Consider the following 1048303-nt stretch of genomic DNA (forward strand, 5'->3'; position numbering starts at 1 on the left):
ATGACAACGGGGAAAACTCTGTAAATCGACACAAATCATCTCTTCCCGCGCCCCGCCCCTTGGGTCCCGGATGTCTGTGTCTCTTCAACTTTCTATACTCTCTGGACAGTCATAATAAGACTGGAAAAATCTCAACTCGGCAAACCTTTGATGATTTTCCAAAAAAAAAATTAAATAGAGGGTAAAGCCCAATTACAGAATATAACCACTGAACTTCAAATGAAAATATGATCCAATTACGGGGTCGAGTAAAACTGGAACAGCCGGTAGTATTAAACCTACCGTCGGTCCAATGCAAACGATTTTTCCGGCAAACCGGCAAATCGGCAAATTTTGCCGGAATCGAATTTTCAGGCAAATTGGCAAATTGGCAAATTGCCGGAATTGAAGTTTCAGGCAAAATGGCAAATCGAAAAACCGGCAATTTATGGATTTGCCAAAAAACGGCAACAGCCGAAAATTTTAAGCAAATTGTGGTTTTTCCGCCAAATCAGCAAATTGTCGAAACCGCAATTTGCCAATCTGTCGAATTTGTCGGAAAAACGGCAATAGCCGAAAATTTTCGGCAAATTGTAGTTTTGCACATTTTTGTTTGGAAATTTCAGAATTTCAATTTTAATCGGCAAAATTGTACGCATCCTATAAATGTTCCTACATCTATTTTAAAAAGCAAGAAAATTCTATTAAAATATCAAAAAAAAACGGGGGAAAAAATTTCAAAAAGGCACATTTTTAAGTGTTTCCGTCTCATAAAAAAACTCTCTAAACACTTTCGGCAAATTGATATCCGGCAAATCGGCAATGTGCCAAAAATGAAATTTTCCGGCAAAACGGCAAACCGGCAAAATTGAATTAAAATTATTTTTGGGAATTTCAGAATTTCAGTTTTAAGTGTTTCGGTGTTATAAAAATTTCCTCTGAACTCTTACGGCAAATTGATGTTCGGAAAACGGCAAACCGGCAAGTTGCCGGAATTGAAATTTTCCGGCAAATCGGCAAACTGGCCCTCCATTACCATAATATATATGTCATACATTATGTGTTCGCCCCCGAATTTATTTCCAGACGAGCTGCTCTGAACTTTAAAATGTTGGAATTTGGCACGTACATAAGATGATGAGACTTGTTAGCTTGTGAGTGTACGTTTTTTTCTGAATATTTTTAAAAGGTGGTGTGGTCTAATTTTTCAAATAGCTTTATTATACTTAAAATTGTCTGAAAACACCGAATTTCATAATGAAACTTTTTGAAACTTCTAAAAAAAGTTATGACGACTCAAAAAAAATGGCCTAAAATTAGTTAAAATTTGAAATTCGACTTTTCGGAGGCTGGAAACTAACTTTTTTGAAATTGCCGTCAAATTTTGGGTATATCAGTTTTTATAAATTAGACTACACGGCCTCGTAGCTTTTTTATCAAATGATCAAACAAGAATATGTTTCACAATCAAATTCTAAATAATTAATGCGCAGTTTGTCATATAAGCAGCCTACGCAAGCCCGGAGATTTTTGGTCTTTCCAATAAAATTTGGGGTGTCTAAAAGTTCCTGGTCATAGTTTGTGATTTTTCTCGTTTCACATAATTTTTTGGATATGTTTTGGAATTCTTGTTTTCAGATTTGTTTTTTTCCTTTTTTTGTCACTGGAGTTTTCACAAAAAAATTTGCCAATAAAATTTCAAAATAACTACAAAAGTAAGGATTCTTCAATTAGAAAAAACCCATTACTCAATAATTTTGATCATTTTTTTCATTTTTTTTTTATATCTGAAAAGTAGGCTCCCATGCAGGCGCCAAGACGATGAGGCAGGTTGAAGACCGGTATCAGGCCCTGAAACCGCGCCTGCCTCCCATGGAACCCTGCTGAAAAATGACAGAAAAGTAGATTAGGGGCCATGTCGTAGCTTCTTGATCACTTTGTAACTTTTTCTCCAGATTCTGCACCTTTTCTTCAAATTCTTCAAGATCACCTGTCTCTGGAGATATTCAGAAATTCAATTTTTGCTCCATAACTTTCAGAGTAAACTAATTTATTGTGCTCTAGAATCAGTGATTTGAGATTTACGCCGAAATTTTTTTTTGCGAAAAATTGAGTTACACTTTAATCCTTTTTATGGAGTTTTTGTGATATTTATTTCTGACACACTGCATAATATATATTTCCTATCCTCGACATAGAACACAGTAGTTTCACTGTGTTCTGCCTAATTAACCTAACCTAATTATAGTCATACTTTTGGTATTTACTCTACATAAGTAGTAGGAAGCTGAAATGGCAAACAAAATGTATAACATTATTTGATTGACTTGAAAATATCTTATTTTGGTATGCCGTAAAAATTCCAAAAATTTTTTAGCTTCAGAATCTTTTTTTCAGTATTCTTATATTGTAGGAAATGTTTTAAAACGTACATTGGTGAAATGGTTTAGTGTTAGCACATGAAAACGAAATTTCCAGAAAAAGGCTTATATCTCGGGCAATATTGCATTTTCATTTAGGCTTGATCTACGTAGATCTACAAAAAATGCGGGAGAAGAGATGCAGAGTTCTCAACTGATTTCGCATGGTTAAGAACGTGCTGACGTCACAGTTTTTAGTACAAAAAATTCCCGCATTTTTTTGTAGATCAAACCGTGATGAGACAGCCTAGCACTGCGTGAAGTTCATTTAAAGAATCGAGCCCGTAAATCGACACCAGCGCTACAGTAGTCACTTAAAAGATTACTGTTGTTTTCGCTACGAGATATTTTGCGCATCAAGAATGTTTTCCGAATTCAGTCTTCCCGTAACACTGCTTAATATTGCAAACCCCCGTTTACCCTACCTGAATCAACCTCAAATTTTTTTTTCCAGAAATGTCCAAAATTCTAGATGACGTGGCGGCAGTTTACTATCCGATATACTTCACAAGTTGCTCAATTCTCCACATTCTATTATTCTACCTAATATTTAATAAAACTTCGAAAGTTTTGAGAACGATGAGATATTTCTTGTATCCGTCGAACTTTTTCAACTACGTTTTAGCGGCGTTCACCTTTTTCCTGCAGTTTAGGTTAGAAAATCGGTTTTCGTGTCAAGACCCAACACGTGGTGTCAGAAAAGTCCCATTTCGGTTTGATCTACGTAGATCTACAAAAAATGCGGCAGCCTTCTCAACTGATTTCGCATGGCTAAGAACGTGCTGACGTCACATTTTTCTGGGCGAAAAATTCCCGCATTTTTTGTAGATCAACACGTGACCCAATAAACTTACAGGACAGTCCATAACACCCGTTCTCTGGCGATAATGTGTCAGGGTCCGTGTAAATATTTTGGAGCCGTTTGGTGTTTTAATGGGTATATTTTTATACTGGTAATAATCTGACTTTCGTTTGGATAAACTGAAATTATCGATTTTTGCAGTCTGTGGCAACTGCCGGCGGAGTACTAAACATTCATACTTTGTACTATAGGATGATTACTATAAAATATCATGATAATATGAAATTTCGAATTTTCATCTTCGGACTCTGGTATTTGTTCCCTATTGCGATTATTGTAAGTGTTCGGTTCTGACTTCCCTCATATTTTGAAACGGAAGAGTTTGCCAAACTAGGCCATTTTGGCTCGGCCATATCTAGGGTAGATTTACGGCGCGTTGCGTGTCGCGTCGCGGCTCGATTTTAGTTGTAAAACTAAATGTGTTTGTCCGTGTGGAGTACACGACTTTCCCTCGCATTGCCCGACAGGCGATTGTCAATGGAGCGCGAAAAATGCAACGAGGAAGCCCAGAACCCCGTGTTTTTCAATACTAAAGTTTCACGGGGTTCTGGCCTTCCTCATTGCATGTTTCGCGCTCCATTGACAATCGCCTGTCGGACAACGCGTGGGAAAGTCGTGTACTCCACGCGGACAAATCCAATTAGTCTACTAATCGAGCCGCGACGCGACACGCAACGCGCCGTAAATCTACCCCAGATATGGCCGAGCCAAAATGGCCTAGTTCGGCAGACTTTTCCATTTCCAATTTATGAGGAAGCCAGAAATCCGTGCTCAATTTTCACGGAATCTTCCAGGTCCTCTCCTACATTCCCCCAATCGACCTGGACTCTGTGTACCTCGAGACATTACAAGCTCACCCGGACTATAATTTTGAGCCCTATAGAAAATTCGGCGGATTTGCGAATTCTCACAGTATTTTCATGACGCTCGTCACTTTTACACTGGTTCTGCTGACCATTGTCGCGCCGACGCTTGGCTATTCTTGGAGACGGCAAACGCTAAAAGTTTTGGACCGGAATATAAATTCGCTTTCCGCACAAAGTGTGACACAGTTCAGAGCACTGGTCCATGTAGGTTTTTTTTTGAAGAATTGCACGGATTTCTGGCTTCCCTCATGAATTGATATGGAAGAGTTTGCCGAACTAGGCCATTTTGTCACGGCCATATCTGGGGTAGATTTACGGCGCGTTGCGTGTCGCGTCGCGGCTCGATTGTGAAACTAATTGTCATTGTCCGTGTGGAGTACACGACTTTCCCAAACGTTGTCCCGCAGGCGATTGTCAATGGAGTGCGAAAAAATCAATAAGAAAGACCAGAAGCCCGTGTGATTGCGCGTAAAATTGGGTGCATCCTGGTGCATCACATTTGACGCGCAAATTTTTCGTTATCGTTTCAGGGCCTCGGACTGCAAATTATGCTCCCGCTGTTTTGTTATGTTCCTGTTGGGTTTTTCTACATTTTCAATAAATATGTTGGTGAGTATGAATAGTGCCAGACTGTCCCTATAACGGTTTGATCTACAAAAAATGCGGGAATTTTTGGCCCAAAAAATGTGACGTCGGCACGTTCTTATCCATGCGAAATCAGTCTCCCCCTTTTATGTAGATCTACGTAGATCAAGCCGAAACGAGACACTCTGGCACCATGTGTGAATTATCAAAATTTGACATGGAAATTCAAATGCGCCCTACTGCACAGACGGTGTTTCCCGCAAACCCGCGGAATAAAAATATAAATAATTTGAATTTTTCCTCTTTTTTTAAAACTAAACTTTCAATAACTAGTAAATAATTCAGGAACTCAAATTCTCATCTCCCAATACACTGTATGCTTTATGATAACTTTACCAGCCCTATTCGACCCGATTCTACAAATTTATTTTATAGTCCCATATCGCAGAGCCGCCAAGCGAATTCTGACCTGCTCAAGGTCGGAGAGAATTGAGAATAATGAAAGTGAGTTGAATTTTGGAAATAGTTATTATTATTATTATTATGAGACCACAAAAAAATTCCAGATTCACTTCGTCGAAACACGGTGACATTGTGGAATGGGAGAAAGACTTCTAGTCCTAACCAAATGCAAAATTTGACCTGATCTTGATAATATTAATTTAATTTTAACTGATTTTATTGATTTTCCTTTCCCAAAATCATGAAAAACTGCCCAATATCCGAAAACCTCATTCGAAAATCCTCCATTTTTGCTTACCGCTAAACAACACGCGGTGCGGCATATCGGAGCATCGTTCCTTCAATTTATTTTTTCTCCAATATTTCACAACTTTTTCATCGTAATTTGGTATTTTTCGAATGAATTTTCGTTGTTTTCTGCTAAAAATCAATAAATACAAATATTAATTTAATTTTTCAGTTCAAAAATGCCGAAAAATCAAGAAGATTCCGAGGAGAAGGGCGAAAAAGACGAGCAAACTGCGAAATTTCTTCACAAACTCGCGGAAAACGGAAAAGATCGCGGACTGCCCGACTGTGTTGTTGCTCAATACGAGAAAAATGCTTGGGAAGCTGTGAGAAATTGATTTATTGATTTTTTCCCTTAAAAAAAAGCGAAATTTCCAGACAAACAGTGACGAAAAGTACAAAAGTTGTGAGAAATGCGGAATGCCGCCACCGCCGCCAATTGATGGCGCAAAGTAAGCTTTTAAGGTAAAATATTTATTAAAAATACATTTTTTTACAGGAATTCTGTTGTCGAGGAGGTATGCAAAAACTGCGAGACGATCAACGAAAAGCCCATCGGAATTGAGTCGCAGATTCTCGAAAAGCGGCGAAATGAAGAGATTTTGAAGAGAAAAGAGGAGAGAAAGTATATATAATTCTTTAATTTTAAAATAAAAATATTTAATATTCAAAATTCAGATCTTTGAAGCGAAGTGCCGAGGAATCTGTGACGAATTCGGCGCCAGAGAAAATCCAGAAAAAGGTTCATGTCAAAATAATGCCTAGAAAATGTAAGACTGGTGGTTTTTTCAATTTAAAATATCACGGGGCTCTGGCCTTCCTCATTGAATTTCACGCGCTCCATTGACAATCGCCCGCCGGACAACACGTTGGTAAGTCGTGTACTCCACACGGACAAATGTATTTAGTTTTACAACTAAAATTGAGCCGCGACGCGATACGCAACACGCCGTAAATCTATCCCAGATATGGCCGAGCCAAAATGGCCTAGTTCGGCAAACTCTTCCATTTCAATTTATGAGGGAAGCCAGAAATCCGTGAAAATCTAAAAAATAAAAATTTCAGGCGCCCCACAAATCCTCCGGCGATCGCTCGTTCCACCGCCAATCCTCACACCGAAGTCGGCAAAGAAGAAGCTGAAGCTCGCCGAAAACAAGGAGCCCGATTTCTTGAAGGCGCTTCTCAACGTCACCGGCAACCCTGTTTAAATATGTTAATATATTTGCTTTACAACTCCTTTTTACCCTATCTTTTTGTTATTTTTCTATCCAAGTTTTTTCCTTCACACTATTTCCCTCTCTCTCCCCCATGAATCACGGGTTCCCACACACACGTGGTGCCAGGTCGTCCCATCACGGTTTGATCTACAAAAAATGCGGGAATTTTTTTTGTGACGTCAGCACACTCTTAACCATGCGAAATCAGTTTTCCGCAATTCTTGGAGATCAAACCGAATAGGGACTTTCTGAGACCATATGCACACACCTATTTCGCGTTATGTGTCATCACTGCTTCCCCCCACACCCGCCGTTCCATTTTATCTGTTCTGTTGCTATTCATCTCTCTGATGATGATATGAAAATTCTAGTTTTATTCGAATTATAGCTGAGAAGACACTGTTGCAATTGTGCTAGAATTTTGAGCAATATTTAGGCCAAGTAAATTCGAAATAAGCTGCTTGGCCTTTCGCTGATAAGGCTTGATGAAGTGAAGCATGCAAATCGGGTCAACTACCGCCGAGAATGTGTTCAGCGGGAAGATCAAATATTCGGTGATGGCGGTGCCGATTCCTGAAAAAATTGAAAAATGTGAATTTTGCAACGGAAAAAAACGGCGCCGCACAGAAAAATGGGTGGAGCCTAGTTTCGCAACACTGCCGGACAGTTTTTAAGCTTACAATTAGGGTTAGGCTGAGGACCAGGCTTAGGCCTAGGCTTATGTCTAGGTTGGGCTTAGGCTTAGGCCCAGGCTTAGGCCTAGGCTTATGTCTAGGCTTGTCTTAGGCTTAGGCATAGGCTTAGTCTTTGGATTAGACGTAGGCCGAGGCTTAGGCTTAGGCTTGAGCTTAAGGATAGGCTTAGGCTTGAGCTTAAGTTTAAGCGTAGGCTTTGGCTTAGGCGTAGGCTCAGGCTCAGGCTCAGGCTAAGGCGACGAAAAAAAGAAAAAAACTGTGCGACACAGTTGCAAAATTATGCTCCGCCTCTTTTTGTGTGACGCTGCTTTTTTTGTTGCAAAATTCACAGAAAAATTACCAAAAAGTTGCTGTACGAGATAAAATGTATAAGGAACCACGTAGAAAAACAACGGAAGACACGTTTGCCACGTCAGACACTGCACAAAATGTCGAGTTTGCAGTTGAGTTCTGGCGGATAAAGCCGATTGTTGACTATTGATTTCTCGGACGATTTTTCTTTAAAAAAATTCAAAATTCTTATTATTCAGGCGCAGATTTGAGTTAAAATGTCGGTACTCTCGGGTCTCGCCACGATAAAATTGTGGCAACTGCAGAAAGGTGTGCGCCTTTAAAGACTACTGTAATTTCAAAATTTTATTGTTGCGGACTTTTTATCGATTTCATTGTATTTTTCGCGCTCCATTGACAATCGCCAGCCGGACAACGCGTGAGAAAGTCGTGTACTCCACACGGACAAATACATTTAGTTTTACAACGAAACTCGAGCCGCGACGCGACACGCAACGCGCCGTAAATCTACCCCAGATATGGCCGAGCTAAAATGGCCTAGTTCGGCAAACTCTTCCATTTCAATTCATTTAGCAGAAAATTGTCGTATCGAGACCAGACACCGTATTTTTTGCATAAAAATCGCCAAATTCCGCTTAAATTCACAAACCGTCTCCAAATAATCGCCACCAGCGGCGGAAAATACGCGTGAGCTGCGATGATTCCCGTCGCAGTTGAGCAAAGAATGTTTGTGACGTCAGAGAAGCCGGATAGCGTGTAGTTTTGCAAGTCAATTGTCGGGTAGAACGTTGTCACCAGGGCTTTGATGTACCCGAAGTTGGTGGGGCCGAGGAATGAGAAAATCTGAAAAGAACTGGAAAACTAGGCCAGAGGGTGTTGTGTCGATTTACGAGCAATTTTGAGGACGCGGAAAAATACGATTTTCGAAATCGCGTTGCAAGCGCGCTCCACGGCCAACTTAGTGTCTCGGTAGGTACTTGGCGGTGAAACCGTAAATTCAAATAATGCTTTCAATCAGTTTCGCAACATTCTCGGTTCTGCCGCCTAATACCTAACGAGACCCAATGTTTTGGGGCGGAACGCTTTCAATTGTCCGTGGAGCGCGCTTGCACCGTACTTTCAAAGTTTCTACGCCTCTTGTCATTATTCTTTCTTGGTTTTTCATACAGCAGAACAACCTCAAACATCAAAAAAAAAACACCGGAAAAATAAATTGCAAGTTTGAAATTTATTAACTTGTGGGTATGGTAACTAAGCATTTTCAATCGTGGTAGGACCCTAGCCTACGATTTTTCGTAAAAGCATAACTTTTTCGCACGAAAAACAGAAATATTCTGTCAAAACATCAAAGTCGAGTGTAGTTTTTTTTTCTTCAATGAGCATTGACCAGTTTTGGAAAATTAGGAAACATTGCAATTTTCAGCTTTATTTCGGAGATCAGGTGAATTATTTATTTATTTTTTTTCAGGTGATTCTAAATGCTCAGCTAACCTAAAAACTAACCAGAACAACAGCGCTAAAAAAGTAGACAACAAAACAATTGCCAATGAACTTTTGTGTCGAGAGCCTTCTGACAGAAGACATCAAACGTCGGCGGTAATACATCATATGGAGGAGGGAGGCCACCACGAGGCAACCTGATGTCTAAAATTTGATTAATATGAGATCAAAAGTCTATGTGGCCGTGGCCGTTGGTCAAAGCAAAAACTGGGCCACGTTTCACAGTCCTAATCATTAAAAAAATCAGAAATATTTAAAATCTAGACCTTTTTCTGCGGCCACCAAAACGGGTTCATAGCATTTTTCACGCTCCATCGATAATCTAGTTTTATGTTAAAAATCCAGCCGAGCCGCGACGCGACACGCAACGCACCATAAGTCGATCCAAGGCCTAAGCATGAGCCTAAGCCAAAGCCTAAGCCTGACCCTAATCCAGGGCCTAAGCCAAAACACACATAAAATATATTTCTGAAACTTACGTTCAACAGATTATACGTGGCCAGGCAAGCCTGCGGGCCTACAATTGAACAAGGCCCGAAAGATAAAAGTGCGATGGAGAATTGGATCGGGACAATTCTGAAAAAGTTTTTTGGGTCTTACCGCAAAAAATGTTTTATTACTGTACCTAACTTGCGTCAAAAATGCCGACGAGCACATGATAACTTGCGATAGTGACGTAGCCATCATTAATTTCCGCATATCTTGTAAACTCGGCGGGCTATGGAACACGATGAGGTAGAGCACAAAAAGTTGCGCGGTTCCGGAAAATATAAAGTAAAATGCGTAGTAAACAGTGAATATCGTGTCGAGACCCATTTTTAGAATTTTTTGGGGCAACGACTGAAGTCACAGATCAGAGGGACTGAACCGTGTGAAAATAAGAAAAAAAGTGAACTTGAAGCAAGTTTTTGGAAATGTCTGGGTCAGAAATGACTAGTAAGACCACGTGATGATGCATATATCAGAATGTCGTGGTCACGGTGCATCGGACCGTGAAACTGTCGTTGAAAGAACTCTTGAAACATCAATGAAACTGAGTTTATTTTAAATTATTTTTGAAAGATCAAATAAATTGTACAAAAGAAAATCTACATATGCGACTGTCGTCTGAAGTTGGAGATGGTCATACTGTCGTAATTTCCGGTGACCTGCGCACTTGAGTTGTGTTTTCTGCCTGAAACGGGGTATTTGTAAAGTTTTTGGAAACATCTTATCAGTAGGAGGCAATGAAAATTCCCGCCCTCCGTGACAGAACCCGCGAAGCGTCGGTCGCAGTAGAAGGCAAGTAGCCGGCGCCCACTGTCCCCCAGTGTGCCCGCAGTTGCCCGCTGCTCACCGACCAATACTCTAGTTGGATTCCCATTCTCTCAAATTCCAATCAAACTCACAGAAAACCGCATTTCGAAAGTCTCGAATCATCAGCAACGCGATCAGTGCGTCAATGGCCGGATAAAAGCTAATCCAAGCTCCGGGAGCATTCGCAAAGTAGCCCAAATGCACGTTGAAGAACGGAAGAAGAAACAATAGTCCAACTGGCGCGAACAATATCACAAATGGCACCAGTGATTGTATGATAAGAGTGAATAGAAGCTGACGGTGAAGATCCCGGGTCGCAGCACTCATTAGGGTATTCGTCTGGACGGTCTTGTAGGTTTTGAACGCGAAAAGTACGATGGATGTGATGGATGTGCCCATGATCGAGTAGAGGATCAATATGGAGAAACATTGCAGCCAGTGAATTACCAGAACACCACACTTGTCATAGTACTGAAAATGACAATTTGTTTAGTACAAACTTTGGAATGTCTAATTTTTCGGCACAACGTTCTAGTGATTTTTTGTTTTTTTTTAAAGGATTGTGCCATTTTCGTAATTTTTCCAAGAAGTTTTATTATAATATATTTTCACGATTTTTATGTTTTTTTTTCTTTTTTCTAATTTTCTGGAATTGTTTAATCCTTTCCCCCAAGCCTAATTCCCAACTTACATAATAAACTGCCGACAATTGAGCAACGGCATAACTGTCCTCATCATAATAAAATTTCAGACTTTCCCTGAAACCAGATTCCATTAAATCTCAAGAATTCAGGAGACATGCCTCACCTCAAATACTCTGAATTAAATGGTGTTGGCTGTTCGCAAATCTCCACAGTCACAAGCCAAGTTGTTCCGAGAACGGCTGCCGGGATGAAAAAGTAGAGGAGACGGGCTCCAGTATAGTTTCGGACTATGTGGGGCCTGAAAATTTCTTGAGAAATTTTTAGGGCGAAATATTGGTGGCGGGGCCTACCTACAAACCGCCATGTAGCGGTAGCAAAAGTGTGTGGAGAGGAGAAGCACGCACACTCCGAAACTGGAACAGTAGAATGCTGAAAATGGATAGGAATAGGCGAGATAAGTAGGCTAGGCATAGGCAGGCACTCACCTGTAATATGAAATCCCAAAACTTTCTCATAGCGTAGAAAACTATCCATATAGACTATCAAGGCGGTTCCCTCGATATGCATTACCTGAAAATTCAACAAAATTTTTATCAAAATTTCGCGCTTACCGGTTGAGTCAGCACCTCTACAATCCCGTAGATCATTGAAAAAACGGTGAAAGTCGCCATCAAATACTTGTAGGAGCCAATTTTCAGGGAAGCCTTCGAGAAAATTAGCAAGAATAGGTAGATGCTGAGCACCTCGGTCAACGCGCACCCGGTGTACTGTAGGTAGCGGAGGGCACTTGGCATGGGCATTTTTACCTGAAACTTGTCTAAAAATATTTGGAAACTACTAGGTTAATCAAAAAAAAAAACATTTCTAGAATAAATAATTGGCTTTTGACGTTTTGCCGAACAAATGAGAGAGAGAGGGGAGTTGAGTATGAAATTAATTTTCCATCTGCAAATTGTGTAGTGGCCTGGGTCAGTTCAGAAACTCAAATGTGTGATATTTTTCAGACATCTTTTGTTTTTCAAAAACCCATGACGAATGTTGTTTTTTATAATTAAATACGGAACATCTGATTAAACATTTTTTTGGCGGAAGTTAATTTTTTAGAGAAAACGAAAAGAAATTGAAATTGTTGGAATCAAGATTTTTTGATTTAAATTTTTTTTTTCATTGTTTTCAAAAATGGTAAAAATGGACAAATTGATTTTCGGCACATTTTCGGCAAACTACAAGAAGTTTTCCTAAAATGGTAAGTTCTGGCAAATCGGCAAATCGTCAATTTTTTGCCAATTCCGTCAATTGGCAAATTGACGAAAAAAGGCCCACGAGATGTCGGTCGCTTTATTTTGTACCGAGGTAATTAATTCAGACAAAATACAACAATTATACACAATTATCAAAAATTTGAAATATAATATAATTTTAGACAAACCAGTGAAATTCGCAATTGTCAAAAAAAAGTTCTCACAATCAGTTTTTTCCAGAAGTCTTTGTTAAGGCCTATGGCCTATGGTTTCTCAGAAATATTAGATTTTTATTAGTAAAAGGTCCATTCAGTAGAATAATTATTTTTCCTACTTTTAAAGGTGGTGTAGTTGATTTTTTTATTTCTTTATCAGACTCGAAATTGTCTGAAAACTCCGAATTTCATAATGAAAGTTCTTGAAAACTTCTCAAAAAAAATTAAGGCGGGTCAAAAAATGACCTAAAATTAGGTAAAGTTTGAAATTTGATTTGTCAGCGGCTGGAAACTAATTTTTTTTGAAATTGCCGTCTGATTTTGGGTATTCTAGTTAATTATCTTGCATTTTCAACTCGATTCAGGTTCATTTAAGGCAGATGCACAACCAGAAGTTACCAAATTTTCACAAATCTAGTCGTCCATCGACCTTACATTCATCGACCTTGTTAAATGTACCCAAATCTAGTTGAAAACGCAAGATAATTAACTGGTATACCCAAAATTAGACGGTGATTTTTTCTCAAAAAAAAAAAAAATTTACGGTTACCGCAAAATCATGGTGCTGCTACAGGCTGTCCCATCACGGTTTGATCTACAAAAAATGCGGGGATTTTTCGTCCTGAAAAATGTGACGTCAGCACGTCCTTAACTCTTCGAAATCAGTTGAGAACTCTGCGTTTCTTCTCCCGCATTTTTTGTAGATCTACGTAGATCAAGCCGAAATGAGACACTCTGACACTACGTGCAAGACAATACCAGGCGTGGGCCCCCGTTCGACAATTCAATTTTCTATAACCCTACCACATTGATCTTTATGATATACATATCTTTTTTTGCTCAAACATCAGGCTCACTATTATAATGACATCGGAACACCAAAACTCGGTTGCTCTTGTTTTTGCAGACAGTGTTTGGAGATTAATTGGAAGGTTGAAGAAGTCTGTTGACGTTTTTAATTACAGGCAAAGCGTGGCAAAAGACAACACGAACATCCAGGGAACATTGAACATTGGAATTTGAAATTTTTGAATAATAATATATTGTTTTTTGGGGACATTGAAGCTGCGCTTTTTAGAGAAACAGTAGGCATTGGCAGGGACCCCTGCATGGAAGGCTTTGTTAAAATTGAAAAAAAACCGTGAAATTAAATAATTTTTGATTGGCAATGTTAATTTTCGGGCTTTTATATCTTTGAATTTCAGTGTTCTAAAGATCATGCACATTTTTAGTTAGAATGGCAGGTGGAACTGCGACACGCATTTGTTCAAACTTTTACGGAAAGTTGAAAATTCATGTGAACAAACATGCAAATTGTATTTCAGAACCGTGAAGTTTGGGTTCCAAAAAAGGTAGACGCGAAAAGCTAGGCATGAAAGGTAGACACCTGCCTCCAATCTTCCCGCCTTACGCCGGCCTCTCGCCTGATTCCTGCACTATGACGAAAAGTCAAAGGCTTGGTGTTTACACAACATAGTGCGACAAGTGGTTTTTTTGCCGTAGCCGACATATTTCGGGTTCCGCGCCGCACTATACATGAGGTGGGGCTCGAGGCGCGGCAGGCGTTTCTGCGCCTGCCTGGAAACCCTTTTAATAAAGTAGGAGGCTGAAGTTCATATGATGCATGCTTTATTGTGACTTAAAACTATTTCAGAACCACCTACCTCATGCCTGCCAGCCTGCCTGTTTGCCTGCTCGCCTGCTCGCCTACCTTCTTTCTTTGGTAGGTACAAAACTAGTTTTTTTTCAATTTTATCAGTTTTTTTGTGTGCAGTTCTGCAGTAGGCAGGCTTAGGCCGCCTTATCGGCTTAGTGTAAAAATACCGGCAAATTAAAAAATTGACAATTGCCAGTTTTGAAATAAAAAAGATAAATTCAGCAGTTGCCGCAATTGCCGATTTTTGGATAATTTCAATTTTAGATTTTTTCCAAAAAAAAGTCATTTTCAGAATGTTGTAAGTTCATTTTAGAAGAGCAGGTGTAAACTTTTGTAGTTTATAAAATTTCAAATTTTTAAATGGAAAGGTCAACATTTTGCCAAAAATCGTGTCTACACCCATAAATGTATAGAAATTGAATTATTATATTTTCGGCAATTATTTTTAACGTTACTCGGCAATTCCGGCAGTTGCCGGTTTCAGCTTTTAGGCAATTGGAACTTTCAGTGACTGCCGTTTTTTTTTAATTTTCGGTAATCAGATAATTCGGCTATTTCTGATTTTTGAAGTCTTCGGCAAACAACAAGTCCGGCAATTTCAGATTTATGGAATCTCCGGCAAATGACAAATCCGGTAATTGCCCAAATTGCCAGCTTTAATTTCAGCCAACTTAACATATTTCGCACTGAAAATTGAGCCCATCAATTGAGGAGCTCTGTCAAATTCTCGAATACCCCTAGTTGTATAATTTTCCAACTATGTACATTGTTCCTGAGCTTGCTCTTTACCCAAAATGAGCAAAAACTTGTGCACTCAAAAGTACCTCAACCACCCTTATAATTAATTATAGACACCGATAACATTTCCGTCAATCACTTTCTGATCGTCGTCATAGTAAAGTGGGTGTATGTTTTTGCATTGAGACGCATAATTTTGGATCCGAATTGTAGTATATATATGTGAAAGCGAAAACATTTTGCTTTTTATTTTTTGTATTGCACAAAAGTGGTTTTACGAAGAGTGTTAAAATATGTTTTTTTTTCGTTGAATTTTTTTTGATACCGTTATGTGAAAAAAATGTGTTCTTTGTATTAAAACCTCCGTTCTCTGGTCCGATTTAAACAGGAAATCTGATTTCCAATAACCAGAACTCTGATATTTTTGGCTTAGAAACCAAAAGTCACCAGGCTAAAAACCTAATATAAAGCTGACCTTCGTCAGCCAAGTAAACAAAAAATAATACCTGATTCAATTTTTTTTATTGCTATAGGTCTCTAGATTATTGACCAGAACAATTACTGGGCTTTTCAAAAATAACCAACTAATCTCGTCAATTTCAGTTTCCAAAAAAAGTTCCAAAATGTGCATACCACTGGAATTCCAAATCATCCAGGTTATTGGATTCATTTTATCGGAAGTTTTTCATTTTACCTTGCTTTTCTTGATACACACAAGAGCCACTCGGCATTTCGGATCCTACAAGCTTTTGATGGCTTCGTTTTCGATTTTCTCAATTTTGTATGCACTTGTGGAGGTTTTGACACAACCGGTAGGCAAACTTTTACTTTTTACTAAAACGAAAAAAGTTAGGCAGGGATTCAGGCTAGGTAGGCATAATGTAGGCACGCAGATAGACATGCGAAAACATGTTTTTGCAGGTAGGTCTGAGGTAGGTAGGTACGTAGGCAGGCATATAAGTAGGTACATAGGTAGGCACTCTGACATGCACGTTGACATGTCCGAGGTAGGCATGTAGGCAGAGGAAAAGTTGGCACAGGTAGGAATGCATAGGGTAGACAGGAGGTAGGCATACAGCAGGCACAAAGGCAAGCATAAAATAGGCACAAAGGCAGACATAGCGTGGGCATGTAGGTAGGCATAAAGTAGGCACAAAGGCAGACATTAAATGGGCGCGTAGGTAGGCACTCTGACAGGCAAATAGGCAAGCATAAAGTAGACACAAAGGCTGACTCAAAATAGGCACAAAGGCTGACTCAAAGCAGGCACATAGGCAGGCATAAAGCGGAGACATAGGTAGGCATGTATAGGATAGACTTGTAGGTAGGCATAAATTACACACATAGGTTTACACTCAGGCAGGCAATCAGGCATACATAAAGTAGGCACAAACGCAGACATAGAGTGGAGCCGTAGGTAGGCACTCTGATAGACAAGTAGGCAGGCAGACGACAAGTAGGCAGGCAGACCAAAAATTCAGCCAATCAACTCGAACTTCCAGATAATGCACATATCAGGGACTGGCCTCATGCTTTATGTTGGAACCACTTTTTTACCAATTTCCAAGGAATTTGGTCATTTTATCGCCGCATTTTACTGCTCTACATTCGGGATTTGCGTACTATTTTTGTCGGCTCACTTTTTCTACAGATATTCGGCGGTTTGCAGGTGACTATTAAAGTTTTTACGATTTCAAAGCACTTTTACATAGCATTTTCAGTCCTCGCCTTCTCCGACACTTGCACGGGCCAAAAGTGCTGCGACTTTTGATGCCGGTATTTTTCCTGGGCGCCCTGATGTTTCTGAATGTTACCTGGTTTGGAGAGCCTACAGAATTTAAAATGCACTATATGAGGTAATGTTTGGAAATTGTACTAACTAGTACATTAAATAATTTTTTTTTTAGGGAGAGTTTGAAGCGAGAGTATGGCGATGATAGTTTTGAAGTTGGGCAGATTTCTTCAGTTTTCTATGTAAGTGAAAATTCTAAAAATTGAATGGTTGACCGTAGTCAGGCAGAAGGCAGGTAGGTAAAAAAGTAGGCACATAGGTAGACACGCAGGCAGGCAGGTTCATAAGTCTACGTGAGGTAGGCACGTTGAGAGATTGTAATCAGGTACGGATTTAGACAGGCAGGTAGGTGCATGTGTAGGTAGGCAAAAATGAGTTGGGCAGGTAAATAGGCATACAGTAGGCTAATAGGTATGCAGGATTGATGTAGAAATGTTGATAGGCAGGCATGAGTGTAGGCCTGATGTAGGAAGGCACTCATGTATCAGGTGGAAAGTATAGCAGGCATGAAATAGACACAAACGTAGGCACGTAACCAGGCATAAAATGTGTGAGTAGGTAGGCATGTAAGTGGTTACGTAGGTAGGGAGGCGTCAGGTAGGCACGATGCAGGCACGGTAGTGGTCAAAAAGTAGGTACGTAGGTAGGCATGTAAGTAAATACGGAGAAGGTACATATGTAGGTACGTAGATAAGTACGTATATAGGTAGATAGGTGCGTTGGTTAGTACGTAGGTAGGTAGGTAGGCAGGCAGGTAGGTAGGTAGGTAGGTAGGTAGGCAGGCAGGTAGGTAGATAGTTAGGTAGGTAGGTAGGTAGGTAGGTAGGTAGGTAGGTAGGTAGGTAGGTAGGTAGGTAGGTAGGTAGGTAGGTAGGTAGGTAGGTAGGTAGGCAGGTAGGTAGGTAGGTAGGTACGTAGGTAGGTGGGTAGGTACGTAAGTAGGTACGTTGGTAGGTACATAGCTAGGCAGGCATGAGGTAGGCTTACAAATAGTCAAAGGTAGGTAAGTAGGTAGGCACATATGTAGGCAGGCGTGTCTTCATGAAGTTTATGAGAACCTATGTACCTACATTCCTGCCTACATACGTACCTGATTAGAATTCACAAACGTGTTATGAATCTGCCTGCCTACCTGTCTGCCTGCGTGCCTACTTCGCACCTACCTACACCCTTTCTGCCGACCTAAAAAATTAATTTAAAAATTAACTTATAGTAGCCATTGTTTCAGATCTACAACTCCACCGGCTCACTAGAATTTTTCTGGAAAGATTGCCTAGGAATGGCCGTCGTTTATATTATTCTCTCCATATCAATTTCCACAATAATCTACTTTTCCCTGAACATATTCCGAACTGTGTATCGCCACACAAAACATCGAAAAAGCAAAAAGAACTGGGAAATTCATCGGCAGCTATTCCAGACGCTCATCATTCAAACCTTGATTCCAATGTGCATTTTATTTATTCCAACTGGGTTCTTGCTAACTTTGCCATTTTTCGATGTGAAATATGTGGGCCGCGTTACAAATGCTCCGGGAGTTGGTGCAAGTTTATACCCGGCTCTGGACGCGTTGACTGCTATTTTGATGATCAGAGAGTTTCGTACCGCTTTTAAATGTTAGTGCAGCACCCGACATTTGACGGGCTCCGCGGAACTCGGAAAATGTCGAAAATTTTTTCAGGTCGCTCGCAGGCTCCGATTATGAAAATATCTTCAATTCGAGACACCATGTTCACCAATTTTCATAGTTGATCCACATAATTTTTATTTTAGTAATAGTGTTTTTGCAATAAAAATTTAATTTTTAAACTTACTGCAGCAAGCTCTTTTGTTTTTTTTTTTGAGCTTAGCATTTTCAGAGTTTTCGAAAAATATCTGAATCATTTTTTTCAAGCTTAAAATCTGTATTTCTATTAAACATTAAAAATTTTTGAATCGAATTTCAGATTTTTTAAAAAATTAACTAACAGTAAGTTACCAAAAAAATTGCCAAAATTACCCGCATTGCAATATTCTGACCAATCAGCAACGTTGGCCACGCCCTCTGGCCATCACTGATTGGTTAGTTTTTTCAACCTGAAACTATTAACTACCCCTGTTGGGATTTTCAGAAAAAAAACACATTTTCCAGGTAATTTCCACTCCAGGTAATTTCCACTCTAACAGGTGGACGGCAAGTGCCGTTTCGCAAATGTTTTTGCCGGCAAATTGACATGACTTACCGGTTTGCGGATTTGCCGGAAATGTTTAATTCCGGCAATTTGCCGATTTGTAGTTTGCCGAACATCAATTTGCCGGAAGCTTTTAAAGAGATTTTTCGTAAGGCGGTTCCTTTTTGAAAATTTTCCCGTTGTCTTTGCCGTTTGCCGAAAACTTTAAAGTTGGGCAAGTGCCAAATTTGCCGAGTTTGCTAAAAATTTTCAATTTCGGCAAGTGGCGAATTTGCCCGAAAAATTGTTTGCCGCCCACGCCTGATACATAATATGTATATTGTATGTTTTCCTATAATAACAATGAGTACTAGGAATAACTCAATGTGAAAATATTCGCATTGGGATTTCTTCTTACCCCATTTCAGTTAAGCTTCTTTTGGTTCTCTGAACATGTGTCAATTTTTAGACATCGTGCTTTGATCTGTCGAAAATCGTTTTGATCATTCGTGTTCTACGTCTGTCTTTTGATTCTTTGCACCCTATACTTAATTTCGTCTCGAAAATTTTGAAAGAAAAAAAAACACAACTTTTCAGTCTAATGTCCTCTTTCGTCGCTTCTCTGTTTTATGTGCTCACACATTCTCTCACGCTATGGCCTGAAGCGTATGAATGTCCCGAAAATTTGAACAAGCCTGGGACAAGTTGGCCCATATATGGGACATATTTGATTGTGTCAGGCGTCATTTTTATAGTGAGTTTCATCAGTTTTTGATGACTTGAAGGGTGTTAAAAATAATTTTTATAAAGTTTGAGTAACAGGACCACGTGGTGCCAGGCTGTCTCATCTCGGTTTGATCTACAAAAAATGCGAGAATTTTATGCCCAAAAATGTGACGTCAGTAAACACGTCGTCAGTAAACTTAACCATGCAAAATCAGTTGAGAACTCTGCGTCTCTTCTCCCGCATTTTTTGTAGATCTACGTAGATCACGCTGAAATGAAACATTCTGACACCGAACCGGTTTCCCAGTTTAGTGTTAAATTTCTTACCACATCATATTGCAATTTTCAGCAATTTTTTTACAATTTACTGCCAAACTTTTGACAAACTTTTGCAACTTTTCATTGTGCTTTAGAGAATCTTTGGAAACTTATCGGCAAATTCTTGCAAGTTTTAGTCAAACTTTAAAGCACTTTGGCAACTTTTTGACCAAATTTTTCAATGCACAATTGTTTGCAAAATTTTGTAAGTTATAGTCAAACTTTTGCAAATGTTAGCAAACTTTTCCAATTTTTCTAAAAACTTTTGTCAACTTTTTGGCAAACTTCTAGGGAAACATTTTCAAAAATAATTTTGTTTCAGACACTATATATTCCCTGCTTTATTGCAATAGTCCGAACAAAAACTCGAATTCCTGCCTACCAACTAATGCTTATCCTAGGGATTCTCGACTTAATTTCCTTATGCATCAATTCTTTGGTAACCGGATATCTTGCTATAAACGGAATAACTTTTTGTCAGTATCCACTATTCATGTTTATTATCGGAGCAATCGCGAAATCCACGTGGATGACAATCTGCTTGGCTTGCATCCTACTTGCCATCGAACGTTGTGTTGAGGTCAATTCGGGGTTCCCATTAGCATTTATTTTTGGGAAACGGACGTTCAGAGCTGTGATGACTGCATTGATGATTTACTGGGTCTATACTTTACTATTCAATGCACCGCCAGTGTATATACCAGAATACGCGTATTACTCGTTTGACCCAATGATTGGGAAGGATGTAGGTTTAGATTGAAATTTTTCAAATTATCTGAAAAAATTTGCAGCCAGCGCTATATGTCAATGTGCTGCACAATATAAACAACCCAATTGTAGCAATTTCAACCACGTTTCTATATTTCTACTTGTGTTATTACTTAATTTTCAAGTACGGGTATTCTACATCAATGTGGTTGTACAAGTCTAAACGGCAGGTAAGTTGAGATAAAGGCTTAGATCTTTAGTCTCTGTTCTAAGCTATAATAGACAGACTGGTATTTAAACTTTTAGTTGAGTTGAGTTACTCCCCACAGAGAAGCCTCTGATTATAGTCAGAAAATCGTAGATCCAACAAAAAAAAAGTATGAGCACATTATTTTTTGGTATTTAAATTGAACAACTGTCAATTGAAAAAAACTATTTTTGTAGAATAATTTCAGCATGTCTAAACTTTTTTAAAAACTTTCCAGGCCCATTAACTAAGATGCCTGAGTCTCAGCACAAGCCTAAGCCTAATCCTAAGCCTGGAATGACCCGAAATTATCTAGTACCTGCTGACAAGAAATTTTGTTTCAGATTATTCTGCAAGGAGTTATCATTTGCTTTTTCCACGCCGGCACTGCTATTATCTACGAGTTTGTGCAATTTTTCTACACTCCTCAATGGCTCATCCTGGCTGGGCAAATATTTTGGCAATGGAGCAGTGGGAGCCTCAGCATAGTATACTTGTCTTTAAACCGATCCATTAGAAATTCGGTTATCAAAATGATAATTCCAAAGAAAACCAGAATTAGTTGGGGCATACATATTGGAGCCGATGAGCATGTGGCTCTGGAGCAAGCTACAGCTGTGAATAGTGTGGCTGTGAAATTTGATAACTTTTTTCAAAAATAAAGTATAATTTGATGGAGTTTGTGCATTTTTCATTGTTGTATCGACAGTTACAAACCACTATGGTTTGTGCGTTGACCAAAAAATCTGAATTTTTATCAGTAAAACCTTGTGACTTGTGCATACCCGCACTAGATAAATGTCTGAAAACTGGGTAGAATTTCTGTTCGTTCGAAAAATGTCTCTCTACGTGGCAGCTGATGGTATTCTGGAGACACATGTCACATGGCAAGACATCGAAGAAGCCATGCAAGCCTCCTTGGGCACTAAAGCTAAATTTGGAGCCAATAAGTCTCTGAGGAATATAAGCGATTTGAAAGTGAGTTACTCCAATTTTAATAAAAATCAAGAACAAAATTTCTCAGGGCTTTCAATCGAAAATCGCATTGATAGAGCCTGATTGGGTCGGAGCAGAGAAAAACCAGAATCTTCCTAGCAAGTTTGCAGTAAAGGTAAGCTGTCGGACTACGGCCTAGGCCTCCGCCTAGGCCTAAGGTTAATCCTAAGCTAAAGTCTAGGCTTAAGCCTAAGTCTAAGATTACGCCTAAACCTACACATGTTTGCAGATATCAACTCAACTGGCTTTTGCTGTATTTTCGAAAATTACAAAATTTGATGGCGGAAATGGTTTCGGCGAGGAAAAGCTCAAATTTCTGGGCAAATTCATTAGAGAGGGCCATAACCGGGAAGTCGAGGCCTACAAGCTCCTGGAAAAGCTTAACCATCCAGATATTCCCCATACCAAGGTACAAGATTTGCAGTCAGATGATTTTCAAAAAAAAATTCTAGGCTTATTACCTCAAGCCATTCAAAGACAAATTTGATCTCAAGGGTTTTATGATTTTGGACTTTGTCCCAAATGTTCACCCTATGCCGATGTACGAGTCAATCCCAGCAGATGACCTGATTTCCCTGGTCCGTGGAGTTGCCACGTTTGCAGGTCACGGAGAATCGCTGACCGCCGAGCAAAGAAGTTTCGCAAGAGGCTCGGATATCTTCGAATTAATGTTTGAAGAAATGTACCCCGACGAGCAGCTGGAGCGAGTCTGTGGCGTAATTCAAGCCACATTTGGAGCCAAAAACCCTGCTGTTGTAGAGGAATGCATTAAGCTGTTCTGGATCTACAAAAATTCCATCAAGAGCTACTCCAAAGTTTCGGAGCTTTTAGGCTTCAAGCTGGTGCTAAATCATGGGGACCTGTGGCAATCAAACATGCTCCATTGTCTTGATGAGCATGGAAATCTGGTCTTGAAAGCGATTATCGACTGGCAAGGAGTGTCGATGTTGCCACCAGGATTGGATCTAGCGAGGCTTTTAATGGGATGCCTAACGGCTTATGAGAGACGAGAGCGGGGAGCCGAGTTATTGATGCTTTACCATCAGACATTCACTGGAATTGTTGGGGAAGAGCTGTTCAGTTTGGAAGAGGTTGGTGATGTTTAAACCAGGGGTGGGCTTTGAACGATATTTTCCGGCAAATCGGCAATTCGGCAAATTGCCGGAATCAAAAATTTATGGCAAATCGGCAAACCGGCAAATTTCCTATTTGCGGAATTTCTCGGAAAAACGGCAAATTGTGGTTTTTTCTTTTTTATATATTTTTTTGGAAATTTCAGAATTTTAATTTTAATCGGCAGAAGAATGTTCCTACACACGTAGTATCAAAATGTCTCATTTCGGCTTGATCTACGTAGATCTACAAAAAATGCGGGAGTTGAGACGGGCAGAGTTTTTAACCGATTTCGCATGGTTAATAACGTGCTGACGTCAAATTTTTTCGGCAAAAGAATTTAAACTATTTTAAATTTGCGCCCGCCACCTCACAAGTTACACGTTCTACCTTCGTGCGAACTATAAGGATGCCGATTTTCAATTTCCAGCTCCAAGACTCTTACAATCTCTACTATCCAATTATGACACTGACACTTGTACCAATGGTGTCTTCCTTGTTCGAAAATTCAGAAATGTCTGAAGTAGAAAAAACTCAGGCTCGGCTGAAAACGGAGGGAAAACTCTTCGCATTGCTGGAGGATTTGGTCAAGGTTCATGAGCAGAACGTGAAGAAGTTTCCGGATTTTTTGAAATATTGATAAAAGTATTTTCTAATAAATTCCTTGGGTTTGGGAGCTATTTTGGAAAATTGTGTTTTTTTTTCGAAAAAAATTGTGACAATTTCCGTTGGTTGAAAAAAGCTACTGATCTTATTTTCAAAAAATTTTAATTTCGATAAAAATTTAAAAATGTTTGCCAACCTCTATACACCCTAAAAACAATGAATATTTTTCAAAAATCAACATTTCAAGCCAGTTCACGAGCCTCCGAAGTTGTGAAAAAAAATGCACTGAAAAAATTTAGATCGGTTTTTTTGCTCCTAATTGTCAGGATAGTATTGAAAATTTATAATTCATTGCTCATGCACTGGAAAATAATTTTCAGATAAAAAATATCAAAAACATGGAAATATGTACTATAGAAAATGACCCGAAAAAATAATTTTTAACCGTTATTTTTTAATTCGAATCGCTGTCAGCCTTCACTTTAAAATCCGTAGATCCCCCGAAAATGATATCAGCCCATGACTGAATTATTGTCGTACAGTACCTAAAAAAAACTTGACAATTTGTATTAAATATTCCACCCTTAACTCACCTAATTCTATCTTCATTGGGCGTTTTTACCGCGCTCAGTTTCAGTGGATGCATTGCAACCATGTCCCTACTGTAAAGCGTGTCCCAAATATTTCTGTCATTGTCCCACAAATAACTGGAGTTTCCAGACAGGGATCTGGAAATTTTTTTTGAGATTTATGATAATGTGGGTCGGATGCACCATGTCTAGTCTAGACTTTGACAGCTCAATTGCCATTTGTTCTAATAAGAAATTAGCAACTGTTAACATAGTTGTTATTTATTTTTCTATCGATTTTAAGTGTTTATGTTTAAAAAAAATTTCAAACCAGATTGAGATGCAATCTTTCAAATGAGGGTAACAGTAAATATATATGTAGTTTTAAAAAAGTATTACTTACGTTTGAAAATTCACAGACTTGAGAAACTTGTTAACTGCAATCTCCAGAAATAGATTGTTCTCGTAGAATATTCTCATGAGGCTCGCGTAATATTCACTTTCAGATGTTGGGATGTAGAAGCTTCAAGTTAGATTTTTAAAAATTTATTCTCAGAGCTCCGGAAACGACTTACAAATCAGAAACACTTCTTCCAAAACCCGATGTCATTTCATTATTCACAGTCCAATTATTCATTAGATACCCATTTGCAGTCAATCCACTTTTGAACCTTGCCCATGTTTCAGCAATTTTTGGGTCAGTACTGCCATTGACGAAATTTACAATTTTTTGAGCGGCGCTCAGTCCTGCAATCAAAAGTTTTGAGTTTCGGACTATAAAGGTGCATCTGTGTATTTTTCTCAACCAAAATAATATATGTTTCAGAAAAATTGTAGAAAAAGTGTTTCCTTTTTCTTTGTGGTTTAAAAAAAAAAGAAATATTTTTTGTAGATTTTTTTTTTGAATTTTTCGAAAAAAAAAATTTCTTAAATTTGATTTGTCAAATTTTCAGAAACTTTCTCATGGATTTTTATCAAAAAATTTGAATTTCCGGGCAATCATTTTTATCAAAAAATATTGCGTTTTATCAAAAAATATTGAGTATAAAATTCTTCTGAGCAACATTTAATTTTCGCCAAACTGTTTTCTCATAGTCAGATAATCCCCGTCAAATGTTTTTTTCACAGATAGTTTGAATACCCACCAAAAAAAAATTCAAAAAGAAACTGAATTTCCCGGCATATTTTTTAAAAGAAAATTTGAATTTCCTACCAAAATTCGTCTTTTCAAAAAAATTAAAATTTCTCGTCAAAATTATTGTCTCTAAAAAATTGAATTTCCCGCAAAAATTGTGTTTTTTTTCATTTTGAGAAAATTGAATTCCCCGCCAAAATTGTTTTCTCAGATAATTCGAATTTCCCGCCAAAACTTTTTCATTAATAGTACATAACCGCGTGGTGTCAGATTGTCTCATTTCGTCTTGATCTACGTAGATCTTTAAAAAAATGCGGGAGAAGAGACGCAAAGTTCTTAACTGATTTCGTATGGTTAAGAACGTGCTGACGTCACATAATTTTGGGCAAAAAATTCCCGCAATTTTTGTAGATCAAACCGTGATCGGACAGCCTGGCACCACTTGCATACCGTACATTTCAGTGTTAATTTTAGAGATTGAGCGAATTTTTTTGAATTTGGAAAATTTCCAAGTGCTGTGTGTGGTCCTGGACACACAAGATGTCTTATCTAGAGTTTGATCTTGGCAGCCTCTTTGGCGGTATAGTGTGATCTATATTCTGCCCGCTGGATCTTTTGTCCTCCCCCTTTCCTATGCAAGAGGCGAATGATAGTCATATACCTAAAAACACCTACCAAATTCCGGAGACCTCCACCATCCCACACTGTCCTCATAAGTGACCCCAGTTAAATGGTGTACTCGCGAATAATCGATACGTTGCCAAATATTGAACACCGTGTCGTCAGACATCAAAAAGTACCCTTCCACATCATTCAGTCCTAATTCTTTGGCAAGAGTCGCACAGTGATATGCAAAGTATCCATTTTTGATTTCAGCCGGATTCATATGAATGTAATTGATTGGGGTAATTGTTGATGTGAAATTAATATCGTCAGAAAACTCGTCAGGGTACCATGAACCGCAAAAGATTACTGTAGCAAAATATGGTTGGTAGAGCCTTTGAATAAGACCCATGTCATATTTCCAGGGGTAATTATTGACGACTATCAGCACCTGGAAATTAACAGAAATGATTTTTAAAAAATTCACGGGGTCTTTCTCGGTTTTTCTTTTCTCGGTTTTCCTCATACTTTGAAATGAAAGAGTTTGCCGAACTAGGCCATTTTGGCTTGGCCATATGTGAAATTGTATATGAACTGTACCCACACTATTACTTTGTTTCTGCAAAATATAAGATTCTTCATGTAAAATTTTTAGTTGTTTAGGAGAAGGAAAGTTAGCTGTTATATCTGAATCGAAAAAAAAAATTATAAAATTTTCATTGAAAAATTTTAAATACTTGAGGTTCCAGTTTCATTGCACCAATTGAGGATGTCACCGAAGTAATTCAGCTTCTGATCGGATTTTTTATAAATCTGAAAAAAAATTTCGATAAGCCTTAGGCTTGTAATAACTTGAAGCGCATTCTCAGTATACCGGATAAGGCTTCCTCGCCTGCCTCGCGCCTCACGCTGCGCCTCATAAAACCCGAAAATCGTCGGCCGCGGCTAAAGAACCACCTTTCGCACTATCTGGTGTAAATACCAAGCCTTTGTTGTCTCGCCATAGTGCAGAAATGAGGTGAGAAGCAGGCATCATGCAGGCAGGCGTCAGGTCCTGAAACCGCGCCTGCCTCTTATGGAAGCCCTAATACCGGGTATGGCTATAAAAAATGTATAGAATTTTTCTAAATTTTTAAAGGTTTTTTTTTCAATTTTGCGAAAAAAATGGCCGAATTATACTTGAGTACCTTGCGATATTAAAAGAAACTTTAAAAAATTTACTTAATATTTAAAATTTTATATACTTTCAGGTCGTGGGCGAGACAAAAAAGTTGATGCAATTTCAGATTTAAGAAAAAAATTTGTTTTTTTTTTAATTTTGATCCAAAAAATTTCAAATTTTTTGGAGAGGTCCCGTCATGAAATTTTGTCGTTTTGGACCAACTTTAAAGACGCACGATGTTTTCTGAGTGGGTCTTGCCTCGATTTCAGTCACAGTAGGACTCCTAACTATAGTGAAAAACCAGACCCGTATAGTGTCTGCTGCTCTACCTACACAATCTTAAATTTACCTCTGAAATATTTTTATTCGGATCTACAAGTTCGAATTCCAAATGCATCCGTCTACAGTTGACCTCTCTAGTGCTTTCATTCATTGATGGTGCATAGGGATCAATGTAGTCCTCTCCGAGTAGACTTGGATATTCAAATCTACAAACTACAAGTTTCAGAAAAAATATCTGAAATTTATCTAGCAAACCCCATTGCAGTCAAATCATTCAAAAACATTTCCATCAAGCTCGCATCTTGTTTTCCCAATAGCTTTACTTTTACCAAATCATTAACCAGTTCGATCATACAACTTTGGGTGGAATTTCCAGTCGAGCAATTCCAGCTATGCAAGAACTCAATCATCTTCCCGGAATCTTCATAAACCTGTTTTTCATCTTTGAAATCTTTTAAATAATTATGTGCATTTCTAAATTGTACGGCGTTAGTTGGCACAAATGATACAGTAAGTCCGGATAAATGAAGTATCTTCTGAGAAATGAAGCTCCTCCAGATATCGGTGGTTCTGAAATATCATATCAATCTGGAACTGCATTCCAAGGTATGCACAAGAATGCCTACTTGCCTGCCTTGCGCCTATACAGGCTAAAAATAGGCAGTAGGCAGGCTTGTAGGCAGAAGCAAACCTGAACGAAACTGTAGTTGGCAGAAACAATGTATGAAATGCGGATTTGTGGAACATTGTATTCTGCGAGTTCCATGGAGAATACGTGCCAACTGATAGAGTTATAGGAGGCGCAAATTTGTTGAAACTGATGTCCAAGCCGTTACTTGAATCAGCATGCAGCAATCTGAAATAGAACCGTGAGGTGTCGGTTGCAAATGTTTCAAAAAAAGTACCTATAGATGGCGTCTACGTCCGGGTCGTGATGTACCAGTCCCTGTTGCACAGCTGCTCGTTTCATTTTATAGCATAAAACTTGACTTTCATTTCCATTGGTGTGCTTCTGAAATATTAGAGGTTGCCGTAGTTAAATTGTTTTGCCGGTTTTTTGAAACATTTGTCCAACTGGAAATTCTAGACATTAAAGAAAACCCGCCAGGTGCCAGGCGCTAAAGCTTACTTCAAAGTGCTCCAGCGGGAACCCTCTTGGCCACATTTGCTCCATCCCAAAAATCCGATATGGGTTGAAAAGGCGTTGCCTGAAAATTTCTGGATAATATTGAAGACATAAAAATAAAAATTCGGTGTACCGTATTTCTGTAGAAGTTCCATTTTACGGTCGAAACTGTACCCCGGAAGTTGTGTCTTGAAAATTGAATTGGTTCAGTCCTAATCTTAAAATATTTTACTTCTAGAGAAATTTTTAGAGAAATTGGTGCCAGGCTGTCCCACGACGGGTTGATCTACAAAAAGTGCGGGAATTTTTTGACAAGAAAATTGTGACGTCAGCACGCTAATATCTCGCATATCTCGTAGATCAAACTGATATGGGAACTTTGGCAACTTATCATAGGGCTTATTATCATCATCGGTGTCGTAAATCCATTCAGCTCCTTGAGATATCGCGTACAGGTAGCCAATATTTTTTCGAGTGTACGATTTATAAGGTAGTGAAAAGGCTAGGGAGAATGCTGAAAATTTAATAATGTTGTAATCAGGGGCGTGCGGCAATTGTAGTTCGGCAAGTCGGCAATTTGCCAATTTGCCAGAAATTTTGGTTTTCGCCAAATTGCCGATTTGCAGCTTGCCGAACATCAATTTGCCGGAAGTTTTTAGAGATTTTTGAAATTACAAATTTTGTCGATTAGCACTGAAATTCTGAAATTTCATTTTAAAAAAGTGCAAAACCACAATTTGTCAAAAATTTTTGGCAATTTCATTTTTTCCGGCAAATACGGCAAATCAACAGTTTGCCAATTTGCCGGAAATTTCAATTCCGGCAATTTGCCGATTTGCCGGAAATTTCAATTCCGGCAGTTTGCCGATTTGCCGATTTGCCGATTTGCCGGACACATTGTTTGCCGCCCACCCCTGGTTGCAATGGTTAATTAGTAAGGCAACTAACGTAATTGCTTTTGATATTCCACTGACAAAAAATGTACATTCTCCAGATTCCAATCTAGTGGGGTTTTCGTATCTGCAACCACTACCAAATTCCAATCCACAAATGATGCAAGTCTCTGGAAAGAAGCTTGTAATAATTTCAGGTGAGGCATGTGAGGTAGGTAGGCAGGCGACAGCGGGCCTGAAAGACCTACCTTAACATCATCAGTTGGCAAACTAATGCTCGTCACTACAATCCATTTATTTCCAGCTTTAACTTCAGACACTGGACTTATTGCAAAGTGTGAGCTGAAAAAAAATTACACAAGTTTAAACAAAATATATGTGAGCAAACACTTCTAACCTAAATCCCTCTTTAAATGTGAAATTTTCAGGATAATAACTTGAATACAAGTGAGATAAACAGGTGACCATAAAAACCGCAACTAGTAGAAATTTTAAGCTATGAATTTTAGATTTTGGAAATTTGGGAAACATTCTGACCAAACAGGTGTTTTCCAAAAAGGTATGTTCATCAAATTTTGTTCAATTCCGTAAAACATGATGTTATCTTGCTTTTTTTCTTGGAACAAAAAGTCTTGGAACAAGCATGCCCTCTTCAAGATCGGTAGATTACGGAACATTTCGATACACTGTATCTTGGATTCTAGGAAGAATTAATTGGAAGTTTTGGGATTTCATGAATTTTGAGGTGTGAACGACGGTGGGCTACAAGCAATTTTTTCCGGCAAATCGGCAAACCGGAATATTGCCGATTTGCCGGAAAAAAGGCAGTTGCCGAAAATTTTCGGCAAATTTTGGTTTTGCAATTTTTTTTGAAATTTTCAATTTTAATCGGCAAAATTGCACGCATCCTATGAATGTTCCTACATTTCTTTTGAAAAATAAGCAAATTCTATGAAAATATCTAAACAAAACGAACGGGGAAAAAAAATTCAAAAAGGCACAGTTTTCATTGTTTCCGTCTCATAAAAAATCGCTCTATCCACTTTGGCAAATTGATGTTTGGGAAACGGCAAATCGACAATTTGCTGATAATGAAAATTTTCGGCAAATCCGCAAACCGGCAAACTGCCAATTCGCCAAATTTGCCGACAAAAACTTGCCGAACGGCAATTGCCGTCCACCCCTGGTTGATCCCATGATTTTTTTTTTCAATTTTTACTGGCTGGAGATTTCCCGAAATTGGTATTTTCATTTGGTCAGTTACACGCCCAAGTTGTTCAAATTTTTAAAATAATCCAATTTAATAGTTTCAAGTGAATGCCCCCTACAATCTCGATTTTAGATTTTCCAAAATACGGTGTATCGAAATGTTCCGTTATCTATGCCGATCTTGAAAATACAAGCTTTGTCTCCAAAATTTTGTTCCGAAGAAGTGCGAGATAACGTCAGAAATACTTTGCGAAATTAAGCAAAACTTGATGAATAACCTTTTTTTGCGAATTTCCAAAATCTTAAATTCATAGCTTAAAATCTCTTACGTTTTTGACACCATAACTGTGTGTCAGGCAAATCGGCAAATCGACCAACTGCCGAAATTGAAATTTCCGGAAAATCGGCAAATCGGCAAATTTATGATTTGCCAAATTTGCCGGTAAATCGACAAATCGACAAATTGCCGGAAGAAATTCTCGGCAAATAGGCAAATCGACATTTCCGGGACTGAAAATTAATGCCGAGACTAAACATTTTCGGCAAACCAGCAATTTGTCGAATTTTCCAAAAATTTTCAGCAATTTGTGGTTTTGCACTTTTTTTTTTTGGAAATTTCAGAAATTCAATTTTAATCGGCAAAATTGGACGAATCCTATGAATGTTCTTCTCTATTTCTATTTTGAAAAGTAAGCAAAGTAAATCGGCAAATTACCGAAATGATATTTTCCAATTGACAATTTGCCGATTGGACAAATTTCTCGAAACGAAAAACTTCCCGAACATAAATTCGGGTTACAGTAAGTTGAACGCTTATTTCTAAATTTTGAATTTGTGACCTCTAGATTATTACCGGTCACCACTACCGACTGAGCTATCCCTACTTCGTTTTCCCATTGTGCTTGCGAAAAGTAAAATATTGTTTTCCTTCAATCTTTGATCATTTTAGTTTTGTCGAAACACGCGTGTTTTTTTCTCTAAATCTCTGTATGTTTACGCGTATCTAATCTATGTTGATGACAATTCAAATTGGAAGAAATGTATAGGTCATTAGACCTAAACGATAAGAGCTCGTACGATGGCCGTGCCACAACTTTACTACTTCAATCTTCGAGGTAAGATATATTGAAAATTTGAATTTTTGGAAAGCTCAATATTTTTCAGGATTCGGAGAATACATCCGTCTTCTTTTCCTCGACAATGGCATCCAATTCGAAGACATTCGATTTGATTACGAGGGGAAGGAATGGCAAGAGTTCAAAAAAGGAATGCTTCTCGGGCAGTTGCCATGTTTGAAGGTGGACAGGCAGGAAATTGTGCAGACCGGAGCAATTATGCGTCATTTGGGAAGAGTTCATGGTGAGGAGATTTTTTTTGAAAGTTTTCTGAAAGACCGATAAAACGCTGGCTGCAAAAAAGTTTACTATCAGAGTTCTTTGGAGGAAATTTGAATTTTCTGAAAAAAAAAATGCTTTAAATTTTTTGTGAAAATATTTTCTGGGAAATTCAAAGGAAATTCACTTTTTTTTCAGAAAAAAATTTGGCGAGAAATTTCAATTTTTCGAAAAAATATTTAATGGGAAAACTAACATTTCTCGAAAAATGTGGTGAGAAATCCAAATTTTTACAACAGGAAACATTTTTTACTGGAAATTAAACATTACATTTTTCTATAAAAAATACTTGGCGGGAAATTCACGTGGTGTCAAGCTGTTTCAGGTTTGATCTACAAAAAATGCGGCAATTTTTCTCCCAGAAAAATATGACGTCAGCACACCCTTAACCATGCGAAATCTGTTGAAAAATCTACGTCTCTTCTCCCGCATTTGTCGAAGATCAAACCAAAATGGGACATTTTGACACCACGTGCGAAATTCACATTTTTTCAAAGAGCAATTTGGTTGGAAACTCAATTTTTCGAGAAAATTTTTGGTTCTGAAATTAAATTTATTAAAGAAAAACAATTCCGACAAGAAATTTAGATTTTAAAGCATAAAGCTTGGCGAGAAATTCAAATTTTCTCAGAAAACAATTTTGGCCGGAAATTAGATTTTTTCTGGATAAACTATTTCGGCGGGAAATTCAAACTTTCCGAAACAAAAAATTATTATGTATTATGATGTCACCGATTCATTTTAAAACATGTGCAATTATTATAAGTATTTCAGGCCTGAACGGATCCAACGAGCAAGAGGCGACCTTCCTCGACATGTTTTTCGAAGGAGTCCGCGATGTTCGTTGGAAATACGTCCGCTCTTCGAGGAGTTGGATGTCTATCACGTTCTGGATGCAAAAATCCTGGACAGATTTCCAGCTCTGAAGTCGTTCTGGGAGAGAATGTGGAAGAGACCAAATTTGAACGCGTACCTAGAGAAGAGAAAGGCCGACAAGGTCCGGATCAACGGAAGTGACAAAGGAATGAACTGATTGCTTCAAAATTTTGCTTTAGAATTGTATCGTAATTTTTTTCGAATCTATGTTGAGAAATATAATATATATAAACTATCTTAAAGAATTCAACTCATCCTTCCCTTTTTTCCTTTTTTTACCAGCGCTGGGCGGAAACCGGAAACCAGCAACCAGGTTGCCGGTTGCCGAAAAGTTGCCGAAATTTGGGCAACCAAAAGTCGCGGATCAGTTTATTGAAAAAAGTATAAACTTGCAAATTCATCCAAAAATCAAATTAAGCTCAAACATTTGCTCACTGCTGGTCGTTACTGGTTTCATTAACTGAAGCGGGTACAACTTCATTTGCACAACAGAATCCTCCAAAAAACGCTGAAAATAATCCTCTTTTTCTGAAAAAAATACATGCAGTATTACCAAAAAGTGCATTTCTATACTCATCCACAAGAAAAATAATTGGAATTGAATCCACCACTGCGAACATTGAAAAAAGTATCGATAATGGAAGACTAGCCCATGGGATATTAAGCTTGAACAGTGGACTTGCCCCGATGAATACAGTGGGGAGAAACAGAAAAATAGTTGGAATAATTACCTGAAATTGTGTGAGATTGCGTGAGGAGCCTGTGAGGAGTTTGAATTATTACCTGTGCGACAAGAGCTTTGTAAAGTTGCAATTGGAGCCGCTTTGAGTATTCATTTTTTCCATGTTCTGTCAGATTCTTGACTTTTCCATAAGTCTTGGTTCCGCAAAAGGCGATAATGAGAATAGGAAATGCCTAAAAACCGTTGTCTACAGAAAGTGATATACAGTCCTGGCCAAAAATATATCCAATTTTCGATAAATTTACAAATTTTTCAAACGAGCACAACTTAAAAACTGGGCATGCTATCGAAAAAAGTTCAACTAATGAAGTATTGTCCATAATTACGTCTACTTGTATTCAATTGTTTAAATTGTTTACCAGTGCCATGACAAGAAATACAGCGGCCGACATCTCGTGAGCCCGTTTTTGACAACTTTTACTGATTCGGCCGTATCTAGAAAACTAATTTTTTCCTGGAAATGTTTTTGAAGTAAAATCATTTTCATACTACTTGTCATCATTTGTGTATATTACCTTTGTTCTAAAAATCCATAAAAAAAGTTATGAGAGATTAATATTGAATAGTGTACAACCACACATGGATCATTTCTCGCAAGTGATGAATTTTTTCCCTAAATCTTCATATCGTGTTTGAATATAGCTTAATTGTGATTAATTATCAAAAAATGATTGGTGCAGTGCCAAGTGAGCGTTTGCACTTCCATAACTTTTTTGCTGGATTTTTCAGAACAAAGTGAGTAAGCACAAATGATAACAAGTAGTATGCAGACTATTTTACTTCTAAAACATTTCCAGAAAAAAAAATTAGTTTTCGAGATACGGGCGAATCAGTAAAAGTTGTCAAAAACGGGCTCACGAGATGTCGGCCGCTGTATTTCTTGTCATGACACTGGTAAACAATTTAAACAGTTGAATACAAGTAGACGTAATTATGGACAATACTTCATTAGTTGAACTTTTTTTGATAGCATGCCCAGTTTTTAAGTTGTGTTTGTTTGAAAAATTTGTAAATTTATCGAAAATTGGATCTATTTTGGCCGGCACTGTATACTAAAGAAATATGTTACCATTGATATCGTAATTGCCAAATTTGCCATAATATCTTTTACTGTCAATCCCTGATTTTCAACGGTGGGCAACCAATACGGAAATGTACAATACAATATGCGATTAATATTCAAATCATACAAAGTTTCCAAACTCACTCTAAGGTAGCAAGTATTACGCTATACGTACATATTTTCAAATTAACTTACTTCAAACCGTCTGAAATTTCCTGACGAGAACCTATAGTATAAAACATTAGCCCTAATATGGCTCCACCAATAATGGACAGGAGAATCCAGAAAATAAGACGCCACCCTGAAAAGTATCGGAGGCGGCCTTCTCTGAAAAATATTGATTTACCATTCTTACACCCTAAAGTACTCCAAATCCGAATATTTATTAGAGCGCGCTTGCTACGCGTTTCTGCATCCGCCGTGTTTTGCCTTTCCACTGAAAATTGAAGATTTACCAAATTTTAAGCTTTAATAAATTTTTTCTGCATTTTACGAACAAACCTTTTGTTAAACAGTGAAAATCGTATTTAAAATGACTAAAATTAACTTTTTTCGTCCACTGGTTGAGAAATGGTTTGAAATTTAAAAAAAATCAACAGGATTTTTCTTATTTTCTAAATATTTTCCTATTGAAAATCGTTTTTAACACATTTTTGACTATAACTAGGATCGCAAATGTTTAGGGTCATTAATGTTTAAAACCCGATGTTTAATTGAAAAATATTTAGAAAATTAGAAAAATCCTGTTGATTTTTTTTTAACCTTTTCTCAACCAGTGGACGAAAAAATTTCATTTTAGTAATTTTAAATTCGATTTTCATTGTTTAACAAAAGGCTTGATCGTAAATGCAGAAAAAATTATTAAAGCTCAAAATTTGATAAATCTGAAAAATCTGCAATTTTCAGTGGAACGGCAAAACACCGCGGATGCAGAAACGCGAAACGTAGCAAGCGCGCTCTAATAATTATTCGATTTTGAGGAGAGCGTGCCCTAGTTTATTTGTTGATTTTCCTAGAATTTTCTATCAAAAGTAGAAGTGATGTTAATTGTATATGAAGCTTGAAAAATTGACTAATGATACAGTACCTTTGAACGGCAAAATAGCGATATATGAAGTTGATTGCTATAGCGTAAATACTTGTTCCAAAAAATGCCACTCCGGAAACTGAAAAAAATGATTAAAAAATCAAAATTGCTTCTTTTTAAATTTCAATTTAAAAGACAGTTCTCTCACCAACAGTGAACTTCAAGACATCTGGATGATTCTCTAGCATATTACTCTTCAAATCCACAAGAATAACTACAGTTGAGTCGTCATTAAACATGTACTGAAAGTAATCATTCAAAAAAAAAACGCTTCAACACTGACAACTTACGGGTGCTGCAACAAAATGAAATGCTGCATATGCAATTGACAAGCCTGAGCAGTATATCAGCAAATACTTGTAGCTTCCCATTTTCCGCGGTGAACTTGTAACTACAAGGGTAATCAGAATGAAATTTACCACAACAGACAGTACTGCGGCAATTGGCTGAGTTATTGATTTTATTAAGGAAAACGTTCTCATTTCCAAATGTGAAATTTAACCGGAGAAAGCCACGGAGCAAGTTATTTGGAGAAAGTGTTTCTGGAAGTTAGAAGTTATTTGAAATTTAAAAAAATAAAGAAAGCCGATTTGTTTCATATATATATAGAGTTTATAATTATAGTTTGCAATTTAGAAGAATGATTCATTTTATACTTCCTTGTTCCTTGTAATTGCAGTTTGTATATGATTCTCGTTTGATGTGTCGCAGGTGCTAAACTGCGTGTCTGGTTCTTCAAATTACACCTGCGACTGACCAAACGCAAATCATCTGTGTGATATCGACTTATAATATGCAGGGTGGTTTATCCGAAAATTTGGAGTATTAGAGCTTTGCGAGCCCAGAGGACAGGGAAACGTATTTTGTGCCAAGTATGACGATTTGGTCGAAAGAGCCCATCTGTGCATTGACCAGGAAACGGGCGGCGGCGAGGGCTCCAAAACAGGCTTCGCCCAGTTCCGACTCCTCTGAAGCGACTTCTTCAATTGTCTATAACAATGACACTGGACCACTCGAATTTATCGAAAGTACTTGATGGCCGAGATTTTTTGGTTGTGGAAGAGTTTTCTAGAACTGGTGACATAGAAATCTTTCATTTTTTCAATCAAAACTAATTTTTGATGAGTGATTTTAGATGCAAAACTAATAGAGGCGCCTTACTAATAGAGGATATACGGTATCCTATCCTATTTTCTCTATAATAGCGCTGCAAAAATAATGTTCCAATGCACCAATTAAAAACTAGTACTCAGTGTCCCCATTCAGGTTGTGTTTGTCAAAGTAAAATATTGTTTTCCCTCAATCTTTGATCGGTCTAGTTTCGTCGAAACACGCGTGTTTTTTTCTCTAAATCTCTTCATGCTTACCCATGTCTAATCTATGTTGATGACAATTCAAATTGGTATAAAAGTAGAGGCCATTAGACCTAAACGATAAGAGCTCGTACGATGGCCGTGCCACAACTTTACTACTTCACTATTCGAGGTAAGAAATTTTAAAGTTTTGCATTTTTGGAAAGCTCAATATTTTTCAGGATTCGGAGAATACATCCGTCTTCTGTTCCTCGACAATGGTATCAAATTCGAAGACATTCGGTTCGACTACGAGGGGAATGAATGGCAAGAGTTTAAAAAAGGAATGCTCCTTGGTCAGTTGCCATGCTTGAAGGTGGACGGGCAAGAGATTGTGCAGACTGGAGCAATTATGCGTCATTTGGGAAGAGTTCATGGTAAGGAGATTTGGCGGGAAATTCGAATTTTTTCAGGAAAGATTGTTGGCGGGATATTCAAATTTTCTCTGATAATATTTTGGGGGAAATTTCAATTTTTTCGGAAAACATTTAGTGGGAAATTCAAATTTTCACAACAGGAAGTATTTTTGGCGGGAAGTTAGAAAAATTTTCAGGTCAAATTTTTGAGGGAAATTCAATTATTCTGAGAAAAATATTTGGCGAAAATTTCAATTTTTTTCAGAAAACATTTCAAATTTTATAAGGATCAATTTTGGCGGGAAATTCAATATTTACGGAAAAAAAACAATTTAGCGGGATATTCAAATTTTTAGTACAAACAATTTCTGGCGGGGAACTCAAATTTTATGCAAAAAATTAGGCTAGAAATTCAACTTATCTCATAGTCAGAAAAAAAATAATTTTGCGGGAAATTCAAATTTTCTGAGATAAACATTTGGCAAAAATTTTATGTTTTTTAGAAAAAAAATTCCAGTTTATCGGGAAAACATTTGGCGAAAAATTTCAATTCTTTCAGAAAAAATACAATTTTGGCGGGATTATCTCTGAAAAATTTTAGCGCGGAATCCAAATATTTGAGGAAGATTTTCTTCAGTCAATTCAAATGTTCTGAAAAAAACTTTAAGCGGAAAAATACATTTTTCTTTAATTTTTTTTTTTCGTAATTTCAATTTTTCCAAAAAAAAAAAACTTTGCGACAAGAAATTCAAATTTTTGAGAAAGATTTTGGCGGGAACTTCAAATAATCTCATTGAAAACATTGGCGAGAAATTTTAGTTGATTCAGAAAATAATTTTGGTCGGAAATTACAATTTTCTGATAAAAATTTGGGCGGGAAATTAAAATTTTTCTATTTATATCATATATATATCAGGTTGTCCCATAAGTTTTTGTACTATTTTTTTTTTGAAAAAAATTTATTTCTCTCAAGCGACAAGTAGTACTATTCACACAAGTATTCACCATTAGTGTCCACCACTTGTTGCCATTTACTAGGTAACATCATGATGCCACGGGAGAAGAAATCCGGCGAACGCGATGAGAAGAAAGTGGAGAGTTCAGTTTTGAGATGCTCTTCGTCGTCGAATTGCTTGTCGCGCATGTAGTCACTGAGAGACAAGAACAAATGGTAGTCGGTTGGTGCAAGATCTGGAGAATATGGTGGATGCGGTAAAACAGTCCAACCAAGATCTTGCAGCTTCTGGAAAGTCTTCTTGGCGACATGAGGCCTAGCATTATCGTGAAGAAAATATAGTTTTTCATATTTTCCGTTGGTCTTTTCTGCAACTCGGTCCAATTGGGCACAATAGTAATCAGCAGTGATAGTTTTATTAGTTGGCAACAATTCCCAGTGCACGGGTCCTTGAACACCCCACCAGACACAGATCATAATCTTTTTTGGGTGAAGATCAGGCTTTGGCGTCGGTATTCCTTTCTCACCGATCGGAAGCCATTGACGTTTTCTGGAATGGTTAACATAGAGCACCCACTTCTCATCTCCAGTAACCAGATTGTTCAGCCAATCGAACTTTCGACGAAAAGTTAGAAGTTGAGTACAAACGTTGACCCGAGTGAGCTTCTGTGATGCCGAAAGTTCATGAGGCACCCAAATTCCAAGTTTTGAAGTAAAACCAAGGCGACCCAAGTGACGTGCAATTGTGCTATGACAACACTCAAGCTTCTCTTCCATTTCACGAAGACTAAGACGAGGCTCTTCCTCCACCAGCTTCACTAGGTCTTCTTCATTTAACTCTACCGGTCGCCCAGAACGTTCTATTTCTTCGAGACTGAAGTCGCCGTTCTTGAACTTTTGAAACCAACTCTTTGCTGTATTATAAGAGAGTGCTCCCTCACCCATCGCACCGCATATGTTTCGTTCCGCTTCCATTGCTGAATGACCAAGACGAAATTCATAAAGAAGAAGCAATCTAACGTCTCGACGTTCAAGTTTGATGATTGTCATCGTGGCAAAGTAGAAATGGATGAAATGAATTTTTTCTGAAAGGGGAAGACCCGACCTTGACACGACCTACGATGAAAAAATTTTTAAACTTTCTAGAAGTTTTGGAAAAATATTTGAAAAAAAGTACAAAAACTTATGGGACAACCTGATATATATAGTGTATTATGACGTCACAGATCTATTTTATGTAATTAAAAATTTCAGGCTTGAACGGATCCAACGAGCAAGAGGCAACCTTCCTCGACATGTTCTTCGAGGGAGTCCGCGATGTTCGTATGAAATACGTCCGTTACATTTACTACGACGAGGGAACCCGCGAGGATTGTGTCAACAAAACCATCCCGGAGGCTCTAGTGAAGTTGGAAGAGCTTTTCAAAGCTCATTCCGGAGACTTCATCATTGGAAACAAGATTAGTTATGCGGACTATATTCTCTTCGAGGAGTTGGACGTCTACCACGTTTTGGATGCGAATATCCTAGACAAATTCCCAACTCTGAAGTCGTTCTGGGAAAGAATGTGGAAGAGACCGAATTTGAACGCGTATCTCGAAAAGAGAAAGGCCGACAAAGTCTGGATCAACGCGATTGAGAAGGGAATGAACTGATTGCTTTAAAAATGCAAATGTTTTTTTTTTCGAATCTATGTTGACAAATAAATGGATATTATTTTAAAAAGCAACTTACGGGAGTAGCTTTTGTGAATTTTTTGCCCTATATATGAGAAAAAAATCTTCAAAAATTTATGGCGTTTTTCAAAAACTTTTATGCTTTTTTTTTCAATTTTCCAGACAATTAGAAAGGGCCAAGCTCTGGATATATTTTTATTTTTGTTTCTCAGTTTGGAGTTTTTGTCGTAGAGGCTCAAAATTAATGCAGTTCGAAAATTTATTTTTGAGAAGGCATTTTAATTTGCTCACCTGAATTAACAGTTTTTTGCAAAAAATTTTTTTTGGAATTTTGGTAGAATTCTTATCGGGTGCGGTAGATAATTTTTTTTAATACTATGGGTACGTTTCTGGGTCTAGAAATTCGATTTTGGCAACGCTACAGTCATATGCCTGTAAAAAATGAATTGGAAACCAAAACCCCTCTAGCGCGGCCAAAATCGAATATCTAGACCCAGAAACGTACCCATAATAATTAAAAAAAAATTATCTACCGCACCCGATAAGAATTCTACCAAAATTCCAAAATTTTTCTAGTTACCGAATCCGAAATCTAGTTAGTACCTGTTGAAATTGAATTCAAAGTAAAAACCCCTCTAGCGAGGCTGAAATTTAATTTCCAGGTCCAAAAACGTACCCATAATATTTAAAAAATTGCCTATTCAACGGCATATCAATTCTGCCAAAATTCCTAATTTTTTTCACCACTATTTTTTCCACAGGCACATACCCATTAAAATTGAATTCGAAATAAAAACCCCTCTAGCGCAGCAAAATCCTTGACTGAAGACTAAAGACTTGTTAACTAGATTTTTGTTCCGGTTTTAAAACAAAAAAGGAAGTGTCTTTTCACACCGGGCTCGACAAAATATGTTTAGCCGTGCTCAATAATTCAGAATGTATGTGGGTAGGACGAACTTTTCTGTCTCTTTTGGGATAGCGAAGTGTCGTTATTTTTGTTTCAAAAAGTTCTCAGAAACATTTTATTTCCGATTTTTTGAACCTTGTTTCAATCTAATTTGAGTGATTACATCACCAAAACTTAATAATGATGATCACAAAACGAATGATAAAAATCACATTTCTTATCAATGACACAATGAAGGCAAAGACTGTGCTCTCCTACGCCACATTCAGTTTCATAGCGCTGCTTTTGTTTTGCTATAAAACTAATAAAGTAAGTTTAAAATACAAATTTCAACATTTTCAAGTTTTTTTTTTCAGACAACTTATATCAAAAATCCTAAATTCAAAATTTTGGAAGCTTCAACGCCTGCGCTTCCAATTGATAAAGAATGCGAATGTATCTCAAGTTGGACTGGGAAATCTTATGATTTTTGTTATAGAAATCCAAAGGTTTTAAATAATGGAATTTTACATTTAAAAATTTAAAAATTAAAAAAAAGGATTTCAGAATGCTACACTTGTTGGAAAACGGTTCAATTGCACTTGGTTGAGCACTTTGGAGGATTTAAGTGAGTTTCCATGGCTCAGCGGAACTGTAGAAATACTGTAGGATTACGGTAGGATTACTGTAGGAATACTTTAGGATTACTGTAGTAATACTGTAGGACTACTGTAGAAATACTGTAGGACAACTATAAGACTACTGTAGGACTACTGTATAAGACTATAGCGATACTGTAGACCTACTGTAGTTGTTTTGTAGAATTACTGTAGAGGTACTTTAGTGATACTGTAGGATAGCTGTGAGGGTACTATAGGGCTACTGTAGAAATACTAATGTAATATTGTAGGATTACTGTAGAAGTAGTAGGATCTGTAGTAGGATCACTGTAGGATTACTCTACGAATACTGTAGGACTGTACGACTACTGCAAGATTACTGTATGACTACTATATAAGACTATAGTGATACTGTAGACCTACTGTAGGTGTTTGAGTGATACCGTGGGATAACTGAGAGAGTACTATAGGACTATTGTAGGAGTACTGTAGAAGTACCATAGTGATACTGTAGGATAACTGTGAGAATACTATAAGACCACTGTTGGAGCACGTTAGGACCAGAGCTGGGACTTTTTTGGTTATTTTTTGATATTTTGACAAAAAAATAATTTGTTTTAGTTTTTTTAGACCAAAAAAGATCAAGAAAATTTTCACCTTTTTACCGTTTTTTTTTAAATAAATTCAAACATTTGCAATTTTATGTTTTTTGGTCCAAAAATAGTTTTTGGTCCCAGCCCTGGTTCGGACTACTGTATAAGTACTATAGTGATACTGTAGACAGAATATAGGTGTTAGATTACTGTAGAGGTACTGTATTGATACTGTAGGACTTCTGTAGCCCAACTTTCAAGCTGTCTAATTGGACTCACAATACGTCGGCCGCTAATTTTCTTTGTTAAAATTGATGTGGTAATCTCAACTTCAGAACTTGTCGGACTACATGAACAGAGCCTGGTTGACCTGTACGAGTATGAAAAGAACGATTCAGATGTTATTTTTGTATCTGCAACTTCAAGAGACCATCTGGCGAACTTCAATTCGATGGTGAGTCACCCGTAAGGTGTCGGCCGCTGACACAGAATCTCTTTTCAGTATGCTATTGTAAAACACCACTGGCCACGGCAAAAGCTGATTTTATACTCCTTGGATTTAACTGACAAAGATATACTTGACATTGAGAAAGAACCAAATGTTAAAGTTCGAAAATTCGATTACTCCAAGTACCCGAAATATGTAAAGAATTTGATGGAGTACCGGTTCAAGGCACTAATTTTGGCGGTGAGTTTAGGTACGCAAAATTGTAAAAAATGGTATTATTTAAGGAAGCTATTCGAGATTTTCAAAATGTTTGGTGGATTGATGCACATACAAAATGGTTCCACCCAAAGCCATTGGATACCATTTATGAAAATTTGGCTGAATGTGTGAATGATGCTGCTTGTGAGAAGGTTTGTGGAGTTTAAGTACGAGATATTAGAACCTAGATATAAAACACTTTGAGCTCAAGAACTCATCAACCAATACGCAATATGAGGGGCGTCGCCAACATCGCTGATTGGTCGGCACATCTTTTTGCGCGCTAGTTCGATAGATCATATATACAAAACTATACAATTTCAACTTTCCAGAAATCCTCAATCCAGATGTTCATTAATTCGACACACAGTAACTACGCCGTCCTTAACAGAGGTATGAAACAAAAATTCGTATTCAGATTTTATAATTGGCTTTTTCAGGACTTTTGGACTATTTTCCAACTTTTGATATAGATGATTTGAAGTCCAATGAAAAAAGCCTACAATTATCTGCAATGCTGGTTTATTTAGCGAGAACTCAGTTTACGTTAGATATTCTGAAATGGTAGGCTTTTAATTGAGGCTGTATATACATTAATCTATCCAAAATCCTACAGTAGTTGTACAGTACCCTTAGGAAAGTCCTACTGTATTGTTTCTACAGTAATCCTACAATAGTTTTACAGTAGTCCTACAGGCATCCTACAGTAACTTACAGTAACCCTGGGTATAACTATAATACTTCTACGGTAGCTCTCACTCACATTACTCTCACTGTACCACAATATTTCTTTTACAGTTGTCCTACAGTAGTCCAACAGTAGTCCCACAGTAATCCTAATATACTGTCACAGTACTCTTACAGTTGTCCTAGAGTTAGTCTACAGTACACCATCAATAATACTGTAGTAATCTTGCAGTATCATCCTAGCACTTTTACAGTAGTTCTACAGTACTCCTATAGTACTTTTGCAGTAGTCTTACAATAATGCTATAGTAGTCCTACAATAATCCTACAGTAGTTCTACATCGCGGTTACATGTGCTGTACAGTAATCCTACAGTGTGATTACAGCAATCCTACAGTAGTTCTACAGTAGTCCTACAGTAGTTCTACAGTAGTCCTACAGTATCACTATATTACTTCTACATCTGCAATAATTCCAGGCACACACTCTGCGCTCTCGAAGAAAAGTGTATGAAGCCGCCTGGAGCAAAACTGAAGTGTGACACCATCCCTGAATGGAATCATTATGCAGGATGCTTCCGATACGATCAATCATCGATCAATATTCTACTGTTTAATCATTTTCGAGATCATAACCACTATTTCATGAATCCTGGCACTGTTCTACGAACGTATTAGAAAATTTTTGAATTCGCTCATGAAACTTTTGCGGGGGTTTTTTTTTCAATCTGGTATAATGCAATAGTAAATTTTTAAATTTATAGTCATTTAATAAATATGTTTTTTTTTCAAAATTTAATTTGAAGGTACTTAATCATGACGTCACATCCTAGATCATTGTACTTTTCCAAACGGAGTCTCGGAGACGTCGACGCTCTCGGAGAGCGTCGACGTAAAGCCGGGAGCAGTAGAATTATTGCGAGCGGGTCCAAAAATGGGAACATTGATACGGCGACAGCAGAGACCCAGTACACCCAGCTGTAAAAAAACGGGATTTTTTTTTGGTTTTTTATCGGCCAATAAAAACTCTTAGCCACGCCCATTGGACATCCCTGATTGGTCGCTGTCATTTTAACCTACTTCATAAATCCGATGTTAAAAGCGGCTCCATAGAAACTGAAAGAGCAAGGCATGAAGCTCACGCAAATGGGAATGATTGTCTGGATGGTCAGCGCTTTGAAAAGTTGTTTTTGCATTTGAGCAGTTTGTTGGCTCATCGTCACTGATTCTATGTGCAGGCCAGTTATGATCTGGAATTATTTTTTTGAACATTTTTTTAGTTGTTTGTTATGTTATTTTATTATGAACGTCGATACTTTAAAAAATTCTGAACAATATTCACAAAAAATGTGTTCTTCTATGTAGGCGCAAAACGCCTGCCCCGCTCGCCTTGCGGCGATCTCCGCCTGCCTAGTACCGCGAGCCGCGCCTTGTGCGGCGCGGAACCCGAGAAGTGTCGGCCGCGTGATGTTTAATACGCTAACCCACCTTGTATCCCAAGACAAAATAAAGTATCATCGAGTAGCTCGCTATCATAGTCAACAACACGATCCCAGCCCACGATCGTTGCACAATGTCTGGGGATGCTTCCTGGAAAGAACCAGTTGGTAGACAAGGAAGTTCGCTAGATTCCTTGCCGTGAATTTGGTATGGATCAGAACAATATCTTACCGAAAACAATCCAGCGACAAAATTAATGTTGTCTATGCTCTCATTATGCAGTTTTCTGAACGGGATCCGAATATAATCCCTCATCTCCGGAGCCGAGTGCAAGCAGAAATAGTCTATCTGAAAAGAGCTTCTAAAATATAACAGAGTTCCCTAAAACTTCTACCATTGCCCAGATTGACATGTGAAATAGGACATAGATAACTGACAATAAAAGACCATATGGCATGAAATAGTTCTTGATAATATTGTTGCTGAAAATATTTTTGTGCCTTAATTGGTTTCCAATTTTATTTACCTTTTAAGAGAAAGATATCGGAAAATAAAATGAATGTTCAAAATCCCATAGGTGCCCGATATAAATGAACATCTGAATGCGATGGACGCTTCTCCCTGCTCTGATCTCTGAAATTATAGATCAGAAAAATCTGAAACTAATGAAAACATACCATCGCATCGACCACTAGTGTGACAAATGTATAGCGATAATAGAAAACCGCCTTAAATTTGAGTTTAATGAAACCTGGTTGTGCACCAATTTTCTATTAAAAAAGCTACAAACTACAAACTACAAACTATAAACTACAAACTATGAACTACAACCTATGAACTACAAGCTTTTATTTTTCATTTTTGGTCAGTAAACCCGAAAAAAAACTTTTATCATAAGACACTTGTTTCTAATGTATGGACCCATACAATAGGAGTGTTACAAATTAAAAACTACAAACTACAAACTACAAACCACAAACTACAAACTACAAACTACAACAATTTACTTGAAACTTGTCCGCCTTACCACTGGAATAAGTAGATCCGCTGCCGACGCGCACAAATTGAAAATCGCGAAAAAGTACGAGAGATATCTGTAGTTGCCGAATAGCACATGCTTACTACTGTGAATAAGGTATACAAAAACCGGATTAAAGACGAGCGATAGGAAAAATGAGATTTTCGGCACCAAATAGTGCGCCCAGTTAACGAACATTTTTTTGTAATATGAATGATGAAGCGCTGTCGATTAAATAGCTTTATTATTTTATTTTCCATTTTGGTAACAGACTGGTATGCTCCTGAAGAGATGGATTTGTTGTTGTAGATCATGTGAGAATGTAATAGTCATATTTCTCATCAAAGTAGTACGTAACCTATGGGAGTACAATGATCTTCGACGATGTTTGCCAAAAGTGTCCGAGAAAGTATATTACCGGAGAGGCCTATTACATAAATTGAAAGAAGTTCGTTCAGTTCAGTTAAGCCTCGTTCAGCCTTGAAGGATAAGAAAGTTTGATTACGTGATTACGCTCTTCCACATGTTGCGAAACAAGTGAAGCAGAAATTGGCATGATATGGATGGATGATTCCACCTCAGCCACCGTATTGTCTTTTCATTGCTCCAAGTGATTATTGGTGTTTCTACGATCAGACTGGTGCTCTTCAAGGTTCAAGATTCAAGGTACAACTTTAACCACAAGAAAACGTCACAAAACGGCAATCAAGCTATACTTTTAACTTCGGCCAGTTGGATTCTTCAGGCAGGGAATCCACAAGTTAATTGAACGTTGACAGTTTATTGTGTTAATCATTGTTGAAATTTGAAAATTTGCTCATACGATATTTGTTGGTTTTATTTTTTAATCCGGTAAAAATAATTCGAAATTTTTGAATTTATAGTTATTATTATTTGATTATGACGTCATATTCCAGACAAAGACAATTTTTAGAGGCTAGGCAAAAGTAGGCAGGTAGGGTAGGCACTTGCCACGTGTAACTACTGCACCCTTCCAAACGAAGCCTCGGAGATCTGATTCGGAACCACCGAAACTGAATTTCCACGATATTTTCGAATAGGATTTGGCAGGCGTCGACGTAAAGCGGGGAGCAGGAGAATTATTGCCAATGGGTCCAAAAATGGAAACATTGATACGGCGACAGCAGATAGCCAGTACACCCAGCTGAAAAAATAGATTTGTTTCGAAAAAAAAATTAACCTACTTCATAAATCCGATATTCAAAGCAGCTCCATAGAAACTAAAAGAGCAAGGCATGAAGCTGACGCAAATGGGAATTATTGTCTGAATGGTCAGCGCCTTGAAAAGTTGTTTTTGCATTTGAGTAGTTTGGTGGCTCATTGTCACTGACTCTATGTTCAGGCCAGTTATGATCTGGAAATATAATACACCCGATTTTAAACATTAACTCCTGTAAAAAGTTCTAATTTGTTACGCAAACCCACCTTATATCCCAAGACAAAATACAGTACCATCGAGTAGCTCGCTATTACAGTCAACAACACGATCCCAGCCCATGATCGTTGCACAATCTCTGGCGATGCTTCCTGGAAAGAAACAGTTGGGTAGAAAAGGAAGTTCGTGAGATCCCTTGCCGTGAATTTGGCATAGATCAGAGCAATATCTTACCGAAAACAATCCAGCGACCAAATTAATATTGTCTATGCTCTCATTATGGAGATTTCTAAACGGAATCCGAATGTAATCCCGCATCTCCGAAGCCGAGTGCAAACAGAAATAGTCTATCTGAAAAGAGCTTCTGAAAAATTACAGAGTTCCCTAAAACTTCTACCATCGCCCAAACAGACATGTGAAATAACACATAAATCACTGACAATAATAGACCATATGGCATGAAGTAAAACTTGATAATATTGTTGCTAAAAATATGTTTGTACCTCAACTGATTTCCGGTTTAATTTACCTTTTAAGAGCAAGATATCGAAAAATAAAATGAACGTTCAGAATACCATAGGTTCCCGAAAGAAATGATGCACGGAATGCGATGAACGCTTCTGCCGGCTCTGAGCTCTGAAATTATGGATCAGAAAAGTTGGAAACTAATAAAAACATACCAAAGCAAATGGTCCATCGACTACTAGTGTGACAAATGCATAGCGATAACAGAAAACCGTCTGTAATTTTGGTTTATTGGAACTTGGTTGTACACAAGTTTTCTTGTCACCAAAGAAATTTAACTCTGTTTTTTTGGTTCTGAAATTGGCTTTAAAAACTTGAAACAAATCAAAAATACTGAAAAACGGGAGAACAATTTTACAATTAGGGGGAATATGAACTACGAGCAATTATTTTTCAATTTTGGCCAGCAAAATCGAAAAAAAATTTTTAACATAAGAGCCTAGACTTTTATCATAAAAGCATATTTTAACACGTACATTAGAAATACTATGTACAAATAAAAATATTGCAAACTACAAACTACAACAATTTGCTTGAAACTTGTCCGCCTTACCACTGGAATAAGTAGATCCGCTGCCGACGCGCACAAATTGAAAACTGCGAAAAAATACAAAAGATATCTGTAGTTTCCAAATAGCACATTTTTATTACTGTGAATAAGGCATACAAAAACCTGATTCAAGACAAAAGATAGGAAAAATGAGATTTTTGGCACCAAATAGTGCGCCCAGTTAACAAACATTTTATTTTCTAAAATGAATGATGAAGCTCTGTTGATTAAATAGCTTTATTTTCTATTGTCCATTTTGGTAACAGACTGATATACTCCCGAAGGGATCGATTTGTTGTTGAAGATCATGTGAATATGTGATACAACACATCATCACATAGTATTACTCATTAAAGTCGTCTGTAAACTATGGTAATAAGATCTCTGGTTACAGGCTTAAGTTTTCAGGTCTATGTTTCTAGACTGAAAAATTCGAAAATTCACAGTTCCGTGAGATTTGCAAACGAATGTATGTTGGTTGAACCTTTTTTTGTGAATACAAACGACACGTATGTACCGACGCGTTTGATAGATTTAATCTTACCGTTTTTTTGCCCAAAAAACGTGACGTACAAGTGCGACAATCTACACATGCATGTTCAATCTCCATATTTAGCGTTTTTCTGTTGGTTTTTCTTTCATTTTGATTTTGCATAGACATGTCTGTCTTTAAGACACGGAGATAAATATCACGTTTATGCAAAGTTTATTCCTGAAATAGTGTGTTTTGTTTTTTAACCTAATCGTAATAAACAAAAAAAATTCTTGTCTTTTTAATCAACCAACATAAACATAATTTCATAAAAAATTTAACGTTATGGTTAGTTTTGTGTCCGAAAAATCGAAAAATCGAGAAAAAATTCAATAGCACCCTAGATTACAAACTCTGTTCAACATTAACATTTTTTGAGTATTCATATTTTGGAAAATTTCCAGACGCATTTTTTAATCCGTATGTAAAGCGTGTGTTGTGATTTTGCGGATAATATCTCCCCACCAACCTCCAAATAAAATCGCGTAAATTTACTGCGTCAAAAAAAATATTCGACATTTTTTCGAAAGTTTTTCCAAGAAATCTGAAGAGTGAAAAGAACATTCAGGGAAGGATTTAAAAGAAGAGGCGTATTCAGCGAATTGAGATTTTAATTGCTAAATTTATTAAATATGTCGTGTAAAACTGCTGAAGGTGAGTTTTTTTTTCTAAAATGCTTTATTTTTATTTTTATTAGGAGAACATTGCAAAAGTAATTTTTTACAGTTTTGATTGGTATATTAACGGTTGAGTTGTGCTTCGAACCTGTTCTGGAATTTCTCGAAAATAGTTAACCATTTTTGGCTGAAAATTTTGAAAAATCTAAAAGGATTTGAAATGTTGTTTAAATGATACCTGCAACTTTTCTCACAGAAATAAATAATTAAATCCTCGATTTTTATTTTCAGCTTCAACCCCCACATGCCTGGTCTGCGGTCTATCCTGCCGAACACATTTCCATTTCGGCGGGGCCTCCTGCTCAGCTTGTGCCTCATTTTTTCGGCGAACCGTCTCTCTGAACATCAGCTACCTGTGCAAACGGGATAGTGACTGTATTAGTTCTCCCGAGTTACGAAGTATCTGTAGAGCATGCAGATATCAAAGATGTATTGATACAGCTGGAATGAGTAGAGATTGTTAGTTTTTTTTGTGAAATTAATTTAAAATTAACGAGAAAATATTGTTTCAGTAGTTCAGCAAAGAAGAAGTGAGAAACGAACTCCCAAGTATGTTCTAGCCTTGAGGAATGGGGGCGAGGACGAGAGAATTGTGAGAGGTGAGGTTTTTAAGCACCCGACATAAATTGGGCAATGTCTTTAATCTAGGCAATGTTGAGTTTGAGACGGTTATATTTTTGGAAATAGCGGTGATAACCAGAAAACTATAAAATTTAGAAATTTTTCAACTTGAAAACTCTGTTAATTTTCAGATTACACCACTAACTCCTACACTACTCTTCATGAAATTCCCCAAGCCGGACGGTCTGAAACACTTCCCGATAAAGCTTCCATTTTTCTTCCTGGTTTTGAGAAAGTTGTTCCGAACGAGAAGGTGAATCCTAGAATTGCAATTTGAATCAATAAAAAACATTTTAAATCATTTTTTAAAAATTATCTTAACACTAATTGAAATTCTGAAAACATTTCAGACCCACTTCAATATAATTTCAAATTTTTCAGACAACCACAACTCCCAACACAATCAAAAAACTGCCAGAATGCTCAACTAAGGAAGTTATGGAAAATGTTAGCAATTATTGTGGAGCACATTTTCTGAACGCCAAAGAAAATATATTGATTTTTCACAATCTCCTTCAAGATTTTTGCTTAATTAATTCCCAAGTTTTAACGCCAAATTTATAGTTTTTTTATACTGTTTCTGAAAAAAAAGTATTACTAGAACAATATCGTAAAAACACTGATATTACTCGCTTATGTAAACTTGTATGATCATTTTTCAAAATGAAATAAACATTCAAGTAATCCCCCAGGAACTTCACTATAAATTAATATAACAAGAAAACAACGGTACGTTTGGGATTATATCACAATTCCCTTCTCTAGATACTAGCGCGTATTTTTCAGAGTTTCTCGGTTCATATTCTATTCCAGTTATGTTCTCACTCCAACCGACCCTGTTTTATTTTTTGACCAACTCGTTTACACTGTGGCCTGAAGCCTACAGTTGCGAGGAGTCCTTGGTAATACCTGGAACTAGATGGCCTGGTTATGGAATTTATCTTGTTGTTTCTGAGAGCATATTTCTTGTGAGTAATTTTCGCACCACGAGTCGCGTATAGTGCGGCGCGGAACCCGAAAAGTGTCGACCGCGGCGAAAAAAACCGAATTTCGCGCTATGTGGTGTAAACACCGAGCCTTTGACTTCTCGGCATAATGCAGAAATGAGGCGAGAGGCCGGCGTAGGGCCAGCAGGCTGGACGCAGGCGGGCAGGTTGGAGGCAGGCGTCAGGCGCGCCTACTCCAATTTTAAATTAGATGTCACCAATTTCCTACTGTAACAAAACGACGAACCATATTTTCAGAGCCTTTATCTCCCATGCTACATTGAAATTCTTAAGTCAAAATCTCGAACACCGACCTACCGGTTAATGCTCATTCTTGGGAGCTTGGATCTCACGGGTCTTGTGATCAGCTCCTTAATTCCAGGATATTTCGTTTTCTATGGAATCTCATTTTGCCAGCAACCTATTTTCTTCTTCATAACCGGAACCCTTGTTGTAAGCAGTTGGGTTTCCAGTTGCTTCGCCAGTATTATCATGGCAATGGATCGCTGCGCAGAAGTGGATCCGCAATTTCCGTTGGCTTTTCTTGTTAGAGGTTGCACATTCAAATGTGTAATTTTCTTACTGCTCATCTACGGAAGTTGTGCATTGTTGATCACTCAGCCATGTTTTTTCTCTACACAATACCTCTGCTATTTGTTTAATCCAATGCTTGGGAAAAATGTGAGAAAATATATATTCAAAAACAAAATTTGTTCCAATCATTTAATGTCTTTACAGCCCGATATGTACCAAAACTATATGGTTGTCGTAAACAATACTACAGCAACCATTTTGACAACTGGAATGTATTTTCATTTGTGCTATTACTTAATCTTCAAGTTTGGATATTCTACATCAATGTGGCTCTACAAATCGAAACGACAGGTTTGCCTATATACAGTGCTGAACAAAAAGTTATCAACGGAGAGTTTTTTTTTTGAAAAATTTGCTTATTTTCGAAACTAGAAACGCTATCAAAAAATTTTCAACAAAAAAAATATAGCTCATGATTATATATGTTCTTACATTTTCGAATTATTTAATAAAATCCTGGTAAGAAGGAAAGCGGCCGACATCTCGTGAGACCATTTTTGATGATGATTACTTAAACACTGTAACTCAAGAATCATATTTTTTATTGGTAGCTTTGTGAAAATAACATGAAAAAAGAATTAGTAATCATCATCAAAAAAGACTCACGATATGTCGGCCGCTTTATTTCTTGCCATGACTTTATTGAATAACTGAAACATACAAAAACTGATAGACATAATCATGGGCTATAGTTTGTTAGTTGAACAAAAAAATTTTCAGCTTTTTTTGAACAATGTACATAGCAAATCATATAATTTTGAAAATAATGTTATGTGTTTTTTTTTTTGGCTGAATTATTTAAAAATTCCAGCGCAAATGAGTGACGCCATTTTGACATTTTTTTACGTTATCTGGCCAAATTCATTGGTTTTTCTTATTTTGCCTATTTTCCAATTTTTCAGTTATTCCTATTATAAGAATACGAAATTCCAAAAAATGCGTATTGCGCAACATATTTGACGCGCAAAGTATTTCTTAGCGAAAACTACAGTAATTATTTACAGTAGCCTGAGAGTTACTGTAGTTTTTGCTGCAAGATATTTTGCGCGTCAAATATGTTGCGCAGTACACATTCTCAGAATTTTGTGTTCCTGTAATATTGGTAGAAAATTTAATATCCCGAAAGTAATTTATTGAAAATTCCTAGAAAAACAGCCTAGGGAAAAAATTATGGAAATTTGGAAAAAAATCGAATTATGAAACGGAAAACGCCGGAATTCAAAAATAATTCATTCGTTTGATTTTTTTTGTTGCAAAATTAAAAATTAATTTTTGACCTAAAATTTTTTGGATTTCTAGTTCGAAATTTTATTTCAGACCGGTCATAACTTTGAATTTGAAAAATATTATTCAAAAACACTAATTACTGCTTTGCCAGACTTCAACCCCAAAATTAAAAAGCACCACTTACTGAAAATATTTCCACTCTTACTTCCCAGAACTTCTTTTTTTTCCGAATTAACGAATATTCTCGTAATGCCCTCTCTTCAACTCTCATTGTTTTACTTTTTGACTAATTCGTTCACATTATGGCCTGAAGCCTATAGTTGCAATGAATCTATGAGGCTTCCTGGTCCTAAATGGCCGGTTTATGGAATCTACCTAGTTGTTTCTGGAACTTTTCTTTTAGTGAGTTTTGCCACTGCCGACACTTTTCGGGTTCCGCGCCGCACTAGAAAGGAGGCGCGGTTCACGGCGAGGCAGGCGTTCGGCGCCTGCCTGGAAGCCCTACAAACCTTCTTCAAAGTAGAAAACGAGACGTGTGTTCGTTAAAAGCTGCTGGGAACTCAACTACTGAAAGCTTTTTAATAATTTTTTGTATTTTTTTGCTGTACCCAAAAAATTTTTTCAGTCTTTATACCTCCCCTGCTACATTGCAATTCTGAAATCAAAATCACGAAAATCACCTACCTATCGCTTGATGCTAATTCTCGGAAGTTTGGATCTAACGGCTCTTTTCATCAACTCCATATTAGCTGGCTACTACGCATTCAATGGAATTTCATTTTGTCAACTACCCATATTCATGTTCACTACCGGAGCAGTTACGGTAGGACTTTGGGTATCTGGTTGCTTTGCGAGCATTCTCATGGCCATGGATCGCTGCGCAGAAGTTAATCCCCAATTTCCTCTCGCTTTGCTTTTTCGAGGTCGCACATTTAATTATGTGATTTTTCTACTCTTTATTTATGGAATGTATGCGTTTTTATTCACGCAGCCAGTCATTTTTTCTACCCAATATCATAGTTATCTCTATGACCCTATGATTGGAAATAATGTGAGCAAACTGATTTTTTAAAAAAGTATATCTTTAAAAGAATTGTTCCAGCCAAAAATTTACTTGAATTATACAACTGTTGTGAACAATACGTTATCAACAGTTCTGACAACTGGGATGTATTTTCATTTGTGCTATTACTTGATTTTCAAATTTGGATATTCTACATCAATGTGGCTATACAAGTCTAAACGACAGGTTTGTCTATATACAGTGCTGGCCAAAAATATATCAACGTAGAGTTTTTTTTTTTTGAAAAATTTTTTATTTTCAAAATAAGCATAACTCTGAAACTAGAAATGCTAGCGAAAAATTTTCAACTAAAAAAATATAGCCCATGACTATGACTATATGTTCTTACATTTTTGAATTATTTAATAAAATCCTGGTAAGCAGTAAAGCGGCCGACATTTTGTGAGACCATTTTTGATGATGATTACTTAAACAATGTAACTCAAGAATCATATTTTTTATTGGTAACTTTCTAAAAATAACATGAAAAAAGAATTAGTAATCATCATCAAAAAAAACTCACGATATGTCGGCCGCTTCATTTCTTGCCATGATTTTATTGAATAACTGAAACATACAAAAACAGATAGACATGGGCTATAGCTTGTTAGTTGAACATTTTTTGAGAACATTTCTAGTTTCGTAGTTACACTTATTTGAAAAATTAGGGAAATTATCAAAAAAACAAAGTGGACTCATCTTTTTAGCCAGTACTGTATTTCTTTTAATTGTAACAAGGTTATTCAAAAATGCAAATTCAGATAATCGCACAAGGTATCATACTAACCTTTTTCCATGCCTCAACTTCTATCATTTACGAGTACGTTCAGTTTTTCCCGGCCCCGTGGTGGCTCATCCTTATCGCTCATATTTCCTGGCAGTTTAGCAGTGGATGTTTGGGAATTGTATATTTGACTTTGAATCGGACGATACGGAACTCTGTTGTCAAAATGATTTTTCCCAAGAAAATGCGATTATATTTTGGCTGGTACATTGGAACCGATGAGCACGTGGCTTTGGAGCAGGCGGGGAATACGCTGAAAACTGCTGGAAATGCAGTTGGAGTTGGCATCAATTTTGATAGTTATTTTCAGAATTGATTGAATATAGATTTTTACATGTTCAATATTTTCCCGAATAAAAAACATGAAATTTTTTTTTGGTTTTTTTTTTAATTTTCGGAAATCTGAAATTTCGGCAATTGTTGGTTTGTGGGAATTTGTCGGAAACCGGCAATATTGCTGGTTTCAAAAAAAAATTTGGCAATTTTTGGCAATTACGGGATTTCGGATTTTCGGCAATTTTGGCAATTTCGACAATTTCTTGTTTTTTTTCAAATTTTTGCCAACCGGCAATTTCGACAATTTTGGCAATTACTGGTTTTGATTTTATTTTTTTTCGCAATTTTGGCAATTTTGGCTTTTTTTTTATTTTTAGTAATTCGAGACGGTACTTTTCCGATTTCTGCCCCCCAAAATGTTTTCGAAAATTTCTTTTTTGAAACGTGAACTTTTTTTGTAATTTCAGGCTTATAGTAAGCCTAAAAATTGAAATACTATTGAAATAAACATTCACGTGTGAATTAAATTAAATTAAAAAATTGAAAAACATTTTTGGGGGGGGGGGGGGGGCAGAAATCGGAAAAGTACCTTCGAGACACTTCGGAAATTACCTAATTTTTTTCAGCTTTCGACAATTGCTGATTTCTTGAATTTATCAGAAATCAGCAATTTCGGCAATTTTGGCAATTTCAAGTTTTGATTTTTTTTTTCTCGCAATTTTGGCAATTTGTTGATTTTTAAGTTTCGGCAATTTCGGCATTCCTTGTTTTTTTTGGCAAATCGGCAAGCGAAATCTGTTTTTTAATACACTTTTTTGCAATTTTGGAAAAAATTTATGACAACGTGTACCTGGCCCCATTCCTCACCTCACTAAAACGTATTAAATTCATCAATAATTTCATCAAAAATACATTCCAAGGCTTCTATAGAATATACCTTGCTAGAAAGATAAATATTTGTGACGTCAGAGTAAAAATGTCTCAAAGGTGTGTTCCTCTGCCAAACATTTGACCAAAAAAAAAGCAAAATTTGCAAGATAAATAACGCATTTTATTATTTTACAACTATTTGATATGCCGGGAAGTTGAGTATAAATGCTTGTGAATATTGCTGCGTTTTCACAGAAAAAAATGAATTCCAAAAAAATGCAATTTCTCGTCGGATTTCTTCTCCAGCTTCAGCATCCCGCACTCGTTTGGTCATGCGGATCTGATATTTCAGGTTTGTTTTTGGAAAATATTAGGTGTTTTTTAAGTGCAAGGTAGTCATAATTCATGCGGCCGACACCTTGCGGGTTTTGTAAATTTTTTAAAATTGTTCCCGAAAGGTGTCGGCCGCAGCAATTTTTGATTCCCAGTAAATTCAAAATTTGACATATTCAGGTTCATCATCTGCCACTTCGGAGTTTGGTATTTCATTTTTTGCACCACTTGCCTATACGTACCCTCCAAATGAAGCTGACCTGTTTCCCGGGCAATCTTTAACTGTTGAGCAAGCAAGTCAAAAGGTGAAAACGGACTTGGACTTGGCTGTGAGTTATCGGTTTTACAAGAGGAATTATTTTAAAGAAAATACCGTTTTTCAGATATCAAAAGCTCTAACTGTCAACCAGCTTTACCTCTCAACACCTCCAACCGTCAACTTTACATTTGTCCCCCAAAAAGTGCAAATTGCCGACGGAGAAGTGTGTTTTACCGACGGAACAAGTATCGCAATTTCTGGAACAATTGTCTATAAATGTTCAATTGGAGGTGGAAGTACGGTAGCGCCGGTTTCTGGAGCCACGACACAGGTAAGGAAAATAGGCTTTCATGTAGGTGTCAAAATGCCTGCTGCGTCTGCCTTGCGCAGCAAGCCGCGCCTTCTGTATAATACGGCGCGGAACCCGAATAGTATCGGCCGCGTTGAAAAAAAACCATTTTTCGTATAGCGTAGTATAAACACCAAGCCGCTGACTTCTCGCCATAGTGCGAAAATGAGGCGAGAGACCGGCTTAAGGTCACCAGGTTTGAGGCAGGCTTCAGCTTATGAAACCGCACCTGCCTACCCTGGCAGCATTAGGCGACAGTTGGCAAATTGTTAAAAACGTGCCGAAATGGTGCCGAAATAACTAAATATCTTATGTGTTTCCCTCTTATAAAAATCCATCTAAACACTTCCGGCAAATTGATATCAGGCAAATGGCAAATCGGTAATTTGCCGGAAATAAATTTTAAAACGTGCCGAAATGGTGCCGAAATAACTAAATATCATAGTAAAACTTATCAAGAAAATTTTTAAATAATTTTTTATTTACTGTCAAAAAGTGGCAATTTCTCAGTTTTTGCCGCTTTTGGAGTCGACCAAAAAAGTTTTTTCCACCGATTTTTATACTTTAATTTAATTTAATTATTTGTGTTGAGCAATTTTAGGGGACGAAACATACGAAAAAAAATTGCTCAAAAATTTGGCAATTTGCCAAAAAAAAATTTATTTCCGGCAAATTACCGATTTGCCATTTGCCTGATATCAATTTGCCGGAAGTGTTTAGATGGATTTTTATAAGAGGGAAACACATAAATTAATGGAAAATCTAAAATTTTTTGAAATGCTTTATTATAATATTCTGTTGCCAAATTCGCGACAATTATTTCCGGAAACTTCCCTAGTTTTTAGAAGTTTGTGAGGCTTTCCAAAATTAAAAAAAAAGTTTTTTATCAAGAAAACTCCAGAAATTTCTCTAAATTTCCAAAATAGTTGTAGTATCCCTACCGTACCACTACAGTAACCCGCCACAATCCTCCCTCGAATTTTTCAGACCTTAGCTCCAACCACTGTGGCAACCACTACTAAATCCGAGGAAGACATTGTAAGCTGATTTCATCTGAAAATCCAATAAACTCTATACATTTTCAGCGCTTTAAACGTGCTCTACCGCGAGAACGTGCCGCTGCTGGGGTCAGTGCTCAGCCGTTTGTTCAATCAATGACCGTAACTGCAACTGCAAGTCAGCCACTTTTTGAGAATCAATGGAAACAAATCGGGCGGTCCGTTCAATCTGCGCTGGAGGCTAAGAAGCTGTTGTTCAACGATGAGATTTCTGTTAACTTGCTTTGAATTTTTTTTCTCAAAAAATATATGTACAATTGGAAAATTATGTAAATCAACAATAAATCAAAATAACTCTATCCACTGTGTCCTCGTGTTTTTCCATTCTTCTCGAACCGGTCGGCAAACTTGGCGCGCACAATTTCGTGGAACATCTCGTAGCACGGTCCTGAGTAGCCCTTGATTTTCTGGCGGAAGTTTCCGGCCGCGCACATTTGGTTGAACACTCTGAAAAGTACAAGTATTGCGATTGGGTAGCGGCCGACACCTCCCCGGTGTCGATTTCTATAAAATGTGCAGCCGCGAGGTGTCGGCCGCTACTTAATATAGTTTTTGAGATTTTTTTGTCCAAATTACCTTGTAATGAACCCTGAGCACTTTGGGCAAGAGCCATCGAAACAGTGGAAAGCACAGTCCTGTCGTAGGCACTTATTGATTTGGAAAATGTCTTGATTCGATTCGGCAACACATTTTAAGGCACAGTCCATCAGAGTGGGACATTCTGGAATTTTTTTAATTTTAGTACATTTTAGTCTTACATGGCCAAAGATCTTAATTGCACTATAAAAAATTTTAGATTTTTTTTTAATTTTCAGGCAAGTTTTCGGCAAATTTCAACATTTTTGGAGAATTTTTTGCATAGGTTCAGGGTTTTGAGCTTTTTTAATACATGTAATTAATTCCTAAAAAGAATATGAAAAGTTTTCTCAGAAAAATTTGAGTTTCCCACCAAAATATTTTCTCATAAAAAATTGAATTTCCCGCCAAACTTTTTTTTTCTCAGAAAATTTTAATTTCCTGCCAAAATTTTTTTCCACAAAATTTGAATTTCCTGCCAAAATGTATTTTTCAGAAATTTTGAACTTCTTGCCACAACATTTCTCAAAAAATTTGAATTTCCTTCCAACAACTTTTTTCTAGAAAATTTAAACTTCCCGCAAAAAAAAATTCTCAGAAAACTTGAATTTCCCGCCAAAAAATTTTGTCAGAAAATTTGAATTTCCCGACAAAATATGTTCTTTAAAAAATTGAACTTTCACCGAATATTTTTCTCCAAAAATTTGAATTTCCCACCAAAATATGTTCTCAATAAAAATTAAATTTCCGCCAAAAAAATTTTCTCAGAACATTTTAATCGAAACAATTTTTTTTCTTAGAAAATTTGTATTTTCCTTCAAAGTTGGTTCTCAGAAAATTTGAATTTCCCTTCAAAGTTGGTTCTCAGAAAATTTGAATTTTCATCACCCTTTGAATTGTCGGCCGCAAAGCTAACTTCCAATCAAAAAATCAAATTCGGTCCACCCAAAAAACTGACCAGCCGACGATTTCTCTCCCGACAAAATGTCGACGATTTGCAGTTTGGACGTCAAACACAACGGGCAATCGTTACACTCGTCCTGGCAACCAGTGGTAAAAATGCAACCATAGTCCGTATACTGCAACAGAAAAAAATAGGGGTTTTGGGTGTGTTCAGCGATAATGAAGACTTGATGATTGATACCTTATCAATATCGTCGTACATTTCCGCAGAGATGTTCTTGCCATCGACTAGCTTCGAGAGAACGGGCAGCTGAAAGTTTGCTAATTGGGAACACCCAAAAATCAATATATGTAATACCAGACGCTGACCGCGCCTCCGGCGCATCCAACTGGCTGGAATAAATTTCAAATACCCCTTGAAAATAACATTGAAATTTTGAAATTAATTTGATTTTTTTGAAAATGAAAACTTTCAAAGTGAGTAATTTTGCGTGTTGGCATAGCCTACATTGGACGGAAGGAAACTCTACTTTATATATAGTAAATGATGCATAATTGTTTATGTGGTTTGTAGTTTGTAGTTTGTAGTTTGTAGTTCGTAGCTTGAAGTTTTTCAAACTAGTTATATCTACTGGGAAACATAAAAATGATTTCCTTATTTTTTAGTTTGAATTTGACTAATCTCGTGATCTTGAACAGTTTCCGAGTGGTTATTCGCCCAATTGGTAATAGATTTGTGAAATTGTTTTGCCATGATTTTTGAAAAATCAATTTCCGAGAAAAAAAACCGAATGAATCATAGCAGAACGTAGAAAACAAAAAGTTAAGTTAGGTATTGCTTAATTAGGTAGACTCAAAGTTTTACAATTTCTTGCGCCAAAGATACAGTCCCGGGTTTCGACGCGACAAATTGTTGATAAACCCAAAGAGGTGTGCGCCTTTAAAGAGTATAGTACTGTAGATTAAAAATTTTGTTGTTAAGAAATTTTCTTGAATTTTGAAAGTTATCAATTTTTATAAAAGCCATTTCATTGTTTTTTAAACAAAAATTTTAAACAAAACCAAATTTGCAAGAAAACTAATAAAAATTCCACCTCAATGAGAATTTTAAATTACAGTAATCTTTAAAGGCGCATACATTTTTGTATGTAACACAAATTCGTGTCGAGACCGGGAACCGTGTTTTCACAAAATTTTGCATAGACATGCTCCAAATTACCAAGCATGGGCCTAACAACCAAAATTTCAATTTTTTAAAAATTTCGATTTGCTCTGTGGAGCGCGTTTGCATCCCTCTGGAAGCTGAACCACCATGTTTGATCTCCCGAATTTGCGGGAATTAAAAAAAAATTAAAAAGTGTTTGATAATCTTGTTTAATTCTTTCAAGCTATAATTATACAAGTCTCTAGTTTTTAGATTGATCTACAATGTGCGCTGAAATAAGTTTGACGTCACATTTTTCAGAATTTTAAATTCCCGCCAATTCGGGAAATCAAACATGGTGGTTCAGCTTCCAGGGGATGCAAAGACGCTCCACAGAACAAAGCGAAATTTTTACGGTTGCAGCAGTTGCACATCAAATGTTTCTAGATCCTGTTCTACCGTGCGAGAGGTCCTGGATTTTGCCGGCTGCGCCCTATACTTACATTCACACATTTCTTCTGAATTGAGCACTGCAACAGATCCCTGCACTGTTTGTTGAGATTTGACACGCCAAGAGTGGTGGAGACTGCCAAAATTGAAAACGCCAATAAAAAGTCGGTTATCATTTTTTGTTGCTCCCCTGGAATTGATAAGCGCTACATTGAAGCCCGGAATTTTGATTTTTTCAAAGATCAGATAAGGTGATAAGAAGGTGTGAAAATACTTTTGGAAAAGAATGGGACTAGAACGAAGTGTAACGATGACAAAATAGTTTGAAAATTTTTGGTGATTTTTTGTTTTTTAATGATAAATGCGCTACAATGAAGGAAATCGGAAAATCAAAAAAACTTCCGAAAATAGCAGGAATTTTTTTGTCTTCATCTAGAAGTTGATTAATTAAAGCTGAGCCAAAGCCTAAACCTAGGGCTAAGCCTAAGCCGGAGCCTAAGCCTAAGCCTAAGCCTGAGCCTAATCAAAAATCAAAAAACTGGAAAATCCTAAGCCTAAATAGCGTCAGTAGCTGGCTGACGCTCGCCACTGACGCCAAGCTTGATCCTAGGCCTAAACCTAAGCCTATGCCTAAGCCTAAGCCTAAGCCTAGGCCAAAACCGTTTTTCCAAAACTTTTAACCGCAATAATAATTTTTTGAGAAATTTTCAGAACATCTAATTACAAAAAGGACTAATTTCGGTCTAAAAAATCTAATTTCTGAAAAATTTAAACTGGATAAAAACAAATTCTAACAAAGTAAACAGCCCGTATTTAAAAAACAAAAAGGAACTAAAATGAGAAGAGGGAGGTTCACCTGGGGATTTTTCAATTTTTTGAAGAGAGAGAAAAAAAGAAAACAGAAATTTCCGTAAAAATGAAACAAAAAAGACGGTAGACAGAAGGAGAATGTTTTCGTTGATGGGTTTATCACAATGTCACTTTGGACTTTTTGTTTTGTTTTGTGAGTCTGTGTGTGTGGAAGTTAATTTGATACTGTTCTCCTGATATACTTTGCTGTGGAGTTTAGAAAAAGGAAATCGGATTCCAAAAACTACTTAGAAAATTGCCAAAATGACCAAATATAATAGTAAAACTTTTCAAAAAATTTTTTGAAAAAGTTTTTAAGGAGTCATAAAAAGTGGTAGGTGCCATCATAATTTTGGAAATCGCCCAAAAAAATTCTATTTGAAAAAATAATTATTTTAACATTTGAATCATCGGCAAAACGGAAATCGGCAAACCGGCAAAAAATTTGCCGAATTTGCCGGAAAAACTGCAATTGCCAGAAAATGCGGAAAATTGTGGTTTTGCACTTTTTTTTTGGAAATTTTTTAAAGAAAATTCAATGAAAATATCTAAAGAAAACGGGGAAAAAAATTTTAAACGGCACAGTTTTAAATGTTTCCGCCTTATAAAAAACCCTTTAAAAACTTCCGGCAAATTAATATTCGGCAAACCGGCATATTGGCAATTTGCCAAAAACGAGAATTTTCGGCAAATCGGCAAACCGGCAATTTGCCGAAAACAAAAATTTCCGGCAAATTGGCAAACCGGTGATTTGCTGATTTGCCGAATTTGTCGAGAAAAAAATTTGCCGAACACAATTGCAGTCCACCCCTAATTTGAATTTCGAAAAATGCTTACAATATGCAATGAAAATGTCAAATTAAATTGGAATATGGCAAAGACAACTTGAATTTTAAAAAATAAGTACACACTTCAAAATTTATAAAATTCGGTACTTATGGGTTTCGTTCCCCCCAAAATGTTCATTCAATTATTTAATACTGGATTTTTAATTTTAATCCACACGTGAAAGTTTATTTTAATACTGTTTTCATTTTCAGGCTTAGGAAACCATCTTCCTAAGCCTGAGAATGAAAAAAAAGTTCACGTCTCTATTAAAAACTATGGAAAACATACTGGGGGAACGAAACCCATAAGTACCTAAAATTCATATAATAATTTTTTTTGGCTGACTTCTAAAACTATGAGACTGATTTTCTTACCATTTTTCGGGTGCATATAAAATAATTTCAAATTTTAGTAACATATTCGTTGTATTAATAATTTTTTCCTTTCAACGATCGAAAAAAGCCGAACAATTTTATTATTATAAGTTTTTGAAAATTTTCAAAATTAGATATTTTTGCACAAAAAAAACTAGTTTTAACGCTTTAATATTTTCGAGCGCAAAACTCCAGGAACAGCAAAAAAAAATAACAAGTGATTGCATAAAAATACAAGAATCCGTCGGATATGAGTGAGAAGATAAAAATGGATATATTTTCTTTTCATTAAAGATGGCAAGAGAAACAAGATTGCATAACAAGTGGGCGCCTGATGTTTTTCGGTTGAAAAAAAAGACGGGAGGATCCAGTCTCTCATTGTGATCATTATCAGAAACACGACGACATCTTGCACGCGTTTCACGCCTTTTACGGGATCGATGATGAATGAGAGATGCATGGAGGGACGGCGGAGAGAGAGACCAGATATTGCAACATTTTTTTTTTTGAAATTATTTGAAACAAGGAACTGAATATTGAGTTTCTAGCATTTTGAGCTAGGAAAGTGTAGAACTGATATCTTTCAGATAATTTTATTCTGATCGAAAAAAATTAAAAATTTTTTAAGCCTAGTGTTTCAGATTTTTTTAAAAATATTTATCAACTTTTATAGGAGCTTATCAAATCAATTATATTGCCAAAAAAATTATTTTGTTTTAGAAAATGATTGGGGATTTCGGTCCTCGCCTAACCTAAGAATATGTCTAAGACTAAGTCTTAGCCTAAGCCTAACTAAGCCTAAATAGCGTCAGTAGCGAGCTGACGCTCGCCACAACCGAAAATTTGCAGTTTGCAACTTTATAACAATAAAGTTTTGAAAAAAGAGCTGGCGTAGACCAATCAGCAAATTACACGGTCGCCGATTGGTGGGCGCTAAATTTAAAATTTAAATACTGATGTATAACTAGATTTCCATATAAGTCAAAAAAAAAATTTTTCTAAACATTATACTACATTAAAAAACTACATTAAAAATTTGCAAAGTTTGAAACAAAAATTAAAAGCGCCAGAAAAATATTTTCAATTCAGTTTGAACGACTTTCTACTGCAAAAGTAAAATAAGTTGTATCTATCCGATTGGTTTTTTTTATTTGAACAAAACTTCTGAACGAATTCTTGTAGGCTACAAATTAGAAACAATGTTTCTTGGTAATGGGTGTACTTTAGATTCAAAATTTTCAGAAGGAAAATAAGGTTTTTGTTATAAAAAAATCTCCCACAAAATTATTGCATTTTAATGAAACATACAGAATTTCTCTAGGAATAATTAAGCAAAAATCATTATTTCTTTTTGTCTAGATAATTGCCTTTGTGTGTAGTTTGGTGATATGCCGATTCGGTTTTGGAATCAACAAAGGAATCAAGGTTGACTGTTTGGCGTTTTGATCTATCTGATTGTATAATTGGAAAAGTTCAGAAAGTGAAAAAAGAATAGTCAGAATCACATTTTTACGAAAAATTCAAATTGTTTCCAAACCAGGGGCTTGCGGCAAATTTTTTCGAACTTCCAGGGCACAGCAAATTTCAGAAAATGGATTTTGAAATTTGCCGTACACACCCCAAATTGGACAAAAAATGGCTCAAAATATTGATTTTGTTCCAAAAAATTCAAGTGAAACAACATAAAATTGAGTTAAAGTTTGAATTCCAATAGTTTCCCCAATAGTTTTTCGAACACTCTGAAAATGAAATTTTTCAAATTGGCAGAATTTTTAAAGCACTTTTTGATAGTTCTACAGAAATTTTGATGCATTTTTAAAATTTTAAACAAATTTGGAAAATTCTACAAACATCTACGGGTATAAAATATTTTCAAAGTTTCTAGAATTTTGTATAAAGCGCTCTCTCATCTCTGCATTGTCTCTGCACATGTCTATATCCTTGGATGGTCCCTCGATGTTTTCACACAAACAAATGTCCCCTTTGCATATCTTTTATCGTCGCGCACTCTCTCATATATAAACTCTCTTTTCACCTGTGTCTCACAGTCGGCATGTGACTGTAACGTTGGACCTACCACTACTAATAACGAACATCGACAGTTTTGCATTTTCGGAATTAAACACCCTAACAAATTTTCTGTTTTTGATAAAATCTGATTCCGAAAATTAGGGCTTCGATTCCGTCATATAAATTTAATTTTGATCTACCATTATCATCATTTGATCTACCCACAAATTTAGTTTTGATCTACCTTTGTTGATCTCCCCGCGTATATTTGTATTTTACTTTCCTTTGATTCCCCGCGTATATTTCCCCTATCCAAGGCAATGATTAGCTCATGCCTTGACTTTTCTGCTGGCTTCAGTGACAGTTTACCCCTTTTTTTTTCCTACTTTGTCTTTTTTCCTACTTTGTCTTTTGCCTCATATTTCTCTCTTGTTCCCGCCTATTAGTATTCTAATAATATATGTTCTACATACTCTCACTTTCATAATTCAAGCCGAAAAATTATTTTAAAACATCGTTTTTCATTCAAATAGTGTTTAACATTTAATTTCCAGACTCAGTTCTCAACCACAAAACGAATTTTTAAATTTTCAGGGTAATCACTCCCGCCGAGATGCACACGACAGGAAGTATAAAAAGAGCTGTTGAGAAGGCAATTGCGCTTGTCACTCTCAAACCTGGTGATGAGGAAGGTGAAACCGTTGTTGATGAAGAGTTTTATGATGTGGGAGATGATGACCAGACGAAAGAAGAAGACGATGTAGAAGATTCAGAAGGAGAAGAAGACAATATGGGAAAAAAGGTGAATGGGTTCGAGGAGGGAGACGATGATTTTGACGAAAATACGACTGTGGATGAGCAAGACAATGAGAATTATGTGAATGTGGAGAAAAGGTGAGTTGAAAAAAATTAGAATATTAAAGGGAGAGTAGAGTCAAATTTTTGTCGTTGTCTGCTTTAAGTGACAGAAAATGCATCGTATTGCCCGATTTAACTTTAAAAAGACAAAAAAACCACCTTTTGGAGACCTGGCAAAATTTAACTGTTTTTTCTCGAATTCCGTCAATTAAAGGTGGAGTACCGAAATCTGAGACTTAGCTTTTTTCTAACAAAAAGAGCCCAAACTACCGAATTTCGTAATAAGACTTTTAAAAAAGTTTTCAACAAAAAATTTCTGGAAAAAGCTCTTTTTTAGCTGAACATATTACAGGATGATCGTTGAATGCTTGTCGTGTAATTTCAACTGTGCAAAGAAGCAAATCTACTACCACATGCGAATAGTACACGACTGGAGTGCCAAATTCAACAAATAACTCGACTTCCTACTGAAGCCACAATCAACGAAAGTCAAGGGATCAAGCTCAATGTGGAGCATCATGGAATGGACATTTCTGAAATGGGAACGTCTTCATTTACATTCCCAGGATTTTATCGAGCGAAAAATATGAGATCCCCGGAATGTTTGGATTTACTCGATTCGATGAACCACTTCATATTGCATTGTCACTGGGAGCATGCAGATCTAAACCGAACTTCCTTGACTGAAAGGAAGCGTTTGGGATCCAAGTACGAATACGAGGTATTTCATTCAAATATCCATTCATTGAAATAAAATCTAATTTCAGAATTGGTTCGAGGAGAAGAGGGAAAATTCCGGAACTAAATTCATCAAGCGCTCCTCATCCAGCAAAGAAATTCACTACAACTGTGCGCTGGTCACAAATGGAGATAACCGTCAGTTCAAGAAATCAAAGAAGCTCGACCAATATTGTGCATCGGGAAAGGTAAAAATTCATGAAATTTTAATTTTATATAATACAACGTTCGGTTTTTCTCGTTCCTAAACAATTTCAAGGAAAAAACAATTAGCTACGCAAAAAACAAACGGTTATGTAATTTCACTTTTGCAGGTACAATTCCACGACAGTGGATCAGTGGACGTGCTCGGATGCTGCTCACATGCCGGACATGACACTTAGTCTCCGTATATCCATCTAATTTATCTGTACAATATTGCTTTCTAATTCAAAAGGTTCTTTTTTAAACCTGTGCTTCCCATTTTCCCCATTCCCCATTTTCCCCAATGTTTTCTTATAATTTTACTTGTATTCATAATATTTTTTACCATATACTATCTTAAATTTTAAATAAAATATTATTTTCAGATCTTTTTTCGGTCCAATAGCAAAAAAGAAATTTGGTTCTACTATACTATCGGTTGATGTTGAACGAAGTCTTCATGTTCAGTGTGCTTGTCTTATTGTACACGGAATTCTGGCTTCCCTCTTATAAATTGAAATGGAAGAGTTTGCCGAACTAGGCCATTTTGGGTAGGAGAGATTATGTGTAGATTTACAGCGCGTCGCGGCTCGTTTTTAGTTGTAAAACTGATGTATTTGTCCGTGTGGAGTACACGAAACTTTTCCACGCGTTGTCCGGCAGGCGATTGTCAATGGCGCGCGAAAATTCAGTGAGGAAGGCCAGAACCCCGTGATTGTATGTTGCGACTCGGATCCCCTTCGGGAACCCTCCCTGCAAATTGTCGAATTCGGAGATATCGCCTTGACTACAATTTACTCCTCTCCTCCGCTATAATGTACTCCTTTTCGTCCAAAAGCGGCCAAAATTTTATTTCCAGACAATCAAAAAAGAGCAAGAATCGCGAGCAAACGACACGCTTTTCCCGCTGCTCGTCACCATTATCATCATGAACTGATAACGTACGTGGGGCGGTATTCATTTTCAAAAAGAAAAAGGAAAGTTGCAGTATAAAAGAGAAATCGAATTTTCTGAAAAATCGTTAGTTTCTTGAAAATGTCTCGTTTTCTCAGCTTCTGCCTACTCGCCGCCCTCGTCTCAGCTACTTCCGCTCAGTTCACCGATCAGTGCACTACGCAAGATTATGCAGCTATTACACAATGCTATGTGACATATATGGCCGGTTACAACATCAGTATGACAACTACTGTTCCTGAATATTGGTCCTTCCACTTTGCCAGAAGAGACCTTTTGGATGCCGATGGCCTTCATATTCAGCCTTATGTGTGCCAGTGAGTTTTTATTAATTTTGAATTTCTTGGTCTCGCCACGAAAAATTTGAGTTAACTGCAAAAAGGTGTGCTCCTTTAAATGGTGCTGTAATTTGAAACTTTTGGTGGTGCGAGATTTTTTTCGATATTTTTTCGGCAAATTTTTTTTGTCGACAAATTTGGCAAATCGGCAGTTTGCCGGATTGCTGAATTGCCGGTAATTTTCAATTCCGGCAATTTGCCGATTTGCAGTTTGCCGGATATCAATTTGCCGGAAGTGATTGGAGGGATTTTTTCAATAAGACGGAAACACTTGAAACTGTTCCTTTTTTAACCTTTTTTGCCCATTACCTAATTATCATGGCAGAAGGAATCAGGTGTCAAAATTTTAGGCCACAAAATTTTAACCCAAATTTTATTTCCAAATAAAAATTTTAGTTTGAAATTTTAGGCCAAATTTTTAGTCCAAAACTTGGGCCGAAATTTCAGGCCATATATTTAATCCAATTTTGAGACAATTTATGTCAAGTTTTAGGCCTGATTTTACGGCCTAAAGTTTTGATCAAAATTTTGGGCCACATTTTTAGGCAAAAATTTGCCGTTTTTCCGGCTAATTTGACAAATCGGCAATTCGCCGGTTTGCCGATTTGCCGGAAAAATCGTTTGCCGCCCACCTCTAAACTACAGTACTCTTTAAAGGCGCACACCTTTTAGCAATTAACAAAAATTGTCGTGTCAAGACCATGGCGCAAAATTTCACAACTTGACTGTTTAAAAATGTCATAAATCGACAAAAAAACAGTCTGTCCTAGTTTTCTATTTTCGTTCTTATCTTCTCTTCCACGACAAAAAATAAGGACAATTTTCAACCCATTAGTCCATTATTTCCTAGCCACAGGTGTAATTGCGCTCCAATGCCAATTAAAAAAGATCCGCCCCTAAAGGTTAGGTCTCGTTAGGAAATTCAAACATTTTCAATTATTTTTGCCGGTTTCGAAATACACTGTCTTAATTTTCAAACCGTGGCCGAGCTTTCCCACTCTGCGGCCACCGAACTTTTGTGCGCTACGTTGCAGCTTTTTTTCCAGATTTTAAAATAAAATTCGAAAATTTCCAGACTCGGGAACGCGTTGAGCAACTGTTTGGCTCCGTACTCCTGCATGGGACCAAACGCCTACATGCAAATGAACGCCGCCAACACCACCGAGGCCACCGACTACTGGATCGACTTGGCCGTGACAGAGTACCAGTGTGGAGTCGGATATAATTGTAATGATTTTTGGAGAAACATTTTCTCTGAAATTTTTTTCAGTGACCATGACCGAGTTCTACTGTATGGCTTTCTGCCGTGATCGTTATCAGCCGAATATCGATCAATGTGATGCTCAGGCGGCAATCGACATGAAGAATGGAATGGATCCTTGCGCGTGAGTGGGAAAACAGAGCTATTTAAAAAAAAACTTTCCGTCTGAGAAAAAAGCAAAAAAATTATCTTTTTTGTAAAAATGAAATTTTTTTCGAAACCCGGTAAAATTTAAATTTTTAAAAGTTTTTTTTTCAGTTAGCTAAATCGTTTAGCAACTTTTTCCCCCTTTTTTCGAAAAAAAGTGAAAAATATTGTAATTTCGCAAGATTCCACACTGCCTCCTTAAAGGAGCACGTATTAATTTAGATGGGTCTCGACACGCAAAAGTTTATAGTAGTTTTTCTCTGATATTTCTCTGTTTAAATTGATTAAAATCAGTTTTCCATACAATTTCATATAAAACAAGTTCCCCGCAAAAATTCAAAAACAACTTGATATTTTTTTGAAGGAATGTCGAAATCTTGTCAAATTATAATATTGTCGTTTTTTTTTTGAGAAAGCGAGAACTTTCGTTTTTCTGTGTTTTTTCTCCAAAAAAACTAAAAAAACGAAAACAGTTTCGTTTTTCCGTGTATTTTTTGCCAAAAATACGAAATATGTTCGCGAAAAATCTACAAAAAATAAGGCCGATTTCGAATTTTTGCAATTTTTTCCTAAAATTCGCACCAAAATTTCCAGTGCCCAACAAAAGGACTTCAACTGTCAGGCGGCCGTCTACCGCAACTGCTGTGACTGGAACGCCGGTGTCTACATTTGTAACGTGGATGTCGCCGGGTCGAAGGCAGTGAATCCAGCGTGTGTGAATGCTGGATTGGTGACCTGCCCAGCGCCAAGATAATTTTTTGAATTTTTTTTTTGTTGCAAAAATGAATAAAATAAATGAAATTTAATGAATAAAACAACAACAACAAAAAACAAAAAATTAATCCTCGTCGCTATAATTTCCAGTATCGATTAGTTCCTCTCCAATATCCATCTGATCAACGTCATCATCCTCTCCCTTCACTTCTTTCTTGGCTCAAACACTGCCTGGTGGTGATCCCACCGAGTCACGTTCTAGCCGGAGACTGTGGCCGATAAGCCAGTCGTGGATTGCTTTATCTCCCAATAGAGACCTATAGGCTGAGGCCGGACTTGAACTCGTGACCTCCAGATTGCTCGCGGCCACCACTACCGACTGATTGTGAGCTATTTGCCCCCATATGGTAATTATTTCGACAACTGTATATATTCTTACGCTCTTGTGTGAACTAATGTTTTTCCTATGTGATCTTATGATAAGGTTTCATTTATACTTTATTCTCACGATAGAGATTATTTTAAATAAACAAATAGCAATAATAATGATATATGCATAATATATACATATGTACATATGCGTGGTATTGAATTTTGAAAAACCATTTGGAAAGTGCTCATCTTGTAAAAAATTCAGTTATGGTGGTTCGAACTGTGTGTAGGAAAGGTTTTAAGCGTGTTCCTCCGAATTATCATGATGATAAATGAGTTGTTGCATCCCATACTACAACAGAACACTTATGTGCTAAAGAATACATTTATTATATTAATTAAAACCCCAACAGAGTGGGTGACAGAAGAAAGAATAACAGGAGGGACAGGTAGAAGGGGGATACAGGAAAGTAAAAGAAGATCTCGAGTGATAGAAATGCCGCCTTATATACCCCTCTGCGGTGGGAAGGCGGAGTCGCCGACGCCGCCACAGAAAGATCCAGAAGACGTAAACAAGTGTGTGACCCGCGGCGCGCGCGCACACACACACACAGGGCTACTGTAGTGGGGAGACTTGTGGGCATGAAATAAATGGAGAGGAGCGGAATAACTCGATTATTGCGGAATTGACGCTGCGATAGCGTTCTGCTCTTGTGCACGGTTGGATCCGAAGATGTGCCGACGGGCTGGTAACAAGGAACAAGTAGGATCCAATGCGTGACTGACATCTGACCGATCTTCCTGCAAATCAAAAGAGTTTATTCCTGTCTACACTACTCCTATTCTATCACTGGGGGGTTTGGGTAAGGGCGAGAGATGTAAGGAAGGTTAGAACCTTACAGTGTGCAATGGTCTCTCATAGAAATAATTAGCTGGAATGCCATTTTCCAATACGAACTGAGCGACATTCTTTGCAATCTGCTCCAATGTTTCCGATATTGCTTGAAACTTTTCGATTTCGACTTCTCCTAGTCTTATCTTGTATGCTAATGTCTTCGACTCAGCACTTTGCTTCGCGCGAGTTTTTCTTGATCCCTTTGTTCCTTTTATCGTCATTTTTCCTTTTTCATCATTTGGTGCTTTATTATTTTTCAAATCATTCAATAGTTTCTCAGCGGTTGTAGACATCTGAAATAGAAACGAATATATAACCAAATAAAAAAAACATAGAAACTAGTTTCTATCAAAAAAAATCTTACTTTTTGTAGATGTTCAATATTCTCCTTGTTTTCCTCCGTGATTTCATTTATTCGCCTAGCTTTTTCTTGTTGGAGTGTTCCAATAAAGTCCTCAAAACTCCCGTATAAATAACTCGTATTATAACTTTGAGATATAATGCGGTAAACATCCGAAACTTGATTTTCTATTTCTCGTGTTCGACGTTTGACTTCATCAAGTCGTGATTGAAGCCTTGGAAGTTCATAACGCGATTTCTCAAGTGCCGTTTTCTTCTTTAATTCGTAATTGGCAGTGTTCCTTTGGTTTTGTTTTTTAATTCGATCCTTCTTTTCTTGTTCGGTCTGATGTTTGAATTTTTGGCAATACCAAAAAAATTCCAGATTGAAATACTTACCAACATCAGCAATTCGGTTTTCTTAATTCTGTGTCTCGGTTCTGAAAACTTTTGAGCAACATTCTTCTTTATTCTGCCAATATTCGGAATGTTGTTCTTCGTAGTTCTTCTGTACACAGGGTTCGGAGAGTGGGTTGGCAGATTTGAAATTTTAAAGGTGGAGTAGCGCCAGTGGGGAAATTGTTAAAAACCACTCCGTTGGTTCCAAAATAACTGAATACAGTAACAAAACTTTTCAAAAAAATGTTGGAATTTTTTTTATTTACTGTCAAAAAGTGGCAATTACTCAGTTTTTGCCACTGGAAGTCGACCAAAAAAAAAATTTCTACATTTTTTATGTTTTAATTTAGTTCAAATTATTTACATTGTAGGGGTCGAAACATGCGGCATTTCTTTAAACTTCCTCAAGAGCTCGTATTTTTCAAAATTGTGGCAATTTGCCAAAAACTTTGACCGGAAATTATAAAAAAAACTAAAATTTTTGGAGTATTTTATTATGATATTCGGTTGTTTTGGGTCGTTATATGTAAGTGCATTTAGACAAAATCCCCACTGGCGCTACTCCACCTTTAAGTTAATTATGTTTTTTTTTTACTTTTCACAGAATGAGTTCAACTCTAATAATTTTTATTTTTGTTTTTTGTGCCTGTATATACCTGTGAAAATTGGAATTCGACACAAAAACCTCTTTAGCGCGGCTTAAATTTACTTTCCTGGCTCACAAACGTACCAATAATATTTTTAAAAAATCTAGAATCCAAATCTATCAAAACATTTCCGGAATTCCATAATTTTTATTTTTGTTTTTTTGTGCCTGTGAAAATTGGAATTCGACTCACTGAAAGGTTGGTTAGCTTGACAATGAATCATTACTTGATGTTCCTGAAAAACCGGCAGCGTCATTTCAAAATGTCCAATTTGGCTATTGTGGGCGTGATACAAAGGAACGGAAATCGGCGCAATTTCAGCTTGATTAAATTGAGGTGTAGATTGTCTTGCATTTCCATCTGAAATAGAAGAAAAAATGACGCATAAACTCGCGAAGGCGCCTGACCGGCGCCCATATGGAATCCCCAGTAAAACCATCGTCACCAAAGTTAAAAACTTTAAACATTTGTTTTAAACTTCATTTACTTGTGGCCACTACTGTATATTATGTTTTTTTCAATTCATGACAATTGACTTACCATCATTATAGTGCCCATTTCCTGTTGAATTTGGTTCGCGACTTGATGGAAAATAGTCTGAATCAGCTCTTTTTTTATTTTAAATCGGAGGTTCCCCTCAACAAACCTGCAATGTCAGGTAGGCGGTGCTGAGACAGATGAGTTTGTTCCCTATATTCCGCTAAAAATAAATCATCCAATTGTTCATTCCAATTCCCTCGGGATGTTTCTGGCTCTAAATGAAGACTACACTTTCAAAAGTGGCAATAGTTTCAGGTAACTCACGTTGATACATTGGATCCGGGTGGTTTTCATTTACAGTATATGAAGGCGGACGTGGATCTAGAAAAATTCAAAATGGAACAAGATCGAAGCGGCCTAAAGTTTTTACAAATCTAAATAAAGAATGACCTACCGATTTCAGTTGGTTGCCTGATTTCCGGGTTGTCATTGTTATCAACATTGTGATCGTGAGGATCCTCAAAATATATACAATTGAATTGTTATTCGTTGTAGTTGTAGGAAAATATTATCAATTTTCTCAATGTTAGTTATTTTGAAGTATTCAAAAACCACAATACCTTCATTTCGTAGTTCAACGTCTCGTCAGCATCGCGTTCGTTGTTTGTCTTAACTACCGCAATATGTTGATACCATTCATTGATCTAAAACATTATATTGTTTCCTGTCTTATTCAGGAATGGAAAATGATACCAACCCAATTGGTCTTAATCTCTAAGTCTTCCAATTCTTCAGTCAAAAATTCGACATTAGAGTTGTTGTCCATATTGAAGTGCACTGGAATATAATTGTTCTTGATTTTATCCATATGTACAGGGTGGGCCAAACGTATGGTAACACGTTTGCAGCTCTATAACTTTACTAGTGGAGAGAGTTATTACATCAATTTGTACAAGTTTTGTTCTCTATAAAATACTGACCAGATGAACGTTTTGAATTTTCAAAATATTCCCATCCGCATCGCTGCAGGCCTTCAGAACTTTTGAGATCACGACCTTTATGGCACGCAAGTCGGCATTCTGCGGGATTTCTACATTTTTCTCGAGGAATCCATCAAGTGTCTTACAAGTTTTTATAGTTCAAAGAATGCGCTTGGTCTAGAGATTCTTTAAAAACAAAAATCCAAATAATTTCTATCACGGTATTTCTGTCATGGACTGCGGCAGTAGGTTAAGTCTTGAATGGCGTAGTCGCCAGAAAGATGGATGTGAGCGGCGAGTAGCAGTATGCAGAAAAATTCATTTTAGTATTTTTCGAGACGTTTTGACCTGACTTTCCAGAATTTTAAAAAAAATTGAGCTCGGATGATTTTGTGGGTCGTTACGCCTTGCGAAACCAAAAAAACTGAGTAAATTTCGCAAAGTTGAATTCATGAAATATTCAAAGGTTCTTGCTAGGCGCCAGTGTCGACACAGAAAATTTTTATATGCTACAAAAACAATTAAAAACGCTTCTTCACTTCTTTAACTTTAAATTTAACATAAAAATCATACATCTGAAAATTATTGGCGTGCGTAGGAGGTGTATTTGTGTGGGAAGTGCCGCGTGCCAAATTACCGTTTTTTCGAAAGGGTTCGCCAAATTGTCGAGGTGATAAAGATCGCACCTTATTGGGAAACATTACAAATTTTGAGTCAAATTGAAGGAAATTTATTCAGCTATCAGTATTCGATAAAAGAATGTACGTATGACGTGGCAGTCGCGCAAAAAGCTCATGTAAAAGAGCGCTTCATGTGTTACCATACTTTTGGCCCACCCTGTATGTATTTTACGTACAGTGTCGGCCGAAAGTATATGCGTTTTCAGTCTTCCTTGTATAACTTGCCTCATTTTGCTTCTTTTTATCTCAAAGACAACATCAAATAGCACAAAATACAGTCACTTTTATGAGTGGTTTTCATAAATATCGGAATATAACATTTTTCAAGCACTTTTTTCAAAAATCAAAAAAAAAGAAGAAAAATTCATCGATTATTTTAATTTTTTGAAGTTTGAAATAAGTATCATTAATTTTTATTTTTCGCTATTTATGAAAACTACTCATAAAATAACTGTATTTCCGCGGCAAGTCTAATATAGGAAATACGGTAACTGTATTTTGTGCTATTTGATGTTGTCTCAAATTTCATACAAAAATAAACAAAATGAGGAAGGCTATCCTAGGAAGACTGAACACACATATATTTTTGGTCGACACTGTTTCCATTTTTGGAAATTTAATTAAAATGTTTCAAAATCTGTCTTGTTTCAAGGAGCAGTTTGCTCAAAGTGAACAGATGTTTTGTAATGCCACACACATATCAGATGAAATCCGAGTAATCAGAAATTCAGAGGATCTTTTTTGCAACAAATGTGAAAATACTAGGAATGGGCTTAAAAATTTTTTATATTCTAAATTAAAAATTCTAAAAATTATGAAAAAAACGAGCCAAAAAATCGCATACACTTATTTTTTATATTGCAAAGGCTGCTTAGGTTTAAATGTCGAAATTATTACTTTATCGACTGCGTCTCCACAGCGCATTTTTTCTACATTGCCGCCAACTTTTTCAAGATTGTGCATGCAAAAGTGCGTCGCGGTGTTTGCGTCACAGACTTCAAATTAATGCGCGCGAAAGGCTCGAAAAGCAAACGCGCTCTGTTGAACATCTTCTGCGCGCGCATTCAAATTTAGTTTTTTCTTTCTTCCAAATATTTTTATACGGAAAGTGATAGTTTCACACTGTATTTGCTAATTTTTAAAGACAATTTTTAACAAACAATTTTTTTTTAATTTTTAAAAAATAAAATCTCAAAAAAGTTCCGGTTTTTTTCAAATTCTAAAAACACTGATAAGACTCCAAAACATCATAAGGGTCCCCCCTTATGAACTGAATCTTCAGCTCCAAAGGATCACAAGGATCCTCCTTTATGATCTGAATCTTCAGCTCTAAAATTTCCTCTCTTATGTTTGAAAAAAATTGAAAAAAAAATTGTTTTGGAATTTTTTCAAAAAGTGTTTAACTTTATAGAAAACACAATTTTGGTAGTTCTTACAAGTTTGGGCATTCATATTGCATTTTTAGCTAAACAATTAACCAAATTAGAGTTGACTGAGCATATAGACGTCTTACTTTCTAAGACTTATAACTCTGTTGGTGTTTGAATTAATAAAATGTAGACAGTTGAAAAGTTGTTGGCAACAATATGAAAAACATTTTGTTAGTGGGTACTTTCTAGTTATCTTTAGTGGCTGCGGAGATGTGAGCTCCAAGACAACCAAAATATGCTAGATCTGTGCTCAACAATATCTCAGTTCTGGACAAAGATGAAAAGATGCCTACAACTATGAAAACGTTTATTGCTTCGAACTTAACATGGTTGTAGTTGAAGGCTTTTTGATACCTCGCCTCTAGAACAGGGGTGTGCGGATAATAGCCGAATTAGCCGAATTAGCCGATCGGCTGATTCGGCTAACTCGGTTAATATTAGCCGAATTATCCGTTAGCCGAATTTTGTACCAATTAGTCGAGTTAGCCGTCATAAACTTTTTAGCGCGTCGAGACCCAATCGAATAAATATGTATGCCTTTAAGGAGACACGTCGAAATCCTGTGAAATTATAATTTTTTTTTTCGACAAAAATGGAGTGAAAAAAGCGAATATGTTAGTTTTTCTGTCTATTTTTCTAGAAAAAAAATCAAAACTTTCGCTCTTCTGTGTATTTTTCGCCAAAAATACGAAAAGCCTACAAAAAATAAGGCCGATTTCGAATTCCTGCAAATTTCTTTCCTAAAATTCGCACCAAAATTTCCAGTGCCCAACAAAAGGACTTCAACTGCCAGGCGGCCGTCTACCGCAACTGCTGTGACTGGAACGCCGGTGTCTACATTTGTAACGTGGATGTCGCCGGATCGAAGGCAGTGAATCCAGCCTGCGTGAATGCTGGATTGGTGACCTGCCCGGCGCCAAGATAATTTTTTTTTGTTGCAAAAATGAATAAAATGGATAAAATGAAGGGTTTTTAATGAATAAAACAACAACAGAACAGAACAAAACAAAAAAAAAGAAAATTTGATAACAAAAAAATTTAAAAAAAGTTAATCCTCATCGCTATAATTCCCGGTATCGATTTGTTCCTCTCCAATATCCATCTGATCCTCTCCGTCGTCATCCTCTCCCTTCACTTCTTTCTTCGCCCCAACATATCCCGAATCCGCGAATCTGTCCGAATCAAAGTTCTTGCCGTCGAATCGTTGACGAGCTTCTCGTCTCTCGCGAGCCGTCATCTTCTCCTTCACCGCGTCGGACATTGTCTTCTGACGATCGGAGACGGCGTTGAAGAGCTGGACGACTCCTCTGCAAAAATGGGAAAATTGACTTTTGACCGCGAAAAAATATCAATTTCCTACTTTGTAGCGACTCTTCTCAAATTTCGTTCCTTCTCCCGGTCGGTGGTGATATCCGGCTTGACCAGAGCCAACTTAATCCGGTATTCCTTGACACTCTTCTTCAGACTTTGCTCCTTCTTTGTCAGCTTCTTGATCACCTTCTTCTTTCTCTGAAAATCGCAATTTTTAATTTAATTTGACGAAAAACCGGGGGTTTTTTTTTCGTTTTCTCACCCTCTCAATGGCTGGGAAGGCAACTGTCTCGTCGGCGTCGCCGGCTCCACCATCTACAGAGGAAGGGCCTTCTTCTCCGCTTTCTCCGCCTGAAATTATTGATTTTTCTTTCAAATTGCTCAGATTAACGTTTTTTTTATTTATTTTTAAACTCAAAATACACGAATTCAGTTCAAAAATAAGTGTTTAAAGCGAGGAAAAATCGATAAAATACCTGATGACATCTCTTCCCTCTCATTATCGTCGTCCGAGTCTTCTGTGACGACTAATCGATCGCGGTTTTTTGTCGACATGGTCTAAAAAATTCGAGGAATTTAAAAATATAAAAATTCTAAGGAAATTCATGAGAAAATAGCCTGAAAAATCGCGGAAATTGATTAAAAACCTTCGAAAAATGAATTTGACCGAGAAAATTGTCCGCTTCGGCCCCCGCACTTCCTCGTCCACGGCCATGCGAAATGCGCGGGCATTCAAATTGGGAAAATCGAACGGAGCTCAAAAAGCACATAAAAACATCAGCTAAAACACGGGAATGGATGTTAAATTGCTTTTTGAACGTTTATTTAAAAAGTTAAACGTCTATACTCCGCCCACTCGAAGAGCAAAATGAGAAAATGCTCGTTTGACAAGTTGGGAGGGGGTGAAGTGCTGCCTTTTTCAATTTTTTTTTGCTTTTTTCTTCATTTTTCTTGACTTGAAGATTTTTTTTTACATCTTTTACATCGTATTCTTGTTCAAAAGAGCAAAGAATTTCCTTTTGAATTTCCATCCAAACCACCCACAACATTTGATTTTGTCATTTGATATTACTTGCCGCTAGTGTTTCCGGTTTCGGAAAAAAAGGAAGGAAATCGAAAATAAATATTTTGCAATAAATATTTTTCATTTTCTATCATATTTTCGTGGTTTCATTGTTATATTAACCCTCCTTCCCAAGTTTGAACTGGTTTTCTCAATGGGGCGCGTTTGCAACCTGGAATTTTTAAAAAATGTGTTTTTTCGTCAATTTTTGGTGCCCCCGGAACTTGGTGCAACGGGGTAAGACAAAAAAAGCTAAAGGAAGAAGAACAAAAAACAAGCATTGTTCTCAAAAGTCACTTATCGCTTCGTTAACCCTGTTTAGGGATGTCGCGGTCGCCCCGTCGTTTTATTTTTTTTTGCTGCTTCGTTCCATAAACTTTTATTTCTTCTTCTTTTTTTTTGGATATGTTTTGAGGTGATTGAGACCGAAAAAAACATGAGAAAACGATTAAATCGCAATGGATGGGTCTCGCCGCGCTTTTCGAAAAATAAAGAAATAGTCGTATGTTCCTTTAAGTTGACCGTAGTAATATTGCTAAAAAAGTTTAAAACTTGTTTAAAACACAAAATTAAACAATGTTAAGCATAAATCATAAAAAAGAAATAGAAAAATAACCTATAACTAAAAGTTTCTCGTCTACAGTAACCCGAATTTAAAGGCGCATACACTAATTTTTTCGGAAAATAAATGTTTTTTCGTCTAAAACGCTTGTTTTTAAACAGTTTTCGAATAAAAAAGAAGGCCTATTTGAACGCTAAAAATGTTTTTTTAAGTCCGAAAAATGGTCAAATATCACACGGGTTCTGGCCCTCCTCATTGAATTTTTCGCGCTCCATTGACAATCGCCCGCCGGACAACGCGTGGGAAACTCGTGTACTCCACACGGACAAATACATTTAGTTTTACAACTAAAACCGAACCGCGACGCGACACGCAACGCGTCGTAAATCTTCCCCAGATATGGCCGAGACAAAATGGCCTAGTTCGAAAAACTCTTCCATTTCAATTTATGAGGGAAGCCTGACATCCGTGATATCAAGTGGGCTAGCGGGAAAAAAATTGCTGGCCGAGTTTTTTTTCTAGGCCACGTTGTAAAATTTCCAATTCTTGGCATCAGGCCCCGCTTTTTGAAAACAAAACTTCTTATTTTCAGAGCCTCCGCTAATTCGACCAATAAAAATGACACATTTGAAAAAGTTTCAGCGCTCTATTCTTTTTGCAGCCTTTTCAGACACCCGCTTCTAGATTTTTCTACTGGGGATTTTGTCGAAATGTTTACTCATGTCGGTTTAACCACAAAATGTTTTGTTTTTCTTTGTTCGGGGTAAATTTTGAAAAAATTGAATTCTGAAGAAAAAAAACGATCCGGAAACTGAAAATTCCAGTGAAACTGGAAAATTCGATTTTCCAAGTTTCAGATTCTTAAATTCTTTTTTTTTTTCAAATTTGTTTTTGATGCACCATATGAGCTCTTTTGGCATTTCCCACGTGACCGAGAAAAATAAAAAATTCGGCCACCCTCATAGAACACAATTTTCCGTAAAATATTAGAATTAGAGATTTTTGTAGGTTTTTTTTTGGAAATCGCTGAAAAAATGGGGTGGGAAATTCAAATTTTCTGAGAAAACAGTTTTGCCACAAAATTCAAATTTTTGAAAAAAATGTTGACGAGAATTTTAAATTTTCTGGTAAACTTTTTTGGCGTAAAATTCAAATTTTCTGAGGAAACCTTTTGGGCGAGAGTTTCAATTTTATAGAGAAATAATCTGTGGCGGGAAGAAAATTTTGACATTCTCGTTAGCTTAATTAAAAATGGATTTAATTTGTGACCACCAATTTTTATCTAACTTACATTAAGTTATATAACTTAAGTTTACAATGGCCTAGTTATCTCTCTTCCACGGCCGCATAGCAAAATCCAACCCATACGTTGCACCCAATTCCACGTCATCATCTGATGACTTTTCGTCTTGATCCTCCTTTTCCTCTTCCTTTTTACTCTAAAAACACAATTTCCGTTCTCATAGTGGCGCGGGGCGATCTTTTGTGATGATGCTTTCACATATATCCCATTCTCGCTTTTTTTTCATCCTTGTCTAGTGCTTTTTCTGCAAAATCCTTGGAATTTAATCTTTGGGAGCAGATTTTTTGAAACAATTTTGATATCTTGAAAAAATTCGCCAAAATAAGATCCCGGACTCGGAAATGACACGGAACTTTGGATTTGAGACTCGAAAACATATTTTTTAGTTCATTTCCCAGGAAACTCATGAGTGTACTTGTCCTAGAAAGCCGTGAGAAAACTCGAGAACAGTGGTTTGAGACGACGCAAAAATAGATGACGTCAGCGGGAACAGAAAGTTGAGAGTTCGAAAAATTAGCCCCACACACACACACACAGTCTCCCGGGCTGCGAATTGCGATAGAGCACGTTTGCCGCGCATTGGCGCAGTTGGCCAATCAGTTGGGCCTCGTATTTTGTCGGCTGCTTAATAGCTCAATTAACCTTCAACAAATTATTGGGGCTGTAGGTAGGCAGGCACAGTTTCCTGAGAAGGCCTACGACTGCAAATCTACGAGTATTTTTCCATACTACGCTCACAACCGAAAAACAAAACAATCCAGTCATTCAGAAAAAAAAATTGATGAGAGCTCTTGAGAAAGAGCATAAAACAAGGCGAAGGTATCGAAGAACAATGTGCGCGAATAATTTTTTTTCGGGGCAGAACATCTGAAGAGCGTTTATTTTTTACTCCATCATGACGTTTTTTTGAGTACTACGGTGTAAAAATATTTTATTAATTTGAAGAAGAGCATTTTTCAAAAAAAAGTGCAAGAAAATGTGTTTCAAGAACTATAAAGTGCCAAGATATGGGCGGAGCTTATTTCGGGATTGTTTTAAAATTGTTTTCAGTTAGTTCCTTTACTTACCTTCAATACTATCATAGTTTGGAATGTTTTGTAGTTTTTAGTTTGTAGTATGTAGTTTGTAGATCGTTATTTGTACTTTATAGTTTGAAGCAAGTATCGGCAATGTTTTTGTTTCTATTTTTCAGTATTTTTCTAAAAATGTAATTTTAAAAAAATTAAAATCTGAAAATGTAACTTTTTTAAAGTCAGGAAAAAATGGGAAAAAACTAGTTCTTTGTAGTTTGTAGTGTGTTATTTGTAGTTTGAAGTTTGTACTTTCCATTTAGTGGTTTATAATGTACATGTTCACAAGTTTATAATGTTCAGTATAATTTTTAGTTCGTTATGCTTACAATTAGTTTGTTGTTTCTAGTTTCTAGTTTCTAGTTTCTAGTTTGTAGTTTGTAGTTTGTAGTTTGTAGTATGTTGTTTGTAGTTTATAGTTTGTAGTATGTACTTTGTAGTCTCAACCTTTGCTTTTTTTGTTTCTATTGCTAACAATTGTTTTCCAAAAACAGAAATATAATTTTGAAACAATTAGGTGAAACAGGAATTTTCGAAAACTCAGAAAATTGGGAAAAAAGTATCTTTTGGTAGTTTGTAGTTTGTAGCTGTTCCTGGCAGAATTTTGTCGGAGTACTTTAAATGAAAAATTGGAAAAACCCCTGCAATTAAATTTTTTTGTCACCCATTTTTTGGTCATTGCATTTTCCATAGTATGATCATATCCAAAAAATAATTTTCCTTCCCAAAAAAAAAATTGACTAAAAATTCAAAAAAGGGTCATCTGATCTACCACCACCACCCCCGTCCATGATAGCTCCCATTCAAAATTCGAAAGCTTCCTTCTCAAGCCTTTCAGACAAAAGAATTTTCGGCCATTTTCGCACGCTTAGATTTACTGCATTCTCGATTAGATGCCAGTTACCCACCCCGACTAAATCCTTTTCGTTTTTTTTTTTTTGGAAAAAGAGAAGTGTAAGAGGACTTGTATGAATTTACTGGCAGCTAGGTGCAATTCTAGAATAATTTTTTGGGTTTTGTAAAATGATGCTCTAGAACTTTTTTTTAATTTTCAAAAGTGAGAATTTCCAGAAGCTTCCAGAATTTTTCCAAATTTTCCAAAAGTTTCCAACGTTCTTTGGGGTTTCTCAAAAACTTCCACAATTTTTCAATTTTTTTTTTGAATTTTTTTGAACGTTTTCTGTACTTTTGTATAGGTTCCCGTTCTTTCCAGACTTTTTTATTGAATTTTCCAAAAACATCCTAAAGTTTCTGTTACTTTCCAAAATTCCCAGACTTTTCAAAAAAATTGTTCGAAGATTTTTGAAGCTTTGACCAGTTTTTGACATTTCCGGAATTTTAGTTTTTTTTTTTAATTTCCAAAATGTACTATAATTTTTAGTGGTTTCCAGACCAATTTCATCTTTTTCGAAATTTCCAAAAAATCCCAATTTTCAAAAATTTGTTTCGGTTGTTCCAATTTTTTCCAAATTTTCCAAAAAATTTTAATTTTCAGAAAGAGACTTTCAGAAGCTTTAAATTTCAACTTCCCAACCCCCGTAAAACTTTTTTTAAAATTAAGTATTTTTTTTTACTTCGGAATGTCATATTTTTCCTGATTTTTTAAATTTTTTTTTGGATTTTTATAAATTTCTAGAACATTTTCTTTTTCCCTCTCTTTTCTTCCCTAAACCCAGCCTAAGCCTAAGTTCAACGCTAAGTCTAAGCCTGGTCCTAAGCCTAAGCCTAAGTCCAAGCCTGAGCCTAAGCCTAAGACTAAGCCTATACCCTAATTTTCCAATACTGCCAAAAAATTTCTGGCACTTTTTTGAAGACTCGTACTTTTCAGAATTTTTAAAAGTTTGGACTTTGCGCCAAAGAATTTTCCAAAAAAAAAATCCAAGATTTTTCCGTTGAACAGTATAATTTGAATTTTGCGCCGAAATCTAGGCTCCACAAAAAATTTGTTAGCCTGTATCTCAAATTGTTTCCAACAGAAAATTTTCCATTTGACTTTTGGTTTTTTTCCCCGCTTTAACACAACGTGTGACATTGGAACCTTTTTTTGACAAATCGGTCCTCTGGTGACACTTTTTCCTCGGGTTTTGTGTTCTTTTTCTGGAGATTCATTCTTGTTTCAAATTTTTTTTGGGCAAATGTGAGACTTTTTCAGAAAAATTCAGCACCCAATATGATAAGCTTTCAACTTTTATTAAGGATAGTGGTGCTGCATTTTTTAATGGTAAGTTTTCGGTTAATTTTTAATACTAATTATTATCAAAAAAATGTTTCAGGGACTTGCAATGGCTCAACAAAAACAACTGATAAAATACTTGTTCAGGGACTATCATAAAGAATTAAGGTTTGAAGGAAAAATTTAAAGTAAATGAAAATTTGAGAACTAAAAACTAGTTTTGAACTTTTCTCGAAAAAATTGTTTGAGAAAATTTAAATTTCTCGCCAGAATTTTTTTGAGCAATTTTGAAATTCCCGCCAAAATGTTGTCTGGGAAAATTTGAATTTCCAGTGAATATTTTGCGAAAATTTGAATTTCGCACTAAAGTGTTTTCTGAGAAAAGTTGAATTTCCAGTAAATATTTTCACAAAGAAAATTTTTATTTCCCGGCAAAATTTTTTCTCAGAAAATTTGAATTTACCGGCAAAAAGTTGTCTCAAAAAATTTTAATTTCCCGCCAAAATTTTTTCTCAGAAAACTTGAATTTCCAGTCAATATTTTTTCAAAGAATATTTGAATTTCGCGCTGAAATGTTTTCTGAGAAATTTTGAATTTCTAGTCAATTTTTGTGAGAAAATTTAGATTTGATTTTCCTGGCAGCATTTTCAAGTAATTTTGAAACTGGCACCAAATAAATTTAATGTGAGAAAATTAAAACTTCTCGGTAGCATTTTTTGAATACTTCTGAAATTCGCGAAAAATTCTGCAAAATATTTTAAGTCATAAAAAATTCGATACGGTTAATGAATTTAATACGGTATATTATGGTCAATTTGACAAAATAAAATATTTCAAACAATTTCCAGGCCAGTAAAAGACGAGTCAAGTGGTCCAACAAATGTCACAGTCCAATTATATTTCAAGCAAATTCAAAAAGTTCACGAAAATGATCAAATAATCACCCTTTACTGCTGGATCGAAGAATATTGGCAGGATGAGTTTTTGACATGGAATCCATCAGATTTCGGGAACATTAAGTCACTTCATGTTCCGTCGGAGATGATTTGGAAGCCAGATTTGCTAGTCTATAATAAGTAAGTTCGACCAATCAGCGTAGTTTGGTAGGGGCGTGGCTAAGCTCGCTTATTGGTCGGTGGTCTCTCGTTTACGCGCGAGTTTGAAATTGAATTCTACTCGTATGTTTTTTTAGCGCCAACATGAATATCAAGGAGAACGAAATGCAGACTAACGTTCAAATCGAGCATACGGGAAAGATTTCACTTTTTCGGTATTTTTTCTTGTAAAATCTCATAATTCAGATTTTTTCCAGAGCAATAATCACAGATATCACTTGCGACTTACAAATGGAAAAATTTCCATATGATCAGCAAATTTGTTTCATAATGTTGGCGTCCTGGTCCTACGATGGGTCTCAGATTATGCTGAACACAGCCGAGCAGCCGACGGAGGCGCCGCTGGATATTAAGAATACGTAAGTTCTGCGGTGGTAGGCAGCCTACTTGAATGCCTACTGCATTTTCTTGTGTCGTCTGTATCAGGGTGAGCGGCAATTGCTGTTCGGCAAATTTTTTTGTCGGCAAATCCGGCAAAAATGCAATTTGCCGGTCTGCCGATTCGCCAAAATTTTTACATACCGGCTATTTGCAGGATTGACAATTTGCCAGAAATTTTCATTTTCGACAAATTGCCGATTGGCCGGAAATTTTTAAAGGGATTTTTTATAAGACGGACCCAATTAAAACTGTGTCTTTTCTAATTTTGTTTCCAGTTTTATTTATATATTTTCATAGAAGTTGATTAATTTTCAAAATAAATGTAGGAACATTAATAGGATGCGTACAACTTTGCCTACTGAAATTGAAATTCTAAAATTTCCAAAAAAAAAACAAACTTTTTACCACAATTTTCCGTTTTTCCGGCAGAATCGGCAAATCGGCAATTTGCCGGTTTGCCGATTTGCCGCAAATTTTGAATTCCGGCTATTTGCCGATTTGCAAGAAATTCTCAATTCTGGCAATTTGCCGATTTTCGATTTGCCGAAAATTTTCAATTCCGGCAATTTGCCGATTTTTGATTTGCCGAAAATTTTCAATTCTGGCAATTTGCCGATTTTCGATTTGCCGGAAATTTTAAGTTTCGGCAATTTGCCAGTTTGCCGGAAAATTTCAATTTCAGCATATTGCCGATAAGCGATTTGCCGGAAATTTTCTATATCGGCAATTTGTCGAATTGCGATTTGCCGATTTGCTAAAAATTTCAATTCCGGCAATTTGGCGATTCGTCGAAAATTTCAATTCCGGCAACTTGCCGATTTGTCGATTTGCCGAAAAACATTGCTTGCCGCCAACCCCTTATCTGTATGCTAAAAGCCGAATGGTAGTGTTGAGCGTCCGACATTTCCCGGGTTGCGAGTCTCGTGCAGAACAATTTTTTTTAACTGGGCCTGTAAAATGTCGTCTGCTTTTAAATCCCACCTACTTGGTCGTCGCCTATTGATGCATTTTTCCAGAACAAACCTTGCAATTCTCAACCACTACATCCCAAATATGGAGTGGAAATTGGTCGATTTCCGATATCGCAACAATCTCAAGTACTACGATTGTTGCCCAAACCCGTACCCTGACATTTCATACTTTTTCGCGATTAAACGAAATCCGAGCTATTACCTGTTCACGCTGATCATACCGTCGGCATTCATCACCATAGTCACAGTGATCGGATTTTTCACCCCGCACTCATCGACCGGAGAGAATACGGAAAAAGTCAGTCTAGGAGTCACTGCACTGCTCTCACTGGCTATTATTTGTAAGTTTTTAGGGACCCGTCTTTTGTCGGCTGCTATTTCGTACAAAACAATAGCGCCTCACGACAGCGGGTCTTTGCCGCAGCGCCCGACAATTTTCGGGTCGTGTCGTGAATTAGACCGATGGCCGGCGAATGCGCAGCTGCTACACATCACACGGGCATACTCAAAAATTTTTTAAAAAATAGGGAGAAACGAGGTTTTTCACTGCATCGCGTGCGAAAAAGTCTGCATTTTCGCGTGACGGTGTTTGCGCAAAATACGCCAAGCTGGATGCAAGTGCATCACAGACAGGGTTCAAACTAATAATATTTACAGTAATGATGGTGTCCGACAAACTACCGGCAACATCAAATTCGGTGCCTCTTCTCGGGCAATATTACATTGGACTGATCTTCATCATGTTCTTGGCCACATATTGCACCACATTCACATTAGGAATACAGATGCAGGGAAATGCGGTGAGACTTTTTTAGCTGTACTCAGATATCTATACCCGGAGTGGGCGGCAATTGCCAAATTGCCGATTTGCCGATTTGTCGGAAATTTTGATTTCCGACAAACTGCCGATTTGCCGATTTGCCGGAAATTTTCAATTCCGGCAATTTGTCGATTTGCCGGAAATGTTCAAATCCGACAATTTGTCGATTTGCCGGAAATTTTGAATTTCGGAAAATTGCCGATTTGCCGATTTGCCGGAAATTTTGAATTTCGGAGAATTGCTGGTTTGCCGATTTGCCGGAAATTTGTCGGATTGCCGATTTGCCGGAAATTTTCAATTTCGACATTTTGCCGATTTTCGGTCTAGATTTCGGTCTAGATTGATCTCGCTATAAAATAGTTGACGAACTTTAGATTTGCCGGAAATTTTCAATTTCGACATTTTGCCGACTTATTTGCCGGAAATGTTTAAATCCCGCAATTTGCCGATTTGCCGGAAATGTTCAAATCCCGCAATTTGCCGATTTGCCGATTTGCCGGAATTTTTCAATTCCAGCAATTTGCCGATTTCCCGGAAACCGGTCAAACAGTGCCGCACAGAAAAGAGGCGGAGCGTAATTTTGCAACCCTGCGGCACGGTTTTTTCTTCCTTTTTTTCTCCTATTTGCAGTTTTTTATAGATTTTTTTAAAATAAAGTTTCGATTTAACTTGTTTGAATTTTTTCGCAAAGAAATACTATCCAACTTAATTACAAAAGTTAAATTCGAAAAAAAAAGAATAAAACAAGTAAAATCGAAATTTTATTTTAAAAAATCAACAAAATAGGAGGGAAAACCGTGCCGCAGAGTTGCGAAATTGCGCTCCGCCTCTTTTTCTGCGCGACGTCAGAATTTACGCGTTTCAGGGTCGCCCGATAACCCGTCGCCTCCGATCCTTCCTCCTCTCAATTCGAATGAATCGGAACTCGTTTGTCCAGTGGTTTTTCGGGCGGGAGCTCATGAATACCCAGGAGAGCATCAAGATGAGACTGAAAAAATATGTAAGTGTAAATTTATACCTTCACTGCACGTGGTGTCAAAATGCCTCATTTTGGTTTGATCTCCGAGAAATGCGGGAGAAGAGACGCAGACTTTTCAACTGATTACGCATGGTTAAGAGTGTGCTGACGTCACGGAAAAATTAGCGCATTTTTTGTAGATCAAATCGCAAAGAGACAACCCACGTGGTGCCAGACTGTCTTAATATAGTTTGATCTACCAAAAATGCGGGAATTTTTTATCAGAAAAATTGTGACGTCATCACGCTCTTATTATTAGCCATACGAAATCAGATGAGATGTCTACGTCTCACCTCCCGCATTTTTTGTAGATCACGCCGTGATGGGACAGTCTCTTACCACATGACAACCTGAAACCACGTGTCACTGTCCAATTTGTCACGCGTCCTTGTACCGTAATTTCGGCACCAACGAACTTGTCCCATCCCATTTCATCGTTTTTTTCCCGAAAATTATTCACACACTCAGCTTTGAGCATGTTTTTTCAATTTTTTATACAGGACAAATTGTCGGAGCTGAAGAAAAAGTTTGCCAATGGATTTGTGCAGTTTCAGCAAAAATTGCTGAAAACCGACGAGCCTAAGGTAAGGTTTTTGTGTGCGTTTTTTTTTGGTTATGCACCACCATTTTTCACCACGGGAATGGTTGTTCAGTTCTATTTGTGCATGCTACTTTTTTGCAACGGTAACAATTTCACACGAGGTGTCAGAGTGTCTCATTTCGGCTTGATCTATGTTGATCTACAAAAAATGCGGCAGAGTTCTCAACTGTTTTCGCATGGTTAAGAACGTGCTGACGTCACCTTTTTTGGGCAAAAAAAATCCCTCATTTTTAGTAGATCAACTCGTAATGGGACAGCCTAGCACCACGTGAATTGCAGAAGATTTATTTTTTTCAGACACATTTTCAGTTGAAAATATTGTGTGAAACTGAACTATATAAGTTTTTTTCGGTTCTCAGCAAGATATAGTTCTTATAGTTTACCAATTTACCTTTCAGCACAACAAGACCGCTTCGCTCATCGAGCAAGAGTCTATAGATAGCTCGAAGCTTCTGGATCCGGCAATGTACAATGTGGTGGTGGATGTGTTGAGTTCTGTGCAATCGATTCGGCAGGATTTGACGTCACAGGAGCATTTGAAGAGGATAAGAAAGGAATGGCAGATGCTTGCAAGGTAATCGCTACGAGACCCAACGCTACGAGACCCTGCGCTACAAAGCCTATCGCGGTAGATCAGAAGACCTTTTCTGAATATTTAATCAATTTTATTGGGGGGGGGGGGGGGGGAGCAAAATAATTTTTTGCACATGATCATCTGAAAAATGCAATGACCAAAAAATTGGTGGCAAAAATTTAATTGCAGGGGCTTTTTCATTTTTTCCTTTTGTGCGTTCCAACGAATTCTGGCAGGAAAATTAGAAACTACAAACTACAAACTACAATAAACTAGTTTTTTTTTCCAAATTTTCCTGTGTTTTCGAAAATTACTGTTACGAGTTAAAAACATCTAAAAATTAAGAATTTCGTATTTCCATTTTCAGAAAAATCTTGAAAAATAGAAAAAAAAAACATTGCCGATACTTGCTACAAACTATAAACTACAAACTACAAACTACAAACTACAATAAACTAGTTTTTCCCAACTTTCCTGATTTTTCGAAAATCACTGATTTAAAAAAGTTTCAAAATGAAATTGGTGAGACCGATCGTGGTGAGACCCATCGTGATGAGACCCATCGTGGTGAGACCCTTCGTCTCGAGTCCTTTCCCTAAAACACATGGTGTCAAAATGTCCCATTTTGATTTGATCTTCGAGAAATGCGGGAGATGAGACGCAGACTTTTCAACTGATTTCGCATGGTTAAGAGTGTGCTGACGTCACGTTTTTCTGGTGGGAAAATTTCCGCATTTTTTGTAGATCAAACCGCAATGAGACAGCCCCACCAAAAAAAACAGCCATCGTTTAGACCCTGCGCTACAGGACCCATCGTGACGAGGCGCAGCACCACTAGAGCTAGATCCGTGAGGCCCATTGCTACCACACCCTACGTTTTAATTTTTGACACAACTAATTGAGAAATGTTTCAGAATGCTCGAAAAAATCATAATGTGGATATTCATCATTTCCACAGTCGCATTTGCGTCCTTCATGCTCTACGACACCCAGGATCCGCCGATTATCACAAATGAAGTTATGCGTTCAAAATCCACGTGATAAGTGAATCTCGACATATTCATTAATGTACATAAATAAAGTATTGATTCTTAATCTTTACATTCATCGAACATATTGATAAGAAAAGTCATCACTAATATGAAATACATTTTTTTGAAAAAAAAACGTAATTCTAAATTGGTTCTGAATTTTCTGAAATTTCTTGTCTTTTTCCGGCCCTACATTGTGTTTTGACCTCCCCATGTGTTGAACGGGTGCCTACAAAATACACTTTCGTGACGTCACTTCTTTTTGTCAGCAACTATATGAGAGAGTCAGGGAATGGAGGAGACGCCGACAATGAGGCAGAAATAGGTTGTAGATAGTGGGGGGTCGGTCAGCAGGTTTGTTTGTCCCATTTTGTGTTGTTTTTTTCTATTAATTCTCCCTGCTGTTCTCTTTTTTTTAAATATTTTTTTTGCAAAATCACTATTAGTTGTCCCTTTCCGTTTTGATCTACAAAAAAAGCGGGAATTTTTTGGATAAACCTTCGGATAAACCGAAATTAGTTGAGAACTCTGCCGCATTTTTCGTAGATCAACGTAGATCAAGCCTGAATGAGACACTCTGACACCACCACGTGCTATTTCAGAAGAACCCGAATTTTCAAAATGCTCGAGCTCGACAAGGACAAAAAAGTGTTGATCGGATGCTTGGCAAGCTCATTTATATTCTATCATGTAAGATTTTTTTCAAGCTGCCTGACTGCCTGCCTACCTGCGTAGGCAGAACATAGGCAGGTAGGCACACGGTAGGCCCGAATCAAATGCCATATTCTAGACCGCCCGTCAAATCTATTCCTACGTGAGTGCGAAATCTCGGGAATGGGTCCCGATTGGAATTGTCAAAGGTCTTCACATTTATCCGATCAAATCTTGCAAGCCGGTTGATGTGAGAAATCATATTATTAATATTTGAAAAAAAGTCACCATCATTCAGGTTTTCGCATTCAAATGCACAAAACTTGGACCCATGATGGAGGAGCTGGAAGATCGTGTATTTGTGCTAGTTGAGGAGAGCACTGGAAAGTGAGTTTTAGAAAAAAAATTACACGTAAAAGTTTGTATTACCCAGACGAAAAATTTTTTGATTTTTCGGTTTTTAGGTCTCGTCACGACAAATTTACTTTACATGCCAAGTTTGTAGTTTGTAGTTTGTAGTTTGTAGCTTGTAGTTTGTAGTTTGTAGTTTGTAGTTTGTAGTTTTCAATTTTTCTCTATTGTACACAAGATTATAGTGTTCGGGATATAACCTTCAGTTTATCGTGCGCAGTTTGTAATTTGTAGGGGATGGGCGGCAAACGATTTTTTCCGGCAAATCGGCAAAATTCCTGTATTGAAATTTCTGGCAAATCGGCAAATTGCCGTAATTAAAAATTTCCGGCAAATCGGCAAATTGTGGTTTTGCACTTTTTTTTTTGGAAATTTCAGAATATCAATTTTAATCGGCAAAATTGTACGCATTCTATAAATGTTCCTACATCTATTTTTAAAAGTAAGCAAATTCTATGAAAATATCTAGAGAAAACGGAAAAAAATTTCTAAAAGGAACAGTTTGAAGTGTTTCCGTCTTATAAAAAAATCTCTCTAAATACTTCCGGAAAATTGATTGAAAAAGGCAAACCGGCAAATTTCCAGAATTGAAAATTTCCGGCAAATCGGTAAACCGGCACGTTGCCTGAATTGAAATTTTCCGGCAAATCGGCAAACCAGCAGTTTGCCTATTTGCCGAAGGGCAATTGCCGCCCACCCCTGGTTTGTAGTTTGTAGTTCGTAGTTTGTAGTTCGAAGTTTGTAGTTTGAAGTTTGTCGTTTTTATTTGTTTGTAATATAGTCCGTGTTTTTAAACCATTTCACCCCCAATCGCAGAAACTGCGGTAGATTTAAGCTCAGCCCATGTCTTGGCTCATTTTGCGTCTTGATATCATGCCTGAAATTGAAAATTTCATTTTTTTTTCAATTTTCCAAGTGGCTTCACTTCCCAACTTATTTTTCAAAAATCTCCAGATTCATCACCGCCCGCCAGAAGCCAAAATTGGTCAATGTGGAAAGCTACATGACCGATGGAATTCTGGAAATTTCAGTGCCAGGACATCCTAAATTGTCGGTTGATTTGAAGAAAGTTGTAGAAAATGGACGAACCATTCGAGCCACGTAAGTTTGGAATTTTTCATTTTTTAGTAGCAGATTTACAAAAAATTGTTCAGACTTTTCGACAATTTGCAACAGGATGGCTATGACTGTGGAGATGAAGTTGCTAAGTTGTTGTCTGATTATATTGAAGAGCCAAATTATCGACTGCTTTTCTCGAAAGAAGGACTTTACACCGAAAGAACGTGTATTCCCGATGATCAATGGTGGAATACTCCAGTGCCAAAGAGAAAGGACAACGTAGGGTTTTTTTGTAGTTTGTAGTTTGTAGTTTGTAGTATGAAGTTTGTAGTTTGTAGTATGTAATATATAGATTGCAGTTTCCATTTTGTGATTGATAGTGCACATCCAGAAGTTTATAATGTTCAGTTCGTTTTGCACAGTTTGTATTTTGTATTTTGTATTTTGTAGTTTGTAGTTTGTAGTTTGTAGTTTGTAGTTTGTAGTTTGTAGTTTGTATATTGTAGAATGTAGTTCGAAGATGATAATTTAAATCACGTATTATTCTGAAAATGTTTTTATTGATGAAACGAAAAAAACTTCATTAAACAGGATTTTAATTTTGAAAATATTTATTTTATAAAATGTAGTTTGTAGTTTGTAGTTCCACAGACATCAATTCAAATTTCCGAAATTCGAAATTTTTTCAGTCTGGCTTCACCGACTTGGCACCATTTCTCATCGCTACTGAAGCTTCACTAAAAGCTGTCAATGAGAAATTGGATAAGAAAGTAAATTTTCTCTCCAAAAACCAACCAAAAAAAAAATCAATAATTAAGGTGACGATGCGCAACTTCCGTCCATCAATCTACATCGAAGGTTGCGCCGCGTGGGACGAGGACAAATGGGCCGAAATTCGCATCGGAGAAGCGCATCTCGAATGCTTTGCACCGTGTACTCGCTGCGTCCTGACTACGGTTGACCCCGAAAAAGGAGAAATGAGCAAGGAGATGCAGCCACTGAAAAAGCTGAGAGAGTTCCGGTTGGCTCCGGAGGGAAAAATGAGTAAGGCTCATAAGGATAGCCCAGTGTTCGGTGTGTATGCAGGAACCGTCAACGAGGCGTATATCCATATTGGACAAACCGCCTATGTCAAATATAAGCCAACTGTTTTTTGATGCAAATATTTTTTGATATTTTTTTTTAATTTTTAATCCTGAAATTATCATGTACAAAAACTGATATATTATAAATAATATTTGAAATCAAATTTTCGATCGTAAAACCTATCATGACAGGAACCAGCGCTGTGAGACCCATCGTGGTGAGACCCATCGTGGTGAGACCCATCGTGGTGAGACCTAGCGCTGTGAGACTCATTGTGGCAAGACCCATAGTGGTGAGACAGAGAACAGTGAGACCCATCGTGGCGGGGCCTAGAATTGTGAGACCCAGCGTGGCGAGACCCATCGCTGTGAGACCTAGCGCTGTGCGACCCATCGTAGCAAGACCCACAGTGGTGAGACCCATCGTGGCAAGACCCATTGCTACATGACTTATCGTGACGAGACCCATCGTGTCAAGACCCAGCGCTGTGAGACCCATCGCTACGAGACCCAGTTTTTTATTTGTATGTAGAAAACCGTCAATAAAGCAGATATCCATATTGGGCAAACCTTTATTTCGTAAAAATTATAATCCAAATAAACATTTAAATTCTTGATCGCACCGGCAAAATTGTCACAAGACTATTGAGCCTCGTATGTCCGGCTGGAGTAGTTTTGTTCAGAATTTTGAAGCAGAACATGTTCACACAAACTTCCCGATACGGTTTGTGTATCAGTAGCATAATAATAGTCGAGGCAAGCCCATGAAAAGTGATAATTATGAAAGAAATGTTGTTTGCAGCTTGGTTGTAGAAATCAAAATATATAGCGTATCCGATGTATGCTAATGGGATTACCAGAATTATCAATGGGGTGTACATCTGGAAAATAAACGTTTTATTATTTAAGCTTATGATCAGGCTCAGGCTTAGGCTTAGGCTTAGGCTCAGATTTAAACTTAAGCCTAGGATTAGGTTCAGCCATAGGCTTAGGCTTATGTTTAGCCTTATGTTTAGGATTCTGTGACAAAGGGACACAACTTGAAGAGGGTATTTCTCTTATAGATTCGTGTTATCTGAATCAGAGGTGGGCGGCAACCAATTTTTCCGGCAAATCGGCACATTGCCGGAATTGAAATTTCTGGCAAATTGGCAAACCGGCAAGTTACTGATTTGCCGAATTTGTCAAAAAATTTACCGCCCACTCCTGATCTGAATATAAACCTGAAAATGAATGGCATCCAGAAACTTCTGTTGCATCTTCAAAGTGGTCTTGGACAGTTTCAACGTTCTAGCCAAGCATTTCATTTGAATTTTGACGTAGAATATGAAGAACAAGATCTCTGATATAATGAATATCACAACGAGGAACACTGATAATAATGAATAGGTTATGTCGGTTGCTAGAACAAATACGTCTGCTTTTGTAATCCAATTTGGGAGATTTGATGGGAGCTCCTGGAAATGTGAGATTTTTAAAATATATTTTGAATGCGCGCCCAAGTGAAACCCCAACCAATCAGCGATGGTGGTCAGTGACCACTGGTCACGGTCTCTGCGCATCGCTGATTGGTAAGTCTTCTCTTCTTTCTAATTTATTGTTTGTAGTTTGTAGTTTTTAGTTTGTAGTTTGTAGTTTGTAGTTTCTACTTTGTAGTTTGTAGATTCTACTTTGTTGACAACCCCCGTACCTTGTAAATTTGCTGTAACGCCAGGTCTTGATCCGGTATACGCAGATATGGAGGAATAAAAAATAATAATGCCAGAATGTAGTTGAAAGCGAAATAGGAAACTCTTACAAATTTCCAGAAAGTATTTTCAGCAAACATGATGTAGAACCGGTTTTCGAAAATGCCGAGTATGGCGACTCCGACGACTATAAAATAATGTTTTTTAAACTAATTTCTTTAAGCAACTAATACTTACACGCAAATAGCACCACAACTATGAAAATTTGTGCTGGCGTAGGAATCCCGAATTCTTTCAAAACTCCACACGGAAATCCAGCGAGCACTGGAAACAATGCGAATGGTGACGTCATTAGGCTAATGCTCAAGTCGAGGAAAACACTCCAAACGTGTAAGTTGAACATGCTCCATTTCACGGATTTCATGGAGTCCGGAGTATTACACAGTATCATGTAGACACCAAAAACGTGAACAGGTATTTCTATGCAGGTAATGAAATGCAAACTTGTGGATAGAAACTTTGGAGTGTCAAAGTAGGAAAAGTTCATAGTAGAAATACGTTTCTGGAGAAATGTGATTGATATATATTTTTTGGGCGGCAAGCTTAATTGGAGGCAAGTATATAATTTATACATGATCAGTGGTTATTTTTTTATTTTTTTTCTCTCACTACAAATTCGATTATTAGCGTCTAGAAAAAATAGATTATCGTCGTCACAGATGGTCATTTGATCGTTTAGCGGTTGAGGTTTTTAGAAATTGGACTATAATAGTAGGGTAGGATGTTTTGTTGTTTTCTTTGGCTTTCTTACAGAAAAGTGGAAATATGAAACAGAATATTGCAAGTACATTGAAACTATCTATTTCAAACAACAACAAAAAAGAGAGAAAAGATTGAAGGAACGGCAAAATCTATGTTCATGAGAGAGCGCTCTACTGTTCAATGGTTTCAATGGGTTAGCTGATGTGGGAGTATTAACAATAAACTCACTGGTGTCATTAAAGGTGGGGTACCGAATTCTGGCAAGTATTTTTAAATAACTCCAAATTTGCCCCTCATTCCGAATATCTAAGTGAAAAAATTCAAAAAAAAATCCCCTGATTTTATATTTGAGCTTGAAATCGCGAATTTCATTTTTTAATATAGTTCAATCATTTTGCGTTTTCAACTTGATGTAGGTATTTTCAATGAACAAAGGTATTTGGTTTAAAAAATTTAAAAAACTCAACTTTGTTCATCAACTTTAAAATACCTAAATCAAGTTGAAAACGCAAGGTAAGTGACGGGTACACTCAAAATTTGACGGTGATTTCAAAAATATTAGTTTCCAGCAGCTTGACAAGTCGCTCAAATTTCAAATTTTAATTTATTTTAGGACATTTTTTGAGCCGTCATAACTTTTTTTTGAGAAGTTTTCAAGAAGTTTCATTATGAAATTCGGTGTTTGCAGACAATTTTGAGTTTAATAAAGCAATAAAAAATATTCGACTAGACCACCTTTAAAAATTGAACAAAAACTAAAACAAAGCTGAAATTTGGCTGAAATAAAACAGCAAAAATCAATTTTAAAAACTCAAAAAATGGCAAGTTTTACGCAATGAATCTTTACATCGACAATTCATGAGTTAGAGAAATTGAAAATAAAAATAAATGAATAAATGAAAAACTAGGTTACTAATGATGTGGGACAGGGGGTAGAAAAAGTGGGCTGCTGGGGGATGGGGGATCAGATAATAAAATATCAAATAGGGTATGATGAAGAAATGGTGAAGATGAATATGAAAAAGGGAATGGAAGAGATAAAACTGTTGAAAGAAGGGGGTTGCTCACTTTATGGGGGATCGAAGTGGGTGAGGTATTTCACTGGAAAATCGAGGAATTCAAAGGAAGAAATGAGTAGTTCAAAATAAAATGAGACCCGGCAAAGAAACAAAGATTATCGTGGGGGAATTAATTATCTTTAACTATGTGGCTTTAGTAAGGTTTCGACCTGCGTCTCTCACGGCAAGTGCGAGCAGCAGCCTTGTTCTTTCCTGAAAATAAAAAAGCAGTTTAATCCTGTCATCAATAGGGATCAGTATGCTTACCGCGTCGACGAATCTTGCGAATCAACTGTATTTGATACTCGTTGAGACTCTCGTCCTTCAGCACTTGTTTCACCTCGCTCAGTGACATCTCCGAGATCTGGAATGCTGACACTGGAAGCCCATTGTCACTAGCGAGCTGTTCATCTATGGATTGACGTCCCCGCTTGCGTTGTCCGCCGGTCAGTGGAACGACTCGTGCGATCTTAATCGAAGATTGTGATGAACGTGGAGACGTTGATGACGAATCACTGAAATTATATAATTATTGAACTTTTGCATAAAAGTACATTGAAGACTGCTCTCACCAGGGCTGTGGGCTGTCGTTTTTTTGTTTTTGAACTTTTTTTTTTTGGAAAAATAGATTTTCTGGTTTTTTTAGACCAAAAGAAACCAAATAAAAAAGATGATTAAGTTGTAATATTTTATGAAATATTTCCGTTTGGTCCCGTTTAAAGGTGGAGTAGCGCCAGTGGGGTAAAGACCAAATATCATTGTAAAAAATTCGAACAAATTTTCTAAATTTTATTTAATTTTTTGAAAATTGCAAAAATATCAGTTTTTGTCTCATTCCTATCTGAATTGCCACCAAAATGATTTGTTTGATGGAGCGCGCTTGCATGTTTTTATTATTATTTATTGTTATTTTCACCTATTTGTTTTGCCACAGAGTTTTTTTCAGTATATTTTTGCTTGAAATTTGTAAAGTAGCTTATTAATCAAAAATTTGCATTTATCTTGACTTTTTCTTTATATTTCAAGCTTTATATTTCAAGTAAGATACACTGAAAAAAAAATCGGTGGAAAATAACAAGAAATAAAAAAAAACAAATAATTTTGGCGGTAATTCAAATAGAATAGGCAAAAACTGAGATTTTTGCAATTTTCAAAAAATCATTAAACAATTTAGAAAATTTTTTAGAATTTTTTTACTATGGTATTTGGTTATTGTGGTACCCTAGGCATGTTTTGAAGCAATTTCCCCACTGACGTTACTCCACCTTTAAAATCAAGCGTTGATTTTTTTGTTTTTTGTTTTTTGTTTTGGTTTTTTCGATGAATTTGATTTTTTGTTGTTTTTTTTTTGGTCCAAATTTCAAACAGAAACTTTTTTGTTTTATGTTTTTTGGTCGAACATTTTTTGCGACATCCCTGATGGGTACCCACTAGCTCTATTGAGCAATGCACTTTTTAAGTAAATAGCTATCGGGATACCAAGAGACTTTCGAAACTTTCAGACTAAGTTACTCACGTAGTTCGTTCACTAAACGAGTGTTTCTGCGAGTGATACAGATCGAATGACGCTGTTGCAGTCACTGTAACACTTTCTGGGCTCATTTGAGTTTGCTGGGGACCGCCACCAATTGTAGACCCAATGTTGAGTGGAGTCTGAGTCTGACCAATAGATTGGTAGGCGTAGTCAATCTGCTCATTTGAGACAACTGCCTGTAGACTATCGTTCTGCATTCCAATGTACTCGTAGTTGGATGTTGGGAACACTGAAAATTGTTATAGTTAGAAGAAAACTGAAAAGTATGGGTTTCAGACATCTAGATATCTTGAAATGGTTTTTGCCGCTTCTAGGTTTACAACCCTCTGCCATTTTAAAAAATGTGCTGAATGTCTAGATAGGATAAAAGAGAGAGAGAGAGAGAGAGAGAGAGAGAGAGAGAGAGAGAGAGAGAGAGAGAGAGAGAGAGAGAGAGAGAGAGAGAGAGAGAGAGAGAGAGAGAGAGAGAGAGAGAGAAGGGAGAGAGAGAGAGAAGGGAGAGAGAGAGAGAGAAGGGAGAAGGGAAAGAGAGAGAGAAGGGAGAAAGTGCAACCAACAGCAACTCACCTTCGTTTAGTACAACGTCTGTTGGCAGCCACTGCTCGACAGTCTGTGAATCGGCAGAATGGAAAAAAGACTGTGGCTGAGCAGCAATTGTTGAAATGGATGATTGATTGCAGAAATCCCGCAACTCTTGCATCTCTGTCACTGAAAAATGTTGAATGAAAATACAGTAATTAAATATAAACTATACTATTCGCCTGATTATAAACAATTCCTTCTGATAGAGGTAAATTATTGATTACTGGATTATTATCAAAAAGCTGCTTCAATTGATCTTCTTTTATTGTAACATCCTCGAAAAACTGAACAAGATCCTCTTCCATTTTTTGAGTTGGAGCCTTTGTTTGTTCTTGTTGTTGCTGATGTTTCTGCTTATACTGATTTTCATTGAGTGACTCAAAGAATCCATCATATACTCCTTTCGTAAGATCTTCAAGTAGAGATTTCTCTTGGACAGTGAGTGGCTGAAACCTTGTTTAAAATTATAAACGAGTAGTTTGACACCATCATCTCTATACGGTTTTCCATTCAATCATCTTCTCCCAGAACCAGAGGTGCGCGGCATTCGGAAATTTTCGGCAATCGGCGATTTCGGCAATTGCCGGTATTGGGAATTTTCGGCAACCGACAATGCCGAAATTGCCGAAATTGCCCTTCCTGAACCCAATCATGATTATTCTCTTATACCTTCTCATTCCAACTATCAACACCGTAGTCACTCCTAGCCCTCTAAAATTTTATCAATCTATTGCTGGACAACGTGCAATAAATCTTGATGTCACCGTGCGCCTTTTAGGAGCTTTCTAGGAGCTCTTCAACAATGTGTAAGGCATCTTCACAGCCAATTGAGCCAGAAGTTGATCGTGACTACATGGCATGGCATTTCATCAAGAACAAAGAGATACTTGGTTTGATTGCGGTTGCCGTGAAATTTCGCCTCAGTTTTTTGTATGTGAACTGCCAATGCCAGACGCAACCAGAGTGTCAAGTTTTCCTATCACTAAATGAATATTTCAATAAATGAGTATTTTGTGATACCCATTGAGATTAAGCCTGTCGGTTAATCTCAATTTTGGCAAAGCCAAAGGCAAATGCAAATTTTGGCTAAGCCGGTAAATCTTTTTGAAAAAATGGGGGACAATAGACGGGGATTCAAAACATTTGTTCTGAAAACCAAATGGATACGTTTTAGTGCCAGAAGCTTCATCTATTTAATTGGGTACAAGAGTTCAATATACTCTTCCAGTTTTTTAGGGAAGCTTTCAAACTCACCGCTACTGTAAACTTCTCCGTCAACGTATGCAAATCACATTTGTACTGACCAGCAGGAGAAACTTGTCGTGTGCCCTCCTCTTCAGCAATGACACTTCTCCACAGCACGTCAACCAATTCGATATGTTCGTGAGACGGCGAACTGTACTCGTTTTCTACTGGACCATTCGACATGAAATACTCGATCATCCGTTGATCTTTTTAGCTCAAAAACTATTAAATATTTTTCGAGACTCTTACTAATATTTCAAAATTTCTAGAATTTCCTTTAAAATTCAAAAACAGTTGAGATTTTCTACATACTTAAAAATGTAATAATCGTTCCGTAAAACTATCGAATGGGACTTGAAAATTTCGAAAATTTTCATTCCAAAGTGTTCAAAAAACTACCTATTTGATTATTTCTAAAACTGGAAATGTTATAGAGACTTTTAATATTTTTGAAACGTTCGAATAGTTATGATTTGAAGAACATCTAAAAAGTACTACGTTCAAGAATGTTAAGAATAGTCACGTGGTGTCAGGATGTCCCATTACGTTTGATCTTCGAAAAATGCGGGAGAAGAGACGCAGACTTCTCAACTGCTTTCGCATGGTTAAGAGTGTGCTGACGTCACATTTTTCTAGGGGAAAAAATTTCCGCATTTTTTGTAGATCAAATCGCAATGAGAGAGCCGGACACCACGTGAATAGTTTCATTAAAACGGTTATAGACATTTTATTTAGCTCAAAAAATTCAACAAAAAAACCGAAAATATTTTTTGGCGGTACTCCGCGCGCTTGCGAGCGGCTGGTTTTTAATTTAAAAAAGTGGAGACAATTTGGATAGATCATTTTGCAGCATTGTCGGAAATAACAACTGTTCAAGTTTTATTAAAAGTTAAGAAACAATATTCAAAGACGGCCTGGAAGTGTAGATTGGTACGGATTGACTTCGGAACGTTTTCTGCGCAATATGGTTTCGGTTATAAATTTTCGGTAGCTAGCATTTTGAACCATCATCGAAATAGTTCCGGGAATCGGGGCGGCTACGAACAGCGAGTTGATGATTGTGGACGCAGCTGAAATTTTTAAATTGTAGTTGACTTAAAGGATTGTCGAATTGTACCTCTTGTGTCAACGTTCTTATCAACAAAGTAGGATATAACAATCCAGAATGCCCATGTAGAGATAAATAGGGACTTGATGAGAATCTATAAGACCTTTAAAGTTGTAAAACCGTGGCCCTAGAAGGTTACCTGCACAATAGTGTCTACAACCACTTTTTTCATATGTGCAAATGCATTCTTGCTCATTTTGCTCGTTTGTTTAAATAATTCGAAAAGCATCAGAAAACTGGAAACGGCGTAGGCCTGAAAATATTGTTGGTGAACGAATTCTGTGATTAAAGTTTAAAAACTGTCAACACTTTAAGTTGAGCAGACCATAGTAAGAAATTAGATATTATAAAATTAATTATCAAAAACATACGATCGCAAAATTTCGACAAAAATATTTTTGATCTACTTTGTTGGTTAGACCTCTCCTTCATTCGAAGAGACAGCCAAACAAAAATAACAACGGCAAAAAATTAGGGGCAGAGTCCAGTTTAACAGGTTGATCAAAAATTAATTATGAGAAAATTTTGCTATCGTTTTTTTTTTGGATAATAGATCTGGTTCGTGCTTAAAGTAAATTTAGACCTCGATCAAGCCTTCAAAATATCTTGAACACAACTCGAGCAGGTCATAGCTCGGACAAGCCAATGGTGAGATCAAACCTCGGACAGGCTTTCAGAAGCCGTTCGGCAAGCTTCGGCTATAGACAGACCTTGGGTAAACCGTGCAGTGCTACGCTGCCCGTGGACAGGCCTTGTGCAAACCTCAGACAAACCTGAATATTAGACAGAGCTTGAGGAGGACTTGGATAGGCTTTAGCCGGACAGGTCTTCAGTTTACCGTATTTCTTCTATTAATATGGCCTCCCTATTAGTCTTGCACTCCCTATTAGTATTGCCCCTCGAACACCTCCCGAAAATTAGTCTTGCACTCCCTATTAGTCTTGCACTCCCTATTAGTCTTGCCCCCTTTTTCGCTGCGAGACTCGCCGCCATTTTTCGTATTGTTTTTTTTCTAATTTTTTCGAGTTTTTTTTCTTTTTTCGAACGTTTTCAGTCATTTTCAACATTTCCTTTTTCAAAATATTGTAAAGTATGTTACAGGGTAATCATGCCAAGTAATCCGACGTTGTCTAATACTCCAAAAGGTTCTAAAAAGAATCACAGCATGAAGTTCAAACTTGAGGCGATTCAATACGCTAAGAAGTACACTAAAGCAAAAGCAGCAAGAGATTTGAATGTTAGCCGCCAGAACATCCAACAATGGGTTGCTCAGGAAGAACAAATTTCTGCTCAATTGTAAGTTTAAAGTAAAAAACTGCTGTAAACCCAATATTCAGAAGAAATCCCGACGTAAAAGCAACGAAGCGACTACAGGGTGGAGGTAGAGCTCTCAAGTTCAAAGATCTGGACGATGAAATGATCTCCTGGTTTCATGATCAGAGAAAGCAAAAGTTTCGAGTGAGCCGATTCCTGATTCGTCAGAAAGCCAAAGAAGTTGTGGGAAGCAGTGATTTTAAGGTTGTCAACGATTTCATTTTATAGACAAATTTTTTAAAAGCTCGTTTAGGCATCGAATGGTTGGCTTGACAGATTCATGTAAAGACATAGTCTCAGTTGCAGAAGAGCAACAACAACGTGCCAGAAGGAGCCCGATGAATATTCCAAAAAAATTGTCGACTACATTTTATATGTCGAAAAAATGAGAAGTGAGAATAACTATGCAAATTCACATATTTTCGCTTCGGACGAAACTGCTGTCTACTTAGATTTTTCCAATTCGCTGACACTAAATGAAAAAGGAGCAAAGGAGGTAACGTTTTATTTTCGACCATTCACAATACCATTACACATCAGACATGTATCTATTGTACTCATTCAACTTTCCAGGTTCCGGTTAAAACTACTGGTCATGAGAAGATGCACGTAACAGTTCTTCTGACAGCACGAGCCGATGGCTATAAATGTCGTCCGTATGTGTTGCTTCCACGTACCCGACCTGACCAAGAAATCGTGAAGAGATTTCAGAATTCTCTGCAGCTAAACTGGTGTAATCGTACATTTTTCAACGACGAAGCAACTGCTTACTATCTCAAGACCATTATCGGCCCAGCATTCTTTGGAAAACGCTTCCTCGCGTGGGATGCATTTAGATGCCACATCAGTGACGCCACAAAAGCTGTGTTGAAATCGTTGAAAATTGGCACCGCAGTCATTCCCGGAGGATGTACTAAATTTATTCAGGTTTCAGATTAATTAATCAATTAAAACGTTTACTTATTGTTTAGGCTCCTGACGTGTTCTGGAATTCAAGTTTCAAATCAAGCATTCGTCGCAAATATGAAGATTGGATGGTTCATGGCGCAAAGAGTTTTACTAAAAACAACAATATGCGTCCGCCATCAATGTTTGAATATTTGGAATGGATCGAGAGCGCTTGGAATGAACTTCCAAAGGATCTTATTCTTCAATCATTTAAAGGATGTGGTCTTACAACCGCAATCGGTGGCAGCGAAGATTACGAAATTCACTGTTTCAAGCCATCAGGATCAATTCCATCAGGTCTCGATCTTCTGAATCGAACCCGAATCGATAACACGCTTTCTGATCTTGCACAACAAATCGAGATTGATGGCTCGCAGGAAGATGGATACAATTCGGACAGTTCTATTATTTCGGTTGGATAATTTGAAGTTTTTCTTGTTTTTGTTTTTGTTTATGGTTTTATTATTTTATTTGCATTTTTCCTGATAGGCGGTTAATAAAAATTCCTCCGCAAAGATACGCTTCGTGAAGTTCTAAAATGTGTCGAAATTTCTTCCGAAAATTAGTCTTGCACTCCCTAATAGTCTTGCACTCCCTATTAGTATTGCAAGCGGGAAGACGATCGAACAATAGTATTGCAGCTATATTAATAGAAGAAATACGGTAACTTGGAAACATATGAACCCTCTAGTAAGACCTAAAACAAAGGCCTAAAAACCTAAAACTTACACCATCCACTGCAATTCCGATTAACGCCATTAATCCCAACCAAACGTATAACAGGTTTGCATCTGTGATGACTAAAACTCCAGGCAAATCAAAAACTTTTTGGCAACCCGGGAAGCTCTACAAAAACTTTATGTTCATGTACAGAAACCTAGAATACAAACTTTTTGAATTTCTAGAAACTTTTCTGCGTACGGATTGTTGAAAAGTGTCCAAACAGTGAGAAGTGATCCATTTAGCAAGCACCATCCAAGGATTAGAGCACATATGTAGACCCAATTATCGAACTGAATGGAAACTACATAATAGGAAACTCTAATGCTTATTTTTCAAAACTTGCATTAAAGAAACTACTTGCACGAACAATCATCTTGTGCCGAACAATCAATTGACAACCTAGGAAAACCGCAAAAACGCCCAATAATAGAACCCAGATATGAATGGTGGCATGCGTTGAAAAATTGAAAACATTCGTTGAGTAAAATGCAGGAAATGGGAAAAGTGGCATAGTGTTCATAAATATTGCCCAAAATCCTTGAGCTATCCATAACGAGAGCTGATTTCCGAATAGTGTGAAAAGATAGAGCTTGGTCTCTTTTGTAGACTTGAACAAAATCACATAGAACCCTACGAGATTCACAATAGTTGATAAAATAGTAATAAAAATCGACAACGGAATGACCGTAGAGGTATGCGGGTTTTCAATCAAAAAATATTCACAGGTTTTGTTCATGTTAAGTGAGAAAAAACCACCAAGGTCTCGCCGAAAAAAGTAAGGGAGGCAATTATGTTGATTAGCAGGTGCTGCTGAGCGTGTTTTCTTCTTCTTGCAGATCAAAGATGATATCAGAAACCTTGAAAGAAAAACAAATATGATTCATGTGGTAAAGCCAAGTGAAGTAAGAATGTCCCCCGGTGCAATAGGTGTTATAAAGCGGGAAATTCCTTTAAAAACGTGGTATCAGAGTGTCTCATTTCGGCTTGATCTACGTAGATCTACAAAAAATGCGGGAGAAGAGACGCAAAGTTCTCAACTGATTTCGCATGGTTAAAAACGTGATGACGTGACACTTTTTTGGGCAAAAAAATCCCGCATTTTTCGTAGATCAAACCGTAATGGGTCAGCCTGGCACCATGTGGATATTTTGATAATGCGTACTGCACAACACATTTGATGCGCAAAATATCTCTTAGCAAAAACTACAATAACTCTTTGAATGACTATTGTAGAGCTTGTGTCAATTTACGGACTCGATTTGCTACAGTAGTAATTTAAAGAGTTACTGTAGTTTTCGCTACGAGATATTTTGCGCGTCAAATATGTTGTGCAATACGCATTCGCAGAATTTTGTGTTTCCCTAATACTTCAAATTCTGAGAAAATTCCTGCAGTTTACAGCGTGTCTTCCGATAAAATGACAATCTTGAGACCTAGCTATCTGAAAATTTCCTCAAATGTTTTTTTCTGTGACTTTACTTGAAGAAACTTTAAAAAAACCCCTATTTTTCAAAAGCTATTTGAGAACTACCGAAACAATCAGGGGTACGCCAGTCGGAGAAAAAAATTTCTGGAATGTTCTAGAACTTTCTGAAAACATCGAGAAATTTTTACAATGTTCTAGAACCTGTTGGAAAATTTGAGAAAGTTCTGAAATGTTCTAGAACATTTTTAAAAGAATTTCAACAAATTCCGATACAAAAAATTAGCTCAAAAACTATTAAATATTTTTCGAGACTCTTACTAATATTTCAAAATTTCTAGAATTTCCTTTAAAATTCAAAAACAGTTGAGATTTTCTACATACTTAAAAATGTAATAATCGTTCCGTAAAACTATCGAATGGGACTTGAAAATTTCGAAAATTTTCATTCCAAAGTGTTCAAAAAACTACCTATTTGATTATTTCTAAAACTGGAAATGTTATAGAGACTTTTAATATTTTTGAAACGTTCGAATAGTTATGATTTGAAGAACATCTAAAAAGTACTACGTTCAAGAATGTTAAGAATAGTCACGTGGTGTCAGGATGTCCCATTACGTTTGATCTTCGAAAAATGCGGGAGAAGAGACGCAGACTTCTCAACTGCTTTCGCATGGTTAAGAGTGTGCTGACGTCACATTTTTCTAGGGGAAAAAATTTCCGCATTTTTTGTAGATCAAATCGCAATGAGAGAGCCGGACACCACGTGAATAGTTTCATTAAAACGGTTATAGACATTTTATTTAGCTCAAAAAATTCAACAAAAAAACCGAAAATATTTTTTGGCGGTACTCCGCGCGCTTGCGAGCGGCTGGTTTTTAATTTAAAAAAGTGGAGACAATTTGGATAGATCATTTTGCAGCATTGTCGGAAATAACAACTGTTCAAGTTTTATTAAAAGTTAAGAAACAATATTCAAAGACGGCCTGGAAGTGTAGATTGGTACGGATTGACTTCGGAACGTTTTCTGCGCAATATGGTTTCGGTTATAAATTTTCGGTAGCTAGCATTTTGAACCATCATCGAAATAGTTCCGGGAATCGGGGCGGCTACGAACAGCGAGTTGATGATTGTGGACGCAGCTGAAATTTTTAAATTGTAGTTGACTTAAAGGATTGTCGAATTGTACCTCTTGTGTCAACGTTCTTATCAACAAAGTAGGATATAACAATCCAGAATGCCCATGTAGAGATAAATAGGGACTTGATGAGAATCTATAAGACCTTTAAAGTTGTAAAACCGTGGCCCTAGAAGGTTACCTGCACAATAGTGTCTACAACCACTTTTTTCATATGTGCAAATGCATTCTTGCTCATTTTGCTCGTTTGTTTAAATAATTCGAAAAGCATCAGAAAACTGGAAACGGCGTAGGCCTGAAAATATTGTTGGTGAACGAATTCTGTGATTAAAGTTTAAAAACTGTCAACACTTTAAGTTGAGCAGACCATAGTAAGAAATTAGATATTATAAAATTAATTATCAAAAACATACGATCGCAAAATTTCGACAAAAATATTTTTGATCTACTTTGTTGGTTAGACCTCTCCTTCATTCGAAGAGACAGCCAAACAAAAATAACAACGGCAAAAAATTAGGGGCAGAGTCCAGTTTAACAGGTTGATCAAAAATTAATTATGAGAAAATTTTGCTATCGTTTTTTTTTTGGATAATAGATCTGGTTCGTGCTTAAAGTAAATTTAGACCTCGATCAAGCCTTCAAAATATCTTGAACACAACTCGAGCAGGTCATAGCTCGGACAAGCCAATGGTGAGATCAAACCTCGGACAGGCTTTCAGAAGCCGTTCGGCAAGCTTCGGCTATAGACAGACCTTGGGTAAACCGTGCAGTGCTACGCTGCCCGTGGACAGGCCTTGTGCAAACCTCAGACAAACCTGAATATTAGACAGAGCTTGAGGAGGACTTGGATAGGCTTTAGCCGGACAGGTCTTCAGTTTACCGTATTTCTTCTATTAATATGGCCTCCCTATTAGTCTTGCACTCCCTATTAGTATTGCCCCTCGAACACCTCCCGAAAATTAGTCTTGCACTCCCTATTAGTCTTGCACTCCCTATTAGTCTTGCCCCCTTTTTCGCTGCGAGACTCGCCGCCATTTTTCGTATTGTTTTTTTTCTAATTTTTTCGAGTTTTTTTTCTTTTTTCGAACGTTTTCAGTCATTTTCAACATTTCCTTTTTCAAAATATTGTAAAGTATGTTACAGGGTAATCATGCCAAGTAATCCGACGTTGTCTAATACTCCAAAAGGTTCTAAAAAGAATCACAGCATGAAGTTCAAACTTGAGGCGATTCAATACGCTAAGAAGTACACTAAAGCAAAAGCAGCAAGAGATTTGAATGTTAGCCGCCAGAACATCCAACAATGGGTTGCTCAGGAAGAACAAATTTCTGCTCAATTGTAAGTTTAAAGTAAAAAACTGCTGTAAACCCAATATTCAGAAGAAATCCCGACGTAAAAGCAACGAAGCGACTACAGGGTGGAGGTAGAGCTCTCAAGTTCAAAGATCTGGACGATGAAATGATCTCCTGGTTTCATGATCAGAGAAAGCAAAAGTTTCGAGTGAGCCGATTCCTGATTCGTCAGAAAGCCAAAGAAGTTGTGGGAAGCAGTGATTTTAAGGTTGTCAACGATTTCATTTTATAGACAAATTTTTTAAAAGCTCGTTTAGGCATCGAATGGTTGGCTTGACAGATTCATGTAAAGACATAGTCTCAGTTGCAGAAGAGCAACAACAACGTGCCAGAAGGAGCCCGATGAATATTCCAAAAAAATTGTCGACTACATTTTATATGTCGAAAAAATGAGAAGTGAGAATAACTATGCAAATTCACATATTTTCGCTTCGGACGAAACTGCTGTCTACTTAGATTTTTCCAATTCGCTGACACTAAATGAAAAAGGAGCAAAGGAGGTAACGTTTTATTTTCGACCATTCACAATACCATTACACATCAGACATGTATCTATTGTACTCATTCAACTTTCCAGGTTCCGGTTAAAACTACTGGTCATGAGAAGATGCACGTAACAGTTCTTCTGACAGCACGAGCCGATGGCTATAAATGTCGTCCGTATGTGTTGCTTCCACGTACCCGACCTGACCAAGAAATCGTGAAGAGATTTCAGAATTCTCTGCAGCTAAACTGGTGTAATCGTACATTTTTCAACGACGAAGCAACTGCTTACTATCTCAAGACCATTATCGGCCCAGCATTCTTTGGAAAACGCTTCCTCGCGTGGGATGCATTTAGATGCCACATCAGTGACGCCACAAAAGCTGTGTTGAAATCGTTGAAAATTGGCACCGCAGTCATTCCCGGAGGATGTACTAAATTTATTCAGGTTTCAGATTAATTAATCAATTAAAACGTTTACTTATTGTTTAGGCTCCTGACGTGTTCTGGAATTCAAGTTTCAAATCAAGCATTCGTCGCAAATATGAAGATTGGATGGTTCATGGCGCAAAGAGTTTTACTAAAAACAACAATATGCGTCCGCCATCAATGTTTGAATATTTGGAATGGATCGAGAGCGCTTGGAATGAACTTCCAAAGGATCTTATTCTTCAATCATTTAAAGGATGTGGTCTTACAACCGCAATCGGTGGCAGCGAAGATTACGAAATTCACTGTTTCAAGCCATCAGGATCAATTCCATCAGGTCTCGATCTTCTGAATCGAACCCGAATCGATAACACGCTTTCTGATCTTGCACAACAAATCGAGATTGATGGCTCGCAGGAAGATGGATACAATTCGGACAGTTCTATTATTTCGGTTGGATAATTTGAAGTTTTTCTTGTTTTTGTTTTTGTTTATGGTTTTATTATTTTATTTGCATTTTTCCTGATAGGCGGTTAATAAAAATTCCTCCGCAAAGATACGCTTCGTGAAGTTCTAAAATGTGTCGAAATTTCTTCCGAAAATTAGTCTTGCACTCCCTAATAGTCTTGCACTCCCTATTAGCTCGAGAGCAAGCCCCGACGCTCGAGAGCAAGCCCCGACGCTCGATGGCAAGCGCCCCGACGCTCGAGCGCAAACGCCGAAGCTTGAGCGCAAACGCCGAAACTTGAGCGCAAGCGCCGAAACTTGAGCGCAAGCGCCCCGACGCTCGAGCTCAAACCCCGACGCTCGAGCTCAAACCCCGACGCTCGAGCTCAAACCCCGACGCTCGAGCTCAAACCCCGACGCTCGAGCTCAAGCCCCGAAGCTCGAGCTCAAGCCCCGAAGCTCGAGCTCAAGCCCCGAAGCTCGAGCTCAAGCCCCGAAGCTCGAGCTCAAGCCCCGAAGCTCGAGCTCAAGCCCCGAAGCTCGAGCTCAAGTTGGGTTAGAGGCCATTTGAACGTGCGGTTTTACCCGGCTCCCTCACACTTAGCGAGGGTCGAAGAAATGCGGCACCCAACAACGACCGCCCAAAATTCACCGATGACCCAGGAAGCTTCCGAAGGCTTGAGGGAGAGAGTTAGCTGGCCCTCCGCCAGGCCAGAGATTTGCTTTCGCAAGACCCTGGCAGATAGTGGGACAACAACATGAAGGGAGGTCATCTTCTGGATGTACGGACAACTCAGGAGTTCCGCTAGTTGCAGTAGAAAGAATGCAGGTACCTGGGAACACCTATCGATCGTAGAAGAGACGAGCGAGGACGACGCACGTCATCGCCTCCCCCCGTCTTGACGGGAAAGGCGAACCGCAAACGGGAAAACGGTGTATATACCGATCGAGTGCTTATATGTAGATGGCGTTGGTAGTGATGAGTTCAATTTTAATAGAGGGAATTTCTGTTTTTAATTCATTTCAGTGGATGGGGTAAAACATATGGAACCTATAATAGAGCACCCAGACATAAAAGACATAAACGCCAAAATTTAAAAACTTCCGGCAAACCGGCAGTTTTAGGCAAATTGTTATGTCTTTTAAAAAAACCCTCTAGCCACTTCCGGCAAATGGCCAAATTGCCGGAATTGAAGTTTTCCGGCAAATCGGCAAATTGCCGGAATTTAAAATTTCCGGCAAATCGGCAAATTGGCAAATTGCCGGAAATAAAAAATTCCCGGCAAACCGGAAAACTGGCAATTTACCTAAAATGAAAATTTCCGGCAAACTGGCGAATTGCCGGAAATAAAAATTTCGGGCAAATCGGAAATTTGCAGAAAATCAAAATTTCTGGTAAATCGGCAATTGCCGAAAATATAAATTTCCGGCAAATCGGCAAATTGCCGGGAATGAAAATTTCAGGCAAATCGGCGATTTGCCGAAAATAAAAATTTCCGGCAAGTTGACAAATTGCCGTAAATAGAAAATCCGGTAAATCGGCAAATTGCCGGAAATTATAACTTCCGGCAATCCGGCAAATTGGCGGATTTTTATTTACGGCAAATTGACTGTTTGCCAGAAGTTATCATTTTCGGCAATTTGTTGATTTGCCAATTTAAAGATTTGCCGGAAATTATCATTTCCGAGAATTTGTTGATTTTCCAGAAATTTTCAATTCCGGCGATTTGCCGGTTTGCCGATTTGCCGGAAATTTCGAATTTCATCATTTGCCGTTTTTTTTTAAATTTTTCCCATGATTTCCGGCAAATCGGCAAAAAATTTTGAAATTAAAAAAAATCAGAATTCCTCTCAAGTTCTAGATGTCGGCGGAAAAAATTGTCTCTTATGTTCGAGAAGTACATAAAATCAGCTATCCAATGACACTACATTCGTTTCAAAACGCCAACCCAATAGGTAATGTATTCCCTAGTAAGCTAAAACCTAAGTCTAAATCTAAGCCTAGTCTAAGCCTAAGCCTAAGCCTAAGCCTAAGCATAAACATAAGCCTAATTTTTCCTACAAAGACCTCAGACAAACGCTTAGTAGCTTAATTAGATTTCAACCATATTAAACGAGATTTCAACCATATTTGTTTAGAAAATCCATATTGAATTATATTTGCTCCATATTAGATTAGAAATCCATGTTAGATTAGATTTCCTCCATATTTCATTAGAAAACAAATCTAATCCAATATGGCACGATCTCAGCCATATTTGATTAGATTTCGACCATATTGGATTAGATTTTGTCCATATTGGATTAGATTTGTTCCATATTGGATTAGATTTCGGCCATATTGGATTAGATTTGTTCCACATTGGATTAGATTTCAACCATATTTGATTAGAAAATCCATATTGGATTAGAATAGGAAGCCTATTAATTATGTCCCCATTATATTTGCTCAGTTTCTAATCAAATATGGTTGAAATCTAATTAAGCTACTAAGCGTTTGTCTGAGACTTCAAGACTTACACTTTCGGCTCCCAGGCCAACTATAACCATTAGGCCGAGCATCGCGTAAAGTGCCAAAACATTGGTGATAACTAGCACTCCAGACAAATCGAACACCTTCAGGCAACTGGGAAAGTTTTGCCGAACATACTCGAATTTTGCAATTTCCGCGGAGTCACAATATGTCCACGCTAGTAGAATTATGGAAATCATAACTGACCAGCCGCCAGCTAACAAAATAATGTAGAACCATCGGGGAAACTGGAAAATTTGGGTTTAGAAAGTTTTTCGCAGACAAAAAATTAGCAAAAGAGCGCGTTTCCACGATGATTTCAATAGGTATTTTGAATTCACAATGCAAGTGCGCTCCACTGCTACTTTAAAACGTCTAGCGCACCACACACACGGATTTCTGGCTTCCCTCGTAAATTGGAATGAAAGAGTTTGCCGAACTAGGCCATTTTGGCTCGGTAGATTTACGACACGTTGCGTGTCGCGTCGCGGCTCGATTTCAGTTGTAAAACTAAATTCATTTGTCCGTGTGAAGTACACGAGTTTCCCACGCGTTGTCCGGTGGGCGATTGTCAATGGAGCGCGAAAAATTCAGTGAGGAAGGTCAGATTTTCAATTAGCGGTGGAGCGCGTTTGCACCACATTACCAACCTCAAAGTCCGCAATTTCGCGTAAGAAATCGCGCTTTTTCGTAACAATTTTTAAAAAACGCACATTAAAAATACTGTCGTGCCGGACTACCATTCTGTGGCGAACAATTAGTTGGCCAACTAGAAATACAGCAAAAATGCTCAACAAGAGCACCCAGACATAGAACAAATTGTGAATTGAGCCATCGTTGCCGAAAAAACTATTCGCCGAAAGAGCCGGAAATGGGAAAAATGCCAGAGTGTTCAGGAAAATTGCCCAGAAGCCTTGAGAAATCCAGAGGGAAAACTGAAATTTTTTTAATTTTTTTTTCTCACAAAGTAATTCAATAAGAGGTTCTGGCTTCCCTAGAATTGTGTGGAGTACACGACTTTCCCACGCGTTGACCGGCGGCCGATTGTCAATGGAGCGCGAAAAATTCAATGAGGAACGCCAGAACCTCGTGTTAATTCTCACCTGAACTCCGAAAAGTGTGAATCTGAACAGTCTTGTTTCCTTTTTAGATTTTTTCACAATTACATAAAATCCAATCAAATTGATAAAAGTTGACAGCGATGTTATAAAAATTGACAGTGGAATGATGATGGGCTCACTTGGGTGCTCAATTAAAAAATACGAGCATTTTTTGGGGTTTTTGAGCATTCTGGCAATATGTAAACGGCGAGCAATCATTTTATATAAGCTCAAGCTAGATTAAAATGTGATTTGCAGGTGCTACATAAATGTTTTTTTGGTTTCGGCCGGGTAAATTGGATTAAATGCTTACAAACCAAATCTCAGCGATCAAATATTATACCATGGTAAACAATTATGTGTTTTTGTTAAATTTTAATGTAATTTTTGATTTTATACGGCATATTCATCCGTTAAAAAGCGTCTAAACAAAAACCCCCATTTAAACTGCCGCGCTTTTGCGGTGGCCGCGGCCGTGAAAATGCGCGCTGCGGACTCCTCTCAGACAACGTTTTATTATATGTTTTCGCGAATATTGTTATTTTTCATTGATTTTCGCTGATTTTCGTTGTTTTTTACACGATTTTTATGAATTTTCATCAGTTTTCAGGCAAAATCGATCAATTTTCCGCATTTTCGGCTTTGTTTTAATGTCGGATCCGTTCGCCCCACAAGCGAACACTCGGCAGACAGATAACACCTACTTGGCAGCACTTGGTAGGTTAAAGCGATGCTTTAAATTGCCAAAAAACCCAATTTTTTTGCAGAAAAACGTCTAAAAGCCGTGAAGGATAAGAAGAAAATCGATTCAAAGTCGATTTTAAAGGACATCGAATCGCTGAAAAACGATCAAATCTTCAAACTTTTGTCTCAACCTGAACCTGAACAATCATCTGAAGAGCAGAAATTCGAAGACGACTTCATTACACAGGACAAACCAGTCAAGCCCAGCCTCATCCGGCAGAAAATCGCCCCGCACACGTGCGCGATCAATAAAAACGAGCTCGCGCACATTGTGAAATTCGATTTGGCGCAAAAGCTTCACGAATTCTACGGGCAGCTTGACGAAAGCTTGGAGGATCGAGAGGAGTCGCACGAGATTCTTCAAGAGCTTCAGGAGTTGGGAAATGAGCTCGAAACGGAACATCCCCGGCTTAAACCCGACGAAGCTGTCGAAAAATCGCTCGAGACGGGCTCTAAAGCTATTTAAGCGGGATCACGTGCTCCGGCAATTTCTAAAATGTCACCAACAAAAATCAACGCACTGGTACCGGCAATCGTCCCGGGGAACCAGTGACGCCTTCGAAAAGTGCGTTAGAGCGCACATTCTACCCAACAATTGTTGGGAGCGCGCCGGCTACCTGCGCACCCAGCAAATCACGGCGGTAGTCTCATTCGACGGAAATCTGGCTCTAACCACAGATAAGCAGTGCCGAAAGAGCAAGTGGAGCATTGTGAACCTCGTGAAGCTTCTCCCCATGGAGCCCGAGAGCCGCGGCAGTGTCTACGAGCTCGGATGTTGCGATCTAAGCCTGGAGCCTTCCGGGGATTGCCTGGCGATTCTGGCGGTCTTCTGGATTGAGCTTAACACGAATAACGTGCCGGCAAAGTGTTTCGGATCGATTTATCGGATTACAAAGGAGCGACGAGTTGTATTTTGTAGCCTAATTCCGTCGCCGTCGATGGTCGCCTGTTGCCGGCTTACAGACCGTAAAAAGTTCACTGGGGATCAGCATTGTCTTCTGGTGTTCTCCAAGGATGCTCAAGTGTCGGCTTATACAGTCGAGCCGACGAGGATCGAGCAAATCGAGGATGTTTTCGATTGGTTCCCGTCGTTGGCGCTCACCAATTTGCCCGGTGGAGCGCTGAAGACGTCGTGTAAAATTTGTCATGTCTATCGATATAGTGCTGTTGGACTTGATACTGGTGTTCTTATTGCGTCGGTGTGCATGATTGAGGGAAATGTCATTTTGGATAGGTTGGGTTTTTAAGAAAAACGAAAAAAAAATTAAATTTTTTTTCGAAAAAAATTGAAAAAAAAATGATAAAATTCAATTTTTCGGTCAAATTTTTGTTAGATTTTTGATGAGAAATGCCGATTTGCCGGTAATTTTCAAATTCGGCAATTTGCCGATTTGGCGGTAATTTTCAATTCCGCCAATTTGCAGACTTGCCGGAAATTTCAAATTCGTCAATTTGCCGGTTTCCCGGAAATTTTCAATTCCGGCAATTTGCCGGTTTGCCGCAAGTTCTCAATTCCGGCAATTTTCCGATTTGCCGGAAATTGTCAATTCCAGCAATTTGCCGGTTTCCCGGAAATTCTCAATTCCGGCAATTTGCCGATTTGCCGGAATTCTCAATTCCGGCAATTTGGATAGGTTCGGGCCGGGATTTTACTTGAAAAAAAAAGAAAAAAATTCGATTTTTTTCGAAAAAATTGAAAAAATCAGATTTTTCAAAAATTTTCAAATTTTTTGACATTTTTCTTATTTTTTAAGAAGGAATTTATATGTTTTATTATATTTTTGTTTCTGACAATTTGCCGGAAATTTGCAATTTCGGCAATTTGCCGGTTTCCCGGAAATTCTCAATTCCGGCAATTTGCCGATTTGCCGGAATTCTCAATTCCGGCAATTTGGATAGGTTCGGGCCGGGATTTTACTTGAAAAAAGGAAAAAATTCGATTTTTTTTCGAAAAAATTGAAAAAAAAAATGATAAAATTCAATTTTTCATCAAATTTTGTTATATTTTGATGAGAAATGCCGGTTTGCCGGAAATGTTCAATTCCGGTAATTTGCCGATAATTGAAAATTGAAAAATGGTCAGAAAATTAATTAAATTTTAAATGTTTCTAAAAATTCTAAAATTATCAACTTTGTAAAAAAAACCGATATTTCGTTTAAAAAACTCAGATTTTTCAAAAATTTTCAAATTTTTTGTCATTTTCCTTATTTTTTTAAAGAAGGAATTTATATGTTTTATTATATTTTTGTTTCTGACAATTTGCCGATTTGCCGGAAATTCTCAATTCCGGCAATTTGGCGATTTGCCGGAAATTCTAAATTCCGGCAATTCGGCGATTTGCCGGAAATTCTCAATTCCGTCAATTTGCCGATTTGCCGGAAATTCTCATTTCCGGCAATTTGGCGATTCGCCGGAAATTCTCAATTCCGGCAACTCGTCGGTTTGCCCGAAATTCTCAATTCCGGCAATTTGGCGATTTGCCGGAAATTCTCAATTCCGGCAATTTGCCGACTTGCCAGAAGTTCTCAATTCCGGCGATTTGCCGATTTGCCGATTTACCGGAATACATAAACAAAATTTGACTAAAATATTGAACTTTATGACAATTTAATTTTTTTTAATCCTAAAAAATATTTTTTTTAATTAAAAATTTTTCGATTTCAGAAACATTTTTTAACGGATTTTCAATTTTCCGGTCAAAAAAAAGTTTAGAAAATCAACAAAAAATTAAATATTTTTTGAATTTTTGACAAAAATAGGGAAAATGAACCTTTTTGATTCTTGAAAAATAGAAAAATGATCAGAAAATTAATAAAATTTTCAATGTTTCGATATATAATTTTTTTTTTGAAATATCGAAAATTTTATTAATTCTCTGACCATTTTTCTATTTTTCAAAAATCAAAAACGTTCTTTTCCCTATTTTTTTCAAAAATTCGATATTTCGAAAAATATTTAATTTTATGTTGATTTTCTAAACTTTTTTTTTTCACCGGAAAATTGAAAATCCGTTAAAAAATTTTTTTTATGAAATCGAAAAATTTTTAGGATTAAAAAAAATTAAATTATCATAAAGTTCACTTTTTAAGTCAAATTTTGTTTACGTATTCCGGTAAATCGGCAAAGCGGCAAATTGCCGGAATTGAAATTTCTGGCAAATCAGGAAAATTGCCGGAATTGAAATTTCTGGCAAATCAGGAAAATTGCCGGAATTGAGAATTTCCGGCAAATCGGCAAATTGCCGGAGTTGAATTTTCCGGCAAATCGGCAAAGTGCCACAAACAAAAATATAAGAAAACATATATATTTCTTCTTAGAAAAAAAAAAGAAAGATGACAAAAAATTTGAAATTTTTTGAAAAATCTGATCTTTTTAAACGAAATATCGGAATATTTCTTGAAAGTTGATAATTTTAGAATTTTTAGAAAAATTATGTATGTTTTTCGCAAACCTAACAAAATTTCAAAAATATAATTTAATTAATTTTCTGACCATTTTTCGATTTTCCCGAATTTTCAACAAAAAAAAATCGATTTTTCGAAAAATCACTTTCAAAATAAATTTTTAATTGATTTTCTGAACGTTTTTTTCGAAAAAAAAAATCGGGAAAACGAAAATTTCCGATTTTTGAAACAAAGAAAAATTAAAAATGGTTTTAAAAAAAATCAATAAAATTAAAAAATTTCAAAAATTTTAAAAAATCGTTATTTTTTCCAGTATCCGCCTACGCTATGCCAGCCCGATCAGCGTCGTCGAATTTCTCCCCGAAGTGTCGAATAACGTCCAACGCCTTCTGATCTCCTCGTTCATGGGTCCCGCTCAAATTTGGCGCCTAAAATTCTCGAACGACAAGCTGACATGGGAACAGGAGTGCACATTCGAACGATCCCAATACTACGATTCGATCATTTGCGCTTGCGTTTATCGATTTTATCACGGCGCACCGCCCGTCGTGCTTTTCGGCACGTATTCCGGACGAATTTTGCAGTACGAGCTGCCGCCGCCGACGAAATTCGTTCGGAAATCGATGAAAGATGTCCCAAAGTGCGGGAAACCGATTAATTTATTGATTAATCATGGCATTTATTTTATTCGAGTAAGAAACGGAAAAATCCGAAAAAAAATTGCCTCAAATTCAGAAAAACCACAAAAAAATTGCGAAAGAATGAAAAATCCACATTTTTTTTGCTAAAATCCCTTCATATAGGTCCGCCGACCAATCAGCGACTCGCTCCGCCCATTTTTGAACCAATAAGGTGCTGATTGGCCGAAAAGTGGGCGGAGCGAGGCGCTGACTGGTCGCCAACCTCATTTGAAGGGATTTTAGCCAAAAAAAGGTGGATTATTCATTCTTTCGCGTTTTTTTTTCAAATTTTGACTAACATCCCTCCAAAATGAGGTCGGCGACCAATCAGCGACTCGCTCTGCCCATTTTTCTACCAATCAGCACCTGGTTGGTTGAAAAATGGGCGGAGCGAATCGCTGATTGGTCGCAGTTCAAGTTTTAAAGGGAATTTGGCCAAAATTTGAAAAAAAATCGCGTTTTTCCTTTGATTCCCCGAAAACCCAAAGAGAAAAGTCTCAAATTCAGAAAACCCCAAAAAAATCGCGAAAAAATGAAAAATCCACCTTTTTTTGGCTAAATTTCCTTCAAATGAGGTCGGCGACCAATCAGCGACTCGCCCCGCCCACTTTTCGACCAATCAGCGACTTCGAGCTCTGATTGGTTAAAAAATGGACGGAGCGAATCGCTGATTGGTCGCAGCTTCGAAGCATTCAATTTTTTCGATTTTTTTGGATTTTTTGAATTAGAGACTATTTTGAAGCAATTTTCATTAAAAATTACTGCCAGAACAAAAAAAAACTTGGTTTTTCTGAAAATGGCAGTTATTTCAACTGAAAAATTTGAGAAAATGCTCAAAAATGGCCTAAAAGTTGCCAATTGCCGGTTTTTTGCCACTTTCAGACCAATTTTTAGCACTTTCCCAAGTGTTTCAAATGAAATTAATGTAATTTTCTTGGCGAAATTGAAATTTCCGGCAAATCGGCAATTTGCCGGTATTGAAATGTCCGGCAAATCGGCAAATTGCCAGAATTGAAATTTCCGCAAATTGATGGAATTGAAAATCCGGCAAATCGGCAAATTGCCTGAATTTATGATTTCCGGCAAACTGGCGAAAATGAAAATTTCCGCCAAATCGGCAAACCTGCGAATTGCCGGAATTGAAATTTCCGGAAAACTGCAATTTGTCAGAATTGAAATATCGGAAAATCGACAAATTGCCGGAATTGAAAATTTCCGGCAACTCGGCAATCCGGCAAACTGACGGAATTTAAAATATTTGGCAATTTGCCCATTTGCCGGAAATGAAAATTTCCGGGAAATCGGCAAACTGCCGAAAATCAACTTTTCCGGCAAATCGGCAAATTGCCAGAATTGAAATTTCCGGCAACTGGGCAAAATGCCGGGTTTGAAATTTCCGGCAAATTACCGGAATTGAAAATTGCCCAAAATCAAAATTTCCGCGAAATCGGCAAACCGGAAATTTGCCGAAAATCAAAATATACGGCAATTTGCCCATTTGCCGTAAATGAAAATTTCTGGGAAATCGGCAATCCGGCAAATTACCTGTATTGAAAATTTCCGGCAAATTACCAATTTGCCGAATTTGCCGAAAAAAAAACAACATTTTTCTTCCAGCAAACGGGTTTCAACGAGATCGCCTCCATCACACCATTCGGCCTGTACATTCTTCGCGAAAACTTTCACGCCTCCAAACGCCTGGGCAAATTCGGACAATTTTGGCTCAACAGGCTCCAAAACCGGCTTCTCGTCAAAAATCCGGGCTCAATCGACGATTTCAGTGCCGCCGAAATTCGCCGTCTTTCGATAGACTCGGCTCAAGAACAAATGCGGCCACGCATTGGCTCTACCGTATCACAGCTCACATTCCGGTACTCGGACGATGATACGCTTCTGCTGGAGAAGGGAGGAGAAAAGCGACGGCAGACACTTGGAGCACGAGATTTTCAGGTCTCACCACGATTCTACTCGAGGAAAATTGGCAAAAAAATTCGATTTTTTTTAAAATTTTTTCGAGAAAAACTTGCCGGAATTGAAAATTTTCGGCAAATCGGCAAATTGGCGAAAATGAAAATTTCCGGAAAACCGGCAAATTGCCAAAATTTCTTACCAATTTCTAATCGAGGAAAACTGAGAAAAAACTTCTTTTTTTCAGAGAACAACGACAAATTTTAATATTTTCAAATATCGATTTTATTTTTTAATTTTTGTTAATTTTTGTGAAAATCGGAAAATCGAAAAATTTTAGGCTTTTTTTCCGAAAAATCGATTTTTTTTTTCATTTTTCCGAAAATCGAATAAGAAAACTTTTTTGGTCTTCGGCCGCTCGAAAAATCAAAAAAAAAAAGTTTTTTTTAATTAAAAACTTTATAAAACATATAAATTCCAAAAAAAAAAAATTCAAAAAAAAAGTTTTTTATTTCTTAAAAAAATAAAAACGAAAAATTTTGCATTTTTCCGAAAATCTGAAAACAAAATTCAAATTTCTCCTAAAAACAAAAATTGGAAAAAAAAACCTGCATTTTAAGCTATTACCGAAGAATTGATTTTTTTTTTTGAAATTTTTTTATAAGATTTTCCGGAAAAACGAAAAATCGGAAAAACAAAAACGAAGAAGTATACAAAAAATAATCGAAAAAAAATGTTTAAAAAATTCTATTATCTCTTACATGAGAAATACGCAGCATTTTAAGCTGTTTTTCGAATTTTTTCAGAACTTCGGTAGAAAAAAATTTTTTTGATTTTCTCGGAAACCGAAAAATTAAAAAAAAAACCAAAAAAATGTACAGAAAATTAACAAAAAAATTTTTTTTTAAAATCAATTTTGTTCAAAAAAATGTCCCATTTTTACGAAAAACGACAATTTTTGATCTTTCGGAACATCGAAAAATCGAATTTTAGTGAAATTTCGGCAAACCCGAAAATTTGAAATTTTCCGAATTTCCAAAAATCGGAAAATTTGGCCATTTTTCCTTAATAACCTGAATAACAAAAAAATTCCAATTTTCCAGCGCGGAGCCACTCAATCAATGTCGGGCTCTTCAAATGGATCATCAACTCGTTTTCGGCCACTCGACGTCAACGTCTCAGATCTCTACTACCAAGACGGACCATCATCAGCGGATCCTTCTACTCCAAATCGATCTGCTCAATCTCCGCGCCCCAATGCTCCGCTGCTTCACGATACTCACCCACCGCAGAGCCCGTTGGCTTCAGGCGGCGGCGGCGGCGGCGAGAATCGCCCTCAGCCTGTCTTCTTTCGTGCCATTAACAAGAAGCTGAGCTCTCCGACGCCCCGAGTTCAAAAATAATCACTTGTTTAATTTCGTAAAAAGTTATAGCGGCTCAAAAAATGGGCTAAAATTTGTTTTTTTTTTAGCTAAAATTTGAAATTTGACCAACTTGTCAGCGGCTGGAAACTAACTTTTTTGAAATCACCATCTAGTTTTGGGTATGTAAGTTAATTAACTTGCGTTTTCAACTTGATTTAGGTACATTTAAGGTCGGCGGATCACCAGGCGTTACCAAATTTTACAAAATCTGAATCGACTTTAAAGGTGGAGATCAGGAAAATGAGTTTTTTACTTTAAAATGCTCATTTTCCTGATCTCCACCGTTAAGGTCGATCCAGATTTTGTAAAATTTGGTTATTTCTGGTAATCCATCGGTCTTTAATGTACCTAAATCGAGTTGAAAACGCAAGTTAACTAACTTATACACCCAAAATTTGACGGTGATTTCAAAAAAGTTAATTTCCAGCCGCTGAAAAATCGGTCAAATTTCAAATTTTAACTAATTTTAGCCCATTTTTTGAGTCGCCATAACTGTTTTTTGAGAAGTTTTCAAAAAGTTTCATTATGAAATTCGGTGTTTTCAGACAATTTTGAGTTTAATAAAGCAATTTTTATTAAAAATCGATTATACCACCTTTAAAATGTGTATCTTCTTATTGTGCATTTGTCTATTTATTTATTTATACGATGATCTTTATTTAAAGTATTTTTTATTTCTCGACACGAAATTTTTAAATTTTTGCTCAAACTATGTATATGGTTTTATTATCCATTTTTCTCTATCTCTCTCTCTCGATCTCTGATCATTTTTCGCTTTTATAAGCCGTCCAGCAAGCTCTAAGCCAGAGTGAGATTGCCGTGGCCCCTGCATCAGGCTTCGTTTGGGCTTCTGACGATGTGTAGCTGGCACGGCCCACGGTTGCCGTTTGGCTTGCAGTCGCTTTCGCCGCTTTTTCGGAAGCCTGCAAATTATTAATTTTCAAAATAGGCCTAAAACTCAAAAATTCCACAGAAAAAAATCGCGAAAAAAAAGGAAAATCCAACTTTAAAAAATGTAATTTTTCAATTTTGGCTGATAAAATCGCTTCAAAAAATCCAAAAATAGTTTCGAATTCAAAAAAAAAAAAGGACTTTTTCTCATTTTTGGGTGAATTTTCTCCAAACGAGAACTGCCACCAATCAGCGCATCGCTCCGCCCACTTTTCAGCCAATCAGAGATGTGATTGGTTGAAAAGGGGGCGGAGCGAATCGCTGATTGGTGGTCGTACTCAGCCAAAATTGCGTTTTTGTGGCTTTTTTCTGAATTCGACACTATTTTGGATTTTTTGAAGCGAAATTTTCATTGACGTTACATCCTAATTAGGCTAAAATTCAAAATTATCGCAAAATACAAATTTCTGGTGAATTCCCCCCAAAACCAGAACTGCGACCAATCAGCGATTTGCTCCGCCCACTTTTGAACCAATCAGAGCTCTGATTGGCCCAAAAGTGGGCGGAGCGCATCGCTGATTGGTCGTACGCTTCATTTTGGTAGGTAGGTTCTCAGCCCAAGTTGAAAAATCAAACTTTTAAAAACGAGATTTTTAAAGATTTTCGGCTAACTTAAATTCCCTGTTTGAATTCCCTCCAAAATGCTCAACTACGACCAATCAGTGCGTTTCGCTCCGCCTCCTTTTCAACCAATCAGCACAATGTGAACGCTGATTGGTTCAAAAGTGGGCGGAGAGATGCGCTGATTGGTCGTAATTCGCATTCATGAGGGCACTCTTCCAAAATTGAATTCCCTTCAAAATGCTTAACTACAACCAATCAGCACATTGCTCCGTCTTCTTTTCAACCAATCAGGCACTATGGGCGGAGCTCGACCAGTCGCTGATTGGTCGCGAGTTTCATGTTGCAGAAAGGGCTGGATTTGTTATTCTTTCGCGTTTTTTTTGTGGTTTCCCCGAATTTCAAACATTTTCCCAACCCACCTTAACCGCCGCCTCGAAGATCGCATCCAACGATTCCTCATTCCCACTGAATCCCTTTCTCAACTCCTCGACCATCGCATCCAATCCATCAACCATCGTCCGATCTCCGACTCTCGCGCCTCCGTACTTTTGAACCGCCCGATTCGCCTTGTCCAACGCCTCCAGAATCGACGTTCGATCGATCTTTTCTCCTCTTTGCGATCTTTGAGCGAAACTCTGCGCCGCCGAGCTGAACATCAACGCGTACAGCGCTCCACTGGTTCCTCCGACGGTTTGCTCAAAAATGATGGAAAGCTGCTTGAGAAGTGTCTCCGGATGAGTGTAGTTGAGGCCTGATGTCTGCTTGCGAATCGCTTCAGCTGCTCCGGCAAACGTGCTCCCACAGTCTCCGTCACCGGCGTACGCGTCGAGTTGATTCAGATGTTTCTCGGATTCCAGCATCGCATCCACAACTCCTCCGACGCATGCTTCCACGAGCTGGGCATTCACAGTTACTCCAGACGCTGGAATTTCTGAGATTAGGTCGCCTTGGGACGACGAATCCGAAATTTCCTGATGATCTACACATTTTTGTACTGAAAGTGCTGGAATCCATCCCGGCGCCGCCGCTGGAGCATCCAAGTACTGTAGCATAGAGTCATCGGCTCTCAGAATGGTGACACTGACGCCATGACCGTCTAAAGATGTCATGTAGATACCGCTGAAGAATCGAGTGATTCCAATTTTGTGATCTTCTGAAAAAGTTGGATTTTTTTTACAAAGATCGGGAGCAGCGTGGGTGTCGTCGAAAAAAAACAATTTTCGATTTTCCCGAAATTCGGAAGTTTTGGGTAGGCGGCAAACGATTTTTTTTCCAGCAAATTGGCAAATTGCCTGAATTGAAAATTCCCGGCAAATTGCCTAACTTGAAAATTCCCTGCAAATTGCCGATTTGCCGGAAATTTCGATTCCGGCATTTTGCCGATTTCCGGAAATTTTTCAATTCCCGCAATTTGCCGGAAATTTCGATTCCGGCATTTTGCCGATTTCCGGAAATTTTTAATTCCGCCAATTTGCCGATTTGTCGGAAATTTATATTCCGGCAATTTTCGAATTTGCCAGAAATTTTCAATTCCGGCAATTTGTCGATTTGCCAGGAATTTTCAATTCCGGCAATTTGTCGATTTGCCGGAAATTTTCAGTTCTGCCAATTTTACCAATTTTGCCGATTAAAATTTGAAATTCTGAAATTTCCAAGAAAAAAAATGTGCAAAACTACAATTTGCCGGAAATTTCAATTCCGGCAATTTTACCAATTTTGCCGATTAAAAATGAAATTCTGAAATTTCCAAAAAAATGTGCAAAACCGCATTATGCCGAAAATTTTCGGCAAAGCGGCAAATTGTCGGTTTGCCGATTTCCGGAAATTTTCTATTCCGACAATTTGCTGATTTGCCGGAAATTTTCGATTCTGCCAATTTGCCGATTTGCCGGAAATTTTTAATTCCGACAATTTTACCAATTTTGCCGATTAAAATTTAAATTCGGAAATTTCTAGAAAAAAATGTGCAAAACCACAATTTGCCTGAAATTTTTAATTCCGGCAATTTTACTCATTTTGCCGATTAAAATCAAAAATTTTGAAATTTCCAGAAAAATGTGCAAAACTACAATTTGCCGATTTGCCGTAAATTTTCAATTCCGGCAATTTTATCATTTTTGCCGAATAAAAAATTTTGAAATTTCCAGAAAAAATTTTTTTTAATTTCCGGCGATGCGGCAAATTGTCGGTTTGCCGATTTCCGGAAATTTTCTATTCCGACAATTTGCTGATTTGCCGGAAATTTTCGATTCTGCCAATTTGCCGATTTGCCGGAAATTTTTAATTCCGACAATTTTACCAATTTTGCCGATTAAAATTTAAATTCGGAAATTTCTAGAAAAAAATGTGCAAAACCACAATTTGCCTGAAATTTTTAATTCCGGCAATTTTACTCATTTTGCCGATTAAAATCAAAAATTTTGAAATTTCCAGAAAAATGTGCAAAACTACAATTTGCCGATTTGCCGTAAATTTTCAATTCCGGCAATTTTATCATTTTTGCCGAATAAAAAATTTTGAAATTTCCAGAAAAAATTTTTTTAAATTTCCGGCGATGCGGCAAATTGCCGGTTTGCCGATTTGCAGTAAATTTTCAATTCCGGCAATTTGCCGATTTGCCGGAAATAATCGTTTGTTAACAAAAAAATTGCGTGATGACGTCACAATTTTCTGGGCGAAAAATTCCCGCATTTTTTGTAGATCACACCGATTTTAAGCTATTCCCTATTCCTCACCAAAATATCTCAAAACCTCTCCATTCACGATGTTCATCTCCAACTGCGAAACACTACCCAAATTGTTGACAAGAACCACAAACTTCTCGCCTTCCCGCATTTCCATCTTCGAGCGTAGTGTGTCCAACAAGCTGTGCACAATTCGATTGGCACTGCCAAATTGAGCACGAAATTTGCCCGGCTCACCGTGAATTCCCAGTCCTACTTCAATCTGATCGTCCGGCAACTCGGTCTCTCGATTTTTGCCCGGCAAGCTTCCCGTATAAAGTGACACGCCGAGTGTACCCATTGAGCTCACAACTTTTTGAGATGTCTCGTAGATCTCATCCAGCGATTTTCCTTCCCAGGCCATGGCTCCAGCAATTTTAATTGTTAAAACTGCACCCGCCAGACCTCTACGTCCAACTTTGCTATTCGGGCTGTCAATTGCCACGTCATCGGCGATCGTGACGACTCGAGCTGTGCCACCTGATGCGTTGAATCGCTCAGCCGCCAAACCAAAGTTCAGACGGTCTCCGGTGTAGTTAATGACGAACAAGATGGCACCGGCTGCAAAAAAATTCGGTTTGATCTACGTAGATCTACAAAAAATGCGGCAGAGTTTTCAACTGATTTTTCTTGGTTAAGAACGTGATGACGTCACATTTTTTGGGCAAAAAATTCCCCCGCGATTTTTGTAGATCAAACCGTACCTTCTCCTCTAGTGGCCTCCAATGCCGCCTGAACGTTCCTCGACGGCGGGGAAGCGAACACGTTTCCGGCAATTGCAGCGGTCAGAAGACCTTTTCCAACATATCCGGCAGCATACGGTTCGTGTCCTGAACCACCTCCAGCTATCAGGGAAACGTGGTGCGAGGGGTTGAGATCGGTGATGTGAACAACTCGTCGGCAGCTCTGAAATGTGCCGGGGCTTGTTATTATCTTGGAATTGGGAGATTTTTGTGCCAAAATTACGGTGACCGGTCTCGACGCGACATCTTCTTGATTAGTGATAAATACAAAAAGGCTATGCGCCTTTAAAGATTACTGTAGTTTTAAACTCGCGTTGCACGTGGTTGCAGAGTGTCTCATTTAGGTTTGATCTACATAATTCTACAAAAAATGCGACAGAGTTCTCAACTGATTTCGAATGGCTAGGAACGTGTTGACGTCACATTTTTTTGAGCCAAAAAAAATTCCCGCATTTTTGTAGATCAAACTGTAGTGAGACAGCCTAGCACCACGTGCAGAAGTACGGTGACCGGTCTCGACACGACAAGTTTTTGATTTGTGATGAATACCCAAATGTGTGCGCCTTTAATGCTTACTGTAGTTTTAAACTTGTGTAGCTGCGAAATTTTTGTCGATTTTTCACGGTTCTTTGATATAAATATATGCAAAAATGAAAAATCAATAAAAAAAATTCCGCTGCTGCAAAAGTTTGAAATTACAGTAATCTTTAAAGGCGCACACCTTTTTGTATTTAACAAAAATCAAAAACTTGTCGTGTCGAGAGAACGGATACCAAAAATTGGCTCTTGAAAAACCGAAAAAAAAGGCAAAATTCCGCAACGAGTTTGCAAGTACAGTACTCTTTCTATCAAAAATCGCAAAGTTTTGCATATGGGTAATATTCAATATCATGAGAACACAGAATCTCTGAGAATGCGTATTGCACAACATATTTGACGCGCAAAACGTCTCGTAGCGGAAACTACAGTAACTCTTTAAAAGACTACTGTAGCGAGCTGTTGTCGATTTACGGGATTTCGATTTTCGAAACTGATTAAAGCCCGTAAATCGACACAAGCGCTAGTCATTTAAAGGGTTACTGTGGTATTCGCTAGGAGAAATTTTGCGCGTCAAATATGTTGTGCAATACGCAGCATTCTCAGAATTCTCTGTTCCCGGTAATACTAACCTTATGAAATTTGACATTCGAATTCGATGAAACCAGTCCAAAAAGCGCATCGTCGACAGCTTCCTCCGCTTTGTTCACAAATTTCTTCGACATTTTTATTAGCCCAACTGAAAATGAATTAGGATGGGAAAATAAGAAATTTTTAAAAAAATATGACAATATGGTCACGGAGAAAACACGACGTGGGGTGATTGTGTTGATAAGATAGGATTTTTTTGTGTTCATTGATCAATTTTTGGCAATTTGACAACAAAAATGACCACTGTTCAAAGTACAGAAACACGGGCTTCTGGCCATCCTCATTGAACTTCTTGCGCGCTCCATTTACAATCGCCCGCCGGACAACGCGTGGGAAAGTGTCGTGTACTCCACACGGACAAATACGTTTAGTTTTACAAGCCGCGACGCGACACGCAACGCGCCGTAAATCTACCCCGAGCCAATATGGCCTAATTCGGCAAACTCTTCCTTTTCAATTAAGAAGAGGGAAGCCAGAAGTGTGTGTGTGCAGACATTGAGAATTTTTGCAGGCATGCCACGCCAGCCGCGGCCAAAATCCAAACGACCTACGGACCAGCGGAGCACGCGTGGTGGTGCAGGTGGTAATGGAAGAGTTTTCAAACGTGGCGCCGCTAGCGGCCGCGGCCACGGCCACAGAAGATCATCGCAATACACGTGGAACAAATTTTTGGCGGATGATGATGCCGCGAATGTTAGTGGTTAACCACACACGTGGTGTCTGGCTGTTCAGTTTGACCTACAAAAAATGCGGGAATTTTTCGCTCCGGCAAAATGCGACGTAACTCCCGCGTTTTCTGTAGATCAACGTAGATCAAACCGAAATGGGACAGTCTGACACCACACGTGGTTAAAGCATCTGAGCGCATTTTCGATATTTCTAGCAGCAGCTTCCGGCTCCGATGTACAGACCGCCACCGAAACCCATCAAAACTATTCGTCTCGGCGATGATGAAGCGACGCCCGGATCATCATCATCACCACCATCCCTACATGCACCATCATCCGTAGATCAGCAGCAGCAGCAGCCGACAACGTCGTCGAATTTTTGTGCTAGTTGGTGTGAGTTTCACACAGACAACGGAGGATCTGCTGAAATAACATTGGCTTTCGCATATTACGGGAACACAAAATTCTGAGAATTTTGCGTATTACACAACACATTTGACGCGCAAAATATCTCGTAGCGAAAACTACAGTAACCCGTTGAATGACTACTGTAGCGCGCTGGTGTCGATTTACGGGATCTCGATTTTTTTCGTATTTTACAATATTTTATCGGTGTATACATTATTTCCGTAAATCGACACCAGCGGCGCTACAGTAGTCAATTAAAGGGTTGCTGTAGTTTTCGGTACGAGATATTTGCCCGCGTCAAATATGTTGTGCAATACGCAGAATTCTCAGAATTTAGTGTTCCTGTAATAGTTTTTGTTGATTTTTCATTTTTCATTTTAATTCGTTTGCAAACGCATATATGTCGTAATTTCACAAAATTTCAACACGCCTTTTTAAAGGCGCATGAATTTATTGAGACGGGTCCCGGCGCGCAAAAAAAAAGTGTAGTATCTCCCTTGCATTTTTCAACGAAAATACTTTGGGATTTTCGTCGTTTTCTTTGCATTTTTCCGTTAAGATTGTTTTAACTCATGTCAGTTTCAAAGTACAAATCAGGTGTGGGCGGCAACCGATTTTTTCCGGCAAATCGGCATGTTGCGGGAATTGAAAATTTTTGGCAAATCGGCAAATTGCCAAAAAGGAAATTTCCGGCAAACCGGCAAACTGCCGCCCACTCGCTTTTTTTGTGTGTGTTTTTTTTTGTACTCTGAAACTGATTTTTAAAACAATTTTCAACAAGAAATTCGCTAAAATATAAGTAATTTCAATGAAAAATGCAAGAAAAACGGCTACCAAAAAAAATTTTGCGCGCCGAGACCCGATATCTGAATAATTCTGTGAAATTACGATATATACAGTGAAGAATATGCGTTTTAAAGCAAAATTAAAATAAAAAATCAATAAAAACTGCGAAATTCGCGAAAAAGCTTGAAAATCAATAAAAACCGCAAAAAAAATCAATTTAATTTATTTAAAGTGGCAAAAAACCAACACCTGACACGGACGAAAAAAGTGGAAGAGGTCGTTTTGGATGAAAGGTACATCTTAAAATGCTCTGAACTATTGTAGAAACCGCCGAAAAAAATAGTTTTAGACCCACGGGCTCCCAGGACGACAGCATTATTGTTCTCGACGATGACATTTTCGAAAAAACGAGAAAAAAGAGCTCAGAGCCGAGGGATCTGAAAAAAAAAGTTTTTGGCAGACAGGAGCCGGGCACGACCGTCGGCAGAATCGGTAAATAAATTTATTTTTAATTCCGACAATTTGCCGGTTTGCCGGAAATTTTCATTTTCGGCAATTTGCCAATTTGCCGGAAATTTTCAATTCCGACAATTTGCCGGTTTGCCGGAAATTTTATTTTTTGGCAAATTGCCAATTTGCCGGAAATTTTCATGTTCGCCAAATTGCCGATTTGCCGGAAATTTTTCAATTTCTGCAATTTTCCGATTTACCGGAAATTTTCATTTTCGGCAATTTGCCAATTTGCCGGAAATTTTCAATTCCGACAATTTGCCGATTTGCCGGAAATTTTCAATTCCGACAATTTGCCAATTTGCCGGAAATTTTCAAATCCGACAACTTGCCGATTTGCCGGAAATTTTAATTTTTGGCAAATTTGCCGATTTGCCGGAAATTTTCATTTTCGGCAATTTGCCGGTTTCTCAATTTGCCGGAAATTTCAATTTTCGGTGATTTCCGATGAGCCGATTTGCCGGAAATTTTAATTTTTGGCAAATTTTCCGATTTGCCGGAAATGTTCATGTTCGCCAAATTGGCAATTTGCCGGAAATTTCAACTCCGGCAATCTGCCGATTTGCCCGAAATTTTCAACTCCGGCAATTTTCCTATTTGCCGGAAATTTTTCAATTTTTGCACTTTGCCGATTTGCCGGTAATTTCAATTCCGGCAATACACACCCACGCGCGCGTTCCCTCAGAAGTCTTCTAGTCGTTTTGACGCAGTTTGTACTTTTTTTTCTTCCAAAATTAAATCTAGAATCTCAGGAGATGTCCAGTCCAGCTTTATTACAGCATTTCTAGGCAAAATTTATAATTGTGGTGATTTTTCGCGTCTCATTTCAGTTTGATCTACAAAATATGCGGGGGAATATTTTTTCCAGAAAATTTGTGGTGACGTCAGCACGCTCTTAACCAAGCGTCTCTTCTCCCGCATTTTTTGTAGATCAAATCGAAATAAGACATTTTGACTGATTTCTGTGTAACAAACTTTTCTCTACAAAGTGACATATTTTACGGCACATAAATCGAAAAACTGACGATCCTGATACATGTTTAAAAGACACTGTAGTGAATCCTTTGTGTAAAATCTTCCGTTTTGAGCCAAATTTCATAATTTTACAAATGTTCGGTTTGTATGATGCTTCTGAACAATATTATAAATTTAAAAAATTAAAAATAATTTCCATAGAAGCCAAAAATAGCCAAAACTGCTGTCCCCGCGAAACGAATTCCCGCGAATTCTGGAGTTCGTGAGGGGTGCCGCGCGAGCGCGCTCTAATAATTATGAACACTCCAGGAGGCCGTGCAGTTTAGAAGATCAAAATTTCTAAATATTTATAACTCATTTAAATCGGAATTTTCCAGAAAACCACGTGTCGAATTCCCAATATTTGCCATTCCAACGCACCGTGTTTACCCACCACTTTTTGTGTGTTTATCTGTTCAATTATAAAAAAAAGAACAAAAAAATCTTTTGCTGATAACAAATCACATCGCCCTTTCTTCCCCAATTTTGTTTACTAGTCAGTTGTTTTTGAGATTTGGCTCTTATTTTTTTTCGAGAATTCTCTCTTGAGACAAAAACCGAAATTGACTGAATCAAAATGCTGAGATTTCCACGTGGAGTCAGAATGTCTCATTTCGCTTTGATCTTCGAAAAATGCGGGAGTTGAGACGTGGACATCAGGGGAGAGCGGCGATCGAAAAAAAAATCGGCGATCGGCGCTCACCTCTGGTGGACATCAGGGGTGTGCGGATAATAGCCGAATTAGCCGAATTAACCGATCGGCTGATTCGGCTAACTCGGCTAATATTAGCCGAATTATCCGTTAGCCGAATTTTGTACCAATTAGTCGAGTTAGCCGTCTGCCGACTTTTTGACAGTTCGGCTAATACGTAGTTATCCGTTAGCCGATTTTGGCCGTTGTTAGCCGAATTCGCCGATCGGCTAATTCGGCTAATTCCACTAAAACATTTTTTTGGAAAACAAAATGTGGTGAATTTGTATGATTTTTTCCTATTTGAACAGTCGTTCATCACTGAATTTGCTCAATAACAATGAAAAAATTAACCCAAAACCTGAATTAACAGAAAGAACGAAAAAAGCTTGACCAGATGAATTTTATCCGAATTAGCCGAAAATTAGCCGATTTGACCGATTGATTTTAGCCGAATTAGCCGTTAGCCGAAAATTTTGAAATTAGCCGTTAGTCGAATTATCCGTTAGCCGGTTTTCAAAAAATCCGCATTAGCCGATTTATCCGTTAGCCGAAAAAATCGGTTATCCGCACACCCCTGATTTCCACGTGGAGTCAGAATGTCTCATTTCGCTTTGATCTTCGAAAAATGCGGGAGTTGAGACGTGGACATCGGGGGAGAGCGGCGATCGAAAAAAAATCGGCGATCGGCGCTCACCCCTGGTGGACATCTCATCTGATTTCGCTCGGTTAACAGCGTGCTTTTCGTAGATCAAACCGCAATAAGACATCCTGACGACACCACGTGGATTTTTAGTAGATTTGAATTTGCAAACGGGGTTATTTTTAAGTTTTTCCACTTTTTGCACGTAAAAAGTTGTTTGCTGAGCACACCACCGCCACACCCTGTTCCGATGATTTTTTGGGGGGTTTTTCCTCGTTCTGCCGCACATCTTGAACCATTGTTGAGTAACAGTTTTACGTATTTTTGCTTGGATTAGCTCGAAATGTGCTCAAATGAACAAATTTTGTAGTGCGAATTCTTCAAATTTCAAAAAAAAAAAAAGTAAAAAGTATAAGCTGCCCAAATTGAAGATTTTAGCTAAATTTAGCATTCGAGATTCTAAGTTTTCCTTACAAAATTCGATCATTTGAGAAAATTTCGAGTCTATGCGAGCAAAAACCCCCCATTTTAATAACACTATTTGCCCATCTGCAACACTGTCTAGCTGAACAGTCCAGTAGAGCGCACTTGCTTATCTCGAAAGTTGGTCGGTCCCCCCCAATCCCCAGTTATCAGTTTTTGTTCTTTTTTTTTTTTTTTTGAAATAAGGCTACACGTTGTAGTTTATTTCTATTTTTTAATTCGATTTTTTTTTTTAATTTTTAAATTAAAATTATTTCAAGATTCCCAAGACGGCATTGTATTTGTTGGCGAATATCCTCGACGTGGCAGGACGATGACACAGCTGGAAACGAATATGGTGAGTTTTTCGGGTCTCGAAGCGACATTTTTTCTCTTTTTTTTTTGAAATGCCAAAAAAATGCAACTTTTTGGAATTTTTATCGATTTTTTCAGCAAATCTTTTCGATAAATGTCATTTACTTGGTACAAATAGTTTAATACACGAGAAAACCGTGCAAAAATGTATAAAATTACTGGAAATTTGACAAAAAAAAACCGGCAAAAATTGCCGATTTGCCGAATTTTCCGGAAAACCGGCAAAAAATTTTTTAAAGGAAAATTGTGGTCTTGCACATTTTTTTTGCAAATTCAAAATTTTCAATTTCAAGCAAATCGGCAAACCGGCAAATTTCCTGAAATGAAAAATTTCCGGCAAATCGGCGAAACGGGGGAGTTGACCATTTCCGGAAAACCGGCAAGTTGCCGGAATTGAAAATTTCCGGCAAATCGGCAAACCGGCAACTTACCGAAATTTAAATTTTCTGGCAAATCGGCAAACCGGCAATTAGCCGAATTTGCCGGAATTGAACCACCGCCATAAAAAACATTACGAAATTCGGACGGTTTAAAACCTTTTAATTTTATTGTTTTTTAATTTTTTCCCATGATTTCCGGCAAATCGGCAAAAAATGTTGAAATTAGAAAATATCAGAATTCTTGCATTTTTTCCAGGCAGAAACATTCTGGTCAAACGGTGCTTCTTCTTCTTCACCATCCTCCACGGGGACTACACAACAAACGTTCAAAAAAATCAACGACGGATTCTCACGAGATTGCAAGGATTTCAAGCGTCTCGTGCGATGCTGGAACCGAACAGAAGCCCAATCGAGATCAAAAATTCCGAAAATATCATCAAAATTCACAATTTGCTCGTACAATGTGCTCTGTCAGAAGACAATTGCTCGCACCGACTATTTGTACCGACATCTGCAGGGTTCTGCTCAATTTTTAGATTGGGAGCATCGATGGCGTGGGCTTCAGGTCGAGCTGCCCACGTTTGATGCCGACATTTTGGGCCTTCAAGAGGTTCAGGCCGACCATTTTGTTGAGCATTTTCAGCCGCTTATGAAGAAATGTATGGGATTTATTCTATTTTTTAGAAAAAATTGTCGAAATTGGAAAAAAAAATTAGAAAAATTCAAAAAAATTCTACGAAATAAATATTTACAGTTATGAAAAAAATCGCTGAAAACCCAAAAAAAAATGGAAAAAAAAAACTTTTTTTTTTCAAAATTTATGCATTTTAAGCTAGCTTCTAAGCTAGAAAACGAGATACTAATCGAAATTTTTTTTTTTCATTTTTTAAGAAAGTTAGCGATTTTTTTTGAAAACGCAAAAAAACGTTAAAAAAAACTTTTAAAGAAAAAATAAATTTTCCAAAGTTTATGTATTTTTGGAAATTTTTAAATAGGAAAAGTTAAAAATTCCGGCAAAAAAGTCCTTTTTTTTTAGGAAAATTTTTAGCGAAAAAAAAAAATTTTTCGAGTTGATTTTTTTGAAAACAACTTTTAAAAAATAGCAATTAAAAAATTTATTGTTTTGCCTAATTTTTCCAATTTTTAAAAACACAAAAAATTTTAGAAAAAATTAATTCCAAAAAAAAAGTAGAAATACATTTTTTTTTATAAAAATAATTCCGGCAAAAAATTTTAAAAAAGCAACTTTTTTGAGAAAAAAACGAAAAGGGTTTTTTTGGGTTTTTTTAGGAAACAGTGAAAAAATTTTTAAATTTGTGAATTTTGGAGGCAAAAAATTTTTAAATTTGTGAATTTTGGAGGCAATTTTGGAGGCGAGTTTTTTTTTTTTTAAACTAATTTTTAAAAAATTGCCTATTTTGTCAAATTTTTAAAAACACTGAAAAATTTTAAGAAATTTCATTTTTTGGCCTTCTTCTTTTTTTTTTCCAAAAAGCCAAAAATAATTTTAGACATTTTAAATATTTTTCAAAAACAAAAAAAACATGTTTTCTTCAATTTTTTTTTTAGAAAAAAATTCCGGCGAGAATCCCAAAAAAACCTTTTTTTTTGAGGAAAAATTTTAGCGAAAAAAAAAATTTGTTTCGAGTTTTTTTTTTTTCAAAAACTAATTTTAAAAAATTAGCAATTGGAAAATAATATTTTTTGCCTAAGTTTTCAATTTTTTTTTTTGAAAATTTTTAGAAAAAAAAACCCATTTTTTGGCCTTCTTTCAAAAAAAAAACAAAAATACATTTTTTTTTTCCAAAAACCCTAAAATAACCTCTAAAAACCTCTAAAAACCCCAAAAAACCAGTGAAAAAACTTCCAGACGGCTACGAAGGTGTCTACAAGCAAAAATTCGGTACCCAGCAAAAAGACGACGGGTGCGCTTTGTTCTACCATCCCGCGAAATTCGAACTAGTCGCGAATCAAGAAGTCAACTATTTCATATCAGACACTGCGATCTCGAATCGCGAAAATATCGCTCAAATCGTGGCTCTTCGGTGTCGAATTACGAAGGAGCTGATTCTAGTTGCCAATACGCATTTGCTGTTCAACGAGGAACGCGGTGACGTGAAGCTGGCTCAACTGGCGATTCTGTTCGCATCGATTCATAAAATGCGCGAGGATTTTGCGCCGATGGTTCCGCCCGTATTTGTGATGGGCGATTTTAACATTGAGCCGAATTCCAAGGTCTACGATTTTATCGTTGATGGAAGGTTTGCTTGACGCATTTTTTCGGCAAATCGGAAAATTGCCCGAATTTAAAGTTTCCGGCAAATCGGCGAATTGTCGGAATTGAAATTTTCCGGCAAATCGGAAAAGTGTCCAAGTTTAAAATTCCCGGCAAACCGGCATATTGCCGGAATTTAAAATTTCCGGCAAATCGGAAAATTGCCGGAATTTAAAATTTCCGGCAAATCGCCAAATTGCCGGAATTAAAAAGTTCTGGCAATTCGGCACATTGCCTGAATTTAAAATTTCCGGCAATTGGCCAACTACCGGAATCGGAATTTTCCGGCAAACCGGCAAATTGCCGGATTTTAAAATTTCCGGCAAATCGGAAAATTGCCGGAATTTAAAATTTCCGGCAAATCGGCACATTGCCCGAATTTATAATTTCCGGCTAATCGGAATCTTGCCGGAAATTGAAACCGTCAATTTGCCGATTTGCCGGAACTGTTGATTGTCGGCAAATTGCCGGTTTGCCAGAATTTTCATTTCCGGCAACTGACCGATTTGCCGGAAATTTTAAATTCTGGCAATTTGCCGATTTGCCGGAGATTTTAAATTCTGGCAATTTGCCGATTTGCCGGAAATTTTCAATTCTGGCAATTTGCCGGAAATTTTCAATTCTGGCAATTTGTCGATTTGCCGGAAATTTTCAATTCTGGCAATTTGCCGATTTGCCGGAAATTTTCAATTCTGGCTATTTGTCGATTTGCCGGAAATTTTAAATTTTGGCAATTTTGCCGATTTGCCGGAAATTTAAAATTTTGGCAATTTTGCCGATTTGCCAGAAGTTTTAAATTCTGGCGATTTGCCGGAAATTTTAAATTCTGGCAATTTGCCGATTTGCCGGAAATTTTCAATTCTGGCAATTTGTCGATTTACTACTTTTTTTAGTATGCTAATCTAGATTTTTGAATCAAAATTTATTATACAAACGTAGAAAAATGTTTGATCTACATGAAAATATTAGTTTTCGGTTGAAAAATTCAAATTTTTTTTTTCAAAATTTGCCAGTTTTTCTCAAGAAATTTTTATGGCGCATCAGAATATCGAAAAAAAACTGCTAGATAATAAAAAATTTTCGAAAAGTTTCATTATGAAATTTGGTGGTTTTTTTTTGCCAGGGTTTTGCCAGTTTCGGCAAAAATCAGAGAAACGGCCCAACTTTAAGGCCCAGCTTAAAGTCTTTTTCAGCATTTTTGCCGGAATTAAAAATTTCCGGCAAAACGGCAAATTTCCGGAAATTTTGGATTTTCGGCAAATTGGCGGAATTTAAAATTTCCGGCAAATCGGCAAATTTCCGGAATTGAACATTTCCGGCAAGTCGGCAGATTGCCGGAACTGAAAAACTTCGGCAAACCGGCAAATTGCAGGAATGGAAAATTTTCGGCAAACCGGCAATCCGGCAATTTGCCGATTAGTAAAATTTCCCGCAAACCGGCAACTTGCCGAAAATCAAAACTTCCGGCAAACTCGCATTTTGCCGGAATTGAAAATTTCCGGCAAATCGGCAAACCGGCAAATTGCAGGAATGGAAAATTTCCGGCAAACCGGCAATCCGGCAATTTGCCGATTACTAAAATTTCCCGCAAACCGGCAACTTGCCGAAAATCAAAATTTCCGGCAAACTCGCATTTTGCCGGAATTGAAAATTTCCGGCAAATCGGCAAACCGGCAACTTGCCGACAATCTAAATTTCCGGCAAATTGGCAAACCTCTAATCTTAAAATATCAAAAATTTCCAGAACATTGAAAAAGTGCAACTACTCGAAACCTTCACCCTACCCACTCTCGACACCCTATCCTCGGCAACTCCGTGGCCGAACAAGAACGTTCCCAGCGATCATCTTCCAATTCTCGCGAAATTCCGTCTAATTCAAGATTCTTCTGTTCTTCAAAAATAACTCGTTTTTCATGTTTTTTTTCACTTTTTTAAAAACTATTTTCACCAACCTATACTCGGGTCCCTTCTTCTCTTTCAACTAACGTCTTGACGGTTTGATCTACAAAAAATGCGGGAATTTTTTTCGCCCCAAAAAATGTGACGTCAGCACGTTCTTAACCATGCGAAATCAGTTGATCAACAATTCCCGCATTTTTTGTAGATCAACGTACGTTATTTTTTACATGTATTCACCTATTATATTCACTTATTTGGACTGCCCCTGTGACTAGTGTGTATTATGAATTTTTCTCCATTTATCGGCATGAATTGAAAAATAATTGAGACATTTTAGAGTTCCCGGGGTGAAGTGAAAAAAGGATTTTGAAAAAAAAAGAAGGAAATTCAGAATTATTGCCTAGATCGTGGCGAATTGGATGCCCATCGCGTAGGCGAGCAACGTGGACTCGACGACGATGGAAGAGGAATCCAAATTGGTGACGTAGGCCATCAGTGCGGATTGCTCGACGAGCAGCACCTCGATCGATTCGGTCGAGTCGAGCACTTGTACCGGATTCTGGTTTTCCGGAGCATCACCGTCCACGTCGACGACGACAAGGCATTGAGAGTCGTCAGTGAGCCCCGGGTCGAGGAAACAGAGTTTGGATCTGAATTGAAAATATGTTTTTGGGTCTTAGCACGAGGGAAAATTCTATTTCAGCTACAGTAACCGAGAAACAAAAACGAAACTTTTCAAATTTCCCGAAAAAATTTCAATATTTTAGCACAGGGTTCTGGGGCCTTCATCATTGCATTTTTCGCGCTCTATTGACAATTGCCCGCCGGACAGCGCGTGGGAAAGTGTCGTGTACTCCACACGGACAAATACACTTAGTTTTACAACTAAATCGATCCGCGACGCGACACGCAACGCGCCGTAAATCTACCCCAGATGGGGGGGGGGGGGGGGGCGAGCCAAAATGGCCTAGTTCGGCAAACTCTTCCATTTCAATATATGAGAGGGAAGGCAGAAATCCGTGTTTTAGCAATTTTTTTCAAGTTGGTGAGAGAAAACATTTTTTAAAAAAGTATAACGGGAACACTAAATTCTGAGAATGCGTATTGCACAACATAATTGACGCGCAAAATATCTCGTAGCGAAAACTACAGTAATGACTACTATCGAAAAAAAAACTAAAATTTTCGATTTTTGTGAAAAATCGATATAAACCACCATTCATAGCGACGCAGAAAAGAACCCCAATGAATTTATTTAAAATCGAGGTGAAAACGCGCTCTATGGACAATCGCAAACAGTCCGCCCCCGTACCGAGGGTCTCGTTAGGTATTTGACCGTAAATTCAAACTTTTTAAATAATTTTTCGTTGTTTTTATTGATTTTTACGTCGACATTATGTTTTCAAATGCGGTCATACAATTGGGGTAGATTTACGGCGCGTTGCGTGTCGCGTCGCGGCTTGATTTTAGTTGTACAACTAAATGCATTTGTCCGTGTGGAGTACACGACTTTCCCACGCGTTGTCCGGCGGGCGATTGTCAATGGAGCGCGAAAAATTCAATGAGGAAGGTCAGAACCCCGTGGAGGCCCATGGGTCGGCAGCGGATTGGCCGTGGAGCGCGATTTCGAGAAATGGGGTACTGTAGTTGAAAAAGTTCAGGTCGTGTCAAGACCCAAAAGTGACAATAAACTCACTCCATCACGACTTTTCCACTGACATATCCCGTCTCCTCCTTCAGCTCACGAATGGCGGCCTGTTGAGCCGTTTCGCCGGCATCGATGAGCCCAGCGGGGAGCTCGAGGCACAGTTTTCCGCACGGGATACGATATTGCTTCACCAAAACAATATAAAGCTTTCCCTGCTTCCGGACACGAGCAATAATAGAGACACCGTCGGCTGAAGCTTCCACGGGCTTCGTATTTCTGTGCACCGATTGCCACACCTGAAATTAGTGGGTTTTACAAATTTGCTGAAAAAGAATCGGTGCCTCATGCTGGAATCGAACCAGCGACCTTCTGTTTACTAGACAGACGCTCTGCCACTGAGCCAATGAGGCGGCGGTGGAACAAGCCCATGAGACCTTTACAAGGTAAAACATTACTCACCCCGACCTGTCCAGTGTGAGTCTTAAACCCGACTTGTCTGGTTTGAATCCATTTTCCATTCCACACAACTTCCTGATTGAAAAGCTGGTACGGGCAATTGGCGGGGGTCGCAACCATCTCCTCGTTCTTGTTCTTGTCGACGCCATTGGTTGGCGATGTGGCCGATGACGTCATCATTGAGCTCGAGCAGAAGTTGTTGTCACCTTCGTTGCAAAACTTGGAACGAGAGTAATGATTTAATTTAAGGAAAGTGGCGATTAAATTGTAAACGTGGCAACTTTTTTAATAGAGAAAAACAATGCTTTTCACGTTTTTTTCCCCATTAAAAGGTTCAAAATTTTGGCGGAAATATGTATTTAATTGATAAAAAGTTTGCCCTTTTATCACTCTGTCTGAATTATCAAGTTTCATAAATTTTGGCACAACGCCAAAAAAGCCATGGCAACGTGGCCGCGAGGACAGAAAACTCGGCCACCGCCACGACTTTGCGCGCGACTACGGCACCCGGTCTCGACACGATAATTTTTGTTAGATGGGAAAAAAAAATTATTAACATATTTTTTTAGAAAAACTTAAATAAATCGATAAAATATATAAACTTTAGCAAGTTGTGAAAAAAACGTTTAAAAATTCGCAGAAATTAATATTTGAAACTACCGTACTCTTTAAAGGCGCACACCTTCTCACATTCACAAAAATTGAGGCAAAAGACACAAAATATTGCGTCTGGGTAACTCGGAAGAGCCACCTGGTGTTAGGCTGTCCCATTACGGTTTGATCTACAAAAAAATGCGGGAATTTTTAGCTCAGCAAAATGTGACGTCAGCAAGATCTTAACCATGCGAAATTAGTTGAGAACTCTGCGTCTCTTCTCCCGCATTTTTTGTAGATCTACGTAGATCACACCGAAATGGGACGCTCTGAATCCACCAAAAACTGTTTTCGCGCTAAGACCCATCATAATTATCCATGCGCCTTTGAGTTCAAGAAATTGCAAAACTACTAAACTCCCTCCCCAAAGAACAAGGTTTAAAGGTGCATACGGCAGGATACCGGAGTGTCGTTGTTTGGGCGAAAAGTCAGGCTGTCCCATTACGGTTTGATCTACCAAAAATGCGGGAATTTTTAGCTCAGCAAAATGTGACGTCAGCAAGATCTTAACCATGCGAAATTAGTTGAGAACTCTGCGTCTCTTCTCCCGCATTTTTTGTAGATCTACGTAGATCACACCGAAATGGGACGCTCTGAATCCACCAAAAACTGTTTTCGCGCTAAGACCCATCATAATTATCCATGCGCCTTTGAGTTCAAGAAATTGCAAAACTACTAAACTCCCTCCCCAAAGAACAAGGTTTAAAGGTGCATACGGCAGGATACCGGAGTGTCGTTGTTTGGGCGAAAAGTCAGGCTGTCCCATTACGGTTTGATCTACCAAAAATGCGGGAATTTTTAGCTCAGCAAAATGTGACGTCAGCACGTTCTTAACCATGCGAAAATAGTTGAGAACTCTCCCGCATTTTTTGTAGATCTACGTAGATCAAGCCGAAATGGGGCACGTGATCTTCCAATCTTTGATCAACTTCACCGTGGTGTGGTTCTGTGCTCTCACTCTGCCTGGCACCGTCTTAGCGTCTTGTGATCTACCCCGTTTCCGAGTTTCTCTGACTTATCACCCCCCCCCCCCCCATGCATCACGGAAAATTCGAGAAATGTTAATGCGGAACGCACACTGCAAATACTTGTAGCAGCAGAATTTCGTAAAAAAACACCCTCTGCGTCAAGACACCCCGCGTTTTTATCAGCCAACTGTGTCATCAGGAAATGAGGCGGCTTAACACCGATGCGTCCTTTTTCGGTTCGAGAGAAGTTTGTGTTGATAGCAGAGGTGACAATTCCTGTTGTTGAGAATTGTTCTTCTTGACACATTTTTCTAGTGTGAAATAGGCCTTAAAAGCCTATTCCCGGAAACACACAATTTTTGAGTTTCCCCATCTCGAAGTGTTTGACCAGCTGGCCTGAGTTCACACCTTTCCAGTCCCACCTCTCGTTCTACAAACAAAAAATCATCAGGCTTCTTCTTCCCCCCAAAAATAATCACTGCTAACTTTACAGTTTTGAACCAAAAGAGAGAGAGAGAGATGAAATTGGTCATACTACTCTCTTTTCTGGCTCTGTGCCGTGCTCAGCACCTCAATTTCGATGGAGCCACCGGAAAGTTGTACTCGCCCAATTATCCGGGCAATTACGATAATAATGGAGATGTGGTGTACACTATAACTATTCCTGTTGGGAATTACATTCATCTGACTTTTTTGGATTTTCTTACAGAGGACTCTTATGATGTGTTGACTATTGAAAAGTGAGTTGTTCAGCCTTTAAAGTTTTTAGGAATTTTTTTTCCACAAACTGAATAGGTTGGTTGAATTCAGTCTGATCACAAATTTACAATATCTAAAAGTAAGCAGACAACAATTTTTCCCAGCCGCGGCCAACAACTGGCTCAATTTAAAGTGCTCGGCACATTTGTCTATAAAATCCTTAAAAAATGTCTCAATAGTAGAAATGTTTTGAAACACTTAAAATGTTTTTGGATATTATAATTATGAATTAAAAAACTCAAAACTTGGAGAATATCCCAACCCAATACCTGTTCAGAAGCTAAAAATTCTAATTTTCCCAAACTACAGTAACCCTGCCGTATACCTACAGTACTCCTGCAGTACTCCTACAGTACCTTAACATCATCCCCCACCAACTCCCAATCCAATACCCCATCAAAAGCTAAAAATTCAAATTTTCCCAAACTACAGTAACCCTACCATATACCTACAGTGCCCCTACAGTCCCCCTACAGTACCTTGTACCATGGCATTATCCCAAACCAATTCCCAACCCAATACTTCTTCAAAAGCTGAAAATTCAAAATTTCCCAAACTACAGCAACCCTACCTTATACCTAAAGTATCACTACCGTATACCTACAGTAGCCCTACAGTACCATGGCATTATCCCAAACCAATTCCCAACCCAATACTTCTTCAAAAGCTGAAAATTCAAAATTTCCCAAACTACAGCAACCCTACCTTATACCTAAAGTATCACTACAGTACCCCTACAGTGCCACTACAGTACCCTGACATTATCCCCCACCAACTCCCAACCCAATACCTCTTCAAAAGCTGAAAATTCAAATTTTCCCAAAATACAGTAACCCTACCGTATACCTACAGTACCCCTACAGTACCTTGACATTATCCCCCACCAACACCCAACCCAATTCCTCTTCAAAAGTTGAAAATTCCAATTTTTAAAGTTACAGTAACTCTACCGTATACCTACAGTACTCCTAGAGTATCACTACAGTACCTAGACTTTATCCCCCACCAACTTCCAGAGAGTTTAAAAATCAGAGATCAAAAGTCAAACTACATAGAGACGATGTTACGTGGTGTCAGAATGTCGCATTTCGGTTTGATCTCCGAGAATTGCGGGAATTTAGATGCAGACTTCTTAGCAGAAAAATGAGCTAAAAGTGTTGTCAATTCTGAGGGCATAGCCAACCATTTTGACTCCGACATTTCACGTACCCCATCATAAAAGTCAAAAATTTCAGCTCAACAACGGTTTCCGGCGACAAAACCGGATTCGCGCTCGACATTCAAGCCTCTCAAGTGACGCTTGTCTTTACCAGCGACTTGACCAACACGTTCCGCGGATTCCTGATCCGATACGACAGTGTGCCGGTAGGATCCGTGTACATGCCAACCAACTTGTGCTCGAGCATCCTGCACAACAGTGAATTCGATATTATCACCTCGCCAAATTTCCCGTACAACTACCCGGATAACATATCATGCGCGTTCCTGATCAAAGTCTCTGCTGATCGTTTGTAAGTTTTTACCTGAGTAGATCAAATTAGCATGACGTTTTTGATCTGTAGATGACGTCAAAAAAGCAAGTCATCATTTTGATAAGGTTGTATTTATGACACATAGGGTCAAAATTTGTCTACGCAGCTTTTTCGTTTAAAAAAGTCATAAAAGTCTAGGTAGTTTTCAACAACAAGAACAATTATTTATGCTCAAATTTCAAAATGGTCACGGTTACGAAAAGTGTGCTCCCCGTGCACTACTCGAAATTTCAAATAAGATGATGAAATATGACCACATAATCCTTGATAGTGAGTTCATAAAAAGTGACATTTTCAGGATCTCCTTCCAATTTGTCGCCTTCAACACAGAGGACGGATACGATGTAGTGTCCGTGTACGATGGAGCGAACACTTCCGCACCGCTTATTGGACAGTAAGTTAGACAGGGGGTAGGGGTAGGTAGGCGAGAGGTCGACCTAAAGCGGACTAAGGTAGGCAGGCGATCTGAAACCTAGTCTCAATAAAAAGCCGTAATTGGATCTAACTAAAGCAGAAAAACAGAAAACTCCATAGTTTTTATGACTACCTACCAATATTGCTATATTTCATATCAAATATCATACTCTAGAGTAATCCTACAGTACTCCTACAGTACCCCGACCATATCCCCCACTGACCCTAAACCAATATCCCTTCAAAAGACAAAATTCAATTTTTCCTAAACTACAGTAATCCTACAGTACTCCTGCAGTACCTCTACCGTACTACTACAGTACTACTACAGTACCCCTACAGTACTACTACAGTACCCCGACCATATCTCCCACTGACCCTAAACCAACATACCTTCAAAAGACAAAAACTGAACTTTGCCTAAACTACAGTAATTCTACAGTAATCCTACAGTACCTCTACAGTACCCCGACCTTATCCCCCACTGACCCTGAACCAATACCCCTTCAAAAGACAAAAACTCAATTTTGCCTAAACTACAGAAATTCTACAGTACCCGACCATATCCCCCACTGACCCTAAACCAATATCCCTTCAAAAGACAAAAACTCAAGTGTTCCTAAACTACAGTAATCCTACAATACTCCTACAGTACCCCGACCATATCCCCCACTGATCTTAATCCAAGGATACTATAAAATAACCATTTTTTCAGTTATTCCGGAAAGAATATGCCAGCTCCAATAACATCGACGAGCAACACTTTGTACCTGTGCTTCTCCTCAGACTTGGTCACCAATTTCTCGGGATTCTCCGGTCTGTATACCTCATTTGTCTCGAACAACTTCAAGCGCGGAGTACTACCACAGGTGAGAAAAGATCTAGGCCGGCTTGGAAGCAGGCAGGCATTTTTGTGCCTAGGTACCTAGGGCTTCACTAAAAACTAATCTTTCAGTCCCTGACAACGGATTCAGTGGCGATTCGTCGTGACAAGAACATTCTCGACTGGCTCAAAAAGAAGGCCGAGGAGAAGAAGCTTATTGGAGCTGCTGCAGCACCGGTTATCTCTATCTAGTAGTCCCCCGAAATTCTCAATATGTAATGAATTATTATTTCTTCGCAATTATTTTTTGCCGCTTACTGTATGAAAGTGAAAGGAAAATTAGAAAATTAGTGATGGGGGGGGGGGGGGGGTGATAAGAGAAATCTGGGTTGAAGGGGGAGGGGTAGGGCGATAAAAAGGGAAATTTTAGGAGGAAGAGAAGCTGGTTTTTAAAAAATAAAATTTTTGTTCTATGCCCGGACGCGGGAAAAATTTCACATTGATCTACAGTAGATCATCATCACGGGCTTCTAGTAGCGGTTTTTCGCGCTCCATTGAAAATCGGTGAGCGGAAATTGCAGTTCGGCAAAGGAAGGTTTCAAATTCGGCAATTTGCCATTTTGCCGATTTGCCGGAAATTTTGAATTCCGGCAAATTTCACGATTAGCCGGAAATTTTCAACTCCGGCAATTTGCCAGTTTGCCGATTTGCCGGAAATTTTCAATTCCGGCAACTCCCCGATTTGCCGGAAATTGTCAATTCCGGCGAGTTCCCGATTTGCCGGAAATTTTCTATTCCGCCAGTTTGCCGATGTGCAGGAAATTTTCAATTATGGCAATTTGCCGATTTGCCGGAAATTTTAAATTCCGGCAAATTTGCCAGTTTGTCCTAAATTGTCAATTCCGGCGATTTCTTGATTTGCCGGACATTTTCATTTCCGGTAATGTGCCAATTTGCCGAAAATTTTAAATTCCGGCATTTTGCCGATTTGCCGAAAATTTTCAATTCCGGCAAAAATCGACCCCAGCCGTGGCCGAGTCAAAATGGCCTGAATATAATCAAATGTGCTCCAACGCACCAGCCGACTGTGACGGACATTATTCAGGGCTTGACCTACAGAAATCGTTTGACCTACTGGCGCCTCATTATAAACTCATATGACGTCACAAATTTCAATAATTTCCCGCGCTTTCTGGAGGTCAAAGTGCCCATCCTCAACAAAACATCCCGTTCAGGGTCCTATCCCCAAGTCTCCAGACCCTAAAGCCTACAATCATAAAGCTTGTCACTAAATAATTGCCATGTTTTTGTCTGCCAATCAACTGACTGTCCCCCTCCTGCTGTGGTATATTCAGAAGATACCAGAAGCTGTAACAAAAGACGCAGGACGTACAAGACAGGTTGAGAGAGACACTGTGGGGGCGCAGACACACACAAAAAAATCAGGGGGCGGGAAGTGAATCGAGAGAGGAAGAAGCTGGCATCTAGAATACCAGACTGACAGGCGACACACACCACGAAAAAAAAACATGTGGACCTTCAACAGATCTACCGCGGAGGCGCCAACTATGCCGTCAAGCTCTAATACGGTAGGTGGTAACTATTTTACTTTTTCTGGAATTTCATTTTGTAAGCTACCACGGATTTCTGGCTTCCCTCTCATAAATTGAAATGGAAGAGTTTGCCAAACTAGGCCATTTTGGCTCGGCCATAAGTGGGGTAGATTTACGGCGCGTTGCGTGTCGCGTCGCGGCTCGATTTTAGTTGTAAAACTAAGTCTATTTGTCCGTGTGGAGTACACGATTTTAACACGCGTTGTCCGCCGGGCGATTGTCAATGGAGCGCGAAAAATTCTCTGAGGAAAGACAGAACCCCGTGATTTTGGCCTAAAAATCATTAAAACAGGAAAATTGCCGAAATAACGGGGTTCTACCCTTCCTCATTGAATTTTTTGCGCTCCATTGATAATCGTCCGAAGGAAAACGCGTGGGTAAATCGTGTACTCCACACGGACAAATGCATTTAGTTTTACAACTAAAATCGAGCCGCGGCGCGACACTCAACTCGCCGTAAATCTACCCCAGTAATGGCCGAGCCAAAATGGCCTAGTTTGGCAAACTCTTCCATTTCAATTTATGAGGGTAATCAGAAATTCGTCATTTTGGCCTAAAAACACCAATTTGGCCTAAAAACATTAAAACCACGGGAAATTTGAAACAGGAAAAAAATGGCAAAAAATTCTTGGAAACCGGCGAAATCGGCATAACTAATCCAAAACGTTCGAATGTACTATTTTGCCGCCAAACACCTAGCGGGTCATGGTGCGGGGGCCGAGAATTTCCTATTGGCAGTGGAGCGCGTTTCCACGTGGATTTTTCTGCGTACCCATAATAGCCGCGTCACACAGTTAGTCACCCAATTTACTACCTAATTGCATGGCCTTTGTGTCGGAACTCGTTTTTTTCGTAATGTCGCAACACATGGTACATAGATAAAAATCTCGAGATAACCTATAGTTCAGTTCAAATGTGAAGCAAATTTACTGGTGAATCGGGAAAAAACTGGTAAATTGTTCGGGATATATACTTATTATACATCAAAAATTGCTCGAAAAATTGTGAATTTCAGCTTTTTTTTCAGGAAATATATATTTTCTAGAAGAAGAATACCGGAAAAAGGTGCGGGTCATTTTGCACGCCATCACGAAATTTTCGCAAATTCCAGCGTTTCCGTCAAAATAGTAAATGTATATTCAAAATTTTTTCATCTAATTATCAAGTGAGGCTGCTCTTTTCAAGTTTCGCTGTAAAGAACCGCCTCTTTTTCGTAGTTTGTTTCACATAAAGTGGTGGTGACTCTGCAATTAAAGGTGTGCAAACGCGCTCTGTGGTTACGTGCAAGAGAGAAGAGATTTAGAGAAGTTGGAGGGAATATTAATTGTTTTTTTTTGTTTTTAATTGTTTTTATGTGTTTTTTTCGCATTTTTCGTTGATTTTTCGTTAAAAAACTTCAAAAACAATAATTTTCATTCAAAAATTTCAATTTTTCCAGAAAAAATCACTGAAAATGGCAGATAACGACAGAAAACGAAAGCATAACCGATGGAATCAAAAGTGAGAGCTAAAATTTGAGAAAAAAAAACTATTCTAAGACAATTTCAGAGTTAAACAAAAATCTGTGGAAGCCGGAGTGACCGGACTATTCTTTTCCTGCGAAGGCCACGAAAAGCAGGCCCTACAAGAAGCCTACAGTATTATTGACGAGCTTCTCGAAGACCCGGCGAATGGAATCTCTCTTAAAGCACCAGAAGCTGCTCCACAAGGCTCAGAAGCACCCGGAAATCCAGCAGAAGCTGAAGATTCCGATGAAGACATTGCCGATGCGTTGAAAAAGGCTTGTGATGATCAGAGGCAGCCGAAGCCGGGAAATTTCGTGAAAAAAGAGAGAAGATGCATTCAAAGACCGACGGGAGTGAAGAATTGCATTTTTGTGAGCGTGAAAAACGCGAATATTCAACTTTTAGCCGAAAAAATGGTCGAGCTGACGCAAAAAGCTCCGCGTTGCAGGTTTTTGCAACGAGTTTACCCGGTGGAGCATACTTTAGCTGTGGATCTTTCAAAAATGAATGAAGTTTTGATGAAGGTGCTTTTATTTAATTAAATTAATTAATAAAATAAAAAAAAGTAATTTTTCAGGTAATCTCCGACACATTGAAGGCAGACGGCACTGGCAAACTTCCCACGTATTCCGTGGAATTTAAAGCGAGAAATAACGATTCTGTGGCGAAGAATTCCGTGCTCCAAATGGTCGATGACGCCGTTTGTGCGCTGGCTCCGACTGCGAGAGTTAGCCTAAATCGTTAGTGTCTCTAAAAATCTGAAAAAATTTCAAAAAAATCAAAAAATCAATGATTCCAGACGCCGACGTCACATTCTTCGTTCAAGTATCTCGTACGACAATTATGGTTGGCGTGTGCCGGCAATTTTACGACCGCCGAAAGTATAGTCTTCGTGCGACGCCGGCAGCGGCAGCGACATAAGTCTCTTCTTCGACCTTTTTCCCCCTTTCACCCAGCGCCTCATTGGCTCAGTGGCAGAGCGTCTGTCTAGTAAACAGAAGGTCGCTGGTTCGATTCCAGCATGAGGCACCGAATTTTTTTTGTTTTTTTCATTTGTTCTGTTAAAATACTTTGGCTATTTATTTGTTAAAATACATGAAATTTGAGATTCGATTGTTAATTATTTTTTAAATGCATGGTATCTATAACTGTGACGTGTCAAAAACTCAGGTCGACCCTTGCTCGCGCGCGTCTCATGCACAACCGAGCAAGAAAAAAAACGTGCAACCAACCCGAAAATCTAGCTCACCCGTTCTGCGCACTCCCCAAAATCAACACTATTTCGCTCTCTCGCAGCTCTTCCAAATTGTCAAACAAACCGAGTAGTTACACGCACCCCCCGCCGAAACTCGGGAGCATTCAATCTGGCCTGGTTTTCCAGTATGCTGAAATTTTTTGGACTATTGTAAATTGTTTGTGAAAAAGGTCTCGCCACGAACGAAATATTTTTACAATAATCATTTGTGTGAAATGCTGTGCGTCTTTTTACCCGTTTATTGCAATTTTCACATGGTGTCAGGTTGTCCCATAACGGTTTGATCTACAAAAAATGCGGGATTTTTTCCACCAAAAAATGTGACGCCATCTGCACGTTCTTAACCATGCAAAATCAATTGAGAAGTCTGCGTCCAAATTCCCGCATTTTTGTAGATCAAACCGTTATGGGGCATTCTGACACCACGTGATTTTTCTGAAATTCTCTTAATTTTACGCCAAAAATACGGTACCCTGGTCTCGACACGACAAATTTCTGTCAAATGCGAATAGGTGTGCGCTTTTAAGGAGTACTGTAGTTTGGAACTTTCGTTGCTGCCGGATTTTCGTCGATTTTTATAGCTTTTCGATAAAAATTCAACTACAAAAAACCTATAAAAAACGATTACAACCCCGCCGCCGCATTGAAATTTTAAAACTACAGAACTCTTTCGCATTCAACAAAAATTTGTCGTGCCGAGACCAGGGCACAGTATTCTTGGCGCAAAAATTACAAAATGTCGGTTTTGGGTAATATTCTGCAGACTGAAATTTTGGCGCATGCATAACATAGTTGACGCGCAAAATATATCTCGTAGCGAAAACTACAGTAACCCCTTAAATGACTACTGTAGCGCTGGTGTGTCGATTTACGGGCTCCATTTCCGAGTCTATAGAATATTAAAATCCAGTAGATTTTTTTCGAAAAGAAAATCATTTTAAAAAATCGAGCCCGTAAATCGACACAAGCGCTACAGTAGTCATTTAAAGAGTTACTGTAGTTTTCGCTAAGAGATGTTTTGCGCGTCAAATATGCTGCGCAGTACGCATTCTCAGAATTTTGTGTTCCCGTAATATCATCACGGCCCGAGAACTGGTACTCTTAAAAACGACACCTTCATTTTATGAAATTTGAAAAACAAAATGATCGAAAAAAAAAATTCTCTAATTTTTACACGGAATTCTGGCTTCCTTCATAAATTGAAATGTAAGGGTTTTGCCGAACTAGGCCATTTTGGCTCGGCCATATCTGGGGTAGATTTACGGCGCGTTGCGTGTCGCGTCGCGGTTCGATTTTAGTTGTAAAACTAAATTTCGTTGTCCGTGTGTGGAGTACACGGCTTTCCCACGCGGTGTCCGTCAGGCGGTTGTCAGTGGAGCGCGAAAAATGCAATGAGGAAGGCCAGAACCCCGTGGTAGGCAAATTTCGTACCACTTCTCGGGACATACCGTTATGTCAATTTTCCAAAAATTTCAACAAAAAACGAAAAGGTTTTGAATCCAGTTCTAGGCCATATTTTCACTTTTTCGTCGTCATCATCGTTTCACCTTCTTCTCACTTTTTTAATACGCGCAGATAGAAAAGGAGAGGAAGCATTGATTGATGATCAACACACTACTACTCACCCCTTCTCATCTTGCAGACGTTTTTTTTTCTTGTTTTCATTGGGGCTTCCTCTCTTTCTTTTTTTCATTCTTCTCTTTTCCTTTCCTCTTCCTTCCTCACCTATCATCATCTCCTCCTCTTCTTCTTCTTCTTTATTTTTATACGCCCGACCACAAACACTAGCACCTAGTATTTATATCTTGCTATGTGTGTTTGTTTTCCAGATCTCTCAGCTATATACGTATAGCTTTCATATTTGATTTGTTTTTTTTTAAATTTAGCTAAAAATGGACCTTTTTTCCAGAACTTTGAACCGCCATAATTTTTTTTTGAGAAATTTTCAAAACGTCTTATTACGAAGTTCGGTAGTTTTGGATCATTTTGGGTCTAAAAAGGCCAAAAAAGTTTTAGATTTCTGTACTCCATCTTTAAAAATTAGTTACTTTTAAAGGCGCAGCACGTTTTACTTTAATTTTACTTTAAAAGTTTCGAAAAAGCGCCATATGATTATCACGTGTATTTTATATTTCCCCATAGCAACCGTTTACACTTTTTCCTACGAAAAACGGCGTAAATTTATATTTTCAAAAATAGTTTTAGTTTCCAGTTTTCATTAAATTAATATTCCTTCCAACGATGGGTCTCCCCACGATGGGTCTCACCACGATGGACCTCACCACGAAGGGTCTCAACACGATGGGTCTCACCACGATGGACCTCACCACGATGGGTCTCACCACGATGGGTCTCACCACGATGGGTCTCACCACGATGGGTCTCACCACGATGGGTCTCACAACGATGGGTCTCACCACGATTGGGCTCACCACGATGGGTCTCACCACGATGGGTCTCACCACGATGGGTCTCACCACGATGGGTTTATATCCAAAATAAAGTGCCACTTGTTTGTCACTTTACGAAAATACGAATAATAAATGACACTCGAGGCAAATGTCACATCTTTTTTGTTTTTTTTTCAAAAAAAAAAAAGAGATTTTGGGAGAAGATTTGCTTTTGACTCTCAATTTTTGGCTCTGACTCCGACTTTTTTGACCTAAAAAATTTCTCCAACAGAACAAAAAATATTTTAATGGGCGACGACATTTGAAATTCTATATTCCTCACCGCTCTATGTCCTTTGGTCGCTGTGAGTCAGTTTATTGCTGTGTTGAACCTGGTGGTCTGATATTTTTTGGTTAAATACGACATATCTTTTCAATTAAAAATTGTTTCAATTTTTTCGTGGCTGTGAAAAATTTCGGCCAGCGATTTGTTTTTGATTGAATTTTCTAGGTAAAATACTAAAAATTGGCTAAAGCTTAGGCTTAGGCTTTGTCTTAGTCTTAGGCGTATTCCTAGGCTTAGGCTTACGCTTTGGCTTAAGTTTAGGCATAGGCTTAGGCTTAAGTTTAGGCTTAGTCTTAGGCTTATGCTGAGGCTCAGGCTTAGGCTTAGGCTTAGGGTTAGGCCTGGGCTCATTTTTAGGCTTCGGATTAGACAGGGCTGAGCGGGGGGGGGGAAGAAAAAAAGAGAAAAAAGATATTTCCCGAAATTCCTGAAAGTCCAGAAAAATTGAAAAAAAACGACAAAAATCACCAAAAAACACAATAGTAAAAAAAAGGTTTAAAAAATTCAGAATTTATTGCTCCCGTAATATTTTGTACTCATAAATACACCCCTGCTCTCCGCCAATTTCAATTTTTCCCAAAATGTCAGCTGCCATCAATCTCTTCATTCCATTCCAACGGGTGAGCCACCTCATTTAATCCCCCCTTTTCGGAAAATAGGAATCAAAGTGAACCCTCATTCCGTCTCCTTTTTCTACGATTTCTCTTTTTTTCCTGTTTCTCGCTTCTCTCATCCACTTCGTTTTTTTCTTCATTTTGTGTTTTTTTCTTATTTTGTTAGTAGTCTTGCGTTTTTTCTCTTTTCACGTTGCTAAAAAAAACTGAATGAAAAAAAATTTAAGGCTCGATCTTTTTTCTTTCATATTTATTTACTCCCCCCCCCCCCCCAGGCTACTCATTTTACCTTTATATCTATAATTCTCCATAGTTTGTAAGAATTTTTTCTTCTTCCTCACTATGATATTGGTAGCTACGTGTTTTTTTTTCTTTCTGCATAACATACACACATAATTCTGCCGTTTCCCTCCGCTCGCGCACTCTTTTTTCTTTTTTTTTCTCCGCCACCCCGTTTTCTTAGGAATTATTTAGTTTCTATTGTGGCGCTTTTTTGTTTTGGTTTTTAGATGCCTACCTCATGCCTGCCTGCCTATTACCTACTTTCTGCAGCAGTTCAAGTTTTTGGCAAGAAGTCGAACTTTAATGTTTCAAAAATTATTTACATGTAAAATGAAGTTTTGCAGGAACTCGAAATTTTTATATTGGAACCAATTGTGGGTTTTTTGTTGGCAAATCCGGCGAACCGGCAAATTGCCGGTTTGCCGATTTGTCGGAAATTTTCATTTCCGGTCAATTGCCGATTTTTATTTTTAGGAAAATTCATAAGGTGCGTACAACTTTTGCCGGTTAAAATTGAAATTCAGAAATTTTCAAAAAAAAAAAACTGTGAAAAACCACAATTTACCGAAAATCTTTTTTGATCGTCAAATCGACAATTTGCCGATTTTCCGATTTGCCGGAAATTTCCTTACCGGCAACTTGCCGGCTTGCCGATTTGCCGGAAATTTTGAATTTCGGCAATTTGCCGGTTTGCCGATTTGCCGATTAGCTGGAAAAATCGTTTGCTTATATTTTTTCAAAAAAATAATGGCAAGGATTTCAAATTTTATCAGGTCGTCCCATAAGTTTTTGTACTTTTTCAAAACTTTTTTAACAAGTTCTAAACTGACAGAACAAAATCGAATCTTTTATAAATGCGCATGTATAGTATGTACTACTTGTCAAAAATTTTATGCGTCATTTGAAGATCCTCCTGATAACAATCACGGAAACCGGAGCCAAAAATAGCGACATACCCAAATAATGGGAGGTGTTTTCCTTCGTCCTGCTATTCACAGGGAATTAATCAATGAACATGAAAACGTAGTATTAGTAAAGATAATGGTTCAAAATACATGGTCAGTATAGTTAAAATTATCATTAGCACTTATTAGCCGTTTTGGACGTGGACTATTTGGCTCATGTTTATCAACCACTGAGTGAACATCTTCATGGAATAATTTCTCACTAAAAGTGATGGGATTATTTTAATTTTTGTTTCTTATTTTATATAACAATACTTGCATAGTACAAATATAAACTTTGTTTTACTTGCTGATTTCTCAACCATAAGTTAGAAGCCCAACACTATAAATGCCGGGTATCACATGAGGTTGGCCATGTAGATTGTTTGAACGAAGAGGCCACCAGTAAAGTTTTTTATTTTATTTATGATACATAGATTCACTTCTAAATAACACTAGACTTAATTATCTATCTTTCATTCCGAGGACTAAATGGACCAATATATGCTTCAATCACTCCTATAGCCAATTGTTAAAAAGTACAAAATAGTGTGGTTACAAAATTCTCAATTATAACATTTCCCCATGACTGAAAAAATTAAACTTTTTTTAAATTTTGACTGCACATGATGTGCACTTATCGTAAACATAAACAATGCACCCGTTCCATTCTCAGCGGCTTCGCAGGAATCAAAAACTCGGACGCCCTATTTAATTGGCCTCAACAATTGTGTTTAGCTACAGTAGTTTTTCCGGAATAGTTATACTAAATTTATAATTATTTAAAACAAGAGTGTGGAAGCATCTACTTGACAGTATATATTAACCATTACTTTAAGCTATGGATGGTGTAGAATAAACTCCAGAAGGAATGGTGTAAAAAGCTGATTCTATAGTTACTCGTTTTTCTAAAGAACCGCGGGGGCCTGGGATGTCAGAGTTATGTTGCATTAAGGTGACAAGTTGGTGACATGCTACCATAAATATAAAATCTTAGAATTGTCCGAAAAAGTTTTGTGGATAATTCGAAAAAAAGTACAAAAACTTATGGGACGACCTGATAAATTTTTCAAAAAATTATTGTGGGAATTCAAAGTTTAATTTTTAAATTAAAAAAAGATTGGCGGAACTCCTTCAAATCCCCGCCCACTTAATGGTTCCTCAACTCAACCATTTTTGCTCCAATTTTTATTTTTTGGGGGGGTTAATTGAGCCTCAAATTCAAATTTAATTCAATAAAAATTCCTCCTCCAGCTATAAAAAATTTAAAACAAAATAAAAATATTCTTTCCCATGACACCATTCCACTACGTCTCCTCCCACCCATCCCATCACTTTTTTCAACCCACTCTACTCCATTCCACTTCTCTTTTTCTTCTTCTTTTTGGTTTTCGAAACGACGACTTTTTGGGAATAATGTATTCTCGAGATATATATATATATATATGTGTATATGGATGTGCTTCTTTTTTTTGTTTTTACTCGAAATTTTTTGAGCGCAAAAATACGATTTTTTTGGACCCTTTTTTAAGTTTGAATAATCGTTTCTTTTTTGGAAAAATAAATAATTTTTCAACAATTTTTGGCCATTTTTCTATATTTTAAATATTTTTAAATTAAAATTTTTTTGACAGATTTAGATGTTTTTTGAGATATTTTCAAAAAAAATCAGATTTTTTGGTTTTCAAAAGTAGGCGAAAATTGGAAAAAAAATATTTTTAGATTTTTCGATTTTTTCCAGAAAAACCCTTTTCTAAAAATGCCAAAATTAAATAATGGCCAAGTTTTTAAAAAATTTCTAGGCCACGTAGCCAAAGTTTTAAAAATTGGTCTCAAAAATTACCAATACATCACGGGGTTCAGGCCCTCCTCATTGAATTTTTCGCGCTCCATTGACAATCGCCTGCCGGACAACGCGTGGGAAAGTCGTGTACTCCACACGGACAAATACATTTAGTTTTACAACTAAAACCGCGCCGCGACGCGAAACGCAACGCGCCGTAAATCTACCCCAGATATGCCCGACCCAACATGGCCTAGTTCGGAAAACTCCTCCATTTCAATTTATGAGGGAAGCCAGATTTCCGAGAATATTCCGTTACTTGTGGCACGGCCGCAAAAAAAAATGGTAGCCGAGTTTTCTAAAAATGCCAAAATTAAGTAGGTTCGATAAAAACCACCATCGATTTTGGAAGAGTGACCGAGTTTTTTTTAAATTTTCAGCCAACGTAGCCAAATTTTCAATAAATTGGGGTCAATGCTGGTTGAAAAACATTAAAAAATCAAACATTTTAAGTTAAAAAAAAATTCCAAAAATTAGCTAAACATTTTGGTACTGTCTAAAAAACTACGGCCTAAAAAAAAGTAATTAAATTTTTTTTCCGGAAATTCGGAAAATTTCATGTTTCGATTTTTCGATTCAAGACTGAAAAAAATGCCGACATTTTGCCAGTTTAAGGCCCTCCAGCTTTTCAAAAGCATTTTCTGTCTCACCATCTAAATCTCTTCCCTCACTCTCTCTCTCTCTCTCTTTGGCATTTTCAAGTCGCTGCATCTTTTCTTTTTTTCCAAACTGTCCCTTTCTTCTTTATTAGACACTATTACTACCTACTTTTACACACACACATACTTCCTCCTCTACAAGTACTGCCTGTATGCCTTTTTTTTAAATATAAGTTTATAGAGACAATAACAATAATAATGGTGATTCTTGCCATGTCCTTTGTTCAACCTCATAGATCGCCATAGAAAATAATGATGAGTGGTAGGGGGAAAGAATGACAGTTCTTCTACTGGTTCAAGGTTGAGAAAATTGGCGGATTTTGATGGCTTTTTGGTTTGCGTCGTGTTATGGTAGTGGTCAGGATTCGAAATGTTCAGTCAAAGTTTTGGTAAATTGTTAATTTTTCCAAAAACATATTTTTTTTAATATGGACTTTTTGAAAAATCAATAAAACTTGTAGAAAATTTTCCAAAATTATGCAAGCATGAAAATTGAGTTTTCAGTATTTTTCGGCGCTAATTAAAAACGTTCAAAATTTTTTAAAGGTGTTCAGGTAGGCTCAATTTTCTGCAAGAATTTCTGAAGAAAATTTCGAAATTTTCGTAAAAAGTCAATAAACCCTGACTCAACTTGTTGCTAATCATTACTTCTGAAATGTCATAGTTTTGCAAATACTGGCATATTTAGTTAATGTTCTCCACGGGGCGCTAGGCTTAGACTTAGTATTAGTCTTAGGCCTAGGATTTTAGGCTTAGGCTTAGGCTTAGGTTTAGGCTGAGGCTTAGGTTGAGGCTGAGGCTTTCCAAAAAAAAAACTTTCAAAAAAATACAATTTTCTAAATTTAGAACTGTTTATGCGAAAAAAACTTTCATAATTTTATAGATTTTTTATTCAGAAAAATTTGAAAACTACCGCGTTGTGGATCAAGTCCAAGGGTGTCATTTTTATTTTCCAGAAAATTGAAAAATCACGGAATTCTGGCTTCCCTCATAAATCGAAATGGCAGAGTTTGCCGAACTAGGCCATTTTTGGTCGGCGAGATTTTGTGTAGATTTACGGCGCGTTGCGTGTCGCGTCGCGGCTCGTTTTAGTTGTAAAACTAAAGTTTGTTGTCCGTGTGGAGTACACGACTTTGTTCGTCAGGCGATTGTCAATGGAGCGCGAAAATTCAATGAGAAAGGCCAGAACCACGTGAAAAATCAAAAAAAAAATGTTCAAAAACTCGACCACTACTTCACATCTTCATTAAACGATGTCTATGTTGATTTTTAAAAAAATCAAATTTCTTCTACAGAGAAGAAAATTACCAAAATTTAAGCTGTTTTTCGATTTTCAGAAAAAAATTTTAAAATACCACGTTTTGGTTCAAAACGCGTATTTCTCTATTTTTGTGCTTCTGCTACCGTACCTTGTTTATCACAAAAAATTTGTGACGCCTCATTAAAATTAGCATAACAAAAATAACCAAAAAAAACTTTACCCCAATTATTTTTCTTCAGAAAAAAAAACATAACGAAGCCCTAACTGGACTTTATCCTCTGATTTTTTTTCTCGGATTTATAAAAAGTTTAATTTCGAATCAGATTTTTCCTAGCATTCACATGATCATTTTAAATCTTTCAAAAAATTGCTGAAAATCTTTTTCGCAACACACTGTTCCCCCTCAACCATCACGCGATTTGGGAACAATGTCCATTTTTTCATGCCCCCCGCTCCGCCCTGCGAGTGCAAAAAATGCCCACCTTGTTTCTTATCTTTTACTGAACTTTTTTCGGGTTTTGAAAAAGGAAACTGCTTCCTTTTTTTTCAATTTTTGAAATTAAAACCTTTAAATTTCAGCTTCCTGCTTCTTCCATATCAATAAACACTACTTCAACAGTAACTCTTCATATGCCAGTTTACGCAAAAGCAATTTTTGGTGGGTTTTTTGAATTTCGCGCCAAAATGTTATTTGAAAAATTTTGATTTCATCGCCTGTAAGTTGAAAGTTAAAAAAAAAATTAAAATTGGATTTTTGAGCCAAATTTTGTTTCCAAAAAATTCTACTTTGCCAGGACAAATTTTTTTCAAAATTTAAAATTGGAATTTCGCGTCAAAATTTTTTACATTTTGAAAATTTGAAAATGATTTTAAGATTTAAAATTTTGATTTTGGGCCGAATTTTGCACGAAAATGTGATATCCTGAGAAAAACCTACAAATTACAAACTACAAACTATAAACTACAATCTACAAACTATAAACTACAAACTATAAACTACAAACTAGAAACTACAAACTACAAAACTATAAACTATAAAGTACAAACTGCAAATTAAAACTTTTCGTTACTAACTACATACTAAAATTACAAGTCACAAATTGCAAACTTTCAATTTCAAATTACAAACTACAATATATAAGTACAAACTACAAACTACCAACTACAAACTACAAACTACAAACTACAATCTACAAACTACAAACTCCAATTTTCAGGTTCTTTCCCATCGGTGCAGCAAGTTCGAGTTGAAAATGGAGAGCGATGCCTGATTGAGGCGATGGATGAGTTGAACAAAAATGAGAAAGGTTTTTGTGTTCTGAAAAATGTTAGCATTTTTAAAATTATAACTCTTCAGGCTTATATCGGCCCGTTCGGCTTGAAAACGGAGATCAAATTTCGACGACAGATGATGTGCTCAATGGAAAACTGGCACGTGTCAGCTATACCCCATTTGAGGAATTTGAATGTGAGTTGCAAAAATCCCATTCCGCTTTGATCTTCGAAAAATGCGGGAGTAGAGACGCAGACATCTCATCTGGTTTCGCGCGTGCTGACGTCACAATCTTTCTCGAAAAGAAATCCCGCATTTTTTTGTAGATGAAACTGTTATGAGACAGCCTGACGCCACGTGGTCCTCTTAAAATAATCTCAATGAATTTCAGTAGTGTCAAACAGTAAGGGAAGCTGTATGGAGTACGAAAACCAAGAGCAATCCTCGAAGATCATGGAACAAATGCGAATCCTGAGACAGACTGAAGAGCTCTGCGACGTGGAGCTTCTCGTCGCAGGATCAGTGATCCGAGCTCATCGCTACATCCTCGCGGCGGCTAGCCCGTACTTCAAGGCCATGTTCACAAATGGAATGGTTGAGATGAAAAAGTTGACGATCGAGTTGCAGGACATTCCCGAAGAGTCGGTGAGGATTATTGTCGACTACATTTACACTGACAAAATCGCCATCACCATGAACAACGTGCACCAGCTGATTTTCACGGCAACAGTTTTGCAGGTTAGTGACGAAGTGTGTGCTTATCACATTGAAATACTTTGGAAAATGTGTGTTTTTTGTATTTATGACTAGAGTTCGGCTTATCATCGTCATAAAAATTGGGTAGAGGTCTCCTGCTAACCAGTGAAGCGGCCTACCTGCCTACGTATCCAGAACACCGTATTTTCATTTGTAGGTACGATTCGCCTAGAAGACAGGGATGTTTCTGCGAGCTTGCTAGGCTTCAGATCAAATTTTTTGGATTCCAGGCCTTTGGCCTGCCAGTAGCGCCTAGGCCTTCTAGATCTCTTCCAGAAGTGCGTCGACCGTTCGACCATTTTAACAGGCGTCAGCACGTTCTTAACCATGCAAAATCAGTGGAGAACTCTGCGTCTCCATTCTCCCGCATTTTTCTTAGATCGGCGTAGATCAATCCAAAATGAGATACTCTGACACCACGTGGGCTTTTTATTAGGCAGTTTATTATCGAAAATATACGATCGCACAAATTTCTCATAATTTATTTTTGATCTACCTTGTTGACTAGGCTCCTCCCCTTCCTTCGACAAGACAGCCACAACAAAATAACAACGGCAACAAGATTGGGGGCGGAGTCAAGTTCAACAGGTAGATTAAAAATAAATTATGAGAAATTTGTGAGATCGTATTTTTTCGATAATAGATAAGTAATAAATCTTTGCTGTTAAAAAGCAGTTCAGAGCTTGCAACGTCAGATAATTCTGTACGAAAATTTCCCGCATTTATCGTAGATCAAACCGCGGTGGGAAATCTTGACACCAGGTAACCTAAACTAGGGCTTCCATGTGGGCGCCGGTCGGCGCGACTCTTCGGGAATGTCCTGCAACTCGATGTAGTGCGGCGCGGAACTCCGAACGTGTCGGCCGCTTTCAAGTAACTCTCCTTCTCACTACATAGCAGCGTTGCATAAACTACGGTGTGCAGCCTTAAATCCTCACTACGCAAACACCGGATTTCACGCCAAAATGCACATCTGGGAAACGCCGCTCCGCTCCCACATGGAAGCCTTCTAAGACTATATCCATGATTAACCCCTTTTCATTCCAGATGGACGTCATCGTAGTCGCCTGTCAACAGTTCCTGGCCACAATGATCACATCACACAACTGCATGTCTCTTTATCACTTCTCCGATATCTACAATTGCACCAATCTGATATCTTCTATCGAGGATTTTGCATCGAGCCAGTTCCGCTGCATACGGAAGAGCCCCGAGTTCAACAGTATCTCATTCCATCACCTGAAGTCTCTGCTCAACCGTTCTGATCTCAACGTGTCGGAAGAGCAAGACGTTTTTGAGACAATAGTTCAGTGGGTGAGCTCGAATCCCCGAGATCGCCAGCACCATTTTGTGCAGCTATTCAAGACCTTGCGACTACACTTGGTTGGGTGGAATTTCCTATGTGAAGCTGTGAACTCCAATAGTTACGTAAAAAATTCCCAAGAGTGCCGGGAGATTATTTCAGCAATGGTTCTCGATGCGATGACACCGTCAAAACGGAAACATCCAGAAAGCAATCATGAAAACACATCAGAGTACTCAGCATCAATGGCATGCCCATCATTGACCGCTTCCAGCTCCAGCTCAACCTCCACCTTCCGGAAGTCTGTGGCAGGCGCCATATTCTGTGCTGGAGGACGTGGCAAGGCGGGCGGACCCTTCAGCAGTGTGGAAGCCTATGATTGGAGGAGAAATCAATGGATCGAAGTGCCGGATATGATGTCGCAGAGAAGACACGTCGGAGTGGTCAGTGCGAACGGGAACCTGTACGCAATCGGAGGTCACGATGGGACCGCGCATCTGGCGACTGCAGAAGCATTCCAGCCTTCCATCAGGCAATGGAAAAGGATTGCTTCTATGAAAACTGCCAGGCGGGGGATTGCAGTAGCATCAATTGAGAATGTGATCTACGCGGTTGGCGGGCTAGACGACACCACTTGCTATAAAACTGTAGAACGCTACGATATCGAGGAAGACGAGTGGAGTACGGTAGCAGATATGGATGTGCAGAGAGGTGGTGTCGGTGTCGCTGTGATCGGAAGGTATCTATTTGCGATCGGTGGAAATGATGGCACATCCTCACTTGAGACATGTGAACGGTTCGATCCGATGATTGATAAGTGGAAAAGGATCGCAAGTATGAAGAATCGAAGAGCTGGAAGTGGGGTATGTGTGCTTGATGGGTACCTGTACGCGATAGGGGGCTTCGATGATAATGCTCCACTGGAGACCTGCGAGAGGTATGATCCGGATGCTGATAAATGGATAACGCTGGATAAGATGTCAAGCCCGAGAGGTGGAGTCGGTGTTGCTGCGTTGGGTGGAAAGGTTTACGCGATTGGAGGGCATGATGGATCAGAGTGAGTTGAACATTATTAAAGTGGTGGCGTGGTGTCAGGCTGTCTCACTGCGGGTTGATCTACAAAAAATGCGGGAATTTTTCACCCAGGAAACTGTGACGTCAGCACACTCTTAAGAGCCATAACCATGCGAAATCAGTTGAAAAGTCTGCGTCTCTTCTCCCGCATTTTTCGAGGATCAAACCGAAATGAGACACTTTGACACCACGTGTTATGGTGGTAGCGCTGAAAAGTGCACATTTTGAAATCGAGATGCAAGCGCGCTCCACGGCTAAATGAAAATAATGGAAATTCTCCGCCCTAAAACTTTGGGTCTCGGTAGGTAAATGGCTCAATTTCTGTATACGGAAAACATAGAGCTTGAAAATAGGATTTCTTCTGAAAACTTTGTCGGGAATTCGAATTTCTTCAGAAAAATTTCGGCGAGAGTTTATATTCCTTCAGAAAGTTTTTTGTGGCAAATCGAGGTTCTCACGTGGTGTCAGAGTGTCTCATTTCGGCTTGATCTACGTAGATCTACAAAAAATGCGGAAGAAGAGACGCAGAGTTCTCAACTGATTTCGCATGGTTAAGAACATGCTGACGTCGCACTTTTTTTGGGCGAAAAATTCCCGCTTTTTTTGTAGATCAAACTGTAACGAGACAGCTTGGCCACACGTGGATTCTTCAGAAAAATTTTAGCGGGATTCGAATTTCTTTGGAAGCATTATGGCGGGAATTCAATTTTTTTCACAAAAATTCGACAGGAATTCAAATTTCTTCAGAAATTTTAGGCGGGAATTTAAATTGCGTTAGAAAAATTTTTACGGGTTTTCACCGCCAAATACCTACCGAGACCCATGATTCGGGGGCGGAGTGTTTTCACTTGACCGTGGAGCGCGCTTGCACTTCGATTTCAAATGACGAATTTTTCCAATACACGTGGTGTCAGGATGCACCATTACGACTTAATCTACAAAAAAACGCGGGAATTTTTCCATGCAAAATCAGTTGAGAAGTCTGCGTCTGAAATCCCGCAATTCTCGTAGATCAAAACAAAATGGGACACTCTGACTCCACGTGGATCTACCGTACTCACGGTTACGGTAGCTGAAAAAATACACGCGTGCTGGGACTCTCTGCTCCAAAATAATAAAAAAATCATTTTCAGCTATCTCAACACCGTCGAGTGCTACGACCCAATCGCAAACCGATGGCAGCCGGCCGCAGAGATCAAAGAATGCCGTGCCGGAGCCGGTGTCGCCTGGGCAAATGTCAGAATGCACCAGCTGAGCCGAACCCCAGAGAAGTGCGATTCGGGATGTGCTCCATCAGGCGGATCCTACTGTATTTGAGCCCTAAACTTTTTATTTTTGAATTTTTTTTTCGAATTTCCCGCAGGGTTCCGTTCTGTTCCAGTTGAAATACTTACAAGACAGGTTTTTTAAAACTATTTTTTTTTCTGTATAAAAGTGTGAATAAAACAATCTAAAATCTAAAAAAAAAGGGGGGGGGGGGGGTATTTACATGTGAACTTATGCAACCGGCAGTTGTGAAAATGGCAAAACTAGGTGAACTGGGGATATTATACAAAAATCAAAGCTTGAATCGATTAATCGCTTCCGAAGTAATCATTTTGGCAATGGCGAGCGATGAAGTGGCGGCTGGCGATGGAGCATTTCTGACGTGCATCAGCAGGGGAGACAGTTTTCCGGTTCCACTGTCAAACACAAAATCGTCAACGAGATTTCCAGCGCTATCCATTGCCTGTGCGCGGACTCCGGCGGGGCCTCTGGAAACATTTTTAGTTCATTTTTTTTTCAGATTTACACGTGGTGCTGCCAGGCATTACGGTTTGATCTACAAAAAATGCGGGAATTTTTCATCCTAAAAAATGTGACGTCAGTTAAGAACTCTGCGTCTCTTCTCCTGCATTTTTTGTAGATCGTGGATTTTTGCCGCACCTGGTGACATCGCTGAGCTTCAGCTCTGGAATAAATCTTTGAAGCTGCTTGACTTGTGCGGCAATCCAGACTCCCCGGTAGAGCTCCTTGATGCCGAATGTGAAGTGCTTTTTGACCAGTTTTTGCATTCCGCTGAAATTTTGAAATTTTTTTTATGTAGCTGGTGCAAAAGGGGCCCAAATGCCTCTGGTGAGCGGCAAATCTCAAAATTTGCCGAGCTCGGCAAATTCGGCAAATCTCTTTTTCCAATATTTGCCGAGTACGGCAAATTCGGCAAATTTGCTGAGCTTGGCAAATTCGGCAAATTTGCTGACCTTGGCAAATTCGGCAAATTTGCCGAGCTCGGCAAAAGGCAAATTTGGCAAATTTGCCGCACACCCCTGGCCCAAATGCCTCGGGTGGGCGGCAATTGCCGTTCGGCAATTTTTTTTCCGGCACGTTGCCGGTTTGCCGATTTGCCGGAAATTTTCAATTCCGACAATTTACTGATTTGCCGGAAATTTTGAATTCCGCCAATTTACTGATTTGCCGGAAATTTTCAATTCCGGCAATTTGACGAATTTCCGGATTTTCAATTCCGACAAAATGCCCAATTTCCGGACATTTTCAATCCCGACAATTTGCCGATTTGCCGGAAATTTTTATTTTCGGTAAATTGCCGGTTGCCGGGAATTTTGAATTTCGGCAAATTGCTGATTTGCTGATTTGCCGGAAGTTTTCAATTCCGGCAATTTGACGAATTTCCGAATTTTCAATTCCGGCAAAATGCCCAATTTTCGAAAATTTTCCATTCCGGCAATTCGCCGGTTTGCCGGAAATTTTCAATTTCGGGAAATTGCCGATTTGTCGCTAAAATTCGTTTTTTTGTAGAATTCCAATCGGCCCTATTACTGGAACACTAAATTTGAGAATGCGTACTGCGCACCATATTTGACGCGCAAAATATCTCGTAGCGAAAACTACAGTAACCCTTTAAATGGATACTGTAGCGCTTGTGTCGATTTACGGTATAATTTATCAATCGATAACATTTTTTTTTAACACAAAAATGATCGCGGAAATCCCGTAAATCGGCACCAGCGCGCTACAGTAGTCTGTTAAAGGGATACTGTAGTTTTCGCTACGAGGTATTTTGCGCGTCAAATATATTGTGCAATACGCAGAATTCTCAGAATTTGTTATTCCCGTAATATAGCAGAGTATACAGTGCATTTTTTCCACTTCTTCGACTTTAAAGGAGAGCGCATTTACGCGCGATGGTCGTTGATTTTTGGTGCGCGTGGCGTGACCATCGCGCGTAAATGCGCACCCCTTTAAGGTCGTAGGCTGTTTTTTTGGTTGGAAAATCGATACATATTTTCGTTCAAAATTCCGCCAAAATCCTAACCTGTAACTCAAAGATTCCAATAAATCGCTCGGAGAAATGCTAAAATACGAGTAGCCCTCTCGTTTATAGGCCAACACCGCATTAGGCCCAAGCCATATATCCCCGTTCATTCGCGGAGTGAAATGAACCCCCAAGAACGGGAATCTCGGATCCGGTACCGGATAGATGTTCGTTTTCACTAGATGCCGCTTTTCAGGCTTCAATAGCAGATATTCGCCACGGAACGGCACAATTTTCGGATCCGTCGAGCATCCGGACAACGCGGCGACTCGATCAGACTGCAGACCAGCACAGGTTATCAAATTTTTCGTCTCAAATTCGGCCAGCGCCGGGCCGCTGGACACCCGGATCGGATAGCCCGGGTCGTGGTTATCGGAAATTTTTTCCAGCGGATAACTCGTGTAGATCTTCCCGCCACGCTTCTCGAAATCCTCTCCGAATCGTTTTGTCACATAACCCCAGTCAACAATTCCGGTATGAGGGCTCCAGAGAGCTTTGAGCCCACGGCAGTGGGGCTCGAGCTCTGTGATTTTGCTGGAATCGATCATTTCGATGTCACGACAGCCGTTGGTTTGGGCGCGAGAGAAGAGAGCCTGGAATTGGCGGGAAAAATAAATAAAAATTTTTGCGAAGATTTTGGCATGCCTGCTTAAAGGGCTTAAAAATTAAAGGTCAGAGTGTGCCCCATTCCGGCTTGATCTACGTAGATCTACAAAAAATGCGGCAGAGTTCTCAACTGATGTCGCATGGTTAAGAACATACTGACATCACATTTTTGGGCTGAAAATTCCCGCATTTTTTGAAGATCAAACCGTAATGGGACAGCCTCGCATCAAGTGCGGCGGGTCTTGGCGCGAAAAAGTTTTTTTTGCGCTTTTCGATGAAATTACATTGTTTTTATTGAGTTTTCTCGTTTATTTTTTTGAAAAATTTTTTTTTTTTTCATTTTTCGTTTTTTTTTTTTTTTTTTTTTTTCGAATTTTCAAAAAAATCTTATTTTCGAAAATTACTTAAAGGTGGAGTAGCGCTAGTGGGGAAATTGCTTTAAAACATGCCTATGGTACCACAATGACCAAATATCATGGTTAAAAAATTCAAATAAAATTCTAAATTTTATATGATTTTTTGAAAATTGAAAAAATCTCAGTTTTTGCCTAATTCCTATTTGAATTACCGCCAATTGGATTTGTTCGATGGAGCGCGCTTGCACGTTTTTAAATTTATTTATTTTATTTTTTTCTTATTTTCCACCCATTTTTAATGTTTTCGGTGTATTTTTGCTCGAATTTCAGAGAAAAAGCCAAGATAAATGCAAATTTTCGATTAAAAAGCACGCTTACAGGCGTAAATCAGTGAAATTAATTAATTCAGGTTCGAAATCGTTCAAAATCGTTACTTTGTCATTTTTACGCCTGTAAGCGTGCTTTTTAATAGAAAATTTGCATTTATCTTGGCTTTTTCTCTAAAATTCGAGCAAAAATACACCGAAAACATTAAAAATGGGTGGAAAATAAGAAAAAAATAAAATAAATAAATTTAAAAACGTGCAAGCGCGCTCCATCGAACAAATCAAATTGGCGGTAATTCAAATATGAATTAGGCAAAAACTGAAATTTTTTCAATTTTCAAAAATTCATATAAAATTTAGAAAATTTTTTTGAATTTTTTTATCATGATATTTGGTCATTGTGGTACCATAGGCGTGTTTGAAAGCAATTTGCCCACTGGCGCTACTCCACCTTCAACATTTTGACCATTTTTAAAACCACGAAATTCTAAAATTATTTTTCGAAAAAAAATTCATTTTTTTTCGACGACTAAATTCTGAGAATGCGTATTACACAACATATCTGACGCGCAAAATATCTCGTAGCGAAAACTACAATAACCCTTTAAATGGATACTGTAGCGCTGGTGTCGATTTACGGGCTCGATTTCTTTTTTCCGCCATTTTTGTGTTTTTAGAAACTATTTTATCGATTAATAACTGATTTCCGTAAATCGACACAAGCGCTACGAGTAATTCAAAGGATTACTGTAGTTTTCGCTACGAGATATTTTGCGCGTCAAATATGTTGTGTAATACGCATTCTTAGAATTTAGTGTTCTCGTAATATTAGTAAGAGTATGGAAAGTTCGCGAAAAAACGAAAATTATTCCGTATTTCAAAAAAAAAAGCTGAAAATTTGGCCATTTTTCCTCTATTTTGAAGAATTTTAAATGTTTTTCTCAGAAAAAAATCGCAAATTTTGAGTTTCTTAGATTTTTCGTTTTCACGAATTTCGAAAAGTAATTTCGATTTTTCCGAAAATAGCTCAAAAAGCATAAATTTTTTTTTTCCACTAACATAATTGAAGTTTATAATTAATTTTTCGATTTTTTCGGGAAATATTCAACTAGTTCCAATTTTTTCTGAACAAATGACTTTAAAAGTAGCCATGTTATTAAATTTAATTAAAAACGTTAAAAACGCGAAAAAAAAAATATTATTCGCGCCGAGACCCATCTGAATAAGTCCGTGCGCCTTTAAAAAGGCATGCCAAGGTTTTATAGACTCAAAAGTCGCCAAAACTTCTCAAAATTTCGAAAAAAAAGGGCTATTTTCAACTCAAATCCGCCGTTTTTCGAGATTTTCGGGTTCATTCAAATTTCCGGAACAAAATTCGGGCATTTTGAATATAAAAAGCCGAAAAAAACGTTTTTTCCGCACTAACATCTAATCTCGGAACTTCTTCCGGCTCCACAGCGACGATAAGCTTTCCAGTTTTCTTATAAGGAACCTTCTCCTTATCGAAAAATTCATACGACAAATCGAGCCCTTCCACACACAATTTCGCCTTCAAACTGCCCGGAGTGTAATAAATTCCGGCATGAATAACACCGGAATTATGGCCACTTTGGTGTACAGCCAGCTCTTTTTCCTTTTCGATTAGTGCAACTTTCAGCTGGGGCTTCTCGATTAGCAGTTGCCGGGCTGTTGCGCAACCGACAATTCCTCCACCAACGATTACGAGGTCATATTTCGGAAGATCTCTGGAAATTTTTGGTAAAAAATCGATTTTTTTTTTCGTCTTTCGTCCCACTTTTGAGCTAAAAATCCCAATTTTTCAGTTGAAAATTGTATTTTTTAGCTAAAAATCTCACTTTTCAGCTAAAAACATCTCACTTTTCATCTTAAAATCCCACTTTTTTACTTAAAAATTCCAATTTTTCAGCTAAACATTTCAATTTTTCAACTAAAAATCTCACTTTTCAGCTAAAAATCCAATTTTTAAAGCTGAAAATCCAATTTTTAAAGCTAAAAATCCCAATTTTTCAGTTGAAAATTGTATTTTTTAGCTGAAAATCTCACTTTTCAGCTAAAAAATCTCACTTTTCATCTTAAAATCCCACTTTTTAACTAAAAAATTTCAATTTTCAGCTAAAAATCCGATTTTTTAGCTAAAAATCCAATTTTTAAAGCTAAAAATCACGATCTTTAGTTGAAAATTGTATTTTTTAGCTAAAAATATTATTTTTTAACTAAAAATCTCACTTTTCTGTTAAAAAATCTCACTTTTTAACTAAAAAATTTCAATTTTCAGCTAAAAATCCGATTTTTCAGCTAAAAATCCAATTTTTAAAGCTAAAAATCACGATTTTTAGTTGAAAATGGAATTTTTTAGCTAAAAATTCAAATTTTTCCGCTTAAAATTTGATTTATCAGCTAAAAATACAATTTTTTCTGCTTAAAATTCCAATCTTTCAGCTAAAAATCATACTTTTTAGCTAGAAATCTCGATTTTTCAACTAAAAATCCCACTCTTTAGCTAAAAATTTAACTTTTCAGCTAAAAATTGAAATTTTTAGTTGAAAATTTCAATTTTTCATCTTAAAATCCAATTTTTCAGCTAAAAATCCCAATTCTCAGAAACAAGTAAATAAAACACTCACACCGACTTCTTTGGCGGCCCAGAAATACCCCGAAAAACTTGAAAAGTTCCCCGGTTGAGCATTTGTTAACCTGGAAAAAACCAAAAATAATCAATAAATTCACATTTTCCGGCAAAAACTCAAATAAAATGCATTAATAACCCGCAGAAACAACAGTTTTGCGTGCAAAATATCTTCTTTTTCTACAGAATTTCTAGTTTCTTATCGGGGCGAGAAAATCGCGAAGTGTTCAATGGTTTTCAATATTTCGGCGGAATTTTCCAAAATTCCGCGTGAATAAACTGCGCGGGGTACGGTAAGCAAAAGTCCGCAATGCGCATTGCGTACAAAACACCACATTTTGGTGCGCGAGACAGCCCGACAACATTTTTTTAAAGCGATTTTCCACGGTTTTTTAGCGATTTTTCGCTATTTTTTCCCAAATTTTTACAATAAAATTACAAAATCACGGAAATTAATCGATAAATATTGCAGAATGGGGCTGTGCAAGTGCCCCAAGCGAAAAGTCACCAATTTATTTTGCTACGAGCATCGCGTCAATGTCTGCGAGTTTTGCCTCGTCGATAATCATCCAAATGTGGGTTTTTTGCGATTTTATTTATTTTTTTCGGTTTATTTTTCACTGCCGAATTCTCAAATTTTCAGTGCGTCGTGCAAAGTTATCTCACATGGCTCACCGATCAGGATTACGACCCGAATTGCTCTCTCTGCAAGACAACACTGGCCGAAGGCGACACAATTCGGCTGAATTGCTTGCGTAAGCAATCACGCTCTACTCAAGTGTTCATAATTATTAGAGCGCGCTCGCACGGCACCTCACGAACTCCAGAATTCGCGGGAATTCGTTTTAGCAGTTTTTGGCTATTTTTGGCTTCTATGGAAATTATTTTTAATTTTTAAAATTTATAATATTGTTGAGAAGCACGATCCGAATTGAAAATGTGTAAAATTATGAAATTTGACCGAAAACTGCAGGTTTTACAGAAAGGAGTTCTACACTTTTCTTTAAAAATGTATCAGGACAGTCAGTTTTTCGATTTCTCGTGTCGTAAAATATGTCATTTTGTAGGGAAAAGCCTGTTTCACAAAAATCCATGTTTGTAAATTTAACTGTTTGATTTCTAATATAAAATTATTCAAAAAATCAACAATTTTACGTTAAAATTTAATTTTTTCAATTTTTCAGTTTTTAATAACAATGTTTGAAATTTTAAAATTGTTCTTATTAAAAACTGAAAAATTGAAAAAATTAGATTTTAACGTAAAATTTTTGGTTTTTTGAATAATTTTATATTAGAAATCAAACAATTAAATTTACAAACATGGATTTTTGTGAAACAGGCTTTTCCCTACAAAATGACCTTATTTACGACTCTGAAATCGAAAAACTGACGGTACTGATACATTTTAAAGAAGCCGTGGTGACTCCTCTCTGTAAAACCTTCAGTTTTTGGTGAAATTTCATAATTTTACACATTTTCAATTCGGATGGTGCTTCTCAACAATAATATCAATTAAAAAATTAAAAATAATTTCCATAGAAGCCAAAAATAGCCAAAAACTGCTGGAACGAATTCCCCGCGAATTCCGGAGATCGTGAGGTGCCGCGCGAGCGCGCTCTAATAATTATGAACACTCCAGAAGGCCGCGGTGGTACGCAATAAATATTCAAAAATATCGATTTTTAGTGCAAAAAAAAATCCAATTTTCTTACAGATCTCCTCCACTGGAAATGCTTCGACGAGTGGGCGGCAAATTTCCCGGCCACGACCGCCCCGGCCGGCTATCGATGCCCGTGCTGCAGTCAGGAAGTCTTCCCACCGATCAATGAAGTCTCTCCACTCATCGAGAAGCTCCGCGAGCAACTGAAACAGTCCAACTGGGCAAGAGCAGCGCTCGGGCTCCCGACTCTTCCGGAACTCAATCGGCCAGTGCCTTCTCCGGCGCCGCCACAGCTGAAAAATGCTCCAGTTATGCATAAAGAGGTCCCGGTGCACAATAATAGGTGAATATTAGCTAAAATGAACGAATTTTGCGAAAAAACGGTTCAAAAGACCTTTTTTCGAATTTTTAACTAAAAAATTGCGAAAAATTTCGAAAAAATGAGCCTTTTTTCGATTTTTTAACCTAAAATTCGAAGTTTTTCTTCGTTTTTCCGTAGTATTATTGTTTAAACTACATTTTAAAAAAAATGCATTTTAGGCCAATTTTCGACGTTTTCGAGCAAATTTTGAGTTTTTTTGAGCGAATTTTGAGCGGCTTTCGAGTCCTTTTAAGCAAATGCTCAGTTTTTCGAATAATTTTTGAGTTTTTGAGCCAATTTTTAGCTTTTTAATCAAGTTTTTAGCATTTTTGAGCAAATTTTGAGTTTGTTAGTGCATGTTTAGAGCATTTTAGAGGAAGTTTCGAGTTTTTTGAGCAAATTTCGAGCTTTTTAGAGCAAATCTTAAACATTTTTGAGCAAATTTCGAGCATTTTCGAACTAATTTCGAAAAATTTGAAGCAAATTTTGAGCAGTTATGCACAAAGAGGCGCCAGTTCACAATAATAGGTGAATATGACCGAATTTCGCGAAAAAACCGCTCAAAAATTCGAAAAAATGGGTCTTTTTTCGAAATTTTAACTTAAAAATCGATTTTCTCACGTTTTTTCTCATTTTTTATCGTTTAAACTACATAAAAATGCATTTTAGGCCAATTTACGACGTAAAAAGCCGTTTTCTATGTGAAAAAGTGTTAGAAAATCCAATTTTAAAGTTAAAATTTGAAAAAAAAACGAAAAAAAGAAACCTAAGTCTGAAGAAAGGCCCATTTTTTTTTGCAATTTCCCAAAATTTCTAATTTTTTTCCAGATCCTCCACCCCCGCAACCCATCTGGAAATGGAAGACACCGCTTCCTACTCGGTCTCCAACAATGACGTCACTTTTGCGCGAAAAAAGAACTACGGAGCCGAATCTTCAAGCGATACTCGTCCACTTTTACAGCTCCGTGACGCCGATAACGAGGAGAATAAATATAAACGGCGCCCGACGATGGATTGGATGCGCGGGCTCTGGAGAGCAAAACATGGCGGCTCCGGGGTCCCACAGGAACGGGCTTCCGCGAAAAAAATCGCGCTTTTCGTGATTTTCCTGGCCGTTTTGGCTTTGATTACGGTTGGATTTTAAAAAGCGACTTTTATAGACTCAAAAACGCCAAAAAAATATTTTTTCCCTGAAAAAATGGCCTAATTTTAGCTAAAATACATCAATTTCGCCGACTTTTCCGTGTTGCATCTGTCGGAAATTCGCTTTTATTTGATTTTATCACAGTTTATTTTCAATTTTTATCGTTTTTCTCACGTTTTTTTCGTTATTTAGTGTACATTTGAAGCATATAAACCGAAAACGACGTGAGGGCGGAGCCTAAACCGCAATCCTGCGGCGCGATGTTTCGCAACTCCACCGCGCGACTATTTTTTACAAGTTTTTAAGTTTTTTTTCGCATTTTTCGAATAAAATTTCCAGTATATCGTGATTTTTTCGAGATATTTCGATAAAATCTCATGAAAAAAAAATTTCGACTGACAAAAAAACAGCGCGGCGGAGTTGCGAAATCGCGCGCCGCAGAATTGCGGTCCAGACCCCGCCCACAATTTTTTGCGCTCAACGTCTGCCGTGTGGCTTAAAATGTACATTAAATAGCGAAAAAATGTGTAATAAACAATAAAAATATAAAATAAACGATGAAATTTCATGAAAATAAAATATAAGTCAATTTCCGACCGCTGCGACACGGAAAAGTCGGCGAAATTGGTGTATTTTAGCTAAAATTGAGCGATTTTGAGTATTTTTAAGCGAATTTTGAGCTTTTTGAGCAAATTTTGAGTGTTTTTAATCAAATTTCGCAAATTTTGAGTCATTTTGATCAAATTTTAAGGCTTTTTGAGCAAATTTATTGTCTTTTTGAGCAATTTTTTGAGTATTTTAGAGCAATTTTTGAGTATTTTTGAAGGAAATGTTAAGGCTTTTTGATCAAAGTTTGACTTTTTTTGAGTGAATTTTGAGTATTTTTGAGCGAATTTTATGGCTTTTTAAGCAAATTTTGAGTGTTTATGAGTCTTATCAAGCAAATTTAGATTCTAACTTCATTTAATTCCAAATAAATTGTATTTTTCCAGATTATAATGGTGATGAAGCGTGCCGGATACAGCGGCGAGCACTCATCGGACCCCCTTTTCGATCCAATGGCCAATCCGAATATTCGCGTCGCCGTCGAAGATTCTCGTCTTCCACACGTCTAAAAAATTTTTTTTTTTGAAAAAAATGTGCATATCCTTCCCTTTCTGTGTAATATTCAATGTCTACTCATTCCCCAACGAAAAAAAAAGTTTTTCGAAAAATTTTTTATTTTTACTTTCGCCTGCTAATGATGCTAACAAACGGGATTTTTTCTGATTTTTTTCGATTTTTTTCGCTAAAAACTAGCTAAAACTAGCTAAAACTTGGTTGTAATTAATTATTAATTATTTATTCTTTTTTTTTGCCCTATTTCTTGTATATTCGGTGGTTTAAATGGTATTTATTGATTTTTTTTCCTCTAAAAATTGAAATTCGGTTAATTTTCTACCGAGATTTATATTTATTTTCTCTCAATTTTTCGGAAAAAATTTCAGGAAGTAATTGCAATTTCAGAGCACCATGCATCGCGTCGGTGGACAAATTGTCCGCGGAGTGTCGAAGGCTCAACAGAAGAGATCGCTTTCGGTGGCGGCTCCGGCTCCACCGAAAAAGGTGAAAAAACTGGAATTTTCGGCGGAAAAATTGAAGAAAAATGGATTTGGCAAAAAAATAACGAATTAACTAGCGAGAAATTCAAAAAAAAAGCTTAATTTCATCTACAATCTCCAATTTTCCATCATTTTCCATTTAAAATTAGTGCCAGAATATAGAAAATCGCTCGATTTATCGGAAAATCACTTTGATTTTAGCTGAAATGTTGGAGAAAGCGCTCAAAAAGACAGTTTTGAGCTTTTTCTCAACTGTTTCATCCGAAATTAATGTGATTTTCTCGATGAATCGAGTGATTTTCTATATTTTGGCACTAATTATTAATTGAAAATTTTACAAAATACATGGTGCAATGATGTTTTACTAAAATCAAAAATGTTTTCGTTTTTCAATTAAAAAAATCGAAAAATTCCGTTTTTCGGTTCGAAAAATCAAAAATTTTTAGATTTTTCCTTTAAAAAACGGAAAATTTAGTTTTTTTAATTTCCGAAAAAAGAACAAATCGAAAAAGTACGTTATTTAATTTAAACAAAAATCTAAATTTCTTCGTTTTTCAATTGAAAAAAAAATCGTTATTTCCTGTAAAAAAATCAAAAATTTAGTTTTTCGGTTCAAAAATCGGAATTTTTTCGATTTTTCCTGTAAACATCGAATTTTTTTTTAAATGCTCGATTTTCTCTGACAATTTTTTTTACAAAAAAATAAAAATTATTCGATTTTTCCTGTAAAAAATCTAATTTTTTTTTTCAATTAAAATGATCGAAACATTTCGTTTTTAAATTTATCAACAAAAAAAACATAAAATGAAAAAAGCACGTTTTTCAATTAAAAAAAAATCGAAAAATTACGTTTTTCAATTTTAAAAAATCTAATTTTCCTGTAAAAAATCTAAAAATTTAGCTTTCAGTTCAAAAAATCAGAATTTTTTCGATGATTTTTCCTGTAAAAAATCGAAAATTCGTTTTTTTTTCAATTTTTAAAAATATATCGTAAATATATATTTTTCGATTTTCCGGAACCTAAAAACCCAACATTTTTTTCAATTAAAAAAAAAAAAAAACGAAACAAATTTCTTCCATTTTCCGAAAACAAAAAACTTAAAAAAAAAATTTTTTTTCGATTTTCAAATAAAAAAAATCGAAATTTTTCGATTTTCCCTGTAAAAATCAACAAAAAAACCACTAAAAATCACCTCATTTTCTTCCAGGTCGAAGTCTTCATCGACGACAAAAAAGTGCTCGTCGACCCGGGAATGACGATTCTCCAAGCGTGCGCGCTCGTCGGCGTCGACATCCCACGCTTCTGCTATCACGACCGTCTCTCAATTGCCGGAAACTGCCGAATGTGTCTGGTAGAGGTGGAGAAGTCGGTGAAGCCTGTCGCATCATGTGCGATGCCTGTCATGAACGGAATGAAAGTCAAAACCAACTCGGATTTCGTGAAAAAAGCTCGCGAAGGGGTGATGGAGTTCATGCTCAACAACCATCCACTCGACTGCCCGATTTGTGATCAAGGTGGCGAATGTGATCTACAGGATCAGGCGATGAATTTCGGATCCGATCGTGGGCGGCTTCAGTCGAGATTCGATGGAAAACGGGCTCTCGAGGATAAGAATATCGGGCCGTTGGTGAAAACTGTGATGACTCGATGTATTCAGTGTACTCGATGTGTCCGATTCGCTAATGAAGTGGCCGCTTTTCCGGATTTCGGCACCACCGGACGAGGACAAGATCTTCAAATTGGCACCTACGTCGAGAAATTTTTTGCTTCAGAGCTCTCTGGGAATATTATCGATATTTGTCCGGTCGGAGCTCTTACCAGCAAGCAGTACGCGTTTACGGCCCGGCCCTGGGAGACTAGAAAGACTGAAAGTGTTGATGTGATGGATGCGACCGGATCGAATATTGTGCTTTCGCATCGGACTGGCGAGCTTCTGCGGGTTATTCCGAAAATCAACGATGTACGGAGTTTTGAAACGAATTTTTTGGAAGACATAGCTTTGAAAATTTTGAAGAAGAATCGATATTTTTCGAATGTCGAAAAAAAAATTGTATTTTTGGCCATTTTTCACTTTTTTTGGAGAAAAAATCGATATTTTTCAATTTTCTCTGAAAAAAATCGAAAATTTACAGATTTTTTGAATTTTGATAATTAAAAAGTTGAAAATTGTGTAGTCTAGTTTGGAACAGGGGTGTGCGGCAAATGGAAAAAATTGCCGAGCTCGGCAAATCGGCAATTGCTGGTTTTTCAAAATTTGCCGAGCTCGGCAAATTCGGCAAATCTCTTTTTTCAATATTTGCCGAGCACGGCAAATTCGGCAAATTTGCAGAGCTCGGCAAATTCGGCAAATTCGGCAAATTTGCCGTGCTTAACAAACTCGGAAAAATTTGATATTTTTTATGTTTTGTGGAGCACCAAAACTACTGAATTCTTAACACACATCTGGTTTCTGAATAAGTTCCGCGTAGTATGTCTGTTTAAGCATCAAAATAGCTCAATTTTGTGTCATTTTACTAAATTTTTGGCTAAAAAATCAATAGTTTTATTCAAAATTGTACTGTCAAATTTTTCACGTGTGCGGCAAATTTCGAAATTTGCCGAGCTCGGCAAATTCGGAAAATCTACTTTTTTGAAAATTGCCGAGCTCGGCAAATCGGCAATTGCTGGTTTTTTTAAATTTGCCGAATTCGGCAAGTCGGCAATTTTCGGCAAATCGGCAAATTTGCCGCACACCCCTGGTTTGGAATAAAAAATTGTTCGGCAACATTTTACTTTTTATGAATTTTTAATGCTTTTTGAGCTGTTATCGGTAAAAATCGATTTTTTTTTCAGAGAAAATCAAAAAAAAAATCTAATTTTCTGAAAATAACTTAAAAAGCTTATTTTCGATAAATAAATTCATTTAAAGTAGATATTTGCCGGAAAATTTTTTTCCGAACTATTATACAACTTTCAATTTTTTTTTCCGATTTTTTTCCAGAGAAAATCGAAAAATATCGAATTTCAAAAGAAAAAACATAATTTTCTTCAAAAAAGTGGAAAATTACCAAATTTTCCCAATGCGAAACAGAGCTCAGAAAATTTTCAAACGACTAGACTTTAAAAATGAGCAAAAAACTGATTTTTTATCGATTTTTTCAGAGAAAAAATGTTACTTTTTGTATTTCCGGGGAAAAAAACTATTTTTTTTCAAATTTTCAAATTTAGGTATATAACAATTCGAAAACTAAGAATTTTCGATATTAAAATAAAAAACTTACAATATTCTTCGAAAAAAAGATGAAAAATGGCCACATTTTCAGCTATTTTACGAAAATTAAATTTTTTCCTTGAAATACAGAAAATTTTTTGATTTTTACGAATCCCTGTTTTTTAAGGTGTTGTTTCAAAATTTACCGGAAAATTTCGATTCCGTAGTGCTCCGACAAAAAAAACGAAAAAAAACCGAAAAAATGTCAGAAAAATTCGAAAATGCGAATTTTTTTTTCCGTTTTTTTGCAAAAACAAAAATTGAATCTGGAAAATCGGAAAATTTCACTTTTTCGAGTTGCTACAAATCGAAAAAAAATTTCTTAAAATAAATGCGATTTTTCCGTTAAAAAAAACCAAGAAGCATATAATTTTGGCCCCATTTTTCCTATAATTTTTTGAAGAAAATTATATGTTTTTGCTCATTTTCATAATTTTCGCGAGCTCGATAATTTTCGGATTACCAAAAAATTTTTGATTGCGTAATGATTTCTACTAAAAAAAAAAAACGAAAAATAAATCCGAAAAAACCAAATTTTGCGCCGCAATTTTCGGCCTTTTTTCGACCCCAATTCCCCAATTTTTTCCAGGACATTAACGAAGAATGGATCGGAGATCAGTCGCGTTTCGCAGTGGACGGCCTAAAAGTCCAACGCCTTCTCACACCAATGATCCGCGGTGCCGACGGTCAACTCAAGCCAGCCACCTGGGAAGAGGCTCTTTTCACCGTTGCCGCCAAGCTCCGCGAGACGCCAGCCGAGCAGAAGGCCGCCGTCGCCGGAGGCCTGAATGACGTCGAGTCCCTGGTCGCGCTGAAGGATCTGTTCAACCGATTCAACAGCGAAAACGTGATGACCGAAGAGGAATTCCCGGATGTTGGTAGCGGTGGCTCGGATCTTCGTTCCAACTACGTCTTCAACGATGGGATCGCCAGTGTCGAGAACGCCGACGCCATCCTTCTCGTCGGAACGAATCCCAGATTCGAGGCGCCGACGCTGAACGCAAGGATCCGTAAATCCTTCCTGTACAGTGATGTTCAGGTCGGAGTGATCGGAGCCGAGACGGAGCTCACCTACGAATACGATTACCTCGGAGCATCTGCAAAAGCTATCGATGAGATCCTTGCCGGGAAGGGAGACTTTGCAAAGATCCTCTCATCTGCCACCACCCCCCTGATCATCGTCGGAGCCCAGGCGTTGAAGGGAGAAGCCGGTGCGGCGCTGCTCGGGAAGCTTCAGCAGCTCGCTGATAAGCTCGGCTCTGGGAAGGAGGTGAAAGTGCTCAATGTTCTTCAACGATGGGCCGGTCAAGCTGGAGCTCTGGATGTTGGATACAAAGCAGGCACTGCCGGGATCCGAAAGACGCCGATCAAGTTCTTGTACCTTCTGGGAGCCGACGAGGGGAAGGTCACCAAGGCGAACCTTGATCCATCGGCATTTGTGGTCTATCAGGGACATCATGGAGACGCTGGAGCCGAGATGGCTGATGTTGTACTGCCAGGAGCAGCTTATACGGAGAAGGAGGGAACCTATGTTAACACTGAGGGAAGATCACAGAGGTGTGCATCGGGGAAAGCGAAAAAAAAATTAGATTTATCGATTTTTTGGCAGAGAAAATCAAATAATTTTGGATTTTTTCAGAGAAAATAAAAAAAAAAAAAACTCAGAAAATTATGATAAAATTCAATTTTTGATGGCAAAAAGTCGTTAAAAAAATTGAAATGGCCAACATTTTTTTTTGGATTTTTTTATCAAGGAAAGCTGAACAATCGAAAAACGAGAAAAATACTGATTTATTGCGTTTTTTTCCATTTTTTCAGAGAAAATTGGAAAAAAATCACCAAAATGAAGTTTTTATTTTCGAAAAATCCAATTTTTCCGAAATATCGAAAAAACGCAACAAAAAAAAATTTTCTTCGAATTTTTAAGGAAAATCGAAAAAAGTTAAGAAAATTGTCCATAAAATTCAATTTTTACAAAAAAAAAAGTTTTATCGATTTTTTTCGTTTTTTTCTGGGAAAATTGACAAATCCGAAAGATTTTGAGAAAATTAACCATAAAATTCAATTTTTGATGAAGAAGGTCTAAAAAAAATAAAATGACCGAAATTTTTAGCCTTTTTTTTCGAAATATCGGAAAACGAAAAAAAAAACTATAAAAAAGTGTTTTTTTTTCTGTAAATTTCGAAAAAATAATATTTTTCAACTTTTGACGGGTTTTTTCAATAAAAAATGTATTTTTTCTAAATTGTTGAAATTTTTTTTTGCAATTATTGTGGCCAAAAACTATTTTCGATTAAAAAACATCCACGAAATTCTGAGAATTCTGCGTATTACACAACATATTCGACGCGCAAAATATCTCGTAGCGGAAACTACCGTAATCCTTTAAATGGTTACTGTAGCGCTTGTGTCGATTTACGGGATTTCGTTTTTTTTTTTCAACTTTTCTTAGTTTAAAAAAAAGTTCCCGTAAATCGACACCAGCGCGCTACAGTAGTCATTTGAAGGATTACTGTAGTTTTCGCTGCGAGATATTTTGCGCGTCGAATATGTTGTGTAATACGAAGAATTCTTAGAATTTCGTGATTTTTTTGATCGAAAATAGTTTCTGGACATAAAAATTGGAAAAAATAATTGTCAAAAATTTAGAAAACACTTTTTTTTTTCGAAAAACTGGTCAAAAGCTGAAAGTTATAAAAAATATAACTTTTTCAGCGAATTAAAAAAAAACACAAAAGTTATGAGTTTTTTCCGATATTTCGAAAAAATCTAATTTTCAAAAAAAAAACTATAAAATTTTTGTAATTTTTCAACTTTTTCCATCAAAATTCGGGTAAATTGGTCCGAAAAAAAACCAAAAAAAAATACAGCTCAGAAATTAAATTTTTTGGAAAAAATTTTAAAAACTTGAAAATTTTTGCAGAGCCTACCCAGCTGTGAGCCCACCAGGAGATGCCCGTGTCGATTGGAAAATTATTCGAGCCGTTTCTGAGGTTTCCGGCAAATCGCTGCCATACAGTGATTTGAAGGAGATTAGACAGCGATTGAATGAGGTAAATTTGCTGAAAATCAACGAAAAAATCCAAAAAACGTCAACTTTTTGGACTTTTTTTATGTTACGGAAAGAGATTTTAGCTTGAATTTTTCCATTTTTTGGCCTTTCCCCATTGGGAAAATAATTTTAAAAAGTGTGAAAAATGTACGGAAAAATTATTTTTCTAGAAACCGAATTAATTTTCCGCAAAAAATTTGTTTTTTTGTGGATTTTTTTTCCAAATATTTTTAATTTTTCTGAAAATTAAAAAAAAAAAAACTACGGAAAAATTTCGTTTTTTTCGGTAAAAAAACGAAAAGTTCTATATTTGTTTTGTAAAAAATTGTTTTTTTTTCTGTAAACTGTCTCGATTTTTTAAAAACCAAAAAAAACCATAGATTTTGGTTTTTTTTCCTAAAAAAAAAATTGAAAACCCGAAAAATTCAATTTTTCTGTAGAATAATTTAAAAAAAAAACTGAAAATTTTTCGATTTTTCAGAAAAAAAGCACGAAAATTCCTCTAATTAATTTTCTAATAAAAAATAGTAATAACGAAAAATTTTCGATTTTTCTCAGAAAATTAAAAACTAAAAAAATTTTTTTTTGAAAAATTGAAAAAAACCAAAAAACCAAAAATTGATTTGGAATTTTTCTAAAAAAAATATGGAAAATGTTCGTTTTTTATTTAAGAAAAAAAGAAAATGTTCTGAATTTTCTTGGAAAATAACTTCAAATATTAAGTTTACTAAAAAATGAAAAAATAAGACATTTTTCGATTTTTCTATAAAATATCTTTAAAAAAAACTAAACATTTTTAGTTGTTTCTTTAAAAAAATTAATTTTTTTCAGATTTTTCTGAAAAATCGAAAAATCTTCAAAAATATTAATTTTTTTAACCAAAAAACCAAAATTTTCTTAAATTTTCTTTTAAAAATAAACCTAAAGTTTCGGTTTTTTCAGGAAAAACGAAAAAAAAAATTTATAAAAAATGTTGTTCGATTATTCTGAAAAATTAAAAAAAAAACAAACATTTTTTCGATCTTCCAAAAACCGAAAAATTTGGATTTTTCGGAAAACTTAAAAAAACTATCACTCTTAATAAAAAAACGTAATTTTTAAAATTTCTCAAAACCTTCCAGATCGCTCCCCACCTCGTCCGCTACCGCGACCTCGAAGCCTCTCCATTCGTCAAACAGGCTCTTCAGCTGGCACAACCCACCGGCTCAATCGACGTTGACGTCTCCCCAGTGCTCCGTGAGCTCTCCGACTACTACCAGACGAATGTGATTTCACGCTACTCGCGCAGTATGGCTCAGGCTCGCAAGGCCGCCATCGAGAATAAGACGAATCCGTATGCTGAGGAGCCGGTGTACGCAAGACTCTGAGTTCTGGATAATTGAGATTTTCTATTTTTTTTTTTCGTTTTTTTTCTCAGCTCCCAGCTCCCCCCGATTTTTACACCGATTTTCAGTGATTTTCCCTATTTTTTAAGCTTGAAACTCAAAAACGGTCTGAAAATCTTGTAGATTCTAGTAGTTCGAATTTCGTTTTCTGTTTGTTTTTGCTCCATCTCGCAGAGCCCCAGATATGTGTATTGTATTGGAAAAATCAAGAAAAAATCGATATTAGTTTATTCTCTTTTTTTTCAAAATAAAAAATAATACAAAAATAAAACAATTAGCAGAAAACCTTTGAGCACATCTTATTCTGAAGCCACTGTGGGCTCGCCGCCTTGTTTGACACAACATTGACACAATTGGCACCGCCGACGAGGTTGGTCAAGTCGGATGTGGATGCAGACGCGCCCCATTGGACTGCGACCGGGCTCAGCGAGTATTTGGATTTCAGCGAGTTCATTGTGGAGATTGGGCTGACGTCCCAGGCCGTGGTACTAGTGAAATAGGCCATAATCTTTTTGGATGCAGACGTGGGCTGAGCCAGATAGCCTTGAATTGCGCTGAGAGCCAGATTCAGGGTCTGTCCGGGGACGTCGTCTTGAAGAAGGCCGTCGACGGCGGTGAGAACGTCTCCTCTGAAAGAAAATTGGGTTAGAAATTCGAAAATTCAAAAAAAAAAGCCTATACCTAAGCCTAAGCCGAAGCCTAAGCCTAAAACTAAACCTAATCCTAAGCCTAAGCCGAAGCCTAAGCCTAGGTCTAAACCCAGGCCTAACACTAGGTCTAAGCCTTAGCCTAAGCCTAAGCCTAACACCAAAGTTTGAGTCTACGCCTAGTGGTAAACTTAAGCCCAAGCCCAGACGTATGCCAAAGCCTAGCTTATTTCTAAGCCTAAGCCTAAACCTGAGCCGAAACCTAAACCAAAGCCTAAGAATAAACATAAGCCTAAGCCTAAGCCAAAGCCTAAACCTACGCCTAAGCCTAAGTCGAAGCCTAAGCCTAAGCCCAAGCCTAAGCCTAAGCCTAAGCTTAAGAATAGGCCTAAGCCTAAACCTAAACCGAAGCCGAAGCCTATGTCTAAGCCTAAACCTAAGCCTCAGTCTAAGCCTAAGCCTATGTCTAAGCCTAAGCCTAAGCCTAAGCGTAAGCCTAAGCCTATGACTAACTCTAAGTCTAAGCCTAAACCATCCTAAGCCGAAGGAGAAGCCTAAGTCTAAGCCTTAGCCTAAACCTGAGCCGAAACCTAAACCAAAGCCTGAGAATAAACATAAGCCTAAGCCTAAGCCAAAGCCTAAACCTAAGCCTAAGCCGAAGCCGGAGCTGAAGCCTGAGACTAAGCCTAAGAATCAACAAAAGCCTAAGCCTAAGATGCTAAACTGCAAGAAAATTGGCAAAACTAACTGAAAACGTTTGAGTTTACGGTTTTACCTAACGAGACCCATAGTTCGGGGGCGGAGCATTTCTAATTAGCATTAGAGCGCGCTTTCACGTCGACTTCAAATCGTCACCACCCACCTAGATTGTCCATTCTTGAAGTTGGTGAAGAAGAGCTGAGAATCGATTCCAGTAGTGACCAGTGCGAAGGAAGTTCCCAAGTCACCAATTGCAAATGGAGCAACAAAGTTGTGAATGGCGGTCTTCATGGCGGCAAAGTCGGCGGCCGACGCCTTATTGGACACGTCAACAATCAGGTACACGTCATAGGTGAGCGATGCCAACGGACACGAAACGGATGGAGATTGAGTTGGCACTGTCGTTGGAGCCGGCGAGACGGTCGAGAATTGGACACCTCTGGAAATATAGATTCGGCTTTCAGGTGTCACTGCAATCTCGCTCCAATGTGGATTGATTAATTTTTATATTTGTCTTTGTATGGTCTGTTAGTCTGATTAATTTTGACACAAAAACCAATACAAACAACAGAAAAACTGAGGACGGAGCATTTACATTTGACTTTGGAGCGCGATTGCATTCCGATTTAAACTCACGGGCAACACAGTGCAGCCATCCAAGCGGAGACATAAGTGAGCTGATCCGAAGTGGCGGCGAAAAATGTGTTTGTGGTCGCCGTGGTGATCTGTGGAAGCTGCGAGTTCAAGTTGGCAAGCGCCTTGGCTCCGAATCCGACGGACATGATTACGTTGAACTTTTGCTTGAGCTGTGTGAGCACCGAACTTCCGATGACAGTGTTTCCGGTCCATCTGAAAACTGAGACTTTACCCCAAGGATTACTAGCGTCGTCGAACGAAGTTTAGAATTTTTCCCTCCTAGTTTGGATGCTTCGGATTTTTCAGGATTCTACTGCTTTTGGACGTCACACAGAGCGGTTTTTACTACGTGGTCGTAAAATAAGAAAACTCGGCCACCTTCATAGTATGGATACGGAACATTTTCTCAAAAATCGCCACGGTGGAACTATAGAACCCCTCTCGAGAACATTCTCGTCACGGTTCAGAAACATCCCACGGCAAAAATCCCAGATAAATCATTGGCCGAGTTTTTGATTTTTCTAGGCCACGTAGTAAAAACCGCTCTGTGGTCAGACTGTGACATTTTCACGATTTTATTTTTTTATATAATTTTTTTTTCTGAATCAAAATCCCTTGATAGTTGTAATTGTCGACCCCTACCCAAGCCTGATCATTTACCCAAGTTTAGGCTTTAGCCGAAGCCTGAGCCTAAGCCTAAGCTTAAGCCTAAGCCTAAGCCTACACCAAAGCTTAAGCCAAAGCCTACACCAAAGCCTAAGCCTAAGCATAAGCCTAAACCTGATCTATGCCTCAGCCTAGTCTAAGACTAATAATAAGCCTGTCTTATCTTAAGTATATGAATAAGCCTAAGCCTAAGATGAAGCCTAAGCCTAAGCCTTAACCTAAGCCTAACCCCAAGCCTCAGCCTAAGCTTAAGCCTAAGTCTAAGCCTATGCCTACGCCTAAGCCTAAGCCTGAACCTGAGCCTAAGCCTAAGCTAATGGGCCCTTTCTCAAACAATAAAAACTCACGAATCTCCAGAAAGAATCACCAAGACCTTCTTGTAGTCGCCACTTCTCATACCGGACATCGAGCTGACCTCAGCTTGCACCTTGGTCAACGCCTGGAACAAGTTTCTCTCCGCCGATCCCTGATACTTCAGCGTCGTGTTGATCTTCGCCTGAATCGATCCCAACGATGATCCATCGTTCAACGAGGCGACCGTTTGAGCCGAACTTCCGTACGCGTACAGAGCAACTTGACTGTCCAATGGGGATACTGTGAGCGAGGAAACAAAGTTCAGAAGGAATGTGCGGATCTGAATGAAAAAGACTGATCACACTACATACAGGATCCTAGTGATAAAAGTTAAGAGTAGACTATAACGTGACCACGTGTAGAGTGGTGATAAGAACACGACTCACTTGTTCAAAGGTAACCTGATCGTAAGCATTCGAAGCGTCCACAACAATTACGATATCGGATTCGACGTTCTGAAATTTTTTGAAATAGGCTATCAGAAAACTAAAGGATATCGATTTTTGCTCAAATATATCAAAATTGTGGAAAACTACCGATATTTGTGATAGTTCAAAATGCCGAAGAAAATCTTAAATTTCGATCTTTTAGGTTCACTTTGGGCCTGGTACCGCCGACCAATCAGCAAAGCGGGACCGCCGACCAATCAGCGAAGCCTGGCTGGCGTGGCTAGTTTTGCTGATTGGTTGACCGGCTACTCGTGGCCAAATAGCACGGTTTTTACGACAGTTTGGGCTATTTTTCAGCAAATTCTCTACCGATTTTTCGGCAAAATCTAATTGTAAGCAAAAATTGGTATTAAAAAAAAAGGTCAAATTTCAAATTTTATCAAATTTTAGGCCGTTTTTTTGAGCCGCCATAACTTTTTTTTGAGAACTTTTCAAGAAGTTTCATTATGAAATTCGATGTTTTCAGACAATTTTAAGTCTAATAAAGCAATAAAACACATTCGACTACACCACCTTTAAGAGTTAACAGAGAACTAAAGAATATCGATTTTTTTAAAATTTCAATCTTTTGGGTCCACTTTGAGCCTCAAAAATCTTTAAATTATTTCAAATTGTGGGAGATCGCCGGCCAATGAGCGAAGAGAGACTACCGACCAATCAGCAATGCCGGGGGCGTGGCTAGCTTCGTTGATTGGTTGACTAGCTACTCGTTACCGAATAGTTTTTTTCGATAGTTAGGACTATTTTTCATCAAATTTACGTCTATCGTAAAAAAAAAGTGAGAAAATATTTTGTGTGAAAATTTTTTTAAAGGTGGAGTCACTCCTTTGGTCTCAAAATGACCAAATATCATGATAAAACTTTGAATAAAAATTTTGAAATTTTTTTATTTACTGTCAAAAAGTGGCAATTACTCAGTTTTTGCCACTCATAATTATGGAACTCGACCAAAAAAAAATTTTTAAACATTTTTATTGTTTTTATTTTGTTTAAATTATTAGTATTAAAACATTGTAGGGGTCGAAACATGCGACATTTCCTTAAATTTCTTCAAAAGCTCGTATTTTTCAAAATTTTGGCGATTTGCCAAAACTTTGACGTTAAATTAGGAGAAATCTAAAATTTTTTGGAGTGTTTTATTATGATATTCGGTTGTTTTGGATAATTTCAAGTACATTTAGACAAAATCCCCACTGGCGCTACTCCACCTTTAACTTCTGGAAAAAAAACAACTCACGAAAGAAGAACACGCAGTTTGCAGGCAAATATGGCTAGCCGACGTCGAAGCGACTAAAAGTGACACTAAAATCAATGATATTCTGCTCATCTTCTGCTCCTGCTTTTTCTACCAACTGGAAAAAAGTCACTTCTCTCTCTCTCCTAATGAAGCCCATACCTGTTATCAGTTGAAACCCACGTTATCAGTTTTTTTATTGGAATGAAACAAACGGAAAATGTGCTCACCGAATGACTAGAGATCAAACTTGACAAATTTTTCAGTGGTGTGTAATTAGGAAATTGTTGGGCCCGGGAAGCATGTAGCCAATAGAAGCAGTCACCATTTGGCGGATAATTCAAATTTTTTGAGATAAAATTTGGCGGGAAGTTTAACATTTTCTGAACAACGTTTTGTCGAGAAATTCAACTTTCTGATGAAAATTTGGCGGGGGAAAATAATTTCAAAATTTCTACGAAATTTTTGAAATTTTGTCGTGAAGCTGAAATATTCTGAATAAAAAATGGTCTGGAAATTAAAATTTTCTGAAGTAAGGCCAGGGCCTCGTGTAATCTCGATCCGAAAAAAATTAATATGTTTGATATGTTGGGCAATGATAGTTTTCATCACAAAGTATAAAAGAATTCAAAAAAAAAAATTCAAAATCAATTAGACGCGGTCTTGGTAAAATTAATGCTTCCTCTTTCCATGTGCCCAATTCGAACTCTCCGCAACCCCAATCTCCTGAGCAGCCCACTTCTCAATGTCCGGTTTAAGCACAGGTAGATCAGGACAGGTGCACCATGTCCAAATTGCCAGAGTACATGTCCCATCATGATGATCCACAGTGGGACATCGACGAAGTTCATGATGACGTAGATGATGGACGCCACCTGGTTGATGGCGCAGATCAGTGCGGATTGGAAGAAGATTTGGAGACTCTGGACGGAAACTCGGAGCATAATTTTAATTTGAAAATGATTAAAAACTCACCATATTCTTCATTTTCGAATTAGTAGTGTCCTCGATCATATTGAACTTTTCCCCGAGTACACAACAAAGGGAGGTGTAGAGCAGGCAAGTGATACCTACGACGAGTAGGTTGTTAAATCCATGGGGAATGTTGGCGTACTGAAAATTCAAATAAGCATAGCGTTAAACCTAAGCCTAAGCCTAAGCCTAAGCCTAAGCCTAAGCCTAAGCCTAAGCCTAAGCCTAAGACTAAGCCTAAGTCTAAGCCTTAGTCTAAGCCTAAGCCTAATCCTAAGCCTAAGCTTAAGCCTAAGCCTAATCCTAAGCCAAACCCTAAGCCTAAACCTAAGCCTAAGACTAAGCCTGAGCCCCCGACCAATCAGTGACGTTTGCCACACCCCCTGATGATCGCTGATTGGTCGGCGCCCACTACCCACTCGGTATTTAAATTACCTCATTGCCACGTCCCTCAAAAATCAGGGGGTCAAAGAACCATGTCATATACTTTGAAGAAAACATCACAGGCTTTGTGAAGAACACAAAATAAAGCCCGTACATAATCGGCAGCATCATCACGACAAACGTCTTGTTCCCCTCAAATATAGCTGCACAAATTCTCGGTTTTGTCAAATCCAACAACCGATTTACCACCAGACTCATCGCAATAATACACGAACAGCACCAAAGCCCCAAGCCCGCCATTCCGGCAATGTAGATCAAATTCGGGTAGGAGCAGAACACAGCTCCATGGTACGCTAGGAATCCTGTGGCGATCGAGTTGACCCAGAGTGCTGCCATATCGACTATTCCGAGAAAGATCATGATTTTGAAGCAGGATAATTTGAAGTGGTCCGACTCGAACATGACAGTCAAGATCGGGATGTACATGATCTAAATGAGGGGGCGTTCGGCGGACATATAGCGGGACAACTTACATTAATGAAAATTCCATAGGCCATGTCCAAACATCCGATAATTGGACGTGGAACTCCATCTCTTTGGGACCATTCTTCAGCGGTATGGGCGCTAGGAATAATTATTGTTTGGATGAAAGTAGGCACTGAAGTGCCTGCCTCGCGCCGCGCCTCTCTAATAGTGCGGCGCGGAACCCGAAAAGTGTCGGCCGAGGCGAAAGAACCGCCTTTCGCAATAAGTTTGCTTTAAACATACCTGCAATCGTAAAGTGGAATTTTAGAAATTGAGCCGTACTTGAGAATATTGTTCATCGCTTCTTGATGTGCTACTGCTAACTTTGGACTACTTTTTATAGTGAGTCTAATCCGGGATTATTGCGTAATACTATTAATATTATTCAAACTTTTAAAATTGAATGAGTAGAAGCTTTCGCTTTTGTTTGAAAGAGCTCACTCAAAAACGAGATTTCAAAGATTTCGACACATTGTCACGTTTTTCTTGGAGACCATCGTAAGATCAGCAGTTGTTGGCAGTTTTTTTGATGCATCAAAGTTTGGCTTCAAATTAATTAGATTCACTTTCTGCACTTTGAAAAAAGGTACATCTCGGTTCATTTTGAAGGTATCAATTGACAATTATTTGCAAAACTATAGAAAAAGAATAGGAAATTATTTTTTTCCGGTGACAATTTTTTCATATAACACAAGACAACCGAGATATGACAGCCTAAATTTACCCACCGACGATTTTTTTGATTTGGCAAAAATAGATTGAGAAATACATAAGTTTCACCTGTGTTTTGGCAGGCAATCGACAAAAATCGGAAAATTGTAAGTTTCCCGATTTGCCGGAAATTTTTAATTTATCAATTTGTTGAATTGCCGATTTGCCGGAAATTTTTTGCAAATTGCCGATTTGCCGTTTGCCGGATATCAGTTTGCCGGAAATGTTTAGAGTGATTTTTTTATAAGACGGAAACACTTAAAATTGTGCCTTTTTGAATTTTTTTCCCGTTTTCTTTAGTTATTTTCATAGAATTTGCTTACTTTAAAAAGGAAGCCTATAATTTTGCCGATTAAAATTGAAATTCTGAAATTTCCAAAAAAAATGTGCAAAACCACGATTTGCCGAAAATTTTTGGCAATTGTAGTTTTTCCGGCAAATTCGGCAAATCAGCAATTTGCCGATTTGCCGGAAAATTCCAATTCCGGCAATTTGCCGATTTGCCGGAAATTTCAATTCCGGCAATTTGCCAATTTGCCGGAAAATTCCAATTCTGGCAATTTGCCGATTTGCCGGAAATTTCAATTCCGTGCTCGGCAAATATTAAAAAAAGTTGACTTGCCGAATATGCCGCACATCCCTGATAAAGATCACTGAACGGCAAGAATCTGAAATTAATTTTTATTTCAGTTGAAACATTTGGAAAAACGTTCCAAAAAGTGTCTGAGAGTTAGAAATTGCCGATTGAAAAAATTTGGAAATGTGTCTGCTATTCTCAACTTTCTAACAATTTTGAGCATTTCCCAGTTGATCACGGGGTTCCGGCCTTCCTCATTGATGAATTTTTCGCGCTCCATTGACAATCGCCCGCCGGACAACGCGTGGGAAAGTCGTGTACTCCACACGGACAAGTAAATGTAGTTTTAGAACTAAAAAATGAGCCGCGACGCGACACGTAACGCGCTGTAAATCTACCCCAGATATGGCCGAGCCAAAATGGCATAGTTCGGCAAGCTCTTCCATTTAAATTTATGAGGGAAGCCAGATTTAAATAAAAGCTAAATTCAGATAAAGCAATAGTTTTTCTAATCACTAAATTTTATCGAACAATTTTAAATTGGCAGAACTGGCTCATTTAGAACTCGTCACAATCAAGGGTGTCATTTTTCGATTTTTCGATGTTTTTTTGTGAAAAACGAAAAGCCGACACCCTTGTGGTCTCAATAATAATTTTATAGTGCAATGTCACCTGATGAATGGACAACTGAATTCGGTTTAAAGCGCCCAATTCTTGGCACTGTCAGCATCATTTATGGATCATTAATGGATATTATTACCATTCCATGCCTTCTTGTAATTCTTGACCATGATCTATTCCAAATGTCTTGCTACAAAATAATGTTTGTTGTTGGTGTTGTTGACATGCTAGAGATCGCTATGAATTCCATATTCACTGGATTTCTAGCGATCGAAGGCGCCGTATTCTGTACTCATCCCGTTTTCATTTATTTTTTGGGCCTTTGGGGTCTCGGACTATGGTGTTGTTCGTGTCTTTTAAACATCTTGCTGTTGGTTAATAGAACCTTGAATTTTGCCAATTCCAAGTTAAGCGACTACTTTTTCGATGGATATCGGACATACGTTTTTATCGTGATTCCCATAGTATATGGTCTATATTTTGTTTTTTTTACGCCAACTTGCGTATTTTCATCCAGATATTATGCCTGGTTTTACGACCCATTCATTTTTCCAAATATGACTTCAGAGGTTCGTAATTTAGATTTTTTTTTAAATATGTTAAAGGTGGAGTAGCGCCAGTGGGCAATGGGTTAAAAAGTCCAACGGTGACAAAATGCCCGAATATCATAATAAAACTTTTCAAAAAAAAAACAAATTTACCAGCCGCGCGCAAAAAAAAAACCACGCGCAAAGCGAGTGTTCCGACTGGCTTCAAATTGAACTGTTTGAACAAATTCCTCCTTATGCTTCTCGGGATTTTATGAAAATTCTAGAATTTTTTAGAATACTCTAGAAAGTTTAAAAAAAGTTTCCAGAAAATTCTGAAAAAATTCTAGAAATTTCCAGATTATTTTAGCTCTTCAAATTATTTTAGGAAATTCTAGAAGTTTCTAGATTTTTCTAGAAAGTTACAGACTTTTCTAGAAAGTTCAAAAAATTTTCAGATTTTTCTAAAAGTTAACGTTTCTCAGAAAAAAACATTTTCTCAGAAAATTTGAATTTCCCGCCAAAATGTTTTTCTCAAAAAATTTGAATTTCCCGCCAAAATGTTTTTCTCAGAAAATTTGACTTTCCCGCCAAAATTTTTTTCTCAGAAAAATCTCATTATCGATTTTTCAACAAAATGTTCTCGACTTTTTAACATTAAAACTCGACCGAATGTCAGAATAAAACACTCAAAAAATATTTTCCAGTATACTAATGTGCCACATGGTGTCAACAATGTGATGATAATCATTGGAACTTCGACTTTCTATGCTTACATTTGTATTCTTTTATATAAAGCCCGTAAAACAGGAAGTTTTTCAAGTATGACTACTCAGGTAGATTTTTTAAGCTTTGAAATTTGAATTTTAAATTAAATTTTAAAATTCTTTCCAGGCAAATCAAATAAATCAAATCAATCAGTTGTGATTTGCTTCATCAATCAGATTTTTGCAAGTATCTACGTTGTAATGAACTTTGTCATGGTTCCAGAATGGATGATAGTTCTGGCACAACTACTTTGGCAGTTAGATCACGGTACGCAAAAAAGGCGATCAATTAAAATTTTAACGTAAATTTATTCAGGAATGCCAGTTATTATATACCTAACCATAAACGCTACGATGAGATCACGGTTTTTGAAAAAAGTATGGATTAAAAAGGTGAATTTATTTTATAAATGATATTATTATAAAACAAAACACTTTCAGAAAAACAACGCTACTGCTCCCGTCATGTTGTTTTAAGCTAAAAAGGGCTCCCATGAGGTCGCCGCAACGGCGCCTCCGCCGGCCTCCGCCGCATGTATCCAAATGTATAATGCGGCGCGGAACCCCGAACGTGTCGGTCGCTTCCAAACAACCACCTCTTCGCACTACGTTGTGCACACGCACCAAGCTGCGGAACCCCGAACGTGTCGGCCGCTCCAAATAACTACGTGTCGCACTTCGCACTTCTTTGCACAAACACAGCGCCGCGCGGCGTCGGCGTGAGGCCCGCGTTTCGCGCCTCACTCAGCTGGAGCCCTAGAGCTAAAAATCAACACCACGAAGCCCATTCGATAATTTTTCATTGTAATAATTAACTTTCTTAACACACATTTTTATTCACAAAAATCAGATTAAAAAAAAAACTGAAAACTCAGTTAGTCTTGGTGAATGCACCACTGTTGGTATCTCGTGTGACGACTGCAGCAACTGATTTCTGAAAATTAAAAATTTTAGATCAACTCTGAGTACCCAGTAACCTACCCTGAGACCAATTTTCTTCAAAATCCCATTCCTAATAGTCTTGTTCAGACAAAGATAAATGATCGCAGGTGCACCATGACCGAATAGCCAAAAGCTATGCCCGACGATGATGAGCCAAAACGGCACGTCTATGAAGTTCATGATTACGTAGACAATCGAAGCGACCTGATTGATTGCACAAATCATTGCAGATTGGATGAATATTTGTGTGCTCATTTTGTTGGATTTAGAGCTTCCGCTATTTGAAGCTTGTTCGAGCTTTTTTCCAAGCACAAGACAAAATGAGACGTAAAGGAGACAAGTTATACCGACCACAAGGAAATTGTTGACTCCGTGTGGAATGTTGGCGTACTGAAAAAAAAAACGTTTGTTCAAGTGTGTAGTTTGTAGTTTGTAGTCTGTAGTCTGTAGTTTGTTGTATGTAGTTTGTAGCCTACCACGCCACACGTATTTTGATTTTGACAAAGTATGGATGCTATATGATCATGCTTCGTAACACACGCCTGTTGGGATAAGGTAGTACACAGTTTCATAGTTTGTAGTGCGTAGTGTGTAGTTTGTAGTTTCTAGGTTATAGTATGTAGTCTGAAGTTTGTAGTTTGTAGTTTGTAGTTTGTAGTTTGTAGTTTGTAATTTGTAGTTTCATCGCAATCAAAAACTTACCTCATCAGTTCTGTTGACAAAAATCAATGGGTCAAAAAACCAAGTGTGATATTTCGATGAAAACGCGATTGGCGGAGTGAAAACCACAAAATACAGTCCATAGAGAATCGTGAAGCTCATCACCAAATAGGTACGGTTTCCCTCGAAGATCAGCGTGCTCAGCGTCGACTTTGACAAATCCAAAAGTCTATTCATCACCAAAATCATTGCAATAATGCACGAGCAACACCAAAGTCCCAAGCCCGCCATGCCGGTGACGTAGATCAAATTCGGATAGGTGCAGAATACGGCACCCTGGTATGCTAGAAATCCGGTAGTGATGGAGTTGACCCAAAGTGCGAGCATATCAACTGATGCCAAGAATATCATGATTTTGAAGCATGACATTTTGATGTTCTCTTTCTCAAAGAGTACCGAGAGAATCGGGATGTAGAGCATCTGGAAAACCGAGTACATAGTGGGAAAATCGGGGTGTAATTAAACCTCCTTACATTAAACGTGAGCCCATAAATCATGTCGGCGATCCCGTACAGCGGCCGACGTACTCCGTCCCGCTGAGACCATTCCTCGGGGGTATGAGCGCTGAAAATTTGGTTTTTTTTTTAAATAGGGAAATTTTTGGTAAAAGCTTCCCTACACCCGTATTTAGGCGCCAAAACGCCTGCCGCGCCCGCGCCTTGCGGTGACCTCCGCCGGCCTCGTCGCGAGCCGCGCACCCTGTATAGTGCGGGCGCGGAACCCGAAAAGTGTCGGCCGCGGCGAAAGAACCACTTTTTGCTAGTGATGTGATGTAAACACCAAGCCTCTGACTTCTTGTCATAATGCAGTAGGCCGGAATCAGGCGGGCAGGTTGGAGGCAGGCGGCAGGCAGGCACTAGCCCTACTCTGCCTTTAAAATCAAAAACATCATACCTGCAATTGTAGAGCGGAATTCGCGAAACAGAGCCATACTTGAAAATATTGTTCATTTGTACTGAAGAAACTACCTGGGTGTACCCAACAACTCATCTATTTTTACCAAAACTACAGTAATCCTCCCCCATTTAGCACCCCACGTAACATCAAAACATCACGTCTATTCTGGATAGGATTACGTCTCATCGAGTACTCACTTCTATTGTTTCATTTTCAAAAAGAAAAGAGGATTAATATTTTTAAATGGATTTATTTAATCAAACTATTGAAAAAAAAATGAAGAAGTAATGAGAAGTTCATTGAACAAAAACTGATAGGCCAACATTACGCAATAATGATATATCAGACAAGACGCCAAAACGCCTGCCTGCCTCGCGCCTTGTGTATAGTGCGGCGAGGAACCCAAAAAGTGTCGGTTGCTGCGAAAGATCCATCTTACACACTATGTGGTGCAAACACCAGGTGGGCAGGTTTAAGGCAAGCGTCAGGCCTTGAAACCGCTCCCATGGAAGCCCTACTAGGTACTTTAGTGCTATATCTGGTTTACAGCACCCGACACTTTACGGGTTCCGCGCCGCACTACACGGTGCTCAAATCTGGTTATAAATTTCATTCAAACAGTCGGTGAAACGGGGACACTCGTCTTAACCCCGAGTCTCCTCAAAACTCCATTCCGAATTGTCCGATTCAGACCCAGATATATGAAAACTGGAGCACCATGCCCGGTCTGCCAAAGCATGTGCCCGAGCATGATAAGCCAAAGTGGGACTTCGATGAAGTTCATGATGACATAAATTACAGACGCCGTCTGGTTGACTGCACAAATCAGTGCGGATTGGAAGAATATTTGTTTGCTCTGCAAGAAAAAGTAACCTGTCATTTTTTTTGTCATTAGGCAGTAAATTACCAAAGCATTATTCTTAGTGGGTCCCTCAATCTCCTGAACCTTTTCCAAGACAACACAACAGAACGAGGCGTACATAAGACACGTGAAAGCGACAACGAACAAGTTGTTGAAGCCGTGTGGAAGATTGGTGTACTGTAATTTATTTCGTAAAAGATTTTCTGTGAGGATAGACAAACCTCGTGAGTCATATTCGGAAAAATAAGAGGATTAAAGAACCAGGTGAGGTGCTTGGAAGAAAATGCGATTGGAGTGGTGAAAATCACAAAGTACATGCCATAAATAACGGGTAGAGTTAGAACACCATAAGTCTTGGCTCCATCGAAAATGAGCTTACAGAGAGATTCCTTGGAAAGATCCAAGATCCTGTTTATCACCAAACTCATCGCAATTATACACGAGCAGCACCAGAGCCCGAAGCCTGCCATGCCGGAAATGTAGATCAAATTCGGGTAGGAGCAGTACACGGCTCCCTGGTACGCTAGGAACCCAGTGATAATAGAGTTGACCCACAAGGCGAGCATATCAACGATTCCGAGGAAAGTCATGACTTTGAAGCACGACATTTTGAAGTGTTCCTCTTCTAACATTACGGCGAGAATTGGAATGTAGACGATCTGAAATTTCGATTAAGTAGCGTATGTTCTGTGAAAAATTACATTCATCAGTATTCCATAAGTCATATCAATGATACCAGCGATGGGCCGCTTATAACCATTAAGTTCAGACCACTCTTCAGGTGTATGCGCGCTGAAATTTCAGGCATATATTACAAGGTTTCGAAAATAGTTTTAAAATGAAAACATCATATCCTACCCTACCTGCAATTGTAAAGCGGGATCGCTTCAACCGAGCCGTACTTTATGATGTTGTTCATTTCTTAGAAATATCAAAAAAAAGTTGTGGACTGGGCGAGCTCACGAAAAACTGTCTTATTCTGTTTATGGCGATGCTCAAGGAAAAAAAACATGTGACGGAAATTAGCCCAGATCTATAGTTCCGGTCCTGTCTACTTACGTAGGTGAAAACATGATCGAAGGTATAAAGTTACCTACAGCAATTCAAAGCATGGCTAAAACAGTGTTAGGAAATTTTAGTTCCTTCAGAAAATTACCAAGTGTGGGAAAAATGTTCGCGATCCTGGAATAATGTCGGCTGCTCTTTTGTATGGTCTGACCAAGTTACAAGACCATTTTTGCACCAAGCTTTAAGCTACTGCACTACCCAAACAGTGGACACAGTGAGTTCATCGCGGTCCTCGATCGATGTCGGCTGCGAACTTTGTATATTTTCCCCAAAAAAGTTATGATAACATCGCACTATTAACCACTACGGTAACAACTCTTTTCTTTTTTCTAAAACCAAAAATTTGCTTCTGAATATTGGAGTCAAATGCAAGAAGAATATATGGAAGTGACAAAGTCATCTGAAAAAAAACAGCAACATAAATTTACGTTGAGTTGAAATAAAACCTACAATATCAGAAGAATACGTGAGAAACGTAAAATTGTGATTGACAATAAAGGCTGGAAGAAATGGAAAATTCGAGTCGATAGATGTAATCACGCTCCACATCAATATTCCAGTGTACAAAAAACAGTAGATCAGTGCCAAACGGGTCAATTTTTTGGAAATTCGATCGGTGGGAAGGTTGGCAGCTAAACTTGCGGGTTTTATGAAGGAATAAAACAAATTTTGGTTTTTGTACCTCTCAACTTTTTCGTCACCAAAACCACCGTAGCGATCCCAATTGTCAATATTAAAATGAAATATATCGCAGAGAATATTGCATTAATATTAATTGCATTTACATAAACCAAGTTGAATCTAGTTTTCATAAGAGTTCCATTAACAATATGCACCTCCAATGTGAACCCGGGCCATAATAATTTTGGCAGATGGCTATACACAAACATGGAAATTCCAATTGCCGGGTACCATCGGTAGCAAAACTGGAAAAAATTTGGTAGATATTTTTGAAAAACTCTGTTTCAGGGGGAAGTATTTAATCTCAGCCTTTTTTTCAACTATTAGAGAAGTTGTTGCTGAAAAATTACCCTTTCAAATTTCCCAGCGAACACAACTGTAAGTATCCGATGAAGACTCAGCATTGCAGTTGCACAGAACTGCATATGCATAAACCAATAAGCATGATACTTTGCAAGTGTTAGAGCACCTGGCAGTGAAGTTTCTATCCATTTTAGTATGAAAATACAACTGGGATGCTCTTCCAGACGAAGTGCAAACCAGGTGTTAACAAAGCACAGAATGTTCTGAAATGGCTTTTGGAAATGTCTGAGTTGGAATTGAAGTTTGATAATTGGAAATCAAAGCTTAGAAAAATATGTCTAGAATTGGAATATTCAACTGCCCAGTCACAAAATGAGGTGATACAGTCAAAATTTCAATAGGGTTTAATAAAATTATCCCCCTCATAAAATTAAAAAAAACATTGAAAAAAATTGCTCAAACTTCCTTACCACCAGTAAACTTATTTGCACAATTCTATAAAATGAGTTTGTGTACATTTTTGAATATCCAAGATAAATTAGAAAAAATATCATTAGAATAAATGACGGAACTCCGTATATTAACTGGGTCACCGTCATTAATTGAGCAGCGGGATTGGGTTGTACGGATTCTAAAGATGAGGTTACTGATGGCTCCATAATGATTGGATATAACTGAAATTCCTACTAGATTGAGTTCGAGCGAAAATGGAGAAAATGCAAATGGAAACTTTGGACCGATTTTCCAAATAGAGAAATGGTGATTTATAAGGCACAAAAAATTATCTGACAGGTGAAACATAGCGTTATGGTGGGAATAAAACATCACTACTTTTTTCGAGACTTCATTTGAAAGCGGGGTCCTCAATCGATGTCGGCCGCTTCGCAAATAACACAATGAATGTTATTATGACATCATCGCACTAGTCGCCACTACAGAAATAACCCGTCTCTTTTTTCTGAACACTTGTTGCTGAATGTTGGAGTCAAATGCTATGAGAATATATGGAAGGGATAATGTCATCTGAAACAATTATTTATAAGCCTTGGAACTTACTTTGAAACTAAACCTACAATATCTGAGAGATAAGTGAGAAGTGTGAAATTGTGATTGACAATGAAGGCTGGAAGAAATGGGAAACTCGAGTCGATAGAAGCAATCACGCTCCACAGCAAAATCCCAGTGTACAAAAAGCAGTAGACCAGGGCCAAGCGTGTAAGTTTTTTGGAAATTCGGTCGGTTGGAAGGTTGACAGCTAAACTTGCAGTTTTTGTGAACGAACAATTTTTTTGTTGGTTTTTTGTACCTTTTAACTTTTTTGTCACCAAAACCACCGTAGCGATTCCAATTGTCAAGATTAAAATGAAATATATCGAAGAAAATATTGCATTAATATTAATTGCATTTACGTAAACCAAGTTGAATCTAGTTTTCATAAGTGTTCCATTAACAATATGCACCTCAAACGTGAACCCGGGCCATAATAATTTCGGGAGGTGACTGTATACAAACATGGATATTCCAATTGCCGGGTACCATCGGTAGCAAAACTGGAAAAAAATTTGGTAGATATTTTTGAAAAACTCTGTTTCAGGGGGAAGTATTTAATCTCAGGCAAGTCTGATTAAAAAAATCTGAAAATCGAACATTGTAAGAGTTCCGTGCAATTTTAGTTTTGCGCTTCTGAAGAGGTTTCGGTGTCGATGTAGTGTAGGGTCTGTGGTACTATATGAGTACAGTAGGGCTACTGTAGATCCGGAAAAATTGAGTACAGAGCTATTGTGGAGTTATTAATTCTGGGCTAGTGTGGTGTCGAAGTACTTTAGTGCTACGGTATGAGTACTGTAGGGTTACTGTAGTTTTGGAAAAATTGAGTATTAAGCTTTTTTACAGGTATTAGGTCGGAACTAGCGAGAGAACAGACGATGTATTGGTAGTGGTACGGTAGGGGTACTGCAGGGTTACTGTAGTTTTGGAAAATTGGGATTTGTGCTCGAGTTTAGTGTGAAGATAGCGTCAATGTACTGTACGATTAATGTAATTAGGTATTTTTTTAGTTTTAGCTCTTGAAGAGAATGGGACAAAATGTTCAGATTTTCGACTTCAACTAAAAAATTAATTTCTGAGCATTTGTATAAAAAATCAGAATAAACCTTTTTTTTAACTATTAGAGAAGTTGTTGCTGAAAAATTACCCTTTCAAATTTCCCGGCAAACATTACTGTAAGTATCCGATGAACACTTAAAATTGCAGTTGTCAGGAACTGCATATGCATAAACCAATAAGCATGATATTTTGCAAGTGTTAGAGCGCCTGGCAGAAAAGTTTCAATCCATTTTAGCATGAAAATGCAACTGGGATGCTTTTCCAGACGAATTGCAAACCAGGTGTTGGCAAAGCACGAAATATTCTGAAGGAAGTGATAACTTTGAGAATTTGGATAAAATTTCGATTTCCGTGAGCCATGTTTAGCTTTTTTTCCCTATTTTTTAATTTCCACCTGTCCAGACGGAAGAAATTTTATTTTAATCATCAGTTACTACAATATACATATGCATAAATCGCAGTTTTTCGTATTTATGTAGTTTGAACTTTAAGCTCACTGTAGGAGTAGGGAGGGACTGTAGGATTACTGTAGAGTCGGAAAATTTAAGTTTTAAGCTTTTGAAGGGATATTGGGAGTACTGTAGTGTTGTAGTTGTGTTCCACTCATTTTTTTTGTGAATATTCGAACATTTCAGAACATTTTGAAATTAAACGTTCAAAGTTTTTTTAAAAATTAAAAGCTTGATAAATATTTTATATTTTCAAATTCGTTTTAATGCATTTTTATAGAACATTTCCGCAAAAAAAGCTAATTTACTCTGTTAAAATTGGTAAACGAGAATGCACACTCTTCCTCGAGAAGTACACACGCTGCGTAAATCGACACAAAGCTGTGTGAAAGGTTTACACATTTTTTACGGTCAATTCAAGATTTTTAAATATGCGGAAATTTGTTTCAAATAACTTTTTGATTTACCTTCCAAATTTGATAAAACAATTTTAATTTTAGGAATTCAATTTTTTAATACTATTTTTCAAAATTCATTTTTGCGTATTTTTAATTACCATAAATTTCAAGCAACATCATTTCTTACCACTAGCAAACTAATTTGAACAATCCTATAAAAAGAGTTTGTATAGATTTTCGAATTTCCAAGATAAAATAGAAAAAATAGCATTAGTGTAATTGACGGAACTCCGTAAATTAGCTGAGTCGCCGTCATAAATTGAGCTGCAGGATCTGGTTGGACAGACTCCAAAGATGTTGTCACAGTTTGGGCCATAACGTTTTAAACAACTAAATTTTTGATTCCAAAACAAAAAAACTTGTGTTAATTAAAAGTGGTCTGAAAAGTTCTTGGAAAATTAATTCATATTTGAGTTCTAAAAGAAAATGCGAAATTTGTGGGAAATGGAAATTCAAGCCGAGAGAAAACAAGTTGGATATAAATTTATATACAACAATATTTTTCGATGACAGGTGAAACACGCAGATTTGAGGTAAAAATGAAACAACACAGAAAACATTTCCAGACTCTATTTGAAAATGTTTTTGAAATCCATAAGGAGGAGTCTGAAAACTTTCAGTTAAATAAATATGTTTCAGGAGGGTGCGGCAAATTTCAAAAATTATTTTTCATTCTCCAAATTAGTTAATTGGAATTTTGCAGTGTTTCCAGATAAAAACATTTATTAAAGATTATTAGAACCAAAAAGGGTTCCTTTTCTAGTTGGGGATGGAATGTAAACGGGTAAAAAAAAAAAACTATAGAGAAAGAAAATGCCAATGAGCCATAAACGAACTAAAAGATATTCCGTGAAGTTGCGGGGAGAAGAGATCAATTTTTAATGCTAAGAAGTCATGAGGCAATGTAACGAGAACTTATAGTTCCAGATGGAATTCCACCAACTCTAGACTGTTTAAATTTTTTGATGCCGTTTGAAAAAGTTGCTAGAGTTCCTAAAACATGATGATTAAGTACTTTTGTTATTTCAACATGCTCACTTTTGGCAGTACTTCTATACTCCGACACAACGAACATGACGATGAATGAATCAGTGGGAGGATACAATGCGAAGCTGCATAGCATGACACCAGATGGAAGACTGACGTCTAAGTTGAACAGAGGAAGAAATATTATAATTGTGATGGGAATGAATAATATGATTGTAGGAGCTGTTATCTGAACTTCATGTGTATTAGGAAAATATAATCAGGAGTAACTATTAACCTGGAGCACCAGAGTCTTGAAAAACTGTTTGTGGAGTTTTCTAAGAGTCTCCGAAAAATTCTTAATTTTATCTTCCATTTTTGTGTGCATCGACCATCCGCAGTAGATCATGACACCATATTGAAAGTTGACAATTGAGCAAATGTTCAATATTCCTATAACATTTCTCCATCTTACTGATCCATCCACAGGATCATAGGCAACTATTGCCATTGCTGGGATCTCAGTTATATTCGCATTATATCTAAGAAGCATATCTTCACGAAGGTAGTCATCTGTTATTTCGTCTCTTGCTAAGAAAAAGTAGGTACCAAGAGCATATTGAAAGCCAAAAAATGCGCAATAGAAAAACCAAAAAAGAGAATTGCATCCTTCGAAGTATGCAAGTTTGTTCGTGCTGAAATTTTTAGAATTGTTTCGAATTTGAAATCGAATTTCTGAATTTGTGAAATTTCTTACTCAAAAACTGCCCAATATCGATAAATGAATTGCACTGATAATAGAGACATGGTTGCGGAATGGAAAAATGTGTAAATTGCTGAAAAAAAAATTGAATTTTAAAGTAAAAAAAAAAGTTTTGCCTAACCCAGAGGAATATTTCTTGACCACGATCCACGTAAACCAAAAGATTCCTCAAAACTATAGAACAGAAAGCTGGCTTTGTAGTTGTGAACATTCTGAAACAATTATACTTACACATGTTTCCCACAAAGCATATTATTACCGGGTACACTATAATTTCTACTGTCGCAAAAGTCATTCCCAGCATTGTGAATGCAGTGATCAGGTACTTGTAAGATCCGAAATTTTTCTGAGCACCGAGATAGTTCAAGGACAGTAGACACATGCCAAACATAAATGTTGCAACAAATCCAAGTTTTGGAATAAAATGGGTCACATGAATCCAAAAAAGATAAGATCCAGACATTTTGGAGAAACTCTGACAATTATTAAAAGGTAGATTTTGATTTCATCGCAATAACTATTATTCAGTAGAATATATAGTGATTATTTCCACTTTTCGTTCTCCAAAAAATATCATATGCTAGAAAGTATTGTATTTCATTTTTATATCTTATTCTGTTTATGGAGCTTCTCGAATAAAAATGTTACGGAAATTAGCCTATGTTGACCAGATCTATAGTTCCGGTCCTGTCTACTTACGTATAAAAACATGAACAAAGGTATAACGTAACATGATGGTAGCACATACAGTAATTCAAAAGCATGGCTAAAATTAGGGTTTCCATGAAAACGCCTGCCTGCCTCGCGCCTGATGTATGGTGCGGCGCGAAACCCGAAAAGTGTTGGCCGCGGCGAGCGAACCACCTTACGCACTACGTGGTGCAAACACCAAGCATTTGATTTTACGCCAGGATGCAGGCCGGCATGATAAGGTTGGAGGCAAGTGTCAAAAAACCGTACATGCCTCCCATGGAAGCCCAAGCTAAGGTAGTGTTAGGAAAATTAGTTACTTCAGAAAATTACCAAGTGTGGAAAACGTTTTCGCAATCCTGGAATAATGTCAGCTGCTCTTTTGACTCACCAAGTTACAAGACCATTTTTGTACCTGAAATGACTCCGTATTCAAGCTACTGCAATACCCAAAAAGTGGATAATGTGAGTTCATCTCGGTCCTCGATCGATGTCGACTGCGAACATTGTATATTTTCTCTTTTAGTGATCGAAGCAATTAAAAATATATATTGTGAGTGTGAATCTGAAAATCTTCAGTAAATTAAAAATGTCTCTGGAGTGTGTGGCAAATCCCACATTTGCCGTGCTGGGCAAACTCCGAAAAATGAGAACATTTCTGATATTTCTAGGAGCACCAAAAGAGTTTTGAACAACGCCTATTTCACTCATTTTATGTAATTTTACTGTTGTTTTTTTTTAACTCAATATTTCCTATCAAATTTTTCAAAATCCAATTTGTGGTGTGTTCGGCAAATTTTTAAAATTTTCCCTGGCTCGGAAAATGTGGCAAATCCACTTTTTCGAAATTTACCGAGCTTGGCAGAACGGCAAATTGGGCAAATTTGCCGCACAGCTCTGATCCCATGGGACTCCCATAACAGTGACATGCACTGTACAAGCTCTAATTCTTACTTCTGAGCATGCAACCACAACAATTATCTAAACGAACAAACAAGTCTACAACGGATATAACACATCACCATTAAGGTTCTGCCGGAAATGATATACTGTCTATACAATATTTATTCTTCTTTGATAATAATTGAACACCATATTTCTACGAATATGACGGTGAACCTTCGCGATTTATCCCGGACAATTGCTGAATTCGCATTCCTTACCGCATTGGTGTGCAACTCCCTTTTGATCTATCTGACTGCTCGTCGCACTAAAAACATCACTGGAGCTTACAAGTACATGATAATTTTATTTGCATTACTTGGACTAATATTTTCCTGTACTGAAATGCTTGCAAGACCATTTGTTCATAATTTCAATGCTTCCTTTGTCTACTTTAGTTTATCGAATGATCTTTCGGAATTTAAATCTTTAGTTCAAATGCTTCTTGTTTTGTACTCCGGACTATATTCTTCTCTAATTTCATTCGTTGCCGTTCAATTTATTTACCGCTATATGGTTCTTGTAAAGTAAGTTGATTCAAAATTTTACAGAATGAACATATGATTTCTCAGCGCTAACCTTCTCGAATCTTGGTTTACTGGTTGGAAGCTTGTATTCTGGGTTTTCTATGTGATATTTTTTGGTTTCGCTTGGAGTGCATCAGTATATTTTTGTCTATTCCCGGACACCTATTCATATAATTATATAAGAACGGAGTTTAAAGACGTTTATAATATTGGTGTGGATCGAGTGGCCATTTTCATACTAGTTGCTTATGTGGGAAATTTTTATTTAGTTCAGAGATGCCTGCCTGCCTACGCACCTACTGCATACTTGTACTCCTTTCCTACACGCTTGCCTACGCGCCTGCCCTCTTACCAACTGCCTAATTACTTATTATCTCACTCTTGCCCCTTTATACCTACCTGATTCCTACTTGCCTAGATATGTATTGCGTGGTCACCTGATACCTGCCTGCATATTTACTCAAGTGACCATATTAGGAAAAAAAACGACAAAAAAAAATGCCAGGTCTGCTTGCTTACCTACATGCCTACCTAACTTTTCTGTTTCAAATGTGTATGTTCCTATAGTCCTACTATTTGACTGCCTACCCAATATCTGCCTCATGCCTACTTTGCTCCAGTCCCTAACCTTACGCCTGCTTCATACCTGCTTTCCTGATTCCAGTCTGTTAAAGTTCCTATCTAAAATATGCCTGTCTTACTGTCCGCTCTTTTCCTGCTACTTCCATGTACCTACCTAAATCCCTACATGCCTACCTATTGCCTACCTAAATACCTGTCTACCCAGCTAACTCACTAAAAAAAGACTCAAAATTCTTGGAATTACAGGAAAAACACCCATCAAGTGAAGAGTATAAACTGAGACCGGCAAGTGTAATTATGATAGCTGGGACCATCTCTATACTGGTAATTCAATACTCAATAATGCTGTTTTGTGGTGCATCAATGCACCGCCAAATGAACGAAAAACTCAAAAACTTTTCACCTGATAACCAACGACTTCAAAAGCAATTTTTCAAAACTTTACTCCTTCAAATCTCTGTGCCAACAGTCTTGTTCCACATGCCAATATTTCCGGTTCTACTAGGCCCGTTCTTCAATTTCGAAATATCAGCCGAGTCTGGAATCATTTACAGTCTATTCAGTCTGTATCCACCAATCGATGGACTTATTATAATGACCGTTGTCACCGATTATAGAATTGCTTTAACTGGTGGGTCAAAGCTGTGAACTGGAAAAAGTTAGAATTCAAATATTTAGAATTATTTCTGGGCTCGCATTCTGGTGCACAGGTCGAAGTGATACCTGTGGAAGTTGTAAGTATTTTAAATTTTAGTTTGTTATAAGAGCGAGTTGTATTATTTCATAATTTTCAAATGTCATAACTCCACAGAATTTCAATTTCATCTGTCTAGAATTTTTTTTGGTATTTTGTAAAATAAATATTATGCACCATGTTCATTTTGTTAATACAATTTCGAGTCAAACTTTTCTTTCTTACGTACTTAGTTCTTGAGTTATACTCATTTGAAAGTTATGAAGAATTAGCAAAAAAACCAAAAACGCATATATTTTTGGCCACCACTGTACTTTAAATGTGAAACAAATGATCGAACAATATATAAAACTTCATTACTTTTCTTTCTCGAAACATACGTAACAACTTCCAAAAAACTGATTTTTCCGAATTTTGTTTTCTGAAAACACCCACACATCACATTTAAATTTCAAAAAACAAATTTACTAGAACATTTATATACAAGAAAATAGTAACAAGCACCAATACACTAAAATTTTTTACACATTCATGGCAAGTACTTGCACGCTGCGAAAAGCAAGAAAATGACAACAGCAATAAGGAGGACGTATCCGATGAATTGTTTCGAATCCTGGTGGATATAGTTGGTCGGACGTTGGGCGGGCCACATGAACACTGAAAAAAATTATTTTGAAATTATAAGAATACTGGATCGTCTCAAGTTCGACCTACCCGGCTCATTCGGGAACATGGCTTTTTGGGCTTCTGGCGCAGCTCCACAATATGCACATGGCTTCATCTGAGAGCAGGACTCCTGTCGGACCCGGGCCCACTTCTTCTTGGCCTGCGCATTAGCTGGGTCCATATACGGTGGTGGCGTAACAATCGGAGCACTTTCAATATCGATAGACTGTTGGCTGGGCATGTTGATCAAAACTGATTAATTATGAAAACTGATAACTCCCTTTTATAGAAACACCCGCGGGGTAAACATTATCACGTAAGGAGTCCAAATATCATGTGGACAGAGGGGGGGGGGGGTGGGCTCTTGTTGCCGAAAATAGAGGTTTCAAGACCCGAAAACTGATAAGACTCCTGGTCGATTTCAAGAAAACATGTTTGCTGACCAAAGACTGTGCACCAATTTTCCCGATTTCCAAGTAACTGTCACTTGACAGCATGATTATTGTGCCGGAAACCGCCAGACACCGTCTAAAGTTTAGATAAAGGGCATCGCGAACTGTTTAAACATTGATTTGCTTCAAAATGTCATGTTTGTTTGTATATTCCTCGTTCAGAGGTATTCAAATTAAGGTTACCACAAAAGTTTGAGTATCGGAACTCAGCCGCAACTACTTTTTTTTGATCGAAACCTCTGAAACAGTATCAGTGTGTTTTTCACTGATTTCCAGATCTATGGAATTACCCCACAAAGTTTTTTTTGATGTTTTTTTAGACAACAATTCTATAAACGTTTTTTAAGTTTGAGTGTTCGTGTTGTGTGGGTCGGGACATGCGACTTTTTCTGGATTTCCACAAAATCCCATATTTTTCAGAATTTTGGCAATTTGCCAAAACTTTGACTGGAGATTTTTAAAAATCTTTTTGGAGGGACCAAATTCCAACTTGCTTTTCCTTCTTCAAAGAGAAATGTAAATCTGTTGAATTGTTGAAATTTTTGTTGAAATCAACTGTACAAGCATTAAAAAAATAACCAAAATTTACTCAATTGTTTTTGTAGAAAATTTTCAATTGATTTGAATTATTTTTTTTAATAATTTCCAAGTGAAAATACACTGAAACGTAAAGATAATTTAAGGAAAAAAAAGCGAGCGCTTCAAAAAAGGTTCAAATTTAATTCGACCGAAACTGAAATTTTCAATTTTTTAGAAAATCAAATAAAGTTTCGAAGTTTTAAAAGATTTTTTTACTATGATGTTTGGCGCTACTTCACCGTTTTTTCTACTTTTTCAAACACTTTTTGTAAGAATTCCCGAAAAATCAATAATTGAACAATGGTGCAGTTTTGTCATTATTCATTTGGCGATAAAATCAAAAAAAAATTCCATAAAAATTAGGTCAACGAAACCACCATCGTTCTACGTTGCATCTTTTGACCCAATATGCCTTTTCTCACATTTCCATCGTGAATCAACAAAATCCAAGGAAGTGCCAAAGTTACCTAGAGATAATTATATGAAATTTTGCACATTAAAAAAAAATGAAAAAAGGGTCTTACCAAATCAGAGACCACTGTGAGGAGATATGTATTTACATTCAGAATTATATCAGGAAATAAACTGAAATTCGAATTCAAACTGTTCACAATTGTCCAAGTAAGTTGAACAGCGAAGATTGAACAATAGGTCATTGAGATTTTTGACAGCTTTCGCTTTACCACAAGATTGGATTCGGAGACCACTGAAAATCAAATTAAATTCAGTTTTTTCTTTAAAAGTTTGAAAAAAACTCCTTGCCTTTCATCTTGTTTACCAAAATAACTGTGACTAGACCAATTATTATAATTAATATAAAATAGACAACGTTAAGGACTGCAGTTACGTTGATAGCCTGATCCATTACATCGGGATACCGGAACTTTGTCAGTGTGCCATTGATGATTTTGACTTCAACCGTAAACTTCGAAGCCCACAAAAAGCGAGGAAGATAACTGTATATGCAAAAGGCTAAGGTCACTAGAATGTAGTAGCGACACCAGAACTGAAAGTTACTATTGTCAACTAGTGTATTAATTTTTAAAAAAATTGAAAGTGGGAAGACGCTTGTACATACAACCGGCCGCTAAAAGCCAAAGAAGACTAATAAAATAAAAACGTTTACATCGAGAATTCTGCAACCAAAATCGACAAGTGGCTGAAAGAGGCTGATAATTTAATGAGGGGATTCAAATTAAATTTTATCAAAGTTGGTTACCTATCCGCTTCAACGAAATTAATCTTTTTCAGCTAAAATCAGCTGTTTATTTTTTAATTTTAAAACGGCATTAAAAAGTTTGGATTTTTTTTTAGATTTCCCACTACAAATTTTGTTTGTTGAGCTCATTTTAAGTCTATAAATTCAAAATACCCAGAGAACCCATCAGTCACATTCAAAACAAACCTTTTCACAACTCATTGGAAATAAAATTGAAGAAATGCGATGAATATTCAAAACTGCTGCCAACAGGAATTGCATGTTATTGAAAAATAACGAAAAATATTTCGACAAGGTCAAAAAAGACGGGACATAAAATTCCACACATCTCAACATAAAAATGCACGACTGGAATTTTTCGAGTCTAAGCGCGATCCACGTGTTTGCATAGGTTAACATGTTCTGAAATATATTTTTTTCAAATCGACAGAGGCTTTAAAGGTGAAGTAGCGCCAGTGGAGAAATTGTCAAAAACCACTCAAATGGTGCCCAAATGACCGTATATTTAAAAAAAATGTTTTTTTTTTAATTTTTGAAATTTTTTTATTTTATGTCCCGTGTTGTTTCCAAAGAACAAAAAATCCGCCCGACAATGAACCCTGCAATCAAATGGGCACTGTTCGGCCTGCTCGTCTTCCTTCCGATGTTCGCTGACGGACAAGCCCAAGGCACTGCAGCTCCGCCAGATGTCCAGTCAACTTGAAACTGTACTTGAATGAATATTATTTACTGTCAAAAAGGGACAATTACTTAGTTTTTGTCACTCATTATTTTAGAAGTAGACCAAAAAAATTTTTTTTTTCTACATTTTTTATACAGTAATTTTGTTTCAATTATTGTAGGGGTCGGAACATGCGACATTGCTTTGGATTTCTTCAAAAGTTCATATTTTCAACATTTTGGCAGTTTGCCAAAACTTTGACCGGAAATTTTGAAATTTTGAAATCTAAAATTTTTTGGAGTGTTTTACAACATATGATATTTGGTCGTTTAGGATCATTATAAGTATATTTAAACAAAATCCGAACTGGCGCTATTCCACCTTTAATTGAACAAACTGGAACATACTGTGTTCAGCGTTATCATAGTATTGAGCAAGTTTTTCGGTAATAAAAAGCACCGTTTGCCGAAAAACTTGAAAGTTTCGCAAACTGCTAGTTTGTGACTTACCGTAAGCAAATCCACCTGAACTAGTCGATAAAATGAGTTGTGATATCGTTTGCAAGATTTTAACTGTACAAACAAAATGAGCATAACAACAAATGAAGGAATTCCATAAAACAACTGAAAGCAAGCAAACACCTTTTCCGAAAACGCCATTTCAGCCGTCTCCATTGAAGTGATAATAGGTGATGATGGGTTTTGAGACATTTGGTAAAGTGATTTGTACGACACAGCAACACTGCCTGAATCTTACGCGTTTTCCAGAGTCGGGCCAATAAATCCCATTAAAAACCACCGAAAAAACACAAAAAAGACAAAAGTTTAAAAAAAAGAAAAAAAAAATTGACTTTTATAACTGCTAACTTAAATTTTCCGAAAGGTGCACAACACAAATTATGATTATTGGTTAATTTTTTCTCCAAAGAATTGAGAATAAAGGGCCGTTGCAAAAACGTACAAAAGATCAAGATCACAAATGATGTGTGGATGGGCTTGCTTCAGCGGATTCATCAACAAAATTTTCTGAAGTGTGACGCGAAAGACCTCAAACTACGGGCATAAGAATTCAAAGATCCTTTTGTAATTTTTGTTGAAAACAAATTTCTGGCTGATAATTTAGTCGGTATTGGGTGGCAAAATTATCTTTAGCGGTGAAAGATAATATGTTTAAAATATTCATATCCCGACATTACAGGGATCGAATATGAGAAAGTGCTTAAGATTTCTCGATATGTGTTTTTTTTTTGTTTTTTTTAAATTTTCAAATAAAAAAAACTTCAAAATTTGTTTTGTGGTTCTCATCGAACTCTACGTTTAAACTGAGCAACATCCACAGAAACCTGAAAAAATTAGCTCCGATTTAAAGCACTAGGGGTGACCAGAAAATTGTAAAACTCCCGCCAAACAGAAGATCATGATTAATAATATGATTTCTCAAAATTTCGAAAAAAAATCGATAAGCAGCGAAAAAGATGTTATGCTCATTTTTTGGACCCATAATCGCTTCGGTCCAGTTCTATTTTTCTTACAAATGGAAAATGTTGCTGATCTTTACTTCCTTGGTACACAAAACTTTACGCTACAATAAACAAAAAATAATCGAAATATGTGTAAAATATGTACGCAGTTTGATGTGATTTTTTGATTTTTTCGGTTTTGATCTTAACACTGAGTTTTTTTTGCTCATTAAAAGTTATATTTCTTGCTGCATATTATGGGTCAGATTTGTTGTCGCTTAATTATTTACGGTTTATTCGAAATAAGAATAAAAAAAAAATTTAGGCTGCTGAAGACACAACTACTATCGTCCCTTGTTGTTTCTTTTTGCCCAGAATATCTTTTTGTACATTTCCATCGTGTATTATCAAAATCCAAGGAAGCGCCAAAGTTATCTAAATAAAATTTATAAATTGAGGCAAAACTGAAAACTAGGCTCACCAGATCAGAGACAATTGAAAGAATATATGTATTAACATTCAATATTATATCCGGTATGAACTTAACGTAGGAGTTCAAACTGTTTACTGTTGTCCAGGCGAGTTGAACAGCAAAAACTAAACAATATGTCATGGCAATTTTTGTCAACTTCCGCTTAACCAAACTGTTCGCCTGGGAGATCACTGAAAATTTAATTTAAACTTGTAATTAAAAAAATTAAAATACACAACTAAAACAAGTTACCTTTCACCTTATTCGACACCAAAAGCACAGTTGTCAAACCAATTATTATAATTGCTGTGAAATAAATTAAATTGAAAATTGCAGTAACGTTTATGGCTTGATCCATGACATCGGGATACCGGAATTTTGTCAGTGTTCCATTGACAATATTGACTTCAATTGTGAATTTGGAAGCCCACAAAAAGCGAGGAAGATAGCTGTAGATACAGAAGCCAAACGATACTAGAACGTAGTAGCGAAACCAGAACTGAAAGTTGTTTCAATTAGAACATTTGTTTGGTATGCCACGGTCACCAGCACCTGCTCCAGTTTTTACAGTATTTCTTGAAGCTACGAATGTGATACGGTAAAAGTACTGTAGGGCACACGTGTGAAAATTTTTTGATGTAGTGGAAATAATTTTGGAGGCAATTAAAATTTTCTGAGAAAATGCTTGACGGGAAACTCAAATTTTAAAAGAAAAATTTTTGAGAAAAAAAAATTGGCAGGAAATTCAAATTTTGTAAGAAAAAAATCGGGGGAAATTCAAATTTTATAAGAAAAATATTGCCAAATTTTACATTTTCAAAGAAAACCTGTGACGGGAAATTCAAAATTTAAAGAGCAACATTTTGCAGGGAAATTCAAATTTTTTCGGGAAAATTTGTTGGCAGGATATTCGAATTTTGTTGAAGAAAAATTTTAAAAAAGTAAAATTTTTCGAGAGCAACATTTTGGCAATAAATTAAAATTTTGAGACAAAAATTTTGGCGGGAAATTCAAGTTTCAATATTTCTTTAAAATTTTGGTGAAATTTCAAATTTTAAACTTTAAAAATTTCTGGTGAGAATTGAAAATTTCCAGCAACTTTCTGGAACATTCCTGAAAAATTTAAATTTCTGGAAATTTCTAAAAAATTCTAAAAAAATTTTTAAGAGATTCGAGAGTTTTCTGAAACTTTTCAAAAGAAATTTTCAAAAATTCGAGAAACTTTTTCAAAATTTTAAAATATAAACTTTTCAAAAAGACCAACCCTCTCACAACTCATCGGGTACAAAACCGAAGAAATCCGATGAACATTCAAAACGGCCGCTAACAAGAATTGCATGTTATTGAAGAAAAATGTGAGGTATTTAGACCAGGACAAGAACGACGGGATATAATATTCCACCAATTTTAAAAGGAAAATACACGATGGCTGTTTTTCGAGCCTAATTGCGGTCCACGTGTTCGCGTAGATTATCATGTTCTGAAATATTGTTATTTCGAGAAATTGCCGATTTGAAAAAAAGCGATGTTTCAAAATTATAAAGCATCATGATTCATACCAATAGCTGATATAATTTTGAAAATTTCTCAAGAGACCAAAAATTATGGAAACAATCAAGTATTTTCTAGTTTATGGCTTTCAAAAATTTCTGGGAGTTTGAGAAAGTTCCAGTTATACATTTTATTTATATTCAGCGGATGTACTGCAATCGGAAAAATTCGGAAATCGGCAATATTGAGAATTGTTTAAAAAAATACAAAAAATGACAATTGCCAAATTTTAAAATTTTCGACAACTAAATCAGAATCCGGTTAATTTTAAACTGCCTAATTTTTAATTTTTGAAATTTTGGTCTCATATTCGACTTTAAATGTTCGACATTTTTTATAGGCACAGTTGTAGGCACCAGGCAAATTTTGGTTGCCTTAAGTACGCCAGTGGGGAAATCGCTTTGAAACCACCAAATATCACTATAAAAATTCAAAAAAAAAATCCAAAAGTTACATGATTTTTTAGAAATTTGAAAATTTTCTGTTTTTCCCAGTTTTTTGGAAGTCAATTAATAAATAACTTTTTCGAACTTTTTGGTTTACTTATGTTTGAAAAACAATTATTTAAACACTATAGGGATAAGGACATTTGACTGTGTCGTAGTTTTTTTTTTCAAAAAGTGGCAAAAACTCAGTAATTGCCATTTTTTCCGGCCAATAAAATTTTTGAAAAGTTTTATTATGATATTTGGTTATTTGGAAATCTTACTATTAGGAGTGGTTTTTAAAAGATTCCCACTGGCGCTACTCCACCTTTGAAGGGTTTCGAACCTCCGTGAAAAGTTTAAATCACATTGAACAATCATTTTTCCAGAAAACTCAAAAAAAAACATACTGTAAGCAAATCCACCTGTACTAGCCGATAAAACGAATTGGTATAATGTTTGCGAGAGCCCAAATGTAGAAACAAAACACTCATGATAATAAAAGAAGGAACTCCATAGAACAATTGAAATCCAGTGAATACTTTTGCCGAAAATTCGATTTCCACAGTTTCCATCGATGTTATAATTGGTGCTGGTGGACTCGGACTTTGAGACATATCTTCGAATCAAGAGTACACGTTAAAACTATTAAAATAGTTGAAATGACGAGAATCTGTGTGTTTATGAAGTATGAGTCTGAGCTCGTGGCTATTGCTAATTATCATCCTTTCGGGAATTGAGTTCTCCGGTTGTCTCGCCGCCGCCTGATTACAGATTACTCACTTGTTCTAGACGCTTTTAAAAATATTCTGATTATGAGTGTCAAACTGGAACAAAACAAGCATATCGGAGGATAACTATACGATAGTTGTCTGGAAGGGTAGAAAAGACGTCAACGAAACATTTCCAAAATTCCCAGTTGAAAACTCGATCTCTGAAATGATAAACAGAAAAGTGTTACATCAAAAATCTTTTTATAAGGGGTTTTGCTCAAGTAGGCTCGTTGGTAGGCATTTAGCAGAAAAGTAGGCAGGCGGTCATAAGCGTGTAGCGGGCGACAATCTTTCACAAAACTTTATTCTTCGAAAAAAATTCAGGAATTAGGAATTTAAAAAACTCGAGAACCCAAAATTGCTCATAATTTTCGGCTTCTTGGGGAACACCTGCTTCCTGACATTTGTATCATAAATAAGCAAAATATATGGTAATGATAAGGTCATCTGAAACTTGTTTCCCAATGTTTAACTTAGTTTAAAACTTTAAATTTTCTTACCAAATCGGATGAGAAGACTAAAAAAGTTTGATTAATCTTGATAACAAAACTGGGAAGAAAATTATATTGATTATGGAGTGCAGTAATAACCGTCCAACATAAAATTCCAGCGTACAAAAAGCAATAGGTCAGTGCAATTTTTGTCAATTTTTTGGTAATTTTTTCGTAGGTTGACGAGAATTCTTAAATAAATTTTTGTTCCAAGAAACAAGTAGCGGCCTTTACCTTTTGCTTAACTGGTGAACATGCAGGAAGTTACTACTCCCAGTGAGAAAATTACAATAAAATAAATTACGGAGAATATTGCGGTAACATTCGTTGCTTTGACAATTGTCCCGGAATGTTTTATAATAGAAAGTGTTCCATTTAATATAACAACTTCATTGGTAAACCCAAACCACAGCAGACTTGGCAGAAAACTGTATAATGCAAATAAAATACCACACACAAAATAGTATCGCGCCCAGGACTAAATGAAATGTTTATGTTTAATTTAATTTAAATTTATTTTACCTTCTCATAGCGAGCGGCAGATAAAATTGCAGTAATTCTATGCACACTCAGAACTGATGCAGTTAGAAATTGAATGTGCATAAACCACCAGGTGAAATATCTGCACCATGTGAGGAATCCGGGTATTGATTGCTCGATGAATTTTAGTATGAATATTAAGGACGGGTGCATTGCCATTCGGATGCCAAGCCACGTGTTGAAATAGAGAAAAATGTTCTGGAAGTTTGACTGATTTAGCAGATATTATATTAATTCTCTAGTGCGTAAGTGCGCTCTACCGAACACGTACTAGGGCTTCCATGCAGGCGCCAAAACGCCTGCCTCGAGCCGCAAGCAGCATCACTTGTATAGTGCGGCGCGGAACCCGAAAAGTGTAGGCCGCGGCGAAAGAACCACCTTTCGCACTATTCGGTGTGTACCTGCCAAATGAGACAGGCCGGCGAGGCGAGCAGATTGGAGGCCGGCTGCAAGCCCTGAAGCTGCGCCTGACTCCCATGGAAACCCTACCCGGCTCGTTTTCAGGAAAGAACATCCGATTTAAAAGTTTTAGAATTCTTTTGTGAACACTGCGATTTGAGTTTACAAAAAAACGCTTCCAAACTCAGAGCATACGGTAGATAATTTTTCTGTTCACCTGATGCACCATACCGTTAACAAATCCAACTGAACAAGTCGATAAAAAGAGTTTGAATATATCTGAGTCCGTCTCATTAAAATGAAGAAGCTAATCATTAAAACCACGGACGGTACCCCGTATGTCAATTGGATTATAGTGAGGGTCTGGACAATTGGGTCAAGCTTGATGTCCTCCATTGAGGATACTTTGTTTGAAGACATATTTTTGAGTGCATAAAGTTATGAATTTTTGAATCTTAAAATGCAATAAATGCGATAGAAAGCAAAACAAACTCCATAAGTCACCAAAATTTGATTACATTATTTTTGCACCTGGTATTTTTTTTTGGTATGCTGATTAAAGATTAAACTTTATTTCACACACTTAATGATTCGACACAAAAACTATTGTTCCTTGATTCGAAATTTGCTGTTTTTTCTTGAACACATCACTTCGGACGTTTACATCGTAGACCAGCAAAATATATGGGAGAGATAGCGTGAACTGAAAACTTCAATATTATTGACTCAAGATTTAAGCTTTTCAACTAACCATATCCGACGCGAAAACCAGCAAGTTGGTATTGAGTTTCACGAAAAATGGCGGTAAGAAGTGGAAAAAAGAGTTGAGAGAGTTCAGCACACTCCAAATAACTTCTGCGGTGTAGACGACTGAGTAGGTCAGGGAAATCTTAGTGAGCTTCTTTTTGATGTTCATTTTGGATGAAGATGCAACTGGAAAAGAGAGAGCATCTTTCTGAATATAGCATACAATTCGGTTATTAGAGAAAGGAAGCCGGTAAATTTGCGATAGTGCCCACCAGTAGGGCTTCCAGGGAAGGCATGCATGGTTTCAAGGCCTGACGCCTGCCTCTCACCTCGCACCGTTCAAGGAAATGTTTTGGCACACTAAAAAAATCCCGAAAATAAATTTACTTTTACCTAAAGGTGGAGTAGCGCCAGTTGGGAAATTGTTAAAAACTACTCCTTTGGTCCCAAAATGACCAAATATAATACTTTTCAAAAATTTTTTGAAAATTTATTATTTACTGTCAAAAAGGAACAATTACTCAGTTTTTGCCACTTATAATTTTGGAAGTCGACCAAAAAAAAAATGCTTTCTACATTTTTTATGTTTTAATTTTGTTCAAGTTATTTGTATTAAAACATTGTAGAAGTCGAAACATGCGATATTTCGTTGAAATTTCTCAAAAGCTCGAATTTTTCAAAATTTTGGCAATTTGCTAAAACTTTGACCAGAAATTATGAAAAATCTGAAATTTATTGGAGTGTTTTATTATGATATTCGGTTTTTTTGGATCATTATAAATGCATTTAAACAAAATTCCCACTGACGCTACTCCACCTTTAAAGAGAAATGTAGAGAAATATTTTTACGATATGAAAATAATCGCTTTTTTACTTAAAAGCTTCAATAAGTTGCGCCGAGTGAATGTGCCAATAACTTTTTGAAATTTTAAATTTGAAATGAAGTTATCTTCAGAGAGAATTATACAAATCTCCAAAAAGAGGGAAAAATTTCGGATAGTACCTTCAACTTTTTTCGATGCCAAAATCGCTGTGCTCAGCCCAATGGCCAAGTTCAATAGGAAGTAGATCGCCGAAAACGCGGCAACCACATTGATTGCCTGGTCCAGTGTAGTTGGAAAGTTGATGCAGATAAGTTGCCCATTTACTATGTACACTTCGTAGAGGAACCCATCCCAAAGATATTTAGGGAGGTGACTGAAGAAACAGACCACTAGAAATACAAGCAGGTTCCAACGGGACCAAAACTGGAATTTAAACAAATTTAGGTGCTCTGCGATGCAGCCGACATCAAACAGGTCTCGCGATAACCTGATTTAAATAGATTTAAACTCACGTTTTCATATTGATAGGGAAACAAAATCGATGTCAATCGATGAATGGTCAACAGTGCTGCCGTCCAGAAATGCATGTGGAAAAACCAATATGGAAGATATTTCAGCCAAGTCAAAAGCCATGGAAATGTAGATTCTATGGCTTTCAAGACGAAGACCATGCTAGGATGCATTTCAATGCGAATAGCGATCCAAGTGTTTACATAGACCAGAATGTTCTGGAAAATCCAATTTTCAATTTAAAAAAAACTTCCAAAAACCCTACCGTAATAAGATCAAAAAGCACAAGAACGTAGAATGTACTCTTTCTGTACTTTTTTCCCAAAGCAACAAGGAAAGTGCAAAAAATCATTAAAAGAATAGACGGGATACCATAGATCAACTGGATCAATGTGAGAATCTCAGTTGTTGAGTCAATGGTGACATCTTCCATGTAGACTGTGAAGTTTTCCTTCATTGTGTTAGTTGTTTCGGTTGTTTCTGGAAGTTTTTATATGGAATTTTATAATATGTACAGGGATAGGGATATAATACAGGTAGAAGTAAAAATTTGAAATTGAGAGCTACAGTGAAATAAATTGAAAACATGTTTTAAACTTTATCTCAGAAAAATTATTTGAGTTTCCAGCAAAAAGTTTTTCTTAATTTTGAAATTTCTGCCTTATTTTTTCTCAAGAATTTGAACTTCCCACCGAATTTTTTACAGGAAATTTGAATTTCCCGCCAAACTATTTTTTTTTAGAAAATTTGAATTTCTCACCAAAAGTTTTTTACAGGAAATTTGAATTTCCTTCCGGAGTTTTTCGCAGAACATTAGAATTTTCCGCCACAGCTTTTTACAGGAAATTTGAATTTTTTGCCAAAATTTTTCTTACTATTAGAAAATTTGAATTTCCCGCCAAAATTTTTTACAGGAAATTTGAATTTCCCTCCGAAATTTTTTGCTGAAATTAAAATTTTCCGCCGAAAGTTTTTTGAGAAACATTTAATTTTCCGCCAAACTTTTTTCTCATAGAATTTGAATTTCCCACAAAAATTTATTCTCAGAATATTTGAATTTCCAGTCAATTTTTACTCATGAAATTTGATGTTCCGGCCAAAATTTTTTTCAGAAAATTTGACTTTTCTGCCAAAATTGTTTTTCTCACTTTTGGATCTTCTGGAAAAAAACCACAAAAAATTTAGAAAATACTATTTAAAAAATGCCAACCTCAAATACAGAAAATTGGAGAATTCCAAAATCGTCAGAAAATGGGCAAAAACATCTAAAATTAGCTTTTCAAAAAAAACAAAGAAAAAAAATACAATAAATGCTTGTTTTTGAATAAAAATCTAGATTCTTCGAAAAGAAGCTCGGTTTTTATATATTTTGCCTGACTAATTACAATCTCTTAGGAATTATCTATCAATCTTTTTTTTTGCGTCTGACTATACGAATTCAAGCACAAAAAAGATCAGTTCCGGTTCCAAGGTGATTCACCGAAATGGTTATAAATTATGAACATTGTTGGCAGTGCTGACATTATCGCTCAGACAGGACAATGATTATGTGTGAGCTAGATTGTAACAGCTGTAATCCAATGTTTTCAGACGTATTTTCGAGTATTTTCTAAATAAGGAATTTCAGACATCAATACGATATGACAATGATAGCATGAAAAACGGAAATTAATGTTTAGAAAAAGTAGCGCCCACATGGTGTCAAAATGACAAAACATCGAAGCAAAAAAATTCAAAAAAGTACATATTATAAATTTAAGGTGATTTTTTGACAATTGGGAAAACCTCAGTTTTGCCACTTTTTGGCAATCGTCAATTTTATCAAAAAAAAATTTACTTCGAATTTTATGATCTACTCATGGTTAAAGGTCAAAATATTTTTTGCTTTAAATGACAGAATACAGTCCAAGTATATAGACCAGAATAACTGTAAAAAAATTTCAGAAATGTTTTTTGAATTTTTTTTAATGGTTTTTTTTTCAATTTACAAAAAAATAAAGAAATGGCCGAATTAAATTTGAAATCCCGCGCAAATGAATAACGTAATTTTCGATGTTTTCGCGTTTTCTGGCAATCAAGAAGATAAGATGAACTTAGCCAAAAACGCAAAAACATCGAAAATGACGTCATTCACTTGTGCGGAAATTCAAATTTAATTCGGCCGTTACTTTGATTTAAAAAAATTAAAAAAAAAAATTAGAAAAAATAGGATTTTTTTTTAATTTTTTTAAACAAGTCATTACTGTATACTGGTGCTTCCTAAACATTTTTAGGACGCTTTTGGGACAAAAAGTTTGAAAGATTTTTTACTGGAAGCCTCTAATAAAACGAGTAAGAAACTCTAAACGTACATTGTTGAGTTCAAGTCCTCTTCTCATCAAAATTCTGGTCAGAATAGTAGGCGGATTTTGCTAATTGGAGCATTACACCAGATTTCTCTTCATTTTTCTTCCTGAAAATTCCCAGCGGACAATATGATCAGTCGCACATGTTGACTGTGACGAATTGCGTAAATTTTTTCTGTGATGCATCAAATCACGTATATGATAATTTTAATCATGTGTCATTAATCACTACGGACTTGTTTTTAAAAACGTTACTTAGATTTGAATTCCGTCTGAAAATATACATAAAAGCTAGCAAATTTCGAAACAAATACAAAAAATTTGCGATTCATTACGACTCACGAGATGTCGTCCGCTGTATTTCTTGCCATGATTTTAGTAAATGAATCAATCATATAAAAACATATAGAACTGACCACGGGCTATACTTTACCAGTTGAAAAATTTTCTATAGCAATTCTAGTTTTGAAGTTATACTTATTTGAAAAATCAGCGAAATTATTTCAAAAAAAAAAAAACTAAAAGTTGATATCTTTTAGGCCAGCACAATCATATCACCCATATTAGCCAATAGTTATTGTACAGTGTACACAATAACTATTGGCTAATATGGGTGATATGATTCTCGATTTATGATGGCGATTTCACAATGATAAATAAAAAAACTTTATCAAATGAAGTATATGACTGTGGGTTCTGAAATTAAAATAAAATCGATTGTTGTGCTTACCAAATCTTACTTTTGACAAAAACTGATCTCAGCTCGCAGTTTGAAGCAAATATTATCACTCTGAAAATATATTCATTTTTAGTGCGTTTTCAATCAAAAAGTGTCATGTATTAATTTTTATATGAAAAAAGCTATTGTTAAACATTCTAAAAAAAAGTTTTTAAATTTTTTCAAAACTATTTATGGCGGTTCAAAATTTCCAAAAAAAAACACTAATTTTAGCTAAAACTTTTTTCATGCCGCAGATGTTCAAAGTTATCTTTTTTGGAATTATCAACCATTTATTTCATATCTTGGCCGTTTATAGTACGAAAGGTAAAGTACGAAAAATACATTTTTGGAAGCGGCCGACACGTTCGGGGTTCCGCGTCGCACTATACATTTGGATACATGCTGCTGGAGTGACGTCGTGTCGCCGTGAGGCCGGCGACCTCACGGGAGCCCTAGATTATGGTACATTTTACGTCGATAGGGGACCAATTTGGATGATTTATGATATTCTATCGGCTTAAAAATACATTAATCAACAAAATAATATTGTATAAACTACCAAAGAAAAAAAAAGAAAAAACAGTTAAGCTCACCCGTCTGCTGCATGCATGAAAATCCATAAACTTGTGATAAAGAATTTGAAAAGGACCCAATCTTCATGAATAAACGAGGCGAATATATAGTATGAAAGCACTGCTAACCAATTGCACAAGTCTTGAAAACAAGTCTGCTTTATGAAATTCCATTCCCTCTTGCGTTGAACTTCAGAAATGCCTAAGCCAGCGGCACTTAAAAGAGCTCGTGATAGTTTTTTGCCTTTATAGGCTGCCAGTAGGTCAAGATTCAATGTGGTAACGGTGATTATTACGTTGATGAGAAAATCAGAATACCATGTGATCTCCTCGCAAAATTTAGAGATTTCAACAAATTGAAAATTCCAGAGTTTGGAATCATAGTCTATATGACAGCTTGCAACTTCATAAATGGCCGTGCATCCGATAATAGATACCAACCACACAAAAGTTAGATAGAACCTGGTTTTGGTGACGCTGAAATTTGAAAAAAAAAAATGTATAACCTCATTAGGTTCCCTTACCAAAAAATTGGCGCGTAGTAAGACGGTATATACATAGCACAGCATCGGTTGAGTGCAATTAAGAAATGTGTTATTTTTGAAATCTCGTAAATAAACTCGATCGCGACTCTAATGAAATGTGAATGTTTGACCAGAAGACTGGACGGCCTGAACATTTTCGAACTTCACCGAAAAAAAGGGCCCTATTAAACGAACGCTAATTGCATTGGAAACAGGAAAAATAGGCATAGACAGCACATCACAATGTTGCACACTGCCAGGTTTTGTCATGATTCCGAATGAGTTCTTCATTGAAACAGTTTTACCAATTGAGAATAATACCAGAAAGTTGATGATTATTCCGAAGAGAGAAATCTTAAAGTTAAATATGAAGCTCATTTTTTTAGACGCTTTAATCCTAGCAAAGAACTAGGAAAAAGGGCTCCCGTGAGGTGGTCGTCGCAACGGCGCTCGCGCCGGCCTCACGGCGTCACCCACGCCGCATGTATCTAGCGCGGCGCAGGACCCCAAACGTGTCGGCCGCTCCCAAACAACCACCTGCTCGCACTACGTTGCGCACACACCAAGCTACTCGTTTCACGCAAAGTTGCGGAACCCCGTACGTGTCGGCCGCTCCAAATAACTAATTTTCGCACTTTACTGAACACACACAGCGGCGGCTGGGATCCCTACTTTGAAAAATGGATAAAAATTTTAAATAACAGTAATCCTTAAAGGCGCTCGCTTTTCGCCTTTTCAAAAAAATTTAGCGTCAAGACCAGGTATTGTATTTTTGACGCAATTGTCGCAATTTCTGGGAACCTACCATAAAAGTCATAAAAGCAACCAGATATTGTTGAGCCATGGTGCTTTTTGAGCAACTGAAAGTATTTAGCAATGTATTGGAGTAAGTAGTTTTACAGATTTTTTTAGTAACAAGACTAAACAATTCAAGAGGGAAGCTTTTTTTCACGTAAGTTTAATAACAATAGTTCTTTGTTCGTACAAGTTTTAAATTCGAGGAATGTATTAATAGCTTCCCTGTTATATTATCATAGATCATAACCCCGTCTAAACAATGCACACACTTATTAGTTTAGGAAGAAACTTCATAGAATTGTGAGCCATGTCGCTTTGATGTCAAAAATCTCTGGAGTTGCGACCATTTATCGGCTTAAGACCCATTTCTCTAAAACTATTGGACAGTATAAACATTAACCAATATATTAGAATTATAGAAAATTCGGAATAGAAAAAATTCACAAAAATTTTAAAAAAATTTAAAAGACGTCTGAGAAACTTTAGTGGTCAATATGGTCGTTGGTTCTGAAATCTCAAGTCAATTAACGGTGGGGGAGTTTTACGAATCTCGCTTTTCACAAAAACTGAAAGTAAAAATGTTTGGGATTAAAAAAATTTTTAATTTTGGGGAAAATTTAAATTTTCGGCTAAGTCTTTGCTTCCGAGAAAGTGTGAATATCCCGTGAAAATGGTGATCTGAAAACATTCGAAGTTTTCGCCAAGATTTTGATGGTGAAATTTGAGTTTCCCAAAGATTTACCAAAGAAAAATCCAAAGAATCCAAAGAAATTAATTGTGCTCACCCATCAACTGTATGCATGAAAATCCACAAACTAGTTATGAAAAATTTCAAAATTAGCCAATCGTCACTCATAATCTTCGCACAGTTCAGAAATTTTGATGAATTGAAAATTCCACATATTGGAATCATATTCTAGATGACAATTTGCAACTTCATAAATGGCGGTGCATACGATGACTGATACAATCCACACGAAAATTAGATATAACTTGGGTTTAGTGACACTAAATAAGAAAAACCTTTTTATAACCTCGTTCCAAAAAAATGGGCGCATAGTAATGATAGATAGGCAGACCAAAATCGGTTGAGTGCAATTAAGAAATGTGATGTGATTTACACTATATACGAGAATATATGTATTAGAATACTAGTAATAATTTATTTGCGATTTCTTTGACTGTTAATAGTAAGAAAAAAGATTAAAAAATAAGCATTTCACAAAAATTTCAGTTTATTGAAAAAAATTTCACAAAACTCTTGATGAATAAGTTACTTTAATCATAGAACTGTTCCTTTGCTCTGAAATTAAAATCAAATCAATTGTAGTAGTTTGTCAAAACTCACTTTTGAAAAAAACCGATCTCAGCTCGCAGTTTGAAGCGAATATTATCATTCTGAAAATATTCTTATTTTTAGGGGATTTTGAATGCTATTAGAGTTTTTTTCTTTTATCACAGAACTTTTTATACACTAAATTAGTTGGTACTTTCAAAACAGTTAGTGCCCAATAAAAAATTTAGACTACACCCCCTTTAAACTAAAATCATAGTTCACGCCAAAGCGTTTGAGCTCACCCGTCGAATGCATGCATGAACATCCATAAACTGGTGATGAAGAATTTGAGAACAATCCAATCGTCATGGAGAAACGGGGCAAATATATAGTATGAAAGAACTGCAAAACAATTGCCCAAGCCTTGACAACACGTCTGCTTCACGAAATTCCATTCCCTCTTGCGTTGAACTTCAGAAACTTCCAAGCCAGCGGCCCCAAGTAGAGCTCGTGATAGTTTCCTGCCTTTATAGGCTGCCAGTAGGTCAAGACTCAGCGTGATTAAGGTCAGTACTGCGTTGATGAGAAAATCAGAATACCAAGTGATCTCTTCGCAGAGTTCAGATATTTTGATGAATTGCAAGTTCCAGAAATCGGCATCATATTCTAGATGACAGTTTGCAACTTCATAAATCGCAGTGCATCCGATGATAGATACAGCCCACAGAAAAGTTAGATAAAATTTAGTTTTGGTGACACTAAATTGAAGAAAAAAGTTTTATAACCTCATTAGAATCACCTACCAAAAAATTGGAGCATAATATAACGGTAGATACATGGCACAAAATCGGTTGAGTGAAACTAAGAAATGTGAAAAATTTGAATTCTCGTAAAAATACTCGCTCACAACTCCAACAAAATGAGAATTATCAACCAAGACACTGGACGGCCTGAACATTTTCGAACTTTACCAAAAAAGTTTAAACTATTAAACGAACGCTAATTGCATTGGAAACAGGAAAAATAGTCCAAGACCGCACATCACGATGTTGCACACCGCTAAGTTTTTGGTTATGATTCCGAATGAGTTCTTCATTGAAACAGTTTTACCAATTGAGAATAATACCAAAAAGTTGATGACAATTCCGAAGAGTGATACCTAAAATTTAAATGTGAACTAATTTTCATTGAGTCCGTAGTACCAAGCCACAAATAAGGCATCTAGTCTCGAGTCTAATTAGAAATTAAAAAAATTGATGAATAAAATTAGAATAATGCAAGCGCGCTCCATCAAGCTTAAAAATCTTGGCGACAATTCAATTTGGAATTTGATCCATTTTTTTAAAAATCTAGAATTTTTTAGAACTTTTTACCTTTGATATTTGGCCATTGCGGTATCATAGGTATGCTTTAAAGGTGTAGCGCCAGTGGGGATTTTGTCTAAATGCACTCAAAATGATCCAAAACAACCGAATATCATAATAAAACACTCCAAATTTTTTTTTAGATTTTTCATAATTTACGGTCAAAGTTTTGGCAATTATGAGCTTTTGAAGAAATTTAAAGAAATGTCGCATGTTTCGACCCCTACAATGTTTTGATACAAATAATTTGAACAAAATTAAAACATAAAAAATGTCGAAAAAAAAATTTTTTTTGGTCGACTTCCAAAATTATGAGATTTTTGACAATAAATAAAAAATTTTCACAATTTTTTTGACAAGTTTTATCATGATATTTGGTCATTTTGGGACCAAAGGAGTGGTTTTTAACAATTTCCCCACTGACGCTGCTCGGCCTTTAAAGGCGCATGCTTTTTGCATTTTCAAAAAAAAAATATCGCGTCGAGACCAGGGGCTGTATTTTCGACGCAATTGTCTTAGCACTTACCGTAAAAGTTATGAAAGCAACCAAATTTTGTTGAGCCATGGTTTTTGAGCAACTGAAAGTAGATAACAATGTTGTGGAGTAGGTTTTACAGATTTTTAGGTACCAGACTAGACAATTCAAGAGGGAGCGTTTTGTTACGTGGTAACACGTTTAAACAATAATAACAGAAATTTTTGTTCGTATAAGTTCTAAATTAAAAAATACATCAATAGTTTCCCTATTAGATTGTCATAGATCATAACTCAATTATTAGTTTTGGAATGACGAAAAACTGAAAAATACCACCTTACTAGAGAAATTTTTTTGGAAAAGAGTGCACTTTCAGTTTTCAACTAGGTCTCTTTATCTGGAGCAATCCTATAGGCCTAATCTCAGATGCACTATTCCAAAAGTATGCATGATATAATTGTAGACAATTGCTATTTCATAAACTGTTAAGAAAGAAAACGGAAGTAATTTTAGCCAGCTCACATTTGCTAAAATTGAATTTATATTCTTAGGTGGTTTTCGTAAAAATTGTTGTTTTTTTCTCAAAAACCAAATCGACAAACGGATCTCAATATACATAAAAATTGTAGATCTCAATTTGCAAAAAAAATATTCAGATATCTAGGCCTCAGATTGTTAGTTGTTTTTCTTAGATACTTCAAATTTGTATTTTCAATGAATTTGTAGGAATGATAGTCAATTCATTTACTTCCAAAAAAAAATCTGAACCAACTGAATAAAAACTGAAACAAAACATAGACAGAATGAGGAAGTTTTAATATTTGTGCCAACATTCGAAGAATTTCACAAGAATTCCAATTAATTAAAAAAAAACGTTACAGAACTTGTGTTGGCTGAGGAAGTATTTTTCACGTAATTTGAATAACAATAACAGTGTTATTTGTTTGTACAAGTTTCAAATTCGAAGAATTTATTAATCGCTTCCTCAATAGATTAGCCGATTATTAGGTTTGGGAGAAACTTTGAAAAAACGTATCGCATGTTCCATCTGAAAATTTTCAAACTCTGCCTACAACTAGCGAGAAATTATCATCATTAATGCTATATAAAAGATCATAGAATTGTGAGGCACGCAAGTATACCTATTGGAAAATTTAAATTAGAATTTCATGTGAACGGTTAAAATGCCAGTAAATTTAGAACAAAACAGAACATTTGTAATTCACTTTATTAAAAATTTTATAAAACGCGTGACGCCTGAGATACTTTAATGGCCGATATAGTTGTTGGTTCTGAAAGTTCGAATCAATTATCAATGGAGAAGATAGACGAATCTCACTTTTCATAAAAACTGATCTCAACTCGGAGTTTGAGGCAAATATTATCACTCTGAAAGTTAAAATTTTAGGGATTAATTTAATTTAGAAATTTCTGGGGGAAAATTAAAATTTCCCGCTCAATTTTTTTTTTCGAATACTTCGAATTTCCGGCAAAAACTTTGTTTTTGAAAAAGCTTAAAACTCCCAAAAAACCAAACACAAAATTCAAAACAAAAAACCATTGCGCTCACCCATCAACTGTATGCATGAAAATCCACAAACTAGTTAAGAAAAATTTGAAAATGATCCAATCATCATGGATAAACGGGGCAAATATATAGTATGAAAGTACTGCTAAACAGTTGCACAAGCCTTGAAAACACGTCTGCTTCACGAAATTCCATTCCCTCTTGCGTTGAGCTTCAGAAACTTCCAGGCCAGCGGCACAAAGTAGAGCTCGTGATAGTTTCCTGCCTTTATAGGCTGCCAGTAGATCAAGATTCAATGTGATTATGGTAATGATTGCGTTGATGAGAAAATCAGAATACCAAGTGATCTCTTCGCAAAATTTAGAGATTTCAATGAATTGAAAATTCCAGAGATTGGAATCATATTCTAGATGACAGTTTGCAACTTCATAAATGGCGGTGCATCCGATGATAGATACCAACCACACAAAAGTTAGATATAATTTGGTTTTTGAGACACTAAAGTGAAAAAAAAAGTTTTACAACCTCATTAGAAACGCCTACCAAAAAATTGGCGCGTAGTAATACGGTAGATACACGGCACAAAATCGGTTGAGTGAAATTAAGAAATGTGACAAATTTGAAATCTCGTAAATAAACTCGCCCACAACTCCAATGAAATGTGAATTATCGACCAGAAAACTGGAAGGTCTGAAAATTTGGAAAATTTGCAACAAATCTGAAAATTATTTAACAAACGCTAATTGCATTGGAAACAGGAAAAATAAGCAAAGACCACACATCCCGATATTGCAAACCGCTAGGTTTTTGGTAATAATTCCGAATGAATTTTTCATTGATTCAGTTTTACCAATTGAGAATAGTACCAAAAAGTTGATGATAATTCCGAAAAGTGATATCTAAAAATTAGATATAAAGCTCATTTTCATTACGACCCTATAACCCTACCAAACAACTTTGAGAGATGGATCAAAAATTTGAATAACAGTAATCTTTAAAGGCACATACCTATTTATATTATCATGAAACAAAACGTCGCGCCGAGACCAGGTACCAGGACTATGCGGCTGTAAAATCGGCAGGTGGGGCAAAAGTGAATTTTTCACAGTGTCAGAAAATGGGTTTGAAAATAATTATCAAATTTTTATAAACAACCTATTAAAATTTTATAATTATTCCCCTGGTACCTGGTCTCGACGAGACATTTTTTTGCAAATGCAAGTGGCGTGCCTATAAAGATTACAGTTTAAAATTCTTTCAAAAAAATCAGCCTCGGTTTAGATATAATGTTTAGATAAAGTGTTCAGATGTAGGCTGTCGGCTGTCGGCTGGTAGGTTAGTATTACGTATTTCTTGAACGTGTGGGCAAGTTTTTCTTGATTTTTTTTTTCGAATGATTACATAGATTAGAGCACAACCGAAGTAACTATTTCCAAATCAGTACTTGCTCAAACACTAAAAAGTTTCCATTTGCCCTACCAACCGACTTACAGCCCTGCCAGGTACGAATTTCTAGGCACTTACCGTAAAAGTCATAAATGCAACCAAATCTTCTCGAGCCATGATTTTTGAGCAACTAAAAGTAGTTAATATCGATGTTGAGTAGTTTTTACAGATTTTTTAAGGAACCTGGCTAGACAATTCATTAGGGAACTTTTTACGTAACGTAACAACACGGTAGATTAACAATAACAATGATTTTTATTCGTACAAGGTTTAAATTCACAGAACACATTAATCGCTTCATTATTAGATTATAGATTACAACCTCGTTTGAACAATGTACAAAATAGGTGAATGTGCCATCACGGACTCTGAAAGTATTAATACGATTTTTGCGACGGCTGACAACTTACTTTTCTTATATACATCTCGTAACTCGTCATTTGATGCCATAATTATTGCTCTGAAAACATCAATTTCCACTTTTGACGAATGAAACAAACAATTGTCTTTCTAGTCGATTAATAATCGAAAAAGAACAGTTACCTAGTATTTTATTCATTTCAAAAACATTTCTTACTCACCCATCTAACGCATGCATAAAAACCCAAAGCGATATAACAAAAAATTTCAAAATAATCCAATCATCGCTAATACGAGGTGCCACTACGTAAAATGAGAATACACCGCAAAAATTTGCGATTCCTGCAAAAAAGTTTGCCGCACAAAGTTCCAATCCCGTTTTCGTAAAACTTTTAAATATTCGGATCCAACGGGGAGGGCTTTAGAGTGTTTTCTTGCCTTATAAGCAACCAAAAGGTCAATAAATAACGTTACTAGCATTATTGAACCATTAAAAACAAAGTCTAAATACCAAGTTATATCCTCGCAAACTGGGTCGATCACAAATTGAAAATTCCAAAAATTTGGCGCATACACTAGAAAACATTGGAAAATTTCACAGATTGATATGGTAAATATTATTGAAAAAATCCATAGGAAATTACGATAGAATATAGTTTTTGGGTTACTGGAAAAAATTACTGAAACTGTTAACTTTCAAAAAACATTCGAACTTACCTAAAAATTTGAGTATACCATAACGGCATAAATACTGCACAGCACCGATTGAGAGCGTTTAGGAAATGAGATAAATTGGAAATTTCGTAGACAGTCTGAGCAGCGGTTCCAAAATAATGAGAGATTGGTATAAAATGGGATAGGGAACTGGAACTTGTTTTATTAACATATTAGAAAAAAACTACAATTTACCTCAACTGCAATGGAAGAACAGACACTACATATATTGAGCACATTATCATGTTACAGACAACCTGACTTTTCGTTATAATACCAAATGATCCGCTCATGGATGGAGTTTTATTGATAGCATATATTACGGATACATTTATAAAAATTCCAGCAAATGTGATCTATAAAATTTAATAGCTCGGCAAATTTTGAAACTTGCCGCACACATCAAAAACAATTCAATTTTGACAGAAACTATAGATTTTGTCCCCAAAAATTTAGTAAAATGACAAAAAAAAACCAGAAGTGTGCTATAAATTCAGTAGTATTGGTGCTCCAAAAACCGCCAAAAATATCACATTTTTCCGAGTTTGTTAACCACGGTAAATGTGCCAAGCACCGGCAAATTTTGAGATTTGCCGAACACCCCTGTTCTACCTTGCGCGCGCTTGCTATAGGAGCTCCTAAAATTTATAGAAGAATTGCGATTTTTTTTCGCGGAAAAAGAAATATTTAGAAGCATGGTTTCAGAAACCTCGAATTCTAGGATTTCATGAATTTATCATAAAATTGGAAGACCCCAAAAATTATTTCAAACCCAAAGCTGCGCGTTATAGCATCTCCTGCGATTTTCAAGAAATTGCGTAAAGTATTGATTTTCAAGTTTTAATTGAAAAAAATAAGTTGCTGTTCTGATTTAAGACATTTTTAATTTTTTTGAAAAACCATTTTCACACGTTTTTTCGTTTCACGTATTTTCACGCCCAATGAAAAACTCACAAGCAATATTTTTGCTTCAACTTTTATAATCTCAACTTTTATAACCACGGTACATAGTTTTGCATATATCTGACATGTTTTGAAAATATATAATGACTTACAGTAAACGCAATCGCTGCTGTAATCCATTGTTGATACATTATGTTTTGAAATTGAACAGGGGAAAAATAATTTCGAGTGAGACCTGGCAATCGTAGATAAATCTCTAATTTTCTAGAAAATACTAAAGTCAACAGGGCTCCTACTACTACTTAGACTGTGTGTTTGATAAAATAGCAGGTTCAGGGAATAGCCTCATCTGAAAACAAAAAAGAAGGAAGCTAAAATGAGAAGAAGTAAAGATCTCTGGGAGATTATTGATCAGAAGAACTTAGACGCGGGCCTAAATTCAGATACAACTTTAAGATTGCAAATGAACTTTTTCAGAGAATTAAAGTGTTCGATTTTTCTATTTTTTTTGAAAGCCGAAAAACAAAAAATTCGAAAAACTTAAAATCGAAAACCGCAAACACATTGTAAACAATTGACTTTTTAGAAATTGATTTTTTTTATGGAGAAATGAACGGAAATAAAAAAAATTGGATTTTTAACCAAAAAAAAATTAAAAAAAAAAGAAAATTGAAAACTAAAATCAAAAGTCGATATTAATTAAATATTCAAAAAACATTTTTGAATCAAAAAATTAAAAGTTAGCTCCAATAATAGACGGATTTCGAGATGGGGGTGCCACCAAAATTACGGACTCTGGAATTTTTTTTGCGATTTTAATAAAATCCATTCCCACTCACTTTTCTCAAAGACAGCTCGTAATTCGTGATTTGAAATTATAATTATTGCTCTGAAAATTTTATGTCATATTTTATGATTATTTTTGCACTTAAAATATTCCAAAACAACCGAATATCATAATAAAACACTCCAAAAAATTTTAGATTTTTTGAAACTTCCAGCCAAAGTTTTGGCAAATTGCCAAATTTCAGAACAGAATGAGTGGCAAAAACTGAGCGATTGCCACTTTTGAAGGTAAATAAAAAATTCCAAAATTTTTTTGAAAATTTTCACTATGATATTTGGTCATCTTGACCCCATAGGAGTAGTTCCCTGCGCCCGCCCGCCCCAAACCACTCCTCATACTCCCGCCGCCCTCACAGCTATCTCGCGGTCCAGCGCAGCGTCGGCCGCAATACAAAAAGTGTGATGGGGCGGGCTCACGGAGTGTGCGGGAGTATGGCGGGCGTGGTGAACACTCTTTATGCCTTGGGAGGCTAAATAAACAATTCTTGCTCACCCATCAAATGCGTGCATAAAAACCCATAAAGATATAACAAAAAATTTCAAAATAATCCATTCATCGCTAATACGAGGCGCCACAATATAAAACGCGAGTACACCCACAAAATTATTAAAACCTTGCGAAGAAGTTTGCCTCACAAAATTCCAATCCCGTTTCCGAAGAACTTTCGAATATTCGGATCCAACAGGGAGTGTCTTTGAATGTTTTCTTCCAACGAAGGCAACCAAAAGGTCGATAATAAGTGTTATAATTATGATTGAACAATTGAAATTAAAATCTAAATACCAAGTTATTTGATTGCAAACTGGGTTTTGTACAAATTGAAAACTCCAAGATTTCGGGGCATATAATAAAAAGCACTTGAAAAATTCATAGAGTGTAATACAGAATATTATCGAAAAAATCCATATAAAGTTACGATAGAAAACGGTTTTTGAGTTACTGAAAAAAGTTGACTGAAACTGTTAAGTTTTCAAAAAACATTCGCACTTACCTAAAAATATGAGTATACCATAGCGGCATAAATAGTGCACAGCACCTATTGAGCGCGTTAAGGAAATGAGATAAATTGGAAATTATGTAGACAGTCTGAGCAGCGGTTCCAAAATAATGAGAGATTGGTATAAAATGGGATAGGGAACTGGAACTTTTTTTATTAATCAAATTAGACAAAACTGCAATTTACCTCAACTGCAGAGGAAGCACAAACAAAATATATATTGAGCACATAATCATGTTACAGACAACCTGACTTTTCGTTATAATACCAAATGATCCGCTCATGGATGGAGTTTTATTGATAGCATATATCACTGATAAATTTATGAAAATTCCAGAAAATGTGATCTATAAACTTTAATTATTTCGAGCATAATTTGTGTTTTTTTTTTGGTTTTTTTTGTGTTTCAAGGAAAATGTAGCTTACAATAAATGCAATCACACCAGTTATATATTGTTGATACATTATTTAAGAGAAAAATATTTTAAAAATTTGAAGTAAGACTTTCAAAGATTTAATGTTCTTGAAAAAAGTGAACAAGTCTAAAGAGACTCTATATTACGTATGCACGTGCTTTACAAATTGGCAGGTTCGGGTAAAGTTCTGTCTGAAAACAAAGAGGAAGGAAGCTAAAATGAGATGAATTGGAGATCTCCGAAAGACTAGTAATCGAAAGAACTTTGGTTGAATACCTGATCATATGTTGGAGTTTTTGGTGTTTTATTTTTTAGGCTAAAATAGGTTTCCGGAGCCGGCTAGGCGCCCTCGCTGGCCTGTGAGGCACCTCAAACCGCCTCATGCCGCCACTAACGCCGCAAGGTACCTGCTTGTATAGTGCGGCGCGGAACCCCGAACTTGTCGGCCGCTTCCAAATAACTTCACGCCAAAATTCACAGCGTGGCGAAGACCGGCCGGCGTGAGGCGCCGACTCCGCGCCACGCCGCTATAACATGGAAGCTTTAGGCTACAAGAAGGCTAAACTTAACTAGGACAAGGATAGCTCAGTCGGTAATGGTGGCCGCCGGCAGTCTAGAGGCCACGAGTTCAAGCCCAGCCCGTACCCTAAGTTCACCCCGCCCTAACTGGAGCAACCCACAACTAGATTATCGGGCACAGATCATGGCTCGGATGTGGCTTAAATCAAAGCCTAGTGCAAACGTGAATACTGTATTTGACTGCCGTATCCATAGCGCTAGAGGTATGGATCGCATTTCCATTATCTTATTTTTTTAGCTTTCACGCTTTTATAATAATATGCTTTTTAGCTTTTATAATAATATGTAAATCTGTAAAATTCATATTGTAGCAAAACACGACTTTAAACTATTTTATATGTAATTCAGAAAATATTCCATTTACAAATTACTGTCTAGTTATCACAAAACTTGACGATATAATCCTGCTGTTGCTCGCCGATACCGACTTTTTCCGAAACACGTCCTGCTTCACATTTGTGTCGTATACCATTAGAATGTACGGTAGAGCTAGCGTCATCTGAAAAAAACTCGAATAGAAAAAGCTCAAAAAGTCCACCAACCATATCCGAGGAGAACGGCAGTGAATATGAGTTGAACTTCACAATTAAGTCCGGTAAAAAGTTGAAGTTCGCGTTCAAAGCGCTTATGATACTCCACAAAAGGATTCCAGTGTAGATTGAACCGTAGGTCACTGCGATTTTGTTTAATTTTTTCCCGATTCCACCATTTGTGAGGCTCATCGCTGTAACAAATATTGTTGAGTTAGAACTAGGATTGCCAAATCAGATGTCTACCCGCTACCGCCCGCTACCGCCCGCTTCCGCCCCCTACCGCCCGCTGACGCCCGCTAACGCCAGCTAACGCCCTCTAACGCCCGCCACCGACCGATACTGCCAGCTACCGCAAGCTTTTTCACCCCTAGTTTGAACACTCAAAAAGTTCAAAACTATAATATGATACATAAGAAACTAACACTCAATCTTCCTCGTTACAATCCACGATGTGGAAATTCCAACCGAGACGAGTAAAAAAAAATAGGCCGCCGAAAAATAGGCAGTGACACTGACAGCCACAGTATATACACCAACATATGTCGTTTTGGTTAGTGTTCCATTTAAGATTGAGACCTCGACAATGTGACCAGGAATCAGTGAGTTGCAAATGCAGCTGTACAGGATGGATCCAAGGCAGAAGAATATGAAAATGAGATTCCAATACTGCAAATGAAATTTTTGAACGTTTGGAGTTTTGCGCGAGTGGCAAGCTAGATAGGAACCACACAACGAACCTTATCATTGTTCATGTGCAAATAAACTGATGTGATTCTATGCACACTCAGCACAACTGCAGAAACAAACTGCAAATGCAGGAACATATATGCCAGGTACACCACCCATGTCAAAAAAGATGGGAATACTTCTGTTAACCATTTCAAAAATGGAATCACCACAGGATGCTTGTCGATCCGAACCGCAAACCAGGAGTTTGTGTAAATCAAAATGTTCTGGAAAATATTTTTTATATTGACAGATTGAATACAGAAACTGAAATAGCTTACCACAAGTAGATCAAACTGTACGAGTCTGTAAAAAGAATTGGAGTACTTTTTCGATACAGTGAGCAAAACCAGGAAAACAATCATCAACACCAACGATGGGATCCCATAGGATAGTTGGATTAGGGCCAATATTTTTGTAGTGGTGTCTGATTGTACATCCTCCATTGATTTGGAAAATACCAGAGACATTGAGGAAGTGGAGTTGCTCATTTTGATCTGAAAATTTCATTTTTGAACATAGTTTGATTTAAAAAACGGGAATAAAAGACGATCATGCTCAAAATTCATAAAAAATCGTCATTTTTGGAAAATTGACAATTCTATATAACAAAACTTTGACCGAATATTTTGAAAGATGTTAAAAAGTTTGGAGGGCTTAATTATGATATTAGGTCCATTAAGACATAATATATAATACTAAAACAACAATTTTCTATGCATTTTTAAAAATTACTTTCTGAACCAGTAGAATTGTTTCAAATTGTGTTTTTGCTATTTGATGTATAGGTAATTTTATTTTTAATTTTAAAAAAAGTCAGAACTTTCTAAAAAACTATAAGAAATTTTGAAAACACAACAGCTTCACATGTAGTTACATATTTTTAGGGAGTACTTTCGAATTTGATTCTTTGAAGTCTAAAATTAAAATGAAAAACGTTCCTTGTTATTTTGAAATAATCTTAAAAACAATCTGTCAGCACACGCATCAATTTCAGCATTATATAATCAGGATATTAAAAAAATAAGACTCCATTTTCAGGCGGAAAAATTTCAGCTCTGTGCGTATCACATCAGCGTAAAGGAAGCTGATTCTGGTAGCAAGTAATATAAGCTACCGTTTGAAGTTACTTGCCGGCCAAAAAACGTTCTTTCAAATATCTAAAAATTAAAAACATTTGGGCTACCGTAACAACAGTGGGAACTAAAAACGATTTTCTTAAAACTCAGTTAAAAGTTTTAAAAAACAAATTTTCATATGTTTCTAAAATTATCAAAAATTTTCTGAAATGTTTTGAGTAATGAACACAAAAAAAAAACAAAACTCAGTCATACTTTTGAAATTTCTAAAAAAGGTGAAATTCAAACGATTTTTGAATTTCAAGTTTGTTTCAATTATTTTTATTTAAACCTTATGGAAGTTCAATGATGGGAAATTGCACTAGATCCCTCAAAAGGGTGTCATTTTTGGAAAGTTTGGCGTTTGCCAAAACTTCGAAGGAACATTTTTAATTATCCAAAGTTTTAGAATGTTTCAATAATACACACATTTTTTAAAAATTAAAAAAAAAACTTGCTGAACAATTCTAAGAATCGAGTAGACTGAATGACACTAATCCCATAACCCAAGGGAGTTACAAAACTAATATATCTACGTGAACACTTGTCTAGTCACTCATTGTTATTTCAATATCTAGAATACTTAAGCTAATGAACAACCCCGATGGATAATATGCAGCTTTACATTTCAGTTATGCGTCATTAATTCCAAGCTGGCATCGCAAAATTGTATATGGAACGAGGAATAAGTGATGATTTTCAAAATACTAATTACAACTTTTTTGAAAATTTGAACGATCTAGAAATTCGAATTTTGACAGAAGTAAAATAACCAAAGTCACTTAAAAATATTATTTAATCATCCGAATATCAGCTGTTATTGGATAATAACAACACTGTTTTGGAACCTGTCAGATGTCTGAAAAAATTTATTGCTGTGTGGGCTAGCCAGCTGACAGTGAGCTATAATATTTCAGCTGGTTTCGTCAAGAAAAATGTGTGTGACTATTATAGCTGATGTGTACTTTTAGACGTAATCTTTGAAAAGTCATCCACAGAAACGGCCAGGGAATGTACTTTATAAATCTTTTATTTCTGACTATGTTTCAGATATTCTCCTCGAAAAATTTGCTCTTACTTGCTCGGAAAACCCTTTTTTATTGTAAAATTGAAATTTAGAAAAAACAAAAAGAAACTTGAAACTTTGGTAATTTTCCCATTTGCGCAGCCCCACCTTTAAGTTACGAGGTGTCGACCAATCAACGACGTTGGCCATGCCCATTGCTTTTTGCTGATTGGTCAGCCCACTTCCTATTTGCGTGAGAATTTAAGTTATTTTCTCAAATGTTTTCTAGTAGTCTTGTTACAAATTTTCAGAATTTTCTAAAAAATAACAAAATAACATCTCGATTTACATACATATAATGGAAAAAACTTGCAGCGACAACCACCTGCCTCCCGCCGCAGGCCGCTTCTTCGGTGTAGTGCGGCGCGGAACCCAAAAATGTCAGCCGCAGCGAAAGAACCACGTTTCGCACTATGTGGTGCAAGCACCAAGCTGTTCATTTCACGCCAGAATGCAGAATTGAGGCGATGAGGCCAGCGGAAGGCGGGCAGAATTGAGGCAGGCGGGAGAACCTGAAACTGCGCCTGCCTCCCATAAAAGCCCTATTCAGGCATAATGTATAATGTTTCAAAATTCAAATATAGTTTTATTGGAAAAAATAACTTTTTTCTAAAATTAAAATTAAAATTTTCATAGCAATTAATGCGAGCTCATAATAGACATAACATCATGAGCCTGTGTCCCCATCACAAGAGAAGTTCCTCCGTCGGCAACAATTGATTGACCAAGAATATAAAATGACAAGTTACGATCCGCCAGGAATAGGATAATATTCGCAATGTGCTCAGGCTTTCCAGCGGCTCCAATTGGGATGCATTCCTTGTGAGATGCCATGAAATTGTAGAACTGAACAACAAATTACAATTTGAGAAATTTGAAAATTTTCAGAAAACCTTTTGAGAAGCTTGATCAGGCATTCCCATAGCATTGGTAAATCCGGTTTCTACCATTCCAGGGCTAACTGAGTTCACACGAATCCCAAATTTAGCGAGGTCGATCGCAGTACTTCTGGTATACTGGTCAAGGGCTGCCTTCGCAATTGCGTAATACAAGAAGTCGGGCTGCTGGAAATAATTTTTTAATTGAATTGGAGGCTTGTTGAAATTTGAAACTCCTGGTAACAAAATTAAAAAAAAACGAACCGCTTGTGGGCCTGCAACAATACTTGAAACATTAACGATTTCTCCTTTTGAGGCTACCAAATGTGGCTTCACTTTCTTAGTCATTTCGATGACGGCTTGAAGGTTTAATTTTAGTGTTTTGTGGTAGATATCAATGCCCTGATCTGTGCCAGTTGTTCCGAATGCGTCGGGAATTGCAGCACCAGCATTGTTCACCTGAAATTATAGATCTAAATCCGAGACTCTTTGGACACCGGCACAGATGAAAAACCTAGTTTTGATAGTTCGTTCACTACATTTTTTTGTTTAATTTCCATATATTTTCCCTCAAAAAAATTATCAATACATGTTAAATCGTCGATATAAAAAAATTTTTCAGCAGATTTCTTCAGGGTTATCAAGCGCTCTGTACATAAAGCGCGCGTGCGACCGCCTTACGGCAAATTGTTCAAACGTAAATTTCCAATTTTCAGAAAATCTACCGGGCCGTCAAATTTTCATTAACTGTTAAAAACAAATTCAACTCAAAAATTACTCACCAAAACATCAATTTTCCCAAACTGTTTCAGAGTCGAGTTGATGATCTGATCTTGCCCATCTTCCGTAGTAACATCGGCAACAACCGAGTTAACTTGCTTCTCGGAAACTCCGGACTTCAGAATAATCTGCCTAGTTTCTTCAAGACGCTCTGAACTTCTTCCGGTGATCGTTACGTTTGCACCTTCCTGAGCGAAGAGAATAGCAGTGGTACGTCCGATTCCGTTGGAAGATCCGGTGATAATAACAGTCTTGTTGGAAAAACGTGGCATTTTTTGGAAATTGTACCCATCCGATTAAATGCTGACTATTTATACTCTCTGGTTTTGTGATGACATTGTTTTCGTAGTTGCCGTAGTGTCAAACAAAACAGAGAGACGCAGGGTTTTGATGAGACGCAGATTTTGTGTCCGAGAGATCGAAAATTGCGAATGACACAAATAATTGTTCCAGCACAGTGAAAAAGAGTGTATTTTCCATTGGAAATTGTGAAGTTGTTCAATGAGAATAGATATGTTTTTTTTTGAAAAATTGTTTTTCATTCTACAGGAAAACTGAAGAAAAATAGATAAGAATTTCAAAAACAGAGTGAAATATTTCGAGCTAGATTTTTGTCTAACCGAAAAGTTCTCATATTTCAAGATTTTTTTCAGGTTCAAAACTCCAATTTCTCGCTGGAGAGTCTCAATTTTTATCCACCCCCAGCCCCGCCTAAGCCTAAGGATAAGCCTATAATATATATACCGCCTAAGCGTAATAATTAAAATTTATATATTTTTTTCAGATTCAGTGGCATCCAATAAAGCATGTTTTTAAAAATGGATCTGTCAATAGTAATTTATACCAGAAAATGTTAAACAAAGTAGGCTACCTTGTACGGAAGGTTGTTAGAGAAAATTGCAGTATTTGACCAAAAGCTATTTTTTCCAAAACTGAAAAAATACGGGAAAATCATAGGAATTATTTTTATTTTTTAATTTCACTTCAGGTTTTACTCTAGGCTCATGTTTGTGGATTATATCCGTCAAAGTTAACTCAAACGGAAATTTTTTTAGTTGCCTGTTAAAAACTTTAATAAAACAATTTACTTTTAAAAAAATGTATACAAAAATTATTGTTTCAAAAGATCCATAAAATTGTGTGCCTGCATTCCCATTACCAAAGTCGAACCTCCATCTGCCACAATCGACTGTCCAATAATGTATGAAGAGAGTTTTCGATCAGCCAAGAACGCAATTATATTGGCAATGTCGATGGGTTGCCCCATTTTTCCGCAAGGAATACATTCTTTGCGAGATTCCATGAAATGTCCATACTGAAAAATGGAAAATTGAATAATTTTAAGAGCTTGTAAAACCTACCCTGGGCTTCACCTACCTACCTTCCTGCTTAAAAAGATTTAAAAAGATTTAAAAAGATTGTTCAAAATATTTTTGAACAAGTGGTAAAAAATCAGATTTTCCTACAACTAAATTTTGGTAAAATGACGTGTCAAGGATTTGTATTTTAAGTAGGCAGATCTGCAAAAGTGCCTGCCTACTATGAGGCTTCTCACCTTCTCATGCATATCAGCAGGCATTCCCATTGCTTCTCCGAAACCTGTCACTACAGCTCCAGGGCTCACCGAGTTGACTCTAACCCCGTACTGAATAAGATCGATGGCAGCACTTCTGGTATATTGATCCAATGCGGCTTTTGACATTGCATAATACATGAAAGTTGGTTGCTAAAATACAGAAGTGGGTAAAAAAGTGAAGAGAAAAGGAACTAACAGCCTGTGGTCCTGCTCCGATGCTCGAAACATTTACAACTTCTCCCTTAGCCTTAACCAAATGCTCCTTGGCTTTTTGAGTCAAAGTAACCACACTTCTCATGTTAATTTGCATAATTCTATCGTAAACTGAGACATCTTGATCAACTCCAACACGTCCTTGATCGTCATTAAAAGCCGCTCCGGCATTGTTGACTAGAATATCAAGGCGCCCGAATTTTTGAATTGTAGAGTTAACTAGTTCATCTTGACCTTTTTCAGTCGCCAAATCAGTTGCAATCGACAAAACATGATCTTCCGGAACTCCTGACTTCAAAATTTCCTGTCTAGTTTCTTCAAGCCTATCAGCATTTCTTCCAGTAATCGTAACTTTTGCTCCTTCCTGAGCCAGAAGTACAGCAGTGGCTCTACCTATTCCGTTTGAGGAGCCTTCAATGATTCATTATAAAAATGAAGAAAAATAAATTTGAAAAAAATACCTGTCACAAGAGCAACTTTGCCAGAGAATCGAGTCATAGCAGTAGTGTAGAAATTAAATATTGATACTGATAATCAATGCTTTTATTGCGTGATTTTTTTGTTGAAATGTGGTCTGTGATGTGCTTTAAGCAAACTGTGGCAGCTTATATTGATAAGAAAATAAAAATATTATGTCAATAAATAATGACTAGACTTTTGATACCACAAAAATGGAAATTCCTTTTTTGGTGGTTCGAACCAATTTTTTGACCGATGTTATTCTGCACGATTACATTACATGCCCGATGTAGCCCTCTACCGCTCGGCTTACCGATTTTAAAGAAATTTAAATTTCCGGCAATTTTCCGATTCGCCGATTTGCCAGAAATTTTAATTTCCGGCAATTTTTCGATTTGCCGGTTTGCCGGAAATTTTGACTATTGGTAAAATGCCGATTTACCGTTTTTAGAGGGATTTTTTATAAGACGGAAACACTTAAAACTGTGCCTTTTTAAATTTTTTTCCCCGTTTTCTTTAGAAATTTTCATAGAATTTGCTTAATTTTTAAATTGTATGTAGGAACATTCACAGGATATTGCCGATTGAAATTGAAATTCTAAAATTTCAAAAAAAAATTTGCAAAACCACAATTTGCCGACAATTTTTAGCAATTGCCGTTTCCCGGCGAATTCAGCAAATCGAATATTTTCCGGTTTGCCGATTTTCCGAATATTTTAAATTCCGGCAATTTATCGATTTGCTGATTTGTCAGAAATTTAAATTCCGGCAGTTTGACGATTTGCCTGATTGCCGGAAGTTTATATTCCGGCAATTTGCCGGTTTGCCATTTTTCCGGATATTTTCAATTCCGGCAATTTGAATATTTGCCGGAAATTTCAATTCCGGCAGCTTGACGACTTGCCTGATTGCCGGAAGTTTTAATTCCCGCAGTGTGCCGTTTCACCGAAAATTTCAATTCTGACAATTTGAATTTTTGCCGGAATATCAATTCTCCCAATTTACCAATTTACCGATTTGCCAATTTGCCGGAAAACATAGCTTGCCGTCCATCCCTGTTTTGTACAACAAAATCACTAGTTCCAATATTTATTCACCACTAAATCCAACAAAATTTAAGATTGCTTCATAAGATCCGCCCAGTTGTGAGCATTCATTCCCAAGACCAGTGTAGATCCTCCATCAGCTACTATCGACTGCCCAATAATATAGGAAGAAAGCTTACGATCAGCCAAGAACGCAATAATATTGGCAATATCGATTGGTTTAGCTACAGCTCCAGAAGGGATGCACTCCTTGCGGGACTCCATAAACTTCATCATCTGAAAACTCGAAAAATTCTAGGAATTTGTGTCTTATGTTCACCTCCTCAAACGCCCCACTCGGCATACCCATAGCTTCTCCAAACCCGGTAGTGACACCTCCCGGGCTCACCGAGTTCACGCGTACCCCGTACTGAATAAGATCGATGGCTGCACACCTGGTGAATTGATCGAGAGCCGACTTTGACATTGCGTAGTACATAACTCCGGGTTGCTGGAAACATGCAAATTTTAATACTCATATTTGGGGACGGGAATCCAGGCTACCAGCAGGGCTGAGCAACAGGCCGAAAAATTACAGAAATCGCCGATCGCCGATCGCCGATTGCCGCTCACTCCTACTAGGCTACCAGGCAATAATTCGATTTGCAAAACTGATTTTCGATTGATCAAACTACTCTAAAATTAAGTCAGCGGCGAGTAATAAAATTCCCCGAAATCTAATTTTTCCTAGATCATTAAGTCTTACCAGAGCAAAAACTACCGGAGGTCATAATATGCTTTAACCTAGCTTACCGCATGAGCTGTTCCAGCTATACTCGAGACATTGACAATTTCTCCCTTAGCCTTAACCAAATGCTCCTTGGCTTTTTGAGTCAAAGTAACCACACTTCTCATGTTAATCTGCATAATTTTATCGTAAACTGAGACATCTTGATCAACTCCAACACGTCCTTGATCGTCGTTGAAAGCTGCTCCGGCATTGTTGACCAGAATATCAAGGCGCCCGAATTTTTGAATTGTAGAATTAACTAGTTCATCTTGACCTTTTTCAGCTGCCAAATCAGTTGCAACCGACAAAACATGACTTTCCGGAACTCCTGACTTCAAAATTTCCTGTCTAGTTTCTTCAAGCCTTTCAGCATTTCTTCCAGTAACTGTAACTTTTGCTCCGTCTTTTGCGAACAGAACAGCTGCAGCACGCCCAATTCCGTTTGACGAGCCTAAACCTCTATTTTCGAAACATAAAACAGAACAATTCTTACCGGTGACAAGTGCAACTTTGCCAGAAAATCGAGAAAGCATGGCCAGCAGAAAACACACGAATAAATGATAGTTTCTCTCAATTTCTTTTAAGTAATCTTACAAAGTGTGCTTTGTGTCCTAACGTATCAGTTGCAATAGATAAAACTAGATAAAAGTCGTAGTTTATGTGATCTTTTTATCAAAAGAAAAACGTTTGGCAAGAAGCGTGGTGAGTGTTATTTTTTACACAATTCTATAATTTTGTCGTCTGTACCTGTGGGCGGCAAATCATTTTTTCCGGCAAATCGGAAAATTGCCGGAATTGAAAATTTTGCCGCAAATCGGCAAATTGTGGTTTTGCACATTTTTTTTTGGAAATTTCAGAATTTTAATTTCAATCGGAAAAATTGCGTGCATCCTGTTCGTACATCTTTTGAAAAGTAAGAAAATTCGATGAAAATATCGAAAGGAAACGGAAAAAAATTTCAAAAAGGCCAAGTGTTTCCGTCTTAAAAAATCCCTCTGAACATTTCCGGCAAATCTGACAAATCAGCAAATCGGCAAACCAGTAATTTGCCGGAATTAAAAATTTCTAGCAAATCGGCAAACCGGCACTTTGTCAATTTGCCGAATTCGCCGAACGACATTAGGCGCTCAGCCCCCCCCCCCCCCCTCAGAGGAATATTAATATTTTCCAGAAAAAAAATGTGTTGGCGCGAAATTCAAATTTTAACAGAATACAGTTTGGTAGAAAATTCAAATTGTCCGAAAACAATTTTGCAAGAAAAACATTAAATATTTAAAAAAAGAACTAGAACTTTCTATACGATTTCGGACACATCCATATTTTAAATTTTCTGCCAAAATACTTTTCTCTGAAAAAAAGCGCCTTTCCTTATGCGACGCACCATTCTGAATTAAGGTAGTCTGTATTTATTCCCAAATCAAAAAAAAAAGGAAAATATGAACAAAAATTTAAGCCAAAGCTTTCGACAAATCATGACTTGGCATTCCCAAAACCAAAGTGGTCCCTCCATCAATCACAATGGATTGTCCAATGATATAAGCACTCGATTTCCGATCAGCCAAAAACGCGATAAGTGATGCGATTTCTTCAGGTTTTCCAGTACGGCCAGCCGGAATACAATCTCGGTGAGTGGAGTAGTACTCCTCCGTCTTTTTCACCACATCATCTCCCATACCTACAGCGCCCAGGAAGTTGGTTGATATGAGTCCAGGGCTCACGGAGTTGACACGAACATCGAAGGGAATCAGCTCCAAGGCTAAGCTCCTGGTGAGCTGGTCCAGGCCGGCCTTGCAGATTCCGTAGTAAGTGTAGTAGATGTACTGAAAAAATGATGTTACTGTAAGTTGTAGAGGAGTTGTTTCAGACGACTGTATCGAATTTTTAGATAAAATATCGTGTTGCCTGTTATTAGCCCTCTGCCGCCCGTTTTTTGGCCCGCTTTTGGCCCGCTTTTACTCACCGGTTGTGGACCAGCAGCAATTGAAGAAACATTAACGATTTCCCCTTTGCTAGCGATTAAGTGCGGACGACACTTTTTGACAAGCTCCACAACACTAAAATAAGTTACAATTAAAAAAATCCCCTGTAAATAAAATATACCTTCTCAAGTTCAACTTCATCATATCATCAAAAATGCCAATCGCCGCCTCGGAGCCAATTTTTCCAGATGGGTCAGCAAACGCCGCTCCAGCATTGTTAATCTGAATGGAACAGTCAAAAATTTTAAAAAGTCGAGAAATCTCACCAAAATATCGATTTTACCAAATCTGCTCAAAGTGCTCTTGATGAGCTCATCTTGACATTCGCTCTCATTCAAGTCGCCGAGAACAATGTTGATGTTGTCACTGGAGCCACCGTTTTTATGAATCTCATTCACAGTTTCCTGGATTTTTTCCGAGCTTCTTCCGGTTACCGTAACCTTAGCTCCCTCCTGAGCAAGGAGGACTGCCGTGGAGCGACCAATTCCGGAAGATGAGCCTGAACGTTATACTTTGAGAGACTTTATCTCCAAATTGGTCTGCCAAAACATAAAAAAAAGAGATTTTCAAAAGCTTAACTCAACTACAGTAATCCTACAGTAATCCTACAGTAACCCTAAAGTACCATTACAGTATTTCAACGCTACTCTAGTTAAACTTAATAAATTCCAAACAAATATGTTCCCCCAATTGAACAGACTATTTTACAAAATGACTGAAGGTACTGGATGAAAAATTTCACTACATTTTCTAAAAAAAACCCTTACCTGTAATTATTGCAACTTTATCAGAGAATCTACCCATTTTTGACAAGTACTAGATTTTGGTCACTAAAAGTGAATCTCAAAAATTTATATACTGCCGCGCACGCCCGCAATGTAATTTGTTCGTTCAAGTGTTGAAAATGGGAGGATCGCCAGACTGTGAGGTCGCGTGCCGATTAGGGTATCTCTCGATAAACAAATTAATACAGATTAAACTTTTTTTCGGTTTTGTGAGAGATGAACTTTGACCATGTAGACAAATGCTAGTTTTTGAGTTTTTTTTTCGGTTAAACTAAAATATCTAAGGCTCAATGTCCTCGCAGATTTTTGGACTCAAACTATGAGTTGCAAGATTTAATTAGCGGCTATAAAGTTTTGTGCTAAATTGTGTGCAAATGTTATTTTAGTGGAATTCGATTTATGACTCGCAAACACCAAATGGAAGGTAAATCTAAAAAATGTAAATTCTTTCATTTTGGCGCCAGAAAACTTTCGTACAAAAAATGTAGGAACACTGCAGAAAAATAATTTTTTATCCAGACAGTGGTTTTCTTAAAAAAAAACTTCGTACCTATAATTAAATTCTGATACCTCAAAAATTGAAAAATCGACCACACAACAGCTTCAGGACCCCTGAGGTTTTCAAAAACTTTACAAAAATTTACCATACTTTTAAAATAAGTATCAGATTGTTTAAATATTCAAATAACATTTAATTATGTAATTTGATGAAGAAGAAGTTTTTCTCTGAAAGATTCCTGGTCACGAAACATTTACAATTAACCATAAATCAAAAATTCAAGTCAGAAAAGTACTTGAACACGACCTTCTGGAGAAACGATTTCTGAGAAATAAGGAAATTGGGAAACTTGTGTACCCCGATTGATCAAATTAGCAGGTTTGTGGAAATGTATTACATCAACGATCAAATGTTTATCGGCGTGAAACAACTACCGCGCGGCTCATTTTATTGAACTTTTTGGCGAGTTCAGTCACATTTTGAAAGCTTTTACTTCTGAGTTTCATAAGTATGTAGTTTTTTGGAATATAACTAAATCTATTGGTTTCCAAAAAAATCTACTTAGATTTGGTAGAAAGTTCAATTTTTCTAGATTTGTTAGGTCGTCACTAAGTTTGCAAAAATAGCATAAATTTATGACATTTTCGAAGTTTGTTTGCATTTTTCTCGCTTCGGCAGCTAAGAAGCCACAGACAAAACACAGCAGGATACCTGATTTCTACTGCGGTGTAGTAGATTTCTGGTCAAATTAGAAGTCGAACAAATTATGAGGATCTACTTTTTTCAAACAACTATTCGAACTGAATCCGCTGAGTTTCTTCTAGCAATTCCTACAATTGTTTTTTTTGACATGTACCCCAAACCTTTGATTTTCAATTTTGACTTCATCTTCAGCACCGACTACTCTTAGTCCTTTCTTAGCCCGATAATTTGGATCAAACGTTACTTTTAGGTGGATAAGAAGCTCAATTTTTTTGAATAGGCCCTTGTTTGAATAGAATTAAAACCAAGTTTTTGTCCAATTGATAAATTTCCAGCTGTTGAACCTAGGATTCTGAAATGTTGAAATAAAAAGGTTTCTGTAAAAATTGAAGAACTAATTGTAAAGATTTTTCTGGTAAAGCCTCTATTCCGGACAAAAAATCAGGAAAGATGTGGGGTCCCATTTACTTTCCAATTAACCCGGGAAATGTCCGCTGCAAGACATCAGTTTTTTACACTTTTTTGCCGTATTGTTTTGCATCGCCAACCTAGATGATCATTTGATCTGTCACAAAACACATTTCCCTTTTTAAATGTCCCTAATCACTAACACAGCATTTAGCATTACATCGAAACTCCAAGTCAGAGCCTCCTAGAAAAATAAATTTCCGAGAAAAAAAAATTGAAAACTCCGCACCTCAAATTATCAAATTAGCAGGATTACGGTGGTATTACATCAACGATCAAGAATTTTTCGGCGCGTCCAACTCTACCGCGCGGATCATTTTACATGCAAATGGGGCTTTGAACTTTTAGGCTCTGGTTTTCTGGCTTTTTAAGGAATTTTTCTTGTAACGCTTAGCTTGTGAACACTTTCGGAATTCCTATCGAAACCTATTATATTAAACATCTTCCAGGAAACCAATGGCATGGCCAGACAACAACACCTCAAACTGCCGGGAAACCTACTCCTATTTTGGCTCGGCAGACTATCTGCGCAATGCATATCATTTCACAGCACTTTTAACAGTTCCTCTATCCATATTCACATTTTACACAGTTATAACAAAGACGCCAAAGCGGATGAAAAATATGAAAATCCCACTTTTAATATCCCTGGCTTGGAGCACAAATCTCGATTTGATGTTCACAGTGTACTCGGGGCCGTATATATTTTTTCCGAGTGCCTCCGGAGTACCCCTTGGGCTTCTAGGATATTTGGGAGTAGGTGTCAAGTGGCAGTCGTATTGGGGACAGGTTTCCGTCACTAGTAAGTTTTAGGATCTTTTAGGAAATTTAAATATAAATTTCAAATACCACATGTTTTTCAGTGATGGGTGTCTGTTTTATAATGCTCTATGAAAATCAACATAGTCAAATTTCCACGATTCGATTCAAAATCAAACGGAGAAAAACTCGTTTAACATATTTCGCATTAAACTATTTATTCACATTTGTTGTTATGCTTCCATTTTATCTAGACGACACTGACCAATTGAAAATGAGACAGAAGGTCTTGGAGGTTAGTAAAATGTACTAAAATGCCCATTCAGAGATATTAGAAATGTTCAAAAAATTTTATAAAATTTTATATTTAAAGTCAAAAATGTGAAAACTCTCAGTTTTCACATATCCTAATTTTGGAAGTCGACCAAAAGATTTTTTTTGAATTAATTGCGTTCTTATTAATAATATTGAAACATTCTAGGAGTTCAGATCTGCGGGAATTTTCAATTTTTTTCAAAAATGTCAATTTTTGAATAACTAAAAACTTTTGAAGTGTTTATTATATTTTTCGGTCGTGTGTATTTAACACCCGTCTTCAAATTCAACTTAATTTTACAGAGAATCCCCTGTCCGACGAGCGAATTCTGGGACCCAAAAACCTATGTACTGCTGCAGGGCGGAGAGGTCTTGCCATTCTGGTCAATCACAATTGGTTTTGGATTTGTTATTTTCCAAACTTTTTTCTTTTTGTTACACACCGTTTATCACCTCACACTAGTATCAAGTGCCAAAATATCGGCGGCGACGAAGAATCTTCAGCGAAAGTTTCTGAAGAATGTTTCTATTCAGGTGAGTATAACTATAACTGAAAATTAACTGGAATAGCCAAATGAAACTGCAAAAAAATGCAAAAAAAATTTAAATGGGTTTGTTTCAATTTTAAAAATTTAAAAATGTTTTTGACAAATTGAAAAACCACAAAATTTTTAAAATTTTAAACATTTAATTCTAGCATGTGTTTTTTTAGATCTCAATTCCATGGATTGCCATTGCATTTCCTGTGGCCTACACTATGTATGCAGACAAAATGAATTACTATAATCAAGGTGAGAAAGTGCAAATTATTTAAAAAAGCCAAAACATGGCTAACACGTTCCAAACTTTTGCAGCCTACAACAACAACGCTATGCTAATTATGGCAAATCACGGACTTCTATGCACCTGTTGCACCCTTTTTATTTACAAACCATACAGAGATTTCACTAAAAGTCTGATCCCTGGACAACGATTTTCACAACGGAGAATGACTATCATCGTGGAACCTGTGACGTCTCCACATGGAAGTGTGTCTAATTAGTTTTTTTTAAATTTTCGTTTTATTTGCCAAGCAAGATTTTTTTACAAATATTTAGTAAATATGTTTTTTTTGGACAAAACTTGACTATTTTCACTCGGGAAACAGATGCGCATCTTGCTAGTGAGAGCCATTTTGGCAATTTTGGCATATTCATCAATTTTGAAAAATTTTGGCAATTTCACGAATTTCAGCAATTTTGACAATTTATCCATATCGGCAAAGTTGTCAATTTTGGTAATTTCGATAACTCTAGGATTTCTGACAATTTTTTTCAATGTTCGCAAATTCAAACTTTTTGGCAGTTTTAAAATATTTGGGCAATTTGGACAAACTTAGAACTTTCACCAATTTCAGCAGTATCATGAATTTTGGCAATTTCGGAAGTTTTTTAACATTTTGGGCAGTCTTGGCAATTTAAGATTTTTGAAAATTTTCGGCATTTTTGAAAATTATGGCAATTCAGGTAACATTGCCGATTTCAGTAATTTCAACAATTTCGAAAAATTGTCAAAAATCGAAAAAAAAAATTTTCAAGTATCGAAGCGTGTGAAAAGTTTCTAGAGATTTCACTGACCTGCTACTTACTCACGCTTCACTGGAAATTTTCCGTGCTTGAGCTATGTCCTTGTTACATCATGTCATCGTGGGAACTAATAAGGTGTCTGTGAAAACTTGCCAAAAAATGAGACAACCTAGTATGTATAATGAGATTAATGTTAGGTACATTCTCTTTTGTTAGGCACGTATCAACACATTCTTCTCAGAACCAAAATTTTGTCATTTGACATATAAGCTGCTTTCGGTGAATATTCTACGCACTCCATGTTTATCAACTGGGCTCACTTTATCATTCCCAAAATAACGTTTATCTTGTCTTTCATAGCCAATCCTGTATTCGTATATCTGATACGTACGGAAAAAGTGATTCAATTCGGTGATTATCGCTATCTTTTATACTTTTTTGCAATTTTTAATCTTACTGCATCAGTTGTGGATATTTTGATACCAGCCGTAAGTTTTTCAATTTTTTAAATCCAAACTTTTCAATTTTTTCAGTGTGTTTATAGCTATCGTTATGCGGCTGTATTCTTCATTGTAGATAGTGTTTTTTCAGAGGTAATATCTTGAATGATAGAGATTCAAATTGCGAGTTCAAACAATATTATATTTACATAAATTGTTATCCGAATAATTAAAATCTACAACAAGTAATTAAAAAAAAAACTAAAACATTTCGACCGGTTTTGTTGAAAAAGGTTACAGTTTTTTTCAACAAAAAACAAACATTTCCAAAAAAAATTTGTATTGTGTGATTAATCTTTTTGAAGCACAACTACGAGCCTTTAAAATAGTTAAAATTGAATTGAGTTTTTTCGAATACTTTTTTCCTTTTTTCAGCGTTCCAACTTTGCCCCTACCTTAATATCCTTGCGATGTGCGTTTATTGCTGGAACCTATGGAATCCTCAACATTCATTTCATTTTTCGCTATAATGTCCTGAAAAATACAAGTTTTGTTAGTCATTATTTCATGCCATACGGTCTGATATTATCGATTTTTCTTGTGATATTCCATATCGGTCTATGGACGTTTGTAGTCGAGCCAACTATGTATTCGAGCGACGAATCAAGGAATTACGTGAGACAAGCTTTTCAAGAAGAATACGGCGTGGATGTGAACACAATTAGTACAAAAATTGCAGTATATGCGGTAAATGTCTCTGAAAATAAAATCGAAGCAATTCTTTTAGGAAGCCTCTTCAGGAATAGTTTTCCGAGCGTGGATAGGAACTGGAGTTGTGACAGTTATTGCTTCCTATTCTATGACTTTATATTTTGTCCTAGGTTATAAAGTGAGTTTCTAAAAATTTTAATTTGAAATTTTAAACTTTAATTCAGTTTCAGATAATGTCAGGTTTAAATCAAGGGTCGGCAACTATGAGTCTGAAAACTGCGCAAATGCAAAAACGACTATTCTGGGCATTAACTATTCAGACTATAATTCCGATTTGTGTCAGTTTTATGCCAGTAACACTGGTTCTTTATGGTTCTGCATTTTGCATAGACTTTCCCAAGTGAGACCAAAATCTATTTTTAAGAATTTCGGGAGTTGCTGAAATTGCCGATTTCTATAAATTTTGACAATTTTTCTAGTTTTTGAAATTTTTTGGCAGTTGCCAAAATTGCCGAAATTGCCAATTAAGGTAAAATGTACAAAGTGTTTTGCGAAAAACGCCAATATTGCTGAAATTGACAGTATATCCAACATAGCAGAAATAGGCAAAAATGCAAACTAGTAAAAATTACCGAAACTTTCGAAATTGCCAAAATTACCGAAATTGTCAAAATTTTCGGAATTGCCAAAATTGTCAAATTACCAAAAATTTCGAGGTTTCTGAAGTTGCAAAATCAACAAAAAATTATCAGAATTGCCAAAGTTGCTCACATTACCAAAATTGCCAAAATTACCAACATTGGAAAAATTCTCGCCATTGCCAATATTGTCTATGCCAAACTTCCAAAATTGGCAACTTCCCATTAATCTCCATTTACCCATAATATTTTTTTCAGCTGGATAAATTGGGGTTCTGCAACTGCAATTTCGTTTTTCCCATTTCTGGATCCTCTGGCTATTATAATGTGCCTACCAGCGCTGCGTCAAAGACTTGGCAGAAAAATTGGAATTCGCCCGTCTCAAGTTCAAGTCTCTTCAAATCAAATTAATACTATTGATGGCTAATGTCTACAAACTCCCAAGTGAATAAAACGGTGTTTTTTTCATTCAAAATACTTTATCAAAAATTCCCTCAAAAAACGTATCAAAACACGACAACTTGTCACTTGGGAATAGTCTAGAGAGTCTCCTAATAAATTCAGTAGTATTTAAATTTGAGTAGCTATTCAAGCCAAAAACAGACATAATATGTTCATCAACTGGGCTCACTTCATCATCCCGAAAATATCATTTGCCTTATCTTTCATAGCGAATCCAATTTTTGTGTACCTAATTCAATCTGCAAAGGCGATACAATTCGGTGACTACCGATATCTGTTGTACTTTTTTGCCACTTTTAATATCTCTGCTGCAGTTATTGATTTATTAGTTCCAATTGTAAGATTAAAAATATAAGCTTCGAAAAATGAAAAAAAAAAGTAATTTCAGTGTGTTCACAGCTATCGTTATGCCACGGTGTTCTTTAATGTTGATGGAATATTTTCAGAGGTAAGAAAAATACCTTAACAACTTTGAAAGTGATACATTCCTTTTAATGACTTTGTAAAAGTTTTTGAAATTCCCTAAAAATTCTCAGAACGTTTCAAAAGTTTACCAAATTTTTCCTAAATGTTCTCAAATTTTTTAGACATTTACCAAATCCGCCAAAACATTCCAGAATAATTTAGTAGTTTTTCAACCTTGCCAGAAATTTCCAGGAACCTTTCTAAAATTTCTGATTCTTCATTTATTCATTTTTTAACTTTCCTTGAAGTTGAATAATTTATTTTTCATCAAAAGTTAGAGAAAAAAATTTGAATTTCCGCCAATTATTTTCTCACGAAATTTTAATTTACAGCCAAGAATTTTTCTCCCAAAATTCGAATGTTCGCCAAAATTTTTCTCACAAATTTTGAATTCCCACCAAAAAAATTTCCCGGATAATTTGAACCTCGTGGTGAATCATACTTTTTCAGCGTTCCGAATCCGGTCCATTACTCATTTCCCTACGATGTTCGTTCATATCTGGAACTTATGGAATCCTAAATTCCCATTTCATTTTTCGATACTTAATTCTCAAGAATAAGTATTTTGTAAACAAGTATTTTTTGCCATACGGCTTAGTTTTATCGATTTTTCTTGTGGTGTTTCATATTAGTTTTTGGTGTATCGTTGTGACGCCAACAATGATTGATGACGAAGAACGGAGGAATTACACCGGCCAGTCATTCCAATATGAATTTGGAGAAGATTTTGAAAATATCAATGCAAAAATTGTGGTGTTTGCGGTGAGTTGGTCGGAAAATATTGCCCGTTACCGCTCGTTACCGTACGCTACCGCCCGCTGTCCCCCGCTACCGCCCGCTACCGCCCGCTACCGCCCGCTACCGCCCGCTACCGCCCGCTACCGCCCGCTACCGCCCGCTACCGCCCGCTACCGCCCGCTACCGCCCGCTACCGCCCGCTACCGCCCGCTACTGCCCGCTACCGCCCGCTACCGCCCGCTACCGCCCGCTACCGCCCGCTACCGCCCGCTACCGCCCGCTACCGCCCGCTACCGCCCGCTACTGCCCGCTACCGCCCGCTACCGCCCGCTACCGCCCGCTACCGCCCGCTACCGCCCGCTACCGCCCGCTACCGCCCGCTACCGCCCGCTACCGCCCGCTACCGCCCGCTACCGCCCGCTAACGCCCGCTACCGCCCGCTACCGACTGCTACCGCCCGCTAGTGCACGCTATACATATTATTTTTTTCTCCAGGAAGCCTCTACAATCCGGTCCATTACTCATTTCCCTACGATGTTCGTTCATATCTGGAACTTATGGAATCCTAAATTCCCATTTCATTTTTCGATACTTAATTCTCAAGAATAAGTATTTTGTAAACAAGTATTTTTTGCCATACGGCTTAGTTTTATCGATTTTTCTTGTGGTGTTTCATATTAGTTTTTGGTGTATCGTTGTGACGCCAACAATGATTGATGACGAAGAACGGAGGAATTACACCGGCCAGTCATTCCAATATGAATTTGGAGAAGATTTTGAAAATATCAATGCAAAAATTGTGGTGTTTGCGGTGAGTTGGTCGGAAAATATTGCCCGTTACCGCTCGTTACCGCCCGCTACCGCCCGCTGTCCCCCGCTACCGCCCGCTACTGCCCGCTACCGCCCGCTACCGCCCGCTACCGCCCGCTACTGCCCGCTACCGACTGCTACCGCCCGCTACCGCCCGCTACCGCCCGCTACCGCCCGCTACCGCCCGCTACCGCCCGCTACCGCCCGCTACCGCCCGCTACTGCCCGCTACCGCCCGCTACCGCCCGCTACCGCCCGCTACCGCCCGCTACCGCCCGCTACCGCCCGCTACCGCCCGCTACCGCCCGCTACCGCCCGCTAACGCCCGCTACCGCCCGCTACCGACTGCTACCGCCCGCTAGTGCACGCTATACATATTATTTTTTTCTCCAGGAAGCCTCTACAGACGTGGTGGTAAAATCTTGGACTGGAGCAATTATTGTGACTATCCTTGCTTCTTACTCTATGGTTTTGTACTTTGTTTTGGGTTACAAAGTAGGTTACGTTTTCCAACTTTCAGTTGCAAAACATTTGATTTTTAGATAATGACCGGCTTGAACCAAGGATCCACAACAATGAGCCACAAAACCACGCAAATGCAGAAGCGACTGCTCTGGGCGCTAACTATTCAAACACTGATTCCGATTTGTGTCAGTTTTATTGCCATGTTGCCTTGTTATGTACGGATCCGCTTTTAAAATTGGGTTTCCGAGGTTTGTAGGAAAAAATTGAAGAGAATATGATCTGTGTAGTACCTTACAGTTGGATTAACTGGGGCTCTTCAATAGCGGTTTCGATGTTCCCATTTTTGGATCCGATGGCTATCATATTCTGTTTGCCCGCTTTACGTCAAAGGCTGTTTCAGATAATTGGTGTAGATTTGAAACTTCCGACGACGTCGAATCAAGTTCATACAACCGAGAATTGAGATTTTCTTGATTAAAAAAAGGTGTTCAATAAGTTTCCTTAATGTGAGAAAATTGGTTAAAAAATAAACATTGAGGAAAGAAACAATTTTTTGTAGGGAGTCCGCATTTTTTGTATTTCTGGGCAACACACTGCATTATTTCTAAACCAATTAGAATAAAAAACCGCTGAAATAGTAAAGAACATTATGATATTTTCAAGTCAAAACCTCACCAATTGATATAAAATATATCATATTTATTCCCGGTCAATGAACCATCTGCGTATAGATTCTCTGGTTGTGAGATAATTCCATGCGGCAATTTAGTCAGCTTCCACTTGGAGTCCTCGCATATGATTCCAAAAAAATCCGTTACTGTCGTCATCGAAAATTCTTCAGTTGTCTTTGGAGGCGCCGCGTACTATAATTTTAAACATTGCTGTGCGAGAAGAAACGTCGAAGTTGTATAGGTTTTAGAGAGTTTTATTACTGTCTGTGAATCTTCTGAAAATATACCCTAGAAAGAGTAGGTATACCTGTAATTTTTTTTTTGGCCTTTTTAGCATAACCTTATAAATTACATTCTCCATACCTTATATGATATAGATATGTACGTATATGGATTATATGTAGATTGAAAACTCACAAACAAATCAAATTGGGTAGCTCCTGTACTATCTTTAACTCTTGGAATTGGAAATTCATTTTCGGGACACTGTAAGACAGGACAGCCATCTTTTTTAACAAACACGTAATGAACTGTAAAAAAGAGACATATAGCGAGAAAATATACGAATTTTGATTTCCTTTACCGCGCACCGCTGCATGATTTTGAACAAGAACAGCGACTTTGTGATGAAATAAGACTTACTTGCATCATCACCAAGATCACCACCGAAATATAACGATTCCAGTGTTTCGGAACACTCGGCGTTTTTGGTGTCGAAGCAGACTTTTTCTGAAAATCAATTGAATTTTTAAGAAAATTATAATTAAAAAGTCTAACCCGTCACAGTCGAGGTTTCTATTTCCGGTGTTGTTGTCAATTCTTCCTAAAAACTTGAAGGTTCGAAGAAGGATTAGTGAATGTGAGTACCTATTCAAATACCATCTTTCCTTTATTAGATAGACCCCTACGGACCAATCGAATTTTTCTAAAAAGTCTTGGACCTTCTAATAGTTTTGCTCTTACTACGGATATTGCACTGAGAACTCCGAAGAGACTATGGCATGGAGTATTTTTGGGAAAAATGCTCGGGGCATGAGAAAATTAGGCAGTTTTGCTCTTGCCCAAAATTTGTGTGTTATGGTGTTAGACATTAGCTACTCGTTGATTTTCAATAGTTTGGTGTAATTCCAGTTGTTATTGTTAAAAGTTTTATGAAAATGAGCTTTTTGGATTTAATGATTTCTTGAATTTTTCTTGGGTTTATTATTCACGATTTCTTGTTTTTTGTTTGTTTTTACATATATTCGTTTTTCGAAGTTCATTCCTATTTAATCATATCTCAATTAAGAATACCTCATTGTCAGGTGCAGGAATATGAACGTCATCGGGCGGAATTGTTCGCATGCACCCTTCAGTTACAACCATCAAGCATAATATAATTAGAAATGATGGTAGATTGTTCATTTTGAAATTGGACGATTTTAATTCAACAGCTCAATAGCAAAAAAAAAAAAGAATGAAGATATAATCTTTTGAAACCCCTTTTTATACTGTGACTTTCTTTTTCGTCTGGGATATGTTTAAAATCGAATTCAACAAAAAGGACATATATTTATCTTATCTTTTAAAAGCGGAAGAAAAATTTCCCCACATCCACCACGCCTTCTTTAAAAGACTTCGGACAATAGATACCGTATCTCTTCCGCTGTAGAATTTTTGATATATTTGAAAAATCTGATCTAGTTCATGAGACTTTCCATCCTAAAGACATGCCCCGAATCCTCTGAATCCATGATAAGATATCACAAACTTGGATGAGATCAAGATACAGCATCACACGATTTGATAATTCTCAAATAGATTAAAAGATCATCAGTGCGAACAAAGGAAATACATACAAAGAAAACGGCGTGACACTTTCATTTATTTATTTTTAATTTATTTGAGAATTATTTGGTAAGGTTTTTATGATGTATTTGTTGCAGCAGACTAAATTTTGATTATTTGTTTAAAAAAATCGAAAAAATGGTGTGAAAAAATTTATTGAACGCTACAATTAATTAGTATTAAATATTTTAAGATGGAGTAGCGCCAGTGGAGATTTTTTCTAAAATAAACCAAAAAGACCGAATTTCAGTATAAAACACTTCAAAAAATTTCAGATTATGCATAATTTCCTTTCAATTTTGGCAAATTACCAAAATTATAAAAATTTGAGCTTTTGAGGAAATCGAAAGCAATATCGCGTGTTCCGACTCCTACAATGTTTTAATGCAAATAATTAAACAAAATTACAGTATTAAAAAAAATGTAGGAAATTTTTTTTGGTCGACTTCCAAAATTATGAGTGGCAAAAAATGAGTAATTGTCACCTTTTGACAGTAAAAAAATTCAAAAACTTTTTGAAAGGTTTTGTTATGATATTCGGTAATTTTTGTCCCAATTTGAGTAGTTTTTCACACTTTTCCCACTAAAAAATTACACGATTAATGCTTCCAACATCACAAAACTATTCATCGAGTAATTTTTTTCCAGCAATTTTTAGAATTTCTAACAAATTTGAAAGCTCAAATGGTTCATTCAAATGCACGAAAACAATAATTAAAACATGAAAAAAAATTGACAGGCAGTTATGACGTCGACTAGAAACTTTTAAACCACGGTCTTATATACAAAAAAAGTCAGCAAATTTGAAAAGAAAATGGCAGTGAAAAAGAGCGAAAATCAACATGTCAGGGTGGTACAGAGAATAGTGAATCAGAAAAGGCAGCAATTTTTCAGAAATTCAAATATTCTAGAGTTCAGAAAATTTTCAAAAGGGCAGCAATTATTTTCGAAATTTTCTGATTAGGAAAAATGATAGGGCAGCATTTCTATCAGTTCCTAAGGTGGAAGATGTTGACTTTAAAATTGATAAATTCACTGGAAGACGACTAGAACTAAAGAGTCAAAATGAAATATGTAAAGCGTTTTAATTCAGAGAAAATGAGCAGTGGCGGGTGGCAAATTCAAATTCAATTTCAAAAGGAGAAATTGGATAACATTTAAAAAAATAGTAAAAAATAGAGAAAATAAAAAGAACATGTTAAAAGAACAACTACTCGTTTTGCAGAAGGATTATTGATTTTTTCTTGTTTGTGTATTGACTGTGATGACGTGGCACGTATGTATATTGAGACGATATGGCGACACTCATCTAGCGACCTGAAAACGAGGAATTATTGCCAAGGGAAGGTGGGGTTAGAGGGAAAATTGAATGTTTAAACAGCCTGGCTTTTGGGATTTTAGCAAGCGGAAGATATAGAAGAAATGTGATTGTGTGTGTGCACTGAGGAAAAGTTTTAGAGTCTGAAGAAGTGGGCAAAAGGTGGTGCAAATTTTTTTAAAAATTTTTGTTTTCAAGGTTTCAGCAGCAGAAGCCGGTGTTTTTCTTCTTTTCTTCTCCAATGTTTTTTTACGCACTGAGTGTGAGCTTGGCTTGTGACGTGGCAGCTCCCTTGTCGTTTCTGATGACGATCTGGTACTCTCCGGCGCTGTCGGGCGTGACTCGAGCCAGCTCGAGAATGGCACGCTTGCCGTCACGTGAGATCTGCAAAATGTTTCAATAATTTCGTCGGCTGCTCATTCAAAAATCGACATACCTTTACGTTGTTAGACGCAGAAATTGGTTTTCCCTTGAATTGCCACTGAACAGTTGGCTCCGGATTTCCGTCCACCTCGGCGCTGAATTTGACAGTGTGTCCTTGTCGGGCAGAGATGTCGGAAAGTTTTGCGATAAAATGTGGAGAGTCGGCGGCGGCCTTGTCGGACGATTGATATGATGCAGATCCACCACGGGAAATCGTCGACTTGGCGATTCTTCCGGATCGTGCTGAAACGTTAGGCTAAGCGGGGGACTTGGCGGTGGTGGAAGGGGGCTTTGATGTTACAGCAGGGTTCATTATAAATAATAAGCAATGGTGGGTTATAGAAAAAAAAACTCACGAGTCAAAACCAAGTTGGCAACCGATGAAGCCTTTCCGGCTGGATTGCTAGCTTCAACCTTGTACTCTGCAACATCTTCATTTCTCGCTGCAGATATCCTCAGGATGGCTTCTCCCTTCGATTGGGAAATCTCATATCCGTCGGCGTGTTTCACGGGCTCATTGTTTCTATACCATCGGATCGTCGGATCAGGGAATCCGGAGAACTGTGCACTAAACTGAGCACCCTTTCCTTCATCGACAACGATGGGTTGAATCTGGGATGTGAATCTTGGCGCTTCGTACCGTGGTCCTTCTTCGGCACCCTTTCCGGTCTTCTGGAGGTTTACGTTGAGGCGAGCCTTGCAGCGAGCCTCTCCGACTCCGTTCTTAGCAACAATCTCGTAGATTCCGGCATCGGTAGAGATGATGTTCGAGAACTTGAGCTTGTAGGCGCCTCCTTCCTCGACAACTTGGAATCGATCGTCATTTGGAAGAGGTTGTCCATCCTTGAACCATTGGATTGTTGGCTTTGGTTCTCCTCCGATTTGGCAGGAGAACTCAGCTGGACCATTCTGTTGGATTCTGAGATCGTTGAGACGCGCCGAGAAGTCTGGAGCCTTTCCTTGTGTGGTTGGTGGAGCGACAGTAAGATTGGCTAGAGATTCAACGGTTCCAGCGGCGTTCTCCAGTCGTACTGTGTATTCTCCGGCGTGGGAGTTTTCAAGGCGACCGATGTGAAGGCTGGAGTTTGTTGGAGTGGTAGTGATCTGAAATTTGAAACAGTTGCAGAATCCAAAAAAAATTTCAACAAACCAAAGTTCTGAAAGTGCTCTTAATCTCCTTTCCGTCCTTAAGCCAAGTGACCTTGACTGGAGCGGCACCGGCAAATTCGATAACAAACTTGGCGGCTTTTCCAAGTTCTCCTTGCAGTGGTTTCAACTGCTGGGAGATTGTCGGTGGAGCTTGCTTAGATTGCCCGATCTTTGTTGGTTGTGGCTGGAAATTCTCATATTAGAAGACTACTACAAAAATGTTTAGAAGAATCATTCCGACATCAAAACACGAGCTAAACCCAATCAGAAAAGTTTAAACATGCCAACCCGAATCATATGAAAGCCAATGATCCTTTCGCGGCGCGGACTTCTCGGGCTGTACTCCAACCGCTGAACTTGTGAGAACGAGTCAGCAGTCTCCACAGAAAGGTAAACCTGAACAATAAAGAAAACGATCACAACAAGACATAAACATCAAGACAGACGTCAGAAGAAGTGGATTCCTTGTGCTCTCGATATGCCTGGTAGGTGAGGCGACTCTGATTCGAAGCATATGAAGATGTGTACTCAGAAGATTCATGCACAACATTCGAAATACTCTGCAAATGACATTCAACGGTACAAGACATTCAGGTGAGTACAACTACAGAATAGTACAAAGACAGGTTAGTAGAAAAGTTGAGAAAAAAAATTGAACTATCTGAATCTGAAATTACCTTGTTGCTGATTCTTGTCTCCTCAATAACAGGCTTTACCACTGCTGGAGTCTCCTTCAGATCTTTTTCTCTGTCAACGGTGAAGTGATCTCCCTTGATGCCAGTCTTTGGAAGTTGTTGAGTCTGAAAAGGGGTAGAAATGCATCGTGAAGGATGGATGAGGTTGGTGGGTTGATTGTGATGATGCTTACTGCAATCATGAGATAAAATAAGCTTACCTTAAGCTGAACCGCATCCTTGTGAACAATTGGCTCTTCCTTTGGCTGTTCTGGCTTTTGTTGAATCTCCTTGATCTTTGCCTTTTCAGTCTTCAGCTTCACCTTCTCACCGGCCTCCAAGTCCTTTCCACGTGTTGGCTTTGCGGTCTTAAGCTTAACTTGATCTCTGGCTGGAACGTCGAGCTCTGGCGCTGGAGTTGGAAGTTTCTTGAAGCGACCTTCATCGGCTCCTGGCAACTTCGACGTACCATCCTGTCCGGCCCAGTCGGGTCTTTCCCATCCGACCTCTTGTTGATCTTTTTCTGGGATGGCCTTGAGATTGACTCGTTCCATTTCTTCAACTGGTGGTTGATACTTCTCAACTTTACCAGCTTTCAAATTGACTTCCTCGAGCTCCATTCCCTTGAATTGTGGCTTCTGAAGCTCGACGTAAGAAAGCTTATTGTAGAAGTTGTCGTCGCGTGGGCGTGTGAACTTCTGAATAAGCTCCTGGGACTCCATTGGTTCGATCGGGCTTTGGGCTCTTTCCACGTGCATAAGTTTTTGAGCATCTGGTTTTGGAGCAGCCTCAAACGCTGGGCCAAGAGATCCCAAAGTATCACGTTGCCACTGCAACTCTCTTTCTCTCAACTCATCGGATGTCTTGAAGTTAGCCGGTCTCAACTTGGTCTGTCTGAAGTCATCGTTTTGGAAGATGTCGAGGGTAGCAGTAGAAATTGTTTCTCCTTCGGTGTTTCTAGCAATCGCAACAACTTCTCCAGCGTCTGAGATTCTGGACTTGCTGACGGTAAGATAGTGAAGACCGTCGAAGTTGAGCTTGAAGCGGTGTCCATGGAGACATTGGTTTCCATTGATGAACCAGGTGACCTTTGGTCTTGGATATCCAGTTACAGCGCATTCAAAGCGAGCTGGCTGATTCTCTGTGACTTGAAGGTTTCGGAGTGGAATAGTGAACTGTGGTGCCTGCTTTTGTTTTGGCTGCACAGCTCCTCCTTGTTCACTCCAGTAGATGTTCTTGTTGTCCTTCTTCACATTGCTGACTCTCAAGCCCTGTGGCATCTGGCTATCGGTGATCACATGAGAAGCTCCCTGGCACGCCAACTTAGCGCTGATCATAGTTTGACCATGCCGGTTTGTGGCGACGCAGTGATATTCTCCAGTGTCATCTGGAAGAGCATACAGAAGATCGAGGCAAGCGAATCCAAAGTCGAGAGTTGATCGGAAACGATGTCCAAGAAGAACTGGCTTCTTGTCCTTGAACCATTCAACTTTGAGGTATGGATCGTTGATTGGTGCGACTTGGGTCTCGAAGCGGCAGAACTCTCCTTCCAAGACTCCGATGTTCTGAAGTTGAGTACGAAACTCTGGAGCGCGCTTGTCACTCTCGTTGTAGATGTCATTGGCGGTGAGCTGAAGTTTAGCTTGAGAATGTTGTTTGAAGTGAGATTCCAGGGAATCTTGTTGGTTTCCATGAGTTTGAGAAGTGTAGTCCAAAGATGGTCTTGGAAGAACTGTGATCTTCGTCTTGGAACGAGCCTCACCCTTGTCGTTACGGACGACAAGTTCGTAATCTCCATTGTCTTCTGGGTAAGCATAAAGAATATCCAGGCTGACAAAGCCAAACTCGAACGTTGGCTTGAATCTACTGGCTTCTGGAAGTGGTGCTCCATTTCTGAGCCATTCCACATGAAGACGTGGGTCGTTGATTGGAGTGACACGACATTCGAGGTGGATTGAATCTCCTTCCAAAATGTTTTCAACACTGTCAACGAGTTGTTGAACGACTTGTGGAGCATCAATTTGAGTGGATGACTCGACGGCAATCTTTCCGACAGATGTAGCGGACCCCTTGACGTTAGTGGCAACACACTTGTACTCTCCAGCATCGGCGGCAATGAGATGCTTGATGAGAAGAGTGGCAACTCCAAATTCATTTGTGCAAGATATACGATTGGAGTATGGGATCGGATGTCCATTATGCTCCCATTGAACTCGGAGAGTTGGATCTCCAATTGGCTCCAAAACACACACAAACGCTGTAGCATCGGCCTCGTTGAGCTGTCCAAGATCGGTGAGACCTTGAGAGAAGGATGGTGCTGGATAGTCGACGGCTGGAAGATTGAGATCCTCCTTCGGTCTATGAATCCAGTCCTCGAGCTCTGTGATGCGCTCCTTGCGCTCTGCAGTGCTCTGCCATTCGTATGAGACACCGCCACCGCCGACGACCTTGAGCTCTGTGGATACTTCATCAGATCCATGTTGATTGGTGGCACGGCAAGTCCAGGTTCCAGAGTCTTGTGGTTCGGCTGGTGTCAGTTGAAGAACCACGAAACCGAAATCATGGATAGCCTTCATTCTGTTAGTGTGATTCACTGGTTGCCCATTGTGGAACCACTCGATCACCAGTCTTGGATCAGCAACTGGAGTGACTTGGCACTCCAAGTGAGCCTGTTGTCCTTCTTGCAACTCTGGTGGTCCTGCAAGTGCCGACGTGAACTTTGGTGGTCCATGATCAGCGTCTGGAGCATCTTCACGAGCTGGTCTTGGTGCTTCAATCTCGGCAATTCGTCTTCCCGCGTTTGCCATGCGTTCTGGAAGTTGAGTGGCACTGATGATTCCTTCTTTAGGTGTGCAGGTAAGCTTTGTCGAGGTGACTGCCTCTCCAACACGGTTCACAGCACGACAAATGTACTCTCCGTTGTCTTCTGGATATGTTGGGCTGATCTCAAGAACGACGTACCCAAAACTGTTGATAGTCTTGATACGACTTCCATTCTTCAATGGGCGACCATCATGGTACCATTGAACCTGAAGCTGATTGTCATTGACTGGCTCGTAACGAGCCGTGAAATGAGCACGTCCGCCCTCCTCAGTTTCAACTGGAGCCGAGAGTGGCTCAATGAAGACTGGTGTAGCCTCCTTAAGCTCTTGCTCGATTTCTTCAGGGCGTCTTCTTAAGTTATCCTCGAGAATTTCGACGGCCTTCGCCTTCTGTTCATTCTGTGGCTGAAGAATAAGACCAGAGCTCTCGGAAACTTCGAAACTTGTAGAAGTAGATGCTTCTCCCGAGTTGTTCGAAACTCGGAAAGTATACTCTCCAGCATCGTGTTTCAGTAGATGCAAAATGTCCAAAACAGCGAATCCGAAGTCGTGAACCATCTTGTATCTATTTGAGTGGAAGATCGGTTGACCATCCTTGAGCCATTCCACCTTGATCGAGGGATCAGCCACTGGAGTGAATTGGGTTTGAAGATGAGCACTTCCTCCCTCTTCCAACGCTCCCTGGACTTGAAGAGCGTTGACGATAGCTGGAGCCTCAAACTGTTGATCTGGGCGCTCTTCTGGAGCAGGTTTTCCAGCTTCAATCTGGCGAATACGATCAAGTGATTGTGGCTGGAGAGAGTCTTGAAGGATAACTTCCTTTCCTTGAACTTCAATCGTTGCTGTTGAGACAGCTTCTCCAGCTGCGTTCTTAGCAACACATTTCCATTCTCCAGAATCTCTTGGTTCGGTTTGAGCAATATCCATGATCACCCATCCAAAATCATTGATCATCTTAACACGAGACGACGCAGACATTGGCTCTCCATTAAGGAACCAGTTGATCGTAAGAGTTGGATCATCGACTGGTTCGACAGTAGCTTCAAAGTGAGCTGGTTGGTTTTCCACGAGACTTCCCGGGCTGGTGAGCTGTTGGATGAACCGTGGTGGACCCTTTGGCTCCGGATCGGCTTCCTCAAGCTTTTGCTTTGGCGCCTCGATTTCTTGAATACGCTTCCAGCTTTCTTGATGTTGCACGTCTCCGAGAATTGCATCCTTTCCATGACACTTGAGCGTGGCAGATGACACAGCTTCTCCTTCTGGATTCCAGATACGAAGTTGATAGACACCTTCGTCTTCCGGATAAGTGTAGGCAACATCGAGAGTGCAGATTCCAAAGTCTTGTTGAATGGCGTACTTTGATCCATGAGCAAGTGGAACTCCGTTTCGAATCCATTGAACTTGAAGTCTTGGATCGTTGACTGGAGTGATGAGTGCCTCAAAGTGAACGTGGTCTCCTTCATTGCACTCCTTATCATCAATCTGCGTGGTGATTGCTGGATGGTCATATACTGGAGCTGGCGCTTCCGGTTCAGCTTCCTTTGGAGCTTCCAGAATCTGGATGCGTTTCCATGATTCTTCATGACGAGTGTTTCCAAGAATCGGTCCAGTTCCGGCTACCCGGATTGAAGCGGTCGACACAGCCTCTCCTTCGCTGTTGGTAATTGTAAGAGTGTACACTCCATTGTGATCTTCATTTGCTGAGGAAATGTCCAGTGTAGCCCATCCAAGTTCATGTTTAGTCTGCACCAACTGTGAAGCTCCGAGTGGCTGGCCGTTCTTCTGCCAAACAACCTTAAGTTCTGGGTCTCTAGCTGGCTGGAATGTAGATTCCAGGTGAAGTGGGACTCCTTCTGGAACATTTTCAGCCGACTCCAGTTGAGTAAGGAAGTTTGGTTTCTCCTTTTGAACAATTTCCTCAATTTCCTCGACGATCTTCGGAGCCTCAAGCTCTTGAATACGCTCCCATGAAACTGGGTGCTGCGAGTCGTACAAAATCTTCTCGTAGCCAGCAGTAGTCACGGTCGCAGATGTTGAAGCTTCTCCTTGAGTATTCCAGGCACGGCAGGTGTAAACACCAGAGTCGTGTGGGAGGACGTGAACGATGGTGAGGATTGCGTTTCCGAACTCATACTCTTGACGGAAACGGTTTGCATTTCGAAGTGGAGTTCCGTTAAGGAGCCATTCGAGACGAAGATGTGGATCTCCAGATGGTTCGACGAGTCCATGAAGAGTGACAGTTTGTCCTTCTCCAACATTTTCGTAGTTTTCGAATCCTTGAACCCATTGAGGTTTCTCGTATTCTCTTTCAGGTGCATCAAGTCTTGCGTACTTGTCGATAGCCTCGAGCTCTTGAATCTTCTGAAGAGACGCTGGATGAGAAGTATCCAGAAGAAGGCCTTCTGATCCTTGAACTCCAACATTCGCAGATGTGACAGCGTTTCCACTGTCGTTCCAGGCCTTGCAAGAGTATACTCCGGTATGTCTGGCGTACACTGGAGCAATTCTCAACGAGACACATCCAAAGTCGTTGCTGGTTGAGATCCAGTTAGACTCCATCAATGGCTGATCGTTATAGAACCATTGAACTCGAAGATTTGGATCATTGACTGGGACAAGACGAGCCTCGAGAAGAGCAACAGATCCTTCAGGCAGATCTCCGACGGACTGAAGCGGTTGAACGAAGGATGGCTTCTCATAGACCGGTCCTTCCGGCTCGGCGCCTGGAGCTCTTGGAGCTTCGATCTCTTGAATTCTCTGCCACGATTGCTCGTGTTGAGTGTCTCCAAGAATCGCGGCCCTAGTGGTACACGACAGCTGTCCAGATGTTCTATCTTCACCTTCAGAGTTCTTGACAACGACGCTATATTCTCCAGCATCTTCTCCAAGTGTGTATTGAAGATCCAAGGAGACAAGTCCAAAATCGTTGCGTAGGATTCTGCGAGAAGACGCAGAGAGTGGATTTCCGTTGAGATACCATTGAACAGATGTTTTTGGATCCGAGAACGGAATGAACTGGGCTTCAAAGTGAGATGGCTGTCCTTCAACCACTCCATCAAGGCTATGCAATTGGGTGACAAACTTTGGTGGTCCGTGCTTGACATCAGGCTCCTCCTCTCCAGGGGCTCTTGGAGCTTCGATGAGCTGAATCTTCTGCCATGATTGTTCGTGTTGAGTGTCTCCAAGGATAACAGCGTTTCCAGTTACAGTGAGCTGAGCTTGAACTTCAGCGTCTCCCTTGGCATTGCTTGCCTTGACTGAATAGACACCGCTGTCTTCTGGAACAGTGTGAGCAATGTCCAGTGAGATGTATCCGAAGTCGGTAGTCAACTTGAATCGGTTAGAGTTCATCAATGGCTGACCATCCTTGAACCATTGGATTCTAAGGTTTGGATCCGTTTGTGGAGTGACCTTGGTCTGGAAGTGAGCTGATTGGAATTCCATTCTATCGATACTGTCGAGTGGCTCAATAAATTGTGGAGCATCATGCTCAGCATCAGGCTTCTCCGGTGCTGCAGCTCGTGGTGCTTCAAGTACTTGAATCTTCTGCCAACTTTCTGGGTGTTGAGAATCGGTGTAGATAGTTCCACGTGGCAAAACTGTGAAGTTTGCGATGGTCTGTGCCTCTCCGAGGGAGTTTCTGGCAACACATGCCCATTCTCCAGTATCCTGCGCAAATGCGTACAAGATGTCAAGAGCGACATATCCGAAATCGTGACGAGTACGGAAACGATGTCCATTGGCAAGTGGTTGTCCATTGTGGAACCATTGTACTGTGAGCTGATTGTCGTTTGTTGGCTCCACTTGTGCTTCCAAATGAATTGGAACTCCTTCTTGAAGCTCTCCAAGGGAGGAATTGAGCTGAGTGACGAACTTTGGTGCAGTCTTTTCTGGCTCAGCATCCACTGCCTCTAGCTTCTCACGGTTTTCAATTTCTTGAACACGCTTCCAGGAAGCATCATGCATGGTATCAAGAAGAAGTGATTTTCCTGCGGCACACTTGACTGTGCATGAGGTGGCAGCTTCTCCGAATGCTGAAACAGCTTTGCAAGTGTAGACACCTGAGTCTTCTCCGTACAACGCAAGAATGTCCAAGTTGACATAATCAAAGTTTCTTGCTGGCATGAATCTTGAAGCTTCTGGAAGTGGCTGACCATTTCTTGTCCAAGTGACTCTCATTGTTGGATCGTTAACTGGAATCAAGCGGCACTCGAGACGAATCGATTGTCCTTCTTGAGCATCTTCCTTGTCAGCCAGGTTCTCAGTGAACGTTGGTGGCTGGAATGTAAGTTCCGGCGTTGGTTCACGCTCATCCACACGGTTCTCGATTTCTTGAATCTTCTGCCACGAAGACTCGTGGTGAGTGTCAAGATAGATGTTGCGACGTGGCTTGCACTCCAAGAAGATGTCGGTGGTAGCTTCACCAATAAGATTGGTAGCCTTGCAAGTGTAAGTTCCAGTATCCTCTGGGTGGATGTGAAGGAACTCAAGACCGACATATCCAAAGTCGTGAATAGTACGGATACGCGATCCGAACATCAATGGTCTTCCGTCGTGGAACCACTCGATTCTCAGACTAGGATCATTGATCGGCTGAACAACGCAGTCCATATGAACCGATTGTCCTTCCTTGAGTGGCTCAGTTGGTCCGGTGAGTTGTTGAGTGAACACCGGTGGCTGAGCAGCTGCATCATCATCCGATGGCTTAGCTGGTTGAAGTTGCTCCATCTCACGAATACGACGAAGAGATTCCGGATGAGCGGTGTCGGAGAGAATCGACTTCAGGCGATCGACTTGGAATTCGCAAGAGGTCTCAGCACGTCCGGCAGAGTTGTAAACGACCAAGGTGTACTTTCCACTGTCCTCGGCAATGATGTAGTCAATGTCGAGGGACACAAATCCAAAGTCATTGAGAACACGATATCTGCTGGATGCCTTCAGTGGGTTCCCGTTGAACAACCATTCGTACTGTAAATTACAGTAAATTATTCGATACAATTTTTTTTAAAACTCACTCTCAGAGTATTATCGTCAATCGGGGTGACTTGAGCCTCCAAATGAAGAGTCTGTGACTCGTGGACCGAGTCGATAGTCGCTGGAAGTGGCTTGGCAATCGTTGGTACTTCCTTTTCCTTGTCTGGAAGTGGCTCGGCTCGTTGAATAGGAGTCTCGAGCTCGGCAATACGATGGAGAGAGTTTGGATGGAATGAGTCGGTGAACTGAAAAATTGAATTCAAATTTCAACTTTACTGCGAAAAATCTTACATTTCCTCCAGTATGCCCACAGTTGATGTCGACCGTCGATTGAGCTTCTCCTGCTCGGTTTCGCACAACTAGTGTGTACGTACCATTATCTTCCGGATAACAGTAGAGAATGTTCAGCGCAATGTACCCAAAGTCTTGAGACAATACAAAACGATGGGCCTTCATGAGTGGCTGACCATTGACGAGCCATTCGTACTGAAATTAATATTTTTATTAATTCGACGATTGAAGTCTCAAAGAGCATTAGAGCAGAAGGAAAATTAATGCCTTACACCGTCATCTTGAAAATCAATATTTACTTTTTGCGTGCCGCTTCTTTTGTTTAACATTGAACGCGAAATTTTTTGACCACACCCAATCAACATTTAAGTACAAAAAAATTAAGTATAAATTATTAACAAGGGTGCCATCGAAATTTTTTTTTGGTTTTCCGGAAAGTCGAAAAATTATTTAAAAAGTGTTCAGAAAAGTTTTTAAAAAAATATAAATTTTTTAAAGTTTCCCGAAAAATCGACAGAGACGTGAATTTCACTTATCACTTATTTTGGATTTTTTTTGAATATTCAAACAATTTCATTTTATTTTGGAAATTTCATTGCGATTTTTTCATTTTACTGTTAATTTCCTAATTTCCACGTGGATTCAAAATGTATTTGGTTTGAATTCTTGAATTGATAAATCTAAATAAACTAGGCCTGCAAGCCTGGAGCCTGGAACCTGGAGACTAAAGCTTAAAGCTGAACCGAAAATTGTGAATAAAAACTAACTATAAGCCGGAAAAATTAGGCCTAAAAATTTAATTGCAGGCTTAAAACCTTCTGAACTGAGCTTTTGGACTCATCCTAAGAACTTGTTCAGATAAAAGGAAGCTTGAAAAATGATTGTGAGCCTAAAAAATTGAACGAAAAACCCAAATTTTCAAATTTTCGATTCCAAAAAAAATCTAAAAACCGACGCCCTTGCTCTTTAAAAAAATTAAAAACGCACAGTTAGCGAATTATCATCAGTGGGTGTCACTTGAGCCTCTAGGTACACATTGTCTCCCTCCATACACTGAATAGCTGGTCCCAACTGCTTCACGAATGCTGGTGGCTGAAAATCAAAAATATTGATTTTTAGAAACTCCGTACATACCTGATGTGGAAGATCTGGAACCTCTTGTGGCGCTGGTTTCGGCGCCTCAATCTCCTGAATTCTAGCATAGCTTCTTGGGTGTTGAACTGCTCCGAGGATGGCATCTTTTGCTGAATTTGAAAGATTTAATAACCCCATTCCGTTATTTCTAGTGGCAGTCGCCGGTTTTCTTGAATGACTCTCGGTTGATTTCAGAATATGACTCATTCCGCTTAAACTAGACGAGCTATTTGGGGGGACCGTCGGTTTGGGACCATAATTAACACCGAACACATATTTGTTGCTGCTCATGAAGAGAAATAGTAATAGTGTAAGAGGGAAACAGTTCGAATGAGTGGGGGGACGCGAAGGAAGAAGGCATTGAGTTACGCGCAGCGGGCGGTAGGAATCAAATAAGCTTTAAGTTCAACATAGTTTTACGGTGAGGCGCGGGGCTTCCTCACTAACTACGTCTTATTGAGCTCGGGGGTGGAAAACTTTCAAAATTTGTTTCAAGTTTGAATCTTTGTAAACTTAAATACTACATCTTTAGGCTTACAATTAGAATTAGGCTCACTATCAGGCCTAGGCCTAGGCTTAGGCATAGGCATAGGCATAGGCATAGGCATAGGCATAGGCTCAGGCATAGGCGTAGGCTTAGGCTCAGACTTAGACTTGGGCTTAGACTTAGGCATAGACGTAGGCGCAGGGGGCGGGGAAAAATGGGGTACCTAAATATGAAGTATCATAATCTAAGACTTTGCTTTTTATTCTTAAAATTGGTTCAGAACTGAAAATTTTACGAAAAAAAATTATGCCAGTTCGAAAATGTTGGAAAAATACAATTTTTCAGCTGAAATTTTAATTTTTGCCAACTACTTATCGTCTGTCGGTTTTTTGCCAGAAATAACAGAAAATAGTCCCAATGTACCGAATATAAGTGTAAAATTTTTTAAACTTATTTTTCTAATGTTTTTATTTTTATGTTTGCAATTTAAAATGAAAATGGATGAATGAATCATTTTTGAATTTCCGCGCAAATGAGTGACACCATTTTCGACATTTTTGGATTTTTCAGCTATAGACCTATAGTCACTTCTTTGACATTTTTCAAAAATGATAATCGCCGAAACGCTGAAACTGTTTCAGAGTATTGAGACTGTTTTCTGTCATTTTTGGCAAAAAAATTGACAAAAAGAGTATTCAAAAACAACTCACGTGCACATCTAATAGTGGCAACAGTTTCAGCCTGCCCCAGCGAATTTTCTGCGCGACAAGTGTATGTTCCGGCGTCTTGAGCGTAGAAGCCGAGAATATCCAGTGACACAAATCCGAAATCATAGAATGTACGGAAACGGTGACCATGTGGAAGCGACTGTCCATCACGGAGCCATATGATTTTCAAGGAGTTGTCATTGATCGGGTTTACTTGGCACTCCAAATGGATTGGCTCGCCTTCTTCAACCTGCAAATATCTGTTTGTAGTGTTTTTCAGAAAAAAAGTCGGACTTACATCTCCCAAATCGGCTTGAAGTGGAACAACGAATGTCGGTGGCTCTTGTGGCCCCTTATCTTCAATCTCCACTCTTCCGTACTTATTAAGATTCTCGAGATAGTTGATTTTTCCGAGAGATTCTTGATGTTGAGTGTCGGACAGAATTTGGCCGGCTGCTGAAATTTGGTAGCTTTTTATATTTGTAAAACGTAAGAATACTCACGCGTAACAGTAATCACGCATTGGCGAATGGCCTCCCCGAGAAGATTGCTGGCTCTGACCGAGTAGGTTCCAGAGTCTTCGGCAATCGCTCCTTTGATGTCTAGAGCAATGAAACCAAATTCGTTGAGGGTCTTGACACGACTTCCAGTCAACAATGGGCGTCCGTTGACAAACCATTCAATGACCATCGTCGGGTCATTGACTGGCGTTGCGCGAAGATCAACGTGGATATTCTCGTGCTCATTGAGCTGGATATCCGGAAGATCGTTGAGGAATTTGGGGGCCGCGTCACAAGTGCGATCTTCAACTTCGGCGATGCCTTGGCGACGATCTTGCTCGAGCTCCTGAAGTTATATATTTATTCCTAAGTTTGAATTCGAATTTCCTCCAAAACCCATAAACAAAAGCTATATTGGCTCATCTAAATCTAAATAAGGGAGGCGCAAAATATATACCTAAACAAACAAAGACCGCTCCTTTGAATATCTATTTACACACACTTAACCCTCCTGGCCATTACCGGCGGCAGTAACCATCATTTTGCAACAATGCATCACCAAACTGTTCTCCTATTTTTCTTCTACTCCCTGATATCCTGTTATCAACATCAACTTCACCAGTATAAAATACCTCGTCTTCATCTTCCATTCACCGATGAGCCAAGATATTATGCAGCAGTAGCTGCGGCGCCTACTAAACAGAAGACTATTCCTCTGTGTGAATATTGGAAGATTTTAGGAGTTTACAGAGAGGAATGTCAAGAAGACGAGATTCTGATGGATGATTATCAATCTAACAAGCAGCAAGAGTCATACGAGAGTAAGTTAATAATTATAATTTAAACAAAAAATTCTAACAAGAAAAAATTTATCTTTTCAGTTGGTCTTCCTGTCTGCCGTTTGAAATTTTTAACTGCCTCCTGCGTGAAATCTGCTAAATGTCCATCGGGAACGGTAGAGTTTAGGTAGATCTATCCCGCTTTTAATTTAAAATTTTTAAGGTTTGCCTTGATTTCTCAACCCAACGCTGTTGCCACCCGATGCCAGGAACATGCCCAACACCTACTCAGCTTGGTTACAAATGTATGGTCTACACTCCGATCAGCTGGTGCACGACGGATCAAGATTGTAAGGGAAAAAAGTGCTGCCCGACTGGATGCGATTATAATGTTTGTGTATAGCCCCCAAGTTATTTTAAAAATTAAAATCTATGTAACTGGTCTCCTATTTGCTCATGTATTATTTTAATCTCAACAAACAATATCTCACCTTAATTCTCTCCAATCCTTCTGGGTGATGTGGCTCCAAATAAAGTACTTTCTCAGTGCCAACAACCAGCTCCACGTTGCTTCGAGCTTCTCCTAGTTCATTTCTCGCAACCAATGTGTAGGTTCCAGAGTCTTGTGGATAAGCGTACAACAGATCCAGAGCAACATAGCCGAAATCAAACATTGGGTGGAAGCGATGAGCAGCTGGAAGCGGGTTGCCATTGTGGTACCACTCCACTGTCATCTTCACATCGTTGGCTGGAAGGATTCTAGCCTCGAAGTGCACTCGCTCGTTCTCCATGACTTCGATTTTGCCGGCAAGCTCGCGAGCAAACTTGGGAGCCTCCAAGGAGTTGAACTCTTCAGGCCGCTCCACAGATTGTGGCCCGATATGGATTTGATGACTGTCAAGGTAGCCAATAATTGGAAGACTATCAGCATGCTTGGAGTCAAGCTGGAGAGTGTCGATCCAGACTGTTGTCAGCTCAGCGGATGATTGAGCTTGTCCATGCGAATTGAAAAGTACGCAAGTATAGACTCCAGCATCTTCGGGGTAAGTTGGATGAAGCGAGAGTGACACGACTCCAAAGTTTTGGAAAATTTGGATGCGATTGGCGTTGGGGAGTGGTTGACCATCCTTAAGCCATGACACCCGAAGAGTTGGATCGTTGATCGGCTGAATTCTCGCTTCAAAGAACGATCTTCCAAGTTCCTGTTCGCAATGGAATGGTTGGATTTGAGAAAGGAACTTTGGCGTCAGGTCTTGAGAAGAGTGGGCGAACTGAATCTCTCGAACATCCTCAACATCGAGTTGACGATGTTGTTCGAATTGTTGGAGATCAGATTTTGGCACAATGATGATAGTGGCCTGATTCTCGGATTCTCCGAGCTTGTTGAATGCGCGGCACGAGTAGAGTCCGCTATCATTGCTTGAGGTTTGTGGTATATCCAGTGAAGCGAATCCATGAGATAGGGTTTGACGGTATTTGTCATCTGAAAAATTGAAAAAAAAATTTTGAACACCAAATTCTTAAAACTCACTGCTTGGCAATTCATTTCCATCGAGAAGCCACACAACTCGAAGATCAGGATCATTGATCGGTGTAAGCTTTGTCTCCAAGTGGATTTGCTGACCTTCAAAAACTTCTTGAGATCTTAAGTCAGAATGGAAGTTCGGCAAATCAAGATGAGTTCCAGCAGGAGCTTGCGCACCCTTCGATTGATAGGCAGTTCCTCCGAATTGGCTTCCTGATTGTTGTTGTTGGATGAAGCTTCCATGACCGATGACCGCGATGTTTGCAGAGACTCGAGCTTCACCAAGTGGATTCACTGCGACGACAGTGTACTCTCCTTGATCGAATACATTGACTGGGTTGATTTCCAGCGCCGCAATTCCGAAATCGGTAAAGGTCACAATTCTGGAAGAGGCCAAAATACCCTTTCCATTGAGGAGCCACGCAATTCTGAGATTCGGATCTTCGACTGGTGTGTACTTGATTTCAAGTCTGGCCGACTGTCCTTCAACGAGTTGTTGCGATTGAAGTGATCCTTCGAACTTTGGCGACGACTTTGATGCGGAAACATCTTGAAGCTGATTCACCGGTGTTCGCGATCTTTCAACCTTGTCAACTTTTCTCAGCGTGATCATTTCTCTGTGAGCCGGCCCGTTGAACTTTTGTCGAGAGTTCACCACGACGCGTCCCTTCAGAGTAGTTGTTCCGTGCTTGTTGGTTGCATCGCACCGGTACCATCCTCCTTCTTTCATTGTGGCATTGTTGATGTGCAACGTGGTCTCGTTGCCTTTGTTGTCGACGCTGAAAATTCCGAAAAATTTTCAGAGGATCTGAACTTAAAAGGGTGACTCACGCATAACTGCCGCCTGATGAGATCGGTTCATTATCCTTGAACCACTTGAAGCTCACTCCTTCTCCTGCTGCTTTGCAGTAGAGCTTCACAGAATCTCCGTCGTAAAGCGTTGTTGACTGGAACTTTCCAGTGAATTCTGGAGCTTCAGGCGACTTAGCTTCTGGAAATATTATACAGATTTAAAAGTAAAGGTTGCAAAAAATAAAAACAACATACGAAGAACGTTCAGTGAGAACCTGCTCTGGAACGATCCTCCATCATTTCTGGCTACCAACATGTACATGTCGGCGTCGTGTGCGTCCACTTTCTCGATAATAAGCCGACCGCTGCCGTCTGGCCCATTCTCGATCTTGTACTTTCCTCCCGACTGAATAACAGTTCCGTCGGACTTCTGCCACGTCAGCGACGGAGTTGGTGTTCCGACGACCTTTGCGCTGAATGTCACTGTTTCAAAGGCCTTTGCTGCGACGGACTGTGGATGGACGAGGAATTGTGGGGGACGGGCGTTCACGAGTGCTGCTCCGTGTTCGTGCCCGCGTGCTTGTTGAGATGATGGTCCGCCGTTTGCTGCGTGTACGGCGGATCCATTTGCCGACCCGTTTGCTGACCCGTTTGCAGTTTTTGCGGAACCATTTGCTGCTTTGATTCCTCCGTTCTGAAAAAAAAAATACACTTAAGGTAATTGTTCAATTTTAAATTGTTTCGAATTTTCCAAAATGTTCTAGACGGTTCCAGAATATTCTAGAATTTTCCAGAAGGTTCTAGAACATTCCAAAATGTTCAGGAATTTTTCGGAAGGCTCCAGAATGTTCCAGAATTTAATTGAATTTTCCAGAATGTTCTAGAATATTCCAGATTTTTCTAAAAAATTTCCAGAAGGTTCTAGAACCTTCCGGAATTTTCTCAAATTTTTCAGAAAGTTATGGAACATTTCATAATTTTTTTAAAATTTTCCAGAAGGTTTTAGATATTCCGAAAATGCTCTAAAACAATTAAATTTGAATTCCCGCTAAAAACATGAAACAGGATAATTACAAAACGGTATCTAATACAACGCACGTTTCTGCTATGAGAAAAAAATACATCGACCCACAAAGTTACATAGGACCCACTATTTTTAGGAGTTTCCTTTAGCAATTTTTGAAAAAATGTAAGCTTTCGTGAAAATTTCCGAAAAATTTCAGGGTGCAACTTTTTGCTCCGTTGCTCTCAATTTTCGAGCTGTCATATCAAAATTATAGGTTTTTTGGTATGCTGAATCCGTTTTCCGTATTTGTTTTTTGCAAAAAAGCAACTCACAGTGACTTGGGTTGGTTGCTGCTGTCTGAATACTGGCATAGTGTTCTGATGTTGTTCTCGAATATGCTGTTGATATTGATTAAAGTGATGGAACCGTTGCTGCTGCTGTTCCTGAGGTTGTTGTTGTTGTTGTTGGTGCTGCTGATGTTGGTGTTGATAGAGTTGCTGCTCCTGAAAACATTATCACTTGGTTCCACTTTTATGATATATTTTACTCACTCTAATCAACTGTTGTTGTCTACGATGCTGTTCGTATAGGTTTTGATGTGTTACTTCTTGACGTGGTGATTGTTGTTGTTGTTGATAGTGCTGCTGCTGCTGTTGATGTGGTCTGATCTGCGCGTAATGCGGTTCTTGATATTCGTCAGAAGCGTATTGAGGTCGACGAACGAGGTCTAAATCTTGCCAGGCTTGATGTGGTTGGTGGTGTTGCTGGTAGTGAAGATTATAAGGCTGAGTTTGCTGCTGTTGCCTTAAATGCTTCTCGTGTTCCAACCGACGGCGTTCCTCTTCAAGCCGTGCTCTCTCCTCTTTCTCAGATTTTTCACGTTCGAAAAGCTGTTGCTGCTGAAAATTCTTTAATTAGGAAGCCGCTAAAAGTATTCGGGTAACCTGCTGCTGCCGCAATCGCTTCTCGTGCTCCAACTGCCGACGCTCCTCTTCCAATCGCTCGCGTTCCGCTTTTTCGCGTTCAAAAAGCACACGAAGACGGTCCTGCTCTTCACGGATACGTCGGTTCTCGGCGTCGCGTTGTCTCTCACGCGCGAGACTCGCCTCGACGAGCGCCTGTTGCTGTTGCTGACGATCACGCTGCAAAAAATAAGAGTAATTGATGGTAAATTTCATAATTGTTTTCTCGATTTTATTTTTGCGAGAAGTGTGAAGCCATTTGGCACCGGCTGCCAGATATGCGGGGGAGTGGAGGAACGCGGCGGAAACTTAGTGGCCCAGAGATTGATGCTCAAAAATCCCGGAATCTCATCAAATAGGTTAATGGATTTTTAAACAAAATGAGGAGCAAAATCATAAGGAAGTGAAAAATTAAAAATTGACCTAAAACTTAACTGGAAATATTTTTAAACGATTTTTTGGTCTACTCTTATATCAAGCGTGCCAAAAAAGAAGCCAAGATTTTTTTTCCAAAATCGATAACATTTTAGAGACATTTGAATACTGCCTACATTAATACCATAAACTCCCCCACAGTTCTGTAGATTGTAATCTATTGTTTACGACCAAACATGCACCTGGAATGATGTACCAAGTTGTGCCCAATTAGGGCACGTCTGCCCATATTTTCTATTTTATGACTCCATCATTTCTCCTGTTTTTCTTTATTGTAAAATTTCTCAAAATTTTGTAAATCATATAACATTTTTAATTTTGAAATCATTTTTTTTTCCAGAACTGTTGAAAACTAAAATTTTTAAAGTACCACCTTTAAACGTTTAAACACCACCTTTGTAGTCCAATTTTTTAAAAATTGCTTTATTAGACTCAAAATTGTCTGAATAGGTCGAATTTCATTATTTAACTTTTTGAAAACTACTCAAAAAAAGTTCTGGCGGCTCAAAAACTGGCCTAATATTGGCTAAAATTTAGGCAGATGGACGAAAAGATTTGGCACAAAATTTTACCAAATACCTTTTTTTTTGTTGAGCCGCCAAAACTTTTTCAGATAAGTTTTCAAAACGTTTCATCATTCAATTTTGTGTTTTCAGACTATTTCGAGTCTAATATATTTGAATATTTGCAAAAAAAATTTGCAAAAATTGAAGAAACGACCGAATTAATTTTGAATTCCCGCACAAGTGAGTGACGTCATTATTAATATCTATCATTTGTTTTTCAATCGGTTGGTTCAAAATTACTCCGACCCAATAAATTGAATGACCCATAAAAAACTTCAGAGGACCCAATGGCAAATTTGCACCACGATCATCGTTTGATTTCGTAACATTACACACCACCCCTCCGACGCAATTGTTAGCCCCGTCGGGAATCAATTGTGCAAAAAGTCAGTTGTACGGAAGTCTCCGACGCAAGGAGACAACAAAAAACAACAACCGGGTGTTAGGTTACAAACAGGGGTTCGGTGGTCAATAAGGTTGTGGGTTCATTTTTTGTTGTAAAATTCAAAACCAACCTCTTGTTGCTCGCGGAGCTGATTTTCCTTTCGTCGTTCGTCCGGCACGCTCAACGGGTAAACCTCGATGCGCGCTGAACTTTCGACCTGAAAATTGGATGAATTAATTTTTAAATAATTTAGCTTATTGGCTAGGGATTGATAAGATTTCTGTTCATGTATGATGGTTGAGCAAATAGTGATAACGAGTGGGGGGTGGAGGAGGACAATGGATATTAGAAATCAATAAGCAAACGAACATTGAGCAACTGATCAGATCAGCTCAACACACAAATTGCTCCGATTTGCAAACTTTTTTGGGCCTCTTTTGTAGAGAACTTTTCATTGAAATTTAATCGAAGAAAGTGGAAAAAATACCCTCAAAAATTTGACAAACTATCAAGAGCATCTTCACGTAATTCAAAATGATCTGGAAAACTCGACAGTGTTCAAGAAAAATTGAACAAAAAGAGAAAAACGGATCTTGTAGGTAGGTACAGCCTACCTGGCCGTGCTCCCACTGGGCTTTAGTTTAAGGCCCGAGGAGGGGACTGTGGCCGATTATCCAGTCCGGAATTTTTCCAGTTAAGGCTGGGTGGCCGCTAGAATGCTAACGACCACCACTACCGACTGAGCTATCCCCGCCAAAAACTACTTATAAATTCAAGGTACCTAACATGGAGTTCAGGAAAATCTGAGATTAATGATCCTAAAATGTAATTTTTGAATTCAAAATTATAAAGACAAACAAAAAGAAAAGTTTTCAACAAACTGAGTGCAAAAAGGTCTCAAAATCACGGGATCCTCTCCAATGTTGTTCACTTGCACATCAACCTGAACGTCAATACGTGGGGGTGGAGCTAGGTTGAGCCATCCCCATCAATCTAAAAGTAAGCCACAGGAGAAAAAGTAAAAAGGTGTGAGAAATCTCGGCGAAAAGTTTTCATGAAGATCTGGCTGGGGCTCCTGCCAATTGGAAAAGAGAGCAACAAACAAAATATCAGAGGTCCCCCCCCACCCTCCTACCTTCCAATCGGAAGAGCCCAAGATGATCAGATCTCGGGGCTCCTCTGTGGGGCTCTTTTCTCCGATTCTCTTCATCTTCCCGAGCTGTTTATCTTTTCCTTCCTTCCCCCGCACACACACACACACCTTTTTGCCCCTCTTTTCTTTTTTTGTCTGAACTCTCATCTCATCCTGCCCGGCGCGCTGGGCTCAGGAACCTCCGCCAATTAGCACAATCTCTATTGGTTTTCTAGCCCCATTCTCAAGCAAAAAGTTTTAACTTCTCTCGGAAAATTTGCAACACACAATGGATGATGATGACTGGATGTTGAGCAAGCCTTGGGAGGGGGGTGGGGGATTCTCACATGTGGGAAACGATGATGGAACGGGCGAACACAAACTACTGTAGGAATGAGATGGAATCCCGATGCCAGGGTAGTTGCATTTTTATGAGATAGGGACCAATAGATCAAAAAGTTGTGTCGGAAAAGATTCTGACAGCAATTGACCGCGATCACAGGCTACATAGACAATTTTTTGTTAAAAATTTCAGATCATCTGTAAGATACCGTAAGCTTAAGTTCACGTCATACATCACTCGTCTTTCGCTGGCCTCTATCACTGCCGGTTGCACACTTTTTTTGAGGAGCACGCACTGGACATTTTTGCCGCCGTCCTACCTACCCGCAGCCTACTTTATGCCTTTATGCCTACGCGGAAGCCTACTTGCATTGTTACATCACGGTTACATTCCTACCAAAGTACCTTTCCACCGTCTACACGCGTAACATAACGGTTGGTCCAATATTTACGTGATGCATATAAAAAATGTCCAAAAGTAAATTCTGATTTTTTTGGACCAAAGCTTTTTTTGTTATCACGCGCCCAAACCAGGGCTGAGCAGCCGCCCAAAAAAATCGGCAATCGGCGATCGCCGATCGCCGATGGAATTTTTTTTTCGGCGATCGACAATCGCCAATCGCCGACATTAATTATTTTTTCGGCGATCGGCGATCACAAATTGCCAAAAAAAATTCGGCGATCGCCGATCGCCGATTGCCGATCAGTGTGCGTCTAATTTTTTTAAAATTGTAAAAAACTAATTTTAAAAGCTCTTTCGAAGAATTATTTATAAAATCTAAAATATTAGGCAACGAAAAGCACTCCTTGATACCTTAAAATTCGAAAAGTAGTGAAAAATAGTCAAAAAATATGCCGTTTTTCTTCTTCAGAGGGGTCTATCTTAGACTATAAAACTTCATCGGCGATCGCCGACCCGTTTTTTCTTTTCGGCGATCGGCGAACGCCGATCGCCGAAAAATCACGAAAATCGCCGATCGCCGATTGCCGATTGCACTGCAACTTTTTTCGAACGAGGGCCGAGAAAAAATGCGAAAAATCGGTGTTTGCACACAATACACCGCATTTTACGACATTTTGTACTTGCTTTGTTTTCTTGTGTTTTTCACCGATTTTTCCAGTGTTTTCTTATTAAAACTGATAAATAAATATTTTTTGATAATGCTAAAATAATTTCCAGATGAAAAAATTATGTATTCAGTCGGCAAGCAGCGGTGAAAGTGGTCAATGTGATATGATGGATTACGGGAATACTAAACCTAAACTTTTTTCCAAACATGATAAATATGCTGCTTAGATGCTGAAACTACCTGATTTTCATAACGAGACCGCTGAAAAAGTTTTGAGATTTTTAAAATTCAACATTTTGTGCTAAAATCTCCACTTTTTCACCGAAAAAGTTGAATTTTGAGAACCTCAAAACTTTTTCAGCGGTCTCGTTATGAAAATCAGGTAGTTTCAGCATCTAAGCAGCATATGTATCATGTTTGGAAAAAAGTTTAGGTTTAGTATTCCCGTAATCCATCATATCACATTGACCACTTTCACCGCTGCTTGCCGACTGAATACATAATTTTTTCATCTGGAAATTATTTTAGCATTATCAAAAAATATTTATTTATCAGTTTTAATAAGAAAACACTGGAAAAATCGGTGAAAAACACAAGAAAACACGCGGAAAACAAAGCAAGATAAATGGCCGCTGAAATTTGTCGGAGACTCGGCCATGGCCTAGAAACCTTTTTGCCTCGTCCCTCGTGAGGAAAAAGTTGCAGTGGATTGCCGATTGCCGCTCACCCCTGGCCCAAACCTGGCTACACTCAAACTATCAGTAGAGCGCATTTGCATGAATATACCAGTTGCCGGGCCGAGCAATCTACTCGCCTGCCTAGTCTGTCTTATGCCTTCATGCTCATGCGGCCCCGACTGCCTACAAATGCAAAGGGAAAATTGAAATGCGAAATTATTTCAATTCGTCAGTATAGTCAGTGTAGCAGCGAGGTAGGCATAGGTTGCCTTGAATGTAGGTAGGTATGAGAAGCCTACAGGAAACCACTAACAAAATGCTCTAGTGAAACAGTTCTAGAAAAATATTGATTCAAAATGACAATGAGTGATTGAAAAGTGAGAAAAATGTTGACAATGAACTTTCCGTTCGCGTTCTCCACCTACCTATCGCTTCCTCAAAACTGTTTTATCTCGCTCCTGTGTTTTTTTTGTTTCGTCGTTCTTTTTCACTTTCACTTTCTCATTTCACATCCACATTCACTCTCAAGAGCTCTTTGCTTAGCAAATATCACCCCCTCCCAACTTTTCCCACACAGATATATATTGCCTTACGTGCACTTTTTGCAAGGATACTCACTTTTCCGAAACGATTCTCGGACGCCACTGTATAATCTCCGGCTTCTTCTGTTGTAACCATGGAGATTTTCAGAACCGCCATCGATCCCTTATATGTCATCTGCATTCGGGGCCCGGAAACTTGTAACGGGCGTCCGTTGAAAAGCCATTGGATCTGAAATTTTTTATCTACAATTTTTTATCTGTATTAGCTCTGACTAACTCTGGGTTTCGGGTTGCCCACAATATTTGCTTGTAGAATTGCGTCGGTGCCCTCTGTTAGTCGAAGGCCTCGGAGAGGTGTACGGATGATGGGCTTGGTACCAACTCCGCGAGCATCTAACGCGGAAAGCTCGGGTTCGGTTTCCGACTCGGAAATTGTCCAGTGCATATCAACACTCCCCTGATCCGTATCATAACCCTGCTTTTGCATTTGCTTCTGAGCCACACTGCTCGGCCTCAGCGTCTGTGACAGTAACCCTTGTTTCCTATCCTTCGTGAGCCGTGTCTGCTCATTAGAAAACCATCTATCGTACTGCTCCCTGGGCAGAAGCTGTGCTCCACTGATCGCCTCTCCGTGCACATTTGTGGCTTTGATCGTGTACTCGCCAGCGTCGTCGTTGAACATCTGTGGGATGATCAACGAGATTATTCCAGTTTTCTGGTCATGCTCAATTTTTGCACGATAGTTTTGCAGGGGCTTGCCATTCTTCATCCACTCGATGTTTGGTGGTGGAACTGCGATAACTCGACCTTCAAAAGTCACTCCTGCCCCGGGTTTCAGCGGCTGATGACGGAGCTCTTTCAGGAAAATTGGCGCAGATGGTCCGACGGGTGTTTGTGGGGGAGCAGGGGATCTGGAAAATTTCAGCGTTATTGTTGTTAGCCGCATTTGAAAATTAAGAGGTTGTTTAGGATTTAGGTTTTAATCAATGTTTTCAGTTGAATTTAGTTGTAAAAAAACTCACGCAACAGCAGACTTGGCACCCGGAACAGGTGTTGGAGCTGGAGCACAAATCAGAATACACGTTGACTGCTTTGTTCCAGCAGAGTTTGAAGCTTGAGCTGTGAACCGACCACTGTCAGCAGCCTGAACCTGGGGAATTACAAGCCGATGTTTGAGCCCGTCTTCCTCGATCTGAAAATTTGTTAGGTAGAATTAATTGGAATTTTTAGATGTGAGTTAACTGAACAAACAAACAGATTGTATAGTTTTGAGCTCAAAAAAGGTTTAAAAATGATGACTTACTCGATAATCTGGGCACATGGAAACATTATGTCCGTCTTTGAGCCATTTGATCGCCGGATCCGGATGACCTTCGAGTTGGCATTCCAGAATAATCGTCTCGCCAACCACTGCTCGTTTGTCGGCTAGCGGCTGGAAATTCAATTTTTAAGTTGAAATTTCAATCTTTAAAATTGAAGCCAGACTTTGACGTTCAGCAAAAACGCCAAAGTTCACAAGAACAAAAAGCTGAACACAAAATTTTAACCACTTTTAGATAAAGTGAACTAGCTATAAAAATTCTCAAATCTTTTTTCTTTCAAAATATAACCAAGCAATTGTTTATAATTATACAGTAATCAGAAAAATCTTGTTTGTAGCATTCTCGATATAGGCATAAAGTCTTAGAAGCAAAATTAGATAATCTTTCTGAACGTCATTTTTAAGATAATATTTTTTGACATGTCGTTGTTTTTTTCTGATATTCTTTAACATTCCGATGAAAAATTTCAGCTTCATCTCTATTTTAAAGTGTGCAACAACTTCCCCACTCACCCTAATAAAAGTCGGTGCAACCCGGTTGGCGGCGTCTCGCTCGCCGAGCGGTTGCTTGAACGGCATAACTCAACTAATTTTTTTCTCGATTTGCAGGCGGATTTTCGATTTTTTCAGATGGATATAATTCGGCCCATACGCTGAAATAACGACGTTTATTTTCGGATTTTTTCGTCAAATTTTCAAATGTACAAATATATTGAAGTTCAAGAAGTTTCAACGTAGAGCATAGCTTGAAAACTGAAAATGTTAAACTGCACCATATTTCAATTTTTGTGAAATATCGAATTTTTTGTATAGGAAAAAATATGAAAATGTATTTTATTTCATTTCACTTAAAAAAATCTATGACTAAGTAGAAATCAACAATTGTTTAATAGAAATCTAGTGAACTAAAACACAATAGATATGAATATTCCGTAATGAACATTTTGTCAGAGACATCAAGCTCCCGTGCGGGAAACAGAGACTCAAAGTCTCTTGAAAAGGCGAAAATAAACACCGGACGCAAAAATCTTCGCAAAGACAAAGCAACTCGAAATTTATTTTGGCTTGGTTATGAGGATAAGAGAAGCCAGAGAGATAAGAGCTTTTGTGAACGAACATCAATGATTTGGAATAGTTTTTGGAGAAAAAATATTGAAAATTATTGAAAAATTGCATATTTTTATTGCAACTGCATGAAAAAAAAGGAATTTACTCTAAAATGTTTGAAAAATTTTGTATTTGTTCATAATACATAATACTTCGAAACTTTTGTTTCAAATATTTATCAGTTATAAAAATTGTTAAAAATGATGAAAAAACTGTGCTTTAGAAAAAGATAACCAAAATTATTGCAAAAAGGAAAAAAAAAACCAAGATATGGGCGGAGCCTACTTCCGGTTTTTTTAAGAGGAATTAGTTTTTATTTCAGTTTGTAACTAAGTTCAACAATTTTTAAAATTCTGCTAAAGACTCAAAAATGAATTCATTTCAGGTTATGGCTTTCGGCGGGAATTTCAGTTTTCTATTTTTTTTTTTGCGAAAAATTCACAGTTTTTTTCAGAAGAAATTAATTTGAAACATTTTGTTGAGAAATTCAAATTTTCTGAAAACATTCAAACTTTGGCGGGAAATTTAAATTTTTTGAGGAACATTTTGGCGGGAAATTCAAATTTTATGAAAAAAATATTTCGGCGGGAAAATCAAATTTTCTGAAAACATTTCAGCAGGAAATTCAGATTTTCATAGTCAGACAGAAATAATAGAAAATATTGAAGTTTCTGGAAAGTTCTAAAAAAATATTGACATTTCTGGAATCGCCGCAAAATTGCAAGTATCTAGAATTTTCTGGAAAACTCAGGAAACTCCAGTGAAAGGTAGGACTCCTATAAATTTAAATTATACAAGTGATTTGAATACGTGTGAATTTCTAAAAATCTAAAAAAATCATTTACCTTCTCAGAATGGATAAGCTCTCTTAAAAATGTTTAAATTGAAACATATCTTAAATTCTGAAACACGGTAAAACAATACTTTTTGGATTGCTTGCTGATGATGGATTACGTGAACAACTGCTGTCACTTTTTTTCCTGCCAGTGTTACAGTGTTTACCGAGCTCTCAAAGAAATATTTCTACACGTAAAAAATCCCCAAAAAGATCAAAGGTGAAAAAAAACCAGAACTTCATCAAAAATTAGAAAAAAAAACAAAACAAAGTGATAGCACAAGACTCAAAGAATATCTTCACAGCACAACTCGACATCTACACGACGACGGCAGCGGTTGTAGTAGGAGTGATGGCAGTTTTGACCCTACACCTCCTGCGTTTCCTCAAGACCATACTCTCTCGCTTGCCTGCGGGAGCCGCATATCCCGGAGCCTCTCGAGCACGCTGTAATGCTCGGAGACAGCCGGGACGAAAGGGATGAGAGAGATGCGAAGAGTCACCTAAGAAACTGAGAGAGATTTGAGTGCGGTTTATTAAACACTTGCATGTCATTTCGCCACGATTCTTGTGTAGAAACATCCATGAAGGTTCTCCTGGAAACTTGGAACACGAGAAATTAGGAAAAATATGAGAAACAAAACTTCTACTCAAGAAAATTTAAAAATTGGTTTTCTTAAAAAATAGTGTCATATTTCAATTAATTCACGAGCATTCATAAATTGACAACACTTCCTGCCCACAGTTTTTGAAAATATTAACAGGAATGTATGTATATTGGAATTTTCAAACATTTCTAATTTACTTTCACAGTTTTTCAAAGATTTTTTAATTCCAAAATTTTAAATTTTAACTAATTTTTTTCGAATTTTTTTCCGGTGATAGGCTTCTATGAAGGCGCGAAAACGCCTGCCACACCCGCCATGCGGCGACGAGACGCTGAAACCGTGCCTGCCTCTCATGGAAGCCCCTCTTTTATTGTGATTTAGTAAATTTTTTGTCGAGCTTTTTTTTGGAAAATTTATATAACCTTACTCTGCAACTCATAGTTTAAAAAATTCATCATAATTCATCAATTTCATCATAATTCAAGTCTTTTGAACTGTTGCGAAATGATAATGATTCAGACAGTTATCATGTTAAATTTTTCTTATCATCGATGATAATTCCAATCAAAAACTCGATTTGGCTCTTAACACCCCCTATCAAGTTTCATATTTGAATTGCCAACTACTAACACTTTGATTCTGAGCTTTTGAACTGAAAATGTTGATTTCAATTTCCTTATTACTAACATTTTGCAAACTTTCTCTTGCTCAACAAGTTATCCCACTAAACACATTAATTGGAAACAATTTTGAAAATAAAATCGATGTAACTCCACCGTTTTCACTATATGTTTCTGCTCAAATGGACTCGGACTTTAATTTGAACAATATTTACGTGAAAACAATGGACAATCAGATTAAGAGGTAATTTGGTGTTTTTTATTAAAAATTGCTGCTGTGTTTTTACATAACTTTTTTGCATAGCTATCTATTTTGTCATACATTTTTAAGTCCTGTCAAAAATTAGGTTTCATATATAAGTACAATTCCCATCAACTTTCAGCCTGAAAGACCTGAGACACTCAAGGCAACATGCTGAATCTGGTCCGATTAGTCCATTTCAAGCCACTTCTCAAACGCTTATTACAACTAATTTGAGTAATGGCACGCTGGCTTTAATGAATGGGTTCATATACGTTACAACTTCCAAGCAATCAACAGGTAATGCAACTTTATTTTAAAATCTATTACATGTATTAATTTAGATCAATCATTCCGAGTCTACAGCGTGGATAACATTAACACAATTAAAATTAATGGAAACGTGGATGGAAATTGCACAATTGTTTTTCTGAACACTGATAGTCGAATCTTACCTGCACATAGTTCCTTATTCACAAAATGGCAACAGCCTCGAGATGCCACTGTTAAAATGTACAAAGGATACCCGACGGACGTGCTTGAAAAAAATTCAACTCAAATTTTTTCAAATCCAGTACTAGCCACCGGGAAATTATTGTGAGTTTTTTTTTCAATTCTGTGCTTCAGAAAACGCAAATCTCCTAATTTGTGCAGCTCGAAAATTTTGCGCACGTTTTCCAACAACACTCAAAACATTTTCAGATATATACCAACCGTCGAAACGTTCGCAGTTACCCTTGGTATATTCTACATGAAAACCACCAATGATGTCTACTTTCAAGTTGATTCAAGGAATATTGATTTTAATGGCTACAGCACACAAAATTATCAAACTACCGGATTTTTCATGAAATCTAAAGAAGTTGTCGGGCACAATGTGACGATCAACTGCCTTCGCGACACCCGCTTCAATGGAACAACTGGTGCAAATATAATGGGCTACATGCCAACTAAATATGGAAAAGTTACGGTACAAACCAATGACAATACATTTGCTGACTCTTTTACCGTCACCCCAGTTGATGGAATCCTCGGCGGCAGCGTTGACAAAATCGGTAAAAATATGACAATATCGTCGGTGGATACTGACGGTGGAGAGTTTTTCGTGCAGTATTATGTTGTGCAGGGAGAACAAATTTCGTCAACTTATGCTCCCGGAGAGCCCACACCTCCAACCTATGAGTCGACAACTAAGGGTGTTAAAAATTCGAAGTTAATGCTTGTTGTTGGTATTTTGTTCCTATCAATTTTATCTCTTTAAATTTCATTTTTGTTTCAATGAAACGTACTGCATCTTTGTACAATTTTTCTTCACATTTCTGATCCATATTTTCGAAATCGAAAAAAAAAATTTGCAGGAATTCAAAGCTTTCATTTGAAAATTGTGATAGATTGTTTTTTTTGTTGATAATTGCAAAAACACATACCGCACTACCTACAATACTAAAGCATATTCAGTACTACTATAGGAGTCTTACAGAGTTACAACAGTACTCCTACAGTACTGATACTGTACCACTACATCACTCATATGATACCCCTACAGCATTGCTACAGTTTTCCTACAGTACTGCAGTATACTGCTACAGTGCTGCTACAGTACTTCTACATTTTTACTAAAATACCCCTGCAGTACTGCCACAACTACAGCACTACATCAGTACCCCAATAGTACTTCTACAGTACTGCAGCACTGCCAAAGTACCTCGATCCATCTGCTCAACTATAAAGTCGCTTTGCACAGTTTATTCAGGCAAATTTGCTTCAAAACTTGGTCTGAAAGTTGTTTTCCGGTTGCGTGAGAACAAACAGTTTAACATGTAAAAAAGTCAAAAGCTTCAATCTAAAGCTCTTGCACTTCTGACTTGAAAATTAGATGTCCCTTGTGAACCGGCAGGCGAAACTCGCGTGAACACGAATTTTCGTATTTCCCGAGAAGTGAGAAAAAAGAAAGTGGGAGTTGCGGCTCCGGCTAGTATTTCCATCTGAAAAAGTAATCAAATTTTCATGTTTAGATTTATAAAAAGGCTTACTGTATTGACGAATCGCTTGACAAGGAACGCGGTGACATTTGTTATTTCAAAGTTTTGAGCAAATAAAAACACAACAGATGAAGCCTAAAAAGGTATAATTTTAAACTTTAACTTCAAATAATATGTTAATCTAATTTCACAAACCTGAAAAGCGACAAAAACAAAAATCGATTGCTTCAAAATGGATATCTCAGTGCTGCTCAATGAGCTCTGCTTCATATATGCAATTTTTGAAATAATTGCAATATAGATCACAAATATTAAAATAGGAATACCAATTTGCACTATATTTTCTATCTAAAAATAAGTTCGATTTTTTAGATTCAAAATAATAGTGATGATAATTACCAACTGAATTCCACCGGGCAGAGATTTATTGACAACAAGTTTGGTTTCACCTCTTGCTTCACATCTCAGTTGATATATTTTTGACTTGTTTTCATACCGATATTTGCAATTTGAAGTTATCAAAATAATTTCCACAATCAGAGCCAACACCCACACTGACATCAGCCAAATGTAGATTATTGAGCTAAAATTTAAAAATATATTTAATACCAGGAAAACAGCTGGAAACTGACAAGCTGAAAGCCGTGTCTGTGAGATGTCTTAAAAAGAAGACAAATGCACGGTGAATTGCAATCACCAAATTTGAGAATAGAATCGAGTAGTGGCAGAAATCGATAAGATGTGAGATAAACGAAAATATTTCTGAACTGGAGTTATTTTGAGATATCGAAAATTGAGATTACCGGATTGAACAGAATCTTTGGAAATTAAGGATAAGGTGGCTGGAACGTTGATTAACAGATTGGCGCAAGAAATGATGAAGACTGATATGGTGAGTTGCGCCAGAAACCAGAAAAACTTCATCTGCAATAAATTAACAATATTAGCCTCAACTTGAGTCTAAGCTCATGCCTAAGCTTAAACCTTATTCTGAGCCTAGCTTAATCCGCTCCTAAAAAAACCACACTTACAGGTTTGAAATATCCCCAGAGAAGCATAATTAGAACTGTAAAAACCGTTGTGAGAAGTGTCGTGATTACTGTTGACAATACAAATAATGAGATTATAAAATAGAAAGCCCCAGTTTTTGCCGACTCAGGGATTTCACCAAAATCCTGAAAATATTAGGCTTGTGCTGTAAAAGCCCAATTACGAATTTGAAAAAACTCACCTCATCAAGAGGAGTTTCGAAACCACGAACCATGAATATAAGTATGAGTATGACGAAGAGAGCTGAGCTACAATTATCACGTACCCGATTGGGGCAGTGAAAAAAATGGCAGGTGAAAACTATCCATGTACTAGATGTTGGTTCCGAGAACTCGAATTTGCATGCGTGATTTTTTGATATGGGTATTTTTAATCAGAGTATAAAACACAAAGTTGTGATTACATTTCATAATCAATTTATTCAAAAAGTACATTCAGTTTCAATTAATTTTGAATGCATAAAATGTCAGCTGTGTTCAAAATTTTATTATATGTACATAACAACATTCGGGCGCAGGACAAAAATGTCATTCCAACGTCCTCACACCTCTAACCTGCAAGTTAGATGCTCCCTGTGAACTGGCAGCTGAAACTCGAGTTGACACGAATTTTCGCATTTCTTTAGATGTGAAAAAGAAGAACGTGGGTGTTGCGGCGCCGGCCAGAATTTCCATCTGAAAAAAGCTCGATATTTTAGGATTAGAAATATAAAATTGAACTACCGTATTGACAAAACGTTTGATCAGAAACGCAGTGACATTTGTTATCTCGATGTTTTGAGCAATTAAGAACACAATTGAAGAACTCTGAAATTTGAAAATTATTTATTTTTCATTTTAGTTTTTGTTGGCATGCAGGCAGTAGGTATGTAGGAGGTAAGTATGTCGCACACTACATGCATGATGTTTATGATGCTAACCAACCTGAAAGGCGACAAAAACAAAAATCGATTGCTTCAAAATAGATGTCTCATTTTTGCTCAACGTGCTCTGCTTCATATATGCAATTTTTGAAATAATCGCACAATAAATCCCAAATATTAAAATAGGAATGCCAATCTGAACTATATTCTCGATCTGAAAATAAGTTTGAATTTTCAGATACAAAATTATATTCATGAATACCAACTGAATTCCACCGGGCAGAGATTTATTGACAACAAGGTTTGTTTGACCTTTCACTTCACATTTCAACTGATACACTGGTGTCTTTTTGTCGTGCCGATATTTACAATTTGATGTCATCAATATAATTTCCACAATTAAAGCCAATACCCAAACTGACACAAGCCAAATGAAGATTACTGGGCTGTAATTTTTCCTTTAATTTTTAGATAAACTTTAAAACTAACGAGCTGAAAGCCGTATCTGTAGAGTGTCTAAAAAAGAAGACAAATGCACGCTGAACTGCAATTACCAAATTGGAGAATATAATCGAGTAATGGCAGAAATCGATGAGATATGAGATAAATGAGAAAAGCCCTAGAATTTAAGCAAATTATTTCTAAACTTCGGACCGGAAGAAAACTAAAAAATACCTGACTGTGCAGCCTCCTTAGAAACCAAGGAAAGAGTAGCTGGGACATTGATAACTAGATTGGAGGAAGAGATGATGAAAACTGATATGGTAAGTTGGGTTAAAAACCAAAAGAATTTCATCTGAAATTTTAAATTAAAAAAATAAATGTTAAGCTGAGGATTTTTGTTGTTAACAAATAACTTCGCCTGTTTTTTATATTGTAAGAAGATTTATGGTTTTGTGTTTTATTAGACTCATAATACTCCAAAAACCGCTCATAGACTTCAAAAAAAAAATTCTCAAACATTTTTTATAGTGGTTCAAAATTCTCAAAAAAAAAAATTTGGTATCCGTCGGGTGTAATTACATTACTGAAAAGATGTCACAATTCAATATTTTCGCTAATGTTAGATTTTTCTTCGAATATTAGACAGCTATAAAGAATTTTTTCAAACTCCCTTACCGGTTTGAAGTAACCCCACAGAATCACGATTAAAGCTACAAAAACCGTCGTCAAAAGTGTTGTGACCACTGTCGATACCACAAATAATCCAACTACAAAGTGGAAAAGACCAGTTTTCGCAGACTCTGGGATCTCACCGAAATCCTGAAGTTGTTTGGGTAAATACGAGAATCTTCAAAAAAAGGAAAACTAACCTCATCTATAGGGCTGTCAAAACCTGAGTTCATCGCGTTAAGCACAAAATTTAAATGTAAAGAAAATAGACGTTTTTCTGCTGACAGGAGACAATTTAGAAAATCTATAATCACGAGAGCGGAGGAAATCACGACAGGTGAACTTGGCTCGTTGAATGCGTGATTCTTTGAAATTGCAGTTTTTAATCAGGTTAACGAAACACCTTTGAATGTTCAACTATTTTTTCAAAAGTATTAATGCGATCAGGTTTCTAAAGTTCATTACTGAAAAATGGGTTTGTCGTTGACGCACGATAGTTCGTTTTTGAAACTGACAGATATTTTCGGAAATTGCTTTCATATCTCAATTACAAATTGAAGAAGTGAGAAAATTTATTGCACATATTAGTGTCGATTAAAAGTTGAATATGAAACCGAAATGTTGTATTGGAACCAGGTTAATTTTTTCACATTAGTCATTAATTTTCCAAAAAGTGCAAAAATTATATTTAAAAAATAATCCTAGTTTGTAAATTATTTTCCAGGCATTCATACTGTGAGAAAAATGTCTCACCCATTGGCGTTCCAGCTCAAAAAACATAACCTCAGCTTTCGCAAAACAAATCGAATGAATCACTGTTCACATAATCCCACACAACATGAAAACTATTTTATTAATGTCAAAATTCTTAGAAGGGAAATGTTAATATTTTCGGGTTTCATAGATTTTGAGTCATTTCAGTTTTGCTATGTGAAGAAAAATTGTGTGACTTCCATGATTCAAACTAAATAATATGTAAATTATAGCGAAACAGGAAAACTAGTATTTTGATATTTCGATACAAAAAATAGCAAAACTGAAAATTGTGGTTAAAAGTTGTGGCAATGCAAATGAAAACACGATGCGTGTTCTGGTTTTAGAACTGCTGAGTGGAGTGAATTGTAGATATCATTCGTGATTGGTTTTTTTGCAATGTGCTAATGGTGTTCTTCCGACTGTCAGTCTAAATTAACAATTTAAATAGAAAGTCCTGCATAGTTTTGCAATTCACCTTCAATCCCAGTTTCATCCATACCCCATTTCTGATAGTCTTGTTGAAAATAAAATAAATCAATAATGGAGCAGCACTTCCGAGTTGCCAGCAAAATTGACCACTTAGCACAATCAATAAGGGGACTGTTATGTAGTTCTCGATTACATAAATTGCGCAAGTAAGAAAGTTTACAGCACATATGAGTGTCGATTGAAACACTATTTGTCGACTCTGGAAACAGAAAATAATATTGGTGTCAGGTAGGGCTCCTAGCTGAGTTAGGCGTGAAATACGGGCCTCACGCCGACGTTGCTGTTCGCGTGCAATGAAGTGCGGAAGGTAGTTATTTGGAAGCGGCCGACATGTTCGGGGTTCCGCGCCGCACAATAGTGGCTGACGCCGTGAAGCGCCAAATTTTCTTGAACTTACCACTGTTTTAGATGTTGACCCTCTCTGCGCATGTTTCCCCTTTGCAATAAGAACAGTGCAAAACAATGCATACAAAAAACAAGTTAACACCACAACCAACAAATTGTTGAAGAAAACAGGAAAGTTATCATATTCCACTGCCCTTCCCTCAAAAATCATTGGGTCAAAAAACCAAGAATGAAACTTTGAAGTGAACACAATTGGTGCATTGTACCAAAGAAACCATATTCCATAGATGATAGGAAGAATCAGCAGTAGGTAGGTTCGTTTATCATCGAAAAGCACATGCCCATTGTCAGGAAATGTTAAATCTAACGACCTATTTGCAACCAACAGAATTGTCGTGAGACATGAGCAATACCAAAAACTTTTGCCAACAGTTCCGGAAATGTAGATCAAATTTGGATATGAACAGAACACGGCTCCCTGATATGCCAAGAAGCCAGTGATTATACAGTTGACAATTATGGAACCAAAGTCCACGGTAGCCAAAAGTGCCATAATTTTATAGCATGACATGCTGAACTGTTTCTTCTCAAAAATTACGAAAAACACGGGAATGTATAGCACATTGATCAGGATTCCATAGGTTGCCTCGACTATACCAAGAATTGGACGACGTTCACCATATTTTTCAGACCATTGTTCAGATGTCAGATTTTTGACGCTGAACATAAAGAGGATTTCAGAATGAGCAATCAAACAATCCGTAAAATAAGTTAAGTTTCAAGCTATATTTTCTAGAAATCATTTCAAAAATCTTGCTCTAAAACTTAAAATAATTCAAGCATAATTGTTGATTGAAGATTTATTAACATACCTGCAGTTGTACAATGGAATCGAAAGCACAGAACCATACTTGTACACTTGATCCATTTTCAGTCGGAGCAGCGAACGCCAAAATAATTACCGTATATTCTCTATTAGTGCGGCATCTCTAATAGTGCGGCATCTCTATTAGTGCGGCACCCCTACTGCCCTTTCGAAAATTAGTGCGGCAGTCTCTAATAGTCCGGCAGTCTCTAAAAGTGCGGCACCCCTTCTTTTTGGTTGCGAAAGCTACCTCAAATATTTGATTACTCCAATGGTATCCTTGTTCAGTCTTCAATAATTTCTCATATATTTTCACTTTAGCATTGCATTTCAGTGTCTTTGGGAGCAAAATACACAATTTTCATTTATTTTCACATGAAATATGAGGTTTTATGTGGGAATTTGAGTTTACTACTCTCGAAAGCAGTAACTTCAAAATGAAAATTAATTGTCGAGAATTAGTGCAGCAGTCTCCAGTAGTCCGGCAGTCTCTAATAGTGCGCAAGTCGCGAAAGGCCCGGAAATTAGTGCGGCATGCCGCACTAATAGAGAATATACGGTAACTGAAATGAAAACACGAATCGAATGAGATTTGATGAAAATACATTCCCATGCAAAACAAAGAATCATTTCAAAAAACAAAACAGATCAGGGCGGAGAAATAACGATTGAATAATTTCAGTTGCTTCAAATTACGAGAGATAGGGAAACAAAGAAGTTTTTTTATCGGAACAAAATTTTGAAAACCTATACAAAAAACTGTAGAAAAATTAAATGTTCGAGAATCCTCCAGCTTTAAAGGTGGAGTAACGAAATCTGGAAAATATTTTCGAATGAGTCCAAATTTTCCCCAGATTTCATATATTTTTGTTTTTCCATAATTCCATTTGTATGTATTGCAAATTTGTATTTGTTTGTTTTTCCGGATTATCCGGATGCGATCTTTCGAACATATCTACCGTAACCGATCTTTTGCGTCAGTATTTGTAATTTTAACAGAAAATTACAAATTGTTTCTAAGTTCATTTGGACATTTTGTCTTCCGGCGACTGCACTTTGCCCCACAGTCCTACCAACTCAAAGAATCTGTTTTTGTGTTCGATTTACACCCCTGCCTCGGACTTCAAATATATCTTTTTAATCAACTTCGAGTCAAAACGAAATCAAACGTTTATGAAAGCCCTTGTGAATTTCTCATCCTATAAAATGTTTTAAGATACTCTTGTCCCATTTTTATAAACATGTGGAAACGAAGTTTGTGTGAGCATATTAATATAATAATTGTAGAATTCTTAGTAAAATCGAACACTTTATTATAAGCAAACAGTACTTTAGCTTTAGTTCAGTAAATCTCGATGTCAATGAAAATAATAAAGATATTGCGACTTTAAGTCGTATACACACACTTTAATACATATAATTTTGCTTATGAAAGAGTAAAAGTTGCTATAGAGCCTCTCGTGACAGTACTTCTCCTGCCAATCGGAATCGATGACAACCGAGGTTTAGCAGCCGCAGCTCGAAATCCTATCAATTCTAGGAAAAAGTACTGGTAAGGGTCGTAGTACAAAAATAAGGAGATGAGACACACGGTTGGATGATTTTCAGAGAGAAAGTCGACGAAGTATGTTATTCCAGGAATGTAGAAATCGAGTAGAATCGTGATGAATAAAACCGAAAATGGGATGCAGCAGAAGGCAAAGAAAAGGAATGTCTGAAAAATTTTAGGAGATTGGAAAAATAATTGGATCGCTGCTCACCTGGAAAATTGTCCGATCATTGAACTTCTTGTGCATTTTCTTAGTAGCGTCAGATTTTGTCTCCATTCTTTTCGATAAAACCCAAAACGCTATTTTCGCAGATATATAGATTGCTAGACCAATTGAGCAATAATTTACAATAATTAAAACACACAAGAAATTCTCAAAAAATGTTTCCGCCGAAGTCACAATAATTGCAGTTGGAGACCACAAGCAATCTGGGTAGAACTGTTCAATCTGTGAAGATCAACAACTATATGAAAGCTCTTCAGAAAAACCATACCATCATGACTTTTAGTTTCGCAGAATTTTGTTCCGGAAGTTGGAAAATCATCATTGGAGTCACCCAGAATCCGAGGATAGCCACAATTAGGTATACGATAAGTTCACAGCATTTTCGTTTAAAAGAGAGAGTTGGCCGGTATAAATCAAAAATTAATAAGAGTCGGCCGGTGAAGAGAATAAGCCAAGAGGTTTCGGTTACTGAAATATTCAATTTTAACTGATGGAAAAATGGTAATTGAGTTGAGGGTACTGTACATAGTATTACTGCAAAAATACTGTAGGATTACTGTACTTTTTGGACAGATTAATTTTTTGACGCTTGAAGGGATATTTGGTTGAGTTAGTGGAGGGGTAATGTCGGGGCTCGAAGGATAGTAAGCAAGGGCGTGCGGAAAACGATTTTTCCAGAACCTCGGCAAATTGGCAATTTGCCGGAATTGAAATTTCCGGCACAAATTGGCAATTTGCCGAAAATACAAATTTCCGGCAAACCGACAAATTGCCGGAATTAAAAATCACGGCAAATCGACAATTTGCCCAAAAATTAAAATTTCTGGCAAAACGGCAAATCGGCAAATTGTTGGAATTGAAATTTCCGGCAAATCAGCAAATCGGAAATACTCCGAAAATAAGAGTTTCTGGCAAATCGGCAAGTTTCCGAAAATGAAATTTTCTGGCAAATCAGCAAACTGGCACTTTGCTGATTCGCCGAATTTTTCGACAAAAATTTGCCGAACGGCAATTGCCAAATAGTTTTAGAAACTTCTGAAAAATTAAAGAAACTTTGAGAAACTGCTAAACCCTGTAAATTGACAGAATCTTCTGGAAATTCGGGGAAACTTTAAAAATTTTTTGAAATTTTGTGTTAATTCTTCAGAAAACTACTGAAATTTTTGAGAACTTTCTGGAAAGATCTGGATTTTTTCGAAGTGCTGGAACTTTTGAACCGTTCGAGAAAATTCTAAAAAAAGAAAGATTTTTAAAAACTGTTGGAAGGTCCTCAAAGTACCTGTTAAACTAGAAAACTGCTGAAATTTTTCCAAATAATTTGTCACATAGTAATGGTGCTCTGCACTGTAGATACTAGTTACCCACCTCCTTTTGCAATTAGGTATGCTTCATAAAGAACCACAGCATCCACACTATTTTTCAAAAACCCATCGATTCTCAAAACAACTGATGGTTGAAAATCAAACATATCGATGAGAAACGCGTTTAACAACCACTCAACCGTGAAACTGAAATTTAATAAAATCAATTTTAAGTTTTTTTTTTCAAATTTTTCAAAAACTATACCAAACAGTATGAATGTAAATTATCCATTTGAGAATTCCAAAATTTTTCGGTGATTTTCTGAGCACACAAAAATGAGCAAATGGGTAGAAGAGAGTGATGATAGATGAATAAATGAACTTCACATCGAAATATGTATCTGGATTTTCATTCCAAATTGAACGAGACTTGTTCATAGCTTTACCCAGGTAAATGAATGAAAAAAAAATTCCCGGTGTTATTGTATTTTTTAAGCGTTTACCGGGAACTGCGTATTAGATAGATTAGATCATAAAAACTAAATTAGACTTCCGGCTATGACTTATTCAATTACAATAACAAAACTGCACGTGATTATTTTATTTGGCAATCCATTTTTATTGTAAATATATGTGTAATTTCTTTTCTCGAGACTGACAAAAACAAAAAATCCAGATTTTTTGTGATGACGTAACAAGGCTGTAAATTTTACATTTTGAGAACGAAAAAACTTTCAACCAATCAGCGATGCGCATGGGGCGTGGTCAACGCTTCTGATTGATGGACGCTAGGGCTGCCATGCAGGCGCCAAACCGCCTGACAATGCGGCGCGAAACCCAAAAAGTGTCGGCCGCGGCGAAAGACTCACCTTTCGCAATAATGTGCTGTGAACGCCATGCCTCTGACTTCTCGCCATAGTGCAGGAAGGAGGCGGGCAGGTTGGAGGCAGGCGTCAGGCCCTGACACCACGCCTGCCTCCCTTGGAAGCATTAGTGGACGCTTTTTCGATTCAAATCTGTGGAAAAATTGTAAAAAGCTTATTATTAAACAGACGTAAAATTTTGAGACAATTGCGTCAGAAATACCAACCTCAACACGACAGATTTTAGCTATATTCAAAAAAGTGTGTGCCTTGAAAGACTACTGTAATTTAAGAGTTTTTTCGATAAAGTTATGTTATAACAATAAAATAAACCTGAATTTTCGTGGTTGAAAACTATAAAAATTTGATGAAAACTCATTAAAGGCGCACACTTTTTTTGCGTTCATCAAAAAATTGTCGCTTCATGACCGAGTACCGTATTTTCTGCGCTAATCACAAATTTGAGGCAAATACTCATTGACTCCAAAATTATTGATTACCTGTTGCCTACCCTTGCTCATTGCCTACCTCTTTCTCAATGACTGTTTGGTAATTTGATCAGTGTTTAAATTGTTTTAATGCAAATTTTAAAAAATTTCACGTGAGAATAAAAATTATGTTATTTTTGTTTAATTTTTAGGTCATTCCAGAGAAGAAATCACCTAAAATGAACATGAAATTCGTAAAAAGCGTGTTCAGCATTCTAAAAATATTTTTTTCGACCCAAAAATCCCAATTTGATTTTTTCGCCCATTTCTCGAGAAGCAAAAGTCCGATTTCATTTTTCGGAGCGAATGACGATTTTGGAGGTGGACAGTGTTTTTTGAAAGATTTTTTAGGACATTGTAGAGACATCAAAAAAGTGATCATTTTTCAAAATTTCAAGTCGATACGTTGAATATGAAGATTTTTATAAGCGAAATTGGATTTTTTTGAAAAACGGTCTGTAACTTGGCGGAACATGAAAAAATCCGAAAACTTGAAACTGGTAAAATGTAGAAAAATATTTTTCACTCACTATTCAACAAAATTTATCTTCTGAAATTCAATGAAAGTTGAGTTATAAAGGGTACAACAAAAGAGTTCTAAAAAATTTTTGTGCATTTTGGAAAAATGACTCCGTGTAACTCTACAAAAAGATGGTGTATTGAAATAAAAACTATTGAAATAGAAAGAAAAAATATTTCTGATCATTTTGTTAGTTGGACATTTGTTTTCCAGATGTGTATTTTTTGAGATACGCCAGTTTGAAAATACTCAGTTCAGAGAGTTTTGGAGGTTATTTCATTTTTAGATCGAAAGCCACACCATCAACTCCAGTGCATCCTTGTCTGACATGTCTGATACTACGGCGTCATGTTCCTATATGCTCAAAAGCAGAAAACAAGTGATTAACTCCGACTCCAAATGAATTTCTTATGTAAAATTTCATTGTTATTGATTTTACGTTCGAATCAGTCCTATCAAAATTAATATAAATTAAAACATGACTCAGCTACTACTAATTGTTGCCCGAACTGTTGTGTACAGATTGAAAGATTGTAAATATGTATACCCTTTGAATGAATGAACAAATTGAGTAGATTTGCCTTTGATATAGTGCAAGGGTGAGCAAGGGTAGGCAATGAGAACAGGTGGTCAATGATTTTGGAGTCAATAAGTATTTGCCGTACCGTATGTCTTATATTTTGTCGAATCCAATCTCCCAAATTAAAAGAAAACAACTTTATCTTCAAACTACTAAAAGAATGCATTGATATTATGATATCATATAAAATTTTCAAAGAAAAACAAATTTCAAGAAATAAGAATAAAGCAAGAATGGGAGAGGCAGAAGTACATCAAAATTATAGAATAATTTAGACCAGCACGGGAGAAAAATAGAACACAGAAATGGAGAAAGAACGGAAACTGGCAAAAAACAAAAATATCCTGTTTGTAGAAGGGGGACCCAGTAAAATTTTTAGACAAAATTTGAGCATTAATTAAAAAAACAATCAAAGATTTAGGGATTATTCAAAAGGAACACGTGGCTTGCGAACTCTTTCCGGATAGTCCTTCTTTTCACCGCCTCGCAGCTCCTCGATTGATCGCTTTTTGTAGACTTTCCTTGGCGGTTTAGCTTCAGAGTTGCTCGGCGATGGAAAGTTCTTCGGAACCACTAGTCGGAATTGTTTGATCGCTGAGCCCTCATTGATCGGAAGAAGCTGATATTTCCAATCAGTGAACATTTGGGTCGAGATTTTTGAATTTTCTGGAGAAGGATCTTCCGATTTTGTTTCAATATTATTGTTCAACGCTGGACTCGCCGGGACGTCATCCTTCTCCTTGGATCCTCCGATTCGCTTCCTGTGTCCAGTTTTCTTGGGCCGGATTTTTTGATTTTTCTTCTTCGGTGGAGTTTGGCTACAAAAATAGGTATTTAATTTATTTTAAATATAACTGTTAAACCTTGTCAAACGTTTTCTCACCATTTTTTGAACTTTGATTTTATTTGTTTTTATGGGATTTTTCGACCTGACTGTCCCATAATTTATAATTAATATTACTTTTTGGCTGAAAAAAAATTTTCAAAAATTGCCTTAAATTATATAGAAAATAGTTTGCTATGAGTGAATAACTGTTCAAAAAATTAATAATTTTTTCTGAATTTTTCATAAGGTTTAGGCTAACGATTAGGCTTGGGCTTGGGCTTAGGCTTAAGCTTTGGCTTAGGCTGAGATGGGGGAGGGAAAGAGATATTCCCAGAAATTCCTAAATATTCAGAAAAAAAAAATAAACATAAATATTTGAAAGCGATAAAAAATAAGGAAAACGAGATATTCCTAACTATATGTCGGGTCAAAAAATCCGTCAAAAACGGCAGAAAAGGTATCAAAATTTACCTGATTTTTGATGGAAAATATTAGAAAAAAAGACTACTATACTGCTAACTTTTGGTAATTTTTAGTTTAAAAAATACTGGAAATTTTATTATAATTTTTTCCTAATTTCCAAAATCCCAAAAAAACATTTGGTATAGAGAACCAAATCTAACCGAATAATGCTGATATTGCTCGACTTCATTTTCTCTTCACGTGCTTTCAGCTCCTCTTTTGTCGGAAAATCTGGATGCTCAAGTCGCCAATTTCCACCAATCCCATTCTTCTCGCTGTAGTAGAAATCGACAAGCGTTTTGGTGTCCACGGATTTTTTGAGCTGAAAAATTTCAAATTTCAAATTTCAAATTTTAAGAATCAAAAAAATTTCAAATTTTGAGAATCAAAAAAATTTCAAATTTTAAGAATCAATGTAAGTACTGACCATTTTCGAGAGATAAAACTTTTTGAACGGTTTATTCTTCATTGCCCTCGCCTCCCGCTCAATCGGAATATTTGCCACGAACATGTCCTTCACCGCATCTGACATCAAATCGGGAGCAGCCATCTCTTGAGCCATAGCTATAGTCGCATCAACATCATAGTTGCAGCTTGCCAAAACTTTCAGAACCTGAAAATTTCGAATTAAGCTTTCCAGAAAAATTAGGGAAAAAGCGCTCACTATGTCAAATGACAAGTGCGTTGTTTCCTGTTTGAGCCGGCTCTCGTCCTGCTGGGAAAGTGTAGTGTGCAATGGGAATACGTATGGTGCATCGCAATCGTCGTCTTGAAAAGGTTTTCTAATCTCGAAATCCGGAATGTCCGCGCAACCACTAGAAAAAAGGATAAGTGAAAATTACTTTTTTTGAATTTCGAGCGAAAACATTTGTTCTTTTTTCTCCCCCGGCGCCGCCTAAACCTAAGCCTAAGTTTAAGTCTAAGCTTGAGCCTAAGCCTAATAATAAGCCTAAGCTAACACCTAGGTCTAGGTCTAAGCCTAAGCCTAGACCCAAGCCTAGACCTACGCCTAAGCGTAGGTATAAGCCAGGCCTATGCCTAAACGAATGCTTAAGCTCAAACCTAGGCTTCAGCCCAAGCCTAAGCCTAGGTCTAAGCCTAAGCCAAAGCCGAAGCCGAAGCTTAAACCTAAGCCTAGGCTTAAGCCTATGCCTAAGCCTAAGTTTAAACCTAGGCCTCAGCCCAAGCCTAAGTCTAGGTCTAAGCCTAAGCCAAAGCCGAAGCTTAAGCCTAAGCCTAGGCTTATACCTAAGCCTATGCGTAAGCCTAAACCTAAGCCCAAGCTTAAGCTCAAGCCTGAGCTTAAGGATCGGCCTAAACCTAGGCCTAAACCTAAGCCTTAGCCTAAGCCTAAGCCTAAGAATAGGCCTAAGCCCAAGCTTAAGCCCCAGCCTGAGCCTAAGAATAGGCCTAAACCTAAGTGGCCGAGTTTTTTGAAAAGTTTTTTTAAATTAACTTTAAGTTTCCTAACTGTTTTGTTAAATTCAAAAATTAATAAAATTACAAAAAAATTTTAATCCAAAAAAATTTAATTTTTATGAAAATTTTCTTTAAAAGTCTATTTTATTCAGAAATTAATTTTTTAAAATTTACAATAAAATTATTATACTTGATAAATTTAGAAACCTGAATAAATAAATATTTTAATGAATTTTCCCAAAAATATTCGAATTTTCAAGATTATTTTTTGTAAACTTTAATTCTAACCCACCTTGGCTTGTGGCTCAAGTGATACGAGGTGTCTTTGTTCCATTTTGACCATTTTCTCAAATATCTGAATTTTCGTTCTTCTTTTACAGGCTCAGCCACGTTGTCATTCGCATTATCAGCAACTTTCGGCATTATTTCCATTTTTTGTCGCTAAAATTTTTTGAAATTTAGAAATTATGAATTGTCTCAATTTTCTCAACCTATTACTCAAAAAAACGGGCGAAAAAAACGCGGTAAAAGCTTAAAATTCGACGAAAATCCAAGTATTCTGAAAAAAAATGAACAGGCACGCGAGAGAGTGTGCGCAGTGTGGTGAACGGTGTGCAAGAGCGTGGGGAATGAGGAGACGCAGACACAAAAACAGACACACACTTTGAAAGCGGTTGTGAGAAGGGGGACGAAATGAGGAGGGAGAAGAAATGAGAAAACAAAATCTTTGAATATTTGTTGAAACATTGAAATTTTGATGATAATTCAAATTCAATTTTGCGGGAAAATAATTGTGGCTCACAGGCAAAAATCGATAATAGGATTTTTTTTGTTAATGATCAAAATGTGTTCCTCAGCCCAAAATATCTGACAATCCATGTGAGACCTGCGAGTTAAATTTATGTGGAGACATTTAACAGATGCTAGGAAAAAAAAATGTTTTTTAAATGTAAAGGTGTGACAGAAAACGTTCTCAAATATATTATAACAGTAAAAATTTATTAAAAAATTTTAATGATTAAAAGTTTTTTTTTTTAAAAGACCGAATTATTTGTAAATTTCTGAAACATCGGTTGTCATATTTTCTGACGTTTTTATTAACAAAACTTGATAACTGGTAAAAAATGCACTAAAACTTCAAATTTCAACACTTTTTGCAAAAAAAAAATGTGATAAGTTATGTTTAACATTGCAAAACAAAATAATAACTTATTACCCAAAAACATGAAGATCACGCGTGAATTCAAAATTAAAAAAATAATTCCAGCCACTTGATTTTTTTTTGCAAAATTAGAAAAATATTAAATTTAGATAATTTTTTTAAATTTTTTTAAGAGTCATATTTGGTGCATTTTCGATCATTCAAGGAGCTTGAACGAAAAACAGTTTGAAAAAATAATTTATTTTAATAAAAACATCTTATGTGTTAAACACAATTGTGAAACATTGTACAATACGGGTGAGGAAAACAGAAATGACGAAATCATTAGATTAAACACAATAGGCGGTCCCCGCTGCACATTTTCTCATTGCCCACAACTTGGTACATTATTCCAGGTGCACATTAGATCGATCACTTAGCCATCTACCAAGTTTGTACAGAACATGTGTTACGTACATATCTAATATACAACTAACGGAAACCTGTAATGAAAAATTTAAAAAGTCCAATTTGAATTACTGAAGACAGATCCAATATACCGAAAATAATTGTGAAAATAAATTTAAAACTTTTTCTAAATAAAATTTTTTTTTCAATTTTACAACAAAAAAAAGCTAGCAAAATCATAATTATTTTCGACTTTCCGGCTAAATTATATATCTAGTTTTGTTTCATTTGATTTGAAATATTCATCAAAACAGATAGCTGAAACTCTGAAATTGGCATGTGGAAAATTTACATTTATTAAAATTTGAAAAATGAAAGTTTCTGAAAATTAAAAAACGGTGATTCACGTTTTATTTTAATTGAATCATTTGAAAAAATCAAAAAATTTAGCTAGAAAACATAAAAATGTAAAAAAAAAGAAAGAAAAAAAAAAAAATAAAATTCGGGAAAATTAATAACCGTTTTTTACACTTTTATATTTTTACATATTTGGTCGAAGTTTAAGCCAATTTTTCAGTTTTAGTGAATTTATTACGGAATTTATTTCTTTTTCAGAATTTCTTTTATTATAGTTTTCACATCTGCATATTTCCGTCACCAGACTAAACTCATCATTGACGAGTTCTCTACATTAGTACATGTATAGTATACTGGCTTTTATCTTATTAGTGCATCTAATTCATTATACGGTCTCGTGATTCTTAAATTAGCCTATATACAATTTGGATTTCGGTGGATTACAAACTTATAAATTCCTGCAAAATTATGTCATCTTTCAGTCGTCGATTCTTTAAACGACTACTTTTATTTCCACTTATTATTATGGTTTTGACATCAATATTTCTTCTCAAAAATAGTTTCGCCAGGCATTCGATGAACGAATTTGTGGGAACTAACTAAATTATCTTTTTTTTCGGTTTTGTACTATGTTCTGAATTATTTTGTCGCATTTGAGTATCTTTATTTTTCTTCAATAAAAAATGTGATGCATCTGTTGTTACGAGTAAAATAACAGTTTTTCAGATACTAAATTTCAGAAAAAAAACATCGGGGGAACATGGCTAAGGTTGTTGAATAAAAAAACCAAAATTGCCGCTCACTCCTGCCTCAAATCCATTTTAAACATTTGAAAAATATTCCATTTGAAACATATTGTAAGCTAAATTCGTAAGAAATCGTTTAACTTTAAAATCACAAAACTTAGCCCACAGATGCATAATTTTCAAGTTTTAAAAAGGCAACCAAAACTCCTTGCATAGGAAAATACACAAAAAAACTAGTTTATACTTACAATTGGATTCAAATAATTTTCCTATCAATTTTTCCCAATGTCGAAGATTTTCCAAATTTAGTTTATAAAAATATTTGACACTATTTTTTCCCGATTTAATATTTTAATAAGTGTACAACAAAACTCCAGGTTAATGCTCATTTTATTTACTGATTTACCCAAAACATATAGATTAAAAAATTGAAATTAAATTGAAATTCATCATATGCCAAACACCAAAGCACAAGTGTTTTTGATCATTTCATTCCTTTATATTTCTGATTGAAGAAAACCTTTAAAAATCGTAGCTTTTCGGATATAATTGAAGCTTTGTTGTTTTTTGGTTATCAGTGATGCCACCTTAAAAAAACGGTATAAAAGCAACCGAAAAACAAAAACAGCCACACCACAAATATGAAGATGCAGAGGAGTCGTTTGGGAATTTTGGATATGACAGAAAATTGATAAAACATTTCTAATTTTTAAATAATTATTTTCAAAAGCTAACATTTCAAAGCTGAAATATGGCTAACTAGTTTTATATTCCCGCTCAAACGTACGACCTGGTTTACAATTTAAGTTTTCCTTTGAAAGTATTTGAAACATTTTTGGGGAGAAAAAAAATTTAAAATCAAATTTCATATAAAAATTAGAGAAAAACGGTCCATATAAAAATTCCAATACTAGGTAATTTATTTTCGCGGGAGTTCAAAAATAATTTGTTTGTTTTGATTTTCGCAAAATAAAAAATTGTTTTATGTATGCGCACACGTGGCGTCAGGCTCTCCCATTACGGTTTGATCTACAAAAAATGCTGGATTTTTTTATTCAATAAAAGTGACGCCAGCAGAAACTCAGTACCTAAGTTTCCGCGATTCTCATACATCTACGTAGATCACACCAATATGGGACACTCTGACAAAACATGTGTGCAATCAATAACATTTTAGCATTTTTGGAGTACAACAATTTGAAATAATCCACTTTTCTATAAATAGTTGTAAATAGTTGGGGAAGAAAAAACGCGTCTCACCTGTCCAAAGTAGAACTCAAATATTAGTTCACAATTGTCGTATTTCATATCGCAAAAACTTTTAAAGACTAATCGGGAGTGCAAAATTAATGAAGACAAATATGGAAAATACATAAAGGGGGAAAATATCAGTTTTTCATCTGAAAATTCCAAAAAGCCTTCAGAATGGTAGCTACCTTGGAATCGTCAAAAGTCTGCAAAATACCGCAAATCTACATTGATTGAAACTTGTAAAAAACACAGAAAATATTTCAGATCGAAATTTGGAATTTACAATTGAAATGGATGCCCGAAGTGTTTTTGAAAATTATTTCAGAGCTCCATATAAAATTTCGAATTCACCTGGAGTTTACGCTTTTACCAGTTAGTTAAGTCTGTTTTTTCTTAAGCATACTGGCTACACTTGAACTATGTACCTCCTGGTACAGCTGTATACCTCCAGGAAACAAAAAATAATTGCCTTCTGTTTACCAATTGCTCCACAAAAAGTTGATTAATACAATCACCTGATTTTCGATGTTTGATAAGGTTTGATCATTTGTAGTCGGTATATAAATTCTGTTAAAGAACCTTTTTCAAATCCCAGGCTTCTTTGAATTAATTGAAGCTTTCTTGTTTTCTGATTCTCAATGATGCCACCTTAAAAAACGGTATATAAGCCGCCTGAAAAATAACTACCAAACCACAGATTTTTTTTGTTGATACCTAGAATGGCAAATATCACCGACTTCGAGTTATTCTTCAACGAAACCACTACGGCCAAGCCACCTAAGGAGATCGTGAAGTACGTGGAAATTCCGAGCTGGTTCGACGAAGTATTTCTGAAGTTTAATTATGTTATTGCTATTCTTCAGTTTTTCGCCGTCGCAATTAATCTGATACATTTAAGTGTTCTCACGAGAAAGGAGCTCCGCGCAATTTCCATCTACCGTATCATGATAGTAATATGCATTTTGGACATTATCTCGGAAATCTTATCCTTCATCTCATTTTCACCATTTTGGATTCGAGAAACTCTTGAAGGTCAGGAGTGTTATGTGACCGTCACGTACCGGGATGCACTGATTGATCAGTACGGCGTTCCGGTTCTTGACATGACTCAGCGTGGCTCCTCTTGGTTGAACTTGTTCATGGCGCTGCTAAGAGTTCTGGCAATTACTTACCCGATGAGCTCAGCGATTGAGAAGCCAGTTATAGTGCCAGTTTTTGTTCTAATCTCTCTTATATTCAATGGCATCTGCTCAATATGTGTTACGTGGAATTTTGAAGTCACACAACAGTACATGGATTTTAGGTAGGTCAAACGTTTTTCGTTTTGAAAGTTTTTACAAGAAAAAGAAGTTGAAGTAGTCTAGGACTTCAAGCTTATGTTCAAACTAAGTCACTATGAAATTGCGAAACCTTGAGGACCTGTAGAATTGCTCTAAAAGCCGTTTTTTGTAGAAATTTAATGATTTCAGAAAAGCTCAAAAGTAGGGAAAATTTTGGAAGCTTTCAGAACTTTTTAAAACATTTTTGGAAAAGTTTGAAAACTTCTAGATCGAATACGATTGAAAATTTTTTTTTTAAGTTTGCAATTAATTTCTTCACTTTAATATCACATTTTTCTCAATTTTCAGTTGTGATGGAACCCAAAACCTTCTGCCTGCAAATGCGTCCCGTTACATAAGGACGGTTCCAGTTGGCAAGAAAGAGCTTCACTCGACACTTGTCTTTATTTATGGAATCATCAAAGCACTCCCTTCGTTGGTCGAACCAATACTTGCGGTAATACTCATAATGGAGCTGAAGAGAGCTTCACAGCGCAGGAAAACAATGCTGAAGTCTGATGGAAAAGGGGAGAACACTACGAAGCTCATACTTTTCATGACGATTTCATCTTTTCTGCTGGAAGTCCCGAATGGTTTTTCACATTTTGCCTTTGGATTTTTCACTACTAGCCCACTTATAAAGTAAACATCTACATATGGATTTGAATTTTAATAATTAATATTTTATTTCAGAACAGCTTCATATCTGATTATGGTGTTTGCCGAAATTTTCCCGGTTACCAATTCATCCACTCATCTTTTTGTCTGCTTTTTCATGTCAACTCTTTATCGAGAAACCGCTATTTCTATGATGGGCATTTCCAAGCAGAAGGTGGGAGAAGTTCTGAGAGAAAGCCATGTAAAATCTTATGCTTCAGATCACAAAAGTGGAAGAGGTCCGGCAGACTTCGGTAGCCAGATCGACGATGACCAAAACTGCATGATAAGCTTTATGCGAAAAAAATAATATTTCTTCATCAACATAAAAACTAAAATCTAACATTAATTTATCTTTTAATTTATTTTTTTTTACAAAACTGCAAACTCCAATAAAAAATTATCATGGCACATTTGCCGCATGAATATGAAAAATGACGTCAAAGAATCAAGGCCCAGTTCAGCTCAATTTTCAAAAAAATCTTTCACTCAAATATCGTAGTTTTTTGATTTGGTTCCTCTTATTTATGAACATATTTCCCCAAAAACATAGTTTCCGTAGTGCACCTCAGAAAACTATACAGACTAATTTCCTGCCTTATATTGTTTTTCAGATATGATTCTAGTTATCACAGTGTTTGATGAGAACAGCCTACAAGACTTTTGTAAAGTATAGTTGCCATTCAAGCTTTTGAAGCATGTTGGACGACATTATCTATTATTTCACACCTAGAGTATTTTGCGCGCTGACTTTCCTTGTGAACCCATTTTTTGTCTATTTAATTTTCACCGAGAAAGCTGCAAAGTTTGGAAACTATCGATTTATCCTTTTGTTTTTCGCAACTTACAATCTTACTTTTTCAGTTTTTAATATCGTTTTTCCGATGGTGAGATAACTCGAAAATTTCTTGTTTAGTCATGACTCTAAAACTTGAAAATTTAGCAAAATTTTTGTTTATCAGTTCGTATTCACTAAAGTATCTCAACATAATTATTGCAGAAGATAAAGCAGACGACGTCTCGCGGGTTCAATTATTTTTATAGAATTAGGGTCGGCAGTCTATATGTAAAAGAGCAAAGTTTAAATTTCTAAAATATTTTAAAATACTTTTGGAAGTTTTTGTTCTTGAGCTATACAAGCGTTTCAAAATGAAACCATTAAAAAATTTGCCCTTGATATGTCGGTCGCTATAGCTCCTTTCATAATTGGGTTCAAACGCTTAAACAATTAAAATCACAGAAACAAATGTTTGAGCAAAAATTTGTCTGTTGTACTCTTGTTGATAAACCTTATAGTTTTAGAATTATGATTCTTTGAAAAACATGTAAAAACTGGAGAAAACGCGATTTTGCATTGATCAGCTTGTAGTGTATATTGTAGTTCAATGTAAACCAATCAATATTTAAAAAAAAAACCAATAATTATAGGATATCCACACCTATCGCTACTGCTTTTACCTGATGATCAAAGATGGCTGGTTCGTCGAATCAACCGAACTCAACTTCCACCTTTTGGTCGCCCGATGCTCCATAGTCTTCGCCAGCAACGCCATTCTTCTAACTCATTTTGTCTATCGCTATCTTGTTATTCATGAATCCAATTTTACGAAGAAATATTTTGGTTGGTATATAGCAGCATCTTTCCTGATTTTCGGATTGTTTTTTGGAGTGTGGTACGCAATTTGCTATCATTTAGCCAGGGTAAACATAGAGATTCGTCAGTATATACGAGAAGATTTCCGAGAAACTTATGGAACAGATTCAAAGAATTACAACATGATTGGTGTCTTGTTTCAGGTATTGCTACTTTTACAATGAAAACAATGATATTTTTGATATAAATTCAAAAAAAATTGACACGGATCATCTGTTCATAGTTTCAAAAGTAGAGCAGCGCCAGTTGGTAAACTTATAAAAACCACTACCTTAGCTTTAGCCTGATTCTAAGCTTAAGTCTAAGCCGAGCCCCAACCCTAAGCCTAAGTTTATGCCTATGGCTATGCCTATGGCTAAGCCTAACACTAAACCTAATTGTAAGCCTGAAAGTTAGACAATGTTTTTGAATTTTTTTACAATGACTTTTACTTCACCTTTAAAACTTTTTTCAGGAAGGATCAGAAGAAACAACATTTCGATCATGGATTGTTATTATTCTATGGACTTCGTTGTCCGTTGCGTCACTCATTTCGTTTATTATCCTCGCAACTTTGGTAGAAAAAAGTTGTGATTCTTGAAAAAAAAATTCCATAAAAATTTCAGATTATGTGCAAACTCAAAAAAACAGCAATGCACGTTAGCCAGGCAACATCGAAATTTCAATTTGAACTGCTGAGAGCTTTGATCGTGCAAACAATTGTGCCAATTTGCATCAGTTACTCCCCATGTCTCCTATGTTGGTATAGTCCAATGTTTGGAGTTCAATTGCCAAGGTATAACAACTTTGAAAATATTTTCAGAAATTTATTTCCAGTTTTAGAGAGGTTAACTATTTCGAAGTCAGTGCACTGGGAATCTTTTCATTTGTTGATCCGCTGGCAATCATTTTTTGTCTACCACCACTTCGTAAAAGAATTCTACACTTTTGGAAAAATATGAAAAATTCCGCCAATATTATTGCACCAACACTACCAATCTCAAATCCAACCAACTCATGATTTTTTTTATTTTTCAAGATTAACAAATTCAGCAACTGTGTTAAATATAATAATTCGGTAAATATAAATTATTGGTTCACCTTAATAAATTGATGTCAAGAATGTTTTTTTTTACTTTAGATACTTTTTGGTTCAACAGTCCAGAAACCCACGCAGACTAGCTTTCTGCGCTCTATGCCACCTATTTTTAGCTTGCAAAAAATACAAGGTTGGTTTTTGCAAAACATTAGAGTCACGTTTTTGAAGAATGTTGAATGAAATCGTCTACTACTTTACGACAAGACACCAAGTAGTTTTCGATATATTCTCTTAAAAAGAGTTCTACAATTTTTTGGAAAAACATGGCATATTTCTCATGTATTGCACCAAGTTTGTCTCACAAACCACAACAGTATTTATTCTACCACGATTATCAATATTATCAGTATGAATAGCCTAAAATGAAAATAACATTATTTTCTTTATAGTACGATTATTTCAATTTTTGCATTAATTTCTAGAAATTGACGTCGTTCGATTATTTTTGTAGGTTTTTGAAAAACATTTGAGAATTCTGCAGCGAAATATGGGAAGACACAGAATGATAGCAATGGGGTCCACAAAGGAAAATACCCCTAAAGCGGTTGTTTCAAAATAATTGAAAGATCTGAAAATTGAAGAATAAGCAACAAATTGAACAGTTTCCTAGCGCCTACCTGTCCAGCTGTATACCAAAAATTGGGCCATACCAACACAACAGGCAGGGCGAAAAACTGATGCAGATTGGGATGACTGTTTGTACAATTAGGGCTCTGAGGAGCTCAAATTGAAATCTTGATGTTTTTTGGCTTGTTCTCACTGTCATTTTTTTGAGCTTTCGCATTATCTGAAAACTAAACTGGTTGGTTTTTTTTACTTCGAAAATTGCTCACCAATCGAGCCATCACAAAAAATGATGTGATAGATGCGATGGAAACTGCTGACCAACTTATAGTGGCGATCCACGCCCTATGTGTTGTTTCGTAAGATCCTACCTACAACTTTAGAATTTGGATTTTTTACAAAAAAAAACAATTGGATTACGCTGAACAATGCTCCAACCATATTAAACTCTGTCGAATCTAAACCAAATGTTTCTTGAAAATCCTCACGAATATATTGGAGAAGTTCAAAGTTCGCTCGACCTGGGAAGTAACACGTAACGTGCCACAGAGAAAAATATACAACAGACAACAGAAAGGATCCAGTCATGTACCAATGAAAATGGCGTCTTGTTAAACTTGAATCACTAATCACAAGATATCGATATATGAAATGGCTCAATAAAACCGCGTAACTAGACGCAACTATAGAGCAGCGAGCAACTAGAATGTGAAAATTCAGATCGGAACGTTCCATGAACCAACCGTGTCTCACAAATATGAAAAACGAGTAGCGATAGTTATGAATGTCCTAAAAATTGTTTTTTTTCGGGTTTATGAGAACCAGGAGAAGTTCAGAATGAGAACCTACCAACGGAACTGAAACATTGACTACTGAGTAAATAAAATTGAAAAATGCAAAATAAAGAAGCAAAAATCGATAGTTGCCAAATTTTGAAGATTTTTCTGAGAAAATCAGATAAATGAATATGGGGTTTACTAAGAAAGTTAGAGCGCAAGATGTTCTTGATAGATATTTGTAAATCCAATCTTCAAACATCGTAATTTCAGCACAGGTTTTGTCTTCAGAAGACAGTGTATTCTCTGAAACTGGCACAGGTAGTGGGCGTATTCTAAAAACAAAAACATAAGTTTTAGTTGTATTCGGAACATAACACGGACCCAAATCCCAGGACGAGGAGAAACTCTATTTTTTTCATAACAATAATATGAATTATTGTTCTATTTCAGTGATTACAGTATTTTCCTAAAAGTCTTGAATGCTATACTATTTACAATTAGTGAAACAATTTTGATAAAATAAATGAAAATTGAACACACTTTTTGAAATAAAACTTCACAAACAAATTAATCGACTCGACAGAAAACAGATTAGATTATCGAGAAACCTCATCGAGAGAAAGCGAAAAAAATTTTAAAGGTAGCACACTAATAGGTGAATGCAATGCTGATTCAAAAATGTAGATACATTATGTAATTTTTTTTATTAAAAATTTAACCGAACTTTTGGAAACGTCTAAAAAAGTTCAAGAGTAATATGAAATATTGTGTCCTATTAGATGGCTATGATGAACATTTGACACAGAAAATGATTTGATGAGGTTTTTGCTTAACATGTAAGTCAATTAAAAAACCTTCAGTAAAATAAATATAAAATAAATATAATTTTTTCAGTTGAAAAAATATTTGAATGCAATAAAACTTCACATAGTTTAAATAGTTTTCATGTAACATGCACACGAAAAATTATAAATTGCACATTTATCTGGGGAAAAAATTTGTATTGCGTTGAAGTATGCATTTCACGATGGGTTTCTCGAAACTGGAAGTTGTCGTTGAGAGTTGTGATCTGCTTGATTTTTAGGGTACGTTCTTGTAAGACAACTGTAATTTGAAGCATATTTTAAAAATAAAATAATGGTGTAAATTAGTTTGCATGGTTTTTCAAACTGCACTGCAAAACATACGTTTTCTTATGGATTTTCTACACTTTATCATTAATAGGGAAAAATCATTTTGTCAAAAAATCTGTTAGAAAAAAGATAATACAACGGTTGGATGGATAATATGACTAAAACTTAGTTATTGAACTTGTTGAATTCTTGTTGTAGATTTTTGAAAAACAGTTGATTGCGTTGAGAATTTTGCAGCGGAATATAGGAAGACAAAGAATGATAGCGATAGGGTCCACGAAGGAAAACACTCCCAAAGCGATGGATTCGAAATAATTGAACGATCTGAAAATGGGAAGATTGAGTTGAACGATTTCTTACCACCAACTTGTCTAGTTGTATACCAAAAATTGCACTATACCAACAAAATGTGCACGGTGAAAAACTTATGAAGATTGGGATGACTGATTGAACAATAAGGGCTCTAAGGAGCTCAAATTGAAATCTTGAAGTTTTTGGCTGGTTCTCGCAGTCATTGCCTTGAGCTTTTGCATTATCTGAAATTTGCACTAGATTGATTTGGAGTTCTAAAATTGCATACCAATCTAGCCATCACAAAAAATGATATGATAGATGCAATGGATATTGCTGACAAACTTGCTATGAGTTCCCATGCTCTTAGATTTGTTTTGTCAGATCCTACCTAAAACATTGAAATTATGATGTTTTAGGAATCAAACTGGATTACGCTGAACATGGCTCCAGCCATATTAAAATTCATCGAATCCAAACCAAATGTTTCTTGGAAGTCTTCGCGAATATATTGGAGAAGTTCAATGTTCGCTCGGCCTGGGAAGTAACACGTAGCGTGCCACCAGGAAAAGTATAAAAATGACAATAGAAAAGATCCCGTCATGTACCAATGAAAATGATGTCTTGTTAAACTTGAATCACTAATCACAAGATATCGATATATGAAATGACTAAATAAAACTGCGTAACTGGAGGCAACTATAGAGCAGCGAGCAGCTAGAGCATGAAAATTCAGTTCAGAACGTTCCATGAACCAACCGTGTCTCACAAATATGAAAAACGAGTAGCGATAGTTATGAATGTCCTAAAATTGTTTTTTTTTGAAGCGATGAGAACATTGCAAATTTACCAACGGAACTATGACATTTAGCATTGAATAAAGAAGGTTGAAAATAGCAAAGTACAATAGCAGAAATCGATAGTTACCAAATTTTGAAGATTTTTCTGAGAAAATCAGATAAATGAATATGGGGTTTACTAAGAAAGTTAAGGCGCAAGATGCTTGTGGTATGTATTTGTAAATCCAGTCTTCAAACATCGTAGTTTCAGAATTGGTTTTGTTTTCAGACAATGTATTCTATGAAACTGGTAAAGTGGCACAATTAGTGGGCGTTTTCTAATAACAATTATATACGTTTCAGTCGTGTTCGGAACATAATAGGGACCCAAATCCCAGGACGAGGCAAAATTTTATTTTTCATAACAATGACACTTTATTATTATTCTATTTCAGTGATTACCGTATTTTTCCTAACAATAAGAGTCTTGGATACAATAACATTGAATTATAAAGTGTTATAGCAAAACTTGAACACACTTTTTGAAATGGAATTTCCAAATTCTGTAGCTTTCTCAAATAGACAAATCGTCAAATAGACAGACAGATTCACAAAGTTATAAAAATCGTTGAATTCTCATTGCAGGTTTTCGAAAAACAGTTTATTGCGTTGAGAATTCTGCGGCGGAATATAGGAAGACAAAAAATGATAGCGATAGGGTCCACGAAGGAAAACACTCCCAAAGCGATGGATTCGAAATAATTGAACGATCTGAAAATAAGAGGATTAAGTTGAACAATTTCTCAGCGCCTACTTGTTCAGTTGTATACCAAAAATTGGGCTATACCAACACAGTAGACACGGCGAAAAACTGATGAAGATTGGAATGACTGTTTGTACAATTAGAGCTCTGAGGAGCTCAAATTGAAGTCGTGAAGTTTTTTGGCTTGTTCTCACTGACATTGTCTTGAGCTTTTGCATTATCTGAACCATGTACCAGTTGTTCTTTTTTATCCAAAAATTATTTACCAATCGAGCCATCACAAAAAATGATGTGATAGATACAATGGATATTGTTGACAAACTTGTTATGAGTTCCCATGCCCGTAGAGTCGTTTTGTCAGATCCAACCTAAAGCATTAAAGTCATGATTTTTAATAAAACAAATGGATTACGCTGAACATCGATCCCATCATGTTCAAATTCGTTGAATCTATTCCGAAATTTTCTTGAAAATCCACACGAATATATTGGAGAAGCTCCGAATTTGCCTTGCCTGGGAAATAACACGTGGCGTACCACAAAGAATAATAAACCAAACACAATAAAAACGATCCAGTCATGTGGGAAGTGATGTCTTGTTAGACTTGAATCGAGAATTACAAGATATCGATATATGAAATGACTTAATAAGACTGCATAGCTAGATCCTATAAATGAGCAGCGAGCAGTGAGCATATGGTAATTAAACTCAGAGCTGCTTGTTTGGAACCAACCGTATCTGACAAACACCACAGATGAGTAGCGGTAGTTGTGGATTTCCTGGAACTTTATTGCTTTAAGTTGTAATATTGTAAAACCTACCAGCGGAACCAAAACATTCATCATTGAGTAAATCATGTTGAAAACTGCAAAACACAAAAGCAAGTATCGATAATTACCAAAAACTGCCGACTTTTCTGAGACAATCAAATGTATAAATATCGGATTCACTAGAAAAGCTAAGGCACAAAAAGTTGATGACAAATATAAACAAATCCAGTCGTCAAACATTATGGGGAAATTATGTATTGATGAAACTGGCAAAAGGAAGTATTTGAATCGCAGTTCACAATTGGTGGGCGTATTCTAATACCAATTATATACGTTTAGTCGTATTCGGAACATTTTAGAAACCCGAATCCCAGGACAAGGCAAAATGATATTTTTCATAACAATAAAACTTTCTTAGATATTTTTCTGTTTCAGTGATTACCGTATTATTCCTAGGAGTCTTGAATACAATAACATTCAATTTTGAAAAAAACTTTTTGAAATTAAACTTCAAAAACGAATCAATCGACTCGACAGAAAACGCATCAATTTGTAGAAACCACACTAATAGGTGAATGCAATGTTGATTTAAAAAATAGACATTACGAATACATTGTGGAATATTTTTTTCGTTAAAAATTCCGCTGAACTTTTAAAATCGTCTAAAAGAGTTCAAGAGTAATTTTTTGAGATATTTTGTCATATTAGACGGTTATGATGAACATTTGAAACAGAACATGGTTGGATGAGGTTTTTGCTCAATTTGAAAGTCAATTTAAACCTTTCAGTAGAATAAATATCTGGTTTTTTTAATGACTCGATTAAAGTCAGCGGACACTTAAAATGGTGAAGATTTATATGAATGCGGCGTGCACCAAAGTTTTACGTATTTAAGATTTTTTCATTTACCATGTACACGAAAAATTATAAATTAAACATTTATTTGTGAAAAAATATTGTATTTCGTTGAAAGTATGCATTTAACAAAGTATTACTTGAAACTGGAGGTTGTCGTTGAGAGTTGTTATCTGCTTGATTTTCTGGGTTCGTTTTTGTATTACAACTGACGGCGTTGAGAACTCTGCCGCGGAATATGGGAAGACAAAGAATGATAGCGATAGGGTCCACGAAGGAAAACACTCCCAAAGCGATGGTTTCAAGATAATTGAACGATCTGTATATGGGAGGATTAAGTTGAACACTTCTTAGCGCCTACTTGTGCAGCTGTATGCCAAATATCGGGCTATACCAACATAACAGACACGGCGAAAAACTAATGAAGATTGGGATGACTGTTTGAACGATTAGGGCTCTGAGGAGCTCAAATTGAAGTCGTGAAGTTTTTTGGCTTGTTCTCACTGACATTGTCTTGAGCTCTTGCATTATCTGAAAACTGCACTTGTTCATTTTTTTTTTAGTCAGAAATTTTTTACCAATCGAGCCATCACAAAAAAGGATGTGATAGATGCGATGGATATTGTTGACAAACTTATGATGGTTTTCCATGCCCTCAGTGTTGTTGTGTCAGATCCTACCTAAAACATTAAAGTCATGATTTTTAAGGAAAAAAAAGAAAAGGATTACGCTGAACATCGATCCCATAATGTTCAAATTCCTTGAATCTATTCCGAAATTTTCTTGAAAATCCACACGAATATATTGGAGAACCTCCAAGTTTGCCTTGCCTGGGAAATAACACGTAGCGTACGATAAAGAATAATAAACCACTATCAATAAAAATGACCCGGTCATGTACCACGGGAAGTGATGCCTTGTTAGACTTGAATTAAGGATTACAAGATAACGATATATGAAATGGCTTAATAATACTGCATAGCTAGATCCTATAAACGAGCAGCGAGCAGTGAGCATATGGTAATTAAACTCAGAGCTGCTTGTTTGAAACCAACCGTATCTGACAAACACAAGAAACGAGTAACGGTAATTGTGGATTTTCTAAAACTTTATTGCTATAAGTTGTACCAAAACATTCATTATTGAGTAAATCATGTTGAAAACTGCAAAATACAAGAACAAGTATCGATAATTGCCAAAAATCACCGATTTTTCTGAGAAAATCAAACTTATAAATATGGGATTCACTAGAAATGCTAAGGCACAAAAAGTTGATGGCAAATATATGTAAATCCAGTCGTCAATCATTGTGGGGAAAGTATTATTTTTAAGAAAGGCAAAACGGGAAGTATACAATTTTCCTTTTTAGTTTTGTGGGCGTATCCCAATAACAATTTCATTTTTCCCCAGTAAGAGGAAACATATCAAGTATCCGAATGCCAGGACGAGAAAAACTTATTGTTTCAGTAATTGAAGCGTGACTGTAGTTAAAGCAGATATGATTTTTATTCTACGACAGGATTAGTAGTACTCTACTTGCTTGGGTGATACTGCTTGGGTGATAGAACTGTAAGATCACTGCGCTACTACAGTTGTATTTCAATATTAACTGTAAATAACAAATTTAAATTTGGGGAATGCTTAAAAAAACTCCTGGAACACTCAGGATGGTTATGGAAATTTCTGGAAACTTCTTGAAACTACTAGTATATCTGGAAAACTTTTGGAAGGTTTAAAAATGTTCTAGAAAAAAGTTCTAAAACTGCAAGAATGTTTGTACTACTGAAAATTCCTGGAAAAACTTTGAATCTTCATTTTCGAAAATTAAAGAATGCTTGAAAATAAAGAATGCTTGAACCCATGTTTTTGGCTTTTTTTTATAAAGAAATATTCAATGAGTTAAATTGCGTAGGGAAAAAATGAAGAGCTATACGTTTATTTGAAAAAATATCCTTAAACTTTAATCTTGCAATATTTTTCAACAGAGCGCGTCACGATAAAAATATTCAATTTCATAAAATTGAGTTTCGCACAGTAATTCTTGGAATCGGAAATTGTTGTGGAGGGTTGTTATCTGTTTCTTTTTTAGCACAGGTTTTTGTGATACAATTGATGGCCTTGAAAATCCTGCACCGAAATATGGGAAGACAAAAGATGATAGCAATTGGGTCTGCAAAAGAGAATAGGCCCAAGGCGGTTAATTCGACATAATCGAACGATCTAAGAATTAAATTGAAATATTAAAAAAAAACACACTTCGAGCTTCACCTATCTAATTTCACGCCAAATATTGGACTATACCAACATAGCAAGCACGGCGAGAAACTGACGCAGATTGGGATGACTGTTTGTACAATTAATGCTCTGAGTAGTTCAAATTGAAATTTTGATGTTTTTGGACTCGCTGTTACATTCATTTTGTTTAGTTTTTGCATTATCTGAAACTTAAATTTGTTGTTTTTTAGATTATAATTATTTCACCAATCGAGCCATCGCAAAAAATTCTATTATTGATGCAATAGAAATTGCTGACCAAATCGTCATAGCAATCCACGCTCTTTGTGTAGTTTCGTGAGATCCCATCTAAACCTATGGATTTTAGATTTTTCTAATATTCTAGTAAACTACGCTGAACAATGTTCCAATCATATTTAAATTCCTTGAATCAATTCCAAAATTTTCTAGGAGATCTTCACGAACATACTGGAGAAGCTCCAAATTTGCCCTGCCTGAGAAATAACAAGTAGCGTGCCACACAGAAAAATAAGCAAACGACATTAAAAAAGATCCAGTCATGAACCAATGGAAATGATGTCTTGTTATACTTGAATCACTGATCACAAGATATCGATAAATGAAATGACTAAATAAAACTGCATAGCTAGATGATACAAACGAAGTTCGAGCAATGAGCATATGGAAATTAAGTTCAGAACTGGCCCCTTCAGTTTTAAACCAGCCGTGTCTGACAATTAAGAAAAACGAGTAGACGAAGGTATGGATATCCTGGAAATGTGTTTCTTGTTAAACATTTTACAGAGGGTCAGCAGCCGACAAAAACAAGGACATCGAGTCTAATCGATTTCCAAAGCATCTTAGAGTATATGAAACCTACCAGTGGAACCTAAACATTCATGATTGAATAAAGAAGGTTGAAAATAGCAAAATACAATAATAAAAATCGATAGTTGCCAAATGTTGACGATTTTTCCGTAAAAATCAGATAGATGAATATGGGATTTACTAGAAAAGCTAAGGCACAAAATGTACTTGGCAGATACAGGTAAATCCAGTCCTCAAGCATCATAAATTGAGTACGGGTTTTGTTTTCATAAAATGTTTGTTTTGAAGCCAGGTAGACTTCAGACAGTAGGCGTAGTCCAATAACCAAAATATGTCTGAATCGTAGGAAGCGTATCAAGAACCCGAATCCCAAGACAGTGTGACGAGCGATCATAATATTTTCTGAACACACAGTTGTTCAGAGAGCAGAACGAAAACATTTTGCTCTAAAAAAACTAGAACACTATTAGAAATTTAATTTTTTCATGTATCTTGTACACAAAAACAAAATTTAAATATTTATTTAAAAGAAAAATTCATTGAACATGCTATCAAAATTAAGAATTTCAATGAATAGAAATTGCCTTCCGCAAATTAATTGTTTGAGTTGAATTTTCTCGTTTCGAATCGTTATCTGATTGATTTTTGGCACAGGCTCTTGCAATACAATTAATGACGTTGAAAATCCTGTAACGAAATATGGGAAGACACAGAATAATTGCAATTGGGTCCATGAAAGAGAACAGCCCTAAAGCGGTCACTTCGAGATAATTCAACCATCTGAAAAATGGAAGAAGCTAATTTTAAATGTCAATTTTTAAAGTTCACCTGTCTAGCTTGATTCCAAATATTGGGCTATACCAACATAGTAGACACGGTGAGAAACTGAAGCAGATTGGGGTGACCGTTTGAACAATTAGAGCTCTGAGGAGCTCAAATTGAAATTGTGATGTCTTTTGGCTTGTTCTCACAGTCATTTTCCTGAGTTTTCGCATAACCTGAAATCAAAATTACTGCAAATCTGCAAGTCTCTCTTACAAGTCCAGCCATCACGAAAAATGTTATGATTGATGCAATAGAAATTGTTGACCAAATCGACATAGCCGTCCATGCCCGTAGGGTAGTTTCGTGAGATCCTACCTAAACCTGTGAAGTCTAAATTTTTTGATAAATTCCTAGTGGATTACGCTAAACAGTGTTCCAATCACATTCAAATTCCTTGAATCCATTCCAAAATTTTCTTGAAAATCTTCACTAACATATTCGAGAAGTTCCGAATTTGCTTTGCCGGGAAAATAACACGTTGCGTGCCACACAGAAAAATATGCAAACAACATATAAACGGATCCAGTCATAAACCAATGGAAGTGATGTCTTGTTAAACTTGAATCACTGATCACAAGATATCGATAAATGAAGTGACTCATTAAAACTGCGTAGCTAGACGATACAGAGGAAGTACGAGCAATGAGCATATGGAAATTCAGTTGAGAACTATTTCCTTCAGTTTGAAACCAGCCGTGTCTGACAATCAAGAAAAATGAGTAGCCGAAGGTATGAATGTCCTGGAAATGTGTTAAAAATTTCTTATAAAGAGTTGGCAGCCGGCACAATCAAGGACGTCACGTTAAGAATGTTTTATGAGTTAAGATCTACATAGATACCTATACTGTATGAGACACTTACCAGTGGAACCAAAACATTCATGATTGAATAAAGAAGGTTGAAAATAGCGAAATACAACAACAAATATCGATAGTTTCCAAACTTTGAAGACTTTTCTGAGAAAATCAGATAAATAAATATAGGATTCACCAAGAAAGTTAGGGCACAAAATGTTCTTGGTAGATACTTGTAAATCCAGTCCTCAAACATCGTAAAGTGAGCACAGTTCTTGTTTTCAGACAATGCTTTCTTTAGATACCGACGAAGCTGAGAAGTATACAAATCCCTTTACACAGTTAGTGGGCGTATTCCAATAACCACTATACATGTTTTTGAATCGTAGGAAACGTATGAAGAACCCAAATCCCAAGACAGGGTGACGAGCCATTATATTTTTTTTAGATACTGTAGTTCAGAAAACAGAAACTAAATGAATAATCTGAAAAGAAAACGTTGCGTTATCAACTTTCAAAATGTAAGCGTTTTCCTTCAGTGGAAACACCAAGTGAACGGAAAAATGTATTATATTTTTAATTTATAATTCAATGGAACTACGATACAATTAAGTATGAAACGAAGAAAGGAATTTTAGATTTGATAATCTCCATGATTCGTAGGTTGCTTGGACGTTGGCATGTTTTTACGATTGCAAAAAACTCGAGCTCGAAAAATAGGAACACATAGGATTATAGCTACTGGATCGACAAAAGAGAAGACCGCCAGAGCACTGACTTCAAAGTAGTTAAATCCTCTGAATTTCCGTTTTTTTAAATTTTCTTTTTTCGGTGATATTTGGATACCTGTTTAATTGGATTCCAAAAATGGGACTGTACCAACATAAAAAACACGGAGAGAAGCTTATGAAAATTGGTACCACCGTTTGAACAATAAGGGCTCTTAGAAGCTCAAATTGAAATTTTGAAGTCTTCACACTAGATGTTACTGATAAGTTTTCAAGCTTTTGCATTATCTAGAACAAAAATTGAAGAATTAATAGCTTTTGCAATTTTTTACCAATCGTGCCAAAATGAAAAATGTAATTATTGACAAAATTGAAAGAGCTGAGGCTGATGAAATGAGATTCCAAGATCGAATTTTTGTTTCCAGTGAAGCTTCCTGCAAATCAAAAAATTAAGTCAAACTGCAAACTTGTTCAACAAACATTATATAATGCGGTCAACATACTAGAATCCATTGAATCAGAGCCAAACGTGCTTTGAAAATAATCTCGAATATACTGGCGAGTTTCTAAATTCGCTTCGCCAGAAAACCAACATAAAAAGTACCAAAACCAAAAATATAACATTATTATAACAGCCGATCCTGTTAAATACCAATGGAACTTTTCATTTGTCAGAGTTGAGTTGCTCATTATGAGATAGCGATATATAAAGTGAATCAGGAGAACTCCATAGCTGGCAGCAAGCATCGAGCAACGAGCAAGCAGTAGATGGAAGTTTAATTGAGGTGATTGGGGAAACCAGTTGTTTTTTAGAAACAAAAAGAAACAGTAACGGTATGAGTGAATATCCTAAAAAACTAAAAAATATAATTCAGTAAAAAAAGTTTTAGGAAAAATTATATGCGAATTTTGTGCCATTCTAGGGCGAACTTGCTCCTTCAGACAGGGGTATGTGGCAGAAAGCTGATGTCAATTCGTTCAAAAACGACCGCGATACGTTTATTCTCAGGAGGTTTTCTCAAAAAATGAATTCCCGCCGCCAAAACTTTTCTCAGAAAATTTGAACACCCCCAAAAAATTTTCTGATGAAATTTGAATTCCCGCCAAATTTTTTCTGAAGAAACTTGAATTCCCGCCAAAACTTTCCTCAGAAAATTTGAATGCCCCCCAAAATTTTTTGAAGAAATTTGAACTCCCGCCAAAAATTTTCTGAAAAAATTTGAATTCCCGACAAAAAGTTTCTTAAGAAATTTGAATTCCCTTTCCGAAAAAAATTGAACTCCCGCCAAACTACTTCTTAGAAAATTTAAATTCACGCCAACAATTCTCTGAAGAAGTTCAAATTCCCGCCAAACTTTTTCTCAGTAAGTTTGAATTTCCGCCAAAATTTTTCTGAAGAAATTTGAATACCCTACCAAATTTGAATATTTTGCTGAAATTTTTTGAAAAATAATATTTGAATTTTTTTCCATTTTTTTCATGAAAAATTTGAATTTTGTACCAATTTTTTTCTCAAAACATTTCAATTTTCGGCTGAAAATTTTTCTCATGAATTTTGAATATCCCACTAAACACTGTTTTTTTATTTTATTTTCAGGCTTTTTTCAAATGTACAGATATTTTCCCCCAACAAAATCGAAAATAAATCTTAAATTATTGATTTTTTTAACCATCTATTTTTTGTGGTGAAATTGAAAAAAAAATCAAAAAAATCGGAAAACCTGGGTTTATTGAAACAATTTTGTGTCATTTTTGGCAAAAAATTCACAGATGCTACGGAGAAAAAATATTTTCAGATATTAACTTACGATCTGAATTAAAAAATTCATCACAGAATAAATCATATTGAACACCGCAAAGAAGAGCAGCAAAAAACGATAATTGCCAAATTGAGATGATTTTTCAGTGAAAATCAAATAGATAAAAACTGGATTCACGACATAGGTAAATCCGCAAAAAATTCTTGGTAAATAGTAAAAAACCCAGTCTTCAAGCATTATATTTGATTCAAATTTAATAATGCTGTTAAACACGGAAATTCTAGAAACTTTACTTTATATTGATTTGAAATAATAATAATAATAGTATTACCATTATTATTATTATTGTTCGAATATATTCCCTATTGATTTCATTCAAATACCATACTTGGTAATTATTATAGGAAGTATAAGTATCAGTATAGTTGTTTTGCCTAAAAATTCTGGGAGACAACTTATAATTAGGAAAATAAGAAAAACATTTTTTTTACAGAATGCGGGGCCCTTTTTCTTTCAGTTCCCATTTCGTGGGGTGTCTCATGACTACTTATTTCAAAACGGAGCTTGATATTTGATCTCGCTCAAAAAGTGAATAATTATCAATTTCATTATCTTATCAGTTGTTTCTTATCACAATATTCAGATACTGGTGCAAATCCGTGGTTTATGTTACCTGTGATCAGTGATCTTATTGAGCAGTCACATACAATTGGGATCAAAATATCATTTTATCAGATACATAACAAAACCAATATTATCTGTTGGATGTTTGATACAGGGGCAAATTTCCGGAATTGAATATTCCAGTAATTATATCCCAAGAAAATGGAAAAAGTTTTAAGTGCGTCTTATAAAAAATCCCTCTAAACATTTCCGACGAATTTAATAGTCGGCAAACGGCAAATTGGCGAACCGGCAGACAGCAATGATTTTCGGAAATTGTTATATACTATGTGTTTACACAAAAACGTATAGAATCTGTAAATTCAAGTGGTGTCAGAGTGTCCCATGTCGGTTTTACCTTCATGAACAGCGGGAATTTAGACGCGTCTAAACGCAGTCTTCTTAACTAATTTCGCATGGGAAAAAATTCCCCCATTTTTTGTAGATCAAACCGAAACAGCCTGACACAGCGTGTAAATTGACAGTCCATTTTTTTATTATCAGTTTTGTTTTATTATTGATGTGCTCAATGATCCGCCCTCTTATCTATAAATTGATTAGAAAGTGGAGCGTGTTCTAGTCAGTTTTTGATTTTACAATGCGTCTACTAATATTTCTGACAGTATTAATAAATTTTTCAAGTTGTTTGAATATTTTGTTCTATTACGCTGTAATCGGTCCATCACATATTGCATATTTGAGAAATACAATTGGAAAACTTTTGGCAAGAGGTCACAATGTGGTTAGCTTTCCATTTTTAATTAATTTTCCTCTAAACAAATATTTAGGATGTTGTTTTTGCGGTGTATAATGAACTTGCAAACTTGGATTTATTTCCGGATGTTCGGCGAATTTATTACAATAGACATGCTGATCCTGATTATTGGAAAAAGAATGCAAATCATTTTTCCAACATGTTTGAGAAATCTCCTACTCCGCTTGGAGAATTTGAAATATTCCACGAATCTGGCTATCAGTTGTGTAAAAGTTAGCTGGTAAGAGTTGGAATTCAAACAGAAATTAAAATTATTTCAGTTGCAATTAACGATTTGAAGCTGATTGAATTTTTGAAATCTGGCAAATATGATATCGGATTCAGTAGTGACTATGATCCTTGTGGAAATATTCTGATGACAGCTGCTGGAATTCCGTCAATTGGAAGTACGTTAAAAGTGAAGTAGCGCCAGTGGGGAAATTGTTAAAGACTACTCCGATGGTGCCGAAATGGCCGAATATTATAATAAAAATTTTCAAAAAATTTTTGAAAATGTTTATTTACTGTCAAAAAGTGACCATAGCTCAGTTTTTGCCACTCAAAATTTTGGAAGTCGGCCACTTTTTTTTTATACTGTATTTTTTTTCAATTATTTGCATTAAACCGTTGTAGGGGTCGGGACATGCGACATTATTCTGGATTTCCTCAGAAGCTCATATTTTTCGAAATTTTGGCAATGTGCCAAAACTTTGACCGGAAAATCCACCTTTAATTAACAAATAGCTATTGAAATTCATATTCACACGTGGTGCCAGGCTGTTCCATTACGGTTTGACCTCCAAAAAAAATGCGGGAATTTTTTCTCAAACAAAAAAAGTGACGTAGGCACGTTCTTAACCATGCAAAATCAATTAAGAAGTCTGCGTCAAAATTCCCGCATTTTTTGTAGATCACAACGAAATGGGACATTTTGACACCACGTGATTTAAGGTTTAATTGCGACTCCGATATTTTTGCCACACATTGTTAGCGCTGGACTTCCAACAGTGGCAAGTGTTTATGGAAGTGAGGAACTTCTGAAAATTTGAACACAAAAATAGTTTCCAGCTTCCCTTTACCCCGAACATGACAGCTCGTTGTATGACAAAATTTTTAATTTAATTCGGCTCACATACTATCACTATGCCATATCGCCAGATATGGATAGGAAATATGTAAGATTAAGAGCAGTGAAACACTTTAATATTTTCGAATAAATTTTAGAATAATCTCATAACAAAACGATTTGGGAACAATTTTCCTGATGTTGGAACAATTGAACGAGGAATTGACATTATTTTTGTAAACAGTCATGATTTCCTTGAACAACAGCGCCCAATGAGCCCAAAAATCAAATATATTGGAGGAATGGCGATTCGTAAAGCGAAACAACTACCCGATGAATTCGAGAAAATACTATCGGTTCCTAAATCAGCATATGTACTATTCTCATTTGGAACCCAAGTTCCTACAGCAAAAATGCCGCTCCCAATAAGAAGAAACTTTGTGGGAGCATTCAAAAAGTTTCCAAATGTGACATTTCTTTGGAAGTATGATAGTTTGGAATTGGATGCAGATATTTTCCAAGGAGTTGAGAATATACACCGACTCGAGTGGTTGCCACAAACCGAACTTCTCCGTGAGTCCTTCTCTGCAGTTTCTTGCCCAAGTTTAACCCACAAATATTAACTTGGATCAGAAGTTGGGCAAGACTTTGGCAAAACTTGGATTCAGGCTGCACCAAAGTTTTACCCAAGTTTTAACCAACTCTTGCCAAACTTTGATCCAAACTTTTCTTATTTCGACTCAAACTTGGGTAGAATTTTGGCGCGGCCTGAATCCAAGTTTCGCCAAAGTCTTGCCCAACTTTTGCCCTAATTTAGCCTGATCCAAATTATTACTGTTTGGGCCGAACTTAGGCCTAGAGGCCTGAGCTAGAAATACGTTTCAATAAAAGCATACAATTTAGATGATAATCGTGTTAAACTATTCATCAGTCATATGGGCTTAAATTCGTACCTGGAGACTGCAACCGCAGGAGTTCCTGTTCTGTCAATCCCACTTTTTGCCGATCAACAAAATAATGCACAGAATAGTACGATATGACATTATTTAAATTTTTAAAGTTTTTTTCCTAATTTAGCAAGAGATCGTGGAATGGGTCTCTTACTTGATCGAGACAAATTGACAACCAAAAACATTGAATCCGCTTTGCACGAACTTCTTGAAAACCCGAAATACCTTTCAAATGCGAGATCGATTTCAAAGATGATTCTGGAGAAACCGGATAAGGCGAACGACACATTTATTCATTGGTTGGAGTTTACAGCGAGAAATCCTGGTCTGGGAAGAGTGCTGAAACTACCCGGAGCTGAGCTGAGCCCGTTTTATTATTACTGCGGAGATATTTTATTGCTGGTTTTTTGTATACTTTTTATTATTCTTCACACTGTTCTGAGAACAATCAATTTACCATCTAGAAAGATCAAGAGTGAATGAAGAATTTTTACCATATAAGACAAGAATTCGTAACAAACAATTGAAGACACACATTATACATTCCGAACGATTCTAAGTTTTTTTAAAAGTTGACAGGTTTTCTACTAGCTTCCGGTCAATTTTCTGAAATTTCCACAACCTTCGAGAGATTTCTAGGAATTTATTATAAATTTTAGAAGTTTTCAGGAACTTACAAAAATTTGTCTAGATAAAGTTTTCCAACCAAGGCCCACCAAAATGTAAAAATTTTCATCTAATTCTGGTTGATTAAAACATTTATTGCGAATTCAAAAATAAGCCACAAAACAAAATAAATTTATTGAAATGAAAGCTCAAATTGTTAGTCAGATACTCAATGATTAATAATTGCAGAAAACAAATGTATTTTTAAAATCAAAGTTGAGCCTACTGATTTCGCTGATCTGTGCTCTCCTTTGCGTCAACCGCGAGTGACGGAATCCTCTTCCAGAAATTCAAAATTTTTTTTCGGAAAATTGGAAGACACAGGATTATGGCCACCGGGTCGACAAACGCAAACACTCCGAGAGCACTGACTTCAAGGTAGTTGAATCCTCTGTAAATATTTTTTCGGTATTTGATGTTAATTTTTTCAATACCTTGCAAGTTGAATGTTAAACATAGGACTGTACCAGCAAATGAGACATGGAGAAAAGCTTATGAAAATCGGGATCACTGTTTGAACAATCAATGCTCTCAATAGTTCCACGTTAAATTTCGACGTCTTCTTACTAGCATTAACTGTCATTTTCTTCAACCTAGCCATAATCTGACAATTTGGTAATAAATTGTTTTATTTGAAAATTCAAAACTAACCATTCTGGCCATGACAAGAAATGCTATTATAGATGCCACTGAGACTGTGGACAACATCATTATGGCCTCCCAAGATTGGAAAGTTGTTTCCGCTGATCCTTCCTGAAACTTGCAATTTGAAATTTTGTACAACTATTTATAATTCACATGAAACAATGCTCCGAGCGTATTGTAATCCATTGAATCAGTGCCATAAATTTCGAAAAAGTCTTTGCGAATGTACTCTCTGATTTCCACATTTGCGCGTGCTGGGAAGTAACAAATCGCGTGCCACGTCACGAAGTACAATGCGAAAACAAATGCAGATCAGATACCAGTGAAAATTCTGTTTGGTCAGACTAGAGTTATGGATGACGAGGTACCGATATATGAAATGAATGAGGAGAACCGCGTAACTTCCAGCCACTAGAGAACATCGGCCGGCCATCATGTGGAAGTTAATTTCGGAAGCTTCAGAGAACCAGCCATGTCTCACCGTGAGGAAGAAGCAGTAGCGATAGCTGTGGATGTCCTGGTAAGAATTTTTGAAATTGTCATGTTTAACGGAGTACTAGATTACTTACCAATGGAACAACTACATTCACAATTGAATAAATCAAATTGAAAATTGCAAAATACAAGAGCAGATATCGGTAATTGCCGAAGTTTGCGGATTTCTCAGTGAAAATCAGATAGACAAACACTGGATTCACCAAAAACGAGAGCGCGCAGAAAATTCGCGGGATGTAAAGAAAAATCCCCTGGTCGAGCACTTTCCATTTGTCAAATTGGAAAAAAGTATTATTATAGAAAGCATTAATAGAGAAGGCGGAGTCAGACATCTACCGGATGCTACTGTACGATTGATGGGAAATTTGTCTGCTTTGATAAAAAAAGTTACTTATCTTTTTTGTGATGTTAGTAGAAATTATACGACCGGAAATTAAAACAAGGTGGTAAAAAATGTGAACCAGTCGCGAGAAAAACAATAATAAAGCTGATGTCTGTAAAACCACAGGAGACAATACGAAATGTATACCAGGAAATCAGAAAGTAGAACTCTTGTTTTTTACAGAAAAAAATCGCGGGATATTTTTTTAATATTTACATTTTTTTCCTGTAGTTATACAAATCTTCCAGAAGTTTCTAGATGTTGCTAATTTTTCTGGGAATTAATAGTGGCTTCCAGAAAATTGCAACAGCTTCTACAATCTTCCAGAAAAGTCTGGAATTTTGCACAACTTTCTGAAAGGTTCTCAAAGTTTTTTGAACCTTTCCGAGGTTTCTAAAAATTTCTGAATCATTTTAGAATTTTTTTAGAAATTTCCAAAAATGTTCTTTAGAATTTTGTATTTTTCACCTCCAAAATTTTCTCACTCTCTCTTGCCTCATTCTCTCTTGAACCTTTCGTTGATTAAAGCATTTATTGCAGATTTAAAAATGAGCCACAACACAGCATTTGTTTTTGAAATGGAAGCTCACAAGGTAAACTATTCGGTTAACACATTTGCTACCAAAAAAAAATTTTTTTTTTAAGAAACAAATGTTCAAAAACTTCAATTACGAATTTCGTTGATCCGTGCTCTCTTTTGCGCCAACTGCAAGTGATGGAACTCCCCTCCAAAAATTGAAAATTCTTTTTCGGAAAATCGGAAGACACAGGATTATGGCCACCGGGTCCACGCATGCAAACACTCCAAGTGCACTGACTTCGAAGTAGTTGAATCCTCTGGAACTCTTCTTTCAGGACATTTAATGTTAATTTCTTCAATACCTTGCTAGTTGAATGCCAAACATTGGACTGTACCAGCAAAGAAGACACGGGGAAAAGCTGATAAAAATTGGGATCACTGTTTGGACAATCAACGCTCTCAATAGCTCCAATTGAAACTTGGAGGTTCTCTTACTAGCATTGACAGTCATCTTGTTCAGCTTGTACATTATCTGAAAAGCTTGTGATCAATTAATTTTAAATCAGAAACGTACCATTCGAGCCATGATTAGAAATGAAATAATGGATGCAACTGATACCGCGGACCACATCATTACTGCCAACCAAGATGTGAAAGTCGTCTCAGCTGATCCTTCCTGGAACTTTGCGAATTAATATTTTTCAAACTATTTAAGCTTTACGTTAAACAATGCTCCTAGCATATTGAAATCCATTGAATCAGTGCCGTAAATCTCGAAAAAGTCCTTGCGAATGTATTCTCTGATTTCCACATTCGCACGTCCTGGGAAGTAACAAATCGCGTGCCATGTCGCAAAGTACAAGACGAAAACGAACGCCGATATGGTCAAATACCAGTGAAAGTTATTTCTAGTTAGGCTAGAGTTATGGATCACAAGGTACCGATAGATGAAATGTATGAGGAGAACCGCGTAGCTTGCAGCTACCAAGGAGCAACGGCCAGTCATCATGTGGAAGTTGATTTCGGAAGCTTCGAAAAACCAACCATGTCTCACTGTTAGGAAGAAGCAGTATCGGTAGCTATGAATGTCCTGTAAACAATTTTAAGTGCGCTACGAGGCTTTTCAATTCAATTGCTTACCAACGGAACGACTACATTCACAACTGAATATATCAAATTGAAAATTGCGAAATACAGGAGCAAAAATCGATAGTTACCGAAGTTTGCGGATTTCTCAGTGAAAATCAGATAGACAAACACAGGATTCACCAAAAACGTGAGCGCGCAGATAGTTCGCGGAACGTATAGAAAAAACCAATCGTCGATCATGGCTCGTGTTGAATAATAAAAACTGAAAAATGTATATGTCAGTGACTTACAAAGGCGGAGTCAGACGGTTGCCGGAAGCTACTGTACGATCAGAGAGGAAATTTGTCTGCTCTGGCAAGAATATTGTAGAGCTTTTAAGGTTTTATTAATGAATAATAAGACACATATCATGTGAATAAAAACGTGGGCGTCGGAAATTTGATAGCTCACTGGCTGTCTGTAGACTTAGAAAAACAAAATATGTCACTGAATACTGTATGTATTTATTACTCATTGTCCATCAATGTATTATCGGGAAGAGGATTTTCAATTTTTCGCGGTAATTTCTGAGAATTTCAAATCTCATTGTGAATATATGAACGTTTAGGTGGGTAGCAAATTCAAAAGTATATGAAATATGAAAATTATTAAGGCCGCAGTGCTCATTTTCATCGCGAACGAAACGCTCTTGCATTATAAAAAACATCACATTTCGAAATAATCTAAAACGATAATTGTTTTTGTGGAATTAACTATTCCGCTGATTTGTGCTATTTGTTGTGCCGGCCACCGATGCTGGTACACTTTTGCAAGAACAGAAAATCCGTTTTCGAAAAACTGGAAGGCACAAGATTATTGCCACGGGATCGGCAAATGGAAAAACTCCAAAAGCACAGATTTCCAAGTAGTTGATTTCTCTGAAACTCACATTATGCCTTATTCATTTTTTAAAGCTTAAAGCTTAAAGGTGGAGTAGCGCCAGTGGGGAAATTGTCAAAAACCACTCCTTTGGTCCTAATATGACCAAATATCATGATAAAACTTTTCAAAAATTTTTTGAAAATTTTTTATTCACTGTCAAAAAGTGGCAATTACTCAGTTTTTGCCACTCATAATTTTGGAAGTCGACCAAAAAAAAAATTTTTTTTCGACATTTTTATGTTTTAATTTTGTTTAAATTATTTGTATTAGAACATTGTAGGGGTCGAGACATGTGACATTTCTTTAAATTTCCTCAAAAGCCCGTACTTTTCAAAATTGTGGCAACTTGCCAAAACTTTGACCGGAAATTATGAAACATCTGAAATTTTTTGGAGTGCTTTATTATGATATTCGGTTGTATTGGATCATTATGAGTGCATTTAGACAAAATCCCCACTGGCGCTACTCCACCTTTAATGTTAAGTTTTAAGCTAACTAGGGAACCGTCAGAAAGTGCCCATTGGACGATCTTGATCTCTGAGAGCCCGCCGTGAGCTTGGTTTTCGAGTTTTGCCGCTAAAAATTCACGAGCAACCGTTTTAAGACATGCACTATCGAATGGCGTAGGTCTCATATGCAAGTCCGATGAGCACTTTCTGACGGTTTCCTAGTAAGTTTTAATACTTAATATGGTGAATACCTGGCCAACGGAATGCCAAACATTGGACTGTACCAGCAAAGAAGACATGGCGAGAAGCTGATCAAGATCGGGATTACGGTTTGGACAATTAGGGCTCTCAAGAGCTCAAATTGAAATTTGGATGTTTTTTTACTCGCGTTTGTTGAGATTTTTCTCAGCTTTCGAACAATCTGAAATTGTGAAATGTGACTAATTTATAGCAAGTTTAGTTTAAACGTTAATATTCCCACCATTCTTGTCATGACTGTAAATGCTATTATGGATGCCGTCGATATTGCGGTCCACGTCATGGTGGCAACCCAAGATAGGTAAACAGTTTCATTTGATCCATCCTACAAAATCTAAACATTTGATTTCAATTTCTCATTCGAAAATTTACGTGAAACAATGCTCCGAGCATGTTGTAATCCATTGAGTCGGTGCCATAAATCTCGAAAAAATCTTTGCGAATATACTCTTTGATTTCCACATTCGCTCGTCCAGGGAAGTAACAAATCGCATACCACGTCGCAAAGTACACGACAAAAACGACCGCCGATATGGTCAGATACCAATGAAAATTATGTCTTGTAAGGCTAGAGTTCTGGATCACGAGGTACCGATAGATGAAGTGGATGAGGAGAACTGCGTAGCTTGCAGCTACCATTGTACAACGTAAAGCGATTATGCCGAAGTTGATCTCGGAAGCTTCGGAGAACCAGCCATTTCTCACCGTGAGAAAGAAGCAGTAGCGGTAGCTATGGATGTCCTGTTAAGAAAATCAAAATATTTTACCGTTAAAATGAGTAAAACCTCTCACCAATGGAACAGCTACATAAACGACCGAATAGATCAGATTGAACAAAGCAAAGTACAAAAGAAGGTATCGGTAGTTACCAAAATTCGTTGATTTTTCAGTAAAAATCAAATATATGAACACTGGATTTACTAGAAACGAGAGCCCGCAGAATATAAGCGGGATGTACAGAAAGAACCACTGATCGAGCATGATGTTCATTAAAAATTGTTAGACAGCTACCAGACCCAACTATACGAATGAAAATGGGAAGGTTCGCTTCTGTCACAAAATAGTATAAGGCTCTTTAAACTTCTCAATAACTTCCTTGACTGTCCCGAGAACCAAAACATTGGGACCGGAAATTAAAAAAGGTGTTAGCCAGTCTAGAAAAAAAGAGATTCAAAGGAATACTGTAAACTAGGACTTCCATTGGAGGCAGGCGCGGTTACAGGGTCTGATGCCTACCTCCCGCCTCCCGCCGACGCCTCGTTTCCACACTATGGCAAGAAATCAAAGGTTTGGTGTTTACACCACATACATCGTGCGAAAAGCGGTTCTTTAAACGCTGCCGACCCTTTTCGAGTTCCGCGCCGCACTGTACAGGAAGCGAGTCTCGCGGTAGTCGTTTTCGCTCCTGCGTGGAAGCCATACTGTAAACCAGGGGTGTGTGGCAAATCTCAAAATTTGTCCAGTACGGTAAATTCGGCAAATCAATTTTTCAATATTCTCCGAGCATCAAAAATTGGCAAAATTTGCCGCAAATTGGCCAAATTACACCCCTGCTATAAACTAATCGCAAGCATTCCATGAAAGTAAAACGTGAATAGTTTATAATACAAGACATAGATTTATTACAATTTATTTTTGAAAATATTTTCCCAATATCAAAATCAAATGGTTAGATGATTTGGATAACAGATTCTAATTTTAACTAGTTTGCAGATCTGTTCTTCCTACAACGCCAACCACAGGTTTGGGAAATCGTAAAATTCTTTCTCGGAATACTGGCAGACACAGAATTATCGCTACCGGATCGACAAACGCGAATACTCCAAGAGCACTGACTTCGAAGTAGTTGAATCCTCTAAATCTCATATTTTCGTACACTGAACTTTGTTCCGTTCATTACCTTGACAACTGAATTCCGAACATTGGACTGTACCAACAAAGAAGGCATGGGAAGAAACTGATGAAAATTGGAACGACGGTTTGAACAACCAACGCTCGAAGAAGCTCAAACTGAAATTTGGAAGTCTTTTTGCTAACATTTACGGACATCTTATTCAGCTTGTACATAATCTGAAAACTCTGTGATTGAATTTTCTAAGTGGAAGACTACAAAGTTACCATTCTAGCCATAACTAAAAATGCTACAATAGAAGCCACTGACATTGCTGTCAATAACATAATGTATATCCAAGACCGGACAACAGTTTCGTAAGATCCTTCCTGAAATTGGCCAAGTTGTGTTTTATGACAACCGTGCTAAGTTTTACGTGAAACAATGCTCGTAGCATATCGTAATCCATTGAATCGGTTCCATAAACTTCAGAATATTCTTTGCGAATGTACTCTCTAATTTCCACATTCGCACGGGCTGGGAAGTAGCAAATAACGTACCACGCCACAAAATATAAAACAAAAATGATTGCCGATATTGTTAAATACCAGTGAAACTTATGTGTGGCTAGGCTAGAGTTATGGATCACAAGGTACCGATAGATGAAATGGGTTAGGAGAACCGCGTAACTTGCAGCTACCAATGAGATACGGCTGGATAACATATGGAAATTGAATTCGGAAGCTTCAGAAAACCATCCGTATCTCACCGTGAGAAAAGAACAATATCGATAGCTATGGAGGTCCTAGAAACAGTTTCAAACAACATTTCAATTTCCGACAATTTGTCTCTCTTACCAAAGGAACCACTACATTCATAATTGAAAATATCAAATTGAACAATGCGAAATACAAGAGAAGAAATCGATAGTTACCGAATTTTGTCGGGTTTTCGGTGAAAATCAAATAGATGAACACTGGGTTTACTAGAAACGAGAGAACGCAAAATATCAACGGGATGTAAAGAAAAACCCAATCGTCAAGCATGATGCGAACAGAATGTTCAGAAAAAGTGTTAGACAGCTACCAGAAGCAACTATACGAATTAAAAAGGGAAGCTTGGCTTCTGTCACAAAAAATGTAATGCTCTCAGAACTTCTCAATAATTTCCTTTTTCCGAGAACAGAAACATTGGGGGCCGGAAGTTAAATCAGTCTAGACAAGAACGTTTCGAATGAATACTGTAGAATGTGAGACTGACTTTCGAGTGTCAGTTTTCGCTTTAAATTGTTTATTTAATTTATGAAATTTATATTTTCGCAATTTGATGTTTTAAGATCAAACTCGAATGGTTCGATTGAATACAGAAATTAAACGTTTCCAGCTCGAATCATTTTCGATCTTTTTCCGACGATCTATAGCAACTGAGTTTCTTGAGACGACAAAACTTGACACCTGATTGTTTTTTCTCGTGAAGATATCAAACTTCAGCAGATCCCATACGACTTTCCGATATGATTTGTGAATTAATATCAGGAATATTGACGATGAAGAGCCATGAACTGCAAGTAAAAGTGAGCAAAAATTGTTGGCCACTTGGTGATAGAAGTTGAAATAAATTGTAGTGAACAAATAAGCCACCGGGGCTGAGAGCAGGAGAAATGGTGCACTGACCTAAAAAAAAGTAGCCGACATTAATCGAGGACCGCTTAATTTTTAACTAACCTGTATATAAATTGCTCTTAAAAATTTCCGTTGCAAGTTCAAAGTATACTGAGATGTCGCCATTCTTCTCGTCCGTTTTCTCATGTTAAAAAATAATAATTTAACAAAAAATAATGATTCTCCAACAAGCAACACCGCCACAAGTGATACCGTTATGACTAGCAATCGAAAATCTGTTGCTAAAACAAAAATCGGTGCATTTCGAATTTCTTTCGATACATTTGGAAGTGTCTGAAACAATTTTATTTTTCAATATTAAACTTATTGAAATTTTTACATTTAAAACTTTCGCAACAGCTTGTTTCTGATCAGGAATTGTGAGGAAAGCAGGCATGGCGTAAACGGAAGAAATTATGTAGTTGATTATTAGAAATGGATGACGATAGTTCCGCCAACTGGAGTGTTTGGCAAACATTAGGAAGTAACGGTTTTCGAAAAGTGTCAGAATGGAACTTCCCAGAGCTGAAAAAGAAATAATAAAAATTCAAATAATTTTTGAGACACCTGTAGAAGGTTGAAAAAATATTTAGTAAGTTCTACAGAGTCCTAGAAAACTCAAAAAATTTTTTAGTAGTCTCTAAAACGTTTAAGAAGTTCCTCAAATTTTTTCAAAAATTTCTAGAAGGTTCTGAAAATTTTGAAATTTTTTTGAAATTCTTTTTTACACAATTTAACCAGTTTCCCGATATTTCCAAAAGTAACTAGAAGGTTCCACAATTTTTGGTTTTTTCTAAAGTGTGAATTGTGATAAAACATGAACAAACCTGAATATGATATCAAAATCAAATATGTCTGAACATCAATTGAAATTCCGGTATACTTTAAAACACCTAACGGAAACCCGGCAAAAGCTGGGAATAATACGAATGGAGAGATCAAGAACGTAATTTTCAAGTCCAAGAGCACACTCCAAAAATGCAAGTTGAACATGCTCCATTTTACAGATTTCATAGAGTCTGGAGTTTTGCACAAAATACAATAAGCGCCAAGTATATGAATAGGTATTTGTAAACATGTGGTCAAATTGAACGCATGGTTCAAAAATCGAGGTGTTGAAAAATAGTTGAAATATGAAAGATTTGAGCTCATTTTCAGAAATGTGAAGCTAGACTAAAATCTTGTTCTGATCTTGAAAAGTGTATCCAATATGATTTTTCGAACTTCAAGTCTGAAAAACACTGCAATTAGTTGTCAAAAAATAAATTCGAACTGGAAAAAGAAATTCAATAATGTTCAGTAGGAAGTTGAAATGCTGCATTAGGCACAAGAAACAAAGTTTATGAATTTCACCTGTTTTCGAGACTTCCAGACAGAAAACTTAGTCATTAGAATTGATTGATGGGTCAAAGGTGGCAAGCTGTTTTTTTTCGGCAAATCGGAAATATCCGGGATTAAAAATTTTCGGTAAAACGGCAAACCGGCAAACCGGCAAATTGCCTGCGGAATTGCCGAATTTGTCGAGAATTTTCGGCGAATTGTGGTTCTGCACATTTTTTTCCGAAAATTTCATATTTCAATTCAAATCGGCAAAATTGTACGGATCCTAACTATGAGAATGTTCCTACTTTTTTTTTAAGTTAGCAAGTTCTATTGAAGTATCTAAAGAAAACAGGAAAAAATTGAAAAAAAACACAGTTTTGGGTGTTTCCGTCTTATAAAAAAATCCGAGTTTGTCGACAAAAGTTTCCAAAAGTTTCTAAACTTCCTGGACATGAATGCCATTTGAGGAACATTATGAAAAAAATTTGAAAAATGAATTGTTTTAACTCTCACTGAAGATAAAAATGATCTGTGGGATTTATTCTAGACAGAAACTGAAACCTGCAATTTGTGCTACATGTGTTCAAAAAACCAGATCGCTTAAAAATAATCTGAAATGATATCATTTGCTCATTCATGTAAGAAAAGTAGACAATTAATTCCTTGTGAGGGGGTTTCTAGTTCAACAAATTCTAAGTTGTTTCACATTTTGAGTTCTCTTTTGCTTTTGAAAACGGGCCTAGCTACATCAACATGACGATGATATGCTTTTTAATGTTTCAGACATATGATATACTAGGGGAGAGCGACAATTGTCGTTCGGCAAATTATTCAGCAATTTGCCGATTTTCCGATTTGCCGGTTTGCCGATTTGTCGGAAATTTCTATTTTCGGCAAATTCTCGATTTGTCGTTTGCCGGATATCAATTTGCCGGAAGTTTTAAGAGGGATTTTTTATAAGACGGAAACACTTAAAACTGTGTTTTTTGAAATTTTTTCCCGTTTTGTTTAGATATTTTCATAGAATTTTATAACTTTTCAAAATATAATAGATGTAGGAACATTCATAGGATGCGTACCGTTTTGCTGATTAAAATTGAAATTTTGGAATTTCCAAAAAAAAGTGCAAATTGCCGATTTGCCGCTTTTCCGGCAATATCAGCAAATTGGCAATTTGCCGGAAATTTCAATTTCGGCAATTTCAATTCCGGCAAGAAAAAATCGTTCGTCGCCCACCCCTGTCATGTACTACCAAACTATGTCGCTAATTTTAAATAACTTACGAATTGAGTTCAAAGTTCAGTACTCCGCTTTCTGTTCCTCAGAATCAAAGCTTAGAAAAGTGCCTGAAAGTTCATCGATCATTAAATTATACTTAAACAAGTGCATTTTGTTCTGCAGTAAAAATCTGGTCTGGCGACCAATTATTTTCGTAATTCTGAAAAACAAATCGGCAAGCGCTAAAAATCAAAAAATAGTCAGCAAGTTATCGAACCCTAATTGGATTTCTCGCCAATTTCACAGGCAACCACACAACCCCTCAAACATTACTTCCAATGAACCTTTCGTATTGCCAAACTCCGGCATTTTTATCAAAAAGTCTTCATCTATTGTCATGTATTTCGATTCCGATTCACCTCTTCGGCGTTTATATAATATTGTGCAAAACGCCGGAGCCCATGCGAACAGTCAAATGGAGCATGTTCAACTTACATGTCTGGAGTGTTTTACTTGATCTGTCAATAAGCCTACTGACTAGTCCATTTGTATTATTTCCCGCGCTCGCTGGTTTTCCTTTGGGTTTTCTAAAAGAGCTTGATGTCTCCACTGGAGCACAAATTTATCTGGTTGTCACAGTTTTTGCAGGTAATCATTGTTGAAGTGTCCCCAGTTGTGATACTTTATCTTCAATCAATTTTTATGAAATTTCAGTTGTCGGTGTCGCTGTCCTTGGAATTTTCGAAAATCGATTTTATGTAATGTTTGCATTGGATAGCTTCTGGCGATATTTTCGGTTTCCATTTTTCCTATTCAATCATTTTATCGCAGTTTTATTCTTCGTTCCTCCATATCTAAGCATTCCAAATCAAAACATGGCTCTAGATCAAATATTTCAAGTAAAACTAGAGCTGTTATGGGGGACGTCCCCTCTCGTCCCCCTCGATTTTTGGGAGCCGATTCCGGCGTCCCCCTTGCAGGAAATGGAAGCCCCAAAAGTTAATCTGAGTAATATGAGGTCGTTAAATCGATTCCCAATGCCAAAATTCATTTTCCGATCAGGAGAACTCCGGTATGAAAATCAGGGGGACGAGGGGGACGTCCCCCATAACAGCCCTAAAGTAAACAAACTATACTTAAAAAAAAACTAATCTGACTTGAGGACCTCGCTCCAGATCTTCCCGAGTGGATTAAAATTGGACCAATTTTTGTGCTAACAACGGATATTGCGTACTCCTTTGTTTCAATCTTATTAATCGCAGTATTCATAATTGCTGAAATACTATTTTTCATTTTTCTTATTTGGCTAAATATGCAGTTTTTAACGAAAACGATGAGCTTATCAAAAGCGACTTTGCGTTTGCAACGGAAATTTCTAAACGCAATTCATATTCAGGTAGGTTTCAGACGAACTAGTGTCTGGAAATTCCAATGGTGGAGCAACGTCCGGAATTTTAGTTTTAATGGAAGAAAATGGCTCATAAATATTTATGAAATTGTTGAAAAAATTTAGAAAAATTTTATTCACAGAAACCGGAAATATGTACAAAATAATGTCATTCATTTGCGCGGGAATTCAAAAATTGAAAATTTGTTAGCCTTTTTTTTGTGTCTTGCAAAATTTAAAAAAAAACCATTTAAAATTTAGAAAAATTTAATACATTTTTACAGTAATATTCAGTCATTACTGTAATTTTTAGTCACTTTTTTGCTCAACTTTCTCAAAAGTATAGCTCAAAATTTCAGTTGTACACACCACTAGTGGCCTTGATAATTCCATTGCTATATTTTGCGTACTCTGTATATTTCGACAGTTACAACCAAGCTTACAATAATATTTCCTTCATTATAATATCCTGTCATGGCCTCATATCCACCTTAATCATGCTTTTCATTCACAAGCCTTATCGAGAAATTTGCCGATCTATTTTCTGTGGTTTTCGCGGGCACAAGACAAGCCCAGCGGCCCGATCACGGGGTCTCAGTATTGCACCTAATCAACTATGAAACTCTGCAAATGTCCCACTTTATTCGGAGATTATTTTGTGCCACCTGCTCATTTTTAAAGTGATCACTGCCATCAGAAATGCCAACTCTATAATTGCATTTTGGCAGAGCAGAGTCTACTCAAAACGTGCAATTTTGCGGCTAGTCACATAGGTTTTTTTTTGCGAGTCATTTTTTTGGTTTTCTTCTTGGAAAAGATGACTGATTGTGGAATTGAAAACTATTATTTTGCTAGTTCAGACTTTATGATTCTGGCTTGTCATTGTTTAACTGCAATTCAAGTGCCAGTATTTGTGTTCGGGTCTTATTGTATTATTTTTAAGGTAAGCTTAGGGCTGTTATGGGGGGTGTCCCCCTCGTCCCCCTGATTTTTATACCGGAGTGCTCGTGATCGGAAATTGAATTTTGACATTGGGAATCGATTTAACTGCCTCATATTACTCAGATTCACTTTTGGGGCTTCCATTTCCTCCAAGGGGGACGCCGGAATCGGCGTCCCCCATAACAGCCCTAGGTAAGCTTAAACGAATTTGCACAAGATATGGGGCAAAACCGTATTTTCAAACGTATTGTATTGGCTGCTTTTTAAAATTTTTCACATTGAATATTGGGTAAAAAACTTACTAACTTTGAACTTCACGTACATTTTTTAAACATTTATTCAACCTAAAAATTATTGAAAGTTGCTAAAAAAAATTAACAAAGAATTCAAAAAAATGTTTGAAAACTATCGATATATGCCTAAAAATTGGCTAAAAATGCATGAAAATTGGCGAAGAATCCTTGAAAATTGTTGAAAAATGCTTGAAAACAAGGAAAAAAATGCTTGAAACTAGGCGGAAAATGCTTTTAAAATTGTCGAAAAATGTCTGAAACTAGGCGAAAAATGGTTGGAAATTTACGAAAATTGCATGAAAACTATCGATAAATGCCTGAAAATTGATGAAAAGTGCTAGAAAACTAGGCAAAAATGCTTGAAAATTGTCGAAAAATTCTTGAAAATTGTCGAAAAATGCCTGAAACTAGGCGAAAAATGCCTGAAAATGGACAAAAAATTCTTAAAAACTGCCGAAAAATTCTTAAATATTGGCGAAAAATTGGAGAAAAAAAATCGGCAAAATTTATTGAAGCCTTTCAAGTTTACGGCCGCCTAATACCTAACGAGACCCAACTGTGCGGGCGCAGCATCTTCAATTAGCTGTGGAGCGCGTTTCCACCTCGATTTCAGAAGGAGCATTTTTATGGGCTCACCGCGAATTAATTGTGCACTTTGTCAGACTCCAAATCACATGCTAACAGTAAAATGGCTACTTTTCAATACACATATTTGGAGTTCCCTGTCCGACTTCGTTATTTGTTTCATGACAGTTCCATACCTATTCCTTCCTGCTCTCGCTGGCTATGACTTGGGACTAATCAATAATCCAGGTCTATCGATTTATCTTCTGGTCACTGTAACAGCATGTGCGTGAGTTTGTCGAAAAAAAATTGAAATTTTTTAACACGAATTTTCAGTCTCGGGGGTCTCCGTGCTTTCAATCTACGAAAACCGATATTTTATCCTATTCTGCAAAAAATCTTGGTGGCGAAAAACGCGAAAAATATATTTTTGCATCATTTACGGACTAGTACCTTTGATGTTTGTAGCTCCATTATTTGATATACCTGATCAGGAGGTTGCTCGATATGAAGTATTGAAATCCATACCTTGCCTACCTGAACTTACACTGGAAAATCGGAAAATGTTCGTTTTGACGTTAGATTTTACAATTCCTTTTTCCTGTATCTTTTGTGCTATGTTAATTGTGGTAGCATCGTTTCTGGTCTTCATCTTCCTTACCTTTTCGAACATTTGGTTCGGGGATGCGTGGGCGGCTTCTAGGCAAACAATGGTGCTTCAGAGAGCTTTCACGAAAGGCGTCACAGTTCAGGTATGTTGTTCAAATTTCTGGTAATCTCTGATCTTCATACGTGCAAAAACAGAAGTTGAACTAGTCTAATAAAAGTTGAGTTTTTCAGACTCTCTACGAATTTTTTATACTCTTCATCCCGGTCGTTACTTGCCTTGGCACAATATTTTTCTGGTATCACAATCAGGTCATCAACAATATTGCGCTTCTAGTTGTATCACTAAACGGAATCGGATCCACTATCATAATGTTATTCGCTCATAAGCCATATCGAACTTATACTCTTTCTATTTTCTGCTTCCTTTGTCCAAAAGTGACAAAGAAAAGAGAGTCAGTGCATTTACGGGCACACCAATTGAGTGCCTTATCGTGAACCTGGATATTATTTCCTTTTTTTTTTTGAAGAATGAAGTATGTATGTATATCTAAAATGCTCCAAAAAACTATATTATTGAAATGACGTCATTAATTAATGTTTGGCATTTCTGACGAAACATTCAGATGTTCGACAAACAAACAAAACATTTCGAGTATTTTTTTCAGATTACAGAATTTTAAACCCCAACCGGAAAATGGTTTCATGGTAGTCTAAAATTTCAAAAAAATTATACAAAGCATTTTCCATACTTTTTATGAGTAGAATTTCGCGCCAGAATATTATGAAAAAAAAGACTGATTTTTTTTCTGAAATGTGAAAATCAAGGGGGATTTGGGGCAATAAAAAATTTTCCGCTATTGGAAATTTTGGAAAATTGCCAAAATTTCTGAAAATTTTAGCAATTTTCAAACTTGATTATATTTGCTGTGGCTTTGTTGAAATGTTTTAAAAATACCCATTTTCAAATAGAAGTCATTATATTTCAAAATAAATTTATTCATACTACAACACAACATTAAGAGTCCCGCCACTCCTTTTCTCTATAACAGACGCCCTCCATTTTTTAGAAAAATAACATAATTTAGAGAAAGTGAACTCTCGATACGGCCTGTGAACACATATCATGACAATAGTAGATCCAACTCCGTGAAGGGATAATGTGATAAAAATAAAATTGTTCAACATTTGGTTGTGGTACCATTTGAAGATGATCCATAGGATTGTCAATACCGGGGTAAGTACCACCGAAATCATAAAAGTTGACTGAAATAAACATTTTTAGAAATTTCAGAAAATGAATGAGTTACCTGTATAGTTAGTGAAATTGCAAATCTGCGTTGCATATTCAAAGTTCTTATAGAGTTACTTGAGCTCAGTGTGCCAAACCACAACATATGAAAAATCAGCCAGCCGAAAACAGTTATTGAGACACCTAACACCAATGTCCCAAATGCAATGCAATAGACGGGAACATCATAATCCAGAGCCAGGACGTAAATTTCCCGATGCTTAAAATCAAATGGAGGTTGGCACGGGATTTTGCTCAACACCAGCTGACGAGCACTTTCCTGTTCCGGGAGATCAAAATAGGGAGGTAGAAATATGAGAGGTACTAGAGTGTAGATTGAAAATAAAAATGGTTTACGAACTTTTTTCCACCATGAATTCTGAGCGAATAAAGTGTAAAATCGATTTTCGTAAATTGCTAGAACTGACGCGGTCAGGGCTGAAATTTAATAAAAGTTTGAAAAAAAAACCAATCAGTATTGCCGAATACAATTTTTAAAGAAATTCAAAATTCGAAAGTGTCTTTTTTAAATTTTGTTTTATATTTTTCAACAAAAAATGAATCGACGTTGTGCCAGGCTATACCATTGCTCCACTGCACACGAAAAGCGGGGAAATATTTTTTGAAAAATGTTGATTTCACAGCGCATTTCGACTAATTGTGTTTGCAAATTAAGAGCCAATTTCGTGAAATTTTTTTTTTCAAATAAATTTTGTGATAATTGACATTATTTCTTATTTATTGTAGAATCAGGGCTCCAATTGAAAATAAATTTATCGAAAAGGGCTGTGACGTCACAATTTCTCAAAAGATATTTTTCCGTTACCCGTGTGCAAAAAAACCAATCAATATTGCCGAATATAACTTTGTAAAAAAATCAAAAAATTTTCAAAATTTTTTATTTAAAAAAATATTGTTTTTATTTTCAATTTCAAAATTTTGCAACAAAAAAAGGCTGAATTGAAAATCGATACTTTAAAATTACAAAAAATGTCACTTTTTCCGCGGAAAAATGTCTCATTTGTGACAAGTTATGTTTTACAATATGAACGATAAAAAATGAATAAAACAACCAATCAGTATTGCCAGAAAACTCATTAGTGTCGAAAATGACGTCACTCGTTACTCACAATCAGAAAAATCATTAAAATTTGAAAAAAAAAATCTTACAGTTATATTCAAAAAATTTTAAACTAACCCGCAATAAATGTCACCATCAGATAAACCAATATTTGCGGAGAATCCAGAAGTCCAAGCCCATAACCAGCGGGCGCAGGCAGTAAAATGTATGGTAGACCAACAAAACTAATCACAAGATCCGACAAACAACTCCAAAAGTGCAAGTTTAACATGAGCAACTTCACAGATTTCATTCTGCTCGGAGTTTTGTACAAAATGCAATAAGCACCGTATGATAGAACGGGAATTTCAAGAAATGTTAGACAGTGTAAGGTAAATGAAATAAAATTAGGACTTGACAAATATCTGGTATCTGGAATTCCAGCACCTGATATGCAGTTCTGCATATTGATTTGAAAATTTTTTGATTAAAAGTTTGAAAAGATGTTAGGCAACCGAGTGAGTAGGGTTAGTCAAGCGGAATAAATTTTCTTGGGTTATCTTTTGATAATGAAGTTTTAAAGTTTTGTGTAATATGTGGCAAAGTCTATGAACTTTTTTGATATTATTTGATTTTTATTTTAAATGATATTTTTGATTTAATATTTGTTTCTACAATAGTGCCAAAATGACCAAATATCAAACTTATCAAACAACTTTTGAAATTTTTTTTTGACTGTCAAAAAGTGGCAATTACTGTTTTTTTGCCACTTTTTCTGAGAAAACCATATCACTGTCGCATGTCCTATCCATAAAATTTTTGACTATCGATATGTGAAACATACCATTCGGTGTCAAATTTTCCAAAAATTGAAATTTTTCCGAGCAATTTCGAGCATTGCTGGAGGTAGTTAGGAAAAGTAGTTAGAAAAGTTTTCCCGCTAAAGACACTTCACCTGTACATGTAAGGTGTTCAATCACAAAAAAACAATCATAATATAATTTTTAACATTATTTCTAGAATTCTGTTCACTAATGTGTCTAGTTCGTGTTCACGCCGCCAAAAGCAAATTTTTCGTAGAAAAAGTTAATTTAGCCCGATTGTCAACACAACCGATTCTGCGTTAACAAAAAATTCTCCCACTAGGTATAAAACGTACATATTAATATTTTCTTGAAAAACACGTGTGTCATAATGCTAATTGGAAAACATATTTAACACGTTTTTATTAAAGAAGAAACATTTTTAAAGAAAGAGAAAAACTTATTTTCTAGCTTGGTTTTCAGAAAATGAATAACTGCTCGATATCACCGTTTATTGATTCGAGTTATCTAGCATCTCCGAATTTTGTGGCATTTTCTTGTCACATTATAACTATAATTGAAATCCCACTTTCAATATATGGTGCGTATTGCATTTTATTCCAAACTCCTGCCAAGATGAAGCCTGTGCAGTTTTTGATTCTAAATTTACACTTTTGGAATACGCTATCTGATTTGTTTCTATGCTTTATTGGTATTCCATTCTTATATTTGCCTTCAATTTCTGGGTTCGACCTGGGCTTACTTGAATCGCCAGCAGTTACATTTTACGTAGGAGTTACGCTTGTTTTAGGTTAGTTTAATAACATTCAAAAATTTTTAATGTAATGAAGTCAGGGGAGTGCTGCGATTGCCGTTCGGCAATTTTTTCGGCCGACAAATCGGCAAAGTGCCGGTTTGCCGATTTGCTGATCTGCCAAAAATTTTGTTTTTGGCAAATTGCCAATTTTCCGTATGCCGGTTTCCCGAATTGCCGTAATTTTTTATTTTTGGCAAATTGCCGATTCACCATTTGCCGGATAATATATTTGCTGGAAGTGTTTGGCGGGATTATTTTATGAGACGGAAACAATTAAAACTGCGTTTTTTTTTTTGGAATTTTTTCCCGTTTTTTAAAAGATAATTTCATAGAATTTGCTAACTTTTCGAAACAAATGTAGGAACATTCATAAGATGCATAAAATTTTGCCGATTGAAATTGAAATTCTGAAGTTTCCAAAAAATATGCAAATATACAATTTGCCGAAAATGTTTGGGCAAAATCGCCAAATTGGCAATTTGCCGGTTTATCGATTTGCCGAATATTTCAATTCCGGCAATTTGCCGACTTGCCGATTTGCCGGAAAAAATCGTTTGCCTTTTTAAAAATATAGTTTTCCACTGAATTTACACAATTTTTCAGCTATGATTGCCGCCGTCCTCTCAATTTACGAAAATCGATTTTACAAACTGTTTGCCCATAAAACCACATGGAAACATATCAGAAAAGCCTACCTCATCGCTGTCTATACTTCAATACCTTTTATATTTCTACCACCATTCCTAACTATTCCCGAGCAAGAAACTGCTCAAAGCTTTATCTTGGCTAAACTTCCTTGTTTGCCAAAATTTACATTTAACGATGAAGAGCTCTTTGTGTTGAGCATTAGTCCTGTAATACCACTACTTTGCATTGCATTTGCATCCTTATTTTTGGCTGTTCCAATTATTACATTTTTCTCGATGACACTTTATCACTTGTTAACCAAAAAAAAGTTGGTCACACTTTCCGCAAAGACATTGGCAATTCATAGAAAATTTCTCAAGTCGGTTAGTATTCAGGTGAGTATTGCTCTGTTTTAGGTGATTATATCTTTTTTAAAAGTTAATTTTTTTCAGTCAATATCTACAGCTGGAATTGTGTTGGTACCTCTTACAACTTTTATTTGCTTTATGATGTTTTGGTACCACAACCAAAAATTGAACAATTTGGGATACTTGGTCTTGTCACTACATGGAAGTGTGTCTACGATTGTAATGATATTGGTTCACAAGCCGTATCGAGATTTTACATTTTCATTGTGTTGGAAACCGCAAAGAAATTCTCCTACTATAATAGTGACAGATAAAAGCAATCAATTACAAAATTCTTTTAACGTTGTCGTATGAATGAACGTTATTACATTAGCCAAATTCACAACTTTTATTCTTTTCTCCATCTTTTCTCAATGATTATCCCTTTTGAAATTTTCATTTTTCGCACTCCATCGACAGTCGCCTGCCGGACAACGCGTGAGAAAGTCGTGCACTCCACCCGGACAAATACTTTTAGTCTTACAACTAAACCCGAGCCGTGACGCGACACGCAACGCGCCGTAAATCTACTCCAGATCTGGCCGAGCCAAAATGGCCAGAAATCCGTGAATTTTTCTCGATATTTTTACACATACACAGCAGCCGACATTTTACGAGTCTGTTATTTTAATTAATTGAAAATGCAGAAGTTCACAGAAAATGTAGACTTTATATCGCCCTCTCTGTAGTCAAATTATACTAGAAATTGTAGAAGGTCAAAACATTTTTAAAGGGATGTACTTTAATATTTTATGTTTTGATAAAAGTTCCAATTAGATCACAAAATTTGCGAAATGTAACATTAAAAACATGTGTTTTGTTCTGATATTAGAAAAAATGAGTTCCGCGTCAAAATATTTCCTCATTTCATCCATAATAGTGTTCCCAAATTTTAGATATATTATAGTATAGTTAACAAAAAATCAATTAGTACTCGTTTTGAAAAACCGCCTGCTCGCCCAAATTCCAAAAATAATAGCAAATCCAAATGCAACGACAAGATGATAACATGAATAGACCACAAACTGAAAAAAACTGTTTCTTAAATTTTTCAGATACTCAAAACAAACCTGTGGCCTAATATCCAGCTTCTGCCAATCTATGACAACAGCGGTCAGAATAGATTGAAGAAGGAGAGCAACAAATGTGTTAATCCCGAAGAGTAGGCCAAATAGTCTAGAGTCCAGGGAAAAGGCCAGTGTAGACTGAGCAATCGTAGTGGTCAACTGGTATATGACTCTATAGAATATGTAACTCAGGTATAACACCACGATATGATGAGATTGTGACATCCAAAAAAGTAGGCCGGCTTGTCCGATGGAGCCAACAGCAAGGAGAAGGTCTCCCCATCGGTTCCAATTCACGTTGAGCTGGCGGGTGATCAGGTCAGCTGGGATGCCAAGAAGTGGGACGAGGGCTTCGGTGATACCATTATAACGATTCGCAGACTCCGGAAGTGTACCCCATAAAGTTTGGGTGTAGTTTGTGACCTGGAATTTGAGAAATATATAAGGAACTTAAAGCATAAGCTTTGAGATCAAGCTTTAAGCTTTGTGTTTAAGCTTAAACCTTCAAGCTTCCAGCAAGTCTATATAATCTTATTGAGTTGTCAAAATATCATATGTTTTCTGAACATTTTCCCAAAAAATGAAGCCGAAAGTTAGCAGAATATTAAACAAGAATTTGCCGAACTAGGCCGTTTTGACTCGGCCAAGACCGGGGTAGATTTACGGCGCGTTGCATGTCGCGTAGCGGCTCGGTTTTAATTGTAAAACTAAGTGTATTTGTCCGTGTGGAGTACACGACTTTCCCACGCACTGTTCGGCAGGCGATTGTCAATGGAGCGCGAAAAATGCAATGATAATTGCCAGAACCCCGTGATGTACCTGATAAAAAATGCAACTCGAAAGAGCCGACCAAACAGACCACTTCAAAATCAGCGGATTGCGATAAATCGCCATTAAATTATGCCGCAACCCGACAAAGAACATCCTAAGGTAATCCATATAACTTGACTGATCAACGATTTCTTTTAAATTGCCTTGAACATTATTATCTTCCAGCTTCTTCTCATAAGCTTCCTTCCACTCAACACCAGGTAATATTAATGCCAGGAATACCGCAATTGTCATGGCGACCAAACTGATAATATTAAGAGTTGAATACGATGTCCAGTTAAGGCCAATGAGGAGTTGAGCTAGAGCATAAGCTAGAAATCGACCGACGAGGAGTGCTGCTCTTGTAAAAGCGGTTGCTCTGAAAATTTAGAAATTGGAAGATCTAGGTACATACTTTTAATAGAGCACGTGGTGTCCGCGTGTCCCATTTCGGTTTCATCTATGTAGATCTACAAAAAATGCGGGAGAAGAGACGAAGAGTTCTCAACTGAATTTGCATAGTTTGGACTAAAAATACCCGCATTTTTTTTAGATCAAACCATAATGGGACGCCCCTGGCACCAAGTGTACAAGACCTTACGATTTATACTCGGTTTTTGGAACTTTCACATAAATATACGCGAAATACGCAATTTCCGTTGCAGTAGCCCATCCATAGAACACTTCAAGAACTTGCTGACTCCAGACACTCTTTCCAAATACAAATATGACCCAGCACAGAAAATAGGAAAACGCTTCGAAAACTAGCAAAGGCTTATATAAAAATACATCGGTGAGTAGGAACGCTGGTATCAGGGTGATCAAGTAGCTGTACGTCCAAATAGGGTACACCTGAAATAAATTTCAACTAATAAAAAGTTAAGCATTTTTCATGAATATTTAGAAAAATTGGAATTTTGCGAAGCGCTGTATAAAGATCGTTGGAAAAAATTCGGTGTCTACTGACGGGGGTTCGAGTAAGAAAAAAAATAGTTTTTCGAAATTTTGGAAAACTTTTTTGAATTCACTAACTTTGTTTAAACAAATGTTACATGGGTGGGCGGCGAACGATTTTTTTTTGGCAAATCGGGAAATTGGCGAATTGCCGGAATTGAATGTTTCTGGCAAATCGGCAAGTTTCAGGAATTGCAAATTTCTGGCAAATCGGCAAACCGGCAAGTTGCCGATTTGCCAATTTGCCTTGAAAACGGCAATTGCCGAACAGTTTTGGCAAATTTTGGTTTTGCACATTTTTTTAGAAATTTTCTGGATTTAATTTTCAATCGGCAAAATTGTACTCATCCTTTGAATGTTCCTACATCTATTTTTAAAAGTAAGCAAATTCTATGAAAATTTTTAAAGAAGACGGGAAAATTTTCAAAAAGACTCAGTTCTAAGGGTTTCCGTCTTATAAAAAAAATCCTCTAAACATATCCGGCAAACGTCAAGCCGGCGATTTGCCGGAATTGGAAATTTCTGGCAAATAGGCAAACCGGCAATTTTCCGAAATTAAAAATTTACGGCAAATCGGCAAACCGGCAATTTGTCGATTGCTTCTAGTAATTTCTAGAAAAAATTCCCTAATGTTTTTTTTTTAAATTTTTTAAATTTTTGTATTAATAAAAACAGTAATTTACAATTTTCATAAAATTCGACAGAGTTTTTTATTCAAAATTACCTGACTATTCAAAGTCTGCTCTGACATATTCAGAACTGTATGCTGATATTCATACATGTACGGTTCGGTGGGCCGGAACTCTTTTACAGCTCCATACATACAAATCAGGACCATCACTTTCCATTGCTCCATTGTACCGGCGAAATTTTCCAGGAATTAAAAGAAAAAACCACAAAAGTGTGAAAAAAAATGTGTTAGACTATGCTGACTTTTACTGATAAGACCGATTAATGTGCAGTTTTTCGAATGATAGTATTTTTTTTGGGAATTTAGAAATTTATACTTTTTTTTTACACAGGCGCGCCTAAATTTATGACGTTTCCCCCGAAAATTAAATCAAGGCGTACAAAAAATCCAACTGATAAAATATCACTGACCAATTGATCAGACATCGAAAAATGAACGCTGAAATTGGTAAGTGAACAAATTTTATTAAACAACAAAATCTTCATAAATTAGTTTATTGGAAAGTTCCAAGTCCTCCCTCTTGTATGATCCATTGTCTGATATCGCAAAGCTCCTTCATTAGCTGAGTTTTACCGTTTGGTCTCTCTTTGCCAAATCGTCTGAAAATTTTAAAAAAATTGAACGCAGATTTTCTCAGCAAAAAAAATGTTTAAAAGCTACAAAAATTTCGAGAAAACTTCCAAATTTGTTTAACCAAAATTTAGGCTGACGCTCGCCACTGACGCCAAGCCTACGTCAAAGCCTGAGGCTAATCCGAAGTTTAGGCTTGAGCCTAAGCTTAAGCCCAAACCTAAGTCTGAGCCTGAGCTCAAGTCTGAGCCGAAGCCGAAACCAAAGCCTAAACCTTAGCCGAAGTTCAAGCCTAAGCCTAAACTTAAGCCCTTAAGCCAAATATCCCAAATTGATAATATTAAACATACCTATACCACATTTCTGCGACCCGATCCTCGCCGGGTGTATGTTTCCAGTTACAAGTGTGGAAAGATTTTTGATACTTCAAACACACAATACAGTATACAGGTTTATGTGGTCGAACAAATCCAAGCTGCTTCATCGGTTTTAGTCGATCCAGAAATTCGTCGATGATTTCGATTAGCTTTAGGGGCTGAAAATATTTACAATTAGGAAAAGTGTTGTTTATTCAAAAAATGTTCAAACTTACAGTAACTGCTGTCTGATTTTGATACTCCTGAGCATCAAATTGAGCCTGATCGTTGCCATTTTGCAAAGATGAATCTGATCCTGCATCGTTTTCAACTAGATCGGGCGAGAAACGATTTAATGGCCCATCTGCAGTACTTGGCATGCTCACCGGCATAATATTTGCTTTGATTTGCAAACTTTCGTGATCCCTTTGCTGATCTTCAAAGCCGTTAAGCTGGAGATGCTCTGGAACTCGAGCCGGTGGACAAAAGTCCGGAAGTCGTGCGGGAACTGGTGCTACATTCACAGTTGGAACCTCAACTTCGCGGACTTCTAGAACAGGTTCACGTTTGACTGCCCGCAGAGCATTGGGATTGTGTAACGACTCGCTTGTAATTTCCATGGATTCCTGAAAAAAATTATGATCAGATTTTTTTTGAAATTGTGGAAACACTAATTTTTTTCGCTAAATAACATAATACAGTCTCAATATATCAAATACACATGTTTAAAATATTTGTAGAATTTTTCTTAATTTTTCTATTTTTTTTTCAAATTTAACAATTAGAAAGTGCCCTTGATCTACCATTTGAAACATAGTTTTAAATTTTTCAGACATTTTTCCAAAAACTGACTAAAGAGTTACAAAAAACAAAAATGTTCTTTTATTTAAAAACGTCTGAAAACAAGACAAATTATGTTTTAAATAATAAATCAAAGAATAATTAATTATCGATTTTTGAGCAAGTCGCAGCAGTTTCTTGTAGGGGGAATTTTCATTTGAGCGGGAAAAAAATAAAATTTGAATTGAAAAAAAACCATACCTCTCTGGCAAGTTCTCGAGCTCTTTTCCGGTTCACTGCTCGCCGATTCATCACAAATTCTCCATATTCCAATATCATCAAGTGATTCATCATTACGTGCATATTCATATCAAGTTCTGAGCTGAATTTGTCGCCGCATCCATTCCATCCGCATTTTATCTGTAACAAAGATTTGATTTAAAAAAAACCAAAAATAGAATATACTTACATTTTGAGAACTAGAAGACATTACTAAAAATGATGTTCCAAAAGAATCGATGGTGTTCACCCTTTTTGTAAATTTCTCTAAACACTCCACCTTCTCTCTCGCGTAGCAATGGAGCGCGTTTATGACTGGTAAGTTCTGGTAAACCATACACGGTTGTGCTCCTGAATACGCAGCCGCCTTGGAATTATGTAGTGTGACGTCACATGCGGTTTGTGATACAATTTTTGCAGGAAAACATTATAAAAATGGACAGTAGACGTTCGGCAAATATTTAAGAATTTTATTTGGAATTTTTTCAAGTATACATAAACATTTTCAAATAGTTAAACATTGCGAATTCTGAACATGATTTTTCTTGCCAAAGCAATTGCAAAGTGTAGCCAGATGTTTTCTGTACTCAGTTACAATTAACATAAACAGTATACTATCGATAAATGGGTAGATCCCCAATAATGCACAAATAACTCCAGATTTGAAAGACATCTTCAAATCAAACAACGGGCCTAGCAAAAGTGGCATTGCTGGCAAAACGAAAGTTATGGTCGGGACCGTAACTTGAACAACCAACGCCTTGAAAAATTGCTGTTGAAGTTTTCGATTGGCGACAGAAAACTTTTGCAGCTCTTTCTGCATTTGAAAATGCATTTGAAGCCCGCAATACACAATTATTAGGTATTGAGAAGAGAGTAGAAATGTTCCAATGCAAAGGTATAGCACATTATTGATTCTTACGTTGCCATTTTGATCATAAGGAACTATGAGTAGTCGTGGGAGGGTAGAAATATCTAATTCGTATACTTCAAATATTTCATTTCTGAAAAAAAACCACGAAATTGGTTTTTGGTTTATTTGATTTTTTTAAAACAAACCAGAAGCTATAGAGAAACAAATTTAAAAAAATAATCCGTTGCTCATGATTTTTTTCCAGGTTTATCCATGTTTTACGATTAGTTGTTTAAAATTATTTCGCGGGATGTGCGGCAAAATTGCCAAATTTGCCGATTTTGTCGAGCTCGGCCAATTTTAAGATTTGCCGAACACCTCTTGTTGACACCTCGCGAGCCAATTTTAGCAAGCTATTTAAAACTCCTGTAGCTCAAGAAAAAGGAACTTTAGCAAATAATTTTTCATTGACCCTATTCAATAGTATTTTTCTTGAGTAGTATAATTGAGCAAAAAGTTAAAAAAAAAATGTTCTTGCGCCATTTTTGGAAGTTGCGCTCGGTCAGCACTACTCTAGAAAAAATAAGTTATTAATATAAACAAAGAAAATTCTTTACGAAAAATGGGCAAATCGGCAAATTGCCGGTATTGAAAATTTCCGGCAAGCCGACAAAGCGGCAAATTGCCGGCAATTTTCGGCAAATTGTGGTTTTGCACTTTTTTTTTGAAATTTCTGAATTTCAATTTCAACCGGCGTGTTGTACTCACCCTATGACTGTTCCTAAATCTATTTTGAAAAATGTGTACTCACCCTATGAAAATTGTACTCACCCTATGACTGTTCCTAAATCTATTTTGAAAAAGTAAGCAAATTCTATGAAAATACCTAAAGAAAACGGGAAAAAATGTTCAAAAAGGCACAGTTTTAAGTGTTTCTGTCTGATAAAAATCCCTTTAAACATTTCCGGCAAATCGGCAATGTGCCGAAAATGAAAAATCCCGGCAAATCGGCAAACCGGCAATATACCGAAAATGAAAAATTCCGGCAAATCGGCAAACCGGCAAATTGCCGGAGTTCAAAATTTCCGATTGACCGAATTTATCGACAAAAAAAATTCCGAAAGGGCCCTGCCGAGTTACACCTCGCGAGGTGTCGGCCGCTTTTTAATTGAAATTTTTAGAATATTGAAAAGTATTCAAACTTGTAGACATCACCATAGTTTTACACAATTTTTTCTGTCAAATTTCCTAAAGCTTACCTCATATAATCATCTGAAAATTCATCGGGTCGTGTCAAACACCAGATCGCTGCTCCGTTCACAGACCCGATGAAAACCGGATACATGCTCCAAGCTATAGCTCCATAATTTTCAAACAATTTTGTCAAGTCGGGATTAAATAGGGATACATATCGAAATGCAAATTGAACAGCTAAAAATGTTACGACGACGGCGTAAATTGTCACATATACCACTAAAGATATTGTGACGACATCTTTGGGGATTTTAAACCAACTTTCTCCAAGGCTAAAATACATCAACCCTTTATTATAATTATGAATAAACGGTTTGGCAATTCGCTCAACAATTGAAAAAATGATTCCCAAACCCGCAAATAAGATTATCATTTTTTTATAAGAACCGACGATTTGCTTCACGTAAAACGTTGTAATAAAAATTAATAGAAGATTTGAAAAAAGCGTGGCAAAGAATGAAGTTACCGTGATAAATTCGAAAACCTTGTGAAACATGCTTATTGAAACACTGAAAAAAAAACTGTGATGTGTTGTGATACTACTATACGACCCCGCGGGATTCTTTGTTTTTGTCTGGTAGAAATAACTAGGAAGTAACTGAAAACTTGTAATTACAAGAAGCTATTGTATGCAGAACTTCTTGGGAAAATGGATCCTTGGAGAATTACAGTTTAGGTGCAGGAAATTTAAATTTGGCACCTAGACTAAGAACTAGTAGGGCTTAGAACATAGCCTAGCATTTAGCCCTGCACCTAGCCTAGGCCCTAGCCATGCACCTAGCCTAGCACCTAGCCTGAGAACCTAGCTCAGCACCTAGCCTTGCACCTAGCCTAGCACCTAGCCTAGCACCTAGCCTAGCGCCTAGTCTAGCAACTATCCTAGCGCCTAGCCCAGCGCCTAGCCAAGCCGATGCAGTCTAGTTGTGCCTATCACCATAATATGTACATTGCAATTTTTAGGCAGGTAGGTAGGCACGCAGAGGTCCCTGCTTATTTTGTAGGTATTTCACACGTTTCCAGAACTTCTTTTCATTTTTATTCCCCTACAATTTTTTACGATCTCGTAGTTAGTTTGTGAATAGCTCTTATCAAAATGCCATCGTTTTCTGCCTTCTTTTTGTCGCTCTTATCAGTCGTGAAGTTTTAATAATTTCAATGTCTTCCCATTTTGCGTACACTAATCGGAAGTAAAATTTTTTCGGTGCTGAGGAATGAGAAATGTGTTTGCGGAGTTTAAAGAACCCATAATGAAACTGAAGGAAATTGGCATTTGTGGAAAAGTTTGGTATGACCAATCTAATACAGTCTTAAAACTATGACAGTGAATGCCGTAAAGTTTATGATGCGGAGTTTTTTTTTTCAAGAGCAGCTTGAATTGATAAAAAGTGTGAAAATGACAAATTCGGGTGAAACTTGAAATAAATACAATTTGAGTAGATAAAATACAAAACCTTAAACTTTAGCATATTTTTGGTAGAATATACCAGGTTCGTTTGTAACACTAATTTTGAAAGGGAGCAACACTATTAGAAGCTGCAAAACTAGAACAGCGCAGGCAGCCTATGCCTACCTAGCAGTAATCAAAGTTATTAAGGCGAGTTACGCCTGATCTGTAGGCAGAAGGCATGCCTACTCTCTATTATTTTGTATTCCTTCTTGTCATAAAATGAGTTCCTTCGGCCAACAATCACCAATTTTTGCTATTAGGAAGAATTCCTTGCGGCACAGAGTTTCCCAAGTTTTCCACAATTTTTGCGGAGTAATTTCAAACAAATGTCAACTGATAAGACGGGTGGTTAAACCGAGAATAAGTCCGGCGGCCTATTTGTGGGCGGAGACTTTGGTGTAGTAAACAGTTTTCGGGGCGACTATAAACCGCTTGGTATAATCTTAAAACTTTCAGTTTGCCATTAAGCATCTTCTTTTTTTAGTTTTTTTTTTAATTCTCAAATTCTGACGTTTCAAACTTTTGATTTTTCATTTTCAGTCATGTCCTTGTACGGAGGTATTCCGACGAATTTGGTGAGCGGCATGTCATCTGCCGGAGCCATTTGCACAACGCAAATCAGGGATGCTCGTGAGCGTGAGAAGAGAGAGATCGGGCTCTTGAACGATCGCTTGGCTGATTATATCGAAAAGGTATGTGCTTTTAAGAGCGTATGTCCCGACATTTTCCAGATTTCGTTTCTCACACAGTAAGTTGCAGAGCTCGCAAAATGCCGGGATATACTCTATCTTTTTAGTCAAATTCTGATATTCACACCACAGTTCCATCAGTTTTCATAATTTTGCAGGCACTTGCTTGCCGTATTCCTAATAACTGATTAATTTTCACTGATAAGCGTGTTTACTTCCTTTATGTATGTGGTTGAATTTTGATCTCTGCTCTATATGTACCCGTCAATTTACTCAATCCTTTAGGTTCGCTTCCTCAAAGCACAAAACCATGTGCTCTCCCATGACATTGAGATTCTTCGCAGAGGATTCTCGGGCGGTGGCCACATTTCAAGCTTCTTCGAGTCAGAAATTTCGGTAAGTACGATAAATTCCTTAAAAGCTCATCTTCAAAATCCAGAACTGCACAGTCATTTCTGAGCGAATCTTGTCATCGCGCACAAAGTTCCAAGCCGACATTACCGGGCTAGAGGGAGAGATCGAGATCTACCGCAAGAAGTGGCTTGAGGCTCTCAAAGTTGTGAGATCTCATCGCGAGGATCATCATGTCAATTTGGACAAGCTCGCCGAGGTTGAAGCCCAAATCGCGCTGTTCAATCGCAAGATCCGTATTGTTGAGGAGGATGTGCTCAGAATTCGTCGAGAGACTGGTGGCATTCAAAATGATATTGGCAGAATTCATTCGGTATGTTTGATGGGAAAAGAACGAAGCTCACATTTCTGATAGTAATAGACATGTTAAATAGGTCAACCCTCAGCGCAAACCACTATCATGTGCCGACAACAACTCACGGGTTCCGCGCCCTCACTATGTTCACCTCGCTGTGGGCGCGCGCGCGCGGAACCAGTTAGATGTCAGCACTTGATATCAGTTGGGGTCCCAATTCGGGCTTCATTCCATAAACCAACCCTCCAAGTAGGCGGCCTAGATTTAGAGTAGCTTATTTCGAGTGTGCTACTTTTACAAAGTCCTATCTATTTTCAGCAAATTCACGCTGAGATCGCGTTGAAAAACGAACGCCACCACAGTGTCCAGATGCTTCTCCAACGCGTCCAGGTTATCCAAACCGAAAACTCATCCAGAATCGAGCAGGAGCTCATCTACATCCACCGTGATACCACACTCGAAAACCGAGACTACTTCCGACAAGAGTTGCAGGCGGCGATGAGAGACATTCGTGCCAACTATGAAGCGATGAGCATTCGTTCCCGCGAGGACATTGAAATCGCCTACCGCAAGAGAATCGATGAGATCAGAGTTATCCCAGCACACGTACATATTGAAGACTACAGGGAGGAACTGTTATCCATTCGAACGACACTTAGCACGACGCACAGTAGATTAGCGGAGATTGAGAGCAGAAACGCGTGGCTCTTGACGACGATCACAGATCTTAAACACCAACAAGCAGAGGAAGCAAGAATCTTCGAGGCAACCCTGGACGCAAAGCAAGCAACCTATGAACAGTTCAAGGAGCGCTGCACGGAACTCAGCATACAGATGGAGAAGCTTTGCGATCATGAAACGGTTAGTACTTAGGGAAACTGAACTTATAGATTCAAGAAATTTTATATCCGTTTCAGTCGCTACAAGCAGAGCTGGAACGCTACAGAGTACTGCTCAACGGAGCCAACGTGACAACCTATGTGTCCAACTCGACTGGAGCCGCTGGTTACCGATCCTCCACCCACGTCGCCACTACTACAACCACAACGACCAATGGGTATTCTAGTGGATACACGGCTGGAGGCTACACATCCGGAGGCTACACAACCGGAGGATACACTCGTGGAATCACCGCCGGTGGTGCTGTCGGCGGAATATCCACTGGCGGATACATCGGACGGTCCTCCTCCTCACACGGAATATCCGTCGGTGGTAACATTGGCGGTGTCTCAGTTGGAGGTCACATCAATGGCTACCATGCTTCGGGAGACATCAGTGCAGCTGGTAGACACCACGAGAGCTCCTACTCCTACTCTTCGTCCAACAACTAGGCAGTGAATCGAAACTGTTCATTGCCGTCAAATAGTGTTGTTCCATACAATACCAATCAGCTTTTTCTGTTTTTTGTTGTTGTTCTAGAAAACTTTCAAAGCGTGATGGCGATAGAAAGTTTCAAATTCCTGTCTTGTTCAAAAACAAATGTATCAAATAAATTGTTGTCATGTCATTTATGTTATGTAGCCAACTTGTGGGATGTAACGAGGTAACACAGATGTTGTCGTAAACCCATTGATTGCTATAAAAATAACAGTCAATTAGGGGATGCGCATCCACGTTGCGGGTGTTGCGGAGACGGTCAGCAGGTGGAGAGCCGCCTCCAAAAGTGGAGTGGCCGACAGTAAACGACGTAGCGCAAGTGGTGGAAGTTTAGAAGCGAGGTGGAATCATTTCAAGCTCAATTTGTTAGGAAAAAAGAGAGAATTGACCGTAGCCGAGCCCACCTCACAACACAACTTTTTATAACATTCCACATAAGTCAGAGTCACCCTGGCTTCAAAGAACTCTAAAAACTTCTTAAAGGTGGAGTAGCGCCAGTGGGGATTTTGTCTAAATGCACTTAAAATGATCCAAAACAACCAAATATCATAATAAAACACTCCAAAAAACTTTAGATTTTTCATAATTTCCGGTCAAAGTTTTGCCAAATTGCCAAAATTTTGAAAAATTCGAGCTATTGAGGAAATTTAAAGAAATGTCGCATGTTTCGACCCCTGCAATGTTTTATTATAAACAACTTACAAAAAACAAAAAAAAAGAAAAATGTCGAAAAAAAATTTTTTTGGTCCACTTCCAATCTTTTGAGTGGCAAAAACTGAGTAATTGCCACTTTTTAACAGTGAATAAAAAAATTTTCAAAAAATTTTTGAAAAGTTTTATCATTATATTTGGTCATTTTGGGACTGAAGGAGTGGTTTTTAACTATTTCCCCACTGGCGCTACTCCACTTTCAAAATATTGAAAAAACGAACAACACATAGTTTTGTTCAAAAATCCAGTCTTATGATGTTCGTCGCAATGACATGAGTCAAAACAGGTGAATTTACTAGCCTGAAATCTACTAACTATTATATCATTTCCGCATTTATTCCGAGCTAATTTCCTCCTAACTTGCTCCAGCTCCAAATGTTTATAAAAGTCAAAAATTCTAGTATCCCGACCTTCTGGCTCCCGCTTATCTTCTACGACGAGCCATACTGGGGCCAAGTGCTGGTTACCTTGGTTGAAATTTGCCTCTATATTTTCACTGGATACGTGAAAACTGTTGCTCTGAAAACCATCCTAGAAATTCGAATTTTTCATACTAATTTGATGATCATAGGAGGCTCCGCATTTGGAATGTGGTACTTTTTGATTTTTGGGAAGTTGATAACTATAGCATATAGACTTATACCAATAATTGATGATATCGGGCGAAAAGGCGATTTTTGGACGGATGACCCGGAAAAAATGCTCAATGTGCAAGAATTGGATGGAATTTGGTTTCTGATAGTAGCAGGATTTTTGGAATGTTATTTTGGGTATTCAGTGGTTTTTGGAATAATGGGTGTTGTAACAGAAAGAGTGATTGCCTCGCTGTTGATAGAGTGAGTTTTGGAATAGTTTTGAGAAAGGAGTAGTCTCAAAGTATTGAAAAATGTAGTTCAGGTGCTGAAGACTCTAGAAATAATTTTCAAAAAAGCGGGAAAAATATTATTTTCGTAAGAGCCAACGTGGTATAATATTGGTAGGAAATTCAGGTTTCCTGATTGTGAGAAAAAAAATTGACTAGATCCATCGTGGAGAGATCTATCGTGGTGAGACCCCATACCGACCAATCGAAAAATTTTTGGCTGGATATTCAATTTTTCTAGTTACTAGACCTTTCTAGAAAAATCTAGCCACTTCGAGTTTTGTAGAAAGTCCGCGAAACTTCAGGAAAATGTGGCTTAGCGCTTCAAAATTTAATAAATTAATTTTGTGTGCCCCGGTCGAACAGCTGGTTAATTATATTTCTCCAATTAACTACCTATACTTCCAGTAACTACGAGAAAAACACAAATATATTGATACCTGTGGCTATTATCACAATGTCCCAATTTTTTGCAATATCTCTAACCGTTCTTCTGATTTCCAATATTTTTCCAAAACTTGTGCTAACACTTCCCTGGGTGGCTTGTTTTGTCGTATCCATATTTGTAAGTCATAACTACTTTGATAAAGTTTGAAAAAAACATGTTCAGATGTATTTTTATATAAGGGAGATAAATACAAAATGGCTTCAAGAGATGGAGAATCCTCGGAGGACAAGAGTTTTTACAGTTTCTCAAAGATTCCAAGTTAAGGAGAATCTGAAAGCAGTTTACGTAAGTCAGTCGGCTAAAAACTAAAACATAATATGCGATTAGGAGCATGAAGTGTTCAAAAAAATATAAGACATGTTCATAGATAATTCGGAATTTTTTTTTAATTAAAAAATAATTTCAGCTCAGTGAACGTATAGTAGCATCGGTTCTCGGTTCCCTTTTATTATTTGGAAGTGGTTTATTGGCACTATCTTTTAATTTGCTCTCGCCATTTACAGTCCATATAGGAGAAAATATGATGTTTTGGTAGGCCTGGGAAAATTACAAAAAAACACCCTTGAAATTTCCAGCTATCCATTGCTAATTATGCCATTAATAGTGTTTGGGATACCTGCTTGGAAAAAAAGATTCGTCAAGTATTTTCCGGAAATTTCATTTTTCCGTCAAAAAATGGTTATACGAATGTCTAGTGTGGACGTTATTGATGACAATCAGAAGCAAATTATGAAAGAAACGGATACTTATTTTAGACAATTGAAGGATGCGTGGATTTGAAAAAAATTCCAATTTTGCAAGAAACTTTATAAAAAGCATTTTAGTTGCTCTCGGGAGAAAATTGCTGAAAAAACACTGAGATATGTAGTGATGCAAATAAATATTTCATAGAACCTATTTAACACTGGGAACACTTTGCAACAAACCGAACATTTTTTGCACATTTTTTGCACATTTTTTGCACATTTTTTGCACATTTTTCGCACATTTTTCGCACATTTTTCGCGCATTTTTCGCACATTTTCGCACATTTTTCGCACATTTTTTGCACATTTTTTGCACATTTTTCGCACATTTTCGCACATTTTTCGCACATTTTTTGCTCATTTTTTGCACATTTTTTGCACATTTTTTGCACATTTTTCGCACATTTTTTGTGCTCTTGGTATGCTCTTTCTGAGTTTAAATACAAAATTTCAGTAGTTTTCAGTTCAGCGAAAAAAAACTTTTTCTGAGAGATTATGTTGAAAAGTTGTTTTCTATTAGCAACATACTATGAGATGAACATTGAGAAATCATTAAAATTGTTTTAAACGATTGAAAGGCGTAGGCTGAGTCTTAGGCTTTGGCTTAGGCGTAGGCTTAGGCTGAGGTTTAGTCATAGGTGGGGGAAAGGAAGAGATAAAGAAGAAATTCCAGAAAATTCACGAATTTATAAAAAAACAGAAGGTGATTTTTCAAAATAATTTATTGGCTGAAAATTGAAAGTCCATTTCAAATTATCCGCAAGAAGTATTAGTAGCATGTCGGTGGCATTCTTGAACTTTAATGATCTGTAATCATATTAGAAACATAATAACGTATTTTTTGGTAAATTCCCACTACCTGTGTTTTCGACTTTTCTCCACAGAAAATCTCACATGATGTTTCTCTATACTGGGACGACATGGCAAGGCAAATGAATATATGAGAGGATGAATTGAACACTGGAAGAATTTCGGCAAAAACTTGAATCATATACGAAATTGTTAGAATTCCAGGGTTTCCGTGAAAAGCCCCCGCGGTAACATGGGCAAACCCATTGGGAACTTCCAGTATGAAAAATGAGATGGTCACAAAAAGTACCAATTTGGTAGTGTTATCTGACTTTCCACAATCTTCTTTTCCAATATTTTTCCTTCGTTTTGAGGCCTTACGCAGTTCAATTATCAACAAAACAGTGAGAATCGGATCTATAAGGGATGGGAGGGCTTTGATGATTCCGTATATTGAGGTTATGATGCTATGGAGGTGTTCAAGGGAGGTGTCGACCAGAACCATGAAACGGAGCTGGGAAAGGTGGACTTCGTTACCATCGCAACTGAAAATAATTGTTTGACAGAATTGATTATTTTTTTGATTTTGCAACAAATTTCAAATGGATGATAGGCCACGAAGACTTAGAAAAACAACCATTTTTACAGATTTAAATTTTTATTTTAAAAATCACTATAACGGAAACTAAAATAATAACTATTCGAAAAAAAATTGGCGGGAATTCAAATATTATGATTTCCAAAAAATTTTTTCATAAATGTCAAACTTTGTTTTTTTTTAATTTTTTTATTAAATCTTGGCTGACTATGAAGTTCAAAATGTAATTTTTAAAAAATGCCGGGAAGTCAGATTACTATACGTTTTGCAAAAACAGTTTTGGCGGGCTTGTTAAATTTCAAAAAGAAATTTTTAAAAAAATTGTAGAAACAACAAATGCGGAAAATATAAAGTGCACTGAAAAAACACCTGAAATTGGTAATAAGACCAACATTGGTAGGTGCGTAGGCAGGTAGAAGATAGAATGAACCTACTCATAGTCAATATTCCTTCCGTCAATTTTATGTCTTCCAAAAACTACTAAAGTCCACGCAGTATTAACTACCAACACTCCAATAATCGTCCACAATGCCCACTTTGGATTTGAAACTTTGTGCATTTTTGTGCTCATTGGATACTTGACCGATAGAGTTCTATACAGAGCCATCAGTACGGCAAGCCACGATGAGCTCCGTTGAGTGATATCCAGGACGATAACCGGGTAGAGTAGTAGAACAGCATCCCTATAGGTCATAGTTAAAAAACATTCCTGGTTCTTTTTCCGAACTTCACGAATCCAGAAAGGAGAAAATGCGAGAAATGTTAGAGTATGTGATATGATATCACACGAGCAAATTCCAATCATAAGTCGGTAGACTGAATTGGTTCTTAAATGTTTTCTACTCAAAATTGAAAAGTGAACCAGGTTAATTCCAAATCCAAAGAATTGAAGTATCGCCAGAACAAAATTTAATTTTTTTTCAGCCTCATCAAACCAGCTTGGCAGATCTCCAAATTTGGTGAGGTTTGGGGATTGGGTGGTTGATTCAAATGTTTGGTTCATGGTTAATATTTTCTTTTTTTATAATAAGTAAGCTCCATTTTATACACAGCAAAAATATTTTAATGCATTATTCTACCTAGTAAACACCATTTTTGTAAGGGGTATGTTTTGTCTCGGTGAGTATTTTGGTAAAACTTTTATTAAGTGTTACACACATAAGTGACTAAAAAGTAAAGATTAAAAATCTCGAACAGTGGAAATAATAGAAATTGAGGTGTCTAACTCGGAAATCAAAAATTTTTTTACCAAAAAAATGCCAAAACCGGGAATTGCTGTTGATAAAAAATTATATTCTTCATAATGTGTCTTCAAAGCAAATAATTTTTTTTTCTGAAATGCAAGACATTCGAAAAATGCAGAGCTCTAAAATTTTTGAGACGTGTAGAAGTTTTCTGGGGCAACCGAACTTTTGCCACAGCTTTGTAGAAAATGATTGTAGTCCGACGGAGCAGGATTGGCTAGTTGTAAAGCTGCAAGCCCGGGAGGTTTTGGTATATTTTCGTCCCTTGCAGTGATATATACAGATTGCGCCTTTTTGAGTCTCTCTGCCAACCACTGAATTCCTCTCATTCTGTGCTCTCTCGTGCTTTTAATATATCCTTTCCTATCAAGCCAATACATTACAGTTCCATACAGAAACCCGAGCACAACAAGAATTCTGCAAAAAGTTACGACTGTACCTGAAATATAGGGATGTTATGTTCACTCACACAACTAGTTTAGTTGGTTTACTGCAACATTCCATTCCACAACATTTGTCAGAACTGGCACAACCAAAAGTTAGAGAAGTTGGTCTAGTGCCATTAGAGAATGCCACCTGAAGTTGCTTACATTTGTGAAAAAAAAAACCAAATTCAAAGATTCTGGGAACTCACATTTTTCAATTCCAGATCGTCATCTGGAATCTGAAACTCGCACTTTTGCGGTCTTTCTTCATTGTGCACATAGTGTTCTCCCCAGAAGTAGTGGTAATCTCCGTCACTGAAAAAAAATGTAATATGCAACTTCAATATTGCCAAAATATTCCAACCTACATTATTGGAGCTTCTGGAGAGATGATGGTGTTCGTATGAGTTATTGGAGAATAGGAGAATAGGGTTGATGTAATGCTGGAGTGGAATACACTTTCGTAGAAACTGGAAAGATCCTGAGTATTCTCGGATCTGGAAAATAAACTTCAAGTTTCAAATTTCACAAGTAAAGTTACCCATGACTCGAGTTTGATGATTTGTTACTGATTTGGACACCAGCGGAGCCAAGCCCGTGAAGTTGACTCAAACCAGAAACTATAGTATATTGCCAAAAAGCGCCAGATAAGGCAAAGCATCAAAAGAATAAGATGAAGCGAATTTAATTTATGGGTTATCAGCTAGTTTACCTGGCAACCGGGAAGCGTTAATCTGCAATGCATGCTCCAAGCGAAAAAAAGAATTTTGAGAAATGGGTTAGACAGAGTACGTAGTTTGAAACCACAAAAGCACGTTTCGCAATGTGATCTCACACTTTTGAGTCTTTTGTGGTGAATCTCAATTGTTACCAGGAAGTTACCAAATTTTACCAAATCTGATGATCCATTGACTTTAAATGTACTTAAATCGAGTTGCAAACGCGAGATAATTAACTTCTATACCCAAAATCAGACTGTGATTTAAAAAAAAAGTTAGTTTCCATCGTCTGCAAGACGTGGTCAAATTTCAAATTTTTCCTAATCTTAGGTCATTTTTTCAGCCGCCATAACTTCTTTATTAAGAAATTTTCAAAAAGTTTCATTTTGAAACTCGGTGTTTTCAGACAAATTCTACTCTAGTAAAGCAATAAAAAATGTTGACAACACCACCTTTAATCATTACTTATATATAAAAAAATATTGTGGGTCTGTCCATAGTTTGTAGTCTGTGACGTCACACTTTTCAGAGACAATGTGTTTCAGGCATTTGAAGTTATTATGGGTTGGGGTTAGTATGGGGATATGGTCGGGGTACTGTAGTAGTACTGTAGAGGTACTGTAGGGTTACTGTAGGATTACTGTAGTTTGGGAAAAATTGACTTTTCGTCTTTTGAAGGGATATTGGTTTTAGGTTAGTGGTGGGATATGGTCGGGGTACTGTAGTAGTACTGTAGAGGTACTGTAGGGTTACTGTAGGATTACTGTAGTTTGGGAAAAATTGACTTTTCGTCTTTTGAAGGGATATTGGTTTTAGGTTAGTGGTGGGATATGGTCGGGGTACTGTAGTAGTACTGTAGAGGTACTGTAGGGTTACTGTAGGATTACTGTAGTTTGGGGAAAATTGACTTTTCGTCTTTTGAAGGGATATCGGTTTTAGGTTAGTGGTGGGATATGGTCGGGGTACTGTAGTAGTACTGTAGAGGTACTGTAGGGTTACTGTAGGATTACTGTAGTTTGGGAAAAATTGACTTTTCGTCTGTTGAAAGGATATTAGAAAAATCGTATTGTTCTACAACCTTCAGTAAATTTTGAGAAAATGCTGGAATGTTCTAGAACCTTCTGGAAAGTTTTGGAATATTCTGGAATATTCTAGAACCTTCAAGAAAATTCGAGAAAATTCTGGGATGTTCTAGAACTTTCTGGAAAAATCGGGAGAGTTCGAGACATTTCACGAAATTTCTGGAAAATTCTAGACTGTTCCAGAACATTCTGGAAAATTTGAGAGAATTACTGTAGAAGTAATGTAGGATTACTGTAGGATTACTGTAGTTTGGAAAAATTGATTTTTCACCTTTTGAAGGGATATTGGTTTGAGGTTAGTGGAAGGTTATGGTCGGGGTACTGTAATATTGCTGTAGGGATTCTCAAATTCAAGAAAAAGTGAGTTTTTGTCTTTTGACCTTCCTTGAAACTTTTACAACTTTCTAGAAAATTCAGGAAAATTCTAGAGTAAAGCCTAGAAAAATCAGAAAACGTTCAGAAGTTCTAAAAAAATCTAGAAAATTTAGTAAGCTACTAGAACTTTGTTGAAGGTCCGCAAAACCCCAGAATAAAAAATCCAACTTTACAAAAGTCTTAGTACTTGACAATTTTTTAAAATAATTTAGCGTACGCCAGTCGGAGCACGCGCTGTGCGCGTGCGAACGGCTGGTTTTGAAATAAAAAAATAATTTGTTGAGGAAATCACTATAAATAAAGGTGTTTAATTGCATCGGGAATTAAAAAAAAACCATACAATTATAAAATATGTATTTTGGGTCTATTTTCCATCTTCGATAAACAACCTCATTCTTCAAATGCCTTGCAAATGTATATTCTATGACACAATCAATATTGTAAAGTGACTACACAAAGTGTTTGCAATAACGACGGAAATGTGTAGTGAAGATGTAGCCAACGTAGTCAGTCGGGTGAAAAAACGACGAGTAAGAGAGACGCAGTGTGCCGTTTCCCAGTTTTTCATCCGAGTGTTCATTGTAAATTTATTCTCTTTACGAAATGGAGAATCGAGAAAAGTGAGTTTTGTTTTGTTATCAAAATTGAAGTTATAATTTAATTGTTGATTTTCTCAGTTTTTTTACTGTTTTTTGTTTCAAATTTTTTTGATTTTGTTCTGTGTATTTTGGGAAAAAAATTTCAAAAATATATATTCATAAGAAATTTCCACTCGTTTTTAATTTCAGCAAACCACTGCGCTTTACTAACATAAACCAGGTGTTCAGTTCACATTTGGCGCATCATTTGCAAAAAGCGAAAATTGATATAAGCGAAGGAAGAAGGCCCCGAGTAAGCCAAATATTGCAGTTTTTGAGGTTTATATCTAATTTCAGACGTTTCTTCGATTGAACCATCACTTTGCCTATTTGTCACATTCCGGAAATGCAACAAATAAATGAACACTTGTTTTTTCAGTACAACTATATTTAAACAACTCTATTTAAACAAAAAGAAATTTGAAAAACTGGAGGTTGAAATTGTTTTTAACAATTCTGGAACATTTTAAAGTTTTTGGAAACTCTAGCATATCTCTAGCATTTTTCGGAAAGTTCTAGAAAGTGTCAAAAGCTTTGTAAAGCTATTAAAAAAAACTGGGAAACTTTTAAAGCCTCTGGGAATTCCTGGAAATTTCTAGAGACTTCTCAAAAATACTGAGAAATTTTACAAAACTTCTGTAGAATTCTGGAAACTTTGTAGAATGTCTGGCAATATCTGATAATTTTTGAAAAGTTCTAGAAACTTTTGGTAGCTTTGCAAAACAGTTAAAAACTTTCGGAAATTTTTGGGAACTCTGTGACTTTTTGAATAGTGCTCTTTTTCATGACTCATTTTTTGGTTTATTACGTGACAAACTCCGTCAATAATAAAAAAAATCCCTCCTAGACACCTTAATTATACCTGTTCATCTTCTCATAGATCAGCAGAAAAAATTATTGCATTGGCGCAGTCGCAGGTGAAAATACATATTGAACAAAATCAGAACTACTCACTCAAATTGATTCAGTTGCACATTTCATTCTTCTCCCCTCACCTACCAAATTTTCAAATAAATGAGCACAGCAAACCAATTGGAAATTTGCAACTCAACTGTGACATATTTTGACACTACAGATTTTCTCTCTACAACTCTACACTCTATGTCTTTTTTTCAATATCCATCTCATATTTTTGGCGCAATCGTTATCATATTCCACACACCCCATGGAATGGCTTCTGTGAAGTGGTCACTGTTGAGCCTCCACGTTTGGAGCTCAATTTTAGATGTCTACTGGAGTCTACTCGCGATTCCATTTGTCACTTTCCCCTATATGGCTGGAAATGGAATTGGAGTATTATCAGAGCTAGGTCTAGATACTAGATTTCAAGTTTATCTATCTGTCACCATAGTTGCCGGTGAGCCAGATGAGAAAATTTTTTTCAAACTCGATTTTTTCAGTACTCGTGGCTACCATGGTTAAGGTGTACGAGAATCGATGGTTTTTGCTCGCTCGAAATCTGAAAAAGTGGAAAAAAATTCGAAAAAAGTTATGTTTGATACACTATTTTGCAAGTTGCACATATTTCATTCCACTTTTATTTTTTGTGCCTTATCAAGAAGAAGCAGTGCCATATGTTTTGAAAGTTAGTTTTTTTTCGAACTAGTGCGATCAAAAGCTAAAAAGTGTTATGAATAGATTAAATAAACAAGGTTTTAGATTATGTATGTATAATAAAATTAGTCTCTGGCACGTTTCTGCTCTGGAAGCTTTTTGCGCTTGAATCACATATTCCAAAAAATGACGTCATCAAAGATGACCTTCTTGAATTGATCCACAAAATAAATGTGACGTCACACAGTTTTAGAAATTAAATTATTATCAAACATCTTAATTAAAACCCTCCAAAAATGTTTTTAGATTTTTCACAATTTTTAGTCTTGGTAAATTGCAGAATTTTCCAAAAATGTGGCATTTTGAGTAATTTCGAAAAATGCTGCAGATGTGAACCGGTGCTGGGACCAAAAAAAAATTTTGGACCAAAAAACAAAAAACAAAAAATTGAAATTTTCGAAAACCAAAAAAACCAAAAAAAACCAAAAAAAAAGACCAAAATATTTTTGATGCTTAAGTTGATTTATTCAAGTTATTCAAGTAATGTTGCAAAATGTATTAAAATACATTTATGACGTCACAACTGTGTTAAAATACATGTTTTAATGTATTTTAATACAAAATAGTCTCGAGTCGAGACTAGACACGGTAAACATTTTTTTTTGGATTTTTTTGTTTTTTTGGTCCCAAAAAACCAAAAAACCAAAAAATCGATTTTTCGTCAAAATACCAAAAAAACCAAAAAACAAAAAACAAAAAAACCAAAAAGTTCCCAGCCCTGATGTGAACTGTTGGAATGTTCAAACTGAAACGCAAATTAATTAAAAATCGTTTAAAAACAATTTTGGTCGAAAAATTATGACAAATGAAAACTGAGTTTTCACCACTTTTCGACTGTAAATTTAAAAAATTTCAAAAAAGTTTTCAAACATTTTAGGACTATAGAACTTTTTTATGAGCACACGTGGTGCCGGGCTGTCCCATTACCGTTTGATCTACAAAAATGCGGGAATTTTTTGCCCAAAAAAAATGTGACGTCAGCACGTTGCGAAATCAGTTGAGAAGTCTGCGTCTCTTCTCCCGCATTTTTGTAGATCTACGTAGATCAAGCCGAAATGAGACACTCTGACGCCACGTGTGAGCATATAAAATTTAATTTTCTAGCTCCATATTAAGTAATTTATAATATCCCAAATGTTGGTTTAAGTGTTCGATACACTAAAATACCAAATAAAACACTTAATTTTCAGCAAATCCCATGCTACTCAGTTTACACGAAAACCGTCCCGCTCTTCGTTTTCACATTGAACCCATTGCCTGCAATAATCGTCGTCGCCATATTTGCCTCAATGCAAATAATCTTAATGACCTCTTTCATTGCACTAACTGTAAAAATTCTCGCAGTCCAAGCCCGCCGGAACACGTCTTCACAGTACACAATTGCCCTTCACCGAAAATTTCTGTATGCGCTGATAGCGCAGACAGGGCTTCCGGTAGTTGTGGTGTTTTGCCCACTTTTGAGCCTATTCTATCTTGTGCCAATGGGCTATCATAATCAAGGTTGGTTTTTATAAAACAAATTTAATTTCAAGTCTTTAAATCTCAATTTAGCAATAACCAATGGAATTTTCGTATCAGTCTCTATGCACGGATTCTTGTCAACAGTTCTACTTCTTCTTGTTCATCAACCGTATCGTATGGCAACCTTACGGATATTTAAATGTCGTTGGAAAGTTAAAACTAATGTCAGAGGATCTAGTTTTAAATAAAATTTATTTTTCAATACTATGGATTTTTGGTTTAAAAAAGTGTGCTAGTTAAAGATCAGCACTCTATTTACAGGACAAATATCAAAAGTGGAATTGAGCAGCTGCATTTTTCAGTGCGTAGATGTTGATCTTAAAGGTGGAGTACTAATTCGAGACTTTGCTTTTTTAGATCCAAAATGGTCCAAAACTACCAAAGTTCGTAATCTGAGAATGTTTCGGAAAAAAGTTATGACGGCTTAAAATGTTGGAAAAATGGTATTATTTGCTAAAATCTCAAATTTTGGCAACTTCTCGGTGTCGCAGCGGTTGGAATTTGTAATACACAAGTATTAATTTCCGCAAAAAAGAGCTAGAATGAAACGATAAAATATCGTATTTTAGTCCATTTTTTACGGGATATCAATTATTTTTCCGGAAACGTCTAATTAAATTTTAAAAATAAATAAGAAAAAAATTAATATAGCCAAAAACGTTTAAAAACACAATAGATGACTCATTTGCACAGGAATTTAAAAATAATTCTTGACCTATGCATACTTAAAGCTAATCTAATTGGTCATTTTATTTATTTTTCTGAGTCAAAATGTTCACCTTTTTACTTCCTTCCGTTGTAGCTCTTATCTTGACAAATAAGCATTAGTATTATTGAGGTTTTTTTTTATTTTGGTGAAAAAAACTTACAGACGCTACTGCACTATCAATATCGTTTCGAAAACTTTTGCGGAAAATCTTAAACTTCCAAATAAATTTTCGAGAAACTTTACTTTTAATTGATTTCACAACGGTTTTTATCGCGCCATATCAAATTTTTACTATCAGTATTGAACAGTCATACACACAAACACATTTGTTCACATGATTACTTCCTCATTCTTATTTCTCCGTTTAAAATGGCTATTGGTAAAGTCAGTTGCAGTAAAAATTGTATTTCTTATTGGTTCCAAAAATCAATTTTTTAAGTTTTTGATGGTTTTTTTAGTACGCGTTATTGTGTATTCTCAACAAGGTTTCAATTTTCTCTTCATTTTTAGCATTTTAATACTTCAAAAGTTATGGGCAGGATTGAAAATCTCCGAGAACAACAAGATAAATGTCGTGGAGATCATGAGAACCGCCTCAGAGAGATGGAAACCGGTATCTGCCAGAACATATGAAAATCTTGGTTAATCTTGAAAAATTGTTTTTTTTTTTCAGAAAGAGAAAAATCGAATCAAGGAATAGCAGATGCAGCCAGCGCAGCTGATGGTCGTCTGAATGCTGCTCGGCAAGAAAATGATCGTCAAATTCGGTATGTAAAATTGAAAAAAAATCTTGAATGAAAAATTCCAGAGAATTGATGGCAAAAGTAGACAATGAGAATGAAATGCATTCTGATGAAATTTCAAGAAAATGCTTTGAGCATGAAGAAAAAATGCTAGAAGCGAGGTTTAGAAGCAAGGAAGACCAACAAGCTGCTGAAATGAAACATCAAATGGCGGTAGGTTGGATTTTAAAAGATACCGTTTTTTTTGAAGTTTTTTTTTGTTCATATCCTAAGCCATTTTCAGATCAGTAAAATGAAGGCAGAACACAACGCGGAAATATCAAAATTGGAAGAAAATATAAAAGAAGCTAAAAATGACGGGAAGCAGAAAGTTAAGAGCATTGATGACAAAATAGAGTCTGTCCAAGACGAGCGGAGCAAGACCTTGGAAGCACATAGCAAAGAAATTCAAAATATGAGCGATGAATTTCATAGCAAGAGTGAAAAAATTCTAGAAGATCAATTGAATGTGAAGAAGAAAAATTTCGAAGAGAAGCGGTGGGTTTTTTTTCAGATTTGGAAATTAAGATATGTAGGATTTTTCAAATAAATCTTGTTTAACTCTCCAACCCGGGCAAACTTTTCTCACTACTTTTTTTTTCAAATTTTGTCTTTTTGTCCTTTTTTCATGGGATTTTTGGCCCGACTTCGGAATGTCATCCTTTCGTGATTTTCTGGATTTTTAGAAATTTCTGGGAGTTTCTCATTTTTCTGTCTTTTATTTTCTCTAAATCATTTCAATTTAATTTTGATTTTGGCCGCACCTAGACAAATTCCCGATCAGTTACCAAACCGCAATGGTTTTTTGTTCCCAAAAGCTTCAGTTTTGCCAGCTTTCAAAAATTTCCTTTAAAATTGAACTTAGTTTTCAGGCTCCAATTGCTCGAAGAGCACAAACAAGAAATCGATCACATCGACCGTCTGACAGCCGTAATCCAATGTCAAAGAGCTAATGCAGCTACAAAAGCCCTTCTGAATAAATTTCTAATTCTCATGAAGCCTGTCCACGAAACTGTGAAATTGTTGAAAGAAATCGAACCATACGTAAGTTCAATCAGGTTGCCAAAAAATCATTTAAAAAAATATTTTCAGTGCGCTACTGGTTCCGAAGAAAGCGATTTCAGCGTTGCAAGTAATTTAAACGAAATCGCCATTTCAAGATCTACATTTTTAACGCAAGTGAATCAATTCAACCAATACATTATTGCTGACAATAATATTGACCAACTCGTAGTCAATTGCTGCGTGGTTGGAACTTAGAATACCTGCAGTAGTATCAATTATTATTTTCAGAACTACATAAAAACCCTGAAACAAACTATGGACTCTAGAGAAATTCGTTTTCTTGGTGTACATTTGCCAAAAGCGATTGCAAAACAAGATGAGGCTGCAATTGAAAAGTACGCCCGGTCAATTGAAAACTTTATCACAGAAATTGAAAAAGTTGGAGATCAAATTGAGATGGATTTGCAACAGTCTAATGGGAACCAAGTTGGAACGTCTACTTCACAGCCAGCATTGGAAGATTAATTGTTATTCGAACAAAAATCAAATAATGAAGACGTCTGTTGAATGATTGGAAATCTTTTTTCTTCGACACAAACCTAAAGTTACTTTAGTAATTAATTCAACAATTATTTTTTTTTAATCTTAAAAATTCACTCACCATTGCTCACAACTTTCCTATACTCCGACACGATCATAATAAAAACAAATGAATCGATTGGCGGATAGACACTCAAAAGAGCAATAATTCCGCCAGTCTGCAAATCCCACTCAATATCAAACAACGGACCCATGAGAAGTGGCATCGCAGGTACCACAAAAAGAAAAGTCGGCACCAAGGTTTGCACGATGAGAGCTCGAAAAAATTGCCGCTGAACACTTCGGTTTCGGACCGAGAACTTTCGGAGTTCGCGCTCCATAGCCGAGTGCATTTTTATAGCACAGATGATTATTATGACGTACTGAACGGTTAATAAGGATCCACCACAAATGATAAAAGATAGATTTCGCCATCGTAACGAGTCATCAGAAGCCTAAAATTTTGATATTTGAAAAAATATTTAAAAAATTAAAAAAAACGTACATAAGGAATTAAGACAAATCGAGCTGTCTGGGTTATATCCAAGTCGTAAGAATCCAAAAATGTATTTCTGAAATAATCAGAATTTTGGTTTTCCATACACGCAGAGCTGGTATAATTTACAAAAAGAACGTGTCTCATACCTTTTTTTTCTAAAATCGAACAACGAAAAATTTAGATTTTTGAAAAATCAATTTTTATTTTTTAGACAAAATTTACATTTTTTTTCATTTTTGAAAAATCGAAAATTGAAGAAATGTTGTTCTTAAAAATTGAAATTTAAGAGTTTGCCGAACTAGGCTATTTTGGCTCGGCCATATCTGGGATAGATTTACGGCGCGTTGCGTGTCGCGTCGCGGCTCGATTTTAGTTGTAAAATTAAACGTATTTGTCCGTGTGGAGTTCAAGACTTTCCCACGCGTTGGCCGGCGGACGTTTACCAATGGAGCGCGGAAAATTCAATGGGGAAAGCCCCAGAACCCCGTGACCTTGACCAGAACTCTCACCTCAAATAGTCATCCGAATACTCGTCGGGACTTCCTGCCCAGCTCAACAAACCGCCATAAACACCCCCACAAATCAACGGATATCCCATCCAAAGGATACATCCAAAACCGCCAAATTTTCTCGTAGAAATTGGATTTACCAGGCTTACATAGCGAAAGACAAATTGAACTACAAAAAATGCCAGAATGAAGAGATAAAATCCTGCATAAACTGCCACCGAAATTTGAACAAGAAATAAGGAATTTTGGGTGTTTAGGCTAAAAAACACGAAAGCTCGATTATAGTTATGAGCAAATGGTCGAGCAAGTAGCTCCCAGCTGGAAAAAGCAATTCCAGTGAGCGCTAAGATCACAACCATTTGCTTATAGGTTCCACGAATTTGTCGGATGTAAAATAAAGTAAGATAGATAAGCAGGAAGTTTGAGAAGGATGCTGTGAAGATTCCCAGTTTAGTGAAAATATCCAAATATTCAAAATAGCGGAGCATTACAATAACCAGCCGCTCTCAATAAAATTGAACCTTTGAAGAGTCGTGAGATCAGTAAGATCTGTAAAACCAATTTTCAAGTGCAAGAAGCTTTGGCTCTTCAAGTTTGGCTCGAGCGCTCGATACGTCTGAGGAATGAGATTCGTCTTCTAATTATACCCCGAAATGGTATAATTATGAGTTTTCAGCGAAAACATGTGACAAAGCTGTCTGTTTTGAATGATCTTCGGAACACTTCAGTTAATAATTTTTTTCGTATTTTTTTTGTTGAAAAATCTTAAAACACAAAAAAAATGTCAAAAAAATGCAATTGGCAAAAATATTTATTTGGCAAATATCAATCACAATAACATGCCTAACAAAATTCAAATCACGTACCCGCAGAGAACGTTCTCAGAATAAGAAAACGTTAATTAAATAACAATATAAAATAACAAAATAAAAAAAAATGATAGAACTACAAATAACCCGATATAATATTCAATTATAAACCCGATGAAGACGACTGAACACGTTTTTCAGTAATTTCGATCCTATTGTTGGAGGGTACGTTGTGTTGGAAAATGGACCGAATTTTTTGAGATTTGCCACGTTGTTGTGCTCCCAAGACTGCATTGTGACGTCGCGGTAGTGTCTAAAAATTTCAACCTAAAATTTCCATCAATTGATTTTAAGTTACTAAATTTATGTAAAAACCTAGGTGAAACACTTCAAATCACAGACGAAGTAACAAAAAAAATCGATTTTTTGAAATTTCAAAAAATTTTAATATTCGGATAAACGAAACAAATTAACGAACAAATAAATTTCGAAAGTTTTAAGTTAGAACTTCTAATTTTCAAATTATGGGAAAATTCAATTTTGAAACTTTTCGAATTTTTGTTCAAAATTTCAAAAATATAAAACAATTGATTTTTTGAAAATCGAACTTTTAACTGGAAGCTACAACCTACAAACTAGAAACTACAAACTACAAACTACAAATTAAAATCTTCAAACTGCCAAAAGTACCGTTAAAGCAAAAACCATCAAGCGAAGCCAAAAAATGAAACTAAAAACTAATTACTAAACTCGATGTGCAAAGTACAAAATACAAACTTTAAACTACCTACAAACTACAAACTCTAAACTACAAACTACATACTACAAACTACAAACTCGGAATTGAAAACTACAAAGTAGAAATAAACAAATTGCACAGTTCGAAACAAACCACCTCCAACTAAATTTGAAACATGAAGCCAACGTACTAATTACTACACTCGCGTTTTCAAAGAAGAGACTACAAACTACAAACTACAAACTACAAACTACAAGCTACAATTCGAAATTTAAAACCAAACCTTATGTAACCAATTGATGGGTCTAAAAACAATTCCCGAAATCCGGGATAAAAAGTTTCCACTTCGTGAACAAGCATTCGAATCGCCTGAAAAACAAATTGTCAATATCTATATACATTCAAATGTAAACCTTTTCATTGTGCACAATATCCTTTGCCCAGCAGCTCTGTTGCTCATTGCACACAGGATGACCTTTCAGTGCGGCGCTAGTTGTCTCGTGCCACGCACGCGTGGGCATCGTTTCAATAACTTGCTCGTCGTTTTCGAATTTTGCCGGAAGTAGGTCTCGCTTCATTATCCAACGTTGCGGGAAGGCTATTGAGCCGATCGTCTCGTCTGTTATAGTTCTGAAGAAAATTAAAAAAGAAAATTATTTTTGTATAAAGTTTAGAGATTTAGATTTATATTTTTACCTCAAAAATCCGTCAATAGTTATACGATCATCTGTCATAATCAAACGTTCGTCTATATCCGCATAAATTGACCATTTTGAAAAGGTACGACTTCTCAGAAGGCAATCCTGAAAGCATTTTTTAACTTAAAAAATAGTTGAAAATTCCCAAAAAAAACCTACAGCTACAGCCATTAACTGTTGGGCAATGACGTCTGCAACAGTTCCAGGAATATCGATAATCTCCACCTCGCCACTTTCCACGTAGCTATCGATTAGTTTCCGATCATACTCGTTAATTTCACGGATGTAAATGAAGAATTTGTTGACGCCTTGCAATTTGTAATGCTCGACGAGCTCCACGAAATGAAGCCACTTTGGCTCTTTCCCGTATATTGGGGCTAGGCAGAAGGAGACATTGTGTTGGTATTCTGAAAGATTTTTTAACTCAAAAAAATAATGGAAAAAGTAAAAAAGTATTTTTTTTGAATAACTCCAAATTTTTGGATTTCCTAAAATTTTCTGTCAAAGTTTGGTAAATTACCATATTTTTAAAAATGTGAATTTTTTGATTAATATCGCGCATTTTTGTAGGCGTGAATTTTTGAAAACGTGTAAATGAAAGTTATCAAAACGTAATCCAAATAAAAACTCATTGACTTTTTTCTTGGCTGAAAAGTTTTTAAGAACTCTGCGTCTCAACTCCCGCATTTTTTGTAGATCTACGTAGATCAAAACGAAAGGGGACAGCCTGAGACCACGTGACAAGTCTTAAATTTAACTTTAGAAAAAGTCTCACCTTTAAATTTCCTTCTTATTAATTTAACCGAATTCTCCGTACTAATCAATTCGTTTTTGTCACCCGTAATTCCAAGTGTCGTTACATTGTTTCTCCGACTGCAATATACCACAAAAAACGGGTAAATTTGAGATAAAACCGGCTCCGCAACTTCTTTTCCATCTGCTCCAACATATCGGCAATAGGCAATTGTCCTGAAATTATTATATTTTTAACAAATTTATAAAATTTGTTTAAAAAAATTACCCAATCTTTTTCGGAATTGATATGGTTGCAGAAAAGTGATCCTTATATGAATATGCAGCCAGAACATTTATTTTTTCACCGCTTCCAGACTGAAAAATTTTAAAATAGTAATAAAAAAATAGCTGAATTTTTATAGGACTTACTCTACTATTTATAAAGTCTTTTATAGACCCAGACAACTTTTTGAAATACGACATGGCGGATTCTCCACCCACGACCTCATCATCTCCGGAATCCGGAACTTCTTCTTTCGATGGAGTAGGTCTAGGTGTCAATGGTTCAACATATTCAGGTTGCAGTGAAACTAAGCCAGAGATATTTTTTAATGATTCGGTGGAATTTGAGAAAAATGGAAGTTGCAAGAGAGCTGAAAATTAAAAAAAAATTATTCTGATATTTTTCACATTACAGTTTATATTGTTTAAAAAAGTATTTGTAATTTTTTTTTGAAAACTTACAAATTCCATACTGTTCTTGTATATTACAGGTGTTTCGTGAAAACATGAACAAAAAAGAGATGAAGCAAAGCGCTATTAAACATATTGCCGTGTTTCTGTTGAGCATTGGTCGTGGGCTCTGCTGTAAAATGAGAAATTTATATTGAAAACTGATTTTATTCAAAGTTTTGAGCTTATATTGAACAATTCAAAACCAAAAAAAATAGTGGATTTAGTAAAACGAAAATATTTTCTGAATGGTTTTTTACCAAAATTATTTTTTCAATAATATTTTTAAAATGTGTTGCAAAAATCATCATGAATTTTTACTTTCACTATAAAATTAGAAAGGTGTCTTTTTCTTGGCAATTTTTGCAACTTTTAAAATACTTTTATTAATACAGAAACTTCTCTGAAAGTTTTTGAAATTTTTTTACAAATTTCTCTGAAAATTTTACCTTTTTTTGGAAATTTTCACAATTTTGTTTTGATAATCTTGCAATTTTAGTTTAAAATTGTTACAATTTATTTTGGAACAGAAATGATCAGGACAATTTTCGAAAAATTTTGTAGCTTTTTTAAACAAAATGTAAAGAGAAAAAAGAAATCCCAGAAAATTAAAGAATTCAGAAAAATAAAAAAAAACAAAAGATGAGACATTCAAAAGTCTGGCAAAAAATCATGAAAAAATAACCGAAAATTGCCAAAAAAAAACTACAGATCCAAAAAATGTGAAAAAAAAGTTTTGCGGGGTGTAAGAGTTGAGCAAAATTTAAATTGGAAAATAAAGTACATATCCCATATTTTTCTACAATATTAATATTTGATAACTAGATTTCCCAAAACGTATTTCAAAAGGTGTCATAGAAAAGGAGGTACTGCAAATAGAACTGGTCATCTTGTAAAAGTGTGCTTTGAGGAGTAGGGGCAACACCAGTCTATTTGCATTCTTGATAAGGGACGAGATGGCGGAGGGACGTGGAAGATGACTATAAGGGAAATTACATAAAAATTAGAATTTAGAATTATGATATTGATTTTTTGCAAAAATTTTGTTCGGGTGAATAATAAAGTTCTCAAAGGCCGGAAAAAATGTATTTTCAAACAATAGTTATTTATCAATTTCCCCTTTCAAAAATATGTATTGTTGCTTATAACTCATAAAGAACAGTACCCGAAAACTCCCACAAAACAAACTCGGGAAACGAAAGTAAAACTAATTTTTGATTTTAAGTTCACTCTTATCAACCTGTGATTTCACTTTTGAATACTGAAAGCCACTGATAATCAACAGCCAAAGTTTTAAATTTTAAGTTAATTATAAAAAGAATTTCTCTAGAATTTCCATATTTTTTCTGGTTTTTCTTTGGAGTCGCGAATTTTTTTAAACAGAAACTTACTTTTCTACTTCACTTTCCTAAAAAATCGGGAAGTTGTTTCATAAGAGAATTTTAGTCCATAAGAGCATTTCATAAGAGATATTTTTGATAATTTATAACTTTTTTAGAATCTAATTTTTGTTTCACAAATTGCAAAATCATTTTGAAATTAAAAAAACTAAGACTACTGAAAAAAAATTACTTTGTTTTCAAAAAATATTATTAGCTTCATAACAGAAATCCTAACAGCTTTCCATATGAAAATAAAAAATTATTTTCTTTTCAAATAAAACTATTATATTTATTTTCAATTTTTCGTACATAAAAAATTAAAAAAAAACCCATTATTTGACCTCCTGAAAACATCTGAGCTCTCAAAAAAAAAAAAAAACTGTTTTCAAGTTTGGCATTTATTACGTTTTAGAAAAACATTTTCACGATTAGTTGAAATAAGGCTTCACATTTTGAGACATAATTCAAAATAAATTATTTTTCAAATAGCAATACTTAATTTCAAAGAAACCTACCGGAAACAAACGGAATGCGGAATAGATGTGCTTTTAAAAATAGGAAAAACTTGATACCCTTGAATAAATCATGCAAGGACTCGAAAAGCAGGAATTTCGTGAAAATATTAATAGCACAAAGAGACGTGAAATGTTAGCTTGATTGTGAATATGCTTCTGTTTTAACTTTGAAAAAATGATGTTTTTCAGGTTTATTACTAACACATCGATAAATAACTATTTTTGTTGGATGATTAACTATTACCATTCAGTATATTTAATTTGTTAATTTGCATGAATAACTAATCACTAACTAATAGAATAACTAACAAAATAATGAACACGGTAACTATTAGCATACAATTTATAAACGATCTGTAACTTCTGTTCCAAGTTTGGCCAAGGGATAACAACTTGGATCAGCAATTGGCAAATTATAAGGCAAGCATTATTTGAGCATGTACCTTAATGGGTAAATTTAATGTTTTGGGTTGTCCAGTAATAGAATTGGTTCAAACTTAAGCGCAACGTAAACCAAGTTTTGGTTCAAGTTATTATTTGGGCTGTGTTTGAATGAAAAAAATGACTCCCTTTTCGGAAAATCTACATTAAAGCCACCATAAAAAATTTCTCAGAACGAATCAAAGAATTTTTCGAAAATAAAAAAAAAACACACTTTTCTATGCGAAAAAAAATTTCAATTTGAAAACTTCATTAATTATTAGTAGTTTGGAGTGAGAAATATGATTTACAGCAGAAGAAAAATAGCGACTTATGAGATATTCAGTATTAACAGGCGATATAACTGGAAAATCCAGATTGACGTCCGATGGATTTGGTTCTAGAGTTATATTCGAACACTTGATTCGAAGTGAAGGCAGTGATGACAGATCCGGCTGCTGAAAATTTTGAAAATTGATAAATAATTTTTCACTAAAAAAGACGGATTAGTAGGTCACAAATGTTTTAAAAATATTTGGTACTTATGGGTTTCGTTCCCCCCAAAATGTTCATTTAATTATTTAATACTGAATTTTTAATTTTACACACGTGAAAGTTTATTTTACTACTATTTTCATTTTCAGGCTTAGGAAACCATCTTCCTAAGCCTGAGAATGAAAAAAAAAGTTCACGTCTCTATTAAAAATTATGGAAAACATACTGGGGGGAACGAAACCCATAAGTACCAAATATTTTTTATATTATGCTAAACTTACGAGATTCAACTCCTTTAACACCACGTGGCAAGTTCGGGAAATAAGATGAGATTCTATTCTTCAGCGTAACCTGATTCCAAAACTCATCATAGACTGCAAACTCGTCACCGCTCTGAAAATAGCACATGACGCTCCTCTTTGAAAACAAATTCCAAAAACATACGCTCATCAAAATCTGATGCCCGTTAATCCAGCGAAGAGCTCCCGAGACGGAAAATCCTAGGTCTGATGGAAGAGTTTTTGGGAATCCGCTGTCCATTTGGAAGATTTGACGAATGTTCGAAAAATAGTAGCTATACACCTGAAAAACTCAAGTAAACATTTTTATTGTTGCTCCTGAAACTCACCCGGTTGCTACTAAAGAGCAGCATGGAGCCAGAAATCGGATTCCAGAGAGCAGCATTGACAGGCGTTGGAGCAGATGGAAACAGGTCGTGGATAGACTGAACTTTTGTGACCTTGGTCCCACTAATTGTGTAGACTTGTGAGCCAGAGAATGCGTAGGAGAAGGATGAGCTCGGAGTGTACGCGTCGATGTGTGATGGGCATCCACCGCCGGAACTTCCACTGGAACTTCCGCCACGTCCGGAAGATCCTGAGCCAGATCCCCAATCATCCCCAGAAAATGGTGATTGAGTGGTCGGCCATAACGTGGTTCGTCTTGTGGTGGTACGAGATCGAACATCATCATCATCATCGCCGAAGAATCTTCCAAACCAGCTTCTAGTAGTGGTTGTGGGTCGAGCAGTAGTTCTCGATCCACCTCCACTACTTCCCCCGAAATCAGAACCAGATGATGATCTCCCGCTTCCGGCTCCATAAATCGCTTGAATCGCGGAAATATCATCCGACTTCAAATTCGGGTACACATAATTTCCACTCGAATCAGTGGTCTTTTGGTAGAACGGAGCCATGATGGCGTTTTCGTCTCTCGAGTGTTCCAGACCCAGTGTATGCCCACCTTCGTGGATCGCCACAGCCAACAGATCCGTCGCTTCATTGTTGTGAATCTTTCGCGCATCCTTATAGGTCCAGTTCTCGTCATCATCAAAATGGAACATTCCAGACTCGGGCATTGTAGCGTGTGCCAGGACACCACCTTCTCCGTCGAATGGCCAAGGATCGTTGTGATTGCGGACGCCGAATCGGATTTTGATGTCCGAAGTGCTGCCAGCGGGGACTTCTGAGAACTCCAGCGGTGTTACTTTCGACCAGAGACCGTAGGCTTCAGATATGGCACGTCTGCAAAAACATTTTAAGTTGTGTTAAAAACAATTGAACTACTGGTATTACTGTCCGGAATAAAATTTACATTATAATATTGCATATTTTTTCATAATTTGCCGTCGCTTACTCTATGAAAATCACGGGTATAGGACAGAAACAAATTATTCATGGTCCGACAGAGGGTTCCAGGCTGCACTAAATTTAGAACAGCACGGAACTCGGTAATTTTTTTTCCAACTATCTCAGAAAATTTACATCAAAGTGGGTGTGCCTTAAATGTTTGTTTTGTGCATATAAGCTCAACAGAATTGTTTTAATAAAAACTATGGTCTAACCTGACATCATCCTTTGACAAATCGGAAGACCAGCTCTCGATAGAATACGTAAGCCGAGTTTTAGACCATTTGAACTGGCTTGCTGAAATACGATCACGTTGAGCTAATACTTTTCAAGGATCAACTCACATCCAGAAGTCAATGCTAATGGAGCATCTGTAACTCCGCACCTGGACAATGCCATTTTTGCTTTCGTCGCCGCGTCCAGAAATCCGGTTTTAGCGATTCCGGCGAACTCTTGGAATTTTCGAATGGCCGATTTGAAGACTTGCTCGGCACTTTGTATATCTCCGGCCATGCCATTTCTAGATTGCAGGGAGTTTGATGGCGGAACATAGCCGAATGTTTGAAGGTAACTCTGGAAAGTATTGATGAAAATGACATCAGAGAAAAATGAAGATATGAAGAAGGAAGTGGTGTGTAAGGGTTATCTTTGATAGTGATCTTTGTGATTTTTATCTTAGAATCATTGATTGGAAAAAGTTTTAAACGCTTAAAATATGGCAAAATAATTTTTTTAGGTTAAATGTGGAGTAGCGTCAGTTGGGAAAGCGTTAAATACAACTCCTTTGGTCCCAAAATGACCGAATATCATAATGTAACTTTTCAATAATTTTTAAAAATGTTTTATTCACTGTCAAAGAGTGAAAATTACTCAGTTTTTGCCACTCATAATTTTGGAAGTCGTCCAAAAAAAAATGTTTTCCTACATTTTTTACTTTTATCTTGTTTTAATTATTCGTATTAAAATATTGTATGGGTCGGAACATGTGACATTGATTTAAGTGTATTTTATAAAAAAAACCAATAAAAATTTTTAAAAAAACCTAGAAGTTGCAAACAGTGACAGTAGCGAAACTAGCCCAGTTTTTAAAAAAAATTTTCATTAAAAATAAAAAGTCTGTTTACTAGTAGTCTTGTCTACAAATTTTCAAAACAACGTACTAAAAAACACATTTCCAGCAGCTGAAATTTGAGGGTTTGATAAGTAAATATTAACAATCGCACTCCTAAGATGTCGGCCGCTAAAGATTTCGAGCCGCAAGATGTGGGGCGCATGATGTCGGTCGCTATTTAAAATTTTCACAGTAATGAAATGAATGAAAAGCATATTATAAGTTTTCAAAATAACTTTGAAATTGTTTCAAAAAATAAGAAATTTTTGAAAATAGACTAAATTTTAAGTTTTGTTCCGGAAATCTATAGCTGGTGTCAAAAATTGTGAGAATTTACAAACTTTTTTTTTAAACCAAAATTTCAAAACTACCACAAAAATTTTCAAAAATCTCTTTCAAAAAAAAATACAAATAATTAAAAATTCAATTTCAATTTCCAGCGGGCGACAAATTTCGGGTCTCTTTCTATCACAAACCCAAATAATTTGTGAGTTGTCGGCTGCTAGGAAACGATTGGAGGAACGGAAAAAAATTTCCAAAGTAAAATTTAGACGGATAAATAAATTAGCCGTTTTAATTTTTTCTCGATTTTTTTCTCGAAAATTAAAACAGAACTTACCCTTGCTTTCTCATCTGATAGAGATGGCTTCCTTGAATTCGAAAATGATGAAGAACTTGAACTAGAAGAAGGTGATGAGTTTCCACCTATAACTTCCCCATTTTTTTTTGAAAGTTAACCATACACTTACCACCAGTAAACCTTGAAACTAGTGAGCTAAAAAATCCAGCTTGACACGTGGAAACCAATAATATTGCTATTACGTAAATTAACCGCATCTTTCCAAAATGGGGAAGACGACGAAAATAAAACAGAAGGCACAAATACAAAAAAAGTGTAAACTTTCTTGATTATTTTGACGCAATGGTCAATAGTCTAGTTGATGATACGGTTGATATCTTCTTCACCGTTTTTCTTGCCAGTTGACTTTTTTCAGTGTCACAGCCACCAAATAGATTGATAGGTTTTTCTCTTGTTGTCACGCCAATACACACACAATCATAGACAATTTTAACGAGAATTGAAGAATTGGTAAACATTTTTCTATATATTGTCACATTCATATATACACACACGTACAGAGATAAAAACGAATTTGGGCAATTCGGACAGAAGTTGTGAAAATAGGTATGATGATTCATCATCTGGATAAAAATAAGAATTACGTATTTTATTAATTTTTATGGAGGTTTGAGGTTTGCTTCAAATTTTAAGGGGTTGAAGAGGGCAATTTATCTTTAAAAAAATGTTTTGGCGGAAAATTTAAATTCCCTGAAAAAAATGATTGGCGGGAAATACAAAATTTATTGGAAAATTTTTGGCGGAAAATTCAAATTTCCTAAAAAAACATTTTGGCGGGAAATTCAGATTTCCTAAAAAAAACATTTGGCGGGAAATTCAGATTTCCTAAAAAAACATTTTGGCAGAAAATTCAGAATTCCTAAAAACATTTTGGCAGAAAATTCAAATTTCCTGAAAAAAAATTTTGGCGAGAAATTCAAATTTTTTGAAAAAACAATTATTGGCGGCAAATTCAAAATGTTTGAGAAACACGTATTGGCGAAAAAAATTAATTTCCTGGAAAAAACATTTTGGCGGCAAATTCAAATTTTCTGGAAATCATTTTTTTGCGGAAAATTTAAATTTTCTAGAAAAAAAGTTTGGCGGGACATTCAAGTTTATAAAAAACCAAGAAAAAGAGGAAGATTTACAAAACTTATACAATTTTCTGGAAAATTTTAGATACTTTTGGAAATTTCGGGGAAGTAAAAATTCTAGTCATGATAATGGTTGGGATAGGTTTAAAAAATTAAAAAAAAACTTCTGGAAGTTTCTGGAAGATCCTGGATTTTTTAGGACGTTTCAAATATTTTCAGAGTTCTAGAATACAAAATTAAAAAAAAATTACTACGATATTTTGACACCAGCACCTCCGGCGCGGCCCCCGACTTCTGGGGTTGAAAACGAATTTTTCTGAAACTACCGTAATCCTACAGTACTCCTACCGTACTACTATTGCACCACTACAGTACCCCGACAATATCCCTACGATAACCCCAACTCACTATCCCTCCAGAAGCCAAAACTTCACGGACTACAAAGACTACATAGACTACAAACTCAAACGGGATAAGCGCTTTATATATAGTAAATGATTTATATTTGAAATTAAAAGTACATATTTATTTATTTTAAAATTGTTTGATTACTGAGCGCGAATTCCGGCAGATCAGCACTGTAATGTTCGGGTAAATCAAATCCAAACGCCACGTAGTCAAACTAATATATTCTGTGAAGATAGTGACGGACATAAGGATCACTGCGCACCTAGAACATGTAAAATCATTTCCTATACCTCAAATTCACTACTTTACCTGCTCCAAAATTTTCTTGCTCCAATCAGACTTATGAGTTCCATGTCGTGTGTCACTCTTCAGCGTGTCATCAGCAATTTTCCTGGCGTATTCATCTTCGACGTTAGCCAGCTTTAGAGCCTTCTGCAACTGCTTCATCGCAAATCTTCGATCTTTTTGTGTGGTGCCAATTTTGATAAGATGATAATCAGTAAGGTACTTGTAGAAATCACAATTCCAGGTTTGAGGTGCCGCGTGCCAGTCAAACCACCAAGTTGGCTCATCGTCTTTGTCAATCAAATGGCGGTTTTTGACGTGATACATTAGTCTGGAAAGATGTTTATAATGAGTGTGCAGCCGACATATTCAAGGCCCTGAAAACTATAAAGACCAACCTCTCATAAATCATTTTCACCGCACAACTAACATCTTTGCAATCGTAACATGAATTGGTACTGCAAAAATTTCAAATTTTCAGGTTTTTAGATCTTAACTCACTTAATACATTTATCGACGAAAAATGAGACAAATCGACTCTCAGGGTGTCTAATAAACGCGAATTTTGTCATTTTTTCCATCGATAAAGTGCCATCGTCCTCCCGTTCTCCCCAGCGGTCGGTCGCATATTGTTCTTGCTCTCGTATCGATTTTCCCGAAATGCCCCCACCCGATGACGACATGATAGTTGATTCTTCACCAACAGCTTCAATTCCGCTCAAATCTGTTGGCGCAACAAACAAAGGATTCCTCAAAGTTAATCTGGCCACCTGGAACCGCCTAGCTAAGAAAATCCCGGAAAAATTAAATCGCTCTATGTTTGCTTCCCGGTTAAATTCTTTCCCCCTTAATATTCTCATTCCCCCAACCTGATCTCTCAAACTAGTAATGGTTTATGGGATCATTTTATCATCCACCAATTCTTCCCTGTGATTAATTGTATACGCTTTTCCCTTATATGTTTTGCCTTGAAGACGTGAATGAATGATATATATGATATATATCTTCGTAGAGTGGGTGATATAGAGGCCAAGCAATTTCCGTGCAATTTATGATGGAATTATTCAAATTTTTGTGCTCTGAAACTATTTAAAAAACTCACTTCCTGTCCTCCCATGTATCTGATAAAGTATGATTTTGCTGTTCATAGAGACTTGTGTTGTTCAGGTAACACATAATATTCGTATTGAGTTGAGACATACTTTTTCGAACGATACAGCCATGTAAACTATAACCCTCTGCTACCTGGCATTTGAATCATTATAAATTATTGTTTAGCAAAAACTTTTAAATAAACTGAAACTTTAATGTTTATTTTAGAAAGTACTCAACATTTGCAACATACATAACTACCAGAAAGTATTTTAGGAAAAGCTAATTTTTGTATGAAAAATTTTGAAATTATTTCTTGAAATGCGATTTTCTAATATACTTGGAAATTCGGCATGTCAACTGAGTTTTTATTCGAACTCCAGTAAAAAATTGCAACAAAATTTTCATTAAAAAAATCTATTCAATGTTTTGAAAATTGTTTTCATCAGAAAATTTAATTAGAAAATTTAGAAAAATTAGAAATTATCCCTAAAACGCTTACCACATAGTCATTGAGCAGGGGTACAAATGGAGGAATGAACTTGGTAATGCTATCTAAATTTTTGGAAAATTATTATGTTCGATTAATATAAAAACCATTACCTCCAGGAATTAATTCAGTTGTAAAATTTGCAATTGGAATTTCCACCACATTTCCCATTGGCTTCCTTGTAAAAATACTTAGAAAATAAGCGCATTGCGCAAGAAATAAAACGCAAGAACAGAAAATAACCAGAAAATTCTTGCCAAGAACCATGACGACTTTTAAAGAATAATGAAAGCTGGCACCTCTTTTATACTGAGTCACAAACTTTTGGGTCCAATAAAGATCAATTTTTTACGAATTGGAAGATAAATCCATTGTTTCACAAATTTCTATATTCGGAGATTTTATCGAAGGTGTTCTTTGGCTAAGCTGCCTGCCGGAGGAATTTTTGGAATAGATCAGGCACAGATTTTTTTTCGAATTGAACATTTTCGAACGTTTTTTTTTGGGAATTTAGAAACTGTAAGACAGCAATTATCTAAAAGTGTTAGCCTTTGGAAACTAATAGTAAAATTTAAGTATCAAGATAATTAAAATTTCAAACACTTTCTTCTATCTGTAGACTGAACTTAAGATTTGTAATAAAACTTCAGAATTTAACCGGAGTTAAAATAAATGAACTTTTCGGTGCTTAATTTGGCAATTTTACCATATAATCAAAGTTTTTCAGCCACTTAAAAATTTGAAACTTTCCACAAATTTTTGTTGAATTTTTTTCGAAATCATAGCCACAACAAAATTAAACCTAGTTTTTCCAAAATTTTTCCCCTGTTTCATTGCACTTTTATTTTTTTTTCCAACGGATGTAGATATTCTTCAGACGCTCTACAACGTTTCACAACATTCGAAGACACAAAATTTCAGATAAGAAAACAAGAATTGAAACCTGAATAGAGAAGGAGGACACGCGTTTCCAATTCCATATCTGATTGTTTCTTGTAATGTCTGGTGTTGTTAAATCATGAACAAAACAACTTTGAAAAATGCGTTGTCACATTTAGGTACTTTATCCTGGCGAGGCGTGGCGGATGCAGGAGAAAATTAGGTAATTTTCAAATCCGATTCCGTACGTTCTTGAGAAAGTTTCTACTTGATTTGTGCTTACCGAGCTTATTTGTAGTTTTAAAATTTCAGGCGTTGAGAAACTTCTCACCTGTAAAAATCAATAACCAAACACATGTCAAGCCTTGAAGTATTCATATATTTGATAATGCATTGCCAATTGCCAGGTTAATTTTAGTGTTCAGAAAATGTTGAAGTTTTTTTACCGTGAAATGAAATCTAATGTCTAGTTGTAAACATAAATTCCTACAGTTTCAAATTAATACGTTTGCTACGAGAAACGTTTTAAATTTTGACACGCGACTTATCCCCCCACCTCATTTCTGACAAAATTTATCACCTGTTCTCCAAATACTTTCCATCACTTTTGACATATGCACAATTTACTTCAGTTATGTGCTCCACAAGTCTCAGAGACCTTGCTTCCGACGAAGTTTATTCAAATGTTCTACATGTTCTTACAATAATTGAGATATCAGCCCATTTCTTCGGAGCATATGTCATAGCTTCAAAAACCCCGAAAAAGTTGGAATCTGTGAGGGCGAGCATGTTATATCTACACTTGGTTGGAGCATTTGTCGACGTCTATTTTAGTCTGTTAACTATGCCAGTATTGCATTTACCTATTTGCGGAGGTCATCCGCTCGGTATTCTCTCATTTTTTGGAGTTCCAACTTCATTGCAAGTTTATGTAGGAGTTTCTTTATTTGGAGGTTAGTAGTTAAACGAAAAAAAAATTAAAAGATAAATTAAACTAAAATTTTCAACAAAAAAAACATTGTCAATTATTTTTAGACATTTTAGTTAGTGTCAAAAATATTTAACTCAATTCCGGAAAAAAGTACAACAGCTGGCATCCGGCTAATGAGTTTTTGACAAAATTTGCTTTATTGCGCAGTTTTTTGTTTTAACACATGTTGTCCAGAAAATCGTTTGTCCGAGACTGTTCATTTTTACACCTAGACAGAAACTATACATTAATTTTATGTGGTTATCGACTGAGAATGGGCCTTTTATAAAAATGCGGAATAAAAGATTCAAAAATCCGGCAAGCGATGTCTACCTTACTTTGTACATATATATTTCAGTGATTGCTGTGACAATTCTAATATTTCTCGAAGATCGTCGATATCGATTGGTTCACGGACATAAAACTTGTACAAGAAGAAAATGGTGCCGGTTACTGTTTGTTATAGCATTGTATTCTCTGGCTGCAGCATTGCCTACACCTGTTTTTCTACATCTTCCTGACCAAGAAACCGGAAAACTGGTGTCCCTAAGTTTACGTTTTTTTCACAAAAAACCAAAAAATGGGTTGAGCTTGTTTTTTTCATAAATGTTTTCAAATGAAAGTTGTGAACGGGGCCAGGACCCATTGTGGCGAGACCCATCGTGGCAAGACCAACAAAATTTGGTGGGAAATTAAAATTTTCTCGTGAGAGATAGAAGACATTATGGTCAAATTGCCTACCGGATTATGCCAGGTTTTCTACAAAACGGTTGCCTGGTTTATTTTTAATCAAAAATTGACCTAAAAAATTTCACAAACTGTTTAGGGAACGCCTTTATTTTCTTGAAACTTTTTCCAGTCTGGATATGCTTTGTGGTAAATAGAGCGAATTTACACGGATGTTCCACTGAATCAGGAGAAGATGTGCTTTGAATATCTGTAACTTGGTAAAATTACTGAAGAAAAGTTTTACAAACATTACGGCATCTAATTTTTTTAACAAATTTCCCAAACGACTTCACATTTGAGTATCTAAATTTCTCATTTCAGAAAAACCAGTGTATTCCACGTGATCTTATAAACCATCCTAATTTCTTTCTGCTTGATGACGGAGGATATTATATTGTGATATGTGCCATGTTCACAATTGTTTTTATTGGTTTTCAAATACTTCTGCAAGTTGGGCTAATTTGTCGGGAGCTCTTCAAACATTCACATGTTTCCAAAAGTACACATAGACTGCAAAAGCAATTTTTCATTGCAATGAGCTTACAAATAGTTATTCCACTCCTTGTCTTAGTTTTTCCAGTGCTTTATTTTGCTTTTTCGGTTTCTTCAAATTATTATAACCAAGGTAGCTATATTTTCCTAATTCTTAAATTTTTAATACATTTTCAGGCGCAAATAATCTGGCATTTTTAATAGTTTCATTGCACGGAGTCACGACAACATTGATGATGCTCATGGTTCACACGCCATATAGAAATTCAATTTTCGAAATGCTAAATTTGAAATCCGCAAACCAGTCTGGTGACCACACTCGCCGTATTTGGAAAATTTCATCTCTTGAAAGTCATCAGAGAATTTGATAATCTATAACCATGTTTTACTTAAATTATTAAACTTTAAATTGATTGTGAAGTTGTTTTCAGAAAAGTTTAATCTAACGGAACTCGAAAACCTAAAAAACCTTTTACAGTGGTTTTCAATCAATCCGTTGTTGTTTTAGAAAATGTCAAGTTTTTGATCTTTCAATTCCTGCGCAATCTTGTCAAAATTTGAGTTTGTGCAGAAGACCGCGTGTTCATTTTTTTTCGAAAAAAAAAAAACAAAACGACGCACAAAGCACATGATGATGCTCTGCTCCGAAAATAATTATTCCTCATTGCTTTTCATTTCTATTTCGGAACTACTTCAAAATCAAAATACCAGGTAAATTATGTGGTTTATTCTAATTTTACTCTTTTGTAGCAAAGGATCAACGGTAAGAAATTTTTAAAAAAATCAACTAACTTTGAACTTTAAATATCTAGATTCCACCCGACACTCAAGATGATTACAAAATGATCGTAACATGGGGAAAACCGCTCAAAATTTTGAATCCAAACATTTTGAATATCACCTGGGAAGAGTGTATTGATGTGTGTTGGAAAGATACAAGTTGTGTGGTTAGTTTTTTTTACTCAAATATAGCAACCGACGTTTGTAAACGCCCGCGGTAATTAACTCACCTATCGACGAGGATATCTCAGTCGGTAGTGGTGGTCGCCAGCAATCTAGAGTTCAAATCTTTCCTAGGTTACCCTTAACTGGGAAGTGGAGCTATGGCTCGGAATTGCCATAGCTCCACTTGCATTAAAAACAGTGGGAGAAGTTAGGCAAAAAACTGAAAATTTCAATGATCTTTTGAACTTCTGATCTTAAATCTACACGTTTAACAGATGAACTCCTCAATTTTCACAATGGAAAATATAGACATCCTAAAACCTTTTACCGATCACAAGTCACAAGCCTCTCTAATTCAGCTTATCTACGACACATCTCCGACCTGCCAATTTTACGACGTGGATGCCGTGACTACAGTACAGAAGCTAAATGCTAGCAGTCAAAGTCGAATTGCATTCCGACTTTTATCCCGCAACCGAACGTGCCCAAATTTGGAGGCGTCTCCAATTTTGAAAGAGGGAACCGTCAATGTAGGAATTCATAATCATTTGTTTTTGAAACAATAGCTGTTCAGAGTGCTGTTCAGCAAGATTACCGTATTGAGCAAGGCACCCAATCACTCACTATAAATCAATACCTACCTTACCGTATTTCTCTGAAAACCAATGTTTGGACTTTTACCACCAGAAGTGAACGTTTTGATTGTATTACAGGATCTCCGACAAGACGAGGCAATGATATCTGGTGTATGGGTGTAAGTAAAAGCAGTAGCAGACAAAAATTAAATGATCGTTTTTTTTTCTAGATGACTGTTTTTGGGATGTGCCTTAATCAATCTCATGCAGACATGATTAGTCAGCTTCAGACTCGTAAACCAATAGCAGGATTTGTAAATTTGGCAGAATATGAAATTGCGAAGTGTGAGATTTTAAAAATACGCACTTTGGGTAAATAATGTTCTTAAACAAAATTTTAGCCGAAGTGACTTGAACCACCTTGGAAATATGTATAAAACTATTCCAGGAGTTCAACTATTTGGATACATATGCTCCAAATCCCACGCTTGACTGGCTACCAAACAAACCGGATGGTATTATTGGATCCGACGTTACCTGCGCTTTTTTATATACCAAGAATGGAACTATAGGAGTTTCTGAGTCCGCGTATGTTTTTCTTTTTAAGATTTCAAGTCATGTTTTAAGAGTTTCAGATGTGATGTTATTAGCAATATTGAAGACAAGTTTTGCATGGCCGGTTTCTACGGTGGATATACTCTGGGAGCTGACACATGGAAATAAACGATTTGTTTAAAATCACACTTTTCTCGACGGGCTTCAAAAGAAAGTCGTTATAAAAATGTAGTAATCTAGCAAAAGAGCTCCCAATGGAATAATGAACCAATTGTTATTTATTTGACTAGTATGTATTATATACCATCAGATTCTCCCATTATTTAAAAATCCTAAATTTCAAAGATTTAAATTTAATCTTGGCAGCAAATAATGTGGCTCGTTGAGCACGCTTGAGCGTTTCAAAAATAATTAGCCTGCTCATCTGTCACTTTAAAATTTCGAAATATTTCCAAGCGGAAATTATACTTAAAAAGAAATTTTATGCGACAATAAATTCATGCCTACTGAATAAGGGTAAATCAAATAGACACGTGGTGTCAAAGTGTCTCATTGCGGTGTGATCTACCAAAAATGCGGGAATTGAGACGCAGACTTCTCAGCCGATTTTGTACGGTTAAAAGCGTGCTGACGTCACATTTTTCTCTGCAAGAAGTTCCCGCGTTTTTTTGTAGATCACACCGAAATGTGACAGTTTGACCCCACGTGAATAGATCCTAGTAAAAATTATTTTTCGAAAAAAGATGCAGCATTGTTTTTCTGAAATTTTGCTTAATGATAATGTCGGAGGCGTAAAAAATTGGTCACTCTGTTAGTTTTATTGCCATATGCATGTTCAAGCTTGGGTAAGAAATTAGCGCCAAATGCCCAGATTATCTGGTAATTGGTCAAACATTGAAAAAAAGTGATTTATTTGTAAATTAAAAATTTGTCAAAAAATCAGTTAAAACCTAAAAGAAGCTCGTGAAAAACAAATACATTCTTTTCCGACAAATTGGAATACACAACACGATGGCGACCGGGTCGACGAACGCAAATACTCCAAGAGCACTGATTTCTAAGTAGTTGAATCCTCTGAAATGTCCATTTTTGCTTGTTTCAGCGACTGCTTTTTGGTAGTTTAGATACCTGCCTAACTGAATGCCAAACATTGGACTATACCAGCATAGAAGACACGGGGAGAAGCTGACGAACATTGGAATTACAGTTTGAACAATCAAGGCTCGAAGTAGTTCAGATTGGAATTTGGCAGTTTTCTTGCTGGCTGTCACGGTCATTTTCTTCAGGTTGAACATAATCTGAAAAGCAAAGTATCTTTTTTTAAATTACACCTGAAAGTTCACCATTTTGGTCAAGATACAAAACATTGTAAGGGATCCAACTGACACTGTGAACGACATAATAGTGTTTGCCCAAGAATTGAAAAGTGTTTCATATGATCCTTCCTGAAACAGTTTCATGAAACTATTACAACTTTATGAAAAATGCTTCTTGTACATAAAATAATGCTCCTAGCACGTTGTAATCCACTGGATCAGTTCCAAGGTTCCGAGAAATTCACTGCGAATATACTCTTTAATTTCCATATTTGCACGTCCTGGGAAGATGCAAATCAAGTGCGACGTCACAAAATACAAAATACAAACAACCGCGGAGATTGCTAAATACCAGTGAAAGTGCTTTTTTGTCAGACTGGAGTCATGGACCACTAGGTACCGATAGACGAAATGGGTTAAAATAACTGCGTAACTGACAGACACCAAGGAGCAGCGGGCAGACAGCATTTGGAAGTTCACTTCGGAAACTTGGGCAAACCATCCATGTCTCACCGTTACAAAAAAACAATAACGATAGCTGTGGATGTCCTGAAATGGATTTCACATTGCTTCACTTTGAGTAATTTTGAAGCAAACATGGGTAAGCCAAATTATTTTGCTCACCATAGGAACAGCTACATTGGCAACGGAATAGATCAAATTGAAGCACGCAAAATACAAGAGAAGGTATCGATAATTGCCAAAATTTGCCGGCTTTTCAGTGAACACAAGATAGACAAACCAGGGACTTACCAAAAATGAAAGCGCGCTGAAAATTCGCGGAATGTAACGAAAAATCCAATCCTCGAGCATATCTTGTACATATATTTCAGAAAGGAACGCGATTTAGGGAAAACAATTCCAGATGAAAAAAAAAATGTTTATCCCAAGATTATTGTATGTTTGGCTGGACCAAATACGAACATTGAGTTGGGTGAAAGTATCTAAGCAGACAGGAAATTAATTCCAAATTTATTGTATGTACCATAACAAATTTCCTGTATCATATTCGTGTATTGCAACTGCTTGAAAGGAGCAGACGGTTGAATGCGCGGTATCAGGACGACGCCTGCCTCAAACCTCCCCGCCTCACGAAAAGTGGTTCTTTCGTTGCGGCCGACATTTTTCGGGTTACGCGCCGCACTGTACAGAAGGCGCGACGAGCGTTTTGGCGCCTACGAGGAAGCCCTATTCCACAGACGTGCACGGAGTAAAAAATAGTTTTTAAAAATATTATTTTTTATCAACACCAAAAAAAGGGTTTAGTTCTGAAAATGTTACATTCAAAATCTGGAAGGCATCAAAGAATTTGATAGCTTGTTACCATTTTTTTTGTGATATTTTTCTCAAATTACATTTGCATAAAACTATCAGCAATTGCTGATGTTTGAATTATTTATTTGATCAAATAAAAACTATATTCGAATTCCTTGAAATTGTGTTCACTTTCTCAACCAGAATAGTCGACGCATTGCTTATTTTCTGGCGGAGTTTAATCCCAAGAAGTTCCATCAGATAGTACTGATATGGATCATAAAATAAAAATAAGGAAACTGCACAAGCTGTCGGATGGTTTTCAGAAAAGATATCAATGAAATATGTGCTCCCTGGGATGTGAACTTCTAAGAGTATAGTGAGGTAAAGTACCGAAAATGGGACACAGCAGAAGGTGAAGTAGAGTATTGCCTGGAAAAATTAAAAAGTTGGCTAATAAGATGGCCCGGTTCAATGTCGGCTGCTTGACCTACTTGTAAAATAGTTCTCTCGTTAAATTTCTTGTGCATTTTTTTCGTTGCCTCTGACTGATTTATCATTCTTCTCGAGAGCATGTAAAACGCAATCTTGGCAGAAATAAATATCGCAAATCCGATAGAAACGCAATTCGCCACTATTAAAACACAAATTACATCCTCTTCAGTAGAATCCGTGGAAGTTATTGCAATAACGTTCGAGTCCCAAATGCAATCCGGATAGAACTCGTGGGTCTGAATATTAAGAAGTTTTTAAATTTGTTGTGTGATCTCCCTGATACTAACTTTGATTACATTTAGTTTTGCAAACTTTTGATCTGGCAATTGCCAAATTATCATGGGAATAGCCCACATGCCAAACGCAAAAACTACGCAGTATATCAAAAATTCACAGATTCTTCTCTGAATCGATGGTCGGGGTCTGTAGAGGTCTACGATCAGGAGAACACGACTAGTGAAAAGAATTAGTCCAGACGTTTCGGTGACTGAAATTAATTTTTTTTTTTTGAAATTTTTGCATAGTTTTAGGTGAAAGGCCAAACTAAACCCACTTCCTTCTAATATGACATAAGCCTGATAGAGTTGAATTGGATGGATATAATTTTTTAGGATTCCATTTATTTTGACAAAAACTGAAGGTTGGAAATCATAGACATCGATGAAGAAAACGTTGCCCAACCATTCACAGGTGAAGCTCAAAGATTACAATTTTAAAATTATTTTGCAACCCAGATATGAGAGAGTACCCCAAAAATTCAGTTTTTTCACTATTTTAGTCAAGGTTTTAGTAAAACGCCATATTTTTTTAAAAGAAAAATTGACACTTTTTTGGAAAATTTCTAGCATTGCTGTAGGTTTGAGCCCTTTAAAGGTGAAGCACGTGGTGAAAAAGTGTCTCATTTCGGTTTGATCTCCAAAAAATGCGGGAATTTTTTTCCCAAAAAATGTGACGTCAGCACGCTCTTAACCCGCATTCTTTGTAGATCAAACCGAAATGAGACACTTTGACACCACGTGGTGAAGTAGAACAAATGTTTTTTTTGCTTTAAATGACAGAAACATTACCCTAATAAACGAATACAACTGTAAAAATTTTTAAAACAATTGTAAATTTTTTAAAATGGTTTTTTTTAATTTTTCAAAAATCAAAGAAACGAATTCCCACGCAAATAAGTGACGTCATTTTTAATATTTTTGCGTTTTCTGGCTCAATTCGTCGGTTTTTATTGATTTTTTCTTCTATATTTGATTCAAAACTCTGTTCTTCAATTTTTCCAATTTTTTTTTCAGTGGATTGGCGGAAATTTCAAAATTAGCCTAAAAATCGACAGTTTAATTGTTTTTTTTTTGGAAAATTGCTTGAAAATTTCGCGAAAATATAATATTAAAAGTGACGTCACTCACAATCAGTTGTTTGGGAATTCCAATTTAATTCGGTCGTTTCTTTGATTTTGAAAAATTCAAAAAATCATAAAAACATCAGGGTCTATTTTTGTATCTTTTGAAAAGTTTTAGCAGTTTCAAACAATTTCCCCCACCGACGATACTCCAAATAATAAAGCCCAAACTAACCAAATGCAGTGAACATAAATAATCCATTTCAACAAACCAAAGCTCTTCGGTGACTTGGCGAGCACACAATAATGTGCAAATGGGTAAATAAGTGTGACGAATGCAGAATACACCAACTTTACTGTGAAATATGTTTCAGGATTCTCATTCCATATTGAGTGTGACTCATTTGCCATAGTCTCACTGATTGTCTGGAAAAATGACTCAAAATAGGGGATTTTGAAAATCGTGGGAAAATATGGTGTTGGGTGGCGGTAGATTTTATTTCACAGACAAGAGTAAAAATAATTGAAAAAAAGCAAAATCTTGAAAAAAAATGTGAGAAAAAGTTCAAATCAGCCGTTGTTTTTTTTTCAAAAATTCTTGTTTATATCAAGAAAAAAAGAAAAAAAACATTCAGACAAGTACAAGAAATGTGAAGACACAGGGAAAACAAAAATAAAATGTATTTCAAGAATATGAGTGCATCACTTTTTAATTAAAATTTTCTAGACAAACGTGTAAAATTTTGAAAAGTTAGCTTCTCGGCATTTTGCCACAGCTTTCCCTCGCACTTCCACAGTCCACCCTCGCACATCGTCGCTCTTCTTCGTACTTTGTCGCGCTTTATAAGGGTTTACGCGTGCCGCTATAGTTTCCCGCGCGCTTCTTCGCACATTCTCGCAGATTGTCGCAGATCTTCGCGCTTTGTCGTACTCTGCCATAAAACATCTGATTTTCAATCATAATTCGTGTTGTTGCTGCTTCTGTAACTCACGTATACTTGAGAGCGGAGTACCGAAACCTGAGATTTTGTTTTTTAGACCCATAATGGCCCAAAACTACCGAATTTTGTTATGAGACGCTTTGAAAATTTCTCAAAAAAAAAGATATGGTGGTACAAACTTTTCGAAAAAAGACATTTTCAGCTAAAGTCTCAGATTTTACCAACTTGTTAGTTATTGTGAGCCTTTCACCAAAAAATAAACCACGAACACGAAGTTCTGTTATCCTGTCTAAATTTGAAAATATTTGAAAAGTCAAATAACCAGGGATTGTTATTTTTACTCGTAGTACTTCAAGTTACTCAAAAAAGTTTGAGAATGATACTCTGTGTTCTAGCTCGACGTTTTTAGAAACCTAAAGACGATCTAGTAGTTGGTTTAAAAACAGCATTCGATTTTACCAAACTTTCTAATCGTTCTGCTAGAATTGCTAGTAGCAATTGTTTCCTGGAATATTTCAAACAAATCAATAAGTAGTTTAAAAAAAATCAATTTTTAAAAATTAATTTCCGTCTCATGAAAACGCAAACCTGGGTAGTTTTAAAGTTGTGAGTCATTTATAAATTCTAGTTAAGACTTTTCTAGAATATTGACTTTGTCGGAGAAATTAGTAATCTTATTATCTTGCCAGTTATATAGTTATATGCCCTTCACTGTGTTGAAGACATATCTTCCGGAGAAGCTTTGAAATAACCTAGTTAGTACTCGTCAAGTGTTTGATAAAATTTCATTATTGAATTGATCACTTATCAACAAAAAACAATTACTCAATACTGTAATTTTGTAGTTGTTTTTCAAGAATGGGTAACACTACATCAACATCAACTTTGGAAATTCATCTAATGGTCTAACTTTGGAAATTCATCTAATGGTCTAACTTTGGGAATAAATTAAATAATATTTATTTATTTATTTAATTAATTAAATAATATTTATTTATTTATTTAATTAATTAAATAATATTTATTTATTTATTTAATTAATTAAATAATCACTTTCAACTTTGGTAGAATAATTAAGAAAGCACGGGCCATTTTTCTTCTTGATACATATTGCATAAAAGTTTTCTCGCGCGCGACCGATTTAACTCAACAGGTAAGGATCACAACTGCAGAGTCAAGAATAACAGTAAGTTCAACTCCCACAGAAAACGCAACAATATGCGACGATGTGCGATGAAGTTCGAGGAAGTGCGACGATGTACGACAGTCAGCGCTGAGATACTGCGGTGGCGTCTCCTCATTTTTGTTTTTTTTTAGCTTGACTCCATCGCACTTCGTCGCACCTCGTCGCACCTCTTCAGCTTTCCCTCGCACTTCGTCAGCTTTCATACAGAGTTCAAATCTAGCTGACGATGTGCGAGAGAAAGCTGTGGCGATATGCCGAGTTGAACTAGCATCAACAGCGCGGTTTCAGGGACTAGCGCCTGCCTGCCTGAAACCGCCTCGACACTTTTCGGGTTCCGCCCGACACTTTTCGGGTTCCGCGCCGCACTATACAAAGGGCGTTGAAGTGAAGCAGGCCCGGCAAGGCAGGCATCTAGGCACTTGTGTAAAATCTCGAAAAAGTACTGAATACTTTGAAACGATTTCATTTTATAATAAAAAATTCATCTCAAAAAAGTAGACAAAATTTCACAAGTGACTAACAAGAAGATCCGCCTATTTTCGCACGTCGTGGAAAAATTTCGAATTTTTGAATCACTGAGTTTTCCCGACTTGTTCAAAAGTCTCACGTACCAGAAAAGTAGGTCAGAACTAATATGAATCATGGAGCAAGAGACGAGAGGAACATATTATTGCGCTTGACTGATTTTCCGAAGAAATGACATTGATCTGACGGGAAGTGAAATCAAGTCACTAACTACATTTTTAAAATATATTTTTAAACTAAAAAAGAAAATTACTATTTTATTGTAAAAATTTCCTAATACATTTCTCATCTTCCAAATTGATAAAGAACATGCGATGGACTCCAGAATCGGTGTGCGCTGGTTTCAGGAAGACGTATCGTCTGTCTTCCAGGATTTTGAACACGAAATCGTGGTAGATCTGAGCGCCAGGAGGATGAAATTTGGAATGAACTTCGAGGTTGAATTGGCAAATTGCGATTCCTTTTTGATCTAGTGGGCCACCTCGGTGCAGTTGGTCCAGAAATTCAAACTCGCCACCTTCAATGTCGATCCATGCAATGTCAATTTGCTGGAATGATATTTAATTTTTTTTGGTATTTTTTAGTTCCAATATTAGCCGCCGACATCTCACGGGTTCCGCTCCTCACTATGTTTAACTAGCTGTGTGCGGGACAGCTGATCATAGTTAAACATAGTGAGAAGCGGAACCCGTGAGATGTCGGCGGCTCATGTTGGTTGGCGTCACAATTTCGGCACTTTCCTGGGCTTCTCTCACAGGGCCTAATTTTGAGGATTTAAACGTACACGCAAAGCAGTTTAATTACTTCGAGTGTACATATTTCTAAAAAAATATCTTGCAAAAAAAAATCAATTTACCTTCAAGCCCAAAATATCGGACAAAAAATAGGTGAGTGGGATTGTAGTGACATCTTGATACTCGTACTTTCCTGAATTTCAGTTTTTTTAAAACAAAGTGAAAAGTTTACAAACTAGTTTTCTGATTTTGGTTCGGAAGTACTCGGAATTTCGTGAACCCAGGCTTCTTCCCAATAGCGAAAGGAAAATATTTCCCAAAGGCTGTGTAAAGTTGACGATTCGGTTCAATAATCGGATCAGCGCCAAAGAATTTTGTGTTGGGTAGTGTCTAAAATAATTTGAATTTTGAAAGCTTAAAATCTTAAAAAAAAAAACCTTACCCTATTCAATTTTTCCTCCGCCATAGTGTCATGACCAATTCCAAGCGTTACCATTATGTTTTCCTCTTTCTGAAAAAAAAATTAAAAATTATGTTTCGGACAAGAACTGTAGATTTTTAGTTTAAAAAAGTATATAACATTTAATTACTTTTTTTCGAGTGAATAAAAAATCGAAACAAAGTGGAAAATTCTGGTATACTGAAAACTCATAAACCTTAACATTTTACTTTTTTTCAAAAAAAAAAATTAAAATTATACACCATTTCATTATCTTATTATATTTTCTAACAGTTTTTTGAACGCAGACTGGAAAAAAAAACTAAAAATATTATTTTTTTTATAATTACAGTCGGAGATTTAAAACTCACACAAGTTGGCAAAATGGTCCATTTTACTTCATGTAAGTTGGCCATTGGAACTACATCAACGTCTATGAATACTTTGTCACATACTTCAGTTTTCTGCCATTTGGTGTTCATCTAAAGTTATGACATTAATTCTCATACTAAAAAAAATAGTTTTCAACTACTAACCGCCTTCAAATCATCTCTCCATTGATTTACAATAGGCGTGATACATTTTTGAAATGACTCCATTAATTTTGGAATGTCAATTCTTGAGTTCTCCTTGTCAACTGATAAATCACAAGTTGGTAGTTGTTCCAATTTTTCGAATCTGGGATCCATAACTATTTTCTTTTCCTGAAAACCATTTTGAGTCTTGAGTTTGCTCTCGACTGTTTCCCTCTCACCTTTGCAAATTTATATCCGATTCCATCCAATGTATCCCATTCGGTGTTCACTTCTTTTTTCTCGGTTTTGGGAAGCCGAGACGCTGGCGAAAGATCGAAAACTGTTGGTTGAGGACGATTGAGTGTAGTTATTATGACAAATAGGAATACCATCATGAAAATGTAGAAAAATGCCGGATTTCGCCGATGCGAAACATAATCTGAAAAAGAAATCTACAGTTTTCTTTAAAGGACTAACTCTTTGTTTGGTATTTTCTGGTATATTTGATCGTACTGAACAGTTTTATACAATTAAAAACAAACACTTCATACGATTTTGCCGTACTTTTGAATTTTTGAAAAAAACAGCTTTTGCTTTATTTCTGATTTTTTTAAATCCTTTCCGGTCGAGCTAGCAGTCTTTGTTTGGTATTTTCTGGTATATTTGATCGTACTAAACAGTTTTATAAAATAAAAAAGAAGGGATCCATATGATTTTTCCGTACTTTTGGAATTTTGAAAGTTTCAGATTTTGGTTAAATTCTGCAATTTTTTCAAAATATGTTCTGTACTAGCTAGCGTACTTTTTAAAAATGTATTTTCTGGTATAAATGACGATTTTAAACAGTTTTATGAAAGAAAAAAGAAGGGCCCCTACGATTTTCCCGTATTTTTGGAGTTTTGAAAAAAAAATTTCAAAACCTCCTGAAAAGTCTGATTATGGTATTTGATCACTTAGATAACGGTTCTAGGTAATTTCCTGCTAAACATCGTAAAATATTCTTACCGTTAAGTGACATGACTGAATACGATGTCCGACAATTCTGCTGCAACGGTTTCAAAAATTGATCTCCACTGACCAATAAGTTCACTGAAAAAAGCAATTTTTAAAAATTTAATCGCATAGCTTTACGTTCTTATCATTCAGCAACAGTATTTTGAAACACCACTCTCAAGAATTTTTTTTGATAAAAAGAAAGACGCAGAGTTGGGCAATTCGAAAACATATTGGACTTGAACTCCAGTTTCAAAATTATTGCCGAAAAATTCAATTTGAAAAGGAATTTTAATTATTTTTTAAGGATTAAATTAAACGGTTTGTACAACAACTTATTTCAAACAATAATTGAAACTGGAGCATCATTTGTAGGATTTTTGCACCAAATGGTTTAGGAATTTCTATATAACGGTCCAGTCTCAGTACATAATACACAATATAGTCAATACAATATGAATACAATATAGTCTCTATATATATAGAATACAGTCTCAAGTATACGAAACATGAATTAAATTTTTTTTCTGAATTTTCTGATTTTTTTCTGATTTTTTTCAAAGGGCCAAATTAATTTTAAATTCCCGCTCACCGATATTTGACATTTTTACGTTTTCTAACTGTTTTTCGTTTGGCTTTAAAGATTGTTCTGCTTAAACAAAGATTGTCACACTTTTAAACATTTTTTTCCGTAGTAAAAAGTGAGAATAAATGTTCATTTATTGATTTTTTTTAGGTCAATTGAAGTTTTAATAAAATAAAGATTTATAAAACATAGGAAAAAAAAGAAAAAAATCAATGTCCATAATAGGACATTTTTGTGCCAAAAATAATAAAAAATCAGTTCTTCCTGGTTTCGGTATTACAAAAGTGGTTAACGAAAATAATTTTTTCGAACACTAAATTATATTCCTACAAGAATATTTAATCAAAAAGTTTACATGTTACATGCTAATGAACACAGTGTTCATTTGCATCCGGTTACCATAAGAATAGTCAAACTTTATAAAGCCAGTCAAAGAATTGGTTTTTGAAATTCCCAATTCTTAAGGATTTCGTTTCCATGGGTTGATATAATAATCAAAATTTATGACAAGTGCTTTAAGCATTAAAAATTATTCGGCGCAGACTGATGTTGAAAACAGAAAAAGAAACATGAATTTTTAAACATTTATGGGCCTGCTCGAAGATCTGTTTTAAAACAATACATTCAAATATCTGGTTCTTGTTATCTCCTGAAAATAGAAGTGAAAAACTCGGAACTCACCAAGATTTTATTAGAAGTCTTTATTTTTGTCTTAATTTGTCTTGTTTGTAGAAGTCTTAATTTGTTGAAAACAGGTAATTCATGCATGCTGAATTTAGAAAATCTAGGTTTATCCCATCAAAAATTATTAAAAAGTGGCAAAAATGGGCAATTTATGGCAAAAATCACAATTTTGAAACTCCTCTAAAATGGTTAATTTCATAGTTAGAAGACTCAAAATTAATTTGCAAACACTAAAATATTGCCCTTTTTCAATTTCCAGTAGTTTCGAACGTTTTCAGAAAAATATTTTTTTTGCCCAAAAAAAAATTTGTGTTCTAACAATAAGCCATGTGCTATAAAAGTGCCTGTGACGTTCTATTGACTTATTTCAAAAGTGGTTCTGACACAGGGCTGAGGATTTTTCGTTGTCTGTTTTTTTTTAATTTTGGCAAAAAACTCAATTTCAGTCTTTTGAACAAAAATGAGCAAAAAAACGAAAAGTTGTTAAAGTTGTTACATTCCTGCTTGCTGGTTTACATAGCTTTTTCATACATATCTGGGGTTCCGGCAAATTGCCGATTTGTCGGATTGCCGGATAAACGGCAAATTGTAGTTTCGACCCTTTTTTTTTTGAAATTTCAGAATTTCAATTTTACTAGGCAAAATTGTACACAACCTATGAAATGTTCCCACATCTATTTAAAATATTTAAACAAAACGGGAAAATTTTCAAAAAGGCACGGTTTTAAGTAGTTCCGTTTTATGAAAAAATTCCTCTAAACACTTCCGGCAAGTTGATATCCTACAAACGGCAAATCGGCAATTTGCCGAAAATAAAAATTTCCGGCAAATCGGCAAACCTGCAATTTGCCGACGCGTTCAACGAATGTGAGAGCTAGCGGGCACGTGTCTAATAAAAAAAAAATGCACCTGCTCCGAGCTATGGCATTGGAATCAAGTTTCGATTTCTTGGATTATATAATTGTTGTATAATGCAATCGAATACAACAAGAAACTTGGCAGCGGACAAGTTTCAGGTAATTGCGACGAATATAATTTCTATAATTTCCGTGTCTATAAATGTGCTCGGCTATTTTCTAATTTTGAAATCCAAATGCCAGTTTAAATTTCAACATTTCTTATATCTATCCACACTTTTCATATCTCAACTTCATTTTGGCACGGTGATGAATGTAGTATTTTTATTGCCGGTTCCTGGGCTTTATTGTATCGGTTGGGTCAAAAATGAGCAGGATCACATGGACAATTATATAGTCGGAACTAACTGTTTTCCGGTTTTAAAACTTACTTTACAGGCCTTCACCTATAAGCTTTTTCTGTTTCAATATGAAGTACTGGTACTAATGATGTTTGTTAAATTGTGCAGAATTGCGAGGCCAGATTCAATTTTCAATCTATCCCTCCCTATTATTTTTGGATTTGCTTTAATAATTTTGACCTTCAATATTTTGCCAACATCCATAATGCTCAAACTTTTCAATCCGACTCGCGATGAGTCCGAAACTGCCATACTTCTCCACTACCCCCATTATAGTTTTGCAGCTCGATACCCATTTCTATGGGTGATGGTAGAGGATATAATGATCATAGCTTTTGCCTGTATTCTTTTTATGTCATTAGGGCTATTATTAATTGCAATTTGTATCCTATATGTACTTATTTATTATGAGTTGCAACGGCAGGAAATGTACATGGCGAAAGAAATTTATAAGCAGAATAAGGAATTTATCGATGGAATTATGTATCATGTAAAGTTTTTTTAAGTCTTTACTCTTTACTGAAAAAAAAACAAAAATTGTTTCTAAATTATATAGGTTAGGCCAGACTTAGGCGTAGGCTTAGGCTTAGGCTAACGCTTAATCTGAGGCTTAAGCTTAGGCTTAGGCAAAGAGAACAATAGAATGTCAGAAATTCCTGTAAAAAATTTTAAAATGATTTGAACAGTTTCTCGAAGTAAAAGTGGTTTTCTACAATTTCACCTTTACCTCTACTCTACCTTCAAAACTGCGAATTTCAGACCAGGATCATAAGCGCCGTCTATTGCGTTTTGCCGCTATCAGTATTTTGCCAATTTCTTATTGAAGAAGAAACTGATGTGTCTGGTAGGTTAAAAAAATTTTAATGAAAAAATTTGTAACCTAGAGAATTTTCAGTACCCATCTCAATAGCTAACGTAATTTTTGCGAGCTCCCCAATTCCTGCAATGCTTTCGTTTTTGTGGAGGAACCCTGCTTGTTGGTCAAGACGAATTAGGAATACTGTAAATCTGACTTTGGAAAATTAGGTTTGAAAATTTTGTGTTTTCTGAGATTGTGCAATTTTCGTCATTTTTTAAAAGAATTTGTGCATATTCTTTTTTTTTTAACGTTTTTTATTTTTTTTTGTGTTTTTTTTTCTCACTTTCTTATCACCGCTCTGCCTCAGCCTAAACGTAAGCCTAAGCCTAAGTCTATTAAAAATGTTTTTCTAATTATCACCTGATTTAGATTTAATAAAAATGTCCTGTATTTTTCATGTCAAATGTTAAGCCAACAAAAATCGGCATTTGTCATACCCGATACACCCTGCCCAGTTTTTCAATTTTCACCTGTTTTTGTTTAAATTTCCAATATCCGTCGCTTAATCTCATTTCAAAAACATGAACTCCACCAAATATTTCGAAGCCGATCAATATCAAATTCTCATGACCAACGTTGTATCAATTATATCTACTTTGGTAAACTTTTTCGGTTTTTACGTGATCATAAATCAAAAAACCCGAGAATCACGAACCTTTACATATGCGCAACTTTTCTATCAGATGCTTCTCTACGCCACTCAAGTCTATGCTGGAACCATTTTAAATATCGTTTTCCTATTCCCCGTGCCTGGAGTGTATTGTATTGGCTGGTTGAAAAATCTATCAGGGATACCTGCAGCGATCTGTTTTGTGATTGAAATATTTCTAGTTAAGGAAATGCTATTTTTAATTACAGGCCATATTCGACATTTTATTCTCGCTTCAAGGAATGATGATTGCAATTTTGATGTTCTTAAAAACAATGGCCATCACCAGGTCAAAATCTCCATTTAAAGTTGGTTTGCGGCAACCTGTAATCTGTAGTTTATAGTTTGTAATTTGTAGTGGAAATTTGTAATTAGGCTTTTGAGTTAGGCGCCTACTCTAAATGTTCGACGCGGATCCCAAAAAGTGTCGACCGCAACAAAACGCGGAAAATCTCCCAATTTCAGGAGTGTAATTCAGATTAACATAAAAATCAATTTCAGGCAAGCCCATCGAATCAAAAACTATTTATCAGTTTCGGAGTTGGTCTTCCAATATTTTTTCAAATGTGCATATTCACTGCATCTTATTCAAGCCCCTCAAAGATTGCTCAATTTCTCAAAGACTCATACCCTCATATGAAATATTTAACAGCTTACCCATTTCTGTGGATGCTAACTTCAAAGCGAAATCTTCAAGGGTTTTTTATGACTATAATAGCTTGTATTGGCATTGTTTTTATGCTTGTCATAATTTTGTTTATAATATTGGTAGTTGAATTAGATTTACAAGTGAATACAATGAGCCAAGCGTCGAATAAGTATCACAAACGGCTGCTCTTTGAGTTCATGGTTCATGTAAGCTTTAAGATGAGAAAAAATTTTGGCAGGAAATTCAACATTCCTGAGAAATTGTTTTTGGCAGGAAAGTCTTTTTTTAAATATTGATGCAAATGTACAAAACTCTGACCAAATTTTATAAGTTCAAATTAAAATTTAAAACTATTACAGATAATGATCAGTTTGCCGTTCTTCATCTTATCACCTTTACTAATTTTTTTGAAAATTTTTTTGAATGACACCGTAGACGTTTCCTGTAAGTATTTTTTCAATTGCTCTATGTATTTTTTTTGGAAAAAATTAAAATTTTTCAGTTCTAACGTCTATATCATTCGCAGTTTTCACGTCTGCACCTATTCCGTCGATGTTGGTTTTTCTGCTAAAAAATAAGAAGTATAGATCATTTTTAATTAAACTGTTCCATATTCCCCAAAGAACCGAACCACCTGCAAAATCCATTATTTCTCGGCAAACAGTGTCACGTGTACGGATGGAATAAATTATGAATGTCTAATTAGAAATTGCGAATAAATTTGTAGTTTTTGAATTTTTTTTTGAAAATTGTGGGTAAACTTTTGAACTTAAAACCAAAATTTTCTCGCGTGCCAGGAACATATTCTACCCCTAAATCACTTATGCAAAACATATTTTTATTAATTTAAAAATACAATAGACACGTTTTCCACTGTTTTCACAGTTCTTTTCCGGAAACATAGTATCAAAGATATGGCAAATTCCCTGTAAGGTTTGTGCACTAAAATCATAACAACACAAGTTTCCAAGCCAAACATTGAAAACATTAAGCACATTATATTGTTGAGAACTTGATTATAATACCAAAAAACCACTACGTACAGGATAATATTAACTGGAACAATGATGAAGATAAATGATAAAAACGATTGTAAAGTTATGGCGATCAAAAAGTTTTTTTGAAGTTGATAGCTCCTCGAAGACAGTTTAAACGATTTGTTTCTTTTGAAGAGTTGATAAAGTGTGAGAAGAAAAATTATTCCAGTTGAGCCAATTATAGCAAATGTTCCAATAATAACGCAATATCCAGGTAAGTTGGAGTTCATAGACAGCACGAACAGCTCCCTATCTTGCACAGAAGTCAAGTTCAGACACGGAATTTCTTTTTGAACATAGAGACGAGCAATTTCTTGATCCGGAATTTGCAAAAATGGCGGTAGAAAAAATAATGGTACAAAAATACACATGAATGGTAGAAATATTTTTCGCCAATGCTTCCAATTGGAGTTTTTAGCAAATAGGATAAAATATCGATTTTCATAAATTGCTAGGAATGAAACTCCAAAAGCTGAAAAGTTGCTCGTATACATACACATGCAAATTCTTAATATTCTTTCACTAACCTCCAATAAAAGTAACTCCACTGTAAATCATGGCCCCCGGAGCATCAATTATGCCGAGCCCATACCCTGCATTCTGTGGCAGATAGAGAAACGGAATTCCAAAGCAACAAATCGTCAAATCCGACATAGTACTCCAGAAATGCAGATTCATCATCAGCCATTTTACTGACGTCATTCTTTCCGGAGTCTTGAACAAAATGCAATAGGCTCCAAAAGTGCACACGGGGATTTCGAAAAATGTTATCACGTTTGAAATACTTATCAGAAATTCGGGACTAGCGAAATAGTTGGTCTCGTTGTTACAGCTCATTTTGCAAATATATTTTTTTGAAAAGCATGAAAGAATACGTCAGTATCGGTGACGAAATAGGAAGCATGTTGTAAAAAACCATAGTCTACATTAATGAGCAAAACATGTTTTCATTTTTCGAAATGGACCAAATTCTGAGCAGGGATGTGCCGGAATTATTGATTGGTTTAAACATAACAGTTGTTTCGGTTTATAGGTGGAATAGCACAAGTGGGGAATTGTTAAAAACCACTCTTTTGGTCCCAAAATGACCAAAAAGAACTTTTGAAATTTTTTTATTAACGGTCAAAAAGTGGCAATTACTCAGTTTTTGCCACTCATAAGTTGGAAGTCGACCAAAAAAAAAATTTTGTTCGACATTTTTTTTGTTTTAATTATGTTTAAATTGTTTGTATTAGAACATTGTAAGGGTCGAAATATGCGTAATTTCTTTAAATTTCCTCAAAAGCTCGTTTTTTTTTTCAAAATGTTGGCAATTTGTCAAAACTTTTACCGGAAATTATGAAAAATCTAAAACTGTTTGGAGTGTTTTGTTATGATATTCGATTGTTTTGGATCATTATAAGTGCATTTAGACAAAATCCCCATTGTTGCTACTCCACCTTTAATGATATAAAAAAAGCTCAAAAAGTGTATTAAAGTTGATCTGGGCATTTTTTGGCAAGCAGTAATATTCATGCTAGTTTTAAATTTGTAGACTTGCTGAAAACAATTTATGCACAGCATTAATCAGACTAAAAAACATGGCCCGACATTCACCGGGTTTGTATTGATCTGCACAATAATAGTGCGGCGCGAAACCCAGTGGATGTCGGATCATGCTTTGTGCGTTCATTTTTGCATACACGCAACCCGCCATTGTCATTTCAAGTGAAAGTGTGCATACTTGTTTATATTTACTGTCTGAAAACTTGTACGTTTCTGTATTGAATGTGCATATGTTTCTAACACAAATATTTCAATCATTTATTATAAAAAACATTTTAAATGCTTTATAACAATTTAATGAATCATCACAACTGATATACATTTTATCTTTTTAACAGGTCTTTTCCGGAAACATAGTATCAAAGACAGTGCATATTCTCTATAGGGTTTGTGTACTAAAATCATTACAATAGAAGTTTCCAAACCAAAAAGGGAAAACATAATGCTCATAAAATTGTTGAGAACTTGATTATAATACCAGAAAACTACTAAGTATAACACAATGGTGATTGGTACCAAAATGAAAGCAAACGATAACAGTGATTGCAAAGATATGGCTATCAGAAAGCTTTTCTGAAGCTGATAGCTTTTTGAAGAGAATTTCAACGAATTGCGTATTTTGAAAAACTGATAAAGTGTTAGAAAAAAGAAAACCACAATTGGAGAAACAATAACCACAGTTCCTACTACAGCACAATATCCAACGAGGTTTGAATTTAGCGACAGGACGAATAGATTTCTATTGTTCACCAGAGTTAAGTTCAAGCACGGAATTTCATTGTGAATATGAACTCGAGCCATCTCTTGATCCGGAATTTGAAAAAATGGCGGCAAAAAATAAAGGGGTACAAAAATGCACATCAAGGGCAGAAATATTTTCCGGAGTTGGCGCCATATCGAGTTTTGAGCAAAAACGATGTAATATCGGTTTTCATAGATTGCAAGGATTGAAACACCAAAAGCTGAAATTCTGTTCTATTGCCACCAACCCCTAGTTTAACCTCACCTCCAATAAATGTAAGTCCACAGTAAATCATAAGCCGCGGAGCATCAATCAGACCAAGCCCATACCCGGCATTGTGTGGCAAATGAAGAAATGTAATACCGAAGCAACAAATCGTCAAATCAGATATAGAACTCCAAAAATGAAGGTTCATCATCAGCCATTTCACTCATTTCATTTTCTCTGGAGTTTTGAACAAAATGCAATAGGCTCCGAAAATGAACACGGGTAATTCGAGAAATGTGATAATATTCGATACACTTATCAAAAACTCAGGACTAGCATAGTAGCTGCTTGCATCGTAGCAATTCATTTCCCTGTTGGAAAAATAAAGAAAACCGCGTCGTAGACTAGAAAAATAAGTTGGCAAATAATGGTGTTATGAAAGAAAAAATCTTGTTCAATGGTAATGATCATAACATATTTTGATTTTCAGAAACTAGATCAGAGCACCCAATTTTCACTTTTACAGCTATTTCACAATTCTAGGAAAGGGATTAAAGAATAATTTGATCAAGTTCGGAGCACCAGAGGTCAAAATTGGCACACTGACAACAATTTTGAGAGTTTTCAGAAAAACAGTGAGGGCATGTCAAAACAACCATCAAGAGCAAAACACATGTGGTCTTGAAAACGCGGTGGTTACAAGTAACGCGAGGAAAGACGTAATATGTGTGTATAAGATCTCTGAAACATCTTGCTACGTTTATGCGACTACTATAAAATTGACCCATATAACTACAGTATTGAGAAAATTAAATAATGCGTAGTTATTTTCTGAGATGACGCCTTGATCGCCATCTCACGGGTTTAGCGCCCCACTATGTTTACCTCGTAATGGGAGTGAAAGCGTAGTGTGGTAAGCATGAACTCGTGAGATGTCGGCATATAATATTGGTTGTCGTCCCGATTTTTATATTATTATAGAAATGACCCTCAAAGTGGGCATAACCTGAAACTCTGAGATTTGTGTATACATCCGTTTTGTTATCGAGTGTAACAACACACAAATAGGCATAAATTCCTATTGGGAGTTTGATCTATAATTGTGGTTCTACAACTTTCGAGTTCCGCATTGCACTACGCTTTGCCGTAGACGATTTCTTGTTTGTAGTGAAACTCAGTCACTTCCGTTTTATGACTTGCATTAATTAGGCTTCATCATCCCACCAAAAACACCGTATCTGTCAGATTTTTTGCATCCTATTAGATTCATACACGTGATGCCGGATTGTATACATACATGCCTACCTGCTACAAGGAAGCCCCATTTTATAATACTTACACACGTATTTATGTACGTACATATACATTGTAAAATATAGTTTACCAAATTGTTATTATCTTGTCTACAGAACACGTTAAAAATTAAGGTTGAAAATGAATTCATTAAAATAAAAAGTTATATTACACACTTGACAAACCTACCGGGAAACCGTTATTTGTTGTTGGACCTGCTGAAAAAATTAATTGTTAATTGGATTCAAACCGATTTTCGAAATACTATTGATCTTCGTCCGCAAAAAATGACTTTCTTGACTTCCGCGCGATATTGTGACGATATGAAAATGCATATGAAAAAATGAGAGATGGTATTGAGAACAAGCATTATAGAAAAGAGAAACATGATTTCGTGAAATATCTTTCTAAAAAAAACGAGTGGTATTATTATGGACTTGAACGAAATACAAACGTGATTCCGGGATTTTTATCGAAGAAATAAGAAACACCGCTGGCAATTCCAATGGGAAATTGGGCGATGAAAAACATGCACGTTAATAATAAAACCAGCTGAGTGCTCTTTATAGAGTCGTTCACTTTTTTTGAAGATAATAATCGCCATCGATTATTTTCGTTCTTCCATAATTCTTTCACTAATAAAAACGTCACAACAGGGAAAAGAAAACATGGAATTATCTGAAACAGATTTGTCTTACTATTAATTATTAAAAAATTTTAAAAATTTAAAAATTAACTCACATTTGACACCATTGCATTACCTAAAGTAACATATTTTAAAATAACTCCATTATTTCTTTCAAATAATTTGGATATGTAAAGATAAAAAGATAATACTCCTTTTGGATTGCATGCTGATTTGTATTTTTCCGAGAAAATATCATATTCCAAGAATGTGCTTATTGAAATTGGGAAGAAAAGTAAAGATATACCAATGATTGCAAAAAATGAGGTAGGCGGTTTTGTAAGTTTTTCATATTCAGTTTTCATTGGATTTCTTATAACCAAAGTTCTAATAAGAGCAATTGAAAATAAAAGCCACGTCGAGGATCTCTGCGAATGGTCCTTAAGCATGATAAGTATTCTATCCAAGAACACATTCCAATACCATTTTGACTGAAAACAGGGATCAAAAATGATTTCTATGGATGGGCCAAATGTTTGCTTGATTTTGAAGAGCATTGAGCACATGTCGAATATTGCAACGGAAGCCATAATAATGTTTATAGATGAACTCCGTAAGGGTTTTCGGATGAGAATCAAAAAATGAAATAAGTTTATGAAAATGCTTGCAGCGGAGAAATGAGGTTCGAAGTATAAAACCCGATCAACTGTTTTTCTGAAAAATGAAACAATAATCATGTTTAAAAAATTTTAGCTTACAAAAGTTGGGTTTCAAATTTGCATAAAGAAATTGCCGTGGCAGTTTTAAATTTTGGATAGTTTCCCTCCAAATCATCACAGGTGGACATTGATTTTGGCTAGTCAATTTTCTGAGTTTATTGCATTTATTTACTTGACTTCTACAACAAGAAATAAAACGATTAGATTAACAAAAAATGAGTAATATATAGAAACAAAAAATATTCAGACTGGAAGTAAATTCTCAAAACGTATAGCCGTAATGACGACAGTCTGAATTCTGTAATTTCGTTTTAGTTGTTGTGTGTCTTGAAAAGGAAATTTGAGAAAAGTTAGGTCTTAATTAATTAAAAATATTGTTACTCACATAATACCTAATACGACAAACAAACCACAAAATTGACAAAAAAAACATGTTCAAAAGCTTAGTGAAATTATAGAAAACATTTATACTGAAATTCAGAAAACTATTGAACTAATGTGCCGGCCTAACTCGAGTGTTCATACTGACTCCAATCATCTGTTGTACCTGAAACTTAAAATTCCAAATCAAAAGTTTGCCTGTAAATCTACTTCTGGTTTTTGTCCGCAAAAAAACACCTTTTTTTAACTTCCATGCTATACTGTGACGACATAAGAATGCATATGAAAAAATGAGATATTGTTTTTGGCAACGAGAATTATTGAAGAAACAAATGAAATGTCATAAAGTATTATCCTGAAACAACGTTTGAGATTTTACTCAAGAATATAAAATTGCTACTGACCCGATTTCAGGAGTTTTTGAAAAGAAATAAGAAACAGAGATCGAAATTTATATTTAAAGGTGGTTTGGAGGCGCTCAGTGGTAGTTGTTTGAATATAATTACAATTTTCCAAACACGATAACTAAATCGTAAATACACAAATCAATAAAAATGAGTAAAATAAGGAAATGTGGGGTGATACACAACATGATTTTTTCATTCACTTTTGAAAAAAAAACCTTCATAAAGTTTTGGAGCCGACGTCAATCGTTGAAACACTAGTAATGATTTTGGAACAAGTTTAGTGTGAATATGAACAAAATTAATTGCGAGTTGAAGGATGTATCATGATAAACAATTGTCAAGCCTCTATTTCGTCATTACTATACCAGTAGCCAAACAATCCCCGTTCATCTGTAGAACCTGAATTTTCAGATTTAACTTTCAGATGTTCAACTTCGAAATCACTTTAGCTTTTGTTCTGCAGTATATGGATTTTTTAAGTTCCGCGCGATACTGTGAAGACATAAAAATGCATATAAAAAAGTGTGAAAAGGTATTGGCCACCAGAATTACACTGAATATATACGAAATTTCGTGCAAAATTATCCTGGAAATGATAAAATCTGAATTTTCGCTCAAGCTAATCTGCAGATTAAAAAAATTTACTTACATGAATCCGGGAGTTTCTGAAAAAAAGTAAGAAGCACCGATGGAAATTCCAATGGGAAATTGGGCGATGAAGAACACGCACGTCAAGAATAAAACCAGTTGAGTGTTTTTCGAGGAGTCGTTCACTTTTTTTGAAGAGAATAATCGTTTTCTATTCGCTTCGGCTTTCCAAAGTTCTTTCACAAGAAATACAGTCACAATTGGAAAGATGAAACAAGGTATTATCTGTAACGGGGATTAATGTTATATTGGGGAGCTGGGTGTCTTCTAACAGGCGTTTGACCGTAGAGCTCCGAGCAACTGAACTTTAGTTTCTGGAAATTGCGCAGCCGACATCGAACAAAGTCAGCGAAGGACCACTCGCGCCCGCATTTCTCTTGTCTTGGGGGCTCTCGCACACGCATATCACGGAATACTATTCACGCATTTTCAATTCAAGATATAGATTTTCTGGTTAGGATTGTGCTGACGTCACATTTTTCTGGACGGAAAATTCTCGCATTTTTTGTAGATCAAACGTAATGGGACATCTTGACACCACGCATGACCTGATATTATAGTAAAACTTGTTTATATTTTTATGAAGTTGCAAAAAGTGGTTTTACTAAGTTTTTGCAATCTTTTTGAAAGTTGTCGATCAAGAAATTTTTTTTTATTCTTATGGTCAGCTTATGTTTCAATTACTAATATTCAAACATTGAAGGGGTCGCAACAGTGCTGCAGTTTTTTAAAAAAAGACGAAAACGCAGTATAAATTTTGGCACCGTAGGAGTGGTTTTTAAAAGTTTTCCCACTGGCACAACACAAATATCAATTTTTTAAACGTTTTTGTTGACCTTTTTCCTAATTCAAACTAACCGTAGAGACCACTGAATTGATTAAAGTATATATTTTCAGAATCATGCCATCATTCTGTTTGTAAGACGCAGATATGTCCAGATAATAAAAAAGTACTCCATCCGGATCACACGAAGATGTGTGGTTTTGTGACGTTATATCAGACCCGAAAAAGGTGGCTATTGAAATTGGGCCGAAGATCAAATTTATACAAATCATTGTAAATAATGATGTTGGTGGGTGTGCAAGTCTTTCGTATTTTGGATTCATAGGATTTCGTATGACCAACGTTCTAATCAGTGCAATCGAGAATAGGAGCCATGTCGAAGATCGTTGGGAATGATCTTTGACAACTAGAAGGATTTTCTCCAAATATACGTTGAAATACCACTTTGACTGCATGCATGGATCAAATATGTATTCTATCGATGGACCATATGATTGTTTCATTCTGAAGAGCATTGAGCATATATCGAAAATTGAAATAAAAGCCATGATAATATTGATAGATGAACTCCGTAAAGGCTTTCGGATGAGAATCAAAAAATGAAAAATGTTTATGAAAATGCTTGCAATGGAGAGATAATGTTCATAGTTAAAAACGTGTCCTGATATCTTACTGAAAATGAAGCAAATTCATCTAACCATAAATATTTGCCAGAGCTTAAACTCACAAAAGTCGAGCCTCAAATTGGCATAGAAAAATTGCTGTGGCGTTATCATATCCTGGATAGTTTCTTTGGTAGGCATTGCATGTCGACATTTTGTTTCTGTTAGGGTTGCAATCCAAAAATCCAATTTTTGTTTAAAAGGTGGTGTAGTCGAATTTTTTTATTGCTTTATTAGACTCTGAAACGACCGAATTTCATAATGAAATTTCTTGAAAACTTCTCAAAAAAAAGTTATGACGGCTCAAAAAATAGCTTAAAACTGGTTAAAGTTTGAAATTTGACTTGTCAGCAGCTTGAAGCTGACTGTTTTGAAATCACCGTATATCACCAAAATTGGGTATACTAGTTAAATATCTTGAGTTTTCAACTCGATTAAGGCTTTTTAAAGTTGATGGACGGGAGATTTGATTTAAAAAAATGAAAAATTAACACTACATACTCAAAATTAGACTGTGATTTCAAAAAAGTTTTTAGTCTCCAGGTGCTGCAACATTGACAAGTCAGTCAAATTTCAAATTTTAACTAATTTTAGGTATTTTTTTGAGCCGTCATAGCTTTTTTTTTTGAGAAGTTTTCAGGAAGTTTCATTATGAAATTCGGTGTTTTCAGACAATTTTGAGTCTAATAAAACAACAAAAAAATTTGACTACACCACATTTAATGCCGGATGTAAGCCGTCCGGTTTTTTTAATTTCTCAGAGTGTAGTGGGGATAGTTGAAATTTTGTTTTTGTGAGTCAGGAATGCACAGTTAAATTAAATATTTTCACCAATTTAGTTGAAAATCAGAAATTTTTGGCCCAAGCTTTTGGAATAATTTGAAAGTTTTTGAATATACCTATGTATGTGAAACGGGTTTTCTCTGATATTTTGAACAAAGCGCGGAGCTGATAAAAACACAAGACAATGTTTTTCGTCGTGTTATTATGAATCAAAAGAAAAAATTCGAGAAAAATTAATTAGCTTCAAGAAAAAAAAACATAGATGTGTTAGAAATCTCTTTGATTCATCTCTAACCAGCTAGATCAAAACAAGATGTTCTACCGATAGTGAAAAAAATATTTATTCTTAAAACACTTGAATGAAAAGCTATACAAATCATAGTAAATTAACATACAATTGTAGCAATTTCCACTCGTCCTCGGCATTTTGTCAACCTCACTTTTTAAAAACTTGTCGCCTTGCAGAACTAGTGTGAGTGACTTGAATCACAGTTGCTTTGTTTTTCTAAATCTACAAAATGTTGCATCAAGCCTGAAACATACCCGAACCTGAGTCAAATATCCACAGGACACTACTTGCTTTGCAGCAATCCGATATTGAGATGACATGAAGAAGCAAACTATGCAGTGGGTAGCTGTATTTGCAGACAGGAGCAAGGAAAAATTGTAGTAGAAGTAACTCATTATTGATCTAAATCATAAAACAACCCGGTTAAAATTTAATAAAAGATATTTATCGCGCGGCCGACATTTCGCTGGTTGCATCAAAAACGGAGTTCCTCGATGCCTTAGTGGCGTCACTCAGGCAATGATCAACTCACTTCATTCCAGGAACATCGAGAAAAAACCAAGTTGCACCCAATGTTATTCCAAGCGGAAATTCGGCGATAAAAAACGTAATAGATATGTAGAATACCAGTCTAGTAGTTTTTCTAGAGTCATTTACATTTGCAGTGGAAGAAAGATTTTTTCGCTTTTTATCCGATTTCCAGAGCTCGACGACCAATAGGAAAGTTACTATCGGGAAGAGCACGCAGGGAATTATCTGGAATTTAGAAAACCCTGTAGTTAGGCCTAACGAAAAGAAATTACATTTGAAACGAGCCCGTTAACAATTGAAAATATTTTCAAATAATACCCATCATTATCCGCAAACATATCAGATATAACTGTGTAGTAAGTTGTTTCAGTTGAATTACAAAATGATGGCACAGAACTTTTCATTAGTTCATATTCCAGAGAAAAGACCACTGAAATCGGAAGACTCAAAAATAATATTCCGAGAATTGCAAAACCAGAGAGGGCAGGACCGGCTAATTTCTGGTAGCTTTGGTTCAGAGGATTTCTGATGACTAGTGTTCGAATAAGCGCGATGAGAAAGCAAAGCCACGTTGAACACCGCCGGGAATAGTCTTGGAGGACTTGAAACGAAGTTTCGATTATTACAAAAGTATATGTTTCACTTTGAAAACAATCGTAATAATCTCGGAGAAATCGCTCGACGATTTTCTTGAGTTCTGAAAAAAATGTGCAAATGTCTAAAATAGCCACTGCAGTCATAATGATATTTATGGAGGAGTTTCTCATAGATTTTCTTGTCAGAATTGCAGAATGTAAAATGTTTACCAAAATACAAGTAATTGAAATGATAGACTCATATGACAGAACTTTCTCTGTGAAAACTCTGAAACTCTCTGATCTTGAAATACCTTTCTTTTGATTTATATGACACTTACGCCAGATATCTTTCGATTCGGTATAGCCGACGAGCAGTAGAATGCTCAAAGCCCGGAAAATCAATTTGAAGATATTTGTCACTAATCATTGTTGTAAAACTAAAAACTTTTTGATATCAAAAGGAATGGAAAAACAGAAAGCCTCCAGAAATTTAATTTTTTTTTTTGATTTATTGCGGAAGGAATTGAAGAACGAATATTTTACTCAAAAGCTGGAACTAAAAAAAGGGAATTGTCTCAGAAAAATATATTATTAAATCGAAGACGGAAGCTGCAGAAATGATAATTATCCCTTAATTTTCAGGCTACGTTCAGACATCACTTTGAAGCATGGCCGGGTGGCAATTGCTCCAGCAATGGCCAAAGTTGTCAAAAATTTCCGATTTCAGCACATCCCTGTTGTGATATTTGAGCATTCTACTGCTCTTCGGCTTTGTTGATTTGTAGGAAAAAAGGTAAGGTTTGTAAAAAAACATAGTTTATTAAAAAAACTCCTTTTATGAAAAAATTATTTGATAACAATTTGAGTAATTACCACAGAATCTATATCGATATTTTTCAAGGGTTGTTTTGGTTTAGATTTCCAGAAATATGACAAAACGAACTGCCGATAAGGATGATGTATAATGAGTACAGCGACTGTAGATATTAAGCCATGAATTGAAGCATGAAGAATTGACAAATTGGTTAATGCTGGAAAATTGGTTTTTTGTTTAAATTTACCCACAAATTTATTCCGAACCTTGATTATAATAATTAAAATCAACAGCAAACCAAATATAAAAAGCGGTCGGTAACATGAACAAAACAGGAATTGAAATTTGTAGAAGTATGCTTGCCAAAAATTTAATTTGCAACTTTCTCGTGGTCTTTGAAGTAAACGAACGAATCGAGAAAAACAAATAGTAGACACAACATGTCAAGTAAAACAAAATTTGAATCACTTCTACCACAACTCCTAATACTGTGAAGGCAATTAAAAAATGAATATGATAATCATCGATGCACAATACAAAAATATTGGAAGCCGTGAAAAAGTCTTGAGAAGGACATGGAAGCCGTCTGAGAACTTTAAAGAGTGCTTCTTCCTGGTTTGCTGGTATGAAAAATGTGAATGATGCTGCGTAAAATACTCCAATCAGTAGTTTTGTTAGATAGTAAATAGTTTTCGTACTTTTCCGAGTTATTTTGAACTTGTTGAATGGAATTGCGTTATTCCGATTTTCTACCAATATTGTTGTAGATAATAACATGACTGAAACAATTTTTTGATTTTGTGAAATTGATTGCGCGCTGTGTGGTCTGACGCGATCTCGCTCAATGTCGGCTGCGGATTTTTAAAATGTATCTGATGGGAACTGTTCCAGCTTCCAGATTGCTACACTTCCGGATACCTAAACTTACAATTCAGACTCTGAAATGCCAGCCAAGCCTGAATTTTCGGTGGGACACCCAAAAAGTTCAACAAGCCAACTGAAAATCCCGTGAGAGTTGGAAGAAATATATATGGTGTCCCGAGGCAATTCAAAAACACATCCGCCAGACACGTCCTGAATATTTCTACATGTGCACAGTCAATGTTTGTGATGTGTATACTTACCAAACATGGAAATTGAAAAGCGGAATTCGATAGGTTGACATTTCCTTTGGGCTTTTGTATAGGATACAGTAACCTCCAAAAAGATAAACTGGAAGTGAAAATGCAGTCAAAAAATGGGAAGTGTAAGAAAAGTCTTGCCAAGAGCACAAAAACGTATCGCATCTTGGACATGTTGTATAGTTTGTTAAGTAATACTCACGGAGACTAGACATGCTCACACGATTTTCACAAAAAAAAACTGTGAAGTGAATAAACCCAGTTTTTTGGTCGATATGACAGTTGTTTTCTATAAACAAAAAATGACAAAAGTTTTCTGAGAACAGGATGACTCAGTTGGTTATCTCAACAAAAATAAAGACAACTAAGAACCTAGTGGAGTAAATGAGGAAGCACGGTCATTGTGAAACATCAAATACCCTCTGTTTCCAACCTACAAAAGCAATATACTCATATTTTCATAATTACTTCAATTTATTTTCATAATTACTCCAAAAACGAGGAAAAGGAAAAATGTTTTACAAGCTGTAAGTTTTGAAGTGAAATTGCCGAATACGTAATACTTCAGAATACGTTCGCCAAATTCGATAGAAACACAAATCCAGAATCAATAACATAACAGTTATACAAAAAAAATCTACCGCGTGTTAATCGTAAAAAAAAACGGTAGGGATTCCATGGGAGGCAGGCGCGGTAGGGCCTCAAGCCTGCTGCCGACCTGCCCGCAGGCCTCTCGCCTCATTTCTGTACCACATAGTGTGTAAGGTGGTTTTATCTCCGCGGCCGACACTTTTCAGGTTCCGCGCCGCACTACATGCAGGCGGCGCGAGGCAGGCGGAGGTAGCCGCAAGGCGGGCGCGGCTGGCATTTTGGCTCGGTTCGTGTCCAGTGGTGCAAATAGCCGACCCGATGTTTTCAAAAGTTGAATTTAATATATCGCGTTGGAACAGTATACATATATTAAAATTGACAATTTTTTTTCAATTTTTATACTTGATTTTTTTTTAAATTTTGGTTATGTATTCAATAATTTTTTAGAAATTCAATAGGTATTCAATTGGCTCCAAATATCCAATAATTTTTCAAGTAGCACTTCTTGATTTCTAATTATTTCCGTAGCACATTACTACTACTGCATCCTGTGAAAATTACCTGAACGCCTCATTTGTTGGGTTTTGTTTTTGAGTCAGTGTTTTTGAGCCCAGAGAAATTAAATTTTTGTTAAACTTAATTTTGTAAATCTGATCTAGTCTATCTCTGATTTTTACCGCGCTAGATTAATTCAATAAAATTGCAATACTCACATTTCCTGTATCTCGACGGAAGGTGGAATTTAGTTCTAGGCGTGTTCTGGTTGCTTGATCACCTCTCACTGTCAGTAAAATATACAAAATCGTCAGCGCTTTTTTGGTGCAACTTTTTATTTAATTTGGAGTATGTGTTCAAAATTACAAATATACCTTTTGAAAATATAGTTTTAAAAGTGACCAAATTTTACCAAATCTGGTAATCATCAACCTTAAATGTACCTAAATCGATTAAAAAACGCAAGATAATTAATTTGAACGCCCTTAATTAGAGTTTCCAACCGCTGCGACATTGGCAAGTCGGTCAAAATTCAAATTCTGACTAATGTTATGTCATTTTTGAGCCGCCATAATTTTTTTGAGAAGATTTCAAGAAGTTTCATCATGAAATTCGGCGTTTACCAACAATTTTGAGTCTAATAAAGCGATACAACAATTTCGACTGCACCACCTTTTCACGTTTAGCCATATTTCAAATAATTTCAGAGAATTCGTTCCGATCATAATGCACCAAGAGTATACAATATCATTTGCTAGTTTAGTGATTAATACCTTCCATATCATAATTCTCACCAGTGCTGCTATGCGGAACTCTTCCATAAATCTCATTATGGCTGCGGTTGCAATTTTTGACATATTCACATTGTTTCCAACTTTCGAGCGTTTCATTTCGGAATTTATCAGCTCGTTTCATCGCTGCTCACAACCACCTTCATACTCTGAAGCGTTCATGGAAATATGCAAAACGGAATTCAAAGATTTTTCGCAAAAATGCTCTACATGGCTATGCTTTTTTATTGCTCTCATTCGAACATTGGTAATCCGTAACCCTCTAAATCCAAAGTATGAGAAATTGGCACATTCAAAATTTTCGATTTATTTTATAATTGTAACAGTTCTGTTCAACATGCCATTCACCGTTTTAGGCTTTTTGAAATACGAAATAGTTGAAATGGACTTTTTGTACGAATGTGTTCGAGTTATAAATGGAAAACAATATGTTATGGTTATCTCCAAGTTTTACCGGCATAACAAAGTACTTATAGAATTTCTGGAGACGCTCAATTCTCTTATTTCCAAAGTGATTTCTTTTTTTTTAATGTTAAAGCAAAACCAATTTTTAAAAAAATTCAGATTAGTCCTTGTCTGCTTTTTCCGATAGTCACAATATTTTTAATTCGAGAAATCAAAAAAGCTGATGAAAACAGAAGAAAAATATCATCCTCTTCTTCGGCCAAGACTTCGGATTCTCGAAAAACATCTCGATTGGTGTTATACATGACAGTTATGTTCTTCGTTTCCGGTTTTCCATACAGTGTAAACTCTGTAGTTGGCTACTATTTTGTACATGTTCCCGGTATATGGTCAGTTTGATAATTTAATTTTTTATCACGTATAAAAACATATCTAAAATTTCAGGCAAATCCTACAACAGATCGGGTTCATGCTGTCACTTTTATTAAAGTTGAACACAATGTCCCATTTTGTTGTATGTCTTTGTATGTCACATCAATATCGGCAAACTGCAATTGGTATCTTATTCTGTGGACATTTAGCATTTCAAGATAAAAAGTCAAGTGTAGTTGGTGTATCTCAAAACAATTCTAGAAAAGCTTCATCAACAATTAAAGCAGTGTCCTAAAGTTTGATTGGTTGTTTTTCTTAATTTGGTTTATTTAGTTACACTTTAATAATAAAAGAAATAATAATAAAGACTTGATATCATACTCAAACAAATTACAATAAAAATGAATTACTCACTAATTTAAAGAAATTCAATAATAGTTGTCTGGAAAAATTTTCTAACTCTTTTTAAAGCTGAATATTGAGTTACCAGCCGTTCGCACGCGCACAGCGCGTGCTCCGACTGGCGTACGCTAAATTATTTTAAAAAATTGTCAAGTACTAAGACTTTTGTAAAGTTGGATTTTTTATTCTGGGGTTTTGCGGACCTTCAACAAAGTTCTAGTAGCTTACTAAATTTTCTAGATTTTTTTAGAACTTCTGAACGTTTTCTGATTTTTCTAGGCTTTACTCTAGAATTTTCCTGAATTTTCTAGAAAGTTGTAAAAGTTTCAAGGAAGGTCAAAAGACAAAAACTCACTTTTTCTTGAATTTGAGAATCCCTACAGCAATATTACAGTACCCCGACCATAACCTTCCACTAACCTCAAACCAATATCCCTTCAAAAGGTGAAAAATCAATTTTTCCAAACTACAGTAATCCTACAGTAATCCTACATTACTTCTACAGTAATTCTCTCAAATTTTCCAGAATGTTCTGGAACAGTCTAGAATTTTCCAGAAATTTCGTGAAATGTCTCGAACTCTCCCGATTTTTCCAGAAAGTTCTAGAACATCCCAGAATTTTCTCGAATTTTCTTGAAGGTTCTAGAATATTCCAGAATATTCCAAAACTTTCCAGAAGGTTCTAGAACATTCCAGCATTTTCTCAAAATTTACTGAAGGTTGTAGAACAATACGATTTTTCTAATATCCTTTCAACAGACGAAAAGTCAATTTTTCCCAAACTACAGTAATCCTACAGTAACCCTACAGTACCTCTACAGTACTACTACAGTACCCCGACAATATCCCACCACTAACCTAAAACCGATATCCCTTCAAAAGACGAAAAGTCAATTTTCCCCAAACTACAGTAATCCTACAGTAACCCTACAGTACCTCTACAGTACTACTACAGTACCGCGACCATATCCCACCATTAACCTAAAACCAATATCCCTTCAAAAGACGAAAAGTCAATTTTTCCCAAACTACAGTAATCCTACAGTAACCCTACATTACCTCTACAGTACTACTACAGTACCCCGACCATATCCCACCATTAACCTAAAACCAATATCCCTTCAAAAGACGAAAAGTCAATTTTTCCCAAACTACAGTAATCCTACAGTAACCCTACATTACCTCTACAGTACTACTACAGTACCCCGACCATATCCCACCACTAACCTAAAACCAATATCCCTTCAAAAGACGAAAAGTCAATTTTTCCCAAACTACAGTAATCCTACAGTAACCCTACAGTACCTCTACAGTACTACTACAGTACCCCGACCATATCCCCATACTAACCCCAACCCATAATAACTTCAAATGCCTGAAACACATTGTCTCTGAAAAGTGTGACGTCACAGACTACAAACTATGGACAGACCCACAATATTTTTTTATATATAAGTAATGATGTTTTGATATTTCTTATTGTTCATCAAGCAGACCGTTTAGCTTGAAAAGCGAATTTACAAAGTAGCCAATATTTTATTGGCTAGAAATGATCAAATATATTATCTTGTACTCAAAAAACGTTCAAGGTAGAGTAGCACCAGTGTGGAAAGTGTTGAAAACTACTCATATGGTGCCGAAATAACCGAAAATCGTAATAAAACTTTTCAAAAAATATTGGAAAATTTTTTATTTACCGTCAAAAAGTGACAATTAATCACTTTTTGCCACTCGTAATTTTGGAAGTTGTCCAAAAAATTTTCCTACATTTTTTATACTGTAGTTTTATTTTAGTTATTCGAATTAAAACATAGTAGGGGTCGGAACATGCGTCATTGCTTTGAATTTCCTCAAAAGCTCTTATTTTTCAAAACTTCGGCAATGTGCCAAAATTTTGACCGGAAATTTTGAAAAATCTAAAATTTTTCGTTTTGGATAAATTTTTTACAATTAATGGGAACATTTGAAAGTTTCTCAAAATGTTTTATAGCGGCTCGGAGTTTCAAAAGCCATTTTTCATTAAAATAAGTTATTGAATACTTGCTCCAGAAACTTTTTTTCGTGTCTAATGTTATTTTTTGAATTTTTGCGATCACGCGAATGATTTGAGACGTTTTCCCGAAAAAAACTTTATTCTGAGAAATAAGGAGAAAATATTTTTTGAGAGCATTCTGACGTTTATGTATTTTCAAAGCTGCTTAAAATTGTTTAACGGCGATGAAATGATTCGAGTTCCGCTTGACATTCTTGTTTTCTGAAAATTCGAATTTCAATGGTTCTGAAAACAATTTTTTGCATTACAGGGTAGATACATCCACAGGTGAAGACGTGAATAGTTGTACTTCGATACTGGGAGGACATAAATAGACAAACAAAGAGATGAGTGCATGTGTTCAATGTTATTAACATAGAGAAAATATATCCAAATTGATTAAGCATGTTGCTGAAAACTCAGTCCAGAAATAGGGATGCCTCTAGTACTCGACTCCCTGCCACCTTCGCCTGCCTCGCCTCGCGCCTCCTATATACTGCGGAATAGAAACAGAAAATGCCGGCCCCGGAGAAAGAATGGCGAGAGGCGGCCAGGCTTCAGGCAGGCGTCAGGACGTGAAACCACGCCTACCTTCCATAAAAGCCCTAGTTAGATAAAATATCTTATTGTCAATTGGTCACTTACTGTGCACCGGGTGCAAGTATGAAGATCCCCGCACTACCCACGCTTAGTCCATATGGAAACTGGACTATGAAAAACATAATTGCTACGCATAACACTAGTCCAGTTTTTCCACGAGAATTCCTATTGTTTGGTACAGATGACATTTTTGCTTTCTTTTTACTGGTTTTGAATAAGTTCCATACAAGTAGGCATGTAACGATCAGAAGCAAAATGCAAGGAACTATCTGGAAATTAAGTTTTATTAAAGTGGTAATTTTGAGTGACCCAACATCTGAAATAGACGAGTTGAACAAATAAAAATATTCCATTATGACGCCGTCGTTTTTCATAAAAAGTTCAGACAAAACGTTAACAATATAAGTTTTGTTTGGAGCACAGGAATCACGAGGCAGGCTCTCAATAAATTCATTTTCAAGGAATTTAAACATTGAAATTGGGAACGTTGCTACACAAATACCAGTAATCACAATAATTGATGCTTTAGGTTTGCCGAGTGCCTCATACTTTGAGCTTAATGGATTCTGGATTATTAGTGTTCGAATAAAGGCAATAAAAAATATGAGCCATGTTGAGCATCTTCTTGAGTAATCCTTCACTACAGTGAGCAATGCTTTAGTTAGAACTAAACCATATGTGTCTAAGGACAAGCATTCAAAAAATATGTCCTTATACCGCTCAAATAATACTTCAATTGGTAGCAAAGAGGTAAAAATATCGAAAAATGCAACTGCCGCCATTAATATATTAATTGAAGATGTTCTCATTGGTTTCCTTGTGAGAATGAAAAAGTGAACTAGATTTATCAAAATACTTGATATTGATATTTCGTTCACATGGGCAAGAAGTTTGTCAGAAAATGGACTTAAGTGTTTAGTTTTTAGATAACTTTCAAATACGGGTAACTTACTAAAATGTTTTCTCGAATTTGCAAAGTGATTTTGCCGTCGATTTTTGAATTCCTTCGTAGTAGAATTCAAGATCAGTGCAATCCGATATATACATCTTGTTAATCCTGATAAGAAGTTAAAAATTGAAAAAAAATTTTTAAAGAGTTAAAAAATAATAAAAGAATAAGTTATGCCAAAAACAAAAATATCACGAAAAATGACAAAAAAATGTTCAATAAATTTCTGAACGACTTATCAGAGAGTGGCAGCTTAAGTCAGAACACCAGGATTTAATTCAGATTTACAAATTAGATTAGCATAAGAAATTGTGAAAATTGGTAGAAAGTGAATCAGAATAATGTGGTCATGATTGGTGAATGGGAAAATTAGTGTTTTTTAAAATTAATTTCTTTTTCGAAAAGTTATGACTTATAGTTTACTTATCGTAGGGTTTTTGACAGAGATGACCAAGTAACAATATTCCTGCTCGCAATAATTACTTTCTGAAGTTTCAATTAGACAAATGTTACACTTTATAATGAGAAAATTCAACAATGAAAAAAAAAAGATTGTTATGCAAAACACTTATTCAGTTTTGCTCCGAGAATTAATTTTTTTACTTACAGACACAATATTTGCCCTCTTTTTAGCGGTTTTCCACAAATTCATAATAAGTAATAATGTTACAATTGGGAGCAGTATACCCGAAATTATCTGAAATTTTTGTGATCAACAGAGAACATTGAATGCGAATTGATCATACATCTGACAAATCAAATGAGTTGAATAAGGAAAACATTTCTCCAGAAACCCGTTGTTTTCATTGATATAAAAAAGCTTTTTTTGTTTTGAGAACGATATCTTGTTTGCGTGGGATCACTGCTAATTGGAAAAATGGCTTCAAGCCCACCGGCTCATGTTTCATTTCCAAATTTTTTTTTCTCGTGGTTTTTCGAACTGAAAACGCAGCAAAATTGCTCAACTATATACTCAATTTTTATTTGAAGAAAAACAACAATTTGGGCTGATCTATTGTGCGCGGCAAACCCTAATTTCATTTTCACAGAAATCCTATAAATTTGAGCTTGATTGCCAGGGAACAGATATGATTTACGCGGACTGCAATGACCTCGATCGTTTCTACGGTGGTTTTCGGAAATCTATGGCAAAATCGTTATGCAATTTCGAACGAAATGTTGTGTGAGTTTTTAGAAACTGTTTGAGTTTTAGTCTAAGATGAATTATAGAACATTCTCGTTCTACATTACCGGATATGTCTATGAAGTATCAATTTTGAGTATCTTCATAAATGTTCTTCATTTATTTATTCTGACAAGAAAACCAATGAGAGCTTCTTCGATTAATATTTTAATGGCTGCAGTTGCATTGTTTGATATTCTGACATTTTTACTAGAAGTTCAACTTTTTCTGGAACAATAAAGTTATTTAATTTTCACATGCTTCCCGACAGATACCTACGGTCTAGTTTTAACCCGAGCTCTGTTTATTGTAGTGAAGGATTACTCGAGAAGATGCTCGACATGGCTTATCGTGTTTATTGCTTTGATTCGAACACTAATAATTCGGAATCCATTTTGCCCCAAGTATAGTTTGCTGGGAAAACCAAAAGCATCGCTTATTGTGATTGCTGGAATATGTGCAGCAAGTTTGCCAATTTCTATTTTTAAGTTTTTCGAAATCCAGTTCGTTTCTGTGACAATGAGTAAACATCATTGTGCTCCTAAAGGATCATATTATTTTATTGCTTCATCGGAACTTTTCCTGAAAAACAATGGATTTCTAGCAAAATATTTTTACCTTTTCAACTCATTTATGTCGGATGTATCTAACTATTCAAGATTAATTATTTTGTAATTAGTGAAATTTCAGTTAATTACGTGTATTCTACTTCCGATTATTTCTTGCTTACTTGTTATGGATTTATTGAGAACAAGTAGAAGCAGAGCAAGAATGTAAATCTGAATTAAATCCTGGTGTTCTGACTTAAGCTGCCACTCTCTGTTGTTTGTCTAATCATGTCCTTTCAATATCGGAGTACCACCCTGCACACGCTCTCATTTGGATATATCAGTTCGGTAATTTTGAGAATTTTTATCACAAGCATGTATCATCCTCAACAAATTTTAGAAAAAGAAAATTGCACCCAAGACCAAAGCCAGCTCATCATTGCAAAAATATTAAAAAATTAATTATTTCAAATAAGAATTTTGCAACCTTATATTAAAATTTTGTCTCGTGAATTATTTTATTAAAGTATGTACTACAATTAAAATAATTTAAAGCCTTTATAACTAGTTAATGAATCATCACAACCGAAATACAGTCCACTTTTTTAACGGTTCGTTTCCGGAAAAACAGAAGAAGAGATAGTGCATACTCCCTGTAAGGTCTGTGCACTAAAATCATCACAACACACGTTTCCAAGCCAAAAAGTGAAAACATGATGCTCATAAAATTGTTAAGAACTTGATTATAATACCAGAAAACAAAACCATAAAGCACAATAGTAACTGGTACAAGAATGAAAACAAATGATAAAAGTGATTGCAAAGTTATGGCTATTAAAAAGCTTTTCTGAAGCTGATAGCTTTTCGAAGAGAACTTCATAGAGTCGCGTATTTTGAAAAATTGATAAAGTGTGAGAAAAAAGAAGAGGATAATTGGAGAAACAATAACCACAGTTTCCATTATAGCACAATATCCAACAAGATTTGAATTTAACGACAGGACGAATAGATTCCTATTGTTCACCAGAGTTAGGTTCAAACACGGAATTTCTTTTTGAATATGAATTCGAGCCGATTCTTGATCCGGAATTTGAAAAAATGGCGGCAAAAAATAAAAGGGTACGAGAATCCACATCAGTGGCATAAATATTCTCCGCAACTGTTTCCATATCGAATTTTGTGCAAATACGATGTAGTATCGGTTTTCATAGATTGCAAGGATTGTAACACCAAACGCTGAAAAAAGCAGTTATGATTTCTTCCTAAAACTAAAAAAAAATATCTAGTTAAGTTTTACCTCCCATAAATGTAATTCCACAGTATATCATCAACCCCGGAGCATCAATGAGACCGAGCCCATACCCGGCGTTATGTGGCAAATGAAGAAATGGAATACCGAAGCAACAAATCGTCAAATCAGATAAAAAACTCCAAAAATGAAGATTCATCATCAGCCATTTCACTGATTTCATTTTCTCGGGAGTTTTGAACAATATGCAATAGGCTCCAAAAATACACAGGGGTACTTCGAAAAATGTGATTACATTCGAAACACGTATCAAAAACTCGGGGCTAGCATAGTAGCTGTTTGCATTGTAGCAATTCATTTCCCTGTTGGAAAAATAAAGAAAACCGCGTCGTAGACTAGAAAAATAAGTTGGCAAATAATGGTGTTATGAAAGAAAAAATCTTGTTCAATGGTAATGATCATAACATATTTTGATTTTCAGAAACTAGATCAGAGCACCCAATTTTGACTTTTACAGCTATTTCACAGTTCTAGGAAAGGGATTAAAGAATAATTTGATCAAGTTCGGAGCACCAGAGGTCAAAATTGGCACCCTGACAACAATTTTGAGAGTTTTCAGAAAAACAGTGATTGCATGTTAAAACAACCAAGAGCAAAACACATGTGGTCTTGAAAACGCGGTGATTACAAGTAACGCTTAAAGGTGGAGTAGCGCCAGTGGGGATTTTGTCTAAATGCACTTATAATGATCCAAAACAACCGAATATCATAATAAAACACTCCAAAAAAATTTAGATTTTTCATTATTTCTGGTCAAAGTTCCGGTCAGTTTTGGTAAATACCAAAATTTAGAAAACAACGAGCTTTTGAGGAAATTTTAAAAAATTTCGCATGTTTCGACCCCTACAATGTTTAATACAAATAATTTAAGCAAAAATAAAACATAAAAAATGTCGAAAAAAAATTTTTTTTGGTCGACTTCCAAAATTGTGAGTGGCGAAAACTGAGTAATTGCCACTTTTTGACAGTAAATAAAAAAATTTCAAAAAGTTTTTGAAAAGTTTTGTCATTATATTTGGTCGTTTTGGGACCAAAAAAAAGGTTTTTAATTTCCCAACTGGTGCTACTCCATTTTTAACAGAGGAAAGACGTAATATGTGTGTATAAGATCTCTGAAACATCTTGCTACGTTTATGCGACTACTATAAAATTGACCCATATAACTACAGTATTGAGAAAATTAAATAATGCGTAGTTATTTTCTGAGATGACGCCTTGATCGAAACCCCAATCAATGTCAATGTTGCCGACATCTCACGGGTTTAGCGCCCCACTATGTTTACCTCGTAATGGGAGTGAAAGCGTAGTGTGGTAAGCATGAACTCGTGAGATGTCGGCATATAATATTGGTTGTCGTCCCGATTTTGTATTATTCTAGAAACGACCCTCAAAGTGGTCATAACCTGAAGCTACGAGATTTGTGCATGAAGCCGTTTTGTTTCATCGAGTGTATACACAAGGTTATCTAGAAAATTGCAAATTTGATTAATAAACGTGGTTCGACAACTTTCGAGTTCCGCATCGCACTACGCTTTGCCGTAGACGATTTCTTGTTTGTAGTGAAACTCAGTCACTTCCGTTTTATGACTTGCATTAATTAGGCTTCATCATCCCACCAAAAACACCGCATCTGTCAGATTTTTTGCATCCTATTAGATTCATACACGTGATGCCAGATTGTATACCTACATGCCTACCTGCTACAAGGAACCCCCGTTTTTATAATACTTACATACGTATTTATGTACGTACATATGTATTGTAAAATATAGTTTACCAAATCGCTATTATCTTGTCTACAGAACACGTTCAAAGTTAAGGTTGAAAATGAATTTATTAAAATAAAAAGTTATATTACACACTTGACAAACCTACCGGGAAACCGTTATTTGTTGTTGGACGTGCTGAAAAAATTATTAAAAATTATTTTTTCCAACCGATTTTAAAAATACTATTGATTTTCGTCCGCAAAAAATGACTTTCTTTACTTCCGCGCGATAACGTGACGATATAAGAATGCATATGAAAAAATGAGAGATTGTATTGAGAACAAGCATAATAGAAAAGAGAAACATGATTTCGTGAAATATCTTTCTGAAAAAAACGAGTGGTATTATTGTGGAGCCGACTTGAACAAACGTGATTCCGGGATTTTTATCGAAGAAATAAGAAACACCGTTGGCAATTCCAATGGGAAATTGGGCGATGAAAAACATACTGGTTAATAATAAAACCAGTTGAGTGCTCTTTATAGAGTCGTTCACTTTTTTTGAAGATAATAATCGCCCTCGATTAATTTCGTTTTTCCATAACTCTTTCACTAATAAAAACGTCACAACAGGGAAAAGAAAACATGGGATTATCTAAAACAGATTTGTCTTACTATTAATTATTAAAAAATTTAAAAAATATAAAAATTAACTCACATTTGACACCATTGCATTAACTAAAGTAACATATTTCAAAATAACTTCATTATTTCTTTCAAATAAGTCTGATATGTAAAGATAGTAAGATAATACTCCTTTTGGATTGCATGTTGATTTGTATTTTTCAGAGAAAATATCATATTCCAAAAATGTGCTTATTGAAATAGGACAAAAAACTAATGATACAACAATAATTGCTAAAAATGAGGTAGGCGGTTTTGTAAGTTTTTCATATTCAGTTTTCATTGGATTTCTTATAACCAAAGTTCTAATAAGAGCAATTGAAAATAAAAGCCACGTCGAGGATCTCTGCGAATGGTCCTTAAGCATGATAAGTATTCTATCCAAGAACACATTCCAATACCATTTTGACTGAAAACAGGGATCAAAAATGATTTCTATGGATGGGCCAAATGTTTGCTTGATTTTGAAGAGCATTGAGCACATGTCGAATATTGCAACGGAAGCCATAATAATGTTTATAGATGAACTCCGTAAGGGTTTTCGGATGAGAATCAAAAAATGAAATAAGTTTATGAAAATGCTTGCAGCGGAGAAATGAGGTTCGAAGTATAAAACCCGATCAACTATTTTTCTGAAAATTGAAACAATATTCATGTTTCAAAAAAAACGAGCATACAAGAGCTGGGTTTCAAATTTGCATAAAGAAATTGCCGTGGCAGTTTTAAATTTTGGATAGTTTCCCTCCAAATCATCACAGGTGGACATTGATTTTGGCTAGTCAATTTTCTGAGATTATTACATTTATTCACTAGGCTTCGACAACAAGAAATAAAAGATTAGATTAACAAAAAAATGAGTAATATTTAAAAACAAAAAATAGACTATTGGAAGTAAATTCCAAAAATTCTTTATTTCGTTTCAGTTTTTGTGTGTCTAGAAAAGGAAATTTGAGACAAGATACGTTTTAATTAATTAAAAGTCTTTTTACTCACATAATGCCTAATATGAAAAACAAACCAAAAAATTGACTATAGAGACATGTTCAAAATTTTAATGAAATTATAGAAAAAAAATTATTTGAGTACTGAAATTCAGAAAATTGTTGAATCATTGTGCTGGCATAACTCGAGTGTTTACACTAACTCCGCTTACCGGTTGCACCTGAAACATAAAGTTCAAAATAAAAAGGTTGCCTTTAAAACAACTTTAAGTTTGTGCCCGCAAAAAACAACTTTTCTAACTTCCATGCGATACTGTGACGACATAAGTATGCATATGAAAAAATGAGATATTGTATTGGCAACAAGAATTATATTGCTACTGACCCGATTCCAGGAGTTTTTGAAAAGAAATAAGAAACAGAGATCGAAATTTATATTTGAAGGTGGTTTGGAGGCGCTCAGTGGTAGTTGTTTGAATATAATTACAATTTTCCAAACACGATATCTAAATCGTAAATACACAAATCAATAAAAATGAGTAAAATAAGGAAATGTGGGGTGATACACAACATAATGATTTTTTGATTCACTTTTGAAAAAAAACCTTCATAAAGTATTGAAGCCGACGTCAATCGTTGAAACACTAGTAATGATTTTGGAACAAGTTTAGTGTGAATATGAACAAAATTAATTGAGAGTTGAAGGATGTATCATGATAAACAATTGTTAACTTTAGCTTTTGTTCTCCAGTATATGGATTTTTTAAGTTCCGCGCGATACTGTGAAGACATAAAAATGCATATGAAAAAGTGTGAAATGGTATTGGCAATCAGAATTACACTGAATATATACGAAATTTCGTGCAGCATAATTCTGAAAATAATAATGAGCTAATTTGCAGATTATAAAAAATTACTGACGTGAATCCGGGAGTTTCTGAAAAGAAGTATGAAACACCGATGGAAATTCCAATGGGAAATTGGGCGATGAAGAACACGCACGTCAAGAATAAAACCAGTTGAGTGTTTTTCGAGGAGTCGTTCACTTTTTTTGAAGAGAATAATCGTTTTCTATTCGCTTCGGCTTTCCAAAGTTCTTTCACAAGAAATACAGTCACAATTGGAAAGATGAAACAAGGTATTATCTGTAACGGGGATTAATGTTATATTGGGGAGCTGGGTGTCTTCTAACAGGCGTTTGACCGTAGAGCTCCGAGCAACTGAACTTTAGTTTCTGGAAATTGCGCAGCCGACATCGAACAAAGTCAGCGAAGGACCACTCGCGCCCGCATTTCTCTTGTCTTGGGGGCTCTCGCACACGCATATCACGGAATACTATTCACGCATTTTCAATTCAAGATATAGATTTTCTGGTTAGGATTGTGCTGACGTCACATTTTTCTGGACGGAAAATTCTCGCATTTTTTGTAGATCAAACGTAATGGGACATCTTGACACCACGCATGACCTGATATTATAGTAAAACTTGTTTATATTTTTATGAAGTCATTTAGTTGCAAAAAGTGGTTTTACTAAGTTTTTGCAATTTTTTTGAAAGTTGTCGATCAAGAAATTTTTTTTTATTTATATGGTCAGCTTATGTTTCAATTACTAATATTCAAACATTGAAGGGGTCGCAACAGTGCTACAGTTTTTTAAAAAAAGACGAAAACGCAGTATAAATTTTGGCACCGTAGGAGTGGTTTTTAAAAGTTTTCCCACTGGCACAACACAAATATCAATTTTTTTAAACGTTTTTGTTGACCTTTTTCTTAATTCAAACTAACCGTAGAGACGATTGCATTGATTAAAGTAGATATTTTCAGAATCCTGCCATCATTTTGTTTGTATAACGCAGATACGGTCAGATAATAAAAGCGTACTCCATCCGGATCACACGAAGAGGTGTGATTTTGTGACGTTATATCAGATCCCAAATAGGTGGCTATTGAAATAGGGAAGAAGATTAAATTTATACAAATCATTGTGAAAAATGATGTGGGTGGGTTTGCAAGTTTTTCATATTTTGGATTTAAAGGATTTCGTATGATCAACGTTCTAATCAGTGCAATCGAGAATAGAAGCCATGTTGAAGATCGTTGGGAATGATCTTTAACAACCAGAAGTACTTTTTCCGAATAGACGTCGAGATACCATTTTGATTGTAAGCATGGATCAAAAATGTATTCTATCGATCGGCCATATACTTGTTTCATTTTGTAAAACATTGAGCATATATCGAAAATTGCAATGAAAGCCATGATTATATTGATAGATGAACTCCGTAACGGTTTATGGATGAGAATCAAAAAATGAAAAATGTTTATGAAAATGCTTGCAACGGAGAGATAATGTTCATAGTAAAACACGCGGTTAGATATCTCACTAAAAATTAAACACATTCACCTAAATATTTGCCGAAACTTACAAAAGTAGAGACTCAAATTGGCATAGAGAAATTGCCGTGGCGTTATCATAACCTGGATAGTTTCTTGCATAGGCATCACATGTCGACATTTTTCACGGTTTGGGTTGCAATCCAAAAATCCGAATTATTTTAATGCCGCCCGGTTTTCTAAATATCTCAGAATCTAGTGGAAATAGTAGAAATTGTGTAAATCAGAACTTGGAATACAAAGAAAAATAATGTATTTCGCGTATGCTCCAAGTTAGTTGAAGATTAAACGAATTTAACGAAAAAATATTTTTGAAGCAATCAAGCGAAATAAAGGAAAACGTGAGCTTTTATATATTTGATACAAAGTACAATGAATATTTTTAAAGTTTTTGAATATGCCTAGATGAAATGAATTTTCTCTGATATTTTAAACAAAGAACAGAGTGGATATAAAACACAAGACATTGGTATTGTTGTAGTTTCTCATCTAGGGTGTTATTATGAATCAGATGTAGAAAAGCCAACCAAAATTAATTAGCTTCAAGAAAAAACTAGCTGTGTTAAAAATCTGTTTTTTTTTCGGTAATATGTATTAAAAAATTTGTTTAATTCATCTCAAACAAGTTAGCTCGGATGTTTTGCTGAAAAAAATGAATTTATTTATTTTTAAAACATAAAAATAAAAAACAGTACAAATCATAGTAATTTATATTACAGTTTCAGTCATTTCCATTCGTCCTCGGCATTTTGTAAATTTCACTTTTTTAAAACCTCTCGCTTCGCAGAAGTAGTCTGAGTGACTCGAATCACAGTCGCTTTATTTTTCTGGAACTACAAAATGTTTTATCAAATCTGAAATGTGCCTCAACCTGAGTCCAATATCCACAGGAAACTACTTGCTTTGCAGCAATCCGATATTGAGATGACATGAAGAAGCAAACTATGCAGTGGGTAGCTGTGTTTGCAGACAGGAGCATTGAAAAGTTGAAAAAGAAGTAACTCATTATTGTTCTGAAAAACGATGCATTGCTTGAAATCACAAAATAACAAGGTTAAATTTTGATAAAACATCTTTATCGCGCGGACGACATTTTGCGGGTTGAATTGAATACGGGGCGCTTTTGTCGCCTTCCTGGATGCGTCACTGACGTTACTCAGGAAATTTTTAACTCACTTCATTCCAGGAACATCGAGAAAAAACCATGTTGCACCCGTTGTTATTCCAAGCGGAAATTCGGCGATAAAAAACGTAAGGGATATGTAGAATACCAGTCTTGTGGTTTTTCTAGAGTCGTTGGCATTTGCCGTGGAAGAAAGATTTTTCCGCTTTTTGTCGGATTTCCAGAGCTCGACGACCAATAGGAATGTTACTGCCGGGAAAAGAACACACGGAATTATCTGGAATTAAACAACTATGTAGTTAGGCCTAACTTGGTCATCTATTTACATTTGAAACAAGTCCGTTGACAATCGAAAATATTTTCAGATAATACCCGTCATTATCCGCAAAAATATCCGATATAACTGTGTAATAAGTTGTTTCAGTTGAATTACAAAATGATGGCACAGAACTTTTCATTAGTTCATATTCCAGAGAAAAGACCACTGAAATCGGAAGACTCAAAAATAATATTCCGAGAATTGCAAAACCAGAGAGGGCAGGACCGGCTAATTTCTGGTAGCTTTGGTTCAGAGGATTTCTGATGACTAGTGTTCGAATAAGCGCGATGAGAAAGCAAAGCCACGTTGAACACCGTCGGGAGTAGTCTTGAACGACTTGGAACAAAGTTTCGACTATCACGAAAGTATATGTTTCAGCTTGAAAACAGTCGTAATAATCCCGGAGAAATCTCTCGACTATTTTCTTGAGTCCTACAAAAAATGTGCAAATGTCTAAAATAGCCACAGCAGTCATAATGATATTTATTGATGAATTTCTCATCGACTTTCTTGTCAGAATTGTAAAATGCAGAATGTTTATCAAAATACAAGTAATTGAAATGATAGACTCATATGATAAAACTTTCTCTGTGAAAACTCTGAAACTTGAAATACCTTAAAAAAAAAAAAAAAAAAGTAAATAATATGACACTTACGAAAGATTTCTTTCGATTTGGTATAGCCAAAGAGCAGTAGAATGCTCAAAACCCGGAAAATCAATTTGAAGATACTTGTCACTAATCATTGTTGGAAAATTCAAAATGTTTGATACCAAAAGAAATGCAAAAAAACAGAAAGTCTCCAGAAATTTAATTAATTTTTTTGATTTGTAGCGGAAGGAATTGAAAAACGAATATTTTACTGAAAAGCTGGAACTGAAAAAATGTGAATTGTCTCACTTAGAAAAATATATTATTACATTGAAGACGGAAGCTACAGAAACGATAATTATCCATAATTTTCAGCACATGTCCAGACATCAATTTGAAGCAGGGCGGGCGGCAATTGCTCCAGCAAAAGCAGAAGTTGCCAAAAATGTCCGATTGCAGCGCATCCCTGTTTTATACTTCAGCATTCTACTCTACTGCTCTTCGGCTTTGTCGATTTTTAGGAAAACAGGATAAAGTTTGTAAAAAATGTTTTTATTAAAAAAAACTCCTTCAAGGTTTTCTTAGAACATAAAAATCTGTTTCATTATATGTATTTAGATTTACCCAATATTCAAACTGTGTGGTGGGTTAGGAACACAATTATTTGATAACAATTTGAGTAATCATCACAGATTCTATTTCGATAATTCTTACGGACTGTTTTTGTTCAGATTTTCGAAAATATGACAAAACGAACTGCCGATAAGGATAATGTATAATAAGCACAGTGAATGTAGATATTAAGCCATGAATTGAAGAATGAAGAATTGACAAATTGGTTAACGCTGAAAAAAATTTTTTTTTTTTTCATTTTCAAATTTTTTTTGAACCTTGATTATAATAATTGAAGTCAACAGCAAACCATATATAAAAAGCGGTCGGTAACATGAACAGAACAGGAATTGAAATTTGTAGAAGTATGCTTGCCAAAAATTTAATTTGCAACTTTCTCGTGGTCTTTGAAGTAAACGAACGAATCGAGAAAAACAAATAGTAAACGCAACATGTCAAGTAAAACAAAATTTGAATAACTTCTGCGAGAACTCCTAATACTGTGAAGGCAATTAAAAATTGAATATGATAATCATCGATACACAGAACAAAAATATTAGAACCCGTGAAAAACTCTTGAGAAGGACATGGAAGCCGCCTGAGAACTTTAAAAAGTGCTTCATCCTGGTTTGCTGGTATGAAAAATGTGAATGACGCTGCGTAAAGCACTCCAATCAGTAACTTTGTTAGATAATATGTTGCTTTTGTACTTTTCCGAGTTATTTTGAACTTGTTGAATGGAGTTGCGTTATTCCGATTTTCAACCAATATTGTTGTAGATAATAACATGACTGAAAAATAATCTGTTTTTGGTTTTGTGAAATGTACAGCTAATTGATTGCGTGATGTGTGGTCGGACGCGATCTCGCTCAATGTCGGCTTCGCATTTTTCAAATGATTTTCAAATGATGGGAACTGTTCCAGCTTCCAGATTGCTATACTTCTAGGTACCTAAACTTACAATTCAGACTCTGAAATGCCAGCCAAACTTGAATTTTCGGTGGGACACCCAAAAAATTCAGCAAGCCAACTGAAAATCCCGTGAGAGTTGGAAGAAATATATACGGTGTCACGAGGCAATTCAAAAACACATCCGCAAGACACGTCCTGAATATTTCTACATGAGCACAGTTAACGTTTGTGATGTGTATACTTACCAAACATGGAAATTGAAAAGTGGAACTCGATAAGATGACATTTCTTTTGGGCTTTTGTATAGGATACAGTAACCTCCAAAAAGATAAACTGGAAATGAAAATGCAGTCAGAAAATGGGACGTATAAGAAACATCTCTCCAAGAGCATAAAAACGTGTCGCATCTTGGACATGTTGTGTAGTTTGTTAAGTAATACTCACGGAGAGCAGACATGCTCACACGATTCTCACAAAAAAAGTTGTGAAGAAAATAAACCCGCCTGGTTTTCAGTTTTTTAGCTGAGATGTCATTTGTTTTTAATTAACTAAAAATAACAAAAGTTTTTGAGAACATACATATCTAAAACACAAAAATTGTATTTTTTTTAGGTTATAGCAGTTTCGAAACATTTGGGCTTTAAACAAGGGTTTGAGTTGAGGTAGGTTAGAGAACAGTGTCGATGTATTATAAGTACAGTAGGTATAGCTACAGCAAGGTACAATACAATTTTTTTTTCATTTTTCTTCGGAAATATTTTTGTTAAAAAATATATATCATAAATGTAGAAATAAACACATTTTGTGGCATTTAATGGTGTCGAAAATTCCCGATATTTTTTTGAATGCCTGATAAAATTTTTCATAATTTTCCAAAACATTGTCCTGCTGAATGAGAAACGGAAGTTGATCAGAAACTTTTAATAAATGGAAAAAATGCGTGATTTTTTCAAATTCATTCAAATTCCCCAAATAATTGATACGGTCAAATATTACCACACTGATTTGGGTTGAGCGGATCTGCCCAAAATCTTGTTTTTCTGAAAAGTACATAATTTTAGTTATTCAACCAGCTGAACCAATCCGAAACATCCAAATGAAAAAACATAAATTGCTGTATTCCTGTATCGAGATGATATGATGAGACACACAAAAAGATGAGTCCAAGTGTTCAAAGTTATTAATATCGAGAAAAAGAATCCAATGTGAGTCAATAGTTGTCTGAAATCTAATTTTTAGGAAAATTTTTATTGAAAAAAATTAAGCTTACTGCATGGCAATTTCATCGAAATTCGACCAGACAAACCCCATGCTCAAACCATATGGTAATTCAACAATGAAAAACATAATAGTTACACAGAAAACTAATCCAGTTCTGCTTCGCGAACTATTGTTCCTACTTACAGATAAGGTATTTGTTCTTTTTTTAGCGGTTTTCCATAAGTTCAAAACCAGTAATAAAGTTACAATCGGTAGCAATATACATGGAATTATCTGAAATTCTGTTAATTATATTGCCTTGAATCTCAAATACATACATCGGAGACAAATGAATTAAATAGATAAAAACACTTTGCCAGAAAACCGTCGTTTTTCATGAATAAATGTGACTCAACATATAAGTAATAAGTTTTCCCAGGAAGGCAAGAATAGAAGTCCCAATTCTCAATAAATTGATATTCAAGACACTTGAATATCGAAACTGGCAAGCTTGTTACGCAGATTCCAGCAATGACCATAGCTGATGCCTTTGGTTTTCCCAGTGACTTATACTTGGGTTGCTCAACGGGTTCCGAACAATTAGCGTTCGAATAAAAGCGATAAAAACGATGAGCCATGTTGAACATCTTCTTGAGTAATTTTTAAGTATGTCAAGTATAACTCTAGTTAATACTAGTCCGTAAGCGCCTGATGGATAGCAAGAGACAAAGATGTAACTGTAACGACTGAGTAGCGTTTCAATTTGGTGTAAAGATGCAAAAACATCAAACACCGCGACTGCAGCCATTAAGATATTGATTGACGATGTTCTCATTGGTTTTCTAGTTAGCATGAAAAAATGTACAATGTTTATCAAAATGCTTGAAATCGAAATTGCCGTCGAGTAGCCAAGTACACCATAGGAAAGTGAACTGAAAGACTATCAAGCTTTAAATTTTTGACTCATTTATGTCAGCTCACTTGAATATCTTTTCAAATTCACACAATGACCCTGCTGTCGATTTTGTGTCGGCATAGTACAACTTAACCAAGTTACAATCCATTGCATTCATTCTGAAACTCGTCTGCTGCATATCGTAGAATTGAAAGTAAGTCTGTTTGAAAATGCGTAGTGTTGTGAATTTGCTACACCGTGGGAACCGTTATCGAAAACACTGTAGCATTTTACCGGAAAAATCTTATTCTCACTAATTAATATACAGGGTGCGCCAAAAGTATGGTAACACGTGAAGCGCTCTTCTACATGAGATTTTCGCGCGACTGTCACGACATACGTACATTTTTCTAACGAATACTGAAAGCTGAATAAATTTCCTCCAATTTGAAATAAAATTTGTAATGTTTCTCCATAAGGTGCGATCTTTATCACCTCGACAATCTGACGAACCCTTTCGCCAAAACGGTGTTTTGGCACGCGGCACTTCCCACACAAACGCACCTCCCACGCACGCCAATAATTTTCAGATGTATGATTTTTATGTTAAATTAAAAGTTAAAGAAGTAAAGAAGCATTTTTGATTGTTTTGGGAGCATATAAAAATTTTCTGTCTGGCGCCTAGCAAGAATCTTTGAAAATTTCATGAACTCAACTTTGCAAAATTTTTTCATCTTTTTTGTCTTCACAAGGCGTAACGATCCACAAAATTATCCTAGCACAATTTACTAAAAAAATTCTTGAAAGTCAGGTCAAACCGTGCCGAAAAGTGCTAAACTGAATTTTTATGCGTACTGCTGCCGCCGCTTCTGGCGAATGTGTCATTCAAGACTTCAACTACTGCCATAGTCTATGACAAAAATACCATGACAGAAATTTTTTGAATTTTTGTTTTTAAAGAATCTCTAGACCAAGAGCATTCTTTGAACTATAAAAACTCTAAGACACTTGATGGATTCCTCGAGAAAAATGTAGAAATCCCGCAGAATGCCTACTTGCGTGCCATCAAGATGGTGTTCTCAAAAGTTCTGAAGGCCTGCAGCGATGCGGATGGGGAAATTTTGAAAATTTAAGACGTTAATCTGGTCAGTAATTTATGGAGAACAAAACTTGTGCAAATAGATGTAATAACTCTCTCCACACGTGAAGTTATAGAGCTGCAAACGTGTTACCATATTTATGGCGCACCCTGTAATTAACAATGCTAATACTAGAAAACGTGTCGCATCTTGGGCATGTTGTGTAGTTTGTTAGTATTACTCACAAAGAGCAGGCATGCTCACACGGTTTTCACAAACAATTGTGAAGAAAAGAGCAAAGAAATTCGTCTGGGTTTCAGTTTTCTAATCAAGATGTCATTTGCTTTTCATTAACAGAAAATGACACAAGTTTTTGAGAACATACATATCTAAAACAAAGAAATTGTATTTCTTTTGGGTTATTGTAATTTTTGAGATTTTAGCGAGGGTTAGAATTGGTTAGAAAACAGCGTCGATGTACTAATAGTGACACGGTAAGGATACAATGCAATTTTCATTTTGCAGCGCATCATTTAATTAGTACTAAAGAGAAAATATCGAAACAAGTTTGTTTGTTGTTTATGTTCGGATCAAGATGAGATATAACAAAATGTAATACATAAAAGAAGCATCGGGATGAATCGAATAACACATGAAATAAAAAATACCCGTTAGAGTCCTTTTTAAGTAAGAAAAGTAGTATATAATTTGACAGAGAAGGATAAATAATAATTAAAGTTAAGTTGGGGAATGTACAGCGCTTGTTATAATTTTATACAAGAGTATAAGCTGTGATTTTAAGCGTGTTGAGCGGGCTGTGGTCATGTTGAGAATGCTTAGGCGGTTTTTATATGAAATTGAATAAACTATTGAGGTATTTCTATGTGATGCTTCTGATACTTTGTATTGTATATTGTTTCGTTGTCACAAAAACAAACTTATAATGAAAGGTAACTAAGGAAATACAGTCATAGCTAATCATCATTTAATTTTAGTTTCTGATCGGTAAAATCAGAATGGTAGTTTTTCGTATTTACTAATTTCTATTAATTTTCATACGATGATATGAAAAAAGCTTCTCTTTTGCTGAAAATCAGTTTTAAAAAAGCAAATATTTCCCAGCGAATTACATGTCATCTTTAGTAAGGAAATAATCGAACTCAAAAATTGCAAAAAACGTAAATTAATAGTAAAACCAATAATATGATTCACCAAAAAAATTGTTAAATTTTAAAATCAATTTTTAACGAAAAAAGGCATATTCAACATATCTACCGTATTTCCTCTATTAGTCTTGCATGCAAGACTAATTTTTAATCGGCCCGTAGGGGTGCAAGACTAATAGAGACTGCAAGACTATTAGAGGCTGCAAGACTAATATTCGAAGATCCAAAAGCTTTGTAAAATTTACCATTTATCGTCAAAAATTTGACTTGAAACAATCTAAATCATGTAAAATCCATAATTTTCTATTGTTTTATAAATTATTTGAACACTTTAAATATTAATTTAGTTAAAACTTGTTGAAGTTTTCACAAAATACTGCTGGTCTGGCAAAAATAGGACTGCAAGAATATTACCGTATTTCCTCTATTAGTCTTGCATGCAATACTAATAGAGGCTGCAAAACTAATTTTCGATTGGCCCGTAGGGGTGCAAGACTAATAGGGGTGCAAGACTAATAGAGGAAATACGGTAGGTTTATTTTGTTTTGCTAGTCAAACTATTTAGTGGCACCGGAAAATCTATCTGATAACAATTTGATTATTCATCACGGATTCCATTTCGATATTCCTCACGAACTGTTTTGGTTCAGTTTTCCGAGAAAGTGACAAAATAAATTTGCGATACGGCGAATGGATAATAAGAACTGTTAATGTTGATATTAAGCCATGAATTGAAGCATAAAGAATTGATAAGTTGGTTAATGCTGGAAAATAATTATTTAAATTTTTAAAAAATCAATCTAAACCTTGATTATAATAATTAAACCTAACAGCAAACCAAGCATAGAATGCTGTCGGGAACAAGAATAAAAGTGGAACTAGAGTTTGCAGAAGTACGCTTGCAAAAAATTTGATTTGCAATTTGCTCGTAGTCTTTGAAGTGAACGAACGAGCCGAGAAGAACAAATAGTAGACACAACATGCAAAGTAAAACAGAATCTGAATGACTTCTAACATAACTCCGAACGCTGTAAAAGTAGCTAAAAATTGAATATAGTCTTCGTCAATACATAACACGAAAATATTGGAAGCCGTGAAAAATTCTTGAGAAGGACATGACAGCCGTCTGAGAACTTCAAAAAGTGCATCTTCCTGATTTGCTGGTATGAAAAACGTGATTGAAGCTGCGTAAAATACTCCAATCAGTAGTTTTGTTAAATAGTAAATAGTTTTTGTACTTTTCCGAGTCATGCTGAACTTGTTGAATGGAATTGCGTTATTCCGATTTTCTACCAATATTGTTGTAGATCTTAACATCACTGAAAAATTATTTTCGGTTTTATGGACTTTGATTGTTATTTGCACAGTTAATTTTCTACGTCTCCATGTGGAACCTCACAGAAAAAGTGGGAATAATGCGCAAAATACGACTAACCAGCAACTGCACGTGGTCGTTTTCGCAATCGGGATAGGTCCACTGTGCCCACTTACAAAGTCTTCCACGAAGAAATAGCGTGAGAAGTGTACATCACGTCCGCCTTACTACCGCACCCTCCGTACCCACACGCTGCCATATTCTATCTGCAGCGCCCGACGTTTCACGAGTCGCTATAGCATGTGTGCAAGAAAAAACGGCGGCGGTGTAAGTAGCGCCCTTGTTATGTATTCTTTTAATTTTTTCAAACACAATTTTTTTCAACCTTAAAAATTGAAATAGAACCTATCAAGATTAAAAAAAAAAGATGTTTCAATAACCGTATAGAAAACCTGAAGGTACCGTAATTAATACTGGCGGTGATTGTATCCGGTGAAAATATCGAAGATGACATGATCTCTCACGATCTCGACCAATGTCGGTTGCGCATTTTTTTTTAGTTTGTTGGTATTAATGTTTTCCGCGTTTCCGCGTTTTAGATTTCCGCGTTTAAGATAGACAGTGAGCCCAGTTGTTACACCTCCGACAGTTTTAATGCCTAAACTTACAACTCAGACACTGTGCTGCCAACCAAACCTGAATTTTCGGTGGAACACCCAAAAAATTCAACAAGCCAACTGAAAATCCTGTGAGAGTTGGGAAAAATATATACGGTGTCACGAGACAATTGAAAAACACATCCACAAGACACGTCCTGAATATTTCTAGTTGAAAAAAATTCTTATAGTTAGGTATTTTAAGTTCCTACCAAACATGAAAATTGAAAAGCGGAACTCAATAGGATGACATTTCCTTTGGGCTCTTGTATAGGATACAGTAACCTCCAAAAATATAAACTGGAAATGAAAATGCAGTCAGAATATGGGACGTGTAAGCAACATCTCTCCAAGAGCATAAAAACGTGTCGCATCTTGGACATGTTGTGTAGTTTGTTAAGTAATACTCACGGAGAGCAGACATGCTCACACGATTTTCACAAAAATTGTGACTATCTGGTTTTCAGTTTTCTGGCCAAGATGTCATTTGTTTTTCATAAACAAAAAAATGTTAAAGTTTCTGAGAATGGGATGACTCAGTTGGTTATGTAAACACAAAAACTGAACTCAAAATGGAAAGAAACTAAGGGCCTAGGGGAGAAAATAAGGAAATACGGTCATTGTGAAACATCACCTACCTTCTGTGTATTGTTCTCGTTGGAGTAGGGCTCCTAGCTAAGTGAGGCGCTAATTGCGGGCTTCACGTCGGCCAGCCGTCGCTACGTGTGTGCAACAAAGTGCTAAAAAGTAGTTATTTGGAAGCGGCCGACATGTTCAAGGTTCCGCAGCTTAGCGTGAAACGAGTTGCTCGGTGTGTGCGCAACGTAGTGCGAAACGGTTGTTATTTGGAAGCGACCGACACTTTCGGAGTCCCGCGCCGCACTATACATTCGGCGTGAGTGACGCCGTGAGTGGTTTCCGTAAAAAATACTACTACGTCCTGTGAAAATATGTGTTCCTAACGGTGAAAATTACCTGAACGCCTCATTTGTTAGATTTTGTTTTTGAGTCAGTGTTTTTGAGCCCAGCGAAATTAATTTTTTGTGAAACTCAATTTTGAAAATTGAATCTAGTCCATGATTTTTACCGGGCTGATTTGATTTAAAAATTGCAATTTTCGCGTTTCCTGTAACACGAAGGCAGCTGAAATTCAGTTGCTATCGTGTTCTGGTTGTGTTTTCGTTGCTCATTGAAATTGATCTGCAAAAATGTCGACTTGCGATGTTCTTGATGAATATTATCCAGGATTTACAAAATCGTCAGCGCTCTTTTGGTGCAAATTTTTATTAAATTTGGAGTATGTTTTTGAAATGATTATTATGATTCTGTATAGTATGGTTTCTATGTTATGTTAGAGAAAAATGATAGATCAAAATTGAAAAATGTTAGACGAAAATTGAAAAATGTTAGACAAAAAATAAAATGTTAGATGAAAAAATAACTTTTCTGAAAAAAAAAAGAAAAATGTTAGACGACATGGTGTGATGCTATGTATATTTTTTCGATTTAGTAGTCTATTCTGGCTGCACCAAAAAAACTTAGAGAAAAAGAAACTTCTTAAATTCAAATATTTTCAGAGAATTCGTTTCGGTCATAATGCACCAAGAGTATACAATATCAGTAGCGAGTTTGGTGATTAATACCTTCCATATCATAATTCTCACCAGGACTGCTATGCGGAAATCTTCCATAAATCTCATTATGGCTGCAGTTGCAGTGTTTGACATATTCACATTGTTTCCAACTTTCGAGCGTTTCATTTCGGAATTTATCAGCTTGTTTCGTCGCTGCCCAAAACCACCTTCATACTCTGAAGCGCTCATGGGAATAGGCTTTTCAGAATTCAAAGATTTTTCGCAAAAATGCTCTACATGGCTTTGCTTTTTTATTGCTCTTATTCGGACATTAGTAATTCGAAACCCACTGAATCCAAAATATGAGAAATTGGCACATTCAAAATTTTCCATCCATTTTATAATTGGAACCGTCTTGTTTAACATGCCATTCACCGTGATAGGCTTTTTAAAATACGATATAGTTGAAATGGGATTTTGGTACGAGTGTGTTCGAGCTATAAATGGGAGACAATATGTTATGGTTATCTCCAAGTTTTACCGGCATAACAAATTATTGATAGAACTTCTAGAGACTCTAAATGCTCTTATTTCCAAAGTATTGATTTTTTTTGAAGTTTCAAACTAGCAAAAATTTTATTATGTTAAAAAAATTCAGATCAGTCCCTGTCTGCTTTTTCCGATTGTCACCATATTTCTGATTAAAGAAATTAGGAAAGCTGATGAAAACCGGAGAAAAATATCATCCTCTTCATCAGCCAAAACTTCGGATTCTCGAAAAACATCCCGATTGGTGTTATATATGACAATTATGTTCTTCGTTTCCGGGTTTCCATATGGTCTTAATACTGTAGTTGGCTTCTATTATGTACATGTTCCCGGTATATGGTCAGTTTGTTAATTTAATTTCTTTATCACTTATAAAAATGAATGAGTTTTAAATTTCAGGCAAATCCTACAAGAGATCGGGTTTATGCTGTCGCTTTTATTAAAGTTGAACACAATGTCCCATTTTGTAGTATGCTTATGTATGTCACATCAATATCGGCAAACTGCAATTGGTATCATATTCTGTGGACATTTGGCATTACAAGATAAAAAATCAAGTGTTGTTGCTGTGTCTCAAAACCAATCGCGAAACGTCTCAGCAGGAGTTAGAACAGTAGCCTAAAGACACTTTAATAATAAAAAAAAATAAATACTTGATATCATACTGAAACTAATTAGCCACAGTGAATTACTCACTAACCAAAACAAATTCAATAATCAGTGTCTGAGCAAGTTTTTCTAAATCTTTTTACAGCTGCATGTTGGGTTATGTTTTGATATTTTTAACTATTGTTCATCAAGCAGACCGGTGATCTTGAAAAGCTTGAAAGAATTTACAAAATATCCAGTATTTCATTGACTAGAAATGGTGAAATTTTTTTTTGTAATTAAAAGGACATTAAAAGGACGGTTTGGAACTTCAAAAGGCATTTTTAATCAAAATCAGATATTTAATACTTGGTTCAAAAAATTTTTGGTGTCCCATATTGTTGTTATGATGCTTTGCTATCACGAGAGCAATTTGAGACGTTCTCACAAAAAAAACTTTATTCCGAAAAAATCTGAAGATTTGTGCGCATTAGGAAATATTGAGCCAACAATTTTTTTCCAAATATTTTTGAGAATATCTTAATTTTTCTGCATTTTCAAAATTTCTTAGAAGTGTTCAACGACGAGAAATGACTTGAGTTCCGCTTGAAATTCTTGTTTTCTGAAAACTCAACCTTTAGTAGATCTGAAAACAATTTTCTGCGTTACCGGGCGGATACGTCCACAGGAGAAAACCTGAATAGTTGTACTTCGATATTGGGAAGACATAAATAGACAAACAATAAGATGAGTACATGTGTTCAGCGTTATTAACATGGAGAAAATTGCTCCAAATTGATTGAGCATGTTGCTGAAAACTTTCAACTTTTGCTCTCTAAAAGAGACCGGCTTGAGGCAGGCAGGTTGGAGGCAGGCATCAGGCCGGGGAACCGCTAGTTAGGCAAAATATCTTATTGTCAATTAGTGACTTACTGTGCACCGGGTGCGTGTATGAAGATCCACGCACTACCCACGCTTAGCCCATACGGGCATTCAACTACGAAAAACATAATTGCTACGCACAACACCAGTCCAGATTTTCCACGAGAATTTCTATTGTTCGATACAGATGAAATTTTTGTTCGCTTTTTACTGGTTTTAAATAAGTTCCATACCAGCAGGATTGTAACTATTAGAAGCAAAATGCAAGGAATTATCTGAAATTCAGTTTTATTAAAATTTTAATTTCAAGTGATCATACATCTGAAATAGACGAGTTGAACAAATAAAAATATTTCATTACGATACCGTCGTTTTTCATAAAAAGTTCCGACAAAACGTTAACAATATAAGTTGTGTTTGGAGCACAGGAATCACGAGGCATGCTCTCGACAAATTGATTTTCGAGAAATTTAAACATTGAAATTGGCAATGTTACTACACAAATTCCAGTAATCACAATAATTGATGCTTTAGGTTTGCCGAGTGCCTCATACTTTGAGCTTAATGGATTCTGGATTATTAGTGTTCGAATAAAGGCAATAAAAAATATGAGCCATGTTGAGCATCTTCTTGAGTAATCCTTCACTACAGTGAGCAATGCTTTAGTTAGAACTAAACCATATGTGTCTAAGGACAAGCATTCAAAAAATATGTCCTTATACCGCTCAAATAATACTTCAATTGGTAGCAAAGAGGTAAAAATATCGAAAAATGCAACTGCCGCCATTAATATATTAATTGAAGATGTTCTCATTGGTTTCCTTGTGAGAATGAAAAAGTGAACTAGATTTATCAAAATACTTGATATTGATATTTCGTTCACATGGGCAAGAAGTTTGTCAGAAAATTGACTTAAGTGTTTAGTTTTTAGATAACTTTCAAATACGGGTAACTTACTAAAATGTTTTCTCGAATTTGCAAAGTGATTTTGCCGTCGATTTTTGAATTCCTTCGTAGTAGAATTCAAGATCAGTGCAATCCGATATATACATCTTGTTAATCCTGATAAGAAGTTAAAAATTGAAAAAAAATTAAAGAGTTAAAAAATAATAAAAGAATAAGTTATGCCAAAAACAAAAATATCACGAAAAATGACAAAAAAATGTTCAATAAATTTCTGAACGACTTATCAGAGAGTGGCAGCTTAAGTCAGAACACCAGGATTTAATTCAGATTTACAAATTAGATTAGCAAAAAAAAATTTGAAAATGGTGAGAAAAGCGGAAGTGAATCAGAATAATGTGGTCATGAAGTAGACTTTTTTTCAAACAGTTATTGCGCTTATAGTTCATTTATGGTAGGATTTTTGACAGATTCCTGCTCGCAATAATTTTTTCTGGAATTTCTATTATCCAAATCTTAGGCATAAGGAAATATCAAAAAAAAAAATGATTGTTACGCAAAACACTAGTCCACTTTTGCTCCGAGAATTGATCGTATTACTTACAGACACAATATTTGCTCTCTTTTATCCAGTTTTCCACGAATTCATAATAAGTAATAATGCTACAATCGGGGGGGGGGGGGGGGGGGGGGGGCAGTTTTTTGTGATCAATAGAACCTTGAATGTCAATTGATCATACATCTGACAAAAAATAGTTGAATAAGGAAAAATTGTTCGTCAGAAATCCGTTGTTCATAAGCAAAAATGACTTAGAAATATAGTAGGATCCATTTGGAGCGCAAAACTGACATTTTTCAGTAACTGAAAAAATTGGAAAATTGCTGATTAGAAAAGTCTAAAGAAAACAACGCTAAAAGTTAATTTTGAATGTAACTTCAAACAATAATAAATTTGCTATGCCTAGTTCACAGATCCAGGAAAAAAAAAAGTTTTTGTGATATGTTTTGAATTTTTTTTTGATCAGAAAAACTTTTTTTGTGTTTTGAATACGTTATCTTGTTTGCGTAAAATCACTGCTAATTGGAAAACGTCAATGATTCATTTCTAATATTTTTCTCGTGGCTTTTAACTTCCTTACTTACAAAACTGCTCGACTAGATAAATTTTCATTTGAAAAAAAAAAACAAAAATTATATTGATCTACCAGATTGTGTGTCAAGCCAGAAAACTAACAACAATCAAATAACTCTTTATCGTAATTTCATTTTCAGAGAATTCCTATAAATTTGAGCTTTATTGACACAAGTTCTTAATATTTTCCTTCAGGAATAAGCCAGAAAACTACAGATATGATGTACTCGGACTGCAGAGACCTCGAGCGTTTCTACAGTGGTTTTCGGAAATCTACGGCAAAATCGTTATGCGAGTTTGAAAAAAGTTTTGTGTGAGTTATCAGGAAATTTTGATTTTTTTAGTCTGAAATTAATTAAAAAATTATAGAACATTCTCATTCTACATCACGGGATATGTCTATGAAGTATCAATTTTGAGTATCCTCATAAATATTCTTCATTTGTTTATCCTAACAAGAAAATCAATGAGAACTTCTTCAATTAATATTTTAATGGCTGCAGTTGCATTATTTGATATTTTCGCGTCTTTAGTACACATTCAACTGTTTCTGGAACAATATAGTTATTTAATTTTCAAATGCTTCCCGACAGACACCTACGGTCTAGTTTTAACCAGAACTCTGCTTATTGTAGTGAAGGATTTTTCGAGAAGATGTTCAACATGGCTTATCGTGTTTATTGCTCTTATTCGAACACTAATAATTCGGAATCCATTGAGCCCCAAGCATATTCTGCTGGGAAAGCCAAAGGCATCGCTTATTGTGATTGCTGGAATTTGTGCAGCAAATTTGCCCATTTCGATCTTCAAGTTTTTCGAAATCCAGTTTGTTTTTGTGACAATAAGTAAACATCATTGTGCTCCTGAAGGATCATATTATTTTATTGCTTCATCAGAACTTTTCCTGAGAGACAATGGATTTCTAGCGAAATACTTCAATTTTTTCAATTCATTTATGTCAGATGTAAGTTTTAAAATTAATGGTTTTGTAATAGTGAAGTTTCAGATGATTCCATGCATTCTACTTCCAATAGTTACTTGTTTACTTGTTATGGATTTATTGAAAACAAGAAAAAAGTGCAGAGCAAGAATCTCTGCCAAAAACAACAATTCTCGGGGTAAAACTGGACTAGTGTTTTGTGTAGCCATAATGTTTTTCATCGTTGAATTTCCATTTGGGTTAAGCGTGGGATCCGCTTGGCTCTTCATGAGTTCTCCCGGCGTACAGTAAGCGTTATGTTGAAACTCTATTAGAAAGTTTTAAAAATTTTTTCAGGAATATTTTGAATTTCTTTGGATACATGTTTACCGTCTTGATCAGCGTCAACGCTTGTACGCATCTCATAGTTTGTCTCATCGTGTCTTCCCAGTATCGTAGTACAGCCATTTCCGTTCTGTCATGTGGATATATTAGTCAGGTACCTTATTTCAAAAAAAAAAACACAACCAAGTTTGAAGTTTCAGAGAGCGAAAGTTGAAAGGAGAACCCAAGCTTTTTCTTCCACTCAGACAACCTAATAATCACTTCAAAATGAATTTAAAATGACAAATGCAGTTCTGAGTTAGAGGTTAAAGCTCTATTCGCTAAGCTTGCATATTTAATTTTCAGTATAAATTTTTATTTGAGTGTCTTTACTGTAATATTTTTTGTTTTCTCGTTATAATCGGTCTAACTGTATGTAACTAGAGAGGTCATGGTTGATACTAGAGGGGTTTTGAGATTTTTTTTCACGAAAAACAAAAATATTCAGGTATAGTTTTGGGACCACAATCATCAGAAAGTAATGCTCTTTTTGTTCATAAATTAACTGGAATCAAAATCCAATTTATTTTTGTATTTAATTGAACATTTCTAAACCGCGTTTTTTTAAAATTACAATGAATGTATAACATAATAAAATATTTTTCTCACGAAAAACGAGAATATTCAGGTATAGTTTTTAAGTTACAAATACCACAAGCTCTTTAAGTTAGTGAATCAACTGGCTTCAGAGTGAGTTATAACTCTTTTGAAACTTTTGCAAAATTATTTTTTAAAAACTAAGATGTGATATATTTTTGACCAGCCCGACGTCGACCGCTATTGACAGATTCGTGACCATTATTTCTCTGGCTTTTCGTCTGTCCCCAAAATTGGGTTGTGTTGATGAAAAATTGTGAAAACTTTTATACGCATCATATTTTCTCACCATGCCAGAGCGAGTATGTTTTTGAAATTTTATTTTTCATTTGTAAGCTGGGTAGTGTGTTGTACAATTAGTAAAAACATGATTAGTAATTTTCTCAAATTTCCGTCAAAACCTAAAATTCACATTTAATTTTACGAGTGAAGCTTGTTTTGCTGCGAAGTATCCGAATGTCAAGTAAAAGTGGATGAATAAAACTGTAAATCTATTGCTGAGTAACAATAAATGGCCCACGTACAATGTTATTATTATTGATTGAGTTGACTTCAGCCCCTTTCGCTACTTTTGGCTTCTGAAATTTCGGAAATTTATAGTGACTTTTAGGCAGTTTTACCTGACTGATGTATCCACATGACAGGACGTCAATCATTGACCCTCGATATTGGGAAGATAGAAGTAGACAAACAATCATATGAGTGCAAGTGTTTAAAGTTATTAACATTGAAAAAATGTGTCCAAAGTATGCGACTATGCGACTAAAATTCGTTTTTCAACAAACATTAACTTGTTTTAACTGAAGCTTACTGCAATCCTAATACATTGTGAAACATCCATGAGAACCCAATGCTCAATCCATAAGGAAACTCGACAATGAAAAACGTGATAGTTACGCAGAAGACTAATCCGGTTTTGCTCCGAGAAATATTGCTCTTACTTACAGAAATAATATTTGGTCTTTTCTTAGCTGTTTTCCATAAATCCATAACAAGTAATAAAGTTACGAATGGCAGCAGTATACATGGAACTATCTGAAAATGTGGTACTTTCAAACTCTTGCGTCGCGAGTAATATTTACGTCTGACACAATTGAATTGAACAAATTATAATATTTTGCTAGAAACCCGTGGTTTTTCATGAAAAAGTGTGACATAGTAGCAATGTAATACGTTCCTTTTGGAGCACAAGTATGGTAGCTCGGGCTCTTTTCAAACTGAACTTCAAAAAATTTGAACATTGAAATGGGCAGGCTTGTTGTACAAATTCCAGCAATTACAAACAGGGATGCTTTTGGGTTTCCCAGTGACTCGTACGTGGTGCTCATCGGATTCCGAATCATCAGTGTTCGAATTAGAGCAATAAAAACCATAAGCCATGTTGAGCATCTTCTTGAATAATCTTTAAGTAAATGGAGAAGATGTCTATTTAAAACTTTGCCATATGTTTCTGGAAAGCAACTGAAGAAAATAAAGCTGTAGCGTTCAAATAATATTTGAATTTCTATTAAAGATGTGAAAATATCGAACAATGCAACAGCAGCCATTAATATATTGATAGAAGATGTTCTCATTGATTTTCTAGTTAGAATGAAAAAATGCACTATATTTATCAAAATGCTTGAAACTGAAATTTCCGATGAATAACTGAGAATATGAAATGAAAAAGGACTGAAATTTGATTAAGTGTACCATGTTGGCCTTCACAAACTCACACGAATATCTCTTCAAATTCACACAAAGATTTTGCTGTTGAGTTTCGGATTCCGGCATAGTACAACCAGAGCAAATCACAATTAGAGACAGACATTTTCCGGCACCTAGAATAATTGAAAATCTGCTTGAATTTACTGAAGCAAAAGTTTGCTGCTTTTTCCTTGTTAGCAAAAAAATACAGATGAGAATTTCAGATACACAAGGAATTTGGTTACGCCGTTTGTTTTGCATTTTTTAATTAAAAAATGTGAGAAGCTAACGTTTTTGGATTTCGAAACTGCCATCGGTTTAGCGAAAAATCAGAAACATGGGGAGTTAGAAAAACTAATTGTTAAGTTTTGTCTTTTCACAGTTTTTTTTTGAATTGAAATGTGTGAATTTTACTAGCGGATTTTAGCTATTTTGATTTTATAGGTGAGATTCACAATTTGAAAACTTTCTCAAATTTTGAAGTTTTTGAGCGATTTCATACCGGAAAGTAGAACATACACGGTGTGGATTTTTTAACGAAAATTCTAAAAAACATGTTCCAAGAATTAATCCTTTCTTAACCATAGACAAATCAAGAAAAAGCTCAGGCAACAGCAACATCATCAAAAGCAAGGCTAAAGATAAGAGGAAAAAGTAAGACTTAAACATTGTTATCTGAAAATTCCTTTAAAATTTTTTTCTGAAACTTCACCAGTGTCTCCGACAGGTTTATATCTTCAAATCTGATATAAATTTGGGTACCCGTAGCGTCTTAGTTTTCGAGAAAAACACCAATGTTTGCAAAGAATTAGCTGAAAATGAGGACTACGCTCCCGTAAAAGCCTCTTAGCTGGAAGATGGGTTAACAACTTTTTCTCTAACTTCACGATTGTTTGAAATAGGTATTTGCCTAATTTTATAATAATTTTGAGTACCCTTCCCGTTTCAGTTTTCGAGAAAAACGCCAAAGTTTGCATAAGTTCTCAAATATTTATTTCACTTTAATATTGAAGAAAACCTAATAAGTTTTTGCCGGAAAATGTATTAAAGTTCAAGCAATCAAAGCCAAATACATGGAACAAAGAAGTTGAAGTACATTATCTCACTAATTCTGCCACGACTGTATCACTGCAAAAAAGACGATGAAGATCAATCATTTATTTGGTTGAAAACTTACCTCTGCTGAATCCGAAACAATGTTGAGGCAGTACAGTTCTCTTAATATCATTATATATTTCTATCAGCATTGTAGATATGAACCTGTTGTAGACACTGGTGAAGTTTCAGAAAAAGTTGTTAACCCATCTTCCAGCTAAGAGGCTTTTACGGGAGCGTAGTCCTCATTTTCAGCTAATTCTTTGCAAACATTGGTGTTTTTCTCGAAAACTAAGACGCTAAGGGTACCCAAATTTATATTAGATTTGTAGATATGAACCTGTCGGAGACATTGGTGAAGTTTCAGAAAAAAATTTTAAAGAAATTTTCAGATAACAATGTTTAAGTCTTACTTTTTCCTCTTATCTTTAGCCTTGCTTTTGATGATGTTGCTGTTGCCTGAGCTTCTTCTTGGTTTGTGAGCTTTGGGACAGAGTTGTTAACTTCAATAATTTCAAAAAAAAAATTGAAAAATACTGTGAGATAGCTGAAAATTGGCTGAAATAAAACAGAGAAAAACTGGAAATAAATCAAAAAATTGCCACGTTTCACGCTGTGGTTAAGAAAGGATTAATTCTTGGAACATGTTTTTTAGAATTTTCGTTAAAAAATCCACACCGTGCATAGCTTATATTTTAAAAACTTCAATATTTCAGTCATAATTAACTTAGTAGATTAAATTGTTATCAAAGTTTTAAGTAAGATATTTTTTACTGTTGCCTGCCAAAATGGACTGACTTGCGCAATTCTACTTTCCTGAGATTCTAGTTTTATAAAATATGTGTAGAACAGCCGGCATACTTGATCGGAATATCCATATAACGACACAGAAATAACAATTACAAATTTATTCGTTTTCAAACGGTTCAAGGCCACATGGAACTGACAATTTCAAAATTTAATATTGAAATGGGAACTTCATTAGAAAATAATCTGTTGCTGGTTTAACAGAAACTGATCAGAATTATATTGAGAGTAGATTAAAGAAAAATTATTCTTCCATTTTAAATCATTTTTACAATCAGATGTTGTACATTCATACTTATGGTAGCGTTTTTGATTGAACTGGCAAGTTAACAACAGCCTTGCTTGCACTTGTTTTTTTCTAAAATTCATATTATATTTCAAGTTTAAAATTATATACTACCGAATTAATAAATCCACAGGACAAGACGTGGATGATTGTTTTTCGGTATTGAGATGATATGAGCAGACAAATAAAAAAATGAGTGCAAGTGTTCAAAGTGATTAGCATTGAGAAAATGAACCCAACGTGAGCCAATATTTGTCTTCAATCAAATATTGTTTTTTAATTCATAAAAAATTTAACTTACTGCATGCCCGGTGCATTTTTATACATCCACACAGCCCCCAAGCTCGATCCATAAGGAAATTCAACAAGGAAAAACATGATAGTAACGCAGAACACTAATCCAGTTTTGCTCCGAAAATTGTTTTTATTACTAACAGACACAATATTTGCTCTTTTCTTGGCGGTTTTCCATAAATCCATAACAAGTAACACGGTTACAATTGGTAGCAGTAGACATGGAATGATCTGAAATGATTTTATTTATATCGCTTTGAATCTCGAATGGTCATACATCTGACACAAACGAATTGAATAAGGAAAAGTATTTGGCGATAAATCCATTGTTTTTCATGAAAAAGTGGGACATAGCAGCTAAATAATAAGTTCCTTGGAGAGCACAAACATATAGGCTCTCAGTCACAACAAAAAACTGAGTTTCAAAAAACTTGAAAATTGAAATAGGCAAGCTTGCTGCGCAAACTCCAGAAATAACGATGACAGACGCATTCGGGTTTCCCAGAGACTGATACGTGGAGTGCAATGGATTCCGAACCATCAATGTTCGCATAAAAGCGATTGAAACAATGAACCATGTTGAGCACCTTCTTGAATAATCATTGACGATGTCAAATATAGCTCTTGTTAGAATGACACCGTATGTATCTGTGGGGAAGCATTCGAAGAAGATAGAAGTGTTCCGTTCAAATATTATTTCAATTTGTTGAAAATTGGTGAAAATATCAAATAATGCAACTGCAGCCATCAGGATATTGATAGAAGATGTTCTCATTGGTTTCCGTGTGAGAATAAAAACATGTACAATGTTTATCAAAATACTTGAAACTGAAATTTCTGATGAATAACTTTGAAAACTGTATGAGAAAGGTCTGAAAATTAACCAAGTTTAATTTTGTATACGATTTTCGTGAACTCACATAAAATTTTTTTCAAAATTGCACAATGATTTTGCCGTTGAATTTTGGAAACCCGCGTAGTACTTCCAAAACAAGTTACAATCCGAAACAGACATTTTAGAGCAAGCTTTTGGGGAACCTTATTTTGGGATGTTGCTTTTTTTTAAGTTTAATGTTTTTTAACTTAAGAAATCGCAAGAAAATTATATACCAAAATTCTATATGAAAAAAAAACGGTTGTGTGCGTCAAGTCAGGTAACCAATAAAAATCAATTAACTACAATTTCATTTCTGTAGCAAATCCAATAAGTATCGAATAGAGCTTGTTTGACAGAAGTTCTTCAAAAAACTTCGCAATTGAGCGCTTTTTGAGGAGGTTTTTGATAACCTACCGCAAAATTGTTACTTGTTTGTAAAACGTTTCTTGTAAGTTTTTTGTAAACTGTTTGAGTTGCTCGTCGATCATCGATGAGTCATCGATCGAGTCATCATCGAGTGTGTCTATGAAGTATCAATTACTAGTATTTTCATAAATTTGAGAGGGGAGGGAGGATTTAATAGCCGCAGTTGCTTAATTCTGTGTATTTACTTCCTTGGTACATTTTCATTTTTTACTGGACAGTAGTTGCCGGCTTCTGTCAATTTATAGTTCAGGAAGCATGATTTTCCAAAAATAAGAACACATTTTTTTCGGCTAATTAAAGACAAGATTTGTTTGAATAAAAAATTCATTTAATAACATCATGATGATCTCGCCGCCGTTGCCCATTTTTGCGAGTTTTGGGTTGAAATTTGAACAGATGAATCGATTTTCTAAAAATCACAATTGCAGATTTTATGGAACGAGTTATTGGCTAACCCTTGATGTATATCCACATGTAGCCAAAGACATTGCGTTACTCCTGTACTGAGAGGACATGAGCGAGCAAATGATAAAATGACTTGAAAAATTGGCATAGAGAATTACCGTAAATATCATTTCGCAGTATCTTAGAATGATTCTGAAATACATATATGATTTTTAAAATACCCCTTTAATAAAACTATTGACTCACACAATTCCAGGAACATCGAAAAACAGGTATGCGAGAGAACTGCTCACGCCGAGCGGGAACTCGGCAACGAAGAACATTGCTGTAAATGCCAAAACCAAATGAGTTGTCCTTAGTGACTCAGCGGAGCTTTTTGAAGACGAAATGCTTCTCCTATTCTTGTTTACTAGCAGAAGCTGGGTCACAAGGAAAAATGTGAAAATTGGGTAGAGAAAACATGGAATTATCTGAAATAGTTTCTATTTTTTTGAACTGAAGGAAAAGTTAATCACATTTGTCACAATTGCATTGGTTGTAGTGGCTATTTTCAGAAGAGCTTGATTGTTTTCCATAAACGCATCGCTGAATTTAATAAAGTACACCAAAGTTCCATTTGGATGACACTGGGACGGTCGTATTATTCCATTGATTTTAAACTTCATAAAATCGAAAACAGAAATAGGAATGCTTCCCAATAGTACTACAGAGATGACGTACAAAGCACCAATAGGTTTCGTAAGTTTTATATATTTTGGGACTAGTGGATTGCTAATAACAAGTAATCTTAACAAAGCTATTGACAAGCATAGCCACGTGGAACAACGTCGTGAATAATCTCTCAATGATTCCACTGAAGTATTGAAAAGTATCCAAGCGTAGGAAGTTGCTTGGTAGCAATTGTTGAAATAAATAATAAGATCTTGAATAATTTGTTCTATCTCGATCAATAAAGTGCAGATGTCAAAAAAGGCAACAGCTGCCATGATCAGATTGACGGACGAAGATCTCAACGATTTTCTAGTAAGAATTATGAGATGTATGATGTTTATCGAAAAGCTGACGATGGCTACACGAGATTGATGTTCTAGTATTATGTTAATGAATGATCTGAAAATTTTGGATGATTTTTTTTTGATTTTTTTAGATGAGAAAATATAAACACACCCCAATCCATCGGCAATTTGGCATAAAAACAGTGCTGTTGAAACAGTGACATTCGGATAATAAGTGTCAATTTGACTACAGAACGAAAATTGAGCCATGGTTAGAGAATGAACCGAGTTTAGACTCTAGAGGAAATAACGCCCCATTCAAAAATCCAAGTAATTCAAACAAATTGGATTTACTGAGAAGTGGATAATCGCAACTAGATTAAACATTATTATATGACCAGTTATGTGCGTTTTGTGATAAATGCCACTTGTCAGAGATCAAGTTAAGTAAAAAATAGTATTTACATAGGTTGAAAGTTCGAGAATATACCTACGATTTTTTACTTCTGTACATTCCATGGAAAAATAAAAGGTTGAGTATATTACCGTAGTCTTGTTTACCACGCGATTTTGAAATTCAATTGGCGATACAATTATGGTAATTTTCTGAGAAAACATCACAGTTTGATGTTTGACTGACTTGCATGACACGACGACTACCGGCTCCGCGCCAAATAGAAAACGGAACCCGGTAGTTGTGGGATCATACATACCAGTCGGAAAGTTGAATATTTCGGGGTCGTGAGAAAAATTATAAATTATTGAATAAGCACGTTTTCCGTTTAAAAAAGTTTTATGACCCGAAAGCTCTTAATAAAAATTGAAAACAAAACAAAAGGAAACTTCATTCAAATTTTAGAAAAATTCTATGAATTTTTTAACAGTTATATTCGAGACAATGAAACTTTTTCTGAAATCCGTCATTGAAAAATTGCAACTTCCTATGTAGATTATACAACTTCAAAACAAAACAAAAATTTGCGAAAATTAACTTCATTTTAAATCAGAAGAGAGAGAAATTATTTGATAACATTTTGAGTAATTATCAAAGATCACATTTCTATATTTCTCACGAACTGTTTCGGCTCAGGTTTCCGGAAACATGATAATATAAACTGGCGATACGGGGAATGAATAATAAGTATAGTGAATGTAGAAATTAAACCATGAATTGAAGAATAAACAAATGATAAATTGGTTAATGCTGTAAAATAAATAAATTTTTCCGAAATGATGTATTTTTTAAACCTTGATTATGATAATTAAAATAAACAGAAAACCAAATATAGAATGCTGTTGGGAACAAGAATAACATTGGAACAAAAATTTGTAGAAGAATGCTTGTCAACAATTTAATGTGAAATTTTTTCGTCGTTTTCGAGGTGAACGAGGTGAACGAACGAACTGAGAAAAATAAATAGTAAACACAACATATAAAGTAAAACGCAATTTGAATAGCTTCGGACAGAACCCCCATTGTTGTCAAAGCAATTATAAGCCGGCTGTAATCCTTATCAATACTCAGAACTAAAATATTGGAAACTGTGAAAAATTCTTGAGCAGGACAAGGAAGCTGTTTAAGAACTTCAAAACGTGCTTCTTCTTGATTTGCTGGTATGAAAAATATTGTTGATGCTGCATAAAATGTACCCATTAGTAATTTTGTAAGGTAATACAGCGTTTTTGTACTTTTCCGAGATATTTTAAACTTGTTGAATGGAATCGCGTTATTTCGACTTTCTACCAATATTGTTGTAGATGTTAGCATCCCTGAAGTATATTTTATCATAGTTTAGGGAACATGGACTGCGCGATGCACACATCTGAGAATTTTTTTTTTGAACTTCTCAAAGCTTTTATAACGCAATTAATTGAAGTAGAACGTAGGGGCTTGACGTTCGAACCTTTGCACTACTACTTCTACTACTATAGGTGGGCATTTAGCAGCTGCCTACACTTTTTTTGGTTTCGCGCCGCACTATAAAGATGGTGTGGACCACAGCTTGAAACAGGCTTTTATTCGTCTATCGCGGCCTTGGTTGTGCATTTTTTTCGATCGTTTGAGCTACCATTTCACATGCCAAATGAATTATTTTTCTAGACCTCCGACAGTTTTAATACATAGACTTACAATGGATATTTTGAAATGCCAGCCAAACCTGTATTTTCGTCGGAACACCCAAAAAATTCAACAAACCAACTGTAAATATTGAAAGAGTTGGCAAAAATGCATATGGCGCCATGAGACTATGCACAAACACATCCACAAGGCATGTCCTGAATATTTCTAGATAAAAAGTATTTTTTGTGTGTAGGTACCTACATACCAAACATGAAAATTAAAAAGCGGAACTCGATAGGATGACATTTCCTTCGTACTTTTGTATAGAATACAATAGCCTCCAAATAGGTAGATTGGAATTGAAAATGCAGTTACAGAATGGTACGCGTAAGAAATATCTTCCCAAGAGCACAAAAACGTGTTGCATCTTGGACACGATGTGTAGTTTTTTAGGTAATATTCTCGAGGAGCAGACACTACTTCAACAGAAATTAAGAACGGAAAAAAGTCGTCTGGTGTTCAAATTTTCTGATCTAATTGTCAGTTGTTTTTTATTAACAAAAGATGATGAAAGTTTACTGAGAACGGGCGGGATGACTCAAAATAATGAGTATCTAGACACTAATAATGAGATGTAACCAGGGCGGCCTTTTTGTTTTGTTTTTTGGTTTTTTGTTATCTGGACTGTTTGTTTTAGGAAAAAATTGCTTTTTTGGTTTTTTTGGAATTTTATGAAAAATCAATTTTATGAAAAATCAACAGAATATTTATGAAGAATTTCCAATTTGTCCCGCTTAAAATAAATAAATAAAGTTGTAAGTTCGATTTTCATCTCGATTAAAAAATTTAAGATCTTATCGAAGCAAAAAATATTTCGAGAAAAAAAGATGAAATGTCAAGTTTTTAGATCGAATATTGTCTTGTTCAATGCTCTTCTCTGAAGTAAGTCTGAAACGTTGCAAAACGCCACATAAACACCTGCATATCTTTTCGCCAAATTGCGTTACGAAACACTACTTTTCTGCTTTTACCGCCCAGAAAGGAAACATTGATGATGTTTTTCAACGGCTGTATTTTCTTAGATATTATTCATTATAAGTGTGTTTTTGTGTCTAGATACTCATTATTTTGAGTCATCCCGCCTGTTCTCAGAAAACTTTTGTCTTCATTAATAAAAAAACAACTAACAATTAGACCAAAAAATCTGAACACCAGGCGACTTTTTTCTTTTCATAATTTCTGTTGAAGTAGTGTGAGCATGTCTGCTCTTCAAGAATAATACCTAAAAAACTACACATCGTGTCCAAGATGCAACACGTTTATGTGCTCTTGGCAAGACGTTTCTTACACGTTCCATTTTGTAACTGCGTTTTCACTTCCAATCTACCTATTTGGAGGTTATTGTATTCTATACAAAAGTTCGAAGGAAATGTCTTCCTATCGAGTTCCGCTTCTCAATTTTCATGTTTGGTAGGGACTTAAAGTAAATATTTATTATCTAGAATTATTCAGGACATGTCTTGTGGATGTGTTTTTGCATTGTTGCCTGGCGCCGTATATATTTTTGCCATCTCTCTCCGGATTTACAGTTGGCTTGTTTAATTTTTTGGGTGTTCCACCGAAAATACAGATTTGGCTGGTATTACAAAATATGCATTGTGAGTCTATATATTAAAACTGTCAGCGGTGCGGAAAATAATTTACTCGGTGTGTGTGCAAGCTTAAACGGTCAAAAGTAAATTTTGAAAAAAAAAACGTGTATAGCTGCCCGCATTGTCGTATGCGTCTGTCCGGCTTACTATTCACAACGACACACATAGATCCATCTGAGATTCCATGGGGGCACCTAAGCGCATGCTCCAAATTGTGCCCTTCTGAATAGTGCGGCGGGAACGCTAAAAAAGTGTCGGCCGCTGCGAAAAACCTACCGATCTAAATGGATCTATATGGACACTATGTGGTTCGATCGTCAGCATCTATAGCCACACCTGCCTCCACATAAAAGCTCTAGTCCGCGCCAGTGTACCGTACCGCCAAGGTTACTGTTCAGTAATGATAACAGTAGGATGGCACACTTTTTTCAGCCGATGTGTGCATCGTGCATTCCATGTTCCCAAAATTCAAAGTATTTTCCAGGGATGCTAACATCTACAACAATATTGGTAGAAAATCGAAAAAACGCGATTCCATCCAACAAGTTCAAAATAACTCGGAAAAGTACAAAAACGATGTATTACCTTGCAAAAGTACTGATGGGGACATTTTATGCAGCGTCAACCGTACTTTTCTTCCCAGCAAATCAAGAAGAAGCGCTTTTTGAAGTACTCAGACGGCTTCCATGTCCTGCGCAAGAATTTTTCACTGCTTCCAAAATGTTTGTTTGGTGTATAGATAAGGATTACATCCCGCTTATAATTGCCTTGACAACAATGTGGGTTCTGTCAGAAGCGATTCAAATTGCATTTTACTTTTTATGTTGCGTTTACTATTTATTTTTCTCAGTTCGTTCGTTCATCTCGTTCACCTCGAAAGCGACACAAAAATTGCAAATTAAATTTTTGGCAAGCAATCTACTACAAATTTTTGTTCCGATGTTATTCTTGTTCCCAACAGCATTCTATATTTGGTTTGCTGTTTATTTTAATTATCATAATCAAGGTAAAAATACATCATTTCGGAAAAATTTATTTATTTTACAGCATTAACCAATTTATCATTTGTTTATTCTTCAATTCATGGTTTAATTTCTACATTCACTGTACTTATTATTCATTCTCCGTATCGTCAACAGGAACCAAAACAGTTCGTGAGAAATATAGAAATATAATCTATGAAATATTATCAAATAATTCTGTTTTCCCCTTTCAAATTAAACGTTTTATGTTCATAAAATGCAATTTCAACGTTAAGCTCGTAATGCTTAATGTTCACTTTGATGAATCATTTGTTTTATCATCATATTTTTACTATTAGTCAGAAATTAAGCATGAATTCTGTGAAAACAACAAAATTCAATTTTGAATGACGTAAATAATCATATTATTCGAAAATTGATTGAGGCTCAGTGAATCATAACATCCAATTTTATATTAAATTCAACCACAGGAAAAGCTATGGCACTTGACTTCGACTCGAAATTCTTTTTTTCTGAAAAAAAGTTCAATTCATTTCCAGTAGCACTATAGTTACTTGGTTGAAATATCCACAGGTGAAGATTTGAATGGTTGTACTCCGATATTGAGAAGACATGATTAGGCAAATAATGAGATGAGTGCAACTGTTCAAGGTTATTAACATTGAAAAAATGGATGCCAACTGATTTAGAATGTTGCTATAATACATTTCTGATTGAAAAATGTTCAGTTTTGGCTTACGCTTACTATACACCGGGCGCTAATAAGAAAATCCATGCAGTTCCTATGCTTAAGCCATACGGAAACTCAACAATAAAAAACATTATAGCTACACAAAACACCAATCCAGTTTTTCCACGAGAACTCTTATCTGTGTAAGAAGAGATCAGTTTTGCACGTTTTTTGTTAGATTTCAATACAGCATAAACAAGTAGACAGGTCACAATTGGAAGCGATATGCACGGAATTATCTGAAATTGATTTTCAAAAAGTATTTAAACTGGTATACATACATCCGACACTAGTGAGTTAAGCAAGTTAAAATATTTCGCGATAGATCCTTCGTTATCCATAAAAAGTTCTGACCCCACATATTCATAATAAGTTCTATTTGGAGCACACGACTGACGGGGAATGCTCTCCATCAGTGTGTTTTCAAGAAATCTGAACATTGAAACAGGCAAACTTGAGATGCAAACTATAGCAATGACAATAGCGGCTGCCTTTGGTTTTCCCAGTGACTCAAATTGATTGCTCAATGGATTCCTAACAAGCAGTGTTCGAATCATGGCAATAAAAATGATGAGCCATGTTGAACACTTTCTAGCGTAATCCTGAACTACTATGAGCAGTGTTCTAGCTAAAACTAAACCATATGTGTCTTTGGGCAAGCATGAGAAGAAGATGTACTTATACTTCTCAAATATAATTTCAATTTGTTGAAAACATGTGAAAATATCAAAAAGGGCAACGGCAGCCATCAAATTATTAATTGAAGATGTTCTCATTGGTTTCCTTGTAAGAATAAAAAAATGTAAGAGATTTATGATAACACTTGATATTGAGATTTCATTGACAAAGGCCAGAATTTTGTTGGAGAACGGACTGTACATACATAAATTGTCAGTTTTGTACGTTCGATTAAGGTTGACTTACTAAAATGTTTTCTCAAATTTGCACAGCGATTTTGCTGTCGATTTTTGAAATTCATAGTAGTAATACTCAAGGTCATTGCAGTCCGATAAAAGCATATTTCTTGAAAAAAAACGTTAGAGTGAGTGTTCAGCCAAAAAGAGCCAGCTGACTGAGCTCTGAACAATTTTATTAAATATCCATTCAGAGAAGTATTATATACTTGAGAAAACTGGAATTAGATTTGAAGTGACTTTTTTAAATATGGAATCAAGTTCCGCGTTAAATGATTTTTTTTCCTAGAACGGTATTGTGTATTCGAAGGCGAGACGAGGAGGAGAAGACGAGTAGTTTATTACATTACTAAACTAAGGAATAAAATAGTTAGTTCATAGAGTTCATGTTGTACGATCTTCTTAGCCACGTCGTGGGTCAATACACGTTGATACCCAACATCTCCCCTCTTTGATGATAAATGTTCCACGAATGACTTCTTCCAGAAGAATTTAACAAAAACTGGTACAAGGGGGCGGCCCTCATATTTCATGTCAGTGGTTGCATCTTTGGAGCTTCTCTTACGGACCACACAAGTGCGACCGTTCATCCATCCGGATCTTGCCAGTTCATCTATACGGATACCTCAGTTGTTCACACTTGATGTTCCTCCAACCTTCTCCCTGTCTCCTAAACAGATGCAACGCGTCCAATTCCGTTCGGAACATGTAGGCGGCTTCCCTCTTCCGAGCATTGAGAATCCCGATTCCTTCTTCTTTTTCTCGACTTTACTGAAGTCGCTCCTGTCCATCTTGACTCCATCTACCGAGCGCACACCATGTGCCTCTCCCCTTCTCTGAACCGACTTATCCATAAAGTACGGTGGGATGCAATGAGTTCTCAATGATCCTGATCGATTGAAAAGAAATATTTTTTAAGTTATAGGTGACAGACCACACGTGTGTATTTTATTGTTCAGACATATGTACATGAGATTTGTGATTTATGTTGTTTGGCTACGTTTTGATAAAATTTTGAGTCACAACATAAAAATTAAAAAATATATACAAATTAGATCGGCACAAGAAAACGTGAAAATTAATCGAAAAATGTTTGTTTTACTGCTAGTTGGATGAAAGTTTATCAGTATGGACAGGTCACTTATAGGGTTTTTGACTGAGACGAGGAAGTGACTTGAGTCCTGCTCGCAATTGTGTTTTTCTGAAATTTATATTTTATGCTAGAATTTACATGATATAGTACCGAATTAATATATCCACAGGAGAAGACGTAAATGGCTGTACTCCTATAATGAGAAGAGATGATTAGACAAACGAAGAGATGGGTGCACGTGTTTAAAGTAATTAACATTGCAAACATGAATGCAAATCGAGACATCATGTGCCTGAAATCAAATCGTGAAAACTTGGTTTTCACTTCAAAAAATCTTACTGTAAGCCCAACACATCATTATACATCCACACAAACCCCATGCTCAATCCATAAGGAAACTCAACAATGAAAAACATTATAGTTACACAGAACACTAATCCAGTTCGAGAATTATGGTTCTTACTCACAGAAATGAGATTCGTTCTTTTTTTAGCGGCTCTCCATAAATCCATAACCAGTAATAAGGTTACAATCGGTAGCAGTATACACGGAACTATCTGAATTTTTTTATTGGGTAGATCTCCCTGAATATAACTAAGTCTTACGTCTGACACAAATGAATTGAATAAATAAAAATATTTTGCCAAAAAACCGTCGTTTGCAGTAAATAAATCGGACACAGCGAAAATGTGATGCGGTCCTTTAGCACAAGATTCGAGTCCCTCGATCTCAATAAATTGATATTCGAGAAACTTGAGCACTGAAACTGGGAAGCTTGTCGCACAAATTCCAGCAATTATGATTGCTGATGCTTTCGGCTGGCACAGTGCCTCAAACTTTGTGCTCATTGGATTCCGAACAATCAGTGTTCGAATAAAAGCAATGAAAACGATGAGCCAGGTTGAGCATCTTCTTGAGTAATCTCTGACTACGTCAAGTAGAACTTTAGTCAATTCCAGGCCGTATGTGTATGTGGGATAGCAATCGAAGAAAATGTAACTGTATCTATCAAGCAATAATTCGATTTGTTGTAAAGAGGCTAAAATATCAAATAGTGCAATTGCAGCCATCAAGATATTGATTGAAGATGTTCTCATTGGTTTCCTTGTGAGAATGAAAAAATGGATGAGATTTATCAAAATACTTGCAATCGAAACATCCGGTAAATAGCTGAGAACATTAGAAGAAAAAGGACTGAAATTTAAAAATTTTAATTAAATTCAAAAATGTATTTCTTGATAAACTCACATGAACTTTTTTTCAAACTCGCACAATGATTTTGCCGTCGACTTTTCAAAACCTGCGTAATACAACGAAAGCAATTTACAGTCCGATAGATACATTTTAGAAAACGCAAAAAAGTCTGAATTTCAAGTTATGTTTGAATTTGCTTCGTCTTTCTCAACACGCCCTCTAGAAAAAAAAAACTCAATCTGGGTTTTCTGGCATGTTTCTTATTTTTTTAATCAAAAATTCTGGAAATTAAAATATTTTGTCTTGAGATCGTACGTGGGAACTCAAGAAAAACAAAGTTTGCCGGCGACTAAACTTTGAAGTTTCAGGAAAAGTTGAACGGAAAGTTTCATGTAACAGACTTTTTGCTGGAACTGATTCTATGAGTTTAGTAGTTTTTTGTAAGAATTGGTGTATTTTTCAAAAACTGGCAGACAGCAAGAGTCTCGAAAACTTTCAAAAAAATTTCAGAAAAAAATTGAAAAATTTTTCAGCTGACAATGGTTGAATGTGGCTGTCGTAAATGTATCCTATAAGTTTTTTGATGATTTTGTAATTTGAATGGGTTTATTTTCAATGATGGCACTTAATCTTCAGTTAGAGGCAGGTTCGTTCTTTAGCCGCGGCCGACTCTTTTCGGGTTCCGCACCCCACTAAACAGGGCGCGCGGCAGGCGGAGGTCGCAGCAAGGCGGGTGCGGCAGGCGTTTTGGCGCCTGCATTGAAGCCTTACACATTTCTGCTCAATCGCGATGAGGAAAGAAATGTTAGTTTGTCAAAACTACAAATTGGAGGAAAACCATCCGTTGACAGGAGATGTTCGAGTAATTATTCGTTCTTTTTTTAATTTTTTGTACACCTGTTCTGATTTATTCAGAATTACTCATTTGTTCTTCGGTATTTAAATTTTTGATAATTTTAAATAGACATTATAAGCAGCGTAGACAAAATTTCATTACCGAAATTGTATTTATTCATAAATTCGGAGATTTGGATCATGCTTTTGTATTCGTCCCCTTTTTTCTAATATTACATACGGAAAAAATAATTTAAAATGATTCTATAAAGATTATTGCGATCAAATATTGTTCAATTATGGAAGGGTTTTTGATAGAGACGATGTAGTAACCTTTCTGCTCACAATCGTCTGTTTCTGAAATTTCACTCATATTATATATGTCAGATTTGAATTAGTTATTTACCGAATTAATAAGTCCACAGGAGAAGATGTAGATGGTTGTTTTTCGGTATTGAGATGATATGATTAGGCAAACGAAAAGATGAGTGCAAGTGTTCAAGGTTATTAACACTGAGAAAATGAAACCAAAGTAGGACAGTATGCGACTGGAACCAGTTAACAAATTGTTTCAATTAAGAGAACTCAAACTCACCTAATGCCCGAATCATAGTCAAACATCCACAAGAACCCCAAACTCAATCCATAAGGAAATTCAACAATGAAAAACGTGATAGTTACACAGAATACTAATCCAGTTTTACTCATAGAATTATTGTTCTTACTCACAGAAGTGATATTTGCTCTTTTTTTAGCGGTTTTCCACAAGTTCATAATAAGTAATAATGTTACAATCGGGAGCAGTAGACATGGAATTATCTGAAAATTTTGTGATCAACGGAGAACCTTGACTGTCAATTGATCATACATCTGACACAAAAGAATTGAATAAGGAAAAATATTTAGCAAGAAAACCGTTGTTTTTCATGAATAAGTCGGACATAGTAACAATGTAATATGTTCCATTTTGAGCACAATCATAAAGCGGCTCTTTCTCTACAAACTGATTTTCGAAATATTTGAAAACTGAAATGGGCAAGCTTGCAGCGCAAACTCCAACAATAACGACGACAGATGCTTTTGGTTTTCCTAGAGACTGATACGTGGAGTTTAATGGATTCCGAACCATCACTGTTCGGATAAAAGCGATTGAAACTATAAACCATGTCGAGCATCTTCTTGAGTAATCTTTGGCAATGTCAAGTATAATTCTTCTCAGACCTACACCAAATGTATATGTGGGGTAGCAATCAAAGAAGATGTCACTGTTCTGTTCAAATATTAATTCGATTTGTTTTAACGAGGTTAAAATATCGTACAGTGCAACTGCAGCCATTAGGATATTGATTGAAGATGTTCTCATTGGTTTCCTTGTGAGAATGAAAAAATGGATGAGATTTATCAAAACACTTGAAATTGAAATTTCAGATGAATAGCTTAGAATTTTTTGAGCGAATGGTCTGAAATTTGACTTCATTTTATTTTCTTTTTCGACCTTCATGAACTCACATGAACTTTTCTTCAAAGTTGCACAGTGCTTTTGCGGTCGACTTTTCAAAACCTGCATAGTACATTTCAAGCAAGTTACAGTCCGATTCAGACATTTTACTGTTACCTGAAAACAATGTGACTTAACAGTGCCGTAAACATTTGTACGCTCGCTGGGAAAAAAACAAACTTTCTGGCTCTTGTGACATGTTTTGAATATTTTTGTAATCAGAAATGATAGGAATCAAGTTTTTTGTTTCGAGAACGTGATTTTTTGCGTGGGAGTACTAGGAAAAGCAATAGGAAAACGATTTGAATTTTCTTGGGATTTATGTTGCATACTGTATTGTTATATATGAAATATCAGAAATTGCGATAGAAAATAGTTATCCTAAATTCTAGAAATTTTTGGAACATTTTAAAAATTCCCGATTAATTTTTTTCTTCGTATCTTCTATTAATTTTCAATGTTTCACTTCATAGAAATTTTAAAGAAATTAGGAAATTTAAAAACATAAAAGATATGTCCAGACAGGTCAAGAAAAATTTCAAGTTTTCAGAAACATTTTAGAGAAAAATTTAATTTCGCGACAAATTTTTCGAAAAAAATAATTCAGAATAAAATGAAAATACTGTGATTAACACTTGCTAGACCATTATATAACACATTTTTATCTGAAAAAAAAACTCAATTTGTGGTGATTTACCTGATTCTGTGAATCAATCAGGAAAACCAACAACAATCAAATTAAACATAACTTCATTTTTAGAAAAATTCTATAAATTTGAGCTTGATTGAGACAATTGTTTTTTTTTGTTAAATATAAAATCAGGGAATGTTTTTCTGATTTTTTTCACATTGATATTCGGAATCAGTGGAAAATTTGGAGTCAATTAAAAATATTTCCCAGATTTTGGTACTCCACCTTTGAAAAAAATTAATAGGCTGCTGACGAAAGATGGCATTCTTTCTATGTCCTTTTTTCTTTTCAAAAAAACCATAACAAGTGAACAAGTAAATATTGGAAGTAGAATACATGGAATTATCTGAAAATATATTACATAAAAATTAATTCTCCTTAAGTAGTCATACATCTGACACAAATGAATTGAATAAATTGAAATGTTTTGCTAAACAACCATCGTTTCTCGAGAATAGTTCTGATAAAGCTATAAAATAATAGGAACCTTTTGGAGCACAAGAACGTTTGCTCATTTTCTCTATGAACTCGAATTCCAGGAATTTAAATATCGAAATTGGCAGACTTGCTGCAGAAATTCCAGCGATCACCATAAACGATGACCTTGGCTTTTTCAGCAATACGTGCTTTGGGCTGAATGGATTCCGAATTATCAGTGTACGAATTAAAGCAATGAATACGATAAGCCATGTTGAGCATCTTCTCGAGTAATCATTTATCACAATGAGCAAGGCTTTAGCTAGAACTAGACCGTAAGCGTCTGTCGGAAAACATGTAAAAATTAAATTGCTATGTCGCTCAAAAAAAATTTCAATGTGTACTAAAGAGGATAAGATATCGAATAGAGCAACTGCAGCCATTAAAATATTAATTGATGAAGTTCTCATTGGTTTCCGTGTGAGAATGAATATATGAAGAGCATTTATGAAAATACTCAATATTGAAACCTCATAAATATATTCAGAGATGTGGAAAGCCAATGACCTATAATTCATTTGAGACTGAAACATAACCCATTTACAGAAAACTCACACAAAACTCTTTTCAAACTCGCATAACGATTTGGCTGTGGAGTTTCGAAAACCACCGTAAAACCGTTCGAGGTAATTGCAGTCCGAGGAAAACATAACTTCTTGGACAAACGTGTCAATCACACAAGCTCACGAAGAAAACTTTGGGAATCTATCGAAAAATACAAAAATCTTGTTGATATCGGTAAAAGCAGAGTGTTTTTATGTGCGGCGAACCACAAACAACAAGTTATATATGTAGAGCCCGCTGCAAACTATTAACTGAACTCGCTTCTAGTAAGCAAAACATACTATGAAATTCTCATTAAAACCTAGAAAATTGCACTTTTGCTCAAGACTTCTTTAGCACGCACTTTTTGTGATATGCGACTACAACTATTTCAAGCCCAGTTTATCTGGCTTGAGAGCCGCAAACACTCTTACTCTTAGAATACACAGTCCATCTCGAACACTTATTCCAAGCATGGTAGGCCGTAGAAAAACCTAGTTAGCAAGCTCATAGGTCCGCTTGATTCAAAAAGTGGCAAAACCTCCGTGGTTTGATTTATCTGGTTTGATTTGTATACGTAGCGCAGACAAAACTTCATTATCGAAACTATATTTATTCATAAATTCGGAGATCAGGATTTTGCTCTGGTATTTCCCATATTTTCTACTGTGACGAACGGGAAATAATTTGAAATGATTCCAAAAAATTTAATGCAATCAAATATCGCCCTTTTATGGAGGGGATGAAGTAACCTTTCTGCTCGCAATCATTTGTTTCTGAAATTTCTGTTATATTATATATGTCAGATTTAAATTGGTTAATTACCGAGTTAACAAGTCCACATGTGAAGGCGTGGATTGTTGATTTTCGGTATTGAGATGATATGATTAGGCAAACGAAAAGATGGGTGCAAGTGTTCAAGGTTATTAACATTGAGAAAATGAAACCAAAGAAAGACAGAATGCGACTGAAACCGGTTAAAAAGTTGTTTCAATTAAGATAACTCACCTAATGCCCGAATCATAGTCAAACATCCACAAGAACCCCAAACTCAATCCATATGGAAATTCAACAATGAAAAACGTGATAGTTACACAGAATACTAATCCAGTTTTGCTTGTAGAATTATTGTTCTTATGGTTAGTTGCAGAAGTAATGTTTGCTCTCTTTTTAGCGGTTTTCCACAAATTCATAATAAGTAATAATGTTACAATCGGGAGCAGAAGACACGGTATTATCTAAAATTTTTGTGGTTAACAGTGATCCTTGACTGTCAATTAATCATACATCTGACACAAATGAATTGAATAAGGAAAAATATTTTGCCAAAAAACCGTCATTTGCAGTGAATAATTTGGACATAGTAACATAATAATACGTTCCATTTTGAGCACAATCATAAAGCGGCTCTTTCTCTACAAACTGATTTTCGAAATATTTGAAAACTGAAATGGGCAAGCTTGCAGCGCAAACTCCAACAATAACGACGACAGATGCTTTTGGTTTTCCTAGAGACTGATACGTGGAGTTTAATGGATTCCGAACCATCACTGTTCGGATAAAAGCGATTGAAACTATAAACCATGTCGAGCATCTTCTTGAGTAATCTTTGGCAATGTCAAGTATAATTCTTCTCAGACCTACACCAAATGTATATGTGGGGTAGCAATCAAAGAAGATGTCACTGTTCTGTTCAAATATTAATTCGATTTGTTTTAACGAGGTTAAAATATCGTACAGTGCAACTGCAGCCATTAGGATATTGATTGAAGATGTTCTCATTGGTTTCCTTGTGAGAATGAAAAAATGGATGAGATTTATCAAAACACTTGAAATTGAAATTTCAGATGAATAGCTTAGAATTTTTTGAGCGAATGGTCTGAAATTTTATTGAATTGTTTATTTGATCTTCATATAAACTCTGAACTCACATAAACTTGTTTTCAAATTTGCACAATGCTTTTGCCGTTGACTTTTGAAAACCTGCATAGTATATCCCAAGCAATCTACAGTTCGACTCAGACATTTTACTGTTACCTGAAAAAGGTGAGAATTAATAGTGGCGTTAACATACACCTTTAATTCATTTAAAACTTTCCAGGAGTTTTTTTAGGAATTTCAACAGATGTTTCCAGAAAGGTGAAGCTGAGTTTCAAATTTTACAGATAGTCTTAAAAGTTTTCTGAAGAAATTAAATTTCGCGACAAATTAAAAAATAAATGCGAATAAATTGAAAATGCTCGGCTTAACATTTGCCAGACTATTATGTCACAGATTTTTAACTGAAAAACAAAACGCAATTTGTGGTAATATACCTGACTCTGTGCGTCAATCCGGAAAACTAACAACAATCAATTATCTGCCTTCTTCCTATATCAAATCCGGAAAGAGCATAATCCTAACCTTATTCCAATGAAATCCAATAAATTTGAGCGTGCTCTCCGGAAGTTTTCAACCCGCTGGTCTTACAATTAGAACGTCTATCAAAAAATTTTCATAAATATTTTTGAAAAATATTATTATGATAGGCAACAATTTTGGCACCACCGAACTGGCTTATAACAGGTTCACCACTACTCCTTTAAATATTTTTGACCGACAATGTATATACGTTGTTAATTCACTGGAGGTAATGCTGTTGGGTGCAATGATGTATTGACCTGAACCCTTTGCGCATGCCTTCTTTCCTGAAACACTAGCTTCTATGGCATGAGTTCACGGCAATCACTTTCAACATACCTGATTGAAATACACACACGAGAAAACAGAAATAGCAGTGCTCCGATAATCGGAGGACATCAAAAAACAAACTACGAGATGAGTGCAACTGTTGCCGGTGATGAACACTGGAAACATATATCCGCAATAGCTTAGAATATTTCTGAAAAATTCAAAAATACGATCAAAAACTTAAGTTTTGAAGGTAAAACTCACTTTACGCCGTAGACATCATTTAAAACCCATTGGAATCCTATACTGAGTCCATAAGGAAATTCAACAAGGAAAAACATGAAAGTTACACAGAACACTAATCCAGTAGTTTTCCAATAACTATTCTGACCTGAGGGGCTTGTTCTTGCTCTGATCTTACCGGCTCTCCTTATTCCCTGCAAAAGTAAGCAGGTAACGATTGGGAGCAGCAGACTAGGAATAACCTGAAATTTATTGTTTATTGCTTATAAGCACGGTGAGGTTCTTATGGACCTACATCTGACACCAGTGAATTGAAAATGTAGAAATATTTCCCAAACAGTAAATTATTAGCCATGAAGAGGGGACCCTCGGTAAGTAAATAATAAAATATCTTTCCAGCACATATATTTAGGAACGGTCCTTTAGCAATTAAAAATTCAAAAGATTTAATTGTTGAAATTGGAAGACTTGCTGCGCAAACTATAGCAATTATAATTGCTGATACCCTTGGTTTTGCAAGTGACTCATAAATTGAGCTTAATGGATTTCGAATAATTAATGTTCGAATAAAAGCGATAAAAACGATAAACCATGTTGAACACTTTCTGGAGTAATCTTTGACTGCGGAAAGCAGAATTCTGGTTAGAGCCGTTCCAAATGTGTACCTTATATGACATGTAAAAAATAGATAGTTATGTTCCTCCAGAAAAACATGAATATATATCAAAGAAGAAAAAATATCGAACAGTGCAACAGCTGCCATTAAAATATTAATTGAAGACGTTCTCATTGGTTTTCTGGTGAGAATGGAAAAATGCAAGAGATTCACCAGAACACTTAAAATTGAAACTTCTGCGGCATAGTCATAAATAATGGAAGCAAATGGTCTGAAATGCGTAAAAAAGTTTTTTTTCGGAAGAACAAACGAAACAACTTTTTGGAATAACCAATACTATAGGTCCGCTATGACTGTAATTTTTTGAATTTTTTGAATCGTCAATCGGAAAACTGTCTAAACATGCTTCTGTTGAGCTAGAATGTCCAAATGTCATAGTAAAACTTCACAAAAATGTTTTAAGACTTTTTCTTTACAGTTAAAACTCGGAGAAAGTTAAATTTTCATCTACAACAATTTTGGAAACCGCCCTCAAAATGTTTTTAATTTTTCGAAAATATTAACAGCTCACACACAACTCCCATGAAAACTTTCTCCAAATTGCATAACCATTTTGCCATAAACTTTTGAACACCGGCGTAATGATACTCAAGGTCATGGCAGTCAGAAAAATACATTTGAACCATCTTCTGACAAGTATTCTTCCAAACTCTAAAATATAATAATACATTTTATAAAATGTCTGAAAAACGTTGTTTAGCGGTTAATAATATTTAATTAAAGGTGGAGTATTGGGTTTGAAACGCGCCTATAATACCGCAATGAAACTGAGATTTTATCAATTTTCAAAGAAATCATATATAGTTTACACAACTTTTTTTCAAATTTTTTATCATGATATTCGGATATTGTGACCCCATAGGCGTGCTTCCACACTGTCAGCAGTCTTCTGTTAAAATATGTTTTTTTTTCAGTTAACTGAATATATATTTGAAAAACTGTTTTTATTTAAAAAGCGAAAAAAAACTCTAGACGAGAAAAATATTAAAAATGACAAATCACGTGTTTTGGCTATTCAGTGACATGTTTTTATACATTACTAATTAGGAAATTTAGAATTAACCTTCCCAGAACTGGTAGGTTCGAATTGTGTTGACGATTTTCTGTTGACGTAGCTGATATCAATTCGAATTTTTAAAATTGTACTATTGTTTTCGATGATAGATGCTGTGATACACCGCTCTTACGTATACATAATAATTTTCACATACTTCTCCGAGTTACGAAACCTGATCGCATAAATCCACATGGTGCAAATTTTAGAAAAGCCTAAAGACCATAAATGTACTAAGCCCCAAAGACCATAAATGTACTTAAATCAACGAATAAATCAAAGACCACAATATTTATTAAAAAGTGATGAATAAATAAAAATTAGGTTCTAGACGTAGCAACACCGAGAAGTTGGAAAGGTTTTTGATTTTAGCTGAAAATGGGCTTTATTTTGCCGAACTTTGAACCACCATTTCTTTTTTTTTCTGAGAAATTTTCAGAACGTCTCATTTCGGTAGTTTTGGACCAATATTGGTCTAGAAAAGCAAAGTCTCAAACTTCGGTACTCCACCTTTAAAGGAACCCACAATCTCTAGACAAGAAATGCTAAAAAAAACAAATTACAAAACATGTGTTTTGGCATCTCAGTGACATGTTTTTATACATTACAAATTAGAAATTCCAAAAGTAACGTTCCCAAAATTAGTATTATTGAAACGCTTTTAACATTAATTTCTGAGAATACGGTTTACAAGGAATGTCATGTTGACGATTTTCTGTTGACATAGCTGTTATAAATTTGCGATGAGTCGCGGAACTTAGTAAATGTCGGATGCTGTGGCTTTCAAGTACACATATTAATTTTCACATTATTCTCCGGATTACGAGAAATACAGGTAGGCAGGCCTGTTTCAGTTTGGTAATAAGAGAAGTCGTATCACATGCATAAAACATAAACCATTGATTTATTTGGGGCAGGAGACAATTTATAATTTATATCAACATTCGCTAATTGAAAATCTTTAAAAAAATGATTTTAAGTTTGTACTAGTCAGAGATACAGAGGACAAGCAAATACCAATTTAAGATTTTTGTAATTCAGCTCAAATCGAGATTTCAATGAAGCCGCCATTCCAGGCCACATCAGCCAACAAATCCTCACGCATCATACATACAGAATGGTGGATCAAGGATCGTTTGAGTAATCCACATTTTTTTAGCATCGAGACGACAATAATTTTTTGATTAGAAAAATATTTAATAAATATTATAATTTTTCTAGCCATGCTTTTCAAAAAAAAAACAAGTTGAAAGACATTTTATATTTCATGATGAAAACGTGTTATTAAAGGCTTTTAAACCTAAAACAAAACGTAGATTTAGGTCTTTATCACTTTATCGGTAATCTTGAGCAATTTTGAAAATGTTAACATTAATGCAAAGTCGAACACGCCGAAAAATCGTTAAAATAGCCCAAACTCGTTTTTTGTTAATGCTGAACTTTTATGAACTCATTCTAGTGCCCCAGGCGACTGCAACTCGAGAGTTCTGAAAAGTTCCAGGTGCGTTAAGCCTATTAAAAAAAACATTACCGGAGAAAAATAGCCGCACGAGATCAGCTATTTTGCAGTGTCTTGGTACTGTGATGACATGAACATGCAAATGAAGAAATGAATTTGGATTTTCTGTTTCGTGTATATATCGGTGCACAACAAAATCTAATTAAAACAGCAAATGCCAACTTGTATTTACCTAGTCTGGCTACTAGGTCGAATACTGATCACACTTGACTCACTTTTCTGGAAACAACTAAAGTTATATAAAAAGTAAAAAAAACTAGAAAAAAAATTACCCTTAGCTTATGCTGATATCCACCAAAAATCACATCTTTGGCAGTTATTTTATACTGTGAAGACATTAATAAGCAAATTGGCATATGTATTGCAGTTGTAGCGGTTAATAAAGTAGAGAACAAAAATTCGAAATACACAAGGTAAGTACTGAAAAGAAAATTGAATTGATGGCCATTTTGAATTTCAAGCTTACTAGAACCCCCACTGAATGCTCATTTGTAAAATTGGATTTAAAATGTAGAAAACCGCCATGGGGAATTCCCCAATGTAAAAAATTACGGTCAAATAGAAAATCAACTTTGTAGTTCTTCCAGATGAGTCTTGTTGTGAGGATGATGAGGACGATATCTTTTTTCGGTTTATGGCAGCTTTTCGGATTTCGATAATTAAGAACACAGTTGCAATCGGATAAAGTAGGCATGGAATCAGCTGAAATATTAATTAGGAAATCGTCGTTCGGCGAATTTTTTTTTGACAGAATTTGGCAAATCGGCAAATTGTTTGTTTGCCGATTTGCCGGAAACTTTCAATTCCGGCAACTTGATGGTTTGCCGATTTGCCATTTGCCGGATATAATTTTGCCGGTAGTGTTCACTTAAACTGTGCCTTTTTGAAAGTTTTTCCCATTGTCTTTAGATATTTTAATAGAATTTGCTAATTTTTGAAAATAAATGTAGGAAAATTCATAGGATGCGTACATCTTTGCCGATTAAAATTGAAATTCTGAAATTTCCAAAAAAAAAATTTGCAAAACCACAATTTGCCGAAAATTTTCGGCAAATACGGCAAATCGACTGCTTGCTGGTTTCCCGATTTGACGGAAAGTTTCAATTTGGGCAATTTGCCAATTTGCAGAAAATTTTCAATTCTGGTATTTTTCCAATTTGCCGGAAATTTCACTTTTAGCAGTTTGCCGTTTTGCCGAGTTTTCCGGCAAAAATCGTTTGCCGCACACCCCAGGTTCCGCACTACAAAACTAGCATTCACAGTAAAAGGCAGAACCCGGAAAATGTCGGGATATAGGCTATCGGAATGAATACCCGGTGGTGAACAAAAAAAAAACAATCTTAGTTGCCAATTTTTGGGAATTTTTTTTTCAGACATTTTCAAACTTAAAATAACGAACTTTTGAAGTGACTCCTTCGAGATAGAAAAATATATTATATATCAACATTTCGTTGTCCATAAACAAGTCTGACAACCCCCGATAATAATATTCGTCAACCATTTCATTGCCTTTACACGCGTTGGCCTCCTCGTTCTCAATGAATCCCGCTTTAAAGTATTGTAATACTGTGGTAGGTAAGCAAAGAGAGCAAATTGTAAAAATAACAATTACAGCAGTTTTTGGATTGGAAAGCTTCTCGTATTTGGGGTCCATTGGATTTCTTACGACAAGGGTTCTAATAGTTGCAATTGAGAGACTTAGCCATGTGGAACATCTTCTCGTATAGTCTTGCAGACAATACAAACAATTGTCAAGGATGATAAGATTATGATATAAATTTTTGGAGTAACATGGATAGATATCAGTTAGGATTAGAACAATTTTAAGGTGAATATTATAAATTGCAGAAATGATATCTGCAATCGCGACAGCAGTCATAATAATATTGATAGAAGAGGTTCTCATGCTAGGTCTAGTTAAGACAATAACATGGAACAAATTAATTAAAACAACCAGATAGTAAATATAAAATTTATGTTTGTTAACAACATCCACAAAATTCACGAAATCATTTAAAAATGAACATAATGCTCTTGCAGTTGATTTTTCCAAAGTTGGAAAGTTTTGACGAGCATTGTCGCAGGCTTGCATTTTTCGACTTGATAAGTAATTTTGTTATAACTTAGGCGCTAAAAGTGAGTCAGATTAAATTAGGGTTCTATTTGCTAGCAAATCCAATTAGGTTGGAATACGATAATAATAATGGGTTGCTGTCCAGACAAATTTTGATTTTTGGGACAAGTAAATAAGTGATAGCTGGAATTGCAAGTATAGAGTTGTGACAGAATACTTATAAAATTTTGCTGACTCATTGTTTTCTTGATTTAAAATTCAATGGGTGCATAGATTTCAACTATTATTCATAACGAGAAAATTCAATTGTCGGTAAAAAAAATATGAACTAGTATCAAAAACTTTTCATTTCCATACGGACTCATGTAGCCGCCAAAAAACAGGATCGCAGGCCGACAAGTTGTTGAGTTCGGCACGGAACCTAAAAAAGGTCGGTTGCTGCAAAGCAAATATCTATTGTATTATGTAGTACAAACATCAAGCATTGAAAAATTTCCAAGGCTGCGGCCGACAACGATCGAGGCCCGCGTCAAACCGTTGAAAATCTCGGGCCTTCCCAGTGCGTCAAAAGATGTCGGTTGCTGCGAAACATTTGTGTGCCTGTACTGCCAACCAATAAACGTATTGGGCGTTTCTAACGACGCTGATTGGTCAGGACAAAATCAAATACACGAATTTTAGCTATAGATGTTTTGCTGTTGATATTCTTCTTTGTGAACTGTTGCTAGTAGTACTGACAACCCCAACTCGAACTTTCTGAAAAATTCATTCATAGCGTTTAATTAGCAAATAGCTTTACCTGAGAAAGATACCCGCATGAAATCAAATATTTAACAGTCTCCCGGTATTGTGATGACATGAACATGCAAATGAAAAAATGAGACATCGTGTTCGCGGCAAAAATCATTGAGAAAAAACTGTTCACGGTGGTTATAAATAGTCTACAGTAAATGACTTCATTGTAAAAAAAATTTAAAAAAAAACTACCTGATCCCTAATGCATCACTGTATAGCCACATTGCAGCTTGTGTCACGCCAAAAGGAAACTCGGCAATTAAAAAGAAAACTGTTATATAGACCACTAGCTTAGTAGTTCGAGAATTTGTGTCTTCTTTAGATGATGACAAAATACTCCGAGACTTTTTGCTTTCCGGAATTCCAATACGAGGAAAAATGTGACGATCGGGAAGAGCACACAAGGGATAATCTAAATAAATGTAATGGTTTTTGGAAAACAACATTTCCGAGGCTGCAGCAGCCGACAAAGATCGAGGTTCGCGACAAACCGTTGGAAACCACCGCTCACTGCACGCCGCGGAACTCAACCAATTAGCGCAATGGGCGTGACCAACGACGCTGTTGTATTGCTGGCTGTGGAAATCTTGACGAGGAACCCATTATTTTTTGTGAAAAAGTCCGTATAAACCAGTGCGTATGATGTTGTATCATTTGGGAAACATGGAAATTGTTTGTTTTGTGGTCGAATTTCATTTTCAAATGCATTTAAAATATTGATTGGAAGGCTTCCCAGTGAAACACTAAGAATCACAAACAGGGAGGATTTTGGAAGGGATAATTTTTCAAGTTTCCGTGAAAAAGGATATCGAATTACTAGAATTCGAATTAATGCAATTGAGAAACACAGCCACGTGGAACATCTGCGAGAATAATCCTTAAGCTTGTAGATGTACATGTCAATCAAAATTGATCCATATGAGTTCAAAAGAGAACAACAAGAAATTGAAGTTATACACCGGATGATTACCACTTTCAATTGAACTGATAGCGATAAAATATCAAAAATCGCAACCGCTGCCATAATTATATTCACAGAAGAGCTCCTCATTGTCTTTCGTGTTAAGATGAAAAAATGAAATAAATTTATGAGAAAACTGGCGATAGATATATGTGACTCGTAGGCAATGACTCCATATAAAAAATGTCTGAAATTTTGGATATTTTTGTAGATTGTAGACATACATACTTACTGTAGTGTTATTTGAAATTTACATAGTGACAACGCTTGTGATTCCCCAAAACCGGGGTAGTATCTGCTGATGAGATTTTTGCAGGACATGTTTTGTGGTTGTGTTAGAAAGAAAAATGAGTAAGATATGCAGAGCCGCAAAATGCAATTATTGTTTTCTAGAACAAAATGTTGATCTCTAAAACTGGAAAATTTATATGTAGACCAATTTGTGAAATCAAATTGAGAGATCAATCGGTTCGAATTTCTATAGTGAAATCTGAATTTTCAGTTTAATTTTTTTCTGAGAAATTTTAAATTTCCTGCCAAAATTGTCGCAAAAATAGTTGTAAAAAGCCGTTCAAATTTATAAAATTGTCATAGTTTTATGTGAATCGAACTGGAAATCGAGCATAGATAAATGCCAAATTCTTGGCTGATAAAATGCTAAATGCCAAATTCTTGGCTTCTGTATTTTTGACTTTCTCATTAAAAACGCTAAATATTATACTTTTTTCTGAATTCTAGGAAAACAAAACCACAATTTCTGAAAACAAAAAAACCAAGTTTTTGCGTCTTTTTACGATGCTTTTTAAAAAGAAAAATTAACTCAAAATAAATAAAATGTATTAAAAAACAGGCGGCTTTTTGAAGAGTTTCAAAGATTACATAGGCCTGTAACCAAAAGTTACGTAAGCTAGCTTAGGCTTATAAGCTTGTAAATTTTTGAATGCTCGGGACATGTTTCGAACAATCCCTGGCGACTGTTGCTCCCGATGTCCCAATAATCTGAAGATGATATCTTTTTGTTAGAAATTTGTGTGTGACAATTATCAATCTATTCAGAGAAAAACTTAAACAGAGTATTATTACAGTTTAATAAATTTGGAAATATTACACAGGTGAAACTATAATTGCTTGACAGTTTTTGCACTGCTGATTGTTAGTCCCGCTCGCAACAGTGGTCTGACTTTTCTGAAAAATTTTTTTATCACTTTCAAAATTAGAACTGATCTACTTTTAACTCAAATCCGCACGAAAATACCATTTTTGCCGTCTTCCGGTATTGTGAAGACATTAACAAACATAGGACCAAATGAGTTGAGGTGTTCGCAGAGAGCAACAAGGAAAAAATGTTCCCGAAATGACTCATGATCATCCTGAAAAATTTCAAATTAATTTTTTATCGGTAGATCAGTATTGAGCTTACATGATTCCGGGAGCTCCCATGAAAAACCATGTGATGGATGTATTGACTCCAAGGGGAAATTCTGCTACAAAAAATATGATGGTATTATAAAAAACTAATTTCGTAGTTTTTTGAGAATCGTTATGGTTGCTGCTGCTGTTTTTCGTAAGTTTTTTCCGTGATTTTTCTGTTTTGAAAAGCTCCTTGACTAGTAGAAATGTGACGATTGGGAAGAGAAAGCAAGGGATTATCTGGAATTTTAAGTTTTTAGATTCCGCTAGCTCTGGTTATTTGAAATTTCAGTACCACAAGTTTACCTTTTAACAGAAAAAATTTAAAGCTGGAGTAGCGCCAGTGGGAAAATTCCTGTAAAACATGCCTAAGGTACCACAATGACCAAATATCATAGAAAAAATATTCAAAACAAATTCTAAATTTCATATGATTTTTTGAAATTTAGAAAAATCTCAGTTTGCGTCGGATTAAATTTGAACTTCCCGCCAATGTATTCGCTTGATAGAATGTGCATACACGGTTATATTTTTACTACAGTTCAATATATACTAGCACTTAATACTTACTACTACTACTTACTACGACTTACTAGTACTTACTAGTACTTTAGTACTTACGTTAGAAATCAGTGCATCCATAATTATAGCCACCTTCACCAAAACCGCATTTTCTCTCATAAAATACTCAGCAACGTCGATAAAATATGTCAACTCCCCTTGAGGTTGACATTCTGTTTTCTGCCAAATTTCAATTATGTTGTTTTCAAAAATTTGAATAGCTGAACTTGGCAGGCTCAATAGGAACACCCCAAAAATGGTGTAGAACGCGGTCGGCTGATTTGACAGCTGCTTATATTTCAGGTTCATTGGATTTCGTACAATCAGTGTTCTGATAAAAGCTATTGATAAGAATAACCACGTGGAGCATCTTCGAGAAAAGTCCTTGATTACAAAACCAGACTTGTCGATTAATGTTATCCAATACGAAAACCGCCCCAAACATGGGCTCGAAGCGTGGATAAAATGTGAAATTATCTGCTTGAATTGGAATAAAAATGTCAAAATATCAAAAATTGCAACAGCTGCCATAATCAAATTTATTGACGAGCTCCTCATTGATTTTTTAGTAAGGATCACAAAATGTAGAATATTGATGAGTATACAGATGACTGATAAGTATGGTTCTATTATCGAAATTGTGAGGGAAACTGTTCTGAAAACTGGATATGTTTAGCTTTGAAAACAATTTTTCAAAAAAACTCACTCAATTTTTTTCTCAAATGAGCATAAAGAAAGTGCAATAGAATACTCGAATCCAGCGTAAAAAGTATCGATAAAATCACACGTCGACATGCTCCGAACGAGTTGGTTATATGATATTGCTCACCACCTATTTGAATTGAGTTAGCTTTTTTTTTACTTTTTCAGATACTTAGACAATTGATAATATATTATATTGCAGCTGACATATATCATGAAATTGGCAAAATAACTTCCGAGAACGGGAAAAGCTCGTTAAACCACGTTGATCATTCGGACTTTGAACCCAGAGGGGAGTGCACAGTTGTTGTAATTGTAATGAGCTTATGAGAGGAAAGACTAGAACTACAATTAGGATATGCTTTGATGGCGAGGTAGTGCCTACTGCTTGCCTGCCGCCTGCCTCTAACTAAACTACATGGTATTCCAATGTGACAAAAGCTTTATTCAATAATTCAGTATTAGATTTTACTCATCGCAATTGTAGACATCTTCTTACAGCTCTCACAGTGTTGAGTTACGCTGACAATGCTGCTCTTACTCTTCTGAAAAAAAACTCATTTTCATTGGAAATCCTTCACGAAAATCATCCTTACCTGCGAAAGATAGCCACAAGAGATTACTGATTTTGCAGAAGCTCGATACTGAGAAGACATCAACGTACATAGAATACAGTGAGTGAGGGTGTTCGCAGAAAATATTAGGGAGAAAATGTTTCCGAAATGGCTCATGATCATCCAGACATTGAGAATTTTGCACACTTCTAGGGCATGAAACGAGAGGCTTGGTGTTAGCACAGATAGTGCGATGAGTAGTTGCTTTGCAGCGGCCGACACTTTCTGGGTTCCGCGCCGGCAGAGGCGCCGGAATGGATTCCCTAATTCACAGTAAATTTGCGATGGCGGAATATGTCGGCTGCTTACTTAACACACAAATTAATGAAATCGTAAAAATCAGCCCACATCATTCCTGGAGAATCCATGAAAAACCAAGTGATCGACGTATTCAAACCAAGCGGGAACTCCGCGAAGAAGAAAATTAAAGTGTTGTAGAAAACTAATTTTGTCCCCTTTTGAGAGCCATTTTGATTTGAGTTCTTGACAGAAGTCGACAGTTTTTTCCGAGACTCATCGGTTTTCAAAGCTCATTTATCAAGAAAAATGTGACAACTGGGAATAGGATGCAGGGAATGATCTGGAAGTGAGTTCAGATTATAATAAGGAATTTGAACTTTTAACTGTGTATATTTTAGTAATTTTAAAAACAAATTCTGTCACAAATCATATCCAATGTGATTTCTACTCAGTCCACGAGCGGTCAATTCAATTATTTTTGGAGCTTAAATCACAGAACCAAAATATCAACGAATGAAAAAAAAACCTACATTAGATATCATAGCATCAGTTAATATAGCGATTTTTACCAAAATCGCATTATTTTTGAGAAAATATTCCGAAGCTACAATAAAATATGTCAATTCTCCAGTTGGATGGCACGTGGTAGGCTGATCAACTTCTAATAGCTTATTCTCAAATATTTGAATAATTGACAATGGAAGGCTCAAAATTGAGATTCCACATATTACAAGAATTGCAGCCTCAGCATTTCCTAGTTTTTTGTACTTTGAGTTCATTGGATACTTTATGATCAAAGTTCGAACAAGGGCAATTGAGAAGCAAAGCCACGTGGAGCATCTTCTCGAATAGTCCTTTGCTACATAACAATACTTGTCAAGTACAGTAATCCAATATGAAAACTTTTCAAAACATGGGTTATTGCCCATTGCGAGATGCATAATGACTTGTTTTAACTGGAATTGAAAGGTGCAAATGTCGAAAAATGCGACTGAAGCCATTATCACATTGATAGAAGATTTTATAGAGAATTGTCTGACAATGTGAGTTTGCAAAATTGTTATGTGACGAATATATTCAACTTGTGAAGATCTATAAATTTTCATAATTCAAAACGTCATAAAATGTTGTGCTACAATATTAGAATGTAACTTTTCAACTGATAACAAACACACAAGTTTTGGTGATAAGCCTAACAACATCCTCTTGTTTTTCACAATTCTACTCTCTATTTAAAGTGAGCTATCAACACCATTCACTATCATTTTGGCATGATTTTCAAGGTTCTCATTCCATCACTTCTCCTGCTCTTCATTTTTTCCTCTGCATTTGACAAGGAGCTCATTCACAAGTGTTTCATGTTTTGCAGAAATTCCACAGAAATGGCGGACTGGAAATCCTGCGAAAGACACTGTTTTGAGCAAGGAGGTCATTTTTAAAGTTTTATTTGGAAAATAAAACGTTTTATAGGAGACGCCGACAGGGCCTTTTTGGAATGCGATTTTAAGTGTATGGACAAACACATTACTCCGGATGGAAAAAACTTAACCGATATTCAAGGTTTAGGAGAATGCATCCAAAAATGTAGAGATGATTCTGATTAATTGTTGTAAGAACTCGTAATTTTACATTCATAAATGATTATTGTCTGCTGTGTTCTGGAGTTACCACGGATAAGAAAATGCATCCGAATGTGTAGAACTGATTCTCATTAATTGTTAAGAGTCCTTAATTTTACATTCATAAATGATTCTTGGATTTTGTGTTCTCAAGTTTCAGGATTGTGAGAAACGTTTCGTGATGGTTCCAACAGTCACCATGGCTTATTTTCAGAACTGCACATTTTGATATGATGACTTAATTTTAAATAAAAAATAAAAAAGGAAATGTATAAAACCATTGATTAGTTTCAGAATAACGTCGTTTTTTCATTTAAATATTGCAAAAAAAATCTGAAAAACTGCCTGAAACTTTTGGCAAATGAACACTCTCAACATGTTTTTAAAACCTTTTTTTGCAATAGCGTTATGCAATAGCACCTTCCATTGCCAAATTATGAATTAAAATATGTCTAAAAAACACGGATTCCCAATGTTCAATATATTTATTCCCAAACAAATACAATCAATTAAGGCGCTCAGAGGTCTGGAATCGATTGGATTCTTGGGGGGCCTTCTGGACCTTTTGAAATTCCTCGATGGCAGGTAGTTTCTGGTTTTTCCGAGCTGCCGGAATAAGACGGAATTCCTGGGATCCGTGGGATTTTTGAGCTTCCTCCATTAATACACGGAACTCCCGGAATCCGTGGTATTTTTGAGCCACCTTCCTCAATATCTGGAATTCCTGGAATTCGTGGTATTTTTCCGCCACCTTCCTCAATAGCTGGAATTCCTGGAATATATGGTATTCTTCCGCCACCTCCATTAATATTCGGAATTTCTGAAATGGCTGGAATACGCTGAGCAAATCCAAAGTTTGCAGCACAGGCGATGAGAGCGAGAAGATAGACGATGGAATTCATGTTGACTGAATTGTGAGTATTCCTTTGTTACAAGCTCATTTTTATATGGAATACAGACAAAATAGGTATGCAATAAAAACTTATTCTGGATTTTCAGACATTCTTTTGTATTTTCTGTTTTTGAAATATACGGGGGATGGCTTGTTTTTTTTTGGGATTTGAAAAATAAAACATGGCAACGATAAGTTGCGGGTCAAGATTCCTTTCGATTCGTTGCTTTTCAATTGAATTGAATTCGTGGGAGATTTATATATATATATATTTTTATAACTATGGATTTCTTATCGCTTCTTTTTGACAATAGCTTTTTCGAGAAAAATTGGTTCAAAAGAAATCAATTTTTGTCGGTTGACAATAAATCTTGAAAAACTTTTTTGTCGACAATTCCTATTTTTTCAAGAGGACGAAAAGTATATTGCTCTTTCTTACTAAAAAACTTTCTTTTTTCAATTTCCACATACCAAAAAACAGTTGACGAACTGAGACTAAAATGATGATAGGCACAAAACACAAGCAGAAACCATCAAATAGACACGAAAATAGTACGCATAGCAAGGAGACGTAGACAGCTACGGCAGAAAGGACACAAACAAGAAAACTGTATATAAAATTCTTGGAGTTTTGGAAGTTTTTTATATTACTTTTTGCACTTTCGAATAAAAAAAATGCTTGACCGTTTGACTGTAAGTTTTAGAAGCTTCCAAATTTTTATAAATTAAGATACCATTTTTAGGACCTGGCGATTGGCAACGTGATTTCTAATGCTATAAATATTGGAAACCGGCTTAATATTTTCAAGGCAATTGCAGAAATATCCAACGAAGAAAATCCAGTACTTCCAGAACAGATTGCAGCAAAAGCGGGGTGCAAAGAAAGGTGTTACACTTTTCTTAATTAATAATACAACCAGGGGTAAACGGCGATTGCTGTTCGGCAAATCAGCGAATTGCCGTTTTGCCTATTTGCCGGAAATTTTCATTGTCGGCAAATTTCCGATCTGCCGTTTGTTGAACATCAAAATCCAAAGGATGTATACAATTTTGCCGATTAAAATTGAAATTCTGAAGTTTCCAAAAAAATGCAAAACCACAATTTGCCGAAATGTTGTGGCAAACTCGACAAATCAACAGTTTGCCGGAAACTTTCAATACCGGAAATTTGCCGATTTGCCGAATTGCCGGAAACTTTCGTTTGCCGCCCACCCCTTAATTGAACTAAATTTATAAATTTCAGATACGTCCGTGAGTGGTGTAACACTTTGGCATGTGGGAATATTCTAGAAGTGAATGAAAAGGAAGAATTTTGGATATCAAAAGAAAATGTTGAAGCTCTGACCAATACCAGCTTCCAACTTATGTTCCACACCATGCTTCCCACCGTTCTAAGACCTATCGATTCTCTCATCGAGTGCTTCAAAAAAGACGGCCCCTACGGTCTGGATTACTCAATCTACTCGGATTTCGAAGATATGCAAGCAATGTTCACAAAAACCGTCTACGAACAACATATGATCTCCGGCTTGATTCCAGCTTTTGGAAATGGGATCAAGGAGAAGCTTGAGGATGGAGGTTTCCGAGTATTGGATGTTGGGTGCGGGGAAGGTTTCCACTCCTGCTTGCTTGCTGAAAACTATTCCAAATCTCAATTTGTTGGGTTAGACATTTGCGAAAAAGCTATCAAATCCGCAAAGTTGAACAAAAAATCCGATGGATCCGACTTCCAGAACCTAGAGTTTGTGGTAGGGGATGCCATGATAATGCCAGAGGACTGGACTGGTTGCTTCGATTTGGTGGCTTTTTTTGGGTCTCTACACGATCTTTTGCGCCCTGATCTGGTAAGAAAAATTCCCTGAATTTTTGAAATCTGCTCTTTTTCTTTCAGAGTTTGCTTGAAGTGCATCGAGTGCTGAAGCCAGGTGGAATGGTAGTGCTGACTGAATCCGATGGAACTAGCAATGTTTTCCAAGATCGCGAAGCTTTCGGAAAGATGTCTGCTCTCCAGTACGGTGGCTCAATGCTCCATTGTCTGCCAGTGGGCAGTAATAGTTCAGATGCGATGGGATATGGCTCGATGTGGGGACGGAAAAGAGCCACCGAGCTCATGACTAAGTGTGGATTCAAGGATATTGAAATCACCCCAATTATTCATTTCCCAGGAAGTGTGTTCTATGTTTTGAAGAAATGAAAAAACACGGTTTTTTATCTTTTGTAATTGAGAAGATGGAATAAAATTTAACAGCCATTGTAATTTTTAGCGTCCGGCTTCTACATAATCTACTGTAATGCTACAGTAATCTTTTACACGATAGAATAGGTCTTTCACGAAGGGCAAATACTCATTGACTCCAAAATCATTGACTACCTGTTTTCATTGCCTACCCTTGCTTTTTGCCTACCTCTTTCTCATTGCCTACCCTTTGCTCATTGCCTTCCTGTTTTCATTGCCTACGTGTTGCTCGTTGACTACCGTTTCTCATTGCCTACTCTTTCTCATTGTCTACCCTTTGCTCATTGTCTATTTTCGATCTAAAAATGAAATAATCTCCAAAACTCTCGGAACTTAGTGTTTTCAAACTGGCGTATCTCAAAAAATACACATCTGGAAAACAAATGTCCAACTAACAAAATGATCAGAAATATTTTTTCTTTCTAATTCAATAGTTTTTATATCAATACACTAACTTTCTGTAGAGTTACACGGAGTCAAAGCCATTTTAGCAAAATTCACATAAAATTTTAAGAAGTCTTTTGTTGTACCCTTTATAACTCAACTTTCATTGAATTTCAGAAGATAAATTTTGTTGAATAGTAGGTGAAAAATATTTTTTTACATTTTACCAGTTTCAAGTTTTCGGATTTTTTCATGTTCCGCCAAGTTACAGACCGTTTTTCAAAAAAATCCAATTTCGCTTATAAAAATCTTCATATTCAACGTATCGACTTGAAATTTTGAAAAATGATCACTTTTTTGATGTCTCTACAATGTCCTAAAAAATCTTTCAAAAACACTGTCCATCTCCAAAATCGTCCTCCGCTCCAAAATAAGAAAGTGGACCTTTGCCTTCCGAAAAATGGGCGAAAAACTGAAATTGCGATTTTTGGGTCGAAAAAAATATTTTTAGAAAGCTGAGAACACGCTATTTGCGAATTTCATGTTCATTTCAGGTGATTTCTTCTCTTACACGACCTAAAAATTAAACAAAAATAACATATTTTTAATTCTCACGTGTAACTATTTGGTAATTTGCTCAGTGTTTCAATTGTTTTAATGCAAATTTTAAAAAATTTCACGTGAGAATAAAAATTATGTTCTTTTTGTTTAATTTTTAGGTCGTTTAAGAAAAGAAATCACTCAAAATGAACATGAAATTCGTAAATAGCGTGTTCTCAGCTTTCTAAAAATATTTTTTTCGACCCAAAAATCGCAATTTCAGTTTTTCGCCCATTTTTCGGAAGGCAAAGGTCCACTTTCTTATTTTGGAGCGGAGGACGATTTTGGAGATGGACAGTGTTTTTTGAAAAATTTTTTAGGACATTGTAGAGACATCAAAAAAATGATCATTTTTCAAAATTTCAAGTCGATACGTTGAATATGAAGATTTTTATAAGCGAAATTGAATTTTTTTGAAAAACGGTCTCTAACTTGGCGGAACATGAAAATATCCGAAAACTTAAAACTGGTAAAATGTAGAAAAATATTTTTCACTCACTATTCAACAAAATTTATCTTCTGAAATTCAATGAAAGTTGAGTTATAAAGGGTACAACAAAAGACTTCTAAAAATTTTTGTGAATTTTGGAAAAATGGCTTTGACTCCGTGTAACTTTACAAAATGTTGGTGTATTGAAATAAAAACTATTAAATTAGAAAGAAAAAATATTTCTCATCATTTTGTTAGTTGGACATTTGTTTTTCAGGTGTGTATTTTTTGAGATACGCCAGTTTGAAAATACTCAGTTCAGAGAGTTTTGGAGGTTATTTCATTTGAATGAACAAATTGAGTAGATGTACCTTTGATGTATTCTTGGAATACGGTCCTTGTACGTGCCTCTTGACTGATGAAGAAAACAAGTAGACAATGAGCACAGGTAGGCAATGAGAACAGGTAGTCAATGATTTTGGAGTCAATGAGTATTTGCCTCCACGAAGGCACCACTCTCGCCCGCCCTCACACCATTGCCCTTATCTGTTGCACACAGCTATAGTGGGGCAAGGTCCCGCACAGCGTCGGCCGCAGTACACAGAGTGTGATAGTGCGGGCGCACAGGCGTGCGGGAGTAGGGCGGGCGTGGTGTGCCCTCTTAGCGCCTCGTCTTCGTGGAATGCAGACACCTTACGTACACCTTACGGGTTACGGAACAAGTAGTTCATCGCAGACCTCCTTCGTGGTCGGCTGCGCTTATTCTATAGGGAACACACAGAAATATCGATTTATGTATAGTTCCGAACACGAGGTTGTTATCAGAATATCAATCGTATTAGAATGATTTCAGGTTAGTATTTATTTGGTTCAGAATAAAACATTTATGTAATTTTTGGTAAAGTAACATGCCAAGGTCCATATTAAAACTACACAGGCTCCCAGATGGTGTTGTGCTCCAGATTGTATATCTTCTAGTTGTAGCTCAACTCTTTTGCCTGAAAATTGAAAAAAATTTCAAATCAAAATTTTCTCCAAAAAAGTACCGCAATTACTTCCAGTATAAGTCAAATTTGATCTATACTCTCTGTAATTAACATACGAGCCTACATAAATCCGGAAAAGTTGGCAAGGCTCGTAGAATTCCGGATGATTGTCTTGTATGATTGCCAATCTTTCTCCTCTTGTGAGAATGTTCTGAAAGTTTGGAAAATAAAATTATCCTACATATAGGCGATGAGCAAGTCTACCCAAATTCCGCTCATTTTCGCGTATTTCAAATTTGGATTCGAGATTATCATTGCAACTGGGGATGACTCTAAAAAATTTTTTTCAATGTTATAAAATTTTCTTTATGAAAAAACCACCATTTAATACTGTAATATAGTGTAGCGAATCCAGAAAACCGATGCTATCCAAAGTTGTATTTTGAATAATCAGGGAGCCGAATAAAAATTCTAACACTCTAAGCTTCGTCACATAGTCCTCATCTCCACCTTCTATAATCAAATTCCCCATTATTATTTCACAATTATTCGGGAGCTCCTCCATTGAGATGAAAATGCATAAAACTATATCTTCTAGATTTCCATAGTCCTCGCATAATTTTGCGTCTAGATTCTCCACAGAAAGATCAGACTGTAGGAAGAAATTGTTCAACTCGGGGAGGGTTAGGCAAAAATCTGGATGCAAATTTTCAAAGTTTACTCGAATAATTCCACTCCAATAATTTTCGATATCCTGAAATTCACAAATCAGCAATTATTTTAACAGAAAATTCCGTCAAAACATTACCTGAAAATTCGGGAGCCCCAGCCGCGTCATATTTGGATTATCGTGAATATTAATGAGAAGTTGCTCATCGATTCCTTCATTTTGAACTTTTATTCTTTCGAGTTTCGAAATGAATGAGAGATTCTGCAGGGTAGTGTGGCGGATTTCAATGTTTCCTTTGATGACTTTAACGGTTGATAAATAAGAAAGATCTCCTTCACCAGTGACATTGAAAACCTTCAAACCATTTACCAAAGTATCACAATTATCCATGTGATTCGGTTTATAAACATCAACCTCTCCAAATTGGCAGCCTGGAAAGAGTACATTCATTTACAAAATCCCATTTTCATACAGTTGTGTCAAAGTTTTTTGTTAGAAATTTAGATAGAAATATAGAGAAATATTTGCACTTTCTGAAAATCTCTTTATTTTCAAGTAAAAGTTCCGGAAAGTTGCTCAAAATGGGACGCGAAATCGCATTTTGCTAGGTAATCGTGTGGGCGGCAACGACATTTTCCGGCAAATCGGCAAATCGACAAATTGCCGGAATTGAAAAATTTCCGGCAATTTGGCAAGTTGCCGGAATTGAAAAATTTCCGGAAAATCGGCAAACCGGAACATTGTCGATTCGCCGAACTTGCCTGAAAAACGGGAATTGCCGAAAATTTTCGGCGAACTGTGGTTTTGCACATTTTTCGGAAATTTCAGTATTTCAATTTCAATAGGCAACATTGTACGCATCCTATGAACATTCCTACATCTACTTCCGGCAAATTGGCAAATTGCCGGAATTTAAATTCTTGGCAAATCGGCAAATCGGCAAATTGCCGGAATTGAAATTTCCGGAAAAATCGGCGAACCGTCCAGCTGCCGATTTGCCGCACTTGCCGGAAAAACGGCAATTGCCGAAAACTTTCGGGCAATTGCGGGTTTGCTCATTTTTTTTTGGAAATTTAAGTATTTTAATTTCAATAGGCAACATTGTACGCATCTTATGAATGTTTCTACATCCATTCGGAAAAGTAAGTAAATTCTATAGAAATATCTGAAGAAAACGGGAAAAATGTTCAAAGAGGCACAGTTTTAATTGTTTCCGTCTTATAAAAATGCCCTCTAAACACTTTCGGCAAATTGAAATCCGGAAACCACAATTCGGCAAATTGTCGAAAATAAAAAATTCCGGCAAATCGGCAAACCGGCAAACGACAAATCGACAATTTGAAAATCTAAATTTCTGGGACATTGCCAAGCCGGCAATTTGCCAATTTGCCAAATTTGTGGACAAAGAAATTTTCTGAACGTTTTCCATATAATATCTTTCAAAAATTTCAATCAAAAGGAAATGTACATATTTTCAAAAAGTGGACAAGTTTTTCTATATTTCTGCAAGATAAAAATATATTTCATAATTTTGCCAAAAAAATGTGCCCGCCATCTCCGGTCCACAGTGAATTTTTTGCTTTTTACCATCGCAATCTCTCTTGTTTCCAAAAATCTTCATGTTCATATAGTGATCTAGATAATTCGTGTAACAAAATATTTCAAGTTTCTCATTATTTTCAACTTCGAAATTACACTCCTTCAGACCTTCTCGACGAATCATATTAAATCTATATAGCACATCAATTTCGTTCAACTCGGAATTGTTCTTGATGAATAAGCCATCTAAAACTAGAAGTTTAGGCTCTTTTGCTGAAATTAAAATTTTCAACTTACAATCGCTGCATGAAAAATTAAATGGCCCATTTGGAAACCTTGTAGTTATGAAAGATAGGCTTGTATACTTTGTATTCTCGATTCGTAACCCGCCAACCAAAAAGTTCATTTTCTTGAAGGCCTTTTCCAATTTCTCATGTGCTAAGTCAGTTCTAGAATCTATAACTATAATTGCACAGACAACCTCGCATTTCGGGAAAAATTGTATTGTTTTTGAAGTTATTTCGGTGTAATTAAACATGCACTTCTTTTCTGAAACAAAAAAAAAATTTTAAAAATTGATAATCGTAAGAAAAAATTTCCCACCACAGCTATTTGAATCAAATACATTTTGTAAAGCTTTAGATAAATTGAGAGAGCTGCAGTAGCGAAATAAAATAAAAAGTAGGAAAATGCAAAAAATCGATAGGGAAAATGTTTTCATGTTGAGCATGAGATTTGATGCTTGGGCAACAAATTATTTCAAAAAGTTTGGGGACATGCGAAGGTAGTTATTATAGCTGACTCAAAATGTAGTGTGATGTAGGGGTGTCAAGAATAACGTTGATTTTATCAAATACTAAAACCCCAAAAATGTCGGACGCTAAAAAACGTGTGAGATCAGTTTTTAGGAATTATGCAGACTGTGACAATTGTTAACGTTTGACGGGAACTGTGGTCCGAAAATTAAAAAAAAATTGAATGATTTATTTCAAAAATACATCTTTAAAGGGTTTAAGCTCCATACAATTATAAAAACACACAAATTAAGTTTCGATGCTTCCAAATTTCCAATTTCTACTCTCTCTCCGCAGTGACTTCCGGTATGCGTCAAGTTAGTACGATGCAATACCAAACCGTATCTTGATTATGCTCGTTAAACAGATCGCAAGGTTTTGACTTGAACAAATTAGCATAATTATCTTGGATTATGGCAATTCGTTTTCCTCTCGTCACGACAGCCTAAAATTGTTAATTGTAGTATTAAGCCAATTTTCTAGAATAACTACCATTCCTCCCACTGAGACCTTTTTCAAGTTTGGATTAGAATAAATTCGGATGACTGGTGAATCTGTAACTTTACGATTTGAAGTTGTACACTGAAAAGCCTCACCTGAACGAAACTATATAACTAAGGTAACTCAGAAAATATGTATCATTAAGTTGGGTATTCCGTATTGTCACTGTTCCAACCAAGTAACTAGTCCAATCCAACTTGCTCACATAAACTTCATCGCCTTCTCCAATTGTTATATCTCCAATAATAGCGTCACAATCGTTTGGCAAGTCACTCATAGATTTGAAAATACAGTTGACAGCATCTGGTATCTCTCCCGGATCCGCACAAAGTTTAGCGTGAAGGTTTTTGAAATGGAAGTAAGACCACATCAAACGATGGATTTCTGGCAATGTTAGACAAAAATCAGGATGTAGATTTTCAAAATTCGCGTTTCTCAATTTGAGTCCGTCCAAGTGATATGTGTCGTGAGCGTTTTTGAATTCTTCAAGCTTCGGAAACCCGAGACGAATCATTTCCGGATTATCGTGAAGATTGAAATCAATTTGCTCGCCACTTCCATTGTTACTAATTTTCAAAATTTCTAGATTTTCTAGACAAGATAAATTTTGAATATTTGAGTGATGAATATTAAAGTCTCCTCGAATATATGTCAGATTTGAAAATAGCTTAACACTGATAGATCTGTTAAGTTGGAAAGTTCCAATCCAGCACTTAGACTTTGGCATGCTGTATAGGTTCTAATTTCAGCCTCGCTTAACTTTCCACCATGGCATCCTGAATTTGTGGATGGGAAAAAATTGAAAAACAATATCTTTAGATATCTAGGTACTTACTGCAATTTTTCGAATTCCCAACAACATAAATTTCTTTGAGATAAGGAACATATCCATAATCACAATCCACTTCTAGAATTGCGTTGTTTTGAACTTCAAAAACGCATTCTCTATTGTCACCAGCACGGTAGGTATATATCGAGTTAAACATATTATTTGGATCACCTAATTGGGAATTGTTTAGTATAAATATTCCTGCTGAAAGTATTCATATAACATATAGATATGCCAAAACAAAAGCTTCACAACAGAAAATTTGAATTTTCCGTTTTTTTTTCTCGAAATAATTTGATTTTCCCGCGAAACAATTTCTCAGAAAGTTAGAATTCCCGTCAAAAAAAATCTCGGAAAAATTGAACATCCCGCCAAGTGTTTTCTCAGAAAATTTAAAATTTTGCGCCAAAAATATTTTGCAGAAAATTCGAATTTCCTTCTAAAAATCTTTCTCTGAAAATTTGAATTCCCCACCAAATGTTTCCTTTTGAAATTTGAATTTCTCGCCAAAAATATAAAAAAATAATTTTCTGCCAAATTATTTTCCCCGAAAATTTGAAATTCTATTGAAGATGTTTTTCAAAAAATTGAATTTCGCGCCAAAAATTTTCTCAGAAAGTTTAAATTTCCCGCCAAAATGTTTTCTCATTAAATTTGAATTTCCCGCCAAAATTCGTTGGTCTCACCACGATGGATCTCACCACGATGGGTCTCACCACAATGGGTCTCGCCACGAAGCGAGAGGCTCCGCCCATTGATGACGCACTCAACAGATGTACACTTTTTTTTTTTAATATGTAAGGAATGATAGGGATCATAACTTTAATAAAAATTCTTACAAAAATCACAAGCAATATTGAAACTTCCAGATTCTTTATCAGTTGTAAAAATAGAGAGATCCGTCAAATTTGAATTCTCAATCCATAAGCCGCCAAGTAACGTACGCATATTCTTGAAAGCCTTTTTAATTTGAACAGCAGATACATCTGTTTTTGAGTTGATGACAATAATTGCGCAGACTAGTTCACACTTTGGGAAAAACTTTATTGTAACCGAGCTTATTTCGGTGTAATTGAAAACGCACTTGTCCTCTGAACATTTTAATTTAAAAAAAAATTAGAAAAAATTAAAATTTCTAAACAAACCGCATTGGAAAAAACTGACAATAGTATTTAAATTTTCTCGGGGATCTGTTTTACAAATTAAAATAAAAGTGAGAAAAAATAGAGAAAATAGAAAAATAGTTGGGATTTTCATGTGGAGTTTGACCAAATGTATTAGAAAGGACAAAAACTTGAGCTTTTACATATGCAGCAATTATCTCGAATCGGAAGTTTAAATTATAAATGTCGAAAATTTGTAAAATTTTGAAGACTAAATCGCGTGATTCATAATGAGAGGCTATAAAAATGAAACAAGGTTTTTTGATCTATTACAGCAGGCTACTATTAGATTTTCGCGCCTTTTTTTGTAGGGCACTTGCCTTGGCAATTTTCTTCGTGCAATTTTCAATTTGCATCACTCAATTAGTTCAAAAACTTTTTATTTGCGTCAACACTACATTTTTATGCGCTGAACGAGGAGAAAGTGTATTCACAATCAGTTCGCAAACAAAGATCATGACCATTTTTAAGATCATTGACAAAAACTGCATCATCTTTTTGTAGTGATAACGGGGGGTACTAAAATATTGAGAAATACTTTCCAGTCTATAAAATTGGAAGATAACCGGAAAATTTTCATTTTCCACAAAATGTTTGGAAAACTAATTTCTCTGCTGGGACTAGTTGCCCTCTGCTCTGCAGGACAATTCTCAATTTCAGTAGAAAAATCTGGATCTCTTCGTGAGCAGCTAATCCGAGAAGGACGCTACGGACAGGAGCTTGCTAGAATCCAGCAATTGAGCACTGGAAATGTGTCGTTCTTTGACCATTTCGATGAGTACTATACCGCCGGTGTTAGAATTGGAACTCCAGGTGAGTTCTCGGATGTTCGGGGTGCTTCAAAAAGAAAACAAAAAATTTCAGCTCAACACTTTCAAGTAGCCTTTGACACTACATCCTCAAATCTATGGGTTTTTGGAGTCGAGTGCAGAAGTCAAAACTGCCATGGAGGACGAGGTCGTAGGTGAGTATGCTGACCCCAATCTAACAGTTGAGACTTCTGGAAGAGTTTTAGAGATCGCGAATACAATCGCACTGCTTCCTCGACATTTGTCGCCGGAACTTCAAGCTTCAACCTGCCATATGATGGTGGACACGTTTCTGGAAATGTAGGAAAAGATACAGCTCAATTTGCCGGTTTTACTATTCAAAGCCAAGACTTTGGAATCGGAACCGCTGCCACCAGACTTTTCGGGGAAACATTCGATGGAGTCCTGGGATTGGGATGGCCGGCTACTGCACTTAATGGAACTAGTACAACAATGCAAAACTTACTGCCACAACTTGATCAGAAACTCTTCACGACTTATTTCACAAAATCCAACATGCATAACGGAACAGCAGGAGGTGACATTATGTTTGGAGCAATTGACACCACACATTGCCAATCACAAGTCAATTACGTCCCACTTGCCTACAACTCGTTCTGGAGTTACTCTGTGGATGGATTTTCAATCGGCACTTATTCAAGAACTCAAACAGAAACGGTATTGTTTTTACTGGGGGTTTTTCTCGCTAAATTAGAATCAAACAAAACTCCAAATTGAAAGAGGAATACATTAGGTTAATTTGCGAATTTATCAGAATGTACGCTGTAAATGGTAGTAAAGTTTTATTCAACTATTAGGTCGTTCAATAAGTTTTTTCGTTTTTTTCTAGTTTTGGTTTTTTCTTGGATATTATTTTGCGGTTGTATAGAAGACTGTTAGTAATGACAAGCCCAACAATATCAGCCATATCGGCCAACTTCCAGATTATTTAAAACTCCGAACTATGGTGACGAAAAAAAATTTTTTTTTTCGAATTTTTTCATTTCTTTATGAAATCAAAAGCTTTGTATGCGTAGAGGTATAAGACAGTTAGTTAAACAAAACTGAAAAATTTCAGACTCAGGCATAGCTTATTGATAGCGCTACATCTGTTGGAAGTGCCGAAAACGCTTGCGAAATTGCCTTTTTTATGTTTGAGCAGTGCCAACTTTGAAATCATGAGAGATATACAAAAGTAATGTATTACAACATTAATGTACACATTATTAGCTACACTTCATTAGTATATCACATTGTTGTACCTCTTCACGTTTCTGAGTTACAGTCGATAGAAGTGAGCTTGGTCCAATTTTCAAAAAACCCTATTTTCTCATGTTTTGGCCTGTAACTCCGAAATCAGGCGTCTGATCAAAAATCTTTAAATTAAAAAATAAGCATTTTTTATTTATAAACAGGTACTCAGTTGACCGTTTTGTCATATCTCATATGTGCGCAATGATATGAACCGTCAACGAACAAAAAATGCATGATCGAAAAAATATAGAAATATATTGCAAAAAACTATTTTACTCTTTCCGAAAACAACATGAGCGTTCAAAAATGCATGTAATATTTTGATTACTAATTAGGCTATCATAATCTAAAAACAGTTAGAGGTTATCTTGTAAAAAATTTTTTTGGATTTTTTTTTCGAGGATTTTTTAAAAAGTTTTCTGAAATTTCCGCAACTTTTCTTTGGCGATTCATATCATTGCGCATATATGAGATATGACAAAACAGTCAACTGAGTACCTGTTTATAAATAAAAAATGCTTATTTTTTAATTTAAAGATTTTTGATCAGACGCCTGATTTCGGAGTTACAGGCCAAAACATGAGAAAATAGGGTTTTTTGAAAATTGGACCAAGCTCACTTCTATCGACTGTAACTCAGAAACGTGAAGAGGTACAACAATGTGATATACTAATAAAGTGTAGCTAATAATGTTACATTAATGTTGTAATACATTACTTTTGTATATCTCTCATGATTTCAAAGTTAGCACTGCTCAAACATAAAAAAGGCAATTTTGCAAGCGTTTTCGGCACTTCCAACAGATGTAGCGCTATCAATAAGCTATGCCTGAGTCTGAAATTTTTCAGTTTTGTTTAACTAACTGTCTAATACCTCTACGCATAGAAAGTTTTTGATTTCATAAAGAAATGAAAAAATTCGAAAAAATTTTTTTTTTTCGTCACCATAGTTCGGAGTTTTAAATAATCTGGAAGTTGGCCGATATGGCTGATATTGTTGGGCTTGTCATTACTAACAGTCTTCTATACGACCGCAAAATAATATCCAAGAAAAAACCAAAACTAGAAAAAAACGAAAAAACTTATTGAACGACCTAATACGTATCAACATAAAAAATGTGATTATTTGTCAACTAGAAATGTAACTTTATCATTAAAAACCGTGATAATATAAACTACAAACTCTGGCGAATTATCACTATAGAGTTTGTAGTTAGTACCATTACAGGTCAGGCCAACTCCAATAATTTTAATGTCTGGAGAATGTCAGATTATTCAGATTCAGATTACTGTAGGAGTTATGAATGAGTATTGTAACGCGGTGTTATTGGTATTTAGAAGGGAGCCAGCACATTTTTTTGCAAAATTTGAGTGTTTAGGCCTTTTGTTTCAAAATTTTAAACCGCCACATGAACAATTTTGGGTACTTTTTGAGAACGCTAATTGTGAAATTCAGTTGCTGAAAACCATAACTATCAAGTTTCAGACCATCCCCGACACTTCATCCGGCTGGACTGGTGTTCCAAACGTTGTCCTTGCCGGAATCGTAAAAGCCACTGGAGCAACATACGACTGGAATCATCAAGCATACACTCTCCCGTGCTCTTCAACAGCCACACTACCTGACATGGTTTTCACAATCGGTGGAAACTCGTACAACGTCAGAGCAGTAGAATATGTGGTCAACTTGAACTTGCCAAACGGACAGTGTGCTCTTTCTCTGTTCGGAACAGCCGCCTCACAATCTGGACCGGCGTGGATCCTTGGCGACAACTTCCTTAGAAGTTATTGCCACGTATTTGATTTTGGAAATTCTAGAATTGGCCTTGCAAAAGCAATTCAGAACTATTAACATTTTTATGGTGTGTCAGTGTATAGAATAAATATTTTCACTCTGAAGAGATAAGAGCTCAAAATTGAGTTCAATATGTTAATGCAGTTCCGTTTTATGTTGGTATTGAAACAATCAAACTGTTACAGTTGATGTATGTCAAACTGGCCAGAAGCTTCACCTAGTGGATGGTTTATTTGTTAATTATCTCGGTGCCATCTTGAATTTACATCACTAATCAAGCTCAAAACTTTTCGATTTGCGTCAAAACTGTAATCAGCTATATTTTTATGCACCGAAAGTGTACTCACAATCAGTTTGCAAACAAAAACCGTGACCACTTATAAGACCACTGACAAAAAAAGGAGCATCGTCTATTGAATTGATAAGAAGTACTAAACAAAGGCATACCTACAATTTTTTTCTAAATGACTGAAAAACTAACTATTCTGTTGGCACTATTAGTCTTCTGCTCGGCAGGACAATTCTCGATATCATTAGAAAAATCTGTACCTCTTCGTGAGCAGTTAATCCGAGAAGGACGCGAGCTTGCTAGACTTCAGCAGTTGAGCACTGGAAACGAGTCAATCTATGATCATTTTGATGAGTATTATACGGTTAGTGTTAGAATTGGAACTCCAGGTAAGCTCTCTAGATTTCAAAGTTTTTCAGGGTTTTAACAAAAAAATTCAGCTCAACACTTTGAAGTAGCACTTGACACTACATCCTCAAATCTCTGGGTGTTTGGAGTCGAGTGTAAGAGTCAAAGCTGTCAAGGTCACAGGCGAGTTTCCTGATCAGTTACATGTTAACCAAGTTCTCAAATATATTAGAATTCGTGAATACAATCGCACGGCTTCTTCAACATTTATTGCCGGAACTTCGAATTTTGTCTTGCCGTTTAATGATGGAGATGTATCTGGCGATCTAGGAAAAGATAACATTCAATTTGCTGGTTCCAAAATCCAAAATCAGGATTTTGGAATTGGGACGGATGCTACCAGACTTTCCGGAGTAACATTCGATGGAGTTCTCGGGTTGGGATGGCCTGCTACTGCTCTTAATGGAACAAGCACCACAATGCAAAACCTATTGCCACAACTTGACCAACCACTCTTCACTACTTACTTCACAAAATCTAGCGTGCATAATGGAACGGTAGGTGGTGAAATTACTTTTGGAGCAATTGACACCACACACTGCCAATCGCAAATAAACTACGTCCGACTTGCCTATGATTCATTATGGAGTTATTCTATCGATGGATTTTCCTTTGGAAATTATTCAAGAAATCAGACTGATACGGTTAGGAAATTTGGAAAGTTGTTTGTCAGCACATTGTAATTATTAAGGCTATCCCGGACACGACATCCAGCTACACTGGCGTTCCAAATCTCGTCCTAGCCGAAATCGTAATAGCCACTGGAGCACAATACGACTGGAATCATCAAGCATACACTCTCCCGTGCTCTTCAACTGCCACACTTCCCGACCTGGTTTTCACAATCGGTGGAAACTCGTACAACGTCAGAGCAGTAGAATACGTGGTAAACTTGAACTTGCCAAACGGACAATGTGCTCTTTCTCTCTTCGGAACATTTTCCTCGCCCTCGGGTCCTTTGTGGGTCTTTGGCGACAATTTCCTTCGAAGTTACTGCCACATATTTGATTTTGGAAATTCTAGAATTGGACTTGCAAAAGCAATTCAGAACTATTAACATGTTTATGAATTCTATCAGTGTATCAAATAAAGATTTGCACTCTAAGTTAAAGTAGTTTTTTTTCAATTTTATTTCAACGAACTTATTATCAAAATTAGAGCAAAGAGTTTCAACAGATAACTTCCTCGAGAATAGTTAATTTCCGCTGTGTCGAGCCCTGAAAAATATATATATTTTAGAAAAAAGTTTTACCGAAATCTAACATATACCACAGTCTCCACCGACATATGTCAAGTTGGTCTGATATTTCTGAAAAGTACTCTCATAAAATGGAGAAAATAGAGCACAAGGCTCAAATTTGAACAGATCTTCGTGATTATCCTGAATAATGGCAATACGCTTTCCGCGAGTTATAATATTCTGAAAAATGGAGGAAAAAAACCAAAAAAAATTTCACCGTGAAGTCGATACTTACAGCAACTTCAGGAAAATTCGCAATTTTCAAATTTTTGTTCGAATATATTTGAATCAATGGTAGCGTCTCTGAAACATATTCTAAGGAATAATGAAGTACTTATGACTAATCAGAAAATAATATTCAAAGTGATTAGCCCCGCCCAATTCCGATGATTCATTGGCGGTGCTGAGTGTTGATTGGCTGGTTTTAAAATTTAATAATCCTACAAATACATACCATCAAGGGAGCAAATAAAGCTCAACAGTCCCAAAAACTCGATTTCGACCAAATTAGTATTTCTGATCACCAATGTGCCAATCAAATGCTTGGTATACTCCAGCTTTGTAGTATATACCTCATCACCGGCTTCTATTATCAAATTCCCAATTATTATGTCACAATTACTGGGTAATAAGGCCATCGAAATGAAATGACATATAATATAAAAATCGCCATTTTCAGAAAATGGATTCAATATTTTTGTTGCATTAGTGTCCACAGGACACAGCTTTGCATCCAAATTTTCCACTGAAAAATGAGATTTGTGAAAATAAAACAAGATTTCTGAAAGTGATAGGCAGAATTCTGGATTCAAATTTTCCAAATTGATAATCGTAATTTCCATAGGCACTTGCCAGACATTTGTCATTTCCTGGAATATGTTCTCTTTGAAGAAAAAAAAATGTAAATTTCAATTCACCGTATTTTCACCGATTGGCAATCCTAATCGCGTCATTTCCGGATCATTCTTAATATTTATCAGATAATTTTCAGTTTTTCCATCGTTTCGAAATTTTATAGTTTTAAGATTTTTTAAAAACGTCAAGTTTTGAAAATTCGAGTTTTGTATCTCAATTTCTCCTTTTATAATTTCGATGTTTGATAGGGCAGACAGATCAGGCGTTTTGTTGAATATTTGCAGGCCACCGTATAGAACTGAACAGTTTGCAAACTGATTTTTGGTGGAAATTTCAATTTCACCACCTTTGCAGCCTAAAATAAATTTTTTCGGAACATTTACAAAATCCAATTTTACTTATTATTATGCCGAATTTTTTTTGGCAATTTAAACCTGAATATTCACGTGGTGTCAGAGTGTCTCATTTCGCTTTGATCTACGTAGATCAACAAAAAATGCGGGAGATGAGACGCAGAATTCTCAACTGCTTTCGCATGGTTTGAACCGTGCTGACGTCACACTTTTTGCGCAAAAAATTCCCGCATTTTTTGTAGATCAAACTGTAATGGGACAGCTTGACAGCACGTGAACATTGAAAAATGTTTTTATATTTTGAACCTCACTCAAAGTGCTAATGTGCTAATGAAATCGGCACATTTGAGGTTTGAGGCAATTTTTAATCAAATTTCCAAAATTTCTAATAAAAAGTAGATATATTTTTTAAAAGTTAAAAAAATATCTGCATTTGTATATCATAAGGCTCCCATGAGGCAGGCGCGGTTTTAGGACCAGATGCCTGCCTCCAACCTACCAGCTTGACGCCGGCATCTCGCCATATTTCTGCACTTTGGCGAAAAGTTAAAGGCTTGGTGTTAGCACCACATGATGCGAAAGGCGGTTCTTTCGACGCGGCCGACACTTTTCGGGTTCAGCGCCGCACTATACAGGAGGCAAGGCAGGCGGAGGTCGCCGGAAGGCGCTGCGCGGCAGGCGTTTTGCGCCTACATGGAAGCCGCACTATATCAATTTCGAAAATTAATTTTTTAACATAATTATGAAATAAGGGGATTTGTAAATGTATGCATTTAAAACTAAAAAACGCGACTTACCACAATTTTCCAAGTTCCCAGAAACCTCAATTTTCGAATACTCAGATAAATATCTATCTTCGCAATCCACCTTTAACAAGGGGTTATTCTTAATTTGAAAATCGCATTCCTGATTATCACCAGCACGAAAAACATAGAGACCCGAGAGCATGCTGTTATCTTTCAATTTTCTATTGTTTCTAATGAATACGCCATCTGAAAGTTGCTAATTTGATCTACCAAAATTTCAATAAAAAAAATTGCAAAATCAAAATTCAAACTGACATGTATCACATGCAATATTGAAAGACATATATGCATCAGTTGAAAAAATCGAAATTGAAGTGAGATTTGTATTCTCAATAACCAGACCCCCAACTAATGTGAACATACTCGCGAAAGCTTTTTTCAGCTGTGCAACGGTTAGGTCAGTTTTTTCGTCGATAAATAAAATTGCACAGACTTCTGGACACCGTGGAAAAAACTTGATTGTGGTGGAATTGATCTCGGTGTAATTGAAAATACAGTTATTTTCTGTGAAAAAAAGCTGCGTTCATTTTAAATTTTGCAAAAAGTGCACTCACTACAGTTGAAGGTACTCAGAACATTTTGAACATTCTCAGCCCTGTCGGCAATACAAAAGTGTAATAGGAAAAATATTAGCAATACGAAAATCTGAGCAAAAGAATTCATATCGAGTTTGTTCGATGGAGAGAATGAGCTTGAAAAGAAAAAACATCTGCTCAGCGCCAAAGCCAATAATTATTCCCAAGTTGGGTTTTGCCATGATTAAAAAAATAATAACAGACCATTTTCAGGTTTAACAAGAATTTTCAAAAATTTATTACAGGAAAATTCCTGAAATGTGAATAAATCTAACAATTTACTTTAATTATTCGACGTGTTCTTTGCTACCGAATGTACATGAGTTATTGTAATGTCCTTTGTTTTTCTACTTTTCTCAGTTGTCCGCCAAAACAAATTTTTAGCAGTTTGTCGATATTGTGAAGACATCAAAAAACATGTGAAACAGTGTGTGAATGAGCTCACGAGCATCAATATCAGCACAAATGAATCCAAATATTGGAACATTGAGCTGAAAATAAAGAGCAAGATGTACTTCAATTTAGCGTTTAAACGAACTTATCAAAAACCTTGTCATAATATACATAATAGTCCAAGAAGTAAAATACTCCGTAGATAGTTTCTGAAAAGAAAGCCGTCGTAGCCATCAATAAAATCAGACCAGACGTAGAAGTAGATCTGAATGTATTTCAAATTACATGAAACATTATCAATATTCCGGATAAATAAGTCAACTAATTTATTTTTTTTTAATAGAGATTTATAGAGCAAATCGGCAAACCGGCAAATCGACAAATAAATTTGCCCAACGGCAATTGCCAACCACACCTGATCCACAGTATTCACCAAATTTTATTGTAAAAAAAGTATAAAATTTTTCTAAATTTATTATTATTTTTTAATTTTGTAAAAATCATAGAAAATACCAAATCAAATTTAAACTCAAATGACGTCATTTTTGACATTTTCTCGTCTTCTAACTAAATTCCTCGATTTTCTCAATTGATTTTTTTTCATTCTTTCAATGAGTTCACAAATAATTTTGAAAAATTGAAAAAAAAATCATTTCAACAAATTCAAAAATTATTTAATTTTTTGCAGTTTCATTTAGTATATATTTTTCTGTTTTCTGTCATTGTCAAAAACCCACAGGCGCTACTTTAATCAAAAACCTACTTTTCAGCCTTCAAATTTTTCCGCCGTTGTTTAGCTTTTTGCAATTGGAAGATAAGCGTACCAGCCACAATAATGTACAAAAAACAGACAACCATAGCAATATATCCGTCCATTAGTTGGAATTGCATCTCTTTGTTGCTATTTTCATGGGTGTATAAAACATAGGTACTTCTTTCGTGTAAATAACACCTTAAAAATTTTGTAATTATGTGACAAATGTTTTTCAGGAAGCAAAACATACTCGCGTTCTTTAACAATTTTTGCGCGGGAAAAATAGAGAAAACTGTATGCGCTGCTCATAATGGTAACAGTTAGAACAAGCAGGCATCCGATTTTAGGTCGCATCACAAAGTCGATAGCACTGCTCATTGGAAAAATAATAGAACATGTTCGAAATACTACTAGAAACAGTCCGAGTATGCTTGCACATCTTCTGCTCAAATACTGAAATGTAGTCGCCAGCACATCAATCATCACATGAAAATATGCCAAACCGCAAACGTTCTCAATTCTGTATACAATACCCAAAGTCATGAAATAGCTTAAAATTGTGGTAAACGACTGAGTCAGCTCGCATATACAAATTCCGATCATCACGATGTACACCAAGTTGGTACGTAGTTCTTTTCGGGTAAGAATCACCATATGTACCAAGTTGATTAAGAACCCGAAAGTACAGAGCCCGGTGTATACTCTTCTTGCAACGTCGAAGTAGTCATGTTTAATATCATAATCATAATCGAAAATGTCGTGCTCAGGATCTTCATCGGTGTAAGCTTCATCATGATAATATGAAACGGTAGTAGCTTTATTGTTTGTTTTCATATTTTCAATAAATCAGCAGAACACTTTTTAAGGTGAAAACAAAACTTATTGTTGAAATTCCGCTAGACAATCGGTTTTCTAGGCGGGAATAATTATAGTGTGTGTCATGAGAACAACATGTGAGCCCAAAAAGGCGCAATTAGAAAACTTGTGCTCCAGCCACCTGACATCATTTTTAGGGAGAAAAAATGTTAGCACAATAACATTACGGGGTCAGAAAAAAGAGAAAAATTCACATGAAATGTTATTTCTGAATTCGGCAAAATGCAGATTTGTCGATTTGCCTGAAACTTTCAATTCCGGAAAATTGCCGATTTGTCGATTTGCCGGAAATTTTCAATTCCGGCAATTTGCCGATTTGCCGAAAATTTTTTGAGGATTTTTTATAATACGGAAACACTTAAAACTTAAAGTCCCTCTGAATTTTTTCCCGTTTTTAAAAATATTTTAATAGAATTTGCTTACTTTTGAAGATAGATGTAGGAACATTCATAGGATGCGTTTAATTGGCAATTTGCCGGTTTGCCGAAAATTTCCAATTCCGGCTCATTGCCGGTTTGCCAATTTGCCGGAAATTTCAATTCCAGCAATTTGCCGATTTGCCGATTTGCCGGAAAAATTGTTTGCCGCCCACCCCTGATGTGCATAAACAAATATTTTAAAAACCTTATTAACTAAGCGAAACTTGAAAAATGCTAGACGAAAACTGAAAAATTGACTTCGATAATCAAATTTCGTGAGACCTTTGGTAGTGGTTGAGTAAATTCCGGTATTAACTTTTTCATTGAATTTTTCAAAAACGAGAAAAAAGTTTCAAATTTACATCAAAATTGCATATCAAAATCATTTGAATAATGATGAATATAAAAGCTATCGAATTTCCAGTTCTCGCCGAGATATTAATGTCAACTCTGTCGCCTGAATTCAATTAATTAATCAGCTAAACAACCGCCAGACTTACCACATTGACTACCATTATAAGTTAAGTTAACTCTATACTCTTGGAACATGGTCTTAGAAATAGAAACAAACATGTTACAGTTCTTAGCTTTGAAAATATCTGGGTGATTGTCTTGAACTATTCCTATCCGTTTACCCCTGGCTAAAATGTTCTGAAATAATATTATTTTAGTGATTTATGCCCACAAAATTTTAAAAATCTTACTGAAACTTCCGGAAGATTTGCTTTTTTTAAATTTGGGTTAGAAATTATTTGAATCACTGGTATCTCTTCACTAATTGCAGCAATATATTGTAGATTTTTTAGAAAATTCAAGTGTTTCAGTTTAGTATTTCGAATTATCAGCGCTCCAAAAATATGTGAAACACCGTCCAATTTCGATACATGCTCTTCATCTCCAGACTCAATTACCAAGTTTCCTAAAATTACTGCACAATTATTTGCCAAATCACTCATTGATTTGAAGTCACAATTAACAATATCTATAGAATAATCCGTATCAAATATTGTCCCAGCATCGTCACAAATTTTCGCATTCAAATTCTTGGAAGAAATGTCAAATTTCAGAAAGAAGTTCAATTCCTCGAGGGTGAAACAAAAATCGGGATGTAGATTTTCAAAGTTCACAATTTTGATTCCACCGCCCCAGAGGCCCCAAGCATTGTCAACATCCTATAAACAATTTAAATAAAGCTTCAAAATCTTTAAAAGCTCTGCTTAAAACTCACCCACATGTTTTCAGTTAGTAATCCAAACCGTGTCATATTTGGGTTATCATGAATATCTATTATTATATTCTTAGTTTCTCCTCGATTACTGATCTCCAAAGTTGCCAATTTTGGTAGAAATGATAATTTATGAAAGTCAGTGTCAAAAATATGAATTTCTCCGCGAATAGCGTTGATATTTGAAAGAGCCGGTATATTGAAATCTTTAGTGATATTTGAAAGTTTCAGACCACTATTCAAAGTTGTGCAATTTTTATACTGACTGATAGTGTTAGAATTGATTTCATCACCATGACATCCTGAAATATATTTTATTTCAATCTGAAAATTGAAGTGAAAATTTTCACAATTTGGTATTATTTCAATTTGGATTCTTGCACATTTGCCAGTTTACCTGGTTTCAGCCTGTCCTATTACGGGTTGATCTACAAAAAATGCGGGAATTTTCTACCCAAATAAATGTGACGTCTGCACGTTCTTAACCATGCGAAATTAGTTGAAAACGATGCGTCTCAACTCCCGCGTTTTTTGTAGATCTACGTAGATCGAACCGAAATAGGACACTCTGACACCATGCGCCAGTTATGTACAATTGAGCAAATGTGCATCTTTGCCATAATTTTTTAATGATCAGTTATTCTTTTTTCATTGATTTCTTTGTTTTTTTAAGTGTTTAGAGTTACTTTATTAATTTAAAACTAATTTTAAATTAATCAAAAAAATCCAAGTAAAAATTTTCAAGTGAAATTTTGAAAACTAAAAAAAATTATGAAGATGCAAGCGGGCTCCATTGTGCAAAACATTTAATTTAGAGTTAAAAAAAATCTGTAATTCAAAAAAATATTTTTTTCAGTCATTTTAGCACCAGTTTTTGGATACAATTTTGAATAAATTTTTGAAAATTTTTTCGAAAATTCTCATTATGAAATTCGGTCAGTTTGGGGTCATTTTGAATCAATTTTGAATCAAAAATTAAAACTTTTTACCTCCACAATTTTGCGAATTTCCAGACACTTTCACATCCATATACAAATTCAGCCAACGAGCAGTACAGTCAACTTTTAGTTTCAGATTATTTCTGATATGATAAGTGGCCTCATTATGACCAGCTAGGCGGTGCATAAAAAATCTGTATAGCATACTAGGATCCGTTAATTCGGTGTTGTTTTCTATATACAAACCATCTGAAAAATCGAATTTTTTAAATTGGTAATTATGTACCTAACATACAATAATGACAAAATATGCTAAGTGGGCCAGTTTCGTCGTCGGTTGTGAAAAACGATAGATTCTTGAAATGAGTATTCTCAATTCTTACACCACCCTTCAAAAATCGCATTTCTTTGAAGCCTTCTTGCAATTGAGCAAAAGACAAATCGGTACTATTATCTATGAATATAATTGCACAAACATGATAACATTTCGGGAAAAATTTTATAGATTTGGAGTTTACATGTGTGTAGTTAAACTTGCAGTTATTTTCTGGAATTAATCAAAAAATCAAAATTTTCATAATACAATATTTCCACTAAGAACCCACCACAACTTTCATTGTCAAATACTCGCTGTAAATCCTCAAATCCAACTGCGTTACAGAAAACAAAAATTAAAAGTAATAAAATTAAAAACGAGTTGATTTTTGTCATCAGTTTCATTTTGATCATATTTCTCAGGTGAGTATTTAAATTCGAAAACTTTGAAGCGTTTAAAGGTAGTTGTTATACACTAATTATATGGCATTTTTGCGATCTGACGGGCAAATTCCACATATTTTTCATACATTTGATTGGTGTACTAAATAATAAATTTATTAAACAATTTTTCTCATATAATTTTACATACAATTTCGGAATGTTTTCAATAGTGAAAAATATTTTGCAAAGATACAAACATTTAAAAAATATAGAAATTAATTCAAAAATCGCATCGACATTTTCTCCTCAATATCCGTTTTCTCCATGGCTCTACAAAAGTCTTCAAACGAAATTTTTCCATCACGATCTTGGTCGGCTTCCTCGAGAGTTTTGTCGGCGATTTTGTCGAGTTGATCAGAAGTTATGTTAGCTCCTACCATACTGTTTAGGATCACTTTGAACTCCTCGCGTGTGATGTAGTTGTTCTTGTTCAGGTCATACATTTTGAAGGCAACTGGAAGAAATTTTGTTTTTCGATTCATATTTCGTTGTTTCGCCGCGGCCGACACTTTTCGGGTTTTGCGCCGCACTATAAAAAGACGTGGCTCGCGGCGCCTGCATGGAACCCCCCCCCCCCCCCCCCCCTACTGCCCGCTGATCTCCCACAACTACTCCGAAAATCTTACATCGAAGCTTGTCCTTCCTCGAATTCAGCGCATTATCCTTCACTTTAGAGATTGGTTGAAAATGTGCCAGAATTCTCACAAATTGTCGGAAAGTCAATTGCCCGGATTTGCTATCCCCATCAGAGTCGCCTAATGTGAAAAATGCGTCGATAATTCGATCTCCAAGCGGATTGACAGCTAGTTCTGGGACATTCAAGAAGTCGTCACGTGACAAATATCCTTGACCTAAAAAATGTTTTATTGAAAAATTGTAGGAAAACATATAAACATACCATTTTTATCAAGTGATGCAAATCGAGTATAGAGTCGGAGAATTTGATGTTTGTTGACTGAAATTGTGTTTTTTGGAGTGAATTGTTTTGCAATTATTACACAGACTCTGAAATTTTGAATTTTTAGTCCAGAAATACGGTAACAGGTTTCGTCACGACAAATTTTTGTTAAACGCAGAAACATGTGTGCGCCGTTAAAGAGCATTGTGATTTTTTTTCGATTTGTTAAGTATTAATACTTATTGTAATTAATAGTAATTAATACTATTAATACAATATATTATGGGCAATAAAAAAAATGTCGCATTACAGTTTGATCTACAAAAAATGCGGGAATTTTTTGCCCCAAAAAATGTGACGTTAGCACGTTCTTAACCATGCAAAATCAGTTGAGAAGTCTGCGTCTGAATTCCCGCGATTCTCGTAGATCTACGTAGATCAACTCGAAATGGAACACTCTAACCCCACGTGTGCATTTTTATCAGTAAACTACATACGTATGGAAAATCTATAAAAACAACAGCATTCTTTAAAGGCGCATACCGTTTTGTATTAAACGGAAACTTCTCGTTCGTTTCGAGACCACAAAAATCACAAAATTTCGCGTCTGGGTAATAACTTACACTAACTTAATAAATTAATAACTTACATTGCGTTTCGTCCATAATTTCTCTCATTTCAGCATCACTCAAAATGGATGAATTGCTATTTCCCATTTTCGAAATACTGGAATTTATGTTTTAGGTAAAAAAAGTAGGGAAACCTGATAACACAAAAAAAAACCGGCAATTTTAAACGGTTACAGGCTTAATAAACTGGCACACCGAAATAAACACAAAATTTGCATTATCGGATTGTATAATCGTACCGGAAAATTGAGACTTATGGAAATCTAGAGGTTGCGCGGGGGAAAAGGGAAAAGTGAAAAATGTCAAGTATATACAAAGCTGTCATGTGGTGACAAAGGACAAAAGTCGCGTTTTAGAAGAAATGATATATCACAGCAATGATCACGGAAAATTAGAAAACAAATTGAGAGGAAAAGATGAAAAGATAATTTTCCGCCGATTATCAATGATTGATTACGTTCTTTAAAATACGAAGCGATGTTTGTTTAGAAAAATATTTAGTATAGAATTTGTAAAATAAAAATGTAAAACTATATAATACATTTCTGACTTTTTATTGATGTTTTTTTTTAATTTTGCAAAAAAATCAAATAGCGAAAGATTGTCCTAGTACGCGTTTTTTGGCTATATTAATTGGATTTTCTTTATTATTTTCCTGATAATTTTTGTTAATTTTTCAGATTTTTCCGGAAAAAAACTGGAAACCCCAGAAAATAAAACTCTAAAGTTGGCATTTCTTGCGAGAAAAAGCGTTTTTGTTTTGGAAATTTTGGAATTTCACAACTTTGAATATTTGAAATTTAGTAATTCTTGAATTTAGAAATTTTGGAATTTCGAACTTTTTGGAATTTATTAATTTTTGAATCAACAAATTTTGGAACTTTGGAATATTGAAATTTTGGAGTTTTGAAATTTTGAATTTTTCTGATTATTTTAACTTAAAATTACAAATTTTTGCGCGGGAATTCAAAAATTATTGTACCTTTTTTTAAAATTTCAATTTTACTAAATTGAAAAAAAATCATTTAAAAAATCAAGAAAAATTATATGAATTTTCTAGCAGCTGTATTAGATAAATTGGGAGACATTTTTTGAAATTTAAATAAAAACCGGCATACGCTACTCAACAGTTGCAACTGCAAAAACCATATGACGAGTAGGCCGCATTAAACTTTGAAACGAGAAAAAAAACCGGATATGGATCAAAGTTGAAACTGTCGATCTGGTCGAATTGCTCGCTATTTTCGGTATGATGTCAGAATTTATAGCGTCATTTAATTGCGTTTTGCTTATACAAAATGTAGTAGGGAAACAGTCGAGTTTTTTGTTATATTCTTTTGGAAAATTCGATAGTTTTGAGTATATTGCTTTTCATAATTGTTTTTCAACTAGATTGTAGTTTGAGGTCACGTTCCTTGCACTTTAAATGATGGACAATGGGCAGTGCGGAAACAATTTCCAATCTCACTTTTCGGCAGAATGGTGTCATTTAAAAAAAAAAGCTGCGTGCCTTGAAATTGTCGGCCGCTGTAAATTTATCAATTTGAAGTTGTTGAGAAACCGGACACAAATCTACAGGGCCAGATTACAGTAACTTTAACAATTAGGTGAATTTAAAATTTCAATTTTTTTTGGCAGTACAGTTTCTTGGATTTAAGCTAATACTTTAACAATTCCTATTCACATTTTGTAATACTTGTTACAACTAAAAAAGGGCTGTCAATTTTTCGCAGGATCCAGCAACACAATCGGGCCCACCATCTGCCATCTTTCCCAACACCCTCCTAAATTTGAGAGTCTCGATGCTCTAGGTGGTCCTGTGACGTAGGCAGTAGCTTAGCCATCACCGTAAACCCGTTTTTCTCCCTTCGCGATGAAGAGGTACGTCCATGCATGGGCTCTCTTATATGTGCAGGGGCATGGACTAATTATGTGTCTCGAGAACCTCTCGAGGTACGGTGTTTTGGAAGGGCATACGTGAATGGAGATCCGATGTGATTAAAAATAGTCACTATAATCGACAAATATTTGTATTTGAACATAAAAGAAATTGAAGTTCAAACCTGTCGCAATGATTGAAATTTCTCAAAATGTTCACATTTTTGGGAAATCAGTTCGTAACTTCAACTGGAATCTATTTTTTTTCTAATCTAAATTTTTTTAAATGATATTAATCTTTTAGATTTTTATAAATGTATTCAGGCCAAATCCTAACTGGCAATACTTCGTTTTAGTTATATTTCCCGTCAAGCTGGAAACTGATAATTCTTTCCTAAGTACTTATAGATATTACAAATAAATTGAGTGACTATGTGAGCTACCATATCCCTTCGCAATGAGGAAAGCGGCCAGTGACAGTAATTATGCAGGTGCTCGGATTGTGGCAAGAATTAATGGACAGCATGCCACGTACGATGAGTCTTTTGATTCCGATTATAAATAGGTTCAGCTCAATAGAAAAATTCCTAATGTTTCAGTAGTTGAATGTTGTTCAATTTTACTAGCAGAAATTTAGTTAAATTTAAGCTGTTCAAATTGAGCAATAGAGAGCAATACTGAACAGGGATATGTGCAAAATCCTCTTTTTCTCATCGTTGTGTCCAAGTTTTTTTAACTTCGTTTTTAATAAAAAATTCCAAAAAGTTGCTGTTATCTGTTATCAAAGTCGAACTGTGCCGATCGTACATTGTGACTTTAAGGCAGTTTTTGTGCAATTTTTTGGAATTTTTCAATACAAGTTGAAGCTATTTTCATAAAGTAAATATATTCCTCAACATTTTTATTTTAATTTCCGAAACAAAATGTGTTGGAGAACGTTTTAGTAAAAACTTTTTACCTTGCTAATAAATCAGAAAACGTCTGAAAGTTGAAGAGATTTCAATTTCACTCGTATAAAATTGCTAAATCTTTTGAACTCTCAAACGTTGACCAACTTAAAATGATTAAATAATATGTAGAATACACGATGACAGAACCGGAAATGAATCAGCAATTGCCAAAAGCGAGGCGGGGCTCGATTTTGGCTCGTCGGTTGCTATAGAGACGCGGATTTTCACGCTGTTCTAGGCTGCCGTGTACTATGGGAACAGTGACGTCTTGGAAGAAAACACTTTATGATAATTTGTTAATTTTAGGTGCAATTATAGTGTAGAACGTGTTTCCAAAAAATCTGAAATTCGATTCAAAGCTTCACAAAAAAATATTTCCGTGAGAGAAATGCAATTCACCTGCAAAGTTTTATCTGAAAAATCATTCCTCTTATGCATTCATTTATTTCAAAAAATATATATTAGTTGTAGTAAATGTCTACCTAACTATAAGACCTCAATTCCACTTGCCGAAAATTGAAAAGTCTGCAAGTTGGGCAAACTTGTACCAACTACATATTATAGTGAATCAGCTGACTGCGGAGCAAAATTGAGCACATATGCGCTTTAATGGGCGGTTGGACTTGGTTTCTATAGAGATATATCATACAAATTCTCACACATTGGCTTATCACATGGCTGCTAATTCATCAAACTGAGAGCTGAAAACATGCATTTATTTCAAATAGATAGTGGGTATTGGGAAACCAGAAAAGATATTTTGAATTTGAGAAAGATTTATTTGAGATGAAAAAAATTAGGGATTTTTGGTGATATTTGAAAAGCTTTAGTTGACCAAAAAACTATTACACATAAAATAATGCGAAAACTGCAAAAAAAAAGTTGGAGCGGCTGACATTTCGTGGGCCCATTTTTGACAATTTTTCTTATAAGGCATGTATGAAATGGTTTTTTTTAAAATGAAATCGACAATTTTGGCAAATCGTAAATTTGCCCATTTTTTTGCCGTTGAATTTTCCGTTGAATTTGAATTTGCCGGAAGTATCAATTCCGGTTCCTTGCCGACTTGCCGATATGTTGGAAAAATCATTTTTAAGAAATTTCGAGAATTGCTGCAATTTTGAAGTTCTAGAATATTTTATGGAAAATAATTAAAACATAAATAGAGCATAAAAATCGTAGGAGAAAGCTGTTTTCTGGCCGACTTTCTGCAGTATTTTGCAACTCGTTCAATCTTAAATTAAAATGTTTTGGAAGTTGCTTCTTTCAGTTAAAAATAATTTAAAATTGAGCATTGCAATCATAAAATTGATATCAAACCATTGAAATCGGAAATATGTACATGAAAAAATTTATAATAAAACTAATGGAAATATTTGCTTGGTTTCTATAAAAACGTTCTCTCATATACTACTACGGTAGCTAATTCATCAAGCATGAATTGAAAGCATCCATTATCTCTAGTCGATATTAAACCAGATTAACATTATAACCTGAGATATCGGGTATTACTGTAGCTTATAGTATGATGATGCACGTATTCAGGATGCCAAATTTAAGTAAAAACCTTGGGCTTTCACAATTGGAAATTTTTTTAAAAAGTAGTGTAAAAATAAAAATTGTCTTTTTTTTAATCGCAATTAATGAAAGCAGTTGAAAAATACATTCAAAATGAAAATGCACTCGAGAATGAGCAGATGGTGCTTGGCAAAACCCCCTGCCCATTTAGCATACGGTATGGCATTGTTAGCCTCAACGCATGGCCATTTGGCAGAGATCGATATTTTCCACGATGCGGTCTTTTTGCATTTTTTTTTCAAGCAATTATCATACAATTGTTCTATGAAAGAAGGTAATAAGTTAAAAACTATTCTAAAAGAAGTTGAATTTAAAACTTACTTTTTTAACTGACAAGCTTTTTGCAAAGCATTTTCTATGTATTTATCTAGGCGCAATATATGTAGTTCTTAGGACTTTTTTTGAAAGTGCTTTAAAATCCTAAAAATGTTACAAGACAAGCCTTTTATATGTGCATAAAAATTGGTGTAGGAAGTCAAAAAAATAGCATGTGACCGGCCTGCAAGAGTGCACGTTTTCACAAGATATTGATTTTTGGGAAGCTCATGAAATGAAGGGGATTCTTGTTGGGATTTTACTGGAAAAAAACATTAAGGAAAAATATGCTGTAACTTCAACAGATTTTGCGGGATTGTTTAAATTATTTTTGAAGGCAATAAGCTATCAGAGTCAAGCAGTGCGGTGCAATACTATAATTTCATATATGAAAAATATCTCCTAAACTAAATGTGAAAAATAAACCTGAACTTAATAGAAAAAAGAAGATCAACAATTAACTATAAAGTTATCCAAGACCGGCTTCTTCTTCTCTTACCGTTTTTACTATCGTTTCTTAGCTACCTTACCTCTCCAGGCCACCAATTATACCGTTCTCACATCCAACCACCCTGTACAATTCCCATATCCAACAGAGACGTGCTTAACGATATTCTCGGCCAATGAGGTTGGCAAGAATGCTCGAAGAGCGGCAGTGTTTTCACAAGATATTGATTTTTCGTTGGGACATGTCATGTTGCTCAAGTTTATTAGTTTTCTGTCAGTTTTTTTTGTAATGTGAAACCCCGTTGCCTTTGAGCAGAATTAGAAAGCTTCCACATACTTAGCTCCCAGAAACCGTTAGTAAAAATTAATATAAAGTTAAAAAATTATTTTCATTTAAAGCTTATTTTATGTTAAAAACATACCCTTACTTATACATAGTCGGTTATCGTTTGCTTTATCAAGTTATTATCAACTGTTGAAAATTGCCTATTCAATTCTTTATAGATTGGCAAATATCTATGTTTGATGTTTGTTAAATGAGCCAAGAAAGAGGAAATATGTATATATATATATATATATATATATATATATATATATATATATATGTGTATATTTCTGACGTCACTTTTTGACCATTTTCAATATCTACTGCCTCCTAGACTCTCGAGTACAATTATCCTCTTCTCACCTCAAACCACCACCCCTGTCCATATCCAATATATTGCAGGAATGAGCAATCTACGTGTGACGGTATTTACGACCATCTGGCAATCAACGTACCTATACATGAATGGTGAGTCGGGTATATGATGAGGAAAAATACAAATGCTGTTGAGGGAGTTTCAAGGTTCGTATGGAAACTTGAAAAAGTCACGTTTCCACAAGATATCGATTTTTCGTTAGCCCATGAAATGAAGGGCAACTTTGCTGGTTTTTGTTAATTTTTGCATTTAATAGTTAAATTCAGTTCACGAATAAAATCTTATGCTGAAAAAAATTTTGTTTAAAATAAAAATAAATATGAACCAAAAAACAAAAAATCAATAAACTTATCTTGCGAGAAGTTTTTCAAAAATATAAAAATTTTGCATAGTTTTCAAACAAGTTTAACTCAAAAACCATTATAGATATCAACGTAAATTTAAAAACAAAATGTTGCTGATTACGTTTTCTATATTTGTGTTACTGTCAATTATACACATTTAATTTAAAAAAAAATTACGGCAGCAGACATCCAGCGAGTTTGTTCCTGACTAGAATTTCTCAATGAAATGTCGAAAAGTAGTTTTGTGTTTAAAACGTTAGAATTTTTAAAATTCGTGTTTATTTCAGAATCCTAATACTTATTTTTATTCTTAAAACTTTGGTAAATTTTTTTCCCGGTTAGTTTGTAACAGAACCATGAATTCCAAGATGTAGCAATTTCAGTGGAATAGCGCTTCAAACGCCGCCGGATGTCGGCTGCTATATTTTTTACGGAATAGAGTTACATAGTTGTCACATTAACAACAATGTAGAAAAAGTAATCGTGAGCATTTTGTTAAATGATATAGTTTTTTAGTTATACATATTTTTTAACCAACTAAAGATAATTTGCCGGCCCTGTATCAATACACAACTACACAATTCCCACAGTTAGTTTTTATTGCAGAGATGTGCCATCTGAGCGTATCGGTATCTTCGGCCATCTGGGCAACCATCGAACCACCGCCTTTCACGTGAATGATAAGACAATAGTACAAGGACAATGAGGTCGCAAGACGTTTTTTTTTGAAGGTTAGTTTTTGCCATAGATAAACCTGTAAAAGTTAAGAAGGCCCCGATATAGTTTCAACTTTTTCAGTCCCTCATTTTCTTCAATTCTGAAATCTTCCCCTACTGCTCTCATTCTGCCCGTTGACCGGTCAATCCATTCCCTTTCCTATGACTCTCTTTTTTATTCATCCTCTCTCCCGTCGTCTCTGTGCTCTTCGTCACGATCTCTCGCATAAACAAGTCGCGCGCACACACAGCCGAGCCAATGTTCGGAGCCAAAAGGGCGGAGCGAGAGCCAAAATGCATGCGTGAGTTGTTGCGAAAATCGAAGAAAATCTTCACGAAAAGAGCAGAAACCGTGAATCGGATGTTCTCTGCGCCGATGTCGTGAAGACCAAACCTTGTTGGGCACAGGGTTTCGAGCAGGGCGCCGAGCGTCGAGGAAAGAGCAGTCGAGCAGCCGTATTGATTGGGGGCACAAGAGCTGCGGCGGAGCAAGGGAGCCAAGAATGTGGCGGTTCTTGTGCAAGTGATATCATCCTCTGATATTAGGACTAAAAGCCAATGGTGAAAATCTGACAAGATATGGGGAAATATGCAAGAATGGGAAATGATTATTAGTGATTCAGAAAAGTATTTTGGACAGTTTTATTGATTCAGGAATACCTGCGCTTTTTATATAAACACGGAATATATGATGTGTTTTAAAATTTAAAGTATTATAGAGTTGTAGATTCTATGAAATTTCGACCACTTTCCCCTTCATTCAACAAACCGCTTTCAAAACGTTAATAAACTCTAAAACTGATATTACTCCCTTAATTCCGAAATAATCAATATACGAATTCCTGAATCTAATCCTTGAATTAATCATATTCTATGTACCCAACAAATTTTCCAAAACTCACTTGACTTTAACTGACCAAAAGTTGCAACAAAAAACTTGTGCTCTGCTGCATAAAAAGGACAGCCTTTGTAGTAAAGTTTTCTTGAACAAAGAGCGCAAAACATTCCGTTGCAACATCGCACATTTTTTGTATTTTCTCGGCAGAATGTCGTTATTTCTTGCTTCAGAAAAATTCAAGATAGTTCTTTCATAATGATATTTATTTTAAAAGTCTCCAAAAATATTTTAAACAATTTTTAAAATTTTAATTTAGTTAAAACATTAAGTTCTGCCAAGTTGGAAAAATTGAATATTTTACAGGCTGTTTACCGTATTTTTTTGCTCTCACTTTTCAAAGCATATGGCTAGGTTTCATTTTCACAAAACTATAGACAATCGAGATATAAAAAAATAAAGTTAAAGTAAAGCAAGATCGGTACGGGGGGTCTAATTCTTTTTAATACGAAAAGCTTTTCTGTTAAAAATTAGAAATTGCGGTGAACAGTTTTGGAATTTTTTAACAAGTTAATTTATGAAGTACAGTAATTGTCGTTTGAAATTTTAATGCCAAAAAACCTTACTGTCCAGTAGGAAACTTTTTTAAAGACTATATATTATCTCTTATACATATTAAGCACATATTTCTCCGATTTTTTGCGGTACTCTTCTGTTCCAAGTAGCATACAATTTATCAGTAGTAGGTACAGAAAAGTTTCAATATTGATTTTCCTGCCTCGCTTTTCAGGGGAAACGTTTTTACATAATTACGGCGACCAGGAAGGTTGTCAAATATTTTCAGTTAGTCTCTATTAATTTTTCAGTAATTTTTGTGCTAACGTAATTCCAAAATTTAAAAATCCCCCGAAGTCGCTCCCAACACATAGCTCTTTGAAAGTTGTCGAGATTCCTTTTGCATTCTTTTTTCTTCTTTTTTGCTCTCTTACTTGTCGTGTTGTCTCTTCTTTTTCACTTTCACAGCCTCATTCACTTTGCAAATCGAAACATGCTCACGTCGGTGACCAATCCCCGCGTCGGTCACGCCTCCAGCGAGAGCAGTAGCAAAACACGTCAGAAATAGAATCTCTGCTAATGATATGTGGTGGAACATGATACATCAATTCTGTTTTACTAAAAGCACATTGACGTCTACGTGTGGTTTATGACATGGAAAATCAAAGCTGGAACTTTTTGCAAAAAATGAATAAACTAATTTTCAACTGGCAGGAATAGTGTATCAAAATATATTAAACAAAATAAAAAAGCAATCTTAGCAATTTAATTTAAAAAGACAACTTTTTTGTCAAATCAAAAAACTAATTTTTAATTTCAAAGGTAGATTTATTTCCACAGCTCTGAATTTGTTTTGGTAAAACGGCTCCCCGGCCAACTGTAAAATTTAGAAACTATTATATATCCATGACTTGAATTAGGACTGGACGGCAAACAATAATTTTCAATCCCTAACGGTAATTGTGCCCATCTCTGATGAGAAAGGGTACTTGTGTATTACATGCCCTCATTTTCAAATTAAATTAAATTTTCACTAATTTCTCCAATTAAAATAAACGTGATATACATTTTTCCTCTTTAGGCTTAGAAAATGTTATTTCCTAAGCCTAAAAATACAAATTGTGGTTCACGTTTTTATTTTTCATGGCTTAAAAAATTACTATTAAAATGAGGGCATGTAATACACAAGTACCTGAGAAAGTTATGCACTGTAGCCTGATTTTTAGCTCCTTGGAATAGCACATCTAACGTCGATTTTTGTAAAATTTTGGAAGCCGGAATTTTTCACTCAAACCATTTTATTTTTTAAGGTGAAGTTACATAAATGGGAAATACCCAAAATACAGTGCTCCACATAATGATACGGCCACCCCCAAATTTTGGTATAACTCAAAAATGGGTTGAGATAGCAAAACATAGTTTCTTGTGAAAATGTTCGCTGTACTGGCTAACTTTCAGATAAGTATTGGAAATATACCTGAACCGTTCGTAAAAAAAGATATACCATTTTTTCATGAAAAACCATATAAAAAAATCCACAAAATGATACGGCCACCCTTGGTTTTTGTTTTCTTTTTTTGTTTTTTTTGCAATTTTTTTTGCTAAACGTTAGGTTTCATGTTCGTTTGTGTTTTTACAGCTATGGGTCGTGGAATAACTTTAACTGACTACGAAAAAGGACAAATTGTGCAAAATTATCTCAAGGCTTCTCGGATCGTCAGATTTTTCGTGATTTGAAACGTTCAAGAGATATGATCATTCGATATGCTTCCAATCCTGCTGCTTATTGCACCAAAAAGCCTTTTGGTCGCCCACCACTCCTTTCTGGTAGAGACAAGCGAAAAATCGTTTGTCGAGCATTCAATTGAACAGTGACTTGCTCGAAAAGTAGGAGCGAGATGAACCTGCCTGTGTCTGTTGAGACCGTACGACGTGTCCTTCGAAGTCCCAGTTTATCAAAAGACGAAAATTAATAAAGACTTATTTCATTACCGAACAAACACTGCCAAAATCGTATTCAGTTTGCTAAAATCAGCCAGAGAACTAACGGAGACAAGTGAGGATTATGGTATAATCATTCAAGCCCAGTTTTTGGTTTCAGATCATCTTTTCTTTTCTCAAATCGTGCCAGTAATCACGGTAGCCATCAGGACCATCACAGTTAAACTTTTTCTCGTCACTGAAGATGATCTGAAAACAAAAAATGAGATTGAATGATCATACCGTAATCCTCACTTGTCTCCAGTTAGTTCTCTGGCTGATTTTAGCAAACTGAATACGATTTTGGCAGTGTTTGTTCGGTAATGAAATAAGTCTTTATTAATTTTCGTCTTTTGATAAACTGGGACTTCGAAGGACACGTCGTACGGTCTCAACAGACACAGGCAGGTTCATCTCGCTCCTACTTTTCGAGCAAGTCACTGTTCAATTGAATGCTCGACGAACGATTTTTCGCTTGTCTCTACCAGGAAGGAGTGGTGGGCGACCAGAAGACTTTTTGGTGCAATAAGCGGCAGGATTTGAAGCATATCGAGTGATCATATCTCTCAAACGTTTCAAATCACGAAAAATCTGACGATCCGAGAAGCCTTGAGATAATTTTGCACAATTTGTCCTTTTTCGTAGTCAGTTAAAGTTATTCCACGACCCATAGCTGTAAAAACACAAACGAACATGAAACCTAACGTTTAGCAAAAAAAATTGCAAAAAAAACAAAAAAAGAAAACAAAAACCAAGGGTGGCCGTATCATTTTGTGGATTTTTTTATATGGTTTTTCATGAAAAAATGGTATATCTTTTTTTACGAACGGTTCAGGTATATTTCCAATACTTATCTGAAAGTTAGCCAGTACAGCGAACATTTTCACAAGAAACTATGTTTTGCTATCTCAACCCATTTTTGAGTTATACCAAAATTTGGGGGTGGCCGTATCATTATGTGGAGCACTGTAGTCTGAACTTCAGAAAAAGTGAAAAGGAAAACAAAAAATCGAAAAAGAATAAAGCATTTAACTTTTAAAACGGAGACCTTTTAATTTTGGCTAAATCCTATGTTTCAAATTGCTCCAAAATTAGAAGCCCAGCTCCAAATTCTCACCACCTCAAAAACATGAAAAAACTGAAAAAAAAACTGGAAAAATTTAAAGAATGGGTGTTGAAGCACAGAAAGTAAAACAAGTAAACGGCAAAAAACTTACAAATTACAATTTCCATTTTTTAATTTAAAAAAAATTGAGCAATTTTTAAAGAAATGTTTTCACGGGCGCTACTCCGTAAATTTTTTATTAATTCCTCCACTTCCTACAAGTTCCTTGAATGATCATTAAAGCCTCTCAAACGATTTTTGTAATCCAATAACTGTTTATTGCCGCTGATAAGGCTAATCTTGCTAAGCACAATAATCCGAGAGGAATCCTATTTATTACAAATACTATTAAATCTGCAATCCAGCTAAGACAAGATTTTCTGTAATTCGGAAGGAAAATCGTGGAAAATCTCATTACCGTGTCTCACAGTACCGGGGACCAATTTCTTTAAATAACTCAATTTTGAATTAGAATCTTAAAAATTAAAAAAAAAGCACTTGCGGTTCGAAACCCTGAAAACTGGGGGCTACTAAGCCACGTGGAGTCAGAATGTCTTATTTCGATTTGATCTACAAAAAATGCGGGAGAAGAGACGCAGACATCTCATCTGATTTCGCATGGTTAAAAGCGTGCTGACGTCACAATTTTTCTGGAGAAAACCCCCGCATTTTTTGTAGATGAAACTGTAATGAGACAGCCTGACACCACGTGCTAAACTCTCAATTTATCCAATGTTGCATAAGGTTTCCGCTGAAATGGTGAAAATATACGTTGCTGATAAAAAACCACGCCCCAAAAATTTAAGAGTAATCAGAATGGGCGGAGCTGTAGAAACAGATAAAAAGAGCAACATTTTGTTTGTCGGCTAGTTATTTTTAACGTTTAATCTTTTTACTTGTTTCAATTTCCAAAATTTAAAATTTAAAATTTTCAGAAATGCCAATCACCGCCCCTTTCGTTCTCCTCGTTGCCCTCGCACTATTTTCCACCACCGATTGCAAAAAATGCGTGAAAGGTGACAACAACAAGAGTGTCCACTTGGAGGCCGGATATGACTACTGTTACTCAAGATTGAATATCAAGACAAATGTTATGTCCTATGGAGGAATGACCGGACCAACAACCGTCTTCAATGAGGACCCGAACCCGAGAAATCTCATTAAAACGTTCTGTTTTTTAAATGTAAGTTTTCGAAATGCACTTCTACATAGTTTTTGATTTTCAGATAGAAGCCGGATCCGATGAGCTAACCTGTTATTGCAAACCATCAAGATGCAACCACAAAACCAATCCTGAAGACTTCCTCTATGACTCACTGGACCACAAAAAATACTGATTGCCCTTCGCTACCTCATTGTTGTTAGAATTGATTGTTAGTTCAAATTCAATTACTCTACCTCCTTGTAACCCTTACCTCTTGTCCGAATTACCTGATGTTCACTGTCACGATAGAAAAAAGAAACAATAAGTGCACAACTTTGATAAATTGTTATTATGAAAACTATTTTAGTTTTTTTTTTAATTCTGAAAAGCAGATGAAAATTTATCATAAATATTACTATGAACTATTATCATAATACGAAGAGGAATATGATCGGAGTACTGTACTGAGTACTGTAGGTTTAGTTAGGGTTAGTGGGGTACGGTCGGGGTACTGTAGGGGATACTGTAGGAGTACTTTATGCTATAGCTTTACTACAAAAAAAATGTTTTTTGGAGTGAAGTAAGAAAAGTAAAAATTGACTGAAAGTTATTTAAAATAATTCTACATCAGGTTGGGCGGCAAACGATTTTTTCCGGCAAATCTGCAAACTGAAGGAATTAAAATTTCCAGAAAATCGGCAGATTTTTGCAAATTGCCGGAATTTAAAATTTCCGACAAATCGGCAATCCGGCAAACTGCCGGTTTGCCGAATTTGCCGGGAAATCGGCAATTTCCGAACATTTTTGGCAAATTGTGGTATTGCACATTTTTTTAATGGAAATTTCAAAATTTCAATTCTAATCCGCAAAATTGTATGCATCCTTTGGATGTTCCCACATTTATTTTAAAAAGTTAGCAAACTATATGAAAAAACCAGCCGCTGACCGCGCCTCCGGCGCGGCCAACGACTGGTGACTATCACAATGGGTGACACATATATGTCCTTTAATTTTTTGAAAACGTCTCAACAGTAAAATAATTTGAAGCTTAAAACGCTAAATGTATGGATATTATAGTTTGCAATTGAGTGGCATTCTTACCAAGAAATTGAAGCTGAAACACTATCTGAAATAAATTATCAAGCTTTCTAAAAATTCCACAAACCTCAAAATTTCTCCAAAATTTCAAAAACGTTCTTGATGATTTTTGGAAACATTTGAACATTTACTGTGAAAATGTTTATAAGTAGGAAACGCCTACACTCGCAATCCTACAAACTCCCAACATAATATATCTTCTTTAGACAAAAACTCAATTTTTCCTAAACTACAGTAACCCTACCGTATACCTACAGTACTCCTACAGTACCACTACAGTACCTTGGCATTATCCCCCACCAATTCTCAACCCAATACCTCTTCTGTAAACAAAAACTCAATTTTTCCTAAACTACAGTAACCCTACCGTATACCTACAGTACTCCTACAGTACTACTACAGTACCTTGACATTATCCCCCACCAACTCTCAACCCAATACCTCTTCTGTAAACAAAAACTCAATTTCTCCTAAACTACAGTAACCCTACCGTATACCTACAGTACTCCAACAGTACTACTACAGTACCTTGGCATTATCCCCCACCAACTCTCAACCCAATACCTCTTCTGTAAAGAAAAACTCAATTTTTCCTAAACTACAGTAACCCTACCGTATACCTACAGTACTCCTACAGTACTACTACAGTACCTTGGCATTATCCCCCACCAACTCTCAACCCAATACCTCTTCTGTAGGCAAAAACTCAATTTTTCCTAAACTACAGTAACCCTACCGTATACCTACAGTACTCCAACAGTACTACTACAGTACCTTGACATTATCCCCCACCAACTCCCAGCCCAATACCTCTTCTGTAGACAAAAACTCAATTTTTCATAAACTACAGTAACCCTACCGTATACCTACAGTACTCCTACAGTACCACTACAGTACCTTGGCATTATCTCCCACCAATTCTCAACCCAATACCTCTTCTGTAAACAAAAACTCAATTTTTCCTAAACTACAGTAACCCTACCGTATACCTACAGTACTCCTACAGTACTACTACAGTACCTTGACATTATCCCCCACCAACTCCCAGCCCAATACCTCTTCTGTAGACAAAAACTCAATTTTTCCTAAACTACAGTAACCCTACCGTATACCTACAGTACTCCTACAGTACCACTACAGTACCTTGGCATTATCCCCCACCAATTCTCAACCCAATATCCCTTCAACTACAGAAAAGAGAGTTCAAAGATCAGAGATCAGTTCAAACTACATAGGGACGGAACTGCGCTTTATATATAGTAAATGATCTAGAAAAAACGGGGAAAAATTTCAAAAAGTCACAGTTTTAAATGCTTCCGTCTTATAAATAATCCCTCTGAAAAATTCCGGCGAATTGGTGTTCGGCAAGCGGTAAAATTTCCGGCAAATCGGTATATTGCCGGGAATGAAAATTTCCGGCAAATCTGCAAACCGGCAAATTGCCGATTTGTCGAACAACGATTGCCCCCCACCCCTGTTCTACATACTAGTACTATTCAAATTCACCAATTTTGAGAAATCTTCGAAAAGTTGGCAATCGTTCTCCCGAAAAAAAATTTCTAGAAAATCAAGAAAATTAACAAATTAATACTTTTATTCCCTTAAAGAATTCCTTGTTGGTTAAATATTTATTTTCTTGCAAAAAAAAATTGCGGCGAAAATGGGCGTGCCCCCACTCCGAGCTTTTCAAGAGTTCTTGTCTCTATCCATGCTCCGAATGGGGCGGAGTCCGGTATATAAAGCGCGTGTCAAACGTTGGAACCTTCACTTCTCACTCTCGAGAACTTTTTCTTCGTCAATGTCCTTCTCCTCTCTTCTCTTCCTTTTCGCCTTCATCGGTTGTGCATCGGCTCTGAGCTGCCACGTGGGCTTTGGGCACAAGACTGTCGTGATGCCAGGATTCAAATATTGCCTGAAAACAGTGTCCGGAGCAACGAAGCTTATCGCCTACTCGGCTACCAACGACGAGGCCAGTCATATGGACGGGCGCTGTTTGATTTCGGTAAGTTGGTGTAATTCTGAAGTACACGGAATTTCAAGTGCAAATTTTTGGCAAAGATAAAATTTTCACAGTATGAAAATTTAACTGAATCACAGTAGAAATCTCCCAACTTCCAATTTGACCAAAAAAATTTTTTACCGATTTTTATGTTCCAATTATTTTGAATATTTTTAATTTTAATACTATAAAAGTTGAATACTTCAACAGTTTTCCAAATTTTAGAAAAACCGACATTTTTTTTAATTTGGCAATTTATCAAAACTTACAGCATAGTCTGAAATTCAACTACACCACCATTTCAATAATGAAATTTAAACTAGTTGTTTCCAAATTTGATCATCTCCCTTTACTGAATTTTGACATTTTTTATCATAAGTTGTAGTAGATATATTTTTTTAAATTTCAGCCAAGCACAAGACCGACTTCATCATAGATTGTTACTGCCAAAGCGAGGAATGCAACGCTCCAGCATCCACAAAACAGGCTTTCAGCACATTCCAAGAGTTCAGAGAGAAGCTCTCCAACTTCGCCAAATCCGCATAGAAGCCTGCTTTTTTCCAGTCCCCATTATAAATTATAGTTGACAATTACCTATCATAGTTAAACTGCCGTTTTCATTTTTTTTTCCCAAAAAGTTAGTATTTTTGTTTCAATCCGTATTTAAAATTTCAATTGATAGCTTTTTCTTGTTGAATTGATTATCTCCAATTACCTCTAACATGCCACTAGTCCTACCTGAATCTGACTCTGAAATTCCACAAATTTGAAAATTAAAAAACCAAAAAAAAAAGAGAAAAAAACAAAAACCCAAAAAAAAACATAAAAATTTAAAATTCCAAAAAAAGTAACATTTCACTTTAATTTCCTGTTATTAAAAATTATTAAGCATTTTTGTTTTGTTTTGTAATGTAATTTTTGTTTTCCAACTACTCTTAAAGTTTTAATGTAGCGCTAGTCTTTTTTCTTCGTATTTTTTTAAAACTTTTTTATTTTCTTAAATGAATAATGTAATCCCGCGAGACGTATGTTATAATTTAAAGTAACTTTCAACACAGAAACAATTCATTTTTATAATCGATGGTGAGTTCTACTAACTTTTTTGTTGTTAATTTTATGAACTGAAAATTTTGGAAAATTGGTTTGTTTTTGAACTGAAAACTTTGGAAAGAAAATTTCAAATGTGCACTGGTTTTCAAAATTTTTTAAACTGAGAATTATGGAAAATATGGAATTTCAAATGTGCACTGGTTTTCAAAAATTTTTTAACTGAGAATTATGGAAAATTGGGAATTTCAAATGTGCACTGGTTTTCAAAAATTTTTAAACTGAAAATTATGGAGAATATGGAATTTCAAATGTGCACTGGTTTTAAAAGGTTTTTAAACTGAGAATTATGGAAAATTGGAAATTTCAAATGTGCACTGGTTTTCAAAAATTTTTAAACTGAAAATTATGGAGAATATGGAATTTCAAATGTGCACTGGTTTTAAAAGGTTTTTAAACTGAGAATTATGGAAAATTGGAAATTTCAAATGTGCACTGGTTTTCAAAAATTTTTAAACTGAAAATTATGGAGAATATGGAATTTCAAATGTGCACTGGTTTTAAAAGGTTTTTAAACTGAGAATTATGGAAAATTGGAAATTTCAAATGTGCACTGGTTTTCAAAAATTTTTAAACTGAAAATTATGGAGAATATGGAATTTCAAATGTGCACTGGTTTTAAAAGGTTTTTAAACTGAGAATTATGGAAAATTGGAAATTTCAAATGTGCACTGGTTTTCAAAATTTTTTAAACTGAGAATGATAATGATTTTGTTACCCCCCCCCCCCCCCCCCCCCCCAATTTGCAATACTACTCGAGTTATAAGCGATTTACTTTAAACCTGTATTGAACTGAAAAAAAGTTCGAAAATTTCATCAGAACAAATCAAAACCATTTTAGTTTTGTAGGGCATGTCGAAAAAAAAAATCACAATCCTCCGAAAGTCAATCCTCCGAAAAACTGGTTCTAACGCTTTTTTCTTGTGTGGATCGTATATAACTTATTTATCTTCCAAACAAACCAGAAAATACTTCATGAGATTTCTTATCATTTTATCACTTTTATTCCTATCTGTTCATTTAGTCATATGGTGCCCCCAGAAGATCTATTTGTTCCCTCCGATGGCTCAAATCTCCAGTCAGACCCTGATGTGGGTCTGACGGGAGATTTGAGCCATCGGAGGGAATAAATTCAATGTTCTCCACCGGTGGCAATTAAAGTGACAAAGGCAACAGGGGTCGGATACGAGCGGCCAAAATTCTGTGGGAATGGCTTTCGATTGTCGGCCAAATGAAAAATATACTTATGAAACATTGTGGGTTTTTTAGTATTTAGACTATAGTTTCAGGCCTGTTTAAAGAAAGGGTCAATCCCAGGCGTCCCCAAAACCCGATGGCCGAAAGGTGCAATGACCTGTTTCGACTTTCTGAAAAAAATCGAAAAACCGACACCTTTGATCACAACAGATGAGAGTTGAATTTTTTACAGCCTGTCAGGAAACCGTCGAGTGGAATTCCAATGAGACTGATCAGGCGTACGTTGTAATTTATATGTATTTATTTTTTGAAAGATTTATTTTTTAAAAAAGTGTCTTGTTTCACATTGGGTAAAAATGAATCAATTATTGGAACATGTGTTTTGAATTTCTGCTAAACCACCTTGCTCTGTCCAGCAAGGTCGATGTGTTTTTGAACTCAATTGTTTCCGCCCACAAGCGTATAAAATTTGATCCTGCCGATTTCAAGCCATAATTGAAACGTTACAATGCGAGTGTGGTTACCACCGCCTCTGCGTGGACTGTTGTAGTTTTACGGAAACACTCTGAAACTGATTAGATTTACTGAAAGGCATTCTTATTAAAAAAAAAACCAACTGAATATTGCTTCCCGGTAGCTCTTGATCACAAACATTGTTGGAAGTGGGTCCAACACTGGATACATTGAAATCGTGATTCCCAGTAGTGCACCCATTAATTCATTTCCTGCGTGAAAAAACGGAATACTGAAAACAATGGAAGCTGGGGCAAGCATTAAGAAAGCTGGTACAAGTGCCTGTCCGACCAGAGAGTTTAAAAGTTGTAACTGTAGTTGACGATATTGAGTAGAGTTTCTCGACACTTGAACAAGAGTTCCCAGTTTCCGGTAGCACAATGTTCCAAAAATCAATATAGTGGAGATTGAACTGGTTACCAAGGTCATGATAAGAATCATTCCGACTGATGCTTTCAGGTTCAAAACTTCTCTCCCTTGATCATTTTGAATCCAGTAGTTAAAACCAAAGTAGGTAATTTCAGACAGGGTCGAGTTACGTTCTAATAAATAGGTTTCTCTGTAAATAAGATAGAAAAAGTGGCAATTGCCGAGTTTTTGCCATTTTTTAAAGAAAACTTTATCACTGTCGCATGTTCGAATTTCTACAAATTTTGAGTATTAATATTTAAAACAAAAATAGACCATAAATTCAAAAGAACATTTTTTTTGATTGACTACTTTCAAAGAAGTGAAAAACCCCAAAAAAGATCACTTTTACACCAAATTTTGCTTTCAGCTTTAAAATAAAGAACTCGTTTTTTTTAAATGAACACTGTCATTCAAAATTTTAGAAGAATTATGTGTAGCTCACTTCAAAATTGCATCCGTTTCTTGAGATGGCCGAAAGAAAATTAACAATAAACTTGACCACAAGATTCCATAAAAAATCGGAATAATGAACCAAATCGCCAGTTTTCTAGAGGGTTTCTGGAAATTACTACTGAAATAAAACTTTTAATGAAGTCTAACATATTACATAGAATTAGTTACTTTGTAATAGCCAAATATCGATATATGAAATGAATGACAAAAATCACCAAAGAAACTCCAAACATGGAACAAAAAATGTTTGTGAATGGCACTTGGAAGAATTGTGGTACAAGCATTCTCTCCGATGAAGTTATTACGATAAAAATAGAATCGTGGCTAAAAAAGTCTGGAGCCGCTAGAATATCGAGAACTGAGTAGATTATCTCGAAAATTGAAATGTACATCATCAAGTATTTGTAGAAACCGATGGCTTTTGGAGATTTGTGCCAGATTAGTTGAATCAAGATGAGATTAATGATTAACGCAAATGGTGTTAACGTTTTTTGGAATTCGTACTGAACACTTGACCAGCTCATCTTTAAGGTAGTATTGCGTGTTAACATGAAATGGCGAAAAAACTCCCGAATCCGTGGAGAAATCTATTCTGTTTTTGTTCAGCAAGTTCCTAATTCTAATAACAGTTTTTATAAATATTTATATGTAAACATAACACGTAGTAGGTTTAGTCGGGAAAAATAATTAAATTTACCTAAAAACAAGCCCCGCATAGTGGTCCCCAAAAGCTATCTCAGTCTGCAATGAATTCCGGGTCGGGTTTTTGTTAATACCGAGTTACAACCGAGTTGTGGATTTGTGAAACTTTTTCAAACACGGACATCGGATGATGTACGTTAGTACACCAAATAATATTATTGTGATCAGGAGCACTTCTCAATGAGCATCAAATAATTTCCCAATGGTCTGTAGGTTTCACGCAGTCTGTAGTGTCTCGGAAAAATTTATTTTTCAAAAAAAAAAACTATTCTCATACATAAGAGGTGTATTTACTACAAAATTCAATGAGTGAAACGTTTCTTAATTTAGTAGATCGAATGTTCCGCAAAACCAGCCAACAGTACTCAACGATTGGACAAACTGCTGACTTGAATCACTTTCTGACTTCCCGGGCATATCAATCTTTTTACGGACTGCCTGATTGTTCTGTTGAGTGTCAAATAGACAATGCACACGGAGCCTGAAAAAAAAATTAATGAAGATCTTCCAAAAGTACCGCTTGATTACCACTATCACATATCCAAGTCAGATGTCCAATTAGAATAAGTGTGCTTGTGCCGACGAAAAGTTGCATGTACGCATACAAAAGTGCACTGACGGAATGGAAAAAGCAGAATAGGAAGGATTGCAATAAAATCTTAATTTTTTTTGAATAAATGTTTTAAAACTCGATCAAATTCCTACCTTGATTTGCATATTCGACAACTTTTTCGATGCATTAGCAGTGGAGTTTCCCCTCAAGTAAATAGAGGCAAGGTATCCATAGAACGAAATACTTAAAATTGCCACCATTGAGTTATTGGAAATGTGGATGTAGTTCACGTAGTTGGACGACTGAAACATAAATTTACTGTGAGGGTCAGGGATGAGCGGTAAACGATTTTTTCCGGCAAAGCGGCAAATCGACAAATTGCCGGAATTGAAAACTTTCGGCAAACCGGCAATTCGACAAATTGCCGGAATTGAAAACATTCGGCAAATCGGCAAATCGACAAATTACCGATTGCCGCTTTTGCTGGAAAAACGGAACTTGCCGAAAATGTGTGGTTTTGCACATTTTTTTTTGAAATTTCAGAATTTAAATTTTCATCGGCAAAATTGCACGCATCCTATGAAAATTGATATCCGGCAAATTGGCAATTTCCGGAATTGAAAATTTCCGGCAAATCGGCAAATTGCCGGAATTGAAAATTTCCGGCAAATCGGCAAATTGCCGGAATTGAAAATTTCCGGCAAATTGGCAAACCGGCTAGATTTTTTCATAGAGTTCGCTAACTTTTCAAAATAGATGTAGGAACATCCGAATGATGCGTACAATTTTGCCGACTAAAATTGAAAGTCTGAAACTTCCAAAAAAAAAAAAAAAGCGCAAAGCCACAATTTGCCAGAAATTTTTGGCAATTGCCGTTTTTTCCGGCAAGTTCGGCAAATCGGCAGTTCGCCGGATTGCCGATTTGTCTAAAATTTTAAATTCTGGCATTTTGCCGATTTGCCGGACATTTTCTATTCCGGAAACTGCCAATTGTAAGAGTACTGTAGAAGTATTGTAGGGTTTCTGTGAATTTTGAACTGGCCCAGTGTTCATAATTTCTAGTCATTTTAGAATTTGCAGTCTGTTTTATACGTATGGAGTCCTATTACTTTTAGAAACAACTCTACTTTTTGAAAATCAAGATAATTGTAAGTTTAACTATTTTCCAATGTTCCAAAAATCACAAAACAAACAATAGATCTAACGATTTTGAGGTAATCACTTGACTTTTAAGGACCACACATCAAACGAAGTCAGAAAGCCGATCAGAAAGAGTCATGCTCCTTCGGGACTCAACAAACTAACACTTTTTCCAATATTCGGGTCAAAAACCCATGTCATGTATCCAGTGTTGTAGATGACTGGTTTTGTGAAAAACGTTCCATAAAACACATAGGCAAAGCAGACCAAAAGCACATAATTGATTTTCCCTCCATCGAAGCTTTTTTTGAATGTGTTCGTAGAGTTCAGATCCGACACACGAATCACGGCGAGCACCAAACTCGACGCGCAACATCCCATCCACGTGCTCAAACTGAATGCTCCGAGCACATAAATCAGTGTCGGGTAGTTGCAATAAGTGACACCATAAAACGCGAAAATACCGTTGGCAATAGAGTCGATGAGCACTGAGATGACATCGCAAATTCCGAGAAACATCATGATTTTGTAAGCCGGAGTTTTCATTTGGGGGCTTGAGCCGATGGCAAGAAGGCACACCGTGTAGAGTGTCTGAAGCTTATATGTTTTTACCAGCCGTGAAGCGTGTGCTCCGACTTGGGAATACTAATATTTTGTGTTTGAAAAATTTTAAGCCTTCTGAGCCTTTTCATGAAATTTTGTGCACCCTAAAAAATTCTAAAAGTTTTCAAATGTTTCTGGAAAGCTTTAGAAGCTTCCAGATTTTTCAAGAAAGTTATAGGAGTTTTCAATTTTTTTTAGTTCTTAATTTTCTCAGAATTTTTCGCCAAATTTTTTTCTCAAAAAACTTGAAATTCCAGCTAAATTTTTTTCTCAGAAAATTCAAATTTTTCTACGAAGAACGATTGTGGCGTCACAATGGGAAAATTAGGGTGCACAATATTTTCAAAAAAAAAAAACAAAAAAAAACTACTTCAGTCAATATAATTGCAAAAAGTCCAGAAATAAAGTCAACTTACCAAGATGAAGACACCCATGCAAAAAATTGTGGCACCCCAAAATTTGTGCTCAACTCCAATATGATAACTGACATTGTTTGGACACACATACCAATCCTGGTTCAATTGGAAGTTGTTGAGAATAAAGTACGACAGTGTCTTTTCATAGTCGAATGAAATACAATTAAAAACGAAAGCAACATACTCGGCCATTAGAGCACAAAATGTGATTTATGAAGCTGCGAAGAAGAGCTTTTAAATAATCAGTGCGACGCGACTTGTTATTGTGAGAGTGCTTTCACGGAAAGTTGGTCTCGGGAGGTTTATAATTTGTGATATATGTACAATTATAGAGATCGTCAGTCTTTCGTTTTTTGAATCATAGACTAGATGATAATAAGTCAGAAGATGTGAAAATCTCACTTTCAGAACGAATTTCTAACATCAGATTTTTTGTTGCTTCTCATTGTCTACAGAAAAAAACGTTTTTTTCTTGATTCCAAAAATTAGACCAAGAAAATTTATTTGGGAAGTTTGTAGATTTGGGTGAGGAAAAACCAAATTAATTCCGCCCAAATCTCAAAACAAAAGAAGCAAAACAAGATCGAAACAGAAAAAAACCTACATAATTAATTAATTTTGAAGTTTTTATAACTTTCAAAATTGTAGTATGGAACTTTTCTTATGAAAAATAATTATTTTCATTTGGGTAGTAGATCGTTTCCAAACCAAACTTTTGATGCAATAAAATAGTTTGATATCAAGCCAAACGTTTAAAAAAAATTGAATTTCGTAACAAAAAAGTTTTCCAAAAAAACCAGTTTCTCCAGTCAAAGTGAGTTTTTTTAAAAAGAAAATTCGAATTTCCACCAAAAAAATTTCTAAAAAATGTTGTAGAAAAATGTATTTTTCCCGGAATCTTTTTCGTCAAAGAATCGATTTTCCAGCCAAATTTGTTGTGAAAAAATTAAAATTTCCCCATAATTTATTCTCAGAAAATTTCAATTTCCCGCTAAAATTATCTGAGTTTTCATTCAAGATTTTTTCACAGAAAATTTGAATTTCCCAACAAAAATTATTCTTAGAAAATTTGAATTTTCGTTAAATTTTTCCCATGAAATTTGAATCCCCCTTCCCCAAATTTTTTACAGAAAATTTAAATTTCCCGCCAAACTTTCATTTAAAATTAAAATTTCACAATGTGGCAAGTCCAACAGAATTTGAAACATTCGAACACAAAAGCTTCTTCACTGCTTGTCTAATTGTCTTGTTCAGCGTCAAGTACACAATGCACACAGATCCTGAAAAATACAACGATTTGTTTCCCCAAAGTGCTTCTCAAAAGCAATACCACTACTCCACTGCCATCCCAAAAGCCCAAGAAGTGTCAAAAAATCGGACGCTGATAAAAATTCCATTGCAATGTATGCAATTGCGGTTATAACGTGAAAAAAGCAAAAGAAAAATGATTGAAGGAGTATCTAAAAACATCATTGGATTTTTGGATTACATGATAATAAGTTTTACTACCGAAATTTGAGATTTTGACAATTGTTTCGACGCAATTGATCGAGATTCTTTCAGATAAACATATGCAATGTATCCGTAGAATAGGACGGTGCAAATGATTACTGAGAAGTTGTTGAAATAATGAATGGTACTTATGTAGATTGACGGCTGAAAATAGCATTTTTAGTGAATGACTTTTTTTTCAATTTTGTATCAATTTACTAAATTTCTGGGAAAAAAATCAATAGTTTTGGTCAAAATTGTATTGTCAAATCGTTGAGGTGTGCGGCAATGGTAAATTCGGCAAATTCGCCAAATTTGCCGCACACTCCTGGTTTCAACTATTAAAAAACCTACGTCTTTCCCAACATTCGGATCGAAAAACCAAGACATCGGATTGAACACCACCGGTTTTGTCAAAAATGTCGCAACAAAAAAGTAGACGCCACAAATCGCCAGCAGCACATATATCCTCCAACCATCAAACATTTTTTTGAGCTTACTTTGTGAATCCACGTCACAGACTCTGATAAATGCCAATAGTATACTGGTAATGCAACATCCCATCCACGAGCCCAACCCAATTGAGCCAAGTATGAAAATTAGCAGAGGGTAATCACAAAATGCAATTCCAAATAGGCCGAAAATTCCTGTTGCAAAAGAATGGATAAACGTGGCGCAGGTGTCACAAAAGCCAAGAAATAGCATCGTTTTATAAGCAGGCAATTTAGTCATGTGCTCGATTTTTATAATAGCAATTAGGCAGATGACGTAGAGGGTCTGAAAGTTCGAGTTTTTTTTTAATATGCCGAATATAACTATAAAAAAATTATATAATTTTTTATTAATTTTTCAAACACTGAAAACGGAATTGCCGCGCAAATAAATGAATATTATATAATACTTTATCAATTTTAATGTCTAGGGACACTTTTGAGGACTCACGGGGCTCTGGCCTTCCTTATTGCATTTTTCGCGCTCCATTGACAATCGCCTGCCGGACAACGCGTGGGAAAGTCGTTTACTCCACACGGACAAATACATATAGTTTTACAACTAAAATCGAGCCGCGACGCGGCACGCAACGCGCCGTAAATCTACCCCAGATATGGCCGAGCCAAAATGGCCTAGTTTGGCAAACTCTTGCATTACAAAATATGAGGGAAGCCAAAACCGCGTGTGGACTACATTCAGGCAAAAATTAGGTAAAAATAGACTGTTAACTTGAAAAGAATAATGAATGTTTTAAAAATTTACCAGTATAAAACTTCCAGAAATCAGAAAATAGGCAGATCTTATTTGATAATCATTTTTAATAGCAAAATGCTTGTTTTCGGAGCATCCGTAAGCATCTAAATTCAATTGAAAATTATTGAAAATGACGTAGGCCAGCGTCATATCATAGTCGAAAGTGTACCAGGCTACAGATTCGTTGGATAGCATTATTTTATGAAATATACAATGTGTTTGGGTAGCGAATGGATTCTATAACGTCTAGGGAGTTTATGCAGTTGTATTGATGTTTGTACGTATTAAATGATTCTCTATATGTAATCATTGGGGAGTTTAATTTTTTTCGGTTATAAGAAATTGTAATGTTATTGGATTGTTTTTGAATATAGGGAGTTTGAGGTTGTATATCTATTAGAATCATCTAGACACTACAAGATTCCTATGAGATAATACACTTTCTCAAAATGGTTTTGTCTGGCATTTTCATGCAGGCGACGACCTCCGCCTGCCTAACACCACGAGCCGCACCTCCAGTACAATACAGCGCGCAACCCGAAAAGTGTCGGCCGCGGTGAAAAAACCCCCTTTCGCACTATGTGCCTTTGACTTTGACTTTCCGCTGTAGCGGCGTGAGGCCAGCGTGAAGCGAACAGGTTGGAGGCAGGTATCAGGCCCTGAAACCGCGCCTGCCCCCTCCTCCTATTTAGGAAAATTTTATATATTTTTACACTCATATTTGGCTCATTTTCCATTGCTGGAAAAAAACCAAACGACTATACTCCACACCTTTAAGCATGTGTCTAGTTCAATTTTTAAGCAACAATTTTTTTTGCCATTCGGAAAATCAAAATGTTCGAAAACTTTAGAAACAAAAAACTCAAGAATTTCTTCACATCTTTTCACAAACATCACGCGCATCTGGCTTCGCTCATATTTTGAAATGGAAGATTTTGACGAATTAGGCCACTTGAGCACGGCCACGGCTGGGGTCGATTTACGGCACGTCGCGGCTCGGGTTTCAGTAGACACGTAATGTCAAAGTGCCTCATTTTGATTTGATCTTCGAGAAATGCGGGAGTAGAGACACTGACTTTTCAACTGATTCCGCTTGGTTGAGAGTGTGCTGACGTCACATTTTTCTGGGCGAAAAATTCCCGCACTTTTTGTAGATCAAACCGCAAAGAGACAGCCTGACACCACGTGGTAGAAAACTTATAGTTAATGTAGTTGTCCGTGTGAAGTACACCCACTTTCCCAAATAAAAATAAGAACATTTTTGCCGACATCTTCTGTGGGTCGAAAAAAAAAATTTTGGATTGCTATACCAAACTAGATACATTTTAAAGTTAAAAATGATTTCTTTTCTGACTCGTTTGATAATATTTTTTTCCCCCCTTCTAAAAATATCATGTGTTTAGTTTTGTCCTGGAATTTTTAACTCAAAAGGTACAAATTCACGGAGCAGGTGATTTCGAAGTTCGCTGCTCAGCTTGACGCTCTAAAGTTTTTTTTCCGTCGTCATGAATGCCAACTGCGTGCCGTTTCAACAAAGTCCACTCGGTTCTATCGATTTTTTGGCACTATCCCTGCACATTGTATCAGTGATCTCAACGCCAATTCATATTATTGCAATTTTTTGTATACTCAAAAGATCATCAGAATCTTTGGAATCTTTGAAATGGAGCTTGTTGAATTATCATTCAATGGTGATATTTTTCAGTTATTCTGTGAATTTTTTCGAGTCACCCTATATTTTACTACCAGCTATGGCTGGAACTTCAATTGGATTTTTAGACCAGTTTTCGGTCGATTGCCAGGAGCAGATCTATTTTCTCGTTTTGAGCCTTGCCTGTAAGTCTTTTTTGAAAACACACAAAAACTATTTCATGGCCCGACACCTACCGGGTTCCGCGCCGCACTATGTTCACCTCGCTGTGCACGCGAAACCCGGTAAATGTCGGCACATGACCTATTCTCGTGATTTTAAATTTTGGGATTTGTGCTCTAATTATTTTCGATTTTAGTACTGATCATTGTTACACCATTGCCATTCGAACGTCGGTTCTATGAACTTTTCGGCGGAAGATCAAAATTGTGGCAAAAACTTCGAATATTTTGGATTATGATGCATTATTCAAGTGTATTAGCTATTATGACGATTGTAATATCAGAAGTGCCGGAGCAAGAAAAAGCGGTGCTTGCAGTTTTCAAGGTATACGGGCATTTTTGAAAGATTGCCAATTTTAAAAATATCTAAAAAATAAAACTTGTTTTCAGCGCATACCGTGCCTTCCAGAATTTTTCCAGAATGCTCCATTTTTTGTGCTATCCATCGAAATTTCCACTATTATAATCGCATTCACTGTTCTTGTACTAGTTGTGATTTCAGAGGTGTTTTTCTTCACAATGATCATACTTTTATTATGTTCGGAGCAAGTGCAAAATCATCAACTATCTTCAGGAGCATTTCGAGCTCGAAATATGATTCTTTTCAAGTTACATGCCCAAATAATAATTCCGCTACCCACCCTGGCAATCCCACTAGCTTACGCTATGTTCTCCATAATCATGGACTATTACAGCCAGGCGTTCAATAATTTATTGATTATATGTGCTTCTCTACATGGATTAATTTCCTCTGCTGTATTGGTTATAATGCATGAGGATTATCGAAAAGTGTTGCCTTGCTTCAGACAGAATATGTCAAGTGTTGAGGAAATTCAAGAAAATTCCGTGTGCCCCGTAGTGGCTGAGTTCCATAGAAGAACCAGCACGGTGGTTATAAATTGATTTTTTTCGAAATATACCCACTTTTCGCCCAATAAATCTAAATTTTTGGCCTACTTCATGAAAATGTTTTATATTTTCTTTTGAGAATTATATTAATATGACTGAGTAGAGCAGATCAGGGGTGGGCGGCAAATCGGCGAATTGCCGGAATTGAAAATTTACGGAAAGTCGGCACACCGGCAAATTGAGTTTACCAAAAATTTTTGGCAAATTGTTGTTTCCCACTTTTTTTTGAAAATTTGAAAATTCCAATTTCAAATGGCAAAATTAAACGCATCCTATGAATGTTCCTACATTTTTTTTGTTGAAAAGTAAGCAAATTCTATGAAAATATGCGGAAAAATCCTAAAAAAATTCAAAAAGACACAGTTTTAAGTGTTTCCGTCTTATAAAAAATCCGTCTAAACATTTTCGGCAAATCGGCAATGTACCGAAAATGAAAATTTCCGGCAAATCGGCAAATTGGCAGTCTGCCGATTTGCCGAATTTGTCGATAAATCAATTTGACGAACGGCACTTGCCGTTCGCCCCTGGAACAGATAGAACAAATTCGAATTTCAATTTTTCAAAAAATCAAAAACTATAAAATCAAATTAATTTATTAAAGTTGCGTTCAAAATTAAAGAGATTGCCAATTTCAAGTTACAAACTGAATTACTGATTGATTTTGAGCTTTCGATCCGCATTTCTTAAGAGTTTTGGAAATTATTTTCCGATATTCAGATACAATAAGCATAAAAGCGATACTATCAATTGGTGGATAAATTTGCAGGAGTGCACAATTCAAAGCAGGATTGAACCCAATTTCAATATTAAAAAACGGTGTGATCAAAAATGGCAGACTGGGAAGCACAAATAAAATAGCTGGAACTAAGATTTGAACCAGGAGTGCTTTGAAAAATTGTCTCTGTAGTTTCTGGTTAGCAACTGAGAATTTGAGGAGTTCTTTGTTCATTTGTAAGTGCATTTGAACGGCGCAAAAAATAATTATCGAGTACTGACAACTGATGAAAAATGAGAGGCAAAGCAAAAATGTTGCGTTTTTGATTCTTAAGTTGCCGGCAGTGTCAAATGGAATCATCGACAATCTTGCGACATTTGTGATTTCTAGATCATATTCTTTGAAGAATTCATTTCTGAAATTTTGAACAAAAAATAAAAACAGGGCGAGGAGCGCCGCGACCCAGTGAACGCAGCGTGCATTTACCGCAAATATTGATCTGAATATTCGTCCGGAGATGCCAACAAAAAAATCAATAATCCGTTTACCACTCCATGCGATATGGGATAACAAACCCAAGCCATGATCCCAAAACCTTTGAACCATTTTGTCAAGTCGGGATGTACTAATGCCAAATATCGATATACAAATTGCGCAGCAGCCAGTGCCAAAATAACCATATAAATTCCAGAATAAATCGCTAGAGCCGCTTGTCGAAATTCGAGAGACTCATCGAACCAACCATCTCCATAGCTAAAGCATAACAATGCTCCAGCATAGCTATAGATAACGGGTTTGGCTACTTGATCGGAAATTGAAAAGCCGATTCCGAGAAATGAAAATATGATTATCATATATTTATAGGTCCCAACGATTTGCTTTACATGAAATAAAGTAATGTAGATTAACAATAAGTTCGATGCCGCTGTGATGAAAACTTGAATTTTAGTCATATTCGACAAAATTGTGAGAAAATACAGCATTATTAGTGTTAGTCGGTTTTTATTATTGTTTTATTTGAATATTTAAAGCATGTGAATTTTGTTTTTGCTTCTTTTTTTTGTCCACAGGGGTTCTGATTAGCACAACTCCAATGGGATGCGGTTAGGTTAACACAATACTTTCATTTAGCTGAACACGTGGTGTCAGAGTGTCTCATTTTGTCTTGATCTACGTAGATCTACAAAAAATGCGGCAGAGTTCTCAACTGATTTCATATGGTTGAGAACGTGTTGACGTAATATTTTTTTTGAACTAAAACTTCCTGCAATTTTTGTAGATCAAACCGTGATGGCACCACGTGGCTGAAGTGAGGCTACTCGAGTTTTCAACATTTCTAATGTCTGATATTAATTTTTTTTTAACGAAAAAGCTTTTTCTAAACAACTTCTTTTTGCTAATTCATAGTCGTTTTAAAGATGGAGTAGCGCCAGTGGGGAAATTGTTAAAAACCACTCATTTGGTCCCAAAATGACCAAATACCATAATAAAACTTTTCAAAAAAAATTGTGACATTTTTTATTTACTGTCAAAAAGTGGCAATTACTCAGTTTTTGCCACTAATAATTTGGAAGTCGACCAAAAAAAATTTTTTTCGACATTTTTTATGTTTTAAAAAAATCGAATAGAATTTTATTCAAACCAACAAAAAAAACAATATAAATCGAGAAAACCAAATTATGCTAATTCCATCATCGTAGTTAACATTAAGCAATAAGCGTATTCCTTCGATGACGACTGTAATTTTGAAATAATTTCTTTTTTCAGTATGCTACAGAGGTCAAAAATATAATAAAACAAATTGAAACTCACGATCCCCGTCTGGTATGAGATTTCGACAAAGTGAACATTCGAAGTGGAGTTATGGGAAATTGCATCAAATACAGCACGTAAACAAATGCGTCTATCTGAAAATATTTTGGACTGCTTGCGGAAGTTCTGGATGTTGTCACATACCCTTAAAAATATTCTTCGCGCTTGAATGGAATTGCTGTCGCGAAAGTTTAAAAACTCGTCGAGGAGCTGGAAATATGTCAGGTTAACTGCATTATAGTTTTTTTTTTTAGAATTAAAGTGTTACCTGTAAGCTATAATTCGGAAGATTTAGAAAAAGCGTGATTGTCGATGAAATCAAGCACTGACGGATTGCATTTGACCGGCGCTTTTTTGAATTCTAAAACATTTTATTCTCCGGCTTCCAATTTATTTTTAGAAACGTACCTTCAAACTATTAGTTGACACAATTTTCATTGTCTCACTATTTTTTCCGCTAATCTTTTCACGGGACACCAAATCAATGTCAATTCCAAACGAACTTTTCCATGTTAAAACCGAAATATCGGCGAAAATCGTAAGGATTAGAGGTAGGAAGAAGGTAGTTAGGCATTCCAGCACAATTATTATTCGGGTTTGGCTGAAAATAAATTGTATAGAATCTTGAGGTAGTTTCCTTTTTAAAGAGTGAAGTTTCATCAGTGGGTTTTTAGAATTTTTGTTTTAAATTTTTAATCAAAGTTTTGGCAAAGTGTCAAAATTGGCAAAGAAAATTACCTTGAATATCTTGGATCTTCCCCACAATAAATATAATCCATATGATTATCAAGTCGCTTTTCCGTTATAAAAATAGGAGTCCACAACTGAATACTCATTGAAAATATCAAAATTGAGCACAAAACTCCGGCGGTTTTGAATGAGCTCGAAGTTCGAAACCGAAGTGGGAAGAATATGTTACAGCACCTCTGGAAAATTGTGTATGTCTTAAAACTTTTATAAATATAGATATGGTACTTCTGCAAACATGGCGACCCATGTCCAGTAGATGAAGCAGGAGGAGGAGTTGACGAGAAATGTCGAGATTTTGCAGACAAGGAAGCCGGGAATGGTGTCTGAAATTGGGAACAATTCATTTTTTTGGTTTTGAGCATATGTATGTTTTTGAAAATCTTTGAAATAGGACTCACCAGAATATTTTTTTAAAAATTATTTTTTTGCAATTTTTCCAACACCTATATATAATACATTATTTCTATCCCGTTTTGCAGATTCTTGGCGAAAAATGGATTTGTTCAAATTTTTTAAATAAACTTAGTTTCCTTAACTAGAAAATACAACTGCTGACATCAAGCTAACCCAATTTCTCACCATAGACCAAATCCGTATTCTTTGCAAGCACACTCAGAAAAATTGTAGACAGCAGAACGAAATTAGCGGCCAATATTGAGCACAAGTACGGCAAAAAGTGCGCATTTCGTTTGCTTCTGCACAGAATGTAGCAGAAGGTCAAGAGAAGAATTGGGAGAGTTAGTAGAGAAATGGAAATGACAGAGTAGAAGAGAAGTCGAGAGCTGTTCGTCCATTCTTCGAGATATTCTTGCTCGTCGTCTAGAGTTGGACTTTTTATAAGGGATTGTAGAGCCATTGTGACAGACATTCTGGAATAGTTTAGGTAAAATTAGAAGGTTAATGAAACAACTTGAAATCAAGGGAAAACTACAAAATTTTAGAGCAATTAAATTTTAGAGAAAATAAAAAAAATTCCGTGTTTTTTTCCAATTTTGGAGAGAGGAGACGCTGCCTTCATAGTCTTAGAAATTGGCGAACAATTTTTGAAATTCTTATTTTATTTTAATTATTTTAAGTTTAATGAGGAAACATTTATTCAACATGGGTCTAAAATGTTTAACATTTTGTTTTGTCAAATTTTCTAAAATATGAATTATTTCGCATTTTTAACCTTTTTGCATTTGTCTCAAAATGCCAAATTTATCAAAATTCTGCCAAATTTCTAAAAAAAATTACTTGATAGTTTAATTACGTTACTTATATAAAAAATGCCCTGCAAGGTTACATGCGCCTACCTCAAAAAATTGCATTAATTTTAGTTTCAAAAGTTGAATTATCATACTAAAATAATCAGTTTTGGGCGTTTGCTGATGAGATTTTTGATTGTTTTTTTTTTCAGATTTGTTAATGGTTTTTTTTTTAATAATTAGAATAAAAATCTAAAAGACGCACAAAAAAAGGCAAAACCAAAAAAAAATCGCGCGATCTATTTTCAAAACCAGATTTTAAATTATTCTTAAGTTATGCAATGTTTTGAATTTATCCCAAATCCATCATTTTCCATTCTAGAAAAATTTGAAAGTTCATGAAAATATTTACAGACACCTCGATAAAAAAGTGTGTCAAAAAAAAACTAGAAATATCCTACTAGACCAGAAAGGGGGTGGAGACATGCTCGGCTACAGCGTGGATATTGAATTAATTCAAATAACATTTTGGGGAAGTTGAAATCTCATTGAAAGATGTTTTTAAAAGTCGGAGAAAATATGATATTTTCGGATATTTATTTTTCTCGCTTTTCTATCCAGACAAAAAATTAGCTTCATCACTTTTTTCCCGGCGATGACTGAAAGAGGAAAAAAGAGCATCTCGCACAACAGCAAAGCACAACTTCTCACATATCAAGGAATGAGCATTCTATGCGAATTTCAATTATTTTCACACCATATTAGTTTATCGAAAAACAAGAACTTGTTCGATATGCATAGAAATGGAAGAAAGAAAAAACGTGACAACTGAAAATATCCGAAATCTCAGTTTCCGGCAAGTACGTCAATACAAAAGGATTAGATTTTTTTAAACAAACAATGAAAAATAGATTAAGCTGCCGTGGTGATGAACTTTCTAATTTTAAAACATCGCTTTTTTCTATTGCTCATTGCTCAGTTCATTTGAGTTCAGATGGACCAGAGGGATTGATCTACAAAAATATGTTGCGATTACTACGACGTTTTCGTCTACTTTTAGTTATTGTAGCAGTGGTTTTGATTTTTGATTTGTTGGACTCAGTTAAAAAAAAGGTCCAATAAAAACAACAGTAATAATTTTTTACTCTTTGTTTTCGCGGTTTTTGATGAGAATCATCAAACACTCGACTTCATTCATGAAATTTTTCTAAGGGAAGAAAGCCAATATACGTTAAGCGGCAGAGGTCTGAAACGTTTCTAACACTTTTTCATACATATATAAATTTTGATAGAATTTCTTAGTCACTACCAAAATTTTGTATTCTTACATTGTATACTTAATAAATCAAAATCCGCACATAAGTCTCAATTGAAAGTTACAAAGAAGCGAGATCGGGCATACACCTGAAAAAAGTGGCTCCGAGCTAGGGTACATGGAGTGGTCAAACCTTTTGAAAGTACCGTCAAATGAAAGACCATGTTTGATAACATAAATTCCCACATTTTCAGAAAAACCGATTTGCCACGAAAAAAGTTATGATTTTTGATCCGGAACTTATTGACACCCCTAATAATACGTTTACTATTCTAGAAGTGGAAACTGGACTACATGACCCTTCGTCGATTGGAAAATGAGAGGTGTCTGACATTTCAAAAATTCTAAGCTAGGAACTAAAAAAGTATCTTATTTAAAGTTGAAATAAATTGGAAAAAACGGAAACATTTCCGAAAACTATTCCGAAAGTTTCACCAAGTTGCAATTGCAATTTCTTCTAGCCCGCATTCTCGTCACAAATTAAATTTACACATTGAAAAAAGCGGGGGGTGGAGTGAAGTGAGCAATTTTTGGGTGATGAACTGGACTGGAAAACTCAATTCTTGTAGATTATTCATCAAATTTGCAATTATTTCCACGACATGTAGATTATTGTGAATAATAACAAGGAGACAACGGATGAAGGCTGCTCAAAAATATATTCTTAGTGGATTAGTCACAGAAATCTTGCAAAAAAAAGTTTAAGAAGACTACACATAAAAAGTTGAACTGAAAAAAATCTTTAAATTTCCAGGAAAAACTTTGCAGATATGAAAAACGAAAAGGGAGACCAATTGGAACACATTTCCGGAACTTTTTGGGGTGGAAGTCTTAGATAGGCGCCTTCCGAGATTTGGACGAAAACATGTTTTTTTTCTGAAACTCACTTAAATGATTTTATAGCGGGAGTTTTTTTTCAATTTTTTTTGTCATAAAACGGGGAAATATAATTTTTGGAAAAAAGTTTATGATAAGGTGTGAAATTTTGTTTTATAGAAGTTTTAGGAGTTTTGCTTGTCTAGGGATACCAGATTCATGGGCTAAAATGTTTAATTGTTTAATCTAAAAAAACAGCAATTGCCGAAATTGTCGAGCACCGAAAAAAAAAACAGATACTGCCGAATTGTTCGATTGCCAAAAACTTTCAAAACCAGTGTTAAAAAAAAATTTCCTAACATTCTTTTGAGTCGAACATTTTTTAAACGTGGTGTAGTCAAATTTTTTTATTGCTTTATTAAACTCAAAATTGTCTGAAAACACCGAATTTCATAATGAAACTTCTTGAAAACATTTCAGAAAAAAGTTATGACGACTCAAAAAATGGCCTAAAATTAGTTAAAAGCGGAATTTGATCTTTAGATTTTTTAAACCAAAACTTGTCGTCCATCGACTTTCAAATATCGTAATCAAGTTTAAAACGCAAGATAATCAACTTGTATATTCAAAATTTGACAGTGATTTCAAAAAATTGTTTCCAGCCACTGCGAATTTAATTAATTTTAGGGCATTTCTTGAGCCTTCATAACCTTTTTCTGAAACGTTTTCAAGAAGTTTCATTATAAAATTCGATGTTTTCAGACAATTTTGAGCCTAATAAGGCAATAAAAAAATTCGACTACACCACCTTTAAAGCCGAAATTTTAAATGTCGAAAATTGCCAACAATTTCCAATTCCCGCTAGCCACCAATTAGTATCTCCTGATATCCTTTGTCGAAGTTCAAGGATTGTTAAAATTTTTAAAGTTATAATTTCAGAGAGGTTTGCGTTTTTACGTGACTATCTGATGTTACTTCATGTTACGTGATTACCTATTTCCCCTTTTCCGAGTATTTCATATTTGTGTCTACCTACCTGATGAAAAAAACGTACATCCTTGTGCTGTTATCAGACGCGTTTTTCGATTTCAGAAGAGATGTATGGGAACAGGAAATTATTACGTTGGACAGTACCCGCTTGCCGAGCTATGTATTTACATTGTCTCTTTCTAATATTATTTGATTAATTGTTCCGGTTCTTATTTGTCGTGCTTGGCGTGTTATTCTTTGGTCTTTACAGTACATTTCATCACAAAAAAGCTTTATTTGAAAACTCGTTTCATTTTCTCATCAGCATCAAATCTAAAAATGTCTCTGAATATGTCACTGTTTTACGTCTTCACACACTCATTCAATTTACCAGACGAGTACAAGTGCCCAGAAAATTTAACGGTGTCCACTGTGCCTAGACCGCTTTTGGGATCTTATTTCCTTGCTAGCGGAATAGTTTTTATTGTGAGTAGTTTGTAACAGGGGTGGGCGGCGAGCGATTTTTTCTGGCAAACCGCCCAACCGGTAAATTGCCGTAATCGAAATTTTCAGCAATTCGGCAAATCGGCAAACCGGCAAATCGGTGAATTGTAGATTTCCCGAATTTGCCGGAAAAACGGCAATTTTATTAAAACAATAAATTTACTTGCGGGTCATCCTCAAGGCAATTCAAATTGCCGAAAGTTTTCGGCAATTTGTAGTTTTTCACTTTTTTTCGAAATTTCAGAATTGAAATTTTAATCGGCACAAATGAAGGCATCCTATAAATGTTCCTACATATATTTTTAAAAAATAAGCCAATTCTGTAAAAACATCTAAAGAAAATGGTTAAAATATTTTTTAAAAAGCACATTTTTTAGTGTTTCCGTCTTATAAAAAATTCCTCTAAAAACTTTCGGCAAATTGATTTTCGAGAAACAGCAAATCGCCAATTTGCCGAAAATCAAAATTTCCGGCAAATTGGAAAACCGGCAATTTGTCGATTTGCCAAACGGTAATTGCCGCTCAACTTTGGTTTAGGTATATAATTATTTGCAATATATTTCCTATAAATATGATGTTTCAATACTTTCAGACTCTTTACTTCCCATGCTTCCTTGCAATTTTGAAACTTAATCTGAAAATTCCTGTCTACCAACTTATGCTGGTCCTCTCTATCTTTGACATAGCAGCACTGAGCATTCAGTCACAACTGGAATCTTTGATATACTTGGGATATGGTTTTGTCAATACCCGCTCCCAATATTCTTATATGGAGCAGTTGGTCAAACTTGTTGGATGAGTGGAAGCGCGTGCTCAATTCTCCTCGCAGTAAAAAGATGCGTCGAAATTAATCCGAAATTTCCATTGGAAATATTGTTCCGGAAGAGCGTTTTTCCTTTTGTTCTGGTAGCACTCATCTTATTCAGTTTGTGGTGTTTTTTGTTTGTTAAACCGGTTTTGTTCTCCGTTATACTTAGTTCTTGGATCTATAACCCATTGATCGGAACAAATGTATGATTATTTTTTATGGCTAGGTTCCAAGAAATTATTTATCAATTTTTCAGCCCGAACTTTACGACAGTAATCCTGATACCATTTGCAACATTGTTCTAGTTGTTACCACATCTCTTTTGTACATCTATCTGTCTTACAATTTAATTTTCAAATTTGGCTTTTCCACTTCGATTTGGCTTTATAAAACAAAACGCCAGGTAGTTCACATGAGGATTACTTTGAAATAATCAAGTAAATTTTTAGATTATATTCCAAGCAATAATTCTTTGTGTATTCCACGCCATTGTGGCCGGACTTTATGAGTTTATGCGGTTTTTCTATTACTCGCCAACATTAATCATCATCAGTCAAGTTTTATGGGGATGGAGCAGTGGATGCATGTGCATTGCCTATCTAACATTCAATAGAACAATTCGGAATTTGGTTAAAAAAATTATAATACCTAAATCCATCAGAATGCGATATGGAATTCACGGTGATTTCGAAGAGCACTTGGCACACACTGAAGCTGCACACAACGTTGGCACTGGAATTGTTAATGCCGGTGGATGTGTAATCAGAATAGATAATTTTATACATTTTGACTAGCAAAACTTGGCATAGGTTTTCGGTTGCTTATAAATTTTTTTTGATAATAAATATAATTGTTCAAATAAAAAAAAACCTATACTCATATGAAAATGTGTTCAAAAACGAAAAAAACTCAATTGATAATAATCTAATCAAAATCGAGTGTAATCAGCCATTCTTATTGCACTGACTAGTTCACTTTCCTGAGTAGTCATGTAAATCTTGAAAGCATACGAAATCAAGGCTGTGCGGCAACCGGCAACCGAGTTGCCGGTTGCCGAAAAGTTGCCGAAATTTCGGCAGCCAATAGTTGCCGGTTGCCGAAATTTTTTGTAATCGGCAACTTCGGCAATTGCCGGTTGCCGAAAATTTTGGGGTTCGGCAACTTCGGCAACGACCGATATCAAGCATTCGGAGAGCCTGAAAAATGCTAATATTTCGCCGTAAACGAGAAAACGACCATTATTGTTTTCCAAAACGCTCAAAATATAATTTCAACAAAACTTGGTTGCCGGTTGCGGAATAGTTGCCGAAATTTCGTCAATCGAAAGTTGCCGGTTGCCGAAAATTTCTGGGCTCGGCAACTTCGGCAATTGCCGGTTGCCGAAATTTTTTGGATTCGGCAACTTCGGCAATTGCCGATTGCCGAAAATCCCGGTTGCCGCACAGCCCTGATACGAAACGGTTACTTTGTCATATTAAACCGTAAATCATATTAAACCGTAAATCAATGTATTGCAATCAGACATGTTTTTCAATATCAGATGAGTTTTCTGAGACAAAAGGAAGTTACATACGTTGAATAATGCTTGCTCGGCAACATAGATTTTTTTACTATAATTTTTCGGTTCTTCCTTGTCGTGATTGGCATATTGTTACTTGCAATAAGTTTTGGTAGAAACCTCCAAATCTAAAAATGTCTCTGAATATGTCACTGTTTTACGTCTTCACACACTCATTCGATTTACCAGACGAGTACAAGTGTCCAGAAAATTTAACGGTTTCCATTGTGCCTAGCCCACTGTTGGGATCTTATTTTCTTGCTAGCGGAATAGTTTTTATTGTAAGTAGTTTATATAATGGTTTGCAATGTATATATTCCATTTAAATAATATTTTTTTAAATTTTCAGACTCTATATGTTCCATGCTTCCTCGCAATTTTGAAGCTTAATTTGAAAATTCCTGTCTACCAACTTATGCTGATTCTCTCAATTTTTGACATAGCAGCGCTGAGCCTGAACACAGTCACAACTGGAATCCTTCGCATACTAGGAATATCGTTTTGCAAATATCCGCTCCCAATATTCATTTATGGAGCAGTTGGTCAAGCTTGCTCGATGAGTGGAAGTGCGTGCTCAATTCTCCTGGCAGTTGAAAGATGCGTGGAAATTAATCCAAAGTTTCCATTAGAAATAGTCTTCCGAAAGCGAGTGTTTCCTTTTGTATTAATAGCACTAATCTTATACAGTTTTTGGTTTTTTTTGTTTGTTAAACCGGTCGTGTTTTCGGTTAAATATAGCTGTTGGATGTTTAACCCGTTGGTCGGAAAAGACGTAAGATGATATTTTATGATCAGGCCCAAAAGTAGAAATAAGTGAACAATTTCAGCGAGAACTCTACGTCAATAATCCCGATACCATTAACAACATTATTTTAGTTATTTGCTCATCAACACTATATATTTATCTCTCTTACAACTTACTGTTCAAATTCGGCTATTCCACTTCGACTTGGCTTTATAAAACAAAACGTTAGGTAGGCAGGCACTTCAAGATATAACAACTAAAAGGTACATTCAGATCATCTCCCAATCAATAATTCTTTGTGTATTCCATGCAGTAGCTGCAGGAATTTATTTGTTCATGAGGTTTATCTATTATACACCAACGTTGATCATCCTCAGTCATATCATATGGGGATGGAGCAGTGGATGCATGTGCATTGCCTATCTAACATTCAATAGAACAATTCGAAATTTGGTTATAAAAATTATAATACCTAAATCGTTTCGAATGAGCTATGGGCTTCATGTTGATTTTAAAGAGCACTTGGAAAAAACGGAGGCAGCACACACTGTTGGTTCCGGAATCGTGATTGCCGGTGGATGTGTCATCAAAGTGAATAATTTCATGACTTTCGACTAGCAGAACTTTGAGTTAATATAATGAAATGAAAGTTAAAATTTTTATTTCAATGAATGCCGGGATAGTTTCTAGAAATGAAAATAGCTGATGTTTAGAATTTTTTATTTTACATCTAAATTTCAAAACACTTTATCAAGATCTCGAACATTTAATTCTGTAAGTAATTATCCAGCTTGACGACCACTCCTGCTACGTTAAGAACTGCCCCAGCAGTGTTCCCCGCTTGCTCCAACGCAACGTGCTCATCGGCTCCAATATACCAACCGAAGTGTTTTCTGATCTTTTTAGGGATGAGCATCTTGACCACCGAATTTCGTATTGTCCGATTCAATGTCAAATATGCAATTCCAAGACATCCACTGCTACACTGCCAAGAAATATGGGCGGCCAGGATGAGCCATTGTGGAGGGTTAACAAACAGAATGTACTCGTAAATGATAGCTGTTGCTGCGTGGAAAAAGCTTAAAATGACACCCTGTGCAATTATCTGAAAGTTTTTTTTAGATGAACTGAAACTGTTCCAGCATTGCTACCAACTTGTCTTTTGGACTTGTATAGCCACATTGATGTTGAATATCCAAACTTAAATATCAAATAGTAACATAAATAAAAATATATTCCTGTTGTCAAAACACATGTTACAGCATTGTGTACCAATATGGTATAATTTTGATAAAAATCAGGCTGTATATTAGTAATATTATTATAAATTTAAAATAATTACCAAATTTTTTTCCTATGCACTCACATTTTTGCCAATCAAAGGATCGAACAGATAGCTTGCGTATTCAGGAGAAAATATGATTGGCTGAGTGAATACGGAGACATAAATCCCATAACAAAGCAATACAAAAATCACAATAATAAATATTCGTTTGCCAAAAAGAAAAGCCAATGGGAAGTGAGGATCCACTTCTGCGCAACGATCCATCGCCATAAGAATACTCGCGACGCAATTTGAAACCCAACATCCAATGATGAAACTTCCCGTTATAAACAGGAAAATAGGTTGCTGACAAAACGAGACTCCATAGAAAGCGAAATATCCTGTCATCAAGGAGCTTAAGATTAGAGTCATTAAGTCCAAACCCCCAAGTATTATCATTAATCGGTAGGTAGGTGTTCGAGATTTCGAAGACAGTATTGCAATGTAGCATGGGATGTATAAAGTCTGAAAATACAACAAGATGCGTACGTTCACGTGGTGTCAAAGTTTCCCATTTTGGTTTGATCTTCGAAAAATGCGGGAGAAGAGACGCAGACTTTGCAACTGATTTCGCATGGTTAAGAGTGTGCTGACGTCATATTTTCCTGGGAAAAAATTCCCGCATTTTTTGTAGATCAAACCGCAATGAGACACTCTAACACCACGTTTACGTTAAAAACAAATTGAAAATAGTATTTGACAAGTTTAATTTTTTTAACTTCCAAAAACTAACTAAAAGAGCGCCTCCAGAAACAACCAGGTAGATTGCATAAGTTGGCCATCTTGTCCCTGAATTCACCATCGATTCATCACAACTATATGCTTCAGGCCATAATGTGAAGGAATTAGTCAAAAAGTAGAAGAGCGATGATTTGAGTGAAGGCATAATTGTGTTATAAAATGAATTGAGAATGAAAAACATAAGGCTCTAGCACAGGGAGATAGCTGTATAATCCCAAAGAGGTGTGTTTTCTCGGAGTTTTGGCTCATACAGAAATGTGTCTAGGGGTTAATTAAAGACGAGTTACCGTATGTTGTCATTTTATATGAATACACTTATAATAGTCCAATATGATAAACTATCGTAACTAAAAACTCCAGGAAATCGTATGTTTACAAATTGTTCATGCCAAAATTATGATGTTTTTGATAAGCTGGGAATTTTTCCAAAAAAATTGGATATTCCGATTAATTTCAAGTATTGTTGCATTTTCTGTTAAAACATACAAAAATAATTTATTGAATTTCGAATTTTTTTTGTTGAAATTTTTGGCAATCAGCATTTTCGGCAACTGCCGAGTTTTAAAATATTTGGTATTTCGGCATTTTTTCAATAAAAAATGTTCCCTGTCAACTTAAAAAAACAATCTAAAAATTCTGATCTCTTATTCACAGAATTTTTTGACAATTCGACAATTTTGGCAGTTAACCACTTTCAGAATGATCGAAATTTCGACATTTTCGTTTTTTTATTTTTCTAGTGATGCTCAAAGTGCTAAGCCAGTTCCTTGTAACATCCCAAATGTTCTGTTATTATTGTGTCAGATCATCGATAATTTATACTTTTCTGATTAGTTTTACCACATAGTTGTATTCAGTAGACAATTTCCGACTATCTCATGTGATACTCTATTGTGAGCCGCCTTCATTTTGACACAAAAAAACGTATAATCTGGTTTTTGTGTTCAGACATTCATTGCTGATTAATACTTTTCGAAATTTTGTTCTTCAACAAACAATTGAAAAAGAGATTTAAAATCAAAAATGTCGCTCAACATGTCTCTCTACTATGTATTCACTCACTCTTTCAGTCTCCCACCGGAATACGATTGCCCAGAAAATGTGAACGTCTCTGCCACAACCAGACCATTTTTGGGGGCATACTTTTTGCTAACTGGGATTGTTCTAGAGGTAAGCTCAAAGTTTTCACGGTTTCGAAATACATCAAATTAGGGGAAATAAGAGCTCATTTCGCGCCTCGCTCAGTCGGAAGCCCTATATCAAATATTTTCAGATTCTCTACTTCCTATGCTTCCTTGCAATTTTAAAACTCAATCTTCGAGTTCCGGTCTACCAGCTGATGCTTTTTCTATCAATTGTCGATATGTTGCAACTAAGCTGTAACTCAATAGCAACGGGTCTATTCCACATAATTGGAATATCGTTTTGCAAATTTCCGTTCCCAATATTCATTTATGGAGCTGTCGCCCAAGCATCATGGATGAGTGGGAGCGTGTGCTCGATTTTTCTAGCCGTTGAAAGATGCGTGGAGATTAATCCAAAATTCCCATTGGAATTTATTTTCCGCAAACGGGTTTTTCGTTTCGTACTTGTTGCAATGATAATGCTCAGCTTTTGGTCTTTAGTGTGCGTCAAGCCTGTTCTATTTTCACTTCAGTATAGCTGCTGGTTTTTTGATCCGATGACCGGCAAAGATGTGAGTTTGCTTAAAGTAACTATATGGAATTTGAATTTTTTTCAGCCTGCGTTTTTTGTGAGCACCCCTGATACCATTAGCAATATTATTTTGATAGTCTGTACATCAACTCTATATCTTTATCTATCTTACAATCTGCTCTTCAAGTTCGGATATTCCACATCAATTTGGCTTTATAAAACAAAACGGCAGGTATGCTAACTTTTTCGAATTTTTAAAACTTCAAATCTGAATTCTAGATAATATTCCAAGCAGTGATTCTTTGTGCTTTTCATGCCGTTGTCGCTGGAATTTATGAATTTATGATGTTCTTTTACGCTTCACCATCGCTAATCATCATTAGTCAAATACTGTGGGGATGGAGCAGTGGCTGCATGTGCATCGCATATTTATCATTCAACCGAACAATTCGAAACTCGGTCGTAAAAATGATAATTCCGAAAGCTATTCGAATACGGTACGGGTTGCATGTTGGCTTTGAAGAGCACTTGGCACAAACTGAAGCTGCTCATACTTTGGGTACTGGAATTGTGAACGCAGCGGGATCGGCTATCAAAATGGGCAATTTTATTAATTTTGACTAGATTCGTCGGATCAATAAATGTTCTTAAATCTGAAAAATGTTTAAAATTCACAATAAAACATATAAAGTTATGTTTCATCACCTTTTCAGGGCACCATTAGCCGCTTTTTTTTCTGATAGTCCTTTTTTTTGTCAAAAAAAATGTAAATTTTAAAAAAATCTAAAAATGTTAATGTTCTGAGTTTTTCTATTTTTTTCGTATTGAATTTTTTTCGTATTTTTCGTATTGAAATAAACAACGTTTTTTTCATTTTTATCTAAAAACAATGGCTCTGATGTTTACATGATTCTTTTTCAAACAAAACATACGTATAGACAACTAGAAAATACATGCCTTAATCATGTTTTCTATATTCTAATTGTTAACAAGAAGAAACTATTCACAGGTGCTCAACTATAGCTTTATTAACAAAGACATGTCAGAACCTCATTTTCAGAGCATTACAAGTTATTTCGCTTAAAACCGCACAAACTTTAATTCTGTTTCTTTTTCTGTAACCAAACTTGGATATTCGGTAGCTACATATATTTTTTGCCAGCTAGAAAACCGTTCTTATGTGATATTTTAATAGCTTTTTCAAATTTGGAATATTTCTTTGGAAATCGGTATAACTACCTATGTCACTTTATTACATTTTCACGCATTCTTTTAATTTACCCGAAGAATACGAATGTTCGGAAAAATTTTCATTTTCCAATGTGAGACACCCTTTTCTGGCAGCTTATTACCTTGCAAGTGGCGTAATTTTTCTTGTAAGTTCATTTTTATTAGGAAGTATTAACATAGAAATATTCATCGCGATCCTCGGTCGATGTCGGCTGCATAAATCTAAAACTAAGGGTGAATGAAGAATTTCATCGCGATCCCGAATTGATGCCGGCTGCACAAATACCATAAATCAACAATTGTTGGTGTGAGAGATATTCATCGCGATCTCCGATTGATGTCGGCTGCGCAATTAGCCTAAGTCTAAAACTAAGGGGTGAAAACAGAATTTCATCGCGATCCCAAATTAATGTCGGCTGCGCATTTCCTAACATTGTCTGAAATTTTAATGTCCAAAACATGAAAACCGACTCACAAACTACAAAAAGAAACAGACGAATAATGCGTATTTTGTTATTCTTGAGAAAGTTATACGAGTTTTTTTCAGATTACATATTTTCTATGTTTTCTCGCACTTTTGAAACTCAACCTCAAAGTTCCTGTCAACCAACTTATGCTGATGCTTTCTATTTTTGATATCCTTGCAGTAAGCATGAACTCAGTGGCAGCTGGCATATTCGGTATACTTGGAATATCGTTTTGTCACTATCCCCTCCCAATATTTGCCTATGGAGCTATTGGTGAAGCTTCGTGGTTAGGTGGAAGCGTTTGCTCAATCCTGCTAGCAATCGAAAGATGTGTAGAAATAAATCCACACTTTCCGTTAGAAATGTTATTCCGCAAGTGGATGTAAGTATTTAGTAAAAATGTAAGTATGTTTTATTGCTAAATTTCCAGCCAGAGCTCTACGAATGCCAGCCAGATACAATAAATAACATAGTACTTGTTTTGTGTACGTCTACATTATATTGTTATATATCTTACCACTTATTATTCAATTTCGGGTATTCTACTTCATCATGGCTATATAAATCCAAACGACAGGTTTTTCTAATTGTCGAAAATATTTTTAAATCCAAAAAAAAACTTCAAAAGATCATCTTCCAAGCGGCTATGCTTTGTATTTTCCACGCGATTGTCGCCGGGTTCTACGATTTTATGAGCTTCTTCTACGTCTCTCCCGCGCTAATAATTATTAGTCAAATTCTGTGGGGATGGAGCAGTGACAGCATGTGCATTATCTACCTGTTATTCAATAGAACAATTCGGAATTCTGTTATAAAAATTATTATTCCAAAGACCATTCGAATACGGTACAGGTTGCATGTTGGATTTGAAGAAACTAAAGATCATCTTCCAAGCGGCTATGTTTTGTATGTTGGATTTGAAGAGAACCTTGCACAAACTGAGGCAGCGAAAAATTGTGGATCAGGATTGGTGAATGCCGTTGGTTCGAGGGTTAAACTTAACAATTTTGTTACTTTAGATAATTGAAATGAATTGTTTTTTTTTGCAATTTCGAATTTTTCAAAATGTCGAAATATTAACATTCGTTTGTTTGTTTGTAAAAAAAATTATGTAGGCATGTAGGCATCAGGGCTGGGAACAAAAAAAAATTTTGGACCAAAAAACAAAAAAACAAAAAATTGAAGTTTTCGAAAAACCAAAAAAACCAAAAAAACAAAAAAAATTGAAATTTTCGAAAAATCAAAAAAACTTTTTGAAAAACTTTTCAAAAAATTTTTTATGCTTAAGTTGATTTTTAATGGGGTTATTCAAGTAATGTTTCAAAATGTATCGAAATACATTTCTGACAACTGTGTTAAAATACATGTTTTAATGTATTTTAATAAAGAATAGTCTCGAGTCGAAACTATTAATGGCAAAAATTTTTTTTTTTGAATTTTTTGGTTTTTTTGGTCCCAAAGAACCAAAAAAAACGAAAAAAATCGATTTTTCGTCAAAATACCAAAAAAAACCAAAAAAAAAAAAAAACAAAAAAACCAAAAAATTCCCAGCCCTGGTAAGCATGTAGGCATGTAGGCATGTAGGCTTGTAGGCATGTAGGCTTGTAGGCATGTAGGCATGGAGAAAAATTCAATTTAAAACTACCGTATTTCCTCTATTAGTTAGGCACCTCTATTAGTTTTGCACCTCCATTAGTTTTGCATCTAAAATCACTAATCGAAAATTAGTTTTGCACCCTCTATTAGTTTTGCACCCCTTCATTTGCTCCCTATTTTTAGGAATTCAAAATTTGAATAATAAAATCGTTCTAAAAATTAGGAAAACTCTTACATACTTGGTATAAGAAGTCAAAACTGGCAAAATATGAGTACAACTCGGACAATTTAATTTTTGCGTATCAGTCGTAAAATTCGCTCATTTTTGTTCATAAGTTGTTATTGAAATTGATGATATTATGCCATAACTTAATGGAAAACGTGAGAAAAAACCTGTTCGAAAATTAGTTTTGCACCCTCTATTAGTTTTGCACCTCCATTAGTTTTGCATCAAATTAGGTGTCCGAAAATTAGTTTTGCATGCCTTACTAATAGAGGAAATACGGTATTCCAATCTCCGTGTCTGGCTTATGACGCATAAGTAAAGAATTGCTCATTTGAAATTCGGAGAAAACATAATTGACTACAAACTTGTTAGGTTTCTGTTTGAAAACAGCCTAGACATGTAATCAGTTTTACAAATTCGAACAACAGGACAGTAGTGAGAAACGTAACTCACTGGAAGAATAGAATTCCTTGATTAAAAATTCTAGCTAAAACTAGCGGATTTCAAAACAACAATGGTTGAGAACACGTTTTCGTTCGATCTCAGAAATTACAGAAACATAACTATATTTTTTCTGTTTTCCTGTTAGTTGTATCAGTCTAAAATCCGCAAGTAATTTTGAAATTAACAATTTAAAATGTCCCTAAATATGTCGCTTTATTACGTTTTCACACACTCATTCAACCTACCTGAAGAGTACGCATGCCCGGACTTTATGACTAAATCTTCGAGGAAACAGCCATTGTTGGGCGCATACTTTCTTATTAGTGGAATCGTCTTTTTGGTAAAAAAAATTGAAAAAAATTAAAACAGTGAATTTTATAAAAATTCCAGGTCTTATACTTCCTGTGCTTCCTTGCTGTTCTAAAATTGAATCTGAAAATTCCTGTCTACCAACTTATGCTGGTCCTTTCAATTTTTGATATATTATCGCTTAGCGTAAACTCGGTGGCCACAGGAATATTCGACATAATTGGGATCTCGTTTTGCCAGTGTCCCCATGCAATATTCTTTTTGGGAGCTATTGGACAAGCAAGCTGGATGAGTGGAAGCGCTTGCTCAATACTTCTCGCCGTTGAAAGATGTGTGGAAATCAATCCAAAGTTTATATTGGAACGGTTATTCCGCAAAAGGGTGTTTTGTTGTGTACTTGCAACTATTATAATATACAGTATTTGGTCTGTAATATGCGTTCAGCCTGTGCTATTTTCGATTGAATATAGCTCATGGTTTTTTGATCCATTGATTGGAAATGATGTAAGTACATAATAAAACTTGGCTCGGCAAATTGCCGGAATTGAAAATTTCCGGCAAATCGGCAAATTGCCGGAATTGAAAATTTCCGGCAAATCGGCAAATTGCCAGAATTAAACATTTCCTGCAAATCAGCAATTCGAAAAATTGTTATTTTGCCAAATTTAACGGCTGAAGCTTTGACATAAAATTTACAATGATCTAAAAATTTGGGTTGTTTTTTTTACTATTTAGTTGTGTTGAAATGTATTTATAAAATTAAAAATGTCAACTTTACAGCCAGACATTTACCTATGTAACCCAGATACAGTGAACAACTGGGTTCTTCTCACTACCATTACCGCCCTTTATTTTTATCTCTCATACCACTTACTTTTCAAATTTGGATATTCTACGTCAATATGGCTATACAAAACTAGACGTCAGGTATTTCATTATAAAATTGATTTTTTTTTCAAATTTTTTAAATTTCAGATAATATTCCAAGCATTGATGCTTTGCGTTTTCCATGGAATCGTCTGTGGCATTTATGAATTCATGAAGTATGTATATTTCTCACATACGCTGGTTATTTTGAGCCAACTTTTGTGGGGATGGAGCAGTGGCTGCATGTGCATAGCATATCTGGCATTTAATAGAACAATTCGGAACTCTGTCTTGAAAATATCAATACCGAAAAGTATCCGAGAACGTTATGGATTGCACGTTGGTTTTGAAGAGCACTTGGCACAAACTGAAGCAGCTCATAATCCCGCGGTTATGAATGCGGCTGGATCAACTGTTAAGATGAATAATTTTATTCATTTTTAAATTTGAAATCAATTAGATTATGTGTTTTTTTTAAACAAATATTTTTTGGTATTGATTAAAAAAAGAGTACGGCGTTTTTTCAAACATTAAAAAATTATATAAATGTCAAGAAATTGCCAAAAAAATCATTCTTACATATTTATTGTACATGAGAAATCTACAGCGTGAACCTAAAGCTAACAATAAAGCCTCCCCCCCCCCCCCCCCCCCCCACCCAAAAAAAAAAAATTTAAAAACTCTGCAGAAGCTCAAACTATCCACGGCTCAAAGTATAAATAGTTGCATCACAGACCGAAATACTTTTAGAAAACAAAAATATTCCAGAAAAAATCCTCTGCGATTTTTGGTCTCTTATCGTTGAAGAAGAAAAACAACAAAACTCGAAAACAATTTTTGGTCAGCAATTTTTTGTTTACCAAACACCAGAGGTTTTTCCATTCAGTTGTTCGTATGCAGCTTCTAACCTTGTTATAATTTTTTTGCTTGAATTTTTCAGAATTAAAAAATACTTATAGTTGGAGAAAAACGCAAAATAATTGAGAGGCCATTGCAAAATATATAGCATGAGTAAGAGAATTAGACAGCAAAGGGAATTGTTTGTGGCCGCATTTTTCGGGGAGGCCACGGCCATTCGATTAGGCATTAGGGAATACATGTTTATTCTGATATTTATATTTTTTAATGAAAACATATTTTTGTTTTTTTATGTGATTCTGAGAGCTACATAACTCATTATTTTAAAATATTAAAATTCCTTTAACAATTTGAATTTTCGTTTGTCTTTAGAAAACTTGAATTTTTAATTTACTATAAACCCAAAATATATGCCACATAAGACACTCGAACAAGGTGCTCTAAACTGTCGGCTGCTAAAAAATTGTCGGAATTTTTTGAGTGTTAATTATTACTGTACTACTTTGACCGCTCATATCTCAGTTGCCTCTGGCTTCATCTAAAATGTTTCAACTATGAAAATGCAGATAAATATCACAAATGAATTTTCACAGTTGAAATTTTTTGATAACACTCAAACCAACTGAGGTAAAAGCTGTCAAAGTGGCACGCAACATATTCAGCTTTATAGAAAATGCTTACCCACCACCTCAAATCTTCAATTCACACAACCGCTGGTCTTCGAGCTGCTACGTCAGCAGCAAATAATATAATAAGTCAGGCAAATCTTCAGTCAGACATTTCTAAGGTAATTTTTCTAGATTTATGATTATTTGTAAATTAGAAATATTCTAGTTTTAGGTATTGTTCATCGATGATGGCCGGAAGATAACTTATGGTGATTTTGTGCAACGTGCAGGACAGTATGCTACTGCCCTTACTGAGAAATACAAAATTAAGGTACTAGCTCTTTAAAAATCGCCAAAAATATATTTTTCAAGTGGCACATAAAATTTTACAGAAAGGCGACCGAGTAATGGCTCGAGTTTCAAAAACCACTGACACAGCTGCTCTGTACGCTGCTTGTCTTCAAATTGGAGCACTTTACGTACCAGTTAACCCTGCACTAACTCAATCGGAAGCAGCACATTATGTTAAGGTATTTTTGGCAATTTGTTCATCAAAAATTAAAAAAAAAAAAAAAGTTTGTAGGACGCGAAACCTTCGCTTTGGATAACTTGCAAAGATGATGCGGATCAAATTGCCATGTTTCAAAGAGTTTTGAAGACAGTCTGCATTGATAACCCAGTTGAAGTAATTAATGAAAAAGTACTTGCAGATGAAGCAGGAAAAAGAAAGGTAGGTTTTAATTAAGTCTCAATTGAAGTTAGAGTTCCGAAATTTGAGATTTTACCATTTTTAGACCCAAAATGGTTCAGAACTACCAAATTTCAAAATGAGAATTTCAGAAAATTTTTCAAAAAATAAATACAGTTATGGTGGTTCAAAGTTTTAGAAAAAAGATCCGTTCTCAGCAAAAATCTCAAATTTTGTCAACTTGTCAGTGTCGCAGTTGAAAGAACTATTGCTTTGCAACTGACAAGTTGGAAAAATTTGAGATTATAGTCAAATATAGCTATGTTTTTCCAAATTTTTGAACCGCCATAAGTTATGAAATTTGGTAGTTTTGGGCCATTTTGGGTTTAAAAAGAAAAATCTCAAATTTCGCTATTCCGCTATTTGCTATTCAAATTCAAACATTTGAAAATTCAGGCCTGCACAATGATCGAGCATGTCGAAAAATCGAACGCTGCGACAATCTGTTTCACTTCTGGTACCACTGGTGCTCCCAAAGGAGCTGTTCTTTCCCACGGAGCACTGACCAACAATACGAATGCATTGGTTCAAGAATGGGGATTCACCGAAAATGATGTGAATCTTCACTGCCTCCCAATCTTCCATGCTCACGGACTTTACTTTTCCCTTCACTGCTCACTGTTCTCCCATTCAAGTGTTATTTGGCGGCCGAACTTTGACGCTGAGGATTGCAGTAAGCATTTGAAGAACGCAACGGTTTTCATGGGAGTTCCAACTTTTTACTCGAGACTTTTGGCAACAAATAACTTTAACAAAGAATCATTTGAAAAAATAAGGCTATTCATTTCGGGCTCAGCTCCATTATCTGTGCCAACTCTTGAAGAATTCGAAAAACGAACCGGTCAAGTTATTCTGGAAAGATATGGAATGACAGAAGCCGGAGTTATTGCATCAAACCCCTTGAAAGGAAAACGAAAAGCTGGAACGGTTGGACAAGCTCTCAAGGGAGTTCAGTGTCGTGTAACTGAAAACGGAGAGATTGAAATTAAAAGTGATTCAATCTTCAGTGAATATTGGAAGAATCCAGAAAAGACCAAGGAAGAATTCACAGAAGATGGATGGTTCAAAACGGGAGATGTTGGTAGTCTCGACAAAGATGGCTACCTTACTATTGGAGGAAGATCCAAGGATATGATAATTAGTGGTGGGGAGAATATATATCCCAAGGAGATTGAAGACGCCATTGATTCAATTGAGTTTGTGAAAGAGTCCGCAGTCATCGCAGCTCCTCATCCGGACTTTGGAGAGGCTGTGGTAGCTGTAGTTGTGCCGAAGAATATGGTGGAAGATGAGCAGAAGTTTGAAGAAGATTTAATTGAGATGCTAAGAAAAAAACTTGCAAAGTATAAGGTGAGCCATGAATTTTCACCAAAAGTGTGCTAAAAAACAAAAAAAAATTCAGGTCCCGAAGAAGGTTATCCTACTGGAAGAGCTGCCACGAAACCATATCACAAAAGTTCGAAAGGACATTCTCCGTGCCTCATACAATAAACTTTTTTCGTAATGCCTGTATTTTCACATTTTGTTAGTTTTCTAGCCCCAGGAAATTAGGGTTTGTACATATGTATTTTTTGTAAATAAAACTGTTAACTGAGTGTAAAGTCTCAACTGGGTAGATTTCAAATTCGCGCTCGAACCTTTTTTGGCCACAGTCCAGGGTTCAGAAGTGGCGTAAATTGAAGCCCAGTGGGAGAAACCATTACTGTGGTTGGCCCCTTTCCCGTTGTGTCAGGATGTCCCATTACGGTTTGATCTACAAAAAATGCGGGAATTTTTTTCCTGAAAAATGTACCGTCAGCACGTTCTTAACCATGCAAAATCGGTTGAGAACTCCGCGTCTCTTCTCCCGCATTTTTTGTAGATCTACGTAGATCAAACCGAAATGGGGTACTCTGACACCACTTGTCCTTGCATTGCGATTGAGTGAATTTTGTACTTTTGGAGTAGGTATACCTATACTTAAAGCGAGATTCTAATGTTTTCTCCTAAATGGCAAGTGTCGAACCCAATTTTCAATAACTTTTTTTTCTTCAAAAAATGTATAATTCTTGTACATATAATCAAAATTTTATTATATCTAATTAATCCAAAAAATTCCAAAATCATTCCGACACATGTCGTCTCTGCAAAATTGCCTTGAACTCCTTCGTGTGCATGCCACCTAGCACAGCTTTATCAATAATTGGAGGCCCGTTTGCATCCGGAACAACCTTCAAATAATATCAACTTCAATGTTATTACAATCAAAAATTTACCCTGTATCTATTGAAAAAGTTGGCAATAAAAAGGAAGAGCTCCATACGAGCAAGCCCTTCTCCGAGGCACTGCCGTTTTCCAACTGAAAATGGGACCAGTTGCTCGACCTTTTTCAGTTTTCCATCGTCATCAAGGAATCTCTCCGGCTTGAAAATATACGGCTCAGGGAAGACCTGAAACGAACTACAGTTGATAAACTACAGTTACTGATAGCCTTGGTCTTGACTCACATTCTCATCATACATAACTGTACTTATCTGTGCCACCACTCCAGTACCCTTTGGAATATTGTACCCCTTCAGTACAGTATCCCTGGTCGTCATGTGAAGAAGATTCAAGGGTACCAAGTTGGCGGTTCGCTGGATCTCGTTGATGTACGCGTTGGTGTACGGTAGATTAGGCTTGTCAGCAGTGTTGATGTGTCGCTCGCTTCCGATCACTCGATCGAGTTCTTCATGGAGTTTTTGTTGAGCATCCAGGTAGTTTAGGGTGTAGGCAAAGCACCATGTCATCGTATTTGAGGTGGTCATCAGAGCAGCAAACCAGAGATCGAGACACATGTTGGACAGCTGTTTGGTGCTGGAAAAATGGATATGGTGTTGGGTAAGACTTTGGCAAGAATTGAGCAAGACTTTGGCAAGAATTGGGCAAGACTTTGGCAAGAATTGGGCAAGAGTTTGGCAAGAGTTGGTTTTAGCTTGGGCCAAGTTTTACCCAAGCTTGATCCAATTCTTAAACTTTTCTCAAACTTGGGAAACTTGGACCAAATTGGGTGCAGCCTGAACCAAGTGTTGCACAGTTTCAAAAGTTAGTGAAGATATATCTGCTCAGGCGTGGGCGGCAAAAGATTTGTTCCGGCAAATTGGCAAATCGGCAAATTGCCGGAATTGAAAATTTCCGGCAAATCGGCAAATTGCTGGAATTAGAATTTCCGACAAATCGGCAAATCGGCAAATTGTAGGAAAAACGGCAATTGCAGAAAGTTTCGGACAAGTTGTGGTTTTGCACTTTTTTTTGGAATTTTCAGAATTTCAATTTTAATCGGCAAAATTGTACGCATCCTATGGATGTTCCTGCATCCATTTTGAAAAGTAAGCAAATTCTATGAAAATATCTAGAGAAAACCGAAAAAATTTCAAGACAACTTCCGGCAAATCGGCAAACCGGCAAATTGTCGGAAATGAAAATTTTCGGCAAATCGCCAATTTGCCGAACGACAATTGCCGCCTCATCCTGTTTGTGCTCACCTGAACGACTCAAAGTCCCCGCTTGCTTCTCGTTTCCTCTGCTCCTTCAAAAACGCCTCCACATAATCCGAATTTTCTTCCAACTCGAAATCGATTTCCTTCTTATGATTCTCAATCTGAGTCCCGAAAAACTCAGTGAACCCCTTTTGATACTTTTTGAACCGATCCAAAATCGTTGGTCCTGGCATAATATAGCCCATCCACGGAAGGAAAAACTGGACTCGCATTGAAAAACTTGCGAACTCTCCACTATTGAAATTGAAGAATGCTCGAATTGTGCGGAACTCGTCGGCACGGGTCTGAAAATAAAATTCTTGGCTGGCAGATTTCAGTCCCAAAAAAAGTGGTTACCTCGTCAAATCGATATCCAAAAAGCATTTGATTTATCACATTTCCCACGGCTCTATCAAAAATGTCTGTCAAATCTACGCCTTCTCCAATTGTCTTATCACAATTGTTGAAAATATCCTCCACTTCCAGCATTATCCTCTGCTCCATTCGATCCTTTCCAAGCCCAAAATCTCGAAATTGATGAATTGCGAATCGCCGATGTTCCCTCCAAAAAGGCCCATTAGTCTCAACAACTCCATAAGACCCTCCGCGAAATGATTCTTGAAATGCCATTGGCTTTTTGTCGGCGTATGTTTCCCCGTCTTTTATGAATGTTTCCTTGAGAGCTTCATAGCTGGATACCAGGATGTATGGCCGGGTTCCGAGCCAAAATGTGTAGATATCGCCGTATTTTGCAGTCCATCGAGCGAAGGCTTTGTAGCCAGGAGCCGGATTTCGAAGGGAAAGAAGGTTGCCAATTAGTGGAAGTGGGGTAGGGCCTGGAAAAAATTTAAGCCAAGTTTGCAAAAATTCATAGGGAACAATTTCAAACTGTCAATCTTGCTATATGATATGCTGCCTGAAAATCCCTTATTCTTGAGTTACATGCGTTTTAAAAAAATGAAAAAAAAAAAGAACCCGCAAGGTGTCGGCCGCTGTTTCTCTTTTTTAATTTGAAAATTGTTTGAAAAATTCAGCAAAAAAACAGTACTAGTTCCAAGTTCTCCTACACTCTACACACACACAAACTATGATTTTTCGTAATAATTAGGTATCAAAGATAACGTTTCATCATATGAAAAATCGCTTACCAGCTGGCCAATTTCGCCTCTTCCAGTACAAATGATGAAACAAAAATGCAACAACCACCACCAAAATTATGTTGAGAACCATTCTATATGAATTTAGTTTGAAAAAAAAACCTATTAGACCAAAAGTTTAAATGGTCAATTTTAATGACGCAGATAGCACGAGGAAATTAGAGTGTAAACATTTGGTGAGACACAGACATAGAGATATGTTACTAGATATTTGCCAAGGCAGACGCATATTTTGTAACAGGAAATTTGTTTCAAGTTTTGTTTTGTTTTGAGTTTAATATTAGAAAATTTAAATTGCACGAAGTTATTCGAAAAATACCAAAAAATTTATTTGGAAAATTGCGGTAATTTCGTGGTACATTTTGATATAACATACTATTACAGCATAGCTAAACATTTTTTGAAAAATAAAAAGAACATCGTTTATTTGAACCGCTATTTAAAAAATTTTTTTTAATGAAATGAATAACGAGAAAAACTAATGGGTTATCTAACAAACATTTAAATGAATTTTGTAGTTGATAAGAATGCTTGAAAGCAATATCAGTTCGTGAGATCATCATTATTTTGGAAGTTTATTGGTGTTTTATTTATTATAAGCGTAGGTACAAATAGGCGTAGGACGTAGGTACCAAGAAACCGTGATGTATGTTCATGTAGTAGCCCAACACTGACGCTTCTTCAATTTGGTGTAAAACGAGTTACACTAACACTTGTGACACCATTCTTGAAACTGAATCTCAATCTCTCTGCAATTTATTTATTTGACTTTTATATTAACCAAGCACCTACTTTTTATGATTTTTGTGTACTCTGAAACTATCAGCATAAATGCAATACTATCGAATGGTGCGTAGAATCCAACGAGAGCGAACAAGTTGCCAGTTTGCCAGTCAACTTGAGCTTGAAATATTGGAGCTAGAAGCGGTGTGAAGAATATTGGAATTGTTGGAAGAATCAGGAATATTGTGGGACCAACAAGCTGTACAACCAGCGCCTTGAAAAATTGTTTTTGTAGCTTTTGATTTTGAATTGAGAAGTTTTCCAGTTCAGTTTTCCTGTTATAATGCATTTTTGCACAGCAAAATATAATGACAATGTAGTGAAAACATATTGCGGAAATCCCGATTAAAAGGAATATGACACCGTTCCATCGTATGGATGCATCGGCTGAGTAAGGAGTCATAGTGAACCTGGGCAGCTTTGAGACACTTGAAATTGAAATTAAGTTCAATACTTTTTCTGAAAATCTAAGTAAACTCAATTTCCACTTCTATTAACCCACTTCACATATAAATCCGAATATTCATCTGTGGCGCAAAGCAGATTCATCGAAGTTGTATATACAAATCCAGGAATTAAAGGGTACAATATCCAAATAATTGTCCCAACTCCTTCGAAGATTTTCGTTTTTTCGGCATGAAATAAGCATACATATCTATAGACAAATTGCACAGAAATGAATGCAACTATGACGACGTAAAATGCGCTCCAAAACGTTAAAAGCAAGGAAGCAACGTTTTCTGGTAAGTTGCTTCTACTGAAGTATAATAAAGATCCGTTGTAGTTGTGGGAATACGGTTTTGCGGAGACTTGTAATCCGGAGAATACAATGCCCAAAATGGCAAAATAGACTACCATATGCTTGTAAGCACCGGTGATGTTTTTGATGTGAAAAACTGTTAGAAAAATCAGAAACGAGGTGATGTTAAAGTTGGTGAAGAATTCGATGACAATAAAGATACTCGATAAATGGTAGAGACTCATTTCGACGAAAATTGTGAAGTGAATTTTTGAAGTGACTGGAGTAAAAAATATAATATTTTGATTTTTCCTCGTTTTCCAAAAGTATAAAAAATCAAAACTACAAAAAAAATACCAGAATCTACTCTACGTAAGTCTACGAATTTAAAAATTTTTCAAAAAACAAGATATGTATGTGACTCATTGTACAATAAAATTGGGATATTTTTCATGTGTACACCACATATTGAAAATACCTTAAAGGTGGAGTAGCGCCAGTGGGGAAAGTTCTAAAAACCACTCCTTTGGTCCCAAAGTGACCAAATATCATGATAAAACTTTTCAAAAAATTTTTGAAAGTATTTTATTTACTGTCAAAAAGTGGCATTTACTCAGTTTTTGCCACTCATAATTTTGGAAGTCGGCCAAAAAAAATTTTTTTTTTCGATTTTTGTTATGTTTTAATTTTGTTTAAGTTATTCATACTGAAACATTGTAGGGGTCGGACAAGCTAAATTTCTTTAAATTTCCTCAAAAGCTCGTATTTTTCAAAATTTTAGCAATGTACCAAAACGTTGACCGGAAATTATGAAAAATCTAAACACTTTTGGAGCGTTTTATTATGATATTCGGTTACTTTGGATCATTATAAGTGCATTTAGACAAAATCCCCACTGGCGCTACTCCACCTTTAAAATTTGCACATTAGCAGATAAACAGTTTTTTTTCAAATATCTGATTTTACGTGCTTGCTGGCTGGCCTAAATTAAACCCGGGGACTAGAAAACTCTAATTGTCAATTCAAAAAATGGCCTAACCAAAACCCGGACGAGGAAAGTTCTTGGCCGTGCTTGTGTTGCGATAAATTTTCCTATGGTAGTTAAAGGAACAATGTACGAGACTTTTGAAAAATAAATGAATATAAAAAAGCAGTAATCACAAATGCGGAATGCTTATTTTTCAAAACTATTTAAATTCAAATGCCTTCTGTTGAATTGGTGTTTTTTTGGTAATTGTCCCAATTGATATCGAAATTCGTCAAAATTCCATCTCCACACATGCCAGTCATGACGTATTGCATGCATTCCTTGTTTTTTAATTCTTCTGTATTTAGCTGTGGATTATGAAACCTACCATCAATGAAACACGGAAAACTATTCGCGTCTTCCCGAGGTTTTACTTCATTTAAGCAGAGATTGAAAGCGTCTTCATACATCACATTGCAAAGTTCGACGGTTTTGTTGGTGTGGTCTTCAGAAAAGTAAGAGGTCTCCATGCAGGTCTGAAAGGTTTTTTTGTGAAACTCGAATGGTTTCAAAATCCGGTTACGTTATTTTAGAAATGAATTTATTTCCAAAAATATAAGCTGAGATAAAAATAGTGTTGTAGTTGTACATATTATGTTTGAATTTGAACTGAATACAGGTTTTCGAAGAAATAAATTTTATCAATCAAAACAACATTTCGGCTTGGACCAGCGTTTCTTCTCAAAGGTTCGCCATGCTTCTGTGGTTTTTTCATGAGTCGTCAGTTCTATTGAGGACTTCATTTCGCTTTTCAAAACAATTATTTCTTCATTCATTTTGTCCTTCACAGGATCACACCGTTTTGATACCAATTCATGGAACAAAGAATCGTTTTTATGGCCGTGGTGTTTAGTGCTCATAATATCCACAAATCTTTCATATTGTGAATCTAGATATTCCAATGCTTCCTCGTCACATTTTATTCCTAAAGCAATTTCTTTAACACATTCTTTTCCACGGACGTATGCATTACGGCGATCTTCCGGATCTCTCTGAAAATGTTTGTTTCTTAATTTTATTGATTTTTTTTTTCAATTCTACGCAAATAAAACGTCAAAATTGTTTTCGATTGACCTCGAAATTGAGTGACGTCATTTTTGCGTTTTCCGGCATTACAAAAATTTTGAAAATGACATCATTAATTTGGGAGGTAATTCAAAAATAATTCCACCTTTTTAAATATTTTTATAGTTACTTTCAGTCATTACGGCCTATTTTCTATTATGCAAAACAAAAAAATCACGAATGAAAAACAATGACTGTTTTACCCTTAAAAAATCCAAGTGATAGATACAGTAGTTGCTTCTGCGGTAAAACACTTTGTACATTTTCGAAACACAATCCATCATTTCATAGTACGTGAATTCAATTCTCTCACATTGCCTTTCGTAAGTTTCTTTGTTTTTTTGAGCCTCGGTGCAATTGAATTGACCAAAACATGTCTGAAATGTAACATAAAACATAAATGAATACAAATATACAAAGAACCTACCGGTATCTTGTTGCAAGTTGTATTGATATTTTTTGCGATCTCTGATGTAACTTGAATGTTTGAATATTCATTCGTTAAATTCATCAAATTGTTCACATAAGGGGTGCACTTCGCATTTATCTCAGCTTTCTCACTTTGTGTGCAAACGTTTAAAGACGAATTCAATTTTGTGGACTTGGATTCGATATAGTTGAAACATGTGAACAATGGAATCACCCAGCAAATAGACAACCTCATGTCTAAATAATGAACCAAAACTGTTACATGGAAATATATTATACTCTCTGTAGTTTAATCTGAATGATCCACACTAATCCATATTTCATAGAAGTTCTTTCTGAACAATACATAACACATTTTTCCGGTGTCAAACGGCAAACGGGGCAAAGCGTGTAGGAAGGGGGAATCTATTTTTCTATTTTTTCGTCTGTCAATCTATTTTTCGTAAGTCAATCTATTTTTCGTCTGTCAATCTATTTTTCGTCTGTCATTCTATTTTTTTTTGTATGTCAATCTATTTTTCGTCTGTCAATCTATTTTCGTCTGTCAATCTATTTTTCGTCTGTCAATCTATTTTTCGTCTGTCAATCTATTTTTCGTCTGTCAATCTATTTTTCGTCTGCCAATCTATTTTTCGTCTGTCAATCTATTTTTTCGTCTGTCAATCTATTTTTCTTCTGTCAATCTATTTTTCGTCTGTCAATCTATTTTTCGTCTGTCAATCTATTTTTCGTCTGTCAATCTATTTTTCGTCTGCCAATCTATTTTCTTCGTCTGCCAATCTATTTTTCGTCGGTCAATCTATTTTTCGTCTGTCAATCTATTTTTCGTCTGCCAATCTATTTTTCGTCTGTCAATCTATTTTTTCGTCTGTCAATCTATTTTTTCGTCTGCCAATCTATTTTTCGTCTGTCAATCTATTTTTTCGTCTGCCAATCTATTTTTCGTCTGTGAATCTATTTTTTCGTCTGTTAATCTATTTTTTCGTCTGTCAATCTATTTTTTCGTCTGCCAATCTATTTCTCGTCTGCCAATCTATTTTTCGTCTGTCAATCTATTTTTCGTCTGTCAATCTATTTTTCGTCTGTCAATCTATTTTTTCGTCTTTTTTTTTTGTTTTTATTTTAATCTATTTGTTTAATTGCAAAAGGACAGCCGGCGAGCACGTGTCTCTTGTAAATTTCCTAAATTTCAAAAAATTCAAGTGTTTTATTTAAAATTTTGAGTAATGCGGAATTTGAATTGCCTTGAAGCATACTTATTTGGGATAAAAATAAAAAATAAGGTTATATATTTGGGTTGCAACATTTTTTTCAAAATATCCTGAGTAGTTAAAGAAAACAGTAAGTTCTATAAAATTTATATATGAAATCTTAATTCTCGAAATAGGTTTTTTTGAAATAACGTTAGAAAATGCAGTCCAAGTCTACAACAAGTTTTTTAGAAAACACGACACATTTTTAATCAGTCTAAATCTACCAGTGTACTAGACTTTCAAAAAATAAATAAATACAAAGATACGGTATTCAAAAATGTAGAATGTTTATTTTGCAAAATTATTTAAATTAAATTGCCTTCCGTTGAATTGGTGTTCTTTTGATAATTGTCCCAATTGATATCGAAATTCGTCAAAATTCCATCTCCACACATGCCAGTCATGACGTATTGTATGCATTCCTTGTTTTTTAGGAGTTCTGTATTATTCTGTGGATCATGAAATTTTTCATCAATGAAACACGGAAAAGTTTTCGCGTCTTCCCGGGTTCTTACTTCATTTAAGCAGAGATTGAATACGTCTTCATACATCACATTGCAAAGTTCGACGGTTTCGTTGGTGCGGTCTTCAGAAAAGTAAGAGCTTTTCATGCAGGTCTGAAACGTATTTATGTGAAATATTTTAGAAATGGATTTATCTTTACGCATACAAGTCGGGCAAATTTCAAATTTTAATTTTAGGTCATTTTTTGAGTCCCCATCTTTTAAAAAAAGTTTTCAGAAGGTTCCATTATGAAATTCGGAGTTTTCAAACAATTTCGACAACATTACAAGCAATAGTATGCCAGATAAGTTGTTTTATGAATTTATTTCTAAAACTCCCATTTTTGAATTATACTTATTTTAAACTGACGCAAAAATCAGCGAAAAATTGAAAATGCATGTTGCCAAACTTTAACTGGGCTCCCATGAGGTCGGCGCCTTCGCCTGCCTCAGCGGTCGCCGCGCCGGTTTCACCGCATCTACCACGCCACATGTATAGTGCGGCGAGGAACCGCGAACGTGTCGGCCGCTTCCAAATAACCACCTTTCGCACTTCGCTGCACACACACAGCGGCGCGCGACGTAGGCGTGAAGCCGGCTCGTGGCTCGCATTTTGCACTTCACTCAGCGGGAAGCCCTAAGCTAAACTATATTTTATCAATCAAAGCAACATTTCTAAAGGCATTATTGTCCCAACTATTTTGTTCTAACATTAAATCTAACCTTCAACTCATCACAGACTGACGTCGGCTTGGACCAGCGTTTCTTCTCAAAGGTTCGCCATGCTTCTGTGGTTTTTTCATGAGTCGTCAGTTCTATTGAGGACTTCATTTCGCTTTTCAAAACAATTATTTCTTCATTCATTTTGTCCTTCACAGGATCACACCGTTTTGATACCAACTCATGGAACAAAGAATGGCCGTGGTGTTTAGTACTCATAATATCCACAAATCTTTCGTAATATGAATCTAGATATTCCAATGCTTTTTTGTCGCATTTTGTTCTTAAAGCAATTCCTTTAACACATTCTTCTCCACTGACATATGATTTACGACGACTGTCCGGATCTTTCTGAAAATGTTTGTTTCTTAGTTTTACGGACTTTTTTTTTTCAAATTTTGCTAAAATAAAAATAAATTAAAGACTGAATCCTTTTGGAATGACCGCACAGTGATGTTGGAAGGTATTTCAAAAGTAATCCCGCCTTATAAAATGTTTTTTTAAAGTTGGAATAATTATTTTTAAAATATAATATTATTTTCAAAATTGGTTACCTATGTTATATTATGCAAAACAAAATACCTACTGATCACGTGGTGTCAGGTTGGCCCATAGCTTTACTGCACACAAAAGGCGGGAAAACATTTTTTTTAAATTTGTTTTTTCACATTAATCATCGATTCTCGTGGATTTTTTTGTAATTTTTCGATGAGGGCATGTAATACACAAGTACCGTTAATTAAATTTTACTTGTCTTACCGTCAAAAAATTTATGCCAAAGCTACAGAAGTAGTCTCCGCGGTAATACAATGCGTATATTTTCGAAACACAATCCATCATTTCATAATATGTGAATTCAATTTTTTCGCATTTTCTCTCGTAAGTTTCTTTGTTTTTTTGAGCTTCCGTGCAATTGAATTGACCAAAACATGTCTGGAATGTAACATAAAACATAAATGAATACAAATATACAAAGAACCTACCGGTATCTTGTTGCAAGTTGTATTGATATTTTTTGCGATCTCTGATGTAACTTGAATGTTTGAATATTCATTCGTTAAATTCATCAAATTGTTCACATAAGGGGTGCACTTCGCATTTATCTCAGCTTTCTCACTTTGTGTGCAAACGTTTAAAGACGAATTCAATTTTGTGGACTTGGATTCGATATAGTTGAAACATGTGAACAATGGAATCACCCAGCAAATAGACAACCTCATGTCTAAATAATGAACCAAAACTGTTACATGGAAATATATTATACTCTCTGTAGTTTAATCTGAATGATCCACACTAATCCATACTTCATCGAAAAGAGAGTGATCTGCCTATGTTCTTTCTGACCAAATAGTTACTTCACACATTTTTCCGTTGTCGGAATAACCACTTCTATGACGCCAAAATGATCAAATATCACAGTAAATTTTTTTCAAAAAACGTGAAGTTTTTTAGATGAACTTCAAGCGATTGAGATGGTCTCAAGAAGATACAAAACAAAAATATAATTCTCGTTAGACAGGTTTATGCAATATATGAGTTGAGAAAAAAATTACGTATGTACTTGTTTGCAAATGCTGTAAACTAGAAAAAGATCACAAAAAATCATGGTTTACGGAAAATTAATCGATGGAGTTTATCTGTAATAGTTATTGAATTTTTGTCAGAAAAATACGACAAATATTTATTACTCAAACTATAGTGATGCAGGCAACTATGAAGAGAATAGTTGATTTAAAAAAAGATGCAATAATCTTTAATATATAATATTTATTCTTCACCAGCACTTTTTTCATTAGAATTAGTTATGCCGCTTGTGGAATTATTGTTCTTCCGGTAGTTGTTCCATTTTCTATCAAAGTCCGTCAAAATTTCATCTCCACAATCCAACTTCAATAGAAGTACTTGAAATTGGGTTTTCTGTTCTATTAGTCATCATTAACTATTTTTTTTTGTTGTTAAATGCCCGTTTGAGGGGTGTATATTAGATCATAGTAAGTGTACCTAAACTAAACTCCCTTTTATTATGTTCCACATTTGATTAAGTAATCTTTATTCGATGTTACTCTAAATGTAATTAATTCATTATTTTACAGTTTTTATTTATGTATATCACGAATGTTAAGTGAATTTAATACATTTAAAGCATTTTGAATTCTTCCACTACCAATAAATTTGTGTTCTCCTCAAACTGGAGTTTCTCAAAGTGAATTTATCACGGAGACTTGTGCATTGTTCTTACAACACATTGATATTTTATCTGAAATAAAATTAATTTACCAGTAAACCGCCAAATTTACTAAACGTTTCAAACTAACTTTTAATAATATTTCTATACTCGGAAACAACTAGTGCGACTGAAATACAATCACACGGCGGATAAAATCCAACAAGCGAATACAGGTTCCCAGACTGCCAATCCACTTCAATTCCAACGATTGGTGCCAAAAATGGAGCTATCAAGATTGGCACGGCAGGTGTTATCAGAAACATTGTTGGTACTAACGCCTGTATGACAAGTGCAATGAAGTATTGCCGTTGTAAATTTTGGTTCTGGACAGAGAACTTTTCCAATTCCTTCTTCATGTTGAAATGCATTTTTAGACTGCAGAATATGATGATGGAGAAATGAAAATTGATGAGAGATGATGCGATCAAAAGGAATATTATACTAGTATGTATAACAGAGCCATCAGAATTATAAGGTGTTAATGAGAACCTAGCGAGTTCAGATACATTTAATCCATAATTCTCTGCTACAGAGTCTCTGGAAAATGCACTACTTGAAATTTGCCGAACGTTCAAGATGGTACTATTTACCTGACATATTCATCTGTATAATCATTAGGTGCACATAAATACTTTATAGTGCTAGCATAGCAAATTCCTGGTAGTAAAGGATACAACATCCATAAGCCGCCTTTGAATCCTTCAAAAAACCTGGTTTTTGAACTGTCAAATAAGCATAAATATCTGTATATGAACAGGACGGATATAAATGAGAAAGTTGTTAGATAAAAGCACGACCACACCGTTATGAAGGCATTGCTGATATTAATTGGTAATTGAAAATTGGTAGCGCTGAAGTACAATAGCGTACCATTGTAGTTGTGGGTGAATGGTTTTGAAATAGCTTCAAAGCCCGAAAACATGAGTCCCAGGGCAGCGAAGACAACGATCATTCGTTTATATGGTACTGATATGTTTTTAATATATTTAATTGTGATGAAGATGAAGAGGGAGTTCGCGATGCATCCAGAAAAGAATCCAAACGCTGTGAAAAAGCCAAATAACTTGAACATGAACATTACGAGCAGTTGTGATGTTCAAAAGAAGATATTAGGCGGGAGTATCTTACAGAAGAGGCATGTTTACGTCACGCGGATTTGAACATAATCAACATAGGGAAATTAGAGCACAGACTTCTAAACTATCATAACATAATCTATTGGAAAGAAATGTCTACCAACTTGATATATTTGCCCAATGCGATTTCGGTATAAAAATTGAAAGGAAATCAGAACAATTGGTGAACCGAGACCCGTGTTGTTTGGTATAGTCGACAAACCGAAATTATAACGCGTGCGTCTGAAACTAATACGACTAACCATGTTTTATGTTTTCTAGGTTGTCAGTAACTATATATAATTCCTGAACGACCCACAAAAAATAGGGTGTATTTTTTGAATGACGTCATAGACTCTGCTATACGCCTCTTACACAGTGAGAGCTCGTAATATAGATTTTAAAACTTTTGTAATAGTGGATTAAGATTTAAACTTTCAAGAAAAAGTTATCTAAAAGTGTATTTATTCAATTGAATTAGTTATACAATTTATTATTCTCGAAACATCAAATTCAGCTCAAAAAAGCACTGGCTGAGTAACTATTGCTGTTGAAACCACCGAAACCACCGAAACGCCGCACAATTTCTCTGAAACATTTGAATATCATGATATACATTATACTTCCGAAACTAACGTTTAACGATTGTTTTATATTCTGAAACAATTAACATAAATGCAATACTGTCAAATGGAGCATTAAAGCCAACAAGGGCAAATAAGTTGCCCGTCTGCCAGTCGACATCAATTTTGAGAATAGGCGAGAGCAACGGTGCGAAGAAAATTGGGATGGTCGGAATGATCAGAAAAATAGTTGGACCGATTATTTGTACGATGAGCGCTTTGAAAAATTGACGGTGAAGCGTCTGGTTTTTGACGGAAAACTTTGCCAGTTCTATTTTCATGGAGATGTGCATTTTGTAGCAGCACACTATAATGATAAAATAGTGAAAACTTATTGAAGAAATTCCTATGATCAAATATATAACTGTATTCCACCGTAAGGATCCATCGGCAGAAAATGCGATCATAGAGTATCTTGGCAACTTTGACACCTCGAGCCCGTAATTTTTACTTATTGTAGCTCTGAAAAATAAGATGAACTTGCAGATAACATGGTATAAGATTATTTTCAGAGAAGCCACTCACTGTACGTAACTATCGGAATATTCATCGGCTGCACACAGAAAATTCATGGAAATAGTGTAGAATGCCCCTGGCACTAAGGGATAAATTATCCAAAAAACAGTTTTGACGCCATCAAATTTTTTTGTTGCATTGTAGTTAGTCAAACAAAGATATCTATAGACAAATTGTACTGCTATAAATGCAACTACAATTATATAAAACGCGCTCCAAGATGACATTAATAAAGATACAAAAGTTTCAGGCAACTCGCTTGTACTGAAATATAGTAGAGAACCGTTATAGTTGTGAGAAAACGGTTTTGCGGTAATTTCTAATGCTGAAAATACAATTCCAAGCGTTGAAAAATAAATGACCATTCGTTTGTAGGTTCCGAACAAATTTTTCACGTAAAAAGCAGTGAGAAATATTAGAATGAGATTGGTAAAAGTGCTGGCAAAGAACTCAACAATTGTGAATACATGGGATAGTTCAAACAGTGTCAGAGCCGACATTTTCAAACTATGCAAGGAAGTGAAAAAGTAATAGTTATAGCCTGAAAGGCTTCTCAACACGATATAATAAATTAGCACTACTGTATGTGGACAGCGGAAATTGGAAAGTTCTGTTTTTGTATTCTCAGAAAAATATAAATTTTATGGTCGCAGACAATATAATATTAGACTTTATGGCGGATGCTTCACTAGTCTGAAAGGAAATTTTGAACTACTAAAATTCTTGGCATGCAATGAAAGAGCTAAAACTTTATTAACAAAACTATGTGCAAATAATGAAGTATTACATTATTACAGATTAATCAAATTTCGAGACTTTATGATTGCACATTCTGGGTGAAAGCTTCAACGGCGGACACTTGGTTGTCAGTTCCCAATCCACATAGCACGTGTTCTGAAACCACCTATTTTTCGACAATTTCAAACTGACTAATCACAAACTTTTAATCACTTTAACATACTCCTTGACAATGATCATAAAAGCAATACTATCAAATGGTGGGTAGAATCCAACAAATGCAAAAAGGTTCCCCGTTTGCAAGTCGATATCAAACCCAAACATTGGAGCCAGCAACGGGAGCACAAGAATTGGTGAGGCAGGTATCACTAGGAAAATGGTTGGTCCAAGGGTCTGCACGATGAGCGCGTGGAAGAATTGCCGCTGGAGCTTCTGGTTTTGAGTTGAGAACTTGGCGAGCTCCTTTTTCATGCTAAAATGCATTCTGAGACAGCAATATATGATGATAATGTAGTGAATTCCGATTAGGAAAATGCAAATCGGAAGGTAGACTAGACTTTTCCACCGTAACGATCCATCGGCAGCGTACGGAAGCATGGGGAATCTTGGTAGGTTTGAGATTTCCATAGAGTATCTTTCAGACACCAGCCCTCTGAAAATGTATATATATATATATGGTGCTTCCATATTGATGTAAAAACAAAAGTTCAGTTATTGAACAGAATAGTGCAATTTGGGTTCCGCGCCGCCAGAAGGATCGGGTAGAGTCGTGATGCAGGGCGCCACGCTGGCCTCATGTTAACGCCGCGCACGGCTGTGTGTGTGCAATGAAGCGCGGAAGGTAGTTATTTGGAGCGGCCGACACTTTCGGGGTTGCGCGCCGCATTATGCATTTGGATACATCTCGACTTTACCTGACATAATCATCTGCGTAGTCATCAGCTGCGCACAGAAAGTTCATGGCAACTGTGTAGCATACTCCAGGCAACATAGGGTAAATCAGCCAAAATATACTTCTCACACCTTCAAACTTTTTGATTTTCTGTGCCTTGAACAAGCATAGATATCGGTACACAAACTGAACGGCTATAAAGGAGACTATAACAATCCAGCAGCCACCCCACAAGGATATCATGAGGCAAATGACTTCTCGAGGAAGGTTGAGAGTTGTCACACTGAAGAATAACAAAGAGGCTTTGTAGTTGTGGGTGTACGGCCTTGCAGTTACTTCTAGTCCTGAGAATATCATACCGAGAGCTGCGAAGTAGATCACCATTCGTTTATAAGCCCCGAAGACTTCTTTGATGTAGCAAAGAGTGAGAAGGATCAAAAATGAGTTGATGAGGAAAGTGGCGCAAAATTGGATTTTTGTGAAAACTCCAGCTAAGTCGTACAGTATCATGAAAGCTGTAAAAATAGACTGATGAAAAAATCGAGATGTATATTTTTTTATTCTGACTATATAGTTCCTGTTATTGGGGCACAAAGTCTCCTAATCATGTAGACAGTTCCGCTGTATGTTTTTGACGGAAACATGTAAGTTTTCCTTTTTTGTGTAGCTTGAGTTATTATGTATAATTATCGTAATTTTATTGAATAACAGTTAACAAGCAATGTGAAAATCAAAAATGTTTTACTTATTATCACGAAAGCGCTGGAAACTCGTTGTCATCGAGAAGGCCCGCATCACAAGTTGGACATATTCTTTTCACTTTAAACCATTTTTGAGCACATCCAGTATGGTACTTTCTCTTGCAATCCAAACATTTCAAAGTTTCATGTTCTTCCTTCATATCTTCGAGGCATACCAGGCATTCATTATCATCAAGTTCGTTTGGTGGTTCTGGAGTTTTCAGGAGTTGAGCACAGATTAGTGGAGCTTTCTCTTTGAATGTTTCCTCATACGCCTTCAAAAATTCATCACAAAATTTTGGAAAATCTGAGCTCCGGAAGTTGATCGCTTCGGATTTCCTTATTTGATCTAATTATCTTGATCCGGTTTTCCACTTCCTTTGTATATCCTCTGATTTGCCGTTCAAAATATATTAATTCACGTTTCGCAATTAATTTGTTTTCCCGGTTCTGTGAAACTTCAATAAGTTTCGAGGTCATTGTGGTGATTTTGCTCATTGGATTTTTAGTCTCCAAAATTTTTTGGGTTTCGAGCATTTCATGTAAGATTATCTGAACATTTTCCGTTTCTTCTGCAGATCTTCTAGGAATCTTTTCTTCCCCTGGAATTCGTGAATTTTCTCCATGATTCTTCGCCATTACAATTTGTTGGGCTTGAAGTTGACTGAAAAATTGAAGCCTCATTGATTTTTAACTTAAAGAGTTAACTTACGCTTTGATTTGTTCAATTTCCTCATTTTTTTCGGCAATTTTTTGAGATTTCTCTTCGGATTCTTGTTGAGCGTGCTTCAATGATTTTCTGAGATGTTTTGTCTCAATTTTTTCTAATCTCAGATCTTCTTTCAGTTTAATGTTGTATTCACTGGCTCTAAAGCATTTTGGACACGCATTTGATTCCTTTTCTTCAGGTTTCGCAGTTGTTTGTTCGGATTTTCTGTTCTTTTTCGATTTTTTGGGTTTTGAAAGTTTGGGATCATTAAATGGTTCTTGAGTTTCTTTTTCATTGGATCGTGATTCTAATTCAAGTTTGGTTTCCATTGACTCCTCTAGTTCTGCATGCGAAACATCCTTACTTGAAATTTTAACCTCAACTGGCTCAGCGTTGCTTCTTCGTGGATTCTGAGCGTCCGAGCATATTTTACAACAGTATCCAATTGTATCTCGAGAACACGCAAGTTGGCTATGAATGAATTCAGAAATTTTAGGAATTTTTCTAGCGAGACAGTTAATTTGAAGTTGATGAATAAGTCCGCAGGCTCCCAGTGTGGACAACGTTTTAGATCGTTTAGCTTTTATTTTTTCGAAGTAAATTCCAGATTGCTCACAAATATCTGGGAAAATTCTGTCTAGTTTCAAGCGTACTAACTCATTTGCGAAATTTTCACTTGTGAATCCTTTTTTCCCCATATCACGAATTTCCGTAGGTTCCTCGCATAGGATCGTGAGACTCTTGTATAAGGTTTCCATTTTTTCGTTGATCTCATCCACATCCTTCAAATCAATAAAAGTGACGCCTCTGGTTAAGTCGAAATAGTCGTCAAAAAAGTTGAAAAACTCTTCAATTAAGTAGAACTGTGAAGGGTCCATCCTTCGAAACATTTTCTTGGCGGTTATCATGTTTGTCGCAAGGTTGTAGTAGAAATCATATGCAAGAACGCAATAACCACCGCCAGGAGTGATGGTTGGAATAGGAGTTGCTGAAAACTTCGCAGAAGTGACTTCAATAATCACAAATTCAATCTTTCGGAAATCTTTCTTAGAAACTCTAGCTTCAACTTCTTGATAAGTAAATGTCGCTAGCTTTGGCATTGCAAGAACTTCTTTTTCAAGCGAAGAAACATCCATGTCTTCTTGTTTCATTACTTCAAGAAGCTCGTGACACATTATCAGCTTATTCGGCTTATCTTCGAAAACGCGAACCACTGGAGTAAACGTATTCCCTCCCTGAAAATCAATGTTGAACAATTTTAGCGATGATGTGTTCAAGCACATATTATTAATTTGAATTGAGTTGTGTTTGAATTAATTTTTTCTTGTTGGAATTTTTGCATGAAAAATAGGACGTCATCAAGCTCAATAAATAAATAAAGAGGAGTTCTTCTCGAGTACTTTCATGTGAGATCGAGATGAATCTTGAACAAAAACAAATCAAAAAAGGTGTTTTGAGGGTTCGGTCAAGCAAATAGGTTCATCTGACACTTTTCAAAACCCGAGAATTTATTTTAGCACTATACTAGCGGCTTTGACAATTTCCACACTAGCGCTAGTTAAATTCAAAAACAGATCATTATAAAATTTACACACATATGAACTTTAACATTTTATTGAAAAAATACACGCATCAAGATTTGATAGTCGACACAAAAATTTCGAAAACAAATTAAATATTACAATAAAATTGATTATACAAGGACTGGGAACTCGGTGTCATCGAGAAGGCCAGAATTACAGGTAGGGCAAATTCTTTTGACTTTAAACCACTTTTGAGCACAGCCAGTATGATATTGTCGTTTGCAATTTGAGCACTTCAATGTTTCATGCTCTTCCATCATATCTTCCAGGCATACCAGGCATTCCTTATCTTCAAGATCATCGGATTTTTGAGATTCTGGAGTTTTGAGCAGTTGAGCACAAATGAGTGGAGCATTTTCTTTGAAGGTATCCTTATAGGCCTTCAAGAACTCATCAGAGAAAGTTGGAAAGTTTCGGAGCTCCGGAATCTGGTCACTGCTGATTTGCTCATTTGATCTAATTATTTTGATCCGGTTTTCCACTTCCTTTGTGTATCCTCTGATTTGCCGTTCAAAGTAAATAAATTCTCGTTTTGAAATTATCTTGTTTTCCCGGTTCTTTGAAACTTGAATAAGTTTTGAGGTCATTTTGTTGATTTTGTTCATTGGATTTTCGACTTCCAAAACTGCTTGAGCTTTGAGCATTTCGAATAGAATATCCTGAACTTTTTCCGTATCTTCTGTGAATCTTTGAGGAATGGTTTCAGCAACAAGAGTTGGCTTCTTTTGCATCAACTTTCGATTTTCCAGCTCCAGATTCCTAATGGAAATTTTTTGTTGAGCAATAGCATTTTGTTGAGCTTGAATTTGTCTGTAAATTAAAACTTTATTAAAAGATAATTTAGATTAAATAAACTTACGCTTTCAAAAGTTGAATCTCCTCATCTCTCTCGATCACTTGCAATGATTTTTTGACTAGAGCGTTTTGGTGGTCAAGAATTTGTCTGGAAAAAATTAAAATTGTTTTAAATATTGTTTTGTAAAAAATAAACTTACTCCATTTGGAGTCGAATTGTCTCATCTTTTTCGTGATTTAATTCCGACTTCTGATCTAGAAGCTCTCGTTTAGTTGTTTCTACTTGCCTGCAAAATTTTGATTTGTTTCAGCAAACTATAATATTTTCTAAAAAACTTACGCTTTCAAATGCTCAATTTCTTCATTTTTCCCGGCAATTTTTTGAGATTTCTCTTCCGATTCTTGTTGAGATAGCTTCAATGATTTCCTGAGATGTTTTGTCTCAATCTTCTCCAATCTCAGATCATCTCTAAGCTTAATGTTGTATTCACTTGCTCTGAAGCATTTTGGGCACGCATTGGATTGCTTTTCTTCTGGTTTAGCAATTGGGTTTTCAGATGGTTTTTGCTTTTTCTGTTTCTTCGATTTGACCCGCTTTGATTCAGAAGTTGGTTCTAGATTTTCTGCTACTGGAGAAATTTCACGGACTTCAACTAATTCCTCAGGAGTAGGCGCCTTCACATCATCCGCTTTTGGTGTGTTTGCATCAACGCAAACTGGACAACGGTAGCCAAAGATACGAGAACACGCTAATTGATTGTGAATAAAGGCTGGAATTTTAGAGATTCTTCTACAAATGCAATCGATTTGAAGATGTACAATGGCTCCGCTAAAAACATCATTTGGCAAAGTTTTCAAATTTTTAGCTCTCGTCATGTGATCAAAATAATCTTGAGATTGCTCACAAATTTCTGAGAATATTAAGTCCAGTTTCAGGTATTTCAATTCATTTGTTAAATCTTCTTTTGTGAATTCCGTTTTCCTCGTGTTGCGGACTTTCTTTGGTTCTTCACATGAGATGGTCAGAGTCTTGTAAAAGGCTTCCCACTTCTTGTTGATCACCTCCACATCCTTCAAATCAACAAACATGACACCTTTAGCAGAGCCAAAATATTCATCGATAAAATTGAAAAACTCTCGAATCAAGTCAAATTGAGAAGGATCAATCTTCTGGAATATTTTCTTGGCGGTAAGCATATTCACCAAAAGGTTGAAGATGAAATCAGATGCCAGAATACATAAACCACCGGGAGTGATTGTTGGAATTGGGGTTGCAGAATATTTTGCAGCAGTTATTGGAATGATCACAAACTCAATATTTTTGAAATCTTCAGGAGATACTCGAGCCGCAACTTCTTGAAAAGTAAATGTCGCTAGCTTAGGCATTTCGAGAACCTCTTTTTCGAATGAAGAAACGTCCATGTGTTCTTGTTTCATGACTACGAGAAGTTCGTGAGCCATTATCAATTTGTTGGGCTTATCAGCAAAAATGCGAACAACCGGGGTATAGTTTTTTTCATTCTGAAAATAAATTATTATTGCAATGCTGATAACTTTAACAGAAGAGCAAGGAAATTACCGAAAAGTGTAGTGTTCAAAAATTAGCTCAAAAGTGCTGCAAAATTTGAACTAATTTTTGTTTAAATGGTAAAATATGGAAATAAGGATTTTTTCAATTTTTCCGAAATCGAAGAAACGGCCGAATTAAATTTAAATTCCTGCGCAAATAAGTTACGTCATTTTCGACATTCATCGGTTTTTCTAGAAGCTTTCGGTAAATTTCACTCTGGTGATTAAGCTTTCATTAAGGGAAAACTGCTTGAAAACTTGACAAACGGTGTTGTAAAATATCAAATAAAATTTTAGAGGAAAACCAGCAAACGCGAAAATGTTGATAATCTCGGAAATTCAAATTTAATTCGACATTCGATTTCTTCAGTTTTTGCAAAAATGAAAAAAATAATTAAAAAAAGTTTCAACATTGTTTTTCAGTTGTTTTCTATCATTACGGTCCATATTCTATCATGTAAAGCAAAATTTCAAAACGACTCTACTTAACCTTTAACGCTAGTAAACTCACAAAAGCGAATCTTGGATAAAACCACATTTGATTTTCGTGAATGAATTTCTCAACTTCTAGCACAATGCATTTACTCCATGCGAACATTCTGTTGTAGACGAGCTCATTATCCCTGATAGGAATTTTTGCAGCAAAGTTTCTCAGCACTTCTTGCAAAGAATCATGGACTGAGCTCATTTCGAAGAACTTGCTGATTTTCTTCCATTGAGTAAACATCTCTTCGAATGTATATTCGTTAAACTTCAGCTGGAGGCTTTCCTCTCCGAGGTATCTCTTGAAGTTCTGAAAGAGTTTAATAAATAAAAAACTTATTCAACAGTAGTAGAACCTACATCATTTACCCTCATGCATCTTTGTTGAAACCGAGTTACACTTGTCTGACAGAACGGTACCATCTCGTGAAGAGTTGGAAGGGTAAGTTCTCTGATTTTCAGATAAGACGCAATGGTCGCTAACGCAACTTCTGTCTCGAATCTTCTCAGAGGACTAACACAAATTGCCCACTGAATGACCACAAAATAGTCGTGCTTGTAGATGTATGGAACTCGTTTCATACTCTGGCATACAGCTGGATCATTCTGAAAATGTGTGTTTTTTTTTAATAATTTTTCATAAAAATTGTTTTTAAAAAACTTCCACTATGAACTTCTGCCATATTGAACTCGAATTTTTCGTGACTTCCAGGAAAACGACGGAAGAGATTCAGACTTTCAAAAATTTCTTCTGCAGAGCCGTACACTACCAGTTTTCCATTAGACGAGTCAATGAGGTTTTGAATGTTCTTCACGGGATTCTTATCAGTACAGTCCCATTCCAATGGCAGAAGCTCTTCGGGAATGTAGTTGCAGACAAGTTTCTTGAGAGAAGACGGGGAGATTGTGAAGAATTCGGTTGGATTGAGAAACATTATTAGGGTGAGGTAAGCGACTTGGACGGACTGGAAAAAAAATTTAAGGTGAAATTTGAGAATTTAAGAAGAAAAATTGAAAACTTGAATTAAAAACTATTAGAAATGAAAATTTTCAATGCAGCAAACCACAAATAGAGGTTCCGGATGCCTTCCCATCCGAGCATAGTTTGACTAGCTCCACCTACTCACCGGCCGCATCACTTCCCGGGAGGCTACTATTAATTGGTACATCTTGTTGCAAATGATGATTGGTTGACAACTACACCACATCGCCACAGTTTTATGGTACCTACAAGTTAGCCTTGTTTTGTATGTACCAAGTTTATTAACTGGAAATGACTTGGAAAGTAATCCGTTGTGGAGTTATCTCGTAACTATCTATCCAATTATTAAAAAAAAAATAAAAATATTTGCGGTACTTCTGGCAAACTGAATTGAACTGAAATTGAAACTGAAAAAAATTGACAACGAGAAAAAAATAATCGAAATTTTCGAACTGTCTCGCAAAATTTTAATTGCTAGAATTATTTTTTAAAGTGAAAAATATTTTCCCCCAAATTACAACTAACTAAATTAGAATGCATAGATTTTTTAAAAGACCGTACTACACGGCCGTGTAGTCTAATTTTTTTATTGCTTTAAAATTCTTTAAATTGCCTGAAAACACCGAATTTCATAATGAAACTTCTTGAAAATGTCGCAAAAAAAAGTTATGGCAGTTTATAAAATGAACTAAAATTAGTTAAAATTTGAAATCGACTTGTCGGGACTGGAAACTAATTTTTTGAAATCACCATCTAATTTTCGGTATACAAGTTAATTATCTTAAGTTTTCAACTGGATTTAGGGACTTTTTAAGGTCGATGGAGGACCAGATTTAATAAATTTTGGTAACTTCTGGTCCTCCATCGGCCTTAAATGCGCCTGAATCAAATTGAAAACCCAAGATAATTTATTCAATTTTGACGGTTATTTCAAAAAAAAAATTGTTTCCAGCCGTCGCTTTTAGCATCGTATTATTTTTTCCAGTTTATCCTACATTATCTCTAAACTTCCCAACTCCGGAAAAACAACTTTCAATATTTTTCCAATTTTCAGGACTCTGACATCACCATTTTGCGTCCAGTTATAGCATTTTAGTCATCAAACCACTACAGGTCTGGGAAAATCGTTTATAAACATGAGACGATACGGATCGTCTGATACGGAGTTTATCGATTAGTTGCTCTTCCGTATCTCAGTATACCAAGTTCAGGGGCCTCCTGGGAAAATAAATGGTAAGTGGGTGGAACTATTTTTGCACACTAACAGGTTCATACTATTCCAGTTGCACTCTATATTTTTGTGATTTTTCTGTTGTCGTTTTATTTGCTCTGTACAAGCATTTATCAACTCCTAGTTTCTTTAAATTTATATTTTCAGTCTATCATAATCTCATCTTAAAAATGCATATCAATCCAACCGAATTCTTCACAATCTCGCCGTCCTCTCTAAAGAAACTAATCCGCAACTACATTCCACCGGAGCTTCTTCCATCGGAATGGGACTGCGCGGACAAGAATCCGCTGAAAAACGTTCAAAACTTGATTGGCTTGTCCAATGGAAAGCTGAAAATGTACGGATCAGCGGAAGAACTTCTTGACAGTCTGAACACCTTCCAGCGATTCCCGGGAAGTCATGAGTTGCTCGGTTTTGAGCTGGCAGAGACTTATAGTGTAAGTTATCTCTAGGTTGCTAGCGGCCACTACTACAGACTGAGATATATTCTCAACTATTCTTTAATTTGATTTTTCAGTCCTCTCCGCAATACTTGAAGAGCATGAAGGGATCCACCTACGTCTACAAACACGACTATTTTGTCATTCTTCAAGGCATGATTCCTTATAGTCCGCTGAGAAGGTATGAGACCGAAGTTGCCATGGCAACTGTCGCCACGTATTTGAAGATTAGGGAATCCGTACTTAAAAGTGACTGCGAGCTTGTTCCACTTGCTCAAAGTGACCTGGAACGGATTAAGAATAATATTCAAATTGTGAATAATGTAAGTAGAATTAGTATTAAAAGCTTCATAACTTTATCTTTAAAAAAAAATTTCAGAGCCTAGTCAACTCCGCGTTCAACGATCTTTCACTTTTGGAATTTGAGAATCATACGATTGACGAGCTATTTATCGCATTTGAAAAATTATTCCCAAGTTTTGAAGATGAAAGAGTCTATGATTCTTTGAAAGCAGTTCTTCGAAAATTTGTGGAAAAATTTCCAATTTGTGATAACGAGTTCAAGTACCGAACTTTCTTCTCTTGGAGCGGTCTAATGATTCTAGAAATGATGTTGTTTTTGGAAGAAAACTCTGCACTCGTCCTTCCAAGATCTCAAATTGTGAGTTTTTTGTTTTACAAAATTAAATTTTTTTAAATTAAAAAAAATTATAACTTTCAGACCGATCAGAAATGCGCTCCAATTGTCCGTATTTTTTCTGACAAGTCGAATAAGTTCATAATGGCTCGTGAGCTTCTCCGGGCGATGAAGCAAGAAAATATGAACGTTACGACATTTGAAGAAGAAGTTCTTGTGATGCCATGGCTATCAACATTTACCTATAAGCAAGTTGCGGATCGAGTTTCAAAAGAAGACCTGAAAACTATTGCAGAGTTCAACCTGTTCGAAGAATTTTTCAAATCAATCAATCAATATTTCGACTCAAACAATGGAATTCATTTCATCGACTTGAAAGATGTCATGGAGATTGACGGAAGATGGGAAAACTTTTATAAAACATTGAACATTTCTAATGAAAATTCAAAGGAAGTTCGCGATGTGAAGAAAACAGAATTCACGATTGAAGATCTTAAAGATGAGCTTTCATATTTAAAGATTGACGTCAGCTTCCCAGAAGCCCACGAAAAATCTGAAATTGTGTTGGAACAATTTTGTGCTCTTAAGAAAACGATAACGACACCTGATGTCTACGAAATCATTGAACACCTTTTGATTGGTTGCATTATTCGAAGAATTCCTGAAATGGAAAAGTTTATTCACAGTCAGCTTGCGTGCTCTCAAGTTTTGGGTTATCATTGCGAAACTTGCTTGGGAGCTAAGAAAGTGCATGTGTCAGATATGAAGCCAGTTGAAGTTCCGAAACCGGTGAAAATTCTAATAGAAACAATGAAAGTTGAAAAAATTGTTTTGGAAACCGTTATTAAAGTTGAAGAAAATCAAGAGCCTAAGCTTGCAAAACCAAAGAAATCAAAAAAGCAACAACCATCTGAAAAGCCAATTGCAAAAACTGAAGAAAAACAATCCAACGCGTGTCCGAAATGCTTCAGAGCCAGTGAATACAACATTAAGCTCAGAGAAGATTGGAGATTGGAGAAAATTGAAACAAAGCATCTCAGGAAATCATTGAAGCTATCTCAACAAGAATCCGAAGAGAATTCTCAAAAAATTTCTGAGAAAAATGAAGAAATTGAACATTTAAGAGCGTAAGTTTCTATGAAATATTTTGCTGAAACAAATCAAAATTTTTGCAGCCAAGTACAAACAACTCAGCAAGAGCTGAATGAGACAATTCGACTCCAGATGAAGTAAGTTTAGTTTTTACAGAACAATATAAAAAATATATTAATTTTTTCAGACAAATTCTTGACCACCAAAACGCTCTAGTCAAAAAATCATTGCAAGTGATCGAGAGAGATGAGGAGATTCAACTTTTGAAAGGGTAAGTTTGTTTATTCTGAGGTGTCTTTTTAATAAAATGTTTAATTTACAGTCAGATTCAAGCTCAACAAAATGCTATTGCTCAACAAAAAATTTCCATTAGAAATCTGGAGCTGGAAAATCGAAAGTTAATGCAAAAGAAGCCAACTCAAGCTGCAGAAACCATCCCTCAAAGATCAACAGAGGAGACGGAAAAAGTTCAGGCTATTTTATTTGAAATGCTCAAAGCTCAAGCAGTTTTGGAAGTCGAAAGTCCAATGAACAAGATCACCAAAATGACCTCAAAACTTATTGAAACTTCACTGAACCGGGAAAACAAAATAATTGCAAAACGAGAATTTATATATTTTGAACGACAAATCAGAGGATACACAAAGGAAGTGGAAAACCGGATTAAGATGATCAAGTCAAATCAGGATATCAGCAGTGACCAGATTCCGGAGCTCCGAGACTTTCCAACTTTCTCTGATGAGTTCTTGAAGGCCTATAAGGATACCTTCAAAGAGAATGCTCCACTCATTTGTGCTCAACTCCTGAAAACCTCCGACATGTAATTCTGGCCTACTGGATGACAACGAGTTCCCAGCCCTTTCATGATCATGTGTACATTTTGTGTTCGTTTTTTTTAAATTTTAAGTTAATAATTCGAATAAATTAAATAGGTAATAATTGTTACAATTTGAATTTTTGTTGCAAAATGAAGTTCAATTTTTTTTTAATTTTTAGTTTGAGCACAAGGGTACATGTAGTCTGCCTGACTTTTGTGATTTTGATATGATCGTAATCAAAAAATGCTATCACTGATAAGAACCCGTTGTCTACAAAATGCGAGTTGAAAATTGAACTACCACTGCTAAAAATGATTTCAAAATTTCTACGATTAAGTTTAATTCTAGCTCAAGTGCATATTTCTGTATCAGATATTTGTAGATACCCACATGAAAAATTTATTGGGAGCAGGTTCGTTTTTTATTTTACTCTAGGCTTAAAAATTCATATTTTATACCTTTTCAGGTGCTATGCTTTCGTTCCGAAACGCCACAATTTTGAAACTGCAGAGATTTACTGTCATGGTCAGGGATATAGTTTGGCTACAGTAGATTCTGCGATCACTTCGAATTTTTTGGCTTGTAAGCTTTTCAGATCTGACTTCGATATTGAGAAGTTGGGCTGGCATATCGAACATCACGGCGGCCGACAATTTCCGAGCTTAGCCACTTACTATAACAGTTAATGGTTAAGTATAGTGAGTGGCCAAATTTTTAGTTTTAAAAACCGGATGCTATACGCTCGGATTCGTCCGATATGCCAACCCTATTGAGGAGTTTATAAAAATTTCGATTTTCTTTAGCTTCCGCCGCAACGGAATTCGGGTCAAATAGCGGACAATTTTGGATAGGATTATCTAGAAAAACTGAATTCCAACTATTTTATTGGGATGACGGAACCAATGTGGCATTCACACATTTTGACGCAGGGTTCCCAAATGAACTAAACTACGTGGCAGAAAATGTGAAAAATGGGAGGTGGCAGACCCGGGATGATCAGGATGAGCTGGCATTCGTGTGCTCTTATGATCCTTCACTTACTACCACTACTGCTCCTTCTACTTCTTTACCAACTTCTACTATTTCCACAACCAAACCAACTACTACCACATCTGTCAGAACAACGACGCAGTGGAATGCTGTAACATCTACAACTCTGCAGCAATCTACAAAAAGAACTGGGTGCCCGGACGGGTTCACATATTTTGCGCCAACCCAAAAATGTTACATTGTGGTTGGTTTGATAAGAGCACAAGGCATATCAGTTAAAACACAAATAAAATTTTCAGGTCGTCTATGGCTACGACTCAGACTACCCTCCTGTGCCGGTATGTAGTGTAGAACATGTTATTTTCCAAAAAAAAATTCATTTAGATTGATGCTCCATTTTTGACAAAAGAAAATCAGAGATGTCAGAAGTATGGAACAACTATTGCAACAATACATTCATCGAGTGTCAATGATTTTTTCACAGGTGAGCAACTTTTTTAATTGCTAGGTAAAACGATTTTAATCATAAAAAACTTGATGGAGTGCCAAAATTCGAGACTTTGCTTTTTTTAGCCTCGAAGTGGTCCAAAATTAACAAAATAAAAAAAACCATTTTTCCAAAACTTTGAGCGTCCATAGCTTTTTTTTTAATTTTTAGTACGTTTCATTACGAAATTGGGTAGTTTTGGACCATTTTTGGTCTAAAAAACAAAGACTCAAATTTCGGTACTCCGCCTTTAAATTTCTGGTACTTCTTCTACTGATGTGTTAAAATTTTTGTATTTTTTCTGTTGAAAATTGGTAATTTTGTATGAAAAATTTTCAGATTTAATCAAAAAGAGCTTCAACGACTCTCGATTCGCAACAATTGGGCTCCGCAACACTGACCTCAAAGCTACTGGAGGCAAATGGCAATGGTTTGATGGAAGCTCAGCTGATTTTCTGAAATTTGGAGATTCTTTTCCTAAAACTGGAGATTATATCGCTCAGGTATCACATTTTCAAAATTAAAAAACAAATTTTAAATTTTAATTCAGACTTCTGCGCAAGGATTCTGGGTAACATATACACACACTGCTGCCAACGAGGGTGTAGTTTGTTCAGTGGATTTTTGATTATTAATCATTTTTCAAAATAATATTCAAACTTTTAGTTTTTACAAGATAATATTAATTAAAAGAATGAACGGTTGTTGAATGAATTTTCACTTGAGAAGACGCCGGGTTCTTCTTGCAGCAGCTGAAAATTTCCTCGCGTACGGTATTGTTGAGCACAATATACATTATGAAAGGGATTCCTGGAAGTATGCAAAATAAATTAAAAACAAAAAGCATTAAATTTTTACCTCCACTGAGCTGATACGAAATGTCAGAAGCATGCGAGAACCATTTCGGAGTTACAAAAAAGTAAAGTGTAACGAAAGATATTGCAGGTACTGCATAGGTCAGGGAGATGCAGATTGATTGTAGGAGAAGCTGAATTCGAACTTGATTTCAGCTCGTATCCCTGAAAACTTACACTTTTCTGAAATTTCATCGCCTGCGCCGAAAAATTCTTGACCTCCCGGAACCGCCAAACTAGACAAAGGCTTGTGTACACAGTCACTAGCAATACAGCGGCAGAGATGTTGTGAAAATATAAAAAGTTATTGCTATAAGTCACTCCTTCTTGTTCAGTCATTGGATCCAAGAGTGGTGCCATGTAGTCAGAGTTGAAAAGTACTGTATCGAAGAACAAGGATCCGTAGATTGCATAGATTGTGAGAAAAGCTAACCAGAAAGAAATCATCGCGTTGGTCTGAATTATTATGGGAAATGAAAAAAGATGGAACATAATAAAACATACATTGATCAGTGATTCACCAAAATTAATCATGCTCAAAAGCCGATGGATCCCCAAAAATACCGCGGTAGCTGAGCCAAGAATCCATTGCACTGAAAAACTGTCCGTTTGGAGCTATAGGGGATTTAACAAAGTTCACAGCCTGACTGCCATTTTGGGCCGCAAAAGGGATTGTGAGCCCGCAAAAAGGGAGGCTTAGGCTTAGGCTTATGTCTTTTAAGATTTTCAAAATATTAACCCAAAAATGTGGCCTTTTTGAAAAATGGAGAACATTGTTGCGGGCTCGAACACCTTGAAGTAAAAAAATTCAATAATAACTATTAAAACGCAAATTAATATTACATACGTATGCCGAGAAATTTTCAAATTCAAAGATCAAACAGTACTTTCACAGCAGCCCTAGAATATCCAAAAACAAACCCATTGTCACTTTCCCAACAATAGTCATAATTTGCGGACTTGTACAGTACACTTCTCCAAGTAACGCAACAAACCCCGGCCAAATTGAGTTCCCCCAGACCTCGGTGATCTCAATAACTCCAATAAAAATCATGACGATGTAGGCTTTCATTTTAATTTTTGTGAAAAAAATGTACAAAACCGGCCAGCCGATAACTTGGAACAAAAGCCCACTCGATATGTAGTAGATGCCCCAACCAAAACGTTTTACGCCTGTTTCATACCATTCGGCGTGATTTTTTCCAGAACAGTTGTATCTGGAAACAGAATATCTGTAGAAATTCCGAAAGCCAGGATACCTCGGGGAATCAACTGCTGACATCATATCGAGCATTTCTTGAATTTCCTCAGGCAAGCGTCCAGAAGCCCAAAAATTGGAGGCAGATATTTGAAAAATGGTGAATATAAGGATGGTCTTGAACAGCTTCATCTCTGAAATGGATCAAAGAAATACAAATCTGAGCGTTGGTCTCTGAAAATTTGGTGTATTTATACCTATTCTATATCTTTTTTATCAAGGGAGGCAATCAGGAAATAAATTTGTTTTTTTTTCGTGTAAAAAATGTGTTCGAAAACTAGACCGACCAACAACAATTTTATCTAGGATTTGAAATCTCAGAGGGTCCAACACTGTAATAAAACATGTGTTTTGCTCAGTTTCTCATAATTGTAAGTGTTTATGAACTCAAAAATATAGTTAAGATTTGAAAAATTGAATGTGCCTACAAATTTTTTAAAATTGAGCAGGACATAATTTCAGACATTTTACGTGTTGGAAAATCTTGGGAAAGGGAGTCTGTTTATCTTTTTACCTACCTGTGTTTCGTCTTTCATGAGTATGCATTTTTCTGAAACTACAGTAATTCTGCAGTATCCCTAAAGAACTAGCTTGTACGGAAGGTTTTTCATATGATTTTGCCGTACTTTTGAATTTTTGAAAAAATACAGCTTTTGGTTAAATTTCGCAATTTTTTAAAATAACCTTTCGTACAAGCTAGCATATTTTGTTTAGTATTTTTTAGTATATTTGACCGTACTGGACAGTTTTATGAAAGAAAAAAGAAGGGCTTCATATGATTTTTCCGTACTTTTGAATTGTTGAAAAAAAAAAGCTTTTGGTTAAATTTTGCAATTCTCTTTGAAAATCTTCCGTACAAACAAGCCTACTTTGTAGCGGTGAATATAAAGGAGCAAATTGGAGATGAGTTTTGTCTTTTGTCAGTAAGAGATACTTTTGAAACTACAGTAATCCTGCAGTAATCCTACAGTACAACTACAGTACCCCGACCATATCACTTTACGAACCCAAACTGAATATCACATCGAAAAACAGAAACTCATTTTTTTCTGAAACTACAGTAATCCTACAGTACTTCTAATTTACCCCTACCGGTCTAATGCAGAACCCCAAAAATTATATTAACTCATAAATCTACTTCAGTCTACAATAACAGATGTTTTAATTTCCCTATAGGCTTGGATCCTCACTATAACAAAAACATTAATATATCACTAAATTTTTCATTTATTCCGTTACCCTTCCCTTAACTTAAGAATGAACATCACAAGTATTCAAAGTTTGTTCCAAAAAGTTTGCGTCCCTGTTGCATTGATCATTAACATCATTTTAATTCTACTAATTTGGCACAAGTCTTCAAAAGCCATTGGCTTCTACAAATATCTGATGATGTACATTTCAGTTTTCGAGATTTTTTACGCGTCCATTGATATGCTAGCTGCTCCCGAATTGTTTAGTTATGATTCCATCTTTGTTGTTATAACTTCGTCAAAAGAGATCCTCGTTCCTGAATTCATTCAAAAACCAATTACTAACATATTTTGCACCATGTTTGGCGTGTCAGTGGCAATGTTTGTTATTCATTTCATCTATCGATATTTGGCGATAACGAGGTAAGAAACTCAAAACGTTAAATTTTCCAATTTTGGGCAATTCTCTTAACTGCCCTATTTTTTCCGGCGACCGCCGGCTGCTTATTTTTTTCAAATCATTAGAGCTTCCATGGAAGGCAGGCGTAGTTTCATGATCGGCACCTGCCTCCAACCTGCCCGGTTCAAAAAGTGGCCGACACTTTTCGGATTCCGCGCCGCACTATACAGAACACAGATAATTCGCGATTTTTTTAATAGATCTCATTCCAGGAGTCCTTTACTCAAACCTTCTGCAAAGTTGGCAATTTGGTTTTTGATTCCAATTTTCTACGGAGTTATCTGGTCAACTGTGCTAATCGCCTCATTCCAGCCTGCAGAGAACACTGACAGAGTTTTAATGTGATTTTTGTGTCGGCTTTTTAGGTATTAAATATTATTTCTTCCAGGGTCAGATATCTGCTTGAACGTGACCTAACGTTGTCAGATATAACATATATCAGATTCAATTATTGGCTTGATGATGGTTATGACAATGACAGCAAAACTTTAAACTTACATGCACTGATTGGAATGACTATTTTAATGGCTCTGGTCACGTTCCATACTTACTATATTTATTTTCGTGAGATTGTGCTATAGCAAAATGGACTCTTTAATTCAAATTTCGAGCAACTCCGCACAGTACCGCTCACTTCAGATGCAGCTCTTGAACTCTTTAGTCGGGCAAGCACTTATTCCAGTCTTCTTGATGCTCGTTCCTGCTTGTATGGCCTTTATCTCCCCATACATTAATAAAGGAAATGAAATGATTGGATGTCTACTTGGAATCACAATTCCACTGTACCCCACTCTGGATCCACTTCCAACAATTTTTGTGATAAAAAATTACCGAGATGCAATATGCCGTAGGTTTTTTTGATATTCAAATAAAGTTTAAATAACGTATGTAATTTAGAGGTGAAGTAAAATGATGATTGAATTAACAGACCATATTGACCAAATAATTGTTTTAAAAAACAATAACTTTTTTCTAATTTTTGAATTTAGCCAGAAGAACCGAAAATATCAAAAATGATGTCACTCATTGACGTGGGAGTTCAAATTAAATCGGTCGTTTTTTTGCTAAATTTGAAAACAAAACCATTTAAAAAATGTTTAAAAATAAATTGAAAAATGTTTAAAACTCAGACTTGTGTCATCGGTCGACGACGGTTCGGGTGCCAAAGCTGCCTTCGATGCCAACCACTTTTCGAATGGCATAATCATATATTTCTTTGTTTCTCGTATCCTGTCGGTTTTTTTTAAATTTTAGGGTTAAAAAATGAACACAACTTCCTTTCACAAGCAACATGTTTTGCCGAAAAACGCAAAAATGATTCAAAAATAATTCAGGCCTGTTGGTTTTTTTTCTAACAATAAATTGAAAAAAATCCCTAAAAATTTAAAAGTTTAAAAAGGTAACATTATAGTTTAAAAAGGTAACATTATATATACTGGGACTAGGGCTGCCATGATAGGCAGGCGTGGTTTCAGGCACGGACTCCTGGCTGAAACCTGCCCGTCTCAAGCGGCGTGCCTTTTGACTATGTTTTGAGTTTTTACGTGAATTTACAAATTTCTAGTTTTTTTTGAGTTCTGTGTCGTCTTTTGTGAATATTTGGTGCTCATGAACTCATTTCAATTGATATTTTAATTACAGCCAGATTACTTAAAATAATTTCCCGGATATAATCTGACAGATCACGTAGCTCCGGAAGCAACTTCATACATGGATTAGTACACCCAAATGTTTATCCGTCTGATCATACAAAGCAGAGTCTAATAGAAAATTAAATCTCCAGTATTTTTATCGTCATCCCTGAGAACCTATGTATAAATATTATTGAGGATGATTGAATACTCATTTCCATGAGATTTCTCGTATATACTCTACTTATACTCAATGTAGCTTCGATACTGACTGCCTACGATGTTAAGGACTTTGCAAAATTTCAACGGAACGTAATTCGAAATATGGAGAAGTTGGAAAAGCTTCTTGGAAACAAAAGACCACATTGCTGCAGATATTCAATTCAGGTATTTGATTCAGATTTCATTTCACGAAAAAAGCTTTACTTTTCAAATTTTTAGAGTCATCGAATTGGTGGAGTTATCATCTTGGGCTGAAATCCGTTATAATTTCATACTGCAAATTATAAGTAAACATTTTATTCAGAATATCTAATAAATTGTTGAAATATCGTATTTTCTTTCAAGTTTAGTTAAAAGTAACAACTTGATTTGGTCTTCTTCCTTTGCTAGTATCCAATGCTGCTTTTTGCAAGTGTTGTACCACGGTTTCTCCAAAACGGGCTACAGTCTCATCTTGGCTAAAATCTGTGATTTGATGCATTACACTGAAAAGAAAGTTTGAAAAATTAATATTTTAACAGTAGATTAATCCTAAAAGCTTACTTCCCACTAGCTTTCTCCAGGCTTGTTCTGCCCATCTGCTCCATCTGAGAGCAGCTTGCAAGTCCGGTAAGTGATCCTGTATGGCAGAAGTGACATCGCCTTCTAGAATTTTCTTTGGCAAATCTGGCTCGGCTGTGATTGGACGCCCCAGTCCGATTCCCTGGGTAGCATTGGATTTGATAGCATCAATCATCGCAGGTGCCGTACGAAATCCTCCGGTTAGGTAGACAACTGTCTTGTTGAAAACCGGGCGAATCTGAAGAACTTTGAAAAGTTCAAGAAACATATTGAAACTCAAAAATAGCTTGGAAAGTTTGGAAAAGTTTAGAATCTTCTAGAAAGTTCTGGGATAATTTTGGCATCCTATAGAAAAGTTCAAAGACTTTTGCAAGGTTCAATGAACTGGCAAAGATTTTGGCAAAGTTTGAAACAATTTGGAAACTGTTGAAAATTAATTTGAGAAATTTATTCATAGTTTGAAAAAATCTTGTTTCTGAAAAACCTGGATTTTTGTTTTGGAAAGGTAAATTATTCTGGAATACATATCATTCCAGAAAATTTAGAGCGATATGCAACATAAATTTAACCACTTTACATTATATTTTGTACAATCACCAAATTTTTGAGTTCACGCCTACTTGCATAGTAGGCAGTAGGCAAGCTTATACGCATGCAGGCATGGGTATAATGATGTTTTTATCTTTTGAAGTTGAGCACTTACCTGTTCCGCAAACTCAACGAAAAACGCCTCCCTTCTCCTTGTCGATTCTCGTTCATGAACGAACGCAATTTTTTCAAATGTCCCGCCAGACAACTCAACAAAATCGAAACCTCTTTCTTCATACACTTTACACATCAATTTTGCATCTTCCAGTGTCAACCCCTCATTTTGAAATTCCACCGAATTGGTCTTAATCCCAACCAAAAATCCTGTCGATGCAGGAATCTCAGCTCGAATTGCATCGTAAATCTCGAGAACAATTCTTTGCCGGTTTTCCAGCGAGCCTCCATACTTGTCAGTTCTCTTATTGGTGGTTGGTGATGTAAACTGAGAGAAAAGGTATCCATGGGCTCCATGGAGCTGAATCCCGTCAAAACCACACTCGTACGCGTACTTTGCAGCATAGACGAATCGATCAACTACTTCAGTTTTAACGAGCTCGGTTGGTAGAGGAATTGGTTTTCCATAAGTGATAAATCGAGCTGATGAGACTAGTTGTACATCGGAAGCTGACCATGGTGATGGGTTCACAAGTTCTGGAGTTTGCCTACCAGCATGAGAGAGTTGCATGACTGCAAGAGCACCGTCTTGTTTCATCAGCTGAGCCCAATAGGTGTACAGAGCTCGACGTTCATGAGATTCTCCTTCCTTGAAGATAATTGCATTTCCAGCGGATTCCAAATTGGTCTGAAAATATTAAAAAGTCAGAAATTCCGAGACCGCTGTTGTCAAGCACAATGAACACTTCACAAGATAGTTTCTAAATATGAGTTGCGGCAGTAGGGTCAGACTCAGTTTTATACCTGCGATTCAGTATAATCAGATTTTATAAACAGAAAAAAATACCACAGTTGTTTTTTTTCATTTTTCACTGTTCTATTTGAGTAATTTATCAAAACGATAAGATAAAGAGTGCTAAATTCATCACTAATGCAAATAATACACAAAAGTCGAAATAATATGTTACATAAAAAAAGTTCAAAAATTGTCTGCTTGCGATATTACAGATTATCTTTTTTGAAATTTTGAATACTTACCGGATCAACGAGAACATTGGAAGTCAATATCACTCCGTACTTTCCATTGCCCCATTTGTCATAAATATTCAAAATAGTGTCAGTTGGAAGCCCATGCTTCTTTGGTTCATTTGGAGCATAAGTGGACTGAATTTCTGTCAATGCTGCCTTCAAAAATCGATTCTGGGCTTCTGGACCATTTCGAAACTTAAGGCGATCACCAAGAATAGTAGAAGAGGCAGAGGTTGTCGAGGTGGGAAAACGTTGGGGAGACATTTTTCTGATTGCATCTCTCAATTCTAATTCTTTATATAACCCTGGCCTACGTTTGCTACAATTTTGATACGGACAGTCTATTTACCCTTATCAGTTTGTGACGATTGTAGTTAAGTTGAGTCTTCGTAGCGAGAGGATTGAAAACATTCGAAAATTGATGGTAAAATGTGAACGAATATTTTGTTCCGAATATTCAGAAATTCTACAAAAACACAGAATTTGAAAGGCACCTTAGATTTCTACTAGAATTTTGCAAAAAGGGAAATTAGCAAACTGATGCCAAGCGAATAAGTAATACGTCATTGGGTCGCTTTGAGCAGTCCCGCTTTACCTGTGCAAAGTCATTTAATTTCATAATTTTTATACCATGTTCCCACGTGTAGTTTCTTTTTTTAATTGTTTGCTTCTTCTTAACATATATTGAAAATTTAGCTTCTATTCAATAAAATTTCAATTGTTCAATGCTTCACAATAGGGTTGCTTGATAGCGAAAAATGTTTGGGTTCAATTTTTGCCGGGCGTACCCAGTTTTGTCAAATTTATATACATTTTGCCAAAAAAAAATGTTTTAAAGCGTTTTCTGTCAATTTTATGTTTAAAAGTTCAAGATCAACACACAACAATTCTTGTTAACTCTCCAATTTCCTTATTCAAGTTGCTTTCTCTCTCTCTCTATCCCGTTTCCCTCCGTTTCGTTTCGTTTCAGCTCTCCTTGACAACCACACCAGCGCACTAATGAGCGCCATGGCGAAGCAAAGAGCATGTGAGTGTGAGCCGAGAGACCGATTCGCATTCCCCTTGTCTTTTTTGCGGGTGCTAAGGGGCTTCATGGCTAATAACGTTTTTAGTCGAGAGCTAGAATGGGCGGTGTAGACATTTTTCAAGTAATGATATGCATTGCGGTAGCACCAACAGTGAATTTTTTTTTGAATATATGCCTTTTAATGTTCAATTTTTGATTTTCGTTAAATATTTTTCTAGTAGCTTATCAAGCATAATAAGCAGTTTCAGTTGTCTTGTTTTTTGTTTTTGCCGGCACAAAACATGTGAAAAAATAATGGCGCCTGTTTGTGCCTGATTTAGAATTTTTTTTGTTTTTTTTTTTGACAATTGTTAATGAAAAATTATAATTTTTGTAACGCACGTGGTGTCAGAGTGTCTCATTTCGGCTTGATCTACGTAGATCTACAAAAAACGCGGGATAGGAGACGCAGAGTTCTCAACTGAGTTTATATGGTTAAGAACGTTCCCGCATTTCATGTAGATCAAATCGTGATGGGATAGTCTGGTACTACGTGCTTCCGTTTCTTATAACTTTTTTATTTAAATTTTTTTCAGACTTTCCAAGGCTTGAATGGTGCAAAACTTTACGCAATCCGCCTATCTAAACCAGTGTGTTTCAACAGAAGACTTTTCAGTTTCATTTGTAAAATCTGAGAATGATGACGTGGCCACTAGGATTCGAGATAAAACAGAGATTTCAAAATCGAACAGAACACAATTTCCTGGAACATCGCCATTTGAAAAATTAACAGTGTAAGTCGCCCAAACCTGTCCAGGGAAGGCGTTGGGCACTAGCTGAGATTTCCACCTCCACATATCTGTATTTCCAGATGGTTCCAATCCTTAATGTCTCGACAAAGAGCCTTACACTCTCGCACAGTCCGTATCGGATATGGACCAATTGATCACGATTCGCCACGAACCTTTCCACCAAACACTGTCCGCAATCAAAAATACAATATTTTCAGTTTCGTACCAGTTGTGAGTTTTACCGTATTTTGTCGACTTATACAAAAAAATCAACAAAATTTTCCAGGTCTTATTCCAAGAGTTCAAATTTTTCCTGAATCTTTACTTCCTCATAATGGCGTTTTCCCAACTTGTGCCAATTTTCAAAATAGGCGCACTCGTCACGTACTGGTTCCCGCTTGGCTTCATCCTTACTATAACTCTGATTCGAGAAGCTATCGAAGATTTCGCCAGATTTTTACGAGACCGAGAACTGAATTCGGAAAAGTACGAGAAGCTGACAAGGGACGGAACACGAGTGGAGATCAAAAGTGCTGATATAAAAGTTGGAGATGTCATAGTTATGCACAAAGATCGACGAGTTCCTGCAGATGTTGTGTTGCTGAGAACTTCTGATAAATCAAGTTCATGCTTCATACGAACCGATCAGTTGGACGGAGAGACGGATTGGAAGCTGAAAATTCCAATTCCATTCACTCAACATTTGGCCAATGAATCAGAAATTATGGAGTTGAACTGTGAAGTTTACGCCGAGAAGCCGCAGAAGGATATTTATAGTTTTGTGGGTACAGTGAAGGTACGGGGGGCTTAATTTTACGGGATATTTTATTGTAAGTGCGCAGCCGTCAACTCACACGTTAAAAATTCAGATAACCGCCGACGACAAAATCCACGAAGGATCCTTGGATGTTGAGAACGTCCTGTGGGCGAATACGGTAGTTTCGTCTGGTACTGCTATTGGGGTTGTGGTTTACACCGGGTGTGAGACCAGATCTGTTATGAATACTACGGTACCTGAATACAAAGTTGGACTTCTTGATTTGGAAATCAACAATCTCACAAAGCTGTTGTTCTGTTTTGTACTTCTCCTAGCGTCGGTGATGGTTTTAATGAAAGGTATGGTTTAGGGGTAGCAAAAGTTTTTTGAAATCTGATCTACTTTTCCCGCTTTCAGGCCCAACCTCACTTTGGTATCTGTACCTTGCTCGCTTCATACTCCTATTCTCCTATATCATTCCAATATCCCTCCGCACCAATGTCGATATGGCTAAGCTCTTCTACTCGTGGCAAATTGGCCATGACCATCATATTCCTGAAACAGTAGTTAGGTCATCAACAATTCCTGAGGAGTTGGGAAGAATCTCATTTTTGCTGTCGGACAAGACAGGGACATTGACGAAAAATGAGATGCATTTCAAAAAGATTCACCTGGGAACTGTTGCGTTCAGTGGTGATGCGTTGGAGGAAGTCGAGCAACATGTTAAAAGTGCATATGACAGTGCGCTTGTGAAGTTAGTTTTTTTTAAATGTGTTACACACAAATCCTAAATTAGTTCCCGCCCGACATCTACCGGGTTCCGCGCCGCTCTATGTTTAAAATGTTGTGGGTGTTGACCACAGCGAGGCGAACATAGTGCGGCGCGGAACCCGGTAGATGTCGAGACATGGGAGCAGGCTTAAATTTTGGAATTTGTGCGTCCAAGATAAAATCTTTCAGACACCCATTCTCTGCGAAACTGAAAAACGCTGTCGAATCACTTGCCCTCTGTCACAACGTCACACCTGTTCTGGAAAACGGAGAGCTATCCTACCAAGCCGCAAGTCCTGATGAAGTTGCACTCGTGAAATGGACAGAAACCGTCGGTGTAAAACTTGCTCACCGAGATCTTCATACAATGACTCTAGACGTCCAACCTTCAAATGGCACGACAGTTCCAATACAGTTTCAAATTCTACACGTATTTCCTTTTACATCTGAGCGAAAACGAATGGGAATAATAGTCAAAGAAGAGACATCCGGTGAAGTAACTCTCTACATTAAAGGAGCCGATACTGTGATGAGTGACATGGTGCAATACAACGATTGGCTCGACGAAGAGTGCACGAATATGGCGAGAGAGGGTCTCCGAACTCTAGTTTTCGCTAAGAAAATCTTATCTCGCGCTGAGTTGGAGGCGTTTGATCAGGCCTACCATGCGGCTAAAATGTCGATAACTAATCGCACACAGAACATGGCAAATGTGGTGAAGAATATGTTGGAGAGAGATTTACAGCTGATTTGCTTGACAGGAGTGGAAGATCGGCTGCAAGATCAGGTTACAACCTCTCTCGAACTTTTGCGAAATGCCGGGATCAAAATCTGGATGCTCACCGGAGACAAGCTAGAGACCGCAATTTGCATTGCAAAATCTAGTGGACTTTTCTCGAAATCCGATCATATCCACGTGTTTGGAAGTGTACAAACCAGAACAGATGCTTACAATGAGTTGGATAACCTGCGAAACAAGACAAATATAGCGCTGGTGATGCCTGGATCCTCTCTCAACATATGCCTTCAATATTATGAAGAAGAAGTCGCCGAACTCGTTTGCGCGAGCACAGCCGTGGTGTGCTGCCGATGCTCCCCAGAGCAAAAGGCACAAATTGTGCAGCTGCTCCGAAAATATCGAGCTCCATTGAGAGTCGCTGCCATAGGTGATGGAGGAAACGATGTGTCGATGATACAAGCGGCTCATGCTGGAATCGGTATTGACGCGAATGAAGGAAAACAGGCTTCACTTGCCGCAGATTTTTCGATCACACAGTTTTCGCATATTTGCCGATTGTTGTTGGTGCATGGAAGGTTCAGCTACAAGCGGTCATGCACATTGGCTCAGTTTATAATGCATCGGTGAGTTTACTTGGCGGCGGGCGGCGGCGGGCGGCGGCGGCCGACAGCGGGCGATAGCGGGCGACTGCGGGCGGCGGCGGGCAACAGCGGACGACAGCGGCCGACAGCGGGCGACAGCGGGCCATATCGGGCCATAGCGGGGACAGCGGGCCATAGCGGGCCATAGCGGCCGACAGCGGGCGACAGCGTCCGACAGCGGGCGACAGCGGGCGACAGCGGGCGACAGCGGGCGACATGTGGGCGACATCGGGCTTAGCGCCTAGTGTCCTCCGTTATTTGCAGGATGTCTCCCGGTGTTGCCCATTATCGCCCGCAATACCAATTTTGCTCTTTTAATTTCCAATAATAGTTCAAATTACAGCGGTCTCCTCATCTCAATAGTACAAGCCATATTCTCCTGTGTATTCTACTTCGTCGCCGTCTCCTTATATCAAGGTGTTTTGATGGTCGCCTTCACATCATGCTATACCCTTCTACCAGTGTTCTCCCTGATTGCCGACCGTGACGTCACCGCCACAAATGCGCTAACATATCCGGAGCTGTACAAGGAGTTGGTGAAAGGAAGAACGTTATCTTACAAAACATTTTTTATTTGGGTTTTTATATCGATTTATCAAGGTTTGTAACAGACTAATATTGGGGAATTGTAGTATTTTTTCATTTTATTTTTTTAGGTGCGGTAATAATGTACGGTGCACTACTAATTTTCGATACAGACATTCTGCATATTGTCTCAATTTCTTTCTCAGCTCTAATCGCAACTGAGCTTATCATGGTAGCCTTGACAGTGCATACCTGGCACTGGTTGATGCTAGTTGCTCAGGTATGTCCAAAGTAAGTAGTCAAACTGGAGTACTTTTTTTACAGGCTCTATCGCTAGGACTCTACGTGGTGTCCTTGATAACCTTAGATCAGTTTTTCGATCGGAAATTTGTATTTTCATGGGTCTTCATCACCAAAACCACAGCTATCACTGTAGTTTCCTCTCTCCCATTGTATTTTATCAAAACTTTACGGCGGAAGTTTTCACCGCCTAGCTTTGCCAAAGTCAAATGATATATCTACCGAGTGCTCGTCTATTAGACATATATTTTTTCCGGTTAATTTCAGAAAGAAATAATCATATCAGAACATGTTTCATTTTTCCGTGATTTTCTGTAATACAGTTTGAATAATTAGTTTTCCGATTTGAATAATAAAAAATTGATTTTCCATTAAACAATTAATTAGTTATAAACTGTCTAGTGCTCCCATGAGGTCGTCGCAACGGCGCCTCCGCCGGCCTCGCGGTGTCGGCGTGACGCCGGCAGGCGTGAGGCCCGCATTTCGCGCCTCTCTCAGCTGGAGCCCTAAAACTGTCAAAACAAACTAATATTTACTCACCGACCTACTGATAAGATGACTGTAATATTACGTATTATAATGTTTTGTGGCAACAGGAAAAAACAATGTCAAAAGAATCTTTCGATATTATTTTACATCAGTTATAGCGTTTCAGCTATTCTGTTTTCATGATTCAGAGGTCAATATTTCACTTCTATCTCAATATTCTACTTATAGCATGTGTCACTGTAGTCGGTCTAACCTATTTTTACTCTAACTATTGTTCTAACAATTTGAATTCGAGAGAAAGATACAGGTTAGGCGTTTAGGTGATATGTCGTAACTGTTATATAGTTTTAGACTGCATTCTGCAATCCAGCCTGTAGCTGAAATTAGGCCAGGTAACAAATGGATAGTGGTCACAAGTATTAGCTTACCAACGGAAGATGTCAAGGTAATGTTCAAAGTGAAATTGTCAAAAAAAAGAACCCGCAAGATGTCTGCCGCTCCAATTGTATACAGCAAAATTTTTAATTTTTATAAATTTGTTAAAAACACACCACGTTATTCCAGAGATTAGCATCATTTACGGACTGGAACTTGGTCGTAGTTGCAGATACAAAAACCCCGCTAGATTGGGAACTGGAAAATGCTCACTTTTTATCAGTAGAGTTTCAAAAGAAATCACGTGAGTTTTCAAATTGGTTTTGAGAAAATGGCGTCACAGTTAAGCATTTTCCCTGGTCTCCTCACTTTCTTACAAATCCTATACGCGGAAAAACATTGGCTACCTGTACGCAATATCACAAGGAGCTGAATGGATTTATGACACCGATGATGACAATAAACCTTATGATATGTTTTTTTTAAGTTGGTCTAGTGTTAATTTTTGAAAGTTTTAAGGCTAGGATTGAACCAATTCAATTTCAAAGAAACAACTTCTGGGGTACGATTTCGACCGGCAAATGGAACTGCTACAGAAATACAGTACGAATGTGTAATTATGAAGTTAATTTCAGATTTTTCGAAATTTTCAGGCAACGTCTATTCAACCCATATAGATTCTACGGGATGGATCAAATGTGGCCAAGGGGGTTCCCGTTGGAGCATTTTGTTGTAAGTCGCCAAAACTTTAGCTTTTTAGAATAATAGTGCAATTCCAGAAGCATACTAATGGGAACGAAACTCAAGTTCTATGCTATAAAATGAAAAGAGCAGCCGTTCAACAAGGACTGGTTCATCACGATCCGGACGTGGACGCCATTTATCGGTAGTTCTAGCGGCCGACGCCTCGCGGGTCACATAGATTGTAATCACGCCAAATTTCAGATTACAACACGCCGATTCAAGAAGCGGCTTGAATGTCAAATTCAATAAATTTGCGCCTCCTATCACTTTATCAGTTGGCACATATTCTCCGTGGAATTCGCAGAATACAATGTTCCACAAATCAGCGTTCCATACATTGTTCCTTCCAACGACAGTATCTTTTAGGTCATAATTGGCATGAAATTATGCTCCTCTAGTAGTTTTAAAGTTTTCAGAACCACCGATATCTGGAGAAGCTTCATTTCTCAGAAAATACTTCATCTATCCGGGTTGACAGTATCATTTGTGCCAACTAACGCTGTACATTTTCGAAATGCACATAATTATCTAAAAGATTTCAAAGATGAACAACAGGTTTATGAAGATTCTGGAAGAATTATTGAATTTTTGCATAATTGGAATTGCAAAACTGGAAGTTCTATTCAAAGTTGTATAGTTCAACTGGCTAATGATTTGGTCGAAGTAAAGCTATTAGGTGAAGAAGACGAAAGTTTGATGGAAATGTTTTTGAATGACTTGACTGCTTTGGGGTTTGTTTAAAATACTAGAATTTTGAAAAAACAACACAAATTCTTTATTTTTAGATTTGAATTTCCAAGCCTAATTGGAGACAACTACGTGGATCCGTATGCTCCGTCAGCAAATGAAAGCTCTAGAGAAGTCAACTGCAGAAGGATGTATTTGGAATTCAAACTTGTCGACCCGAACACAAATGTCTCAGAGGTATAGTCAATCCTCCACGTACCTACGTGCCTATTGTAGGCATGCCTACATGACTGCCTTAAGTTCGTGTACAAGCCTTTCTCCCTTCTGTATGCCTACCTTCTGCCTACCTTAGGGCATTCATGCAGGCACCAAAACGCCTACTGCGTCCGGCTTGCGGCGACCACCGCGCCGTCAGGCCCTGAAACCGAGCCTGTCTCCCATTGAAGCCTAGCCTACCTACGTGCTTAGATCATTCTTCCCCTTACCTCAATCATGCCTGCGGTGTGCCTACGTAATGCCTTTTTTACATGGCCACATTACTCTAGCTCATAAGCCTATCTTTTCTCTTCGTCTGTCTTTTTCATCCTTGCCTACATGCCTAGCTCATCACTACCTCGTGTGCAGCCGACACTTCACGGGTCAAATATTTTGCTGCATTTCAAAGCCCACTGATACGATTTCAGATCTCTCGAACATCCCAAGAGAAGCTGAATTATTTTGGTGACATCATCAAATGGTGTAACGAAACTCGAAAATCAAGTATGAATCACCAATAATAAATATACCAGTTAAAATTGAATTTTCCAGGTGTTTCAATAAATTTCCCATCACCGAAACAATTGGCTAGTCTACATGAAAAGTCCTATGTATTGAAGAAGCACATGGATAGTGTGAGTGATAATTTTATTGAACATTGAAATCGTTTTAAAATTTCAGGTGTTAATCGTGGTAAACAATTACCCTTGGAAATACGGTATGGGTCTAATCCAAAGGCTCTATCAACCATATTTTGCCACGGTCATCTTTTGTGGTTCCTGGTACCCCGCAGAATTTTCTGATGACACCAATTTCACACCAACACTTTTCCCAATCAACTACATTCATATGAATCCAGCCGAAATTGAGAAAGGATACTTTGCCTACCACTGTGTGACTCTTGCCAAAGAATTAGGATTGCACGATGTTGAAGGGTACTTCTTAGTGGCCGACGATACGGTATTCAATATCTGGCAACGGATTGATTTTTCACGAGTGCATCATTTAACTGGTGTCACGTGTGAAGACAGTCCGATATGGTGGAGTATCGCAGATGTCGGTTCGTTATTTTTTATAAACCCGCGGGGTGTCTGCTGCTTTTTCAAAATTTTTAAAATTTGCTTTCAGGAATGGACGCAGCTAAAAGAGTCGTAGGTTATATCAATAATAGTACTGCCCCAGAAATTGCGGAAACATGGACAAAGTTTGAAACTGGACTGAAGAAAAATGGGTATGTAAAAAATAATCTGACAGTGATGGATGAAATGACATCGGGGCTTGGACGAAGTGTTTCCGATTTGTAAGTTATCTCCGGGACTGATAACGGAAAAAAAAAGAATTTCAAGCTTCTACATCCCAACATCTGAAAGTGAGTATTATGCCAGCCTAATGAGAATCTTCTACAAGAACAAACTATTCTTGGAGATAGCTGTGAACAAATTTCTCAAATCTGTGAATCACCAAACGTAAGTAACATTGCAGTTTGTAGTTTTTGACGGTTCATTTACAGATCTCTCTCTGGAAATTCCAGTTACTTATGGGGAAACGACAGAAACATCTGGGACACGTTTTACAGTAGAGATATGGTTGCAATGCACCCGCTGAAATTGGGTTATCTGAAAACGCCCAATGAACATCGAATAAGGTAGTTCGAATTTCAATATTGGCCAGTTTCAGAAAAATTTAATTTGAGGTACTGCAAAACAATAATTCAGTCTTGGTCGGATATTATATTCGGTGGATCTCAGGATTTTAAAGTTAAAGCTGACAATGATACGGATTATAAAAACGGATAAATTTTAGTTTTTTCGTGTTATTTTGATATTTATGTCCACATATTTTTTGCGTCTTTTACAGTTTTATTGATAAAAAAATCACCAGATTTACTATAAACTCTTCTTTAAAAAAATTAGAGTGCTTTCTGTTTCATCGGTCTTCCGTAAAACGAGTAGCCAATGAGCACAATGGTAATTGCAGTACTGAAGGTTCCAAACACAAAGATCCAAAATCTGTAGGTACTCTCATTGCAGGGCTTGGTGATGAAATGATTATCAGTGTAGAATATCGGACGAAGACTGCGGGATGCATGGTACAAGATGTGGTGTTGACTCTGAAAATTTAAACTTATGTGAACCTGTTAAATGTCGGTTGATTCATACTTCTGTCATGGCGGCTGGAGAGTTTTCTTTGAAATAGTACATGATCGGATGACGAGTTGAAACATCACCAAGACGTGCACCGATCGCCAACTTCAACCCAACATTATTCATCAGCACAATAGCCGGCTTGTTCTCCGCCTGGATCACTTTCAGATTTTGAAGATTCACAGAATCTCCCAAGTTCTTGGTGTTCTTGATGGTCAGAGATCCATGGAGTTCTTGAATATTCCAATAAGTTGACATTCGCTTTCCACCATCTGAAACAAATTATGATTCAACTTTAAAAAATTTAAAAAAAAAGAAAAAAAACGAACTCAAGTTCTCGATGACAATGTCTCCGTGGACATGAGTGCATGGTTTTTCAGTCAACAATCCGACGTCAATATCGTTGTGTACACTTAATTCGTATCCGTGGCACACGGTGTCCGCAGTGGTGGCGGTGACGAGAAATTGGAGAAGAAGCATCAAGGATACGTGTACTGGAAAAAAATTATTTAGGAATTTTTCTGATAGTACTAAAATCAACGCTTTCTTTCTTATTTTTTTTCTCTTTATTTTTTCTGGAAATTCATTGAATGTTGGATTTGACCCACCGCATAAGCCGGTCTAATCCTAAGCCAAAATATAAGTCTAATCCTAAGCCAAAGCCGAAACCTAAGCCAAGGCATATGCCTATGCCTAAGACAGAGCCTAATACAAAGCTTAAGCCAATGTCTAAACCAAAGTCTAAGCAAAAGCCTAAACATAAGCCTAGTTTTTCCCTCTCTGCTCACCTTTCAAAATCATCGTTCCTCTTCTTGCTGCGATATTTTTTGACCACCAATTAGAATGAGAAATCGAAATGAGTTGGAATTTTTGAATTCCAACAAATCACCAAAAAATTTGACCGCGTGGAATCGTGAAATGTAATCCACGTGAAACGGGGAAAAACAACAAACAACAACTCTAGAAAGTTTTAGAAATTTTATTCCTACACGTTTCCCACCAAGGAAACTAGCGAAAATGATGGACGAAAAGAGTTTTCTGCTGTATTATCTTGTTGGTAAGTGAATTTATACGTAACATTCAATTAAAATAGCCGCAAAAATCTTCAGGTACTCCTATAATAATCTGGACCGCAACGCTCATTCTCGCAATCATCCGTATCTGGAACAAAAATCATCGAGATTTGGCGGAGGAGAGGAAGAAGCTGGAGGAGCGGATGAGACCACCAAATTCTGGATTCAAGGAGAGACGAGTGGTCAAGAGAAGACGGCCGAGGGAGACTTCAAAGCCATCGGATGAAACTGCTGCTCGTGCTGGATCTGTTCAGCCCAAGGAAAATGAGCAGTTGTTGAAGAAATAATAAGTTTTGATGATATTCTAAATTTTGGCTTTTTTTATCTGTATAATTAAACATAGCCGATGAATAAACTATAAAACAAGGGCACAGAGCATGAAAAATTTTATTTGACGCTTTATTCATTAAAAAAAAATCTAGAATATTGTGTTCTTCAAAAAAAAAAGAAGAATTAAAATCGAATATTGGCATGTTCAGCTTTTGGAACTTTGGACATGTCGATTTCGCCATGTGGGAAGAAGGGATGATTGGCAGCGCTAAAAAAAAATTTCAGTAAAGTAATTGTATTTTTTGATTGAGGACTTTATGGTGAACCTTTAATTCAGTTGTAAACTTTTTCAGTAAAATAAACTTACAAATCAGCCAGAAACAGTCTAGTTCTGGTCTTGATGCTGTCCAAAAGGGCCATGTCCTCACCAGACAGCTTGAAGTCGAATACCGAAATATTCTCAACAATCCTACCAGGATTAACACTTTTCGGGATTGCCGCAATACCACGTTGCGAGAGGTGTCGGATGAGAATCTGTGCGGCTGATTTTTGATACTTGGCCGCCAGTTTTTTGACAATTGTGCAAACAAAATCAGTTTGTATAGGTCTCTCCTCAACTTCAGTGTAGTCCTATTTTTTTCATCACAAACACATTTTTCTCTGATCATTTGTGTCAGAGAGCACAAAATGTTCCTTATCTTCTATTTTTAATATCATATCATCAAAAGACCAAAATGTAACATCTTCTTTATAAAGAGCATCGGCGGCAAGCTTATGGGAGCCCTAGTTGTCAGTAGTTTGCCACCTTTTCCAGTTAAGAAAACAATTTTAACATTTTATTGTAAAACATAACAAAACTAATTCAAAAATCTATTAAAATTTTCAAAATACTCATTCTGATCGGCATTCACATGATTTTGCAAAGACTTCTTCAGCCGCACCTTGTTCAAGTGCGCCTTTTTCAGCAAAACCACGATGGATACCACTGCATATAGGGGATATGAGGCATTTACTGAAAATAAAATGTATTTTCTGAAATTTTCAATGAAAAAATTTGAACTCACATTCCACCAGCGATATGTACGTGGATTTTTCAAATCCCACGCCAAACTCTAAAAGATAAAGGAATAGTAGCATATGGATTATCATAAAAATGGATTGTAAATCTGCGAACCGTTTCAAAGTTCTCATTGATTTTAAGTTCTGCTCGAGTAGGTATCGATTTGAGAGGCTTGATGTTAACTGTTTAGCTCGAAGCTTCTGCAGCAATCCCAAATATGTTTTTCAGAAAAAAATTATTGGCTAACCTCATTTAATTTGAACAAATACTCGAATAATATTCTCCCAACTACTTGAATTACAAGACTAATTGTCGAAATCATCTCAGCATTACTAACCGATCCGCTTTTTATTGCCATACAATAATTCATAACGGGCTCCGAAAAGTTGAACCTCATAAATGAGAAATATGTGGCAAATGCTGCAATTGATAACTGAAAACTTAAGTTCCAATTGATCCCGCAGCATTTTAAACGAATACCTGTAGGACTGCAAGTAAAATTCCAAGTGAGCACCCGGCGTGCTCATAGCTTGCAGATCTAATTGTAGCGACAAATCGTTCAATTATAAGGGGTACTGTAGTTGCACCAATTAGCCAAAGTCCAAATACATATTGAACTCGAAGTACGAAGCAGCGAATCGTACTAGGCGGCATGTCACAGTAGTCTAAAAGAAAGTAGCTGTAGAGGTCCAAGACGTGGAGGATTATTCTGGAAAACAAAAAATTGGTTAAAAATTCATTGAGCTTTTTTCGGAAAGGTGATAAATTTTCCGGGAAATGTCAAATTTTTTAAAATCATTTTCAATCATTTGCTTCCAAAATTTTGGAATTTTCAGATGAAAACCAACATTTAGCTTGAGAGAGACTAAGGGTCCGGGACGCCCTAGCCGAGAGACGGGCGACCACAAAAAAGCACACAATTTCACTTACCTATTCAAACAGTGAATGAAAAATCCAAAAAGGTGAACTTGAAATATGATAATCACATTAATATGGAACAGCTTTGAAACTCGAGCATTCCACAATGCATAGCTTGCCGCAATGATCATTGGAAACGCAACTAAACTAGATAGCAATTGAAAAATTAAAGTTATTCTGAGAAAAAATGATGTGGACAGCTTTTCCATCTCTTGGCAGTGATCCTGGTAAGATGACATCTGAAAGCAATATATTGTCTCAAAAATTGTGTTGTGCTAGACTTATGATCAATCAACTCAAAAATGACATAGTAGGGGGCGATAACTAAATAAGGAAAAAATAGAGTGCATGAGAAAGTTGCTGCTACAATGAAAAGTTAGCGATGAAAAATGAATGACAAATTTTGGGCTGACTAGTCCGACCACATTAATTGCAAATTTGATTTTCTAAATTTTTGTCACTATTTTACGAAATTTCCAATTTGAAAAAAAAACATTTTCAATATAAAACGAACCTGTTTTATATATGATCAACGTACAAAAAAATTGGTTTTATTTTTGCTCGTAAAAAAACTTTGCCTTGAAATATAATTTCGTAGAATTTGGTATAAAATTCAAGTTTCAATTTTTTTATTAATTAAGCATGAATTCAAAAAAACTTGGGTAAGGAATGTCTAGAAAACGAATTCCAAGAAGTCACTTTCTTAAAAAAAAAACTATCATCTATGTACAAGACAGAATTTTTTTTTAATTTTTTGTATTATCTGACTGAAAAATGTACCCGCTTCTGAATCACCAGAGAAAACATATTTTGAATCTAGTTTAGTACGGGCTTTTAGATAACTTATCAGGAATTACAAAACAACACTGTGTATGTATATTGAAGTTAGAAGTTTTCCAAATATTTGAAGAAAAAAACCTTTTTTGAAAATTGAAAATAACCGAATTTTGATATATTTAACCAGACAAAAAGGTGGATGAAATGTCAGAAAAATAAGAAAAAAAAGTGATTTTTACCAAAGAACTTGCCAGCTCCAGATTTTGAATTGGATTAATTTCGAATTGAATCAAATTTGGAAGTTCAATTGGTTTGTGACATGAAGTGATATAGTGTTTCGTTGCGCCTACTCACTTTTGAGAGAAATACACGTTTTTCGAAGTTGAATTAAACACGAAATTAGACTAGGATTTTTGATTTTTTGAACAAAAACAAACTGCATCTCTGATTGTGGATTCAATTAACTGTAGTTGTGCACAAAAAAACGAGCAAAAAAAAACAGAATAGATTGTCTGTGTGGGAAAACATATATTTATTTCAAGGAATTGTTTTGGGGGAAATTCCGAGGATGACGTAAATACTTATGAAACGTTTCAAAGTAGAGAAAAAGTTACACATAGTCAAAAATTCCTATAAGGTTGCCTTCAAGATTGCACGAAATATATCCGAATTTTTTTTGTTTTTTATATAAAATTTTTTAAATTATCAAAGGTCAAAAAAAGAAAAAACACAATCTGAAAATTAAAATTTTCTTCAAACTTTTCTCTGAAAATTTACACATTTCTTAATCTTCACTTCCAGTACAATTTCGGATACACTTGCAGAATCAGTTTTGGAGAATTACGTCAAAAGTTTACAAAAAAGAAAGCTGGCTCTAGCTGCTAACTGAAAAACAGGTTAACAAAATTTTCTTAAATTTCACAGTTTTGTTAATTATGATTGGCTACAATTCTAACATATTTTCAAACACTTTCTGCTTTAAACTTCATCTTTCGTAATCTAAAAAGTTCTAACACCTATAATTAATTTTTTGAACCTGGTAAAAATAGCAACTGGTGGAATTGTGTTTTGTGGTGTTCTGGTTAATCTTCAGAACAACTTCCAATTTTTCTGGTAATTGTTCTGATAATAATTTTTGAGGAATGTTCTCTGAAAAAACTCATTCAATAATGGAACAATTTTCAATCACATAAAGAATCAAAAAACAAATATTTACCTCAAAAATTTTTTTTTTTTTTTGTATTTTTTAAACGAAAAAAAAAGAACTATTGCAAAATTTTGTTAAAATTTTCAAAATACACATTTTGATCGGCATTCACATGATTCTGCAAATTCTTCTTTAGCTTCACCTCACTTGAGTGAACTGTTCGAAAAAATGCCAAAATGGAGACAATTGCGTAGAAGGGATGTGGGGAGTTGACTAAAACATTTGTTAGAATTTAATTAAAAAAGTGCTCCGCCAACTCACGTTCCACGAGCGCAATATACGTGGATTGCTCGAAATCGGCGTCCGATTGAAGAATGTAGACAAAGAGCACCATATGGACTATCATAAATGCACATTGGAGATTCGCAAAACATTTCAATATTTCGATGGATTTCAAGTTTTGCTCTAATGAATATCGAGTAGATAGGGTAGATGTTAACTGCTCGGAACGTAGTTTCTGAAATTATTCGGAATATTCAAGTTGAAACTCGAAAGTCGCCCCTACTCGCCCGGTGTTGCGCGGTTTCTATCGTAAACTGCAGCCGACATCGATTGAGTCTCGCGGAGAGTAATGCTTGCAGTATTGCTTCCCCTTACCTACGGCTTCCAAGCAGGCGCGAAAATGCCTGCCGCGACCTCGGCCTGCCTCTCCAAGCGAACCACGCTTCCTGTATAGTGCGGCGCGGAACCCAAAATGTGTCGTCCGCATTGGAAGAACCACCTTTCGCACTATGTGTGTTGAGTTCTCGCCATCGTGCAGAAATTAGGCGAGAGGCAGGCCCTGAAATTGCGCCTGCCTCTCATGGAAACCCTAACCTTACCTCGTTCTGTTTAAACAAAAATTGGAAGCAAATTCTTGCAATAATCTGCACAACAAGATTGACCAGTGACACAATTTCAGCGTTGTTGAACTCTCCGAATTTCACACCAATACAGTAGCTCATTGTTGGCTCATCGAACGAAAACTCATGAAATGCAATAAAAGTGCAGATAAAGGCAATGGTAACCTGAAAGTTTAGAATTATATCAGAAAGATTTTTGTTTTCCATACCTGTAGCAATGCCAAATAGATTCCAAGCCTATAACCTATATGCTCATAGCTTGAAGACTTGATTGTAGCAATATATCGCTCGATCACAAGGGGTACTGTAGTTGCACCGACTAGCCAGAGCCCATAGACATATTGGATTCGGAATGCGAAACATCGAGTGGTACTCGATGGCATGTCACAATAATCTAGTAAGGTATATCTGTAGAGATCACTGGCATGAAGAATGATTCTGAGAAGATTTAAAAAATTTAGATGATCTCTGGAATTTTATAAAGATTTACCTATTAAAACAGTGAATGAAAAATCCAGCAAGATGGACTTGAAATATAATAATCACATTGATATGGAACAACTTTGTAACTCGAGATTTCCACAGCGCATAACTTGCAGCAATCGTTAAAACAAATGCTATGGCGCCTGCAATCAGATTGAGGAGCAAAGTGAACTGGAGAAATGATGATGTTGAAAGTTTCTCCATTGTTTGGCAGAGTTCAGTGTAAGGTGACATCTGCAATTAAAAAAAAATAAATTTGAAGGATGAAAATGTTTTATCTGAAATAAAGAAAAAGTAGAAAAATGTGTTAGGATTTGATAATTGTTGGATATTCTGATCAGTCATAGTTGAGTATTCAAACACATATTCTGACTTTGCCCAAAACTAGCAATTATCTCAACTACTAGTTCAATAGATTGTTACATTAAGCTAGAGGTTGAGATATAATAGTTGGTAGCTAAGAGAACAGTCAAAAAGTACCTATGCATTTGTGACTTATCACAAATTTTCTATTTGAAATTTGTTGGTAGGCAACCAGGCAGGCTCTATGTGCCTGTCTGGAAGCTTGAAATCTCTAAGAAGAAAAGTTCAGCCCAATATTTATAAACAACAAACAACATGATAAAACAAAGTTGAACACTATATTTAAACGGTGAAATTAGAGACGTGCAGTTGTAATTGGAGCAGCATCTTATTTGAGTTTCTTGAGGTTCGGGATTAGGAATTATGCAGAAATTCGAGCGAAATGTTAATTAGGTTAAATTTGAAAATTGTCTAGTTTAGTGTATCAGCATTCTCAAAGTTTAATATTTTTAAATTATTTTTACAACAGGTCTTTATTATTAATTTAAATTTTTATTGAAATTTTCAAAATAAATCCCTTGATCAGCGTTTACATGTGTGTTCAAAGAGTGCTTCAGCTTGACTTTGTTCAGACGATCTTTCCTCACAAGTATCAGGATAGAAACCACGGCATATAAGGGGAACGATGAGCTCACTGAAAAAAAGTTTGAGTAGAGAGCAACAGTGGGCGGCGGGCGGTAGCGGGCGTTAGCGGGAGTCAGCGGGCGATAGCGGGCGGTAGCGGGCGGTAGCGGGTGGTAGCGGGCGGTAGCGGGCGGTAGCGGACGCTATCTTCAAAGTTTTCAAAACTAACTTTCCACTAGCGATATATACGTGGATTTCTCCATTCCTGCACCAGCCGGGAGAATATACAAGAACATTGCCATATGAATAATCATAAAACCTGCTTGTAAATTGGCAAACGTTTTCAGTATTCTCATCGATGTCATATTCTGCTCCAACGAAAACCTATTTGATAGTGAACTGGCTAATTGTTTTAATCGGAGATTCTGAATTATCATTGATTACACAAAACGTGTTTAATATTAAAGACTTACTTGATTCACCTGAAACAGGTATTGGAATAGTATTCGGCTAATAATTTGAACAGTAAGACTTATAGCAAATATTATCTCGACATTACTGAACATTCCAATCTTTACAGCCATGCAGTAAGTCATTACGGGTGTTGCAAATGAAAAGTTCATGAAGGAATAAAACGTAAAAACCGAGGCTAACAATATCTGAAGTGGCAGTTGAATTTAATTTACAATTTGAAAGCTTCACCTGTAGCATTGTCACACATATCCCAAGTGTACATCCGGAATATTCATAATTTGAAGATCTTTTTGTTGCAATGTATCTTTCAAGGACTAGTGGTAGTGTAGTCGCACCAACGAGCCATATTCCAAGTACATATTGGCATCGGAAGACAAAACATCGTATGGTGCTTGGAGGCATGCTGCAGTAATCCAGTACCATGTAATTGTAGAGGTCTAGCGAGTGGATAACTATTCTGAAACAAGATATGAGTATTTATTAGGGCTTCCGTGAATGTGATAAAAGCCTGCCTATTGCAGCGAGGTGCATCCTCTGTTTAGTGCAGCGCGGAACCCAAAAAGTGTCGGCCGCGTCGAAAAAATCGCCTTTCGCACTATATGGTGTCATCACCTAGTCTTTGTCTTCTCGCCAAAGTGCAAAAATTGGGCGAGAGGCCTGCATCAGGAAGCCTGAAACTGCTCCTGTCGCCTACGTGTTAGCCTCACGAAAATGCCTGCCTTTTGCCGCAAGCCTCGCCTCATGTATAGTGCGGCGCGGAACCTAGAAATTGTCAACCGCGGAGAAAAAATTGCCTTTTGCGCTATGTGGTGTAATCACCAAGCCTTTGTCTTCCCCCCATAGAGCAGAATAGAGACGAAAAGCCGGCAGGTTGAAGACAGGCGTCCCTGAAACCGTGCCTACCTCCCATGGAAGCTCTACTATATTTTACTAACAGTTATGAATTACCTACTATAGCAATGTAGTATAAATCCAATTAAGTGAACTTGTAATATGATCTTAACATTAATGTGGAAGGATTTTGAAATTGGAGATTTCCATAAGCAATAACTTGCAGTAATTAATAGTGGAAACGCAATTATACTCGATAGCAGTTGAAATATCAGAGTAAACTTCAAGACTAACGACGTTGAAAGTTGTTCCATCGTTTGACAGTTTTCCTGGTAAACTGACCACTGCCTATAACTAGAAGTTAGTTTTTAGCTATCTCTGAGGTAGCAGTAGAAGTTTCAGAAAATGTATTCTTACCTCAACTTTTCTAGTATTGACATAATTACTGACCAAGTTGGAACCTGTAAGACAATTTGTAGTATTCGGATTTAAATTGGAGAACTGGTAAAAAACTGGCTGGCCTAAGCAAAAACAAATTTTCGGAGAAAATTTTCCGGCGGGAAATGTATGTACATTTTAAAACAAGAAAAACAAAAAAAAAACATTTGAAATTAAAAAACCAACATATTAAAAGACCGCAAAATTTGTAAAAAATTGAAAAATATATGAAATTTCGGAACCTACGAAATAAGTTCCAACTAGAACCATTCCAAAAATAATAAAAGTTTTCCTGGTAGGTGATTTACAATTATTTCTTGGCAATGTGCATAGACAAGGTAATAAAATTTGATTTATTCATCTAGCACATGATTTGATTTACGATCTCTGACGTTTATTCATATATTGTGTTGAGTAAGAGGGAAAATGAAAAATTTGACACAACCTGGAATTATTAGCCAGGATTTTGATCTTAAAATAATTAATCTCAAATTTTCAGTATCTTTTTAAACATGTTTGAAGCCCTTAATTTGCTTCAATTTGTTTTTTTGGGTGCTTTGAAGAATTCATAAAAACAGTGAAAATGTTTCGATCGAGTTGGGTATTTTTGAAAGATGTGTTCGAGAAACCAATGAGAATGTTTTGGCAAAAGTTTCTGAGTTACATGACATAGCAAAAACAACTTCCCATTAAAAAACATTATCTTAATTCGAAAGAAAAATCGGCACATGAGAGGTCTGCCGCTATTAATTACGGAAAGAGGGAAACTTTATGTAAATTTATGTAAGCTTTTTGTGCCAATCTTGCAAAATGATTCTGAAACAATTGTGAGAAAACAATACGTTGCGGCGGTGCACGTTGACCGTCCACTTTTTTCAAACGCCGGACGTACACCATCTGATTTCGACGGGTAAATGACTCCGATCCATACTTTGACGGACCACGCGCATATTTAATTTCTGCCTACCTACGTGCCTGCCTACATACGTATTTACATGCCTTGCATGCATATTTACGACCGTTCTCTATACCTGCCTACCTATCTACGCATGTCCCTGACAAAAAAAGACGTCAGGTTGTGAACGAATAACGGAAATATATTATTTTCTTTTCCTATCACTCAGATTCTTTGCACATTATCGAAAATGCGAAAGTTTTTTTTTTAATTCATTCAAATTGTAAAATTAAATTTTCACATCCATTTCAACAACTGTTTTTAATACTTTTGATTCCTTCTTCTTCTTCTCCCCAAACAGCAAATCGAGTTTGATTTTTTGAAAAAATCTTTTTCGAATTGTTGTGTTAAAAATCAGATATATAAATACTGGACTTCCATGCACAAATTGCCAGATGAAGTGAGTCGACATTGTCATCCATTTTGGTACTTCAATTACATTCATCAGAACTGCAATCAATGCCCCAAACTGATTGATAGTGCAAATGAATGTTGATTGGAGAAGCACTTGATTTTTCTACAATTTTGATAACTCTTCAAATTTATTTAATGCAAACTGCTCACCGTATTCTGAAGCTTTGTCGACTGCGCTTGAGCCAATTTTTTCAGATTGTTTCCAATGATCCAGCGGAATGGTGTGTAAACTATGCAAGTTAGCGTCACAACTGAAAAGTTATTAGCTGTCACTGGGCGATTGAAGTATTCCGAAGCTCTTCCGGGAAAGATCATCGGCGAGTATCACTAGGCAATGTATTTGGAATTGAAGGGGGTTTGGAACAAGAAGTAGGTAAAGTAAATTACTGGAAACATGAGTATAACGTAGGTTTTTCTTCTGTAACAATCGACTAATCGATATTTTAGACGAATTAATTTTTCTGCCGAACCCGTCAAAAAGTCGCTTTGCAAGAACAAGCTTTGTCATTACCAATATACGATTTGCTACGAGAAACAGAGAAGTCATACATGAGCTGCACCACAATCCGCACACAATCATTCCGGAGATGTAAATTATCGTTGGGTGGGAGCAATACACATCTCCATTGAGAGCAAGCCAACCAGTCAAGATAGAGATGACATAGATGATGATAAAGTCAGTTAAGCCGAGATTTTTAGGTACATTATTTTGAAGCAAGAAGTTTTGAATTGTTCCTTTTCAAACATTATGGAGAGGATCGGAAGGTAGAGAACCTGAAATTTGGAAATGGACGGTTAGAAAGGTGTTCTATAGTGCTTGGGCAACTATTGCCACTACTGTACACCGGAAAGATGATCGTGTGTCTAAAAAAAATATATATATATAAATATCCTACATCGACCGTAATACCATAAGCCATCAATATTGGCCCAAGAACCGGCCATTTTCTTCCACCAAGTTCTGACCACTCTTCGGATACGTGATTACTGAAAAGCTAAAATAACACGGAACTGAATTCTTGAACTTTTATTACCTGCAATTGTACAGTGGAATTTTATCAATTGATCCGTAGGATATGATATTGTTCATTTTTGAGAATAAAACAATTTTTGGAGAAGGCTTCAAAACATAATAATGCTCATAGAAATGGGCGCTGGCGGAAATTAGTCTGATAACTAATCAAAAAAGAAGGTTTCCTATTATGCCCCCGTCTATTATTACATATTTTTCGTGAACATGGAAATCGTGGGAATATTCAGACATCTCATTGCATCGTGAGTCGTAGCGTCAAATTCTTAGCAATTTTGCGCGCCTGGCTCGAACTTGAGTCACACGTCTCTTCGCGTTGTTCACGTAACTTTTTTTACCGGAAAAATCTTCCGAGGAAGTAAGAAATAAAAATAAAATTAGAAAAAAACATTTTGCAAACGTGTGAATACATTGTAAAAAACCGCGATAGCAAGTAACCTTTCTTTAGATTGAACTAGGGCTCCTAGCTGAGCGAGGCTCAAAATGGCGCGGACCTCACGTCGGCTGGTCCCGCTCTGTGTGGGCAAGAAAATACGCAAGGTAGTTATTTGGAAGCGGCCCACATGTTCGGGGTTCCGCGCCGCGGTTTGAGTGATGCCGTTGCGGCGACCTCATGGGAGCCCTAGTTTTAATTAGGGCTTCCAGCTGAGTGATGCGCGAAATGCGGGCCTCACGCCGGCCGGCCTCGCGCCGACGCCGGGCGCCGCTGTGTGTGTGAAATGAAGTGCGAGAGGTAGTTATTTTAAGCGGCCGACACGTTCGGGGTTCCGCAGCTTTGCGTGAAATGAGTAGCTTGGTGTGTATGCAACGTAGTGTGAAGAGGTGGTTGTTCGGAAGCGGCCGACACGTTCGCGGTTACGCGCCTCACTATACATGCGGCGTGGATGACGCCGTGAGGCCGCGCGGCAACAGCTGAGGCCGGCGGAGGCGCCTTTGTGGCGATCTCATAGGAGCCCTAGTTTTAATGATGAAAATTGTGAATTTTATTAAAGGAAAAATATATTGATCACATTTATCTACACTACTTTTGTATTATAAAAAGAATCAGTACTGTCCAATTAATTCCAAGATTTTTTGAAATTTTCAAAGTATATACTTTGGTCCGCATTCACGTGGCTTTGCAATGTTTTTTTGATCTTCACCTTATTCTCCTTTGCTCTTTTGAAGAGTATCACCATGGAGATCACTGCATATAATGGATAAGATCCGCTCACTGAAAATCTTGAAGTATTGAAAAACATTAAATTTTTATTCTTTCAGCTTCAAAATTTTCTAATTTTCGAACTCACATTCGATGAACGCGACATAGGTGGAGGTACTCATTTGTTCCCCAAACTGCATAATGACCAGAAAAAATACAATATGTATGACAACAAAAACCGATTGCATATTTGCGAATAGTTTTAGTGTCTTCATTGATTTCAAATTTTGTTCTAGAGAAAATCGGTTTGAAAGTGTTGCGGTCAATCCCTTAGCCCTCAGCTCCTGTAAAGGAAATTTATATGTATAAGCTTTTTCTAATTTAAAATTTGGTAACTCACCTCATTCAATTTAAACAAAAAGTGAAAAATAATTCTTCCACCTATTTGAATAATTAAGCAGCCAATAAATGCTTTCTCAATATTGGTAACAAAACCAGGTTTTACTGCAGTACAGTAATTCATAACAGGTTGTGAAAATGGGAAACTTAAAAAAGAATAGTAGTTTGCTACTGCGGCAATTGATAACTGCAAAGATTCCAATTCAACATTTCAATATTTAAAAAAAATTTAAATTACTTGTAAAATTGCCATACATAATCCTAGGAAACAACTAGAATGTTCATATTTTGAAGAGCGGACTGTAGCGACGTATCGTTCAATGGCAAGGGCTACTGTAGTTGCGCCAACCAACCATAGGCCAAATCCATATTGAACACGGAAGACAAAACATCGCATTGTTTTTGCTGGCATGTTACAATAGTCAAGCATGGTATAGCTGTAGAGATCAGTGGAATGAAGGAATATTCTACAAAAAATCATGTTCTTTTTACTGTTTTATATAGCGTATTTCTTAGGTCCTTAAGCTCAGCACGATGACCAAATTGGCGAACTAAGTTTTTTTTTTTGCAACACTTTTTGGACTATAACTCAAAAATAGGCTGAGCTAGCAGAATTTTGTCAACTAGCATAATATTCTCTGAGAAATTCTGCACATTTTTATTTAAAAAAGCTCTTAAAATTGTGTTTTTCTTTAACCTTTTCCCCGTTTTCAAAAAAAACAATGATAGGGCACGTTCAATTTTGCAGTTCAAAATTGAAATTTACCTATTCAAAGAATGCAGAAAAAAACCAAACAGATGAAGTTGGAATATGATAATCACATTAAAATGAAATAGTTTAGATGTTTGTGACTTCCAAATGTAGAAGCTAGAAAAAATAACCAATGGGACAGCAATAAGACTAGAGACCAGCTCAAATAGTATAGTACATCGGAGAAATAAGGAGGAAGAAATGTGCTCCATCATTTGGCAATGTTCCCGGTATGATGTCATTTTAAATTGTCTGAAATTTAAAATGTCTTTAAAATTTTAAATATACCAATAACTTTTTTATAAATTGAAATATAAAAAGTAATAAAAAATAAACTAATAACTTTCAGTTGCTTTAAGATAATAAAGTACCTTTGCATACTAATTAACATTTCTCGGGAGTCTCAGCTATACAAGTACACAAAATTTGTTTTGAGCAAGTATTTTGGGTAAGGTCATTATACAATTACGTTTTCAGTATTCTGACACTGTGAAAATTTGAAAATGTAATTCTAGAAAAAGTGAGCACGAGCAAATCTTTAAAAAAAATACTGTTGTTTATTTTAATAATATAACGTATATTTTTAGATATTTAAACTTTTCTTAACAACTTTTAGCCAAAAAAAATCTATAAAAATAGTTTCAAATTTATCAGATTTTATCGCGGTTCTCTTTGGGTTTATCAAAAAATTGTTTACTAGCCATATACGTAGTCTTTTTATAAATTTTTACAGTAAAACATGTTTTGATAAAATATAAGACAAACGAGATATGAGCCGCCTGAGTAGAGTTTGATGTACGTTGATTGCCAAAAACTGTGTCAGTTTTTAGGTTTTTGTTGATTTTTATTTTATTTTCAAGTGAGCTTAACCCAAAACCAGTTTGGCAAAAAACTTTATATAAAAAATATTGATATTATTTACGTCTACATGTTCGCTGTTACCGCATGTTATTAATTTAACTCCGGAAAGAGTTAGAGCGTCTGACCTCTTCCGGGTCCAATTTTCAAAACTTTCTTGGAATGTCTGTAGCTCGAGAACGTAATGTTTGTACCCGCACAATGTCAGCCGCTTTAACTTTTTGCACAGTGGATTTGACAGACAAAATTGGTTGTTCTAAAGTATTTGTTGGGAAATGCATTTGTTGTTTTTTTGAAAATTGGTACTTATGGGTTTTGTTCCTCCCAAAATGTTTTAATTTTCCAAAATGTCATTTTCCACCTTTCAAATTAAATTCTTACCAAGAAATTTTAGCTAATGCACAGTTCAAAATGTGTTATCACACTTTCAAACAAAATTCTGAAAGCTACAAAATTCTTCAAAATTTCAAAATGTTCCTGATTATTTTTTGGAATAGTTTGAGCATTTAAACTAAACCCTACCTGAAATTTTGAAAAAAAATGCACGAAAAGCTAAAAACGTCAATAAATGTCATATAATTTAACCGTGAAGTAAGTTAAATTTTATTTGTTTCAATTTACATGTTTCAAAAAATTAATTTTTTAAAAATTCATTGATAAAAAGTCTTTAAAATATTATATGAAAATGCATATTGAAAATCATTTCTTCCATTATAAATCACCATATTCTCTTGTTTTCGTGACTTTGTTTTTCACATAGACCTCATAGAATGCTAATAAAATTTTTAACAACGTTGACATGACTAAACAAGCTAAGACTATATTTCCTTGTAAAAAATCAATTCATTCAAATTTTCAATAACATGTTAGGGTTGGCGTATTAAATAACAAAAATTGTGAAAAAATTTAATTCCAAGACTTATTAAAATTCTCAAAATAATTATTCTGGTCTGCACTCATATGGACTTCCAGCTCCTTTTTCAGCCGAACTTTGTTTACTTGAGCCTTCTTCAACAATGCCACAATTGAAATAATGGCATATAAGGGGTAGGAGCCACTCCCTGAAAATTATTGTTTTCCCAAAACTTTATATTTTTCAGTTTTACTGTTTCATCAAAATTGAAATGTTTTTTTCTTCAGATATTTGATGTTTTACAAAAACTGTGTGCTTACACAACTATAATTAGGAAATCAGATACATACATTGTCATGAAACATCATAACACCGTATATTTTATGACTCACATTCAAGTAGAGCCAAGTAAGTAGAAGATTCAAGTTCTGCGCCAAATTTCAATAAGAATAGAAAAAACATAATATGGATAACTTGAAATCCAGTTTGTAAATTTGCAAATAGTTTCAATGTTCTCATAGACTTTAGGTTTTGCTCCAAAGAATATCGATTTGACAATGAACATGTGATTTGTTTTGCCCGGAGCCTCTAAAATTAGAGTATACAGCTTATACCTTTTTAGTGAACACCTACATACCTCATTCAAGTTAAACAAGTACTGAAAAATAACTCTTCCAACTATTTGAGCAAGGAGGATAATATGGAAAATCACTTCGACGTTAGTAACAAATCCCTGCTTGATAGCTGTGCAGTAGGGCATAAAAGGTTCCTTGAATGGAAATATTAAGAATGCATAATAAGTTGTCATAGTTGCAATTGAAAACTTAAATTTTTCAAAAAAGTTTTAAAATTTTCGAAGAACTGGGTTTACCTGCTTAATAGCCATATAAATCCCCAACGCACACCCAGTTTGTTCATATTTTGACGATTTAATTGTTGCAATATATCTTTCAATTACCAGTGGAATTGTAGTTGCTCCAACTAAACATAGGCCAAATACATATTGAACGCGGAGCACAAAACATCGAGTTGTGCTTGCAGGCATGTCACAGTAGTCAAGGATCAGGTAGTTGTGAAGGTCAATGGTGTGAAGCACTATTCTGGAATCAGAATTGGAATGCATTGCATATTTAGACCACTTGCGTGTCTTTTGGAGTGTCAAAAAATTTGGCAATTATCGAGAACACAAATTTCGAATAAAATACTCAAAAAGCAGTAATAAACTATTTTTACTGTAGTAAATTTTTTCTTTCTCAACTCGTAAAAACCTGAAAATTTTAAAATTTTTTCGATAATTTTAGTTTTTGTTGGTTGCCGGATTGTTGAACCGCCAGGAATTTGAATTGCCAAAAACTAGTAATATTAGAAATACCTTTTTTAATAGGTTTATATTAAGTGTTTAAATGTTGTGGAATTTTTTCAGTTCCAAAAAAACTAAAATTATTAAAATTATTAAACCATTCGTTTTACGAATTTTAATTGTTGAGTTATAGTAACATCACAAAAATTATAACCTGTTCGAGCAATGCAAAAAAAATCCGAACCAATGAACTTGAAATATAATTATTACATTGACGTGGAATAATCTTGCAACTTGCGCAGTCCATAAACTATAACTCGCTACAATAACCATTGTTAAAGCCAAAAGACTAGATGCAAGTTGAAATGTTATAGTGAATCGGAGGAATATGGACGAAGACAGGGATTCCATTATTTTGCATTGTTCCTGATATGGTGTCATCTGAAATATTTGGAAAATTTTTTTGGAGCCCTAGCATTAAATAAATGCATGCTCCTGAAATGCATAAAGTATTGCTAAAAATAAATTTTTTTCCAAATTAAATATTTTAAAATAAAAAAAAATTGAGATTCATGAAAAGTTCTCGTAGAAAAGTTTTGGCTGAAAACAAAAAAAAAGCACACATAGAAATTTTTCTGAGAGATGTGCTAATGAGTTGGGAATCAGAAAGCCATAATACTATGAAATATAGTATTGTGACCTCATCTTTTAAAATTTGATAAAAACATCCATCGAAACATGAGTCAAAATTTGTTTGCGTGATTGGTTTTTTGGAAGGCCCAAACTCCCAGGGGGCAAAAAATTAGGGGGCATCGTGTTCTTAGGGGGCATTTACTCCAAGGGGGCATCACTCATAGGGGGCATTAGGGGTCAATGTTCTTAGGGGGCATTTTCAAAAGTCTCAAAGGGGGCAAAGTTTTAAATGAGTATTTGTTAAGGATACGATTTTTAATGATTTGTCAAAAATGGAATTCGGCCTTAAATACTAATTAAACACTTTGAAATGGAAAAATTATGATGTTTTATTTGTCTTGTTTATTAACAATATTTTGAAAAGTGTATGTTTTCGGTGGGCAACTTGTTATATTTGTATCTTTACAGTCATCCAAGATAGTTGTTCAAAAGTTTTAGATACTACAGAAAATAGTTTTTAAACAATTTTGGATGTGCTCTCACGAAAAATTAATGGAATTGTCAAGAGCGGGGATGTAGACATAATACATTCCAAAATCTTATAGCTCCGTTCGTGTGTGATATAAGAAAAAGTGGTCAACTGAAAAGTCGTCACCCTGTATAGTAATCAGCAAATTATTAGTTTAAACTTTTTGTCTATATTGGATGACTGTAAAGATACAAATATAACAAGTTGCCCACCGAAAAAATGCACTTTTCAAAATATTGTTAATAAACAAGACAAATAAAACATCATAATTTTTCCATTTCAAAGTGTTTAATTAGTATTTAAGGCCGAATTCCATTTTTGACAAATCATTAAAAATCGTATCCTTAACAAATACTCATTTAAAACTTTGCCCCCTTTGAGACTTTTGAAAATGCCCCCTAAGAACATTGACCCCTAATGCCCCCTATGAGTGATGCCCCCTTGGAGTAAATGCCCCCTAAGAACACGATGCCCCCTCATTTTTTGCCCCCTGGGAGTTTGGGCCTTTTTGGAACGAATTCTAAATTCTAAAATTTCAAAATTGCTATATAATCATAGTTTGTCTGAATTGTTTTTTTTTTAACTTTTTCAGCAGGTGGTGTTATAGGGGAAATTACAAGATCAAACCACTTGGAGTTCAGCTTTTTTGCTACTCGATTTATGTTTTTAATTTGAAATTAAAATGCAAAACTATGCGGTTTGTAAATAATTTTGCTTTTGAAAGAAAACTAAAATAAATGTTTAAAAAATTTTGAACATTTTTTATGTAGCTTGTAACAAATGTTTTTTCTTACTACAATTACTATAAGTCTCAGCCCAATTTCGGCATGGAAGCAGAAAAAAAATTGCTCATTTTCAGGCAAGTTTCAGATTTTTCCAGATTCTCTGGCCAGCAGTCCTGGGAGCTCGGTGGGTCCGTTCCTCCTAGTACTACTTACGATAGAGTCTTAATTTTCACTTCCTGGTTCAGTTTTTAAAGAAACCGATGAATGTTTCTCAAAAGATCATCAACAACTGTCGAAACAAACTTTTAGAACTTTATCCCTTCAAACGTTACACACTTTTTTTCCGCCTTTCGACATGAACAGTTGCTACTCTGTTCAGAATAGTTCCCCGGCTCGAGTCGACAGGATCTCATGTTGTCTATTTTTTCGTTTATTTTCAAGCTCGGCTCTATGTATGTAGTTTGTTTTTTCAGGAGATGAAGCTCGTCCTCTTACTAGTCACCATTGGTATATTGTCCCTGGATTTGGTTCAAGGTGTAAAAGTTAACCTAGTACCTTTGGGAAACATGGTCAATTGTACTCTGTCTGTTGAATTCCATTCGATTGGCTGTATCATGGTTTGTTTTTATATGAATACTTTTTTTAGTAATATTTAGTGTTTTTTCAGCGTTTAGGCGAGTTTTTCGATGATCTTGATAAACTTGAGCTGGACGATAAGGCGGAAGTAGTCAAATTTTCAAAGTCCTGCGAAACTATCCCCACCTGCTTTGAAACTCCGCAGTGTACACCAAAGGGTATCGCACCAGAGGAGAAAAAGGAAATGGTCAAAAAAATCAAAAACTATTGTAGCGGGGTTTCCTATATCGCCAACGACTTTGAAGAATGCCGTGATAAACTTGCGGAGAACAAATGTTACAAAGATTGGGACCCGTTCCAGAGAAAGTTCAATCTGGAAAAGGATGAGAAGAAAAAAGAACAAATGCGTGAAGATTCTTGCAAGAATTATTTTGGAGAAGACAACTGTATGAAGACGGTGGTTACTGAAACATGTGGTGAATCCGATTGGGCCAAACTTCGCGACGTAAGTATTCCGGGGGAATTTAGAGAAAACAATTTTTATTAAATTTCAGCACTTCGTGGGAATCGGCAACAATATTTTGAGCGAATGCGGCTTCAGCAAAACTGATTGAATAACTTTATAATTTTGATTTACTTTCTGATTTTAATTCGATAAATAAAATTTTACCATTTCGATCAGAAAGTTATTCTATTCGGAACGTTCTGCGCCGATTCAATCGTTTCAGACTTTCGGAGTTGCTCCAAATCGAAAAATTGAAATAACTATGTAGTTTTGCCATTGGTACTAGTACCTGCAGTCGAGTACACCATACCAAACAAAAAAACAAAAAAAATTACATTAGTTTATATAATTCTATTGTCGAAAAAGTAACAGCTTCTGACATCCGGCAGGTTTGTAATGCCATGTGACACAAAACTGAAACTAGGTGTTTTCATGAAGATGTCTTCTTTTTCCAAAGTGTTGTTCTGTCACAAAGTGAGCAGGATATTTTATAAAATACCTTGATTGGCGGTTTTTTCGCGGTACGGCTCACGGCACGAGGCAGGCGGAGGTCGCCGCAGGCATTTTGGCGCCTGCATGGAATTTTTCCACCAACATTTTTGGCCGCTAGATAATTTTTTCTCACGATCAAAGTTGGTTTTGCAATAAATCCTGTTCTCTCTGAAAAAAATCCTGAAAGCATATTTTGCTGCTAAAAAATGTTCCTGCATCAAAACTAATTCATTAATATTTTGTCATCAGAATTATAATTATCCAAGTCTGCTGAAGTCACACTTGCTAACCAAATCGGAGGAAAGATTGATGAACTGCTGAAAATGAATGAATTTTCCAAAAAATAAGTCTTTACTTGTTACTTACCTCACGAAATTTATCCCATTCTTTTTGGCTACACGTTTCGACAATCTCCTTCTTCATGCAGTCATCTTTCCCGAAATATCTCTTGCAAGTCTCTTTTTTCATTTTCTCAACCTTCTTTTCGTCTTCTTCTAGATGAATTCCATCTGGAATCGGGTCCCAGTTGTCGAAACAAACTGATTTTTTCGCAGTAAGTTTATCACTACAATCGGAAAAATCTTCGTGGATGTACACAACAGCTTCGCAATTTTTTTCGACCATTCGGAACAACTCTGCTTCGTCCATTGTGGAATTTGGCCCACAGCGGGTAATGGCAAAACAATTTTTTAGAGAATCGCAAGTTTTCTTGAATTCCTTCAGTTCACTTTTCTTATCCATGTCGAGTTCATCTACTTTTGCTGCGAAGTCGCGAAGACGCTAAATTCCAAATTTGAGAACTAGATAAATTTCAAGTTGTTAAAAAATTCACTTACCTCAATACAAAGGAATGTTTGAATGGCAGATCGCAACTCACAATAAGTTTCTTTCTCGGCAGCAGTTAGATTTGCTCCGTGAGCCACTCCCAAAAGCACAGTACCAATGATGGCAAGCTTGAGAAAACTTGTCATTTCCTGTAACAAAAAATGTAATCACATTTTCAATAAAAGTGGAAAATTGAAAAAAACTGTGCCGGAGAGTTTTCACTGATGTGAGCTACCTTGTTTATAAATGTTTCAAAAGATGATACAGAACACTGTGACAACTGGCGTAGATCTTCAAATATATCTTTAAAGAGAATGTGGATTGCACGTTTGTTTCACAAAATCAAATGTACAAACATCCTGATGGAACTCAATCCAGGAATTTTTAACATCGAGACGTCCCATGATTACACAAAAAAACGTAAGATAGCAAGTTGGACAGTGGACAGTAAGAAGCCCAACAAGAGTTGGAGCATTTCATTCAATCAAGGAAAGCGTTTGAGCTCGCGAGTAGACTTCCAGTGAGGGATTTTGTCTAAATGCACTTATTAAAGGATTAAAGGATTAAAGGACGATCCGTTCTTCAAGTGCTATGCACTGCGGATCTGGGATTCAGGTACATTGCCTGGTGGTGATCCCTCTGGGCTGTAATTTAAGCCACGTCCTAGCCGGGGACTGTGGCCGATAATCCAGTCGTGGATTGCTCCACTTCCCAATAGAGGCTGGGTGAACCTAGGGGGTGAGGCCGGACTTGAACTCGTGACCTCCAGACAGCTAGCGGCCACCACCACAGTTAAATCGCGGGGTATACATTGTGTGTTTTGAGGCATAAATCGGGCATTAGCGAAGCGCAAACGCACGCAATGTGTACATCGCGAAAAATTGGACAACTTTCGCGATGTATACATCATGCATTCACAATGTCACAAGTGGAACGGTGCCTACTAATTGGAAAAAACTGTCATTGAAATCTCAATTTTTCAATTACCTTTTAAGAGTACCCCGTACGATTTGAATCTTCAAATCCGAACAATCATGAGGGTCCCCTTATTATCAGATTCTCCAGCTTCAAAATATCATAAGGGTCCTCCCTTATGGTTGAAAAATTTTTGAGTAAAATTTTTTTCCAAGAATTTTTCAAAAAGTGTTTAACTTTGTAGAATACCTCAATTTAGGTAGTTGCTCCAAGTTTGGACATTCATTTTACGATCTCAGTCGAATAGTGACCAAAACTAGAGTTGATTGAGCTGACAGACGTATTACTTTCAATGGCTTATAACTCTGGTGGCGTTTGAATTAATAAAATGTGTTCAACTGAAAAGTTGTTGGTAATAATGTGAAAAACATTTTGGTAGTTGGTACCTTTTTGTTATCTTCAATGACTGTGGAGATGTGAGCCCCAAAAGATGACCAAAATATTCTAGATCTGTTCTTAACTATATCTCGGTTCTCGATAAAGATGAAGGGATAATTACAATTACAAAAACGTTCACTGTTTTAAGCTTAACAAGATTATAGTTGGGTACTTTTTGATACCTCGCCTCTAGAAATAGATAAATCTGTTTTAATACAGGTGTTTTAATACAAAAAAAACCTAGGGGTTATACTGCCTCAGGTTTTTGTCTGAAATTGTGTTCAGAACATCTAAATTGAACAAAACAGCAAACATTGCTATTTTCTATAACATCTAATTAAAATTTCAAAAATTTTCAAAAGAAAATGTTCGAAAAAAAATGAAAATTTTTGTAAGGACCCTTTGGATTTTTTTTATGACAAAGTGATCAACTACAAAGTTGTTTATTTTAATCTAAAATACTATTTTGTAGTTGATCGTTTTTTATCAAAAAATTTGAGGGTCGAGATAAAGTTGTGTTAAGTGCAGCAACTTCATGCTTGAATTTTCTTTATCTTTTTCTGCTCATATATCGACTATTAAATTTTTTGATGAAAAACAATCAACTGCAATATTGTAATGTAGATCAAGATAAACAACTTTGTAGTTGATCACTTGGTAATAAAAATTTTGTTCACGAAGATGTAAGCATCCAAAGTGAACTCCATTTTTGAACGTAGGAGTTCTGCTATACCCCTGGTTTTCATCTGAAGTCGTCCTCTGAACATCCAAACTAAAAAAAAACTAACAACTATTATATTTTTCTATAACATCTGATCAAATTTTGAAAAGTTAAAAAAAAAAAATTTCGAAAAAATTTTTTGAAATTTTTCATAACCTTTGGATTTTCGTTTCGAAAAAGTCAAAAATTTTTTTTTCAAATATTATCTAATATTCATTAGGTATTGTAGAAATAAGTTTATTTTGTCGTATCTATGAACTTTCTTACCAAATTCGGTGCTCTCGATTAGTAAAACCGACATTCCTTGGAGCTTTGAACCATGATCTCTCCTGTATTAAAACAGATTTATCTATTTCTAGAGGCGAGGTATCAAAAAGTACCCAACTATAATCTTGTTAAGCTTAAAACAGTGAACGTTTTTGTAATTGTAATTATCCCTTCATCTTTATCGAGAACCGAGATATAGTTAAGAACAGATCTAGAATATTTTGGTCATCTTTTGGGGCTCACATCTCCACAGTCATTGAAGATAACAAAAAGGTACCAACTACCAAAATGTTTTTCACATTATTACCAACAACTTTTTAGTTGAACACATTTTATTAATTCAAACGCCACCAGAGTTATAAGCCATTGAAAGTAATACGTCTGTCAGCTCAATCAACTCTAGTTTTGGTCACTATTCGACTGAGATCGTAAAATGAATGTCCAAACTTGGAGCAACTACCTAAATTGAGGTGTTCTACAAAGTTAAAGTAGTCTCTTAATACATTCAGATGGGCTTGGGCCGTTACTGCCGCGTTATTGATTGACTTGTCCCGAACGAGAATGGACGTGTCGTCCGCATACTGGATGATTTCTGTCCCATTTCCGGATGGAGTGTTTATCGTATAGAATGAGAAGAGGGAAGGGCTAGATACCGCTCCTTGAGGCACACCGCCTCGGAGAGTTTTCCATCTGGACCAGCGACCGTCGTACAGTGTCCTTATGCGTCTTTTGTGTATATAGCCTGTAATCCAACGGATCAATTTCGGCTCAGCTTTTGTTTGAGCCAGTTCTACGAAAAGCTTATCGTGGCAGACTGTGTCGAAAGCGGCCTTCAGATCGAGACTTATCAGGATTGACCGTTCGGCAGGTCTCTTGCCATTTAGTCCGCCAGTGATAAAGTTCAAGGTTTCAGTGATCGCTGTCGTCGTGGAATGCAGCTTTTTGAACCCGTGCTGGCTTGGTGGCAATTTGATGTGTAGTAGATTTTTCAGAGCCGGTGATTGAGACATGTGATGAACCATTGTAGTGGTACTTTGTTGAGTGCTCCTCGTGGCGAGCCGCATAGCAGAATTGGTCGGCAGGGTCGGTGGTCTGCTGCGGGGGGTGACGGCTCTCGTGTGAGTTCCGGCGCAGTTCACGCAGTAGAAGCCTGTGCCTGTATATATTCTCATGTTCACTTTCGAGCATCTGATGTGGGTCCATTTGTCGCAGTTGGTATTCGTGCAGCCGAGACTGCTCGTGGCCGCGTTCTTGCCACAGACTGGGCACGGCCATGACTTTTTCGGGGGACCCGGGTTCATCACGACATCTCCGTGTGTCCTGCGCAGTAGCCTTTTCAGAAAATTGGCGTGTCTGAGGGATGTGATTACAGGCGGGGAGTTCCCTCCACTCCTCGCCTTATCCAAAACATTGTTTGGTGTGATACTCTTCGAGTACAAGGGACGCCCACAGAGTCCGTTCTGTGGTGTTTGGGGGGTAGCAATGGAGTTGTCTCCTCTGTTTGATCATTGGAGGGAGAGTGACATTCCAATCCAGAAATGCCATGTTGGATTATATTTGCTCCAAATTTTATTAGAAAATCCATATTGGAATAGATTTGTTCCATAATGGATTAGATTTCAGCCATATTTGATTAGAAAATCCATATTGGATTAGAATAGGGAGCCTATTAATTATGTCCCCATTATATTTGGTTGAAATCTAATTAGACGACTAAGCGTTTGTCTGAGAGGCGGCGACGGCCCCTTGCATTCCAATCCATGATTCGATTGCTCAAGGTTCTTCTCCAAAACGAAGTTTTTTTTTTCAACTTCGGTGCAAGTTGAGCGTCGGATACATTTTAAAGCTTACAGCATTAGTTTCAAGTCTATTGAACGAAATTCGTGCGATGAAATCAGTATTTAACTCGTTGCAAACTCATATGCAAATGTGCGCGGATGGCTTCACAGGTAACGGCTTGGGTTTATAAACATTAGGGTAGAGGGTGCGCTGGTTCGGGTCCGTGGGGTTGTTAGAAATTTCTGATCAGTGTGAGTGAAACGAAATGGGCAGTGGGAATGACCAGTGAGAAAAATGTGAAAAGTTTTTTTTTTTTTGTGAAAAAATTCCTCATGCCACACATAATGTATACATCGCGAACACATTTGTGGGTTCGCGATGAACGCATAATGTACACATGATGTACACATCGCGAATAGGTGTTCGCGATGTGTACATTGTGTGTACATTATGCCTATGTTCCGAGGTACTTGAATTGTGCCATCGCGAAGCATTTTTTATACACAATGTATAATCCGCGATTTAACTGTGTACTACCGACTGAGCTATCTGCCCCCCATGATCCAAAACAACTGAATATCATAATAAAACACTCCAAAAAAATTTAGATTTTTCATAATTTCCGGTCAAAGTTTTGGCAAAGTGCCAAAATTTTGAAAAATATGAGCATTTGAGGAAATTTAAAGAAATGTCACATGTCTCGACCCCTACAATGTTCTAATACAAATAATTTAAACAAAATTAAAACATAAAAAATGTCAAAAAAAAAAAATTTTTTTTGGTCGACTTCCAAAATTATGAGTGGCAAAAACTGAGCAATTGCCACTTTTTGACAGTAAATAAAAAAATTTCAAAAAATTTTTGAAAAGTTTTATCATGATATTGGGTCATTTTAGGACCAAAGGAGTGGTTTTTTACAATTTCCCCACTGGCGCTACTCCACCTTTAAACTGGAGCGTGGCATGATAACTCAATATTTTATGATTTTAGCAAAATTTTACTCGTTATTTTCAAAATTTTGACTTGCCAAAAGATTGTCGATTTCCGCCAGTTTTAGTACACCTATTTATGTCAAACTCCTACAAACTCTACCTTTATGAGTCATTATTAGAACTATTTGATTTTCGTAAACATTTGACCTGAAGCCTGTTTCTGGTCCACTTTTCTATGGTTCAGAGTGCTCCACCGCCGCTATTTGTTTTCTGGTACATGACCTGGCCTAAAATTTACAGCAAAAATAACGAATTGGTGAGCCAAAAATAGCAAAAAAACGGCAAAGTGGCGGCCCGCAGGCGGTACATCTAACGAAGATTTATTTAGAAAACTGGCCTTCACGGTCACCGTTCGTCATTTTTCTGAATGTTGGTGTGAAATCAAAACCTTTGGTTTTTCCGCGGCCGACACTTTCTGGGTTCCTCACCGTGAGTTCAACCGGCGTCCTATTTCAAGATCAGGTAATTCTAAGTTTTTTAGGCAGAAACCCGGATCTATCACATTCCAGTCTACCCCTTGAACATCCATTAAAATTCTCTTTAAAATATCAAAATCTACAAAAATTTATTCAAGCGGAAAAAATAATAATTATTCAAGTCTGCTGAAGTCACACTTGCTGACGAGTCCTCCAGAAAGATGAAGGAAATGCTGAAAAATAGAGAATTAGTAACTTTTCGGTAATGCCAAAATAAAAGTTCACCTTGTGGAGTGAGTCCCATTCTTGTTTGCCGCAAGTTTCCGTAACCTCCTGTTTCATGCAGTTATCCTTTCCGAAATATGTCTTGCAAGCGTCATTTTTAATTTTCTCGACCTTTGCCGCATCTTTTTCCGAATGAGTTTTGTTTGGAATTGGGTCCCAGTCATCAAAACATTTCGATTTTTTTGCATTCAGCTTATCACCACATTTGGAAAAACCATCGTAGACATACATCGCAGCATCACAGTAGTTTTTGATGTTCTCAACATATTGTTTCTTTTCATCTTCGCTTTTTGCGGTGCATGTAAGATTGTTCCAGCAGCTTTGAACAGTATCACACGATTTCTTGAAATCTTTCAGTTCATCCTTATCGTTCATATCGAGCTCGTCAACTTCCCCCAGGAAGTCTCTCGTAATCTAAAATTGAAATTTAGAAACAAATATCATAGAAGGTGGAGTACCGAAATCTGAGACTTTAACACTTTTTTAGGCCAGGTAGTGCCTAAAAATGCACAGTCTCAGATTTCGGGTCTCCATTTTTACTACGAATTACTCACCAAAACACATCTAACTGCAGCGTTTGTATCTTTTACAGTGCAGTCTGAACCCTTTGCCGATGCTAGGCTTGCTCCATGAGCCACTCCCAATAGCATAGTACCGATGAGGGCGAGCTTGAGTAAGCCTATCATTTTCTGTAATAAAATTACTATTAAAAATATTGTTAAAAAAGCCGAAACTGAAGGTTCCTACTGTGCTGCCCTGTTTATAAATGTTTCAATGATGATACTGTGACAACTGGCGTGGATCTTCAAATAGATCTTTAAAGAGAGTTTTGTGTAAATGTGGATCGCACGTTTGTTTCACAAAATCCAATGTACACACATCCCAATGCCGGAACTTTTCGACCAAAAGATCTCAAGATTACACAAAAAACATAAGATCGCAAGTTTTTCTGTCTTCTGGATTGCACGGGGGTGGCAGTCAGAACTTTCTGGTGGGCATCTTTTTCTCGAAAATTGCACTTTGAAATTTTGGATTGACAAGGAACTAAACACGAGTTGGAGGAACATACTCTAATAAAGATACATAGTATTTAAGATCGCAACTAAATTTCCAAATAGGTATAGGCTCAGGCTCTGTCTTAGGCTTAGGACTAGGCTTACGCTAAGGCTTAGACAGCAAACCGCGCCTACCTTACATGAAATTCTTAACTCCATTTAGAAGTCTTGTTGTGAGCTAAAATACTTTTCTTGTTAGAATGCGTTCTTCCAACGCTTTCGTGGCTCTGTGCAAGTTTTCATTTGGCGGACTGAGGCGGGCAGATTAGAGACTGGTGTCAGGCCCGGGAACCGCGCCTGCCTTCCACGGAAGCCTACAAAAAAGCATCAGAATGCAATTTTTGATGCACATCAAGCACAATTGCTGGATGCGGAAGTGGAAGAAAACGTGCTACAGTGTAATCTTGAGATCTTTTGGTCTAAAAGCTCCGAAATTGACATTTCTGATCGGCTAAGTAGGCGAGGGTTGGGCTCAAGCAACACACAAAACTGAATTTTTGATGAAACAAACGTGCGAAGCACAATCACACCAATCGTTTTAAAAAGATATTTGAATTTCAATAGTTCAATATCTTCTTTTGAAACGTTTAAAAAACGGGGCAGCCACAGTGGAAGCCTTCAGTTTTTACTTTTTCTCCATATATTTTCTCATCAAATATTGCACAGTTACAGAAAATGCGGCATTTGTTCAAACTTTTTTTGCTTGGAGCACTTCTACTGGCACTCGGAAATGGAGCCCCACAGATTTCGAACAATGAAACAAGTGTCATTGAGTCAGGAGCTGGGAAAAATTGCACCGAAGTCACTTTCAAAACAGTTTTCAGTTGCATTTATGTAAGATTTCAGAAATTAGAAAATGTGTGGTTTAAAAAAAAAGAAAGAATTTCAGAGCTTTGGAAGTTTTATGGCGAAAATGTATTTTTTGGACATGAAGAAACCTTCTAGTCTAAAGAAATTCCGCGACTCGTGCGGTGCGGTTGCCGATTGTATGGAGTCTCTTGAGTGCAGCGATAATGCAGAACTTCCGGCAACGACAACAGTCAAAGATGCTTGTGAGAATATTATCTTCTTAACCTCAGAATTTCTTCCATGCCTAACAAAGCTGGATGAACTGAAACCGGCGCCCGAGTGTGCCAAGGACTGGAACCCATCTCCAGATAAAAATGGAAGTGGTGAAGAGAAGAAGCCAGAAGAATTGTGCACCACCATGTTCGGAAAAGACAATTGCATGAAGAAATTGATCATTGATACTTGTGGAGAGAGTGATTGGCAACTTTTGTTGAATGTGAGTTTTAGATTCATAAGTAACATCATCTGATGAAAAAAATTTCAGCGTTTCAAAGCAGCACCTGTCCTCAAGCAATGTGACTTCAGCGGCCTTTGAAGATACAAAAATGGAGACGACTCTCCTTTGTTATTTACTTAAATTTTTATTGAAATAAAACATTGATAAGAGTTCAGTTCACAGAAATTCAGATTACAGAAAGAGGGGTGTAAATCAAGGACAATATCTGATATTCAAGCCTCAAGCTTCAAGTAGGCTTTTTAAACCCGTGATTTAGACTGATAGTTCACTAGGTAGTGGTGGCCGCTAAAAATCAGGAGGTCACGAGTTCAAGTCCGGCCTCACCCCCTAGGTTCACCCAGCCTCTATTAGGTAGTGGAGCAATCCACGACTGGATTATCGGCCACAGTTCCCGGCTAGGGCATGGCTTAAATTACATCCCACTGGGATCATCATCAGGCAGTGTACCTGGATGTCCGATCCGCAGTGGTCCCCACTCTTTTCATCTCCTCGTGAAAAATCAAGTGACGTCTTTTGCTAAATAAAAATGCTTGGTCGCCGAATATGCAACCTGTCGAATCCAAACTACTTCCCTCTTTTCAGAATATATTTTACGTGCTGATTGAGATTATTTGGTTTTTGCTCAGAGTTTATAATACATACAGAGACACCGAAAAATTTGTGATTAAATGCTGACAATTGTTTTTCCTACGTGGAATACGTAATACCAACTGAAAACCTTTCTCTTCAAAATATCACAATCTACAAAAATTTTATTCAAACGGATAATAAAAACCATTAATCAAGTCTGCTGAAGTCACACTTGCTGACAAGTCCTCGAGAAATCAGTACAAATTGCTGAAAGTTAGAATGTATTTAGTGATAGCAGAATAAAGATGTACCTTGCGGAGGGAGTCCCACTCTTCTTTGCCGCAAGTTTCCGTAACTTCTTTCTTCATGCAGTCATCCTTTCCGAAATATGTCTTACAAGCATCATTCTTAATTTTCTCAATTTTTGCCGCATCTGTTTCCAAATGAGTTTTGTTTGGAATTGGGTCCCAGTCATCATAGCATTGGGATTTTTTTGCATTCAATTTATCACCACATTTGGAAAACTCAAAGTGGACGTACTGAACAGCCTCACAGTAATTTTTGATATTCTCAATATATTGATTCATTGCATCCTTCCTGTTTGCGACGCATGCATAACCGTTCAAACAGCTCAGAGCAGTATCACACGATTTCTTGAATTCTTTTAGTTCATCCTTATCGTTCATGTCGAGCTCATCAATTTCCTTCACGAAGTCTTTCATAATCTAGAATTAGCATTTAAAACAACTTTGAGTACCGAAATCTGAGATGTTGATTCTTCAAACCCAAATTAGCCAAAAACAACTGAAAGTCTCAGATTTCGGGTCTCCATTTTACCTAAGAGTTACTCACCGAACCACACCTAACTACATCATATGTATTTGTCGTAGTGCAGTTCGAGTCCGTCGCCGATGCAGCAGCTAGACTTGCTCCATGAGCCACTCCCAATAACACAGTACCGATGAGGACAAGCTTGAGTAAGTCTGCCATTTTCTGTAATAAAAATATTATGAAATAAGTTGTAAAAAAGCCGAAACTGAAGGCTCCGACTGTGCTGCCCTGTTTATAAATGTTTCAAAAGATGATACTGTGACAACTGGTGTGGATCTTCAAATAGATCTTTAAAGAGAGTTTTGTGTAAGTGTGGATCGCACGTTTGTTTCTCAAAATCCAATGTACACACATCCTGATGGAACTCAATGTCGGAACTTTTAACCCCAAGACGTCCCAAGATTACACTAAAAACGAAAGATAGCAAGTTTTTCTGTCTTCAGGATGGGACCAAGTTAGAAGTCAGAACTTCCTGGTGTGCATCTTTTTCTTAGAATGTGCACTGGGAGGTTTTGGACTGACAAGAAATTAAACGAAAGTTAAAAAACACACTCTAACGAGGAAAATATTTAAGCTCGCGAGAGTAAATCAAGCACAAGATATAACTTTCAAGCCTCAAGCTTCAAACACCCCGTGATGCAGACTGAGCTTGAAAGACCACCAACCCAACCCGGCCGTTTAGCTCTGCGCGACCTGAAATACCTAAAACAATTAGTATTACCTCTAGCTGGTCCCCGCTAAATATATAATGACGTCTCCTGCAAAATTAAAATATTTGGTCGCCGAAAATGCAATCTTTCGAATCCAAACTACTTCCTTTTTTCTACATTTATTTTTACATGCTGATTAAGATTATTTACCATTTGCTCAAAGTTTATAATACATACGCAGACACCGAAAAAAAAAATTATGATTAAATGTTGACAATTAATACGTCAAAATCACCAAATATCATAGTAAAATTTTTGAAAAAATTTTTGAGCAATTTTTATTTTGTTTCATAATCTGATAATTTCTTCGTTTTTGCCAGTTTTTGAGAAAATTTAGCACAGTCGCGGGTTTGAATCCCTACGGTGCTTGAATATTACTGTTTAAAACATAAATCGACTTCCAAAAAAAAGTAAATTTTCACCAAAAACTGCATGCATATTAGTTTTCTAATATTTGTTCTATAGTACTTTCATCAGAACAAAGTTTTCAAAGAAGTGCTCCATTTTTGTCCATTTTTAATATTTTGCAGAGGCCCAAAATACACTTTTAAAAACGAGATTTTGAAGTTCAGATACGCCGGCATTTATTTATCAGACTGAGTTTTGGACAAAACGGCCAAAGCAACATGTAATTTTAGATAGCGTTTTAGAAAAAATGATTATATGATTTAGGCATTTTACTTCAATGTTGACGACTTTAAATATCAAAGCCCACTTTTTAATCTTTTGAAATTTTCATAATTTTCCGCATTTTGTAGCGGTGTTTGAAATTTTTTAATCCTTTTTTTAAAATTCAAATTTTTAAAATAAAAATTCCGATTACTCGTTTAGAAAACATGTCCTCTTCTCAAGAAGGTCCTCTAATGAGCTTTCAAGCGGTGTTTGTAACATCAATTGGAGTGATTTGCTCCGTTCTTACAATTGTCATGAACATCTATTTTATCAAACGCATCGGGAAGTAAGTAAGCAATTTATTCACTAATATTAACCCAGCTGTTCAGAACTCGTCAGAAAATGATTCTCTTCTTCTACCGTCTTTTTATTGACGCGGCCTATGGTGTTCTGGCTTGCGCCTACTTGACGTTTTGCATTTTGTATTCATTTTTCACTGAGGAGCTTCGTGCCCAGCAAGTTTTTATAATTTTCGTCGGCTTTCCACTTCAGACAGCAGGTGCTATGAGAATGATTGTTGCAGTTGCGATTTCGCTTGAAAGGGTTTTGGTAAGCATTTAATTGATTATGAAAATAACCACAGACTGGAGATTTTTGTTTTGTTCCTTTTGCCAAAGCTTCCATGCACGACAGGCGCGGCTTCAGGACCTGACGCCTGCCTCCAACTGTGAAAAAATTTGAGAAGATCTCATTACGAAATTTGGAAGTTTTGGGCAATTTCGGGCATAGTAAAGTTTTAAACATTAGGCAATTCACACTCCTATTATGATCCGCAAATATCGAGACTTGTGCCCATCTGTGATAATTCTGCTATTGGCTATAGGTTTGGGAATGCTCGAGAATTTAATTTTGCACCTTTTTTGTACTCTACACATTTCCGCAATTCCACGAAACTGTGGAGTGTTGCGATGTGCTGTTGATGCGTGCTTTTTTGACATTTGGACAGTGAATCGATCGGTAAAATCAACCAGTTCTTGTGTTATCTTTTTCAATTCTGTTAATTTCAGGTTGTGTTTGCTCTTAACTTTGCATTTTCCGGTGTTCTTTCGACAAAACTGCTGATTTTCCATAAATCACATAGACAGAATACAGGCGGAGTGCATTGGAAGGTAATTATCATTCAAAGGTGCAATACAGTCAAAACCTTTAGGTGAATCATCTTGCTATGGTTGATGCTGCAAATGTATTCTTATGTAATTTTTTTCCGACATCAATTTCCAATTATATAGCTCAATTTCCGTTTTCAAGCTTTAAGGTTAGCTTTTTTCTGACTGCTCATCTGTATTACTTTTGTGGCAATTTTCAGAACATTGGACCTTACGTGTTCATCATAAAACTTATCGGAAGTGCAGTCGAATCGTACTTTATTTTCAAAATTTTACAGAGAAGAAGCGCTCGTTCTAGTGTTGTGATAAGAACTTGGACTAACCACTGACCACAGGATTTCGTAAATTGTTGAACTATTGAATATTGCACAAGTAAATTCCGTCTTTTTGTTTATTCATTTCAAATAACAGTATCTGTCCTCTAGCCCACCGTCTCATAAAAGTCCTTATCTTCATCGCAAATATTGAATAGAAAACCGAAGAGAAAAATTTATTTCTCGCACGATTTCTAACGGTTCTTGTGTCCTCAAAAGTTTTGAATTCGCTCACGGTCTGAAGATCCGATATTTGATAAATAGAAAAATGAACAAAAATCTACATGATGTCACAATTCTATTCTATGTGAAACCCAGGAACATTCTCAGAAAAAAAGTTGAAAAAAACGGGGAAATTTTTAGTATTACCTTAAGTGGTGCAAGAAAAGAAAAGTGGCAATTACTTTTTTTTTATTGATTTTATTGATTTTTATTGATTTTATTGATTATTGATTTTATTGATTTTTTTTTTTTTTTGATTTTTTTTTAAATATATACATAACCCTGTAAATATGTATTTTTGAAATACAAAAATTTAAATATTACTAGGACCGTGGTGATTATGACTAAATTATGACTAAAAAATTATCATTGGTTGATATAAATAAATAGTTTCAAAATTTTAGATTGACACTACAAAAGGCTTACTAATTTATTTTTCTTGAAAAATAAACGTGTATGTAAAAAATTTTGTTTGTCTTTGCTTAATGTCCGAACATTAGCTTCAGTCAGCCAGAGTCGAAAAAAAAATGTTATCCCCCATGCTTGATGAATAGAGAATTCCTAGTTTTGGAATTGATGTATGTTGAATCTTACGGTCACCAATAGCGGTACGCTCAGAATTTTTTATCTCTACTTGAAATCTGAGTACAAAATTATGCTATTCTAATGGATTTCCATTTCACCGCTCATGTTAGTATTACTGTGTGAAAATTTAAATTAACTAAGGCAAAAACACTGAGATAATTGTTTATTATACACATATTAAAATAAAATTATATAAATAGTCCGTATAGTTGATAGAGGCGAATCATGTCTTGGTACACTGACTGAAAAATTATTTTATACAAAATGCAATCAAATTGCAAACGTACTGTAATTGGAACAATCTCAGTGCTTTTGCTTTAGTTACTTCAAATTTTCACACAGTAATACTAGCGTTAGCGGTGAAATGAGAATCCATTAAAAAATACACAATTATCTTGATATCGAATTTGCTCAATTTGCGCAAAATCTGAAGATTCGAGCGACGATACGGAGAAGAAAGGACAAATATCTGTCAAGGTGTCACAACTTCAGACGAGCTTTAACGCGGCATCGGGACCAGGAAAATATTTGATTTTTCAACAGCATAGCTTTTTTTGAACACTATCAGTCTTGAACCTGTCTTGAGCCCGACTATTAGTTTGGAGAATCTCAGAAGTTAAAAAAACAAGTTTAGAAAACAAAATGTTGTCCATGATTTTGATTACATGCCGTTTTTCTTCTATCAGTCTTGCACCCCTACGAGCTAATCGAAAATTAGTCTCGCAGCCACTAATACATAGTATTGCAGAAACTAATAGTCCGACTAACTCAAAAAATGACATTTGAACTGGCCGACATTTCATGAGTCAATTTCTGAGAAGTTATCTAAAACGTCATTATCTAAAAAACAAGATGGCGTAATAAAAATTGGGAAATAGAATAATTTCCAATTTACAAGTTTATTTTAAAGATTTTATATATTATACAAATGTTTAAAATATGGTTTCCTAAATGTGGTTCGGCCCGCAATCCGCATTTTCAACAAAAATCGCCAAATTCGTGATCAATTTTCTGAGTTCAGATTTTCAAAATATAAACTTTTGGAAATAATGTTGACTAGTAAACAATAGCCAAACACTTTTAATCACTACTTTGAAAAGTTGTGCTCAACTTGTGTCTGCAGTCTTTCTTTTTTAACTGCACATTTTAGGATTTTCCGTATTATACAGTTGTCTTGAAAGTCGAACAATCCTGGTGAAAACAATCCTCTTGTTAATGACCTGTTACTTTTAAAACAAGCTTCGGTTTCAATTTATTTTCCCGTCTATCGCATTTTTCTATGAAGAGATCGGATCGAACAGTTTGGCCAAGAAAATTTTGATGGTCCGAAATACAAATTCCAGATAAGGTGGGGAGTCACAAATGAATACGTGTTAGGATAGTTGACAAGTTTCATGGAGATAACTATGAACTTTATTGACTGCCGCTAGTGACGTATCAAGAAGAATGAGGCAATCGCATTTGAAAAATACCGTATTCTCACGCGAAAAGTAGTAAGCTATTAGACCTAATGTTTCGAGCAGTTTTTTGAGCAAAGTGAGAAAAGTTTTAATCAGACTCATTTCGCTTCCTTCCGAGCTCCAGAAACCTTTTATCAAAAAGTCTTTTGTGAATTCATCGGGATCGTCAGGTCTTGTTTATTCATTTGTCTGTAAATTTCAGTTTTTTTTCTTCTAGATGAATAAGCTTATTTGAACTATTTAATTTCAACAGTTTATCAAATTTGAGCTGTTTCGAATATATTTTTAATTCTCCCGCAGAAAATATCATACTTATGGATTTTGAGCGAAATCCAATTATAATTTGTTTTTGTTTAAAGGTGGAGTAGCGCCAGTGGGGATTTTGTCTAAATGCACTTATAATGATCCAAAACAACCGAACCGAATATCATAATAAAACACTCCAAAAATTTTTAGATTTTTCAAAATTTCCGGTCAAAGTTTTGGCAACGTGCCAAAATTTTGAAAAATACGAACATTTGAGGAAATTTAAAGAAATGTCACATGTCTCGACCCCTACAATGTTCTAATACAAATAATTTAAACAAAATTAAAACAAAAAATGTCGAAAAAAAAAATTTTTTTGGTCGACTTCCAAAATTATGAGTGGCAAAACTGAGTGATTGCCACTTTTTGACAGTAAATAAAAAATTTTCAAAAAATTTTTGAAAAGTTTTATCATGATATTTGGTCATTTTAGGACCAAAGGAGTGGTTTTTAACAATTTCCCAACTGGCGCTACTCCACCTTTAATGATGCGAACGTGAAAACTAAAAATAACTTACTTAAAAAATACGTGGGCGCTGTGTGCAAATGAGCGAAAAATGTTTTCATAATTAAAAGTTGAGCCAAAAATACATTTCTGTTTTTTCTTTGCCGCCTCTTAATTTTTTGAACTTTCGAAACTATTTAAATTTTGGCAAAGGTTTTGGAAAGGGTGTGAGAAAGATAGAGCTCAGTTTTTTCTTACATTGCGGATATGGCGTGCACATTTACGATTCGCCAAAGAACGAGTGTTGAAAACTAATTATATGTTTTGGCAGACATGTGACAAAAGGAAACGAGCAATGAATGAGATACGGCGTGTATCACCTACACAGTTTTTTTTCAGAAGCCATTTATTGAATTGCTCAAATTTATTTTCTTTTTTTTTCGTTTAGAACTAGTTCTGTGAAAACAATTTTTGGACCTAAAAAAATGCAAAGATCTGATTTTATATGCATTCGTAAATATAATATATCTTGTCTTGAAGTGAAAGGTACCTCATTAATCAATTTTTAATTTTCAGAAAAATGAGGCATTCAATTTTTTTTCTAATTTAAAAATTATTACCTCATAAACAAAGTTAAATATAAGTTTTTTTGCATTTTTCAATCAGTTTATTCAAATTTCTTTTTTTTAATATATATTTGTGAGCTACAAACCCATGCTCCAATATTTCAAATCTGATTAATACTATTTTCGACGGTTACATTTTTGTTATAATTTCACAGAAAAATTGATTCTAGACTTCACCTTTGTTCCTCTATACCTAGAAATATTGTCCGGAAACATTTTCCACTTTCCAGCTCTTGGCGTTTTTCAGAATAGTTTTTCAGAATCTATTATTAGCAGAAACATTTCCAGTGTTGACGTAAAAGTAGCACATTTTTAATCAAACACGGAAAAGGTGCTATTCCCCGAATAATGTCTAGTCACTACAACGTTCTATAATTTTTTTTTTTGGTTTGTTTCTAGTGACCGCCGCCACCTGTGTCAGAAAAATAATTGACGTTCAGGTTATTGTTTTTGGCAACCGTTAAAGGTGGAGTACCGAAATCTAGGAAATATTTTTAAATGACTTCACATTTTCCCCTGATTCCGAATTTCTATGTGAAAAAATTCAAAAAAAATTCCCTGATTTTATATTTGAGCTTGAAATTGCGATTTTCATTTGCGTACCCATGAGATTTTTCAAATGCGCGCCGAAATAAGTTATCCTTGGAGCGCGTTTGCCTCATTTAATTTTCGACATATATTTCCACTTTTTTCAGTTTTTCAGCTATTTTCATTCATTTTTATGCTGATAAAATGTTCAATTGGAACGAAAGAATATATTTTTCGGAAAAAATCCGATAATATACAACAAAAATGACCGAAAATAGCTGAAAAACTTAAAAAGTGGAAATATATGTCGAAAATTAAGTGAGGCAAATGCGCTCCAAGGATAATTTATTTCGGCGCGAATTTGAAAAATCTCATGGGTACGCAAATGAAAATCGCGATTTCAAGCTCAAATATAAAATCAGGGAAATTTTTTTGAATTTTTTCCCATAGAAATTCGGAATCAGGGGAAAATTTGGAGTCATTTAAAAATATTTCCCAGATTTCGGTACTCCACCTTTAATAAGACAGCGGTTAGTGATTTTTGAGTATTTCTGTGTTTAATATAAAAATGGCAAACTTTAGTCATAGGAAAGCAGTTGCAACAAACAATTTTTTAGAAAGTGATCTGTGTTTCATTTTCAGCTGTTTTTTTTGCATCACTTTTTGATCCTTCACCTAACTTTTTCACTGACTGCCTGATAGAAATATTCAGCTGTTGCAATTTTTCTGAGTATTTGGTATATTCGGCTGATCTGCCGTCTGAAATCTCTTTTTGCTTTCCTAAAACTTTTTCTACCTTGCTTCTTCTAAATAGTAGGTTAAAATTTTTAAGCCTGCGTGCCTGCTAACTATTTTGGCCTGCAAAACAAAATTTTAACCTTGAACCCCGTTCCAGATGTCTTCCTATCAAGAGCATTGCAAAATGATGGAGATCATATCCACATCACGTTCCGTCCAATTGACATTAATATTTCAATTATTGTGTTCCCTGATAGCATTGCCTGTGGTAGTTATAGCAAGTCATTGGCTGTCGAAGTCGAGAAATGCAAAATTATTTCATATTAATGTGATTATTATATTTCAAATTCATCTTTTCGGGTTTTTCATCCACTTTTTTAGTAGGTGAGCTGCATAAAAAAAAGAGGAAAAGTGATAAGGAAAGGGATTCAAAAATTTTGAGATCGAATTATTCAAATCCATAATCTGTAATAACCGAAAATGACTGGAAACATTTTTTTTTTAATTTTTTCTGAATGTTTAATGATTCTTTCTCAATTTTTTAATTTGGTAATTTGTTTTTCATTTTATAATTTGAAATCTTTTACCAATTTTACAATAATTTCTCGGTGAAAAAACACATGAAAATCGATATTTTCACATTGGTTTTTTACTGAAAAATGTCGAAAAAATTGACATAGCAGGGTGCAAAATTAAAAAAAATATGATTAAATTCAGAAAGATGTTATAAATTTTTTCAGAATAATTCTCCATGGCCTGGATCTCTATAACTATGCAGTATTCGACTACTGTGATATGCCTGCAAGCACAATTCGATGTTTTATATTCCGAACTCAATATGTTTTTGGAATTCGATTAGTTAGTGCAACTACAGTACCATTTATCATTGAGAGGTACATCGCCACAGTTAGATCTACAAGTTATGAGCATTCCGGATGCACATTTGGTGTACTAATGGCGATATTGCAAGTATGGACAAATTTCACAGGAAAACAATTTAATAGTTGCATTTCAGCTTTCAATAGGATTTTTCTCAACAGCTTTCACATTTTCAAGCTTTTCATTTACTGATCCTTCTATGAATTATTGTATTGCTTTTAAAATTGGTATATTTGGCAGCGCTGAAGTAATAAATTTGGTGGGAGTCGCATCTCAAATTATTGGAAGAGTACTGTTTGAGTATATGTTTCGGAAGAATGAGGTAAGCATCACAGTAGATTTTCAATTAAAAGTTGTACTAACAATAAGTTGGAAAAAACAATTTTAGCCTTTTTCAGAAGCTTCGAGCCAAACTATTGATGTCCACCCTTTCAAATCGATACTCACTGGAGCAAAACTTGAAATCTATGAGAACACTAAAAGTATTTGCCAACTTACAATCGATTTTTCTCACTCTTCAGATGACTATTTTTATTATAATTTTTTATCTCGGTCTAGCGATTGAAAAAACTACATATATCGCTTTGATCGAATGTGAGTATAATCCGTTGAAGGTGTTACATTGAAAATGAAATTTTTAGTGAACGCTGGATATCCAATATATGCCGTTGTTTCTATTCTTATTTTGTTTAGAAGAGAACAATTGAACAAGGTGACGCTCGACAAGTCTTTGGAAGCTCACATTTACGCGGATCATAGTACTTATTTTGAGAATTTTAACAAGGCATTGAAATAAATTTATAATGAATTTTTTTTTAAACATACTTACAAATTTGGTCTCATTTACGTCTAATGAAAAAAACCGGTGGTACTGAAAATTAAGTATAGTTATGGGTAGGCGAAGAGCACACTTTTCAGCCAGTTTTACAAATTATAAATGTAAAGAAAAAACTGAAGTTCCACCCATCGGCTTTCAAATAAAATACGTTTTGTTTTGAAATCAGAGATCGCTTCTGTTTTTTTTTTGCAACATGTCAACTGGAGCAGCGCCGAAATATAATTCATAAATTATTTTGTTTTTATCAAAAAGTGAGACATTCAATTCCATTACTGATTTACAAATTATTGCCTAATAAACAAAATCAAAAATAATGAAAGAATTACATTACAAATAAAAACCTACTTCTGTTTTCCTTGGTTTTGTGTTTTTTCGCTCACTGCTTGCATTCCTTACAATTAGATTATTTTCAAAAACTGAGAATTAATTTCACAATTTAGAATATTTTCTAACATTTTGAACTTTTTACTGATCATTTGCGTTTCGTGGGTATTAGAATATAAATTCTCCATATAACTTTTTTAGAAATACGTTCCGGTCGGAAGATCTTTTTGAGTTTTAAGCACAAATATGTTTCATGAATATTCAAAATTGTCCAACTTGGAGTTTTTTCAAATACAAATTTTGAATTCAATACAGTACACCAACTGTTATGGAACTTTTTTCCTGTTTAAAAAGCTGCAAGAAAAATATTTCCGAAATGAGGCGGGTAGGTTTCAGGCAGGCGTCAGGTCCGGTAACCGCGCCTGAATCTGCTTGTTCTCAATTTTTAAACACAAATATGTAGTATTTTCAGAGAAAAAACTCTTTAATAATGTTTTGATGTTGTTTTAATTTTTCTAATAATAATTCTAATACGTACAAGTTGGCTAAAATTCCAATTTCTAGAAACCGAAACTTTATATTTCATTAGATTACAAATCCAAATTTTTGTCATTTCATGTTAACCTAATTTGCAGTTCACAGAAGATTGTCTACACTCTTCAACATTCTCTAAATTCCTTTTTATTTTGATTTCTTGTGAGCACTGCCAGTGGCGTCTGCCACCTATCTGAAAAAAAAATGATTTCTGGGCTATTGTTTTTGACATGCACTGGTTAGTGATTTTTGAGTATTTCTAATCTTTCATAGTCCATAGATATAGGGTCAAAGTAGAATAACATATTTCTGTACCAAGAATTTGTAGATTCAATCTAGATATGTTTTTCAGCTTTTTAGCATTTCCGATCAATGGCTATTACAAAAGAGTACAACAAAATAAAGTGTTAAAAATTATACAAATTTTTCGTTTCTTACGAAAAAAACTTTACATTTTGCGTGCCTACCTACCTGTCACCTATTGTTTTGGCACGACTATGATTCCTAAATTATGATTTCATAAAATATCTAATTTTTTTTAAACCAGACGAATTTCCGGCGGTTACTAAAATTGACGAACATTTTTTTTTCTTTTTTTTTGTTTGTTTCAAGTTTCAGATATTCAAAATCTTACAACAATTATTTCAGATGCCTTCCTATCAAGAACATTGTGAAATGATGAAGATTATATCCACATCACTGTTCATCCAATTCACATTAATATTCCAATTGTTGTGTTCTTTAATAGCTCTGCCAACGGTAGTTGCAGCAAGTTTTTGGTTGTGGAAGTCAAAAAATGCAAAATTATTTCATATAAATGTGATTATAATATTTCAAGTTCATCTTTTCGGGTTTTTCATTCACTTTTACAGTAGGTGAGTTGTTAAAAATAAAAAATAGTATTTTAGATTAATTTGGGTAATTTTTTAAACACAACTTTTTTGATTTAATTTGTTGGTAATCAAAATATCAATTCTTTTATTGAAAATTTGATAGTGGTTTTTGGTAATTTTGTTTTATATACTAAAAATGTTTCCTAATTTTTTAAAGGTTTTTTTTAAAGATACTTTTCAAAGAAAAATATTTTTGCATTCCGACGCAACTGTTTTGACATTTTTGCGTTTAATTTAAAGACAATTTTTTTTAAATTAAAATTTACTTTTTTTCGCAAGATACTGTTCACATTTATGAAACGATATTTCACAGGAATCTCGGTTTAAAAAAATTGTTCTAGAATAATTCTCCACGGGCTGGATCTATACAATTACGCGGTATACGATTATTGTGACATGCCTGCAAGAACAATTCGATGTTTTGTATTCCGAACACAATATGTTTTTGGACTTCGATTATTAAGCGCCACTACAGTACCTTTTATTATCGAAAGATACATTGCCACAGTCAGATCAACAAGTTATGAGCACTTTGGATGCACATTAGGAATTCTGATGGCAGCATTGCATTGTATGGAAAATTTCTGGGAAAAAGTATATAAATTGTTTATAATATTTCCAGCTTTCAATAGGATTTTTCTCAACTGTATACACATTTTTAAGATATTCATTTGCTGACCCTTTTCAAGATTATTGCATTGGTTTTAGCATTGGAGTCATTGGCAGCACGGAAATTATTAATATGGTGAGCGTTGTAACCCAAATTATTGGAAGAATATTGTTTGAGTATATGTTTCGGAAGAATGAAGTGAGTATTTATTTTTCGAAATCTCAACTTTTAGAAATCATTTTTTTCAGAAACTCCGCGCAAAACAATTAACGTCTACACTTTCGAATCGATACTCACTGGAGCAGAACTTGAAATCTATGAGAACACTGAAAGTGTTTGCCAATTTACAATCGACATTTCTCATTTTTCAATTGTCAACATTTCTCTTCATTCTCTATCTTGGACAGGCGATTGAAAAAACAACATATATTTCTTTGATTGAATGTGAGTCAAATAGGCTTTCTGCATAGGCCCGCCTGCCTACTGCCAAGATACTTTTTTCCGTAATTAACCCTGAAATTTTCAGTAAATGCTGGCTACCCAGTTTACGCCATTGTTTCCATCGTTATAATTTTCCGAAGAAATCGGTTGAACAAGGTGAAGATCATGAAGTCCCTCGCAAATCACGTCAATGCTGACCAGAGTAATTATTTTAAAAGTTTTAACAATGTGTGGCAGTGAAAAAGAATTTCAAAAATAAATGGTTTCTGTAATAAATTGTACTTTTGGTGCTCGCTGGCTGGCCTAAATTAGATTCCCGGGGACTAAAAATTTCCGGTTGTCAATTCAAAAACTGACCCACGTGGTGTCAGAATGTCCCATGTAGGATTGATCTCCGTAAATGGCGGGAATTTAGACGCTGAATTCTAAACAGATTTCGGATGGTTAAGCTGACGTCACACTTTTTTGTGAAAAAAATTCCCGTGTTTTGTAGATCAAACCGTTTCAATTTCATTATTTTTCTGCGGTTTTTTCTTCGATTTTGCTTTTGGGTTTGCATTTTTTTTATAGCTTTTCTATCAACTTTTGCGTAGTTTTACTGCATACCGACGAGCATGTGAATGTCTCATATTCCAAATCCTGTGTAATGATTGGATAATAACATTTGGAACATAGGTAGTTCAAAAAATTTGGAATACATTTTTTTGATCGATTTTTTATAAAAGTGATAAAAACTGAGATTTTTCCAATTTTCAAAAAATCAGATGAATTGTAGAATTTTTAACTATGATAATTGGTAGTTTTTGTGTCAAAGCTCGACTGTCAGATTTTCCGCCACACCTGTGAAAACCAGGCCCGTGAGACGTCGTACGCTCTGTATAATTTTTTTTTCTGCTAGCCCATGCCTATTTTCTAATAAACTCATACAATTCCTTCCAAAAAATAATCGTCCACAGCAACAGCTACACACTAATCCCATTTTTCTTCCGTCTTCACTACTTTTTTCACGGTCATTCAAATTTTCATTACATTTTTCTTGACTTCTTTCGTCCCGTTTGTTTTGTTATAAATTCACTAACCACTCTTTTTCTATTTCAAATTGTATAGTTTTCTCTCTCGAAGAAATCCCTTCAATTGCAAATTGGTTCGTAGGCATCCGGTCAGTCATATTTCAATCAAGTCTTGGTCAATACCGTCCGTCTCTTTTTTTTTGGGTGACGTCCTTGCATAATTATAGAGGCGATGCACTAACTGGTGGAATGGAAGAAGTTTTAAAATATTATTGTAAATTCCAGGATTTTAATTTAAGCAGCTACGCCTGCATGCGTGCCTACCGCCTATGCAAAAAATTTTCATTATTGCCATCTTTTAAGTTCAATGGTATTCTTGTGTTTCAGTTTTATTACCTTGTGAACTTCTCAGAATCATAACTCTGTAATATGAAACTTCTCCAGTTACAGTGTCAGTGCCAGATGCCAACCATCTGGCGCGGTTTGACACCTGCCCCGCTCGCCTAAATCTACGTACTTTCTTGTTTTTCTCATTTTTTCAACAAAAAAAGTTTACTAAAAAAAACTCCAGCCCACCTGTTTCCCGATTCTTTACAATGTTTTTCTTTTTTTTAGGAACTGTCACGACACCTGGGGGTACGTGTCCTTCGACACCAATTATCGTAGTACAAACAGTAGAGAACACCTTCTTAATGAGATCCGTGACGCAATAATCATTATTGGCAACATTTTTTGGAAAGGACACATCATATTGTGAAGCATTCGAATCGGTGACAAACAGACGATCGCACCTCCTGCTGATTGTTTGATTGACGCGAACGGATGAAAAATTGATGGTTACCAGGAAGGGAGGCGGAAGTGGTTGAAGACAAATGGGTGTTAGTGCCCTGCTGGTCAGCATTTTGTCCAAAATTTTGAATAATAATTGAAAACTCTCACCGAAAATATTTGTATCCAGAGAACAAGTATGGTGCAGCCGACACATCACGGGCCCACAATTGGCTTTGTATGATTGATTATATCTCGGTTCATTTTGGAGATATCAAAAAAAATAAACGGCCAACTCTGATAGAGTAGGTTAACTATAAAAACATCATGCCAGTTGACAATTTTGAGTAGAACAAATATCAATTTCTGCAACTGCCGAAATCTGCGATTGCCGGAAATTTTGGAAAACGGCAATTGCCGAAATTGCCGATCACCGATTTGCCGATTGTGATTGCCAAGAATGAGAATTGCCGGAAATATAAATTTGATACTTTTTGTAGATTTAAGACCCTAAACAACAAGTTTTTTTTCCAATTTCCGAAATATGATTAGGTTTGAAAATTGCCAAAATTGCCGATTGCCGAAAATCTCCAATACCGGCAAGTGCCGAAGTTTCCATTTGGTTTGTCGATTTGTCGGAAACTTTCGATTCCTGCAAATTGCCGATTTGCCGGAATTTTGATTGTAGGCAAATTGCCGATTTGCCGTTTTCCGATTTGCCGGAAATTTTTAGAGTGATTTTTTATAAGATGGAAACACTTAAAACTGTGCCTTTCTGAAATTTGTTTTCCGTTTTCTTTAGATATTTTCATAGAATTAGCTTATTTTTCAAAATAAATCTAGGAACATTTAATGGATGCGTACAATTTTGCCCAATAACATTGAAAATCCAAAATTTCCAAAAAAAAATTTGTAAAACCACAATTTACTGAAAATTTTTGGCAACAGCCGTTTTCCCGGCAAATTCAATGAGTCAGCAATTTTCCGGTTAGCCGATTTGCCGGAAATTTTCAATTCCGGCAAATTGCCGATTTGCCGTTTGGCGAACTTTAATTTGCCGAATGTTTTTAGAGCGATTTTTCATAAGAAGGAAGCACTCAAAACTGTTATTTTATGAAATTTTGAAAAAAAAATATGAAAAAAAAATGTGCAAAACCACAATTTGCCGAAAATTTTCGGCAAACTCGGCAAATCTGCAATTTGCCGGTTTGCCAATTTACCGGAAATTTTTCAATTCCGGCAAATTGCCGATTTGCCGGAAAACCCCTGCTTCCAATATCAATATTCATGAACAATTACGGATCTATTTTTGTTTACTTCTAGATTGTATTCCGAAAATGTCACGTGAATGCACATAATTCACCCAAAAGTGCCCGTCGGAAGGACTGCATCACACCATCATAAAAACCTTCCTGTCGCCATTTTCTCTTCATTCCAACCGTCCTCCAATAAAAAGTGCATTTTCATGGGTGCCGGAGGGGGCCAGGTGTTCTTCAAATTACAATTACCGGATCGCCGACGACGCCATATACCGTTCGCTTCATTTCTTTCATTTCGCTTTTTTGTTTTCGGTTTTCCTTTTCATTTATGAAAATTCTTCAAGAAACTGGAAATATCTTCCGGCGCTAAAGTGGGCGGTACGGGTAGAACAAAGCAGAAAAAGGGCTCTGCTCGAATGAATCTTTTCTTTTCGTACCCTTACTTTTACCTCCACTACTAAACACTCACAGCACCACCTCAATTATTTCCGTTTCAAATTTTCATGTGGACCCGTGAGCACCGGGGGATTGGTGAAGTGGTGTGTGCACGTATTCTTTGCTTGGCTAGAAGTTTTGAGATTTTTTGGAAAAATTTTTACGTCATATTTTAAGTCTGCAGTTTTTTTTTTCTAAGGTGGTGTAGTCGGAAGTTTTTATTGCTTCATTAGACTCAAAATTGTCTGAAGACACCGAATTTCATGATGAAACTTCTTGAAAACTTTTTGAAAAAAAGTTATGGCGGCTCAAAAAATGACCCAAAATTAATCAAAATTTTAAATTCGACCGACTATTAAGCGGCTGGAAACTAACTTTTTTGAAACCACCGTCTAATTTTGGGTTTACAAGTCAAATATCTTCTTTTGTTTAAGAAGTTTTCAAGAAGTATATGAATGTTGGTGTTTTCAGACCACTTACTATTAGAGTCTAATGAAGCAATAAAAAAGTTTCGACTACAGAGCCTTTGATAGAACTTTTAAAAACAATTTTTTTATGGGTTAAATTACTTAAAACTCGCCTAGAAATTAGTGTTTAAAGGTGGAGTAGCGCCAGTGGGGAAATTGTTAAAAGTCACTCCTTTGGTCCCAAAATGACCAATTATCATGATAAAACTCTTCAAAAAATTTTTGAAAATTTTTTTTTATTTTTAAAAAGTGGCAATTACTCAGTTTTTGCCACTCATTATTTTGGACGTCGACCAAAAAAAAAAATTTTTTTTTGACATTTTTTATGTTTTAATTTTGTTTAAATTATTTGTATTAAAACATTGTAGGAATCATGCGACATTTCTTTAAAATTCCCCAAAAGCTCGTATTTTTCAAAATTTTGGCAATTTGCCAAAACTTTGACCGGAAATTATGAAAAATCTAAAATTTTTTGGAGTTTTTTATTATGATATTCGGTTGTTTTGGATCATTATAAGTGCATTTAGACAAAATCCCCACTGGCGCTACTCCACCTTTAAATTGCAGTTGAATTTTTTTTAAATTCTCATTTTTGGAAAATTTGGAAATGCACCAAAATTTTGACTGAAAATTATGAAACATTTGCAATACTTTGAAATTTGTGTGATTCATTTATTTAGGACAGTTATTAGTTTACCTTAAATTTCCCTGAACTACTCTACTCCACTTTTTCCACCAAATTATTATTCACGAACCCAAAACTATCTTACACATCTTATCTTACAGGTTATACATTCTGCCACGTCTTGTAACCCCCTCCCACCTATTCTCTAATATACAACCTCCCTTTCAAACAGTCCGTTATGACTCTATTGCTCCTAATCCCCCTTTTGTTTCCGGTTCGGCCTGAAACAAGAATAACAACAGGTGACTCGATAACTGTTAGGAAAATAAATTTTTTGGTCCCAATATTTCGGTATCCATTTCAAAACATCTTTTAAAATTGTCAAGACAGACAATTACTTCTGCTTGAAATGAAGGACACATGTCCCCTCAATTCCTCATAAAACAAATAGAGGGGTGTCGAAATGATAAATGTTGCAAGTGAGGTGCAGATGGCAATGAAATTTATATATGTTTCTTTCATTCCATTCTTGTGGGGCAATTTCAAACGTTTGATAACTCACAGTGGTCTAGATTTGCAGAACATCTGTGTTAGGTCAAGCAGAGCGAGAATTTGAGCATTTGAACTTTAGGGTCCTGGGGGGGGGAGGGGGGGGGGGGGGGGGGGGTGTCTAGACAGTCAGCGGCCCATAAGGGTTCATATGGTTTGACGGTGCATTGAACTATTTTTTAAGGAAAAAATTGAGATAAAGGCCATTTTTCCAAGAAAGCATCTAGCTTTTTCAACTGACACTACAAATTTCCCTATAACTTTCTGAAATTATCAGTGAAAAGTTGCCCAAATTTGAGACTTTAGCTAAAAATAGACAATTTTTTCCAAAACTTTGAGCGGCCATAACTTTTTTTTGAAAAACTTTCGGAACGTCTCATTACAAAATTTGGTTGCTTTGAGCCATTTTGAATCCGAAAAAGTCTCAAAAAGCAAAGTCTTAAATTTCGGTACTCCACCTTTAAAAAAAATAGGGTTTCCGCCGAAATTTCTGGGTTCCAATAATATCTGTTACCATTTCCTTGCTCTGCGACGAGCAGCCACCAGACAAAAATCTCCTAATACCCCTCTTCATGCCTTTGTTCTTCCGGTTTGGCGGTCTGAAAAAGAGCACCCCTCCCGGCGGGGGGCTCTCGGTATCTGTTCCGCAAAAACCGTCATATGGAGGGCTATCGGGAGACGGGAAGAGTTGGAAATACGGGAAATGGTGATGAATAGGTAGATCAATCGATTCCGGAACAAATAATTTGAGTTGAGCACGCGTGCTCCACATGTGCTCAGCCGCTTAGGTGTGAGTGAAGATCCTTGGATTTCAAGGCCATCAGCCATTTCCCCTGTCCAGCTAGAGCAGTCCTAAACGGAATTTTTTGCATTCTTTTGCTTCTTTACAATTTCAAATGTTCACTCTAACTAATTCAAAAATCTTTCTTTTTTACGAGCTCTCCTTGCTCGCCGTTGTATTCCATTCATACCTTTAAGACCACCCGAGTGTACGCATATTTAACCAGGCACCCTAAAAACATGAATAGTCTGTGGTGGAGGTAGACAGTGTGTTTTCTAAGAATGTCTCCGTAATTTGAAATATATTTTAGAGTCACCTGAAATTCATTTTTCAAGCAATATTTCTTACCATATCTTTGGGGATAATTTTAAAAGTGGAGTGAAGTCGTTTAGGGACACGCTTTTAAGTTTTAGGAAATGGTTTTTTTTTAATTCATAATTTAAAAAAATCTATAAAAATTGTTACATTTTTTATGATTTTCTCAATTTTGTTGAATGTTTGAATTTTTTTTTTGAGATGTATTGTTTGAATTGGAGCTTTTTTGTGAGTTTTTTTTTAATTTTGCAATTAAATAAAAAGTAGCTAAATTAGTTTTCGAATTCCCGCTCAAATAAATGTCCCAGAATTTACATTTTTGAGTTTTCCGGCTAAATTTTTGCCGTTTTTTGAATATGATTTGTAATATTTGGTCTGAACCATGGTTTTTCCAATTTTCAGAATCTTTCTCGCAAAAAATCTCCGTATCCCGCAAAATAATTGTTGAAGCGTCAAAAATTGGCCTAAAAGTCGATAAATTAACATTGATTTCGCTTTTTTTTTAGGAAAAAAGTCTAAAAGTATTTTTTAAACTATACAAAATCATTAAATTTTGACAAGAAAACGCTTAAATTACAATTTTTTTTATTTTTTAAAAATTTAAAAAAATTTTAAAAAAACATTAAAATTCAGATAAATTGCACAATTTTTATTGCACAAGTCGTTCGTCGTTCGTGTTTTTTTCGCTGTCAAAATGTTGGCAAAGATTGTGAAGTCCCCTGTAGTTTAACACTCTAAGTTACTCCAAAGACTTCTACCTGCCTACCTGCCTGCCTATCTATAACCTAGTGCCTATCACCTACTCGCTGCATAGTTTGATGTACCTATATAACAGTTCATAAATGAATTTTGTCAAAATTCCACTCTCAAGTATTCTTACACGTACTTATTTTGTACAAATCCTTGTCAGTCGCTGCAAGAACATACACATCGAAGAGGCGCAATCGAAACAACAGGTGTTCGCCCGTTGATCGTCTCCCCGCCCCGCCTGTTGGGCGGGACGGGTGTCGGTCACCACCACCACATCATATTGTTGGACACACTTTGCACATCCGGTTCACACCCGATTACCGCATCGGGGTCTTGATCTGGGGCGGCTATTGGATCTTTTGTTTATGTAGATTTTTTTCTCGCCGTTATGATTTTGGATTATTTTTTCTCTTATCTTGCAGTCGACTTGTAATCTTTGCCTGATTGCTAGCTAGCCAAAACTTTCACTTGTTCTTTTTTTTCCTCTAAGTATTTTCCCGAACTTATAGTCGACCTTGAGCTTTGCTAGAAGCCAACAACACTTTTCAAATTTGCCTTTTTTCAGAAAATGATCGCTTACTTCCTCTTACTCCTCACCTGCCTCCCAGTCCTCCAAGCCCGAGTAGAAGTCCATCAAGAGTTCATCTCCTCGAAGCGAGTCTCCGTCCGCTTCGAAATTGTCACAGAGTCCCACTCGCCGAATCGTCCAGTCACATTTGACCTCTTCCCCCGCGGCCCCAAAACCAACATCATCCTTCTCGACACGTTCAACCCGGTCTTCAACTTTTCCATTCAACTTGTGCAGCCGTTCACTGGTCAGCCGCTCGGTGATCGGATCTATCGAAAAGTTCAGTTTTCGGGCACCAACCAGCCGTGGATCAACGACACGTTCACGACGACATCTGGAATTTCGTTGAGCGTGGCGACCGAGGTCACATGTGCTCGCAACTATTTCGGGAATCGATGCGAAAACTTTTGTGATGCACACTTGGCGAAGGCCGCGAGGAAAAGATGCGACGCCATGGGACGTCTCCGCTGTGACATCGGATGGATGGGACCACATTGTGGACAAGGTGAGCTTTAACTTCAGTGTGTGTTTACGTGGTATCAGGCTGTCCCATCAGGGTTTGATCTACAAAAAATGCGGGAATTTTTTGGCTCAAAAAATGTGACGTCAGCGAGTTCTTAACTGGGTCTCAACTCCCGCATTTTTTTTGTAGATCTAGGTAGATCAAACCGAAATGGGACACTCTGGCACCACGTGTGTGTCTCAAAACTTCCTATAGATTTTTTCAAGTGTTTTATTTCAGCCGTTGACCCCCGCAAGTGCTCATGCGAGAACGACGGAATCTGCGTCTCGTCGATGATTCATCCAAGTCAGCCAAATCAAACATCGAGCAATGAACAGTTGATCTGCGAATGCACCAACGGCTTCACCGGCACTCGTTGCGAAATTTTCGGCTTCAATCAGTTCCAGCTGACCGCGCCCCGACCAGATGCTTGCAGTGTCAAAGACGCCTGCTTGAATGGTTAGTTGTTTTGTTAGAGTCTAGACATGAGAATTTGTTTTTTCAGGCGCCAAATGCTTCCCAAACGGTCCGAAAGTCTTCTGCTCCTGCGCTGTCGGCTTCATCGGTGAATTCTGTGAAATCTCACTCACCACCACCACCCCAACTACCGTGGAGATTACCGTCTCTACCTCGGGATACTCCAGCGCCGTCTACATCACAGTTGCTCTCTTCGTGATCTTCTCCATCATCATCGGATGCTTCAAGTACAAGTTCAAGCCGATGAGACAGCAGGCCTTGGCTCGTGGACAGGTACCAGAGCCCTACAAGATGCCTGAGACAAAGTCGATGCTGATCGATCCGGAAGCTTCAGAGGCTCAGAAGAAGGTGTTCACCATCGAGGGCAGTGTGCAGAAGATTGATGAGGAAGTGAGGTATACCAGTGCTCCAAGGAAGTATGAATCGAATAATGAGTATGCCGTTATTCAAAAGTCTACTCCACCGCCACCATCTTTAAGTCCACCGTCTATTCCAGCCTGTCACTATGTCTAGATTCTTCCTTTATCCAAAAAATGTGTGCTTCTTCCACGAGTAAAAATTTTCACCGTTTTTTTCTCAGTTTCTCTCTCTTATCTCATTTTCTTTAACTGTTTCCCTTCTGATGTTACGTGTAATTTCCGATCTCCTACATTCCGTCCCATCTCCCCACCTCCTCCAGCATCCCGCGTTCGTTTTTCATTTCATTGTATTCTGAAATGTTTGTTGTAATTTATACTTTTATACTTTTTGTTTTCTGTTTTCTGAAAAAAAATTGCTGATCCAAATCTTGAAAATCTGGTCCACACCTGTCTGACAGGTGCAGTGTGAAAAGCGCAACCAAAATGATACGAAAAAATTTTCCATCAAAAAATTGGCAAAAAGAATTCAAGTTTTGCAGGTGGCAGATTTGTGGTTGGAACGGATCACATCTGTCAATTTTTTTTTTTAATCATTTAGAAAAAAATATATTGTAGAAAAAAGGTTCAAGTATTTGAACTTATTATCCTTCTCCCCTTCTATCCCGCCGCCAAATTGTCAAACACTTTCTAATCCTGTTTGCACAGGTGAGGTAGGTTTTTGGCTTTTTGTATCCAGAATTATATACACACATATACATATAAGGAAAATTTTAGTATAGACGTGTTTTTTGAGCAAAAATTGAGCAGTAGTGCTTAAGATCTGGATTGTAAAAAAAATTAGCATAATATAACTAATCTCTAATACGTTAGGTAAGTACTTGAAATGTAGAAAGTGGATGGGAACCACATTAAGACACAGTAGTATTACGGGAACATTAAACTCTAAAAATGCGTATTACACAACATAAATGACGCGCAAAATATCTCGTAACGAAAACTACAGTAACTCTTTAAATGACTACTGTAGAGCTGGTGTAACAAAATTATTTTTGAACGATAAAAAAACGATTAAAATCGTATTATTCTTCAAAGGCGCACCTCATTTTTAATTTAAAAAAATTTAACCGTATTTTTCAGTTATATATCGCAAAATTTCGCCGTTAAGAGTACTTTTAAATTGGAAAAAAGGCCGATCTAAAAATGTTTCAAGATATTGGGACAATTTAAAATGGTTTGAGTCATAGGTGGGCGACAAACGATTGCTTCCGGCAAATCGGCAAATCGGCAAATCGACAAATTGTCGGAATCGAAATTTCCGGCCTATCGGCAAATCAGCAAATTTCAGCATTTAAAACTTTCGACAAACCGGCAAATTGGCATATTGTGGTTTTGCACATTTTTTTTTTGGAAATTTCAGAATTTCAATTTTAATCGGCAACACATCTATTTTGAAAAGTATGCAAGTTCTATGAAAATATCTAGAAAAAACGGGAAAAAAATTTCAAAAAGGCACAGTTTTTTTTCTTATAAAAAATATCCTCCAAAAACTTCCGGCAAATTGATGTGCGGCAAATCGGCAAATCGGTAAATTGTCAAAAAATAAAAATTTTCGCCCACCCCTGAATAAACTTTATTTTCGGGAAAAAACTTTCAAAACTTGCAAAAAATCACTTTTAGTTTTTTTTTTAATACACAAAAAATTCAAAAAATCACTTCTAAGTCTTCATTACATGATTCACAATTTATTTCTACTCGTTTTCTCATTTTCAAACATGGCTTTACAAGCCTCAGCTACCAGGCCGGCTCTCGATTTGTTCTGAAAATGATTGTCCTGCGCGACGAAAACCGAAGCTCCACGTTGAGTCCCCGTAAAGGAATCAAGGATTTTCAGTCTCTCGGCTTCTGAGATCTCTTTGTCAATGTTCTGAAAATAATTGTATTGTATAATAAAGCTACTTTTCAAAAAAAAAACTTACAAAATGCTGCAATCCTTCATGCTTCTCGAGCGTCTCAAAAACAATTTCCTCCTCGACGAGGTGATCTTTTCCGGCGAAAACAATCAGTTTTTTGACCTAAAAATTGTGAAGATGAAGCTTCAAAATAATGAACTATCAATCTTACATTCATATCGTTTGTCTTTTCAATAAACTCAAGTTGTCCTCCCAACGAGACATTTATCATAGATCTCATCGAGTTGACGGCCTCCTCGCCAGTAGTGATTTTGAATCCAAAAGCTTTATATACTGAAATTCAGAAGGGTTTTAGTATGAGGTTTTCAAATTTTCAAAAAAAAAACTCACCGCCCAACATCATGGCATTTCCGAGGAATAATGGTAGCATTTTATAAATTGAATCCACAGTTGTCATTCTAGAAATCGGGTTGATTCCCTTATGAATCCTCAGACCAGTCGGATTGATGAGCACAATTCCGTGAGCATCTCGAGCCACAGCCGTCTGAAGAGCATTCTCACATCCACGACTGTGACCGATGTACGCCATTTTTCCATCGATGCCTAGCTCATCCAGCAGTGCATTCGAATAGTTTTGCCGTTCGATGTTGATATGTTTTTGGTCGGGGTACTCTACAAAATTTAATTATTTTAAAATAATTTTTTTGAATTAAAGAAAATCAACTCACCATTTGTAAACGTGAAGCCTGGATAATTGACTCCAATGAATCTAATTTTTAAGTCATCCAGCTTGCTCCGAATGTACTTGAAATCGTTGTGAGACCCAGGGGAGCCGTGGAAAGCAACTACAGTACCAAATGGTGAGCCGGAAGTAAGGGAGTCCTAAATATATAAAATTGGCTCTACTCGTTTCATAATTTAAAAAAATCATTCCATCAGAAAATTTGAACACAAAATTAATTTTTTTTTTAACTTTTAGCTGATAATTTTGCTTTTTGGCAAGTTTTCCAGTACTATCAAGAATACTAAATTTTGCAATAATACGGTATCTGGTCTCGACACGACAAATTTTTGGTAAATGCAAAATGTGCGCCTTTAAAAAGTACTGTAATTTCTAACTCGTGTTTCAGTTGAAGTTTCATTGCTTTTTTATAGTTTTTCGGCAGAAAAGTATACTTTTTTGTTCGAAAAACTTTAATAATACAATAAACAATATTTAAACTTCTGAACAAATTGTGAAGAAAACTATGAAAAATTGATGAAACTTAGCAGAAAAAAAGTTTGAAATTACAGTACTTTTTAAAGGCGCACACCTTTTTGAATTTAACAAAAACTTGTCGTGTCGAGACCGGGTACCCTATTGCAAAAATCCAAAAAAAAAAAACTAACCTCATAAACCGCATCCAGCTCCACTTTCTTCCCGCTTTCCGTCTCAAACTTTACCAATTTTCGGCACAAATTTGGTTCCGTCATTTTTTGAAAAACTTTTGATGGGCCAGCAGAGGCCGCCAGAAACACTTTCGACGTTATCATTACACTAAAACTATTTGGAAAAATAAATTTTAGTGGATTTTTTTCTACTAGGAAATGATGGGGACAATGCGAGAGTTCACGTATTTAAAGAGAGCGCAGAGAGAAGGTTGGGTGAACTGAAGAGATAGTGTAGGGGTTAGATGAGGCGCAGAGACGTAAGAAAAAAGCGTTCGGAGATAGATGGGTGTAGTGTTGGCCACATTGTCGTCTGTGTAGTTGATATCATTTGTAGCGGAAAATATGTCAAAATTGATAAGGATTTTAGTTGTCTAGACCCCGTCGGGAGTATAGGAAAAATTAATTTATGCTTGTAAAAGTCCAGTAAACGTTCGAAAAAATTATGCATCCAACATTTTCTTGCAGGACTCAGCGACCAGCTCTGCCTGTGATTTATTCTGAAAATGGGTGTCCTTCGCCACGAAAACTGATGCACCAAGTTGATTTCCCGTAAAACATTCCATAATTTTTGACTTTTCCTCTTCAGAAATTCCATCTTCAAATCTCTGAAAAATTTTAAGTTTATGGTAGAGATGCTAGAAGTTAACTCACAAAATGCTCCAAACCGTCATGTTTCTCCAATTTCTCTAGGACAATTTCTTCTTCTACCAAGTGGTCGTTTCCGCCGAAGACGATTAGTTTTTTGGTCTGAAAATTTTCAAAATTAGAAGGGCGTAGACGATAGGCTTTTTTGAAAACTTACATGCTTCTGATTCAACTTCTCAATGTACTCAATTTGATCTTCCAGCGACATCCTCATCACGGACCGCATTGCGCACATGGCCTCCTCTCCAGATTTCACTTTGAAGCCGATAGCTTTGTAGACTGAAATATTTTTAAAATTTGAAATGAACTAAATAAATATTTTTACTTACTTCCTAAAATCATCGAATTTCCCAAAAAACTTGGCAAAAGCCCATACATCCAGTCCAAATACTCCAGCCTATAAAATGGCCTAATGCCCTGATGATGTCTGAACCCGGTCGGATTTATGAGCACAAGACCGTGAGCTTCACGTCCGACGGCTGTTTGCAGAGCATTCTCGCATCCACGACTGTGTCCCATGTAGATAATTTTTCCGTCGATTTTCAGCTCATCTAGCAAAGCGTTGGAGAAGTTTTGGCGTTCCGGATTTGCGTGTTGTTGACCTTCATATTCAGGCGTATTTGAAAATCCCGGATAATTGACTCCAATAAATCGAATATTCAGATCATCCAGCTTGCTCCGAATGTACTTGAAATCGTTGTGAGACCCAGGGGAGCCGTGGAAAGCAACTACAGTACCGAACGGGGAGCCGGAAGTGATAGAGTCCTGAATTTGAAAAGTTAATATTAGGGGGGCAAATTTTTTAGTAGGCAAATTTGGCAAATTGGCAAAATACCGGTTTGCCGACTTGCCGGAGTTTTGATTTTCGGCAAATTGCTGATTTGTTGTTTGCCAAACCTCAACTTGCCAGAAGTTTTCAGAGGGATTTTTATAGGACTTAAAACTGTGCCTTTTTGAAAATTTTCCCCGTTTTCTTTGGATATTTTCATAGAATTTGCTTATTTTTCAAAATAGATGTAGAAGCATTCTTAGGATGCGTACAATTTTTGCCGATTAAATTTGAAATTCTGAGATTTCCAAAAAAAAATTGGCAATTTGCCGGTTTGCCGAAAATTTCAATTCCGGCAATTTACCGATTTGCCGGAAAAGGTCGTTTGCCGCCCGCCCTGGTTCAAATATCCAGAAAAAAAACTAGATTAAAGTAAAACTTCGAACCACACCTCATAAACCGCCTCCAACTCCACAAATTGTTCATTTTCCGCTTGAAATTTCACTAGCTTCTTCAAAAGCTTGGGCTCACTTATTCGTGCTCTGGGGACCTCCGTCATTCTTGAAATTGTATTGATTAAAGAAAACGGTACAATAATTAGTTTTGACATTAAATTTTAAAAATAAGAAATGAAATTTTTAAAGCGTAAAATATGTATATTTTTTAAACTCGACAAAATAATTTAATTTCTTTGCAAAAAAATCAATAAAGAACTCGAATAAACCGTGTTATTCGTGGAATCTCAAAGGTCGAAAAAGGAAGTAAAATTGAGGGTAATCGTAAGCAAGCGCGCTCTATTGAGAGTGACCTTTTCCTCTCGAAGAAGGGGAGGCATTGTCACTATGCAAATACAGGGATTTGTGTTCCCTTGCAGCAGTACAGGTTGGAAGAACGCATTTTTTACAATTTGCTCACATAATCAATCGGCGCAGGACTCACAAAAGGAAATTGTTTTAAGAATTAACGCTTTGATAATAAGTTATTATTATTGATAACACAATTCAATGAATAATTCAAAAAAAAATTGAAAAACTATTTATAATACTAATTCAATAACATTGATCTAGCAGCATCTGCCAATAAATCCGCCCGCTTCTTATTTTGAAAATGGTTATCCTTTGCAATAAATACAGATGTTCCTTTTTGATTTTTGAAACTCTCCATTATTTTCTGCTTTTCAGATTCTGTGATGTTCGCTTTGAAATTCTGAAATTCCTTCCAATTTTTCAAGTTTTTCTATCACAAAACTTACAAAATGCGCGAGTCCCTGATACTTTTTGAGTGCTTCAAAAACAATTTCCTTTTCAATTAAATGATCGCTTCCCCCAAAAGTGATCATAGTTTTTGTGGGCTGTTCATTCAATTTCAGAATGTATTCCAGTTGCTTTTCCAGGTCACAGTTCATAATTGCTCGAATAACCGCCACGGCTTCCTCTCCGTCTTGAATTTTAAATCCGACCGATTTCATTACTGGAAATTGGAAAAGCTATTTATGGTTCAAAAAGTTACAATTTTCAGTTTGCGGAGACCGTCAACCAATCAGCGGTGCGCGGGGCGTGGCCAACATTGCTGATTGGCTGGTGCTTTTCAAATTTGAGTGCATTTTTGAAAATAAGCTTTCTACACATACATTTTCAAAACTTCGTGAAAAATCCGACAAATTTCTTCTAGAAACATTTCTCCACTTTTGAAAATACGTTGGGAAATTTATATTTTTTCGAGGAAGATAAAAAAACTTACAATTATACATAATGGTATCTCCTACCGTTTTCGGCAATTTTTTATGGAAATATACCAGAGATTCCAGCTTTCCCTTCGGACGAGACCCTTTATGAATTCTCAATCCAGTCGGATTAACCATTACTAGTCCATGAGGTTTCCGATTAGTAGCTGTTATCAGTGCACTTTCACACCCTCTGCTATGCCCCATTATGATCACTTTTCCCTGCACATCTAGCTCGTTTAACAATGCTTCTGAGTAGCTATTTCGTTCCCAGTTTCCGAAATGTTGACCGGGGTAGGCTGAAATTTTTTTAAAAATTATTTGATGGTTTTTTTAAAAAATAAACTGAAATTACCAGGAGTTTGCTTGAAACCTGGGTAGTTAATGCCAATGAATCTAATATTCATGTGCTCCAAACGCTGCCTAACATACTTGAAATCTTTGTGAGATCCTGGAGTTCCATGGAATCCGATTACAGTGCCCAGTGGTGAGCCTGATGCAGAAGTATCCTAGAAAATTGACTATTGAATATTAAAAACCTTTGGCTTACCGTACCTCATAAACTGCATTTAAATCTACCAATCTTCCCCTTTTGGTTTGGAACTGCACCAGCTTTGAGTACAACTTTGGCTCACTGGCGGGTAGGATGGAAAATGCTCGTTTTGACACAATCATTCTTGAATTTTTGAAATTAACTCTGCAAACAATACATCGAAATGAAACAGTTTTAGGAATTTGAATTTAAAACAATTGAAGTCGCGTGAATTTTTAAACGTGAAAATTAATTTTTTTTAAAAATCAAAATTTGATTAGTTGTCTTTTTAAATAGTTTTTTTTCCAAATTTTTTGTTTTACAATTTTTTATTGAAAATATAGCGATTGTTAAAATAATAGCAAAAAATCAAAATTTAAAAAAACCACAACAGACTGGCAAAAAGGAGAACAAGAAATGACGTCAAATGCGTACCCACAGGAGGAAACCGGTCAGATGTGTCTGTGTAGTCAGTGTGTAGCCAATGCACCCCCTCCTGTACTTTGGACCCTTGTCTATGTTTTAAGAAATTTTCAAATACAAACCTTAAACTGCAGGGCACTTTTTTCAGATTGAAAACTTTGGTTGGCCCAAAATTTGTTTTTTTTTTCAAATTTTTGTTGGCGTTTTCTGGGACAGTATTTCAAAATCTAATAATTTCTTGTATGTTTTTTATTGAATAAAATTACTATCACAGTTCTCAAATTATAGTCGTTGGAAATATTTTTCTTGGTGAAGATTCTCGGCGAATTCGGCAAATCGGCAAATTTGTCGCACACCCCTGATGTAGAAATAAGCTAGGCCCGTAACTAAGCATCCCGTTGGTATGACCATCTATAAAGCCGGTATATGATAGGTAGGTAGGAAAGCCTATTTTCACTGTATTTTCAGAAAATTAGTTGTATTTTATTGGTTTCTGATATCTGGCAGCAGGAAAACGAGTAGATAGGCGTAGGTCGGCTTGAAGGCAAATATGCATTTTTGGGTACTATTCCTTTTCTTGTACCTTGATAGCGTCCTACCAAAAAATAGCTGGAGTTCTGGAAAAATCGATTTTTACAGCATTCTGTGTCAGTTATTGAAATTATTCGAAAAATGTTTTTTTGCCAAATTTTACAATAGAAAAAATCGTGCTTTGCTGAAAGTATTGGATATATTATCCATTATAAATTCAACGGAAAACATGTTTTTATTAAACAAAATATCCATTTAAAAAGGGCACCTGTAAGTGAGTTTACATTCAAGCCATCAATTCTATCTTCTTCCTACTCATCATTCTCGCCTGGATTCCAAATTTTGGAAGTTCTCAGGATAATGAGGCTCTTGGAGTGAGTTTTTAATAATGTTCGAAACAATTTGTATAGATGCTTTACAGGAGCTAACAGGAGCTATGTTGTCGCTAAGAGGCTTGGCACAGAGTGAAGAGAATTTTAAAAAGGTGTTCCAAGAGTTTGACGAAGACGGAAATGGCTTCATCTCTGTTGCTGAACTGGAACCCCTCTTCAGCAACTTTCAAGCACGGCTGTCTGCCGAAGGGATTCGCAAAACTTTCCGTTACACCGATATCGACAGAAATGGTCAAGTTGATTTAGATGAGCTCATCGATGTAACCAGAGCTGTAAATCCTTCTCTTTAGAGAATCACCAACCTCAAATTTTCCAGTTTCCTCCTCTTATCCTCTCGTTTATAAGTATTATCTTCCCTAAAAAACTTTGAATAAATATTTCATCAACCTTCAATTGAAAAACTCTTTTTTTTGCCGATTAAAAACTTTGGTTCACCTAAAATTCGTTGTCTTTTGTAATTTTTGCTGACTTTTTCTGGGGCAGTATTTCAAAAGCTAAATATTTTTTGTAAGTTTATTATTGAATAAAATTACTATTACAGTTCTCAAATTATAGTCGTTGAAAATATTGTTCATGTTGCAGATTTCCCTTTTGTTTGTAAAGTTAAACAATTTGAAAATTTCAAAACATTAATTTAATAACATTGATCTAGCAGCATCTGCCAATAAATCCGCCCGCTTCTTATTTTGAAAATGATTATCCTTTGCAATAAATACAGATGTTCCTTTTTGATTTTTGAAACTTTCCATTATTTTCTGCTTTTCGGATTCTGTGATATTCGCTTTGAAATTCTGAAATTCCTTCCAATTTTTCAAGTTTTTCTATCACAAAACTTACAAAATGCGCGAGTCCCTGATACTTTTTGAGTGCTTCAAAAACAATTTCCTTTTCAATTAAATGATCACTTCCGCCAAAAGTGATCATAGTCTTTGTGGGCAGTTCATTTAATTTCAGAATGTATTCCAGTTGCTTTTCCAGGTCACAGTTCATAATTGCTCGAATAACCGCCACGGCTTCTTCACCATCATGAATTTTGAATCCAACCAATTTCATTACTGGAAATTGAAATAATTTATAAGATCTGAAGTATCCCTGAAAATTTCGAACATCCTTTAAAGGTGGAGTACCGAAATTTGAGACTTTGCTTATTTAGACCCAAAATGACCCAAAACCATCGACTTTCATAATGAGATGTTTTGAAAGTTTCTCAAAAACGGGTTTTTTCTAAAACATTGAGCCGACATAACTTTTATTTGAAAAATTTTCAGAACATCTCATTACGAAATTTGGTAGTTTTGGGTCATTTTGGATCTAAAAAAGTAAAGTCTCAGATTTCGGTACACCACTTTTAAAAACTTAGGTCTAACGAAAATACGTATTCCTAAACTGCCAAAACTACACTTTAAATAAGCCACTACCAATAATTTTGCTGCGTTTTGAACTAGAAAATTTCCGATCTCAAATTTTATTTTTACAGGACATTTTTCCAATTGTTCTGAAGCTCGTAAAATTGCTCTAGGGGTAGGCAACATCCAGAAAACTTTTCAGATTTTTGCTTTTTTTTTAATCAAAAACGCTCCCAAAATGAAAAAGTTTATGAAAAAATCCAACTTTCAAGCATTTTGACGAGCCTCAACAGTAGTAAAACACCACATTGAAACATTTTTTGGTAGTGGCCTATGGCATATTTCTCATTTTGCTTATACTCACAATTATACAAAATGGCATCTCCAATCTTTTTCGGCAATTTCTTATGTAAATAAATCAGCGACTCCAACTTTCCCTTCGGACGAGACCCTTTATTAATCCTCAACCCTGTTGGATTAGCCATCACTAGTCCATGAGGTTTCCGATTAGCTGCTGTTATCAGTGCATTCTCACATCCTCTGCTATGCCCCATTATGATCACTTTTCCCGGCACATCTAGCTCGTTTAACAGAGCTTCTGAGTAACTATTTCGTTCCCAGTTTCCGAAGTGTTGACCTGGGTACGCTGAAATTTATTTTTAATTATTTGATGGTTTTTTATTAATTAACTGAAACTACCTGGAGTTTGCTTGAATCCTGGGTAGTTAATACCAATAAATCTAATATTCATGTGCTCCAATCGCTGCCTGACATACTTGAAATCCCTGTGAGACCCTGGAGTTCCATGGAATCCAATCACAGTACCCAATGGGGAGCCAGATGATAATGAGTCCTGAAAAACTGACTTTTAAATTGAGAAATCAGTATTTCAGTGTCAACCTACCTCATAAACTGCATTTAAATCTACCAATCTTCTCCTTTTGGTTTGGAACTGCACCAACTTTGAATACAACTTCGGCTCGGTGGCGGGTAGCGTGGAAAATGCTCCTTTTGACATAATCATTATTGATTTTCTTGAAAGAATTTGTATCATAAATCACCAATTTGAAACATTTTTATTCACGAGATATTATCAAATTTAATCAAATTTGTGTTTAGAAAAAAAAATCTGACCTTCTCCATTTTTGTACTAGAAACGTAAAAAATACAACGATTGCTGGAAAATCAAAAAGACAAAATATAAAGCACAACATGAAGCTGGCATGTAAAAAAAGAAAGAAGATATGACGTCAACTGCGTACCCAAACGAAAAAGAGGAGAGAAGCGCGGGTCAGCTGTGTAGTTGGAGTGTGGCCGGTGTGCCCATCGGGTACTCTGGACCCTACTGGAATAAAATTTTAGCTTTACTATTAGATGAGTTTTTTTTTACATTTGATAAAAAAACAAGCTTTTTGGACAATTTTTTCTGGCCAAAAGAAAATCAAAAAATAACCGTCTAACAATTGACATTGAGTTGCAACTGTGTGAAGACGTGAAAATTTGAGAAAAAAAAATTCGCATTCAGAAAAATGCAAAAATTACACTGTAAACTGAAAAAAGCTCTAAAATATGAGTTCAACAAAATTATACGTTTGGCCAACTGCGAAGATTTGCAATTTGGTCGCCTGATGCCGAAAACTTGCCGAAAATTTGCCCATCGATAGCTGAGTTTTTAAACCAGTCAATTGAAGTATATCAGGAAAAGCGAACTCACAAGATGTCGGTCGCTGCAGTTTTTGACATTTCTGGTATTTTTGGGTGTTGTTTTTTTGTCAAAAATAGGGGACTTTTCAGATATGTATGTTATATCACATGTTATGTATGTTATGTATGTTATATTAGCCGATATGGAACCAAAAATTATCGAAATTGGTTACCTATCGGCTTTAAATATACCTTATATCAACGAAAGTAAATGAGATAAACTACCAATATATGTAATAAAGGACGATAATTCCAAAAAAGTCAACTTCGGACATGAATCTTATTTCGCAATGAATCTTGCGCAATGAATCTTATTTTGGCACCTCATGTCCTATGCATGTTTAATACTTTTACCCATTATTCATCTCCCTGACACCCGCACATTCATGTACCAACTAATCAACTTTTCAGATGATAATTCATTTTCTGTATGTTTATTAGTTTTCTGTATGTTTATTATCGTATGTTTATTACGTTTATTATCATGATTTCAATCGTAATAAATTCAATTCAATTCAATATGTAAAAGCGAGAATACAATTTATTGTAAAATTACATTTTTTGACAGCCTTTATTTCCGAATTTTCAAAAAATACAAAAAAAATTCAGAAAGAGGAAGGAAAAAATTCAAGCAACTACATGAATTTCCTAAAATTGAAAAAAAAAATCGTAGTAAAATTTTTCAAAAATTAAAAAAAAACAACTTTTAAAAATTTCAACGAGCGGATTCAATGGTGTTTCAAATATTTTTTAATTATTGGTGAGGGTTTAAACCAGCGATTCTCGAATTTTTTTCACCAAAAATTTGACTGAAAATGTTGAAAAATGTTAAAATTTTGAAGTGTTTCATTAAAATACTGAACCGGCAATAGGTGGGCGGCAATTGCCATTTGGCAATTTTGGCAAATTTTGTCGACAAACTCGGCAAATCGGCAAACTGCCGGTTTTCCTGATATTTTCAATTCCGGCAACTTGCCGGTTTGTCGATTTGCCGGATATTTTCAATTCAGGCTATTTGCCGATTTGCCGTTTGCCGAACACCAATTTGCGGGAAGTGTTTAGAGGGAATTATTTATGAAACCGAAACACTTAAATTTGCGCCTTTTTGAAATTTTTTTCCCCGTTGTCTTCAGATAATTTCATAGAATTTGTGTACTTTTCGAAACAGATGTAGGAACATTCATAGAATGCGTACAATTTTGCCGATTAAAATTGAAATTCTGAAATTTCCAAAAAAAAAACTGTACAAAACGACAATTTGGGTGATTTGCCGGTTTGCCGATTTGCCGGAAATTTCATTGCGGTATATTGCCGGCAGCTTCGATTCCGGCAATTTGCCGATTTGCCGGAAAAAATAGTTTGCCAACCACCCCTGTATTGGGTTATTTGAAATGATTATTATTTCCCATTGGTTATATCTTCAATGTTTAGCAATGCAATAAAATTATTTCCCCCCCCCCCCCCCCCCCTGCAAATAATTCCAGTGACAATTTTCCATAAAATAAATATGTTCGGCAACTCTGCAAAAGAACACCAGGTGTGTTCATAAAGTCGTATTGTGTGGAAGTTTGAACACTGGAACTTTGGATTCGTCGGAAAACAATTCATCATAATCGAATTTCTACATATGCAAAAATTCAGAGTAGTTAAATTCGCTTAGCAATATACGGTGATCTACAAAAAATGCGGGAGAAGAGACGCATAGTTCTCAACTGATTTCGTATGGTTAAGAACGTGCTGACGTCACATTTTCTTGATAATAAATTCAATAATAAAGAGAGTATGCGCCTTTAAGGAGTACTGCAGTTTCGAACTTATTATTTTTGCAGAAATTGAAAAAAAAGTTGTTCTTAATATGGAAAAGGTGAAAAAAAGGAAACTACAGTACTCCTTAAAAGGCACACCCTAATTTTTTTTATTTAAAAAAATCGGTCGTGTCCAGATCATCTGAAATTGAACTTATGAAGAATATGAAATATTTTTAACCGAAAAAAAAAAAACGAAAGTACTGCGCAAAAACCCATTCCAATTAATCCAGAGAAACTACTTTTGAAATCGGAAAAAAGTGCATTTTCGTTTTTCATAGTGTTTTTTTTTCTAAACAGCGGTTTTTTTTTCAAAATTTGCAAAAAAATAAACTTCTTCAGAAAAAAAAAAGAAAAATAAGTTTTACAGAACATTTTTTAAAATATTAATTGGACGCAGAATTTTTTTGAAATCGACGTGAAAACGCGCCCCACGGCTAATTGAAACGCCCCGCCGCCCGAGTCATGGGTCTCGTTAGGAATTTGACAGTAAAACCGTGGTGCCAGGCTGTCCCATTACGTTTTTGATCTACAAAAAATGCGGGAATTTTTTGCGCAAAAAAAGTGACGTCAGCACCATACGAAATCAGTTGAGAACTCTGCGTCTCTTCTCCCGCATTTTTTTGTAGATCTACGTAGATCAAACCCAAATGGGACACTCTGACACTAAATTCAGAGTTTTCCATTAGTTTTGCATGCTTTCAAACAATTTTCGTCTTGATTGAAAGCATGTAAAACTAATTGAAAAACTCAATTTACACGTGGTGTCAGAGTGTCTCATTTCGGCGTGATCTACGTAGATCTACAAAAATTGCGGGAGAGAGACGCAGTGTTCTCAACTGATTTCGCATGATTAAGAACGTGACGTCACATTTTTTGGGCAAAAAAATCCCGCATTTTTTGTAGATCAAACTGTAATGGGACAGCCTGGCTTCACGTGAATTTAGAGTTTTGCAGCCAAATACCTAACGAGACCCAACGTATAGGGGCGGACAGTTTTTCATTGGCCGTGGAGCGCGATTGCGCCATTTCCCCAATTTGTTACTAATTTTTCTTCCATTTTCAACCAATTCACTTTTTTCAGGGAAAAAGCACAAATTTTTTCCAGCTTCCTCGCCAAAACGAAAATATTTTGAGAAGCATCTTCGATCGCCGGGCGGCGGCCGATTTTTTTCACACATCGCTCACTTCTCAGTGCATTCTCATGCAAATCGTCGCGTCCCTGGCACACAATCACAAAAGTCGGGAGGGGTGGTGGTAGATAGAAGGAAAAGGAAAGAAAAGACAGTTTTCAATATATTTGAAATATTTTCTTCTTCGTTTCTTTTTTTGTGCTCTTCTTTTATCCAGTTTTTTTTTCAATATATTTAACAATAATCGTGGCAATATTGAAGACTCCCCCACATCTGTTGTTAGTCGTCGACGCGGCGCCGTTGTGTGCACATATTTCAATCGGAAAGTTCTGAGTTAGCAAAAACAAAGAGCATCTGTCAAAACGTTTTGATGATTTGATGACGAAGAGTGAGGTTCTCAATTTTATCGCCGGTCCCGTATTTTATGCTCCGAAAACTCTTTTGTTTCATCTCCGTATTTTATTACACGATTTTGTTAACAAATTCCTCGTTAAAGTTGGTTTTTAACGCAAACTTTTTATTTTTTAAATTTAATTGAAAAATAAAAATATATACTACAGTAGTTTTTTGAAGGCGCATGGCTGAATTTTTAAAGTCGCGTCGAGACCCTTCACACTTTTTTGAGATCCGCGCCTTTTTACTACGGTATTGCTAGTTTTTATTTTCTTTTTTAAATGCCTTTTTTGTGGATTTTCCTTGTTTTTTGCCAATTTTCGCGCATTTCCGTCCAATTTTCTTGCGAAAAAACTTAAACTTTGTAGAAATTTTCGTTGAATTTTCATGCAAAAACGTCAATTTTCGGCGAGTTTTCCGTTTTTTCCTTAGAAAACTAAAGTTTTTCAATTTTTCCGGTCGTTTTCCAGATTTTTACCGCGTTTTCCCTGTTTCGCTTCAGTTTTTATCTAATTTTTCAAGTTTATTCCTTCAGTTTCTGTGAAAAATAATTATTTTCACCTTTATATCCACCACTTCCCAAGAAATCCCTCTCATTAATTTATTTTTTCTCAATTTTATCCAATTTTTCACCGCAATTCTCCCTTTTAACACCATTTCCAGCCGAAATACACCGTCCATCTGTCACCAGTTCGTCGTAATTAGAGTTAGATGGGTGAAATAGATAAATCGAGCACTTCTCACCTCGAAACACGTGCGCAATGTTATAAAAAATAACATATGTTGATTTTTTATCGCAGAAAATCCCAAAAAAGACGAAAAATCGTTCTATTTGCCATGCCATATAGTTTGGCGGTGCCGGTCGGTGCGCCGTGGGAGCCAGATATTTTCCCGAAAAATTTAATGTCCCATTCCGGTTTGATCTACGTTGATCTACAAAAAAATGCGGCAGAGTTCTCTCAACTGATTTCGCATAGTTAAGAACCTTGCTGACGTCACATTTTTTGGGCCAAAAAAAAATTCCCGCATTTTTTTGTAGATCAATCTTCTCCCGCCCGGCTAACAAGCATACCACAATATTCTTTTTCTTATTTTTCTCTATCACAAAATTCAGCCGGATTCAAGTTGACCGCAGGTGGCCTTCCGCAGATGTTCATCATCGATTGACACGTGACACATTTATAATTGTCAATTATTGTGGATTTTCGAAACGCAAAAAATTTCCATTCAAGCAGCAGCAGCTGGCCCCCGACTAGTTTTCTATGGTGAATCGGAAAATTGGAAATTTCAAGAAAAAAAATTTTTTTTTTCGCTAACGGGTGTTTGGCACCTGTCTTTAGAGACCAGCTATGGTACGAATTACTCACCAGCTTGGAATCTACACGTGGCGTCAGAGTGTCTCATTTCGGCTTGATCTACGTTGATCTACAAAAAATGCGAGAGAAAGGACGCAGAGTTTTCCACTGATTTCGCATGGTTAAGAACGTGCTGACGTCACATATTTTTGGGCATAAAATTCCCGCATTTTTGGTAGATCAAACCGTAATGGGACAGCCTGGCCTGGCACCACCAGCTTGGAATCTACCGAATTCAGCCTCAAAAACCGGCGAATTTCACCGGATAAACTCGCAATATTTCACACCACCCGGAGTGAATTTCGAGATGGGCGGTTTATTGTGGCGGGGGAGGAACCAATTTGTCTCATTCACCTAAATACTTCCGACGACTCTTTGAACTGTGCCGCCGCCCAAGTTAGGCCGTCTGACAAATAAGGAGAAAATGGGCACTTCAATGGGGAGAGGCGGATTTGAATATTTATTAGTTTGCCAGGTGTTTTCTTAGATGGTGGCGGGGTGGTTTTTGGAATTTTTCGGCTTTTTGACAGATTTTCACGAAATATCAATGAAAATTCCTCAAAAGCGAAAGTTTCGAATTACAGTACTCGTCGTTAAAGGCACATGATACAAAAATTTGTCGTGTCGAGACCAGATACCGTATTTTTTTGGGAAAAAATCGCAAATCTGAGTTATAAAAATTTTCGGCTATTCGACATGGTGCAAACGGCATGCTTTTCGATCAAACTTTTGTAGTTTGAGCCAGGGGTGAACGGCAAACGATTTTTTTCCAGCAAATCGGTAAATTGCCGGAATTGAAAATTTCCGGCAAACCGGCAAATTGCTGGAATTGAATTTTCCAGCAAGCCGGCAAATTGGAAAATTTCCGGAAAAGGGAAAATTGCCGGAATTGAAAATTTCCAGCAATCCGGCAAATTGTCGGAATTGGAAATTTCCGGCAAATTGGCAAACTGCTGGTATTGAAAATTTCCGGCAAATCGGCAAAAAATCCCTCTAAAAACTTCCGGCAAATCTGATATCCGGCAAACGGCAAACCGACAATTTCCGGCGAATCGGCAACTTGCCGGAACTGAAATTTTCCGGCAAATCGGCAAAAAAATCCCTCTAAAAACTTCCGGCAAATCTGATATCCGGCAAACGGCAAACCGACAATTTGCCGAAATTAACAATTTCCGGCAAATCGGCAATTTGCCGAATTTGAAAATTTCCAGCAATCCGGGAAATTGTCGGAATTGGAAATTTCCGGCAAATTGGCAACCTGTCGGAACTGAAATTTCCCGGCAAATCGGCAAAAAAAATCCCTCTAAAAACTTCCGGCAAATCTGATATCCGGCAAACGGCAAGCCGGCAAATTGCTGGAATTGAAAATTTCCGGCAAATCGGCAATTCGCTGGAATTGAAAATTTACAACAAATCTGCAAGTTGCCGAAATTCAAAATTTCCGGCAAATCGGCAAATCGCCAAAATTGAAAATTTCCGGCAAACCGGCAAATTGCCGAAATTGAAAATTTCCAACAAATCGGTAAATTCCCGAAAATGAAAATTTCCGGCTATCGAATAATGTTCTATCGGGTACTGAATTCTTAATTACCGGCTCTCCTTGATCAGTGACAACAACCCCGGGGTGGGGGTGTCATAGGCATAATGAGATTGCGTAAGCCAAAAACCGTCCGATTCCTGTTGCAAGGTGGTGATCTGTGGCGGTGGCGGCATTTCTGAAAGATGATGACCGAGCAACAGGCACCTAATTATGCACCGGACACTGCCTGTAAACTTAACGTGCACACAACACACGTCATACGGTTCGCAGAGGAGCAAACTTGGCAAGAGACGTGATGTGCTGCCTAAACGCATGGTTTCAGGCTGTCCCATTACGGTTTGATCTACAAAAAATGCGGGAATTTTTTTTCGCCCAAAAACTGTGACGTCAGCACGTTCTTAACTATGCGAAATGAGTTGAGAACTCCGCCGCATTTTTTGTAGATCTACGTAGATCAAACCGAAATGACACTACGTGCCTAAAGTGATTGTTTACCGTTATGAGTAACTTCACCTACATCACCTGCAACCAACTCGCTAAATTGTCGATTACACTGTGATCGAATCGTCGGCTTCGCCCTTTTGTTAGTCAGTATGCTCAGAGCAGAGCTCCGTCACACATTATGATCATCGGGAGGAGTTAATATATTATTATGATGGTCATAGAATTGGCAAAAGCTGATGCTGAGGACCTAGAAGCTAGGCATAATTGGCTTTCCACTGTAAAAAACAGTTAATTCTCAAAAATTGAGGTGGGAAAAACTTTCGGCTTCAAGCTTTTTGGAAATTTTCAATTTTTCGAAAAGAATCTATATAATAGATTTTTCCAAAAAGTGAAAAAAAAAATCCAAAAAATAGTTCTGAAATGTTTCTATATTTTAATTGTGGAGCAATTCTACAGACCACAAATGTCGTGAAGAGGAAAACTGAAAAAAGGGTCTTATTACGGGAACACTAAATTCTGAGAAAACTGCGTATTGCGCAACATATTTGACGAGCAAAATATCTCGTAGCGAAAACTACAGTAACCCTTTAAATGACTACTGTAGCGCTTGTGTCGATTCACGGTTTCTATCAAAATTAAGCGAAAAATGAGAAAATAATATGAAGAAACTATGGAAAATAGAATATAGCGCTGTTTTTTTTTTTCGAAAAGTGACAGCGATACCCCATTTTCCATAGTTTCTTCGTGTTATTTTCTCATTTTTCGCTTAATTTTGATCGAGCCCGTAAATCGACACAAGCGCTACAGTAGTCATTTAAAGAGTTACTGTAGTTTTCGCTACGAGATATTTTGCGCGTCAAGTATGTTGCACAGTACGCATTCTCAAAATTTTATGTTACCGTAATAAACATTCTAGAACCGTTTTGGAATTTTCGCGTTGTAAAAATCTGGAAATTCTGCTATAGGAAAACGCCTTCCTGCCTGCCTGGCTTGAATTAGGGCTTGTGAATTCCCCTCCAAAATGCAGAAAAGAGGCGGCGGGAGGTAGGCAGCAGGTTTCAGGCAGGCCCTGAAACCTGCCTACTGTCTACCAGAGCCACTGATGTCTCGTTTTGAAGACGATTTGGTAGCAATTCTGTGTAATTTTTTTAAAAGTTTTACGATTTTTAAGTATAAACTGTAAAATTAACCAAAATTTCAACCAAATTCGCTCAACCGTAAAGTTTGAGTCCACCGATAAAATTCGCCACAATCACGTGGTGTCATGGTGTCTCATTTCGGCTTGATCTACAAAAAATGCGGGAGAAGAGGCGCCACGTTCTCAACAGATTTCGTATGGTTAAGAACGTGTTGACGTCACATATTTTTGGGCAAAAAATTCCCGCATTTTTGGTAGATCAAACCGTAATGGGATAGCCTGTACAATTTTGACCTTGTTTATCGCAACTTGTTGCTCGAAACTATGCTCATATACAATAATTTTCGTGTTTATGTGTGTGCCTATGTTCACAGCTGTTTTCACCTCCGCTCTGCGTCTGCGTCTCTCCGTTTTCTCTCACATACACACACAGTCTTCATTGGGTCCTAGCTGGCTGGTTCGAAAGGGCGGAGCCTCTATCTCGCCGGTTTCCGTGTCTGCGGCAGCAGTCTGTTTCAATGAGGAGTGCGCGTTGGCCCGAAGAAGACAATTAGAATTCGATTTCTGTGTCTTCTTACTACTCGAAGTGTGTTCGTTTTTTGATTGGAATATCATATGCCTCTGGCTAATTGCTTTTTTTGCCGGTTTTGTTTCATTCAGTTAGTGTTGTTATCCGTTCCTGTGATTAAAGAAATTCGTTCCTAATTCCTGTTCCACGTGGACTCAAAGTGTCTCATCATTGCGCTTTGATCTACAAAAAGTGCGGGAATTTCCCCCCATTGAAAGTGTGACGTCAGCACACTCTTAACCATGCGAAATCAGTTGAAAAGTCTGCGTCTTTTCTCCCGCATTTTTCGAAGATCAAACCAAAATGGGACACTTTGACGCCACGATTTTTCTTGCTCCTCTGTACTTTTTTTGTCACTCAAAAGCACGTTCTTAACCATGCGAATTCAGTTTAGAACTCTGCCGCATTTTTTGTAGATCTACGTAGATCAAACCAAAATGAGGCACTCTGACGCCACGTGGGGTCAGAGTGTCCCATTTCGGCTTGATCTACGTAGATCTACAAAAAAATGCGGCAAAGTTCTCAACTGATTTCGCATTGTTGATAACCTTGCTGACGTCACATTTTTTGGGCAAAAAATTCATTCCCGCATTTTTTGGTAGATCAAACCGTAATGGGACACGCCTCGCTTTGAAGTCATATAACAGTTTTTCCCCCCTGCTCTTCAATACTTTTCAAGCTTGAATCGACCTCATTTTTCAGTTTTCCATTAATTTTCCAGGTTCTTTCACCCGCCCTTCTAGCACACGATCCTGTACTATGACTAACTTCTCTTCCCTTCTCACCACCATCTTCCTCTGCATCATCAGCTCCGCGACCGGCTCCGGAACCATCGAGCTGCTCATCTCATCCCCACAAACCGTGCTCGTCGAGCCGACGGTGTGCGCGAATTTCGAATGCGCGGCACCCGATGATCTATCGTTGGCGCGAAAAGTTCAACGAAGAGTTCCTCTCCGCTTCGGCACCGGACAATATCACGGAGAAGCCCGCGAACGCATTGATCTTCACCTCAAAATTATCGAACCAACGAGTAATGGTAGGTTTCAAAGGAAAAAGAGCCCACACTTCCTCTTGCTCTCCTTGTGTTGTTTGATGGTGACCCGTGGTGATAAGATAGTGTGACAAGTGTTATCAGATGGACTGCTAGTGGTCTTTGCAACGGTTGTTACCGGCCCGGGGCCGGGCCGGCCTTTACGGAAAATTTTAAATCTATTTTTCAGGAAAAATCGGAAAAAAATGTTCAAAAAAAATTGGAAACCATATAAATTTATTCCAGAATGAAGAAAAATGACTGAAATTTTGAGCAGTTTTTCAAAAAATCAACAAAAAAATTGTTTCGAAAAATTTGAAAATTTTAATTTTTAGTTTTTAAAAAATCGAAAAAAATTTTTTTGACCAAAAACAACATTTCTTGTTTCAAATTTGGACCAAAAATACAAAAATCAGATTTCTCCGAAAAAAAAACCCTAAAAAAAAAGAAATTTTAGATTTTTTGATCATACCAATTGAAACATAACAATTTGGTCCAAAAAACGATAAAAAACCAAAAAATTAATTTTTTTTGTTTAAAAAAAAAAATAAAAATTCCATTTTTGCAAAAAAAAAAAACCAAAAATTCCATTTTTGCCAAAAAAGAACAAAAACCCATTTTTGCCAGAAGAAAACCAAAAAAAATCCATTTTTGTCCATAAAAATACCAAAAAACCCCCTAAAAATGCATTTTTTGCCAAAAAAAAAAACCGAGAAATCAATATTTTACCAAAAAACCAAAGAATTCATTTTTTGCAAAAAAAAAAACCAAAAAAAAAATCCATTTTTGCCAAAACAAAAACGAAAAAAAATCAATTTTCTTTGTCCATAAAAAAACCAAAAAAAAACCAAAAAAAAATCCATTTTTGCCAAAACAAAACAAAGAAATTATTTTTGGCAAAAAAACACCAAAAATTCCATTTTTGCAAAAAACAAAACCCCAAAAAAAAAGCATTCTTGCCGGAAATCCCAAAAAAGAAACCAAAAAAATCCATTTTTGCCAAAAAAAAAAACCGAAAATTCCATATTTGCAAAAAAAAAAAATTTTTTGTCCATTAAAAAAACAAAAAAAACCATTTTTTGCCAAAAAAAAACCGAGAAATCAATTTTTGCAAAAAAAAAAACAAAAAAAAAATTTTTTTTTGCCAAAACATAATCGAAAAAAAAATTTATTTTTGCCAGAAAAAACCAAAAAAAAAAAAAAAAAAAACGGCAGCCCTGCTTCAGAAAAGTCAAAATTACGAGAAACACTCAAAAATCTGAGAATGCGTATTGCACAACATATTTGACGCGCAAAATATCTCGTAGCGAAAACTACAGTATCCCCCCTTTAAATTACTACTGTAGCGCCGCTGGTGTCGATTTACGGGCTTAATTTTGATATCCGATCAAAAATCGGGCTCGTAAATCGACACAAGCGCTACAGTAGTCATTAACAGGATTACTGTAGTTTTCGGTACGACGAGATATTTTGCGCGCGTCAAATATGTTGTGCAGTACGCATTCTCAAAATTTTATGTTACCGTAATAAACATTCTAGAACCGTTTTAAAATTTTCGCGTTGTAAAAATCTGGAAATTCTTCTTTTTCCAGAAATTCTCGCCCTCCAACACCACCGTCCTGCCGCCGATACGGAATGGAACTCCGACGCTCCGATCGTCATCGAGACCTCTCGTGGCTTCAACGTGACGGTTCAACTGCGGAATTTGTGCAGCTCGTGAGCATTTTTTTTTCGGAAAAAAAATTCCGAAAAGTAGCCAAAAATTCCAGAAACTACCACGGAAAACGCTGCAATCGATATTGTATCGCGAATGCGAAGCTTCACTGGGAGTGCTCAACACACGGAGTCCGCCGATGCTCCGCCGGATGGTCTGGTGAAGATTGTTCAAATCGTGGGTGATGGAATTCTGCGTATTGGGCAGCATATTTGACGCGCAGCAAAATATCTCAAAACTACAGTAATTGACTACTGTAGCGCTGGGGTCGATTTACGGGCAAAAAAATGGAGCCCGTAAATCGACACAAGCTTTTTATCTGAGAAGAATTCTGCGTATTGCACAACATATTTGACGCGCAAAATATATATTGAAAACTACAGTAATCCTTTAAATGACAACTGTAGTGTCGATTTACGGGCTCCTCAAAACGAGCCCGTAAATCGACACTACAGTAGCTATTTAAAGAATTACTGTAGTTTTCGCTACGAGATATTTGCGCGTCAATTCTCCAACTAGTTTCGATCCATTAACCCCCCCCCCCCCCCCCTAGCTTCCGCCGCCGCCGCCGCCGCCGCTTTTTCACACATACACATCTGGTCAATTGACAAGTTGGGTGGGGTGATGATTATTTGGCGGCACTCTCAGAGATCAAAAGAATTGTGCGCGAAATAGGAGGCGTGTCGCGGCGGCGACGACGACGTTTCGATTGAAAAATGATTGAACGGTTTTATTTTTGGGAATTTCCTGTGAAAATTGCCATTTTATGCTTTTTGGGGGGTTTTTCGCGATTTTTTTCCGATTTTCATTTTATGGAAAAATTGCGCCTGTCGAATAAAATTATAATAATTTTCAAATTGGGCCTAATTTTTCAATACTTTGAACCAGGGGCGGGCGGCTAAATGCCGGTATACCGATTTGCCGGAAATTGCCGATTTGCCCGAAGTTTTCATTTTCGACAATTTGTCGATTTGCCGGAAATTTTCAATTCCGGCAATTTGCCGATTTCCTCGAAATATTGAATTCCGGCAAATTGCCGATTTCCCCGAAATTTTCAATTCCGGCAAATTGCCGATTTTCCTGAATTTTTCAATTACGGTTAATTGCCGTTTTGTGCCGGAAGTTTTGATACTTGACAAATTTGCCGAATTGCCGGAAATTTTCGATTCCAGCAATTTTCCGATTTGCCTGAAATTTTCGATTCCAGCAATTTTCCGATTTGCCTGAAATTTTCAAATTCGACAATTTGCCGATTTGCCGGAAATTGTCATTCTCGGCATATCGCCGATTTGCCGGATATTTTGATATTCGCCAAATTGCCGCTTTGCCGGAAATTTCCAATTCTGGCGATTTTCCGATTTGTCGGAAATTTTCATTTTCGGTAAATTGCCGATTTGACGGAAATTTTCCAGTCCGTCAATTTGCCGATTTGCCGAAAATTTTCATTTCCGGCAAATTGCCGATTTACCGGAAATTTTCAATTCCGGCAAATGGCCAATTTCCCAGAAATTTTCAATTCCGGCAATTTACCGATTTGTTGCAAATTTTCAATTCCGGCAATTCGTCGATTTGCCGATTTTCCGGAAAAATCGTTTGTGGCCCACATCTGCATTGAACACTGTCATCGCTCATTTTTGACAGCTTTTCAAACCTTCTCATTACAAAATTCGGTAGTTTTGGGGGCAAGTTTGCGTCTAAAACGAATTTTTACCGGGTTTTCTTGCAAATTTGGGCCAGAAGCTCGTACTTCGAATTTTTGTAAATTTAGTCCATTTACCCTAGAACCACCACCACCACCACAAGCACACCACACAATTTTGATGGACAAGGTTAATGCGGTGGTGGTGGCGGTAGAAAGTGGCAAGCGGAGTAAGAAAATGGGGAGAAAAGACAACACACACACACACACAGTTAGTTTTCCAATTAGTGAGACACACGAGTGTCAACCCAATTAACCTCGATCCTGAATCTCCGCGACGAAATGAATTTCTGAGCGATTTTGGAGAGAATTTGGACAACGAAAATTGAATTCCGGGGAGATTTTCCCCGATTCTGAGAGCCTTTTTCGAAGCCGCCCGAAATTGGCGAAAATTTCAAAAACCGGCAAATGTCGAACTCGCTCGCGGTGTTGCCGAAAATTTCAGAAACCGGCAAGTGCCGAAATTGCCGAAAATTTCAAAAACCGGCAATTGTCCGAAATTGCCGGTTGTCGAAAATTTCAAAAATCGGCAAATGCTGAAATTGCCGAAAATTTCAAAGCCGGCAAAAGGGCGAAATTGCCCGTTGCCGGATATTTCAAAAACCGGAAAATTTCGAAATTCGAAATTGCTGGCAGTTGCCAAAAATTTCTAAAATCGGCAGATGCGGAAATTGCCGGTTGCCGACAGTTTCAAAAACCGGCAAATGTCGAAGTTGCCGGTTGCCGAAAATTTAAAAATTGGCGAAAGGGCGAAATTGCCGGTTGCCGTAAGTTTCAAAATCCGGCAAATGCCCGACATTGCCTGTTTCCGAAAATGCCATAAACCGGCAAATGCCCGAAATTGCCGGACATTTTCGATTTCCACGCAGTTCTGGTCCAGGTGTGTGCCAAAGCGTGTGCTAATTGTAAAAAGTACAGGTGTTTGCACACGAGCCCGCTCTACTAATTGGATTAGGTCATCATCGTCATCTAGAATTGTTAGATAAATAGTGGCATAGTTTTGACAAGTTACATCAGAGGAGTAGTGATGATGGCAGCAGGTGGTGCTAATTGTGATTCTTGTGTGCGGTTTTCTGGTCGGTCAGGCAACAAGTATTTCAGCCTTAAAGCCATGGATGTGCGGCAAATTTTGAAATTTTGCCGAGCTTGGAAAACGGCAAATTTGGCAAATTTTCCGAACGCCCAGTGGAGCACTTTGACCTAGAAAAAGTGGATCTGAAATTGCTTTCAGTGAATTTTTTTCACTACTTTGAAAGTTCACAAAACTCAAAACATCCAAACCCCTGGTTTTCAGTGAAAAATTCGAATTTTTTTCTCGAATAACTGGACCAATTTTCAGCGATCTGCGCCGGCGGTTGCAGCAATCGTGGCAGATGTGTGGCACCGAACCAATGCTCGTGCGCCGACGGATTCAACGGAACTCGCTGTGAGCAGTGCCTACCACGCGCGGGATGTGTCAACGGAGACTGTGTTAACGAGACGCCGAACACGTGCAAGTGTAGAGACGGTTTTATTGGTGATCGGTGTGATATTGGTAGGCGTAGAAAAAATTACTGGAAAAAAAATTAAAAAAAAAAAAACGGAAAATTCAACATTTTTTGCAAAAAATGCAGAAAACCCTATTAATATGGCCGGAAAACACGAAAAAAATCGTAAACAATTTTGAAAAATTCTAAAAATGTAATTTTGAGCATATGGGCATTTGGAGCAAAACATTAATTTTTTTACCGGAAAAATATTGAAAATTTGATAGTTTTCGGGAAATTTCCATTTTTTTTCCAAGTTCTTTAAAAAATTTTAAATTCTAAAAAAAATCTAACTTTTCTAAGTTTTTTTCCGAAAAAATTAAAAAAAAAATTAACATTACCTTATTTCAAATGTCTCTTTTGCCAAAAAATGTCTGAAAATTTGCACTTTTTTAATCAAAAAGTCGAAAACACTGTAAAAATGAAAAAAAAACCGAATAAAATATTTGAAAAAATTCAAAAATTTTCAATTTTAAAGCATTTGGAGCAAAAACAATTTTTTTAACCGAAAAAAACTGAAAATTCAATGGTTTTCGGGAAATTTTCACTTAAATTTTACCGATTTTCCTTGCTTTTTTCTCTAAAAAGCACCCAAAATTTTAAATAAAATCTAAATTTACAGATTTTTTGTTTTTAAATGTTGAAAATATTCGGATTTTCCTGGTTAAACAAAACCTTTAAAAAAAAAGAAATTTTTTCTGAATTTTCAGAGATTTTTTTCCAAAAAAATTAGAAAGTTTAACATTAATTGAAAAAAATTTCTGAAAATTTGGAAATTTTTGTATCAAAAAATTAAGAAAACGCGAAATCGAATATTAAAAAAAAATTTAAAAATATTTCATTTTGGAGCATTTGGAGCAAAAAATTAATTTTTTTTTCGGAAAAATATTGAAAATTTAAATTTTCCGATTTTCCTGGTTTTTTTCTTTAAAATACGCCGAAAAAAAACAGTAAATTTAAATTCTAAACAAAATCTGAATTTTCAGAGATTATTCCCGAAAAAATTTTTAATTTTGGAGCATTTGGAGCAAAAAGTCCAACCTTGAACCTGAAAATTATAAAAATTGGGGAAATTCTCAAGATTTCTGCACAATTTTTTTCAAATTTTTCTGATTTTCCTAACTGTTTTCTTTAAAAAACACCGAAAAAAAAAACATCAAAAAAAAAAAAAATAAATTCCCAATTTTTCCAATTTCCAGACATCAAAATCTGCTCTCTCGAAAAACCGTGTGCAAACGGTGGAATCTGTTCAATTGACTCGTCATCGTCGACCGGCTACAAATGTCATTGCCCATTCGAATTCGTCGGCTCTCAATGCAAAACACCGCTGAGCAAAGTTCGGTGCTCCGCGGAGCACGTTTGTAAGAATGGTTCGTTGTTGGCTTCTTGTTGTTCGTTCGCGTCGAGAACACTGCAACTTTTTCCTCACGAGGGACGAGGAAAAGTGGTTTCTAGGCCATGGCCGAGGAGCAAGTTTCAGCGGTCTTTTATCTTGCCTTGTTTTCCGCCTGTGTTCTTTCGTTTTCCTTTTGCCGTTTTTTCTTATTAAAACTGATAAATAAATATTTTTTGCAGATGCTAAAACAATTTCCAAGTAAAAAAATTATGTTATCAGTCGGCAAGTAGCGGTGAAAGTGGGCATTGTAATATGATGGATTACGGGAATACAAAACCCAATCTTTTTCCCAAACATGATACCTATGCTGCTTAGATGCTGAAAGTACCTGATTTTCATAACGAGACCGCTGAAAAAGTTCTGAGGTTTTCAAAATTCAACTTTTTTGGTGAAAAAGTCGAGATTTTCGCACAAAAAGTCGAGTTTTGAAAATCTCAAAACTTTTCAGCGGTCTCGTTATAAAAATCAGGTAGTTTCAGCCTCTAAGCAGAATATATACCATGTTTCAGAAAAAGTTTGGGTTTTTTATTCCCGTAATCCATCAAATTACATTGCCCACTTTCACCGCTACTTGCCGACTGATAACATAATTTTTTTACTTGGAAATTATTTTAGCATCTGCAAAAAATATTTATTTATCAGTTTTAATAAGAAAAAACGGCAAAAGGCTGTGAAAACCGAAGGAAAACAGGCGGAAAACGAAGCAAGATAAATGGCCGCTGAAACTTGTCGGCCCCTCGGCCATGGCCTAGAAACCACTTTTCCTCGTCCCTCGTGAGGAAAAAGTTGCAGTGGAGAAGGAAAATTGATGGGAAAGGAGATTCGCGCGAGGAAGGGGATCTGTGGAAATTTTTCGATTAAAAAAAAAAAATGCACAAAAATTAAATTTGAAAAAAAAAAAACTAAAAAAAGAAAAATATTAAATTCTACGCTATTTTTCGAAAAATCAAAAATTTTTTCGAAATACCGCAAAAAGAAAAATCAAAAAAGAAACATTTTAGTTTTTTTCAAAAAAATTGTTGTATTATTTTTCATCAACAAAACTTTATATATAAATTAAATTTTTTTTTTCACATTTTCTAAATTTTTTGTTTGATTTTTCTGTTTTCCGGAAAATCGAAATTTCAAAAAAAAATCGTTTTCGATATGTCGAAAAGTAGCTAAAAATTTGACATTTTTTCAGAAAAGAATTATATATTTTTTCCATTAAAATGAACAAAATTTGGTAAATATTCAATTGTTATTGTTAATTTTTGTCAATTTTTTCGATTTTCCGATATTTTTCGAAAAAAAAAAGCTTCAAAATTTATTTTTGGCCATTTTTCTTTTTTTTTTAAGATTTTCAACAAAATTTTTGGTTTTTCGGAAATTCGAAAAACAAAAAATATTCGATTAAACACTATTTTTTCATTTTTCGATATTTTCTCTTTTTCAATAGCAAAAACAAAAAAAGATTTAAAAAATAATTTTTTTTTTTGCTTTTTTTTTCAGGAAAATCAAACAAAAAAAAAGTTTTTTAAACTTATTTCGATGTTTTTCGAGGGAAAATCGAAAAAAAAAACATTTAAAAAATCACCATAAAATATGATTTTTCAAAAAAATTAAATTTTGTTTATGATGCTGCTGCGATGATGCGAAAACAAAAATTTCTTCTTCTATAAATAAGAAAAAAACCAAAATTTTAAGCTAATTTTTTAAAAATCTAAGGTTTTTTTGACGCGGTGTCAGAGTGTCCCACATTTCGGTTTGATCTACGTAGATCTATGATTAAAAACGTGCTGACGTCACATTTTTTGTAGATCAAATCGTAATGGGACAGCCCCTGGCACCGCGTGGAATTTCTGAAAATCAAAAAAAAAATCGATCGAAAACGATACATTTTGAATTTTTGATTTTTTTGAAAATCGAAAAAAAAATTTTTCACAGATCTACTTCCCATTAGTTCCCCTTTTCGCGTGGGGTCTCTCTCTCTGTTCTTCGCCTCCTCTTCGTTTCCCTATTGACATGCAAATTTTACTACTCCTACTCTCACACACACACACACCACTAACACAATCATATCTGATCATAAAATATATATGAATAAAACAATGGAAACACTCACAAAATATTTTATAGGAGGCGCTTGCATCTCAATGGACGACACAAATATTCAGTGCAAGTGCCGTCGCGGATTTTCGGGAAAATTCTGTGAAATTGGAAATCACGGGGATTGCTCGGCGATGCGGTGCTCCGCCGGAGAGACGTGCCAAATTAGTGGAGATTTTGCGATTTGTGTGGAAAATGATGAGCTACTACTGACAACTAATAAGCCTGCTGAAACGACGAAAAGCGTTGAAAAATGGAGAGAACCCCGAAAAACGGCGAACGACGAGCAAGCCTCGGATGAGCTTCAACTTCGGCTGATCGCCGCAATTTGTGTGCTCTGTAGGTGGTTTTGTGCGAAAAATTTGAAAAAATTTTCACCCTGAAAATTTTTTTTCAAGTTTTGAAAAAAAAAATTCCGAAAATCTATAAATAAATATGCCAAATGATCGATTTTTTGGCGAATTTGAGAACTTCGGCAATTTTTTTATTCGTAAAAAAGCAAAGGTCGATTTTTGCCAAAAAAAAAGACAAAGATTTGATATTGCCAACAAAATAAAAAAGAAACACAAAAAAATCGTTTTTGGGAAAAAATACCAAAAAAAAAACAAAAAAATTCAATTTTTGCCCCAGCAAACGAGAAAAATAGATTTTTGCAAAAAAAGGACAACAAATTAGATTTTTGCCAGAAAGGGGCAAATAATTCGAATTTTGCAAAGAAAAAACCAAAAAAAATTGTTTTGCTAAAAATAAAATACCATTTTTCCAAAAACAACCAAAAAACCGTTTTTGCCAGAAAATTACAAAAAAAATCAATTTTTAGCGAAAATAAAACCGAAAAAATGAAAATTTTGTCAAAAAATTCAATTGCTGCCCAAAAATTTCGATTTTCACCGAAAACAAAAGATTTTTGAAAAAAAGGACAAAACATTCGATTTTTGCTTAAAAAAACAAAAAAATCGAGTTTTCCTTCAAAAAAATCACACTTTGCCAAAAAAAAAACCTTTAAAACTTTCATTTTTCTTGAAAAAATACAAAAAAATCTGAAAAAAATCGTTTTACGGCACAAAAAGTAGAAAAAGAACACATTTTTGCCAAAAAAAAAAACAGGAAAAAAATTGATTTTTGCCAGAAAATAGCAAATTTTTTTTGTTTTTTCGATCTTTAAAAATAGATTTTTGCCAAAAAAAAACACAAAATCCTAATTTCATCAGAAAATAAAAAAACAACATTAGGTGAAAAAACCACCAAAAATCGTGTTTTCCCTGTTGAAAACTTTTTTTTGCAAAAAAAAATTCAAAAAAATCTATTTTTGCCGAAAAAAACCAAAAAAAAAATGTTCCATGCAAAAATGATTGTTTTTTCTTTCTTTTTGACAAGAATTTATTTTTAATTTTTGAAAAAAAAATTTTGTCTGGGTTTTTGGCCAAAATCGATTTTTTTTTTGATGACACCCTCTGTTAATTTTTTTTCAAAAAAAGACAAAAACTTAGATTTTTGCCAAAAAAAAGAAAGAAAATTCAATTTTTGCAAAAAAAAAAAAGAAAAAAAATCGGGATTTTTGCCAAAAAACAATAAAAATCAATTTCTGCCGAAAAACCTCATTTTTGCAAAAAAAAAAGCCGAATAATTGTCTTTTTTTCATGTTTTTTTCTTTCAAAAACTCAATTGTTTTCGAAAATATTTTCGAAGACACCTTTTTGGTTTAGACTTTAAAAAACTCAAAAAATCGACTTTTCAGCTCAATTTTTTGTAAATTTTCATAAGAATCCCCCTAACCCCTCTCTCCAGTTTCAGTTTGTGTGATCGGTCTCGCCTTGGTCAGCTTTTTCTTCTACATGCACTCATTCTCCAAGTGGAAACATCCATCGTCACAGCAGGCAGGAGGAAGCACAATTCTTCCAACAACAACATCAATTCCAATGTCTACAACGTCTTCGGGAACTGGATCTCCTGTTTATAAAGTAATTTTTGCCGAAAAATTCGACAAAAAAACCGTTCAATTTTCCAAAAAATCCGTCTCAAGCGAGTGAAAATCGCTTGGCGCCAACTATTTGTCAGCGGAAACTGAGAAAATAGAATAAAGAAAGTGTGAGAGGATGAGGGTAATCGAAATTAATGTGTTACCCACCCGGAATATCAGAAAATGGCAACATTTTGGAATTTTTGACCATAAAATAGGGATTTTTCGGTATTTTTCAGCGAAAAATCTGAAAAAATTGTTTTAAAGAAAGTATAGATTGGTTCAAAAAATTGAAAATTTGCTTCATTTTTTTTTTTGTTTTTAGAAAATTTCCAATAAAATGAAAAAAACAAAAACTATAGATTGGTTCAAGAAAAATTGAAAAAAGAATTGAAAAATTGAGATTGTTATCTATAAAAAAGGAGATTTTCGTTTTATCTTTATTTTTTAGAAAAAATTGAAATTCAGTGTTTTCCAGAGAGAATCGAAAAATCAACAAAAAAAAACAAAACACTAGATTATTACAAGAAAAAAAAATAGAAAAATGATAGAAAATTATTCAAAAATTCAAAATTTTCGGAGAAAATTAGAGAAGAAAATGAAAAATTTTCAGTTTTCAGTGTTTTCCAGAAAAAATTGAAAAATCTGATTTTTCGATTTTTTTTCATAGATAATTGAACAATCCAAAAAAATTCAAAAAACTATGGATTATTTCAAAAAAATTTGAATTTTTATTTATAAAAAAAAGGAGATTTTTAATGTTTTTTGTTGAAAAAATATGAAAATGTGTGTTTTCCAGAAAATATAAAAAAAATCTCTTTTTTCGATTTTTTCAAAAAAAATCCGAAAAATCTAAAAAATTAGACTGGTTCATAAAAATTGATTTTTTTTTTGGAGAAAAATTTTTTATTAAAAAAAAACTGATTTTCCAATTTTTTTTGCATAGACGTTGAAAAAATCGATTTTTTTATTTTATTTTTAAAAAAATTTATGAAACTAACAAATAATTAAACAAAAAAGTTTATTTTAAAGAGAAATTAATACATTTTCTACAGAAATAGAGAAACAATTTTCAGTTTTGTTTAGAAAAAAAATCGCAATGAGTGTCTTCACGGAAAAGTTAGCAAAATTTGAGATTTTCTGTAGATTTTTTTTTCGGATAAAAAAAAAACGAAAAATGCTGATATAATTCATAAATGCTCAAATTTTACCTTTTTCCCCCCAAAAATCACACCCGAAATTATAAAAATAGTGCAATTTTGGTCAAAAAAAAAATTTTTGCCGAAAAATAATTTTTTTTTTCCTGTTTTTGGCGAAAAAAATTTAATAATTTTTCAAAAAAAAAAATTTTTTTTTGAATAATATTAAACCAAATTTCCCCAATTTCCAGGTGTGCATAATCGATTCGGAGCACCGCGGAAACGCGCCAGGAAGCTCATCAGATTCCGAACCCGATCACCACTGTCCGCCGCCGCACCGACATTCTCCACCGCCTGCCTACTCGAGTCTCGTCCTGTACAAAAAAGTTCCGATGGCAGCAGATGACGAGTCGTCGTTTCGAGTCTAAACAACAGCTCGACGACGAGATTTACAATAATTTAATAATGATTTTTTTCGCCACCAAATGCAGATCTTTTTCAAAAAAATTTTCCCTGTCCCTGTCCCCCGCCACATCATTTTCAGCCCGGTTGTTGCTCTTTTCCCATCATTTTCGCTCAATGTTTTATCAGATTGTTTATTTTTATTATTGCTCCCTGTTAACCTCGATTTTCTCACTAAAAAGGCGTCGGGGGGCTCTTTTTTCCCGGAATTTTTAAGGAAGAGTAGAGAACAATAGCCAAAACCGGCCTAATTTCGTGCTAAATTTCGAAAATTTGGTGTGAGGGCCAAATTTTCGGAAAAAGCACAAAATTTGGCTCTTTTTCCAAAAATTTTTCCCAGTTTTTACTCCCTTTTAAAAGCCCAAATTGGCAAAATTGAGCCCCCAAATCTACCCAGAAATCCCAATTTTCGCTCTAAAACATCTCCCCCAGTTTTCAGTCTACGAGGTATCTTCTGTTTTACACGACTGTTTTTTACGTCTCATTTTGCCATCAATTTCACCACTCCACACTCAAAAATGTAAATATTTCGTCCTTATTTTTGCACCATTTCTCTCCCTTTTAAAATCGCATTTTTTTTCTTGTATCATTTTCTGCAGTAGTTTTTTTTGTTGGGTGTGTGTGCTCATTCATTGATTGATTTTTCGATTTTTGTGTTGTTATTTTTTCATCTCTACTCTAACATGATTGTGATAGAAAACACGGAAATCCCAGATGAAGAACATAATTAAATTTAAATCGTTTTTTTTTCCAAAAAAAAAAACAAAAAGCTAGAGCTGCAGCGATGAAGTTTCACGCGAAAAAATGCTCCGAGCAAACGCGCTCTATTCTTGAGAGACCGAGACACCAAATGGAGCCCTTTTTCTGTGTCTTCATAATACACGTGGTGTCAGTGTGTCTCATTTCGTCTTGATCTACGTAGATCTACAAAAAATGCGGGAGAAGAGACGCAGACTTCTCAACTGATTTGGCATGGGCGCAACGCAGAACGTGCTGACGTCACCTTGTTTTGGGCAAAAAATTCCCGCATTTTTTGTAGATCAAACCGTAATGGGACAGCCTGCCTGGCACCACGTGATAATAGCCTTCGCTGTACATTTAAAAAAAGTAGTTTCAACAATTGTTTCTATTCAAAAATTGCATTCTTTAGTTTCAGACAAAAATGCATCACTATACAAATGATAAGTGTACGGAGCCATGTGATTGCTGGTATAGTAATTGGCATCTGTGTGCAAGCATTTTTGAGCATTCTGCGGAATTTCGCATTTTTCAAAGTTCGGACACAGTTGTTCTTCGGAACGTTGATCTGCGAGACATTTTGAAATCGCTGTGAAAAGGTGATCACTGCCGGGAAGTGAGCCATCGAGTTGTGCAACTGTTGTCATGTTTCGGATTCTCCAAAAATCCTCTTCCAGTGCTTGAATATCGCCAGGTTGGATTTTCTCTTGTGATGGGCTGAAATCAAAATTCCAAAATTGTCGCAGCTCGCCGAGTTCCTGCTTTGAAATTGGTCGTTCCACGTGGATAATTGACGGGGTTGTTATGAAACGTCTGAAGTTTTATAATTTTTTTTGCAGTAGGAATTGACAATTTATTTTTGCCGCGGTCACGAATTTCTGGCTTCCCTCATAAATTGAAATGGAAGAGTTTGCCGAACTAAACCGTTTTGGCTCGACCATATCTGGGGTAGATTTACGGCGCGTTGCGTGTCGCGTCGCGGCTCGATTTCAGTTGTAAAACTAAATGAATTTGTCCGTGTGGAGTACACGACTTTTCCACGCGTTGTCCGGCTGGCGATTGTCAATGGAGCGCAAAAAATTCAACGAGGAAGGCCAGAGCCCCGTGCGTTGTAAATTCAAAATTTTCTTACAAAGGTTGAATTTTCCGCAAAAATGTTCCTTTTGTTTAATGTTAATGTTTTTTTTTAACAAAATTCAAATTTGGTGATAAATATTTTGACAGGAAACACGGCCTCTCTCAATTTCATTTATTTCAAAATTCCGCTTTTTCTCTCACACTCTCTCACGTGAGATTGAAAATTGAATTAAATTAAATTCAAAATATTGACGAAGAAACAACTTTGGTATAAATATTGATTTGTTAGGACCGATACCAAATGGTAATTTTCGGACATATTTGATCTCGTAGACAACGGCTCACTATTTCAGTGATCTTTAAAGTAATAAAAAATTCTTCAAAGTTTGGTACAGAGAAACTGAAGTATAGCTATAGCTACATTTGTAGAAACTTACATAACTTATAAACCTACCATATTCCTATCGTACCCAATTACCGTATTTCCTCTATTAGTCTTGAATGCAAGACTAATTTTCAATTGACCCGTAGGGGTGCAAGACTAATAGAGTCCGCATGACTGATTTTCGATTGGTCCGTAGGGGTGCAATACTAATAGGGGTGCAAGACTAATAGAGGAAATACGGTATATTTGCCGACTGTAAAGACGGGATCCCGTACGGGAAAAACAAAAAGTGACATATGAAAAAGGTATCAGACGGTATTAATCCATACTTTGTTATTTTTTGCTTCTTTGAATTGATTGTGCAAACGGATAATTTCGAATACCTTCGTGGTATCTCTATCAAAGTTTTTCAAAGCATTGAATCTTTACATAGCTAAAACTATGTATTTTGTGAGAATAGCCAAGTATTATGCACATAGAAAATGTTTCTTGTGTTATCAAGATTATTTTTGTAGTTCAAAGTTTCTTGATAGCTTTTCTGGTTACCGAGTTATATGTTTTCAAAAGCGTTCACATCAACTATTATGCTTGCGGTTGTCCAAAAATTACAATCGCATTGTCTTAAAACTGAAGTTACTCAATCAGTTTTTGATCAAATCAGGTGATTGACATCTTAATCTCTTCCTTAGAGAATTTTGCAACTTTTGGTGAGGCTGAATTTTTGATTATGTCTTGGTGCGTCTCGTAAAATTAGGAAAACCCGCCAAAAATTGTCGTTTTTTAACGATTTTTGGAGTTTTCAGGCCTAATTCTTGTTTTGAAGATGCCGACGTCAATTTTCATCAAAAAACCTTCATCAAAAACAGAAAACAATCAGAAAAAAATTATCTACAAAATGGTGGCCTTCAATTTTCAAATTTCTCTTTTCAAGGATCACTAGAGGTCCCGAAAAAATCCATTTTTCGAGGTAGCCTTTTGTTTTTCCGTCTGCCGGCGTCGTGAACATCACTAACCTAGATATTTGCATAAAAGTAGATACACTTAGTCTTAATTGACAATATATTAATAAAAAACTTAAAGATTTATCAGCGAATCGCCGGCTTTAATCAGTTTTGTCTGGAAAATCACTAATTTTGAACTTTCACATGTGGGCGTATTCATAGGTGATTTACAATTTTGCCCTTTTTTCATATAATTTCTATGTGTTTGATCAGGCAGTTAGTAAATTTTTATTAGATTTTGTTCACTATCAGCCGTTTCCGGCCTATTTTACCGTTTTCAGTACAAATTCGGCTCAAAAAGCTCACTCTCTCGCCCATGAGAGACGCAGAGAAAGTTCATCACGTCAATTTGATTTATTTTTTGAAATGAAGAGAGGCCGTGAGGAAACCCAAATTTGTGAAAAAAAAATTAAGCGGGAAATTAAAATTTTTTGAGACAATTTTTTACGACAAAATTAAATTGGTGAAATACTTTTTGGCGCGATATTCAAATTTCAGAAAATAAAAGTTGCTATGAATTTCAATTCTCGGAAAATATTTTGTCCGGAAAGATACATTTTTCTGAGAAAATTTTGGAGGAAAGATACATTTTTGTGAGCAAAATTTTGGCGCTATTTTCAAATTTTAAATGATAAATTTTTTTCGTCCACTTCTATAATCAAAACTTACCTATTAAAACTATTAGTATTTTCATGAATTCCAATAATGTTGAAAAATTCCGGCTTGATCACCGGTTTTGATCCTTTTGAAACCGATGATTTTAATGTAGACATGAGGTCGTGAAAATTGAACTCAGATAAACTTCCGGCTGAAATTTCAACGTTTTTCATATTAAATAATTTTTCCCATAATTTAATATTACTCTCACCTCTTACAAATTGGTGAACTTTTCTCCCATAAGATATTGATTTGACACCCTCATTTTTGTCGAACTCTGCAGCAAATTCTTGGGTATATGTCGGGTAGTTCACTGGGAACAAAACATCGTTACTATCCAAAAAAGTTATAAACTCGGCTGCTTCCTGAATATCAGAAAATCGGTAGGTAGATCAAAACTAACGACTTGGAAATAGGATAATAATATGCAGAAACTATAAAAGTATGGGAAACATCTAGAGTCTCAATTAGCGCACTGGTTTCATTATCAGTTTCCAGCAAACTATCAATCGAATATTCATTCTGTATTATTTTAATCATAGTATTAGCATCATCTAGTTGATTCAACTTTTTGATACAAAAAACTATAAACCCAATAGTCAAAAATACCAGGCATTGAAAGGTAATACTTTGCGCCTGGTTGATGTTCTTTTTTCCAAGCACGGTCTCATATTTTCGTCGTGGGTCAATTAAGCATATCTTGCTACGAATCGGCATTCTGTTGGTGAATATTAATTTTGGAAGACGGAATACTTTATACGACTCAATTTTTCAATATACTTCATTGACTTGGACTGGTCGTTTTTCTCAGAGACTGTACGGAAATCTGGGACGATGTAGAGATATGAATCGGGAATTGTGATTCCATGCAACGATTTATTCATCAGGGTTTTTGTTGTTGAACTTTTTTGCGTGACCCTTAGACCCGTCGGATGTCAGCTGCTGTAATTTTTTATCAAAATGAGGGTGTATAGTTTTGAAATTTACAAAAATGTAGAAAATGCAATTTGCAACATTTTTTCAGTTGAAAGAATTTTGCTAACTATCATAGGTTTTGAGTTATACGAGTTTCAAGTAAATCCCCGCAAAGCCGAAAACGAATAGAATATTGGGCGAGGCTTTAGAAACTAGGAAGGCGTAGGCGTAGGCCATCTTGGAAACATGCAGATAGGTATATTGATTTTTTAAAATGATTTTCGAGTCACGTTTCAAGTGTGCAGCCGACATCGATCGAGGTTCACGACAACTCACACGCCCGAGCATTTTAATGTGGTCTGCGTCTCTCACTCACATTTGGAGGCACATGGCGGCCTATAACTAGTTTGAAAATAGAAACACTGTGACAAGATCACATCTAAGCGTTAGATTCCTCGGCTTGATTAGAACTTTTCGTTGCAAAACCGAGCTAACTAGTATTCACTTATAACTAAATCAATACAAATGCCACGCAGAGCATGCAGAAAAAATACATTCCATTAATACTTCTTATCCTATTGCCTACAATCGCCAACTTTACCTCATCCTATTTTCTAGCGACATCCAATAAACCACATTTCAAGCCGGAAGATTCCCAATTGTTTGTGGTTTTTCAAAAATGACTAATGACTAATCAGAAATTTACAATTCAGATTCCTTCAGGATGGCCATAAAAAGTCCCGAAAGATCAATGGATGTAGTGTCCCGGAATGGAATACTATTAGGCTAGAAGATGTTCCACATGCAGCAAACTTGCAAAAATGGGCAAATCTTGGACCTGTCGAATCTGTGAGTAGATACTTTTTTTTTTGAAAAGTATAGATGTCATATACATTATTTCAGAAAAATTCCCTGCGTGGAGAAGCTCGTCTCATTTCAGCATTTGTGTACAAAGACCAAATATCAATTATCATTACCAAGCAACATATTGAAAAGTATGACGTCACCTGTCTCTACTATGACTGCAAACGGCGGGAAATTGCCAACTCATCTTTTCCAACTCAAACAGCTCCAATGTCTGTTGTCACATGTCCACGAAGAGTTGGAGTAGAATTTGTAAGCGTCAGCTTCACCGATAACCATGTCCCACATGAGCCAATTCCATTAATTTATAGAGCTTATAATGGTAACTTGGTGCTTAAAATTTTATAAAATTGCAGGCTTTAACTTTTGCAGAACCAATTTACGAATTGGCGGTTTGTGTAGGCCCACTTTTCGGGACCGAGAGCAAGTGGCTCCAAATTGCAGAGTCTGTCGAGCACTATAGACTATTGGTAGGTCTGTATCATAAGCTATGAAATTTTAGTACAAGGTTTCAGGGTGCCAAATATTTCTATTTCACACTGTTCAACATTAATGAGTACGACTTTAAAATTTTGAGCTACTACGCAAAGTTCGGGTACGCCGAGTATACACATTATATAACCCAGCATAAAAAGTTGAATTGGAAGGCACACTCAATACAGACACAGGTTGGTTTGAGGCATATTCTCTGAAAGTAGTATATGCCTGCCTGCCTTCAAGGCGACTTACGCCTGCCTTATGCCTCCTAGCCTACCTATTGCCAAAAGTCAAAATACACCTTTTTCATTTCAAAGTATCAGTGCGTAAATCAGCATACACCAGAGTTCACGACAACTTGCAGAATAAAGGTAGGTAGGCAGGAATGGTGGTAGGCAGGCAAGCAAGTAGGCAGGCAGGCAGGAGGTAGGCACAAGTACACGTAACCAATTGAACATTTTCCCCAGGAATGTCATTATCGAAGTCGTTTCCATTCGAAATGGGTGATCAATGTTGATATCGATGAGCGGTTGGTGTGGACTCACTCTGACAGTTTGCTGCATTTTTTGAGGTAGATTATTTTTTTAGAAGCTTGATATAACCCCTCAGGCCTGAGTTTTTTTGTCTTGAAATGCTTATTTTAAAAATATCTAAAAAAAACAACCAGTCAGACGAAATGTGCGGAGTTCGTAGACGCTGATTGGTTAGAAAATGTGTGTGTCTTTTCATTTTGGAGGGAATTTAAATCGGAAATTTAACCCTAAAAGACTCCAGCTTGGTAGATCAAGTTATTGGATTATAAAATTTCTAAACTTCCAGAACCCTCCCCCCAACAATCGCCAAAATAAATATTGCGACAAGTTCAGTTGAGAAGACAGGAAAATCGCCGGCTAAAATGCACAACTTCTCAGAGCTACACTCAGAATTGATGTTCTTGAAATACAATAAAACAGGCGAGATAAAATGGAGTAATTTCAAGGGAATGTATCGACCCGAGAAAATATTCACATTGTCTGGAAATTGGTCCAATCTGGAAGAAAATTATGTTCATGTCATGGTCATGCCAAAACGAATCGGTCATTTTAGGTAAGGGCTTGCAGATTTACAAAAAATTATTTTAAATGGAATTTTGAAAATATCAAGAACGGCTTTGTCGCAAAATTGAGCATAAAATAAAATTTGGCGGTAATAGAACATTTTCGAAAAAATTTCTGCTATTTGGGAATTTAATTTTGACGAAAACTGTACCTAAAATACCAAAAGAACCTGTAAACCCTCTAAAAATGTTTGTTCCAGAAAATACAAAAACACTGGTGCACATCGCCCAGAAGGATACTCGTTCAAGCACTCTTCAGAAGAAACTCGGTTGGATCCAACTTTTGAAAACCAATTAGCTACAAATGTTTTGGAAAAAGTAGGCTACGTATATAATCAACGAGGAATTCGATGCGAAGAGCTGCCGGAGATATTCTTTTCAGTTTTCACCAGAAAAGTGTTGGACTGTAAATTTAAAAATGAGACTATGTCATAAATTGTTCAGATTTGCTAATAAATTTATTTGACAAAAAAAAAATTTCCACTGATATTATAAGATTCTTGGTGCTATTCCAAATCGTGCTAGCCAAATCAGCCACCTATTTCAAGCCTTTTAAGGCTTAGGCTTTTGCTTAAGCTTTTGTTTAGGCTTAGGCTTAGGCGTAGGCCTAAGTTTCGGATTAAGCTAGGCTCTTGCTTAGGCCTAGGCCTAGGCTTAAGCTCAGGCCTAGGCTTAGGCTTAGGCTTAAGTTATGCTTAGGCTAGGATTTTGCTTAGACTTAGGCTTGTGCTAAGGCTTTTGCGTAGGCTTAGGCTCACGCTTAGGCTTGGACGTAGGCTCACGCTTAGGCTCAGGCTTAGACTCAGGCTTATATTTAGGTTTAGGCTTAGGCTTAGGCTGGGCGGGAGAAGAAGAGAGAAAAACGAAATTCGAGAAAATTCAGAAATTCAGAAAAAAGGGAATTCCGAGTCTGGAAAAAAGCCATGAAAATTGCCCGAAAAATGTCCTGTTAAATTGAAATCTGTTGAAAAATTAAATTGGAAATCACCTGTGATTAACTGTATCTTCTGATATCAAATGCCAATTTTACATTCTTGGAAAAAAACGGCATAAAAAGTTCATTATTATGGTATAAGTACAAAAATTAGTAAAACTAACAGGAATCGTTCAAAACACATTTTATTTATTTTGTTACACAGCTATTAGCATAACCATAATACAACCAAATAAAAAAAATGTTAACAATTTTTTGAATCCGGAACTATGCCAGCTGATATTTCAAGTATATCTCTGGTCGAGGGGATCGGTCTGTCCACTATTTTTGAAAAGATAAATAATTAGAAGAGCAGCAAAAATTAGAGGAAAACCCAAAGATTTCGCATGCGTTTGACCTGGGATACGAAGTGTGAATGAGATTTGTAAATACGGCTAGATTTTCTATTTGATAGTGATTTACGGAACTGGTTTGGAAACTAAGATATTTTGGTTTGATTAAAATTTGTTTGGTAGTTGAGAAGACATGCGGGCAAATAATTTAATTCTGCAAATTTGGAAGTTATCTTTAAAATCTCACTGGAAAGAGTTTTAAAAAATATGTGGAATCGTATTCGAAAATTGTATGTTTTTTGGCATAATTGACAGAAAATATGTCTTTACAAATTTTTGCAACACTAAAAAAATTTAGAATTAATATTACAACTTTGCAGGCGCAATTCGATGAAAAAGAGTGCAAAAAAGTTAAACAGCAAAAATCAATCAAACTATTTATTGATAACATCCAATATTCCAATTCCAAAATGAGTTATTTGAAAAATGATAGGTAAACGGAACCATATGTGGACCAGAATAATACTCAGCATCTGAATGCACACACTTATGCTCTTCCCTTTGTGGCAGTCTACAGTTATCGGCATTTGGGCACCCGAATCCACCCGCCCGACCGTCGAATGCTGCACCGTAAAACGCAGCATAATAACACTGAAACACTATAGGCAAGTAGAAATCTGTCAATGGCAATTTCGACGCGATTTTCTTTATCTTTGGGATCTTCTTCATTCTGGCAATATCTTTGTCAATTGCTTTAATATCCGATTGCCGTATAGTCTCGTTTAAAACACCAAATTCCATTTGCCAGACGTCGGTCATCTCGTTGTTCGAGTCCTCTTCAAGTGGCCGTTGCACATGTACCAAGTTTGGGGAGACTATTTCGCGGCTGTAAATGAGGAGATACAATTTTTTAGGATGCCAATTGACATTAGTTTTATGGGAATTATTATAAAAACAGCTGTTCGCACAAATTCTGAACTGTTTTATCAATTTTAAAGATGGTTTACATCTTTCTAGATTTTTTTTGTTGATAAATCTGGAACATCCAAAGCATTTCGACAACTGAAATTTTCCGAGCCTTTCAAGTCTCCAGTTTCTAGTTTCAAGTCAAGTCAGTTTCAAGTCGATTGCTCTAGAAATTTCCAAAAATTTCTGGCAAATATTTTCTCCAAAAATGTTTATCAGAAAATTTGAATTTCCCACCAAAAATTGTCCCAGAAAATTCGAAGAATTTCACGCCAAATTTTTTTTTCGGAAAAATGAATTTGATAAACGTTATCAAAATTATTTAAAAAGTAATTTCCCGCCAAAACGGTTTCCTCAAAAAAGTTGAATTTCGCGCTAATTTTTTTTTCATAAAATTTCGATTGCGCGCAATTTTTTCCCTGAAAAAATACTTTCGCAAAATTTGAATTTCCCGGTAAAAAAATCTTTCAAAAAGTTTAGAATTTCCCGCAATAAATTTTTCGCAAAAAATTTGAATTCACCTATAAAAAAATTTTCTCATAAAATTAGAGTTATCCACCAAAACTTCTGCCAAAAATGCTTGTCATCATAAATTGAATTTCCCCGTCACTGTCCCATCACGGCTTGATCTACAAAAAATGCGGGAATTTTTCGCCCCAAAAAAATGTGACGTCAGCACGTTCTTAACCATTCGAAATCAGTTGAGAACTCTGCGTCTCTTTTCCCGCATTTTTTTCGTATTTGCGTAGATCAAGCCGAAATGAGACACTCTGACACCCCATGAATTTCCTTGAAAATTGAATTTAAAAAACGGTATGAAAATTTTGAGGTTAGAATTTCCCGCCAAAATGTTTTCTTCAAAAAATTTGAATTACCCTCCAAAATTTTTTTAGTCCGGACAATGTTTCATTAGTTGGAGGTTACTGCGAACTGGGGAACTTTTTCCGTTAAAAATTCAGGAACCAAATAAAGTTTTTTTAAATTTTCGTGCGAGACTCGAGCTTACCGGTTTGCATCGTGCCAACTATAATGAATCCACGTGGAATTGTATCGTTCCGGCTTCACCACTACTTTGCCACGCTTCACTGTGTCAGAAGACTCGAGGGTAGAAACGATCTCTTTGAAATTGAAAGTTTTGAAGGATTTGGCTGAATCCCAATATCAATAAAAGCTGTTACATTTTTAATTTAGAGACCCAACCTTTAACAAATTCGTGTTCTCGTCTCCCATAGAAAATTGAGTTACTAGTTGGATCAACCTCCCATTCGGCTCTAAACTCTTGCAAATACGTTGGGTAGGTCTTCGGGAACAGAATATCGTCCATATCAAAAAATGCTATAAATTCGGCGGCCTCCTTATATTGCAGTAGGCAATCGATTTGAGCTCCCGCTTGATTTCTCCATTCCACGTGTCGATTTGGCTCAAAAAATGGAGTCTTGGTGTCAGTGAACTTCATTCGCAACCAGAAATCTAGTGTCAAGTACTTTCGTTTTTCGTATTCCCGCATAAGATTGAAAAACGATTCTACGATTGATGTTAAATAAATGTGAAGGTGTCCACCAAATCTGTGATTTTGAAATTTTTAAGCCAAAAAATGAAATCTCACCGATGTGCAACGTGAACTTGCATCATGAAGATCTGCCACTGCTCGGCGACAAATTGTGGGGAAATACAGATAATGACAGGCTTCGGGGCAGTGTAGCGTGCCATTTTGAATGGGATCTGATAGAGGAAAAATATGAAAAATAATCTGATATTTTTGTGACTTAAAGAAAAACATAAAAATTTAAATTTAAAATTGGTTAAGTCTAAATTTCCTGCATTCCTGGAAAATGAGAAATACAGGAAATTTGGGTTAAAACATCAGCTTAGGCTTAGGCTTAGTAGTAGGATTAGGCTAAGGCGTAGGCTTGGGCTAAGGCTAAGGCTTAGGATTTATACTCTGGAAGTTTTTTTGAAGATCTTCAATTCTGATTTTTTCTAAATTCACAATAATCTAAAATTAAAAAATATTATAGTAAAATCCCCCAAATATTTCTTGATTTTTAAAAAATTTTAGTAAAAGTTTTGGCAAATTACCAATTTATTCCAAGAATGTCAATGTTTTGAGAAATTTCGGAAGTTTCTGCAGGTTTGAACCCCTAAACATTCAAAAAAAAGTACATTTAATTGTAGTCTATTTGTATTTTTAAGACATTTGTAGAGGCTTCGCCGTTTTCTCAATAAATTTGCAGTTTCAGAGAAAAAAGTCTCAATTCTAGTTCTAAGCTATATGTTGTTGAAATTGCAAGACCATGTGTGACACAACACCCTAAAAAAAAAAAGAATAAATTCTTACTTCCACCGTATTGCCACTAATTTCCATTTCAAATTTTGACAAGTTATCGATTGTCGTAGTTTTTGCCATTACTGTTGTATAACGGCAACTTGGGACTCCTTCTCTGCAATTTGATATTTCAATGGAAAGTTTCAACCAATTTTTCACAAAACTCACACTTGCGATTCAGCTCGCAAAAACTGACGATGCGTTTCATTCGCCGCAGCAACAGAAAAAACCACTCCGTCCATTTGAAAATTTTTCGAATCAACGACCATATTCAGAGCGACAGCGTTTTTTCCCAGTCTAAATCAAATTCGGCAAGCTTCTCCAACTATTAAAAAAAGAAACTTACGATTTGGAGTAGGGATAGTAGTATGCAGATACAATGAATACGTGAGAAACTGGCAAAAGATGTTCCGACACTGGAAGTGCGGGTGGTGAAAAGCTATCTTTAACCACCTGAGCAATGGAACTTGGTTCCGGTATTCCGAATATGTAAAGAATTAAAAAGAAAAGTATCGAAATTATCAAAGTAAGTATGTGGATTTTCCCTCTTCTGAATACTCCATTCGTTGCGTTCAATATCCGATATTGCCGATACGGTAATAGTAAAATCGGGCAACATGGTTTCTGATAAGGCATCGGTACAATTTTAGAGGTAACGTAATCAAAATTAAGCCAGATTCAGTTGAACATTACTAGAACAGAATTCAGGCCAGACCTTCAATGCAGGACACAAAACCAAGAAAACTTACTACACTCGGTGGTGAAACCGGAATTTTCGATGAAATTACAAGATTACAATTTCCTTGTTAACATGGAAAGAATATTGGCGGAAATGCGTGAAGTGAAAGTTTTACAAGAACTTATAAAAATCCGTAACTTGAAAATAATTTGAAAATAAACATTTATAGGCCAGTGAGTCTAGTTGGGCAAATATAAACTTTTCAGTGTTTGAGCACGAAGTGATTTGGAAATAGTTACTGCATATCTAGTGAGCCTGATGGTTCTAGCATTCAAATTCCAGTCCAGCATATTCTTATCATTTCTCGAAAAACTTAAATTACCCTCCGAATATTCCGAAACTTTGTACATCTTGTACATAAAGAAATACAATTTCCTGTGCAGTTGGCTGATTGTGTTCCTTGTCTTCATATCATTGGCATAAAGAAGAATGCCTATCGTACCGGAAATCTATGTTTTCAGCTTAATACTTGGCAAATAAAAAGTGGCAGATGAAGTTTGACGACATGTGGAGCATTACTTGGATTTTATATTCATTAACTCCGGGAACATTTTATGCGGTGTTCTACTACATATATTGTGTACCAGTTGATTACGCTCAATCATATTTGTTGTAAGAATTAGACCTAGCAAGAGATCTCTGACAATTACGAAATGTCAATGTCTGAAGTTCCTGGTTTTGTGATGCTCATCTACGCTTCCGATGGGTCTATTCGAGTCAAAGAGTTGTCATTTTTGATTTTTGCATCTCTGATTATTTCATCTCACTATCTAGGTATTATATATTGCGGAGTCAAAATGCATTTCAAAATAAAATCTGATCTCGAAACATTGTCGGAGCAAAACAAAAAACAACAAGTTCAAATCTTCAAAGCTCTCGTTGTACAATGCATAACACCCTACAGTCTGCATGTTTTTCCCAGCAATACCAATTTTGGTGACACCACTCTTGTCTCCGTACATTCAAGAAAACATCAGCTTGCAAACAGGATGGTTGTATCCATTTATTGGAATTTATCCACCGTTCGACGCACTTTCCTTTATGTGGATTGTTGCGGAGTATAGAAAAGTGATTAAAAGGGAGTTAGTTTGAAATCAAAATTATTACGCAATTTATATCAAAAAATTATATTGTAGGTAAATGTCTCTGTGGAATTTACAAAATCGGATTGATCCAGCATATCACTATCATCGTAGAAAACTGAGATGTTTAATAAATTGTTGTAACTTTTTGTCGTTCAGTTAATTAGCAGCTAATGCCGTTCAGTTAATCAGTTAATCTGCTCACAAAACGTTATATTGTCAGATATCTTCATGTTTTTTTGATTTGAGAATATACAAGTTACAGGTGTTTGCAGAGCTGCAGTTATAAGATCTGGTGCATTCTGTAGTAACGATGGAAAACAAAAGAAGAGTATTTGAAACCAAGAAACCAAGTAAAAAAATACATGTTTCGATTGCCAGAATAATTCATTTAACTCGAACGCTTAAATATATTTAAAACGGGCATATTCCACGGAATATGCAAACTGAAACGCATATTCCGTGGGGGTAACCATATCTGCACTTGTAGAAAAAGCCGCAGTCGTCATCACTGCCGCATTTTTGGGCAGCTGCAGAGATGATTGCAATCACAAGAACGATCTGAAAAAAAAACTTTAGAAGAACCGAAAATTTAAAATATCTTACCAGAAGAAGTCTTGTCCACATTTTGTTGAACAACGAAAAGATTGTGATGATGCTGGAAAAGGATCAAGCATTTTATATCAACCACGTTCTATCGTCATATAAAAATATGTAACAATGGAAAAACGATGATTCATATGATGAAAATGGAATCTTGACAGTTTCATCAAAAACAAAGTTTGGAAATCAAACATAAATATTTTATTCTGATGCTCTGAAATTTCCTTCGCGTTTTGTTGCTTTTATTTATTGACTCGTTAACGAAAAAAATTTGGGTTCAGAGCATCTGCAGGAAAGTTCACATCTGGATGGAGATTCAGTCTTTTGTTCTTGTTTCCTATGCTTTACTGTTTCTGGTGGGGTACAGTAGTTCGCGTCTACTTTTGGAAAAATTCCAATTTGGATGACTATACTAGGTAGAATACTTTATTTCATTTTTTTAATTTCCCACAATAATTCCAGAGCTATGATCTATGAAACTCTCAATATATCAATCGAAAACATCAGCTACGTTGGTTTGAGATTGTATAACTTTGATCAGAATGGAGCAATGACATTCAATAAAGATGCATGGATTGCTGCCAGTCATATGAGGTTCATGGTGGTGGGTCAAAACAAAATAGGGTTCCCATGAGGTCGCCTCCGCCGGCCTCACGGTGTCTCCCACGCCGCATGAATTGTACGGCGCGGAACCCCGAATGTGTCGGCCGCTTCCAAATAATTACCTTATTGCACTACGTTGCGTACACACCAAGCTACTCATTTCTCGCCAAGCTGCGGGACCCCGAACGTGTCGGCTGCTTCCAAATGACCACCTTTCGCACTTCCTTTCGCACTATACACACAGCGGCGTCTGCGTGAGGCCGGCATGAGGCCAAAAAAAAAAAAAATGAGGGAAGCTCAATGGCATGTGTCTTCGGATTTGGTATGCTATGTTACCTAAGACTATCTGATAGTCTTTCACTAATCTCAAACACATCTAATAATCTTCAATAGCAGTTATTCTACGCATTAGTCCTTCAGACACTCATCCCTCTAGTTTTGATGCATACACCAATTACCGTATTCTTCATGTGTCCTATGTTCAATATGGGTGCAGATTTGGCTTCAACAGTTCATATAATCACTATAGCGTTGTATCCCGCTGTTGACCCGATTCCAAGTTTTTTTATAATCAAAAGTTACCGGGAAGCGATTGCAAACGCACTTCGAGCTGTTTTGTGTTTGAATCAAGGCAGTTCTCAAGTTGGAGTGGTAGACAACGTCTCTCTCCAGCAACAACCATCAAGTCGATACAAGGAGCCAGAAGTTCTATAATGCATTATTAAATTTATAATAAAGATCACAGCTATATATTAGTCACTTTACCATAATACTCGTTAAGACTAGACGACACCATATTTATTAGAACAACCTATGGTTGTTCTGACTTTGAATGTTTCCGTTTCACGTAACCAGACCTTTTTGTGTATTTTGGAATAAGTATGAGTATTTTGGTTCATTTCATGTCTTTTCGTTATTAATCACAAGTAACCTCTGTAGCTTGAAACATTACATTTTCACTGTAAATTTACAAAATTGAGCGTTTTTTTGCCCTCGGACAGTTTTTAAAGGTGGAGTAGCGCCAGTGGGGATTTTCTCTAAATGCACTTATAATGATTCAAAACAATCACATATCATAATAAAATACTGCAAAATTTCTTAGATTTTTTATAATTTCCGGTTAAAGTTTTGACAAATTGCCAAAATTTGGAAAAATACGAGCTTTTGAGGAAATTTAAAGAAATGTCGCATGTTTCGACCCCTCCAATGTTTTAATACAAATAATTTAAACAAAATTAAAACATTAAAAAATGCCGAAATAAATGTTTTTTGGTCGACTTCCAAAATTCTGAGTGGCAAAAACTGACTAATTGCCACTTTTAGACAGTAAATAAAAAAATTTCAAAAAATTTCCGAAACGTTTTATTATGATTTTTGGTCATTTCGGGACCAAAAGAGTGGTTTTAACAGTTTCTCCACTGGCGCTACTCCACCTTTACCATTCAAAAAACAATTATAACATACATTCTTTGTAACAAGTATGCATTTTTCGAGTTATCGTATAGTTATATAATTTCCTGTGCGGTTTTATCAATTATTTGTTCCATTTGCCTAGACCTAATATAGAACGATCACTCTGAATACCTGTAGCTCCTCTCACATGTTTTACGATAACGCCTTCTAGTAGTATAGTAATTTCCTGTTCATGTTGTTGGTCTGAGAAGTTCAGCGACGATAGATCAGATTACAGTAGGCATCTTACATGTGCACGCCCATCATAGCCAAATTCAAGAAATAGTATTCATTCGTTTTAGTTTTCGCTCACCTACACCGTGCTTGGTTACAAAATTTTAAGAAAACATTTTCAGCTCTCAAAATGGTTGACTGGCTTCTGATCGATCAAACAATTGCTCAGCTTGGCTTTTACACGACCACAACATCCCAACTTACTCTGATATTTCTGACGTTGTTCTTTGTGAGAAAGGATTTAGGTCCATACAAGTACCTGATCATCTTGTTCTCCGTGTTTGGAATTGCGTTTGCAAGTTTCGAGTTTGTGTTATATCCGGTAAGAAATGTAAATCGATAAAATATTTTTCTTTTGCATGACTGTCCACCGATTAGAGTGTATTGAAAAGGCAGCATAGTAATAGCAAAGTTCGGGCTCCTTCATATGTGCTCCTCCTTAGTTCTTAGTATCTTCTTACAATGAACATGTTTCAGGTCCTCCACTCCTACAACTCTGGTTACATATTCTTCACCTCAAGCCGCCCCCTGAACGCTTCAAATGAAGTCATGAAGATCATGCTGGTGCTGTACACCGCCATGTACTCTACCACGATCTCCCTTCTGGCCGTTCAATTTCTCTACCGATACTTTGCGATTTTTCACGAGTACTACCTGAAGTACTTCAAAGGCTGGTACTTCCTAATTTGGATCGTCTACGCTGGATGGTTCGGATGTCAGTATGCGATTGGGTTTCTGGTGTTCAACGCGGTGGATGAGTACTCGGAAGAGTACATGCGACAAGAAATGCATGACGTGTACGGGCTCAATGTAGCGGAAGTTCCATGTGTGATTCATGTGATCCATGTGAGTCATTTTTTAGAACACTTCGTAAATAACTAGTGGTACAAAATAGCTTACTTACACGGCTCTGCGCTTTTTTGATATAAATTTCTGAAATTTCCAGCAATCCATTCCCAACTCAACCCATTCCGTTATTCGCTGGCGAAACGTCTTTTGCACATTCAACGTCACATTCATAATGGTTGTTCAGTACGGAATTATGATATTCTGTGGATATCAGCTGTATAACGAGATGGAGGAGAAACTGAGCATGCTGTCAAAACAGATGAGAAGACTTCATCGACAAATATTCAAGACTCTCATGTTACAGGTAACTTTATTAGAAAATTATAAGAAATCTAGGTATTTAAACTATTAAATCAGATAACCACGCCAACAATTGTCCTGTTCTCTCCCATCGTTTTTGTGATCTACCTTCCGTGGCTCGATTTGGAGCTCAGTGTTCCCACAGGAGTCTTCTTGTCTGGATTCACATTGTATCCAGCGCTTGATGCATTCATCCTGATGTACGTCGTCACAGACTATCGGCGAGCGTTCAAAAGTGAGTGAAAATGGAAAAATTTGTCTAGAAAATATTTTCAGCTGCGTTCCAAATCTACAAACCATCCGGAGCGTCGTCACAGCAATAATTCGTTCAAAAACAAAAGATTGCAGTTTTGTTACGTGATGTGGAATGTGCTCTGAATCATTTGTAGATGTAGTCAGAAAAAAGTAAAACAGAGATTTCTGAACTATTTTGTGCCGAAAGATTTCACGCTTCTAAAATTTACTTGTAGTTTTTAATAAACTTATTTGTAAGAAAATCAGAATGTTTTCCGAACTGCTGTTTGAAAAATTTTGTTCTAATGACGTCCCACAAGAATGATTTCTCAGCACAGCGTTTTGGCAGAAAAGGAAAGTTTGAGGTTCGTACATCGATGTCTGCGCCAGTATTGGTAGGCCTACCTTTGAAGAAACTCATGCCTGTCTCCGGCCGTCTGCAAAAAATTCCATAAACAAGTTAGCAATACAAAACCCAGAAGATGTCGGGTGCTGCGGAACCTAGAAAATGTCGGGTATTGCCTAACCCAAGTAATGTCGGGCCTAGCTGAACCCATGAAGTGCCGGGCGCTGGTGAGCCCAGAAATAATTTCAAATTTTCAGACAATTTGGCGGCAAGCAGGTCTATGTGTACCTGAGCCTGCCTACTAGTTTGCCTGTCGGCCTATCGAAAATTCCAAACTTGTTTGAATTAAAATTTTGAAGCCCGAGTATTGTAAAAAAAAGTAACCATATTGGGGAAACTTTTAAAAAGTTAAATAAGTACGATACTTTTGCTCTCACGACAAACACATCAGCAGGTTGACTCATTAGGCTTTTTTGTATTTTCATCTTGATTCTGGTCTTCCAAGCGTTTTACCAATCCTACATTATTACTCATTTAGACTTTTTGAACCAATCTAAGTCCCGAGCACATTACCTAAATGATTGTTAATCCTATTGCATATCTGCGTAGGGCTCGAAAACAAATACAATTAGTATTCCTTCACACTTTTTCTGATTCAGATACAATCTGCTTTATAAATTATTAACACAATCTGAATATTCACAATTTCAGAAAGAAATTCAGACGGACTATGTATATCCACTGGTCTCACCATTACCTTCCAAAATTGTTTGGAATTTTGTCATTCGTGTGTAATCCAATTTTCATTTGCTTGATAGCCACCGAAAAGAAGGCTTCGATCGGGAAGTATCGATATCTTTTGATAGGGTTTGCAATTTTTGATATGGCTTACTCAACTGTAGAGCTAATCGTTCCCGTAGCAATTCATGGTACTGGGGCAGCTTTTGTGATTTACCTAGCTGACGGACCATTTTTTGGGGTGAGTTTGAAAGCTCTACACACCAAATGATTGAACTTCAGACTGGGAAGCTTGGCCAACTAGCTGTCTCAATTCGATGTGGGTGTATTTCTCTTTCATATGGAATCCTTGTCATTCACTTTATCTATCGGTATCTTGTGCTATTTAAGTGAGTTTTATTTTTATTTTTCACGTAAATCCGAAAATTTAAAAATTATAGCACCCGAATAATCGATCGACTTCTCCGGCCGTCCGGGCTATTTGGTCTCTTTGTATTTTTTGTTTTTCACGGAATAGCTTGGAGTTCTGTCTGCGAGATGTGTCTCTATGGAGATCAAGAAGTGTTCGACTACATCTATGACGCTTTTCAAAAAGATTACCATGTGGATTCACATGATTTATCCATGCTAATGGCATTGTTTTTCGTGAGGCTCGAAAAGAGCAAAGAACCAACACTAACCCCTTAAAATTTTAGGATGCAAGTCCCGAGATCAAAAGAAGAAGCTGGATTGGAATTCTGCTGCTGACTGGAATTTCGATATATGCAATTTCTCTATACGTTATTCTTGGATGGAAGATTATGAAAAAGCTGGCGGATAATCCAGGGGTTTCTGCAACGACTCAGAAATTGCATAGACAGTTATTCAAAGCCCTTGCAGTTCAGGTATACATGTTTTTAAAGAGTTCAGAAAAAAATTGTTTAACTAAACATTTTCAGACTTTCATCCCGATCTGCATCAGCTTCTCCCCTTGCATGATGGCCTGGTACGGTCCTGTAATCGGATTGGATCTCGGAATGTGGAACAATTATTTGGGCGTCATTGCACTGTCAGCGTTCCCTGTTCTAGATCCACTTGCTATCATTTTCCTCCTACCCAACTACCGGAACAAGCTTTTTCGCACTGTGAAAATGCCAATCAAATACTTTTATTCTGGAACATCGACTGTCCGACCCAACGTGGATAATTCAGCTCAAGTTTATTGAAAGTTTGAGGAAAAGTGTTGTCCAAGTTGTTATAAAATTTCTTATTTTTTTCCATAAATATTTTTCGCAACGTTCTTTTTTAATCAATGTGAAAGAGTTTTATTTGCATTTCTCGAAATACATGTTTGCTTTATAGATTTTTTCAATAGCCTGCGGACATTTTCAACGTGTCCCTCTTTTCTTACCAAGTTTGCAGACAGCTTACACTTTCTTCGTTTTTTTTTGGTTTTTAAAAACAAATTATTCTCAATTTAGTACTGTAACTTTTTGAACAACTTAGCACTTTTATAACAATGTCGTTAAGTTTGAGTTGGGATGATAGTTCTAGAAAATTATTTTGTCAAGTTTGGAGAATTCTTGTCGATGGGATTATTTTTGATCAATTACAGGAAAAAACCGTATAGAAATTTAAAATCAACACATAAACCTTACTAATTTACAGTTCACAATCGCGTCACACCCCTAACCCGATTATATTTTCGGTTTTTATTGCCGAAAATACAACAACACATGTATGAATTCGTATAGTTGCCCTCTATTATAATATTTTTGCATTTATGTTTTCCCAAATTCTCAAAAGTTTTATTTTTTCAAATTTACCGGAATCATAAAATTTACGTTTTTCTAATTTGGTTTTTCTAATTTATAGACCACTTCGATGACACTCAAGCTCACATACTTTGACATTCGTGGGCTCGCGGAGCCCATTCGGCTCTTGCTCAATGACCAGGAAATCCCATTTGAAGATAACCGTATCAGCCGAGAAGAGTGGGCCGAAATGAAGTCAACCATGGTGATTCATAATTTTTGAAACTATAAAAGTAGAATTTTCCAGATTTTCGCTCAATTGCCGTGTCTTCATATCGGAACTGAAACGATTGTCCAGTCAGCAGCGATTCTTCGTCATCTTGGACGGATTTATGGTGAGCAATCAGAAAATTTACAGTTTTGAAATAAAAAATTCATTCGAATTGATGAAAAAGAAAAAGCCTGTCAAATTGCTTATTAATTGTTTTGATAAATGTTTTGTTTTGAAAAAATCGTTTTTTTTGAGTGAAAATTTTTTTGATTTTCTCAAAATAAAAATTTTCAAAAAAACTTGCAGAATGTATACATCCGAAATCGTATAAAAATTATCTAAAAGTAGTCTTTTGGAGCAATTCTAAACGTCGTCAAATTAGTCAATAAATTGTTTTAAACTTTTGGCTTTATAGTTAGCTCTTCTAGGCTGACTTAATGCGTTTTTGATTACAATTTTTTTTTGATCTCAAAATATCAGTTGGAGAAAATAACGAAAAATATATTAACAATTGTTTTCCCGGCTGTTGAGTTAACATTTTGCAAATCTTATTTAAAATTCAATACAAAAAGAAAAAAAAACAACATCTAAAATTTCTCAGGACTCAATGGCTCCACTGAATCAGAGACCTCATTCATCGATATGTTCTCCGAAGGGCTCCGCGATCTACGCACCAAATATTTCACAATGATCAAGACAGACTACGAAGATGGCAAAGAAGCATACATAACTGAAACTCTTCCCGGGGAGCTACTACGAATTGAGAAGTTGTTCTGCACATTTAACAACGGCGAAAACTTTGTGTCCGGGGACAAGCTGAGCTATGCAGATTATGCTCTATTCGAGCTTCTCGATATTCACCTCATCCTCACACCAACTGCTCTAAATGGCACCCCAGCACTGAAAAGATTTCATGGACGATTTGCAGAGCGGCCCAATATGAGACTGTATTTGAATAAACGGGCCGAACTAAATCCATTCGTCAGTGGAAATGGGAAACAATAAAACTTTCGGATTTTTTTGTGTTAAATTAATTTTGCAATACTAATAAAACTTGTTTCAAATAACTATTGTTTCAAAAAGCAAAACTCAACTGTGAAACCATTTTCAAAAAATGAGCTATCAAAATTTCGAGTACTTAAAAATTAAATTTTTTTAAAGTTTTTTGAATTAACTTATCAAAGTCTATAGGTTTCACGATAACCTACTGCATATAAAACATTGGGTCCTGACACGAAAAACCAATGTAGTAGGAGTAAAACGTTGTTTGAAAATTAATACAGGTGCTGTTTATGAATCAGACCCTGGAGAATACAGATAACACCCACCTCAAGTCTGCTCAATGACGCTATCACACATGGAGGACTTTTTCGACCCTTTTCAGTGTGTTCCTTTGCAAAAACGGAGTTACCATAGCAGACAAATATTCAAGTCACAAAACACATAGTGCCCCAACCCCAAAGGAGTATACTATTTTACGAGAACTCGGCATTTATAAGAAAAACAAGAGGGGAAAACACTTCTACATCTCTTCATCGAGAAGATCCCATTATTTTTCAATACAACTATGATATATATGAACTGGTACCATCAAAATGTTCCCAAAATTTTGGGAGCACTAAGCTTCCTGGTGAACCCAATATTCATATATTTGGTAGTGACCAAAACTAAAACTCAAGTGGGGAGCTACAAGAATCTTTTGATAATGTTCTCGGTCTTTGACATTCTGTATTCAATATCCGAGATTTTAACTCCATTGGTAATTTACCGTAGGTGTGAATATATTTTAATGAATTTGTCTAGGGTGTACAAGGCAACAAGCATGGATTTGTGGTTTTTATATCAGACGGCTTGTTCTTTGAATATCCAGAACTTGGTCAGCACGCAATGTCGAATCGGTGTGGGTTCATTTCCATCAGTTATGCCTTATTGATCATCCATTTTGTCTATCGGTACATGGCCTTGTTTTAGTGAGTCAACTATTTAGGCCTGAAAATATTTGAACAGTGGCTATTTCAGCCCGCACAAGCTTCATCTGTTCTTCCGGCCGATTGGTATACTATTTTTAACATTGCTCATGTTGTTTCACGCTGGCTCTTGGACTATGGTGAAAGCTTCCAGAAAATAAAATAATTAAATGTAATTGCTTCAGATCTGCCAGAATTGCCTTGCGGCCGACGACGAAGTTAGGAAAATAGTGCGCTCGTCGTTCATAGATCAGTACGGAGAAGAGTCCAATGGAGTTCCAATGTTGGCAGCTCTCTATTGGGTATGTCTAAAACTAGATTAAACTCAGAAATTTAAATTTCCTTTTTAGGGTGTCCGTCCAGGTATCCAATTTCGCAGCTGGCTTGGAATCATTCTTCTTACTATTATTTCATGGTACTCAATGGCGGTTTATTTTGTTCTTGGGTATAAAGTAAGTTTGCGAAGTCTAAGCCTCAGCATAAGCTTAAGCCTGAGATTAAGCATAAGTAAAGCCCAAAGTAAAAAAAGTATTTCAGATAATTCACAAAATTCGGTGCATGACTATTAATCGAACGTTGAGTGCAACTAGTTTACGACTTCAGAGGCAGCTTTTTGTGACTTTGGTTGTACAGGTAATTCTTGTAAGATTTACATGTTTCTGTGCTTAATTCGGTTATATTATTGATCAGACCAAAATTTAAAAAAACGAAAAACAAACCTGATAAAACATATAATGTGCTCTAAACACAGACTGATCAATCTCCTTTGAGTGATTAGGTTACTATCGTCTTTGTCTTGTCAAGGGATTTACCCCTATTTTTACATGTATAAGTTGAGTTTTGAAAAACAGAAACAAACCAATATTTCTTCTAATACTTTGGTGACCCCAAAAATTCTTAAATTGATTTTTGTGATAGCATAGTCTAAACAAAGGTTGAAACATAAAAAACTAAAGTAAATGAAAGCTTCAGGTAAATAGATCAACAATGGGATATTCAAATTACTTATTCATTTCTTCTATATTTCAGACCTGCATCCCAATTGTCGCAAGCTTCTTACCAACTGTCATCTCCTGGTACGCACCAATTTTCGGAATTGACATTGGTTGGTGGAACACAAACGTCTCCACAATTGCACTAGCTGCCTTCCCATGCATTGACCCGCTAGCTGTGATAATTTTGGTTCCGAACTACAGAAACACACTACTCAGACGTCCAATTTCAATTGAGCCGGACACTTCAGGAAATATCAATCCGCCTATCAGCAACGTTGTCAGTATGGTTCGCCGGATAACAACCATAGCTGGCACTGCATTTTGAGTTCATTCTGATCTTGTAGTACTGCAATACAATATTTTGTTATTCTCCCAGTAAACGTGTATGATTTCTATGAATTTTCCTGGAAGATATAAAGTTCGGAATTCAAATCAACTGTTATTAGTTCAAGATGGCAACTGTCTTGATCAAATTAACGAGATTATTGAGGTATTAGTGAACGATCAGTTCAGTTCATTTCACGGTGTTCCTGGTTTTGTAGGTTACGCATCCGGTTTGTGATTTCAGCTGCTCCAATTTTACTGGTTTTAGACCGATCTAATTTCTGAACGGTTTGTTTAAATAGAGGTACCAGTAACATGTTTTGTCAGTTAAACCAGTTAGTCTGTTTTTTTTTATTTTCAACTGGTTCTTCATCAAATTTAATAACTTCTTATTTTTTTTGAGAGCGGATTTTTGAAATGCCAAAAAAAAACTTGAAAATTTTTAAAATTTTCTAGGATCATTTTTAGTTTTTACGGATCTTAAAATACAATATTACTATACGAATTTGCTTCCAAAGTTTGGCTGAAATTTTAGTGCTGAGTTTGGCCAGCCAAATTGTAGTTAAAGGTGAAGAAGTACTTGTGGGAATTCAATTAAAATTATGCATTATTAGTTTATAGTAGAGATAAAAAACAAAAACTTTAAAGCATTTTAAAAAAGATATCTAGAATATTGTCGCTATAGCGCCGAATGTTTAAATGAAATGAACAGATGAAGTTTTCTGGGCGACATTCACAGTTAGAATTGGGAAAAACTGAGTATCCTTGACTGTAAAAAAAACACTTTAAAAAAACTCCAAATTTTTATAGTTTTTCCTCGTGAGTATACCATATTTTGCACCTGTAAAGTTTGAAACTGACTGATCTACGTATTTATTTTGCCAGCTTTAGTCGGTTAGCCATCTTGAACCTTTTTACAAAACACAATATAAAAAATGACGACGTTGAAGCTTATTTCATGAAATAATAGGAACACTTGTCGCCGCCGGATTATTCATACCTTAAATCCTAATTCTTCATTTATTATTATAAAACCCCTTATCTTTTGCAGGATTACTCATATTCTCTTTATCAGACACTTTCGAAAGAAAAAATGATTTACATCAGCTGGTACCATCAAAATTTTCCCCGTATTTTCGGGGTGTTCAGCTACATAATTAACCCAATCTTTATCTACCTGGCATTGACAAAATCCAAAACTCAAATGGGCAACTATCGGTTTTTGTTGGTGGCTTTCGCAGTTTTTGACCTCTTCTACTCGACGAATGAGTTTTTGACCCCTTTGGTGAGTGTTCTATCTCAAAAATTGCAAGTTCATGACATATATTTTTCCAGGCAGTAACCGGCAATTCGCATGGATTTGTGGTATTTCTCACCGAAGGACCATTCTTCGAGCATCCAGAACTTGGAGCCCACGCGATTTCCAATCGCTGCGGCTTCATTTCCCTGAGCTACGCTTTATTGATCATTCACTTTGTCTACAGATACATAGCCCTGTTTCAGTAAGATTTTATAAATTTTCAGTTTCTGCAAAGCCAATAATTTCAGTCCTGAACTGCATCGCAATTTTTTTCATCCAATTGGTGTGCTGATCTACGCGCTCTTTTTACTCATACATGGTGCATCGTGGTCTGTGGTAAGTTACTGGTCAGAAAACTTATGTTAAACCTAAAGTACTACCAGAGTTATCTTCCAGATCTGCCAGCAATGCCTTGGCGGTACTGATGAGATCCGAGAGCTGATCCGGGATGAGTTTATGGCAGAATACCACGCAGATACCAGGGATGTACCAATGCTGGCTGCACTTTATTGGGTAACTCCCCTTACTGGATTTGTACATACGGTTATTTTTCGAATTCCAGAACGCAAGTGACGCTATTCGTTTCCGTAGTTGGCTCGGCATCGTCTTACTGACTGTGATCTCATTTTATGCGATGACAATTTATTTTGTGTTGGGCTACAAGGTAATTTTAATTTAAACAAAAAAAAAAGTTATTGTTTTCCAGATTATGAGAAAAATTCGGTCAATGCAAGCGAACAGCAGTATGAGCAAGAACAGCATTCGGCTGCAGAAAAAACTATTTTTGACGCTAATTATTCAGGTTAGCATGGGAAAGTCTATAACACCCCTTTTCCATGTTTCCAGACCTGCATACCAATATTCGCCAGCTTTCTACCTACAGTACTCTCGTGGTATGCTCCAATTTTCGGAATTGATTTGTCTTGGTGGAACACCAACGTGGCTACCGTAGCCCTTTCTGCTTTCCCATTCATCGATCCGTTGGCTGTGATCTACTTGGTGCCAAGCTATCGGAACGCGATTTTGAGAAAAAGAGACCCGACGGTGGCTAGCAGTTCAGCAATACAAGGGGCTAATAAGAATGCGTCGAAAATTGATTGTAGCAGTGGGATTAACTAATTTGGCTTACATAAACCAAATTTCCTCTAATATTATTTGAACTTAAAAGCGTTTTAAATAAAATTACATCCTTACATCCGTTTGTCTGTTTGTTTTTGTGACGTCACACCGAAGCCGGCATGCGATTTTAGATATTTAAAGAGATATTAGGTTAAGGACGATAGAGGGGTGTGGTCGGGGTACTGTACTAGTACTGTAGAGGTACTACGGTAATATAGTAAGGCTACTGTAGGAACACTGTAAAGGCACTAGAGAAATATTTTTTGGAACTCTGTAGGGGTACTGTAATAATACTGTAGGGATACCGCTAGTACTGTGGGATTACACTATTTTAAACTATCATGGTAGAGTTTTGTGACTTTTTTATAACCACAAAAATATAAGGCAAAAATCAAAAGTGAGAAAAACAAAACAACTCATTCCCCAACCAATATATTCATTATTGTTTACTGCCAATTTCATAATAGAAATATTCAAAAAAAAATAGAGACGGAATGGTTAGATTCGAAAGATTTCAAATTATTTTAACAAATCGGGAAAGATTTAAAGCGGAAAATGTTTTGGCCGCATTTTCCTTAAGCTTTCCACTTGGCGACGGTAACCTATGGATTCGTTTCCATTTGAACATCATATCGTCCATCACTTTTCACTTCAGTTCCGTCTGGCTTGACGATAACGAGAGTTGGCATTCCGGTAATTTCATACTTGACGCAAAGCTTTCTGGAAAAATTGGTTGCAGAGGTTTTAAAGCGTGTGTATATCTTACTGCTTGGCCTCATGCCCAAAAGGAATATAATACCAATCACCGTGGCATTCTTGCATATACTTTTTCAGGCCACTCTCGCTAGGATCGGATGAGACAAAGACGATCTCGAAATCATCATAAACTTTCTCGTAGAACTTCTGAAACGTAAATTATGGATGTTTTTGAAATTTCCACATTTTCAATACCTTGAGAATCGGTGTGAACATGCAGCATGGTGGACACCAATGAGCTGAGAAGTAGAATCCTCCGATTTTTCCTGCGAGAGCTTCAGTTGCGTCGACCAACGTCCAATCGAGCATCTCAATTTTTCTCAATTTTCACTCCAGCCAAAATATCCATATTCTTCCCTGGAAATGTGTCAAATAATTGGGAAAAAAATAATGCAAGCAAAAAAAAAGCAAAAACTTTCATGTAAAGAAATGAAACAGTGCGCGTTTAACCTTGGTTTTCGTATGTACCTTTTGTAAAAAAAATCTGAGGAAGTTAGGTTGAAGTATGAGTCAACATATCTCAATAGTGTGCAAGAAAAAAGTAATGTTCCGAGGTGAACCAAGGTCAACATTTTATTACGATGAGCAAGGGTTAGTTTTGAAGTAGGCAATGGTTTTTGAAATGTGATTTGGGAAGGGAAAAAACTGTTTTTTATGTTCGGCTTTAAAAAACAAAAAAACATAAATATACCTACTTGTGTATAGGGTTAGCAATATTTTTTTCGTATTTTCTCAGTTTTCATTCTTCTCAAGTGTTTTGTACGTGAAATATATATTTAACATGAAGGAGAATTCTGAATTATTTTTTCGAACTGTGTTGCTGAACTGAAATGGTTCTCCAGCCAGACCACTTTGTTGCATTAATATGAAAAAATACTATTTTAAAGGTGGGGACCGACATCTGGGAAATATTTTTAAATTACTCCAAATTTTCCCCTGATTCCGAATATCTAATAGTAAGTGAAACAATTCAAAAAAAATTCCCTGATTTTACATTTGTGCTTGAAATTGCGATTTTCATGAGCTATGAGCTTTTTCAATTGCGCGCCGAAATAAATTATCCTTGGAGCGCATATGCCGTTTTTTTAACATGTTCGTTTGTGCCAATTGAGCATGGATGAAAATAGCTGAAAAACTGGAAAAAAAGTAATAATATATTAAGAAAATTAAATGAGGCAAACGCGCTCCAAGGATAATTTATTTCGGCGCGAATTTGAAAAAACTCATGGGTGCACGAATGAAAATCGCGATTTTAAGCTCAATTATAAAATCAGGGAATTTTTTTTGAATTTTTTCACGTCGATATTAGGAATCAGGGGAAAATTTGGAGCCATTCAAAAATATTTCCCAGATTTCGGTGCCCCACCTTCAAACATGGAAGTCTGAATTATTTTTTCTATAGATTTCTATATATTTCTATAAATATACAGTGCTGGCCAAAAAGATATCCACTTTTGGTTTTTTGTGTGTAACTTTTTTCTAAGTGGTTATTTTGTTTTGAAACTTCACCACAGTGTTCACAAAATCTAAAAACACAATATTCATCAAAAATGTTCAACAGATTTTGAAAAAACTTCAGAAAAATTCAAAAAAAATCGAAAAACTAGAAATATTGAAAAAACCGAGGTTGCAAGGAAATGACAATTAAAGTACCGGAATATGAGCAATTGGATTTAAAAACAACATAATTATGCTTAATACTTTGTTGCGTATCCGTTTGCATCAATAACAGCTGACAACGACGTGGCATCGAGTCGATCAGCTTGTGAATAACTGACATGGGGATAGCTTTCCAAGCGTTTTCCAACTGGTTGAATTTGGCATCTGCATTTGAAGCCCGAATACCTCCAAGACGTCTTTCCAACTCTTCCCACAAACGCTCTATTGGATTCAAGTCCGGAGACTGACTTGGCCAATCGAGCAAATGCACACGACGACGTTGAAACCAGGAACGCACATGAAGAGAAGTATGCTTAGGATCGTTATCCTGCTGAAACACGAAGCCACGGCCCACATTTTGAAGTGCCCAGGGTCGCATTGTAGTTTCCAAGATGTTTTCGTGTTGAAAACGATCCATTATGCTTTGGATTCTCCTTAGTGGGCCCATGGAAGTGCTGGTGAAGCACCCCCACACCATGACGCTCCCACCTCCATGCTTAACGGTTGGGCATTGATACTTTGGAGAGTACCTAGAGCCAACAGGACGACGTACCCAGGAATTTCCATCACTCCCGAACAAATTGAACTTGCTTTCGTCAGACCAGATGTGTTTAGCCCATTCCTGACGTCCCCAACGAAGATGCGCTTTTGCCCACGCAACTCGAGCCATGCGATTTTTCTTACTGATGAACGGTTTCTTGACTGGCTTTCGTCCGTGTAGTCCTGCTTGCTGTAAACGTCGACGAACAGTTCGTTTACTTGGTACAGGTTCATTTGGAGAACTTATAATCATTTGAATATCCGTGGCGGTCCTATGCGGATCTTCTCTTGCTGATCGGAGGATGTTGCGATCCATCCTATGGGTTGTCACTCGAGGCCTGCCGGGCGAGATTCTCAAAGCGACGGATTTCTAAACATTTATTATTAAAAAATAATATTTTTCGAACTCACCTCAGTTTGGTACTTCTTGATTACTTTCCAAATAGTCGACGGAGAACGTTGAATTTGCAGCGCGAGCATTTTCGTGGGTATTCCTTGTTCGAAGCCAGCTACAATGGCTTTCTTGACGTCCAAGGAAAGATTTTTACACCCAACAGATTTTACCATACCTTAAAAATAATTTATCAACCAAACAAATCCAGTGCAACAAACAGAGTGCGTTTTATTGATAATTCAAAAAAAATAATGAAAATTGGAAAAACGAAAAAATCAAAAAATTGAAATAAAATTCAGAAAAAATCGATAATCATGTAATGTTTGGTCCGCAAATTTGCGTAACATTTCGCTTTATGCACACGGAAAAATTCAAGTCAAATGGATGCTTGAGAAAAAAGTTACACACAAAAAACCAAAAGTGGATATCTTTTTGGCCAGCACTGTAACTGTGTTGCAGCAGTTCTGACTCACGATCTTCCAGCCAGACCAATTTGTAGCTTTATTATGAAAGAATCTACTTTAATACGGGTAGTGTCCGCTTTCAGAGTTTGGTTCGAAAAAATACAGAATTGCTGAACTATATACATCTGACAATTTTTACATCACGAATGTTTGAAATTTCAAAACTTTAATTTTTTTTAAATTTCTGAAAAATTTTTTGTGAAGTCGATCTTAAGTCTTAAAGTCTAATCTGTCTAATCTTAAATCTAATCTACACCGAACCGTTAGTCATCCTTGAAACGAAAACCACTATTGAAATTTTGTAGTCCACCAGACAATAAATTGTAGAAAAAATAAGAAGATTCGTCAGAATTGTTTTTCGGGATGCCAGGTAGACATTGTAGTTTCTTCGGAAAATCGAATATAAAACACATCCTGGTTATATGTAGCACTATTCATCAATCATTTTTCCTTTTTCGCAATAATATTTTACCTACCATTATTATATTTAAAATAATATTTTACCTACCATTATTATGTTTAATAACATAATAAAAATTGTTTCAAACATCGGACTCTGCACGAGTTTTCTGTCCAATATGATGCTCATAATTCTCACGGTCTGCTTCATCAAAAAAATTACCGGCACTTATAAAAAGATGGTCATCGGATTTTCAATTATGGGATTTTCCCTCTCATTAGCTGAATACATAGCCATGCCATTCGCTCATAATTACAACGATGCTATGATGATTTTTAGCATTAACACGTCGATCGCATCAAAAACTCTCTGACGTATTGCAATAGCCATTTGGGTTAACTTTTATGTCTCGGTGATCATATTCATCTCTCTGCAATTTGCATATCGTTACCTGTGCTTGGCACACAAACAGTGGCAGGAAAAGTTTGACAATATGTGGAGTATAATTTGGATTTTATATTCATTAACTCCTGGGACGATGTATGCTGTTTTGTATTATAGATTTTGTGCACCGGATGATTATGCAAAATCATATTTGCAGTAAGGATTATTTTGGAAGAAGAAGAAGCTCATTTTCCAAATTTTTCAGCAAAGAAATATCAGACAATTACGGAATATTAATGCCAGACATTTCTGGATTTGTGATGCTCATATACGCTGCTGATGGATATATTCGATTGAAGGACCTGGGATTCTTGTTTCTTGCATCGTTTATTATATTGTCTCACTATCTAGTGATATTCTATTGCGGAATCAAGATACACTTCAAAATAAAATCCGAGTTGGAAACGTTTTCTATTCAAAACAAAAAGTTGCAAATGCAATTGTTCAAAGCTCTAGTTGTCCAATGTGTGGTCCCAACAGTTTGTATATTTTTTCCGGCTATTCCAATTCTGATGACTCCGCTTTTGTCACCGTACATTCAAGGAAATATCAGCTTGCAAACCGGGTGGTTGTATGCGTTTATTGGAATTTATCCGCCGTTTGACGCAATTTGCTTCATGTGGATCGTTGCGGAATACAAAGCGGTAATCCGAAGTGAGTTACAAATTTAGCCAAGTTTCTGTTTTTTTGTATCGAAGATTTATCAATAAATTTTTATATTTCAGATAAACTCCTTTGTGGAATTTCAAAGGTCGAAGTGTCTCATCATAGCACTGCAAATGTTACCAATTAATCTGTGTGTTTGCATCAAAAAAATTTTATTTTAAGAACTTTGTAAAAATCCACGATTTGTAACATTTTACCACAAGAATTTCAAAGAGAATCAAGCAGACGCGACGTACCCCTTAAAATAAAGGAAATACAATTTTCGACTTCTAAAAAATGAAATTTTTTAGCAATTAGAAGCAAATTATTGATGTTATGATTCAACGGGAGCAGTTGAACTGACATGAACAGGCACAAGGTTTGAAGTTTGTCTAGGCACTTTCTTGGAGCACAATAGCTTCAGAATCTGACTTCGAACACCTCTGAAATTAACTTTTTACGTTTCGGCTGACAAAATAATTGTTGTTTACTTATTTATAGAGATGAGAAGAACCAAGTTGAGATGTGAAAATAGGATCCACCCACAGTTAAGTGATGCCAACGTGAAGTTTCTCATTTTAAACCAGGAATCTGAAATTCAGTGTTCGGGAGTTAGACGGAGATTGAAGGCCTGACGCCAGCCTGCCTGTCACCACGTTTTCACAGCGCCCGACACTTTCGGTTTCCATTCCGCACTATACAAAAGCAGCTGGTCGAGACAGGCGTACGTAACCGACAGGTGAGGCAGGTGAGGCCCCAGCAGTTCGACAAACCTGCATTGTGCCAAAGTGTGATCAGAATAGCCATGTAGGCTGTGAGAATAGTTGCCTGCACAAGAATTCCTACTTCAGTTCGAAAAATCGACGATGAGGATGATTGGGCAATATTACGCTTCTAAAATTATATGATTTAACTTAAAAATTGTTACTTTAACTTAAAAATTGTTACTTGCCTTGCAAATACTGGAAATGATAAGAATATATGAAAAAAAGCTCAGTGCAAGTGTAGGGAAACATAGCACAAGCTCGAGATTCGCAAGTAAACTCGCATATTCAACAGTCATATCATAAGACCAACTTGGTCCAGTGAGTTCGAAATTTTGCGTGACACAACCGATCATCCAAACTACGAGTATATAAGTGAATCCGATCCCAAGAGCAACCTGAAGTTTTTGAACTTTTTTAAACTATAAGTTTCTGAACTGCATTTCTGACTTACGATCATCCAGCCAGACCACTTTGTTGCTTTAATGTGGAAGAATGCTACCCCAATACGGGTGATGGCGAGCACTGCCATAATGATAAAAGTTGCAAGCCAAAGTGAGTTGGCAGTACATCCAACAATCTGGAAAATTAGACCAAGTAGGCTTTTACGTATAAGTATAAGGACTTACTCTTACGAAGAATTGGGCTTTCTCGGAAATAATAGGGAAAATCAAGAAAATGCCCGTCAAAAAATGGCAGAACGATTGAGAAACATCACAATAATTGAGGAGATTCAAGAGTTTGTAAGATATATTTTCTTTCAGTTCGCTCTCAGAATTTAGCGCCTACAATATTTTTTGTATTCAAGTCAGGCACTTGAATACTTACATAAATAAGGAGGCCATATACGGGGAAAACGATTACTGTAAGAACTACGTATACGATACCAATTGTGAAGAGCTCTGTGTCCGTGTTGAACAGTGAAGACGTGTTGGACGATGACATTTAAATGGAATCTTTGCAACTGAAATTATGAACAAAATTTATTAAAATTAACAGACCAAAAAGCGTTTTAAAAATTTTGGAATATTCTGAAAACTTTTAGAAATCTGTGGAAAAAAAAAAAAAAAAACTTTGGAAACGTTTTTGAAACTTTGAGTAATTTTAAAAATAAAAACTAAAATTGTTTTGTATGAAATCAAACATTTTTTGGATAATTTAAAAAATTGAAATTGAATTAAATATTGAACTCTACTTTTATCGATAAGCTTTATAAAAGAAACTTCTTGGTCAACAAAACCTTACATCATCTGCTCTCCTTTGGAAACTAAATTATATGCTTAAATGTGGCATAGATCATGAAGATTATTTGTAATTTGTTGCTGAAACTACACCATATTTACAACACTATATTTACGTTAGGCAAAATAAATTATGATGTTTTTAAATTTAATGCTAATGTTGTCAGCAAGTTACAGTTGAACTTTATTTTAAAGGTGGAGTAGTCCAAAAGGGAAATAATTGAAAATTATTCAGATGATGCAAAATGAGAGATTTTTAAAAAATTTTGTTGACTTTAAAAAATGGCAATTACTGAGTTTTTGCCACTTTTTGAGATAACTATAATACGGTCGCATGTTTGAATCCCTACAATATTTGAATAATCAATATATTATTTCGTAATTTTTTCTGTTGCGATTCAGTATATTGGTACATTCCAAGTACTCAATTTTCAACAAAAAAAGATCAGTAAACTTTATTGCCACCCTAAAAGCGTTGCCAAAGTCACTGTTCCGCCGGTTGTCACACAATAAACTTTATAATTAAGGCCTAGAGGGTGATGAACAGATGGTCCCTTACCCGAGCACATGGTTTATCGAGAGGGAAGAGGCACAATGAAGATTGAAGAGACGCAGACAGTCAGTTGGTTAGGTCAGGTCATATCTACATCCATTTGAATAATAGAAGAAGATGGTACCTAGTTACATTGTTCAGATTGCTGTTGAAATTTATTTAGGTTTATTTTTATTTGTTATCAGTTCCAGTATAATGAAACTTGATTACGAAATAGTTAATCTGAAAATTCTGGCATAACTTCTTTTTTTAAAAATAATTTTTACATTTTATTCTCAATTTGAACTCATGGTACTAATCCTAAATTTTCAATTTTTCACACACTTTGTCCCAATTTTTAGAGAATGTTTGAAATTTTCCCAGTATAAAATTTTTAAAGTTGGAGCTTATTTTTTGGGGATTTTTTAAATTTTTAATTGATTGAAAAAATTTCCGGCCAATCGGTAACATTTAATGATTTTTTGACATAATTTTTTTTTATATTAAAAAAAATTTTAATTTTCAAACTATCATTGCTTAAACTTAACTGATATTTTTGTTTGAAAAACTTGCTAGTATCAACAATTATTTAAATTTTCAGAAAGATGAAGCCAAGCACCTCCAGATTTGTCAAACCCCACTTCAAACATAGTCCAATTCGACAACTACGGGAATTTGAATCCAGCTCTGAAAACCTACTTGAACCTGACGACCTAGATTCTCCGCGGAATCGAACATTTTTCAAAAAACTTCGAAATGCAATGAAAAACCGCAAACTTCTACAAACGAAAAAAGTTTGGGAAGAAGAAGAAGAAGAGGATAAATATTTCGAGGAAAAACCAAAACATGAACCAATAGACTATAGCCTAGACTTGACTATTCGGGTAAATGGAAATGTGCTCCGCAACCGTGTGAGCTCGCTTTTAACAATTCGGGACCTGAAGCATTTGGTGCATTGCCAGACTAATTACCCGGAGAGCATTATGTGGATTGTTTGGAATGGTATGCATATAAATTAAAAATTCGTATTAAACAATCCTTGTCAATTTGACAAAATTTCAGATTTTTTAAACTTCTACCATTTTTTGAAAATTTTTAACGCGTCACAAAATCCCGTCGAATTAAAAAAAAATTACAAATTTCAGGAAGACGACTTGACCGAGACGAATGGACACTTTATGAATACCACATCACAGATGATTCGAATATTTTCATGCATCTCAGCTTTAATCCTAACATTCATTATCAAGGGAACGGGTAACCCATCATTTTGTATGTGAAATATTTGGAAATGCAATTTTTGATAATAAAGATTAAATCAGTAACGAACATTTTTCAGGACATTTCTGACTTTTTTAAAATTAAATTTTGTGTTAAGTTTCGCACAAAAAGTCGAATAAAATAATCTCTTCGGAATCAATTGAAAATCTTCTACAGATAAAAAAGGCTGCAAAAAAAATTTTCAGGTGATTAAAGATATTGGTGATTTTTTCTGGCAGCTCTTTTTGGCGACTCGGTCATCCCATTCCATGTTTACAGTTTAAAGTTTGCTGGCATCACATTGTTTGAAAACTTCCGCAAACTTGAACATCTGAAATATTTCAAATTAATATCTTCAAATTTTAAAAAGGAAACTCACATTATACAACTTTCTCAAGTCCTCCTCTCCACAATTTTCGCTGACCAACTTCTTCATGCAATTGTCTTTTCCCATCATGTTCTTGCACAACTCCTCTTGATTTTTCTCTTTGTCATTAAATCCTTCGAATGGATTCCATTCCTTAAAACACTGGGGTTCCGGTTTCAATTCTCCAATTTTTTCCAAACAAGTAAAAAAATCGGTGACGAAGAATTTCAGAGTCTCACAAGCATTTCTCATTGTTTTGGAGTCGGTAAGGTTTTTATCTTTATGACACTCAAGATTCTCAATACAATCGGCCATGGAATTGCACGATTTATGAAATTTCTCTAAACTCTTCTGCTTCGTTACATCCAGAAAGTACATCTTTGCCATAAAATCTCCGAATCGCTAAAGAAACATAGAGTATCACTGAGCTAGAAAATTTTGAGAACTTACATAAAGGCAACCGAGGAAATTTTTAAAGGTAACCGTGGTGCAATTTGTTCCAAGTTCAGACTCGATAATACTTGTTTCATTACTTGGAGCCTGGTTGGAACTACATGCGAATGCAAGCAGGACTGCTCCAAGCACAGCAAGTTTGATGGAACACCTCATTTTCTGCAAATAAAGAATTTACGAAATTGTTTCAAAACCGGAAAAAAAAGAGAAGTTGAACAACCTATCTCACTGCTAGAGAACATATTTAATGGCGGTGGCTCAACAATTCGGTTTCTTTGGCGCCAACTGTTAGAGCTCCACAATCGGGGTCAAAATGTTTGGGACACATGACATGTAAGCGTAGCAGATAAAAATAAGTACAATCCCGGAAGTGAGTAAGAAGGGAGCCTGGCTCCCAGAAGAAAAATTGTTGCTAGTTTCGAACATTTTGACCTCGATTGTGAATTGTGAGCAGTTGGCGTTGGAAGAAAACATTTTCGAACTCGACAGAAATAATTGCTCTTTTTTTCTTGATTTCGTCGATCAAACTTCTTCTGGTCTGATTTCAAGGTCAATGTACTTGGAGCATATCTTGTTGCACTTTCTTATGGAGCCAACTCAGCTCCAATCAAGGGAAGAAGCATTATTGAGGCAGGATCTGAAATAAACAGTACAAAAATCACTTTTCGGAAGATTTTGATATTCAATGTTTGGGTAAAAACTAGCAAAGTATTAGGGGTTAAAATGAGACTACTGTGAATTCGTTCTTACAACAGTTATTATTTCCTGATAAAGTCTGTCAGATGCCTCCATCAAAACACACCTACCGCCGCGAGTTATGCGGAAATTGGATTAGAAAGACATTTTGGTTTTTGCTCTACATATTGCTTTGACTTTCGGAGATTATAAAAAAATATAGAGGCACCCGACGACTGAACAAACTTCCTATACTTTGTTGTCAATCTCAACATGTTTATGATTATTAATGGCACAAGGAATATAAATTGCATAGTCAGCAGCTTTATATGAATTGTGGAGTTTGTTGCGCTTTTCATTTAAAGTCAAAGACTTTTTGGAGGTTGATTGTGTTTTACTTGCTTACTTATGATATTTACTACGCAATTTTGTTTAGTTCCCAGATAGTTATCGGTCAAAATGTTATATATTCTTTATTGCGCTTGGAGTATTTAAGAAGGCACAGACACTTTTGGCAACTTTCTCAAATTATCTGCTAAGTATACTATAGTTGGGAGAGGCTACGGAAAAAAGTTCGATCGAAATTTTTCTAGGAACAAGGGATTCCAGCTCTTTCGAAGTCTTTTTTTAGTTGCAGAAAATGTCATCTCCTGAAGAAGGCCCTCTTATGAGTGTGCCCGCGGTGATTGTAACAACAATTGGAGTTATTTCTTCTATTTACACAACTATTATGAACGTCTATTTTATAACAAAGATTGGAAAGTTGGTGGAGGAAAAATATTACCACACATGTGTACCTCAAAGTTCCAGAACTCGTCAGAAAATGATTCTCTTCTTCTACCGTCTCTTTCTTGATGTGGCCTATAATGTTCTGGCTTGTGCCTATATGACATTCTGCATTGTGTATTCATTTTTCACTGATGAGCTTCACGCGCAACAAATTTTCATACTTTACGTCGGGTTTCCACTTCAAACAGCAGGAGCTATGAGAACGATTGTGGCGTTGTCGATTTCAATTGAGAGGGTGTTGGTGAGTTTTTTCAAGGGGGGTAATGTCGAGATACTGTAGTTGTAGTTTAGTGAGCAAGGTACCGTAGTATCACTCTAAAAATAATTGTTAAGCGATTTTTTTTGGATCTGTCGTAAATTCCAGCCAATTTTCCATGTTTTTTTTCCAGTATTCGGAATGTATCATTTCTGGTGTTTTTATTTTATTTTTTTTTTGAATTCTTGAATATTCTGAAATTTCTTTTTTCTTTTTTTTTCCTCACCCCGTCCAGTCTAAGCCTAAGCCTAACACTACGCCGAAGCTTAAGCCTCCACTGACTTATGTATGTATCAAGTGCAATTACAAATTCTGTAACAACACCATTTTTGCGCATTTGAATAATTTACTAAATATAAATTTAAAAACGTTTTTCTGAACACATGAGCTAGAGATTTAAAACTGCTGCAAACTAAAATTTCTAATTTTTCCGACAGGCTACTCCAATTTTTTCAGGCTATTTACACACCAATTATGTTTCATATCTATCGTGATTTATGCCCTTCTATAATTATTCTGTTGTTTGCTATTACTATGGGAATGTTTGAAAACCTCATTTTATACATATTTTGTTCTATAAATATATCCGCAATTCCTCGAGACTGTGGAGTTTTGCGCTGCTCACTTGACACTTGTTTTTTCGACTTTTGGACAACTGATAGATCGGTAAAAACATTACAGAATGTTTGTAATTGAAACCTCAATTAAATTATTATCAAGTAAAAAAAAAACTGACACATCAAACTTGAGCTCGCGCGCAAAATAGTAGCTGCGCAGCTAAAGGAGGAAACATATTTTCCACAAAAAATATGAAGTCCTCGATGTTGATGTTGGCTTCAAATTTCAGTAATTATTGAAAATGCCATGTTTCAGGTGATATTCGCTCTTACCTTTGTATTATCCGGTTTACTTTCTACAAGACTAATGTTTCTCAATAAATCACTTGGACAGAATGCAGGAGAAGAGCATTCAAAGGTAATATATTTTCATTTAGAGTTGCCGAACAATCAGAAACTCAGATAAATCACATTGCTCTGATCGATGCTGCCAACGTGTTCTTATGTGATTTCCTGCCAACAATATCAAATTATATTCCTAAAACCCCATTTTTCAGCTTTAAGGTCGGGTGTATTAGCAGCTCACAAAACGATTATGCTCGCTAGTTTTTCAGAATATTGGACCGTATGTTTACATTATAAAATTAGTTGGAAGTGCAGTTGAATCATATTTCATCTCAAAGATATTGAAAAGAAGAAGCGCCCGGTCAAGTGTTGTTATAGTAACTCGCACATTCCAAAATTGACCTAAATTGTAGAATACTAAAGTTATAAGCTGTTCTATTTCTATGTTCTCATAAAACAAAGAGTTTTCGATTCGAATATTCATAGGATCAACTGCAAGATATCATCTAAATATACTTTAAACACTATATTTTTGAAAGAATAAAGTTTCAGGCCAAAATTATACGATATGAACTATTTGCACGCTCCTACTTCTCACAAGTCTCTCAACAATTCTTCTAAAAGATCTCATCTATTATTTCCGATATTTTGTGATCAGACATCTAGCAGATAACACACAAACAATTGAAAATACTTTTTGTTCTTTCTAGAGTTGCACGACTACTTCCTTGTCTCATGCCAAAAAGATCCCTTCCAAACCCCTCGCATTGCCGTAAAACTAGTTTCTTGTCATCTTGACCTTGGGTCACTACTGAATTCTTTTAAAACGAACTATATTCGTGAATCAATCGCATTCGTGTAGTATATCTCTTGTGAAAAAATAGAAAAAATGCAATCACAAGACCCTGTTTATTCTCAAAACGACCCCTTGTTGTTAGGAAACTCAAATAGGTAAGCCCTTGTTTTTTTGGACTGCGCTTCAAGATTTATATAATTTTAAGCTCCCAACAAAAAGATAATTGGAAAACAATAGCTAAGATAGCTACAGTATTAATTGGAATCCTGTTCGTAGCATCGCCAATTGTTTTTGGAGTATCCGGAGTTGTTGGAAAAAATAATGAACACAAACACGGTACGCATGTTAAAAAGTATGTAAAAAAGTAAAGTGAGTGGTGGTTCAGTTTCTCCAACAAATCATTTCAATTAAACAATCAATTAAACAAATTAAAAATTTTAGATTAATATTACCAAGACCGCAACCAATCCGTTGATAGTACACAATGTGGGCACTTTCTCAGTTTCAGTTATTCAAAGTGAGTTGGGAAAAATGTCGAATTTTGATAACAAGCCCTCTAGGAGCTTTTGTGAAGCTCCTAGAGCGCTGGGGTATGACATCTTTGAATGTTTAAAAATTACAAATTGTTGAAAATAAAAATCACATTTTTGCAACTACAGTAAACTCCCAAGTATTTTACTTTATGCACATCGTCACAACTTTCACTTTACAGGACCTATTGGATCACGCACCAACGAAACTACACCGTCAATTTAAATCTCCATATTTCAACACTTGCCTTATTAATAAACACTTGCCTTATTAATAAACAAAAGTGTAGATTTTTTGTAGACCCAGATAAAATCAGCTTCCACATACAGTTTCCAAATTATTGACTTTCTCTTTATTCTGATTTTTCTCTTTATTCTAACTCAAACAAACTGAGAAAAATGAATCATGAAGTTCAGGCTGTTGATCTTCAAACAAGTATACATTACTATCCCGTTCAGTGCTTTGAATTGTGGTTTTTTTTGATTAAGTGTATTTTGAAGAACAAACATAAAAACTAATATCATTAAAATTTGATGGAAAAGCATAAAAACGGTTATAAATAAACCCACGAAACTGTGGGAAAACATCAAGCACATATTGAATGGTTGTGGCAAAAATCAATTCGTAAAAGAAAAATTAAACGCATTTGCAGTATCCATTATATAATTGAAGAATCCACCGACATCTTCAGTATCATTCTTGATTTTATAGTCCTCCAAGTTCACGTCGCCTCCCAGTGGATTGCAAAACTTTTCCTAAAAAAATAGATACCTATACCGTATTTTCCTTTTTTCATCTTAAATTCCGTACCGGTTCAGCAAACATTCGATCACCAAGGCGACATCCATAGAGTGAACTGAACAATGGATATTGGCGAACGGCTGTGTTGATGGATATTTCAAAGGGATGATGATTTGGTAGAATTGAGTTTTTTGGTTTGCCTTGGATGCATAATCCGCTCAAAATTGTTTCAAGCGCATTTTTCAGCTGAAATATGTAATTTTTGGCGGCGACTTGACTCACGGAAGCAATAATTTTTTAACTTGCATAATTGTTCAACTTTTGTGCTCGTTACAAGTACCTTGGAGCCTTTTAATTTTCTTGATTTTATTGGTAACTCCAAGGTTTCTGTAGAATAAAAAAAACTTGGTTGCAGGTTGCCGAAAATTCCAGCACCCGGCAACTTTTGGAGCCGCGCCGGCCTATCCAATTTATCTAAAATGTAGGCGTTCCGAAATTCGCGTACTTTAATTTTGCTGAAATATTTCCTACCTGCTCTTCATTCGCCGATTTCCTTGCGACCATCTTCATAACCATCCTTAATCCCAATAAATTTGGAAGATCTTCGTGAGTGATGTTTTCACTGAACCATCCATCTATTGGCTTCTGAAATCGTCACTTTTGAAAAGTACAGGGAAGTATGTAAAGCAAAAGTAGAAATTTGCTAGCTCACCACGGCATCAGAGTCACCCATCATCTTGACTTCATCTTGTGTACACTTGTTTGCTGCTTTTGTAACATTAGAAGGCAGTAACCGTATTCCGAATGGATAGACAAAGTGCATGAGCTCATGGGCGAGTACAAAAATGGTGTCGGCTATCTGGAAAAGTGTAAGATAGCCTCGGCATTTTGTTTTTAGGAAATTAATGGTCAATATTTTCTCACCGTTAAAATGGGTTCTTGTAAATCACTTCGAGTGACAATTCCACAATAAATATTTGAATTTTGATTAAACGCCTCGTTTGCCATATTCGACGCAAAAGCGGAGAACAAAAACTGCGGTGTATAGCCCGGAATTCGTTTCCCCAAGTTTTTTGTCGCGGTATCAGTGGCTCCCAAACGGATGATTTTCTCCGCAATTTCTGTGTCAAGATCACTGAAAACTAATTTTAAAGGTTAGTATTCAATATTCTACTTACTTTGACGACAATAAACTTTTGAGTCGATAATATTCCGTCTCGTAAATGAGTTTAGTTTCCTCTAGCATTGTCACATTATTATAATCCAATAGTCCAAAAATTACTTTTGACTTGTTCAGTTCTTTCTCAAATTCTTTTTTACTTTTATTTGATAAAGAACTGCTCCAAATCTCCTCGATAGTATTATTTTTCATTAGATCGAAAATATGATGAAGATATTCGTTTTCTTCGGAGGCTGGAAGATTAAGCTGATTGAGGACCTCGATATTGGCGTAGAGAGAATTGTAGAAAACATTTGTCAACTGGAATAGAAAAAAATTATAAAATTAGCATGTGAAAATAGTATTGAAATTGTTATTATAAAACTAAATTCCCTCCAAAAATTATATAATTTCTCTTAAAAATAAAAAGAAAATCCAATACACTTGCTTTCTTGGAACTAGGAATAGCAAACCTTTTTTCCGTGAACCTTAAACAAAATTAAAATTCTAAATTTGGAATATTCCAAAAATTTCCAGAGTTTTCTTACCGTTAGATTAAGGTTTTCCAGGTTTTCCAACGCGAAACTGAATTTCTCCGAATTGTTCTTCTTTGTAGCATATTCGCGTGTCGCCTCATCAAAAAATTCAGAACCAACAGTGGGCGTATCCATTGATTTGACCACCATATACCACATCATCAAGCTATACGGGCTAAGAATCTGATCAAATGTGATGTAGGTCCCGTTATTCGGAAATGAAATGTTCGGATTCTGAAACCATTACTGCGTAATATTGGATGCATGACAGGGAGCCTACTACCAGTATCTCTCGATCCTCGAATAAACTTGTGAAGTTAAGCTCAGTGATGCTTCTGGTGTCATTTGAGCACACATAATCGTAGAAGTCGTTGCAAGGATCCAGACTAACATTCTGAAAACTATTTTTTGATTAAAAAAAAAGCTAGCACCGATCTGGAACATTCTTGAAACGAACACAACAATCATTATTTGACTAGAGAAAACGTTAGAGAAAATACATTCTGTTCGGAAAAATTTATATTCAGGTTCCAAGTTAAATTTTTGAAATTTTCAACAAAACAAATACCAACAATCACAAACCTCCGAAAATTTTGTCAAATTTCGACTTCAGGAAATTGATCAAACTAGTCAAATATTAATATACTTGGTTTTTTTATTAAGTCAGTCATATTCGAAATACAATAAATTTAATTTGAAAATACCGAAAAACTCTACAATTTCAGTACTTTAGTTTAGAAAAAAACTTACCTCCTGTCTACTCTGCACACTTATAATCACAATTAGTGTCAGTACCAACAGGAAGTTCATTCTCAGTTAGTATTAGGAGCAAAATGTGAAAAGGCATGTGTTCATTTGTACGCCACATGTTGGAGCGACCTTGTTCTTCAAAACTCTGCCCCAATGTTAAAAATATTTCTAATTCACATAGATCCTGACCAATTGCTGATGAAACAAGAAGAAGAGCCTTTTTTATTGAAAAATCTTATAAATTCATCGAAAAAAGACCAAACTTCAAAAATAGGGTAACTGCCACTTTTTCAGAACGTAGCGACATAAGATGGACAAACTTGAAAATTCTTTTTTATACTACTGACATGGACAGTAAGTTCTTAAAGCCTTGGACTTCAAAACGAGAATTGTGTGATTTGAAAGTGATTTCTCAGAATAGGCCACCCCAAATATTTTTGCGGCTTTAAACACTCTGTAATCAACACAGGAAACTGTTTCTGTGATGTTTCTCCTAAACTTCTGATTTTTTGCAAGAGCTTTCAAAGTCTCACAAACAACGCGAATCGTAAAATTATATTTGAAAAAAAAGTTTTGATAAGGTTTTGCCACTTTTGATTAATTTTGTAGGAGTCATTTAACAACACATAAAATTTAATCCAGCCTGCTGAAGTCACACTTGTCGAAAAATCCACCAGCGATAATTATGAAATGCTGAAAATGAAAGTTTTTTAGAGAAATTATCTAGAAGCTTTTTACCACACGGAATAAGTCCCACTCTTGTTGGCCACATGTTTCTTTAATTTCCTTCATCATGCAGTTGTCTTTTCCAAAACATGTTTTACAAGACTCACTCATCAACTGGTCAAATTTTTTTGGGACTTTTTCAGTAGTGACGTTGTTTGGAATTGGGTCCCAGTCATCGAAACATGTTGATTTCTTTGCATTCAATTTGTCACTACACTTGGCAAAATCATCGTGTACGTAATCCGTAGCTCTGCAATGCTTTCCAATATACTTAACCGCTGGAATTTTTTCCCCATTTGTTCCCAAACATTTGATTTTGTTGTAGCAACTGAGTACGTTATGGCAATCATCCTTGTATTCCTTTAACCTCTTTTTGTTCTTCACGTCGAGGTTGCCAGGATTTTCGAGGAAATCGGCCAGAACCTAAATTCAAATATTTGAAATTAAAGGTGAGTAGCGCCAGTGAGGAAATTGCTTTAAAACGGAAATTGTCGGGGTACTGTAGAGGTACTGTAGGAGTACTGTAGGATTACTGTAGTTTGGCAAAAATTTACTTTTCGTCTTTTGAAGGGATGTTGGAAACTTCGGAAAAATTATGAAATGTTCCAGAACCTTCTGGGAATTTCTGGAAAATTCTGTAATGTTCCTGAACCTTCTGGAAAATTTGAGAAAATTCTGGAATGTTCCAGAACCTTCTGGAGAAAAAAAGTTGGAGGATATAGTCGGGGTACTGTAGTAGTAGGGGGATATGGCCGTGGCGAGACCAATCGTGGCGAAACCCATCGTGGCGAGACCCATCGTGGTAAGACCCATCGTGGCGAGACCAACTTTTGCGGGAATTTAAATTTCTCTTAAAAATGTTGGCAGGAAAACTTTTTTTTTGATATTTGGTCTTTATGGTACCATAGGCATGTGTTAAAGCAATATCCACACTGGCGCTATTCACATTTAATACGATATCATCGAGTTGCGTGAAAACAAAAAAAACAACTCACCAGGTCACAAGAATGTGTCCTAAGTGATTCTTCATCAGTACAGCCGGCGTCTTGTGCTGCCGTAGAAACTGCTTGATGAACAACACCCAAAAACACAGTGCCAATAATGGCAAGTTTGAGGAATCCTATCATTTTCTGAAACAAAAATTATATTAAAAGTTGATTAAAAAAGGAAAAAAGTTAGACTGAAAACTTTCAATACGGTGAACTCTATTTAAACGATTCAGGGGATGATAATGTGTCAACTGTCGTTGTTCCTGGAGTAGCTCAAGAAAAGTTTCTGATGATTTTAGATCGCACATTTGTTCCACCAATATCAATGAAATTTGTACCTTGAGACGTATCCCTTTTTCACCACAAACATGTTGATGCCGGAATTTTTTGACCCCAAGAAATCTCAAAATTACACTAAGAACAGAAGATAGCAAGTGCTTTCTTTTGCTTTTTTCTTTTTTCCAGAAATCGTCATCCGAATGAGATTGAACGGAGAAGACAGTCTAGAGACCATCCCAAAAGTTACATATTTTTAAATTTTCCAAACTTGGCTAATTCTATGTTTCAGATTCAGAATATATCCATTACTTCATTTTTAATGTTGCTTTTTTTTAATGCTACAACAGTATTGTCATATACATGTTTATATATACTTGAATACAGTTGTGACGTAATTTGTCTACACTTTTTAATTTTCAGACACTACTTGAATAACCCCATAACATATATTTTCACAAGTTTGAAGTAAATTTTTTTTATTTTCGGCTGAAAACGGTAGTTTTAGAAACACAGTTTTATTGAGAAAAAACCAAAATTATTTAAATCTAAACGTTTGTTAACTGTTTTTTAGATTTATTACACGAGCAAATTAATGTTGAAGAAACAAATGTCCGCTAAATTTAATCGGCGTCGCATTGTTTGAAAACTGATGTAGCTTCGAAACGCTGAAACATTCAAAATTCAATTTCTCTGCTATACAAAAAGCTAAAGCTTACATCAACCAACTCTTGCGACATGACTCCTCCACAAGTTCTGCTGACTAGGTCCTTCATGCAATTGTCTTTTCCCAACATATTTTTACACAGTTCCTCCATTTCCTCTGGGGTTGTGTCAGGTCCAACTTCATTCAAATCAGAAAATGGTTTCCATTTGTTGAAACACGTTGGTGCCGGATCTAATCTTTCCAGTCTTTTAAGACAGGGCACAAAATCTTTGGATAAGTAGTTCATGACGTCACAAGAGTCCTTGATTCTTTTGCCTCTTGAAAATTTGCCAGTTTCTTTACACTCAATAAGATCAAAACATTCAGCCATTGAAAGGCACGATTTTCTAAATCTATCCAGAGTCCTCTGCTCCAAATCCAGAAAAAGTACTTTTTTCAAAAATCTTCCAAACTCCTGTAAAACAATTATTCACATGAGCTAGTTATTCCTAAAAACTTACCCAAACGCAACCGGTCATTCTTTTAAAAGTGACTTCTGGACAGTTTCTAATTCTTCTTCTCTCTAACTCACTCGCTTCCTCGTCTTCGTCATCTCCATAAGCGAGTGCAAGGAGGACTGCTGCGAGTATAGCAAATTTAAGAAATCCCCTCATTTCCTGCAATTAACAATAATTCAAAAATTTGTTTCAAAAACCAGAGGACAAAAATGAAAAAGTGAGATAACCTATCCCACTGCAATAGAACATAGTTTTCTGACGGTGGTTCAACATTTTTCCCCTGACGCCAACTGTCAAAGTTCCACAGGGTCAAAATGTTTGAAGCAAATGTCATGTGATGTGAAACTGTGAATGTGTAAGCATGTCAGATAAAAATAAGTTCAATCCCGGAAGTGAGTAAGAAGGGAGCCTGGTTCCAAGCAGATCCGAGACAAGCGATTAAACATCGAAAAAAAAAAAACGGTAGTGCTCTTCGTTGTTGTGTCAGATCAAGATTAAAGGTGGAGTAGCGTCAGTGAATAAATTGCTTTCAAACACAACCATGATACCGCAATTACCATATATCACAGTAAAAAAGTTTGAAAAAACGTTTTAAATTTTTTTCAAAACGCCGATCAAAGATAAATTCCCTCGAATTTTATGGTTTGCTCATGCTTCAAGTAATATATATTCTAGTTTAAAGTAAATTGAAGTAAAAAAAGTGAAACTATTATTTTCTCAAAAAGGACAAAAACTTAGTAATTAACACTTTTTGATGTTAAAAAAATTTTCGAAAAAAATTCTTTGATCTTCTGAAAATTCCAATGGATGAATAACACGCAAAAAGACAAAACATTATGTTTATCAGAGTAATTGGATTTATTGAAACAACTTTCAAAAAGTGAAATATGAACTGCGAAACCAAATGGTTGGAGGTGTAGTAACACTAGTTGGACTCTGAAAATATTTGTTAAATTATGCTTTTGAATTTTTTCGTAGAATTGGATTCAAATCTTGCTGAAAGCATGCTTACTTCCGCGATGGAACACCTGACACGCGTACATCACATGCCGTCGGACCCTAGCCCGCTTGTGAAACAATTGAGATAGACGAAACCCAGACCCAGTGGGATAGGTAGTTCGAATCTTATACTTTACTTTCCATCGTTCAAACTTCCTTTTTTTTCAGTTTTGAAGCAAAAACTCAATTTGGTAATTGTCAGGAATGAGGTGTCTTACCATTCTCGGAGCAGTCCTCCTTGCACTAGCTTATGGATCCATCCCGAACAGTAAAACAAGTATATATATCGAGTCAGGAACTGGAACAAATTGCACAGAACTTACCTTTAAAAAATTCTTCGTTTGCCTTTATGTAAGTTTTTAGTGATGTCTAGTTCGTAACATATATTATTTTATCGATTTGGAGATTTCATGGCAAAAATGTATTTTCTGGATGTGAAGAGTCAAGATAGTATGAATAAATTCAAAACATCATGCCTCTTCATGGCCGACTGCACCGAGTCTTTCGAGTGTCAAAATAATAAAGAACCTACCGACTCCTCCAAAAAAGTCAGGGAGTCTTGTGAGACGCTGAACTTCCTGGGCACAAATTTTATAACCTGTCTGACAAAGTTGGAGGAATTGAAACCGTCACCCGAGTGTTACAAGATGTGGGGTCCGTTTGATGGATTTATCATAAAAGACAAGCTTCCGGACGAATTGTGCAAAAATATGGTTGGAAAAGACAATTGCATGAAGAAATTGGTCAGCGAAACTTGTGGAGAGGAGGACTCGCGAAAATTGTTGAATGTTAGTCTCAGCTTTAAAGTTACAAAATATTATAATTATTTTAAATATTTCAGATGCTCAAAAATACAACCGAATATAGGCACTGTGACTCCAATAAACTCTAAACTGAAATTGCTCAAAGTTATTTCAATTGTTTTTTTCTGAAATAAACTCTTAGAAAACTTGGCATTTTGACATAGTCGGATCTAACAAAAGTTTCACAATGATTTTGAACTATTATCTCGTTTCTGGAAACATTTATTAATTGCTAATTTCAAATTACAGGCCATAGGTAAAATTAAAACGCTCTGCCGTGTTTAGAACGTCCTTAAAGAATCCACCGGCATCTTTCCGTGTTTCGTTTTTGATCAGAAAATCCTCAACGTTGATGGGATCCCCTAGTGGTTTGCAATACTCATTCTGTAAAGATTATAAAAGTTGCACTTTTAATAAATGGTACAACGCACTGGTTTTGCAAACATACGATCTCCCGCCTTACATCCATACAATGAGTTGAATAACGGATATTGACGTACTGCCGCATTTCGAGAAATTTCCAACGGATGATGGTCGGGGATCAACTCGTTTTTCCTACCAGTGTGCTTGCAAAGACCTCCGATTACAGTTTCCAGGGCTTCTTTCAGCTGAAAAATACCATCTCAAAAATTATCATTTCTTTTTTTTTCACCTGCTGCTCATTGACTGACTTCTCCGCTGCCATTTTCATAAGAACTCTCATCGCCATTACATTGATCAGATCTTCGTAGCCAATATCTGCATTATACCATCCATCCACGGGTTTCTGAAAGCTAAGCGTCATAATCTTTTTTAATAGTTATGTAATCTACCACTGCATCAGTCTCTCCTAACATTTTAACATCACGAAGGGTACATTCGAGAGCACCGGACCATACACTTTCGTTTATATAACTATTGGCAACTGGATAAATTAAATGCATAATTTCGTGTGTGGTAATGAAGTATGTATCGGCCATCTGGAATATAAAGATTGGAACACCTCACATCGCAATCACTAACCGTCTTTTCTTGTTGAGTAAGATCATTCCTAGTAATTACTGTGAGAAGGTGATTTCCACCATTATACTGAAATGCGTCATTCTCCGGACTCGCAATAATTGCATGAAACAAGAAGTTTACATCGAATCCCGGGATCATACTCATCAAATATTCCATCGAGGCAGTTGTTGCTCCGATTCGGAGAATTGACTCACTTACTTTCCTTTGGATGTCTCTGAAAACACAATTTATATGTAATAGACTTAAAATTCTTCAGGTGAGGTTGGAGAGGGTAGAAAACCTACTCAGGGGATAACAAGCTTTTCAATCGATAGTATTCAGTTTCATATGTCAACTTTGCCGTTTCAAAGACCTTCACATCGTTGTGATCGTAGAATGCATAAAATTGTTTCGACGTTTCAATGCTCTTTTTGATATGCGTTTTTGCCTTGTCTGATATCGAACTGCTCTCTAGTTCAGCTCTGATCCGTATCTTCAAAGTTTCAGAAATGTTATGGAGAAATTGATTTTCCTCGACGACAGGAATGTTCATCTGGTTTAGGATTTCAACGTTTGCATGAAGAGCGTTGTAAAATATATTGACATTCTGAATTAAAATTAATTTAGAATTAATATGAATGTTGTGCTTACCGTTGAGTTCAAGCCATCAAGCCGTTTCATGACTTCTTTCAATTTTTCAGAGCTATTCAGTCCATCAGCAATGTAGTTGTAGTAACCTAGGGACAGCACTTCCATTTCAACACACCACTGTGTTAGATTTGATAAGTTTACAAGATTTTCGAGTGAAGTGTATGTTCCATTGTTGAAAAATGTTTCGTTGGGTTGCTAAATACATATTTTTAAAGGTTACAACTGTGGAGAAAATGTATTAAATTGCATTACCTGTACTTCCAGCTCTTCGTACAAACCGGTAAATGTAAGATTTGTAATTGTCCGGGAGGTTTGTTGGCAGACATAATCGTAGAAGTCATCACAAGGGTTCAAAGTCGAATTCTAGGTAGCATGAATAAAATGTTTTTGAACAATATTGTAATTGATACCTGTTCAAAATCCGCCGTGGAAACCGTCGCCCAAAAAATAACTGATAGCCAAATAACTTTCATTTCCGATTGGGAAAAACGGAGAATGACTAGATCTCCGGTCACATACTCTCAAAAGAAAAAGCTCGGCGACACCTGTTCGAATCAATTTGAACTCAATACACTTTGATAACGTTTCATCTGATGGATCAGGAAGTTGAAAATTTTAACGTAGTGCGAGAAGGATCTCTACTCTGAAGTTGTTGTTTTGCTGCCTGCCTTGCGGCGACCTCCACCTGTCTTGCGCCGCGACCCGCGCCCAATGTATAGGTGCAGAACCAGAAAACTGTCGGCCGCGGAAAAATAGCCACACTTCGCACTGTGTGGTACAAACACCAAGCCACTGACCGAAGCTGGCAAATTGAAGGCAGACCTCAGGTCCTGAAATCACGCCTGCCTCCCTATATGCCTTACAAAAAGATTCCCATTCTCATTCTCGTCAACTTCGAAAATGTTATCCCATCGATCTTAGAGGACGATTTAACCTCCTGATTGCTCTGTTTTCCAATACTCTACCGAACAGTGTAAAGAAACATATCCTCGATATCTATAAACTTCCTTGTTCTAACCCTGTGGGCTGTATGACTCTCCTAATTCCTCATGACAAGAAGGATATTTTTTCTTACTCTCACCAACAGCCAAATGATAAAAAGCGTAGGCTTTTAGTGTTACTAGGGGAGGGTCTTACCCTGTTTATTGGCTTGGTGATCTTGGCTTCTGGATGACAACACTATAAAATGTGTGCTCGTTCCTTCTGTCGTCACGTTTTTTGCCATTTTTTGTTTAAATAAATACAAAGAAATAGATAATAATTTCAGAAAATGAACCGATTCATTCTTGCTGCTTTCCTTCTGGTTGCCATATTTGCGGTGTCTGAGGCTGCAGTTGCTAAGAAGAAAGTTAAGGTTTGTGGTGACCCTCATTGGAGCATTCAAAAAAAAACGAATTTTCAGGAAGGAGAGTCGCTTGTCATCGACTCTTTCGAGAATGGCCAAGGAATCGTGAGAACTGTTGCCGCTGGAGAACAGACTTTCCACTTCAACGGACCTGAGAAGGGTGCATTCCTTGATTCGGACTGGAAAGAGGTTGACCCATCCAACTATCAAATGGGTTCTTCTCATCAAAAAATTCACCAAGGCTGACGTTGGACTCTACACCGAGAAACCAAAGATTGACAGCCACAACCCGTCTGGATCCTACTCTGCAGGAGGACTCACTCTTGATATCTCACTTGAATGAACAAAGTAATCTGAATGAAGCTTATATTGATATTTATTCAAATTTTGGAAATTCTCGGGTTCAAAATTGTTTTCGTCGAAAAACTGAGAATTGAAAATCTGTTAAACTGTTAGGTGGGAACGACGAGAGGTTCCTCGAAGACGTGGTGTCAGGCTGTCTCATTGCGCTTTGATCTACAAAAAATGTGGGAATTTTTCCACATAGGAAAATGTGACGTCCGCACACTCTTAACCATGCGAAATCAGTTGAAAACTCTGCCGCATTTTTTGTAGATCAAACCGAAATGAGACACTTTGACACCATGTGCTCGATCTGAATAGGATTGCAATATTTGTGGCTTGAGAATGTTGTTTCAAAAATGTGCAATTTTTTGCAAACTTTGGCCTGAGCTAGAGCTGACAAATAAGCCGTAGAATAGCAAATGGATTGTCAGCTTTGCCAGGAGGTTTTAAGAAATGAACACAAAGGGTGGAGAATCAATATGATAGTAAAAAGTCAATCCATGGTCCTTTGTGCTCTAGATGTATAAATTTTTGGGTCGAGTTTTAAAACACTTATATTGTTCAATCTCAGTCGAATGGCAGTTGCTTATCCAAAAAGAAGGAAGTAAGAGGAAGCACTTGGTATCTTCCGTTTTTAGTGTAATTTTGAGATTCCTTGGGGCCAAAAAGTTTTGGCATCAACATGTTTATGGTACAAGTGAGAGATAGGTCTCAATGAACAGATACATTGAATTTTGTGAAACGAGCCGTAAGCACCCAAAACTTATCTTGAGCTATTCCTGGAACTACGACAGTTGCCACAGTGTTCAATATCATCTTTGAAAACATTTATAAACAGAGTAGCACAGTGGAAATCTTCAGTCTTACGCTTTCTTGGACTTTCTGACCCTATTCTTTTCTGTCAGAAAATGACGAGTTTTCTTCTACTTGCCATCATTGGCACAGTTCTCTTGGGAGTGGCTCATGGAGCACCTGCTGCGTCAAAAGACACCAATTGTACTGAAGGATCGCTTGATGCAATTTTATGTCTCCTGGTAAGCCTGAAAAACACTTTATGATAATTGAATATTAACTTAATTATTCAGAATCTGCAAAAATTCGCCGAAAAATCTGACGAGCTTGATATGAATGACAAAGATGAGTTGAAGGGCTTCAAGGATACTTGCGATTCTCTGCGAAGCTGTCTGGCCAACCTCAAATGCTCACCAGTGCCAAAGGATCAAAAAGAAGCAGCGCTCAGGAGTATAGAAAAATATTGCGATGCTGTTGTGTACGTATACAGTGATTTTGCACAGTGCAGGGATAAATTGAACGCAAAAAAATCAAAGTGCTTTGATGACTGGGACCCAATTCCAAATGTTCATAAAGAAAACGACCCGAAAAAAGTTGAGCAATTGAAAAAGGACACTTGCAAAAACTATTTCGGAAAGGATGACTGCATGAAGAAGGAGGTTATTGAAACATGCAGCCAACCGGAATGGGATAAGTTCAGCGAGGTAAATTATATTGATTGTTTTCAATAAAAACTTGTCCATTTCAGCAATTCATCAATTATTCTGGAGCACTTGTAAGCGAATGCGACTTCAGCAGACTTAGATAAATATTCCTAATTGTTGAATGAACTGAAATATTATTTTTTTTAATCGTTTGTTATGTACAGGATGCTTCACGTGAACAAAAACTAGCGGAAGCTGACCCATATTTTCAGCAGAGTCGCTATCCGAATGAGCTTGTATGAATTTTGGCCCGAAAATTATTCTCTTGAAAAATTTAGCAGCACATGTTGCTAGTTTCGAACATTTTTGACCTCGATTGTGAACAGTTGGCGCCGGCCAAAAACAATTTTGAACCCGACAGAAATGTCTTCTCTTTTTTTCTATCTTCTTATGGATCAAACTTCGTCTAGTCTGAACCAAACAACAAAAACAGCGGCGCCATGTGCTAACGTCTTACAATCGAGGTCAAAATGCACGGAACATGTGGCATGTGATCTTCTGTTGGAGTGTCGGTTAAAAAGCGGCTAGTCGCAAACGTGAACGTGCTGAGCAGAAATCCAGACTCACAATGATCAGAAACTATCATGATGGGCTTCTAGACCTAGTCAAAGCTTGTGCTGAAGGAGATGCGAAGCTTGGAATTAAAATTTCCGGCAAATCGGCAAATTGCTGGAATTGAAATTTTCGGCAAATCGGCAAATTGACGGAATTGAAGCACTTTTTTTGGAAACTTTATAATTAAAAATTTTATCGGCAAAATTGTACGCATCCTAGAAATATTCATACATTTTATGAAAATATCTTTAAAAAAAACGGAAACAACTTCACAAAAGGCACAGCTTTAAGTGTTTACGTCTTGAAAAATCCCTCTAAATACTTTCACCAAATTGATGGCATATCGGCAAACCGGCAATATTTTTTTTATAGCCGCCCGTCACTGTGCTACACTGCTTTGGACCCTTTTCCGGAAAATTTTATAGAAGAACTAGATGATTTGAAATAATTTATTTGCACAGAATAAATAGATGAATTATAGAATTTTTCATTGGGTGGGTTGGAAAAACGGTTTAAAAAACAAGTATGTACTCTTATTCTTACACTTCAACTAAATATCAAATTAACATCTTCTTACAGAAAACCGATGAGATTCACCAACGCGGAAACAATCAATAGCAAATTTGTGGATATCATCCGAATATTCAAACGAATATTCATTGCCACCAACATAGTCCGGCTTGAAAACTTTTGCAATATCGACTGGATTTGACTGTGACACATTGAAATAAATGCGGCATGTTTGAAATGAACTCCTTTTCATAAGATCCTGCAAAGTATGAAATACCATATAGAAAACCGCGATATAACTTACATCTCTAACTTTAACTGCATTTGATACTGAGAAAACATCAGTTCCGCAACCAAATTCCTCAAAGTGGAAGAGATGCTCAATTTGTTCACTGTTGTCCAGTTTTCCATTGCAAAGTTCAAAATTCTTTGCAGTTTTCCATTGATTCAAATGAGTAATCTGGGCGAGTTGATTAATTTGGCTTGGATTGCTCAATTTAATTGCTTCCAGGGATTGATCATCAAGACATTGTAGAATATTAAGAACATCATTGAATGAGAAGTTGGAAAGGGAGATTTGCTTCACATGAACACTTTTCTCAGATTTCAAAGAGTTAATGAAGGATGTGATAATGTCAGTTCTGTCCTCTGCATAGTTATAAATGTGCAATTTGGATACGTTATTCCATACTGTCTTCAGATCCTTGACCGCTATTTCGAGAAAGTTCTCATTTTCAAATCGCTTTTCTTGATCTTTGTAAGTCACAGTCGTATCATTATCAACATCCGCGTATTTGATCTCATTTTCGTCAAAATCCAGAATACTTTGATCATCGCTAAAGTCAAAAGTAATTGTGTCAAATGATATACCATTTCTATCGATGGCCGTCTTCAATCCTTGGCATACTTTACGAGACGCCAACCTGTAACATAAAATTTAAGTATTTTTAAGGCTTTTTCAGACAATTTAAAACCACTCACAGATCCAATGGATCCAACTTTTCCAATACCTGATTGGCAGTATCCAGAGGAAGATTGAGCAAAGATTCTTGCTTTTTTGTTGGATCAGAAGGAGCATCTACGTTGGAGTCAGACATTTTCGGCAATTTATCTGAAAATGTAGTATTTAATATTGGGAAAATGGGAAATGGACGGGGAAGTTCACAATAAAATGGACACGAGTGACTTACGGGTTAAAAATATTTTGTACAATCTTTAAAATATATTAACAACAAATTGATAATGAATGGGAGCGATAAGAATAAATTATGAAATGATTAGAAAACGTTTGAAATGAGATTTTTATTTAAATGTAGCTCAACACGTTTAATCTTATTTACGTGGTTTTGACGACTTTTTGAGTATTAGCAAAAGAAGACATGCCAAACGGCTGTGCATTTTGTCGTCAAATCATGCGCGTGCAGACGTTGGGTTGTTAGGCGGCGTAAAAAAGATGGTAAACTATTTTTCTCTCAGTAAGGTTTAGCGAAATTTTTTCTCTCTGTTCAGATAGAAATCGAGGTAATGTAAGCAAATAAACAAGAATGTGGGAGAATTGTAAAAATTATCTAGTAGAAAGATGGAAAGAGTTTGGTAAAAATGCAAAATACGACTCTTCTGACAAAGAAGCTTAATGGTACAAATCTATTTCACACTCCGATTAATTTTTCATTTTTAAAAAGAATGAATGTGAAACGTATTTGAACAATTTTTGGGCCTGGCATACTACACAACAACTACCTTTTTCTGTCTTTTGTGTTGTGGTCTTAAGTAGATTTCTATCAGGGGAGTGTGCAACAAATTTTTGGCAATTGCTGAACATTGATGAATTTGGGTACGGCAAATTGATAAGGTTTACAAGTGATAAGAATTACAAAATGAAAATAACTTTGAAGTCAGCAAGAAGATTTGAGTGGAACATAGGCACACTGTTTCTCTAACTCAAAGGATGTAAGCTGAAAATTGTCAAATACAGGAACGTTCTCGGCGCACGCCGAGAGCCTCACAGCCCTGTTCTAAATTCCAAGTTTGAAAAGGTGTCGTATTTTATTTCAAATTCCTCATGTTCTCGATTCTTGAGCCCACGTCCCCGATTATCAGGAAAATCTATCGTTGCACATTTACCTTCCCGGCTAGACGCTATTTTATCTGACACATGTTCCGTGCATTTTGACCTCGATTGTAAGGCGTTAGCAATTGGCGCCACTATTTTAGTTGTGTGGTTTGGACAAAATGAAGTTTGATCAATAGGATAGAGAAAAAAAAAGAGAAAATGTTTCTGTCGGGTTCAAAATTGTTTTCGATCGGCGCCAACTGCTGGTATTTCACAATTGTGTTCGGAACTAGCGACATGTGCTGTTGCAGTGTCACATAAAAAAGTGCCAATGAAAATTTTTCTCAAAGATTGGGTTGTAGTGTTTATGACTTGAGAAAAATAATTATTAAATCTGCAAATGTTAAATATGTGATCACGATCAAGGTAAAAATCCCTGACGTTCATCAAAAATTAAAAGTACATTATTGGACTGGAAGTGCCTCTTAATTTAAGTTTGCTACACATGAAAAAAAATCGAAGATTTGAGAACATTAAAGAAAGTTTTGATTATTTTAAGATACATACATAACTTGCATACATAGCTTGCATTTAATTCATACCAGGATTTAAAATACCGTATATTCTCTATTAGAGCGGCACCCCATTGCTCACCTTTGACGTCATATGTCTTGATTGATTTTGAAGATATCAAGACCTGTTAAAAAATTAAGCATAGAAGGAGTTTTAACAAACATTTCCGTAGTTAAAGTCTTTTGACCAAAATCAAATGTGACCGAGATATGAGCTGTCAAAGTTGAGTGGTGGGGTGCCGCTCTAATAGAGAATCAACGGTACACCCTAAATGAGTCGACTGAGAAAAATACCATTTGAAAATGTGTTTCTGCGTAGAAATCTCTGTACTAGAAAAAAAAAGATTTGATATTGTTTCAGGGTATATATTTATCAAAATAAAATTACTAATAATCTTGGAATACCCACTAAAACTATAACTAAGTATTCACAAAATTCTGTCCCTCGTGTTCGTTTTACAAGTGTAGTTACGATGTTCTTCGTAATTTAGACTTGAGTTTCACTTCCTGGTTAAAGTTTCGCAAAGAAACATAGACGTGTTTCTCAGCAACTGTCGAAAATCCGAACTTTATCCCTCGAATCACGCGATTGCAAACTCCTCCTCTAACATTTTAACAGTTGCTCTCGTGTTTAAAATGATTTTCCTCTTCGAGCCGTCTTCTTTTAGTGAAACTTTTTATTTTATCTTGATCTTCATTAAATGCAATTAATTTTTCAGAAAATGAAACATTGTCTCCTACTTGTCATGGTGTTCGTGGGCTCTGCTCATTGTGCAAGTCAACTCGAAAAACTCAAAAGCGAAAACTGCACGGAGGCTGACAAATTTCTGGAAATGTCTTGTCTCTTGGTTAGTTGTGAAACATATTTGATTAATCATAACTTTTTTCCAGCGCATGAAAGATTTTCTTGCAAAGGTTGACGAACTTGACGTCAAGAATAATGAAAAGGTCGCCGAGTTCGATAAATCTTGCACCCAACTTACTGCTTGCTTGAGAACCCTTCAATGCGGCCCAGAAAACCCTGAACGAAAACGAAAGCTGAAATTGATCAGAAACTATTGTGATGGTATTGTTTATGTTACTCAAAATTTTACGGAGTGCGATAAGAAGCTGGAGAGCAAAAATTCCACGTGCTATTCTGCTTGGGACCCATTCCCGGAAAATTTTGAAGAAGAACTAGATGAGAATAAGAAAAAACAAATGCTTCAAGAGAACTGCAAAGACTATTTCGGAAAAGACAACTGCATGAAAAAGGAGATTACGGAGACATGTGGGGAAGACGAATGGGTGAAATTCCGCGCTGTAAGTCCTTTTGTGAGAATTTGATGAAAATTGGTTTCACACCCATGAATATTTATTAGAAGTAATATTGTATTTTATTCCAGCATTTCATCGGAGTCGGCAATGTTCTCAGCGACTGCGATCTCAAAAAAGCGCTAAAGGATGTTTGATACGCTTGACTCAAATCCCGTCGTTATGTTTTTATTATATCAATAAAGTTGAACATTTAGTTGGGTGCAGTTATAGTATTATTGAAAGGGAGCAAACTATCTTTTAGTTTTGTAAATTGGGTGAAAAATACAACAATCGGTATTTGCAACGTTCACCAAACAAGAGAAAATTGGAGTTGCACCAATTGGGAAGTTTATATAAATCATATGATAAACATGATTCCACAATGCTCAATTATATTTTAAGAAAATTCCAAAGATTTTTTTAAAAATTTTATATGACTTTTGAACACTGAAAAATTCAAGTTTGCGTCGAACTCTAATCGCAATTATTACCAAGAGCGTTTGCCGATTTATTAAATTTTTGAACTGCTTGGATCTTTTTACACATTGAAAACATAGTATTTTTTTTGTTTCAGGTCATGGGTGCATTGTATTTGTTCCCTTGGTTGGCTCCAGCTTGGTTGGCTCCATACGCATGTGCGAGCAGCTTCAAGTGAAGTATTAGTAGAAGTTTGATCAATGAAATCAATAAAACGAAAAGAAAAAATATTTCTGTCGGGTTCGAAAATGTTTTTCCTGTGCGCCAACTGCTCAGCTCACAGGCGAGGTCAAAATGTTCGGAACTAGCGACATGTGCTGTTAAATCTGTTGAAGAATTTTTTGATTTCCTGTTTTATCTTGATCTTTATCAACTTTTAATTTATTTTTCAGAAAATGAAAAATGTTATCCTGCTTGTCATGGTGTTCCTGTGTTCTGTCGAGTGTGCAAGTCAAATTGAACAACTGAAAGGTACACCCTGCACTGAGGCTGATGCATTTCTGGAATATTCTTGTCTTTTGGTTAGTTTTAAAACGCATAAAACATTAATCTCCAAAATTGCTACCAGAGCTTGAAAGCTTTCCTGGGGAAGATTGATGAAGTGGATGTAAGGAATAAGAACGACCTCAACAAATTCGACAAATCTTGCACCCAATTCACTCCATGTTTGAGAACCCTTCAATGTGGCCCAGAACATCCTGCAAGGAAACAAAAGCTTAAATTGATCAGAACCTATTGTGAGAGTATTGTCTTTATTAGCAAAAATTTTACGGATTGCGATGCGAAGCTTGAGAGCAAGAATTCCACGTGCTACACTGCTTGGGACCCGTTCCTGGAAAATTATGAAGAAGAACTAGATGAGAAGAAGAAAAAACAAATGCTTCAAGAAAACTGCAAAGACTATTTTGGAAAAGACAACTGTATGAAGAAGGAGATTACGGAGACATGTGGTGAAGCCGAATGGGTGAAATTCCAAGCTGTAAGTCCGAATTTGATGAAAATTAGTTTTACACCAGGGCTGGGCGGCCAAGTTGCCAAAGTTTCAGCAACCAAAAGTTGCCGGTTGCCGAAAATCTCGGTTGCCACACAGCCCTGTTTCACACCCCAAAATTATTCATTAGAAATAATATTGCTGTTTATTTCAGAATTTCATCGGAGTCGGCAATATGCTCAGTAACTGCGACCTCAACAAAGTGCTAGAGGATATTTGATACGCTTGATTTAAATCCCGTCGTGATGTTTTCATTATATCAATAAAGTTGAACATTTAGTTGTGTAACAATTGGCACTAAAAGAGAGTCAATTAATCAATCCAAAATTATTTACCACTTCTAGTTTTGTAAATCGGACACAGAAGTCTCAATTTTTGAAATGGAATCAGGAAAGTGAGGAAATTTCTGAAAATCACACCTATAATACCACAATGCCTACCTATCATTGTAAAAGAATTCGGAATAATTTTCTAAATATTAGTTCTTAGCGATTGCAAAATTAGCAAAGTGCAGAAGAAAACTTGATATTATTAATATTAATCTTGTCGTTATATGTGTATTAAATCTATCAATAAAGTACAACATTTTTTGTGTGGTATCAGAAAACAAAAATCTAGTTCAAAGTGCTTGTTAGCAGCTAATTTTTTCGTGGTTAGGAATAGATTCAAATTATTTTCTTGTTAGTTACACAAGTGTTTTTAAAAAGTATATCGTGATGTTATTCAACCGACTCGTCAATCACATGTGCATAACGAATCACTGATTGTTTTTGTATTACACCGCCTACAAATTTCCTGTATTATGAAAATCAGACTGGGTAGATGTATCAGACATTGCGGAAATTATTATTGTCTAGTTGATTTTTCTTTCTTTTTTGCCATATTCATATTCACTTAACAATGATATCGTACAAGTATTCAACCGTTATCTCGGCATTAGGATTTATACTAAATCTAATTGTTAATGGCGTGTTCTTTTATCTAACTCTATTCAAGATTAAAAAGATGCATGGAACATACAAGCGAATGGTGATAACCTTTACAGTACTCGGCACCATATTCTCCTTATGGGAAATTATCGCGGAACCATTTGCCCATAACTACAAAAATTCTCTACTCTACTTTAGCTGTAACACTTGGCTAGGTAGCAAGACCTGGCTCAGGTACATGTTGGCAATGTGGTCTGGGTGCCATACCTTGATCATTTGGTTTATTGCAATGCAGTTCATATATCGACTGGTGTGTTTAATTGATACAAATAATATAAAGAAGTTGGATGGAATATATGGCTATCTTATGATTATCGTTCCATTTGTCATTGGTGGATTTTTTGCGGTTATGGTGGAAATGCTAATTGCCAAGGATAAAATGTTGGATGATAATTTGAGGTGAGACATGACACATTTCATGTTGGTTAAGAATCAGTAAAGAAATTGATCTATCAAAATAGAAACAATTTTAAGAACTGATGTTTAAAAGTGACTACTTTCCTGACCGGAAACCACATTCTGTTTTATTCATTCATTTTTTTCAGCAAACTAATCTTTGAAAATTATCAACTACTAATATCAGAGCTTTCAAAATACAATATCACACCCTACAATTTCGATGGCTCAGTGAATTGGGGAAATTTTGGACTTCTTGTTATTGCGGTTTTCCTCAATTCTTTGGGCTACCTCGTCATACTTTATTGTGGAGTTCAAATGCATTTGAACATGAAAAAGGAGCTGGCGAAGCTTTCAATTTCTAATCAGGAACTTCAACGACAGTTTTTCAAGGCTCTAATTGCTCAGAGCATTGGTCCAACGATATTTTTGGTCTTGCCAATGGGGCCTTTCCTATTGAGTCCCCTAATTCCTGGATTAAATGTCAATTGGCAGTCAGGATGGATATTTTGTCTAGTTGGAGCGTATTCGCCATTTGATACTATCATGTTTATGATGATTGTGTCAGAATATAGAAGCTTGCTGAAAAGTGAGTCAGGAACTCATCGGAATGCCTCGAATCGTGTTTTTTGTTTCAGATCGAGTTGGTTATACAGTTTCTGCAGCTACTCCAGATTATCGAACTCGGGATCCGGCAACTACTGGTGTACAAACTAATTAAATATAAATATATTGTATGCAAACATTAAACTCACATCACGACAAGTGATCATTTGAAAATTTGAAAATATAGCCATAACGCTCACTTATTTTAGACATCAAAATGTGAAAATCAAGTGAAAATTTTAGTGTCACATACGCATATTTTCCTACCGAGCTGTTTCAGTGACTTTTATTACTTTCTTTAGATTTTTTGTTTTTCTACATCGTTGAGTTGGTCCAAGAACTAACCATGTATAGTTCCGCTCAGAACCCCAAACATGTCGGTCGCTTCCAAATAACTACCTTTTGCACTACGTTGCTCAAATCTTCCTTACACCGAAATCCCTTCCACCTTTTCTGTTACCTCCTAGACTCTCTCAGCCCTTCATCTCCAATACCCAGAATTTTGGCTCCGCCTACTCGACTCATCCAATCATCCTTTTATTACAACAAGATCCAGAGTTTCTTATAAAAGAACATACGTTTGTGCTTATAGTAGTTGCTGACAATGATGTCTTACTTCCCCATACTTCTCGCCTTTGGATTGCTTGCTGTGGTTTTTGGCGCCGAGCCAACTTCCGAAAAGTGTAAAGAGGAAGAAAAACTAGTGAAACAGTGCTTGAAGGTGACCACATATTTTGAAACGTGATTTAAAATTTTTTTTTTCAGAATCTTCCACGCAGTTACAAATTGTCGAATACAGGATTGATTCTAGAGAATAAGGAGTACAAAGATGAAAGCCAAAAGTGTCTTGATCAACTGACCTGTGATCTATCTAAGAGCGCCTTCAAAGTTCAAGCGGTAACACAAGAAATTATGGAGAAATTTGGAGAGATAGCCTCCTGCTTCCATGTAAGTTGTTTTTTTACTGGTATTTTGTTTAACGAGTAAGAGATGTTTTGAAGTTTTTGCATAGAAGTTTTAATCTATTTTTTTAAAATTGATTTTGTTCAGAACGCCTATCCAAAAGTGAAGGAAATGTGTGCCAGAAAAACAAATGCCAGCAACAAGGACTGCTCGAATTATGAGGAAAACGTCAAATGCATTGAAGAAGATCTTGCTAAAACCCGGTTCTGCAGTCAACCAGATATTGAAAACTTCAAAACATTTTCCCATCTAATTGTTGAAACCTGTAAAGCAACTGTTGAGTATCAAAAAGCTGCTCAGTAAGGACTACTAAACTTTTCGAATTAATTCCTACCTTTTTGTATTGATATAGCCTTTTTATTAGTTTTGTATTCTCCGCTTTTTCTTTCAATACATTATCAATAAAATTATTTTGAAAAATTTTTTACTAGCCGTACCGTTTTACTAATTGTGAAAAATTTTAATTACTTTTTTTTCTGAATGTGTTCCGTAAATACAGTTTTCAAAAGATGAAATTAAATAATGTGGCAACTGTCGTGGATCCTTGAGTAGCTCAAAAAAGATTTGTGAAGATTGTGGATCGCAGGTCTGTTTCACAAAATTCTGTGCATTGAGACATATCTCTTGATTCACCATAAACATGTTGATGCCAAAACTATTTGACCTGAGAAATCTCAAGATTACACTAAAAACAGATAGGAAGTGCTTTCTTTTGCTTTTTCTTTTTCCAGCAATTGTCGCCCGAAGGACATTGAACAGGAGTGCGATGTTGGAAAAGGTTCACCAGCCAGATATTTACACACTATGGGAAGTCACAAAATAACGTAACTGACATAAAACCGGGAAAACCAGAAGCTTCCAATGTTGTTTAGAAAATCTTGAACGGAAAATTTTTGTTTTGATAGACAACTTCCAAAAAAAAGAGTGAAAATTGGGAATTTTTCAAAATTAAAAAAGCAAATTTTTCTTGAATAATTTTATTTTGATATTACAACATTCTAGCACAATATTATTGTTTCAATAATGTCCGCACAGGCCGTACTTCTCGTCAAAGTCAAGAGTCTCCACAATAGTTCCAAAAATTGCGCATAATTGTTTCAATGACTTCGTTGATGACTTCTTTGGTGCAACTTCCTCTGAAAAATCAAGATGAATTGTGAACTTTAGTGTGCATTCAAACTGACTCTAATGGAGGGATTCGAAGGTGTATGTTTCCGCATGGAACAAATTTTAGAAAACTGAAGTAGGCATAACCGTCTATGTTTCTGGAAAGAAAATTATCAGAGGCTCGGTGGTGTTTTTTATTATTATTTATTAAAGGCAACCAACCTCTCTGACTCTTCCATGATTTGGATTTCCAATGCCCCATACATCTGTCTATCCTCCTCCATGAACTCGTTGATATCCTCGACAAGCTTCTCACAGTTGACAGTGGTCTTCATAACAGTTTCATCTCCATCGAACTTGACCTCATTCCCTTCTGGAACATTTCCATCCTTATCGTTTTGAGTATACTCACCAGAAAAGGCAGTTCTGACGATCTGGATTGTGTTTTTGAGTGCGTGAGAGCTTAGGTGAATAGCACACTGAAAAATTATATTCAAAAGCTTATGCTTAAATGTATTACTTTTGATGTTATTTTCGCCATCTCTTGAACTACTTGGTCAACTTTTACATAAGACTCTTCCATTTTAGACGGCCTGCAGCAATAACCTGAAATTCGGTTATAGAGTTATAGGATGTCATTGTCAACTGTTCCCGAACCTCCTGACTTCGCCAATTCCTCGTAGACAATAACCGCTGAACTTGGTTGTTTCCCTTCAACTGGTTCATCAAAAACAGTACAAATTTTGTAGAGAATCACAAATCTTTCGCTGTCATCGTCATCAAAAAACGGATGTTTGTTACACATCGAAAGCATGTCCCCAATTTCACCTTCAGCACCGTCCTGTGATTTCGAATTAGGTTAAAATGTGATGCTTTTAAAAAAATTTGGGTTCAGAATTCAACTTACCTCCATCATTTTGCTACCTGGTTTTTGAAATTCGAGAAGTGATACAGGAAAAGTCACAAGAAAAAGAATGAAATTTTTGAAAAGATCTAACTTGGTGGGAGGTGAAGGATAACAGGATAGAATTGGCAGTTGTTATCTACATTCATTGTGTCTGAACGGGAGAGAGAAAAACGATGTTTGATCTGTTTTTTAAAACTCAAAAGTTGCGTTTTTGAATGGGAAAAATGAAGCTAGTTATCTATTTATCTGATTAATATGTTGTAGGAAGTTCACGGTCTCACGCATGCCGACTATTCTCTGCGACTTCAGAATTTGTAAAATACAACAGGAGATATTTTCAAACTTTTTGACAGAATTTCTCTTTTTGTTCGTGTACGAATATCTCGGAGTTCTAACTATCTGCCAGCCGGATTCAGCAAATGAGCCCCAACTTTACTCGGCATTTGAGGGCAACTTCCTGCCAAACTATGGCAACTTCCTATCAAATTATTTCAGTTTTTTGTTGATACTTTTTGCTTTTAACATTTTTCTACTTCCGAAAAAAGATGAAAAATGAGTATTTTTCGAAATTAAAAATGCAAGTTTTGTTTGAATAATTTTATTTTGATATTATAACATTCTGGCACAATATTATTATTTTAATCATGTTCGCACAAGGTCGTACTCCTCATCTAAGCTAATTCTCTCAACAATACTTCCAAAAACTGCGCATGATTCTTTCAATGACTTTGTTGATGACTTCTTTGGTGCAACTTTCTCTGAAAAATCAAGATGAATTGTGAACTGTAGTGTGCATTTAAACTGACTTTAATGGAGGGATTCGAAGGTGTATGGTTCCACATGGAACAAATTTCAGAAAACTGAAGTAGGCATAACCATCGAGGTTTCTGGAAAGAAAATTGTCAGAGGATTGGCGGTGTTCACTTTTTATTTCCCCATAATGATCAACATTAGAGCTCCCACGAGATCGAAGCACGCCTGCTTCATCGAGCGCCGCGCCGGCCTTACGGCGTCACCCACGCCGCATGTATAATGAGGCGCGGAAGCTACTCATTTCACGCTGGCGTCCGGAACCTCGAACGTGTCGGCCGCAAATTTTCAATGTTTTACATTTTATCTAGCTCCTTATTACCATTGCCCATAAAAAGGCAACTAACCTTTCTGACTCTTCTATAATTTGGATTTCCAATTCCCCATACTTCTGTCTATCCTCCTCCATGAACTCTTTGATATCCTTGACAAGTTGCTCACAATCGACAGTGGTTTTCATAACAGTTTCATCTCCATCGAACTTGACCTTATTCCCTTCTGGAACATTTCCATTCTTATCGTTTTGAGTATACCCATTGGGAAAGGCAGTTCTGACGATCTGGATTGTGTTTTTTAGTGAGTGAGAGCTCAGGTGAATAGCATACTGAAAAAATTGTATTCAGAAGCTTATGCTTAAATGTATTACTCTTGATTGTATGTTCGCAATCTCTTGAACTACTTGGTCAACATTTATATAAGATTCTTCCATTTTAAACAACTTGCAAAAATCTGAAATTTGGATATATAGTTAAAGTATATCATTGTAAGCTGTTTCCGAACCTCCAAACTTCGCCAATTCCTCGTAGACGAAAACTGCTGAACTTGGTTGTTTTCCTTCAACTGGTTCGTCGATCACGGTAAAAATACTGTAAAGACTCATCAAAAACGGCTGTCTATTACACATTGAAAGCATGTCCCCAATTTCACCTTCAGCATCGTCCTGTGATTTTGAATTTGGTTAAAATTTGATGATTTCAAAAATTTATTTGGGTTCGAAATTCTGGTTCAAACTTTATAATGTATTACTTTTTTGTTGCAGTTTCCAAAGACAACATTTAAAAAAAATTCAACTTACCTCCATCATTTTGCTACTTTTTTTTGAGATTCGAGAAGTGGTACAAGAAAAGTCACAAGAAGAAGAATGAAATTTTTGAGAAGATCTAACTTGGTGGGATGTGAAGGATAGCTGGATAGAATTGGCAGTTGCTATCTACATTCATTTTGTCTGAACGGGAGAGAGAAAAACGATGTTTGATCTGTTTTTTAAAACTCAAAGGTTGCGATGTTGAGTGAAAAAGTTATCCTAACCAAATGGCATTGTATGAGTCAGGTATATATAAAATGTCATTTTAATAAAAATCATTTTCCCCATCCCGCTTCCATATCATTCTGCTTACCCGTAAGTTGCACGTTCCGGCCCGAGAACTTGGACGGCTGTCGCTCTGCCTGCAATCGCTTGTCTATCAAATTGTTGATCAATCCCTTGAAACAGCCGTCAACTTGTTTTCTGTCATCTTGACCTTGGGCCACTACGAATTTTTTTATAACGAACTATATTCGTTCCAATTTTGAGTAGTATTTCTGAAAAGTAAGAAAATGTTATCTCAAAACGCTCCGTATTCTAATTTACAAAGCGATGTACTGCTACTTAGCAGAACGAACGGGTAGGTAGTAAATATTTTGGCTCATTTTTATGGGTGTAAGCCCAAGACTACGATTGTAACGTATTTGTGCATTTTTGTCCCTTCTGTGCTCCAGTTTTTTAGGCATAAAATGCATTTTGGCCTAAAATGCATTTAGGCCAAAAATGCGAAATGCATATGCAAACCTATCACGTAAGAGATCACACAGCTTACAACATGTTTTGTATACATACATAGATAAAAGAAAAATGAGGTTGAATATACAAATTTTTGTCCCAGCTTGGATTGGTGGAAATGGATAAAAAGGGTCAAAATGTCAAAAATGTATTTGGACAACCCTATTAGAAAATGAAATTTCAACGTTTCTTTCAAGACCGCAACCAAGTGATCGTTGGAAGACCATTATTAAGATAACTACGGCTTTCATTGGAGTTCTGATGGTAACAACACCTATTGTTTTTGGATTATCCGGAGTTGTTGGCAATAGTAATCCAAGTAGGCATATAAAGCTTTAATGTGAAAGGATTGATGTTTCAGCATCCGAATTCAAGAATATATCGTCAACTACTGAACAATTTCCCGAAAAGACATCTACAGATTTTGCCACGACTATTACGAGAGTATCTGAAATGAACACAACTTTTGATACAACTGGTGAGTATTTTGCTCTGCATTCAACTTTATAACAAGAAATTTCAAAGTCACCATATCTAGCTGAAGAGATCACAACACAAAATAAGATTATCCAATTAAATCCGAATTCCGGGTACAACTACGTCAAATTCACGTATGACATTCTCAACAACACTTATTCACATGATAATGAGGATGGATCACCAGTAGCGCCATATTTTGTTGATAAAATCGAACGAGTAGTAGACAGAAAGAAAAATGAAGCCTATTTGCACCAGGAGTTTCCTGACGATTTTTCAAATGTAGGTCTCTAATATTTAAAGGAAAACTTTGTAGGAAAAAAAAAGAAAATTCCAGATGTATTGGGCGTTCAATTTGAAGAACGATGGAAAATCAGTCGAAAAAGTTGTCATCTCAATTCCTGGAATAGAAGAAATTGCCAATAATAGAGCAGGAGTTGTTGAAGCTTGTCCAAATTTTCTCATAGTTTGAAACAATACTAAACTGACTATTCTTAATGTAATTTTTCAGAATTGCATCAATATTCCAATAGACAAAAGTTTAACAATTGAGCAGCACATGGATACGTTATACATAAGCGTAAGTGTTTTTAGTGTGAACTAGAAACATTTTTCGTTGGGTTTTTTTAAAGTTTATTATTTTTATTAAAAAAAAATTAAACACTGGGTAATTGCTTTAAAACATGGCCCCATTGACCAAATATTAAAGCTCAAACAGGTCAAAAATGAAATTCTAAATTTTATATACTTTTTAATTTGAAAAATCTTTTTACCACACTTATTTTAACCACTTTTTGAGTGTCGTCGATCAAAAAAATTCCTCCAAAGTTTATATATTTTTACCTTTTTAAATAATGCTATTCAAACAGTTTATATGTTCAAACACGCATAGTTGTTGAAAATTTTACTATAATATTTAGCCATTTTGGCAATATACAAGTAGTTTGAAAAAGTTTTCTCACGTACATTTCTTCCTATAATTTGCTCATTTCAGATAATGCTGCAGAAAGACATTAAAGTCTTGAAAACAAAACTGGAAGGCACGAGCAATGTGGAGAGTTTTTCAATTGAAGTTTACTGGAGTGAGTCAACTTTTTAGAAGATTATGCAACTGTAGTAAAGAAATATGAAGTTTAATTGTGGCCACTTCCGGAATTCAAAAATTTCCTCACCCACCTGATTGTGATCTTTTGTCAATCTTTTTATTGCGCTATTAAGTTCGTGCGTTATCTCCATTTGTTCAGAAAATACGACTATGGATTTTTCAACAACAACTACACCTGGAAGTATTGCCACGAAAAAATCTCCAACTTCAACAATCACGGGTTGGTTTGGGTATACGGAATTCTTGCGAGAAAATTTGGATTTCTTTTTATCTAGAACCACATCATCAACCTGACATCTCTTCAACACGGGTGACTGAACATCAGGATATTGTCCAATTGAAACCGGAAACCGGAAAAGACTATGCAAAGTTCACGTACGATATCATAAGCAACACATATTCACAAAATTTTGAAGATGGATCCCCAGTTAAGCCATATCTTGCTTCTAACGCTGAGCGAGTAGTAGATAGAAGATCGAATGTAGCGTATATACATATGAAGGAGCCCATCAATAAGCGTATTGGATTTGTGCGTTTGCATAGCTATTCTGAAAATATTTAAGTTTCAGATCAACTGGGAATTTGATTTCAAATCCCCTGGAAGAACAGTAAAAAAATTGGATATTAAACTGGCAGGAATGGATGAGATTGCCGATAATGACGGAACAGCCAATGCTTGTCTACACGTTTCATTTGTCTGAAAAAAAACGAAACTAACCCGTTCACTTTTATTATTTTCAGAAGTGCACGGCTATTCCGATAAACGGAAGCTTGACCATTGAGAAGCCCCAGTTTAATAAGTTTTTCATGCAAGTAAGTAAGATCGTAGAAATATATTTTACACATGAATAAATTTCAGATTGAATTGCTCAAAAATATAAAAGTATTCAAAACTGAACTTAACAATAGAAGCAGTGTCGAAAGTATTTCTATTGTTGTCTACTGGAGTTAAATAAGATTTTATTCAGTTTGAAAGTAACGTTGCACACAGTAATAAACAGTTTCTATTTTGTAGTGTTTTCTCTGTGAAAAAAATTCTGTAAGCTTTATTGAACTAAAAATTGTCTGAAAACATCAAATTTCTTAATTAAATTTCTTGAAAATTTCCAAGAAAAAGGATATGGTGGCTCAAAAAAATGACATAAAAAGAGTCAAAATTTGAAATTTGACAGACTTGTCAATAGGAAAGTAACTTTTTCGAAATAATTGTTTCATTGTGGATATTTTCGTTTTCAGGTAATTTTAAAGTTGATAAACCACCAGAAATTACCAAATTTCAAATTTTAACTTATTTTTTGTTATTTTTAGAGGCGCCATAACGTACGTTTTTTTGAAAAGTTTTAAAGAAGATTTGCAATAAAATTCGGTGTTTTCAGACGGCTTCGAAAATCAAATACCAACTGTTGATGTCCCTCGCTCGGGTTCAAAATGTTTGGAACAAACGACATGTGCTGTGGAAAGGAACCGGTCTCTAGCAGCCTCACGTTAAAAATAGGTTTTGAAGGAAGCAATTTTTCGTGAAAATCGGAGTTGGAGGAGTGACCCCTGGCTGGAGAAAAACACATTCACACCACATGCCGTTTGTTCCAAACATTTTAGACCCGGTTGTGGGACATTAACAGTTGGCGTCAAACAAAAACCATTCCAAGTCGAAACAAACGTTTTTTTCTTAATTTACCCTCCATTTTTCGCTAATGTATGTAATATTTTTCAGAAAATGCGAAACTTACTCAAATTTGCTGTACTTGGAACACTACCTCGGCAATTCCCGGCAACTTCTTCCCCAAGTTTGGGGTTTTCCAGCTTCTTACCCAACTCTTGCCAACTTCTAACCCAGAGTATGCCTAAGTCTTACCCAACTTCAACAATTCTAGTGTAAACTCCCTCGCCCGAGTCTTGCCCAAGTCTTAGCTAAGTCTTGCCAACTTCTTACCCAAGTTTGCAGATGTAAAGAACGAACAAGATTCCGAAATCCCGCATGCGCAATGTTTAGCGTAAATCGACATTCTGTCTTCTGAGTAATTTGTATTTAAAATAGAGGAATTTCAATGTAATTGAAAAAATTCACAGGAAAACTTGTCCCTTCAAAGGCAAATTCCAAATATTTTTCTCTGATGGCTAACATTATTTAAAAAATGTACGAACAAAGTTTGCTTTTTATTGCTATTTTGTATAATAAACCATATAATTTATCTAAAAATAAAAAGAAAAGTTATCTTCAGGATCTCTCCTAGTCAGTCCAATAGTCAAATAATAGTCAGTCAATCCAACGCATCAAATTTTGAATTTTTCTAAGACTGAACTGTTTCTTTGAAATGTAAACTTTTATAAAATTGAAAGACATGACACAAACATGAATTACAGTAATTCTGTAAATTCTGAACTTAGAATCATTAGGGAGCACACTTGAAAACAAATGAAATAAGGTATGTGAGAATACCGTATCAATCCGATATGTCTGATACTACCTCAAAAATATCTATCAGAATATGAGTACGATATATTATTACTAGTGTGCATCTTTTCGCGCGACCATCATGGCTCAGCAGGTAAGACTTCGGCACAACGGGAAATGCGATCAAAGTTCAACACACAGGTATAAATTGGATAAGAAATAGGCAAAACTTGGGTAAAACTTGGGTAAGACTTGGGCGACGCCTCGAGACGACGAGGCAGTCCACGACTTTTTTCATTTTTGAGGCGGCGCCCAACTCTTGCCCAAGGCTTACCCAAGTCTTGGCAACTCCTTATAAATGTTTTTATTTTTTGGGCAAGGCTTGGGTAAGAAGTTGCGAAGCCTTGGGTAGGAAGCTGGCGGCAAACGCCGAGTACTCCTCACATTTGCGTATGGGTCCTACAAACTTCCAAACAAGAGCAATTGCAAAGAAGTCACTATTGGAAAGGTGTTCACCTGTCTTTACGTAAGACTTTAGGAGCTCCTAGCAATATGGAATAAGTCATTTTCAGCGAGCCGGAGATTACATGGCAAAAACATTATTTCTAGACATAAAGAAGGCAAGCAGTTTGTTGGAATTCAGCAAATCATGCAATGCCATGCAAAACTGTCTTGATGCTCTGAGGTGTGGACAGGGAACTGAACATCTTGCGATGTACGAAAAAATGAGAGGGCAATGTGTGACCATGCACTTCTTTTCAACAGACGTTTTCTCTTGTCTGACTAAGTTAGAAAATTCGAAGCCGAAACCTGAATGCTATGAGAAATGGGACACTAAATTAGTCAACGAAGATTTAACAGAAGTGAGCCCAGACAAATTGTGTAAGAAAATGTTTGGAAAAGACAATTGTATGAAGAAAGTAGTCAAGGAAACTTGTGGAGACAAAGATTGGCAGCTACTTCTGCAAGTGAGTTTAAATTTGATACATGTGAGCATTATTTAAGAAGAAACTTTCAGCATTTCAATGAAGATACCCCTGGCCTCAAGCATTGTGACTTTAGCAACGTTTAAATTAAAGAAAAACACCTTAACACTTATTTTCGTGTAATTTGTCCTGAAATTTTTCACTGATTCATGAATAAACTATACAAATTTGGGCCTGCGATTATTTGCAAGCACCAATCTTTTCGAACAGTAGATCTACAGTCTTGGCAAATTTTTCTGCAAATCCGGAATTGACCTACTAAAATTAATCAAGTTATGCAACATCTAAAAATAGTCTTGGTACACTATTAAAAATATTTTCTTACTGAGTCTAAAAAGGTATAATTATATCGTATTTTGTAGACATGATAACATTCTTTTTTCATCCTATAATTTTGCCAAGCAGGAAAAATTAGAGAAAAATCAGAAATTATATGTTGTATTAACTACTAACTGAACATTGACCAGAAATGTTAGCTGAAACAGACAAAATGTCAAGAATCCAGTGTTAAATATGGAAAATAAACTGGGTTCGGCTGTGAAGTTTTAATTAGATATTTAGTAGGTTTGAACATTTTCCCCCAATACTAAATAAACTATTAAATACTTAATGACTTCACCATACTGAATGACTACGGCCAAGAGTTAAATTTTACACTCGGATCACCAACAGTCATTAGGAACCACTAACATCGGTTCCTATCATCAATTTTTCTCAACATCATCACACTTTGGTTCACAGCAGATCAAGAACCGTTTATATTATTTCCGTTCAGACAAAAAGAATGTAGATAACAACTGTCGAACAGCCCTATCTCATCCCCAGCCATATGTTTGAAACTTTTACTTCCTTTCGCAGCTTTATTACGATCCCTGATTGGTCAAAGTTCAATAGTCAATGTTAATCTAAAAATATGTTCCATAATCTTATAAGGCTAAACAGGAAACCTCGACGGCTACACCTATTTCAGCTTCCTGAAATTTCTTCCATCCCAAAGCATTCATCTTCAAATCCCACAAAATTCTAAAATATTCGAGAAATTACTGCAAATATCCGGATATTAAAGTTTGCTGTTTACCTTTGAACAATTAAAAAACAAAAAAAAAACATTATTCCGATAACATTTAAATAATAGGTATAGACCGCCTTTGTGGTCCCGTTGAATTTGAATTTTTAGCAACAAAAAACGTTTTTCCAATTTGAACCAATGTTTTAATCCCTATCATCTTTTTCACTGCGGCGTTAATAGAGGTATTGATAGAAAACACCACAAATCTAAAAGAACAAATTTGGAATCGAACTAGAATCTAGGATTTACCTACCCTTCCACGGTTCTTAAAAACACCATTGAAAACGAGAGAGTAATGAATTGAAAAAATAAGTTTGGAAACATGTTGTAAGTGATTGTAGAGTTAAGTGAGTCGACTATAATGAGGATGCTTTGCACAATTGCTTGAATTATCAGTCTTCTATTTTTCTTGTGGCGATACGCTAGTTGTGCGTTGGAAACATGAGAGTCGGGCTGAGAAGCAGAAAGTAGTTTAGGGGGACTTCAAACTATAATCTACAATTTTACCGAATGCATAACCAACTTGATAAACAGCAGAACACTGCAAAAAGTTGTCGCAGCAGTAACGCCAACCATGATAATGAAAAATGTCTCCTGAGCCACTTTTGTGCACGGTGTCACTTCCCCAATCCATCCAAGATAGTCACGGTTGAATAGGTAGTGACAGCCTTCTAAAAATCACAATTTCAAAACATTTCAGGGACATTTTTTGCTAACCTGGAAGTAGCACAGCAAAGGAAAATACCGCGATAAGTAGTGCCACACCAATTCCGATCTGAAACATTTTTTCAGGAGATTCTTAGTTGAAAAATGAACTTATTATACATTCGTTGGGTTAAAACGATACTTTTTCATATGCCAAATTGGAAAATAGACAGCGGTTATTCGATTGGAGGCCAATAAAATCTGCGATAGCGGGCCTATGCTCCATCCAAACCAACCGATAAGTTGTCCCATTATTGCGTTGAGCCAGTGATTCGGGTAGCCGTCCCTGAAAACAAAAAATGTTAAAAAAGAAGGCACAAAAAAAATGTGCTCCAAAAGTAGTCTGGCAAACTTTAAAACGTTTGCTCTAATTATGGAGATGTGGGGGGAAAACTGACTGAAATGTTACAGTGATTATCAAGAAAAGCAGATTAGCAATTTTTTGGGCAAAGAATGATTCAATGAAAAGTTTGAGATTTGAAGTTTCAGTATTACGTAGACGTGAGCAATGTTGCCATAAACGCCATAAAACCCATGTAGACTAATCAAAACGGGTCTCGCCACGCGTAGTAACTGTTACTCCTGTTATTTTACGGGCCGCTAGCGTTTTTTGCGTGGCGAGACCCATGCACGTAAGATATGCCAAAATTGATCATCTTTAGAGGTCTTCCTAATACCGTATACATCAAAACTGTACGAATGCTTAACTTCTGCTAAGTATGGAATCTTGTAACCTGTGTTGCGTCGTCTGCTTTCTTTTTTTTTTAACTTCAAAAGACCCGTGAAATGTCGGCTGCAAAGCACTTGGACTCACATTAACAGGCTTGGAACCGGAAAAGCCAAATACCCAATGCAAACTATACTGCTCCCAAAACTATTGAAACAACATATCTTCAGAAATCCATCTCGTTTTGGGATCCGAAGAAGTGTGGAGATAAAAATCAAAACGTTGATTGTTGAGCCGACGGTGCAAACCTGGAAAAATGGTCCTGCAAGTTATTTTCAAAAATTCCATACCAAAATAAGCATGACAGCTGATACGGTTCTAGTGCTGGGAGTGGAAAATTCCGAGTACAAAAATGCATCCCAAAACGAGGTATTAGACATTCTGAATAATGGCAAAAATCGAGAAATGTATTGGTTGTCCTGAAATCATGTAGGTAAAAAGATAATTTAGTATTTGGGAAATAATTTGGCACCAAGAAGCAAACAAAATCCGAAAGTCACAAGGTTTCAGCCGCGATGAGAAACGTAGAAAAAAGTGGCACCCATTTTCATCCTAAACACAAAAAAAAATGCTATATCGGTTAAGTCACACATATAATCAAAATTCACTCTGGTTGATCGGAGGTAGTAGACATTTTTGGAAAAGGGTACAAAGATTGTTCAACATTATTTCAGAATAAAAAAGCAAACAAATCCGGAGAATGCATACCTACCTACCTACGTGTCTGTAAATTGTTTTTGAAAAACTTAACAAACTTGCGAAACTTGGCGTAGTGGAAATAACATTAATAGCTATGGTTTTTTATGCTCGAGGTGCTCGAGGTGCTCAAATTCCGTATATTTAACTTTCAGAAAACATGCATAATTGAACCGCCTGCGTGGAGCCTTCGCAATTTGTTTTCCAAGGTCAACCCGATTTTATAAGATAACATTTTTCCAGTCTGAAAGTGCATATGAGTATTATTATCTCAAAAAAAAAACTTCCGTCCACGACCCCATAATTTTGTCTAGCTGGAAAAAAAGAAAAATTGGAAAAAAATCGGAAATTATATGTTGTATTAACTACAATGATCAGAAGTGTTAGCAGGACCGGACAAAAAGTCAAGAGTCCACTGTTCAACAATGAAAACGAACAGGGTTTGGTAGTGAAGTTTTATTTGAATATTCGGTAGGATTAAACAATTTCCCCAATTACAATACTTTCACATGTAAGCTTATATATATTTATTAACAGAAAAAAATGACCATAAAAATGATTTGAACAAGGAATAACAGAGCATATGTAGCTAGCGAGGGTAGAATTATTTGTTTATCAATTTTGTATCAATACCAAGTACTACAGTTTTCAACATTAATTAATACTAAATTAGAAGTTTTTCATGCATTGATTCATATATTCTTTCAATTATTAAAAGTACGAGTTATTACCACAACACTCGACCGGGCGCTTCTCCTTTTCAAAACCTTGAAAATGAAGTATGATTCTACAGCACTTCCAACCAGCTTTATAATGTAAACATAAGGTCCTATGTTCTGAAAAAAAGGAGTTATAAAACCGAAAGAAGTTAAAATCTTGACCTTGAAACTAAAAAATGGGTAGTCATTAACATAGTTAGAGAAAGTTGGGAGAAAATCACATAAGAATACGTTGGCAGCGTCGATCAAAGCGATATGATTTATCTGAAATTTTAATCGAGCTCTGCAACTCTGAATCAGAAACAATTACCTTTGTATGCTCTTCACCTGCATTATGGTTATGTTTTTTATTGAAGAGAAGCAGTCTTGTAGATAATAAACCAGAAAATGCAAAGTTAAGCGCAAATAACACCTGAAATATGAAACATATTAAATGAAGTTCAGTAAACTGTTATAGCTTATGAATTTTACCGATCTATCCGTTGTCCAATAGTTGAAATAACAATTGTCAAGTGAACAACGCAAGACTCCACAGTCTCGAGGAATTGCGGATATATTTAAAGTACAAAAGAGGTATATAATCAGATTTTCAAGCATTGCCAAGCTAATAGCCAATATTAGAATTAAGATAGAAGGGCATAAATGGCGATAGTTATGAAACATAATCGGTGTGTAAATGGCCTGAAAAAGCTTTGTTATTGTTGAAACTAGGGCTTTTGCCAAAACGCCTGCCGCGCAAGGACTTGCGGCAACAACCGGTTGCCTCACGCCGCAAGCTGGCGATGAGCCCGAAAAGTGTCGGCCGCGGTGAAAGAACCACTTTTCGTACTATGTATGTGGTCACGCACAGCGCCTCAAATCGGGAGAGTTGTGAAAATTGAGATTTGAAAAGTCCAATGGAGCGCGCTTGCACATTTTTACCGTATCAAATGAATACGGGCCGAAATTCTGCGCTTATTCGAGTTTTCAAGATGAAATTTGGAAAAAATAATAAAATTTTGAAAGAATTGATGCTTTTAAAAAGATTTAAATAACATCTTATTGAACAAATTCAGTCTTTGGCTGATTTATCATTGATTTTCGAACAGATTAGTACGAGTTAACTGTATGACAAATTTTCTACACGAAAGCAACATTTTTAAGTATCAATATGTTTGATTTCAGTTTTCTAGAAATTACATAGTCTCAAGCATTGAAATTGTTCAGATATGCCCAAATCCACGCAAAATGTTACGGTGGCAGAAACTATTCACTAGATCAATTCTAAATGTTTAGATCGGACTAAACCTCATTTTTTATTTCGAAAAAAACATTTTTGAATCATTGCTTTCCACAAAAATAAGATGATTAATAGTATTACATGATGAGAATCCATGTGATTCTTCATATGCGAATACCTATAGATACCTCAACTTAGACAACTCCTATCTACTCGGAGAGGCAAGATATCAAAAAGTGATCAACTGAGAACTTGTAGAACACATCAAAAACTATAATATTCAGTTTAATTTATGTTTTCATCTTTCAAGATGAGGGAGTTAGACATACGTTTGTGTTGCTTACTTTTTGCGGTTCTTCTAGCTGCTCTAACTCCCTCATCTTAAAAGATAAAAACATAGGATAAACTGAATAATATAGTTCTTGATGTGTTCTACAAGTTCTTAGTTAATTATAATACTTTTTGATATCTTGCCTCTCCAAAAAGATAGGAGCTGTCGAAGTTGAGGTATCTAGAGCCGTATGGGTAGGAAGAATCTGATGATTTCTCATCAAGACAAGGAGAATATAACACCAAACTTGTAAAAAATGCTAATTTGATTATTTATGTAAAGTTGTGAACTTTTTTTAAAGAACAATACAAGAGAAACACTTACATAAAAAATGTGTTGATGTATAGACCTCTATGTCGGTTAGAACTATACAATTTCACCAGAATTATTCTAAATTTCACCGGTTTTGATTAGTTAAGAGTTTGATTTTATCAAATTCTTTGATTTTAGAACAATTTCTCAATCAATTTTACAAAACTTCACATGATATTTGTAACTTCACTTTTTAATCGATTTTGTCGTCAAGACATTTTTTTTTCAGTGTACTCTGTCAAATTATTGACAAAAAACTTTGATAAAGGTCTCATCTTTTAGTTAAAATTGCAAAATCAAATATTTGTGCGAAATCTTGTTCGAAAATCAAATTTTATTTGCAAAGATTATGTTTTGCTGTCAGATTCGTTCAAATTCAGAGCTCACTTTACGAGTTTTTCCGAAAAAAATTATGTTAAAATGAAGCTAATAATACCACGGAGATCCGCTAGGTGGTCCCGCCTCATAAATTTTGCTCTATGTTCCCTAAAATCCAGCAAAAGCTCGAAAAATGGGTGTTTTGTCAAAAAAATTTTCATTTCTCGTGGTGGCGCTGCAAACGCGCTCACGCGCACAAACCACTTTTTTCTCTCTTCTCTCCCGGTCTGAGGCGCTGTGTCACGTGATGTCAGAAAGTCTCATTGCGATTTGATCTACGAAAAAATGCGGGAATTTTTCCCAGATTAATTCTGACGTCAGCACACTCTTAACCATGCATGCGAAATCAGATGAGACGTCTGCTTCTCTTCTCCCGTATTTTTCGTGATCAAAGCGAAAAGGGACGTTCTGACTCCACGTTTGTGGTGAAAACACAATGCCTTTGACTTCTCGCCATAGTGTAGAATTCTCACCAAAACCCTCTCAATCGACATCGTCACCGCTACAATCGTTCTCATAGCTCCTGCTGTTTGAAGTGGAAACCCGACGTAAAGGATGAAAACTTGTTGCGCGTGAAGCTCATCAGTGAAGAACGAATAGACAATACAAAATGTCATATAGGCACAAGCCAGAACATTATAGGCCACATCGAGAAATAAACGGTAGAAGAAGAGAATCATTTTCTGACGAGTTCTAAATATTTCAGGAGTTTGTGGTGATACTTCAACTCAACCAACCTTTCAATCTTTTTTATAAAATAGACGTTCATAACAATTGTGATAAGAGCAGAAATTACCCCAATTGATGTTACAATCACCGCGGGCACACTCATCAGAGGACCTTCTGCAGGGGATGCCATTTTTCTATAATCAGTTTTATTGCATTAAACATAACTAACTATAAGTTGGTTCAAAATTAAAACTAAAAAAGTTATTCGTTTTTTTGAAAGGCTGAAAAATAAAAATAAAGTTTCTTGTTTGATAATTTCAGGTTTCAAAAAAGTGGTCTGGAATCACATGCTACTTTAATAATTTAGATCAAAATTCACTTGCAGACATTTTCAGTTGTCTCGGCTAGGATAACTCCAAACTACAATTATAATTATGTTACCCTTTACACAAGTAGTGGTGGAGATGTTAGAAGATTGTCGGAAGCAAAATATGATGTTTCAAAATTAAATTGCTAACGAGGTTTCAAAAAAAAATTATTATAACTGCAAACTGATAAATTCTCATTTATTTGTTTAATTGTGATTTTCGACTCTAAATATAACAATTAGGTTGACAGTGTAGTTTGGTTGGCGAGTGGTCCTTTGGGCTCTGAAAAATTATAGTTCCGCTAGGTAAAATATAGTAACTATACACTTGGTGCAGAAAATACAAATTGCTTCTAAAATATGATGACTTACTCCAGTTGACTTCGACTGAGAGACTTTCCACGTTGAGTCCTTCCTTCAATTTGGTTTTGAAAAGTATTGTATCTGGATTATTTTTCGGATCGCTGAGCGCGTTGTAGTAGTACTGAAAAAACACGTACAAATAACTTAAACCTGTACCGCGCTCAGACGCCCATCCGGATTTCCCGAAAAAATATATTTTAGGAAATCGTAATGTTCTGTATATGAGTTTTTGTAAGTGAATAGTAAATTATTAATACTGAAGTCTCTAATACTACTGTAATCGCGGAGGGACCGGAAATTGATGAATTAATATGTAGAATCAGAAGCAGTAACTTTAGAAATTTCTAAAACTTATTGGTAAGCTGAATTTTCCAATAGATATGGCTTTGTTCACATTTTAATACTGATACATACATCTACCTATCTAGTTACATTGGACTTTTTAGATCGATGGTACCGATAACCCCAATTCCGTTAGCATTGTAATATTGGACCCAATTGTAAATATACAACACGAATTGCTCACCTTTTTCAATTTTTAATTAAAAAATATACAATGAAAGTAATCATTGTAACCCGTGTAAAATTCATATTTAAAACAAAAAACAAAGTGAGCAATTAGTGTTTTATATTTGAGTGCCAGTTATTACTAGTCCATATATGTGCGTAATATATTGTTAATATAGGTATCTAACAACAATTAGCCAGATTACTTGCTGAAAAACTTACTTCAATCTTGAAAACAGAGAATTGAGGATACTCAATCGTAAATCCTTCGTCAATAGGAATCGCTGTGCACTTCTGAAAATAAAAAAATTAAATGACAAGACTGTATCATATCAGACCTCGTATCCATAAATTCGACAAATTTCTAATTTCCCTCTACTGGCACGTTTTTCCATTCCGCTTACTTTAATTGTCAATTTGACTACTACTTTCCCATCGATCGTCATATCGAATACCCAACTTATCTGAAAATAAAAGAAAAATTGAAATTTCAAAAGTTGAAACTGTACATAAGTATATTTTGTTAAATCGTTCCTATGTAAATAAACTTGATTCAATCGTTTATCCACTACTCGTTCAATATTTTCAACATTGTACGGAACATATGAAGATCCATTCGGCTTAGTGTGCGAATACATGTCCCTCATGACATCGTAGGTGAATTTCACATGATTTTCTCTGGATATTGGTCCCAAAGCGATATGCTGTTGCCGCCATGTTAGTAATTGCGTTGAGACTACATCTTGATGAGATTCTGAATTTTGTTTATTTGAGAAACCATTTTATACATAGGTTTTGTAAAAAAAATAATGTAAGTGTGAAAAAAAACGTACCAGTGTCATTTGAAGGTGTAGTTGTACCAATGCTTCTAGGCGTTGCTGACATTTCAGAGACAGTTGTAGTTGCTGTGGAAGTTTCAGGAGTGTCTTCTGAACAGGTTTTCAGTTTACATGTTTTTCTGTGTAAAATTGCTTTTGACAAAATTGACTCACGCCAGTAAACTTCAATTAAAAACGTTTCCACAGTTTTTCTATCATTGACATCGGTTTTAAATAGTCGTATATTATCAGAAAGAATAACCTGAAATTCATGTAATTTTATATATCACTATGAAGGCGGGAATCGTGGCGGAAACGGCAACATTAAATCAGCTTTCAACCTAAAGAGCTTAAAAGTAACCCAAACTCCAGGCTCCACAGCCGCCTGATGTTTTTCAGTGAATTTTGAGATTTTTTTCCTAGTGTACTTACACTTATGTATAGCATATCCACTGGATACTCCATTATCAAACTCTTGTTTGTCGGAATATTTGTGCAATTCTAAAGGATATGAACATTAAAAAGGTAGTGTCATACATTCATACTATGTAATAGTTTGAACAAGCTTCAATAATTCCTGCGTTTTCCTTCAAAATATCATCTACTCCCGCCATTTTGATCACCACTTTTTTGACGGATTTCCCATTGTTTTTCAATCTGAACATCCAATGTATCTAGAATATATGTATTTATTAATAATGCTAGACTGATACAAATGTAAACTTACATGACCACCATTCACCTCTTCAGGATAGTCTGGCTGTATGAATGCTTCATTGTTGCCTTCGTGTACTATTCTTTCAATATACTGAAGCTCCCTAGGCGAGACGTCTGATCCATCGGCATTATTATGCGAATAGACATTGTTGATAACGTCGTAAGTGAATTTTATATAGTTTTTTCCCGATTCCGGAATTAATTGGATGGGCTGCCTTTGTGTATCAAATTCTTCATAACGACGAAGTAGTTCTGTGAATAGAACAGTTATATAAAAGACAATATTTTCAATATGAATTGTCCTACTCACTCCAATGACCGCTAGCATTAAAACTGCCCATATCGTCTATCTTTGGCAGATTGGTATGATTAGTTGTCATGTTGTTGAGCATCTTAATCTAAAACCGGAAATTACATAGTGATCTACATGCCTCTCTAGAGAAAATAGATAGTAAACTCACACCAATGAAGAATTTATCAAATGGTGGTTTCTCAAATTGTAAGCTACCATTGCTCGGAATATCCATGCAGTTCTGAAATTCAAAACTTAAACAGTTCACTTTTGTTTTTTTTTTCAAACTTCTAAAGAATTTGGACAGAATTCAGCTAATCCTCCATGATTGACAAGCTCTTGCATTTGTAATATTTCAATTTTTAAATGTATCAATTGTTTTTTATCATCATGCATATTTATGTTCCAGTAGATCTAAAACATGATTCTAGATTAACCTGTGTAGATAAAATTTATAAAAACAGTACCCAAGCATCCTGATCCGGAATTATCTTCTGTAAATAGCCGATCCCCGATGGAAACTCCTTTTCCATTGCGAAATTTTTCACGGACCAAGGTTTGAACGTAACCTTATTATAATGTTCGCCCATGACAAAGTGGTTCTGTCCAACTACAAATTTTAACCCATGATCATATTCATCTGATACACGTGGAGCCAAATGAATTATGTCTCCCGTTTCTTTGTATAGATGGGTAACCAATCGTTTTTTTGAAAATAATACTTTTATTGAAAGTAGAATAGTGTCATATCAACCAAGCCGGTTTGCCGGAAATTTTGATTTTCTGCAAATGTCCAATTTGCCGATTGCCAAACTTAAAACTGCCGGAAATTTAAGAGGGATTTTTTTATAAGACGTAAACACTTAAAACTGTGTCTTTTCGAAATACTTTTCCCATTTTTCAAGATATTTTCACATAAATTGCTTACAAAAGAGATGTATGAAAATTTATAGGATGCGTACAATTTTTCCGATTAAAATTGAAATGTTTAAATTTCCAGAAAAAAAATGTACAAAAAAATTTGCCAATTTGCCGATTTGCCGGAAAAATCGTTTGCCGCCCACCGCTGATAGTGAGTAGAATTTTAAATAATTTTTTATTTACCTTCAAGTATTGCGTTTTTGTCACTTTTTGAGAAAACTAAAGTTCTGCCGCACGTTTGAAATATTAATTAATTGTTGTTGGCTTTTTGTTGGCTTTCAAGTTGGCTTTCAAGGAATTCAAATAGGAATTAGGTGATAACTTAAAAACCTCGTGTTTTAAAGTAATTTTAGCGTAGTCCACATTAAAAAAAAACAAAATCCGAAAACTACATCTATAACGAGAAGCATTTCTTAACTTACGTGAACTGACTTTTACAGAAAAACTGCCCATCTCGCTTGTGTCAAACCAATATGTGTCAGTAAAATCTTCTCTTTTGGACATCTTCATCTGCAATCATCTATTATGTAAGGTGTAGCTCATTTTCAAAAATCTATTGCAAACTTACACCAATGAAAAACGTTTTGAATTTTGGATTAAGAATCATCAATTCGTCATCTTTCGGAATATCCGAGCAGTTCTGTAATTAACAACTAAAAGAGCTAGGATGATTTTTTAACCTTTAGAGAATCATCGGTACACATTTCTGCTTTTCCTTTATTGTCGATAATTTTATACATTTTATACATGGTCATCGCTACTTCATCTACATACATTTCAGAAGAGTCCACCAATTCGAATTTCCAATAAATCTGGAGCAAACTTTCCAATGAATTAACGGAATGGAAAACGTACCAATCCGTCCTCATTTGGTTTTATCTTGTGTATAAATTCAGTCTTTCTAACGGGGAAACCTTTGAAGTAATAAAACTTGACCTTTCGTTCCATATTCTTCACGAGCCATGGTTGAATTTTTGTCCCATCATTGTTGAGCCGTGAGTACTCGTCGCTTGTAACGTTGTACTCAAATGTTGCGTATTCTGTGACTGTTCCATCCGTTTTTTGATTCAATATAATAGACTTTTTCGTTTCTGTGAATGATGTCGAATAATTCTCTGAAAATGACTACATCAGAATAGTTATAGCTTTGTAAATTCTCACTAGGGGTATTTTCTTCCGTTGCATTATTCGCAGATGTTTGATTCGCAAGAGAACCTGAACACATAAATCACTTTACTCTTTCACAGAAATTCCCCGTTCTTACCGTGTTTGCTTTCTTTATTTTTCTCAGCAACTCCGGAAACTCCGAAAACAATTGGCGATGTTACGAACAGGATTCCAATGACTACTGTAGCTATCTTAGCAATGGTCTTCCAAGGATCACTTGATTGTGATCTTAAAATTATATAAAAATTATCTTATTAAGTTACCTGAAAACCAAAAATTTGTTAGCCCAGGCCTTTGCAAGTAATCCAAGGGCTCGATGCAAACAAAAAATGAAGACATACCTATTTGAATTGCCTACCAACAGTGGATCGTTTTGTGAATACACAGGGTCTTGTGGAGACATTTTCTTTTATTTTTTCACAAGAGATAGACTTCTCGAATGCGAATATAGTTTTCTCGAAAATAGAAAAAATGAATAAAGTTCTCTCTAAAAGAATTCAGTTGTATCCCAAGGTCAAACAGACAAAAACAAAAAAAAAAAAAAAAAAAAAAAAAAAAGAGTTCAAAAAGTAATTCATTTGCGAGATGTCTGATCGAATGCTACAAAAACATAATTGTGATCTTTAGCGTCTCCTATCTTGTAAATTGTGAAATGGGAGATATGAACATGGCGATTTGCGGTAATGTCACCGTTGGAATAGTTTAGGAGACTGTAGGATTACTGTAATTTCAGAAAGAAATAACTTTAAGCTTCTGAATGAAATTTCAGATTAAGTTGAGTATTTTAATATTCTTAAATTCTTAAAGTCCCATTTTAAAAGTTGGTGCTAATTATATTTTTCAGAAATCGCCATTTCAATCTGCGAACGTATTTACTTGTGCTCGCAGAATTCTATAATTTTTCATAGGTATTCGAGAATTCTGACAAATACCCATATTAAATAATCCCGGCGCTGAGTTACTCGGAAATTGGATTGAAAAAAAAACATTCTGATTTTCGCTCTTTTCTTTTCTTTGTTTTCGGCTTCTAGTTTCTGCGTGATTATGAAAAATATAGAGGTACCCGACGACTGATCAAACTTATTTGAGTCCAAACGTAACATGTTTATGGGTATAAATGGCACAAAAGCGGTCTTAATGTTTATTTTTTGTGTTTAATAAAATACCTCCATATATCTTAACCCTTTTTTAAATTCTCTCAGTTTTTCTCCATCAGAGGCACGTGGTATCTGTGAATTCCCTACATCCACCACAACTTGTTAAAAAGGTAACAGCATAATAATTATAACTCAGACAACTGAAAAAGCTTACTATTAGAAATAAGTTTTGATAAAGAAGGTGTAATTACAGACCAATTTTTTTTTCACAGATCTTTTCAAACAAAACATTTGGTCTCTTTTTGAGCCTTCCGAAAGGCGCATGATTTTTTGTTCAACTTTTGATCCAACTTATAGTCTAATAGTAAGATATAAATTAGAACGAAAATAAATTATATTTTAGTTAACAAAATGACATCTCTTGAAGAAGGCCCTCTGATGAGTGTGCCCGCTGTGCTCGTAACATCAATTGGGGTGATTTCTTCTGTTTACACAACAGTTATGAACGTCTATTTTATAAAAATGACTGTAAAGTTAGTTGAGCTCAGCCATATTAATATTCAGAAAATAAAAAAAATTTAGAACTCGTAAGAATATGATTCTCTTTTTCTACCGCCTCTTTCTCGACGTGGCGTACAGTGCTCTGGGTTGTGCCTATATGACGTTCTGCATTTTGTATTCATATTTTACTGTGGAGCTCCGAGAGCAGCAAGTTTTTATTCTTTATATAGGGTTTCCACTCCAAACTGCAGGAGCTATGAGATCAATTGTGGCTGTGGCGATTTCTCTGGAAAGGGTCTTGGTGAGAATCCAATTTTTATATTTAAAAAATCTTTTTCAAATAAAAAAAGTTTAAAAAGGGACATCTGAGATCAAGTTTCAGGCCATTTACACCCCAATTATGTTTCATAAGTATCGCGATTCATATCCTTCTATAATTATTCTGATGTTGGCTATTAGCCTGTCAATGTTTGAAAATCTTCTTATGTACCTTTTTTGTACTATGAATATATCCGCAATGCCAACAGACTGTGGAGTTTTGCGATGTTCAGTTGATCCTTGTTATTTCGACTTTTGGACAACTGATAGAGCGGTAATATTTTGAGATTGAGAGACCAAAATCAATTTCGACAAAGCAGAAGGCATAAAAGAAGAATCATTCGAATGATTTTTCCATGTTTCAGGTGATATTCGCTTTTAACATTGCATTTTCCGGTTTACTCTCAACAAGACTGCTAATTTTTGATAAATCACTGGGTCATCATGCTAACAGTGAGCATTCAAAGGTAAATGTTCTTGTTATGTAGAGATGTAACACTATTAGAATCTCAGATAAATCATATTGCCTTGGTCGACGCTGCCAACGTATTTCTATGTGATTTTGTGCCAACAGTATCCAATTATGTTCTTCCTAAATTTCCATTTTCGAGCTTCAAGGTCTTGTGGCTTTCCTCATTTCAGTAATATATTTTCTTAATTTTTTTGCAGAATATTGGCCCATACGTTTATATTATAAAGCTTGTTGGAAGTGCAGTAGAATCATATTTTATTTTGAATATTTTGAAGAGAAGAAGCGCTCGAACAAGTATTGCAATAGTAACGCATACTAATCGAAATGAGAGAAATTCGTGAACATTCTAACCCTTTAGTTTCTATAAAAAACTGACATTTCATCAATTTCATCCAAAAAGGCTTATAATTCTCCAAATAACTCCAGGCTACTTGCGAGCTTTGAAGAGTTCAGCAAGAATCTCAAAAAAGCCTGAAATCTTCCTCCAACCAGCCCGCCTCACGCCGGCCTCTGGGCTCATTTCTGCACTATGACGAGAAGTCAAAGTCTTGGTATTCACACCACATAGTGCCAAAGGGTGGTTTTTTTTATGCGGCCGACACTTTTCGGGTTAGGAGCCGCACCAAGGCGTGAGGCAGGCGGAGGTCGCCGCAAAGCGAACGCGGCGGCTTGAAACAGTCTGAATCTGTTGGGACCTGTTGAAAGCTTGAGCTCGCGTCTCGGAATTTCAAGCTCAAATTAAAATTGAAATTCGGAACGAGTAGGCAAGCGGTAACGAAAACAAGTAATTTATTAACTTATGCATTGGGAATTTGAGAACAAAACTTAACGGGGGACAAACAGTAAATACAGGCAAAAAAGCGAACAAAGTGTTTTTGAACAATTCAAGGCGAAAAGCAGGCTGACTCAGATTAGAATTTGTTACTCTGGAGGCGGAGCAGTTGGGTTATAGACTGGCAAATTGTTGAATACGGGATATTTCGGAACATATGGTCCATTCTCTTTGGCGTCGAGCACGGTGCCTGCTTTACCATACATTGATTCTTGGTAGGACGGTGGTGCTGAAAATTTGTCGTGTGATCATTCTATAAATGCTACAAATCTGATCAACTTACCACTTGGAAGCACTGCAGTGCCATCCTTGGTCGGATCTTCGTTTGGGTTTGGAACTTTCTCATCATTGACATTAGGATAGAGGTCAAGTGGATACGGTGCATCGGCGCCTTTCTCGGAATCGTCGGTCGGTAGAGGTCCGTAACCGGGCGGTGGAGCTCCAATCGGAGTTGGCTTGCTCGGCGGGAGATTTGGATCCTGTTGATAGTAGGCAGGTGGGAGGTACTGGTGAATAGGAACGGATCCAAGTAAGATTGACGACTCGCAACGAACTAGACCGTCTACATTGACTTGTAAAATGTACTCTACCGTAATCACAGGAGAGAACTGATTGATGGTTGGAGTTACAGACGGAATACGGAGTTCCAGCACGAACTTGTGCTCATTTTTGGCAGGCACTTCCAGTTTCTGACATACCTTGACGACCTTCTTCGTGTCAAACTTTATTCTTTGGATTTTATCGGACATTTTTTCATTTCTTTCAAAATCACCACCATAATTGTAAGTTGCACCACTTTTGTATCCAGTGAACTTGCACTGCTGCAGCATTTGCGCTTTGATGTTGTTAACACTGGTCGAGGAGTGATTTATAAGATGGACATTCAGGGGAACAGTTTCGCCGGGAACAAATCCAGTTTTTGGGATGTTCAAACTCATCTCGAGAATTCCCCCTTGAAAGCAACAGAAACTGATATTTTCACTGGCTTGGTGGTTGATTTGAGTGAGCGAGTGCGGAATGACATTGAGATCAAGCAATGGAGAAACTGAAAAATACTTTTGGAATTTTCAAGATACTAGTGGCTAAAAAAGGCTTAATCTGATTTAATTTGGGCCTGATACCAAATCTACTTTCTGTGAAAGAAGTCTACTTCGGTTTTTTAAAAGTATATTTCTCTATTCCACCAAAATTTATGCATAACCCTTACCAGTAATGCACATCTTCTTGGCTTTGTCTTTACGCCATGGCCGATCCACTTCAACCTTCACAGTATATCTCACATATCCATATTTTCCTTCGAAGCTTGGTGGAATACTGGTGGGAAGAGTATAGGAGAATGGCCACACGTATTCTCCAGCTGCCAATTCGTTCTGAAATTATATGTTTCTTATTTTGAACTCAAATATATTCTGGGTCTCGCTGGGAGCTCAAACTTCCCACCCAAGTAGATAAACTTTTGTTTTTTAATAAACAGTTATGTGTATAAAACTAAGAATTATTATTTTGTTTTTAAAAATACCTACCTTTCCATCTTCGCAAGTCCAAAGAAGCTGGGTGTAGTCGAGGTAGTTCACATTTGCGGAGTAATGAATTGATCGTGGGCGGATCGAGATTGAGCTGCCATTACTGAATATTAAATAAAATTGGATGAGAAAACAGTACAAGTTTAAAAATTTTAATTCAGCCGATAAAGATTACTAAATTAAATTATATATGTAACTTCTCAGAGTTTTCGAATTCCTTACAATTTGCAAGCATTTTCGTAGTTCTTCCAGCTGGTGTGAGCCAATCCCAAGATCTTGATATTCACCGCCCGAGCCTTATAGTTTTCTTTCGTTGTGAGCACCACTCGCCCGGAAATCGGCTGTCCCGGGAAGAACACTTCGTCAGGTTGATCGAATATAACTTTAAGTAGCTCCGTTTTTGGCATGATAACCCTGAAATAAAGAACAAGTCATGAGGAAATTCGGGGAAAAAAATAAGATAAGAGTCTGAGGAGATAACACAGAAATTTGAGCATAGGGTTTAAAAATATTCCACTTTTTTCGGAGGTTCAGAAAATGTTTGTAAAAAATATGATTTGAAATGAAAAATGTACATAAATGATAATGATTTGATGATTAAAAAATAATAACAAAACAGTTGAATTTCAAAAAAGGGTAAGCATTAGACGACTAGGCAAAAACATTTTTTGCGAGCAACGGAGGGAGAAAAGGCGATTGAAACGAACCCAGCAGACACATGCACTCCGCGCCTCACTGACCCATAGAGAGCCGCAGAGAAAAAGAGGGAACAGCGGGGAAAGAGAACTGGTCAAAGAACAATGTTTTCCATTCAACTAGTGAAAAAGAAACGGATACAGCGATAGGTTTCTGAGAGAGTCGAAAAGATAACAGAAACATTTTTGAAGAATTTTATAAAAGACAATACTTGAAATTTGCAGTGCTCATTTTCTCACAATCAGATAATCTTCAAAAAGCATCAATTTTTATGTGTTGAGCCGCAGAGTGGACCTACAGAGTGTGGACACATTTTGGCATCTTCTCTTGCCGAGCTTCTTCCTTTTTGGTGCGGCCGAGGAGGGTGCACGAGCCCTTGGTGTATGATAAATTGGTAAAAGGAGCGCGCTGAGAAAGAGAGAATACTTAAAGGGACGTCAGAAAATAAAGAAAAAGAGAATGAAAATAAGAAACTTATGCAGGAGACCTGCAGGAGAGTGGATCATTTTGTTGAAGGCTATTTCGAGAACAGCAAATTCGTTGAGCAATTAAATTGCAGGTATGGTTTCTATTGACATTGAATGTGGGTCATCATCATCATTGGGAATTGAACCCGCCATGGAAAATTGTTGAGAAATGCTCTAAAGTTTTCATAAGGAAATTCAATATAGGTACGTTTGTATTATTTTCCCTCATATTGAAAGTTAATTAAACTTCCATTTATTTATCCACTCTAATAAAACGTGATGTCCATTTTCCATCTTTAGACTTACTTAACTGGATGCACTTTCAACGATACTTCCTTTTTGTTGGGAAAATTGTTATACATATAAGAGTTTCCCACTACAACACTGTATATCAAACATATACTTTTATTAAAATCACAAAATTTTTTTATGATTTTATTCAATCGTTCGTAATGTGTGCATAGTTTAATAATTTATGCATAAAAAAACAAGAAAAACTTACTACCGAGGGATAAATAATACAAAGTATATAGAAAAATCCTTTAAAAATCAATATTTTGAACATTATGTGACGAAGACAAAGCAAACAGACTCATATTAAAATATGCTACTCTGGAGGTGGCGCCGTTGGGTTATACACAGGCAAATCGTTGAATACGGGATATTTTGGAGCAAATGGTTGTGCATTTTCATCAGTATTGAGCTCGGTTCCTTCTGTTCCATACATTGATTCTTCGTAGGATAGTGGTGGAGCTGAAGACATATAAAATTGAATAGTAATACATACAATGATTCTGAGTAACTCACCAGATGGGACTACTACAGTACCATCTTTTGGCTCATCCCCGCTTGGATATGGAGCAGGCACATCAGATGGATAAGGCGGACCAACTGGATATGGTGTATCTCCGGCTCCATTGTCTGTACCATCAGTCATTGGTAAGAATCCATATCCTGGTGGTGGGACGACTCCAGCTGGAGCAACTCCAGCCGGAGCAACTCCTCCTCCAATTGGCGTTGGTTGGCTCGGCGGAAGATTTGGATCCTGTGGGTAGTAGGCTGGTGGAAGATATTTGCTGATAGGGACTGTTCCAATTAAAATTGACATTTCACAATCGACGTTACCCCCACAAGTCGTGCTAGTCTCCACGTGGAATTGCACAATGTACTCTACAGTAATCACAGGGGAGAACTGATTGATGGTTGGAGTCACAGACGGAAGACGGAGCTCCATCGCAAACTTGTGCTCATTCCTGGGAGCCACTTTCATTTCCAGACCCTGCTTGACAACGGTCCTAGTGTCGTGTTGTGTTTCCTGCAGCATTCCGGACGTACTGGTCTCGTAACCTCCGTCATAAGTGACTGTTGTACCGTTTCGGTATGCAATGAACTTGCACTGCTGAATGATTTTTGCCTTGACTTTGGTAACGGGTACGGAGGAGTGATTGAGTATATGGATATTCATGGGGACAGTTTCACCGGGAACGAATCCCGTTTTTGGGATGTTTACACGAAGCTCGAGATATCCCTTTGTGAAGCAACAGCAACCGAGATTCTCACTTGCTTGGTCGTTGATTTGAGTGAGAGCGTGAGGAATGACATTGAGATCGATCAATGGTGAAACTGAAAAGACATGAAAATATTGAGACATCCTTACTTATTCCAGTGATCATACCAGTGATGCATCGCTTCTTATCCTTATCCACACGCCATGGCCGATCAATTTCAGCTGTCACTGAATATCTCAAATATCCATATTTTCCCTCGAAGCTCGGTGGAACATTGATAGGAAGAGTATAAGAAAATGGCCACGCGTATTCTCCAGCTGCCAGTTCGTTCTGAAATTTTTTATATGGTACAACTATTTTTCCTATAGAACAACTCTATTTTTGACTAGGGTAACTTAATGTTTCAAAAATGTAAAAATATGTTCAACAAGTTAAAATCGAATTTTTCAAAAATGTATCAAAGCTCTTACCGATCCATCTGATGAAGCCCACAGAAGCAAGCTATAGTCCAGGTAGTTCACATTTGCAGAGTAGTTGACTATTTTTGTCTCGTAGGTTTCTTTGCCTTCGGCGTTACTGAAAAATCATCATTTTACAATTTTGAAAGCTTTTATCTTTTTTTTTCAGCCTTATCAGCAGTAATGATAAATTTATAAAAATTTAAAAATTTCTCACACTTTGCGAACTCTCTCGGTGTCCGTCCAGCTAGTGTGAGCCAATCCCAAAATCTTGATGTTCACTGCGCGTGCCTTGTATTTTTCCTTTGTCGTTGAGAGCACCACTCGCCCGGAAATCGGTTTTCCCGGGTGGAAAACTTCGTCAGGTTGATTGAATATCACGTGAAGCTCTGTATCTGGCATGGGAACTCTGAAACGAAAATTTAAGACAAAAATTGAATGAGAAAACTGGAATAAAATCGGATATGAGCGCAATGGAAACGGAGAATACTGAGATATTGAACAGAATTTTTCGTAAAGTATTGCCTTGAAATAAAACTTACAATAACTTATTCGTTTTTATAAAAAGATCGACATAGATTTTGCAAAAAAAAGCGCATTAGATTTTGTCGTAAATTGTAGTGTTTGCGTACATATCTGCTGGCTCCGTGCCAAGAGAAACCAAACAGACACAGGCGTACATCGTGAAGGACATTCACACTCCGTGTCTCTCTGACCAGTTGAGAGCCGCAGAGAAAAAAGGGAACAGCGGACGGAAAGTCAAAGAACATGGTTTCCATTCAACCAGAGAAATAGAAACGGCTAGGTTTTTCTAAACTAGAAAAGTTGGAGAAAAAGATGGCTGAAATAGTTTTGATCAATTAATATACAGTGCTAATTTGTTCAGTGACAAAAATAATTTTTTATAACATTAAAAAGCATTGAAAACTATTTTCTCAACTGAACTTTATTAGCAACTTGGCGTGGAAAGTGAAGTAAGGTCGGTGGGGTTTTTTTTTGGTTTCTGCCAAAAAAATAATTTATGCTGGAATATTGCGTTTCGACTCAAATAAAAACATGATCTGTGATTCCAACATTCAGAAAAAAGTGCGTTAAATTGCCGTTTCCCGAAACACGGAACGATATTTTTGAAGGACACGAACAAATTCTAGTAGAGTTGAAAAGACACCTAAGATCGCATTCTACGACCAAAACTGTTCATGTGGCCGCCAAATAGGTGCAAAAGTGTTCAAATATTTGGGGAACATTTTTCTAGTGACTTATATCCATTCTTCTGAGTGTGAAACACATGTTTTTTGGTTTATTTGGGAAAGTCAGAGAGTTTTTTCGAGGACCTTTGATATCGTGCTGAGACCCAGCATATCCGGTGCTACTTTTTGATCTATTAAAAATGTGTGCGTTGATTCAATTCTTTGTAACCTGTCACAAGATGTCTATCAAATATCACCACTTCCTGTTGTCGGAGAACTAGTCGTTTCGATCTTGACCTTGGAGCGATGAGAAGTTCTTATAAGAAGAATTAAATTCGTTCTAAACACTTTTCGTGGCGGCAATGTCTTCTCAAAATCCTACGAATGCACAATACTCTGCTCTGTCTTTGGGTGGACCATTAGGGTAAGTTCTTTGAAGCTATTTTGGGGTAGTGTCGGGATACTATGGTTGTCACCGTTCATTTTCAATTTTCGAGAGCCGAATCATAATAAAAGCCCAGAACTTTTTTCTTGCAACTTCCCAACTAATTTCAAGATCGCCACCAAGTCACCCTGGAAAGAGCATCGCAAAAATAACTACCGCATTCATTGGAGCTCTTGTAGTTTCAGCAACAATTCTCGTTGCCTTGTCGGGAACTACTCCTTCTTCCCATCTTGCAGGTGAGTTTTTGTTTGCTTTTTCAAAATTTTAATAATAATTTACATTATAATTCTTTCCTTGTTAACTATTTTGATATTTTTAGCACCAAGTCATGAGGTTTTAGCAACACAGGACGAGCCTATCCAGTTGGAAAACGACTCACAAGACAAATACGTAGAGTTTCGGTACGATCCAATATCTGGAAAGTATTCACACGTAAACAATGATGGTTCAAGAATTAATCCATTTGTTGTCAAGAATGTTGAACGGCACTCTGAAAAACAATACGCTGTCTACTTACACAAGAAGGACTCAAATGAAGAAGGAAGTGTACGTTTTTAATTTTTCAAATACAAGTTCATCCATATTTTTATTCTAGATTTACTGGAAATTCAACTTGAAGTCCACTAGAAAGATATTGGAGAAACTTGAAATTAGAATGGTATCGATCAACAATATTGCTAATGGTGGAGGAAAAGCCGAAGCTTGTCTACAACCTTCTGAAGTTTGTACTCAATTTTATGGACTGTTCAAATTGTTAGTTTTTCAGACGTGTAAAGACATTCCAGTCGGCGGTGTTCTAACTCTTGAAAAGCCAGAATCTGAAACTCTAACTGTGGGAGTGAGTTTTTGTTGGCCTCGCTTTCTACATGAATTACCAGAAAATTTCAGATAAAGCTGTTCAAGAATATACAACTTTTTGGTCGCGATGAGAAGTGTACAGAGTGTGGAGAGTTTGAGAGGGGATTTTCAGTCAAAGCCTTCTGGAGTGAGTTTGAATTTTTTTTTTGAAAAACGAAAATATTTCTAAAAACAGGTCAAACATTTTCAAAAAAAAAACCCTCCTGCTCTACTTTAACAGAATATATCATAATTGCATTGAAGATGCAAAAAAACTCATAAGCATCAAGCATTTAACAAATATTTTCCTATTTTATGAATTTTGAGATTCGAGAAATGTAAACTGTCAAAGTTTAGAATGGTGGGGCCGTATTAATAGAGAATCTATGTACAATAAAAAAGTTATGTAAAAAAAACCAACGAATTTCTCATTTTCAGAGTCCAACTAGTACTACTACACCTCCAGCCATCTGAATTTGCAATTCATATTTTATTTTTAAAACTTGTTTCAATAAATCAAGTTACTCTAATAAACATAATATTTCGTCTTCTTGCGTATTATGCATTCATCAATATTTTCAGAAGATCGCATTTGAAAAAAAAATGCGCCGCAGGCTTTTTGGCGTTTACATGGAAGCTCTAGTAGCCGGTCAATTGCCGTTTTTCGAATTTTCGTCCAATTCGGGATTCCACAATCCACACCTGAAAACACACTACCAATGACGCCAAGTTTGAGAAATCATATAATTTTCTGTGATAAAAAGCCAATGAAACATTCCTTCCTAAAAATTCCCATGAAAACTGGCTAATGCCATTCGATTTTATTTGAATGCCATTATGTTAGCTCAAAATTAAAAAAAAAAATATTTGCAAACATTTATTGAAACCAAACAATTTATTTATTTAATCCTTCTTGAAGACGCATGTGCTGTAGAAACCGAGAGAAAGATTGGTGATTTGCTGAAAAAATATTATTTTTTCAAAGAATTCAAGTATATATTACCTCGCGGAACTTATTCCATTCTTTCTTGCCACAAACTTCTGTGATTTCCTTCTTCAAGCAGTCACCTTTTCCGAAATATTTCTCACAAGTCTCACTTCTTTTTTGCTGATTGTTCTTTTCCTCGTCTGTCGCACGGATTTTATTCAGGTCCCAGTGGTCAAAACACTTTGTTTTTCTGGCATTCAACTTGGCACTACATTGTGGGAATTTATCGACAAAATAGACAAGAGCTTGGCGATACTTTTCAGTTTGTTCAATTCTCTGCTTTCTAGTTTCCTTGGTGTTTGGCGGGCATGTGAGAGCAGTAAAACAGTTGATCGCATTGTCGACATACTTCTTGAATTCCCTCATCTCATTTATGTCATTCATGTTGAGTTCGCTCATTTTTCGAGGTAAATCGTGCACAGTCTTAATAAAGTGTTTAAATATATAGGGTGGGGTACGGTCGTGAGGCCCGCATTGCGCGCTTCACTCAGCTGGGAGCCCTAGTTCAAACTTTTTTGAACGTGGCTTTTTGAAAAAAAGAAAACTGAGCTTCCGATGGTTTTTGACTTGAAATAAAATATATTTTAAGAATTCACCCTTGCCGTACTTTGAGATATTTCTTTAGGATCCAAAAAAAAACAAAAACTTACCTGTCTGCATATAATCCCAACTACTCCATCACTACATTTGGTGTCGTTTCCAGCATCAGAAGATCCATGGACTAGCCCGAGCAGCATGGTGCCAATGACGGCAAGTTGGAGAATACTCATCCTTCTCTGTAAAAAAGCAAGGGTCAAAAAGTATCTCGTTAGACGGGGAAAAAAGTGTGACTGAAGTTTTCCACAGAGCAAGCCTGTTTATAAACGTTTGAAAAGTTGATATTGAACACTGTGGCAACTGTCGTATTTTTTCATGAAGTTTGATGTAAGAGCTTTCGATTGAGGCACATCCCATGTTTTACTCATCCCAACAACTGGTCAATGCCGGAACTTTTTGACTCCAAGATATCTCAAGATTACACTGAAAACTACTGATAGCAGGCTTCTTCCTAAATACTACTTTATCTCCTAATAGTTTTAATTATACCAGATGGAAGACAAGCCTGAAGTAATACTGTTTCCGACAGGCTACTCAAAAATACAACTGTATTCTTAACGAGAATTAGAAACTTGAAAAATTTAAGCCAATTTATTAAATTCAATTCAAAGATTTATCCGAGTCTGCTGAAGTCGCATTCGCTGACAAGCATATAAGATAGATTGACGAATTGCTGAAAATTACCAAAATTTTTTTAATTAAAAAAATCTGTATAGTATACCTCACGGAACTTGTTCCATTCTTGTTGGCTACAAGTTTCACTGATTTCCTTCTTGAGGCAGTCATTCTTTCCGAAATATGTCTTGCATGTGTCCTTCTTCAATTGCTCAATTTTATTCTGGTCCAGTGTTGAATGAATTCCATTTGGAACCGGGCCCCAGTCATCAAAACATGCTGATTTCTTCGCGTTCAATTTGTCACTGCACTTGGCAAAATCAGGTGAGATTGGCGAAACATTTCTGCAAAGAATCGCAAGATGTCTTGAACTCGTTCAGCTCGTCTTTGTTATTCATATTGAGCTTGTCGATTTTTCCGGTAAACTCACTTAGACGCTGAACATCGAACTAGGTTATTTATAAAGTGAATATTTCAAAATCACTTACAAAGCGGCAAAAAAGTTCATCCGGTGTATTGCCAGTACAGTTGGGTTTGAGATCAGCAGGAGCTCCATTAAGATAATAGTCCCAATGACGGCAAATTGGAGAAAACTTATCATTTTCTGCAAAAAAAAAAACAAATAAGTCTTAAAGAACGTAGACGGGAACAAAATGAAGATATCGACTAGGCTGTAGCATTAATAAACGATTGAAAAGACAATGTGGCAACTGTCGTAGATCCTCAAGAAGCTTGAGACAAGTTTAGGGGCTCACACGTTTGTATCAAAATCTCTTGCTTCACTCGTACCATAAACATGTTGAGGTCGGAGCTTTTTTGACCCGAATCAACTTCGAGATTACACTTCGGGTTGTTGGAGGTGACTACAATATCAGGAGTTATATTACTGTTGTAACAGTTTTATAAAAAAGCAAGCCCTACAATAGAAAAAGTCCAAACGCGGAGCAATGCTTGCAAGTGCAGCTAAGTGAGTGTATCATGAAGATCTGAGAAGAGCATAGCTGGCAAACGAAGGGAACGAGATTCATAGTAGGGTCGAGATCTTTAAATTTGATCTGGAATCGTATAATGCTTGAAAAAATGGTTTGCACGACACAGTTCAAAAGTTTTTCTTTTTTTCTAATGTTCTGCGACTGGTAAATTGATTTTCTTGATCTAACCCCCCTTGTGTAGTTTGTACCGAGTAAGCTGTTCAACTAAGAAAAAGTCGCTAACATCGCACGCCTGTTTTCTCCGTTCAATCTCAGTCGGATGGCAATTGCTGGAAAAAAGAAATAAAGCAAAAGAAAGCACTTGCTATCTTCTGTTCTTTTGCACTTGCTATTTTCTGTTCTAACGCATTTGCAGTATCCATTATATAATTGAAGAATCCACCGACATCTTCAGTATCATTCTTGATTTTATAGTCCTCCAAGTTCACGTCGCCTCCCAGTGGATTGCAAAACTTTTCCTAAAAAAATAGATACCTATACCGTATTTTCCTTTTTTCATCTTAAATTCCGTACCGGTTCAGCAAACATTCGATCACCAAGGCGACATCCATAGAGTGAACTGAACAATGGATATTGGCGAACGGCTGTGTTGATGGATATTTCAAAGGGATGATGATGTGGTAGAATTGAGTTTTTTGGTTTGCCTTGGATGCATAATCCGCTCAAAATTGTTTCAAGCGCATTTTTCAACTGAAATATGTAATTTTTGGCGGCGACTTGACTCACGGAAGCAATAATTTTTTAACTTGCATAATTGTTCAACTTTTGTGCTCGTTACAAGTACCTTGGAGCCTTTTAATTTTCTTGATTTTATTGGTAACTCCAAGGTTTCTGTAGAATAAAAAAAACTTGGTTGCAGGTTGCCGAAAATTCCAGCACCCGGCAACTTTTGGAGCCGCGCCGGCCTATCCAATTTATCTAAAATGTAGGCGTTCCGAAATTCGCGTACTTTAATTTTGCTGAAATATTTCCTACCTGCTCTTCATTCGCCGATTTCCTTGCGACCATCTTCATAACCATCCTTAATCCCAATAAATTTGGAAGATCTTCGTGAGTGATGTTTTCACTGAACCATCCATCTATTGGCTTCTGAAATCGTCACTTTTGAAAAGTACAGGGAAGTATGTAAAGCAAAAGTAGAAATTTGCTAGCTCACCACGGCATCAGAGTCACCCATCATCTTGACTTCATCTTGTGTACACTTGTTTGCTGCTTTTGTAACATTAGAAGGCAGTAACCGTATTCCGAATGGATAGACAAAGTGCATGAGCTCATGAGCAAGCACGGAAAACGTGTCGGCTATCTGGAAAAGTGTAAGATAGCCTCGGCAAGTTTTAGCCAACAAAAAGGATTAACTGGCAAAAACACCGAAATTAATGTATAATATTCTCTTACCGTTGAAATGGGTTGTTGTAAATCATTTCGGGTGACAATTCCAATATATATATTTGAGTTTTGATTAAACGCCTCATTTGCCATATTCGACGCAAAAGCGGAGAACAAAAACACCGGTTGATAGCCCGGAATTCGTAAGTTTTTTATCGCGGTATCACTGGCTCCTAAACGGATGATTTTCTCCGCGATTTCGGTGTCAAGATCACTGAAAACTAATTTCAAAAGCTTGTCTTCGAATTTCTACTTACTCTGGCGACAGTAAACTTTTGAGTCGATAATATTCTGCCTCGTAAACGAGTTTACTTTCCTCTAGCATTGTGACATTATTATAATCCAAGAGTCCAAAAAATCCTTTTGACTTGCTCAATTCTTTCTCAAATTCTTTTTTACTTTCATTTGATAAAGCACTGCTCCAAATCTCCTCGATAGTATTATTTTTCATTAGATCGAAAATATGATGAAGAAATTCATTTTCTTCGGCGGCTGGAAGATTAAGCTGGTTGAGGACCTCGATATTGGCGTAGAGAGAATTGTAGAAAATATTTGTTGACTGGAAAAAAAAAGATGTGACAAATTTAAAGAAAATGTATTAGCACAATAAGCTTCATTATTTCTTTTCCAATGTTTTTGAAAAAATTAAAATATGAATTTCCTCGCCGAAATTTTTTGAAAGTAGAATATAAATTTTGCGCCAGATTACAATTGAATTTTGAAAACCTTTTTTCGAAAAATTTCTTAAATTTGTTCTAGAATTGTTTTCAAAAACTCAATTCTCTGCAATGTTTTGCAAAAAAATACAATTTGTATATCTCGCTAAAAAACTCGAAATCTGCGCAAAAAAGTATTACAAAATATGAAAATTGCAAACTTCGCAACAATGTTTTGTTTGCACTCTGTCAAATAAAAAAAAGTTTTGAATTCCGCGCCAAAACTTTTCGAAAATATAAACATTTTAATTTTCCGCCAATATTATCAACTTAAGTTGCAATATTTATGGAATAGTTAACTTCAAATATTTAGCAATGTATGGCTTTTCCAAAACATTCTAAACGTACTAGGGAAAAGTCAGAAGGTGCCCATTGGACTTGCATATGACACCTATGTATGCCATTTGATAGCCCATGTCTTAAAGAGGTTACTCGTAAAATGTTAACTGCGAATCTCCAGAACCAAGCTCACGGCGGGCTCTCAAAGATCCTTAAATAGCACTGTAACGAAGAACTGAAAGGCCATTTTTCCAATATCATTTTGGTAGCTCATATCTCCGCGGGTAAATTTTTTACGGAAAAATCATCAACTGATAAGTTGTTGATCTTTTTGTAAAGAACAAGTTTGTGGTTGAAAGTTTTTTACCAAAACATTTTTGTGTCAGAAAAAAGCGCGTAAGGTGTGGCAACTGTTGTGTCATTTTTATGCTTTTATTGCTATTCTAATTCTTTTATCTTAAACAAAAATGTTTTGGTAAAAACTTTTAACTACAAACTTGTTCTTTACAAAAAGATCAACAACTTATCAGTTGGCTTTTCCGTAAATAATTCACCCGCGGAAATATGAGCTACCAAAGTGATATTGGAAAGCGTGAGCTTGGTTCTGGAGATTCGCAGCTAAAAAGTCACGAGTAACCGTTTTGAAACATGGGCTATCGAATGGCATAGGCCTAATATGCATGTCCGATGAGCGGCTTCTGATGGTTAGTTAGTTAATTAATTGAATTTCGCGTCAGAAATATTCTAATAAAATTTACGGAGTTTTCTTACCGTTAGATTAATGTTTTCCAGCTTCTCCACCGCGAAACTGAATCTCTCCGAATTGTTCTTCTTTTTAGCATATTCGCGTGACGTCTCAACAAAATGTTCAGAACCAACAGTAGGCGTATCCATTAATTTGACCGCCATATACCACATTGTCAAGTTATACGGGCTAAGAATCTGATCTAATGTGATGTAGGTCCCGTTATTCGGAAATGAAATGTTCGGATTCTGAAAAAACATCTGGGTACGAATGGGAGAATGACAGGAAGCCTACTACCAGTATCTCTCGATCCTCGAATAAACTTGTAAAGTTGAGCTCAGTGATGCTTCTGGTGTCATTTGAGCACACATAATCATAGAAATCGTTGCAAGGATCCAGAGTAACATTCTGAAAACTCAATTTATGACTTTAAAAAAAGCTAGAACCGAACTTGAAAATTCTCAAAAGGATTTTGAATAAGAGAACTCATGTTCGAAATAACAAAAATAAGATTTAAATGGAAAAAAACCGAAAACTCTAAACTTTCAGTATTTTTTTTGTAAAAAACTTACCTCTTGTCTACTCTGCACGCTTATAGTCACAATTAGTGTCAGCGCCAGCAGGAAGTTCATTCTCAGTGAGTATTAGGAGCAAAATGTGAAAAAGCATGTGTTCATTTGCACGACACATGTTGGAGCAACCTTGTTCTTCAAATGTCTGCCCCAATGTTAAAAATATTTCTAATTCACATAGATCCTGACCAATTGCTGATGAAACAAGAAGCAGACCCTTTTTATTGAAAAATCTTATAAATTCCTCGAAAAAGACAAAACTTCAAAAATAGGGTAACTGCCACATTTTCAGAACGTAGCAACATAAGATAGACAAACTTGAAAATCCTTTTTTATATTACTGACATGAACAGTAAGTCCTTAAAATCTTGGACTTCAAAACGAGAATTATGTTATTTGAAAGTGAATTTTCAGAATAGGTCACCTCAAATATTTTTGTGGCTGGACTCAATTTTAAACACTCTGTAATTACCAGGGGAAACTGTTTCTGTGATGTTTTTCCTAAGCTTCTGATTTTTTTTGCAAGAGTTATCAAAGTCTCACAAACAACGTGGGGCGTAAAATTTTATTTTGAAAAAACAAAGTTTTATAAGGTTTCACAGTCTCCTCACGTGGAATTGACCCAACAAGGGGGCTTGCGCGTTTCTTGTGAGCGTGGGAAAATTTTACCATTGAAAAGCGATTTCCTTCATTTTTTGTTACTTTAAAGTGGATTTCATAGTTTTTAATTACGCATCCATTGTTCACATGACTGTAAGGAAGGTGGAGAGAAAAAAAAATCAAAATTAATTGAAAAATAGAGGCCCTGCGTAAAAAAGTAAAATCAACCAAAAATTGTGTTTTTCTCCAAATTTTCATGTTCATCATTCCTTTTCGGTATAAAACTGTTTTTTATTTAAAATATAGTCTTTGATTGAACCTGCTCAGATAAACTGGAGTCACGGCAGAGCGACAGAAAATCACTTCTAATCAGCAAAAGCTAGTAAAGCCATAGTTTATCAGCAGAGAACCACTGCTAATTAGCAGGTCATTGCTAATTAGCTAAAAAGCACTGCTAATTAGCAGAAACCCACTGCTAACTAGCAGAACATTGATTATTGATTTTATTTTGTTTTTTCTTCGTCGTATTTCACATATTTCATTTTTTTGACCTTTTTTATTGTATTTTTTGTGTGATATGTTATCAATATGTGTTAATTGTTGATTCCAGTGTGTTTTTCAAAGATTTGTATCATTCCCGGCTAGAAACGGAGGGTTATGGTCAGAAATCCAAGAACAACAGTTCGAAGAATTTTGAATTCAGCACCCCGGAGTCTTCTGATTCAAAGCGTGACAATAGTTGCTCTAGGTAAATTTTTTAAATGATTTTATTGGGACTAAATAACTACTTTCAGACCCGACGGACAATAATCATGGTTCTCACCAGCCGGGAAGCAATGGTCCATCAAATTCAAGCACCCAGGCCGATAACTTCGAGACGGAAACAACTGCAGATGAAGAACGACAAAAGGAAGATGGTGTAGAAGATGAACTCGAAGACGAAGAAACAACAGGATTCATTGATGAAGACGGGGAAATTCGTTATCCGGTCGATGAAGTGGGAAATTACGAGATCGATCAAGAAGCTGAAACCGATGAGTCATTTTATTTGGACACTCAACGCGATTCTTCTCTATGCGACGAGCGAAGTCAACTGTGTCGTTCTCTGAGCGATCAAAATCTGAGAACAACTTTTTTCCTCATCACTACTACCAACTCGAAAGCAGCCATTTTGAGATATCTACATTTTCACAATGTTTCACAAGATAGCATTCTCAGAAAATTGCTACTGAATGACTCTCATCTAACACTTGTAGAAGTATGTAATTTATGTGCGCAGAATATCGAACTGTAGGTTTATTATAAAACTAAATTTCTGAAATATATCATTACAGATGCAAATGTGAAGATATGCAAGAGAAATGCCAACTAATTTTCGGAGATCTCAAGAAATGGCTCGAAGTTATATTGAATAGTTTTGCGAATATCATGATGAAGACTAAAACAACTATTTTGGAAGGATATAATAGCTCCAGTCCAATAAATAAGGGTATCTTTAAAAAAAAGCTACTCAGCGAAATGGCAGATAATGAAATGTGGATGCACTTCGAGAGTAGCTTCGACAGAATCAAAGTACATAAAAATGGAAAGTAAGTATCTTAGTTTGATGGCTCTAAAAATTTTAATTGGTTTTCAGTCAGAACATTTGGCCATATAGTTTACTCAATTTGGATCTCGAAGACGTTCATCGAGCTTCTCCCCAGGCCCTCATTTTAGCAGCGTTATTCATCGGGTTCAAAAATCCGACAACGAATATTCATGATAGACTTACACAATGGATTCTGCTCCAAATGGACGAACATGTCTTCTTCTCAGAGGGAGTGGCCTGGAAAGCGGATCTCACGTGTGCCAATCATGACGATCCAGTGAGATGAAAATTCAGAATTTTGAAAACAAGTGTTTGGTTTCAGGCACGACGAATCGTATACAATCAGTGTGGACTCCGATCATCAGGTTCTTGCAACTTTTGCTTAAACCAGGAAACTGAGTGCAAAATCAATGATGAGTATACAACACGTAAGCATCATGAAAACTATTATTAAAAAAATAATCACCTCTTTATAGTACGCGAAAATCTCACCGGATCGTGCCCTTCGACTATGAACGATGGCCTTCGTCAAAGAAACCAGCATTCTCATTTCCACAAGCATGTTTTGTATATGCATCTATGCCCGGTTGACTTGTTTCATTGTTTTGAAGAAGGAATTTTAAGCAATATCAATACAGGTCACTAGTAATGCCCGAATGCTCCCGAAACGTGTTCATTTTTCAGCATTATTCTCCAAAGGGAAATGGAATTTGTTCCCGTCAAAATCGGTGGATTTTTCATCAACACCTTCGCTTCCATCTCGATTTCGTTCGTTGTCCGGCAAAGCTTCACAGTGTACTGGTTCTGAGAAAGCACTGGTAAAAAGATTCGTTCAGCTAATTTCTGCAAAGTGAACACACATTTAGATTTTCGAGTCGATAGTTGTAGCAGCTGCATTTTCCGGTGAACTTGGAGGTGTACCATCGGCTATCATTCTCAGCATTCATGGACTTTATCGTCTTTGCATAGAACCCCAATCAATCACTGACGAGACTCTTCATTTGAAAGTTAGTTTTTATTGTTTTTGCTTGAAAAAAGTAGACCATTCTTTACAGATTGAACAAATCAGCAAATCCATCGAAGTTTTAATTGTGAAACGAGCACCGGAAATGTTGAATGGGATCAAAGTACATGTATGGAAATTGTCGTCAACTAACACCCATTACTATTTTGCAGCAAGTGTTGTACCACCTTGCAAGAATGACTGAGCTGTACGGTAGCTTATTTCCATTGTCAACTCAATGGTTCGAGTACTTCTATCACACTATTCAAAGAACTTTAGTTCCGGAAATTTACAATGGACTGGGCATGAGCATCATGAGAAAGTGAGAAAATTAGAGCACAATAGGGAGCAAGAATGTTTTTACAGAATGTCGGCTCTTCAAGAGATCAAAACCGAAGCTGCATTCCGTCTACACACAAATCACCAGTTTCGAACAGAAGCGAACTTGAAAATGTGCTATGAACTTGGATTATTAAGGCGACTCAAACGAATATCGGTTGTTCCGACCCCTCCGCAGTACCAACAGTTTTGCGAGACCGGGGATGTTTTCCTTAATGTTGTATACCACGACGGCATCAGATATTCGAATTATTGCAACAAAAAGACAGATGACTCAAATGTTACGTTTATCGAATATGCTCGCGTACGATTTGCAAAGATTATTGGGATGCTGTTGAAGGAAAACAACACTGATCTTCGTTTTATTTTGAAGAAATACTGCAACACAAATGATCATTTGATTGACATATCGAACAAGTTATATGAAGAGGATGTACCGCAAATGCATATTCAAAACTGGGTTGATTCAGTTTCAAAATCGAGTTTCGGAGGTCGTGTCACGTTAACAAACACAGTTGTCGTGGTTTCCGCCGATTCCATTGTTGGACATGCAGTGGTTGTGAAGCGAAATAACAACTGTGTGGCTCTTCCATTTTCTCGCCGTATCAGTCTATCTTGACTTTGATAACCACATATAGCTTTGAATTTGTTTGTCTTTTGTCTGTCCCCCCCCCCCCCCGCTCGAAAAAATGTCTGCACCTCCCCCTTCTTTGACAAATGTTTGTCTCTACCCCTTGCTCGAAAAATGTTCTCATTATGTTCTTGAGGAATTCTTTCAGATTTTTAAAAGTTGTTTGTTTTAATATTTTCATGAATGCTTATCCGCTTTCAATTAATTTGTGTTTATTTGATGTGATAATCTGTTCTGTTCAACCCTGCTTATTTAATCTTATTTTATTAACAGATCTAAAAATCAATTTCAGAAAAAGTCATGTCATTCCTCGAGAAACTAGTGGCAAAATACGAGCCCATTAAAGAAGAAAAACCAAAATTAGTTCCAAAGCCGACAAGAAAACGGCAACCGGAAACTACGGAAATCGTTGTGAAGACTCGCCGTATTACTCGCCGAAATGCTAAGGTTAGTGGAAGGAGCCACATAACATTAAATGTGAACCCAAAGCTAACCTATTCCTATGAGTTTTAATATTTCTGTCATTTTCAGGCACCTGTAAAAGAAGAGGAGATTGGACATCAAAAAGGTCAAATCACGATCGTAGATGACGAAGAGTTTATGGAGCAACCTGTACAGGAGCCGATTGAGATTGAAGAGGAGCAACAAGAAGAATCTCATCTGGAAATTGCTCTTCCGGAGCAACCAAATCATGAGCCAATGCAATCAAGTCCATCGTTGCCTAGAAAATCGTTCAAACCGGATATGCATCCAATTGCGAAGGTGTTTACTTCTGCTAATTTCGAGTTGCTCGGAAATAAATTAATTTCAGAAAGGCGGAAAAATCTGTATTGTAGATCTAGGACTTACATCTCACACACTCCCCACCGAACAAACTCCAGGATTCTTGGTAAGTTTTTTTTTCCAAAAATCTGGCATGATCAAAATTGTTGACTTTTAGAAAAGACTCGGAGAGAACGTTGGAGGATCAATTGACTATAGTTATGAATCGATTGACGAGTTGATCCGCACTGCTCCGGATGCTTGGTCTAAAGCTTCAATGGGTGCAATTCGAGGTGTTATGCTCATGGTCAGCTTTAGTTACTATCTTGAATTTGCAATTAATATTGGAGAAAATTTCAGCAGGAACTGGTTACTGAGCGATCAATGCACCCGAAAAGTAAACCAATGGAGAAGAATCGTTTACTTGTATGTTTATAAGAATGGAACGATTTTGAGCATTTGAAAATGTTATTTACAGGGTGAAGAAATGGCAAAATTGAACCCTAACGATTTTCTGAACCACAAACTGCTGGAAGTTTCGAGTTTGGATCAAACTGGTATACCAAGAACATAAATAAAAACCGCCCCCAAGAACATTCTATTTCAGTGTTTATCAACGTCAATCTCGTGTTTTCGGCGCTGAGCATTCAACATGGCTCGGTTAGATCAATTGTCAATGCTATGTCAAATCACTGGATTGACTACGTGAGCGATCAAATATTACGTTCTATTTTTGACTATTTAACATTTCAGCTGATTCCGAGAGAGCAACAAGGATCCTTCACGACAAGCAAAAAGACGGAGCCTCTTACTTTCTTCCCAGGAGACTTGACAAATTGGCCAGCCGGTTAGTTTATGATTTACATGGGCGAGCCACATAAAAATCGTTTTCAGCTCTTCTCGCTGCGGCAATCAAGTTGGACAACGACCAGGTGGACGTTACTCGCCTTCCAAGTGTGGTCAATATGCTGTTCAAGCATCATATCAAAGTCAGATTGTAGGTTTCTTGTTATTTACTTTAAAAAGCCAGCGAATAGAATTTTTCTTTAACTTGAAAAACTATGTTTTCACAAATGTCTTTTTGCAGCGATCATGCCCGTGGTTTGTATCGAACAAAACACGACGGCCAGAATCCACCAAAAATTGTGCTGCCAAAGCGTCCCATCATCGATTGCACACAATTCTACAAGAGCAGCGAGGATATCGATGAGGATCAAGTTCCATCAACTTCGAACTTTCAATCATCTTCGAACTCTCTATCAACTTCGAAATCTGCTGGAAGGGAAAATATCCCAGACTCCCCATAAATTCACTAGTTCTCCTGTTTTCTGATACTTTCGAAACTTGTTTTTTTGTTTTTTTTTCCATTTTTCGTTAAATGTTTTTTTTCTGTTGTTTTTTCATTTTGTTTCATTTTCATAATAAATCGTGTTATTTTTTATGGTTTTATAAAAGTTTAATCCAATATGAAAGCAAAACTAGCTAGCAAGAAAGCATAACTACGTAGCAAAACATCACCGCTAATCAGCGGAAAAGCACAATTACTGCGGTTGACTAAGCCGTGACATAAATGCTAATTAGCAGTGATTTTCTATCGCTCTGCCGTGACTCCAGTCTATCTGAGTGATGAAATGAAAATATGAAGAAAAAACACAAAATTTAGCGTTTTCGGATTTTTCTCAAAGTCCCACGCGCTGCACGAGATTTCCGCCAACAAATCAATTTCCAGCTGAGGAGACTGTGGGTTTTGCCACTTTTGATTAATTTTGTAGGATTCATTTAAAAAACACATAAAATTTAATCCAGCCTGCTGAAGTCACACTTGTCGAAAAATCCACCAGAGAGAGTTATGAAATGCTGAAAATGAAAGATTTTTTAGCGAAATTATTTCGAAGCTTTTTACCTTTCGGAAGGCGTCCCATTCTTGTTGGCCACATGTTTCTTTAATTTCCTTCATCATGCAGTTGTCTTTTCCAAAACATGTTTTACAAGACTCACTCATCAACTGGTCAAATTTTTTTGGGACTTTTTCAGTAGTGACTTTGTTTGGAATTGGGTCCCAGTCATCGAAACATGTTGATTTCTTTGCATTCAATTTGTCACTACACTTGGCAAAATCATCGTGTACGTAATCCGTAGCTCTGCAATGCTTTCCAATATTCTTAATCGCTGGAATTTTTTCCCCATTTGTTCCCAAACATTTGATTTTGTTGTAACAACTGAGTACGTTATGGCATTCATCCTTGTATTCCTTTAGCCTCTTTTTATCCTTCATGTAGAGGTTGCCACTATTTTCGAGGAAATCGGCCAGAACCTAAATTCAAATATTTGAAATTAAAGGTGAGTAGCGCCAGTGAGGAAATTGCTTTAAAACATGCCTATTGTACCACAATGACCGAACCATCATTATCATTACTTATTTATAAAAAAAACATGGTGTATGTTACAATTGTAGTTTGTAGTCTGCGACGTCACACTTGCAAGGTGTTTCGGACTGTGGAAGGGGTCATGGGTTGGGGTTGGTGGGGGACATGGTCGGGGTACTGTAGAAGTACTGTAGGAGTACTGTAGGATTACTGTAGTTTGGGAAAAATTGACTTTTCTTCTTTTGAAGGAATATTGGAAAATTCGGAAAGATTATGAAATGCTCCAGAACCTTCTGGGAAAAAAGTAGGAGGATATAGTCGGGTACTGTAGTAGTAGGGGGATATGGCCGTGGCGAGACCAATCGTGGCGAGACCCATTGTGGCGAGACCAATTTTTGCGGGAATTTAAATTTCTCCAGAAAGCAATATCCACACTGGCGCTATTCACATTTAATAAGATATCATCGAGTTGCGTGAAAACAAAAAAAAACAACTCACTAGGTCACAAGAACGTGTCCTAAGTGATTCTTCATCAGTACAGCCGGCGTCTTGTGCTCCAGTTGCAACTGCTTTATGTACAACACTCAAAAACACAGTTCCAATAATGGCAAGTTGGAGGAATCCTATCATTTTCTGAAACATAAATTTTATTAGATGTTGATAAAAGTAGAACAAAGTTAGAAAGGTGATTTTCAATACGGTGAACTCTATTTAAACTATTTAAAAGATGATATGTGTCAACTGTCGTAGTTCCTGGATAAGCGCAAGAAAAGTTTTCTGGTGATTGTGGATCGCACATTTGTTCCACCAAAATGAAATTTGTACATTGACACCTATCCCTTGATTCACCATAAACATGTTGATGCCGGAATTGTTTGACCCCAAGAAATCTCAAAATTACACTAAGAACATTAGTCTTGCATGCAATATTAATTTTCGATTGACCCGTGGGGGGTGCAAGACTAATAGAGACTGCAAGACTATTAGAGGCTGCAAGACTAATTTTCGAATGATTTATAACTTTGAAAGGTGTCCAATTTTTTATATAATAGAAAACGGAAATTGTTATTGTTAATACATACTTTCAAATATTTCATCAATTATTTGAACGATTTTGAGTTCAATTTACCCAAAAAATGACAAAGTCACATAAGCTACCCCAAAATTTTGCTGGACTGGCAAAAATAAAAAACTAATAGGGATGCAAGACTAGTAGAGGCTGCAAGACTAATAGAGGAAATACGGTAATTCCACATTCTGGTGATTTTCATACGATTTGGACTTTTTGAGCCATTTAAGAGATGAATTTATACTAAGCTTTTCCCTATTTTTTTTGTTTACATAAGGCTTCTGAGTTCATTTCTGAGCAACAGAAGTCTATATAATAGTTTCAAATGAAACTATTATATAGACTTCTTACCGGTTCTTCACATTTCTCTAAATTAACTCAGTTTGTAAAGTTCTCTAATTCCAATAGGAGGCCCATGATTCTGGTTAGGAAAGACACATGCACCTCTCATTTCTTTGCCAAATCCATTCCTATTTGGAACAATCTTGTCAAAAACATTCCGGTATTTCTCTCCCCTTATCAGTTTTCCAACTTTCTCGATCTCAATATTCCCCGGTATTAATTTTTTTTATCCGCTGGTTCTCTTTGACTTTATTTGCTCTCATCTAACTCATTACCCTCTCTCTCTCTCCTTTCCCATCCCAAACTCGAGACTTACTCTTTCTGGGTTAGTCTCGTTTTACCGTTTTATTTAACATTCAAAATTCAATTGTACTTTGTAAATTGCATTAGTTATGTTAAATAAATCAAATAAATCAAACCGATTGAGTTTTCGGTACGAAATTTTACAGACATGTTTCTTACAACACACTTATCAACTTTTGCTAACACTAGCTTTTTAGCCTATCTGTACCGGTCTACGCGGTCCTGTTTACTTTTGATAAAATTAAGGAGACGCTAAAGATCAGAATTACGTTTTCGTAGCATTCGATTAGACATCTCGCAGATGAAATACTTTTCGAACTCTTCAGATTCGCACGACAACTTCCTTGTCTCATGCCATAAAGATCCCTATCGAAATCTTAACCTGTTTTTGCCATTTTGACCTTGGGATACTACTGAATTCTTTTAGAGAGAACTTTATTCGTTTTTTCTATTTTTGAGAGAACTATATTCGCATTCGAGAAGTCTATCTCTTGTGAAAAAAAATAAGAAAATGTCTCCACAAGACCCTGTTTATTCACAAAACGATCCACTGTTGTTAGGCAATTCAAATAGGTAAGTTTATTTTTTCTGTATGCACCGAGCTCGAGGATTGGCCCGGGCTTATCGGCTTTAGGCCTTTGTCAACACAATAAGATCTAACGTAGAAAATAAAGAAAAGTCACGAGCCCTAAGTTCTACGACAAAGATTTAGTCTCTTAGGCTTAGACAATCAGTAGTGTGTTTATTCATTCTAAGAAACATTCGTGAATCTTTGCTTGATGTAATCCTTTACTATTAATAAAGAGCTGGTTGCGTGTTTCCAGAAGTTTTAGTATATGCAGTCTTCGTAGTCTGCGAAATTTTTGGTTTTGGAAAGGTATTGATACTGTAAGGTTACTCTAGTTGTAAAAAAAAAGCCAATATCCGTTTCCCAATTATTGAAAACATTACCAAATCCGCTTTACTTAACTAGTCTCTTAATAGATAAATGAACTGTTTTTCAATCATTTCAAAAACCTCTCATATATTTTTCAAGGTCACGATCAAGTGTTCCTTGGAAAGCCACCGCTAAGATAGCTACAGTTTTCATTGGAATCCTTTTCATTACATCGCCAATTGTTTTCGGGTTGACCGGAGTTGTTGGCAAAAATAATGAACACCAACACAGTAAGTACAGGTATCCCTGTTGAACAGTACAGTGAGTTATGTTCAGGCTCTCTTGCAAATGAAACATCATGGAATAATGCAACAGAATATGCTAACCTCAGTGAGAATTATATAGCTATAAAGTAACTATTCTGATGTTGTCTTTTCAGAAAACCATTCGACATCCTTCACAGAAATGAAAAAGTCTCTTATACTGAATCAAAATAAGAATGGAACAGTCGCAGATTACGCAACTTTTGAGTACAACGTTACGAGCGACGAGTACCTACGGCTCAACGATGATGGAACTAAAATTCAACCATGGATCGTGAAGAATATAGAGCGAAAAGTCAAGTTTTATTATTTCGAAAGTATATCCGCCATTGAACAGACTGCATTTATACACAAGATAGAACCAAACGAGGACGGAGTGGTGTGTTTTCCATTCAGCTTATTTATTTTAAAGTATACTCCAGATTTATTGGAAATTTGAATTGGTGGACACTCCTGAAATGTTTGTAAATCAAGTAACAATTACCATGAAGTACCTGTATAAAATCATCAACAACAAAGGAAAAGCAGAAATGTGTATCGATGATTCTTTAAAGGTTTAAAAAATCATCCTAACTCTTTCAGTTGTTAATTACAGAACTGCTCGGATCTTCCGAAAGATGACGAATTGATGATTTTTCATCCAAAATTCAAAACGTTTTTCATTGGCGTGAGTTTACATTGGATTTTTGAAAATGAGCTGCACCCCACATAATAGATGATTGCAGATCAAGATGTTCAAGAGAGAAGATTTTCCAGAAACCGGTTGGTGGGACACAAGCGAAATGGGCAGTTTTTCCGTGAAAGTCGGATCTCGTAAGTGAAGAAGTGCTCATCGTTAGGGAGGTAGTCTTCAGATTTCGTTTTTTAAAGGTGGGCAACGCTGAGTGGTATAAATCACTTTAAAACAAGAACATTGGGCCACAATGACAGAATATTTAAGTTTAAATATTTAAATAATTTTTATAGATTCACATGTTTTTTTTTTGAAAATTGATAAAATCTCAGTTTCCTCTTAATTAAATTTCTCCGTAACTTAAAATTTAAAAATAATTATCACACTTTTTAAATGTTGTAAATTCGAACAAAAAGTTTTAATTATATTTTTTTAGAATTAATATAACAGTGTCATTACGTAGTATTGTATGCCATTTGAATCGAACTTTTTTTAAAACTCTACTATGCCTTCAAACTAATTCCAAAATGACACGGATTTAACTTTTATAGAGATTGGATCATCTTCCGATAACACTAATTTTCTTTTAATATAAATATAATTTTCAGAGAAACGATTTTATACCAATCTCTACACAGAAACTGGAGGCATAGTTGAGGCCGCTCCCCGTTCCCCATCTAGCTTCGACGAAAAGTTAAAATACATAGTTGGAATTAACAACTTTAACATGATCCAAAACTTTTATAGTCATCCTTGCTCCTTTAAAAATTTCGCACAGGAAAAAGATTTCTTGTTGGGAATCGGCTATTTAAAGAAGATAATTCCGGATGAGGATGCTTGGGTATTAAAAAAAAATTTTATTTACACAAGTTAATCGAGATTTATGTTTTAGATTTACTGGAATATAAATATGCATGATGATAAAAAACAATTAATGCATTTACAAATTGAAATATTACAAATGCAAGAGATTGTCAATCATGGAGGAATAGCTGAATTCTGTCCAAATTCTCTAGATGTCGGAAAAAAACAAGTTTGAACTATCCAAGTTTTAAATTTCAGAATTGCATGGATATTCCGACTAATGGTAGCTTACAATTTGAGAAGCCACCATTTGATAAATTCTTCATTGGTGTGAGTTAACTATCTATTTTCTCTGGTGAGGCATTTATATTAATATGAGATTTCCCGTTTCAGATTAAAATGCTCAACAATATGACAACTAATCATACCAATCTGCCAAAGATAGACAATGTGGGCAGTTTTAATGTTAACGGCCATTGGAGTGAGTAGAAAAATTTCATATTTCAAAAAATCAAGCTGTTCATTTCTTATTGTTGTATTCACAGGGCTAATTCGCCGTCGTGAAAAGTTTGAAAGACAGACCGAGCCCATTCAATTAATTCCGGAATCCGGACAAAACTACATAAAATTCACGTACGACGTTATCAACAATGTCTATTCGCACAAAAATGAAGATGGGTCAGACATTTTACCAACGGATGTTCAGTCCATTGAAAGAATAGTAGACGATGGCAACAATGAAGCATTCATACAGCAAGAATGGCCTGATGAGTCGACTGGTTATGCAAGTTTACATGTTTGTCAGCCTAGAATTATACATAAATGAATTCTAGATACATTGGGTGTTCAAATTGAAAAACAATGGGAAATCCGTAAAAAAAGTGGTGATCAAAATGGAGGGAATAGACGATATTTTGAAGGAAGACGCAGGAATTATTGAAGCTTGTTCAAACTATAACATAGTATGAAATATGAAATTACCTTTGTAATGTTAATATCCTTCAGAATTGCACAAATATTCCGACAAACAAAAGTTTGATAATGGAGTATCCAGTTGATATGCTATACATAAATGTAAGTTTACTATGAGAAAAAAATCCTGGCGGCTGGTGGAAAAAAAAACAACTGCAAAAAACCGTCCAGCAGCTAAACAGAGTGTGAAAAAAAGTTTAGGCTATTTAGGTTGTAAGCTGATTTTTTTGATGTAACAATGTTGGGCGCCTTAATAGTGATATACAAAATTATATAAATTTCAGGTTGTTCTTGTCGAGAATATAAGACTCTTTAAAACCGATGTCAAGGATAGAATGAATGTGGAAACGTTTTCAATTGAAGTTTACTGGCGTGAGTCAATTTTACACAGAAAACATGTAAACTGAAACCCTGTTCAGAAGAAACTCCTGAAACTTCCACAGCAACTACGGATGTTTCTCAAATGACAACTACGCCTAGAAGCATTGAAACAACTACACCTTCAACTTCAAATGACACTGGTGCGTTTTTTTTTTCACACTTAGATGTTATTACATTTTTTTTACAAAACCTATGAAAAAGATGGTTTCTTAAATACACATAATTCAGAATCCAATCAAGATGTAATCTCAACGCCATTACTAGCTTGGCGGCAAGGGCATATCGATTTGGGACGAATATCAAGAGAAAACCATGTGAAATTCACGTACGATGTCATGAGGGACACGTATTCACACACTCAGCTGAATGGATCTTCATATGTACCGTATAATGTTGCCAATATTGAACGAGTAGTGGATAAGCGACTGAATCAAGTTTATTTACATAGGAACGATTCAAAAAAAGATACTTATGTACATCTGTAACTTTTGAAATTTCAATTTTTCTTTCATTTTCAGTTAAATTGGGTATTCGATATGACGATCGATGGGAAAGTTGTAGACAAATTGACAATTAAAGTACCCGGAATGGAACAACAACAACTGGGCATTAGAGCGTCATTAGAAATTTGTCTAATTTATGGATACGAGGTCTGAAAGAGTTTCAGTCTTATCATTTAATCGTTTGATTTTCAGAAGTGCATCGCGATTCCGATTAGCGGAGGATTGACGATTGAGTATCCTCAATTCTCTATTTTCAAGATTGCAGTGAGTTTTTCAATGCAGGCCATTAGATGCAGGCTATTAGCAATGCAGGCTATCAGGCTATTTATTGTTAGATATATGTACATTTGTATGAACAATTTATTAAGTATAAACATGGGCTGAGTATTCGCGACCAATGATCTCCAAATCCAGGGAAAAGTTGTCCCAATGTATGCACATATATACATAGATCAGACAGATTGCAATGAAAACCAAAAAATTAGAATATTATTAGAAACTATTAGAAAGCTCAGTGTACCAAAATGTTTCAGAATGTTCAAATTTTACTGTTTACCGTATATTACTCATTAGCGTTGCATCCCTTTATGTCTAAAAATTATTTTTATGAACATTTCTGAAAGGCATTTTTAAACACTAATTCTCACTTAATTTCCCTTCCAACTTTTCGAAGTTTCCATCGGAAATTATTTCAGTGCATTTTTGCACAGTTTTCCATCAAAAAGTTGTTTTGTATACTTTTAGTGTTATCAAGAAATTTTTAAAAAGTTGAGAAAGAACGGAAATACTAACATTTTTAAATTTATCGGTATGTTTTTTTAAGTACACATGCTACGAAAATAAGGAAGACAACACGGATCTGATACTTTTCAAATCTGAACTGAAGGAAGGACTCAATGTGGAAAGTCTCTCAGTCGAAGTCAACTGGAGTAAGTCATCGTCTTTTAAAATAAATTTTTATTTTCTTAAAGGTGGAGTAGCACAAGTGTGGAAATTTCTTTGAAGTACGCCTAATAGTAAGGTCATTGTGGTACCTCATGCATGTTTTAAACACATGGCGCTACTCCACCTTCAACTTTTGATATATATTTTATCTGCACTCCATGTACTGTTCATGTATCTTTCCTATTCAAAATTGTAATTTTTCAGCTACCAAAGGACCACTCACCAACCAAACTACACTGCCAACCTGATTGTTGATATATAAGATTGGCTTCGTCAAACAATAATGTTTATTTTATTTTCATTCAAAATTGACAATCAAACAAATAAATGGCAGTTTACCAGCTTTGAATTATCATGATTTGTTGTGTTGAAAATGTGGAAGCTAAATAAAACCTATTTTTTTCGAGAATCTGTCTGTTTTTGGGTTGTTTATACAGAAATATTGGGCGCTTAGATAGCCTGCTAAAGGCTAAAAAATATAGCTTTTGCGATCGAACACCTGACACGCGTACATCACATGCCGTTGGTCCCTAGCCCGCTTGTGAAACAATTGACATCGAAGAAACTCAGACCCAGTGGGGTAGGTAGTTCGAATTTTATACTTTACTTTCCATCGTTTAAACTTCTTTTTTTCAGTTTTGAATCAAAATCTCAATTTGGTAATTGCCGGGAATGAGGTGTTACACCATTCTTGGAGCATTCCTCCTTGCAATCGTTTATGGATCCAGCCCGAATAGTGAAACAAGTATTATCGAGTCAGGAACTGGAACAAATTGCACTGAACTCACATTTAAAAAATTCTTCGTGTGCCTTTATGTAAGTTCTGGGAATGACTTGTCCGTAACATATATTTTTTGAGCGATTCGGAGATTTCATGACAAAAATGTATTTTTTGGATGTGAAGAGTCCAAATAGTATGAATAAATTCAAAACATCATGCCTCTCCATGGCCGACTGCACCGAGTCTTTCGAGTGTCAAAATAATAAAGAACCTACCGACTCCTCCAAAAAAGTGAGGGAGTCTTGTGAGACGCTGAACTTCCTGGGCACAGATTTTATAACCTGTCTGACAAAGTTGGAGGAATTGAAGCCGGCCCCCGAGTGTTACAAGACGTGGGGTCCGTTTGATGGATTTATCATAAAAGACAAGCTTCCGGACGAATTGTGCAAAAACATGGTTGGAAAAGACAATTGCATGAAGAAATTGGTCAGCGAAACTTGTGGAGAGGAGGACTCGCAGAAATTGTTGAATGTTAGTCTCAGCTTTAAAGTTAGAAAATATTATAATTATTTTAAATATTTCAGATGCTCAAAAATACAACCGAATATAGACACTGTGACTTCAGTAAACTCTAAGCTGAAATTGCTCAAAGCTATTTTAATTGTTTTTTTTTCTGAAATAAACTCTTAGAGAACCATTTTGACATACATAGTTGGATCTACATAACAATGACGATTTTCAGAAATTTACAGAGTTTCAAAATGATTATGAATGATTATCTCGTTTCTGAAAACATTTATCAATTGCTAACCACAAATTACAGCTCATAGGTAAAATTAAAACGTTCTGCCGTGTTTAGCACGTCCTTAAGGAATCCACCGACATCTTTCCGTGTTTCGTTTTTGATCAGAAAATCCTCAACGTTGATGGGATCACCTAACGGTTTGCAATACTCATTCTGTAAAAAATCCAAGAGTTGAACTATTAATAAATGATACAACTCACTGGTTTTGCAAACATTCGATCTCCAGCCTTACATCCATACAATGAGTTGAATAACGGATATTGACGTACTGCCGCATTTCGAGAAATTTCCAACGGATGATGGTCGGGGATCAACTCGTTTTTCCTACCAGTATGCTTGCAAAGACCTCCGATTACAGTTTCCAGGGCTTCTTTCAGCTGAAAAATACCACCTTAAAAATTATCATTTCTTTTTATTCACCTGCTGCTCATTGACCGACTTCTCCGCTGCCATTTTCATAAGAACTCTCATCGCCATTACATTGATCAGATCTTCATAGCCAATTTCTGGCTTATACCATCCATCCACGGGTTTCTGAAAGCTAAGCAGCGTTATAATCTTTTTTCAATAGTTATGTAATCTACCACTGCATCAGTCTCTCCTAACATTTTAACATCACGAAGGGTACATTCGAGAGCACCGGTCCATACACTTTCGTTTATATAACTATTGGCAACTGGATAAATTAAATGCATAATTTCGTGTGTGGTAATGAAGTAGGTATCGGCCATCTGGAATATAAAGATTGGAACACCTCAGCTCGCAATCACTAACCGTCTTTTCTTGTTGAGTAAGATCATTCCTAGTAATTACGGTGAGAAGGTGATTTCCACCATTATACTGAAATGCGTCATTCTCCGGACTCGCAATAATTGCATGAAACAGGAAGTTGACATCGAATCTCCGAATCTTACTCATCAAATTTTCCATCGAGGCAGTTGTTGCTCCGATTCGGAGAATTGGCTCACTTACTTTCCTTTGGATGTCTCTGAAAACACAATTTATACATATATAATAGACTTAAAATTCTTCAGGTGAGGTTGGAGAGGGTAGAAAACCTACTCAGGGGATAACAAGCTTTTTAATCGATAGTATTCAGTTTCATATGTCAACTTTGCCGTTTCAAAGACCTTCACATCGTTGTGATCGTAGAATGCAAAAAATTGTTTCGACGTTTCAATGCTCTTTTTAATATGCGTTTTTGCTTTGTCTGATATCGAACTACTCTCCAGTTCAGCTATGATCCGTATCTTCAAAGTTTCAGAAATGTTATGGAGAAATTGATTTTCCACGGAAAAAGGAATGTTCATCTGGTTTAGGATTTCAACGTTTGCATGAAGAGCGTTGTAAAATATATTGACATTCTGAATTATAACTCATTAAGAATTGATATGAATGTTGTGCTTACCGTTGAGTTCAAGCCATCAAGCCGTTTCATGACCTCTTTAAATTTTTCAGAGCTATTCAGTCCATCAGCAATGTAGTTGTAGTATCCAAGGGACAACACTTCCATTTCAATACACCACTGTGTTAGATTTGAAATATTTACAAGATCTTCCAGTGAAGTATATGTTCCATTGTTGACAAATGTTTCGTTGGGTTGCTAAATGCATATTTATTAAAAGGTTACAAACGGGGAAAAATCTTACATGTACTTCCAGCTCTTCAATTCGGGAAAGTGGAGAATGACTAGATCTCCGGTCACATGCTATCGAAAGAAAAAGCTCGGCGACACCTGTTCGAATCAATTTGAACTCACTACACTTTGAAAACGTTTCATCTGATGGATCAGGAAGTTGAAACATTAATCCGTCTATGATTTGCAAAAAAGAAACTGGGACCCAGAAACTAGAAAATATAGATAAGTTGCTCCCCAGATTTTGAATTTTATACTATTTTTTTGCAATCAAAATTATGAAAATGTTTGTAAACACGTACTCGTTTAGTTCATACATTTACATGTTATTTCGAAGATCTAGTGGTGCAAAGCACCACGGATAGGCTGCCCTGTGAGACTCCGGTTCTTGGTGATCCACCTGGATCGAACACTTTCGTGGGAAAACCGAGTTCAATCCCTGCTTCCTTTAACGGCTACAGTCTCCGGCTCGGACGTGGCTTCTTCTGAAGCCCAGAGAGAGCACCACCAGGAAAATCGCCGAAATCGCACCTGCCTCCCATAGAAGTCCTACAAACAAGATTCCCTCTCTCATTCTTGTGAACTTCGAAAATGTTATCCCATTGATCTTAGAGGACAATTCAACCTCCAGATTGCTCTTTTTCCCAATACTCCACCGAACAGTGTAAAGAAACATATCTTCCCTATCTAACGACTTCCTTGTGTTAGCCCTGTGGGCTGTATTACTCTCCTAATTCCTCATGACAAGAAGCTTATTTTTTCTTACTCTCGCCAACAATCGAATGATAAAAACGTGGGCAGGGCATTTGGTGTAACTAGGGGAGGGGCTTACCCTGTTTATGTCCTTGATGATCGGATCTACTGGATGATGAAACTATAAAATGTGTGCTCGTTCCTTCTGTCGTCATTTTTTTTGAAATTTTTTGTTTCAGCAAATACTAAGAAATAGAGAATAATTTCAGAAAAATGAACCAATTCATTCTCGCTGCTTTCCTTCTGGCTGCCATCTTTGCGGTGTCTGAAGCCGCAGTTGCTAAGAAGAAGGTTAAGGTTTGTAGTGACTCTTATTCGAAAATTTAAAAAAAAAACATTTTCAGGAAGGAGAGTCGCTTGTCATCGACTCTATGAACAGATTGCATCGAATTTTGTGAATCGAGTCGTAGGCACCCAAAACTTTTCTTGAGCTATTCCTAGAACTACGACAGTTGCCACAGTGTTCAATATCATCTTTGAAAACGTTTATAAACAAGGTAGCACAGTGGAAATCTTCTGTCGTTCGCTTTTCCCGTGTACTTTCTGACCCTATGCTTTTCTTTCAGAAAATGACAAGTTTTCTCCTACTTGCCATCATTGGCACTGTTCTTGTAGGAGTGGCTCATGGAGCACCTGTTGCGTCAAAAGACACCAATTGTACTGAAGGATCGCTTGATGCAATTTTATGTCTCCTGGTATGCGTAAAATAATTTTATGGTATTTGAATACTTTTTCAATGACCAACTTTTATATTCAGAATCTGCAAAAATTCGCCGAACGATCTCACGAGCTTGATATGAATGACAAAGACGAGTTGAAGGGCTTCAAGGATACTTGCGATTCTCTGCGAAGCTGTCTGGCCAATCTCAAATGCTCACCAGTGCCAAAGGATCAGAAAGAAGCAGCGCTCAGGAGTATAGAAAAGTATTGCGATGCTGTTGTGTACGTATACAGTGATTTTGCACAGTGCAGGGAAAAATTGAACGCAAAAAAATCAAAGTGTTTTGATGACTGGGACCCAATTCCAAATGTTCATAAAGAAAACGACCCGAAAAAAGTTGAGCAATTGAAAAAGGACACTTGCAAAAATTATTTCGGAAAGGATGACTGCTTGAAGAAAGAGGTTATTGAAATATGCAGTCAACAGGAATGGGATAAGCTCCGCGAGGTAAACTATATGAACTGTTACCATTGAAAAAGCTTGTTTATTTTCAGCACTTCATCGGTTTTTCTGGAGCACTTGTGAGCGAATGCGACTTCAGCAGACTTAGATAAATATTTACTTATTTAATGAACTGAAATATACTTTTTTTTAATAGTTTGTTATGTACAGAATGCTTCACCGGAACAAAAACTAGCGGAAACTGATGGCCATAAAGATCACCGATTTTGCTAATATACATACAATACAATAAAACGTTCAGGAAACAGTGGTTCAAAAACTCTTTCTCCTCACCACTAGACACATTTTTATCTAACACTTTGAAATTTTAACAACACATGTCGCTAGTTCCGAACATTTTTGACCTCGACAGTGAAATGTGAGCAGTTGGCGCCGGTCACAAACATTTTTGAACCCGACAGAAATATCTTCTCTTTTTTTCTATCTTATGGATCAAACTTCGTCTAGTCTCAACGAAACTACTAAAACAGCGGCGCCAATTGCTAACGTCTTACAATCGAGGTCAAAATGCACGGAACAAGTGGCATGTGATCTTCTGCTGGAGTGTAGGTTAAAAAGCGGCTAGTCGCGAAAGTGAACGTGCTGAGCAGAAATCCAGACTCATACTGACCAGAAACTTTTGCGATGGACTTCTTGATCTAACCAAAGCTTGTGCTGAAGGAGAGGCGATGCTTGAGAGACACCAGGGATGGGTTTTTTCCGGCAAATTGACGAATCGGCAAATCGGCAAAGTGCAGGAATTGAAATATCCGGCAAATTGACACACTGCCGGAATTGGAATTCTTGGCAAATTGGCAAATTGCCGGAATTGGAATTCTTGGCAAATTGGTAAATTGCCGGAATTGGAATTCTTGGCAAATTGGCAAATTGCCGGAATTGAAATTACCAGCAAATCGGCAAACAGCCGGAATTGAAGTTTCCGGCAAATCGGTAAATTGCTGGAATTGAAATTTCCGGCAAATCGGTAAATTGCTGGAATAGAAGTTTCCGGTAAATCGGCACATTGCCGGAATTGCAATTTCCGGCAAATCGGCAAATAGCCGGAATTTAATTTTTCGGCAAATTGGCACATTGCCGGAATTGAAATTTCCGGCAAATCGGCAAATTGCCGGAATTTAATTTTTCGGCAAATTGGCACATTGCCGGAATTGAAATTTCCGGCAAATCGGCAAATAGCCGAAATTGAAAATTCATGCAAATCGGCAAATTTGCGGAATTCGCCGTTTTTTCGGCAAATTGTTGTTAGGCACTTTATTTTTGGAAATTTCGGAATTTTAATTTTTATCGGTAAAATTTTAAATAGAAAGTTTTAAGTGTTTCCGTGTTATAAAAAATCCCCCTTAAAAGTTCCGGCAAATTGATGTTCGGCAAATCTGCAATTTGCCGAATATCAAAATTTTGGTAAGTCGGCATATCGGCAAATTGCCGGAAATAAAAATTTCCGGCAAATCGGCAATCCGACAATATTTTTACCAAACGGCAACTGCCGCCCATCCCTGTGACTCTTTTCCGGAAAAGTTTGAAGAAAAGCTATTAGATGATTTGAAATAATTTATTACACAGAATAAATAGTTGAATTATAGGTTTTTCATCGGGAATGAATTGGGAAAACGGTTTAAACAACAGTTATGTGCTCTTATTCTTACACTTCAACTGAATATGAAACTAACATCTTCTTACAGAAAACCGATAAGATTGGCCAACGCGAAAACAATCAATAGCGAATTTATTGCCATCATCTGAATATTCAATCGAATACTCATTGCCACCAGCATAGTCCGGCTTGAAAACTTTTGCAATGTCGACTGGATTTGACTGTGGCACATTGAAATATATGCGGCATGTTCGGAATGAACTTCTTTTCATAAGATCCTGCAAAATATGAAATAACAAACAAACAAACAATATGCACTTACATCTCTAACTTTAATTGCATTTTCTACTGAAAAGACATCAGTTCTGCAACCAAATTCTTCAAAGTGAAAAAGATGTTCTAGTTGGTCACTGTTGTCCAGTAGAGAATTGCAAAGTTCGAAATTCTTTGCAGTTTTCCATTGGTTTAAATGAGTAATCTGGGCGAGTTGATTAGTTTGGCTTGGATTGCTCAAATTAATTGTTTCCAGTGTTTTTTCATTGAGACATTGTAGAATAATAAGAACATCATTGAATGAGAAGTTGGAAAGGGAGATTTGCTTCACATGAACACTTTTCTCAGATTTCAAAGAGTTGATGAAAGATGTGATAATGTCAGTTCTATCCTCTGCATAGTTATAAATGTGCAATTTGGATACGTTATTCCATACTGTCTTCAGATCCTTGACCGCTATTCCGAGAAAGTTCTCATTTTCAAATCGCTTTTCTTGATCCTTGTAAGTCACAGTCGTACCATTATCAACATCCGAATATTTGATTTCATTTTCGTCAAAATCCAGAATACTTTGATCATCGCTAAAGTCAAAAGTAATTGTATCAAAGGAGACACCATGCATATCGATGGCCGTCCTCAAACCTTGACATACTTTACGAGACGCCAATCTGTAATATAAATTCACGTCTTTCCAGATTAAAAAAAACAACTCACAAATCCAATGGATCCAACTTTTCCAAAACTAGATTGGCAGTATCCAGAGGAAGATTGAGCAAAGATTCTTGCTCCTTTGTTAGATCAGGAGGAGCATCCACGTTGGAGTCAGACATTTTCCGCAATTTATCTGAAAATGTGGCAGTTAATATTTGGAAAATGTAAGAGGAAATGCACAATAAAGTGGACACAAGTGATTTGAAATTGTTGAAATTATTTTGTACAATCTCTAAATAAATTAAGAACAAATTGATAACAAATTAGAGCGATAAGAATAAATTATGAAATGATTAGAAAATGATTTCATTTTATTAAAACGTGGCTCAGGTATTTCGAACAGTTGAAAAGAGCAAAACGTCTCAATGAACTTTTTGGATAATAGCAAAAGGAGGACAAACCAGACAGCTGTGCATTTTGTCGTCAAATCATGCGCTTGCAGACGGTTTTTTGGTGGCAAAAAGAGGAACGTCTCACCAATTTTTTTCTAACTTCTAAGCCTAAAAATTAGAAACCTAAAATACAAATAAACTTCACATTTTGATTAAATTATCAAATTTAAAATAAATGAAAGGAAGGATTGGAAAACGTATTGGAAACTATTTTTGGGTAAGGTATACTACACAAATACCATTTTTCTATCTTTCGTGTCGTGGTCTTGCGAGACCATGGCTATCTATCAGAAGGGGCGCAACAAATTTTCGGCATTTCCGTACACATGGGCTACTGCTGAACATCAAAGTACAATAAATTGAAATGTGGGGCAACCCGTCCAAACAATGCAAAAAAATGGAATCAGGATCTGAAACAAACTACACATAGACAACTTAACGGGAGACTGTGACTTGCTTTATTACTTTCAAAGTGGGAGCGACTTGGGAATTTCAGGACAAAATTTTATTTTCTGGTTCTAACTCATTTTAGAGAAATTCAGGACTGTTTTGAGTTTCTTAAGTGTGGAAAGGAAATTAAAGATTTTGCAATTAAAAAACCATTTTACACGATGCCTATTTCATTTGAAGGGTCCTAACTTGCTAACTTTTGAATCGTAGATACTGTATTAAAAATTTTGTAGTCATGAATACTACAATCCATTTGAGGCAGATTCCTAAACCGATTCTTGATCCAACGTCCCTGATCATCCAGAAAATATTTCGTTTTTTTTCACGACTAGACGCTATTTTATCTGACCCTTTAACAGATGCCACTTGTTCCGTGCATTTTGACCTCGATTGTAAGGCGTTAGCAATTGGCGCCACTATTTTAGTTGTTTGGTTCGGACAAAATGAAGTTTGATCAATGGGATAGAGAAAAAGAGAAAAAAAGTTCCTGTCGGGTTCAAAATTGTTTTCGACAGGCGCCAACTGCTAACATTTCGCATTCGTGGTCAAAATGTTCGGAACTAGCGACATGTGCTGTTGCAGTGTCACATAAAAAAGTGTCTATGAAAATTGTTCTCAAAGATTGGGTTGTAGTATTTATGATTAGAGAAAATTAAAAACTAAATCTGCAAATGTTAAATATGGGATCACGATTAAGGTTTAAATGCCTGACATTTATCAAAAATTAAAAGTACATCATTGGACTGGAAGTGCCTCTTAATTTAAGTTTCTAAATATGAAAAAAAAATCAAAGATTTGAGAAGATTGAATAGTGCTTTAGTTTTGATTATTTTAACTCACGTTTAAGGTAAGTATTTGAATGTACTTCAGGACTTCAAAGTGCAACCTATGTCGAAGAAAAAAATATAATTTAAAAAACCCATCTCAAAAAATTTAGAAAACAAAGGACTAGAAAAAATTGATTTGAAACTGTTTCAGGATTTATTTTTATAAAAACTGTTTGTTCGCATTAAAAACTTTCAGATTTCTCTAAAAATACCTATTTGAAAACTTCTCCAGTTCTCATGTTTGTAAAATATCATTGAAACAACATCATACTTAAAAAAACATTTCTCGGCTAATTTCCAACAACAGCGTTTTATAAAAAAAAGACTCAGCAAAAGTTTTAAACTCCCAAAAGTTCTTCCGTGTTCTTCGTAATTTAGTTTTGAGTTTTATTTCCTGGTTTAAGTTTCACAAAGAAACGTAGATGTGTTTCTCAGCAACTGTCAAAAATCCGAACCTTATCCCTTGAATCACGCGATTGCAAACTCCTCCTCTGACATTTCAACAGTTGCTTTCGTGTTCAAAATAGTTTTCCTCGCAGAGCCGTCTTCTTTTTGTGAAATTTCGTATTTTGTTTAGACTTTCATTAAATGCAATTAATTTTTCAGAAAATGAAACATTTTCTCCTACTTGTCATGGTGTTCGTGGGCTCTGCTCATTGCGCTAGTCAAATCGAAAAACTGAAAAGCGAAAACTGCACGGAGGCTGATAAATTTCTGGAAATGTCTTGTCAATTGGTTGGTTAAAAATTATATAAAACACACTAACTTTCAAAAGTTGTGAGCAAACTTTATACTGAGTGTTTTTATAACTTTTTTTCCAGCGCATGAAAGATTTCCTTGCGAAGATTGACGAACTCGACGTCAAGAATAATAAAAGGTCGCCGAGTTTGATAAATCTTGCACTCAACTTACTGCTTGCTTGAGAACCCTCCAATGCGGCCCAGAAAATCCTGAACGAAAACGAAAGCTGAAATTGATCAGAAACTATTGTGATGGTATTGTTTATGTTACTCAAAATTTTACGGAGTGCGATAAGAAGCTAGAGAGCAAAAATTCCACGTGCTACTCTGCTTGGGACCCATTCCCGGAAAATTTTGAAGAAGAACTAGATGAGAAGAAGAAGAAAGAAATGCTTCAAGAGAACTGCAAAGATTACTTCGGAAAGGACAACTGTATGAAGAAGGAGATCACGGAGACATGTGGGGAAGACGAATGGGTGAAATTCCGCGCTGTAAGTCTTTTTGTGAGAATTTGATGAAAATTGGTTTCAAACCCCATGATTATTTATTAGAAGTAATATTGTATTTTATTTCAGCAATTCATCGGAGTCGGCAATGTTCTCAGCGACTGCGATCTCAAAAAAGCGCTAAAGGATGTTTGATACGCTTGATTTAAATCCCGTCGTTATGTTTTTATTATATCAATAAAGTTGAACATTTAGTTGGGTGCAGTTATAGTATTATTGAAAGGGAGCAAACTATGTTTTAGTTTTGTAAATTGGGTGAAAAATACAACAATCGGTACTTACAACGTTCACCAAACAAGACAAAATTGGAGTTGCACCAATTGGGAAGTTTATATAAATCATATGATAAAAATGATTCCACAGTGCCCAATTATCATTTTAAGAAAATTCCAAAGATTTTTTATTTATTTTATATGACTTTTGAACACTGAAAAATTCAAGTTTGTGTCGTATACTAATCGCAATTACCAAGAGCGTTTGCCGATTTATTAATTTTTTTGAACTTCTTGGATCTTTTTAGACATTGAAAACATAGTATATTTTTTTGTTTCAGGTCATGGGTGCATTGTATTTGTTCCCTTGGTTGGCTCCAGCTTGGTTGGCTCCATACGCATGTGCGAGCAGCTTCAAGTGAAGTATTAGTAGAAGTTTGATCAATGAAATAAATTTGAAAAAAATATAAAAAATATATCTGTCGGGTTCGAAAATGTTTTTGTCGTGCGCCAACTGCTATCAGCTCACAGGCGAGGTCGAAATGTTCGGAACTAGCGTCATGTGCTGCCAAATCTGTTGAAGTGTTAGATGAATGGCCAACGTAAACGTGTAGTTGTTTGCTGTATTTCGTGGAAAAGTCTCAGTAATCCGTTTTTTCTTTTATCTTGTTCATCATCAAATGTAATTAATTTTTCAGAAAATGAAGCATTCTCTTCTACTTGTCATAGTGTTCCTGGGCTCAGCGGAGTGTGCAAGTCAAACTGAACAACTGAAAGGTACACCCTGCACTGAGGCTGATGCATTTCTGGAATACTCTTGTCTTTTGGCTAGTTTTGCTCAACTGTAAATTATTCTCGACAATTCACTTTTTTCCAGAACTTAAAAGATTTTCTTGCGAAGATTGATGAAGTGGATGCAAAGAATAAGAACGACCTCAACAAATTCGATAAATCTTGCACCCAATTCACTCCATGCTTGAGAACCCTTCAATGTGGCCCAGAACATCCTGCAAGGAAACAAAAGCTTAATTTGATCAGAACCTATTGTGATAGTATTGTTTTTATTAGCAACAATTTTACGGATTGTGATGCGAAGCTGGAGAGAAAGAATTCCACGTGCTACACTGATTGGGACCCGTTCCCGGAAAATTATGAAGAAGAACTAGATGAGAAGAAGAAAAAAGAAATGCTTCAAGAGAAATGCAAAGATTATTTTGGAAAAGATAACTGTATGAAGATGGAGATTACGGAGACATGTGGTGAAGCCGAATGGGTGAAATTCCGAGCTGTAAGTCCGAATTTGATGAAAATTGGTTTTACACCCCAACGTTATTCATTAGAGATAATATTGTATTTTATTTCAGCATTTCATTGGAGTCGGTAATGTGATCAGCGACTGCGACCTCAAAAAAGCGCTAAAGGATATTTGATACGCTTGATTTAAATCCCGCCGTACTATTTTCATTATATCAATAAAGTTGAACATTTAGTTGTGTTACTATGACAGCACTAAAGGAGATCCAACTAATCAAAATAAAATTATTTACCACTTATAGTTTTCGGACCCAGAAGTTTCAATTTTTTGAAATGGAATAACGAGAGTGAGAAAATTTCAGAAAATCGCGCCTATAATACCACCCTATAAGACCACCTATCATTGTAAAAGAATTCGGAATAATTTTCTAAATGTTAGTTCTTAGCGATTGCGAAATTAGCAAAATGCAAAAGAAAACTTGATATTATTAATATTAATCTCGTCGTTCCATGTGTATTAAATCTATCAATAAAGTACAACATTTTTTTCTAAGTGCTTGTTAGCAGCTAATTTTTTTTGTGGTTAGAAAATAGATTCAAATTATTTTCTTGTTAGTTGCGCTAGTGTTTTTAGAAAGTATGTCGTGATGTTATTCAACCGACTCCTCAATCACATGTGCATAACGAAACACTGATTGTTTTGTATTACACCGCCTACAAATTTCCCGTATTATGAAAATCAGACTGGGTAGATGTTGTATCTGATATTGCGGAAATTATCATTGTCTAGTTGATTTTTCTTTCTTCTTTGCCATATTCATATTCACTTAACAATGATATCTTACAAGTATTCAATCGTTATTTCTGCTTTAGGCTTTATACTAAACCTTATTGTTAATGGTGTATTCCTTTATCTAACTATATTCAAGATTAAAAAGATGCATGGAACATACAAGCGAATGGTGATAACCTTTACTGTACTCGGCACCATATTCTCCGCATGGGAGATTATCGCGGAACCATTTGCTCACAACTTCAAAAACTCTCTACTCTACTTTAGCTGTAACACTTGGCTAGGGAGCAAGACCTGGCTCAGGTACATGTTGGCAATGTGGTCTGGGTGCCATACCTTGATCATTTGGTTTATTGCAATGCAGTTCATATATCGATTGGTGTGTTTGATTGATACAAATAATATAAAGAAGTTGGAAGGAATATATGGCTATCTTATGATTATCGTTCCATTTGTCATTGGTGGATTTTTCGCGGTTATGGTGGAAACGCTAATTGCCAAGGATAAGATGTTGGATGATAATTTGAGGTGAGACATGGCACATTTCGTGTTGGTTAAGAATCAGTAAAGAAAATTGATTTTTCAAAATAGAAATAATTTTAAGAACTGATGTTTAAAAGTGACTACTTTATTGACCGGAAACCACATCTCTTTTGTTCATTCTTTTTTTTTCCAGAAAACTAATCTTTGAAAATTATCAACTACTAATATCAGAGCTTCCAAAATACAATATCACACCCTACAATCTCGATGGCTCAGTGAATTGGGGAAATTTTGGACTTCTTGTTATTGCGGTTTTCCTCAATTCTTTGGGCTACCTCGTCATACTTTATTGTGGAGTTCAAATGCATTTGAACATGAAAAAGGAGCTGGCGAAGCTTTCGATCTCTAATCAGGACCTGCAACGGCAATTTTTCAAAGCTCTAATTGCTCAGAGCATTGGTCCAACGATTTTTTTGGTTCTGCCAATGGGGCCTTTCCTTTTGAGTCCCCTAATTCCCGGATTAAATATCAATTGGCAGTCAGGATGGATATTTTGTTTAGTAGGAGCGTATTCCCCATTTGATACCATTATGTTTATGATGATTGTGTCAGAATATAGAACCTTGCTGAAAAGTGAGTCGGGAACTCATCGGAGTGCCTCGAATCGGATGAATTGTTTCAGATCGAGTTGGTTATACAGTTTCTGCAGCTACTCCAGATTATCGAACTCAGGATCCGGCAACTACTGGAGTACAAACTAATTAAATATAAATATATCGTATACAAACATTAAACTCACATCACGATAAGTGATCATTTGAAAATTTGAAAATTCCCATAAATCTCACTTATTTTAGACAATTTTAGTGTCACATGCGCATATTTTCATACCGCGAAACGTGAAATCGCGGTCGCAGTGGCTTCTTGTTATCGGTAGACATTAATTACTGTCTTCAGATTTTCTTGTTTTTCTACATCGTTGCGTTGGTCCAAGAACTAACCATTCCGCGCAGATCCCCAAAAATGTCGGTCGCTTCCAAATAACTACCTTTTGCGCTACGTTGCTCAAATCTTCCTTACGCCGAAATCCCTCCCACCTTTTCTGTTACCTCCTAGACTCTCTCAGCTCTTCATCTCCAATACCACAGCATCTTGGCTCCGCCTACTTGACTCATCCAATTTTCCTTTTATTACAACAAAATCCAGAGTTTCTTATATAAGACCCCACGTTTGTGCACAAAGCAGTCACTGACGATGATGTCTTACTTGTCCATAATTTTGGCCTTTGGACTGCTTGCTGTGGTTTTTGGCGCCGAGCCAACTTCCGAGAAGTGTAAAGAGGAAGAAAAACTAGTGCAACAGTGCTTGAAGGTGAGCTCATATTTTGAAACATGACTTGATACTTTTTTCAGAATCTTCCTCGCAGTTACAAATTATCGAATACAGGATTGATTCTAGAAAATAAGGAGTACAAAGATGAAAGCCAAAAGTGTCTCGATCAACTGACCTGTGATCGATCTAAGAGCGCCTTCAAAGTTCAAGCGGTAACACAAGAAATTATGGAGAAATTTGGAGAGATAGCCTCCTGCGCCCATGTAAGTTGTTTTTCTTCGGATATGTTGTTTAATGAGTACGATATGTTTAGAAGTTTTTGCACAAAAGTTTTATCGATTTTTTTTTTGATTGATTTTGTTCAGAACGCTTATCCAAAAGTGAAAGAAATGTGTGCCAGAAAAACGAATGCCAGCAATAAGGACTGCTCGAACTATGAGGAAAACGTCAAATGTATTGAAGAAGATCTTGCTAAAACCCGTTTCTGCAGTCAACCAGATATTGAAAACTTCAAAACATTTTCCCATCTAATTGTTGAAACCTGTAAAGCAACTGTCGAGTATCAGAAAGCTGCTCAGTAAGGACTATGTTTTCTAGTATTTGATTTTAAGTCCTAAATTCTTCGATCAAATTCCTATTTTTTTATTGATATTGTATCTTTCTTAGTTTTGTATTATCCTCTTTTCTTTCAATCAATACAATTGGAAATTTTTTTTTTTTGAAATAAATTTTAACAACCTAATAATTATTTTTTTTGAATGTGTTCCTTAAATACAGTTTTCAAACGATAATATAAAACAATGTGGCAACTGTCGTGGATCCTCTGGTAGCTCAAAAATGATGTGTGAAGATTGTGGATCGCAGGTCTGTTTCACAAAATTCTGTACATTGAGACCTATCTCTTGGTTCACCATAAACATGTTGATGCCGGAACTTTTTGACCCAAGAAATCTCAAGATTACACAAAGAACAGAAGATAGGAAGTGCTTTCTTTTGCTTTTTCTCTTTTTCCAGCAATTGTCGCCCGAAGGACACTGAACGGAGAAAACAGGCGTGCGATGTTGGAAAAAGTCCACCAGTCACATATACTACACACTATCGGAAGTCACAAAATAACGTAACTGACTTTCACTTGATGTAATAGAAACAGAAAAATCTGAAGATAAGAAAGATGAAAACTGTATTTTCCCGGCTATTTTTTTAAATAAAAAATGCAAAAAAAAATATTGATTAATTTAATTTGGATGTTATAACATTCTAGCACAATATTATTGTTTTAATCATATCTGCACAGGCCGCACTTCTCATCTAATAGTAAGACAAGTCTCTCAACAATATCGCCCAAAAGTTTGCATAATTCTTTCAATGACTTTAATGATGACTTCTTTGGTGCAACTTCCTCTGAAAAATCAAGATGAATTGTGAACTTTAGTGTGCATTTAAACTGACTCTAATGGAGGGATTCGAAGGTGAATGTTTCCGCAACGAACAAATTTCAGAAAACTGAAATAGGCATAACCGTCGAGGTTTCTGGAAAGAAAATTATCAGAGGCTTGGTGGTGTTTATGTTTTAATATCCTCTTGCATTTGGGTCTCATTTTGAGCAAGGGCAACTAACCTCTCTGACTCTTCAATAATTTGGAATTCCAATTCCCCATACATCTGTCTATCTTTTTCCATGAACTCGTTGAGATCCTTGACAAGCTTCTCACAGTCGACATCGGTTTTCATGACAGTTTCATCTCCATCGAACTTGACTTTATTCCCTTCTGGAACATTTCCATCCTTATCGTTTTGAGTATACCCATCGGCAAAGGCAGTTCTGACGATCTGGATAGTGTTTTTGACTGCGTGAGAACTCAGGTGAATTTGGATAATGAGTTACAGGATGTCATTGTGAACTGTTCCCGAACCTCCCGACTTTACCAATTCCTCGTAGACAATAACTGCGGAACTTGGTTTTTCTTCTTCAACTGGTTCATCAAACACAGTAAAAATTTCGTAGAGAATCATAAATCTTTCGCTGTCATCGTCATCAAAAAACGGATGTTTGTTACACATCGAAAGCATGTCCCCAATTTCACCTTCAGCACCGTCCTGTGATTTTAAATTTGGTTAAAATGTGATGCTTTAAAAAAATTTTTGGGTTCAAAATTCAACTTACCTCCATCATTTTGCTACCGTGTTTTTGAGATTTGAGAAATAGTACAAGAAAAGTCACAAAAAGAAGAATGAAATTTTTGAGTAGATCTAACTTGATGGGAGGTGAAGGATAGGGTCAATTGGCAGTTGTTATCTACATTCATTTTGTCTGAACGGGAGAGAGAAAAACGATGTTTAATCTGCTTTTCACAAATCAACGGTTGCTATGTTGAGTGGGAAAAAATGAAGATAGTTATCTTTATATCTGATTCATAGTAGGAAGTTCACAGTCTCACGCAGGCCGACTATGCTCTGCTACATCGAAAAAGATTGTAGCATAGTTACTGGTTTTATTGAAAACTGAAGAAGGGGAAAGTTTTCATATCAGTTTGCAAATAAACATAAAGCATCAACATATACATAGCATAACGAAAAAAACATATCATTTCATAAATAAAGCGCAACAAATAAATATTTCGATTTCCAGCTTTTCCACTTCAACCACTACTCTCAAACTCTGCAAAATCCTGAAAAACAAATTATATATGGAAGCAACTATAGAATCAAAACTCACAATAACAAACGTGGTTGCCAGAAGTAATGCTTTGGCCTTGACATCCAGGTCGGCGGGAACTGAAAGACCTCAAACTGTTTTTTTTTTGCTTTTCAGACTAACTCACATGTGACGGCAAAAGTGTCAGCGTCAGTATACGCCTCACGTATTATACCACCCCACTTCTTGGTAATTGCGCCAATTCTCTTATAGGTATCGGGAGTTTTGATCTGGAAATGTGGGAGTACGGTGGAACAAGCTTTTGGAAAAGGTTTTCGAAATTAGGCCAGTTAGCCCGTCCGGTCTGACCGCACACATAGAAGGATGTTCAGATAATCCAGGAAAATTAATCCAGGAAAATACCACTCACCGTGAAAGCCTTATCATCGCAACAGCAATACGTGCAGCAGCCTTGACCATCAACAAGAAACAACAGTTCTTCATCTTTATCCAGAACGTTACAGTGTGAGTTTGTACAACCATGTCCTAGAAGAACAGTACCCAGAAGGCCCATGGATGGGGATTCAATTGTGCTCTTGTTTGTTGAACCTAACCAGCAACAGCATCCACAGCAGTGTCTTTCTCGTTTGACGGTGAGCACTTCCTTAACGAAAAAATTCATACAAAAAGTATAGTGGGCATTAAAGTTCAATGAAAAAGGTCATAAGCGACTTATGTGCTACTATGATTATAGAAATTTAAATAAAACCTTTGTCTAATTGTAAGGGACTCTGGAAATAGTGAAAGACTTTTCCTTCTTTGTAAGAAATATGTATAGCCAAAGCTGGTGGCCTAGGCCTAGAATTCAAAATCCAAAAGTTCCCTCACCTTGTTAAAGTTATCTACAATGTGCATGACGAATGCACGTTCAGCTCCACAGCACTGTCTCTTTTGATAGCATATTTTTTTGATAGCATATTTATTTTTGGTCTCCCAGCCAGTGCGAATCTCGATGGGCTCCAAAAATTGATGCACCATGATCGTATCCAAGTAGGCGAGGTATTCTAAACCCCCTGGGATCCCCTCAACGGGTGGCAGCGCTTCTATTACAATTGTTCCAGGAGGCATCGGTATAGAAGCTCCTGGTTGAGTTGTGATGGCTTGACTTTGAGATGCAACGTAGCTGGGAGGAGCAGGCGGCATCAGTGGCTGCTCCATAATTTTCCACCTAAAATTATTTTGATTTAATTTTTTTTTTACTAAAGAGGTCCTCCAATTGTGAGCTCACTGACAAAAATGATGAATGTTAAAATAAAATTGTAATTAAATCACTTGAAGAAAATAAATAAAACAACCTTAAAATTTCAAACAAAATTTTCGGTGCAAATAAGAATTTAGCTAAAAATCGGAGCGTGGAAACATTTGTAGTTTAATCGATGCTCAACAACTGGAACAGAAACAGAGTAGAAAAATAAGACGAGATACTGTGGTTAGAGATGAGACGTAGAGGGAGATGGAGAGGGATAGAGAGGACACAAGAAGAACACACGTTTCAGAGTTCCCGAGGACTAAACATTATATGTGTAACTTTCAACTGTTGGATATTTCCGATGTTATCAGAAAAAGCTAAGAAGTACCATTTCTCAAGTAAAGAACCGAAAGGAGGCAAGTAGAAAAGTATAAAATTCAAAACCACAAAAGAAAATGTAGACGATCTTTGAACATATAGAAGTCGAGACGAGGGAATAGCAGAAAAGCACATGCGGGTAGGAAGGACAGCGAGGGTCAGCTCCGGAAAAAGTGTCCATGTATCATTGAACGCACGCAGCTGGAGTACTAAAAAGAAGAGAATACACTTTTTTGAATGAAGGAAAAAGCGCAGGCATTTACTTCTTGGTTTTTCAACAAATTAATCACAGAAGTCGATCGACGTCGGACAAGTGAGGAACATTGTTTTCTGCCGTCGCAGCGGTTGATGGCGGAATTTGGCCGTTTTCATTTCGTCGTGAATTCAAAATTGCATGCCGCTTTTCGTAGGATTCTCAGCAACCCATTTCGACATCTAAATTCAGCTTCTTGAAAAAGTGTGGCCCAAAAATATTGGATCAGAAGTTGGCTAAACTTGGGCAAAAGTTGGGCAAGACTTAACCTTTGACGCAGTCTGAATCCAAAGTCTTGCCTAAATTTGTGCAAAAAAAACTGGAGATCTTCCCTGTTCATACATCTCAGGTATCCAGGAAAAACTGTCCATACAGGCTTTTTTTTTATGGATCGGAGACGGCAGATTAAAGATTAGTCCATCTAATCCCGATCCCTCAATCGTCCATTTTATCGGATTTACCGTTTTCTGGGGTTCAGCGACGTATGAAAATGTTAATTCCGAATTAAACAGATGACATTATACGAATTATCAAAATTCCATTATTCCCATCCCGCTTTCATATCCGTTGTCTGCCCTAGAGTTGCACGTTCCCGGCCCAAGTACTGCAATTGGACAGTTGTCGCTCTGCCTATGATCGCCTGTATATCAATTGTTTATCAATCCCTTGAAACATCCGTCAAACTTGTTTTCTGTCATCTTGACCTTGGGTCACTATAAATTTTTTCATATATCGAACTATATTCGTTCCAAACATTTTTGAGTAGTGTCTCTGAAAAAATAAGAAAATGACATCTCAAAACGCTCCGTTTTTATATTCACAAATCGATCCACTGCTACTTAGCAGAACAAACAGGTATGGTGAGCATTTTTTGTCCCTTTTGTGCTCCATTTTTTTCAGAGCTAATTTAGACAACCTTATTAGAAAAATAAAATTTCAATTTTTCTTTCAAGACCGCAACCAAGAGATCGTTGGAAGACCATTATTAAGATTACTACGACATTCATTGGAGTTCTGATGGTAACAACGCCTATTGTTTTTGGATTGTCCGGAGTTGCAGGCAATAGTAATACAAGTAGACATAGAAATATTTAATATTAAGGCATTGATGTTTCAGCATCCCATTTCAAAAATATATCGTCAACTACTGGAAAATATCCCGAAAAGAATTCTACAGATTTTGACACTAGTACTACGACAGTATCTGAAGCGAATACAACTTTTGATACAACTGGTGAGTGTTTTGCTAGTTTGCAATTAATTATATTATACAACAAAAATTTCAGAGTCACTATATCTAGCTGAAGAGATTACAACACAAGAGAAACTTATCCAATTAAATCCGAATTCCGGACACAACTACGTAAAATTTACGTATGACATTCTCAACAACACTTATTCACATGATAATATAGATGGATCACCAGTTGCGCCATATTTTGTTGATAAAATCGAACGAGTAGTTGACAGAAAAAATAATGAAGCTTACTTGCATCAGGAGTTTCCTGACGATTTTTCAAATGTAAGTCTTTAGTATTTGAAGCAAAAATTTTGTAGTAAAAAAATTAAATTCCAGATGTATTGGGCGTTCAGTTTGAAGAACGATGGAAAATCAGTTGAAAAAGTAGTGATCTCAATTCCTGGAATAGAGGAAATTGTCAATAATAGAGCAGGAGTTGTTGAAACTTGTCCAAATTTTCTCATAGTTTGAAATAATACTAAACTGACCATTCTTAATGTATTTTTTTTAGAATTGCTTTAATATTCCAGTAGAGAAAAGCTTAACAATTGAGCAGCAAATGGATAAGTTATACATAAGCGTAAGTGTTTTCAGTGAAAATTTTAAATAGTAATATTCAAATATTTTTTCAAAAAGTGGCAACAACTCAGCACTTTTTGACTGTCAAAAAATCTTTCAAAACATTTTTGAAAATTTTACTATGATATTTTGTAATTTTTGGCATTATACAAGTGGTTTTAAAAAGTTTCCCCACAGACCCCCTCCTTTTAAAATCAAAAATTTTTCAAGTAAAATGCCATTTATAAATAGCGATCATTACGTTCGTTTCTTGCAATAAGATACTATAATACTAACCTACCTTGTACTAATGGATCAATTTCAGATAATGCTTCAGAAGGATATTAAAGTTTTAAAAACAAAACTGAAAGGTGTGAGCAATGTGGAGAGTTTTAAAATTGAAGTTTACTGGAGTGAGTCAATTTTGTAGAATGATATTTTTATATTATGACACTGTAGTAAAGAAATAGGAAGTTTTCTGGGAACTCGTTATCGTGGCCAATTCTTTAAAAATAAATTTAAAATTTGCCGTACACACCTGATTGTGATCCTTTCCTATTTTTTTTATAGTGTCATCAGACGCTCGTTGTTAGGTTCATGAGTTAGTATCTCCATCTGTTCAGAAAATATGACTATGGATTCTCCAACAACAACGACACCTGGAAGTATTGCCACAACAAAATCTTCAACTACTACAATCACAGGTTGGTTTGGGCATACAGAATTTTTGCAATCAAATTTTGGTTTCTTTTTAGAGACACATCATCAACCTGACATCTCATCAACACGGTTGACTGAACATCAAGATATTATCCAATTGACACCAAAATCAGGACAAGACTACGCAAAGTTCACGTACGATGTTATAAGCAACACGTATTCACAAAGTAATGAAGATGGATCTCCAGTTAAACCATATCTTGCTTCTAACGTGGAGCATGTAGTAGATAGAAGATTGAATGTAGCGTATATACATATGAAAGAGCCCATCAATAAGCGTATTGGACTTGTACGTTTGCTTTGCATTTGTATTTTAAAATCCGTTTTACGTTTCAGATCAACTGGGAGTTTGACTTCAGGTTTCCTGGAAGATCAGTAGAAAAGCTGGAAATTAAACTGACAGGAATGGATGAGATTGTCCATAATGGTGGAACAGCCAATGCTTGCCTACACGATTCATTTGTTTGAAAAATAAACGAAACTAACCCATTCAATTTAAATATTTTCAGAAGTGCACGGCTATTCCGATAAACGGAAGCCTGACCATTGAGAAACCCCAATTTAATAAGTTTTTCATGCAAGTAAGTAAGATCGTAGAAATATGTTTTACACATGCATAAATTTCAGATTGAATTGTTCAAAGATATAAAAGTTTTCAAAACTGAACTGAACGATAGAAGCAGTGCCGAAAGTATTTCAATTGTTGTCTACTGGAGTTAAATAGGCTTTTATTTATTCTGAAAGTAAAGTTGCACAAAATAATAAATATTTTCTATTTTTTAGTGTTTTCTCTGTGAACATAAGGTGGTGTAGTCAAATTTTTGTAAGCTTTATTGAACTCGAAAATTTAATTGTCTAAAACGCCGGATTTCATAATGAAAACTTCTTGAAAACTTCTTTTAAAAAGTTATGGTTGTTCAAGAAATGATAATCTTTGAACAGATAGAAGTCCAGTGAATAGCACAAAAGCAAATGCGGGTCGAAAGGGCAGCGAAGGTCAGCTCCGGAAAAAATTCACATGTATCATTGAAAGCACGCAGCTGGAGTACTAAAAAGAAGAAAATACACTTTTTTTTGAATGAGGGAAAAAGCGCAGGCATTTACTTCTTGGTTTTTGAACAATTATTCACAGAAGTCGGTCGACGTCGGTAAATTGAGGAAACTATTCACACTGCTTGAAACGATCAAACGATTAACCTTTGAAGCAGACTGAATCCCAAGTCTTGCCCAAATTTGTGCAAGAAACTGGAGATCTTACCTGATCATACATCTCAGGTATCCAGGGAAAACCTTTTATGGATCGGCGACGGCAAATTAAAGATCAGTTAACGGTTCTAATCCCTGCCCGTCAATCAATTGTATTGGATTTACCGTTTTCTGGGGTTCAGCGAGGTATGAAAATATTAATTCCGAATTAAACAGATGACATTATATGAATTATGAAAATTACATTTTTCCCATCATGCGTCCATATTATTTTGCCTTCCCGTAAGTTGCACGTTCCCGGCCCAAGAACCATTTGTCGCTCTGTCTGCGATCGCTTGCCTATCAATTGTTTATCAATCCCTTGAAACTTGTTTTCTGTCATTTTTTACTTTGGGGCACTACGAATTGTTTTAAATAACGAACTATATTTGTTCCAAACATTTTTGAGTAATATCTCTGAAAAATAAGAAAATGTCATCTCAAAACGCTTCGTATTCTAATTCACAAAGCGATCTATTGCTACTTACAGAACAAACTTAACAGAACAAACAGGAAATTAAATGTTTTATCATTGAGCTTTACGTTTTTGTATTTCTATTTTTTCCAATTCTGGTAGGGCGAAAAATATTTTTTTGCATCTTTAATTTATTACGATTTTTAGTCGTGAAAAACAAATGATATGCACAAAAAGGCACTAATAATAAAAAATATAGACAAACACAATAAAGAAAAAAAAATAATCGAGAGGGAAATCGAAGGAAAAGTCATACTCGGCAAATTGCAATATTTTTGGAGCTGAAAAGGTTCCAAAAATAATGAAAAAAAAAAAAAAAAGTTCACTGGTTTTCGTTCAGTTCTTTGAAAACTCTTTTGTTTTGGTCCAAATTCTAATAAAAAATGTCTTATGTGTGCGTCAAATTTCAAAATTTATCGAGCTCGGCAAATTCGGCCAGTGATTGTCAATTGTTTCCCAAAATTCGAGGATTTTTAAGATCGTTCCCGGCATATGCAGGACACCTTAGATTATTGTTCGAAACACTGAAATACTTCTTGATCTGTAAAAAATGTGTTTCTTAGTGTTTTGCAAGTAACCTGTCACAAGATGTCTATCAAATATCTCTTCCCGTTGTCGGAGTATTAGTTTTTGATCGTGACCTTGAATCGTTGAGAAGTTCTTATAAGAAAAACTAAACTTGTTCTAAACACTTTTCGTGGCGGCAATGTCATCTCAAAATCCCACGAATGCAAAATACTCTACTCTGTCTTTGGGTGAACCAATCAGGTAAGTTCTTTTTTTACAAGCCAATTGTGTCATGTTTGAAGACATTTCGGGATAGTGCCGGGATACTACGAGTCATTTTCAATTTTCGAGAGCCAAATCGGCATACCTGTTGTCGGAAATTATTATAACTAACCACAAGAACTTTTTTCTTCCAACTTTTCAAACAATTTCAAGACTGCCACCAAGTCATCCTGGCAAGATCATCGCTAAAATAACTACCGCATTCATTGGAGTTCTGGTCGTTTCAGCAACAATTCTCGTTGCCTTGTCGGGAACTACGCCTTCTTCCCATCTTGCAGGTGAGTTTGATTGTGGTTTTGCAAAATTTTAATGTAAATTTACATCAAGTAAGTCAGTATTTTTTCTTTGTTAATGATTTTGATATTTTCAGCGCCAAGTCATAAGGCTTTAGCAACACAGGAGGAGCCAATCCACTTGGAAAATGACTCACAAAACAGATACGTAGAGTTTCAGTACGATCCAATATCAGGAAAGTATTCCCACGTAAACAAAAATGGATCAAGAATTAATCCATTTGTTGTCAAGAATGTTGAGCGACACTCTGAAAAACCTTACGATGCCTACCTACACAAGAAAGATAAAAATGAAGAAGGAAGTGTATGTTTTTAAATTTTTCAACAGAAGTCCATCAATGTTCCTGTTCTAGATTTATTGGAAATTCAACTTGAAATCTACTGAAAAGATATTGGAAAAACTTGAAATTAGAATGGTATCAATCAACAATATTGCCGATGGTGGAGGAAAAGCCGAAGCTTGTCTTCAACCTTCTGAAGTTTGAACTCAATTAGATTAACACTTCAAATTGTTAGTATTCAGGTTTGTAAAGACATTCCAGTAGGCGGTGTTTTAATTTTTGAGAAACCGGAATCTGAAACTCTAACTGTAGGAGTAAGTTTGCTATGACCTTGTTTCATACATGAATGTACAAAAAATTTCAGATAAAACTGTTCAAGGATATCCAACTTTTTGGTCGCGATGAGAAGTGTACAGAATGTGGAAAGTTTGAGAGGGGATTTACAGTCAAAGCCTTCTGGAGTGAGTTTGAACTTTTTTTTTTTGAAAAACGGAAATATTTCGAAAAACCAGGCATACATTTTCTAAAAAGGCTCCAACTGCTACACCGAGGCTGAACCGAGTTGCCGGTTGCCAAAAAATTTCTGGGTTCGGCAACTTCGGCAACTGCCGATATCAATGTCAAACATTCTCTAGCTCAGAAAAAGCATTCGGAGAGCGTGAAAAATGCTAATATTTCGCCGTTAACGAAAAAACGATTATTGTTTTTTGCCAAAACGCTCAAAAATATAATTTCAACAAAAAACAACTTTAAAACTTGGTTGCCGGTTGCCGAAAAGTTGCCAAAATTTCGACAATCGAAAGTTGCCGGTTGCCGAAAATTTCTGGGTTCGGAAGGGGGAGGAAGGGGGCAAACAGGCGGCAATAAGAGGCAAAAGTGGGTGTGATTTTTGTTTTTCTGTTCATTCTGAAAATTGATTTTAACTGAAATCGATTTTAAAACAATAATTTATTTAAAAAAACAAAACATGTAGAGGACAACAAAATACTAATAATAAATAAGGGTACTAGTCCTAAATCACCCCGCCACTTTTCCTTACATTTTCTTCGATAAAAACGTGGCCTTTTTCCGTATTTTAGGCTTAGTAATGTTGTTTTCTAAGCCTAAAAATGAAAATAGTATTAAAATAAACATTCACGTGAGAGTTAAATTTGAATGCGGGGTAGAAAAGGAAAAGTGGCGGGGGGATTTAGGACTAGTACCTAAATAAGTAATAAATTGGCAAAAAATAAAATGTATATTACATTACTGATCTTGTTTCTCTCCTGTCCTTTATTTTGAGATGAACATCCAGTTTCAAACTCTTCAGTCCCATTCATTTTTTGAACAAATTGACGATAAAATTATATTTTCTGGATACATTTCTCGAACAAATTTTTACTCAATTTATTTTAAACTAATGTGTTTTTTTTTACATTTAGTCAAGAATTTTAAATATATTTGGTTATATGTACATACTGTTCTCCTGTGTTGTCCTCCACATTCGAAGAGATGATCCTAGATTTTATTGTATGCCGGATAGACACACTGTACTCTGAAATCATCTTAAACCTTAAAATTAGGAAAAAAATGAATATTTTTTTATTAATAAAAAATGTAAAAAAATTTCGTTAAAAAAAAATGAAAAATGAAGTTTTAAATTGAAATTTGAAAATTTTCAATTCAGAAAAAAAATGTTAAAAATTGAATTGAACGCGGAGTGTGTGCCTTACGTGTTTTACGTTAGCATTTAATTACATTACAACAAATTTCAGAGTCACTGTATCTAGCTGAAAAGATCACAACACAAAATAAGCTTATCCAATTCAATCCGAATTCCGGGGACAACTACGTAAAATTTACGTATAGCATTCTCAACAACACTTATTCACATGATAATATAGATGGATCACCAGTTGCGCCATATTTTGTTGATAAAATCGAACGATTAGTAGACAGAACAAATAATGAAGTGTACTTGCGCCAGGAGTTTCCCGGCGTCTTTTCAAATGTAAGTCTTTAGTATTTGAAGCAAAACTTTTGTAGTAAAAAATTTAATTCCAGATGTATTGGGCGTTCAATTTGACGAACGATGGAAAATTAGTTGAAAAAGTCGTCATCTCAATTCCCGGAATAGAAGAACTCACCAATAATAGAGCAGGAGTTGTAGAAGCTTGTGAAAATATTCATGAAGTTTGAAACAATACTAAACTGGCTAATCTTAATGTAATTTTTCAGGATTGCAACATATTTCTGGAAAACGAAACTTTAACAATTATGCAGCAAATGGATACGTTATACATAAGTGTGAGTGTTTTCAGTGAAAACGTTTTATTGTTGTAAGAAGTTGTTTTATATTTTTTAATAATTATACAAACATCAAAGATGGAGTAGCGCCATTAGGTGTTCTCTATAAAACATGACAAACATTATGACCAAATATAACAATTCAACAAGTTCCAAAAAATTCTAATTTTTATATATTTTTTAATTGAAAAAATCTTTTTACAACACTTATTTGAACCACTTTTTGAAAGTCGTCGATCAAAAAACACTATTTTTGAAATAGTGATATTCAAACAGTCTAGATTTTCAAACATGCATCAGTGCTATAGTTTTCTTTAAAAGTGGCAAAGCCTCAGCTTTTTGACTTTTCGACTGTCAAAAAATCTTTCAAGACAATTTTGTAAATTTTACTACAGGGTGGTCCATAATTATGGTGGCAACTTCTCGCACCAATAAATTTTGATAGAATTTTCTAATTATAGTTAAACCGCACAGGTTTTATTCACAATTTTCTAGTAAACAAAAAATGACATTAAACTTTGAAAATATCTGCTTGTGCGACATGGCAGACATTCTGAAACAAAGGAAAAAATTTGTCATTGGCACGTTAATTGCAAATCTTTTGCTTTCTCGGGTTCTTTCTAGCTTCTCCTGCAGTTGAGAAAAATCTTAATACACATTTCGAGATGTTATAAATCGTAGAATGCGTTTTCTGGTACAATTTATATTGTTGCGAATCTCGCGCCTCTGTGGATGGTTACAGGAAGTTGAACCATGAACATTGTAATGTCTGGCTTTCGACTTGTCATGATACTCATGAGAAAAAAATTTATTTAATTTAAAAAATTTTCGAAAATAATTGCATCCTATCCTACAATTTTTTTTCTCAATTTCTGTAAAAATTGTGTTATTATCGTACCAGGGAACAAAGATATGACCAAATCTGTATTCACTGTTCAGATTTTTTATAAAAATAGTGAAAAAAAGGCTGTGGATAATTCCACAACATTCTTACATTTATTTGGCAGAGGATTTTTTTTTGGCAGAAGCTAGAAATGAATGAAACACACGCCGCAGCTGTTAAAACTTATAGAATTATATTTTTGTGTGTCCAAAATAATAAAATATCTGTGACAAAAAACGGTTCCAAAATTTCCACGATCGAAAAAAAAACATATGTTGCGTGTCAGATTGATAGGATGCGTTACTTTGACGGCGCTACTACGATTCCGGTGTTTGACAAATGAAGAAGTATCTTATGTTAAACGAAAGGAAATTAATTCTTCTATCGCTTCAATACAAAACTGTAAAATTTAAACGTTTGAGTTGTGTAAAAAGAAACCGCAAACGAGCGCGACACTTGTCATCATAATTATGGACGACCCTGTATAATATTTTGCCATTTTGGCACGATACAAGTAGTTTGAAAGAGTTTTCCCATGTACGTTTCCAGCTATAATATACCAATTTCAGATAACGCTTTGGAAGGATATTAGCGTTTTGAAAACAAAACTGAAAGGCGTGAGCAATGTGGAGAGTTTTAAAATTGAAGTTTACTGGAGTGAGTCAATTTTGTACTGAGAAGGATGCTTTGATGTTATGTAATTGTGGCAAACAATAGGGAATTTATTGGGAACACATTTTTGTGGCCAATTCCGAAATTCAAAATTTGCCGTAAATACCTGATTGTGATCTTTTGTCTTTTTTGTGCTATTAGGTTCATTAGTTATCTCCATCTGTTCAGAAAGTGCAACTTTGGTTTTTTCAGCAACAACGACACCGGGAAGTATTGTCACGACAAAATCTTCAACTACACCAATTACAGGTTGGTTTGGATATACGGAAATCTTGCGAGAAAATATGGATTTCTTTTTAGAACCAGATCATCAACCTGACATTTCAACAACACCGCTGACTGAAAGTTACGAAATTATCCAATTGAAACCGGAAACCGGAAGAGACTACGCAAAGTTCACGTACGATGTTATAAGCAACACGTATTCACAAAGTTATGAAGATGGATCTCCAGTTAAACCATATCTTGCTTCTAACGTGGAGCATGTAGTAGATAGAAGATTGAATGTAGCGTATATACATATGAAGGAGCCCATCAATAAGCGTATTGGACTTGTACGTTTGCTTTGCATTTGTATTTTAAAATCCGTTTTACGTTTCAGATCAACTGGGAATTTGATTTCAACTCCCCTGGAAGAACAGTAGAAAAATTGGATATAAAACTTGCAGGAATGGATGAGATTGTCAATAATGGCGGAACAGCCAATGCTTGTCAACACGTTTTTGTCTGAAAAAAAACGAAACTTACCCGTTCACCTTTAATATTTTCAGAAGTGCACGGCTATTCCGACAAACGGAAGCTTGACCATTGAGAAGCCCCAGTTTAATAAGTTTTTCATGCGAGTAAGTAAGATCGTAGAAATATGTTTTAAACATGCATAAATTTCAGATTGAATTGTTCAAAAATATAAAAGTCTTCAAAACTGAACTGAACGATAGAAGCAGTGTCGAGAGTATTTCAATTGTTGTTTACTGGAGTTAAATAAGATTGTATTCACAATCAGTTTGAAAGTGAAGTCGCAAAGTAATAAACAGTTTCTATTTTGTAGTGTTTTATCTGTGATGTAGTCAAATTTTTGTAAGCTTTATTGAACTCAAAATTGTCTGAAAACATCGAATTTATTAATTAAACTTCTTGAAAATTCCCAAGAAAAAGGATATGGTGACTCAAAAAAATGACATAAAAAGAGTCAAAATTTGAAATTTGACAGACTTGTCAATAGGAAATTAACTTTTTCGAAATAATCATTTAATTATGGATATTCTCGTTTTCAGGTAATTTTAAAGTTGATAAACCACCAGAAATTACCAAATTTTCCCAAATCTGTTGATCGATCGAACTTAAATACCTTAATCAAGCTGAAAATGCGAGTTGGTTGATTTGAATAACCAAAATTAGATGGTGATTTCAACATTGAAAAGCCGGTCAACTTTCAAATTTTAACTCATATTTTCGAGCCGCCATAACGTTTTTTTTTTGAAAAGTTTGCAATAAGTTTCTTTATGAAATTCGGTGTTTTCAGACGACTTCGACAATCAAATACCAACTGTTGATGTCCCTCGCTCGGGTTCAAAATGTTTGGAACAAACGACATGTGCTGTGGAAAGGAACCGTGCTCTAGCAACCTCACGTTTAAAATATGTTTCGAAGGAAGCAATTTACGTGAAAATCGGAGTTGGAGGAGTGACCCCTTGCTGGAGAAAACACATTCACACCACATGCCATTTGTCCCAAACATCTTAGACCCGGTTGTGGGACAGTTGGCGCGTCTAACAAAAACCATACCACATCGAAATCAACGTTTTCTCTTCTTACTTTTACTCTCCATTTTTCGAACATGTTGTTGATATAATATTTTTCAGAAGATGCGAAACTTACTCAAATTTGCTCTACTTGGAACACTACTCCTTACATTCGCGTATGGGGCCTACAAACCTCCAAACAAGAGCGATTGCAAGGGAGTCACTGTTGGAAAGGTGTTCACCTGTCTTTACGTAAGACTTTAGGAGCTCCTAGCAATATATAATAAGTCATTTTCAGCGAGCCGGAGATTACATGGCAAAAACATTCTTTCTAGACATAAAGAAGGCAAGCAGTTTGTTGGAATTCAGCAAATCATGCATAGCCATGCAAAACTGTCTTGAGGCTCTGAGGTGTGGACAGGGAACTGAACATCTTGCGATGTACGAAAGAATGAGAGGGCAATGTGTGACCATGCACTTCTATTCTACAGACTTTTTCTCTTGTCTGACTAAGTTAGAAAATTCGAAGCCGAAACCTGAATGCTATGAGAAATGGGACACTAAATTAGTCAACGAAGATTTAACAGAGGTGAGCCCGGACAAATTGTGTAAGAAAATGTTTGGAACCGACAATTGTATGAAGAAAGTAGTCAAGGAAACTTGTGGAGACAAAGATTGGCAGCTACTTTTGCAAGTGAGTTTAAATTCGATACATATGGGCATTTATTTAAGAAGAAACTTTCAGCATTTCAATGAAGATACCCCTGGCCTCAAGCATTGTGACTTTAGCAACGTTTAAATATCAGAAGAACACTCCCAACGCTTAAAATTTTTTTTGTGTATTTTGTTTTTTGATACATAAATAAACAATATATGTTTGCAAGTACCTATTTTTCCACAAGCAAATACGGACTCGACCCACTCAAGATTATCAAGATATGCATCATAGATCAATCGGAAATTAGTAGACTTTTGGTAGACTTTTAAAAATGTTTTCTTACTGATAGTGAGTCTAAGAAGGTATAATTATATCGTATTTTGTAGGCATGATAACATGATAACATTTATCCTTTTTTATCTTTAAAAAAACTTCCGTCCGCAACCATATAATTTTGCCAAGCAGGAAAGATTGGGCGAAAAATCGGAAATTATATGTTGTATAACTACTAACTGAACAATGCTCAAAAACGTTAGCTGAAATGGACAAAAAGTCAAGAATCTACTGTTAAACATGGAAAATGAACTGGGTTTGGTAGTGATTTTTTAATTAAATATTTGGTAGGTCTGAACACCTTCCCCAATGAAAATATTTTTCCATGTAAGCTTATAGAAATTTTTTAATAGAAAGTATTTAAAAATAATATAAAATTAAAATAATAGAGATTCCATTTCACAATAACCCTATCATAATTTTTTTTCACCACGTTCTGGTTCACAGCAGATCAAGAACCGTTGATTTTTCTTCCGTTCAGATAAAAATAATGTAGATAACAACTGCCGATCAACTCTATCTCATCCCGAACCATGATTCATACATTTGAAACTTTTACTTCCTTCTTCTCATGATTGCTACAATTAGTTGCAGGTTCACTACGATCCATTATTTTTAATCTAACAAATCTGTCTTAGAATCTTACAAGGCCAACCAGGAAGCCGGGGTAACACAACAGAAATCTCGAAAGCTACACCTATTTCAGCTTCCTGAAATTTATCCCATACCAAAGCATTAATCTTCAAAACCCACCAAATTCAAAAACATTTGAGAAATTTCTGCAAACCCCTGTATATTAAAATTTACTGTTTACCTTTCAACAATTAAAGAAACACTTTAAGAAAAGCTAAGAAACTTTAAGAAACACTTAAGAAACTTTAAGAAACTTTAAGAAACACTTTAAGAACAATTTAAGAAAAAAAAAACAATAATCCGAAAACATTCAAATGATACCGCCTCTGCGGTCCCGTTGAGTTTGAATTTTTTGCAACAAAACATTTTTTCCCAATTTGAACCAATGTTTTAATCCCTATCATTTTTTTCACTGCGGCGTTAATGGAGTTATTGATAGAAAACACCACAAATCTAAAAGAACAAACAAATTTGGAATCAAACAAGAATCAAGGCTTCACCTACCCTTCCACGGTTCTTAAAAACACCATCGAAAACGAGAGAGTGATAAATTGAAAAATTAAATTTGGAAACATATTGTAAGTGATTGAAGAGTTAAGTGAGTCGATTATAATGAGGATACTTTGCACAATAGCTTGAATTATCAATCGTCTATTTTTCTTGTGTCGATACGCTAGTTGTGCGTTGGAAACATGAGGGTCGCGCTGAAAAATGAGAACTTAGTTTTGGGGGGGGGGGGGAGCTACAAACTATGAACTACAATCTTACCGAATACAAAACCAACTTGATAAACAGAAGCACACTGCAAAAAGTAGTCACAGCAGTAACACCAACCATGATAATGACAAATGTCTTCTGAGTCATTTTTCCGCACGGTTCCACTTCACCAATCCATCCAAGATAGTCACGGTCGAATATGTAGTGACAACCTTCTAAAAATCACATCATCAAAATATTATCGGAACAATTTTTGACTAACCTGGAAGTAGCACAGCAAATGAAAATATCGCGATAAGTAGTGCCACACCGATTCCGATCTGAAATATTTTTTCAGGAGGATTCTTATTTAAAAAGTGAACTTATTATACATTTGTTGGGTTAAAACGATACTTTTTCATATGCCAAATTGGAAAATAGACAGCGGTTATTCGATTGGTGGCCAATAGAATCTGTGATAGAGGGCCTATGCTCCATCCAAACCAACCGATAAGTTGTCCCATTACTGCGTTGAGCCAGTGATTTGGGTAGCCGTCCCTGATATAGAAAATTCTTTGGAATTGAGCACAAAAAACATTGGTCCAAAATTGGACTCATGATCTTTAAAAAGGTTTTGCTCTAATTATAATATGTGGTTATATAATATGTGAATATGTGGTAATAATTATGTGGGGGAAAAACTGAAATGTTACAGTGATTATCAAGAAAAGTAGATTAGCAATTTTTTTTCGGACAAAGAAAACATTTTATGGAAAGTTTGAGAATTGAAGTTTCAGTATTACGTAGACGTCCATTAGTGGGCAACTTTGCCGATAAATCAACACGGGTCTCGCCACGGCTAGCGTTTTCCGCGAGACCCATGTGCGTAAGATGTGCCAAAATTGATCATCTTGAGGTCTTCGTAATACCGTATACAGCAAAACTATAAAAATGCTTACTTTCTGCAAAGTACTTAATAAATAAAATCGTCACCTGTGTTGTGTCTGCTGCATCATTTTTCAAAACAAAAAAATGTTTTTGGAAAACCCGCGAAATGTCAGCTGCAAAGAACTTCAACTAACATTAAGAGGCGTGGAACCGGAAAAGCCAAATATCCAATGCAAACTATACTGCTCCCAAAACTATTGAAACAACAAATTTTCAGAAACCCATCTCGCTTTGAGATCCGAAGAAGTGTGGAGATGAAAATCAAAACGTTAATTGTTGAGCGGACGGTGCAAACCTGGAAAAATGGTTCTGCAAATTATTTTCCAAAAATCCATACCAAAATGAGCATGACAGCTGATACGGTTCTAGTGCTGGGAGTGGAAAATTCCGAGTACAAAAATGTATCCCAAAACGAGGTATTAGACATTCTGAATGAGGTCAAAAATCGAGAAATGTATTGGTTGTCCTGAAATAATGTAGGTAAAACGGTAATTTAGTATTTGGCACCAAAAAGCAAAGAAAATCAAAAAATCACAAGGTTTCAGCAGCGTTGAGAAACGCAGAAAAAAAGTGGCACCCATTTTTATCCTAACCACTAAAAATGCTATATCGGTTTAGTCACACATATAATTAAAACTCATTCTAGTTGATCGGAGGTAGTAGACATTTTCGGAGAAGGATACGAAGATTGATCAACCTTATTTCAGAATAAAAACGCAAACGAATCCGGAGAATGCATACCTACCTACGAGCCTGCACAATGTTTTTGGATAACTTGACAAACTTAAGAAACTTCTCGTAGCTGAAACAGCATTAATAGGTATTGTTTTTTATGCTCGAGGTGCTCAAGGTTTTCAATTTTCGCCTAACATTTTTCAGTTTTCGCCCAACATTTTCAATTTTCGTCTAACATTTTTCAATTTTCGTCTAACATTTTTCAGTTTTCGTCTAACATTTTTCAATTTTCGCCTAACATTTTTCAATTTTCGTCTCACGTTTTTTAAATTTTAGTCTAACATTTTTCAATTTTCGTCTAACATTTTTCAATTTTCGTCTAACATTTTTCAGTTTTCGTCTAACATTTTTCAATTTTCGCCTAACATTTTTCAATTTTCGTCTCACGTTTTTTAAATTTTAGTCTAACATTTTTCAATTTTCGTCTAACATTTTTCAAGTTTTGTTCAAGGTGCTCGAGGTGCTCAAGGTGCTCGAGGTGCACAAGAAGCTTCAAGGTGCTCAAATTCCCGATATTTTACTCTCAGAAAATATATTTGAAGCGCCTGCGTGGAACTACACCCTTCGCAATTTTTTTTGCAAATATGGGTCGACCTGATTTTATAAGATTTTATAAGAGAAACTTCTCGTAGCTGAAACAGCATTAATAGGTATTGTTTTTTATGCTCGAGGTGCTCAAGGTTTTCAATTTTCGCCTAACATTTTTCAGTTTTCGCCTAACATTTTCAATTTTCGTCTAACATTTTTCAATTTTTTCGTCTCACATTTTTCAGTTTTCGTCTAACATTTTTCAATTTTCGCCTAACATTTTTCAATTTTCGTCTCACGTTTTTTAAATTTTAGTCTAACATTTTTCAATTTTCGTCTAACATTTTTCAAGTTTTGTTCAAGGTGCTCGAGGTGCTCAAGGTGCTCGAGGTGCACAAGAAGCTTCAAGGTGCTCAAATTCCCGATATTTTACTCTCAGAAAATATATTTGAAGCGCCTGCGTGGAACTACACCCTTCGCAATTTTTTTTGCAAATATGGGTCGACCTGATTTTATAAGATAGGTAACTTTTTTCCAGTCTGAAAGTGCATACGAGTATAATTATCTTTAAAAAGCTTCCGTCCGCGAGCCTATAATTTTGTTAAGCAGAAAAAATTCGAAACAAATCGGAAATTATATGTTGTATTAACTACAATGATCAGAAATGTTAGCTGAAACGGACAAAAAGTCAAGAATCCATTGTTCAACAATAAAAATGAACTGGGGCGGTAGTGATGTTTCAATTAAATGTTTGGGTGGTTTGAACAATTTCCCTTTTGACAATACTTTTGCATGTAAGCTTTATTAATAGAAAATATAAAAAATGAACATAAAAATGATTTGAACAAGGAATAACAGAGCATATGTAGCTAGCGGGGGTAGAATTATTTGTTTATCAATTGTATATAAATACCAAGTACTACAGTTTTACACATAAATCAATACTAAATTAGAACCGAAAAACTGATTCCAAAATTCTTTCAGCTATTAAAAGTCCGAGTTATTACTACAACACTCGACCGGGCGCTTCTCCTCTTCAAAACCTTGAAAATAAAATACGATTCTACAGCACTGCCAACCAGCTTTATGATATAAACATAAGGTCCTATGTTCTGAAAAAAGGAGAGTTATAAAACCGAAAGAAGTCAAAACTTTGACCTTGAAACTGAAAAATGGATAGTCATTAACATAGTTGGAGAAAGTTGGCAGAAAATCACATAGGAATACGTTCGCAGCGTCGATCAATGCAATATGATTTATCTGAAATTTTAATCGAGCTCTTCAACTTTGAATAAGAAACAATTACCTTTGTATGCTCTTCGCCGGCATTATGATTATGCTTTTTATTGAAGAGAAGCAGTCTTGTAGATAATAAACCAGAAAATGCAAAGTTAAGAGCAAATAACACCTGAAACATGAAACAGTGAACTGTTAAAGTTTATACATTAGGGCGCGCGCTTGTTGCTTTCAAAATTTTCAAACTTTTTTATTTTTCTGGTGGCTCCCAAAAAACCCCAAAAATCCAACAAGACAAACCAAAACTTACCGATCTATCAGTTGTCCAATAGTTGAAATAACAATTGTCAAGTGAACAACGCAAAACTCCACAGTCTCGAGGAATTGCGGATATATTTAAAGTACAAAAAAGGTATAATATTAGATTTTCGAGCATTGCCAAGCCAATAGCTAATATCAAAATTATTATAGAAGGACATAAATGGCGATAATTATGAAACATAATTGGTGTGTAAATGGCCTGAAAAATTATTGTTATTGTTCATCCTAGGGCTTCCGCCGAAACGCCTGCCGCGCCGCGATCCTCGCATTCTGTATCGTGCAGCAAGGAACCCGAAAAGAGCTCAGGGTGAGCATTTAAAGATGCTCACATCAGTACTAACTGCGCACTCCAGCCGCAATATTAGCGTATCGGTGAGGGTTGTGGTGGTGATTTTATGTGAAATATATGATTTTTTGTCCATTGAAACGTTTTTGCTACTTTGAAAAAAGTTTAGAAGCTTTTTGAAAAAAAAATTTTTCTGAAAAATCTGAAATGTGAAAAAATAATCCAAAAAAAAAAATTTTTTTAATTTTTCTCAAAAGTGTTTCAAACTTTTACAGTTGATAGACAAGTGTTAAAAATCTAAAAATAACAACTTGCTGAATCCGGGTTGAGATTTTTTAACAGAAAAAGTTACCAGTTTACTTGCTTTTTTTGCGAATTGTACCTTAACTTTGTGCTATGATATCTCTGTAATGAGCCACAGTCTTGTTTAGCGATTAACTACAAGGTTGTAGAAAATTTTTTGTTTAACATTTTGTTAATTAATTAATTTTTGGTATTAGTACCCCACGCAGAAAAAAGGGCATTCACGTTTATGGAATATACGATTAAAAGTTGTACAGTCTCACAGATATGTTACTCTGCGAAAATCACTGATAGCAAAAACTAATCAATTAACAAAATGTTAAACAGAAAATTTGCTACAACTTTGTAGTTAATCGCTAAACAAGACTGTGGCTCATCACAGAGATATCATAGCTCAAAGTTAAGGTACAATTCGCAAAAAAGCAAGTGAACAGGTAACTTTTTCTGTTAAAAAATCTCAACCCGGATTCAGCAAGTTGTTATTTTTAGGTTTTTAACACTTGTCTATCAACTGTAAAAGTTTAAAACACTTTTGAAAAAAATTAAAAAAAATTTTTTTTTTTTTGGATTATTTTTTCACATTTCAGATTTTTCAGAAAAATTTTTTTTTCAAAAAGCTTCTAAACTTTTTTCAAAGTAGCAAAAACGTTTCAATGGACAACAAATCATATATTTCACATAAAATCACCACCACAACCCTCACCGATACGCTAATATTGCGGCTGGAGTGCGCAGTTAGTACTGATGTGAGCATCTTTAAATGCTCACCCTGAGCTCAATTCTGAAAATTTGCAGCTAAAAATTTACATTTTACCGTTTCTCAACATGGGCTTTCACATGAAACATGTTTCGTCCAAAAAGCGAGTGGCACCTTGTGACGGTTCCCTAGTTAGTTGAAACTAATAGTTGGAAGCGGCCGACACGTTCGGAGGTTCGCGCCGCATTGTACATGCGTTTAAATTCTCACCAGAACCCTTTCAATCGACATTGTCACCGCTACAATCGTTCTCATAGCTCCTGCTGTTTGAAGTGGAAACCCGACGTAAAGGATGAAAACTTGTTGCGCATGAAGCTCATCAGTGAAAAATGAATAAACAATGCAGAATGTCATATAGGCACAAGCTAGAACATTATAGGCGACATCGAGGAATAAACGGTAGAAGAAGAGAATCATTTTCTGACGAGTTCTGAATATTTCAAGAATGTCTGGCAATATGTACTTCAACTCAACCAACCTTTCAATCTTTTTTATAAAATAGACGTTCATAACAATTGTGATGACAGAAGAAATCACCCCAATTGATGTTACGAACACTGCGGTCGCACTCATTAAAGGACCTTCTTCGGGAGATGCCATTTTCTAGAATCAATTTTAAATTGGTTCAAAATTAAAATTTAAAAAGTTGTGCATTTTTTGAAGGTCTGAAAAATAAAAATAATGTTTCTTGTTTGATAATTTCAGGTTTCAAAAAAAGTGGTCTGAAATCACATGCTACTTTAATAATTTAGATCAAAACTCACTTGGAGACATTTTCACTTGTCTCGGTTTGGATAACTCCAAACTATAATTATTATGATCTGTTACCCTTTATCAGGTAGTGGTGGAGATGTTTGAAAATTGCCCGGAAAGCAAAATAGGATGTGTCAAAATTGAGTTGCAAACGAGGAAAAATTAGCCAATATGTCAATTGTCAATTGTAATACATAGGTATCTGAATATTATGACCAAACACTCTAACTGACACTAACTGACAGATTTTCTATAATAATACAATTTACGGGTTTTTAGTAAAGTTCCACATTTTCAATAGAACAAAAAGCTGATCAACTCATTTATTTGTTCAATTGTCATTTGCGACTGTAAATACATATGTATAACGATTAGGTTGGCAGTGTAGTTTGGTTGGTGAGTGGTCCTTTGGGCTCTGAAAAATTATAGTTCGAATAGGCTTTAAAATATAAATTGAGTCTAAAATATGAAAACTTACTCCAGTTGACTTCGACTGAGAGACTTTCCACGCTGAGTCCTTCCTTCAATTCGGTTTTGAAAAGTATCGTATCTGGATTATTTTTTGGATCACTGAGCGTGGAGTAGTAGTACTAAAAAACACGTACAAATAACTTAAAATAACCCATCTGGATTTCTCGAAAAATATATTTTAGAAAATCTTAATGCTCTGTACATGAGTTTTAGTAAGTGAATAGTAAGTTATAAGTCTTTAATACTACTGTAATCGCGGAGGGACCGGAAATCGGTAAATTTTATATGATTTACTTGAATAACCGGTTTTAAACAGAAGCAGTAACTTCTGAAAATTGAAGTGAATTTTCTATTAGATATTGCTTTTCTCACATTTTAATACTGTTACACCTATCTAGTTACAGCGGGCTTTTTTTAGATCAATGGCACCGATAACCCCAATTCCGTTAGCATTGTATTATCGGACCCAACTGTAAATATACAATACAAATTGTTCACTTTTTTCAATTTTTAATCAAAAATTTAAAATGAAAGTAATCATTGAAATCCGCGTAAAATTTAAATTTAAAACAAAAAATTAAATCAGCAATTAGTGTTGTATATTTTCGTGCCTGTAATTATTAGTCCATATTTTGCGTTATAAATTATTAATATAGGCATCTAACAATAAATAGCCAGATTACTTGTTGAAAAACTTACTCCAATCTTGAAAACAGATAATTGTGGATACTCAATCGTCAATCCTTCGTTAATGGGAATCACGGTGCACTTCTGAGAATAAAAAGATTAAATGACAAGACTGTATTATTTCAGACCTCGTATCCATAAATTCGACAAATTTCTAATGTACCTCCCCAAGCACATTCTTCCATTCCGCTTACTTTAATTGTCAATTTGTCTACAACTTTCCCATCGATCGTGGTGTCGAATGCCCAACTTATCTGAAAATGAAAGAAAAATTGAACTTTCAAATGTTGAAAATGTACATAAGTATATTTTGTAGAATCGTTCCTATGTAAATAAACTTGATTCAGTCGCTTATCCACTACTCGTTCAATATTGCCAACATTATACGGTACATATGAAGATCCATTAGGCTTAGTGTGTGAATACGTGTCACTCGTGACATCGTACGTAAATTTCACATGATTTTCTTTTGACATTGGTCCCAAAGCGATATGCTCTTCCCGCCAAGTTAATAATGGCGTTGAGACTACATCTTGATTGGATTCTGAATTTTGTTTATTTGGAAGACGATCTCATTGGTTTTGCAAAAATACTATAATAGTCTCTTAGTGTGAAAAAAAACGTACCAGTGTCATTTAAAGTTGAAGGTGAAGTAGTTTCAATGGTTCCAGGCGTAGTTGTCATTTCAGAAACAGCTGTAGTGGCTAAGGTAGTTTCAGTAGTGTTTTCTGAACAGATTTTAATGTTTTACTAAGTAAAATTGCTTTGACAAAACTCACGCCAGAAAACTTCAATTGAAAACGTTTCCACTGATTTTCTATCATTGACATCGGTTTTAAATAATCTTATATTATCGGAAAGAACAACCTGAAACTCATAAATATCACTATTAAAGGTGGAGTATCGCCGGTGGGGATTTTGTCTAAATGCAATTATTATGATCCAAAACAACCGAATATAATAAAACACTCCAAAATTTTTTAGATGTTTCATAATTTCCGGTCAAAGTTTTGGCAAATTGCCAAAATTTTGAAAAATACGAGCTTTTGAGGAAATTTAAAGAATTTTCGCATGTTCAGTAAATAAAAAAATTTCAAAATTTTTTTGAAACGTTTTATCATGATATTTGGTCGTTTTGGGTCCAAATGAGTGGTTTTTAACGATTTCCCCACCGGCGCTACGCCACTTTTAAGGGAATTTTAGGATTTTTTTCCTAGTATACTTACACTTATGTATAGCATATCAACTGGATACTCCATTATCAAACTCTTGTTTGTCGGAATATTTGTGCAATTCTAAAAATATGAACATTTAAAAGGTAGTTTCACATATTCATACTATGTGATAGTTTGAACAAGCTTCAATAGTTCCTGCGTTTTCCTTCAAAATATCGTCTATTCCCGCCATTTTGATCACCACTTTTTTGACGGATTTCCCATCGTTTTTCAATTGGAACATCCAATCTATCTAAAATGCATTTATACATAATGCTAGGCTGATATACCAATGTAAACTTACATGACCACCATTCACCTCTTCAGGATAGTCTGGCTGTATGAATGCTTCATTATTGCCTTCATGTACTATTCTTTCAATATACTGAAGTTTCCTAGGCGAGACGTCTGATCCATCTACATTATTATGCGAATAGACATTGTTGATAACGTCGTAAGTGAATTTTATATAGTTTTTTCCCGATTCCGGAATTAATTGGATGGGCTGCGTTTGTGTGTCAAATTCTTCATAACGACGAAGTAATTCTGTGAATAGAACAGTTATATAGAGGACAATTTTACTTTTTTCAATATGAAATTGTTCTACTCACTCCAATGACCGCTAGCATTAAAACTGCCCATATTGTCGATCTTTGGCAGATTGGTATGGTTAGTTGTCATATTGTTGAGCATCTTAACCTGAAACCGGAAATTACATGTACATGCTTCTAAAGAGAAAATATACAGTAAACTCACGCCAATGAAGAATTTTTCAAATTCTGGTTTCTCAAATTGTAAGCCTACCATTGCTCGGAATATCCATGCAGTTCTGAAATTCAAAACTTAAACAGTTCACTTTTGTTTTTTTTTTCAAACTTCTAAAGAATTTGGACAGAATTCAGCTAATCCTCCATGATTGACAAGCTCTTGCATTTGTAATATTTCAATTTTTAAATGTATCAATTGTTTTTTATCATCATGCATATTTATGTTCCAGTAGATCTAAAACATGATTCTAGATTAACCTGTGTAGATAAAATTTATAAAAACAGTACCCAAGCATCCTGATCCGGAATTATCTTCTGTAAATAGCCGATCCCCGATGGAAACTCCTTTTCCATTGCGAAATTTTTCACGGACCAAGGTTTGAACGTAACCTTATTATAATGTTCGCCCATGACAAAGTGGTTCTGTCCAACTACAAATTGTAGCCCATGGTCGTATTCATCTGATACGCGGGGAGCCAAATGAATTATGTCTCCCGTTTCTTTGTAAAGATGGGTAACCAATCGTTTTTCTGAAAATAATATTTTGATTGAAAGTAGAATAGTGTCATATCAACCAAGCCGGTTGCCGGAAACTTTGATTTTCTGTAAATATCCAATTTGCCGTTTGCCGAACATAAAATTGCCGGAAGTTTAAGAAGGCTTTTTTATAAGACGGAAACACTTAAAACTGTGCCTTTTCGAAATACTTTTCCCATTTGTTCAAGATATTTTCACATAAATTGCTTACAAAATAGATGTATGAAAATTTATAGGATGCGTACAATTTCTCCGATTAAAATTGAAATGTTTAAATTTCCAGTAAAAAAAAATGAAGAAAAAAAATTTGCCAGAAGTTTTCGATGTCGAAATATTGCCGATTTGCCGAATTGCCGGAAAATTTTTTATTCACCTTAAAATATGCCAAACACTGCGTTTTTGCCACTTTTTGAGGAACATGTTTGAAATATTTAATTGGCTTTCAAGGACTTAAAATAGGAGTTAGGTGATAACTTAAAAACCTAGTGTTTTAAAGTAATTTTAGCGTAGTCCACATTTAAAAGAATACAAAATCTCAAAACTAATTCACTACCGATCAGCACTTCTTAACTTACTTGAACTGACTTTCACAGAAAAACTGCCCATCTTGCTTGTGTCAAACCAATATGTGTCAGTAAAATCTTCTCTCTTGGACATCTTGATCTGCAATCATTTTTATATGAGGTGTAGCTCATTTTCAAAAATCTATTGCAAACTCACACCAATGAAAAACGTTTTGATGTTTGGATTAAGAATCATCAATTCATCATCTTCCGGAATATTTGAGCAGTTCTGTAAGTAACAACTGAAAGAGTTAGGATGATTTTTTAAACCTTTAAAGAATCATCAGTACACATTTCTGCTTTTCCTTTATTGTCGATGATCTTATACACGACATCCATGGTAATCGCTACCTCATTTATATACATTTCAGGAGAGTCCACCAATTCAAATTTCCAATAAATCTGGAGCATACTTTCAAATGAATTAACGGAATGGAAAACGTACCAATCCGTCCTCATTTGGTGTTATCTTGTGTATAAACGTAGTCTTTTCAACGGGGAAACCTTTGAAAAAATAAAACTTCACTTTTCGTTCCATATTCTTCACGATCCATGGTTGAATTTTCGTCCCATCATCGTTGAGTCGTGAGTATTCGTCGCTTGTAACGTTGTACTCAAATGTTGCGTAATCTGCGACTGTTCCATCCTTATTTTGATTCAATATAATAGACTTTTTAGTTTCTGTGAAAGATGTCGAATAATTCTCTGAAAATGACTACATCAGAATAGTTACAGCTTTGTAAATTCTCACTAGGCGTATTTTCTTCCGTTGCATTATCCGCAGATGTTTGATTCGCAAGAGAACCTGAACACATAAATCACTTTACTCTTTAACAGAAATCCCCCGTGCTTACCATGTTTGCTTTCATTATTTTTCCCAGCAACTCCGGACAATCCAAAAACAATTGGCGAAGTTATGAACAATATTCCAATAAATACTGTAGCTACCTTAGCAATGGTCTTCCAAGGATCATTTGATCGTGATCTTAAACATGTACGAGAGGTTTTTGAAAAGGAAAATACAGGATTTCATATATCAAGTCTTTAAGTAAAGCTAATTTGGTAATGTTTCAAAAAATTGGCAAACGGACATCGGCGTTTTTTCCACAACTAGAGTATTCTGACAGTACCAATAGCCTGTCAAAAACCAAAACGGCTCAGACTACAAAGACTATATAGACTGCAAACTTTGGAAACATGGAACCAGCGTTTACATACAAGCAAAATTTTCATGTTATTGCGTTAACGGAGGTCTAAAGCTAATAAGCTCAGGCCTGAACAGGTAATCCTCGGGCTCGGTGCAAACAGAGAAAATGAACTCACCTATTCGAATTGCCTAACAACAGTGGATCGTTTTGTGAATACACAGGGTCTTGTAGAGACATTTTCTTTTATTTTTTCACGATAGACTTCTCAACTGCGAATATAGTTCTCTCGAAAATAGAAAAACGAATAAAGTTCTCTCTAGAAGAATTCAGTAGTAACCCAAGGTCAAACCGGCAAAAACAGGTTGAGATTTTGATAGGGATCTTTGTAGCAAGATACAAGGAAGTAGTCGTGCAAATTTGAAGAGTTCAAAAAGTAATTCATCTGCGAGATGTCTGATCGAATGCTACAAAAACATAATTGTGATCTTTAGCGTCTCCTATCTTGTAAATTGTGAAATGGAAAGATACGAACATGGCGATTTGCGGTAATGTCGCCGTTGGGATAGTATAGGAGCCTGTAGGATTACTGTAGTTTCAGAAAAAATAACTTTATGCAATTTTTAAAATCCCATTTTAAAAGTTGGTGCTAATATTTTTTTTCAGAAATCGCCAATTGAATCTGCGAACGTATTTATGTACTTGTGTTCGCAGACTTCTATAATTTTTCATAGATATTCGAGAATTCTGACAAATACCCTTATTAAATAATCCCGGCGCTGAGTACTCGGAAATAGGATTGAAAAAAACGTTCTGATTTTCGTTATTTTCTTTGTTTTGCTGTTTGCTTCCAGTTTCGGAAAAAAAATTGTGGAAGATATAGAGGTACCCAACGACTGATCAAACTAATTTGAGTCCAAACGTAATATGTTTATGACTACTAATGGCACAAAATTGGTCTTAATGTTTTTTTTTGTGTTTAGTAAAATACCTTCATATATCTCATTCAGCGTTTCTCAATTTTCACATAAGATTAAAAGCACGTGGTATGTGTAACTTCCCTACATCTATAATTACTTGCTTAAAAGATAACAGCCACAATAATTATAGATCAGACAACTGGAAAGGTTTAGAAAAAATTTTTGATGAAGAAGGTGTAATTGGAGACCAATTTTTTCACAGATCTTTTCAAACAAAAAGCATTTTTCTGTTTTTGAGCCTTCCGAAAGTCGCATGATTTTTTCAACTTTTGATCCAATTTATTGTTTATTATATAAAAAAAGCTGAAAATAAAACGGGTTTTAGTTAAGAAAATGTCATCTCTTGAAGAAGGTCCTCTGATGAGTGTGCCCGCTGTGCTCGTAACATCAATTGGAGTGATTTCTTCTGTTTACACAACAATTATGAACGTCTATTTTATAAAAATGACTGTAAAGTTAGTTGAGCTTAAAAATTGTACCTCACAGAACCTGAAATATTCAGAACTCGTAAGAATATGATTCTCTTCTTCTACCGTCTCTTTCTCGACGTGGCGTACAGTGCCCTAGGTTGTGCTTATATGACATTCTGCATTTTGTATTCATACTTCACTGTAGAGCTCCGCGAGCAGCAAGTTTTTATTCTTTATATAGGGTTTCCACTTCAAACAGCAGGAGCTATGAGATCGATTGTGGCGGTGGCAATATCGCTTGAAAGGGTTTTGGTGAGAATGATAGAAAATGGGATACTTGTGATCAAGGTTTTCAGGCGATTTACACACCAATTATGTTTCATAAGTATCGCGATTTATGTCCTTCTATAATAATTCTGATATTGGCTATTAGTCTGTCAGTTTGAAATGTGTTTGAAAACCTTCTTATGTACCTTTTTTGCACTATGAATATATCCGCAATGCCACGTGACTGTGGAGTTTTGCGATGCTCAGTTGATCCGTGTTATTTCGATTTTTGGACAACTGATAGAGCGGTAAATTTTTGGTAAAAATTTTGGGTTTGTGAGACAAAATTTAATTTCGACAAAGTTGAAGGCATAAAAGATCTCTCTCTTTCTTGTAAAATCAACAGTTGAACGATTTTTCCATGTTTCAGGTGATATTTGCTTTCAACATTGCATTTTCCGGTTTACTTTCTACAAGACTGTTAATTTTCGATAAATCACTCGGTCATCATGCTAACAGTGAGCATTCAAAGGTAATTGTTTTTTATTCAAAAAGATGCAACAGTATTAGAATCTCAGATAAATCATATAGCTCTGGTCGACGCTGCCAACGTATTTCTATGTGATTTTGTGCCAACAGTATCCAATTATGTTCTTCCTAAATTCCCATTTTCAAGTTTCAAGGTCTCGGGTTTTTGCTCATTTCGGTCATAAATTTCATGGTTTTTTTTGCAGAACATTGGACCTTACGTTTATATTATAAAACTTGTTGGAAGTGCTGTAGAATCATATTTTATTTTGAAGATTTTGAAGAGAAGAAGCGCTCGAACAAGTATTGCAATAGTAACTCACACTAATCGAAATGAGAGAAATTCGTAAACATTCTAACCCTTTAGTTTCTTATAATAAAATGTCATTCCATCAATTTTCACCCAGGCGCGGTTTCAGGGCCTGAAACCTGCCTTCAACCTGCCCGCCTCACGCCGGGCTCTCGGCTCATTTCTGCACTATGACGAGAAGTCAAAGGCTTGGTATACACACCACATAGTGCCACAAGGTGGTTTTTTTTTTATGCGGCCGACACTTTTCGGGTTCGGCGCAACACCTAGACGCGAGGCAGGCGGAGGTCGCCGCAGGGCGAACACGGCTTCTTAAATCAGTCTGAAGTCTGAGTCAATCGGAATCTGTTGAAAGCTGGAGCTCGTGACTCGGAATTTCAAGTTCAAATTAAAATGGAAATTCTGAACGAGTAGGCAAGCGGTAACGGAAACAAGTAATTTATTAACTTATGCATCGGGAAATTGAGAACATAACTTAACGGGGGGGGGGGGGGGTAAACAGTGAATACAGTCAAACAAGCAAACAAAGTGGAATTCGGAACAACTTAACGCAAAAAGCAGGCTGCCTCTTCACAGGTTATGATGCGTTACTCTGGAGGTGGCGCTGTTGGGTTATATACTGGCAAATTGTTGAATACGGGATATTTCGGAACAAATGGTCCATTTTCTTTGGCGTCGAGCACGGTTCCTCCTTTTCCATACATTGATTCTTGGTAGGATGGTGGTGCTGAAATTTTACACATTCTATAAATTCTATAAATCTGAGCAACTTACCGCTCGGAATCACTGCAGCTCCATGATCTTCGCTTGAGCTTGGAACTTTCTCATCATTGACGTTAGGGTACAACCCAAGTGGATACGGTGCATCGGCGCCTTTCTCGGAATCGTCGGTCGGTAGGGCTCCGTAACCTGGTGGTGGTGCTCCAATCGGAGTTGGCTTGCTCGGTGGGAGATTTGGATCCTGTTGATAGTAGGCAGGTGGAAGGTACTGGCGAATGGGAACTGATCCAAGTAAGATTGACGATTCGCAACGAACTATACCGTCTACATTGACTTGTAAAATGTACTCTACAGTAACCACAGGAGAAAACTGATTGATGGTTGGAGTTACAGACGGAATACGGAGTTCCAACACGAACTTGTGCTCATTTTTGGAAGGCACTTCCAGTTTCTGACATTCCTTGACGACCTTCTTCGTGTCAAACTTTATTCTTTGTATTTTATCGGACATCTTTTCATTTCTTTCAAAATCACCACCATAATTGTAAGTGGCACCATTCTTGTATCCAGTGAACTTGCACTGCTGCAGTATTTGTGCTTTGATGTTGGTAACACTGGTCGAGGTGTGATTGATGAGGTGAATGTTCAGAGGAACAGTCTCGCCGGGAACGAATCCAGTTTTTGGAATGTTCACACTCATCTCGAGAATTCCCCCTTGGAAGCAACAACAAGCTATATTTTCACTGGCTTGGTGGTTGATTTGAGTGAGCGAGTGCGAATAACATTGAGATCGAGCAGTGGAGAAACTGAAAAATACTTTTGGAATTTCCAAAACTCTAGTGGTTAATAAACGTTTAATCTGATTTAATCCGGACCTGACAAGGGAAGTCAAAAAACTGAACCCCGGACTTTGACATGCCATAGTAATTTTTTGATAAAAGAGTGAAAATAATTATCTCTCCAAGAAATTTAGCTGCCCCGGTCCAGGTTCAGCAAAGTTATGACGCTTTGAAAGTGGCTAGACCACCTTTTTAAAAAAATTTCAAAAATTTCAAAAAAAAATTTTTTTTCTGAAACGTGGAAAAAATATCTGTAAATGATTCAAAACAGCGAAAAACATATACCATGCTCATAACTCTCAAGAAAACCCATAAATTAACCTACAAGAAAAAGTAATTTTTCGAATTTCGCTCAAGATATGTAGATCAAGCAATGTGGTTTTTTGTCCGTGGGAAGAAAAAATGTGCATAATATATGTTTTTTACATTTTTGGATAAGTTACAATAGTTTTTATCAATTTTTAGAAAACATTTTTTATTATTAAAATTCGAGTTTTTTTGCTAGGGTTTAGGTCAAATGCTAAGGTCAAGGAATTTTTTTCGGCGCTTTCAAAACGTCATAACTTTGCTAAACCTGGACCGGGGCAGCTAAATTTTTTGGAGAGATCATTTTTTTCACTCTTTTATCAAAAAAATACTATGGCATGCCAAAGTCCGTGGTTCAGTTTTTCGACTTCCCTTGTGAGACCTTCCTGAAATCTACTCACTGTTAAAGGAATCTACTTTGGTTTTTTTTGCAGCAAACTTCTCTATTCCCCCAAATTTATGCATAACCCTTACCAGTAATGCACATCTTCTTGGCTTTATCCTTACGCCATGGCCGATCCACGTCAACCTTCACTGTATATCTCACATATCCATATTTTCCCTCAAAGCTTGGCGGAATATTGGTAGGGAGAGTATAAGAGAATGGCCACGCGTATTCTCCAGCTGCCAATTCGTTCTGAAATGTAGATAAAATATTGTTTTTTAATAAACAGTTATGTGTATAAAACTAAATACTATTCTTTGATTTAAAAAATACCTACCTTTCCATCTTCGCAAGTCCAAAGAAGCTGGGTGTAGTCGAGGTAGTTCACATTTGCGGAGTAGTGAATCGATCGTGGGCGGATGGAGATTGAACTGCCATTACTAAACATTAAATAATATTGGATTAGAAAACAATAGACTCTGTACAAAACGCATTCACTGGGAGCTTTAATCCAACCGATAAAAATTACTAAATTCCCGTTTTTTCCATGGGAAACCATGGGGAAAACTGAAACCACGTGGATCATATAATTTCTCAGAATTTTCAAATTCCTTACAATTTGCAAGCATTTTCGTAGTTCTTCCAGCTGCTGTGAGCCAATCCCAAAATCTTGATATTCACCGCACGAGCCTTATAGTTTTCCTTTGTAGTGAGCACCACTCGCCCGGAAATCGGTTGTCCCGGGAAGAACACTTCGTCAGGTTGATCGAATATAACTTGAAGCAGCTCCGTTTTTGGCATGACAATCCTGAACAGAGAAAAAATCGTGAGAAAATTCGGAAAAAAAATTAGATAAAAATTTGAGGAGAAAACACAGAAATTTGAGCATAGGGTTTAAAAATATTCCACTTTTTTCGGAGGTTCAGAAAATGTGTAAAAAATATGAATTGAAAAGAAAAATGTGCAGAAATGATAATGATTTGATGATAAAAAAAGGAACAACAAAACAGTTGAATTAAAGAAAGCAAGCATTAGACGACTAGGCAAAACATTTTTTGCGAGCAATGGAGGGAGAAGAGGCGATTGAAACAAACCCAGCAGACACATGCACTCCGCGCCTCACTGACCCATAGAGAGCCGCAGAGAAAAAGAGAGAACAGCGGGGAAAGAAAACTGGTCAAAGAACACTGTTTTTCATTCAACTAGTGAAAAAGAAACAGATACAGCGGTAGGTTTGTGGCCAACATAAAAGAGTTTATGATAGAATGGAAGAGATAACAGAAACATTTTTGAAGATTTTTATGAAAGACAGTAATGAAAATTGTAGTGTTCATTTGATCAGAGAATCGTCAAAAAGCATCTAAAATATCTGTGTTGAGCCCCACAGAGTGGGGACAAATTTTGGCATCTTCTCTTTTTGGGCTTCTTCTCTTTTGGTGCAGCCGAGGAGGGTGCACGAGCACTTGGTATATGATAAATTGGTGGAAAGAGCACGCTGAGAAACAGAGAATGCGAAAAGGGACGTCAGAAAATATAGAAAAAAGAACGAAAAAAGAAACAGATGCAGGAGACCGAGTGGGTTATTTTGTTCCAAGAATCGCATTCCCGCAGTTCAATTAAAAAGCTCGAAGCACTTTCAACGATACTTCCTTCTTTTGGAAAATTTTTTATATAAGAGTTTCCCACTACAGAACTGTATGTCAAACATATACTTTTATTAAAATCACAAAATTATTTATTATTACAATGATTTTATTCAATCGTTCGCAATTGACAAACTTAACAAACTATGTAATGTGTGCATAGTTTAATAATTTATGCATAAAAAAACAAGAAAAACTTACTACCGGGGGATAAATAATACAAAGTATATAGAAAAATCCTTTAAAAATCAATATTTTGAACATTATGTGACGAAGAAGAAGAAACAAACGGACTCATATAAGAATATTTCACTCTGGCGGTGGTGCTGTTGGGTTATACACTGGCAAATCGTTGAATACTGGGTATTTTGGAGCAAATGGTTGTGCATTTTCATCAGTATTGAGCTCTGTTCCTTCTGTTCCATACATTGATTCTTCGTAGGATAGTAGCGGAGCTGAAAACTTTTCAATAATAAAGAACAATACATACAATGTTTCTGAGTTACTCACCAGATGGGACTACTACAGTACCATCCTTAGGCTCATCTCCGCTTGGATATGGAACGACCACATCAGCTGGATTAGGCAGACCAACTGGATATGGTGCATTTCCGGCTCCATTCTCTGCACCATCAGTCATTGGTAAGAATCCATATCCGGGTGGTGGAGCGACTCCACCTGGAGCAACTCCCGCTGGAACAACTCCTCCTCCAATTGGCGTTGGTTGGCTCGGCGGAAGATTTGGATCCTGTGGGTAGTAGGCTGGTGGAAGATACTTGCTGATGGGAACCGTTTCAATCAAGATAGACATTTCACAATCGACGTTACCCCCACAAGTTGTGCTGGTCTCCACTCATTCCGGGGAGCCACTTTCATTTCCAGACCCTGCTTGACAACGGTCTTAGTGTCGTGTTGTGTTTCCTGCAGCATTCCGGACACACTAGTCTCGTAACCTCCACCATAAGTGACTGTTGTACCGTTTCGGTATGCGATGAACTTGCACTGCTGGATGATTTTTGCCTTGACTTTGGTAACGGGCACGGAGGAGTGATTGAGTATGTGGATATTCATGGGGACAGTTTCACCGGGAACGAAACCGGTTTTTGGGATGTTCACACGAAGCTCGAGATATCCCTTTGTGAAGCAACAGCAGCCAAGATTCTCACTTGCTTGGTCATTGATCTGGGTGAGTGCGTGAGGAATGACATTCAGATCGATCAATGGAGAAACTGAAAAAAAAACATGAAAGTATTGAGATTGCTGTAGATCATACCAGTGATGCATCGCTTCTTATCCTTATCCATACGCCAGGGCCGATCAACTTCAGCTGTCACTGAATATCTCAAATACCCATATTTTCCCTCGAAGCTCGGTGGGACATTGATAGGAAGATTATAAGAAAATGGCCACGCATATTCTCCAGCTGCCAATTCGTTCTGAAATTTTATATATGGTACAACTATTTTTCCTATCGAACAACTTTATTTTTGACTAGGGTAACTTAAAGTTTCAGAAATGTAAAAATATGTTGAACAAGTTAAAATCGAATTTTTCAAATTGTATCAAAAGCTCTTACCGATCCATCTGATGAAGCCCACAAAAGCAAGGAATAGTCCAAGTAGTTCACATTTGCAGAGTAGTTGACTATTTTCGTCTCATAGGCCTCTTTGCCCTCAGCATTACTGGAAAATTATCATTTTACAACTTTGAAAAATTTAACTTTTTTAGCCAATCAAAAGTAATGATTTTTGTATATCAAAATTTCTCACACTTTGCGAACTCTCTCGGTGTCCGTCCAGCTAGTGTGAGCCAATCCCAAAATCTTGATGTTCACTGCACGCGCCTTGTATTTTTCCTTTGTCGTTGAGAGCACCACTCGCCCGGAAATCGGTTTTCCCGGGTGGAAAACTTCGTCAGGTTGATCGAATATCACGTGAAGCTCTGTATCTGGCATGGGAGCGCTGAAACAAAAATTTGGAAAAACGATGAATTAGAAAACTAAACCAATAAATCGGTTATGAGCACCCAAAAATGAAAACAATATTGGAAAACTACGTAGAACTTTTCGTAAAGTATTGCTGTATTTGCTTGAATTCATGAAAAGGTCGAAATAGATTTTGCAAAAAAGCGCAATAGACTTTGTCGTAAACTGTGGTGTTTGCGTACATGTGTTGGCGCCGTGCCAAGTTAAACCAAGGACATTCACACTCTGCGTGTCTATCTGACCAGTTTTGAGTCGCAGAGAAAAAAAGGGAACAGCGGACGGAAAGTCAAAGAACATGGTTTCCATTCAACGAGAGAAATAGAAACGGATAGGTTTTTCACAGTTTGGAAAAGTTGGTGAGAAAGAAGAAAAGAGGGCTGAAATATTATTGATTAATTCAAAAATAACAGTGTTATATTTTTCAAAGATAAATGTATTTTTTAACTCATAGTCAGTGGAATCTTTAAAAGCATTGCAAAGTTTTTTTTATAATGAAACTGTATTATCGATTGGCAATTTGGCGTGGAAAGTGAAGTAAGGTCGGTAGAGTTTTTATTTTCTGCCGAAAAAATAATTTATGCTTGAATATTGCGTTTCGACTCGAATAAAACCATGATCTGTGATTCCAACAAGGCGTTAGATTGCCGTTTCCCGAAACACGGAACGATATTTTTGAAGGACACGAACAACAAATTCTAGTAGAGTTGAAAAGACACCTAAGATCGCATTCTACGACCAAAACTGTTCATGTGGCCGCCAAATAGGTGCAAAAGTGTTCAAATATTTGGGGAAAGTTTTTTGAGTGACTTCTATCCATTCTTCTGAGTCCTGAGTTGGTTGGTTATTTGGAAAAGTCAGAGAATTTTTTCGAGGACTTTTGATATCGTGCTGAGACCCAGCATATATATCTCGTGCTGCTGGGGCATAGGAGATTAATGTTCGAAAAACTGAAATACTTCTTGATCTGTTAAAATTGTGTATGTCGTTTCAAGTAACTGTCACAAGATGTCTATCAAATATCACTACTTCTTGTTGTCGGAGAACTAGTTGTTTGCATCTTGACCTTGGATCGATGAGAAGTTCTTATAAGAAGAACTAAATTCGTTCTACATACTTTTCGAGGCGACAATGTCTTCTCAAAATCCCACAAATGCACAATACTCTGCTCTGTCTTTAGGTGGTGAACCAATCAGGTAAGTTTTTGTTTTACAAGCAGGTAGGGCTATGAGTGGAGAAATATTGGGCTAATGTCGGGATACTATAGTTGTCATCATTCATTTTCAATTTTCGAGAGCCGATTCGGCTTTCCCGTCCCCTTTTTTCGTTTATTTTCAAATAATTTCCAGATCGCAACCAAGTCATCCTGGCAAGAGCATCGCAAAAATAACTACCGCTTTCATTGGAGCTCTTGTAGTTTCAGCAACAATTCTCATTGCCTTGTCGGAAACTACTACTTCTTCCCATCTTGCAGGTGAGCTTTATTTTGGTTTGCAAAATTTCAATGTTAATTTACATCATAATTCTTTCCTTGTTAATTGTTTTGATATTTTCAGCACCAAGTCATGAGGTTTTAGCAACACAGGACGAGCCTATCCAATTGGAAAATGACTCACAGGACAAATACGTAGAGTTTCGGTATGATCCAATATCCGGAAAGTACTCCCACGTAAATAAAGATGGATAAAGAATTAATCCATTTATTGTCAAGAACGTTGAGCGGCACTCTGAAAAACAATACGCTGTCTACTTACAGAAGAAAGATAAAAATGAAGAAGGAAGTGTACGTTTTTAATTTTTCAAATACAAGTTCATCCATATTCTTATTCTAGATTTACTGGAAATTCAACTTGAAGTCCGCTGGAAAGATATTGGAGAAACTTGAAATTAGAATGGTATCAATCAACAATATTGCCAATGGAGGAGGAAAAGCAGAAGCTTGTCTTCAACCTTCTGAAGTTTGAACTCAATTAGATTAACAGTTCAATTTTCTATTTTTCAGACTTGTAAAGACATTCCAGTAGGCAGTGTTCTAACTCTTGATAACCCACAATCTGACACTCTAACTGTAGGAGTGAGTTTACTTTGGCCTTGCTTTCTACACGAATTACCAGAAAATTTCAGATAAAACTGTTCAAGGATATACAACTTTTTGGTCGCGATGAGAAGTGCACTGAATGTGGAGAGTTTGAGAGGGGATTTTCAGTCAAAGCCTTCTGGAGTGAGTTTGAACTTTTTTTTGAAAAACGAAAAAAAAATTTCGAAAAAAGATATTTAAAAAAACAACAAATTTCTGATTTTCAGAGTCCAACTAGTATTACTACACCTCCAGCCATCTGAATTCGCAATTCATATTTTATTTTTAAAACTTGTCTCAATAAATCAAATTACTCTAATAAACATAATATTTCGTCTTCTTGCGTATTATGCATTCATCAACATTTTCAAAAGATCACATTAGCTCAAAATTAACAACAAACTATTTGCAAACATTTATTAAAACTCGAAATTGCTTTTATTTACTCCTTCTTGAATACGCATGTACTGTAGAAACCGAGAGAAAGATTGGTGATTTGCAAAAAAAAAATCTTATTTCTTCAAAGTATTCAAGTAAAATTTACCTCACGAAACTTATTCCATTCTTTCTTGCCACACGCCTCCGTAATTTCGTTCTTCAAACAGTCACCTTTTCCGAAATATTTCTCACAAGTCACACTTCTTTTGTGCTGATTTTCCTTTTCCTCATCTGTAGCGCGAATTTTATTGAGGTCCCAGTGGTCGAAACACTTTGATTTTCTAGCATTCAACTTTTCACTACACTGGGGGAACTCATCGGCAAAATACACAAGAGTTTGGCGATACTTTCCAGTTAGCTCAATCCCCTGTTTTTTCGCATCCTTGGTGTATGGCGGGCATGTGAGAGCAGTCATACAGTTGATCGCATTGTCCACATATTTCTTGAATTCCCTCATCTCATTTATGTCATTCATGTTGAGTTCGTTCATTTTCAAGGGTAAATCGTGCATAGTCTTAAGGAATTCAAATATTAAAAGTTGAGTAAGGTAGGTTGGGCGAGGAATATGATTACAAAATATTTCTGCACATTATTTATGAATTTGTGCTCTTTTTCAAGAATTCTAAAGCAAGCCCTATCGTAAGTTCAAACTGGGGATCCCATGAGGTCGCCGCAACGGCGCCTGTGCCGGCCTCACAGCGTCACTCAAGCCGCATGTACAGTACGGCGCGGAACCCCGAACGTGTCGGCAGCTTCCGAACAACAAACAACCTCTTCGCACTACGTTGCGCACACACCAAGCTGCGGAACCCCGAACGTGTCGGCCGCTTCCAAACAACTACCTTGAGCACTTCATTGCACACGCACAGCAGCGTGAGGCCCGCATTTCGAGCCTCACTCAGCTGGGAGCCCTAGTTCAAACTTTACTTTTTTAAACGTGGCTTCCTAAAAAACTGAGTTTTCGATGTTTTTTTGACTAGAAATAAAAGAAATTTAAAAAATATTAAAAAATAAAAAAAGAAATTTTCCGAATTTTTTTAAAGGTATTAGTTTGATAATTGGAAAGAAACTTACCTTTCCACACACAATGCCAACCACTCCATCACTACATTTAGTGCCGTTCCCAGCATCAGAAGATCCATGGACTAATCCGAGCAGCATGGTGCCAATGACGGCAAGTTGGAGGATACTCATCCTTCTCTAAAGCAACGGTCAAAAAGTATCTCGGTAGACGGGAAAAAAGTGACTGAAGATTTCCACGGGGCATGTCTGTTTATAAACGTTTGAAAAGATGATATTGAACACTGTGGCAACTGTCGTATTTTTTCCCTGAAGTTCAATGTTTGAGCTGTCGATTGAGACGCAACCCATGTTTTACTCATCCCAACAACTGGTCTGTGCCGGAACTTTTCGACCCCAAGATATCTCAAGATTACACTAAAAACTACTGATAGAAAGCTTTTTCTTAAATGCTACTTAACTCCTAATAGCTTTGATTAATAGGGCTCCCACGAGGTCGCCGCAACGGCGCCTTCGCCGGCCTGCGGCGCGGAACCGCGAACGTGTCGGCCGCTTCCAAACAACTACCTCTTCGCACTACGTTGAGCACACGCCAGGCTACTCATTTCACGCCAAGCTGCGGGACTTCGAACGTGTCGGCCGCTTCAAATAACTACCTTTTGCACACACACAAAAACCACTTTATTTTACTCGTAATGAGAATTTAAAACTGAAAAAAATCTAATAGTAAGCCAATTTATTAAACAAAGTTCTCGATGATTTATCCGAGTCTGCTAAAGTCGCATTCACTGACAAGCATGTAAGAAAGATTGACAAATTGCTGAAAATTACCAAAAATTTTTTAATTAAAAAATCTATATAGTATACCTCACGGAACTTATTCCATTCTTGTTGGCTACAAGTTTCAATGATTTCCTTCTTGAGACAGTCATCCTTTCCAAAATATGTCTTACATGTGTCCTTTTTCAATTGATCAATTTTATTCTGGTCCAGTGTTGAATGAATTCCATTTGGAACCGGGTCTCAGTCATCGAAACATTCAGATTTCTTCGCGTTCAATTTCTCACTACACTTGGCAAAATCCGTGTGTAAGTACACAAGAGCATCGCAATACTTTTCCACAGTCTTCAGCGCTGACTCTCCTTTCTCATTTTGTAAAGAACATGTGAGATTGGCGAAGCATTTCTGCAGAGAATCGCAAGACGTCTTGAATTCGTTCAGCTCATCTTTGTTATTCATATTAAGCTTGTCGATTTTTCCGGTGAACTCAGTCAGGCGCTGAACATCGAACAAGGTTACTTATAAAGTGAATGAATCAAAATCACTTACAAAGCGGCAAAAAAGTTCATCGGGTGTTTCACCAGTGCAGTTGGGTTTGAGATCAGCAGGAGCTCCATGGGCCACTCCTAAGATAATAGTTCCAATGGCGGCAAATTGAAGAAAACTTATCATTTTCTGAAAAAAAAACAAAAAAATCAAGAAATATTTGAAGAACGGAGACGGAAAAAAGTGAAGATTTCTACTGGGCTGAGATCTACTGGAGGTATGAGCGATTGAAAAGACAATGTGGCAACTGTCTTGGATTTTCGAGAAGCTCAAGACAAGTTAAGGGGCTCACACGTTTGTATTAAAATCTCTTCTTTCACTCGTACCATAAACATGCAGAGGGTGGAGCTTTGTGACCCGAATCAACTCCGAGATTACACTGAACGGATGATAGTGAGTTCTTTTTCGTAATTTTTTAGCAATTGTCGGCCAAACGAGTGTTACTGGAGGTAGCAGACAGACATCCCTCCCTGGTGCACATTTTTCTATCAAAGATCGCAGATAGGCAAACTCTATGCAGATCTCAAACTTTCAAACTTTTCTGATCGGCTTGAACAATCATGGGTAGAAGTAGTAGAGCAAACGGAAAATGGAAGTGACTGCAAACTCAGCAGCACCAACAGTTATATGAAAAAACAAACCGTGCGAAATAAGCAGTCCAATTGCGTAGTAATACTTGCAAGTGCGATTCAGTGAGAGTACCAGGAAGTTCTGAACAGAACATATCAGGCAAACAAAATGAATGAGATTCCTAGTAGGGTCGCGATCTTTGAATTTGATTTGGAATCGGATAACACTTTTAAAAAATAGTTTGTGTAGCTTGTACCGAGTTAGATGTTCAACTAGGAAAAAGTCGCTAACATCGCACGCCTGTCTTCGCTGTTCAATTTCCTCGGGATGGCAATTGCTGGAAAAAAGAAATAAAGCAGAAGAAAGCACTTGCTGTATCTTCTGTTCTTAGTGTAATTTTTAGACTTCTCGGGGTCAAACAATTCCGGCATCAACATGTTTATGGTGAATCAAGGGATAGGTTTCAATGTACAAATTTCATTTTGGTGGAACAAATGTGCGATCCACAATCATCAGGAAACTTTTCTCTTTGGTATTCCAGGAACTACGACAGTTGGCAGAATATCATCTTTTAAATCGTTTAAATAGAGCTCACCGTATTGGAAATCTTCATTCTTACTTTTTTCACTTTTATCAACTTTCAATATAAATTTTGTTTCAGAAAATGATAGGATTCCTCAAACTTGTTGTCATTGGCACTGTGTTTTTAGAAGTGGCTAATGCAGCATTTGCGGAGGAAGAAATCCTTGTGTGTACTGAAGAAGAGTCACTTAGGTCACTTTTTTGTGCCATGGTGAGTTGTATTAATCTATGTATCTTATTAATTCGAAATATTTAAATTTAGCGTATTCCCCCTTTTATCAACAAAACTGAACTACTCGACATGAATGACAAAAAGGAGGTAAAAGAATTGAAGGAGGAGTGCCATAACGTACTCAGTTGTTTCAACAAAATCAAATGTTTGGGCAAAAATGGAGATCAAATACCGAAGCTTAGGGTTGTTGGAAAGTATTGCAAAGCATTGGACTACGTACACGATAATTTTGCCGAGTGTAGTGACAAATTGAATGCAAAGAAATCAACATGTTTTGATGACTGGGACCCAATTCCAAACAAAGTTCATTTCGAAAAAGATCCAATAAAAAAAGAGCAGTTAAGAAGTGAGGCTTGCAAGATATATTTTGGAAAAGACGACTGCATGATGAAGGAAATTAAGGCAACATGTGGACAACAAGAATGGGACGCCTTCAGAGTGGTAAAATGCTTTTAGATATTTTCGCTAGAATATCGTTCATTTTCAGCATTTCATTAACATCGCAGGAGGATTTGTCGACACTTGTGACTTCAGCAGATTGAATTAAATTTTATGTGTTCTTTTTTTTAATTAAATGTTTCTGAAGTTCTCTTACCGGCTACTCCTGCATTTTTGTCTTTACTGCAAAATACCACTATTATGCTCCCAAGATGGCCAAATATCCTAATAAAACTTTTCGAACGTTCTTTTAAAAAAAATTTACAGAAAAAGTGGTAATTTTGCCAATTTTCAACGCTATAATATATAATACTCAAAACGTATGTAAACAATAAAATTCGTGGAAATTTATTTGTAATCGACCATATTGCCGGTTGCTAAAAAGTTGCCGAAGTTTTCAGCGTCCGGCAACTTTGGCAATTGCCGAAATTTTTGGGGTTCGGCAACTTCGGCAGTTGCCGAGTTCTTTTTTCTCGGCAACCTCGGCAATTGCCGATATCAATGTCAAACATTTTTAGCTCACAATCAGAAAGAAGCATTCAGAGAGCCTGAAAAATGCTAACATTTCACAGTAAATTTAAAAAAAAACGACCATACTTTCTTTCAAAAGGTTCAAATATACATATAATTTCAACAAAAATATATGTTCGACCAACGTCAAAACCTTGAAACCTGGTTGCCGGTTGCCGAAAATCTCGGATGCCGCACAGCCCCGATGAGCTCTAACGTCTTTTCGATTTCTAATCGCTTCTCTCGGATCTGTTTGGAACCAGGATCCCTTCTTACTCACTTCCGCGATAGATCTTATTTTTATCTGACACGCTAACATATCCACAGTTTTGCATCACATGTCATTTGTCCCAAACATTTTGACCCTGTGGAACTTTAACAGTTGGCGTCAGGGAAAAAGAACCACCGTCAGAAAACTATGTTCTCTCGCAGTGGGATAGGTTCTCTCATTTTTCGATTAGTTTTTCACTATTTTCCCTGTTTTTTAAAAAAACTGTTGAATTATTTTTAATTGCAGAAAATGAGGGGTTTTTTCAAACTTGCTCTGCTCGCATCAGTCCTACTTGCACTCGCTTATGGGGATGATGGATACAATGAAGCAAGTGAGTTGGAGAGAAGAAGAATTAGAGATTGCCCAGAAGTCACTTTTAAAAGAATGGCCGGTTGCGTTTGGGTAAGTTTTTAGAAATAACTAGCCCAGGTGAATAATTGTTTTACAGGAATTTGGAGGATTTTTGAAAAAAGTACTTTTTCTGGATTTAGAGCAGAGGACTCTGGATAAATTTAGAAAATCGTGCGTTTCAATGGCTACATGTTTCGATCTTATCGAGTGTAAAGAAACTGGCAAATTTTCAAGAGGCAAAAGAATCAAGGACTCTTGTGATGTCATGAACTACTTATCCAAAAATTTCGTTCCCTGTCTTAGAAGATTGGAAAAATTGAATCCAGCACCTACGTGCTTCAAGAAGTGGAAACCATTTTATGATTTGAATGAAGTTGGACCTGACACAACCCCAGAGGAAATGGAGGAATTGTGCAAAAATATGCTTGGAAAAGACAATTGCATGAAGGATCTAGTCGGCAGAACTTGTGGAGGAGCCATGTCGCAAGAGTTGGTCGATGTAAGCTTCAGCTTTGTAGTTAGCAGAGAAATTGAATTTTGAAAATTTCAGCGTTTTGAAGAAACATCCGTTTTCAAACAATGCGACGCTGACTAAATTTAGCGGACATTTGAATCCTTCATTTTCTTTGCTAAACAATTAAACAACAGTTATTTCATGCTAAACAACTAACGTTTACATTTGAATAATTTTGAATTTTTTCTCTTGAAATTTATGTTTCAAAAAGTACTGTTTTCAGAGGAAAATTTACTTCAAACTTGTAAAAATTATATGTTACACTAATAAACTTTGAAGTTGTTTTTGAGGACTTTTTTGACGAAACTGTATTTCTTGTAATAAAATGCAATTATAGTGAGTGTACCAGAAATTTCCAATTTTAATTTTTTAATGTAAAATTTCTAGTCTTCACCTAAAAAAGAGTCACTTGTAACAGGAACATAATATTTGAATTACTCTGAGTTAGCAATAAACTATTGCAAAATAAGCAAATTATTCTTGTTTTGGATCTTTACTGCATCATTCTGATGAACAAATATATTTTACACCGCACCAGTGACTGAATGTTTCTGACAATTAATTTTTGGGATGGTCTCTAACATTGCACGCCTGTCTTTTCCGTTCAATCTCATTCGGATGACAATTTCTGGAAAAAGGAAGCAAAAGAAAGCACTTGCTATCTTTTGTTCTTAGTGTAATTTTGAGGTTTCTTGGGGTCAAACAATTCCGGCATCAACATGTTTATGGTGAATCAAGGGATAGGTTTCAATGTACAAATTTCATTTTGGTGGAACAAGTGTGCGATTGACAAGCATCAGAAACTCTTTTTGAGCTATTCCAGGAACAACGACAGTTGGCAGAATATCATCTTTTAAATCGTTTAAATAGAGCTCACCGTATTGGAAATCTTCATTCTTACTTTTTTCACTTTTATCAACTTTCAATATAAATTTTGTTTCAGAAAATGATAGGATTCCTCAAACTTGCCATTATTGGCACTGTGTTCTTGGGAGTGGCCCATAAAGCAGTTGCGACTGGAGCAGAAGACGCTGGTTGTACTGATGGAGAATCACTTAGGGCATTTTCTTGCATCATGGTGAGTAGTCTTTATCTTCAAGCAACTCAATAATTTATTATAAATTCCAAATTCAGGGTCTGTCCGATTTCATCAAAAAAACTGACAACCTCGACATGAATGACAAAAAGGAGCTAAAAGTATTCAAGGATGATTGCCATAACGTAATCAGTTGTTTCAACAAAATCAAATGCTTGGGAACAGATGGAGAGAAAATTCCAGAAATGAAGGTTGTTATAAAGTATTGCAAAGCTATGGACTACGTTCACGATGATTTTGCCGCCTGTAGTGACAAATTGAATGCGAAGAAATCAAAATGTTTTGATGACTGGGATCCAATGCCAGACAAACTCCAAGATGAAACAGATCCAATAAAAGTTGCCAAGTCAAGAAGTGAGACTTGTAAGAGATATTTCGGAAAAGACGACTGCATGATGAAGGAAGTCAAAGAAACATGTGGCCAACAAGAATGGGACTCCTTCCGAAAGGTAAAAGCTTCTAGATAATTTCGCTAAAATATCGTTCATTTTTAGCATTTCATCACCATCGCTGGAGGATTTGTCGACACTACTTGTGACTTCAGCAGATTCAATTAAATAATTTATTTGTTTTTTTTTGCGTTAAATATTTCAGAGTTTCTAAAATTCCTGGCCAAAAACAAATCCCATTTTTGATTTTTGATAAATTTACAAATTTTCCAAACGAGCACAACTTAAAAACTATAAATGTTATCGAGAAAAGTTTAACTGGTGAAGTATTGCTCATAATTGCGCCTACTGGTATTCGGTTGTTTGAGTTTTTTACAAATTTCATGACAAAAAATACAGCGGCCGAAATCTCGTGAGCCCGTTTTTGACAACGTTACTGATTCGACCGTATCTCGAGAACCAAATTTTTTTTCCGGAAATGTTGTTAAATGGAAATAGTCCTCGCCAGCATTTAAACTTGTTTTATCTGACACTACCAGCCTTTTCAATTTATGATCGCTTCCCTTGCTACTTCTCGGAACCAGGCTCCCTTCTTCCGCACTTTCGCAATTGAACGTATTTTTATCTGACTTGTGTACGGTGGACAAATCCACTGTTTCACATCACATGTCATGTTTCCCCAAACATTTTGACCCCGTTTGTAAAGCATTGACAATTGGCGTCCAGGAAAAAGAATGTTAAACCACCGTCAGAAAACTATGTTTTCTGGGATAGGTCGCATCGCTTTTTTTTTATCATTTAACTTTTTTCGGTTTTGAAACAAGTTGTCCATTCCTTATGATTTTCAGAAAATGAGCTTTTTGTTCAAGCTTGCTATACTTGGAGCACTTCTTCTTGCATTTGCGGAAAACCAGGTTCCAAACAATGAAACAAGTATTATCGAGTCGGGAACTGGAACAAATTGCACGGAAGTCACTTTAAAAAAGTTGTTGGCTTGCCTTTATGTAAGATTTTTTGAAATTTCTAGCTCATTGGAATAATCTGTTTACAGCGATTAGGAGAATTCAGTGCAAGATTGTTCTTTGTCGATTTGAAGCAGAAGAGCCTGGAGAAATTTACAAAATCGTGCACTTCCATATTTACAAAATCGTGCACTTCCACACATGTCTTGACCTTGTTGAGTGTGAAAAAGAGCAAGACAACTCCACAGGAAAACAAGTTAGGGAGTCCTGTGAGATCATGAACTTCTTATCCACAGACTTCAATCCCTGTCTTGCAAAGTTGGGAAACTTGAAACCAGTTCCCGAGTGTTTCAAAGAGTGGAAACCATTTTATGATTTGGTATTAAGTGGAGAGGACGAAACCACAGACGAAATGGGGGAACTGTGCAAAAACATGGTTGGAAAAGAAAATTGCGTGAAGAAGTTGGTCAGCGAAACGTGTGGAGAGCCGGAATCCCAGCAGTTGTTTAATGTGAGTTTCAGCGCTGTAGTGTTCCAAAAAATTATTTTTGTTTAATTTCAGAAGTTGAAAGCTACAAGCCAATTCAAACACTGCAACTGAAACCAACACAAAAGCCACGACCCTCAGAACTGTCATACTTTAATTTTATTTTAATTTTGAATTAGTTACTGAAATAAAACTATTCCACCAGTTCAAAAAAATCGGAACTTATATCAACTCTCTTTTTTGTATTGGTCAGGATCAATTGGTCTGGATCTTGGTGATTTAGAGATACATTTGACATTGGGAGAAGTTTGAAGAAAAAGGTTGCTGCGACATGTGGCGTACAAATGAACACATGCCTTTTCACATTTTGTTCTTAATACTAACTGAGAATGAACTTCCTGTTGGTACTGACACTAATTGTGACTATAAGCGTGCAGAGTAACCAAGAGGTAGGTTTTCACACTGAATTATTGAATTTTTTGATTTTTTCTGGATTTTTAAAATTAAATCTATGTTATTTTGAACATGAGTGAGTTGACGGCAATCGTTTTTTTCTTTTTTTGAAAATGGTTTGTTAAAAAAAAACAAGTATTGCAAATTCAGATTGACCCGAAAAATTTTCTGACAAACTTTGGTAAACAAACTAAAAACTATAAAATGTATTCAGAATGCTAGTCTGGATCCTTGCAACGACTTCTATGATTATGTGTGCTCAAATGACACCAGAAGCATCACTAAGCTTAACTTCACAAGTTTATTCGAGGATCGTGAGATACTGGTAGTAGGCTCCCAGCCATTCATATAATAGTACCCAACAATTTTCCAGAATCCGAACATCTCATTTTCGAATAACGGTTCCTACACCACATTAAATCAAATTCTTGAGCCGGATCGCTTAATGAAATGGTATATGACAGTCAAATCATTGGATACGGCCATTGTGGATATGGAATATTTTTTCGAAACGCATTACGAATATATTAAAAAGAAGAACAATTCTGAGAAATTCAGTTTTATGGTGGAGACCCTGAAAAACGTTAATCTGACGGTAAGAAAATCCCGTAAATTTTAAGAATATGTCAAATTTCACGATAAAATATTTTTGCTAGCCCTAGTTTCAAAAAAAGCGAGTGAATTGGATTTTCTTCTAACTCTAAAGAGAAAATGTAATATTTTTTGGAAAGAATTTAGTTTTCTAATAACAATTTGAGAGCGAATTTCACATACTACATTTTCAATATTTTTTATATTCCAGTTGACAAATATTTTCTACAATTCTCTCTACGCCAATATTGAGGTCCTCAACCAGCTTAATCTCCCAGCCTCCGAAGAAAACAAATTTCTTCATCATATCTTCAATATGTTAAAAAATAATACTATCGAGGAGATTTGGAGCAGTTCTTTCTCTGATGAAAGTAAAAAAGAGTTTGACAAAAAAAACTGGAAAATTCAAAAGTATTTTTTGGACTTTTGGATTATAATAATGTCACAATACTAGAGGAAACTAAACTCATTTACGAGACGGAATATTAACGACTCAAAAGTTTATTGCCACCAGAGTAAGTAGAATATTGAAGACCAACTTTTAGAATTTGATTTCAGTGATCTTGACACTGAAATTGCGGAGAAAATCCTCCGTTTAGGAGCCATTGATACCGCGACAAAGTACTTGGCAAAACGAATTCCGGGCTATGAACCGGAGTTTTTGTTCTCAGCTTTTGCGTCGAATACGGAAAATGAAGCGTTTAAGCACAACTCAGCTATTTACAGTGGAATTGTCCCTCGAAATGATTTACAACAACCCATGTTAGCGGTAAGGGAATATTCAACATTAATTTTGATGTTTATGTCAGTCATGGGTGTTAATCCTTTTTGTTGGCTAACGGTTTTTTAAATCTGAAATTCTGACGGCTTGAAAATTGCCGGGAAATACCAAGGCTGTTTCGTATTTTTCCAGATAGCCGACACCTTTTCCGTGCTTGCCCATGAGCTCATGCACTTTGTCTATCCAAGCGGAACAGAGTTACTGACTCCTAATGTTACAAAAGCAGCAAACAAGTGTACACAAGATGAAGTCAAGATGATGGGTGACTCTGATGCCGTGGTGAGCTAGCAAATTTCTACTTTTTTCACATATGTGCTTCACTAAAATTGCCGATTTCAGAAACCAATAGATGGATGGTTCAGTAAAAAGGTCACTCATGAAGATTTAGCAAACATAATGGGATTAAGGATGGTTATGAAGATGGCGGCAAAGAAATCGGTGAATGAAGAGCAGGTAGGATATGTTTTAGCAGGTTTTCTAGATACATTGTTAATAAATTAGGTAGGAACATGCAGACAAAGTTGTCGGACGCTAAAGCTTTCGGCAACCTGCGACCAAGTTCATTGAAAAAAATTGCCCTTTTCTAAAACCCTAGGAATTACCAATTAAACCAGGGGAATTAAAATACGTCAATGTATTTGTTACAAGCACAAGAGTGAAACAAAGCATATTTCATTGATTTGTGTAGATCACCCAATCAGGTACTCATAATTAGAGCTGGTTCCCGGAAAGCATCTCACCGTCAAAAATTACATATTTCAGCTGAAAAATGCGCTTGAGACAATTTTGGGCGGATTATGCATCCAAGGCAAACCAAAAAACTCAATTCTACCACATCATCATCCCTTTGAAATATCCATCAACACTGCAGTTCGCCAGTATCCATTGTTCAGTTCACTCTATGGGTGTCGCCCTGGTGATCGAATGTTTGCTGAAGCGGTACGGAATTTGAGATGAAACAAGAATATACAGTATAACAATTCCTTTCAGGAAAAGTTTTGCAATCCACTGGGCGGCGAGGTGAATTTGGAAGACTATAAAATCAAGAATGATACTGAAGATATTGGTGGATTCTTCAATTATATAATGGATACCGCAAATGCATTTAATTTTTCTATCGAAAATTGAATTTTTGACACCACCATTCAACATTTACATGCAAAATCACGATGATGTTTAAACTATCTTACTTGATGTTTTCCCAGCGTTTCATTGGTTTTTGTATGTTATTTATAACCGTTTTTATGCATTTTTCATCAATTGTATGCTTTTAGTTTATAAGTTTTTTTTCTTAAAAATACACTTTTCAACCAATAAAATAGTCTGTATTGATTCAAAGTATTCAGTTCATCTTTCTACACTTCTACGACTTTAGAGGGTGGTACACTTATTCAAAATGGCCCCGCCACGCTCCACCATGATCTCGCCACTCGCTTCAAAAAAATTTGTTTTTTGATGAATTTATTAGAATTATCTATAAAACATTGGTCTCCTTTTTTTATCAATAACAATTGGTCTGGATCTTGGTGATTTAGAGATACATTTGACATTGGGAGAAGTTTGAAGAACAAGGTTGCTCCGACATGTGGCGTACAAATGAACACATGCCTTTTCACATTTTGCTCCTAATACTAACTGAGAATGAACTTCCTGCTGGTACTGACACTAATTGTGACTATAAGCGTGCAGAGTAGACAAGATGTGAGTTTTTTACATTAAATTACTGAAAATGTTTATTTTTTTGTTTCAAATTTCATAGATTTAACATATAATTTGTTGCTATTCTGACAAACTTTGCTAAACAAACTACAAACTACAAAATGTATTCAGAATGTTAGTTTGGATCCTTGCAACGACTTCTATGATTATGTGTGCACAAATGACACTAGAATTATCACTAAGCTAAACTTCACAAGTTTATTCGAGGATCGAGAGATATTGGTAGTAGGCTTCCTGCCATTCATCCTATAGCACCCAACAGTTTTTCAGAATCCGAACATCTCATTTCCGAATAACGGGACCTACATCACATTAGATCAGATTCTTGATCCGGATAGCTTGATGATATGGTATTTGAAGATCGAATTATTGAATACGACCACTGCGGATTTTGACTATTTTTTTAAGATGCATAGCGAATATGTTAAAAAGGAGAACAAATCGGAGAAGTTCAGTTTTGTGATGGAGACCCTGGAAAACGTTAATGTAACGGTAAACATTTATTTTCAGGACAAGTAATGGTGAAGCATATCACATATTTTTCCAGTTGACAAATATTTTCTACAATTATCTCCACGCAAATATCGAGGTCCTCAACCAGCTTAATCTTCCAGCCGCCGAAGAAAACAAATTTCTTCATCATATTTTCAATCTGCTGAAAAATAATACTATCGAGGAGATTTGGAGCAGTTCTTTCTCTGATGAAAGTAAAAAAGAGTTTGACAAAAAAAACGGAACAACTCAAAAGTATTTTTTGGACTTTTGGATTATAATAATGTCACAATGCTAGAGGAAACTAAACTCGTTTACGAGACGGAATATTATCGACTCAAAAGTTTATTGTCGTCAGAGTAAGTAGATATTTGAAGACAAACTTTTAAAATTAGTTTTCAGTGATCTTGACACTGAAATTGCGGAGAAAATCCTCCGTTTAGGAGCCATTGATACCGCGACAAAGTACTTGGCAAAACGGATACCGGGCTATGAACCGGAGTTTTTGTTCTCAGCTTTTGCGTCGAATACGGAAAATGAAGCGTTTAAGCAAATCTCAGCTGTTTATGCTGGAATTGTCACTCGGAGTGATTTACAGAAACCCATGTTAGCGGTGAGGGAAAATTGAACATAAATTTTTAGGTTTATGTCAGTCATGGGATGTTAACCCTTGTTGTTAGCAAACGGTTTTTTAAATCTAAAATTCGGTTGCCACAAGACTTACCTGAAAATGCCGAGTCTATTTTGCTCTTTTCCAGATAGCCGACACCGTTTTTGTGCTTGCCCATGAGCTCATGCACTTTGTCTATCCAAGCGGAAAAGAGTTACTGACTCCTAATGTTACAAAATCAGCAAACAAGTGTGCACAAGATGAAGCGAAGAGGATGGGTGACTCTGATGCCGTGGTAAGCTTTTCAAACTATTATACTTCCAGAAAAAAAATCGACAGTTTCAGAAGCCAATAGATGGATGGTTCAGTGAAAAAGTCACCCATGAAGATCTCGCAAACTTATTGGGAATGAGAATGGTTATGAAGATGGTGGCGAAGAAATCGGCAAGTGAAGAGCAGGTAGGAGGATATGTTTCAGCAAAATTAATGTGCGCAGATTTGTCGAACCCTGAAATTGTCGGTAACCCGCATACAAAAAAATGACAAAGTAAAACAAAGAACATTTTATTGATTTGTGTAGACCCCCAATCTCTACGAACTTGTTCCCGGAGAGCAAATCATCGCCAAAATTACATGTTTCAGTTGAGGAATGCGCTTGAAACAATTTTGAGCGGATTATGCATCCAAGGCAAACCAAAAAACTCAATTCTACCACGTCATCATCCCTTTGAAATATCCATCAACACCGCCGTTCGTCAGTATCCATTGTTCAGCTCACTCTATGGATGTCGCTCTGGTGATCGAATGTTTGCTGAACCGGTACGGAATTTACGATGAAAAAGGAGAATACGATATAACAATTTTTAGGAAAAGTTTTGCAATCCACTGGGAGGCGAGGTGAATTTGGAGGACTATAAAATCAAGAATGATACTGAAGATATTGGTGGATTCTTCACTTATATAATGGAAACCGCAAATGCATTTAATTTTTCTTTCGGGAATTGAGCTTTTTGACACAGCCATACACAAAAAAACACGATAATGTTTAAACTATTTTACGTTATATTTTCCCAGCGTTTCATTGGTTTTCTTATGTTATTTATAACGGATTTTATGCATTTTTTATTAATTTTCATACTTTTATGCTTGTATTTTTATTCTTGAAAAATATTCTTTTTAACCAATAAAAAACTTAAAGGGCGCTTGTGTTCAAAGCATAGAACGTGTGAGTGATGTAGTTGTTTGAAAATCTGCCTGAACTTCCTGATACAATTTTCCAAGTCTCTGTTTGAGATAGGAATAGAAAGAAGCATCTAAATAGTATCCAGAATATAATGCAAAGTAACGGCATTCGAGATGCAACTAAAATAGTTTCTAATAGTAAGAACGAATAATTTTGCCTATAAAATGTGATTAACCATGGTTTCAAGTAACTTTGGCTTTTCTGCTTTTATTTATTGGTGATTGGTGGATAATTGCAATTTTTTCGTAAACTTTCGTAAATTTCGTAAACTTGACAACTAAAAATTGGTTTCAGTTTCTAACGTCAAGGCCATTTTGAACCTGTCAAACAAGGAACAAAAATTGTAAACAGTGAAAGAACGCTACTATATACTTGGATCATACATCGTTCTTATCACCAGCACGTAATCTTTGTATAGGTATGACCTTAACGTTTCCGTTTTTCTACCTGTAAGTTGTTTGATGTTCATAAATATATTCATTGTCACCGCCCACATCAAAAACTATATATCTCTCTTCTCATATCGCATTTTCAAAACCAAAAACGAACCTTTTATCATTGCAAGAAAATGTTTACCTATGTTGATCTTAAAACAAAACTAGTTCCAATATTTCATCACTGAGATATTGACTCATCATTTTCACTTCCTCAGCGTTAGTTTCGAGAGGAGGATAAAAACCCCACGGCTAAACACAAATTGTCTCATTTCTAATTCTGGCAATTTTCTTTTCAAAACCCATGTTCCTTTTTCAGCTAATTTACACATTTCCAGAGAAAAACATGGACATTTTGGCTGGAATGAAACTTGAAAAACTTGACAAGTCGTTGGTCGACGCAACTGAAGCTCTTGCAGGAAAACTCGTCGGATTCTACTTCTCAGCTCATTGGTGTCCACCATGCCGCGGCTTCACACCGATTCTTAAGGTATTTGCCTAGTCTGAAAATTTCATAACCACATCAAGTTTCAGGATTTCTACGAGGAGGTTAATGAAGAGTTCGAGATCGTCTTCGTCTCTTCCGATCGTAGCGAGAGTGACCTGAAAATGTATATGAAAGAGTGTCACGGTGACTGGTATCATATTCCGCATGGAAATGGCGCCAAACAGTAAGTTATGATAATCTTTGTCACCTCTCTAACAAACTTTTCAGGAAGCTTTCCACTAAATACGGAGTTTCTGGAATCCCAGCCCTTATCATCGTCAAGCCAGACGGTACTGAAATAACCAGGGATGGACGGAAAGATGTTCAAATGGGAACGAATCCAAAGGCCATCATCGCCAAGTGGAAGGATTAAGGAAAATCTGCACTGATTTTTTGCGAAGGATTTTTGTTTAAGTAATAACCAGCTATCTTGTGTTCTTAAAGTTTTTCAAATAAAATACATTTTATATTTTGTATGGAAAGTAGCATTAAAAAATTACCATATAAAAACGAGGTTCCAAGATTTGTAAAGGAGGCGCGTCTTACAATTCAACGGCACAACAACGTCGTTGTTCTCAAGATACCCTTCAACAAAATGACCCACCCGGTCGCCAGCATCAGTTTCTCATTTTTGTTCTCTTTTTCGTTTCTCTAATGTCCCTTCTCGCGTCCTCTGTTTCTCAGAGCTTTTTCTGCCAATTTATCATGTAGCAAGGGCTCGTGCGCCCACTGCGGGGAGGTTGCACCAAAATGGAAGATGGCAAAAAAGGGGATCCCAAGTGTCCCCTTTTGGTGCGGTCTCTCTCTTGCATCAAACTAAACAGCTTTTGAAAATTTTAATTTAACTGAACGTTGTCTGACGCACGACTTTGAAATGCCAATAGCTCTATGCAGTAGTGGAATTTTTCAGTTGATCACTCAAAAATTTCCAGCTACAACGCCTAGGAAAACTCCGGGAAATCATAGTCTCTACCACAAATTTCAATATATTTAGTACCCCTTATTGCTGTTTTACAAGAAAAAAATTTCAAATTTTTGTGACCAAATGAAGAACCAATCAGCCAAAAATAATTTCGGGACCCTGGAACTAGGCCACGGAAATAGCCAAAATTGTGTAGATTTACGGAACGTACCCTTAAGTGGGTATGTCTGTGTCTCTTCACCTTTCCTGTCACACTCTGGGTAATACTGATGTATCTGTTTCTTTTTCACTAGTTGTAAGGAAAACAGTGTTCTTTGACCAGTTCTCTTTCTCCGCTGTTCCCTCTTTTTCTCTGCGGCTCTCGATGAGGCGCGGAGTGCATATTTTTTCGTTCTTCACTACTGCATGTGTCTGCTGGGTTCGTTTCAATCGCCTCTTCTCCCTCCTTTGCTCGCAAAAAAAAAACGTTTTTGGAGAGTCGTCTGAAGCTTTTTCTCTTTATTTCTTTATATCATTTAATTAAAATCTTAAAATTTTTGTTTCAGGGTCGTCATGCCAAAAACGGAGCTGCTCCAAGTTATATTCGATCAACCTGACGAAGTGTTCCTCCCGGGACAACCGATTTCCGGGCGAGTGGTGCTCACAACGAAGAAAAAGTTGTCGGCTCGTGCGGTGAATATCAAGATCGTGGGATTGGCTCACACCAGCTGGAAGAACTACGAAAATTCTTGCAAACTGTAAGGGATTTAAAACTAAAAACTATTGTAACAGAGCTACAGTTTTTTTTCAAAAAGTTGCAAAAACTCAATAATTGCGAATTTTTTAAAACAATTTTTATTATTTATGATGTCTGATCTTTTTAGCACCATGAAAGACAATTTACAATTTTTCCCGCTGGCCCTACTCCATTTTTGAAACAATTATTCGAAGTTTTATAAAAACAAAGTATACTAAATTTGAATGTTCAGTTCGTTCCACCGAATCGTATCCTATCGTCCACATGGTGTTTACTACTCTGCAAATGTGAAGTACCTCGACTATACCCAGCTTCTTTGGACTTGTGGAGAAGGACCGGTAGGTATTACAATAAACACGTGGTGTCAGACTGTCCCATAACGGTACGATCTACAATAAATGCGTGAATTGAGACGCAGAGTTTTCAACCAGTGTCACACTTTTCCGGGCGAAAAATTCACCCATTTTTGTAGATCATAGTCTAACACCACGTGAATACATATACGGTATAATCTCTATTAGTGTTATAACATTGCCTCACTTGGAAATGGTAAATCTCGGTTCATTTTAAAAATAACAATAAAAAATCAATTGCATAACTATAGAAAAGGAATTAAAAATTATTTTTACAGTTGACAGTTTTTCCATAAAACTAAAGAGAACCGAGATATGATCAGTCAAAGTTGAAAAATAGAGTGCAGCACTTATTGAAATAGAAGGTGCATAAGTACATACATATTTTTTAAGAACACATGTTTGCTATCATATTTATTGAGACAATTTTATAAGTTTAGATCAAACTAAAAAAATTCAAAATTTCAGAAAGAGTTGAATGCTGGAGAATACGCGTGGCCATTCTCCTACACTCTTCCTCTCAATATTCCACCGAGTTTTGAGGGAAAATATGGATATTTGAGATATACTGTGAAGGTAGAAGTGGATCGGCCATGGCGTGTGGATAAGGCCAAGAAGATGTGCATAACTGGTATGATTTACAACTTTTGGAAATGTACTGAAAACAATTTTATTTTGCAGTTTCTCCATTGCTCGATCTAAATGTCATCCCGCACTCGCTTACTCCAATCAACACCCAGGCGAGTGAAAATCTCGGTTGCTGTTGCTTCAAAAATGGATTTCTCGAGATGAATGTAAACATCCCGAAAACTGGATTCGTTCCCGGCGAAACTGTCCCCCTGAACATCCATCTGATCAACCACTCCTCTTCAACTGCTAAAAAAATCGAAGCAAAAATTCTGCAGCAGTGCAAGTTCACTGGATACAAGGATGGTGCCACTTACAATTATGGTGGTGATGAAAATATGTCCGAAAAGGCCCAAAGAATAATGTTCGACACGAAAACTGTCGTCAGGGAAAGTCAGAAACTGGTAGTGGCTGCCAAAAATGAGCACAAGTTCGTTTTGGAACTCCGTATTCCGTCTGTAACTCCAACCATCAATCAGTTCTCCCCTGTGGTTACTGTAGAGTACCTTATACAACTTAAAGTGGACACCAGTGCAATGTCACATAGTGAAGTTCGTTGCGAAACATCAATCTTACTTGGATCAGTCCCTATTCGCCAGTGCCTTCCACCTTCTTACTATCAACAGGATCCAAGTGTACTACCGAGCAAGCCAACTCCAATTGGAGAAGGAGTCGCTCCACCACCAGGTTATGGGTCCCTACCAATGACCGACGATTCCGAGAAAGGCACCGATGCACCATATCCACTTGGCTTGTACCCTAATGTCAATGATGTGAATCTTCCATATCCAAGCGTAGTTCAGGATGGTAATGCAGTGATTCCAAGTGGTAAGTTGCTTACTATTAGATTTATCGGAGGTTTCTTCAATACACAAATTTTCAGCTCCACCGCCATCTTACCAAGAATCAATGTATGGAAAAGGAGGAACCGTGCTCGACGCCAAAGAAAATGAACCATATGTTCCGAAATACCCAGTATTCAACAATTTGCCAGTCTATAACCCAACTGCTCCACCTCCAGAATAACAAAGTTTAATTTGATTCTGTCTGTTTTGCTGTTTATCGTACTCAACGCTTTCTTTGCCTGTATTCAAGCTACATATTTACCTCATGTTTCAATGACCATTCAACTTTCTTACGCATAATTTGATAAATTATTTGTATTCGTTTTCTATTTTCCTACTTGGCCAGAATTTAATTTAAACTTGCCGTTTCAATTCTTCTGCTTCCACGTGCGTTTTTCCATAGTTACTTATAAAAATTGCACACTTATGAAAAGGAAACCATTGGAATCATAAAACACTTACACAATTGCAAAAACTTTCTACTCATCCAGATTAGCAAAATATCACTTAATTGTTATGTTCCCGCAGTGAAATTCGCGGTTTGCCGAATTTTTCAAGATATTAAGCGGTAAAGATCAAAATAATGTTTTTATAGCATTCGATCAGACATCTCGCAGATGAAATACTTTTTGAACTCTTCAGATTTGCACGACTACTTCCGTGTTTCATGCCACAAAGATCCCTATCAATCGCCGGAAACTAGTTTCTTGTCATCTTGACCTTGGGTCACTGGTGAATTCTTTTAAAACGAACTATATTCGTTTTTCAAACACTTTTGAGTAGTCTATCTCTTGTGAAAGAAGAGAAAATGCAATCACAAGACCCTGTTTATTCACAAAACGATCCACTATTGGTAGATAGTTCAAACAGGTATGCTCTTATTTTAAAGTCTTAAATGAGTCTCATGAGTTATCTAACAAAACCAACGAACATCTTTTGATTGATTATTACCCTTTGTTCAAGAAAAAACACCAAAAAATATTACGTGCAGAAATCTGTTAGCTTTTGAGAAAGCCTTTTAGAACTTCTAGAGAATTTTTCAGATCGAAAAAAAGAGATCACTGGAAGTCAATCGCTAAGATTGCTACAGTATTCATTGGAATCCTGTTCATAACATCGGAAGTTGTTGGCAAAAATAATGAAAACAAACACGGTAAGCATAGGGGTTTCTGTTGGAAAGTAGAGATAGTCGTGAGTTTATATTAGTTTTGCAAAATATGATAATACCCGAACTTGAAATTAAATCACGGACATATTATAAAAAATGTTCCTGAAACCCAAACGAAACCTGCTTAAGTGTTTTTTTGATTCTTGTGATGCTGAAATAATTTTGATGAACTGTACAAAAGAACATCGTTGCCTCAATTTCAGTTCCACTGTTGCATCGTACACACTTCAAAACACAGATAAAAATTATACAGTTGAGACCAAAACCGGGACAAAACTCTGTAAAATTCACGTATGACATTATCAAGAACACATATTCACACGACAATGACGATGGCTCCCAGTTTAGGCCATTTGTTGCTTCTAATATTGAACGAGTCGTAGACAAGGAGAATAATGAGACATACTTATATCCTGAATATCCTCTTGAGTTTGCACATGTACGTTTTTAATTGTTTCAACAAAAATTGTTAATGTTTAAATTTTAGATTCATTGGGTTTTTAATGTGGAGATTCCTGGAAAATCAGTAGAAAATATAATGGTCCAAGTTCCCGGAATGGAAAATATTACCCGTGATGAAGGAGAAGTATATGCAAAAACTTGTTTCAATCAATTGGATGTATGAAAAAAAAAACGGTGAAACTGTTTTAATTTATGTTTTTTAGTTTCTTCCAAATAAGACTGGCAATATTATTCCGATGAACAAAACCCTGGCATTGGATCATAATATTGATTATGTAACGATGAACGTAAGTATTTCCAATGTTTGTCAATATAACCATAAATTAATCTCAGATTATAATACACAAACCTATTAAATTTTTGAAAACCAATGCAAAGGAAAGCAGTGGGGTAACGTTTTCAATCGAAGTTTACTGGAGTGAGTAATGTTGACAAATTACAAACTATACTAGGTTACTTTGGTTTTTTAATATTAGGGTGGAGTAGCGGCAGTAGGGAAAATGTTAAAAAACCAATTCTTTGGTCCTAAAATGACCAAAAATCATGATAAAACTTTTCAAAATATTTTTGAAAATTATTTATTTACTTTCAAAAAGTGGCAATTACTCAGTTTTTGTCACTCATAATTTTGGAAGTCGACCAAAAAAAATTTTGTTTGAATTATTTGTATTAAAACATTGTAGGGGTCGAAACATGAGATATTTCTTTAAATTTCTCAAAAGCTCGTATTTTTAGAAAATTTTGGCAATTTTCCAAAACTTTGACCGGAAATTATGAAAAATCTTTTTGGAAAATTTTTTGGAGTGTTTTATTATGATATTCGGTTGTTTCGAATTATTATAAGTGCATTTAGACAAAATTCCCACTGGCGCTACTCCACCTTTAATGTGCCTTTTTCAGAAACAGTCAATTTTCCAACACCAGTATCTTCCAATACGACTACGTCTGAAAAGTTCTCTACATCTTCAAGATCGAACGATACGGGTGAGTGTTTGAAAATCTTAACAACAATTTACATTTTTGACTCTTTGACTTCTGACACCTCTCAATGAATGTATGTTCAGAACTACTTCGTCGTTCTGAAGAACTTAAAGAACAGAGCGAATATATTCAATTGCAACCAGAGTCAGGACAAAATCATGTCAAGTTCACTTACGACATTATCAACAACATTTATTCACATGATAACCAGGATGGGTCACCAGTTAACCCGAAACAAGTCTTTAACATTAAACGAGTAGTAGACGAGGAAAACAATGAGGCATACATAGGTCAGGAAGCCCCTTATAGACGGTCAAATGTATGCTATAAACTTAAAAACCCATGTTTATGACTGATTTCCAGATCTACTGGATGTTCGATTTAAGGAACAAAGGAAGAAATGTTGAAAAAGTAGTGGTCAAAATGACCGGAATGGACGATATTACCCAACACCGAGCAGGAACTGTTGAATGCTGTTTAAACTATTTGATAGTCTGCAAATCTGACAAACTTACTCGATTCATTAAAAAAGTTTCAGAATTGCACTGGTATCCCGATTAATGAAAGTTTAACAATTGAGCAGAATGTTGGAAAATTATACATAGAGGTGAGCGAAAAAAAGTATTGCAGTCATAAATCAGTTTTAGATTGCACTTCACAACCCCATTAAAGTATTAAAAACCAATGTCAAAGGTAGAAAAAGTGTGGAATCTTTTTCAATTGAAGTTTACTGGAGTGAGCCCTTTTTTCAATTATATTATCTTACTGTGTCGCCAGAATGATTGTTTTGTATATTCAGAAGACGAACCATCTTACCCATTAACAACTACTACGGCAGTGACTGAAATGAATACTAAACCGAAAACAATTGCTACATCTTCAACTTTGGAACTTCCAAGTGAGTGTCACCAAATTGGAGCATTGCGATAATTAATAAATACACTCAAAACTAAAAAAAACTCGTGGAAGAAACTCGTTTAAAAAAACCAGTGGAGTATACGCACAATTCCCAAAACTTAGGAGAAACAAATTTCCCACCTTTTTTGTACTTTCTCTGTGAATATACCAAAATCGGGAGCTCAATCAGTATCACGTGCCGACAGCTCACGGGCTCTGCGCTATACTTTATTTACCTCGTACCGTACTTGTTAAAATTCTATAGAGTATTTTTAATTGAGCCTTAATTCTATTGTGTCCGGTGGAATGGAGTGACATTATACTCACAATCAGTCGGTTTTTGTAAGAGCATAATTTGATATTACACCTTTGAAGAAGAAGGAGGGAGCATAGACTTCAGAGCAATAATTCATATTGGGAGTCACATAAGTTTTGTAAGGGTGGGCGTAGGGACTTTGAGGAGTTGGCGGAGAATGTCTTAAGAATTTGTTTAGGCCTGAACATGGCTAGGCAACTAACTTTAATTATGTGGTGTTCAAACTTGAGCTTATAATCAGTAATTAGACCAAAGTTTCGAACAGTGGAGGATGGGGTAATGGGGACACCATAGACAAAATATGAATGGTTTTTTGTTGCGAGTGCCGAGTGCTAGTAAACCCGACTTACTAGTTGGAAACCTTCTCACTTTAATTTTCAATTGGGGTCGACACTTTATTCATCCTGATCACTACAAGTGTTGCCTAAAGTTTGAGAGGGTCAACCCTTTTCCACCCATGTGCACCCCTATCTTTTATCAACTATCATTTTCAGAATTGCACTTTCAATACGATAACACAACAACAACTTTCACAGAAGAAGAAAAGCTGATCGATTTGAAGCCCACATCAGAAGCAAACTATGTGAAATTTTGGTACAATATTGTAAGGAACACGTATTCACAAACACACACAAATGGATCTCCAGTTAAACCATATTTGGTTGCTAATATTGAAAGAACTATAGATACACGACTTGGCGAAGTATTTTTACATAAAAAAGAACGGAGTGAACATTGGGCATCAGTGAGTTTTTCAATTCTGAAAGAAATTATATTAGGTTTTTCATTTTCAGATTGCATGGTTTTTCAATATAGATGTCAAGGGGAAATTAGTTGAAAAAATAATAATTCGTATGTCAGGAATTGAAGAGTTGATTCTTAATTCTGGGACAACTCAAATTGGCGAAAATTTAAATTTAATATCGGTATTTAAAAAGTATGCAGACTGAGAAAATATGCTGATTTTTTAGAAATCTACCAGAATTCCAATAGAACAAAATTTGACGATTGACAATCCCCAATTAGAAGTTTTCTACATAATGGTACATTTATTATCAAAATTATCGATATGTGCATTTTTTTATATGAAATTTTTAAGGCGCTCTGGACAATAAGTTTGGACGCGAGAGCTTTCAAAGCTGATCTGGAGGATGGGATAAACTCGGAAAGTTTTTCAGTCGAAGTGTTCTGGAGTAAGTCGGTTGGAACTTTTGTTGTGTTTAGGAATGAGTTGGGAAAATATGTATCTCTTACTTTTAACAATTTACAACCTCAAGTTTTTTTTTTTAATTTTTGATAAAATATAAGAAACTATGTTGTTTTCAGAATCGAAACAGGATCACAATCAAACTACTATTTCAATCTGAAGCTGAATTTATTTTAATTTTCCATTAATAAATATGAACCAATTTATTGTTTTGAGAATGAATGCACAGCTGCTACAAGGTGCCGATAGTGTCTGAAACATAGAGACTTAGTCGAGTATTTGCTCATTTCATTGACTATCAACAAGGAAAGTGTGAAAATATTGTTCATCTTTGGTGGGAATATAGTCATTTGAATCTGCAACTATAAGCTCCAAAGCCACCACGCAGAACATTGTTAAAATCAAAGGGGCTTCAGCCTGAGTCCAACCGTAAAAATGCTTTGAAAGAGATAGGAAACGTTAAAGATCACACTGTTTTTGTAGCATTCGATCAGACATCTCGCTGATGAAATACTTTTTGAACTCTTCAGATTTGCACGACAACTTCCTTGTCTCATGCCACAATGATCCCTATTAATTGCCCGAAACTAGTTTCTTGTCATCTTGACCTTGGGTCACTACCGAATTGTTTTAAAACGAACTATATTCGTTTTTCAAACACTTTTGAGTAGTATATCTCTTGTGAAAGAAGAGAAAATGCAATCACAAGACCCTGTTTATTCACAAAACGATCCACTATTGGTAGACAATTCAATCATGTAAGTACTTTTTTAAAACTTTTGAGTTCCATGAGTTATCTAAAGAAACCTAGAAACAGCTTTTAATTGTTTTTCAACCTCTGACCAAGAGAAAATCACTGAAAACTATTACGTGCAAGTCTCTAAGAGCGATTCTAAAGTGTCCCCATTAGAGAACTTCTAGAGAGTTTTTCAGATCGAAAAAAAGAGATCATTGGAAGACAATCGCTAAGATAGCTACAGTATTCATTGGAATCTTGTTCATAACATCAGAAGTTGTTGGAAAAAATAATGAAAACAAACACGGTAAGCACAGGTATTTCTGTTGAAAAGTAAAGTGAGTGGTGTTACAGATTCTCTTGCAAATCAAACATTAGGAGATAATGCAACAGAAGCTAATAGTCGTGAGTTTTATATTAGTTTTGCAAAATATGATAATACCCAAAATTAAAATTAAATCACGGACAGATCATAAAAAATGCTCCTGAGACCCAAACGAAACATACTAAAGTGATTTTTTTATTCTTGTGATGCTGAAATAGTTTTGATGTTTTTGACTGTACAAAAAATATCGTTGCCTATAATCAATTTCAGTTCCACCGTTGCATCGTACATACTTCAAAACACAGATAAAAAGTATACTGTTGAGACCAAAACCGGGACAAAACTCTGTAAAGTTTACGTATGATATTATCAAGAACACTTATTCACACGATAATGACGATGGCTCCCAAGTTAGACCATATGTTGCTTCTAATATTGAACGAGTTGTAGACAAGGAAAATAATGAGACATACTTACATCCCGAATATCCTCTTGAAATTGCACATGTACGTTTGTAGTTGTATTAACAAAGATTGTTGATGTTTAAATTCTAGATTCATTGGGTTTTTAATGTGGAGATTCCTGGAAAATCAGTGGAAAAAATATTGGTCCAAGTTCCCGGAATTGAACATAATGCAGATGATGAAGGAGAAATATATGCAAAAGTTAGTATCAAACATTTAGATGTATGAAAAATAACGATAAAACTGTTTAATTTATGTTTTTTAGTTTGCCGTAAATAAAACTAGCAATAATATTCCGATGAACAAAACCATGGCATTGGATCGTAATATTGATACTGTAACGATGAACGTAAGTATTTGCAATGCTTGTCAATATAACCATAAATTAATCTCAGATTATAATACACAAACCTATTAAATTTTTGAAAACCAATTCAAAGGAAAGCAGTGGAGTAACGTTTTCAATCAAAGTTTACTGGAGTGAGTAATGTTGACAAATTACAAATTTTACTAGATTACTTTGGTATTATTATATTAATGTGACTGTGTTCAGAAACCGGCAAATATCCAACTCCACCAGTATCTTCCAATACGACTACGTCTAAAAAGTTTTCTACATCTTCAAGATCAAACGATACTGGCAAGTTTCCCATTGATTCTGCAACTTAGCTTGTTCTTAGGCTCAGGCTTAGGTTTAAGCTTAATAGGAAACCGTCAGAAAGGTCCATTCGATAGCCCATGTCTTAAAACGGTCACTCAAAAATTTTCAGCTGCGAATCTCCACAATCAAGCTCACGGCGGGATCTCAAAGACTCTAAAATAGCACTGTAACAAAGCACTGTAATAAACTAAGAAACAATTTTCCTAATTCTCCTTGGTAGCTCATATCTCCGTGTATAAATTTTTTACATAAAAGTAATCAACTGATAAGTTGTTGATATTTTTGTAAAGAACAAGTTTGTAATTGGAAAATTTTATCGAAAACAATTTTGCTTCAGATAAAAACATTAGAATAGCAGTAGCAGCATTAAAATAGTAACAACAGTTGCCGCACTTCACACGCTTCTATCTGAAACAACAATTTTTTGATAAAAACTTTCAACTACAGACTTGTTCTTTACAAAAGTATCAACAACTGATTAGTGGATAACTTTGCTGTAAAAAATTATCCGCTGAGATATGAGCTACCAAAGTGAATTTGGAAAATTGGCCCTTCAATGCTTGTGCTATTTTAGGATCTTTGAAAGCCCGCCGTGAGCTTGGTTGTGGAGTTTTGCCGCTAAAAATTCACGGGTAACCGTTTTAAAATATGGGCTATCGAATGGGATAGATCTCATATGCAAGTCCGATGGGCACCTTCTGACGGTTCCCTAGCTTAGGCCTCTGGCACTTCTCAAACGTTTTATTTTCAGAACTTCGTCGCTCTGAAGAACTTAAAGAACAGTACGGATATATTCAATTGCAACCAGAGTCAGGACAAAATTATGTCAAGTTCACTTACGACATTATCAACAACATTTATTCGCACGATAATGAAGATGGATCACCAGTTAACCCGAAACAAGTCTTTAACATTAAACGAGTAGTAGACGAGGAAAACAATGAGGCATACATAGGCCAGGAAGCCCTTTATAGACGGTCAAATGTATGCTATAAACTGAACAACGTTTGTTTATGACTGAATTCCAGATGTACTGGCAGTTCGATCTGAGGAACACAGGAAAAAATGTTGAAAAAGTGGTGGTCAAAATGACCGGAATGGACGAAATTACCCAATATGCAGGATCTGTTGAATGTTGTTTGAATTATTTGATAGTCTGCAAATCTGACAAACTAACTTTATTCAATATTATTTTTTTCAGAATTGCACTGATATCCCGATAAATGAGAGTTTAACAATTGAGCAGTATGTCGGAAAATTATACATAGAGGTGAGCATTTCCAGTATCTGCTAGTATTACAGTCATAAATCAGTTTTGTAGATTACACTTCACAGACCCATTAAAGTTTTAAAAACCGATGTCAAAGGTAGAAAAAGTGTGGAATCATTTTCAATTGAAGTATACTGGAGTGAGCCCTTTTTTCAACTATACTATCTTACTGTGTCGCCAGAATGATTGTTTTGTATATTCAGAAGACGAACCATCTTACCCATTAACAACAACTACGGCGGTGACTGAAATGAATACTACACCGAAAACAATTGCTACATCGCCAACTTCTAAGGATCCAAGTGAGTGTCACAAAATTTAAACGTTCTGTGAAAAAATGTACACTCGAAACTTTAAAAAAATCTTCGTGGAGTATACACACAATTCTCAGAATTTAGAAAAAACTAATTTTCCACCATTTTTGGATTTTCTCTGGGAATCTGGCCCCCAGTAAATATCACATGCCGACCGCTCACGGGCTCCTTCGACGATCCGACCCATCCACAGCGAAGGTTAAATAGTGAGGTGTGGAACTCACCCGTGAGGTGTCGGCATGTGATATTGACTGGGGGCGATGTTCCTGTGTAGTAGGTCTGCTTAACCATCGAAATAACTAAATTTTGTGTCATTTTACCAATAGTAAATTTTTGGTGAAAAAATCAACAGTTTTGGTCAAAATTGTACTGTCAAATTTTTGACGTGTGCGGCAAATTTCAAAATTTGCCGAGCTCGGCAAATTCGGCAAATCTACTTATTTGAAATTTGCCGCACACTCCTGGTACATACGAGGTAGACGTCTTGCTAACAAGATGCGTTATCAATTATTATTTTCAGAACTGCATCTTCAATATGATAACACAACAACAACTTTCACACAAGAAGATAAGCTTATCGAATTGAGGCCCACATCAGAAGCAAACTATGTGAAATTTTGGTACAATATTGTGAGAAACACGTATTCACAAACACACACAAATGGATCTCCAGTTAAACCATATTTGGTTGCTAATATTGAAAGAACTATAGATACACGACTTGGCGAAGTATTTTTACATAAAAAAGAACGGAGTGAACATTGGGCATCAGTGAGTTTTTCAATTCTGAAAGAAATTATATTAGGTTTTTCATTTTCAGATTGCATGGTTTTTCAATATAGATGTCAAGGGGAAATTAGTTGAAAAAATAATAATTCGTATGTCAGGAATTGAAGAGTTGATTCTTAATTCTGGGACAACTCAAATTGGCGAAAATTTAAATTTAATATCGGTATTTAAAAAGTATGCAGACTGAGAAAATATGCTGATTTTTTAGAAATCTACCAGAATTCCAATAGAACAAAATTTGACGATTGACAATCCCCAATTACAAGTGTTCTTCATAATGGTACACTTTTTTATCAAAATTATCGATATGTGGATTTTTTAAATGAAATTTTTAAGCTACATTGGTCAACAGATGAGAATCAACAGATGGACGCGAGAGCTTTCAAAACTGATCTGGAGGATGGAATAAACTCGGAAAGCTTTTCAGTCGAAGTGTTCTGGAGTAAGTCGATTAGAACATTTGTTGTGATTAGGAATAAGTTGGGAAAATATGTCTTTTAACATTTTACATACTCAAGTTGTTTTTTTTTGTTTATGATATACTATAAGAAACTATGTTTTTTTCAGAATCGAAACAGGATCACAATCAGACTACTATTTCAATCTGAAGCTGAATTTATTTGAAATTTCCATTAATAAATATGAACCAATTTATAGTGTGAAAAAAAAAGAAAGTGTGAAAATGTTGTTCATATAGTCCTTTGAATAAAAATCTGCAATTATAAGCTCCGAATGTCAGCCCGCAGAACACTGTTCTAACCAAGCAGGACCAATTACTCAGCCTAAAAATGCTTTGAAAATAATTCGACAATTCATTAATAATTCACTGCCACGCCTTCTTAACATTCACAAAGTATATATTATGATTGGCATGCACATGAGTTTCCAGAGACTTCACAACCGTCACCCTGTTCAATCGATCTCTTCTGAATAAAATTACAATGGAACCAACAGCATAAATTGGATAGCCAGCATTCACTGAAATTCTTTTTGTAATACGCATTTAAAAAAAATCGTACTATAATTTTGTGAATACTGTTTTTCATTTTTTGTAAACCTTTGTAAGTTGAACCTTTTTTACTAAATCTAGTTTTAGAGTTTTAGTCATTTTAGAATCATTTAAAAAATCCTGAAAAATTAAATTTTCATACACTATAGGCTATAATTCTTAAGTTTGACTCAAGTTTGACAATATATTCGAAAAAATAGGGTTCGGACATTCCGAAATTTCGGAGCTTACATTTTTAGCAACTTACATTCTATCAAAGAAATATAGGTAGTTGTATCAATTTTCTGCCCAATATAAATGATGAATAGTAAAATAGTCATCTGGGCAGTGAGAAAAATTGATTGCAAGTTAGCGAAAACTTTTAAGGTTCTCGTAGATTTTAGATTTTGCTCTAGAGAGTATCGATTTGAAAGTGATGACGTTAATCGTTTCGATCGGAGCTTCTGAAAAAAAATTATTCTTTTTTTTTTAATATTTAAAAATAATTTTCAAGCTCACCTCGTTCTTCCGAAACATGTACTCGAATAATATTCTTCCAAAAATTTGAGTTGCAACTCCCAACGAGTGAATAACTTCAGTACTGCCAAAGACTCCAATTTTAAAAGAAATACAATAATCCATAAAAGGATCCGTGAATGAAAAAGTGGAGAATGAAACAGCTGTCGAGAAAAATCCTATTGAGAGCTGAAAGTCGATGATTTTTATATTTATTTCCTAGAGAACTTTTATCATACCTGCAATATCGCCATAAGTATACCTAATGTGCATCCGGAATGCTCATAACTTTTTGATCTAACTGTGGCAATGTATCTTTCAATGACAAAAGGCACTGTTGTTGCGCTAACTAATCGAATTCCAAATAAATACTGCGATCGGAACACAAAACATCGAATTGTGCTAGCAGCCATATCACAATAGTCAAATACTGCATAGTTATAGAGATCCAAGCCATGGAGAATTATTCTGAAATAAATAACTTCTTCGTTCGATTCGGTTTTGTTCTCAAGTGTAAATTTGAATTTAATTAAATTTTTCTATCAAAGTTTACAAATCTGTAACCAAAAAATTCCTTCGGCGTACCTACTAAAAAAATGAATGAAAAATCCGAACAGATGAACTTGAAATATAATAGTCACATTTATATGAAATAGCCTTGCATTTCTCGACTTCCACAACCAATAACTTGCTACAACAACTACCGGCAACGCAATTAAAGAACACAACAGTTCAAATATTAATGTCAGTTGGACCAAAAGTGATGTAGATATGATCTCCATCATTTGGCAATGCACTTGATAGGAAACCATCTGAAATCATGTTCATTGCCTAATCGGTGTCAGAACTAACTATATACATAGAAAATAAAATCAACCGCCAAGTTTAGAAACGTTATTCTAATTGAAAAATAACAATAACTTAGAAATAATTGTGTTTTGAGCCATAGGTGGTCACAAAAAACAACACCAAAGGTGATCTAAACAACATTGGTGTGAGCGGGTATTATTCGGTAAGTAGCACCTTTTACGTATTTGATGAAAAATGTTTAGCTTCTAAAAATATCAAAGGAAATAAGTTCCGGATCAAAAATCATTACTTTTTCGTTGCAAATTGATTTTTTTCTGAAATAGTGAGAGTGTATGTTATCGATTTTGCTGAGTTCTCAGTATTTAAAAAAGAAAAATTTTGGATTGAATTTTAAACGGAAAATAAAAATAATTATCATAATTTTTGTCTAAACCTGGGACTAAACACAATAGAAGTTTCAACGGGTTTTTGAGTAGTTTGAAAAGGACACTGCCGGCAGAGCAGTACTTAAGTGGTGGGGGCAAGATATGTAGATGGCAATTACTAAAACTTCTCATAGTTGTCAAAATCGAATTTGTTGCAGTTGAAGTTTGAAATAGGATTACGGGTGCTTCATTTGCACCGGGAATGACCAGATTTTCTTTTCACCTTTTTTAAGTTTCAGCATTACATGAGGCTTAAATTTCCGAAAAGCTCAATATTTTCTTGAACGTCAAAATTTTGACAAACTTTATGAAAGTCTATAATAGATTTAGAGTGTTCATAAACGATGTTTGAACATAATTATTAGTCTATTGAGACTAAATTCCTACTAGCGCTACTTCACATTTAAGAATCTCGAAAAAAAAAATTGAAATAAAATTTCAATTTCCAAGACTGCCAAGGTTGCCATTATATATCATGCCTCAAAGCCGAGAAAGCAGTTATTAGAACAAATTTTCAACTATCATTTTGAAAAAATGTGCCTCAACTTGGGTCTGCAATCTTCCCGTTTTCCTTGTGATTTGAGAGAAATTGAACGAATTGATGTGATAGGATTTTTTTTTGGAAATATTACCGTTTCTGATGTAGACTCGCAAGATGTCGGCCGCTCAATCTGTTTTCATAGTTATGATTTAAATCGATTAAAGACATTACACGTTTTTGCATTTGTTTTTTGCTTGTTTCGAAAAACACTTTGTTTTTGATGTAGCCGACCCAAAAATAGACCCGCGTTACAACCCCTACGTCAAATACAATTTCCGGAAACTGCAAGTAAAAGAGAAAATTATTCAGTCTGTGGTTTTCAAGAAACTTGTTCAGACATCACAAATTATCACTAGATTTTGAAAAATATTTAAAATAGATGTTTCAATCTTTCTCATGTGGGTAATAATATGCTTACTCTCTGTTCATTTTAAGAACACTTTGACATTCTTGATGTATTTTACAGAGATATATGTTTTAGACTTTTTAATTTTTTTTGGATGTCACATAACATGTTCAACCAAAGCTACTACTTTTTTAACTGACAGCTCTTTTTATTCGTTTTATTTTCTTTGTATGCTGTTTATTTTGAATGAAATACTATAAGGCTGCCACCAAAAAATGTTCACTCTACAACATTGTGACTAGTTTGAATTTTGGTTTTGAGTTTTCAAAACGCTTCCGTCCGAAAAAAAGCCAAATTATTCCTTTCAATAATCGTCCGCCTGTGTTATCTATTGATCGATTTTTTCAAAGTAGATTAACGTAGCGGAAATAGGGTGGGCGCTAACATTTCCGACCGGCAACATTTGATATTGTTACATCTAACAATATTCTGATAATGAACATGATTTCAGATTAAAAATAGACTATATTCCCCTTTAGCTTTCACGTCCATTCATTTTTAAATATTACGATTTACCACTACAACAACAAAAATAAAGATAAAAGGTTTAAAAAGCGATTCCAGATGTCTTCCTATCAAGAGCATTGCCGAATGATGGAGACCATATCTACATCACTTTCGGTTCAATTGACATTAATATTTCAATTTTTGTGTTCTCTAATTGCATTACCTGTGGTAGTTATAGCAAGTCATTGGCTGTGGAAGTCGAGAAATGCAAGACTGTTTCATATTAATGTGATTATTATATTTCAAGTACATCTTTTTGGATTTTTCATTCATTTTTTTAGTAGGTAAGATGCCGAATAGTGGAGTTGGGCCAAGACGTCAAAACCTATCCCATTGCTCAGATTACACATTTCTCTCAAAACCGGACATTTTGAGCCTGTAACTTGTAAAAAAGCAAAAAAGCCAGAGCCTTGCAAAAAAAGCTTGAAAGGAATAATTTCACAAAACATTAAGTTCTCTCAGAATAATTCTCCATGGCTTGGATCTATATAACTATTCAGTTTACGACTACTGTAATATGCCTGCAAGCACAGTGAGATGTTTTGTGTTCCGAACTCAATATGTACTGGGGATTCGGTTAGTTAGCGCGACTACAGTTCCAGTTATCATTGAAAGATACATCGCCACGATTCGATCACCAAGTTATGAGCACTCTGGATGCACATTGGGTCTACTCATGGCCATATTGCAAGTATGAGAAACGTTTTCGAGAAAACTGCTATAAAATATCTTATACTTTCAGCTTACGATCGGATTTTTCTCGACCGCTTTTACATTCTCCAGTTTTTCATTTGCGGACCCTTTGATGGATTATTGCATTGCTTTTAAAATTGGAATATTTGGCAGCACGGATGTTATTAATTTGACGGGCGTCGCAATTCAAATTTTTGGAAGAATACTGTTTGAGCTCATGTTTCGAAAGAATGAGGTAAAGAAAAAAGAAGAATAATTTGTTCAAATTTAATTTTTTTTTCAGGAACTCCGATCAAAACTACTAACTTCATCACTGTCAAATCGATACTCTTTAGAGCAAAACGTGAAATCTATGGAAACTTTGAAAGTGTTTGCTAATTTACAATCTATTTTCCTTACTGCACAGATGACTATATTTCTTTTCATTCTTTATTTAGGGCTGGCAATTGAAAAAACTACCTACATTTCTTTGATTGAATGTAAGTTTCCGATAAGCTAGCCGTACAAGAACAAAATAATCAGTGGCTTCTCAGTTTTGATGTATATGCATTACAATAAATTTTTCAGTGAATGCTGGCTATCCAATATATGCTGTTGTTTCCATTGTCATTTTATTCAGAAGAGATCGATTGAACAGGGTGAAGCTTGAAAAGTCTTTGGAAGCTCACATGTATGCGGATCAAAATATTTATTTTGTGAATTTCAAGAAGGCCTGGCAATGAGCAAAGAATCCTTGAATTGCTTAAACTCATTCTTAACATTCATATCGGGCTCAACTTTTTTTTGGCAACTCGAATGTATACAGTCTAATAAAGTGAACACTATTAAAGAATGTTATACGCTTAAATGTACATAATTCGCATACCACAACACAGTGGCCCACGTAACCCATAATTTTAACCGAAAATTTTGGAAAATCCTAAATAGTTTGATTTTTATTGAGACAAACTTCTACTGACATTTTATTTTTAAAAATTTGAAAGAAAAGGTTGAAAAATAAATTTTCAAGACTGCAAAGGTTGCAATTATGTATTATCAGTCCTGACTGGAAACCAGTTGTTAGAGAATTTTAACAATTATTTTTGAAGAAATGTGCCTCAACCGAGGTGTGCAATTCATTTGTTCTCTCACTTTTGAATACATGTCTGAATTTTTCAAAAGGAGAGCGTATTAGAAGTTTATGATTTTTATAAAGATTTTTATATTTTTCAAAATGTTTAACTATTATTATTTGCCACATTTGGTGATGTAGAAACATGAGAACTTACATAAAAATAAAAATAACCTTTATAGTGGCAGATGTAAAAATGAAAAATTCCAAAGGGTAAGAACTAAATTCGAGTTTTCTGTTCTGGCCAACTTGATCTCACCCCTCTCCCTGCTCCTATTTTACATTCTTCTCGTTATTATCACCCGCTAAAAAGAGCTAAATCCTTACACGTTTGTGTTTTAGACTTTTTTCAACAAGTCCTAGAAAGGTGCTAATCACCAAATATGCTTACGTTGTGTTGTGTAGATTACATTTTTGTTTCTAGTAACCACCTGAAAAAACAATTACTTCTAACATGAAAAAATGCCGTGATAGTTCATTAGTTCAACCACACTTCAATTATTGTTCACTGCATTTCCTCACGCAGTTAGCCAGGGGCAGTAGTGGGAATTAAATTTTTTGCAGAATTTGTCTAAAATCTGAGATTTTGCCACGTTTTCTCTTTTGGGACACAGTTTTTTTTCAAAGTATAAGCATTTCATGCATATTTTTTCGGACTTTTTATTTATTTTTTTTTTTTTATTATTTGCAAAATTTGGTTCTGTTTTTTTGAAACATTAACCTACCATAAAAAAAAACGTTTTGGTAATTTTTTTAGGATATATATATCATAAGCAAGATACCCACAAATTTTAAATTTCCACTTTTTAATTCTACGATATACCACAACAACAAAATTTTTAAAAAATTTTAAGAAGCGATTGCTAATTGTTCCAGATGTCTTCCTATCGAGAGCATTGCCAAATGATGGAAACCATATCTACATCACTTTTCATCCAAATGACATTAATATTTCAATTTTTGTGTTCTCTAATTGCATTACCTGTGGTAGTTGTAGCAAGTTATTGGTTGTGGAAGTCGAGAAATGGGAAGTTATTTCATATTAATGTGATTATTATATTTCAAGTTCATCTGTTCGGATTTTTTGTTCATTTTTTTAGTAGGTAAGATGCGGAAAAGTAGAGGATTGCCAATTGGAGAATTTTCGTTAAACCCTTTTTAGTATAAAATAATTTTGATTAACTTCTTGTAAAAACGGTTATAACAAATTAATGTTCAAGGCAACTATTTATTTCAGAATAATTCTTCATGGCCTGGATCTTTATAACTATGCAGTATTTGACTACTGTAATATGCCTGCAAGCACAATTCGATGTTTCATACTCCGCACTCAATACGTATTTGGAATGCGGTTAATAAGCGCGACTACAATACCTTTTATTATTGAAAGATACGTCGCCACTGTTAAATCACCAAGTTATGAGCACTCTGGATGCACATTTGGTATACTTATGGCGATATTGCAAGTACGAGAAAAGTTTTTGAGAAAACTGCTATGAAATATTATCAACTTTCAGCTTTCAATTGTGCTCTTTTCAACTGTCTTTTCATTTTCCAGTTTTTCATTTGCGGATCCTTTTATGGATTACTGTATTTCTTTCAAAATTGGAAAGTTTGGCAGCACTGAAGTTATTCATTCATTGGGCGTTGCAACTCAAATTTTTGGAAGAATACTGTTTGAGTATATATTTCAAAAGAATGAAGTGAGTCGTGTGCAAAAAAGTGTCAATAAAATTGTTTTCATATTCAGTCAACTTCAAATTGTTTCAGAAACTCCGCTCGAAACGGTTAACCTCAACGCTTTCAAATCGATACTCTTTGCAGCAAAATATGAAATCAATGGAAACTTTGAAGGTGTTTGCAAACTTACAATCAATTTTTCTTACTGCACAAATGACCATTTTTCTATTCATCCTTTATGTAGGACTATCAATTGAAAAACCTACATACATTTCATTAGTCGAATGTAAGTCTGAAATATGCTGTGCAAAATTGCTCTGGGAATGACAGTGATGACACGACTGTCAAAAATCGTTTTTTACTTTTAAAATTTTTTTTTCAATTTTTGATACTGAAATCTGCAACAATCTTTTAAATCAAAAATTAAAACGTATTACAATACAATTTTCAGTGAATGCTTCCTATCCAATATATGCTGTGGTTTCTATTGTAATTCTGTTCAAAAGAGATCGATCGAGCAGGGTGAAGCTCGAGAAGTCTCTGGAAACTCATGTGCAAGCGGATCAGAGTATTTACTTTGAGAATTTTAAAAAGGCGTGGCAGTGAATTGATAATGAATAGTCATGAATCTTAACATAAATCTGTTGGTATTCTGCAGCTACAACTGAAAATTTGTAAACAAAAGCTCTTGAAAAAATCCAAGTAACTTAAGAATCTTTCAAGATGTTCAAATTTTATTAATATAATCAATTTATAAATTCAAGATTCAAATCACAATTGGCGGCAATTTTTTCTGAATATTGCTGAAGTCGCAGTTCATTATGATGTTGCTGATTCCAACGAAATGCTGAAAAAAAAGAATCTCTCTAGAATATATTTTTGGGGTTCCAATTATTGTAGCAGATGGAATTCTCGTTCTCAAGTTTTTCGGAGCACTCAGCAAAATCTTTGGAATCATAGACAACTGCTTCACAATAGTTTTTAATCATTTTGACATTTTTCTTGTCGGACTGGGTTTCCAGGCCACATTGTATGGTCTCCAGGCAAGAGGTGAGAGAGGTGCAAGACTTTTCAAACTCATTAACTTCGGTCTTATCAGTCATGTCAAGCTCATACATTTTTTCGACGTAGTCCGCCAGTCGCTGGAAAAAGAGTAATAAACGTTAATTTTTTGCTAGCACTATTTAATTTTTATTTAATTTTTATTTAATATTAATTTTTGCTACCACTATTTTATTTTTATTTTATTTTTATTTAATATAATTTTTTGCTTCCATATTATTCAAGTTTCTTTAAACTACTTGAAACATCAAAAAGTCATATTATTATTTTTAAGAAAATTTTTTTTTTTAATTCAATAACTAAAACAAGTTCAGATCTACTATTTTCTGGTTCAAAGTGCACTAATTTGTCGAAAGGCCCGTGTCCACAAATGACGCAGGTTTTGTTTAAAAGTTCATGAATAAATTTGAATATTTTCCTTGTAAAGGTAAAACAAACCAAAAAACAATTAATCGCATGAATTCCATCAGCCGTTGTGCAATTGGAGTCTTTCACTTTTCTAGTAGCCGGACACACACATGCTCCTTCTGCCAAACTCGGAAGCACTGTACTGATGGTGATGAATAGAAGGAACAATTTCATTTTCTGAAAAAAAAACCGAATTTCGTAAAGAGAAATAATTTTTAGATTTTTCGGAAAATCGAAAAATCGAAAATTTCGTTATATTTTTTTTAGATTTTCCGATTACCTCTAAAAAACGGGATGTAGAAAATTCAAGTGCGAAAAAAAACAGCGCACAGTAAAATCAAAGGACGTCTGTTCGATGTGGTCTCTTGTTGCATAAAAGGGTCAACTCCTTGCTGGCCGTCTCTTTTTGCTCCAGATGATCTTATCTTAACCGTGGAGAGAAGGAGATTTAGGGGGTTACAGGAAAGGAACAATAACTATGGTGGGAAGAAACTAGAGAGTACATAGCATTGAGGTTCTTTACAAAAGGGTCAACCCGCTTCAAAAAGTGGGCCGGTGCACTTTTTGTTTTTCTGTAACTGTACAGAAAAGTTGACTCTTCAAAAATATGCTATGGCTCCACTCCAGTACGTTAAAATAATCCTACTCGTATTTCGAAATCATTTTCTATATTAGTCATTCGATTACATTATACATTTTGATTTTTACTCTTCCCAAGTTCATTTTCTTCCCAATATGACGTTAAAATAATAATCCTAGGGAAGATGACATAATGAAAACACTAAGTCACCTGCAATTTTTCATGTAATAGATTACTTATTGAAAGGAACGCCTTTAATGCAAAAACTCCTTTTTCTTTTGTTTTTGTTCGTCATTAAGCTAAGAAAACACATTCTCGTCAAAACTTCCTGATCTTCTGTGACATAATAACCACTGTCTGATATTTTTTTGCTGTTTTGCCCAGCAACCAACTTCACCTCAGGACCATGATCTACATTAGCTGGTACCACCAAAATTTGCCACGTATTTTTGGAATATTCAGCTTTATCATAAACCCAATTTTCATCTACTTGGCTATGACTAAATCTAGATCTCAAATGGGCAAGTACAAGTATTTGTTGATAATCTTTGCAATCTTTGATATTTTGTACTCGATTTCTGAAATCTTAACGCCGATTGTAAGTTAAAATTATTTAGATATGCATTTTTTAGAGAAATAATTCAAATTTTAAATGTTCCAGGGTATAACTGGAAACAAGCATGGGTTTGTGGTTTTTCTAACAGAAGGTCCTTTTTTTGAGCATCCAGAAATTGGTCAACATGTAATGTCAAATCGGTGTGGCTTCATATCACTAAGCTATGCTCTCCTGATAATTCATTTTGTCTACAGATATATGGCTCTGTTTCAGTAAGTTAAGCGCTCGAAGTAGTTTGGCACTTTTCATATTTCAAAATTAAAAGTTCTGCTCGTTTTTCAAATCTGTTTAATTTAATTTTTTAATCCCAAGTACTATTCCAGCGCCGACAAGCTGCCCATATTCTTCCAACCTCTTGGAATAATCATTTCCATAATTTTTCTCCTAATGCACGCGGCTTCTTGGTCAGTAGTGAGTTTGAAACACGCAGGAAGCAACATCATAAAGATATATTTAGATCTGCCAACAATGTCTCGCCGGAAACGAAGAGGTCCGTGAAATCATATCAATAGACTTCTTGGAAAATTTTGGCGCTAATTCAAAATCGTTGCCTATGCTAGCTGCCATCTATTATGTAAGTTTATTCGTAATTTTTAAAGTTTTTCTTTGAAAAATCTCCCAGGACGCCAGTGATTATATTCGTTTTCGTAGCTGGCTGGGAATATTTCTGCTCACAGCATTCTCCTTTTACGCAATGTCAGTCTACATTATTTTGGGATTCAAGGTACTAGACTTTGCTTTTTTGGGGGATGACTAAACATTTTCAGATAATGAGGAAAATCACGTTAATGCAATCGACAAACAAGCTCAGCAAAAACAGCATCCGTCTACAAAAACAACTGTTTCAGACATTAATTATCCAGGTCAGAATTGAAATTCGTCATTTTAATCAAAAATCATCGAGCTACGTTTTCTGATTTCAGACGTGTATCCCAATCATTGGTAGTTTCCTGCCTACCGTGATCTCTTGGTACGCGCCAATTTTCGGGGTCAACATGGAATGGTGGAATATGAATGTGGCCACAGTTGCAATGGCGGCATTTCCGTTTATCGACCCACTTGCGGTGATCTACCTAATTCCGAGCTACCGCAACGCAATTTTGAGGAAAAGAGGGAATATAGTAGATGACAGTTCTCATGTCAAAACCAGGCAATCTTCGAGGATGCAGTCATATGCTTTTAGTTCTTAAATTGATTGTTCCAAATAAAAACTTTACAAATTTGAAAATTGTTTTGAAATTTTTAGCTTCGATTGTTCATACACCATAAATTTTTTGTTGTTTTTTTAGAAATTTTCAATAAAAGCACTTTTTTTTCGAACGAATCTGAATTATTGACGTTTCAAAAGAAATTGTTGAAATTGGACTTGCGATCCCTGTTTTTTAAAGGTTTGTCAACGTCAAGTATGTAAATAATATGGGTAAACTTTTTACAGTAGAAATTGTTTTGCTAGAGCCCCAAGTTGTTGAGTTGTGCTCATTGAAAATTTATTAAAAAATCACTAAAAATCGAGAAGCGAAGAAAAATTCAAAAATGAATATTTAAACGTTTAATAAATTTTTAAAAGCTGCTGTAAAGCTGAAAAAAATAAAGCAATCAAGAGCAAAATATAAATTTATTTTTTAATGAAGTTTAATCAAAAAAAAATTGCCTAATCAAATTTGCATTCCCGTGCAAGTGAGTGACGTCATTTTCACATTTTTTGGCTAATTTGTTCGGTTTTTCATAGATTAAAAATTAAAAAACACCGTTTGTCAATTTTTCAAATTTTTTTCCGTGAAAAAAACTTGTCAACCAAAAAGAAATTGGCCTACAAATTGGCGGTTTATTATTTACCAGCCGCTGACCGCGCCTCCGGCGCGGCCAACGACTGGTGACTATCACAATAATTTTTTGAAAATGTCTCAACAGTAAAATAATTTGAAACTTAAAACGCTAAATGTATGTATATCATAGTTTACAATTGAGTGACATTCATATCAAGAAATTGAAGCTGAAACACAATTCGAAATAAATTATCAAGCTTTCAAAAAATTCCACATGTTTATAAGTAGAAAACGCCTACACTCGCAATATTAACCCCACAAACTCCCAAACCAATACCTCTTCTGTAGACAAAAACTCAATTTTTCTTCAATTACAGTAACCCTACCGTATACTTACAGTACTCCTACAGTACCACTACAGTACCTTGGCATTATCCCTCACCAACTTCCAACCCAATACCTCTTCTGTAGACAAAAACTCAATTTTTCCTAAACTACAGTAACCCTACCGTATACCTACAGTACTCCTACAGTACCACTACAGTACCTTGGCATTATCCCTCACCAACTTCCAACCCAATACCTCTTCTGTAGACAAAAACTCAATTTTTCCTAAACTACAGTAACCCTACCGTATACCTACAGTACTCCTACAGTACCACTACAGTACCTTGACATTATCCATCACCAACTTCCAACCCAGTACCTCTTCTGTAGACAAAAACTCAATTTTTCCTAAACTACAGTAACCCTACCGTATACCTACAGTACTCCTACAGTACCACTACAGTACCTTGGCATTATCCCTCATCAACTTCCAACCCAATACCTCTTCTGTAGACAAAAACTCAATTTTTCCTAAACTACAGTAACCCTACCGTATACCTACAGTACTCCTACAGTACCACTACAGTACCTTGACATTATCCATCACCAACTTCCAACCCAATACCTCTTCTGTAGACAAAAACTCAATTTTTCCTAAACTACAGTAACCCTACCGTATACCTACAGTACTCCTACAGTACCACTACAGTACCTTGGCATTATCCCTCACCAACTTCCAACCCAGTACCTCTTCTGTAGACAAAAACTCAATTTTTCCTAAACTACAGTAACCCTACCGTATACCTACAGTACTCCTACAGTACCACTACAGTACCTTGACATTATCCATCACCAACTTCCAACCCAGTACCTCTTCTGTAGACAAAAACTCAATTTTTCCTAAACTACAGTAACCCTACCGTATACCTACAGTACTCCTACAGTACCACTACAGTACCTTGGCATTATCCCTCATCAACTTCCAACCCAATACCTCTTCTGTAGACAAAAACTCAATTTTTCCTAAACTACAGTAACCCTACCGTATACCTACAGTACTCCTACAGTACCACTACAGTACCTTGACATTATCCATCACCAACTTCCAACCCAATACCTCTTCTGTAGACAAAAACTCAATTTTTCCTAAACTACAGTAACCCTACCGTATACCTACAGTACTCCTACAGTACCACTACAGTACCTTGACATTATCCATCACCAACTTCCAACCCAATACCTCTTCTGTAGACAAAAACTCAATTTTTCCTAAACTACAGTAACCCTACCGTATACCTACAGTACTCCTACAGTACCACTACAGTACCTTGGCATTATCCCTCATCAACTTCCAACCCAATACCTCTTCTGTAGACAAAAACTCAATTTTTCCTAAACTACAGTAACCCTACCGTATACCTACAGTACTCCTACAGTACCACTACAGTACCTTGACATTATCCATCACCAACTTCCAACCCAATACCTCTTCTGTAGACAAAAACTCAATTTTTCCTAAACTACAGTAACCCTACCGTATACCTACAGTACTCCTACAGTACCACTACAGTACCTTGACATTATCCATCACCAACTTCCAACCCAATACCTCTTCTGTAGACAAAAACTCAATTTTTCCTAAACTACAGTAACCCTACCGTATACCTACAGTACTCCTACAGTACCACTACAGTACCTTGACATTATCCCTCACCAACTTCCAACTCAATACCTCTTCTGTAGACAAAAACTCAATTTTTCCTAAACTACAGTAACCCTACCGTATACCTACAGTACTCCTACAGTACCACTACAGTACCTTGACATTATCCATCACCAACTTCCAACCCAGTACCTCTTCTGTAGACAAAAACTCAATTTTTCTTCAATTACAGTAACCCTACCGTATACTTACAGTACTCCTACAGTACCACTACAGTACCTTGGCATTATCCCTCACCAACTTCCAACCCAATACCTCTTCTGTAGACAAAAACTCAATTTTTCCTAAACTACAGTAACCCTACCGTATACCTACAGTACTCCTACAGTACCACTACAGTACCTTGACATTATCCATCACCAACTTCCAACCCAATACCTCTTCTGTAGACAAAAACTCAATTTTTCCTAAACTACAGTAACCCTACCGTATACCTACAGTACTCCTACAGTACCACTACAGTACCTTGGCATTATCCCTCACCAACCTCCAACCCAATACCTCTTCTGTAGACAAAAACTCAATTTTTCCTAAACTACAGTAACCCTACCGTATACCTACAGTACTCCTACAGTACCACTACAGTACCTTGACATTATCCATCACCAACTTCCAACCCAATACCTCTTCTGTAGACAAAAACTCAATTTTTCCTAAACTACAGTAACCCTACCGTATACCTACAGTACTCCTACAGTACCACTACAGTACCTTGACATTATCCATCACCAACTTCCAACCCAATACCTCTTCTGTAGACAAAAACTCAATTTTTCCTAAACTACAGTAACCCTACCGTATACCTACAGTACTCCTACAGTACCACTACAGTACCTTGACATTATCCATCACCAACTTCCAACCCAATACCTCTTCTGTAGACAAAAACTCAATTTTTCCTAAACTACAGTAACCCTACCGTATACCTACAGTACTCCTACAGTACCACTACAGTACCTTGACATTATCCATCACCAACTTCCAACCCAGTACCTCTTCTGTAGACAAAAACTCAATTTTTCCTAAACTACAGTAACCCTACCGTATACCTACAGTACTCCTACAGTACCACTACAGTACCTTGGCATTATCCCTCATCAACTTCCAACCCAATACCTCTTCTGTAGACAAAAACTCAATTTTTCCTAAACTACAGTAACCCTACCGTATACCTACAGTACTCCTACAGTACCACTACAGTACCTTGACATTATCCATCACCAACTTCCAACCCAATACCTCTTCTGTAGACAAAAACTCAATTTTTCCTAAACTACAGTAACCCTACCGTATACCTACAGTACTCCTACAGTACCACTACAGTACCTTGGCATTATCCCTCACCAACTTCCAACCCAATACCTCTTCTGTAGACAAAAACTCAATTTTTCCTAAACTACAGTAACCCTACCGTATACCTACAGTACTCCTACAGTACCACTACAGTACCTTGACATTATCCATCACCAACTTCCAACCCAATACCTCTTCTGTAGACAAAAACTCAATTTTTCCTAAACTACAGTAACCCTACCGTATACCTACAGTACTCCTACAGTACCACTACAGTACCTTGACATTATCCCTCACCAACTTCCAACCCAATACCTCTTCTGTAGACAAAAACTCAATTTTTCCTAAACTACAGTAACCCTACCGTATACCTACAGTACTCCTACAGTACCACTACAGTACCTTGACATTATCCATCACCAACTTCCAACCCAGTACCTCTTCTGTAGACAAAAACTCAATTTTTCTTCAATTACAGTAACCCTACCGTATACTTACAGTACTCCTACAGTACCACTACAGTACCTTGGCATTATCCCTCACCAACTTCCAACCCAATACCTCTTCTGTAGACAAAAACTCAATTTTTCCTAAACTACAGTAACCCTACCGTATACCTACAGTACTCCTACAGTACCACTACAGTACCTTGGCATTATCCCTCACCAACTTCCAACCCAATACCTCTTCTGTAGACAAAAACTCAATTTTTCCTAAACTACAGTAACCCTACCGTATACCTACAGTACTCCTACAGTACCACTACAGTACCTTGACATTATCCATCACCAACTTCCAACCCAGTACCTCTTCTGTAGACAAAAACTCAATTTTTCCTAAACTACAGTAACCCTACCGTATACCTACAGTACTCCTACAGTACCACTACAGTACCTTGACATTATCCATCACCAACTTCCAACCCAATACCTCTTCTGTAGACACTCAATTTTTCCTAAACTACAGTAACCCTACCGTATACCTACAGTACTCCTACAGTACCACTACAGTACCTTGACATTATCCATCACCAACTTCCAACCCAATATCTCTTCTGTAGACAAAAACTCAATTTTTCCTAAACTACAGTAACCCTACCGTATACCTACAGTACTCCTACAGTACCACTACAGTACCTTGACATTATCCATCACCAACTTCCAACCCAATACCTCTTCTGTAGACAAAAACTCAATTTTTCCTAAACTACAGTAACCCTACCGTATACCTACAGTACTCCTACAGTACCACTACAGTACCTTGACATTATCCATCACCAACTTCCAACCCAGTACCTCTTCTGTAGACACTCAATTTTTCCTAAACTACAGTAACCCTACCGTATACCTACAGTACTCCTACAGTACCACTACAGTACCTTGACATTATCCATAACCAACTTCCAACCCAATACCTCTTCTGTAGACAAAAACTCAATTTTTCCTAAACTACAGTAACCCTACCGTATACCTACAGTACTCCTACAGTACCACTACAGTACCTTGACATTATCCATCACCAACTTCCAACTCAATACCTCTTCTGTAGACAAAAACTCAATTTTTCCTAAACTACAGTAACCCTACCGTATACCTACAGTACTCCTACAGTACCACTACAGTACCTTGGCATTATCCCTCACCAACCTCCAACCCAATACCTCTTCTGTAGACAAAAACTCAATTTTTCCTAAACTACAGTAACCCTACCGTATACCTACAGTACTCCTACAGTACCACTACAGTACCTTGACATTATCCATCACCAACTTCCAACCCAGTACCTCTTCTGTAGACACTCAATTTTTCCTAAACTACAGTAACCCTACCGTATACCTACAGTACTCCTACAGTACCACTACAGTACCTTGACATTATCCATCACCAACTTCCAACTCAATACCTCTTCTGTAGACAAAAACTCAATTTTTCCTAAACTACAGTAACCCTACCGTATACCTACAGTACTCCTACAGTACCACTACAGTACCTTGACATTATCCATCACCAACTTCCAACCCAATACCACTTCTGTAGACAAAAACTCAATTTTTCCTAAACTACAGTAACCCTACCGTATACCTACAGTACTCCTACAGTACCACTACAGTACCTTGACATTATCCATCACCAACTTCCAACCCAGTACCTCTTCTGTAGACAAAAACTCAATTTTTCCTAAACTACAGTAACCCTACCGTATACCTACAGTACTCCTACAGTACCACTACAGTACCTTGACATTATCCATCACCAACTTCCAACCCAATACCTCTTCTGTAGACACTCAATTTTTCCTAAACTACAGTAACCCTACCGTATACCTACAGTACTCCTACAGTACCACTACAGTACCTTGACATTATCCATCACCAACTTCCAACCCAATATCTCTTCTGTAGACAAAAACTCAATTTTTCCTAAACTACAGTAACCCTACCGTATACCTACAGTACTCCTACAGTACCACTACAGTACCTTGACATTATCCATCACCAACTTCCAACCCAATACCTCTTCTGTAGACAAAAACTCAATTTTTCCTAAACTACAGTAACCCTACCGTATACCTACAGTACTCCTACAGTACCACTACAGTACCTTGGCATTATCCCTCATCAACTTCCAACCCAATACCTCTTCTGTAGACAAAAACTCAATTTTTCCTAAACTACAGTAACCCTACCGTATACCTACAGTACTCCTACAGTACCACTACAGTACCTTGACATTATCCATCACCAACTTCCAACCCAATACCTCTTCTGTAGACAAAAACTCAATTTTTCCTAAACTACAGTAACCCTACCGTATACCTACAGTACTCCTACAGTACCACTACAGTACCTTGGCATTATCCCTCATCAACTTCCAACCCAATACCTCTTCTGTAGACAAAAACTCAATTTTTCCTAAACTACAGTAACCCTACCGTATACCTACAGTACTCCTACAGTACCACTACAGTACCTTGACATTATCCATCACCAACTTCCAACCCAATACCTCTTCTGTAGACAAAAACTCAATTTTTCCTAAACTACAGTAACCCTACCGTATACCTACAGTACTCCTACAGTACCACTACAGTACCTTGACATTATCCATCACCAACTTCCAACCCAGTACCTCTTCTGTAGACAAAAACTCAATTTTTCCTAAACTACAGTAACCCTACCGTATACCTACAGTACTCCTACAGTACCACTACAGTACCTTGGCATTATCCCTCATCAACTTCCAACCCAATACCTCTTCTGTAGACAAAAACTCAATTTTTCCTAAACTACAGTAACCCTACCGTATACCTACAGTACTCCTACAGTACCACTACAGTACCTTGACATTATCCATCACCAACTTCCAACCCAATACCTCTTCTGTAGACAAAAACTCAATTTTTCCTAAACTACAGTAACCCTACCGTATACCTACAGTACTCCTACAGTACCACTACAGTACCTTGACATTATCCATCACCAACTTCCAACCCAATACCTCTTCCAACTACAGACTACAGAGTTCAAAGACCAAAGATCAAAGATCAAACTACATAGGGACAGAAGGACACGCGCTTTATATATAGTAAATGATTTGTATGTTTTTTCTTTGGAAAAGTGTCTGAAAATTTACAAACATGTATTAAATTTAGAACAAAAAATCCAGAAAAATCATGATTTTAGCCAGAAAACGCGAAAATATAAAAAATGACGTCACTCATTTGCGTGGGAATTTAAATTCAGTTTGGCCACATTTTGATATAGGCAAAATTCAAAAAAAATGTTAAAAACTTTTTAACAGTTTATTCGGTCATGACGGTCGTTTTTCTGCCATTTAAAGTGAATTTCAATCGAACACAAGTGTCTTGACTGACAATATTCATGAAATAATCTTCTAATATACCGTAAATGTTTTCAACAAAAAAATCATCAATTAAAATAATATTTATTAGGTATGTACATTCCGAAAGCTCGACAAGAGGAACAGGCAGTATTCAAAAAACAACACTCTAATAAGATTACAAAAACATTGTTTTTAGTTATTAAATTTGTGATATTAAAATTATTTGCAAAAACTTTTCTTTTAAAAAAACTGAGAAAGAATGCCGGGAACTTGAGATCAATGGGATGATGATGGTGAGAAAGAAGAGGTAAAAGCTCATGAGAAAAAACTAATTTTAACGACTACAAGTATTGTGGAAAGTTGGTCCTGAAGAGGTAGATGTGCGGGGATCACAAATATTAAATATGCATTTCTTGAGCACTACAGCTTGTCAGGAATGCCTCCGTAAAGATGGTTGTGTCGGAGACTTGTGTTGTAGAATTGTGAGGATGACATGTCAGATTTAGCGTAAAGTATGTCTGCCGGTTGGTATTTGGGTAAAGATCGGGAGGAACCTAAAATTATTAAATTAATAAAACTTGTTTAAACTCAAGCTAGATTCAACTTACCCAAACAGCAAATAGCATTTTTCCACGACGATAGAGTTTTGGTGCTGCACACCCAAAATCCGGACGTCCATCCCAAAATGCACATACAGCAAGTTTTGATAAGGGAGATGATCAGTGAGGAGTCGCCTGAAAATTTAAAATTTATGAAGAATAATAGGGGGGGGGGGGGGGGTTCAAATTTCAGAAAAAAAATTTGGCGAGAAATTTAAAATTTTTGAAAAAAAATTATTGACACTAATTTAACATTTTTTGAGGAAAAAAATTTGGCGGAAATTCAAATTTTCTGAGAAACTTTTTGACAGTAAATTTAAATTTTTTTCTGAGAAAAATTTTAGCTGGAAGTTCGAATTTTTGAAAAGGAAATGTGGAAAGAAATTCACAATTTTTGAGGCAAAATTTTGCGGAAAAATTAAACTTTTTGAATAATTTTTATCATGAAATTCTAAATTTCAGAGAATATTTTTGGCGGTAAATTCAATTTTTTCGAAATAAAATATTGGCGGTAAAATCAAATTTTTAAAAAAATGTTTGCGGAAAATTTGAATTTTTGAGAAAAAATGTTTGGTGGAATTAAACAAATTTTTGGGAAAATTTTTAGAAAACTCGTTTTTTAATTTTCTAAAAACAATTTTAGCGAGCAACTGAAATTTTTTAATGTGAAAAAAATGTTTACTGGGAAATTTAGATCAAAAATTGTTATAGTTTAAAAAAAAACTCACCGATAGTTTGCTTTGGCGAGCATGAGCACAACTGCGATTGCTCCCATAATGATCGATGATTCTGCTCGTAGAATAGAACACAGATAATCAATAACGATGGAATTGTGTAGAGCAATGAGAAAATCCCGATTTTGCTCATCAACTGCGTGATTTTATGGGCACTCTCCAGTGAAGGATGTTGCTTTTGTACTTCGTTTCTGATACTCCACAAATTGCAGAATCCGATTACCAAGAACAAAACTCCAACGATGAAATATACGAGCAATGGGAAAAGCACAAAGATTCGTTGGAATTGTAGATCAGTATTTCCCACGTAGCAGATTCCAGTTATCGGATCACCATCGATCGCATTAAAAACTATTACCAATACAGTTTGAATAGCGGGAAGGCACCATCCGACCACGTGGAAATGGAATGAGAACGAGGAAATCGCTTCGGGGGACCACTTTGAAGCGGCCGACAGCACCCAGGTTAGCGAAAGGATCACCCACCAAACCGAGGCAGCCATTCCGAAGAAATAGGTGAGCAGGAAAACGACGAAGCACAAGGATCCAGAGTTATCATCAGCCCCCTTAATCCTCATCGAGTCGCATGCGATCTCCTCGTGGCCCACGAAATATCGAATCATGAATCCGACGGCAACCATGAGCTGACAGAATGCCAACATGAAGATCGGACGTTCGGGGTATTGGAATCGATCGGTCTCGATAAGGAATGTGAGGAATGTGAAGGAGGCTAGCACGCAGCATGTGATGCTCCAGAACGCCATCCAGTTGCTCACCAGGCTATGACTCTCGGCCAACGCTGGGGAATGGCATGAGTAGGCGCAATTTGTTACATTTCCAACTTTGGACTTTTCAGATGCCACAAACTGGAACGGTTGGTTACAAGTGCACTGACACTCGCTGGGACCGGCTATTACTTCATTGTCGATCTTGGAAATTCCGACTTCTGGGCCATCTGGACTATAGTTATGATTTTGATTTTGATTCTGGTTCTGATTCTTATGATGATGCCCCTTGTGCTGCTTCTTTGGTGTATCTGGTGGAGCTGCACAGATGTTCCCAGTCGACATCTGATCCGACATCTTTGGCAGCGCCTCGCAAGACAGTGTCTCGGGCCATCTGAATCCGTACTTGGCCATTATTGGACTGCACTTGCTGCGTGCCTCCACACAAAGTTCCATGCACGGGAGAATTGGTTTGTCGTAGTTTTCCTGGCAGATCGGGGTGTACATTGTGCAGAGGAAGAATTTGAGATGTTGGAAACAACCGACCTGGAAATATAAATTTTTTTTTGATTTTTGGAAGAAGGTAAGTTTTTCAAATTTACTTTTTTCTTGATTTTTGCGAAAAAAATTGTGAATTTGTCGTAATTTAGAGCCTAATTCAATTTTGCGTTTTTGCAAATTTTGAGCGCGAAATTTAAATTTGGATTTTATTTAATTTAGCTCAAAATTTAAATCTAATTTTTTTTCAACAACTTTGGCACTAAATTAAGGTTCACATTTTTTTAGTATATAACAAATTTAAATTTATAATCTTGTTTAAATTTTAGCGCCAAATTAAAATTTTAATTTTTAAATTTTTGGCGGAAATTTCAAATTCAGATTTTTTTAAATTTTTGGTGTGATATAAAAATTTCAATTTTATTTAAAATTTAGGGTTGAGTTTTTTCAAAAATTTGGCGCAAAACTCATTCTGAAAAATTTAAATTTTCAGCGCGAAATTCATATTCGGATTTTTTTTTCGAAAATTTTAGCGCCAAGTTAATTTTTTTTTCAATTTAGCGCAAATTCTAAATTTGGTGTCTTTCGAATTTTTAGCGCGAAATTCAAAATTTCTCAATTTGTGGTGCAATATTCAATTTTTGTTTTTTTCATTATTGCAAAAAATATTTCCTCATAGAAAATTGTTTAAAAAACTCACCTCCACCAGCGGATAAAATTGATGAACTTCCAATCCGGCTTCTTCCTGTTTTTCATGTCCATAACTATTCGGGAACGATGTCATATTGTAGCCAATACCTTTGCATAGAGGAATTGTGATTTGCTCACATTTTTGACGTTTTCCAAAAAGAGCCCCACAGGAGCCAAGCAATAGGAACAGCACGCTGATCCGGAGTAGCATATCTAGAAATAAAATGTTAATTTTGAAGTTAAAGATATTAGAAAAGGTATAAAGAAAAAGGAAAGAACAAAAAGAAAAACAAAAAAAAAGATAAATGAAATTTGAGATTTAAGTAGCTGAAGGTGGAGGAGAATAAGAAGACAGGAAAAGTACAAAGGATGCGCTTCCTCCTGAGGAGGGAGGATCGGTGTCAAGTTACGGGAGTTCTTAGAGAAAATGATCCGTTAAAACACAAAAAAATCAATATCCACGTAGCAAAACTGTGATCGCTTATCACTATTTACCGAGTACTACTACTATCATGACACAATACACACAAGAGCTTTGACCTAACATCCAGTGATCAGCTATCGGATCGGTATCAAAAATATAAGAGAGAGAGAGATACCCAAAGAGCACTTTTTCATCATACAGAGCATCAAAAGCATCAAAAAACCAGTAAGGGGAAACGATTTTTTTGCGGGAAATAGTGGAGGATATGTGGAGAGAGTGTTTGCAGGCACTCGAAAAATATATCCAACCAAGATATATCGGAAAGGTCTTTATCAAATTAGATATGTTTTTAGCTAAATTCTCTATATTTAGATCTGGGATGAAATCTGAAAAAAGAATATACAAATTTATGAAAATGAGAAATAAATAAGGCTCAGGATACGAGAATTTTGTTACGTGCTGGGGTATGTAACCTAGTTGTGCAAGCATAGGGGTCTCAAACGGAACACGAATGGAATTCAAGGGGTGTCAGGTTGCATAAGAAGAGCCTAGAAAGAGGAGATATGTTTTGACTCTACCACCTCCAACCAACAACTACTGAAGTTATGTACATATATATGAATGAGCTGGGGGAGATGGAAAGGGGGAGGAGAGAAGAGTGTGCAAATAGGGGAGGGCAAAGTGGTGGCTGGCAAGGAGTTGGAAAATTTTGGAAGGTGCTAAAAGGAGGAGGTGACCCCCACTGTGAGCAACAACAGGTGGAATGGAGGATGGGTTAGAGATGTGGATAGGGCTGAAATTATTATAGGTGGAGTAGCGCCAGTAGGGAAAGTGTTAAAACTACTGACTTGGTGCCAAAATAGCCGAATATTAAGATAAAACGTTTCAAAAACTTTTTGAAAATTTTTTATTTACTGGCAAAAAATGACAATTACTCAATAGGCAAAAACTCATAATTTTGGAAATCGATCAAAATAAATTTTTTGCCCTACATTTTCATACTTTAATTTTGTTTTATTTGTTTGTATTAAAACATTGTAGGGGTCGGAACATGCGACCGGAAATTATTTTTTTAAAAAAATTTTAAAGAGTATTGGCATGTGTTTTTAAAATGACCAAAAATTACAGTAAAAGCTTTTAAAAAATTTTTTTGGAATTTCTTAATGCACTGAAATAATTGGAACAAATTGCATATTTTTCTTCAATTTTTATATTTTAATTGTTTTTTTTATTAATTGTGGAAATTTCCCAAAAGGTACACATTTTTTAAAAATTTGGCAATTTACGAAAACTGACTGGAATCTTTCAAAAATCTATATTTTTTGTAGTGTTTTTACTGATGTTTGGTCATGTTAGACAACCTTCAAATAATTTTAATTTTAAAATCGCAAATCCTGAAAACTACTAGAAAAAAAGTTCCGACTCTACGAAAAGTTGATTAAAAATTAAAAATGTACTGATAAATTATACAAAAATTTAGAATTTTTCCGATACAAAAACAAGTTTTCGAAAGTATAATTTGTTTTTGAAATTAAAGAAAATTCTTTTTTTAAAACTATTTTTAAAAAAGTTAAAAATGTGAATAAATTCAGAAAAATATTCAAAAAATGGTACAAAATGTTGAAAACAAATATATCCAAACGTCACCGACCTTCTAAAAAAAAGGAGCAAAGTTCCAGGAAAACTAAAAAATTTAGAAACTTTGCAATCATTGCAATTATTATTACAAGGAGTTTATAATACCGGAACAAAACATAGAATTTCAGTTCAAAATTATGCACATCTACTAAATTATAAGTATGTACCAAACTAGCATATATGCCAAAAATCAATGCCAAATTTGGCAGGTGCGCTAAATTTCCAGACAGGTGTATGCGAAATTGGCAGGTGTCTATAACTAGGTGCTACTTGGATTTTCAGAAGGTTTGCAGCATGAGCTGGGAACATTTTTAATTTCTAGAATAGAAGGATAGTTTTTGAAAATCTGAACATTTTTGGTAGCAATTTCGAAACTGGAAATTTAAAAATCAAACATATTTTGAAATTCGAATTTCGCAGTTTCAAATCTACCAACTTATTTTCCAAAATAGGATTATAACAGTGACTGGATTGACCTTGCGTTCTCATTTCTCACACACAGAAATTTCGGAACAATGCGTTAGTCCGCATGGTTGGAGACTTATTGACTAACGGAAGAGAGTACTGTAATGACGTGGCATTGTAGTGGTCCGTATTTGTCAACGGAAGGAGGTAAGAACGTGTCTAATGACACCTAGAGTGCAAAAGTATGGGAATAAGAGGGTTGAAAGAGGGAAAATGTTTATAAATGGGAGCAAGTTGGGATACATTTTGGGAGCAAGAAGTATAAACTAACTTCTTATTGGACACAGATGTCGAGAAAAGAACTTGCAAAAATTTTAACCTTGGCAATTTTTAATTTGAGAGAATTGAAGTTTTGTAGTAGAGTTTCTGAAATTTCAGATGAAATTTTGTTCATGAAACACAATCTGAAGGTCAAAAAAACCTCTAAAAATCAAAAAATTGACCCAAAGTTGATTGAAGAGAAATTCAAAAATTTAGATTAGAAATAATGTATAATATAATTTTCATATATTTGCAATTCCAAAATAGAGCTTTTGTATAATATTTGCGAAAATATCTTTCAGATTCCAACTACATACTTCAAGCACTCACAAAAATCTGTAAAAATTCAAAATTCTTTTAAAATTGGAAAAACCTCACATGTAATAACTTTTTGGAAGTCTAAAAAAATTCATTTTAATTATTTTAGAAATATTTTTTCCAAAATAAAATTTCAATATCAAAACCCGAAAATCTCATTAACGAAAAAAATTAAACACAACAACGAAAACCCTTCTAAATCCTCTATTTTTTCGAGTCTACCAAATAATGTAATCTCGAGAACAAATACAATGATATCTTGGGTAAGTTGCATAACACTACGAGCAGCTGGTACCATGCACCTCTGCGAACAGACGGGATGGAACAATAGGTGAACATGAACATAGACTACTGACGGGGGGAGAAGAACTTTGTCTACACACTAATTTGCATAAAATATGTTAGTACTTTAGTGGGGTTTTGCAAAGAAAGGGGGACAGCAATTATGTACTTTTCATCAAGATTTGTTTGGAAAGATTTTCTACCAATTTTCAAAAATTGTGACAAGTTTTCAAAAATCTAGAACAAAAATATAGCTCTCACCGCAATAGTTTTATAACTAGGAGCCAGGGGACCAAGATAAGCCACGCCCCAAAAATGGTCAAGTATTCTCAGAAATTTTATTTTTGGAAAACATTGCTTGTAGCCACTTTGTGGGCATGATCAGCAAATTTAAAAGTTTTAGAAATTGTTTGGTGTCAACCTAAAGATTAAGATTTACAATTACTAACATTTTGAATTAAATTTTTTTAATTTAGTTCCTAATTTTTAATTTACTTTCCACTTTTTATTTTCAATTAAAACGTTAAGTCTCAAACTTGAAAAAACATTTGCGTTAAAAATTTCTGGAATTTCTAAAATTCCAGAAAAGCTAAATTTTTACTTTCAGGAAAAAAGACTCAGACAATTTTTGTACAATAGAATAATAATACAAATGATTGAAAATACACAATTTTTATCTAAATTTCTTGTTCTAAATTTTTTTGTCCTGAATATTTTCCCTTATGCCAAACAAATATTTTGAAAAAGTAGTAAAATAGTAAAACTTTTTTTTTGCAAAAAGCGCAACAAGACGCTGAATGGGTACTATAGGTGAAAATTATGATGAATAGAAAAAGAAGACGGACGGAGCAAAAAGGAGAGGATGCCAGTGCGTTGAAGCATGAACGAAGAAGCACAAGAGACATGAAAAGCAACGTGAATTTTGAATTCTAGTAGAGATGTAGGGGGTAAGGGAATTTGGAATTCTAGAATAAGAAAATGTCGTCTAGAGGTCTCCAGCTGTGAGAGCACCAAGAGTGAGACATCTGACCTGTTGGGTGGCAGAAGAATGGGACTATTAAACGGTCCAATTACAGACAGATGACCAGGTGAAAGTGGGGGTAGAGGAGCGTGGGAATCGGAATTTGAGCCGGAAAAAAGCGAAAATAAAATCCTAGAAACAATTGTGAAAGAAAACCTGTTCCAAATTGTAAGAATTTTGCCCAAATTCTTTTTAACAGCTAACAGCTGTAAGATAATTAAGCGAGCGTTTGGAGCTTCGAAATAAAACAATTTTTTTGAATTTTCAGAACACTTGGAAACTATAAAGTTTATGAGCTAGTTTTTCAGATTTTTGAAAAAAAATCAGCATTTTTTCTGAATTCCTCCGAAGTTTTTTTAAATGGTTTTTTGCGTTAAATTATAGTAAAAAATTTTCTAATTTTATAATAATTTTTCCAAAAATTTTGAGAAAAAAATTTAAAAATCGCTAGAAAAATTTGAGATTTTTAAAAAAAAAAAAAAAATAGCCAATAAATGGGCGGCTCTTGGTGAAATCATCGGAGTAATTTGGTAGTTTTAGAATAAGATAACATTTCAAAATTTGAAAAAAAAAATTTACGAGAAAAAATCAGAAATGTGCTGAAAAAATCATAAATTTTTAAAAGTGGGTGTGCTATTTTTGCTAAATTTTAAAAAATTCATATAAAGTTTCGAAAATATTTGTAAATTTTTCTTCAGAATAATTTTTTCAATAAGCTTTTATTTAAACCTAGTAGACATTTTCACCATCCAAATACCCCAATTAAAGCTTTCAAACTTCCACCCCTACATCCCTTAATTATGACGTACCAAATAATTATGCTCCAACTTCCCCAAATCCACGTAATAAACGTGCTGTTAGTTGCGTAAGGATGCTCCCACCTGCCCCATGGAATTTGTGCTCCCTGGGAGCTAATAACTACTAATTGTCGTACAGAACATGACAGATGTATGTATGTGGAGAGATGTTTATTTTGATAGGAGATTTGACAGGGGATAGGTGAGAAGGGATTAGTGATGTACATTTGACCGGATTACCGGTTGAGGACTACTGTGTGTTTGTGTGTGAATTGGGTGACAGAACACACATGTTAACCTCAAATGGAACTTGAAATTGACAGCAGGAAAAGTTACCACTAAAAGTTAAAAAATTTGGGTGAAATTGGTTTGAATTTTTATTTTCAAAGTTTGTTTTTAAAACAGTATGCATGGAATTTCAAAGCCACAGAAAATAATGCAAAAATTAAAACAAATTAAACTTTATCCAAAAAATTTAATTCTAAAAATGTAGGAAATCAAACAGTTTTTCAAATGATCGTTTGCTTCAAAATTCTATGAACTACTACTACTTCAAAGTGGAGTGGGACATGCCATGGCGTGATGTCAATGAATTTTTAAAAGCGGTCAGAATTTCGTGAAAAGTTGGTCAACGGAGTTGTTTTTTTTTTCAACTAAATGGTTCCAATAACTTTGGCAAGCCAGCAGACCTAAAATATTTGACAATAATTTTTTGGCGGCTCGCTGTGAAAATTGAGCACGTTCACATTTGGTCTGGATCATAATTAGAGAGCTCCAAAAAAATGAACAAAAGGAGAAAGGATGTGCATGAACGGAGAGCAGACACTATTATATTAACAGGTAGGTATAATTAGTGAGAAAATTGAGAGGTGTGTACTTCCCGCTGAGCATCTGGAGGTGGGGCAGTGGGGGATGGAGTTTTGGGTGCACAAAAAGTGAATAGGTAAGAAATAGAGGTCTCAGAAAAAAAAAGAAAAATAGCCAATATATGGGCGGAGCCTAAATTGAATAAATTCCTGGTGGTATCGTCGGAGTAAATTAAAATTTCGAATAACTAAAAATTTCAAATTTTAAAAACAAAATGAACGCTAATAAAACTTTTTTTTTGGTTTTCACCATACATATTATTTATCGATTTTTTTTAATTTTTGTACACAAAATCTCACTGGGTGTCGGTCGGTACTGTTTCAAAAAACGAGAAATGCCTGCGCAATTCACACCTTACATGTCAAAAAAAAAGAGAATGAACAACATCAAAGGGATACATTTGATCTACCTTAAAAGAAGAGCATATACTAATATTATGCAACCATGCCAAAAATTAGCCAAATGCTCCATTAAGGGCGGCACGGTGTCAAAGGAGCCATGGATTGTATTGCCACCCGGATGTATACGGGCGGGGAGAAGGTTAGCTTTTGACTAATGGACCACAAATGAATTTGAGAAGTCTTTGGAGCAAACAGGAGGGTTGACAGAAGTTAAATTTGTTTAATACTCATAAATTGATTGAACTAAAATTTTAAATAAATCTAGGTAAACTGAATAATTGTTGAAATTTTTTTAAGCAGTTTAAATCATAGCAGAGTTTTCTCCAACGTTACAAAACTTGCGATAAAATGTTTTAAGAATCGTAAAATAAATTTAAAATAATAGGAATTTTTTTGGCATTTAAAAAAACCTAAAATTCTCAGATTTTTTAAGGGTCAAAAAGATAAAATTGTTTTTAAAATCATCAATTTTTTTTTAATTTTTCGACATTTTTCCAAATAATTCTCACGAGTAGGACAAATAATGTTTGAAAAGAAAAATTCCGTAAAATTGAAAATGTTAACGATCTAAAATAATTTTCAGCAACCTCAGATGCTGGCAATTTTTCTCTGATTCATTCACAAATTGGCTAGAGACTTCCGCCGATTCTCATCTAATTTTCTAAATGAGAGTTCCCGGAGGATAGACATAAATGGAGCATACGGAGGAACGGGGTGGGATTCTAAGAGTAAATGTGTGAAGAGCCTTTGATTAACAAATTGTGCAAAAAGGGATGTGTGAGAGAGGAGACAGGAGAAGTGCTTAGAAGAAGCTTATAGAAATGGGACAAAGTGCGAAATTGCGTGAGAGACGTCGGTAGTGAAAAGAGCAAAGCGGGATGGGGGGATATATTAAAAAGGGATAAAGCTGAAGAGGTGAATGAATGGCGTGTAGAACTTTCTATTTTGAAACTAGGAATATAGTTTTCATCTTTCACAACTTATTTGTGATGTTTCCATAATGCTTCAGTACAACATTTTAAAAAATTGAGTTTCCTGGAGTGGCGTCTGGTACCACAATAACCAAATATCAAAGTAAAAAAATTCTTTAAAAATTCTAAATTTCATATGATTTTTTTTGAAAGTTGTATCATGATATATTTGGTTTGTTTTGCACTACATATAGAAGTGATTTTAGAAAATTCCAAAAAAAGAGTATAATTTTCCTTTGCTCCCAAAAAAAGTGCTCCTTAAACCAAAAAAAGGACGTTTGGAGCATTTCGTGACTCGAGGACGTTATCTTTTATTCGAATAAAATGGAATGTGGTGGCTCGTTTCGGCAAAAAAAATTAGTGTGCATATTTTTAGAAACATTCGAATTTTCTGAACATTTGTATCACTAGAGAAATTTTTTAAACTTTTGAATTCAGCACATTTTCAGTTGTAGCTAGCTCATCCACTTGTCTAAAGCTTGTGTGAAAAGCTAGTTAATGGAACAACTGGCATGTTCCGAAGGAGAAGAAGGAGAAAATCAAGTAAAATTCAATCATAAGCTTAGATATAAAAGGAGGGAGGGTAGGCCGGACACTGAAAAGATTATGAAATTTGGGCGGAATCGGAACAATTTAGGCGAGGAAGCTGAGGGATGCGAAAGTTTTGAACTTTTATTCAGCTTGGGAAATTTTGAAACTGGCAACATTATCAAAGTGTCTGCCTATGTACCTGCCTACCTTTCTGCAGTTCTCTGTAAATGCTGGCGTTGTGAGTATCATAATTTTAAAAGGCGCGGGCAGGTATTCGCCTTTCTGCAAAAATCCACCGCCCTCAATTTTAGTGCAAAATTCCAAATTTCTCAGATAATTCAACTGGGAGAGATGTACAAAATAAAATAAAATAAAATTGGTAGGAAAAAAAAAGAAAATAGAGTAGTGGCCACCAATTGAATACTAAAATACAAGGTAAACACTGTTGGCCCTACCCACCCCTTAGAATAAGATATTAATAAGAAGTGAGCAAATAGGAAAAACGGAGGTAGTGTCTAACGAGCGGAGGGATAGATATAGAGTGAGAGGAACAAGAAGGATAGTGTCTTGTTCTCGGCTTGTTATTGTTTCCGCAAATATTCTCTCCGGTTGTGGTGATGAGCATGAAGTGAGCAACGAGATGATTTTGGAATTGTATATAATTAAAATTTTAAGCGTGGGGGGGGGGGGGGGAATTGGGCATTTTTTTCAAAAAATTTCAGAAGCCAATGCTCAAACTTGTACAAACACATTTAAAATACAAAACGTGCAGAGTTTTTTTTTGCTGGACTTCCGAAAAATATTGCAAGTGGAAACTGATTTTCGCCATTTTTGACTGTAAAATTTAAAAAAATTTTAATAAGATTTTTGAAAACTTTAACACTAAATGTTTTGAACAATAAAAAACATTTTATAACCTGAGAAACTTTTAAGCAAAAAAAATTTTGCCAATAGGCGTAGGTTGCCTTCAAAATGAATTACGCCTACTTTTGCGAGCCTGGTAATTTTCTTGTGCCAATATCCAAACTTGGCTCAAATCTCCGGCACCTAAGTCCAAGTGGCAAAGTTTTACCAAAAATAAGATAATACAAGTGACTTATAGTTAGGTCAAAACCGAAAAATAATACCAATAAATTATATCAAAAACCGAATTCTTCCCCCCAACTGCCTAAGTTGATATGCGTGTGTGTTGCTGTCAAATCTCTTCTCAGCGCTTACCATTTCGGCGATAATCGTTGTGACAGCCCCAATCTTCGTTCCACTTTCAAATGCAAAAAGTTTCAAAAATATTGGCAGAGGGAGGGAAATGTGAGGTGCGGGGGATTAATTCATCATTCACACCAGCTAAAATAAAGACGTTTGAGTTCTAAAAAGGAAAGTTGAGATGAAAAATAAAGTTTTTTTTAATTGTGGAAAAATTTTTTGGAATTTTTAAATAAAAATAAAATTATTTTAGGAAGTGCAAATTTTATCTATATTTATGTATAAATTTACAAAAATTCACGACACAACAATTAGAGAAAATGTGGACTTGAAAACTTTCAAAATGAGCATTTAAAAAATTTTGTAGAATTTTTATCAATCCTGGGTTCTCAAAAAATAGGCAGGTACAAAGGCACGTAGGCAACACCATGTAAGTTAATTTTTTTTCAAAATAATCAATTACACTCTAGTTAGAAAACAACTAAAATGCAGAAAAAAAACAGTAGGATTAAATGCAAAACAAGGTTTAAAACTGGGTGTGAGACGGCTGGAAAAAGTGGAAAAAAGAGGATGCCCCCGGATGGGAAAAACGAGGTGCTATAAAACGCTAATGAAAAACGGAAAAATGGAATAGCGTCATGCTTCTCCTCTCTTTTTTTTTCTTTAATTTTACGTTTTCTAACTTCCCACCAGCAAAAAGGCACACTTCATAAACATTGGAAAACATGACAAGTTGACAAGATCGAGAGTAATGAGCAGATAAATTGATGTATATCATCTCATTTTTGTGGGAAAGAGAGGAGAGGAGGAGGACCAGTTGTTGCGGTTTTATTGCCAGATGACTTCCCGGAGGAGAGTTGAGGGAGAGGAGGGGTGCCGAGAGAGAGCGCAGAGAAATGAGAGTGTCTCGTCGTCTGCGCTCTCGCTCTCGCTATCTCTCACCCTAGCTTTCTAGGAACTTAAATAACAACGTTACTACACGGTAGAGCTCAGATAAATTGGCCAACCAGACTCCCGACTAAAATGATTATGATGCGCGAAATGTGTTGGAGACAGATGGGGGCATGAATGGAGGGGAGGGGAAGGTCTCCTGAAGTGGAAACTTCATAACAATCAAAAACGCAAATTGTCAAGTGTTTTGAGAGTCACAGATGGTCAGATTATTGTCACTGGTTCGGTTCACACCATACTCTACAAAATTTTGGAAGCTCTTGTTTTGCCTGCAATTTTTTCGGTTCCTGATTTTAGCGAGAAAAATATGGAGGTAATGAAAAAACTTCAATTCGACGGAGAACATGAAGAAGCTCAATTTGATAAGGTTGACTTTTATTTTGGCCTAATTTTTTTATATTTCAAAAACTATAACAAAAACAATAACTTTGGCGTTTCAGCATATTCCGAAATCAATCAACGACACCCGTTCCAAGGAAGATATATGATAGCTTATATATTTCAAACGAAACATGTCTTACACAAAAAACTTGCTCCCGGTGAGGCTCGAACTCACGACCTTCAGATTATGAGACTGACGCGCTGCCTACTGCGCTACGGAAGCACGAAATCTTATCATTTCAACACTGATCACAAAAATTCTCTCATGCCAATAGCTGTGTGTCAAGTGTTTTGTGCGTGAGCCGTTTCAACCGGGCCAAATGCACTTGTAATGCGCATGTGTTCGTCCGTCCATTATTAGCGATGCTTAACACAATTTCGACTAACGAGGGATGCACAGAGCCAAAAGCACTATTTGGAAGAATGGGAGCTCTTTGCAATCAAGCACTTTTAGGCGGGAGGGGGGATGTTCCGAGTTTGGGGCATAACGAATTGGGAATCGGGGAGGATTTTCTAGTAGCTTTATATGTATGTCATAAAAATTTACAACATTCTCAAAACTAATAAATCAAAGCCGGGTGACAGGAACAAAAAAGTGTGGAAAATGGAGGTGTTCGGCCGAAAGAGGCCTCCGCGGGTAGATTCTTATCTTGCACTATTCGTTGGATGCATTTAAGCGGAACAGAATTCCGATTGGGGAAAAAGGAATGAAGAAGAGGGTTAAATTAACTGTACAATTGAAGTATCAATAAGAAGAGTGAGAAAGTGAGAGAGCGCAGAGAAGCTAGGGTGTCTCGTTGTCTGCGCTCTCTCGCACCTGCACGTTTTTCGCCCACGGGGTTCTGGCCTTCCTCATTGAATTTTCCGCTCTCCATTGACAATCGCCGGCCGGATAACGCGTGGGAAAGTCGTGTACTCCACACGGACAAATACATTTAATTTTACAAGTAAAATCGAGCCGCGAAGCGACACGCAACGCGCCGTAAATCTACCCTAGATATGGCCGAGCTATAATGGCCTAGTTCGGCAAACTCTTCTATTTCAACCTATGAGGGAAGTCAGAATTCCGTGTTCGCCGCTGTATTAGTTGCGTCATTGAACAAACAACACATCCACTTGTACCGTTTCGTGCAAAAAACACACGCGCCGCGCGTAGATCAAAGAATTATTGGCACTTGACCGTTATTCAACGAAGAAGATGAACATACACTTGACTGTAGGAACGGGATGAGCATTGGAACATGTTTTTTTTGAATTATGGCGGGAATATATATTTTACAACAGTAGAAAAGTTTATGGAATTTTTTCTAAATTATGTAAATATTTTTAAATGTTAGAAAATATGCTAGAAATAGCTAAATTATTTTGGAATTCCTGCTAGAAATTAATTTCGATTTTTTTTCTTTTCGCGTTTTCCAACGAGTTTCGTTGATTCACGTGGTGCCAGGCTGTCCCATTACGGTTTGATCTACAAAATATTCGGGAGTTTTTTGCGCAAAAACTGTGATGTCAGCACGTTTTCAACCATGCAAAATCAGCCGAGAACTCTGCGTATCATCTCCCGCATTTTTTGTAGATCTACGTAGATCAAGCCGAAAGGAGACACTCTGTCACCACGTGTTGATTAATTTAAATCACAACTTGACGAATTTTCAGTCAATTTTTAAGTAGAAAACTACTGAAATCAACTTTAAATAATTGATTTTTAAGCCAATCTAGGCCAGTTTCAGAAAATTTCTTTTAGATTATCAGGGTTTCTCTACGGAAAAAGTATCTGAAAGTTTGACAGACGAACAAATATGTAGCAAATTAAGTGCAAATGAAAAAATTAAACAATTCAAAATTGAAAAAAAAAACTTAAAAAATTATAAATTTTTCAAATTAATATTCGGTATATGTATTCAGAATATGCGCTAGATTAAAACTAAAATAATTTTTTTAAAAATTAATAAAATTTGTACTTTTTCAGAACAACTTTAATGCAAATTACTGGGTGCCACAGAGAAACTAATTTAAAAAAAACTCGTAGTGAACATAAATCAAATTGTCACTCATCACCTTCCGGGTAAAAGTGCGAACAACGACAAAGTTAGTATAATAAAAGATTGATGAGGTTTTCGCGGGAGCTTTCTTGTGCAATATATCTAGCGTCTTCATCTCAAAAATCTCTACTACTGGGTGGTGCCTGTCATAATCTTTGAGTTGGGGTGGAGAGGGAGCCAACTGACAACTTATGCTCCTCTTCTTGTCCCATCATCATCATCATCTTTGCGCTTATTATTCCTCCGACTACTCGATTTCCGATCTGATATGCACAAGAGAGGATGAGCTCATGGACCTCTCGAATATGTTTTGGAAAAGTTGGAGCAGATGATTTTTTTTTATTTGGAATTCTTGGAAAAGCCAATTTCAGATGTTCAGGTTTTAAGAAAACTGGCTGTCACAAGGAGATAGAATTTCAGACCACATGGACGGTTTTTGCCGGCGGTCAACAATTGGGCTTATGTAAATTTTGATGGACATTTTCGAGTCTCTGGCATAAAAATGTGTACCTCTGGTAAAATAAATTCCAGGGCGAATATTTTCTATTTGTGTTTGTTGTTTTCAAAAACTTTTTTTTTGTGAAAAATTTGATTTTCTCGCTATTTTTTTTCAGAAAATATGAATTGCCGGCCAATTTTTTTTTAAATAGTTTTCTCAAACTTTTTTTTCGAGAAAATTTGAATTTCCCGCAAAAAATTGTTTAAATTTCAACTCTCTATCAGCTAAAATTTTTGTGTATATTAGAACATCTCGGCAATTTTTTTTCAGAACATCTGAACTTCCCGCCAAAATTTTTGTCAGGAATTTCTATCTTACCACCAAAAAATTTTGAGAAAAATTTGAATTTCTTGCCAAATTTTTTTTTTGAGAAAATTTAATTTTCCCACCAATATTTTTGTGCAAAATTGAATTTTCGTCATAATTATTTTCAGAAAATCTGAATTTCCGGCCAAAATTTTTATTGGGCATATGTGTGAATTTCCGGCCAAAATTTTTATTGGGCATATAACATGTTTGAACGTAAAAGGACTGAATTTGAAAAATGAAAGACTGTGATTTTTTTCTATATTTAAAAAATGTTTAGTCAATGTTTTGGTAAATCCACAAATTTTCAAAAAATGTGGAAAATGTGAAATCGTTGAAACAAACCACTATTTTTTTGAAAATTTTTCAATGATATCTGTTCATTTTAATATTTATTAGCAATATGTATATAAGTAGTTGTGATAAATGCACCCACTAGCGCTACTCCTCCAAAAGATAACTTCTTGGTAAATATCCAATTTTTTGTCTGCAGGTTTTTACAATTTTAAGGTTCTAATACAAAAAATTCAGGGATAATCAGAAAATGAAAATTGTAGAAAAAGCCCTTTTTGTGTTCGATTTCAAAATTTATGGTAGTTGAAAACTGAGTGTTCACAAATTTTTTGACTGCATGTTTAAAAAAATTCCGAGAATTTTTTGTGGAAATGTTTTGTTATGATGTTCGGTCATTTTATCACGATATGAGTGGTTTCACGATTTTCTCTTTTACTGACGATACCTTGAAAATAAATTTTAAAAAACTTATTTATTGTGTAAATTTGAATCTCTAAATTTCTCACAAAAATGGAAAAACAAAACTAAAAAACCACACGCACAAATTATGCAAAATTTATTGTATTTTCAAAAAAGTTTAAAGTATAGTTTCATTTTTTTTATTGTATTGTTGCACTGTTCTACCATGTGAGAATTACCCAAAATGCGTCACACGGCCAAAACTATTCAAATGGCAGAAGTTGTTGAAAACCTAGAGATATTATTTCGAAGAGAGATTTATAGAAAATGATAAACCTGTGGCTGTGAGAACACGACTTCTCATAAATATTTATGTGTATCGATTCATTTTTTAATTCGATTTACGATTTGAAACTTTCAATTTTCGGTGTTCGGAATAAGATTAACCTTGTCAGGGATTATGGAAATTTTGAAATTTTTTTTTGTAAATCCCATGTAAACTACAAACTGTCTCGTGATTTTTGCTTCTTTGGGAAAAGCAAACAATCGTGTTTTTAGTTGATCTTTTCCTTTTATCTATGTTATCACTTCCCTATCACTTTTATTTGTTTTTTTTATTTATACTTCCGTTTTCACAAATGACCTGAACTTTTTGAATTTAAAGTTATGCACCTGAAATGTTGCATTCTATTTCTTTTTTTTTCTGACACTCAAATGCGGAATTTAATGTATGCAATGAAATTTTTAATTTCAACCAAACCGTATGATATAAAAAGTGAAGAGTCTTATCAAAAAAGAAGCAAACTGCATTCCATTTTACTTGTTTTTTTCTAAAAACTTGTGGTTTTTTTGTGTACTTTTTTACTTTTTTCATCGCATGAATATTCAATAGAACAAATTCAGGTTTTTTTGTATTGAAACAAGTATTTTTAACAATTTTATTTTTTATCAAATGGAAAATGTGTGTGTTATTCAGCTTACCATTAGAGGATCTGCGCGGTGCCGACCAATCAGCGATGCGCAATGGGCGTGGCTAGTCTCTACAATTGGTCGGTGACTTCAAATTTAAATTTATCGTATTTCCCGCCAAAATTTTTTTTGAAAGAATTTGAATTTGCCGCCAAAATGTTTTCTGTGAAAATTGTTTTTTTCCTCCAATTTTTCTGCGAAAATTCGAAATTTCCGCCAATTTTTTTTTCGGAAAAAATGTATGCTTATAGCCAAATTTATTTCCGTGAAAATATGAAATTCCCGCCAAAAATTTGTTTTTAGAAAGTTTCAATTCCCCGCCAAATTTTTTTCTCACAATCAGGAAACTTGAATTTTTCGCCAAACCTTTTTTTTTTTAGAAAATTTGGACTTCCCGCCAAACTTTTTTTCAGTAAATTTGATTTTCCTGTCAATTTTTTTCGGAAGAATGCTCCTTATTTACTTGCATTAATTTTGAGTCCGCGCAAAAAATTTGCGCAGTTCCAACCAATTTGTTAAAACTCAAAATTCCAGGAAGATATGAAAATTAGTGATGTGGAAGAAAATAGCACTCCCCAAAAAGAAAATGTGTTGCAAAGGAGTTGTTCTTGTAAGTTACTCAATTAGTTTTTTTTTCCAATTTCGCGATTTTTCAGTAACCTCCAAAAGTCTGCAAAACAATTTGAACATAATCGAAAAGTTCGGTCAACAAATAAGGCCGTATTTTGGAATTGGATCACTTTTGATATTTTTGGTGGTCTATCATGGTTTTTTGGGTTAGTTTTTGTGCTCCTCAGAAAACTTTTAACTAGGAAATTTCCAGTTGCCGCGGGTATTCATAACTACCAGAAAGCTGCTCCATTAATTTATGTAACATTATTTTTCTGGATATGCTATTTATTAAATTTAATCGTTGGAACCAAAACATTTAGAGCTGTCTATGATGATGTGGGGCGTAAATTAGAGGAAATTACAGAGCAGAAGAAATTTGTGCCCTTGTAAGTTAAAAAAACGTTTTTTTTTTCTTTTCAGCAAACAAAAAAAAATTAAAAATGAATTTCAGAAGTCTCAAAATTGCATTTATTTTTGCTCTTTTAGCATTCACTATTATTGACTCAATTCATGATTTGACCCGTTTGACCGGATTTTTTGCATACGTTTTCTATATTCTATTCATGTTTGTATTTTCCAATAACAGAATGAAGGTGAGTCATAAAAAGTTACAGTTTTTCAGAAATTATGAGAATTTTTAAACATTACCCTAATTTTTTTCCGAAACTTCCAGAGTTTTTTTGAACCTTCCAGAAGTTTCTCGAATCTTTATTATTTGCCTAGAATTTTTTATAAAAAACATTTCCTTTTTTTTGTGAAAATTTCGATTTTTCGCCTTAATTATTTCTGAAGAATTGGGTCTCTTCCAAAACAAATTCTCAGAAAATTTGAATTTCCGGCCAAAATTTTTATCGGACACTTTGCACTTCCCGGCAAAAAATTTCCCCGAATTTTAGAATTATTTTTTATTTGAACTCTTTTTTTCTGCGGATCAAAAAAGTAGATTTTCAGATCAACTGGTCCGTTGTATCCAGCGCCTTAATCATGCATTACTGTGTAGCACTCATCATCCTAAAATGGTCGACAGGACAGTGGTTCTTCCAAAAATTTGCTGAACTTATAGTTGGATTTCTGGAATTTGCACAAGTTGGAGCCAAGTTTGTATTCGGATTCATTGCTGGACCACCAAATATTTGTGATTTGGCGCCCGTCTTTATATTCACCTCACTTCAAACTCTCATCTACTTCTCAGCGGTTGTCGCATTGCTCTTCTATTTTGGAATTATTCAAGTCGTACTACAAAAGAGCCAATGGTTCATGAAAGTGCTCATTGGCACGACGCCAGTGGAATCTGTAAATGCGTGGGCGTGCACCTTCCTTGGAATGTCTGAAGCGCCATTGATGGTGGCTCCCTACATCGAGAAGCTCACAGATTCGGAAATTTTTGCGATAGTTACCAGTGGATTCGCTTGTGTTGCTGGAACTGTATTCACAGCGTATGTTGCTCTTGGAGCATGCCCAATTTACTTGCTCACTGCAAGTTTGTTGTCGGCTCCAATGAGCTTGGCCTGCTCGAAGATTATGTTTCCAGAGACCGAGGAGTCGAACGTTAAGGTCTGTTACTATGAACCAAATTTTATAAAGCTTGAAAAATTATTCCAGGAAGAAGACTTCAAGCTAGAGCACAATGACAAAAGAGGATTTTTCGACACTCTGTGCTCAGCAGGAGTTGCGTTGGTCCCTACGGTTTTTGCAATTGGTGCAACGTTGGTGGTTATCATGTCACTTTTAGCATTTTTGGATGCAGTTATGGAGTATATCGGAGACCTCATTGGGTACGATGGTTGGACATTTCAAATGCTGTTTGGTTACGCGTTCTTTCCATTGGCCTATATGATGGGTGTCAATGATAATTCAGATCAAACTTTATTGTGAGTTCAGTTACAGTAACCTACGGTGCACCTACAGTAGCCCTAGAGTACAACTACAGTACCATATCTCTCTCTCTCTCCACTAACCCAAGATAATAAAAACTACAGTAACCCTACAGTACTTCTACAGTAACTCTACAGTACTTCTACAGTAACCCTACAATACTACTACAATCGCCTCTCCAATAATTTTTAATTTTTTAAAAACACATTTCGGGGAAACTCAAATATTTATTTTTGGTGATTTCCAATGGAATTTAACTTTTATTTTTTCCAAAAATGTACCTCGGAAATTCGAATTTCAACTTAAACATTTTTTGACAGTTTTGAAAATAACATTTTTTCAGAGTTGCACAGCTAATGGGTACCAAGACCGCGGTCAACGAATTTGTGGCCTACAACAATTTGGGAATTTTACAAAAAGCAGGCAAGCTCCAAGTACGTTTTTACCTCAAATTTTTTCAACAAAAATTGAGTACAATTTCAGCCAAAATCAGTCGTTATTGCCACATACGCCCTTTGCGGTTTCTCGAATTTCTCCTCAATGGGAATGTCAATTGAATTTCTTGGCGGTCTGGCTCCAAGTAAAAGATCCACAATTTCAAAGCTAGTGCTCCGTGCTCTTTGCGCAGGGTCCATTGCGTGCTTTATGAATGCCACTGTCGCAGGTTGGGAGGTTTTGCACCTGAAAATAAATAAAAAATTTTGCAGGCATTTTGATCTCATCCCCAGTGATTTGCCAGTCATCTCAAAAAAGTGATACGTGTTTCCGGATTCCTAGCGGATAAATTCAAAGTTTTTTTAATGTACATATATTATTCTATTGTATAAAAATTTTTTTCTGAAAATTTTAACACCTATTCTGCACCACCACGTGCTTCACACCTCTAAAGTGCCCATAAAATATTATCAGTGAATTTTTTATTCGATTCCATTTACACTTGCTCAAGACATGCTTACTGATGTATCTACTGTTCTGTTTTAGAAACTTTTGCTTTTCTTACAATTTGTTCTCATTGTTGGCAGGGTTTGGTACAGAAAAAGTACATAACAAAGCATTTTTTATTTTTTTTAACCTTTTGTTAGGTATTTGTCAGGTGCGGAAAAAGAAAAAAAACAGATATTTTTCAGAGAAATTGAAATATTTATAGTTTTTGGCTTCTCACAAAATTATTATATTTACGTTTATAATGATTTAATACTCTTACGTTTATATTGATAATTTGGAAAGCAAAAAAGGAAATTCAAAGTGATACCAATTTCCCTTCTAAACCAATTAGTCTCACTGATTCTTTTGAACAAATAATAGCTTTCTGCAACAGTATAATTTTTTCAACTGACAAAAAAAAATTTAATTACTAGATATTTTCAATTTAAAAAAAAAACCCAAAAGATTTAAGAAAACATGTGAATTCTATTCAAATAAACAAAAATTAATTTAAAAAGTAACAAAAACTCGAAACATGGAAAAATATGTTTTTTTAACCATTTTAAACTCAATCACCACCGACGCTAATCAACCTTAACAGTACTCAATTATTTTAAAATAAAGTTTTGAATTTCAGGTATGAAGGTAAGGGATGCAGATGATGGAGAAAGTGTCTTAGAGAGGAGTCTTTCTAGTAAGTGAAATTTTTTGAGCTTAAACCGGGAAGGAGTTACGATAATGGTTCTTAATAAAAAAGTACACCAAAATAAAGAAAAAAATCTGATTTCAGTTACCAAAAGCTCACTTGAACACAATGCAAACTTTTATCAACGGATCTATCAAAAAATTTGCCCTTTCATTGGCCCGGCGGCAATTGTAGCATTCTTATTGGTATATCACGGGTATTTAAGTAAGTTTTCAAAACTACATTTCCTGGAATTAAAAAATAAATTTTAATACTTCTGAATTTCAGTAGCTGCGGGAATACACAATTACCAAAAAGCGTCTCCATTAATCTATGTCACATTATTTTTCTGGCTATGCTTCGTTATCAACTTTATAGTTGGAACAAAGAACTTTAAGGTGGTTTATGCAGATTTTGCAGGAAAACTAAACGATTTTGCAAAACGACGAGCTTTTGTTCCGATGTAAGGTGTTCTTGTGCTCATTTTCAATAATGAGAATTTCAGAACGTTTAAGCTAGCATTTGCTGGTGCTTTGTTCGCTTATACCATTGTAGAATCACTGTCTGAACCGACTAGACTTACCGGATTCGGTGGTTACGTATTTTTTGTGATTTTTATGGTCGTTTTTTCGAATAGACCAAGGAAGGTAAGTTTTCCAGAAATAGGCGCAAAGAAGCCTACCTGCTTTTAGTTGCGGCCTACCAGAAAAAGTTAAATGATAATCACATGAACTATAAATATTTAGATCAATTGGAACATCGTCACATCCGCACTTATATTCCACTATTGCCTTGCTTTAATAGTCCTCAAATGGCCAACTGGTCGCTGGTTTTTCGATCAACTATCCCAGTTAATTATTGGACTCCTGGAGTATGCTCAAGTCGGTGCAAAGTTCGTATTCGGGTTTATTGCGGGACCGCCAAATATTTGTGATTTGGCACCTGTTTTTATATTCACCTCACTTCAAACACTGATCTATTTCTCGGCGGTTGTAGCATTACTATTCTATTTTGGAATTATTCAAATCGCACTGAAAAAGAGCACATGGTTTATGAAAGTGCTCATTGGTACGACGCCAGTGGAATCTGTGTACTCATGGGCGTGCACATTCCTTGGTCAAACTGAAGCTCCGCTGGTGATTAAGCCATACTTGGAGAAGTTGACTGGTGAGTTTGAAGTGTTCAGTTATCCCATAAGGAACCTTGATACTATTTTCTGTTTCAGATTCCGAGCTATTCGCAGTTCTTACTAGTGGATTCTCATGCACTGGTGGTACTGTATTCGCCGCTTATGTAGCTCTTGGAGCATGCCCAGAATCGATTCTAACCGCAAGTATTCTCTCAGCTCCAATGTCATTAGCGTGTTCAAAACTCATGTACCCAGAAGAACAGGAGACAATTATCAAGGTTAGGTTTTGTGTCAAATATTTCCCAGACAGACAGACAGACATACAAAAACATAGAAAAATGCTTGTCTAATTTTTTTAATTGCCTTGAGGATGACCCATAAGTGAATTTATTGTTTTAATAAAGTTAATCGAAACAATAAAAAAGGTCGGGACCTTCACGAGTCCGACAAAGAGGCTTAGATAAATAAACTTAGATAAACTTAGATAAAATCTTGAAACTTGAAATCCTTTCCAGGAAGAAGACTTCGAGCTGGACCATGAGAACGAAAAAGGATTCTTCGATACTCTGTGCTCGGCGGGAGTTGCTCTAGTCCCTACGGTTTTTGCAATTGGAGCAACTTTAGTAGTAGTCATGTCTCTATTAGCTCTGCTGGACCAAATTTTCTTCTACATTGGTGACCTAATCGGGTATGATGGGTGGAGTTTTCAAATGTTATTTGGTTATGCATTTTTCCCGTTGGCATACATAATGGGTATTACCAATAATTCGAATCAAACCTTGTTGTGAGTTAGGTTTGTTTTCGAATAAAAAACACACATATTTGTTAAAGAGTGGCTCAACTTATGGGCTCCAAAACTGCCGTAAACGAATTTGTGGCATATGATAAACTGGGTCAACTTCAAAAAGAAGGCAAGCTGGATCCCAAATCAGTGCTAGTTGCCACTTACGCACTCTGTGGATTCTCCAATTTTGGCTCAATGGGGATTCAAATGGAAGTTATTGGAGGTCTGGCTCCAGGGAGGAAAACCGTGGCTTCCAAGGTTATGCTCCGTGCTCTTTGTGCAGGAGCCATCGCTTGTTTTATGAATGCTACTGTTGCAGGTTAGAGGGTTTTGAATAGGAAGTTAAATTTATTAATTTGAAAAAATTTTCAGGAATCTTAATTTCCGATCCAGTGGTTTGTAACAGTGCAAACTCGAATTCCACGTGTTTTAGGATACCTTCATGATATGAGGGTGTGTTGTGGATATTTGTTTTGTAATTTAATTTGTAACTATGAAAATTTTGAATAAACTTTATACAGGGTGTGCCAAAAGTATGGTAACACATGAAGCGCTCTTTTACATGAGCTTTTCGCGCGTCTGCCACGTTATACGTACATTCTTCTATCGAATACTAATAGCTGAATAAATTTCCTTCAATTTGACCTAAAATTTGCAATGTTTCCCAATAAGGTGCGGTTTTAATCACCTCGGCAATTTAGCGAACCCTTTCGAAAAAACGGTGTTTTGGCACGCGGCACTTCCCACACAAACACACCTCCCACGCACGCCAATAATTTTCAGATGTACATATGATTTTTATGTTAAATTCAAAGTTAAAGAAGTGAAGAAGCGCTTTTGATTGTTTTTGTAGCCTATAAAAATTTTCTGTGTCGGCACTGGCGCCTAGCAATAACCTTTGAATATTTCATGAATTCAACTTTGCGAAATTTACTCAGTTTTTTAGGTTTCGCAATCCATCTTTCTGGTGACTGTGTCATTCAAGACTTCAGCTACTGCCACAGTCCATGACAGAAATACCACGATAGAAATTTTTTGGGTTTTTGTTTTTAAAGAATCTCCAGACCAAGAGCATTCTTTGAACTATAAAAACTTATAAGAAACTTAATGGATTCCTTGAGAAAAATGTAGAAATCCCGCAGAATGCCAACTTGCGTGCCAAAAAGATCGTGATCTCAAAAGTTCTGAAGGCCTGCAGCAATGTGGATGGGGATATTTTGAAAATTCAAAACGTTCATCTGGTCAGTATTTTATGGAGAACAAAACTTGTACAAATTGATGTAATAACTCTCTCCACACGTGAAGTTATAGAGCTGCAAGCGTGTTACCATACTTTTGGCCCACCCTGTATATTGAGTTATTGAGAAATTCAAAACTGTTTTATATAACGGAAAAAAAATAATTAAATTATACATATTTTGGGAACTTCGAAACTGATTGTGAGCGAAAGGTAGGCGTTTTGCGCGTCCGACTTTTTTCGGGATCGGTCATTCATTATGTTTCTTAAGTGGGTGGTGGAACCCAGAATATGTCGGGCGCGCTAAACAACTCCTAGATTTTGAATTTGCTGCGTCCATTTCGGAATCGCTTGAAACCGGTAAACTGCATTTTATAAGAATAATTAAATTTTTTTGCAAATGTTTGTTAATAGTTTCGTTACAAACTTCAGTTTTTTTTTGAAAATTTTCATAAAAATTTTTACGTATAATTTTCAGGCAAAACATATTTTTATATAAAGTTTTTCTCAACTTTTTCTACATTTCCAATGTTCATATTTATCAAATAGTTTACAAAAACATTACAATTCATGAAAAAAACATTTCAAATAGCCAAAAAAAATTATTTTGAAGAGTATGGTCTTGTTTCCAAATATGGCTTGAGCTTCGGGTGCTCAGCGATACGCTTGAAGTAGGCATTGACTACTGGGAAATCGGTTCCCAAAAATCCTTTTTCCAACTCAATCAAAGAAGTTGTGGTTTCGAAGAAGAAGAGATCGGGAAACGAGATTCCACTGTCCAGGAGGAATCCTAGAAATAAATGATATAATTTTTCAACGCCTTCTATTTTTTCCAACTCACCAGATTTGCTCTTCTCCAATCTCTTGCTCAGAAGCTTGAAATACTTCTCCTTAGCAGGGTCCAACGAAGTTTTCTTCAACTCGTCGCGATCCCCAGCAGCACCAGGATACCCAAAGGCAATCATTGCCCATGGCTTCATGTCAATCAAGAAGTCCTTGTAAAGATCGGTGAATGCGTCAGCCCAGGCCTTCTCTACCGGAGTTTGTCCAGCAAATCCAAGTTGATTGGCAACAAAGCGAGCGATTGCAACGGATTGTGGGATCTTCTCACCGTCGACTTCTAGCACAGGCATTTGCCCGAACGGCATCTCGTTTTTAAGGGTGTTTTCTTCCTTGATCCAGTCATCGATTTCGTATCGGACATCTTCGAATTCGACGCCGGCCATATGGAACATCTGGAGAGAGTTTCAGTTAATAAAAAAATGTGGAAGGTTTCGAAAAAATTGAAGTCTCGTAGTAGAAATTTTTTAAAAATTTAGAAATTTTTATGGGTAGTCAAAAAGTAGTGAAACTCCGATTTTCAAAAATTTTGGAATTCGATCCAGATAATTTTTTTCCTACGATTTATTCTTCTAATTTTGTTTTACCTTCAGAAGCAAAATTTCACAAAAAGTAACCAATTTTGGATTTAGACAATTTTGTTTTAAGTTGAAACTTACAGCTCTCGAAGCCTCTGCATATCCGCGAGCGTTGAAGTAGTGAAGACGGTACTTGGTCATGTTGAACTCGAGTGTGTCAAATTTAGAATCTGATGGGAAAAAACTTTCCGAAAACTGTTTATATACTCACCCAGTCACATTTTGATCAGAAAAATTCATAGAAACAGAAAGTACACAGTTTCGGGTCTAGGCACAAACTAGGCACGGAAAATAGTATTGGAGAATGAGAGAGTGGTAGAGAGTGAGACAAATAATCGGCACAAAGCATGAGAAACACATACTCCAATATGACGTAGAATGTGGGTGAAGATTATGAAGGAAGAAAATTATTTTAAGGAAGTGAGAGTTTTAAGCTTTGGATTTGAAAAATTGTAATAAAATTTCTCGAAAATAATTTGAAATACGTTTTTAAGTGCAATCAAAAACTTTAAATTTACTGCGATTTTTAAATTTTAATTAATTTCAATTTTTTGTATTTTAAAATTATTGGGGTTTGAATATGGTTTGCCGATTCGTCGATTTGCCGGAAAATTTAATTTTTGGCAAATTGCCGATTTGCCGTTTGCCCAACATCAACTTGCCGGAAGTTTTTAGAGCGATTTTTTATAAGACGCAAACACTTTAAACTGTGCCTTTTACAAAATTGTCTCGTTTGGTTTAGATATTTTCGAAGGAATTTGCTTATTTTCCAAAATAGATGTAAGAGCATACATGAGATGCGTACAATGTTGCCGGTTAAAATAAAAATTCAGAAATTTTCAACAAAAAAATGTGCAAAACTACAATTTTCTGAAAATTTTTGGCAATTGCCGTTGTTCCGGTAAATTCGGCAAATCGACAGTTTACCAGTTTACCGATTTGGCGGAAATTTTCGATTCCAGTAGTTTGCCGATTTGCCGATTTGCTGAAAAAATCGTTGCCGCCCACTCCTGGTTGGAACTTCGATTTTTCAATTATCAAAAGGGCCTAAATACCATAATGAAATTTTATTTGCAGTCGTCATTTGGCATTCCGATACAAATATATGTTTTATTTTATAAAAAATCGAAAAATTCAAAAGCTATCTGGAAATTTTAAATTGCCCAACCGCGACCGAACTTTTCATTTTTGCACTTTTTGGCTTTCCAAAATACAAGAGACTTGAGACGACTGTTGATTCTATGGCACATCCGATGGTTTTCATTACCGCTGTAAAAGGACCCAGAACCTGTAAAGGGTGCACTTATTTTAGAAATAAAAATTTTTTACTTCAATTGAAAAAATGTTAGGCCACATCCCGCCGCAAAAGACCGGAAGAAAATCAAATAAAAACACTGTACAAGTGTCCAGTAATGCCAGACGATTTGCCTGGAAATTGAGGAATTGAAAAAATAATTTAGTAACATGTTTTTACTTTTGTAGGTTTGTTATTGATTGGATGTTTCTTTAAGTATTTCCGATTTCGTAGGAATAAATTGACAAAGAGAAGTATAGATACAAATACGTTGATGGAAAATACAGTCTGAAATGAATAGAATTTTGTTGTGTTTGGAAGTTTTAGAAACATTTCCTGTCTCACCTGGTAAACTTTTTTTTCCAGATTTTTTGAATTTTTAGAAACAAAATTTTTTTCAGAAACAAATATTTGAAATTTATTAGGAGGCCAAAATAGTCCCGGGTTAAAAACCATAATTTTACACTTTTGCCCTATTCCGCTTTTTCACTATTATTTCAAGTTTGACAGGTGGAAATATTTTATCGAGTTAGAAATTCCCAAAAAAACTCAAAAACTGCCCGAAACCGAAAAATGTCTGCTGCTTATTGTATAGTTTACTTACACTTCTTTGAATTCTGAAATAGTTGGAGAAACATTTGTTAACTGCACAACCGAAATTCTTGCAGTTTTCAGGAATTAAATTTGTTTTGCAGTCACAAAATACAAATAGAACTATATAATCGAAAGAGCCATATACCAGGGCAACTTGGAAAATTAAAAATTTCGGAACATTCTGAGCACTAGTTCTGTATAAAATTGGAAAGTACACTGCAGTGGCTCGTTCTAGTGCAATTGAAAGTGCGATTATAGAACGGCATGATCCGACAATATACCAAGGAAGGCCCAAAAAAATTAAAAAGCTGCGATGTTCGACCATAAACAATGAATTCTCAGAATAAAATAAAAGGAAACTGATGTATGACAACACTGGAAATTTTTTAATTAGAAAAAAAGAAAACACTGGTTTAAGCTTACACGACAGACCAAAACAAACGTCCAGAACGAATCGATAATAAAATAATCGCATTTCAGGTTTCCGCTGGGATTTTTTCCTGGAATAAATGAATATAATGAGAAAAATGGCATGCAAAAATTAGACTCACAAAACAATTATCCATACTAAATTGAGATTAAGTAGGACATCAAATATTGCACAGACTATACCAGTCACAAGTACCAGTACAAGGATGGTATTCATAATGGATTAATTTCCTGAAAATCATAAATATTCCGCCAGTTACTGTTGAAAGCAAAGCGGCAAAAAATTCGGCAAAAAACAGCGAAAAAAAGGCAAAACTTTTTATTGAAGCGGCAAAAAACCCTCACTCTCATGTGCTTTTTAAAAATGTGAATAGGGAGGAAGAAAGGATTTAATTTTTTTAAAATGAAAACATTTAATATTCAGATCATATGTGAAAACTATTTTGGTCCAATATTTTTAGGCAAAATTTTTTTTTAGGTAAAAAAAGTCGCCGTTTATTAAAACTTCAGCAAACCGGCACACTGGAATTTCACCAATTTGCCAATTACCAACAGCTTTCTTGTATTACAAAAAAATGCTGAAAATTTGATTTTAAGCAGCAAAATCGAGAAATTTTCCTAAAATTATCATGAAAACTGAGGAGGACATTCTTTGAAAAAATTATGAAAAACTGGAAAAATTGCAAAAATGAACAGTTTTACTTATATTCAAATTTTTCATTAACGGCAATTGGCGTTTATCCACCTCCCACGAAACCCTAGTTTTGATGAACAACTATATTAAGATTGTCACAATTAACCAAATTTCCACAGGAAAAATGTTAGGAAATCAATTGAAAATATCAAAATTTAAGAAATTCTCAAAATATGCCACTCAAACATAATTTTTTTAAGTGAGCATAAGTTGTGTGAGGATGAAATTTAAAAAATATTATGATGTTTGAATTAGTAAGCTAACTGATCTAATGAGCTGAAATTTTTCTTTCAAATAAGAAACAAACATGGCACACATTCATGTCTACCCTAAAAATATATTCCTGTCCGAGATTTTGGAACTAATTAAGTAATCTGAAAACAAAAACTTCCGTTGTTTTTCAATTAGTGGAAAGCAGAATGTTCTGTGTGTTTTATTTTGAGTTTGTTAAGAGAAGTTGCCAAAAACGGATTTACAAGGTATTGACGCTCTTGAAAAATCAATAGGTTCCGGGTCAAAAGGTGTTTTCATTATTTAAGGATCATTTTCTGCCAATAAGTGTACAAATATACCGAAAATACAAAAGTAAGGACTAGAAAAAAAAACAAATAAAACTGAAAAATAATATCAATTCTTATTCAAAACTAGACAATAAAACAACTATATTTTTTACACATATAATCACAATTCGTTTCTAATTTTTCCGATAGTCTTCTCGAGAATAGGCTCACAAAGTTTGACAGCAGCCGGCATCAAATGCCCAGAATTGTCTAGGTAGGATAGTAGCGAGTTTCGATCAAATGTCAGGTACTTGCCCTTTTCCAAGAATGCGGGATTCAAGTCGATAAACTAAGAGAAATTTAATTAGAAATGATCAAGAGATTCAATTGAATTATGAAGTATGTGGCATACCTGACACTTTTTGCACCGTTTCTCTGCAAGTTCGAATCTTTTTACTTCGTTTTTCACATCCTCATCCGCTGTTTTTTGGTTCAAGTGCAATTTTTCCATATCTTCCTGACTTTTCATCACGTTTTGTAGAAACGCATTCAAAAAATTGACCGGATAAGTTGGAAGGGCTCCCAAAATGAACACTTTCTTGGTGTGGCTTTCGTAGAAGTCTATGTTTTCATTGATCTGATTCAAAAATGTATCGTTTGCTTGAAAAGAGGTTCTTAAAGATTGGGAGTATCTGAAGTTAAGAGGAAAATTAGGAAAAATAACTAAATTTTATTTACTTGGCAATGATGAACAACACATCTGGTTTGTGTTGAGCCACGTTTCTTTTGAATGTTTTCAGAGCATTCCCAGAGTCGTAAGAGTCCGCGTATAACGCAAATCCTTCTGAAAGAAAATTTTATAGTATCACTTTTTAAAAAAATAGGCAGTTACGTACCTTGAAGTGAGTAGTACCAATAATCCGAGTAATTTTGTTTAAAATGCGATTTTATCGAGTTGGTGAATTGCATGACATAGCTGTTTCCAATTGTCATAACTGAGATGTTTCCGTCGTTTTTCTTAATAAAGTAGCTTTTAAGTAAAGTTTCAGTACAGTTGGACTCCCGGCTCACAGTACTTTTCATATCCCCGCTACGTCTACCACATGCAAGAAACTTTTACATACTCCCGACATTATCCGGAGGTTTACCCAGATTTAGGCTCATAGTCTTGCATACCACTACGTTTTTTTTGCTTTAAATGATTGAAAATATGCCCTAATGACTGAATATGACTGTGAAATAGTTTTTAAAAAATTTCTAAATATTTTAATGATTTGTTACAATATGATGCTCTGAATTTTTTCTTCCACAATACAATTGTACTGTAAAATTAATCCCGCAGTTGCTTATATTACAGTAGGCTTTTTGGAAATTTTTCCCACACTCTTACCGGGTACCGACAATATGCATACACAGTGGTCTTGTCCGTAGAATCGCCAAGTTGTCTCTCAATACACGTCGAGTTTTCCGCATGGTCACGAACAGAGATCATCTTCAATTGTTCAAAATTCATGTCCACAAATTTCTGAACTTCACTTGGTACTTCTCCCTTCCAAAAGGTGTGGTTTCGGACACTGTATTGCAATAGGGAGTTGGCGAAAATTAGAAAAAGCATAAGAAACACTACTGGCTTGAAGTCTAGTTGAAGGTACTGTTTTTCGAAAATATGATGGAGAGCAATGGAAACGAGGATGGTGGTTACTGTAAAAATGGAATTGTAGTTGTATAAGAGTTCTGCAAAAATTTGTTAAACCTACCAACACAAAACACATAGCTATTAACATTTGAACTCAAGAAAATTGAAATAATTGGCCAATGGACAAGGTACATGACATAACTAATATCTCCTATGTAGCTCAAAGTTTTGGAGTTCAAAATCTGAAATTTTAGTGGGCTTTCTAGCGGTTGACGTTTTGCCAAACATTACCTGATTGCTCTCCGATTCTAATTTGATAATAAAAGCAGTAACTACAGTAACCAGTGGCCTGGTCAACAGAACGTTGATTTTGTACGGCAAAAGGCATACGCCCAGAACAACTAGAGCTACTGTAACCAGATCATCGTTGTATGTTCTAGTTGGAGCAGAGGTTTTGGATTTTTCACACTCATCAATCTTTGCTTCAGCCATGCTCCAATATAGAGCCGTGAAGCCCGCGGAGAATTGCCATAATCTGAGAAGCATGAAGTTGAAGGCAAAAGAGTCGAGAACTAGGGCAAAGCAAACAAAACCAATGGTATTTGTCAAGATGGCTGCAAGGAGCTGAAAATGGAGACTATGAGAGTTTGCTAGAAGTTTTGCAGTTCTGGCGTTACTACTGTAGATCATGATTATTGCAGTTTCACTAGAAGATAAGATGCAGGAGTACTGTTGGCAAAGGGTCAATTTGACATAACTGTAAGGTCATTGTTGACTGGTGTTACTGTAAAACAAGTCTAGTGTATTGTAGAGTATTCCTATAGATATAGATAAACTTTACTACAACTGAAATCAGATTATTGTAATTGTTTTGCATTATAAACTTTGAAAATTATAGAAATGGTTTAACATTCATATTCACTACTCAGCCTCTTAGGATTCTACAGCTGAAATACTGTAGACTTGGCGTGTAGCACACAGTACCTTTAAATATTTGCTGTTCAAGAACTGTAGCATAAAAAATATGCATGGCGCAAAGAGATAAAATTGCATCTCCAGGGATAACGACCACAAATGGAGAAACGCATTGATGGCCGTGGATGCAGCTTGGAACTGCGGAAAAAATGTTCAATTGAAATTTCAATACGATTTTCAACGTACACTGTTGAAGTAGTCTGCCTGATCGTGAATGACCAGTTGATTAGTTATTAGAAGCAGTGACGCTATGGAGTAACGATAATTGTTGTCCCATAAGATGTAAGGCAGCCATTGATGCACCATGACTACTATGAGGAAGATGGTCAAGTAGTACAGCGGGAGGATTCTTCGAAATCTAAAAATTCCACAATTTTTAACTCCTCTGCGATTTGAAAACCTCACCTCCTGTAATAAAATCTCAAAAAGTCATGAATGGGAGTTATTTTCGATTTGGTAAGGCTTTTACTTATCAGATACCCAGAAATTACAAAAAATCTGAAATTAAATCAGAAAAAAAAAGCATTTTTTTTAATTTTTTACTCACATATCCACTCCAAGAAATCCATTCAAAAACAGGCTAGGCAGCAAATGAAACAAAAATACTGAAATTATTGCAATGCCACGTAGGCATTGGATGTCCTTTCCCATTTCTGAGAAGGAATGTTCGGAAATTAAAAAACTCAATTAACGTTCTGAATAAAAAATCGAGTCAATATGTATACGCAAACTTTGGAACGAGATTGAAACGAGACTCGTGTCCTTTGAAAGCTCATGTTTGAACTATGAACTAGACCAAAAACGAAACATTTCTGTCTGAACAGCTTTGTATGGGCCCTCATGATTTTGAAAAATAATAATAAATTATTTTGTGGCAGGCTAACACGCATGCCATGATTTTAAAAGCAAATGTATCTAAACGCAACTCCACCTTTAAAGTTTTGAACTTTTGATTGCAAATAAATACCGTTTCAGGTTCTGCTAATTGACTACTGACCACTTTGTAAGCCCATCAATCAAGATTTTGGAGGCTTTGAAAGATCGCGGCGCCTTTACGGAAGAGAACGGCCAAGCAAACTACATATAGACAGATTCATGTTTGCCACTCGTGTTGAACGCTCGTGTTAGAAAATTAACTATAAGTGCCGGAGAAAATCAAATAACAAGAAAACATTTTAATTTTACCCCAAGACTTTGAAATGGGATAAGAGCATGCCAATTGAAAGTTTTTGCTGCGGACATGTCTCTCGAGCAGCTTGAATTTTGATCTTTAAAGGTGGAGTACCGAACTCTGGGAAATATTTTTAAATGTCTCCAAATTTTCCCCTGATGCCGAATATCTATGTGAAAAAAAATCAAAAAAAAATCTCCCTGACATGAACCACAGCTATCAAAAGCTGCTGCAATGTGGTATTTATAGAAACAGTTTAAAGAAATTTTCACATTTTGATTAATCTAGATTTAGTTTAGTGCTATATTATTTTACGATACCATCGTAGAAATGGTCTCAAACTACAAGACAGACCGAAACACGGTCATTTGTTTTCCATAAGAAATCCAAAAACGTAAAACGTAGTGAGATTCAAAAAAACAATTACTGTGACAACAAAAAATTCTCGAAATCTTTGACAATCAATAAAGAATTCGCACTTAGGAGGAGGAAAAATAATTAGATCTTTTCAGTCTGAATCCAATTAATCTTTTGATGTTTGCTTGATGAGATACATATAAGAAAATGACTATTCAATACAGTCAATGATGGGAACGCAATTCTGAATAAGATGTTGTTTATATATTACCGGTACAGAGAGTGTAGATAGTTGAAGAGGCACAGACATCCCGAGACCCTTTGATTTTCACGCAATATGAAAATTGTGGATAAAAAATGTATCTTGCTCAGGACTGGGTGTTATTTTTATTAGTAAAGTCAACAGTTATTTGTAACTTTTAGATTGTGTAACCGCAATCAAGCTGTGACTTTTTGGCTTTCCATGTTTTCCAAATTTCAAGAGACATGAGACAACAATTGATTCAATGGCACATCCTGTGACTTTCATTACGACGGTGAAGGGACCGAGATTCTGGAAAGCATACACATCTATAAAAAGCCCAGGCTTTACTTACTTCACCTGAGAAATATTGAGGCCACATGTTGCCACAGAGAACTGGAATGAAGTCGAATAGGAAGACTGTACAGGTGTCTAGTAATGCAAGACGATTCGCCTGAAATTTGAATAAAAATGTTGAAATTGAATGTATGTAGATTTATTTTTACCTTTGAAAGTTTATTATTATTATTGTTTTTGTGTTGATGTGATTGTTTCCGATTCCAGAAGAGTAATTTGACGGATAGAACTATAGAAACACAAATGTTGATGGAAAATACAATCTGTAATTATAAACATGTTTTCTGAGATAAGGAAAATATGAGAATATAATAGATTTTGGTATTAGCAACCCGCATATTGTCGGCTGCTTTCTCCTAGACTTACACATCGATGGAGCATAAAATAGCTGAAGAAGCATTTGTTAATTGCACATCCAAACTGCTTACATGTATCAGGAATTGAGTTCACATTGAATTCACAAAACTTAAATAGAACAACATCCTCGAAAAGACCGTATGCTATGGCAACAAGAAGGATCAAAAGATTCGGAATTTTCAGATTAACAGTCCTGTACAGTATTGGCAAGCAAACCGCAGTCGCTCGTTCTGCAGCAATTGCAAGTGCGAGTATAGAACGGCAAGATGCGGTGTTCGACCAAAAAAGACCCAGATAAGTAAGTAAATTTCGGTGCTCAATCATGAATTCGGATTTCTCCGAGAATATTAGGATAAAGCTTATGTAGGACAACACTGAAATTAGGGTTTATTTGAAGAAGGAAAACTGAATAAATTATGCTCACGTGCCAAGCCAAAACATAAATCTAGTGCAAAGCGATAGTAAAACAATCCCATTTCACATTTTCGCTGTGATTTTCTTCTGAAAAAGTATTTTGATGGGGTTGTGTACAGTTGTCATGAACTCACAAAACAATTTTCCAAACTAAATTTGTGTTTAGCAATACTTCAATACTTGCGCAGACCATACCAGTGAAGCATACTAATAATACGGCTGTTTTCATTATACAAAATTGTTTCTGGAAAATATGCGAGATTAAAAAAAAGGTCAGCAACTGACATCTCACAGGTCTTCAGAAAATAAACGAGCCCGTGAGATGTCGGCCGTAATGGTTCTGAAAGCTACATTAGCAAGTTTCTACCAAGAACTAAATTTACATCAGTTTTCGACAATGCTAATAAATCTGATTTATTAGTGAAAAGATTTATTACAATACCACGAAAAAATTATTTGCTCAGTTTTCCGAAATCTGTAGAAATTTATTAGGTTCAATAAATCCATTAAAAACAATTTTTGCATGTCAATCTGTAACCTCTGAGCAACAAAAAACTGAGCAGCCGACATTGAGAGAGGTCCTCTTGCCTTTAAATTTACCAAAAAAAAATAGAAGGGATGTGATTTTTTTAAAATATGTATAAGCAATGATGATTTAAATCGTTATTTGACATTTTTAGATAGTGTGACCGCAATTGAACTCTGATTTTTCGGTTTTTCAATTCTTCCGAACTTCAAGAGAATCGAGACGACAGTCGACTCAATGGCGCATCCAATGATTTTCATTACAACTGTGAAAGGACCAAGAACCTGGAACGAACGAATTTCTATCTGAAACTGGAGGTCTTACGTACTTCAATTGAGAAAATGTGAGGCCACATGCCGCCACAGAAAACTGGGATAAAGTCGAATAAGAAGACTGTACAGGTGTCCAGTAATGCGAGACGATTCGCCTGAAAAATTATTTGAAAAGTTTGGTGGAAAAAGTACGCTAGCCTTACTTTTGAAAGTTTATTATTGTTTTTGTGTTGTTGTTGTGACTGTTTTTTATTCCAAAATAGTAATTTGATGGATAGAACTATAGATACAAAAACGTTGATAGAAAATACAATCTGAAATTCGAGAAATTTTTATGGATCTTGTGAGATGAGATAAATATGTTCAGGCTTTATACAAATAAGAATTTATCTTGGTTTTACACAGCCAAGATATTGTCGGCTGCTCTAAATGTTCCCATACTCAGACAGACCGGAGTCACGGCTGAGCGACAGAAAATCACTGCTAAGTAGCAAAAACTAGTAAAACCATAGATTATCAGCAGAGAACCACTGCTACTTAGCACACCACCGCTAATTAGCTAAAACCCACTGCTAATTAGCTAAAAACCACTGCAGAACATTGATTATTGATTTTATTTTGTTTTTCTTCGTCGTATTTCCCATATTTCATTTTCTCTACCTTTTTTATTGTATTTTTTGTGTGATATGTTATCAATATTTGTTAATTGTTAAGTCCAGTGTGTTTTTCGAAGATTTGTATCATTCCAGGCTAGAAAAAGAGGATTATGGTCAGAAATCCAAGAACAACAGTTCGAAGATTTTTGAATTCAGCACCCCGATGTCTTCTTGTTAAAAGCGTGACAGTACAGTTACGCTAGGAAAATTTTTTTAAAAGTTTTTATTGTGTCTAAATAACTACTTTCAGACCCGACGGACAATAATCATGGTGATCACCAGCCGGGAAACAAAGGTTCATTCAATTACTCTCCTTCCAAGTGTTGTGAATATGCTGTTCAGGAATCATCTCAAAGTCCGATTGTAGGTTTATTGTTCTTTATTTTAAAAAGCCAGCGAATATAAGTTTTTAACTTGAAAAAACAATGTTTTCACACTTTTTTGCAGCGATCATGCCCGTGGTTTGTATCGAACAAAACACGACGACCAGATACCACCAAAAATTGTGCTGCCAAAGCGTCCGATCATCGATTGCCAGCAATTCTACCAGAGCAGCGAGGATATCGATGAGGAGCAAGTTCCATCAACTTCGAACGCCGCATCAACTTCAAAATCTGCTGGCAAGTGAAAAACCCCCAGACTTCCCAGAAATTCACTAGTTCTCCTGTTTTCTGATACTTTCAAAACTTGTTTTTTTTTTGTTTTTTTCCATTCTGCGTTAAATGTTTTTTCTGTTGTTTTTTTTTTTCATTTTCATAATAAATCGTGTTATTTTTTTATGGTTTTATAAAAGTTTGGCTCTTCGCAAAAACAAAACTAGCTAGCTAGAAAGCAGAACTATGTAGCAAAACACCACCGCTAATCAGCGGAAAAGCACAACTACTGCGGTTGACTAAGCCGTGGCACAAATGCTGATTAGCAGTGATTTTCTGTCGCTCTGCCGTGACTCCGGTCTATCCGTATACGGATGGCAAAACCGTTAAGTGTCGGCTGCTTGCCCTCAGACTTACACTTCTCTGGAGCATGAAGTAATTGTAGAAGCATTTATTAATTGCACATCCAAACTGCGTACACGTTGCAGGGATTAAGTCTTCATCAAAGCCACAGAACCCATAAAGAACAACATTTTCAAATAGGCCATATGCCACAGCAAATAGGAAAATACAGAAATTCGGGATTTTCAGAGTAATAGTTCTGTATAATAATGGAACGCATACTGCAGTCGCTCGTTCTACTGCAATTGCAAGTGCGACTATAGACCGACAAGAGGCGATATTTGACCAAGGAAGGCCCAAATAAATTAGCAAATTGCGGTGCTCACTCATGAACTCCAAATTATCAGTGTTTATAGTGTTTGGTTTTATTTGAAGAAAAATTATTGTAAATGAATTATGCTCACGTGCCAAGCCAAAACACACATCCAGTACAAAGCGATAGTAAAACAATCCCATTTCACGTTTTCGCTGTGATTTTTTTCTAAAATAGTATCTTAATTTTTTAATAGGTAACATGTAGAAGTAATAAACTTACAAAACAATTTTCCAAACTAAATTTGCGTTTAGCAAAACTTCAATATTTGCGCAGACTATACCAATGACGCATACCAATGCTACGATTGTTTTCATTATGAAAAATGTTCCTGAAAGATGTAGGAATTAAGATTCGGTTGCTAAAATGTTCGGGGGTTGAAAAACAAACTAGCTTGTATTGCTAAATTTACATCCGGTTTCCAAAAAGCCAACAAATAATTTGTTTGATTTATTACTGCAAAAATTTATCACGCTTAAAAAAGAGGTTTAAGTTGTAAAAAATCCATCAAAATTGGCAACAAAATTCAGAAATCAAACTGCAGATACTGCAGATATGTAACTATGATGGTTTGAGCTGAATAAAAAACTTGCTAAATATTTTCTGCGCCGAAGAAGGTGCGAGCTAGACAGTTTTATAAAATTTTGAAAAATTAGGACATTAAAAGAAAAGGACATTCTGAAATTTTAGACCAACCGACGAGAACTATTTTTGTCTTTTAGAGTTTTATTTTGAAAATGAATCCTGTTGACTATCACGGGATTGACCACCAGACTCTATTCGGAAAATTCTCTTTTGTTCTGAGTAGATTTAATTCTTTTTCACAATGAGTTCAGGTTTTTTGCCACTTTCACAAATGAATTCCATTTAATCAGCTTTAACACGTTTTAAAGTTTTTAAATAACCTTCAGAATTAAAAATTAGATAACTGTTGAAGATATTTTTGCCCCAGTTTTTGATTAATTTGATTAAGCTTTGAGATTTAAAAATAAAGTTGAATTAAAAAATTCTTTAGGTGATTTGCTGTATGAGAAATATACATCCGAAACAAAGATTCCACATACATTTTACATTTCATTAAAAAACGGTTTGTGATGCGTAGAATCTGTGAATAATATAGGTCCAGTGGAGGGCGGCAAACAATTTTTCCCGGCACATTGCCGGAATTGGAATCAAAATTTCCGGTAAATCGGCAATTTGGCGATTGGCCAAATTTGTCTACAAAAAAATTTGCTGAGCGACAGTTGCCGCCCACCGTATAGGTTCCAAGCATTGTTTAAAAATCGGGTTTTTAATGTATGTTTTATTTGCTTAAAACCTTTTTTATTAGAGGACGAATCTTAAGAAGTTATCAAATTTTCAGACTTCCTTGCACAAATCCTCCAGCATAAATCTTCCCGTCTTCTTCAACAGCCTTGAGCACATTTCCAGCTAGATAAACATCTCTGTTGACAGTGATACCACAGACTGTCTCATCTTGCGCAAACTGCTTGACAGATGGAGCTGTCCAGCATCCAAATTTACGGAAGTCATTGAAGTTGGCAGGAGTTTCTCCAGTGACTCCACCGCTGTACACATTCCAATACCAGAGGAGAACATCATTTCCAATGTTGCTCCATCCGGTCGTGATCTGATTCCAGTCGTAGTAGGAGGTGTAGATTCCGACAGTTAATCCGGATTGCTATAATAATTTTGCTGTAGATTTATAGAACAAGCGTACTACCAGCATACTTTTTTATTAATTTAAATATCTCAATATCTAAATTCTACAAAACACTCACTCTGGCTCTGGAGACAATACTGTTGATGAAGTTAATATTGCTATTCGCGTTATTTGGCCAGTTAGTTGGCGAAGTGACCTGAATCCAGATTGCTCTGACTGTGATCGCTCTTGCAGTCAATCCCTGGATGATCTCATCCAACTGTTGGTAGCCTTGCTTGTTTGAAACGGGCTGTGGAGTCATATAAATCTCAATTCCGAGTCCAGCTTTATAAGCATTTTGAATAGTGACGCAAGAGCTGGTGTCAAAGGATCCTTGTCCTGCTGGGTTGTATGCACTGGAAATTAACGATACCTAGGGTTTAACCCACCAGAACTCAGATCTTGACTATTTACAAGTACTACTTAACACATTTCGTTTGGGTTCACAAATTCAGTAAGTCACCTTAAAATGAAAATTCTCTGCGAAAAACTAGTTGAAAAATCTCCTCCGTTCAACTCTTACCGAACGAAAACTGCACAATAACCCGCTTGTTTAATGCATTGCAGTTGGCTGAGCGTGGTTTGGACATAAATATCCAAGGCGTAAGCATAAGATGCCAAGTTTGACGGCACATTTGGAGCAGGCTCCGCAATGACTTCACTGAATTTGACTGGAAGGGATGAGTCAACAATCGGGGGAACCTTGACTGATGCCGAATGGCAGAGTACTGCAAGTACTGAGAAAATGACAATCGATTTGTGGGCCATTCTGAAAAGTTTTAAATTAAAATCTAGAAATGCATTAAAAAAGAAGAGACAAATTTTTTGAAAGAAGGTGAGTAGCAACCAATATTTATACTGTTTACTTCAGTGTGCTCAAAACGGCGTAGTTATCTGAAAATCAAATTTTAAGCTTTTTCGGAAAAGATTACCACATCAACAAACTCTCCTTATCAGTTGCTCTTCACATACTTTCGTGTGATTATGTTGCTGAAAATGAAAAACACATGAAACACAGTGTCGATTACCGGAAATATGATGACTTTACTTGGTTCACATTTTCATAAACACCTTGATTTTTTGATTTTTTTTTTAATTCTCGTTTCACAATGCTCAACATAAAAAAATTTGAGGCTTCCAAAATTTATTTCGCCGTAAAAAATGAAGAATTTACAAACAATTTTATACGAATTGCTCTTAGAGGTGAAACTTCAATAAAAATAAATACGATAGTTTTAATTGTGAAAAAAGTATTTATTTCATGTTTTCGAGTATCTTGACGATGCTTTTCTAACCGCCACGTTCTGAATACTAACTGAATTCTCATCTTTCCTAAGCACCAAAAGTCTAGATACAACTATTGATTCTATGGCGCATCCGATGATTTTCAGTACTGAGTTGTAGGGACCGACGACCTGGAAATTGGAGTTTTATTTTTGAGGTAGAGCTTGTTGCGGTTGTTGCGGCGGAACCCGTGAAACGTCTGCCGCGGCACAAAAACCCACATCAAATGAAAAAACTGGTGCAGTAGGCCACATAGTCCCGCAAAATGATGGAAGAAAATCAAATAGTAGAACCACAAAGGTGTCTAATAAAGCTAGCCTATTGGCTTTGGAAATTTGATTGCTAGATTGCCCATTAGTATTCCAGATAAATAGTTTTATAGATATCAGTATAGAAAACACCAGGATCGAGAAAAATATTATCTGAATTTAAACGAAAAGCTTAAAAAAAATTATTTTAAACTATTTTTCTTACACTTTTATGAATTGTCCAAAAGCTGTAGAAACAAGAGTTCACCGCGCATCCAAATACTTTACAGTTTGATGGGATATCCAGTTTGTAGTCGCAAAACTTAAAGAGCCATATCTCCTCGGAAAACCCGAAAGATATGGCGAGCAGGAAAATAAGCCAGTTTGGGATTTTGCTCCTGGTTGTACGGTACAAAATTGGAAAATATGCGGCAATGAACCTTTCGAATGATATTGATAGGGCGATTGCAGATCGGCAGGCTGCAAAATGTGACCAAGGAAGCGCGGAGTATACAATGAAACTGTTGTAATTGACCATAAATTCGGGAAAATTCATTGACAGAATAGTGTACACAATATTGCAAAACACTGAAAATTGAATTTTTTAAATTAAAAGTTTGAATTTCCCGCAAAAACTTTTTTTGCAACATTTTGAATTTCCTGACATGTTTTTTTTTTCTAAAATTTCAACTTCGCGTTAAAAATTTTTTATCATGAAGTTTGAATATCATCCAAAATTTTAACTCAAAATATTTGAAATTAGCGCCAATATGTTTTCTCAAAAAAAAAAAGTTGAATATTCCCCAAACCATTCTGCAAGAAAATTATTTTTTCTCAAATATACTTAAACTTTCGGCAACATGTTTTATCAAAAAAAAAAAACATTTAAATAATTTTTTTTCACAAAATTGAATTCCGCGCCTAATATTATTTTTTGGTGAAATTAATTGAGCAACATTTAAAAATTTTGACATCATTTTTTCGATTTCTGCAAAAAAACTTTAAAGAAAAATAAAAATTTGAAGATCCGGCTATTTTTCATCCAATTGAAAAAAAATTCTCGCTGGAATATCGGGAATTTTTTTTCTAAAATTTCTATTAAAATGATGAATCATAGAATTTTCATGGAAATTTTCAGCTCAACAACCTCCACACTTACAAAAAGTGCCAAAACATGTGTCCGTTAAAAATCGATAATAGAACAACTGCATGTCGTCATTTCGATTCGCTTTCTTCCTTAAAAAGTTAACATTTTTCGAAAATCTAGTCATTAAAAACTCACAAAACAATTTTCCAAATCAACCTCGCATTCAATAAGACAGTGATAAAACCACTTACAGCTCCAAGAGAGCATATCAAGTAAATTATCATATCCATAGAAATGTAAGTCAAAGAATAAAAATCAAAAATTTATGATAAAAATTAATATAAAACGAGAACTAAGAAATACTCAATTAGGTTTGCCAGAAGGCGTCCAACTCCTGGTAATTGGATTCCAAAATAACAGGAAATCAGTCAGAAACATGTCTATAATTTGAAAAGGAAACGTACACATAATTATGATGACTAAACTCGCGTAGATTTTAGTAACATTGCTACCAAAAATTCTAGTTTCAAACATACATAGTAAATACAATATTAAAATTGAAAAATTAATGATTTCTGTTTGCCAGTTTTGGGTTAATGAAAAAACGTTCCAAAATTTTTAGTTCCTAAGTTTTCTGTGATTTGAAGTGGTATGGCTATTGTTTTAAATATTGCAGCGGACATTTTCTGGTCCGCTGCAATATTTAAAACAATAGCCATACCATTTTCTGGGTCCACTTTTGGAACAGAACATGAATCACCCAAGAAACATTGTTTTTGCTTTTTTGCTTTCGATACAGAGCCAAAATCTAATTTTCATTCAAAAAGGCAATAACAAGTCTGGCAGCGTAATTATGACAATTCAGGAATTTTTCCTCTTCAGAGAATTGTTATGGTGCAGTCGACATCGATCAAAGTCGGAGTTCACACTTGGTGTCACGCTGTCCCATCGAGGTGTGATTTTCAAAAAATACCGGAGTGTTTCGCGTGAAAAATGTGACGTCAGCACGTTCCTACCCATGCGAAATCAGTTGGGAGGTCTGTGTTTCAATTCCCGCAATTCTTGTAGATCTACCTTGTTCAAACCGGAATGAGACAATTTGCCGTCGATGGAAATTTTATTTTCGGCCGCATTTTTGCGTCACGATGTTTGCACAAATAAGGTTTTCATGAGACAATTATTTAAAAAAGAGCACAACGCTAGTGATTAAAATCGAACAATTATAAGGACGAATTTCTTGAGACTTTTTGAAGTATAGTTGTTACAGTACTTGCTGCAACTCCATGATCTTTTTTCAGCAGAAGTCTGGAGACGAGGAACGAGTCAATTGCACACCCAGTGATTTTAGAGACAGCATTGTAGGGCCCGACGAGCTGGAAAATGTCACAAATTTTTTCTATTAATTGTTGCTCAAAAACGTACATCAAAGTTGAACATTGGTGCTGTAGGCCACATGGTTCCGAAGAAAGATGGGACAAAGTCAAAAATGAAGACAGTGCAGGTGTTCAGAAGGGCTAGTCGGTTTGTCTGGAAGCTTTTGGATTTCAGATTTCGAAAAAAAAATTAAACTACCTTCGAAAGATGCTTGCTGCTCTGTTTGCCTTTGGAATTGTTCCACACAAACAATTTCACTGACAGCAATATAGAGGATACAAGAATTATGGCAAATATTATCTGAATTTTAGGAATTCAGATATTTGGACTCGAAAATATTTATAGCTTACAGTTCTGTGAGCTGTCCAAAAGTTATAGAAGCATTGATTCACTGCGCATCCGAATGCTCGGCAGTTTGGAGGAATGTCAAAACTGTAGGAGCAAAATCCGAAGAGCACAAGCTCTTCGGATAGGGCAAATGCAACAGCCATGGAGAAAATGGAAAAGTTCGGAATTTTGTTCCTAGCTGTTCGGTATCTAATTGGAAAATACGCAGCGATGAGTCTCTCGAGTGAAATTGCCAGCGCAATTGCAGACCGACACGTGGCAAAGTTGGACCATGGAAGGCCCAGGGTCACTATGAGACCACGATGATTACTGAATAAGTGGGGTACCTCCATTGTAAGTATCACAAAAATAATGTAGACGAGCACTTAATAGATCAAATTGAAAAAAAGGTTTATGTGAGATAAAAACTTACAGCAAGTCGAAAAGCAAATGTCCATTGTGAAACGGTAGTAGAAGAGTTGCAAGTCGTCATTTCGTTTAGATTTTTTCCTGAAAACCGTATGGTTTGTGACGTCACAAAGAATGCGTAAATGTGCAGCCGACGGAAATCGGGGCCTGATTCCTGTCGGCCGCGCATTTACCAACAAATTTTCCCGTAAGGCAATGATATTTAGCATGAAATTTTAAACTTACAGAACAATTTTCCAAACCAAATTCCCATTCAGAACAATTGTAACAAGTGAGCTCACTGCTCCCAAAAGGCAAACAACTGTTATAATGATGTCCATTATAGAACTGACAACGGGTCTAAAGAGAATGTCTACTGGCATGCGGAATGGTGAAAACTGAAATTCTTAGGTGATAATGGGAATAACAATGCGTTTGATTAGGGAAATCACATTAAAAATACAATTTTCCTAGTGGGGCAAAATTCTGACTTCTGACAATAGGAAGTGAATTGGGGTTCTTGAAAAATAGGTTCAAGATCAAGTTAATAGTGATTTTTGTTTTTTTTTCTGGTTAGAAAAAATATGTTATTCTCTGAACACAGTGAATTATTTGTCATGGCATGACCAATTAAATAGTATTTATTTATTGAAAACAGTGCAAGAAATTTCAGGAATCCAATTTTTTTGCATACCGGGGAAACTGAATCAGCGTTATTCTAGCAAGAATAGGCTACTGGTTTTGAAATTGAATTCCATGCAAAAATCTAAAAACAGAACATGATTTATCAGTAAAAAATTTGTCAAAGCAGAGAAAAATCCGAGACTTGAAACCGATTAAAAAAACTGAGTATCATTTTTTTTGGGTATTTTCCCAATAGACAGAATACCATCCCAATCAGGACTGTCAATTTTCGTTCTTTTTTTGTGATTGTTTGATTTTTTTTGTGGAAAAATGGATTTTTTGGCTTTTTAAACCGGAAAAAAGTTTTGAAAAACAAATTTTTTTCGGTTTTTTGGAGAAATTCGAGTGACAGCCCTGATCATATAAATCACATATCACAATGATCACATAAATGATCATATAATATAAATGAGCATACAAAAAAACTGTTGAAAAATTGTGAAATGTTTACGCCACCCTCGGAAATATTCTTACTGGGTAGCCAGTTTTCTTTCTGGAAAAATGCCTGAAAATTTGACAAACTGTGCTTCAAATGCTAATTCAAAAAATGAAGAGAAACTACTCGGTATTGCCAAATAACGAAAAAAAAATCAAAATGACGTCACTACAGTAATTCAAACATAATTCGCCCCTTTCTAATTTTTTTGCTAAATTGAAAAAACCACACAAATTGTAGAACAGTTTTATAAAATGTTTTACAGTCACATCAGGTATACTGAGAGTGTTTCATTTTGGGTAAAAGCCCATCAAAAATCATTCATATAAGTTTTATAATCAAGAGGAAGAAAAAAAATAGATTAACTGATATATAGGATGAAATGTATTAATGCATTAACCAAAGGATGCTGAGATCAAGAAATCAGGTAAACTTTGAATTAGAATGAAAATAAGCTTTCGAACAATAGTGTACAATTGGGGCTACATAGGCTAAAAAATTACTATAAAAAATAGGTTAAAAACGTGGGAAGAGTCTGAATAGAAAAGCCTTTAGAATTTGCTTATTTAGTTTTGCAGTTTGAATTTTTTGATCCATATAACTTTAAAAAAAAATTATTGTTTCGGCTGGCACGACAAGTTTTTGGAGCATTTTAAACATTTCAAACTTTTTCAAAAACTTCCAGAGCTTTTCTAAACTTTCTATAAGATTCTCGACACTTCAAATAAAGGAAGTATTTCACATTTTTCCTGGACTTCTGAATTAAACCTACGTCATTTAAAAGAATACCTTCTTAACAGGCCCCTACAAAAAATTTAGCGACAGAGGAGCACTTTCAACTGGAAAAAAGCCGCTCTGAAAATTTTTCAGTGCATTTTTTCACAACTTTCGAGGCCCGTAAAATGGTTCCAAAAGTGCATTTTTGCAGATTTTTAAATCATTTTCAGAATGTTCAGGAGCCAGCAAACATTCAGAATTTTGTTTGGGATTGTTTTTTTAATTTTCGAAAAAATTCTGAAATTTTTTGATTAAGTCTATGATTAAAAACTTTATGACACTCTTTGGAATACAGTTATTCCATTGGTTATTAGAAATTCAGGTTGTTTGATCAGCAAAAGTCTGGTGATCAAGAATGAGTCAATTGCACATCCAGTGATCTTAAAGACCGCATTGTAAGGACCGACGAGCTGGAAAAATACAACTTGAGAGACGCAGGATGTTTATTACTTTTATATGAAAAATAATGCTCGTCACGGTCATCATTGGTCATCATTGGGCGAAACTTGACTTTTTCACTCAGTGGCGGGAAATTCAAATTTTTTTTGTAGAAAAAATTTTGCCGAGAAACTCATATTTAAAACAAATGGTAATCATACTTAATTTTTTTTGCAAAGCCTCACAAGAAACTTATAAAAGCCCGGAAAACTTCTGGAATGTTATAGATTTTTTTTGAATTTTTCAAAAGATATTACTTTACAGTAGATTTTTGATAAACTTATAAACTTTACAACGAAACAAAATTTAAAAAATTAATTGTGACAAATATTATCAAAGTCTAGAATTTTTCGAGTTTTTCACGATCGTTCCCGGCTGAATACTTGATGATTTTTTAGTTTGTCTGAACATCAAAACCAGTGTTACAACCAACGCTTCGATAGCACATCCCGTGATTTTCAGCGCCGCATTGTACGGTCCGACGTGCTGAAAAAGTTGTAAATTTAAGTTCCAGCCGGGTCCTGGGCAATTACATCAAACGAAAAAATTGGCGCCGTGGGCCACATATTGCCGCAAAATGATGGAAGAAAATCGAATAAGAGCACCGTACACATGTCAAGTAGAGCTAGACGATTTGCCTGAAATTTGTTTTATCAAAAATGCTTTCAAGGAGATCTTGAACGGACCTTGGAAAGGTTATTCTTATTTTTCTTATTTTTCACCATGTTCCAAATGAATAGTCTTATTGACAGCATAATGGAAAATATCACTATCAAGGAAAATATGACCTGTAAGTTGTGAAATTGAAGTTTAAATTTATATTGAGATTTTTTAAGTACACTTCTGTGAATTGTCCAAAAATTATAAAAGCACTTGTTCATTGCACACCCGAATACTCGGCAGGTCGACGGAATTTCCATATCATATGAGCAGAATCCAAAAAGTGTTAGCTCTTCGGAAAGTCCAAAGAAAATAGCTATCAGGAAAATTGGCCAAGTCAGAATTTTGCTTCGTTTTTGAAGATATGAGATTGGGAAGTAGGCGGCGATAAATCTATCGAAGGAAATTGTAAGGGCAATTATAGATCTACAAGCTGCAACGTTGGACCAAGGGAGGGCCAAATAGACAATGAGACTGCGGTATTGGAGCATGAAATCGGGGGCTTCCATTGATAAGAGGATGAATACAATGTAAAGAAGTACTGAAAATTGAAATTAAAATTTATTTCAAGTTTCCAGTATGATTAGAAATTTTTTAAATATATTTTAGGAACAGAAAAAAAATATATTTTAGGAACATTTCTCAAAACCAAAACTTTGACTGAAACGTGGAGAATTTTAAAACTTGGACCGTTCTGGAACTATTCTTTAAAGTTTTCAAAAACTCTAAAATTTAAAAATGAGCTCACAGCAAGTTCCAAAAAAGATGTCCAGAGTGAAACGATAGTAGAAAAGTTGCATGTCAACTTTTCGTCTGGATGCATTTCTGAAAGACAGTATAAAAACATGTTCGTAATTCAATTTCAACTGACAGAACAATTCTCACAACCAAATTGATATTAAGCAGTATTGTGATAAATGCGCAAATAATTCCCAGCGTACAGACAAAGATTATGATGAGATCCATATTGATTTTGATTAGCTGAAAACATTTTAAATTTTAGTAGTTTTAAAGCTTAGCAAAAATAAATTAAGGAGCAGCCGACAACAATAACGATTTTTAGTACAACAACTTCACGGAAAACAGGTAGCATAAAACGTATTCGTTTTAGTTGTAAAAACTGGAAACCCGCTTTTTAGAAAGGTACATTACACATACGAAATTTATTGTTCTGAGAAGTATATTTTATTAAACATTCCATGTGTATTCATTGGATATATGCGAAAATACATATCTGTCCTAACTAGAAAACAGAGCTCGTACCCAAGTGAACAACTTTTATACTTCAAACTTGCAAGGTAAATGTGCAAGAAAATTATTATTCAGGTGAACAAAGAGGTTTTCAAGGAAATGAGCAAGGTGTCATAAACTAATTGTTATGATTGGTCTGGAAAATAAGTTAACAGAAAATTTTGTAATACGATTTTAAAACTTATAACCTCACAGAATAAAAATTATTCTGTAGAACAGATGATTACCGAAAGTAAGAATACCCTCATTAGAGAAAAAAAATCAAAGAATCATGAGAAGTTTTTTTTTTCACAGACAAAGGAAAAGTCTAACATCTTGTTTTCTGAATCACTTCTTTTTTTCTTAATTTCAGACACCAAACTTTGAATCATTAGCTCACTGAAGCTTGAACTAGTTTTCTGATTGAACTATGAGTTGTTTTTTTGATACGAGGTAATTTATATTTCGAAACGGCAAAAAAACATTTTAAAACAATACAGGATTAGTTAATTTTGGGAATTTTATCAAAAACAATTTTGTTGTGCCTTAAAAACCTAATTAGAATTTAGAGTTTATTTTCAACTTTTCACAAATGTTGCTTGCCGAATTCTTGGGAAATTATCTGATCTTCTCAATATTAAAACCAAAGTAACAACTATTGCCTCGATTGCGCATCCGGTTACTTTCAACACTGCGTTGTACGGTCCGATGTACTGAAAATTGAGAAAACAATTTTTATTTCATGACACAGTCAATTTGAGAATTTTCAATTGTGCTCACAATCTCACAATTTTGTGAAACTTACATCAAACGAAAACATTGGTGCAATGGGCCACATGTTGCCGCAAAAAGATGGAAGAAAATCAAATATGAGCACCGTGCAAGTGTCAAGTAGAGCTAGACGATTTGCCTGAAATCAGTTGAGGAAGTTTTAAAAAAAAACCACTAAAACTGGGAACGGCAGGTTACTAGTGGACCTTGTTAGTGATCACGTTGCATTTTTTGACAATCTAGAATCACCACCAATAGCTTTTTTAAACTTACTTTTGAAAGTTGATTATTAGTGTTCTTATGTTTCACTACATTCCAGATAAATAATCGTGTTGAGAGCAAGATGGAAAATGATATTATGAGTGAAAATATTACCTAAAAACGATAGTCTGAACTTTTTAGAATTTCCGGTCAAACGTACACTCCGATGAATAGTCCAAAAGTTGTAGAAGCACTTGTTCATTGCACACCCGAAAACTCGACAGGTTGGTGGAATTTCCATATTATATGAACAAAAACCAAATAGCAGAAACTCTTCGGACAACCCGAAGCACACACCTATTAAGGAAACTGGCCAGTTCAGCACCCTGCTCCGTTTCTGATGATAGAGAATTGGGAAGTATGCCGCGAAGAATCTTTCGATGGATATTGTTAGTGCAATTATAGATCTACACGCCGCAATGTGTGACCAGGGAAGTGCCAAATAGACAATCAAACTGCGATATTGGAACATAAATCCGGGAGCTTCCATTGATAGAAGTATAAACACGATGTAAAAAAGTACTGGAAGTTTGCCATTGGAAAATAGTATTTTTAAAACAAAACCTTACAACAAGTTCCAAAAAATATGTCCACAATGAAACGATAATAGAAAATGCATGTCGAATTTTCGTTTAGATGAATTTCTGAAAGAAACCGCCTCTTAAACTATTCAAAATTTAAACTTACAAAACAATTCTCAGCACCAAATTCATGTTGAGCAATATAGTGATAAATGCACAAATTATTCCCAGAGTACAGAAGAGAGTTATGATAAGATCCATTGCTGAAAATTGGTTGAAAATTGGAAAATTGGACTACAAATTTTAGTGAGCAGCCCGCATGAATGGAAGGTGCCGAGAACATTTTGCTTAGCTATGACACTTATTTCCTAGTACAATCACTTTTCGGAAAATATAATAAAGGCATGTTTTCAAATAAAATTAATCAAAATATTTTGCAAAACTATGAATATACATATTAAATTACCATTTAAAATATAAAACAACTGAAAACTTTTCAAGGCCTGACTGAACGTCATGATTCGCGTAACGCAATGTATTGGGAACCGTTTTATGAACGAACAAAAAAAGCTTTGAAAATTAAAAAAAAAATATTCGAATTCATACGAACAGAAACAAAGGCTAGAAAAAATGTGTTTTCCTGAATCACTCGGATTCAGACGCCAGAACTTTTGAATGATTAGCACACAGAAGCTCGAACAAGATTTTTAATCTAATTAAGACTTTTTGGTCAAGAAAAAATAATAAACTTCCTGGGAATTGTTGTGTGTATCAAAAAACTGAACATTTTTTATAGTTAGACAAAAGAAATGAATTTACTCGGAAAAAGGTAAATCAGATTTGACGGAAATTTGAATTTACTCACTTTACAAGCTCATCTTTTTTTTAACATTTCAGACGCCAGAACTTTTGAATGATTAGCTCACAGAAGCTCGAACAAGATTTAAGTTTTCTGATATTTCTTCGCTTCTATAATAAGGTAATGCATTTTCCAGCGGGGGAACATTCCGTTCATAATTTGACAGACTTCTGCAGTTAGTAAATCAACTTTGAAAATGCACTTACAGAAATTTCATTCAACAACGCCTAGTCTCGACAATAATCCTTTAATCCCATCCAAAACTTTTTTGTTTTTAACCTCAATTATGACATTTGCAAAATGAACAAATAAAAGGTCTTCTTGAAAATATTTTTAGTTATTTGAAAGAACATATTTTAACCTCTTTTTTTTAAATAGTCTTTACGCTTTTACAGATCGTATTTGGCGATCCTGACAAGCAATTTGAATGTGAAAAATTGAAATAATAATGAGTTTATTAGAAGTTTCAAAATGTTTCAGGCTCATCCAGTCATTCCACTTTGAATTGTTTTCTCAAGAGTTTTGACATAAATCTCCGCATTCTGCCGGAAATCAATCATTGACTTCTCACCGCAATGCTTCATCATAACCCATCTAGAACATCCTCTTTTTGTGGTGAAAAGCTCGATTTGAACAGACAGATCCTCACTATAAATGTCCGTTCCATTGAGGCAACGATATGAAGAGACATCTGGACGTTTTTCTTCAAGCTCGGCAACACATTTCAGGAAGTAACTGTTTTTCAGTGCCATGCTTTCGCATGTGTCCGACAGCTTTGCGCTTTCTGGATCCATGTAAAAGCAGTGTGATTTTTCGCATACCTAGAATTTATGAAAAATATCAGCTACCGTTGTTGGTGGACCCCAGGAATGTCCTTTTTGTTTTTTTTTAGCGATTTTCGGCATTTGGGATTATTTATTCATTTTTTTATTTATGGTCTGAAAAATGGGTAATTTTGATTACTAATGATTGTTTTTCATTTAAAAAAAGGGTGTACATACATTGAATGTTCTTAAAAATGGGTATTTCCATCATAGCTCTACATCTACTGAGCACACTGAAATTTCTCCGACAGTTTAGAAAATAATTATAGCTAGCTACAAAATAATGGAAAAAATATGGAAGAGAATTGATTTTTCTTAGCGCAAACTCCATTTGATTTGAAACACCGTTTGTCAATTTCTCCGACATTTTTTCCGCAAAAAAAAGCGCGAATAGTTCGAAGTTGGCCTGAAAATCTATAATTTCACATAAATTTATTATCTTTTACGGAAAAATGTCTGAGAAATCAACGAACGGTGCAGGGATGGGCGGCAAACGATAATTTTCGGCAAATAGGCAAATCGCCGGAATTGAAAATTTCTGGCAAATCGGCAAACTGGAAAATTATCGATTCGCCAAAAATTATCGGCATATTGTGGTGTTGCTCATTTGTTTTTGAAAATTTCAGAATGTTTTGTAGAAAAATCAACAAACTCGTAATTTTTGACTGAATTAAACTTGAAAGTGTTCAACTAATTGATAAAACAACGACTAAGTATGTCTTTTGTATGATTGTGTTTTAAGTCAAGTTATTAACGAGATATGGCCCATTAACAAAGTTATAGGACCTTCGAAAATTAGTCTTGTAGCCTCTAATAGTCTTGCACCCCTACGGGTTGATTGAAAATTAGTCTTGCATGCAAGACTAATAGAGGAAATACGGTATTTTGAAAAAAAAAGCAAATTCTATGGAAATATCAAAAGAAAACAGGAAAAAATTCCAAAAAAGAACCGCTGTTTTTATTGTTTTTGTCTTATGAAAAAGGAAGTTCGAATTTTCGGCAATTTGCCGATTTGACGAATTTTTCCACAAAAAATTTGCCGATTTTTTGCCGCCTACTCTGAATGGTGTGTATCAATTCAAACAAGATTGAAAAAAATCATTAAAAATGTACATAATTTTTTAAAAATGCTTTCAACTTTTTTCACCTCTCGCCTACCGCTGCTTGAAAACATTGATCAAGCACTTCCGTTACCCTGGTTTCGTGAGAATCTACTTCCAGTGAGATACGTTCTGCCTTATCATAAAACCCATTGATCAAAGCTGTACATCTAAATGATTCGTAAAAATAATAGGAGCCCTCGCAACTATCCGGTGTTGGATTGGGTGGTGTCGTGAGAAAATTCACAATATCTTCATAATTTTCAGAGATCTTCTTATAGCCGGAACTGCACTTGGTTTTGGTTACATCGAGGAAGCAAGATTTGCCATCCAAAAATGCCTTTTTCTGGATTTGCTTGTCGTTCTGAAAATGAAGCTTTGATATTTTGTTTGGTAACTGTTACGATAATTTTCGTGATGTATTTACTGTACTAACTTACAAGGAAAGTTGAAAAATAGGTCCCATGGCTTTATAATTTTCGATTGAAAAGTTTTGGTGATAATCAATCCAAAATATATCTGCATGAGAGAGAAAAGTGTTACAGGGTGCGCCATAAGTATGGTAACACGTTTGCAGCAGGGATGTGCGGCAAATTCAGCAAATTTGGCAAATTTGCCATGCTTAACAACCTCGGAAAAATGTGATATTTTTTGATGTTTTTTTGGAGCACCAAAACTACTGAATTCTTAACACACCTCTGGTTTCTGAACAAGTTAGGTGTAGTGTGTCTGCTTGAACATCAAAATAACCCAATTTGTTGTCATTTACTAAATTTTTTGGCGAAAAAATCAGCAGTTTTAGTCAAAATTGTACTGTCAAATTTTTTACGTGTGCGGCAAATTTCGAAATTTGCCGCCCACTCCTGGTTTGCAGTTGTATAACTTCCCACGTGGAGAGAGTTATTACATCGATTTGTACAAGTTTTGTTCGCCATAAAATACTGACCAGATTAACGTTTTGAATTTTCAAAATTTCCCCATCCGCATCGTTGCAGGCCTTCAGAACTTTTGAAATCATGATCTTGATGGCAAGCAAGAAGGCATTTAGCGGAATTACTGCATTTTTCTCGAGGAACCAAAAAAAAGTGTCTCACAAGTTTTCATAGTTCAAAGAATGCTCTTGGTCTAGAGATTCTTTAAAAACAAAAATCCGAAAAATTTCCGTCATGGTAAGACTGTGGCAGTAGTTTAAGGGTTGAATGACACAGCCCAGTGTTGACATAGAAAATTTTTATATGCTACAGAAACAATCAAAAACGCTTCTTTACTTCTTTAACTTTGAATTTAACATAGAAAATTTTAGGTCAAATTGAAGGAAATTTATTCAGCTATCAGTATTCAGTAGAAAAATGTACGTATGACGTGGCAGTCGCGCGAAAAGCTCATGTAAAAGAGCGCTTCACGTGTTACCATGATTAAAAAAATTTTACTTTTGGATTTTATTCAAATATTGTATGGATTCGATATCTATATTTTTCTCAAAAACACTCTCCTTTCGAAAAATTATAAAACCATGGTAAAGTCTTTGTGAGGCATGGGCGCATCGTGAGTTAACTCTGGCATAAATGCCTCAAAACCTGCCTACCTTCAAGAGACACTTACCGACAAAAAATCATATTCTCCCAAACACGAGATGTTTCTAGTTCTTCTAGCTTCAGCTGCGGTGTAAAACCATTGAATGCAAGAAATCACGTTTTGGTTCAAGTATACTGGTGTTGGAGCAGGTTTAACTGCTAAAACAATAATGAATATCACAGAAGCCTTTAAAAGTGACATTTTTGGAGTATTTTTGCAGGTCAGGTAGGCCAACAAACTGCACTGTCGTTTGATTTTTGTAGTTGCCGCATATTTACATCATGATTGGGGAGACTAAAATATATAATCTCGCATGAATGTAGGTAGGTAGACGTATACTTTGCCCAAAATGTTTAGTGACTCACAGAATTTGAAGGGTCGATTAGTACTCAATAATCAAATTAAACTGTGTATTGCAATTGGCACATTTTATGTGTTTTTATTACTGTGAAAATGATCAAAGCACGAACAAAGTTGGATTCTCCCACTTGTGAAGGAATCACAAAATCTTTTTTATTGCTTTTGTTGTAACTAATAAATTTTTTGTTTCAAAAAAAACCGAAATGGAAGCAATCAGAAAAAAACACTTGATTAGTTTCCCCATTTACACAAAAAATATCTCAAAAACTAATAGAACTTTCATCTTCACAAATTATTCCCAGAGGACAGACGAGACTTGTATGATAAAATCCATTGCTGAAAATTGGTTGAAAATCATTAAAAATTTTAGTGAGCAGTCCGCATGAATGGAAGGTAGCAAGAGCATTTTACTTAGCTATGATACTTATTTCCTAGTACAATCACTTTTCGGAAAATATAATAAAGGCCTATTTCCAAAAAAAATTAATCCCCAATTTTCAGAAATTTATGCTATGATACATACACAGTTTATATTTCGTAGAATTGCATTGAAGAATATTTTGCAAAACTATGAATGTATTTAATAACCATTTAAAATATGAATCAATTGAAAATTTTTAAGGGCCTAACACATTTCGAATTCATACAAACAGAAAGGAAGGCTAGAAAAATTGGCTTTTCCTGACTTTTTGGTCAAGAAAAACTAATAAACTTCCTGGGAATTGTTTTTCTCAAAAAACTGATCGGAAAACAACCAAAGGCATGTTCATAAACTTTCATTTTCTAAAATGTATTTCAAACTTACATAAGTTGAGGTGCGCGGCAATAAAACTGGTTCTACAAGAAGAAATTTCAAAAAAAAAGTCCTTTTGGAAATATTTTAGCTTGAACGGTATGTAACGGCGTACCTAATTTTCGGTTGTTTGACCAAAAAACATATTTTAACATAGTTTTTGATAAAATATTCTTTAAATAGAAATAAACGCTTTTAAAGATCGTATTTAACTATCATGAAACGCAACATAAATGTGAGAAGATTTATTAAATGTTTCAAAATGTTTCAGGCTCATCCAGTCATTCCACTTTGAGTTAATTTCTCAAGAGTCTTGACATAAATCTCTGCATTCTGGCGAAAATCAATCATCGATTTTTCACCACAATGCTTCCTCATAACCCATCTAGAACATCCTCTTTTTGTTGTGAATAGCTCGATTTGAACCGACAGATCCTCACTATAAATGTCCGTCCCATTGAGGCAACGATACGAAGAGATATCTGGACGCTTTTGTTCAAGTTCGGCAACACATTTCAGGAAGTAACTGTTTTTCAGTGCCATGCTCTCGCATGTGTCCGTCAGCGTTGATCTTTGTGAATCGGTGAAATAGCAGTTTGATTTGGTGCATTCCTGGAATATTTTTTCAATGTTGATAATTTTTGTAAATTGAGACGCATGGACCTGTATTTTATTAAAAAGTTTTCATTTTTCAAGCTCAAAATTTCATAGGGCACAGCGCCTCAGACAGGGAGAGAAGAGAGAAAAAAGTGGTTTGTGCGCGCGAGCGCGTTTGCAGCGCCACCACGAGAAATGAAAATTTTTTTTGACAAAACATCCATTTTTCGAGCTTTTGCTGGATTTTTAGGGAACATAGAGCGAAATTTATGAGGCGGGACCACCTAGCGGATCTCCGTGGTATTATTAGCTTCATTTTAACATAATTTTTTTCGGAAAGACTCGTAAAGTGAGCTCTGAATTTGAACGAATCTGACAGCAAAACATAATCTTTGCAAATAAAATTTGATTTTCGAACAAGATTTCGCACAAATATTTGATTTTGCAATTTTAATTAAAAGATGAGACCTTTATCAAAGTTTTTTGTCAATAATTTGACAGAGTACACTGAAAAAAAAATGTCTTGACGACAAAATCGATTAAAAAGTGAAGTTACAAATATCATGTGAAGTTTTGTAAAATTGATTGAGAAATTGTTCTAAAATCAAAGAATTTGATAAAATCAAACTCTTAACTAATCAAAACCGGTGAAATTTAGAATAATTCTGGTGAAATTGTATAGTTCTAACCGACATAGAGGTCTATACATCACCACATTTTTTATGTAAGTATTTCTCTTGTATTGTTTTTTAAAAAAGGTTCACAACTTTACATAAATAATCAAATTAGCATTTTTTACAAGTTTGGTGTTATATTCTCCTTGTCTTGATGAGAAATCATCAGATTCTTCCTATCCATATGGCTCTAGATGCATCAACTTCGACAGCTCCTATCTTTTTGGAGAGGCAAGATATCAAAAAGTAATTAACTAAGAACTTATAGAACACATCAAGAACTATAATATTCAGTTTATCCTATGTTTTTATCTTTTAAGATGAGGGAGTTAGAGCAGCTAGAAAAACCGCAAAAAATAAGCAACACAAACGTATGTCTAACTCCCTCATCTTGAAAGATGAAAACATAAATTAAACTGAATATTATAGTTTTTGATGTGTTCTACAAGTTCTCAGTTGATCACTTTTTGATATCTTGTTTCTCCGAGTAGATAGGAGTTGTCTAAGTTGAGGTATCTATAGGTATTCGCATATGAAGAATCACATGGATTCTCATCATGTAATACTATTAATCATCTAATTTTTGTGGAAAGCAATGATTCAAAAATGTTTTTTTTTTAAATAAAAAGTGAGGTTTAGTCCGATCTAAACATTTAGAATTGATCTAGTGAATAGTTGCTGCCACCGTAACATTTTGCGTGGATTTGGGCATTTTTGAACAATTTCAATGCTTGAGACTATGTAATTTCTAGAAATCTGACGTTTGAAAACTGAAATCAAACATATTGATACTTAAAAATGTTGCTTTCGTGTAGAAAATTTGTCATAGAGTTAACTTGTACTAATCTGTTCGAAAATCAATGATAAATCAGCCAAAGACTGAATTTGTTCAATAAGATGTTATTTAAATCTTTTTAAAAGCATCAATTCTTTCAAAATATTATTATTTTTTCCAAATTTCATCTTGAAAACTCGAATAAGCGCATAATTTCGGCCCGTATTCATTTGATACGGTAAAAATGTGCAAGCGCGCTCCATTGGACTTTTCAAATCTCAATTTTCACAACTCTCCCGATTTGAGGCGCTGTGCGGGGTTCTGGCCTTCCTCATTGAATTTTCGCGCTCCATTTACAATCGCCTGCCGTTTCGTGTACTCCACACGGACAAAGATATCAGTTTTACAACTAAAAACGAGCCGCGACGCGACACGCAACGCGCCGTAATTCTACACAAAATTTCACCGACCCAAAATGGCCTAGTTCGGCAAACTCTGCCATTTCGATTTATGAGGGAAGCCAGAATTCCGTGAAATTTTTTACCTCTAATTTTAAAACTTTTTTTTAACTAATCGAAGTTTTTTTTTTTGTTAATTCGCATTGCACTCAATTTATCAAACAAAAAACGATTCAAAAATAGACTTTCAATTTAAAAACTTGCAATTTATACATTTTCCAAACTCGTCATATAACGAATACTAAAACTTTTACACAAGCTTTTTAAAATGTTCCCCAGCCTACCTCTGCTTGAAAACATTGCTCAATCACTTTGGGTGTCCTGGCATCATTAGAATCAACTTCCAGTGAGATATGTTTTACCTTATTTGCAAACCCATTGATCAAAGCTGTACATCTAAATGATTCGTAAAAATAATAGGAGCCCTCGCAACTATCCGATGTTGTGTTTGGTGGTGTGGTGAGAAAATTCACAATTCCTTCATAATTCTCAGTGATCGTCTTATAGCCGGAACTGCACTGGGTTTTGGTCGCATCGAGGAAGCAAGATTTGCCATCCAAAAACGCCATTTTCTGGATTTGCTTGTCGTTCTGAACATGAATTTTGAAAATTTATTTGGCAATAGTTACGGTGATTTTCGTGATGTATCTATCAGGGGTTGGGCGGCAATTACCGTTCGGCAATTTTTTTGGCGACAAATTCGGCGAATCGGCAAGTTGCCGGTTTGCCCATTTGCCGGAAATTTCAATTCTGATAATTTGCCGATTAGCCTATTTGCCGGAAAAATCGTTTGCCGCCCACCCCTGGTATCAAAAAAAAGTGAAAAAAAAACAATTTTTGGGATAAAAATTTGCAAAAAATCTTGGAATTCAAACATTTTTGCAAAAAATTGTTTATTTGCAATCATTAAATTAGTGGTACTTTTTGGAAGGCGGCGATTAAAAATATCAATTAGTTTTAAAGATTAATATTCAAAAATTGTAAGGATTCTGAAAAAGTGGCAAAACTCTGTGATTGCCATTTTTTCCCTGTCAATAAAATGTTTTTGAAATTTGTTTTTTTACTGTTTAAAAATCTTTACAAATAATTATAACAACTTTTGAAAGAAAACTTTGTTTTTGGAACTTTTTGAACTTAAAAAAAATATTTTCTGACAGTAAAAATACTCAATAAATGTTCTGTTATACTGCCAACCCGTATCAGGCATAAGTGCCTCAGTACCTGCCCACCTTTTAGAAACACCTACCGACAAAAAATCATATTCTCCCAAACATGAGATGTTTCTAGTTTCAGCTGCGGTATAAAACCATTCAATGCAAGAATTTACGTCTTCTGTCAAAAACGATCCTGCCGGAGCAGTACTAACTGCTGAAATAAGAATGAATACAACAGTAGCCTTCAAAAGTGACATTTTCCAAATATTTTTGGAGATCAGGTAGACCAACACACTGCAATGTCGCTTAATTTTTGTAACGGTCACATATTTATATCATGAGTGGGGGAGACTATTTACAATAAATAATCTCGCGTGCATGTAGGTAGGTAGACGTATACTTTGACCAAAATGTTTAGTGACTCACTTGGGATTTGAAAGGTCGATTAGAACTCAATAATCAGGAAATCGGAAATCAGGAGAAAGATAATTGACATCTCGACTCTGAAAAAATTTGGGGCGGCCGACATCTTGCGGGTCTCAAAATTTGAAGAAAAAAGAATTCGGCATGTCAACTACCATTTCAAAGGTATTAATTTTTCAACACCTAATATACTCATACTCTGATCAAAAACTCGAATTCGTTTATTTTATCTTTTGATCAAAAAAAAGTTGTTCCGCAATTTGTTGATTACCATACGATTCGGTATGAATAAAAACAGGATTTGTTTATGAAATTTGAAACCAGTGAAATTTCTTTATAAAAGAAGGGTGGCCAAAAACTCAGAGAATATTCAAAATATGAAGTTCACCGCAATTTTGGTCTTTGCAACATTTTTCGCCTTCACTTCATCGGCACCTACTCCTGCTGCGAATGATGTTGAAGAGCCGATGGTGAAGAAAACCGAGCAGATGCTCACCGTGGAGGCCTTCGATGGGTACATCGGGTTGCTGAAGATGTTCAAGGATATGTTGCCGCTGGATATTATTACGACGATAGATAATGTGAGTTTTCATGGAAAAAAGTTAGATGTTAGATAACATTTAAAAAATTTCAATTTTCAGCTGAACATCACCCAGAAAGGAGAAGTCGTGAGCTTCCTATCCAACTGGTTCCAGGATCGAATTCAGCGCCCAAATACCACCACTGAAATTGTCAGTGTGCTCCGCGAGCATCTTCCATCCGTCTTCGACAAAATCCACTCTTACAATGAAACATTCTACACAAAATTCAATAACTTGAAGCCAGAAACCCAAGCTCTCCTGCGTGAATGGCGTGAAAAAGCAGTGGATCTTCTCGGAGATCAACGACCAGCCGGCGAAACCGCAGGCCAAAACCTCCAGCTACTTCGCGACTTTGCCATGAGCATTCGAGATGTAAAATCTGAAATTCGGGATGACTTGAGGACCCAATTTCCTCAGGCGGTGTCGTTGACCGAAGGGCTCGGATTCACTGTGTTCACGACGATGATCATGGTAGTTCAGAAGATTGTGGAGACGGCGGCGGCGGTGAAGAATCAGGCGGTGCTGGCCACTGGATTGCCAGTGGAGTGCGCGCTTCCATTGGATTAATGTTTTTTTTTTTTTTTTAATTTAAAATTTTAAATTTTGCCATCTATTTTTAATCTAATAAACAATTTCATTTTTATCACAAAAAATTGACACCGGTAAATTTGAGATTAGATTTTTCCCCGTAAAAATTACTTTGAAATAATATAGCCTAGAACAAGTGGGACTATAACCCAAATATCTAAATTCAAAGCCGTAAGATAGGAAAGATCAATAGTTTTTGGATAGAAAAACTTCGGCATTTTCCCATTATACTTGAACAGTCTCTCAAACTTGAACGCGGCTTCATCCAGCGCCGGCATCGGCTGATCCGTGAAAGTTGACAGGAATTGCTCCGCTTGAATTTGATAAGACTTGTGCTCCACCACTTCTCGAATATGATTCTCGAGGTATTGTTCGGAAAGGTGGAATTTGTTTAAAATACGTGCAAATCCTTTGCTTTTGGCGAGCCACGCATTTCTCATTTGCTCCGCGAACATTGGCATGAAGAGTGAGGGAGTTGCGGAGCACACGGCTTCTTTCACACTGGAATTGCAGAAAAAAAAATTACATAGGCTTCTAATATTAAAAATTACCTCTTTAAGCCTCCATGACTCAAGAATAAAACCGTCTTCTTGTGATTCAAAATCTGCTGCTGTGGAACCCAGGACGAGATTTTCACATGCTCACCGAGTCCCTTTGGCCGGTCACCTTTCATGCTCCAAATCACACGATACTCGGTCAATCTGTTCAGGGTATTTAGGAAAATTTCAAACTTCTCCTCCGGGGCAAATCTCCAATCGATGATCGTTCCAAAAGCTACGAGGATTGTGCCTGGAAATTTTCTTACTTTTTTGGATGTTTTTTTAGAAGCAGTTGTTACAAAATTATTCCAAAAAATGATCTACCGTAAGCTATGTTACAGTAGTCCTACAGTATTTTTTGTCGGCTGCTTGTATATATTCAGTTAATACATATGTTTTAAAAATCACCTTTCGATTTCGGGTCACTGACAAACTGTTCCCAATCCTCATCCAACACCTTTTTCTGAGCTGTGCAGTAGGTTCCAAACGAGAAGTACTAAAATTTATAAAAATTAGTTTTTTTTCAAAATTCTTAAAAAGCTTAAAACTAACATCATTAGTTCTGGCTCCAACCGGGTAAAGTGGGTCCGGCATATCAGTAAACGAGAAGGAGCTTCTGCGATTGTAATCGTAAAATGAAAAGAAAGGAAATGGGATAATCGAACGAAGAGCCCATTTTTGAGCAAATCCAGCCACTGCTCCAGTGATAAACGCGCTTCCGAACCAGTCAACTGTAGAGACCACTCGATGCCAGTACTTTTCAATTGTGAAGTTTGACATTGAGTAGGGAAGGAAGTTGGGGACCATTATGGCGTAATTTCTGGAAAAAAAAACATTTTTAAACTAGAAATATTAAGGAGATCCGCCCGTTTGTCTGGCCTCCCCGCGAGATTCCAAAAATTCTTCCAAAATTTCTCAAATGTTTCAGAAATGTTTTCAGACTTCCGAAAAATGCAAGAGAAATTAAATTTTAAATTTAAAAGATTCTTAGATTTTTGAAATAGTTCCAAAAGTTTTTAAATTCTTCTTAAACCTCCCAAGAGGTTCTCGATTTTTCTAGAAAATTTTTTAACTTTTCAGAATTTTAACTTTTTTTTACAAAGTTCAGAAAGTTTCTAAGCAATTTCCCGCCTAAATTTTTCAGTGAAAATTTGAATTTTTGACCAGGAAATCTAAAAATCTAACAATTCCCCCACCTGCTGAACCCCTTAAAACTCCCATGAGCACTCTCCACGTCACTAGAATGCATCATCACATGCGGCTTCCCAGTAATCTCCGCCATAGCGTACCCGCACGGGGAAAACAGAGAGTCTGACAGAAAGAGGTCCCAGTTCTCATTTGCTATCTCAAGATATCGATTTTTTTGATGCTTCAGAATTCTGTCACAGGAAATTGAGCCGAAGATGAATGGGACTGCCTGGAAAATTTGGAAGCTTTAAAATTTCAAAAAAAAAAAATTGAATTAACTTACCTGATGGACAAACGTAAACTCATCTTCGAAAGCGATTTTGAAAAAGTCCTTGGAAATGAAATTATTTTCAAACCCTGAAAAAAAGAGGGAAATGTCCAAAAATCTGAAGCAAAAACTACCTGACATATTGATGAACCTTTCCTCCATTCCAAAATCAATATCTGGCTTATACGTAGCCATTTCCAGCGCAGTAGTATGATCATTTTTCTGCAATCGATGCATCAAAGGTGTGATGGATGTTGCGTGGGATCTGAAAGAAAATATTTTTGAACAGGTATTTTAGAATGATTTTTAAAATTTGCTGGACACGCAATAATTTTGAATTTACATTTCAAGTTAAAATTGAAAAATTTTGGAATTTTAAACTAAAATTTAGGAAATTTATACAATTAATTTACTTTAAAAAACAATTTAAAAAATATTTTCAGAATGATAATTTTATCAACTAAATTTTTTTTTCAAATTTTAATATTTAAAATTTACCTTCCCTGATCCATAACTGTTAGCAAAACTTTCGCGGAATCACAAAAATTCGGAAACAGTAGAAATAAATATAATATTGAAGTTTTTATCATTTTTAGGTGAATTCTGAAATACAAATATTTGTCAAATGGTAAAAAGAGAAGAAAAAATCAAAATGTTTTCAATTAGCCATAAAAAACACCAAACAAACACATTAGAAAAACCAGTAGGTCAATAATTTCCAAACACCTTTTATAGCGGTGATCTAAAACTTGGAACGTCTAATTATCTTGAGAAACTATAGAATATAGTTGTATGTTGTAGTCACGGGAAAATGTATCGATCTCTGCGTCTCTTGGAGGAAAGTGATAAGATGACAATTTTTGACATTTTTTGGTATTAATTTTGATAAGAAAATTGAAGATAGGAGGGGAAAGTTTCTTGGCAAAAAAGATAATGGAAATAAAAAAGAGTTATACGAATCAAGGTTCAAATTTTGAATTAAGAAAGTTGAATTAGTGAAAACTGAAAGGAAAATTACAAAAAAAATGCGATTTTTCGAATTTTGAACTTATACTTTTATTTGGCAAAAATATTTTAAAAAAAAGGAATGAGCTAACTTATATGTAATTTTTCCAAAATAATATTACTTACAATCAATATATTACAACTCACCTGTAGAACAGACATAAAAATGTTCTGTTCCCGGGCACAAATATCAGCACGGCGTGTAAAATTTAAAAACCTAGAAAAAAGCTTGAAAAACAAATGTACGCAATTATGAAAATGCGCGTGGTGTTTGCGGACTTGACTACCGTAGTCCACCTAAATTTTAGCAATTAATGCTTCCCAGTTTCGTTTTATATGAAAATATCGCTGAATTAAAGCAAAAAAATGCATTGTCTTATTGAAAAAGAATGAAGGAAACACTAAAATTATATGAAATTCAAATACAAAAAATATGAACTACGCATTGAACGAAACAAGGCAGTTTGAAGCTGCATTAAGGAACAGAAATTTTAAGTGTAAACTTGTGACGGTGGGTATACATTTTATGTACTTAAATTGTTCGAAAACCTTCATTCAGTCAATTGGTGAAGTTTCAAAAACTTTGTGAATCTAGTTTTTGAGAAAATTTCAAATTTGTGGCAATTTTACCGATTTTTCGTGGATTTCCGAGCTTAAATTGAAAAATTCAATGTGAACTTGTGACGGTGGGTATGGATTTTATGCACATAATTTGTTTGAAATAGTCTACCAAGTAAACTGGTAAAGTTTCAGAAACTTTGTGGGCCTAGTTTTTGAAAAAAGTTCAAAAATGTGCCAATTTTGTCGAATTTTAGTGGTTTTTGGAGTTAAAATAGAAAAATTCAATATGAACTTGTGACGGTGGGTATGATTTTTTTGCACATAATTTGATTATAATAGTCTACTGAGTAAACTGGTGCAATTTCAGAAAATTTGTGGATCTAGTTTTTGAAAAAAATTCAAAAATGTGCAATTTTTGACGCATTTTCCTAATAATTGCCTGATAAATCAAATTTCCACCTATATTCAGGAAAATAATCGTTTTTAAATGTGATTTATTCATTTTAAAAACAATTTTTTGTATATTTTTGTAGTTTTGATCCATTATAATGTCTCATTCATCGATTTTCAATGACATTAAAAATTTAAATTCAAATTTCGCGCGCTTTGCCGCGGCCATGGCCTAGGATTCTCACTTTTCACTTTTCGCTAGGCCAGATGTACCAATTTACACGCCGTGATCAGTGTAAAAAAATAAACATTTCCACTAAATATTTTGCACCTACATGAAAGATGATCCCATTCTGGAAATAAATTTTGCAGAATTAAAAGTTTAACTTTGAAAAAAACCTTTTTTTGAAAAATAATTCGTTGACGAGCTGAAAAAACTACCACTTACTATGAATAGATCGTAATTGAAAAGAAGCATTAAGTTTTCTCTTGAAAATCACGTTTTTCAGTATTGCCATTATATGTAGTTGAAACATTCAAAACTCGCTCCACAAAAATTTGATCACTGCAAAATTTCAAACTTTGTCTCAAATTCTTTAAACCACAGACAGTGAGTAATTCCATTCAACCTACAAATAAATTTCAAGGAAGATGGAAAATTTTTGTAGTTCCAAAATTTTAAGGCGTTCAACGTCAATAACGAGTTACTCATTTATATTTCCAATATTTCCAATTCCAAAAACAATTATTTCATAGTCTTCCCAATTTCAGAATGCTTGGCAAGGAATGGAGCGCTCTTTTGCAATTGGTGCAACATTCAACTGCAGTTTTTTCAATTATAATCAACACTTTTTTAATTTATCTGATTCTTACAAAATCCCCAAAACAATTGGGTGCCTATAAATGGCTTATGGTCTACATTTCGGTTTTTGAAATTTTCTACTCAATTTTGGATGTTGTGCTAGTTCCGGTATGTTCAAATTAACCTTTCTTGTACTGTTTCAAAATATTAAAATATTCAGCAACACTATTCACATGGCTCCACGTTCTTGGTCATTGTTGGCATTAAAGAGAAAATATTAGGTCCCGGAGGACTTTTAATATTGAACGCATGTTATTGGGGATGTTATGGTGCATCGATGGCCGTATTCTCTTTGCATTTTATTTATCGGTGGCTTGTGGTGACTGAGTGAGTTTTTTATAAATATAATTTCATAAAGAGGCAACAGCGGGCGACAGTAGGTCAAATTTAATAGGGTTATTTACTTTTTTACTTAAATTTTGTATTTCTGTAGTCTCGCGAAATATAACCTTAGTGGTGTTCTCATATTGTAGAAACCCTCTCCTGGAAACATTCAACGGATGGAAAATCATCTTATGGTTTTCAATTCCTCTTTGGTACGCACTGGTCTGGATTTCCACGGGATACATTCTCTCGGCTCCAAATGAGTCAACTTCGAGATATATCAAGTAATCGGGTAATCTATATCTTCCAATTTAACTTTCTGGAGTTTCAGAGACAGTGTAAAGGAGATTTTCGGTTTGGAATTTGACGAATATGTGTATCTGGGGCCGTATCTTTACGAGAAAGCGGTTAACGGAAACATTCATGTTGCGATCAAAGCTTTACTGTCATTGGGAATTATTTCTGTGACTATTGTGAGTTTCTAGTCATAGGTCATACCGTACAAACTAAGCTTACTGCATTGGAGAACATCTTTGCCTATTTTTCAATGAAAATCCAAAGTTCAGGTGTCTTCCCTCATAATCGTTCTAGCATTCGGCATCCTTTGCTACCAGAAAATCAACCAACTTGTGGCGACAACTGCAGCTTCTGTCAAATTAATAAAACTCCAGCGTCAACTTTTCTACGCACTGGTAGTCCAAACCATTGTGCCATTTGTTTTAATGCACATCCCAGGAGCCATAATGATTGCCTTCGTGTTTCTGGATATCGACTTGGGAGTCTACAGCGCAGTACTATCGATGACAATTGCAATTTATCCGGCTGTCGATCCTATACCAACGTTGATTATTGTTGAGAATTACAGGAAAACTATTTTGGGTAAGATACTATGTTCGGAATTCCGAGAATTTTTTCTGATTTTTTCAGAGTTCTGTGGTTGCGTGAAGAAGTCAAGAATTTCAGTGACATCTACAGTTGAAAGGCCGAAATCCGTAATGATATCATCAAATATCTGAACTTCAATAAACCAAGTAATTGTTTTTTCGGTTGTAATGTGAAAGTTACTAAATACTGCGTAATAGAATTTTGAAACAGATCTTGGAATAATCGTATTTATTAATTAGTCTTTAAACTGCAATCTACACAAGAGCCGTTGTTTATTTATTTCTTATTGTGAATATTTTGTGATCACATATTAGTATTTTTTCTGATGAGTGAGTTGTTTTTTGTATTTTCGATTCTCACCAGAAACTTCCTCATCGTCCTCGTTCCTTGTTTTTATCTATTATTACTGAATACAAAATTAAATTCCAAGAAAGTTACCGACTAACATCTAAACTATTACAGTACAACACAAGATTCGTTCAATAGTATGTTGGTTCATAAAATAATCTATGTACTTTGGGAAAATTAGATTTTGTTTTTCAAGGAATATGAACTTTTCTCTGTTTCTAGGCAATCAATACACTTGGGAAATAATGCAGAAAAACATTAAACTATATCATTTGAATCCGAATACGTAACATCTAGGTTTTACTGTTACAGACCGAGAGTATTGTACTGGATTCCACCTTTCACTTCGGCAGGCTTTTTTAAAGTTGGACTATCGCTTTCGAACGTATAGACCCAAAATGAGCTCAAATGAGCAAACATTTACACTGATGTTAGCTAAAATCTCGAATTTTGCCCACAATTCAAGGTTTTCGCTAACTAAAATTAAAAATCAATGTAATTTTTTTGAAACTTTGAACTGTTATAAAAATTTTGAAAAACTTCTGAGAAGTTTCATTACAAAATTAGTTTATTTCAATTCATTTTAGATCTATACGTTCAAAGTCGTCCGAACCGTTCGTCATCATTGTAGTTTCATTTTCTATTTTTCAATGGAAAGCACTTTTCTAAAAATCACGCAAGTTTCCCATTTTAAATCTAAATTTTTAGAATGCTCGGAAAGGAATGGAGTGTTCTCTTAAAGTTTATTCAAGACGTTTCAGCGGTTTTTTCTATAGTGATCAACACTTTCCTGATTGCCCTAATTCTCACAAAGTCCCCAAAACAGTTGGGCGCATATAAATGGCTCCTGATCTACATTTCAGTTTTTGAGATTTTTTACTCGATTCTAGATGTGATGTTAGTTCCGGTACGTGTAATTTCTGGTTCTCAATTATCTGGAATTTCAAAAATTAAAGCTAAAATTAAAGACTTCTATAAATTTTTAGAATTTTCAGCAGCACTATTCGCATGGCCCAACCTTTCTGGTCATTGTTGGTCTTAAGGACAAACTATTTGGCCCTGCGGGTCTTCTGATTCTTAACTCTTGCTACTGGGGGTTCTTCGGTGCATCGATGGCTATGTTCGCAGTTCATTTTGTTTACAGATGGCTTGTTGTAACAAAGTAAATGAGTTTAATTATGTAATCTCTAAAGTCTCTACCATCTTTCTCAGACCCCAGAAGACAATTTTGACAGATTCTGACGATTCTGAAAATTCTCTTTTTTTTTGTAGAAACCCTCTCCTGGAAACTTTCAACGGATGGAAACTCATCCTATGGTTCTCAATACCATTATGGTACGCGCTTGTCTGGATTTGCACCGGATACATTCTATCGGCGCCCAACGAGCACACCTCAAGATTCATCAAGTGATGCTTTTATTTTCAGGGCTATCTTTAGAATGAAAATTGAAATTCAGGGACAATGTGAAAGAGAAATTCGATCTGGAGTTGGATGAGTACGTCTACCTGGGACCATTTCTCTACGAGAGAACTGAAAATGGAACTATTGATGTTCACATTGTGCCATTTATTGGGCTGGGCATGATTTCTGGAACTATCGTAAGTTCGAAAGGTAGAATTAAACATTTCATAAAACTCTAAAAAGCATACTTCTGTTGCTCACGTTGAAAACTCGAGTTGCGATCGCTATTTGGCCAGGCCGTAAATTATAGTTCAATTTTTTACAATAAGAAAGGGAGAAATTAAAAACAATTAGTTGACTAATTTGAGAATAACATTAAAATTTGTTTGGTAAGTGACAACTTCAACCAAATTGTGAAAACTTTTTTGAATTTTTCAATAACAATGAATTTGAAACTAATCAAATATTTGTCTAGATTAATAAATTTAGTTTGATTTAAAAAAAAAAGAAGTTAGCATATTGGATTGGGCAGTTTTGTAGATTTAACGAGGAGGTTTGCCGCCCATCCCAAGACAAAAAGTTAAATAGAAACTAAATCAAAAAAATATTTAGCGTTAATAGATTTCAGGTTTCTTCCATTATAATCGTTCTTGTCTTCGCGATTCTTTGCTACCAAAAAATCAACAAACTCGTTGCAACCACGGCAACTTCTGCCAAACTCATCAAGCTTCAGCGCCAACTGTTCTATGCACTCGTCATCCAAATTCTTGTGCCATTTGTTTTAATGCACATTCCAGCGGCTATAATGCTTGTATTCGCTTTTCTTGACATTGATCTAGGCGTCTACAGTGCTGTTGTATCAATGACCATTGCAATTTATCCGGCAGTTGATCCTATTCCAACGCTGGTTATTGTTGAGAATTACAGAAACGCCATTATCAGTGAGAATACTTAAATTTAAACATATAACCGAAATTGTAGTTTTTACCGTTTCAGGGTACCTGTCATTAGATTGCATGAGGGTGTCTTCAGTCACAACAGCCACTCCCAATATAAACACAGGATTATAAAATGCTTCAGCTAACATCACATCTTCAATACTTTGCAACGTTTTTTGAAAATTGGCCCTAATTGTAAAGCTAAATTCATTTCATAAATTTATGGAATCTAAAATTTTAATTGCTTATAGATACAATGTTTATCAAAATATTCATGTTACGGCAGTTAACTTCGCGACTCACAAAAGCTCCAGATTTGACTACACTTGAATAAACTTGAATAAACTTTGATTGGATTTCCCACCGGTTTTATACTTTTTTTCAAATGATACAAACTTCTGTCCCATTATGAAGTTACTCGCGCTGGAATTTGGAGATAAAGTGTTTAAATGCAGTAATGGGTCGGGCGATGTTCTGCGTGTATCTTTCCCCGGATAGTTGACGTGGTGGTTCTGATGGTTGATCATTGAATATCGTAAGTAATTACAAGGAGGATCTAGTATAGCCGTATTTCCCAACACGAGTCTCTTACGGAAATTGAATTGAAACATATGGGTACAACTAGTCTACTTACCCAGGCAGGCTTTATGTACGACAAAACATATTTTTCTACTGTTCTGCATTATTTTTAGTTAGTGAACAAACCACTGCATTACATTTAATTGAAAATACCACCCCTCCTAAATCTTTCTGACCAAACCTTTTTTCCACATTATTTGTGTTTTGAAAAAAAATTTCAAAAACTAAATTTTTCAATTGTTTCATTTTTCCGTACACGTGTTATTTTGTGTCCGGAAGGAAAATTTTTCAGAATGCTCGGAAAGGAATGGAGTGCTCTGTTGAAACTGATTCAAGATGTTTCGGCGGTTTTCTCTATTGTGATCAACACTTTTCTGATCGCCCTAATTCTCACAAAGTCCCCAAAACATTTGGGCGCATATAAATGGCTTATGATCTACATTTCAGTTTTTGAGATTTTCTACTCAATTCTAGATGTATTTCTAGTTCCGGTACGCTTTATTTGTTTCTAAAGACGGTGTTGGTCCTAATTCTTTCGTTCATAATTTTTAGGCGGGTGAGAACTTCTCTCGTCGGTACGACAGAGGCTGTCTAGACAAAGCCGGAAATATTTATAGTCTGCTGTAGCGATACATCGTATCTTTTAGATATAAATTAGCTGTTTTTTCGGTAGATTTAATTTCTGGTTTTTTTTTAATTAAAACTTAAAAAAAAAACAGAAAATTCGTTAAGTGCTCACTGAAACAGTATAATTATTTTTTCTATAGATGTTCAAAGTTTTCAGCAACACTATTCCCACGGCCCCACATTTCTGGTCATTGTTGGTCTTAAGGACAAACTATTCGGCCCCCCGGGTCTTCTGATTCTTAACTCCTGCTACTGGGGATGCTTCGGTGCATCGATGGCTATGTTCGCAGTTCATTTTGTCTACCGATGGCTTGTTGTTACAAAGTGAGTTTCATCACCTAATCTCTAAAAACTATGTCCTCTTCCGCAGACACCCATTGATCGAAACATTTTACGGATGGAAAATCTGCATTTGGTTTTCAGTGCCAATGTGGTACGGGTTGACATGGATTTGTACCGGATATATTCTCTCAGCGCCGAATGAGCATACCTCGAGGTTCATAAAGTAATCGTGTATTTTCTGGATTTCCTTACTGGAAATTGATTTTCAGGGACAATATAAAAGAGATATTCGAATTGAAGATTGATGCGTATGTTTACTTGGGACCATTTCTCTACGAGAGAGCTGATAATGGAACTGTTAATGTGCACATTGTGCCATTTATTGGGCTGGCCATAATTTCTGGAACCATTGTGAGTTGAGAAGATTTAACTTTACAGAACTAACAAGTCCATGAAAAACTTTACAAAATTATAAACTAGACATGCCTCTTCTGATGTCGGACTTTGGTTTTAAAAACATTATGTTATACTAACTAGTAAGCCCAATCCCCAAGCAAAACATCCAAATTTTCCTTCAAGCTCTTATTATTCGTTTGATAAATTTCAGATATCTTCTGTCACAATCGTCCTCGTCTTTGGTATTTTATGCTACCAAAAAATCAGTTGTCTCGTTGCCATCACAGTAGGCTCTGGCAAACTTATCAAACTTCAGCGTCAACTTTTCTTCGCACTTGTCATTCAAACTCTTGTACCATTTCTTTTAATGCATATCCCAGCAGCTATAATGTTTGCATTTGTCTTCCTGGACATTGATCTAGGTGTCTACAGTGCAGTTGTATCAATGACCATTGCAATTTATCCGGCAGTTGATCCTATTCCGACGCTGGTTATTGTGAAAAACTACAGAAAAGCCATTATCAGTGAGAATAATTAATTTTTACATAACCAAAATATATATTATTTTAAATTTCAGGCTACTTGTCATTAGAATGCGTTAGGAAATCTCCAGTCCCTGCAACTATCCCCAAAATGAACACAGGACTATAAGAAGCTTCAGCTCAAATCACTCGGCAATTTGGTTCTCCTTTCTTTCGCTCTTTTTTCACCTATCTTTCACCCTTTTTTCGCCTAGATTATATCGGCGAAATATAGCAGTGGAAGTGCGAAAGAAAGGTGAATATGTGCGAAAGAAAGGAGAACCAAAACGGAAATTTATCGAAAAAACATAGATTTTATGGAGATTTTTATGTATTGTACTTTATTCATCTATCATTTACTTTCTCAACGTTTTTTTTTATTGCTGATATTTTATGATTAGTAGCTCCATCCTGGATTCCGTTGTCGTTGTGGGTTGAACTCAGTACCTTCGGGACGTAAATCGCGTGTGTTACCTCTTGCACTATTCTCGCGCTGATTCTGATTTTGTGTGAGGTGCAATAAATAGTAAAGAAGTCCTCTACTCTCCCCGATAGTACTATTTGTAGATTTCTAAAAGGTGTTTCTGAGAAAGTGATAGCGTTTTCAGATAAAATAGTTTATTTAATATACCCTTCAATCAGTGAATGGTTGTAAAAACAAGCAGAGAGTGATACTCATAGTCTATAGACCTCTATATTCTGTCTTTTGGGAATGTATTCAAATAATCTCTTTGTTTCTAAATACTGTTTACAGCCATATTTATACAACATGTGACGATGTAGACGTAGGTTGTAAAACCTGACAGAGAGATGGTCATCTACATTCTGACTTTTTGGAATATACAGTGGTGGCTAAAAGGATATGCGTTTTCAGTTTTCCTAGTGTAACTTTTTTCATTGTGCTTCTTTTTATCTCAAATTTTCGGACAACATATAATGGCACTAAATACAATTATTTTATGAGTAGTTTTCATAAATATCAAAAAATAAAAATTTTATGACATTTTTTTCAAAATTCAAAAATTGAAAAATTCGATGAATTTCGGAGAAAGTCTGAACCAAAAAAATTATTAGCAGAAGTTGCAAAAAACAGTGAAGCAGATTATTTTTATTGTGTATCATTTTACAATATTGTACAATGAAATTGGATTGGTCACAACGTGGCATTCGGAACTGAGACCACTGGAAAACAAGACTGGTGTGGCTTTGGCTGAAGCTTTGTCCAAAACAACTTTTTTTTGTTGAAAGTTTTCGAATTTTCATTATCCTACTAATCATACAAAAATTTGAGTGTATTGCCTCCAGTCACAAAATCAATGTCATCTACGATCCTATTTCTTCTAGGCTATTTGGTGAGATAGTCAAACACGTATAATGAAAATTCTATGAAGTTAGAAGAACATTTTCAGCCAACACAAAGTTGCCGTTTTTTCTACATTTGTTCGTTTCAAACTTAAATAGCTCTAATCCAAGAAGGCTATAGCTTGCCAGTTTCCGTACTAAGTATTTTTGAACTGTACATATATTGTCTATTCTTTTTTTGGAAAATGTGGAATTTTCAAATGCAGGTACTTAACCTGTGTAGCTTTCTGAATTGTGCCTCGTTAAAATTAACAGTCGCAGTAGTTTAGCAACAGAGGTTTATTCCAACATTTGCCACTGTTTACGGAAAAATAGCATGAGCAGCGGTTCACACTTTGTGTTCAATACAACTGTAAACAGCATGTCCGAAATTCCGAAATATATCCGAAATATAATTTTCCAAAAGTCAAAATGGTCAGGTCAATACTCGAAAAGATTTGTCTTTTTTAGGTTTTACAATCATTCATTGACAACGTTTCTTTACATGCCAACACATGCCAACGTTTCTTTAGTTGTTTTAAGTAGGTACTAAGTACTAAGTAAGTAAGTATGAAAAAAGATCCTAAACGACAAACTCCTTGTTTTGACCACCATTTTTATACCTTTTTTAAAAACAATTTTTGGTATTCCTCAGGAAAACTGTCTTCCTCAACAATAATGGAGAAACAAATAATGTTATCTGACAACTAATTAGTAACTAGAAAAGGAAAAAGTGCCGAATTCATAACTCTGAACAGCTCTCATCTACCCCAATTTTACTGATATGCGAAAGAAGGGAGAAGAAGTGCGAAAGAAAGCAGAAGAAGAGCGAGAAATAGGTGAAAACAGCGCTTGGCGGCACAATTCACTGATGTGCGAAAGAAAGGTGAAGAAGTGCGAAAGATAGGAGAACCAAATTGCAGAGTCACATCTTAATTGGTTATTTTTAAAATGATCTAATTATCGTTACTGTTTTTCGAATAAAGTTTTGCAAATATAGTATTCAGCAAGTAGTACCTTACTAATATAATTATGAAAGTTTTATTATAAAAACTCATGCAGATATTGCGGTCAAAAAAGTTACTGCTTACCTTCTGAACTAGAACTGTACAACACAGTATTCGGCTAATAGTATTTTGGTTTCGGAAAATAATATTCTTTGGAAATTTGTTTGATGAATATGAACCCTATTCTGTTTAATCTGAGTTGACTTAGAAGACAATTCAAAGTTTTAAAACGGATTGTACTTTCGATTTCTTTTCAGAAAATTACTTAGTGGCCACAGTAGAAATTTTTCCAACACGTCTAATCCTTTCTACGTAATTATGTTTTTACAATTTCCTATGTGATTTGTGCCGGACAGATTAGCTTTTGTATTCAGTAACGTGAGACAAAAACAGGAACAAGTACAAAATTCGATAGACACCATCTCGATATGGAGAATGTATTTGTGCTACAGTACCAATTGCCAAATTCAGATAGCGCCACCCACATTTCTGAATATCGTATCGTGATTCTGAATCATTGAATATTTTTGAAGACAAAAACACATATGAGTAATTTTGATGAGAACAGAATATATTTGATTGAGTAAGAGAGAACAATAAATACAAAAAATCGAAAAATTGTATTGTGTTTTGATGGGGAAATGATTTATAAAAGAAGCTCATGTCATTGAATTTTTATTTAGTTCTGTTTAGCTTTTCTCACTTAGAGTTGAGCTGATAGTTTATTGCAGTGTGGAGCTTTAGTTCACAAACCGCATGGAAACGTTGAGCAATTTTCTGACAATCTACCATAGCCGAAAAATTTTCAGAACTATGTCATCATACAAATTTTCAGTCAGTGCATTTTCAATATTTTGGCAAACCGTAGGTTTGCTTAAAAACTTTTTTTGCAGACTTTTGATAATTTTTTTTTGATCTTTTTTTTTTAATGAATAAACATTTGAAATTGTTTTGATCGGCACGGATGAAACAATTTTAAGTTTTTTTCACAAAACAAAATGCAACGGCTGGAAACAATTTTTTTTTTGAATTACCGTGAAACAAAGAGATTTGGTAACAAATTTTGATACATAATTAAACCGTATAATCAAAATTTGACGGTGATTTCAAAAACAAAATTGTTTCTAGCAGCTGCGACATTGACAAATCGGTCAAATTTCAAATTTTAACTAATATTATGTCATTTGTTTAGCCATCACAACTTTATTCTGAGAAGTTTTCAAGAAGTTTCATTATGAAATTCTGTGTTTTCAGACAATTTTGAGTCTAATAAAGCAATTAAAAAATTGGACTATACCACCATTAATATGATTTCAAGTATTCGTATAATGAATTATACTAGAAAAACTCAAACTGTAAATTTTCTATTTTGAATACTTAACAACTGGGTTTTACTCTAACAATCAGAGAATAATGTATTGTATTTTGTGTTGCTAGAAGCAACTGGTTGTAGTATCTGATGTTAATTTCTGATCAGCAGATTATGAGTAATCTTTTTTCTAAAAATTTTAATCTCGCTTCTATAAAATCCCCCAGAACGTGAGGCTCGATAGTTATTTTTCAATTGAAAGCATTTTTCGAATATTCACTTCTCTTTCCCATTTCGAATCTTGTAAATTATTCCAGAATGCTTGGCAAAGAATGGAGTGCTCTGTTGAAACTGATTCAGGATGTTTCAGCGGTTTTCTCTATTGTGATCAACACTTTCCTGATCGCCTTAATTCTGACAAAATCCCCAAAACAGTTGGGCGCGTATAAATGGCTAATGATCTACATTTCGGTTTTTGAGATTTTTTACTCAATTCTGGATGTGGTGCTAGTTCCGGTACGTTCAACTTTTGATTGGGAACAATCAAAATTCTGGGAGAGTAGGATAATAAATGAGCGACTAGTTTTTTATTCGATTTATCTAGTCTAGACGAGCACGTGATGACAGGCTGTCCCATTACGGTTTGATCTACAAAAAATGCGGGACTTTTTTTTACCAGAAACATGTGACGTCATGAGCTTTAGCAGTGAGCCATCGGCGGCCGCAATTAGTGTCGGCTGCTCACTTAAATTGTACTCACTAAAACATTGTTCAGTGTATGCTAGTGTAAATAACTGTATGGTTTTCTAACAGCTGAGCAAAGTCGGATATTTACTATTAGAGGTGCTTTGTAAGGCTATGAGTTTTAAAATTTTCAGCAACACTATTCCCACGGTCCCACATTTCTGGTCATCGTTGGTCTTAAGGACAAACTGTTCGGCCCCGCAGGCCTCCTTATTCTGAATTCCTGCTACTGGGGATGCTTCGGTGCATCGATGGCAGTTTTCGCTGTTCATTTTGTCTACCGATGGCTTGTTGTTACTGAGTGAGTATTAAAATTGAAACTCATCTGATAACCTTTTATATTTGCTCAGGCACCCATTGCTCGAGACATTTAACGGATGGAAAATCTGGATTTGGTTCTCGGTTCCTATGTGGTACGGGTTGACTTGGATATGCACCGGATATATTCTCTCGGCACCAAATGAGCACACCTCGAGATTTATAAAGTAATTGTTTAATTTCAGTATTTTCTCATTGTCTAAATTTGAAATTCAGGGACAATGTAAAAGAGATATTCGACTTGGAATTTGATGAATATGTCTACTTGGGGCCATTTCTCTACGAGAAAACTGATAATGGAACTATTGATGTGCACATTGTGCCATTTATTGGGTTGGGCATAATTTCTGGAACTATTGTGAGTTGCAGTATAGGCAAGTTCGCATTATTCTCGTAATAAATTCCAGGTATCATCCATCATAATCGTCCTAGTCTTCGGTATTCTTTGCTACCAAAAAATCAATAAACTAGTTGCCACTACTGCAGCTTCTGCCAAACTCATCAAGCTTCAGCGTCAACTGTTCTATGCCCTTGTTATCCAAACCCTAGTCCCTTTCATCTTAATGCATATCCCAGCAGCAATAATGTTTGCGTTCGTTTTCCTGGACATTGATCTAGGCGTCTACAGTGCTGTTGTATCAATGACCATTGCAATTTATCCGGCAGTTGATCCTATTCCGACGTTGGTTATTGTTGAGAATTACAGAAAAACCATTATCAGTGAGAACTGAACTATTTTAAACAAAATCAGACAATTTCAAATTTCAGGGTACTTGAAACTAGATTGTGTCAAAAGATCTTCAGTAGCTGTAGCAACTTCCACGACAGAAGCAAGATCTGCAAAAGCTTCAGATCCCGTTCCATCTTAAATGTTTAGAAATAAAATTTGAAGGATAAAATTACGCATCGTCACTTTTTGAATAAGGTTTTAGGAACACTCTGGCAACATAGAGCAGAGTGGATGGGTATATTTGAAATCAACTCGTTATTTGCCCGTTTTATTTTATTCGAGAGACTCGAGCCAAGAAAATGGTCTTCAAAAATTATGATTTTTATCAAGTGTAAAATTAAAATCATTACTTATATATAAAAAATACATGAGGGATGTTACAATTGTAGTTTGTAGTCTGTGACGTCACACTTGCAAGGTGTTTCCGGCTGTTGGAGGGATTGTGGGTTGGGGTTAGTGGTGGGATATGGTCGGGGTACTGTAGTAGTGCTGTAGTAGTACTGTAGGAGTACTGTAGGATTACTATATTTTTTGAAAAATTGGCTTTTCGTCTTTTGAAGTGATATTGCTTTGGGGTTAGTGTCGGGATATAGTTGGGGTACTGTAGTTGTACTGTAGAGGTACTGTAGGAGTACTGTAGGATTACTGTATTTTTGAAAAAAATTGGCTTTTCGTCTTTTGAAGTGATATTGCTTTGGGGTTAGTGTCGGGATATGGTTGGGGTACTGTAGTTGTACTGTAGAGGTACTGTAGGAATACTGTAGGATTACTGTAGTTTGGGAAAAATTGACTTTTCGTCTATTGAACGGATATTGGAAACTTTGAGAAAATTCCGGAATGCTCCAGAACCTTCTGGAAAATTCGAGAAAATTCTGGAATGTTCCAGAACCTTCTGGAAAATCCGAGAAAATTCTGGAATGTTCCAGAACCTTCTGGAAAATCCGAGAAAATTCCGGAATGCTCCAGAACCTTCTGGAAAATTCGAGAAAATTCTGGAATGTTCCAGAACCTTCTGGAAAATTTGAGAAAATTCTGGAATGTTCCAGAACCTTCTGGAAAATTTGAGAAAATGCTGGAATGTTCCAGAACCTTCTGGAAAATTCGAGAAAATTCGTGGTGAGACCCTTCGTGGTGAGACCCTTCGTGGTGAGACCCATCTTGGCGAGACCCATAATTTTCTGATAAAAAATTTTGGCGGGAAATTCAAATTTTCAGATAAAAAATTTTGGCGGGAAATTCAAATTTTCTGTGAAAATTTTTGGCGGGAATTCAAATTTTCTGTGAAAAATTTTGGCGGGAATTCAACATTTCTGTGAAAAATTTTGGCGGGAATTCAAAATTTCTGTGAAAATTTTTAGCGGGAATTCAAATTTTCAGATAAAAAATTTTGGCGGGAAATTCAAATTTTCTGTGAAAAATTTTGGCGGGAATTCAAATTTTCTGTGAAAAATTTTGGCGGGAATTCAACATTTCTGTGAAAAATTTTGGCGGGAATTCAAAATTTCTGTGAAAATTTTTAGCGGGAATTCAAATTTTCTGTGAAAAATTTTGGCGGGAATTCAAAATTTCTGTGAAAAATTTTGGCGGGAATTCAAAATTTCTGTGAAAAATTTTGGCGGGAATTCAAATTTTCTGTGAAAAATTGTGGCGGGAATTCAAAATTTCTGTGAAAATTTTTAGCGGGAATTCAAATTTTCTGTGAAAAATTTTGGCGGGAATTCAAAATTTCTGTGAAAAATTTTGGCGGGAATTCAGAATTTCTGTGAAAAATTTTGGCGGGAATTCAAATTTTCTGTGAAAAATTTTGGCGGGAATTCAAATTTTCTGTGAAAAATTTTGGCGGGAATTCAAAATTTCTTTGAAAAATTTTGGCGGGAATTCAAAATTTCTGTGAAAAATTTTGGCGGGAATTCAAACTTTCTGTGAAAAGTTTTGGCGGGAATTCAAAATTTCTATGAAAAATTTTGGCGGGAATTCAAATTTTCTGTGAAAAATTTTAACGGGAATTCAAGTTTTCTGTGAAAAATTTTGGCGGGAATTCAAATTTTCTGTGAAAAATTGTGGCGGGAATTCAAAATTTCTGTGAAAAATTTTGGCGGGAATTCAAAATTTCTGTGAAAAAATTTGGCGGGAATTCAAAATTTCTATGAAAAATTTTGGCGGGAATTCAAGTTTTCTATGAAAAATTTTGGCGGGAATTCAAATTTTCTGTGAAAAATTTTGGCGGGAATTCAAATTTTCTGTGAAAAATTTTGGCGGGAATTCAAAATTTCTGAAAAAAAAACTGGAATGTTCCAGAAGTTTCTAGAAAATTCGAGAAAAGTCTGTAATGTTCCAGAACTTTCTAGAAAAATCGGGAAAATTCTCGAATGTTCCAGAATTTTCTAGAAAATTCGAGAAAAGTCTGGAATGTTCAATTCCCTGAAAAAATTCAAGAAACTTCTGCGAAGTTCTAGAACCTTTCAAGTTTTGATACTCCTAGAATATTCTGAAGTTTTAAGAATTAAAAAAAAACCAGAAATTGTTATAGATAATTTCCAAAAACGCTCGCCAAAAACTTTCGGAAAGGACCGGAAAAAGTCTCATAAAAGTTCCAGGAAACTTGAGGTTTTAAAATTGTAATTGCTTAAAATTAAGTATATAATATTTATGTTGCTCGAAAACTTCCGGAAAACAAGGAAAAAAACGTTCCATCTGCAGTGAAATGCTTAGAAATTTCAGAATTTGATTTTAATTTTGAGTACGCCAGTCGGAGCACGCGCTTCAGCGCGTGCGAACGGCTGGTGTGAAAATATTTCAAATTATTTGCTCTCGTTGAAAATCGACAATTCAATCAGCATTGTATCACTCCAATAGAATTTCTTTGCAAATGCAAACGAGTAGAATGATAATGCGATGTTGATATTTTTGAAGGTTCATAGAAAATCTTTCTGACAGCATTCCGATAAAGGGCATGAAGCAGAAGCAGTGCATTTGTTGATACAAATCCATGAAATGAAGCAATAGTCAGCATAATGTTCATTGCTGCCTGATTGTGATATTTAATCAATGTTGACGCCGCTGTATAAATCAACGGGCATACGAAGCAAGTCAATGGGATTTCCATCTGCATCACCAGAGAAATGCAGAATCGCTTTTGAAGTTGAAAAGTTGCCTATGATATTTTCTGGTGTCGAAATTGTTGGAGTATGTTCCAAATTAGAAGAACACCGAAGCCAATCATTTCCCAACAAATAACTGACATCGCAGAGAATGCTCCGATAAAAGTATAAGTTATGTTCTGACATAACACAAATACCGGAGCATGGTAGATGTAGTCAGGTAGGCAGGGAAGTTTCTAGAAAACAAAATTTTCAGTGCAATTTTCGCTTTTTTTTTAAATTAAACAAAAGTTTTATAAAAGTTTTACTATGATAACTGATCATTTTTGCGCTATAAGAATAGTTTTCAACCTCCATAACGTCGATTTGGTAAAACAAATTCTGAAACTCTTAGAGAACAACTAAAAATAGTTATTCTAACCTCAAACAAATGCTGAAGAGCGATTTCCTGATCTGGAACAAAAAGATCCACTGGGACCAATAGAATAATTACAACGATATAGTGTGCCGCGAGGCATAATTTCCTCCAGAATGTCCATCGTGTGTTATAGGAAGTTGTGCAAATAATGTAGAATCGATTCTCAAATATGGATACTATACTATGATAAGCTTGCACCTGCATTCTTTTGTTTGCTATCATTTTTTCATGACGCGACGCGAGGACAATAATCAAAGTAAATACACAAACACTCATGTGTTTCCTTACTCAATTCAACATAAATGTTTCGCAATTTTTCAAAATATTACTGGCGCTTATAAATACGAGTAATGATGTCTTCGCAAAATATTCAACGTTAATTTTTTACTAACAACAGTTTTTCAGAATAAAAATGCATACAAAGGTGTACGTTTCCGAAGACCGCACAAAAGTATTCGTGCTTTTCTATGAAGCAGCATGCGTATTTTCAAATTTCTATCCCTCCGGCTTTGAGGCTAAACCTGTTGAGAATTTTTTGAAAGATACGGAGAAAAAGGAGAAGCTGCTGAAATTCACTTGTAGTGAGCAATATTTCATGTAATCTTGACATCATTTTTTGTTAAAATAAAACTAGAAATTTTCAGGTACAATAAGGCGTTGCTAGTTGGGGACATGGACATCGCAGAGCAGATTTTGAAGGAAACTAATCCAATGAAGATGAAGCTGCTGGGAAGAAAGCTGAGCATGACAAAGGAGCAATTGAAATTGTGAGTTAAACAGGCGGTCTTATGTCTGGACTGTGCTTGGTGAATTTTTTCAAATAAGTATACCTCCGGAACTAGAAATGCTAATTTAAAAAATTTAACTAACAAACTATGAAAAGGTCTATGTGTTTTTACATGTTTGAATTATTTCATAAGCCAAAGCTTAATCCTGGTAAGAAATAAAGCATCCGACATCTTGTGAGTTCATTTCTGACTAACGGACAGGCAAAAAAAAGCACAACTACTTTCAGATGGTCTCAAAAATCAAAGGATGTAATGTACCGCGCATGTTTGGAGAAGTTTTCTCAAAACGAAGATTGTCGGATGATCTTGTTCCGTACCCATGGAATGAAACTTGTGGAGGCCTCACCAACCGATAAAATTTGGGGAATTGGTAAATGAATCTTAAATTTGTAATACAAAATATATGAAGTAATTTCAGGTCTTGACAAAGCAGACCAGCGGTGTGAAGATGAACGAAACTGGAGAGGATCGAACTGGCTTGGAGAAGTTTTGGATCAAGTCCGAGAAGAACTGTGGACGAGGCAGGAGTTCAAGTCTAACAGAGAGCAGATTCTAAAGGAGAGCCTGGAAACTAGATGCCAAATTTTGGAGCATTTCTCACATTAACTTATCAATTTTTATGGAGAGACAAAAAGTTTTGAGTTTTGGCCAAATTAAAATTTAAATGTCCACGATTTTGTGAAGGTTTTGCACGATGGAATAAAGAGTTTTCCACATTTCAATATTTTTCTGTTTAACTTAAAGTTTACCTCTGACAGAATATACCCGTTAAAAAATTCCTAAACTTTATAATAATATGTTTTCAATTTTGCAAAAACAAAATTAGGGGCAAATTATTTTTTGAATCCCGCTCAAATTAATGACATAGAGTTGACATTTTTGTGGTTTTTGGCTGAACTTCTTTGCGTTTTGGTAATTTTTTGTTTTATCTAAAAAAAAATCAACAAAACAATTAAAAATTGTTCTGCGGAAAAATGTTTGAAATGTTCAAAAATAATTTTTATAAAAATTAAAATTAAATTTAAAAAAAATAGAAGAGCCAATATCTATAATAATCCATAATACTACAGCCTTTTAATTTTTGCAAAATTGAGAAACATTTCAAAAATTTAGATATTTCAGGTTTTGTTCTCAGAAATTACACCTTGGAGTCCGTTTCCCCTTTTAAAAATTCTGCAACCATGCCAAACACCATAGTAACAAAGTTGGATGGATTAGAGAAAAATAGCATTTTAAAATGTTGTTTCGCAATCTTTCGAAACGTTACGACTTCTGTTTTTGTGAAGACACATTTTCATTTTTTCCATATTTATATTAGAGCAAAATGCCTGTCAAAACTTACATTTCTCCGGACCAAACCAAACAATTTGTATTTTTTTACAAATTTGACTGTGTATTTTCCAACTTTTATCCATGCGAATTTTCTGCTCAAGAATTCGAGAACGATGTAGAAAAAAATGTCAATTTCAATTGCAGTGAGCAGTATTTTATGTAAGTTTTGTCATTTTTAGCATTTGTTTTTCTAGAACATTATATTTAGGTACCATAAAGCTTTGTTGGTTGGGGACTCTGAAATCGCTGGGAAAATTCTGAAGGAGACTGATCCTAGAAAAATGAAAAGGCTAGGAAGGCAATTGAGTATGAGCAAGAAGCAATTGGAAGAGTAAGTCGAGAGAATTTGAGTTTTTTTCAAGGAGTTTATATTTTTGCAGATGGTCTCAAAATTCTAAAGAAGTTATGTATAACGGGTGTCTTGAAAAGTTTTCCCAAAATAATGTTTGCCGTGAAAATCTGTTCAGAACTCATGGTATGAGACTTGTAGAAGCATCGCCAATGGATAGAATATGGGGAATTGGTAGGTTTTCTTTTGTGCATTTTTCCAGTAGAACCTAGGATATTTAATCTCAAATTTTTGTATTTTGGCTAACTTTTTTAAACGTTTTTAAGCTTCCCAAAGGTACTGTAACTTTTTTTTAAATTATGAAACATTCTACAATGACGTCTTCACCTTTCAATTACAGGACTGAGCCACCACGACAAACGATGTGAAAATGAGCAAACTTGGAGAGGAACTAATTGGATGGGTTCCGTTTTGGATAAAGTTCGAGAGGAATTATGGACAAAGTCAGAGTACCAGCAGTTGAGATTGGAAATTGAAAAGGAGATTGTTGAGACGAGATGTAAGCAGCTGGAATCATTTTCTCATTGATTAATTTTTAAACCCTATTTTTAATTTTATTTCTGTTGTATTTTTCTAAAACAGTACATCGCTCAAATTGTCTTATGGTGTCTAAAGCATAGGCCTTCGACCATCACACACAATCATCTGCTGACGTTCTTTATTGAAAAAACTTATTATCTATTTCCCAATATTCAACTTTACGATAACATCCGGTCTCCCACGTATTATTACAATCAATTGTTTTCTCACCAACTTTTCTACATTTTTTTCAATCACTACTTTCTAAAGTCGTATTAAATTATTATCATGGCGTTTTATGAATATTCAAGCCCATTTGCTAAGATATGCTTTTCTGTGGGACTCCTCACAAACGTATTCCTACTGTACATGACATTGTTTCACATCAAAAAAATAAAAGGCACCTATAAAATTATGGTGGTCTTGTTTTCGATGCTAGGTATATTTTTCGCTAGCACCGAAGTTTATTGTATTATAAAAAATATCTCTCAACATTTCCGGCAAATCTGATATCCGGCAAACGGCAAATCGGCAATTTGCCGAAAATGAAAATTTCCAGCAAATCGGCAAACCGGCACATTGCCGGAATTACAAATTTCCGGCAAATTGGCAAATCGGCAAACTGCCGATTTACAGAATTTGTCGACAAAAAATTTCGGAACGGTAATTGCCGCCCACCCCTTGTTCGGCTAATATTCCAAAAAATTCAAAAAAAAATCGAACTTGATGTTAAACTTATGTTTGCATGGGAACGTAAGTTTTGAAGGAAACAAAAAGTTTAAAAAAAAAACTTTTCGGCAAATTTTTACATCAGCTCATTGAAGTATAGCTTTTACTAAACCTCACCAAAAATTCTGTTTAGTCACCTTTATTTTTCTTAGCTAGTGACGTTTCTACTCAAATCCTCGTACAATTTTAACTCGATAACAACTACATTTTTGCCGGAATTCAGTCCGAACAAGAATTGTTTATAAAATCGGTCAGCTCAAACAAAATGAATCATTGATAAACGATGGAGATCAACGAGAACGTGTTTCGTGTTTTATCAGCTTGCGCGATTTCCATCAACTTTTTGCTGATAATTTTGATACTCAGAAAGTCTCCGAAATCATTGGGTTCTTATAAATATTTGATGCTTTATATTAACTTATTCGAGTTTACATATGCAATTTTGTATTGTATAGAAAAACCGGTCAGTCTATAATCTACGAATCGTTTAACTTCTTTTCAAGGCATTGTTTAGTACTGAACACAGATTGTTCTTTTTTCAATATTTTTTGCACTTAATGTGGGAATTGGTCATTTTTGGTAGCTTGTGATGAACTTTTTATATTAAAACCCCAAAGTTTCATTTTTCCGTCTAAACTATAAGACAATTGAAAAAATGCGCTGGGTTCAGCCTAATTTAGAGTACTGTATCATTTTTTAAAAGCCATATATTTTCAGGACTTATTCACTAAAGGATCTGCATTTTTTCTCATTGCAAACTTCAAGCAATCTATATTCCCAAAATTAATGGCGTGCTGCTCCGTTTGTAAGTTACTTTTCACTTTTTGAGTTTTTTTTATTCATATCGGTTTTAGTGTTTTACGGCGGCTTCTACGGAATAACACTGGCGATTCTAGCCCTACACTTTATCTATCGCTTTCTCAGTATTACCAAGTGAGTACGTTATATTGGTGTATACAAAATTGAATATCTATATTTTATAGCAATCGTCATTTGAATTCATTCAATTCCTGGAAAATAATATTGTGGTTCATGGGACCCCCGATTAGTGGAATCATTTTCATGCTCACCGGAGCGTTTATCATGAGCTCCAATGGAGATAGCGATAGGTTTCTGAGGTATGAATAATAGCTACGAATGCATGCTGGAATTACCAAGCGGCCCACCCGCACGGCGAAAAAATTAGCAGCCAACACCGCACGAGTTCCTCCACACTCATAACTACTAGAAATCACGAGATTGTGAGACGTCGGCCGCGTAATTTAGCAGCCACCACCAAGCGAATCTTTCCACCCACAACTATCAGGAAGCACACACCCGTGAGACGTCGGTCGCGGTGTTTAGAAGCCGACACCGCACGAGTTTCTCCACACTCATAACTACTAGAAGTCACTAGAATGTGAAACGTCGGCCGCGTTATTTAGTGGCCGACACAGTGCGAGTCTCTCCACCCGTACACGGTGTGGAATTTTTAACAAAAATTCAAAAAAAAAAGATGTTCCAAAATTTAATTTATTCTCACGCGAGAGGCTTGAATTTTGAAACTTCTTCTGTGTGCCTATGATTTGTTTCAGCTCTTTTTCAGCTTTGATTCAGTTTTTAAGAATACTTTTTTTGGAAGTAAGCAAATTGAGTGTCATTCCTGCGAATTTGTTAAAATAGAATCTAAAATATCTTTGCTCTATTTTAGAAAAACAACGATGAAATATTGATCGTACAAATATAATTTTATTTCATAAACAGTCACGAAGGCGAGCAACGGCAAAGTTAACAAGAACAAAAACAAACTGAAAGTTATTCAGATGGTCGAAATCAAGTCCGAATGATACATATTTGTACAGGAATTGTAGATAATTGCCTATTTAGTGTTAATAGTTTTAGTCTTCTTCTCCACTTTGTCGACGCACTGCTCCGAAAGTATAGGTGCCACGTTTTTCTAAATATACTAGATTTGTAGACAATTGCCGGTTTAGTGTACTGACGAAATTTAAGAAAAAAAGTTTAGAGGAATTTTCAGCTAGGTCACTTTATCTGGATCAAATCTCTTTTTTTTGGCATTTTCTCAACTTTGTCGGAGCACTGCTCCGGGAGTATGCATGACACGTATTTTTAAACATGCTAGAATTGTAGGCAATTGTCGATTTCATATTCTGATAAAGTTTAAAAAATTTAAAGGAATTTCTAGCTAGGTCGCTTTAACTGGAACAAATCTCCTATTTTTAGGCCTAAACTCAACTTTGTCGACGCACAACACCGCAAATATGAATACCTTGTGTTTTTGAACATACTAGAATTGTAGCCAATTGTCGATTTAGTATACTGAAAAAGTTTAAAAGAATTTCCAGCCAGCTCAGTTTTGCCGAAATTGGAACCATATTTTTAGGTGCTTTTTTGAGAAAATTATGGTTTTTCTCGAAAACGAAGTCGGCAAGAGGGTATAAAAGTATATTAGAATTGTAGATCTCAATTTGATTAGTGTATTCGTGAAGTTTAAGGAAAAAATTTAAGGAAATTTCGAGATATTCAGGTCGAAAGATTGTCATTTTATCAATATTTCATCGTTGTTTTTCTAAAATAGAGCAAAGATATTTTAGATTCTATTTTTAAAAATTCGCTGGAATGACACTCAATTTGCTTACTTTCAAAAAAATGTTCTTAAAAACTGAATCAAAGCTGAAAAAGAGCTGAAACAAATCATAGGCACACAGAAGAAGTTTCAAAATTCAAGCCTCTCGCGTGAGAATAAATTAAATTTTGGAACATCTTTTTTTTTTGAATTTTTGTTAAAAATTCCACACCGTGCCGTAACTGCCACAAAGCACACACCCTCGAGACGTCTGCTGCATTCATCTAATTTTTCCAGTGAAAATTACCCAACCCTGCTTGGAAATGAAACAAAAATTGAAGATTTATATTATGTTGGCCCATTCTTCTGGCCGAAATATAACAACTTTACTACGGATCAATATTTTAATTGGAGAACAGCCGGGGGTGCGATGATTGTTATGGGATTGATTGTTAGTTTGAAAACAGAGAATCAGCATCAACTAGTATAATTTTCAGAGCCTATCCATTGCTATAATGGTGTATTTTGGAGTAAAAGGGTACCGAAGCATGAATAAACTTATAGCACAGTCGAATTCGTCACAAAAATTTCGAAGTGTCCAAAAGCAACTATTCAACGCTCTGGTACTTCAGACTTTCATTCCTGTACTTTTAATGCACATTCCTGCCTCCGCAATCTATTTTACGATATTTTTTGACAAGTGCACAGAATATCTGGGCAAGATTTTTACGTTGACTGTCGCCATGTATCCCACCTTCAATCCACTGCCCACTATTTTTATTGTTAAAAATTATCGGAATGCGTTGAAAGGTTTAAAAGTTGAACGAATTTTTGGGAGAATATTTTGATTACAGATTCGTTGATATGTGTGGAAGATGCAGTTTTGCGGCGATCAAGAACGGTGCATCCGTCTTCAACGGCGTATTCTGTTAATACACAAGTTTCGTAATTTTTTTCGATTTAAATAAAGCTCACGTCAAATTTTATTAAATTAAAAGTTTTGAACTTTAATGTTGAATGTGGTTTTGTGACACCTCGCTCAAAAAGCATGCTAATTTCGTACACATTTTTCGAAATCATACACCTCACTAAGAAGAATTTGAACCTATCGTTCCCACCTGACTTGTTAGTCAACTTCGAGTTGCTCTTTCTGTTCACCTAACTGGAAATGCCGCTTTTCTGTCTACCAAATCAGACAACCCCATCAGCTAATACGACAGAAAGTCAGGTGTCTCAGAATGTCAGCCATTACTATAACTTGTAATTCTTTATCAATTTTATTTCCCATAATAACGTGCTCGATAAACTGTTATTTAATTTATTCGATTTTTTATTCGAAGCGCATAACTTGGAAATCTGAATTTTCACTGATTTACACGAGATTTGCAATTGATATTGTCTATACTTTTTTTGGTGAGTTTGACTAAAGTTTCTTTCTGAAAGATATCATCAAAACTGTGTAGCAAAAACTTCAGGCCTTTGAAATTTTTGAAAATCTATAATTTGTTCGTTCTAAAATTTGAGGAGGCCAAACTGACCACTTCAAGGTTTTTTAGCTGAAAAAATATTTCTGAAATATTCCACCATTTCTCTTAAATTTTTAGTCCCCCATAACAAGATCTACTATGTCCTACGTCAAATATCCGACATATTCGTGATGAAAAATCTGACATTCTACTTGGTTTGGCCTACAATCCCCCTCGGCGCTATCCGAGCGACCCTGGTTCTCCTGATAACTCTCGATCGAGTTGTCGCCTCGTTTTTCCCAATCTTCTACCACAACCATCGACGCCGAATCCCGATTCTTGCGGTCATCTCTTGTGTTATTACATTTGGACTCTCCGACCATATTGTGCTCTTTGAGTACTGTAAGTACACGGTAGATGTCCCCTTGGCTTGTGATAACTTTAATTGTGTTATTAACCAGTGTTTTTTTAACTACTGGTCGTTACGAGACCAGGTTCAATATTTTATTATCGGAGTTTTGTCAGTGCTTCTTTGCTTTCGTCTTTTTATCTGGAATAACTATGTGGCGATTCATGCGAATCAGGTTTTGTCTAGAGTGAGTTTTTTTCTTTTTTTTTGTTGGAAAATATTTAGTTTGAACTTCCTTTTTCTGGTGTGATGTTTTTCTAAACAAAAGTGAGGGTGTAAATGAACTTAGAATAGTTCGAAATATTCAAATAAAAACACTCCAAAAATGTTCAGGGTTTTGAAAATGTTAAGTCAGCGTTTTGGTTTTTTTGGAGTGAAATTTGTTTGCACCACATAGTAAGATTGGTGCATGTTTCGCAGCACCCGACATTTTTTGGGTCTGCGCCGCACTATGCAGAGGCGCTGCTTGCGGCATGAGGCTGGCGGAGGTCGCCTAACGGCTGGCGAAGAAGGCTTTCGTACACATGCGTGTGAACGTTTTTTTTTTCAGTTTTTAGTGTGTTATCTAAGGATACATTTCAAAACTGAACTTCCATATTCAAAACTAAAAAAGTATTTAAAATTGCTCTCCTAACCTAACTTGACGTCATTATTAAACTGTGAGTAGTCAGATATACTATTTTTGTAATATCACTATTTAATATATGTGATAAAAAGGTACATATGCGCAGTCGGCTAGAAAATCAGCGTCACTCGCCATTTTTTTTTAAACAAAAACCAAAAACTAACAAAACTAATTCCAATATTTTTTAGGCCACTCGAATTGCACTTCTCGACTCGGTTATCATATTTTCCTTCAGCATCATCCCTTCATTTATATTTGAGCTTCTCCCTACACTAAGTTTTGCGTCCGTCGGCCCGTGGACTATAGTTTTTAAACACGCTGGATTTATGATCGAGTCTTTAATTGTGTGCAGACTATTGTTTAGTGAGAAAGTTGGCAGGTTGGTTAGACGTTCAACAGTTATTACTACATATTAACGTTTAATAAAGTATACATTGTTTGATTTTTAGACATTCTGAAGTGATTATTACTTATTGAAAATTTCAACAAAAAAAATTGCCGGTAGAAGACAGTGGACAATTTGAGTAATGAAGTTGAACTTATTATTATGTATAAAATTTATTTAAAACCTAATTAAAATAATTTTTCAAACTTATGAACATATTTTGTTTTGATATCCTGTACTGATGTTATATGTACTTTTGTTGATAAGCAAAAGGCTGCATTTTAAAATTTTCAGAGAACATGACTTTCTTTTTTACAGAAAAAAATACTTGCATGGGGCGGATTTCTCCAAACATAAAATCACAGGTCGTGTGAATTGCTACTGGAGCACAATAATGTATTGGCGTGACAAAAGTGAACTCTGAAAAAAAATCATATAGCTACTGCGATATGCCTCCTTTATTAAATTTTGTAAAGAAACGCAAAAACTTGACGTTGCCATTTTTACACAATAACCGATGCAAAATATGGTGCATCGGCCGGAAAATGTTTATAATAGTTTTTTTTTGTAATAACATTTATTTTTCGTTCTTTATTTGAGTTATCGTCCCCTCGTCTCGTTTTCAGTATGTAAAAGTTATTATGATTGTGTAATTTTGTGAAACAAATAACTTTAATTATGATAATGCGTATAATAAAACGATTTCCTCAATTAACGGTACACTGAATTCCTTTGGAAGTTTTAATAAAAGTGGAGACAAAACATAAATATAGAGATCATTCATAAGCTTTTGTTGTCTGTGAAGTACTCCAAAAATCTCGATCAACTCCACAAATCTTGTTGGGCCATAGCTGTAGTTTTGTAGGCAGTATTTCAGTAGAATATTTGAATAATGGTGGCGTTCTTTCTCAATGACGAATTGTGCATGTTTTGAAAGATTTGGAACCGCTAAAAATCAAAGTTTAAAAAATAAATTGCTTATGTAAAAATATGATTACCTGGGTTACAAACAAACAGAATTTTCAACAGCAAAAACTCATTGAATTGAATTTTGATCCGCTTCATAGGTCCAAACGGCACAGTATGGGCGCAATAATGGGGTTCACTGAAATTTTTCGATAATTTTTTAATTTTAGTTTTTGAAAAAACTTACTTCACACCAGGTCTCTGTGTCCCATCCGGCTGGCGCAAATCGTCAAATTTGTTTTTAAGCGTATAGTAAGTCGTATTGAAATTTGCCAATCCTATCACCACATGTTTTAATAAGTTAATCTGGTCTTGAAAGCTGAGATCATGGAAGAAGGAAAAAGTTTTGGTGTACTCTACAGCGGTCATTAGATTTGAAAATCGCCATTGTTTTCTAAAATAATTTTGTTTCGTTCAAATTCGCCGGTGGAGGGAATCGTAAGTGGTGCTAAAATGACCGAAAATCCTAGCAAAACTTTTTCAAACTTTTTGTAAAATTTTTATTGACAGTCAAAAAGTGACAATTACTTTTTGCCACTTTTTGAGAGAAAAATTATTTCACTGGTCGATTCCCTACAAGTAGACTATGGTTACGAAGTAATTTATTTTGATCGGCGACTTTCAAAAAAGTGGCAAAACTCAGTAATTGTCACTTTTTGACCCTCAAAAAACTATGCCTACCTGTGTGGTGAAAAACTCTGAATATCCCTATGCACAATCTGATCAGGAAATTCGTAATTTGGACATAATGGCCAATCTGGGAACGTCTGAAAATCACAAAATTCTAAATTAATTTAGTCTTTTCATTTCAAATGTATATATTCATACCCCAACTTTATCTGACATACTAAGCTTGCTAGGTGACAGTATCAAATCTTTCAATCTGATATTTGTCCAGTCCGGATTATAAGCACACTTGCTGAATTGTTCGGTTTTTGCTTCCAAGTGACTGAGCACGTCAATTGTTCCTTGAATTTGTTGTTCATTGAAATGTACTTGTTTCTCGCCGAGAATGTTCGATCCGTCAATTATCAAAGCTTTTGGATTCATTCCGACTAAAAGGCATCTTTTGAATCTACATGGGCGGCAGCGGAGCAAAGGAGAGTCTGGAGATGAGATTAGTGAAGCTTTTATCCAATTGGAGAAGCAATTTGTGATATTGGAGGCTAATTTGAAAAATGTTAATACATTTTCATGATTAAATGTAGATTTTTGTAAATAGATGTTTTTTTTTTTAATTAATCATATATTGCTAAAATGGTCAAATATGATAGGAAAGCTTTTGGAAACAATTTTGGTGAAAACTCAGTTTCTAACTGCTTGGAAGTCGCCCGAAAAATGGCTTTTTTCCACGATTTTCTATTTTGTCTACTTGTTCTAATTATGAATTTAAAAAATATCATCATCTTCAAGATGCCTTTTCAAAATTAAAATTGGTTAAAACTGTGTAATCGCTACTTGTCATCAGAACGATTTTAAAATAAAAAAAAAACTAGTCTGTTTGACCACTTTTAGAATTTTAAACATAATTTCCACAATTAAATTCCTCGTTTCAAAAAACTCACTTCGCTTTTCCAAATCATAACAATCACCGCTCGTGCTGCATTTAATTTCACCCCTCAACAAGCACATTCGACGGAAAAATGTCTTACACCCCTTGCAAGTTGCCACGTCACAATGATAGCCATGTGCTGGACGAACACATACCATGCATTTTGAAGGCTTCAGAATTTTTGTCTGAAATAAAAATCTTTATTTGGAAAATTTTTTGTGTTTTTTAATTGGATTAAAAATTGTACAAGTGTGAAAATATCGACAAACTTTGTTCGAAAAATCAAATCTTACACTGATTAATTTAATTTCGACATTGTTCTCAGACATCCAAACGTTTGAAAAAGTGTTACAATAGACAACTTCCATATGACGAGTATTATCTTCCAATCTTTGTTGGTATACTCTCTATAACTGGTAGTAATGAAGGTCACGTTCATTAGTTTTAGTGAAAGGGGGCAGAGGGGAAGACCACCCCGTCGTCACATGTATATTGATTGTAGTATGAACATGTATGATTGATTTTTAATCGGTTAATAATATTAAGCGGTGTTGGGGAAACTTTTGAAGATTTTCCTATTTTTGCCAATTTTACAATGTTTGACTTTGATTTTTTTTATAATTCCAAATACCGTTTTTTTTACTTTGTTCCGAGACCAAGAGTGTCAGTTTTTGGTTTTTTTTTTGAAAATCAAAAGCGAATTTTACAAATAACCAAAAATTTTTGAAGCTCGTTTTCCGATTTTTCGATTTTTGAAAAACTGAAAAATTCAAAATTTTCAAATTTCAAAATTTTCAATAATTTCCAAAACTTTAATACAAGTCTTCAAAATTGTCTATAGAATTTTCGTCTTCTACAGTACACTTTGCTACATTTTTCTCGTTTTTTAGTTTTCAAATTTTCTCTGAACCACAATTGGGATATCGAAAATGCGACGCAAAAGAATTAGATATTGCAAAACTGCTGAAGCGTCCAATACCACGTGGTGTCAGGCTGTCTCATCACGGTTTGATCTACAAAAAATGCGGGAATTTTTTTGCCCGAAAAATGTGACGTCAGCATGTTCTTAACCATGCGAAATCCGTTGAGAACTCTACTTCTCAACTTCCGCATTTTTGTAGATCTACGTAGATCAAACCGAAATGGGACACTTTGACAACACGTGCAATACTAATTTTCAAGTTTTTCACAAAATTTGTGGCATTTTGTACCAAAATTATAGTTTGGCGTATTATTGAATTGGATATTGCCACAAAAATACCACTCATAAGGAAGAAGATATAAATTTATTTCCAAAAAAAAAAAAAACAATAAAAAACATAATAAAAAATTAATCAAACACCAGCTCATGTACAAAGCTAACACAAAAATCTCCTGGTAACTGTGATAGCACTGGTGTTAACAATAACACGTGAAGATCCTTCAAGTTCTTCTGTTGCCATTCCAGCACTCCAATCAGTTGAATAACATCTACAAATTTCGTTGCTCCATTTGAATAATTCCGAAGACAAAACTCCATTAGAATGTTGGAATATAACCGACGCTCTCTTTCCAGCACATGTTGAGCTTGAACTGTTAAGCCAGGAATCGCTGAAAAATAAGTACGAATAGAATTTGAAAATTGTTATCAAACCTGGATTGCACAAATATAATGCTTTTAGCAGCAAATACTCAAAGTATTGAGTACCGACCCGTCTCATCGGTCCTATCAGTGCTGAGAACAGTGCATAGCCAGGTGCTCTGGAAAAATTATTAATGATCGGGCATTTGAACGGGTAGCAAGAAAACCGTTTCCGTGCTCAACATACATATAACACTCAGTGGAATCGCAACCCGTCTAGCGTCGGCCGCAATACTCAGAGTGGGATGGGCGCGCGGAGTGTCCGGGATTGGCGGGAAGTTCAATATATCATTCTAGTTGACTCACAATTTAGAAGGCCGCTGTGTTCCATCCGGTTGTCGTATATCTTCATATTTTTGCCTTAAAGTGAAAAACGAGCAACTTAGACTACTACAGCCTGCTGCTGTGTGTTTTAGTACTCTCAACTGGTCAGGCAAGTCAAGATTTTGGAAAAATAGGAATGTTTTTGAATATTCTATTGATGCAAGCAAGTTGAACAATCTCCATTCTTTTCTGAATTAGCATTGATTGTTTCTTTCGTTAATTTCATAAATATTGAAACCTGTCAGTTGAGAACGCTTTAAGATCTCGATAAAAATTCTGGTGCGCAAACTCGTGATCCGGATCGAGGGGCCATCCGGGAAAAGGCTGGAAATCAAATACTCAATTATTTACTTTAAGTAAAAACTTTTTTTAAAAACTTACTCCATATTTATCAACTTGATTCAGTTTCCCATTATTTTTAATCAAATCCGCCAGCCCTCCCATTGTTGCCCAATCTGGATTATAGGCGCATAATCGGAATTTTTCAACCTTCTGATCCAAGTAATCCAATGAATTGATTACTTTTATTATGGAATCTTCCTTGGTTAGCATATTGAACACTAGAGCTTCGGGGTTCATACCAACTAGCAGACATTTCCTGTATCTACACGACCGACACCGGAGCAGTGGTTCAACTGAAGTTTCAATTCAAGATAGGAACCAAAATAAACAATCTCACTTCGCTTTTTCAAATCAAAACAATCATTTCTACCACTGCATTTTATTTCAGACCTCAATAGATACATTCGACGGAAAAAGGACTTGCATCCTTTGCATGTTGTCACGTCACAATGATAGCCATGTGCTGGACGAGCACATACCATGCATTTTGAAGGCTTCAGAATTTTTGTCTGAAATAAAAATTTTGATTTGGAAAATTTTTTGTGTTTTTTAATTGGATTAAAAATTGTACAAGTGTGAAAATATAGACAAACTTTTCTCGAAAAATCAAATCTTACACTGATTAATTTAATTTCGACATTGTTCTCAGACATCCAAACGTTTGAAAAAGTGTTACAATAGACAACTTCCATATGACGAGTATTATCTTCCAATCTTTGTTGGTATACTCTCTATAACTGGTAGTAATGAAGGTCACGTTCATTAGTTTTAGTCAAAATTTTCAATAATTTCCAAAACTTTAATACAAGTCTTCAAAATTGTCTATAGAATTTTCGTCTTTTTTTTTAGATGATTTTTTTTATAACGTGCTGGGCGGGCACATATCATACATTTTGAGGGTTTCAGATGTTTTAGCTGAAAAAATGTTTTTTTTTATAGTTGTTGTGGCAAAATTATACTAAAAGAGTGATGGGAAGTATTTGTTAACGATGAGAACATTGCCACTAAAATCGACAAAAATGACTGAAAAATTTTGAAAAATTGATTTTACGTGGTAATTTTAATTGAATTTTTGTTTTTTGTACTAGTTTTTGGGAACAGTATAAAAATTTTGTCTATTTCAATTTTAGGTTTAACTTACAAAATTCCTGGTGTTCTTGCAGTCTTCGATAATATGACACTTCATTGGAAATCAACGAAAGAACAGGAATTTCAATTGCGAGACAAGACTAAAATGGTCAAAGATTGAGTGTAAGTGGAAACGACGTCCTCTCTTTAGACTATTAGTTCTGCCTTCTCATCGCATTGATTGTATCTATTTTGTATATAATTTAGACATAGAGTGCATTTTTCTAAACGAATCTCACAAAGTGCATGCTTGTTAATATTAGTTGCGATATTACAGTATTTCCCATTTGTATTGCACTCTATTATTCAACTCAGTTGTTTTGTGTTCTAATCAAAAAATGCAACAGAAAAATGTTTTTAATTATTTTTCTTGGCCTTGTTTAGGAGTATGTCATTTTCACAAACAACATAAAAACATGTTAAAAACAAAAAATGTCGGAGATAAATATTTTAAATTTTAGTTTTCTGTTTGGGTCTTACTCATAATCCCACAAAATTGACTTTTTCCTTTTTTCACATACGTTCGAAATTTATCGTATAAAAAGGCAAAAAAACTATTATTTTCATTCCGTGTCATTTACTACTTTTGCAAACTTGCAAAATTGAAGAAAGGATACATTTTAATAATTTTATTAATTTTGATAACTCATGAAGAAATCTTCAAAGGCACCACATGTTTTTTGTCTCTCATAAGTATTCGAAAAATAATTAAGGTATTCATTAAAAATCCGAGATTTCTGGATAGAGTAGTAATAGACGCGTATGTTTGATAATCTGAAGACGCAAACCAAACATGAGTTAGAATTGGAATAAGGTTGAATAAAATAAGAGTAGTGGAGTCAATCATTGCTATTTGAGTTGCCTGAAAAAATGTGTTCAGTCAACAAAAAACTCATTTTGTTCTTCAATTGTCATGGAGAGGAAAACGATGCAGTTTTTTGTAGGTTTTTTTTTGTTCAAGAAGAAATCATCATAAAATGGTAGTGTTGTTGAATACCGCACAGCCTTTAATAAGAAATAATTTCGAAAATATGTTTTTTGTCAAAGAAAGTTTTTTGTACTTCTCAAAAAAGTGTTCAACTCTTAATGTTTCCGTCAATTTATTTGTTACTTTTTTCATTAATAAAAATACATTTGGTTTGAACGATTCCAAAATTTTTCTATAGAAAAAACATTCTTGAACTTCCAAATTAATTATTGCAAACTTTTGAACCTTTTGGGCATACCCATTTTTTTTTCAATTTTTTTCAATTTGAATGATTTTTTTTAATAGTTATTAATTTTCAAACAATTCTGCTCCGTCTTTAAAAATGCCGTGGCCACCCATTTAACATGATAATCTCATAATTAAATGTTTTCTAAACTTACTCTTGACAAAATTCGAGCGTGTTGATTATGTGTGAAGTATGTGCAAACTACTAGCTTCAATGATAACAAAACTGTCATCATAACTATACAACAGAACATAACTTGTTCCCGTGAAATCCAAAAGTGAGCATAACACGCATTATAACAACATCTGGCACTATCGCAGTCGATTGGAGTATCTATGACATTCTCACAATATCCGAACATTATAAAATGATCAAAAGCTATCGAGCTGGATATGATAAGGAAAATGACAGACAATGGAAGCTTTCGACGATTTGGGTTGTAAAATTGAGAAGAAAATAGAGCAATTATTCGATCCAATGAAATTATAAATAACAAACTTGTTCGAATGATCCCCAGTATCACAGTTGCCCTAATAACAAAAAATATGATGTTCTTAAGGATAAATGTCTTAGAAATCATTCCAGCCAAGACGTATAGTTTGAAAACAATAACTAAAATGCAAAATAAAACAGTTGAACCTTACAAAAGTCGACTTACTTGAACAACTATAACCGATATCTGCCGCAAATCTTGAGTAGACTAGTGACATATCGGATTTGGACGTGATTCCTTTTAAGCAGAAAATGGTAAATAGCAAAGATGAGTTCAAAAATATGTTAATTTGACAAATCACAATAGTTGTAAGAATACTTGGTATCAAAAAAGCTGTCATCTCTGATTTTCTGATAAGAAAGGATTTCAGACTCTCAATTGTTTGGTCTGTCCATACTTCTGATCGCATCGTCGCACACTATACAGCATTATGTCCACATCCGTTATTATTTATATGACTTTTTGCTTCTCATTACTCAACGACTACAAATCATCTTACACTACACTATAATTACACTATAAATCATACATCTTACATCAAACACTTCATGTTTGAATAACACAAATAAGAATGAAAAAAGCAGTCAAGTGAATTTTTCGTTGTTTTAATATAATGTTTTTAAAAAAGTATCTTGGATTTTTGCAAAAAAAATATAGGCAAAAATTTCATGTTGTTTCAAATGTTAGGCCCTACAGCTAAATGTCAAACTGGCTAGGATTGATAAAATTTTTCAAAAAATTTTTTAAAATTTTTTATTTACTGTCAAAAAGAGGCAATTACTCAGTTTTTGCCACTCATAATTTTGGAAGTCGACCAAAAAAAAAAATTTTTTTTGTACATTTTTTATGTTTTAAATTTATTTAAGTTATTTGTGTTAAAACATTGTAGGGGTCGAAACATACGACATTTCTTTAAATTTCCTCAAAAGCTCGTATTTTTCAAAATTTTGACAATTTGACAAAATTTTGACCGGAAATTATAAAAAATCTAAACATTTTTGGAGTGTGATATTATGATATTCGGTCGTTTTGGATCATTATAAGTGTATTTAAGCAAAATCCCCACTGGCGCTACTCCACCTTTAATATTAATCAAAATATCAAAATATATTGAATAGAGCAATTTTGTTTTCTAGCAAAAATATTCAATTGCTTAAATAAACTGTAGTCTGCTGGAGCCTCTGAACGGAAGGGGCTTAAGGTCGTTGTAACTTATCACCAATTTGAAAATGATCTCGTCTGAAATGGGCTGAGAGTTCAAGGAAATCAAGGTCTTGCAAATGGAAAATTATGTTATGTCAACTTAATAATATAATTCCGTTTATGCAGCCCGATAAAAAATGAAAAGTTAATTATCGACGCCGCCCATTTGTCTGTTGCAGAGCAGCTGCTGCCAAATGAAAACTCGGAATTTTGTTAAAGAGTTCCCTCGCACTTCCACAGAAAGATCTGAACTCATGAACTCTGGCCAAATGCGAGGCGAGACTGTAGAAGTGCGAGGGAACTCTGTGGCAAAATGTTGAGAATGTCCAGAAATTTGAGATGATAATTTCACTTATATAATTGAGATGATAGTTTCACTGTAAAATGTCTCAAAGTACACACTTCATCACTTAAATTTTCATGGATGGAACCATTAAATGTAAAAAAATTCATATAATATCTGTGAATAGTTTTTTACACTCTGAAGTTTTCAAATAAAATTTTACAATTACTGTCAGGCTTTGAATATCTTCAATGTTCTTGTTCACAACATGACTTAGCGAGAGGAGATCCACAAATTTGGTTGGGAAGTTTTTTTGGCAAGTTATTTGGCAATGTTGAAAGAGGCAAGATGTGTAGCATATTCTTAAGGGGGTTAGGATCGATATAGCATGTGATGATAGCCCGGATATGGCTGAAAGTTTAGTGTTGGATTATACGGTAATTCTCCGAGCTTCTCGTTTTTTATACCTACCTGGGTCGCAAAAAAGTATAACCGTAACCAGGAGGAACTCCTCATCGGTGATCTCGAGCTCTATGAGCTTGCTAACTACTCGGCTGCGTATTTGGCGAATAAAGCTCAGCGACACGTTGAACAGTCTGAAATTATTTGATCTCCTAGGATACTTTTTCGTTTTACTTACGTGCTCATAAGATCTGGTACTATTTCATGGCCTCCTGGAGTGGTCAAACGGTCATTATTCCCGCGTACAGTTCTCAGTGAGTTGAATAGCAGTGTGGCTTTTGCAGAGAAATTTTGCAGCAGAACCATCTGAGTAAAAAGCTTGAAGATTCTGGCCTACTTATCGTGTAACCTTATCCGAATGCTCCAATTTTTCCATGAAATCCAAGTTGAGCAGGAATTCTATCGTTGTGTACATCGTGAAAAACCTCCAATCAGCGTCCGACATATCATAGGCGGAACTCTGAAAAACTGTAGAGGTACTAGAAACTCGTGTAACTTCTGGAGAGTTCTGGAAAATATTGAGAGTTCCGATAAGGGGAGTTATATAAGACATTTTAAAACTTTCTGGATATTTCTGGAATTTTTGAGAAACCTCTGAAAATTTCTGGAAGTTTACAAAAAACAGAGATAAATTCTTGAAATGTATACGAAACTTTTTGAAACATTTGTGAAGTTGTGAAACATTTGATAAGGTGCAGATTAAATATTAAAAATTTTAAACTTTGACTTACTTGGTCAACAATTGTCAACTTTTTTCTCCTCGCCACATCTTGCAATTTTGGATTTTCAAACGAAAATTTGTTCAGCAAAACTGTCATTCTCCGAGCATTCAGGTACGAGAGTTGGCTCAAAATTGCCACCAAAGCATGTTCGGAATGAGACTCGATTTTTGGAAGAGTGGATGGTCTTATGAACATTCCAGTGTCCAGACATTTTTGAAATCGACAGGCTTTGCAACGGGGCACACGGCGATGCTCTGTGAATTCTGAAAAAAAAATTTCTGGTTTTTTTTGAAAATTCAAAATGACTTGGACTTCGTTATGGCATTTTTCAAGTACTGGACTGTTCGGAATTTGAAAAAAAAAAATTTTTCAAATTAAATGAGCAATTTCTTATCGATTTTTCAATGATGCACCCAGTTTTATTTGTACAACATTTTTCAGTAATTTCCCCATTAACTTATTCCAAAATATTTCCAAAATACTTTATTCCAAGGTTGAACTCACTGTCAAAGCACCGTTTTTGATAAATACATTCAAATTGTAGGTCAAGCATGATACATCGACGGAAAAACATTTTACACGCGTCACATGAGAAACTCTGAAACTTATTTGGCAAAAAAATTAGGAATATTTTATTCAACAATTTATTATCGTTTTTTTTTCAATTAAATTTTCTTTTCAATATTTTCCATTAAACCTTCTAAACTTACGCCATAATTTTGTCCAAAAGCTGGGCGTTGACATATAGAGCATTGTTTTGAAGGAGAAGTTAGGCTGCACCGCATTTTAAATCCGCGTGGCTCTATTTGCTCACAAATGAGATAGAAAACAGAAAAATTGTAAGATTAGAAATCTTGGGCGGGGTATGCGGTTCTGACTCGAATGTGATGTTATGGGAACATATTCTATGCACTTTTAGATTTTGGTCGAAAACTGCAGCTGACAATGAGTTGTGTTGTTTTCTAGTAGGTTGAAAATGAAAGTTGTGAAATCAAATGTCTAAACTTTGAAAAAAAAACAGAAACCTTTGAACTTTTGATTTCTTGACCATTTTTATGGGCTTTTGGCATTTTTTTTTCTCTTTATTTAGATGTGGACCACGAGCAATGGGGCCATGATTAAACCCCATTTATATGATGCTGAAATGACTGAATATCATAATTAAATATGTTTTAAAGTTTTTTTTTTTAGTTTCGAGACAAAAAGAAAAAATAAAACTAAACTTTTGTGTAAATAATACATTAGCTAATTTCCGTTCAGCAGATATCTTACAAGTTGCCTAGAAGCTTAATTGTACAACCCAAGAACACTCCAAATTTACTCAATTTATACTCCAAATTTTCAAGCAAATTGTGTTTAAATGTATACTAAAAACAAATGTTCAAGTATTTTATCATTTTATTTAAAAAAAAAACAGCTCGTTACAAATTGGGATATGTTAATGGTGGCGCTACAATATTTACATCTCTCATGAAAATTCGAAAAATGATCAATGTATTGATTAAAAATCCAAGATTTCTGGTGAGAGTAGTGATTGACGAAAATGTTTGATAATCAACAGATTCAAACCAAAAAGTAGACAGAACAGGTATAAGATTAAATAAAATAAGAGTCGTCGAGTCGAACATAGCTATTTGGGTAGCCTGGAATTATTATACATAATTTTACGTTAATTTTCTATTAAAGTCAACCTACTCTTGAATAAACTTGAGCCGATTGATTTTGTGCGAGGACAGTGTAAACTACAAGCTTCACTGATAGCAATATAGTCAAAGCTACAATCATACTGAACACAATTTGTTCATTTTTCACCCAATACATAATGTAGCACTCATTAAAAGAGCAAAGAAAATTGTCGCAATCAATGGGAGTATCAATAGTATTCTCACAGTATCCAAACATGATAAATTGATCAAATAATATCAGGAAAAAAATAAAAATGTAAATGGAAAACAATCCAAAGAAGTTAAAAATAAGAGACTTGTACGAATAGTTCCAAACATAATATTAGACCACATTGAGAAAAATATAAAATTTTTGACGGCAAATATGTTTGAGGCTATAATCGCCAATATATACATTTTGAATATACTAACTGAACCAAAAATTAATTCGGTAGATTTTCGGTAACTTACTTGAAAAACTGTATCCAATATCTACAACAAATCTTGTATAAAAAAGGGATAATTCTGATTTAAAAGTGATTTTTTTGAGGCAAAAAATTGCTAATAAAAGGATCAAATTGAAGCATATATTTGAGTAACAAACTAGAATATTTATCATAGAGTTAATGATAATAATAACTGACATTAATACTGATTTTTTGTACTAGCAAGAGCTAAAAGTCCAGTTCTCAAGTATTGAAACAAATATGTCTAGTTTTTTCTCACGATTTTAGAGACTCTCGTAGACTTTGTTTATTAGTATTGTCTGTGAAAACTGAAAATAAAAAAAAAGTATAACATCTTAAAATATTCAATTATCTAGCTTTTCTCACGATTTCATAGACTGTTACGTAACTGGTTATGACTGTGAAAATAGGAAACATAATGTTATTGTTAGGGACAAAAAGATAATAATACTCAACTTTTGTGTAAATAATATATTAGTTAATTTCCGTTCAGCAGATACCTTTCACGCAGTTGTCTAATAGCTTAATTGTACAGGCCAAGAACAGAAAGTGCATTAAATATGAATGCGTTTCATTGTTACTATAAAACCAATAATAATTGCATTTTTAAAATGAAGTGCAGACAGGCTAGGCAAAAACATTACTCAAACGACGCTGCCGGGATTTCATTTTTATCAAATTGGATAATTTATCTTTTGTGTTAATGTGTTAATATAAAAATTAAAAAAAACAACAAGAACGTCAGTCGATAAAAATAGGATTAATTAATAATTTGAAGGTAGTTTTTTATGCGACCTTCAACGTACAATTCTTTACACATTTACTAAAAAACCAAAAGCAATAGTTTGAAGCAATTTTATTCATTTATTTTAAAAAAATTAAGTTCTTAAGAATTGGGTGATGTTAATGCTGTCACTGTATTATTTTTATCTCTCATGAATATTCGAAAAATGATCAATGTGTTGATTAAAAATCCAAGATTTCTAGAGAGAGTTGCAAACGACGAATACGTTTCATAATCAGCTGATTCAAACCAAAAAGTAGACATGACCGGAACAAGATTGAATAAAATAAGAGTTGTTGAGTCAAGCATAGCTATTTGGGTAGCCTTAAATTTATGAATTGCTTATATTTTAAAGGTACAGCACCTTACTCTTGAATAAACTTGAGCCGATTGGTTCTGTGCAAGAACAGTGTAAACAACAAGTTTCCCTAATTGCAATACTGTCAAAACGACGATCATACTGAATACAATTTTTTCGTGCTCTACCCAATAAATACTGTAGCACTCATTGAAAGAACAACGGAAATGGTCGCAGTTCATGGGAGTATCAATAGTATTCCCACAATATCCGAACATGATAATTTGATCGAAAATTATCAAGGAAAAAATTAGAATAAAAATGGCAAATAGTGGAAGTTTGCTACGGTTTGCGCAATAGAAGAAAGGGAAGAATAGAGAAATGACTCGATCCAAAGTAGTTAAAAATAATAGACTTGTTCGAATGATTCCAAATATAATAGTAAGCCATAGTGTGATGAAAATGAAATTTTTAACGGCAAATATTTCCGAAATCATAACCGCCAAAATGTACAATTTGAAATTACTAACTGAATCAAAATTGAATTGAATTAGATTTTCAAAAACTTACTAGAAATACTGTATCCAATATCTGCAGCAAATCTTGTATAGAAAAGAGACAATTCAGATTTGAAAGTGACTCTTTTAGAGCAGAAAATTGCTAATAAAAGGATCAAATTTAGGCAAATATTTGAGTAACAGACTATGACAGTAATAAAGGAATATATAAAAACAATAGTTGACATTATTCTGGGCTCTTTAATAGTAAAATGTTTTTGTGAACAGAAGTTACTTTTCGTAGGGTTTCAGACGTTTCTCAGCTATCAGCAAGTTCTACAATAGTATCGATAGCATTTGTGACAAGCCTCACTAGAATATGAGATAATTTCCGTTGTGCAGTTATTTCACAACCACAAGTAGTTGTATAGGGTTTTATTCTTACTCTAACTAAAATAATAAAAAAGTTCAATGTTAGAAGGAATTGTTTGATTACTGGACGAAAAATTATTATTACTTGGGAGCCAGAACCCGCCATTTGTCGGACGCTGCTTCATTTTATGGAAAATAATACTTTGGTGACTTATAAAGATGATGGATCATATTGATATTGCATTTACTGTTATAACATTTTGTTGTGAACTTTTTCGACTTTTGCAAAGATTTCCAATTCTGTTCTTCTGAAAATTTATTGAGTTCATACCGGCTCCTTTTTCAAATTCGCTCAAAATTATTCCTACCTGGAAACTTATCCCGCACGACACTACATCTATCAGTGTTGCCCTGTATTGTGAAGACAAGACGAAACAAACAAAGAAATGGGAAATTGTGTTTGCGGTAAGTAGCATATAAAAAAGAGCTTCAAATTGATCAAGAATCAGCCTGAAAAGCTAGCTGTTTCAGCCAATTTTTTGCCGTCAAACTTACTTGATTCCAACGGAATTATTGAAAAACCAAATGATCGCCAGATTGATTCCAAGTGGAAGCTCAACAATTAGAAAAATAATCGCTGTATAGATTATGATTTTTGTAGACTTCGTATTACTATCGGTCTTGGATACCAGTTTCCGAGATTTTTTAGCTTTTCGTAGGACGTTTACAAGAAAAAATGTGACTATAGGAAAGAGAATCGAAGGAATGATCTGAAAATTTGTTGCGATCTACAGTAACCCTTACAGTAACCCCTCACTACTTTGACACTATCCCCACTATCACTTCAAATGAAAAAACTCAAATTTCCAGTATTAAAGTAATCCTACAGCTTCTACAGTACCCCGATACTATCTCCAAGTATCTCTTGTAAAAACAGAAACTAAATTTTTCTAGAACTAAAATAATTCTACAGTACTCCTAGAGTGTCCCTACAGTACCCCTACTGTACCACTTCGGACTCCTACAGTACCCGACACTATCTTTTCATAAAACAAAAAATCAAATAAATAGAGCTACAGTAGTCCTATTACGACATTACTTCCACAGTACCATTACAGTACCCCGCCACTATCCCTCACTATTCTTTTGAAAAAACAATAACTCAAATTTCTAGAATTACAGTATTCCTACAGTACTCCTACATCACTATTACAGTAACTCGGCACTGTCTCTTCAAAAGACAAAACCTCAATTACTACAGTAATCTTATAGTACTCCTACAGTACCCCTAAAGTACTACTACAGTACCCCGACACTATCCCCAAATATCTCTTACAAAAACGAAAGCTCATATTTCTGAAACTACAGTAATCATACAGTATACCCACGGTACCATTACAGTTTTAAAAAAACTTACATGAGAAATCATTGCATTTGATGTGGAATATAGTTTTATCAGAAACCCGTCATTTTTGGAGTACAACTTTGATAGAAGAATGGCATATTCTAGCTTATCGTCTTTGGAGCATGGTGAATAATTTTTCTGGGAAGCAATTTTATAGCCGAAAAAATCCAAAATATCCATGAACAAGCTAATTGACAAAATTCCAAAAATAACTACAACAGATGCTCTTGGCATAGATAACTTTTCAAACTTTTGGCTCATTGGATTACGAATCACAAGTGCTCGGATCATGGCGATTGACAAGCAGAGCCACGGAGAGCATCGTCGAGCAAAATCTCTGAGTTTGATAAAGCACAGGTCAATTAGAACGGAAGCATGTGAATTTGAGTTGAAGCATTTATAATTGGTACGGAGCCAATAGAGAATTGATGTTTTAAAGTTATAAAATAGGGATAAAATTTCAACTATGGCAATTGCTGTCATTATAATATTCACTGAAGAAGTTCTGATTGGTTTTCGGGTTAGAATTATGAAATGGAATATGTTTATGAAAAAACTGGCGACTGAGATGTAAGATTCGTAGTTTAAGATTCTAGATGAAAATTTTCTGAAAACAAATTTGGATTTTTTTGTTCAAAACTTTAGCCTACGTACTCAACGAATTCTTGAAAATCGCAATAGGCAAGTGCAGTTGACTTATCGTAACCTGGGAAGCAGAAATCAAGATCCGACCTGCAATCGAACACTTCCATCTCCGAGCAGAAAAAATCGGAAGTAGTTATGGGTACAGCTGGTTTTTCTTGTTTTTTGACACTTCTTTCAGGAGTTAACTCAATAATGCAGATTAGAGACAGATGGAAAATTTGATATTCAGGATTCGATCACTAGGTGATTTTTGATGACGCTTATCAGGAAAAACAAGTAGAGAGGCAAAAAACATAAACAAAATTTGAATTTCCGCGTAAAGTACATAAATTGTGCACAAAGTTCGAATTCAGACACTTTAAGCTTCCTTCAAGCTGCATTTGAACCAGGGGTGGCCAGCAATGGCAGTTCAGCAAATTCGGAAAATTAACAGATTGCCGGTTTGCAATTTGTCGGAAATTTTCAATTCCGGCAGTTTGCCCATTTGCCGGAATTTTTAATTTTTGGCAAATTGCCGATTTGCACTTTGCCGGATATCAATTTGCAGGAAGTTTTTAGAGGGATTTTTAATAAGCCGAATACACTTGAAGCTGTGCCTTTTTGAAATTATTTCCCGTTTTCTATATATACTTTCAAAGAATGTGCTTACTTTTCAAAGTACATAGATGTAGGAACATTCATAGAATGCGTACAATTTTGCCGATTAAATTGAAATTCTGAAATTTCCCAAAAAAAATGTACAAAACCACAGTTTGCCGAAATTTTTTGACAAATTCGGAAAATCGGCAATTTGCAGGATTGCCGGATTGCCGGAAATTTTTAATTCTGGCAATTTGCATCACCAAAATTGGTTACATAGCGGCTTTGAATGTACCTTAAAGGTGGAGTAGCTCTGAATTGGTTCTCGTATATTCTTTTATTCAAATATTTGTTTTTTTCCTAAAATCTAAAACTCACCGATTTTGATTTCTCATTCCAATATACTCTTTTCTATGGCAACTCATATTAAATCTAAGCCGTAGATTCAATCATATGACAACCAAATTCAATTTTGTTCTCTTATACAAATGTATATCAAGTTCCAATGCCTTTTTTTCACATATGTATGTCCCTCAACATATCGTTTGAGACGCCAAAATGGCTTGTAACTTGTTATCATTCATCCACAATAATTTCGGTATTTATCAACACCTTGGGAATCTACCTGATAAAATCTCAAAGTGGAGCAATTGACAGCTTCAGATATTATTTGCTATGGTTCACGGTAAGAATCACAAAATTTTCTGCAAATTTTAAAAGCTAAAAATTTAGATCTGCAGTCTTTCTTCCGACATTTGCCTGTTCTTCCTTGTCCAGCCTATCCCATTGCTTCCAATTTGGGCTGGCTACATAAATGGCCCATTGTGGTCTGTATTCGGGATAAGTACCCATATGACTTCTTTAGTTGGGAGTATTGCAATTGGAGAACAAGCTGCAGCGTTAACAATGTGTTTTGTGAGAAAGTATCAGGCTCTGTCGAGGATTCGGAATGAGGTGTCAAAAAGTTCAATAATCTTTGTTTGGATTTTCACCCAGATTGTGATTGCTGTTTGGGTGACTTTTTATTATTTTACCGGTATGGATAGATCAACTTCATTGAATATTATTGCGAAGGTAATTTGTACATTGTCCCACCAGATAGTAAACCCAAGCCTAAGATTTTCAGAACTACCCCACTCTTTACCCGAAATTCCTAGAACTTGAAGATTTTCAACTGTATGTCCGAAACGAGATTACCACCTGTTTTCTTATATCTGCTGGTTTTATGGCTTCAATATTTATTGCAATCATTATTTATTCCACTGTTAGAATGATTAATATACTGAAAAATCTAGAAAAACACGTATCCGCGGTCAACTTTAAAAAACACAAGGCAGCAGTGGGAAGTCTTATTGCTCAGGTTTTTTTATTGGAATTTAATATGAAATTACAGGTATTTTCAGTTTTTAACAACTCCTATAGCGTTTGTGCCACCTGTGGCGAGTGGAGTTTTACTATGTTTTGATTTTCAGCATATTCAAGGTAAGCCATTAAAATTTTGTGGTTGAACAAAATTATTGCGGCCGATACATTATAGGCCATGAAGAATCGGTATTCTTTTACCCGAAAGTACCCGAAAAATGTCGGCCGCTAAATTTGTTATCTAAATTTAGAGGGGAAAGTATGCAAAAAGTTAGTATAAATTATGTACGCTTATAACATAACATTATGTTCATAACTATAATAATTGTTTCTACAGAAAAAGTAATTTTGTAAATTCAAATTCGTACAATGGTTTTTGAAGACCAACCAACAAAATTTTCAGTGACTAATTGGGCTATGCTAGCCTTAGCCTCCTGCCATGGAACCGTCAACTGTCTGGTAATGATTTTGACCTGCCCACCATATCGAGGATATTTAAAACGGCATGTTTTGGCGGCTTTTCGGCAAAATAGTTAAGTTGTAATAAATTAAGATTTGTAATAAAGCTGTATATATTCAAAATATACAAATAATATCAAAGCAATTACAGGCTTCACATAGCGAACGCATGGCAGTTGTGTCCATTTTTTGCAGCTCCACAGTACGCTGAGTCGGCGCGGGCTGTGAAAGCAAACGGATTCTGAAATTGTTAAGTTATCATAAAAAATATTTAAAATCCATCCGAATACCTCGGAGCACACCACCACGAATCGGTTGAGCTGGCGGGTTTCCAGTACTGCATTTACAGATTTTGAAGATTCTATTGCGGAAGATTCCATGTTCTGGAAATATTTAATTTTCAAGGAAATTTGTAGGATCCAAAAAAAACTGACCTCCACTATAATTTTCTTCAATTCCGGAGTGTTACACACCAAATCTTCACCTGAAGCAGAAATTTTATAAAATGTCGGCTTTTCCGGAAGAGATCTCTTTTTCCGTCCTCCGCAGCCACAGGATGGTGGCGGTGGTGCTCCACATCCACAGCCTCCACCTCCACCCATCATTCCAAAAAGTCCAGGACATGCAGCAGTAATAGAGGTGAAGGCAAGTAGCAGGAGAATTGAGGAATGCATTATTGAATGAGATAATGTGTTGTTGATCCAAAATAAATTCCTTTTATAGCACCTAAGACCAGGTGTTTTTTGGTCGGATTACACTAATTACTACGGATTCGATTTGCGTACTTGCATTTTTTTGAACTGTGTATGACATTGTTGAATGAAAAAGTGTCAGAAGAATTTCAAAAAATCGTCTGGATTATTAAAAAGACATTTTTTACTTGGTATTTTTTTAATTGTATTTTGTTTTCAAAATTTAAATTTTAAAGGTGGAGTAGCGCCAGTGGGGAAATTGTTAAAAACCACTCCTTTGGTTCCAAAATGACCAAATATCATTATACAACTTTTCAAAATTTGTTTGAAAATTTTTATTTACTGCCAAAAAGTGGCAATTACTCAGTTTTTGCCACTCATAATTTTGGAAGTCGACCAAAAAACATTTGTTTTTTTCGACATTTTTTATGTTTTAAATTTGTTTAAATTATTTTTTATTAAAACATTGTAGGGGTCGAAACATGCGACATTTCTTTAAATTTCCTCAAAAGCTCGTATTTTTCAAAATTTTGGCAACATAACTTTGACCGGAAATTAAGAAAAATCTAAAAATTTTTGGAATGGTTTATTATGATATTCGGTTGTTTTGGATCATTATAAGTGCATTTAGACAAAATCCCCACTGGCGCTACTCCACCTTTAATAGTTTAAAAATTGCTTTTTAGAAGTCTTTCAAAGGATACCGACTATACATAATAAACAAATTTATGTAACTTTTTAATTGATTCCCCAATTTTTTTTTTAATTTGAAATAATCTTTCCAAAAAAATCTATGCACTTTCCCTTCTTCTCATTATTCATCACACTTCCCTTCCCATAACAAAAATTGTGCAAGGGTGCTCTGCTGCACAGCTAACCGTTTAAACGAATCACGGTAGATACTTACCTTGATATATCGATTGTGTGCAAAACTGCCGGTTTAACAACTAATCACAGATCACACTGAAATTTTTTGTAGTTTTTGACTTTTATCACCTTCTTTTTATCAGCCGCAGTTTAAAAGAGCAGTGATAAAGTGTATTGTTATCTTTTAACAACTCACAGATATTTTGTTGCCATAACTACAAGAGTTACTAATTTTAATGTGCCTTGCATTTTATTCCATTTTTTCAAAAACTGTAAAGTTCAGAACATCAGACCCTGTTCAAAATACCAACTAAACATAATCCGTATTATACACCTTTCCCTTTCTATCTCTGCGTCTCGCATGGAAAAATTGTTTCCACTTTGTTTGATTTCCTGTCAATCTACAATCGTCCACCGCCTTTTATTTTAGATCATTTTTAGATTTTTTTTCGATTGGCCCAGAATCATGACGGAATTCGAGACTCTTGTCAATCCGCCACAGGAGGTTTTCGAGCAAATTGTGAAGCTGGTAAGTGTGAAGACTGGCCTATTTCTCACTATCATACCTGATTTTTCAGACCAGTGACACCGAAGACTGGGCTTTCCAGCTTAATGACTACAATTTTTGGTCGACAAATTTCGATCAGTTCTGGTTGGTTACTGTAGTGGAAAAGGGAACAACAAATTTGGCAGCCTCCGTCTCGCTGGCTCGTTGGGATGGGGAAGATGGACCCCTTTTCTCAATTGGAATGTTCTACTGCGTTCAGAAGTACCGTGGTCAAGGTCTCGGAAAACCGATTTTCCAGAAGGTTATGGATATTGTTGGCGATCATAATGCAACTTTAACTGGAGGTTGTAGTTTTTATTTAGTTAAAATTTTAATTTTCTGTAAAGTTTTTTAATTTTCAGTGGTAAAAATGTCTGACAAGTACGCAGCCGATTTTGGATTCGATAAAGTACCGGAGCACTGGCACATGTTTAGCTCTTTGAAATTGGAAAACGTTGTGATTCCTGAGAAGGTGTCTGAAAAGTTTATAACCAAGTTGTGGTCTGAGGTGGACTACGAAGCCCTCACAGCCTATGATAGGACCATTTGCACTCGTGACAGGAAGAAGATTATGACTGCCTGGTTCAATTTGGCAGATACTTTTAGTAGGGTATGTTGTGACAGATATGGGGAATGTGCTGGAGCAAAAAGCTTAGGAGTAGGCTTAGGCTTAGGCTTAAACTTAGGCTTAGGCGTAGTCTTAGGCTTAGGCTTAGGTTGAGGATTAGGCTTGGGCAGAGGCTTAGGTTTAGGCTTGGGCTTAGGCTTAGGTTTAGGCTTATGGTTAGGCCTAGGCTTAGGCTTCGACTAGGGAAATTATTTTTTAAACATTTTCAGGTTGTCCTTGACGAATCTGGCAAAATCGTTGGGTACGCAACCATCCGACTTGTCACTAAAAACAAGCTGAGCCCTGCTCCATTCTACGCAGATACTCCTGAAGCCGCCGAGGTCTTGCTGGCTGATCTTTTGAAGAGTATTCCCAACTGGGAGAAGCACTCTAGCATGGGGTTCCTGTACCCCGAAATTAATAAGGACCCGCTTGAGTAAGTATGAAATTTCTAATGAATTAGTTATAATCGAATTGAAATTTAGGCTTCTGGAAAAATTCGCCAAAAGCAAGGAACTTGTATCAACTAGCCGCTTTGTCCGAAGTCAATTCACCAAGAAGCTGATTCCAACCCCCGACGAGAAGGTCTATTCACTGGCGGATTGTGCTCACCAGTTTGTTTAAATTATTGTCATTTGTTAACATTAATAAATAGTATATTGAAAAATCATTATATGTTCAAAGAATTGAATTAGGCAACGACAATTCACATAGCAAACACATGGCAATTATGGCCATTTCTCTGTACCCCACAATAGGCTGTGTCGGCACGGATGGAGAAAACGAACGGGTTCTGAAATATGAATTCTCTTCTAGAATACTTCAAATAGAGTATTACATACCTCCGAGCAAATCACTGTGAATCTCTGAAGCTTCTTATTCTCCAACGCTGCATTTACGGTTTTCGAAGAATCCATAGCGGAGTCTTGCATATTCTGAAAATTCATACGTTTATCAAATTTGTTATTATTTCAAACAAAATCAAACATTTACCCTTGCAATAATTTTCTTCAACTCTGGCGTGTTGCACATCACATCATCCCCCGACGCAGAAATTCCAAAGAACGTCGGTTTCTCCGGAAGAGATCTTTTCTTCCTGCCACAGCCGCACTGCGGGGGTGGTGGTGGAGGCGGTGGTATTCCGCACCCATATCCTCCTCCATATCCACACCCTCCACCACCACCGTACCCACAACCCCCTCCGCATCCGCCACCTCCACCACATCCCCCGCCACCACCACAGCCTCCAGCTCCACCTAACATGTTAAAAAGTCCAGGACATGCGGTAGTAATAGAGGAGAAGACTAGCAGAAAAAGTAGGGAGGAAATCATTAGCTTATGTGTTTTTGATTCAGATGGATTCCATTTTATTCCACCGAAAACCAGGTGTTTTTCGGTTGAGTTATATTAATTATGATGGGGATGTTCTTGTTCACAAGCTTCTAGTATAATGTATGTATGTTAAAACAATGTATTAGTGGTCAAGTAAGTTTCGACATGCTTCCTAATTCACGAATTTCATCGTGGTGTCAGGCTGTCCCATCACGGTTTGATCTACAACAAATGCGGGAATTTTTTGCCCAAAAATATGTGACGTCAGCACGTTCTTGACCATACGAAATCAGTTGAGAACTCTGCGTCTTTTCTCCCGCATTTTTTGTAGATCTACGTAGACCAAACCGAAATGAGACACTCTGACACCACGTGGTTCAACACTTTTATGTATTATGGGGGGGGGGGGGTATGATCATTCCCGGAAGTTTTTATGAAAAACTTAGTTAGTAAAGAAACGTATAAATTAAAGCATTCCTCTTTGTCAACATTCTGATGGGAACAAATCACCTTGTTCTATTTGGTTTCCGATTATTGAGCAGGTCTTTTGAAAATGGATTTTAATTTTTTTAAATCAATTGCGTGCAATGGCAAGAAAATTTCACATTGACCTGTGTCTAGCAAATTCGAGAATCCACTAAAGGAGTCGGAAATGTCTTTGTTTAGAATTGGCCGGTTGCCGTATACCGGTCAGAATTCCATTAGAAAAAACCCATTCTACTTATTCACGCAACAAGGAGTCTGCGAAATGTGACGGTAATTGGAAGACGGCTTATGGTAGTTACGCAATAGGTAAGCAGTTCAGGGAACCTAAGATCACTATCCAAATTTAGTTTCCAGTGTAAATAGGGCTTGGTGAAAGTGGAACCTTTTTTTCATATTTCAAAATCAGATAACACAAAACGAGAAGGTGTGGAATTACACATTACTTTCAATTTTTGAAAAAAAAATTGACATGAAGCTCACAGTTTTCTTAAGGGTGAACACCTGGTTCTAAGTGGTATAAAATGAAATTCTATTGGATCAACAACACATTATCTCATTCAATAATGCATTCCTCGATCCTACTGCTTCTTGCCTTCACCTCTATTACTGCTGCATGTCCTGGACTTTTTGGGATGATGGGTGGAGGTGGAGGTTGTGGATGTGGAGCCCCACCACCACCATCCTCCTGTGGCTGTGGTGGAAAGAAGAAGAGATCTCTTCCTGAAAAACCGACGTTCCATGGAATTGCTGCTTCGGATGAAGATGTGATGTGTAACACTCCGGAATTGAAGAAAATTATCAATGAGGTGATTCTTAATTTTTCAAATATTATAATTACCTATTTTAATATCTAACTTTCAGAACATGCAAGCCTCTGCGGTCGATTCCTCGAAAGCCATCAATGGAGCATTGGAAAGCAAGGAGCTCAATAGATTCACTGTAGTGTGCTCGGAGGTATCCTGTTTCAAAGTTTGAAAACTAATTTTGAATTTCAGAATCAATTTGTCTTCACAATCCGCGCCGACACTGCCTACTGTGGAGCGAAGAATAATGGGCACACTTGTAATGTTTTCTCAATGTAAATTGGATACGAAAATTAATTTTTTTGGTCTTTCTTGTATGTATATATTGAAGTGAAAGTGCTTTGAATAAATGTATGAATTTGTGAACATTGTTAGATTTTCCCCAGGCTGGCCAGATTTGGTCAAAGATTTGGTTTATCTGATTTTTGCTAGGCCTCGGCACAGACTTTGAGCATGCTTTCTGGTAGTAGGCCCGCAGGCGTAGTTGGCTAAAGAGTGGCAAATTGCCCTCCCTGAGCATGTTCCTGCCCTTTTTAATCAAATGTTGTTTTAATGATTACAAAAATTGATTATGGCTACTCTGCAACCAAGATTTAGAAAAATATTTCTTAAGCAGATGAATTCAATTTTATTTCTGACAAGGTTCCAAACATATACAAACACCAAATCAATTATAGGTTTTACATAGCGAATGCGTGACAGTTGTGCCCATTCTTTGTGGCTCCACAGTAGGCGGCGTCGGCACGGAAGGTGAAGACAAAGGGCTTCTGAAAATATACGTTTTATCTTAAAAGTTCTTTGAAAAATCAAAATATGCAACGGTACTTCAGAGCACACAACTACGAAGCGTTGAATTTGGCGGCTCTCCAGAACTGTGTTGATGGCCTTGGAAGAGTCCGAGGCGGTGGTTTGAATATTCTGGAAGCTCGGCTATTTTATGCGCATTTGGTTACTATCTTTACCTCCAAAATGATCTTCTTCAGCGCTGGAGTGTTGCACATCACATCGTCACCGGAATCGGCAATCCCAACGAAAGTTGGTTTCTCAGGAAGGGATCTCTTCTTTCTTCCGCATCCTCCGCATCCACCTCCACAACATGGTGGAGGTGGTGGTGCACATCCACATCCTCCGCCACAGCCGCCCCCACATCCACCACATCCTCCACCTCCAGCTCCACCAAAGATGTTCAAAAGTCCAGGACATGCAGTAGTAATAGAAGCAAAGGAAAGAAGCAGGAGAATTGAGGAATGCATTGTTTGATGAGATGATATGTTATTGATACGAATGAATTCCTTTTATACCGACTAAAGTATGGTGTAGGGTAATACTAATTAAGATATGGTATTCTTGTTTGCAATGCTTCAAAGTTTTTCTGGCAGTACACATACTGGAACTAATTGATTACTTTGTTTGACAGATTCGGAAATCGTTGTGAGGTTTTCAAACTGTTTCGAACGGCCCGTCGTTGAACGAAGGACAAAAAACGGCTTTCATACGCTTTTCATTACATGCATGTTACTTTTTATGTTCATTCACTGGTAACATCAAAAAAAATACTGCAAGAAAAATGTGAAAGAAAATAATTACCGAGTTAATTCAAAACGTCCCAAAGCCAAACGATGGAAGCAATTACATGGTTTTTTATCACAAATTGTCAACTGTATGTACATGTTCTAAACGTTTCAGAAGGTTCAAAAAACTTGATGGGTAGGAAAATTAATTTTTTGAAGAAAAATCTTGCATTCATTTCGATGCAATTCAGGATTTTTCAGTGAGAGAAAGAAAATGAGATCTTGATATTCGATAAAAGTTCTGGATCCACCACTGGCAAAAAATTGAGCTTTGGCGTTCTTCCACGTGAAAGATCTTCATCTTTGCAGGGGGTTTAAGCGAACCAACGCGGGATGGTTATCTACTGTCACCTTCAAAATATTTGGAAAAATTGAAGATTTTTATGCCTTATGTGTTTTTGAAAAACTGTTCTAATGGAAATGAAAATGGATATGAAATGGATATGAAAAACTTTGTTGTATTTTTTTGCCCAGGAGTGTGATTGAGCCATGAAAACTTTGGAAAATACTAAAATATACATTTCCCACACATTCAAGCAGTATTCAGGATTTTTGGAAAAAAATTTTATCAAAATTTTTTTCATAAGGGCGACCCTTATGAAATTTTTGATATCAGTGGAAAATTTTTAGTTAAATTTTTTCTGAACTAAATTTTTTTTAAATTTTTGTTGTTTTCAAGCACAAATCACATTTCCGACTCAGCGTGATTTTTGTTTGTTTTTTACGACTTCTAATAAAAGCGAGAAAGAATTTCAAAAGAAGCTCCAAACTCAGATGGCAACGACACTCCGAACTAACGGTAGCGCGCACTCTTTACCGTAAATCCTCCTCATTTTCGAAATTATATTTTCACCATTTATTTTTCTTTTTCTTCGATTTTTCTTTGTTTTCTTCATCAATTCTTTGATTTTTCGGCAAAAATAATTATTTTCCGTATATTTATTGGTGTTTCAGCATTTTCGACGTTGACGCGAACGATTGGGATGGCACGGAAATGGCTGGAGGAGAGAAAGGAGAGAAATGCGATTTAAACTGGTTGGAATGACGTCGATGATGATCAAAGTGTATGTTCATAATAAAATATTTCAATGTAATATAAATTTTAAAAATTTTAGAAAATACGAGAAAATCTTCCCAACAACCCAACAGTACCCGACATTCTTTTGATGGAGCGATTCTTGATTGGAAAGTTCGAATTTGTCGTCGCTAAGCCCACACCATCTTGGCTCGGATCATGCTTTGCAAAGAGAATTAACCTTACAAAGTAAGTTTTAAAATCATAATTTTTTAGCTCCTTTGGAAAAAAATAGCGGTTCCTCTCAACTTTAACGTTAATTTTTTACAGAAAGATGCGGAATGATGTCAAACTCCTCGAGCTGTCGCCGATAGATGCTCATTTTCTACGTTACCGCCCATCTGATGCTGCTTAGAATCACCGAATCAACAATTCGACCAAGTGGCTGCTAATGATGGATCCAAGGAATCGGGAATCGAGACGAGGCTCACACTAAGCCGAAATATTAAATAATATTTATGTTTTTTTCCCTTTTTTCAGATTTATTTTTTCATTTTTCATGTTCAATAAACACAATTTTTCTCTTTTTGTATTAACATTTAATAACAAAAAGCAGTATTCCCGGTATATATGGACCTAATACAGAATCTACAAGAACCTGACGCAAACCTGACGTTTACCTGTTGCCGGCCCGCGGCGGCTTAGTGTCAACTTGACAGCGGGCCGCGATTTCATCTGCCAGTTGTTCTCTTCTCCATTCAGCAGCCAGCGGCCTGCTGGCAGGTTGCCACTAACCTGACGCGCTTTTGTGAAGGTGATGAGCCAGTAATCAATCGACAGGCAGTGGACAAGTTCAACCCCGGCTGAGGCAGATAGAATTGCTACAACGAAGGATCACCGGAAGACGGTCTGGAGCAAGACCGGAGCTCGGTGGAGCATTGAGAAAGAAAAAGGGGGCAGCTGGAGGGTGAACAAATTTTCCCATTTTTTAGTCTCCTTACGGTTCAATTACGGTCCGTTGACGGACCGGGAATCGAACCGTGAACTGTTCTTAAATTTGAGCCGTTCCCGGTCCGTGAACGGACCGTTTTGGGCACTTTCCGCTTTGCCTGTGTTATGGATTTTTGAAGGACCTAGTTTATGAAGCCAATAATTCCAGAATATTCAAACCACCGCCGTCGACTCTTCCAAGGCCATCAACACCGTTCTTGAGAGCCGCCAGCTTCAACGATTTGTAGTTGTGTGCTCAGAGGTACTTTTTCTCACTTTTAAGTCAAAAGTACTTCCAAAATAAAAATATACCTTTTCAGAACCCGTTCGTCTTCACCATCCGTGCCGACACCGCCTACTGTGGAGCCTCAAAGAATGGGCACAACTGTCACGCCTTTGCAATGTGATGCATGCAATTAATTTGGTGTCTGTATATTTTGAACCTTGTCAGAAATAAATATGAATTTGTGCATTACAATTGGAAATCAAAAACTAAAGTCTCACTTCTATCCGTAATGACACGAACTTTGTCATTTTCGATTTGAACTACAGTTCATTTTTTCCAACTTCTACGACTTTAAAGGCGCGCGCATTTATACAAAATGGTCCCGTCATTGGTCTCGCCACGCGCTCAACAAATCAATGGGATGCGCGTGGCGAGACCATTGCGCGAAAATGCGCGCGCCTTTAAAGTCGTAGAAGTTGGAAAAAAAATGCACTGTATCGATGTCTCGATTGAATAACGACATCACGGATTTCTGGCTTCCCTCATAAATTGAAATGGAAGAGTTTGCCGAACTAGGCCACTTTGGCTCGGCCATATCCGGAGTAGATTTACGGCGCGTTGCGTGTCGCGTCGCGGCTCAATTTTAGCTGTAAAACTAAATGTATTTGTCCGTGTGGAGTACACGACTTTCTTATCCGGCAGGCGATTGTCAATGGAGCGCGAAAAATTCAATGAGGAAGGTCAGAACCCCGTGCGACATTTTATGGATAATGGCTCGTGAAATTCAGTTTTATGAAATGTTCTCTAAACCCATCTTATCGCAGAATACACTGAGTGTGTGCGCACAAAGTTTTCCGCGGCCGGACTGTGGGCGACCTAGTTTGTCCTACCTAACAGCCACGTGGTGTCAGGTTGTCCCATCGCCCCACTGCACACGAAAGGCGGGAAAATATTTTTTTTAATTTGCGACGTCACAGCGCATTTCGAATAACTTTTTTTTAAAATTTAAGCTGTTTTTCTCAGAACTCTGTTTCAGTAATTTTTTGAAAAATTTTCACGGTAAATATGTTTACCTATTTAAACATGACATGAACTTCATTAAAGAAACATTTGCTCATAGTGATGTGCAATTTCATTTCGCAACTTCTTCTAAGAACAACTTTGAGTCAATCTTCTGATATGCCGTGTCTAATACTCTTCTATCAAATGGAAACACAAGATAATCGAATAAATAAATTTTGTGCAGGTAATCACGAACAAACGGATCTTCTCGAACCTGCCGTTCAGCTTCATAGCGGTTGCTCGATTTGTGAGTAGAATGGGCGGTTTCGGCAGCTACAAAAAAACGGACTCCGCAGTTTTGTAGGTCTTTTAAAAACATACTTAAAATATTTTTGTGGATTTTCTCTACTAGAGAACCTCGGACTCCTTGTTTTCTTAAAATGTCGGCGAGTCTTGCAGCCGATGAAACTCTCTCTTCGGTATCTGAGCCCATTGCCAGCAGCTCCCATTTCTCGATTCCCTGATGGAAGTTGCAATTCCTAAAATAAGTTAAATATCGAGTGAAAAAGATGACTGCCGCAGATTTTTCAATGATTTGTGTCTTTTAAGCTTATGCACAGACTAGGTTATTGCAAAAAATTTTCTTTCAACCCGCTGAAATTTTGATTTGAAACTTTCAATGCATTTTTTCACAAGCTTCAGTCATACATATTGAAATGTAAGAGTTTGCCGAATTAGGCCATTTGGACTCGGCCACGGTCGGGGTCGATTTACGGAGCGTCGCGTGTTGCGCTGCGGTTCAAAACCCACCAAGTAACTGGAGCAGCATGTGCCTCAATATGACCAATCTTTAATGTTTCATTCCGACTATTTTGTATATCGTAAAACGAATTGTAGATTTTTTCTACAACGCACCGCATATCGCTTCCACAATCATAGCACTCGTTTTTGCTGAACACACATACATATGTATAACAAAGTTTTGAAAATTGAAAGACCGACTTACTTAACGCATTTATTCAAGTATAATGACACAAAGCGGCGAAACGGATCCCGTACGAAAGCAAACCGAACCGTGTTCTTATCAATTTTCAAGACTTCTGATGGATTCAAAAAGTTGAATTCTTTGGTGCAGCTTCTAAAATCTTCATCGATATTAGAGAAAAATGCTTTCTAACGTTCACCTGTTACTTGTTGCCCAGGTGTCACTAAAACTGTTATTATCCGCCAAATACTGTGTTTCATTGTACAATAAACACATTAGATTTAGCGTTAATTGAGACATGGATTTGCTGATTTCACATGCTATGAGTTTATTATCAGGAGCCGTCTAAATTATGTTTATCATACTACGAAATCCAGAAGAATTTTAATTATACTCACAAAAAAGCTTGGTGCATAGCTGATGAATGGCTTTATAAAAGCTTTAGTGGAGATCTCTGGACAATTTTATTTATTTGTTTTGGTCATGTTCATGTTCATGTTCAAAAACGAACCTTCAGCGTTATCAACATTAAACCGTCTGGAAACAAAATAAAGCGATAATAGAACAAAAAGTGTCAGACCAAACCGATGTGTCAATTTGTGCATTTTCTTGAAGCCAATGCCGAAAATGCAGATGCTTACCTGCGTTTATAAAGCTCTTCTCAAGAGAAACCTGATTTTGCAGAAGCCTGGAAAATGAATTTGATTTTGATCTATCTGATCTGATCTCCCATTTCGCTAAAGAGAAACAGATCAAAAATGCATTTAGACGCTTTTTCAGTGTTTATAAATTTGGTGAGGTTTCAAGAAATGATCTAAAAGCGGTTTTTTTTCTAACTTTTGTCGAGTTTCTGAAACTTTATGATAAAGTTATTATTGCCTCGAAGAAGGAGCAGGGTATGTGGAGACTCACTGGGATGTGGAAAAAAACCAAGAATTCAGAAGTGTGAGCAGAATTTTTTACAGCTATTATCTGATTAACATTGAAAAAATTAATTGAACGCAAACCTGTTGGCCCTCTCCAAAAAGTCAGTTCAAAGCTAAATTTAGATACAAAAATCATCTTTGTATTCTCAATACTTATGGGGTTATTCAAGTAGTGTCGGAAAAATAAAAAGTGTAGAAAAATTACGTCACAACTGTATTCAAGTATATATAAACATGTATTTAAATACATTTGTGACGTTACAAATATATTTACTAGGGAACCGTCAGAAGGTGTCCATCGGGCTTGCATATGAGACCTATGCTATTCGATAGTGCATGTCATAAAACGGTTACTCGTGAATTTTTAGCGACAAAACTCCAGAACCAAGCTCACGTCGGGCTCTCAAAGATCCTAAAATAGCACTGTACGGAAGAACTTTAACGATCTAACGAGCAATTTTCCATATTCACTTTGGTAGCTTATATCTCCGTAGATAATTTTTTTTACAGAAAAGTCATCAACTAAAAAGTTGTTGATATTGTTGTAACACAGGTGATTCGCGAGTACGAGTTTTATGCTTCATCCGAAGTTCGCGCGTGCTTCGAATGGGTACTTGAAAACATGAGCAAAAATGGAGAAAAATGCTCGTCTTTGCGAACGAACGCGAGCATAAAGGAGGCATTGCGAAAACAATTTATGCTTCCTTTTTTTTTCAACCCCGCATTCCGGCATCCGCGCTTCCGCTCTTCATACTTTTCTCAATTAAAACTAAAAGACTGCTTAACAAATAATATTTATGACACAACAAGACATCAAACTAGTTCAAAAATCAAAAAAAAATGGGAGAACAACAAAAAGCTAGCTACAATGCGGGGGGGGGGGGGGAGGCAGACACGTTTATCAATGACATCGTCCATGCTCGGCGGCTCTCCGATTCATCCAATTGGGGCTCCATAGCTGAAGAGTTTGAAGATGAGCAAGTCGCCTGCTCCTCATCGTCATCTCTGGAGTTTGGATGGGAGTGTGCTGTTGATTCTGAAAAATTCGATTTGTTAAAATTATGGGTTAAAAAACTGATTACGTGGACAAATTGAGCACCAATTTCCGATTGTCGGTCTTCAATTGCAGCATGGAAGCGAGCAGTCGGATGGCCACCGCTACCGCCGGTACTTCCGGTTCCCAAGCCAATTCCATGTCCTCCAATCCTTTGTATTCACCTGCAAAATATACATAATTCTTGCTGTTATGTTGAAATTGTTAATACCGTCTTGTCCTTTGTCGTCTGATGGTGCTTTGCAGCCAGTGGTAAAAGCTCCCCGCGGTGGAGACAATACAGTGTGGGAACAGGATTACAGGTCGGACGAATCGACGCATCAACGTCGGAAATGCTGAAACACGAGTATATTTACGGAAAATAATTATTTTTGCCAAAAAAATCAAAGAATTGCTGAAGAAAACTATGAAAAATCGAAGAAAAAGAAAAAGAAATTGTGAAAAAATAATTTCGAAAATGAGGAGGATTTACGGTAAAGAGGGCGCGCACCGTTATTTCGGAGTGTCGTTGCCTTCTGCGTTTGGAGCTTCTTTTGAAATGCTTTCTCGCTCTTATATTGAAGTCGTAGAAAAGAAAAAAAATCACTTTGAGTCGTAAATGTGATTTGTGATTGAAACCAACAAATAATTGAAAAAAAATTGAGTTCAATAAAAATTTAATTAAAAATATTTTCCACTAATTTTAAAATTTTGATAAGGGTTTCCCTTATGAAAAATTATGGAAAAAAATTTGTATTCCAAAAAATTTCAATACTGCTGGATTCTGTAGAAAATGTAAATTTTAGTATTTTCCACAGTTTTCATGGCTCAATCATACTCCTGGGCAAAAAAATTCAACAGTCAATTTGGCTTGTTTATTGAAAGTCAGTACTTCCAAAATGTTCTAGCTCCGCAGGCAGCTGAAATATGAAAAAAAATGTCAACTAGAAAGTTGTTAGGAATGAAGTGATTGACAAATGACTTATTGTAACTTTTTGTTATCTCCGATGGTTGAGCAGATAGGAGCACCTAATTATGAGTAAAATATCACTAATTTTGCCTGATGATATCTCCGTACTCTGCACACAAAGCGAGAAACTATTAAACATGAAACATGTTCCATAACAACTTGAACAAGTGTGTAGTTGATAATTTTTTGATATCTTGCTTGCCCGATGTGAGACATGACTTCGAAAAACTGGCATAGTAGGTAGATCAGTTAGAGGGATAGAGGTTTTTACAGTTTCTTAGTTTTTGAAAGCACCACATTCAGCAAGAAAGTACATATATATCAGTGTTTATAAATTTGGTGAGGTTTCAAGAAATGATCTAAAAGCGGTTTTTTTTCTAACTTTTGTCGAGTTTCTGAAACTTTATGATAAAGTTATTATTGCCTCGAAGAAGGAGCAGGGTATGTGGAGACTCACTGGGATGTGGAAAAAAACCAAGAATTCAGAAGTGTGAGCAGAATTTTTTACAGCTATTATCTGATTAACATTGAAAAAATTAATTGAACGCAAACCTGTTGGCCCTCTCCAAAAAGTCAGTTCAAAGCTAAATTTAGATACAAAAATCATCTTTGTATTCTCAATACTTATGGGGTTATTCAAGTAGTGTCGGAAAAATAAAAAGTGTAGAAAAATTACGTCACAACTGTATTCAAGTATATATAAACATGTATTTAAATACATTTGTGACGTTACAAATATATTTACTAGGGAACCGTCAGAAGGTGTCCATCGGGCTTGCATATGAGACCTATGCTATTCGATAGTGCATGTCATAAAACGGTTACTCGTGAATTTTTAGCGACAAAACTCCAGAACCAAGCTCACGGCGGGCTCTCAAAGATCCTAAAATAGCACTGTACGGAAGAACTTTAACGATCTAACGAGCAATTTTCCATATTCACTTTGGTAGCTTATATCTCCGTAGATAATTTTTTTTACAGAAAAGTCATCAACTAAAAAGTTGTTGATACTGTTGTAAAGAACAAGTTTGTAGTTGAAAATTTTTTACCAAAAAAACTTTGTTTGAGATTGCGTGTCGACGGTCAGATGGGTAATTTGTGTTTTGTATTCTAATACTTCTCCCGTCCTGGTGGGGGCGTGTGTTGAACACAGTTTCCTGATCCTTTGATCGTGTGTGTTGTGGAATCTAAGGAAAACTTGGAGGCAGTCTGTCCCGTAAGATGACTGTACATAAACTGAATAATGACAAACTGAAAAACATGTTATTCACATGGAATTCTCTTATTTCTCAACAACCCTCATAATTTGATTTCGAGTACTAGACTAAAGTTTTTCATTAACATTTTGATTTGGAATACGTAGAGTAATTGGATGATTCAACCCTCTAAATTGGAAAAAATTAATTGAGCATTTTGATTTTACGATTTAATTTTTTCATTAATTTTTATTTTTTTATTAATGAACGTACGTTTAATCAAAAAGTACGTTTAATCAAAATTTATCCGCTTTTTCAAAAGAAGCGTAATGCTTCAAATTATTCAAATAGTGCTCTCTGAAATTTCTAACTGTTCCCTCAAAAAGTGCTACTCAGCAATCATAATTTTAAAAGTCGGCGAAAAACTTCTGCAGTTTTATTTTCTTTCAATGTTTTACTTGTTTTTTTTTCTGCAGAACCTGCAAAAATGTGTGCTTTTTCTCATAAATTCAACAAAATATTTGGCAATTTAACAGAAACTTCCAATAAAATTAAAAAAAAAAATCTCAAGAACAAAATTTCATGTAGCGAAAACCAAAAAATGTTTAGTCTAAATATAATTTCAATTTCAGTAAAAATGAGCTGGTTTAAAATACGTTTAAGTTTTGTTTCTCAAAATCTATCAGTATATAAAATTGGCAATTGTCTACAATTCTAGTATACTCAAAAACAGGTGGCATGCATATTTTCGGTGCAGTGCGTCGACAAAGTTGAGATCTGGCTTAAAATAGAAGAACTCAACCAACAACGTCATAAAGATGGCCGAATTGAATAGGTACCTACTATGCATATTGTTAGCGGCAAAACTCCAGAAGCAAGCTGACGGCGGGCTCTCAAAGATCCTGAAAATAGCACTTTAACGAAGCATTGGAGGGCCAATTTTCCAATTTCACTTTGGTAGCTGATATCTCCGCGGATAATTTTTTTACAGAAAAATCATCAATTGATAAGTTGTTGATATTGTTGTAAAGAACAAGTTTGTAGTTGAAAGTTTTTTACCAAAAAATTTTTTGTTTGAGATAAAACCTCGTGAAGTGCGGCAATTGATGTTGTTATTTTTACGCTGCTATTCCGTTTCTAATGTTTTTTTCTCAAACAAAATTTTTTTGGTAAAAAATTTTCAACTACAAACTTGTTCTTTCACAGGTGATTCGCAGTGTAAGCAAAATGCTTCGACGCACACAATGCTCGTGTTTGCGAAAATGTGCGCCACAGTGGCAAGCATAAAGGGCACAATGCGAACGCTCGCAATGTGCGCATTTTGTTTGGCCGTTATTCCCATCATTAAAGTGCTCATTTCTGTTAGTTTAAAGCTATTTTTGTTTGAGTTCTCTGTTTATTGACTGTTTTTTTGCTGATACTAACGTTTTTGAAAAACAAAACTGTTGATTTAGAAGGAACTTGTCAGATTTTGAAAATCATAAGGGTCCCCCCTTATGATATAAAATTTTTGATGAAATTTTTTTGTTTTGAAAATTTTTTCGAAAACATGTTGAACGTGTAGAAAATGATCAGTTTGATATTTTTCACAAGTGTGAGAGTTCACAATGAATGTTCAGCCAAGAAATCATGAAAAGTCTAGAGTTGGGTCATTGAAACATCGTATGTTTGAGAGCTCCTAACTTCCTTGAGACTTAAAATACACAACTTTTTTCAACTGATAAGTTGTCAGAAATGAACTGAACAACAAGTTATTAGTTGACCATATTTTTCTATCTTGCATGTTCGAGAAGATGGGCACAGTTGAATTAGAGCAAAACAGCACTGACTTCGACAAGCCCTATTTTGGCACATTACACATATAGGAAACATTTTTTATTTTTAAAACATTTTTCATAACTAGCTAAACAAATTTGTAGTTGATCGTTTTTTGATATCTTGTATGCCCAAGGATGCTCACAGCTTCAAAAACCTATACTATTTTTTGAACCCTACAATAAATAGTCATTTTCTCAGCTAAAAACTTTTTATCTAACGTTTAAATTGACACAAATAGAGTAAATATCATTTACTACTGTATCTGATGATTTAAAAGCAAGTTTTCAAAAAAAAATTTTTTTTTGGATTTTTGAAATTCATAAGGGTCCCCCTTTATGATCCGCTTTGAAAATCATAAGGGTCTCCCTTTATGAAATTTTTTTTTCGTGGAAACTTTTTTTTTCAAAAAAATTTTGATTGTGTTTAATTTTGTGCAAAAACATTATTTCAGCATGTTTCACAGTTTTAACCGCTCAATAACGTTCTTGTAGCAAAAAATATCGAAATCTTCCTGGATTTTTTAAATGAACACCTTACTTGTAACACAGTTTTTCTCCGTTGGCAGCAGGAATACAAAAAAGTCGTCAACTTGAAAGTTGTTTACAATGAAATGAATAACAAATTTTTAATTGACATTTTTTTTCCTATCTCGCATTGCTTCAAAGTTATAGTCCTCTCGTTTTGAGCCCAATATTACTGATTTTCAGTGATCATATCTAAATAAGGAACAAAGATAAAACGTTTATGTTTTATAATTGTAATAGATCATTTCAAGCTTAATAATTAGGTAATTGATCGCTTTTTAATATCTTTCTATCCTGAAAAGATGTACATCTCAGACGAAATTATGTATGTGGTTGAAGAGTTCAAGAAATGGAGGTTTTTCTCGTTGGAAACGCCTAGTTTGACGTTGAAATTTACATAAATAATCACTTTTGTACTTTTCTCAATATTTCAAAGTTGTTACAACTTTTTCAATAAAAAAAATTTTCCGAGAATTTTGAATTTTTTTTTGCAAAAATTGAAAAAAAATCCAAAGGGAAAATTTTCTTATGAAAATTTTCAAAAATTTTTACGAAATTTTTTTTTGAAAACTTTTCAAAATACGATCAGATCTTTCAGAAAAATGCGATGTCGGTTGTTTTTTTTCAGTTTGAACGTTCAGAACACGATTTCAGACGAACACCTGAGGCTTAGTAGAACCTCTAAGTTCAAAAAAGGCATTCACTTCGAATGCTCATATCTCCGTGGAAAAAATTATTATGACAAAGTGATTAACTACAAAGTTGTTTATCTTGAGTTAAAGTACAACTTTGTATTTAATTGTTTTTTATCAAAAAATTCGGTGGTTGAGATATACAGAGAGAAATGGAAAGAAAATACAAGAATGAAGTTGCGGCACTTCTCACAACTTTATCTCAACCACCAATTTTTTTGATAAAAAATGATCAACTACAAAGTTGTATTTTTAATTAAAATAAACAACTTTGTAGTTGATCACTTTGCCATAAAAATTTTTTCCACGAAGATATAAGCATCCAAAGTGAATGCGATTTTTGAACATAAGAGTTCTACTATACCTCCGGTTTTTGTCTCAGCTTGTGTGCTGAACATCCAAACTCAAAAAAACAACAAACATTGCAATTTTCTAAAACATCTAATAAAAATTTGAGAAGTTTTCAAAAAAAAAATTTCGAAAAAATTTTTGAAAATTTTCATAAGCCCCTTTTTTCAAGAAAATCCAAAAAAATTTTTTTCAAAAGTTGTCAAATATTTATCAGATATTGTAAAAATATGTTTCCCTAATTGTATATATGTACTTTCTTGCTGAATGTGGTGCTTTCAAAAACTAAGAAACTGTAAAAACCTCTATCCCTCTAACTGATCTACCTACTATGCCAGTTTTTCGAAGTCATGTCTCACATCGGGCAAGCAAGATATCAAAAAATTATCAACTACACACTTGTTCAAGTTGTTATGGAACATGTTTCATGTTTAATAGTTTCTCGCTTTGTGTGCAGAGTACGGAGATATCATCAGGCAAAATTAGTGATATTTTACTCATAATTAGGTGCTCCTATCTGCTCAACCATCGGAGATAACAAAAAGTTACAATAAGTCATTTGTCAATCACTTCATTCCTAACAACTTTCTAGTTGACATTTTTTTTCATATTTCAGCTGCCTGCGGAGCTAGAACATTTTGGAAGTACTGACTTTCAATAAACAAGCCAAATTGACTGTTGAATTTTTTTGCCCAGGAGTATGATTGAGCCATGAAAACTGTGGAAAATACTAAAATTTACATTTTCTACAGAATCCAGCAGTATTGAAATTTTTTGGAATACAAATTTTTTTCCATAATTTTTCATAAGGGAAACCCTTATCAAAATTTTAAAATTAGTGGAAAATATTTTTAATTAAATTTTTATTGAACTCAATTTTTTTTCAATTATTTGTTGGTTTCAATCACAAATCACATTTACGACTCAAAGTGATTTTTTTTCTTTTCTACGACTTCAATATAAGAGCGAGAAAGCATTTCAAAAGAAGCTCCAAACGCAGAAGGCAACGACACTCCGAAATAACGGTGCGCGCCCTCTTTACCGTAAATCCTCCTCATTTTCGAAATTATTTTTTCACAATTTCTTTTTCTTTTTCTTCGATTTTTCATAGTTTTCTTCAGCAATTCTTTGATTTTTTTGGCAAAAATAATTATTTTCCGTAAATATACTCGTGTTTCAGCATTTCCGACGTTGATGCGTCGATTCGTCCGACCTGTAATCCTGTTCCCACACTGTATTGTCTCCACCGCGGGGAGCTTTTACCACTGGCTGCAAAGCACCATCAGACGACAAAGGACAAGACGGTATTAACAATTTCAACATAACAGCAAGAATTATGTATATTTTGCAGGTGAATACAAAGGATTGGAGGACATGGAATTGGCTTGGGAACCGGAAGTACCGGCGGTAGCGGTGGCCATCCGACTGCTCGCTTCCATGCTGCAATTGAAGACCGACAATCGGAAATTGGTGCTCAATTTGTCCACGTAATCAGTTTTTTAACCCATAATTTTAACAAATCGAATTTTTCAGAATCAACAGCACACTCCCATCCAAACTCCAGAGATGACGATGAGGAGCAGGCGACTTGCTCATCTTCAAACTCTTCAGCTATGGAGCCCCAATTGGATGAATCGGAGAGCCGCCGAGCATGGACGATGTCATTGATAAACGTGTCTGCCTCCCCCCCCCCCCCCCGCATTGTAGCTAGCTTTTTGTTGTTCTCCCATTTTTTTTTGATTTTTGAACTAGTTTGATGTCTTGTTGTGTCATAAATATTATTTGTTAAGCAGTCTTTTAGTTTTAATTGAGAAAAGTATGAAGAGCGGAAGCGCGGATGCCGGAATGCGGGGTTGAAAAAAAAAGGAAGCATAAATTGTTTTCGCAATGCCTCCTTTATGCTCGCGTTCGTTCGCAAAGACGAGCATTTTTCTCCATTTTTGCTCATGTTTTCAAGTACCCATTCGAAGCACGCGCGAACTTCGGATGAAGCATAAAACTCGTACTCGCGAATCACCTGTGTTACAACAATATCAACAACTTTTTAGTTGATGACTTTTCTGTAAAAAAAATTATCTACGGAGATATAAGCTACCAAAGTGAATATGGAAAATTGCTCGTTAGATCGTTAAAGTTCTTCCGTACAGTGCTATTTTAGGATCTTTGAGAGCCCGACGTGAGCTTGGTTCTGGAGTTTTGTCGCTAAAAATTCACGAGTAACCGTTTTATGACATGCACTATCGAATAGCATAGGTCTCATATGCAAGCCCGATGGACACCTTCTGACGGTTCCCTAGTAAATATATTTGTAACGTCACAAATGTATTTAAATACATGTTTATATATACTTGAATACAGTTGTGACGTAATTTTTCTACACTTTTTATTTTTCCGACACTACTTGAATAACCCCATAAGTATTGAGAATACAAAGATGATTTTTGTATCTAAATTTAGCTTTGAACTGACTTTTTGGAGAGGGCCAACAGGTTTGCGTTCAATTAATTTTTTCAATGTTAATCAGATAATAGCTGTAAAAAATTCTGCTCACACTTCTGAATTCTTGGTTTTTTTCCACATCCCAGTGAGTCTCCACATACCCTGCTCCTTCTTCGAGGCAATAATAACTTTATCATAAAGTTTCAGAAACTCGACAAAAGTTAGAAAAAAAACCGCTTTTAGATCATTTCTTGAAACCTCACCAAATTTATAAACACTGAAAAAGCGTCTAAATGCATTTTTGATCTGTTTCTCTTTAGCGAAATGGGAGATCAGATCAGATAGATCAAAATCAAATTCATTTTCCAGGCTTCTGCAAAATCAGGTTTCTCTTGAGAAGAGCTTTATAAACGCAGGTAAGCATCTGCATTTTCGGCATTGGCTTCAAGAAAATGCACAAATTGACACATCGGTTTGGTCTGACACTTTTTGTTCTATTATCGCTTTATTTTGTTTCCAGACGGTTTAATGTTGATAACGCTGAAGG

The 1048303-nt window shown here is 36.0% G+C and overlaps 286 protein-coding genes, 2 long non-coding RNA genes, 42 other non-coding genes and 59 pseudogenes across 485 annotated transcripts in view; 163 read left to right on the forward strand and 226 right to left on the reverse strand.

The window, feature by feature from the left end:
- Window positions 1–2855: 2855 nt before the first annotated feature.
- On the forward strand, window positions 2856–5358 carry srd-73 (Serpentine Receptor, class D (Delta); the record flags this gene model as incomplete). The annotated part of the gene is made up of 7 exons (NM_071290.2): window positions 2856–3052; window positions 3256–3352; window positions 3403–3537; window positions 4056–4331; window positions 4658–4736; window positions 5058–5216; window positions 5279–5358. 7 exons carry the CDS (start codon window positions 2856–2858, stop codon window positions 5356–5358), a joined length of 1023 nt encoding a protein of 340 aa, NP_503691.2.
- A 283-nt stretch (window positions 5359–5641) lies between these two features.
- On the forward strand, window positions 5642–6670 carry Y45G12C.16 (uncharacterized protein; the record flags this gene model as incomplete). Its single annotated transcript, NM_001029070.2, has 5 exons — window positions 5642–5788; window positions 5841–5914; window positions 5962–6087; window positions 6141–6232; window positions 6528–6670. 5 exons carry the CDS (start codon window positions 5642–5644, stop codon window positions 6668–6670), a joined length of 582 nt encoding a protein of 193 aa, NP_001024241.2.
- A 391-nt stretch (window positions 6671–7061) lies between these two features.
- On the reverse strand, window positions 7062–9981 carry srd-72 (the record flags this gene model as incomplete). Of its 5 annotated transcripts, NM_071291.1 has the most annotated exons (6): window positions 7062–7252; window positions 7715–7872; window positions 8315–8508; window positions 9169–9309; window positions 9645–9741; window positions 9791–9981. In NM_071291.1, the coding sequence occupies 6 exons, from the start codon at window positions 9979–9981 to the stop codon at window positions 7062–7064; spliced, it is 972 nt and encodes a 323-aa protein (NP_503692.1). The 5 variants fall into 5 exon arrangements, 3 of the variants coding, with proteins under 3 accessions (NP_503692.1, NP_001303774.1, NP_001303773.1); NM_001316844.1 differs by lacking the exon at window positions 7715–7872 and having other exon boundaries at window positions 7189–7252; NR_133606.1 differs by lacking the exons at window positions 9169–9309; window positions 9645–9741; window positions 9791–9981.
- Window positions 9982–10253: 272 nt separating this feature from the next.
- Y45G12C.10 (Serpentine receptor class r-10) lies at window positions 10254–11905 on the reverse strand (the record flags this gene model as incomplete). Its single annotated transcript, NM_071292.2, has 7 exons — window positions 10254–10339; window positions 10554–10932; window positions 11153–11219; window positions 11269–11403; window positions 11456–11534; window positions 11591–11675; window positions 11717–11905. 7 exons carry the CDS (start codon window positions 11903–11905, stop codon window positions 10254–10256), a joined length of 1020 nt encoding a protein of 339 aa, NP_503693.2.
- A 3674-nt stretch (window positions 11906–15579) lies between these two features.
- Y45G12C.6 (Serpentine receptor class r-10) lies at window positions 15580–18500 on the forward strand (the record flags this gene model as incomplete). Its single annotated transcript, NM_071293.2, has 6 exons — window positions 15580–15768; window positions 16459–16625; window positions 16678–16812; window positions 16864–16930; window positions 17977–18364; window positions 18430–18500. The coding sequence occupies 6 exons, from the start codon at window positions 15580–15582 to the stop codon at window positions 18498–18500; spliced, it is 1017 nt and encodes a 338-aa protein (NP_503694.2).
- A 999-nt stretch (window positions 18501–19499) lies between these two features.
- srt-2 (Serpentine Receptor, class T) lies at window positions 19500–21559 on the forward strand (the record flags this gene model as incomplete). The annotated part of the gene is made up of 4 exons (NM_071294.1): window positions 19500–19652; window positions 20265–20687; window positions 20734–20880; window positions 21242–21559. The coding sequence occupies 4 exons, from the start codon at window positions 19500–19502 to the stop codon at window positions 21557–21559; spliced, it is 1041 nt and encodes a 346-aa protein (NP_503695.1).
- Window positions 21560–21734: 175 nt separating this feature from the next.
- Window positions 21735–23646, forward strand: Y45G12C.4 (CHK kinase-like domain-containing protein; the record flags this gene model as incomplete). The annotated part of the gene is made up of 5 exons (NM_071295.2): window positions 21735–21875; window positions 21922–22008; window positions 22123–22302; window positions 22346–22984; window positions 23437–23646. The coding sequence occupies 5 exons, from the start codon at window positions 21735–21737 to the stop codon at window positions 23644–23646; spliced, it is 1257 nt and encodes a 418-aa protein (NP_503696.2).
- A 418-nt stretch (window positions 23647–24064) lies between these two features.
- Window positions 24065–29913, reverse strand: Y45G12C.11 (annotated as a pseudogene). The gene is made up of 16 exons: window positions 29780–29913; window positions 29631–29724; window positions 29438–29552; window positions 28623–29003; window positions 28493–28571; window positions 28269–28375; window positions 28055–28219; window positions 27619–27933; window positions 27431–27569; window positions 26657–26732; window positions 26524–26606; window positions 25992–26370; window positions 24757–24928; window positions 24585–24704; window positions 24206–24340; window positions 24065–24157 (listed from the first exon to the last, which is right to left on the reverse strand). Coding segments are annotated over exons 1-16 (2587 nt in total).
- A 1756-nt stretch (window positions 29914–31669) lies between these two features.
- On the forward strand, window positions 31670–32911 carry Y45G12C.3 (GST N-terminal domain-containing protein; the record flags this gene model as incomplete). The annotated part of the gene is made up of 3 exons (NM_071297.3): window positions 31670–31706; window positions 31756–31950; window positions 32760–32911. 3 exons carry the CDS (start codon window positions 31670–31672, stop codon window positions 32909–32911), a joined length of 384 nt encoding a protein of 127 aa, NP_503698.3.
- Window positions 32912–33292: 381 nt separating this feature from the next.
- Window positions 33293–36235, reverse strand: str-154 (the record flags this gene model as incomplete). 2 transcript variants are annotated; one of them, NM_071298.1, is made up of 8 exons in its annotated part: window positions 33293–33369; window positions 33415–33592; window positions 33645–33776; window positions 34673–34811; window positions 34862–34993; window positions 35754–35832; window positions 35902–35995; window positions 36044–36235. In NM_071298.1, the coding sequence occupies 8 exons, from the start codon at window positions 36233–36235 to the stop codon at window positions 33293–33295; spliced, it is 1023 nt and encodes a 340-aa protein (NP_503699.1). The 2 variants fall into 2 exon arrangements, with proteins under 2 accessions (NP_503699.1, NP_001303771.1); NM_001316842.1 differs by lacking the exons at window positions 35754–35832; window positions 35902–35995; window positions 36044–36235 and having other exon boundaries at window positions 34862–34908.
- A 950-nt stretch (window positions 36236–37185) lies between these two features.
- On the forward strand, window positions 37186–40141 carry gst-10 (the record flags this gene model as incomplete). Of its 2 annotated transcripts, NM_071300.9 has the most annotated exons (3): window positions 37186–37238; window positions 37288–37482; window positions 39671–40141. In NM_071300.9, 3 exons carry the CDS (start codon window positions 37202–37204, stop codon window positions 40069–40071), a joined length of 633 nt encoding a protein of 210 aa, NP_503701.1. The 2 variants fall into 2 exon arrangements, with proteins under 2 accessions (NP_503701.1, NP_001303772.1); NM_001316843.3 differs by lacking the exons at window positions 37186–37238; window positions 37288–37482 and having other exon boundaries at window positions 39712–40071.
- A 1037-nt stretch (window positions 40142–41178) lies between these two features.
- Window positions 41179–44378, forward strand: Y45G12C.1 (Nucleotid_trans domain-containing protein). Its single transcript, NM_071301.6, has 9 exons — window positions 41179–41308; window positions 41356–41487; window positions 41546–41606; window positions 42527–42645; window positions 42694–42879; window positions 42924–43049; window positions 43230–43290; window positions 43338–43461; window positions 44063–44378. The coding sequence occupies exons 1-9, from the start codon at window positions 41180–41182 to the stop codon at window positions 44259–44261; spliced, it is 1137 nt and encodes a 378-aa protein (NP_503702.1). The 5' UTR covers window position 41179; the 3' UTR covers window positions 44262–44378.
- Window positions 41946–41966, reverse strand: 21ur-15315. Its single transcript, NR_068637.1, has one exon.
- Window positions 44372–46239, reverse strand: srj-19 (Serpentine Receptor, class J; the record flags this gene model as incomplete). Its single annotated transcript, NM_071302.1, has 8 exons — window positions 44372–44561; window positions 44664–44833; window positions 45072–45173; window positions 45255–45371; window positions 45418–45505; window positions 45550–45656; window positions 45701–45751; window positions 46051–46239. The coding sequence occupies 8 exons, from the start codon at window positions 46237–46239 to the stop codon at window positions 44372–44374; spliced, it is 1014 nt and encodes a 337-aa protein (NP_503703.1).
- A 783-nt stretch (window positions 46240–47022) lies between these two features.
- srj-20 (Serpentine Receptor, class J) lies at window positions 47023–48704 on the reverse strand (the record flags this gene model as incomplete). Its single annotated transcript, NM_071303.1, has 8 exons — window positions 47023–47206; window positions 47247–47416; window positions 47488–47589; window positions 47672–47788; window positions 47835–47922; window positions 47967–48073; window positions 48118–48177; window positions 48516–48704. The coding sequence occupies 8 exons, from the start codon at window positions 48702–48704 to the stop codon at window positions 47023–47025; spliced, it is 1017 nt and encodes a 338-aa protein (NP_503704.1).
- Window positions 48705–49676: 972 nt separating this feature from the next.
- On the forward strand, window positions 49677–50906 carry nhr-290 (Nuclear receptor domain-containing protein; the record flags this gene model as incomplete). The annotated part of the gene is made up of 5 exons (NM_071304.3): window positions 49677–49698; window positions 49953–50180; window positions 50234–50320; window positions 50474–50595; window positions 50724–50906. 5 exons carry the CDS (start codon window positions 49677–49679, stop codon window positions 50904–50906), a joined length of 642 nt encoding a protein of 213 aa, NP_503705.3.
- A 251-nt stretch (window positions 50907–51157) lies between these two features.
- C29G2.7 lies at window positions 51158–52213 on the forward strand (annotated as a pseudogene). The gene is made up of 3 exons: window positions 51158–51310; window positions 51587–52009; window positions 52067–52213. Coding segments are annotated over exons 1-3 (723 nt in total).
- Window positions 52214–53398: 1185 nt separating this feature from the next.
- On the forward strand, window positions 53399–55312 carry srt-4 (Serpentine Receptor, class T; the record flags this gene model as incomplete). The annotated part of the gene is made up of 4 exons (NM_071305.2): window positions 53399–53551; window positions 53775–54200; window positions 54252–54398; window positions 54974–55312. The coding sequence occupies 4 exons, from the start codon at window positions 53399–53401 to the stop codon at window positions 55310–55312; spliced, it is 1065 nt and encodes a 354-aa protein (NP_503706.2).
- Window positions 55313–56393: 1081 nt separating this feature from the next.
- C29G2.3 (DUF5683 domain-containing protein) lies at window positions 56394–58440 on the forward strand. Its single transcript, NM_071306.7, has 5 exons — window positions 56394–56494; window positions 56656–56804; window positions 56859–57065; window positions 58071–58121; window positions 58169–58440. Exons 1-5 carry the CDS (start codon window positions 56404–56406, stop codon window positions 58367–58369), a joined length of 699 nt encoding a protein of 232 aa, NP_503707.2. The 5' UTR covers window positions 56394–56403; the 3' UTR covers window positions 58370–58440.
- C29G2.6 (dct-5 family protein) lies at window positions 58363–61404 on the reverse strand. The gene is made up of 5 exons (NM_071307.9): window positions 61268–61404; window positions 59862–59930; window positions 59676–59796; window positions 58718–58862; window positions 58363–58588 (listed from the first exon to the last, which is right to left on the reverse strand). The coding sequence occupies exons 1-5, from the start codon at window positions 61388–61390 to the stop codon at window positions 58438–58440; spliced, it is 609 nt and encodes a 202-aa protein (NP_503708.1). The 5' UTR covers window positions 61391–61404; the 3' UTR covers window positions 58363–58437.
- Window positions 61405–65888: 4484 nt separating this feature from the next.
- On the forward strand, window positions 65889–67254 carry C29G2.2 (annotated as a pseudogene). The gene is made up of 4 exons: window positions 65889–66169; window positions 66486–66854; window positions 66901–67059; window positions 67186–67254. Coding segments are annotated over exons 1-4 (878 nt in total).
- Window positions 67255–68086: 832 nt separating this feature from the next.
- On the forward strand, window positions 68087–70558 carry irg-3 (Infection Response Gene; the record flags this gene model as incomplete). Of its 3 annotated transcripts, none has more annotated exons than NM_071310.6 (4): window positions 68087–68325; window positions 69422–69573; window positions 69617–69731; window positions 70349–70558. In NM_071310.6, the coding sequence occupies 4 exons, from the start codon at window positions 68090–68092 to the stop codon at window positions 70506–70508; spliced, it is 663 nt and encodes a 220-aa protein (NP_503711.1). The 3 variants fall into 3 exon arrangements, with proteins under 3 accessions (NP_503711.1, NP_001303734.1, NP_001303735.1); NM_001316805.3 differs by having other exon boundaries at window positions 68210–68325; window positions 70349–70508; NM_001316806.3 differs by lacking the exon at window positions 68087–68325 and having other exon boundaries at window positions 69465–69573; window positions 70349–70508.
- A 957-nt stretch (window positions 70559–71515) lies between these two features.
- On the reverse strand, window positions 71516–74426 carry F53E10.5 (BZIP domain-containing protein; the record flags this gene model as incomplete). The annotated part of the gene is made up of 11 exons (NM_071311.2): window positions 71516–71641; window positions 71741–72028; window positions 72100–72420; window positions 72474–72514; window positions 73313–73480; window positions 73661–73717; window positions 73767–73874; window positions 73925–73981; window positions 74055–74118; window positions 74221–74304; window positions 74358–74426. The coding sequence occupies 11 exons, from the start codon at window positions 74424–74426 to the stop codon at window positions 71516–71518; spliced, it is 1383 nt and encodes a 460-aa protein (NP_503712.2).
- Window positions 74427–77454: 3028 nt separating this feature from the next.
- F53E10.8 lies at window positions 77455–77615 on the forward strand (annotated as a pseudogene). Its single transcript has one exon. A coding segment is annotated over exon 1 (161 nt).
- Window positions 77616–77648: 33 nt separating this feature from the next.
- Window positions 77649–78559, reverse strand: F53E10.6 (RRP15-like protein). Its single transcript, NM_071312.4, has 4 exons — window positions 78478–78559; window positions 78264–78352; window positions 78051–78199; window positions 77649–77997 (listed from the first exon to the last, which is right to left on the reverse strand). Exons 1-4 carry the CDS (start codon window positions 78554–78556, stop codon window positions 77739–77741), a joined length of 576 nt encoding a protein of 191 aa, NP_503713.1. The 5' UTR covers window positions 78557–78559; the 3' UTR covers window positions 77649–77738.
- Window positions 78560–83394: 4835 nt separating this feature from the next.
- F53E10.3 lies at window positions 83395–83457 on the forward strand (annotated as a pseudogene). Its single transcript has one exon. A coding segment is annotated over exon 1 (63 nt).
- Window positions 83458–84147: 690 nt separating this feature from the next.
- Window positions 84148–90758, forward strand: acr-17 (the record flags this gene model as incomplete). Of its 9 annotated transcripts, none has more annotated exons than NM_001028790.7 (11): window positions 84149–84220; window positions 84273–84340; window positions 85021–85248; window positions 85365–85442; window positions 85485–85646; window positions 86685–86980; window positions 87297–87439; window positions 88325–88459; window positions 88978–89061; window positions 89477–89652; window positions 90567–90747. In NM_001028790.7, 11 exons carry the CDS (start codon window positions 84170–84172, stop codon window positions 90691–90693), a joined length of 1548 nt encoding a protein of 515 aa, NP_001023961.1. The 9 variants fall into 9 exon arrangements, 4 of the variants coding, with proteins under 4 accessions (NP_001303731.1, NP_001023961.1, NP_001303732.1 ...); NR_133607.1 differs by having other exon boundaries at window positions 84152–84220; window positions 89477–90369; window positions 90567–90743; NM_001316802.4 differs by lacking the exon at window positions 88978–89061 and having other exon boundaries at window positions 84148–84220; window positions 90567–90758.
- On the forward strand, window positions 84312–84332 carry 21ur-14138. Its single transcript, NR_068638.1, has one exon.
- Window positions 90759–91285: 527 nt separating the features above from the next.
- F53E10.1 (MOSC domain-containing protein) lies at window positions 91286–94049 on the forward strand. Its single transcript, NM_071315.9, has 7 exons — window positions 91286–91373; window positions 91474–91584; window positions 91633–91721; window positions 92700–92846; window positions 92900–93083; window positions 93494–93574; window positions 93623–94049. The coding sequence occupies exons 1-7, from the start codon at window positions 91305–91307 to the stop codon at window positions 93959–93961; spliced, it is 1020 nt and encodes a 339-aa protein (NP_503716.1). The 5' UTR covers window positions 91286–91304; the 3' UTR covers window positions 93962–94049.
- Window positions 94050–94445: 396 nt separating this feature from the next.
- Window positions 94446–97475, reverse strand: srh-271 (Serpentine Receptor, class H). Of its 2 annotated transcripts, none has more exons than NM_071317.4 (4): window positions 95815–97475; window positions 95580–95764; window positions 95113–95346; window positions 94446–94770 (listed from the first exon to the last, which is right to left on the reverse strand). In NM_071317.4, the coding sequence occupies exons 1-4, from the start codon at window positions 96122–96124 to the stop codon at window positions 94495–94497; spliced, it is 1005 nt and encodes a 334-aa protein (NP_503718.1). In that variant the 5' UTR covers window positions 96125–97475; the 3' UTR covers window positions 94446–94494. The 2 variants fall into 2 exon arrangements, 1 of the variants encoding a protein (NP_503718.1); NR_133612.1 differs by having other exon boundaries at window positions 94495–94770; window positions 95815–95901.
- On the forward strand, window positions 94811–94864 carry W02H5.15. Its single transcript, NR_068639.1, has one exon. It is a non-coding gene; the product is annotated as an Unclassified non-coding RNA W02H5.15 (non-coding RNA).
- A 76-nt stretch (window positions 97476–97551) lies between the features above and the next one.
- Window positions 97552–100956, reverse strand: sknr-1 (BZIP domain-containing protein; the record flags this gene model as incomplete). 2 transcript variants are annotated; one of them, NM_001316826.3, is made up of 6 exons in its annotated part: window positions 97552–97610; window positions 97665–97912; window positions 98914–99160; window positions 99499–99639; window positions 99686–99959; window positions 100768–100956. In NM_001316826.3, the coding sequence occupies 6 exons, from the start codon at window positions 100954–100956 to the stop codon at window positions 97552–97554; spliced, it is 1158 nt and encodes a 385-aa protein (NP_001303755.1). The 2 variants fall into 2 exon arrangements, with proteins under 2 accessions (NP_001303755.1, NP_001303756.1); NM_001316827.3 differs by lacking the exons at window positions 99499–99639; window positions 99686–99959; window positions 100768–100956 and having other exon boundaries at window positions 98914–99128.
- W02H5.14 lies at window positions 99296–99392 on the forward strand. The gene has a single exon (NR_068640.1). It is a non-coding gene; the product is annotated as an Unclassified non-coding RNA W02H5.14 (non-coding RNA).
- W02H5.13 lies at window positions 99296–99392 on the reverse strand. The gene has a single exon (NR_068641.1). It is a non-coding gene; the product is annotated as an Unclassified non-coding RNA W02H5.13 (non-coding RNA).
- Window positions 100957–101661: 705 nt separating the features above from the next.
- On the reverse strand, window positions 101662–105587 carry W02H5.16 (the record flags this gene model as incomplete). 2 transcript variants are annotated; one of them, NM_001316825.1, is made up of 6 exons in its annotated part: window positions 101662–101828; window positions 101876–101960; window positions 102006–102119; window positions 104858–104974; window positions 105019–105141; window positions 105195–105587. In NM_001316825.1, the coding sequence occupies 6 exons, from the start codon at window positions 105585–105587 to the stop codon at window positions 101662–101664; spliced, it is 999 nt and encodes a 332-aa protein (NP_001303754.1). The 2 variants fall into 2 exon arrangements, with proteins under 2 accessions (NP_001303754.1, NP_001256016.1); NM_001269087.1 differs by lacking the exons at window positions 104858–104974; window positions 105019–105141; window positions 105195–105587 and having other exon boundaries at window positions 102006–102095.
- Window positions 105588–107249: 1662 nt separating this feature from the next.
- W02H5.11 (G_PROTEIN_RECEP_F1_2 domain-containing protein) lies at window positions 107250–113954 on the reverse strand (the record flags this gene model as incomplete). Of its 2 annotated transcripts, NM_001316824.4 has the most annotated exons (6): window positions 107250–107416; window positions 107464–107548; window positions 107594–107707; window positions 112644–112883; window positions 113349–113570; window positions 113739–113954. In NM_001316824.4, the coding sequence occupies 6 exons, from the start codon at window positions 113952–113954 to the stop codon at window positions 107250–107252; spliced, it is 1044 nt and encodes a 347-aa protein (NP_001303753.1). The 2 variants fall into 2 exon arrangements, with proteins under 2 accessions (NP_001303753.1, NP_001364777.1); NM_001377588.1 differs by lacking the exons at window positions 112644–112883; window positions 113349–113570; window positions 113739–113954 and having other exon boundaries at window positions 107594–107683.
- Window positions 113955–114385: 431 nt separating this feature from the next.
- W02H5.19 (uncharacterized protein) lies at window positions 114386–114945 on the forward strand (the record flags this gene model as incomplete). Its single annotated transcript, NM_001392487.1, has 2 exons — window positions 114386–114452; window positions 114503–114945. The coding sequence occupies 2 exons, from the start codon at window positions 114386–114388 to the stop codon at window positions 114943–114945; spliced, it is 510 nt and encodes a 169-aa protein (NP_001380204.1).
- W02H5.2 (SOCS box domain-containing protein) lies at window positions 114831–122090 on the forward strand. The gene is made up of 4 exons (NM_001347307.5): window positions 114831–115713; window positions 118198–118576; window positions 120182–120514; window positions 121576–122090. Exons 1-4 carry the CDS (start codon window positions 114863–114865, stop codon window positions 121873–121875), a joined length of 1863 nt encoding a protein of 620 aa, NP_001334234.1. The 5' UTR covers window positions 114831–114862; the 3' UTR covers window positions 121876–122090.
- Window positions 114987–115091, forward strand: W02H5.17. Its single transcript, NR_102011.1, has one exon. It is a non-coding gene; the product is annotated as an Unclassified non-coding RNA W02H5.17 (non-coding RNA).
- W02H5.18 lies at window positions 115589–115691 on the forward strand. The gene has a single exon (NR_102012.1). It is a non-coding gene; the product is annotated as an Unclassified non-coding RNA W02H5.18 (non-coding RNA).
- Window positions 122091–122550: 460 nt separating the features above from the next.
- W02H5.8 (Triokinase/FMN cyclase) lies at window positions 122551–128153 on the reverse strand. The gene is made up of 5 exons (NM_071323.7): window positions 128047–128153; window positions 126839–127040; window positions 126147–126695; window positions 123831–124564; window positions 122551–122819 (listed from the first exon to the last, which is right to left on the reverse strand). The coding sequence occupies exons 1-5, from the start codon at window positions 128137–128139 to the stop codon at window positions 122661–122663; spliced, it is 1737 nt and encodes a 578-aa protein (NP_503724.1). The 5' UTR covers window positions 128140–128153; the 3' UTR covers window positions 122551–122660.
- Window positions 128154–128578: 425 nt separating this feature from the next.
- Window positions 128579–138151, forward strand: angl-1 (Endonuclease/exonuclease/phosphatase domain-containing protein; the record flags this gene model as incomplete). 3 transcript variants are annotated; one of them, NM_001316778.3, is made up of 8 exons in its annotated part: window positions 128579–128758; window positions 128949–129126; window positions 130160–130220; window positions 130277–130419; window positions 133529–133605; window positions 134259–134661; window positions 135873–136263; window positions 138022–138151. In NM_001316778.3, the coding sequence occupies 8 exons, from the start codon at window positions 128579–128581 to the stop codon at window positions 138149–138151; spliced, it is 1563 nt and encodes a 520-aa protein (NP_001303707.1). The 3 variants fall into 3 exon arrangements, with proteins under 3 accessions (NP_001303707.1, NP_001364845.1, NP_001303752.1); NM_001377589.2 differs by lacking the exon at window positions 128579–128758 and having other exon boundaries at window positions 128967–129126; NM_001316823.4 differs by lacking the exons at window positions 128579–128758; window positions 128949–129126; window positions 130160–130220; window positions 130277–130419 and having other exon boundaries at window positions 133582–133605.
- Window positions 135203–135332, reverse strand: W02G9.8. The gene has a single exon (NR_068642.1). It is a non-coding gene; the product is annotated as an Unclassified non-coding RNA W02G9.8 (non-coding RNA).
- Window positions 138152–138459: 308 nt separating the features above from the next.
- ndx-2 (Putative nudix hydrolase 2) lies at window positions 138460–140499 on the reverse strand. The gene is made up of 3 exons (NM_071325.6): window positions 140284–140499; window positions 139873–140120; window positions 138460–138826 (listed from the first exon to the last, which is right to left on the reverse strand). Exons 1-3 carry the CDS (start codon window positions 140455–140457, stop codon window positions 138577–138579), a joined length of 672 nt encoding a protein of 223 aa, NP_503726.1. The 5' UTR covers window positions 140458–140499; the 3' UTR covers window positions 138460–138576.
- W02G9.9 lies at window positions 140150–140235 on the forward strand. The gene has a single exon (NR_068643.1). It is a non-coding gene; the product is annotated as an Unclassified non-coding RNA W02G9.9 (non-coding RNA).
- On the reverse strand, window positions 140163–140234 carry W02G9.t1. Its single transcript has one exon. It is a non-coding gene; the product is annotated as a tRNA-Thr (tRNA).
- Window positions 140500–142395: 1896 nt separating the features above from the next.
- W02G9.4 (CUB domain-containing protein) lies at window positions 142396–145722 on the forward strand (the record flags this gene model as incomplete). Of its 2 annotated transcripts, NM_071326.6 has the most annotated exons (5): window positions 142396–142642; window positions 143897–144172; window positions 144492–144587; window positions 145323–145476; window positions 145563–145722. In NM_071326.6, 5 exons carry the CDS (start codon window positions 142422–142424, stop codon window positions 145680–145682), a joined length of 867 nt encoding a protein of 288 aa, NP_503727.1. The 2 variants fall into 2 exon arrangements, with proteins under 2 accessions (NP_503727.1, NP_001303750.1); NM_001316821.3 differs by lacking the exon at window positions 142396–142642 and having other exon boundaries at window positions 144042–144172; window positions 145563–145682.
- A 1228-nt stretch (window positions 145723–146950) lies between these two features.
- On the forward strand, window positions 146951–163995 carry kel-8 (the record flags this gene model as incomplete). Of its 3 annotated transcripts, none has more annotated exons than NM_071328.9 (7): window positions 146951–147019; window positions 158722–158800; window positions 159360–159449; window positions 159500–159610; window positions 159807–160153; window positions 161219–162531; window positions 163682–163995. In NM_071328.9, 6 exons carry the CDS (start codon window positions 158773–158775, stop codon window positions 163863–163865), a joined length of 2073 nt encoding a protein of 690 aa, NP_503729.4. The 3 variants fall into 3 exon arrangements, with proteins under 3 accessions (NP_503729.4, NP_001300209.1, NP_001300210.1); NM_001313280.3 differs by having other exon boundaries at window positions 146960–147019; window positions 163682–163865; NM_001313281.3 differs by lacking the exons at window positions 146951–147019; window positions 158722–158800; window positions 159360–159449; window positions 159500–159610; window positions 159807–160153 and having other exon boundaries at window positions 163682–163865.
- thum-1 (THUMP domain-containing protein) lies at window positions 148482–149663 on the forward strand. Its single transcript, NM_071327.4, has 4 exons — window positions 148482–148543; window positions 148592–149072; window positions 149126–149288; window positions 149348–149663. The coding sequence occupies exons 1-4, from the start codon at window positions 148497–148499 to the stop codon at window positions 149467–149469; spliced, it is 813 nt and encodes a 270-aa protein (NP_503728.2). The 5' UTR covers window positions 148482–148496; the 3' UTR covers window positions 149470–149663.
- On the reverse strand, window positions 149498–149598 carry W02G9.7. Its single transcript, NR_068644.1, has one exon. It is a non-coding gene; the product is annotated as an Unclassified non-coding RNA W02G9.7 (non-coding RNA).
- On the forward strand, window positions 149506–149577 carry W02G9.t2. Its single transcript has one exon. It is a non-coding gene; the product is annotated as a tRNA-Thr (tRNA).
- On the forward strand, window positions 157626–157683 carry W02G9.6. The gene has a single exon (NR_068645.1). It is a non-coding gene; the product is annotated as an Unclassified non-coding RNA W02G9.6 (non-coding RNA).
- lhgd-1 (L-2-hydroxyglutarate dehydrogenase, mitochondrial) lies at window positions 163954–169864 on the reverse strand (the record flags this gene model as incomplete). Of its 2 annotated transcripts, NM_071329.7 has the most annotated exons (5): window positions 163954–164302; window positions 164475–164606; window positions 165862–166454; window positions 168576–168894; window positions 169795–169864. In NM_071329.7, 5 exons carry the CDS (start codon window positions 169854–169856, stop codon window positions 164107–164109), a joined length of 1302 nt encoding a protein of 433 aa, NP_503730.1. The 2 variants fall into 2 exon arrangements, with proteins under 2 accessions (NP_503730.1, NP_001303770.1); NM_001316841.3 differs by lacking the exons at window positions 168576–168894; window positions 169795–169864 and having other exon boundaries at window positions 164107–164302; window positions 165862–166409.
- Window positions 169865–170266: 402 nt separating this feature from the next.
- On the forward strand, window positions 170267–174363 carry Y45G12B.2 (Zinc finger protein-like 1 homolog; the record flags this gene model as incomplete). Of its 3 annotated transcripts, NM_071330.7 has the most annotated exons (5): window positions 170267–170371; window positions 170440–170551; window positions 171511–171799; window positions 172646–172949; window positions 173954–174363. In NM_071330.7, the coding sequence occupies 5 exons, from the start codon at window positions 170270–170272 to the stop codon at window positions 174074–174076; spliced, it is 930 nt and encodes a 309-aa protein (NP_503731.1). The 3 variants fall into 3 exon arrangements, with proteins under 3 accessions (NP_503731.1, NP_503732.2, NP_001303769.1); NM_071331.6 differs by lacking the exons at window positions 170267–170371; window positions 170440–170551 and having other exon boundaries at window positions 171768–171799; window positions 173954–174076; NM_001316840.3 differs by lacking the exons at window positions 170267–170371; window positions 170440–170551; window positions 171511–171799 and having other exon boundaries at window positions 172674–172949; window positions 173954–174076.
- Window positions 174364–174467: 104 nt separating this feature from the next.
- nuo-5 (NADH-ubiquinone oxidoreductase 75 kDa subunit, mitochondrial) lies at window positions 174468–182534 on the forward strand. Its single transcript, NM_071332.8, has 5 exons — window positions 174468–174566; window positions 175771–176523; window positions 178403–179370; window positions 180737–180866; window positions 181987–182534. The coding sequence occupies exons 1-5, from the start codon at window positions 174474–174476 to the stop codon at window positions 182230–182232; spliced, it is 2190 nt and encodes a 729-aa protein (NP_503733.1). The 5' UTR covers window positions 174468–174473; the 3' UTR covers window positions 182233–182534.
- C24B9.3 (VWFA domain-containing protein) lies at window positions 182462–187095 on the reverse strand. The gene is made up of 6 exons (NM_001028500.8): window positions 186939–187095; window positions 185639–185707; window positions 185246–185532; window positions 184233–184445; window positions 183760–184035; window positions 182462–182879 (listed from the first exon to the last, which is right to left on the reverse strand). Exons 1-6 carry the CDS (start codon window positions 187026–187028, stop codon window positions 182525–182527), a joined length of 1290 nt encoding a protein of 429 aa, NP_001023671.1. The 5' UTR covers window positions 187029–187095; the 3' UTR covers window positions 182462–182524.
- Window positions 183363–183444, forward strand: C24B9.17. The gene has a single exon (NR_068646.1). It is a non-coding gene; the product is annotated as an Unclassified non-coding RNA C24B9.17 (non-coding RNA).
- A 428-nt stretch (window positions 187096–187523) lies between the features above and the next one.
- On the reverse strand, window positions 187524–189128 carry srt-28 (the record flags this gene model as incomplete). 2 transcript variants are annotated; one of them, NM_071334.2, is made up of 5 exons in its annotated part: window positions 187524–187858; window positions 187911–188048; window positions 188343–188780; window positions 188825–188915; window positions 189060–189115. In NM_071334.2, the coding sequence occupies 5 exons, from the start codon at window positions 189113–189115 to the stop codon at window positions 187583–187585; spliced, it is 999 nt and encodes a 332-aa protein (NP_503735.1). The 2 variants fall into 2 exon arrangements, with proteins under 2 accessions (NP_503735.1, NP_001122857.1); NM_001129385.5 differs by having other exon boundaries at window positions 187583–187858; window positions 188538–188780; window positions 189060–189128.
- A 1641-nt stretch (window positions 189129–190769) lies between these two features.
- On the forward strand, window positions 190770–192498 carry srt-26 (annotated as a pseudogene). Its single transcript has 5 exons — window positions 190770–191294; window positions 191960–192088; window positions 192147–192287; window positions 192336–192412; window positions 192461–192498. Coding segments are annotated over exons 1-5 (910 nt in total).
- Window positions 192499–192890: 392 nt separating this feature from the next.
- srt-29 (Serpentine Receptor, class T) lies at window positions 192891–194631 on the reverse strand (the record flags this gene model as incomplete). Its single annotated transcript, NM_071336.2, has 5 exons — window positions 192891–192953; window positions 193001–193351; window positions 193664–194101; window positions 194155–194245; window positions 194576–194631. The coding sequence occupies 5 exons, from the start codon at window positions 194629–194631 to the stop codon at window positions 192891–192893; spliced, it is 999 nt and encodes a 332-aa protein (NP_503737.2).
- Window positions 194632–195191: 560 nt separating this feature from the next.
- srt-27 (Serpentine Receptor, class T) lies at window positions 195192–196359 on the reverse strand (the record flags this gene model as incomplete). The annotated part of the gene is made up of 5 exons (NM_071337.1): window positions 195192–195434; window positions 195486–195617; window positions 195662–196099; window positions 196142–196232; window positions 196304–196359. The coding sequence occupies 5 exons, from the start codon at window positions 196357–196359 to the stop codon at window positions 195192–195194; spliced, it is 960 nt and encodes a 319-aa protein (NP_503738.1).
- Window positions 196360–196785: 426 nt separating this feature from the next.
- On the reverse strand, window positions 196786–198151 carry srg-60 (Serpentine receptor class gamma; the record flags this gene model as incomplete). Its single annotated transcript, NM_071338.2, has 5 exons — window positions 196786–196908; window positions 196959–197140; window positions 197191–197434; window positions 197540–197755; window positions 197963–198151. The coding sequence occupies 5 exons, from the start codon at window positions 198149–198151 to the stop codon at window positions 196786–196788; spliced, it is 954 nt and encodes a 317-aa protein (NP_503739.2).
- Window positions 198152–198398: 247 nt separating this feature from the next.
- Window positions 198399–200821, reverse strand: srg-59 (Serpentine receptor class gamma; the record flags this gene model as incomplete). The annotated part of the gene is made up of 5 exons (NM_182417.1): window positions 198399–198515; window positions 198566–198747; window positions 198799–199042; window positions 199687–199902; window positions 200633–200821. The coding sequence occupies 5 exons, from the start codon at window positions 200819–200821 to the stop codon at window positions 198399–198401; spliced, it is 948 nt and encodes a 315-aa protein (NP_872217.1).
- Window positions 200822–201397: 576 nt separating this feature from the next.
- str-13 (Seven TM Receptor) lies at window positions 201398–202697 on the reverse strand (the record flags this gene model as incomplete). Its single annotated transcript, NM_071339.1, has 6 exons — window positions 201398–201498; window positions 201544–201721; window positions 201770–202166; window positions 202229–202307; window positions 202356–202446; window positions 202494–202697. The coding sequence occupies 6 exons, from the start codon at window positions 202695–202697 to the stop codon at window positions 201398–201400; spliced, it is 1050 nt and encodes a 349-aa protein (NP_503740.1).
- Window positions 202698–204031: 1334 nt separating this feature from the next.
- str-33 (G-protein coupled receptor str-33) lies at window positions 204032–205739 on the forward strand (the record flags this gene model as incomplete). Its single annotated transcript, NM_071340.1, has 4 exons — window positions 204032–204393; window positions 204439–204643; window positions 205222–205606; window positions 205654–205739. 4 exons carry the CDS (start codon window positions 204032–204034, stop codon window positions 205737–205739), a joined length of 1038 nt encoding a protein of 345 aa, NP_503741.1.
- Window positions 205740–206117: 378 nt separating this feature from the next.
- On the reverse strand, window positions 206118–206594 carry dod-3 (Downstream Of DAF-16 (regulated by DAF-16)). The gene is made up of 2 exons (NM_071341.7): window positions 206384–206594; window positions 206118–206326 (listed from the first exon to the last, which is right to left on the reverse strand). The coding sequence occupies exons 1-2, from the start codon at window positions 206574–206576 to the stop codon at window positions 206199–206201; spliced, it is 321 nt and encodes a 106-aa protein (NP_503742.1). The 5' UTR covers window positions 206577–206594; the 3' UTR covers window positions 206118–206198.
- A 1078-nt stretch (window positions 206595–207672) lies between these two features.
- Window positions 207673–209956, reverse strand: srg-57 (Serpentine receptor class gamma; the record flags this gene model as incomplete). Its single annotated transcript, NM_071342.5, has 5 exons — window positions 207673–207833; window positions 207891–208072; window positions 208129–208372; window positions 208772–208987; window positions 209756–209956. 5 exons carry the CDS (start codon window positions 209954–209956, stop codon window positions 207726–207728), a joined length of 951 nt encoding a protein of 316 aa, NP_503743.3. The 3' UTR covers window positions 207673–207725.
- Window positions 209957–211026: 1070 nt separating this feature from the next.
- On the reverse strand, window positions 211027–213770 carry srg-56 (Serpentine receptor class gamma; the record flags this gene model as incomplete). The annotated part of the gene is made up of 5 exons (NM_182416.1): window positions 211027–211140; window positions 211187–211368; window positions 211430–211676; window positions 212442–212657; window positions 213564–213770. The coding sequence occupies 5 exons, from the start codon at window positions 213768–213770 to the stop codon at window positions 211027–211029; spliced, it is 966 nt and encodes a 321-aa protein (NP_872216.1).
- Window positions 213771–214216: 446 nt separating this feature from the next.
- On the reverse strand, window positions 214217–215824 carry srg-61 (Serpentine receptor class gamma). The gene is made up of 5 exons (NM_071343.4): window positions 215588–215824; window positions 214940–215155; window positions 214652–214895; window positions 214427–214608; window positions 214217–214373 (listed from the first exon to the last, which is right to left on the reverse strand). Exons 1-3 carry the CDS (start codon window positions 215774–215776, stop codon window positions 214659–214661), a joined length of 642 nt encoding a protein of 213 aa, NP_503744.3. The 5' UTR covers window positions 215777–215824; the 3' UTR covers window positions 214217–214373; window positions 214427–214608; window positions 214652–214658.
- Window positions 215825–215939: 115 nt separating this feature from the next.
- Window positions 215940–217894, reverse strand: srg-62 (Serpentine receptor class gamma; the record flags this gene model as incomplete). The annotated part of the gene is made up of 5 exons (NM_001380620.1): window positions 215940–216059; window positions 216108–216289; window positions 217107–217350; window positions 217440–217655; window positions 217703–217894. The coding sequence occupies 5 exons, from the start codon at window positions 217892–217894 to the stop codon at window positions 215940–215942; spliced, it is 954 nt and encodes a 317-aa protein (NP_001367562.1).
- Window positions 217895–220508: 2614 nt separating this feature from the next.
- Window positions 220509–222443, reverse strand: srx-25 (annotated as a pseudogene). Its single transcript is given in 6 exon segments — window positions 220509–220572; window positions 221097–221552; window positions 221600–221746; window positions 221795–221847; window positions 221849–221953; window positions 222405–222443. Coding segments are annotated over 6 exon segments (864 nt in total).
- A 739-nt stretch (window positions 222444–223182) lies between these two features.
- C24B9.18 lies at window positions 223183–223413 on the reverse strand (annotated as a pseudogene). The gene has a single exon. A coding segment is annotated over exon 1 (231 nt).
- A 234-nt stretch (window positions 223414–223647) lies between these two features.
- Window positions 223648–225602, reverse strand: srx-24 (G-protein coupled receptors family 1 profile domain-containing protein; the record flags this gene model as incomplete). The annotated part of the gene is made up of 6 exons (NM_001028499.2): window positions 223648–223700; window positions 223746–223795; window positions 223976–224431; window positions 224477–224623; window positions 224672–224832; window positions 225564–225602. 6 exons carry the CDS (start codon window positions 225600–225602, stop codon window positions 223648–223650), a joined length of 906 nt encoding a protein of 301 aa, NP_001023670.2.
- Window positions 225603–226751: 1149 nt separating this feature from the next.
- Window positions 226752–228603, reverse strand: srx-26 (G-protein coupled receptors family 1 profile domain-containing protein; the record flags this gene model as incomplete). Its single annotated transcript, NM_071346.2, has 6 exons — window positions 226752–226804; window positions 226852–226901; window positions 227083–227538; window positions 227584–227730; window positions 227779–227939; window positions 228565–228603. The coding sequence occupies 6 exons, from the start codon at window positions 228601–228603 to the stop codon at window positions 226752–226754; spliced, it is 906 nt and encodes a 301-aa protein (NP_503747.2).
- Window positions 228604–228801: 198 nt separating this feature from the next.
- srx-27 lies at window positions 228802–230654 on the reverse strand (annotated as a pseudogene). The gene is given in 6 exon segments: window positions 228802–228945; window positions 229067–229186; window positions 229189–229515; window positions 229566–229712; window positions 229758–229916; window positions 230616–230654. Coding segments are annotated over 6 exon segments (936 nt in total).
- Window positions 230655–231196: 542 nt separating this feature from the next.
- Window positions 231197–232772, reverse strand: srx-28 (7TM GPCR serpentine receptor class x (Srx) domain-containing protein; the record flags this gene model as incomplete). Its single annotated transcript, NM_071348.3, has 6 exons — window positions 231197–231258; window positions 231303–231352; window positions 231803–232249; window positions 232302–232448; window positions 232494–232654; window positions 232734–232772. 6 exons carry the CDS (start codon window positions 232770–232772, stop codon window positions 231197–231199), a joined length of 906 nt encoding a protein of 301 aa, NP_503749.3.
- An 897-nt stretch (window positions 232773–233669) lies between these two features.
- srg-58 (Serpentine receptor class gamma) lies at window positions 233670–235052 on the reverse strand (the record flags this gene model as incomplete). Its single annotated transcript, NM_071349.1, has 5 exons — window positions 233670–233801; window positions 233845–234026; window positions 234258–234501; window positions 234573–234788; window positions 234843–235052. The coding sequence occupies 5 exons, from the start codon at window positions 235050–235052 to the stop codon at window positions 233670–233672; spliced, it is 984 nt and encodes a 327-aa protein (NP_503750.1).
- A 2262-nt stretch (window positions 235053–237314) lies between these two features.
- On the reverse strand, window positions 237315–238704 carry dhsl-4 (DeHydrogenases, Short chain). Its single transcript, NM_071350.2, has 4 exons — window positions 238406–238704; window positions 237888–238082; window positions 237639–237809; window positions 237315–237591 (listed from the first exon to the last, which is right to left on the reverse strand). The coding sequence occupies exons 1-4, from the start codon at window positions 238673–238675 to the stop codon at window positions 237385–237387; spliced, it is 843 nt and encodes a 280-aa protein (NP_503751.1). The 5' UTR covers window positions 238676–238704; the 3' UTR covers window positions 237315–237384.
- Window positions 238705–239476: 772 nt separating this feature from the next.
- On the reverse strand, window positions 239477–240696 carry dhs-14 (DeHydrogenases, Short chain). Its single transcript, NM_071351.7, has 4 exons — window positions 240654–240696; window positions 240176–240603; window positions 239959–240129; window positions 239477–239718 (listed from the first exon to the last, which is right to left on the reverse strand). The coding sequence occupies exons 1-4, from the start codon at window positions 240688–240690 to the stop codon at window positions 239515–239517; spliced, it is 840 nt and encodes a 279-aa protein (NP_503752.1). The 5' UTR covers window positions 240691–240696; the 3' UTR covers window positions 239477–239514.
- Window positions 240697–241727: 1031 nt separating this feature from the next.
- cror-2 (DeHydrogenases, Short chain) lies at window positions 241728–243061 on the reverse strand. The gene is made up of 4 exons (NM_071352.3): window positions 242960–243061; window positions 242490–242917; window positions 242017–242187; window positions 241728–241973 (listed from the first exon to the last, which is right to left on the reverse strand). The coding sequence occupies exons 1-4, from the start codon at window positions 242997–242999 to the stop codon at window positions 241767–241769; spliced, it is 846 nt and encodes a 281-aa protein (NP_503753.1). The 5' UTR covers window positions 243000–243061; the 3' UTR covers window positions 241728–241766.
- Window positions 243062–243856: 795 nt separating this feature from the next.
- dhs-15 (DeHydrogenases, Short chain) lies at window positions 243857–245350 on the reverse strand. Its single transcript, NM_071353.5, has 5 exons — window positions 245213–245350; window positions 244712–244944; window positions 244567–244667; window positions 244427–244520; window positions 243857–244286 (listed from the first exon to the last, which is right to left on the reverse strand). Exons 1-5 carry the CDS (start codon window positions 245247–245249, stop codon window positions 243915–243917), a joined length of 837 nt encoding a protein of 278 aa, NP_503754.1. The 5' UTR covers window positions 245250–245350; the 3' UTR covers window positions 243857–243914.
- Window positions 245351–247355: 2005 nt separating this feature from the next.
- On the forward strand, window positions 247356–249015 carry srh-56 (Serpentine Receptor, class H; the record flags this gene model as incomplete). Its single annotated transcript, NM_071354.1, has 5 exons — window positions 247356–247701; window positions 247763–247953; window positions 248277–248507; window positions 248686–248764; window positions 248828–249015. The coding sequence occupies 5 exons, from the start codon at window positions 247356–247358 to the stop codon at window positions 249013–249015; spliced, it is 1035 nt and encodes a 344-aa protein (NP_503755.1).
- Window positions 249016–249837: 822 nt separating this feature from the next.
- Window positions 249838–251754, forward strand: srj-18 (Serpentine Receptor, class J; the record flags this gene model as incomplete). 4 transcript variants are annotated; one of them, NM_001316818.1, is made up of 6 exons in its annotated part: window positions 249838–250026; window positions 250072–250131; window positions 250414–250725; window positions 250766–250867; window positions 250914–251089; window positions 251586–251754. In NM_001316818.1, the coding sequence occupies 6 exons, from the start codon at window positions 249838–249840 to the stop codon at window positions 251752–251754; spliced, it is 1008 nt and encodes a 335-aa protein (NP_001303747.1). The 4 variants fall into 4 exon arrangements, with proteins under 4 accessions (NP_001303747.1, NP_503756.2, NP_001360560.1 ...); NM_071355.2 differs by having other exon boundaries at window positions 250920–251089; NM_001373005.1 differs by having other exon boundaries at window positions 250914–251027; window positions 251586–251738.
- Window positions 251755–251937: 183 nt separating this feature from the next.
- On the forward strand, window positions 251938–254729 carry srj-17 (annotated as a pseudogene). The gene is given in 7 exon segments: window positions 251938–252126; window positions 252178–252237; window positions 252705–253016; window positions 254195–254296; window positions 254344–254463; window positions 254468–254514; window positions 254564–254729. Coding segments are annotated over 7 exon segments (996 nt in total).
- R05D8.11 (Lipoprotein) lies at window positions 254702–256382 on the reverse strand. The gene is made up of 6 exons (NM_071356.3): window positions 256231–256382; window positions 255715–255760; window positions 255580–255666; window positions 255355–255467; window positions 254942–255129; window positions 254702–254895 (listed from the first exon to the last, which is right to left on the reverse strand). Exons 1-6 carry the CDS (start codon window positions 256339–256341, stop codon window positions 254880–254882), a joined length of 561 nt encoding a protein of 186 aa, NP_503757.2. The 5' UTR covers window positions 256342–256382; the 3' UTR covers window positions 254702–254879.
- Window positions 256383–257434: 1052 nt separating this feature from the next.
- Window positions 257435–283356, reverse strand: ketn-1 (Kettin homolog; the record flags this gene model as incomplete). Of its 11 annotated transcripts, NM_001307739.4 has the most annotated exons (29): window positions 258074–258081; window positions 258340–258466; window positions 258519–258748; window positions 258862–259609; window positions 259656–259838; window positions 259943–260050; window positions 260101–260214; window positions 260332–260454; window positions 260550–268118; window positions 268166–268369; window positions 268416–268610; window positions 269403–269507; window positions 269550–269659; window positions 270747–270993; window positions 271042–271199; window positions 271247–271589; window positions 272514–273505; window positions 273554–274326; window positions 274379–274538; window positions 274595–275033; window positions 275678–275848; window positions 275897–276244; window positions 276290–276487; window positions 277824–277910; window positions 281533–281685; window positions 281734–282367; window positions 282479–282648; window positions 282760–282888; window positions 283291–283356. In NM_001307739.4, the coding sequence occupies 29 exons, from the start codon at window positions 283354–283356 to the stop codon at window positions 258074–258076; spliced, it is 14892 nt and encodes a 4963-aa protein (NP_001294668.1). The 11 variants fall into 11 exon arrangements, with proteins under 11 accessions (NP_001294666.1, NP_001364783.1, NP_001364782.1 ...); NM_001307740.4 differs by lacking the exon at window positions 260332–260454; NM_001307737.5 differs by lacking the exons at window positions 259943–260050; window positions 260101–260214 and having other exon boundaries at window positions 257435–258081.
- Window positions 269812–269861, reverse strand: F54E2.7. Its single transcript, NR_102013.1, has one exon. It is a non-coding gene; the product is annotated as an Unclassified non-coding RNA F54E2.7 (non-coding RNA).
- F54E2.2 (WAP domain-containing protein) lies at window positions 271794–272562 on the forward strand (the record flags this gene model as incomplete). The annotated part of the gene is made up of 3 exons (NM_071359.5): window positions 271794–272064; window positions 272125–272198; window positions 272246–272562. 3 exons carry the CDS (start codon window positions 271794–271796, stop codon window positions 272423–272425), a joined length of 525 nt encoding a protein of 174 aa, NP_503760.1. The 3' UTR covers window positions 272426–272562.
- F54E2.8 lies at window positions 277569–278370 on the forward strand. The gene has a single exon (NR_131680.1).
- A 2537-nt stretch (window positions 283357–285893) lies between the features above and the next one.
- On the forward strand, window positions 285894–287513 carry F54E2.1 (CUB_2 domain-containing protein). Its single transcript, NM_071360.8, has 4 exons — window positions 285894–286191; window positions 286331–286488; window positions 286533–286785; window positions 286891–287513. The coding sequence occupies exons 1-4, from the start codon at window positions 285986–285988 to the stop codon at window positions 287447–287449; spliced, it is 1176 nt and encodes a 391-aa protein (NP_503761.2). The 5' UTR covers window positions 285894–285985; the 3' UTR covers window positions 287450–287513.
- A 420-nt stretch (window positions 287514–287933) lies between these two features.
- Window positions 287934–289483, reverse strand: F54E2.9 (G-protein coupled receptors family 1 profile domain-containing protein). The gene is made up of 8 exons (NM_001316809.3): window positions 289402–289483; window positions 289202–289345; window positions 288974–289094; window positions 288803–288932; window positions 288570–288753; window positions 288366–288518; window positions 288222–288305; window positions 287934–288173 (listed from the first exon to the last, which is right to left on the reverse strand). Exons 1-8 carry the CDS (start codon window positions 289432–289434, stop codon window positions 288027–288029), a joined length of 996 nt encoding a protein of 331 aa, NP_001303738.1. The 5' UTR covers window positions 289435–289483; the 3' UTR covers window positions 287934–288026.
- Window positions 289484–289619: 136 nt separating this feature from the next.
- Window positions 289620–291552, reverse strand: F54E2.5 (G_PROTEIN_RECEP_F1_2 domain-containing protein). Its single transcript, NM_071361.4, has 8 exons — window positions 291396–291552; window positions 291202–291345; window positions 290758–290878; window positions 290572–290701; window positions 290345–290528; window positions 290144–290296; window positions 289943–290026; window positions 289620–289894 (listed from the first exon to the last, which is right to left on the reverse strand). Exons 1-8 carry the CDS (start codon window positions 291426–291428, stop codon window positions 289748–289750), a joined length of 996 nt encoding a protein of 331 aa, NP_503762.3. The 5' UTR covers window positions 291429–291552; the 3' UTR covers window positions 289620–289747.
- An 826-nt stretch (window positions 291553–292378) lies between these two features.
- On the reverse strand, window positions 292379–293713 carry srt-34 (Serpentine Receptor, class T; the record flags this gene model as incomplete). Its single annotated transcript, NM_071362.1, has 3 exons — window positions 292379–292639; window positions 292838–293504; window positions 293658–293713. 3 exons carry the CDS (start codon window positions 293711–293713, stop codon window positions 292379–292381), a joined length of 984 nt encoding a protein of 327 aa, NP_503763.1.
- A 1363-nt stretch (window positions 293714–295076) lies between these two features.
- srh-36 (Serpentine Receptor, class H) lies at window positions 295077–297164 on the reverse strand (the record flags this gene model as incomplete). Its single annotated transcript, NM_071363.3, has 5 exons — window positions 295077–295364; window positions 295411–295647; window positions 295694–295893; window positions 296791–296933; window positions 296992–297164. 5 exons carry the CDS (start codon window positions 297162–297164, stop codon window positions 295077–295079), a joined length of 1041 nt encoding a protein of 346 aa, NP_503764.1.
- Window positions 297165–299301: 2137 nt separating this feature from the next.
- Window positions 299302–302331, reverse strand: T03D3.5 (CUE domain-containing protein). Its single transcript, NM_071364.5, has 5 exons — window positions 302177–302331; window positions 301130–301280; window positions 300893–301078; window positions 300627–300787; window positions 299302–299995 (listed from the first exon to the last, which is right to left on the reverse strand). The coding sequence occupies exons 1-5, from the start codon at window positions 302314–302316 to the stop codon at window positions 299602–299604; spliced, it is 1032 nt and encodes a 343-aa protein (NP_503765.3). The 5' UTR covers window positions 302317–302331; the 3' UTR covers window positions 299302–299601.
- A 4042-nt stretch (window positions 302332–306373) lies between these two features.
- On the forward strand, window positions 306374–308050 carry srw-2 (G-protein coupled receptors family 1 profile domain-containing protein; the record flags this gene model as incomplete). The annotated part of the gene is made up of 4 exons (NM_071365.5): window positions 306374–307090; window positions 307416–307748; window positions 307800–307938; window positions 307985–308050. Exons 1-4 carry the CDS (start codon window positions 306507–306509, stop codon window positions 308048–308050), a joined length of 1122 nt encoding a protein of 373 aa, NP_503766.3. The 5' UTR covers window positions 306374–306506.
- A 411-nt stretch (window positions 308051–308461) lies between these two features.
- On the forward strand, window positions 308462–310417 carry srj-50 (Serpentine Receptor, class J; the record flags this gene model as incomplete). The annotated part of the gene is made up of 5 exons (NM_071366.1): window positions 308462–308650; window positions 309192–309560; window positions 309872–309973; window positions 310023–310192; window positions 310240–310417. 5 exons carry the CDS (start codon window positions 308462–308464, stop codon window positions 310415–310417), a joined length of 1008 nt encoding a protein of 335 aa, NP_503767.1.
- Window positions 310418–310807: 390 nt separating this feature from the next.
- On the reverse strand, window positions 310808–312097 carry srj-45 (Serpentine Receptor, class J; the record flags this gene model as incomplete). The annotated part of the gene is made up of 5 exons (NM_071367.2): window positions 310808–311063; window positions 311113–311282; window positions 311329–311430; window positions 311480–311848; window positions 311909–312097. 5 exons carry the CDS (start codon window positions 312095–312097, stop codon window positions 310907–310909), a joined length of 987 nt encoding a protein of 328 aa, NP_503768.1. The 3' UTR covers window positions 310808–310906.
- Window positions 312098–313129: 1032 nt separating this feature from the next.
- On the reverse strand, window positions 313130–314301 carry T03D3.7 (annotated as a pseudogene). Its single transcript is given in 6 exon segments — window positions 313130–313295; window positions 313339–313460; window positions 313463–313507; window positions 313552–313653; window positions 313699–314067; window positions 314113–314301. Coding segments are annotated over 6 exon segments (993 nt in total).
- Window positions 314302–314649: 348 nt separating this feature from the next.
- Window positions 314650–315814, reverse strand: T03D3.8 (annotated as a pseudogene). The gene is given in 6 exon segments: window positions 314650–314812; window positions 314856–315025; window positions 315071–315172; window positions 315217–315387; window positions 315389–315583; window positions 315626–315814. Coding segments are annotated over 6 exon segments (990 nt in total).
- A 699-nt stretch (window positions 315815–316513) lies between these two features.
- T03D3.9 lies at window positions 316514–317737 on the reverse strand (annotated as a pseudogene). Its single transcript is given in 5 exon segments — window positions 316514–316748; window positions 316791–316960; window positions 317008–317109; window positions 317159–317530; window positions 317549–317737. Coding segments are annotated over 5 exon segments (1068 nt in total).
- A 704-nt stretch (window positions 317738–318441) lies between these two features.
- T03D3.10 lies at window positions 318442–319736 on the reverse strand (annotated as a pseudogene). Its single transcript has 5 exons — window positions 319545–319736; window positions 319058–319435; window positions 318911–319012; window positions 318698–318867; window positions 318442–318649 (listed from the first exon to the last, which is right to left on the reverse strand). Coding segments are annotated over exons 1-5 (1050 nt in total).
- Window positions 319737–320058: 322 nt separating this feature from the next.
- On the reverse strand, window positions 320059–321367 carry srj-44 (Serpentine Receptor, class J; the record flags this gene model as incomplete). The annotated part of the gene is made up of 5 exons (NM_071368.1): window positions 320059–320272; window positions 320321–320490; window positions 320531–320632; window positions 320680–321057; window positions 321179–321367. The coding sequence occupies 5 exons, from the start codon at window positions 321365–321367 to the stop codon at window positions 320059–320061; spliced, it is 1053 nt and encodes a 350-aa protein (NP_503769.1).
- A 378-nt stretch (window positions 321368–321745) lies between these two features.
- Window positions 321746–323836, reverse strand: srj-49 (Serpentine Receptor, class J; the record flags this gene model as incomplete). The annotated part of the gene is made up of 5 exons (NM_071369.1): window positions 321746–321908; window positions 321958–322127; window positions 322172–322273; window positions 322320–322688; window positions 323648–323836. 5 exons carry the CDS (start codon window positions 323834–323836, stop codon window positions 321746–321748), a joined length of 993 nt encoding a protein of 330 aa, NP_503770.1.
- Window positions 323837–324838: 1002 nt separating this feature from the next.
- ugt-53 (glucuronosyltransferase) lies at window positions 324839–327524 on the forward strand. The gene is made up of 8 exons (NM_071370.5): window positions 324839–325004; window positions 325051–325249; window positions 325298–325423; window positions 325968–326042; window positions 326085–326191; window positions 326241–326655; window positions 326986–327111; window positions 327160–327524. The coding sequence occupies exons 1-8, from the start codon at window positions 324861–324863 to the stop codon at window positions 327513–327515; spliced, it is 1548 nt and encodes a 515-aa protein (NP_503771.1). The 5' UTR covers window positions 324839–324860; the 3' UTR covers window positions 327516–327524.
- Window positions 327525–327920: 396 nt separating this feature from the next.
- T03D3.13 lies at window positions 327921–329101 on the reverse strand (annotated as a pseudogene). Its single transcript is given in 6 exon segments — window positions 327921–328089; window positions 328133–328302; window positions 328350–328451; window positions 328497–328652; window positions 328654–328860; window positions 328913–329101. Coding segments are annotated over 6 exon segments (993 nt in total).
- Window positions 329102–329888: 787 nt separating this feature from the next.
- On the reverse strand, window positions 329889–331069 carry srj-57 (Serpentine Receptor, class J; the record flags this gene model as incomplete). Its single annotated transcript, NM_071371.1, has 5 exons — window positions 329889–330057; window positions 330103–330272; window positions 330315–330416; window positions 330462–330830; window positions 330881–331069. The coding sequence occupies 5 exons, from the start codon at window positions 331067–331069 to the stop codon at window positions 329889–329891; spliced, it is 999 nt and encodes a 332-aa protein (NP_503772.1).
- Window positions 331070–331577: 508 nt separating this feature from the next.
- On the reverse strand, window positions 331578–333438 carry srj-55 (Serpentine Receptor, class J; the record flags this gene model as incomplete). Its single annotated transcript, NM_071372.2, has 5 exons — window positions 331578–331746; window positions 332451–332620; window positions 332681–332782; window positions 332830–333198; window positions 333250–333438. The coding sequence occupies 5 exons, from the start codon at window positions 333436–333438 to the stop codon at window positions 331578–331580; spliced, it is 999 nt and encodes a 332-aa protein (NP_503773.2).
- A 717-nt stretch (window positions 333439–334155) lies between these two features.
- Window positions 334156–335334, reverse strand: srj-54 (Serpentine Receptor, class J; the record flags this gene model as incomplete). The annotated part of the gene is made up of 5 exons (NM_071373.1): window positions 334156–334312; window positions 334358–334527; window positions 334576–334677; window positions 334725–335093; window positions 335146–335334. The coding sequence occupies 5 exons, from the start codon at window positions 335332–335334 to the stop codon at window positions 334156–334158; spliced, it is 987 nt and encodes a 328-aa protein (NP_503774.1).
- Window positions 335335–335625: 291 nt separating this feature from the next.
- On the reverse strand, window positions 335626–337101 carry srh-270 (Serpentine Receptor, class H; the record flags this gene model as incomplete). Its single annotated transcript, NM_071374.3, has 4 exons — window positions 335626–335961; window positions 336013–336243; window positions 336290–336474; window positions 336777–337101. The coding sequence occupies 4 exons, from the start codon at window positions 337099–337101 to the stop codon at window positions 335626–335628; spliced, it is 1077 nt and encodes a 358-aa protein (NP_503775.2).
- A 1727-nt stretch (window positions 337102–338828) lies between these two features.
- Window positions 338829–340497, forward strand: srh-272 (Serpentine Receptor, class H; the record flags this gene model as incomplete). The annotated part of the gene is made up of 4 exons (NM_071375.3): window positions 338829–339138; window positions 339205–339389; window positions 339653–339886; window positions 340237–340497. 4 exons carry the CDS (start codon window positions 338829–338831, stop codon window positions 340495–340497), a joined length of 990 nt encoding a protein of 329 aa, NP_503776.3.
- Window positions 340498–340694: 197 nt separating this feature from the next.
- Window positions 340695–342824, forward strand: srh-240 (Serpentine Receptor, class H; the record flags this gene model as incomplete). 2 transcript variants are annotated; one of them, NR_133613.1, is made up of 4 exons in its annotated part: window positions 340695–340820; window positions 341775–341965; window positions 342013–342428; window positions 342517–342780. NR_133613.1 is itself a non-coding variant. In NM_071376.4 (4 exons), the coding sequence occupies 4 exons, from the start codon at window positions 340695–340697 to the stop codon at window positions 342778–342780; spliced, it is 993 nt and encodes a 330-aa protein (NP_503777.3). In that variant the 3' UTR covers window positions 342781–342824. The 2 variants fall into 2 exon arrangements, 1 of the variants encoding a protein (NP_503777.3); NM_071376.4 differs by having other exon boundaries at window positions 341775–341961; window positions 342517–342824.
- Window positions 342825–343287: 463 nt separating this feature from the next.
- On the reverse strand, window positions 343288–345099 carry srh-241 (Serpentine Receptor, class H; the record flags this gene model as incomplete). Its single annotated transcript, NM_071377.1, has 3 exons — window positions 343288–343548; window positions 343593–344011; window positions 344772–345099. 3 exons carry the CDS (start codon window positions 345097–345099, stop codon window positions 343288–343290), a joined length of 1008 nt encoding a protein of 335 aa, NP_503778.1.
- An 823-nt stretch (window positions 345100–345922) lies between these two features.
- srh-243 (Serpentine Receptor, class H) lies at window positions 345923–347602 on the forward strand (the record flags this gene model as incomplete). The annotated part of the gene is made up of 3 exons (NM_071378.1): window positions 345923–346247; window positions 346857–347275; window positions 347333–347602. 3 exons carry the CDS (start codon window positions 345923–345925, stop codon window positions 347600–347602), a joined length of 1014 nt encoding a protein of 337 aa, NP_503779.1.
- Window positions 347603–347960: 358 nt separating this feature from the next.
- Window positions 347961–351096, reverse strand: folt-2 (Folate-like transporter 2). Its single transcript, NM_071379.6, has 5 exons — window positions 350843–351096; window positions 349766–350016; window positions 349174–349543; window positions 348358–348777; window positions 347961–348312 (listed from the first exon to the last, which is right to left on the reverse strand). The coding sequence occupies exons 1-5, from the start codon at window positions 350972–350974 to the stop codon at window positions 348211–348213; spliced, it is 1275 nt and encodes a 424-aa protein (NP_503780.1). The 5' UTR covers window positions 350975–351096; the 3' UTR covers window positions 347961–348210.
- A 133-nt stretch (window positions 351097–351229) lies between these two features.
- F37B4.10 (C2H2-type domain-containing protein) lies at window positions 351230–353105 on the reverse strand (the record flags this gene model as incomplete). Of its 2 annotated transcripts, NM_001316796.2 has the most annotated exons (5): window positions 351230–351408; window positions 351730–351914; window positions 351972–352361; window positions 352777–352935; window positions 352985–353105. In NM_001316796.2, the coding sequence occupies 5 exons, from the start codon at window positions 353003–353005 to the stop codon at window positions 351303–351305; spliced, it is 861 nt and encodes a 286-aa protein (NP_001303725.1). In that variant the 3' UTR covers window positions 351230–351302. The 2 variants fall into 2 exon arrangements, with proteins under 2 accessions (NP_001303725.1, NP_001303726.1); NM_001316797.4 differs by lacking the exons at window positions 352777–352935; window positions 352985–353105 and having other exon boundaries at window positions 351266–351408; window positions 351972–352355.
- Window positions 353106–353299: 194 nt separating this feature from the next.
- str-39 (Seven TM Receptor) lies at window positions 353300–355397 on the reverse strand (the record flags this gene model as incomplete). Its single annotated transcript, NM_071381.1, has 2 exons — window positions 353300–353798; window positions 354907–355397. The coding sequence occupies 2 exons, from the start codon at window positions 355395–355397 to the stop codon at window positions 353300–353302; spliced, it is 990 nt and encodes a 329-aa protein (NP_503782.1).
- Window positions 355398–356888: 1491 nt separating this feature from the next.
- Window positions 356889–359249, forward strand: ifc-1 (Intermediate filament protein ifc-1). The gene is made up of 5 exons (NM_071382.7): window positions 356889–357040; window positions 357323–357433; window positions 357477–357761; window positions 358062–358604; window positions 358661–359249. The coding sequence occupies exons 1-5, from the start codon at window positions 356891–356893 to the stop codon at window positions 359072–359074; spliced, it is 1503 nt and encodes a 500-aa protein (NP_503783.1). The 5' UTR covers window positions 356889–356890; the 3' UTR covers window positions 359075–359249.
- Window positions 359250–360206: 957 nt separating this feature from the next.
- On the forward strand, window positions 360207–361921 carry sre-24 (Serpentine Receptor, class E (epsilon); the record flags this gene model as incomplete). The annotated part of the gene is made up of 5 exons (NM_071383.1): window positions 360207–360667; window positions 361102–361258; window positions 361304–361426; window positions 361548–361672; window positions 361717–361921. 5 exons carry the CDS (start codon window positions 360207–360209, stop codon window positions 361919–361921), a joined length of 1071 nt encoding a protein of 356 aa, NP_503784.1.
- A 765-nt stretch (window positions 361922–362686) lies between these two features.
- On the reverse strand, window positions 362687–364277 carry srw-4 (G-protein coupled receptors family 1 profile domain-containing protein; the record flags this gene model as incomplete). The annotated part of the gene is made up of 2 exons (NM_071384.3): window positions 362687–363221; window positions 363709–364277. 2 exons carry the CDS (start codon window positions 364275–364277, stop codon window positions 362687–362689), a joined length of 1104 nt encoding a protein of 367 aa, NP_503785.3.
- Window positions 364278–364797: 520 nt separating this feature from the next.
- Window positions 364798–365525, reverse strand: F37B4.14 (annotated as a pseudogene). Its single transcript has 5 exons — window positions 365485–365525; window positions 365312–365440; window positions 365153–365258; window positions 364988–365094; window positions 364798–364935 (listed from the first exon to the last, which is right to left on the reverse strand). Coding segments are annotated over exons 1-5 (521 nt in total).
- A 2197-nt stretch (window positions 365526–367722) lies between these two features.
- On the forward strand, window positions 367723–368120 carry F37B4.15 (Transposase; the record flags this gene model as incomplete). The annotated part of the gene is made up of 3 exons (NM_001307832.1): window positions 367723–367739; window positions 367908–368010; window positions 368055–368120. 3 exons carry the CDS (start codon window positions 367723–367725, stop codon window positions 368118–368120), a joined length of 186 nt encoding a protein of 61 aa, NP_001294761.1.
- A 651-nt stretch (window positions 368121–368771) lies between these two features.
- On the forward strand, window positions 368772–371080 carry srh-127 (Serpentine Receptor, class H; the record flags this gene model as incomplete). The annotated part of the gene is made up of 4 exons (NM_071385.1): window positions 368772–369114; window positions 369158–369342; window positions 370562–370871; window positions 370923–371080. The coding sequence occupies 4 exons, from the start codon at window positions 368772–368774 to the stop codon at window positions 371078–371080; spliced, it is 996 nt and encodes a 331-aa protein (NP_503786.1).
- Window positions 371081–372105: 1025 nt separating this feature from the next.
- On the forward strand, window positions 372106–374023 carry pals-32 (Protein containing ALS2cr12 (ALS2CR12) signature). Its single transcript, NM_071386.4, has 7 exons — window positions 372106–372214; window positions 372275–372368; window positions 372410–372557; window positions 372628–372881; window positions 373256–373427; window positions 373476–373631; window positions 373677–374023. Exons 1-7 carry the CDS (start codon window positions 372133–372135, stop codon window positions 373911–373913), a joined length of 1143 nt encoding a protein of 380 aa, NP_503787.1. The 5' UTR covers window positions 372106–372132; the 3' UTR covers window positions 373914–374023.
- Window positions 373793–375463, reverse strand: str-46 (Seven TM Receptor; the record flags this gene model as incomplete). 2 transcript variants are annotated; one of them, NR_133614.1, is made up of 5 exons in its annotated part: window positions 373932–373987; window positions 374050–374146; window positions 374352–374422; window positions 374473–374539; window positions 374976–375463. NR_133614.1 is itself a non-coding variant. In NM_071387.2 (4 exons), 4 exons carry the CDS (start codon window positions 375461–375463, stop codon window positions 373932–373934), a joined length of 984 nt encoding a protein of 327 aa, NP_503788.1. In that variant the 3' UTR covers window positions 373793–373931. The 2 variants fall into 2 exon arrangements, 1 of the variants encoding a protein (NP_503788.1); NM_071387.2 differs by having other exon boundaries at window positions 373793–373987; window positions 374050–374422.
- Window positions 375464–375764: 301 nt separating this feature from the next.
- On the reverse strand, window positions 375765–378823 carry gtnt-12 (Glycosyltransferase family 92 protein). The gene is made up of 9 exons (NM_071388.3): window positions 378701–378823; window positions 378386–378609; window positions 378243–378331; window positions 377997–378190; window positions 377381–377628; window positions 377220–377326; window positions 376937–377153; window positions 376807–376892; window positions 375765–376097 (listed from the first exon to the last, which is right to left on the reverse strand). The coding sequence occupies exons 1-9, from the start codon at window positions 378804–378806 to the stop codon at window positions 375944–375946; spliced, it is 1425 nt and encodes a 474-aa protein (NP_503789.1). The 5' UTR covers window positions 378807–378823; the 3' UTR covers window positions 375765–375943.
- Window positions 378824–381262: 2439 nt separating this feature from the next.
- On the reverse strand, window positions 381263–385121 carry zmp-3 (Matrix metalloproteinase-C). The gene is made up of 8 exons (NM_071389.6): window positions 384989–385121; window positions 384859–384944; window positions 383473–383701; window positions 383344–383425; window positions 382129–383023; window positions 381945–382082; window positions 381782–381893; window positions 381263–381463 (listed from the first exon to the last, which is right to left on the reverse strand). The coding sequence occupies exons 1-8, from the start codon at window positions 385074–385076 to the stop codon at window positions 381354–381356; spliced, it is 1740 nt and encodes a 579-aa protein (NP_503790.1). The 5' UTR covers window positions 385077–385121; the 3' UTR covers window positions 381263–381353.
- A 1456-nt stretch (window positions 385122–386577) lies between these two features.
- C31B8.9 (sulfotransferase family protein) lies at window positions 386578–388497 on the reverse strand (the record flags this gene model as incomplete). Its single annotated transcript, NM_071390.3, has 7 exons — window positions 386578–386625; window positions 386673–386979; window positions 387047–387106; window positions 387150–387197; window positions 387751–387893; window positions 388243–388295; window positions 388344–388497. 7 exons carry the CDS (start codon window positions 388495–388497, stop codon window positions 386578–386580), a joined length of 813 nt encoding a protein of 270 aa, NP_503791.3.
- Window positions 388498–389743: 1246 nt separating this feature from the next.
- srh-146 (Serpentine Receptor, class H) lies at window positions 389744–391668 on the forward strand (the record flags this gene model as incomplete). The annotated part of the gene is made up of 4 exons (NM_001316776.3): window positions 389744–390062; window positions 390438–390631; window positions 391130–391433; window positions 391478–391668. 4 exons carry the CDS (start codon window positions 389744–389746, stop codon window positions 391666–391668), a joined length of 1008 nt encoding a protein of 335 aa, NP_001303705.1.
- Window positions 391669–392018: 350 nt separating this feature from the next.
- Window positions 392019–393530, forward strand: C31B8.2 (annotated as a pseudogene). The gene is made up of 7 exons: window positions 392019–392063; window positions 392113–392247; window positions 392605–392775; window positions 392820–392999; window positions 393051–393165; window positions 393269–393408; window positions 393456–393530. Coding segments are annotated over exons 1-7 (861 nt in total).
- Window positions 393531–394325: 795 nt separating this feature from the next.
- Window positions 394326–395504, reverse strand: srj-51 (annotated as a pseudogene). The gene is given in 6 exon segments: window positions 394326–394449; window positions 394504–394673; window positions 394719–394820; window positions 394873–394917; window positions 394920–395240; window positions 395316–395504. Coding segments are annotated over 6 exon segments (951 nt in total).
- A 591-nt stretch (window positions 395505–396095) lies between these two features.
- Window positions 396096–398190, reverse strand: srh-38 (the record flags this gene model as incomplete). Of its 3 annotated transcripts, NM_071392.1 has the most annotated exons (5): window positions 396096–396377; window positions 396440–396676; window positions 396728–396927; window positions 396994–397136; window positions 398015–398190. In NM_071392.1, 5 exons carry the CDS (start codon window positions 398188–398190, stop codon window positions 396096–396098), a joined length of 1038 nt encoding a protein of 345 aa, NP_503793.1. The 3 variants fall into 3 exon arrangements, with proteins under 3 accessions (NP_503793.1, NP_001303717.1, NP_001303716.1); NM_001316788.1 differs by lacking the exon at window positions 396994–397136 and having other exon boundaries at window positions 398015–398030; NM_001316787.1 differs by lacking the exons at window positions 396728–396927; window positions 396994–397136 and having other exon boundaries at window positions 398015–398041.
- A 1885-nt stretch (window positions 398191–400075) lies between these two features.
- Window positions 400076–400151, reverse strand: mir-2219. The gene has a single exon (NR_068647.1). It is a non-coding gene; the product is annotated as a pre-microRNA mir-2219 (primary transcript).
- Window positions 400152–400677: 526 nt separating this feature from the next.
- Window positions 400678–403149, reverse strand: C31B8.12 (Methyltransferase FkbM domain-containing protein). The gene is made up of 8 exons (NM_071393.5): window positions 403125–403149; window positions 402359–402558; window positions 402141–402308; window positions 401976–402086; window positions 401608–401676; window positions 401402–401555; window positions 401288–401358; window positions 400678–400979 (listed from the first exon to the last, which is right to left on the reverse strand). The coding sequence occupies exons 1-8, from the start codon at window positions 403135–403137 to the stop codon at window positions 400689–400691; spliced, it is 1077 nt and encodes a 358-aa protein (NP_503794.3). The 5' UTR covers window positions 403138–403149; the 3' UTR covers window positions 400678–400688.
- A 2399-nt stretch (window positions 403150–405548) lies between these two features.
- Window positions 405549–407684, forward strand: C31B8.16 (Serpentine Receptor, class I; the record flags this gene model as incomplete). Its single annotated transcript, NM_001038378.2, has 4 exons — window positions 405549–406130; window positions 406400–406484; window positions 406536–406666; window positions 407650–407684. The coding sequence occupies 3 exons, from the start codon at window positions 405549–405551 to the stop codon at window positions 406664–406666; spliced, it is 798 nt and encodes a 265-aa protein (NP_001033467.1). The 3' UTR covers window positions 407650–407684.
- C31B8.1 (Serpentine Receptor, class H) lies at window positions 407048–408501 on the forward strand. The gene is made up of 4 exons (NM_071394.5): window positions 407048–407456; window positions 407650–408003; window positions 408157–408241; window positions 408300–408501. Exons 1-4 carry the CDS (start codon window positions 407391–407393, stop codon window positions 408482–408484), a joined length of 690 nt encoding a protein of 229 aa, NP_503795.3. The 5' UTR covers window positions 407048–407390; the 3' UTR covers window positions 408485–408501.
- Window positions 408502–408638: 137 nt separating this feature from the next.
- Window positions 408639–409671, reverse strand: srh-247 (Serpentine Receptor, class H; the record flags this gene model as incomplete). Its single annotated transcript, NM_071395.1, has 2 exons — window positions 408639–409306; window positions 409362–409671. 2 exons carry the CDS (start codon window positions 409669–409671, stop codon window positions 408639–408641), a joined length of 978 nt encoding a protein of 325 aa, NP_503796.1.
- A 1002-nt stretch (window positions 409672–410673) lies between these two features.
- srh-249 lies at window positions 410674–411695 on the reverse strand (annotated as a pseudogene). Its single transcript has 2 exons — window positions 411386–411695; window positions 410674–411341 (listed from the first exon to the last, which is right to left on the reverse strand). Coding segments are annotated over exons 1-2 (978 nt in total).
- Window positions 411696–412806: 1111 nt separating this feature from the next.
- srw-141 (G-protein coupled receptors family 1 profile domain-containing protein) lies at window positions 412807–414093 on the reverse strand (the record flags this gene model as incomplete). Its single annotated transcript, NM_071396.1, has 5 exons — window positions 412807–412839; window positions 412887–413028; window positions 413076–413299; window positions 413363–413960; window positions 414005–414093. 5 exons carry the CDS (start codon window positions 414091–414093, stop codon window positions 412807–412809), a joined length of 1086 nt encoding a protein of 361 aa, NP_503797.1.
- A 1005-nt stretch (window positions 414094–415098) lies between these two features.
- srw-143 (G-protein coupled receptors family 1 profile domain-containing protein) lies at window positions 415099–417001 on the reverse strand (the record flags this gene model as incomplete). Of its 2 annotated transcripts, none has more annotated exons than NM_001316816.1 (5): window positions 415099–415143; window positions 415198–415339; window positions 415403–415626; window positions 416260–416857; window positions 416913–417001. In NM_001316816.1, the coding sequence occupies 5 exons, from the start codon at window positions 416999–417001 to the stop codon at window positions 415099–415101; spliced, it is 1098 nt and encodes a 365-aa protein (NP_001303745.1). The 2 variants fall into 2 exon arrangements, with proteins under 2 accessions (NP_001303745.1, NP_503798.3); NM_071397.3 differs by having other exon boundaries at window positions 415099–415152.
- Window positions 417002–418066: 1065 nt separating this feature from the next.
- srw-137 (G-protein coupled receptors family 1 profile domain-containing protein) lies at window positions 418067–419455 on the reverse strand (the record flags this gene model as incomplete). Its single annotated transcript, NM_071398.2, has 5 exons — window positions 418067–418135; window positions 418180–418321; window positions 418452–418675; window positions 418723–419314; window positions 419367–419455. 5 exons carry the CDS (start codon window positions 419453–419455, stop codon window positions 418067–418069), a joined length of 1116 nt encoding a protein of 371 aa, NP_503799.2.
- A 417-nt stretch (window positions 419456–419872) lies between these two features.
- On the reverse strand, window positions 419873–421198 carry srh-87 (Serpentine Receptor, class H). Its single transcript, NM_071399.2, has 4 exons — window positions 420967–421198; window positions 420771–420916; window positions 420109–420621; window positions 419873–420059 (listed from the first exon to the last, which is right to left on the reverse strand). The coding sequence occupies exons 1-4, from the start codon at window positions 421176–421178 to the stop codon at window positions 419875–419877; spliced, it is 1056 nt and encodes a 351-aa protein (NP_503800.1). The 5' UTR covers window positions 421179–421198; the 3' UTR covers window positions 419873–419874.
- A 1110-nt stretch (window positions 421199–422308) lies between these two features.
- On the forward strand, window positions 422309–423912 carry srw-128 (annotated as a pseudogene). The gene is made up of 4 exons: window positions 422309–422398; window positions 422758–423351; window positions 423405–423635; window positions 423691–423912. Coding segments are annotated over exons 1-4 (1137 nt in total).
- A 2295-nt stretch (window positions 423913–426207) lies between these two features.
- On the reverse strand, window positions 426208–427698 carry srw-122 (G-protein coupled receptors family 1 profile domain-containing protein; the record flags this gene model as incomplete). Its single annotated transcript, NM_071401.2, has 5 exons — window positions 426208–426273; window positions 426321–426462; window positions 426697–426920; window positions 426966–427557; window positions 427604–427698. The coding sequence occupies 5 exons, from the start codon at window positions 427696–427698 to the stop codon at window positions 426208–426210; spliced, it is 1119 nt and encodes a 372-aa protein (NP_503802.2).
- A 990-nt stretch (window positions 427699–428688) lies between these two features.
- srw-126 lies at window positions 428689–429785 on the forward strand (annotated as a pseudogene). Its single transcript is given in 5 exon segments — window positions 428689–428784; window positions 428832–429425; window positions 429474–429548; window positions 429551–429679; window positions 429732–429785. Coding segments are annotated over 5 exon segments (948 nt in total).
- Window positions 429786–429899: 114 nt separating this feature from the next.
- Window positions 429900–430938, reverse strand: srh-248 (Serpentine Receptor, class H; the record flags this gene model as incomplete). Its single annotated transcript, NM_071402.1, has 2 exons — window positions 429900–430567; window positions 430629–430938. 2 exons carry the CDS (start codon window positions 430936–430938, stop codon window positions 429900–429902), a joined length of 978 nt encoding a protein of 325 aa, NP_503803.1.
- A 1573-nt stretch (window positions 430939–432511) lies between these two features.
- On the reverse strand, window positions 432512–433798 carry srw-142 (G-protein coupled receptors family 1 profile domain-containing protein; the record flags this gene model as incomplete). Its single annotated transcript, NM_071403.2, has 5 exons — window positions 432512–432544; window positions 432593–432734; window positions 432780–433003; window positions 433067–433664; window positions 433710–433798. The coding sequence occupies 5 exons, from the start codon at window positions 433796–433798 to the stop codon at window positions 432512–432514; spliced, it is 1086 nt and encodes a 361-aa protein (NP_503804.2).
- An 886-nt stretch (window positions 433799–434684) lies between these two features.
- On the reverse strand, window positions 434685–436490 carry srw-144 (G-protein coupled receptors family 1 profile domain-containing protein; the record flags this gene model as incomplete). The annotated part of the gene is made up of 4 exons (NM_071404.3): window positions 434685–434847; window positions 434895–435118; window positions 435761–436358; window positions 436402–436490. The coding sequence occupies 4 exons, from the start codon at window positions 436488–436490 to the stop codon at window positions 434685–434687; spliced, it is 1074 nt and encodes a 357-aa protein (NP_503805.2).
- Window positions 436491–437127: 637 nt separating this feature from the next.
- srw-138 (G-protein coupled receptors family 1 profile domain-containing protein) lies at window positions 437128–438556 on the reverse strand (the record flags this gene model as incomplete). The annotated part of the gene is made up of 5 exons (NM_071405.3): window positions 437128–437196; window positions 437241–437382; window positions 437546–437769; window positions 437819–438410; window positions 438468–438556. The coding sequence occupies 5 exons, from the start codon at window positions 438554–438556 to the stop codon at window positions 437128–437130; spliced, it is 1116 nt and encodes a 371-aa protein (NP_503806.3).
- Window positions 438557–439061: 505 nt separating this feature from the next.
- Window positions 439062–440382, reverse strand: srh-88 (Serpentine Receptor, class H; the record flags this gene model as incomplete). Its single annotated transcript, NM_071406.1, has 4 exons — window positions 439062–439246; window positions 439292–439804; window positions 439975–440120; window positions 440171–440382. 4 exons carry the CDS (start codon window positions 440380–440382, stop codon window positions 439062–439064), a joined length of 1056 nt encoding a protein of 351 aa, NP_503807.1.
- A 535-nt stretch (window positions 440383–440917) lies between these two features.
- srw-116 lies at window positions 440918–442198 on the reverse strand (annotated as a pseudogene). The gene is given in 6 exon segments: window positions 440918–440965; window positions 441005–441145; window positions 441195–441419; window positions 441464–441700; window positions 441706–442057; window positions 442107–442198. Coding segments are annotated over 6 exon segments (1095 nt in total).
- A 2646-nt stretch (window positions 442199–444844) lies between these two features.
- On the reverse strand, window positions 444845–446660 carry srh-86 (annotated as a pseudogene). Its single transcript has 4 exons — window positions 446449–446660; window positions 446249–446394; window positions 445072–445584; window positions 444845–445029 (listed from the first exon to the last, which is right to left on the reverse strand). Coding segments are annotated over exons 1-4 (1056 nt in total).
- On the forward strand, window positions 446055–446075 carry 21ur-14769. The gene has a single exon (NR_068650.1).
- A 784-nt stretch (window positions 446661–447444) lies between the features above and the next one.
- srw-129 (G-protein coupled receptors family 1 profile domain-containing protein) lies at window positions 447445–448981 on the forward strand (the record flags this gene model as incomplete). The annotated part of the gene is made up of 4 exons (NM_071408.1): window positions 447445–447533; window positions 447814–448408; window positions 448469–448698; window positions 448759–448981. 4 exons carry the CDS (start codon window positions 447445–447447, stop codon window positions 448979–448981), a joined length of 1137 nt encoding a protein of 378 aa, NP_503809.1.
- A 543-nt stretch (window positions 448982–449524) lies between these two features.
- srw-123 (G-protein coupled receptors family 1 profile domain-containing protein) lies at window positions 449525–450881 on the reverse strand (the record flags this gene model as incomplete). Its single annotated transcript, NM_001028535.1, has 5 exons — window positions 449525–449569; window positions 449617–449758; window positions 449881–450104; window positions 450149–450740; window positions 450787–450881. 5 exons carry the CDS (start codon window positions 450879–450881, stop codon window positions 449525–449527), a joined length of 1098 nt encoding a protein of 365 aa, NP_001023706.1.
- Window positions 450882–452082: 1201 nt separating this feature from the next.
- On the forward strand, window positions 452083–453382 carry srw-124 (G-protein coupled receptors family 1 profile domain-containing protein; the record flags this gene model as incomplete). The annotated part of the gene is made up of 5 exons (NM_071409.2): window positions 452083–452177; window positions 452234–452828; window positions 452871–453091; window positions 453141–453282; window positions 453329–453382. The coding sequence occupies 5 exons, from the start codon at window positions 452083–452085 to the stop codon at window positions 453380–453382; spliced, it is 1107 nt and encodes a 368-aa protein (NP_503810.2).
- Window positions 453383–454255: 873 nt separating this feature from the next.
- Window positions 454256–455574, reverse strand: srw-118 (G-protein coupled receptors family 1 profile domain-containing protein; the record flags this gene model as incomplete). Its single annotated transcript, NM_071410.1, has 5 exons — window positions 454256–454342; window positions 454385–454526; window positions 454576–454799; window positions 454847–455435; window positions 455480–455574. The coding sequence occupies 5 exons, from the start codon at window positions 455572–455574 to the stop codon at window positions 454256–454258; spliced, it is 1137 nt and encodes a 378-aa protein (NP_503811.1).
- Window positions 455575–457647: 2073 nt separating this feature from the next.
- On the reverse strand, window positions 457648–458947 carry srw-117 (G-protein coupled receptors family 1 profile domain-containing protein; the record flags this gene model as incomplete). The annotated part of the gene is made up of 5 exons (NM_071411.1): window positions 457648–457710; window positions 457753–457894; window positions 457940–458163; window positions 458210–458804; window positions 458853–458947. The coding sequence occupies 5 exons, from the start codon at window positions 458945–458947 to the stop codon at window positions 457648–457650; spliced, it is 1119 nt and encodes a 372-aa protein (NP_503812.1).
- A 625-nt stretch (window positions 458948–459572) lies between these two features.
- On the reverse strand, window positions 459573–460905 carry srw-139 (G-protein coupled receptors family 1 profile domain-containing protein; the record flags this gene model as incomplete). Its single annotated transcript, NM_071412.2, has 5 exons — window positions 459573–459644; window positions 459691–459832; window positions 459887–460110; window positions 460156–460750; window positions 460808–460905. The coding sequence occupies 5 exons, from the start codon at window positions 460903–460905 to the stop codon at window positions 459573–459575; spliced, it is 1131 nt and encodes a 376-aa protein (NP_503813.2).
- Window positions 460906–461687: 782 nt separating this feature from the next.
- On the reverse strand, window positions 461688–463003 carry srh-85 (Serpentine Receptor, class H; the record flags this gene model as incomplete). Its single annotated transcript, NM_001316847.1, has 4 exons — window positions 461688–461839; window positions 461884–462405; window positions 462767–462912; window positions 462963–463003. The coding sequence occupies 4 exons, from the start codon at window positions 463001–463003 to the stop codon at window positions 461688–461690; spliced, it is 861 nt and encodes a 286-aa protein (NP_001303776.1).
- Window positions 463004–463955: 952 nt separating this feature from the next.
- On the forward strand, window positions 463956–465587 carry srh-84 (annotated as a pseudogene). Its single transcript has 5 exons — window positions 463956–464167; window positions 464210–464355; window positions 464834–465128; window positions 465200–465355; window positions 465397–465587. Coding segments are annotated over exons 1-5 (1000 nt in total).
- A 221-nt stretch (window positions 465588–465808) lies between these two features.
- srw-121 (G-protein coupled receptors family 1 profile domain-containing protein) lies at window positions 465809–467081 on the reverse strand (the record flags this gene model as incomplete). Its single annotated transcript, NM_071413.2, has 5 exons — window positions 465809–465844; window positions 465887–466028; window positions 466078–466301; window positions 466344–466935; window positions 466987–467081. 5 exons carry the CDS (start codon window positions 467079–467081, stop codon window positions 465809–465811), a joined length of 1089 nt encoding a protein of 362 aa, NP_503814.2.
- A 1036-nt stretch (window positions 467082–468117) lies between these two features.
- On the reverse strand, window positions 468118–469412 carry srw-115 (G-protein coupled receptors family 1 profile domain-containing protein; the record flags this gene model as incomplete). The annotated part of the gene is made up of 5 exons (NM_071414.2): window positions 468118–468177; window positions 468220–468361; window positions 468409–468626; window positions 468675–469263; window positions 469318–469412. 5 exons carry the CDS (start codon window positions 469410–469412, stop codon window positions 468118–468120), a joined length of 1104 nt encoding a protein of 367 aa, NP_503815.2.
- A 982-nt stretch (window positions 469413–470394) lies between these two features.
- On the reverse strand, window positions 470395–471701 carry srw-120 (G-protein coupled receptors family 1 profile domain-containing protein; the record flags this gene model as incomplete). The annotated part of the gene is made up of 5 exons (NM_071415.2): window positions 470395–470454; window positions 470504–470645; window positions 470693–470916; window positions 470966–471557; window positions 471607–471701. 5 exons carry the CDS (start codon window positions 471699–471701, stop codon window positions 470395–470397), a joined length of 1113 nt encoding a protein of 370 aa, NP_503816.2.
- Window positions 471702–472587: 886 nt separating this feature from the next.
- On the reverse strand, window positions 472588–473413 carry srw-125 (annotated as a pseudogene). Its single transcript has 3 exons — window positions 473318–473413; window positions 472679–473269; window positions 472588–472632 (listed from the first exon to the last, which is right to left on the reverse strand). Coding segments are annotated over exons 1-3 (732 nt in total).
- Window positions 473414–474037: 624 nt separating this feature from the next.
- Window positions 474038–475332, reverse strand: srw-119 (G-protein coupled receptors family 1 profile domain-containing protein; the record flags this gene model as incomplete). The annotated part of the gene is made up of 5 exons (NM_071417.1): window positions 474038–474082; window positions 474132–474273; window positions 474315–474544; window positions 474594–475185; window positions 475238–475332. 5 exons carry the CDS (start codon window positions 475330–475332, stop codon window positions 474038–474040), a joined length of 1104 nt encoding a protein of 367 aa, NP_503818.1.
- Window positions 475333–475921: 589 nt separating this feature from the next.
- On the reverse strand, window positions 475922–477512 carry srw-114 (annotated as a pseudogene). Its single transcript has 5 exons — window positions 477407–477512; window positions 476515–477106; window positions 476241–476461; window positions 476046–476187; window positions 475922–475993 (listed from the first exon to the last, which is right to left on the reverse strand). Coding segments are annotated over exons 1-5 (1133 nt in total).
- Window positions 477513–479636: 2124 nt separating this feature from the next.
- On the reverse strand, window positions 479637–481560 carry srw-112 (G-protein coupled receptors family 1 profile domain-containing protein; the record flags this gene model as incomplete). The annotated part of the gene is made up of 4 exons (NM_071419.2): window positions 479637–479687; window positions 479741–479888; window positions 479935–480170; window positions 480868–481560. 4 exons carry the CDS (start codon window positions 481558–481560, stop codon window positions 479637–479639), a joined length of 1128 nt encoding a protein of 375 aa, NP_503820.2.
- A 663-nt stretch (window positions 481561–482223) lies between these two features.
- srw-131 lies at window positions 482224–483619 on the reverse strand (annotated as a pseudogene). Its single transcript is given in 6 exon segments — window positions 482224–482298; window positions 482342–482482; window positions 482529–482687; window positions 482690–482749; window positions 482891–483484; window positions 483530–483619. Coding segments are annotated over 6 exon segments (1119 nt in total).
- Window positions 483620–484402: 783 nt separating this feature from the next.
- srw-136 (G-protein coupled receptors family 1 profile domain-containing protein) lies at window positions 484403–486064 on the reverse strand (the record flags this gene model as incomplete). The annotated part of the gene is made up of 5 exons (NM_071420.3): window positions 484403–484483; window positions 484527–484668; window positions 484719–484948; window positions 485330–485924; window positions 485976–486064. 5 exons carry the CDS (start codon window positions 486062–486064, stop codon window positions 484403–484405), a joined length of 1137 nt encoding a protein of 378 aa, NP_503821.2.
- Window positions 486065–486421: 357 nt separating this feature from the next.
- srw-135 (uncharacterized protein) lies at window positions 486422–486990 on the reverse strand. Its single transcript, NM_001316848.4, has 2 exons — window positions 486568–486990; window positions 486422–486516 (listed from the first exon to the last, which is right to left on the reverse strand). Exons 1-2 carry the CDS (start codon window positions 486706–486708, stop codon window positions 486433–486435), a joined length of 225 nt encoding a protein of 74 aa, NP_001303777.1. The 5' UTR covers window positions 486709–486990; the 3' UTR covers window positions 486422–486432.
- A 1200-nt stretch (window positions 486991–488190) lies between these two features.
- On the forward strand, window positions 488191–488583 carry linc-3. Its single transcript, NR_102014.1, has 2 exons — window positions 488191–488253; window positions 488296–488583. It is a non-coding gene; the product is annotated as a long non-coding RNA linc-3 (long non-coding RNA).
- Window positions 488223–488243, forward strand: 21ur-12334. The gene has a single exon (NR_068651.1).
- A 1397-nt stretch (window positions 488584–489980) lies between the features above and the next one.
- On the forward strand, window positions 489981–491545 carry K12D9.1 (Methyltransferase domain-containing protein). The gene is made up of 4 exons (NM_071422.4): window positions 489981–490029; window positions 490080–490222; window positions 490580–491180; window positions 491228–491545. The coding sequence occupies exons 1-4, from the start codon at window positions 490012–490014 to the stop codon at window positions 491528–491530; spliced, it is 1065 nt and encodes a 354-aa protein (NP_503823.2). The 5' UTR covers window positions 489981–490011; the 3' UTR covers window positions 491531–491545.
- Window positions 491546–493856: 2311 nt separating this feature from the next.
- irld-12 (Receptor L-domain domain-containing protein) lies at window positions 493857–496902 on the reverse strand (the record flags this gene model as incomplete). 2 transcript variants are annotated; one of them, NM_001316817.1, is made up of 8 exons in its annotated part: window positions 493857–493984; window positions 494033–494183; window positions 494237–494304; window positions 494354–494726; window positions 494781–495073; window positions 496350–496427; window positions 496479–496730; window positions 496785–496902. In NM_001316817.1, 8 exons carry the CDS (start codon window positions 496900–496902, stop codon window positions 493857–493859), a joined length of 1461 nt encoding a protein of 486 aa, NP_001303746.1. The 2 variants fall into 2 exon arrangements, with proteins under 2 accessions (NP_001303746.1, NP_001129901.1); NM_001136429.1 differs by having other exon boundaries at window positions 496230–496427.
- Window positions 496903–497169: 267 nt separating this feature from the next.
- On the reverse strand, window positions 497170–499562 carry irld-46 (annotated as a pseudogene). The gene is given in 8 exon segments: window positions 497170–497308; window positions 497313–497420; window positions 497468–497529; window positions 497572–498158; window positions 498161–498252; window positions 498312–498509; window positions 499145–499396; window positions 499451–499562. Coding segments are annotated over 8 exon segments (1550 nt in total).
- A 495-nt stretch (window positions 499563–500057) lies between these two features.
- asp-8 (Peptidase A1 domain-containing protein) lies at window positions 500058–503427 on the forward strand. The gene is made up of 4 exons (NM_071424.8): window positions 500058–500281; window positions 500333–500432; window positions 500484–500955; window positions 503017–503427. Exons 1-4 carry the CDS (start codon window positions 500059–500061, stop codon window positions 503380–503382), a joined length of 1161 nt encoding a protein of 386 aa, NP_503825.2. The 5' UTR covers window position 500058; the 3' UTR covers window positions 503383–503427.
- A 353-nt stretch (window positions 503428–503780) lies between these two features.
- asp-7 (Peptidase A1 domain-containing protein) lies at window positions 503781–505127 on the forward strand. Its single transcript, NM_071425.3, has 4 exons — window positions 503781–504003; window positions 504055–504145; window positions 504195–504666; window positions 504714–505127. The coding sequence occupies exons 1-4, from the start codon at window positions 503790–503792 to the stop codon at window positions 505077–505079; spliced, it is 1143 nt and encodes a 380-aa protein (NP_503826.2). The 5' UTR covers window positions 503781–503789; the 3' UTR covers window positions 505080–505127.
- A 23-nt stretch (window positions 505128–505150) lies between these two features.
- Window positions 505151–507939, reverse strand: irld-38 (Receptor L-domain domain-containing protein; the record flags this gene model as incomplete). The annotated part of the gene is made up of 8 exons (NM_071426.2): window positions 505151–505239; window positions 505292–505442; window positions 505498–505565; window positions 505717–506131; window positions 506180–506472; window positions 507268–507462; window positions 507532–507780; window positions 507831–507939. 8 exons carry the CDS (start codon window positions 507937–507939, stop codon window positions 505151–505153), a joined length of 1569 nt encoding a protein of 522 aa, NP_503827.2.
- A 195-nt stretch (window positions 507940–508134) lies between these two features.
- On the reverse strand, window positions 508135–509832 carry srw-8 (G-protein coupled receptors family 1 profile domain-containing protein; the record flags this gene model as incomplete). 2 transcript variants are annotated; one of them, NM_071427.6, is made up of 4 exons in its annotated part: window positions 508135–508342; window positions 508390–508509; window positions 509008–509196; window positions 509249–509832. In NM_071427.6, 4 exons carry the CDS (start codon window positions 509830–509832, stop codon window positions 508135–508137), a joined length of 1101 nt encoding a protein of 366 aa, NP_503828.3. The 2 variants fall into 2 exon arrangements, with proteins under 2 accessions (NP_503828.3, NP_001360542.1); NM_001373011.2 differs by lacking the exon at window positions 508390–508509.
- A 793-nt stretch (window positions 509833–510625) lies between these two features.
- Window positions 510626–513185, reverse strand: irld-10 (annotated as a pseudogene). Its single transcript has 8 exons — window positions 513062–513185; window positions 512752–513003; window positions 512508–512705; window positions 511522–511820; window positions 511264–511465; window positions 510998–511212; window positions 510794–510944; window positions 510626–510750 (listed from the first exon to the last, which is right to left on the reverse strand). Coding segments are annotated over exons 1-8 (1566 nt in total).
- Window positions 513186–513307: 122 nt separating this feature from the next.
- On the reverse strand, window positions 513308–514878 carry chpf-2 (EF-hand domain-containing protein). Of its 2 annotated transcripts, none has more exons than NR_133615.1 (4): window positions 514763–514839; window positions 514114–514220; window positions 513842–514066; window positions 513308–513669 (listed from the first exon to the last, which is right to left on the reverse strand). NR_133615.1 is itself a non-coding variant. In NM_071429.3 (4 exons), the coding sequence occupies exons 1-4, from the start codon at window positions 514827–514829 to the stop codon at window positions 513431–513433; spliced, it is 588 nt and encodes a 195-aa protein (NP_503830.2). In that variant the 5' UTR covers window positions 514830–514878; the 3' UTR covers window positions 513308–513430. The 2 variants fall into 2 exon arrangements, 1 of the variants encoding a protein (NP_503830.2); NM_071429.3 differs by having other exon boundaries at window positions 514114–514170; window positions 514763–514878.
- Window positions 514879–517587: 2709 nt separating this feature from the next.
- Window positions 517588–517677, reverse strand: mir-792. The gene has a single exon (NR_023975.2). It is a non-coding gene; the product is annotated as a pre-microRNA mir-792 (primary transcript).
- A 348-nt stretch (window positions 517678–518025) lies between these two features.
- Window positions 518026–518129, reverse strand: mir-1821. The gene has a single exon (NR_024310.2). It is a non-coding gene; the product is annotated as a pre-microRNA mir-1821 (primary transcript).
- A 2336-nt stretch (window positions 518130–520465) lies between these two features.
- Window positions 520466–520523, forward strand: F59D6.10. Its single transcript, NR_068654.1, has one exon. It is a non-coding gene; the product is annotated as an Unclassified non-coding RNA F59D6.10 (non-coding RNA).
- F59D6.11 lies at window positions 520466–520523 on the reverse strand. Its single transcript, NR_068655.1, has one exon. It is a non-coding gene; the product is annotated as an Unclassified non-coding RNA F59D6.11 (non-coding RNA).
- Window positions 520524–520632: 109 nt separating this feature from the next.
- F59D6.1 lies at window positions 520633–527693 on the forward strand. 3 transcript variants are annotated; one of them, NM_001316815.3, is made up of 4 exons: window positions 520633–520703; window positions 521562–521686; window positions 527082–527313; window positions 527373–527693. In NM_001316815.3, the coding sequence occupies exons 3-4, from the start codon at window positions 527084–527086 to the stop codon at window positions 527374–527376; spliced, it is 234 nt and encodes a 77-aa protein (NP_001303744.1). In that variant the 5' UTR covers window positions 520633–520703; window positions 521562–521686; window positions 527082–527083; the 3' UTR covers window positions 527377–527693. The 3 variants fall into 3 exon arrangements, 2 of the variants coding, with proteins under 2 accessions (NP_001303744.1, NP_503831.1); NM_071430.3 differs by having other exon boundaries at window positions 520636–520703; window positions 527082–527329; window positions 527373–527648; NR_133616.1 differs by having other exon boundaries at window positions 520640–520703; window positions 527082–527329; window positions 527373–527483.
- Window positions 527694–530049: 2356 nt separating this feature from the next.
- nssp-50 (uncharacterized protein) lies at window positions 530050–531404 on the forward strand. Its single transcript, NM_071431.8, has 2 exons — window positions 530050–530390; window positions 530797–531404. The coding sequence occupies exons 1-2, from the start codon at window positions 530187–530189 to the stop codon at window positions 530821–530823; spliced, it is 231 nt and encodes a 76-aa protein (NP_503832.3). The 5' UTR covers window positions 530050–530186; the 3' UTR covers window positions 530824–531404.
- Window positions 531405–532557: 1153 nt separating this feature from the next.
- On the forward strand, window positions 532558–532613 carry mir-8200. The gene has a single exon (NR_131681.1). It is a non-coding gene; the product is annotated as a pre-microRNA mir-8200 (primary transcript).
- Window positions 532614–533068: 455 nt separating this feature from the next.
- str-244 (Seven TM Receptor) lies at window positions 533069–534592 on the reverse strand (the record flags this gene model as incomplete). Its single annotated transcript, NM_071432.2, has 4 exons — window positions 533069–533256; window positions 533309–533763; window positions 534058–534186; window positions 534237–534592. 4 exons carry the CDS (start codon window positions 534590–534592, stop codon window positions 533195–533197), a joined length of 1002 nt encoding a protein of 333 aa, NP_503833.1. The 3' UTR covers window positions 533069–533194.
- Window positions 534593–535135: 543 nt separating this feature from the next.
- Window positions 535136–537674, reverse strand: srt-15 (Serpentine Receptor, class T; the record flags this gene model as incomplete). The annotated part of the gene is made up of 5 exons (NM_071433.2): window positions 535136–535251; window positions 535299–535428; window positions 535476–535625; window positions 536629–537054; window positions 537483–537674. 5 exons carry the CDS (start codon window positions 537672–537674, stop codon window positions 535136–535138), a joined length of 1014 nt encoding a protein of 337 aa, NP_503834.2.
- A 981-nt stretch (window positions 537675–538655) lies between these two features.
- On the reverse strand, window positions 538656–540014 carry srt-16 (Serpentine Receptor, class T; the record flags this gene model as incomplete). The annotated part of the gene is made up of 5 exons (NM_071434.3): window positions 538656–538762; window positions 538813–538942; window positions 538992–539138; window positions 539328–539750; window positions 539916–540014. 5 exons carry the CDS (start codon window positions 540012–540014, stop codon window positions 538656–538658), a joined length of 906 nt encoding a protein of 301 aa, NP_503835.3.
- Window positions 540015–541723: 1709 nt separating this feature from the next.
- srh-185 (Serpentine Receptor, class H) lies at window positions 541724–543045 on the forward strand (the record flags this gene model as incomplete). The annotated part of the gene is made up of 3 exons (NM_071435.2): window positions 541724–542054; window positions 542228–542415; window positions 542481–543045. 3 exons carry the CDS (start codon window positions 541724–541726, stop codon window positions 542991–542993), a joined length of 1032 nt encoding a protein of 343 aa, NP_503836.1. The 3' UTR covers window positions 542994–543045.
- A 585-nt stretch (window positions 543046–543630) lies between these two features.
- str-40 (Seven TM Receptor) lies at window positions 543631–544697 on the reverse strand (the record flags this gene model as incomplete). The annotated part of the gene is made up of 2 exons (NM_071436.1): window positions 543631–544129; window positions 544201–544697. 2 exons carry the CDS (start codon window positions 544695–544697, stop codon window positions 543631–543633), a joined length of 996 nt encoding a protein of 331 aa, NP_503837.1.
- Window positions 544698–545420: 723 nt separating this feature from the next.
- Window positions 545421–547144, reverse strand: C50H11.13 (G-protein coupled receptors family 1 profile domain-containing protein; the record flags this gene model as incomplete). Its single annotated transcript, NM_071437.5, has 8 exons — window positions 545421–545451; window positions 545527–545621; window positions 545671–545736; window positions 545795–545887; window positions 545935–546127; window positions 546265–546452; window positions 546502–546599; window positions 546856–547144. 8 exons carry the CDS (start codon window positions 547142–547144, stop codon window positions 545421–545423), a joined length of 1053 nt encoding a protein of 350 aa, NP_503838.2.
- A 3106-nt stretch (window positions 547145–550250) lies between these two features.
- 21ur-14628 lies at window positions 550251–550271 on the reverse strand. Its single transcript, NR_068656.1, has one exon.
- A 631-nt stretch (window positions 550272–550902) lies between these two features.
- Window positions 550903–552669, forward strand: srt-10 (annotated as a pseudogene). The gene is given in 5 exon segments: window positions 550903–551049; window positions 551660–551794; window positions 551797–552078; window positions 552132–552278; window positions 552325–552669. Coding segments are annotated over 5 exon segments (1056 nt in total).
- An 898-nt stretch (window positions 552670–553567) lies between these two features.
- srt-9 lies at window positions 553568–554796 on the forward strand (annotated as a pseudogene). The gene is made up of 4 exons: window positions 553568–553714; window positions 553783–554205; window positions 554261–554402; window positions 554453–554796. Coding segments are annotated over exons 1-4 (1056 nt in total).
- A 148-nt stretch (window positions 554797–554944) lies between these two features.
- Window positions 554945–556388, reverse strand: srt-5 (Serpentine Receptor, class T; the record flags this gene model as incomplete). The annotated part of the gene is made up of 4 exons (NM_071440.2): window positions 554945–555283; window positions 555334–555480; window positions 555545–555967; window positions 556236–556388. The coding sequence occupies 4 exons, from the start codon at window positions 556386–556388 to the stop codon at window positions 554945–554947; spliced, it is 1062 nt and encodes a 353-aa protein (NP_503841.2).
- Window positions 556389–557266: 878 nt separating this feature from the next.
- srt-7 (Serpentine Receptor, class T) lies at window positions 557267–558743 on the forward strand (the record flags this gene model as incomplete). The annotated part of the gene is made up of 4 exons (NM_071441.2): window positions 557267–557413; window positions 557517–557939; window positions 557985–558131; window positions 558179–558743. 4 exons carry the CDS (start codon window positions 557267–557269, stop codon window positions 558521–558523), a joined length of 1062 nt encoding a protein of 353 aa, NP_503842.1. The 3' UTR covers window positions 558524–558743.
- A 397-nt stretch (window positions 558744–559140) lies between these two features.
- srt-71 lies at window positions 559141–560623 on the forward strand (annotated as a pseudogene). The gene is made up of 3 exons: window positions 559141–559275; window positions 559677–559978; window positions 560013–560623. Coding segments are annotated over exons 1-3 (1048 nt in total).
- Window positions 560624–562055: 1432 nt separating this feature from the next.
- On the forward strand, window positions 562056–563482 carry srt-8 (Serpentine Receptor, class T; the record flags this gene model as incomplete). The annotated part of the gene is made up of 4 exons (NM_071443.1): window positions 562056–562202; window positions 562253–562675; window positions 562952–563098; window positions 563147–563482. 4 exons carry the CDS (start codon window positions 562056–562058, stop codon window positions 563480–563482), a joined length of 1053 nt encoding a protein of 350 aa, NP_503844.1.
- A 1081-nt stretch (window positions 563483–564563) lies between these two features.
- acs-21 (fatty Acid CoA Synthetase family) lies at window positions 564564–566848 on the forward strand. Its single transcript, NM_071444.4, has 6 exons — window positions 564564–564683; window positions 564737–564835; window positions 564897–565034; window positions 565088–565234; window positions 565649–566602; window positions 566655–566848. Exons 1-6 carry the CDS (start codon window positions 564570–564572, stop codon window positions 566754–566756), a joined length of 1554 nt encoding a protein of 517 aa, NP_503845.1. The 5' UTR covers window positions 564564–564569; the 3' UTR covers window positions 566757–566848.
- Window positions 566849–567307: 459 nt separating this feature from the next.
- cyp-33C9 (CYtochrome P450 family) lies at window positions 567308–570057 on the reverse strand. Its single transcript, NM_071445.5, has 6 exons — window positions 569898–570057; window positions 569107–569585; window positions 568756–569054; window positions 567739–568087; window positions 567508–567681; window positions 567308–567462 (listed from the first exon to the last, which is right to left on the reverse strand). The coding sequence occupies exons 1-6, from the start codon at window positions 569977–569979 to the stop codon at window positions 567355–567357; spliced, it is 1491 nt and encodes a 496-aa protein (NP_503846.1). The 5' UTR covers window positions 569980–570057; the 3' UTR covers window positions 567308–567354.
- A 528-nt stretch (window positions 570058–570585) lies between these two features.
- On the reverse strand, window positions 570586–571673 carry str-70 (annotated as a pseudogene). Its single transcript has 3 exons — window positions 571192–571673; window positions 570699–571148; window positions 570586–570655 (listed from the first exon to the last, which is right to left on the reverse strand). Coding segments are annotated over exons 1-3 (1002 nt in total).
- A 952-nt stretch (window positions 571674–572625) lies between these two features.
- Window positions 572626–574184, reverse strand: C50H11.17 (annotated as a pseudogene). The gene is made up of 3 exons: window positions 573948–574184; window positions 573724–573897; window positions 572626–573447 (listed from the first exon to the last, which is right to left on the reverse strand). Coding segments are annotated over exons 1-3 (1233 nt in total).
- Window positions 574185–575413: 1229 nt separating this feature from the next.
- Y73C8C.4 (T20D4.11-like domain-containing protein) lies at window positions 575414–577645 on the reverse strand (the record flags this gene model as incomplete). Its single annotated transcript, NM_071447.3, has 4 exons — window positions 575414–575819; window positions 576429–576776; window positions 577185–577358; window positions 577409–577645. The coding sequence occupies 4 exons, from the start codon at window positions 577643–577645 to the stop codon at window positions 575508–575510; spliced, it is 1071 nt and encodes a 356-aa protein (NP_503848.2). The 3' UTR covers window positions 575414–575507.
- Window positions 577646–578623: 978 nt separating this feature from the next.
- On the reverse strand, window positions 578624–579730 carry str-66 (Seven TM Receptor; the record flags this gene model as incomplete). Its single annotated transcript, NM_071448.1, has 3 exons — window positions 578624–578682; window positions 578741–579189; window positions 579243–579730. The coding sequence occupies 3 exons, from the start codon at window positions 579728–579730 to the stop codon at window positions 578624–578626; spliced, it is 996 nt and encodes a 331-aa protein (NP_503849.1).
- A 555-nt stretch (window positions 579731–580285) lies between these two features.
- Window positions 580286–581406, reverse strand: str-69 (Seven TM Receptor; the record flags this gene model as incomplete). Its single annotated transcript, NM_071449.1, has 3 exons — window positions 580286–580356; window positions 580404–580852; window positions 580916–581406. The coding sequence occupies 3 exons, from the start codon at window positions 581404–581406 to the stop codon at window positions 580286–580288; spliced, it is 1011 nt and encodes a 336-aa protein (NP_503850.1).
- Window positions 581407–581723: 317 nt separating this feature from the next.
- On the reverse strand, window positions 581724–583046 carry str-68 (Seven TM Receptor; the record flags this gene model as incomplete). 2 transcript variants are annotated; one of them, NM_071450.1, is made up of 3 exons in its annotated part: window positions 581724–581800; window positions 581848–582296; window positions 582559–583046. In NM_071450.1, the coding sequence occupies 3 exons, from the start codon at window positions 583044–583046 to the stop codon at window positions 581724–581726; spliced, it is 1014 nt and encodes a 337-aa protein (NP_503851.1). The 2 variants fall into 2 exon arrangements, with proteins under 2 accessions (NP_503851.1, NP_001305197.1); NM_001318268.1 differs by lacking the exon at window positions 582559–583046 and having other exon boundaries at window positions 581848–582271.
- Window positions 583047–583287: 241 nt separating this feature from the next.
- sdz-34 lies at window positions 583288–585331 on the reverse strand (annotated as a pseudogene). The gene is made up of 2 exons: window positions 583989–585331; window positions 583288–583940 (listed from the first exon to the last, which is right to left on the reverse strand). Coding segments are annotated over exons 1-2 (1996 nt in total).
- Window positions 585332–585583: 252 nt separating this feature from the next.
- On the reverse strand, window positions 585584–589347 carry Y73C8C.8 (RING-type domain-containing protein). Its single transcript, NM_071452.4, has 6 exons — window positions 588776–589347; window positions 588444–588725; window positions 586704–587884; window positions 586564–586650; window positions 586428–586511; window positions 585584–586378 (listed from the first exon to the last, which is right to left on the reverse strand). Exons 1-6 carry the CDS (start codon window positions 588995–588997, stop codon window positions 585679–585681), a joined length of 2556 nt encoding a protein of 851 aa, NP_503853.2. The 5' UTR covers window positions 588998–589347; the 3' UTR covers window positions 585584–585678.
- A 1421-nt stretch (window positions 589348–590768) lies between these two features.
- On the forward strand, window positions 590769–593783 carry Y73C8C.3 (DUF7809 domain-containing protein). The gene is made up of 7 exons (NM_071453.2): window positions 590769–591068; window positions 591149–591394; window positions 591451–591732; window positions 591793–592835; window positions 592884–592937; window positions 592988–593071; window positions 593123–593783. The coding sequence occupies exons 1-7, from the start codon at window positions 590799–590801 to the stop codon at window positions 593622–593624; spliced, it is 2481 nt and encodes an 826-aa protein (NP_503854.1). The 5' UTR covers window positions 590769–590798; the 3' UTR covers window positions 593625–593783.
- An 89-nt stretch (window positions 593784–593872) lies between these two features.
- On the forward strand, window positions 593873–595819 carry clec-210 (C-type lectin domain-containing protein). The gene is made up of 7 exons (NM_071454.6): window positions 593873–594030; window positions 594085–594200; window positions 594422–594852; window positions 594908–594946; window positions 594993–595092; window positions 595435–595598; window positions 595646–595819. Exons 1-7 carry the CDS (start codon window positions 593930–593932, stop codon window positions 595721–595723), a joined length of 1029 nt encoding a protein of 342 aa, NP_503855.2. The 5' UTR covers window positions 593873–593929; the 3' UTR covers window positions 595724–595819.
- srt-56 (Serpentine Receptor, class T) lies at window positions 595778–597339 on the reverse strand (the record flags this gene model as incomplete). The annotated part of the gene is made up of 5 exons (NM_071455.4): window positions 595778–595905; window positions 595954–596083; window positions 596127–596405; window positions 596454–596542; window positions 596871–597339. 5 exons carry the CDS (start codon window positions 597337–597339, stop codon window positions 595778–595780), a joined length of 1095 nt encoding a protein of 364 aa, NP_503856.2.
- A 1125-nt stretch (window positions 597340–598464) lies between these two features.
- str-242 lies at window positions 598465–599718 on the forward strand (annotated as a pseudogene). The gene is given in 4 exon segments: window positions 598465–598820; window positions 599070–599198; window positions 599246–599394; window positions 599396–599718. Coding segments are annotated over 4 exon segments (957 nt in total).
- Window positions 599719–600707: 989 nt separating this feature from the next.
- On the forward strand, window positions 600708–600965 carry Y73C8C.12 (uncharacterized protein; the record flags this gene model as incomplete). Its single annotated transcript, NM_001038432.1, has 2 exons — window positions 600708–600875; window positions 600930–600965. The coding sequence occupies 2 exons, from the start codon at window positions 600708–600710 to the stop codon at window positions 600963–600965; spliced, it is 204 nt and encodes a 67-aa protein (NP_001033521.1).
- Window positions 600966–600991: 26 nt separating this feature from the next.
- Y73C8C.10 (NADH:flavin oxidoreductase/NADH oxidase N-terminal domain-containing protein) lies at window positions 600992–603266 on the reverse strand (the record flags this gene model as incomplete). The annotated part of the gene is made up of 4 exons (NM_071456.4): window positions 600992–601195; window positions 601254–601509; window positions 601975–602661; window positions 603012–603266. 4 exons carry the CDS (start codon window positions 603264–603266, stop codon window positions 601191–601193), a joined length of 1203 nt encoding a protein of 400 aa, NP_503857.2. The 3' UTR covers window positions 600992–601190.
- Window positions 603267–604598: 1332 nt separating this feature from the next.
- tat-6 (Phospholipid-transporting ATPase) lies at window positions 604599–608908 on the forward strand. The gene is made up of 9 exons (NM_071457.2): window positions 604599–604802; window positions 604880–605030; window positions 605086–605595; window positions 605669–605915; window positions 605974–606310; window positions 606517–607689; window positions 608051–608307; window positions 608364–608512; window positions 608557–608908. The coding sequence occupies exons 1-9, from the start codon at window positions 604621–604623 to the stop codon at window positions 608743–608745; spliced, it is 3195 nt and encodes a 1064-aa protein (NP_503858.1). The 5' UTR covers window positions 604599–604620; the 3' UTR covers window positions 608746–608908.
- Window positions 608909–609200: 292 nt separating this feature from the next.
- F02C9.2 (uncharacterized protein) lies at window positions 609201–612878 on the forward strand (the record flags this gene model as incomplete). Its single annotated transcript, NM_071458.3, has 17 exons — window positions 609201–609328; window positions 609373–609466; window positions 609586–609700; window positions 609745–609867; window positions 609915–609999; window positions 610050–610128; window positions 610176–610282; window positions 610342–610506; window positions 610557–610871; window positions 610926–611064; window positions 611511–611586; window positions 611635–611717; window positions 611764–612142; window positions 612211–612382; window positions 612429–612548; window positions 612593–612727; window positions 612776–612878. The coding sequence occupies 17 exons, from the start codon at window positions 609201–609203 to the stop codon at window positions 612876–612878; spliced, it is 2418 nt and encodes an 805-aa protein (NP_503859.3).
- Window positions 612879–612922: 44 nt separating this feature from the next.
- irld-3 (Receptor L-domain domain-containing protein) lies at window positions 612923–614084 on the reverse strand. Its single transcript, NM_071459.3, has 4 exons — window positions 614015–614084; window positions 613556–613720; window positions 613242–613498; window positions 612923–613192 (listed from the first exon to the last, which is right to left on the reverse strand). The coding sequence occupies exons 1-4, from the start codon at window positions 614025–614027 to the stop codon at window positions 612992–612994; spliced, it is 636 nt and encodes a 211-aa protein (NP_503860.2). The 5' UTR covers window positions 614028–614084; the 3' UTR covers window positions 612923–612991.
- A 114-nt stretch (window positions 614085–614198) lies between these two features.
- On the forward strand, window positions 614199–614667 carry F02C9.1 (Small integral membrane protein 15). The gene is made up of 2 exons (NM_071460.2): window positions 614199–614283; window positions 614336–614667. The coding sequence occupies exons 1-2, from the start codon at window positions 614244–614246 to the stop codon at window positions 614584–614586; spliced, it is 291 nt and encodes a 96-aa protein (NP_503861.1). The 5' UTR covers window positions 614199–614243; the 3' UTR covers window positions 614587–614667.
- Window positions 614668–615426: 759 nt separating this feature from the next.
- On the reverse strand, window positions 615427–616786 carry srab-9 (Serpentine Receptor, class AB (Class A-like); the record flags this gene model as incomplete). The annotated part of the gene is made up of 5 exons (NM_071461.4): window positions 615427–615581; window positions 615634–615829; window positions 615877–616062; window positions 616110–616338; window positions 616560–616786. The coding sequence occupies 5 exons, from the start codon at window positions 616784–616786 to the stop codon at window positions 615427–615429; spliced, it is 993 nt and encodes a 330-aa protein (NP_503862.4).
- A 1803-nt stretch (window positions 616787–618589) lies between these two features.
- Window positions 618590–620090, reverse strand: srab-10 (G_PROTEIN_RECEP_F1_2 domain-containing protein; the record flags this gene model as incomplete). The annotated part of the gene is made up of 5 exons (NM_071462.4): window positions 618590–618744; window positions 618793–618988; window positions 619353–619538; window positions 619583–619811; window positions 619864–620090. 5 exons carry the CDS (start codon window positions 620088–620090, stop codon window positions 618590–618592), a joined length of 993 nt encoding a protein of 330 aa, NP_503863.2.
- A 608-nt stretch (window positions 620091–620698) lies between these two features.
- On the reverse strand, window positions 620699–622528 carry srab-11 (G_PROTEIN_RECEP_F1_2 domain-containing protein; the record flags this gene model as incomplete). The annotated part of the gene is made up of 6 exons (NM_071463.5): window positions 620699–620853; window positions 621013–621208; window positions 621257–621442; window positions 621486–621714; window positions 622206–622436; window positions 622506–622528. 6 exons carry the CDS (start codon window positions 622526–622528, stop codon window positions 620699–620701), a joined length of 1020 nt encoding a protein of 339 aa, NP_503864.3.
- A 1182-nt stretch (window positions 622529–623710) lies between these two features.
- On the reverse strand, window positions 623711–624985 carry srt-72 (annotated as a pseudogene). Its single transcript has 5 exons — window positions 624930–624985; window positions 624792–624882; window positions 624366–624669; window positions 624046–624313; window positions 623711–623998 (listed from the first exon to the last, which is right to left on the reverse strand). Coding segments are annotated over exons 1-5 (1007 nt in total).
- Window positions 624986–625983: 998 nt separating this feature from the next.
- Window positions 625984–627458, reverse strand: srab-6 (Serpentine Receptor, class AB (Class A-like); the record flags this gene model as incomplete). Its single annotated transcript, NM_071465.1, has 5 exons — window positions 625984–626138; window positions 626215–626410; window positions 626467–626652; window positions 626704–626932; window positions 627232–627458. The coding sequence occupies 5 exons, from the start codon at window positions 627456–627458 to the stop codon at window positions 625984–625986; spliced, it is 993 nt and encodes a 330-aa protein (NP_503866.1).
- Window positions 627459–628980: 1522 nt separating this feature from the next.
- On the reverse strand, window positions 628981–630668 carry srab-7 (the record flags this gene model as incomplete). 2 transcript variants are annotated; one of them, NM_001318261.1, is made up of 5 exons in its annotated part: window positions 628981–629135; window positions 629320–629515; window positions 629565–629696; window positions 629799–630027; window positions 630442–630668. In NM_001318261.1, the coding sequence occupies 5 exons, from the start codon at window positions 630666–630668 to the stop codon at window positions 628981–628983; spliced, it is 939 nt and encodes a 312-aa protein (NP_001305190.1). The 2 variants fall into 2 exon arrangements, with proteins under 2 accessions (NP_001305190.1, NP_503867.1); NM_071466.1 differs by having other exon boundaries at window positions 629565–629750.
- Window positions 630669–632581: 1913 nt separating this feature from the next.
- exh-1 (T20D4.11-like domain-containing protein) lies at window positions 632582–633367 on the forward strand. The gene is made up of 3 exons (NM_071467.3): window positions 632582–632731; window positions 632782–633195; window positions 633245–633367. Exons 1-3 carry the CDS (start codon window positions 632591–632593, stop codon window positions 633302–633304), a joined length of 615 nt encoding a protein of 204 aa, NP_503868.1. The 5' UTR covers window positions 632582–632590; the 3' UTR covers window positions 633305–633367.
- Window positions 633368–633901: 534 nt separating this feature from the next.
- Window positions 633902–634661, reverse strand: C36C5.12 (UPF0376 protein C36C5.12). The gene is made up of 3 exons (NM_071468.3): window positions 634524–634661; window positions 634054–634467; window positions 633902–634004 (listed from the first exon to the last, which is right to left on the reverse strand). Exons 1-3 carry the CDS (start codon window positions 634656–634658, stop codon window positions 633945–633947), a joined length of 609 nt encoding a protein of 202 aa, NP_503869.2. The 5' UTR covers window positions 634659–634661; the 3' UTR covers window positions 633902–633944.
- A 5509-nt stretch (window positions 634662–640170) lies between these two features.
- C36C5.14 (T20D4.11-like domain-containing protein) lies at window positions 640171–641034 on the reverse strand. Its single transcript, NM_071470.2, has 3 exons — window positions 640880–641034; window positions 640326–640739; window positions 640171–640273 (listed from the first exon to the last, which is right to left on the reverse strand). The coding sequence occupies exons 1-3, from the start codon at window positions 641009–641011 to the stop codon at window positions 640214–640216; spliced, it is 606 nt and encodes a 201-aa protein (NP_503871.1). The 5' UTR covers window positions 641012–641034; the 3' UTR covers window positions 640171–640213.
- Window positions 641035–642055: 1021 nt separating this feature from the next.
- Window positions 642056–642764, forward strand: C36C5.4 (T20D4.11-like domain-containing protein; the record flags this gene model as incomplete). Of its 2 annotated transcripts, NM_001307797.1 has the most annotated exons (3): window positions 642056–642214; window positions 642270–642665; window positions 642714–642764. In NM_001307797.1, the coding sequence occupies 3 exons, from the start codon at window positions 642056–642058 to the stop codon at window positions 642762–642764; spliced, it is 606 nt and encodes a 201-aa protein (NP_001294726.1). The 2 variants fall into 2 exon arrangements, with proteins under 2 accessions (NP_001294726.1, NP_503872.2); NM_071471.2 differs by lacking the exon at window positions 642056–642214 and having other exon boundaries at window positions 642237–642665.
- A 699-nt stretch (window positions 642765–643463) lies between these two features.
- Window positions 643464–644246, reverse strand: C36C5.15 (T20D4.11-like domain-containing protein; the record flags this gene model as incomplete). The annotated part of the gene is made up of 3 exons (NM_071472.1): window positions 643464–643523; window positions 643568–643981; window positions 644109–644246. The coding sequence occupies 3 exons, from the start codon at window positions 644244–644246 to the stop codon at window positions 643464–643466; spliced, it is 612 nt and encodes a 203-aa protein (NP_503873.1).
- Window positions 644247–645633: 1387 nt separating this feature from the next.
- Window positions 645634–646904, forward strand: srbc-6 (Serpentine Receptor, class BC (Class B-like); the record flags this gene model as incomplete). Its single annotated transcript, NM_071473.2, has 6 exons — window positions 645634–645755; window positions 645799–646018; window positions 646217–646426; window positions 646477–646578; window positions 646620–646724; window positions 646776–646904. The coding sequence occupies 6 exons, from the start codon at window positions 645634–645636 to the stop codon at window positions 646902–646904; spliced, it is 888 nt and encodes a 295-aa protein (NP_503874.2).
- A 5052-nt stretch (window positions 646905–651956) lies between these two features.
- srab-8 (Serpentine Receptor, class AB (Class A-like)) lies at window positions 651957–653474 on the forward strand (the record flags this gene model as incomplete). Of its 2 annotated transcripts, none has more annotated exons than NR_134542.1 (5): window positions 651957–652183; window positions 652540–652768; window positions 652815–653000; window positions 653067–653272; window positions 653320–653474. NR_134542.1 is itself a non-coding variant. In NM_071474.1 (5 exons), the coding sequence occupies 5 exons, from the start codon at window positions 651957–651959 to the stop codon at window positions 653472–653474; spliced, it is 993 nt and encodes a 330-aa protein (NP_503875.1). The 2 variants fall into 2 exon arrangements, 1 of the variants encoding a protein (NP_503875.1); NM_071474.1 differs by having other exon boundaries at window positions 653077–653272.
- A 1548-nt stretch (window positions 653475–655022) lies between these two features.
- srab-5 lies at window positions 655023–656560 on the forward strand (annotated as a pseudogene). 2 transcript variants are annotated; one of them is made up of 5 exons: window positions 655023–655249; window positions 655609–655838; window positions 655890–656075; window positions 656126–656321; window positions 656404–656560. In that variant, coding segments are annotated over exons 1-5 (996 nt in total). The 2 variants fall into 2 exon arrangements; another variant differs by having other exon boundaries at window positions 655890–656012.
- Window positions 656561–659578: 3018 nt separating this feature from the next.
- On the forward strand, window positions 659579–660500 carry linc-160. Its single transcript, NR_102015.1, has one exon. It is a non-coding gene; the product is annotated as a long non-coding RNA linc-160 (long non-coding RNA).
- Window positions 660501–663838: 3338 nt separating this feature from the next.
- lag-2 lies at window positions 663839–665611 on the forward strand. Its single transcript, NM_071476.3, has 3 exons — window positions 663839–664350; window positions 664588–664806; window positions 664853–665611. The coding sequence occupies exons 1-3, from the start codon at window positions 663846–663848 to the stop codon at window positions 665335–665337; spliced, it is 1209 nt and encodes a 402-aa protein (NP_503877.1). The 5' UTR covers window positions 663839–663845; the 3' UTR covers window positions 665338–665611.
- A 1186-nt stretch (window positions 665612–666797) lies between these two features.
- Y73C8B.3 (AB hydrolase-1 domain-containing protein) lies at window positions 666798–668733 on the reverse strand. Its single transcript, NM_071477.8, has 6 exons — window positions 668483–668733; window positions 667822–667975; window positions 667484–667765; window positions 667305–667426; window positions 667160–667255; window positions 666798–667107 (listed from the first exon to the last, which is right to left on the reverse strand). Exons 1-6 carry the CDS (start codon window positions 668624–668626, stop codon window positions 666919–666921), a joined length of 987 nt encoding a protein of 328 aa, NP_503878.2. The 5' UTR covers window positions 668627–668733; the 3' UTR covers window positions 666798–666918.
- A 181-nt stretch (window positions 668734–668914) lies between these two features.
- On the reverse strand, window positions 668915–670498 carry Y73C8B.2 (AB hydrolase-1 domain-containing protein). Its single transcript, NM_001392491.1, has 5 exons — window positions 670390–670498; window positions 669499–669934; window positions 669327–669448; window positions 669176–669271; window positions 668915–669129 (listed from the first exon to the last, which is right to left on the reverse strand). Exons 1-5 carry the CDS (start codon window positions 670495–670497, stop codon window positions 668965–668967), a joined length of 927 nt encoding a protein of 308 aa, NP_001379784.1. The 5' UTR covers window position 670498; the 3' UTR covers window positions 668915–668964.
- Y73C8B.9 (Transposase) lies at window positions 669054–669447 on the forward strand (the record flags this gene model as incomplete). 2 transcript variants are annotated; one of them, NM_001307833.1, is made up of 2 exons in its annotated part: window positions 669054–669073; window positions 669372–669447. In NM_001307833.1, the coding sequence occupies 2 exons, from the start codon at window positions 669054–669056 to the stop codon at window positions 669445–669447; spliced, it is 96 nt and encodes a 31-aa protein (NP_001294762.1). The 2 variants fall into 2 exon arrangements, with proteins under 2 accessions (NP_001294762.1, NP_001305196.1); NM_001318267.1 differs by lacking the exon at window positions 669054–669073 and having other exon boundaries at window positions 669403–669447.
- A 405-nt stretch (window positions 670499–670903) lies between the features above and the next one.
- Window positions 670904–672360, reverse strand: Y73C8B.1 (AB hydrolase-1 domain-containing protein). Its single transcript, NM_071479.3, has 5 exons — window positions 672217–672360; window positions 672017–672170; window positions 671679–671960; window positions 671191–671408; window positions 670904–671144 (listed from the first exon to the last, which is right to left on the reverse strand). Exons 1-5 carry the CDS (start codon window positions 672334–672336, stop codon window positions 670983–670985), a joined length of 936 nt encoding a protein of 311 aa, NP_503880.1. The 5' UTR covers window positions 672337–672360; the 3' UTR covers window positions 670904–670982.
- A 403-nt stretch (window positions 672361–672763) lies between these two features.
- On the forward strand, window positions 672764–673829 carry Y73C8B.5 (EF-hand domain-containing protein; the record flags this gene model as incomplete). Of its 2 annotated transcripts, NR_134543.1 has the most annotated exons (4): window positions 672764–672856; window positions 672905–673049; window positions 673439–673521; window positions 673569–673829. NR_134543.1 is itself a non-coding variant. In NM_001269092.2 (3 exons), 3 exons carry the CDS (start codon window positions 673043–673045, stop codon window positions 673827–673829), a joined length of 351 nt encoding a protein of 116 aa, NP_001256021.2. The 2 variants fall into 2 exon arrangements, 1 of the variants encoding a protein (NP_001256021.2); NM_001269092.2 differs by lacking the exon at window positions 672764–672856 and having other exon boundaries at window positions 673043–673049.
- A 210-nt stretch (window positions 673830–674039) lies between these two features.
- Window positions 674040–675919, reverse strand: K08D9.4 (the record flags this gene model as incomplete). 2 transcript variants are annotated; one of them, NM_001318264.3, is made up of 5 exons in its annotated part: window positions 674040–674330; window positions 674377–674594; window positions 675250–675531; window positions 675585–675738; window positions 675790–675919. In NM_001318264.3, the coding sequence occupies 5 exons, from the start codon at window positions 675907–675909 to the stop codon at window positions 674169–674171; spliced, it is 936 nt and encodes a 311-aa protein (NP_001305193.1). In that variant the 3' UTR covers window positions 674040–674168. The 2 variants fall into 2 exon arrangements, with proteins under 2 accessions (NP_001305193.1, NP_001305194.1); NM_001318265.2 differs by lacking the exons at window positions 675250–675531; window positions 675585–675738; window positions 675790–675919 and having other exon boundaries at window positions 674042–674330; window positions 674377–674592.
- 21ur-12920 lies at window positions 675136–675156 on the reverse strand. The gene has a single exon (NR_131682.1).
- 21ur-15431 lies at window positions 675891–675911 on the reverse strand. The gene has a single exon (NR_131683.1).
- A 5465-nt stretch (window positions 675920–681384) lies between the features above and the next one.
- Window positions 681385–681609, forward strand: K08D9.8. Its single transcript, NR_068657.1, has one exon. It is a non-coding gene; the product is annotated as an Unclassified non-coding RNA K08D9.8 (non-coding RNA).
- Window positions 681457–681606, reverse strand: K08D9.7. The gene has a single exon (NR_068658.1). It is a non-coding gene; the product is annotated as an Unclassified non-coding RNA K08D9.7 (non-coding RNA).
- Window positions 681610–685684: 4075 nt separating the features above from the next.
- apx-1 lies at window positions 685685–698717 on the forward strand (the record flags this gene model as incomplete). Of its 6 annotated transcripts, none has more annotated exons than NM_071481.7 (8): window positions 685685–686001; window positions 687588–687711; window positions 687765–687886; window positions 690748–690942; window positions 692134–692304; window positions 694449–694757; window positions 696207–696379; window positions 697769–698714. In NM_071481.7, the coding sequence occupies 8 exons, from the start codon at window positions 685725–685727 to the stop codon at window positions 697943–697945; spliced, it is 1548 nt and encodes a 515-aa protein (NP_503882.2). The 6 variants fall into 6 exon arrangements, 3 of the variants coding, with proteins under 3 accessions (NP_503882.2, NP_001360546.1, NP_001305192.1); NM_001373012.2 differs by having other exon boundaries at window positions 685692–686001; window positions 696213–696379; window positions 697769–698717; NR_134544.1 differs by lacking the exon at window positions 685685–686001 and having other exon boundaries at window positions 687176–687711; window positions 697769–697945.
- Window positions 698718–699107: 390 nt separating this feature from the next.
- On the reverse strand, window positions 699108–702554 carry K08D9.5 (annotated as a pseudogene). The gene is made up of 3 exons: window positions 702049–702554; window positions 701850–701988; window positions 699108–699530 (listed from the first exon to the last, which is right to left on the reverse strand). Coding segments are annotated over exons 1-3 (1068 nt in total).
- A 614-nt stretch (window positions 702555–703168) lies between these two features.
- On the forward strand, window positions 703169–705666 carry gtnt-35 (Glycosyltransferase family 92 protein). The gene is made up of 8 exons (NM_001356940.3): window positions 703169–703413; window positions 703466–703601; window positions 703656–703938; window positions 703989–704086; window positions 704132–704284; window positions 704561–704664; window positions 704913–705179; window positions 705390–705666. Exons 1-8 carry the CDS (start codon window positions 703292–703294, stop codon window positions 705622–705624), a joined length of 1398 nt encoding a protein of 465 aa, NP_001343687.1. The 5' UTR covers window positions 703169–703291; the 3' UTR covers window positions 705625–705666.
- Window positions 705667–706392: 726 nt separating this feature from the next.
- On the forward strand, window positions 706393–706470 carry K08D9.10 (Transcriptional regulator; the record flags this gene model as incomplete). The annotated part of the gene is made up of 1 exon (NM_001318262.1): window positions 706393–706470. The coding sequence occupies one exon, from the start codon at window positions 706393–706395 to the stop codon at window positions 706468–706470; it is 78 nt and encodes a 25-aa protein (NP_001305191.1).
- Window positions 706471–706878: 408 nt separating this feature from the next.
- Window positions 706879–710483, reverse strand: gtnt-36 (Glycosyltransferase family 92 protein). Its single transcript, NM_071484.7, has 7 exons — window positions 710094–710483; window positions 709916–710044; window positions 709760–709862; window positions 709028–709143; window positions 708622–708986; window positions 708428–708569; window positions 706879–707341 (listed from the first exon to the last, which is right to left on the reverse strand). The coding sequence occupies exons 1-7, from the start codon at window positions 710381–710383 to the stop codon at window positions 706894–706896; spliced, it is 1593 nt and encodes a 530-aa protein (NP_503885.2). The 5' UTR covers window positions 710384–710483; the 3' UTR covers window positions 706879–706893.
- A 1456-nt stretch (window positions 710484–711939) lies between these two features.
- K08D9.9 (FIP (Fungus-Induced Protein) Related) lies at window positions 711940–712206 on the reverse strand. The gene is made up of 2 exons (NM_001276905.3): window positions 712175–712206; window positions 711940–712129 (listed from the first exon to the last, which is right to left on the reverse strand). The coding sequence occupies exons 1-2, from the start codon at window positions 712193–712195 to the stop codon at window positions 711983–711985; spliced, it is 168 nt and encodes a 55-aa protein (NP_001263834.1). The 5' UTR covers window positions 712196–712206; the 3' UTR covers window positions 711940–711982.
- Window positions 712207–712370: 164 nt separating this feature from the next.
- On the forward strand, window positions 712371–716107 carry str-16 (Seven TM Receptor; the record flags this gene model as incomplete). Of its 2 annotated transcripts, NR_134547.1 has the most annotated exons (7): window positions 712371–712587; window positions 712634–712775; window positions 714583–714782; window positions 714938–715306; window positions 715407–715613; window positions 715667–715844; window positions 715886–715932. NR_134547.1 is itself a non-coding variant. In NM_001377595.2 (5 exons), 5 exons carry the CDS (start codon window positions 714591–714593, stop codon window positions 715930–715932), a joined length of 993 nt encoding a protein of 330 aa, NP_001364843.1. In that variant the 3' UTR covers window positions 715933–716107. The 2 variants fall into 2 exon arrangements, 1 of the variants encoding a protein (NP_001364843.1); NM_001377595.2 differs by lacking the exons at window positions 712371–712587; window positions 712634–712775 and having other exon boundaries at window positions 714591–714782; window positions 715886–716107.
- An 812-nt stretch (window positions 716108–716919) lies between these two features.
- Window positions 716920–718132, forward strand: srj-11 (Serpentine Receptor, class J; the record flags this gene model as incomplete). Its single annotated transcript, NM_071487.1, has 5 exons — window positions 716920–717168; window positions 717210–717316; window positions 717368–717572; window positions 717623–717811; window positions 717866–718132. The coding sequence occupies 5 exons, from the start codon at window positions 716920–716922 to the stop codon at window positions 718130–718132; spliced, it is 1017 nt and encodes a 338-aa protein (NP_503888.1).
- A 647-nt stretch (window positions 718133–718779) lies between these two features.
- On the forward strand, window positions 718780–719998 carry gst-23 (Glutathione S-transferase). The gene is made up of 3 exons (NM_071488.4): window positions 718780–718925; window positions 718968–719055; window positions 719533–719998. Exons 1-3 carry the CDS (start codon window positions 718791–718793, stop codon window positions 719934–719936), a joined length of 627 nt encoding a protein of 208 aa, NP_503889.1. The 5' UTR covers window positions 718780–718790; the 3' UTR covers window positions 719937–719998.
- A 500-nt stretch (window positions 719999–720498) lies between these two features.
- srj-7 (Serpentine Receptor, class J) lies at window positions 720499–722218 on the forward strand (the record flags this gene model as incomplete). Its single annotated transcript, NM_071489.1, has 7 exons — window positions 720499–720690; window positions 720735–720901; window positions 720951–721038; window positions 721084–721200; window positions 721249–721350; window positions 721436–721531; window positions 721928–722218. 7 exons carry the CDS (start codon window positions 720499–720501, stop codon window positions 722216–722218), a joined length of 1053 nt encoding a protein of 350 aa, NP_503890.1.
- T28A11.24 lies at window positions 721925–721990 on the reverse strand. Its single transcript, NR_068659.1, has one exon. It is a non-coding gene; the product is annotated as an Unclassified non-coding RNA T28A11.24 (non-coding RNA).
- Window positions 722219–723310: 1092 nt separating the features above from the next.
- On the forward strand, window positions 723311–724636 carry srj-8 (Serpentine Receptor, class J; the record flags this gene model as incomplete). Its single annotated transcript, NM_071490.1, has 7 exons — window positions 723311–723502; window positions 723553–723719; window positions 723766–723853; window positions 723914–724030; window positions 724080–724181; window positions 724224–724319; window positions 724364–724636. 7 exons carry the CDS (start codon window positions 723311–723313, stop codon window positions 724634–724636), a joined length of 1035 nt encoding a protein of 344 aa, NP_503891.1.
- A 463-nt stretch (window positions 724637–725099) lies between these two features.
- Window positions 725100–725749, reverse strand: T28A11.13 (protein-disulfide reductase). The gene is made up of 3 exons (NM_071491.2): window positions 725588–725749; window positions 725403–725539; window positions 725100–725356 (listed from the first exon to the last, which is right to left on the reverse strand). The coding sequence occupies exons 1-3, from the start codon at window positions 725699–725701 to the stop codon at window positions 725239–725241; spliced, it is 369 nt and encodes a 122-aa protein (NP_503892.1). The 5' UTR covers window positions 725702–725749; the 3' UTR covers window positions 725100–725238.
- A 3215-nt stretch (window positions 725750–728964) lies between these two features.
- On the forward strand, window positions 728965–730086 carry str-58 (annotated as a pseudogene). The gene is made up of 3 exons: window positions 728965–729449; window positions 729499–729947; window positions 730019–730086. Coding segments are annotated over exons 1-3 (1002 nt in total).
- Window positions 730087–730272: 186 nt separating this feature from the next.
- srt-63 (Serpentine Receptor, class T) lies at window positions 730273–731647 on the reverse strand (the record flags this gene model as incomplete). The annotated part of the gene is made up of 7 exons (NM_071493.5): window positions 730273–730381; window positions 730430–730529; window positions 730712–730832; window positions 730891–731100; window positions 731157–731282; window positions 731332–731487; window positions 731531–731647. The coding sequence occupies 7 exons, from the start codon at window positions 731645–731647 to the stop codon at window positions 730273–730275; spliced, it is 939 nt and encodes a 312-aa protein (NP_503894.2).
- A 1425-nt stretch (window positions 731648–733072) lies between these two features.
- On the forward strand, window positions 733073–733800 carry T28A11.22 (Ubiquitin-like domain-containing protein). The gene is made up of 2 exons (NM_001038416.4): window positions 733073–733477; window positions 733621–733800. Exons 1-2 carry the CDS (start codon window positions 733081–733083, stop codon window positions 733734–733736), a joined length of 513 nt encoding a protein of 170 aa, NP_001033505.1. The 5' UTR covers window positions 733073–733080; the 3' UTR covers window positions 733737–733800.
- A 69-nt stretch (window positions 733801–733869) lies between these two features.
- Window positions 733870–734714, reverse strand: T28A11.16 (T20D4.11-like domain-containing protein). Its single transcript, NM_001383288.2, has 3 exons — window positions 734553–734714; window positions 734115–734504; window positions 733870–734066 (listed from the first exon to the last, which is right to left on the reverse strand). Exons 1-3 carry the CDS (start codon window positions 734709–734711, stop codon window positions 734016–734018), a joined length of 600 nt encoding a protein of 199 aa, NP_001370703.1. The 5' UTR covers window positions 734712–734714; the 3' UTR covers window positions 733870–734015.
- A 1156-nt stretch (window positions 734715–735870) lies between these two features.
- srbc-5 (Serpentine Receptor, class BC (Class B-like)) lies at window positions 735871–737578 on the forward strand (the record flags this gene model as incomplete). The annotated part of the gene is made up of 6 exons (NM_071495.2): window positions 735871–735992; window positions 736041–736260; window positions 736732–736941; window positions 737149–737250; window positions 737295–737396; window positions 737447–737578. The coding sequence occupies 6 exons, from the start codon at window positions 735871–735873 to the stop codon at window positions 737576–737578; spliced, it is 888 nt and encodes a 295-aa protein (NP_503896.2).
- Window positions 737579–738066: 488 nt separating this feature from the next.
- T28A11.6 lies at window positions 738067–738731 on the forward strand (annotated as a pseudogene). Of its 2 annotated transcripts, none has more exons than one of them (4): window positions 738067–738128; window positions 738179–738325; window positions 738415–738490; window positions 738686–738731. In that variant, coding segments are annotated over exons 1-4 (331 nt in total). The 2 variants fall into 2 exon arrangements; another variant differs by having other exon boundaries at window positions 738179–738309.
- A 246-nt stretch (window positions 738732–738977) lies between these two features.
- Window positions 738978–741785, reverse strand: T28A11.17 (Peptidase_M13 domain-containing protein). Its single transcript, NM_071497.5, has 9 exons — window positions 741691–741785; window positions 741224–741334; window positions 740953–741174; window positions 740424–740725; window positions 740170–740380; window positions 739958–740104; window positions 739777–739890; window positions 739315–739491; window positions 738978–739259 (listed from the first exon to the last, which is right to left on the reverse strand). Exons 1-9 carry the CDS (start codon window positions 741748–741750, stop codon window positions 739122–739124), a joined length of 1482 nt encoding a protein of 493 aa, NP_503898.2. The 5' UTR covers window positions 741751–741785; the 3' UTR covers window positions 738978–739121.
- A 109-nt stretch (window positions 741786–741894) lies between these two features.
- Window positions 741895–743546, reverse strand: T28A11.18 (T20D4.11-like domain-containing protein). Its single transcript, NM_071498.6, has 3 exons — window positions 743412–743546; window positions 742429–742839; window positions 741895–742383 (listed from the first exon to the last, which is right to left on the reverse strand). Exons 1-3 carry the CDS (start codon window positions 743541–743543, stop codon window positions 742324–742326), a joined length of 603 nt encoding a protein of 200 aa, NP_503899.2. The 5' UTR covers window positions 743544–743546; the 3' UTR covers window positions 741895–742323.
- A 637-nt stretch (window positions 743547–744183) lies between these two features.
- T28A11.19 (T20D4.11-like domain-containing protein) lies at window positions 744184–745010 on the reverse strand. The gene is made up of 3 exons (NM_071499.3): window positions 744849–745010; window positions 744401–744802; window positions 744184–744349 (listed from the first exon to the last, which is right to left on the reverse strand). The coding sequence occupies exons 1-3, from the start codon at window positions 744999–745001 to the stop codon at window positions 744305–744307; spliced, it is 600 nt and encodes a 199-aa protein (NP_503900.1). The 5' UTR covers window positions 745002–745010; the 3' UTR covers window positions 744184–744304.
- A 1038-nt stretch (window positions 745011–746048) lies between these two features.
- On the forward strand, window positions 746049–746738 carry T28A11.5 (annotated as a pseudogene). Its single transcript has 3 exons — window positions 746049–746195; window positions 746250–746632; window positions 746686–746738. Coding segments are annotated over exons 1-3 (583 nt in total).
- Window positions 746739–746890: 152 nt separating this feature from the next.
- On the reverse strand, window positions 746891–748752 carry T28A11.20 (Peptidase_M13_N domain-containing protein; the record flags this gene model as incomplete). The annotated part of the gene is made up of 9 exons (NM_071501.4): window positions 746891–747031; window positions 747079–747255; window positions 747300–747413; window positions 747460–747606; window positions 747650–747863; window positions 747934–748235; window positions 748280–748474; window positions 748532–748642; window positions 748690–748752. 9 exons carry the CDS (start codon window positions 748750–748752, stop codon window positions 746891–746893), a joined length of 1464 nt encoding a protein of 487 aa, NP_503902.3.
- A 793-nt stretch (window positions 748753–749545) lies between these two features.
- T28A11.4 (Cold-shock protein) lies at window positions 749546–749983 on the forward strand. The gene is made up of 2 exons (NM_071502.3): window positions 749546–749633; window positions 749682–749983. Exons 1-2 carry the CDS (start codon window positions 749550–749552, stop codon window positions 749868–749870), a joined length of 273 nt encoding a protein of 90 aa, NP_503903.1. The 5' UTR covers window positions 749546–749549; the 3' UTR covers window positions 749871–749983.
- Window positions 749984–750750: 767 nt separating this feature from the next.
- On the reverse strand, window positions 750751–750771 carry 21ur-12191. Its single transcript, NR_068660.1, has one exon.
- Window positions 750772–750828: 57 nt separating this feature from the next.
- T28A11.3 (T20D4.11-like domain-containing protein) lies at window positions 750829–751606 on the forward strand. The gene is made up of 3 exons (NM_071503.4): window positions 750829–751003; window positions 751055–751465; window positions 751510–751606. Exons 1-3 carry the CDS (start codon window positions 750878–750880, stop codon window positions 751567–751569), a joined length of 597 nt encoding a protein of 198 aa, NP_503904.1. The 5' UTR covers window positions 750829–750877; the 3' UTR covers window positions 751570–751606.
- An 845-nt stretch (window positions 751607–752451) lies between these two features.
- On the reverse strand, window positions 752452–753647 carry fbxa-64 (F-box domain-containing protein). The gene is made up of 3 exons (NM_071504.4): window positions 753512–753647; window positions 752835–753453; window positions 752452–752789 (listed from the first exon to the last, which is right to left on the reverse strand). The coding sequence occupies exons 1-3, from the start codon at window positions 753625–753627 to the stop codon at window positions 752583–752585; spliced, it is 942 nt and encodes a 313-aa protein (NP_503905.2). The 5' UTR covers window positions 753628–753647; the 3' UTR covers window positions 752452–752582.
- Window positions 753648–755874: 2227 nt separating this feature from the next.
- Window positions 755875–756663, forward strand: T28A11.2 (T20D4.11-like domain-containing protein). The gene is made up of 3 exons (NM_001380624.2): window positions 755875–756003; window positions 756047–756457; window positions 756541–756663. The coding sequence occupies exons 1-3, from the start codon at window positions 755878–755880 to the stop codon at window positions 756604–756606; spliced, it is 603 nt and encodes a 200-aa protein (NP_001367818.1). The 5' UTR covers window positions 755875–755877; the 3' UTR covers window positions 756607–756663.
- A 655-nt stretch (window positions 756664–757318) lies between these two features.
- On the forward strand, window positions 757319–758198 carry T28A11.25 (T20D4.11-like domain-containing protein). The gene is made up of 3 exons (NM_001318266.5): window positions 757319–757449; window positions 757497–757907; window positions 758074–758198. Exons 1-3 carry the CDS (start codon window positions 757324–757326, stop codon window positions 758137–758139), a joined length of 603 nt encoding a protein of 200 aa, NP_001305195.1. The 5' UTR covers window positions 757319–757323; the 3' UTR covers window positions 758140–758198.
- Window positions 758199–758752: 554 nt separating this feature from the next.
- str-64 (Seven TM Receptor) lies at window positions 758753–760025 on the forward strand (the record flags this gene model as incomplete). The annotated part of the gene is made up of 3 exons (NM_071506.3): window positions 758753–759307; window positions 759454–759893; window positions 759943–760025. The coding sequence occupies exons 1-3, from the start codon at window positions 758820–758822 to the stop codon at window positions 760023–760025; spliced, it is 1011 nt and encodes a 336-aa protein (NP_503907.1). The 5' UTR covers window positions 758753–758819.
- Window positions 760026–760424: 399 nt separating this feature from the next.
- On the forward strand, window positions 760425–761398 carry F35F10.5 (DUF19 domain-containing protein). Its single transcript, NM_071507.3, has 3 exons — window positions 760425–760631; window positions 760676–760858; window positions 760961–761398. The coding sequence occupies exons 1-3, from the start codon at window positions 760518–760520 to the stop codon at window positions 761174–761176; spliced, it is 513 nt and encodes a 170-aa protein (NP_503908.2). The 5' UTR covers window positions 760425–760517; the 3' UTR covers window positions 761177–761398.
- A 437-nt stretch (window positions 761399–761835) lies between these two features.
- F35F10.7 (RWD domain-containing protein) lies at window positions 761836–762926 on the reverse strand. The gene is made up of 6 exons (NM_071508.3): window positions 762888–762926; window positions 762638–762821; window positions 762501–762586; window positions 762203–762459; window positions 762058–762138; window positions 761836–762009 (listed from the first exon to the last, which is right to left on the reverse strand). The coding sequence occupies exons 1-6, from the start codon at window positions 762894–762896 to the stop codon at window positions 761928–761930; spliced, it is 699 nt and encodes a 232-aa protein (NP_503909.1). The 5' UTR covers window positions 762897–762926; the 3' UTR covers window positions 761836–761927.
- Window positions 762927–763463: 537 nt separating this feature from the next.
- On the reverse strand, window positions 763464–764863 carry F35F10.6 (DUF2470 domain-containing protein). Its single transcript, NM_071509.4, has 6 exons — window positions 764773–764863; window positions 764478–764637; window positions 764344–764426; window positions 764045–764301; window positions 763694–763774; window positions 763464–763645 (listed from the first exon to the last, which is right to left on the reverse strand). Exons 1-6 carry the CDS (start codon window positions 764779–764781, stop codon window positions 763573–763575), a joined length of 663 nt encoding a protein of 220 aa, NP_503910.2. The 5' UTR covers window positions 764782–764863; the 3' UTR covers window positions 763464–763572.
- A 430-nt stretch (window positions 764864–765293) lies between these two features.
- Window positions 765294–770565, forward strand: F35F10.4 (annotated as a pseudogene). Its single transcript has 16 exons — window positions 765294–765361; window positions 765714–765835; window positions 765878–765994; window positions 766055–766275; window positions 766331–766459; window positions 766505–766573; window positions 766988–767075; window positions 767238–767318; window positions 767374–767627; window positions 767668–767793; window positions 767840–767911; window positions 767958–768073; window positions 768813–768936; window positions 769799–770019; window positions 770066–770461; window positions 770512–770565. Coding segments are annotated over exons 1-16 (2258 nt in total).
- On the reverse strand, window positions 767040–767060 carry 21ur-12925. Its single transcript, NR_068661.1, has one exon.
- Window positions 770566–771603: 1038 nt separating the features above from the next.
- On the reverse strand, window positions 771604–773360 carry srx-122 (7TM GPCR serpentine receptor class x (Srx) domain-containing protein; the record flags this gene model as incomplete). The annotated part of the gene is made up of 7 exons (NM_071511.2): window positions 771604–771754; window positions 771802–772001; window positions 772056–772219; window positions 772266–772323; window positions 772374–772539; window positions 773068–773228; window positions 773271–773360. The coding sequence occupies 7 exons, from the start codon at window positions 773358–773360 to the stop codon at window positions 771604–771606; spliced, it is 990 nt and encodes a 329-aa protein (NP_503912.2).
- A 1020-nt stretch (window positions 773361–774380) lies between these two features.
- srbc-1 (Serpentine Receptor, class BC (Class B-like)) lies at window positions 774381–777494 on the reverse strand (the record flags this gene model as incomplete). 2 transcript variants are annotated; one of them, NM_071512.1, is made up of 6 exons in its annotated part: window positions 774381–774512; window positions 774558–774659; window positions 774706–774807; window positions 774867–775076; window positions 777109–777328; window positions 777373–777494. In NM_071512.1, the coding sequence occupies 6 exons, from the start codon at window positions 777492–777494 to the stop codon at window positions 774381–774383; spliced, it is 888 nt and encodes a 295-aa protein (NP_503913.1). The 2 variants fall into 2 exon arrangements, with proteins under 2 accessions (NP_503913.1, NP_001309643.1); NM_001322787.1 differs by lacking the exons at window positions 777109–777328; window positions 777373–777494 and having other exon boundaries at window positions 774867–775058.
- A 416-nt stretch (window positions 777495–777910) lies between these two features.
- On the reverse strand, window positions 777911–782859 carry F35F10.10 (annotated as a pseudogene). The gene is made up of 21 exons: window positions 782798–782859; window positions 782554–782684; window positions 782451–782504; window positions 782145–782404; window positions 781970–782101; window positions 781858–781929; window positions 781712–781799; window positions 780836–781151; window positions 780657–780782; window positions 780538–780609; window positions 780387–780474; window positions 780087–780328; window positions 779905–780033; window positions 779792–779860; window positions 779534–779621; window positions 779375–779470; window positions 779051–779295; window positions 778880–779005; window positions 778764–778835; window positions 778044–778155; window positions 777911–777954 (listed from the first exon to the last, which is right to left on the reverse strand). Coding segments are annotated over exons 1-21 (2624 nt in total).
- Window positions 780329–780386, reverse strand: mir-4922.2. The gene has a single exon (NR_068662.2). It is a non-coding gene; the product is annotated as a pre-microRNA mir-4922.2 (primary transcript).
- Window positions 782860–783964: 1105 nt separating the features above from the next.
- Window positions 783965–785185, forward strand: srbc-3 (Serpentine Receptor, class BC (Class B-like); the record flags this gene model as incomplete). The annotated part of the gene is made up of 6 exons (NM_071514.2): window positions 783965–784086; window positions 784136–784355; window positions 784437–784646; window positions 784738–784839; window positions 784886–784990; window positions 785042–785185. The coding sequence occupies 6 exons, from the start codon at window positions 783965–783967 to the stop codon at window positions 785183–785185; spliced, it is 903 nt and encodes a 300-aa protein (NP_503915.2).
- Window positions 785186–785618: 433 nt separating this feature from the next.
- Window positions 785619–787613, reverse strand: arrd-18 (Arrestin C-terminal-like domain-containing protein). Its single transcript, NM_071515.5, has 5 exons — window positions 787422–787613; window positions 787200–787302; window positions 786884–787046; window positions 785960–786721; window positions 785619–785905 (listed from the first exon to the last, which is right to left on the reverse strand). Exons 1-5 carry the CDS (start codon window positions 787604–787606, stop codon window positions 785766–785768), a joined length of 1353 nt encoding a protein of 450 aa, NP_503916.1. The 5' UTR covers window positions 787607–787613; the 3' UTR covers window positions 785619–785765.
- Window positions 787614–788739: 1126 nt separating this feature from the next.
- arrd-19 (Arrestin C-terminal-like domain-containing protein) lies at window positions 788740–790737 on the reverse strand. The gene is made up of 5 exons (NM_071516.7): window positions 790546–790737; window positions 790341–790446; window positions 790038–790200; window positions 789170–789985; window positions 788740–789115 (listed from the first exon to the last, which is right to left on the reverse strand). Exons 1-5 carry the CDS (start codon window positions 790728–790730, stop codon window positions 788970–788972), a joined length of 1416 nt encoding a protein of 471 aa, NP_503917.1. The 5' UTR covers window positions 790731–790737; the 3' UTR covers window positions 788740–788969.
- A 1139-nt stretch (window positions 790738–791876) lies between these two features.
- On the forward strand, window positions 791877–793347 carry F35F10.1 (PAW domain-containing protein). The gene is made up of 7 exons (NM_001322788.3): window positions 791877–791942; window positions 792075–792199; window positions 792283–792509; window positions 792559–792684; window positions 792730–792801; window positions 792852–792948; window positions 793239–793347. The coding sequence occupies exons 1-7, from the start codon at window positions 791881–791883 to the stop codon at window positions 793247–793249; spliced, it is 720 nt and encodes a 239-aa protein (NP_001309482.1). The 5' UTR covers window positions 791877–791880; the 3' UTR covers window positions 793250–793347.
- Window positions 793348–793665: 318 nt separating this feature from the next.
- On the reverse strand, window positions 793666–794571 carry F35F10.13 (T20D4.11-like domain-containing protein). Its single transcript, NM_071518.2, has 3 exons — window positions 794439–794571; window positions 793804–794211; window positions 793666–793760 (listed from the first exon to the last, which is right to left on the reverse strand). The coding sequence occupies exons 1-3, from the start codon at window positions 794556–794558 to the stop codon at window positions 793704–793706; spliced, it is 585 nt and encodes a 194-aa protein (NP_503919.1). The 5' UTR covers window positions 794559–794571; the 3' UTR covers window positions 793666–793703.
- A 390-nt stretch (window positions 794572–794961) lies between these two features.
- On the reverse strand, window positions 794962–795601 carry F35F10.14 (T20D4.11-like domain-containing protein; the record flags this gene model as incomplete). Of its 2 annotated transcripts, none has more annotated exons than NM_001322789.2 (3): window positions 794962–795058; window positions 795107–795344; window positions 795489–795601. In NM_001322789.2, the coding sequence occupies 3 exons, from the start codon at window positions 795599–795601 to the stop codon at window positions 794999–795001; spliced, it is 411 nt and encodes a 136-aa protein (NP_001309483.1). In that variant the 3' UTR covers window positions 794962–794998. The 2 variants fall into 2 exon arrangements, 1 of the variants encoding a protein (NP_001309483.1); NR_136378.1 differs by having other exon boundaries at window positions 794999–795058; window positions 795107–795437.
- Window positions 795602–795838: 237 nt separating this feature from the next.
- Window positions 795839–796028, reverse strand: C17B7.14 (Nuclear receptor domain-containing protein; the record flags this gene model as incomplete). Its single annotated transcript, NM_001269093.1, has 2 exons — window positions 795839–795863; window positions 795922–796028. 2 exons carry the CDS (start codon window positions 796026–796028, stop codon window positions 795839–795841), a joined length of 132 nt encoding a protein of 43 aa, NP_001256022.1.
- Window positions 796029–796243: 215 nt separating this feature from the next.
- Window positions 796244–799774, reverse strand: C17B7.8 (Peptidase_M13 domain-containing protein; the record flags this gene model as incomplete). 2 transcript variants are annotated; one of them, NM_001269094.4, is made up of 9 exons in its annotated part: window positions 796244–796450; window positions 796506–796682; window positions 796968–797081; window positions 797149–797295; window positions 797388–797592; window positions 797636–797937; window positions 799145–799366; window positions 799416–799526; window positions 799691–799774. In NM_001269094.4, 9 exons carry the CDS (start codon window positions 799748–799750, stop codon window positions 796244–796246), a joined length of 1545 nt encoding a protein of 514 aa, NP_001256023.1. The 2 variants fall into 2 exon arrangements, with proteins under 2 accessions (NP_001256023.1, NP_001256024.1); NM_001269095.3 differs by lacking the exons at window positions 799416–799526; window positions 799691–799774 and having other exon boundaries at window positions 799145–799291.
- Window positions 799775–806385: 6611 nt separating this feature from the next.
- C17B7.9 (T20D4.11-like domain-containing protein) lies at window positions 806386–807619 on the reverse strand. Its single transcript, NM_071522.2, has 3 exons — window positions 807478–807619; window positions 806517–806927; window positions 806386–806470 (listed from the first exon to the last, which is right to left on the reverse strand). The coding sequence occupies exons 1-3, from the start codon at window positions 807607–807609 to the stop codon at window positions 806411–806413; spliced, it is 603 nt and encodes a 200-aa protein (NP_503923.1). The 5' UTR covers window positions 807610–807619; the 3' UTR covers window positions 806386–806410.
- Window positions 807620–809129: 1510 nt separating this feature from the next.
- On the forward strand, window positions 809130–814572 carry C17B7.5 (PAW domain-containing protein). Its single transcript, NM_001322507.2, has 21 exons — window positions 809130–809266; window positions 809730–809860; window positions 809907–809960; window positions 810010–810272; window positions 810316–810447; window positions 810489–810560; window positions 810619–810706; window positions 811175–811407; window positions 811459–811584; window positions 811629–811700; window positions 811764–811851; window positions 811916–812154; window positions 812204–812332; window positions 812376–812444; window positions 812627–812714; window positions 812762–812863; window positions 812952–813196; window positions 813242–813373; window positions 813419–813490; window positions 814050–814155; window positions 814376–814572. Exons 1-21 carry the CDS (start codon window positions 809205–809207, stop codon window positions 814417–814419), a joined length of 2547 nt encoding a protein of 848 aa, NP_001309475.1. The 5' UTR covers window positions 809130–809204; the 3' UTR covers window positions 814420–814572.
- A 232-nt stretch (window positions 814573–814804) lies between these two features.
- On the forward strand, window positions 814805–815585 carry C17B7.4 (T20D4.11-like domain-containing protein). Its single transcript, NM_071525.4, has 3 exons — window positions 814805–814987; window positions 815031–815423; window positions 815477–815585. Exons 1-3 carry the CDS (start codon window positions 814844–814846, stop codon window positions 815525–815527), a joined length of 588 nt encoding a protein of 195 aa, NP_503926.1. The 5' UTR covers window positions 814805–814843; the 3' UTR covers window positions 815528–815585.
- An 85-nt stretch (window positions 815586–815670) lies between these two features.
- Window positions 815671–817502, reverse strand: C17B7.10 (Peptidase_M13_N domain-containing protein; the record flags this gene model as incomplete). Of its 2 annotated transcripts, NM_071526.6 has the most annotated exons (8): window positions 815671–815850; window positions 815898–816074; window positions 816118–816231; window positions 816282–816428; window positions 816472–816685; window positions 816760–817061; window positions 817106–817300; window positions 817347–817502. In NM_071526.6, the coding sequence occupies 8 exons, from the start codon at window positions 817500–817502 to the stop codon at window positions 815710–815712; spliced, it is 1446 nt and encodes a 481-aa protein (NP_503927.2). The 2 variants fall into 2 exon arrangements, with proteins under 2 accessions (NP_503927.2, NP_001309622.1); NM_001322508.3 differs by lacking the exon at window positions 817347–817502 and having other exon boundaries at window positions 815710–815850; window positions 817106–817210.
- A 797-nt stretch (window positions 817503–818299) lies between these two features.
- C17B7.3 lies at window positions 818300–819361 on the forward strand (the record flags this gene model as incomplete). Of its 3 annotated transcripts, NR_136360.1 has the most annotated exons (5): window positions 818300–818383; window positions 818431–818583; window positions 818653–818781; window positions 818844–819254; window positions 819302–819361. NR_136360.1 is itself a non-coding variant. In NM_001322509.1 (3 exons), the coding sequence occupies 3 exons, from the start codon at window positions 818656–818658 to the stop codon at window positions 819359–819361; spliced, it is 597 nt and encodes a 198-aa protein (NP_001309623.1). The 3 variants fall into 3 exon arrangements, 2 of the variants coding, with proteins under 2 accessions (NP_001294729.1, NP_001309623.1); NM_001322509.1 differs by lacking the exons at window positions 818300–818383; window positions 818431–818583 and having other exon boundaries at window positions 818656–818781; NM_001307800.1 differs by lacking the exons at window positions 818653–818781; window positions 818844–819254; window positions 819302–819361 and having other exon boundaries at window positions 818431–818484.
- Window positions 819362–820807: 1446 nt separating this feature from the next.
- On the reverse strand, window positions 820808–821980 carry fbxa-65 (F-box domain-containing protein). Its single transcript, NM_071528.6, has 3 exons — window positions 821851–821980; window positions 821186–821804; window positions 820808–821141 (listed from the first exon to the last, which is right to left on the reverse strand). Exons 1-3 carry the CDS (start codon window positions 821964–821966, stop codon window positions 820935–820937), a joined length of 942 nt encoding a protein of 313 aa, NP_503929.1. The 5' UTR covers window positions 821967–821980; the 3' UTR covers window positions 820808–820934.
- A 2145-nt stretch (window positions 821981–824125) lies between these two features.
- On the forward strand, window positions 824126–824897 carry C17B7.2 (annotated as a pseudogene). The gene is made up of 3 exons: window positions 824126–824251; window positions 824338–824747; window positions 824832–824897. Coding segments are annotated over exons 1-3 (602 nt in total).
- A 775-nt stretch (window positions 824898–825672) lies between these two features.
- Window positions 825673–826463, forward strand: C17B7.15 (T20D4.11-like domain-containing protein). Its single transcript, NM_001318260.2, has 3 exons — window positions 825673–825801; window positions 825852–826262; window positions 826339–826463. The coding sequence occupies exons 1-3, from the start codon at window positions 825676–825678 to the stop codon at window positions 826402–826404; spliced, it is 603 nt and encodes a 200-aa protein (NP_001305189.1). The 5' UTR covers window positions 825673–825675; the 3' UTR covers window positions 826405–826463.
- A 598-nt stretch (window positions 826464–827061) lies between these two features.
- str-63 (Seven TM Receptor) lies at window positions 827062–828269 on the forward strand (the record flags this gene model as incomplete). Its single annotated transcript, NM_071530.1, has 3 exons — window positions 827062–827549; window positions 827698–828137; window positions 828187–828269. 3 exons carry the CDS (start codon window positions 827062–827064, stop codon window positions 828267–828269), a joined length of 1011 nt encoding a protein of 336 aa, NP_503931.1.
- Window positions 828270–828720: 451 nt separating this feature from the next.
- C17B7.12 (DUF19 domain-containing protein) lies at window positions 828721–829582 on the forward strand. The gene is made up of 3 exons (NM_071531.3): window positions 828721–828875; window positions 828917–829099; window positions 829202–829582. Exons 1-3 carry the CDS (start codon window positions 828759–828761, stop codon window positions 829415–829417), a joined length of 516 nt encoding a protein of 171 aa, NP_503932.2. The 5' UTR covers window positions 828721–828758; the 3' UTR covers window positions 829418–829582.
- Window positions 829583–830162: 580 nt separating this feature from the next.
- On the reverse strand, window positions 830163–831009 carry C04E12.6 (annotated as a pseudogene). Its single transcript has 4 exons — window positions 831001–831009; window positions 830455–830933; window positions 830286–830366; window positions 830163–830237 (listed from the first exon to the last, which is right to left on the reverse strand). Coding segments are annotated over exons 1-4 (644 nt in total).
- A 334-nt stretch (window positions 831010–831343) lies between these two features.
- scrm-3 (Phospholipid scramblase) lies at window positions 831344–832702 on the reverse strand. Its single transcript, NM_071533.4, has 5 exons — window positions 832360–832702; window positions 831902–832135; window positions 831659–831761; window positions 831553–831611; window positions 831344–831505 (listed from the first exon to the last, which is right to left on the reverse strand). Exons 1-5 carry the CDS (start codon window positions 832687–832689, stop codon window positions 831476–831478), a joined length of 756 nt encoding a protein of 251 aa, NP_503934.2. The 5' UTR covers window positions 832690–832702; the 3' UTR covers window positions 831344–831475.
- Window positions 832703–834062: 1360 nt separating this feature from the next.
- Window positions 834063–836589, forward strand: C04E12.5 (PAW domain-containing protein; the record flags this gene model as incomplete). Of its 2 annotated transcripts, none has more annotated exons than NM_071534.3 (12): window positions 834063–834206; window positions 834305–834417; window positions 834469–834585; window positions 834638–834873; window positions 834928–835056; window positions 835103–835171; window positions 835475–835562; window positions 835773–835853; window positions 835905–836158; window positions 836206–836331; window positions 836379–836450; window positions 836497–836589. In NM_071534.3, the coding sequence occupies 12 exons, from the start codon at window positions 834139–834141 to the stop codon at window positions 836587–836589; spliced, it is 1446 nt and encodes a 481-aa protein (NP_503935.2). The 2 variants fall into 2 exon arrangements, with proteins under 2 accessions (NP_503935.2, NP_001309618.1); NM_001322510.1 differs by having other exon boundaries at window positions 834139–834206; window positions 834305–834426.
- Window positions 836590–838270: 1681 nt separating this feature from the next.
- On the forward strand, window positions 838271–843840 carry C04E12.4 (PAW domain-containing protein). Its single transcript, NM_071535.7, has 15 exons — window positions 838271–838357; window positions 838532–838656; window positions 838749–838975; window positions 839025–839150; window positions 839195–839266; window positions 839317–839413; window positions 840707–840942; window positions 840996–841124; window positions 841170–841238; window positions 842691–842778; window positions 842986–843042; window positions 843094–843347; window positions 843395–843517; window positions 843564–843635; window positions 843682–843840. Exons 1-15 carry the CDS (start codon window positions 838296–838298, stop codon window positions 843772–843774), a joined length of 1830 nt encoding a protein of 609 aa, NP_503936.2. The 5' UTR covers window positions 838271–838295; the 3' UTR covers window positions 843775–843840.
- C04E12.2 (T20D4.11-like domain-containing protein) lies at window positions 843569–845418 on the forward strand. The gene is made up of 5 exons (NM_001392493.1): window positions 843569–843632; window positions 843682–843816; window positions 844656–844787; window positions 844834–845229; window positions 845281–845418. Exons 3-5 carry the CDS (start codon window positions 844659–844661, stop codon window positions 845332–845334), a joined length of 579 nt encoding a protein of 192 aa, NP_001379616.1. The 5' UTR covers window positions 843569–843632; window positions 843682–843816; window positions 844656–844658; the 3' UTR covers window positions 845335–845418.
- Window positions 845419–846437: 1019 nt separating this feature from the next.
- srx-121 (7TM GPCR serpentine receptor class x (Srx) domain-containing protein) lies at window positions 846438–848269 on the reverse strand (the record flags this gene model as incomplete). Its single annotated transcript, NM_071538.4, has 7 exons — window positions 848141–848269; window positions 847938–848098; window positions 847248–847413; window positions 847139–847196; window positions 846928–847091; window positions 846664–846863; window positions 846438–846612 (listed from the first exon to the last, which is right to left on the reverse strand). Exons 1-7 carry the CDS (start codon window positions 848228–848230, stop codon window positions 846438–846440), a joined length of 1014 nt encoding a protein of 337 aa, NP_503939.1. The 5' UTR covers window positions 848231–848269.
- Window positions 848270–849857: 1588 nt separating this feature from the next.
- On the reverse strand, window positions 849858–852569 carry srbc-2 (Serpentine Receptor, class BC (Class B-like); the record flags this gene model as incomplete). The annotated part of the gene is made up of 6 exons (NM_071539.5): window positions 849858–850178; window positions 850225–850326; window positions 850373–850474; window positions 850613–850822; window positions 852180–852399; window positions 852448–852569. The coding sequence occupies 6 exons, from the start codon at window positions 852567–852569 to the stop codon at window positions 850047–850049; spliced, it is 888 nt and encodes a 295-aa protein (NP_503940.2). The 3' UTR covers window positions 849858–850046.
- A 462-nt stretch (window positions 852570–853031) lies between these two features.
- Window positions 853032–858346, reverse strand: C04E12.10 (annotated as a pseudogene). The gene is made up of 21 exons: window positions 858285–858346; window positions 857816–857946; window positions 857713–857766; window positions 857407–857666; window positions 857232–857363; window positions 857119–857190; window positions 856974–857061; window positions 856150–856391; window positions 855971–856096; window positions 855851–855923; window positions 855706–855793; window positions 855399–855640; window positions 855219–855347; window positions 855107–855175; window positions 854660–854747; window positions 854507–854608; window positions 854180–854424; window positions 854009–854134; window positions 853893–853964; window positions 853201–853312; window positions 853032–853137 (listed from the first exon to the last, which is right to left on the reverse strand). Coding segments are annotated over exons 1-21 (2619 nt in total).
- mir-4922.1 lies at window positions 855641–855705 on the reverse strand. Its single transcript, NR_068663.2, has one exon. It is a non-coding gene; the product is annotated as a pre-microRNA mir-4922.1 (primary transcript).
- Window positions 858347–859419: 1073 nt separating the features above from the next.
- srbc-4 lies at window positions 859420–860641 on the forward strand (annotated as a pseudogene). Its single transcript has 6 exons — window positions 859420–859541; window positions 859589–859808; window positions 859853–860071; window positions 860194–860295; window positions 860342–860446; window positions 860498–860641. Coding segments are annotated over exons 1-6 (912 nt in total).
- A 549-nt stretch (window positions 860642–861190) lies between these two features.
- arrd-20 lies at window positions 861191–863652 on the reverse strand (annotated as a pseudogene). The gene is made up of 5 exons: window positions 863468–863652; window positions 863189–863291; window positions 862941–863103; window positions 861376–862127; window positions 861191–861328 (listed from the first exon to the last, which is right to left on the reverse strand). Coding segments are annotated over exons 1-5 (1341 nt in total).
- Window positions 863653–864825: 1173 nt separating this feature from the next.
- On the reverse strand, window positions 864826–866448 carry arrd-21 (annotated as a pseudogene). The gene is made up of 5 exons: window positions 866264–866448; window positions 866071–866176; window positions 865768–865930; window positions 865005–865723; window positions 864826–864949 (listed from the first exon to the last, which is right to left on the reverse strand). Coding segments are annotated over exons 1-5 (1297 nt in total).
- A 1158-nt stretch (window positions 866449–867606) lies between these two features.
- On the forward strand, window positions 867607–868792 carry T20D4.13 (annotated as a pseudogene). Its single transcript has 7 exons — window positions 867607–867671; window positions 867825–867949; window positions 868032–868258; window positions 868308–868433; window positions 868478–868549; window positions 868600–868696; window positions 868780–868792. Coding segments are annotated over exons 1-7 (725 nt in total).
- A 24-nt stretch (window positions 868793–868816) lies between these two features.
- Window positions 868817–870240, reverse strand: T20D4.15 (T20D4.11-like domain-containing protein). The gene is made up of 2 exons (NM_071545.4): window positions 870065–870240; window positions 868817–869504 (listed from the first exon to the last, which is right to left on the reverse strand). The coding sequence occupies exons 1-2, from the start codon at window positions 870182–870184 to the stop codon at window positions 869082–869084; spliced, it is 543 nt and encodes a 180-aa protein (NP_503946.3). The 5' UTR covers window positions 870185–870240; the 3' UTR covers window positions 868817–869081.
- Window positions 870241–870770: 530 nt separating this feature from the next.
- On the reverse strand, window positions 870771–871462 carry T20D4.17 (annotated as a pseudogene). The gene is made up of 3 exons: window positions 871340–871462; window positions 870878–871288; window positions 870771–870830 (listed from the first exon to the last, which is right to left on the reverse strand). Coding segments are annotated over exons 1-3 (594 nt in total).
- A 1098-nt stretch (window positions 871463–872560) lies between these two features.
- T20D4.12 (T20D4.11-like domain-containing protein) lies at window positions 872561–873418 on the forward strand. The gene is made up of 3 exons (NM_071548.4): window positions 872561–872699; window positions 872751–873161; window positions 873208–873418. The coding sequence occupies exons 1-3, from the start codon at window positions 872571–872573 to the stop codon at window positions 873265–873267; spliced, it is 600 nt and encodes a 199-aa protein (NP_503949.2). The 5' UTR covers window positions 872561–872570; the 3' UTR covers window positions 873268–873418.
- Window positions 873419–874185: 767 nt separating this feature from the next.
- On the forward strand, window positions 874186–875088 carry T20D4.11 (T20D4.11-like domain-containing protein). The gene is made up of 3 exons (NM_071549.3): window positions 874186–874341; window positions 874388–874789; window positions 874841–875088. Exons 1-3 carry the CDS (start codon window positions 874189–874191, stop codon window positions 874883–874885), a joined length of 600 nt encoding a protein of 199 aa, NP_503950.1. The 5' UTR covers window positions 874186–874188; the 3' UTR covers window positions 874886–875088.
- Window positions 875089–875747: 659 nt separating this feature from the next.
- T20D4.10 (T20D4.11-like domain-containing protein) lies at window positions 875748–876559 on the forward strand. Its single transcript, NM_071550.3, has 3 exons — window positions 875748–875882; window positions 875939–876349; window positions 876395–876559. The coding sequence occupies exons 1-3, from the start codon at window positions 875751–875753 to the stop codon at window positions 876455–876457; spliced, it is 606 nt and encodes a 201-aa protein (NP_503951.2). The 5' UTR covers window positions 875748–875750; the 3' UTR covers window positions 876458–876559.
- A 581-nt stretch (window positions 876560–877140) lies between these two features.
- T20D4.20 lies at window positions 877141–877852 on the forward strand (annotated as a pseudogene). Its single transcript has 3 exons — window positions 877141–877293; window positions 877341–877762; window positions 877814–877852. Coding segments are annotated over exons 1-3 (614 nt in total).
- A 274-nt stretch (window positions 877853–878126) lies between these two features.
- T20D4.9 lies at window positions 878127–880657 on the forward strand (annotated as a pseudogene). The gene is made up of 9 exons: window positions 878127–878187; window positions 878406–878516; window positions 878565–878786; window positions 878994–879297; window positions 879341–879551; window positions 879696–879842; window positions 879903–880016; window positions 880326–880502; window positions 880554–880657. Coding segments are annotated over exons 1-9 (1451 nt in total).
- A 547-nt stretch (window positions 880658–881204) lies between these two features.
- On the forward strand, window positions 881205–883389 carry T20D4.8 (annotated as a pseudogene). Its single transcript has 9 exons — window positions 881205–881264; window positions 881394–881504; window positions 881553–881774; window positions 881830–882133; window positions 882177–882387; window positions 882533–882679; window positions 882730–882843; window positions 883027–883203; window positions 883252–883389. Coding segments are annotated over exons 1-9 (1484 nt in total).
- A 1008-nt stretch (window positions 883390–884397) lies between these two features.
- T20D4.7 (Thioredoxin domain-containing protein) lies at window positions 884398–885024 on the forward strand. The gene is made up of 3 exons (NM_071553.7): window positions 884398–884551; window positions 884596–884732; window positions 884777–885024. Exons 1-3 carry the CDS (start codon window positions 884408–884410, stop codon window positions 884919–884921), a joined length of 426 nt encoding a protein of 141 aa, NP_503954.2. The 5' UTR covers window positions 884398–884407; the 3' UTR covers window positions 884922–885024.
- Window positions 885025–886015: 991 nt separating this feature from the next.
- Window positions 886016–888354, forward strand: arrd-22 (Arrestin C-terminal-like domain-containing protein). The gene is made up of 5 exons (NM_071554.7): window positions 886016–886207; window positions 886439–886544; window positions 887028–887190; window positions 887241–888014; window positions 888070–888354. Exons 1-5 carry the CDS (start codon window positions 886023–886025, stop codon window positions 888210–888212), a joined length of 1371 nt encoding a protein of 456 aa, NP_503955.1. The 5' UTR covers window positions 886016–886022; the 3' UTR covers window positions 888213–888354.
- Window positions 888355–888805: 451 nt separating this feature from the next.
- Window positions 888806–893268, forward strand: txt-11 (PAW domain-containing protein). Its single transcript, NM_001322511.2, has 17 exons — window positions 888806–888901; window positions 889075–889184; window positions 889403–889638; window positions 889687–889818; window positions 889865–889948; window positions 889995–890079; window positions 890562–890645; window positions 890726–890961; window positions 891006–891134; window positions 891181–891249; window positions 891290–891377; window positions 891442–891540; window positions 892350–892600; window positions 892650–892781; window positions 892827–892898; window positions 892955–893048; window positions 893182–893268. The coding sequence occupies exons 1-17, from the start codon at window positions 888840–888842 to the stop codon at window positions 893220–893222; spliced, it is 2004 nt and encodes a 667-aa protein (NP_001309474.1). The 5' UTR covers window positions 888806–888839; the 3' UTR covers window positions 893223–893268.
- A 455-nt stretch (window positions 893269–893723) lies between these two features.
- T20D4.3 (PAW domain-containing protein) lies at window positions 893724–898275 on the forward strand (the record flags this gene model as incomplete). 2 transcript variants are annotated; one of them, NM_001322513.3, is made up of 18 exons in its annotated part: window positions 893724–893820; window positions 893996–894105; window positions 894153–894203; window positions 894394–894629; window positions 894678–894788; window positions 894853–894936; window positions 894983–895067; window positions 895141–895227; window positions 896000–896232; window positions 896277–896402; window positions 896450–896518; window positions 896570–896657; window positions 896722–896820; window positions 897353–897603; window positions 897653–897784; window positions 897830–897901; window positions 897958–898063; window positions 898189–898275. In NM_001322513.3, the coding sequence occupies 18 exons, from the start codon at window positions 893759–893761 to the stop codon at window positions 898227–898229; spliced, it is 2043 nt and encodes a 680-aa protein (NP_001309654.1). The 2 variants fall into 2 exon arrangements, with proteins under 2 accessions (NP_001309654.1, NP_001309655.1); NM_001322512.3 differs by having other exon boundaries at window positions 893759–893820; window positions 894678–894809; window positions 898189–898229.
- Window positions 898276–898444: 169 nt separating this feature from the next.
- Window positions 898445–899937, reverse strand: srab-21 (Serpentine Receptor, class AB (Class A-like); the record flags this gene model as incomplete). Its single annotated transcript, NM_071558.2, has 5 exons — window positions 898445–898599; window positions 898878–899073; window positions 899129–899314; window positions 899365–899593; window positions 899711–899937. 5 exons carry the CDS (start codon window positions 899935–899937, stop codon window positions 898445–898447), a joined length of 993 nt encoding a protein of 330 aa, NP_503959.2.
- A 1934-nt stretch (window positions 899938–901871) lies between these two features.
- srab-22 (Serpentine Receptor, class AB (Class A-like)) lies at window positions 901872–903229 on the forward strand (the record flags this gene model as incomplete). The annotated part of the gene is made up of 5 exons (NM_071559.2): window positions 901872–902098; window positions 902277–902505; window positions 902557–902742; window positions 902791–902986; window positions 903075–903229. The coding sequence occupies 5 exons, from the start codon at window positions 901872–901874 to the stop codon at window positions 903227–903229; spliced, it is 993 nt and encodes a 330-aa protein (NP_503960.2).
- Window positions 903230–904492: 1263 nt separating this feature from the next.
- On the forward strand, window positions 904493–905929 carry srab-20 (Serpentine Receptor, class AB (Class A-like)). Its single transcript, NM_071560.3, has 5 exons — window positions 904493–904721; window positions 904856–905084; window positions 905136–905321; window positions 905389–905584; window positions 905750–905929. Exons 1-5 carry the CDS (start codon window positions 904495–904497, stop codon window positions 905902–905904), a joined length of 993 nt encoding a protein of 330 aa, NP_503961.2. The 5' UTR covers window positions 904493–904494; the 3' UTR covers window positions 905905–905929.
- Window positions 905930–906005: 76 nt separating this feature from the next.
- Window positions 906006–907131, reverse strand: T20D4.19. 3 transcript variants are annotated; one of them, NM_001373014.2, is made up of 4 exons: window positions 907049–907104; window positions 906799–906945; window positions 906415–906440; window positions 906019–906145 (listed from the first exon to the last, which is right to left on the reverse strand). In NM_001373014.2, the coding sequence occupies exons 2-4, from the start codon at window positions 906940–906942 to the stop codon at window positions 906118–906120; spliced, it is 198 nt and encodes a 65-aa protein (NP_001360573.1). In that variant the 5' UTR covers window positions 906943–906945; window positions 907049–907104; the 3' UTR covers window positions 906019–906117. The 3 variants fall into 3 exon arrangements, with proteins under 3 accessions (NP_503962.1, NP_001360574.1, NP_001360573.1); NM_071561.3 differs by having other exon boundaries at window positions 906006–906440; window positions 907049–907124; NM_001373013.2 differs by lacking the exon at window positions 906415–906440 and having other exon boundaries at window positions 906015–906145; window positions 907049–907131.
- A 304-nt stretch (window positions 907132–907435) lies between these two features.
- Window positions 907436–909247, forward strand: srj-9 (Serpentine Receptor, class J; the record flags this gene model as incomplete). Of its 4 annotated transcripts, none has more annotated exons than NM_071562.2 (7): window positions 907436–907946; window positions 908010–908176; window positions 908288–908375; window positions 908422–908538; window positions 908587–908688; window positions 908732–908827; window positions 908888–909247. In NM_071562.2, 7 exons carry the CDS (start codon window positions 907755–907757, stop codon window positions 909152–909154), a joined length of 1029 nt encoding a protein of 342 aa, NP_503963.1. The 4 variants fall into 4 exon arrangements, with proteins under 4 accessions (NP_503963.1, NP_001309651.1, NP_001309653.1 ...); NM_001322515.1 differs by having other exon boundaries at window positions 907755–907946; window positions 908616–908688; window positions 908888–908910; NM_001322516.1 differs by lacking the exon at window positions 907436–907946 and having other exon boundaries at window positions 908094–908176; window positions 908888–909154.
- Window positions 909248–916999: 7752 nt separating this feature from the next.
- Window positions 917000–920373, reverse strand: cfz-2 (Frizzled-2). Its single transcript, NM_071564.8, has 4 exons — window positions 920171–920373; window positions 918243–919518; window positions 917524–917649; window positions 917000–917469 (listed from the first exon to the last, which is right to left on the reverse strand). The coding sequence occupies exons 1-4, from the start codon at window positions 920369–920371 to the stop codon at window positions 917336–917338; spliced, it is 1737 nt and encodes a 578-aa protein (NP_503965.2). The 5' UTR covers window positions 920372–920373; the 3' UTR covers window positions 917000–917335.
- A 3864-nt stretch (window positions 920374–924237) lies between these two features.
- On the reverse strand, window positions 924238–924258 carry 21ur-15093. Its single transcript, NR_068664.1, has one exon.
- A 6368-nt stretch (window positions 924259–930626) lies between these two features.
- On the reverse strand, window positions 930627–930789 carry F27E11.6. The gene has a single exon (NR_068665.1). It is a non-coding gene; the product is annotated as an Unclassified non-coding RNA F27E11.6 (non-coding RNA).
- A 32-nt stretch (window positions 930790–930821) lies between these two features.
- Window positions 930822–930894, reverse strand: F27E11.t1. The gene has a single exon. It is a non-coding gene; the product is annotated as a tRNA-Met (tRNA).
- A 4820-nt stretch (window positions 930895–935714) lies between these two features.
- slc-28.2 (Sodium/nucleoside cotransporter) lies at window positions 935715–938582 on the forward strand. Its single transcript, NM_001322518.5, has 9 exons — window positions 935715–935790; window positions 935837–935956; window positions 936004–936178; window positions 936244–936385; window positions 936744–937346; window positions 937395–937663; window positions 938011–938101; window positions 938151–938331; window positions 938375–938582. Exons 1-9 carry the CDS (start codon window positions 935721–935723, stop codon window positions 938449–938451), a joined length of 1728 nt encoding a protein of 575 aa, NP_001309639.1. The 5' UTR covers window positions 935715–935720; the 3' UTR covers window positions 938452–938582.
- A 336-nt stretch (window positions 938583–938918) lies between these two features.
- 21ur-8722 lies at window positions 938919–938939 on the reverse strand. The gene has a single exon (NR_068666.1).
- Window positions 938940–939309: 370 nt separating this feature from the next.
- slc-28.1 lies at window positions 939310–941688 on the forward strand (the record flags this gene model as incomplete). Of its 2 annotated transcripts, NM_071566.5 has the most annotated exons (8): window positions 939310–939501; window positions 939565–939739; window positions 939782–939923; window positions 940023–940443; window positions 940502–940683; window positions 940921–941189; window positions 941237–941508; window positions 941562–941688. In NM_071566.5, 8 exons carry the CDS (start codon window positions 939330–939332, stop codon window positions 941633–941635), a joined length of 1707 nt encoding a protein of 568 aa, NP_503967.1. The 2 variants fall into 2 exon arrangements, with proteins under 2 accessions (NP_503967.1, NP_001309638.1); NM_001322519.1 differs by lacking the exons at window positions 939310–939501; window positions 939565–939739; window positions 939782–939923; ... (1 more) ...; window positions 940502–940683; window positions 940921–941189 and having other exon boundaries at window positions 941250–941508; window positions 941562–941635.
- Window positions 941689–942946: 1258 nt separating this feature from the next.
- On the reverse strand, window positions 942947–944058 carry gst-33 (glutathione transferase). Its single transcript, NM_071567.4, has 3 exons — window positions 943926–944058; window positions 943268–943661; window positions 942947–943216 (listed from the first exon to the last, which is right to left on the reverse strand). The coding sequence occupies exons 1-3, from the start codon at window positions 943983–943985 to the stop codon at window positions 943029–943031; spliced, it is 642 nt and encodes a 213-aa protein (NP_503968.1). The 5' UTR covers window positions 943986–944058; the 3' UTR covers window positions 942947–943028.
- An 882-nt stretch (window positions 944059–944940) lies between these two features.
- srbc-29 (Serpentine Receptor, class BC (Class B-like)) lies at window positions 944941–946378 on the reverse strand (the record flags this gene model as incomplete). The annotated part of the gene is made up of 6 exons (NM_001322521.2): window positions 944941–945132; window positions 945174–945272; window positions 945319–945426; window positions 945743–946107; window positions 946156–946232; window positions 946284–946378. The coding sequence occupies 6 exons, from the start codon at window positions 946376–946378 to the stop codon at window positions 944986–944988; spliced, it is 891 nt and encodes a 296-aa protein (NP_001309469.1). The 3' UTR covers window positions 944941–944985.
- Window positions 946379–947365: 987 nt separating this feature from the next.
- Window positions 947366–950617, reverse strand: oac-2 (Acyltransferase; the record flags this gene model as incomplete). The annotated part of the gene is made up of 11 exons (NM_001322522.2): window positions 947366–947704; window positions 947768–948047; window positions 948094–948199; window positions 948252–948372; window positions 948746–949056; window positions 949113–949233; window positions 949283–949615; window positions 949976–950104; window positions 950153–950324; window positions 950372–950464; window positions 950514–950617. The coding sequence occupies 11 exons, from the start codon at window positions 950615–950617 to the stop codon at window positions 947537–947539; spliced, it is 1938 nt and encodes a 645-aa protein (NP_001309470.1). The 3' UTR covers window positions 947366–947536.
- Window positions 950618–951900: 1283 nt separating this feature from the next.
- On the reverse strand, window positions 951901–953092 carry srbc-31 (Serpentine Receptor, class BC (Class B-like); the record flags this gene model as incomplete). Its single annotated transcript, NM_001026190.1, has 6 exons — window positions 951901–952047; window positions 952091–952189; window positions 952242–952355; window positions 952459–952823; window positions 952874–952950; window positions 952998–953092. 6 exons carry the CDS (start codon window positions 953090–953092, stop codon window positions 951901–951903), a joined length of 897 nt encoding a protein of 298 aa, NP_001021361.1.
- A 434-nt stretch (window positions 953093–953526) lies between these two features.
- srbc-30 (Serpentine Receptor, class BC (Class B-like)) lies at window positions 953527–955942 on the reverse strand (the record flags this gene model as incomplete). The annotated part of the gene is made up of 5 exons (NM_071569.2): window positions 953527–953673; window positions 953718–953816; window positions 953865–953975; window positions 955328–955793; window positions 955848–955942. The coding sequence occupies 5 exons, from the start codon at window positions 955940–955942 to the stop codon at window positions 953527–953529; spliced, it is 918 nt and encodes a 305-aa protein (NP_503970.2).
- A 985-nt stretch (window positions 955943–956927) lies between these two features.
- Window positions 956928–958096, reverse strand: lys-7 (Lysozyme-like protein 7). The gene is made up of 3 exons (NM_071571.9): window positions 957851–958096; window positions 957407–957683; window positions 956928–957306 (listed from the first exon to the last, which is right to left on the reverse strand). The coding sequence occupies exons 1-3, from the start codon at window positions 958093–958095 to the stop codon at window positions 956977–956979; spliced, it is 852 nt and encodes a 283-aa protein (NP_503972.1). The 5' UTR covers window position 958096; the 3' UTR covers window positions 956928–956976.
- Window positions 958097–958455: 359 nt separating this feature from the next.
- Window positions 958456–960298, reverse strand: srbc-33 (Serpentine Receptor, class BC (Class B-like)). Its single transcript, NM_001026186.2, has 5 exons — window positions 960142–960298; window positions 960019–960095; window positions 959086–959447; window positions 958833–959033; window positions 958456–958742 (listed from the first exon to the last, which is right to left on the reverse strand). The coding sequence occupies exons 1-5, from the start codon at window positions 960234–960236 to the stop codon at window positions 958587–958589; spliced, it is 891 nt and encodes a 296-aa protein (NP_001021357.1). The 5' UTR covers window positions 960237–960298; the 3' UTR covers window positions 958456–958586.
- Window positions 960299–961044: 746 nt separating this feature from the next.
- Window positions 961045–962453, reverse strand: srbc-32 (Serpentine Receptor, class BC (Class B-like)). The gene is made up of 6 exons (NM_071572.5): window positions 962302–962453; window positions 962081–962157; window positions 961671–962032; window positions 961519–961620; window positions 961369–961473; window positions 961045–961319 (listed from the first exon to the last, which is right to left on the reverse strand). Exons 1-6 carry the CDS (start codon window positions 962394–962396, stop codon window positions 961167–961169), a joined length of 894 nt encoding a protein of 297 aa, NP_503973.2. The 5' UTR covers window positions 962397–962453; the 3' UTR covers window positions 961045–961166.
- Window positions 962454–964723: 2270 nt separating this feature from the next.
- On the reverse strand, window positions 964724–966031 carry srbc-36 (Serpentine Receptor, class BC (Class B-like); the record flags this gene model as incomplete). Its single annotated transcript, NM_071573.5, has 6 exons — window positions 965922–966031; window positions 965799–965875; window positions 965230–965591; window positions 965077–965178; window positions 964924–965028; window positions 964724–964876 (listed from the first exon to the last, which is right to left on the reverse strand). Exons 1-6 carry the CDS (start codon window positions 966014–966016, stop codon window positions 964724–964726), a joined length of 894 nt encoding a protein of 297 aa, NP_503974.2. The 5' UTR covers window positions 966017–966031.
- Window positions 966032–966856: 825 nt separating this feature from the next.
- Window positions 966857–968094, reverse strand: srbc-35 (annotated as a pseudogene). Its single transcript has 6 exons — window positions 968000–968094; window positions 967882–967956; window positions 967473–967834; window positions 967325–967426; window positions 967086–967190; window positions 966857–966993 (listed from the first exon to the last, which is right to left on the reverse strand). Coding segments are annotated over exons 1-6 (876 nt in total).
- Window positions 968095–969129: 1035 nt separating this feature from the next.
- On the reverse strand, window positions 969130–972476 carry C07G3.15 (T20D4.11-like domain-containing protein). Of its 2 annotated transcripts, none has more exons than NM_001269097.4 (3): window positions 972219–972425; window positions 970711–970980; window positions 969130–969513 (listed from the first exon to the last, which is right to left on the reverse strand). In NM_001269097.4, the coding sequence occupies exons 1-3, from the start codon at window positions 972390–972392 to the stop codon at window positions 969175–969177; spliced, it is 783 nt and encodes a 260-aa protein (NP_001256026.2). In that variant the 5' UTR covers window positions 972393–972425; the 3' UTR covers window positions 969130–969174. The 2 variants fall into 2 exon arrangements, with proteins under 2 accessions (NP_001256026.2, NP_001309619.1); NM_001322523.4 differs by having other exon boundaries at window positions 969136–969513; window positions 970675–970980; window positions 972219–972476.
- A 1122-nt stretch (window positions 972477–973598) lies between these two features.
- Window positions 973599–977634, reverse strand: C07G3.8 (T20D4.11-like domain-containing protein; the record flags this gene model as incomplete). 2 transcript variants are annotated; one of them, NM_001269096.3, is made up of 3 exons in its annotated part: window positions 973599–973956; window positions 976133–976438; window positions 977095–977634. In NM_001269096.3, the coding sequence occupies 3 exons, from the start codon at window positions 977257–977259 to the stop codon at window positions 973618–973620; spliced, it is 810 nt and encodes a 269-aa protein (NP_001256025.2). The 2 variants fall into 2 exon arrangements, with proteins under 2 accessions (NP_001256025.2, NP_001309471.1); NM_001322525.1 differs by lacking the exon at window positions 977095–977634 and having other exon boundaries at window positions 973618–973956; window positions 976133–976417.
- A 168-nt stretch (window positions 977635–977802) lies between these two features.
- C07G3.10 (Fatty-acid and retinol-binding protein 1) lies at window positions 977803–978647 on the forward strand (the record flags this gene model as incomplete). The annotated part of the gene is made up of 2 exons (NM_071576.2): window positions 977803–978006; window positions 978067–978647. 2 exons carry the CDS (start codon window positions 977803–977805, stop codon window positions 978571–978573), a joined length of 711 nt encoding a protein of 236 aa, NP_503977.1. The 3' UTR covers window positions 978574–978647.
- ugt-64 (glucuronosyltransferase) lies at window positions 978627–981192 on the reverse strand (the record flags this gene model as incomplete). Of its 2 annotated transcripts, NM_071577.10 has the most annotated exons (8): window positions 978627–979095; window positions 979146–979383; window positions 979542–979629; window positions 979686–979953; window positions 980330–980550; window positions 980605–980678; window positions 980724–980854; window positions 981088–981192. In NM_071577.10, 8 exons carry the CDS (start codon window positions 981177–981179, stop codon window positions 978702–978704), a joined length of 1506 nt encoding a protein of 501 aa, NP_503978.1. The 2 variants fall into 2 exon arrangements, with proteins under 2 accessions (NP_503978.1, NP_001309621.1); NM_001322526.3 differs by lacking the exon at window positions 981088–981192 and having other exon boundaries at window positions 978702–979095; window positions 980724–980826.
- Window positions 981193–983317: 2125 nt separating this feature from the next.
- Window positions 983318–984747, forward strand: str-225 (Serpentine receptor class r-10; the record flags this gene model as incomplete). The annotated part of the gene is made up of 6 exons (NM_071578.1): window positions 983318–983515; window positions 983568–983734; window positions 983881–984015; window positions 984063–984204; window positions 984298–984610; window positions 984659–984747. The coding sequence occupies 6 exons, from the start codon at window positions 983318–983320 to the stop codon at window positions 984745–984747; spliced, it is 1044 nt and encodes a 347-aa protein (NP_503979.1).
- Window positions 984748–985673: 926 nt separating this feature from the next.
- Window positions 985674–987534, forward strand: str-228 (Serpentine receptor class r-10; the record flags this gene model as incomplete). The annotated part of the gene is made up of 6 exons (NM_071579.4): window positions 985674–985871; window positions 985960–986126; window positions 986237–986371; window positions 986422–986563; window positions 986995–987307; window positions 987363–987534. The coding sequence occupies 6 exons, from the start codon at window positions 985674–985676 to the stop codon at window positions 987434–987436; spliced, it is 1029 nt and encodes a 342-aa protein (NP_503980.1). The 3' UTR covers window positions 987437–987534.
- A 642-nt stretch (window positions 987535–988176) lies between these two features.
- str-226 (Serpentine receptor class r-10) lies at window positions 988177–989839 on the forward strand (the record flags this gene model as incomplete). The annotated part of the gene is made up of 6 exons (NM_071580.1): window positions 988177–988374; window positions 988668–988834; window positions 988881–989015; window positions 989062–989203; window positions 989400–989712; window positions 989766–989839. The coding sequence occupies 6 exons, from the start codon at window positions 988177–988179 to the stop codon at window positions 989837–989839; spliced, it is 1029 nt and encodes a 342-aa protein (NP_503981.1).
- On the reverse strand, window positions 988565–988585 carry 21ur-11956. Its single transcript, NR_068667.1, has one exon.
- Window positions 989840–993684: 3845 nt separating the features above from the next.
- On the forward strand, window positions 993685–995297 carry str-227 (the record flags this gene model as incomplete). Of its 2 annotated transcripts, NM_071581.1 has the most annotated exons (6): window positions 993685–993882; window positions 994245–994411; window positions 994461–994595; window positions 994645–994786; window positions 994836–995148; window positions 995197–995297. In NM_071581.1, the coding sequence occupies 6 exons, from the start codon at window positions 993685–993687 to the stop codon at window positions 995295–995297; spliced, it is 1056 nt and encodes a 351-aa protein (NP_503982.1). The 2 variants fall into 2 exon arrangements, with proteins under 2 accessions (NP_503982.1, NP_001309620.1); NM_001322527.1 differs by lacking the exon at window positions 993685–993882 and having other exon boundaries at window positions 994362–994411.
- C07G3.13 lies at window positions 994323–994393 on the reverse strand. Its single transcript, NR_068668.1, has one exon. It is a non-coding gene; the product is annotated as an Unclassified non-coding RNA C07G3.13 (non-coding RNA).
- A 2694-nt stretch (window positions 995298–997991) lies between the features above and the next one.
- Window positions 997992–998869, reverse strand: srh-191 (annotated as a pseudogene). The gene is made up of 2 exons: window positions 998681–998869; window positions 997992–998495 (listed from the first exon to the last, which is right to left on the reverse strand). Coding segments are annotated over exons 1-2 (693 nt in total).
- A 213-nt stretch (window positions 998870–999082) lies between these two features.
- Window positions 999083–1000175, forward strand: irg-1. The gene is made up of 4 exons (NM_071582.5): window positions 999083–999274; window positions 999322–999444; window positions 999693–999835; window positions 999884–1000175. The coding sequence occupies exons 1-4, from the start codon at window positions 999090–999092 to the stop codon at window positions 1000069–1000071; spliced, it is 639 nt and encodes a 212-aa protein (NP_503983.1). The 5' UTR covers window positions 999083–999089; the 3' UTR covers window positions 1000072–1000175.
- A 590-nt stretch (window positions 1000176–1000765) lies between these two features.
- Window positions 1000766–1002076, forward strand: T24A6.7 (NADAR domain-containing protein). Its single transcript, NM_071583.2, has 4 exons — window positions 1000766–1000956; window positions 1001006–1001128; window positions 1001178–1001320; window positions 1001487–1002076. The coding sequence occupies exons 1-4, from the start codon at window positions 1000790–1000792 to the stop codon at window positions 1001672–1001674; spliced, it is 621 nt and encodes a 206-aa protein (NP_503984.1). The 5' UTR covers window positions 1000766–1000789; the 3' UTR covers window positions 1001675–1002076.
- Window positions 1002077–1002677: 601 nt separating this feature from the next.
- On the forward strand, window positions 1002678–1005909 carry str-260 (the record flags this gene model as incomplete). Of its 2 annotated transcripts, NM_071584.1 has the most annotated exons (7): window positions 1002678–1002857; window positions 1003112–1003199; window positions 1003249–1003327; window positions 1003378–1003512; window positions 1005258–1005411; window positions 1005458–1005770; window positions 1005815–1005909. In NM_071584.1, 7 exons carry the CDS (start codon window positions 1002678–1002680, stop codon window positions 1005907–1005909), a joined length of 1044 nt encoding a protein of 347 aa, NP_503985.1. The 2 variants fall into 2 exon arrangements, with proteins under 2 accessions (NP_503985.1, NP_001309663.1); NM_001322528.1 differs by lacking the exon at window positions 1002678–1002857 and having other exon boundaries at window positions 1003181–1003199.
- Window positions 1005910–1006198: 289 nt separating this feature from the next.
- srbc-66 (Serpentine Receptor, class BC (Class B-like)) lies at window positions 1006199–1007876 on the forward strand (the record flags this gene model as incomplete). Its single annotated transcript, NM_071585.1, has 3 exons — window positions 1006199–1006373; window positions 1006565–1007022; window positions 1007649–1007876. 3 exons carry the CDS (start codon window positions 1006199–1006201, stop codon window positions 1007874–1007876), a joined length of 861 nt encoding a protein of 286 aa, NP_503986.1.
- A 533-nt stretch (window positions 1007877–1008409) lies between these two features.
- nhr-221 (Nuclear Hormone Receptor family) lies at window positions 1008410–1010856 on the reverse strand (the record flags this gene model as incomplete). Of its 2 annotated transcripts, NM_071586.5 has the most annotated exons (7): window positions 1008410–1008793; window positions 1008844–1008950; window positions 1008999–1009205; window positions 1009493–1009578; window positions 1009640–1009917; window positions 1010377–1010548; window positions 1010657–1010856. In NM_071586.5, 7 exons carry the CDS (start codon window positions 1010729–1010731, stop codon window positions 1008522–1008524), a joined length of 1197 nt encoding a protein of 398 aa, NP_503987.1. The 2 variants fall into 2 exon arrangements, with proteins under 2 accessions (NP_503987.1, NP_001309664.1); NM_001322529.3 differs by lacking the exon at window positions 1010657–1010856 and having other exon boundaries at window positions 1008522–1008793; window positions 1010377–1010521.
- A 774-nt stretch (window positions 1010857–1011630) lies between these two features.
- On the reverse strand, window positions 1011631–1013903 carry nhr-93 (Nuclear Hormone Receptor family; the record flags this gene model as incomplete). 4 transcript variants are annotated; one of them, NM_001322531.2, is made up of 8 exons in its annotated part: window positions 1011638–1011953; window positions 1011997–1012103; window positions 1012291–1012497; window positions 1012547–1012632; window positions 1012690–1012943; window positions 1012988–1013159; window positions 1013268–1013381; window positions 1013792–1013836. In NM_001322531.2, 8 exons carry the CDS (start codon window positions 1013834–1013836, stop codon window positions 1011694–1011696), a joined length of 1245 nt encoding a protein of 414 aa, NP_001309665.1. The 4 variants fall into 4 exon arrangements, 3 of the variants coding, with proteins under 3 accessions (NP_001309666.1, NP_001309665.1, NP_001380193.1); NM_001322530.4 differs by lacking the exon at window positions 1013268–1013381 and having other exon boundaries at window positions 1011631–1011953; window positions 1013792–1013903; NR_136393.1 differs by lacking the exons at window positions 1013268–1013381; window positions 1013792–1013836 and having other exon boundaries at window positions 1011692–1011953; window positions 1012172–1012497; window positions 1012988–1013132.
- A 489-nt stretch (window positions 1013904–1014392) lies between these two features.
- srbc-67 (Serpentine Receptor, class BC (Class B-like)) lies at window positions 1014393–1016713 on the reverse strand (the record flags this gene model as incomplete). Of its 4 annotated transcripts, none has more annotated exons than NM_071588.2 (3): window positions 1014393–1014640; window positions 1015147–1015604; window positions 1015651–1016713. In NM_071588.2, the coding sequence occupies 3 exons, from the start codon at window positions 1015823–1015825 to the stop codon at window positions 1014425–1014427; spliced, it is 849 nt and encodes a 282-aa protein (NP_503989.1). The 4 variants fall into 4 exon arrangements, 2 of the variants coding, with proteins under 2 accessions (NP_503989.1, NP_001309659.1); NR_136391.1 differs by having other exon boundaries at window positions 1014425–1014640; window positions 1015147–1015522; window positions 1015651–1015825; NR_136392.1 differs by having other exon boundaries at window positions 1014425–1014783; window positions 1015147–1015522; window positions 1015651–1015825.
- Window positions 1016650–1016670, reverse strand: 21ur-15101. Its single transcript, NR_068669.1, has one exon.
- Window positions 1016714–1017081: 368 nt separating the features above from the next.
- Window positions 1017082–1018940, reverse strand: nhr-222 (Nuclear Hormone Receptor family; the record flags this gene model as incomplete). The annotated part of the gene is made up of 7 exons (NM_071589.4): window positions 1017082–1017382; window positions 1017443–1017567; window positions 1017612–1017739; window positions 1017783–1017893; window positions 1018165–1018418; window positions 1018660–1018753; window positions 1018866–1018940. 7 exons carry the CDS (start codon window positions 1018938–1018940, stop codon window positions 1017138–1017140), a joined length of 1032 nt encoding a protein of 343 aa, NP_503990.2. The 3' UTR covers window positions 1017082–1017137.
- Window positions 1018941–1019576: 636 nt separating this feature from the next.
- On the reverse strand, window positions 1019577–1020465 carry srbc-69 (annotated as a pseudogene). The gene is given in 4 exon segments: window positions 1019577–1019798; window positions 1019851–1020108; window positions 1020111–1020250; window positions 1020291–1020465. Coding segments are annotated over 4 exon segments (795 nt in total).
- A 707-nt stretch (window positions 1020466–1021172) lies between these two features.
- Window positions 1021173–1022113, reverse strand: srbc-68 (G-protein coupled receptors family 1 profile domain-containing protein; the record flags this gene model as incomplete). Its single annotated transcript, NM_071591.1, has 3 exons — window positions 1021173–1021394; window positions 1021440–1021897; window positions 1021939–1022113. The coding sequence occupies 3 exons, from the start codon at window positions 1022111–1022113 to the stop codon at window positions 1021173–1021175; spliced, it is 855 nt and encodes a 284-aa protein (NP_503992.1).
- A 351-nt stretch (window positions 1022114–1022464) lies between these two features.
- On the reverse strand, window positions 1022465–1024394 carry srw-130 (G-protein coupled receptors family 1 profile domain-containing protein; the record flags this gene model as incomplete). Its single annotated transcript, NM_071592.3, has 5 exons — window positions 1022465–1022545; window positions 1022606–1022747; window positions 1022793–1023007; window positions 1023655–1024249; window positions 1024297–1024394. The coding sequence occupies 5 exons, from the start codon at window positions 1024392–1024394 to the stop codon at window positions 1022465–1022467; spliced, it is 1131 nt and encodes a 376-aa protein (NP_503993.3).
- A 954-nt stretch (window positions 1024395–1025348) lies between these two features.
- On the forward strand, window positions 1025349–1026802 carry sri-21 (Serpentine Receptor, class I). Its single transcript, NM_071593.5, has 5 exons — window positions 1025349–1025551; window positions 1025599–1025940; window positions 1025993–1026226; window positions 1026270–1026348; window positions 1026632–1026802. The coding sequence occupies exons 1-5, from the start codon at window positions 1025393–1025395 to the stop codon at window positions 1026763–1026765; spliced, it is 948 nt and encodes a 315-aa protein (NP_503994.1). The 5' UTR covers window positions 1025349–1025392; the 3' UTR covers window positions 1026766–1026802.
- Window positions 1026803–1026841: 39 nt separating this feature from the next.
- On the reverse strand, window positions 1026842–1027361 carry grl-28 (Ground-like domain-containing protein; the record flags this gene model as incomplete). The annotated part of the gene is made up of 3 exons (NM_071594.1): window positions 1026842–1026928; window positions 1026978–1027070; window positions 1027122–1027361. 3 exons carry the CDS (start codon window positions 1027359–1027361, stop codon window positions 1026842–1026844), a joined length of 420 nt encoding a protein of 139 aa, NP_503995.1.
- A 1268-nt stretch (window positions 1027362–1028629) lies between these two features.
- On the forward strand, window positions 1028630–1030067 carry T24A6.20 (YitH/HolE acetyltransferase (GNAT) domain-containing protein). Its single transcript, NM_071595.8, has 5 exons — window positions 1028630–1028775; window positions 1028825–1029098; window positions 1029156–1029403; window positions 1029631–1029836; window positions 1029886–1030067. The coding sequence occupies exons 1-5, from the start codon at window positions 1028713–1028715 to the stop codon at window positions 1030022–1030024; spliced, it is 930 nt and encodes a 309-aa protein (NP_503996.2). The 5' UTR covers window positions 1028630–1028712; the 3' UTR covers window positions 1030025–1030067.
- Window positions 1030068–1030106: 39 nt separating this feature from the next.
- Window positions 1030107–1030732, reverse strand: grl-29 (Ground-like domain-containing protein; the record flags this gene model as incomplete). Its single annotated transcript, NM_071596.1, has 3 exons — window positions 1030107–1030193; window positions 1030243–1030335; window positions 1030394–1030732. 3 exons carry the CDS (start codon window positions 1030730–1030732, stop codon window positions 1030107–1030109), a joined length of 519 nt encoding a protein of 172 aa, NP_503997.1.
- Window positions 1030733–1031781: 1049 nt separating this feature from the next.
- On the forward strand, window positions 1031782–1032300 carry grl-30 (Ground-like domain-containing protein; the record flags this gene model as incomplete). Its single annotated transcript, NM_001269098.1, has 3 exons — window positions 1031782–1032024; window positions 1032080–1032172; window positions 1032214–1032300. 3 exons carry the CDS (start codon window positions 1031782–1031784, stop codon window positions 1032298–1032300), a joined length of 423 nt encoding a protein of 140 aa, NP_001256027.1.
- Window positions 1032301–1032632: 332 nt separating this feature from the next.
- Window positions 1032633–1033274, reverse strand: grl-31 (Ground-like domain-containing protein; the record flags this gene model as incomplete). The annotated part of the gene is made up of 3 exons (NM_071598.2): window positions 1032633–1032788; window positions 1032847–1032939; window positions 1032984–1033274. The coding sequence occupies 3 exons, from the start codon at window positions 1033272–1033274 to the stop codon at window positions 1032702–1032704; spliced, it is 471 nt and encodes a 156-aa protein (NP_503999.1). The 3' UTR covers window positions 1032633–1032701.
- On the forward strand, window positions 1032981–1033133 carry T24A6.23. Its single transcript, NR_068670.1, has one exon. It is a non-coding gene; the product is annotated as an Unclassified non-coding RNA T24A6.23 (non-coding RNA).
- Window positions 1033275–1034539: 1265 nt separating the features above from the next.
- T24A6.1 (GNAT family N-acetyltransferase) lies at window positions 1034540–1035187 on the forward strand (the record flags this gene model as incomplete). 2 transcript variants are annotated; one of them, NM_001322534.2, is made up of 3 exons in its annotated part: window positions 1034540–1034654; window positions 1034708–1034856; window positions 1034938–1035187. In NM_001322534.2, the coding sequence occupies 3 exons, from the start codon at window positions 1034613–1034615 to the stop codon at window positions 1035020–1035022; spliced, it is 276 nt and encodes a 91-aa protein (NP_001309661.1). The 2 variants fall into 2 exon arrangements, with proteins under 2 accessions (NP_001309661.1, NP_001309662.1); NM_001322535.3 differs by lacking the exons at window positions 1034540–1034654; window positions 1034708–1034856 and having other exon boundaries at window positions 1034942–1035022.
- A 579-nt stretch (window positions 1035188–1035766) lies between these two features.
- Window positions 1035767–1036004, forward strand: grl-32 (annotated as a pseudogene). Its single transcript has 2 exons — window positions 1035767–1035859; window positions 1035918–1036004. Coding segments are annotated over exons 1-2 (180 nt in total).
- A 951-nt stretch (window positions 1036005–1036955) lies between these two features.
- T24A6.16 (LisH domain-containing protein) lies at window positions 1036956–1038420 on the reverse strand (the record flags this gene model as incomplete). Of its 2 annotated transcripts, NM_071601.3 has the most annotated exons (7): window positions 1036956–1037158; window positions 1037207–1037364; window positions 1037636–1037776; window positions 1037832–1037963; window positions 1038010–1038155; window positions 1038209–1038264; window positions 1038322–1038420. In NM_071601.3, 7 exons carry the CDS (start codon window positions 1038413–1038415, stop codon window positions 1036956–1036958), a joined length of 930 nt encoding a protein of 309 aa, NP_504002.2. The 2 variants fall into 2 exon arrangements, with proteins under 2 accessions (NP_504002.2, NP_001309660.1); NM_001322536.1 differs by lacking the exons at window positions 1037636–1037776; window positions 1037832–1037963; window positions 1038010–1038155; window positions 1038209–1038264; window positions 1038322–1038420 and having other exon boundaries at window positions 1037207–1037318.
- Window positions 1038421–1039735: 1315 nt separating this feature from the next.
- T24A6.17 (UBC core domain-containing protein) lies at window positions 1039736–1039931 on the reverse strand (the record flags this gene model as incomplete). Its single annotated transcript, NM_071602.3, has 2 exons — window positions 1039736–1039772; window positions 1039819–1039931. The coding sequence occupies 2 exons, from the start codon at window positions 1039929–1039931 to the stop codon at window positions 1039736–1039738; spliced, it is 150 nt and encodes a 49-aa protein (NP_504003.3).
- A 6559-nt stretch (window positions 1039932–1046490) lies between these two features.
- Window positions 1046491–1047106, forward strand: F40C5.2 (UBC core domain-containing protein). The gene is made up of 3 exons (NM_071603.3): window positions 1046491–1046621; window positions 1046669–1046804; window positions 1046851–1047106. The coding sequence occupies exons 2-3, from the start codon at window positions 1046692–1046694 to the stop codon at window positions 1046885–1046887; spliced, it is 150 nt and encodes a 49-aa protein (NP_504004.2). The 5' UTR covers window positions 1046491–1046621; window positions 1046669–1046691; the 3' UTR covers window positions 1046888–1047106.
- Window positions 1047107–1048203: 1097 nt separating this feature from the next.
- F40C5.1 (Transposase) overlaps window positions 1048204–1048303 on the forward strand; it is a gene marked incomplete at both ends in the record, with an annotated part of 1450 nt that continues 1350 nt past the window's right edge. Inside the window, one exon of the mRNA NM_071604.3 lies at window positions 1048204–1048302. Coding sequence (NP_504005.2) covers window positions 1048209–1048302 — 94 coding nt within the window. The remainder of the gene's footprint in view (window position 1048303) is intronic.

This window comes from Caenorhabditis elegans, chromosome V (assembly GCF_000002985.6).
Source record: "Caenorhabditis elegans chromosome V".
Lineage (NCBI taxonomy): Eukaryota > Metazoa > Nematoda > Chromadorea > Rhabditida > Rhabditidae > Caenorhabditis > Caenorhabditis elegans.

Coding starts and splice junctions, on each gene's coding strand:
- Y45G12C.1 (NM_071301.6), top strand. CDS start 41,180: ATGATGATCACAAAACGAATGATAAAAATCACATTTCTTATCAATGAC. Junction 43,291..43,337: donor CTACGCCGTCCTTAACAGAG/GTATGAAACAAA, acceptor TGGCTTTTTCAG/GACTTTTGGACTATTTTCCA. Junction 43,462..44,062: donor ACGTTAGATATTCTGAAATG/GTAGGCTTTTAA, acceptor CAATAATTCCAG/GCACACACTCTGCGCTCTCG.
- C29G2.3 (NM_071306.7), top strand. CDS start 56,404: ATGAATTCCAAAAAAATGCAATTTCTCGTCGGATTTCTTCTCCAGCTT. Junction 56,495..56,655: donor ATGCGGATCTGATATTTCAG/GTTTGTTTTTGG, acceptor TGACATATTCAG/GTTCATCATCTGCCACTTCG. Junction 58,122..58,168: donor CTAAATCCGAGGAAGACATT/GTAAGCTGATTT, acceptor ATACATTTTCAG/CGCTTTAAACGTGCTCTACC.
- C29G2.6 (NM_071307.9), bottom strand. CDS start 61,390: ATGATAACCGACTTTTTATTGGCGTTTTCAATTTTGGCAGTCTCCACC. Junction 59,931..61,267: donor TTCAGAAGAAATGTGTGAAT/GTAAGTATAGGG, acceptor GCAAACTTTCAG/CTGCCCGTTCTCTCGAAGCT. Junction 58,863..59,675: donor GGGAGAGAAATCGTCGGCTG/GTCAGTTTTTTG, acceptor AAAAAATTCCAG/AATGTCCCACTCTGATGGAC.
- F53E10.6 (NM_071312.4), bottom strand. CDS start 78,556: ATGTCGACAAAAAACCGCGATCGATTAGTCGTCACAGAAGACTCGGAC. Junction 78,200..78,263: donor CCTTCCCAGCCATTGAGAGG/GTGAGAAAACGA, acceptor TGCGATTTTCAG/AGAAAGAAGAAGGTGATCAA. Junction 77,998..78,050: donor TTGAGAAGAGTCGCTACAAA/GTAGGAAATTGA, acceptor CCATTTTTGCAG/AGGAGTCGTCCAGCTCTTCA.
- F53E10.1 (NM_071315.9), top strand. CDS start 91,305: ATGCTCGAGCTCGACAAGGACAAAAAAGTGTTGATCGGATGCTTGGCA. Junction 92,847..92,899: donor GGACGAACCATTCGAGCCAC/GTAAGTTTGGAA, acceptor AAAATTGTTCAG/ACTTTTCGACAATTTGCAAC. Junction 93,084..93,493: donor TGCCAAAGAGAAAGGACAAC/GTAGGGTTTTTT, acceptor AAATTTTTTCAG/TCTGGCTTCACCGACTTGGC.
- srh-271 (NM_071317.4), bottom strand. CDS start 96,124: ATGAACTTTTCCTACTTTGACACTCCAAAGTTTCTATCCACAAGTTTG. Junction 95,765..95,814: donor AGTTGTGGTGCTATTTGCGT/GTAAGTATTAGT, acceptor ATTATTTTATAG/TCGTCGGAGTCGCCATACTC. Junction 95,347..95,579: donor CGTTACAGCAAATTTACAAG/GTACGGGGGTTG, acceptor TCACATTTCCAG/GAGCTCCCATCAAATCTCCC.
- W02H5.2 (NM_001347307.5), top strand. CDS start 114,863: ATGAGCTCGAAACGGAACATCCCCGGCTTAAACCCGACGAAGCTGTCG. Junction 115,714..118,197: donor GGAAATGTCATTTTGGATAG/GTTGGGTTTTTA, acceptor TATTTTTTCCAG/TATCCGCCTACGCTATGCCA. Junction 120,515..121,575: donor TTGGAGCACGAGATTTTCAG/GTCTCACCACGA, acceptor CCAATTTTCCAG/CGCGGAGCCACTCAATCAAT.
- W02H5.8 (NM_071323.7), bottom strand. CDS start 128,139: ATGTCGAAGAAATTTGTGAACAAAGCGGAGGAAGCTGTCGACGATGCG. Junction 127,041..128,046: donor CGAATGTCAAATTTCATAAG/GTTAGTATTACC, acceptor GGCACATTTCAG/AGCTGCCGACGAGTTGTTCA. Junction 122,820..123,830: donor TCTTCGAGGCGGCGGTTAAG/GTGGGTTGGGAA, acceptor AATAATTTGCAG/GCTTCCGAAAAAGCGGCGAA.
- ndx-2 (NM_071325.6), bottom strand. CDS start 140,457: ATGACGTCATCGGCCACATCGCCAACCAATGGCGTCGACAAGAACAAG. Junction 140,121..140,283: donor CTCACACTGGACAGGTCGGG/GTGAGTAATGTT, acceptor CACTAATTTCAG/GTGTGGCAATCGGTGCACAG. Junction 138,827..139,872: donor AGTGGAAAAGTCGTGATGGA/GTGAGTTTATTG, acceptor TTTTCAATTCAG/ATCCAAACTCTGTTTCCTCG.
- thum-1 (NM_071327.4), top strand. CDS start 148,497: ATGGCAGATAACGACAGAAAACGAAAGCATAACCGATGGAATCAAAA. Junction 148,544..148,591: donor CATAACCGATGGAATCAAAA/GTGAGAGCTAAA, acceptor AGACAATTTCAG/AGTTAAACAAAAATCTGTGG. Junction 149,073..149,125: donor TGAATGAAGTTTTGATGAAG/GTGCTTTTATTT, acceptor GTAATTTTTCAG/GTAATCTCCGACACATTGAA.
- nuo-5 (NM_071332.8), top strand. CDS start 174,474: ATGCATCGCGTCGGTGGACAAATTGTCCGCGGAGTGTCGAAGGCTCAA. Junction 176,524..178,402: donor TTATTCCGAAAATCAACGAT/GTACGGAGTTTT, acceptor AATTTTTTCCAG/GACATTAACGAAGAATGGAT. Junction 179,371..180,736: donor ACTGAGGGAAGATCACAGAG/GTGTGCATCGGG, acceptor AAATTTTTGCAG/AGCCTACCCAGCTGTGAGCC.
- C24B9.3 (NM_001028500.8), bottom strand. CDS start 187,028: ATGAGCAGAATATCATTGATTTTAGTGTCACTTTTAGTCGCTTCGACG. Junction 185,708..186,938: donor AAACTGCGTGTTCTTCTTTC/GTGAGTTGTTTT, acceptor AAAAAATTTCAG/AACGTCGAATCCGATATCGT. Junction 184,446..185,245: donor GTGATTCTTTCTGGAGATTC/GTGAGTTTTTAT, acceptor CTCAGTTTTCAG/ATGGACCGGAAACACTGTCA.
- dod-3 (NM_071341.7), bottom strand. CDS start 206,576: ATGCCCAGCCAACAGTCTATCGATATTGAAAGTGCTCCGATTGTTACG. Junction 206,327..206,383: donor CATGTTCCCGAATGAGCCGG/GTAGGTCGAACT, acceptor AATTTTTTTCAG/TGTTCATGTGGCCCGCCCAA.
- srg-61 (NM_071343.4), bottom strand. CDS start 215,776: ATGTCTTCAAACAAAGTATCCTCAATGGAGGACATCAAGCTTGACCCA. Junction 215,156..215,587: donor TTCAGTTGGATTTGTTAACG/GTATGGTGCATC, acceptor TCAAACTTCCAG/AACATTTTTCTCTATTTCAA. Junction 214,896..214,939: donor CTGCCGCTCGCTATGAGAAG/GTAAAATAAATT, acceptor CATTTCATTTAG/TCCTGGGCGCGATACTATTT.
- dhsl-4 (NM_071350.2), bottom strand. CDS start 238,675: ATGCCACGTTTTTCCAACAAGACTGTTATTATCACCGGATCTTCCAAC. Junction 238,083..238,405: donor TTGGGAAAATTGATGTTTTG/GTGAGTAATTTT, acceptor CTATAATTTCAG/GTGAACAATGCTGGTGCTGC. Junction 237,592..237,638: donor CTGATCAAGCTTCTCAAAAG/GTTTTCTGAAAA, acceptor TTTGTTGTTCAG/TTCTACAATTTCATGGCATC.
- dhs-14 (NM_071351.7), bottom strand. CDS start 240,690: ATGACTCGATTCTCTGGCAAAGTTGCTCTTGTGACAG. Junction 240,604..240,653: donor CAAAGTTGCTCTTGTGACAG/GTATTTTTTTCA, acceptor GAATCATTGAAG/GCTCCTCAAACGGAATAGGT. Junction 239,719..239,958: donor CTGCTGATATGCATGAGAAG/GTGAGAAGCCTC, acceptor TCCATTTTTCAG/TATGGACATTTCATGGAATC.
- cror-2 (NM_071352.3), bottom strand. CDS start 242,999: ATGCTTTCTCGATTTTCTGGCAAAGTTGCACTTGTCACCG. Junction 242,918..242,959: donor CAAAGTTGCACTTGTCACCG/GTAAGAATTGTT, acceptor ATAGAGGTTTAG/GCTCGTCAAACGGAATTGGG. Junction 242,188..242,489: donor TAGCTGGAACAGCTCATGCG/GTAAGCTAGGTT, acceptor GCATGTTTCCAG/CAACCCGGAGTTATGTACTA.
- dhs-15 (NM_071353.5), bottom strand. CDS start 245,249: ATGGGTAGATTCTCTGATAAAGTTGCAATAATTACAG. Junction 244,945..245,212: donor TAAAGTTGCAATAATTACAG/GTAAGGGTTTTT, acceptor TATAACGTTCAG/GCTCATCTTCCGGAATTGGT. Junction 244,668..244,711: donor TTGGTAAAATCGATATTTTG/GTGAGATTTCTC, acceptor TGTTCCATTCAG/ATTAACAATGCTGGAGCGGC.
- R05D8.11 (NM_071356.3), bottom strand. CDS start 256,341: ATGAACAATCTACCATCATTTCTAATTATATTATGCTTGATGGTTGTA. Junction 255,468..255,579: donor TGATCTTGGTGATGATGCAA/GTAAGTCTTATT, acceptor TCTTTTTTACAG/TTCATTACGTGTTTGTTAAA. Junction 255,130..255,354: donor CTACCCAATTTGATTTGTTT/GTGAGTTTTCAA, acceptor TTAAAATTATAG/TACGCGGCGCCTCCAAAGAC.
- F54E2.1 (NM_071360.8), top strand. CDS start 285,986: ATGTTGATTTCAATTTCCTTATTACTAACATTTTGCAAACTTTCTCTT. Junction 286,192..286,330: donor ATGGACAATCAGATTAAGAG/GTAATTTGGTGT, acceptor ATCAACTTTCAG/CCTGAAAGACCTGAGACACT. Junction 286,786..286,890: donor CTAGCCACCGGGAAATTATT/GTGAGTTTTTTT, acceptor AAACATTTTCAG/ATATATACCAACCGTCGAAA.
- F54E2.9 (NM_001316809.3), bottom strand. CDS start 289,434: ATGGTTCGTGGTTTCGAAACTCCTCTTGATGAG. Junction 289,346..289,401: donor TCGAAACTCCTCTTGATGAG/GTGAGTTTTTTC, acceptor TAATATTTTCAG/GATTTTGGTGAAATCCCTGA. Junction 288,933..288,973: donor CAAAGATTCTGTTCAATCCG/GTAATCTCAATT, acceptor ACTCCAGTTCAG/AAATATTTTCGTTTATCTCA.
- F54E2.5 (NM_071361.4), bottom strand. CDS start 291,428: ATGAACTCAGGTTTTGACAGCCCTATAGATGAG. Junction 290,879..291,201: donor TGTGGGGTTACTTCAAACCG/GTAAGGGAGTTT, acceptor TTAAAATTTCAG/ATGAAATTCTTTTGGTTTTT. Junction 290,529..290,571: donor ACAGATACGGCTTTCAGCTC/GTTAGTTTTAAA, acceptor GAAAAATTACAG/CCCAGTAATCTTCATTTGGC.
- T03D3.5 (NM_071364.5), bottom strand. CDS start 302,316: ATGGAAATAATGCCGAAAGTTGCTGATAATGCGAATGACAACGTGGCT. Junction 300,788..300,892: donor AGTTTTATCTCTCGAAAATG/GTCAGTACTTAC, acceptor GAAATTTTTCAG/CTCAAAAAATCCGTGGACAC. Junction 299,996..300,626: donor AGCAATATCAGCATTATTCG/GTTAGATTTGGT, acceptor CTATTTTTGTAG/CCAAACTCCACCGAAGAAGA.
- ugt-53 (NM_071370.5), top strand. CDS start 324,861: ATGCGTCTACTAATATTTCTGACAGTATTAATAAATTTTTCAAGTTGT. Junction 325,005..325,050: donor TGGCAAGAGGTCACAATGTG/GTTAGCTTTCCA, acceptor ACAAATATTTAG/GATGTTGTTTTTGCGGTGTA. Junction 325,424..325,967: donor TGGAATTCCGTCAATTGGAA/GTACGTTAAAAG, acceptor ACGTGATTTAAG/GTTTAATTGCGACTCCGATA.
- folt-2 (NM_071379.6), bottom strand. CDS start 350,974: ATGGAGCAATGGAAAGTGATGGTCCTGATTTGTATGTATGGAGCTGTA. Junction 350,017..350,842: donor AGCAGACTTTGAATAGTCAG/GTAATTTTGAAT, acceptor AATTTATTTCAG/GTGTACCCTATTTGGACGTA. Junction 348,778..349,173: donor CGAGTTGCATTTTTTATCAG/GTACATCACGGG, acceptor CTCAAATTCCAG/GTCACAAACTACACCCAAAC.
- ifc-1 (NM_071382.7), top strand. CDS start 356,891: ATGTCCTTGTACGGAGGTATTCCGACGAATTTGGTGAGCGGCATGTCA. Junction 357,762..358,061: donor ATATTGGCAGAATTCATTCG/GTATGTTTGATG, acceptor ATCTATTTTCAG/CAAATTCACGCTGAGATCGC. Junction 358,605..358,660: donor AGCTTTGCGATCATGAAACG/GTTAGTACTTAG, acceptor TATCCGTTTCAG/TCGCTACAAGCAGAGCTGGA.
- pals-32 (NM_071386.4), top strand. CDS start 372,133: ATGGGCAGGATTGAAAATCTCCGAGAACAACAAGATAAATGTCGTGGA. Junction 372,558..372,627: donor AAATGAAACATCAAATGGCG/GTAGGTTGGATT, acceptor AGCCATTTTCAG/ATCAGTAAAATGAAGGCAGA. Junction 372,882..373,255: donor AAAAATTTCGAAGAGAAGCG/GTGGGTTTTTTT, acceptor CTTAGTTTTCAG/GCTCCAATTGCTCGAAGAGC.
- gtnt-12 (NM_071388.3), bottom strand. CDS start 378,806: ATGCTCAACAGAAACACGGCAATATGTTTAATAGCGCTTTGCTTCATC. Junction 378,610..378,700: donor ACAAGAACAGTATGGAATTT/GTAAGTTTTCAA, acceptor TTTAATTTTCAG/CTCTCTTGCAACTTCCATTT. Junction 377,629..377,996: donor AATAAGAAGGAAATTTAAAG/GTGAGACTTTTT, acceptor AAAATCTTTCAG/AATACCAACACAATGTCTCC.
- zmp-3 (NM_071389.6), bottom strand. CDS start 385,076: ATGCGGTTAATTTACGTAATAGCAATATTATTGGTTTCCACGTGTCAA. Junction 381,894..381,944: donor GGCATCAGATTTTGATGAGC/GTATGTTTTTGG, acceptor TGCTATTTTCAG/AGCGGTGACGAGTTTGCAGT. Junction 381,464..381,781: donor TGTTAAAGGAGTTGAATCTC/GTAAGTTTAGCA, acceptor CAAAATTTTCAG/CAGCCGGATCTGTCATCACT.
- C31B8.12 (NM_071393.5), bottom strand. Junction 401,359..401,401: donor GAACCAAAATCAGAAAACTA/GTTTGTAAACTT, acceptor ACTGAAATTCAG/GAAAGTACGAGTATCAAGAT. Junction 400,980..401,287: donor CCGATATTTTGGGCTTGAAG/GTAAATTGATTT, acceptor ATATCATTCCAG/CAAATTGACATTGCATGGAT.
- C31B8.1 (NM_071394.5), top strand. CDS start 407,391: ATGATGATTGCAATTTTGATGTTCTTAAAAACAATGGCCATCACCAGG. Junction 407,457..407,649: donor GGTCAAAATCTCCATTTAAA/GTTGGTTTGCGG, acceptor AATCAATTTCAG/GCAAGCCCATCGAATCAAAA. Junction 408,242..408,299: donor TGACACCGTAGACGTTTCCT/GTAAGTATTTTT, acceptor AAAATTTTTCAG/TTCTAACGTCTATATCATTC.
- srh-87 (NM_071399.2), bottom strand. CDS start 421,178: ATGTCTAGTCTCCGTGAGTATTACTTAACAAACTATACAACATGTCCA. Junction 420,917..420,966: donor CTTTTCAATTTCCATGTTTG/GTAAGTATACAC, acceptor AGAAATATTCAG/GACGTGTCTGGCGGATGTGT. Junction 420,060..420,108: donor TTTTAATTATTATAATCAAG/GTTCGGAATAAA, acceptor CCAATTTTCCAG/CATTAACCAATTTGTCAATT.
- srw-135 (NM_001316848.4), bottom strand. CDS start 486,708: ATGATCATGAGCCATTTCGGAAACATTTTCTCCCTAATATTTTCTGCG. Junction 486,517..486,567: donor CTTGTGGCTATCTTTCGCAG/GTAAGGATGATT, acceptor GTTTTTTTTCAG/AAGAGTAAGAGCAGCATTGT.
- K12D9.1 (NM_071422.4), top strand. Junction 490,223..490,579: donor AAAGCGGGGTGCAAAGAAAG/GTGTTACACTTT, acceptor TATAAATTTCAG/ATACGTCCGTGAGTGGTGTA. Junction 491,181..491,227: donor ATCTTTTGCGCCCTGATCTG/GTAAGAAAAATT, acceptor TTTTTCTTTCAG/AGTTTGCTTGAAGTGCATCG.
- asp-8 (NM_071424.8), top strand. CDS start 500,059: ATGTTTGGAAAACTAATTTCTCTGCTGGGACTAGTTGCCCTCTGCTCT. Junction 500,433..500,483: donor CATGGAGGACGAGGTCGTAG/GTGAGTATGCTG, acceptor GAAGAGTTTTAG/AGATCGCGAATACAATCGCA. Junction 500,956..503,016: donor CAAGAACTCAAACAGAAACG/GTATTGTTTTTA, acceptor ATCAAGTTTCAG/ACCATCCCCGACACTTCATC.
- asp-7 (NM_071425.3), top strand. CDS start 503,790: ATGACTGAAAAACTAACTATTCTGTTGGCACTATTAGTCTTCTGCTCG. Junction 504,146..504,194: donor CAAAGCTGTCAAGGTCACAG/GCGAGTTTCCTG, acceptor CAAATATATTAG/AATTCGTGAATACAATCGCA. Junction 504,667..504,713: donor CAAGAAATCAGACTGATACG/GTTAGGAAATTT, acceptor GTAATTATTAAG/GCTATCCCGGACACGACATC.
- chpf-2 (NM_071429.3), bottom strand. CDS start 514,829: ATGGGAAATAGCAATTCATCCATTTTGAGTGATGCTGAAATGAGAGAA. Junction 514,067..514,113: donor TGCATCACTTGATAAAAATG/GTATGTTTATAT, acceptor AACATTTTTTAG/GTCAAGGATATTTGTCACGT. Junction 513,670..513,841: donor GAGGAAGGACAAGCTTCGAT/GTAAGATTTTCG, acceptor AATTTCTTCCAG/TTGCCTTCAAAATGTATGAC.
- F59D6.1 (NM_071430.3), top strand. CDS start 527,084: ATGCCAATCACCGCCCCTTTCGTTCTCCTCGTTGCCCTCGCACTATTT. Junction 527,330..527,372: donor AAACGTTCTGTTTTTTAAAT/GTAAGTTTTCGA, acceptor TTTGATTTTCAG/ATAGAAGCCGGATCCGATGA.
- nssp-50 (NM_071431.8), top strand. CDS start 530,187: ATGTCCTTCTCCTCTCTTCTCTTCCTTTTCGCCTTCATCGGTTGTGCA. Junction 530,391..530,796: donor ACGGGCGCTGTTTGATTTCG/GTAAGTTGGTGT, acceptor TTTAAATTTCAG/CCAAGCACAAGACCGACTTC.
- acs-21 (NM_071444.4), top strand. CDS start 564,570: ATGCTTACCCACCACCTCAAATCTTCAATTCACACAACCGCTGGTCTT. Junction 564,684..564,736: donor TTCAGTCAGACATTTCTAAG/GTAATTTTTCTA, acceptor TTCTAGTTTTAG/GTATTGTTCATCGATGATGG. Junction 565,235..565,648: donor ATGAAGCAGGAAAAAGAAAG/GTAGGTTTTAAT, acceptor TTGAAAATTCAG/GCCTGCACAATGATCGAGCA.
- cyp-33C9 (NM_071445.5), bottom strand. CDS start 569,979: ATGGTTCTCAACATAATTTTGGTGGTGGTTGTTGCATTTTTGTTTCAT. Junction 567,682..567,738: donor CAGTTATGTATGATGAGAAT/GTGAGTCAAGAC, acceptor AGTTCGTTTCAG/GTCTTCCCTGAGCCGTATAT. Junction 567,463..567,507: donor ACTTTTTCAATAGATACAGG/GTAAATTTTTGA, acceptor TATTATTTGAAG/GTTGTTCCGGATGCAAACGG.
- Y73C8C.8 (NM_071452.4), bottom strand. CDS start 588,997: ATGAAACGAGTTCCATACATCTACAAGCACGACTATTTTGTGGTCATT. Junction 588,726..588,775: donor GATGCATGAGGGTAAATGAT/GTAGGTTCTACT, acceptor AAACTCTTTCAG/AACTTCAAGAGATACCTCGG. Junction 587,885..588,443: donor TTTATCCAAGATTCGCTTTT/GTGAGTTTACTA, acceptor ATTTATTTTCAG/AATGAAAAAAACTATACCCC.
- Y73C8C.3 (NM_071453.2), top strand. CDS start 590,799: ATGCATATCAATCCAACCGAATTCTTCACAATCTCGCCGTCCTCTCTA. Junction 591,069..591,148: donor AGCTGGCAGAGACTTATAGT/GTAAGTTATCTC, acceptor TTGATTTTTCAG/TCCTCTCCGCAATACTTGAA. Junction 591,395..591,450: donor ATATTCAAATTGTGAATAAT/GTAAGTAGAATT, acceptor AAAAAATTTCAG/AGCCTAGTCAACTCCGCGTT.
- clec-210 (NM_071454.6), top strand. CDS start 593,930: ATGATTTCAAAATTTCTACGATTAAGTTTAATTCTAGCTCAAGTGCAT. Junction 594,031..594,084: donor GAAAAATTTATTGGGAGCAG/GTTCGTTTTTTA, acceptor ATACCTTTTCAG/GTGCTATGCTTTCGTTCCGA. Junction 594,853..594,907: donor CCCAAAAATGTTACATTGTG/GTTGGTTTGATA, acceptor TAAAATTTTCAG/GTCGTCTATGGCTACGACTC.
- tat-6 (NM_071457.2), top strand. CDS start 604,621: ATGGTGCAAAACTTTACGCAATCCGCCTATCTAAACCAGTGTGTTTCA. Junction 605,596..605,668: donor GTTTTGTGGGTACAGTGAAG/GTACGGGGGGCT, acceptor TTAAAAATTCAG/ATAACCGCCGACGACAAAAT. Junction 608,308..608,363: donor TTTTATATCGATTTATCAAG/GTTTGTAACAGA, acceptor TTATTTTTTTAG/GTGCGGTAATAATGTACGGT.
- irld-3 (NM_071459.3), bottom strand. Junction 613,499..613,555: donor CATTGTCATCGAGAACTTGA/GTTCGTTTTTTT, acceptor AATTTGTTTCAG/ATGGTGGAAAGCGAATGTCA. Junction 613,193..613,241: donor CTCCAGCCGCCATGACAGAA/GTATGAATCAAC, acceptor TTAAATTTTCAG/AGTCAACACCACATCTTGTA.
- F02C9.1 (NM_071460.2), top strand. CDS start 614,244: ATGATGGACGAAAAGAGTTTTCTGCTGTATTATCTTGTTG. Junction 614,284..614,335: donor TCTGCTGTATTATCTTGTTG/GTAAGTGAATTT, acceptor AAAAATCTTCAG/GTACTCCTATAATAATCTGG.
- exh-1 (NM_071467.3), top strand. CDS start 632,591: ATGAAGCTCGTCCTCTTACTAGTCACCATTGGTATATTGTCCCTGGAT. Junction 632,732..632,781: donor ATTCGATTGGCTGTATCATG/GTTTGTTTTTAT, acceptor GTGTTTTTTCAG/CGTTTAGGCGAGTTTTTCGA. Junction 633,196..633,244: donor ATTGGGCCAAACTTCGCGAC/GTAAGTATTCCG, acceptor ATTAAATTTCAG/CACTTCGTGGGAATCGGCAA.
- C36C5.12 (NM_071468.3), bottom strand. CDS start 634,658: ATGACAAGTTTTCTCAAGCTTGCCATCATTGGTACTGTGCTTTTGGGA. Junction 634,468..634,523: donor AAACATTCCTTTGTATTGAG/GTAAGTGAATTT, acceptor TTTGGAATTTAG/CGTCTTCGCGACTTCGCAGC. Junction 634,005..634,053: donor AATGGGATAAATTTCGTGAG/GTAAGTAACAAG, acceptor ATTCATTTTCAG/CAGTTCATCAATCTTTCCTC.
- C36C5.14 (NM_071470.2), bottom strand. CDS start 641,011: ATGATAGGCTTACTCAAGCTCGCCCTCATCGGTACTATGCTATTGGGA. Junction 640,740..640,879: donor CTGCAGTTAGATGTGTTTTG/GTGAGTAATTCG, acceptor TTTCAATTTTAG/ATTACGAGAGACTTCCTGGG. Junction 640,274..640,325: donor AATGGGACTCACTCCACAAG/GTGAACTTTTAT, acceptor TCTATTTTTCAG/CATTTCCTTCATCTTTCTGG.
- lag-2 (NM_071476.3), top strand. CDS start 663,846: ATGATCGCTTACTTCCTCTTACTCCTCACCTGCCTCCCAGTCCTCCAA. Junction 664,351..664,587: donor GGGACCACATTGTGGACAAG/GTGAGCTTTAAC, acceptor GTTTTATTTCAG/CCGTTGACCCCCGCAAGTGC. Junction 664,807..664,852: donor CAAAGACGCCTGCTTGAATG/GTTAGTTGTTTT, acceptor TTGTTTTTTCAG/GCGCCAAATGCTTCCCAAAC.
- Y73C8B.3 (NM_071477.8), bottom strand. CDS start 668,626: ATGATAACGTCGAAAGTGTTTCTGGCGGCCTCTGCTGGCCCATCAAAA. Junction 667,976..668,482: donor AGCTGGATGCGGTTTATGAG/GTTAGTTTTTTT, acceptor TTATATATTTAG/GACTCCCTTACTTCCGGCTC. Junction 667,427..667,483: donor AAATGCCATGATGTTGGGCG/GTGAGTTTTTTT, acceptor TCTGAATTTCAG/TATATAAAGCTTTTGGATTC.
- Y73C8B.2 (NM_001392491.1), bottom strand. CDS start 670,497: ATGACGGAGGTCCCCAGAGCACGAATAAGTGAGCCCAAGCTTTTGAAG. Junction 669,935..670,389: donor AGTTGGAGGCGGTTTATGAG/GTGTGGTTCGAA, acceptor TTTCAAATTCAG/GACTCTATCACTTCCGGCTC. Junction 669,449..669,498: donor AAATTCGATGATTTTAGGAA/GTAAGTAAAAAT, acceptor AAAATATTTCAG/TCTACAAAGCTATCGGCTTC.
- Y73C8B.1 (NM_071479.3), bottom strand. CDS start 672,336: ATGATTGTGTCAAAACGAGCATTTTCCATCCTACCCGCCAGTGAGCCA. Junction 672,171..672,216: donor ATTTAAATGCAGTTTATGAG/GTACGGTAAGCC, acceptor TCAATTTTCTAG/GATACTTCTGCATCAGGCTC. Junction 671,145..671,190: donor ATCAGGGACTCGCGCATTTT/GTAAGTTTTGTG, acceptor AAGGAATTTCAG/AATTTCAAAGCGAACATCAC.
- gtnt-35 (NM_001356940.3), top strand. CDS start 703,292: ATGCAGAAAAAATACATTCCATTAATACTTCTTATCCTATTGCCTACA. Junction 703,602..703,655: donor ATCTTGGACCTGTCGAATCT/GTGAGTAGATAC, acceptor ACATTATTTCAG/AAAAATTCCCTGCGTGGAGA. Junction 704,087..704,131: donor TCGAGCACTATAGACTATTG/GTAGGTCTGTAT, acceptor ACAAGGTTTCAG/GGTGCCAAATATTTCTATTT.
- gtnt-36 (NM_071484.7), bottom strand. CDS start 710,383: ATGCCTTATCAGAAACCATGTTGCCCGATTTTACTATTACCGTATCGG. Junction 709,863..709,915: donor TTGCGAGCTGAATCGCAAGT/GTGAGTTTTGTG, acceptor ATCAAATTGCAG/AGAAGGAGTCCCAAGTTGCC. Junction 708,570..708,621: donor AGAACACGAATTTGTTAAAG/GTTGGGTCTCTA, acceptor ATTGGGATTCAG/CCAAATCCTTCAAAACTTTC.
- K08D9.9 (NM_001276905.3), bottom strand. CDS start 712,195: ATGTGGACAAGACTTCTTCTG. Junction 712,130..712,174: donor TGTGGACAAGACTTCTTCTG/GTAAGATATTTT, acceptor TTTTTTTTTCAG/ATCGTTCTTGTGATTGCAAT.
- gst-23 (NM_071488.4), top strand. CDS start 718,791: ATGACACTCAAGCTCACATACTTTGACATTCGTGGGCTCGCGGAGCCC. Junction 718,926..718,967: donor CCGAAATGAAGTCAACCATG/GTGATTCATAAT, acceptor AGAATTTTCCAG/ATTTTCGCTCAATTGCCGTG. Junction 719,056..719,532: donor TCATCTTGGACGGATTTATG/GTGAGCAATCAG, acceptor AAAATTTCTCAG/GACTCAATGGCTCCACTGAA.
- T28A11.13 (NM_071491.2), bottom strand. CDS start 725,701: ATGCTCGATTGGACGTTGGTCGACGCAACTGAAGCTCTCGCAGGAAAA. Junction 725,540..725,587: donor TGTTCACACCGATTCTCAAG/GTATTGAAAATG, acceptor TTTACGTTTCAG/AAGTTCTACGAGAAAGTTTA. Junction 725,357..725,402: donor TTTGGGCATGAGGCCAAGCA/GTAAGATATACA, acceptor CAATTTTTCCAG/AAAGCTTTGCGTCAAGTATG.
- T28A11.22 (NM_001038416.4), top strand. CDS start 733,081: ATGAAGCCAAGCACCTCCAGATTTGTCAAACCCCACTTCAAACATAGT. Junction 733,478..733,620: donor TATGTGGATTGTTTGGAATG/GTATGCATATAA, acceptor TACAAATTTCAG/GAAGACGACTTGACCGAGAC.
- T28A11.16 (NM_001383288.2), bottom strand. CDS start 734,711: ATGAGGTGTTCCATCAAACTTGCTGTGCTTGGAGCAGTCCTGCTTGCA. Junction 734,505..734,552: donor ATTTCCTCGGTTGCCTTTAT/GTAAGTTCTCAA, acceptor ATGTTTCTTTAG/CGATTCGGAGATTTTATGGC. Junction 734,067..734,114: donor ACTTGAGAAAGTTGTATAAT/GTGAGTTTCCTT, acceptor GAAATATTTCAG/ATGTTCAAGTTTGCGGAAGT.
- T28A11.17 (NM_071497.5), bottom strand. CDS start 741,750: ATGAACTTCCTGTTGGTACTGACACTAATTGTGATTATAAGTGTGCAG. Junction 740,381..740,423: donor AAAAGTTTATTGTCGTCAAA/GTAAGTAGAATA, acceptor ATTAGTTTTCAG/TGATCTTGACACAGAAATTG. Junction 739,492..739,776: donor AATCGGCGAATGAAGAGCAG/GTAGGAAATATT, acceptor TACATATTTCAG/CTGAAAAATGCGCTTGAAAC.
- T28A11.18 (NM_071498.6), bottom strand. CDS start 743,543: ATGATAGGATTCCTCAAACTTGCCATTATTGGCACTGTGTTTTTGGGT. Junction 742,840..743,411: donor GGACACATTCTTGTGACCTG/GTGAGTTGTTTT, acceptor ATTTGAATTTAG/GTTCTGGCCGATTTCCTCGA. Junction 742,384..742,428: donor AGTGGGACTTATTCCGTGTG/GTAAAAAGCTTC, acceptor TTTCATTTTCAG/CATTTCATAATTATCGCTGG.
- T28A11.19 (NM_071499.3), bottom strand. CDS start 745,001: ATGAGGGGATTTCTTAAATTTGCTATACTCGCAGCAGTCCTCCTTGCA. Junction 744,803..744,848: donor GAATGACCGGTTGCGTTTGG/GTAAGTTTTTAG, acceptor ATTGTTTTACAG/GAGTTTGGAAGATTTTTGAA. Junction 744,350..744,400: donor TGTCGCAAGAGTTGGTTGAT/GTAAGCTTTAGC, acceptor TGAATGTTTCAG/CGTTTCGAAGCTACATCAGT.
- T28A11.4 (NM_071502.3), top strand. CDS start 749,550: ATGAACCGATTCATTCTTGCTGCTTTCCTTCTGGTTGCCATATTTGCG. Junction 749,634..749,681: donor TTGCTAAGAAGAAAGTTAAG/GTTTGTGGTGAC, acceptor ACGAATTTTCAG/GAAGGAGAGTCGCTTGTCAT.
- T28A11.3 (NM_071503.4), top strand. CDS start 750,878: ATGACGAGTTTTCTTCTACTTGCCATCATTGGCACAGTTCTCTTGGGA. Junction 751,004..751,054: donor ATGCAATTTTATGTCTCCTG/GTAAGCCTGAAA, acceptor TTAATTATTCAG/AATCTGCAAAAATTCGCCGA. Junction 751,466..751,509: donor AATGGGATAAGTTCAGCGAG/GTAAATTATATT, acceptor TGTCCATTTCAG/CAATTCATCAATTATTCTGG.
- fbxa-64 (NM_071504.4), bottom strand. CDS start 753,627: ATGTCTGACTCCAACGTAGATGCTCCTTCTGATCCAACAAAAAAGCAA. Junction 753,454..753,511: donor AAGTTGGATCCATTGGATCT/GTGAGTGGTTTT, acceptor TTTATGTTACAG/GTTGGCGTCTCGTAAAGTAT. Junction 752,790..752,834: donor ATGCAGTTAAAGTTAGAGAT/GTAAGTTATATC, acceptor CATACTTTGCAG/GATCTTATGAAAAGGAGTTC.
- T28A11.2 (NM_001380624.2), top strand. CDS start 755,878: ATGAAACATTGTCTCCTACTTGTCATGGTGTTCGTGGGCTCTGCTCAT. Junction 756,004..756,046: donor TGGAAATGTCTTGTCTCTTG/GTTAGTTGTGAA, acceptor ACTTTTTTCCAG/CGCATGAAAGATTTTCTTGC. Junction 756,458..756,540: donor AATGGGTGAAATTCCGCGCT/GTAAGTCCTTTT, acceptor ATTTTATTCCAG/CATTTCATCGGAGTCGGCAA.
- T28A11.25 (NM_001318266.5), top strand. CDS start 757,324: ATGAAAAATGTTATCCTGCTTGTCATGGTGTTCCTGTGTTCTGTCGAG. Junction 757,450..757,496: donor TGGAATATTCTTGTCTTTTG/GTTAGTTTTAAA, acceptor AATTGCTACCAG/AGCTTGAAAGCTTTCCTGGG. Junction 757,908..758,073: donor AATGGGTGAAATTCCAAGCT/GTAAGTCCGAAT, acceptor TGTTTATTTCAG/AATTTCATCGGAGTCGGCAA.
- F35F10.5 (NM_071507.3), top strand. CDS start 760,518: ATGTCTTACTTCCCCATACTTCTCGCCTTTGGATTGCTTGCTGTGGTT. Junction 760,632..760,675: donor TAGTGAAACAGTGCTTGAAG/GTGACCACATAT, acceptor TTTTTTTTTCAG/AATCTTCCACGCAGTTACAA. Junction 760,859..760,960: donor AGATAGCCTCCTGCTTCCAT/GTAAGTTGTTTT, acceptor GATTTTGTTCAG/AACGCCTATCCAAAAGTGAA.
- F35F10.7 (NM_071508.3), bottom strand. Junction 762,587..762,637: donor GGAATTGGCGAAGTCAGGAG/GTTCGGGAACAG, acceptor ACCGAATTTCAG/GTTATTGCTGCAGGCCGTCT. Junction 762,010..762,057: donor CTTCGAATCCCTCCATTAGA/GTCAGTTTGAAT, acceptor TTGATTTTTCAG/AGGAAGTTGCACCAAAGAAG.
- F35F10.6 (NM_071509.4), bottom strand. Junction 764,427..764,477: donor GGAATTGGCGAAGTTTGGAG/GTTCGGAAACAG, acceptor TCCAAATTTCAG/ATTTTTGCAAGTTGTTTAAA. Junction 763,646..763,693: donor CTTCGAATCCCTCCATTAAA/GTCAGTTTAAAT, acceptor TTGATTTTTCAG/AGAAAGTTGCACCAAAGAAG.
- arrd-18 (NM_071515.5), bottom strand. CDS start 787,606: ATGCCAAAAACGGAGCTACTTAAAGTTATATTCGATCAACCTGACGAA. Junction 786,722..786,883: donor CAAGAAGATGTGCATTACTG/GTAAGGGTTATG, acceptor AGTATTTTTCAG/TTTCTCCATTGCTTGATCTC. Junction 785,906..785,959: donor CACTGCAGTGCTTCCAAGTG/GTAAGTTGATCA, acceptor ACAAATTTTCAG/CACCACCGTCCTACCAAGAA.
- arrd-19 (NM_071516.7), bottom strand. CDS start 790,730: ATGCCAGATACAGAGCTTCACGTGATATTCAATCAACCTGACGAAGTT. Junction 790,447..790,545: donor ACCGAGAGAGTTCGCAAAGT/GTGAGAAATTTT, acceptor ATGATTTTTCAG/TAACGCCGAAGGCAAAGAAA. Junction 789,116..789,169: donor TACTGTAGTAGTCCCATCTG/GTGAGTTACTCA, acceptor ATATGTCTTCAG/CTCCACCACTATCCTACGAA.
- F35F10.1 (NM_001322788.3), top strand. CDS start 791,881: ATGTCTTCTCAAAATCCTACGAATGCACAATACTCTGCTCTGTCTTTG. Junction 792,200..792,282: donor TCCTTCTTCCCATCTTGCAG/GTGAGTTTTTGT, acceptor TGATATTTTTAG/CACCAAGTCATGAGGTTTTA. Junction 792,802..792,851: donor CTGAAACTCTAACTGTGGGA/GTGAGTTTTTGT, acceptor AGAAAATTTCAG/ATAAAGCTGTTCAAGAATAT.
- F35F10.13 (NM_071518.2), bottom strand. CDS start 794,558: ATGAGTATTCTCCAACTTGCCGTCATTGGCACCATGCTGCTCGGGCTA. Junction 794,212..794,438: donor TTGGGATTATATGCAGACAG/GTAAGTTTTTGT, acceptor CACTTTATTAAG/ACTGTGCACGATTTACCTCG. Junction 793,761..793,803: donor AATGGAATAAGTTCCGCGAG/GTAATATATACT, acceptor ATATTTTTTCAG/CAAATCACCAATCTTTCTCT.
- C17B7.9 (NM_071522.2), bottom strand. CDS start 807,609: ATGATAGGATTCCTCCAACTTGCCATTATTGGAACTGTGTTTTTGAGT. Junction 806,928..807,477: donor GGACACGTTCTTGTGACCTA/GTGAGTTGTTTT, acceptor ATTTGAATTTAG/GTTCTGGCCGATTTCCTCGA. Junction 806,471..806,516: donor AATGGGACGCCTTCCGAAAG/GTAAAAAGCTTC, acceptor TTTCATTTTCAG/CATTTCATAACTCTCTCTGG.
- C17B7.5 (NM_001322507.2), top strand. CDS start 809,205: ATGTCTCCACAAGACCCTGTTTATTCACAAAACGATCCACTGTTGTTA. Junction 809,267..809,729: donor TTGTTAGGCAATTCAAATAG/GTAAGTTTATTT, acceptor ATATTTTTCAAG/GTCACGATCAAGTGTTCCTT. Junction 813,197..813,241: donor ATTCAAAAAAAGATACTTAT/GTACATCTGTAA, acceptor TTTCATTTTCAG/TTAAATTGGGTATTCGATAT.
- C17B7.4 (NM_071525.4), top strand. CDS start 814,844: ATGAGGTGTTACACCATTCTTGGAGCATTCCTCCTTGCAATCGTTTAT. Junction 814,988..815,030: donor AATTCTTCGTGTGCCTTTAT/GTAAGTTCTGGG, acceptor ATATTTTTTGAG/CGATTCGGAGATTTCATGAC. Junction 815,424..815,476: donor ACTCGCAGAAATTGTTGAAT/GTTAGTCTCAGC, acceptor TAAATATTTCAG/ATGCTCAAAAATACAACCGA.
- fbxa-65 (NM_071528.6), bottom strand. CDS start 821,966: ATGTCTGACTCCAACGTGGATGCTCCTCCTGATCTAACAAAGGAGCAA. Junction 821,805..821,850: donor AAGTTGGATCCATTGGATTT/GTGAGTTGTTTT, acceptor TTTATATTACAG/ATTGGCGTCTCGTAAAGTAT. Junction 821,142..821,185: donor ATGCAATTAAAGTTAGAGAT/GTAAGTGCATAT, acceptor CATATTTTGCAG/GATCTTATGAAAAGAAGTTC.
- C17B7.15 (NM_001318260.2), top strand. CDS start 825,676: ATGAAGCATTCTCTTCTACTTGTCATAGTGTTCCTGGGCTCAGCGGAG. Junction 825,802..825,851: donor TGGAATACTCTTGTCTTTTG/GCTAGTTTTGCT, acceptor ACTTTTTTCCAG/AACTTAAAAGATTTTCTTGC. Junction 826,263..826,338: donor AATGGGTGAAATTCCGAGCT/GTAAGTCCGAAT, acceptor ATTTTATTTCAG/CATTTCATTGGAGTCGGTAA.
- C17B7.12 (NM_071531.3), top strand. CDS start 828,759: ATGATGTCTTACTTGTCCATAATTTTGGCCTTTGGACTGCTTGCTGTG. Junction 828,876..828,916: donor TAGTGCAACAGTGCTTGAAG/GTGAGCTCATAT, acceptor TACTTTTTTCAG/AATCTTCCTCGCAGTTACAA. Junction 829,100..829,201: donor AGATAGCCTCCTGCGCCCAT/GTAAGTTGTTTT, acceptor GATTTTGTTCAG/AACGCTTATCCAAAAGTGAA.
- scrm-3 (NM_071533.4), bottom strand. CDS start 832,689: ATGGAGCAGCCACTGATGCCGCCTGCTCCTCCCAGCTACGTTGCATCT. Junction 832,136..832,359: donor TTGTAGATAACTTTAACAAG/GTGAGGGAACTT, acceptor TTTTTCGTTAAG/GAAGTGCTCACCGTCAAACG. Junction 831,762..831,901: donor GCGATGATAAGGCTTTCACG/GTGAGTGGTATT, acceptor CCACATTTCCAG/ATCAAAACTCCCGATACCTA.
- C04E12.4 (NM_071535.7), top strand. CDS start 838,296: ATGTCATCTCAAAATCCCACGAATGCAAAATACTCTACTCTGTCTTTG. Junction 843,043..843,093: donor TTCAACTACACCAATTACAG/GTTGGTTTGGAT, acceptor ATTTCTTTTTAG/AACCAGATCATCAACCTGAC. Junction 843,636..843,681: donor TTAATAAGTTTTTCATGCGA/GTAAGTAAGATC, acceptor CATAAATTTCAG/ATTGAATTGTTCAAAAATAT.
- C04E12.2 (NM_001392493.1), top strand. CDS start 844,659: ATGCGAAACTTACTCAAATTTGCTCTACTTGGAACACTACTCCTTACA. Junction 844,788..844,833: donor AGGTGTTCACCTGTCTTTAC/GTAAGACTTTAG, acceptor AGTCATTTTCAG/CGAGCCGGAGATTACATGGC. Junction 845,230..845,280: donor ATTGGCAGCTACTTTTGCAA/GTGAGTTTAAAT, acceptor AGAAACTTTCAG/CATTTCAATGAAGATACCCC.
- T20D4.15 (NM_071545.4), bottom strand. CDS start 870,184: ATGAGTATCCTCCAACTTGCCGTCATTGGCACCATGCTGCTCGGATTA. Junction 869,505..870,064: donor TTGGCATTGTGTGTGGAAAG/GTAAGTTTCTTT, acceptor GAATTCCTTAAG/ACTATGCACGATTTACCCTT.
- T20D4.12 (NM_071548.4), top strand. CDS start 872,571: ATGATAGGATTCCTCAAACTTGTTGTCATTGGCACTGTGTTTTTAGAA. Junction 872,700..872,750: donor GGTCACTTTTTTGTGCCATG/GTGAGTTGTATT, acceptor ATTTAAATTTAG/CGTATTCCCCCTTTTATCAA. Junction 873,162..873,207: donor AATGGGACGCCTTCAGAGTG/GTAAAATGCTTT, acceptor GTTCATTTTCAG/CATTTCATTAACATCGCAGG.
- T20D4.11 (NM_071549.3), top strand. CDS start 874,189: ATGAGGGGTTTTTTCAAACTTGCTCTGCTCGCATCAGTCCTACTTGCA. Junction 874,342..874,387: donor GAATGGCCGGTTGCGTTTGG/GTAAGTTTTTAG, acceptor ATTGTTTTACAG/GAATTTGGAGGATTTTTGAA. Junction 874,790..874,840: donor TGTCGCAAGAGTTGGTCGAT/GTAAGCTTCAGC, acceptor TGAAAATTTCAG/CGTTTTGAAGAAACATCCGT.
- T20D4.10 (NM_071550.3), top strand. CDS start 875,751: ATGATAGGATTCCTCAAACTTGCCATTATTGGCACTGTGTTCTTGGGA. Junction 875,883..875,938: donor GGGCATTTTCTTGCATCATG/GTGAGTAGTCTT, acceptor TTCCAAATTCAG/GGTCTGTCCGATTTCATCAA. Junction 876,350..876,394: donor AATGGGACTCCTTCCGAAAG/GTAAAAGCTTCT, acceptor GTTCATTTTTAG/CATTTCATCACCATCGCTGG.
- T20D4.7 (NM_071553.7), top strand. CDS start 884,408: ATGGACATTTTGGCTGGAATGAAACTTGAAAAACTTGACAAGTCGTTG. Junction 884,552..884,595: donor GCTTCACACCGATTCTTAAG/GTATTTGCCTAG, acceptor ATCAAGTTTCAG/GATTTCTACGAGGAGGTTAA. Junction 884,733..884,776: donor CATGGAAATGGCGCCAAACA/GTAAGTTATGAT, acceptor CAAACTTTTCAG/GAAGCTTTCCACTAAATACG.
- arrd-22 (NM_071554.7), top strand. CDS start 886,023: ATGCCAAAAACGGAGCTGCTCCAAGTTATATTCGATCAACCTGACGAA. Junction 886,545..887,027: donor GGACTTGTGGAGAAGGACCG/GTAGGTATTACA, acceptor TCAAAATTTCAG/AAAGAGTTGAATGCTGGAGA. Junction 887,191..887,240: donor CAAGAAGATGTGCATAACTG/GTATGATTTACA, acceptor TTTATTTTGCAG/TTTCTCCATTGCTCGATCTA.
- txt-11 (NM_001322511.2), top strand. CDS start 888,840: ATGCAATCACAAGACCCTGTTTATTCACAAAACGATCCACTATTGGTA. Junction 892,899..892,954: donor TAGAAGTTTTCTACATAATG/GTACATTTATTA, acceptor GAAATTTTTAAG/GCGCTCTGGACAATAAGTTT. Junction 893,049..893,181: donor TTCAGTCGAAGTGTTCTGGA/GTAAGTCGGTTG, acceptor TGTTGTTTTCAG/AATCGAAACAGGATCACAAT.
- srab-20 (NM_071560.3), top strand. CDS start 904,495: ATGTCTTCCTATCGAGAGCATTGCCAAATGATGGAAACCATATCTACA. Junction 904,722..904,855: donor TTTGTTCATTTTTTTAGTAG/GTAAGATGCGGA, acceptor TATTTATTTCAG/AATAATTCTTCATGGCCTGG. Junction 905,085..905,135: donor TACTTATGGCGATATTGCAA/GTACGAGAAAAG, acceptor ATCAACTTTCAG/CTTTCAATTGTGCTCTTTTC.
- T20D4.19 (NM_071561.3), bottom strand. CDS start 906,942: ATGAAATTGTTCCTTCTATTCATCACCATCAGTACAGTGCTTCCGAGT. Junction 906,441..906,798: donor ATGCGATTAATTGTTTTTTG/GTTTGTTTTACC, acceptor CTCTTTTTCCAG/CGACTGGCGGACTACGTCGA.
- cfz-2 (NM_071564.8), bottom strand. CDS start 920,371: ATGCTACTCCGGATCAGCGTGCTGTTCCTATTGCTTGGCTCCTGTGGG. Junction 917,650..918,242: donor CTCGCCAAAGCAAACTATCG/GTGAGTTTTTTT, acceptor TTAAATTTTCAG/GCGACTCCTCACTGATCATC. Junction 917,470..917,523: donor AAATGCTATTTGCTGTTTGG/GTAAGTTGAATC, acceptor TAATAATTTTAG/GTTCCTCCCGATCTTTACCC.
- slc-28.2 (NM_001322518.5), top strand. CDS start 935,721: ATGAAAATTAGTGATGTGGAAGAAAATAGCACTCCCCAAAAAGAAAAT. Junction 936,179..936,243: donor CAGAAGAAATTTGTGCCCTT/GTAAGTTAAAAA, acceptor AATGAATTTCAG/AAGTCTCAAAATTGCATTTA. Junction 938,332..938,374: donor TATGAATGCCACTGTCGCAG/GTTGGGAGGTTT, acceptor AAAATTTTGCAG/GCATTTTGATCTCATCCCCA.
- gst-33 (NM_071567.4), bottom strand. CDS start 943,985: ATGACCAAGTACCGTCTTCACTACTTCAACGCTCGCGGATATGCAGAG. Junction 943,662..943,925: donor ATGCAGAGGCTTCGAGAGCT/GTAAGTTTCAAC, acceptor AACTCTCTCCAG/ATGTTCCATATGGCCGGCGT. Junction 943,217..943,267: donor ATTGGAGAAGAGCAAATCTG/GTGAGTTGGAAA, acceptor ATTTATTTCTAG/GATTCCTCCTGGACAGTGGA.
- lys-7 (NM_071571.9), bottom strand. CDS start 958,095: ATGGCCCACAAATCGATTGTCATTTTCTCAGTACTTGCAGTACTCTGC. Junction 957,684..957,850: donor TATTGTGCAGTTTTCGTTCG/GTAAGAGTTGAA, acceptor GTTAATTTCCAG/TGCATACAACCCAGCAGGAC. Junction 957,307..957,406: donor GTATTGTCTCCAGAGCCAGA/GTGAGTGTTTTG, acceptor AAATTATTATAG/CAATCCGGATTAACTGTCGG.
- srbc-33 (NM_001026186.2), bottom strand. CDS start 960,236: ATGGATATGATAATTTACTTGATATGCTCTCTTGGAGCTGTAAGTGGT. Junction 960,096..960,141: donor TTGATTTGGAAAATTGTTTT/GTGAGTTTTTAA, acceptor TAACTTTTTAAG/GAAGAAAGCGAATCGAAATG. Junction 959,034..959,085: donor TTTGGACAATTCATAAAAGT/GTAAGAAAAATA, acceptor GTTTAAATTCAG/ATAATATTTTTCTCGATCCT.
- srbc-32 (NM_071572.5), bottom strand. CDS start 962,396: ATGGACATCATTATAACAGTTGTTTGCCTTTTGGGAGCAGTGAGCTCA. Junction 961,621..961,670: donor TTTGGACAGCTCACAGAACT/GTAAGCTATAAA, acceptor CCTAAAATTCAG/ATAATATTTGCCATAATTCT. Junction 961,320..961,368: donor CACCAATGTTCAACTTTGAT/GTACGTTTTTGA, acceptor GACATTTTCCAG/CTCGTCGGGCCCTACAATGC.
- C07G3.15 (NM_001322523.4), bottom strand. CDS start 972,392: ATGTCACTTTTAAAGGCTTCTGTGATATTCATTATTGTTTTAGCAGTT. Junction 970,981..972,218: donor GAGAATATGATTTTTTGTCG/GTAAGTGTCTCT, acceptor CTTCATTTTCAG/AACGACAAGCAAATCCAGAA. Junction 969,514..970,674: donor ATCAATGTTTTCAAGCAGCG/GTAGGCGAGAGG, acceptor CATAAATTCTAG/GTATGCGAAAAATCACACTG.
- irg-1 (NM_071582.5), top strand. CDS start 999,090: ATGCATACAAAGGTGTACGTTTCCGAAGACCGCACAAAAGTATTCGTG. Junction 999,275..999,321: donor TGTAGTGAGCAATATTTCAT/GTAATCTTGACA, acceptor AGAAATTTTCAG/GTACAATAAGGCGTTGCTAG. Junction 999,445..999,692: donor ACAAAGGAGCAATTGAAATT/GTGAGTTAAACA, acceptor AACTACTTTCAG/ATGGTCTCAAAAATCAAAGG.
- T24A6.7 (NM_071583.2), top strand. CDS start 1,000,790: ATGCCTGTCAAAACTTACATTTCTCCGGACCAAACCAAACAATTTGTA. Junction 1,000,957..1,001,005: donor TGCAGTGAGCAGTATTTTAT/GTAAGTTTTGTC, acceptor CATTATATTTAG/GTACCATAAAGCTTTGTTGG. Junction 1,001,321..1,001,486: donor GGATAGAATATGGGGAATTG/GTAGGTTTTCTT, acceptor TTTCAATTACAG/GACTGAGCCACCACGACAAA.
- sri-21 (NM_071593.5), top strand. CDS start 1,025,393: ATGTCCCTCAACATATCGTTTGAGACGCCAAAATGGCTTGTAACTTGT. Junction 1,025,941..1,025,992: donor CATTGAATATTATTGCGAAG/GTAATTTGTACA, acceptor TAAGATTTTCAG/AACTACCCCACTCTTTACCC. Junction 1,026,349..1,026,631: donor TGATTTTCAGCATATTCAAG/GTAAGCCATTAA, acceptor CAAAATTTTCAG/TGACTAATTGGGCTATGCTA.
- T24A6.20 (NM_071595.8), top strand. CDS start 1,028,713: ATGACGGAATTCGAGACTCTTGTCAATCCGCCACAGGAGGTTTTCGAG. Junction 1,028,776..1,028,824: donor TCGAGCAAATTGTGAAGCTG/GTAAGTGTGAAG, acceptor CTGATTTTTCAG/ACCAGTGACACCGAAGACTG. Junction 1,029,837..1,029,885: donor ATTAATAAGGACCCGCTTGA/GTAAGTATGAAA, acceptor ATTGAAATTTAG/GCTTCTGGAAAAATTCGCCA.
- F40C5.2 (NM_071603.3), top strand. CDS start 1,046,692: ATGGAATTGGCTTGGGAACCGGAAGTACCGGCGGTAGCGGTGGCCATC. Junction 1,046,805..1,046,850: donor TTGGTGCTCAATTTGTCCAC/GTAATCAGTTTT, acceptor CGAATTTTTCAG/AATCAACAGCACACTCCCAT.